Consider the following 1,123,055-nt stretch of genomic DNA (forward strand, 5'->3'; position numbering starts at 1 on the left):
AGGGCCTGCAAATTGGATATCCCGATCTTCTTTTATGAACCTCCTTTACATTTCAATTCTAGTTTAAAATCTTTCTAAATGGGACGAGGATGTCAAGAAACACATGAAACAATCTGAGTGAACAATCACTTCCCATTTTACCATTGTTTTCCAACCGCTTAGTATTACCTCACATACATCTGATGGCACAGCATTTTTAAATGACTTAGCTTTTTCAAGCTTCTCCAACTAATTTCACTTAGTTTTTTGGAGACACTGCTCTATTTCCTCGTATGTGCACATTTTATCAGCTTATATAATATGTAATTAGGTTAAAGTAACAAGAGTAGCAGGATATCAAATAGGACTTTCACTGTTAACCCAGAATTAGCTACTAAAACTCAAAGCAAATGGCAAAGTGGCCTCTAGTCTCCCACATTCTAAAGGAAAATGAGAGTATTAGGAGGCGACACACACCCCCTTCAGGGTATCAAGGGGAGGCTAAAACCCCCAAACCTTCATTCTATATAAGTAGATGAATGACTGGAGGAAGAGATGGAATTCCAGGATATCAGCAGGAAAATGTCATGTGTGTGGGTCTATTTATTCCCTTCCTCCCCACAATGGGAGCAGAAGGGTCACTCCTCATTTCACGACATGAAAGGAAGACTCTTAGGCATCCCCAGTAGAGACTGGGGGCACGTGCAATGATGATAGTCTAGCACTTCGTTCTTTGGTTGGAGGATGGTTGGACATCATACTTTCTGATCTGCCCCTGCTCCATGCCTATTTGAGCAGGGGGAGAACAACATTTGGAGAAATGCCAGGGCAAAGAGGAGGAACCAGCAGGAAAAGCGGCACTCCCACAGTTGAGGATGACGAGCCTCTGTGAGTTTGTGGACACTGAAGAATGCAGCCAGGAGCTTGGGACCAGAGCTGGTTACTGGTGAGGGGATGTCCTTAGCAAAAGTCTACAAGCTGGAATGCGGGCCATGAGCTGAGGGATGCCTATCTTGGACCTATGCATGTGCTTCTGTAGAGAGTCCACATGGAAGTGCCTACCACACAAAGGGCATCTCTGGGAATCAGTGATGAACACTTGGCCTGTAGCATGATTCATTTCTCCCCTTTTCCAGCTTGTACACCTAGAGTTAGAAAGAACAGGTGTTGTAATCATTGTGAAGAGGAAAGGAAGTACTTTTAGAAACTATCTGTAAAACACATATAAATATATAGACACCTAACAATAAAAATAATGATAGCAAATCTTTCTATGGCACCTAATAGGCACTATTCTAAACACTTTACCTATGTTAATTCATTTCTAAATATTGATGCTTATATTGATATTTAGGAATATATAAGAACATACATAGACATATGTATGCCTTTTAGCCCGTAAAAATGAAACTTACTTATTCAAAAGTGGACACATGAAGCACAGTTAGTTGCTTACTCAGCAGCCCCCTCCACCATTCCTTTTTTTCTAACAGAACTCAATTTGATTCTGGGTAGCCACATGCCCATCCCCAAGTGATGAATCATGATTGTTCTCTTTGCCATATGACCCTGCTTTTTTGAAATAGGTGAAAACTTTTCAGAAAGGTTTTGCTTTCCTGATTAAAGGGACAGATTGCTGGAGCTCTTCCTTCCTCCTTCTTTCTCCTTGGACACAGATGTGGCATCTGTAGCTGCAGCAACCATTTTGCATTTATTAGGTAATAAGTATGAATAGGCAAAGCAAGCCTGCTAAGGATAGTAGAATAGAAAGATTAAAAGACACATAGTCTTTGCCTGTATTACACAGCAGTTGAACCAACAACACACTTCTAAATGGGAAGGGCAGAAAGTGGGTATTGTTTAAACCTGGGTTACATTTCATGTTATTCACAAATGAAAACATTCATAATTAATAATATTCATCCCCAAATAGACATATATCTAAATTACAATATAAAATAGATTTAATAGATTTTAAAGCCCCTCTGTTTTATTTAGTTGTATATTTACATGTATTATATCAGTGATCCAATGTAAGTGGACAGAACTGTGTCAATTGTGGTGGCCGGCACCTGTAAGTCCCAGCTACTCGGGAGGCTGAGGCAGGAGAATGGCATGAACCCAGGAGGTGGAGCTTGCAGTGAGCCAAGATCGCACCACTGCACTCCAGCCTGGGCAACAGAGCAAGACCCCATCTCAAAAAAAAAAAAAAGGTCTTTTCAGAATAGTTGAAATGAATTCTTAAGAGTAATATATAAGTAGTACTCTTAACTGTGAACACTAACTAATATGTAACTACTTATATATATATATGAAATCACAGGGCTTTAGCACAACAAATGAAATTATATCTCATTTCTCTAAGCACCTCTGTTCTAATTATAAGAAGACAATATTAAAAATGACACAGTTTTAATTATTGTAGCTTTGCGAAACATTTTGAAATTAGGAAGTATAATGCCTCTAACTTAGTTTTTCTTTCTCAAGATTGTTTTGGCTATGTGGGGTCTTTTGTGACTCCCTATGAACTTTAGAATTGTTTTCTCTATTTATGTAAAATATGCCATTGTCACTTTTATAAGTATTGCATTGAATCTGTAGATTGCTTTGGGTAGTATGGACATTTTCATAATATTAAGTCTTCCAATCCATTAACCCAGAATATCTTTCCATTCATTTGTGTCTTATTTAATTTCTTTCATCAATGTTCTATTGTTTTCAGTGTATAAATCTTTCACTTCCTTAGTTAAGTTTATTCCTAAGTGTTTTATTCTTTTTGATGCTATCGCAAATGGAATTATTTTCTTAATTTCCTTTTTAGGTAGTTTATTGTTAGTGTACAGAAATACAGCTGATTTTTTGTGTTGATTCAGTGTCCTGCAATTTTACTGAATTTTTTTATTAGTTCTGTTTTGTTTGTGTGTATGCGTGAAGTCTTTAGGGCTTTCTAATTATAAGATCATGTCATCTGTAAACAGAAAATTTTACTTCTCCCTTTCCAGTTTAGATGCCTTCATATCTATTTCTTGCCTAATTGCTCTGGCTAGGACTCCCAGTTCTATGTTGAATAGAAATGACTAGAGCAGGCATCCTTATCTTCTTCCCTATCCTACAGGGAAAGGTTTCATCTTTTCACCCTCGAGTATGATGTTAGCCATGGGCTTTTCACATACAGCCTTCAAACTGGTGAGTTAAAATCCTTCTTAGTCCTAGCTTGTTGAGAGAATTTTTATCATGAAGCAGTGTTGAATTCAGCCAAATGATTTTTCTGTATCAATTAAGATGACCATATGATTTCTTTCCTTCATTCTGTTAATGTGCTGTATCATTGTATTACATTAATTAATTTTTGTATGTTAGACAATTCATACATTTCAAGGATAAACCCAACTTGGTTATGGTGCATGATCTTAAAACTACTCGGGAAGCTGAGGCGGGAGGATCACTTGAGCCTAGGAGGCAGAGACTGCAGTGAGTTGTAATTGCACCACTGCACTCCAGCCTGGGCAACAGAGCAAGACCTTGTCTAAAAGAGAGAGAGAGAAAAAAAATAAAACAAAAAAAGAGAGACAGAGAGAGAGATGACCAATGGAACAGAATGGAAAGCCCAGGAATAAAGCCATATGTATACGGTTAACTGATCTTTGACAAATGCGCTAAGAATACACAATGGGGAAAGAAAAGATAGTCTCTTCAACAAATGCTGTTGAAAAAACCCTGCTTTTTTCTTATTCCACACACAGGAGTCAACTTGAAATGAATTAAAGACTTAAAGATAAGACCCGAAAGTTCAAAACTCCTGGAAGAAAACATAGGGGAAAAGCTTTATGGCAGTGGTCTTCGCAGTGATTTCTTAAATATGATAGCAAAAGCACTGGCAACAAAAGCAAAAGTTAAGAAGTGGTACTACATCAAACTAAAAAGCTTCTACAAAGGAAAGCAAACAATTAATAGAGTGAAAGGCAACTTAAGGGATGGAAGAAAATATTTGCAATGCGAACCATGTATCTGCAAGAAGTTAATTTCCAAAATATGTAAGGAACTTCTATAAATCAATAACTAAAGCAAACAAATAACCCAATTAAAAATGAGCAAAGAGGCTGGGCACAGTGGCTCACGCCTGTAATCTCAGCACTTTGGGAGGCCAAGGTGGGTGGATTACCTGAGGTCAGGAGTTGAGACCAGCCTGAACAACGTGGCGAAACCCCATCTCTACTAAAAATACAAAAAATTAGCCAGGCATGGTGGCAGGCACCTGTAATCCCAGCTACTCAGGAGGCTGAGGCAGGAGAATCGCTTGAACCCAGGAAGTGGAGGCTGCAGTGAGCTGAGATTGAGCCACTGCACTCCAGCCTGGGTGACAGAGTGAGACTTCATCTCTGAACAAAACAGTAAACAAAAAAAGAACAAAGAACTTCAATAGACATTTGTCCAATGACATACAGATGACCAAGAGGTATATGAAAAGATATTTATCATCACTAACCATCAAGGAAATACAAATCAAAACCATATAAGATATCAACTTACACTTGTTACAATGGCTATTTTCAAAAAAACAAACAAACAAAAGGTAAAAGGTAGCAAGTGTTGGCAAAGACATGGAGAAATTAGACTTTTGTATATTGTTAGTGGGAATGCAAAATGTTTCAGCTGCTATGGAAAACAGCATGAAGGTTTCTCAAAAAACTAAACATAGAATACCATATTCCAGCAATTCCATTTCTAGGTATTCCTCCAAAAGAATTGAAATCAGGTTCTCAAAGAGATGTTTACACTCTCATATTCATTGCAGCATTATTTGCAAGAGCCAAGATGTGGAAACAACCTAAATGCTTATTGATGGATAAAAGATGGATAAAGAAAATGTAATATATGTCTGTGTGTGTGTGTGTGTGTGTGTGTGTGTGTGGTTTATTTACATATACATATAATGGAATATTGTTCAGCCTTGAAAAAGAAGAAACCCTGCAATATTCATCAATGTGGATGAACCAGGAAGACATTTTGCTAAGTGAAATAAGCCAGTCACAGAAGAGCAAATATTGCATTTTTCCACTTATATGAAATATCCAAAATAGTCACATTTATAGTACCATAAAGTAGAATTTTGGTTGCCAGAGTCTAGAAGAAAAAGGAAATAGGTAATTGCTATTCAACAGATTCCGTTTCAGTTTTGCAGGATGACTATGTTCTAGAGATCTGCTATGCAACTTCATGCCTGCAGGTAATGATATGATCTTGTCCACTTAAAAATTTGTTAAAAGCTGGATTTCATGTTAAATGTCCTTGCCACAATAATAAAAAGAGTGAAACAGAAGAGGTGTGCATAGTAGCTGGGTTTCCTTAAAGCAAAAGAGAGAGAGAGAAAGGGAAAGATTTAGAATTGAAAAAGAATACGTGATTTAAAAAAAAAAAAGATTCCTTCAATACTAGTTAGGAATAAATAGTAAGAAGAGAAGTCAAACTGCATGTTGGTCTTCATTAACTTTTGCTACCTCAGCCTTCAGATCAAGCCGTACAGGGTGGCTGATGTTAATTCACATTGTGCTTTATCAAGCACCCTGTGTGTCTATCTCCATTTTGATGAAGATTTGCATCCGGCCCCAGGCTGGAAGGTACTCTCAGTAAATATTAACCACTTGGCCGTAATGCACCTAAATGGACCATTCTTGACACAAATTAATCTGCTTTGAGGAAGGATTCATAGAACCTTCAAATTTTGAAAAGCAGAAGCCAGAAAAGTGTCTTGATCAAATCTCTTTTGATTGCAAATAATAGAACCCAACTCAAGCCAGCATTTAAAAAGGGGTCGAGGAGTGGCCCCTTTTCATTCAAAGAAAAAGCTTTGTATTTAGTTTTAAGTAAGGCTAGATACAGTTAGTCAGACAATGTTGACAGGATCAGTTTCTATTCCTCAACTCTGGTCTTTATTGCATTTGCTTAATTATCAGCCATGTCCTCGCCACACTGGTAGAAAGCAGCAGGGCCAGAGTGCAGAAGCTCCTGCAAGCTCCATGCTTACATGATCTAAGCTTCTAGGCAAATGGAAAGAGAACTTCTCTGTTTCAGAAGTCATACAGAAGTTCTATAACTGTATCTCACTGATTTTCGGATTGGGTTACAGGACCATCCTGAACCAACTGTGGTAAAAGAGAGATCATGTTATCAATAACTGAGCTGGGAGTAGGTACCTTTCCCTGGGGCTAGGGGTTATATCAGCTACCTATGACACGATGACTGAGTAGGCTGGGAGTGCTTTCCTAAAATATTGGACACTGTAATAAAGAGAAGGGGAATGGGTCCATTGTAGGAAAACCCAGATGTCTTATACAGATAAGGAAAGTTATTGAACCACCATTAACTGAGTGTGTACTATGAGGCTGAGGAAGTTATGAGCATTGAGTCTTTTAATCTACACCACACTTGCAGAGGTAGATGTAATTATCCCTATTTTACAATAGAAGAAACTGAGATGTGGAATATTTAGAAAATGTTTTCCAGCTTCACGAAACTAGTAAGTCAATTTGCAGAGACTCTAACACACGCATTTCATCCTAATGTGTCTACTCTCGGTGTTTTGCCTTCCATTGCCCCATATGTAAACCCACCAATGAGTCAAGCAAGTTTCTGTTCAGTCTGAGGTGGGATAAGCCTAGTACTTATCTTCTGTTCTGCTTGGGGTCGGCAGGTTATTTCAAAGGCAAGCTGAGAATTAACAGTACCTTGAAGTGGGAACAGAGTTAGTAAATTGAGAAGAAAAGATACAAACAATATTGTGAATATTGAATATTCTAAATCTGTAAAAAATGTATCAAAAGAAAAAAGACTGGAATCATAAATCCAAAAAGGATGAGAATAAGGGCTTCAGGGAGTTAAGATTTGAGGAATTATTCTCTCCTTTAGATTTTCCTGATCTGTCCAAACATTCTACCATAAGAGTGATTTATTTTTAATCAGAGAAAAATCTATTTTAAACAATCTTGCAAGTATAGGGTGAAGAAAGGTAAAATAACCTCTATGATATTTGAATCGGGTTGATAAGCTGGAAAAAGCTGTAAAAATCTTGTCAAGTTTCTATGAATAAATTTTTTTTAAAAAAAAAGCATTGGAATTAATAGCAAATTCTCTGCATGAACAGAAGTTAATATTTTCATGCCCTCCAGCACTCAGGGGCCAGCAGCACATAGTGTATGTATATATATTAACAACCTGGATATGGGTACAAATAGCAAGGTTGAAAAACTCGCTGACTCAGGTTGGTGGAGATGAAACAAGGACAAACTTGGAGAATTCTTCCTGGAAGATTTCGAACTTCTAGGATTGTAGGCAGAAGGAAAGGTGGGCAATGGATCTAGGGGAAAGAAAGGAAATAGGTTCTTCCCCTGGGATGCAGGGCCCTGAACAATTCTCATTGGGGGAGGGATCCTAGTTCTCACCTACATTAGTCTGTGTTCTCTAGAGAAGCAGGATAAATAGATAGGTAGATAGATAGATAGATAGATAGATAGATAGATAGATAGATAGATACATAGATACATAGATACATAGATAATTGATAAATAGATAAGAGATAAATAGACGATGGATGGATGGATAGATAGATAGATAGATAGATAGATAGATATTCTGTCTCTCAAAAACATCAAACTCAAATTGAGAGATATTCTATAAACAACTGCCCTTAAGAGAGGGAGAGGGAGAGAGAGAGAGAAAGAGAGAGAGAGAGATTTAGGTATAGTCTAAGGTCTGAGAGCTGGAAAGCTTGCAGATTAAGGTGTAGATTCCAGTCCAAGTCCAAAGGTCTGAGAACCAAGAGGATCACCAAGGGTAGATCAATGTTCTAGCCAAGCAGTCAGGCAGAGAGAGAAAGAGAGAGACTCCTGCTTTCCATCCTCCTTTTTGTTCTATTCATCCTTTTTCATTCTTTATTTTCTATTCAGGCCCTCAGTGGATTGGATAATACCCACCCACACTGGGGAGAGCCATTCCCTTTACTCAGTCTAATGATTGGAATGCTAATTTCTTCTGGAAACAGCCTCACAGACACACTCATAAATAGCATGTAACCAGATACCTGAGCATCCCATGATGCAATCAATTTGAAACACACAATTAGTTATCATTCTCCCTGAAACCCCTTTTCCCCGTGAAATCGAAGAATATAATCTTCATCACAATCAGAGCCCCTTGGATTTCTGTTACACCTCACAGTTTACAAGCCACTTTCTCATTTGCTGTCTCATTTGATTCCTGCCATCTCTTCATTGGGCTAGCATAGCAACAGGAGCAAATCTCTTAAAAGTTTGTTTGTTGACTGTCTCACATCAGAAGATAAAGAAAACAGAAAGCTTCAAGCTATGCATTATGTTCATGTTCTGAACTGAGAGTAGTGTTTTAGGAAAGTCAAAGTGGTCTTGGAATTTCTAGCAATGGCTAAACAAACTGTGTGCCTTTCTGCTATTGGTGCTTGTTGTACTAAGAAAAAAAATGAAGTTGAGTCATTAAGAAAGAAGTCTCTCTCCACTAATGAATAAACCAGTGATCATATGCTGCCGAACAGACAAACTGGGAGGGACACAGCATCATTTTTGTGGTATTCCTGCCGAAAAAAAATCATAACTTCTGAATCTAGTCAGAGGACAAACTCAAATTGAAACATACTCTGTTATAAGCAACTAGCCTATACTCTTCAATAATAATTCATGAATGATAAACAGTGAGTAACTATTTCAGATTAAAAGACGCTAAAAAGATAGCAACAATTTAATGTGCCACATGATTCTAGGTGGAATTCTAGACCAGAAATTGCTTTGGCATAAAAGTACATTATTAGGATAATTGGTGAAATTTGAATAAGGTCTGTAGGTTAGATAAGTATCATTAAATCAATGTTAACTTTCTGATTTTGGTCATTGTACTCTGATTATGTAAGATAATGTCTTTGTTTTAAGGAAATACTTAAGTATTTGGGGTAAAGGGACCTCATGCCTGTAACCTGATCTCAAATAATTCAGAAATAAATACATAGATAGATACATACATACTTACAGAGTAATGGATATAGAATGGCAAAGCTAATGGGTAAAAAGACAAAGCTAATGCGTACAGATACATAGATGTAGATATTGAATGATAAAGAATATTCATAATTGGGGAACTGTGAATACAATAGAAGAATTCTATATACTGTTTTCTTGTAATTTTATGTAAGTTTTAAAGTATTTCTTTTTAAGTTTAAAAAGAAGGGAAAACAAAACAAACAAGCCCTCATTTCTGTGAGGGCAAATATGGGATGGATGGGAGGTAAAAAGCAAGTCGCCTTCTCATTCTGATTAAAGATTCAGGAAGAAGACAGGTGGTTAAATGTGGCCACAGGCAGCACTGATGAGGTGTACATTCTTCTTGTTTGCTTGACTTGACTCTGTTCTTTTCCCCTCACAAAAACCACTGTCTGAGAGCACTCACTATGGTCACATGAGCCTCCAGTCACACCTGCTCCTGGAGAGACACCCTCTAGCCCATGAGACTATCACACCCCAGAACCAAGGATTGGAGACGAGGAGGAATTAGCTACATATGACTCTCTAATAAATGTACATTAGTCTTAAGAGTACGAGTATTAAAAGCACTTATTTCAACTTGTCCATGCAGATACGTTGCGAAGGATGGTAACAAGCTGCTTTTGTAACTGAAACAATGGAACTTGCCAGTGAGCTGGCTGTGATGTCTAACACTTGAGCTATAGCAAAATGGCCTGACAGAGCCTAAATGATCCTGTCTTCAGCCTAAACAAAATGGATAGACCACAGAAACCCTGCCTCCTACAAGAGGCCAGTGTGGTGCCCAGACTAGGACAACATCTGAGGAAATGGCACACATAGACTTGTTGAATGACTTGTGCAACTTTTTCAGCCTGGCACAGTGGCTCATGCCTGTAATCCCAGCACTTTGGGAGGCCGAGGCGGTCAGGAGTTCAAGACCACCCTGGCCAACATGGTGAAACCCCATCTTTACTAAAAAACACAAAAATTAGCTGGGTGTGGTGGTGGGTGCCTGTAATCCCAGCTACTCGGGAGGCTGAGGCAGGAGAACTGCTTGAACCCAAGAGGTGGAGGTTGCAGTGAGCCAAGATCGCGCCATTGCACTCCAACCTGGGCAACAAGAGCAAAACTCCATCTCAAAAAAAATAAATAAATAAATAAAAGAAAGAAAGAAATGGAATAGAATGAACTGCAATGCGATACACTGCAATGCAACGTGATGTGATGGAATTATACAACAGGACAGACACTGTCAAGCAGATAATAGAACATAGGTGACAACTCCTAACATTCATGGCATGAAACCACCTTGCACCTGGATAGTGTTCTCCATACTCAAAACTGTACGTGATTTAGTTCCATACTGTTCTTCCATATTTTTTTCTCAGCTGAGGAGAGAAATTTATAATATAAATATTTGACTTTCCAGTCAGAAAGATCTAGATTTTTCTATCCTGGCTTTACCCTTTGCCAGCTAGACAACTTTGGGAAATCCATTCATGTCTTTAAATTCCAAACCCCTCGATGGGGAAAATATGCTTGGGTCACAGAGCTTTAAAGAGAAAATCTGAGACATACAGTAAACATCAAAGTGTCCAGAAGAGATGTTGGCACACAGAGGTACAAAATACTTTTTATTCTGACTGTCCATCTTTACTTTCTCAGCATTTGTCTACCGCACACATAGTGTCCCAGAGGGACTAGAGAGTTGGGCCCTCTGGAAGGCCCTCATTTCACTTTTAATCACTAGGCAACTGGCCACATGTTGCTTGAGTCTGAGATCATGAATGGACAGGGCTCCTTCTGGAAACTTATCCTCTTACACACCAAGTAAACATTTTGGAAATAATTTTATCCAAATGGATGACAAAAACAGTAGTGAATATAAAGGAAAATATCCCAATATGAACCCCTTCGTTTCTTAACTAGGCCACAAAAATGAGGCACCCTTATTCATAATGGGAATTGATGCTTCATTGCATTTGACAATTTTTGATTTTATATTTATTCTTTTTTATAGTGTCTGTCTCCCCTTTAGACTGTAGTCACCAGGAGGCAGGAATGATATCTCATTCATCAATTCCATAGTGCCTACCACAGTGTTTCCAGTGCATGGTAAATGCTAAACAAATGTTTGAATAAATGAATGAATGAATGAATGAATGAATATAATTTTCTAGGTTTGGAGGGGCTTCTTAGAAGTCACTTGGGGCACTCTGTGTCTACTGTCTGGATTACATCCGTAGAAATTCCACCTGTCCATTCAATTCTAAAATATTATCCATGAAAAATTTCTAATCTTGCCCAACCTCAGTTCCCTAGGACTAGTCATGGAAGGATTTGCCTCCAACCTCCTAGGGTGCAGCCAAGTTGGAAGACATTCTCTGTGTCCTGATTCTCAAAAGAGGAAGATGAGGCTCCATTGGATTGGACCAGGAATTATGTGCTGGGGTGAGGCTGCGATAAAGTGACCAACTAGGAGAGGACCTCGGAAGCCAGAGGAGACCTGAATAGGAAGAGTAAGATGTCAAAATCCACCTGAAGAAGAGAGTAACATGAGTTCCTACATCCTGACTAAGACAGCTCTGGGGAGGTGAACTTGTGGGTTCTAGAGTCAGATAGACTGGAGTGCTCTGGGACCTCAGAAACACTCCATAAATCACGTGTGCCTCGTTTCTTTCTCCTTCAAGTGGAATGGGACAATATAGTACACAGGATTACCGTAAATGAAGTAATACGGTAAATAAATTAGAACAGAACCAGATTCATAATAAGCATTCAATCTTTGCTCTTTTTATGGCTATCCAGGGTAAAGAACAAGCCTGTGTCAACAAGAGACCGAATAAGAAATCCTCAAGGAGGAGACGTGGGAGTTGCCTTCATTGGATAGAGTGCCGCAGGACAGGATGCTCTGAGAGGCCAGCACCACACCCGCTTGACCATGCTGTAGCCATAAATGTTCCAGAGGCATCTGAGAAAACCACTGCAGAATATACAGAGCACAGCTCTATTTTGTCTGCTCCACCTACAGCAGGGTTTGCTCTACCCTGCCATATCACAGGCTCCTGAAAAGACCAACTCACAGCACCACAGGATGTGATTAAGCCTTGGAGAAGATTAATTACCCACTTTCTTAGGAGTCGATCTCTCCTCCCCACTCACTCAGGTTCCTTTACCCCCCACTAAGCCTCTGAAAGAATCTAACATCATAAACAAGGATCTCATTAGCAACTTGAATTCGGGCTGCAGATCTTTTGTGAAGATTTGGTTACAGATGCTGCTTTAACCTCTGAGGATTATTCTTCAGCATCCAGAGAGACTCCAGTTGCTCTCCTGGGAAATGTTCTCTCATTTGAATAACTCATCTGTTCACCCATTGACATAACTGCTGCCAGTTCCAAGCACCTGCTGAGGAGTAGACCCAGATTAGGCCTCTGGCAGGGCTACAAAGAACGCGTTTCAGTGTTGGACTTCCCATTCCATTTGCATCTTCAGGGGAAGTTAATGTCCCACTCAAGTTTCTCTCAGTTAGGGTGACAGGGAGATGCAGCTCTTCAAATGCTGTCCTCAAGTGGAGAGGGAGACCACAGAGCTCCGACTGGCTTGCCAGCCCATGGAGCCATTTTTTCTTTGGTGGTGGATGCTCTCGGTGTGGCCTCTAGCGCTCCTTTCATGTTCCTTTTCTCTCTGCATTCCCACCGCTCTCCCCTCTGGTGGGTCCACATCACCTCTCGCCTGGACCACAGTCTGTCTCCTCTGCTAAGCAGTGTGTCTTCACTTCTCTGCAGCTTTCACACAGCAGCCAGATTAATGTTCCTTGGTGCAGCTTTGATCACACCACTGTGCCCAAACAAAACCTTTCGCGGCCCCCGGCTACCCAGTGATCAAAGTCCAGGATCCTCACTCCAGCATTAAAGAGCCTCTGTATTGTGGATCCCATACATCACATGCCCCACCTCTGTCACCCATCTGCTTTACCCCCACCTACCTCAACCTCAGTTCTAGTCCTTCAAGCTGCAGGCAGCAGCTCATTGAGGAGGTCATGAAATCAATGAAGTATGTGATGAAAGCATTTTAAAATGAAATTTATAGCAAAAGAACAAATATGTATATGGCTTTCTATATAGCAGGCTCCATTCCAAATACTTTGCATAGACTCACATACTTCTCACACTGTCCTTAGGGAAATAAGCACTCTTGCCATCCCTGTTTTACAGATAAGGACACGGACCCAGGGAGGTTAAATAAGTTGCCCAGGGTGATTAATTCTGGCTTGAACCCAGACAGTCTTGTATCAGAAGCCACATTCCTAACCACTCTGCTATACTCCCACAATGTACTATATGGAATAAAACCATATTCTAGATTCTGTAAAACCGTATGGAACAGAATAGAAAATTTAGGGCATTCTGTATATACAATGGTAAATGTTTCATGAAGGTCTGTTGGAGATAAATACAAATGTATACACACACACCTACAGTAGAAAATGTGTATTGTGCTGAGAACACAACATCAAATGTTTGTCTTACTGTGGCTTGTGGTCAAAAACATGTGAAACCTGTTGTTCTGGCTAAAACCAAGGACGTGCCAATGATCTCTCATGCTTCTTTGCCTCTACATCTTCACCCACACTGATCCCAGCACTGGAAATATCTTTCCCCATCGTTTCTCACCTATATCTCTGGTCCAAACATGTCTTGTCCATGGAGTCTTTCTTAATTCTTCTCTCTGTTGTGTCTTCTAAATTATAAGCTTCTTGAGGGCTTAGGTACATACATTTCACAATCAGTTCTTGCTTCCTGACAAAGAGGAAAGCATCTTCCAGGAGGCTTTTACTCCCAACCTACTTTCAACCCCCCATTGGTGTAATGGTTTTCTGATATTCGTCTTCTTTCTGTGATAGTTTGGGACAATGGTTCTCAAAGTGTGTTCCCCAGACCAGCAATGTCAGCATCGCCTGGGACTTGTTAGAAATGCGTATTCTCAGGCCCCATCCCAGACCTACTGAATCGCATTATCTGAGGGTGAACAACAGCAGTGTGTGCTACAACAAGCCTTCCAAATGATTCTGATGCTTGTGCAAGTTCAAGAACCACTGGCTTAAGAAAAAGCCATTCTTATTCAATATGAGAGAAGGGTTTGTTTTATGACTCTGGGCCAGTTGGCTGCATTGTATTGCTTATGAGGACAAGGTCAGGGGATCAACTTTGTGTATCCAAGTCAGCGACATGTCACACCACACATTGAATCCCCCAACTCTAGCTTTTGTGCAATTGCAAGCTATTTAGTCCCAAAAGAACTATGGATGTCTCGGTGCCAAAGCTAACTCACCTAAATTACTACTGTCGTCGCATTAATGGAGACAGGCTCACAGCCACGAGCCATCAAGCACCCTGCAGGGGGCAGTAAAAGCAGAACCAGGAATGGACAAAGACATTGTTAGAAGTCAAGAGAACACGGACTTTCTAAATACCAAAGCATTTTAGAAGGTATGGCTAAAACAGATTGAAAATGATGATGAAAGGCAGTAAAAATCCAAGTGGGTTTAGGATGGGAAATTTCAAATTTCATAGGAAATCCAAGGTCACAGAAATAATAAACCAGAATGACCTAGGAGCTAGCGCTTGATAGATTCAAGAGCATTTCCATGGACAGACATTTTATATTTGAAGGAACTTGAATCTATATTCCAAGAAGTTAAGAAACAAGATCGCACAATGAGGAAATAGCAGAACTAGAATGCAAACCAACTTTTGTTACCCAGGAGTCTCTACTAAAGGTCTGCCCGCCCTGCTGAAGGCAATCCCCTCTCTGCGGTTTCTCTTCTACACTCCTGCCACACTGGCCCCAGTGCTGCCATGTCCACTCCTAGGGCTCTGCACTTACTCTTCCTTCTCTTTTAAGTATTTTTTCACTAGCTGTTCCCAGAGCTGCACCATCCTCATCCTTTAGGCCTCAACCCAAATGTTACTTACTCAGAGAGGTCTTCCCTGACCACCCAGCCCACACTTCTGTGCCTATACTAGTTTCCTGGGGCTGCTGAAACAAATGACTGCAAAGTTGGTGACTTAAAACAACATAAGTTGGCCGGGTGCACCTGTACACACCTGTAATCCCAGGACTTTGGGAGGCCCAGGAGGGCGGATCATGAGGTCAGGAGATCGAGAACATCCTGTCCAACATGATGAAACCTCATCTCAATTAAGATACAAAAAAATTAGCCGGGTATTGTGGTGCGTGCCTGTAGTCCCAGCTGCTCAGGAGGCTGAGGCAGGAGAATTGCTTGAACCCAGGAGTCGGAGATTGAAGTGAGCCGAGATAACACCACTGCATTCCAGCCTGGGCAAAAGAGCGAGACTCCATCTCAAAAACAAAACAAAACAAAACAAAAACATAAGTTTATTAACTCACAGTTCTGGAGGCCAAAAATCCAAACTCAAGGTGTTGGCAGGGCCATGTCTCTCTGAAGGCACTAGGAGAAAACCGTCCCCATGCCCTTCTCTTAGGTTCTGGCGGCTGCCAGCCATTCATGACATTTCTTGACTTGCGGCTGCATGACTTCCAGTGGCCCTGTCCTCTCTGCGTCTGTGTCAAATTTCCCTCATAAGAACACCATTCATCAGATTAGGGCACACCCTAACACCGTATGGCCTCATCTTAACTTTATTACATCTGCAAAGACCTTATTTCCAAGTAAATCCACATTCATATGCACTGGGCATTAGAACTTTGACACATCCTTTTTGGGAGAGGTGGGGAACAACTCAACCCACACACAGCCACAGACATTTCCTACAATACCCTATTCTATCATCTCCATACTGCTTCTCAGTATGTGACATTATCCTATTTATTTATAAGTGTATGTGCTCATTGCCTGCCCAACCCTCCCCCAACTAGAAAGCAAGCTTCTTATAGCTGTGCACCTCTCGCTGTTGTTCACAGATGAATCTCCAGCACGTAGAAGGGGGCCTGGCACAAAGCGCTGTTTTACAAAGATTTACTAACCGCCTGAACTGCCTCTCCCACCGGGATCTTTCATTACATCGTCCCACCTCACCAACCACAGGGATGAGTAAGTGACCTAGGCTGACTTTTCAGAACCATTTTAAGGACAGACCCTGTGAGAAAGGGAACCATGATGTTTGCTCTGAAATCATTGCTGTGAGGATGATGTCATAGTGTTGCCAGATAAAATACAGAGTGTCCAATACTCTTTTAGCATAAATAAAGATCCCATGTGATATTTAGGACGGTGCAAATACTACTTGGGACCTCCTTCTTCTGAAAAAGGTATTTGTTGTTTATCTGAAATTCAACTTAACAGAGCCTTCTTTACTTTTATTTGCTAAATCTGGAAACTCTATGGTGTCAGTCTCAAACTGCCAGAACCTTGTTGTCCACACAAGGAAGGAAGAAAACCTCCCTGAGAATGAAGCCTTTGTAGAAGGAAGCAGAGTCAAGAGATAAAGACTAATTCCTAGTCATATTTCCTAAGTCCCTGCATCCAGCCATGCCTAAATGCTTCCTTTACCTCTGAGGCTTCTCAATAATCTGTGTCAATAAATCCCTCATTCCTCTTATATTTTTCTTTCCTAAGCTATTTGAAACTAAGTTTTTGCTACTTGCAAATGAAGTTCTGGTGAATGTAAATCACCTTCCAATCAGTGCCAATTCTTGTCTTCATGATCTCCTAAAATCCATAATCTCTTAGTTTCCCTCCTAGTTTTTCCACTACTTTCCCCAGTGATGCCCATTCCACTCTTAGTTAAGAGTAGTCTGATGTAGTCCTTTGTGTTCAGGCCAGAAAGGTCCATCTCAGCTGTCTCCCTCCAATCTGTATCATCAAGTCCATGAAGATGCAGAGGAAAGCCCCAAGACACGAACCCTCTCTCTTGCTGATGCTGACCACCCTATAAAGCATACATGCAATGTCTTATTATGCTAAGAGGTCCCCTCTTGATCAGGTGTGAAGAATAAAAGCAAGAAAAAAAGGGGAGAAAAAGGCAGGAAACCCTATCCTACTATAGCCAAAGTGTTTCTCCTGAGCCTCCAAAGAAATGGAGCCCGTTGCAAGGTCTGGGTGCTGTGGGTTTCTTGAGCAGCAGAATCCCAACCCTTCATTCTCTTCTCCAGCTTTACTGCAGAGTCTTAAGAGCAGACCCAGCTGGTCATACAAAAGTGACAGCAAAAGAGAAGGTCCACAGAGCTGAGACAGCACCCCAGATGGTATCGCCTGCAGATGACTTGTGCACTGTTCCTGCTGTCACACATATCCCTTTGGTCCTACATAATAAATCTCCTCTTGTTGATGGGACAGACAGCTAGGATTGCTACTTTTACTTTTGGCAGATCCTGATTTGCTAAAGATCAGCCCTTCCATTCCAAGCAGAAGAGAAGAAACAGGCCAAGTGCTAGGGTGCCAATCCCTTAGCATCTAGGCAGGAGAAAAGAGAGAAAACTCATATCCTTGCCAAGAGATCTGTCAAATGGCCATAGGCAGGGACATGAACCTCCATCCAAATTAAACACTCAGCCTTCTGAGCCCGGTAGTTGACAAGCATACACTTTGTAAATCAAGACAGCATATATTCATCCAGCAAATATTTATCAAGATCAGGCAATATGCAAACACCGTGCTAGGCACTTGGGAAAAAAATGATGAGAAAATGTAAATGTGGTTTGCTATGGTTTGAGGGCTTATGGCCCCTCAAACATTTATGTTGAAACTTTTTTTTTTTTTTTTTGAGATGGAGTTTCGCTCTTGTTGCCCAGGATTGAGTGCAATGGTGCCATCTCAGCTCACTGCAACCTCTGCCTCCCGGATTCAAGCAATTCTCCTACCTCAGCTTCCAGAGTAGCTGGGATTACAGGCACGTACCACCACACCCAGCTAATTTTTGTATTTTTAGTAAAGACAGGGTTTCACTATGTTGGCCAGGTGGTCTCAATCTGTTGACCTTGTGATCCACCCTCCTCTGCCTCCCAAAGTGCTGGGATTACAAGTGTGAGCCACCGCACCTGGCCTATGTTGAAACTTAATTCCCAATATGAAAGTATTAAGAGGTGAGGCTTTTAAGAAGTGAATAGGTCATGAGCACGTCACAGTCATGGATTGATTAGTCACCTTATGAAAAGGCTGGAGACAACTAGCTAGACCCCTTTTGCCCTCCTGCTCTTCTGCCATGGAAGGACATGACGTTCATCCTCTTCAGAGGACACAGCCACAGGAGTTATCTTGGGAGCAGAGACCAGCCTCTCTCCAGGCACCAAACCTGATGGCACCTTTACCTTAGATTTCCCAGCCACCAGAACTGAGAGAAATGAGTTTCTATCATTCATAAACTATCCAGTCTCCAGTATTTTGTTACTGCAACAGGAATGGAATAGACACTGTCCCTCATCCTTGCAACTTCTCTAGTTGGAAAAATAGGCATCAGCCACATAAATGCTTAAGTAAATGAAGACGTTATTGTGGTAACAGAGAGAAACAGAAAATATGAGAAAAATTAGAAAGACTCAATGGACTTCATTCAATGTTCAACAAATATTTGTTGCACATCTGCTGGGTGCCAGACATTGGTGTGGGTGCTGGGGTGACAACCTCACTTTATTCAACCAAAGTTTGGATTGAATTATTAACTGGAATTATTTACCACCTGATGTAGAAGCTCATTTCACTCTCAGCTTGTGCAATGAATGTTCCTCCCATCGGGTTGCTGGCTTTCTGGTTATCTTCAGCCCAGAACGTATGCCTGCCATACCTACTAGTCTAAGCTCACAGAAATCAAGGGTCTGCAATCAGTCACTAGGCTCTTGGGAAAGCAGGGCACAGGCAAACGAGAACTTGAATCAGAATGGAGCAGGCTGTTATTTTGTTTTTGGACTCCATCTGTGACACTGGTAGAATTTAGAGAATTACAGAGTAGAATTGATGTAGTATCCAACTTGTTAGCATTCAGGAGCTCTACACTTTGCTGATGATTCATGAGGTGGGAAGTTGGGGTTTTAACTGCTTTATATTAGCATTTGCATCTTAAAAAATATTCCTAGAGTCTATGGCTTCTCTCCAAGTTTGATGGTCCTGTGAGAGTTTGACTTCAGACTCACCAACTACAGTCAGCTGAGGAAAACCCAGTGGTTATTTCTTTGCCTTGAAAGTGCCCTTGCTCTGCCTACAGAGCATTCTGGCTATTTGCCCAGATTCAAAATTCTCAAAAATGTGTAAACTTAGAAAGCATTCTCCAGCTGCTCTGGACTTCAGCATCTCAGGTTTTAGTTAAGAGTCTTTCAACTGCGTGTGAAACAATCCACTTTAAATTAGCTTAAAGGAAAAATGTAAAGGGGGAAGGGAAGGGGTTTATTAGGAGTATACAAGGACATCTCACAGAAGCCAAGGGAGCAGAGCCCAGAAGAGTCCCCTGAGGGTCTGAAACCGGAAATTTGAAAAGCCCACAAGAAATAAGATAACCACAACTCGATCTCTCCTGTGACCCCAACAACTCTCATCCCGGCTGAACTCTGCAGCATCTGGTTCATTCTTTTCTCTCTGAAAAAAAATGTCTCTTTGCTCTGTGTGCAAGATGGAAAATGGCTACTTTACAGTTCCTGCATTTCCATCCTTTCATCTTCAAGCCACATCAGAGACCAATTAGCTGCCATTTTCCTCTAAAATTCTAAAATTCTGCCACTTAGTAATTTAACCACAATTTATGAAGTGCCTACGATGTGCCAGACTCTGTCCTAAGACAGTAGAAATAACCACTTATTGAATTGGCCCCTCAAAAACCTCAACACATCAATGTTATTAGGATCTTATGATTGGGTCCAAGACATAATATCGTTCCACACCTGTGTACTAAATAAGTTGAGAGACAAGAAGAAGAATATCAGGCCAAAATATAATGTTTATTATTAATAAAGACTAGGTTGGAAGACATGAGTTCTATTCATAGACAGATGAGACCTCTAAGAGTTCTAATTCTAGACAGGTGAGCCCTCTAATTCTGAAATCCAGAATTTAAGCGATGTACCCTCTCAGACACCTATCCCAGCAAGGCAGAGGTTTCAAGCCCTATGCAGACATAAGACTCACTGCCTCAAGCAGCTGCTTAGAACTCATTTGCTTCATGTTCAAGGAGAAACAGAAAGAGCTGAGCTGAGCATGATAACTTCACTTTTCCTGTTTACCAAATAGAGAAATCACTTCACCTTTCCTAGGGCAAAGTGCCTAAAGAGGCAGAGAGAGGCCAAAGGTGGTAAAACTAACTGAGCTGCTTCCACACGGAAGAAAACGTTAAGAATGGGAAAAGCATTTCCCATCCCCAAACAACCATATTTAATATTATTCTTTGCTTTTATCACTTAAGCTTCTTAAGTCTGTCATTCAAAAGTCTGAGTTCCTTTTCTTTCTTTAATTGAGTGAACATGTTTTTCTGCTGATATTTTCGAAGGTTTGATTTTTTGGTTGTTATTATTCTAATGGTTGTCTTTATAACTATTATTCCTTCAATACTTATTCTTCTATTCTCTAGTCCATGCCTGGCAACTCCCTACCATATTCCCTTCTTTTTCCTTACCACCCTATTTTAGTGGATTATTATGTGTTTAAATATTACATCTGTGACATGGTATCTTTTAACCTCTGGCTATGAAGGAAGGATTAGAAAGGCAGCGTATATAGCAACATTTTTACCATTCTTTTCCCTCTTCTCCTTTCAGCTTTTCTTAATAAAATCATTTCTACACTGGGAGAGCTTATAAGGTTTTGTTCTGCAATCATAATCTTCAAATTTACTTTAGTCTTGGTCCCACTGTTAGATGGAATTTCACACTCACCATAAGTCTTATTTCCATACTTCCAACTTTCATTCTGAAGTTCATCCTCTACTGGCTTCTCAGGAAATACATTCTCTAAGTTATTGCATGCTCAAGAATATCAGTCTTCTGCCCTTATACACAAGCAACAGTTCTGCTGTGTTTTTTAGAAAGTATCATTTTTTCTTACAGATTTTATAAGCATTGCTTCACTGCTCTCCAGATCTGAATTGCCATGGAGAAAACTCAGAACTTTAAGTGACTTGATACTTTCGTTGGTTGCCTAAAGTATTGATTCTTACCTTTGAAGTCTAGTAAACCTAACCAATATATGTCTCAAGGTTTATCATTGTAGGCCAATGTCTCCAGGGTATGTCTGTCACTTCATATACAAATATGCACATATATATGTGTGTGTGTGTGTGTGTGTTTATATATATAATTATTTTTCTGTTTTATTTTAAAGATATATTTTATCACCATGTTAAAACAAACTCCAAAAACAAAATAGAAATGTCCACTACATGTATGTTGTATCTTCTTTATTCATCTTCCATTGCCATCATTTATTTTCTAATCCATTTTAACCCTCTGTCCTTGTCCATTTTACTTAAATCACTTTTCTTAATCCTCTCCTCTTGGTCACTTATTATGTTTTCAGCCATGCATTGTCTTTATTTATGTGTCTCTTCCAATAGGAAACCTTCATTTTTGTGAGGGTTTTATTTTTATTCCTTTCCTGAGTTCTGCCAGTACATATTTAAACTTTTGTTTTATTTTACCTTATTTTCTATGAACTATTGTACAGGCATTTTACACTCTGATTTTATGAAGACAATTGTTTCATTGGGGTGTTTTTTAAAACCTAGTAATAAAATGTCTTTTAAAGTTTACTACTTTTATGATAGAATTATAAAGCCATCGAACTTTGCTTGATCTTGAAAAGATCAACGGTTCAACCACCGCCCCCTCAACACACACTCACATACAAAGAAAACATTTCCAACTTCACCACCACAAACTTCCTTGGAAATCCACATCATCCCTATATTCCTATTTATGTCAGATACCACCAGAATTCTAAGATTCTCTGCATATCATCACTTATCATTTGGGCTCTCAATTCCACATGGTAAAATATGTTCTTTAACCACTCACCTATCTTCTTTTCTGGAAAATGTCCTCTGGAACTCATAGTCCATTATCAGCAAAATCTCTTATATTCTCAACACCTCTGAATTATCCCTTCATCTTCCTCCTCTAAGTGAAACCTGGCTACACCTAAGGACAGTTTATCTCCTACAAAGCTTTCCAAAGGTGACTGATCTTCACCATATTCCTCTCTATCATTGAACCTGAAGGTATGATGTTTGTCCTTTTTGTTTATTGTTGCTATTTGTAGACAATTTACACCCCTTCCCCCTTAAAAAAAAACAAACCTGGATTTGAAGATTATACTATCAGATTATATCACTCACTACCTCTCCTTTTTGTAGTCATCTATACAAACCTGGGCCAATCCCCTTCATCCCTCAAGGGTTTTAGCCTCAAGGCCATTGCAACTCCCTACAGTAGTATTCTGAGTGATTTCAATTTTTTTTTTTTTTTTTTAAGACAGAGTCTCACTTTCTTGCCCACACTGGAGTACAGCAGCATGATCTTGGCTCACTGCAACCTCCTCCTGGGTTCAAGTGATTCTCCTGTCTCAGCCTCTGGAGTAGCTGGGATTACAGGCGTGTGCCAACACAACCAGCTAATTTTTGTACTTTTAGTAGAGATGGGGTTTCACCATGTTGGCTAGGCTGGTCTCAAACTCCTGACCTCAGGCAATCCACTCACCTCAGCCTCCCAAAGTGCTGGGATTACAGGCGCAAGCCACCACGCCCAGCCATGATTTCAATATTCTTATGTGTGATCTTCCCAGTACCATGGTCTCCAAGGTTCTCTGTCTATTCTATTTCAGTAATTTAATTCTCCACTTAGTTCCTCATTCTTATAATCACAGGTAGATCTTATCACCAATATTAATTGTACCCACCCCACGTTCTTGAACCCAGTTTCAGGCATCTTTAGTCTTACTTTATTTGAGCTTTCCTGCTCATTCATTCTATTATCTCAACATCACTAATTACTTAATTTATTGAGGACTTTCAATGTACTGATTCAACCACCATTTGACTCCAACTTCACACACACACATACACACACACACACACACACATGCTGCCTGAGTTCACCTTAAGCCTATCACTCCTAAATTCACATCAGCCCTTTAGAAGCACTCAGTAATCATAACTTTCCTTAGCTCTTTCATTCTCCCGCCCTCCTAGACAATAATTTTGCCTTTTCTTATTTCTCCACAAATCTCCCACAACTCTTTCATTACCTTACTCTCAGTTTATAATGATGCTTTCTTTATTTGAAAAAATAAAAGCAACGAGAACTCCAACATACTCCTTCCACCACATATATGAAACTATCAGGTTCATTCTTATATACTGTGTTTCCTTCTGTTGCCAAAGATGAACTGCACATGTTCCCATCAAAAGCCAAATCCTTCTCCTGTGCAATGGATCCCATCTTGTCTCACCTCCATGGCACCAAGGCTCATGCCTATAATCCCAACACTTTGGAAGGCCAAGGTGGGCAGATCACTTGAGGTCAGGAGTTGTAGACCAGCCTGACCAACATGGTGAAACCCCATCTCTACTAAAAATACAAAAATTAGCTGGGCGTGGTAGCACGCGCCTGTAGTCCCAGCTACTCAGGAGGCTGAAACTGGAGAATCACTTGAACCTTGGAGACAGAGGTTGCAGTGAACCTTAATAGCACCATTGCACTCCAGCTTGGGCAACAAGAGTGAAACTCCATCTTAAAAAATAAAAATTTTAAAAAAAGAAAATAATTTTCATATTTGTCTTCCCTTATTCCTACATTATCAAAATCTCTCCTATAGATAATTACCGTCAGCACACTAACCTGCTTATGCTCCTCAGCCACATCTTCCTGCAGCCACTACCCTATTACTCTGTTCTCCTTTGTAGCAAAACTCATGGTTATCAGTCTTGGTTAGGCTCAGCTACCAAGTTCTTCTGCTGCACTTAGTTGGGCTCCCTCATGTGTCTAAGGTCTGCTGCTGGTCAGTTTGGCAGCTCTGCTTTTTGAGACTATGAAACTCATGGGGCGCTTCTTCACCTCTCATTCTCTTTTGACTTCATCCAACTGGTTTCCATCTCCACCAGTTTTCCACGTCCCAGCAAATGTCATTTCATCCTTCAACTTGCTCAGTTAAAAAAAAAGGGGGGGGCTATATTTTGTCTGCCTTGCTTTACCTGCAGACTGTCTTCTGAATTTATGATTCATCTGTGTAAATTTTTTTATTCAGCCCTGTCTTCTCTTTCAGGCCAAACTGGGCCACCAAAGCTCCTGACATCGACCACACAACCATTTCCATTGCTCCATATAAGGGCTTGCTAGATTTGCCCTCTGGGTGTGCCAGGTGTTTAGGGAAATGTGTTTGGCAATATTCTCCTGATATCTGCAGCTGTGAGCATCTTTTCCCTGTGCCTCCTCATCTTATTTGATCTTCACCGCATGTGGCAGCTATTCTCTATATATTGTGGTTTAGGGTTATGGATGTCCCTTGGTTTCATCATAAGTGGAGAGCTCCTTTCTTTCCAGGTGGTCTTTGTTGCTGTGAGGGTGATCTCCAAGAGGAGAAAGAAGAAATACTGTCTGTATTCACTATTTTAAAACTAGAAATCACAAGAAATATGTTTAGTAATTTACTTTCAAGAAGATAAATCTGACCACAGTATGTAGCAAGAGGCAGGGTATATTAGTTCATCAGGGTTCTCCAGATAAACAGAACCAACAGAACAGATGAAAGAAGAGAGAGGGGGATGTTAAAGTATTGCCTCTGTGATTACAGAGGCTGAAAAGCTCCATAATCTACCTTCTGAAAGCAGGAGACCCACCAGTGATGTAGTTCAAAGGCCTGAGAGCTGGAGAACCAGTGGCATAGATTTCAATCCAGTGCTGGAGGCCTGAGAATAGGAGTGCTGAGAGCAGGAGATGGATGTTCCAACTCAAGCAGTGAGGCAGGTAAGAATTCAGTCTTCCTCCACCTTTTAAAAAATCTATTCAGAGTTCAAGTCAAGGCTGGCCAACATGGTGAAACCCCGTCTCTAATAAAAATACAAAAATTAGCTGGGCATGGTGGCAGATGGCTGTAATCCCAGCTACTCGGGAGGCCGAGGCAGGAGAATCACTTGAACCTGGGAGGCAGAGATTGCAGTGAGCCGAGATCACGCCGTAGCACTCCAGCCTGGGCAACAGAGTGAGACTCTGTCACATGCACACACACACACACTCACACACAAATCTATTCAGGCCCCCAATGGACTGTTTCATGCCCACCCACATTGCGGAGGGTAACCTTTACTCAGCCCACCAATTCATATGTTAATCTATCCATAAACTCCCTCACAGAAATAATGTTTTATCAACCATCTAAGCATGTCTTGGCCCAGTCAAATTGACAAATAAAATTAGCCATCACTAATTTTGGGAAAGGCGTCTGGTAATAGCAGAAAATCTAAAGGAAGTTATTGGAAGTAGAGCCTGAAGAAGTCAGAGGAGAATTGAGCCAAATGGGAGCCTTCAATTCCTTTAGAGATGTGGCCACTCCAATGTGCCAGTAAGGGCTCAAATGTAGGTGACAAAAAGCTAATGCAGTTTAATTTTTTTTAAAGGGGGGCGGCATATGTGAGACAGGAAATCAGAAGCTTATGAAATCATTAGAAGGGCTGAAGAAATAAGTTCTAGGTAAGAAATGATTTGGAATGTCTCTAGAAGAGCATCCCAGAACTGACTCACCAAGAGAAACTGCAACAGTGGGGCTGTTAAGGAAACAGAAAGCCAGTGTTCTAACTACTGCTTCCAGGATCTCATCATGTGAGCCATAATCTAGGCATCTGGGGCCCAATGCCAAACTTATGGGGTCCAGGAACAATTCTCCTTAAGGGAAGTTTGGGGTTCAGGATGCTGCCATCAGAATGTTGACCTCTAGAGCCAAAGTAAGTCCAGATCCTGGCAGAATAAACACTTGATTTATTTCCTGTGCCTCCTTCCACTTACATTGGTTGTGAACCCAAGTCTCACATGTATCTGGCTGGGATAATCTTACATCAAAAATTATACCTTCAACTGGGGAAGCAGTCTTTAGATGCCCAAACTGTCAAGTACAGAAAAGCACCTAAGAAAAAATTTGGAGCAGGTGATGAACAAAACTACCCAAACTGCCCAGCTTTGGTCAAATTTTCTTCTCCTCCCTGCTGAGCTCACTGTCAATCCTTTAGCTGCTATAAACACCCATTTTCTCAATCCTCTTTCCCTAACCCACAGTCCTCTCCCACAAATATCTCTGTTACTCTGTATTACATATTGTCATGTTTGCTTATTATGATAGCTGTAAGTATTTTTAGCCCCCATTTTGTGAATGAGGATACTGGGGTTCAAAAAAGTGAAATAATGTGTCCAAGGTCACCCAGCCAGTCAATGACGGAATTGAGACTTAACCTCATGATCTGACTCTAAATCTCATTTTCTTTCTTCTACCTGTTAAGTCAATGAACGTCTATGACTATGCCTCCTTCTAAACTGAGAAGGAAACCCAAAACCAGCCTCTCCTGGGCAAGCAAAATAAATGGGTTTCTTAATCACTCTTTCTTTCTGAGGCCTCTTTAGGCTGAACTCCTCACTGCTCATGCCCAGATGGTTAATGTTGCTGCCAGCCAGGCTGAGGGCTACACACGTAACATTACTCTCTTCTTAAGGGGCTGCCATCTTACATTGTATTTTGCCTGTATGGACCATCAGTCAAGTTTTCCCTCACTAGTAAAAGTTATTGATGATCACTTGCTCCTGAATGTCTAAAAAGAACCTTCTGGTCTTTCCAAGCCACAGGCCTTATTTAGTCAGTAAGCACTGATTAGAGCCTTTCCTGGTCCCAACCTTTCCTGATAACCATAACTTTCTTCTATGAACCTTGTTCGTAGAACAAGTTAAACTTTTCATTATTCCTGAACATACCCCTGGTTTCATGCCTTTGCTGATACTAGTCTGTCAGCCTGGATTTTTCTTTTCCTTTTCAATGGCTAGGAATCTAGTTCTTAATCCATCTTGCAAGATTTAATCCCTCCCTTTTCCACAATATTTCCCTGGAACTCTGTAACAGTTAGAATTGAATTCTTCTACTTTTGAACTATTTTGACATTTCTATCTATATCTCTCTTACAATACCCCTGACTTTCTACTTGTTATTAAATAAATGTGACGTAAGTTGAATTGCCCGCCGCAAATGTTTTATCTCCCCGTGGTAATTAATATTATATAACCACAGTTTTGGCATAGCCAGGAGTACTCCGCTTTGGGCTTGAACAGGTGACTTGCTTTGGCCAATAGGATTGTCAGAGAATGTATGATAAGAAGAGGCTTGAAGTGCACTTGCATTGTTGGGCCTGGCCTTTTGCATTTCTACTCTTTGCCAGGAGAATGTCCTGAGGACAGATGTTGGTCCAAGGAAGATGAGAGGCACTTGAGTGTATCTGCATCCAAACTATAGCATAGAACCAAGCCTAGCCTAATCTAGATCAGCCAAACCCCACCCAATTCAACATACATGTGAGCAAAATATGCAGCAGTAACTGACTGAAATACCCATCAGTGCAATTTTATCTCTTTTACTAGATTGTGCATTCCAAGAAGGCAAGCTTTCTATCTTACTCTTTCTACAGCTTTGTAACAACATCTAAACATTATAGGAAGCTTACTATCCATCATGTGAAAAAACTGCAGGCCAGCAAGGTTTAATAAGTTATCTCAGGAAAATGCAAATCAAAACCACAATGGGATCACCTCACACCTGTTAGGATGACCAGTATTAAAAAAAAAAAAAAGATAACAAGCATTGGCAAGGGTGTGCAGAAAAGGGAACTCTTGTACACTGTTGGTGGAAATGCAGATTGGTGCAGCTATAACAAAAAACAATATAGAGGTTCCTAAAGACATATCATATGACCCACTAATCCTCCTTCCCGGTATAAAGCCCACAGAAATGAAATCGCCATCATGTCAAGACGCCTGCACTCTAATGTTCATTGCAGCATTATTCACAATAGCCAAGATAGGGAAACCACCTAAGTGTTAACAGATGAATGAATAAAGAAAATGTGGTACACACAAACACACACACACAATGGAATATTATTCAGCCTTTAAAAGGAAGGAAATCCTGCCACTTGCAACAACATGAATGAAACGATTATGCCTAGTAAAACAAGCTAGATAGAAAGAAAAATGTCACAATCTCAACTACTTGTGGAATCTTAGCAAAAAAATAAATAAATAAATACACAGAAACAGAGTAGAGGTCAAGCATGGTGGCTCTTGCCTGTAATTCCAACACTTTGGGAATCAGAGGTGGGAGGATCACTTGAAGCCAGTAGTTCAAACCCAGCCTGGGCAACACAGTGAGACTTCATCTCTACAGAGGAAGAAGAAGAGAAAGAAGGAGAAGGAGAAGGAGGAGGAGGGGGAAGGAGGAGGGGGGAGGGAGGAGGGGGAGGAGGGGGAGGAGGGGAGGAGGGAGGGGAGGGGTAGGAGGAGGATGAAGGGGGAGAGGGAGAGGAAGGAAGGAAAGAAGGAAGGAAGGGAGGGAGGGAGGGAGGGAAGGAAGGGAAGCAAGGAAGAAGGTAAGGAGGAAAGGAAGTAGGTAAGGAGGAAAGGAAGGAAGGGTAGAAAAGTGGTTGCAGAGGCAGGGGAGATTGGGGATACCTAAGCCAAAGAGTGAAAAGTAGCAGTCACATAGGATGAATAAGTCTAGCGATCTAGTGAGGACTATAGTTAATATTGTATTCTACACTGGATATTTGCAAAGAGAGTAGATTTTAGGTACTCTTAGCACAAAGAAAGTAACTACGTGAGATGATTTACATCTTAATTTACTCCACTGCAGTAATCACTTCACTCTGTGTGTGTAGGTGTGTAAGTATGTGTGTGTGTGTGATTTTGTACAGCTTAAATATATACAATAAAAAATTACAGTGCTTATCAAAACTGCTATTGTTGAAAATTTTAATCATGTCATTAATAAAATAGTAAATTAAAAATAAAGCATGATGTTTGTAAATAATAAATTCTCATTATTTTTAAAATTTGGTTTTATAATTTGTCTGTTAAATTTAATAACTGAATCACAATTAGAATTAATGTAAAAATTTAATATTTTTCCCAGATGCAAGCTCTAGGTATAAAAAATATTGCATTGTAATTTGAGTATATCAAGTTAAACTTAATTTTTAAATTTCAAGGCATGCAAAGAAAAACATGAGGAATCTGGGGAGAAAATTATTTTAGAACAAAAAATAGATTAAGTAAATGAAGAAATAAACCATAAAAAATAAGTTATCTAAAGTTACATAATGAAGTAGTAATAGAGATGGGGTTCAAATTCAGGCAGCCTGATTCTACAGGCTTGATGTAATACATCTATCTAAATAAAGGATGTTCAAGAAAATATTTGAGGATGGGAAGGAGAAAGGGACAGAGAAAGGAAGAGCGGAAATACAATAATTTTTTGTTGTATTTTAAAAGAATATTTCTGTATTTGCTACTGAGTTTTTTAAAGCATAACTGTCATTATAATTTATACCCTTAAAGATGATGTTTATCATTAGACTGTCCAGGAATTTTTTTTTTTTTTTCTGTACAAGCTCCTGACTATCCTTTTTTTTTTTTTTTTTTGACGGAGTCTCGCTCTGTGGCCAGTCTGGAATGCAGTGGTGCAATCTTGGCTCACCACAACATCTGCCTCCCGGGTTCAAGCGATTCTCCTGCCTCACCTCCCAAGTAGCTGGGACTATAGGCACATGCCACCACACCCAGCTAATGCACCTGACTATCTTTTAGGGAGCACTTTGACCCACATGTCTTGGAGAGGTATACTCCTGGTAAGACCCTCCCACTGCAGAGCTTCTCTCTATATATAGAGTCTCCTTCCCCCTACAATAGTATAGCCAAGGGCAGGGCTTGTGACCCAAGCTGACCAACTGGCTGCTCTCTCCAGGACTCAGGTGAGTGATGGAAAGAGGAGATACAATCAATCGTCACAGAAATAGTGGGCATGCCAGACTCACTTCATGGCAACCATGGTTGGGGCTCCTGTTATGAGCTCCCGACCTCCCCCAGCTCCTCCCAATTTCCCTGCCCAGTCCCCCAGCCTCCCTTAGATCTGTGGATTCTCCATATTCTTTCAGTAGATACCCTTTCACTTAAGAAATCCAGCCTTGGTTTCTGTTGCTTGCAACCCACAGCCCTGATTGGTTTCATTTCTTTTTCCCAAAACAATCTCTATAGTTTATGAAACTGGATGCTTCATTGGCCTGAACTCAGGAAATGGCCATGAGAAAGGCTGAATGACCTAGGTTCTAAAAGAAGCAAGTTCATGAGGCAAACTTGCCTGTGAGTTGCTCTTTTGCCACGGTGGTCAGCATGACATCAGCTCTGGGCCCAATACCCCAGGGTCTGAATACATCCCATGAATACATGAGACGACAATCAACATGATCTATTTAACATCTTCTGTCACTGATCACAGAATGTTAAAACTAGACAGGATCTTAAAGAGCATCTAGTCCACCTCCCTTGTTGAACAAATGAAAATAAATGAGGACCTGTCCAGCATTGAAAACTAAGCGGCAGAGCTGAGACTATCTTGTGGGCCTCTTGATTCTCAGCCAGGTCCCTTTTTGCCCCACCATCTGCTGTGCATCTGCCAGAATGTTTTGCTCTTGAATGTTTAGTTCAAATACTGAACAAGTAGTGTTGTGACTAAGAGCACAGTTTGCGGGGACAGACCACTGGGCTCATATCTCAGCTAAGCCACTTACCTGGTCTCTGGGAGAATCACTTGCCTGTCTGCACCTCAGTTTACTAATCTGTCAAATGGGGATAATGAGAGTATGTACCCCATAAGATTGTTATGAGTAACAAGTACCATAAATAGCTGAGTACTGCACATATAGCAAGTACCCAAAGAATATTAGAAATATTTATGATTACTCATAAAATAATTGATCTGGAATATTAAGTACTCTTTATTTGGGCAAAGAGAAAATAAGGTGCAAAGATAAAGGGACCTGACCAAGGTCATATTGTTCGCACAAACCCTGACTAAAGATTGTGTGCCCCCCACAAATTCATAGGTTGAAATCTAATCCCAATTGTGATAGTATTTGGAGGTGGGGTCTTTGGGAAGTGAAAACAACTTTGGTGTGTGATCAGGTCATGAAGATGGAGCCCTCACGAACGAGGTTAATGCTCTTATAGAAGACACCCCATAGAGCCCCCTTGGCCCTTCCACCATGTGAGGACATAGTGAAAAGATAGCCATCTGTGAACCAAGAAGTGGACCATCACCAGATGCTGAATCTGCTGGTGACTTGGTTTTGGACTTCTCAGCCTCCAGAACTGTGAGAAGGAAGTGTCTGTTGTTCAAGCTGCTTAGTCTGTGGTATTTTTCTTACAGCAGCCCAAATGGACTAAGATACCATGCATGTCCCATCCAAGCCTAGAACACTTTCAGGAGCAATTGACAGAAAATCTCAGTCTAACATAGTTATTGACTTCTGTAACTGAAAAGGATGCTTGTTGATTTGAGTCATGCTGGGTCCAATTCCTTACATAATTACCTCTCTGTCTCTGTCTGTCTTCCTCTCTCCTTCTACCCCTTTCCCATTTCTTGGCCTTATTTCCTACTGAGCTGGCTTCACCCTTAAATCCCTCACTCATGGGGATTCTTGCATCCCCCAGCTTAAATTATCTTTATAGATAATGATCCCTGTGGAAAAAAAAAAAGAGCTATGGTTTTTGATTATTCCTGGAAAGTTCTGGAATTCATGCCAATTGGTCTAACTAAAGTGAGGTGTTCAAGCATGAACCAATCATGCTGACCAGGGGCACTTCAGTGATTGGCCAAGCCTGACTCATGTGCTCATTGCTGGATCTGGATAGGATGGGGCCACTCCCACTTACATCACATAGACAGGGTGTAGGAAATGGAGCCAATGCCAGAAGAAGAGAGGATGGAAGACGTGTACTGGCAAATGCAGCCACCATTGGAAGCCTTACCTTTTGAATCTTCTCCATTTTGGAAAGACCCCAAAGGTACCCTGTTTACCATCAATTCTCTTTGCCTTTTGCTTTCTCCATTCTATTCCTCAGTCTGCTTACATCACCTCCTTAGGACTTAAAAACTCTTAACTCCTCTGCAGATTCCTACGGGATCTCTAGTCCCAAATATGAACTCTAGCCACTAAATACAACTTCCTGCACCAAATACAAATGTGGTAACCAATAAGCACAGTTATTCTCAAAGCAGGTCTGGAACTTAGCAAAGAGTGTAACTTACTTTCTTTAGCACCTCAGGTCCCTCCTGGGTCAGAGACTGCTGGCTCCAGCACTGGCCTCACAGCTGGGATCCTCTAAAGATGAAACAGTGGGGGCTCAGATGCTCTAAGAGCCAGCACAGCTTTGAACACTGCAGGGAAAAGTCAGAGTCATGCTCTCCTACTGAGAATAGCATTTTTAGAGCAAGCACTGCTACTTGCTTATTCAGAAGGCTTGGGGCCATGGGAAGAGGCATATGCTTTGGAGGTGCACATTCTAATAACAGGTCTGCTGGTCTGTAGTCAGGTGACCTTAGGGAGGGCTCCTAGACTCTAAGAAGTCCCAGTATTCTAGTCTGTAAAATAGGAGCATGATACCTACCTTCCAGGGGTAATGGTGATGTAAGCATTAAATGATAAAAATGCATGTGTTGACCTCTAGAGGTTACTCAACATGCTTTGGTTGCTATCCCCTTTCCTCCCCACCCCACTTTCCCCAACATACATACCATTTCTGCTCTTTAGGGGTGAGTCAGGATCTAGGAAAAATATCTCCACCCCCCTCAAAAGGAGAGGTGCCAAGCTGGTGAATTAGATTCAAACACACAATTGGACTATGCATTCTAAGGTATAGATGAACCAGGTCTCTGCTCCTCTTTATATCTTTAGGGTAAGGGCTGGGGCTGCCTCTGAATTCGAGGTTATCAATCCAGTTCTCTCTCTCCTAATGTCTACCGGTCCAGGTTAGAAAGACTAAGGCTGGCAGTTCCAGGCATTATAGCTGATGGTTTTCTTCTGTTTCCCAACTTTATATTCTCCAGGGCTGGAGAGAAGCCTCATCTCATTGCAGTGGCATGTTCTGATGCTCTGGTCTGAGCTTAAGAGACAGCATTTTGCTGCTCCAGTTTTGATTGCTAAGCTGTCTTTACAGAAAGAAACAGAAGCTTCTGCTTCAAGGCTTGGCCCTTGGGTCAAATAGGGCCCAACATGGGTTTTTGGAAATAAAGTTTCATTGGAACACTGCCATACCCATTCATTTACAAATTGTCTACTATGGATACTTCTCTGCTCCAGTGGCAGAGTCAAGTATAATATCTGCAGGAGACCATATGGCCTGCAAGACCACAAATATTTATTATCTTTTCCTTCACTGAAAAATTTTGCTGGCCCCTGACTTACATAACCCAGCCCACCCTACTAGACTTCAACTCTAGGGTTTAGGACCAAGCCCCACCAACTAATAAACAACACTTTTCTTTCTTTCTTTGGTCATATCACTGTCCTTATAAGATTATGTAATTGGTCTTAGGATTTGGACATATCTAGGTCTCCAGGCCATAGGGTCTAAATTTATCATCACTTTCAACAATATTAAAATGCTTACTACTTCATTTTCACCAAAATTGACTGTTGTTATTATTTTATTCATTCACAGATTCATGGTAATGGGAGCAAGAAAGCCTAGCATGAATGTAGCCCATTGTACCATCTGGAGAATCTCATGTGGCTGAGTTCAGTAGCAGCTCTTCTACTTGGTAGCTGTGTGACATTGGGCAAAAACTTAGCCTTTCTTGGCCTCAGTGTTCTCTTCCATAAAGTAGAGATGAATAGGAATGGACTTCCAAGTCATTATAAAGATATGTGATATGAGATTACAGATGCCATGCAATTAGCACAGTGTTTGGCATATTATAGATACTAATTATAAAATTATAAGTCATTTACCCTTTACTCTAATTACCCTTCAGGTAATATGATGACATCTATCTTTTTTTTGAGACGGAATCTCGCTGTGTAGCCCAGGCTAGAGTGCAGTGGTGTGATCTCAGCTCACTGCAACCTCTGCCTCCTGGGTCCCGGTTCAAGCAATTCTCCTCCCTCAGCCTCCTGAGTAGCTGGGATTACAGGCATGCACCACCATGCCCAGCTAATTTTTGTATTTTTAGTAGAGATGGAGTTTCACCATGTTGGCCAGGCTGGTCTTGAACTCCTGACCTCATGGTCTGCCTACCCCAGCCTCCCAATTATGTGATTGAATCTTCAGCCCAGTTCCATGAAATGGCCACTGCTAAATGTATGTCCTGCCCAGTGCCCAGGGCCCAGAGCCTTCCTTTTGCTCCACTATCACAACGTGTTTGCCAATATCCTGTCTACTCAGGGCTGTGCTCTCTCATACCAGCCAATAAGATTTTCTGAGAGGCATTTTTTGTATCTCCATGATGACATTCATCCCATCCAGCTTTGTGGTTAGGGGGAAAGAGTGCTAGACTTGCAGCCATGCAGTCTTGACTCTGCTAAGTACTGGCTGTGTGACTGAGTATCTGACTGCCTCTCTGCCTATTTTCTTTAGTGAGATGGGGATAATAATACTTTCCTCGTTAGAGTATTGTGAGAATCCAGTGATGGTTATGGCATATGGGACATTATTTGATACATATTTATGAAAATGTTTTCTACAAATTTCTCTACTTCTACTACACATAGAATTCCTTAAAGGCAATATATCATTGCATCAATCTATCATTCATTTGAAGACCCACAATTTCTAGCACAGAAAAGATATCTGATTCATCAAATGATTAAGTGGATTGATGGGAATTCTCTTATAAAATATATTTTAATTTATTTTACTTACAGGGTGAGGAATTTTTCTAATTCATTTCTGCATCCTTATGTCTAGTAGCTATCCAGCAAATATTTTCTAGAAAATAAATGAATAATAGAAAAGTCATATCTTTCTTCTCTCTATTCTTTCTCTTCATTCTCTCTTCCTTGTACATGCATTGGTCATCTAAACTCCATGCCCCTGGTCTATGCAACTTATTTCATACACTAAGAAAGTACGTAATATATACTGCATAATAAAGAGGCAGCACAGTGTAGTTGTTATGATCATGGGACCTGAACTGAGACTACGTGGGTTTAAATTCCAGAACCACTGCTAATTAACTGTGTGACCTTGGACTGGTTAGTTAACATCTTTAAGATTCAGTCTCTTCACCTATAAAGTAAGAATAAAAGGAATTATCTCATAGAATTTTTGTGAGAAGTATATGAAGCACTGAGAACAGTGTCTGTATATAACACATCATAAGTTAAATGGTATCCCCCCCAAAAAGTTATATGAACCTAACCCCAAGTATCTGTGGATATAACTTTATTTGGAAATAAGGTCTTTGCAGATGTATTCAAATTAAAATGAAGTCATCGGGGTAGGCCCTAATCTAATATGATTGATGTCCTTACAAGAAAGAGAATTTTAGACATATATACATACATAGGCAAGACGATGTGAAGACACAGGAGAACACCGTGTGAGCCAATTGGGAGGGAAAGGTTGGAGCATCTGCAGTGAACCAAGGAGTACCACGGATTGTTGTCAAACACCAGAAGCCAAGGAGCAAGGAAAGAGCCTTTCTCAGAGCCTGCAGAAAGAGGGCATGGTCCTGCTGACCCCTTGATTCAGACTTCTAGCTTCCAGAATCATGAGACAATACACTTCTGTTATGTTAAGCCCCCCAACTGGGATACCTTGCTATAGCAACCTTAGGAAACTAAGACAATTACCCATCATTACTATTGTGTGGTTTAAATGCTCATTGAATACAAGAATAAATTCATGCATTTCTTATGGAAGGACACTCTCTTTCGGTTTCCAGCGTTTTGGGGGAACCAATAACATAAAGAGAATTCAGAGAATGAACTGGTTTGCAGAATCTTAGGAGATTTTATTGGAACCTTTCTTCTCATGACATCATGGAAACAAGGCCATGAATATCTCCAGCTTGATTCACTAGGTGAATTTTAACTGAGGCTTACACAAGTCACAAAAAATTCTGCTCTTTCTCTGACACTTTAGAGTCCTCCTACAGTTTCACCCCCAACACCCATCACTGTAATAAGCTATATCCCATGACAAGCAGCTAGCACATCATACAGAGAGATGAGAAGAGCCAGGCAGGCAGTGCAGCCTCTGTCCCATTTCAGAAGTGCTTGTCATCAGAGGTCACATCCTACCTGGTTTACTCTCTGCATTTGGTTCTCTTTCCCAGGAGCTCTGAAAGGGTTTCACTTGGAATCACACTTCGGTCAAAATCTTTTCATCGAGTATATGGCCTAGAAACTTCCTTCTCATCTTAGGTACTTTTCCATCATACTTCCTCCACGAAGGTAAGTATCTTCGTGGACTGATGCATACACATAGTGGATACACTTGGCTGCTTCCCTTTGTATCTCCTCCCTAACTGAACAGTAGTTGTGTTCAGGGATCCGCCCCTCCTCTACAAGACATGGGCAATGGGAAACCCAGCCCCCTGAGTTCAAAAATTGATCCTAATTCTACTAAGTGTGGTCTCAGTTCCCTGGCCAGGGGTTGGTTCAGAAATGGGCGCTATCCAATTCAGGCATATAAAACAGGAGGGGAATTCTGCAGGTGGGCTAGTGAAAAAAAAACTTCACTTCCAATCAAAGATGGGGAATACGGGGATGGGGAGTATAGAGACAGGATAAAAAAAAAAACAAACGCACGTGAATGAGCAAAGAGGGGGAGTAGTCTCATTTCTCTAGACACCACTGGATCTGGATATGACACCTCCAGCCTAAAGATGAAGACAACCCTGGGGATGGCAGAGAGATTGAGAAGAAGCCTGGATCCTTGATGAAAATGCTGACCAATAAATCAACCAATTTTAGAGCCTGATGTATTTGGTGATATTGTCTACTATATGCGCTAATAAATTTTCTGTATTATTTAAGTCAGTTTGAATCAGGGTCTTACTAGCAAAATAAAAGCATATCAATACATAAAATATAATTTGAAAACAAAGCGCAATATAAAAAATAAAGCTTGTTAGCTCACCTTTTCACTTACCAAGAACATTTTCCTATGTCAGTAGATAATTTTATACATTTAATTTTATAGGCACATTATAATATTTTGAAAGTGCATCATAATTAACTTTTCACATATTTTGAGTAATTTGATTATTTCCATTTTTCACTATTATAACTAACATTGAGGTCAATAACTATAAACAATTCTATTTAGTTCCTTAAGATAGATTAGAGAAATAGAATTACTTACTTGAAAAAAATATTTGTGAAGGTTCTTGATATTGCCAAATTGCTTTCTAGAAAAACTAAATCAATTTATACCCCTATTAGCAGGTCATGAGAGAACCTATCTCACCACAACATAAATCATATGCAATTTAAGATAAAAGAATCGTATTCTCATCTTCATTGAAATGTCTTGATTACTAGTGATGCTATGTTTCTTTTTGTTTCACTGGCTACATATATTTTTCTTCAATGAATTGCCCATTCATGGTTCTACTAATTTTTAAACTGAGGTTTTCTTTATATTTCCTGGCAGAGTTGCAGGATTCTAGGGCTGAGACTTGCCTAATATATGCAATAAACTTTACATTTATAATTTATTTTAATCATCAAAATAATTTAGCTTGGTAGGTTTGATTAAGCTCATCTTACAGAAGAGAATATGAGGCTGAGAGGTTAAGTAACTTTGTAGTAGCCATCTAAGTGTGTTTGAAGTTCCAGTACAGATGCCCACACAAATACCAATTTGACATTTGACATTTGGAGTGACTTAGATATCCTCTAACCTCTGCTCTTTTTCCTGCAGGTGAGCCTTTATATGAAGTATCATTGGTTCTCTATGCAAAAGAGATACTGGCAATTCATTTTAGAAAAATATAAGGATGTAATTTTTTCCACTAGATGTGTTTCCTATTCATTTGATGACACATATAACCTCAACTCCCTGAGAGTGCCCTATTTATCACCCTCAGAATGCCCCCTGAAGTGGCAACTGCAGCAGTAAATCCAGACGTTCCTAATGTATGAAATCCAGCCAATAACTGACTGTACCACCTGCTCCTTGCTTGTTAGCAATTGCAGGGATAATTGCATCCCAAAGCTTGAATTGTCAGACAATACAAGCAGTAGTGGGACACTTTGAGCTCCCAATTTGGTAGAAATTATACACGTAATCCAAAGGAAGAAATCAGTGGGGTTTCTAAGGGTTGGGAACTATACAGCAGAAGTTCTGACACTTTATGTAAGAACCACCAGGAAAATTTTTTTAAACCTCAGGCTCAGACCGTACCCAGTGCCAACTAAATTAGACTCTCCAGGGGTGGGATCCAGGCATCAGTAGTTTCAAAAACTCCCCAGGTGATTCCAATGTGCAACCAAGTTTGAGCACTAGCGCTATAGAATCACATCTCTAATTTCCTGTCTTGAAAAGAAACCCCTTATACTTGAGCTCCTGGAAGGCTCCAGGAGAGAGACAGAAGAAAGGAAGTGTTCTGGGAGAGCCTGGTAAGTTGTTAAGACCACGCTGGGGCTATATTCTCACTGCATGCCTCAGCTCGAGGATGTCTTTTCACTGAAGATGTCTCTGCACTGCCAAGTTCATTGCAGAATTTTCACAACGGCCAAGATATGAAAACAAACTGTCCACACATAAATGAATAAGGAAATTGTGGTGCATGTGTATATATATATATATATGTGTGTGTGTGTGTGTGTGTGTGTGTATTTATAATACCTATAACAAAATATTATTCGGCCTTATAGAAGAAGGAAATGCTGCCATTTGCAACAGCATGGTATAGGGTAAATGCCCCTGATAGCAATAACTTAAGCATACCCTTAGAATGACCCTGTATGGCAGACACACCTGAATGTGTATTTTGAGCTAGGGAATCCAGAGGGGCCAACCGGGAGATTCATTCATTGTCCTGAGCAACATCTAAGTCCCCATCCCACCCTGTAGAACACGGGGTGTACGGGGGATTGAGGCCCTAAGTTTTGAGTTAAGTAAAAGTTGCCAACTGGAGGTTGTTAAGAGAAGGTTGTTAAGTGAAAACGCTCTGTAAACTACATGCTGTTGGCAAGTGGTTGCAGGTTTCCTGCACAGCCCACCACCACCGGGTCCTGCGGTTATCTTCTCCTGCCCACCTCAAAGGGACTGTGGGAAGTCGGCTATATTGTCCAGCCCATCACTACTGGACTGTAGGAAGGTGGATATGTGGTCCTATCTGCTGCCACTGGGCTGTACATAAGGCAGATACATTGTCCAGCCCGCCACCACTGGACCATAGATAAGAGGATTATGTTGTCCATCCTGCTGCCACTGAACCATAGGAAGGCAGGTATGTTGCCCAGCCCACTGCCAGTGGACTGTAGGAAGGCCAATGTGTTGTCCAGTCTGTTGCCACTGGACTGTATGTAAGGCAGATATGTTGTCCAGCCTGCCACCGCTGGACTATTTTTGTATGTAAGGCAGTTCTCCTGTCCAGCCTGCCACCAATGGACTCTATCCTGCAGAAGGAGTAAGCTCTTGATAAAACCCCATGTCTAGTTTGCTATAATAGCTCTGGGTCTCTTCTTTGGCCTCTTGAACCTGGCTCCTTCCTTGTGGAGGCTCATAGGAGTTTTGCACAATGCATGGATGAAACTGGAGGAGATTACGCAAAGCGAAATGAGCCAGACACAGAAAGACAAATACTGCATGATCTCACTTTTATGTGGAATATTAAAAAAAAAAAAAGTCAAACTCATAAAGCATGGAGTAGAATGGTGGTTACCAGGGGCTGGAGTGGGGGATAATGAGAAGGAGAGAGATTGTTCAAAGGGTACAAATCTTCAGTTATGCAAGGAGTAAGTTCTAGAGACTTAACGTACAGCATGGAATCTATAGATAATAATACTGTTTTTATACTTAAAATTTACTAAAAGAGTAGATCTCAAGTTTTGTCACTGTTACAGAAACAAATAGTAACTACATGAGGTGATGGATATGATAATTTGCTTGATTGGGGTAATCATTTCACAATGTATACATATATCAAAACATCACTATGTGCTCCATAAATATATGCAATTTTTATTTGTCAATCTTACCTCAATAAAGCTGGAGGGGACTAAAACAAAAAAAAAGGCATATGCTGTTTTTTAAACAAAGTAAGATACATCCTCTTTCTTAGGTAACAAATGTTGAGATTTTCCCATCAAGCCTTTGGGCAAACTCATGCATTGAAAAAGTCAGCGCATCCTCTCAAGAGAAGGTTATGGGTCAAACGTTGAAGTAGGTTCTTGGCTTCCAACCAAGTCATAGTTAGGAGATGAGGCTTATTTTCTTTCTTTAGAAATCAGTCTTGGGACCATGAAATGGAAACCAAGCCTGATGGTGAGGAAGGCCCAGGGTCCCTCCTCCATTAGCTTGAGGATGCTATGAGCACTCCCCAAACTCAGTGCTTGTGTCCAGTTCTGAGGGATACAGTCTCCCCGGGGCTGAGTAAAACCTCAGGAGAGTGTGCCCTCCCTCCACCAAACCAACCAGACAGAAAAGAGCAAACCCACTGAAGTAGCTACCACCTGCCTCCAAACATGGTGAACTCCCATTCATTCTTGCCCCTCTTGGCACCCATCCTCCTCCACACTGGGCTTTCTCCTGCTGTTAGTTAAATGGAAGCCATTTATGCACAAATGTGCTTCGATGTTACTGTTGTCCCAGAAAAATCTTTCTCCCACATGATCACAAATCAAACTATTACTTTATCTTCCAGTAAACTCTTTATCTATGGCCATGTGATTCTTACTCTCTTTTTCTCATCACTGAATGCAGCTAGGCTCCAAAAGCTCTCTGGTGCAGAGCAGGCACTACAGTTCCCAATTTACACGTGGAAGAGTCCAGAGGCACGCCTGGGGTCCCAAAGCTACTCAGTGGATGAGCTGAGACATACTGAGATACAGCTGTGGCCGAAAAGCTAGACAGTAGCTCAAAGACAGGCAGAAAGCAGACAGGTGTCCAGAGATTCAAAGAAAGAGAAAGGCATGGAGATTCTGAGGGACACAGAGACAGACACAGGAGAGAAAGATTCAGCGTAAAGACTAGAATGGCCTTTATTCAGAGTAAAGAAACTGAAGGCAGTTCTGAGCATCAAAACCCACTGATAGCATGCTGTTGGGTCATTTCCACCTCTCAGTTTCCCCCTGTGCAACTGCTGGGACTAGATCAAGGACGACGAATAAGTTTCATTTTGCGTGCCAACTCCAATCAGTCAGTAGTCACTTAAGCACTGTATTGACAGGAACTGAGGCTACACCTGGGCTTATAGAGAAAGACTATAGTGATGGATTAGCAAAGTCTGCCATTGATGTGGGCGAGGAGAATTAAAACACACATGCCAGGTGTTGTCTGTCTCTGAAGTAGATTGCCTCTAAATTCAAATTTCAGCTCTAACATTCAATGATTCCATGCCACCATGACAAAAATGCAAGATCTTTTCACTAGACCAAGTTTTTCTCTAAAATTGCGGCTATTACCTGTCATCACTGGGTATGAGGAAAAAATATATGATACAAGGAATATTTAAAGAGGGAACCTTTGTGGTTTTTCTTCTTTTCTCCCAGAGCTTCTAGAAATACGAACATTTTAGAGAGATAGAGGCTGTTTTTTGCATCCCTCGGAGATATGGAAGGAAGACAGCTGGAAAAATTTAGGACAGCTGTAAATTATTTAGGACCCTTTGCTTTACTTGTATTTTCCAAAAGAACACAGGCACCAAGCTTTCAGCTGCATTCACCCTGCTCACTCAATAAGAAATATGGAAGCTTAGGCTGTGAAAATGAAATAACCACAGCGTGTGCTCGGAAACATCTGAAAGCTGGAGTTTCATGATTTGTGTTTTACAGTACAGGTAATCTGTCCTCCAGGAGCTGAAATCTATGAAGGAAGAGGGATGGTTGGCGAGGAGTTCAGACTCATGGTGTTTAGAGGATGGTGGTCTTTGGAAACAGAATTTTCCAGCCTGGAGTTTGGTACAAGTTTGCCTCTAGGGCTCTCACTCTCCTACAGTTTATAACAGAGGCAACTCTATAATAAGATGCTCTGGGCTGAAATATTTAGATTCTAAATATTTCAGAAATCTGCTCATTTCTTTCTGCCTCTTTCTGTCCTGGATGAGGTCCTCATCATTTTTCACCTAGATTCCTCCTAAGGTCTCTTATCTCCTTGCTTTATCTCTTCTTTGACTTTCTGTCCTATCAGCATCACTGCAGTCAAAGTGATCTTTTCAAAATATACACCTGAGTGTTGCTCCTGCTTAAAACTTCTCAAGGATTCCTTCTACCTCCAGATAAAATCTGAGGCGCTGAAAACATCCTGAGAGATCTGACCCCTACCTATGACTTTAGACCCACACTTAATATGCTGCTAACACCAGCCCAGTTGAGCTTCCTATACACTATGCTCTTTCTTATCTTCATTCCTTTGCTCCTGTTGCTTCTCCTGAAATGGCTGATCCATGACTGTCTGCCTGGCTAACTCTTTAGCTCTCCATTTTGCTGCCTTTTGCATACTTCTGCAGTTCCCTATATACCTTATTTTGCTATAATCATGGATTTATCTCTCTACTCTTCCATATAGGAGCTCCTTGGGGATGGGAGCCATGTTCCAGTCATCTCTAATTTCTGCCATATGATTATGTGCCAGGAATCCTCCAAATCTTTGTTGAATAAAATGAGTGGATAAATGAATGAATATAATGAAAGTGCCTACCTCATACAAGGTTCTTATTCTTCAGCAAATTTACCCAAAGGAAGTTCTAGTGTATCTTTAAAGGATTAAAACAAAGTCAACTTGAAATTGAAAATGGGTTATACTGATAGCCTACCTATTCCTTCTCTAATCTTCCCATTTTGAGTTGTCAGAAGATTTAAAATGTTAGCACTCATTAATAATGATGATTTTAGCGGGAGAGAGAGGAGAAAATCTGGAATCAGAAGCATAGTTTGATTCACCAATAGATGATAACTTTTAAATGGTGGCCTATCACATTTATTTATTATTATTTAAATTGCCTGCATATCTAAATTTATTTTAAGTTATGGGATCTCAGTCTTTGTCCAGATTTTTTCATTTTGTTATTCCTTGAATATTGTTTAACTACTCTGTGTGTGTGTGGCAGATGAGAGAGAGATTCCCTTGTGTCCCATTTTGCAAAGGAAATATTGATAGTTCATTTTGTAGAAGAAATTATATGATTATACAAAGACAATAAATGGATTTATCTGGTTTCAAATGCTACTGGAAAAAAATTGTTTATGCATGATTCTTGACATTTTCCTGTTCCAGAAGAAATTCCCACTTAGTCTAATTAGGCTTTCTCTTCTTTACTGGGTCTCCATCACTCAGTTTCCAGCTGGGTGATACATTAGACAGGGTTTTCTAATTACCCCTGTTCTGTAGCGTCCTTACCTGCAAGTGGCCGATGAATGCTTGCCCAAGCCCGGTTGCTGATCTCCACTGATGAGTGACCTAAACCTCCAATCTGTTTGTTCTCTCTCTTACCATTAGGGAATAAAGCACAAAGACCCACATCGTACATTGCAAAGAATATCACCAAATATAGGCTGCTTAAAGAATCAACATTCTGGAAGTGAAGAGGTAGGGTTTCATTTTTGAATTTCTCTTCTCAAAGCCTCTTTGGCACAAGATTTCTCAATCAGGTCATCCCAACCCACCAGCAGCTCTTCATGCTCCACCTTATAGAACCACTAGCTGACAGCTGCTAACTGCTACTCTCTTGAACACATCAGCAGCTCATAGAAATTTTCAACAACTAGAATAAGTGTATAATTTATCATCCAAATTAGGGCACTTTTGGAAGTTGAAGTGGGCACTATTACAATTACAGCAGGAAACCAAGTATAAACCAGGACTGCCCCAATCAATAACCCTATCAATAACTGACCTAAGCAATTTTATATTCCTCTTGTTAACCCCTGTTCATGCTGCTCAAGTCCAGTTCGTAGGCTTTGTGGTCACATCCCACGAAACATGACCCAGTTCTTGCTATGACTCTCACTATTTGCTTCTATAGCATCCCAGATCCTCTAATCACAGAGGTCTCCTTCAATGCAAATTCAGTGTTTTGTGTTCTCCCCTAGAAAAAATGTTAGATGACAGCAGAAAGTGGGTCTTTCTTATGTCCCTAGAGCCTAGCCCAGTTCCTAGAATACAGTAGACCTTTAATAAATATTTGTTTTGCTCTTGAATAGGGAGTACCTACCATGTAACATGGTTCACTCTTGGCTCAATGAAGACCTCTAGATCATGGTGGTAAAGATGATGACAATGTACCCATTCATTCATTAATTTATTTTTCCAATCATTTAAATAAATATTTATTGAGCACCTATTATACACCAGCCACTATATCTTCATGTGTGTGTAAACTAAGGGGTATTTGGTGTCTGTAACCTTGTTTTACATTCTCTTCTAAAGTGAATCAGCTGATATCCTGTGTATCTTCTGCCTTTCCATTTCTAAGTTTTCATTTTCCCTTTGCTGTTTTTGCTGCCCAAAACACTATGCCTATTTTCTAGTTATAAAGGTTATGTATATATTTTAACTAGGTCAGTGGATTTTGATCCTGATACACTACAATGGGATAATATGATAGACTAAACTTAGACAGTCACAATTAATTCCTAAACAGACTTAATTTAATTTCCCTTCTCCAATAAACCCGATTTACCTCAGTGGAGGTGTGACACGTTTGATTAGACACAGTGATGCTGAGAGCAGCCAGCCTTACACACAAAGAGCTGTGTGTGCAGAGCGATAAGAGATCAAAGCTGAGTAGATTCCTCGGCTGCGTGCTTAGTTGTAATTCTGCAGAACCTCCAGTTCAGTTGTCCCTTGGTTGCTCTTTAATTGGAGAGATAATTACGCTGGGAGGGGGTGGAGAAGAAGAGCCAGGGTCAATCCTTACTTAGCACTGGAATTACAGAGAGAGAAGAGACTAGTTCAAGGAAATAATCTTCCTAATTCTTGAATGCTAAATTCCAAGTCAGAGTGGTCAGAATTCAGTTCCCATGGAGTCCTGCTGCAGAGAAAAGGACGGTGCTTCAAAGAGCCATTTTTCTCAAGAGCATTTAGACACTGAGCATTGCTAATGCAATTTCAATTTGTAATTGTACTATGCAAATTATTTTTTTAATTGAACAAGTGTTGGTTAGGCACCTATATAATACATGGGGCACACAGGGTTTGACCACAGTTTGGACCTACTCTGGATGTTGAGAGAAGAAAAATTAATAAGACACGCCAGTTATTTGACTCGTTCTCAGAAATTTAGGAGGTTGAGGGTCGCAGCTGGATTTCCTCTCTCCAATCATCATTGGTGAATTTCTTCCAAAAACCTTTAGATATTTGAGCACTTATTCTCTGTGAGGGTGTTTTAATCTTTAGTATTAATCCCATGACATGATCAAGACAGCTGACTCTGTATTTTAATTTCTTGCTTCTGCCCTGAGCTATGCAAACTTAGGCAAGCTACTGAACCTCTCTGAGCCTCAGTTATCTGCTCTAGATGAATGAGGATAATGACCTGCCAAAAGCAGATCAAATGACACAAGTAACAGAAAGTACCACTTCGTATGTACTTAATAGAACATAGCGCCTTTTCTTTTCCAGGCATTGCTACAATGGTGACTGCCAAGCCCTCACGTACTGCCCACGGAAATATTTCAGACAATTTCCAGATTAAGCAAGGAAGCATCACAATCAGGGGTCTGAAAATGATAGCAGGAAAAAGAAAGAAAGAAAAAAAAACACCTCTTAATTGTGACTTTGTTGAACAGAACTGAATTTTAATTAAGCAACATGACGGGAGACATCATGCATTTCCGAGCAATTATGGAGGACCACAGGGGGTGCTGTAAAATCCCAGCCTGAAGACTTGAGTGGCTTTAGAAGTTTACCAGCTCCCACTGAAACAGAGCCCAGGATGTCTTGTTGCCAACAGGGAGTGTTCTTTGTCAATGAAAATAAGAGAGAACCCTGGCGGCAAGACCAAGAGGGTCATCAGAGGGAAAAGTTGGATTCTTTTGTCTGAACAGAATGATCCAGAGCTTTTTCCATCTGGTGCTGAGAAAAAGCTCCTGATCCTGATGGATGGGTCTTAATATCTCGTCTACAGTCAGCTCCACCCATGTCAGCATCAAGACCAGCAGCAAAAACAGAGCAGGACGCATGCAAGGAGGGACGGAAGAGCTGGAAAGCTAAGGCTGTCAGTGGCATAGTCAGTTTGCTAGCCTATTCCAAAAGTAACTCCTCCTGCACTTGGTTTCTTGCTACACCTACATCTAACTGCCTGTTTGCTTGAAAATTCCAAAGCCCGGCCGGGCACGGTGGCTCATGCCTATAATCCCAGCACTTTGGGAGGCTGAGGCAGGTGGATCACCTGAGGTCAGGAGTTTGAGACCAGCCTGGCCAACATGGTGAAACCCTGTCTCTACTAAAAATACAGAAAATTAGCTGGGTGTGGTGGCAGGCGCCTGTAATCCCAGCTATTTGGGAGGCTGAGGCAAGAGAATCACTTGAACCTGGCAGGCAGAGTTGCAGTGAGCCGAGATCGTGCCATTGCACTCCACTCTGGGCAACAAAAGCGAAAGTCTGTTTCAAAAATAAGTAAATAAAAGAAAGGAAAATTCCAAAGACCAATGTTAAAACAATCCAGGCATGAAGCAGAGATGGCAGTTGCAATTTTCTCCCTTCTGAGAAGAAATCCGTGTGCCGTTAATCCATAACCCAACCCCTGCCGAGATGGTGTCAACCAAGCCTCTGGATGGTCCATTACTCAAGGGAGACATCAGGCCGGGCCTGATGGCTCAGGCCTGTAATCCCAGCACTTTGGGAGGCCAAGGTGGATGAATCACTTGAGGTCAGGAGTTTGATAACAGCCCGGCCAACATGGTGAAACCCTGTCTCTACTAAAAATACAAAAATAAGCCGGACATGGTGGCATGCACCTGTAATCCCAGCTACTCAGGAGGCTGAGGTAGGAGAATCACTTGAACCTGGGAGGCGGAGGTTGCAGTGAGCTGAGATTACGCCACTGCACTCCAGCCTGGGCGACAGAGTGAGACTCCGTTTAAAAAAAAAATGACAAGCAAACCTACACATCATGCCACTCCTGCTGAGAGTTTTCATGCCACATTTCCCCTTAACACCTCTATAGCCAGCCTGAGAATTTAAGACTTCAGTCTGGCCACCTCCCAACTTGCTAACACTTGAATAGACCAAACTGCTTTCCTACCACCAAACCCCGTTTCCCATGTGTCTGGCTGTTCGAGTAGAGAGCAGCCCAATCTGAGTTCAGTTACGAGGCCGTCTGGGAGCCTAGGATAGTGAATCAGTAGAGGATATGGATGGAGCAGAGAAATGGGCAAACCCAGAACAAGTCCAGAATCTGGCAATGGAGGCAAAGTTAGGAACAAGGCATAAGTTCCCAAGTGGGAACTTATGCAGATGATATTTCACTGTCCATCTCCTCAGAGCGATGCCTGCCTATGTGCCATGCATTGTGCCAAGTTCTTTATATAAATAAAATGAAGTGAGGCTCATTATACCCATTTAACAGAAATAGAAACAGGCTCAGAGAGAGGAAGTGTATCAATTTTTGAATTTCTCCAAAGTTATACATCCAAGCATTTGATTCAGAACCCACAACCATGGTCATCGTTATTATGAAATATAATCCATGCCTTCAGCGAAATTCAAAATCAGAGGAGACTGTTTCAAAAGGAAGGCAAGCTGAGGTCAGAGTGTACACCAAGAGTGAGGATGAAGTTGTCACTTAGATCAGGATCCATAAAGTATGGCTAAATTTTTAAAGATTGGTTAAATAGCCTATCTAAGGATAAAGATGGCATTGTGGGCCATTCAGATGGTCCAGAATGCCTGAGTGTTGTCTGAATAGGGGGAGTTAGGATCAGACAAGGAGACCAACCAGCCAGGAGAAGCTTCACATTGTGTCTACTCTTTGCCTCAGCCTGAGAGTGCTGTATTCTCCCTGCTGAGAAGGATCTTATCCTCAGGGGTTTTTGTTGCTGTTGTTGTTGGTGGTTTTTGTTTTCTTTTGTTTTGAGACAGAGTCTCGCTCTATCGCCCAGGCTGGAGTGCAGTGGCGTGATCTCGGCTCACTGCAGACTCTGGCTGCCGGTTCACGCCATTCTCCTGCCTCAGCCTCCGGAGTAGCTGGGACTACAGGCGCCCACCGCAACACCCGGCTAAATTTTTTGTATTTTTAGTAGAGACGGGGTTTCACCGTATTAGCCAGGATGGTCTCGATCTCCTGACCTTGTGATCCGCCCGCCTTGCCCTCCCAAAGTGCTGGGATTACAGGCGTGAGCCACCGCACCCGGCCTCCTCAGGGTTTTTTAACTACTCCCTGGAGTGCTTCTTTGCCTTGTCTATCCAGAGAATTCTTCCTGACTCAAAAGCAGAACTGGAAAGCCAGCAACCCACAGCATTGCAGCTGGAATTATTTAGCCAGTACAGTGTTCCTTTTTTTTTTTTTTTTGAGACAGAGTCTTGCTCTGTTGCCCTGGCTGGAGTGCAGTGGCAAGACCTCGTTTCACTGCAACCTCTGTCTCCCAGGTTCAAGCAATTCTTCTGCCTCAGCCTCCCAAGTAGCTGGGATTACAGGCTCCTGCCACCACACCGAGCTAATTTTTAGGATTTTTAGTAGAGATGGGGTTTCACCGTGTTAGTCAGGATGATCTCAATCTCCTGACCTCGTGATCCATCCACCTTAGCCTCCCAAAGTGCTGGGATTACAGGCGTGAGCCACCGCGCCAGGCCCCAATGTTCTTTAAAGGTTTAATCTGCATGCCCTTTGGAGAAGACAGGTGTTCTCCAGTTGCATAAGGCATTCCCTCTCCCTATTATCCTGTATCTGATCACTTTAAGTATTCATTTTTCCATCTTGGTTCCTGGAAACATCTAAGTTAGTAAGTCCAGTTTAAGGTACCCCCACCTCCATAAAGGTGCCCATGATTACCCAATCAGAACCACATGCTGGCCTCTGCATGCCCCCAGCACTTTGTACCTCACTCTCTCGTAGAGTTCATCCCACAGCCCTTAAGCTTGTATGTTTGTCTCCCGTATTAGACTGTGAGTGTGCAGGACAAGCTCCTAGCCTAGTTTATGTCTCCAGAACTCAGCATAATTTGTGGAGCACAGAAGTGGCTCACTAAATGTCTGGTCAATGGATGAGTACCTGGGCCTTGGAGAATTTCCCTGCCCAAGTGCAAAACTGTGAGACCCAGAGACAGGACGATGTTGGAGATGGCAACTCATTGGCTATTCTCATAGAAATCTATACAGCCAGCACTATTTTCAGCCCAAGACTAAGAGTTTGGACCTCAGATAATTGCCCTCTTGCTGTAAATATGCTGCTGATTTCAGTAGAGAGCCCATCATTTAGCACAGGTGCTCATGGCTGGAGCCATTGACAATGGCGGACAAGCTGATGGGAGCCAATCTGGAACTTTCTCTATTCCCAGCTTCTTCTCGCAGACTGTGTATGAGTCCACTAGAGGAGAGTGTGAGGATGGGTAGTTATCTTTTGAAAAAAAAATTATGGTGATTATATTGGAAGAAGGAGAAATGAATGTTAGGCAGATACTGGCCACACTATATCCCTACATAAAAATATCTAATGATCAGGTCAACCCATTTCCTGAGAATTCCCCATAACTAAGAGGTACCATATATAATAACACACATAAAAGTTCAGGCTTTTCCTCACTGATCCAAAATACTAGGTTTATTCAATAACTTAAGCTCAGGAAAAACTATTGAGGTTGATAGAGGCTGAGGCTTGGGGTTATACAGACTCTCAGCTAAGAAGTTCAAAAGTGAACTAGGAATTTGTGAAGGAGAAAATGGGAGACACCAGGGGTGAAGCTGCCTGCACCACCCTCCATCGTGCGTTTCGTGTTAGCATCAGAACATTTTGATTGAACATTTTGAGTTTTTCTTTTCTACACAAGCAGAATGATAGGATGGGTATTTAAGACAGTAAAGAGTCTATCATTCTGAATGGGGCTGATTTGATTTCGTATATAAAAGTTGAACTACTTAGAATACATGAACTAGATCATTCCCTTCCTATAAATACAACGGAGCAGCCTAACCTATTTTCAGATTATGTGACACCCTTTTTTTCCTCCTGAAGCTTGCATTGAGTCTGACTTTAGGAGCAGGTGATCAACAGTGTGGCCTCATTTGCAATGATAAAAGGCTGACTTTTTTTTTTCTTTTTGCCTGCTTTCCTTACTCTCTTTCAATCAATTGCCTTGAAATTTTAGAGATAGTTTCATTGATTTCCCAGATCTCTCCATCCACCCTTCTATCAATACTGAGTTCAAAGTTACCGGAGGTACCATTTGTCTTATTGATGTAATTCCTCCTACTTTTACTAGAGTAGCTTCAATCAATTTTCTTAATAATACTACTGGAATCTTTCCCCATCCTTCCCCTCCCTCGATTCCCAACTACACTTCAAATGTAACTCCCCTTAAAATCGTTCACTGTTTCTCAGAACATTCTAAAAACCTGCACTCTCAAGAATGAACTGTCTCTTGATTATCTCTGAGCTGAGAGTATTCAACGTTCAATGAGTACTTTTTTTAAACTATTTAAGAAGGTACGAGCTCAGGGAGTCTTTATTTCCAATGTTTACATGTTCTTTTCATTGCATTGGTCCTAAAATCCAATCTCACTTTGTTTATCTTTCTACTATAAGCAACCATTATTTTTATATATTTTAAATCCCTTTCTCTATTATAAGCTTTTTGACAGTAGATATTATGTTTAGCCACACTGCAAGACGGTGGTAATAAGGAAGTGGTTCTGAGACAGTGGACACTGGCTTACCTGCTTTGCAGATGGATGAGGCATCAACACACCCCATCTCCAACAACTGGCCAAAGCCCTCCACTAGAAGATAGGATAAAGACAAAGAGCACAGTTCTGCAGAAAGGAGCCATTTTATTTTTTTATTTTATTATTACTTATTTTTATTTTTATTTTGAGACGGAATCTTGCTCTGTCACCCAGGCTGGAGTGCAGTGGCGCCATCTCGGCTCACTGCAAGCTCCACCTCCTGAGTTCACGCCATTCTCCTGCCTCAGCCTCTGGAGTAGCTGGGACTACAGGCGCCCACCACCGCGCCCGGCTAATTTTTTATATTTTTAGTAGAGACGGGGTTTCACCATGTTAGCCATGGTGGTCTCAATCTCCTGACCTTGTGATCTGCCCGCCTCAGCCTCCCAAAGTACTGGGATTACAGGCATGAGCCACCGCGCCCGGCCTATTTTTTTTTTTTTTTTTTGAGACAGGGTCTCACTCTATTGCCCAGACTGGAGTGCAGTGGCATGATCTTGGCTCACTGCAAACTCTACCTCCCAACTTCAAGTGATTCTCCTGACTCAGCCTCCTGAGTAGCTGGGATGACAGCCATACACCACCATGCTCAGCTAATTTTTGTATTTTTAGTAGAGAAGGGGTTTCGCCATGTTGGCCAGACGGATCCTGAACTGCTGGCCTCAAGTGATCCACTCGCCTCAGCCTCCCAAAGTGCTGGGACTACAGGCGAGCCACCGTGCCTGGCCAGAAAGGAGCTATCTTCTTGTTGAACATCCCTGGACTGTAGAGAAGGCAGAGTCAGTTGAGATCTGCCTCCCTCTGACTTTCACAACTGAACCCATTTTGCCCTCTGGAGTGATAGGGAATTTTTTTTTTTAAGTTTCTGACTTCCCTACAGAGTGCTTCAGACATTTTTAAACGATTATATCCTACCTATGTACACTCTTTTTCAAGTTAAATCTATCATGTGTGCACTGCTTTATAGATTATAAAACACTTTCAACATATATTAATATGCTTTACCCTTCCCACAGTCAAATGAGATGAGAATATTTTCTCACTTTGTAGGAGAGGAAACAGTTTCATGGAGGTTAGGTGGTTTTCTAGGACAGAGTTTAAATTCAAAGCCAAGAATTTGGAATGCATTTCTACTCCAGCTGAAGGAAGCACATGAAAAATTAGGGGCAGAGACACTCTGTATCAGGAACTGGTAGTTCCCAAGAATCCATTCTCCCCTTCTTCTATAACACTAAACCCTCCAAATTTTAGCTAGGCACATGGCCACCCAAAATAAAAACATTTTCTGGCCTCCTTGGCAACCAATTATAGTGTGTGACTAAGTTCTAGCAAAGAGACATAAGAAAGTAGTGTCTGATTTCTAGAATAAATCCATTCATAAAAAACGGTGCCCTTCTCTTCTCTCTGTCCTTCCTTCTCCTGGTTGGAATGCTGATGGGTTGGCAGGACCTGAACAGCCATCATGGAGGCCGTTATTCTAAGTGAAGTAACTCAGGAATGGAAAAACCAAATATTGTATGTTCTCACTTATAAGTGGGAGCTAAGCTATGAGGATGCAAAGGCATAAGAATGATATCATGGATTTGGGGGACTAGGGGGGAAAGGATGGGAGTCGGGTGAGGGATAAAGGCCTATTGGGTATACTGGGTACAGTGTACACTGCTTGGGTAATAGGTAAACACTGTTTTGAAATGGTAGATTAACTAGCTAGACAGTGATCATACAACTGCCTTGTCCTCTTTGGATTAAATATGCTTATGTGAGGGAGAAATAAACTTGTATCTGTTATCTTTAATTTAATATTATGTCTCAAGGTATCTGTCATTTTCAGCCAAATTGATTTTAACTGATATTGTTTCTAAACTTACAAGGAGACCAAACAGTTCAAAATCTTTAGTTTGAAAGGTGCAGGTGGTTTGCCAGAGTCTTGTAAACTGCCAAAAACTGCTTTCACTGCTTGAAAACTCTAAAAATGAGGAGATGTTAAAATCAGAGCTCTACTATGCTATGGAATAGTTATGAAAAGTTGAGATTGTGTTATTAAAGAATTGCTTACATTAATGCTGCAGCATTCTATTTAAGTTTTTCAAAGGTTGAATCATTGCTTATTATAGAGGTTGATTAGATAATTGGGCTTTGTGTAGTCAGTTTATTTGGTAACAGCTTTATTGAGATACAAATCACATACCATTCAATTCACCCATTTAAAGTGCACAATTCAATGGTTTTCAGTATTGCCACTGAGTTGTGCAACTATCACCATAATCAATTTTATAACATTGTTTTAACCCCAAAAAGAAACCCCATGTCACTCCCCACTCTTCCAACCCCCTCTGCCAGAAGCAATCACTAATTTACTTTGTATCTCCATGGATTTGCATATTCTGGACATTTAATACAAATGGAATCATACAATGTGAACTTTTGTGGCTGACTTCTTTCACTTACCATAATAATTCCAAGGTTCATATATGCTATAGCTTGATACAAGCTATATTTTATGACCTAATAATATTTCATTGTATGAAGATACCACACTTTATTTATCCAACCATCAGTTGATGGACATGTGGGTTGGTTCCAATTTGAGGGCATGATAAGTAACTTTCTACTATGAAGATTCATATATTATTTCATCTTTGAAGATGTATAGTAATATTACAAAGTTTTTATTTATAGTAAACCACAGTTTAGCACTAAGTTACAACTATTGGTTTAATGTCATTTCTTGATAATTATTTTAGGGGACAAAATATGTTCTTATTAGTAAACTGGAGTTGCAGTCATAGTGCCATGGGAAAAAAAGCAACATGTATGTAGGATCAGAGAATAAAAACAACAAAGATACTAATAACAACAATAACAGCAGCAACCCATTACTGAAATTCTTTGATGTGTTTATCACTTTCTATTCATTCAGTTGATGGACCTTAGTTTATTTAATAATTCTCCCATTGCTGGTAGATTTTGTTTCCATTTTTATTACATAAAGATAAATATTTCAACCACCATATTCATGCAAGGATTTTCTTTCTTTCTTCCAGAAATACTTTCTCAGGATAAATTTCCACTACTGGTAAAAAAAAAAAAAAACGAAGAAAATGGTAAACACTCTTATGAGCCTTGATGCTAAACTGCTATATTGATTTCTTTTTTTCTTTTTCTTTTTTTTTTTTGAGAAGGAGCCTCACTCTGTTGCCCAGGCTGGAGTGCAGTGGTGCAATCTCGGCTCACTGCAACCTCCACCTCCTGGGTTCAAGCAATTCTCCTGTCTCAGCCTCCAGAGTAGCTGGGACTACAGGTGTGCACCACCATGCCCAGCTAATTTTTGTATTTTTAATAGAGACAGGGTTTCACCATATGGGTCAGGCCGGTTTTGAACTCCTGACCTCAGGTGATCCACCTGCCTCAGCCTCTCAAAATGCTGGGATTACAGGTGTAAGGCACCAAGCCAGGCCTGCCATATTGATTTCTAAAAGCATTTAGAAATGTTAATTTCAACACACTTCACCAGCAGTGGGTGCTAACTTTTAAAATGTTTACAAATACTGTCAGTGAAAAACACAAACCCTTCAATAATGTCCTAATTTGCATATCTTTGATTATTAGCGAGATTAAACCTTTTTTCCTGTTTTGTTGAAGACTAAAGCTGGATTACCTAATAGAGTCTTTTAAAAAAATTGAATTTAAATGAATGCAAACTTAAACTCAATAGCCTTATGAACAACTGACCAAAGGGTGATAACATGTTTGATTTCAAGATGATTACCTGGAACAAGAAGAGCAAGCCTCAGTGGAATTTCCCAGAAATGGCTGCAAAGTTCAATTCCATTGAATGTTTCATCTTCATTAATGATTTGGGAGGAAAGAGTAAACAGTGCTGAAATTAACTTCACAGATGGCTCTCAACTGAGAGGATTGTAAAAAGCAATGAATAATGAGAATTACACAGGGACCAGAAAGGTGAGAACTAGCAATATATAAAAACCAATCTATCCTGGAAAACAAGGTTGCTGGGGCAGGGAAACAGAGGCTTACATTCAGAGAGGTACCGCACTTCCACGCCCAACAGACACTCATTCAGCATCTGCTAGGACCTTTCATTCCCCACTCACAACATGCCATCTCATGGACCTGACCACTCACAAATGCTGTTACTTTTGCCTTCATAGCCTGCTCCTTTTTTCGTATTCAAATGACTCCTTCTGAGTCTCAGTTCAGACAGAATTTACCTCCTGTAGGTACCTTCCTTGACCTCCAAGCCAAACCCTCCCTGCACCCTCTTCTCCACTGACTTTCTCTGCACTTCAGCAGCAGCCTGTGCCTAAGCCATTTTAGGACTTCTAAAACCACATTTTGCAGTCCTGGAAAGACAGCTACTCACATATGGTAGTTTTTGAATCCCCTCCCTTAAAAAAATATATGGAGCAACTAACATAGCAAAGCCAAAATTCCACAGACAATATCTACAGCAAAACCAGGTGACAAAATGTCCATACAAACACCAAAATAAGACCCAGAGATGAGAAACCACTACTATTCCTGCTGCATGGCATCAGCACCTGTGTATAAGGTAGAAGGAAGCAACAGAGTAGCTGACTACTCCCAAAATAGCATTACATATTCATTAATAAGTGCAGTATATCAACTTGACAATAGCAATCGCTATGTGTTTCAGTCGTTTTTATGCTGCTGATAAAGACATACTTCAGACTGGGAAGAAAAGGAGGTTTAATTTGACTTGCAGTTCCACGTGGCTGGGGAGGTCTCATAATCATAGCAGAGGACAAAAGGCACCTCTTACATTGTGGCAGCAAGAGAGAATGAAGAAGGAGCAAAAGCAGATATCCCTGATAAACCCATCAGATCTCATGAGACTTATCCATTATCATGAGAATATCATGAGAAAGACTGGACCCCATGATTCAATTACCTCCCCTTGGGTCCCTCCCACAACACGTGGGAATTCTGGGAGATATAATTCAAGTTGAGATTTGGTGGGGACAAAGAAAACCATATCATTATGGAAGAATTGTTCCTCTATAATATGTGAGTGAGTACAAAGGGACTCACACAAGATCCAAAGGGGATGAAGTAGTGTGCTTTATGAATGCCCAAAACTAACTGGTCAACATGTGATAAATACCCTTTCAACATCAAGTCTCACACTGAGGAGACATACTAGGAATAGAGTTGAAGTTGAGCAGGACAGAAACAACAGAGACAAAAGGCAAAGAAGTCCAGACTAAAGTAGAAGATAAAGGAGCCAGGAGATCTGAGAATTAGTTAAGTCCTTGAATTTTTAACATTTTACAAAAACAGTAGAAAAGAGAACTCTAAAGCTCTAATGCTATAAAATCTATCCTGACCTACCTCTTCCTCCAAAAACTGCAGAAAAATAACTTTCATATAAAAACGAGCATCAGAAAATGTTATGCTTAATTCCCATGCATAATTATAAAAACAGTGAATTAAGAGCAAAATAATGTCCTTATATAGCATGAAAGCAAGACAAAAATTTTTGGAAGGAACGGATGAAACTGTTTATAACCTAATATTTAAAAATAAGTGAAAATGAATTAGAAGCAATAATGGAAGATATTAAAAAATAACATCACATATCAGAATAAAATACACTAAAATGTAAAATGATAAAACTCAGGAAAAAATTAGAAACCGCAACGAGAAAAGCTCAAAAATGGCCAGGTGCAGTGGCTCATGCCTGTAATCCCAGCACTTTGTGAGGCTGAGGTGGGCAGATCACAAGGTCAGGAGTTCAAGACCAGCCTGGCCAACATGGTGAAACCCCATCTCTACTAAAAATACAAAAATTAGCTGGGTGTGGTGGCGGGCACCTGTAATCCCAGCTACTTGGGAGGCTGAGGCAGGAGAATCATTTGGATCCAGGAGGCAGAGGTTGCAGTGAACCAAGAGTACACCACTGCACTCCAGCCTGGGCAACAGGGCGAGACTACATCTTGAAAGAAAAAGCTCAGAAAGGAAGACTAAAATAGAAGAAACTGAACAGAACAGTAAATAATAGATAGTACTTTTTTTTTTTTGAGACAGAGTCTTGCTTTGGCACCCAGGCATGCAGTGGCATGATTCCAGCTCACTACAACCTTCACCTCCTGGGTTCAAGCAATTCTCATGCCTCAGCTTCCTGAGAAGCTGGGACTACAAGTGAGTACCACCATGCCCAACTAAGCTAACTTTTGTATTTTGGGTAGAAATAGGGTTTTACCATGTTGGCCAGGCTGGTCTCCAACTCCTGGCCTCAAGTGAGCTGCCCAACTCAGCCTCCCAAAGTGCTGGGATTATAGGCATGAGTCACTGCACCTGGCCCAGATAGTACCGTAAAAGAGACAGAAGATGAACAGAAGAGATTTTTAATTAAAAGAAATAAATAAGAATTCACAAGAGAAAGTGACAAATATAGAAGATAATCAGATAACCCAACACACACATAGAGTGCTAGAAGAAAAAAGCCAAAGAAAATAAACAAAATAAATCCTAAAACTATAACTCAAAAAACAATTACTTTAAAATGTTGTTTTAAGCTGATTCAAGTAGCACATCAAAAACTTTTCCACCATGATCAAATAGGCATTATCTCTGGAATGCAAGGTTGGTTCAACATACACAAATCAATTAACATGATGCATCACACAAACAGAACCAAAGACAAAAACCACATGATTATCTCAATAGATGTAGAAAAGGCTTTCAATAAAATTCAGCACCTCTTCATGTTAAAAACTCTCAATAAACTAGGTATTGAATGAATATACCTCAAAATAATAAGAACCATCTATAACAAACCCACAGCCAACATCATATGGAACGAGTGAAAGCTGGACACATTCCCCTTGAAAGCCAGCACAAGGCAAGAATGCCCTCTGACACAAATCCTCATAGTATTGGGTGTCCTGGCCTGGGCAATCAGGCAAGAGGAAAAAAAAAAAAAAAAGGGCATCCAAATAGGATGAAAGGAAGTCAAACTATCCCTGTTTGCAGACAATATGATCTTGTATCTAGAAAACCCCATAGTCTCAGCCCAAAAGCTTCTTGGGCTGATAAACAACTTCAATAAAATCTCAGGATACAAAATCAATGTGCAGAAACCACTAGCATTCCATTCCAACAACAGTCAAGCTGAAAGCCAAATCAGGAAAGCAATCCCATTCACAACTGCCACAGAAAGAATAAAATACCTAGAAATACAACTAACCTGGGAGGTGAAATATCTCTACAAGGAGAAGTACAAAACACTGCTCAAAGAAATCAGAGATGACACAAACAAATGGAAAAACATTCTGTGCTCACAGATAGGAAAAATCAATATAGAAAAAATGGCCATACTACCCAAAGCAATTTATAGATTCAGTGCTATTCCTATTAAACTATCATTGAAATTATTCACAGAACTAGAAAAAATTATTTTAAAATTCAAGTGGAACCAAAAAAGAGGCCAAATAGCCAAGGCAATCCTAAGCAAAAAGAACAAAGCTGGAGGCATCACACTATCCAACTTTAAACCATTCTACAGGGCTACAGTAACCAAAACAGCATAGTAGTGGTACAAAAACAGACCCATAGACCAATGGAACAGAATAGAAAACCCAGAAATAAGGGCACGCACCAACAACTATTGGATCTTCAACAAATCTGACAAAAACAAGCAATAGGGAAAGGATTCCCTATACAATAAATGGTGCTGGGATAACTGGCTAGCCATATGCAGAAGAGTGAAACTGGACCCCTTCCTTATACCATATACAAAAGTCAACTCAAGATGGATTAAAGACTTAAATGTAGAACTTCAAACTACAAAAACCCGGGAAGACAACCTAGGCAATGCCATTCAGGACATAGGAGTGAGCAAAGATTTCATGATGAAGACACCAATGCAATTGCAACAAAACCAAAAATTGACAAATGGGATCTAATTAACTAAAGAGCTTCTACACAGCAAAGGAAGCTATCAATAGAGTGAATAGACAACCTACAGAATGGGAGAAAATATTTGCAAACTATGCATCCAACAAAGATCTAATATCCAGCATCTATAAGAAACTTAAATTTACAAAGAAAAAGCAAACAACTCTATTAAAAGATAGGCAAAGGACATGAACAGGTACTTTTCAAAAGAAGACATGCATGCAGCCAACAATCGTATAAAGAAAAGCTCAGCATGACTGATCATTAGAGAAATGCAAATCAAAACCACAATGAGATACTACCTCACACCAATCAGAATGGCTATTACTAAAAAGTCAAAAAATAACAGATGCTGGTGAGGTTATAGAGAAAAAGGAATGCTTACACACTGTTTTTAGGAGTGTACATTAGTCAACCATTGTGGAAGACAGTGTGGCGATTCCTCAAAGACCTAAAAACAGAAATACCATTTGACACAGCAATCCCATTACTGAGTATATACCCAGAGGAATATGAATCGCTACATTATAAAGACATGTATGCGTATGTTCATTGCAGCACTATTCACAAGAGCAAAGACATGGAATCAACCTAAATACCCACCAATGACAGACTGGAGAGAGAAAATGTGGTACATATACACCATGGAATACTATGCAGCCATAAAAAGGAACAAGATTATGTCCTTTGCAGGGACATAGATGGAGCTGGAGGCCATTATCCTCATCAAACTAACACAGGAACAGAAAATCAAATACTGCATGTTCTCACTTATAAGTGGGAGGTAAGTGATAAGAATACATGGACACCCAGAGGGGAAAAACACACACTGGGGCCTTCCAGCGGGTGGAGGGTGGGAGGAGGAAGAAGATCAGGAAAAATAACTAATGAGTACTAGGCTTAATACCTGGGTGATGAAATACTCTGTAAAACAAACCCTGATGACAATTTACCTATGTATATATAATAGCAAACCTGCACATGTACCCCTGAACTTAAAAGTATAAAAAAAGACAAATAAAATGAAATGTTGTTTTAAGTTTGAGACTGTATTTCAAAGGGCACATCTTATATCTAGGTACAGTCAACCCAGGCCGAGCAATATAGAGAAATATTCTAACAAAATTCCTTTACTTACATAAAAAACAAAAAGTATTTAGCATCCAAGTGCAAAGAGTAAGTCGCATATAAGGGAAAGAATATCAGATGACCATCAAATTTTTTGATAGCAGTACATTATGTCAGAAGATCATAGATAATATATTTAATATACCAAAAGAAAGAAAAGAAGTGAGCCAAGGATTTTGTGTATAGCCAAGCTAAACTTCAGGTATAAAAGCTGAGAAATGGGCCAGGCACAGGGGCTCACATTAGTAATCCCAGCACTTTGGGAGGCCAAGGCGAGAGGACTGCTTGAGTGGTACTAAGGAGGCCAGGAGTTTGAAACTACCCTGAGCAACACAATGAGACTCAGTCTCTACAAAATACAATTTAAAAATATTAGCTGGGTACAGCGGCATATTTCTGTAGCTCTACCTACTCAGGAGGCTGAGGTAGGAGGGTCACTTAAGCCTATGAGTTTAAGGGCAGTGAGCTTTGATTGTGCCACTGCACTCCAGCCTCGGTGACAGAGCTAGACCCTGCCAAAAACAAAAAGGCAGCTAAACAAATGGTTGTCATCAAAAAAGGACTAAGAGAATATTGTTCTCATGAGCCCTTCTTGGGTACCCACCACGTGAGTGTGAGCTTCAGTTAGCCAAAATCACTGTAGCAAAAGCAACACCAGGACTACATGTGAACGTTAAACACACATACACGTTGAGTAGAATATATCAGGACTCCTTGGAGAAACAACTGATTCCATGTCTGGAGCCGGAAATGGACAGACAGCCTAACATTTTGCCGTACGAGATTCCTAGGAAACTATCAAAGACTACCAAGACTAATGCTGAAAAAATCAGAAGCCAACTTGAAGAGATTCCCACGGGCCAAAAATGAACACTTTGAACAGGAATCAAAAATAACTTCAATGGATTAAAATACATCAAATGTGTTTTCACTCATGAGTACATAATGATGCCTAAAATTTTAAAATTAATTGGTCACTCATAGGTGGGAATTGAACAACGAGAACACATGGACACAAGAAGGGGAACATCACACACCGGGGCCTGTTGTGGGGTGGCGGGAGGGGGGAGGGATAGCATTAGGAGATATACCTAACGTAAATGACGAGTTAATGGGTGCAGCACACCAACATGGCACATGTATACATACGTAACAAACCTGCACGTTGTGCATATGTACCCTAAAACTTAAAGTATAATAATAAAAAAAATTAATTGGTCATTATTGGAAGATATTAGAGAATTCAATTTACTATTTAAATAACTGCCTTCTTGATAACCAAATAGTAGAGGCGATAAATTGATTTTTCTGGAATCAGTAATTCTATATTGAATCAGAAAGGAGCAATAGAATTAGAATGTTGCCATTTTGTAACCCCTGATTAATCAACATTGACAAGGAACACCAATGTCACCAAAAAGAGAGACAGCCAGACTTTGCGTGCCTCCTTTGGAAGAGTCTTGCCAAAAAATATTGAAGCTGAATGTGACCACATCTTGAGATCCAGCTGCCAAGGTATAGGAAATAAAGAGGACAGGGAAACATGTTTAAATATAACATGTGGATATAATCACTCATGGGAAACTATAAAGGACAAAAGAGATAGTTGCAAGGGGAAAAGAGAAAAGGAGAGGAAGGAGGAAAGTATACATTAGATTTTAAGAGCCTTAAAATACATGTCAAGTAGTCACAAGGTGTGGACCTTATTCAAACAAATTGTTAAAAAGTGACATTTATGGGAAATGGAAATTTGAATACTACCTTAATATTTGATGACATTAAAGAATTAGGAGTAACTTTTTAAGGTATGGGAATGATAATATTTTTTAAGGAGTCCTTATTTTGTAAACATATATACTATACTAATTCAGGGGGCATTTATATAATGTCTCAGATTTGCTTCAAAATAACATGGACAAAATATATCCACACACAAATGAATACAAGAATATAAGTAAAACTGAGAATATGTGAATAAAATTGATAGATTGTATCAATGTCAATATTCTAGTTGTGATATTGTACTGCATATAGTTTTGCAAGAAGCTAGTGTTGGGGAAAACTGCATGAAGGATACACAGATCTCTGTGTTATTTCCTACAACTTCATGTGAATTTACAATGATCTCAATAAAAATTCCAATTAAAAAACAATAATATGGGGGATACTGGTGAGGATAGAGACAAAGATGATGGCAATGAATTGATAATTGCTGAAGCTGGATGCCGGTCCAAGGGAGTTCATGATACTAGGTTATTCATACTTGAGTATGTTCATAATTTTCTATAATCAAGCTTTTGGTGCATTTATTATTTGTATATCTCTCCATTTATGAACTTTTTGAGGACAGGTTTTGTGTCTTATGTATCCCGGTAGCCCCAATTACTTACACAAGAATTGGTTGAAAATATGTCAGTTAGATAAACTAGTGGAGAGATGGTTAGAAAAATGGAGCTGTGAATGAGTGCCTAGATCCTAATGGAAAAGTACATACAAATGCTGAAGGATTTCATCCCAGATGTGATGCAAGACCCCAATGGATATCAATTGTTGCCAAGCTAAGGACTTTATATAATAGGAGTATGGCAGACTATCTAAGTGCTTACCAACATCTGATTAAAATTATAATTCCAAATTCCACTGAAATCAGGTTTGTTATAAGACTTGTTTTGGCCAACTAAATACAACAAAAAGTCATTTGTGTTACTTCCAGGAAAATGTTTTAGAAACAATTCACCATGTTCCCTTTTTTTTTTTCATAGCCTGTGACATAGAAGGAATGTTCCCTCTCTTTGTGTTTTGTTTTGTTGTTTTGTTGTTTGTTTTTGAGACAGAATTTTGCTTTGTTGCTCAAGCTGGAGTGCAGTAGCTTGATCATGGCTCACTGAAGCCTTCACCTCCCAGGCTCAAGTGATCCTCTAGCCTCAGCACCCCTGACCCCCACCCCCTAAGTAGTTGGAACTACAGGCATGCGCCACCACATTCAGCTATCTTTTTTCATGTTTAGTAGAGATGAGGTCTCACTATATGTCCAGGCTGGTCTCGAACTCCTGAGCTCAAGCAATCCTCCCTCTCAGCCTCCCAAAGTGCTAGGATTACAGGTGTGAGCCACCATGCCTGGCCCCTTCTCCTTGTCTGAGACAGGAAGACCATCATTATTCCATAAGGTAGCTACTCCATTCCAGAGTATGGACTGCAGTAATGTGGAACAGAGAAATACAGCCAACTAGTGAGAAGTGTGCAGTGTGTGTGTGAGAAATAAGCCTTTGTTGCTGAATGCCCTGGGGATTTTGGAGTTCATTGTTTCATTACATATATAAGATAGCATAACCTGACACATGAGGGAGTCACTTAGGTTTTGCTTTGTTTTATTATAGCAGGAGTGAGACCAGCAAAAGCTGGGCCAGAAAAGAGCTGATGAGAGCATAAAGGAAGCCAGAGGCAGTGGAGAGGGATGGAGCTCAGAGATACTGTAGAAGTAGAGTCTATGGGACAGAAAAAGTGACTAGATCAGGGAGAAAACTATTCAGGCAGGCTTCAGGGGATGGCTGTGTGAATGGTGCTGCTCTTCCTGAGAAAGGGAACCTTGAAAGAGGAGAAGCCTGTGTTAAGAGGAAGATGACAACTTTGGTTCTAACTTAAAAGGGATCATGCAAGACTAAAAATACACCTTGTTTATATCATCCAGCTGCACAGTAAGCAAGCCAGAATCTCAAAACAGACTATGGGGATCAGAATAGTGAAGATGTGAGCAAAGGCCCATCCCAAGGTCATGTACATGGCCCTGCTTTTCAAGCTGGGCTGGGCCTGCAAAATCTCTAACAGATGGGTGAATTTCTGTCTCTCAACCTTGGCCAGGAAACCTCTCCAGGAACCTAGCAGTGTCTAACAAGGCCAGTGGTCAGCAGGTTTTCTTCTTAGTAAGCAGGCAACCTTCACCCCTGGGGTAGATCAACTGCAGAGAATTAATCAATAATCACTCCTACCAAGGCTTTCAAGAATTGCTTCAGAGGTAGGGGTTCCTGGTTTCCTGAAGTCTTTCTGAGCTTCATCCTTGAACAGGCCTCTTTCTAGAAGTTTCTTTTCTTGTCAAAGGTAAAACAAGCCATGAAAGATCTAAGTAATACATCTTTATTTGGTAGCTTCCTACATTAGCCATCTCTTACTAGGAGTAGTTATAATAAAATGACAATAATAAAAATTACAATTTATTTAGTACTTTGTTATATGCCAGCTATTGTGTAAAAGGCTTCATATACATTACCTCATTCATTCAGGTAGCCCTCACATCAACAGTAGGAAGTTATAAAAAATAATGTGATAGAAAACATAGGCATTACTTACTGAGAAAGACAAAATCTGGTGAATACAGAGTTCTCTGTTTGCTGAGCAGGGTGATGGTTGTGGAAGGTAAGCTTGGAGGAATCAGAGCTAAATTATTCTAGATCATCAGGAGACAGGGAATGAGAGAGAGTAATGGGAAGGAGGAGAGGAAGAAGGTCTGGGAGTTGGAAGGCACCACCTAGATGTTGGAGCCCTGAGTGGGGTAAAAGAGAAAGAAGAGGCTGGACACAGTGGCTCACGCCTGTAATCCCAGCACTTTAGGAGGCTAAGGCAGGTGGATCAGGAGGTCAGGAGATCGAGACCATCCTGGCCAACATGGTGAAACCCTGTCTACTAAAATACAAAAAATTAGCTGGGAGTGGCAGTGCGCACCTGTAGTCCCAGCTACTCAGGAGGCTGAGTCAGGGGAATCGCTTGAACCCGGGAGGTGGGGGTTGCAGTGAGCCAAGATGGTGCCACTGCACTCCAGTCTGGGTGACAGAGCTAGACTCTGTCTCAAAAAAAAAAAAAAAAAAGGAGGGGAGAAAGAAGAAACACACACACACACACACACACACACACACACACACACACACGATGGGGTATCTGGAAATACCAAACAATTTAGTGTTTGCTGCAGAGTGTACCATGTAAAGCCCTTCTGAATTCCCTCTACAAAATCTTGAGCAAAATTTTCATTGCTCACTAATACTTTGAAAAGAGGATTCTTTTGAGGAGTGGATTATGAAGAGATACTGAGTCCCACTTCAAGGTTAGGACAAGGCAAAAACAGGATGTTCATGAGGTCTTTACAATAATAATGACAGCAATGTTTTTATCCGGCAGGAAAAAATATGCAAAGTTCTAAATGGATCAACAAATTGTGGCACATCCATACAATAGAATACTACTCAGCTCTAAAAGAAAAAAAATTAACAAGCCGTTGATTCAACAGCAACATAGATACATCTTAAATGTATTGTCAATTGAAAGAAGTCCAGAACCAACATACTTCATAGCATTCATATCATATGATTCTATTTATATGATATGATAGGAAAGGAGAGGCTTTAGGAACAGAACACAGATCAGTGGTTGCCAAGGGTTGGGAGAAGGGAAGGGGGTGACTACATGGAGTCCACATAAGGGATTTTTCAGGGTTGTGGAACGATTCTCTGTGGCCCTGAAGTGGTGGTTACATGACTCTATGTATCTGTCAAAATTCTTATAGAGTCAATTGTACTGTACACAGTTTTTATAAAAAGCGACTAGGATGTCCAGGGAAACCAGGATGGAATCCAGGCTATGAAAAATAAATCTAGGCCAGGTGCAGTGATTCACGCCTGTAATCTCAGCACTTTGGGAGGCTGAGGCAGGCGGATCACCTGAGGTCCAGCGTTCAAGACCAGCCTGGCCAACATGGCAAGACCCTGTCTCTACTAAAAATACAAAATTAGCCAGGTGCGGTGGCAGGCGCCTGTAATCCCAGCTACTACTAGGGAGGTTGAGGCATGAGAATCGCTTGAACCCGGGAGGCAGAAGTTGCAGTGAGCTGAGATCACTCCACTGCACTCCAGCCTGGGAGATAAAGTGAGACTCTGTCAAAAAAAAAAAAAAAAAGAAAGAAAAGAAAAAGAAATCTAGCTGTATTACAAATATACAAATATATAACCTCACCGATGGGCATAGGAAAAAAGGGAGTTGACCTGATTAACCTTGAAAAATGGTGTGTTGATCGTATACTGGGATTAACAAATAACTAAATAAATTGTAGATAATGGAAACTACATTTTTTACTGTCAGAGAAAAGAAGTTAAAAATAAGCAAAGAGGGGAAGCTAGAATAAACCCTTGAGAGTAGGCTGGACTTACTGACTCATCTCCAAGGATTAAATTATGGAGATGAGAAACATCTCTGACTTATGATATTTTGACTTTAGGATGGTGCAAAAGCAATATGAATTCAGTAGAAACTGTATTTCGAGTACCCATAGAGTCATTCTGTTTTTCACTTTCACTATTCAATAAATTACATGATTTCATGAGATATTTAATTTTTTGTTATAAAGGTGGCTTTGTGTTAGATGATTTTGTCCAACTGTGGGCTGACGTAAGTGTTTTGTGCATGTTTGAAGTAGGTTAGGCTAAGCTATGATCTTTGGTAGGTTTGGTGTATTAAACACATTTTCAATTTATAGTATTTTTAATTTACAATGGGTTTATTAGGACGTAACCCCTCGTAAGTCAAGGAGTATCTGTACTACCCTTAAAGTAGATAAAACTGGCAGATACCACCTTAACCAAGGGATTAAGGTTAACACCAGCAGTGCTGTCATGTGGAGTTCATGGACCCTCTACATGAAGCAATAAGAAACACACTTTACATCAGTAATTTTCTTCCTTATAGGATTATATCCTGTACTCCCAGTTTCATAATGAAAAAAACATCAGGAAAACTAAAACTGAGGAATATTTTATAAAATATCTGATCCGTTCTCCTTAAAACTGTCAAAGTCATGAAAGAAGAAAAGAATGAGAAACCGTCACAGATTGGAGAAGATTAAGGAAACATGATAACTGAATGCAATATGATATCCTGGATTGGATTCTGGAACATACAAAAGTATATCAGTGGAAAAACAAGTGCAATCTGAAGTCTGTTGTTTAACAGCAAAGTACCAACGTTAATATTTTAGGTTTAACCAATGCGTCATGATTACACAAGACGCTAACATCCGGGGATGCTGGGTGAAGGATACATGGGAACTTTCTATACTATCCTTATAACTTTTCTGTTAGTAAAAAGTTATCCAAAATACTGGCATGGCCCGGGAGTAGATTATGTAACCTCTGCCTGCATGCTGTTGGCGAGAACCCAGTCATGTATCCCTAACCTACCTGCAGGATAGCTGGGAACTATACTCTGCCTGCATGCACAAGAAGATGAATATTAAACAAGATTTTGTGAATACTTAGCATTGTCTCTACCACCATAGAAGTACAAGCCAGAGAGAGTGGGCAAGAAAAAGTTCACCGCCACAAATTCAAGCAGCATTTTTTCCCCAAATGAAATGCGTTTGACCCTAGCCTTTAGCCATCCACAGAACAGCCAGAAACATTTTGGGAATAGAATCGGGACTTAGCCACAGCTGTGGTGTTGGGAAGAGAGTCTGTACAGCAGTGATGGGAACTAATGCTTTGAGAACCTAAACAGCTTTGTGCTTTAAATATATTGTCCCATTTTATTCTCACAACTACCTGCCAGTTTCAGAAATGTGGAACCTGACGATTAGAGAGATTTGGGAGTTTTTGCCATATGGACTTACTGAAAATCAAGTTATGGATGTTTGATTAAAAAAAAAAACAACTCTACTGGGTCTCCGCTACGGCCTAAATTGTATGTTGAAGCCCTGACTCCCAATACCTCAGCATGTGACTCTATTTGGAGATAGGTTCTTTAAAGAGAGATAATTAAGTAAAGTGAAGTCATGAGGTGGGCCCTCCTCTAACACTACTGCTGTCTTTGTAAGATGAAGACATTTGAACACAGGCATGCACAGAGAAAAGACAAGGTGAAGGCTCAGACAGAAGACAGCCATCTGCAAGCTAGGAAGAGACAGGTCTTGAAAGAAACCAACCCTACTGACACCTTGGTCTCACACTTCCAGCCTCCAGAACTATGAGAAAATAAATTTTTGTTGTTTAAGCTCCCTAGTCTATGGTGTTTTATTATGGAAGTGCTCGCAAACTAATATAGTCTTCTGAAGTTATTCCCTGGACCCCACGGGAAAGAGTGGAGAGTGAGTTTCTATTCTCAGCTGGCCTTCTCCAAATGGAGAATGCAACTTCAGTGAAGCAAGGTGCTACTCTCACCCACTTCACCCCATAAAAAAGCAGAAGCTTCATCCTGCCCATCCCCACTGCTGACCCCAATCGCCGTACCAGAGAGGCAGTGTAATCTACTAGGACAAGCCCAGGCTCTTCCACTTAGGAGCTGGGCCACCACAATGAAAAAAATCTGCAATACCTACCCAAGAAGGTGCTTGTTAGGCTAAGGTGGCCTAATGTTTGTGACAGCACTAAATACCATTCCAGGACACACTCAGTCAAAACATGCTCATAGCATTCCCTTCACCACAACTGGGGGACTCAGGGCCATTCTCTCGTGAGTTTGTAGTCAAAAGTCAAAGTTTGTGAATCAGTTACACTTGGGTGGAGATTTTTAGGCCATCATTAGGTGACCTTGGCTAAATCAGATCTCTGAACTCTGCACATCTGTTAAACGGGAACAATGGCAGTGGTTCCCTTCCAAGGACTCTTCCCAGGTCCCAAAGAAATCAGAAGTATGGCCGGGCGCGGTGGCTCACGCTTGTAATCCCAGCACTTTGGGAGGCCGAGGCGGGCGGATCACGAGGTCAGGAGATCGAGACCACAGTGAAACCCCGTCTCTACCAAAAATACAAAAACTTAGCCGGGCGTGGTGGCGGGTGCCTGTAGTCCCAGCTACTCAGAGAGGCTGAGGCAGGAGAATGGCGTGAACCCGGGAGGCGGAGCTTACAGTGAGCCAAGATCGCACCACTGCACTCTAGCCTGGGTCTCAAAAAAAAAAAAAAAAAAAAAAAAATCAGAAGTATAAAGATCTCAGCACAGAGGTTGGCCTAGTATAAGTGTTCATCAACAAGGGTGCTAGAATTTTTGGTTTGGTTTTCAAATGTCTCTTCTCCCACTCCCCCATAATGCATTGGCACAAGCACCAGCTCACCTGGACTCATCCATGGAGATGACGTCTTAATCACCAGACAGGTGGGTCTGAGGAAGCAGAGCTTGCAGCCTCATCACGTTATGACAACTCACGGAGAACATGATGTGACCCTGGACTGTGGTTTTAAAATGGTGTTTTCATGTCTTCTGGGGAATGGCTACCTCCTTACAATCTTTTTTTTTTTTTCCCAGGCTGGAGTGCAATGGCGCGATCTCGGCTCACTGCAACCTCCCCCTCCTGGGTTCAAGTGATTCTCCTGCCTCAGCCTCCCGAGTAGCTGGGATTACAGGTACCCACCTGGCTAATTTTTTGTATTTTTAATAGACACAGTGTTCCACTATGTTGGCCAGGCTAGTCTCAAACGCCTGATCTCAGGTGATCCAGCTGCCTCAGCCTCCCAAAGTGCTAAGATTACAGGCGTGAGCCACCACACCTGGCCCACAAATCTTTATTTTAGAGATGACTCTACTTAAAAGGGCAAGAAATGTTTGGGGAAGGAAGATTATATCCTTGTTCTCAGCCATCACTCTGGAAAAGGAACAGAAAGTGCTCCCAGCAGGTCAGCATCAATACAATTCTATATTTAATACTGTGGTTTGCTTTTGTGAATTCCTTTTTAGCTGGTCATTAAGAGCATAATTGCTGATTGGAATCGGTGCACAGGGAGGGATTTACTTGCCGTCTGCTTTTGAATCTTAATTGTAAGTGAGATGGAATGAGTTTGTGTACTGACCTGGGAATGGGCCGGAAGACATCTTCTCAGTGAAGTCAAAAACAAACAAACCCAACCCATATGCAGTCCGGCTCAGAACCTGAACAACATGGAAGGCTACAGGGCAGAAAAACTGGACCACCTCCCCTGGGGCTGAACTCTGGCTCCAGCAACAAAGGCAATTGGAAGTCTGCACTGGTCACAAGAAAGGACAAAGACTGAACAGTCTCCTCAAATAGATTCAACAAGCTTGTGCCGAGCCGCTCGTAAGCATCCCAGCCTGGATGCGCCACCACCCATCAACCATATGAGCCTGGAAGAGTTCCTTACTCTCCCGGAGGCTCAGTTTCCTTAGCTGTAGAATGGGAATAATAATGCCTACCTAATAGAATTCCTGTGGGATTTGATGAACTAAACGGGTACATGGTAATTGTTCAGTGTGAATAATAATACTCACAGGTAATATTTAAGTGTTTACTATGTGGCAAGAGTTTTATATGGGATAAATCATTTAATACTAACAATCTTATAAATAAGTACTATTATTCTTATTTTTAAAAAGAAAGCCGAAAAAGTGGCTCATGCCTGTAATCCCAGCACTTTCGGAAACGGATAGGAGGATCACTTGAGCCCGGGAGTTCAAGACCAGCCTGGGCAACGTAGTGAGACCCCTATCTCTATAAAAAAAATTTTTTTAAAAAGTTAGCCAAGTATGATGGCATACACCTGTAGTCTCAGCTACTTGAAAGGATGAGGCAGGAGAATTGCTTGAGTTTAAGAGTTCAAGGCTGCAGTGAGCTAGGATCCCATCATTGGACTTCAGCTTGGGTGACAGAGCAAGACCATATCTCTAAAAAAAAAAGAGAGAGAGAGAGAAGAAGAAAAAAATAGAAGGAAGGAAGGAAAAGAAAAAAGAAAATAAAATGAGGTAAAATTGAGGCTTAAAAGAAGGTAAGTAAATTTCTCTGGTCTCAGAGCCAGTAAGTATAGGCTAGAACCGGGTTTTCAGCTCAGGTGATTTGATTCCAAAGTTTTAACTCTTAATTACTATGAAATTATGGTTCATAGGAGAAGCAGGATCATCCAGCTTCATTAATAACAAAACCACAATCTTGGCCCTCAAATAGCTTGCAGACTAATGGGGGCATAAGACATGTAAACACGCAAGTGACTAAACAAAATGCTAAGTACTAGAAAAGAGTCATGAACAAAATGCTGCGAATATACCGAGTGGAGAAGCACTTACCTGCCTGGTGGAGTTACGCATCACAGTAGAGGTAACATTTAAGCTGAGGAACTCACCAGGCAGAGAAGAAAGGATGAGAATGTTACAGCAAGAACAAAGTCATAAAATCACCGGAGGGTCAGGTTTTTGTTGGGGCCATGATGAGAAGCCCAGTGTGCCCTCGACTCCAGAGAGCATTAGAGAGTTCATGAAGGATCTTACGTGTGGTGTGATGGTTAATATTGGGTGTCAACTTGATTGGATTGAAGGATGCAAAGTATTTTTCCTGGGTGTGTCTGTGAGAGTGTTGCCAAAGGAGATTAACATATGAATCAGTGGACTGGGAGAGGCAGACCCACCCTTAATCTGGGTGGGCACCATCTAATTAGCAGCCAGTGGGGCTAGAATAAAGCAGGAAGAAGAAAGAGGAAATCGCAGACTTGCTAAGTCTTCCAGCCTTCATCTTTCTCCCGTGCTGGATGCTTCCTGCCCTCGAACATCAGACTCCAAGTTCTTCAGCTTTTGGACTCTTGGACCTACACCAGTGGTTTGCCAGGGGCTCTTGACTGAAGGCTGCACTGCTGGCTTCCCTACTTTTGAGGTTTTGAGACTCAGACTGATCCACCACTGGTTTCCTTGCTCCTCAGCTTGCAGATGGCCTACTGTGGGACTTTACCTTGTGATCCTGTGAGTCAGTTCTCCTTAATAAACTCCCTTTCATATATACATATATCCTATTAGTTCTGTCCCTCTAGAGAATCCTAATACATGTGGCAAGTGATGGATGTATCTTGCAGAAACTAACGGGTTATGGCAGATTAAGCAGGACAATGCACTTATCAAATGAGTGTTTTTTAGGAAAACTCCTCTAGCAGCAGTGTGGTATAGTGGAGACAGTCATTGAAAAGGTGAAAAAGGGCCAGGCGCGCTGGCTCAAGCCTGTAATCCCAGCACTTTGGGAGGCCGAGGCAGGCGGATCACGAGGTCAGGAGATCGAGACCATCCTGGCTAACACGGTGAAACCCCGTCTCTACAAAAAAATACAAAAAATTAGCCGGGCGTGTTGGCGGGCGCCTGTAGTCCCAGCTACTCAGGAGGCTGAGGCGGGAAAATGGCGTGAACCCCGGAGGCGGAGCTTACAGTGAGGTGAGATCATGCCACTGCACTCCAGCTTAGGGGACGAGAAAGATTCTGTCTCAAAAAAAAAGAAAAGGTGAAAAAGACTAAAAATTAGATTCAAAGCTGGTGAGTGACAGATACTTTGGGACTATGGAGTCGGCAAACTGCAGCTTATACGCCAGGCAGGATGGGTTCTCTGGCCCAAGAATGAAGCACATGTCCCCAGCATGGGAAATTCTGTCTGCCTAGAGGTCAGATACAATGACGGAGGAGGCCTTCAGATGAGAAATGAAAGAAGGAAAGAATGCCCAGATCAAACCTTTTACCTGATGAAAACAAACAAACATGCCTTCAGACATTCTGCAGATTCTTTTTTTCTTTTTTTTTTTTTTTTTTTTTTTTTGAGACGAAGTTTCGTTCTTGTCGCCCAGGCTGGAGTGCAATGGCACCATCTCGGCTCGCCGCAACCTCCACCTCCCAGGTACAAGCGATTCTCCTGCCTCAGCCTCCTGAGTAACTGGGATTAAATTAAAAATTAGCCACCAAGCCCGGCTAATTTTTGTATGTTTTAGTAGAGATGGGGTTTCACCATGTTGATCAGGCTGGTTCAAACTCCTGACCTCAGGTGATCCGCCCGCCTCTACCTCCCAAAGTGCTGGGATTACAGGCATGAGCCACCGCGCCCGGCCCATTCTGTAGATTCTTGTTAAGCAGTTAGTGAAACTCTAGGCACTAGATGGAGGTATAGAACAAATTGTCATAGCTTCTGCCCTCAAGGAGCACACCATCAGTGTGTATAAAGAACATTGAGAGCCTGAGGTTTCTGAGGGGCCACTTGAGAAAGCAGAGATGCCCAGCAGGATAACGCACTCCAAGAGCATCACAAAGCGACTTGGTGAAACAGCATTCAATAAACGACAGCCAGGACATCAGAAAGTATTCCTTTCCCTTCAAAATAAAAAGGATACAGACTCTACAGACCAAAAACTGGTGAGCGAGTCACAGTGGAGAATAGCACTTCTTATAACAATATCGTAAGAAGATAAAACAGCTTTGCACCATATGAGGAACATGGGATTTGGAGTTTTGCCAACCTAGGTTACACCTCAGATTCTTTCACTGACTCTCACACTGACCTTGGATTGGTCACTTCATCTTTCACCTGCCTCCATAATCTCTTGGCTTGGAAGATGTGGACAATAATACCTCCCGCCTGGGTTTGTGGTGAGGGATACGTGAGGAGACATTGTAAAGTCTCCATTAGAGGGACTGGAATGTAGCAGGTGAATGCTGGCATCTTTGAGGCCACCCCATAAACCTGCTTCTCCTCCCTGCCCAGATTTCTAAACAAGGAGAGAAATAAAACACAATAGAAATAGACGTCAAATATTAACTTTATTCCTGACTATCTGGTTATCTATCGCTATATGACAAACCACTATAAACTTGAGTGGCTTTTAAAAATATATACTTATTTTGCCCATAAAGCTGCCATTTGGACAGGCCTGGATGGTGGCAGGGGACAGGTCAGTGCTGCTCTACTCTGCATCATTTAGAGCAGCTCAAAGTTTGAGAGCTAGAATCATCTGTTCACATACCTGGCAGTTGATGCTACTGTCAGCTGGGACCTATGGCCCGGACAGTGATACCTGTTGTCTCCATATGCTGGCTGGGGTCAAGAGCAAGCACACCCAGAGGACAAAGTAGAAGGCGTATTGTCTTTTATGACTTAGCCTTGGAAGTCGCATGGCATCATTTCTGCTATTTTCACAGTCCTACCCAGATTTAATGGAAAGGAACATAGACTTCCCACCTCTTGTTGGAGGAGTCTCAATATCACATTTTAGGGGCACATGTGGGATGAGATATAGATTGGTGTAGCCATATTGGGAAAATGTCATCTGTCCCACTGATGGAAGCTAACCAGTCAGGCTAAGTTACAGAGGAGAGTTTAATGAAGTGACTAATTCCAAGGGTGTGGGAAAGGTTTAAGAAAAGCAACCAGACCCAGTTACATTAGAAGCTGTTACTATGCCTCGGAGGGAAGGGACCAGGGGAGGGAGTGGTTAACTGATAGAGCCACAGACTCCAGTTAAGAGACTCAGCCGACCCACGGTGACAGGCAAGAGAGAGAGAGAGCTGAGGGAATAAATACCCTGACCTTACTCTCCTCCTTCCTTTTAATCTCCTTCCAGACTTCCCCAGTCTGAAACCAAAGGGCAAAGTAGTCTGTTGATGCAGGATGTAGTTTGGAATGCAGCAAGAATAGAAAAGGGTAGGAAATGAACTTGAAGGGGCAAACAAAAGTCATCTGGCACAAAACCCACGCTGGGAGATCTGCGTTCAGGCGGGATTGTTACATGGATCAATTATCTTCTAACCTCCCAATCCAGAACTAGGACCAGCACATCGGCAGGATGTTTGCATCTGAGGAGCAGAGGCATTTACCCAGGCATTTGTCTTCTATTGATCATGCGAAGGAGGAAGGAGAGAGAGATCAAATTAGTCCCCTTTGCTACATTCATCTAAGCAGAAATGTGGTCCCCCAACTGGATCATTCACTGCATCACTCTGGAGGTAGGAGGTGTAAAAGGTCTGGAGGTGCTGTTGAAAGTCCTCATCAAGAAAACAGTGGTAGAAAAAGGACTCCCCTGAGCAGGGTTCAGTCACCTCTTGCTTTTGTCTACCTGCCCCCTGCCTTTCATGGAAAAGGACACAGTGACGCCAAGGCCCTATGAGAGGAGTACAGAGACAGATTTTTGTCTGTATTAAGCCAGCAGCATAATCTATCCATTTCAGATACATGAAACAGACCAATTTAAAACAAAAGACTTTTCATTGGATTTCTGTATTTCCCATGTACACAAATAACACGAAAGGGGCCAGCAATGCCTGGGCATCTCAGTCTTTCTCCTTCCACAACCTGACATTCTTTGGGGCAACTTTTCAAATAAATAGCCAGGGATGAACAGGAGGCAAATGCTTTGTGCAAACACCAATAATTCTCATTTTAACCTCTTACATATTGACATGTTCAGGCTATGATCTCTCTCTTTCTCCCTTGCTCTCTCTCTCTCTCTCTCTGTCTGTCTCTGTCTCTCTCTACCTGTCCTTCTTTGGGGGAAGGCGAAGACGCTAAGAGAGCAATTTCAATAACAGAGAGCAGACGAGGAAGAAGGGTGGCATTGGAGATACTAGCATGATGTGGCCTCCTCTGGAACCCACCCCAGATCTCCCAGGCATGGTCGACTTCCTCCTGCTGTGCTCTCCCCACGCGATGACCTCCACAACTTATACACAGCATTTTTCTGTGCATGTGTTCACTCTTCCATCCTTCTTAAGGGTAGAGGCAGCTCCTCGTTGGTAGAGGTAATGTCCTCCTCACTTCTACATAGCTCAGTATACAGCTCATTTGACATGAGGCATTTAACAATATGGAGTGGGGTCAAGTGGAGTGAACATAGCAGCTATGGAAAAAGCTACTTTTTGTACATATCTTCCACAGGAGATATTGTAATGCTCTTCCCCTTCTCCACTTGTAATCCTCAAAGAAATGATACATGTAAAATTGCTGTATGAACTGTAGTTCCTGTAATGCACCACACTAGTCTAAGTGCTGAAAGGAATAGCAGTCACCTCCCAGCAAGATGGCACAACATTAAGAGAAACACTGCCTTGCTTCAATCCTAGCTCCACCTATTACTAGCTGTGTGATTTTTATCAAGTCACTTACCCTCTCTGCGCCTTGGTTTTATCATTTGTAAAATTGGGAGTACTGTATACTGCGATCTATCTCATAGAGTAGCTTGAGAATTAAATTAGAATCAAATATATATTTTGGAACAGTGCCTGGCATTACCAAGCACTATATTAACCTTAGCTACTACAGATAAGCATTCTTATTTTCATTATTGTTAATAATCTGTACCTGGCTATCGTCAAAATCTCCTACAGTATTGCAAGTGAAATAAATCTTAGATGTCCTGCATTCCAACCTCCAGCCACTGCACCCTTGATGAGTAAGTGGCCAGACATAGAAGGAATTAACCTTTCTCAAATACCTATTATATGCCAAGACACACGCTAGGTTCTTTCTATATACATCCTTACACTTTTGGCTCAATGAGGTGGATATTACTATTCTTCTATTTTACGGATGTGGGAAGCAAAGTGTAAAGGGAAACTTGCCCCCAGCCACAAAGCTAAGAAATGGTGGAGTTTGGATTCCAACTGAGACCTCCATAGCCTCAAATCGTAATGAGCATTTCGTTAGCTGCCATCTTGCTTGGTGCTCCACTGGTTGCATGCAAGCTAGCCTTCTCTCTCCACCCAGACTTGTACATCTGCCACTCACTCCTGCTCATTCCTGTCTACCGACTCTCATTTAATAAGTCTAAAAATACTTTAACTGTTTCATTTCTTCGTAATTTTCTGAAGACCACTACATGCCAGTCACTAGCATGAGTGCAGTGAGTACAAAAATGAGTAATACATAATCCCTGCCCACCAAGTCTAAGGAACTCTGTGTTTCTCGTGCCAAGTAACTATTAGGATGTTTCATTGATTGAGACAGAGGAACAGATTGAGAACCACAGCAAATGCCTTAGACTGAGTTCCCCTTGGAAAGCACACCCTGAGTCAAGGACTTGTGTGCAGGCAGTTTGTTTTGGAAAGTGCATGATGCGTGATAACAAGTTGGTTGCCACAGTGGACAACTGGGGCACAATTCTCCTGGGACCTTCAGAGGTGAACTGGAGAATGCATCTCAGAATTGTCCACCAACATTTGTTCACCAGCTCACATCCCCTAGGGTTCAAAAGTCTGCCATGCCATGGGGTACTAATTGCCTTGCACTTCCAGGTAGCACATGTTTGAATGCCAAGCACATTCACCACAAGCATCCTACAATCCCATGCCACAAATCTAGAGATGCCCCAGGGCAGAAAACATGGCATGGTGCATTCACTGGGCATTCAGTGCAGGAATGAGGACCAGCAACATCAGTGTCACCTGAGAACGTGTGAGACATGCAAATTCTCATACCTCACCCAAGACCTACTGAGTCAGACACCCTGGGGCTCAGCAGTCTGTTTTTTTCTGTTTTGCTTTGTTTTTGTTTTTGTTTTGAGTCTCACTCTGTGGCCCAGGCTGGAGTGCAGTGGCACGAACTCGGCTCACTGCAACCTCCACCTCCCAGGTTCAAGTGATTCTCCTGCCTCAGCCTCCCAAGCAGGTGGGACTACAGGTGCCCACCACCACGCCCGGCTAATGTTTTTGTATTTTTAGTAGAGATGGGGTTTACCGTGTTAGCCAGGATGGTCTCCATCTCCTGACCTCGTGATCTGCCTGCCTCGGCCTCCCAAAGTGATGGGATTACAGGCGTGAGCCACCGCGCCAGGCCAGCAGTCTGTTTTAACAAGCCCTCCAGGTGATTCTCATACATACTCAAATTTGAGAACCCTAGCCTATATATTGTGGAACAGGACACATAGGTGGCTAATATAATTAACTACTCTTTATCCAGAATTCCAGCAACAGAAAGCTCAAATAACTTTAAGTTAAAAGGTTATCTCAGGGTTACCTTCAACTCTTCCCTTTTTCTCAATTCCCATTTTCAACACAGCCCCTCCCATTCCTAAATCTATTGTCTGTTTCTACTTTCACACAACAGAGACTTCATCACCCACACACCTAAAATATTTACTATGTAGCCATTTAAGAAGAACTTTGCCAACCCCTAAAATAGAGTCCAGAAATTGATGTGCACAAATATGGTCATCTGGTTTTTGACAAAATGTGAGTAAATTTATGTGGATTTCTTCAATTCCAGTTTCAAGGGCAATGCAAATAATAGTCTTTTCAACAAATGGAACTGGAACAATTAAGTATCCATATGCAAGAAAATAAACATTGACCTATATTTTTACCTTATAAAAGGTTAACTCAGAATAGATTATATACATAAATATATATATATGAAAAACATAATCATGTAAAGCCCCAAAGAAAACATTGTAGCAAACCATCTTGGCCTTTGGTTAGGCAAAACAGTTTTAGACACAATAGCAAAAGCATGATCCATATAATAATAAATTGAAAAATTACACTACATTAAAACTAAAAATTTTTGATCCATTGAAGGCAGTGTTAAGAAATGAAATAATAAGCTGGAGACCAGGAGAAAATATTTGCAAATCACATATCATACAAAAAAATGTATTTAGAATATTTTTAAAAACTCTTAAAAACTCACCAAGAGGAAAAAACCCAATTTATGAAAATGAGCAAAAGATTTGAACAAACACTTTGTCAAAGAAGATATTAGATGGCAAATAAGCACATGAAAAAATGCTCAACAGCATTAGTCATTAGCAAAATGCAAATTAAAATCATGAGACACATCTACACATTTTGTAGTTTATTTTTGTAAGACCATGAGATTATCCCTACTTATTAACCTGTCGCCCAGGTTTTGAAGATTTTTCAGATTCATTTGTTTATACTAGTTTAAGAGACAAAGTCAGTGTCCACGAGAAAGGCTAACATAAAACATTTTTTAAAAATTTGACACTACTAAGTGCTGGTGCGGATGTGAGACAATTGGATATTTTGTGCATTGCTCGTAGGAATGAAAAATAATATAACCACTCAGGAAAACATTTTGGCAATCTCTTATAAAGTTGTAAACATATACCACCTCACCAAGAAATCACGCTCTTAATATTTACCCTAGAGAAATGAAAATATGTTCAGCCAAAAACCTGTACATGCATATTTATCACAGCTTCCTTCAAAATTGCCCAAAACTGGAGACAACAAAAATGTCCTTTACAGAAGAATGAATGAACAAACTGTGGTCCATCCACACAACAGAACACCAACCAGAACTTAAGAAAAAAAAAAAACAGTTACAGTCACAACCTTAGCTGAATCTCAAAGGCATTACATTAAGTGAAATAAGCCAATCTGAAAAGGTTCCACATTATAAGAATCCATTTATACAACTTTCTGGAAAAAAACAAATTATAGTGGTAATCAAAAACCAGGGGTCAGGGAAGGGTGGGACTATGAAGGAACACCACGAGAGAGAATTTTGAGATGATGAGGCAGTTCTGTGTCACTATTGTGAAGGTGGCTATACAAATCTATGTATGTGTTAAAACTCATCAACTGTACAGCAAAAAAAAATGAGTTTTACTGTATACATATTAATATTTAAAACCAAGAAGAAAAAAGAGTAGGAAGCCTAGGAGAAATACTTAATGTAGATGATGGGTTGATGGGTACAGAAAACCACCATGGCATGTGTACACCTATGTAACAAACTTCACGTTCTGCACATGTATCCCAGAACTTAGAGTATAATTTAAAAAAGAGAAAGAATGAAGACCCAAAGATACAGAGGAAATTGTCCATTTTTATGCTTAGCTTCAATAACGAATGAATAGCCCTGCAGAGATATGACTGGACAAAAAGTCTATGATCTAATGCAGTAGACTAAGTTGGGAAACCCAGAAAGGCCTGTCTAGATCCTCCTTGGCTTTGCTGACCATGCATTGCATCTTTCTGGCTATAGGGCAGGGCCTTCCCTGGAATGGGGGTCTTATGTCCTACAATCAAACAAGTAGGTCAGATAATTTATGAATAGTTTTTGCATAGAAAGGAGGAGGAAAAATTAGAGTAATAATTTTCTATTATATGGCTGGCTTTGGAGAAAAGGGGTTCTGGTTTCTATGACCTGCCTTGGGAAAGAGAGATTCTACTTTCTATGACTAGCCTCAGGGGAAAATGAGATTGAGAACTGGAGAATAGGAGAAGGTCAGAGAAGAATTTTGCTTCTCATGCCTTCATTTTGGGGGTGCCTTCATTTCTGAGCCCCAACATCCCAATCTTACAGATGAGGAGACTGAGGCATAGAAGGGTCATAAAATTCAGCCAAGGTCACCAGAGGTAGTAGATGGTAGGGTTGGGCATTGAACCCAAAGGGTTTGACTCCAGAGTCTGCTCTTAATCATATACTAGACTTCAGTGCCAAGTACATATTGTAAAATTGCAATTCCCAAGTTTATTCTTTAAAAAACCTTAACTTTATTCTCATTTCATAATGGTAATATCCAAAGGCAGCACGCATCACTATTTTTAACCTTTGGATTTAAAATAAAAGTCTTCATCATGTTTCTTCTTAGTGATTTGGTTGTTCTGTGAGATAAGAAAGCAGATCCTCACTTCCATTGGCTGTATGCAATATCTCAATAAATGAAGTCAAATTGAAAAAAAAAAAGAGTAGAATGTAGGCTCTGGGATCCCTTTGCCTATATTTGGTTCCCCTGCAACACTAACTGGCCATCCCGTGATCTTGAGCAAGTCACTCAAACCCCTCTTTGCCTCCCTCCTCCAATTTGTAAAATAGGGATAATATTTTCAACTTCATAGAGTTTTTGTGAGGATTCATTGAGAAAATCCACATAAAGCACCCAGATAGAGCTTGGCATTTAAAATAAATGTAATAATAATAAATGTTTACTGTCATTATTTAGTCCAGCTGCTACATTGAATGGATTTTATTTTGTTGTCCAAAAACTTACCTCTTCAGTGAGTTTCTAAGATAATTTTCACTTAATTCTGAATATCCTATTTCTCATCGCAACTTTTGCATCTGAACCAGATTCAGAAGGATTTTATATATTTTGTAGTTTACCCTTGTAAGACCACGATATTTTCCCTACGTATTAACCTGTCACCCAGGTTTTGAAGATTTTTCAGATTCATTTGTTTAAAATAGTTTAAGAGACAAAGTCAATGCCCAAATGGAGTGGTTTCATCTGTTCCAACACTGCACAGTTTGAATTCTTTCCATCTAGTCTTGAATGCCATCACTTTGATGGAGTGAATTGTAATTCTTGACACGCAACAACCAATGCCTCACATGCTATTCCTTAACCATGGATTTACTCAGTTATTCTTTTCTTTCCTGTCCTGTGGTTCTTGAAATAATTCCTCTTTTATATTGCTTCTATCCCTCTGTCCACGGCCTCCCACCAAACCTATCACTCTCAAATAACAAGATGATGGCCTTTGATATGCCATCAAAGTCTTCAAAAGACTCAGCATCTTCATTGCCCTTCACAATTCATCATTAGCTTTCTTGAGCACATTTTTCCACAAGAGATAATTGTTGTGACATGTCCTCAATTCCTTTCTAATGAAAATAGAGTGTAACCCAAGGCTTTTCAAAATCTGAACAAAAGAATTTCCTCCCAGTCACACATAACACAGTCATAGCCAGCTGTCAGTTCAATGGCTTAACAAATGCAAATTGAACGTCATTTGTGTCATGTATGATAGGTACAAACATGACTAAGACACAGCCCCAGTGGAGCCACAAGGATTCTCATCTACTGGTAAGAGCATAAATTGGAACAAAACTTGAGAAAACAGCTTGCCACTATTAATGATGCTGAAGATATATGCTATGACCCAGCAACTCCACTGGGTCAGTGTTTATCCCAGGGAAATCCAGCTCATCCACTCCCAGAGAAATGTATAAAAATGTCACAGAAGCATTGTTCATAACAGCCCCAAACTAGAAACAACCCAAACACCCATCAACATGTGAATGCACAAATCTATTGTTATATATTGTTTTCAATGGAATACAAAGGTGATCATCAATTAATGGCAGCTGCAGACAACATTGGTGAATCTCATGAACAATGATGAAAAGAGGCCAGACACAAAAGATTACATAAAGTATGATTTAATTTATATAAAATTCAAAAAGATATAACGAAATCACACTATGGTACGGTATAGGCAGTAAATAAAAGGTAAGTCAGGAAATAGCTACCATAAAATCAGGAGATAATGGTTACTTCTAGCAGAAAGGGAGTGAGTTGTCATGGACGCGTCGGGACTACCATTCATATTTTCTTTCTTAACCTGTGGGGTTGCTTCGCAGTTATCAATTTATACTCACGCAAAAATATATTTACACTGTGTGTACTTTTCTTATATGTATTATGTATAATAATTAAAATATTTTTAAAGCGGTAAAGTTGAAAGAAAAAAAGATGAAAACAACACACTCCCCCTTTCTCCTTCAACTGAACGCAGAATTCATGGAGCAGCTAAAGATTCTGAAAAGTAAATCACAGCAGGTGGATTGGAGAAGACGGGAATTTATACCACCAAACCAAGGTGAGTCTACCATTGCTTTTCCTCCAGTATCCCTCCACCTGAATGCAATGCAGGTTGAAATTGAGAAGTGAGTATGTGTGTGAACCGACTGAGCTCCAAAAGAGACCTTCTAGTTATGGCTCCAGGCACAGGAAAGAGACTGCTCACACTCAGAGGGAGTGTGGAGATCTCCATTTCTTCCTTCTCTCTGTTTGCTCATACCCAGTCCACAAACCGTCCTGTGATGTTGGTAACAGAGGCCTCTACAGGAGGTCACAGGAGCCAACATTCTGAGGGAGGCGACCTATGACTCAAGAGTTGAGGCAAACACTGATTGCTTTTAAAAAAAATTAGAATACTTCTAGATTTACAGAAAAGTTATAGTTTCTAAATATTCCACATCCAGTGTCCCTACTATTAAGAGTCTTACATTAGTCTCCTTTCCTTTGTCCTCCTGCAGCTCAACCCTGGATACAGGCACAGCTAAGTGCATGACAGTAAGGTAACTAAAGCCCCAACTTTCCAGCTAAAGGAAGAAAAAGAGAGTCTGAGGCAAATGTAAAGTACCAGAGACATAAAACAGAGGAGCTCAAGAAAGTGACTGCATAAAGTGGTTCATGAATTTCTGTGCTCTTATCCAAGCCGTGCCTGCATGGATTTGATCCTAATCAGCATACTTAATGAACTCAGAACCGAACTAACATACCACCCTCCAGGTTCTTAGACTGACCACTGGGTGGTACAGACATCTGGTGTAGTTAAATATCGCTACCAAAGTTTGAAAACTGAACTGATATTGGAACCACAGTCCACAGAAGGGGGTTTGAAACTTGCTACCTGAAGCTAACCAGACTGATTTCCTGCTGGGGAAAAAAAAAAATTTCTATAGGAGTTAAATAAGGCCCAAAGTTGCATAATATCCTATTCAAAATGTTCAGATCCAGTCCAAAATTATTCAGCATACCAAGAAGCAGAAAATGCTTAACTCCCATGGGGAAAACGATCAACAGATGTCAATGCCCAGATGTCACAGACGTTGGAATTACCTGACAAAGACTTTAGTGTGGTCATTACAGAAATGTTCTAACAATCATAAAAAAGTTTGAAATTAATTAAAAAAAGAAAGCCTCGTTAAGAAATAGAAGATATATAAAGAATCACATAGAAATTGAAAAATATAATAATCAAATTTTTTAAGAAAAACTTACTGGATGGACTCCATTGCAGATTGGAGATGACAGAGGGAATATTCAGTGAACTTGAAGGTACATCAATAGAAATTATCCAATCTGAAAAACAGAGAGAGAAAAAGATTGAAAAAAAAAAAAGCAAACCCTCAGAGACCTGTGGCACTATAGCAAAACAGAATGTATAATATTCACGTCATCAGAGTTCAAAGAGGAGAAGAGAAAGTGTGATGGTGAAAAAATACTTGAAAAACTGAAGGCTAAAAATTTCCCCAAGTGTGGCAAAAGCTAAAACCTACAGATTGAAGGTGCTCACTAAATCCTAAACAGGATCTATGCAAAGAAATCCACATGCAAAGAAATCCACATACAAAGATATATCACACTCAAACTGCTGAAACTGGGCTGGGCACAGTGGCTCACGCCTATAATCCCAGCACTTTGGGAGGCTGAGGTGGGCGGCTCACAAGGTCAGGAGTTCGAGAACAGCCTGACCAACATGGTGAAACCCTGTCTCTACTAAAAATACAAAAATTAGCCGGGTGTGGTGGCATGCACCTGTAATCCTAGTTACTCAGGAGGCTGAGGCAGGAGAATCGCTTGAACCCGGGAGGCGGAGGTTGCAGTGAGCCGAGTTTGCACCACTGCACTCCAGCCTGGGTGACAGAGCAAGATTCCATCTCAAAAAAAAAAAAAAAAAAACTGCTGAAACTGGAGTCAAAGATAAAGATATTAAAAGAAGCCAGAGAAAAACAATATTACCTAAAGAGAAACTGGAATCAAAGATAAAGATATTAAAAGAAGCCAGAGAAAAACATATTACCTAAAGGGAAACAGTAATTCAAATGACAAGGTTGCTCATCAGAAACTATGGAGACCAGAACTATAATAGCACTATTAATATTGGTACTATAATATTGAGTATTATAATATTAGTACTATAATATTACTACTTATGTAATACTACTAATAGTAGTAGTATGTGATACTTCTAATAGAGTAATAATATATATTTTTGTAGTATTAGTTCTGTAATATTTTTGAAATGCTGAAAGAGAAGAATTGCCAATCTAGAATTCTATAGCTAGTGATCTGTATCAAAAATGAAGTGAAAATAAAGATATTCCCAGATGAAGACAAACCAAATGCCTTTATAACACTTTCTTGAAAGCAACCTGCTTCAAAGGAATCGTTAATTGGATTTTTTTTAACTTTTATTTTAGGTTCAGGGGTACATGTGAAGGTTGGTTATTTAGGTAAACTTGTGTCATAGAGGTTTGTAGTACAGATTATTCGTTAAAGGAAATTTGTCAGACAGAAGGGACACGAACCCAGAGAATCTTGGAATATTAAGAATGAAGATGGTAACTTGGTGAGGTGATGGATATGTTAATTAGCTTGATTTAAGTTTTCTACAATGTATAAACATATCAAAACCTCTCACCATAGCCTATAAATACATACAATTATTCTTTGTCAATTAAAAATAAATAAAAAGGGTGGAGGAAGGCAAAATAAACAGGAAATATCAGGGTAATATAATAGACAATTCTCTCCTTTGGCATTTTAAAAAATGCATCTCACAGTTGAAAGTAAAACTATATCATTTTTCTGATGAAATTTTTAATAAACTTAGATGTAATATATGAGATAAAATAAAGGTGGGAGGGTAAAGGGACCTATATGATGATAAGGTTCCTACAGTCTGCTTGGAGTGATGAAATCTTGATTGTAAGTGCACTGTGATAGGTTAAGTATGTATGTTGTTATCCCTTTTTTGAACATTAACATTGCTATAAAAAGTGATATAGTCGAAATCTACACATACAAATTAAAATAGAATATTTTAAAATGTTCAAAGAACCCAAAAGAGGGGAGGAAAGGGGAAATAGGGGAATAAAAACAAAGGAAACAAAAAATAAAAAATAAAATGACACATCTAAACCAAAACATATCAATTATTACGTTCAATGTAAATGGTCTAAATACACTAAATAAAAGACAAGGATTTTCAGAATGTATAAAAACACATGGCCCAACTATATGCTGTATATAAGAAACTCACTTTATGTATAATGATATAGATAGGTTAAAAGTAAAAGAAAAATTAAAAAATTAAAAAATTAAAATGACATATCATGCAAACATTAATAAAAAGAAAACTGGCATGGCTATACTAAAGGGACTTCAGAGCAAAGAAAATTATCAAAAGTAAATAGGGGCAAAACCTGATGTAAGGGTCAATTCAACACAAAAAATAATAATCCAAAATGTATATGCAAGCCAAAAAGTTTCAAAATACATGAAGTACAACTGACAGAACTGGAGATAGAAATAGACAAATATACAACTATTGTTTGAAATTTTAAAACTTCTCTTTGATATTTTAAAACTTCTAGTGATAGAGCTAATAGACAGAAACTCAGCAAGAATGTCAAACAACTGAACGATAGATAACATCAACAACTGGATGTAATTGATATTTATAGAGAATTCCACCCAACAACAGTAGAATACACATTCTATTCAGGTGCACATGGAGTATTCACCAAGATAGACTACTTTCTAAGCCATAAGACAAACCTTAACAAATTAAAAAGAATTGCAATCATACATGGTATATTCTTTGACTATAATGGAATTAAACAATAACAGAAAGTCTGGAAAATTCCAACATACCATCATATTATCAGTACACTTCTAAATAATCAATAGATCAAAGAGAAAGTGTCAAGAAAAATTGTAAAATGCTTTGAACTGAATAAAAATATACTATACCAAATCTGTGAGCTACAGTTAAAGCATTGCTTAGAGGGAAAATTATAGTATTAAATGTTTATATTAGAAAGGAAGAAAAGACTCAGATCAATAATTTTCACCTTAAAAACCTAAAAAAAGAAAAGCAAAATGAACCCAAGGCAAGCAAAAAAGAAAAAACAAAGAGCAGAAATCAATAAAATTGAAAAAAAAAAAGTCAATGAAACCAAAAACACTTTTTGAAAGATCAAAAAACTGATAAGCCTCTAGTGAGACTGATTTTAAGAAAACAAGCCACAAATTATCAATATCAGAAATAAAAAACAGAATATCATTGCAGACCCTACAGACATTGAAAGGATTAAAAGGGATTATTATGAACAACTCTACTAAACAACTCACATAAATTTGACTAATCGTCAAAAATGGGCCAATTCCTTGGAAAACCACAAACTACTCAAGAGGAAATAACTGTAACTCACTCAAGAGGAAATAACCTGAACAGAATTATAACTATTGAAGACATTGAATTCAGAGTTTAAAAAATCTTCCAAAAAAGAAATCTCTATGCCCAGATGGTTTCACTTGCAAATTCTCCCAAGCATTTAAGGAATAAATAATACCAATTCTACACAATCTCTTACGGAAAATATAAGCAAAGGGAACACTTTTCTAACTCACTTTACGAGACCAGGATTACTCCGATACCAGGAAGAGTTCAGGGCTGGCAATACATAATTGACAGTCAGCAGTGTAGTTAACAGCAAGGTAATGTAAAATGCATGCAATTAGCTGGGATTGCCCAAGGAGCCCATGTCTAGTGAAAGTAACTGGAGGTTATGAGAGAACACTGGGAAACTACCAGGGGCTGTGGCTGGCAACTGGAAGGAGGTAAATGAAAGAGACCCAGAAGTGGTCACAGTTGAGGCCAAAATAAGTGACAGCTTCAAGAAGAAACAAGAGTTCAGTACCATCAAATGAAGAAACATGATTCAAGACAAGAAGAAACATATCTGCAATTATTACCCAGTTAGGCCTGTAGGCTCCCAAGCCTGTGTCATTGGGCTCAAATCCTTGCTTCACTATCTAACTCAGTTAACTTTGTTGTGCCTGAATTCCTTCCTCTATAAAACGGGACTGACAACATTCCCTAAGTCAAAGGTTGCTATGAAAGAGAAATGAGCCAATGGGAGCAAAGGTACTTGGCATAGTTGTGAGGAAGAGCAAAAGTGTTCAATGAATATTAGCTGCGAATGTTACCGTGTCCTTCCCAACAACTTTTCTGGCAAGCATCAGACCTAACAAGTGAAGGCAAAATGAAGTCAGCAACCAACCCCTCACCTCGTGTTTTCAATGAGACCAGCAGGGGCGGGTCTCACTGAAAACACATCACTCTTGCCCTTGCAGTGAACTCTTCCAACTATAATAAGAAGGCAGTATGGTATTTAATATTTGTACAGGAATGGTAACCTACTTCTCCAAAGATAATGGTCCTAGCCCTTGATTCTGCCACCAATGATCTGTGTGAACCTGGGCAACTCCATTGATTTTCTGAGCCTAGAGTCCTTCACAGATACTTAACGCTTATCCTTCCCATCTCCTATAGCAGCTGTGAGGGATTCATCAGCAACTAGTGCAGCCTCTTCCCCTCACTGGATATTCCTGAGAATCACAGTGATGTGGTTGTCTGAAGTTGCCAGCCTGAGTCTGACCTGGGAGGTTTTGAAGATCAGCAGGCCAGTTATGGATGACTGACGCAGTGACTGCGTTACTCCATGGAATTTCAAATTCCCCTGTAACATGCCTTCCAAGAGGTCAAGAGGCCATTTAGTCTCTCTGCTTCCATACTATTCAGCAAGACTAAAACCCAAAAACCCGCTCCACATTGAAACAACTCTCATCCTCCAAAAGTCCTCCTTTAAGAAGTGGAAGAAGAAGAATCACCAACACCGGAGTCAGAAGACCTAGGTGCCATGCCAAGTCTTAAAAACTAATGAACTGTGGGATTTTGAAGAAGACATTATCTCTCCGTGGAACTCAGTTTTCTCATCTGTGAAATAAGTGTATTGTCCTGCCTTATTACAAGTTCAGTTCTGGCTGTTGGATCCTTCATCCTAAAATGAAAGGAAGAGAGAGGTCTTCCTGAACTTTAATAAGAGACTCTTGCTGGATGAACCATCTAAAAATGAAACAGCTACAATGTTAACCATCAGTTTTTCAGGGTCTCTGAGAGCCACGTAGGGATCTAAATAAAAGCAAGGAAGTTTCCACTTAAAATACTTCGTTGATTTTTAACAAGGAATTTTCCTCTCCCTTTCTCTCTCTCTCTTCCTCTCTCTCTTTCTCTCTGGTTAGCTTTTAATGTTCATGGAAGCATAGGTTTTAAATGCACCATGGCACAAATGCAAGATGACAGTGATGCAAAATGGGACAAGAGGAACTTATTTTCATAACTGCCTCTCATTCAGGGGCACAGAAGGAATCAACACAGCATCATTGCCCAATTATTTCTCCTCCTGAAACTCATTAAGGCTTTCTCAATTCATAATCAATACATTAAAGTCTCTCTGTTTTATAAAACAGTTCATCAATATTTTATGGCTTTAATAATTTATGTTTTATTACAGAAGCAGATGGAACCCTACAGCACACTTAATCTCTAGAGACAACAGGGAAGAAAGAAAACTTGAGTTGCAGATTCCAGACTTAAATAACCAGCTTTGCTAGGTTCCTGCCTCCAATTTGAAGCTTTGTGGGGAGGGCTGGTAGCTGGGGGATAGCCCACCTGACCATAAACTTCATGAAGGGAGGGACAAGTTCCAATTATTTTTTGACCCTCTACCTAGTGTCAAATACAGGCTAAGTACTCAACAGGCATTATGTCATTTAATCTCTCCAAGAGCCATACGAAAACAATATTATTGTCCCCATAGCACAGATGAAGAAACTGAGACTCAGAGTTAGCAAGTACCTTAGCCAAGTCTACACGGCCAGGAAATGGTAGAGCTGGGATTCAGGTTAGGTCATCTCCAGCGTCCATGTAGTTAACATCTCTGCTATAATGATGATCAACATCCCCTGTTTTGGAACTATGTATTTATTGAGCACCAACTTCTTTAAGCACAGGGGATACACAGATGAACTACATGGGCAGGGAGTTCTGACCTCATGGAGCTAACATATGAGTGGGGTTAGACCATAAACAAGTAATGGTTCTTAAAAATTAAGAGAATCAGAACTTCCACCAGATCTCATCCAATTCCCCCCTTGCAACAAGGCTCCTGCAGCCCATTTCACTACTCAAGCCATTGCATTACTTGGCCATCTCAGCTGAGCTCATGTGGCCAAGAGCAAAGACCTGGACTGGAAAGAGGAGAGAAGACTTCCTACCAGACTAGGTTTCAAATAAGTATCCCATCAGGTAAATGTTTTGATGAATACTTTCTCCTGGGATTATGTTTTCCCAATGCACCCATGAGGGTTCTCTTGAGTGTTTATGTTTTCCCAGAGGCTGTTATTCCCAGGGGAGCTGTGGTTTGCCGCAGACCCAGGACAGCAGCTTCTTTCATAAATGCACAAAGAAACTTCAGTCTGGTGGGAGCATTTTGCTTCAGTTTCCAATGTGAAGGCAAATGTACAAAGGCTCATTTCCCTACAGTTTCATAGTCTGCTTATGAATCTGTCTCCCACGTTAATTTCTTAAAACTGAGGCTTATGTTTCAGCCAGTGTTAGACCTCATTCCCTAACACCGTGCTTGACACACAGTAGGTGCTCCATAAATGTTGCATGAATGAATCGTTGTTTGAGTTCAAAGCCAGGACTGCCCTTTACTTAGTGTGCAAACTTGGGCAAGTTACCCAACCTCTGCGCATGAGTTTCTTCATATGTAAATTGGAGCATAGATATTACCTACTTCATAGAGCTCTCATGAGGAATAAATAAATTAAAAGGTGGGAAATTCTGAGAAGAATGCATGACACGTGGTGTATACAAAATAAATGATAGTTTCCTGATTTTTACAGGTACGTAGTCAAAGGCTGTTTTCATGATGAACATAATTTTTCTATGCGTATTTTCCCAGTGGGTATTTGTTCCATTCAGGATGTGTTTCTATAGGTATTTTTCATACTAAGTTTGTTTTTTTTTGTGGTAGACATTTTTCTCTGTGCATCTTTTTTTTTTTTCCTTTTTCTTTTTTTTTTTTTTTTTGAGACAAAGTCTGGTTCTGTCTCCCAGGCTGCAGTGCAGTGGCGCGATCTCGGCTCACTGCAACCTCCACCTCCCAGGTTCACGCCATTCTCCTGCCTCAGCCTCCCGAGTAGCTGGGACTACAGGGGCCCGCCACCATGCCCGGCTAATTTTTTTTTTTTTTTTTTTTTGTATTTTTAGTAGAGACGAGGTTTCACCATGTTAGCCAGGATGTTCTCGATCTGACCTCACCATCCGCCCGCCTCATGCATCTTTTTTGAGTCGTCATTTCTCCTAGTAAAATTTTTCCTGAAAGGCATTTTTCCTAGAAAGAATATTTCTCCAGTATGTCATCACCCTCCCTCGCTTTTTTGGCAATGATTTTTCCAAAGGATACTTTTCCTATTAAATATTTTCACAGTGAACATTTTCATAACAAAAATTCTCCCCAGAGAATATTTTTTTCTTGGGAGGGGGATTTTTAATAAAAAAAATGTCCGATGTGTATGTTTTCCAGTGTGTTTTTTCTGGAAAGTATATGTTTCCATAGGATATTTTTTCCAGAATGAAATTTGTCTTCAGTAGCTGCTTTTTTTTTCCCGAATAGACATTTGTCCTACAAGTTATATGTGTTTTCCCCAAGAAATACCATCCGTGTTATTAGATTGAATTGTGTATCCTCCTTGAAATTTATGTTTTCACATTGGACTTCTAACTCCATTGTGACTGTATTTGGAAATACGGTCTTTAGAAGGTAGTTAGGGTTAAATTACGTCGTAAGAGTGAGGCTCTGATTCAATAGGACTGGTGTCCTTATAAGAAGAGAGAGACACCAGGAGTGCCTGCACGGACAGGAAAGGCCATGTGAGGACACAGTGAGAAGGTGCCCATCTGCAAGGCATGGGAAAAAGCCTCAGGAGAAACCCACGCTGCCACGCCTTGAACTTGGACTCCTAGCCTCCAGAACTTCGACAAAATTAATTTTTGTTGTTTAAGCCTCCCAGTCTAGTATTGTGTTATGGCAGCCTGAGCCATCTAATACAGTTCCCTGATGTCATATTTTGGGGTCTGGAGCTGAATCAGTGATAACCTCTCTTTTTTAGGCCACTTTCTGCTGGTCACCCAAAGGCATGCCCTGCTCACCCCACATGGAACACTAAGGGCTAACTCCACGGAAGCAGAAAGTTTATATTGAGCTATGGCTCCTTTTTGTGCTGACGAAAGACTATGCTGTCCTTAATCCAATGTATTTTCCAGCTTGCAGCTCTCCACTGCCCTAGCCCTGCGAAACCAGCTCAATAATAAGTGTCCTGTTTCCATTAATGCAACCCTGGGGTTGTGCCAAAAAGGATGGCAGAATCATGGAGATCTGCGGAGTGCAGAGAGGTGGCTTGGGTCCCTTTGCCTGGGTAATCATATTAGGGGAAGGGGTCACACCCGAGAGTTCTCCCCTCCAGATCCCTTTCAACCTGAGTATGGCTCCCAAGACACAGGTGCATGTTTCGAGTTGTTTAGATCCTGTCCACTAGAGGGCTTCCAATGGTGACGGTCATAGCAGCAGAGAAGAGGCACCTTACACGTTCAAACGGCAGACTCTGGATAAACTTATTGATTCTGCGTGAGATTTCTTAGTGAGAAATTCCAGTCAAAACAGCCCAGAAAAGCCAGAGCCCAAGACTGGTTGGTAGAGACCACATTCAAAAGAGCTACTTGATCTTTAGCCTCCAGCATCACATTCTCCAGCTCCTGCCTCCACCCAAACCCACCTCCAAAACACTGTCTGATGGATTCCATTCCTTCTACACAAGTAAACACTAAAGGTCCTTTTATTCTCTTCTTATCTCCATTAAATTTGTTCTCAACAACAAAAATAATCAAAAATTAATTCATATTGAAATTCAAACAACTGATAACAACAAATAATGTTACTCTCTTTCTCCCTCCCCATTTCCTTTTTTTTTCACACGTTTGTTTGAAAGAATCAAAGGCTTATATTAAAGAAATAAATATCTACAGTGTGGGATTTCCAGGATTAGCTAATTGGGGGAGGGACGATTAGCAGGTGGCGAGACATCAGCTGTATGCCTCTCTCTCCCCATCCTGCACCTGGGAAATTAGAGGAGTAAACTTGTATTGCGTGGCATTGAAGTGGTACCCAGTACAGATTCTTCAGTACTGAGGAAGGCATGAAATACTCTTCCCAGTACCCAAGTCAGCACAAGTCATTTAATAGAGTGAAAACTCTGTGAAAATCAGATTCGCCATGTGTAGTAGAAGGAATAACACCGCCCTCCCATACCCGACCAGAAGTCCACGTTCTGCTCCCCAGAACCTGTAAATATGCTACCTTACATCACAGAGATGAGATGACCCTGGGTGATCCAGGTAGACCCAACACAATCACGAGGGTCCTTGTAAGAGGAAGGCAGGAGGGTCAGAGTCAGACAGAATTGCAAGGCTATGCTGCTGGTTTCGAGGCTGGATTAGGAGCCAAGAAATTCAGGTGGCTTCCAGAAGCTGGAAAGGGCAAGGGACTGGATTCTCCTCCAGAGTGTCCAGAAGGAACACAGTCCTGCTAATACCTTGATTTTAGCTCAGCAAAACCCATTTCAGACTTCTGACCTCCGGAATTGAAAGAGAATCCATTTGTATTATTTAAGCCACTAAATTCATGGCAACTTGTTACAGCAGCAATAGGAAGTTAGCATGCCATGGTCCAAGCCACTGTCATGTGGATGCAGAATTTTTCAATCAGCCCAGAGCTGACCCTTAGATATCCCAGTACAGCGAAGAGCTGATCTTTCAAGATCCAGCTCAGATGCCACCTGCATCATCAGCCTTCTCTGCTTCAACGGGAGGAAGTTATCTCCCCCTCCTCCTGGCCAAAGAAAAGAGGACCAACATGCATGGAGCATAACAACACACCATAGCAGCCTCTTCAGAAATGCTCATTCCATCCCACCACCGCCTGAAGGATATCGCTGCCTGTATTGCACAGGTTTGGAAATAAGCTCAGAGAGGTTATGCAGGTCCAGAAGGCACAGTTAGGGAATGACGCCATTGGAAGTCCACCCATTCTCTCCTGTTCCTCACCTCCAGCTCTCTCCAGAGCACCCTAGCCACTCTGTGGCATCTGTCACTTCCACCTCAGCTCTAAGAACAGTCATGCATCCCTTAACAATGGGGATACACTCTGAGAAATGCGTCGTTAGGAGATTTCATCATTGTGCGAGCTTCATAAAGTGCACTTCCACAAACCCTAAATGGTCTGGCCTATACACATCGAAGCTATATGGTGTAGCCTATTGCTCCTAGGCTACAAACCTGCAGAGCATGTGACTGCTCTGAAAGCTGTAGGCAGTTGTAAGATGATGGTAAGTATTTGTGTATCTAGATATATCTAAACATAGAAAGGGGATAGTAAAAACACACTATTATGATCTTATGGGATCAAGATACACAGCCTGTCATTGAAGAAATATTATTATGCTGTGCATAACTGTATTTGTGTCTACTTCTTGCCTTGAAATGGTAGGTCTTTGAGGGTTCATGCTTGCTTCAACTTGACTCTCCCCAACCCTGGCATCTAGTAGATGCTCACCAGATACCTGTGAAAAGAAAGGGGGTGGTAAGCAGAAGGAGTGGGGAAGAAGGAAAGGATAGATGGAGACAGACAGGAAGGAAGGAGAGAGGGAGGGAGGGAGGGGGAAAGGGAAAAGGGAAGAAAGGACAGAATCCAAAGAAGCTTTGGGCGTATCCCCTCTTGTCCATTGTGGCATTTCTCTGGCCTGGCACCATCACTTATTGCTTAGTACCCACCGATTCTGGTGGGTATGGCCAGTGCTCACCAATATCCACGTGCTCTTCAGGGACACACAGCTAGAATATATTTTCCTGTTGTGGCCACGCCACTGAGTTCTGCCAGCAGCATGTAAGCAGAAATGATATGTGCCACTTCTCTCTCTCTTTTTTTTTTTTTTTTTTTTTTTTGTGACACGGAGTGTTGCTCTCATCTCCCAGGCTAGAGTACAATGGTGTGATCTCGGCTCACTGCAACCTCTGCCTCCCAGGTTCAAGCGATTCTCCTGCCTCAGCCTCCTGAGTAGCTGGTATTACAGGTGCCTGCCACCACGTCTGGCTAATTTTTTTGTATTTTTAGTAGAGACAGGGTTTCACTATGTTAGCCAAGCTGGTCTTGAACTCCTGACCTCAGGCGATCCACCCACCCCAGCCTCCCAAAGTGCTGGGATTACAGGCATGAGCCACCACGCCTGGCCGATACGTGCCACTTCTAAGTCTGACCCACACAAACCTCTCATGATCCTTACACTTTTTCTCCAGCTAAACTGAGATGTCTCTGAGGACTTGCAGATGGGAGGAGCCAGGAGGTATAGTGGAAAGAGCCTGGGTTCCTGAGGGACTCTGTGGAACAGAGCCCCTGCCTAGCCACACTGGTCTGTGATGAGAGCAAGAAATAACACTTTATTGCAGGAAGCCACCAAAATCTGGAGGGGGTTCACCACAGCAATTTATTGGTCCTCTCTGAGCCTCAATTTTAGGATTAGTAAATGAAGGTGATCACGTGATACCTCGGATGCCTTGTCAGTAAAAATTCTGCAGGTCTCTGACTTTCTCCAGAACTTAATCCCAGGTCTTAGGCAATAAAGAAAAACCAAGTGCATTCATCCACCAAGCGGGCTCTTAGTGTTATGTATGTTACTCTCTGAACAGATCCATTTCTTTTAATAATAGAACAGCAGATCCATCCATAACTGGCTCATTTTCAAAACAGGGTTTCGATTGACTGGGCCTCAGAGCATTTGAGTTCCATAACGTAACATCAGTCAGCAATTGACTGAATTTAACTAATTTCCACTTGTGAGATGGCTCCTGATTTAAGCGCCCTTTCTTATCATTTTCCCCATCACCCAGCCTCTTGCCAGCTGTATACCTACATGAATATTCTACATCTTCCAACAGAGCAGGCTCTCCAGGGGACCGCCCACCTGGAAGGAACAAACACACAGGTCTTGATTTCCTCTGTATGGGAAGTTTGGGGCATACCCAGAGGGAACGGCAACTCTTTCCCCAGGCTAAACTTATTCATCCACAGAATGAAATCTTTCTGAGTTCCCAGGATATTGACTACAAGGGAGACCCACCAGAGCAGGAAAGAGAATAAAGGTGGATTTTGTTTGTTTGATGATGATTGATCTTCCTAATGATCTCCCTGTTTCCCTGCTTGCTCTCTACAGTTTACTCTCAACACATCAGCCAGGGTGCTGCTGTTAAAACACAAGTCAGAACATGTTGCGCCTCTGCTCATAGAAGTCCAAAGAATTCTCTTACTCCAAGTAAAACTAAAGTCCTGGCCAGGCGCGGTGGCTCACGCCTGTAATCCCAGCACTTTGGAAGGCCAAGGCGGGCGGATCATGAGGCCAGGAGTTCAAGGCCAGCCTGACCAATATGGTGAAACCCCATCTCTAGTAGAAATACAAAAAACTAGCCAGGCATGGTGGCGTGTGCCTGTAGTCCCAACTACTCTGGAGACTGAGGGAGGAGAATTGCTTGAACCCAGGAGGCAAAGGTTGCAGCGAGCCAAGATCGCACCATTGCACTCCAGCCTGGGCAACAGAACAAGATTCCATCTAAAAAAACAAACAAACAAAAACAAACAAAAAAACCTAAAGTCCTTGCAAAGGCACCCAAAGCCATACATTTTCTTGTCCGACCATATTTCCTTCTCGTCTCTCACTGCTCCCTCCATCCCTGCCACAGGTACCTCCTAGCTATGGCAAATCTGACACCCACCTCAGGGCCTTTGCATTTGTTCTTTCTTCTTTCTGGAATGCTTTTCTCAAGATTATCTTCACATCCTCCCACACTTCCTTCAACCCTTTGTTCTAGTAGCAAGGTCTTCCCTAAAATCCTTATTTATCATTGCACACTCTCCATCAATGACATTGCTGGTTCCCCTTCCCTGATTTTATTTTTCTCTGTTGTCTTGGTCACCTTATTATTTATGCTTCAGCAGACCTGAATATGCTATTGCATATTCAGTTCTATTGCATTGTCTGCCCACTCCCTCCTGAATGTAAGCCCCCTGAGTAAGTGCTACTGTTCTTTGCTGCCATTCTCCCGGCACCTAGCAGATGGGCTGACACACGGTGAGTGCTCGATAAATATTTGTTGAATTGAATTGAAATTTTGTCCTGCCCTTGTATTTAACAAATGATATTCTAGGCTCCTTGTAATTAACATGCTATACTATGTGCCTTGGACAGGTGTTAATTTTTGTTATTTTTATTGGGTTGGTGCAAAAGTAATTGTGATTTTGCCATCGATTTTAATGGCAAAATCTTCTATTACTTTTGCACCAACCTAATATGGTAATTCTTCTGTAATTCCAGTTGTGTCACTGTCACTCAAGGGTAGAAAATGGAATGGCCCTTTGAAAAGCCAGCTTGGGGAGGAAGAAGAGTGTGGTGGGAGTTCCTGAATCACTGGGACCCCTTTCGCTCAGCACTGGAGATACTTGGATCATAGCAGAGGTTTCTAACCTAAGATGCATGGACCTCCAAGCTTCAGAGGACCTGGAAGCACCCAGCCAGGACTTTAGTTTTACTTGGAGTAAGATAATTATTTGGACCACCTGAAATCATAGGAAAAAAGATCTGTGTGTGTGTGTGTGTGTGTGTGTGTGTGTGCGTGTGTGTGTGTGTTAAACATAGATGTATGCTCACTCATTCTTCTCACAATATCTACTAGTGCCAACTCCTTCGTGGGCTCTTGAGCTACAAAAGAAACCCTGTGTAGCTTACATTCTAATGAGAAAAGAAACACTGAACGAATATATATTTCTGTAAATAATAAATCTAAGAGGCTAAAGAATGTCCAGGCTGGCAGGCAGCTTTTTCAGGTAACATGAAATGGAAGCTCTCTTTGAGAAGATGGAATAGGAACAGAGATTCGAATTAAGTAAGGGAATAAACAGTGCAACTAGGAGACAGAAGGAAGAGCAAATGCAAAGACCCTGAGATGAGAACATTTTGGCAGGTGCAGGAAATGGGAAGAAGTACAGTGGGGCTGGAGTACAGACAGCCACGGAGAGAACGGCATAAGAGGAGGGCAGAGAGATTAAGCAGAAGGCAGGTAGCTCCTTGCAGAGCAATGTGTGGACTTTGCATTTGGATTTAATTGCCAGGATGATAGAAGTCCTGCGGAGGGGTTGTGAGTAAAGGTGTAACTTGATCTGACTTGTGCTTTAAAGGGCTCTCTCAAACTGCTGTGTGCAGAACAGACTGCAGGGGGCAACGTGGAGCAGGCAGATAACTGGGAGCAAGGCGGTGATCCACGGGAGACAGCTAGCCTGGACCAAGCAGTTGGCAATGGATAAGGTGAGACATAGGGCTGCCTGCTAATTGAATGTGGATGTATGGGCATTTAGCTGGAGAAATTCTTCATTGGACACCTGTTTCTCCTGACAGTCTGGCATGCATTCCTGCTGCTTCTGGTGAAAGCATCTCTGCTTCACGTTTAGAACTATGCTGCCGCAATGGATGCAGTATGCATTGAACTGTTCTTCAGAGTTCCCAAACTTCCCCTGGGTGAGGAGTCAGCCCTGGACCTCAGCTAGGTCAGTGAGGCTCTCTTCCCTGGAAAACTGTCTCTTCAGTAGAGCGACATAGGTCTTAAAATGGAAACGTTCACCCTGACAGTTGTCCCCTGAAGGGGCTGTCCATGAGTTCTGCTAGCCAGACCCTGAGGCTGCTTTGATCCTTTCCTTTCCACAAAGAGTCAGTCCATAGCCCCAGGTCAACCCTGTGGCCATTGATGAATCAGAAGCACTGTTTTAAAGTCCATGTGATGTAGAAAAATGCTTTCAGACTGGGATTCAGGAAGCCTGGGTCCTAGACTTGGTTCTGACACTGACTAGCCACAAGATTTTGACAAATATCTTCTCTTCTAATACTCCACTTTTTTTTTTTTTAGATGGAGTCTCGCTCTGTCACCCAGGCTGGAATGCAGTGGTGCAATCTCGGCTTACTGCAACCCCGGCCACCCAGGTTCAAGCGATTCTTCCATCTCAGCCTCCCAAGTAGCTTGGATTACAGGAGCCCCCCCACCATGCCTGGCTAATTTTTTTTTTTTTTGTATTTTTGTAGAGACAGGGTTTCACCATGTTGGCCAGGCTAGTCTTGAACTCCTGACCTCAGGTGATCTGCCCACATCAGCCTCCCAAAATGCTGGGATTACAGGCGTGAGCCACCGTGCCCAACCAATCTTCTACTTTTAATTTCCTCACCCCTTGCAAAAAAACAGAGGAGTCAGAGATGTGACCTATTGTATGCTCCTATGCCATATCCATGCACATGGCATAGAACATTATAACCTGTAAAATGTCCATCTCTCCCACCGGCCTGGAGGAGGGGGCAGCTTTATTCATTCACAGAGAAATAGTTGCTGAGTCTCTTTCATGTGACAGGCACAATGCAATGTTCCAGGATGATTACCTGTGTCTACTCCAGCTCAGGACTAATGCACAATAAATGTTTTCAAACAAATGATTTGATTTCAGAGTTCCTTTAGAAACTAATTAACACATTGAATGCATACTATAAGGTGATTCCAAATTGTTGTTATAAGAATTATCTCTTTAGAGATTCCTCTCCAGTTCCTACAGTCTATGAATCTATGAGTCGCTTATATGAAAGGTTAGCAATAATGGATTTTGTCTTCTGAAAATCACAGCTGCTCACTGGATGCTTCTCTTGAAGCGACACCATCAGCAGGTTATTCTGACCCGCTCATTAAGACTTCCTTAAAAGACAAGGATTAGTAGATAATTCACCTGTCTAGAAAAACAGGTGCTAACTTCCACTTTATGGCTAGGCTGGGGGGTGGGGGGTGGAAATAAAAGCAACCGTTTCCATAGCAATAAAAATGCACAATTTAAAGAACATAGTGTTTTGCTTAAATCTATTTATAAAGAATGTGTAGGAAATACAATTAAGGAAACTAACAGCAGATGAAGTACTTGGGCTCTGGCTTGTCTGTCTTCCATCATTTAGTACTTAAGAAAAATGGGTTGCTAAAAGATGGAGGGATCAGTGGCACAGGAGGTGGCACAAAGAGGAAGATGTGACTTTCCTGCATCTCTCAGAGAGCCAAGCCCCTTCACAGCCCCTACATTCCCAACCCCAAAGCAGCAGCTCCCATTGCCCCAGCCTAGCCCTGTTCAGACAGTTTTTAAGGCTGGCATGAGGTGTGGGTTAGTAGGTCACCTTAGAGACCTGATTTAATTGTCTCCTGTGGCTCACTAGACTGCAAAAACCTTTACTATTGACCTGAAATTTTCACCAGGAGATTCCTAAGGCTGCATTTATAAGCCCTGCTTCATTTCCAAAATTCATCATGTTACCTGGGTGCTTTGCCAGGACTTTAAACTGAAGTCCGAAGTCAGCTCCTCTTCCTGAACAGCTGACTTCTGTCCCTTTACCCTTTCCGGCATACAGGACTGATACCTCTCACATTCTTCAGTCTTGCCCACTTTTTCTTCTCAATTTGTCTCTGCAACCTTTCAACTGTCATGACCCAGGACTACATAAAATGCAGTAGAGATGGTCTCGTTGCAGGTCTTCCAAGGGACATTTTTTGGCTCCCTTCCTGGGCCTCATTGCTCTCCCACCAGACACTCTGGTCTGGGGCTCCAGACTCTGGGGGGTGCCCAAGGGTCTAAGGCCAGTCTGCTAAGCAAAACCTTGACCCTGTGTTTCTTGAACTTCAGAGCCTACTCCTCAACGGTAAGATGCTGAAGTAGCCACATGCTGGTGTGGTACCTTGGACAGCTCCACATGATGCTCTCAGCTTTCACCCATTCTGCAGGAGCTGTGGTTCTGCAGCTCCCTGACCAGGGACAGCTTCATCCTGCATGGGACCGTGTATGCAGGGTGTGCTCAATCGTCAGTAGTGCCTGCTGACCTCCTTCCATCATTCTCACATGCTCCATAGCAACCACAAACACTTGTTTAACCTGGAAAGAGGAAAAGGCCACCCCGAAATAGTCATGCTTCTCTCTCACTAATGAGGTGAACCAGATAGGGCCACATGCAATCAGATGGACTCCTAAACAGAACGAAATGTCACTCTCCTTGTCTCATGGGTTGATACGCCCAACACTAAAAAAATAAAGAAAAAATTACAAATACAGCAGTCTCCCCTTATCCATCCATAGTTTTGATTTTTGAGGTTTTTAGTTACCCTCACTCAACTTCGATTTGAAAATATTAAATGGAAAATTTCAGAAATACACAATTTGTTTTTTGTTGTTTTTGTTTTTTCCGAGACAGAGTCAGTTTTATAGTGTTTGTGTTCAAGTAATCCTATTTTACTTAATTTTTGCTTCACTCCTAATAATTATTAGTTATTGCTGTTAATGTCTTACTGTGCCTAGTTTATATATAAAACTTTGTCAAAAGTATGAATATACAGGAAAAACATAGGACAGTATGTATAGGGCTCAGTATTATCAGCAGTTTCAGGCATCCGCTGAGGGTCTTAGAATGCATTCACCACAGATAAGGGAGAATACTCTAAAAACACAAGAGAAAAACAGTGCCTTGTCCTTTTCTCCAGCACCCTCTTTCCAGAAAGTATCTAATCAGAAGAGTCTTGACTCTTTCTTTCTGCAATGGCTAAGGCTCTGCGACCACAGGTGCTCCTTCTCCTGCCCCAGGCAGAGTTGTCTTCCTTTCCTTCCTCAAACAAGCCAGGTACATAACTTTGGGACACGGCATTCCCTCTATCTGAATCTCCCTGACCTAAATCATTACCTGCTTGGTTCTTTTTTTTTTTTTTTAGAGGAATTTAGCTCTGTCACCCAGGCTGCAGTGCAGTGGCATGATCTTGTGATCTTGGCTCACTGCAACCTCTGCCTCCTGGGTTCAGACTATTTTCCTGCTTCACCCTCCTGAGTAGCTGGCATTACAGGCACCCACCACCATGCTCGGCTACTTTTTGTATTTTTCGGAGAGACAGATTTCATCATGTTGGCCAGGCTGGTCTTGAACTTCTGACCTCAGGTGATCCGCCTGCCTCAGCTTCCCAAAGTGCTGGAATTACAGGCGTGAGCCACTGTGCCTGGCCACTTGTTTGGTTCTTACCATTCAGTCCCCAGCTCAGAGAAGCCTTCCTGGACCACCCTGTTGAAAGTAGCCTCTCCCACCAGCCAAGTCTTCGATTTGTTCTATTTCCTCTATTATTTTGTTCACTTAGGGCTCTACTTACTTATTTCTACTTACTTATTTCCACCACCAGCATATAAATTTGTTCAAACAGACACCCTATCTGTATTGTTCCCCTTTGTATCCAAAGGCTCCAAACAATGCCTGGCATAGAGTAGAAATTCAATAAATATGCATTGTGTGAATGAATGCTTGCAGGAATAAATGAATGGTGCTGGTAATACAGCCTCATGGTTAGAACTACAGGCTTCAAAACCTGACATCTTTGAGTATGAATTCTGGATTGAACATTTAGTAGTTACCTGACCACAGGCAAGTCAGTGAACTGCTCAAAGTCTCATTTTCTTCCTTTGTAAAACAGGGTCAAATATAGCATTTATCTCATAAGGTGGTTATTAGAATTCAATGAGAACAACACTGGCCAAGCACTAAGCACAGTGGCTGGCACATAACCTCAGCAAATGAGGATAATTTACAATTATCCTCCTATTTTCCCCTATTTGTAATACTCTTCCTACTGTTGCCAATTAATGGAAACTACAATTCTTTTTTTCTATCTTACCTATAGAAAGTCTTCCTGAGGAGACTCTGGTCTAATTGATTCTTTCTCTATTGCCATATTGAAGTTCCATCTGCTTGCAAATTACTGTAGAATAAGAATAGAATGACAATTTAATGAGCATCTACTATGCTCAGACATTTGATATATACTGGATTATCTCTTTCACCCACATGGAACTCTGCCAGGGGGAGGAGCAAACAGTGGCAATTGTGCCATGATATCTGTTTGAAATGCTTGTTCTTCAGTACTGTAAAGAAATAGCACTTGAACATAAATTTAATTTTCTCGGCAAGGCTATTTTTATACTTTCTGCAGAAACGGTACACTCGCCAGCAGTTTTGCCATGAGAGTACACTGAACAAAGGAGACAGGGTCATTTATAACCTGACGCTTCCACCTTACTGCTGTGTCCAGTTTCCACTGGCTGGAATGGGACCTCATATTCTGTATTTGCCTTGATTGCCTAGCAACTTAGAACTTTTTAAAAGAGGCAAAGGCAGAGGAGAACAAAGGAAGGAGGAAGTAACTTGTGGAATGCTGAGAAAGGAAAAAAACACCTTCAGATAAGGAAGAGGAAAAGGCTATGACTTAATGCTTGCTTGGACTAGTATAAGCATGCCAGGGCAAATATTTAGGCTAAATTGTTGGAGCTAAGAACATAAAGTACATCAATTTCTTTATTATGGCTAGCAGATATTTAAGAATATTAGCACAGGTCTTTGAATAAATTGTGCTTTTAAGAGAAGTTACTATTTATTCCTAATTAGACTGGGAGGAAAGTCTTTGAAGAGGAACCTCTACTTTACTTTCCACATATCCATTCTACCTTCTTTTTTAGTGACAGAATCATAATTGCTTGGGGAAGGAGGAGCAAAGAGAACATTTCTCAGCCTCCCTGGCAGTCAGTTGTGGCCATGAGACTAAGCTGTGGCCAATTAGATAAAAGCAGAAGGAAACTGGTTCAGCAGGAAAACAGGCCTATATTTGTCTTTTCCCCCACCCCACCCCCACAGTTCCTGCAACTTAGAATGTGGAGGTGGGGGTAGGGGTGGTCCTTGAAGGTAGCTTGAATCTTGAGGTGAACATGAGGATGGATGAACATGAGGATGGTGGGGCAGAAAAATAAAAGAAACTTGCACACTAGCCCTAGAATCCCTACCTACACACTACGTTTCTGGGAGAAATAAAAACCGCATTTCTATTTCATTCAAGTCAGTAGTATCTGAGCTTTTCTATGATAAGTAGCAAACCCTAATCCTAACCTTTACTATAGGCATCATAAGCCCATGGTATTAATGAAGACTTGGAACTCAGGAAGAGTGAATAATTTGTCCAAGATTACACAGCTAAAAAGCCACCAACCTGGTATTTGAATGTTGATGAACTTCATTCTAATATACAAGTTTTTTCCATTAATCCTGCAAGTTAGGTCTCAATTCAGGGCAGAAAGGAACTCAGAGTGACTTACCTCCAACCCTCAGGCAACAGGGAATCCTTTCTTTGGCATCCCTGAAGACCACCCCAGCCTCAGGCTTAATGGCCTCTGGGGACATCAAACTCATGACTCACTGTTCAATCCTTTATTTATTTATTTATTTATTTATTTTTGAGATGAAGTGTCTCTCTGTTGCCCAGGCTGGAGTGCAGTGGCACAACTTCAGCTTACTGCAACCTCTGCCTCCCAGGTTCAAGCAATTCTCCTACCTCAGCCTCCTGAATAGCTGGGACTACAGGCACATGCCACCACACCTGGCTAATTTTTGTATTTTTGGTAGAGACTGGGTTTCACCATATTGGTTAGGCTGCTCTCGAACTCCTGACCTCAGGCAATCCACCCACCTCGGCCTCCCAAAGTGCTGGGATTACAGGCGTGAGCCACTGCGCCCGGCCCTCAATCCTTCATTTTTCAGAAAGTTCTTCTTTGATGTAACGGGGGTAGGACCACCCCTACCCCCACCTCCACATTCTAGGTTGCAGGAACTGTGGGGGTGGGGTGGGGGAAAAGACAAATATAGGCCTGTTTTTCTGCTGAACCAGTTTCCTTCTGCTTTTATCTAATTGGCCACAGCTTAGTCTCATGGCCACAACTGACTGCCAGGGAGGCTGAGAAATGTTCTCTTTGCTCCTCCTTCCCCAAGCAATTATGACTCTGTCACTAAAAAAGAAGGTAGAATGAATATGTGAAAAGTAAAGTAGAGGTTCCTCTTCAAAGTAAAAAAAAAAAATTTACTTTTTTTGTAATGTCCACGCCATAATTGTGAACTTCAACCAGTAAGACCCTTGTGGTGTCCACTTGGCTCTTCAAATCTTTTAGGACAGCCTTCAGGTGTCTCTTGGTCTTCTGTATGCCAACTACAATGAACGCTCATTCATTCATAACACAGACGTGCTGGCTGACCTCATGGAGTTTGTAGTCTAACAGGGCGTCCTAAAAGGTCGTGGTCTCTTTTGGTCCCATTTAAGTGTGTCGATTTCTTTTGGAAGAGTAGTTCTTATTAGTAGTGCTTCCAATTATGGGGACATAGACTCATAAACTTAGATTCTTTGTATCCACCTATCTTAGCCCCTTTATATTTTCTTTTCTTTTATTCTCATCATACTCTCCCTGGAGAACTCAATCATGCCTGGAATTTCAGTGGTAACCTGAATGCCAAGCAATCCCAGGCCTTTATCTCTAAACTCTCTCTTAGGCTCCAGACTCAAATGTAAAGGTCTAATTGTCAGCTCCACCTTGATATACCGCAAACCCCGCAAATGCAGTAAGTCCAAAGCTGAATCCATCATCTCTCTCCCTGCCTCCCTTCTGCCTCCAATGCAGCCTCTCCTCCTGCGCTGTCTGCTCTGGTTAATGTTACTGTGATCTATGCCATTTTCCAACCTCGTATGATCCCTTCCTCTACCTTACACTCCGCTTTCTTCCCTGCCAATCTCTTACAAATTCCCCACATCCCTCCCCACCTCTCCACTTCCACGGCCACTGTTGAGTCCTGTGTCATCATTTATCCAAACAATTCCAATAGCCCCCTTGGCTAACCTTCCTGTTCCTGATGAAAACCCTGTACGTTTCAATCTAACCTACATACTATCAGCATTGACCTCTTTAAATCAAACACTGGCTATAGCACCTATTACTTAAAAGCCTTCCATGCAACATACCTGCTTATCAACTGCGAATGCTGTGGCCATAAAATGACCTCACCAATCAGGCTCCAATTTATGTTTCCAGCTTCATCTCTTCCCACTTCCCTGATCCAATTTTTGTTTGTTTTTGAGACGGAGTCTCGTGATCTTGGCTCACTGCAACCTCTGCCTCCTGGGTTCAAGTGATTCTCCTGCCTCAGCCTCCCGAGTAGCTGGGATTACAGGCACCTCCCATGCCCGGCTAATTTTTGTGTTTTTAGTAGAGAGGGGGGTTTCGCCATGTTGGCCAGGCTGGTCTTGAACTCTTGACCTCAGGTGACCTACCTGCCTCGGCTTCTCAAAGTGCTGGGATTACAGGCATGAGCTACCACGCCTGGCCCCCAATCCAAATTCTATACACTGAACCCCACTACAGGAAACAGCTCCCTGCTTCCCAACATGCCACATGCTTTTTTGACTCTGTGTCTTCCCTCTTCCTCTTCCTGCTGGTCCCTCTTTGGTAAAATGAAGTCTTCCCCAGTCACCAGGCTGAGATTTGTCACTGCCTGTGTACTCCCTGGCTGATTGCACAACCTCTTCTAAAATCTTGCCACATGATCGGAGAATGACTGTTATGTGACAGTCTTTGTGACTATAAGGTCATGAGGGGGCAGTGATTACTTCTTATGCACCTCTACATGCTCATGATTTACACACATCCTGCACACAATAATGGAGAAATCAGAGGTGATTAGCCATTAACGAGCCCTAACTTGGTGTCAGGCCCTACCTTGGTCACGTCACACACTGTTCACCAGAAGACCATAGGAGGTTCTTAAGGTCAGAAAGTGCAGCATAATAATAGACTTACTGCATAACATTTATTGAACACTTACTGTATACCTGGTGTCAAAATTTAAAAGTGCACTGAGTAAAGTTCAACAGCAAGGCAGTAACTAGAAATGGAAAACCAAATATTCATATGTTCTCACTGATATGTGGGAGCTAAGCTGTGAGGACACAAAGGCAGAAAAATGATACAGTAGACTTTGGGGAGTTGAGGGAAAGAGTGGGAGGAGAGTGAGAGATAAAAGACAATAAATATGGGGCAGTGTATATTGTTCGGATGATGGGTGCACCAGGTTCTCACAAATCTCCACCAAAGAACTTACTCATGTAATGAATACCATCTGTACCCCAATAACTTGTGGAAAAACAAATTTAAAATAATAATAATAAAATAAATAAAATGTGGATGGGGAAACACCTGGCTTTTCAGAAGCATCTGCACTGTTATTGACATGAAACATGGCTTCTATGGTCGATATTAACTGTGTGATATTTTCCAAGTAATTCATTTGCAGTGCCTGTTCTAGAAAACTGGAACAAAACAGAAAAGAAGAAATTCAACTAGGTATATCAATACTTTGGAAAAAAAAAAAAAAAAGCAAGGCAGGCTTTAGTCAAGGCTATTGCAATTGGGAAGAGAGGCCAGAACTCAATCTGAAGTCAACTGCACTGAAACAAAGGGTAGAAGAGGTTGTTTTGTTTTTTTTTGTTCTAGGTTCTGGGGTACATGTGCAGGATGTACCAGTTTGTTACACATGTAAACATGTGCCATAGTGGTTTGCTGCACCTATCAACCCATCACCTAGGTATTAAGCCCTGCATGTATTAGCTATTTTTCCTAACGCTCTCTCTCCCCCTACCCCACCCCCCAACAGGCCCCAGTGTGTGTTGTTCCCCTCCCTGTGTTCATATGTTCTCATTGTTCAACCCCCACTTACAAGTGAGAACATGCAGTGTTTGTTTTCTGTTGCTGCATTAGTCTGCTGAGGATAATGGTTTCCAGCTCCAACCATGTCCCTGCAAAGGACATGATCTCGTTCCTTTTTATGGCTGCATAGTATTCCATGGTATATATGTACCACATTTTCTTTATCTGGTCTATTGTTGATGGGCATCTGGGTTGATTCCATGTCTTTACTATTGTGCATAGTGCTGCAATGAACATACGCATGCATGTATTTTGTAATAGAATGATTTCTATTCCTTCGGGTATATACCCAGTAATGGAATTGTTGGGTCAGATGGTATTTCTGGTTCAAGATCTTTGAGGAATCACCATACCATCTTCCACAATGGTTGAACTAATTTACATTCCCACCAACAGTGTAAAAGTGTTCCTATTTCTCTGCAACCATCTGTTGTTTCTTGACTTTTTCATAATGGCCATTCTAACTGGCATGAGATGGTATCCTACTGTGGTTTTGATTTGCATTTCTCTAATGATCATTAATGCTGAGCTTTTTTTTTTTTTTTTCATGTTTCTTGGCTGCATGAATGTCTTCTTTTGAAGGTGGGGGAGTTTTTAAGAGCCAGGGTGAGTCAGACCATAGGTGACCTGTGCTTTCTAATTGGCCTTACCCAAAGGAAAATAAGCTTTCTTGCATCTTCTTGACAGGAAGAAATTTTACAACACAGAGCAAGGTGCCCACTGAAAGTTAGGCTCCTACCCTCCCATAGGTAGAGGGATTCTCTTCCATGATGATTACATTTCAAAAGGATAGTTACCAGGTCCTAGAGAAAGACATTCTTGGGTTGTCCACTGGCAAGAGGATTTTTTTTATTTGAAATTCAATTGTTATTAATATAATTGAGCCACATAACACAAATTCATTAACAATATGAGTTTTGTTTTTTTTTTTGAGATGATGTCTTGCTCTGTCACCCAGGCTCGAGTGCAGCAGTGCGATCTAAAAGATTTATGGTCGGGCACAGTGGCTTACACCTCTAATCCCAGCATTTTGGGAGGCCAAGGTGGGTGGATCACCTGAGGTCAGAAGTTCAAGACCAGCCTGGCCAACATGATGAAACCCTGTCTCTACTAAAAATACAAAAAATTAGCTGGGCGTGGTGGTGGGTGCCTGCAATCCCAGCTACCCGGGAAGCTGAGGCAGGAGAATCTCTTGAACCCGGGAGGCAGAGGCTGTGATGAGCCAAGATCACACCACTGCACTCCAGCATGGGCAACAAGAGTGAAACCTCATCTCAAAAATAAAAATAAAAAGATTTACATCTCAAAGGGGCAGAGAAAGAATTCACAATTATGATTTTCTAAAGTAAATGCCCTAAAAAGGGAAGAGAAGGACCCCAAGTGAGAAAGAAGTCTGTCTAAAGTCAAGTCAAGCCTAGAGGAAAGTTAAGGCCGTCTCGGTCACTAGCATTGTGCTGAGCACTTTGCATAAACCATCTTATTTAATAATCCTCACAATGGCCCTCTGCAGAAGAATATCACCTTCATTTCACAGCAAGAAGATGGCAGAGCTGCATGCCATAGCTGACAGCTCATCCATTTCTCCAGCCTCAGTGTGTGATCAGTCTGGCAGATAAAAAGAACTAAGCAAATCAGTTTGTTGAATGAATAAGTGATCTTTGCTTTACACCTCTCTGGTATTTAGTTGACCAAATGATCGTACTATATGGAAAAGAATGGTAGATCCCATGAGATTCTATGAGATCTCAGTTAGCAACCTGTGGGTCTCTTCCCAAGTACTACAGACCAAGGGCAAGCACACTGCACCTGGGTAAAACAAGCAAGACATAGAAGAATAAGTAATAAAAGTGGGAACAAAATGCTGAAGGAAACTGACAAAGGCATGAGGCACTACAGAAGGTTTCGTTTTAGCCATTGTTGTGTGCAAGTCAGTGTAACACGGTGGGTAGGAGGATGAACCCTGAAGTCAGACTACCTGGTTATTACAAGAGTTAATGGATTAGTTTGTTAGCGTTGCCATAACACAGTGCCATAAACTGAGTAACCCTTTTTTTTTTTTTTTTTTTGAGACAGAGTCTCACTCTGTTTCCCAGGCTGGAGTGCCGTGGTGCAATCTTGGCTCACTGCAACCTCCGCCTCCCAGGTTCAAGAGATTCTCCTGCCTCAGCCTCCCTAGCAGCAGGAATTATAGGTGCATGCCACCACATCAGGCTAATTTTTGTATTTTTTTAGTAGAGACAGGGTTTTACCATGTTGGCCAAGCTGGTCTCGACCTCCTGACCTCAAGTGATCTACCCAGCTTGGCATCCCAAAGTGCTAGGATTACACGTGTGAGCCACCACTTGTGGCCTAGACTGAGTAACTTACAAAACAGAAATTTATCTCCATACAATTCTGGAGGCTAGAAGTCTTACATCAAGGTGTCAGCAAAATTGGTTTCTTCTGAGGCCTTCCTCCTTGGCTTAAGGATAGCCGTCTTCTCCCTGCGTTCCCATATAGCCATCATTCTGTGTGTGTCTGTGTCCTAATCATCTCGTTTCTTTTCTTTGAGACAGAATCTCACTCTGTCACCCAGTCTGGGGTGCAGTGGCGATCATGGCTCATTGCAGCCTGGAACTCCTAGGCTCAAGCAATCTTCCCACTTCAGCCTCCTGAGTAGCTGGGACTAGAGGTGCATACAGCCACACCTGGCTAACTTTTTAAAAATGTTCTTCGTAGACACAGGCATCTTTCTATGTTGCCCTGGCTGGTCTCAAATTCCTGACCTCAAGTGATCCTCCTGCCTCAGCCTCCTGCAGTGCTGAGATTACAGGCATGAGCCACTATGCCCAGACGTAATCTCTTCTTCTTATAAGGATACTAGTCATAGATTAGCGCCTGCCCTAATGACCTCATTTTAACTTAATCACCTCTTTAAAGGCCCTATCTAGCTCCAAATATAGTTGTGTTCTAAGATACTGAGGGTTCAGGCTTCAATGTACAATTTTTTTTGAGGGAGATCCAATTCAGTCTGTAGCATTTAATGATGTTAATAGATGTAATACATGTAAAATACTTTAAATTGATTCCTGCCACACCGTTTGTTCTGTAAGTGTTGTTATTATAATCATTATCTGTAATTTTAATAAATTTTATTTCCATGTCTTTCTCTGGCACATAGTGTTCAATAAATATGAGCTTTGTTGTTAATTTATTCGAGAAATATGTATTGATCACCTATTGTGTGTTAGCCACTGTTCTAGGTGAAGGGACGGAGCTATGAATAAGATGCATAAGGGGCCTGTCTTCAGGAAGTGTCATTATTGTCATTATTATCATTATTATAGTTATTATATCTTAGGCATTTCATTACCTGCCAATCACAAAACTTTACTTTTAAAGCAAAGTTGTGAGTTTAGCAAGTGTGTATATATGTTAGCTGCAAGTGATTCATTTTTCTCAAATGTCCATAAACCATCTCTTTGCTGTGTTGGAACTCCATGGAATTAAAGTTCAGTTTGGTGTGTTATAGTGTTCAGGTTCCAGTTTATTATAAATGGGGACGCAGCCAGGTGTGGTGGCTCATGCCTGTAACCCCAGCACTTTGGGAGGCTGAGGCAGGTGGATCACCTGAGGTCAGGAGTTCAAGACCAGCCTGGCCAGCATGGAGAAACCCCATCTCTACTAAAAATACAAAATTAGCTGGGCGTGGTGGTGCATGCCTGTAATTCCAACTACTCAGAAGGCTGAGGCAAGAGAATTGCTTGAACCTGGGAGGCAGAGGTTGCAGTGAGCTGAGATTGCACCATTGTACTCCAGCCTGGGCAACAAGAGTGAAACTCCATCTGAAACCTGTCTCTACCAAAAATACAAAAAATTAGCTGGGTGTGGTAGTGTGTGCCTGTAGTCCCAGCGACTCAGGAGGCTGAGGCAGGAGAATCGCGTGAACCCGGGAGGTGGAGGTTGCAGTGAGCCGAGATGGCACCATCTCACTCCCTCCCCAGCGACAGTGCGAGACTCCGTCTCAAAAAACAAACAACAACAACAACAACAACAAAATGGGGCAAAACATGCCAATGTTTGTTCTTACATTCCTCGACGTCTTGATCTCTTCTCTAGGATCACTGACTTTGGCTCTGAGACCATCTGACATTCTTTCTAGCATCCTGGGATGCAATCTTTGAGGACTTAGGTTGTCACCTCATTTAGAGCAACTGTCTTCCCCCTTCCTCGCCGATGCCACCTGTGATCTCACCTGTATGGGGTTGCATTCTACCTACACACTGCTTATTCACCTTTGCCCATTCATGTCTTGAATTAGGCAGAACCCCTTTCATTTAAAAGCTAAAGAAACCCAGTTTCAAACCCCAACTAGAAAACAAAAGGATTTTGTGGACTAATGTAAATAAAAGCCTAAGGTACTCCAGGAGAACTGTCCAACATCTGTCTCCATCTTTTGGTTCTGTTTTCCTCTCTACTGGCTTCAGTCTCACATGGGCTTGCCTTTGATGGTTACAAGATGGTCCCCAGCAAGCTGTCTTCATTCTATGAGCGTGAAGCTCCAGCAGAAAGAATACTTCTTTTTCCCAATGTTCCAGCAGAACTACAGGGCTTATTCTCATCAGCTAAGCCCGCATCATAAATCTGATCTCAGACTATTCACTTGATTGTGATGGGTCAGATCTGAGCATGAGCTGAAGTCACCTGTAGAGCCTCATGACTGAAGAGGAGAGAATGAGTGGTCCCCCGAAGATGCTGTTGTTAACACCAAAGGAAGGAGGAATGGATGCAAAATTAGAGGAGCAAAAATTAGATGTCCATAATAAATCATATTTCCCACGTGGATATGGATGGAGACAATTCAGAATTGAATCGTTCTGAAGTTTATTTCTAACATGTGAGCATGACATCATTTTTTTATTCCTCAAATAGTGGACTTCTCTTTTTCCTTTGCCTTGCTTCATGTAATGCTGCCAGCATCATTTTTGTATGGTTCAGGATATGTAAGGATATGCTTGTTATGAACTTTTCTCCCACATTGAAAACTCCACTTGTTTTTTTTTTTTTTTTTTTGAGACGGAGTCTCGCTCTGTCGCCCAGTCTGGAGTGCAGTGGCGCGATCTCGGCTCATTGCAAGCTCCGCCTCCCGGGTTCACGCCATTCGCCTGCCTCAGCCTCCCGAGTAGCTGGGACAACAGGCGCCTGGAAAACTCCACTTTTGAATCTGGCCACCATCTTTCAAAAACCTGAGCTTATTAGAGATCTTTCAATGGGTTTCTTAACATATCTATAAATTTTCTCCTTGTATTCATTCAATTTTTTTGAAGAAATTATATACATTCTTTCTTTCGACAAGTATTAACTGAGCACTTACCCAGCCACTATACACTTACCCTAATCATCCTAGGGTCAGGGATCAGACAACCGAGGACAGCCTCTCTGCCCCAGAACCCACTGGAATTATTCAAATTAGTCAGCCCTAGCCTACTTGCCCTGCCCTGCTCATTTCTTCCCATGGAAGCCACAAAAAAGGATCTTGCCCGGGATTTCCCTCCCTCCCTCCCTCTGTCTTGGGACCACCCCATTGCTTCCCCTGCACCGGTGTTGTCTCTGCAGGGAACTGTGCATGACAAAACTGTAAAACCCTTTCCAGTTTATCTCTCCTCACCTGTGTCTGGCCTCCTCAAACCTCACCCAATATTATATGGCTAAAACTCCAGGGAAGTTAAATCTCCAGTCCTTGATATCTAGGTATGACTGCCCCAACTCCCCACTTTCGGGGCCTAGAGAAGCCCTAAAACACCATGAACTTTCTGCACACTCCTTGTGGTTGGGATTCCTGCATCCCCACAAAGCACTTCGTTTCAAGCCCAAATCTTCTTGGTCAAAAACTCACATTCTTCATCTACTTCCAAAAAAAAAAAAATCCACTCACAGCTAGTTTTGGTAAAATTGTGTTGAAGGCCAGGCACAATGGCTCATGCCTGTAGTCCCAGCACTTTGGGAGGCCAAGGCAGATGGATCGCTTGAGGCCAGGAGTTCAAGACCAGCCTGGCTAACATGGTAAAATCCCATTTCTACTAAAAATACAAAAATTAGCCAGGCATGGTGGCACACACCTGGTCTCACCTACTCAGGAGGCTGAGGCATGAGAATCGCTTGAGTCCAGGAGGCTAACATGGCAGTGAGCCGAGATTGTGCCACTGCATTCCAGCCTGGATGACAGAGAGAAACTCTGTCTCAAAAAAAAGGAAGGAAGGAAGGAAGGAAGGAAGGAAGGAAGGAAGGAAGGAAGGAGGCAGGCAGGGAGGGAGGGAGGGAGGGAGGAAGGAGGAAGGAAGGAAGGAAGGAGAAAAGAAATTGTATTGAAGACTTAATGGGTTATTTATTTTAGTTTATTTATTTATTTACTTATTTTTTGAGACAGAGTTTTGCTCTTGTTGCCCAGGCTGGAGTGCAATGGCATGATCTTGGCTCAGTGCAACCTCTGCCTCTTGGGTTCAAGCAATTCTCCTGCCTCAGCCTCCCGAGTAGCTGGGATTACAGGCATGCACCACCACGAGCAGCTAATTTTGTATTTTTAGTAGAGATGGCATTTCTCCATGTTGGCCAGGTTGGTCTCGAACCCCCGACCTCAGGTGATCTACCCCCCCCTTGGCCTCCCAAAGTGCTGGGATTACAGGCATGAGCCACTGCACCCAGCCTGACTTAGTGGGTTATTAAGTGAATACGGAGGAGGTTGCGTTGGGAGAGTATAGCGAGTTAAGAGAAGATCTAGAATTACACCTTGAGGAGTCCTGACATTTCGAGTCTAGGTAGAGGAGGATATGGCAGGGAAGAAGACTGTGGTGGAGCCTCCAGGGAAGTAAGAGACAGAACAGAGGAGTGTGTGCCCCAAGAGCCACAAGAAGGAGGAAGGTCTTGTCAAGAATACTGACAACTGGCCAGGCGCGGTGGCTCAAGCCTGTAATCCCAGCACTTTGGGAGGCTGAGGCTGGTGGATCACGAGGTCAGGAGATCGAGACCATCCTGGCTAACACAGTGAAACCCCGTCTCTACTAAAAATACAAAAAATTAGCCAGGCGAGGTGGCGGGCACCTGTAGTCCCAGCTACTCGGGAGGCTGAGGCAGGAGAATGGCGTAACCCGGGAGGCAGAGCTTGCAGTGAGCTGAGATCGCGCCACTGCACTCCAGCCCGGGTGACACAGCAAGACTCCGTCTCGCAGTGGCTCACGCCTGTAATCCCAGCACTTTGGGAGGCCAAGGCAGGCGGATCACGAGGTCAGGAGATCGAGACCATCCTGGCTAACACGGTGAAACCCCGTCTCTACTAAAAATACAAAAAATTAGCCTGGTGAGGTGGCGGGCACCTGTAGTCCCAGCTACTCGGGAGGCTGAGGCAGGAGAATAGCATGAACCCCAGGGGGCGGAGCCTGCAGTGAGCCGAGATCGCACCATTGCACTCCAGCCTGGGCGACAGCAAGACTCTGTCTCAAAAAAAAAAAAAAAAAAAAAAAAAGAAAAAAGAAAAAAGAATACTGACAACTGCTACAAGATGAAGCAAGATTAATGTGGAAAAGCGTCCACTGAATTTAGTAATGTCCCCGTCTTAAGAGATCTTCTCATGAGATATTTTAGTAGACTGGTAAAGACAGATAAGAGTGAGATGCAGATTGGCCAGGCGCAGTGGCTCACGCCTATAATCCCAGCACTTTGGGAGGCTGAGGCAAGTGGATCACTTGACGTCAGGAGTTCAAGACCAGCCTGGCCAACATGGTGAAACCCCGTCTGTATCAAAAAATACCAAAAAAAAAAAAAAAAAAAAACTAGCCAGGCGTGGTGGTGCGCACCTGTAATCCTAGCTACTTGGGAGGCTGAGGTGGGAGAATCGCTTGAACCCAAGAGATGGAGGTTGCAGTGAGCCAAGATGGCACCACTGCACTCCAGCCTGGGCAACAGAGTAAGACACTGTCTCAAAAAAAAAAAAAAAAAAAAAAAAAAAAAAGATGCAGACTATGTGGGAGGTGAGAAAACAAATGTCTTCTCTGATGAAGAGTAGAAGGAAAATGTGGTGGGAGATACATCAGCTGCCCCAGATTTTAGCGTTTAGTTCAGGGTCATGCCTAAGTGGCACAGAGAGAGACAAAGGTGGCAACCCTGCTATGGGAGTGTATCAATGGATGAGCTGGAAGCAGTGCTCTGGGCTCCTGTGGGCTGCATCTGTGGCCAAAGGACCATTAATACATACATGCTCCAGTAAGAGGACTCAGAGTTTCCAAGGAAACTTCTGCAGCGAAGCAGAAGTCTAAGGATGGAGCAAAGCAAATACAGAAGCAAATAACCAAGATCATAGACTCCAGCACACATATCCACCCATAAAAAACAGAGGCAGCTGAGTGCCAGGGCTCACGCCTGTAATCCCAGGACTTTGGGAGGCCAAGGTGGGCGGATCACAAGGTCAGGAGTTCGAGACCAGCCTGACCAACATGGTGAAACCCTGTCTCTACTAAAAAATACAAAAATTAGCTGAGCATGATGGTGTGTGCCTGTAATTCCAGCTACTCGGGAGGCTGAGGAAGGAAAATTGCTTGAACCCGGGAGTCGGACGTTGCAGTGAGGCCAGATCATGCCACTGCACTCCAGCCTGGGGGACAGAGAAAGACACTGTCTCAAAAAAAAAAAAAGAGAAAAAAAGCTTTGCAAATTCAAACTAATGTTGTGTGATATAACAGATTTGAATAAGCAAGTATATAATAGCAGACTATGGAAGCAGAGCCTGTGAGAAGGGAACCAAGGATTGCTAGGGAATACTAGATAAGAAAATACAGCCAGTGGCAGGAAAACCACCACTACAGCCAATGGAGAACTTAAAGAAACACACACACATACTCTGGTCAGGCACGGTGGCTCATGCCTGTAATCCCAGCGTTTTTGGAGGCCGAGGCAGGTGGATAATTTGAGGCCAGGAGTTCGAGACCAGCCTGAACAACATGGTGAAACCTCATCTCTATTTAAAATACAAAAATTAGGCTGGGCGCAGTGGCTCACACCTGTAATCTCAGCACTTTGGGAGGCCTAGGCGGGCGGATCACGAGGTCAGAAGATCGAGACCATCCTGGCTAACACGGTGAAACCCCATCTCTACTAAAAATACAAAAAAAATTAGCTGGGCGTGGTGGCATGTACCTGTAGTCCTGGCTACTCAGGAGGCTGAGGCAGAGGAATCGCTTGAACCAGTGAGGCAGAGGTTGCAGTGAGCCGAGATCACGCCACTGGAATAGCTTGAACCAGGGAGGTGGAGGTTGCAGTGAGCCGAGATCACGCCACTGCTCCAGCCTGGGTCAGAGTGAGACTCTGTCTCAAAAAGAAAAAAAGAAAAGAAAAAAGAAATACAAAAATTAGCCAGGCATGGTGGCATGTGCCTATAATCTCAGCTACTTGGGAGGCTGAGGGATGAGAATTGTTTGAATCTGGGAGGCGGAGATTTCAGTGAGCCAAGATTGTGCCGCCACATTCCAGCCTGGGCAACAGAGTGGGACTCTGCCTGAGAAAAAATAAGAAAGAAAGAAAAGAAACACACACACATGTTTATACATACACATATTGACACAGATGGAGAAAGAGGCACAGGAGGAATAGGTTGAGGTCTGAGCAGGCAAGGGTTAGAAACAGCCATCCAAGGAGAAATCAAGCATCACTTCTTCCATCGCCCTAGGAGACTAGGAGAACAGTAAAGAGCCTAGGAAGTTGGAGCATAGTGGTCAGGGTATGTGGCTTACAATGTAAAATGGGAGAAACAGAAACAGGTGGGCAGCTCCAGATGAAGGAGGTGAGCACTCACCAGGTGTCTAGGCTCACATACTAACCACACTTATTGAAAGTGACATCCACAAAGAAAATTGCTTCCAGGCTTAAAAACCATGGTTCAGTAACCTGCCTGAACCACCACCCTATGTTTTGTCTAGGTTAATGGGGATTCCTAGACAAAACTTAATATTCTTGAGGAAGGGAGAAACACAAAATTTTGCCAAAGAAAGAAGTGTAAGGAGAAAATGTTTAGTCACTCGACCACTCAACAAATATTTCCTGAGCAGCTGCTATATGCCAGAATAAAGCTGTGAACAGAGCACAAGCATTTGATCTTGTGTTTTTCTTCTCTTCATCTCAATGTGAGTTTCCTCCCTGTCCACCAGAAGCATGCATATTGCCCAGAGATCTAAGATTGTTAGAAAAAGTGAAAAAAAACAAGAAGTTGCAAACAGTAGGAGACTGATGAAAAAAAGGATTTTTCCCATCCTGCCCAACGAATAGTCACTCTTAGAGAGTCTGTCCCAAGAATCTGCTTTCCTGAACTCAGAAATATACTTTGACTTAAACTGATGACTTTTTTTGGGTGATCAAACAAGGACTGAATTGAACACATTGGCTGAAACTTCCAGGTCCCACTGAACAGATGTCGGAGCTATTTTCCTTCCCCTACCCTAGTTAGGAGGTTGGTTAACTAGGAAGCCCAAACGAAAGCTGCTTTCATGGTATCTGGAATATAAATTGGCATTCATGATCTGTTCTGCTAACGGCATTAACTTTATAATAGCTCTTAAGTGATTCTAACATATAAGTAAGATTGAGAACCTATATAGCCCATGGAGAACTTATAGAAACACACACACACATACTTACACATACACATATTGACACAGATGGAACAAGAGGCACAGGGCAAATTGGATGAGGTCTGACCAGGAAAGGGTTAGAAGCAGCCATCCAAGGAGGAATCACGCATCACTAATTCTATCTCCCTAGGAAACTAGGAAAACAGTAAAAGCCCTACAAAGAGTGTAGTGATTGGGGGTGTTACCGGGTGTGGACAATAAGTTTATCCATTATGCATTTCTTCTAAAAGTAATTCTCCTACTTTCATTAATCATTATTTGAACACTTCCTACCTCCTATGTACACTGCATAGTACAAAAAACGAAGGACAAGCCTCCACCCTCAAGTGGCTCACAATCTAGTGAGGAAGAGAGGCAAATAAATGGTCTGCAGTGGCACAGCTCAATTGAGCTGTGCTAAGAGGAATTTGCAGAGAAGGGAATGCAGCCAATGTCGAGGGAATCAGGTAAGGCTTTCCAGAAGAATTGACACCTGAACGGAATCTCTTGTCACCTTAATCTTGAAATTTCTCTTCTGTAGAAATGTGAAAAATAAATGTCTGTTGTTTAGGCCACCCTGTCTATGGCATTTTGTCGTAGCATCCCAGGCAGACGACTACAGTCTAACAGCAAAGAGAGGGAATGAGCATTCAAAGTAGGAGGAGCAGCACACAGGGATAAGAGGGTGTAGGTGCAGTAGCAGAGTCCCAGAGGGATGAGAGAGTTTGGCATGTTCTGGAGCTATATGCACTTTTGATGCCTATAGCAATGACAATGACAATTAGAGAGAACTTCAAGACAACTGATATCCAAGAACTAAACTGCCCAGTACCAACTCTAATCGATATGTGCATTCAAGGAAGGGCAAGGTCAGTGAACACCAAAGGCCAGGGCAGGGTGTATTTCTTGGAGGGGGTATGGCAGCAGAGGGGCCCACTGTCCAAGGCTCAGAATGGAATCCAATACATTTTCCATTTGCCTTCAACTGTAAAGTAAGCATGATTTTCCTCTCGCTTCCCCTTGGGAAGTTTGCTTTCCAGAGGAAGCTGTTTAAGGACATGTATTTGCTTGAGGCAGATTGAAAAGGTGATGGCTGTGGTGAATGTGCATGGAGCTCATTCAAATGGGATGGATTCAAGTATATTTTGGCAAAAGGATTTTCAAATGCCTTTGCCAGGCCGGTTATATAGAGGCAGCTTGACTGATCATCTGACACTCTTTCACGTGTTGGGTTATACATCTATAGCAACCTTTTAGGGCACTTACCCAGCAAAAAAGTAAAATTATACATTGAAGTGGAGGCGTGATATGCAAGAGAGAGACAACAGTATCTCTATTAAACCACTTAGCACCACCATCCTCAGCCACTTGGGGCCGGAAAGATGGTCTGTTGAAGGGTGGTGTTTAAAAAAACTCATTCCAGGCATGTACAGAAATAGTTTTTTTCTAACAATTAAGAAACATTTTCAGATATTTTGCTGTGGTGGGGTATTTCAGAAACATTTATGTCTTTAAATGCCAGATTCCTCAGACTGGTTAATGCAGAAGTATTAAAAAGAAATGTATTTTTTTAAAATTTGTTTCAGAATGCACTCAGCAGAAGTGGTTCAGCATGGGGAATTTTTCATTTTATTCAACCTCTTAATACATCCAGGAGCATCTTGGGACCCTCAAGGACCTTAATGATTAATTCTCTACTTACTTCTATATTCTCTTCTCTAGAAACTCTTCAGGTGACCTGCTACATTCAAATACTGTCAAAATGTCAATAATCAACCAAATATTTCATAGTGTTGTGTGCATTTGTTCTATGCTGTTCCCTCTACCTAAGATGAATTTTTATTACTGCTTGCCTGGTGAACCCTTTTCTAAACCCTTTGAAATAAACAGAAACATGGCTTCCTCCAGACTCCCAAGATAAAAGGTATTCATTTCCTCTCTTCCGCAGCAACATCTTCGAGTTCAGCCCCCACTCTTGGCCATTCAGGCAGAATGCATGAGCTTCTGCTCCTTTCCTTTCTACTGCATAAAGATGGAGTCAGAAACAGCTTCAGAACATGACCCTTCATTCCCATCTACTCCAGACACACACCCTTCTTAGCTCTGCCCAATGCTTATTCCAAAGTTCCATGACTCTCCATTCCCACCTACTCCAGATATACACCCTCCTTAGCTCTGCCCCATGCTTATTCTAAAGCTCCATGATCCTTCATTCCCACCTACTCCAGACACACACCCTCCTTAGCTCTGCCCCATGCTCATTCCAAAGCGCCCTCAATCTCAGGTGGGTGTGTTCCTTACCTGGCAAGTGTCACTTCTGTGTATGTTCTCTTGATGGACACATCAGCACAAAGATACCCCTATAAAGATATCTGACAGTTATTGAACACTTCATGAAAAGAGCTTTTCCAAGTTTTCCCTATGTGTTAAAAATTCCACTTTGTGGAATTTTTCTGATTTCCTATATTTATAGGTCTGGGATCACGTGGGCAGGACAAACCAAGGGATCAGCCTCCTATGGGCCAACTGGCCAAGAGTAAGGACTGAGCTCTAGGCATTCTGATGAGCACTTACTAGAGCTTGCCACAAAGTACTGTGAAAGCACAGAGGATGGTATTGCTGATCTTGCCTGGAGGACAAAGAGGGCTTCACAGAGGAAGTGCCCTATGCCATCATTAGATTTATGACAATGTATCCCTCCCGGCAAAATGAGGCTTAGTTGTGATGTTTGGTAGCACACAGATAAACATTTAAGTTTTAAAATGTGTCCGTTTAAAGATAATAGATAGTACAGGCGGAATGTGGATCTGACAAAAGTAGAACAATTCAGGTTTATTACATACCATTCTACTTGCTTCATTGACAAATGCCATTTTGCCTTCACTATGAGAAGGTCATTAATCTAAGTATTTTCAAATACTAATTTATTCGATCCTCATAACAACTCTATGAGGTAGGTATTATACTGTTTTTGGGTCCATAAGACACCAGAGAAAACAAAGTCACAGAAATGTTAAATAACTTACCCAAGGTCATAGAGCTAGCAAGTGGGAGGACTTGAACCCAGGCAGTTTGGAGCTAGTACCTATGCACGTGGACACTATAATATGCTGCCTCTATGCAGGTATGTGTGGAAAAACCATAAGCTCAAGAGACCAAGGGCACATATCTTTTTCTCTTCACTGTGTATCCAGCCATTACATTACAGCATGGCTCATAGTTGGAGCTAAATATTAAATGCCTTTGAATAAATGGATGATAGACAATAGAAGAACATTTATTTGGTTATATTGATCACACTATTGTATCTGTGTGTTTACATATCTGTCTTCCCTTCAGACCTTCATTCTTGTCACACAGTATTTGCTCACTAAATTCATTCATTCAAAAGACATTTATTTGTTGCCTTTGTGCTTCAAAAGTACATATCATGTAATAGAAGATCATAAATGGTACTATAATGCTGCTCTAATAAATCACGGGAGAATTTTTAAAATCAAAGATGGTTTAGAACTGTAGTTGTGTACAGTCATACATCATCACAATAGGAGTACCTCCCTTTAAGAAAACCAGATTTTCGCTGGGCGTGGTGGTGCATGCCTGTAATCCTAGCACTTTGGGAGGCCAAGGCGGGCAGATCACCTGAGGTCAGGAGTTCAAGACTAGCCTGACCAACATGGTGAAACCCTGTCTATACTAAAAATACAAAAAGTAGTCGGGCATAGTGGCACATGCCTATAATCCCAGCTATCTGGGAGGCTGAGGCAGGAGAATCGCTGGAACCCAGGAGGCAGAGGGTGCAGTGAGCCCAGATCATGCCACTGCACTCCAGCCTGGGAGACAGAGCGAGACTCTGTCTCAAAAAAAAAAAAAAAAAAAAAAAAGGAAAAAAAAGAAAAGAAAATCAGATTTTTCATGAAAAAGAGGTTGACAGAGCAGTTATATTCCATGTTGATAGAGTTTGGATGTTGTGTCCCTTCCAAATCTCATGTTGAAATGTGACTTCCAATGTTGGAGGTACGGCCTGGTGGGAGATGTTTGGGTCATGGGAGCAGATCCCTCGTGAAAGTTTTGGTGTTTTCCTCGTGGCAATGAGTGAGTTATCGTTCTGTGAGCTCATATGAGATCTGGTTGTTTAACAGAGCCTGGAACTTCCTCCTCTCTCTTGCTCCCTCTATCACAGCACAAGAGAAGCTTACACTGAGGCCTGTAAGCTTTGTGAGGCCCTCACTAGAAGCATGCTTCCTGTACCATGCTTCCTGTACAGCCTGAGAATTGTGAGCCAAAGTAAACCTCTTTTCTTTATATTATCCAATCTCAGATATTCCCTTATGGCAACACAAAACAAACTAATACACATACAGTTCCCCCTTTATATTGATTTACAATACATTAGGATTCCACCTTTATATTGAGTGCACAAAAACGCACTTTCAAGTTATTCTACGTTCAAAACTTTAACTTACACCAGCTTTATCAAGGTCAGCTCAGTGACATAAATTGAGTGTACCGATAATCAACTTACATGACGACACATATCTCCCAGTGATGCCCGTAAGAAAGGACACAGAACATTCTCAACAGATTATTCATAATTCTTCTGACAAAATTATGTGATGGTTATGTTTTCAATTATAATTAGTGACATTATCTAATATAGCATGTTACAGAAGAGTTGAAAAAAAATGAACTCTAAAGTTAGCTCCACATGGATTCGAATTCCAGTCCCCTGCTTCTGGTTGTGTGCCCTTGAACATGTGACTCTGCCTTTCTTTCCTCACCGAAAAAAAAAAAAAAAAAAAAAAAAAAAAGAAGGAAATTAATAATGCCCATTTGCACAGGGCATTGTGAGATCATGAAAGTCAAGTGCCAGACACATAATAGCTCTGAAATAAAAGTTCATTTCCTTTGCTTCTTTCCCCTGACCCTATACCATTTGACCCAGCAATCCCACTACTGGGTATATACCCAAAGCATTATAAATCATTCTACTATAAAGACACATGCACACGTATGTTTATTGTGGTACAGTTCACAGTAGCAAAGACTTGGAACCAACCCAAATGCTCATCAATGATAGACTGGATAAAGGAAATGTGTCACATATACACCATGGGATACTACACAGCCATAAAAAAGGATGAGTTTATGTCCTTTGCAGGGACATGGATGAAGCTGGAAACTGTCATTCTCAGCAAACTAGCACAAGAACAGAAAACCAAACACTGCATGTTCTCACTCGTAAGTGGGAGTTAACAATGAGAACACATGGACACAGGGAGGGGAACATCACGCACCGGGGCCTGACAGGGGGTGGGGGGCCAGGGGAGGGATAGCATTAGGACAAATACCCAATGTAGATGACAGGTTTATGGGTGCAGCAAACCACCATGGCACGTGTATACCTATGTAACAAACCTGCATGTTCAGCACATGAATCCCAGAACTTAAAGTATAATAAAAAATATTCAAAAATTATCAGCTTCACATTATTAATAAGCAACACCAAATGTAGAAAGACATGCCTTGCCAATGTCTTGACCCCTTGAGTCAACCAGACAAGGAGTCTGGTTGCCCAGGAGGAAGCTAAGGGGGAATAGCAGTTGAATCAGAAAAATAAGGGGAACTACTCCCAAATACTAGGGCTTACTTGGGTCATTTCAGTGAATTCCTTAAAAACTCAGCAGGGGATTTTCATTGCACTATTTCCCGGAGTGGTTGATGCAATCTCCAGTAAACTATAAATGAAATAGGGATGGATGCACATACTGAGTAGTGTGGTGTCATTTACAAGAATGTGCATCCTAGAGCCAGACTGCTTGATTTAAAACAAGAATTCAACATGTGTTAGTTGTGTGTCCTTAGGAAATGTATTAAACTTCTTTATGACTCAACTTTGTCATTTGTGAAAGGAAGATAAGAATAATATCTACCTTGTATGGATGTTTGGAGAATTGAATAAAATAATGTGCATACAGCACTTAAAATAGAGCTTAACATATTGTAAGTGCCCAATAAATCCAGTACGTTATTAATACACACATTCATAAGTATTAATAGGCTTATATGAGTGGTGAAATGATGATTGATTCTCATTGCTTTACATTATTCTGTATTTTCCGAATCTATTACAACATTAGTATATTAATTTATAGTCTCATGCACACAAAACCTTACTAGTGCCTCACGTTTTGAAGTGGGATGTTTAAAACATCAGTTCAAAAAGTGGGACAGTTGGAGATTCCTATAGAGCCAATGGGTGGAATCCACAAAGAACCAACAATTGATGATTTGGCGATGTAGTCTAGAACAATCCAGGGAGTAAGTAGCTACCAAAGCTTTTGCCTGGATGGCCTTAAACCACAGGCCAAAGGAGTGAAAATCCTTTAAAGTAGGGGTTCAGACTCAATTACCTGCAGGGATTTTTTTAGGTAACATGAATGAGTAAAGCTGATCTGATGTAACCAATAGGGATTGGTGCAACCTGGGACAACTGGACCACACTCATTCTATTTAAAGAGGGCAACCACCACCAGTTCCTGCTCGCTGTGGCCATGCTGGGTTTCCAGATTTTGTAATTTTTAAAATGAATTCAAAATTCTGGAGTTTCATGTAAAACATCCCATATTTTTTAAAATGTTGTATTTGTATACATTTATGAGGTACAAGTGGAAATTGTTACATGGATAGATTACATAATGGTGAAGCCAAGGCTTTTGGTATATCCATCACCTGAAAAACCAATATTGTACCCATGAAGGAATGTCTCATTACCCATCCTCCTCCTGCACCCCTACCCTTCCAAGTCTCCACTGTCTGGCATTCTACACTCGATATCCATGTTTTATATGTTTAGCTCCTACTTATCACTGAGAATATGCAGTATTTGTTTTTCTGGTGTCTGAATTCTTTTACTTAAGGAAATGACCTCCAGTTTCATCTATGTTGCTGCAAAAGACATGATTTTATTCTTTTTCATGGCTGAGTAATATTCTATTATGTATATGTGCCACATCTGCTTTATCCAAGCATCCATTAATGTACACTTAGGCTGATTTTATATCCTTGCTATTGTGAATAGTGCTGCAATAAACATACAAGTGCAGGTATACTTTTGATACAAGCATTTCTTTTCCTTTGGTAGATACTAAGTAGAGGGATTAATGGGTCCAACGGTAGTTTTATTTTCAGTTTTTTGAGGAATCTCCATGCTGTTTTCCATGGAGGTTATACTAATTTACACTTCCACCAACACTGTATAAATGTTCCCTTTTCTCTGCATCTTTGCCAACATCTGTTATTTCTTGTCTTTCTAATAATAGCCATTCTGGCTGGTGCAAAATTATATCCCATTGTGGTTTTAATTTGCATCTCTTTGATGATTAGTGATGTTGAACAGTTTTTCATATGCTTTTTAGCCATTTGTATGTCTTCTTTTGAAAAATGTCTATTCATATCCTTTGCTCACTTTTTAATGAGATTGATTTTGTTGTTGTTGTTGAGTTGTCTGAATTCCTTGTAAATTCTCAGTATTAGTTCCCTGCTGGTTACATAGTTTGCAAATATTTTTTCCCATTCTGCAGGTTTTCTGTTCACTCTGTTGATTTTTTCATTTGCTGTGTGGAAGCGTTTTAGTTTAATGTTGGAAGCTAACTGAAATTTTTTTAAATATTGAAAGCTAAACACACATGTCATGAAGCCATCAGTTTACAACCAGTGCACTAAAGGCTTATCTTCATCCTAAAAAAATCTGTATGGAAAAAGAGAAGGTTGACATAAATCAACAGGATTCATGGGAACTCTCTAGTGGATAGCGAAATAGGAAGTGGCAGAAGGACCTTGGTTCCTGATGACATTGTTGAGACAATGAACTAAACTTGGGACTACCTATCTCCTGTCTTGTTAAGAAAACAACAAATGCTTAATGGTGTCATCCACGATCATCCAGGTTTTCTTTTATTTGCAGCCATATGCACGTTTACATATTCATACTTACATGAAGCAAAAGAAGATCAGGAACAATCTGGAGAAAGAAGATGGTAGTAAGAACAGGCAATTGCCTTTGGAAAAAAAATTGTGCACTCATTAATTTTACAAATACTTATTCTGTAACCACATCTGCTGAGCTAGACCCAGAGGGTTTCAAAGATAAATCGGATGCAACCTCATGGAGCCCACAATCCAGTTGGCATTTGCAGCTTGCCTAAGTCTACTCAGGCTGCTAGAGCAGAATACCACACATTGGATAACATAAATGATACATTTATTTCTCATAGTTCTGGAGGCTAAGAAGTGCAAGATCACAGTGCCAGCAGACTCAGTGTCTGGTGAGGGTCCTCTTTTTGGCTTACATATGGCCACCTTCTTGCTGTATCCTCATTTGGTGGGGAGACAGTGGGCTGCAGTCTCTTCCTCTTTATATAAGGACACTAATCCCATCATTGGGGCTCTATGGTCATGACCTAATCTAAAACGAATTACCTCCCAAAGGCCCCACCTCCAAATACCATTACACTGGAGATTAGGGCTTTGATATATGAATTCAGGGTTTGTTGGGGGTGTGGGGTGAAAACAAACATTCAGTTCATCACACGGCTCATCCTTTTAGACAAAAAGGAAAAAGAGAACTGGGTCAAAAACCAGGCAATGTGAATGGGCTGCTCACAGGTGCAATCCAGAGGATGATTTCATGCCAGGAGAGGTAAGGAAATAAATCTGTAGACTGGCCTTTGGCTGGCTGCCAAGAACATGGAGCCTGCGTACAGATGTCAAGGACAGAGTGTGCAGACGGTGGCCCCCCATGCCTCATTTATAACCTGTTTTCATCTGGCTGCTATCTGGAAAGGCCCTGCCTCTCATCTCCTTGCCACCTTCTTGTACCATGCAATTTGACAGCATAATTTATAGTTCTCCCTTCTCAGATACTCCCTGGGCCTGAGGAAATGCAGATAAGAGGAGTGGATGACCAGGGAGAGAACTTAGGGAGGCTGGGGCATCTGGGAGGAAGAAAAAGCTGACTGAAAATCACTCTGCCTTGTAGAGATGAGCAGGAAGCTGTTGTTTCTGCCCTCCTGTCAGTATCTCCTCCCTCTAATCTCTCCAACCATGCTCTCTGCATAGACACAAATGCCAGCTGTAGGGGAAGATTGAAGCATGTTCGGCAGCCTCAGAAAGCCAAGTGAATTAACAGAAGAGGGCCAAGTGTGTCCAACAAGAAGGAACCTCCCCTCTCCCTGTCTCAGAGTCCTGATCCTCAGAAGTGGGGGTGGGCAGGTGGCACAAAGGGCAGAAAAGATCATTTCTTCCATAAAGAGCCTATTTCCTTCTCCAAACACCCTCTCCAGGTAACCCAAAGGAAGAGATGGTCTTTGTCTTTCTCCCTCAGACCAGCATTTGCCTGAGATGGCTAAGGCTGGGCAGTGGTTAATTCATGAACGCACAGAGAATACTGTTGTTAAGGCCCCCTCTAAAGTTCAAACATTCATAAAGTCTCTGAACTGGAAGCAAGTTTAAACACTCTCCAGCCTAACCCTGCACCCCATCCACTGCGTCAATTCATTCTGCCAAATCATTCGTTCATCCAGGCATTTCTTGAGCACCTATTTTGTGCTGTGCCAGGTGCTGAAATATACACAACACAGAGCCATGAACAAAACAGATGAAGAAACTTATCCAAGTGTCAAGTGGCTGTCCTACCTTAGTAAATAAGATCTCATGACCTTCAGAGCCAGAAGACCCCTTCCTGGGTCAGGTCTGACTCCTCCAAGAGTCTTCCTCATTGGGCCCAAATATTCTTCTACTTTCACTCATTCTTCACATGCATTGAGCACTTACATGGGTCCAGGGCGCTTCAGGTGAAGCTTTCACCTGCTCATTGTTTCATGTTTCTGACAATTACTCTGTAAAGAAAATATTATTTCCATCTTCCAGATGGGACCTGAGCCACAGAGAAACAATGTGACTTGGCCAAGACCACCACACTGGCCATGAAAGAGTCAAAACTGGAATTCAGGTCCTCCAACCTGAGGTCAGATACCTGGTCTGAGGCAGCTCACGACATCCTTGCTGGGTCTTGTCACAAGTGCAGAGGGGAGAACAACCTCCCTCACTGCGTTGGATTCTGGGGGTGAAGGAGGGCTGACCCCCGCCAAGTGCAATTAATTTAAGAAGGGGCAAAGGATCTTTCTCCCATAAATATCCCGGCTTCACTGCTGCCTGGAAGCAATCTCAGCTGTTCACTGGAATCACAGAGCTATGCTTCCACTCTGCCTGAAGCTTGTCCTGAGACCCCTTGGAGCCCAGGGTCACGCACTTTGCCAGATAATCCTATAGGAATGAATTTCAAACAAGGGTGCCAGCGGGAGGAGAGGAGAGCCAGAAGACAGCGCTCTCCCTGAAACAAGCAGTGACTCACAAAGTGAGGTGAGGAGCTCCCTCCAAAAGGCTCAGGCTCTCAAGGAGGGCCCAAAGGCCTTCTTATTGCTGCTCAGTTCTTTCCAACAGCCTCTCCCCCCAATGCAGGGATTCAGAATCTCAGGAGTGCTTGGGTACAACTCCCTCATTTGACAGATACAGAAACTGAGGGTCAGAAGGCAAACTGCAGGTCTACAGTAACAGTGGGCTGAAGGGTCAGAAGAGGTCAGGAGATGTGAAGAAAGTCTCAGACCTTGTTTGGGCAGATGTCACATCAGGTGAGGCTTTGGTAGATGCCCAGACCTGGCCCAGGGGAGCAGCAGGGTCTCTGTGGCCATCAGGAGACAAGGCACTGCCCAGAGTGTTCTGAAGTTAGCCACTGCTGAAGTGACCTACTAGCTGTATCACCTTGTGAAATTTACTTTAATGCCTTTGTTCAGCATCTTTGGCTATAAAAGGTAGATAATAATAATAATAATACCTCTGTTATTAAGTTGGGCAGATTCACTCGTACAATGGATGAGTGAATGCTTGTATCCACCCAGCATTCACATGTTGCAACATAATCACCAATATGATTATATTAGGAAGTGGGGCCTTTGGGAAGTGATTAGGTAATAAAGATGGAACCCTCATGAATAGGATTAATGCCCCTATTAAAAGAGGCCCAGAGAGCTCCCTTTCCCCTTCTGCCATGTGAGGGTACAGTGAGAAGACAGCCATCTAGGAACCAGGAAATGGGCCCTTAGCAGACACCAAGTCTGCCAGCATCTTGATCTTCAACTTCAAAGCCTCCAGAACTATGAGAAATAAATTTCTGTGGTTTATAAGCCACTCAGCTGACAGTATTTTGTCAACAGCCTGAACAGACTAAGACAACTGGAAAACTCCAAGTAAAACACTTAGCACACAGCCTGGCCCATAGTAAGGGTTCTACTAACAGGGGCCATGATGGTAACAACAGCTGCGTGCACTGAGCACCTGTGATATGCTAGACATCACTAGTCATTTTACATGCATTATTTCAGTTCATCCCCTTGCTTCAGTGAAACCAGATAATCTGCTTTATTTGACTACCTGAGAGAAAATTGAGACCCACAGCTTCTCCAGAGGAAACTCTGATTCCAACATCAGACATCCAGTTAGTGTCAGAGGCCAGATTAGAACCTGGGTATGATCAGATTCCAGAGCCTGTGAATGTAACCACCACACCCTTCCTGCCAGTGCTGCAAGGACTCAATTTCCCAGATAAAACACTGGGCAGATGGACCACATCCACGCTAGGCTTTCTGTCCACAAATCTGTCCTTTTCTGGACTACGAACTGCCCAAGAGCACGTTATCACCCATCTTGTTCACTACTGTATTCCCAGCACCTGGGTGCACCTGACACTGGAGTGCTCAGTGTTTGTGGGATAACTAATTGAGGGAATATAGCATCACAATCACTTGGAAGAAAAGACTGAAGGTAAAGAATGGCTGTTCACATCCACTTCTCCTCTCTCCCTGGAACTCCCTCTCTCTCCCTCTTCTTCCTTTTCATTGCCGGAAATAACATAGAATCAAAGCTTTATGGAAATCTATCTCCTTCTTAATCTTCCCACGTTATTTCTACTTCTGCTATATTTAGTTTTGACCAGTCATTAGATCCCTTCCATCCCTTTTCACAGCAATCTCCTAATCATCCTACAAAACCCAACTCAAATGCTGCCTCCTCTAAGAAGTCTTCTCCACTCTATTGAAGGATATCAGTTCTAGCCTTGGGTGATCCTGCAAGATTTTTGTTGTTGTTGTCGTTGTTGTCCACGGCTCTGTGAACTTGCACTAACCAGGCTGAAACCTCTGCCTGCCACCAGTGGTACATCAGTCCTCCACCCCATAGAAAAAGTTACTTAGGGGCAGCACTGTGTCTTCTTATTTCTGCCTGCAGCATTTATCTAGCACAGTGGCTGGCAGCAAGCAGGCACTCAGGAAATGTACTGAATGGATGAATGATCAGGATGTGCCCAGTTCTTTAAGAAGGGACTCACTACTTTTAGGTAAGTAGCATTCAGACCTGCAATAGCTATTTCTTAAGTGCCTGTTCTGCATTGGGCACACAAGCATTATGCCCAGTGTTGGGCTGAAGCATTAAGCAAAGCAAGAGAGATAAGAAGCAAGTACAGAAATAAAGAAACAGGAGTTCGAGGCCAGCCTGGCCAATGTGATGAGGCCCTGTCTCTACCAAAACTACAAAAATTAGTCAGCCATGGTGGTGCCTGTAATCCCAGCTACTTGGGAGCCTGAGGCAGGAGAATCACTTGAACCTGGGAGGCAGAGTTGCAGTGAAACGAGATCATGCCACTGCACTCCAGCCTGGGTGACGGAGTGAGACTCCGTTTCAAAAAAAAAGAGAGAAAGAAACAGGATATTTTAGAGAGGGATGAGTGCGATGAAGACAACAATGCAGAGATAGGAGAGAAAGTCACTGAAGGGCTCTTATAGACAAGAGGTCACAGCAGCCTCCCTGAGGAGGTGACATTTGAGCTGAGATCCGAATGAGCAGAAGCAGCCGGCGGGAAAAGTCAGCAACGCTGGGCTAGGAAGAATGAGCAGCCTGGGGAAGGGCTTTCAGGAGGAGCAAGCTTAGGGTGCTGGGGGTATGGCAAGGGGACCAAGGGTGGGAGTGAAGAAAGGGTGGAGGAGGTGAGCTCAGAGACTATGCAACAGCAGGACTGTTTGGGCCTCCTGGGCCATGGTGAGCACATCAGAGGGTTTTAAGCAGAACAGATGGCCTTATGTTTTGGTGAGATCACTCTGGCTGAGCTGACAAGAATGGGTTTTTGAAGCTATAGCAGGAGTAGATGCAGGAAAACCAGCTAGGAGGCCACTGCATTAGTCCAAGTGTGAGCTGACAGTGGCTGACCAAGATGTACTAATGGTGATAATGGGGCAGAAAATATTTCAGAGGTGGTACCTACAGAACTTACTGGTGTACTGGGTGCAGACGGTAAGGAAAAGACAGGAGTCGAGAGTGGTTATTGTATGCTCAGGGTTTCTAAAATAACACATCCCCATTACTCAGACACCTATAGAGAGGACATGCTTCCATCTCTCCTCCACATCCAGCAGATGGTGCCTGAGTGTGAAATCTACCCAGCACGGCCCGGCTGCCTCTTCCTACTCCCCAACCCACCTTCACTTGAGCAGCATCTTTTGCTCCTCAAAAGTACTTCCTGAGCCTGAAAGTCATTGCTATTGATTTATCCAGCAAAATGTAATTTGGGAAAAGCTGGTGTCCTTCTTCTTCTGTAAAGAATCATTTGTACCCAGGAAAGCACTAGGTAAAGGATGATGGCTTCCATCAATTGCAGCCCCATTGTGGGGGTGGTAAAGCCATTTATGTGAGTCAACAAAGCCAGGGGAGTGTTAGGAAGCAAAACATTTTAATAATGTGCTGATTTTGAAGGAGGTTTGGTGTCTTGGAGGGAAGTGGCCTGAGGCAGCTGCATGCATTTTTGTCACGTGGTTGCAGGAGCCCTTTGAGAAGGTTGGGAGCCTCATTACCTCAATAGCTTATTGTAGATAGCGCACCATTAAATCCTAAGCTGGCCTGTGAAATTGATTTTTTGCATTTTATTTTCATGCTTTGCTGTGGTTTGAATGCATCCCCCCAAAGAAAAATATGTTAAAAACTTAATCACCAATGCAATAGTGTTGACAAGTGGGGCTTCATGAGAGGCGATTAGGTCATGAGGCAGAAGTGAGTAAATTAATGCATTATCATGGAAGTGAGTTCCTTGTAAAAGCATGAGTTTGGTCTCTCTCTCTCTCTCTTTCTCCCCCCACTTCGTTCTCTCCGTCTCTCTTCCTCCTCTCTCTCTCTCTGCCTCTCTCCTTCTCCCTCACTTTTCTCTTCCATTCTTGCATCATGTGAGGAAGAGTTTCCCGCAGCGTTCAAGGTACCATCTTGGGAAAAGAGACCAAGCCCTCACCAGACCCCAAACCTGCTGACACCTTGATCTTGGACTCCCCTGCCTCCAGAACTATAAGAAATAAATCTTTCTTCTTTATAAACTACCCAGTCTCAGGTGTTCTGCTATAGCAGCACAAAACAAAACAAACTAAGACACATTTTAAATGACAGACATGGGAAGGTGGGTGGCTACTTACTTTGAGAAACCAAAATCCAAAGATGGAAAATGCACTCCACCTCCTGATCCCATTCTTTCCTCTCCCAACTAGTACATATTTGGCAGTTTGAGCCCCTCAGCAGGTTGTCAGACCAACTTTCCTCACAACGTATACCCAGCATGTATTAATTTAGTCCTGCAAACAAAATATGTTATTGAATGTCTTCAGATGCTCTGGGATTATAGCCATGAGCAAACAGAGGCAAGGTCCCTACTCTCACAAAATTCACATTCCGGTAAAGAAGAAGAGAATGAAATAACACATAAGATAATTTCATAGAGTAATGTAATAAAGATCATATAGCTGATTGCTATATAGTAACTCCAGGGCAGGGTCTGGCAAACATGTCTTGTGAAGAGCCAGAGAATAAATATTTTTGGCTTTGGGGCCACACAGTCTGTTGCCACTACTCAGCTCTCCTATTGTACTATGAAAGCAGCCTTAGACATTAGGAAAAGAATAGTAGACAAAGTAAAGGAATAAGGAACAAAACAGAAGAGGTGGCAAGCCAATCGCCTTCTCTAGGGGAAAGTGGAAGAAATATTTAGTAGGATGGAGTGAAAAGATGATGATATTTAAGGTGAAGTCAGAATGAGGAGAAGAAACCAGCTACATATAGAAGGGAGGCATTTAAGACAAGGGAATAGCATGTGCAAAGCCTGAGTCAGGACTATTTCAAGAACAGAAATGTCTACTGATGAGGTGGGGCAAAGGGAAGAGGAAGGAGACACAGCAGTGCAAATTCAGGTCAAGAGGTGGGCAGGAATCAGGTTGCAAAGGGCCTCCTAGTCCATGGTGAGGCCTGGCACATAATAGACCATCCTGCTGTTGCATAACCTCTGAGCTCGTCTCCTCCACTGTTTTTCAAACCCTGCTGAAAGAGACAATAAGAAACTAGAGAAGTTTCGAGAAAGAAAGTACAAGACCACGATCCTTTATCCACACTCTTGAAATTTTAAAAACTGACAACTGAAGGTTTTTTCCTAAGTTTGGCACAAAATCACTTGGCAGCAAACACTGTCTGAATGTACAGGAGGCTATTTATGGTCTTTATTTATCCCTCTTCATGTGAATATTCATGTATTTCACTCTTACATGTTTGGGTGTGAGGTACTGCCCATAGTACAATGCCAGACCTACATAATACACTACATCTGGCTTTCCCTCCATCCAAAAGATTCTGAATTTCTGAAAGTCTCAAAGTTTTAGATAAAAGATTATGGACTTCTACCATGATCAGATTCATAGTCTTTAGGAGGAAAACTCTATTTGCAGTTTTAAAGATAAACTGGAGGAAGCAGAGAAGGAAGCTAGTTAAGAAACTACCGGAAAACCGGTGGTGAGAAATATGGAGAGTTGTACCAAGCTGGAGATGCTGGGGATGGAGGAGTTTGGGAGATATGTCCCAGGAGGATCAACATAACTCAGTGCCTGATTGGAGGTGGGAGGTAAGAGAGGAAGGAATCCAGGATGAGTCTCATGCTCCTCGCTTGTAAGAGTGGACAGATGGTGAGCCATCCCCCACAAGAGAAAGCCGAGGATGATTAGAATTAAGAAGAAAAAACGCTAAATGCCAGGTTGGACATGTGTATGTGAGGTTCTTCTGCATCCTATGGTTGCAGCTATGTGGTAGGGAGTTGGAAATGTGGGTCTGAAGCCTGGGAGAGAAGCTGGTGTCAGAGGTACAGATTTAGGTGTCGCGAGTTAATAGTGTTCCCCAAAATGACATGGCCAAGTCCTAACCCCAGTGTCTGTGAATGTGACCTTATGTAAACTTAAAGTCTTTGCAGATGTAATTAAGTTAAAGATTCTTAAAACGAGATCATTCCGGGCTTACAGTGGGCTCTAAATCCAATTATTGTTATCCTTCGAAGAGGAAGGAGAGAGGTTTGAGACAACACAGAGGGAACGCTACGTGAAGACAGAGGTAGAGATTAGAGTGACGCAGTGCAAGCCAAGAAATGTCAAGAATTGCCCGAGCTACCAGGAGCTGGGAGGGAGGCATGGAATGGATTCTCCCTCAGAGCCTCCAGAAGGAACCAACCCTGCTGACATCTTGCTGTTGAACCTCTGGCCTCTAGAACTGTGGGAGCATACATTTCTGTTGTTTTCAGCCGCTCAGTGTGTGGTCATCTGTTATGGCAGCCTCAGGAAACTAACACAAAAAGTTCCAGTCATGCAAGGCATTTTCAGTCTCAGAATATGGTGAGAAACGGCCAGGCACCATGGCTCACGTCTGTAATCCCAGTACTTTGGGAGGCCGAGGTGAGTGGATCACCTGAGGTCAGGAGTTCAAGACCAGCCTGGCCAACATGGCAAAACGCCGCTCTACTAAAAAGTACAAAAATTAGCCAGCTGTGATGGTATGCACCTGTAATCCCAGCTACTCGGGAGACTGGGGCAGGGAGGAATTTCTTGAACCTGGGAGGTGGAGGTTGCAGTGAGCAGAGATCGTGCCACTGCACTCCAGCCTGGACAACAGAGAGAGTCCATCTCGAAAAAAAAAAAAAAAAAAAAAAAAAATATATATATATATATATGGTGAGAGAGGAGAGAGGGACCTAAGGACAGAAGTCAGGCAACCCCAACATTGAGTAAACAACAGAATGGGGACTGAGAAAGGGCAATGGGAGAGGTAAGATGAGAACTGTGAGAGTGGATACTCAGAAGGTCATACACTCCAGGCAGGAAGATGTACTCTACAGTGTAAAATTTTGCAGGGGAGACATACAGAATTAAGGCTGAGGAGGAATGCCAGATTTAGGATGCAGGTCATTAGTGACATAAATAATATGTGGGAAAAGTGAACTCGGTAAAGGATTCTTACAAGAAGTTCATCAATAATGAAGGGAAGACAGTAGCTTGAAAGGGTTTAGGGTCCGGAGAAATGGTTTTAGGGTGGGAAACATGAGTGTGTCTACAGGCTGTTAGTAGGAACTAGTGCTTGGGCAAGATTGTCAAGGTAGAACAGAGGAAAGGAAATGAAAGAGCTAGGACTATGTAATAGATATAGTCAACTATCTGTCAACATTTGGGGTGCATAGTACAGAGTGTTTCTTAGTATGAAGCTATTCTTGAGAAGCAGTTACCCAGTGAGAGCCAACTTTCCCCAGCCCCCCTTGTAGCTAGGTAGGTACATGTGATCAGTTCTCACCAAAGGAATAGAGTGGAAGTGGTGAAGGTATCCTCTGAGCCAAGGTGGGTGAGAAGTGGGTATACCTTCTCCACTCTTTCTTCTGCCATTCGCCAACGGGAGGCAGAGAAATTCACGGTCCTTAGGGATGGCAGCACCACAAAACAAAAGAAGCCTAGGTTCCTAAATCAGCACCTAGAGAAAAGTCTCCCATTAATAGGAAAATCAGTGTTATGTGGGTGAGAAATAAACATTGTCTTAAGCCACTGAAATATGGGAGTTTATTTGTTTTAACAGCTGGTGTTACTCTAATACAGTCTGCATATTATGTATACCCCGATCTCATACTGCTGGGCTCCTGCCACCTGCTAGAGAGCTCAACTCCTGCCAGACTAACTCATTAATGACCATCTGCCTGGCATCTGTCCCTTTCCAACTAAAGGTCTTTCATTCATTGAACACAAATGTATCAATCGCCTACAATGTGTAATGCACTTGGAAGGAGGTAGGAATGCAGACATGTACATGGTGAATCTCTACCATCATGTGACTTATATTCTAATGGGGCAGACAGACAGTAAACACATAAACATAGAATATAATATCAGGTAGGACTATGATATGCTATAAGTAAATAAATAAAGCAGAATGAAAGGATAGAAAGCGGTGGGGAGGGTGTGGTGCAATTGAAAATAAGTTGGTCACAAAGGCCACTTTGAGGGTGTAATGTGGATGAAGAGACTTATATTAAGTCACCAGACAGATAAAGAAAGAGGTAGAGGAAATGCAACTCAGACAGAGGTAGCAGCTCACACAACAGCCCAGAGAAGAGAATATGCTTGGCATCTTTGGAGAGCACTGTGGCCAGCACAAGGGGAGTAACTGATAGGAGGTGAGGCAGAAAAATGATTAAGAGCCAGATTATAGGGGGCCATGGAAGCACTCTCAATTCTGTCCTAAGAAATAGGGAGCCCCTGACTCTGTTTAGCCTCAGAGGCAGGGAAGGCTTCACTAAGCATTTTCCAGGAGCCTGTTCCTTTCTTGCAGACATGTCCAGTTTCTAGGACTCAGCTCCTGTCCATCTTGTTCCCTGCCCTGTTACGTGTTCTGAACCCCCACCTCTCCCCAACCTCCAGCACTGACCGGCCAGACTGCTGGGTGCATTTGCCAAAAATAAGCAAGGCAAAGGTGTTTTTCATGGAGAGGTGACTCTTCTGCAAAGAAAATAAAGCTCATACATAGGCTTACGAGCAGAGAAGCAGCACCCACGAGGCAGTGAGCACTAAGTCTATATTTGATCTGAAAAACATGCAGACAGGCGGGCGGGAGCCCAAACACAACTGCTTATGCCTTATGCGATTGCAAGTGAGTAATTTTGCCTCCTGGAGTTCCAGGAAGTTCCTCCAGCTCTGAAACAGAGCCATCCCTCATACTAGAAGGCTACAAAAATACATGGAAGGGCTTTGGGGCCTCCACAGGTGGAAACACTTTTAACAGTCACAATAACTTGCTTTTGCAAACTGCACTTCACTCATTCCATCTATGTCAACCTCCTGACATCAATCTAAGTGGGTAACTAGCCAATTTTATTTTTTAAATAAGGAAAATCTGACCTAGAAAGGGAAAATAATACGCCTAAGATCACAAAGCCAGGGACTGGGTTATTCTTGTGAACCCTAGTTTTAAAATGTAATTATTCTTCCCTGCTTAAAATTGTCCATGGGTACTTAAAATAAAATTTGAACCCTTTCCCATGTCCTTCAAAGTCTTATACCAGAAATTAGCAAGCTACAGCCCATAACCTGATCTTTTTTTTTTTTTCTTGTAACAGAATCTCATTCCGTCACCTAGACTGGAGTGCAGTGCCACAGTCTCGGCTCACTGCAACCTCCGCCTCCCGGGTTCAAGCGATCCTCCTGCCTCAGCATCCCAAAAAGCTGAGACTACAGGTGAGTGCCACCATACCCAGCTAATTTTCGTATTTTTAGTGGAGACAGAGTTTCGCCACATTGGCCAGGCTAGTCTCAAACTCCTGACCTCAGGCGATCCACCCGCCTTGGCCTCCCAAAGTGCTGGGATGACAGGCGTGAGCCACTGCACCCTGCCAATGTGATCTTATAAATAAAGTTTTATTGGAACACTGCCATGCCCATGTATTTACATATTGTCTGTGGCTGCTTTGTACCATGGCAGAAGTGCTGAGTAGTTGTGACAGAGGCAGCATGGCCCACAAAGCTGAAAACATTTACGATCTGTCCCTTTACAGAACAAGTTTGCAAACCTCTGATCCCCATGGTCTATCCAGGCCAATCTTTCCTTTCTTATCTCTTTCGTTTCCCTTCTACTCAAGAATTTCTGGTCACATTGGTCTTCCTTCTCTTCCCCAAACAAACCCAGATTTTTCTACCTTGGGACCTTTGCACTCGCCATTCTCCCTGCCTGAAATGCCTTCCCTCGCCCTGTGCTGGCTGCCTTTCCCTTTCCAACTCTCACACTGCTGACTCTCAGGGAGCCTTCCCACGATCTCCCCATCTAACATGGCCTGGTCCAACGTCAAACTCGCTCTGCTTTTTGTTATTTATTTATTTATTTATTTATTTATTTATTTATGGCATATATCACCTTTTAAGTTATCTTATTTGTTTATCTACTTACTGCCGGAGTGTCGCACTAAAATAACATCTCCATGGGAACAGGCACTCTGTCTCAGTCACAATGAAATCCATGATATTACAGTAATGCCTGACACGTAGAGGGTATTTCATAGCCAGGTGCTCAATGAATGAACAAATCAAAGAATTAATGAATGCATCATAACTCATCCTTATTCTACACATCAGGCTTTCTCAATCTTGGCACTGTTGACATTGGGACTGGGTAAGTCTTTGTTGTGGGGTTGTCTTGTGCATTCAAGAATGTTGAGGTGCATCCCTGGCACCTGCCTATCCGATGCCAGTAGCATCCTTGCAACCCCTCCCCGCTGGAATTGTGACAATGAAAAATGTCTCCCGACATTGCCAAATGTTCCCTGGGGGACTAGGGAGCCAGGAACTGAGCCCTAATTGAGAAACACTGGGCTACATGGTTTAAAATTTCCCTTGGAGCTTAAAATATAATAGCAAGCTTTTACCCAGGTCCACAATCATTCCAGATTTCTAATTAATTGTAGCCTCGCCTATGGGTGACCTCTGCTTTAGGGCCAGCTCCTTGACAAGTTGATGAAATTGCTTCTTTAAGCAAGTATCAGCATTGTTTTGGAAACAAAAGTCCAAGTCAGAAACTACTTTAATGTTTTCAGTAAGGAATGATTAATAATGAGGGAGCCGGAATGTATAGAGCTACAAGTTATTACCCCATTCTTGACTGACATAAACATAAAGAGATGTTGTTTTGTTGCAGTGAGGATGGTAGAGGGGAGGAGGCAATGTGGACAGAGAGGCCAAGGGGTTCTCTTGAGGATTTCGCCATTTACAGGGGATCGGAATTATTAATGTGAGTGTTTTGTTAAGTCTTTTTCCATGACAAGAAGAAAGATGGATGAACACAGAGATAAAGCAAATGCACGGACTGGCAAGGGCTGCCTGCAATCTCTGGGGTACACAGGCGAAGGGAGGATGTGGAGTCATTTAGTGATCTTGTTTTCTGTGAGGAAAATGCTGAGTGCAGGGAGCCTGCTGGTGCTGCAACCTGGCTCCTGCCACTGCTTTGATGCAGGGCTGGTCAGTGCATTTTGCTCAGTTCCTGGGGATGGATTCTATTTTAATAGCTCTGGCCCCCCTGGGGAGTAGCTTAATGTGCCACCCAATGGATACGGCCGTGTCTCCGAAAAGGACAGTTGCCCTTCAGCAGGTGACCCGTGAGGAAGAACTCAGGCCAGGAAAGGCTGCCTTGACCCATAAGCAGCATTTTCTGATGAGAGTGAGAGTTGGAGGGGAGACACTGGGTAGCTCAGTCAGTGTCTAAGAACCAGGCCATTGAAGTAAGTAAATTTCTCCCAGACTGACTCCCCCTGGATCCTTTTATCCCTTCTGACAGCCTCCAGGGACTAATCCTGCTTCCTGGTCCTCATCACAGCTGCCAGAACTTCCTGTATTTTTCACACTTTGTCTCTCACCAAAGACTAGTTTCAGATTAAGATACAGTCCTGACTCCCAATTTTCATTGAAGAAAACAAGCACACTGTCTTTTTATTCTTGGGGTTTCAGGGCTGAGAAGTAGACAGGGGTGAACGATAATAGTACAAAAAAGAGATAAGTCTTCGTGGAATATGTTGTTTTTAATTTTCTAGCACCCATTCCCCCTTCTAATTGTAACACTCACATTTGGGGGGAATCCACTGCTCCCTAACTCTGAGTCTTTAGGATCTGGGTCTAGCTAGCATCAGCCACACTAGATTCAGGGGTAGGCACAAGACCCAGGCCTGCGCCAACCACGCTATTCCATCCTTCTGTTCGTAGTCATAGGCTCACAGGTGGACAAATGGCCCAGGTCAATCCAATCATCATTAATTTGAGGACTTATCCTGAAGGTAGGGGAAGAGCAATGTTCCTTCTGCCTAAGTTGGGGAGAGAACAGGATGAAGGCCAGGAGCTGATGGAAACCATTTTGCCACCAACCACTGGGGAGCCTGCCAATGGCTTCAACGGTGAAAAGCAGAAGATGAGGTGGGACAGCATGACTGCATCACAATGACCGTGTGGGCCTCTGGGTACAGCCATGCCTGAAGCTATCCCTGGTCCTGAACTTGTCAATTACATAAGACATCAGTTATGTAAAAGGTCTAATTTTTTTAATTGAGCATATTAGGGTTAGATTTGGTATCTCTTACAAAAAAGAACCTTGTATTTTAACTGACAAGTTCCCAGATTCTCATAAATTTCTCAGAGACATGGTCTTTAGTTAATGTTTGTTTACTTTATTCTCTGTGACTCCTGAGCCCCTTTCTTGAATAGTAGGTAGTCAAACCTTCCTGAGAGGACTCCTTCTTTAATCTCAATACTGGAAGCTTCTAAGTGTGTGTTTTTTGAGTACTTCGTATGTTCAAGACACCACGCTTCATTCTTTACCTAGGTTTTTTTTTCCCATTTAACTCAGGTTATAAGAATATGTGGTAGATCTTCTCACCCCATTTAAAGATGAACAAACTGAGATTGAAAACACAAAGTATGTGGTGAATGTCAGACAGCTAATAAATGGCAAGGTGAGCATTTAAACCCAGATCCCCTCTCCTTAGTCATATAAGCTCCTCTCCCACTGAAGCCTGGAGTTACAATTAGGCATGGCAACAGTGATGGATGGATTGATGATTCAGTAACGATAACACAATTCGCCATTTGAGGACTCACCATAAGTTAAAGCCTTGGGCTAAGTACATTACCTATAATACCTCTAGTACTCACACAACATTGTAAGATAGAAATTATTTTCTTGTCTTCATCCCCATGTTATGGACTGGAGGTACCAAGCCTCAGAAAACTTAAAACTTGCCCGAAGTTGTACAGTTATTTCAAGAAGAGATGGAATACCAAACCATGGAGACACAAAAGCCAGGGTTCTTCCCAGGAGGCCAAATTTCCTCCCAAGCCTCAAGTGAGAAATTAACCTCTTAAGAGCTTTGCTTTCTCCCTTCCCCATGTATCTCTGCTCCATAAAGATAGCTCTTCTTAGGAAATCCCATCATATGTCATCCATGCTTGATGCTGAAAAGCTCAACTTCCCAGTTAAAATGAAATGCTTGAAATCTGAGTCCATGACTTACACATCCTCCACACACCCAGAGGCAGAGCAGGTGCATCACAAATACTTACTGAACAAATGAGGAAATCCTACACTGTTTCCTTAAAACCCTATGTCTAGATCTTTTGCCCAAGTGAAGTCCATGGAGATTTCCCTGGAAATCCTGCTGAAAATGCAGATACCCAGATATAAGCCCGGGCCTGCCGGATCAGAACCTAAGGAGACAGTGCCCAGGAATCTGTGTATTAGCAGGCACCCAAGTGAGAGTTCTGTGCATCAAAGTGTCTCCTAAACAGCAGCCAATCTAAGGGATGAGCCTGTGCCTTATTCTTTCATGTAACACATTTCTTGAGTGTCTCCTTTCCAATTTGTACCTAGCTGATTATTGAGAATAAACTGTAACCAAGGTCCCTGCCCTCAAGGAACCTGGAAGAGGAAAAAGGGAGTATAGAAACAATGACAAAAGCTATTATTTACTTTCAATTGTGTCAAGTTTCACTGGAACATACAATGGGAAGATTTGACCTTGTCTCCGTTTATACGTTTGTGTAGAGGGAGCACTGTAGGCCTTGTTGGCCAAATTGCGTACATGCTAGGCTCTGAAGATTGGGTATTAACTAACCAGATAAAGAGAGAGAAAAGTATTGCAGACATAAGGAATAGCATATGCAAAGGCCTTCAGATGGAAAGATTTTTTAAAAAAGGTTATAGAAACTAAAGGAAAGGGAGAGGGTTTAGCTTGGAAAGACAAGGTAAAAATGCTGCATTGTAACGCTAGTGAAGAGCATCATGGAAGGGTTTGTAGACCACAATCGGATTTCCATTTTTAAAATATCCACCCAGCTGCTTTGTAGAGAAGAGCTAGGAATAGAACAGGAATGGAAGAAGGAAAACCAATGGGGAGGCTATTGTTACCCAAGCAAGAAATAAAAGTGATGTAGATAAGGGTGGTTGTGGACAGGGGAGAGACACAATATATATTTGGGAAATAAAAATGGCAAATCTTGGTGATGGATCAGATACCAATGATAAAGGAGAAGAAAGAGTTGCAAATGACTCGATGCAAACACACCAGAAGGGAACCAGGGTTCAGTCAGGGAATATGGATGAGCTTGATTTTGGAAATGCTGAATTTCAGTGTATCATAGGCAAGGCTCAACTGCAGGCAACAGAAACCACTCTAGCTATTTTAAGCAGTAATGGATGTAATTCCCAGAATTGTGTGTTCCCTCAGTTATCTTTTACCACATAACCACCCACTGCAAAACTCTGTGGCCTATAGTAAGGGCCATTTACTTAGCTTACAGTTCTACAGGCTGTTGGTCTGAACTGGGCTTAAATGGTCAGTTCTTCTTGTCTTGGCTGGCCTCACTCTTGTCTATGGTCACTTGTAAATGAGCTAAAGCAGCATTGACTGGCTACTGGTTGAGGGTGATGAGGATCACTAGGCTGCATCTTTCTCATCACTTGGCAGCCTAGCTTGGGCAATGCATATGACTCCTGGAAGAGCTGCAAAAGAGAAAATGCACACGAGGCCTCTTAAGGTGTAGGCTCAAATGGGCACAATGTCACTTCGTCTCATTCTGTTGGCTAAAGCAAGTTACAAAGCCAGCCCAAATTCTTCTTCTTTTTTTTTTTTTTTTTTTTTTTTGAGAAAGAGTCTTGCTCTGTCACCCAGGCTGGAGTGCAATGGTGCAATCCTGGCTTATTGCAACCTCTGTCTTCTGGGTTCAAATGATTCTCCTGTCTCAGCCTCCTGAGTAGCTGGGACTACAGGCACCCGCCACCACGCCTGGCTAATTTTTGTATTTTTAGTAGAGATGGGGTTTCAGCATGTTGGCCAGGCTGGTCTTGAACTCCTGACCTCAGGTGATCTCCCCACCTCGGCCTCCCAAACTGCTGGGATTACAAGCGTGAACCACCGTGCCTGGTCATCCAGCCCAAATTCTAAGAGTGGGAAAAATAGACTACCTCTTGATGGAATGAGCTGCAAAGCCTCATTGCAAAGAGGCATAGATATGAAGAGGAAGAAGCGATTGTGACCATTTTTGCAAATAATGTACCCCACATACTTAGCAAATCACTGGAAGGATTGGGGAAACACGGCCCATGCTCAGCCTCTAGCAATGAGTGAGAATTTGCCTGCTGGGGGAAATTCTGCCTCTGCCACAATCAGGAACCTGGAAAATCCAGAGGCCACAACCAGGACCACTGACTTTAACAATACGCCATTGTCATTGTGACCCAAAGATCGAGAAGCCACTCTTGCTGCCACTTCAGCAGCAATAGCTTTTCCACATCCTGGAAGGCAGTGATAGGAGCCTGGAACCCCTAAGAAGAAAAATCTAACATCTCAGCTACTGAAGCAGGAAGATGGCCTTTACCTTCCAAATATCATGAAAGTGTCTATAATTAGAGGAACCTGATTTTTAACCTGATTTCACTGCAATGCCAGCTGCAAGGGAGTCTAGGAAGTATAATTAATATAATATATTGCTAGCTTTCCAGACTCACTAGTATAGGAAGTTACTCTAGAAGGAGTTTGGAATGAATGCTGGGTGCCAGACCACCACAAATAGCTCAAGGTGATTGTGAAAAAGCCACACCGAAATGATACAGAAGCAACTGGATAGATGTAACTACGACTCAGGTAGGAAGTCCAGGCTGATTTGATTTGGAACAAAGATCTGAGGAATTTATCATTGCCCGCCTAGGACTCATACCAAGACCAAACGTCCTAACCATTCTGGAATATAGTTAGCATCCTATCCCATCCTCATTTCACAATGCTCCTTGCTTTCCTTAAATTACACTAAGGAGGCAGGAGTCTAAGGTTGCTACTCCATAGCTCTGTGAATTTGACAGCCCTCCTCCCTCCCACAGCCTTGGTTATTTCCAAGTACAGCAAGATGAGGAGCATTTATCTGGATAGATGAATCTTAAAAGTCCCTTTTAACAATAGACTATATGAGCATTCCTTGCCTCCATTGCACAGGTACCATTTAACCTCCCGCTCCTGAGTCTCTTTGTCAAATGTATGCTTCCCAGCAGGTGGAAGGGCTTATTCACTTGATACTTGGCAATTACAGCAAGGGAGGTGCCCTGGCTTCCTGCCAGGCTGTCCTGCTCTTCACCCCTGCTGAGCAGCAGCCATGCCCCCAGGCCTGGGCTCCCTCCTTTCTCTTGCCTCATTTCACCCCTCCCACCTACACATACCGGTACCCATCCAGGAACAGACCTGGCCTCAACCTGGGGGGCAATTATAGGACATAATTCAATTGTCATACAGAGGCAGCTTAGTGGCTGGAATGTCAGTAAACCCCTTATTACTCAGAGGTTACTCAGAGAACAGCCTGGTGACTGGTAAAAATGGGAACCAAAGAGCGTCTTTCTGTTGGAAGTAAAGCTCGGAGTCTCAAAGAAAATGAGTACTCAAACAAAAGATTTCGCAGCAAGGCAAATTTACTTCTGTAGAAGGGTGCTTCTCGCAGGGCTGATTGCCACAAGAGCACTACAAACAAAGGAGGGAAAGGGTTTTTTTATTCCTAATGCAGCTTGTCCCTACTACTGTGTCCTGTCTCCCCTGGCTGGAGCTGGACCGCACAGTCTAAACTGAACCCAATTGGCTAACTTGAAAGACAGCTTTGGTGGAAAGAGCCATTACAGTGGGAGGAGTAAATTATAGAGTGAGTAGCAGATGTGGGCTCTGTAGATAAGGACCATTTGGAGAGTTGTTTACTGGAACCAGGAGCAGAGAGGCACAAAGGATAAGGAAGTTGGATCTTGAAAGTAGAGAACAAAGAAACTAAACAAACTGAACCTTTGAAGAGGAACTTCTCTTGGATCTGATACTCCTATCAGACTATGCAATGGAATCAAAGGATCAACTGAGAGAGGTAACCAAAGACAGAAAAATCTGAAAATTTAAAAGTTCTATCTCTTTGTCTAATCATAGAATATGAGAAATAATTTGGCCAGGGTAATGCCCCAGACATAAAAATGAGTCACACATATCTCTACATTGGAGACCACTCTTAGTGCACTTAGCAGAATGGTGGGCATCCAATGTTTTATTGTCCTTATTATGTGTTCCAAATTGCTTCTTATTCCAGGAACTGATATAGAGTCCCCTCTCCCACCTCTTGTCCCAAATTTTAGTCCTGAACAGATAACTCCCCTATTTTCAGTCATCACCCCCTCTAAACCATCATCCAAGAATTATGAATGATCTTCCTGAAATGCAAACATGACTGTGTTTTTCTCTGTTGATAAATCTTTGATGACTACCTTTGTTCCCTTATGCTTTCTCTTCTACTGGCCTCTTCAGTCTTGTTTCTTTTTACAACTCTCCCCTGGAGATAAACTCCAGACCTGATGGATGTCTTACAATTTCCTAGAAACACTAGATACTCACTGTCTCATTCCTTCACGTGTACTTCTTCCTCTACCTAGAATAGCTCCCTGCCCACTGCCCCAACCCTGAGTCTGACTCTCTCCAGCTCCTGCCTTGGAACTTTATCTGACTTTCTTCACCAGTGTTTCCCAAAAGCTGTCTTCAGAGTGGGTTCTAAACCCAACAACTGGGATTTCCCTATCCTCTTCCTATAGCAGAAGCTTATGAGGGTATATAGTGCCTTAATAATTCCCAGTGTCTGCTCCAGTAAAGGCACAGAGTAAAGGTTGAATTTTAAAAAGAAAATGACAGACCGGGTGCGGTGGCTCACTCCTGTACTCCCAGCACCTTGGGAGGCCGAGACGGATGGATCACCTGAGGTCAGGAGTTTGAGACCAGCCTGGCAAATATGGTGAAACCCCATCTCTATTAAAAATATGAAAAAATTAGCTGGGTGTGGTGACAGGCACCTGTAATCCCAGCTACTTGGGAGGCTGAAACAAGGGAATTGCTTGAACCAGGGAGGCAGAGGTTGCAGTGAGCTGAGATCACGCCATTGCACTCCAGCGTGGATGACAGAGTGAGACTCTGTCTCAAAAATAAAATTAAATAAATAAAAGAAAAACATATAAATAAATAAAAAGAAAATGATATATATAAAAGGAAAATAAGTAAATCAATGAATTAGAGAAAAAATGGTCTCTGAATATATAAAGTCTTATACTGGGTATAAATGTGTAACAAATTTCAAAACAAGCCTTTGGATAAAATTCACAAACGGTCCCAACAACACTTTTGTGTGTCTTGGTCAGAGATAAGAATCCCTAATGTCCACACTAACTCTGATAGTTCAGTCACCAAGGGTACTCAGAGAACAAAACATATGTATTGTAGCCCAATCATTTCTCCAAATTGGTCAACAAGTACTTATTGAGCAATTGTCATATGTCAGGCATCATTCTAAGTGCTGGAGATTCAAGGGTAAATATGTTTCACAAAGGCTTTGCTATTGTTGGGCATGGGTTCAAGGGAAGAGACAGTCAATAGACAAGTGAGCATGAAAATGAACAACAAACTCAAACTAGTGTTAAGAGCTATGGAAAAGCCAAACCCGACAATGGAATGTTGAATGACTGATAAGGCTGCTCAGAGGTCAAGACACCACTGAGGAAGTGGCAACAAGCTGAGTCCTGCATGGTGAGAAACACTGGCAAAGAAAAATGATGAGAGCATCATGATTTTAGGAAGATAGGACAGCAAGTGCAAAGGCCCTGAGGAGGTGACAAGTTTGGGACATTCAAAGACAGAAGGATAGCCAGTGTGGCTGGAATTCAGTTAGTGAGGGGAAAGTGGTAAGCGCTGAAGTCCAAAAGGTCTGCAGGAACTGGCGATGTGGAGCTTCATGGACCATCTAAGAGTGGGAATTTTATTCTAAGAGCATTGGGAAGTGATTGGAGGTTTTAAGCATGGGGATGTCATAATCTAATTGAAAGATCACTCCGGATGCTACATAAAGAGTAGGTAATAGGGGCAAGAGGAGAAGAATCAGTCGGGAGTCTATTGCAGAAATCCAGGTAAGAGGTGATATTAGGGATGGTGGAGCCTCAGCAGAGGTAGTGGCAGTGGAGATGGTAAACAGTGGTCAGGTTCTGGAGGGAGGGTTAGCCATCAGAATTTGCAGTTGTTGGGGGTTAAGCTCCCTTAAACTGAGAATAAAGGAATTTGGAATGTCTTCCAATTGTTTTGGCTTCCGCTACTGTATGGATAATGTTGACATCTGTTGAAATCGAGATGTCTAGAAGAACAACAAAGCTGGAGAGTAAAGGTGATAACCTTGCTGATGTTACACTTGAGATGTTCATAGGCTGCTGAACTGGACTTGTAAAATAGACAGATGGGTACGGGAATCTGGAACACAGGAAGGTCAGGATCAGAGATAATTTCTGCATTATCACCAAATACGTAGTTGACAAAGGTTTGGACTGGATCACTCAAGGAAAGGATACAAACAAGACAGGAAGCCTAACCTAAGCCCAGGGGCAGTCTATTATTTTGAAACCAGTCAGAGGATAATAAGTCAGCAGAGGACAATGAGAAAGCTAGTGAGGTAGGAGTCTAGGCAGGAGAGGATGGTATCCTGAAGCCCAGAGCTTCAGCAGCCGAATAGAAGAGGACACAGAAGTCCAAATCACCCCTTCTGGAAGGACATTCGATCAGTGATGTCATCTTCACAGAGCAAGGGAAGCACTTGCAGAGGAAATGATGTTGAGTAAATAACTATATGATAATCAATAACCATATCAGGCAGAAGAACAGTTTGGTTCAAACAATAATTATAAGCTAAAATTACAGATCACGGTTTGCATTCAGTCCCTAAAATAGGTAGAAAACAAATAGACAGAAAAACTCACTGTGTACTCAACTTCATTCTTTGGCTAATGTCTCCAAAGTTTCCACTAATTTTTCTAAAAGTCTTAATGTGCAACTTATAATTGTTTCGCGATGCTTTCAACTGTAGCTAATCAGTTGTAATTTAAAGTGAAATGAGATGCTTCTGTTACACGAGGCAGAAGAACACCAGAGAAAGGAGAGGGCTGATTCAGATTGTTCTACATCCAGCTGTTCTTAACCTAAAAACTTTGGGGAGCTGTGGATAGAACTTGCGGGTCTATGAATTTGGATGGCAAAACATTTGTTCATCATTATTCACTAACCTCTGATATTTGGCATTTCCTTCAGTATCTTTGACTCTGTCACCAAAATCAATCACAAATATCTTTACATCATATTATAGTTGTTGCAGATACCTGGAAATACCATTTACACTCATCTACTTCAAAGAAGACCTGTATCTAGGTTTTTATTATTTAATGGATTAATAAAAAAAACATGCATTATTATATCATCATTTTGGTTTGTTTTCTTTTATAGCTATCTTAAACTGAATTTGAATATAATTATTTGGTGCTCCTTTGTGTTTTATCTTTTCTTTTGAGATGGAGTCTCACTCTGTCACCCAGGCTGAAGTGCAGTGGTGCGATCTCAGCTCACTGCAACCTCCACCTTCCGGGTTCAAGCGATTCTCCTGTCTAAGCCTCCTGAGTAGCTGGATTACAGGCATGCACCACGATGCCCGGCTAATTTTTATATTTTTAGTAGAGATGGGGTTTCACCATGTTGGCCAGGCTGGTCTCGAACTCCTGACCTCAGGTGATCTGCCCACCTTGGCCTCCCAAAGTGCTGGGATTACAGGCGTGAGCCACTGTGCCCGGCCATGTTTTATCGTATGCATCTAAAATAATTATTCTGAGAAGGAGTCCATAAGCTTCACTAGACTGCCAAAGGAATCTATAATATAAAGCAGATAAAGAGACAGTGTCTAGAAGAAAGTATGGCCCCAGCAGAAGAGAATTGCTTCAGGAAGACTAGAGATGATAGTGACAGCAGGAGCAAACTTGATCTCAAGAAGAAGAGATGCAAGAGGTGAGATACGACATGTGAGAAAAGAGAAACTGTGCCTCAGAAAATCTAGAAAACATCAAGTAGGAGAACTCAAAACATTATACTTCTTCGTACACATGGGTAACAAAAGAAAAGTGGGGGGAGGGTGTTCCTTTTTTTGGAATAGACTGAGGCAGAAAATTCCAAATCAGCAATTTCATAGTAAAGGTTAAAAAAGACAATAGTGTAAGTGAGGGAATATTATAGGAACGTTTCCCAATATAGGGATGCCAGACTTAGCAAATAAAAATATAAGATGACTAGTTGAATTTTGATTCCAGATAAACAAAGGATAATTTTTAGTATAAGTATGTCCCAAATATTGCCCAGGACATACTTATACTATAAAAATTAACAAACAATTTTTAGCATGTATATTTAAAATGTTGCATGGGGCATACTTATACTAAAAATATATATTCTTCACTTACCTGAAGTTCAAATTCAACTGGTTATCTTGTATTTTCTCTGGCAACTCTACCAATGACTCATGTCTCACACTAGTCACACTTTTTCATAGTCCCCTCCCATATTACCTCGACCATGTGACATACTTTGGCCAGTGAGATATCAGCAAATACGACACAGGGAGAAGCTTGACAAATGCTTGTGCAAAGAAACTAGTCCTCTTGGAATGCTGCTGCCACCGTGTGAGGAAACTGGGTGTAGCCTCTTAGAGGATGAAAGACCCCATAGAGAGAGAAGTTCAGCTGGCCCAGCTGATCCAGCCCCAGCTGATCTTCCAGCTGAATGTGGTCACAGGAGCCCAACCCAGCCACAGAAACACTCAGGAAACCCACAGAACCACGAGAAATCATATAATAAAGCATTGTTGTTTTAGGCCACCTCTGCTGCCACTACCTCAGCTGAGCCTCCATCAGCTCTTGCATCACCTCTCACCTGGATTGCTGCAATATCCTTCTGATTGATTCCTCTCTTTATCCTCTTGTCTCCATTACCTACACTTTATATAGCAGCTAGAGTGAACTTTCAATGAGATTATGCCATTCCCATGCTTAAAACCCTCCAACTGAGTTTTAGAGGTAATTTATTATGCAGCAATAGATAAATGATATAGTACACCTTATTAGAATTCACTTAATGAAGATTTCTGGAGCACCCAGTATATGCTAAAATAGGTAGATGAGCTATAATTCCCCAAGTGCTGTGACTCACCTACATTAGAATCACCCACATTTTATTTGTTAAAAATCCATATTCATGGACCAGTCCTATTGAATCAGCACTTTAGAGGTAGGACTGAGTAATTTGCATTTTTAACAAACCTCCCTGGGAATTTTTAATCTTCTTTGGAGTTTGAGGATTACTGTGTTAAAGAGATACAAAAATCTATAGACACTACTGTGCCCTCAAGCTGTGCGATCTAGGGAAGGAGACAGAAGGATACACAGGTATTTATAATACAAGGCAGAAGAAAATGACTGCCAAAAAAAAGAGGTAAAAGGAAAACCCCTTAAACTGAAAAGAAAGGTGAGATTAACTCTGAGGGGGAAATACTAGAAGCCTTTGCAGAAGAAAGACCTCAGAGCTAAGCCTTATAGTCTGAGTATGCATCAGCTCAGGGTAATGGAAAAGTCATGGACTAATAGCTTGGCTTTCTGGGTTTGGGTCTCAGCTAATGATAGCCATCATTTAGGGTGCAACTACTCTTTGTAAGGTAATTCACTAGGCTCTCTAGAACCACTCTTTAGAATAACTCTTCACAACAACTCTGCAAGATAAGTACTATTGTCTTGTGTTTCAATAAGAAAAGAGGTTCAGAGAGGCCGGGCGTGGCGGTTCATGTCTGTAATCCCAGCACTTTGGGAGGCCAAGGCGTGTGGATCACGAGGCCAGGAGATCCAGACCATCCTCGCCAACATGGTGAAACCTCGTCTCTACTAAAATACAAAAAAATTGGCCAGGCGTGGTGGTACACACCTGTAGTCCCAGCTACTAAGGAGGCTGAGGCAGGGGAATCGCTTGAACCCAGGAGGCAGAGGTTGCAGTGAGCAGAGATCGTGCCACTGCACTCCAGCCTGGCGGCAGAGCAAGACTCTGTCAAAAAAAAAAAAGAAAGAAAAAGAAAAGAAAAGAGGTTCAGAGAGAGGGTGTCACTTGCCAAAGGACACATAGCTAGGAGTTGCTTGAGCAAGGGTGTAGTGCCTATCTGTCTGACTCTATAGCCCAGGTACTTTCACTATGTCACACTGCTGACCACAAGGAGCCAGCTCAGCCTTCTGGGCCTCCATTTTTTCATTTCTGGGATGGGACACAGTGCACAAGATGATTTCTGAGGCCCCATTATTGGAGCCAAATCAACTCTACTCTAGATAATAATTGTACTTGCTGGTGAAGGGTAAGTGGGTTCAGTAACTAGAAAAATGAACCTCAACCTTAAGGACTTGTTGGTATGTATCCAATCCAGAAAATGCCAGTCGAGAGCCACCTGCCTGTCACTTTCAAAAACTGTAGCTCTAAAGACCCTGCCTACCTCTTGCAAGAGAATGAGAATGAGGGGGAAATGTAGGATGGAGAGAGAGAGGCAGGCTACTGAATATTTGAGTAACTGAAGGAATGATTGAAAGGATAAAGAAGGTAATGAATGAATGACAGGGAAACAGAGGGTTGGGGAGCTCTGATAAAATGACCTCCAATTCCTCAGTCAAATTAAGAGGAAGGTCATCTGCTTGAGAGTTGGGAAAATACACACTCCAGAGACAAGCAGAGTTTTGTGAGTGTCCATGAAGGCAGGCATTATGACAAGGTGTGCGCATCTACCTGGCAGCAAGACCTACCTGTGCAGCTTTGGCTTTTGATGGTCCAGAAGGAAAGATGGAGAAAGTTAGAGGGACAGAGGAATCCCAGGAGAAGGTGAAAGGGTCACCTGAGCCCTAGCACAGTGATGGCAACCCCAGACCAGCTGCCTCGTAATAAAGGCTGAGTGTACGTCATGTGGCACTCCCTGCCCTATGTTCTGTCCAAAGTGGGTGAGAAGCCACTAATTGATGATGAGGTGAACAGAGAGAGTTCAATTCAAAAGGTCAGTGAGGACATTAAGATGCCTGGGTAGTGAAGCATTGGGATCATGAGATTCTGAGTCTATGCAGGTTAATGTTATGGTCGAGGGTATCAGCCCATGCTGAGAACCCTCAATTCTGTACCAAATTAAGTCAATTCAGATCACTTAATTATGTTCTGAAGTTTTTTTTCACTTTGAAGAGAATAAAAAAACTTCCATTTTCTTCTGATTTCTGAGAAAATTAGACTGTACATGTAAGCACTGCAAAAATTCAAAAGCGTTTTTAAAATGCAAGAGGTTGCTGTTGTTAACCAAGGAAATCTTCCAGAGGGGGAGTAAAGAAACAAGATTTACATGCCAAGCACTAGGCACCTTATAAACTATGTCGCGTCGTGTAATTGGCACACCCTAAAAGATATGTTCTTGTCTCCACTTTGCAGGTAAGGAAACTGAGCCCAAAGATCTCTAGCCAATAAGAAACAGAGCCCTGTACAACGTCTGGCTGGGTGCTTCCCAGGCTGTGATTTGTGTGTCATTGCTTGATTTCGCTTTTCAGGGTGCAATCCAGAGAGTTCATCTCTTCAAATATTTGCCGTGCTACAGCACCTTTTCCATTGCAAAAAAACATCCTATTGATTGAATCCAATTAATAGAATCCAATTAACAAGAATCCAATCTAGCATTTGACTTTTCAATAATGTTTAATACTACTACTTCCTTCTAGTTAAAAGGGTATGAGTTGGAAAGGAGTATTAAATCTGAATAGGCCCCTAATTGAGGCTCTCTTTCAGTGGCAATAATGATCAATTTTATTTAAATAGAATGTTATCGAAAAAATTCAAGGCATCACGCATTGACCTGCATGTTTGAAACCGAACCTTTTATTTTCTCCCTACACCTCTCCCACCCTTGGTTCCCGTTACCAGTCTTCCTCATCTCAGCTAACATCACTAGCATTTGTTCTACTGCCAGGTCCGATGTTTAGGGGGCATCATTTTCTTTTCCCTCACTCTTTCCTTGTTTCCCATGCAACCCTGTGTCCCATACCCATTCATTTCCCCCATCCTCGCTGCCAGTGCCACACCCCACATCTTTCACTTATTTCTCTGCCCAGGCCTTCTTTCTAACTGGTCCCCCATTGCCAGTCTTAGCCTACTCTGATCATTCTCACACAGTAGCCTAAGCTATCTCCTTAAAACATAAACCAAAGTAAGTCGACTCCCTGCTTAGAATCCTCCAGTGATCTGGAGTTACCGAGTATTGTGCCAGTGTTAATTTATAGGTTCTGATCAATGTGCCAAGGTTAAGTAAGATATGAACATTAGTGGAAACTGGGGAAAGCGTATTGGAGAAATCTCTAGTATCTTTGCAACTCATCTGTAAATATAAAACTATTTCAAAAAAAAAATTTTTTTTGAGACAGAATCTCGCCCTGTCACCCAGGCTGGAATACAATGGCTCGATCTCAACTCACTGCAACCTCCACCAACCAGGTTCAAGTGATTCTCCTGCCTCAGCCTCCCATGTAGCTGGGAATACAGGCACGTGCCACCATGCCCAGCTAATTTTTTGTATCTTCAGTAGAGACAGTTGGCCAGGCTGGTCTCGAATTCCTGACCTCGTGATCCGCCCACCACAATTTTTAAAAGTGTTTTTAGTCCTCCAATGCTCCAAAGATGTTCCTTTGACTTGGACTAGGACTGACTCCCTCCCACAGCCTGCCTTATCTATTGATATGAGTTCTTACCACCTTCTCCTTGCTCCCCAAACTCCATTCACTGTGGCTTCCTCTCAGTTCTTGAAAACACCAGGCTTCGAAGTTCTTCCTCACCTTGAGCTTTATTCACATGCTAACTTTTTGTCTTGGTAACTTCTTTCTCTGTTTTTCATGTTCCTTCTTTTTGGTTCTCAGGTCTCAGTTTAAAAAGCCCCTGGTCAGAGAGGTCTCTCTGACACCCCCTACCCCATCTAAAGTGGTGGTTTCCTCTTGATCCCTACAGACACAATTTGTAACTAGTTAGTGTGCTTACCTCTTTCTTGTGTCTTGCACCTCACTGTGGGTTCCATGAAGGCAGAGACCTTACCTGTGTGTCTCATCACCCTCTTATCCCTAATCTCTAGCACAGTGTCTGGACTGTGGAACATCCCTGAAATGATTCTCCTGTCTCCTCCCCATTGACCTGCAATGCAGTTTCTAGATGGGCATTTGGTGTCTTTAGTGTTCTCTATGTCTGACACTAGGATTTTCTTTATAGGAGCCCAGCCCTTAGGGACCTGGAGAAACATGTCTTCATCGGGGTTATCATGGATATAGATACATTGTAGAATTTACCACCTGTATTTTAGAAAATTGACCTCTTGAGCAAGGTTGATTTTTTTTAATGAGAAAAAACCCTTCCTGCATACTGTCTGATTCTCGTCCTACTTTATGCCTTTCCCCAACACAGCCCATTAAAAGGAGCTGGAAAACACAATTTAAGAGATGAAAGAAATCAGCCTGCCACTGAGACCTTTGTCCCTAATTTAGGAAGCCGTGTCTCAGGGGACAGCCTTCCATCATCCCCTGAAAGCTTTTGATATCTTGTGACCTTTAGCTCAGCATTTTGGTGCTTGGATTTCTTCCCTTCCCCCATATTCTAGTTCTACGGATTGGGCAATTATTGAAATTATAAGGATCCTGCATATCATGCATGGGAAGGGGACAGCCTTCAAAATACATCATGGTTCAGTTTAGTGAATAAGAAAATGTGATACAAACAGCTGCCATTTATTGCACACTTTATTGAATGCAAGCACTGAGCGAAGTGTTTGCCTTATATTAGCTCATTTGATTCTTCACAATGATGTTGTCCCAACATCTAGGACAGGCACATCATACGTGCTTGATAAATATTTAGCTAATAACAAATGAAGAATCCTCCAACATAGGTATCGTGAATATTCTCATTTTATAAATGAGGATCCTGAGCCTTGGAAGTACCAAGTAATTTGTGAAACATGACACAAGCAGAAACTAGGAAATCCAGATTGAATCTATCTCGAGTCTTTCCAGTTTTAATAGCTCATCATCACAGCCCTCCAATTTCAATTCCAAAACTCGCTTTGGATACAGGCTCATAATATTGCCTGCTCCCAAAGGACTTAATACTCCCTCAAATCTAAGGACCGTCATCCTCATACCCAGGACTTCTCTACTGAAGTTCCAGGTGACTGCATCCGCATTCCGTTGTAAATGAAAGAACAACCTCATCAAGAGACCTTTCTTCAAAGTAGCATTTGCCCTTTAAATTTGAAAGCTGTCTGACACTGTATTTCTTTCATTAGTTCAGGGTTGCTAGATTTCCAGTCACTTTCACAGCCAGTAGATGTATAGGGAATACTCAGAGGTTAGGAAGTCCAGATCAGTTTAGCTGAGTAGCCCAATGGTAAAAACACTGGTCTGACTGGTGTTCTCACCAGACTGCTGGTCAGAACCCAGGAGAGCAGAGTCAGCTAGCCCTCCTAGCTCACAAGGCATCCAGCCTTCACATGGGGAACAAGAAACCACAGTGGGGGAAAACCTAGGCAAGGAGGTACATAAGAGAAGCATCTCTTAGAAAATAAAAAACAATGATTGAAGTACTATTTATTGAACAGGACAATCGTGTAGGAATCCAATGGGAATGGTGCCCCTAGAGTTGTACACTGCAGCAGACCACTGCACTAAACACCTTATGCAGCTTCTCTCAATTAATTATCACAACAAACTTTTGTGTAAACAATATCATTAGGAGCAATTTCAATGAGAAAAGTGAGTCTCAGAGAGATCAAGCATCTTGCCCAAGGTTGATACAGCTACTCTATGAGAGAACTTCACCAACTATTATGAAAACCAGCAAGAATATGGAAAAGGCCTGTGTAGTGGTGAAATGGACTGGTAACATGGTTTGGATCCAATCTCATGTTGAAATGTAATCCCCAATGTTATAGGTGGGGCCTGGTGGAGGTGACTGAATCATGGAGGTAGATTTCTCAGGGATGGTTTAGGACCATCCTTTTGGTACTGCCTTAAAATAATGAGTGAGTTCTTGCAAGATCTAATCATTTTAACGTGTGTGGCACCTCCCACATCTCTCTCTTGCTCCTGCTCCTGGCACGTGAGATGCTTGCTCCCCCTTCACCTTCCATCATGACTGGAAGCTTCCTGAGTAGTCCTCAGAAGGAGATGCCTGTGTTTTGCTTCCTGTACAGCTGCAGAACTGTGAGCAAATTAAACCTCTTTTCTTTTAAAATTACCTGGTCTCAGGTATTTCTTTCTAGCAACGCAAGAATGGCCTAACACAACTGGGCTTTGGGAAACTTGGGTTTTAGTCCGAGTTTGCGTCTCACTTGGAATGTGTTCGTGGGCTGGTCTCTTCCCTGCTCTGAGCCTCAGTCTCCTCATCTGTAAAAGTAGGAGACTGAATCATACTGGGCAATTTTATGGAGGTTTACAGCCTGTGGATAGCTGGTATTTGGAAAACAGAAGAGGGGAACCTAGAGCAAACAGAAAAAGAAGGAAGACATACAGGATCACAGGAGGTAATATTTGACCTAGGGTTTAAAAGACAAGTAAAAAGCCGGGCACCGGCCAGGCGCAGTGGTTCACGCCTGTAATCCCAGCACTTTGGGAGGCAGAGGTGGGTGGATGACGAGGTCAAGAGATGCAGACCATCCTCACTAACATGGTGAAACTCTGTCTCTATTAAAATTCAAAAATTAGCTGGGCATGGTGGCTCATGCCTGTAGTCCCAGCTACGCGAGAGGCTGAGGCAGGAGAATCGCTTGAACCCAAGAGGTGGAGGTTGCAGTGAGCCGAGATCACGCCACTGCACTCCAGCCTGGTGACAGAGTGAGACTCCATCTGAAAAAAAAAAAAAAAAATATGCTGGGCACCATGGCTCATGCCTATAATCCCAACACTTTGGGAAGCTGAGGCAGGAAAATTCTTGAGCCCAGGTGTTCAAGACCAGTCTAACATTGGGTGACCCTGTCTCTACAAAAAAATTTAAAATAACATAAAATAATAAAAGACAAAACAAGAGTTTGTTGAATCAGATAAAAAGGGAGATTGGGATTTCAAGCACTGGGGAAAGAATATTCTAAGGGATGGAAGTAGTAAAGTGGTAAGCATAATGATGATGAATACTGGTGGCTCTGAGGTCAGAAAGGCTGAGACACAAATCCAGCTTCACATTTCCCAGCTGGAGAGTTATCTAGTTACCTAGTTATCTCAGTTCTCTCATCTGTAAAAGCAGGGAAACAGTAGAACCTACTTTATGGGTATTGAGAATATCAAATGAGATTATCTACATAGTTCCTGGTCTAACATAAGCACCCAATATTAGTAGCTGCCTTTACTATTACTTCCATTATTGTCATTAAAGCCTTGAGCAAATGGCACATTCAGGGAAGGGCAAGTGGGTTGTTGTAGCTGTCCATTCACCAATTCAGCAAACATTTATTGATAGCCCATGTGTATCATATATGTTCTGAATTAACAGGTGGTGGTAGGGATGGGAGGTAGGGACAGTGAAAGGAAATAAAGTTGGTGGAAGAGGTCATAGAGAGCCTACTATGCTAAAAATAGGAAATTACCATTATCTTGCAACTACGGTGAAGCCTAGAAGGATTTTAATCTAGGGAATGACATTGCAGAAGAGCAGGTTGACTCTTCTGCAGTTTTGACTATTGCAGAATAGTCAAACTGGAGTCAGGGCAATTAGTTAGAATGCAGTGTGTGGTCAGGGGAACTGAGATGCTGCCCTGACTTGGGGTAAAGTTGGGGGCTGTAGGTGGGGGCAGTGGTGATGGAGATGAGACAGTAGATGCAAAATATATTAAAGAGGTGGGAACTCCAATATCAAACATATTAATTGATTGGATGTTGGAGAGGGAAAGAAAAGAGTTTAGGATGTGAATGTACAGATGAATGAATGGATGGATGAATGATAGGTTTAGATGTGAAGCAGCTCAGTTGCTTCAGACAAAGTATTTTTCATATCCCATGAAGAGGCATTTTTCAACTCCTTAATATTCTACCAAGTAAGTGACCCCAACTTTACAACCAAGGATATTTGTAGTATACATAATCTAAAATACTTTGAGCTTCAGAGTTATGCTTCCATTATTTTATATGTTTGCATCTGAAAAGCCCTGTGGGTTGCATTTTGAGAAAAGGATGGTCCATGGCAATGGAAGATGAAAAACCTCCACCTCTGCAGCTTATTAACTGGGGGGGCCTTGGGTGGATTCTTTCTCTTCTCTGCCTCTCTGATGGTGTTTGTTTGTTTTGTTTTGTTTGTTTGTTTTCAATCTATGAAATGAAGTAATTGAGTTTGATGTTCTGGGAATTTCTACCCAGCCCTAACATTTCTATGTAGAATTAGATGTCTTTATGGTATCTGGAACACCAGAAAATGTGTTTTATTAAATTTATTTACATTAATAAATATGTCAAACATTTACCTAGGTGTATATTCTAATTAGGATAACTTTCCCTTTAAATGCAATACCTTATTTCAGTTACTAGATTGCCCGGATTTGAACTTGCCCTGGAAATCACTAGCTGTAGAACCTTAAGCCAGTAACACAGCCTTACTCCATGAATCTATTATTTTTCAGAAGATATTTGCAAGAATAAACAAATGTGTCTCTATTAAAGATTATAAAACAGGAAAGCTACTGGGTCAGGCTTCAGTTCAATTCTCTCTCTTCAACCTGCTCTTCTGCTCCTATAGCTAGAAAGACTTTGTCTTCAGTTATATTACTAAAATTAGATAAAAAGAATGCCTACATTTTCCCAGCATTACATTCCACCTGGAAACCTGAGGTTGGTTTGGTAGGTACTCCAGACCTAGCAGGCACTATCCCTTAGTATTTCACTCTACCCACAGCTGGACTCCAGAAACCTTGGAACTTTATCCTACCACAACCTGAAATAATGATCACTGCATACTTTACAAGCATGTTTGCATGGCAAATTTGATTCACTAGAAAAACTTTCAATCAACATAGATGACAGAGTGGCAGAGCCCCATCTTCAACCTACTTTCTTTTTCTCAAATCATTCTTCCTTACCTGTCATGCCACCTGAAAGTCCACTATAAACATCTGTTTTAAACAAGTCCTACTATAAACCTTAACTTTTTACCAGCTAATGCCTGATTACTTTCCAAATCCACAAGAATGATAAACAGACACAAAAATGAATCTTGCTGTGAATTGATCAATTACAGGGAATGGAGCCAATCAAAGGTAATTCCTACTATGGCACAATTTTCCCAGGGGTTCAGACCAGGCTGAGATGTGCAGAGAATTGTGTGCACAAACTTGAACTTCACTCTAGAGGTTTTGCTCATCAGAACTTAAACAACTGCAGAAACACAATGCCAAATGAACTCAATAATTAATGTATAAAAATGTCCAAAGACTAAGAATGTGGATCAGCCATGTGAATCAAAGTCCTTTTTTGTTTCCTTCCAGTTGCCAAACAATTTCCATGATAATAATGGCAGCCAAAATATAGCACCAACGTGGTGTCAGGTATTAAATGTCTCTTCAGGTGCTGAGCATTTGCACTGGATATATTGAGATAAAGCAGCAAATAGATCTTCCTCATCACCTTCTCCAAACTTTAACAGACTGAAAAAGAAAGAATATTTTCTATAAAAACTCACTCAGGCTATGGCTTATTAGCCCTTTGTGTCCTGGAAGCTAGAGAGGCACAAAACAGTCTTTCAAAGCACAGGGAGGGTGGGTTGGCTGGAAACACTAGCTTGATTAGGGTTAATCTTCAACATAAGAAATAATATTTATCTCCAAGTGTAGGGCAAAATACATCTGAGATGGGTTTGGGAGGCCGCCTTTCTTCAAATATCCCCAGTACATACTTCCTACAAAAAGGAATTCTCTGCCTCATATCTTGAGGAGTTTCATCAGAATGTTCATTACTTTGGAATTTGGGAAGATGAGAAGGGTTTGAAAGACACAGGATCTAATTGTGTTGGTGAGGAATTTTGACTACATTTCTGTGACTGCAAACTATGAGTCATTCGGATGAATGCTTTCTTCTGACTCAGATATCTCCTCAACCTTCACACCTTCTTCACAAACCTGGTTCCATGTGATGTGAAACCCAATAGCAAATCTACTAGGAGCTACTGCTGAAGAGGTTAATGAAAATACCTATTCCAATAGGCATGAACTGAAACTTCAGAGAGAAAATCATGTCGCCATTAATAGTTTCTGCTTTGGGTTCGCAGTTAGTAGTTCTATGAATTTGGGCAAATGACTTGGCCTTTCAGAGGCTTATTTTTCTCATCTGAATAATGGAAATCAGAATATTCTCCCTGAAGGGCAAACATAAGTCTCAAATACCCTGATGCCTAGAAAGCACTCAGCGTGGTGCCTTGCATCTTATTAAGTGCACAATGTGCATAAAGTACTGTTGTGAGTGAACAGTGAAGAACAGAAACAGAATAAAGTAGAATTCAGAAAATGGGCATGGCACCAGCTGTGCAGTCCTCTAGACTAGATACAGCCCGAGGCTGTGAACACCCCACCCAAAGTGAAAGAGAGAAAAGGAGAGTAGTTTTCTTTTCTTTTTTTTTTTGAGACAGTCTTGCTCTGTCACCAGGCTGGAGTGCAGTGGCGCAATCTCTCCTCACTGCAACCTCTGCCTTCCGGGATTCAAGTGATTCTCCTGCCTCAGCCTCCTGGGACTACAGGTGTGTGCCACCACGCCCAGCTAATTTTTGTATTTTTAATAGAGACAGGGTTTCATCATGTTGCCAGGATGGTCTCAATCTCTTGACCTCGTGATCCGTCTGCCTCAGCCTCCCAAATTGCTGGGATTACAGGCGTGAGTCACTGTGCCTGGCCAGGAGAATGGTTTTCTATTGGAACTTCATGAGCTTGAGAACAAGACCCCCACTTTCCTATCTCTGTACCGTTAACGCCTTGTGCAGGGCTTGGCACATGGCAAATGCTGAATAAATGAATGAATGAATGAACAAATGAATGAATGAGCCAGTCAAAAAATCAATGGCATTAAAACCGTGGTGATGATGATGATATTATTTAGTAAACACTATACATTTATTTAGTAAACACATATATAGTGTTGACTATGTCTGTGTCTAAAACATATAGTATTGACTATATATGTGTCTAAAACATATATAGTGTTTACTAAATGCCAGGTACCCATAGCAAGCACTTTAAATAGATCAGCTCATTTAATCATCACATTAGCTCTGTGAAAAATATCTTACTATTATGCTTATCTTAGAGAAGATGAAACTGAGACACAGAGGTGGTTATTAATCTTTCCAAGATCACAAAGCTAATAAGTAGCGGAGCTAGGATTTAAATCCAGGCAGCCTGGCTCTCGATTCCATGCGCTTAAATCTAAATGTTACCAACCTCGAAAAAGAAATTTACTAATTTTTTAAAAAATCACTCAATTCTGATTTTGGAAAAATGGTAATGTTCAGAATGTTAATCTTTTGGTTTACTTCCTTCTAGGCTTTTTTCTGTCCTTATTTAAGCAGGTGTGAGGATGGCTTACAAATTCATATCCTGCTTTTAAATGAATTCGTTACATAATTAACTCTGCCACAAATCTCTTTGTAAAGAATTCTTACAGAGTAAAGACTAAAAGTACATTTATTACTGCTAGCAGTGGTGCCCAACCCAAAAGCTGGAGTTCTTCTCGGACCTTTTGTCAAAGGGTCTGTGATAGCACTTTTCTCTCAGAATTTGAATCTGGACTCTGGAAGCTGATGATGTTTAATTGGTACCTACACTCTGATTTTATATGCTCAAGACCATTCCACTGCACCCATCTCTGCATGACTGCCCTCCGCAATCTGCTCAATGCCTCCTTCTCCCTCTCCCCTCCCCATCTCCCAGGCAGGGGTCTGTTTGGACAACTGCTACTGAGGATAGCAGGGGATAGTCAATATTTGTTTTTTTCTCTGAGTTCTTGTTAGTTTATTCCTCTGGGGCCTGTGAGTTACAATTTACAGAAAGTGAGTCTGTACTTCTCAAAAGCTGTTCATAAAGTATTGCAGCTGAATCCGTGCATCCTTTGCCCATTGCTTCTATCCAAACGCAACATTTATTAAGCCTACAAAACATAGTGAAAATAATATATCAAGGTACAGAAGTTGGAGGCCTTTATTTTCTTCCTGATATTGACCTGCAATATACAAGAAAGTCCCCTCATTCTAAACATTACTTCACCTAGGAATATATGGGCCAAGACAGTGATTCCAAACTTAGCTGATTGGTAGTATCGCCTTGGTACTTTAATTTAAACACAAATTCCTGAATTTTCCCCTTCCCTACTGGATTACTGAACAGGACTTTCCAAAGGTAGAGCCCAAGATGTTATGTTTTGTTTGTGTTTTTGTTTTGAGAAAGAGTCTCACTCCATCACACAGGCTGGAATGCAGTGGTGCAGTCTTGGCCCACTGCAACCTCTGCCTCCCAGGTTCAAGCGATTCTCATACCTCAGCCAAGTATCTGGAATTACAGGTAGGTGCCACCACACATGGCTAATTTTTGTATTTTTAGTAGAAACGGAGTATCACCATGTTGGCCAGGCTGGTCTCAAACTCCCGACCTCAAGTGATCCACCTGCCTTGGCCACCCAAAGTGCCGGGATTACAGGCATGAACCACCACACCCCGCCCAAGATGTTACATTTTCAAAACGGTTTTATATCTGATGGTCAGTCATGATGGGAACCACTGACCTAAAGCAAAATTTAGTAAAAAATACTGGGGAACTGAATTTCAACTGAAATATTAGCATTAGACACAGCAACTAGCAATCAAGATATAATTCAATAATGAAAAGAGAAAAAACCCAATTAAAAATTGGCAAAGGACCCAAATAGATATGTCTCCAAAGAGAATATACAAATGGTGACAATAAACCTATGAAAAGATCTCAAAATCATTAGCAACCAAGGAATTGCAAATTAAAACATAACAAGATAGCCATTAGGATGGCTATAATCAAGAATATAAATAATAACAAGTATTGGTGAGGATGTGAAAAAATTAGAACCTTCATATACTGCTGGTTGGAATGAACTATGGTGCAGCCATTCTAAAATATAATCTGACTGTTCTTCAAAAGATTAAACATGGAGTTAAAATATGACTGAACAATTCTACTGCTAGGTACATATACAAGAGAAATGAAAATGTATGTTCACACAATAACTTGTACACAAATGAACATGGCAGCATTAATCATAATAGCCAAAAAGTGAAAGCAACACAAATATTCATCAAGTGAATAATGAAAAAATAAAACATGCTATATCCATATTATGAAATAGTATTCAGGAATAAAAATAAGTGAAGTACTGATAGATGCCACAACATGAATGAACATAGCTAAGTATAAGAAGCCAATCACAAAAGATGACACATTCCATGATTCCATTTATATGCTATTTCCATGTAGGCAAATCTATAGAGAAGAAAATAGATTAGTGTTTGCCTAGGGCTGGGGGAGAAAGTTATGAGAAGTGGGGAGTGATTGCTAATGGGTATGGGGTTTTGTGGGGGAGGGCTATAAAATGTCCTAAAATTGATTGTGGTGATGGTTGCACAACTGTGAATATGCTAAAAACTATTGAATTATACACTTAAAATAGATGAATTGTATGGCATGTGAATTATATTTCAATAAAGCTGTTAAAAAACAGTCAAGACAACAGCTGCCTCAATCAGACAATTGTTACGATTTCATCATTAAGACGGTCAGACACACCAATCAGACAATTTTGATTCAGCCTTTTCTATTGTCTAGATATGCTAATCATCCTAAAATACAATGTGCTAAAATGCTCAGCATTTATTTAGCTCATAAATTTGTGGGTTTACAGAGTGGTGTTCCTGTGCTAGGCTGGGCTGGGCTGGACTGAACTGGGCTGATCTTGGCTGGGCTGGCTCATGTATCTGTAGTCAGCTGGCCAGTGGCTGAGAGTTGGCTGGTCTAGGATGGTATGATTTGAAGTGATTCACCTCCACCTCACATGATTTTTTTCTTTAATGCATTACTCTGATTTTGCTCACATGGAGATGATGGGGTTCTAAGAAAACAAATGGAAGCCTGCCTGACTGCTTCAGCCCTAAGCTGAAACTGGAAATTGGCACACAATCACTTCTACCCATTCAACAGGCCAAAGCAGGTCATAAAGCCAGCCAAGGTTCAAGGGCAGGGGTGAGAAGGCTGCTGAATAAAATCACATTGCAAAGGGCAAGGATACAGGAAGGTATAAAGAATTAAAGCGATTTTTATAATCAGCCTATCACGTAGTCTTGAGGGCAGTAAGTCTAGCTTTTAATTTCACATTAACCACTCATCTTGCAGGTAGCTTTGGGCACATTTATTGCTTCTTCTTGCAAAAGAGATAAGACACACTTGACCTTCGATCAGATATCTTAGTTGAAATTTGATTTAAAACTTCTTTAGGCTACTTATTTCAAAAAAAATGTGAGGTTAAATACAAAGAGAGCATTCCATACTTATTAGCAGCCAGTGTTTTACGTTCCATGGGTATAAATAAGGTGGAGTTCAAACTACCACATACTAAAGAGACCAGACATTTCCCAGAATTAAAAACCTATTTAGGCGATACCTGACTTGGAATGAAAGCAGAATACAGGAAATTTTTACATATCCAGTGTGATTCACCCATTCAATTCATTACAATCCTGTGTAAGGCACTAGGGGTACAGGATAAAAAAGACCCTATTCATTACTTCTAGGAGCAGATTGAGATAAGAATAGAGAAAAAGAGCTATAGCCTAGAATCCAGACTATGAGAATTTCCAGAAGGATGGAGAGTCAGCAGCAGCAAATGCATGTGAGAAGACCATCAGAGTGACAATGCAAAGGATGCATTGAATTTTGCAGAGCTCCTTCATTCTATGAATGTTAACTAAGTTACAGACATGGTTAGGCTTTTTGTCCCCACCCAAATCTCATCTAGAACTGTAGCTCCCATAAGCCCCATGTGTTATGGGAGGGACCCAGTGGGAGATAATTAATCATAGGGGCAGTTACCCTCATGCTGTTGTGATAGTTCTCACGAGATCTGATGGTTTTATAAGGGGCTTTTCCCTCTCCTGCTTGGCACTCCTTCTTGCTGCTGCCATGTGAAGAAGGACGTTTTTGCTTCCCCTTCTACCATGATTGTAAGTTTCCTGAGGCTTCTGCAGCCATGCTGAACTGTGAGGCAGTTAAACTTCTTTCCTTTATAAATTATCCAGTCTTGGGTATGTCTTCATTAGCAGCATGAGAACGGATCGATATGGTTACAATATGCTACAAACTGTGTGGAATTCTGATACACAGAATTAATAAGGCTCCCTGGCCTCACAGAGCAGAAAGTCTAGTGGGAGAGAACAGACCTCAAAAACAGTATCACATGAAAAATGTTTACATGGACGTGATTGGTCTCCTTACAAAGTACACGTTCAGTGAAAAGACAAAACAAAAGAAAGACCACTGCAGGTTGGGCAATGAGTGAGAGATAAAGACAAATCACAGCAATCAAAGAGAAGAAAAAAATCACTTTCCTCAAGGAGAAGCTTGAGGAAAATGCTGAGTTCCAGAAAAGTTTTTGCTTTCTTTTTGTCTTTGTAAAGAGTTTTTGCTTTCTTTTTATTTTTGTAAGGAGACCACCAAAGTATTTTTGGAGGCTAATGAAAGGAGCCAGTAGAAATGAGGAGCTTGAAAATAGAAGAAAACAAGAAATATCATTGTCTCCTGAAAGGAAATCGGAACCAGGACACAGAGGATGGTTTATTTTGGAAAGGAGTGGGGACGACCTCTTCCTCTGAAGTGGTAAGGAAAGCAGTAGACTTGGGCGAGTGCCCACATTTTTCCACTAAATATCTGAACACAAAGCAGTTTGTGTCATTTGGGGTCCAAGATAGGCAATCTAGGGACATTTGCATTCAGTTCAAAAATATTAGCATTTCGAAGAATTTCTAAGGTTTACTGGGAAAATAGGAAAGAATAATTCAAAATGAGAGTTTCCAGGAAAACTGTCACACGTGCTTACTTAGAAATCTTCTTTGGAGATGGATGTGAGAGAAATTGAACAAAATTATGCCGGCAGGTCTTCATTTTCTTGGTGGGGTTGGAATGAGGTCATCCACTGAGAGTGAGCAGGGTAGGCTGAAACACAGGACATTATGGAGAGAGGCAATAAGTCTGAGCAACTGACACAAAGATGGGAAAGGGCACTAGCCAGGAGTCAACTCCCAAATTATTGGAAACTACTGCCAAGGGATTTATGTATTTTGGGAGAGACGCTGAAGAGTTCATGCTGATTTATGGGAAGCCTAATTAGGAAAGTTAATCAAATGCAAAATTATCCCAATGAATTCTATGCATTGCAAAGCCAAAGAGTGATGATTCGAGGGTTGCCTGCTGTTTTCGATTTGTATGCTGCCAACTCTCCTCTGTTACCGCAGATAATTGTGCTGGCTCCATACAGTGTCTTTCTATAAACATGTGCAGGGCGTGTCACACTTTTTGTGGGTGCTGGTTTTCTCTAGGCGAGCTCATTGCTTTTAAAACAGTAGTAGTATTTGCGGTGGTGCTTGGAAAAAGGACAGAACAGCCAGACACGAAGCCATCACAGCCTTCAACAGTGCGTGAGTGATAAAGGGTGACATCCTAATTCCTGAAAGTATGTGCCATCTATCCCCAAAATATCAGCTCCGATGCCTCTTATTAAAACTTGCCTTCTTGTTTTCTAGAAGCACAAATGGGTGAGGGAGAGAGCTCACATTTTTATATTTTTCTTTCATACCAGTGCAATTGAAAATAACTGTGCTGAGAAAGAATTACAACTACATTTAGTCATAATCTTGATGTAGTGAAAAAATCATTCCAGCACAGGTTTTGGAGTCAGACAGCTCTAGACTAGAAAACTGGGTCTGTCATCTGGGATCTGTTGAGTTCTCTAAGCTTCAGTTTTGTTCTCTGTATTATTGGGCTAACTATATGTACAAAAATATGTGTAAATAGAAAGATAGATGGTTGATAGAGATAGGTAGACAGACAGGTAAATAAGAGAGAGTAATGATAATGATTGTGATGATGATGATGGTGAAGATGAATGGATGGAGAGAGGGAGAGGCAGTGAGAAGGAGGCAGGAGGAAAAAAGGGAGGGAGGAAGGAAAGAAGGAAAATGGACATGTTATTCATGATATGTGGGTTAAGAGCACAGGCTCTGGAGTTTGACTGCCTAAATTAAATTCAGGCAAGATGTTTCAGTTACTAGCTGTAGGACCCTGGGCAAGGTGTTCCTTACAGGATTGATTGTGGGGATTAAATTTAATAATCCTATAAAATCGCTGGCACATACCCATATTAATAACCAATAGTTATTACACAACTACTCTATATCGGTTACCCAACTAAGCAATCTCTGTGCATTAACCAACCTAACTCTGCCATCGTTGCCATGAGGAAGAAGTTATCCCTATTTTCAGATGAGATGATGAGGCTTCCAGCAGCCATATATAGCCAGGAGATCCATGCATTGTACAACTCCAGGACTGCTATTCACAAGAACTATATAGGGCTGGGACTTTATGGAAATTAAATAACTTGCCCAAGGTTACATGGAAATCAAAGTCGATCAATTACATAAATTTAGGTGATGTGTATATCTGACACCTAAATATGGGCTTTTAACCCCAGACACATTCTCCCATAAGTATTTACTGTTTTACCCAAATTAGGCTGGTTGAAAAATCAATTAAGTGTTCAGATAATTAGAGAAGGAAAAGAAAAACTCTTGAAAAGATTAACTTGACATGTCTCCATCTCTTCTCTGTCCCCTCAGTCTAAGGCACTGCATAAATTCCATTAGCAAGCCTATGAAGCCAACTTACATGGGATTTAAAATTCTTTTGCACATAAACTCTGGTTATTCCCTAATCTTGATTAACTGGGTGTGACATGTTCTTTCCTAATCCATCTGCAAATGCCCCTTATTTTCCAACCGGTGTGCCATCAGCCACTCTTGATTCTTTGTCCGTTAGTGTTTGCAGAGGAAACAAAAGCCAATTCAAATCCTAGCCCTAGGAAATCTTAATTAGGAAGTCAATATGCTGTGCTCTTCCTCCCTGCTCTGAAAAATTTCATTGCTGAAGGCCTGGCCTCAGCACAAAGTCAAGAGAATGAAGACACCCATCAACATTTAGATAACCAGACCTGGAATTGACACCGACAGCACCACGTGCAGGTTCTGCCTCACCAGGAGTTGTCAGCATCCTACCTTTGCCTGCTTTTCTTTCATGATTTTAGCCCACTGTTCTCCTCATCTCCAGACTGGGCTCAAATCTAGTGAGTAAGAACACCATGAGCAAAACAGTTGAGGGACCCCTCTGTCCATGGTTCTGAAAAATTAATGCCTTGGAACTGTCTTCCTTCCTTTCTTTTAATACAGTGACTTTTGTCCAGTCACTGGGAGGAATGAAGAACCAAGTGAGAGAAGAAGTGAATGGAGGGTGGGGGCGTGAGAGATAGAGACAGACAGAGAGATAGAGACAGACACAGAAGCTGCTAGGTGGTAGGGAGGAAGCAGACTATAACCACTAAAGAACACAAAGTGTCAGGGAGAAAAACAGAATTCTAACATCATTTAAAAATAACTAAGTTCCTAAGAAATATTCTTCATTCTCAGAAGTTAGGGGACAATATAGAGCATATAATTTATAATCAAATATATACACAAATATATGAACCACCATTCTCACTACTCTGAGTGAGGCCATAAATCCTTTGAGGGTATCCTGTATCAGCATATGCACATCCAATGCCTACTGCTGAAGTCTCAAAGCATCTTCACAACGCCCAAAGCACCTAGGTTAAATCTATTCATTTACTTGCAGAGCTTCTCTGTATACTAAGCCTCTTTTAATACAGTGACTCCTGTCCAGTTGCTGGGAGGAATGCAGAATCGAGAGAGAGAAGAAGTGAATGGATAAGGGGGGTATTCAAGAGACAAGCTTCTTGAAGCGAGTGCTCTCTGTCTTTCTTCTCTCATGACCTAACAGATTACCAATTACATATTAGAAATTCAATATGTTTGTGCCAAATGAATGAATGCAAATTAGGACAAGCAAATAAGGAACTACAAAACAAAAAGACAACTGTCTTAATTGTGTATACAGGACAGAGTACGGTGGGGACATAAGAGGAAGAGTCTGCCTGGGACAGTAGGGTAAGCATCATCAATTAGGTCATGGTTAGGCTGGTACTCGAGGGATGGGCTGGACAGGCTGACTAATGTGTGTGGGTGTTCCAGGAAAACATGCACAAAAAGACAGTGATGGGGAAAAGCATGATTCCCTAAGGAAACTATAAGTGGTTGGATATTCATGGAGGATTAAACATGAGGGAAGGAGATAAGGGTGATACTGGACAGAATGGCAGTGGCATGTGGAATAGCAGGGTGGAAATTTATCTTAAATAATTTGGCTACATGGATCCAGAGCTCAGAAGAGAGGTCTGATCTGAAGATAGAGACTTGAGATTTATCAGCAAATATAGGGTATGGATGAGTTTATCAAAGGAAATTATGTACTAAGAAGAGATGTCTACCATGAACAGAGGCTGTGAAGCATGCCAGCTTTTAGGAATAAGGCATATGATCAGAATGCCAGAATGAGGATGAAAGACATAGTCAGAGGTGGGAAGAATCCCAGGAGAGAGCACTTTCAGGGAAATATGTGGCCTTCAAAGGTGGGTGCACATGCCCCTGGGGATGAAGTCTTTTCAAGAAACGTGTGGGCAGGCATAGTTTTCAAGAAATCAATGTCCTAACATTCAACTTCCAAATGTATTCTTTCCTAAAACTGATGTGTCTGAACAGGCTCCTGCAGAGGCTCTCTGTTTCCATGTTCTCTTTCAATCATCTTCTTTGACTTTAAAAGAAAGACATGCCCTTTATTCATCTTGAATTTTACCATGGTGTTTTGCCTAGAGATATGAGAACTTACCAGGCACTAATGGGCCTGGTTGAAATACTGGAGTCTGGAAAGCCACACTAAATCACGGGGCTCCACAGGACTGCCTTGTTTTGCCTGTCCTGTAAACATTTCCAACAAGGGCAAAGCTTAGTGTTAGAAATCAATCCTTTGACCCATGCCTAACAATATTTACCTAAGAATGTAAAATATCCTGTTATCCAAAAATAAGTTACTCTTGCATATTTTTAATATGTGATGATAAGTTTCTAATTGCTTATAGATACATTTAAGCACAATGTGGCAGTTTTATTTTAAAATGTTACTATTTATAATTCACTGAAAATTACTTCCTTGGCAACTATTTAAACTTAAGATACAAATTGTAGGTGTCAGTTCAAAAGCTTTTGAGGGGACATATTACTGTCCGCAATTATTTTTAGATTTAATAAGCAAAAATATTCAGAGACTACTACTAAACCAAAAAAAAAAGAGATACAATAAAGGAAAAAGCTGAAAGTGCAAAACTTTTATTTTTTTTAGGCTTAGTTTTAAGTATCTGCCACTCTCCAGCTGTGACAGCAAGCTTGTTCCTGGTCTGGAGATAACCCACAGGAAAGCACCAGAGGTGGATGATGCTGCATAGAAGCCCACCATAGAGGATAGGCACAAAGCATGGGGCTCTTCATGTGGATGTAACTTCTTAAAGCACAGAATTTATACTCTTCACCTTCACCTCCTCCCTCTAGCCCTCTCTTCCAGGTTCTAGACTGTTGGATGCTGCTCTGGGAGGCAGGAAAATTTTAAGAAGGAGGAGATTATTTAAAAAGTTTCCTTCACTTACACACTAACACATAATTAGCAATAGCCTCTACTCCTGGCATGTTTTGAGTGGTGAGGAAGGCTTCTGTGTAAAAGATCCATTTGAACTGAGACCTAAATGAAACCAAGGAACTAGTGATTGGAAGATCCAGGAAAGAGCATTTCAGACAGGGTGGACAGCAGGAACAAGGGTCCCAAAGGTGGAATTAACTTTAACACCTTTGATGAAGAGAAAGAGGACCAGCGTGGCCAAAATAGAGTGACTATTAAATAAGGTATGAAAATAAGTTAGAAAGGTAGAAAGGCACCAGACCATGCAGTGTCATGACAAGGAATTTGCATTAATTCTAAGTGTTAAAAGAAGCCATTTGAGATTTTCATCTAGGGGACATAAGCTTTTGGGTCACATTTTTAAAAGACCATTCTGATGCCAATGTGAAGATTATAAAAACCCTGGGTAATCACAATGGGTTACATCCATGAGCAAAAAGAGAGAGATGCATGCACACACAATTATTTTCTCTCCCTTGTGTAACTCCATTAAAAATATAATTAACATGGTTCCTGACTTTTTAATGATCACCATTCTAACTGGCATGAGATGGTATCTCACTGTGGTTTTTATTTGCATTTCTCTAATGACCAGTGATGATGAGCTTTTTTCATATGTTTGTTGGCTGCATAAATGTCTTCTTTTGAGAAGTGTCTGTTCATATCTCTTGCCCACTTTTTGATGGGGTGGTTTGTTTTCTTCTTGTAAGTCAGTTTAAGTTCTTTGTAGATTCTGAATATTAGCCCTTTGTCAGATGGATAGATTGCAAAAATGTTTTCCCATTCTGTAGGTTGCCTGTTCATTCTGATGATAGTTTCTTTTGCTGTGCAGAAGCTCTTTAGTTTAAGTTTTAAGGCATACACCCAAAATAATGAAAATAAGGGCACAAGAAAATTCTCAAAGTTGGAAGTCACATGAACAAGTGGTAAATGACTTAGCAGATTCTTCTGCTGGAAGTGTGGAAAACAGCAACCAACTTAACTTAGATAATAGAATACTCAGAAAGCTCAGAAACTGGTGCCATTAGATACTTTACAAGCAGGAGAAAAGAATATCAAAGTAAGAAAGATTGTGAAAAATTGTCTTAACTTCACAGATATACAGATCACATTTCTCTTGACACAAAGTTGAGTAACTGGTCTCCACTTGGAAAAAGATTTGTTTTTGAAAAGGTTTGCTTCTCTGGAGAGGATAAAATGAAGGAAGATCTTTAATAATCAATGAGTCAGTGAAGAAATTAAAAGGAAAATGTAAAAGTAGCTTGAGACAAATTAAAATGGAAACGCAACATAAGAAAACCTTTGGGAAGCAGCAAAAGAAGTTGTTGTAAGAGAAAAGTTTTGGGTAATAGATGGCAACATTATAAAAAAAAAAAACAAGAAAAATCTCGACAATCTGAAATTACATCTCAAGGAACTAGGAAAAGAACAAAATAAACCCAAAGTTAGCAGAATAAATGAAATGAAAAAGATCAAAGCAGAAATAAATCAAATAGAGAATAGAAAAACTATAGCAAAAAAATCAACAACATTAGGAGTTGTTTTTTTAAACAAATTAAACAAAATCAACAAGCTCTTAAATGAATTAACTAGAAAAAAGAGAAATGATTCAAAAAATAAAATCAGAAATGAAAGTGGGGACATTACAATAGACACATCAAAAAACAAAAAGGATAATAAGAGACTATTATGAACAACTATATGCCAAATATTGGATAACCTAGAGGAAATAAATTCCTAGAAACATACAATCTACCAAGACTGAATAAGAAGAAATAAAAAGCCTGAACAGATTAATAACAAATGAAAAATTGAAGTAGTAATTTAAAACCTTCCAACAAAAAATGGTCAGACCAGACAATTTCACAGCTGAATTCTACCAAACATTTAAAGAAGAATTGATATGAATTCTTCTTAAACTATTCCAAAAATAGAACTAGAGAGAATACTTCCAAACTGATACCAAAGCCAGACAAAGATGCTACAACAAAAGAAAACTGTAGGCCAATGTCTGTAATGAACATACATGCAAAAATCCTCTATAAAATACTAGCAATCAAACTTAACAACACATCAAAAAAAATATACATCATGACCAAGTGGGTTTTATCCCTGGAATGCAAGGTTAATTTAACATACACAAATCAATTAATGTGATACACCGCATTAACAGAATAAAAAATTTAAAAACACATGATCATTTAAATAGATGCATAAAAACACTTGACAGAGTTCCACATCCTTTCCATGATAACAACTCTCAACAAATTAGGTATAGAAGGAAATTTTCTCAACAAATTAAAAGCTATTGTGAGAAGCCCACAGCTAACATCAAAATCAATGGGGGAAAATTAAAAGCTTTTCCTCTAAGATCTGGTGCAAAGACAAGGATGCCCACTATCTCTGCTTTTATTCTACACAATCCTGTAATTACTAACAAGAGCAATCAAACACAAAAAGAAAGCCATCAAAATCAGAAAGGAAGAGGTAAAACCATCCATATTTGCAGATGACTTGATCCTATATGTAGAAAAACCCTAAAGACTACACATATACACACATACACACACAACACACATACAACTGTTAGAACTAATAAACAAATTCAATAAAGTTGCAGGATAAAAAATCAACATACAAAAATCAGTTACATTTCTGTACATCAATGTCCTACCTGAAAAAAATTTTTAAAATCCCATTTATGATAATATCAAAAAATGAAATACTTAGTAATAAATTCAGTGAAGAAGCTGAAAGATCTGTACACTACATAACTGAGATATTGATGAAAGAAATTGAAGAAGACACAAATAAATGAAAAGATAACCCATGTCCATAGATTGGAAGAATCAATATTGTTAAAAGTGTTTAAAATTCCAAAGTGATGTACAGATTCAACCCAGTCCCTATCAAAATCCCAGTGGCATTTTTCATAGAAATAGAAAAAAATTCTAAGATGTTAAGGAACCACAAAAGATCCTGAATAGCCAAAGCAGTTCTGAGAAAGAAAATCAAAATTGGAGGCATCACACTACCTGATTTCAAATTATATTACAAAATTATCATAATCAAAACAGTATGGTACTGGCATAAAAACTGACACATAGATTAATGGAAAAGAATAAAGAGTCCAAAAATAAATCCACAAATTTATGGTGAATTGATTTTAGACAAAGATACCAAGAACACATGATGAGGAAAAGAAAGCCTCTTTAATAAGTAGTTTCAGGGAAACTAGATATCCACAAATAAAAGAAGAAATGTGGACCCTTATCTTAAACCCTATACAAAAATCAACTCACAATGGATTAAAGACCTAAACATAGGACCTAATATTACAAAATTCCTAGAAGACAACATAGGGAGGAATCTCCTTGACATTGGTCTTAGCAATGATTCTTTGGATAGGACACAAAAAGTACAGGTGACAAAAGCAAAAGATAAACAGATGGGACTACAACAAACTAAAAAACTTCTGTACAACAAAAGAAGCAATCAACAAAATGAAAAGGCAGTGTATGAGTTGGGAGAAAGTACCTGTAAACCAAGCTTCTGATAAGGGGTTAATTTCTCAAATATATGAGGAACTCACACAATTCAATAGCAAACAAAATAAAACTAAACAACAAAAAAATAACTTATTAAAAATAGGCAAAGAACTTGAATAGACATTTCTCCAGAAAATATATAAAAGTAGCCAACATATAAGAAAATGCTCAACATCCCTAATAATCAGAGAAATGCAAATGAAAACCAAACTGAGATATTACCTCACCCCTATTCAAATTGTTATTATATAAAAGACAAGAGATAAGTGTGAGTGAGAGTGTAGATGACATGATCCTATATGTAGAAAATAAAAACGGGAATTTTTGTACTCTGTTGGTTAAGAATGTAAATTGGTACCACCATTATGGAAAATAGTGTGGATCATCTCTTAAATATTAAAACTAGAACTACTGGCCAGGCATGGTAGCTCACACCTGTAATCCCAGCACTTTGGGAGGCCAAGGAGGGTAGATCACCTGAGGTCAGGAGTTCAAGACCAGCCTGGCCAACATGGTGAAACCCTGTCTCTACAAAAATACAAAATTAGTCAGGTGTGGTGGTGTGTACCTGCAGACCCAGCTATTCCGGAGGCCGAGGCAGGAGAATCACTTGAACTCAGGAGGCACAGGTTGCAGTGAGCTGAGATTGTGCCACTGCACCCCAGAGCAAGACTCCATCAGAAAGAAAGGAGAGGAGAGGAGAGGAGAGGAGAGGAGAGGAGAGGAGAGGAGAGGAGAGGAGAGGGGAGGGGAGGGGAGGGGAGGGGAGGGGAGGGGAAGGGGAAAAGAAAGGAAGGGAAGGGAAGGGAAGGGAAAGGAAGGGAAGGGAAGGGAAGGGAAGGGAAGGGAAGGGAAGGGAAGGGAAGGGAAGGGAAGGGAAGGGGAGGGAAACCATACGAGCCAGCAATGCCTCTTAAGAGTATATATCCAAGTTAATGAAATCAATATACCAAAGAGATATCTGCACTCCCATCTTCACTGCAGCGTTATTCACAATAGCCAAGATATGAAAACAACCTAAATGTTCTTATGGATGAAAACACTGGGGTGTGTATGTATACAACGACATATAATTCAGCTTTAAAAGAAGGATATCCTACTATTTGGGACAACATGGATGAAACTGGAAGAGATTATGTTAAGTGAAATAAGCCAGACACAGAAAGAAAAACACTGCATAGTATCTCTTATATGTGATCTTTTTTTTTTTTTTAGAAAAAAGGAAGAAACTCTCAAATACACAGAAAAAAGAAGGTAGATGGTGATTATCAAAGGCAGCTAGGGGTGGAGGGGATAGGGAGTTGCAGGTCTAAGAGTAAAAAGTTGCAGTTATGTAGGATGAGTAAATACAGAGATCTGCAGTATTGTGTGAGGACTATACTAAAAGAGTAGAATTTAAATGGCCTTACCACCAAAAAATAAGGTAACTATGTGAGATAATGGATATGTTAAATTGCTCACCTATAGCAATTATTTCACTGTACATAGGTATATCAAAACATCATGTTGTACATCTTAAATTTATACAACAAAAAAATTTTTAATTGCCAATGTCATTGAAGTCATGTGACAAAGTCATAATTATACCACCACATGTACACATTACATGGTGATGACATGTAATCTTTTAAAAGTCCTGGAAAAGGAAAACAAAAAAAATTAAACAGAGGCCTCTAAAAATAATTCAAGAATACATAGAAATAGCACAATTTTTCAGATTTGAAAATTTATTGAATGCCCCACACAAATGGATGAAAATGAACCCAAATCAAATGACATAATGAAGAAATTTTAGAACACCAGAGATAAAGAGATCCTTTAAGTTCTCAAGACAGAATGGGCAAAAAGAACGCATATGAAAGACAAACAATCAAAAAGTCTTCAGGCCAGGCGCAGTGGCTCACCTCTGTAATCCCAGCACTTTGGGAGGCCGAGGCGGGTGGATCACGAGATCAGAAGTTCAAGACCAGCTGAAACCCTGTCTGTACTAAAAACACAAAAAAAATTAGCTGGGCATGGTGGTGGGTACCTGTGATCCCAGCTACTCAGGAGGCTGAGGCAGAGAATTGCTTGAACCTGGGAGGCAGAGGTCGCAGTGAGCCAAGATCACGCCACTGTGCTCCAGCCTAGGCAACAAGAGCAAGACTCCATCTCAAAAAAAAAAAAAAATCTTCAGGCTTCTTAATAACAATACCAGATACTAGAAGGCAGTGGTAATTTAGGGGAACAGAATGTCTTTAAAACTCATTAGAAAATTTATTTTCAAGCTAGCATTCTATACCTAGCTAACATATCAATCAAGAGTCAATAAAGTTAATTATTTTTCAGACATGCAAATCCTTTTTTAAAATTCTATGACTCCTTTCCCAAGAAACTACTAGAAAATATGAACCACAAAGTAGAAAGAGTAACCCACAGAGAAGATACAGGATGTTAGAAATAGGAGATAGTCCCCAGGAGACAGGTGAAAAGAATCCCCAGATGACTGATAAGGAATATTACAAGATGAGATCTGTGCTCTAAGAATAAAAGGGCTAGTAATCTATGGTGGAACAGGCCTAGAGGCTCAGTGTACATTACTCACAAATATTAAATAGGTAGAAAATAACCAAAACATCTTTACGTTTTGAGAAAAGAAGAAATTTAGACAAATGGAAAAGACTAGATTCAATTACTGATAAGAACATAGAAATTTAAAAGAAAAACAAGACAATCAATAGCTCCAGGGAAAACCAAGTTTACAGGAAAGGAAAAGTAATCGTAATGTACCACATTGCTCAGCTTGAATAGCATTTACACAGTCATGATAATATAAACAAACGATATTGACCTAATCAAAATCATGATGTTGATTAGGAGGATGAAAGCATGGCGAGGATACGCACATCTTGGCCAGGCTCAATGGCTCATGCCTATAATCCCAGCACTATGAGAGGCCAAGGCGAGAGGATCACTTGAGCCTGAGAGTTCAAAATCAGCCTGGGCAACAGAGCAAGACCCTGTCTCTACAACAAATAAATAAATATTCCAGGCATGCTGGCATGTGCCTATAGTCCTAGGCACTCAGAAGACTGAGGCAGGAAGATCGCTGGACCCCAGCAGGTTGAGGCTGCAGTGAACCATGATTAGAGCATAGCACTTCAGTGTGAGAAACAGAGTGAAACTCTGTCTCAAAAAAAAAAAAAATGCACGTCTGGTGGAACCGATTCTTAGATAATGTCTAAAACTGAAAAATCAACAAGTAGCAATACAAGGTAGTTTTTTAGTTACGGAAAAGTAAATATCAAAAATTATAAGTATTTTTTCTGGGGAAAGGAAAGCAGGATAAAAGGGGCAGAGAACTGGTGTTTTATGCAAGAAAGCTTGTACAACTATTTAACCATTTAAACAATATGCATGAAGAATAATATTTTACTAGAGCTAAAGATACGAAAGATATGGACACTTGTGTTGAGCCATGCACTGTATTAAGCAGTCTGCACACATTATACTCATTTAGTTTTACAGCAATTCTACAAGTTTTTCCCTATTATTATTTCTACTTTCCAGATGAGACAACTGAGGCTCAGAGGGGTTAAGTAATTACTGTATGATTACAGGGCTCATAAGCAGCAGAGCTGGAGTATAATTCAGCAGACTGGATCTAGTGTGACCACTCTCAAACACGCTACCATGGGTTCTGAAAATTTTCTAAGCCTTTACCCCTTGGCATTCTGGTGAAGCCTAGGATCTCCTTTGTTTCAAATGTTGAACATATTAAAATCCCATAGAATTACAGTAGAAACTAATTGTATCTCGATAAGAGTTATCAAAATATTTTAAAATGCAAGATGACAATATATGCCCTTCCTTGTTATCACAGTAACAGCAAGTTTCAGTGATAGGTCTACTATCTACCACAATTCCAAAGTAGCCATGAGCAATAACACTAACAGAGCATAAAAATATCAGTTTCTATTCTTGACAAAGTCTCTCCGGTACTGCTAACACAACCATGTATTATTCAGCTGCCTGTATTCAAGAGTAAATTGTGGGGAGACATTAGTGGAAAGAAAAATGCAGTATTTTCCCATCCTAGTTTATAGATCCTGCAAATGCTATTTGTGAGCCCAAGAATATACACTATGCTATACTCTGTCTCTCAACTTTGATAAAGGTATAACTTCAACTTTAAAAATTAAAACTTTAGGGAAAAAGGAAAATAGCACCTGCTATAGTAAGACAAGAATGGAAGCAGAGAGACTCATTCAGGTGTGAGTGCCACAGCCATGGGGCATGAAACTCCCAGGTGTTTTCCCAACTCTGAAAATGTCCCTTTCCCACACCAACTATAGTCATTGGCTGTATCAGTTATCTATTGTCACAATAATGCCATGTAACACACAAGCACAAAACCTCAGTAGCATACAATAATAGCATTTAACATTTGCACATCTGTCATGTTCAGGTAGGCAGCTCCTCTGACTCTGTCTGGACTCAGCTATGTGGACTTGCCCACATATGTGAGAGTTGCCTACTTGTCGGCTACTCTAGGATGGTTCTGGTTGGAGTAACTGGACAACCATATTTCTCTCATCTTCCCACAGCAGAGCCCAAGAATGTTCTCATGGTGATAACCAAGGTGCAAAAGCAGTTCCAATCACATAAACGTTTTTTGAAATTTCAGCCTGAGTCACATTAGCTAACATCCCATTGGTCAAAGCATGTAACATGGCTAAACCCAGCATCAGATTCAGAGTGGGAGCATGCTACAAAGTTACATGGTTACTACGTGGATATAGGGTGGAGAAAGGAATTCGAACCATTAATGCAATTAATCTATCACATTGAGTCTCCTCCAAAGTCTTATTTCATTGTATTCTCCCTCTTGACTTCCACAGAGCTGCCCATGTCACTAATCTAATAACATCAAATGGCTGGTGTGGTCTTCAGAGCCCATGATGACTTCACATCGAGGTCATTTTATAACAACCAGAAGTGCAGCTATGAGTTGAGCATGGTTGAGGAAGTCAATTCCCAAGCTCTCGCAGCTGCTGCCAACCAACCAACAGTAAATTGGAGAAACTTTTCTATCTGGATCTCCCACTTGGTAGCTTATAGTATAAACCAGGAGAGTACAAACAAACTTCTCTTAACTTTTCTTCACCAACATTGGAGATTTACATTTGTTCATCACCAAATAAAAGATAAGTGTAGTACGCTTTTCCCCAGGACACCTACAAAGAAGGGAAAGAGAGAGAGAGAGAGAGAAGAAGAAGAAGAAGGAGAAGGACAACAAGAAGGAGAAGAAGAGGAGGAGGAGGAGGTGGTGGTAGAGGAGGAGAAGGAGGAGGAGGAAGAGGAGGAGGAAGAGGAAGAAAACCTTGTCTATTTTGAATTACAGGAATTTCTCATGCATCTATTTCTCTACTACCCTCTCTACTTCTTTTTAAGTGAAAATGATTTGAAATAAATTATTAGCAAGCCAAGGTGCTGTGCTGAGAAAAATCACATAGGGATGTAGCTAAAACTCATCTCAACAGGTGAAAAACTTGCCAGTTGGCAAAACTAGACACTTTCTGCCTAAATTTCAGGAATATATTATTGATTGCACTAATCTGCTTGAATTCTTTAATGGCTCTTTACTGCCTACCAAAATATTTAGCCTGATGTTCAAGACCCTTCACAATCTAGCTTTAACCAACTTTTCTAACTTGATGTAACAAACTTCTCTTTGTATGGTCCGTGCTTTAGCCAAACCAACCTACACACAGTATGTGTTTGTCATATCTGAATTTGCTTGAGAGATCCTCTCTGCCTAAAAAAATTCTTCAAGCCTCTCCTTTACTGTCCAAGCTTACTTGTCCAGATCTAACCCTTTGATCAAGGTCAAGGTCAAATACCACTTCCATGTGTCCAATAAGAAATTATTAAAGGGCTTTTAATTTCCAGACACTTCCTAGAGGGTCAACTAATAGTTCTCACTTAATTTTCAGGAGAGTGTTCTAAAGACTAAGTAGGAGTGGGTTAAACAAATGGGGATAGACAAGGAGTGGGCAGATGTGAGTGTTCCAGTCAGAAGCACCAGCATATTCAAACACACAGTGATATGAGAGAAGTGGCAGAGTGTGTTCAGAGGACCATGAGTGTTCAATACTGATAGGGGGATACATCATCCCTTCTCCTGAAGTCTTTCAGATGGCGTTTCTCCACCCTTTACTCACTCCATCCCAGGGGAGGTGGACTGACTTATCTGACTAGTAAATTTGGAAAGAATATAAAATAGATCTCCCTTATTTTCTTGGGAGCAAATTACATGCAAAGAATGGAAGTTCTATGCATGCTCATGTCATGCATTTAATATTTACTGGTTGAAGAGTCCCTGAGCCTGCACTGCCTGTGGCTGGATAGGTAACTTGCCCAGTTCAAGGAATTCAGCTAGGGGGTCCATGCTACTCACACAAGCTGTGTCATCCAACTTAGCTCTTATCACCATGAGAGGTGATATTTTGGTATTCTGATTCCTTTGGGTTGTTTCTCTCAAGGTGTTCAAAACCCAGAAGAGGAAGGATAAACCTGTGCCTGGGCTCCCCAGAGACTCCAAAAGCCACAGCTAGATCTTAGGTAACAAGTGGGAGGGACAGGCAGATACATAACAGGTGGGAGACAGGGGAGAGATTGCCATAGAGAGTGTTATGTCCCGTGCTATGAGTTCTGGCTTTGTTCTGAGAGCAATGGAAAGTCCACAACAGATTTGAAGTAGGAGAGCAACAGAACAAGATTTACATTTCAGAAAAAAGTTGTTCTGACAGGAGAATGGATTGGAGAGTGGGAGATGAGGAAGGGGGTAGGCAAGACTAGAAGAAAGAGATGAGAGGGAAGGTTGAGAAAGTGGATGGAGAGATAATGATATGGATGAAATGTCTGTGCCCCCATCCCATATTAGGTTTCATACACTGAAACCTAATCACCAACATGGTGGTATTAGGAGGTGAGGCCTTTGGTAGGTGATTAGAGTATGAGGGTGGAGCCCTCATGAATGGGATTAGTGCCCCTATAAAAAAGACTCCGGAGAGCTCACTTGCCCCATTCACCATGTGAGGACACAGCAAGAGGAAGTCCATCTGTGATCCAGGAAGAGAGCCGTCACTGGTCACACAACATGCTCTGGATTTCCAGGCCTCTCAAGCTGTGAGATATAAATTTCTGTTGTTTACAAGCCACCCAGTCTATAGCATTTAGCTACAGCAGCCTGAGTGAACTAAGACAGATAGGTGTCTGTCTCAGTCTGTTCACGCTGCTATAACAAAATACCTGAGCCTGGGTCATTTATCTTGCTGTGTCTTCACATGGCAGAAGATGGAAGGGGCAAAAAGAATGGGCCAGCCCCTTCAAGCCCTTTTTTAAGGACAATAACTCCATCCATGAGGGCCTGTCTTCACGACTTTATCATGTCCTAAAGGCCTCACCTTTTAACACTATCACATTGAAAATCAAATTCCAGCAAATGAATTTTAGAAAACACATTCAGACCATAGCAGTGACAATTCTAGAGATATTGAAGGAATTTCTTCATGTGGCTTCCACCAACCTTCCCACCAACCGTCCCTATGGCAACTTAGCAAGATCCCATCTCAAATAAGTAAGTAAATAAAAAGTAAACCTGAAAAGAGGGTGGTAGCAGTTAGGTATTGCTGCATAAAAAAACACTCTCAAAACTTCTCAGTTTAAGACAGCCATCATTTTTTATTGCTCATGGATTTACAGGTAAAATGGGTGGCCCTGCTAATCTGGGCTGGGCACAGCCTGTATCAACCTCCTCACTCCTGTCTCTGTGGTCATTCTTGCAGGTGGCTGAGTACTGATCAATCTAGGATGACTGTCAGCTGGCGTGCTGAGGACTCCTGGACCGCACCTCTCTCATCATCAGAAGGCTAGCCTGGATTTGCTCTCATGATGGCAGGACAACTTTCCAGGAGAACAAATCAAAGCATGCAAGGCCACTTGAGGTCTAGACTCAGAACTGGAACAATGTCACTTCTTTTGTATTCTCATGGCCAAAGCAAGTCGCAAAATCCATCTTCAAGAGAGATAAGTAAGTAGAATCCACCCCACAGGAGGAACTGAAAAGTCACACTGTCAAGGGTATTGATATAGGGAGGTGTGGCAAATTGCAGACATTTCTGTGATATCTATCACCGGGAGTTTTCAGACACAATTTTGACTGAGGCAAAACAATCCCTTTGCCAACAGTGATCAAGATACAAATCTGCTTGATGTTTATGGATGATGATGATGGTGATGATGATGATGATGATAATTCAGGTAACACATATTGCATCCCTGCTGTGTGTTCTTCACAATAAATCTATGGGGTAGATACTGTTGTAATCCCCATTTTGAAGCTATGGAAATTTAGTGTTCACGTGGGGACATACCTTACCCCAGGTTAGGTAGCTACTAGGTAAACCTAGAAACACACATACAGAGTCACCACCTGGAATGCTGGATGGCTGGCTTCTCCCCAAGCTGAAGGGAAAATCTCCCAGAGGTTTCTATCCTTGGCGGGAAGCCACAGAAGGCTTTTCTTTTCATTCGGGTCTCCTTTTCCTATTGCATCTTTCACTTTTCATCCCTCTTAATTATCCTTATTCCCGTTAAGTCTATTTTTCAGATTCAGTCCACAATGTTTTATAATAAAAGACTTTTTTCACTGCTTTATATAGAGAGAGGATTAACAGTTAATTTAATGCTTGCAAAAATGCCTTGAGCACCTTGGAATTAAATATGTCATGTGCAAGTAAATAAATAAAGGCTTTAGAGTGTAGAGACATCAGTCTTCCCTGAATCACATGCTCAGAGCATCTAAATGCATGCATACATACAGCCAGCTGGAAATCTACTGGTTCCACTAGATGGGCACCAAGTGACCCTAGAATTTACACTTTCACATGTGGTATTAGAAGGAAGAGAGGAAAGACAAAATTCCATCACCCACTACATTTGTTACCTCTCTACGGACGAGATGAAAATCAATACAAATGCCTTCCTTAATGTTCAGTAATTCAAGTCTTCCCCACCTACTCCCCCTTTCACTTGCCTCTTTCCCATCCTTTCCATTCCCTTTTTTCCCTGATCCCACTGTCTCCCCCAAACTACTACACTTCTCCAGGATCCAACCAGCTGGCAGATGACTTGGCAATGAAGGGAGAAGAGAAGAATCTGCTTTTAAAAAGAGAGAGCAAGGCAGGGCGCGGTGGCTCACACCTGTAATCCCAGCACTTTGGGAGGCCAAGGCAGGCAGATCACAAGGTCAGGAGTTCGAGACCAGCCTGGCCAACATGGTGAAATCCTGTCTCCACTGAAAATACAAAAATAGTAGCTGGGCATGGTGGTCCATGCCTGCAGTCCCAGCTACTGGGGAGGCTGAGGCAGGAGAATCACTTGAACCTGGGAGGCAGAAGTTGCAGTGAGTGGAGATGGCACCACTGCCCTCCAGCCTGGGCAACAGAGCAAGACTCCATCTCAAAAAAGAAAAAAAGAGAGAGAGCAAGAGGGAAAGATAGCAAAATGTTTGAAGCTTATATGGAGACCATCTCTAATATATTACCATTACTCACTATCATTTTATATTGATAATGAGTTGATCAGCACTACCATCTCTGGCTGTTGCAGAGAGAGCTTCCACTCATGCTACCCAGGGCCAGGTTCTTGAATCTCAGCCTAGTGTCCCCTGATAACTCAACATTCATGGAAGCCTGGGGTTCAGGGAACCTCTAGAACTTATAAGTTAGATGAAATTGCATGTCAACTTCATGTGTCATTGTGGGTTGCCCTCAAACCAATTACAACATCCTCTTCGTGGAGAAACTATTTCAAGTCCTGAACAACTGAAATGTAAGTGGATTTTTAGGATAAAATTTATGGTTGCCAAGGTAAGGTGGACTTAGAATCAGGTGAAGCAAATCACATGAGACAGAGCCTCCAGTCATCAGGCCAACTCCTCCAACCCCATGTTGCATTTTTGTGAGTTATTTTCCTCCTGAGGCTGCTCTTGATTTTTATTTTGACCAGATTAGAGGAGCAGGAAGAGAACACATCATGTGAGTGGCCCTAACCTCCAACAGCTATAAAGGAAACATGGAATGGAACATGGACAAAGAAACCAATGTATGTTGGGTGTCTCTAGGCACTAGTTTTGTTTTGCTGCATTATCTCATCCAATCCCCCATGCCCTTCAATAGTATTATTAGAAGAACGCAGAAGGCAGTATTTGCACATCAGAAATGTTATCATATGCCGAGGCGGGTGGATCACCTGAGGCCAGGAGTTTGAGACCAGCCTGGCCAACGAGGCGAAACCCCGTCTCTACAGAAAAACGCAAAAATTAGTTGGACATGGTGGCACGTGCCTGTAATCCCAGCTACTCGAGAAGCTGAGGCAGGAGAATCACTTGAACCCGGGAGGCAGAGGTTGCAGTGAACCGAGATCGCACCACTGAACTCCAGCCTGGGTGACAGAGTGAGACTCCATCTCAAAAAAAAAAAAGTTATTATAAGCATTTTACACATGAAGTTGGTGAGGTTGACTATCTTGCCCTACACCTCTCACACAGCTCTTAAATAGACCGTGAGCTCCCTAAAGAGAGGGCAGGATCTTATTCCCCTATGCTTCCCACTACCTAGCATAGGACCTGGCAGAAAATAGGCATTCAGTACACATTTGCTGAAGGAAAATTAAGAACGTGGCAGAAGTGGAATTCAAATCCATTCCTATCAGTCTTCAAAATCTTTGCATCTTTCTACAGAACCAACTTATCTCTGTGTGTAAGATCACAGAGTTGTTGTTTTTTTTTTAATTTTAAGTTCTGGGATACATGTGCAGGATGTGCAGGTTTGTTATATAGGTAAATGTGTGCCATGGTGGTTTGCTGCACCTATCAACCCATCATCTAGGTATTAAGCCCCACATGCATTAGCTAGACCACAGAGTTTTTGTCTTGGCACAGGAAATGCCCACAACTGAAAATATATTAAGCTATTCGTCTATTCATTCATTCCTTCCGGAAAATGAAGTATCACCAGATGCATCTTCTTTGACAGAACAGGTATCCTTTATTCCTCTCATACAGTTGTACTTTCATTTCCTTTTCTCCCTTCCAGAGATGGGTTTTGACCTAGAGCCTCTCTCAATACTGAATTCGTTCATTTTTCTAATGGAAAGCTATTTGAATAAGACCCTTGAATTCTTGGCAAACTATCTATTTAGGTATAAAAACTGCATGCAGATGGGAAATTCTTATTACTAATTAGAGCTTTAGGCCCAATCCCACAAACCTCCGCATGACCTTTATCTCACTCTTCCCTTTACTTTCAGTGCCTAGAACAGTGCCTGAAACTTAATGGAAACTGAATGAATGAGTGACTGGAATCCCCACAGCACAGATGGCAAACACATGCGCCTTCACTCCTCTCTTCCGTGTTCACTTCAAACCTCACTAAGGATCCTAGTAATCATCCTGTGAGGCCAAGAGAGGGCCTCTGCATCCTTCTACACAGCACCCTGAGCGGCAACTATCCACCTACTGAAGGCAGCATTTGCAAAGAAATTTATTTACACTTTTTTTTTATGGTTGTCTACCCTGGGAAACCGAGCTGAGTCACACATCAGTAAGGAAGACCTTCATCTGTCCCTCTGGCTTAAGGCCAAGGCCAGACAACCTCAGCCACGTGGCCTGTTCCTTTGTGGCTTTATTTCCAATGGGTCCACAACCTAGTCACCTGATATGGCCCAGAGATGTACTGGAGCTGGCTTGGATCGGCTCAGGACAACAGATTGTCCACATCTCTTCCCCCATCTGCATTCAGTAACTTCATGGTTGGCAGCTTGAAATCAGCCACAGGTTGGTGTATTTACACCATGGGAATCAGCAAGGGCTACAAATCAGGGCGTTTGTGCGTGTATATGTTTTTCTGAGACCCAGTTGTTAAACCAGCACATCATTTCCTTGACCCTCTCAATTCCAGTAACTAAAGGAAATGAAGAAGAACAAGTCCAAAGGGGATGTTGTTTTCCTCACTGAGAATAGAAGTGGCTAGACCACTCATGGGAGGCTTCCTTCCCAGTGGTCCCAGCCTGGTTCCTTTTGCCTTTTTTTTTTTTTTTTTTTTTTTTTTTTGAGATGGAGCCTTGCTCTGCCTCCAGGCTGGAGCGCAGTGGCGTGATCTCAGCTCACTGCAACCTCTGCCTCCCAGGTTCAAGCAATTCTCCTGCCTCAGCCTCCCAAGTAGCTGGGATTACGGGCATGAGCCACCACATCCAGCTAATTTTTGTATTTTTAGTAGAGATGGGGTTTCACCATGTTGGCCGGGATGGTCTCGATCTCTTGACTTTGTGATCTATCCACCTCGGCCTCCCAAAGTGCTGAGATCACAGGCATAAGCTACCACGCCCAGCCTCCAGCCTGGGTTCTATTTGGCCTCATAAGGAAAGTAGAGGAAAGGAAGCAGCCTGGGCTACCAAAGAGATAGAGAGAACAGCTTGCTACATGGAAGAAAGAAGTTTTAGCCTCTTTGTTCTTCCAGTGAAAAACCATCCATACTCCTAAGCAGCTGTGAACATCATGAGAGCCTCTTTTTCCAAGTGGTAAAGTGAGGTTGAGTGGGAAAAGGACCCGGAGAGACTCTTTTTTTATATTTTATGCTTTTCATACTACCTGCAACAGAATCACCTTAGAGGCCTGTTAAAATTTTCATTACCCAGGCAGCACCCCGCACGAGCTGACCAAACCCAGAAAATAGGATTTAGAAAAACGCGTTCCAATGGACACATTTTAACCAAATGACTCTTAAGAGACAAGTGATTCTTAGGCTGGCTAATTTGAAACAGACTTACTCAGTGAGGTCATTTATAATGCACGTATCTGTGCCCCGCACCAAGAGATTCTCATCAGCAGGTCTAGAGTGGGCCCCTAAAACCTACGGTTTGATAAAGCTTTCTAGGTGATTTTGATGACAGTTAAAGTTAGACTTCGTAATCAACACGTATTTTTCTCTTTTTTTTTTTTTTTTTTTAACAGGATGAGCTTATTTTTTTTGAAATTCCTGACTTTGCAAAAACAGGCTCATTTAATGTAGAAAATTTGGATACCTTCTTTAGATAAACACCACCAAACTCTTATAAAACACAGGCATTATGCTCTTTGTTTGGATTAGTTCCATTTAATCCACAAAATAAGCCTACAAGATATAGAAATAAATGGTATTATTATTCCCACTTTACAATCAAGGAAGCCAAGGCTTAGAGGCATAGTTATTTGTACAAAACCAAAGAACTAAAAAGAGGCAAAGCTGGAATTCTTACTCCAACAATTTGATACTAGAACTCACACCTTTAATTACATGTACTGCCGCCCAAATGTTTTCATAAATACAAAGATAATAACTTAAAAATTTCACTGAGTGAGTAAAAGGATTAAAAAAAAAAACTAATCCTGAAAATTTCTCCAAAATATAAAATTCTACTTTTCTGGATATTCTTCATATAGAAGTCTGAACTGGTTACAGTAGATTTATATGGGTGGAAAGCAATCAGAATAATTGGTTTGGGTAGAGCAAAGTAACCAATAAATTAGCTTGAACATGACCTTTCAGAGGCAGCCTTGTATTTTGTTCCAATTCTCTGGCCCTGTTTCCTCGCTCGTTAATTGGTAGTTTGTTCTCTAGTCAGGCTGCCTGTTTCTGACACTGGGTAATGCATTATGAGATAATCTACTTTCAGTGACTTCACACAGTTCCCATGGCAACCATCAATGCCATTTCCCTGCAGGATGGCTGCTTCATTTGTTTCAAATGTGTTGCAGAAATGTAAACATCTTTGATTAAAAAAATGTCCAGTAAAAGGACAGTCTACACAAAGAATAACATTTATATAACTACAAGAGGGAAACAATCTATAATTATTCCAACTCCTTTCCCTTGGATTAAAAAAAAAAAAAAAAGTTGTAGAGTTTTTGGTTTTTGGAGTTTTTTGGTGTTTTTTTTTTTTTTTAACCTTTTTTGTTTGGGGAAAGAAAATAAGGAAAAGGTTTGCTTAACAAGACATAATTGAAGAGACAACACTTCTGTGGAAAGACCTTGTTCAATAAAGCTATAGTTCATTAGAGTTAAGGTGGCAACATTTCTGGAAGGAAATAACCATATCCATCAACCCAACCACCACAAATACAAGAAATGTGCTTACCTAGAACACCACCGGAGGTGACCCCGCCACGCTGACATTCATAATTAATAATCCAAGATTCTCTTGGTCAACAGAGAGAGTTCTTTATATTTAATTCTTGCTGGTTAGCTATCTGTTTCTTCAAAGTGAGCTCCAGAGGAAATTTCTCATCTCAAGATGTGACCCCAAAGTAAAGGAAGTCAGCGTATGGATCTTTTTTTTAACTTGTATTGGGGTATAATTGATATAGTTTAAAAACTGTACATATTTAATGGACATAGTTTGATCTCTTTGGGCATAGCATCTGGATCTTGCTAGCATCTATGCTGTGTTCTTTCTTATTTATTTGCACATGCTGTTCCTTCTGCTTTGCATGCTTTTCCCATCTTTTAGGTCAGTTCATTCCACTCATCCTTTGGAATTAAATTCAAGTATCACCTCCTCCAGCAAGCTGTGGTAGGCAGAATTCAAAGACAGTCTCTCAATGTTGCAGCCCCCCAGTGCACACACCTTGTAGAACCCCCTCTTCTTGAGTGTGGGTGGTACCTATGACTACAATGAAACATCTCTCCTGAGATTAGGTTTATCTAAAGGGAGCTTATTCAGAGAGGGCCTGACCTAATCAGGTAAACTCCTTCAAAGGAGTTTAATACTGGGCTACCAGTTTCAGCTTAGACACATAAAGAGCTTAGATTGTCCCACCCTTACACTATGAAACAAACTGGACAACCTAAAAATTAATAAAGTTATTGGACCCATAAGAGAACTGAAGAGGTGGGAAAAACTGCTGTTCTAAAATCTGGAGAGACAGTATTGTCCAGAGAAACACAGATGAGATCTGCTTACCTAGAGGAGAAACCTCTGGAATCATAAACTTGTAGGAAGACTCAAGTGGGAGTTTTGGCAAATTGCTGGAGCTTGAGTGTAGACAGCCATGAGTGAGAAACTCCTAGGAGCCACATTCTTACAGGGTCTGCCACATTTGTGAACTTTACCTCCAGGAATCTTCCCAAGTTTACGAGATGCAAGAATGATCCTCTTTCTGGCTCTGGTAGGAGGAGAGGAAGAGTAATCCTTTAGAAATACACCTAGACTAATCTTTTCCATAACAAAGGCTACACTTCAGGAGAAGTTCCAGAGCCATCCACCTGGAGGGAAAAGAATTCTTCCCACTCCAGTCCTCTTCAGGATCTCACCTAAGAGGAAAAGAAACAAAGTCAGCAGGTCCTGGGCGTGGTGGCTCACACCTGTAATCCTAGCACTTTGGGAGGCCGAGGCAGGTGGATTAACTGAGGTCAGGAGTTCAAGACCAGCCTGGCCAACATGGTAAAACCCCATCTCTACTAAAAATACAAAAATTAGCCAGGTGGCACATGCCTGTAGTCCAAGCCACTCGGGAGGCTGAGGCAGGAGAATTGGCTTGAACCTGGGAGATGGAGGTTGCAGTGAGCCAAGATTGTACCACCTTCACTCCAGCCTGGGTGAAAGAGTGAAACTCTGTCTCAAAAACAAAAAAAAAAAAAGAAAGAAAAGAAAAGAAAAAAGAAAGAAAGAAACAAAGTTAGCAAAGGTCAGGGCTTCAAAGAAATAAGAACACCAGAGATGTGGCAAAAATAAAAAGCTATATGACTGGAGAAATACTTGTGAAGATCACAGCTCTAAGACACAAGCTCACTGGAAGACAGATTTAATTGGAAGGCTATAGAATGTTCCCCTTTGCTCATTCCTTACCACTATACTAACAGGGCTCCAGTAAAATGACAGCAGTTCACAAGTGAAAGACCTGCAACACAGATTCTCTCTGAAGAGAAAAATTCAGTCACAATTAAAGAAGGGAGACACTAGAGATTTTTGAAGCCTCTGGCAGTATAGTGACAGCAAACATTAAACAGAGCTCAACTTCTAGCAAGATTATTTACCCCAAGTCCTGTTACCTCACTCAATATGTCTGGCCTTCAACAAAAAAATGACAAGGTATGCCAAAAAGCAAGAAAAAAACAGTGAAGAGATAAAACAATCATCAGAATCAGATTCAGATATGATGTTAGAATGATCTGACAGAGAATTTAAAATAACCATGATTAAAATATTATAGGGTATAATGGGAAAAGGAGACAACATTCAAGAATAGACGGGTAATATAAGCAGAGACTCTAAAATACAATCAATGAAATGAATGCTAAAACCAAAAATCACAGTACCAGAAATAAAGAATGACTTCAGTGGGTCCATCAGTAGACTCGACACAGTCAATGAAAGAATCAGGGAACTGGAAGATAAGTCAATAGAAACTTCCCAAAATAAAATACAAAGAGGAAAAACAAAAACAAAATATAGAAACAGAACACAGCATTCAATAAATGTGGGACCACATCAAAAGGTGTAACATATGTATAATTGGAGTACTATTCCTAAAAAAAGAATAGAGAAGAAAAAATATTTGAAGTAACAATGGCTAAGAACTTTCCATAATCAATGACAACATAAAACCATAGATCCAGAGAATACCAGTAACAGTAAAAACAAAAATATCTAGATGTATCATATTCAAACTGCAGAAAACCAAAGGAAAATAGGATAATCTTGATAGAAGACACAAGGAAAATATACTTTACTTATAGAAAAACAACAAAAGAATTACAGGAGACTTTGCATCAGAAATTATGCAAGCAAAAAGAGAGTGAAGCAAAATATGTACAGTTGAAAGGAAACAAACTCACTAACATAGAAATCTGTATCTATGAAAATAAAGAACTAAAGACTTTCTCAGACAAGCAAATGGGAAAGATTTTTATCACTAACAGATGTCCCTACAAAAAATGGGAAAGATTTTTATCACTAACAGATGTCCCTACAATAAGTGTTAAAATAAGTTCTTCAGGCAGGAGGAAAATCATATAGGTCACAAACATGGATATGCATAAAGAAAGAACAAAGAACCAGAATAATATATATGAGGATTACATCATATGAATAAGTGTAATAAATAACTGCTATATCACAAGAGATGGAAGGAAGGAGTTGGGAATACTCTGTTAAGATACATGTACAACCTGTGAAGTGGTGTAGTGTTATGTGAAAGAGGACTTCAATCATAATTGTCCCTCAGTATCCACAGGGCATTGGTTCCAGGACCCTGTATACCAAAATTCAGAGATGCTTGAGTTTCTTACATAAAATGGCATAGTACAGTTTGCCCTCTGTACCCATGGGTTTCACATCCATAGGTTTAACCAACTGCAAACAGAAAATATTTGTAAAAAAAAATTGTGTCCGTATTTAACATGCACAAACTTTTTTCTTGTCATTAGTCCATAAACAATACAGTACAACTATTTACATAGCATTTATATAGTATTAGGTATTATAAATAATCTAGAGATGACTTAAAGTATATAGGAGAATGTGCATAAGTTTACACATAAATACTATGCCATTTTATCTCAGGGATTTGAGTATCCCCGGGTGGTCCTGGAACCAAAATCCCTACAAGGATACTGAAGGATAACTGTATTTACCTATAACCTATGCACATCCTCCCCATACATTAAATCATGTCTAGATTACTTATAATACCTCATACAATATAAATGGTATGTAAATACTTGCTATACCATATTGTTTTTTCTAATTTTTATTAATCTTATTGTTTTATTTCCAAATATTTTTGATACAAGGTTGGTTGAATCTCGGGATGGGGAATGCATGGATACAGAAGGCCGACTGCATTTGTAAATATATATTACAAACTATAAATACAATGTGGCATCCTGGATGTAAAAGTTTGCTGCATGAGCCAGGCACGGTGGCTCATGCCTATAATCCCAACACTTTGGGAGACTGAGGCAGGCAGATCACCTGAGGTCAGGAGTTCGAGACCAGCCTTGCCAACATGATGAAACCCCATCTCTACTAAAAATACAAAAATTAGCCAGGCGTGTCAGTGCACACCTGTAATTCCAGCTATTTGGGAGGCTGAGGCAAGAGAATCACTTGAACCCAGGAGACAAAGGTTGCAGCAAACTGAGATCGCACCACTACACTACAGCCTGGGTGACAGAATGAGACTCTGTCTCTAAAAAAAAGAAGTTTGCTGCATGAGCAAATGGAGTTATAATGTAAGAAAGATGTAACAATGTAAAAACCAGGAACAGGAAAGGATATTAGGAAAAAGCCTAAGGAAATCTGAATAAAGTATGGATTTTAGTTAAAAATAATGCATCAACATTGGTTCATTAATTTTGGAGAATGTACCATACTAATGTGAGACATTAATAATAGAGAAAAGTGGGTATGATATATATGGGAACTCTGTGTTATCTTTTAACTTTCTCATAAATCTCAAACAACTCTAAGTTAAAAGTTTGTTTTGGGAAAAAAAGCAATGCTTGGAGAGATTATCCTGCTAATATCAAAGAAGGAAGCAAACAGCTACATTGTGAGCTGCCTCTAAAGAAAGGCAGTATCAGGTAGCTGACACCCTGTCCTACAACCACAGTAACTGATTACAACAATAACCACAGTGAACTTGGAAGAGGACTCTCAGCCCCAGATGAGAACCACAGTGTGGCCAACACCTTGATTGTAGCCTTTTGAGACCTGAGCACTGAACTCATCTAAGCTGTGCCAGATTCCTGACCCACAAAAACTGTGAGAAAAAGTGTGTTGTTTAAAGCTGCTACATTTGCGGTAACTGCTATGCATGAATAGGAAACTAATACACAGACCTTCCCTGACTGTTCTAACTCAGATGTATGTATTTCTCCTATAATTCTCCTTCCTTTTATCCATTCATCCAATTTGCACATATTGAGACCTACCATGTGCTGTGCACTGTGATAGACATTGAGTATAGAGTGATGAATGAGCCATACTCTTTCCTTTCTTGGAACTTAGAGCGCAGTAAAAGACACAAACAAACACGTAGATGCTTAATTTACCAACTATGCTAAGTTCTATAGGAGGAAAAATTACGATGTGTTAGGTGAAGAAATTTTTAAATACTGGAGGCTCAGAGAAGACTTCTTGGAGGAAAGTGTAAGCTGAGACCTGAAAGTTAAGCGTAAATTGGCCAGACAGCAAGTGGGAGCAGAGCGGATAGCAGGTGCTAAGATATTGAGAAAGGAATGAGCTGGAAGCTTTTGAGGGCTTAAAAACTGCCAGCATGATGACAAATCAAAGACAAAGAGAAAACCTGGAAGTAAGCATACTGCCTGGGTGACAGGATTATTGAAACCCCAAGCCTCAGCATCACGCAATTTACTCATGTAACAAACCCACGCGTATACCCTTTAATCTGTAATAAAAGTTGAAATTATTTTATTTTAAAAAAGCACTTTGATGGTATCATTCCATTGCCTTTTGGCTTCCATGGTTTCTATTTACATGCTAGCCATAATTTTAGGTCCTCTGACAAATTTCTATATTCTTTGTATACATCCTTCCTGGGATTTTTAAGAATCTTTCAATCTGTGTTTTAATTTCTTTTATTAGTTTTAGACACTATCTCTGTATATTGCTTCTTCATATTATTTTCTTTTGTGAGACTTAAATTATACATATAACAAATAAATGCATAATGTCCCATTGAAAAGAGGAGAGAGAGAGAAAACCCAAAAGAAGCCAGAGAAAATGGCCAGCACAGCTATTGTGAAAAGCAAGGGGAGAGAGGCAGGAGGTGCTAGTGGAGGCTGGATAGAGGTTGTCCATGAGGGTCCCAAAGCCTGAAGTACAGATGTTAGCAGGGTATGTTGAGGATTATAAGATGCCTTTGAAAGATTTAACCAGGGCCAGGCATGGTGGCTTACGCCTATAATTCCATCACTTTGGGAAGCCAAGGCAGGTGAATCACCTGAGGTTGGGAGTTTGAGACCAGCCTGACCAACATGGAGAAACCCTGTATCTACTAAAAATACAAAATTAGCTGAGCATGGTGGCGCACACCTGTAATCCCAGCTACATGGAAGGCTGAGGCAGGAGAATTGCTTGAACCCAGGAGGTGGAGGTTGCAGTGAGGAGAGATCGTGCCACTGCACTCCAGCCTGGGCAACAAGAGTGAAACTCTGCCTCAAAAAAAAAAAAGAAAAAGAAAAAGACAAAAAGAAAAGTAAAGTAAAAAAGAAAGATTTAAACAGGAGAGTGCACAGATTACCGTCAGAAAGTTCACTCTGGCTGATGGAGAACAGATCGGATGGGGGCAAAGATGGATTTCAGCAGAGCAGTTAGGAGACTATCCCAGAAGTCTAAGTGGGAGCATAGCTGGGCAAGCATGGTTCCCATAGACAAGGAAAGAAGGGGAAGTCCTGAGAGTCCCTTGGAAGATAGTGTGACTGCACATAAGATGTGTTGACAGGGAGTATGAGGGAAGCAAAAATGCCCAGGAGGACTCCTCAGTGTCCAGCATCCTGGAAAAAAAAGCACCATTGGCCAAGGTGATAAAGACTCAGGGAGGAACACGCTGTTCTCTTTGAGGTGTACACCTTTGTATTGCTATTTCTTCAGCTTCCCATGCCCGTCTCCCCCATCTCGGCCTCGCCAACTCCTACTCTACCTTCAGAACCCAGCTCAGGTATCCCTTTTGGGAACACTGCTTGACCACTCAGCTTTAGGCCTCTTCCCCTGTTGTCCCCAAGCACCTGAAGCATAATTGTCACATCCACAGGGTACTCAGTGGCATAACTATCCATGCATGCCCTTGCCCCACAAAACCAGGAGCTCCTTGGGGGAAAAAACTGGACTGCAAAACCACTTCCAACTACAATTGTCCTTTGGTATACATGGGGGCTTGGTTCCAGGATCCCTGTGTATACCAAAGTTCCCGCTACTCAAGTCCCGAAGCAGGCCCTGAAGAACCATAGCTACAGAAAGTCAGCGCTCCCTATCAGGACTTTCCCATCCCAAGAATACTGGATTTTCAATTGGCATTTAGTTGAAAAAAAAAATATGTGTATATTGGCTGGGCGCAGTATTACATGCCTGTAATCCCAGCACTTCGGGAGGCCAAGGAGGGTGGATCACAAGGTCAGGAGATCGAGATCATCCTGGCTAACATGGCGAAACCCTGTCTCTACTAAAAAAAAAAAAAAAATACAAAAAATTAGCCAGGCGTGGTGGTGGGAGCCTGTAGTCCCAGCTACTCGGGAGGCTGAGGCAGGAGGATGGCATGAACCCTGGAGGCAGAGGTTGCAGTGAGCCAAGATCACGCCACTGCACTCCAGCCTGACCGACAAAGCGAGACTCCATCTCAAAAAAAAAAAAGTACATATAAGTGGACGCTTGCAGTTCGAGGGTCAACTGTAAAACATATTTGGCACACAATAAAGGTTTGCTGCATTGGCAAGTACAGTAGCAATGTAAGAAAGATTAAATATGGAGAGCCAGTCCTCCTCAGCACACAGCCCACATCTGAGGAATTAACAGAGGCCTCTGAACCACAGAGGCAAATGTCCCCAAGAGCAGGTGATGAAGTTCATGCCATCTTCTCCAGCAGGACACCCTGGGCTGAATGAGAGATAGTTCACTTCAGACACAATTTTAAAAATTTTGACTTATCTGATTTCCCAGTTCCCAAAACAGATGAGATGGGACTTATAGGAGTTGCCACCCTACAATGGGGCACAGAGCAAGAAAATAAAATGCACTTGACTATTGAAATTGGGGTGTCTTGCTGCAAAAAAAGCAATGAGTGGGAGTCGAGTCTCCAGTCTGTAGCAACGTAATGATTACAGATTTAAAAACTGGCTTGGCCATCTGCATTGCACTGTCCACATACAAGGTTCATTCAATCTTCTTAACAAATGTATGAGAGATTAAGAAGCTTATTTGCGGCCAGGCACAGTGGCTCACACCTGTAATCTCAGCACTTTGGAAGGCTGAAGTGGGCAGATCATGAGGTCAGGAGTTCAAGACCAGCCTGGCCAAGATGGTGAAACCCTGTCTCTACTAAAAATACAAAAACTAGCCAGACATGGTGGCAGGCACCTGTAATCCCAGCTACTCAGGAAGTTGAGGCAGAGAATTGCTTGAACCCAGGAGGCAGAGGTTGCAGTGAGCCAAGATCATGCCAGTGCACTCCAGCCTGCCAACAGAGTGAGACTCCATCTCAAAAAAAAAAAAAATAAAAAAGCTTTCTTGCAAGGAATGATAAATTTAAACTTCAGTGGGGAAGAGGAGGATGGCACAGAGCAGACAGTGGGGAGGGATAAGAGGAGGAAAGGATTAACAGGAGTCTTCAGAGGTATCAGTGATGATGATCTGGGTGATTGTACTCAGTGTATTGTCCTTTATACATTATTACTGTATTCTAAATATTTATTTTCATGTATGAGTTTATATCAATTTTTAAGATTCAGCTTGTTTGCCTAGGGTTACAAAATTAGTCTGTGGCAGAGCTGGCTGGCATTTCAATTCAGACCCTGTGATTCTGAATCTGGTGTCTCTTCCACTATTCGTTGTTGCCGTTGCTGCACAGCAAATGCCACCGTGAGTTACATCATGGGGCATCCAAACCAGCATCTGTATCTGACAGGGTGTCCAGGGAGGAGATATGAATATCTACCGTGGTTAATAACTCAACATTTAATAATAATAATGTTCCTGTTATTATTTCTCTTATAGTCTCTGCAATGCACATCTGTGCATTGCATAATGCTACATTTGAATTTATATACATATAATTACTCAATTGCATCACAACTTTCCTGCAAGACAAGTTCTATTATGTTCATTATGCAGAGAAGGAGATTCAGATTAAGTAATTTACAGACTGCATGAGTGATACGGTTTGGATCTGTATCTCCACCCAAATCTTATCTTGTATCTCCCATAATTCCCACGTGTTGTGAGAGGGACCCGGTGGGAGATGATTGAATCATGGGGGCGGGTCTTTCCCGTGCTGTTCTCATGATAGTGGATGGGTCTCATGAGATTTGATGGTTTTAAAAGACGGGAGTTTCTCTGCACAAGCTCTCTTTGCCTGCTACCATTCCATGTACGATGTGACTTGTTCCTCCTTGCCGTCCACCATGATTGTGAGGCCTCCCCAGCCATGAGGAACTGTAAGTCAAATTAAACTTCTTTCTTTTGTAAATTGCCCAGTCTCAGGTATGTCTTTATCAGCAGTGTGAAAATGGACTAATACAGTAAATTGGTACGAGTAGACTGGGGCACTGCTGAAAAGATATCCAAAAATGTGAAAGCGACTATGGAACTGGGTAACAAACAGAGGTTGGAACAGTTTGGAGTGCTCAGGAGAAGACAGGAAAATATGGGAAAGTTTGGAACTCCCTAGAGACCTGTTGAATAGCTTTGACCAAAATGCTGATAATGATATGGACAATGAAATCCAGGGTGAGGTGGTCTCAGATGGAGATGAGGAACTTGTTGGCAACCAGAGCAAAGGTGACTCTTGTTATGTTTTAGAAAAGAGACTAGTGGCATTTTGTCTCTGCCCTAGAGATTCGTGGAATTTTGAACTTTAGAGGGGTGATTTAGGGTATCTGGCAGAAGAAATTTCTAAGCAGCAAAGCATTCAAGATATGACTTGGGTGCTGTTAAAAGCATTCAGTTTTGGCTCACGCCTGTAATCCCAGCAATTTGGAAGGCCGAGGCGGGCAGATCACGAGGTCAGGAGATCGAGACCATTCTGGTTAACACGGTGAAACCCCGTCTCTACTAAAAATACAAAAAATTAGCCGGGCGTGGTGGTGGGCACCTGTAATCTCAGCTACTCGGGAGGCTGAGACAGGAGAATGGCGTGAACCCAGGAAGCAGAGCTTGCAGTGAGCCGAGATCACACCACTGCACTCTAGCCTGGGCGACACAGCAAGACTTTGTCTCAAAAAAAAAAAAAACATTCAGTTTTATAAGGGAAGCAGAGCATAAAAGATTGGAAAATTTGCAGCCTGACAATGGACTAGAAAAGAAAAATCCCATTTTCTGAGGAGAAATTAGAGCTGGCTGCAGAAATTTGCATAAGTAATGAGGAGCCGAATGTTAATCTCCAAGACAATGGGGAAAATGTCTCCAGGGCACATCAGAGACCTTCACCACAGACCCTTCCATTACAGGCTCAGAGGCCTAGAAGGAAAAAGCGATTTCGTGGGCCCAGCCCAGGATCCTGGTGCTGTATGCACCCTAGGGACTTGGTGCCCTACATCCCAGCAGCTCCAAGCGTGGCTGAAAGGGGCCAGTGTAGAGCTCGGACTGTGACTTCAGAGGGTGCTGTTGGGAGCAGGTCCCCCAAAATCTGGCCATAAACTGGCCCCAAAACTGGCCATAAACAAAATCTCTGCAGCACTGTAACATCTTCATAATGGCCCTAACGGCCCCCTGGAAGGTTGTGGGTTTGCAGGAACAACAAGGTTGAGGGCAAGGAACACCTGGCCCACCCAGGGCAGAAAACCACTTAAAGGCATTCTTAGGCCACAAACAATAGCATGAGTGATCTGTGCCTTAAGGACATGCTCCTGCTGCAGTTACCTAGCCCAACCTATTCCTTTAATTTGGCCCATCCCTTCGTTTCCCATAAGGGATACTTTTAGTTAATTTAATATCTATAGAAACAATGCTAATGACTGGCTTGCTGTTAATAAATACATGGGTAAATCTCTGTTCGGGGCTCTCAGCTCTGAAGGCTGTGAGACCCCTGATTTCCCACTTCACACCTCTATATGCCTATGTGTGTGTCTTTAATTCCTCTAGGTTAGGGTGTCCCTGACTGAGCTGGTCTTGGCAGGGTACAAGCATCAAGCCTTGGCAGCTTCCATATGGTATTGAGCCTGAGAGTGCACAGAAGTCAAGAACTGAAGTTTGGGAACCTCTGCCTAGATTTCAGAAGATTTCAGGAAACACCTGGATGCCCAGGCAGAAGTTTACTGTAGGGTCAGGGTCCTCATGGAGAACCTCTGCTAGGGCAGTGCAGAAGGGAAATGTGGGGTTGGAGCCCACACACCGAGTCACTACTGGGGCACTACCTAGTGGAGCTGTGAGAAGAGGGCCACCATCCTCCAGACCCCAGAATGGTAGATCCACTGACAGCTTGCACTGTGCGCCTGGAAAAGCCACAGACACTCAACACTCGCCCATGAAGGCAGCCAGGAGGGGTTGCTATATCCTGCAAAGCCACAGAGGAAGAGCTGCCCAAGTCTATGGGAATCTTGCATTAGCATGATCTGGATGTGAGACATGGAGTCAAAGGAGATCATTTTGGAGCTTTAAGATCTGACTGCCCCACTGGATTTCAGACATGCATAGGGCCTGTGGCCTCTTTGTTTTGGCCAATTCCTCCCATTTGGAATGGCTGTATTTATCCAACGCCTATACCCCCATTGTATACAAGAAGTAACTAACTTGCTTTTGATTTTACAGGCTCATAGGCAGAAGGGACTTGCCTTGTCTCTGAGGAGACTTTGGACAGTGGACTTTTGAGTTAATGCTGAAATGAGTTGAGACTTTGGGGGACTGTTGGGAAGGCATGATTGGTTTTGAAATGTGAAGATATGAGATTTGGGAGGGGCTGGAGCAGAATGACATGGTTTGGCTCTGTGTCCCCACCCACATCTCATCTTGTAGTTCCCATAATTCCCACATGTTGTGGGAGGGACCCAGTAGAGATGATCGAATCATGAGGTCAGGTCTTTCCTGTGCTGTTCTGGAGATAGTGAATGGGTCTCACCAGACCTGATGGTTTTAAACAAATGGAAGTTTCCCTGCACAAGCTCTCTCTCTTTGCCTGCTGCCACTCCACGTAAAATATGACTTGCTCCTCCTTGCCTTCCACCAGGATTATGAGGCCTCCCCAGCCATGTGGAACTATACATCCAATTAAACCTTTTTCTTTTGTAAATTCCCCAGTCTCAGGTATGTCTTCATCAGCAGCATGAAAATGGGCTAATACAATGGGATTGAACCCATTTCTGCCTGACTCCAAAATGTCATTCTACCCATGAGTCTCTTCTTGTGAGGATAGGTCTCCACCCTCAGTCTCTTAATCGTGCTTCTTAGCAGTACAGGATTGCTCAGACCCTGGCCCAGAAACCAGCCCCTGTGCTTACACAGGAAGAAGAGTTACAGAATAGCTGCCAAGGCTGTGCTTCACCCAGATCTTCCCTTGAGCCTAATACATCACTGCTGTGGAATGTGTGGCTCATAGAGAGGCCTGAGTATCCTACTGCCTTCTGACTCCTGGGATGAGCATGCTCAGGCAGGCATGCAGCACAGAACAGACAGACAGAGCCAGAGACACGGAGCCAATCCATACCTCAAGGGAGCCCCTAAGTCCACCTCTCCACACAGTCTCTTGGATAAGGGTGTGTAGATGTTGGGGTTCATGTCTCTGTGATCACAATGACCTTGGTTTTGTAGAAAAGCATAGCCCATGGGAGAAATACCTAATGTAGATGACGGATTGATGGGTGCAGCAAACCACCATGGCACGTGTATACCTATGTAGCAAACCTACACATTCTGCACATGTACCACAGAACTTAAAGTATAACACAAATAAACAAATAAATAATAAATTTAAAAAAAAGAAAAAAGAAAAGCACAGCCCAGTGGGTGTCCTGGACCTCAAAAGATGCAAGGAGTAGTAACTTCATACTGTTTTTCCAGGCTTGTGGCCACGCAGGCAGAGCCTGAAACTCATTCCCAGCAGAAGGGTGTTTACTCAAGAGCAGAATGGTGTTTCCTGTCTTGCTTCCAACACCAGCCTGAATGGGTGCAGACATTGTACTGGCTTCCCTGCCTTCAGCAGCATGTGGAGCTGATACCTCCATGCAATAGCTCTCAGGGGATTCAGAGATTTTGGGTCACAAATGAAAGTGAAGAACCCTTCCTCAGGCATGCCATGCAGGCTGGCTCCCTCCTGGCTCCTCACTTCACATGAGACAAGGTGACATGAGAGTGTTATACTCAGGCCCTCTCACCAGGACCCTCATTGCCTCCCTGTGAGAACGTTTGTCTTGCCACATTATTAACTGGAAAAGCTTGGGGTCATTTGCATCCTTAGAAATGCTGTGGAGGGCAATGACAAAAGTACTTAAAAGTTCAAGATCCCTCGCAAATCCTGGGCTTTGTGTCTCCCTCTAGAGAAGGGTAACTGTCATCAGTTTCTGAATATTAGGCTGGTCTCCAGTCTGTAAAACATCCCCTCTTATCCATGCCATGCCTCGAGTAATTTTTAAAATCTACACTTTCATGTGAAACAAATCCCAGAACTCACCAACTGCCATCCCTACTTTTTTCTTTTTTTCTTTTTTTGCAGTTATGATGTTCTTTTAACATATTCTATTATTTACTCATTTATTGTATTGATAGTCCCTCTCTTCCCACCAGCACTACAATATAAGCCCCTCGAGGAGGCCAGGGCTTTTTGTCTGGGATGTTAATGCTTTATCTCCTGTGTTATGAACAGAGAGGCACACACTTGGTGTTTAGTAAATATTTGTTGACCGATTGAAGAAATGAATGAATCAATATTAGAAGAGGAATTTTTTAGGTGTCTAAATGTACCTGGATATTTAGAAGGTGTTTTTCTCCAAAAAATTATGCCTCAAAAATAATGTCATTTCATATATAAGTCCTTAAAAAATCTCTGGGTCATGCACGGTCATTCACCCCTGTAACCCCAGCACTTTGGGCGGCCAAGGCAGGTGGATCACGAGGTCAGGGGTTCAAGATCAGCCTGGTCAATAACGGTGAAACCCCGTCTCTACTAATAATACAAAAATTAGCCTGTCCTGGTGGCATGCACCTGTAGTCCCAGCTACTCAGGAGACTGAGGCAGAAGAATCGCTTGAACCCAGGAGGCAGAGGTTGCAGTGAGCTGAGATCGCACCACTGCAATCCAGCCTAGGTGACAGAGTGAGACCCCATCTCAAAAAAAAAAAAAATCTCTGAATGAAGCCACTCACTCCATTTTTCCCGGGATTATTACTTCACATTTGCAAATGTTAGCTGTGATTCTAAACAAGCATGCCTGAAGCTAGACCTGCCCTTGAACTTCCATGTTGGCCTAAGCCAGGCGGAGTTCAGTTTCTGTCACTTGCAACCAAGATTGCAGAACAACACAGAAGAAGGAACCACTGGCCCTGTTCAACAAAGATTCCTAGTGAAAAGCTGAAAAATAATGTTCACTAATGTTTATACCATACTACTGCAAGCCAAGAATGCTCCTCTTTGTGATATATATGTATGTGTATGTGTATGTGTATGTGTATGTGTATGTGTATGTGTATGTGTATGTGTGTGTGTATACTCATTTAATTCTCACAACCTCAGGAGCACAGTTGGGGATAAAAACCAGGAAAGAAAAGGAAAAGCATAATTGTCAGAAAAGGAAAAGCACAATTGTGTCTGTTCCCTACCTGAAAGTGGAATAAATGTGCGGCAATGGATAAGCATTCAGAGTCAGCTTCATGAGGAAAGAACTATTCTTTTTTTTTTAAGACAGGGTCTCACTGTCACCCAGGCTGGAGTACAGTGGTGTCATCATGGTTCACTGCAGTCTCCACCTCCTGAGGGTCAAGTGATCCTCCCACCTCAGCCTCCCAAGTAGCTGGGACTACAGGTGTGCACCACCATGCCCAGATAATTTTTTGTATTTTTTGGAGAGACAGGGTTTCACCATGTTGCCCAGTCTGGCCTCGAACTCCTGGGCTCAAGTGAGTCACCTGCCTCAGCCTCCTGAAGTGCTGAGATTACAGGTGTGAGTAACCATGCCTGGCTCGTAAGGACTAGTCTTATGCCCATTTTGTAAATGAGAAAACAGAAGTGCTGGAAGATGAATGACTTGCCCAAGTCACATAGCTAGTAAGTTGTAGAATCTGAGTTCAAACACTAACAGGCCTGGCCCAGAGGCCACATTAAGCTTTATTGCTTGCACCAACTTAAATATATGTGTGGGGATCAGAGCATTGCTAGAAAAGCCATCCAAAGAAGCTGGACTTGCCCTTTTTCTATGTCCCATGAGACATCTGGAGGCACAGGATGTCTATGAGGGTAATCTCTGACAGGGCACAGCCAGGCCCCTGAGGGTGTCCAGCTCTGCAGGTGAGTGACCCAGATGCATACACTGACTTGCAGCTATGGACATGCAGGAAGCTCAGTGTGCAGAAGGCCAGCAGGCTGGACGTTCTCACAGTGTCCCTGCCCGATAATCCCCATGGGCTGCACTGGCCGGCTTTGACTTCAAACACAAAATCTTTTTTTGATTGAGATTATGGCCTTTTTTTGCCAGCTCCCGAAAAGGAAGAGGATTACTGCCTGATAAAAGAAAAATTCTTGCTGAAATGGAGTGAGGCAACTTTGACTTGCAGCAAGCTCAGTGTTGGTAATGCTGGGAGAGTAGATTCCTGAGAGGAAAGACCCTCAGGAGCACAGCTGGGGATAAAAACCAGGAAAGGCGGTTAATTGTCAGAAAAGGAAAAGCATAATTGTGTCTGTTCCCTGCCTGAAGTAGAATAAATGTGCTGCAATGGATAAGAGTTCTGGAGTCTGAATTGAACATAAGCCCAATAGAAGGAGCAATAATTTACCCCCTCCTAAGCATGGGTTTTTTGATTTGTACAGTACAAAGTTCAAATTCAAGAGCTGACACTCATTGCATAATGTTAGGCAGGTTACTGAACTACATCAGAGTTGCTGTGAAATCAATCTGCACTGCACTTGGCACAGAGTAGGTGCTCCACAGATGCTCTCTTCCATGACCCCTTGCTTCTGATGCCCTTGAGGGCACAGCAGCAACCACCTCTTCCACACTGCCAGTCTGTTTCTCCTGACCTGAGATTTCTCAGCATCTGCTTTACACCAACACATTCTGCATCCTCCCAACATGCTTATTAATAACTATAAGAATAATGACTCAGGGTTAGAGTTCAGCAGAGAGTGAGGTGACAAAACACTGAGTGGACATATTGCTCTGAAAACACTGAGCACAGTCCAAAAAAAACAAGATTAAAAGGCACAGTAAAAGAGAAAGAGAACCAATACAGAAGAGTCTCATTCTAACCAGTATGTAGCCTTATGCATATCACTCAACATGCTTGCATCTCAATTTTCTTACCTGCAAAATGGGAGCATAAAAAGGAATTGGTTTTATAATATAAGCATTTTAAACTGTAAATTCACCTCTGGGCATTGCTTTAGTGCATCATACAAATTTTGACATGTTATGTGCTTTTTCATTTAATGCAAAGCATTCTATAACTTTTCTTGTGATTTATGTTTTGACACATTGGATATTTAGAAATATATTGTGTACTTTCCAAACACTTGGGTATATCCCAGACAGCTTTGTATTATTGATTTCTCATTTAATTATCTGTGTTCAGAGAACATATCAGCTTAATTCATGCCAATCTTGGTGAATGTTCCATGTACACTTGGAAAAATGTATATTTTGCTATTGATGGGTAAAATATTTTGTAAATGCTGATGTCAAGTTGACTGAAATGTTGTTTAGGTCTCCAAATCCTTACTGATTTTCTGTCTACTTGTTCTTTCAATTACTGAGAGAGGAGTGCTGAACTCTCCAATTGTAATTGTGGATTTGTGTATTTTTCTTCTCACTTTCATCAAGTTTTGCTTCATATATTTTAAGCTGTTATTAGGTATGTAAATAATAAGGACTGTTGTGCCTTCTTAATGAATTGACCTTTCTGCCATTATGAAATGTGATTCTATATTCTTAATGGTATCCTTCCTTCTGAAGTCCACTTAGTATGATATTAATATAGCTACTCCAGCTTTCTTATGCATAGTGTTCATATGGCATGTCATTTTTCATTCTTTCACTTTTAACCTATCTCTAAGTTTATATTTAAGGTGAATTTCTTGTAGACAGCATAGATTTGGGTCTTGCTCTTTGTATCCATTCTGACAATCGCTGCCTTTTTATTGGAGCACTTAGACCCTGTATATTTAGTGTAATTATCGATATGACTGTCTTTTAAATCTATGATTTTGCTATTTGTTTTCTATTTGTCTCATCTGCTCTTTGCTTCCATTTTTCCCCTTTCTGTCTTCTTTTGTATTGGGTATTTCGTAATATACCATTTTATCTCCACTGTTGGCTTATTATTATAAATGATTTCTTTGTTTTATTTTTTCAGTCATTTCTGTAGGTTTTACAATATGAATCTTTAAACTATTATAATTTAACTTCAAATAATATTATATTACTTCACATATGAGAACCTTGCAATTATATAGTTTCATCTGTCCCTCTCATATTTTCTAACAGTTACTAAACATTTTATGTCTACGTATGTTATAAACCACAGAATACATTGATATTACTTTTCTTTGGAATAGTCAGCTATCTCTTAAAGACAATTTTTAAGAGAAGAGAAAAAGTATTTTATATTTACCTACATGGTTATCATTTTTGGAGCTACTTATTACTTTGTGTAGATCTCATCAGTCCTATTTCCTTTCAACCTGAATGACTTCCTTTAATAAATCTTGTATATATATTTATTAATGATAAATTCACTCAGTTTTTGTCTTCAGAAAATGTCTTTATTCTGTTTTCATATTTGAATAATATTTTCAGTGGGTATGAGATTCTGTATTGGGAGAGTTTGAGATTTGGTGTGTATACTAGTCTGGTTGGGCTGCCATAACAAAATATCATAGACTGTATGGCTTAAACAACAGAAATTTATTTTCTCACGGTTCTGGAGGCTACAAGCCCCAGATCAAGGCCTAGCATGGTCAGTTTCTGGTGAAGGCACTCTTACTGGCTTACAGACAGCCATTGTCTCATTGTGTTCTTATATGGTAGAGAGAGAAAGAGCAAGCTCTCTGGTGTCTCTTCTTATAAAGACACTAATACCAACAGAACAGAGCCCTACTCTTATTACGTTGTTTAATCTTAACTGTTTCCTTACTCCAAATACAGCCACACTGGCATTTAAGGCTTCAACATATGATTTGGGGGTGGAGGGGGTGGAGACACACATTCAATGTGTAATGGTAGATTTTAATTTTTTTAGTACATTAAAAATGCAATTCTATTGTCTTCTGGTTTGCTTTCTGTCAGGATCCTGCAGTCATTCTTATCCCTACTTCCCTGAACATAATGTCTCTTTTTTTTTTTCTGACTGTTTTTAAGATTTTTTTTCCCTTATCACTGGTTTTCAGCAATTTGATTTGGACATACCTTGGGTGTGTTTTTTGTGCTTATATTGCTTAAGGTTTGCTGAACCTCTTGGACCCATGGGTTTATAGTTTTAAACAAGTTTGGAAGTTTTCAATTATTACATCTTTAAATATTTTTTCTGATCCTGCTTCTGTCTACTGGGACTCCATTTCACTCATGCTATACCATTTGATAGTGTCTCACAATATCAAGAGCCACATGTCATTGAGACTTTATTCATTTTTTTGTCATTTTTTTTCTTTCTTTTGATTTGGGTTAGAAAATTTCAATTGGCTTCAAGTTCATTTGATGTTTTTCCAGTGCCTAATCTATTGTTAATCCCATCCAGTAAATTTTTCATTTAAGATATTGAATTTTTTTATTTCCAGAAGTTTCATCTGATTCATTTTTATATCTTACTCTCCTTATTATGTTCACGTTTTCCTTTAAATCCATGAGCATATTTATTACAGTCTTTTTCATGTCCATGTCTGATAATTTCATCATCTCTGTCATTTCTAGGTCTATTTCTATTGCCTAATTTTTTTCCTGGTCACATTTTTCTGTTTCTTTGTATGTGAGATTGTCTTTTATTATTGGATTAAATTCTATTGTTTTCCTTTAAAGAATGTGAGATCTTTCCTGGAAGGTAGATACATTACTTCAAGTTTAGCTTCCTTTTCTTATTTTTTTTATTTTTTCCCCTATTTTTCACAGGTGTTGAAATTTTAAAAATTCAACTGTGTCAGGCCAGATACATAATAGTCTGTATGGCTACCCCAGCCTACTACTAAGGCATGATCCCTTTGGATCTCTAAGGAATACCCTGAGTGTCCAATGAGCTCTTCCACTCTGGCTGGTCACAACTCATATATCTCTGGCCCTGCGTGAACTCTGACAATTCATCAGCTTATAGATTGCCGGCCATTCTATGGCCGGCCTCATGGAGTTTCACCCTACACACATAGCTTAGTATTCACTAACTGACTTGAATAGACCTCTATGTAGGAGCTCTCTGCATTTCTCCTTCCTCACTGGTTCTGCGTATCATAAATACCAGCCACTGCAGCCTCCCTGAACTCCAATCCTAATCTCTATTTCAGCAAGACCACCATACAAGGTAGTCAGGATAGTGCCTCCAAGGAGAAAGCCAAGACCAGGCTGAGACTCACATGTTTGTTTCACGTTTCTTAGGGATCATAGCCCTACACTGCCTGCTGCCCAATTTCTAAAAACAGTTTCATACATTTATCTTGTTTTCTAGTAGTTTACAGTGGGAGGACAAGTCCACTTCCAGTTATTCTATCATGACGGAAAACAGGATTCTGGTCCATTTTGAAACAATTTTTAGCAACAAAACTCTCTTTTTAATGAAATCTGCCATATAAATACAATATAGCAGAGGGACAAATGTGAGAAATTCAGGGCTTCACTGAATTTTAATTCATATCGTTGGACATAATTCTTTTATTATTTATGGAACACCTTATGGCATCAAGTTTAAGAATCATTTTCTGGATCAGTTTTCATATCTCTTGATGAAAGAAAGGACAAAACAACTCTGAGGGATGCTAGAAGACAATACTAGACCTTCTCTTTATTTTCAACTCATTTTAATATTTCTATTTCTGGTAAATGTTTTATGATGGAAAATGTATTAGAATGGCAGTACCTTTAAATACTTTGTAAGTAAACAAATATACATACGTAGGTTAAAGGATGTGTGTTTAATGTTTTTGCGTGTGCATATCAAAATAGCTTGAAGACCTCTGGACTAGATCAGAGGTCAGCAAACTTTTCCTGTAAAGAGCCACAGAGTAAATATTTTCGGTTTGAAGGTCATTCGTTCTCTGTCAAAACTACTTAATTCTGCTGTTGTAGTATGAAAGCAACTATAGATTATATATAAATGAATGAGCCTGGCTGTGTCCCAAGAAAATTTTATTAACAAAAATAAGAAGCAGGCTGGATTTGGCCCTCAAACCATAGTTTTTCAATCCCTGGTCTAGGTGATTTCTGAAGACCCTTTCAGCAAGAGAATCTTCTGGCTCAACTTCAGCCTGCAAACTATAAAGGAGTAGAATGGAGTATCTGATAGCTCTAGCTCCTTATCTATTCTTAAAGGGGTCATATAATTTTTTTTTTTTTTTGAGATGGAGTCTCCCTCTGTCACCCAGGCTGGAGTGCAATGGCATGATCTCGGCTCATTGCAGCCTCTGCATCCTGAGTTCAAGCAATTCTCCTGCCTCAGCCTCCCAACTAGCTGGGACTATAGGCGTGCACCACCACACCCAGCTAATTTTTATATTTTTAGTAGAGTCGGGGTTTTGCCATGTTGGCCAGGCTGGTCTCAAACTCATGACCTCAGGTGATCCACCTGCCTCAGCCTCCCAAAGTGCTGGGATTACAGGCGTGAGCCACCATGCCCATCCCACACACTCCTTCTTTAATCTTTTCAAAAATCATACAATGGTTAAAACTCAGACACTGGAATGAAACTGAAGTAAACATCCTAACTCCACTGGGTAGAGCTAGGCTCAGTTTTATTACTTCTCTGTCCATCCATTTTCCTCCATGTCCATCATGTGTCAAACAGGAATTCTAATAGCTACCTAGCACAGAACTTGACACAAAGTACATGCTCACTAGGCCGGGCACGGTGGCTCACGCCTGTAATCCCAGCACTTTGGGAGGCCGAGGCGGGTGGATCACAAGGTCAGGAGATCGAGACCATCCTGGCTAACACGGTGAAACCCCGTCTCTACTAAAAAATACAAAAAATTAGCCGGGTGAGGTGGCGGGCGCCTGTAGTCCCAGCTACGCGGGAGGCTGAGGCAGGAGAATGGCGTGAACCCCAGGGGCGGAGCCTGCAGTGAGTGAGCCAAGATCGCGCCACTGCACTCCAGTCTGGGTGAAAGAGCGAGACTCCGTCTCAAAAAAAAAAAAAAAAAAAAAAAAAGTACATGCTCACTAATTGTGGGATTCCTCCCCTAGTCTCCACTCTGGGCATTTTTCACCCTTCACAGCAAAAAAAAAAAAAAAAAAAAAGGAGAGAGAAAGAACGGAGGAGTTTTTTTATGTCTTTGATCCTTCTCCCCACAGTTTTACTTCTTGTGCTATGAAAAGTGTAAAGAGAGGTTCCCCTACAGCTCTTTATGCCTTGCCATGCACCAAAACACCTTCCTTACGAAATGGGGTGAGGCCAGGAAGGTAGGTGATGGCTGGTACAATCTATACCACATCGTTTAGGTTAGTGATCTCCAAAAGGAAGCGTCTACACCAGGAATTTTACAAAATGATCCACTGGGGCACAGGCAAAAAATGTTAGAACTTCTAATCATATTTATTTTCCATTGCATCCTTTAAAAGTTCCCAGTTTGATATGTTTTCTCATGTATTTAATACTATAGTACATGCATGTAAATTATCAATAATTATACAGATGTTAAAAATATGCTAAATATTTTCCTGATTATGGTATATAATAAGGGAGACAAAAAGCTTAGGAGAACTCTGCTCTACCACTCTAGGACTGTAATTCTCAACAGGGATATTCAAACACATTGATGTGTCGGGGAATTTAAAACGAGGCAGGATAAATTTGGTACCTGCTCTTGGAATATCCATTTTGTTCAGAATTTTTTTTTTTCAGAGGGGGAAGACAGTTAATATCATTAAAACAAACATATATTTTGGAGTTGAATGCTAACTCCACAAGATTTTTCCATGACAAGCATTTATTCTAGATCATGCGATATAATCTTCACAACAATATTATTAGATAGGTGGTATTATCATCCTTTTTCTACAAGGAACTGTGGTGGGTAGAATTCTCAAATCACTGTCAGTGACTCATGATGTTATGTATTAGCCCATTCTCACACTGCTAATAACGACAAATTCAAGACTGGGAAATTTATAAGAAAAAGAGGTTTAATGGACTCATGGTTCCACATGGCTGAGGAGGCCTCACAATCATGGTGGAAGGTGAAGGAGGAGCAAAGGCACATCTCACTTGGCAGCAGACAACAGGGTGTGTACAGGGGGACTGCCCTTTATAAAACCATCAGATCTCATGAAACTTACCACTATCACACAAACAGCATGGGGAAAACCCACCCCATGATTCAATTACCTCCCACAATATGTGATGATTATGGGAGCTACAATTCAAGATGAAATCTGGGTAGGGACACAGCCAAACCACATCATCTTATGTAATCTCCTGCCCTTGGAGTGTGGGCAAGATCTATAGAGACAATGGGTTATCACTCCTATGGTTGTGTTATATGGCAAAATAAGTTTCTACAGATGTAATTAAGGTTCCTAATCAGCTGAGTTACTCAAAAGGGAGATCATCCTGGGTGAGGCTGACCTAATCAGGTGTGTTTTTAATAGGGAAATCCATCAGTCGCAAACGAAAGAAGACAGAGAGACAGGTTTCTGCTGGCCTAGAAGAAAATAAAGAGTTGGCCAGGTGCAGTGGCTCATGCCTATAATCCCAGCACTTTGGGAGGCTGAGGCGGGTGGATCACGAGGTCAGGAGATCAAGACCATCCTGGCCAACATGGTGAAACCCCATCTCTACTAAAAATACAAAAATTAGCTGGGCATGGCAGCGCGTGCCTATAATCCCAGCTACTCAGGAGGCTGAGGCAAGAGAATAGCTTGAACCAGGGAGTTGGAGGTTGCAGTGAGCCAAGATTGTGCCACTGCACTCCAGCTTGGCAACAGAGCGAGACTCTATCTCAAAAACAAAAAAAAGTGTTATGTTGTGAGCTGCCTGCGACAATTACATGCTAAGAACTAGGGGCTGAGAATAGCCTATGGCCAAGGGCCACCAGGAAAATGGAATCTGTTCTACAATCACAAGAAAATGAATTATGCCAACAACTCGTATGCTTGGAAGAGGACCTCAAACCTTAGATGAGAATTGCAGCTCCAGCTAATTCCTTGACTTCAGCCGAGTGAGACCCTGAGCAGAGAACCCCCCAACCCACACCCAGATTCCTTATCCATAGTAAGTGTGAGATAATACATTTGCATTGTTCGAAGCCACTAAGTTTTGAGTAATTTGTTATGCAGCATAGAAAACTAATATAGGAAGTTCAGAAGCTGATCTGAGCTTCCAGCAAAGAAGTGTTGCCAGAATTCAAACCTAAGCAGTCTTAGTCCATTCATTTACATGGTCATTCATTCAATATTGTTCCTGTTTCTGGGAATATAGCAGTGAATAATAGATGCCCCTGCTCTCACAGAGAGTCTGTCCTAGTGTCACCAGACACCTTGCCTTTCATGCTATACTGCACTGCTTCCTTATAAATTGAGGGGTCTTTAAGACAAAGTCTAGCACAGCCAAATAGAGGAGGAGATTTCAGATCCTGCCCTGCCTCTTTTCAGGTTAGGGTAATTTTTCCCAAATAAGAGAAGGAGAAAGGCAAACCAAGGTGAGACCACCAACCCTGTAGAATTCCTATCTATTCCACTTGGCTTCCGCTTTCTTCTGGGACTCAGTGGGTCTGCTGAGGGCGTCTTTCTCAAATAAGCCAAAGAAAGTCAGCATGGGGGGGCTTCGGTTGCAATGTCATCAGTTCTACATTTAATTTTATTTAATCTGGTTTGTTCCTGTGGGGTCTTTTTTTCTCCCCAAATCAGGTTGTGGGTTTGTTTTTAAAAACATACTCAAGATAGGCCAGGCACGGTGGCTCACACCTTTAATCCCAGCACTTTGGGAGCCCAAAGCAGGTAGATCACGAGGTCAAGAGATCGAGACCATCCTGGCCAACATGGTGAAACCCTATCTCTACTAAAAATACAAAAATTAGCTGGGCGTGGTGGCACATGCCTGTAATCCCAGCTATTCAGGAGGCTGAGACAGGAGAATCGCTTGAACCAGGGAGTCGGAGGTTGCAGTGAGCCGAGATCGCACCACTGTACTCCAGCCTGGTGACAGAACAAGACTGCATCTCAAAAAAAAAAAAAAAAAAAAAAAAAAGATACTCAAGATAATTCACAGATCTCCCAAAAGAGTTTGTTTAAGGACTCATTACTTTGATGCCAGTGCTTAGAAAGGACCAGAAAGCTATCACTGCTCTTGGTAGGGCAGAGTTAAGCCATCTCTGGGTGATTAGGGTGCACCTGCTGGACGCTAGCACCCAGCAAAATGGTGAAAGCAAAGGAAGTTTATTGCATGGTCATGTCCTCAGAGAAACGGCACAGAAAAGCACATTAATATAAAACCCTAACATTACATGGCTTCACAAATGTAGACATCAATGGGCATACCCGGGAAAAGTCCATGGGCTTTGGAACCTCCCAGACCTGGGTTCTAATTCCTGCTCTGCCCCTCTCTTCCTTAGGAGATTTCCAGAGTAATAATAATAATAGCAATAGCCACAATTTTATTTAGTGCTCACAATGCTGAGCCCAATATATACATAACCGCAATCACTAGCTCTCATGAATCAAAAAGTACAATATAATCTTTATTTTACAGATGAGGACATAAAGCTCAGAAGAGTTAAGCAACTTACACAACATCACCCAGCTAAATAGTTGGGAAAGTGATATTTCTCTCCAAGTTTGCTTAATTCCTCAACCTAAACTCTGAGCTTCAGTTTCCTCATTTATAAAATGAGTTTGATAATCCTCACTCCATGAGGTTGCATGGAGGAGTAAATGAGATGATGTCGATAATGCATCTGGTCCACGGTAGGGGCCCCAGACATGTTAGTTTCCCATGCGAAAGCAATCAGTGGTCTGCCCAAATCCCACCAGATTTCCTGAGGAGGTATGACCTGGGAAGAATGGATCAGACTCACAGGCCACTTTGTTTCAAAGCCTTTAGAGGTGCCTCCAGTTCCTCTGTGTGGTCAGGCTGCTGGGCACTATGCGAAAAACAGAAATGCTGCCTGCTTAATAACAGTAATGCATTATTTCTCTTCTCCAGTAACTCAGTCGGGTAAAGGAGTGTGTGATTCTGCTCTCAGTGCAAACGCTCGGTGTTGGGCACGCACTGGGATGCCCTGACTTGTCTGCTTTGCAGAACAGCCTCATAAAGAGGCAATGGTGTCTTCCCTGAGAAGTGATAAGCGCTTTTCCATTTGCATTGAAAGAGAAATATTTATCCAGGTTGCAAAAGTCCTCCAGGAGGGCATTACATGAAAAAAAAAAAAAAAAAAAAAAAAAACCACAAAGAAAGAAAGAAAAAGGAAAGAAATTTCTTTCTGTATTGAAGAATCAGTGCTTCCTTTTTGTCATTTCATAAGGCATAAATTTGATAGCAACAGAAGCCCTAGAGACACACTGTTAGCTCAACTGCCGGTGAAGGCATATTGCTAAGGAACCCAGGGAGTGCTGTGTCCTTGCTGTTCTTATCCTGAGCACAACTCCTGTCTGTGGTATCTCTGGCATACCTCTTCCTCCCAAGATTAACTCATCAGGGGCTCCAGTTTACCCTCTTAAAAATGCATGTTTTAATCCCTGTCCCTGGCTCTCTTGCAGAACCCAACCTGGTTAGGCAATGACTCCAGGGTGTGAATTTCAGAAAGTTGGCAGGGCTCTCTGGGGTCTTCCAAGAGCTGGTGCTCATGTTTCTAGATGACTTTTAAAAGTCACCCCTTTGCTCTTTGGTGAGAGGGAGAATGAGAGCACCTGCTATGGGGGTGGTGATGATAGGAGGAAGAGGACGTTTAGACAGGATGACACCATTTATTCAGTGCTACCGGCAGCTAATGGTGGGTTTCAATGAGGCATTTGCTGCGGCAGCTTAGAAAAATATTTTTAAAATAATAACTGAGTGGAGTTCGGAAACTGATCCTCTCTGAGATAAAATTTAAGGATCTCCTTAGCTACTTAGAGAGGATGTTGGCATGCTGTGGATCTCAAACTTTAGCATACATACAATTTACCTGCTTGTTTTATTTATTATTATTATTTTTTTTTTGAGATGGAGTCTCACTCTGTCGCCCAGGCTGGAGTGCGATGGCACGATCTCAGCTTACTGCAAACTCCACCTCCCAGGTGCAAGCTATTCTCCTGCCTCAGCCTCCTGAGTAGCTGGGATTACAGGCACGCACCACCACGCCCAAGTAATTTTTGTATTTCTAGTAGAAATGGAGTTTCACCATGTTGGTCAGGTTGGTCTTTATCTCTTGACCTCTTGATCCGCCCGCCTTGACCTCCCAAAGTGCTGGGATTACAGGCATGAGCCACCACGCCCGGCATGTTTTGTTAAAAATGTAGATTCCTGGCTCCTATCCCACAAAGTTCTGATCAACAGGGGAACCCATGACTCTGCATTTAACAAGCCTTAAGTGTGATTTGATGCAATGGCTAGGGAGTCAACCTTTGTTAACCAATTAGATGAAAAGAGATTGGAGTCAGGCAGCAGCATCTGGCTCTGATTCAAATCCTCAATGGGTCATTTACTTGCTGTGTGCCTTAGAGCACGTGACTTGACCTCTCTGGGCCTTGGTTTCCACATCTGTCCAGAGCTGTCACCATTTGGAATCCTAATTTACAGACTCTTTGAACAGGAGAGGAACGAGGGCAGGAACCACTTGATTGAGCCCTTTCTGTGGACCAGCAATGTGACTGCATCCTCTCCAGCACTCTTTCGGCTAAGGATTTCTCCTTGTGAAGTCAAGGAGTACACACTAAGCTGGTTGGGCTTCTGAAAAATGTCTTCAAAGTGGTGGTTTCTGACCAATATTTTAATGTAAGGTAGATGCTGTGAGTTCATTTTGATCAACACACATTGATTGTTTTATAAAACGAGAGTCTGTTTGCACAGGTTATTTAATGCAACTTGATTCATTTGTTCAGCAAGCATTTATTGAGTTTCTATTGTGTTCTGAGCCCTATGTGAAATGCCAAGGACCAGGATGCCACGGTGAACAGGCACAGTCTGCCCTTTCCAAGCTAGGCACACTGGCATTCCTTGCTGGATGACGGGGTAATTTAATCAGAAGTAGCTGGAGCAGACACAGCCCCTCTCGGCCCATGTAGTTAAGGGAGAGAAAAAGCTGGGAGCCCACTGCACCTGGATCCAGGAGCTGAATCTGAGCTTGGCTGCTCTAAAATGAGAAAGTCTTGGGCCAGGTGAATTCAAAATACCTGCCTAAGATAAGTAGCAAAACAATGACGATGTGATATTTAAATACCAGAGCCCAGAATTCTTATCAGCTGTGCAGGCTTGTAGCGAGAAGACCAAAACAATGGAAAGGCCGCACACCAGCTTAGACGTGAATACTGAGACATGAACAACCAGCTTTTCTCTAAACACCATCCTCAGGACACCAACCACACAACCACCTGTGCAGTTTATTTAAAATGCAGGTTGCAGGGCCCAGCACAGTGGCTCACGCCTGTAATCCCAGCACTTTGGGAGGCCAAGGCGGGTGGATCACGAGATCAGGAGTTTGAGACCAGCCTGGCCAACATGGTGAAACTCTGTGTCTACTAAAAATACAAAAATTAGCTGGGCATGGTGGTGCGTGCCTATAATCCCAGCTACTCAGGAGGCTGAGGCAGGAGAATCTCTTGAACTCGGGAGGCAGAGGTTGCAGTGAGCCAAGATAGCACCACTGCACTATAGCCTAGGCAACAGGGCGAGACTCGTCTCAAGAAATAAATAAATAAAAATAAAGAAAATAAATAATAAATAAAATTCAGGTTGGTAGACCAGGCATAGTGGCCCTCACCTGTAATCCCAGCACTGGGGTGGGAATGATCACTGGAGCCACCCAGAAGTTCGAGACCAGTCTGGGCATCATAGTGAGGCCCTCCATCTCAACAACAACAACAAAAAAATTAGGTGGGCCTGGTGGCACATGACTGTAGTCCCAGCTACTCAGGAGGCTGAGGCAGGAGGATCGTTTGAACCCTGGAGGTTTAGGCTGCAGTGAGCCATGATTGTGCCATTACACTCCAGCCAGGGTGACAGAGTGAGGCCCCAATTCAAAAAAAAATAATTCAGATTGCTAACCCCCAACCCAAATTTACTGAGTCGAACCTCAAGGGAGAGGGTTTGTGAAACACATACACAATGAGAACATCTGCTTCTCTCACCTGGTGAGCCTATTCCATCTAGTCTGAGAAGTGCTGCAACCAGCTCTATCTAGTCTATATATCGTGCCCTGGCCCGGGAACAAGACGACTTGTCCTTTTGGTAGGAAAGATAATAAAAATAATAATTGATAATATTTACTGAGCACCTTCTGTCTTCCAGGGAGCGGTCCAGGCACTTTACATACAACTCATTTTATCTTGGCAATAACCCCATTGTAGTGCTCTTGTTACCCCCACTTTACAGATGGAGAAACTGAGACGCAAAGAGTTCAGCGACTTACCCAAGGTCGTATTCGTTAGGAATGCAGCCAAGATGCAAACTCGTACCTATAGACAACATAGTAAAGGATCCAACTTTTTGTAAAAACAAAACAAAATAAAAGCAAGCTGTTGGCCGGGTGCGGTAGCTCACGCCTGTAATCCCAGCACTTTGGGAGGCTGAGGTGGGTGGATCACCTGAGGTCAGCCTGGCCAACATTGAGAAACCCTGTCTCTACTAAAAATACAAAAATTAGCCGGGTGTGGTGGCACATGCGTGGTGCAATCTCAGCTCACTGTAACCTCTGCCTCCCAGGTTCAAGCAATTCTCCTGCCTCAGCCTCCCAAGTAGCTGGGATTACAGGCATGCACCACTACGCCTGGCTAATTTTGTATTTTTAGTAGAGACAGGGTTTCACCATGTTGGTCAGACTGCTCTTGAACTCCTGACCTCAAGTGATCCACCTGCCTCGGCCTCCCAAAGTGCTAGGATTACAGGCGGGAGCCACCGCGCCCGGGCAGAACATGCATTTTAAGATCCACAGGTGATTCTCGTGGAAGCATGGGCTAGAGAATTGGTCTCCAAAAGGAGGAGTGTTAGGGAATAAAAATACTGATCTACTGGGGGTGTGGGAAGAAAATATGAGATTTCTATTTATATTTACTTTTAATCTCTTTTTTAAATGTCTGATATTTTTCTGTGTGTTACCATACACATCGTTGATTAGTACTGAGCACACAATACACAGTTTGTAAGTAAACATTGTCCTGAATGAAGGAGGTCTCACAGTCACACACACGCAGATGATATTAACCCTTTCTTCCCTGCAATGCTCCCAGCACCAACTTCCAGAAGCTCTATTATTGGGTGGGAATAGAGCTCCTTTCCCACGCATGCTGTTTTCTTACTTTGAGTAAAAGACTCTTGGCTGGGCGCAGTGGCTCACACCTGAAATCCCAGCACTCTGGAGGGATCACCTGAGGTTGGGGGTTCGAGACCAGCCTGACGAACATGGAAAAACCCCATCTCTACTAAAAGTACAAAATTAGCCAAGCGTAGTGGCGCATGCCTGTAATCCCAGCTACTTGGGAGGCTGAGGTAGGAGAATTGCTTGAACCCAGGAGGCAGAGGTTGTGGTGAGCCAAGATCGCGCCATTGCACTCCAGCCTAGGCAACAAGAGCGAAACTCCATCAAAAAAAAAAAAAAAAAAAAAAAAAAGACTCTCCATTTTTGAAATACTTGCAATCTCTATCCCCACTGGGAGGGGAAGAGAGATGGAAATCTTTGGAAAATTGGTGGCCCAGCCACTTTCTCTTGCATCCCCTCAGAGAGAATGCATGCATTTCACTCAGCTCTTCCCTGGAGAGTTTTGAAGGGGGCAATTCTGCCTCTACACGGGGTGCCTGGCATCACCAGTCCCCTTTGCATATTCTATCAACTCTCTCTTCTGCCCTTCCCCCATTGTGCTAGTCCGGAAAAACCTAAATCCTGGTCAACTTCAACACTCAGTCTGCTCAGTGCCTGCCCCAGGAAGTTGTATGTGGCTGAGAAAACACACGCAAGTTAGCTGACAGCCCTTCCTTAAATTCAGATTGAAATTCAGATGGGCCCTAATCCTGCCTGGCCGACCTGCCATGTTTTCCCACTCCTGTCTTCCTCTTTTCTGCCAGATGACTTACCCGCATTCCTCCCTCCCCACCCTCAGCTAAGAACCTTTGTCTCATGTGTCTCACTGTGAGAAGACACCTGTCCTTTGTCAAGGCTTGTCTCGCCTGGATTTTGTATTTAGATATTTCAGTCCCCTGGAATCAAATCAGATCACCGCTAATTTTGTGCTCTTTGCAGCACACATAGCACCACTGGCTCCTCATCAATGTTGAATACAAACACCACGTTTTTAGAAACTGCCCTTTTTCCAAGCACCTTATTAATCCTCAAAGCATTTGTACGCTTTAAAAAATTTTTGCTAGTGGCATGTGACATGAGGGACAGGCCACAGCTCACGTTCCCCATTTTCCAGACCAGGAAAACTGGGACGCTCGGCTGAGTTCCTGGTCCAGCATCATATGGTGAGTCAAGTTAGAGTTGGAGGGCTTTGTCCCCTCTCTAAAACCCACCGCCTCTTTGGGACTGTATTCTAACAAAAGGGAATCAAAAAATGCAAAATACAAAGCCTTTTCCCCTGCCCCCCAAATGAGGCTGAATAATGCAGCTGAAAGTTATCTGCAATTGTGGCTGGTTTCAAGGCCCAGAATGTAGGATGGGAGCTAGGGGAACTGGGGAGAGGTCAGTATTTTTATCCAATGAGACTTTTTGAAATAATGAAAATGACCCAGATCTGGGCTGTCTGCAAAGGGCTTTCAGTTCCTCTAGTGGCTCTCAAATACCAGCCAGGCTGAGCACAAGCTGTGAAGAATTACCTGAGCCTATTAAAAATACATATTTCTAGGCCCTAACTGAGACCTACTGAATCAGATTCTCCAGGGTTGGATCAGAAAAATCTTTATTTTTTAACACACTCCTTAGCTGTTCCTGATGCTAGGTTTAGGAACCCCTGAGTCCTTGTCATTATGAATCTATTTACAGTATATCCTAAAACAGCAAAGCTCTCAGGAGCTTAGAGATAATTTAGTCTCTCAACCCTCATTTTACAGATAAGAAAACTGAGTCTCAGAGAGCAGATGTGACCTGTCCAAGTTCCTGGACCCAGAGTAAGTTAACTGTAGTCCATTTAACTTTGAGTTACAGTCCCAGATCTAATTTTGGGATCAAATTGACATCACTGAAATTCACTTGTATGTTAACTTTTAAATGGCTAAAAAGCAGAGTCAGGTTTCTCATTTAGATTCCTCTCTCCCATAAAGCGAATCATCTGAGTCAAGAATAGGCTTCCTCACACCCCATAGGATTTATAAAGTGACTTCCATCCTGAACAGGAAATGCATCCCATGGGCCTTCTTATTTTTATGTGTTGGTCTTTGGGTATTTGGCAGACTCGGTCCCGAGATCAGGTCTCCGGTCTCAGGAATGTTTTGCTCATCATCTCTCATTGTCCCACTCTGTTGGAACCCTGTAACTGGCTTGAGTCTTCCGAACCCTGAGTGCTCAAGTGACCTCCTTAGTCAGACCCTGAAAGGCACTCATCTGCACCAAACGAAATGCAAATACATTCTGCACACACTTTCTCTCTGTGGCAGGTTCGCAAACAAAGGTTGTATGCACTGGTGACATCCTTAAAAAGAAAAACAGGCCAGATGCAGTGGCTCATGCCTGTAATCCCAGCACTTTGGGAGGCCGAGGCGGGCAGATCACCTGAGGTTGGGAGTTCTAGACCACCCTGACCAACATGGAGAAACCCCGTCTCTACTAAAAATACAAAATTAGCCACGCGTGGTGGCACATGCCTGTAACCCCAGCTACTTGGGACGCTGAGGCAGGAGAATTGCTTGAACCCAGGAGGCAGAGGTTGCAATGAGCTGAGATTGCACCATTGCACTCCAGCCTGGGCAACAAGAGCGAAACTGCATCTCAAAAAAAGAAAAGAAAAGAAAAAAGTAAAACAAAAAAAGCACGTGCCCCTGGCCCAGGAACAAGAGTCACTGACGGGAGACTAAACATGCCACCATCTGAGTGGGTGACAGATTGGGAGGACAATTACAGCTGGTACTACTGGGAGTCCCTGGCAAGGTCTCTCCCTCTAAGGATTTGTCCCTACAGTCTTTGCTTGAGCCTGCCGAACCCTGGCTTGTTTATCTTGCTTCTGGCAAGCCAAGTGCTTCCCCAGATAGCCACCTCCTTAGACTGACCCGTCTCCTGGGAGCACTGAGCCCAGCATGGTGCCTGGCACTTGGGCATTCACAAAAATATCTGTTGAATCTTTGAACTGAACTTACCCTTTCTGAAAACCATATGTTTCTTGGGCAGCTTCCAACCTAACAGCTGATGCCGAAGTGAGTTCAATTGAATTTTTATCCAACAAGCATGGAATGCCTGCTGTTTGCTGTAGCTGTATTAAGATCAATGAAATAGGGGCCCTCCTCACCAAAGGCTGCAATCTAGGGGAAAACGCAGACACACATTCACGTCATCCCTACATAAAGCAGCCTCTGATAAACGTAACTCAAAGAAGTACAAAGAGGCAGGCGGCACAAAGGGAAGACTCCTGCTTGACTTTCTCCTTTATAGTTTGTCCAAACACCTCCTAAACCACTGCAGATTACTTATTGCCTTCTTCCCCCACCCAAAATGGTAAGCTCAAGGGTGGAAATCTTTGTTTCTGTTCACTGATCTTGCCAAACACCAGAAGAATTCCTGGCACTTAATAGGTAATTCACAAATATTTCTGATTCATTTTTGAATCAGATAGGATCTAGATTCCAATCCTTTTTGCTGTCTATTAGCTACGTAACCTAGGATTACTTTTTTTTTTTTTTCTGGCTTCAATTTCCTCCTCAAAGAATCAGGAATTAAAGTTTATAAAAATGTAGTTCTCAACTGATGGTATTAATGTTGCGATCATCATACTGATCTTCATATTTTTAAAAGGTACAGTATCTTGGGAGAAAACGTGGTTAATTATGGCTGGGCATGGAGGCTCATGCCTATAATCCCAGGAGGATCACTTGAGCCCAGGAATTCAAGACCAACCTAGGCAACATAGTGAGATCCTGTCTCTACAAAACTAAATAAATAAACAAGAAAAAAGAAAAGGCTATTAATTGTAACTGGCACACTGATTCTATTTTTCAAGTATCCATTAGTTTCTGCCAGCCACAGTAGTAACAGGAAACCGAATTCATGGTGGCTTAAACAAATAGGGATCTATTTTTTTCCCATATAACAAAAAATCTGGAAGTGCCTTCACAGTGTCAGGGCTAGTGTCTCTGCAATTCTCTTGATGGGAAAGGATGGCAAACTATGGCCCACAAGCAAATCCAGTGCACTGCAAAGAAAGGTTATTTTGGAACACAGCCTCTCTCGCTTGTTCACATATTGTCTATGGTTTTTGAACTCCAGTAGCAAAATTGAGTAGTTGCAACTGAGACTCTATAATGCACATAGACTAAAATATTGGCTAAAATAGTTATTATTTGCCCTTTATGGAAAAAGTTTTCCAACCCCTGTTCTTTATGATTGCTTAATCAATGGTCACACCTCCAAGAGCACATCTGCTTTCAAGACAAGAAGAGTCCTAGCTACTCGGAAGGCAGAGGCAGGAGGATCATATGTGCCCAGAAGTTTGAGGATGCAGGAGTTTGAGCTATGATGGCATCACTGCACTCCCGCCTGAGTGCAGAGTGAAACCCTATCTCTAACAAATAACCTCCTCACACAAAAAAAGACAGAAAGAAAGGCAAGAGGGAAGAGGTGACATAGCCATATTTGTCTTTCTAATCAGGAAAGCAAAGCTTTTCCAGAAGGCCCAGCTGACCTCTCTTTTCATCTCATTGGTCAGAACTGGGTCACATGTCCACTTCTTGCTGAAGAGGAGTCTGGGAAAGTAGGAAATGGATTGTTACAACTGGCCAAACCTGACCTGGCCAATAAGGGAGCTACTAGCTCTTGAAATGTGATTGGTCCAAATAGAGATGTGCTGTAAGCACAAAATACACATCAGATTTCAAAGACAACACAGAAAACAGAATGTAAACTATTTCGTTAACTAGTGAAAGAATCTATTTCAAATGAATTATACGTTAAAATGTTAATATTTTGGATATAATGGGTTAAATAAAATATACTATCAAAATCAATTTCAGCCGGGTGCAGTGGCTCACCCCTGTAATCCCAGCACTTTGGGAGGCTGAGGCAGATGGATCACTTGAGGTCAAGAGTTTGAGACCAGCTTGAGCAACATGGTGAAACCTCATCTCTGCTAAAAAAAAAAAAAAAAATACAAAAATTAGCCGGGCGTTGTAGCAGGCACCTGTAATCCCAGATACTCAGGAGGCTAAGGCAGGAGAATTGCTTGAATCCAGGACCCAGGAGGCAGAGGTTGCAATAAGCCGAGATCGTGCCACTGCCCTCCGGTCTGGGTGACAGAGTGAGACTCTGTCTGAAAAAAAAAAAAAAAAAATCAGTTTCACCTGTTCCTACCTACTTTTTCAATGTGGCTACTAGAAAATTTTAAATTTCGTACGTGCCTCACATTTGTGGCTCTCATTATATTTCTATTGGACAGCACTGTACTAGACTAATCATGATCTGTTGCCTGAGGCTGGGAAAATTGCTACCCTCCACTACAGGAACATTCTGTTGGCAAGGAGAAGACGGGAACAGACATTGGATAGTAACTACAGGACGTGCTGTAATTCATTTATTACAAAAAGAAAAAGAAATGAGTACCTAGTCCGTGCCAAGCACTATGCTAGATGCTTGGAATACAACAGTGAGCAAAACGGATGTGGTCCTTGCCCTCGTGAAATTTAAAAAGTCTTCCTGGAAAAAGTAATACTGGACCTAGACTTTAGAATGGGATGGGCCTTGACAGGCAGTGACAGGCAATGATGGGTGAGATGGGCTGGAGGGTATAGCAGGCTGAGGGAGGGGAAAGGGGAGACATCTGGGGAGTGGAAGGAGGCAGGGTGACGGGGACGGCTTCCACCCAGGTCCACCACCCTCCTCTTCCTGTTCTATCCTAACCCAAGCATATTCATCTTCTCTCCACTTCCCAAACATACCATGTCCTTTCTCATTTTTGAGACTTTGCATGTCCCACTCCGCTAACTGGAATGCCCTTCCTCCTCTCTGTCTCCCCCTTAGAGAAAGACTGTTGTACCTTGAGGCTCAGTGAAAGCATCCTCTCTTCTAGGAAAATGTCCTTGGTCCCTGATACAGAGGTTAAGCTCTACTTTCTTTGTATGCTAATAAAAATAATAATAGTAGTATAGTAGTAGTAACCATCTACTGAGCACTTACTGTATATCTGACACTATGCTAAATACTGTATATTAATTCAACTGAGTTTCATGATCACCTTATCAAGTAAAATTTTTTTTTTTTTTTTTTTTTTGAGATGTAGTCTCCCTCTGTCGCCCAGGCTGGAGTGCAGTGGCATGATCTCAGCTTACTGCAAGCTCTGCCTCCCGGGTTCCCGCCATTCTCCTGCCTCAGCCTCCCGAGTAGCTGGGACTACAGGCGCCCACCACCGCGCCCGGCTAATTTTTTTTGTATTTTTTAGTAGAGACGGGGTTTCAACATGTTAGCCGGGATGGTATCAATCTCCTGACTTCGTGATCTGCCCGCCTCGGCCTCCCAAAGTGCTGGGATTACAGGCGTGAGCCACTGCGCCCGGCCATCAAGTAAAACTTTTAGCCCATTTTCCAGATGAAGAAAGTTTAGAAAAATTGACAGTTCCATTTCACATGGCCTAAGCTAAAACTTTGAACAGGAAAAAAAACGTAGGAGGCTGTGAGGTGTGGGAAAAAGGCATTTTAGAGAGGACATGGTGTTTCTCCAACAGGAGAGGCAGATGGGGCGGGGGTGAGACAGGGGAAGAGGGGAAAGAGCAAGCAAAGAGTAAATGGGGAGGAGCCCACATACCCCACAAAGATGTGTGAATTTCACTGTGCAGATAATTGTATGTCAAAGAAAGAACCTACACAGATAAAGGTATTACTAAATTTGCATGTTGGAGATGGGAGGACATTTAGAAGGTGACCCTTTCCATCCAAACAAAAGATGATGAGTAGAGGAAGAGGGGCAATGGCAGCAGGAACGGAGATTTGTGAGGGCTTTAGGAGTGCTCTTGGCAGTCTGGTGAATAATCGGCACATTAAGTTGGGAAGACGAGATTTACTCCCCAGCTTCCAACAGGGCTGTATCACTCATCTCAGTTAACCCCACATCACCCTTCAATTAGGTGCTTGCATTGTTGTTTTACAAATGAGGACACTGAGCCCTAGACAGGATATGTGGCCTGCTTAAGGTCACACCAAGAATATCACAGCAACAGAGAGTGCCTGGCCTTTCCAAAGCCCAAGATCTTGCCATAATTCTATACTGCCTCTAACCCAAAACCTGGACCTGATTCTCTATCCTCAACAGTTCTTGTTTGTCAGACATTAAATATGAGATGACTTGCTGATCTATCAAGTATTTAAATGCTTCACTCATCTGCAAAGCATTTTGCACTCCTGGGTCTTCACATGACTTTCATTTTATTTCCATTTGGGCAAATACCATGCTGCAGATGGATAATAGGACCTCCACGTACTGCACTCATGCCTCTAATGATAAAAAGAAGTTACTTACCTTTCCTGACCTTGGGCACCACCCCCACTCCACCCATCCTCCTCCTACTCATCTCCCTCCTTCTGTACCTCAGTCTGTACAGAAGGAATCTCTCCAGAAGGCCACAGAATCTTCCACAAAGCAGGATGTATTGGGAATGTTGTACCTTGGTTCTACTTTAGGGAAGGGTAAAATTTGATTTAAAAAAAAAAAAAAAAAAAAGACTAGGCCGGGTGCAATGGCTCACGCCTGTAATCCCAGCACTTTGGGAGGCTGAGGCAGGCAGATCAGGAGGTCAGGAGATTGAGACCATCTTGGCTAACACGGTGAAACCCCGTCTCTACTAAAAATACAAAAAAATTAGCTGGGCGTGGTGGTGGGCGCCTGCAGTCCCAGCTACTCGGGACGCTGAGGCAGGAGAATGGCGTAAACCCAGGAGGTGGAGCTTGCAGTGAGCTGAGATTGCACCACTGCACTCCAGCCTGGGTGACAAAAAAATAAAAAAGACTAAATTAAATGAGTGTACCCCCAAAAGCCTTGGATTTAAACTCAGTTATGGCATTTGTCACCTTCTAATTGGCTTTTGAGTCAGCTGCAGAATGTGGACCCTCTCACTCTATGGTAAGTGCTTTGTGGTCAGAGCCAGAGTCTTCTCCATCTTGGTATCCACAAAGTTGTCCTCACCCAGTGCCTGGGCAAGTAATTAATGCCGTCGATGTCCACTTTCCTCATCTCAGAATAGGAAGAACAATGCCCACCCAAGCAGGTTGATGTCATTAAATGAGACAAGCATGTGCCCAGCAGATAGTAGCTACTCAATTAATTTTAATTTTCTTAGTTCTTTTGTTTGGTGGTGGTGGGAGACAGGTCTCTCTCTGTTGCCCAGGCTGTAGTTCAGTGTCATGACCATAGCTCACTGTAACCTCAAACTCCTAGGCTCAAGCAATCCTCCTGCCTCAGCCTCCCAAGTACCTAGGCTTACAGGCACATGAAAGAGGGTCTTACTACGTTGCCCAGGCTGGTATCAAACTCCTGGACTTCAGTGATACTCCCTCCTTAGACTCCCTAACTGAATTTTCTTAGTTCTTAAAAGAATGTGGGAAAAATTAAATAGAAGATGGATAGCTTTACAGTTAAATAAGTTTTACCTGTGTGTTGTGCAAGACTAGCCTTTTTTTTTTTCTTCTGTAAAGGCATTTCACACTTATTCTAAGTATAATTTGTTTATAAAAGTATACTTAGTACCTATGGTATTCTTACCACAGTGACAGTGATTATTGCAAGGATGGGCAGAAGGCAATACATATGATAGAAGGAAAAGAGGGACTAACACTTATTAAATAACTACTAATTGTCAGACATTGTTAAGAGCTGAATTTTGCCCCCATCTCAATTCATATGTTGAAGCCCCAACTATTGCGGGATCTGGCCAGCAGCCCGCAATGCAACGGGGCTCTTTCTTTGTTCCCGGGTGGATCGGCAGGTCAAGAAATAATAGACACACACAAGATAGTGAAAGCTGGGTCCATGGGGGTCACCGCCTTCTGGTCCCGTGGTGCCGCCAATGCACTGGATATATCAGCATTTATTATTAAGTTTAGTGAGGGCGGGGGTAGGTTAGTGAGGGATTTAGGGTCATTTGATTATGAGGTGAGATGGTCACATGGGGATGAAGGAACTCTTTAACATAACAGCTATACAACAACCCCCAGTACCACAGAACATGAATGTACTTAGAGACAAAGTCTTTAAAGAGGTGATTACGATAAAACGAGGTCAAATGGGTGAATCCTAATCCAATATGACGGTGTCTTTATAAGAAGAGGAGATGGGGACACAGACGTGCACAAAGGGAAGGCCATGTGGGCATGCACGGAGAAGACAGCCACCACCGGCAAGCCATGGAGAGAGGCCTCAGAAGAAACGACCCTGCTGGGCTGCATGCCGTGGCTCATGCCTGTAATCCCAGAGCTTTGGGAGGCAGAGGCAGGAGGATCACCTGAGGTCAGGAGTTCGAGACCAGCCTGGCCAACATGGCGAAACCCCATCTCTACTAAAAATACAAAAATTAGCTGGGTGTGGTGGCGCATGCTTGTAATCCCAGCAACTTGGGAGGCTGAGGCAGGAGAATCACTTAAACACAGGAGGCAGAGGTTGCAGTGAGCCGAGATTGCACCATTGCACTCCAGCCTGGGTGACAGAGTGAGACTCTGTCTCAAAAAAAAAAATATATATATATATGTATATATATATATATATATATATGAGAAATAACAGTAAAATGAAAAAGAGAAAGAAAGATTTCTCACAGCTAAAGAAAGATGCGTGGCTTCCGATTTAAAGAGCACACGAATGCTGAAGAGTCTGAATGAGAAAGACATTATTTTGACCTTGTAAATGTGGGTACCTGACAGAGGGACTCAGAGGTAACTGGGTTCCCACCTTTACCCTTCACATTTGATGCTAGGCACATCGCTCTATGGAGGCAGCTTCCTTTTTCTCCCATCTTCAACGGGACTTCTCTCTGTTATCTAAGATGAAATAAAAGCATTCATTTAGAATTCATCTTTGATTCTGGGCCAATATTTGTGGTGTATGGAATTGGAAGTGTCCATTTCAGAAGAGGGTTGTGGTGTAATTAGAGTTTATTAGTCTCTACAGTGTGTGTTCATCAGAAGTTCATCCAGTTTGACATAGCGTTGGCCTGTGACAGGCTAAAGCTTTAATCCCTGCCAAATTAGAGGGAAATCATGATAAGGAACCATTTCGAGATTTTTTAGTTGCAGATAAAACATACAAAATGTTTTTTGAAATCTCATGTAACAATCTGTTTGGATAATATTATTGGAGATGTTGACATTTAAGTGAGAAAATTATTGTGCATAAAGTGAAGCAGAATGAAAATGGTAAGAATCTCTGAGCAGATAGCAAAAATAAAAAGCTACATAAACCAGCTGATTTTTAAAATTAGCACAGCTTTAATCTGAGATGTAAGATATCAATTTTGTAAGTATTATTCAGGGCTGGCACTTGGTGAGGTCCTACGTCTCTGGAGGAGTAAACAGTTCACGGGATTATTTTGTTAATCAACTCTGAGGAGAGAGATTTGGACAAAAACACTTTACTTAGTAAATGAAATATATTTAATTTGCTGTCTCATTCTTTGTCAGTTTGTCATTAGAGGAACCCATATCAAGACTTATAGCAACAGCTTTCCATCAGTAATTGTTTGACAGTTACTATGCTACTAGGTGCACCTTTGAAATTTATAATTAGGAAGACTTGGCAGATGGGACATATTGATCAATAACATAGTCAATTTTCTATTACAGAAATAAATTGATATTTCCACTGTAAAAACATTTCTTTCAGTACCTCAGAACAACACTATTTGTTTCCAGCAAGAAGGTAACTAAGAGGAGGCATAAATGTTTGACAAATTATAGTAGGCATTTACCAGTTCTTGCAACTACATTCCATTTTCAATATTCCTAGGAGATATCAGGGCTTAGGAACTTTCTTACGGGAAATTATTCTCAGATTTTTGCCTTCGGTCAGGAGAACTGGATCCAATACTTCTCATATAGTTCATCCTATCAGGATCAACATTATCAGAGATGGAATTGGCATTGATGGGAGAAGTAATACAATGGAATGAGCATAGTTTTAAGAATCAGACAGATATAGACACAGGTCTTGGCTTTGAACTTGAAGACATTGCTAATTCTCTCTGAACCTTAGCTTCCTTGCCTATAAATTGGAATCAACTCAATCCAGATTCAAATTCTGACCCTTTTACTTATACTAGCAAGGTGAACCTAATCAGTTTACTAGGCCTCTCTTAACTTTGCTTTCCTAATGAACTGTGGTGAGAGTGAAACAAAATACATATATAAATATCACAGCACCAAAGGCATGCCTAACAAATTTTACTTCCTCTCCCCTTCCCTATGCTATGTTATCTGAGCAACGTACAAACAATGCACCAAGGTACAGAAATTTGAGGCACAGTTGTACAAAGCATTCAGTCTTTTTAGATGTCATTTCCTCTAAGAAGGTGAATTTATATCCAAATATGAAATCACATTAATGTACCAGCTTTGTTATCCATTGTTTATGGCATCTAAATAAGCAAATCAATCTCATACCTTTGTTGAGAAGCAATTATACACAAGATATAAGAGCAGATGATATGAAGACCATGTCATGACCACCAATCTCAAGAAGGTTTAATACAGCGGGCAAGTCTCTGCTCAGTCCAAGAACAAACATAGTTATGACAATGACACTAATGTCTCCCAGGGTGAAAGGGAGCCCAGACTCTCAGGATCTCAGGAATTTTCACCAGTAGCTAACTGCTGCTGAAATATATCAGATCTTCTGTGTTCTGAGTCTCCTGGCTCCTGGGGTATGCCTTTCCCACTATGAATCTAGCCTGCTTGAGGAGTGGGGAGTGAGTTAGTCCTGCTCTAATTACTGACAGTGTTATCATCGGCACAGTCTACCTCAAGTTGAGATATTATCTACTCTCTCCATTGCAGCCACTTCAATATTGAAGAATGCTCTGAATCAGAATCAAACCTGGCCACTGCCTTGGGACTCGGGTCTTGGAAACCATCTCATAATGGTCAGGATGGACAATGGTACCATTTACAAGGAAGATGAGAAGAAAAAAAAATTTAAAAAAAAATCCTTGTTTGGGAAGAGAATGAGAATGGAAAGTCAAAAGTTCTATTTTGAATATGTTAAGTTTTACATTCCCACTCAACACCTGTGTGGAGATGTCTAGTAGAATTTTAGATATGTGAGTCAGGAACTCAAAGGAGATGGCTGAAATAGTGAACTGATGTTATAAATTGGAGAACTATTATTACATGGAGCTAAGTAGAGCCATGAAATTATTATAGCTCTCCAGAGGCAAGAATGTAGAGAAAGAAATAAACCAACCCAGGGGAAGATCTCCTGAGGATATGGCATTGGAGAATGAACAAGATTTGGATGGATAAAGAGAGAGGAATGCCTTCAGGTAGTTCAGCGTATGAACAAAGAGCCTGAAGAGCACATTATGGTGTCTTGTTTGGGGCTACTAAAGATACTAACTAACTGAGTTTTCAAGCAGTGTCCTATGGAACCCTGGGGTTCCCCAGACCTGCTGGGGGCTACCATTTTGGGTCTAAAGAGAGGTCAGCCATGTAGGTCTCTAGTCTCCCATCCCTGCTTCAACCGTAACTACTTATTTCTAGTCTCTTTTATGATTTTTCATATAATATTGTCTGTAAAGAGAGAAATTCAGTGCTTCTTAATTTTTTTTGTTTTTTTTTAGTTGACATAATAATTGTACATATTTATGGAGTACAGTGTGATGCTTTGATACATGTATACATTGTGTACAAATTAAATCAGGGTTTTAGCATACCCATCACCTCATACATTTATTATTTCTTTGTGGTAAGAACATTCAAATTTTGGCCTTCTAGCTACTTGAAATGTACAATCCAATATTGTTAACCATAGTCAACAACAGAACACCAGAACTTATTTCTCCTATTTAACTGTAACTTTGTATCTGTTAACCAGTCTCTCTCTACTGCCCCCTTACCCTTCCCAGCCTCTAGTATCCATTATTCTACCCTCAACTTATACAAAATCAATGTAATCTTTAGATTCCACATATGAGTGAAATAGTGTGGTATTTGTCTTTCTGTGCCTGGCTTGTTTTATCTAACATAATGTCCTCCAGGCTCATCCCTATTGCTCCAAATGACAGGATTTCATTCTTTTGTTGTGACTGAATAGTATTCCATTGTATATATGGATATATATACAAATATACATATATATGTATACATACTTGGATATATACATATATCACATTTTCCTTATCCATTCATCTGTAGTCAGACACTTAAGTTGATTCCATATCTTGGCTATTGTACACAGTGCTGCAATAGACATGGGGGTGCAGATATCTCTTCGGCATACTGATTTCATTTCCTTTGGCTATACACCCAGTAGTAGGATTGCTGATCATATGGTAGTTCTATTTTTAATTTTTTGAGTAGCCTCCATACTGTTTTGCATAATTGCTTTGCCATTTTCATTTGCACCAACAGTGTATAAGAGCTTCTTTCTCCACATCCATGCTGGCATTTGTGTGTGTGTGTCTTTTGATAATAGCCATTCTAACTGGAATGAGATGGTATCTTGTTGCACTTTTGATGTGCAGTTCCCTGGTGCTTAGTGACATTGAACATTTTCTCATATATCTGTTGGCCATTTGTATGTCTTCTTTTGAGAAATGTCTAAACAGGTCTTTTGCCCATTTTTAAAACAGATTTTTTGATTTTTTGCTGTTGAGTTGTTTGAGTTTCTTATATATCCTAGATGTTAACACCTTGTCAGATGCATAGTTTGCAATTATTTTCTCCTATTCCATAGATTGTCTTTTCATTCTGTTGCTTGTTTCCTTTGCTATGCAGAAGCTTTTAGTTTGATGTAATCCCATTTGTCTATGTTTGCTTTTGTTGTCTGTGCTTTTGAGGTCTTATCTAAAAAACCCTTGCCCAAATCACTGTGGTGAAGTCTATGTTTCTTTCTAGTAGTTTCACAATTTTAGGTCTCACACTGAAGTTTTTAATCCATTTTGAGTTGATTTTTGCATATGGTTAGAGATAGCGGGTCTAGCTTTATTCTTCTGCATGTGGATATCCAGTTTTCCCAGACACTTTATTGAAGAGATGTCCTTTCTCTATTGTGTGTTCTTGAAAACTTTGTTTCAAATCAGTTGGTTGTATGTGCAGGGATTTGTTTTGGTGTTCCCTACTCTGTTTTATTGATCTATGTGTCTGTTTTTATGCCAGTACCATGCTATTTTGATTATTATAGCTTTGCAGCATATTCTGAAGTCAGGTAATTTGATGCCTCTAGCTTTGGTCTTTCTTCTCAAGGTTGCTTTGGCTATTAAGGGTCTTTTGTGATGCCATACAAATTTTAGGATTGTTTTTTCTATTTCTGTGAAGAATGTCATTTTTTATAGATATTGCTGGGTACTATGACATTTTAACAATATCAATTCTTCCAAGTCATGAGCATGGAATATCTTCTCATTTATTTAATGCTTTTAAAAGAAATAGGTTTTCTTATAATATCACAGGTCCAGGAGTACCAAGAAATGCCTTGTCTTCTAGATTCTGGCACTTATGTCTGTGTGACTTGGATCAAGTTTGCTCTGATATAAATGAGGCTACTAGCCTTTCCGACTTAGTCAATTAGCTGAGAGAATTAAACAAGAAAATTTGTAAAAGTAATTAACAGAGTGTCTGACATCTAGTAGGTTCTCAACCCTTGCTGATTTCTTTCCTTTCTTGAATGAGTGCTGACCTGGAAAAATTAATCCCAAGAACAGCAGTTTCTAGATTCTCTAGCATTGCTAGCCTGACTCCCAGGCCTTTTCATCTCCTTGGGGGTCTTTTTTTCTACTCCCAATCTCAGCAACATACACACACACACTCATACACAGGCATCTATACACAATTTTATTTTCTTCCCGTTGCCAACAATGTCAAGTTTTTGCTTTATTACAGCCTCACCTGTTCAGGCTCCCTCTCACACCCATGAATTCCTACGTGGCAGTCCTGCTGGACCAATGTCTCCCCAGGGCCCAGTGAGCTCCCTGGTGCTCTGCACAGCTACCTGGTCCTGTCTGGGAACCTACTGCAGGGAGGAAACTGCCCAATGGCCCTGCTCCTCTTAGGGGCTGGGCTTGAATGGGAGGCTTTGAGAGTCCATGAACTCACTTTATCCCACTCAGAGCCAGAACTGAAGATGTCTGGGGGGAGAGCTAGGTGCCTGGAGAATGGAAAGAGAGATATTTTAGACATTCGGGACTTCTTGGGTTTTTTTTTTTTTTTTTTTTGAGACAGAGTGTCACTCTGTTGCTCAGACTGGAGTGCGATGGTGTAATCATGGCTCACTGCAACCTCAAACTCCTGTGCTCAAGCAATCCTCCCACTTCAGCCTCCTGAGTAGCTAGGACTACAAGCCTGAGCCACCACACACAGCTGATTTTTAAATTTTTTGTAGAGACAGGGTCTTACTGTGTTCCCCAGGCTGGTCTTGAACTCCTGGCCTCAAGCCATCCTCCTGCCTCAGCCTCCCAAAGTGCTGGGATTACAAACGTGAGCCACTACTCCTGGCTGACAAGAGAGACATTTTAAAGGTCTCTTTAAGTGATGGAAAAGTTATAAATTTCTGCTTTCCTCCCTGGGCCAGATTGTATTTTCCAAAGACAGCAGCACCATTTCCATCCCTCAGGCTCTTCTACAATATGACCCTGACACTCCTCCGTCAAGAGGTCAGATCCATTTCTCCTCCTTTTGAAATCTGAGCTGATTGTAGGACTTCCTTGTAGCCAGCAGAATGCAGCAGAAGTGCTCTGTGACTTCCAATACTGGGTAAGAAAAGGCCAGGCAGCTCCCACCTGGTTTTCATGGAATGCTCCCTCTGGGGACATTCCCTCTCGGAAACGAGCCCTCCTGCCACATGGAGAGCCCACATAGAGGGGCTCTGTTGACAGACCCAGCTGTGCACAGCCCCTGAGTCATCCCAGCCCAAGGATCAGATGATAACATATGAGTGAAGGAGCCTCCAGATGACTCCAGCTCCCAGTTGTCTGAGTGTCCTCAAGTGAAGCCCCAAACATTGTGGAACAGAGACAAACCATCCCCTTTGTTCCCTGCCTGAATTCCCAACCCACATAATCTGTGAGCTTAACAAAATGGGCATTGTTTTACACCACTCAGCGTGGGGTGGTTTGTTACACAACATTAGTGACTCAAACACTCCCCCAATGCATAAAATGAGTAAGTATATACACACACACACACACACACACACACGTGCACACACACACACGCATCTTCACTCCTGGTGGAGAATGGGACAAACGTTAAAGAAGAAAGGTCGACTTGCCAGCTCTGTCTACATCCCAGTTCCTTCATCCATCAGGTGATAGGGAAAAAAAGACTCTGTGCTCCCAAAGGCCCTCCCTGCTCTAACACCCTGCCTCTGTGATCTTCCCCCGCTTCCCTTCAGTTAAGCCTGGTTGAAACCCTTCGTTTTCTCTGAGGTTGAGATCGCTGACAACTTCCCTGGACTAGTTGCACTTTAGAAAGCCTCGGAGCCTAAAGGGAAAGGAACAAAGCTTTGATGGTGGAATTTCAGAGCCAGTGGATTTTTTTTTTTTCAAGAGATGGGGAGAAGTGGTTAACTTACATCTTGAAATTAATAGTATCGATGTATCATTATTATATAAGTGAATTCTGTGATATACAGTGGTTGTTATTGTACACGGAGTGTTACCATGTGTTGATGCCCACTTTGGGCTAAGTATTCTTCTAGGTATTGAACATGCATTATCCTGTTTAAACCTCACAGCAAGAAATTCCCTCACCCATCATGAGCGGTACGTTCCCTGGCACCACATCTTTGATGTCCACTCCCACTTGCTGGTGAAGAAAATCAGTTCTAGCTCAAAGGGAAAGCAAATGTTACAGTAATTATGAGAATGAACTCGAGTTGGACCTAGGTACCAAAAAATGAACAAAATGAATCTGCCGTTTACTGGGGCATGACCTTGGACTTGTCACTTAACTGTTCCAATGCTTAATCCTGTTGTCTGTAATGTGGGGTAATTATAGCTCCTCTCTTACAGGGTTGCCTTGGCATTGAGGAGATTATGTATTCAGCACAATGCCTAACACATGTAAATAGTTCATAAAAGTTTGCTGCTTTTGGCCAGGCATGGTGGCTCACGCCTATGATCTCAGCACTTTGGGAGGCCGAGGCAGGCGGATCACGAGGTCAGGAGATTGAGACCATCCTGGCTAACACAGTGAAACCCCGTCTCTATTAAAAGTACAAAAAATTAGCCAGGTGTGGTGGTGGGCACCTGTAGTCCCAGCTACTCGGGAGGCTGAGGCAGGAGAATGGCATGAACCTGGGAGGCGGAGCTTGCAGTGAGCTGAGATCGCACCACTGCACTCCAGCCTGGGCAACAGAGCAAGACTCCATCTCAAAAAAAAAAAAAAGTTTGCTGCGTTTACTAATAATCCACTCCTACATCATGGTAGGCAAATTCAAGAGAGATGGCAATTTCCAAAGTAATTTTGACCTGCTAGAGGAATTTTTAGAAAAAAGAAAAATTGTGTGTGCATGCATGAACATCTGAGTTTTGCAAGCTAGATAACTTCTTCCAGTAATATTTCCATATTGTTCATTAACTTTCCACTTTTCTTTTCTGATATAAAAATATCCTGCAGAAAAGTAATACACTGATTGGGAAAAAACATTTGGAGAAGAACAAAAATAAATTCTAATCCTTAGATAAGTTACTGATCTTCTCTAAACCTTGGTGTAGACATACATAAAGTACTCAATAAATGTTTGGTGAAGAAAATTCTAAAAATTATTATACTAATATCTTTTTCATTTTAGGATTAAATGAGATATAAAATGAAGGTACTATTCACGGTTACTAGTTGGCAAATGTTAGTTTTCTTTATTTTTCTCTGAGCAGCAAAGTAAGACCCCGTCTCTACAAAAAAAAAAAGAAACTCCAAATTTGATCAGTTCTGTTCATTCCTGATGAATTTTAATTCTCTGTTTATCATACAGATAACAGTGTTTTAGCTCGCAGAGAAACTGAACAGGCTGCACAGGAATTAACCTAAGAGGTAGCTGTGTCTGCTTTTATCACTGACACACACACACACATACACACACACACACACACACACACACCTTGAATATAGTGTCTCATAACATGAAGTCTGAGATGGTCTTGGAATCATTAGACTCCCTTCCTCTGGAGATAAATTTAGATATCCACATCTTCCTGAAAGAAAATCATTTGTTTCATCTTTAAAATTAAGGAAGGAGGATGAAGATTCCCCTGGTTCTTTTTTAATGCTCAGCAATTTCTACTCTTCCACTTAGAAGCAACTAAATTCCCATCACATGACTCACCTTCCTGGCATACATCAGGTGATCAATCTAAAAGCCCCAGTCTGTCAGCCATTTCCTAGGTAACCAACCCCAAGTGACTTTAATGGATGGCCCATAACAGACAGAAATCAGCCAGAGATAGGAAAAACCTGTTGTTTTGAGCTTTTTCTCAATACTTTTAAATAATTAAAAACACCATCAAGAAGCTAATCCATAGAAAAAATGATATGTAAAATATGATTGCATAGTGCTTTTCTGCCTTCATTAATTCATTCTAGATGGGAAAAAACCATTTACTCCAAGCTTTACTTGTCCTAGAAGAAATTTCTTCCAACCTTTGATGTGAAGTTAGAATTATCAAACCAGATCTTGTTAAGGGAGTGAGTTTCAAATAAGCCTGAGCTAATTATTTGCAGCAGTGGTGACCTCTAAGTTTCCTTTTAATCTGAAAAGTTAAACTAACTCTTTGGGGGTTGCACATTGGCTCGAATTTAGTAACTCAAGTAAGTTTAAAAGTTAGGGTCATCCATTAGGGAATCAGTCCTCAGTGACTCTTTGGTCCAACACTTACAAGTTGCATGACTTTTGGAGAGGATACATAATCTTTCTGAGACCCTATTTATTCATCTGTAAATAGGAATAATAAAAATTAGCTGTATCCTGTCGCAGTGCTGGGAATCAGGAAATTCAGATAAAGCACAGAATACAATACCAGCCACATAGAAAACACTTAATAAAGGTTAGAAATAAGTGAACAAAAGAATAATCATCTTCTTATATGTAAACACTTACTAAATGTCAGACACCAGACTAAAATACTTACACACACGAAAATGCTAGAGCTATAAGAATTAAATGGCTCCTGAATTAAAAGAAAGAAAATAATTAACCCGAGAATATTGGCAGCAGCATCATAAACAGCAAACATACCTTGAGCACCCTCGATTAATAAAACAGTGGAGTAGAAGGAGACAGCATGGGCTTTAGAATAAGAGAGAAGCACATTTAGATCCTCCTTCTCTGTTACGAGCCATATGGCCATTACTAAAGTAAATTAAGACAAAGAATAGGCCAGAAGAATCCCTGAACAGAAAAAGCCAGTTAGGCCTCATAAGTGACCTTAACCTTGCTTGATTTGCAAACATAAGCAAAACTTAACTTCGAGCTATATCTTTTGCATGCCTGTATTAAGTAAAACCAGAACTTCAGCTCAACCAACCAGAAGCAGCCAACGATTTATAATTAGATGACTAGGAACTTTTCAGGGAGATAGACCAAATAAGGCAACTTTATAACCAATTAAATATTTAACCAATTAAATATTTTCTTTCTATTATTTCTGCATTCACTCTACAAAAGCCTCTTTTGGTTCAGGGCATCCTGATTCATGAACTGTTTTTTGCTCAAATAAACTCTTTTTAAAAAAAAAAAAAAAAGTTATTATGGGCCAGGCATGATGGCTCACACCTGTAATCCTAGCACTTTGTGAAGCCAAGGAGGGCGGAATCACCTGAGGTCAGGAGTTCGAGACCCGCCTGGCCAACATGGTGAAATTCCATCTCTACTAAAAATATAAAAATTAGCTGGGCTTGGTGGTGGGTGCCTGTAATTCCAGCTACTCGGGAGGCTGAGACAGGAGAATCACTTGAACCTAAGAGGCAGAGGTTGCAGTGAGCCATGATCATGCAATTGCACTCCAGCCTGGCCAGCAGAGCAAGACTCCATCTCAAAAAAAAAAAAAATGTGTCTCTGTTTACCTTTTAACATCATGGAAAAGCAACCTGCCCTCTCATCTTCAGAATGAGTAAGTCCATCAGAGCTCACAGTTGCTATCAACATAAATGATTCAGCAATGTTAACCAAAAAAGCAATTCATTAGAAGTACAATAGATGCTTACAGAGTCAATGAGGAACTGGAAGAAGAACAGTTTGGAAAACTGGTAAAGGTTTGCAAAGACACCAGAGGGTTAGGTGGAAGGAACCATGGAAAAACCACATAGCAGCTGCTGGCACGAATATCACCTCCAACTGGCCCCATGTTGTTGGGTTCCTGGCTCAAAATTCGAAGTTCTCAGTTGTGACTGCTACGTCACTCACAAGCTGCTGCTATCTCTGCCAGGATAAAAGAGGCCTCTTCAGTCTCCATCAGTGGAGGTAGATATTACCTCCACCATGACCGTACTATTGAGCTCTTCCAGAATTGTGCAATTGGGTACACAAATGGCAAATGCCCACTCTGACAGGAATAATGTTACAAAATCTTTGTTGTGAGAACAAAGGAACTAAGATCTTTGAAATAGATCACAATGCCCAGCATATAGTTGGCACCCAAGTGGAACTGTTAAATTGGAAGCAATTATTATTAGATGTTGAAAGTATATCCTCTGGAACAAAACAAACTTTAATAGACCACTTATTCTGTGCCTGGTTCTATGCTAGGCTGAGGATACACTAGTGATAATATAATTTAATATGGTAATACATCTCCTCACTGTGTAATGAGGATGGCAGATGAGTGAATAATAATCATAACTGGAAATACCTGTGATGAGGACTATAGGTTCTGGGTAGGTGTAAAGTGCTCTGGACACAAAGAGAAACTATTCATTCTCTCTGTGTATCTGGAGGAAGTGGAAAAGAAAAGGAATTCCTCACTGAAATGGTGGCATTTGAGTCTGGATGACATTCTTTTTTTTTTTTTTTTTTTTGAGGCGGAGTCTCGCTCTGTCGCCCAGTGGCGCGATCTCGGCTCACTGCAAGCTCCGCCTCCCGGGTTCACGCCATTCTCCTGCCTCAGCCTCTCCGAGTAGCTGGGACTACAGGCGCCCGCCACCACGCCCGGCTAATTTTTTTTGTATTTTTAGTAGAGACGGGGTTTCACCGTGGTCTCGATCTCCTGACCTCGTGATCCGCCCGCCTCGGCCTCCCAAAGTGCTGGGATTACAAGCGTGAGCCACCGCGCCCGGCCTGGATGACATTCTTTTCTCCAACTATCTTGATACTTCACATTCTTCAAGATTCTGCTTCTAATGAAACAGCTTTGACTCTGAATCCAAAATTCAGATTGTAGGATTTGAGTAGAGAAAAGCTCTAGAATGAAATCCTCCAGGTGGGCAAGAGGTTGTCAACCAAAGGAATTCTTACATGAAATGCTTTTCTTCATTATTTTCCATAGTTATCCCTTCCTCATGTCCAAGGGGACACTTTTCCTCCCTTATTCATTATCTGGCCCAAAGGAAAGGTTTTTCTTTCATTATTCATTATTTAAATGGATGGCCAACTTTTATTGAGGAGGTGACCCAGGCAGTATTTCCTAGTTATTAGGCACTGGGTTATGGAATCAAGCAGATCCCAATATAGATCTTACCTTTGCCTTAATTCTCCAGGTAACCTTCGGCAACTCATTGAAACTGTTTGACCTTATGTAAACCAAAGATGACCATAGTAAGCACAATCACAGAACTGGTGTGACACTGCACACATATACCTTCGCGAGATAATAGGTATTCAGTAAATGTTAGCTATATTCTTACTATAATCAGAATTGGGAGAAAGTGATTTTTATCAGCAAGGAGAAGAGGAGGCTGCAATTTTCAAAGCCTTTGCTAAATAGTAGCAGAGACAGGAAGGAAATAAAGAAAACTCAAGAAATACTACAAAATTCAACATAATCAAGGGCAGGTTTCTGATTCTTCCATAGCTAGCCCGTTCCATTTCACTGTTTCTTCAGGACCTACGACAGTGGAGGGTACCAACAAGGTGTTCTATAAATAGCTTGTGAATTATTTAATTAATGGCACCTGTTTAATCAGTCAATGAGGTTTACCCCATGACCATCACCTTGTGCCACTCCAGGAGATACCATTTATATATGACACACATAGATGACAACATCGTGCTTCGGAGCAGTGGTTCTCAAACTTAGCTGGACTTTGAAACCACCTGAGAACATTTCAAAAATCCTAATGCCTAGGTCCCACCCCTAGGGAATTCTGATTTTAATTGCTATGTAGCATGGGCTAGGCATCAGAATTTTCTAAAACTCCCAGCAGATGATCATGTGCGGCAAAGTGTGAGCACTGATTCCCCAAGCGGCCGTTGTGTTCTGTGTGAGTTTTGAGCCCTGATCTGTACAACAGAGTGGTCCACACCACTCAAGTTCTGTGTTCCCTAAGATATACAGTGAGGGGGGAACATGGGTGATTCTGCTAAAGGTGGCAGTTTATTGTAGTAAAAGAATACAGAATGGAGGTTGTTTAAACCTAGGTTTAAGTCTAGGCAAATGTATTACTAAATTGTGTAACCTTGGGCAATTCACCCTGGAGGCCTCAAAATTCAATAAGCTATAATAGAGTGCCTGGAGGAAGGGCGGGCCCTGTATGAAAGATGATTATATCTATGTCTTCTCTGACTGTTCAAGAGTAATCACTTCTGTACCCTTCTCTCACATTCAGAGTCTGCACCAGGGGTTGGAAAAGTGCCTATGTATAGATCAAATCCAATTGGCCACTTGCTTTTGTAGCTAGTTTTACTGGAACACGGTCATGCCTATTCCTTTATGTATTATCTAAGGCTGTTTTTGCTCTACAGCATTAGAGTTGAGTATCTACAACAGAGACCATATGGCCCACAAAACCTAAAATATTTACTATCTGGCTCTTTAAAGAAAAAGTGTATTGGTCTCTGGTCCAATCACCAATTAATTACATTTTATGTGCTACTTTGGATAATGAAGATAGATTGTTATTTGCAAACCCCCTCTCCTATTAAGATTTTAAGGTCTTTCAAGCTGAACCACCTCCTGCAGTTTTTCCCTAATAGTACTATTTGGCATTCACTTCCTGCTTTCCAAAGAACTTTGATGTGTGAGCTATCATTTCCCACAGAGTCTAGTCTAGTGTTGAGCAAACAGAAGACACTCAGAAAGTATTTGACTGACTGATTGCATTTCTCTGATTTATTTCAAGTTCTAAGCAATTGGGCCAGTGGTTATTTTTGTCATTGATGTGAAGGGTCATGAAAACCATCACAAATCCCTATATCAAGTGGGAATGGAATATTTCAAACCATTGTACAAAATGGCTTTTTGTTACATTTCTGGTTGTCACTAGTTTTTATCCAAACGCTTTATAAGCATTATGTGATTCTTCCCACAAGAGACAGAGCTGTTTCTGTAAAAGAGAACAATGTTTAGAATCAGACTTGAGTTAAGACTCCAGCTTGGCCTTTTCCTAGCTTCGAGGCCTTGGCCATATGGCTCACGTCTTAGTATCATTTAGAATCTAGACAAGTCAGAAACATGTTCTTCCCTCCACTTGTATGTCTAAGTTTCACTTTTCTACCTATCAGCTCCACAGAAACAATAGTTTAGACTGGGAAATTGCTTTTTATAGTTGTAGATGAGGTTTAGACTGGGAAATTGCTTTTTATAGTTGTAGATGAGGGCACAGACCAATCTAAAGTCAGGTAAACTTGCTAAGAAAAAACAATGATGAGAAGCAATGTTCAAACATGAAATACTCATGCCTGTCTGTGAAGCTCTAGAGTGATGTGACATGTCTTGTCACTGGTTTGACCTACTTACAGCTCTTCTATGTAATAAATGACAAAGCACTCAATGCTGTTAAAAATTCTACTTCTGCACAAAGTATAGTTAATTTTAATGATGCTCTCTAGTTATTTTATGCTTGTTATTATATGAGCCAGGAGAGCCTTTTTTTTTTAATCATTGAGTTAACCGGGGAGATTTCATTATAAACCTAAGCTGAACGTGGTCCACTGCTTAATGTTGTGGCTAAGAGCGATCCGCATTGAGATTTTTACATTGGATATTTATGTAATTATTTTTGGTTAGTTCTGTCTTTATTCCAGGTATTGGATGCTTCTTTGTTGGAATCTTGCATTTATTTTGTGATCTATTTGTGTGTTGTTAACAATGTGGATAATTTATGAAAGAGCCCCAGACATGGATTATTCTGCAGCTAGAAAACAAGATCAAGTGTGGAATTAAAGAAAATAAGTTGGGAAAGATGGTTTCCAACTATATAAGGAGATGGTATAGTCACTAGCAGTTCTGTACACTATTGCAGGTAACCAAGGATATGAATTATCTTCTCTACAATCCTAGATGTGGCAGCAGAAATGAATTCTTATATTTATATTTGACTATGGAAGAATATTGTATTAGGAGAAATTCACTTCAAATTAAATAATGAACCATAAGAACTTAAATGTGGGTACTCTTCGGAAGCTTAAACATGATAATGCTGACTAATAGATAACAATAATCTCTCCATGGTACCGATCTTACCTCATTTGATCATTACAATGATGTTATAAAGTAGCCATGGCAGGCATAAAAATTTCAATTTTATAGAAAAAGAAACTTTCCTCAAGGAAAGCCAGAGGTTTCCCCATGCATATATACCTGGGTTTTAAACCCATAGCTGACTTGAGGTCCTTTAAGATTTCCAACCCTTTATATATGAGCCATCCTCTGCTCCCCAGAAAAGGGGCAAGCCTGGTCCTAACGATTTTTCTATGCTCGCTCTTCCTACTTCATTCCAGGTTCTGACTTTCTTTCTTTCTTTTTTTTTTTTTTTTTTGAGACGGAGTCTCGTTCTGTCTCCAGGCTGGAGTACAGTGACATGATCTCAGCTCACTCCAACCTCCACCTCCCGGGTTCAAGTGCTTCTCCTGCCTCAGCCTCCTGAATAGCTGGGACTACAGGCATGTGCCACCACATCCAGCTAATTTTTGTATTTTTAGTAGAGTTGGGGTTTCACCATGTTGGCCAGGATGGTCTCGATCTCCTGACCTCATGATCCGCCTGCCTCCGCCTCCCAAAATGCTGGGATTACAAGCGTGAGCCACCACGCCAGGTCTGGTTCTGACTTTCTCTTTGGTTTTGTCTCACAGCTCTGATCTGCACTTCCCACTTGGGAATCATCACATGGTTTAACTTCCCTCTTTGTGACTAGATTTCTGGCTCCTGATTGAAGGTAACTACCCAGTCCCATGAAACTCTGTTCCTAGACCCAAATCTATTTCTCTTTTTTGTTATTGTTATGTTTTGTTTTGTTTTTTGAGACAGGGTCTCTCTGTGTCACCCAGGCTGGAGTGCAGTGGTGCTATCTCAGCTCACTGCAACCTTCACCTCCTGGGTTCAAGCGATTCTCATGCCTCAGCCTCCCGAGCTAGGATTATAGGTATGCGCCACCACACCTGGCTAATTTTTTCTATTTTTAGTAGAGACAGGGTTTCACCATTTTGGCCAGGCTGGTCTCGAACTCCTGACCTCAGGTGATCCACCCGCGCTCAACCTCCCAAAGTGCTGGGATTACAGGCATAAGCCACTGTGCCTGACCCTAAATCTATTCCTCTTTACCCTTGGCAAACACAGCCTGTTCCAAGAATGTATTTCGGTACTGCAAAGAATCTGTGCATGCCATTTACTCTGGGGGCCTCTGTTTAGAGACTAGCGGTAGAGACTAGAGTTCTTGCTAGGGTCTGGGGACAGAAGAGAGGAAGACTATAAAGAGAATGTCCTCCATCTGGCTGGCTACAAGAACTGGTTTTAGATAGGAACAAGACAGACAGGTTTTTTTGTTTGTTTTTTGTTTGTTTGTTTGTTTGTTCACTTGAGATGTGAGCAAAATCAAAGCTACTTTGGGACCTAGGATGGTTATTCATTCAAGAAATATTTAATGAGCAACTACTATGTGCCAGACACTATTAATAGACACTGAAGAGACATCAAGAAATGAAACAGAAAAAAATTCCTGCCCTCAAAGAGCTTGTATCCTATGGGGAGATGCAGATAATAAACATATAAACAAAAACATATAAGTCTGAGAGTGCCAATCCTTGAACATGGTATACGTTTCTATTTATTTTGTTATTTTATGTACTGCAGTAATGTTTCACAATTTTAGTGATTATATCTTGAATTTTATTAAATTTAGTTTTAAGTATTTTGTGTTTTTAAAGCAATTATACATGGAATTTTAAAATTTCATTTTCCAGTTGTTTGCTGCTAATATATAAAAATAGTTCCTTTTATATTAACATCCTATACAACTGTATCAAATTTATTTATTAGTTTTAGTAGTTGTGGATTCCTCGGGCTTTTCTATGTAAATTACCATGACATGTACAAATGGAGACAATTTTGCTTCTTTCTTTCTGGTCTTTATGCCTTTTATTTCCTTATCTTGCCTTATTATAAAGGCTAAGACATCCAGTACAATATAAATAGAATGGTAACAGTGGACATCCTTGTCTTAATCTTAGGGGGAATGATTCAATATTTTGCTATTAATTATGATGTTAGATATATAAGTTCTTTATAATGTCCTCAGACAGATTGAGGAAGTTCTCTTCTGTTCCTAGTTTGTAGAGAGATTTTTATCATGACTAGGCATTGACTTATGTTAAATGTGTTTTTGCATCTGTTGAAATAATCATATGGTATCTTAGTCCATTGGTGCTGCTGTAACAATATACTACAAACTGAGTCTTATAAATAATTGAAATGTATTTTTTATGGTTTTGAAGGCTGGGAAGATCGAGGCACCAGCAGAAAATGTGGTACTTATAAACAATGGAGTACTATTCAGCCATAAAAAAAGAATGAGATTCAATAATCTGCAACAACATAGATGGAACTGGAGGTCATTAGGTTAATTGAAATAAGCCAGGCACAGAAAAACAAACATCACATGTTATCACTTATTTGTGGGATCTAAAAATCAAAACAATTGAACCCGTGGAGATAGAGATTAGAAGGATGGTTACCAGAGGCTGGGAAGGGTAGTGGGGTGGGTGAGGGGGAGGTAGGTATGGATAATGGATACAAAAATATAGAGTGAAAAAATAAGGCCTAGTATTTGATAGCACAACAGGATGACTATAATCAGTAATAACTTAATTGTACATTTTAAAATAAATAAAAGTATAAATAGATTGTTTGTAATACAAAAGATAAGTGCTTAAAGGAATGGATACCCAATCTTCTATGATGTGATTATCACACATTGCATACCTGTATTAAAACATCTCATGTATTGCATAAATATATATACCTACTATGTACCCACAAAAATTAAAAATTAAAAAGAAAGACACCAGCAGGATTGGTGCCTGGTGAGGGCTGCTCTCTGCTGCTAAGATGGTGCCATATTGCTACATCCTCTGGAGAGAAGGAACTGTGTCCTCCCATGATGGAAGGGACAGAAGGGCAAGAGAACTCTCTCTCTTCAACCTTGAGCCCTTTTATAAGGGTGCTAATCCCATTCATGAGGGTAGAGCCTCCCAAAGGCCACACCTCCTAATACTGCTGCATTGGGAGTTAAGTCTCAACATGAATTTTGGAGGGGACATCATTATTCAAACTATAGCATATGGCTTTTTAAATTTAGTCTGTTAATATATGAATTACACCAAATCTTTAAACACAGATACATTTTAAAAAGTCATAGAAGAAATGCAACAAGGAAAACAAACAAGTTAAAGGGAGTAAGAGTAATGAGATGCACTGTTTCAAACAGCGTGGGCAAGGAAGGTCTCTCTGAAGAGAAGACATTTGAGTAGAGACTGAAATAAAGTGAGAGAGCAAGCTATGCAAAAGCATGAAGGAAAGAGCATTCCAGACACCAAATGATAGAAGATAGCTTTGAAGAGATAACCAGGGGCTGATTATACAAGCCCTTGGGGGCCATGAGATGGAGTTGGGGATTTTATCTTGAGTGTTATGGGAAGTCATGAATAGGTTTTAAGCAACAGAGCTCCATGAACTGATTTATGGTTTTAAAAGAACATTCCACCGATTATGTAGAGAATTGAATGTGGGTGGCAAAAGCAGATGAGAAAATTAACCAAGAGACTATTTTATTATGCCACAGGTATTATAGCATGCTGTGTGCTATAATTAGAAAAGTAACAGATGAAGTAGTCAAAGGTGATTTATATGGGATCAATTTTGAAAGTTGAGTCAATAGGCTTTGCTGTTGCATTGGACCTGGGTAAAGGAAAAGTGAGAATGCAAGAACTCCTTGGGTTTGGAGCCTGAACAACTGGATATATGATGGTGCCATTTACTGAGGAGGGAGAAGAGGATTGGACTAAAGAACCAAGACATGTGCTTTTGAAATTTAGACATTCACCTATTTGGGTGAATCCAAAATAGGCCGGGCGCAGTGGCTCATGCCTGTAATCCCAGCACATTGGGAGGCCAAGTCAGGCAGATCACGAGGTCAGGAATTCGAGATCAGCCTGGCCAACATAGTGAAACCTCAACTTTACCAAAAAATACAAAAAGTTAGCCAGGCGTGGTGGCACAACCCTGTAATCCCAGACACTTGGGAGGCTGAGGCAGGAGAATCACTTGAACCCGGGAGGCAGAGGTTGCAGTGAGCCAAGATCGTGCCATTGCACTCCAGCCCAGGCAACAGTGTGAGACTCTGTCCCCACCCCCCACCCACCCCCAAAAAAGATAGCAATCCAAAATAGATGGCTGAGTATACAATTCTGGAGCTCAGAGAGGAAATGAGAGTATAAAAAAATTGGAGAGTCATAAATGTAATCCCATGGGGCTAAGTGAGTTCACAGAGGAAATGAAAGTAAATAAAACTGTGCACTAAGAAATTCCAATGCATAAAGAGTCAGGAAGAAGAGGAAGACCAGCTAAGGAGGTTGAGATGGAGCAGCCAGTGGAAGAAGAGGAAAATTAAAAGAGTTAGGGTGGCGCAAAAGCCAAGTGAAGAGTAAGTGTCAAGAAGAAGAGAGTACCCAAAGTTCCTGAGAGGCCAAGTGAGATAAAGATCACAAAAGTGGCCATGGAATTTGGCTGGAAGACACAGGGACCTTGAAAAGAGCAATTTCAGAGCAGACAGTGTTGTAGGAGTGCTAAATAGAGTAAATTAAAGAAGATAGAGATTTGGAGTAGCTTGGTTGAGTGGATTGCAGTCAGCAAGTATAGACAAATTTTTTACAAGTTTCATTTTAAGGGAGAGCAAAGAAATTGCTCAGGCCAGGAATGAGAAATAAAACCTAAGGATAGTTTAATTTTGTGTAAATATCATAGATATTTCTTACATGTATATATATGGTGGGAATGAGTCAGTAGAAAGGGAGAAGTTGATGATGCAAGAAATAGATAGGATAATTGAAGGAGCAGCAAAGTCTGCAAATCGTGGGGGCAGGATAAGTTCTAATGTGCAACAGCCGGGACTGGCCTGATTCAGGAGCTGGACCAATTTGCCCACTGTCACAGCAGGGGAAGCAGGGTATGGGGGAAGCGATGAAGACTGGTGAGTAGATTAGAAAGGTGAAGATGAGGCAGTTCTCTTCTGCTTGATTCCATCATCATGGCACAATAAGACATGAGGTCATCAGCTAGACTGAAGAGGCTAGAGCAGGGATGGAAGTTGAGAAGAGAGAAGTTATTAAATAGCAGTCTTAAGGGTTAGACAATGAGTGGATTAGGAAAATCTAGAACTGCCAGACAATGCTAAAATCCACCTAGGAGTCATCATCATAATTTGAATTGTGATCCACCAGCTCAGTCCCCATGTGCATTTTTCTACCTCCGTGTTCTGCTACTTAGGCATATAAGTAGAGAAGGAGGACAGCAGAGTATATGGGGTCTAGCATGCTCATTTGATGGAGGTGAAGGGAGGCAGAAGGAAAGCAGGGTGTAGTACACCACCGTTATTGCATTGCTCTAAAGAAACACCCGAGGCTGGGGAATTTATAAAGAAAAGAGGTTTAATTGACTCATGGTTCTGCAGGCTGTACAAGCATGGTACTGGCATCCACTGGGCTTCTGGGAAGGCCCAGGGAGGTTTTGCCCATGGTGAAAGGTGGAGCAGGAGCAGGCAAGTCACATGGCAAGAGTGGAAGCAAGATGGATGGGTGGGGAGGTGTCACCCACTTTTAAACAACCAAATCTTGAGAGAACTCACTCACTATCTGAGGACAGCACCAAGCCATAAGGGATCTGCCCCCATCACCCAAAAACCTCCCACCAGGTCCCACCTCCAACACTGGGGACTATATTTCAACAGGAGATTTGGGTGGGACAAATATCCAAACATTGTCACAGGGTATACACCAGGGATTGATTGCAGGGATGGACAATGTTATCTACACCGAGTAAAGGATGGAGTGACAGATAGAAAAACACTGTTAGGGTCGATGGAGGCACCGGTGAGGTTGGAGGAGTGTGTTTGTGGGGATAGAATGGTAGTCAAGTAAATGAGCTGGGAAAACAGGAAGTGGTTATCAAAGCAAATGAGATGTTTAAATGAAGAATTTGAAGATAGCCAAGCTATGGCTAATGACAAGGTCTATGATTTAACCATGTGAAAAGATCCTTGACATTTGGGGGTGGAATGAGATCCTACGAGGTGAGAAGGGTATGAAATGGAGGACCGAGGCCTGGGTGTTGGGCAAATCACTTACCTAAATGTTGCTCTTTAAGTCTTGTATTTACACGTCCTTCCCCTCTGATATCTGCACAGCTTACTCCCTATCAACTAGCTTTCTCTTACAGTTCTCACTGCTGTCCATCCCCTGCCCACCCTGCTTTATCGTCTGTGCTATTTATCACCAGCCAACATGTTACATGGGCATTTGTTATTTGTCACCATGCCCCACCATGAAGGCAAGGACTTTCTGTGCTCTCGTTCACAGCTGTAGCTTCAGAATGGAGGGACAGTAGGTAGAAGAGACGATGAAAATCACTGAGGACACATATCTCACCTCCTAGCCTCCTGGTGACCCTTGTGCAGATACAGAATATCAACAAGCTCTTTTTTTTTTTTTTGAGACAGAATCTCTCTCTGTCGCCCAGGCTGAAGTGCAGTGGCATGATCTCGGCTCACTGCAACCTCCACTCCCAGGTTCAAGTGATTCTCCCACCTCAGCCTCCTGAGTAGCTGGGACTATAGGCATGCGCCACCATGCCCAGCTAATTTTTCTATTTTTAGTAAAGATGGGGTTTCACCATTCAACCAGCTCTTGAAAGGGCTGCCAAGGAGGCAGTGCTCTCAGAGGAGTTAGGGTAATGAGGGGAAGGGGATGCAGAGAGAAGGGATTACAGCTTTAGAATTTGTGAGTGTGTGTCAGAGGACAAGGTAAATGGGTATGAAATTGGGTCAAATTAGTGAATGTGTGGGGTGGTCTAGAGATGTGCCCAGGGGGCCAGGGATGGCCAGAGAGGCCTGGGAGTGTGATGGTGACTGAGGTAACAGGGATGGAAGGCATCACAGGATCAGTGCTAGTGGTCTTGTAGGGAAAGGTGAGTTTGCAATTTTCACTATGGACTCCCTCAAGGGATTGGCCTAGTGAGTAGTTTATTGTGGGGAGGCAGATGGTCTTACCAGGAGTTCAAAGACTTCTGGGGGCCTCTTTAAAGAGTGTGATGGGTTACATCACGGGGTGTCTCTCTCCACCTCTGCATAGAACCCTGCACCCAAGAACTGGCAATTTGGAAAGAATTGAGTCACTCCACACTTGCATGGATCTAGGCATCCTCATGACATCACAGCAATGACAGCTACATGTATGGATCCTTTAAGCAGATGCCAAAGTAGTAGAGGCGAATGATGAGAGCTGAAGCAGGAGAGGAGATGTGGAATGGAGAGCTTCTGAGTCACTGCAATTTGAGAATCAGTGTGAAGTCATCCCAGCCTCTAATAGGTAGATAAGGCCAGAAGTCATAGAAGTGACAGATAACAGTTTTAATATCAAGCCTCTCTACATCACTTTCTCTGTATAACCAAAACCTTTTTTTTTCTTATTCTTTTTGTTTTTTTTTTTTTGGAGATGGAGTCTCATTCTGTCGCCCAGGCTGGACTGCAATGGTGCGATCTTGGCTTACCGCAACATCCGCCTCCCGGGTTCAAGCAATTCTCCTGCCTCAGCCTCATGACTAACTGGGTTTACAGGCCTGTGCCACCACACCTGGCTAATTTTTGTATTTTTAGTAGAGATGGGGTTTCACCAAGTTAGCCAGGCTGGTCTTGAACTCCTGACCTCAGGTGATCTGCCTGCCTCAGTCTCCCAAAGTGCTGGGATTACAGGCATGAGCCATCGCACCTGGCATCCAAAACTTTTCTCTATATAACTCACTTCTTGCTTTCCCTCTTTAAAAATATGGCAAAATTTGCCTTTTTAAAAAGCTTCCCTAATGCAGAATTTCTTAAGCACTGAGATTTCAAAGGATATCTCAGTTTGCAGAGTTACCCAGAGTTGAGATGTCAAAAAGTTAGAAAGTCAAGAATCATGGCACTTTCCCCTGCAATTGTGCAAGTTATTCTTCACCAGGGCACGCTTTACTAACTTCAAGAAACATCCTTTACTAATTTGAACAAAGACATTAGATGGGCAAATGGCAGTCCTGAGTCAATCAATTTGAAAGCAGAATCAGAGCATATGTTGAAGAGGCAACAGAGTACTTTTCATCTATATAACGTGGGAGGACGTGGATCTCATTTATGGGAGGAGACATTCAGGTTAAAAGTGGAGAAAGAGACCCAGGGGTTTCTTTCTAAGGAGTTATTGGGAACAGCCTTTTCAGCAAGTCTTCCAAAAGACAATGTATGATGTTTTAACGTTGATTCTGCCTGGGGTAGAGGGTCTCTCAAGGTCTCTTCTAGCCCTAGTAATATATTTGCTTTTGTGTTTTCCTTCCTATTCAGAGGGTTAGCATCATAACCTTATTTATCTTTGTGTGTCCAGGACTTGGCCAAGAGTGAACGCTCGGAATATTTTTGGGGGGCCTGGTGCAGTGGCTCAGGCCTGTAATTCCAGCACTTTCGAGGCTGAGGTGGGCAGGTCACCTGAGGTCAGGAATTCCAGACCAGCCTGGCCAACATGGTGAAACCCCATCTCTACTAAAAATACATTTAAAAAAAATTAGCCAGGCATGATGGCAGGTGCCTGTAATCCCAGCTATTCAGGAGGCTGAGGAAGGAGAATTGCTTGAACCCAGGAAGTGGAGGCCGCAGTGAGCCGAGATTGCACCACTGCACTACAGCCTGGGTGACAGAGCGAGACTCCGTCTCAAAGAAAAAAAAAATACATATATATATATTATATATATATGTTTTTGAACTAAATTGTATAAAATGCTGCGTGTAATAATGTGAAGTTTCACTTCTCAGGCAATTCTGAGCTCAGAACTTTAAAACCACAAAATCAGAATAGCTACTAAGCCTAACTAATCTTTTTTGAAAGCACTATATGAATTATATTATTTAATACTCATTGTGTCGCTCATAAGGTATAGTTACCTCCCTTTTACTAATAACAACAATAATAAATACTTACTTAGTACTTAATACATGCCAGCATATGGTTCTAAGTATTTCTACTCAAGTTGGAAGAACACACCTTTGAGGGAGGTACCATTATTATCCCCATGAAACTGATAGCAAAACCGAGTTGTAGGAAACACATTTAGTAAGTAGCAAAGCTTATAACCTCTCTGGCTCCAACATCCATGTGATTAACCAATGAATTTTGCTGTCTGCCCAAATTATTTGGTCAAAATAGCAACCATATCAGGATCTTTCAAAACATCTAACCAGTATTTCTCTGAACTTTGAATCTGAAAAATAATCAGTATTCTTTTTTTTCTCTTTTTTTTTTTTTGAGACAGAGTCTCACTCTGTCACCCAAGCTGGAGGGCAATGGCACGATCTCGGCTCACAGCAACCTCTGCCTCCAGGGTTCAAGTCATTCTCCTGCCTCAGCCTCCTAAGTAGCTGGGATTACAGGCACGTGCCACCACACCCAGCTAATTTTTGTATTTTTAGTAGAGACGGCGTTTCATCATGTTAGTCAGGCTGGTTTCGAACTCCTGACTTCGTGATCCACCTGCCACGGCTTCCCAATGTGCTGGGATTACAGGCAGGAGCCACCGAGCCCAGTCAAGATTAGTGTTCTTAAGAGAAGGGAGGGTAACAAGAAATGGGAGAGTGCCTCTATGAATATGTTCAATTCCAACGAAACACTGAAGGAAGAAAAAAATCCCAAGAGTTTACAAATGTTATTTGAAAGCCTGACTGCACACCTTCAATGATCAGTATGCCACCCTCACAGCAAGTGGCTCAAGTATAGATTTCCCGTTTGGTCATTAACACCCATTATCTCACTCCCCCTACAGACTTGCCAAATTTACTTTTAACTGCTCTCAGCACTGAGACAGGAGGAGGGCAGGATAATGAGTCTCCACAATGTATAATTATTATAAATGAGCAGAGATAAACTACACCTGTCAAAATAAATGATCAGCATCCGAAATCGCTGGTTTCTCCATTTACTGTTTTGTAAACTTGAGTTATTCACCCTTGCTAATCTCTCCCACTGCTGTTTCCAAGGTATTTTTTCCTGATCCGAGCCCCTAGAGTTAGCTCGGAAGGTGCTTGTCCCCTCCAAAGTCTTCTGAGGATGAGAGAAAAGTGTGAAGTAAATTGTTCCTGCAGGAAATGAATTACTAAATAACTAGACTTCACTGAAAGAATGTCAGACATGGGTTGGCTCATTGTGGCTCAAGTCTATCAACGATCAGGCTTTCAATAATACCCCCTTTTTGTTCTTTTCCTACGGTTCTGCCAAGTGACAGAGACAACAGCTACACAGCATAGGAGCCAAAAGCCAATTTTAAGTGTAACTGTATTTAGAAAATGTTCAGCTGACAGTATTTTAGATGCAGAAACACTTATTTCCATACTTATTTCCAATACTTATTTCCAGGAATACTTATTTCTGAAGTGCAGAAGTTCAAATCCAACAGATGAAACTATAGACTGGTTTCCAAGTTTGTCCACACAGGAGTGAAGTAAAATAATTGTGTATGTGGTTTTTAATGATAGTACATTTACATTTTTTTCCCTGAGAATTTGTTTTCTTATTATCCAGGTGTACCATTCAGAATTCTTAGGATGTGAGCAACAGAAATAAAGAAAGAAGCCTTACTAGAAGGACAATGAGACCACTTAGCAAATCATAGAGCTGAACAGTCAGACGGGAACCGGGGCCACTCTGAGCATGTCAGACACCGGAACACAGTACTTCCTAGGGGTCCCAATCAGACCAATTTTAGCATCTTCCATTTCCTTTGAGAGAAAATCTGATTGACCTCGATAGGGTTATGCAACTGCAAGGGTGGGTGAGAAGGATACTCTGTGAAAGGTGAGCTAGAACCAGAGAAAGGGTAAACAAACAACAAACAAAAATATAGCTCTCACCATGGGTTTTGTTTGTGACTTCATACAAGAAACCATTTAGAGACCAGCCCGGGCAACATAGTGAGACCCTGTCTCTATAAGAAAATTTAAAACTTGGCAGGGTGTAGTGCATAGTCCCAGATACTTGGGAGGCTGAGGTAGGAGGATCGCTTAGGCCCAAAATTTCGAGGCTGCAGTGAGCTGTAATCACACCACTGCATTCTGGTCTGGGCAACAGAGTGAGACTCTGTTTTAAGTTTTAAAATTGGCAGAGTGTGATGCACACCCATAGTCCCAGCTACTTGAGAGACTGAGGCAGGAAGATTGCTTGAGCCCATGAGGTCAAGGATGCAGTGAGCCGAGATCACAACACTGCATTCCAGTCTAGGCGACATAGCAAGACTCAGTCTCAAAAAATAAAATAAAATAAAAAGGAAAGAAAAGAAAGAAACCCTCAGCCTTCCAAAATTCATTCCCTGTTCCAACACACTCTGGCCCAAGACATAAATCCATACTTCTTTGAGTTCCTGGGTGTCAAGCAGCTCTAAGAAAAGAAAGACAAGCAGTGGTCAGTACATGAAGCTGTTTGGACAAGGCTGAGTCCATGGATTTGCTCTTTGTTGGACTGGCCTGGTGTGATGGTTAATACCGAATGTCAACTTGATTGGATTGAAGAATGCAAAGTATTGATCCTGGGTGTGTCTGTGAGGGGGTTGCCAAAGGAAATTAACATTTCAGTCAGTGGGCTGGAAAAGGCAGACCCACCTTCAATCTGGGTGGGCATAATCTAATCAGCTGCCAACACGGCTAGAATAAAAGCAGGCAGAAGAATGTGGAAAGACTAGACTGGCTTAGTCTTCCAGATTTCATCTTTCTCCTGTGCTGGATGCTTCCTGCCCTCCAACATCGGACTCCAAGTTCTTCAGCTTTGGGACTCGGACTGGCTTCCTTGCTCCTCAGCTTGCAGACAGCTTATTGTGGGACCTCAACTTGTGATCATGTGAGTCAATACTCCTTAATAAACTCCACTTTACATATACATCTATCCTATTAATTCTGTCCCCCTAGAGAACCCTGACTAATACACCTGGATTCAGTGTTAAGGAGAGTAAAGATTAGCTGCCCTCTATTTACCAAACACCCCTATATATTAGTCTTTTCCTGAATTGCTACAAAGAAATACCCAAAACTGGGTAATGTATTTTAAAAAGAGGTTTAATTGGCTCATGGTTCTGCAGGCTGTACAGGTAGCATGGCTGGGAAGGACTCAATCAACTTTCTGCCAGGAGCAGTGGCTCACACCTGTAATCCCAGCACTTTGGGAGGCCCAGGTGGGTGGATCACAAGGTCAAGACTTCGAGATCATCCTGACCCCAACATGGTGAAACTCCGTCTCTACTAAAAATACAAAAGTTAGCTGGGTGTGGTGGCACATGCCTGTAGTCCCAGCTACTCTGGAGTCTGAGGAAGGAGAATCACTCGAACCCATAATTCGGAGGTTGCAGTGAGCCAAGACCGTGCCACTGCTCTCCAGCCTGGCGACAGAGCAAGACTCTGTCTCCAAAAAAAAAAAAAAAAAAAGAGAAGAAACTTTCAATCTTGGCGGAATGCAAAGGGGAAGAAGGTACACCTTACATGGTGGGAGCAGGAGAGAGAGAAAGGGGAGGTGCTACAGACTTCTAAACAACCAGATCTCATGAGAACTCACTATCACGAGAATAGCAAGGGGGAAGTCCACCTCCATGTCCAATCACCTCCCACCATTCCCCTCTTCCAACACTGGGGATTATAATTCGACATGAGACTTGGGCAGGAATACAAACCCAAACCATATCACCCCCATAAGACTACTTACTTACAGATATCTCTCAGACACCCCCCATCCACTGGTGATCCTGTGGTTCGTTTAACCTTGGGGATGAATCCAAGTGTGATTGACATTCAAAACCTTTAATGATCTGCATGGCAGAGCCTCTTCTACCCCCCAGAATAGGTTCAGCGCCTCCTGTGCCAGAAATTACCCCTTTAGTTGCAGAATAATGGAAAGGTCCAGTTCTCCAGGGGAGAAGCTGGGTGGTCAGGATAGGAGCAGGAGCACTCAGGGGTCTCAGCATCACAGCTGTTTACCCACCAGCACAGAATGTTTCAGTAGTTTAACCATCAGTATGCCTGTTTTGGTGTATTTCTGAATATCAACCTGGTTATACAGCCCCTGGAGGACTTAACCTGTGGGTCTTTGGACAGATTTAAACAGATTTAAAACCTAGCTAAGAGCAGCCTTAGCCATTGGAAGTTTTGACTGAAGAAGGAGAAACAGAGGGGATTAAAAAAAAAAAAGATTTCCTCAGGAGGGGTGCCTTAACTGCACAACCCCTACTACACCCCAATTCAGCAGGAAGCAGTTAAGAGCGGTCATAGGCCAACTTCCCCAGCAGCACTTGGGTTTTCCTGTTGAGAGGGGGGACTGAGAGACAGGACTAGCTGGATTTCCTAGGCCGACTAAGAATCCCTAAGCCTAGCTGGGAAGGTGACTGCATCCGCCTTTAAACGCGGGGCTTGCAACTTAGCTCACACCCAACCAATCAGAGAGCTCACTAAAATGCTAATTAGGCAAAAACAGGAGGTAAAGAAATAGCCAATCATCTATTGCCTGAGAGCACAGCGGGAGGGACAAGGATTGGGATATAAACCGAGGCATTTGAGCCAGCAACGGCAATCCCTTTAGGTCCCTCCTTGTATGGGAGCTCTGTCTTCATTATATTAAATCTTGCAACTGCAAAAAAAAAAAAAAGAAATGGGGCAGATAAATCTCAGCACCAACCCAATGCTTCCTCCTCCTCCCAGGTGAGGTTCATCTAGTCTTAGGGACCCTGTCCTTTTCCCTGTAGTTGCAGACTCTTGATACTCACCTATAGCCCAGTTCTCAGGAGCACTCTGGAGCGCTAGTCTGGGACTTGGCATCAAGCCCTTTCCATGCTTATCTGAATCTGATGGGTTGCCCCAGTTGGAAAGCTGGGCTCCAGCCCCATTCAGGAGCTTTAGTCCCCTCTGAGTGACCCAATATAGAGAAGGTAATGACACTCTTTGTCCCCTAAGGCCACCCTTTGTCCCTTGTAACTGGCTTCTGTTACAATGATCAGCCTGGTGTCTCCTTCCAGACCCATGATGGGGGCATGGCCTGCTCTGCATCATTTCCTGCCATTCATTCATTGGGCCACTTATAAAACATTCCCTGGGGAGCCGGGCGCAGTGGCTCACGCCTGTAATCCCAACACTTTGGGAGGCCGAGGCAGGTGGATCACAAGGTCAGGAGATTGAGACCATCCTGGCTAACACAGTGAAACCCCGTCTCTACTAAAAATACAAAAAAATACAAAAAATTAGCTGGGCGTGGTGGCGGGCGTCTGTAGTCCCAGCTACTAGGGAGGCTGAGGCAGGAGAATGGCGTGAACCCAGGAGGCGGAGCTTGCAGTGAGCCGAGATTGCGCCACTGCACTCCAGCCTGGGTGACAGAGCGAGACTCTGTCTCAAAAAAAATAAATAAATAAAACAAAACAAAACAAACCTTCCCTGGGGATTGCAGGATTAATCGAACACAATCCCTGACCTTGAGGAATTAAAGCTCTACTCTTGAGTACCAGCTTGTGCCTGCTGATGGACCTTTGTAGAAGCAGTAACCTACTTGTATATCTAGACGCCTCTGTGTATGAAATTCCAGAAGATGTTCTCCACCCATTTGTTGGGAAACCTGAACACCGGGGTGGTCACTGGAGACTGGAATACTTGGATATTAGAATGTATCCTTTCTTTGCTACTATGAGAGGTTCCATTCCCCACAAATGGGATGATTTTAGCCCTCCCTTTCTCTCTCACCTTCCCTGGTTTTACTAAGTAACCAGACACATCTAGCAATGGCTCCACATAGCAATCTTTTTTTTTTGAGACAAAGTCTCATTCTGTTGCCCAGGCTGGAGTGCAGTGGCACGATCTCGGCTCACTGCTCACTGCAACCTCCACCTCCTGGGTTTAAGCAATTCCCCTGCCTCAACCTCCCGAGTCGCTGGGATTATAGGCATGCGCCACCATGCCTGGCTAATTTTTGAATTTTTAGTAGAGACAGGGTTTCACTATGTTGGTCAGGATGGTCTCGAACTCCTGACATCGTGATCTGCCCACCTCGGCATCCCCAAATGCTGGGATTACTGGTGTGAGCCACCGCACCCAGCCCCCACATAGCAATCTTAAGTTCCTCCTAAATTCTTGGTTTACCGTCATGGAGATTCCTGTATTCTCCCTGTTTATTGGGAAGTTCAAGGCCATGGGCTGTACTAAATGTGAATGTTCCACTTTCCCCAAAGCCTCTGCTTTAAAATAAAAAATATAATATGAGCTTAGAGAGGTCACCATAAAAAATCATCACTAAAAATAGGTTATTAATTCAGTAGATGCCTGATTTTGAAATGTCCTACTTTGTTACCCTAAATTTCAACCTTTGCAATATCCATGTTTGGCTAACAATTAGCTAGCATAGTGTTTATAGAATACAGGAGATTGGAAGAATTGGCAGAAGTGTGTTTGAGGGTATATTTGTCCTTCAGAGAGAAAATAGCCCCCCAAAGCAAAGTGTTGCACATATCAGACAAATTTTTGTTTTATTCTAAGGGCAACCAAGACACATAACTGATGATAACGAAGCAGGCGCCAAATTGTCTCCTGCTGTTAGTTTTGTAGTGAAGCGAAACCCACAAAGGTTAGCGGACAAGGTTGTGTTGGCTGCATGAAAGCACCTTATCATGTCCTAAGATGTGAAGAAGAACATTTCTAGGTGCAAAAGGCCATTGGTGTTCAGCCCTCCAAGAGTCTGTGTCTCTGATTCAGAAACCTGGACTTCAAATACCCAGTGTCACCTGGTCTGACTCTCTTTCCCAGGACCACTCAGCAAATTGCATTCCCACCTGGTCCCAATTCCCCAGGCTTCCAATCCCATTATCCATTTTCTAGCTAACAGCCTTCGTCCATCTTGAAGGCCTAATATTCAGACCTTCTTTCCAAGCAATGACTTTCACTGACATTCAGAAACCCTCTCCAGCTACTCTGCCTCTAAATGCAATGAGTAAATACCACTTCCATAGGGTTTCCATTTAAAGAGAGAGAGACAGAGAGACAGAGAGAGAGAGAGAGAGAGAATTATTAGCTAAGCACAGTTATTCTCTAGAATGAGCTAACACTTGTCTTTCCCATAAAGATTGGCAATGACATGGGGCCATTCCTTTCAAAAGAAGCTATGAAATCAACTGCCTTTACTTCTATCTGGAATCCATAAGGTTTTGTGCAAAAAAAAAAACAAAACCCGAAACTAAAATCCCGATTTGCTGCGTAAGTGGTAAATTGGGAAGTTATGTGGACTTCATAGCTTGTCTTTGGTTTAAGCAGCAGGATTTCCCAGCTGGTTTATCTTGGCCCAGCTCTTGGATGTTGACATGATCTCTACAAAGAATACTCACCCCTTTGGCTATTTGGTACACTGTAATAATTCGTTAGCAGTTTACATGATAGATAGCAGAGCTTTTAAAAGCAGATTCTTTTCCTGCCCCCCTCATCAAAAATGCAGGGCTTAATTGTTCTTTCAGAGCATTACTGGGAGAGTTGAGGGAGGGCGTGGAAACTAAAACAAAACTGAAGTCTGTGTGATGAATTATCTGAAAATGTTCCATCATGCACCTGCTTGCTGGGCAGTGAAATTTGTTGAGGAAAACATTTGAAAAGGGGAGGTGACTCCTAGACTTAATATACTGCCAGATTTTGTCATTGATCAAAGCAAGGAAGCAAAACCATTCTTTTGGTTCCATTATTTCAAAAATGTAAAAATTATACACCTCAGCCTTACTGTGTAAAGCTCTGTCAAACTATGTTTTAATAGCAAGAATTCTGGACTCTGAATTATAGACCGGATTCTGCCCCCAACACATCGTGTGACCTTGAGCATGTGCTCATTCATTCATTCTTAAATTTTTATTGAGTACCTAGTATGTGTCAGACGCTAGGCTGGGAACCAAGTATACTTAAGTAACACAAACACCCTTCCTGCTGAAGAAGTCAAAAACAAGAACTGAGTCCAGACAGGTGGAGGTCAGTGGCAACCTTAGCGAGAGTCATTTTCCTGGAAGTAACAACCCCAGAAACTTTACTGGAGTGGGTGGAAGAGTAACTGGCAGGAGAACTAGAGATAGCAAGGACCAACAAGTGTTTCTAAACTTCTCAAGAAGGCAAACATATCTGAACTGCCCACTCTAACAGCAGAGACCTGATTTGCTGCCTAAGTGGTAAATAGGTACATAGATCAAGTCCCCTCCCCAGATATAGTAAATGGATAGTGCCAAAATTAAGCACTTGATGGGCAATTTCTCTCAATGAACTTTAAATTCAGAATGATTTGGATTCTCTTCCACTGGTGCAGAGTGATTGTCATCTTAATAAGGCTTAACCAAGGAAGATTTTTCTCTTCTATGTCTACACTTCAGCCCTCAGACACCACTGATTCTCTGCTGTGTCTTTTGGCAACTATAACCTGAGTTTGGACTAATAAAGGCTTGGCTTTTAGAACACAGTTTTGCTTGGAGTAGATGATCCAAGGGCTGAAGACTGACATACTCTTTTTTTTTTAAACTGAGTCTGGCTCTTGTCACCCAGGCTGGAGCGCAATGGCATGATCTCAGCTCACTGCAACTTCCACCTCCCAGTTCAAGTGATCCTCTTGCCTCAGCCTCCCGAGCAGCTGGGACTACAGGTGCATGCCACCACGCCTGGCTAATTTTTTTGTATTTTTAGTAGAGACAGGGTTTTGCCATTTTGGCCAAGCTGATCTCAAACTCCTGACCTCAGGTGATCTGCCCGCCTTGGCCTCCCAAAGTGCTGGGATTACGAGAGTGAGCCACCACGCCTGGCCGACAGACATACTCTTAAATTTTGTGGGTGTTGGGCTGGTGCCAGGAAAATCCTGTGAGTACTATTGCTAAAAACCTTCCCTGACCCTCAAGCTACTTCTCTGTTTATCTCTTAACAGGGAAAACTTCTCAAAACATATGATACAAAGCACCTAGAATAATAGTACCTGGAACATAGTAAACATATATAAGTGTTTGTTGTTGTTTTTATTTCTAGGACTTAATTCCTCTGCATCTCCAGTTAGGACTTTGATGATGGGTGTTCCATTTTATCAGCTGGTAATTCTTGAGCATCAGGCAGGTGACCACAGAGAGCTACCAAAAGTAAACACTTTTATACATAGTAGAGTTTGAAAACCATAAAATTGATCATTACAATTATTGGGGGATTGGGGTACCTAGGTGAATGACTCTTGAGATACATGTATGAGAATGCATTCAGCTACAAGTAACAGAAAACATAGACCTACTCAATCTAAACAGTTAAGGAAATTTTAAAATTTCTTTTTTTTATTATTATTATACTTTAGGTTTTAGGGTACATGTGCACAATGTGCAGGTTTGTTACATATGTATCCATGCACCATGTTGATTTCCTGCACCCATCAACTCGTCATTTAGCATTAGATATATCTCCTAACGCTATCCCTCCCCCCTCCCCCAACCCCACAACAGTCCCCGGAGTGTGATGTTCCCCTTCCTGTGTCCATGAGTTGTCATTGTTCAATTCCCACCTATGAGTGAGAACATGCAGTGTTTGGTTTTTTGTCCTTGCGATAGTTTACTGAGAATGATGTTTTCCAGTTTCATCCATGTCCCTACAAAGGACGTGAACTCATCATTTTTTATGGCTGCATAGTATTCCATGGTGTATATGTGCCACATTTTCTTAATCCAGTCTATCGTTGTTGGACATTTGGGTTGGTTCCAACTCTTTGCTATTGTGAATAGTGCCGCAATAAACATACATGTGCATGTGTCTTTATAGCAGCATGTTTTATAGTCCTTTGGGTATATACCCAGTAATGGGATGGCTGGGTCAAATGGTATTTCTAGTTCTAGATTAAAATTTCAAATTACGAGCATCCTGAAGGAGAGTGGCTTCAGAGTTGATTAATTCAGGGTCCAGTGGCATCATGAAGGACCCACATTTCTTCTAATTTTCTTTTTTTGTTTGTTTGTTTTTTGTTGTTGTTGTTTTGTTTTGTTTTTTTTTTTTGAGATAGAATCTCATTCTGTTGCCCAGGCTGGAGTGCAGTGATGCGATCTCGGATCATGGCAACCTCCACCTCCTGGGTTGAAGCAATTCTCATGCCTCAGCCTCCTGAGTAGCTGGGGTTACAGGCGTGCACCACCACACCCGGCTAATTTTTGTATTTTTAGTAGAGATGGGGTTTCACCATGTTGGTCAGGCTGGTCTTGAACTCCTGACCTCGCGATCCACCCACTTCGGCCTCCCAAAGTGCTGGGATTACAGGCTTGAGCCACTGCGCCCGGCCTCTTCTAATTTTCAACTGTACCACGGCGCTAGCTTTATCAGCTTTGTCCTTGGTGAAACTATGCTCACAAGATGGCCGCTGCCATTCCACACATTGCATGCAAACAGTGCAATGTCCAAAGGAAGGAAAGAGCCTATCTCTTCCACTGTCTTTTTTTGTCAGTAATGAAAACTATATCCCAAAGCTTCAGCATATTTCTCACATCTCATTGGCCAGAACTAAGTCACATTTCTAAACCAGTGTCCGGCAGGGGAGATGTAGATTTAGATGGCAGATTTTGGTAGATTTTGAAGCTTGAGATTTTGCCAGCAAGGACGAGGGCAAACGGCCTTGGCAGTAGGCAATGGACACAGTGTGTATGGCAGAATTACTGCCTGGCCAGCATGTGAGCAGTAGGCAGACTGGTTGCTTTGATTTAAAGAGTAGAGAATAATCAGGCCTCCTGGGACCTTTATTCAGTGCCAAAGTATATTGAGTAGACTACGAGTGTTATTTTTGTTTTTTGGGGTTTTTGTTTTTGTTTTTTTTTTGAGATGGAGCCTCACTCGGTCACCAGGCTGGAGTGCAGTGGTGCGATCTCTGCTCACTGCAACCTCCGTCTCCTGGGTTCAAGCAATTCTCCTGCCCCAGCTTCCAGAGTAGCTGGGACTGCAGGCACGCGCCACCACACCCAGCTAATTTTTGTATTTTTAGTAGAGATGAGGTTTCACCATGTTGGCCAGGATGGTCTTGATCTCTCAACTTTGTGATCCACCCACTTTGGCCTCCCAAAGCGCTGGGATTACAGGCGTGAGCCACCGTGCCCCGCCGACTACGAGTGTTTTATTAAAAAATATTTAACAAAGGCCTGGTTTTCTGTGCTAAGATTGATAAAGGAACAGTTTTGGAAACACGGCCTTGGGCTATTTCCTGCTGGATATACATTTATGGCAACTAATCAAAAACTTTCTGTGGACAATGGAAGCTCCAAACTCCTCCTGTGACCCACTGGCTGGAAGCGTCTGTTACACTACAAATTTAGTGAGGCTGGACAGTAAAATGTTTAAAACCTTCATAAAAATAAACCCCAAAGAAATGAAACAACCACAACAATAAAAGCCCTGCTTTTCTTTTTCCTAATTGATTCCTTGGGAAATACAGTAGGAAGAGGTTAATGAAAAAGGAGCCCAGATAAATAGTTAAGGCGTTCCTGAGATGTAGGAAGGGCTAGAAGGGAGATTAAGAAATAAAGACTCATGGCCAGGCATGGTGGCTCACGCCTGTAATCCCAGCACTTTAGGAGGCAGAGGTGGGTGGATCACCAGAGGTCAGGAGTTCAAAACCAGCCTGGCCAACATGGCGAAACCCTGTCTCTATTAAAAATACAAAAATTAGCTGGGCGTGCTGGTGCATGCCTGTAATCCCAGCTACTTGGTAGGTTGAAGGCCGAGGCAGGAGAATTGCTTGAACTCGGGAGGCGGAGGTTGCAGTGAGCGAAGATCACCATTGCACTCCAGCCTGGGTGACAGAGCCAGACTCCATCTCTCCAAAAATAAAAAATAAAAAATAAAAATAAAGACTCACAATCGAAAATCTGTGCTTTGCCCTTTAAAACCCCAAGACAGAATGTATTTCTCTCTCAGAGAAACTGTGCTGTGCAACAGCTGCATGTCTGATGAGGCCATACTGCAGCTTTTTGAAGCTTTTTTAGGGGGAAGTATTATTGTATTTGGCACTTGGCTCAACAGTGTTTTCCATGATGACCACTAAAGTTTTCAAATCTGGCTCTTGTTTACCACAATTGAAGTGATAATCATTTATCTCCCACCTTTACCAATAATATTTTGTACTTTTAGATCAATCACAACTCTTCTGAGTTAGCTTTCATGAGTTAACTAAGTACACACTCTTCACATAGAAAATAAAATATATAATGTAAAATATATATTACTCTTTAAAGTCTTAATCAAAATCATTTTTAAATTTTTAAGTAGAATTTCTGAATGTTATAGCTAAAGGTAGATTGGCGTATACCATCTGGCCAAAATCTGTAGCCAAAATATCAGTGAGATCACTAGCTGTTTCTGAATAGTCCCGAAACCTCCAATTTTGCTAGTATCACAAACTGACAAAGAAGAACATGAAGGCTTCTACAAAAAGACAACTAAAATGATAAAGTAGATGGAAGGATCATTCTAACACGGGCTAACAATGATTGTACTTGATAGAATTAGACAGAGGGCTTTGGAGATTAGTTAATAAAATCATAAAGGTTAACAAGAAAAACAACAGTCATTATTTATTGGTCATCTATTATGTGGCAAGCATCATACAGTGAGACTTCTAATGTGCAGGGTTTAGGGTTACAAACAACAGAAACCATTTCTGGTTAAGTGGAGCAGAAAAGGACATTTTGGGAAGGAAGCTGGTCAACTCCATACTGAAAACTGGCAGGAAATAACAGGGCCCAGGAAGCTGAGACCACAGACCATCTCAGAGATGGTCTGATTAGGACACGACCACATCTGAACCACTGCATATACCTCCCTGGGACTCTGTGGCTCTCAACTGGTCAGCCTCTATTGAGTGCACCATGTCTTAGCTGCCAGAGAAAGGGAAATTCTGCCCTTCCTCAGCTTCCTTATTGAAGGTGGAGTTGTATCTCACCAAGGTCCTTCCAAAAGAGAATTTCACCATAATAAGAATGATATTTTCCAGCTTCATCCATGTCCCCGCAAAGGACATGAACTCATTCTTTTTTATGGCTGCATAATATTCCATGGTGTATATGTGCCACATTTGCTTTATCCAGTCTATCTTTGATGGGCATTTGGGTTGATTCCATGTCTTTGCTATTATAAATAGTGCTGCAATAAACATATGTACTGGGGCCTGTTTGCAGGTAGGAAGAAAGGGAAGGGAGAGCATTAGGATAAATACCTAATGCATGCAGAGCTTAAAACCTAGATGACGGGTTGATAGGTGCAGCAAACCACCATGGCACATGTATACCTATGAAACAAATCTGCACATTCAGCACATGTATCCCAGAACTTAAAGAAAAATAAAATAAAATATATATTTAAAAAGAATTTATATATGGTACATTCTGAGAAATTATTCTTAAAGAATTCTGAGCCAGAAAAAAAAAAAGAATGATATTCAGGTGCTGGGTAGTCTAACAGATAAATAAATGGTTGGTGAGGTCCATAACCGTTCTTCCTATATTAAAAAAAAAAAAGACTTTAAAAGATTGCTCTCCGCTAACATAATACCCATGCAGCTATCCTTTTTACAACTGAAAATGAGCTATGAAATGTTCTGCTTGAAACACTGCCTATGGTGAGATGGTGCTCCTTCACTCTCCTGCAAGACCACCCGTGAAGGCCACCACAGTGCTAGATCTTAGCTTATGTGCACAGGGCAGACTCACTGCACACCTAACTTAAAGGTTTCCTCCTCTGTCATTGGAAAATCCCATGATATCACAGATGTGGAATGGCAGCAGAGTTAAAGGAGTAAATATACTTGGAATCTGAGCAAGGGATGGATGCAATTTATTTGTGTCTTCAAAATCATTTGGGGCCCAGTCTTTTGTGTGTGTGTGTGTGTATGTGTGTGTGTGTATGTGTGTGTGTGTGCATGTGTATACATTTTAGTCAACCAACTAAGCCATCAATTAGAACGACTTGCAGTTGTTTGAGCTAGTACACTGGATTGAGTCTAAAGAATGTGTGCCCAGATCAAAATTATCTTGCAACTGACCATTTTTCACTAAGACTACAGTTTTTAATTGAACTCCCAGCTCAGAGCATGCTAGCATATGAGTTTATTTATAGGCATGGAGCACATAAATAGAACTAGCTTCGTCTTCAAAGATAATGGCCCTAGGCAAGAGAGTTTTAATACCTTCAAGCAAGAGAAAAGACCCTCATCAAAGATGAGGAGGAACAGCTGCTTCACTTAATTCTAAGTGGGAGAATTACTGAGGGCTGGGAGTGTCCAGTGCTCTGAATCCTCTCATATATCCCTATTCCAACTCTTGAAGGCCTGCTATTTTGTCAACAATAACCTAGTTTATACAATAACCTAGTTAAAAGACATTTGGTGATGCTGTGAATTCAACAGACATTGCATTGGCATCAACAGAATCAAACTTTGCTTTTGGTTTTCAGCTGTAATAGGAGATTATTTAACTATAGTCATTCAAAGTTCCTGGTTTCTGAGTTCTGAGCCAACATTTTAGAGATTTGAGGATGTCATTTCATCTCTTTACATTGTTACCCATAGTCCATGAATTCCTCACGCTCTTGTAGACACAAAACATGACACATACCATTCTCTTTCTGCCTTTGTCTTTTCCATATTTTAAGTTTTAAAGATTCTCAACCTGTTTACCCCCCTCATGGCTAACAATGTGATTTAATTACTAAGCTTGAAGCTGTACCTTCTAACCTCTGATGAAAGACATCTCAACAAAAACAAGGAGATAAATGTTCACTCTTTCCCTTCAGCTACAGAAAAGCAAATATGATTTTGTGTGAGGATGCCATACATGTAAATATATTTTCTCAACAAAGGAGTCTTGTAAAACTCTCAGACATGAGATGGTTTCAGTGGTCTGGAAAAGTTACCTTTAACCTAAAGAAAAAAAGCTGCAATTGTCTGTTATTTTAATTGTTTGATGCCTGAATATAATATGTACAGTGATATCCTCATTTTTATAAAGGCTTCAAGTACTTGTGAGGTTTCTTTGATAAACTAGAAGGGTTTTATTAGTACTTCTCTGTTTATACTACATGCACGGATGTAAGAAAATTAAATAAACGTTTTCACTCTGTTAGATTCCTTATTTAAACAAAGTATCTCAGACTATTTCAATAACATCCTTTAGATTGTTCTATGACAGCAAACACTCACTGTGCCTTTGAGGGGATCAGATGCATTGATTTAATTAACTGTCAGACCACCATATACCTTAGTCTGCCAGATTCTAACAACCCCAATTATGGTTGGAAATGATTACAGATTATTCCCTTTACCCTAATAGTCTACCATTTCTGTAACCTACTCACTAGTGGCAATTTATGTACTAATGAGTGTTCTTGGTTGCAAACATCAGACAGAAAATATTTTATTGGAAGGTTATTGTATAGCTTACAGAATATATGGAAGGAATTGAAATTAAAGCTCAAAACAAATGTAGCATTAAAGAAAGCGAAGACACAAAAACCACAATCAAGGCCATGTCTCTCAGAGAGAATCTGGTTAGGGTGCTACTGTAGGTACTGTCAATCTCTCGAGAGTCACTGCTGCTGCCACAGATTTTTGATTCTGCTCTGTCCACCAGGAACAAACTCCGTATGGCCCTGTATGTTTGTTTTGCTTCCTCAAAAGGGATGTTTGATTGGTTCAGCCTAGGTCACATGCTCATGCTCTCCTTGTAAGCGTGTGGAGAGAGGAATCTCTGCCCTGTGATAGATATTTGCATATCTATTATCCATGTGTTCTGGCTGCTCAGGACACTTTGAACATCTCATCATCTCTAAGTAGTCCACCCTGCCCCGATGGGTCCCATCTTCCCAAGGTAGAAATTTTAAAAATCTCTCCTCCAGGTACCTTTGCAGCTTTGACCCAGACGTGTGACCTCAGCTTCACCCATCAGCAGGGAACTACACAAGCAACCAGGCTCTGTGTGGAGCACCCATTTTGTGGGGTTGCTAGATGCAAGGTTGAGTTTGTCATGCAGAAGTGGCATCGAAGCTGTAGCAAGATATTGAGTTCCTAACAGGGGTGCAAACTCTAGTACTCAGGGGCAGCACAGCAGTTTCCTCAACAGGCCAGCTGCCCAGCATGGTTTCAGGCATTGTTCCTAAGCTCCTGAGTTTCTTTCTTCATCCCTCCCAATGATGTAAGTTAGCTTTCTTCGGCTTAGTCATCCAGAATCAGTTTGTTTTGATCAAAATCAGGAACCCCCGGCTGGTGATGTGTACTCTACTTCAGTTTCCACATCAGAAATTGGGACCCTGGGCCGGGATTGGTGGCTCACACCTGTAATTCCAGCACTTTGGGAGGCCAACGCGGGCGGATCATGAGGTCAGGAGTTCGAGACCAGCCTGACCAACATGGCGAAACCCCATCTTTACTAAAAATACAAAAATTAGCTGGGCATGGTGGCACATGCCTGTAGTCCCAGCTACTTGAGAGGCTGAGGCAAGAGAATTGCTTGAACCCCGGAGGCAGAGGTTGCAGTGAGCCAAGATTGAGCCACTGAACTCCAGCCTGGTGACAGAGCAAGTCTCCATCTCAAAAAAAAAAAAAAAAAAAGAAATTGGGACCCCACTTCCCACCAAGACGAAAGTAATGAGAATTTCATCCTGAATAAGAAGGATATTCTGGCTGGGCGCAGTGGCTCACACTTGTAATACCAACACTTTGGGAGGCCAGGGTAGGCAGGTCACTTCAGCTCAGTTCAAGACCAGCCTGGGCAACATGGTGAAATCCTGTCTCTACAAATTTTTTTTTTCTTTTGAATTAGCTGGGTGTGGTGGCATGCCTCTGTGGTCCCAGGTACTCTGGAGGCAGAGGTGGGAGGATCACTTGAACCTGAGAGGTCGAGGCTGCAGTGAGCTGTGATCATGCCACTGCACTCCAGCAGCACAACACACACACACACACACACACACACACACACACGAAGGAAAAAAAAAAAGGGTATTCCAACCTTGGGTAGTCCCCTGCCCCCAGAGAAATGACATGCTAATACTACAATAGTATTCTCACATGTATTATCTCCAGCACTTATAGCAATCCTTAAATTTGCTATGACTTTGTCACTTTAGAAATTAAATTAATCAAGGCTCAAAGAGATAAAGCAACTTGTGTAAAGTTACACAAGCATGCAGGTGACAGAGCAGCAACTAAACCCATCAAGTTTTGATTCCCAGCAAGCATTCTAAGCCAGAACGAATTCCTAACTCTTGTTATTTTCCACTATGACACACATTTTTATTCACTGAAAGTACTAATAAAAACACAAAACAGCCTGGGCGCGGTGGCTCACGCCTGTAATCCCAGCACTTTGGAAGACCGAGGCGGGTGGGTCACTTGAGGTCAGGAGTTCAAGACCAGCCTGTTCAACAGGGCAAAACCCCGTCTCTACTAAAAATACAAAAAATTAGCCAGGCTTGGTGGCGGACACCTGTAATCCCAGCTACTCGGGAGGCTGAGGCAGGAGAATCGCTTGAACCTGGGAGGCAGAGGTAGATCCCACCACAGCACTCCAGCCTGGCGACAGAGTGCGACTCCATCTCAAACAAAAGAAAACAAAACAAAACACAAAACAAAAACCACAATGTTAACAACAGCAAACTTTTTCCTCCAAGAAAGCATGTTGTACCCATTGAAAGAATTTTCTGAAAGGAGGTATTATATAAGAACATTCCAGAAGGTGACAGACAATGCCCTCACCAAGAATTCCACAATGAACACAGAGGAGAGGTCCGTTCAGCTGATTCTTGGGGCAGTAAAGCCTTCTGTCTAAGCACACAGGGACTGAAGCTTCTGCTGTTTGAGCTGTGATTATCCAGAGCAAGTCCTTTAACCTCCTTGAGCTTCATCTTACTTGTCTAATAATAGAGCCATCTCCTTCGTCATGATGGTGGAAAAATAAGATGCATATAAAGCACTCAGGGGGTGCAGTGTCTGACATACATTAAATGCTCAAGAAAGGTTGGCTATTATTATCCTCGGGTGACCTTTGGTAAAATGTGGAGGCAGTCCACAGAGAAGCGCGTCAGCTGAGGTTCTGAGGGAGGCTATAGTGATGAGGGTGAAGCCTTACATGGGTCCAGCTGGATCCTATTCCTCTACTGGAGTAACTCTAGGCTGAGTTTTATTGTTTTTCCCAGAGAAAATAACATCTACCTTCCCTAATTCACAGTCATTAAGTGAGCAAAAGAAGATAATGTATTTGCTAAAACAAAAAAAAGCACTGGGAAAAAAAGTTAAATGCCATCAAGTTGCAAGGTATTGTTGTCCTTGTGGTTGTTATTATTTCTGGAAAGCTTTTACTCTGGTAAATAATAAGACTTGCTCTTGAAAGCCCTTTAAGTACATAGGGCCTAAATATGTGACCTAAAGGGAAAAAAATGATTTCAGGGATTTAAATCAGTCTGGCAAAAGGAAGGTTGAACAGGGTGATTTACTTATTTTTTGTAACTTGAATATTGCCTCCACATGGAGGGTGGTGACCAAATCGTCTGGTTTCTACCAAGGTCTAAAGAATAGGAAATTAGTTTTTGGTGCAAGTGGAGAAGATTAAGTTAACACTGAGAAACACCTCCAGACATTCGGTTGGAAGGATTAAAGATGCCATATGTAAATGCTATCCATGTAACATTAGGGGCTTTCCAGAATGAGAAGTCAAGGTGGATGCTTGAACCAAAAAAAAGAGCCAGTGGTTTATAAAATAAGATGATAAATTTTATTCTAAAGGGAAGCTGGGATGGGCCATGAGCTCTCTAAAATGGAAACTTGGAGCCAAGCAGCTGATAGGAAGTAGTCACAGCAAATCCATGATTATTATTACTATTTTTGAGATGGAGTCTCGCTCTGCCACCCAGGCTGGAGTGCAGTGGTATGACCTCGGTTCACTGCAACTTCCGCCTCCTGGGTTCAAGCGATTCTCCTGCCTCAGCCTCCCAAGTAGCTGGGACTACAGGCATGCACCACCAAGCCTGGCTAGTTTTTGTATTTTTAGTAGAGATGGGGTTTCACCATCTTGGCCAGGCTGGTCTCGAACTCCTGACCTTGTGATCCACCCACCTTGGTCTCCCAAAGTGCTGGGATTACAGGCGTGAGCCACCATGCCCGGCCAAATCCATGATTATTAAAATGCCATCCTATTCCCACTAGGAGGGAGGTAGAAGGGGGTGGGGTGAGAGAGAATAGCATAAACCAATTCAGTTTTGAGTCAAAGAATCACTGACATTTTTCAGGTAACCTCCCTGTTGAAGACAGGGTGTTACCAGAATAGAGTTTAAGATTAGGCCACATGAGGAGGTCAAGTCTGTATTGCAGTGAGAATTAGAGAGATGCAGTTGAGAGCATGACAAAAGTTTGAGCTGGGTTTCCTGCTGGTCCTAGCAGAGGCAAAACTGTAAGACAGAGTGACAGAATATCGTTGGAGAAAGTTCCAGAACTGTGCTGACTCAGATCAGCATTAATTCATGCTAAGTGAATTAGTGAAACCCTGTCTCTACTAAAAATACAAAAATTAGTTGGACGTCATGGTGTGCGCCTGTAGTCCCAGTTGCTCGGGAGGCTGAGGCAGGAGAATCGGAAGCTCAAGGTAACTCAAGCCTGAGTTTTCAGTGGGACCACAATGCTACTTGGCAATCCATTTATTCTCTTTTGATTCCCCTAAATACCCTCAATAGCTGTTCATGTCATATTCTTCTCTTCAAGACTCTCCCTCCTACTCACTAAGCTCCAGCTATACTGACCTTTGTTTAGTTGTTCAGACATGCCAAGTTCTCCTGCCTCATTGCTTTGCACATGCTATACCTCCTACCTGGAACACTTTTTAAACTCACTAATTATCTGAATAACTCCTACTGTATTTATTTATTATTTATTTATTTATTTTTAATTTTTTAATTTTTTTTTTCAGACAGAGTCTTGCTTTGTCGCCCAGGCTGGACTGTAATGGCACGATCTTGGCTCACTGCAACCTCCGCCTCCCAGGTTCAAGCAATTCTCCTGTCTCAGCCTCCCGAGTAGCTGGGATTACAGGCACATGCTGCCACGCCTGGCTAATTTTTTGTATTTTAGTAGAGATGGGTTTCACTGTGTTGCCCAGGCTGGCCTTGAACCCCTGAGCTCAGGCAATCCACCCGCCTCAGCCTCCCAAAATGCTAAGATTAGAGGTGTGAGCCACCGCGCCCGGCCCATTACTCCTACTTTATATCTCAGCCTTAATGTTCCTTCCTCAGAAAGACTGTCTTTTTTTAAATTATTTTACTTTAAGTTCCAGGATACACGTGCAGAATGTGCAAGTTTGTTACCTAAGTATACATGTGTCGTGGTGCTTTGCTGAACCTATCAACCCATTATCTAGGTTTTAAGCCCTGCATGCATTAAGTATTTGTCCTAATGCTCACTCTCCCCTTGCCCCCCATCCCCAGCCAGGCACTGGTGTGTGTTGTTCTTCTCCCTGTGACCAAGTGTTCTCATTGTTCAACTCCCGATTATGAGTGAGAATATGCGGTGTTTGGTTTTCTGTTCCTGTGTTAGTTTCTGAGAATGATGGCTTCCAGCTTCATCCATGTCCCTGCAAAGGACATGATCTCATTCTTTTTCATGGTTGCATAGTATTCCATGATGTATATGTCTCACATTTTCTTTATCCAATCTATCATTGATGGGCATTTGAATTAGTTCCAAGTCTTTGCTACTGTAAATAGTGCTGCAGTAAACATATGTATGCATGAGTCTTTAGAGTAGAATGATTTATAATCCTCTGGGTATATACCCAGTAATGGGATTGCTAGGTCAAATGGTATTTCTGGTTCTAGATCCTTGAGAGATTGCCACACTGTCAGAAAGACTGTCTTGAACTCTAACTTTGGTTATGTCCCATAGTGCCTCTCTCATTTTCTTTGTGGCATTTGCTCCACTTAATAATTATGTATATATTTGTGTTCATTTGCTTAATGTTTGTCTGTCCAACTAGAGAATACCTTCTGTGAGACAAAGAACATGTCTGTTCTGTTGATTACTAGCACCAGTCTAGAACGGTAGGCCCTCAATTAATCCCGGTTGAATGAATTAATGTTCATCAACTCTGATGTCTCCATTAGAGACCTTTTCCACCAGTTTTCAGCATGGACTTTACCTGTCTTAAGCAGGAAAGGGTTAACTCCCTTACCACAGTGGTGTCCATAAAAGGATGAATCTAAAACAATAATTTGGTTAGGCTAATCTGGCTTACTTTGGTGGTCTCCCCATTCCAAGTATGTTTTCCTGTGCTCTCTTGAAGTGGACAATCATTTCCAAGAAAAGAAGCAGTATCTGACTTCCCCTCCCCCATCCAGCCCCATCCTGTTTCTGTCAGGAAATTGGAGGATGTGCTTTTCACTAAAATTACAGCATTAAGCACATCTTCCAGAAGTTGACACACATGAACGGACGCCCTAGAATCATGGGACAAAAAAAAATAAGCTACAACCTGCTCCCTCATGAGCATGAAATAGCTTTGTCCAATTACACATTGCCTTTCACAATTTTTTACCAAAAAATGGTATGTATGTAACTGCAGAACAATAACAAGCTGTACCACACAATAACAAGGCAAAGTGGGCCTGTTAGTTGAGTTTTGCTTTTTGTTTTTTGAGACAGTCTTGCTGTGTCACCCAGGCTGGAGTGCAGTGGTACGATCTCGGCTCACTGCAAGCTCCGCCTTCTGGGTTCACACCATTCTCTTGCCTCAGCCTCCCGAATAGCTGGGACTACAGGCTCCCACCACCACTCCTGACTAATTTTTTGTATTTTCTTTTTTTTTAGTAGAGACGGGGTTTCACCGTGTTAGCCAGGATGGTCACTATCTCCTGACCTTGCAATCCACCCACCTCGGCCTCCCAAAGTGCTAGGATTACAGGCGTGAGCCACTGCGCCTGGCCTTCTTCTTCTTCTTTTTTTTTTTTTTTTTTTTTTTTTTTGAGAGACGGGTTCTCACTTTTTCGCCAGGCTGGGGTGCAGTGGTACGATCTCGGCTCACTGAAACCCTGAAACCTCGAATTCCCGGGTTCCAGTGATTCTCCTGCCTCAGCCTCCCAAGTAGCTGGGATTACAGGCACATGCCAACACGCCCGGCTAGTTTTTGTATTTTTAGTAGAGATAGGGTTTCACCATGTTGGCCAGGATGGTATCCATCTCTTGACCTCGTGATCTGCCCACCGCAGCCTCTCAGAGTGCTGGGATTACAGGCGTGAGCCACCACGCCTGGCCGAGTTTTTATTTTCAATTACACAGCTATGGGTGTAGATGGAGAAGCTTAGTCATGCGCTACCTTTATTGGGCCTATAGAAACTGCAGGAGCCTGGAATTCATAGATGGGCCCTTCAACAGAACTCCAACCACCTGCCTTCTATTTGAGAAACTCTAGGTATGGACTCACCAGTCTCTGAAAGGTCTAGACACCACAGGAAAAGCAGAATAGGGACACACAGTGAGAGGAAGAGCTGGGAATTGTAGTTTTGCACACTCCACTTGTTCAGAGTATCAGGGAGCCAGCTGGAAGAGAAAGAGAAGTTTTTTTAGTCTTGATTCAGCAAAGCCACATAAGATGTGAGTCAGCCAGGGAGGGGACTTTCAGCCAGGAGCTATTCGTGCATGTCAACCTTTTGTCTAGCTGTAGAGCTGAAAAATAGTTCAAAACTACTACTCTGAGAATTGGGCGATGGGAAATCCATCAACCTAGGGTATTAGTAAACACTGGGTGTAGATGGATTTGTTCTTACTTGAGGATAAATGAGAAGAAAGCACCAACCACACTAAGTCAGTGGAAAACACTGCACAATAAGAGAAAGGGAATATCTTAAAGACTTAAAGAAAGAGAAATTGTCTCCAAATGATTTACTATGGGAAATAAAGTAATGCTTTAGAATGTGCTTGACATCGATCAAACTGTAGCAGAAAGGCCAAGATGTCAAGACAAAGAAAATGAAATTAAAAGGGAGACGGGTGACATAAATAAGGATTGTAAGGAGAATGAAAAATGAAACAGAAATGGAAAAATTAAAGTCTACAATGAAGCCGTAAAGAGCAGAATTGAACATATGGAAATTTAAGTCAGTAATATGGAAGACGAACCAGGGTCGCCCTCTTAGAAGGCATTTATCAATGATTTGGGTTGAAAATAATGAGATAGTGAATGACACTTATATTAGATGGCAGATACAGACAAAAAATAAATACAAGGCACTATCCTGAATCTTTCCCCACTCTCTCCCCAGCTCTTTAGTTAAGACTGCAAACAACCAGCCAGGCGCTGTGGCTCACACCTGTAATCCCAGCACTTTGGGAGGCCATGGCGGGCAGATCACGAGGTCAGGAGTTCAAGACCAGCCTGGCCAGCACGGTGAAACCCCATCTCTACTAAAAAAAAATACAAAAACTTAGCCAGGCATGGTGGCACGCATGTGTAATCCCAGCTACTCAGGAGGCTGAGGTAGGAGAAATTGCTTGAACCTGGGAGGTGGAGGTTGCAGTGAGCCAAGATCATGCCACTCTCCAGCCTAGGCAACAAAGCGAGACTTTGTCTCAAAAAACAAAAAAAAGATTGCTAACAACCAGCTGGGCACGGTGGCTCACACCTGTAATCCCAGCACTTTGGGAGGCTAAGGCGGGTGGATCACGAGGTCAGGAGTTTGAGACTAGCTTGGCCAGCACGGCAAAACCCCATCTCTACTAAAAAATACAAAAAAATTAGCCAGGCATGGTGGCACGTGCCTGTAATCCCAGCTACTCAGGAGGCTGAGGTAGAATTGCTTGAACCTGGGAGGTGGAGGTTGCAGTCAGCCAAGATCGTGCCACTACACTCCAGCCTGGGCAACAGAGCAAGGCTCCATCTCAAAAAAAAAAAAAAAAAAGATTGTGAACAACCTTCAGAAAGCCCCTGCGGTTTTGCTTCTAGTGGCTCAGAGCTGTCCCTCCAATTTCATGTCTTACTTTTTATTCTGATCTCCTTTTTTTTTTTTTTTTAAGTACTGACACTTTATAGAGGCAAGGTGGCATGGTGGTTAAGAGCACACATCTAGAAATAAACCGCCTGTGTTTGGATTCCAGGTCTACTGTTACTGTGTTATCTTTGGTAAGTTATCTGACTGCTTTAAGTCCTAGTTATCTAATCTGTGAAGTGGCCATGATGGTGACAGTAACAGTAACTGTTAACATCTCACAGGGCTTACGATAATTAAATGAGGTAATGCATGAAGGTGTTTTGAACAGTGCTAGCTGCAAATTGCAACTCCATGGTAAATCATTATTCTAATTTTTTGCATTGCCCCTGGTTTCTTCCTTTCTATTCAACTCCAATTAGTACTTCAGGGGTGATGTTTCATTTGAGGCTTTTAAGGGACGCTCTAGATTTTGGGTTCTCTCTTGGTTGTACTTTCTGGAGCCCACGGAGAAATCTTATCCTCACCTCTTGAATGCTACCCAAACCACAGTCTGGGGCTAGTATCCCAGATCCCTACATAGGGAAGTCAAACTAGAATTATTGATATTTTTTGAAAGGAACTGGAATAAATAAGTAAACAGAAGTAAGAAGGCTGGGCACAGTGGCTCACGCCTGTAATCCCAGCACTTTGGGAGGCTCGAGGCAGGCAGATCACGAGGTCAGGAGATTGAGGCCATCCTGGCTCACACGGTGAAACCCCATCTCTACTAAAAATACAAAAAATTAGCCGGGCGTGGTGGCGGGCGCCTGTAATCCCAGCCACTCGGGAGGCTGAGACAGAAGAATTGCTTGAACCCAGGAGGCGGAGGTTGTGGTGAGCAGAGATTGCGCCACTGCCCTCCAGCCTGGGCAACAGAGGGGGACTTCATGAAAAAAAAAAAAAAAAAAAAAAGGCCGGGTGCCATGGCTCACACCTGTAATCCCAGCACTTTGGGAGGCTGAGGCGGGCAGATCATGGGGTCAGGAGATTGAGACCATCCTGGCTAACACAGTGAAACCCTGTCTCTACTAAAAATACAAAAAATTAGCCAGGCGTGGTGGCGGGCGCCTGTAGTCCCAGCTACTTGGGAGGCTGAGGCAGGAGAATGGAGTGAACCCAGGAGGTGGAGCTTGCAGTGAGCCGAGATCGTGCCACTGCACTCCAGCCTGGGGGACACAGCGAGATTCCATCTCAAAAAACAAAAAACAAAAAAAGTAAGAAATATGCCCAGATTTACTCTGTGGGGGCAATTTGGTTAGCACTTAGGAACTGGGGGACGGGGGTGGGGGCTGGGGGGAAGGCTATATTAGGAGGCTGATGATAGACAGGTGGGTTTTGTGAGATTCCAGGTGAGAGATAGGGTCTGAGTTAAGACAGTAACAGTTTGGATGCAGCAGAGGGAATGGATTTGAAGGATATTCTGAGGGTAGGTTGGACAGGGATTGGTGATTGAGGAAAAACAGTAGATGAAGCTCATGAATAGTTAAGAATTTAACTTACTACCTTTTAGTGTTTTATCTCTATCTACTTGACCGTGAGCCACTAAAAGAACAAGAACTGTCCTTATTTTTCTTAAAATCCTCAATGGTCAGCATAGTAACTGACACAAAGCAGGGATGTATTTTCAACTAATCCTAGATCTAACTTAGCTTTTCAGTCCCTGATCTCTTAAACAAATGCTTTACCATAGCAATCACACCTTCTGCTTAACATCCTTGCTGTTTCTCAAAGCTCAAAACTTCTTCCCTTTACAGATGGCCAAATCTTCAAAGTCCAACAAGGGCCTCCTCCTTTTAGAAGTCTTCCAAAGACAAGATGGACCATGGTAGCCTTGCTCTTCCAGACTGACGGCACTAGTTGTCCTCGATGCATCTTTCATGATTACTCAGTGACACCTCTTCCATTTATCTAATACTTGCAAAGTCATTTAACTCATCAAAGTAAAGGCTTTGTTCCATGAATTGGATCTGGAGATTCTCAAGTATAGGAACCATATCCACATTTCTTTCAGTACACTCTCCCCACTACTCTCACCCCGTAGAATGCATAGCACTTGAGCATGTGAATGATGGGCCACATAATCACTCAGTTTCCACTCCTAAACACTCAGGTTCCATTTAAAATCGTTTTAAGTTAGAAATTCTTTTAAAATACTGTTTAAGATAAGAAACTCCTCACTTTCTAGCAGGACTGGATAAAACACTGCCAGACACAGCCCCTCCCTGGCATCCAGACATTCTTTAATCTCCCAAGAGAGAGAAGACCAATGTGAGGCTTGGATCTGGGAGTTTAACTGGGACATAATTACATGCCCTCTTCTCACAGAGGTCATCAATCCAAATCCCCTAATTCTGTGAGCACAGCGCACTCAAGTCCAAGCATACAAAAATCAAAGCTGAAGCTCCAAGTGCCAAGGTGAATAAAGCACCTGTTACAGGAACTTCAAATCATCAGCATTTCTCAAGTCAGATTCTTGCCAGAGCATAGATCTACCAAGGTTAAAGCAAGGGTTCTGGAAGCAGACTCCAAGTCCCACGATAGAAATCCTAGCAGAAACTACATGGCAGAGGCAAGGATGGTTAAAGGACCAACCAAGCAGGTGGGGTTTCAGGATTTGATTGCAGATGCGATAGGAAATTAGAATGATACCAAGTCCCCCAGGCAAAAGGAAGGTGTGGCTGAGCAGAACAACCATATGTGATGAGTGTTGGGTGGAGGATGGGAACTTTCTTTCTTCCACAGAAAAGTGGAAGAAAGCAAACCCACTCCCTCATGCTCTTTTATAAGGGCCCTAAGCCCTGCCATCATGACTTAATCACCTACTAAAGGCTCCACCTCTTAATACAATGATGCATATGGGACATCTAGGCCTCTGTTCACACCATTATAGAAGAGTAAATAATTTCCAAACTGAATTTCATTCTGGAGGAAAGGGAGCCCCTTGTACCCTTCCAGCATTGGCTATAATTGCATCCAGTAATAGGGTGGATGAGAATTGCTGAGTCTGAATCTTTTGGCAGTAGGTCTTTATTACCTGTATCGGTTAGGATGTTTAAGTAAGAGAAGACTCAATTAAAACTTACACAATAGGTAGATTTTTTTGGCTCACATAAACAAGGAGCTTGGAGTCAGGACAAATGTCAGGGTTGGTTTCAGTCAGTGACTTAATGATATCATCAAGGGTCCTAGAGCAGGTAGTTAGTTGGTACCCAAGAGCCACTTCTCCTCCTTTGCTAACAAAATCCAAAAATGTTCCATTTCTAGATGATGATTCATGACAAACTTAAGTCAAGCACAAGGAGAAGTCTACTAATAAAAGGGAAGCCTTTTTCTACATGCTTTTTACCCCCCTGCTTTTGTTAATGGCTGTTGTGAAACCTCAGTTCTTGTCTTCTTAGTTTAAAAGAATTTAAACAAGAGACACACAGCAAAGGAGATGCAGCATAGAGCAATTTATTGCAAAGGAGGAAGAATACTATGAAAGCCAGGTGCAGAATAGACAGTACACCCTGAGAAAAGATTCAGGGCGGGCTGCTCCTAAGGATGAGACAGCAAAGACTGGCACTAGGGAGACTCCCTTTATGGGAGTCTTATATGATTATTCATAACAGGGTTGGGGAGAGGTGTTACTAGTAAGCATGTTGTGGGTGGTCCTCTAGAAGCTCATGCTCAGTAGCTGTACATGCTTGTTCATACGTTGCATGTCTCATTAGCATCTTAAATATCCACCCAGGGGTGTTTTTTTTTTTTATCATTACAATGAGCAAAGGGTCAGTCTGAAGACAGGTAAAATAAAAATGCACGTTCATTTTGCACAGGGGAAATTCCCAGTGGGAGATAGCTTTGCCTGAGTGGGCTTGACTACAGTATGAATGCCGGGGCTTACTGTGTTGATGGTGCAATTAGTACAGTTGCTGCATCCCGAGGACATGGTTACTTCCTTGACTATCCTGCCTCAGCTTGGATGCTGGTTTGAGAATACAGTGTCTGGAGCTCTCACAGCCATCTTGTGATCATGAGGAAACATGGAATGCCAGTATGCTGAGGAGGCAGAATATCAAGACTAGAAGATCTTGAGTCCTTGATGAAATCGTTGAGCGGTTGCACCAAACCTGGACTTACTTACCTTGAGATTTCTCATTACATGAGATCATTATTATTTAAGATTAGCTGGGTATTTCTGTTATTTGCAGCTCAAAGCATTGCTAACTGATATGGATTGGATTTTCTGTCTCTCTGTGCTCTGTTACCCTCAGCGTCAGCTTTATCCTCTGTAGTGGCAAAATGACTGCAGAAATACTAAGCTTTGTATCTGTACATCACATTGGTCCAGAAGGTAAAAACACACTTTTAGTGATCCAGCATACACAAGAGTTGTGAGATTCACCCTGACTGGACCAGCCTAGGTTATCCACTCAGCTTTGAACCAACGATAGTGGTCAGTGGCATGGAATATATCGATTAGCTTATGCTATTCAGGATCTGCTTCTGGAACTGAGAATAAGAATCAAAACAAAACCAGGATTCTTTTAGCAAATGCTCTCAATGCCTTGCTCATATCTCCTAGGCTCACCTTGGTGATCACCTCCACCTCTGATGGGCAGTTTCCATATACACTAAAGACTTCCGACCTTAAGCACCTGCAGCTCTCTGCTGAGGTTATTCTCTGGCCATGGAAGCACAAGTGAAGTCTCAGGTGTTATCAATTCCCAGAAACCACCCTCAACAGATGACGGAGTTTGATGGATAAATATTTCTTTAGGTTTCTTGACCTAGTGAGATGGTTCTTAAGTTATGTTCTACATTTGTAGTGTCCAACACAATAAGCCAACACATTTGGTTATTACAATTTAAATTAATTGACAATAGATAAAATGAAACATTCAGTTCTCAGTCACACTGGCCTCATTTCAAGTACACAACAATTGCATGTGGCTAGTGGCTACCATATTGGACAGTGCAGATAGGTCATTCCATTGCACAGAAAGTTCTTTTCGGCAGTGCTAATCTGCACGATCTCTCTGAGCATCCTCTCAGAACTGAGCACATGTTGATCACTTATTAATTCACCTTTCCTTAGCCTTCTTTCCTTACCTATTTTGTTTCCCCACACCTTCACTCTACCTTAGTCCATTTGTGCTGCTATAACAAAATACCTAAGCCTGGCAATTCATAAAGAACAAAAATTTATTTTTTACATTTTTGGTGGCTGGGAAGTCCAAGATTATGGCACTGGCGTTTGGTGTCTGGCAAGGGCCTTCCTGCTGTATCTTCACATGACAGAAAAACGGAAGAACACAAACACACTCCCTCAAGCCCTTTTATAAGGGCCCTAATCCCTGCCCTCATGATTTAATCACCACCTAAAGGCTCCATTTCTGAATATAATCACATTGGTGATTACCTTTCAACATACGAACTTCAGGAAATACCCAAATTGCAGCGCTCTGCTTCCTGGAATCACCTCCCAAAAAAGCTTCTTGCCCCAAAGTCCTTGTCTCAGGGTTTTGAAGAATCCTAACCAAAGAAATACTCTTAGGAAGAGGAAACAGAGGGAAGGATGTTTTCAATTACCAACAAATGTCTTCTACGTTCTTGCTACTCAAAGCATGGTCCACGAATGGCAGATTTTTAAAAAAGCAGAGTCTCGCCAGGAGCAGTGGCTCACGCCTATAATCCCAGAACTTTGGGAGGCCGAGGCAGGCAGATCACCTGAGGTCAGGAGTTAAAGACCAGCCTGGCCAACATGGCGAAACCCCGACTATACTAAAAATACAAAAATTAGCTGGGCGTGGTGGCAGGTGCCTGTAATCCCAGCTACTTAGGAGGCTGAGGCAGGAGAATCGCTTGAAACTGGGAGGTGGAGCTTGCAGTGAGCCGAGATTGCGCCACTGCACTCCAGCCTGGGCGACAGAGCGAGACCCTGTCTCAAAACAAACAAATTTAAAAAAAAAAACCCAAAAAACAAAAGAAAAGCAGAGTCTCAGGCCTCACCCCAAACCTACATAACCAGGATCTGCATTTTAACAAGATTCCCCAGGTGATCTGGCTACACAGTAAACTTTGAGATGTTCTGCTTCACAGTTCTCTTAAACAGAGGGAGGAGAAAACAGAAACTGGTAAAAACACAGCCTTTAAACAGGGCTTCACACTAAAGAGCTCCAAAAGGTATATGTCATAATCTTTCATTTCAGGACTCTGGTGCTTTTACCAATGTTTAAATTTTTTGTTTTCATTTTTGTCTTGAGGATCTTATGGTCCACTAGCTTGAGCTCCCCTTTCCTTGAGAAGAAAAGCTCCCTTTGTCCTTTAATTGACCTCTTTGGCACTGATTTTTTCCTTTCTGTCTCTAGAGGGGCTTTGACTCCCCAGTTCAGCATTTTATCATAAGGTGGTCAGAGAGCCAATACCTGACAAAGTCCTACTCTGATGGACTTTCACAGCTGGCCAGTGAATAAACCCTCTCTCCTAATGACAATGGGATTCTCTATCTACAGCCAAATTTGTTCTAATTAGCTGGCTCTCAGCTTTGCAGGGGCAAGTCTTCTGGAAGTTAATAATGCTATTTTGAGAATACCTGTATCTCGCCTGTTAATGAACATGATGATGTCAGCATAAAATAGTTTTCATTCCACAAAGACTTTATCCCCATTCCCTGTCTCATGTCTCTATTCTGGACTTGCTTGTTTTTACTTAATTATGTTCAAATCACACTTCTATTAGTGTTAATTTGGTGGCTTTTGCAATGTTTTTTCATTCTTTACCTAACAAGTGACTTCTTCTTTGCTTAGCCCTGATGGAGGCATTTGTTTTGCTCAGCAATGTCTTTTGATTATTGGCCTAAATAAAAGAGCAATGTTTCATGCCCAGTGCTTAAATGTTTGCTTGAAGTGTGTCGGGACAGAGCATCTTTGGCAGATATTTATCTAGCATTGGTTTAAGGAAAACTAGGCTTTTTCAAACCTGTGCTATCTGAATGCTGTTTGATTCTTGACCCTCATAAAGGACATCTTAACTTTACCTACTGGTAAGATATGGAAAAAATACTATGTGACTGCTAAGGATCTGCAAGCCCTGAAAATTTGATTGCTAGTTAAAAATTTTAGGCAGCTTTCTGTAGGATCAGACCCGACATTTGGTTGTTTTGACAAATATAATATTAATTAAGATACTGCAATCCTTCCATACTGGCTAAGTAGCCCTTGGAGCAATCACCCCTCCACTATCACTGGCTGCCATTCCCACTATACCCTGTCTCCTCACCCCTGCTGCAGGAACCACTCCTTCCTCCCAACATCAGCATCACCATTTCACCAGAACCCAGCACTAAAGAATAAATGTCTGGCCTAGCAGAGGCCTTCAGGACTCAGCTCTAATGCTAGTGCCCCTGTAGCTGGCTTGACTTCAATTAAGTTGGCAGGTGGGTGCCCTGCTGTACAGGTTGCTTAATCTTTTAAATATCCTCTTTGTGAGAATTAAATCGTCTTGTTATGTAGCTCTTGAAGAATGTGCAAAACATTCAGAAAATAGTCCTCAAATCTTTGAAAGAACGTCCTGTTTGGAATGGCAAACAGAATTGTGCTGACTTTAAGGCAGTTAAGAGTATTAGGTAACCCACCTCTCAAGGATACAATATTTCCTTTCTTGGAGGTGAGAAAAGAGTTGAGAAACTAAATTGACTTAGGAGTCAAAACTGGACTCAGGTCATTTACTACATAAAACTAGATTTGCCTCCAAACTTTGCACTATGTTTTTGTTTGTTTGTTTTGAAATGGAGTTTCGCTCTTGTCGCCCAGGCTGGAGTGCGATCTCGGCTCACTGCAACCTCCGCCTCCCGGGTTCAAGCAATTCTCCTGTGTCAACCTCCTGAGTAGCTGGGATTACAGGCACCCACAAACACGCCCGGAAAATTTTACCATTTTTAGTAGAGTCGGGGCTTCGCCATGTTGGCCAGGCTGGTCTCTAAGTTCTGACTTCATGTGATCCGCCCGCCTCAGCCTCCCAAAGTGCTGGGACTACAGTGCACTGTGTTCTTAAGACGTGCCTTTAGATTTCCCAGTTCCTAGTATCAGGCACACAGAAAAACGGAGGTGAGAGTGTTTCCCGGCTTCCTCTTTGAGATGCCTTTAGGGCCCCCTAGTGGCTGTTTTAAGACCTCAGGTTTCTCAGGATTCGGTCTCCTTGACCCTAATAAAAAATAAGAGACTTTTCCGAATCTCTTCAGTGACAGGTACAATAACTGTGTGGAGATAAATAGATAACAGTTGGTTTAGATAACTCATTTTTTTTTCATTTTTCAGTTCTCAGGAAAAGCTGCGCTCACTTTTTAGAAATAACAGATATATCACCTTACATATTTTATTCTGCATTCTCATACTACACCGTAGCAGAAATCCTGTTAGGACATTTGTATCTTGGTTTGTGTCAAAGGGCTATAATTCCTAGTAACTACATCCTACTTCAGGGTTTCCATGTATATGTACATACATATTTGGTTGCTTGGACTGGGGAGTTGAGGAGCTTTACAATTTTCCAACGTAACACTTTAAACGTGGGGCTTGATGTACTAACCAGAGGGCTCAGTATGTGGCATGTTTCAGTCTGACAACATTAATATCATTTAGAGCATTAGCTATGCCACTGACTGCAGGCACTTGCAACCTTGATTTGATAAAACAAAGCTTTTCCACATTTAAGGTGCTTATTGACCAATGCAAGTACATTTTGTGAAATCCACTAATAAGGCATTATGTCTTCAACGTGCCTTACTGACCAGCGTGAACATTGCTAGCTCCCACACCATGGTCACATTTTTCTTTCTTAGATTCCATCTAGAGAATATACTACACTTGAGTAATTATAATGGAGATGTTTCTTTCCCGCAAGCTTATCTTTTAGTTTCTGATGTTATTCAATTATTTCTCCTTCGCTTGTAAATTTCAGGTCTTTTCCTTTCCTCAGTCACGTTACCTTTATTAATATGCTAATGTGCTGTAATAATGCATTTTACACCACTAATGAAGTGAAGCAAAACAAAACGTAAAAAGAAAGTACAAATTCTTGCTTTAACTTTACCCGGTTCCAGGGAGGGGGTGGGGGTGAGACAGGAGGAAGAGAGTAGGAAGGAAGGACATTCGGGCGGCAAAAAAATAAAAATGATCCCCTTGTTTTCAGCGCGTTCTAGAACAGAGCTGCACGTCAGAGGAAGAACTGAGCAGCCTTCGAGCTAAAAGACTTGGCATTAAACTTTGACACTTTAATGGTCTCTAGGATATTAGATAATATTTTTTCATATAATGTTCTTCTCCGACACGGTAATGGCATCAAAAACAGATAGAATCTGCTATGACAGCAACGTGCACGGTGAGGCTCATCCCCGCAGAGATAAGACAGCAGGACCCCAGCTTCGCAGTTAACTTATCCCGAAGCTCCAAAGCAAACGTCTTTTACTTCTTCGCCGTGGACGCTGCTGTACCACCGCTGCCTCCCTTTCGCATTCTGCTGGGCTCGGTCAGCCGCTGAGATTAGGTAAACAGCGCTCCGGAGCCGGGGCAAAGCGGGCGCTGCTGCTGCTGGTGGGGGGGGGGGTCGCTGTTTCAAGAGGCTGGAGGGAAGGGGGATGGGAGAAGGGTCCCAGCTCGGTCAAGCCAAAGGCCGAGAGTGTGATTACCGAGGCGGGAGCCAGGTCCGGAGCGGGGCAGGGGCCAAGCCTCGGAAGCCCTTGCCGCCCCACCCCCCACCCCCCAGCCCGACCTCGAGGAGTGGGGTCAGCTCGGCAGCCCAAGCTCGGCGGCCTTTTCCCGCGCGCCCTCTCCCCAGCCCATCCTTCCGCTGCCCCTTCCAAGAACTAGGGTGGGCTTCCCGCTGCCTCGCCCAAGTCCGGGAGCGCGGAGAGGCGCGCAGAGGGAAGGCAAAGACCCGGCGGCCCGCCTGGCTGGGGAGAGGTGGAGACCCGGGGGGAAGGGGACCCCAGAAGCCCTGGGACCGAGCTGCGGAAAAACCCGGGAGCTGGATCGGGCGCCCGGAGCTCCGGTCTCCGAGTCGGAGTTGTGCAGCTCTCGGCGTCCTCTTTCTCTCCCTGCCTCTCTGCTTTCGCCTCCTCTGGGTCTTCTCTCGAGGGCATCCTCCTTCCATCCATTCTCACACCCCCGCTCCTGTGCCCCGACCCATTTCACCCACTCCTCCTATGGCTCGGGAGGACTCTCGGCACCCCCACCCTCGTCCCTAGAACTGGGAGGCTGGAAGTCCATTCAAGGGATGTTGCGCGCCGGGTTCTTATGCCAAGAGGGAAAGAGCGAGAATAATCAGCAGGGGAGGGGCGTGTTGTGCGTGCATGGGGTGTGTGTTTGGGGTGGGGGAAACAGAAATGTAGTTTCCTCGGAGGAACAGGAAGCCTTGGACAGGATTCTTGGATACTGGTCCCAGAAAGGTGCCGTCAGAGCCCTTCGGCGGGGCTCCTCACAGACGCCGGCTGCCCCACACCATGCCCACCTCCAAGAGAAGCTGCGACCCGAGGCGGGGAAACTTCCTACTTCTCACGACGGCTGTTTTGTGCAATTTGGGGAGCAGGCTGCATGGTCCTGCAAGCCTGCGAGCTTCTCTACCACGGCAGCTGCGGGCCGGTCCCGCTTCCCTTCCCCCTCTTTTCGCGAGGCATGCCAAGCCTGAGGCGGCCGGGAGCGGCCGGGGTTGAGGGAAGAAGGGCGGGGAGCTCCCAGCTTGCACCCTTTCATCCCGACCCGGCCCGGGATCCCGGCTCCGGGTGTTGCTTCCGCCTGCCTGCCAGCGAGCTGAAGAAGCACCAGGGCGGAGTCTCGCCGGGGGGCGGAGCCTGTGCGGGGGCGAATTCTCGGTCCGCGCGGCTGCGGCGCTTGCCATTGGCGGGTCGCTCGGTCACGGGGTCGGGGGCGGGCGCCGAGGCGGGCGCCGGCCCCGCCCCCGCTCGGAACCCAGCCCCGGCTCGCGGTCCCCCCCGGCTGCACAGACATGACACAGACACACAGTCACTGCAGCTGCTGAGCGAGTCCGGCGCTCTGGGCACGCGGAGGCGGCGGGGCCAGCCCGGAGCCCGGACCCCAGCGCCCGCCCCTGCCGGTCCCCGCGCGGCGGCCCCCTCCTGGCCGGGCGCGGGAGGCGGGGATCGCGCGCCGGCTCCGGCCAGCGGCGCCCGGCTGCCCGCGGCGGCTGCAGCGGCCGCCCAGCTCCGAGCGCCGGGCGCTCCGGGAAGCCGGCGCATCTCGCAGGCGGCGGCGGCCGAGGCCGGCGAGCGCTCCCGGCGGCGGGGGCCGCCCGCCTCGGCTCCCCGCACCCACGGCGCCGCGATCCGCTCGCCGCGCCTCCGCTCCCGTGACCTTCCTGGGGCGCCTCCCCTAGCCCCGCGCCCCCGGCCCCGCGCCCCAGGCCGGGGCGAGGCCCTCTCCGGCGCCTCCTTCCCGCGGAGCCGCGGGCGGGCGGCGCAGGCCCTGGGGGAGAGCGCGCCGCGGCCGGCTGCAGCCCCCCCCGCGCCGCCGCGCTCGGCGCCCGGCCCGGCCAATCTGCTCCTGCCCCGCCGCCGCGCCGGAGCCCGGGCGCTCGAAGCTGGGGGCGCGGCCGTGCTCGCCTCGCCGGGCCGTTCGCGGGCAGGCCCTGCCCTGAAGGGACGAATCGGCTGGGAGCGCGGGAGGTGGAGTCGGCCCCGGCGGCGGCTCCCTGGACCCAGCCCGAGGCTGACCCAGGCCCCTGCCCATGCGGGGCGTCCCTGGCTCGGAAGAGTCCCCCGGGCCGGGAGCAGCTCCAGGCAGCGGCCCCGGAGGAAGAGGAAGAAGGGACAGTGCTCAGCTTGGGCGACCCAGACCCGAGCCGGGGGCAGTCCCGAACTCTGTGCTTGGCACCGCCGCTCCGAGTAGGGCAGCGCCTGCCCGGACCCTGACCCGGACCCCCTGCGCCTCGTAGGCGGCGGCGCCGCCGCGCCACCCCGTTCTTCCGCGTCTCCCTCTGCCTGGCGGCAGTCAGGGCTAAGGTAAGAGCCCCGGAGCGCGAGAGTCGCCGCGGGGGCGCAGTGCTGTGTAGCGCCGGACAAGTTCTCTGAACCTGTGGCTGGTATCCCCTGTACTCGGAATGCCGGCGGGGAGGCCGGGCACACCCTCTGCTGCCCCGGCCGGGAACCCTGGAGAGGCTGGAGGTGGAAACCCCCAGTCTCCGAAGTCCCCAGGACCCCTTCAGGGCCTGCTCGGCTTCTGGGCACACAGGCTGCTGGCAGGGAGCGAACCATGAGGAGTTTCTGGTTAACACCACGAGGGCATGTGACCGATACCCGCACCCCCGGCCCTCTTGTTAGCGGTGAGCACCTGTGGTTTGCGGAGCCTGCCGTGTTTGGAGAGGGCCCTCTTGGGCGGTACACAACTACCTTTCCCGGTGTGGTGCTGTGAATAACTTTTCTTGTTCCTTCTTGCAGACAGTCCTGCGCAATTTGGGGGCGAGCAGCCACAGCTTGCGAGTCCCTCTTTAGGACAGAGTGGTTGGTTGGCATTGCTATCTGTAGGAGGGAAGCCCAGCCAGCATGTCCTTCCTATTAGGCAAAGCTGCTTGTGAGGAGTGATCAGTGTATAGCTATCCAGACATTCTTGTAAATGTCACTGCTTTTGAAGTTTTGGAGTGAGGACTCCAAAGTTTGTGTATCCTCAAGTTATTTTGTTCATTGCTTTATCCTCTTTTAAATGTTCCTCTTAAGGAACCTCAGTTGTACAAGCCTGCCTGTTTGAAATTTATTAAACTTGTGAGCTTCCCCCAGAACAATCTTATTTTAAATGGGTCACTTCGGAGGGAACAGATTGTCTCTTGCACACTGAATCCATCCCTTGGGTGACCCTGTTTAATGGGGATGGACTTTTTTTTTTTTTTTTTTTTATCGTATCTGTGCTGATGTGCCTCGGTTGAGCAGGTTTCTGCTGAATTCAGAATCCGTGAATTTTGTCACTCAGTCCATTAAAATGATCTCCTGCGGGAGCAAAATAGCAGCTTACATTTTCCGTGAATGTCACTGGAAGTTTTACAGGGTCTTATGTAAGTGCCCAGAGAGAGAGAGAGAGAGAGGAGGGAGTGGGGGGAGATCAGGCTCCTGCTTCCTTCAAGGGGAGAAACGGAGGGGGTGGCAGCTGGGGGCGTCCACCTCCCTGACATGCAGATGCCTTTCTTCTCTGACACAGGTGTGGAGACCTGAAGTGCTTATCATTCCGTGGAGGCAGTCACCTCAGGTTAATTTTTCTCCTCACCTCTCCTGTCTTCCCACCTCAGGAGTCAGCTTCGATAGACTTCAGATAAGGAAAGCTTCTAAATTAAGAAGGGAACAAGTGGTGGTGGTTTGTTTTCCCATCTCTCACAAATGGGTGACATGAATGAATTACTCACTGGCACGCTTGGTCCTCACTAGGGGTAAAAATAAAAGAAAGAAAAACGCCGGCTTTAAGGTTTTACACATCTCTTAGTGAACCTTTATTGTTCAAGAGTACTTTACTTTAGTGAAAATTGCTTGTGGAGAACACATTTATTGAGACTGTCCCTGTTAATTCCATACCAGAAAGAAAATTCACTCGAACAGAGAGGCAAAAGTCACCAAGATTCAGAGGTTAGTGGGTTTTGGAGAGTGGCGAGGAAAGGAATCAAATCTCCCTGGCAGGACAGAGAAGTTTTTAACGGGAAGATCGGATTGCTCTGGAGTGAGCAGTAGCTGCTGACAAGTGGAGGCCCTCCTGCTTCACTTAATGAAGTGTGCTGGGGTGTGGATTAACTTTTTGATGTGAGCCAATGCAGATTCCTTTGGCTTTCAAACCATACCTGGAAGGGCCTTAGAAATGAAATGAAAGGTTTTTTTCATCTCATCATAGGTCTCGGAAGTGCTTCCATCTCTTGGGAAGGTTGTGAAGGTTTCCTTTGTTTCTGGGTTCCTGAGCTGCGCTTTAAAGTTGATGCACAGTGCAGGGAGGGTGCGTCCTGTAGTGTCGCCATCCTTCAGCCACCTACAGTAGCAGGACACTAGGGGGGACTAGTTATCTTTTCCACCATCGAAGGAGAAAACACCAGGGCCCATGTTACTGTGGTTTATCTTGAGGGTTCATGAGCCTGTGGTTTATGTTGAGGGTTCGTGAGACTGTGGTTTATCTTGAGGGCTCCTGAGACGAACTTTTTGGTGTCTAGTACATGCTTGCACTAATGAGTGGATTCTGAGTGCCTAAGAGATGGGCCTGCTCACATCTAAATTGTCATTTGGACAACTCAGAACCAGTTAACTGCAAAATGTTACGTGACATTCTGAAAAGACTCAGTTACCATCTCTAAGTATTTAAGGACTATACAAAGGCTCTATCCTTTGAGTATTAAACCATCCTAACTTTAAGTTCCCTAACAGTTTGTAATCAACACTTTTGGTGTTTGGTTTTTGACTGCATATTCCCCGCAGTCACCATAAAATCACATGGCTTCAAAACGTCTCTGCAGTGGACTCCATCAAACTTAAAATTCCCCTTAAAAATACATTCCTTCTACTTAGAGATGTTAACATAACATTTGACAATGTAGTTGCACTTGCATCTCGGACGCTGTCTGCACTTTTAATAGTATGAAATCATTAGTGTCCACAGTCCTTCCAGCAGAATTGGAAGATAATTCTACTTCCCCGAGGAACACTGACTGCCGCATTGCCTAGGTTTACCCAAGTAGCTAAGTCTTATCAAAGCTGATCCCAGAGGTGGCGGGGAGACAGGAAAGATGCAAGGTAGAGGCCAAGAAGAGCCTGCTCAGTTTAGAATACTGTCACAAAAACAGGCAGGTATCACCAAGATGTTGGTCATACTGGATTCTAAAAGGCCCAGTTCAGCATGTAGAGTTAGACTCTGTTTGAAACCTGTGAACCCACCTGAGTTATTACTTTTCCCTTGAACTCTGGGGTCTGGTAGACTGCATTTGTGACCCTTTACCCATACGTGTAATGCACATTTAGGTAGTTGAAGGGGAGCTATTGTTGTGGTCTAGGAAAAATGGTCAGCAGAAAGCTTTATTTCTAACATTAAGGCTTTATAGATTGATTCTCTTGGGCGCAGTACAGCCAAGGGGTAAGAGATTGGAACAGCAAAATACCATCGCATTTGCCATTGAGCACCAACAATTGAAAACCGATCCTGTGGAGGATATACGCTGTCATCCTAAGACATGAATGAAGTCTTACGAATTTGATGGAAGCCAGATGGCAGAAGTAGAGGCAGGAGGCTGGCCTTCCTTACGGTCTGTGAACAAGATGAAGGTGTCTTTTTGGCTAGAGATTCTCAGAAAGGAGGAGCATACTGCATTGGGGGTGGAGGATATAATAGACCCAAAAGGCTGAGAGCTCTAGACACCCTGCCACTGACACACCTTGGGGATGCAGCTACCTTGCGAAATCTGCTTCGTGTTGGTGAGGTCGCTCCACATGGAGTATTTGCCATTGAGAGGTGTTCAGCATTTCTCTGTCACATTGGCATTTGGAGAGTAGCAGGCAGCAACCAGTGAAAGGCTTCGTTAAATGTATTTTATAAGACTTTTCATCTTTTTGTTTACCAAATAATAATAGATCATCTACCCTGTGGCAGGTGCCATGCTCTGTGTGGAGGTTACAGAGTCAGGTTACATTTAGCTTCTCGTCTTTTATGGGAGACGGACACTCAGCTATTTGTTTGTTTGTTTGTTTTTTCTTTTTTTTGAGACGGAGTCTTGCTCTGTCAGCCAGGCTAGAGTGCAGTGGCATGATCTTGGCTCACTGCAACCTCCACCTCCCGGGTTCAAGCGATTCTCCTGCCTCAGCCGAGTAGCTGGGATTACAGGCACCCGCCACCGCGCCCGGCTAATTTTTGTATTTTTAGTAGAGGCGGGGTTTCACCGTCTTGGCCAGGCTGGTCTAGAACTCCTGACCTCGTGATCCACCCGTCTTGGCCTCCCAAAGTGCTGGGATTACAGGTGTGAGCCACAGTGCCCGGCCCAGACATTCAACTATTATTACCAGGTAAGTACTACCCTGCAGACTTGTTCAAGGGATGAGTTTGAACTTCCCAGGAGAGTAGGGAGGAAGGAGATCACAGGCAGAGGGAACAGCGTGGAAACCCTAAAGTATCTATGGTGGTGTGTATGGAGAATAGTCATAGTTAGTATGGCTGGAAGGTGGGATGTGCCCGAAGAGAGAAACACGGTGTTAGAAGACAAATAATTTAATAGGATTCCTTGCTGAGAACCGTACCCCAGCTTCTTGCTCTGTGTATTCAAATAGTGGCAAGAATGGTTGCGAGATAAAATCTGAGCATGCTAATTGGTTATCCCACATTGTTATTAAAAACAGAAAATTTTCTCTTTTGTCCCTTATCATTCTACGTATAGCATTTTGCCTATCCTTTAAAAAACTATTAGCAATGCAAACAAAGAAAGGGTCCCTTATCAACCCTAAGTCTGCCCTCTTGTGTACATGAATTACACCTGGCACTTTCATTATGTGATTATGCAGCAGTGGGAAAAATGACAATGTTACTTCACAAATGATATAGTATAAAAAAAACACTTAGGTGACAACAAATTCCATTTTGTCAGATTTGCTCTGGGTAGAGTTATGGTTGTGTTTAACACCTGAACAAGATTCTTGTATTGTAATCATTTCAGTTCTAGTCTAAACTTCCTTTGCTGTTAGAAAAGAAAGAGTTTTGAATATTGAGAATGGGAGGGTAGGTGGGCATGTGTGCATATGTGTGTTTCTTGGAATGAGGAAACTATGGTGAGGAAGAACAAGCAACAATGTAACTGCCTGGAGGATATTAGATCCAGAACGTGGAAAATCACAGTTGTAACAGCCATCTCCAGGGCCAGGTATATTTAGTATATTTTTTAGAAACAGCAGCCAGAAGGATAATGGGGATAAAAGTTAGAAGCCTGTGTGTGTGTGTGTGTGTGTGTGTGTGTGTGTGTGTGTGTGTGTTTGTATGTCTTGTCTCTTATCATCCATCCCTATGTTGATTGGGAGACAGGATGCTTTAATCAAGCCCCAGGGGATCTGGGGTTTAGTCTTACATCATCCTGTGCTAACTTGCTGTGTGACCTTAGAATATTTCTTGACATCTCTGGGCTTCAGGCGCTGTCTCTATATATTAGTGTGTTACTGATCTTGTAAGTAGGAATTTAGAGGCCCAGGGAGGGAAAGGGCTTGCTTCAGTCAGTTAGCTTAGCCTCTACGCTGACCACTCTTTAGTTTGTCTAGTTTTCTCCGTCTGAAATGGAAAGAAAGAGGCCTGACCAGTTCAAAGGTGCACTCTTCCTTGAAATGTAAAGCACTGCAAATACACAAGGCTGAAGAAAAGAATCACAAAGTCTTTGTGATTGGTCATAGCCATTTTCATAGAGCAGCAGCCAGACTTGCCTGCTAACTTCTTACCTATGGTGGAAACCCATTAGTTCTGAAATGTTACACTGTTCTTTGACCACTATTTGAGAATTAAGTGCTTTGTGATTAAAAACAACAGCAACAATGCTGAATCTTGTAATTATTTCATAATTAAGTAAATAAAAGCTGAGTTGACCTCTCTGGATTTTGCAAAGCCCTGAATGTAACTTGGAAAGAGAAACCCATTCATTTGGCCTGAATGGGAGATTACCTTGTAGGGGAGCTGTTGGGTGAGTATCAAGGGTCTTTTGAAGAAAAATAGAGTGGAAGAGCAATTGGGTAGATACACAAGTCAGGAAAAATGCAAAGTGACTTAGTTTGGTGCCTCCAAATGTGTGAGTTGCTAGAAAGAGGGTTCCTCACTATGGCTGATCTCCTGGGGGGTAGAGGAAAGAGGAGATCTGAAGTTAGTGCAGTGTAAATAGAAGGTTTGTTACATTCTTATTTGGGAGTCGAAGCGAAGTGGAGGAGTGCTCTATTTTAGGAGAAGTGGGCATATAAAATGTGATCTTAAAACTAAATAATTTAAGATAAGTTAATTGCAGTACAAAAAGATTTTTACCTTACTAAAGGGATTCATAGTGAGTCTCCTTTTAATAGCCAATTCCGTTATTATATTTCAAATTATTTGATGAACACAATCATTATAGACCCTTTTGGGAGACTCACCTGTTAGGTAAAACCAAGGACTTCTTGGCTGGGCACAGTGGCTCACCTTGTAATCCCAGCACTTTGGGAATCCGAGGCAGGTGGATCACGAAGTCAAGAGATTGAGACCATCCTGACCAACATGGTGAAACCCGGTCTCTACTAAAAATACAAAAAAAAAAAAAAAAAAAAATTAACTGGGCATGGTGGCGCACGCCTGTAGTCCCAGCTGCTTGGGAGGCTGAGGCAGGAGAATGGCTTGAACCCGGGAGGCAGAGGTTGCGTGAGTTGGGATGCCGCCACTACACTCCAGCCTGGGGAAAGAGCAAGACTCCGTCTCAAAAACAGAAAACAAACAAACAAAAAAAAAACCAAGGACTTTTCAAACATAAACTAGAATATTTTAACAAATAACCCACTAGGAGCCTAATATGCAGCTGTATTGCAGAAAGCAGTACAGTGGTTATGTAAACTGTCATTACTTCTAACCTAACACATGGAGTTACATCACTTACTTTTGGCAGATTACTTATTTAACTACTGTTCTTCCTGGAGATAACAGTACTCACCTACCCACCTTCGTAAGTTCCTTAACCACCCGCACATTCTACCTCTAAGAATATATCAAGAACAGAAGTGGTTTAAAAAGTAAATTAGGTAAGAGTTTCCAGGATTCTGAGTTTTTATAATTGCAGAGACATGGAATTCATTTTGTTCTGCTTGAGTATACAGGAGAAGCGGCGTGTATGAGACATTAAAAAATATCAAAATCAGGCCAGGCGTGGTGGCTCACGCCTGTAATCCCAGGGCTTTGGGAGGCCGAGGTGGGGGGATCACCTGAGGTCAGTAGTTTGAGACCATCCTGGCCAACATGGTGAAACCCTGTCTCTACTAAAAATACAAAAAATTAGCCGGGCGTGGTGGCACACGCCTGTAATCCCAGCTACTCAGGAGGCTGAGGCAGGAGAATCACTTGAACCCCAGAGATGGAGGTTACAGTGAACTGAGATCACAGCCATTGCATTCCAGCCTGGAAACAGAGTGAGACTTTGTCTCAAAAAAACAAAAAACAAACAAACAAACAAAAAATCAAATCATGCTTGTCTGCTGGTTCTTCCTTCACTGTAACGGAAATATCTAGGGCTTTTCTTTTTTCATTGTTGTTCTTCCTTTATCTCTTTTTTTTTTTTGAGATGGAGTCTCGCTCTGTCGCCCAGGCTGGAGTGCAGTGGCGCAATCTCGGCTCACTGCAAGCTCTGCCTCCTGGGTTCACGCCATTCTCCTGCCTCAGCCTCTCTGAGTAGCTGGGACTACAGGTGCCCGCCACCATGCCCGGCTAATTTTTTTTTTTTTGTATTTTTAGTAGAGGCGGGGTTTCACCGTGGTCTCGATCTCCTGACCTCGTGATCCACCCGCCTCGGCCTCCCAAAGTGCTGGGATTACAAGTGTGAGCCACTGCGCCTGGCCTGTTCTTCCTTTATCTCTTATGAAGGTTTCCAAAAAAGAGTTTGTTCTTAATAAAATGTAAGGCGTTTAAGGCTTCAGAGGTAATTTTGGGCAACCTGGAGTTGCAGGTAATCACAGGCTGGGGCTGGAATTGAAAACGCAGTCTCACCCATAATTTGAGCCTCTTTTGTGGCATTATGGGGCTGTGCCTTGGACAGGCAGCAGACGCAGGTGGAGATGGAACCCTGACTACTGAGAGAGCTTTGCTTTTAACATAGTCCTTTTCTGAATTACCAAGGCCAATTGGGAAGAGAGGACTGGCCGATCTTTCTAGCTCTCCATGGTAGCCATAGAATTTAGGAGGATTTACAGCAGAACATGGGCATCTAGGGATTTCTTTCTTCCTTTTTTTTTTTAAAAAATTTTAAATTCTGAAGGGAATCTTGGGCTCTTGAGTGTTATTCTGTGGTTAGGGATTGCTGCGTCTGCCTTGGATACATTAAATGCATGTTTGTTATTATTGAGTAAGGTTAACCTTGCTGCGGCTAACTCGAAGCCATCCCCTCCCCTTTTGTTTTTAGAACAGTTGCGTAGATCCTTCATGTGCCAACACTGTTTGTTTAAGAGCCTGCTTGACTGATGTCAGCTCTCATCTGGAAATGGTATTTTGTGGTTGTTTCAGAAGCCAAGGGAGGCATAGAGGCAAGCCGATAGGCCGGTGGGGCTTTACCTTTCTTCAAGAGTGGCGCTGGTGCTTAGTAGGTCTGCAGTTAGTAAGTAGTTGTGTCCACACTGAATGATTTGTTTTGTGAATGAATGGTCGTGTTTTCATTACTGGGGTGGAAGTGATGCGGGAGGGCGAGGTGGGTGAGTAACAGTAGACTTAAGTGGTGGTGAGATAGACTTGAGCTCCTCAAGGCGTCTCCTAGCAGCTTTTATTTTAAAAATATGAAGGATATTTCAGATCAGCAGAATGAATTCTCTGAAGGATCATTGTTGTGGTTCAAACATTGATGGCTTTGTAAAAAGGCAAGGAGAGCACAATACCGAAATGCATGCTTTCTTTCCTCCGAGTTTGTAGGGATTTTAACTTATCTGGAATGAGAAGAATGGACATGCTGTAAAGCTTGTTCACATTTACATGCCAAGTTGCCTTGAAAATGCCTGGAAAGACATTTTCAATACGAGAAACTTTAGGATGGTTGTTGTCCAGCATGGATGACGATGATTATGAAATGACTTAGATGTAGACAGGCGCTCCCATGTCAGGAGGATGAAGTGGACTTGGGAGAATGGAGGGAGGGACTCAGTACTTGGTCCCCAGCAGGAAGAACTCTCCTCCACCATGCTGGTGTCTTTACCCGTTTCCCAATATGACTCCCTCTCTGCTGGGTTTCTCAGTTACACGAGCACTGTCTGATACCTTCCCTCTGTAAGGCAGAGCTGCTGTATTGAGAGACTACCAAGGCTGGAAGAGACCTTGGAGCCCCATTAGACCAACACCTTCACTTTACATCTGTGGAAACTAAGGCCAGACCTAAGGGAAGTCAAGATGATTATTCAGAGGGGAGGTGGAACCAGAACCTAGGCTCCCTGGTCCTCAGCTCTCCCTTCTCTGCAGCATGCGCTGCTTCCATCCGATCTGCACCCAAAGCACCTTCTTCAAGTGTTTCTTTTGTGCCAGGCACTCTCTCATTCGATCATTTTTGTTATTTCATTCTTACAGCAACCCTGGGAGGGGGATGTGCTCACTCTCCCAATTCACAGATGTGGAAACTGACGCTTGTGCAAGGCCCACAGCCATGAAGAAGGAGCCAGGATTCAACTCTCAGCTGTTCAGACTCCTCAGTTTGTTGTTCCAGGACCGACCTTGCCCCTGGCTTCCCTGCCTCTCTGGCTTCGCTGTATTTCCTAGGACTCCTCTCCAGGTTTTCTCTGTTCCTGGCCTACTAGCTTTCACCTAAAAATGCCCCTTGTTTTCCCACTTGAGTGGCCTTGTTACACTGCTTTTTTTGCTGGATCCAACCCCCCATCCTCTCTCTTGTCTGTGTCTGGCTGAAATCATTCCTGACTGTAGGCTCTGTGGCACTCTGTCTCTTTATGGGGTTTCCTTCACTTGCTCAGCCAACGTTGATCAAGCCCCTACCGTGTGCAGGTCCTGGCTTGACAGCGGAACACAGAGGTGCAGAGTCACTCATCCTCCATTCAGGAGCCTCGTCTTGGTGAGGGAGGAAGAGTCTCATAAGGGGATGAGTGAAAGTCAAAGGGCCCAGAGGACAGTGTATTGGGTAGCATTCTGCTTGAAGAGCTCAAGATGAGAATATTAGATTTGGGTCGTAGTGATTAGGAGATGGGAGGATAGGGTAGGAGGAGGCGTCACCAAACACCAAACCAAATCAAAGGCTGTGCTTGGCCATCTTCGACTAGGCATTGTCAATATCTACATACTTTAATTCTTATTCCTTCACTTAGGTATTAGAGGCTGTGACTAGGTTACACCCGTACTTGTATCTATGAAAGCACCTTGCTAAGCTCTTAGTACTTACAACTCCTCCACTAAACATTTATTAAATTAAATTCAGAGCCTCCCGTCCCTGCCCTCGAGGGACATAGTTGGAGAGCTTGCAAAAAGTGTGTCATAAGTTAAGCAACAATAGAAGATTAAATGAACAGTTACAAGCAACAAGAGAAAGGACGTAGCAGTGCAGTGAATGGATGTGTGCATTGTGGAGGCTGAACACGGATGGGAAGTCAGAGGTGGGAGCTTCCTTTAGCTTCTCAAACTCAAAGGAGGGGTGGGACTTGAGTTGGGTCTTTGGATACAAGACAGTTAAAATCTGAATGGAAGGATTAAGGGAGGGTAGTTTGGCAAGCACAAATATATTTTTTGGGTTGGAGAGGAAGCCAGCTTGGGTTTCTGTTAGTAAGGAGTTGCAGATGAAGTTGGTGAGTTAGGCTGGGCGCGGTGACTCACGCCTGTAATCCCAGCACTTTGGGAGGCCAAGGCGGGCGGATCATGAGGTCAGGAGATTGAGACCATCCTGACTAACACGGTGAAACCCCCTCTCTACTAAAAATACAAAAAATTAGCTGGGCTTGGTGGCGGGCGCCTGTAGCCCCAGCTACTCGGGAGGCTGAGGCAGGAGAAGGGCGTGAACCTGGGAGGTGGAGCTTGCAGTGAGCTGAGATCATGCCACTGCACTCTAGCCTGGGTGACAGAGCGAGACTCCATCTCAAAAAAAAAAAGAAGTTGGTGAGTTAGTTAGGGGCTGTGGGCTTTGGGAAGGTAGGGTGACTTTGCATCAGGGGGATGTGGTGTGCTAAAGGCCCTCGTTTTGGAAGGTGCACCTGCATCGTGCCTGGGACAGATTGAAGCGGGGAGAGATGGAGGCTGGGAGATCACTGGACAGGATTTTGTACCAGTTCATATATGAAGTTCTAAGGGCCGCCGGGCTGGAACTGTTATAGGAGGACAGCAGCCCAGGGAAGCTTGTGAATTTTTCTCTGTTGAATCACTGGCTCACAAACATTTGCTTGATGTGGAAGTCTGAGATGGCTTTCATTGCTCACTGTAATATGGCCTTGCTGGAATAAAGTCCACTCGTGACACAAGCAGCAAGTCTTAAAATAGCTCTTTCTCCTTTGGCTTGGCTTGGGGTAGGGCTTTGGTGAAAATACACTTTTTAGGGCCTCTCTTATTGGGGGTTTGTTCAAATGGGCTCAGGGTTATAGAACAACCTTTTTCCTAGCCTTGGATGACACCCAATAAGGAGTATAATAGAGAAAATTCCTCTTTTCCTCATGAGTGGCTCCTAAAGCAGCTGCGTGGAGCTGAGAGCAAAGTGCTTGCAGCTCTGACATCTGGGTTCTGGATTCACCTTTAAAGTGAAGCCAGTTTCTTTGCTTTCTGTGACGGCTGGTGTTTCTCTGCCTGAGGAGGAGCTTGCTTTGAGATTACGATACACACTTTTCAGCATTGTGGGGTAAGCCATTCTGGATAACAGAATTTCTCAAATAGGATAATCCAATCCCTTACAGACAGCAAGTCTTTATTTTTAATCTTTAAGGAATGAGGGTTTCTCTAGGATGTTCTGTGTACTTAGCCTCACTGGCTCACCGTCAGCCCCTGGAAAACATCAGCTGTCTTATTGGGACACACAAAGCTTGTTATGAACCAGCCCTGCTTTTCTCTGCAATCTCACCCCCCACCCCTGGCCACCCCCCATTTCATGCATCACCAATCTGTAACTTAATCATTTTCTTCTTTACTGATTTTTTTCCCCCAGACCTGTCAAGCTGTGCACATACCCCTCCTGCCCGGTAAGCTCTTTCCTTCTTTATCTGCCTGGGACACGTGTTTTTCCTTCAGAACCCGGCTCAGGTAGTCCTCCCTCTTAAGCTTTTCCTGATACTGAGCACTGAACTGCATCTGCACCTTGGTCTGATTTCTGCGGCTGCACTTTCTGCGCCATAACCTGACTTTTGCTAGAGAGAGGGAGCCTTTCAGTAAAACTGCATCTCAGGAGATCTTCTAGGTTTTACCGTATGCCTGGAACATGCAGTCAATACAACAAATAGTTGTTGTTGTCGTTTTAGATTTCAGTGAATTTGCTGGTCAGGCATAATGTAACCCTTTCTGGCTAAACCTTGAGTGTCATACTGTGCTGCAGGGGTAGATGGGTTGATGTGAATTAGCCTCTCAAAGTATTCCGCAATCTAAAGAAAACCCTCCCTCTCTCACCAATGACCAGAATGGCTGTTGGGCATTCCTGGGGCACACTGATGCCTTCAGGAAATCTGGTGGTGCTGGTGAGGGCGAATGCATCTTAGTCATCACTGCAGATCTAGAAATGTCTTCACACAGGCCGGGTGCGGTGGCTCACGCCTGTAATCCCAGCACTTTGGGAGGCCAAGGCAGGCAGATCACGAGGTCAGGAGATCGAGATCATCCTGGCTAACATGGTGAAACCCCGTCTCTACTAAAAATACAAAAAAAAAAAAAAAATTAGCCGGGCGTGGCAGCAGGTGCCTATAGTCCCAGCTACTCAGGAGGCTGAGGCAGGAGAATGGTGTGAACCCGGGAGGCAGAGGTTGCAGTAAGCCGAGATTATGCCACTGCACTCCAGCCTGGGTGACAGAGCGAGACTCTGTCTCAAAAAAGAAAAAAAAAAAAAAGAAAAGTCTTCACACAAGCTCTCAAGGGCTGGGCTGAGTATTGAAGTAGAGGATTAGCAGGTAGGAGGACTTGAAGAACCTTGTACCTTTTATGTGTAATAGCATTCCCCGTTCTTTAAAGAGCCAGATGCAGAATGGCAGTCATAATTGATGGAGAAATTATCAGATGGTGGTGGGGACTGGCTAGGGAGGATCGGATAAATTTGTACAGGAGCTTAGCAGCAGTGCCTAAAGACTCTTCTCCACATAACCACTTGTTTATGTTAGAATATTTAGTATCGCCTCTAGTACTTGTGATGTCCATTTGGGTTTTTATGGCACTTCCCTTGTAAGCCAGGCGTGAGTGCTGCATGAATAGGTTTGCTCAGCAAATCGCAGAGGAGTGACAGAGGAGCCCTGGGCTTATCAGAAGGCTTGTGTGATCCAGGCACTAGCAAAACTTTATGTTGCACTTGGCATGTGGTGTTGGTTATATGGTTCAGGAAGCCCTGCTGCTTCTCCAGTAGTGGTCTGATTTAATCCATACCAAGGGGTGCTTGCTCTGGGTCTTAGCTTTTGCCATTTTCCTATTTCTTCTGCTTGGAATTATCCGTAACTCCTTTGGAAATACAGCATTTTTGAGCTCATTAAATTTGTTAATGTGTGTATTATGTTGAGAAAGCACTCAGTTATTTAGAGTTGCTTCATTCCCTTTCCCTTCATCTCTTTGCCTTCCCCACCTTATGGTAATTGTGCTTGGTTAAACCAGAAAACCAAGGGCTCCTGGGGATGAGGAAGAGGCCAGTCTTTCTCTTCTTAGCCCTGTCCAGAGATCTCAGAAAATTTGCGGAGGCCCTGAAGAAGCAAATGATTGCCCACTAATCACCTGAGGCAATTTTTCAGGAGTTTTCTGTCCACCTTGTACTTTTCTCTCATAGGAAATTTGGGCTCTGACAGTTAAGAAAGATGGGAGCCAATGAATGGGATAGGAAAGGCCCCTTCCTTAGCAATTTGTAAGAAAAGGTACTGAGGTGTGCTTTACAAGTATGATGCCTTTTGACAGCTCTCTAAGCTGAGTAGTTTCATTTTACAGCTAAGGAAACTGAGGCTTGGAGAGGTTATTTGCTCAAGCAATAAAGCCCAGAGACTGGAAATGAATTTTGTTTTCAGAATATTTGCTTTTAATCTCTGTCCTATAATCCAACAACCCAGGGGTCCTAATACTGGAAATATACATACCCCTGGGAAATACATGAAGACTTTTCGTGGAGTATGCAGATGTGGATAGTTCTAAGAAAATCAATTTTCACATCTCCAGCCTCACGTATATGCCCTTCCCTGAAATTGATCAGCCTGAGACGATCCCTTTCTGGTCCCTGGTTCTCCCAATCCCCCTTTCATGGTTATCCTCCCTCATTTTATTTATTTTTATTTTTATTTAATTAATTATGTATTTATTTATTTTTGAGATGGAGTGTTGTTCCATTGCCCAGGCTGGAGTGCAGTGACACAATCTCTGCTCACTACAACCTCCGCCTCCCAGGTTTAAGCAATTCTTCTGTGTCAGCCTCCCGAGTAGCTGGGACTACAGGCACCCACCACCACTTCTGGCTAATTTTTGTATTTTTAGTAGAGATGGGGTTTCACCTTGTTGGTCAGGCTGGTCTTGAACTCCTGACCTCAGGTGATACACCCTTCTCAGCCTCCCAAAGTGCTGGGATTACAGATATGAGCCACTGCTCTGGGCCCTGTCCTCCCTCATTTTGTAAAGGTACATCTCTTAGCTAGAACTAGTCTTACTCTGGCTTGTTGCTCTGGGTATGAAAATCTCAAGGGTCACCTAACAAAGGGACTATCTGAAATTGGTATGTGGAGGTCCTTCTAATCACAGCAGTGCTACATGGTTGCCTCTTTCTCTTTTGTCTTTTACATGTTGAAACTTGGTGCCAGAAACAGGGCATTTAAGCCCCTTTCTCATGTGAAAGAATAATATAACATTTTCAGTTCTTAAAAAATAACTTGCTGTTGGATTTTAAAAATGAATGATGGCTATCAGATTGCTAGATTCCATTTAAAACTGTGATGTGAAAGTTTTATTTTAAAATGTTAATGTTTACAATATGCTGAAAATTGTATCCTTAGAAATTGTGTAGTTTAGGATGAAAACTTTATGTCAGCCTAAAAATAGGCATGGCAGTACAAGTTTTTCAAATTTCAGAATTCAAGGGCCCAGGCATGGTGGCTCATGCCTATTATCTCAGCACGCTGAGAGGCCAAGGTGGGAGGATCGCTTGAGCCTGAGAGTTCGAGACCAGCCCTGGCAACATAGCGAAACCCCATCTGTATAAAAAATAAATTTAAAAAAATCAGCGGGGCATCATGGTGCATGCCTGTGGTCCCATCTACTCAGCAGACTGGGAGGTGGATTCCTTGAGCCCAGGAAGTTGAGGGTGCGGTGAGCCATGGTCACGCCATTGCACTCCAGCCTGGGTAACAGAGCAAGATGCTGCCTCAAAAAAAAAAAAAAAAAAAAAAACAAACTTAAATACCTCTGTACTATTCTGTCTCAGATACTGAAGTTTGGAGTGGGTAATTTTTAAGTTGTTTTCTGCCATAGACCCTTATACACCTGAATATCTTTTTCCATAGAATTTAAAGGACATCAGTATTTCCTAAAGCTCATACATTGCCCTCCTGATTAAGCACACTTGAAATTCTATGTGGTTTCAGGATAATGTAAACAACCTTTAAATGTTGATGAAACTTTTACACATGTAGCTAGTCATGTGATCGTGTATGCCAGAGTGCCTCAGCGGCTCACCGAGGACTGTTTCAGGTACAAATTATAGAAACCTAACTCATAGTGATGTTAAATAACCATTCTACTTTATCTGCTTAAGTAACCGAAGACCCGAGGGCAGCGTCAGGCAGGGCTGGATCTAAGTCCTTCAACAGCGTCACCGACTTTGCTGCCCCACGCCTGGCTCTGCCTTCTGTGTTGGTTTAGTTCTCAGGCAGCCTGTCACCATGGGATGCCAGGAGCCCTGGGTGCACGTCCGACCCGCCTCATCATCACAGCCGAGGGAAAACATCTCTTTTCCAGTACTGGCAAAAATTCCTGGTTGTGGCCAGGTGCGGTGGCTCACACCTGTAATCCCAGCACTTTGGGAGGCCAAGGCGGGGGGACCACGAGGTCAGGAGATCGAGACCGACCTGGCCAACATGGTGAAACCCCGTCTCTGCTAAAAATACAAAAATTAGCCGGGCGTGGTGGCACATGCCTGTAATCCCAGCTACTCGGGAGGCTGAGGCAGGAGAATCACTTAAACCAGGGAGTTGGAGGTTGCAGTGAGCCCAGCCTGGTGACAGAGTGAGACTCTGTCAAAAAACAAACAAACAAAAAAGCCCATGTTGTAATCTGGTTGGAAGAACCTCCACCACATTCCCGGAGCTGGTGGGAGGAAGTCAGTCCTATTTGAATTGCTTGGAGAGTGGGGAAGGAGTGGTTCTAGGAGAGAAGCTGGGTAGACAGAATGCCCCAAAATATTCAGTAGGAAGATTAATCTGAAGATCTAGAAGTCATACCAAAGAGACCACAGGTCTCTATAAAACCTTTTGACTGTCCTGTGTGTACTTCCCCTACCAGCGCCAGTCAACACTTTCCCTGCTAGGATACTCATCTGTCCGTTGACACAATGGCGTCAGTGATACCTTCTATTCCCTGCATCAGTCATTTCAAGACTTTTTTGGTTTTGTTTTGTTTTTTTGAGAAGGAGTCTCGCTCTGTCGCCAGGCTAGAGTGCAGTGGTGCGATCTTGGTTCACTGCAACCTCCTCCCGGGTTCAAGTGATTCTCCTGCCTCAGCCTCCCGAGTAGCTGGGATTACAGGCACCCACCACCATGCCCAGCTAATTGTTGTTATTTTCAGTAGAGACGGGGTTTCACCATGTTGGCCAGGCTGGTCTCGATCTCTTGACCTCGTGATCTGCCTGCCTCGGCCTCCCAAAGTGCTGGGATTACAGGCGTGAGCCACCACGCCTGGCCAATTTCAAGACTTTTAAGGACACGGTGAAGAATCTCTGACAATGTGTTTTGCCATTCTCTTTTTTTTTTTAAACCGTTATATGATTTTATTTATTTATTTTTTTAAATTCACAATGGTGGAATTCCATCTGTTTTAGTTTGCTAGGGCGGCCATAACAAAGTACCACAGACTGTGGAGCTCAAACAATATTAATGTATTTTCTCACTGTTCCTAGAGGCTTGAAGTCTGAGATCAGGGTGTTGGCAAAAGCCTCTCCCCTTGGCTTATATGTGGCTGTCTTTTCCTGCTGTTTTCATATGGTCTTCCCTCTGCGTGTGTCTGTGCTCTAATCTCTTCCTGTTATTAGGATATCAGTCATAGTAGATTAGGGCCCACCCTAATGACTTCATTTTAACTTAATTACCTTTTTATTTTTTGAGATGGAGTTTCGCTCTTGTTGCCCGGGCTGGAGTGCAATGGCTCGATCTCAGCTCAGTGCAACCTCCACCTCCTGGGTTCAAGCGGTTCTCCTCCCTCAGCCTCCCGAGTAGCTGGGATTACAGGCACCCACCACTGCACCCAGCTAATTTTTGTATTTTTAGTAGAGACAAGGTTTCGCCATGTTAGCCAGGCTGGTCTTGAACTCCTGACCTTAGGTGATCCACCAGCCTTGGCCTTCCAAAGTGCCAGGATTATAGACATAAGCCACCGCACCCAGCCTTAATCACCTTTTTTAAAGACCCCGTCTCTAAATACAGTCACATTTTGAGGTTCTGGGGGTTAGAACTTCAACATACGAAGTTTGGGGAGGGGATGCAATTCAGCCTATAACATCATCTGTTGTTTTAATGCTGTGAATGGGTTGTATTTTGAAAAATAATGTACATCTCTTGTTTGAAACACAAATTAGTAGCAGATTCACCTAGGCAGTGCAGACTGTTTCAGGGATGGTTAAGTTTGATGTAGAGTTTATTATTTGGGTACTGCTTTCCCTTTAATAGGAGTAGAGAGAAGACAAAACGTAGATGAGAACTAGTTGCGGGTTTGTGAAAAATGCTTGGGGTTGGATATTGAGAATCTGGACCTTTCACCTCCCTAGGCTCAGTGCTGCCATGTTGGAATTGTAGCATTGTCCTTGCAATTGACAGCTTCTCTGTGATACTCTGAGGGTGGACTTGGGTTGTGAAATGAGTTTTATGACTTTTTGGGGAATGGGATGGGTGGCTGCCCTAAGGCAGGACTCTGTCTTTGAGACCAGCAGCTCATGCTATTCTTCCCACTGGAGCAGTGGATTGGCCAAGAGCTCTGCTGGGCACGCCAGCACTCCCGTGTGTGAGAGAGTCTTGTCGTCTTGTTTTTTTGTGTGTCTTACGGATCAAAGTTTTCAAGTGTGGGTTTTTTGAGTCCATTTGGCCCACGTGGTAAAAGTGCCACTGTTGTGTTGGAATGATTTCTGTTCATTCTCAGAGCTAATCTTTAAGGTTCTGCCGATGACAAACCTGTTCATTGTTCCACTTTGTCAAGAAGTTGCCATTGTTCTTGCTCTTGCACTAATTACTGTTTTAATGTGGCTTGTGTGTTCATTGTCTGGTCTGTCTCTGTTTAGAATGAAACGTCACAGCCGAAAAGATGTGGGGAGTAGGTAGCAGCTTTCAAATTGTAGTCTTTTCACATCAGAACCCAAAAATCCACTTCCCAAATTTTGCTTGCCTGCAAACCAGAAATTTCAGTACAATTTTAGAAAGCCATTTGCTATACGATGTGGTTAAAGTATGCATATGTTCAGGTTGAGGGCCTGAATAAGTCATCCATGTATCATCTCCCCTTTATCTGCCAACGTTGATTGTGTTAACTGATTGGAAGATTGTCTTTTCAACATTTTAATTTAATTTTTTATAGAGATGATGTCTCACTCTGTTGCCCAGGCTGGAGTGCAGTGGTGTGATCCTAGCTCACTGCAGCCTTGAACTCCTGGGCTTAAGCAATTCTCCCACCTCAGCCTCTCAAGTAGCAAGGACTGCAGGCATGTGCCACCTCGCCCAACTAATTAGGGGATTGTCTTTATGGAAAACATTTCACAGTGTCTGAGAGAGTAGGACATAGGATCAAGAAGTTTTGGCAGAACATGGTTTATTGTTATTTCCATGCTAATATTTCCTGGCTCCCCTTGGGTAAGGCAGTTACTTTCTTTGCATTCATTTCCTATGGCAGCCATAACAATGTACCACATGCTGAATGACCTAAAACGATAGACATTAATTGTCTCACAGTTCTGGAGGCCAGAAGTCTAAAGCCAAGGTGTCTGGAGGAGTCAGCAGGACCACACTTCGTCTCCAGTGGCTCTCAGTGAGAACTCTTCTGGTTCTCACTAGCTTCTGGTGATTGCTGGCCATCCCTGGTGATCCTTGGCTGGTAGACACGTCCCTCTAGTCACATGGCTATTTTCTCCTGTGTGTCTTCACATTATCTTCCCTCTGTACATGTCTCTGTGTGCAAACAACGCCCCCCCCCCTTTTTTTTTTGAGACAGAGTTTCACTCGTGTCACCCAGGTTGGAGTGCAGTGGTGCGATCTCGGCTCACTGCAACCTCCGTCTCCCGGGTTCAAGCGATTCTCCTGCCTCAGCCTCCCAAGTAGCTGGGATTACAGGCGTGTGTCATCACGCCTGGCTAATTTTTGTATTTTTAGTAGAGATAGGGTTTTGCCATGTTGGGCAAGCTAGTCTTGAACTCCTCACCTCAAGTGATCTGCCTGCCTCGGCCTCCCAAAGTGCTGGGATTATAGGCGTGAGCCACTGCCCCTGGCCGACTTCCCCTTTTATAAGGACAGCAGTTATATTGGATTAAGGCCCACCTAATGACCTCATTTTAACTTGATTATCTCTGTAAGGGCCCTATTTCCAATGAAGGTCACATTTTAAGGTACCGGGGGTTAGAACTTCCTCATGTCTTTTGGGGGATTATTTTAACCCTTAATACTCTCTGAGCTTCATTTTTTTCTCCTCTATGAAACAAGGTCTGTCATCTGTTCTCGCCTTTAATGTAAGGATCAAACACAAGTTCATGAGAAAGCAATCTAGAAATCGTATCCCCTGGGTGATGGCTGGATGCCCGTTGGACATTAGAGGCTCTTCATTCCAAGCACATGACATCTAATGAGCGTTAGGGTCTGACACATGACGTGGTCTGTGAGAATTTTCAGTTGTAAGTCCTTTGGAAGTAAGAATGTTCGACCTGAGCTGTGTGTTTGGTGGAAACGTAGAGTGAGCCGGGGCTGGGCTTGCAAGGGGAGCACTACCCAGGAGCTGAGCTGCATCTTCTTAGATGTCAGGACTGCTGTGTTCCTCCTCGTCCTGACTTGCTGGCCAGTGACTGCTGCCCTGTGGTACAATTTGAGTGTAAATCCTGAGATATCTGTTCCAACTCTTGAATCTTTCATGGAGAGTGTGGGAATGTATTCTGGTTTTATTGGTTTGTTTTCTTGAGCTGTATTTTGATATTCAAAAGAGGTTCACCTGGGGCAGAGGCTAAGAATGTTTTCAGACTGCGTTTCTCTCTTGTTTCTTCCTAAGAACTTGCAATGGTTAGGGGAAAAAGCTACAAAACAAATAAGCCAAAAACAACCCTCAAAACCCACACCCTGACATTTAAAGGATTTGTGCCTTTTACTTGCGTTTACTTACAGCGTCGTACAGATTGCTGTCTGAATATATACATCTGGATGTATTCTTTGAGATGCCCAAAGCACTGCAGAAGTCTCACTTCTTTGTTAAATAGATTTTCATGTTATTCCCATCAATTGGATCAGAGTTTCTGAGGGCTGCTGGTCATCGATGTTGCTTTGCTCAGATTCATTCCTTCATTTGCTGATTCACTGAACACACGGTTGTTGACCCTCTGTTATATGCCAAGCACTGTGCTGGGCACAGTGAGGGGGCGGGTGAGGAGGAGAACAAGACAAAGTCCCAGTCCCTGCTTGCTTGGAACTCTCATTCTGTGCAGCTTGGTTCATTGTGAGCAGATTAGGTTGGCCCCTGGCTGTCATGCTTCCAGGCAAAGCCATCCCTTTTGTTACTTGCCACCTGCAGTTCTGGGCTAAAAACTACCATATGTGTAACTCCTCTTGGTATTTCTTGGTTCGTTACATCAAATTTTGCAAAGCCTGATGCACCGTTTGGTTAGAAGGAATCCTCTTTATTCCACTCCCGAGAGGCCGCTCAACAGGCTTTGATGATCCGTTAAACCCAGTTCCATTTTTGACATGGGAGAGCCTGTAACTTTTTTGCCTGTTTCGATTTTGAGTCCTTCATAGGGTATTTTGAGAGTTGGGCACCATCAGGCGGGTTTGATGTCAGTGCCTCGCAGGTGGGCGCTGAAGTTCTGGGATCAATTTTGTTATATGGCCGCCTTGTACAGTGCCACACTGGAAGCTTACATTGCAAGACGTGTTCTTTTCATGGCGAGATTGAGATGCGGTAATTGAAATGGGAATGCCTGAAAGGACTACTGATGTCTCCATACTGCAGGGAGGGGTCCACAGCCATCTTGCTGAAGAGCAGTGGGGATTTGTGGTCCTGTTCACTTCTGATAGGGAGCAGCATGAGTAGCACATCCTGTCACTTCTCGATGGATACAGTTGCGTGAGGACTTGTTTATAATGAATGGTCCTGGAAAACAACATCTCAGGGAATGAGGAGGTAGGAGGGAACATTTCTGCAGGGATAGGAGAAGGAGGAACTGGTAGAAGATGTCTTGGAGAATTGCATAATGGGTTGGTTTTATCTTAAGAAGAATCTTTTTGTTTGTTTGTTTGTTTTTGAAATGGAGTTTTGCTCTTGTTGCCCAGGCTGGAGCGCAATGGCACAATCTAGGCTCACCACAACCTCCACCTCCCGGGTTCAAGCGATTCTCCTGCCTCAGTCTCTGGAGTAGCTGGGATTATATGCATGCGCCACCACGCCCAGCTAATTTTATATTTTTAGTAGAGACAGGGTTTCCCCATGTTGGCCAGGCTGGTCTTGAACTCCCGACCTCAGGTGATCCGCCTGCCTCGGCCTCCCAAAGTGCTGGGATTACAGGCGTTGAGCCACCGCGCTTGGCCAGTCTTAAGAAGAATCTTGTAATGATCTTGTGGAAGGAGAGGAGGAAATATAAGTAGGGTTATCTGGCGTAAAGTGCTTCACACTCCCTCTGCATCTCATGGAAATGCAGAACTTTTGGGCTCCCAAGAGGTATGTGGACCAATGGGATGCTTTATTTTGTGGATGGGGGCACTTGGGCCTAGATCAAGGGAACCGTGTAGGGTCACACCAACTTAATGATAAAATCCAGGCCACCTGACTTCTAACCTTTTATTTTCTCCCTCAAGCCCAGGCTGCCTTCTGCATCATTCAGGAGCTCTTTTAAGCCTGGCTCAAGCTTTCTGGGGGCGTGTGGGCCCCCAAAGAAACTGCATAGTCCTCTTGGTAATTGTTGGGTACCTTTTGGGTGGCTATAGCTGTGGCCATGTGTATGCTGAAAGGAGTGACAGGACTGGGTCTCTTGTTTTTTAAACAGAGTCTCATTGCTACAATTATTGAATGTATCTTTTAAAGATGAATATAAAACAGCTACCCTCCCAAGCAAATCATAAAACAAATTATGCCCTTGCCACCCAGAACTACAGAGAAACAGCAGGCTCTTCGTGGCACAGAGAGTAATGGCTGCAATATTAAAACAATGATGGGAAAACCAGGATCCAATAGCTGAAAAGCAGGAAGGAAAACAGCCTCGTAATCCCCCAGGGATAATGGGTCTCACCGACAGGTCCCTGTGATTTATTGTGCTTAATGTACTTATTTTTATTTGTCCCCTTCAACACGGAGCTTTGTCACTGAAGAGATTTGATAATGGCCTGTTTGCAGTCACTTAGACTCTTATAATAAAGCGCCACATTTTGGCTGTCTGTAGGTTCCGCTGGCTTCATTGGCATTCCCCCTCTGATTTCACCTTCACTGGCTGAGCTGGGATAGATCTAGATAAGGGCTGCCTCCCTTGGGTATTCCTGTCATGCTGCCCTGTCCTGACTCCTGCCTGATAGCCAGACTTACTCGGTGGCTCTCCAGGCCCAGCCTGCCTCCTGCTTTCGTTTTGTGTTACTTTGGGATCACAGGAAGGAACCCCTTATTCTGCCTGAAATAATAATAGATTCCTGGGACTTTTATCTTTGTAGACCACCAGTGAGAGTTTACTGCTTGCAGCTCTTTGGGTGAGCAAAAATAAAAGCGGAGGAGTGGGTATGTGGGGTTTTTGCAAAAGAATGGGCTTGATTTAAAGGCTGTAGTGGCTTCTGAATGTGGTAGCCAGCTGCTTTGCAAAGAAGGGTGTGTGGGATTCAACAGTTGTGAGTGAGTCAACCTGAGGTTTTCATTTCAGCTTCTTCCTGGGCTTTGAGGGAAGGGAGGTAGACGCTCTCCAGGGAGCTCCACAAAGGAGGCATGACTGGCCTCCTTCCTGCAAAACTGTCCCTGATCTGCTAACATTGGGGTGAAGAAATCCAGAAAGTGAGAGACAGGGGCGATAACCAGAAAAGCAGCTTCAACTCTTTTCCAGGGCAGCACGTGTGTTTCCTCTCTTTGAGGACCTCTCTCCGATATCCCACCATCAGGTCTGGTAGGCGGGGAAGGTGCTGTGCTGGGTTGCGTCTGACACTTGGCCCCTGTAGCACAGCTGGGAGAGAGCATTGCTTTCATTCTGAATACTGAGAGAGAACCAGTGAGTATCTAATTACGGAAAACTCAAACAGTGTAACTGAAAAAGTCTCCTTTAAAATGCAGGAGCAGCAGCGAAAGTCAAGCACACCAGGGGTGGGAGCTGGGAGTGGAAGGGGTCAGTGTCGCTAGGCCTCAGTAGACGGAGTGCTGCAGACACTGTGAAGTTTGAACATTCTAGCAAGGTGACGGCATCATTGAGGGAGGGATGGTGCTAACAATAGGACGTTGCTCTCAGTCACTCAGGCACCCTTTACTTTCCTATGCCTCTGTCAAAAGTTTTAACAGGCTCCCAAGCCACGGGACCCCTGTACACGGTACACTTTGGCCTCAAATGTGCCCCTGGTACCATAAGATCCAGCAATTCTACTGCTGAGTATATATCCAAAAGAGTTGAAAGCACAGTTCTAAAGAGATATTTGCATACCCATGTTCATAGCAGTGTCATTCACAATAGCCAAAATGTGGAAGCCAGCCAGGTGTTCATCAGTGGGAAGGCTAAACACCGTGTGGTGTAGACATACAATGGAATATTATTCAGCCTTCAAAAGGAAGGAAGTCCTGTCACATGCGACAACATGGATGAACTTTGAGGACATGAAGCTGAGTTAAATGAGTCAGTCATTAAAAAGATAAATATTTGTCATTCCACTTATGTAAAGTCCCTATAGTAGTCAAATTTGTACAGACAGAAAGTAAAATGGTGGTTTCCAGGGAATAGGAGAAGGAGAGAATTGGGAGTGAGCTTTTAAGGGGGACAGAGTTTCAGTATGGGAAGATGAAACAGTGCTGGAGGTGGGTGTTGGTAATGGTTGCACAAAAATGGGAATGTGTGTGATTCTACTGAACTGTTCCCTTAAAAATGGGTAAAATTATGAGTTTTATGTGATGTGTATTTTACTATGGTGAAAATAAGGTATCTGTGGCAGGCAGACTCTAAGTTGGCCCTCATGATCCTCATCTCCTGATCTGCTCTTGTGTGGTCCCTTTCACTTGGGGTGTGCAGGGAACTTGTGACTTGCTTCTAACAAGACCATAGCAGAGCCGAAGGATGTCACTTCTGTGATTACGTTTCCTTATGTAAGACCCCATCTTCATAGCAGACTTGCCCTAAAGGATTTCCTTCTTGGCTTGATGAAGTTGGCATGTTGGGGGAGGCCATGTGGCAAGGAACTGTGGGTGGCTTTGAGGAGCAGAGGGTGACTGCTGCCGACAACCAGCAAGAAGGCAAGGACCTCAGGCACGAGGAAATGAATTCTGCCAGCACAGGAGGGAGGTTGCAGGTGGATTCGGCCCCAGAGCCCCCTGGGGACACCTTGGCTGTGTAGCCTTAAGAGATTCTTGAACCATAGACACAGCGAAGCCATGCCCAGGCTCACACTGAGCTATAGGAACTGTGAAATAATGAATGTGTGCTGTTTTGAGCCATCAACTTTGTGACAGTCTGTTACACAGCAATAGATAACTAATATGTAGCCTCCCAGGAGACCTGCCTGAGTCCATTCCATCCTAGTTTCCTACTCTGGTCACCTCAGGTCTCCATCTCCTCCTCTTGTCCTCTGTGAGTGGGCAGATGGCCTGCTTTTCTGTTTTCTGTTTATGCTCAAATGCATTCATAGTTAGAGCCAATTTGTCCTCCCTGTGCCTTCCTGCTCTCTCTGGTTTCCGGTTTGTGTGTCCCATCCAGAGACTGAGGGTGCCAACTCTGCCCACCTCTGTACAGGTGTACTCTCCTCCCCATCCCCCACAGCACCCCCACTTGCCTCTCCAATATAAGGCTCATGACACAAAATACAGGTGATCGTTGATTAGATTTTCTAGGGTGGCTCTAATTTCAAATATTCTGCCCCATTTGTTATCCCATTAAACCATTAAACTGTCCCAGGCATTCCACTTTGGTATATAAGCTCTTCCTGGACTGGCTCCCATATAACAAATTGAGAAGCGCCACTGCCATTTTTTGAGCACCTCCTGAATGTCAGATGCTTGATTCATGATTCTCATTGTGTTTTCCCAACAGCCTGATGAAGTGGCTGTCATGGTGCCTGACTTACAGAGGAGCACACTGAGACCAAATGAGGTTCATTTCCTTGTACAAGGTCACACATATGTGTGTGACCTTGGACCAGATATGGGTCCAGACAAGGATGAGAACTCCAAAGCCCTGTCCTAACTTGCCTGGGGCCACTGCCTCGGAAGAGCACAGTAGTGTTTCTGCCAGCTCCCATGTCCCAGTATTGTTTGAAAAATAGAGTTGCTGCACACAGAGGCTACTTCGAGGTTTCTGATAATTCATTCTGATGGACAGCAGTGGGACAGTGTCGGGTAGGGGGCACAGCTAAAGCCTCAAATTGAAATAAGAAGAGGAGACAAGGGGGTCAGGAATAAGGTTGCAGCTGGGGTAGCCATCCTAGTGAGTAGAGTAGGGGTCCACAGTGGTTCTCACCTAGGATGTGTACTGGAATCCTCTGGAAAGCTTTAACTGATGCCGATGTCTGGGATCCACCCCTAGAAATAGTGATTTTAATGGTTTGTGATGCATCTTGGGGACCAGGATCAAAAGCTCCACAGGTGATCTGCATAGGCAGCCAAGATTTAGAACACTGGGAAGGAGGCCTCCATATGGTACAGGTTGAGCAGGAAGTAGAGAAGACGCAGCCTTAGGATAAGGGCGGGGCCCGGACCAACAGCGCAACCTCTCTCCCCATCTAGAGGGTGACCCTGAGTGTTCATAGAGTCAGCCTCTAGATGGGGAGGGGAGTTGACCCTTAGACTTAGAGCATCCAGGTCTACAGGGCCAGGAGCCCAGTTTGGGGACCCAGTGAGGCCTGCTCATGCTTTTCCTGTGGAATTGATAGATTTCTCGCATCTTCAGTGCCCTCCATGCACTTCCTACTCAACATGTAGTGAAAGGGCGGAGGTGCCCTGTGAGACATGTGACATTCAGTGGGCCTTAATAATATGCCTGCATGGACTGCCTTTTGTCATTGCTTAGAGTTCGTGGTTAAACATGGGGTTTGTGGTGTTCCCATGAGACCTGAATACCACTGGATAAGAGGGATTAGATTGCAAACACCTCGTGAGTGGGGACCCCATATTTGTGTCTGCTAGAATGAGTGATGTGATGGTTTACCTGTACCACTTAAATTAATGATTGATTTCAACCGCTTTTGAAAGTTGAAGCACAGAAGTCTTAAAGTCACTTCGGGAGGTGAAAAACTTGGTGATTTTCACTGTATTTAAATTTGAGGCTCTCCGATAACTCCACCCTTGCCTTCTTTACCCTGCTCTGTTTTTTCCTATAGCATCACCATTTGTTAATATGCTGTGCGTTTATCTGAATGTGAGCTGATGATGGCAAGGTTTCTGTCGTTTTGTGTCTCAGGCGTAGAAGACTCTCAATAAATATTTGTTGAGTGAATGGAGTAAATGGTGGCCTCTACTAGTGTTAGTGGATCCAGAAAGGACATAGAATAGTTTAAGATTTATTCCTTGGTTGAGTTCCAGGAGGAACTGCAGGATTTGCTAGGGTGGTGGGAAGAGGAAGGGGGACAGTGCTGTGGATACATTTTGTTTTACCTACCCTTTTGGAGCTGGTGTTTTCTTTCTCAATTAAAATGTATTTTCTTTAGCGGTTACTTTGTAATGGAAAATGACACTTCTGCCGGTTTTAGTCTTTTATGTGTTCTAAACCCAGTCCTTTCCTCCTGCTGTGGCTTCAATAATGCATCGTTTCATAAGTTCACAGAATTTAATGTGCTTCTGCTGAACCCCTAGTCTCCGCTAGATAGTTAAATGAAAATTAACCACTGTAGGTTGGATTCAAAGTCACCTATTCACCTTCTCCCTTTTTAATCCCCTTCCCTCACTCCACGTTTGCAAAGCAGTGTTGCATTTTTCTTTTTTGAGAAATAGGGCATGATGTGTGCCTGCACACGGGCTGTTGTGTGTGAATGGGAATATCGATTTATTTCACAATCAGAGATCCATGAAAAAATAACACTGTGAACATACACATTTTTGAAATGCTGCCTCTTCCGCTGAAGTACAGTGGAGTCTAGGGACCTGTAGCAAACTAATATTTAACGAGGGTGCCACTGTTGTACCACCTTTAGAATTCACAGTGGCTGCTAGTGAAACTGGCATGTGTCTTGACAAGGCTGTGAAATGTAGTCAGTCTTCTTTCATTCATTCATTTGTTCATTTATTCAGAGCCAGATAATCATTTTATATGCATGAAGCACCTGAGTGGTGGATGTGATAGGCCGATTGCATTTGTGGCCTCAAATCTTCACACCTTTCTGAATTCCTACCCAACTCCTTTGACTTTTGACTTTGAGTTTCACCACGTGACTTGCTTTGGCCTCAAGTATGAGGTGGAGGGGATGGTATGCCAGTTTTAAGCCTATGCCTTAAAAGATCTTGAGCATTTCTGCTTTTTTGTGTCCCTGCCTTTGCCACAAAGAGTGTGCCCTGCCAGCTGCTGGTCAGAAGAGGAGTAGGAGAGGGGAGCAGAGCCACGCAGCCATGTGCCCTCAGTGAGAAACCAAGCCCAATCTAGATCAGCCAAGTCCCAGCTGGCCTGCAGGTGCATGACTGGAAATAAGTGATCGTTGCCTCAAGACACTGGTTTTGGGATGGCTCATTAGGTAGCATTATTATGCAACAAATGACTGATGTGGTGGGTTACTAACATGATTCAGACGTGAATCCTGTTTGAAAGAAGCTTTGTAGTTTTGTGAGGGTGGTGAGAAGGCCAGGACAAGATTGTGAACTCTCATACATGGTAGAGAAGGTACGAAACGTCTTAAGAAAGGACTCGTGGTGAGAGTGGCTTTTGAGAAGGCATTTTTAGGTGATGTTGTCGAAGTCGAGAATAGAAGAACTATTAGACTAGGATCCTATCAGACTAGGATTGTGAGTTAAAAGTATGTGATATTTCAAAGTTGATTTCATCACAGCCAATGCATTGATGCCAATTTTCCATTAAATTTCTAATGACTTTGCTTTCGATGAACCAAAACCAGCTCTTACAACTTAAAGCTAAGCTGCTGTCAGAGAACATCTCCTTTTGATAATAGCCAACATTTACAATGCTTATCACAAAGAATTTTACCCAGCATGTATTTGGTCTGTGTACTGTGTGCCAGGGATGTGTTTGCTAAGCATTTTATAGGTATGATCTCATGTAATTCTCATCATCATCTTAAGAGTTGTAGGTACTAATGTTGGGTCAATTTTCCAGGTAAATTAACCAAGCCAGAGAAGGGTAAGTTACTTGCTAAAGTCATGCAGTAACATCATATTCTCATTCTCCTTCCTGCACCTGTCTCTCCTAATAGAATGGCATCCTCTCAATACAGTTTTTTTTTTTTTTTTATAGCTAGCACATAGCATGGTGCCTTGCACATAGTAGTTGCTCAAAAAGATGTTTTTGTTCAACAAAAAGTGAATAAATCTTTTAAAAAGGAATAATGGCTTCATCCATGTCCATATGGAAGTCATAGCCAGTAAGGAAATGAATTTCTGGACTAATTCCTGTAAAACAAAGGGGCAAGTTTAGTGGTGGAGATATTGGAAATTTTTATAGGCATTTGGTAGAGCACAGAGGAGAGCCTCTTGATTCAGCCTCGAAAGATAACATTTCTGGAGCTGGTGAACTCTGAAATGACTCTCAAATGAGGGGTCTGAATGAGGCAAGGGGGAAGCAAGGGGCCTGCCTGTTGAGGAGACGAGAGTTCACAGCACCATATGCAGCTTCCCAAATGCACAGAACCATATGGAGCCCAGGGTAGCTTTGGGGACAGGTAGGTGCTCAGTTGTAAATGTTTGTTGTTCTGAGCTGTTGCATGCCTTGGCGCGAGGGCAGTAAATCTCTGAGCAGCTGAGCCCAGTAAAGTCATGAAAACTTGAGTCTCCGTAATCTCATAACCCCTTGTTTCCACCTGCCTAATGCTTGTTGCTTCAGGGAAACTGAGGCAGCACACCCCCCCCCCGCCCCCACCCCAAAATTATGACCTACTCTGTCCTAAACAACCTGAGGAATTGTTGCCTATGAGGGCTGGCTTATCACGAAGGTCATGGTCCTTTTGAATAGATCTGGGAATTTTGCAGATATGAAATAAATTTGAAATAGCTTGTTGTAGTTTAAACCTTGACAGCATTATGTGCAGTGATTCTTGGTTTTTGAAACAATTTTCTGATGATTCTCAGCGTGACTCAGACTCCAGCATGTACCTGTGAGATTTTGGTGAAGTTCTGTTGCAGCGTTTTGAGCCTCAGTTTTTTCATTTGTGAAACAGAGATAAAATATGCCTCCTAGAATTGCTGTGCGGGTTAATTTGAAAAAAATAAGAAAAAAGCTCATTTTTTTAAAAGCACCAACTACTGTGCCAAGCACTCTTTTTAGCCTCTATATGAATGAATTCATTTGACATTTTAAATCCTCACATAAAACCCTAAGATGGAATAAACAGGAGTGTGAGCCCTGCCTTGCATCTGAGGCATTGTGGAGTGTGGTAACTTGCTTAGGGCTGCAGGGCTGGGTAGGGGAGAAACTAGGATTTGAACACCAGAATTACACGCTTAACCCTGAAGCTGTAGTAGCTCTGTTCCTAGAATGTGGCAGGTGCACATGGGTCACTAGTTCCCCTCTATCTTCAGACCACTGTCATTGTTCTCTCCCAGGCCTGAGGAGCCAGTGGGCCAGCTGGGCTGGGAGGGCTTCGCAGGGCCCTGGCCTGGCTCCCCGCTTATGGGGGGCAGAAACCTGGGGCCTCCTTTTCAGCACTGACATGGCTGGTAGTTTGCATTTGCCTGTATGTTCCTCATCTGTCTATCCCATGAGGTTTCCCACTACACAAGGGCGGGGGCCATTTCCATTTTCCTGGTTCACACTGTGTTTCTGGCACCGAGCTTCACATCCTTCCCTCATTGAACACTCAGAAAATTATGAATGAATGAATACATTTTCATTCACTTCTCCCCTCCCCTATCTTCTGGTCACTCCAGACCACTCTACCTTCAAGACCCAGTTCAAATGACCCCATCCGCTTGTAGGTGCCTCTGTGAGTATTGCTTGTGTCTCCTTTGTTTCCTGCCCATGAGCCCCTCCGGGACCCCCTGCAAACACCAGACCCAGAGCCTACCTCCCTATGTTGGATGTTCCCAATCAGTGGTCTTGGCGTGAGTTGATTGAATGGAGTCCCTATTTGAGAAGAGCCTGACTTATGCCTCTGCTAGACTTTAGAGGGGACCAAGAATAAAGGGTCTATTTAAGGAAACCATTTTGCAAAATTTCCAGATACGTATTATTCCAGCTCCAGAATCTCAAACTTATGAATGGATGGGCTCCAAAAGATACACTTTCTTTTCTCTCATGAAAAAGATGTCATAAATGGCGCTAAGAAATGCTGCCGGTGTGCAGAAGTCTGCCTAGCCCAGGAGGGAGCTTCCTGGACCTTTGCCACGAAAATTGTCAGACAGATACACTTGCAAACCTGACAATTAAAACGGAAGACAATACAATAGAATAAGAATCTTTTTCATTTCTGTTGAATGAGGGGGCTCGAGAAAAAGCTCACGAAATTAAAAGGAGAATAAAGACGCTTCTGAAGGGAGCTTGGTAAGAATTATACGGGCAGGTGGCATCTGTTATTTATTGTGCCAGTTTTGATTTCGGATTACAGTATATGCTTTCTTTTGGGGAAGTGAGGTGATATCCTGGTTGAAAGCTCAGGCTTTAGGGTCAGGCAGATGCTGATTTACATCAGGAACTTAAATGTGTAACTGACTTTAAGTAAGCTACTCAAAAACGACCAGTCTCTTCATCTCTAAAGGGAGTGAAGAATTTTACAAGACTCGTGAGTGTTGTATGAAGATATATTTGTTTTTTGTTTTGTTATTGAGATGGAGTCTGGCCCTGTTGCCCCGGCTGGAGTGCAGTGCTGTGATCTCGGCTCCCTGCAACCTCTGCCTCCTGGGTTCAAGCAATTCTTGTGCCTCAGCCTCCCGAGTAGCTGGGATTACAGGCACACACCACCACGCTTGGCTAATTTTTTGTATTTTTAGTAGAGATGGGGTTTCGCCATGTTGCCCAGGCTGGTTTCTAAGTCCTTATCTCAGGTGATCCGCCCACCTCGGCCTCCCAAAGTGCTGGGATTACAGGGGTGAGCCACCGCACCCAGCCTATGTGAGGATATATTCGAAGGTGCTTTGTAGGTAGTTGGGGGGCTCCATAAATGTTACCCACCTCCCCCGTGTGTGATACAAATATTCTTTATCATGAGCTTTATTAGTACAGTTGTCCACCATGTGAACATCATTTCTTGGTTGGAAGGGAAATGGAAGGGCATTTGCAAACGCAGAAGGAAGGGATTTTCGTGAGGTCGTTGAAGATGGTGACAAAATGGAAGGGAGGAAGGAGTTTGTTTCTCAAACAGTGTTCCTTCCTGGGCTCGTGGATGTTCTGTAAGACTTTTTTTAATTACTTTTTTTTCATTTAGTTTTTTAAAAATTGACCTTTTGATGTCATCTAAAATTAATATAAGCATCTTCTGGGTCATGAATGTGACTACTTACAACCAAATACTGGCCCTAGGTGAGGCATTGCTTTGGTACAAAGTGGTCCCTCTTCAATTGAAGAAAGAGAATGAAGTGCAGAGGGGCCTGACTGTGGAACGGGAGCATCGGTGGTTCCACAGCGTTGTCCACATTGGGAAGGAATGATGGAATGAGCTCCATGCACAGGGTGGGACCACCATCTTCAGGAGAACCTGGCCAGCCTAAGCAAAGCGGACCATATTCCCTCTGGGAAGTGGTGGTTTAGGTTGGGGGAATAGAAACAAACGTATGTTACGTTCACTGAAACTTGTATTGGTGTTGATCTTCAAAATAAATCTTGTAAGTTTGTTTTGATTTCAAGATTGTTTTAGAGCAAAAGTCATAGGCATGAGAACCTTGTCCTAGTCTGTTCAGGCTGCTGAAGTAAAAATACCATCAACTGGGTGATTTTTTTTTTTCTTGTGAGATGGAGTCTTGCTCTTGTCACCTAGGCTGGAGTGTAATGGCATGATGTCAGCTCACTACAACCTCCACCTCCAGGCTCAAGCATTCTCCTGCCTCAGTCCCCTGAGTAGCTGGGATTACAGGAATCCACCACCATGCCTAGCTAATTTTTGTATTTTTAGTAGAGACAGGGTTTCACCATGTTGGTCAGACTGATCTCGAACTCCTGACCTCAGGTTATCCACCCGCCTCGGCCTCTGAAAGTGCTGGGATTACAGCTGTGAGCCACTGCGCCCGGGCCGGGTGACTTTTAAATAACATGAGTTTAGGTCTTGCAGTGCTAGAATGTGGGAATTACAAGATCAAGGTACCAGCAGATTCGGCACCTGCTGAGGGCCTGCTGTCTCTTGGCCTTCTCATTGCGTCCTTATGTGAAAGAATGGGCGAGGGAGCGCTCTACTGTTTCTGTTTTAAGGGCAGTAATGCCATTCTCGAAGGATCCACCTTCATGGTGTGAACACCTCCCAAAGGCCCCACCTTCTAATAATACCATCACATTGCGGGTTAGGATTTTGACAAAGCAATTTTTGGGGGGACATAGATATTCAGACCACAGCAGATCTCATTCGATGTTCACGTGATGTTCTTTTCACTTGGAATTCTGTTTCCTTCACTTCCCTACCCCGGCCTCGATAACCCCTGCTCTGACCCAGGTCTCTGTTTACAATTACTGCTTTTTCAGCCTACCGTCACCACCTTGCCCAGGCCAAAACTTGCCTTCTGTATTTGTAAAGCCCTGTGAGGCACTTTTCCCAGTTGACTTTAAAGGCTTTTATGGGATGTTCTGGTTCATTTGTTTCTTCCATGCTGGACTGGAAGCTTCACGAGAGCCAGGGGTGTCTTTTTGTCATTTTCCTTGCTGCTGTATCCTGCAGTGGTGAGCGCAGTGCCTGGTACTTGGTGCTCAGTAAACATTTACTATACAAATAATTTTTTAATTTTAATGTCTTACATGTTTTTCTCTTCTCTTCTCTTCTCCTCTCTTTTCCCTCCCTCCCTCCTTCCCTCCCTTCCTTTTTTTTTTGGCAGAATCTCACTCTGTTGTCCACGTGCATGATCTTGGCTCACTGCAACCTCCTGAGTTCAAGCAATTCTCCTGCCTCAGACTCGTAAATAGCTGGGATTACAGGCATGGGCCACCATGCCCTGCTAATTTTTCTATTTTTAGTAGAGACAGGGTTTCGTCATGGTGGCCAGGCTGGTCTTGAACTCCTGGCTTAAGTGATTCACCTGCCTTGGCCTCCCAAAGTGCTGGGATTACAGGCATGAGCCATTGTGCCCAGCCCACTTCAATGTTTAAATAACATAGGAATAAAAACAATTTAAGCCCAAACTAGATTCTCTGCCAGTTTCTTTTCTCTAAATGTGCCCCCTAGTCACACAAGTCCCAGGAACATCCTGTAGGAGGGCCAGAGGGCGTAAGTCAGAGTGTCTGAGCCCCCAAGTGTAGGAGAGGAAAATGGGAGGTGGGAATTTACTGGGTCCTTACTGAGCACCAGGGAGCAGGATTGCTGTGGGCCGGCTTCCATGGATCTAACCTGCACTTCAGCTTGGCTGCGTGGTTACCTGAAATGCTCACGGGAGGGAGTTTTAATTCAGTGATATCCTTCCTGGGGCTCATATCTTTTATTTTATTTATTTATTTATTTATTGACCAGAGTCTCACTCTGTCACCCAGGCTGGAGTGCCACGGCATGATCTCGGCTCACTGCAATCTCTCCTCCCAGGTTCAAGCAATGCTCATGCCCCAGCCTCCCCAGTAGCTGGGATTATAGGAACGCCACCACGCCTGGCTAATTTTTGTATCTTTTGGTAGAGATGGGGTTTTGCCATGTTGGCCAGGCTGGTCTTGAACTCCTGGCCTTAAGTGATCCACCTGCCTCGGCCTCTCAAAGTGTTAGGATTACAGGTGTGAGTCACCATGCCCGGCCACATCTTTTATGATCTTTTATGAGAAACTCGGGCTCCAGCGGAAGGTGAATAAGAAGTTGTAGGTTGGGTGTTTCATCTCCCGGAGGGTAGCTGAGCTGCTTATGCCTGCAGTGAAACCTCTGAATGGGTGTCACTCACTAGATTTCATTATAATTATAACTTTGTTTTAATAGCCTTTCAGAGTTTATAAAGCACATTAACAAGCTTCGTATTGCTCTATCAATATCAGTAGTTCCATAAGGCTGCCTTATGATGTTGATAGGAGATAAACGTAACTATTTTTGTAGATAAACAGACTGAGGCTTAGGGGGATTGGTGTGAACTTGGGGCTCAGGACTTCACGTGTATTTAGCCATCTGAAGTACTGGTGTGTACCCCAATTCTACTCCTGGGATGAAGTCTCAGAGGCTGGGGTTGGAGCTGCCCCCTCCGCAGAGGGTCGGCTAAGATACCAGCTTGAAATAAAGTGGTTCAGTAGCAATGTAATTATATTTTCAGCAACTTAAAAAGTGATAGAGTCATTGGTATTAGGAAGCATGGTATCGCCTGTGGAACACACACCCTTGTGCCCTGTAAACCTAGGTTTGAAAGCGAGGGCTGTCACTTTCTGGCTCATGTGGATTATTTATCAGATGAGCCTTAGTTTCTGCATGGGCAAAATGAGGATGATAATGTTTAATCAGAGCATTAGGATGAAGTGAGTTATCATTTAAAAACTGCCTAACTCAGCATTTAAATAAGTTCCAGTAATTATTCATATTCTTCCCAAGGTTTTACCTGCCCTTTTATTAATCCTCTCCCCTCCCCCCACCGTGGAAAGCCTCACAAATACATGTGCTGTTGGTTGTTGGTGCCATCATGGGCTCAGGGTGACTCCGCCTTTGTGTGCTTGGCAGCATCTCAGAAGCTGCAGAGAGCTTGAGCTTCAGAGAGCAGGAGGGGAGGTTGATTTGTGCCATCAGGAAACTTAGGGTTGCTCCTGTCATTGTCCTTTGTAGACAAAGGTTGACTTTTGGAATAAGTGCATGCATGCCACTAAGAGGGTGATTTGCAGGAGGTGGAGGCTTTCCTTCCCTGGGTAGGCAGATTAAAGGCGGGGTTGCCGGCCCTCCGCAGTGCAAGCCGTGACCTCGAGAATCTGGCAGCTCCGCGGGATGGTGGCATCTGGCCTTTCAGGGCCTCCCCAATCTGGTCTTGCCCGGTCTCCCACAGATTCCCTGCATAGTTGTGACATTCCAGCCAAACTGACAGTCACTTGGATGTGGCACATGTCTTCCCATAGTCAGGCCCTTTGCGTGGGCTGGCACAATATGGGGGGCCTCAGAAGAGAAGTGGGGTTTGATAAGTGGGCTGCTTCTCCCACACTGACTCACCCTGAATGATAGCCGTGTGTGAAGAGCACACTCGTTAATGCCATCAGAGGAAAGAGGGTCAGCGTACAGTGACCCGGGATAATGTTCCCTGCAAGCGCACAATCGCTTTAAAGTGGTGTGTTCCCAGCAGCATGGACGGACAGCTGCAGTAATGATTCGTACACGGAGGAAGCTGGCATTGACCGAGGCCAACTGCATGGCCTTGGTTTCTGCCCTGAATGAGCTGACATTCTTGTTGAAGGTGAGACAGGTGGTGTGGTCGGTGGGCAGAGACCACCTGACTTAGATAGGTTCAAGTCTTTATTTTTCTCATTGATTCATCACACAACTATTTATTGTGCACTACTGTATATGAGACACTCTTCTAAGTACTGTGGGACTATTAGTAAAGAAAGGGACACGAGTCCCTGCTTTCATGGAGTTTGTGTTCTGGCAGAGGGGGTTAGACTAACACACAAAACAAGGAAAACGTACTGTGTCTCCTGTGGTGATAAATACTCGGAGAGAAGAAAATATAGAAGGGAGAGAGAGGGAGGGTGGAGTGTGTGTGTTGGCAGGAGTGGGGTAGGGTTTGTGGTTTTAAGGAGGTTGGTCCAGGAGGGTTTGCAGGGGTAATTGGAGCAGATGCCTGAAGATGGTGAAGGAATGAGTCATGGGGCTTTCTGAGGAAAGAGCCGAGGCCCATGCCAGTGCAAAGGCCTTCAGGCCATTTCTTAATTGCTAATAGAGGGACCACAGAGGGATCATGTGCCTGGAAGGGCGCAAGCCCCTAGGAAAGTAGTGGGAGAGGATGACAGAGAGGAACCCAATTGTTCTGGGTCTCCTGGGCACAGTGTGCATTGGAAGAGATGCATGAGCTGATTCATGTTCATCAGGATCACGAGGCTACTCCTTGGTTGTGCATTGGCCCCAGGTAGCAAAGGCCAAAACAGGGAGACTGCGGAGGGCTGTACTTCAGGCAGGAGATGAGGGTGACTTGGGCCAGGAAGCAGTACTGGAAGGCTTTGAGAAATATATGAGTCTGAGTCTCTGTTGCTTACATTCTTTATGACCCTGGTTGAGTTACTTTATCTTATTACACTTTAATTTTCTTGACTCTGCAATGGAAACAATAATACCAAAACTTCCTGGGGAGGCTGCAAGGTGGTAGCCAAGCATCACCCTGCTTGCAAAGCAGCACTCCCCCGCACTGTGGGTGCTGGAGGTGTGCGCATGGCCCTTTGCATCATATCTCACTGGAAGGGTCTTAAGCTGCTGAGGCTGAAACGTAAAGATAACAGCAGCTTCCTGCCGCACAGACTTCTCAGGCATTGGCATCCGAGGATATCTTTAGAAATCTTCTAACCCGTTCTTGGTTATTATTTGCAATCCAGGGCCCAAAGTGATGAGTTTTCCCATTTTCAACATAATTCATCTGGCTGTGTGTCATGTCTCATGGCCTCTTGGATTTGTGGAGAGATGGGGGTGATTTGTAGATGCACGTGAGGAAAATTGGATTATGGAGTGATTAATTAAAAGAGCACTCCGTCAGTCTATTGAAAACCCCATCATTTGGGGCTCTTGGAGTTCAGGTTAATCGTAGCAAAGGTAGGAGAACGGCAGGAGAAAATTAAAATTCCTGCCCGTTTATGTAAGCAGGGGATGCATACCTGTTGTCCCATGATCGAATCTCACAGGTTTCCTAGACATGCTGAAGAGGGGTAATTCAGTGCATCCTTTTACTCTGTGGAATGTATGAAACTTTTATTTGCAAAATACCTTATTTGTAGTCTTAGTTGCCTTATATGATAAAGATTAGCCTTGCTGTTCCAGTGTTAGTGATGAGAGACTGAGTTTCATCTTTGGTGTTTTTCCTAAGCTTTAACAATGCCCCCCTGCTGAGAGGTCTCCTGGCTGGCCTCTGCTTCCCTCACCTGCCCCTTTATCACTGCTGAGGGTGGAACTGGGTGGGGGGAGGGGGCATCTTGGTATGATTTGGATATAGCCTGCACTGACTTGAAACACAGGCATTTCATTTGCCCCAGGTTACTGGCCTTTTTTCATTCCATAGAAGGCAAAGAGAATTGGCCGGGCGCGGTGGCTCAAGCCTGTAATCCCAGCACTTGGGGAGGCCGAGGCGAGCGGATCACGAGGTCAGGAGATCGAGACCATCCTGGCTAACACGATGAAACCCCGTCTCTACTAAAAATACAAAAAATTAGCCAGGTGTGGTGGCAGGCGCCTGTAGTCCCAGCTACTTGGGAGGCTGAGGCAGGAGAATGGCGTGAACCCGGGAGGCGGAGCTTGCAGTGAGCCGAGATCGTGCCACTGCACTCCAGCCTGGGTGACAGAGCGAGACTCCGTCTCAAAAAAAAAAACAAAAACGCAAAGATAATTTGATAGGATTTGCGGGTGTGGCAAGGGTGTTAGTACCTCCTCTCCTCTATTAAAGTGCTATTGGAGACTTTCATTCAGCCACATTTGGCCTCCTGGTTACGGTACTGCCCTGAGGGCTTTGCAGTGTTAGCCTGATGTCTGGAGAACCTGCCCCATGTGCCACTGTTTTCATGTTCAGGCTCATGAAGATGATCACTCTCTTAAGGGTTCCTATTTCCTTAACCCTTTGTAGTGAGGCATTGTAACTTGTTTCCTGAAACCCCAAGGCTTAACATGAGTGAAATATACTCTGTAGATGGGTTTTTTTCAAAATAAGATCCATAGGTCTATATTCTGTATGTTTTAGGAGAGGGAACTATTTAAACAAAACTGTTCAAATTGGGGTTTATATTTTGATGAATCTGAAAAACAAATGGCTGTGATTCTTTGCTGTGATAATTTGCCATGGAAACATATTTTCGTAAGACTCTGCCTTTTAACTACACTTCTCTTCTCCTTTAAAAAGGGTCAAGTTATTACCCACATTTGAGAAACCCAATTGTAATTCTTACTTCTTTACCTTTCATTTCTCAAAATCCTTTCCAGGTGATGAGGTTTAGACCAGCCTTCCCACACAGATGCTCACCTTTCCTCTGAGTCCTCCAGCCACTCATCTGGAGAGCTGGAGGTGACTTCGCCTAGGCGATTTAGTGCAGGGACTTCTGGGGGCACCGGGCCCGCTACAGGCTTTGAGCAGGTTGCTTGTTGAGCTGTACGGTAAGCCGTGCAGCGTGTTGTGTGTGCAGAGCTTCTTTTTCGGCCCCGGGGGGCTCGTAACTGTGTTCTGGAAACCTGGTACACAAGAAGGCATCTGGAACGTCAGACTCTCCATATGGGAGCCTGTCAGGGAATGTCGTCGCGTTTTGGCCTAGCAGCCTCTGTGGCATCTTTATTGAAAGAAAAAAAAAAAAAATTTAAAAAGCTACTTATTAAGTAGACAAGGACAGTTGTTTGGAAGAATAGCGTTTATTCTTTGCAATCAGAAGGATAAAAAGTACATTAACATAAATACAAAGTATATTAAACATAAAATATATTCTAATAAAAAGTACATTCACATATAAGATAAATCTCACTTCCGTCCCTCTGCTGCTGGGTTGGCTGTCCACAGAATGGTGCACAGCAAGGCAGGTGTGAGGGAGAAGCATATACTTATGTTAATATGTATGTCAAAAGTAAGAGGAGCAGAGGGAATGAAAATATCCATATGAATTTTTTTTTCCAGAATTTAGAGCAACACCTAGTTGACAATTCATATGAAAACATCTCAGTCCCTTACGGCTGGGAGGTTTAGCAAAGCTTTCCCAGAGGAAAGAACGCGTCATTTGTGTGGGGTGGCTCTGCTTCGCTGAAATGACCAGAACGTGGCTGTTAAGCCTGGGAGGATGGGTCAGGCCACAGGATCAGCTAAGAGCGTACTCTTCAGGCCCCACATGGCAGAGACTACGCATGACTTGTGCACGGATAAGGTCTGGGCCTTATCTCTGTCTCTTCTGGCTCTGGAATATAGTACATTTCTCAATTAAGCCTCAGTTTCCTTATCTGAATGCTGGCATGGTAATGGCGGTCTTGCAGGATAGTTAGAATGTTCAAATGAGAGAGTGTATCATAGTTTGCTCTGCTGTTTGCTCCATAGAAGCTGCGGATGGTTGAGATTTTGGTCAAGACTCGTCTGATCTGACTTGGGCCCAGATATTTGGAAAAATATGGCAATCATGCTGGGTCCAAAAGGCTGTGGGATTCTTTTACTTCAGCTTAAACCTGTCTTATTGGTCTTCCGGAAATGCTTGCACAAATAAGAGCATGTTAACGTGGGTGGACGCAATTTGGAGTGCTTAATTAACTCAGCAATTAATAAAAATAGAGAGGTGACAATTGGTGTTACCAAGCTACAGTTGAAAGCAGTGCACTTGGCCTCTCTCCATGCAAGCAGATTGGTGGAGAAGCCACCCGTGGGGAGGAACATCAGAATTCAGAAGAGTGAAGCCGGCTGGGAAAAAGGTACTCAGAACACAAAACAGGGTGTCAAGATGAGCTTGTAATAATGGTTGCTTATTACATTCATTTAATCAGCAGATACTTACTGAGTAATTCCCATGTACCCGATACTGTGCCAGGAGCCAAAGATACCTACATGGATTAGGCACAGCCTCTTCTATGAAGAGAGGCTCATGCTGTTGTGGAGGTAACAGACACATAAGCGACACATTCTAATACACTGTGGCGAGTACAGGATAGATGGTGTTTCAAGTTCACTGGTGACCAAAGGAAAGAGTGGTTAATTAATTTTACCACAGGGAGAGAACAGTATTGGCTTTAAAGAAAAAGTGGTTTGAGCCAGACCTGGCAGAATAAGTTGATTGGAAAAGATATTCTAGCACAGAGGACAGGAAGAGCAAAGACAGGGAGGCTAAAATGAAGGGTGGATTTACAGTTGTTAAGTGGGAAGACTAGATGTAGACTGGATTTGAAGTCTCCTCTGCCATTTACTAGCTGGGTTGCTGTGGACAAATCAGTAAGCCTTCCTGTGAGTGGTTTCATCATCTGTCAAATGGGGATGCAGGATCCATGTCTCATGGGGCTGTTGGGAGGATTCCATGTTAGTTTAGTGTGCTTGGGATGTGGTGACCCCTCCTGAACATTACAGCCCCGAGGCATGCCCTGTTCTTTGATGTGCTGTATATAAGAAGAAAAGAGACCGGGCGTGGTGGCTCACGCCTGTAATGCCAGCACTTTGGGAGGCTGAGGTGGGCAGATCACCTGAGGTCAGGAGTTCGAGACCAGCCTGACCAACATAGAGAAACCCTGTCTCTACTAAAAATACAAAATTAGCCAGGCATGGTGGCGCATGCCTGTAATCCCAGTTACTCGGGAGGCTGAGGCAGGAGAATCGCTTGAACCCAGGAGGCAGAGGTTGTGGTAGGCTGAGATCACGCCATTGCATTCCAGCCTGGGCTTGGAACTCCATCTAAAAAAAAAAGAAGAAGAAGAAAAGAAACTAGGACTAGAAATGTCACCATGGCCAACTATTGAAAGCATCTGAATATCATGCATCCTGATGATACCTCTGCAAACATTTACCCTCACTCTTTTAAAACCATATCTTAAGCTATCAAACACTCTTATCCTATTAAACACAGCGTCCATCGGTGATCCCAGTGACAAATAATTGAATGTTAGTTCTGGAGTCTTTCCTGGGATGATGGCCTGGAGGAGCCACTCTTTTAAGGATTAGACTCAGAGGTAGAGGTAAATGAGTGTTGAGCACCAGGAAGAGCTGAGTTCAGCATTGAGTTAGATCTGGGGTCAGATTCTGGCCTTACCTTTGTTAGCCGCTTGACCTTAGGCACATCATCAGGTTCATGTTTAGTTTCTACATCCATGAAGTTAACGTATTTATGTATTGAGATGTAACATTTTCTCTGAAGAGCTGAGATTGAAAATTCCTTTGAGAAAGGAATTGCCTTCATTTAGGAAAACAGTTTGATAAACTAGAACAGCATTTTGTCAGATAGAAATACAATATAAGCCGGCCGGGTGTGGTGGCTCATGCCTGTAATTCCAGCACTTTGGGAGGCCGAGGAGGGCAGATCACCAGGTCAGGAGTTTGAGACCAGCCTGGCCAATATGTATTTGTATACTAAAAATTCAAAAATTAGTTGGGCGTGATGGCGGGCCCATATAGTCCCAGCTACTTGGGAGACTGAAGCAGGAGAATCACTTGAAACCGGAAGGTGGAGGTTGCAGTGAGCCGAGATCACACCATTGCACTCCAGCCTGGGCGACAGGGCAAGGCTCTGTTTCAAAAAAAAAAAAAAAAGAAATACAATATAAACAACATACGTAATTTAAAATATTTTAGTAGTCATATTTTTAAACAGGTAAAAAGAGGTAAAATTAATAATATGTTGTATTTAGCCCAGCATAATCAAATATATATATATATATATATATAAATTCATATGTTACATTCTTTATTTCATACTGTCTTGGACTCTGGTATGTATTTTATTATTATTTTTTTTTTTTGAGACAGAGTCTTGCTCTGTTGCTCAGGCTGGAGTGGAGTGGCACGATCTCGGCTCACTGCAGCCTCTTCTTCCCAGGTTCAAGCAATTCTCGTGCCTCAGCCTCCCGAGTAGCTGAGACTAGAGGTGTGCACCATTACGCCCGGCTAATTTTTGTATTTTTGTAGAGACACGGTTTCACCATGTTGGCCAGGCTGGTCTCGAACTCGTGACCTCAAGTGATCCACCCACCTCAGCCTCCCAAAGTGCTGGGATTACAGGCATGAGCCACCGCGCCCAGCTTGTATTTTAATTTATAGCACAGCTCACTTCAGAGCAGCCACATTGCAAGTGTTCTGTAGTATTTTCCTGGATCATCGTATTGCATCCTTCCAGAATTCTAAGAAATAATCATTTCTCCCATTTTGAAAATGGGAAAACTGAGACATAGAGAGATTAAGAAACTTGCCCAAAGTCATACAATGAAGGTTTGAACCCAGACAATCTGCCTCCAGAGCCCTGCTGTGCTAGTTTCTTACAAAATCTTGGGAAAAAAATTTTTTTTTGGAAGAGACTTGGGGCTTCCATTTGGCGTAGACGGAGTAGTTTATACCTCAAATGGAGGGATAATCTTGACTAGACTGAACGTTGCAACAGTGTTAACAATAAAATTATACGGCAGATGCACTGCCCAGGACACCATTATTAGACATAGCAGGGCCTCAGTAAATGGTATTCTTTCCCTTCTCTTCAGACCCATAAAATCAGCTTTTTTTAAAAAGGGACTTTCTTAGTTTTGTTTACCTCCGGATCCGTTCCTGGTATGTAGAAGATGCTCAGTAAATACTTGTGGAAGGCAGAGAAGATGCTTTGGGGTCACTGGATGTGATGATCGCTCACGATTGTTGGGGCAACTGCAAATACAGTGGTACCATTAGATGGTGGGTTTTATAAATACAGCCCTGGGTGAAGGGGGCTTATGTGGAGAGATGACCAGAGTGTTCAGATCTGGAGTTCTTGCTCTGAGCCGAGGACAGTCACAAAGGCCAGTTTTTGTGTCCCATGCCAATGCTTTTTTTTTTTTAGTACATTTTTATTTTATATTTTATTTTTTTTTATGTTATTTTAAGTTTTGAGATACATGTGCAGAATGTGCAGGTTTCTTACATAGGTACACATGTGCCATGGTGGTTTCCTGCACCTGTCAACCCGTCATCTAGGTTTTAAGCCCTGCATGCATTAGGTATTTGTCCTAATGCTCTCCCTCCCCTAGCCCCACACCCCCCGACCCTGACAGGCCCTGTTGTATGTTGTTCTCCTCCCTGTGTCCGTGCATTCTCATTGTTCAACTCCCACTTGTGAGTGAGAACAATGCAGTGTTTGGTTTTCTGTTCCTGTGTTAGTTTGCTTTTAAATAGAAGTATAGCATATTATACCAGCAGCAAAGCACAGAAAGCATAAGTGTGCAGCTTGGTGAATTTTCACAAAGGTAACACGTCTGTATCACCAGCTCCCAGAACAACAAATAGGACGTTACCAGTGACCCGAGTGCATCCTCCCCCTCTCCCATCACTGCCCCCTGTGTCTCCAAGGGTATCTGCTCTCCTGATTTGTGACTCCATAAATTACCTTCGTGGGCCCACACTTTTGAGCAAATCCTAATGGTTGGAGTTATCATGGGGACCAGTATGGGGGTCCAGTTAATTTCAGTCCTGTTTTTTCCCCAGGCCCGGGGTTCTAACCTGGTTCCCATGTTCATGGCACGGATGATAAACTGTGGCCCACAGAGGCCACGTGTCCTGCTGGGTCTCACGGTGAGAGAATAGATCAGTGATTCAGACACAAAAATTTCATGCTCCAAAGCCTGCATTCTTGACCATCCTATATGTTTTCTTCTATGACGTTTTGTTCTAAAATCCCAAGATTGGGATATTTGGGTTGAGATCTTTGGACTGAGCCCTATCTGGGAATGGCTGCTGGAAAACTGTGGAGGAGGAACCCATAGGTCTGCATTCCAGAACCCAGATGCAGCACGCTCCTGGCCCCCGGGCACTGAAGGCTGCACCTCACCTACCAGAAGTGACCTGGCTAGCAGAGCCCATCAGGTGGGGCTGCCGGAGGTGTCAGAGTGTGGGACAGGCAGGCTTCTCATTGTCCTGTGTTTCCCACCTCCACTTGCTGCTGACAAGCACTCTCAGGCACTGGCGAGGGAAACTTTCAATTAAACGAAATCAGGCGGCTTCCTCCCACCAAAGTGAAAATGCCCTGTGCTGCCAAGTGCGAGCTAAATTCATCAGTCCCCTGCTCTGCTGCATGGGACAGGGCTGGGGCTGCTGCCTGTCGGTTGCTGTGGATTTTAGCACCAGTCACTGCTCAGGGGATGCAGCAGGCATGGCAGGCTGGGGAGGGCCATCTCTGCTCAGCCTGGAGTCCCCTTGGCGTGGTTGGAGATGGGCATGTGTGTTCAGGAGGAGCTTTGCTCTCTCTGTGACACAGCCCTCTGCCCCCACAGTTCCCCAGTCAAGAGGGACAGGTGGTGGCTGTCATTTTGCAGTTGGCCCTGGCCACAGAGAGATTTGCCAACAATTCTGGGATGGAGACACCCCCAGCTTCTTTGGCCCAGAGACTGCAGCTTGATCCATAAAGCTGCAAGCAGGCAGTTCCCCCAGCCTGCCTTTCTCTCCAGAATGGTGGGGGTGGGGTGTGGGTAGAGATACATATTATTGCACGAGGGTCAGTGCCCTGGCTCTGAAATTTAATTCAAAAGCCAAAATAAAATTGCCCTTCTAGAGGCAGTGGTTCTTATAAAAATGAAGCCAGTAATATTTATTATAATCCTAGTGAGTGAGTTGTTGAGCAGCTAATTCTTTGCTGGCCACTGGGCCTAACCTCATAGATGGAGTGGTGTATCTCTGGAGCTAGACTGCCTGGGGTGAATCCTGTATCCTCTGCTTAGCCATGTCATCTTGGATGTTTTTCAACTTCGCTGACCTTCTGTAAAATGGGGATCACAACAGTCCCTACCTTTTAGAGCTGCGTGAATTATTAATCCATATAAAGCACTCGGAATAGCATCTGACATGTCAGTGGCTCCATACACATGTATATAATGTTGGCAGAGTCAGTTACAGTCCTCTGACTAATTTTCTGTGGTGAGAACTTTATTATTCCATGTTTAACAGACAAGGAAACTGAGGCACAGACAGGCTAAGTTACTGGCCTGAACTTTCACAGACAGTTAAGTACCAAGGTGGAATTTGAACCCAGGGGGACCTGACTCCACACCTTCCAGTGATAGTTGGGTGGAAATAGTGTCTTGCCCAAGATTTATTACCTAAAAATGAAATATATTTCAAAAAAGATACCCTCAATTTCCAGTAAAAGCAGGACAAATACTCTTTATTTTATAATCCATTTAAAATAATAAACATAGCTGCAGTTCGTGGAGCAAATTGCTCCGTTTCAGCTGCCACATGTTACATTGCCTTTCTGTTTGGGTCATGCCCTTTGTGAAAAAGTTGTGAGGTCACATCAAAGCAGGGGCTGATGTGCTCCTGAAAGAGGAGGTATCCTGGGGAGTGAGGACAGTTGCAGTAGCCTGTTAGAGAAGTGAAAACCTGAAGACCAGCTTTCTACCCTTTGTCTGCAGAGCGTTTCCTTGAGGTGAGGCATGCCTGTGGCCCTGGCCTGCTGTGTCCCTCTAACCTCAGCATGTCTTAGGTCCTGTCCCCGGATTCAGGCAGGCTGTCACAAAGGACCGAGTTAGCCAGGAAAGAAGAGGTTTTGCGTTTGACAGAGGTAGGATGCAAAAAGCGGCCGGTGGAAATAATGTACCATTTTCTCATTTAAGTTCCCTGAGCGGAGGCAGGAGAACAGAGGACAGGAGGAGAATAAAGGAGGAGGGAGGGAGGAAGAGAGAGAGGGAGGGATGGGGAGAGGGAGGGAGAGAGAGTACAGGCGGGTGGAGAAGAAGGAAGAAATGTCAGGGTTGGGAGGTGAGAGGAGAAGGGATGCAGCCTCAGTGGAGGAGGAGGAAGAGAAGGAGGAGGGAGGTGAAACCAGTGACTTGTACTTGGCTTCTTGTGACATGGAGTGAGGAGGGCAGAGCAGGACCCAAGTGGGAGGCAGATCCTAGGCCTGGTGGAAAGGAGGAGGAGGAAGGATGTGAGGTAGCAGACAGTGGGAGGGTAAAGAATGGCATGTGAATCTGAGAAAGGATCATACAAGTTTTAGTGCCAGAATTGGTGATAGGGCGTTGTGGATGGGTAAACGGAGGCACGTTGTTGGCCCCTGGTCAGTGGCCGTTTCCTATGCTCTATGGTTGTGACATGCTACCTTCCTGAGTGGGTGAAGAGGCTGGACCCCAGGCAGACGAGCACGCTGAGTGCCACCTGCTCCGTGCTTCCACCTGTCCTGTGTTGCCTGCCTACATCTCAGCTTCCCGGAAGGCCCCAGGAGGGACGCGGCCTTCAGGGCTTTCAGCCGGGAGCAGGAAGTGCTCCATCTGACACCATTCAGAACAGACTATACAGATAACTCCACAGCATGTCTCATTAGGCCAGGAACGCTCCAGCTAATCGAGGCGTGTCTTTGTCGTGTGCTGCTCATGCCAGGGGGGTTAAAAAAAGAAATACGCCTGATCCCAAGGGCTTTTTGTGGGCAGGGCAGAAATAATAAACCCAAATACACAGTCAGGCCACCCAGGAATGAGGTGGTGTGCTCTGTTGGGGCCGGATTCCCCCAGCTCCAGATCATCTGGCCAAATCTGCACCCTCCTCCCAGGCCTCCCTCTTGCTGGGAGCGGTTCGGGCAGAGGTGAGTGGGCATGCTTTCTGGTAAAAGGATCCCATTTTAAAGTAAGAGGCTTGTTTGTGTGTTTTCCCAGCTAGGTCACTTCCATGGCTTTACTTTTTTTTTTGAGACAGAGTTTTGCTCTTGGCACCCAAGCTGGAGTGCAGTGGTGCAATCTCGGTTCACTGTAACCTCCACCTCATGGGTTCAGGCGATTCTCCTGCCTCAGCCTCCCAAGTAGCTGGGATTACAGGTGTCTGCCACCACGCCCAGCTTATTTTTTGTGTTTTTGGTAGAGATGGGGTTTCGCCATGTTGGCCAGGCTGGTCTCGAACTCCTGACCTCAGGTCATCCACCCGCCTTGGCCTCCCAAAGTGCTGGGATTACAGGCGTGAGCCACCGTGCCTGGCCGTGGCTCTTTTCCATGCTCCAAATTCACTCAGTTTCTGGCTCTTTCTGCCAGTGTGCTCCATAAGACCAGCTCCCAGGGAGCCCTACACTTAGCATTCGGTCTGTAAATTCCATGGTACTTGCTTCATAGCTGTAGAAACTCAGGTTCAAGGATGTAAAAGATGTGCCCACAGCTAGTGTGTCGCTGGTGGGGTGGTGGTGGTGGTGGTGATGATGGGGATGGTGATGATGATGGTGGTGATGACGATGGTAGCAGCTTCTGTGTATTTTCTCAGGAGCTGTGTTAATTCTTTAATGGCAAAGATTGTGCTAGTAATAATAATAATAATGGGTAGCATTTACTGAGTGTCTGCTCCGTGCCATGGAAGGTTCTGAGCACTTCTGGTACACTCGACCTGAGAATGACTCTGTGAAGTGGATGCTGGCGTGCCCATTTCATAGTGCAAGCAATGAAGGCAGTGTCACGTCAGAGTCTGCATTCTTACTGCTAAGCCACGCCGCCACATGGCAGTCAAGACAGCATGCTGTGTGTGGAGTGACCAGCCTCCGTGGGTGGACGAGTGACTGGCTGAAAGGTTGATGTCAGGGCATGCTCTATTTTAGGTTCTTCAACTCGAAGGAACCCCCTCCATCACTCTCACCTCCTGCCACCCTAGTTCCTCATTCCTTTCACCAATATTGTTTTCTTTTTTCTTTTCTTTCTTTTTTTTTTTTTTTCTGATTTAGAAATAGACTTGACTTCCTGGTGCTGAGACTGTTTAGATCAAGTAACACTAATGACCATTGCTAGTTAGCTATGAACTTTAGTTCTTCAGGGCTCCAACCTTAAATTTTTTTTCTGAAGGTCATCAGTTTATTTACTTCATTATGGATTAGTAATCATTAGCTGAATATTGCCATTTGTTCTGTAGGTCACCAGTGTGGTTCATGCAGTGAAAAAATCAAGTGTTTCGGTGAAAAGTTGCAGAGAGAAAGAAAAAAGAGAATGAAGGAAGACAGAGGTGTGTGTGTATATGTGCGCGCTTATGTGCCCACAGGGGAAGGAGGTTGGTAGTAGTGGTGTTTAGATTAGCCTTAAAATAAGAAGCTTGAAATTAAAGGTAAAGGTCTGGTACCAGATGCTCTAAAGCCATCTGCTATTTACCTGGGCAGATTTTGATACCACTCTTCTGTCCTCTAATAGCATCTCTGTTCCGACTTCAATCCTGGTACTTACCTGGATATATGGTAATTTGGCCATTTCCCTGTCCTTCCAGATGGAGCACCTGCCAGGCTGAGTCTGTGTCTTTTGTATCCCCCTTACCTGACACAGTGCTGGCACACAATATGTGCTCATTAAATGCTTACTGAAATGACCTAGCACATAAAAGCTTTGTAAGACAGGAGCTTGATTTTACTCTGCATGCTTTGTACTCTAGACACCCCAGATATTCCTATTCTGATTTCTGTTGCTGCTATAGACCTGGTCAGCCTTAAAATGAATATAAATATACTTTAATTTGAGCTAATGGGATGTATGGAAACCACTGCCCATCTAATTAATTTGTTTGTGCCATGAAATAAATGTTTTAAGGTGCTTCTGAGTGCAGAGCATTCTATTAGCAGGTGGAATACAAAGTTTTAAAAGAGGCTAGGGATGTGGGCTGTGTCACCAGACCTTCTGAGTTCAATTCTAGATCAGGCACTGTTCTGGTTATAGTGGGTCAGAGCACAGATTCTGGATCTGGGTTTGAATCCACATTCTACCACATACAAGCCTTGTGCCCTTGTGCAAATGATTTAATCTCTGTATGCCTCAGTTTTCCCTCCTTTAAAATGGGACAGGCCGGGCGCGGTGGCTCATGCCTGTAATCCTAGCACTTTGGGAGGCTGAGGTGGGTGGATCACCTGAGGTCAGGAGTTCAAGACAGCCTGGTCAACATGGGCAAACCCTGTCTGTACTAAAAATACGAAAATTTGCCGGATATGGTGGTACACACCTGTAATCCCAGCTACTCAGGAGGTTGAGGCAGGAGAATAGCTGGAACCCGGGAGGCAGAGGTTACAGTGAGCCGAGATTGCGTCACTGTACTCCAGCCTGGGCAACAGAGCGAGACTGTCTCAAACAACAACAAACAACAACAACAACAACAACAACAACAGACAGTCATGGGGATGTTGTGGGGTTAGGATTGTTGTGGGAATAAAATGAGTTTGCCTGTAAAGCACTTGGTACCATGTTGATACCTGTCACTGGTATTTGTTGTTAATGAAGATTTAATGACTTCATGTGTAAAACCCAACTGTGTGAGTACCTGTCTTCATAGAATTGTGGTGAGGACTGTATTAGTTTCCGAAGGCTGCCATAACAAACTGGATGGCTCAAAACAACAGAAATGAGACAATAATGTCTCTCGATTCCAGAGACCAGAGTTGTGTTGGCAAGGCCATGCTCTCTGAAACTGTGTCCTTCCTGGCCTCTGCCTAGCTTCTCTTTGGCACTCTGGCTGGTAGATGCATCCCTCTAAGCCCCTGTCATCGCTGGAGCTCCGTGTGTCTCATCACATGGCCATCATCTTATAAAGACACCAGTCAGACTGGGTTAAGGGCCCACCCTTCTCCAGTTTGACCTCATCTTAACTGAATTATATCTGCAATGAATTTGTTTCCAAATAAGGTCACATTCTGAGTGGGGTTAGGACTTCAACACATCTTTCTGGGGGATACACAATTCAACTCATAACTAGGGTGAAATGTGAGACTGCACATGAAGTATTGAACCCAGAACCTAGAACAAAACAGTGCCTTCAACCTCAGCGGTGTCTGTTGTTGCTTCCCCATCCTCCTGATGACGGCCCTTTGTGGGGTGGCTTTGGGCAGTTCTCCGAACATCTTTGAGTTTCCGTTTCCCATCTTTTCACCGTGATGTGGCTCGTCTTCCAGCGACACTGAATTATATAGTTTTCCTGGTCTGCGTTGCCTCATCTCTGAAATGGGGAGAAAGGAGAACCACCTCCCAGAAGGGACCCCCTTCCCAGGATGACATGGATGACGTGAGGGTACACACGTATGTGCTGGTGGTCTGGACACGCGAGTGTTTCCCACGGTTGCTACCCCTCCTTTTCTGCCTGGTGTTTTCTCGTCCAGTGAGGACAAATGGCTTTTGTAGTTCCCCTGCAAACCACTGCACAGACCCGAGGGGGCTCCTCTTTTCCTTCCCATGGGGTTGGAAGCTCAGAGGCACGTCCAGATGTGAGGAGGCTTCGATTTTCCAGACCCCTGGGTTGCTTTGCAGTCAGAATGGAAGATACATTTTTTTTTTCCACTTGGGAGGGAGCTGAACACATTTGCTACAGAGAAGTCTAGATATCTATGGAAACAGTCCTAATTTTAGCCTTGCCACACTTAATGCCAACTCTGAGAGTGTTGTTTTGGGTCAGGGCCTGGGGAGTAGGGAAGGTGAGTAGGCCTGCGGGGGTCAGATCAAGCAGGGAGTAGCCAAACGGCAGACAAGAGGAGGATGCCATCTTAAGTGGATCCAAAGGGGCTGGCTCCAAGGTAAGAGAGGGCCAGAATGATGAGCATTGATCAGAAAGTTGGATTTTCCAATGAAAGGGTCTCCCTTCTTTCCCCCTTTCGCTCTCCCTGTCTACATTCTGCTCATTTTTGGAGCCTCGTTCATGGCCCTTCTTTCCGCATCCCCATGTTCGGAATCAGCCAGTCCTGCCCTGAGCACCTGGCATCTTAGAATTCTGTTGAAGTACTAGTGGCTGCCCATTTCATTTTGCTGTGAATCCGTGTACCTTGCAACCCCCCTTCCATTTAGTTTTGAGCCCCTCAAGGTCAGCCATGGTCATTGTCGAGTCTGTGTGCTGTGCCTGCCATACAGAAAATGCATGATGAGTTGGGATTTGACATGATAGGTGATTTCCGGTTGACCAAACCAGGGCGTGAGCAATCACTAGAAAGGGACATCAAATGAAGGAGTTTTTAATAAGAGGCACAGAAACATTTTTGATGGGAGGAATCTGCCTGGTTAGGGGAGTGGAAATTGCCTGTAATTCAATTAAGGACATGTTAGGGAGGGCCATGGGCAAGAGGAGGTCATGGTGTGGCAGATGCTGGCTGGGATGGTGAGGGGAGAAGTGAGGGATGGTAATAGTTTTAGGCCACGTGGGGAGCATCACCTAACCTCATTTCAGCCCTGTCCTCCCCACCAGGTGAACTCCTAGCAGGAATCCTTGTAGATCAGACACAGGAAGACCCTTAGACATCATCTCGTCTTGAAGTGTGGTATTCAAGACAGGCATTTTTACATTAAAACTTGGCTCTTTATTTTAGTACATGTATAAAAACCACATACAACTAGCGTTCCAAACCTGGCATTTCTCAGGTGTTTCTGCTTCCAACGAGGCGGGCCGTGGTAGTTCCCTCTCAGTCCCATGGATTACAGGGTGCTGTTCCCACACACCCGTGCACATGTGAGACCTGTAATGAGCAAAGGGCCTGTTGTCACCATTTGGAACTAAGTCTTATGCAGATGGACGAGGTTGCTGGTATGAATTCTTGCACTGAATTTCCATATGCTTTGTATTCTTTTCAGCAGGATGAAATGCACCATGGTTGTGGGAAAATGGAGCGGGTAGTGCACTGCAAGAGATTACAGGGTAGGCTGCCTGGATCCGGTTTGGCCCTGTCCTTTTGAATGAGGAAGGAATTGGGCAAGACGCAGGTAGACCAGGTGGCCCCGACAGATAGTGACTGCACTGGTACTTGAGCTGCGTCTCCTCTTTTTGTTTAGCCATCTTGGTGTTCTAGATAGGACATGAGCTAGGTCCTACCAAAGACTTGGGCACTTTATTTAAGTTCTCTCATGTAATCCTACTAACAACGTTGTGAAGCATGCACTATTTTTACTTACTAAACAAAAAAGGAGCGATCGGGACTACAGGACTTGAAATAACTTTCTGAGGCCCAGCCTGCTGGTGAGAAGTAGATCCAGTGATTCAACGTGGCTCCATCCCATGACATTTAGCTGTCAGGGAGCTGCAAACCTATGAAACAGAGCTTTCAGATTTTGGAAATAGAAACGCAGGCAGCATAGTGCCACTTGCTGCCTCCTGGGAAAGCCCCTTGCCGTGAATAATAGAACCAGCGCTAGAAGGCACGTTGCTCAGGCCGGCAGGTGAGTCCGAGGGCTGGGGAGGGGTTTTCTGGGCAGTGGGACACCTCCCTCTTAGGGGGTTTCATTTGTCCAGGGCCAGTGAAATGCTGTTTGGTCCCTCTGCTGAGTGAACAGCCCCAGCCCACAGGATGAGTCAGAGCAGAGTCCAGAATAGAAGGCAGAGGGCATGTGTGCAAAGGCCATGTTTATCCCAGGCATTTGGATCTTAAGATTCCTGTTCATGATGATTTAAGGTTTTATACGTAACACTGTTTACAGACTGCTTTATGATCATTTATGAGTGTCACCTGGCAACAGCTGAGTTAGCCACATCCATCCACCGTGGGGTAATTAACTCTGGGCCCACCCAGAGCCCAGTTCATTGCTTGTGCATTATTGAGCCTCCTCCCCACACCCTCATTCATTCATCTGTCCATCCATCCATTCATTCATTAGAGCCCTTTTTGTCAGATGCCACCTTTGTGGGTAGCTTTGTGGTTGGCATTTCTTTTTCATTGCTGAAAATATGTAATATGCTGACATGTTGGTGTTCCTGTTAGCGTAAGCAATAATCACTGCCTTTAGTGAGACTGTAAGCTCCATGAGGGCAAGGCCTTTGTTCTTTTCTATGTCTCTGGTGCCTAGAAGAATGCCTAGCCCATAGTAGGTGCTCTGTGAACATGTATTGAAAAAAAAAAGTGAATGGACTGAGTGTCTGCTATGTTTGGGCCTGTGGGAGGTGCTTTCTATAAAAATCTTTCTAATCCTCGCAGCAATCCACCGTGCACCATAAGGGTGTCTGTCCTCCATTCTAGGGCTCCATCTGGTGAGTGTTTACCATTATCATAAGCATTATTGTGAGTGCTTCCAGAGCAGACAATCCTTATTATGACTGAATAATGTAGCTACATTATCCCCATTTTACAAATGAGGAAATGAGGCACAGAGAGGTGAAGTAACTCGCTCAAGGTCACACAGACCCTCAAGCTTCAAGCCACTCCTTCACCTCCATATCAGCACTGTCCCTATAGAACCTTCTGCAGGATGGAACTGCTCTCCATCTGCACCATCCGATGTAGTCACCACTAGACATGGGTAGTTACTGAGTACTTGAAAGGTGGCTAGTGCAACTGAGGAACTGAATTTTTAATTTTGTTTGATTTTAATTACATTTAAATAGGCACATGTGGGTTGTGACTCCCATACTGGGCAAAACAGCCCCCTATATGCTGTCTGTAAAGAACAAAAACAGGCTGGGTGCAGTGGCTCATGTCTGTAATCCCAGCACTTTGGGAGGCTGAGGCAGATTGCTTTATGATCATTTATGAGTGTCACCTGGCAACAGCTGAGTTGGCCACATCCATCCACCATGGGGTAGTTAACTCTGGGCCCACCCAGAGCTGAGGCCAGAGTCTGAGGCAGGAGGATTGCTTGAGCCCAGGAGTTGGAGACCAGCCTGGGCAACATGGGAAACCCTATCTCTACTAAAATTACAAAAATTAGCTGGGGATGGTGGTGTGCATCTGTAGTCCCAGCTACTTGGGAGGCTGAGATGGGAGGATTTCTTGAGCCTGGGAGGCAGAGGTTGCAGTGAACTCAGATCATGCCACTGGACTCCAGCCTGGATGACACAGTGAGAACCTGCCTTAAAAAAAAAAAAAAGAATAACAGCTAACATTGAATGCTTACTATATACTGAGTATTTTTCAAATGTTTTACATGTAGTAAATGATTCAAGTTAATCCTGACAACCACAAATGAATTAACAAGAGTCAGAAGTTAAATACCTCCTTTACTCTCAAGATTTTATAGCAAGATACTAGTGTAGCTGGATTCTCCCCAAAGATGAATTCTGCCTGGCCCAGAGTTTTCAACTATCACCCTATTTTTCTCCTTATTTTCCCTGCGTACAGCAATGGATATCACCATGGAAAAGATCTCATTGTTCATAATATTTGTCAGCCCCAAACACAATGCTACCCACCACCCTCCTTGGTAAAGGGGTCAACCTATATGCAGGCTTGCGAACTCACTGTTCCCACCAAATGACTCATTTAGGTTGAAAACATTTATTTGCACAAAGTGGAGTTGTGTCAGTGTCACTTTGAAAAGAAAAAGACTCCAATATTCCCTACCAGGATGTTCTGTTGTGAGAACAAACAGATGAAAGAAAATCTACTTCGAGGTCAGAGTGAGAAGAAGAGAAGGTCTGGCTGAAATTACCTGCAGTCTTGCTGGAGGGAACAAATGGTTGCAGCTTGTGGGTATAGTGGCATTTTACGGCTCCCAGCTGTGCCTTCCCTTCTTGAAGATGGGTGAAGGGGAGTAGGTTCTGGGCTAGACTTCGGGCTATGGAGCAAAAGCAGAGGGAGCTTGTCCTGCACAGACGTGGAAGCAGAGGTCACTGAATTCTGTTCCACAGTAGAGGTCAGCAGTACTTTATGATAACAGTGCATCCAAACGTGTTCTGTCTGCTGGGCTGGGCCTGACACCCATGGCTGTGGCTCTTTCAGAAACTGCGAACCAACCTGGGGGCGGGCCAGGGATTCCGGTCAGGAGCAGAAGTGGGTTAAAGGTGATCGAGAGAGACATGTGAGAGAGTGAGTGAGAGAGAGAGGCCTGCAGGATAAGGCCACATCAGGGGTACAGTCCAAATATAGGCAGTGATTGTGAAACCCAGGGACTGTGGGCTAAAAGTGCTGTAGATTCTGAAAGTAGGAACAGGGAAAATGTGGCCATGGGCCTCTGGGGAAAGCCACTTAAATCTATGTGTCTTCTGCTGATGTCTCAAGGCAGTGATGCAGCCCTGACTATCCATCTGCGCATCTATCCATTTGTCCATCCATCAATCCAGCATTTGAATCTCTATTCTATGCATGGTGTTGGGGATAGTGTGGGAAACAGGGCACCATCCCTACCCTCAAGGAGCTTACAGTCTTGCCTGGTAAAATGTACGGAAGCATGCATTTTTGAAACAAGTAAAGGAAGAAGACTTAGGTGCTCTCCACTCCAAGGCCACCTGCACCTTGCCTATGTAGCTTTCCCCAGCAACACGAAGCCAGCATTGGTTTCTTAAGTTCCCTTCTTGTCTTTATCATGCATGTACTTAGTATCTGTATTGTGCTTTGGGCTACTTATTTATATCAGCATAGCACTTTATTGCATCTTTATTGTAAATAACCTTCCTGAACATAGGGGCCTCCATGCCTTTGCTGGGTCCTAGCTCCATGGTAGGCACTGATGGGGCCTCCATGATTATTGAAGTAAATGAGAGCCCCTTAAACCTACAAAGAACTTCATAGTCATCAGTGGTCTGAAGGGTCTTCTTGACCTTCCCTTCCTCTCAACTTCCTCCTGTCTCTGTCAGGTCAAGACTCTACCTGCCTGGTAGGTTCTGTGCAAACCATTGCCAGGCAATGGAAGAAGAAAGGGGAGCTGCACCCCTCACTGGAGATGGAACTTCTGTGATGCTTGTCATAGCTCCATATGCCTCACGTTCACCTGGAAACATGGGAGGCATTAGTTAGGCCAGATTAACAGATGTGGGATGCCACATAATGACTTTGCCTTTAAGTGAAACTGCAGTCCAGTGGGAGCAGGCCCCAGACATTGGCCTCCTCAAAACCCGGGGTTACTTTTAGTGTCTTCCAGTTCAGGAACCACGATTTTCAATTTTTTGAAAATAAAAGTACTCCTATCTCCTTTCTTTTTTTTTTTTTTTTTTTTTTTTTTTTTTTTTTTTTTTTTTTTTTTTTTTTTTGAGACAGAGTCTCGCTCTGTCATCCAGGCTGGAGTGCAATAGCGCAATGTCGGCTCACTGCAACCTCTGCCTCCTGGGTTCAAGTGATTCTCCTGCTTCAGCCTCCTGAGAAACTGGGATTACAGGCATGTGTCACCATGTCTGGCTAATTTTTGCTTTTTTTTTTTTTTTTCTTTTAGTAGAGACGGGGTTTCACCTTGTTGGTCAGGCTGGTCTCACACTCCTGACCTTGTGATCCGCCCGCTTCGGCCTCCCAAAGTGTTGGGATTACAGGTGCGAGCCACCGGGCCCGGCTCCTCCTTTATATTTCTAAGAAAGTTTACCTGAACTTACAAGGTCTCCTAGAAATGGGGATGGGATTTTCCAGGCATTGTCAGCCATCCCCTTGCCTCATCGTGAGGCAGGAGACTGTTGGGCAAGCAAGAGGGCAGGGACCCCCATCCTCTTGACTGCTAAAGGAAATAAAGACAACAGCATTATTGAGTGCTTCTCTGTGGCAAGAGCTTTGCCTCAGTTACCTGATGAGGTTGGATTAACCTCCATTTCAGAAATGAGGGAAGTGAGGCTTGCAGAGGTGGCATGCCCAAGATCAAAGAGTGACTGAGTGGCAGAGCTGAGACTTGAAGCCTAAACTGTCGGCTCCCGTGTTCCTGTCTGCCACGGTGCCATGTGAGAAGTGGGAACGGTGAGTTCCCTGCTGAAGCTCAGTACGGAGGCAAACCGCTTTCTGCAACACATTCCTATGCTCTGGGACAGCTTCATTGACTTCTGTGCCTCAATTTTCTCATCTGTGGAAGAGTATACTAATAACACTAATAATAATAATAGACTAGAAATTGGCCAGGCCCTTGGTGAGGACTCGGTGCGTGCTACCTCTGATAGATACTAATATATAGGTATAGTAGGAACATCAATCATCAATATTGTTTTGACTGTTTTTACCTCTGGTAAAAATTTTGACTGTGGACTGCCCCTTTTTTGTTAATAGATTTGTTAGGTCAATGAAAACACAGCTCTCACAAAATGAGTTTATGTTTTATAACACCAAGCCTACAAACTAACGTCACGGTGGCCCCCGAGGACATGTGACAGAGCTGGGATTTGAACCCAGGCCTGTCTGGCCTCTGTGTCCCCACACTGTTTCTCCTGGGACCCAGGTGTCTGACTGGTCCTCAGCTTCCTGTGTTCCTGGTGATTCTGCCCTGGCGGTCACAGTGTCAGGTACACCCACTCGGAGTGGGTTTATGATACAGTTATGAAGGAGCTCAGGCCTCAACACTGGAAAAGACGAAATTGCAGTGTTGTTCAAGGCCAGGAGCCTCTCTGCTCAGTGACTGCCATCAGTCCTCTTCCCTGAGAAGATCGCCTGTATTGTTCAAGATTTTCAGATACAACCTCCCCCAGGAAGGTTTCCCTGATGACATACACACCTCTGTCGAAGGCTCCCAGGTGGGGTGAATAGAGTCTTCCTTTGCTCCCATGGCAGCTTACAGGATCTTTGGCAGCCTTTTCCATGATGTTTTCTTCTTAGCGGTTTGTGTAGCTTGCCTTCACCACTTGCCGTGAGCTCTCGAGGACAGAGGATGTGTCTGTGTTAGAAACATCTGGTTCCCGCTGGGCACGGTGGCTCACGCCTGTAATCCCAGCACTTTGGGAAGCTGAGGCAGGTGGATCATTTGAGGTCAGGAGTTCGAGACCAGCCTGGCCAACATGGTGAGACCCTCTTTCTACTAAAAATACAAAAACACGAGCCGGGCATGGTGGCGCGTGCCTGTAATCCCAGCTACTCGGGAGGCTGAGGCATGAGAATTGCTTGAACCCAGGAGACAGAGGTTTCAGTGAGCCAAGATCATGCCACTCCAGCCTGGGTGACAGAGTGAGACCTTGTCTCAAAAAAAAAAAAAAAAAAGGAACATCTAGTTCCCAAAATCTACTTCTCTTCTACTGAGGACACAGGAGTGGTCACCTTCCCTGCCCCTTTCTAGGGCCATGTGGCTCATTCTGGCCGAAGGGTGGTGAGCAGAAGTGAGTTGCATTAACCCAGTGAAAGCATTTATTTGCGGGTGCAAGAGCTCCTGGGGCTGGCGCGAAGTGCTGGCGGGGCAGGACTGAGGAGTGGCACCAAATGCTGCGTAGGAGAGTTCTCCAGATTTGACAGTCAAGGATCCTCATGGCAACATGGAGAGGCCAGGCGTGTCTGCATGGCCATTCTGTGGGTGAGGAGCCTGAGGCTTAGTGAGGTTAATTGCTTGTCCAAGGGATCTTGTGCAAATTCCATGGCTTGTTCTATGGCAATATGCTACCATTTGCTGTTATGATTTCTTGTTGTTGCTGTTAATTGTAGGCTAAGGGTGTGTGTGTGTGTGTGTGTGTGTGTGTGTGTGTGTAGGTGGGTGAGGAGTGGGAGTGAGGAACAGCTAGCCGAGTTGCAGTGCTTGGTCCTTTTGCAGAATGGGTGTTAGCAAAGGCTGGCGTGCTTAGTCCAGGTGGTGGCTGCACTCGGCCACCAAGTTAACGGAGGGAAAAACGAGTTAGCTGTTATCTCCTTGCAGATGTCAGTTTTCCTTTAACGTGGAGCTTTGGAGAGAATACCAAGATGGGGCTGTGCTTACTGACCTTTTCCTTGCCGCACAGATGGGAATAAGGGGGGTGGAAGAAAAGGAGGAAGAAGAGAGGTATTCAAGGCAGAGGCTGCCTGGGCGATGCCACTTCCTTACCCACTCTCGGCCTAAGGGAGCCTTGCCCACCCTGAGATTCAGGGATGAAATCTCTCTAGCGACAGTGCCCAGGAGTGCAGGCTTCACACTCCAAGGACCTTGCTGAGGGTGCATGGATGTACGGGCGAGGGTCGCGGCTGTGGTGGCAGTGCAGTAGGTCATCAGAAAGGCCTCAGGCTGGCTGTGCCCACGGCGTTCCCCGTGCTGACTCCTGCTTGCGGGCAGATGCACCATTCTAGTTGTTATGGGCAGCTGGAGTGGGGGACTGGCCCAGGAGGGTCAGGGTAGTGGCCTGGTAGTTTGCACGTGTTGGTCTTGCCCCCGCTTTGCCCTGGTGAGCGCTGAAGTCATGTTTGTGTGGGCCAGGCATTCTCCTGATCACGGTTGCACGCCCATCCTCAGAAGAGCCCCCTCTGAGGTGCTGATCCCACCACCACCTTCACAGCTCAGGATGCTGAGTGTCAGAGAGGCTGGGTCACTTTCCTCAGGCCATGCTTGCTGCTGAGTAGAGAATCCAGTGTAGAGCCAGGACACTGTGACTCTGGAGTTCCAAACCACTAGGTTTGCCCCTCCAGGCACTTCTCTGGCCACAACTTTATTTCTTATTCTGGAAACAAAGACAGTGGGAGAAACAAATATTTATTTGAACATCTATGGTATGCCAGGTGCTATGGGTTAGACTGTGTACATTATTTTATTTAAGTCTTATTTCAAGCCCTGGGGTTAAGTATCAGCTTCTTGATTTAAAAAATTCAAAAAAGGCCAGGCATCGTGGCTCACGCCTGTAATCCTAACACTTTGGGAAGCCGAAGCAGTAGGATCACTTGAGTGCAGGAGTTCAAGACCAGTCTGGGCAACATAGTGAGACCCTGTCTGTACAAAAAAAATTTTTTTTTTTAATTTAACAAAAAATTTAAAATTTTTTAATTGTAAAATACACATAAGATTGACCATCTTAACTATTTTTGGGTGGACAGTTCAGTAGTGTTAAGTATCTTCACATTGTCGTGCAGCCAATCTCCAGAACTGTTTGGATCTTGCAGAACTGAAATTGTACATCCTTTGAACAAGAACTCCCTATTCTCCCCTCCTCCCAGCCCCTGGCAAGCAGCATTCTCTATGGGTTTGAGTCCTCCAGGTACTTTATATGAGTGGAATGATACAGTATTTGTTGTTCTGTGACTGGTGTATTTCACTTAGCATGAGGTCCTGAAAGTTTACATCACATGGTGTAGCGTGTCAATGATATTTCCTTCTACTGTATGTGTATGCCACATAGCACCTTGGTTTGCCCATTTATCTGTTGCTGGACACGTCTTTGGTGAACCATACATATCATAATGGGTTGCTTCCAGCTCTTGACCACATTTTGTTGATTTTGTTAATCACTCAAGACCAAGAAAGCATACCTGGATTTAAGCCCCAGTCTCTGTTTGATACCTGACTTCTGACTGCTTTTTACTTCCAAGGATCCTCCAGCTTTAGGAGTTGAGAAGAATTTTATACTAATGTGGCCTTTGTTAAGCCTGAAACTGCTTTGGGCCTGTTGAAAACTCCCTTTTGTTTTCTGAGTCCCTACTCAGACAGCACTTCTTCCAGAAGCCTGGTGGGGACCCAGTTTATACCGCCAGAGGCCACAATGTAAGGTGAAGGCTTTTTGTTTGTATCTGTTGGGTGCCCATTATTTTCCTAGTGTCATTTCTTCATCTGCTGAACCTTTTCCCAAAGCTCGTGCGTTTGTTTCCATCTTTTAAAAATGACTATGATGAGATGTCATTCTGAAATTAGGAAGTACAGTCATACAACATTATTATGATGATACAGGTTTGCACTGATAAGGTGAGCTCCCTTGGGGCTAGTCATTTTTTATTTTTTTTAAATTATACTTTAAGTTCTGGGATACATGTGCAGAACGTGCAGTTTTGTTACATAGGTATACATGTGCCATGGTGGTTTGCTGCTCCCATCAACCCATCATCTACATTAGGTATTTGTCCTAATGTTATCCCTCCCCTAGCCCCCCACCCCCCACAGGCCCCAGTGTGTGATGTTCCCCTCCCTGTGTCCATGTGTTCTCATTGTTCAACTCCCACCTATGAGTGAGAAGATGCGGTGTTTGGTTTTCTGATCTTGTGTTAGTTTGCTGAGGATGATGGTTTCCAGCTTCACCCATGTCCCTGCAAAAGACATGAACTCATCCTTTTTTATGGCTGCATAGTATTCCGTGGTGTATATGTGCCACATTTTCTTTACCTAGTTTATCATTGGCATTTGGATTGGTTCCAAGTTTTTGCTATTGTGAATAGTGCTGCAAGAAACATACGTGTGCATGTGTCTTTATAGTAGAATAATTTATAATCCTTTGGGTATGTACCCAGTAATGGTGAGAGACAGGACTAGCTGGATTTCCTAGGCCAACTAAGAATCCCTAAGCGTAGTTGGGAAGGTGACCGCTTCCACTTTTAAACACGGGGCTTGCATCTTAGCTCACACCCAACCAATCAGGTAGTAAAGAGAGCTCACTAAAATGCTAATTAGGCAAAAGCAGGAAGTAAAGAAATAGCCAGTCATCTGTCGCCTGAGAGCACAGCAGGAAGGACAATGATTGGGATATAAACCCAGGCATTCGAGCCAGCAACGGCTACCCTCTTTGGGTCCCCTCCCTTTGTGTGGGAGCTCTATTTTTACTCCGTTAAATCTTGCAACCGCACTCTCTTCTGGTCTCTGTTATGGCTCGAGCTGAGCTTTTGCTCGCTGTCCACCACTGCTCTTTGCCACAGTCACAGACCCGCCGCTGACTTCCATCCCTCCGGATCCGGCAGGGTGTCCACTGTGCTCCTGATCCAGCGAGGCGCCCATTGCTGCTCCCGATCGGGCTAAAGGCTTGCCATTGTTCCTGCACGGCTACTTGCCCAGGTTCGTCCTAATCGAGTTGAACACTAGTCACTGGGCTGCAGGTTCTCTTCCGTGACCCACGGTTTCTAATAGAGCTATAACACTCACCGCATGGCCCAAGATTCCATTCCTTGGAATCTGTGAGGCCAAGAACCCCAGGTCAGAGAACACAAGGCTTGCCACTATCTTGGAAGCGACCCGCCGCCATTTTGGAAGTGGCTTGCCACCATCTTGGGAGTTCTTTGAGCAAGGAACCCTGGTAACAATGGGATTGCTGGGTCAAATGGTATTTCTGGTTCTGGATCCTTGAGGAATCGCCACACTGTCTTCCACAATGGTTGAACTAATTTACACTCCTACCAACAGTGTAAAAGCGTTCCTATTTCTCCACTTCCTCTCCAGCATCTGTTGTTTCCTGGAGGCTAGTCATTTTTTCTCAAGCCCAGGTCTTAAGCAGGTAACTGCCCTGGGTGTGCAGTAATATGGTTTATGGTGTCAAAGGCGAGATCTCTTGTGTGATAGGCCAGAGATTCTCTCTGATGCACTCGATTATCATTTTCTATTTAAAATAGGCATTTTGTTTATCTGGGAGAGCATTAATTACTAATTACTAACATTTACCGACAAGCAACTGTAAGAAATATTTCAGTAAGTGTTTTGTTAGTATGTTTCCTTGAAAACTTACTGCAAGTGAACATGTAATTTAACTTGGCCTTTTTCTGATTGCATCGTTTCTTGCTGTTGCATGTCCAGTGGGAGTATTTATTGAATTCTTGCCCTTTGGGACTTCCCAGCTGTCTGGGTATCAAAAGCTCCCAATGGATTTTTTTCTCCTGCCCTTGAGGGGAGTCTGTTTCTTTTGGCTTCCAGCTTAGAATAAAAGAGCCACTAGTCTGTCTGCCCCATGAACCTTCACTGAAAGATGTTCTTTTAGGCCGGGCGCGGTGGTTCACTGCTATAATCCCAACACTTCTGGGAGGCTGAGAGGGGCAGATCCCTTAAGGCCAGGAGTTCAAGACCAGTCTGGCTAACATGGCAAAACCTCGTCTCTACTAAAAATACAAAAATTAGCTGAGCCTGTAATCCCAGCTACTGGGGAGACTGAGGCACAAGAATCACTTGAATCCAGAAGGCAGGGGTTGCAGTGAACTGAGATCACACCACTGCATTCCAGCCTGGGCAACAGAGCGAGACTCTGTCTCAAAAAAAGAAAAAATAAGTTATTTTAGCTTTTTCTGCTTGCTCTTGGAAAAACAAAAATTAGGGAGCGGCGGGAAGACAGAAAAGGATAATGACAGACAGGTTCATCTGACAGCTAACCTTAAAGGGGCCTTGTCTATTTTTCAGAACCTACATTAAGAAACACATTCAGATGCATCAGCCGTTTGTAGAGCACCTGTCGTGAGCCAGGTAAGATGTGTAGCGTTTTCAAAGCTGTTTTATTAAATCCTCACAGAAACCTTTGCAAGTTGCCGTTTTTCAGCAGGGCGATCTGTGCTGAAGTAAGCTACCTCACTGGGCTCACACGGCTAAAAGTAGAAGCACCAGCCTAGGGCTTGGCGTTGTCCGCCTCGTAAGTTTAGGGCTGTAATCTGGTTCTTTCACCAAAGAAGACACAGTGGCTGCCTCACAGGGACCTGGAAACGGTGTCTAATTCCCAGTTCTGGTGGGATTTCCCATGTGTCTTACTCTCTTGGCTGATGATCAGTAGATCTATTTATCACTCCTAGGAGCTGCACCTTGAGTCTTCATTTCAGCCTCTTCATATGGACCTCACTGAGGCTCTGAGGGGGAAGTGACTGCTTAGACCCACCACCCACCCACACAGCTTGTTCCATCAGGAATGATTCTGACCCTCTTCCATGGAGAGGCATGTGGTTGTCTGCATGGAGAACATTTCCAGAGGAGCATGGCCCCCTGAGAACTGGTCTGGGTATGGCCACAGTTCAGCACTCTGGTTGGATTCTGCACATTAAACATTTTGGAATCTTTTCAGTGGAAGTTTGGCTCTTGGACGGCTCTCTTCTGCTGTCCCCTAAACCCCCTATTCCTACTGAGATCAGAGGCCATTTGTTGTGCATAGTCATCACCCAGGTGCCAGTGTAGGGCTGGGTGCCCGGGAAGCCTCCAATAAACAGCACAGAAGTGCGGGGTGCGTCTCAGGATGCCAAGACTTGATCCCGACTCCATCATTTATTATTCCTGTTCTCTTAACCTTTTAAGCTTCAGTTTCTTTGTCATAATAAAAAGGGGGCATGTGAAGAGATGAAAGTAGTCCTTCATGGTTTTGCTGTAAGGACTCACTGAGCAAAAAACGTGTAATGAGGGCAGGTATGGGCTTTATTAATTTTTGTATCCTGAGGTTGATATTCACTACATATTCATCAGAATGATGATGAAAAAGTAAGGAACCGCCCCACTCTAAGTTTCATTTGCTCCACTTTGAAAACTAAGATACTGGTGTTAATCTGTGGTTCCTGGGGGCAGAGGGCTGCTCATCAGAAATTCCTTGAGGGCCTTTCCCAGAAGCACAGGACCAAGCCCCGCCCCTGAAATTCTGATTCCTGCCATCTTGGCTGGAGTGTGGCACGTGGGTTCTGACACATGCGTCCTGGGGATTGTGCCACACAGCCCTGGTGAGGCGTGATGGGCCCTCCAGCCCCTGAGGTCTCTCGCCTGATCCTTTCTGGGTTGGGCAGGTTGGGGGCACATGGAGTGGCTCGTAAATGGTTAGGGTTCTGACAGTTTCCCACTCCACCCCTCTACCTCCCACCCATTCTTCAAGGTCCACTTTATTTTTATTTATTTATTTTTTTTGAGACGGAGTCCCACTCTCTCGCCCAGGCTGGGGTGCGGTGGTGTGATCTCAGCACACTGCAAGCTCCACCTCCCAGGTTCACGCCATTCTCCTGCCTCAGCCTCCCAAGTAGCTGGGACTGCAGGTACCCGCCACCACACCCGGCTAATTTTTTTGTATTTTTAGTAGAGACAGGGTTTCACCGTGTTAGCCAGGATGGTCTCGATCTCCTGACCTCGTGATCCGCCCGTCTCGGCCTCCCAAAGTGCTGGGATTACAGGCGTGAGCCACTGCGCCTGGCCTAAGGCCCACTTTATATGCCACCTTCTCCAGAATGACTACCCGGGCCTCCTGAGCTGGAAAGTGCTCTCTCTCTCTCTGCTGAATGCCTTGTGGTCCTGCCTCTGGGATTTTGTAATGCAGCAATCAGCCATAAGCTTGTGAAGGGCACAGCCTCGCTGTGCAACATGGCACCCCATAGCACCTTCGCCGGGCTCTTGCATCCAGTTGGCATATCATATATATTTACATATGTCACCGATACATTTATGAATAACTGTTTCAACAGCTAACTCTTTGGTTTTATAAATCACAACCGCATCTCCCAAGATTCCTTCTGTTTCTCTTCAGACCAGTAACACAGAATGTCTTTGTTAAATTGGACCTTTTTTTTTTTTTTTAAATAAACTGGAGATACTTGGGGAGAAAAAAGTGATGTACTCTTCTTTTGTAATTAGCTGTGATGATTAGACTATCTTTTCCATTATGTTTTATTTTTACTTGCTTTGGAGTTTATCAAGTGGCCTCTTTTCTGTGAAGGTTACCCTTCAAGTGAGTCAGGGAGCTTGATTAGAACACTGGGAGATTTACCTTGTACTTTTTAAAAATAAGACTCATGATGGAGAAGGCTGATGTGAGCCGATGGTGAAAGGTCAGCCTGGAGCTATAAAAAGGGGTCTCTGAGCTGAGAAACTGAAACCGATGCTCCCAGACCAAGATTTTTTTTTCTGCCATCAACTGCTGAAGTAATTAATAGTCACTTTTATTTTAGAATTTGTTTTATATTTAACAAAGCAGCCTTTCATGGCTTCTCTTCATGCCCAGGGCAAGGTCCTTTCTTTTTTTTTTTTTCCCCTTAAGTTCATTTATAATTACATTGATCAACTCTGACTTTGTGATATGCCAAGTCCTTGAATGTGATACTCATTTGATTTCATGTTTTTGATGCAAATGGATCTTGGAATCCATTCTAGAGTGCTTTGGTAGATTTCTTAATCCACAATAGGCAATTTATCTTGTTCACCCTCTACAAGGACTGTCTGGTATGGCCGGTCTGGGCATCTGGCTGGCCATGAGCAGTAGGGACTCAGTTGCAACCTGCTGAGAGCAGTTTCACTTTCACATTTGCTTCCTCTTGTCCACAGCTGAACTGAGAGGTGTTCTTGGGGATCCCTAGAGTGTTGAAAACAAAGAGCAGAAGGAAGAGCTTGCATCCTTCTATTTTCCATCCATTCAGTGAATATTTAGTGCCTGCCCCAAGGCAGGTTCTGAGGATCCAGCAGACGGCACAACAGGCAGACATGTCCTTGTGGACGTGCTCTGGCACCAAGCTGTTTCCAACTCAGCACATGTGGGAAAGGAACTGGCACTTTTTCATATCCTTGCTATCTTCGGCATATGTGGGCATACTTATTTAAGCCTCACAACTCTCTGTGAAGTAGGTATTATTAAGGGTTATGTAGGCCACATATATCTGTGAACATCATACTGGTGTGTGGTGTTTTGCATAATAGAGCTATGAAATTATGCAGCTGGGGTTTGAAAATAAACCCTGCCTTTTGCCATCTAAATGTTAAACAAGGGACTTAAATGCTCACTGCCTCCTCCTGTTCCCCTGTTTCGAATGAGGCTAAAGGTTGGACCTCTCAGGATCATTTGGTAGTTAACACTTTGCAGGTTGGCATGGATACACGCAGGTATTGTAAACCTGTGTGTGCTTGGAAAGCAGCGGCCGTTTCTGCCTGTGATTCTGGAGTTACTTGTGGACTTGATCCTGTACAGAATGCTCTTATATCCTGTTCATTGTAGGGAAGGAAGCTTGTGGCGGGGAATCTGGAGACCCACGTTCCACCTGGTTCTATCATCAAATTGTGTGGTCTCGTGCAAGTTCCTAGACCTCTCTAGTTCTCAGTTGTCGCATATCTGAAATGAGACGATGGTGCTGATTTCCCTTTGGATTAATTTCTCCTTGGATTAATTTCTCTTTGGTGGCTTTGTTTGGGCCCCCCCTTCATTTCCATCAAGACTTTCTCATGCTTAAATTTCATATGGTAGAGGGCTTGCCTGGCTGCCTCATTGATTGCTGTGAACCTCGCCTGGCATTCCCAACCCTCTTTACCCTGTTCTGTTTTTTATTTATTTTCATAGCACTTATCACTTTCTTTCTTTCTTTTTTTTGGAGACGGAGTCTTGCTCTGTTGCCCACACTGGAGTGCTGTGGCGCAATCTCCACTCACTGTAACCTCCGCCTCCCAGGTTCAAGCAATTCTCCTGCCTCAGCCTCCCAAGTAGCTGGGACCACAGGTGTACGCCGCCACACCCGGTTAATTTTTTGTATATATATATTTTTAGTAGAGACGGGGTTTCACTGTGTTGCCCAGGCTGGTCTCGAACTCCTGAGCTCAGGCAATCTGCCCACCTTGGCCTCCGAAAGTGCTAGGATTACAAGTTTGAGCCACCGTGCCCAGCCTTCATTGTACTTACCACTTTCTAACAGACTGTATTTTTTTTTAATTTATTGTGTTTATTTTTATAAACAAAAAACACATGTTACCTTTAATGGAATATAACCTAATTAAGGGGCGAAATCTTTATCGATCTTATGCCCAGACCACCTTGAAGCCATAAAGGGCTGCTCAGGAGGCTTTGTTAAATATAAAACAAATTCTGAAATAAAAGTGACTGTTAATTACTTCCGCAGTTGATGGCAGGAAAAAAAAAAAAATCTTGGTCTGGGAGCATGGGTTTCAGTTTCTCAGCTCAGAGGCCTCTTTTTGTAGCTCCAGGGCTGACCTTTCAACGTCAGCTCACATCAGCCTTCTCCATCATGAGTCTTATTTTTAAAAAGTACAAAGTAAATACCACAAACAGGTATTGTGACTTGCGGAACAAGTTGTCAAGAAAATTACAGAGAATAGTTCCTTCTGCTGCTATCTGCTTAGAGCCAGCCTGGCTCTAATAGCTAGGGCCCTTGTATGCTCTCTTCTTGGGCATAAAGAGTTTCACAGAATACAATATAGAGTGATGGAGTCACTCTATATTGGTGATAGAACAAGACAAAAACAAGACCACTCAATCATCAACACTGAGCACAGATAAAAGTAAGATCACTGCAAGGCACAAAAATGACCAAACATTCCCCAGTCTCAGCTCACACGAATGCTTCTTTACGAATTGTGGCTTTAGCCTCATTCTGTTCCTCCTCCCTCTTAGATAAAAATTAGGAAGCTACGTCATCATAAAATTTCTGCCCTGTTGACAGCACCCAATTCAGAGCAAAACTACATTTCCCTGAGCCTACCCCTAAATCACTGAACACAGTCCAAATTGTATAATGAGCTCCTCCTGACATCCTCTTGCTGAGATCTCTGAAATTCTGCCTGGTATAGTGTCCACCTTGTTGCAGTGAACCAATGAACCCAACTTCGTTTGACCACAGGTATGTTCCTGGTAGTCTTTAACTGGAGCTGGTGGCATAGTCGCTTGGTGAATAAACCCTTGTTCTAGGCATGACTGTAGAAATGTGTAGGTTATTTTACAGCTGAATGGTATTGAATAGACGCATACACAGTTTAATTGGAGAGCTGAGTCACTTGAAAATTGTGGAAACAGAGCAGGATGTGACAGAAGGCAGAAATGCAAAGGTTGGGTAAGTGTGCCTCAAAGTAAGTGACTTGAGAGAAGGAAAAAGCCCAGAAGGCTGGGGTGGTAGAGAGAAGGTAGGTAGGGCTGGAAGACACAGTGGGGTCTTGAGTAAATCGCTTGTTTAGGAGTCAAGAGACCCAAGGTCTTATCCTGGATTTACTGCGTATGAGCTGTTAACAAGTCCAATTGTTAGGTTTTTCATTTGTAAAAAACAGGGTCAGTAATCTCTCCTCCTTATCTCACATGGTAGTTAACTTGTGTGAAACACCTTATAAAGTGTCTTGTGCTGGAAAAGTGTAAGGCCTGGCTCTAATCATGGAGATAATTAAAAAACATGCAGTTTCAAGGTGTTTCACCCATAAGCCAGGTGCCAAATGATCCCTCTCTGTCTTCCACCACCCAAACTTTAGAAATGAGGGTTGCCATAGGAACCTTGTCATTATCATTCAGCAGCTATAGACTTGCTCAGGTGGTGTCTTTTTTTTAAGACCAGTTAGGTTACTTATAGGGTCTTGGGAGCAGGAGTGTGGTGGGAGGGGCATAAGAGAGAGGCAGGGATAGAGTTAGAATAAGGGGGGAGCCAGCAAAACCCTTCCTCCATCAGATGAGGGGCCTAGGATCCAGCTGCTACCTTTACGCCCTCTGCCCTATCCCCCTTCACTCTGAGTCAGACTTGGTTGTTCAAGGATTTAAATGGGAAAATGTGTTAGCCAGATTATCCTTCCAAATAAGGTTATAAAGTCTACTGTATTAAAGAGGGGAAGATTTCCTTCTGTGGAATTTCAGATCTTGATAATAATAATGGTAATAATAATGATACGACTGTCTGTCATTTATTAGGTGTTTGTTATATGCCGGACGCTGGATTCAGCATTTGTGGGTGTTGCTTCATTTAGTACTTGCAATAAATTCATTGTTATCCTTCTTTGCAAATGAGGAAGTGGAAACATAGAGGTTAAATTACCCACCCACAGTCACCAGCCAGCTGGCCTCACAACCCAGAGTTGAACTAGGTCCTTCTGACCTCAAGTGCGGAAGACTTAAGACTCCACTCCCTGGTTTCCCTGCAGATAATCCTAGGATACGAGAGCTATTATCTAGAACACTTGTCTTTTAGATGGGAAAATAGGGGTTAGAAGAGGTGAAATCCCTGTTTGAAGGCCATGTTATTGCTGCTGCTGGTGGTAGGGCCTGGGTGTGGCCCGAGATCTTCTGATCCTCAGTCCAGAGAGTGAATAGGACTTTTCTCCTGATGGGTTTAAATATGAGTGGTTGTGGTCGCTGGCAGTTTCTGCAACAGAAGTATGGTCTTCCTTTTACTTTTCTGTAGAAAAGGCCCTCAAGCTACAGAACCAGATCATTGCACCCCCACCCCCTACCGGCCATCCGACCCTGGGCTCCTTCTTTAATCTCTCTGTCCCTTTGTATTTCCTCGTATGGAAAATTGGGATAACAACTGTACCTATACCTTAGTATTGTAATAAGAACTAAAGGAGTCCGGGCGCAGTGGCTCACGCCTGTAATCTCAGTACTTTGGGAGGCAGAGGCGGGTGGATCGCCTGAGGTCAGGAGTTTGAGACCAGCCTGGTCAACATGGTGAAACCCCATCTCTATTTAAAATACAAAAAAATTAGCTGGGCATGGTGGTGCTCATCTGTGATCCCAGCTTCTTGGAAGGCTGAGGCAGGAGAATTGCTTGAACCTGGGAGGCGGAGGTTGCAATGAGCCAAGATCACACCACTGCACTCTGGCCTGGACAACAGAGTGAGACTCTGTCTCAAAAAAAAAAAAAAAAAAGAAAAGAAAAGAAAAAAGAACTAAAGGGATTAATATGTTGGAAACTCGTAGCCTGGTGTCTAGTACCCAGTAGGTTATGAGTGAGTACTGCCTGTTAATAATGTATCACATCTCTTGTTTGAAGGATGTAGTCCTAATCTGAGTTTTTTTCAGTAGACCGGAGTTCCTGCCCTCATCCTGTAGCATTCGTATCCTCTGAGATACATGGATACTGTTGAAGTTATGGTGAAGATGATGGGGTGCTGGGAGGTGGAGTGGAGAGGGATTGACTGATGAAAAAACAACATTAGCTTGCTAAGGACACCCAGGTGGTTGAGATGTTCTGTGAAGTGGGCCTTTGTGTCTGCTGGACCTGAAGTTGAGGGGGACAGGTTTCTTTTGATGCAGCGTCTTATCCTGGGGTGACACTGGGAGGCAAAAGCATTAACTATTGATGAGACTGATGACACTCATTCCTAGACCAGAAATGGTGCAAGAACAGAGAGGATTTATCCTGCTCTTCTTTCTCTACACAGTCCCTGTGTTAGAGAAGGTGTCTGCTGAGTGGACAGGCCAAGAACTGTTCTCTGGGACTGAGTGCAGATGAAGTAGGGTGTGTAAACCCATGAAGAACAATGAAGCAGAGGGAGTGAAGCAAAACAGGCTGGGGTGGAGGAGAAAGAATTTGCCTTTATTGTGCAATTAGCCTTTTTGATTCTTTAAAAGCTTTAGGAGATAGTGAATATGGCCCTCCAATCTACAGACCCAAAGAGGCATCTCAGGAAAGTGATTTGCCCAGGGGGACAGATCAAGGACCTGACCCCAGGTCCCTCTCTCTGCCTCAGAGGCCCTCTGGGATCCATTGAAGGGATTTGTCTTGAGTAATTAACTGAATACTGGTTTATTCAGAATGAGGGATCTTCAATTGGGGGATAGGCATGCCTTTGGTGAAACCACTGGGGTTTCTGGGCCCAGTGTCTGGCAGTGTGCAAGGAGCGTGGGGCATCTTTGTCACAATGTGACTTCAGGAAGAGCCCTCCTTCCCTTCCTGAGTAAGGCAGAATTTGAGTCAGGCTGGGGTGGGCTCCTGGTGTGGGGACAGGTTATTGTGGGTGCTGGAGGGAATGACTTTTACTCTGAGTCATTCAGTGGCCTGCGGGGGTACAGGACTGAGGGTGGAGAGAGAAATAGAGGTGCTGGCCGAAGACTCTCAGTGCCTGCCCTTTCTTACCCCTAGGGCCCGTGAGCCTGGTTTAAAAACCATTTATCCACCACCTTGTTTTCATTCTCACACACTGAGTCCTTTAGATGTAAGCGTGTTGGTGAGGAAGACTGTTGCAGTGCCTGAGATGTGCTGGGCGAAAGATTTTCCTTTTTTTTTTTTTTTTTTTTGAGACGGAGTCTCACTCTGTCGCCCAGGCTGGAGTGCAGTGGCACGGTCTCGGCTCACTGCAAGCTCCGCCTCCTGGGTTCACGCCATTCTCCTGCCTCAACCTCCAGAGTAGCTGGGACTACAGGTGCCCGCCACCACGCCCGGCTAACTTTTTTGTGTTTTTAGTAGAGACGGGGTTTCACCGTGTTAGCCAGGATGGTCTCGATCTCCTGACCTCGTGATCCGCCCGCCTCAGCCTCCCAAAGTGCTGCAATTACAGGCGTTAGCCACCTCTCCCGGCCAAGATTTTCAACTAGTCTTTTCCTAATAAGCACCTACTTGTTTATATTCCGAGCTTTCACAGCAGCATTCTAGAAAAAAAAAATACGGAGGACTCAAAAAAATACGCTGCCTATTTTAGTTTTGATTGCTCACGTCTCTGGCTTCTTTCATGGAACTATTAATTGACTATAGGGAGTAGCTGCTTTTCGCACAATAAGCTCCTAGTCATGAAGCAAAATGGTGACATTGATCATTTTGAGGTCCCTCAGACTCTGGCAACGTTGAAACAGGCTGTCAGTTTTTGTTTTTTTTTTTTGTAACCACCAGTTAGCATGAGTGGGGGTGGCAGAAATTACCGGTTTGATTTTTGATCAGGGGCTATGGCTTATACTTAAGCTATTTGGAGGGAGGAGAAAGCGTGAATGAGCGAGTTAAGGCAGTAAAAAGATGGAGCCATGCTGGGTTTTTAGGCAGTTGTTTCAAAAACAACACAAAGTGAGAAATGGTGAAAACCAAGAACTGTTTGGCTTTTTCTAGTTTACAATGAGAGAAGAAAGATGTTTGGGGAATTTTAGAAGACTTGAGTCTATCGCTTAGTACATCTGGTGGAGTCCTTGTACAGGTCAGTTCACAGTATACCACTGCTTAGAAGTGGATTTAATGGGGCTGGCTATTTATTCAGCAACGACTTATTATTCACCTTCTATGTATAAAGCATTACTCTGAATAAATGTCTTCTGAATTGTTAGAATCTAAACTATACTCAATATTGTTACCATGTGAAGCATGTCTTATGGAATTATGATTTTTTAAAAAACTATTACTCCAGTGTCATTAAATGAAAAGTTTCAAAACAATGGTAGTTGAATGCAGTTTGGGTAAAACTGTGAATATCTAATGTTCTATATTTGTGTATGCGTGAAACATTTTGGAAGATGGATAAGACGCTGTAAAATAATCAGTCTAATAAAGTCAGTGTTTTAATCCACGGTTGCCAGCATCACAAAAGAGAAACATCCAGATGTCATGTGCCTCTCAATGGAACTTGGATCTGATCAAGACCCTAGATCTAGCTGTGAAGTCACAGGAAATATACGGAGGGCAGACACGTAGGTTAAATTACAACAGAGATGCTGTCATGAAAATTCAGACAGCGGAAAACTCTATGGAAAAACAACTTTGTTCTTCACCAAGGAAATTGTAAGGGGGAAAATTTGATGGCGCCAGTGGCTTGTGGATGTTAGATGAAGTTAAGGAATTAATGTTCTTTTCTTAGTGTGGTAATGAAATTGAGATTTAAAAATAAAGATTTTGAAACCCTTAGGACCAAGATGATAGTACATCGGGGACTTGCTTCAAAGTAATCACGGGGTGGGGAGAGAGGGAGTCATGGGAATGAGTAGGGTAGAGAGGAAACAAGACTGTAATTATCATGACTTGATAATTACTGATATTGGGTCATAGATATATAGGAACTCTCTTTTTTAAAATTTTTTTTTAACATTTTTCATAATACAAATGTTAAATGAAATAATGATTTAGTCTATTTCTTAGCCATTTCCTAAAGATAGGCATTATAAGGTCCATTATAGTCCAGGCGTGGTGGCTCACACTTGTAATTCCAGCACCTTGGGAGGCCGAGGTGGGTACATGATTGAGGTTGGGAGTTCGAGACCAGCCTGACCAACGTGGAGAAACCCCGTCTCTACTAAAAATACAAAATTAGCCGGGCATGGTGGCGCATGCCTGTAATCTCAGCTACTCAGGAGGCTGAGGCAGGAGAATTGCCTGAACCTGGGAGGCAGAGGTTGCGGTGAGCCGAGATCGTGCCATTACACTCCAGCCTGGGCAACAAGAGTGAAACTCTGTCTCAAAAAATAAAAATAAATAAGTAAATAAATAAGATCCATTATAAGTCCCATCCTGGAATTTTTCAACTTGATGTGATGCTAGAAAGATGATCTAGTTCCCTAACATCATTCCATGAACTTCTAGGATTCTGGGTTTCCCAGGGGCTGGAGGAGGTAAGGGAGAGAGACTCAGGTAAGTGAGACTTTAGAATCCTGTAAATACACTTCAATCACAGATGCGTCACTTGTATGTTTTAGATCTTTGCATTTCCCGGAAGATTTTGTTGGGGACAAAAAGGGGGCTTGCTATTTATAGAAAGAAAAGTTTGAGGCCAGGCGCAGTAGCTCACGTCTGTAATCCCAGCACTTTGGGAGGCCGAGGCGGGTGGATCACGAGATCAGGAGTTCAAGACCAGCCTAACCAACATGGAGAAACCCCGTCTATTAAAAATACAACATTAGCCGGGCATGGTGGTGCATGCCTGTAATCCCAGCCACTCAGGAGGCTGAGGCAGGAGAATCGCTTGAGCCCAGGAGGCGGAGGTTGCAGTGAGCCGAGATTGCGCTATTGCACTCCAGCCTGGGCAACAAGAGCCAAACTCCGTCTCAAAAAAAAAAAAAAAAAAAAAAAACCAGTTTGGAAACCACGCTCTTGTTTTATAAACAAGGAAACCAAAGCACACAGAGGGGAGGTGATATACCCGAGTTCGCACGGCAGGCAAGTCGCCAATCCCCAGACCCCATGGCAACTGTTCTTATGCTCTTCAGTCATGCTGGTCCCCAGTCATTACCCTTTAGACCTCTTGCACAAGAGCCCCAAGGAAGATAGGTCACCTGCATTCCAGCTTCCAGTGCTGCCTGACCCTCCTAAGTGGAAGCTGTGCTGAAATTGAAATCACTTTCTGCGTTCAAAGCACCGAAAGGAGAGCCCCATTGGAGAGGCACTTACTGCATGCTCCCAGCTCCCAGCTTGCTCTTGACTAAACTCCCTGTGCCAGGGAGCATTATAGCAGGAGGAGGACATTGAATCTGGGAAACAAACAGTCTCATTGGGACTCTTCCTGGGCTAGAAAGCCTGTATGTTGAACACTGAATCATTTTTAATGCTTGTTTTATCTGCTCTCATCTTTATTTGCCCTCAATAAAACCAAGAAACCTTGGAAGGCCTCAAGAGGTATCTGTCTTTCAGGGTTAGGGACATTGTGGAACACAGTTAGAATCTAGGGTTGCAAGTCTTGTCTGTAAATTGGAGGGTTTTCTTTTTTTTTTTTTTTTTTTTTTTTTTTGAGACAAAGTTTCGCTTTTGTCGCCCAGGCTGGAGTGCAATGGCACCATCTCGGCTCACTGCAACCTCCGCCTCCCAGCTTCAAGCGATTCTCCTGCCTCAGCCTCCTGAGTAGCTGGGATTACAGGTTCCCGCCACCATGCCCAGCTAATTTTTTCTATTTTTAGTAGAGATGGGGTTTTACCGTGTTGGGCAGCCTGGTCTCGAACTGCTGACCTCAGGTGATCCGCCTGCGTTGGCCTCCTAGGAAAGAAAGGAGATGAGTAAACTAGAAGTGGGAAGAAGGGTGCTGGGAACAGACTGTGGGAACTGAGTTGTATGTATATTCTCTTATGGCCATTTTAGACCATTGGCCTTTAAACTTCTTTTACTGCACTCAAACCTGCAGGATAAGGCTTGTTTTCATCGGTAACATTTTAGTAGAGGTTTGACCAGGTTGTGGGTACAGGGAGGGCTTGGGGCAGGGGTGGGGCCTCTGGAGAGGATGGTGGTGGGACCACTAGAGGGTTTGAGTGCAGTTTGAATAAACCCCCGTATGCATTTTGGATCTTCCTGCATCTACTACTCTTTCCCTGTCTACGTCTGTTGAGACCTTTTTAATTTTTAATTTTTATTTCTATTTATTTATTTTTTTTTGAGAGGGAGTCTCGCTCTATCCCTCAGGCTAGAGTGCAGTGGCGTGATCTTGGCTCACTGCAAACTCTGTCTCCTGGGGTCAGGCGATTCTCCTGCCTCAGCCTCCCGAGTAGCTGGGATTACAGGCATGCACTACCACGCCCAGCTAATTTTTTGTATTTTTAGTAGAGATGGGGTTTTACCATGTTGGCCAGGCTGGTCTGGAACTCCTGACCTCAAGTGATCCACCCACCTTGGTCTCTCAAAGTGTTGGGATTACAGGCGTGAGCCACTGAGCCTAGCTGAGACATCTTTTTGGTTTCCTAGTTTGACCTTTAGAGCAAGGCCATTTAGCATTATGGGGAATACTTAGAATTGAGTTCAGGGCTGGCATCCATCCACTGGAGGCATCATTAGTCATTTTAATTTTTAATGAGTACCCACTGTATGCTGTGTTGCTGGGTTTCGGGGATGGCTAAGATCTAGTCTATACTTAAAAGTGCACAGTCTAATAATATAATGAAAAACAATACATAAGCGGTTAATGCTATGGCATTTTTGCTCCTTGCCAGGTACCAGGTAAATGTTCTGCTTGTGTTTGGACATTTACTTAATCTTTGCAACAGCCATCAAGAAGAGTTATCATTAATAACCCCATTTTACAGATGGGACACCAAGGCTTGGAGAGATCATCTCACTTGCATGAGATCTTAGAGGTAGTAGTAAGTGTTGGAGACAGGATTTAATGCTAGGCAGCCATCTCCAAAGTGCTCATTGTTTTTTTTGTTTGTTTGTTTGTTTGTTTTTTAAGATGAAGTCTTGCTCTGTTGCCCAGGCCAGAGTGCCATGGCATGATCTCAGCTCACTGCAACCTCCACCTCCTGGTTCAAGCCAATTCTCCTGCCTCAGCCTCCCAAGTAGCTGGGATTACAGGCACGTGCCACCACACCAGGCTGATTTTTGTATTTTTAGTAGATACGGGGTTTCACCGTGTTGGCCAGGCTCATCTTGAACTCCTGACCTCATGGGATACACCCACCTCGGCTTCCCAAAGTGCTGGAATTATAGGCATGAGCCCTTGTGCCCGGCCCAAAGTGCCGGTTCTTACAGCCACCCTCTCTGCCTTCCCTTCCGGGAAGGGACATACTCCCAACCCACTCCAGTATAATGAACAGAGATGTTCACATGCACAGGGCGGTGGGGAAGGAGAGTTGACCCATTCACAAGCAGGGAAGATAGAACGGAAAATCACGGACAGCTTCACAGAAGAGATAAAGCCTGGGTTGGGTTGTGAGGATGAAAAGGATGTCTGCCAGGAATGCTAGGAGTATGGAAATCCAGGGCCACATGAGCAACATAGGCAGGACCCCAGAAGAACAAAACAGATGCCCTGTTTGGAGAACTGTAGGTGGGTTTTTTTTTGGTTGTTGTTGTTGTTATTTTGGTGTGCTAGAATGGGAAATGTGAGTGAGAGAAAGCAACAGGTAAAATGCTGGAGACATTCTCAAGGGTAACCTTCCAACTGCCCTCCAGATCAGTAGCCATTAGTGGCATGTGGCTACTTTAAATGAGCTGAAATGAAATAAAATTAAAAATACGGTTCCTTAGTCTCAATAGCCATATGCAGCTAGCGGCCACCATATTTTAGAGCACAGATGTAGAAAATATACCTCATGACTGAAAGTTCTGTTGGGCAGTGCTGGGCTGAATATTTCCTTATTAGGCTCACATCTGTCAAGCTGCACCTGGTGTTTCTTGACACCTGCACGCGTCGGGTTTCAGAGGGGTTGCTTCGTTTTGGTGGAAGAGACTGCACTGGCTGCTCAGGGCCACAGTGGATGTGCCAGAGAGATTGAATGTATAGTTAGAAGCAATGTACAATTGCTCAAGATATGAATATTAGTAACTCTTTTTTTTTTGGCACTGCTCAGATGAATATATAAAAATCTGAAGAAATACGTTATTTCCCCTCTAAGCCAGCAAGGCTACTAGTTTTATTAAGCAGACAATGGCAAATCTATTTTTAATTTTATTTTTTTATTAAAAAATGCCCTACTGCTTGAGATTCTAATCTCTAGCTGAATAATAAATGTCATTTTTCAAGTTGCGAATCGCCAGAGCAACAGTGCGTCGAAGGCACTTAATAAATAGGATTCGGTGCTTTACGTCCATGTAGAGACAAAAATAGGTCAAAAAGCTTTTCCCTTTTACTTTTGAGTACAGTGTTCTGACTTTCTAGATGGTAAGGAACCATTTAGAACTATAAAGGGATGTCCATTTCGATAACAGTAACCGTGTTTAATTTTACAAACTTTCTATTTTATAAATGGCTTTCTTTGAAGTCCTGTTGGCAGTTTGTTAAATATTTTAGACTGTTATTTGTGACCAAGAGATTCAGTTTGGAGGACTTTTTGTGATTCACCCGTGTGTTTTCAAATAATTTGCCACTATTTTTGGAGTACTTGGTCCCAGGAGATTTGTGCATGAGTCCTGATTTTGTCTCTTAGTAGCAGTGTGACTCTGGGCAAGTCACATAGCCTGTGCTGAGGATCTCTTGGCTTTCTGACTTTGTATTTATTCACCCTGCTCAGTTTTCCCAGGGAGACCCACACTCACACCCACCCTTTAGTCCATGGACTTTGGTGGAGATGATACTGTGCAGGGCTTCAGGGGGGAGACATAGGACTCAGATTATTCCTGATACTGGCTTATAGTAATTGGCTTAGAGATGGTTTCATGACCTAGTTGGAGCCCACAAGATGTGATGAGACTTCTGTTGGGACTGTTGAGAGGTATGTGTGTTCTTTCCCACTGACCTTGAACTCAGAGGATGGAGCTGCAGGTATCGTAGCTACATCCAACCTAGCAGCTGTCTTGCCACTGCATGGCATCTGAGTATGAAGTCCATGTGGATGAGAGCAGAGCTGAGAGGTGGAGAGGGACCAGGCCATCTCCTGGACCCAGATCAAACCTTGCCAGAGGGTAGATTCACCTCTGGACCTTACAGATTGTGAACTATTCAGTCCTTTATTTTGCCTGCATTAGTTTGAGTTGGATTTTCTGTCACTTTCATTGGAAAGCTCCCTCATAAACTCTGAAACATTTTTTGTACATTTGTAAGAGGAAAAAAAAATGAGAGTTAACAGAACAGATGCACCTTGGCTTAGCATAGATTGCATCCTGCTAAACCCATCGTAAGTTCAAAATATCAAGTTCAATATTTGCATTTAGTACATTTAACTTACATTACAGCATAGTTTAGCTTAGCCTACCTTAAACATGCTCACTTTCATTGGCCTGTATTTGGGCAAAATCATGCAACCTAAGCCTAGATATATTGAATACAGTACTGAAAATGAAAAACAGAATGGTTATATGGGTACTCAAGTATAGTTTCTATTGAATACATATTGCTTTTGCATCGTTATAAAGCTGGAAAGTCAGCCAGGTGCGGTGGCTCACACCTGTAATCCCAGCACTTTGGGAGGCTGAGGCGGGTGGATCACTTGAGCCCAGGAGTTCGAGACCAGCCTGGGCAACGTGACAAAACTTTGTCTCTACAAAAACTAGAAAAATTAGGTGGGCATGGTAGCATGTGCCTGGGGAGTTTAGGCTGCAGTGAGCCGTGATTGTGCCACTGTGCTCCAGCCTGGGTGACTGAGCAAGACCCTTTCCCGAAAAAAAAAAAAAAGCTGAAAAATCTAAGTCAAATTATGCTAAATCAGGGACTGTCTGTACTTGCCTTATACCTAGGGTTGCTGTAAAGATGAAGGAGGGCAATAGATCCAACAGCACTTTAAAAGTGATAAAATACTAAATATTTGCAAGAAAAGATGCTAGAACCTTTCACACCAAATTTAGACTCTTTGAGAAATAAATCAACAATGTAATTTCACAGCTCCAAGCTAATAGAGATTAAACTATATCGCTCTCAGTATTTTGCCAAAGTGAGTTGGTCTCCAAAAATAGTTTTAAAAGAATATATGTATAAAAAGTTTTTAAAGACAGGAAGTAAAACTGCAACAGGATTTCTTACTCATTTTTATGACCATTTTTGTTTTTTAAAAACTAGGTCCCTTTTTGTGCATGGATTCTTTATTTTTCCTAGATTTTACAGTGAGGGGATGTGCATTTTCTTGAGGGGGTGCCGATTTGGTGCAGTGCTAGCTGTTTTGCATATATTATTAAATCAAATAGTTTTATAATTGAATATGAAGTAGGGCAAAATCCTAAACCTAGTTAGTATGGATATGCGTTTCCTGCGTATTCATTTTCCTGTATTGGTTTACATAGTTTCTTACCACCTTCAATTCAGAGGCATTTTAGAGGCATTTTCTCTAATGATCTGGCCCATAGATCCTTTCATAATGACCTCATGATCCATAAGTAAATGGGATCAGCAGAGTTTTATGTCTCCTACAGCAGGAGGTGCCTGGGCTTTAGGGTTGAACGCATCTGGCTTTGAAGCCTGGAGCCCCCACGTTCCCTGGGTCCAGGTGATCTTCTCTGGAACAATGAGGGGCATAGTTCCCTGCAGTAGGTATGCGTGAAAGTTAGATGAGGTGATGCAAGTCAAAGTGCCTCATATTCCTGGTAGGTAGTTAATAATGGCTTTTCTTATTTTTTTAATTGATGTGAACATGTGATTTGAAGGCAGGCAGTCTGTCTCTAGGGAAATTAAGAATTTTAGTAAAGAATCAATTGGTCCCCATAGCATTCATATTTTAACTCTTTAGGCTACTAAATCTTATTCTCACTAGTTGTTCTGTTTTTGTGATCTGTACGGGCTGCGGTAGAATGAGAATGTTCTCTATTGGCATGCTAACATATGGTCACTTATTTGTTCAGTTATTTATTTGTCTGTTCCAACATATGTGTAAATGGGGATCTTCTCTGCCAGGGGTTGAGGAAAACATGCTTTTTTCTCTCTGATATGGTTTGGATGTTTGTCTCCTCCAAATCTCATGTTGCAGTGAAATCCATAGTGTTGGAGATGGGGCTGGTGGAAGGCAATTAGATCATGGGGGCTGATTCCTCATGAATGGGTTGGCACCAACCCCTTGTTAATGAGACAGTTCTCACTCATGAGAAATCTGTCGTTTAAAAGAATCTGGGACCTCCTGCCTCTTTCTTGCTCCCACTTTTGGCATGTGACGTGTCTGCTCCTCTTTCACCTCCCGCCATGATTGTAAGCTTCCTGAGGCCCAGCAGATGTGGGTGCCATGCTTCTTGTACAAGTCTGCAGAACCATAAGCCAATTAAACTTCTTTTCTTTATAAATTACTCAGCCTCAGGAATTTCTTGCTAGCAATGCAAAAGTGGACTGATATATTCTCCTAAATTATTTCTTGACTTTTTGGTAGGTCTATGGACTGGGCTATTTCTGAAGCCACTGTTTAGGTAAAAGCATTGTTTTCTATCAGAAATTCTACGTTCACTTCCTCTCCTGGCAAAGATTTTTCTATTATGGGAGTAATTCATTCCTTTCATTTTTTTCCTCCATGATATAAACAAAAAACGTGGAGAGCCGTCATGGGTAAGATGGATTGGATTAATTCTGCAGACACAATCGGGGAGACCCAGGAGCCCTTGGGGGAGTGAGGGAGATGAACATCGTCTCAGGAAGAACTTTTAACCTCTGGAACTCCCCACCAGTAGGACGGACTGTTCCAGAATGCAGTGGTGATCTACTGCCAAGATGTTTTATTAGGATAGAGATCGCTAAAGGACAATTATTTATTTATTTATTTTTGTTGGGGACAGGGTGGAGTGCAGTGGCACAATCATAGCTCACACTGCAGCCTCAAACTCTTGGGCTCAAGCGATCCTCCTGCCTCAGCCTCCCAAGTAGCTGGGACTGCAGGCATGCTTAACAACATCCAGCTAATTTTTAAACTTTTTATAGAGATGGGGTCTTGCTCTGTTGCTCAGGCTGGTCTCAAACTCCTGGCCTGAAGGAATCTTCCCATCTTGGCCTCCCAAAGTGCTGGGAATACAGGCATGAGCCACGACACCTGTTCAATTTTTTAAAAACCATTTTTTGAGATCCTAGTGGCTGTATGAGTCACTGAAGATTGAATAGACGAGATTTCAGCAGCCATAGTCCCCACATAGAATGTCAGAAGCTTGAAGTTGCATGTTACTAGAGATCGTGTTGGGGTGATCATTGAGAGCAAGAGTCGGCATGCTGTGGGCCAGTCTGTCTTCCTTTAGCCCATGAGCTAAGAATGGCTTTTACATGTTGAAAGTGTCCAAAAAAATCAAAACAAGAGTACTCTTCTGTAGCACGTGAAAATTAAATTTCACTGTCCATAAATTAAGTTTTCTTGGCACACAACCATGCCTGTTTCCTCTTATCTGTGGTTGCTTTCCTACTACAGTGATTGAGTTGAGAGTTGCCAGAGAGATAGTATGGCATGCACAGCTTACGTGATTTACTATCTCACCTTACACATAAAAAGTTTGCTGGCCTGTGTTCTAAAGTAGAGTATCCTCAACTTTCCCACCCTGAAACTTTGTGGAAAATGATAATGTTTGTTCAGCATACTGGGATAAGTGGAAGATACCTTGCTGGCCTGGGGCTGAAGGCACCACCTCAGCACACCTGAGGCTCATTTGCTGCAGAGCATCTAGAAGTTCTCATTGAGAGCCAGCTCTGGCCATAGGCTTCAGCCCTACCTGCAGCTGTTTGATACGAACACGCTCACCTGGGTCAGCTCTTCTTCTGAGGCATCCTGAAGATGCCTCATGGACTCAGATCATCATAGTCATCTACGTAGCTGACTCTCACAAGGGTTTTTGCAAATGCTTTTCACTTAGGCTGCTTGCTTTTTCTCTATTTTCAATGGTTACATTTGTCTCTCACAATCCTTTCGGTCCTGGTCTCTCTCCACTTGAATTAGCCTTTCTTGAAGATGTTAGGGCATGTATGAAAGTGTTTGCTGTTAAAAAATTCGTAATGTTGCAGGGGGAGACAGGACAGGATATATATATGTACACACACACACGTATATATACACACATATATGTATACTATATGTGTGTGTGTATATATCCTGTTCGTATCCATATGTATACATACGTATGTATGTATAGGTATATATGTGTGTATACGTGTGTATATATGTAATACTTTCTACTCCATATATATATATGGAGTGGCACGTGACAATTAAACTTCACTGCCCATAAATTAAAAGTATTACAAAATCCCTGTGCCTTTGGCATTTCAATCACAATCATGGATGTAGCAGTGGGACAAGAGGCTGGAGAAGACAGGGCCAGATCTTATAGAGTTAGCTGGAGGCAAAGCTGACCCTCCTCCACAGAGCTCACAGAGCTCACTCTCCCCCACAGAAGTCCCGTGTGCTGCCTGGGTTCTAGCTACATTTTCTATATTGCTTGTTTGTACTACAGTTACTATTCTGGGATTCATGCATGGCCCATCTCCCTTTCCGTTCTCTGTGTTCATGGTAAACTGCTGTTATCTGAACTGGCTTATTGAGTCTCTGTTTCTTGTGATCAGGTCATAATGGTAGTTGGGACTTACAGTGTTCCAGGTCTTGTCCTCACACTTTACATGGATTAATTCCTTTTTTTTCCAGTAAGATAATGATGGCCCTCCCTATTTTACAGATAAAGAATCTGAATCACAGAAGGGTTACGTTACTGGTCTAGATCACCAGCTAGGAAATGAGAGGACTGAGGTTTGAACCCAGGTGGCTTGTTGCTGAAGCTCATACTTTTTGCTACCTTGGGCTGCCACTCGAAGCCATGGAATGCAGCTGAGATCCCTGGGTGTGGAAGTTGGTGGGAACAGAGGGAACATTGAACCGTAGATGGGTGACAAACATAGATAAGTGAGATCGGGCCTGGTCTGGTACAGCAGTTGTAGAAGTTGCAGGGTTCTTGATGTATAGGAAGCAAATGGACAGAAAAATATGACAAGGCTAGTCTTTGGTCCTGCTGGCCTGAGGGAACCTTCCAGTTTTCTGGCAGGGACTGTGAATGGGGAGACTAACACAGTTGACACCATTGTGTGCCAGGTATTTGTTACTGTATTTAGTCCTCCTAATAACTGCAAACTGGTGGTCTTGCCTCCATTTTCCCATTTTACATAGGAGCTGCCGTGCTCAGAGAGGTAGAGAGCTCCCCTAGGATCAACCAGTGAATAGGGGCCAGAGCCAGAATTTAAACTTTGGAACCATCTGCCTCCACTGTCTTTCCTTTCCATCACACCAGCTCTGTAGGAAGCAGGCTGAACTGGACTCCACTCTAGTCATTGTCAACCTTTCCTGGTCACGGATCCCTTTGACAGTCTCTTGAAATGTGGCCTCTTCCCCAGAGGTGCTTGTTTGTGTACATGCATGCACACAGAGTTTTGAATGCAAAATCTGGAGCTTTACTGAATCCCATCTATGGGTTCAGAGCTGTTTCTGACTTTGTAAAGTCAAGCTAATCCAGGGCTAATGCAGCTGGGAGGAAGAGGAATGGAGGAGTGATTGCTAACTACTGGCTTCATTTGGATCTTTTTCCCGATTAGCAGTGACTTTGCTCATTCTGGTGGTTAGCGCCTAATGTGTGTTAGGTTCCAGACCAAGACCTCACATGCTCGATTTTATTTCAGGACCCCTTTAACCGTATGCCGTAATTTCCCCTATTTTAAAGATGATAAAAGGAAGCTTGGAATTTGGACATTTATCCATGCCAGGTGAGCTGGAGAACCTGGCTTCTAACTTAGCTCTTCGTTATAATGACTTTCAAAATAGGCTGCAGTTAGTGGCAGCAAGTCTTTAGCATGAGTAAGTGAGTGCTTGAGGATATTGCCAGGCTCTCAAATGTCATTTCTCACCTGCCTCTGTTAGGCAGCTCAGATCCACCAGCCTGGGGAATGCTGCTGAATTTCGGGTTTTATCCTGAATGCCATCCGATGCATTCATTAACATGACTGTGAAAGCACCTCACACTCTTGGAGGGTTATAGAACTAGGAAGTCCTTGCAGCCTCTATTGCAGGCAGCACTGCAGTTAATCCCTGCTGAGACAGTGCCAAGCTGTCCAGGGGGTTGAAAATCACAGGAGGTTTGCAAAGACTTGCCTGCCTTTACAGACTCTAAAGTGTAGAATTGTAAATGACAGGACACTTAAAGATGCCACGTATTGTATGAATGCTTCTCTAGCAGTAAAATATTATACCACCATAAAGCCCTTATGAACATGTAATAATAATTTCTTCATAAGCACCAGCAATAAAGTGAAATTCAGCTCCTTCCAGTTTTGCAAGAATTTTCCCTGGTGGAGAGTGCTAGCCATTGTGTGAATTCTCATCTGGGTGAAGAGAAACAAAATCCATTTCTCTGAACATGGTTATTCTTTGAAATAGCTTTGGCCTCAAACTTTAGAGCAAAAATTATCCTGCATGGGAAATGCTAAGTGTATCATTTCTAAAGCTGTAGCTTTGTCGCTGAGGCATATTAACATGATAGAAACTTTTCCTTGGGGCTCATGACTTGCCCCTGCCTGATTTTTTTCATAAACTTAAAGACCAGTGAATGGAGTGAGCAGTGCTCTCTTGAAAATTCGCTTTTACCATTTGGCTTTTTTAAAAGAAAATTTTGTTCGTCTTAAATATTTATAGTAAAAACTGTAGAATGGGATGAGAAAAAAACTTGCTCATATTCCTACCACCCTCCAGTTATTGCTGAAGGTACTTTCACTCGTGTCTGTGTGAAGAGACCACCAAACAGGCTTTGTGTGAGCAATAAAGCTTTTTAATCACCTGGGTACAGGCTGAGTCCAAAAAGAGACTCAGCAAAGGGAGATGGGGTGGGGCTGTTTTATAGGATTTGGGTAGGTAGTGGAAAATTACAATCAAAGGGCGTTGTTCTCTGGCTGGCAGGGGTGGGGGACACAGGGTGCTCACTGGGGGAGCTTTTCAGCCAGGATGAGCCAGGAGAAGGAATTTCACAAGGTAATGTCATCAGTTAAGGCAGGAACCTGCCGTTTTCACTACTTTTGTGATTCTTCAGTTACTTCAGACCATTTGGATGTATAGGTGCAGGTCACAGGGGATATGATGGCTTAGCTTGGGCTCAGAGGCCTGTCAGGTACATATTTAATATTTTCTTGATTATGATTATTTTTGCTCCCTGTTTGTCTGAAAGCTCTACTAGAGAAGAAATTTTGTCTGTTTTGGCTGCTGTAGTATCCTTAGCACCTTAAAAAATCTTAGCACATAATAGATGCTAAACAAATATTAGTTGAGTAAGTATTATATTCTTGGTGGTAGAAGGAGCCTGGCTTTATTACCTTGAATCCCAGCTTTCCCACTTAGTGGCTGAGTGGCTCTAGCAAGTTATTCAGCTTTTCTGAATTCCAGTGTTCTGCTAAAATGACAATAATTGAGCTGGGCATGGTGGCTCATTGCCCGTAATCCCAGTACTTTGGGAGGCCGAGACGGGTGGATCACCTAAGGTCAGGAGTTCGAGACCAGCCTGACTAACATAGTGAAACCTCATCTCTACTAAATACAAAAAATTAGCCGGGCGTAGTGGCGCATGCCTGTAACCCCAGCTGCTTGGGAGGCTGAGGCAGGAGAATCACTTGAACCCAGGAGGCAGAGGTTGCAGTGAGCTGAGATTGCACCATTGCACTCCAGCCTGGGCAACAAGAGTGAAGCTCCATCTGCAAACACAAAAATAAAAATAAATAAATAAAAATGACAATAATTGTGCACCAAGACTGACCTCACCGAGTGTATTAGTTTGCTAGCCCTATCATAACAAAGTACCACAAACTGGGTGGCTTAAATGATAAAAATACATTCTATCACAGTTCTGCAGGCTAGAAGTCCAAGATGAAGTTGTCAGCAAGGTTGGTTTCTTCCAGGGCCTCTCTCCTTGGCTTGTGGAAGACTGTCTTCCTGTGTCTTCATATGGTTTCCCCTCTCTGTGTGTCTGTATCCTTATCTCCTCTTCTTATAAGGACACTGGTCATTCTGGATTAGGGCCCACTCATACATTCCCATCTTACCCTAATTACTTCTTTAAAGATCCTGTCTTCAAATACAATCACAGTCTTAGGTACTGATGGTTGGAACTTTAACATACGCATTTTAGGGGAGGCACAGTTAAGCCTGTAACCCAGGGTCACTGGTTTGATTAGGCTTTATAATTGGTAATCTGCCATTCAGATGTTTCGGTATTACATTAGTTTCAAATCTAATTGAGGAGATAATGTAATTAAAGGTTAACATAAAAGTCAGCTACCTCTACAGGCTGAGACATCATCTGCTTGGTGAGCACAGTGCTCTTGGGGTTCTGGAGTTGACTGTCACCCCTGCAGTGGGGCATCCTGCACTTCTCCTGAAGGATGAAGGCACAGGTGCCTCTGAGACTTACTGAATCACTGTGGCCTGTGTTTACCCCTCTGAGGGCAGGCACCACACCTCAGACCAGATGGGCCTATAGTGCCTGCCAGGCCATGTCTGGCCCAGTCCAACAACAGTTGTCTAATAACATTTAGCACTTATTGAGTGCTTACTGCATACTGGACATAGATCCTGGGCCTCAGTCTAGAGTTCCAGTTAACTGCCCCAGGACCACACAGCATGTGCCAGAGTCAGTGTCAGGCTCTGTGCTCTCTTGCCTGCTGAGCTGGACCAGTTCCCAGGGAAGATATCTTTTTGGTGGCATCTGGGAGCCCCAGCCGGTAGCAAGTCTGGGGCTGCAGCTTAAACAGCCTATGCACAGTGGGTATAGCCAGCTAATTCCGAGCCCTCTGGGGTTGCCCCATCTTAATCGATCCTTCCTGACTTCCATGCTGTTGAGGCCTGTATTGGAGGGTCCAAGCCACAGCTTGCGTGAAGCCTGGGGGCTCTGGGTCCAGGCTCCCTTGGTCACTGACAGCACTGTGTGTTGTAAGGCTCGAGTTTGTTATGGGCCCTCCAGTTGTGTTTTGGACCTCTGTACCTCCACTCCCTCTCAGTTCTGTTCCTGATCTGTCTTGTTCTTTAGACAGAGCTCACAGGGTACCTCGGGCTTGGGCTTTGCTCTCTGGGACTTTTCACTGATGAGAATGGGACTCCATACATGAGACAGGAAGGTGGCTGTGTGCTTTCTTCTGGCTCTGGAGCTCGAGCTAAGTGAGCTCTGCATGTCTGAGCTTCCTAGGAATCTGGTCATTATGATTGATAGGTGCCAGGACTCATGCTGAAGGTACTGCAGTAAGAAAAGCACGGTATTATGGGAGTCCAGGAAAAGGGGCCACTGACTAGAGGCTTCCAGGGAGATGTTTGATTCCTGAATCTTGAAAGCTGAGTTGGTGTTAGCCAGGCGAAAGGAAGAAGGGAGGGCTTTGTAGCCAGTGGGAACTGCAGGAACAGAAAGGTGAGAAACGTTTGAGGTGTGAAAGAGAGCATTATTCTAGGGCTGTTACTACCAATGTCCAGAAGCTTACGATTTGGAAAGGTGAAGTGGTTGCCTCGGGATTACGCCTGGGCCAGGCTGGGAGGGGCTTTGTGTGCAGGGCCAAGCAGCTTGAACGTTATCCTCTTTGGAGGCTCAAGTCTGTGTGTGTGTATGTGTATGTGTGTGTATGTGTATGTGTGTGTATGTGTGTACATGCATGTGTGTGTGTGTTGTGTGAGGACCTGACCCTGTAGCTTCCACTGTTCCCTAGTGGTGTGTCTATGTCTGAGTTTGCAAACCGCAAGCTCTTGTCCAGTTATCTTTTTTAAAAAACTTAGGACTACTTTTCCAATCCAATCGCTGGTTTTGGGAAGCCACTGTGAGTGGCTTGAGAGTGCTCTTCTGGCCCCAGGGGCCACCTAGGGCAAGAAGAGAAGAGGCAGCTTCCAATGAGCCTCCCACTTCATCCTCACGGCAGCGCTCCCTGCCCTCTCACCTGACATCTTCCAGCTCTCCAGGCCCTGGCTCCCTGTCTTCAGAGTGTTCTGGAGGAACCGGAAGGCAGAAGCAGAGGGAGGGTGCATGTATGCATCCACATGCAAGATCAGAAGGGACTTTTTACGAATTCTTTTCTTGACATTCCTTTTTTTGTGTCACAACTTTGCCTGTGAACCCTTAGAATCTCTGCTAATGGGCCAGTCGCAGTGGCTCATGCCTGTAATCCCAGCACTTTGAGAGGCAGAGGCGGGTGGATCACCTGAGGTCAGGAGTTCGAGACCAGCCTGGCCAACATGGTGAAACCCCATCTCTACTAAAAATACAAAAAATTAGCCAGGTGTGGTGGTGGGCGCCTGTAATCCCAGCTGCTCAGGAGGCTGAGACAGGAGAACCACATGAACCGGGGAGGCGGAGGTTGCAGTGAGCTGAGATCACGCCACTGCACTCCAGCCTAGGCGACAGAGCGAGACTCCGTCTCAAAAAAAAAAAAAAGAAAAAGAAAAAAAGAGTATCTGCTAATATGTGAGCAGTATCATCGTCATCACCACCATTGTCGTCTACATTGCTATGGACCAAATGTTTGTGCCCCTGCAAAATCCATAGGAAACCGAACTTTCAAGGTGATGGTTTAGGCCTTTAGGTGACACTTAGGTCATGAAGGCAGAGCTCTCATGAATGAGATTAATGCTTTTATATAAAGAGACCTCAGAGAGCTCCCTCACCTCTTCTTCTACGTGAGGGCACAGCAAGAAGACTGCTGTCTGTGAAGCAGCAAGGGTGCCCTCACCAGACACCGAATCTCTGCTGCTTCCTGATCTTAAGCTTCTCAGCCTCCAGAATTGTGAGAAATTGTTTATAAGCCACCCAGTCTATGGTGTTCAGTTAAAGCAGCCTGAATGGGCCAAGAGAACAACCACCACCGCCACTGTCATCATCTCCAGCCTCTATAAGCTTGTGTGTATCAGCATTTGCTTGAGGTGTGTTTAATTCTCAAAGTAACTATAGGAGTTAGATACTTGTTGCATCCTCATTTCACCCTTGAGGAAACTGAGGCAGGGAAATGTTCAATAAATTGTCCAAGGTCACACAGCTGATAAGTAGCAGAGCTGGAGTTCAAAGGCAGGCCATCTGGCACAAGAGTCGGCTTTGAACCCTTTCCTCCTGCCTCTCGCAGAGGAAATGTGTCCCTGACAATTCCTTCACCTGTGAGCTGGAAGGAAGGAAGAACTCGACAGCAGCCACCTCCCATTGCCTCGGCATCTGCGTGGTGTTGGTTTCCTCTTCTCTGTACAGCTCCTCTAAGTTTTATGTTATAATCAAATGTGGTCAGCATTTGCTTATGGAATTTGATTTAGCAGGACAGGCTCTCTCTGTAAATTTTACAGATGGAGTGTCTCCTGAAGACAGAATGGCCATGGGTCTCAGGCCTTGGGTGTCACGGTGGGAGCACACACGGTTGCTTTAATAAATGAGCAGAGAGCATGGTTGGCACCCGGCCCAAAGGACCTTGTTGACTGGTGGGCACATGGTATGTTACATCTGTCATTGCAAGAGAATTCCTCATCTTCCCACAGACATTATCTTGCCAAAGCACTTTTGCTTCCATCTCATCCTTTCTTTGGACAAGTCATCTATAATCTCTCAAGCAGGGGCCTTGTCTGCCTCCTGCCTTCAACCTTGCAGGGAATGGTGGTTTCTTCTCAGGATGTCTGGGAGCTCCTTGGCTCAGAATGGGTTAAGTCCAACCCAGGCTGCCTCCTGAGGACCTGTCCCCCTGGATCACTGTTGGTTTTAATCTTCATTATCTTGAATGGCAATGCTGTCAGTACCCGGGAGGGGTCCTTGAACAGCCAGATGGTGGCTGGATTTTTCTGCCAGTCATCAGTTTTCATCTGATTGCAGTGCAGGTGCAGGGAGGAGGAGGGGTTTTAGTAGTCCCCATGCCTTCCAGTGTTCAAGCACATTCCTCCAAGAACCCTTAAAGGAACTATTAAGGCTGGGAGAATTTTTGAGAGGTAATATAGTGGATTCATTCACTTAATAAATATTTATTGAGCACCTACCGTGTGCCAGGAACTGTACTAGGCACCAGGGATACAGGAATGAGCGAAGTAAAGCCCAGTCCAGTGGATCTTATAGTAAACAAACAAATAGATATAAAATATGTCAGGTGGCATGGAGTGCTGAGAAGGGGAAATACGGCAGGTTAATGGTACTGGGGTCAGAGGCTCTCGGGGCCATACGTGAAGGGATGATGTTCTTTTAGAAAAAGAGACTACAAGACCAGGCGCAGTGGCTCATGCCTGTAATCCCAGCCCTTTGGGAGACCGAGGTGAGCGGATCACTTGAGGTCAGGAGTTCGAGACCAGCCTGGACAGCATGGCGAAACCCCGTCTCTATTAAAAATACAAAAATTAGCTGGGCACGGTGGTGCGTGCCTGTAATCCCAGCTACTCGGGAGGCTGAGGCAGGAGAATCGCTTGAACCCGGGAGGAGTTGGTTGCAGTGAGCCGAGATCACGCCACTGCACTCCAGCCTGGGCAACAGAGCAAGACTCTCTCTCAAAAAAAAAAAAAAAAAAAGTAAAGAAAAAGAGACTGCACAAAGCGTCTCTGAGAAAGTAGCATTTGATCTAGCACTGAATGAAGGGAGAAAGTGAGCCTCTTAGATAATTGAGGAAGAACATTGCAGCGAGAGGGAATAGCAAGTACAAGGACCTTGATTAGCAAGGAGGCTATGGTGGCTGAGTAAAGCTAGGGAATGCTACACACCAAATTTATGCGCAAAGAACTTTTTTCCTTCTCTTCTAGTAGCATTGTTATGTTTTCTCATTCATGCGTTTATGCATGCATTCATTTAGTAATTCTTGACTGAGGCTAACATTGGTGTTGGGCACAACATTAGGGACTGGGACTTTAGACTTCAGTGTGTTCCTTTGGGGAAACCGCAGGGGTGCTGGGTGCTGGCATGGAAGGTACCCTCAGAGTTGTCTTTCTCAACGTCGCTTCTTTCTCACTCGTCCTTCATCACTAGACTTCAAAGAAGAGCCTGTGGCTAACGTTTTCACTTTCTTAGCTTTGCCACCCAAACCTGGCTTCCTTCCCACAAGCTGCTGCTGTGTGCTGTTGATGACCTAGTTGTCAGATCTAAGCACCTTTCTTCCATCCTCATCTTTTCTGAACTCTGCAGTGGCACTTCATGCCATTGACCGTCTTCTTCCTTGTTTAGAAGCCTTTCTGTCTGCTTTCCTTAAAGAGGACTGTCTCAGGATGCCCTGGATTCTTTAAGAACTCCCATCCAGTCACCTGTGTCAGCATCTGTCTTCCTGCCCTTCAAAGGCAGGTCACCTCCAGGTTCTCTGGCTTATTCTCATGGATCAACTTACTCCCTTGGTATGTGAATTACCCCATCTGTCCTACTGGCACCTTTAAACTTAGCATCTTCAGTGCAGGGCTTATCTTCTCCCCTCCTGATAATTCTTCCTTTACACTGTGTCTCTTCTGTTGAATACACCTTTGTCCCCTTCCGCCGTCTCATTTCTTCTCATCTGCCCAAATCTTAGCAATTTCTGTAATACTCTCTTTGATATCATCTCTTTTATTCTAGTTCTTCTGCTCCCTGGGCTAAGTCTTCCATAGGACAATGGCTTTCAAACTGTGCTTCTTAGCCCTGCAGTACGCATCACCTGGGAACTTGTTGGAAATCCAAATTATCCAATCCCACCCTAGATCTCTAGAATCTGAAACTCTGGGGGAGGAGGTGTTGAGGGGAGGGCAGCAATCTGTTTGAACAAAGCTCTCCAGGTGACAGTGATGTTCCTAAAGTTTGGGAACCGCTGAAGTAGACAGTGGAAGTAGCTTCCTTCCCAGTCTCCGTGATGGGCCAGCTTGGCTCTACACCACGATGTCAGCTTTTTCTTCGAAAAGAACAGCCGTGATCTAATGCCTCTTCTCATCACATGCCCTCTGTGGCTCCTGTATTGGCCACGATGGGACGGATCTGAGTTTGTGTTGTCCAGGAGTGAATTCAGGCCAGACATTTTGCGCTTATTTCCACTTTTCGGGGCTAACCCAGAATTGCTTTTTAAATGTAAATTGTATCCCTCTGTAGAGATGTGTCTCATTTTTTGCAGTCTATGTGCCAAAAGTTTATGTATATTTTTTTGGCGTGGGGACAGAGGGGCAAGGAGGGTAATAGGACATTCTTTTCAGTGAACTCTTTTTTTTGAGATGGGGGTCTCGCTCTGTCACCCAGGCTGGAGTGCAGTGGCGCCATCTCGGCTCACTGCAAGCTCCGCCTCCCGGGTTCACGCCATTCTCCTGCCTCACCCTCCTGAGTAGCTGGAGTTACAGGTGCCCACCAACACACCTGGCTAATTTTTTTTTTTTTTTGTATTTTTAATAGAGATGGGGTTTCATTGTGTTAGCCAGGTTGGTCTCGATCTCCTGACCTTATAATCTGCCCGCCTCGGCCTCCCAAAGTGCTGGGATTACAGGCGTGAGCCACCGTGCCCGGCCCAGTGAACTCTTTTAAACGTCTTAGGAGAAACCATTGATAAAAGTAGCTTTTGTTTGGTAGGCTGCATCTTCTGGGTAATCCGGGGTGAATTGCCTCCATCCCAGACCCTTTTCAGGTGGAGGAGGCTGGAGTTAGCTGATTTCTAAGGCTACTTCCAGCTTGGATATTCTAGGGTGAGATGGGTGTTGACTCTCATTTATCTGTTTTAAAGGGTTAAATTTTTTTTTATTGTTTTTTTTTTAAAATGAGGTAAGATGAGAACTGTTGTAGGCCAATGATAACAGGCTTCAATTCCTGAAACCTGCAGCTGTTCCCTGATTTGGAAATAGGAAAAGACCCTTGTGGATGTGGTTAAGTTAAGGATCCTGAGATGAGAGAAGCATGGATTATCCGGGTGGGTACTAAAGGCAATCACATGTCTCCTTATAAGAGGGAGGCAAGGCCGGGCGTAGTGGCTCTTGCCTGTAATCTCAGCACTTTGGGAGGCCGAGGTGGGCGGATCACGAGGTCAGGAGTTTGAGACCAGCCTGGCCAAGATGGTGAAATTCTATCTCTACTAAAAATACAAAAATTAGCCAAGCGCAGTGGTGGGTGCCTGTAATCCCAGCTACTCAAGAGGCTGAGGCAGGAGAATTGCTTGAACCCAGGAGGCGGAGGTTGCAGTGAGCCAAGATTGCGCCATTGTGCTCCAGCCTGTGCGACAGAGCGAGCTCCATCTTAAAAAAAAAAAAAAAAAAAAAAAAAGGAGGCAAAGGGAGATTGAACACATAGGAGAAGGCAGTGTGACCCTGAGGGTAGAGACTGCAGTCATGCAGCCACAGGTCAAGGAATGCTGGCAGTTATCAGAAGCTGCAAGAGTCCGGTAATAGATGTGTTTTCCCTAGAGTCCCTGGAGGGAGCACAGCCCTGCAGCACCTTGATTTTGGATTTCTGGCTTCCAAACTTGTGAGAGAGTATGTTTCTGTTGTTTTAAGCCACCAAGTTTGTGCTATCGCAGACGTGGAATTTTACGACTATATTAAAAAGAGAGAAGTGAACACTGCTGTGTTGAAATGTGATCTGGACAGCGGGTCTCTCTGTCCTTGGCATCAAGGTTCCTGGCAGAATGTATGTCCTCAGCACTGCCCTCCCCAGCTCTGTGCTCTTACTCAGGAGTGGCAGTTTCTGTCTCCCAGCCTTGTCCCTCCATTATAATGCCTTCCCACATCCACACCTGCTGTTTTGTTTTATTAATTGCAGCTGGGGAGTTTAGTAGCTTCCAGTCTCTGTTGGAGTTAGGATTGATGGGTAGTGGGAAAAAGCCACAGTGGGCTTTGTTCCTTCTCTCTGTCACCATCTGATACGGTTTTGCTGTGTCCCCACCCAAATCTCACCTTGAATTGTAGTTCCTATAATCGCCAGTGTCGTGGGAAGGACCCGGTGGGAGGTAATTGAATCAAGGGGGCAGTTACCCCTATGCTGTTGTCCTTGTGTTAGTGGTGACAGTGAGTGAGTTCTCACGAGATCTGATAGTTTTAGAAGGGGCTTTCCCTCCTTTTGCTCAGCATTTCTCCTTGCTGCCACCATGTGAAGAAGGATGTGTTTGCTTCCCCTTCCATCATGATTGTAAGTTTCCTGAGGCCTCTCCAGCCACCCTGAACTATGAGTCAATTAAACCTCTTTCCTTTATAATTACCCAGTCTCGGGTATGTCTTTATTAGCAATTACCCAGTCTCGGATATGTCTTTTATTATAATTTATAAATTACCCAGTCTTGGGTATGTCTTTATTAGCAGTGTGAGAACAGACTAATAAATATCTGTATTCTGAAATGAACAAACTGTCCTCTGGAACATTCCTTTACAAAGGATTTCCTTCATAATGCAAAGTCATTTGGGGCTCCTCCATAGTGCTTTGTAGTAGAAGCCAGCATTCTCTGCAGAGCAAACTGGGGGAATTGTCTGAGATGCTCAGTCCTTAAGTTGCTCATCGACTGATCAACTGCTGGAATGACAAATCATAGCATTTTAAGACTGGTCCCTGGAGATGACCAAATTTACTTCCCTCATCTTGCAAATAAGAAAACAAAGACCCAAAGTGTTCCTGGGATGAGCTGTAGTAGAATATAGCATTATACTTGGCCCTTGCCGCCCACCTGTGTCTGTCCCTTCTTCCCCAAAACTGTGCAAAAATGTGTTGCTGGACAATAGCTGTTATTATATTCAGTGTTATAAACTGACATTTATTGAAGCCATATTGTGTGCCAGTACTTCTCTTAACACTTTTCTTGTATTAAGTCATTTCATTTTTATTATAGTCCTATGAGTTACATGCTACTATTATTAGAAAATGTTTGGACTTTATAATTGGTCAGATTTTGAAATTCTGGAATCACCATTTTGTGGTTAAATATAAACCTCGTGTGTAGAGTGGGGGTAATGTGGTTTCAGCCCAGGTCCTCAATGAATGTCTATGGGTGAAAGGAATAACATGAATGAGTGGGTAAGTGATATGGTTTGGCTCTGCGTCCCCACCCAAATCTCTTGTCTAACTGTAATCCCCATGTGTTGGAGGAGGGGCTTGGTGGGAGGTGATTGAATCATGGGGGTGGACTTCCCCCTTGCTGTTCTCGTGATAGTGAATGAGTTCTCACGCGATCTGATTGTTTAAAAGTGTATAGCATTTCCCCTTTTGCTCTCTCTTTCTCCTGCCACCATGTGAAGGCATGCTTGCTTCCCCTTTGTCTTCTGCCATGATTGTAAGTTTCCTGAGGCTTCCCAGCCATGCTTCGTGTACAGCTTGCAGAACTGAGTCAGTTAAACCTCTTCTGCTCATAAATTTCCCAGTCTCAGGTAGTTCTTAATAGCAGTATGAGAATGGACTAATACAGTAAATCATGGACTTGGGGAAACACATATAATGAAGAAATGTTGGTCAATAAAATGTTAGCAAAACTCAGTCGGGCATGTGGCATTGACCTTTTGGGTCTATCATTTTCTCATCTGTAAAATGAGGATAATGATATCAGCCTTAAAGGATTGTTCTGAGGATGTGATGGGATAATAATATAAGTACCTACCATGATGGCTTGAAGTTATTGAGCACTCAGCTAATGGCAATAATTACTATTAACTGGTAGACACTTAACAGGGGAAATGAGGAGTGAACCATCACTGGGCGGTGGGGTGGTGCTCTCGGGTAACTGTGAAGCCCTGTATCAAGACGTGCCCTTTAAACAGGACAGCATGGAGGAATGAACTGCAGATGACTCAGTTCAAACAAAGATATCCTGACCCCAAAGGGCAGCAGAAAGAGCTCTGTCCATAAATGGGCCTAGCTGGAAAATTCCTCACTATCTATGGGGAAGGCACAATGGGCAGAAGTCATTGGCTGTGTGCAGATGCATCTGTCTACAGTCACACTATGTATAGGGATGAGTCATTGCTGTGTCCTCAGATGCGGAGGGCAAGGACAGGGACAAATCATGTCATCGGACCTATCTGAGGGGTGCGTGAGGCTCTGTTCTGAAACTGTGGCTGGACCTCATTTCCTTTTCCAGTTACAAGTTCCATGTAAACTTAGATAAGCTATTGTAATTATTTTTTCCTTCCTGATAGATAGCAAGATGGTTAACTGAGATGAATATTTATTGACCTCTACTCTGTACCAGGCACTGTAGCAGATTCTGGGAAGACAGGATGAAAACATAAGGCTTCTGTCCTTGGGCAGCTTATTACACAGGCAAGGAAGCCAGCATTAACAGGTGTACCATCATGCTGTGAAAGCATTTATACATGTGTACATACACACACACAGATACACACCCTTTGGGCAGCCGAGGTATGTGCTATGGTCTGAGTTGAAGCTCATGAATTTTTCTTATGGGAAGGCCTCTTGACTGATGAGTCATGACCTGTTATTCTTTTTTAATACATCATTTATATTTGTCAGGATGGATTAGGTTGTGCTATTTATATGGACAACCCCAATATCTCTGCGTGGTTGAAATAACAAAGATTTACTTCTTATGCAACACGTTCATCTGTGGTTGGTATATAGGTGCGGGGTTTTATTCTTCCCCAGGTAACTTAGACCCTGAGATGCTGGTGTTTCCACTAGCTGGAGTATCATAGATCACTGTGGCCAGAGGAAATTGGAACTTGGGGAATCATGTTCTAATTCTGGCTGTTGCTTACAGTTCATTGGCCAAAGCAAGTTACATGGCCACTGCTCACTTCCAGGCGCTGAGGAAGATCATTCCTATGTGTGACAGGAAGGATAGAAACCAGAGGATTTCTGATAGCCTTAATGACTTCCCCTTTGTTCTGACCAGCTTTTTACATTTACAGTTCTTTTTTTTTAATTCATATTATTTTTTTGAGATAGAGCCTTATTCTGTCACCCAGGCTGGAATGCAGTGGCGTGGTCTCAGCTCACTGCAACCTCCGCCTCCCGGGCTCAAGTGATTCTCTTGCCTCAGCCTCCCGAGTAGCTGGGATTACAGGCGTCTGCCACTACCCCGGCTAATGGTTGTATTTTTAGTAGAGACGGGGCTTCACCATGTTGGCCAGGCCGGTCTCGAACTCCTGACCTCAGTTTGTCTTCCTGCCTCAGCTTCCCAAAGTGCTGGGATTACAGATATGAGTCACTGCACCTAGGCTACATTTGCATTTCTAAGCTATAGGAGATCAGCACAACAGTGCATTTGAAAGGGGAACTTCAGAAGCCGGCCAGAAACATGAGCAAGAAGTGACAATCTGACCTCTAGGAGAAGTATAGGAAAGCCCTGCCTACCAGCTGTAAGAACTCAAACTGGGGCAGAATGGAACCATGGCATAGGGTAGGGCTGATTGTCCAGACATGTTTGTAGCTCCCAAGGGCACACATAGTGCTGTTGGCAGCTTAGTGAGATTTAATGCTACACAGGGCCTATGCCAGGCATCAGGCCAAGGTTGGGAATACATAATTAACTGGGATCATTAAGAAAAATTTAGAATATATTTATTATAGATTACAAGATCAGGGAAGTATCTTTTCACTTAGTTAAAAACTAAATGTATCCACCATAGAAACAGCTTTTTTTTTTTATTTTTAAAACCTAAAAAAGTCACTTAAACGGAACCTGAGTGATTGGGACATCGCTGTTTATAGTTTTCCATTTCCTTCACGTGAAGTTTTTATGCACTTGGGCAGGCCTTTCAGTCTAATTCCTCTGTTCCTATTTTTTTCTTATTCATCATAATGATTGTTGAAGATTTCCAATAATGTATTGAAAATTGAACTCCTTTGATAGCATATACACACACGTATATATACATCATACACACACCTTTCTGCTGGGAAAAATATGAGCTTCAGTGGTCAAAGGGAGTCACTGATTGGGGCTAAGGAGGGTACAAGTCATCACTGGAGCAGACTTGCCTGTTACCTCCACTCTGTTCGCCCTCTCGGCATGCTCTTAGACATTCTTTACACAGGCTGGTGGAGAGAAATCTTTCTAAATACCTTTGACTCACTTTCTTGGACATCCTTACCATCTCATTAGTCAGACAAACATTTGTCAGACGTGGTTTATATCCGTAAGGCATGGTGGGGAAAAAATGAGAAGTGTAAGGCATGGCCTCTGCGCTCTAGGAGTTTATCATTTCAGAATGGGGAGGTAAACTAGTATTTGCTTGCTGTGTGTCAGGCACTGTTCCAAGCTTTTTTTTGGCTACACCATCTCTCTTGACCCTACAGTAGCCCTCAGTAGCTGCCATTTTTTTCTGACTTCATAATGATGAAGACATTGAGACTTGGAGAAGATATCCAATGTCGTCTGTGCTTAGGAAGCGACAGCATTTGTGGGTGAAGCTGGGATTGTCCTAATGCCTTCTCTGCCTTTGTCACAACATCTGCCAGCCATGAAGCAATTAGAGATTCTTAAACTGGAGGAGAATCTTGGGAGGACAGAGATACTTGTTTGTTCTCTTCACCACTGTATCCCTGGTGACTAAACAGAAGTCTGCAATAGATACGGTGGTCATTAAGGAAGGTCCCTGCCCTCAAGGAGCTTGCAGTCCAGGGCTGTGAAACTGATAAGTAAATGTATTGTGTTGGTGCAGGGTGTCAGGTATCCTGGAGCAGAGAGCCATGTGGGAGGCAGAAGAGGGGGTGGTGCACTTAGCCCAGGGGGAGCCTCTGGAGGTTTCCAGCAGGGGTGTAGCCTTGCTGGGGTTGGTTAGACAGCATGTGTCTCCTGAGCGCAGCAGGGACAAGGACCGGAAGAAAAGGGCAAGTGTGGATATAGCAAGCCTGGTTCAGATGCCACGATGAATGAGAAGGTGGTGAATCAGATGGTAGCATTGGGGTAGAGAGGAAGTATAGGGCCTGGCAATATAATTGGTATGTGATTAATATTTTTCTTCTTTATTTTATCCTATAGTATTTAGCTCCAACACTTTAAAATGAGAGGCTGTGGATGGTGGCTCAAGCCTATAATCCTAGCACTTTGGGAGGCTGAGGCGGGAGGATTGCTCGAGGCCAGAAGTTCTAGACCACCTTGGTCAGCACCACGAGACCCCCATCTCATCTCTACTAAAAATAAAAAATTAGCTGGGCATGGTGGCATGCGCTTGTAATCCCAGGTACTCAGGAGGCGAAGGTGGGAGGATCTGTTGAGCCCCCGAGTTTGAGGCTATAGCGAGCTAGGATTGTGCCACTACCCTCCAGCCTGGGTGACAAAGTGAGACCCTGTCTCTAAAAAAATTAATAAACATAAAATGAGAATAGAAGTTATGGCAAAATGCTATGGGAGAAAATAGAGGGAAGAAAAATTAAAAACATCTGTTATCAGGCCTTATGTCAGATCTTATATGGGGGGTTTTGCAAATTTTCATTATTTAATCAGCATAACTATTCCTTTAGGCAGGAAGAATGGTGCATTAGTTAAAGCAGGCTTAATGGATGCCCAAAATGCATCATGACCCAGGATGTTTATTTTGCACTCACAGAATGAGTAACTCTGTGGGGTGAGTGAAAGCAGGGGAGGTGTCTGCTCCACACAGTGACCCTGGCTTAAGGAAACACACCCTGGACCATCCACATGCAAGCTCTAGACACTGATGTCCAGCCAGCAGAGGGCATTACCTGCGGGTAGGGCCCACATCACGCTGCACATGTCCTACCGGCTAGGACTTGGTCACGTGGTCACACCTCACTGTATGGAGGCTAGGAAGTGTCTCATCCTGAGCCCAGGCTTTGGTGAACAGCTAGCTGTCCACAAATGGCCCAGAGTATAGGAGAAGAAACTGAGTTTCTTAGAAACAAACACATTTCCTTCGGGGTTACAGAGATTTTTTATGGAGTAGGCAAGGTTCAGATTCAGGGCAGTCTTTCACCGCATGGGAAAGTGGAAGGGGTGGTTGAGGAGGTGGGGATTAAATGAGGTGGATTTAGTGGGATTAGGTAATTAATAAAGGTAACTTAATTATTTGAAGTCAAGGCAGTTGACTTCAACCCTTAGATGATGTCAAGGGCTGGAGGTGGTGCTAAGGAGGCTCAGTGGGGAGGTTTGTTGGTATCAGGGAAATTAAGGATTTGGTGAAACAGCCTGTGGATGGATAGCCACAGGCCTGCTGGAGTTGCCCTGGATGGTGGCGTAACTGGCAAGGGGAGAAAAACCTGAGATTGTTAGAGGACAGCAGAGGGATAGAGCTTGTGACCAGAAGGTCTGAACTTTAAAAATGTCATCCAGAGCATTCATATGTGTGGAATAGCTCATTTTTCAGCTCTGCCATGAACTTTGTAGAATATTAGCGCAATGAAGAGCTTTGTACTCACACACCCCTAGGAGGAGACATAATGAGATATGATGATGGGACTGAGAAAAGTTGGCTGTTGTGATCCATACTTTTGGATCACAAAGCCCCCAGGAGCCCATGCGAACTCTGAAGTGGTTTGACATCTGGGACCGAGCTGCTGGTGACGTCACTCCATCCAGTCCTCCTCAAACTGGTGGTCTTTGAGGTTGTTTTTGAGCATGATGATAAATCAGCCTGTCAATCGGTATTTATTGAGCACATACCATGTGCCCAAGTAATTAGGCAGCCATTCCTGGGATGGTGCTGGGAAATAGGAATGCAGAGTAGCCTGCAGCCCTAGGCAGAATCTAGTTGTGGAGGGACTAATAGAACTTTCAGCCCACCCAAGGGAGACCACTGTGTGCAAAGTTCCTGAAGGTGGGAGAAGTCCTGGACTCTTGCCCTGCTGAATTCTTACCCTGCCAATTTGCCTTGAAAAAGCCACTGGGCTCCCTGGTCCTTGGGTGTCTAATGTGTTTAACAACCAACAAAAATCACAGGCAAATCTGCTTTGTTTTCATTGTTCGGTAGGTATTTGCTGTGTATCATTTCTTCAGGTCCATGAAACACAGAAGGGCAGGATACAAAGAAGCTGCCCTCAAGAAGCAGAAGGAACAAGCTTAATTCATTCAAGAGGGAAAAGTCAGGCGTTTACAGGCTGTCAACAAATACTGATTGAGAACCTCCCTTTTTCTAGGGCTCTTCTTAGGGCCACAGTCCGCCTTCCTTCTCTCAGGTCAGTTACAATCTAGTGCAGCTGCTGAATGAACTTCCTCCCCTCCTCTTTTCTCCCTCATATTCTTCCTTCCCTCCCCTGTCCTGTATTTATTCCGAAATATTCATTGAACACCTACAATTTATCAGGCTCTGGAAAGACAGCCCTGAGTGAGTTGATAGGGTCCCTGTCCTTGTAGAGTATATGTTCTCCTTGCAGTGACAGACTACAAACAAACTATAAGCAAATATGATGATTTCAGATTTTAACCCGTGCCCTGAATCAACTGAAGACAGCAGGGTTTGGTAAGTGACTTGAGGGGGCACAGCTGGATGGGAAGGTGTGAGTCTCAAGAAGCCGTATGAGAAGGAGCTACCACGTGGCTGGGGGACCAGTGCCTAATCCAAGGGTGGAGACATGAACCATCCCCATTTTTATAGGAGAGAAACTAAAGCATAGAACCTGTCCAAGGTCAAATTAGTTGTGGATCTGGGGTCTGAACCTAGGTCATCTGCCTGTAAAGGCCCTTCCTCCACAGTGTGAAGCTGCCTGCACCACCATGCTACCCTGTTCTTCCTTCCTCCGCTTCCCCTTTCCTCCCTCCTTCAGCTTCTCCATCTATCATGAGTGGATAATGATTTTGTCCTACCTTACCGCTGACCCCCTTGATAATATTGACCTAGCAGGGAAGTTGTAAGGCATAACTAATAAAAATGACAATGAAGCATTTGCCAATAGAAGGTGTGCTACTGAATGCTAATATCGGTGAGAGCCTGTCTGTGATGCTAGAGCAGATTTATTAGGCAGCTGTTTAGCCAGCAGGAGTCTCCCTGCCTCCCCAGCTTAACCAGGCAGCTGAGTCCAGTTCCAGCAGCTCCGTGCTCTACACTTTTGCTGTTACCTCTCTGTGATCCCTTCTCGTCTGGATGTGCAACAACTCAAACACTCTTTTGTGCAGTGAATTGGGCTTGGCTGTCACGAGAACAATGGATAGCATGCTGGGTATGCAGCCATGAAGGTTGTGGGGTCTGCCTGAAGGGTCCCCAGCGAAAGAGAGAGAGAGTAACACAAACGAGTGATCTGTCTATGGCTGTAAAGTGGGATGGCAGTACTGACTCCCTCATAGAGCTATTTAGAGCATTAAATGAATTTATATATATGCAAAGGGCTTAGAAAGTATCTAATAGACAAGTACTTTAAATACCTCTAAGTGGAGGTGTCAGTACCTGCAAGTGTACTGACATTTGACTTTGAAAATATGTGCCTTCAAAGGGGCTAGATGGGAGACAAGGCAAGCACCAGGTTGTGAAGAAACTTGTGTGCCTGGCAGAGGCGAACCATAGGGAAACTGCCGAGCCTCCAGTGTATATATTTGATTGTATGTATATGTGTATGCATGTATGTATGTCTATATGTGTATACACATGTGTGTATGTATAGAAACACATATATACACATATAAGTGTATATGTGTGTGTTTGTATATACATGCACCCCCCCACCCCGACTTCCCAGGGTCTTAGCTGTAGGGGCAGATTGTGGTGGGTGAGGTCAGGTTGGGGAGAATGACTTGAGTGAGAGAGGCACTTAGAGGAGGTTGACAGTGGGTTAGACTCACTTTTCCTGGAGAGCGTCCTGGAATTTGAAATGATTGAGAATGAACACTGCGTTGTGAAAAGGATATTAATTTTGGTGGCCAGATATACCTGACTTTGAATCTTGGCCCCAACAACATTGTCTGTCTGTATCTGTCTGTCTTTCTGTCTCTATCTGTCTGTCCATCCATCCGTCCATCCGTCCATCCATCCATCCATCCATCCACCCATCCACCCGCCCTCCCGCTTGCCTGCCTGCTATGGTCTGAATGTTTGCGCCCCCTCAGAATTTGTATGTTGAAATCTAACCTGCTGTGTGATGGTATTGGGAGTTGGGCCTTTGAGCAGTGAGGTCTTGAGGGTGGAGCCCTCATGAGTGGGATTAGTGCCCTTAAAAATAGGCACAAGGGAGCCTTTCACCATGTGAGGACGTAGCAAGAAGATGGCCATCTGTGAACAGAAAGCAGACTCAGCAGACACTGAAGCTGCTGTTGTCTTGACCTTGGACTTCCTAGCCTCCAGAACTATGAGAAATAAATGTCTGTTGTTTATAATATAGCCACCTAGTCTGTGGCATTTTGTTATAACAACTCAAACAAATTAAGAGTCTACCTACCTACCTGGAAGCCAGACTGCTTATGGAGGATGAAACCAAGCATGAAAATCCAGATGCTGTCCTGCCCTGTTCATGGATGAATTTTTGCTCTTCATTTGTTCCCCCGCAGCCCACAGAGGTTGCTCGCTGAGTCAGGCCTGGAGTTCCCATCACTTATAGACCCTTTTTATTTGTAAAAACAGTGTGGGCATCAGAACACCAGGCCATGTCTTTGTTTGCTTATTTAATGACAAAATTGAATGCAAAAGAGGAAAAGTTTGGAGATAATTGGACTCAGGAGGGTTTCTTATGTTTTTGGAGGTGATGAACAGTTGGTAGTCTCATAAGTAGTACTTACGATGATCTACAAATGGTTCAGCAGCTGAATCTCTTACTTCCACGGCACCTCTCCTCATGATTTTACTCTCACCACAACCCTTTCTGGTTCTCTGCAGATGCATGAGACTGCACACTCACAGGGCTCTGCTTAGCCATCTGCATGGATGTGAATACATACATGCCTTCCAGTGTGGTTCACAGAAAGACAGAGTTCAGATCCTTGCTACAATTCTCTGCTGAGAATTCATGGCCAGGCAGTCTCTTCCCTGAAGTGGCAAGCCCAGGTGTGCGAGTCCCTGGGCTGGGTTGATAGACGGATGCTTGTACTTTGCCACCATCAGATTACTAAGAATGGTTCTTGGCTGAAGAGTCCTTTCTGCTTGTAGAAGCCACCATCAAAAGCCAATCCCTTACCCACTGATTTTAAAACAGATGAAGGCAACCCAGTGCTTTTTCTCCGATGGCACATTCTCCCGACACGAGGAAAGGAACATAATTGGAAAATGGGCAATATTCACAGAGCAATTACTGTGCCTCTTAATGAGGTTTGCATGAAGGCTTCCAGTGAATTAATGAAGAACAATGATTTTGGCATTCATGTTGAACAGCTGGACAGCAATGATAAGGGTGCAGACTGTGAGGTCCCTGGCTTAGACGAGGTGATGAGGACTGGAGGAAGTTCTAGCTTCTGCTGGCCCCTTCTTCAGTTCTCCTTTGGTCTTACTACTGTCCTGGGAGAAATTGAACGTGCTAGGCTGCCAGACTGTGCCTCCCCAACAAAAAGTGAGAAGAACCAGTTTGGCTGGGCTGTGGGCTTGCATCTTCCTTGGACCGTTTTTCTAGATATATTCAGTGGCAGATCATTAAGTCTCCTCCTTTCCTGGGCTATTCTCATTCGGAATGATGGTGACTTTTGGGGGGCAGTGTGTCTTGCGGAAAGCAACATACCACGTTGAGTTGAAGATAGGAGTCTAAATTATGATCTTGTCATTTAATGTCTGTGTGTTCCTTGGACATGTTGTTTAGCTGCAGGCAGGGAGCTGCAGTTTCTTCACTTGAACAAAAGGCGATCATACTTAACATAGGTGACCTGTTGTGAGTATCAAATAGCCTGTATGAAATTACATTATGCATATGTTAGTATCAGTCAGGATTCTCCAGATTAACGACCCAATAGGATGGTGTAGTTGTATAAACACACACACACACACACGCACGCACACATGCACACATATACCTTGATTTTAAGGAATTAGCTTATGTGATGGTAGGGCTAAGTCCAAAGTTGTAGGTCACACTGGCAGGCTGGACTCTTGGGAAGAAAATAAAGCTGTGGTCCTGAGGCAGAGGCAGAATTTCTCTTCCAGGAAAACTCAGTTTCTCCTCTTAAGGCCTTCAGCTGATTAGATGAGGCCCATCAATACAATTGAGGATAGACTCTTTTACTTAAAGTCAACTGATTGTAGATATTAACGACATCTACAAAATAACTACAGGAGCACTTGGACAGTGTTTGATTAAGTAACTGGGGATCGTAGCCCAGCCAAGTTGAAACATAAAACTAACCATCACAGTCGTTATTATTGTTACTAATATGTCAGGAACCGAAGTATTTGACCCTGTTGGGCCCTATTGGGGACTGTTGGAAAAGCATCATTTGCTTGCCTGACACGTGCTCAATGTCTTAGCTTTAGGGATAGATTTTCAGGGGTGAGGTCAGGTTGAACAGAATGACTTGAGTGATGGAGGCACTTAGAAGAGGTTGACAGTCCATCTGACCAGCCTTTCTTGGAGAGCATTCTGGAATTTGAAATGGTCGAACGTGAGTGAATACTATGTCATGGAAAGGATATTAATTTTGGAGACAAGATATGATTTACACTCTTGGCCTCAGCATCTCTTTCTTCCCCCATTGAGATACGTAAGTTAACTTCAGTGATGCTTTTTAAGTTTTTCCTCTAAACAGGAAAAATTAATACTTACGTTTTTAGGCTGGTTGCAAGAGTGTGGAGTATCTCTGGCATGATTTAAACACTCAGTAAGTAATTGTTTCCCTCTGTATGTATTTGTTCAGTGTTCATTGAGTTGTTCTAATGTGACGTTTGTCCTAATGTGGAGATTTTCCTATAAGGCATTTAAGGCTGACGTTGGGAGCATCGCAGAATGCAAGTGTTTGGGAAAAACTGGAGATACAAGTCAAGATGGAGAAAAGGATGGAGTTCAAGGGTACCTGGGCTTCCTGTCTTCACGTGAAGATGCATTTCACCATGAGATCTTTACTAGGCAGAAAAGATGGAACGTCCTGCAGTAGTGTTTTGTCATCGAGGCCACAGCCGAGGTCAAACAGAAGCTATATGTTGTTCCTCAATGGTTGTGTCCGAATGGGAATGAGTAGACTTCAACATTTCTGAAGGTGAATGGTCACCATTCTCAATTCTGTTTTATGTATCTGGTGGGCCGTTGAGCAGAAGAGATCCCAGATGTCAGACACATCTGTCCTCCACCGAGATGTTTGTATGGGACATTGCTGGAATTATGTTTTGTTTCTGGTCTTGTGGCATTTGACTGTTGGAGATGAACAAAAGAATATGCAATCCTGGTATATTTCCACAAGCTTCATAGGACTAGGGCTTGACAGTCTTGCCTGGGGAAGCTTGTTGCTTCTTAGAGTGGCACTTCTTTTTTTTTTTTTTTTCTTGAGACGGAGTTTTGCTCTTGTCGCCCAGGCTGGAGTGTAATGGTGGGATCTTGTATTTTTACTAGAGATGGGATTTTGCCATGTTGGCCAGGCTCGTCTCAAGCTCCTGACCTCAGATGATCCACCTGCCTCGATCTCCCAAAGGAGTTGGGATTACAGGGGTGAGCCACCGCGCCTGGCCTAGAGTGGCACTTCTTAATGCAGCAGATGTACTTCATACCACCATTTAAGCCAATACTAAGAGAGTAGTCCGTATTCATATGCCAATTTGGTACCACGTAATGGGAGAAAACCAGAAAGCAAACAGTGCTAGTTGCATTAAATATCTCTGTTTTGTCTTTTAATATCTTTGTCTCCTTGAGGAGGCTGTGGACTTCTTGAAGGACAGATGATTTTCATCTCTGTGCTTCATTGCCTAGCACAGGGCCTGGCGTGTTGTCAGGGCATAGTACATGTTTGTTGGATGAGCAAATAAACTGAAGAAACTTCTTGATCTGTGTTGGCCTGGACAGCTGTTGAGGCTTGACTGTGCTTATGGAATGAAATATCCACACAAAGGGAAACTTGGTAATAGCCCAGAACCCCAAGGGGATCATTGCAGAGGGACTGATAGATGGACAGGATGGCCTGGTGAGGCCTGCGCCATCTGTGCCTTCAACCTGGCGGATCAAAGATGAATGTGTGATTGAGTGAGGCCTCACCAATGACAATGCACCCTGACTGGAAAATGCATAGCAGGAGGCTCTGGTTTGAATCTCAGTTTTCCTAGGAGACTTGAATGAAGAGAAAAGGCACCACAGTATGCAGAGAGAGTCATCACTTGTGCATGTGTCTGGGGGAAGTAACGAATAGAAGACATTACATGTCAAAAAGAGCCTCGTCCAAAATGAAGCCAAGTGACTGTCACAAGTTCTGGGCAGGTGAGATGCTATGTCAGAACCGTGAGAAGGCAGGGGAGGCCAGGCACAATTCCCAATATGTTTTAGAGCATACCTGGAGCTTAGCATAGCCCTAACTTCATGGTCCAGCCCTTTGGGGCATGTGCTCCTGGAACCTTAGACATTAAGTGCCCTTGAGTGGGAAAATAAATGAGTTTTCAATGTCTGTGTGTGCATGTTGTTAATCGTTTTCTGCATTTGCCACCTGGGTTGAACCTGTCAAATTAGTTTCCAGTAGTCCCTTTTAATGCATTGTTGTATACCCAAGGTGGAAATCTCAGAGTCATCCTTAGAGACTTTCTCTAGCCAATTTCTCCTTTCCTTGTTCCTCTCTTTCTTAGGTCATCCAATTGAGTGCTAAGCCCTGGTCAGCCCATTTCCATCTGTCAGAGTTCTGGGCTGGGCTCCCATTATCCCTGGCCTGAAGTATTGCACTAGCTGATGCTCCAGCCTCCTCCTTCCTGTGTCTCCTAATCCATCATTCTTATACTGCCAGAATGACTTTTCTAAGGCTCAGCAGCTCATGGCATTCCCTGCTTGAGCCTCTTTGGTTACTTCTTCTTGCCTCTAGAAAAAGTTTGAACAACTTACCATGATGTAATAAAGCTGTTCCCAGTTGGGCTCTGGCCTTCTTTCCTGGTCTTGGGCCCCACCTCTATATACCAAATCATGATTTTACCACTTCCTAAATTCAGCATGCTCTTCCACGTTGCGAATATTTGGGAAATCTTTTTTTCCTTGGAAAGCCTGTTAACTTTTTCTCCCTGTCAGACTCCTAGTAATCCTTCAAGACTCAGGTTTTGTTGGTTGAACTGAAGCTCATGGAAATGATCACTTAAGAGGTGCTGAGATTGGCATACTTCTCCAGAGTGCCTGGCTTTAGTGTAGTGGAAATTCTCTTCAGCCACGAGTGTCCCACAAGGGAGCCTAGTTTGTTCATGTCTTTACTTGCTCTGCTAAATTGTGTTTTATTAACGTGTGTGCTTGTACTATTGCTCAGGCTACTGTGCTAATGACTGATAATTGCCTTAATGAGCTATTTGTAAGAAATACAGTAATACCAGTAGGGAGAAACCAGACTTCACCGCAGCTGGTGGTCTAATAACCTTTTGACTGACTTTAGGGAGGAGCAGACTGCAGAGTTATTGCAGTTAACATAAGCAAGAGCTCAGAGTCACCCACTTTTCCCTGAACACCCGATTTACCCATCTTCCACTCACGCGTTAATCATGTGTATATGAGTCAGGGGCAGGTTAGGTTATGCTGCAGTAACAAATCTCGCATAGAACGAAAAAATCACTTTGGGAGGCTGACGTGGGCGGATCACAAGGTCAGGAGATCGAGATCATCCTGGCCAACATGGTGAAACCCCGTCTGTACTAAAAATACAAAAATTAGCTAGGTGTGGTGGTGCACACCTGTAGTCCCAGCTACTCGGGAGACTTAGGCAGGAGAATCGCTTGAACCCGGGAGGCGGAGGTTGCAGTGAGCCAAGATCGCGCCATTGCACTCCAGCCTGGGCAACAGAGGGAGACTCCATCTCAAAAAAAAAAAAAAAAAAAAAATCATCCCACGCTCTGTACTACAAGTCCATCACAGGCTACTCATGGCACTGCTGCATTCCGTCTTCACTCTGGGATCCCAATAGTGAGGCAGTCTCTATCAGGACTGTTGCTAGTCCTTAAGGTAGAGAGAAAAGGGCACATAATGGTTCTTAAAGCTTCCAGTGAATTGCATGCATTCTTATTTCATTGGCCAGAGTAGGTCCCATGGCTGTTCTGGGGCAGAGATATTCTACCTTGATGTGCTCAGAGCTGAACAGCTGATATTTGTGAACAATATGAGAGCCACCACACCATGGTAGAATCTTGCATTCATGTGCCTTATGTAATTTGCTTCTGGGGAGTCAAGAGGGAGATTTTATTGCCTTCATCGGAGGTCCAGAGAGTACTGTGGGACCAAGCGTATCGGGCTGTGGCTTTGGGTTCAGCCAGTCCTTGGTTCAGATCCTGACCAGCACTTATTAGCTATATGATCTTGGTCAGTATAAACTCTCTCAACCAATTTCTTTACCTGCAAACGTGAAAACAGCAATACCTATTTTATAGGATTGTTACGTATTCCATGAGATAATGGGTTGGAAAGTTTTATAATTTTGTCATAATAAATATTAGTTCTCTTCCCCTCCCCTATGCTGTGTGTTGTTCAGAGTGAGAGATCTGGTGTCTGTTGCATGCAGACTACTGTAGTTTTTTTTCTGCGCTCTCCTGGGTGGTAGCAACACCCACCTATAACTACCAAGTGCTTGAACTGTGGCTAGTACCACTGAGGAACTGAACTGCAAATTGTAAAATCTTTATTACATCTAAAAACTGAAGCAGTGTAAAGTGTTTTTTTTTTTTTTTAACACAAGCTTCTGGTTTTGGAGGGACTATTTCACTTCAGTTATTGAAAATTTAGTACCCCAATTGAGATGTACTTAAGTGTAAAATATGCATCTGATTTTGAATATTTAGTATGGAAAACTATAAAATATCTCAGTTATTTTGATGATATGTTGGAATAATATTTCATACATTGGAGGAAATAAGATATATTATTTAAATTAGTTTCACCTGTTAGCTCTTTTTAAAATGTGGCTACTAGAAAATGAAAAACTACTCATATGGCTAGCTAGCATTATATAATATTTCCATTGGAAAGTGCTGGTTTAGACATGCAGAGTGTGAGGCCCACGCCTCACCGGAAATTCAGACTATTTATCCATCTGTCTTTGCATCTGATAATACATATTTATTGACAACTTCCTATGTGCTATGCACAGGTGTTGTGCTAGGCTTTTGGGAACCAGTGCGGGTCAAAACAGGCACTTTCTCTGAGCTCACTGCTTAGTGGAGGCATGGAACATATAGTTGTATATGTTCATAAGTATAAATGGTAGTTCCATCTAGAAAAGTGCAGGAGGCTAGGGAAATACATCACACAGGACCTGATCTGTTTTTGTTTTTGTTTTTTGTTTTTTGTTTTTGAGATGGAGTCTCACTGTGTCACCAGGCTGGAGTGCAGTGGGGCAATCTCGGCTCACCGCAACCTCTGCCTCCTGGGTTGAAGCGATTCTCTTGCCTGAGCCTCCTGAGTAGCTGGGATTACAGGCACCCGCTACCACGCCCAGCTAATTTTTGTACTTTTAGTAGAGACGGGGTTTCTCCATGTTGGCCAGGCTGGTCTTGAACTCGTGACCTCAGGTGATCCGCCCACCTTGGCCTCCCAAAGTGCTGGGATTACAGGCATGAGCCACTGCGCCTGGCAGGACCTGATCTTTTTAATACATGGGGTGGGTGGGCGGGGTTAGGGAAAGATGTACCCAGTTTCTGAATAAGGAGAGAAGAATGGTTGAAGATGGGTCTGGGATTTGAGACCCACCAGGCAGTGTTAAGAGCTTGTGCCCAGGTTCTGAGGCTGAGGGGGAAATAGGTTCAATGGTGCTACTGGGTCTGTCTTCAACTACTGCTTTGGAAGTTCATAAACAGTTCATGGGAAAATGCAAAGAGGATAGTCTTTGCATGAAACTCTGGTTCCTTTTGCTACATCCTCAAAGAAGTGCAACTCCAGTGTATGCGTCACTGTGAAATTGATCTGGCTCACATGTGGGATGGTGAGCATTGTCAGGGCAGGGGAATACTGGGCTTTATTCTTCTTTACGATCCCAGCGTCGTGCAGGGTGCCTTGTGGTTTGTAAACATTCCATAAATACTGTTTGATTCTATTTGCATATTACTGGAGAAGACTTACTATCTGGATTCCCTCCAACCTATTTGTGCCAAGCACCTTGGTGGTAGGGGCAGGGAGGGGTTGCTCTTGTGTTCTTGCTGAGTCTCAGCACTCTGGCAAGGCTTCATCTTTCTTTTCTCCCCACAAGGAGTTGGATGAACATAACAAGAAGAAAACAGCCCAATTTAAAAAGTGGATCAAAGACTTTAACAGATACCTCCGCAAAGAAAATATGCAGATGGCAGATAAGCACATGAAAAGATGCTCCATGTCGTATGCCATCAGGGAAATGCAAATAAAACAACAGTGACATACTGCTACACACCTATCAGAATAGCCAAAACCTGGAACATTGACACCACCAAATGCTGATGAGGATGTGGAGCAACAGGAACTCTCATTTGTTGCTGTCAGAATGCAAAATGGTATAGCCACTTTGGAAGACAGTTTGGCAATTTCATATGCAACTAAACATACTCTTACCATACAACCCAGAATCTCACAACTTGGTATTTACCCAAGGGAGCTGAAAACTTATGTCCACACAAAACCTTCACATAGGTTTTTAAAGCAACTTTATTCATGATTGCCAAAACTTGGAAGCAGCTAAGGTGTCCTTAAGTAGGTGAATGGATAAATAAACCTTAGCACATCCAGGCAATGGAATATTATTCAGCGCTGAAAAGAAATGAGCCATCAAGCCATGAAAAGACATGGAAGAAATTTAAATGCATATGACTAAATGAAAGAAGCCAATTTGAAAAGGCTACTTACTGTTTTCCAACTGTGACATTCTGGAAAAGGCAAAACTATGGAGATAGTAAAAAGATCAGTGGTTGCCAGGGGTTGGGAAGAGGAAAGGATGAATCAGCAGAGCTCAGACTATTTTTAGTGCAGTAAAACTACTCTGTATGATATGTGTAATTACACATTCCTCAAAACCAATAGGATATTTATCAAAAATGAACTGTCATGTAAACGGACTTTAGGCGATAATGATGTATCAATGTAGGCTCACCAGTTATAAGAAACTTACCACTCTGATGGGGGATGTTGAGATTGGGGGAAGCTGTGCATATGTGGGAGCAGGAAGTATATGGGAAATCTCTCTGTACCTTCCTATCTTGCTGTGATCCTAAAAAAGTCTATTTTTAAAAAACTAAAGACCTGGTTACGAAAGTGAGTGCTTATTGAACACCTACTACATGCTGGTTCCTAATCTAAACACTTCGTGTAGATTAATTTATTTAATCCCAAACAGTCCTGTGAGGCAGGTAGCATGACTGTCCTCCTGATTGTGCAGATAATGAAACTGAGCACAGAGAAGTTAAGAAATTAACTCAGGGTCACATAGCTTGGAGGTGGGAGAACTGGGATTTGCATACAGACACACTGTCTCTGGGGCTTTGCTTTTAATGACTTGTTGTTGCCTTACCTGCTGCAAACAAACTGCTTATCCAGCTGTCTTTGTGGAAGTCGCATGGTTTGAAATTGCAAGGAAGGAGATTTTTTTTTTGAGACGGCGTCTCACTGTGTCGCCAGGCTGGAGTGCAATGGCGAGATCTCAGCTCACTGCAGCCTCCGCCTACCAGGTTCAAGCGATTCTCCTGCCTCAGCCTCCAGAGCAGCTGGGACTACAGGCACGCGCCACCATGCCCAGCAAATTTTTGCATTTTTAGTAGAGGTGGGGTTTCACCATGTTGGGCAGGATGGTCTCGGTCTCTTGACCTCATGATCCGCCCGCCTCAGCTTCCCAAAGCGCTGAGATTACAGGCGTGAGCCATCACACCCGGCCAAGGAAGAAGATTTGAAGTGAGCTCTGAGTCTTATTATCTTCCTCCAAGCAGCACAGCTGGCATCATTGCATCACTGAGAGCCTTCCAAGGCCCAGACACGGCTCTGGGTACCCAGATTCAAAGATGAATTAGCTCTTGCCCCGTTTTCAAGGAGCTTATAGTTGAGGAGATGTCACATTACAGGTAATTTCAATGTAATGATACAGCCATGTTCTCAGAAAGTGTTCAGGGAACTGTTTGTCCTCTTGCTGTATGTGATTATCTGAAGAGGTGTTGCTGCAGAAGATCCTGTAAACACTGGGGCTGGAAAATGTGCCAGGCTTATTGGTGAGACTCTAGGCTGCCCTGGAGACCAGACTTTTGGACTGCAGCATGCTCACGTGTGTCCCTAGCTCCATTTGCTTTAGCTACCCACTTCTGGTTTGGTTTCAGTATCTGATCCTCCCAACACGTCACATGAAGCTTGCAAAACTGTTGCCATAAACTTAATTTCTAGCGAGGGGCAGAGAAAGAAGTCAGATACAAGAGGTCGCATATTGTTTGATCTGATTCATAAGATATATCTAGAGTGGGTAAATTTATGGATTCAGAACATACATTGGTTATTGCCAGGGGCTGGGAGGGAGGGAGAAAGGGCAGAGGCTGCCTGATGGGTGTGGGGTTTTGTTTTGGAGTTAATGGAAAAGTTTTGGAATTAGATTGAGGTGGTGGTTGCACAACATTGTGAATGCACTAAATGCCTCTGGGTTGTTTAAAATAGTTCATTTTATTTTATGTGAATGTCACCTTAATAAATTTCAAAAAATAATAATCATAAAATGTAGCAAGGGGAGAGAGGCATTAGACAAAGTTCATAGTGACAGTGAACATTTTTTGAATGGAAGAAAAGAATTGGAAGAGAAGAACTAGGACATGTTAGGTATAATGATGGTTGTTATTTTATTATTTATTTATTTATTTTTTGAGACAGCGTCTCGCTCTGTCGCCCAGGCTGCAGTGCAGTGGTGCGATCTGGGCTCATTGCAACCTCTTCCTCCCGGGTTCAAGCAATTCTCCTACCTCAGCCTCCCCAGTAGCTGGGATCACAGGCACCCGCCATCATGCCCGGCTAATTTTTTGTATTTTTGCAGGCATAGGGTTTCACCATGTTGGCCAGGCTGGTCTCGAACTCCTGATCTCAGGTGATCCACCCGCTTCAGTCTCCCAAAGTGCTGGGATTACAGGCCTGAGCCACTGCACCCGGCCAGGGTCGAGTCTTTACTCTGAATGAAGTTGGGAGCCACTGGAGTGGTTGGGGCAGAGGAAGGAGATTCCTTGGCTTGCTTTTCTAAAAGATCTCCTTGGTTACTGACTTGAGAAGAGCTTGCAGACAAGGGTAGAGGCAGGGAGATCAGTTGGGAACCTAGGACTGTTCCATTCAAGCAGGAGATGCAGGTGGCTTAGACCAAGCATTGTAGTGGCCAAAGTGTTGGGATATAGTCCGAATCCAGGTGTGTCTTCAAGGTAAATTCAGCAGGATTTTCTGAGGTATTGGATATGAGACTAAGAGAGGAAGAGGAGTCAAGGGTGTGTCTAGTTTTTTATTTGAGCAGCTAAAGGGAGGAAGTTGGTGGAGGTCGGGAGCTGTCCATATATTGTAACTGGGAAGATTGCAAGAGAAACCATCTTGGGAGAGAACATTAGGAGTTCAGTTTCAGTCTTACTGAATTAGTGGTGCGTTTTCGATATATCCGAGTGAATATATTGAGCCAGGCAGTGGGATATGAGCCAGGAGTTCTGGAGCAAGGTTAGGGTGGGAGATATAGATTGGAGGTTGCAGGCCTTTACAGGCCATTGAAAGCCATGAACCTGACTGGGATCAGCTAGAAAATGCATGACAGTAGAGAAGAGGAGGCTGAACTTGACTGCATTCTGCATGCTCTGGAAAAATAAAACCTGGGTTGCACTGGGGACATTGGGGGCTAGTTCAGTCATTTTTTAGAACAGGGGTTTTGTTGTTGTTTTTGTTTAAGCCAGACATTTTAGTCTTACTTTCAGGGAAAATCAAAGTAGGTTGCTCAAGGTACCCAAAACACACAGATATGCAGCTGGCTTTCTGCAAAGTGTTCATGGGAAGAGGTGCCAGGTGTGTGCCTGGTAAGTGTGTGTTTTCCTGAACAGCAGGGAGCTGAACTGTGGATCTCTTGCAGCCTCCCTTTTGATAAGTGCGTCTGCAAATTGTTTTGTATTCAGAAGGTGCCAAATACGTGTTCCTGGAATGAATGGATAAATGGTCCTTGCCCTTTGTGCCTGAAGACCATGGTAGAAAGGTGCAGTTTATTATTTTATTGTTGACTTCTGGTTTGAACCAAAGAGGTTTTTGCATATACGTTGGCTATTAGAGATCAAGTCTGTGTTCAGTGTTGGAGATTTATTATATTTTGGATAGATAGAGGGCTCCAAAGGCAATTCCCAGAGAAATCCAAAACTATTGTCAACAAAGGCAGCATTAGTGGAATCACTGACTAACTTCCCAAAAAGTTATGTTAAGCAGGCCTTTCTAAGGATGGCAGTCAGGATTGCTATGTTCTCTTCTGTATAGGGGGGAGAGTACAGGATGGCAGCCAGGATTGCTGTGTTAATTCTCTTCTGTATAAACAAGAGAGTACAGAAGACAGTTAACATAACAATCCTGACTGCCATCCTTAGACAGGCCTGCTTACGAGGTTGGCTTTGGCTGGCATCTGGGGACTTGGATTTTAGGAGGGTTCCCATCATTCTCAGACCCGATAAGACTGGGTCACTGTGCTTATTAAACTGTTGATGCAAACAATATAGTTTATTGTGAACATCTGTTTTCCTTCTGGGAGTCTACATTTTTGGATGCCTGCCTAACCAGTCCTGGGTGAAAACCCTAGGCACGGAACCTCTAATGAGCTTCCCTGGTAAATATGTTTTCACACGTGTGGTCACAACTCGTTGCTGGAGGAATTAAGTGTGTCCTGTGTGACTCTACTGGGAGAGGACTCTTGAAGCTTGAGCCTGGTTCCCTCCAGACTTTGCCTCATAGACCTTCTTCCTTTGCTGGTTCTACTCTATGTCCTTTTGCTGTGATGAGTCATAGCCATGAGATGCTCTAAGTCATAGCTACATCTACATGCTGAGTCTGGCAAGTCCTCCTAGTGAATTGTTGAACCTCACCTCCTCTGCATTTTTGGTTGTTGGTGTTGTTAAACAGCCAGTCATATCATCTTACGGAGCTATGAATTCCATTAGCATATACTGGATTCCAGCTATGTACAACATACTTGTAAAACTCCAGTTTGCCTTAGAAACCGAGTCACACCACCAAATGTGTCCAGGAGTAACTCGTTCCCAAGACATTTCCAGATATCAGGCAATATGGAAGCTACGGAGATGATTGAGGTCTAGACCAATGAAGTCTCAATTGAGATAGGAAATGTAAGTTGTATAGAAGCAGAATCTCTAGAACATTGGGGGAAATGAGTGCTCTACCAATTCCATAATGTAATAGTAGCTTTTGTTAAGAGGAGGGTCATGAATGCTGTCTTGGGGGAGTTAGAGAAGTGACTTTAAGGCATTGGTGGACTTTGCTGGTGTTGAGAAAGAATATTTTGATCTTCCTTGGTATCTCTCGTTATCTTTTAGCTTTCATTTGTGTGTTGTTCTATCCACCCATCTTCCTGTCCATCCAATTGTCTGTCTTCCCACTCACCCACCCATCTGTCCAGCCTTGCCAGGCAGCTTGTTACATTCATGAGCTTTGATTATGTGTTACGCTGTGTTCAAGGCACTGGAGTACTGGGGTGAATTGAGTAGGGTCCCTGCCCTCTTGTGCATAGGAATGATTTGGTTGGGTGAGAGATGACTAATGAATCCATACCCTGGTGGTATTGTTTAGGGAGAGGGAGACAGACCTGGGAATAAATATTTATTCCTAGATAGATGTGCACAATTCTTTCTAGGGATACACAGGTACATATGCCCAATTCACACTGGTGGGTTGAGTGGGGAGAGGGGCAGGGTGACAAATAAGACTTACTTGTCACCTTACCTACTGTATATCTAAGCATATTGTCCATACAAAGAGATCAGTGCAGGAGATGTCCTGTGTCCCTGTCTTCATAACCAGAAGGGGGAAGAAAACCACCTCCTGTGAGTTCCCGAAGGTTAATTTAAAATATTCTTTTCATTTGGCTTAAAGATTACTCAGAGCCATCTTTAATACACAATTAGGGACATAACCATTCCTAAAGGTAGGTGGCAGCTGCCTTCATTCACCTGCCAATGATAATCAAAGGAAGACTCCCAGCCTGCCTAGTCTGGAACATTCAGCAGGGCCTAAGAGCTCTTCTCTAAGTGATGATGGGACTGAAGCCATCTCTGTAGCGCTTCCCTTGCCGTTCTGAGCCATTTGCAATGGGGATAAGTGCTTATGGAGTCAGCAGTTGTGAGCTGGGGGAGGCAAATTATTACTTTTATTTTTGGCTCTGCCTGGGGTCAGATTTCTTTTGTTTCTGATTTACCTTTTATTTGAGAAACTTGGCATGATACCTGTGTTCAGAGGATTCATTAGTCATCTCCCTCTCAACCAAATCATTCCTTTGTACATATGCTTGCTAACCCCTCTTTTCTTTTTTTTTTTTTTCCCCAGTGTTAGTTATCAGGCATTTTCTCAGAGGACTTTCATAAGGTAGTCTGAACAAACGAAGATATTATTTTCATTAGAGAGTAAAAATAGTAACAGCAAGCACTAGGGGTGTCAGACACTGTTTTAAGTGCTTTATGTAGCTTTAATCTTTTGATACAACTTATGAAGTAGATGCCATAATTATCTTCCCTGTGTTACATATGAGGAAACTAGACACTGAGGAAGGGGGGTATCAGGTAATTTGTCCAAGTACCTCTTCTGAATTTGGATTTTAAAATGAGTTGGGACACCAAAAGCACAATTCGTAAAACAAAATGGTTGAACTGGAATTAATCACAGTTTAAAATGTGGCTTTGTAGGAGAATCTGTTAAGCGGGTGAAAAGAGAAGCCACTGACTGAGAGAAATGTGTGTAAATGACACATTTGACAGAGGACTTATATCCTGAATATATAAAAATCTCTCCAGACTCAACATTAAAAACCAAACAATCCAATTAGAAAATGGGCAAAACACTTAGACATGTCACCAAGGAAAATACACAGATGGGAAATCAGTGCATGAAACGATGCTCAACAACATCAAGGAAATATAAATTAAGACCATAATTAGCTACCATTTCACACCTATTAGAATGAATATGATAAAATTTGCTGGTGATATCAGATGCTGGTGAAGTTGCAGAGAAACTGTGTCTTTGGTGGGAATGTAATATGGTATGACCATCTGTTTGTCAATTTCTTAAAAAGTTAAATATATAGCATATGTATTAGTACATTTTCATGCAGCTGATAAAGACATACCCGAGACTGGGAAGAAAAAGAGTTTTAATTGGTCTTACAGTACCACATGTCTGGGGAGGCCCCAGAATCATGGTGCAAGGCAAAAGGCACTTCTTACTTGGCGGCAGCAAGAGAGAAATGAGGAAGAGCAAAAGCGGAAACCCCTGGTAAACACATCAGATCTTGTGAGACTTACTCACTATCATGAGAATAGCATGGGAAAGACTGGCCCCCATGACTCAATTACCTCACCCTGGGCCCCTCCCACAACACATGGGAATTCTGGGAGATAAAATTCAAGTTGAGATTTGGGTGGGGACACAGCCAAACCATATCACTGTATGATCCAGAAGTCACACTTCCAGAAAAATGGAAACTTGTGTTTATAGAAATACATATACACAAATTTTTTTAAGAGCTTTATTTGTAATAGCTCGAAACTTGTAAACTACCCCAAAGTCCTTAACAGGTGAATGAATGAACAAAATGTATATCCTTGCAGTTGAACAGTACTCAGCGAGAAAAAGGAATGAACTTGATGCATGCAGTAACTGAGATGGGGCTAAAAGCTATTACGCTGAGTACAAAAAGCCAATCTCAACAGGTTAGAGACTATATGATTCTGTTCGTATAACCTTCTCCCAGTGACAGAATTACAGAGCACAGGAAAAGATCAGTGGTTGCCAGGGACTAGGGTGGGGTGTGAGTATAATGGGGTAGCATAGTGGAGTTTCTTCGGGATGATAGAACAGTTCTTTATCTTGATTGTGATGGCGGTTGCGCAAATCTATACATGTGATAATATTTCATAGAACTACACACAAATACAAAAAAGCCTGAATGTATGCAAGAACTAATAAAATCTGAATAAGGTCTGTAGTCTAATTAATTGTATCATGCTGATGTTAATTTCCTGATTTTGATAATAATTATAGTTATATAAATTATCACCATTGGGAGGAAACTGGATGAAGGGTACACAGGACCTCTCTGTACTATTTTTGCAACTTCTTGAGAGTCTGTAATTTCAAAATGAAAATAACTGTAAAGTTAAAAAACACACAGGGAGGTAGGTATTTGGCAGTCAGAGCTTTTGATATAATCCTTGCCTGCAAGAGGCTTACTATTTGATTGGCAGGGTTTGGTGTACTCACATTAAACTTTTGGAACAGAATGAGTCAGGGGATAGCAAAAAGCTTAGCTTCATAGAGCTAGATGTCTTAAAAATTAAAGCAAGCCGGAAGTGCGTAGGGCAGCGAGGATCTTCTTCTTCCCTATTTCCTGGCTAAATAGAGCCCACCACATGCACATGTGAGCACACATGGTCTTAGCAAACTCTAGTTCCTACTTCAAATCCCAGCTCTCCTATGACCTTATCTATGGAGAGGTCTCTATTTTCGTTCTCCCCCGAACCAAGTATGTCCCCATACCAATATACAAAGTCTTCTTCCTCCATATTACCAAACTCTCCGTTTTCAGTCACTCTTGCCTTTGTTTGTGAGAATGTTCCTTATTGACCGAGTGCGGTGGCTCCCTCCTGTAATCCCAACACTTTGGGAGGCAGAGGCGGGCGGATTGCCCGAGGTTGGAAATTTGAGACCAGCCTGACCAACACGGAGAAACCCCGTCTCTACTTAAAATTAGCCAGGCGTGGTGGCGCATGCCTGTAATCTCAGCTACTTGGGAGGCTGAGGCAGGAGAATCGCTTGAACCCGGGAGGGGGAGGTTGTGGTGAGCCGAGATTGCACCACTGCACTCTAGCCTGCGCAACAAGAGCAAAACTTCTTCTCAAAAAAAAAAAAAAAAAGTTTCTTATCTATATATGTTTACAAAAACAGCCATCCCTTTTTGTTAAGGAGTTAGTTGTAGATTCATTTGTCTCTACCGCATGGATTATGCCTTTGTTTCCTCAGCAGCAATGCCTGGTCATGGTGTTGCTCCAGAAACGCTGCTTAACTGATCAAACCGGGTAGTGGTGTGCCCTTCTCCAGATGCTTAGTCTAACTTCACGTGGATAGGCTCGCATCCTACCCACGGGATTGCAAGTGTTTCTCTGGCGTGATATTCCACCACTGAGAACATTTTGCAAGGCACCAGGCATAGCTCTGGCTCTCCGTCCATGCATGGATCAAGTTGCTATCAGTAACTTCCTGGAGAAAAAGAAAACTCCAGGAATCTGGAAGAATAATACTAGATAAAGTTGTCCAAATCATCCATGCATACCAGAAGCTCAAACTGAGTTACTGTAGATGGCCAAGGCCCGCAATGTTGTTTTTAATGGGATGCAGTAGTGTTGGGTGGAAAGCTGAAATGCCTGACTTTTAAGGTTCCTTCCAATTCAGAATTTTTATGGCTTTGCTATAGGATGTATGTGCTCGTGCTCCATTTCAGAGCATCACGGAAAGCCCTCCTGGAGGATTCCTCTGGATGAAAGATTTAGGGTGGGGTCATGGTGTCTGCATTTGCAGCCTGTGTCATAGACCCAGTGAAGCTAGCGAGGTGCCAGTTTTTCTTTGTGCATATTCTTCCAGTGTGTCAAGGAGCTTGGGGTGCAGGGACCTGAATGATTAAACCATCCTCTTCAGATTATGTCTTTGAAAAACGTGTCAAGGTCCTACATCCAGGGTTTGGAGCAGCAGTGCCAGTGTGGAACATTCCTGTTGCGAAAAAGCCATATGTGTTGGTAAAGATGGAGAAAAGGAAGGACGTGGTCATCCAGTGAGCACTCCCAGTGGTTGCTCCTTCTGTCAGCTCTCCCTTTCAAGCCGCCGGGATCCCAGAAGCTTTCACTGTGTTCCTTTTTACTTGTACATTTCATCATGTAATATACATGTTTATTTGTAGAGGGAAATGCAGAGTATGTGCATGTGTGTAATACCTATACTCACCATTTCAGACATTGCTAGGTACTTTAATATCTAGGTACTTCATTTTATTGATTGATTGATTGATTGATTGATTGAGAGACAGAGTTTCGCTCTTGTTGCCCAGGCTGGAGTGCAACGGCCAGATCTTGGCTCACTGCAACCTCTGCCTCCCAGGTTCAAGCAATTCTCCTGCCTCAGCCTCCAAGTAGCTGGGCTTACAGGTGCCTGCTATCACGCCTGGCTAAATTTTGTATTTTTAGTAGAGACGAGTATTTCAGTTGAGACGGGTTTTCGCCATGTTGCCGGGCTGGTCTCGAACTCCTGACCTCAGGTGATCTGCCTGCCGTGGCCTCCCTAAGTGCTAGGATTACAGGCCTGAGCCACTGTGCCCGGCCAACATCTAGGTATTTTAGTGTGTAGATACGATAGCATTTATTGCTTTACGTAATTCATGCAACACCTCTGTGCATTAGGATTATGATCCTCATTTTATAGGTGAGCCACATGGGGGTGAGGCAAGGAGGGATGGTTAGGTTACAGTTGTAAATGGCAAAGCTGAGATAAGACTCAAAATCAGTTTATCTTCAGAACCATTTTGCAAGTAAGGGAGGATCCCAGATCTCAAAGTGCCTGTATCAGTTAGGATGCCTTTGTGCCTTTGGTTGTGAGAAGCAGAATCTACAAGCTGGCTTAAGTAGGTGAGGGAATATACTTTAAGTTTGCCATAACTGAGAACCCCAGAGGCAGAGCCAGCTTAGGGGAGATTGGTCAGTGTTGTCACTTGTCTGCTGCAGTTTCCTAGGCTCTGTCCTCTTCCATGTGCTTCTCCTCTTCCTCCAACCACCACTGGCTCCTCCATCATTGCAGTAACTCTGGCTCATGCCCGTTGGAATCAGTCACTATGGCAAGGGAGCTTGGATTGTGCTGGTTGTGTAGGTTAACACAATGGTTTTACAAAACCATCTGTAAAATTTGGGATGGTGGGATACCTCCCCAAACCCAGACTTCTGGGCACCCTAGATCCTTTTGGGAAGAAGAAAGAGGAGAAAATACCTGTCAACAATGCCCAAAGGCAGAGAAAGGTGGAGCTAAGGGCTTGGTGAAGGGGAGCTGAGAAGGGAGGAGGTGCAGGCTAGGGAAGGTGAATGAACTGGCTGGAGGGGTTCCCCCTTCTTGTCTTTTTCCTCTGCTTGCTTCTTCTGTGCCGACTTAAATACCTAGCCACTCACGGGTCCATCACCCTCTTCTGTCCCTGATGTTCTTTGCCAAGCTCCCACTCTCTTTAATTAACAACTTTGGAGATGCTTTTAAAAGAGCCCAAGTCTGGCCAGGCATGGTGGCTCACGCCTGTGATCCCAGCACTTCGGGAGGCTGAGGCGGGCAGATCACTTGAGGTCAGGAGTTCAAGACCAGCCTGGCAAACTTGGTGAAACCTTGTCTCTACTAACAATGCAAAAATTAGCCGGGTGTGGTGGTGTGCCCTTGTAATTAATCCCAGCTACTCGGGAGGCTAGGGTAGGAGAATTGCTTGAACCAGGCAGGAGGAGGCTGCAGTGAGCTGAGATCTCCAGCCTAGGAGACAGAAGGACATTCCATCTCAGGGGGGGAAAAAAAAGCCCAGGTCTTAACTGCATCACCTTTAAGGTAAAAATCTCCCCTCCTCCTCCACCTGGCTCTGTTTCTTTGTATTTTCCAAGGTCTTCCACAAGAGGGACTTTGCTGTTTTCTTTCTGCAGTTTCTTTAATGGTGTGTTGGTATGGTGCTTTTGGTGGGATAATTTTACTTGGAAAATAATGTTTCTGACCCATGTCCTTCTTTGATTGATTTTTTAAAGATTTATATTTTGCTTTTCTTATGAGTCTTCTGGATTATTTTGGGTGTTTCTCTCTTTTTTGTTTTCCCTGGGAATTTGAGTCTAATGGGGGCTCAAAAGAGGCTCATTTCTGTAGTTGCTTTGCCTGGTGTCCTCCCAGTCAGAAGTCGGCGAGGCTGGTCAGTGGTGCAGCCTTCCCTCCAAACTCTGTCTGCCTCCTTCTTTTCTGATATTCTGAATCCCGAGCTGCCTATTCTCCACTTCTCGTTGAACCCAACTCTTAGAAAAAGGGCTGATGACATGTTAAATTAGCTACTTTGATATGTATGTGTATGGATGTATACCTGAGTAATACTCAAACTCTTAATTTGTTTTAATTATTATGCCTTGATTATGTTATTTAAACTTCAGAACTCCTATGAGGGACATACAAATGCCACATTTTACAGATGAAGAAACTGAGGCCCAGAGATGTCAGTTGACTTGCGTAAAGTCACACAGTTTAGAAATAGCAAAGGTGGGATTTGAACCTAGGTAGTCTCTGACTCCACGGCCTATATTCTTTTTTTTTTTTTTATACTTTAAGTTCAGGGTACATGTGTACAGCGTGCAGGTTTGTTGCATATGTGTATACATGTGCCATGTTGGTGTGCTGCACCTGTTAACTCGTCATTTACATTAGATATATCTCCTAATGCTATCCCTCCCCGCTCCCCCCACCCCACGACAGGCCCCAGTGTGTGATGTTCCCCACCCTGTGTCCAAGTGTTCTTATTGTTCAATTCCCACCTATGAGTGAGAAAGTGCAGTGTTTGGTTTTCTGTCCTTGCAATAGTTTGCTGAGAATGATGGTTTCTAGCTTCATCCATGTCCCTGAACGCATCCTTTTTTATGGCTGCATAGTATTCCATGGTGTATATGCGCTACATTTTCTTAATCTAGTCTATCATTGACGGACATTTGGGTTGGTTCCAAGTCTTTGCTATTGTGAATAGTGCCGCAGTAAACATACGTGCGCATGTGTCTTTATAGCAGCATGATTTATAGTCCTTTGGGTATATATGCAGTAATAGGATGGTCCACAGCCTATGTTCTTAACCACTATGTCTAGTGTGTTTCTTTCTCTGTCTCTCTCTCTCTTCCTCTCTCTCCCCCTCCCTCCTAAAACTCCTTATATATAGATCCATTAATGTATATATAGTCATGGTTGCTGCAAGGATCAAGTTAGTTGCATCTGTGTAAACCTACATATAAGTAAGTAGTGGTAGTAATGGTAGTAATTATTATGGCTGTTAATGAAATACTTACTGTGTACCAGCAATTGTGCTAAGTGGTAAGTACTTAAATTCTCCCATGCTGAGCTTTCAGCAGCCCTACAACTTGTTACTGTATTTATCCTACTCCTACTTTTTAGATGAAATTGAGTTTTAGGATTAATTTATACCAGATTACACAATTTACAAAGACGGAGCCTGAATTCAAACCTCTTTAAAGACTAGTTCTCTTAAAATAGGATCAGCAACAACTCTTACCATTCATTGAGTCCTATGACACGCTGAAGATAAAGGAAAACAATGCTTACGCAGTCTCACTTCAAGCATCCTCTGAGGGAGTTTGGCCTCATTTTATATGAATAGTGTTCCTTTTTACTCTTGAAATTGTCCCATTTTAAGGCCAGGCGCGGTGGCTCACGACTAATCCCAGCACTGTGGGAGGCAGAGGCGGACGGATCACCTGAGATCAGGAGTTGGAGATCAGCCTGGCCAATATGGTGAAACCCTGTCTCTACTAAAAATATAAAAATCAGCTGGGTGTGGTGGCACGTGCCTGTAATCCCAGCTACTTGGGAGGCTGAGGCAGGAGAATCTCTTGAACCCGGGAGGCGGAGGTTGCAGTGAGCCGAGATCGTGCCTAGGCAACAGAGCGAGACTCCTTCTCAAAAAGAAAAAAAGGCCGGGTGCAGTAGCTCAAGCCTGTAATCCTAGCACTTTGGGAGGCCGAGGTGGGCGGATCACGAGGTCAGGAGTTCCAGAGCATCCTGGCCAACATAGTGAAACCCTGTCTCTACTAAAAACACAAAAAAATTAGCAGGGCGTGGTGGCGGGCACCTGTAGTCCCAGCTACTCGGGAGGCTGAGGCAGGAGAATGGTGTGAACCCGGGAGGCAGAGCTTGCAGTGAGCCGAGATGGTGCCACTGCGCTCCAGCCTGGGGGACAGAGCCAGACTCTGTCTCAAAAAAAAAAAAAAAAAAAAAAAGAAAGAAAGAAATTTTCCCACTTTGAGCAAATGAGTCTATGGTTTCTGGACGGATAAGAAAACTGAGTTTAGAGAATTTGTGCCACTTGTCCAAGGCCACACAGCAGTAAAAGGATAGACTGGGGTTGGAACTCTGGTCTGTCTGTCTGAAGAGGCCAGGCTCTTCACCCTGACAGCTGCCTGGCTCCTGGTATTTGCTGCCTTCTTGCTCCTCTTTGAGAGCAGTTCTGGCTTTAAAAACAAGTTCTGTGGGCAGAGGTACTCTGTGCCCCAGCCTGAGCCCTTGGAGCCCACCTGTGGTTGGTGGTGTCTGGGCGATCTCAGGGTTCCCTTCCTTCCTCCCTCCCTCCTGAGAAGAATCAAACTCAGACACCATCTTTTGTGGTCTAGAGTGTGGGAAAAGACGGATGCACGGTCTCCACCAGCATTTGCAAATTATTCACCAATTATATGCACAGACACGTGGGGCCCAACTACATACATCGTGGACTTGAATGTGGGTCCTGGGAAGCTTCTGGATATGTGAGTTTGGGGGTTGGGCATCCCATCTAGCTTAAACTTACCATCTTCATGCTTGCAGCCTTATAATATACAGGCCCTGTTTTCCCCTCAACATTAATAAACTTTATTTTCCCTGCAGTTGTAGAAGACAGGCCCTATAGAAAACTTGCAAATGAAAATATATTCTTTTGGAAAAAAAAAAAGCTACGGTTATCAATTCCTTCTTTATTAGTTTTCCTTTATTTTTAGATCCATTTGCATGAAAGCAAGAGATTCTCACACCACCCCCTCTTTGTATGATTATGACAGAGAGGCAATAAGAGGACAGATTCTTATGAAAAAAAAAGTTGGGGGGTGCTTGCCTCATTTGAGAAAGCAGAGATCTGCAGCGATGAAGCTACACATACCACATAGCTTAAGAGAGGAGCTGGAAAAAGTTCTATTTAGGGAGAAGGATTTTTCCTGTGTTCTTGTGGGAGATAGGAGGGACTCTGGAAGTGACAGTAGCTATCTGTATTCTGGAATAAAAGCCGTTCTCCTGAGAAAATAAGCAACATTCCTCACTTCTCACAGCCTGTGCCGGGTTTCAGGTTTGGGAGTGGGAATTGAACATTTGAACCTTTTATTTCCTAAATGGATTTGCAGTAAATAAAACTACAGTGAAGTCCTCATTTCAGTAAACATGGGGGAGCTGTTGGAAGCTGCTGCTCCCTGTTTCGGAGGATTATCTTCCACTCAGTCCTGGTGGGCTTTATGTATGCCAGGTGGGAGCGGAGACTGATTTTGTCCTTCCTCGTTGAAGCCTGGAAAAGTCTAGTATCTTTTATCAGATGTGGGGTGGTTGGCTGTTTCCTTTTCTCCTCCAGCCGTGATATTTTTAAAATTGACAGCCCCGTTGTGATCCAGGGTGATGAGAGAGAGACTGACATTTTAAAGTTTCAGAACATGTTTTTCAGCTCTTCTTTGGATTGCTAATGTGAATAATAATGCCACATTGAACACTTATCTGTGCGATGCTGTAGGAGTGTGGTAAACATCTCATAAATCTTCGTGGCACTGCTCGCTGCAGCATGGCCAGTCGTGGAACTCCCTGCCTCCATCTCCTCCTCCAGGCACGCTCAGCAGCTTTCGCTGTTTGGGTGAAAAGCTGTTTGTGGATATTAAAGAAGATGGTACTTGGCCTAGAGGAGGTGCTCAATGTCAGTGTCTTCTTTAGCCCCTCCCCTGGCCCCACCTTCTCCTTTCTTTTTTCTGTGGGTAGGGTTTTGGGGAAGTCCATGAACACAGTGAGAAAGGGAGTCTGTTTTCTCCTGAGTAATTTGAAAATCTTGGCTAAGAATGGGGGAGAGAAAGGAGGATGTGGATGCTACTAGGTGAGGGCTTGGGAACTCCTACATTTCCTATGGAGGAAGAGTTTCAAAACTCGTGTTTTTTTGCTTCTGTGCTTTGTTTTTTTGTTTTGAATATGTGACTTCATTATTCTGGTTTGTAATGTTGTCTTCAGGGAATGAAAGATGCCTCATTATCTTCTGATTCCCCAATATCCTGCTCTCTTAGGGGTTTCCCAGTAACAGATTTTCCTGGTTAGACCTTGCCCTCCTGTGTTAGTTCATTCTCACGCTGCTAATAAAGACATGCCCCAGACTGTGCAGTTTATAAAGGAAAGAGCTTTAATTGATTCACAGTTCAGCATCATTGGGGAGGCCTCAGGAAACTTACAGTCATGGCGGAAGGGGAAGCAAGCACATCCTTCTTCACATGGTGGGAGCAAGGAGAAGTGCCAGCAGGGAAAATGCCAGACACTTATAAAACCATCAGAACTCCTGAGACACACTCATTATCACGAGAATAGCATGGGGGTAACCGCCCCCTGTGATTCGATTGCCTCCTAACAGGTCCCTCCCATGACATGTGGGGATTATGGGAACTGCAATTCAAGATGAGATTTGGGTGGGGACACAGCCAAAGCGTATCACCTCCTAACAAGTATAATCCTAGGGTGTCTGTGGCCATAGTGCGTTCTGTTTTACGGAATTGACGTCTCTGAGTCTGAACACTGGTTCTGCTGCTAAGTGCTCCCGGACTCTGAGGCTCTGCATTTAGGCTCTCTGGGCATCTATTTCTCACATAGAAAAGGGAACAGATAATAAAAAAACCTACCCTTTGGGGCTGTTGTGAGTAGTAAACGAGGTAATGTTATCAAGTGCCTATCTTAGCATGCAGTATGCACTTCACAAATAAGACACATAAAAATTTCTTTTTCCCTTGGACACAAGACTTAGAGTATTTTTCCTAGGACGATGGTGGTAGTTGTGAGTAGTAATATGAGTAGCAATGGTACTAGTGCTGGCAGTAAAAGTAGTAGCACTAGTGCTGGTGGTAATAGAAGCAGTAAGCCTTTGGCTTGGCTTCCATAACGAAAGTCTATAATGATTTCTATATAATAATCTCTGCTATTTAGCAGCATTTTTCCAACAGAAATTTATCTATAAAGTGCCCAGTAACCTAATGATAAGGCATTATTAGCAATGAGATTTCCCTACAAATGAATTTTCAGATGAAGTGGCACTTTTCCCTTTGAGCAGCAACATTTCTAAACAGAAAATGAAACCAAAGAGACATAATGATTTTGTGGAAAATTTTCTAAGCTAGTATTTTTCTTCCTTTGCAAACAGAAAAGACTGAAAATAATTAAATTTTTTTGTAATATGACTCAGTTCCCCTTTGTGCCATATTGTAATCCATGGAAATTACTGAGGTGTGCAGAAGAGTTTACTCCTAGGGTATACGGCCCCAAAGGATCATGCTTTTTTAATTCTTCAGACTGCTCTTTGTTCTTCTTTTTTAATTTTTTTGGCCAGCCATAATGGTACTGCGCAGACATGCTCACCATTCCTAAACTGCCTGGGGAAAGTTTAAAGGTGGCTAAGCCTTTCCAGTGTACAGCACAAAGACATTTTAATTTTAACGATTTATCTCACTCTTGAGCTTCTCTCATTTACTCATAGAATAAAGTTTTCATTCTTCATTTAGAAGGCTTTTCTTTATAACTAGTACAAGTTATAAAACAGACCATCTATCCTTTATGTTCTCTTAAGAAAATTGTGTTTGTGGTAGGTAAAATGAAAAGTTACTGCCGTTGTTTTTGGTAGAATTTACCTGGTGTTCACCTTGAAAGAATATGTGCTTGTGGGCCTTTTAAAGCAAAAACAAAATAAAAAGAAGGTTGAAACTCCTGAAGTTATCTAAATAAATATTCTGGGTATGTATTGCTGTGAAAACAAAATTTAAAAAAGCTTTTAGATGTACCTGTCAGTTATATCTTATATTTTGTGGAACTTGAGAAGTTGGCATGTCAGATTATTAGATGCTCTGGTTGCCGAGTTTTTCAATCTTTGTGACAGGTAGGATACACTTAAACTTTGGTCAGCTTCTGGAGAGGCATAGCCTGGTCTTTCATCATATATCTGAAGGCAAAAAGATAGATGGAAATCTCTGAGCAGTATGAATTGTAAGTATTTCTGTTGAGTTATAAATACCTCAAGGAAAAGAACCATCTTAGTTTTATTCACTTAACAAATATATATTGGCTTTTGAAGTAGTTGAGTGTAGAGTTCTAGAGTTAAAAATATTTTGGATTTAGAGAAAAAAAATATTGGTTTAAATTCCTGCTGTATCCTTGGATGATTCAGTGTAGGCCAGTTTCCCTTCACAATAGTTATTGATGGGCTACTGGGTGTCAGTTGCTATACCAGGTGTATTAGCATGTTCTCATGCTGCTAATAAATACGTACTGGACAGTGGGTAATTTATAAAGAAAAAAGGTTTAATGGACTCACAGTTCCACATGGCTGGGCAGGCCTCACAATCATGGCAGAAGGTGAATGACCAGCAAAGTCATGTCTTACATGGTGGCAGGAAAGAGAGATTATGCAGGGGAACTCCCATTTACAAAATTCTCAGATCTCATAAGACTTATTCACTACCGTGAAAACAGTATGGGGGAAACCCCCATGATTCAGTTATCTTCACCTGGCCCCGCCCTTGACATGTGGGGATTATTACAATTCACGGGGAGTTTTGGGGACACAGCCAAACCATATCATTCTGCCCTCGGCCCCTCCCAAATCTTGTGTTCTCTCATTTCAAAACCAATTATGCCTTCCCAACAGTCCCCCAAAGTCTCAACTCATTTCAGCATTAACTCAAAAGTCTACAGTCCAAAGTCTCATCTGAGACAAGGCAAGTCTCTTCCACCTATAAGCCTGTAAAATCAAAAGCGAGTTAGTTACTTCCTAGATACAATGGGAGTACAGGGCTTAGGTAAAAATACCCATTCCAAATTGGAGACATTGGCCAAAATGAAGGAACCACAGGCCCTGTGTAAGTCTGAAATCCTGTGGGGCAGTCAAATCTTAAAGCCTGAAATGATTTCCTTTGATTCCATGTCTCACATCCTCTAGGTCATGCTGATGCAAGAGGTGGGCTCCCATGGAGTTGGGGAGCTCTGCCCTTGTGGCTTTGCAGGGTACAGCCCCCATCCTGGCTGCTTTCACAGGCTGGTGTTGAGTGCCTGAGGCTTGGTGCAAGCTGTTGCTGGATCTACCATTCTAGGGTCTAAAGGACAGTGGCCCTCTTCTCATATCTCCACTAGCAATGCCCCAGTGGGCACTCTGTGTGGGGGATCCAACCCCACATCTCCATTCCACACTGTCCTAGCAGAGGTTCTCTATGAGGGCTCTGCCCCTGCAGCAGACTTCTGCCTGGACATCCAGGCATTTCCATACATCCTCTGAAATCCAGGCAGGGGTTCCTAAATCTCAATTATTGATTTCTCTTTACCCCCAGACCCAACAGCATGTGGAAGCCACCAAGGCTTCAGCTTTGCACCCTCTGAAGCAATGGCCTGAGCTCTACATTGGCTCCTTTTAGCCATGGCTGGGACACAGGGCACCAAGTCCTGAGACTGCAGAAAGCAGCAAGGCCAGACCCACGAAACCATTTTTTCCTCCTAGGCCTCCAAGCCTGTTATATGAGGGGCTGCTGTGAAGACCTCTGACATGCCCTGGAGACATTTTCCTCATTGTCTTGGCAATTAACATTTGGCTCCTCATTACTTATGCAAATTTCTGCAGCAGACTTGAATTTCTTCTCAGAAAATGGGTTTTTCTTTTCTATTGCATTATCAGGCTGCACATTTTCAAAACTTTTATGCTTTGCTTCTCTTTTAAACGTAAGTTCCAATTCCAAACCATATCTTTGTGAATACTTAAAACTGAATGCTTTTAACAGCACCCAAGTCACCTCTTGAACACTTTGCTCTTTAGAAATTTCTTCTGCCAAATGCGGAATCATCTCTCTCAATCATCTCTCTCAAGTTCAAGTTTCTACAAATCTCTAGGGCAGGGGCAAAATGTCACCAGTCTTTTTGCTAAAACCTAGCAAGAGTCACCTTTATCCCAGTTCCCAACAAGTTCCTTATCTCCATCTGAGACCACTTCAACCTGGACTTCATTGTCCATATCACTATCAGCATTTTGGTCCAAGCCATTCAACAAGTCTCTAGGAAGTTCAAAACTTTCCCACATCTTCCTGTCCTCTTCTGAGCCCTCCAAACTGTTCCAACCTCTGCCTGTTAATCAGTTCCAAAGTTCCTTCCACATTTTTGGGTATCTTTATTGCAGCACCCCACTTCTGATACCAATTAACTGTATTCATCTGTTCTCACACTGCTAATAAAGATACACCCAAGACTGGGTAATTTATAAAGGAAATAAGTTTAATGGACTCACAGTTCCACGTGGCTGGGAAGGCAAAGGAGAAGCAAAGGCACATCTTACATGGCAGCAGGCAAGTAAGCTTGTGCAGGGGAATGCCCTTTTTTATAAAGCCATCAGATCTCATGAAACTTATTCATTACCACGAGAACAGTATGGGGAAAACTGACCCCATGATTCAGTTATCTCCACCTGGCCCTGCCCGTGACATGTGGGGATTATTACAATTCAAGGTAAGATTTGGTTGAGGACACAGCCAACAAATAATACCAAGTATGGTGGACATAGCTGAGAACCAGCTGGATGCTTGGTCCCTGGCCTCCTGGACTTTACTGGGCAGGGTTTCATGAACTCCGTCGTCCTCATCTCCCTTTATAGTGTTTGGCCACATCTTCTTAAGACCTTGTTATTTACTTAAATACATTTAAGATATTAAGAAGTTTATGACATTCTCTATAAATAGCAGGGAACCAAAGGAACTAAACCATGTTCAAGTCTAGCTAGATGCTGCTACTAACCAAAAGCTCTCTGAATGGAAACGCTTAGTTCCTTCTTACCAAGTGTTGAAGGGCTGTAAGGACACACTAACAGTGTATTGAGACTTGCCTGGAATGCATTAGAAGAGTTGTCAAGGGAGGGGGTAACTTTCTCACTAAGTCCTTTTGAACTGAGAGTTGAAGATTTTTGAGGTTGACTTAAATACTTAATTTTTCTCATTCTGACTGAGCTGAGTGCAACATGTTGGGAAGGGCTTCATGCAGAGAAGCCTGTGGTAAATGGGATCTGGAAGAAGACTTCGGAGTTGACTTGGAAGGAAGATAGTTTGGAGGCAGGACTGGTCATAAAATCACCTTTATTTGCTTTTGATATATTGTTTTATATCAGGTGTCAAATATAGAAATCTGAAATTCTGGAAATTAAAAGCTGTTTCAGAACAATATTGAGATATCACCCATGAAGATCCTATCTTGTTAGGAGGAGCGTAGGGAAAATGTCCTGATCAGTGCACTCACTTATTGCCATGGATGATAATATCACCACTGGGAATAAGGTCACCAGTCTAACTAGTGCCTCATATTCTGTAAAACTTGCCTCTCCAGTGCTTTTCCAGAGGTTTAGGTTAACTAGCAAATAGAAGTCTCAAAGATCTTCTCTAGTTCCTGCTTAAAATTGGGTAGAAGATAATACCAGCTGTTAGGTGGAAGTAGAGCATGCCATTCACTTAACTTGGAATGAAGCAAACTCCTGCCCACATGGAGCTTACATTCTGAGAGGGAAGACCCATTACAGTGCATGCGTACCATTATCTTACTTTTTTTTTTTTTTTTTTTTGAGATGGAGTCTCGCTCTGTCACCCAGGCTGGAGTGCAGTGGCACAATCTCAGCTCACTGCAACCTCCGCTTCCCGGGTTCCAGTGATTCTCCTGCCTCAGCCTCCCCAGTAGCTGGGACTACAGGCAGGCGCCACCATGCCTGGCTAATTTTTGTATTTTTTAGTAGAGACAGAGTTTCACTATATTGGCCAGGCTGGTCTCAAACTCCTGACCTGGTGATCCGCCCACCTCAGCCTCCCAAAGTGCTGGGATTACAGGCGTGAACCACTGCTCCCAGCCTATCTTACTGTTAAGTTGTAATGGTGTTATAGGCAGGACAGGTATTTGGTACTGAGGAAGGCTCTTCGAGGATGTGAGAATTAAGCTGAGTGAGACCTGAGGGAAATGCCAGGGAATCCCCTCAGGAGGGGGGGCTCTGAAGGGAGGAGAATTCTCAGAGACCCTCTGGAGGGAGTAGGGAGAGAGAAAGGTCCCCAGCCTCTTTCTGGGGCACCTCTTTATAAGGTTGGAATATTTTGTACTGTTTCCTATCTCTTGGAGAGAAGAGTCCACCCTTTCCCAGGTAACCTCTCTCAGCTTTGGAGAGGCTGAGATGGAATTCCAGGGACCAAATCTAATTAATTCCTCAAAAGAGAAGTGCTTTTTGGCCGGGAGTAGCAATATTGAATCTCACCCTGATAGCTCCTGGTGGAGCAATTTGGAGAGAATATATTGGGGACACTTTTTTCCAATTAATATGCTTGAATAAGAACTTTGGTGCTCCTTTGCAGTATATAATGAATGTATAGTAAAATTAAGAGTCTTTTTCTTCTAACAAGGGCCTTATTAGAACTTAGAAAGCCACCTTCCCTGTCTTCCCAGCACCTGAATACTGTGCCCTACTTATGCCCAAAAGACAATGGACTTCTTGAGGAATTTTTGTAATTTAGAAGCAGGTTTTTGCTACCTACAGGATTAAAAAAATAAAAATAATAAAGATGCTGTCAGATTTGGCCTCCAGGCAATTTAGTGCTGCCTGTGGCTTCTGATACTGTGCATTTTAAACAGTCCTGCTGCTTCTCCTTTTTATTTTTTTACCACCCTGCCCTGGTTATGGCAACTTAATACAGCATGTCTAAATATCTACCCCTTGTTTGCACAGAAATAGTGCACAAATTAGATAAAATGGCATTTCCTTTCTCTCTTGACAGCTTGGAATTTTTTTTTTTAAGTGGCTTTGACAAGATCCAGGGCCAAATTATGAAATCACCAGGTGACCCTTTCTGTTCATCAGCTGCTAATGAACTTAGAAAATTGAGATCTCATCTGGCAGACAAACTCATTTTGTTTGACAAACAGCTTAAAAGTATTTGTAAACGAACAAATTATGTTTTTTTCCCCTCCAGTTGGCCCTGTGATCACTACACATGAGTTTTACAGTTTTGTTTGTTTGTTTCTTTTTTAAACTTGTCAGAGGTCTGTAGAAACCAGGCACTGGGTTTCTTCCTGTCTTGATTCTTTCATGTTGTGCATTGTTAGCCTAGGGTAGCTGATTCACACTAGCCACTCTGGTATTAATTGGTTAGGGTATTAGAAAGAGTGCTGGATGTGAAACAGGCAGGCCTGGAGTGAGATACTGTTCACCCGTTACTCATCGAGTGACTTTATGAGTTGTGTAACATCTGAATACTTCAGATTTCTAATTCATAAAATGGATGACTAACTTAAGTGGGGTGTGTGTGTATATATATACACACATATATACGTATATATACACATATGCCCATGTATATATGCATATATACACACATATATACATATATATACACATATGCCCATGTATATATGCATATATACACATGCATATATACACATTTGTATGTATACACATGTGTATACACATATACGTGTATACACATACATATATGTGTGTATACATGCACATATATAATATACAGTATACTGTACAAATATAGTATATTTATGTACAAGTGTAAACTGTGTCTATGTGTTACACTGTACATATATGTGTATATACGTATGTGTATGTGTGTATGTATATATACTATACAGTATACATTTTTTTTTTTTTTTTTTTGAGACGGAGTCTCACTCTGTCGCCCAGGCTGGAGTGCAGTGGCGCAATCTCGGCTCACTGCAAGCTCCGCCTCCTGGGTTCACGCCATTCTGCTGCCTCAGCCTCTCCGAGTAGCTGGGACTACAGGCGCCCGCCACCACGCCTGGCTAATTTTTTGTATTTTTAGTAGAGACGGGGTTTCACCGTGGTCTCAATCTCCTGACCTCGTGATCCGCCCGCCTCGGCCTCCCAAAGTGCTAGGATTACAAGCGTGAGCCACCGCACCCGGCCCTACATATTGTTTAGTACAAATGTAAACTCTGTGTGTGTGTGTATATAAATAAAATAAAGATTCATTTTGTGCATATTAGTACCTGTGACTGTCTCCTGAATGCAGGACAGACTTCTTTGAGGGTAGAATGCCACTTTTTTTCTAACTTTTCAGTACATTATTGATCTTGCACTGGAGCACCTAAACTCTGAACTGGTTTAAAAAGTAAATTAGGGCACTATAAATCCTTACCTTCCATTTTTGCTCCCTCAGATTTAAGCGAGAAGTTAGTAGTTCTTTAGTTAACTTCCAGGAGCTCCCACGCTATACACAGGCCCATATGGTGGCAAATAGACATTCTGGAGTCAGATTGCTGGGTTTATATTTTTGTTCCGTCATTTACTGGCTTGTGACTTTGAGCAAATTGCTTTATTTCCTCTTCTATACATTGGGGATAGTACTACCTAATTTACAGGGTTGGATTTTAGTAAGACAATATATGTGAAGCACTCATGTATGTAGAGCTTGCCCTTGGCAGAAAGATACTGCTCAGTATATGATAGAAAATACTACTACAAGTCGTAATGTTATTGTTTTATTCATTAGCAGAAAGCAATTGTTGCAGTTGTTAAACAAAATCAAATGAAAAGACATTCTAATTAAGCAGAGTCTAGTGAGAGCTCAGAGGAGTCCAAGTTGGTTTTACCAAAGAGGAGGTCCCTGAAGGATGGATTGGAGGTCATCTTGGATCTGCCATGCACTAAAAAGGGAAAAAGAAAGAAGAAAGAGAGAGATTGTCTTAGTGATTCAGAATTGATTGGCTTTACCAACTTGGAAGCTCCTTTTAAACACATAGGTCCTCTTTAGAGCCTATTGATGAAAGACCACTCTAATCTCCCTCTACCGCCCACTGCCTGCCCACTACTTCCAGTAGAGCCTGGTGGTCAATAACCACCAGGGAAGTTAGAGCCCATTCTCCAGCAGTGATTGTCAGAATCATGCAGTGGCACCAGCACTGCCATTCTCTTGTCTTGCGACCATATCGTTGGCTGGGTTGCAAGCAATTTCTCATATATAGTAGGCCACAGTGGATACTTGTTTGATTAAATCACCAACCACAACAATAACAACAAAACACTGCTCTTCTGTCTGGAGAGTACTTTTAGTACACACCTCTTCTTCCTTTCATGATAACTCTCCATACAAATTTGTGTTTTTTGAGATGGAGTTTCGCTCTGTTGCCCAGGCTGGAGTGCAGTGGCATGATCTCAGCTCACTGCAACCTCCGCCTCCCAGGTTCAAGCGATTCTCCTGCCGCAGCCTCCCAAGTAGCTGGGATTACAGGTGCCCACCATGCCCAGCTAATTTTTGCATTTTTAGTAGAGATGGGGTTTTGCCATGTTGGCCAGGCTGGTCTCGAACTCCTGACCTCAGGTGATCCACCGCCTCAGCCTCCCAAACAAATTTTTAAATATCTCAGCCTTCTAGTCCCTTTTCCCATGATTTGGCTATAATCTCAAACTGCTCTTGCAATGTTTTTTTTTTTTTTTTTTTTTTTTTTTGAAGAAACATGGTGTTCAAAGGGACTCTCATCACTCTGATAAGAGAGAAACAGATCCAGTGGATTAACATGTTTTGCTAAGTGCTGTGATAGGAGACCTAGAAGACAAGCTTTTGGCCCTTTATATGATCTTGAGGGAATCTCTTGACCTTTTGGATACTTAGTCTCTTCGTCTGTAAATTGAGTACCATGGCATTTATGTCACAGCATTACAGTGCCGATTAAATCAGGCTGAAGCACTGTAGTGTATGGCCTGATGTGCCACGGTCTGGAAATTTCTCAGGAAAAATAAGGGTGTGATGAGTGGAACACTCCCTCTCTCTCTCTTTTTGTTTTTGTTTTAACTTGATTCAGTTTTTTGTTTGGTTTTGTTTTTTGGGAGGTGGAGTATCACTCTGTTGCCAGGCTGGAGTGCAGTGGCATGATATCGACTCACTGCAACCTCCACCTCCAGGGTTCAGGTGATTCTCCTGCCTCAGCCTCCCGAGTACCTGGGACTACAGGCACGCACCACCACGTCCAGCTAATTTTTGTATTTTTAGTAGACAGGGTTTCACCATGTTGGCCAGGATGGTCGTGATCTCCTGACTTCGTGATGCGCCCGCCTCGGCCTCCCAAAGTGCTGGGATTACATGCATGAGCCACCGCACCCGGCCCAATTTGATTCTTTATTTTGGTAGTAGCTAATCTGTGTGATGAAGCCCTGACTCTTCATTGTTCTTGTGTCACTGATGTAAAAAAACAACAACACATTTAAATGTGTGTTTAAAATGTACAATTCATATAATGTAAAATTCAGTGGTTTTTAGTATTTTCACAAGGTTGTGTGATTGTCACAACTGATTCCAGAACATTTTCCTCACTCCCAAAAGAAACCCCATATGCATTATCAGTCACTGCCACTCTCCTCTTCTCCCAGCTCCTGATAACCATGTTCTGTCTCTGTGGATTTGGACTGGGAGAGACATAAAGGGTAGGGGTTACTCTCCCTCCCATCTTAAATGCTTCACAGTCATGAACCTTGCCATATTTTAGTGCTTTAAACATTTTTAAAAATAGTTGATTTGAGAAGGAGGAGGATAAAACAAACAGCAGAACCCAAAAACAAGAACTTGGACTCCAGACTTAATTCTATCCTTTGCCCTCTGGCTAACTCTGGATATGCCAATTCTCTGTCTGAGCCTCATTTTCCCCATGCAGATAGTTTACATTGTATTAGAGAACTACCTCCTCCCCAAGCTCTCTTTCAGGCTTAAATTCAATGATCTTGAGTCTATATATATATATATATATATATATATACACACACACACATACATACATACATACATACACACACATTGATTTTCTTTTACCATGTGCTGGTTCTTTCAGTCTGTTGCTGCTTTCTGTTATCCACTGAGCTGGCATTGCTTTCTATTTTTATCAGTGTACTATTTAAATATAGAAATAAATATCTTATGTATATCTATTTGTGTGTGTGCATAAAGCAGTGGCATTTATGGACTAATGCAGTCACTTACGTAAATTACTTAGCACGGGGTTCGGCAAATACTAAGTGCTACATAAGTATTATTTGCTACGTGAGTGATGGGTCACCATGGGGTAGACCAGTTGACATTTGCTCATATGGAACTTGTTCAGTGAATTGTCCTAAGTGATCACAGTTGGAAGCTGCCTTGGTCTTTGGATGGGGCTTCTGCTGTCTGCATTCTTTCCTCTTTGCTTTCACTAGTTTCTGGAACACGTCAGTGTGAATTTTTTTTAAGGCAGAGTCTGTTTCCCAGTTCTGTTGCCCAGGCTGGAATGCAGTGGTGCAATCTCGGCTCACTGCAATCTCCACCTCCCAGGTTCAAGTGATTCTCCTGCCTCAGCCTCCCGAGTAGCTGGGATTACAGGCACCCACCACCATGCCTGGCTAATTTTTGTATTTTTAGTAGAGATGGGGTTTCACCCCATGTTGGCCAGGCTGGTCTTGAACTCCTGACCTCAGGTGATCTACCCATCTTGGCCTCCCAAAGTGCTAGGATTACAGGTGTGAGCCACTGCACCTGGCCGTCAGCGTGAAATTATAGATTTGGAAAAAAAAATGCTGTGAGAAGAGCAATTTACCTTACCCTGCTCTCTTCAAGTGGCATGGGAAATGAAAAACGTCCAAACTAAGACAAATTTATTGGATACCAAAACCACCAGGCTATTGATTCTTAAAGCCAGACAACAAGGTTATGAATTGGGTGATGAAAATGGAAAGCATTTAGCTTGACTTCTAAGACGGGGGCAGCTTTGTGTGCTATCACAGTTATTGGGTTCTACTGACAGCCCCACAACTAATGACCTAGCACTTATTAACTAGAGTGTTTACTCTATGTGCTACGTCTGTCTAATGTGTTGTATGAGTGAGATATATCTGAACAATTTGATTTTGTATTGAGGCCGGGATGCCTGAGACCTACTCTGTAACTTTGAAGGTTGCAAGAACATTAGCTAAAAGTTCTTAGCTGCAGCAAGGAAAGCAAGAAATTGTTCTAAGCCCTAAATAGTTTTGCACTGCTGCAGAGGAGGGATTTATGTCTCCTGATGGATTTTGGAATGGATAAGCAGATGCTGTGCGTTAGTTGTTAGAGATCAGTTATTGAACCCACAGTTATTTTAATTTGGATGCTGAAATTCAGAGAGGCTGTGTTCATCAGGGTCAGAGTCAGTTGCTGACTGAGATTTCCTAAAGCTTGGCTTCATGCTCCTTCTTTCACACCATTCAGAATGTTGAGGCCTGTGGCAGCTGTCAAGGCCGTCCTGTCCTTCCTCCAGCTGCCTGGAGTCAGCCCTGCTGCTCTTCGACAGGGGCTGCTGGGGACCCGTGGAACTGAAATGCCTCTTTTTGACTATGTCTCACAGTGGTTTACTCTTGTCTTTTACTCAATGGTGCAGGTAACTGTTATGGGTTGAATTCTCTCTCTAGAATTCCTGTGTTGAAGTTCCAACCCTCAGTGCCTCAGAATGTGACCTGATTTGGAAATCGGGTTGTTGCAGATGCAATTAGTTGAGGTCATACTGGAGACACTTGGGCCCTTAATCCATTATAACCAGGGCCCTTGTAACAGGGGAAGTTTGGACACAGACGTGCACACGGGCAGAATGCTGCGTGAAGGTTGGAGTTGTGTTGCCACAGACTAAGGTCCTACCAGGAGTTAGGAGAGAGGCCTGGAACAGATCTTTCCCCAGCGCCTTGAGAGTGAGCGTGCCCTGTTCACACCATGATCTTGAACTTCTAGCCCACAGAACTGTGAGACAAATTTCTGCTGTTGAAGCCACCCAATTTGTAGCACTGTTGTTATAGCAGCCCTGGCAAACTGATACAGTAACCCAGTGAGCATTCTATACCATGAAAGTAGAATTAGGAGAGGAAGATACAGTAGACTGTGCCTTCTTACCACCCCCTAGTTCTTTTTTTTTTTTAATTTTTTTTTTTTTTTAATTTTTTTGAGACAGAGTTTTGCTCTTGTTGCCCAGGCCAGAGTACAGTCGCGCAATCTTGGCTCACTGCAACCTCCGCCTCCTGGGTTCAAGTGATTCTGCTGCCTCAGCCTCCCAAGTAACTGGGATTACAGCACATGCCACCACACCTCCACATCTGGCTATTTTTGTATTTTTAGTAGAGGTGGGGTTTCACTTTGTTAGACAGGCTGGTCTCCAACTCTTGACCTCTGGTGATCCACCCACCTCCGCCTCCCAGAGTCCTGAGATTACAGGCATGAGCTACCATGCCTGGCCTTTTGTTTTAAAATGATCAAACTGTCACTAGGAACTTGATTACTTCTCACTGTAGAGCTGCTGGGTGCCAGATTACAAGCTAGGTACTTCCTGGTTCCACTCCATACTGTTGTGTGTAATGTATGGCATATTATTTAACCTACCCTGAGCTGTGGTTGTCTGATGTGTACAATAATGGGTGGAATAGTAATAGACAAATATTAGGAGTTTGGGGTGGATTAAGCACCCACCATAGAGCCAGACATATATAATGAAATAACCACCATTCCTTGAGCTCCTTATGTGCTTGGTTCTAGAAATTTAGAATCATTAGTAATAACAAAGGTAAATCCCATGTATGCAGAGCAAAGAGATTTAGGTAACCTTAAAAAAAGGCATTCTTCTCAAACAAGTACTTACACGCAAATGTTTGTAGCAGAACTATTCACGGCGGCCCAAAGTAAAAGCATACCAAATATAACATCACCTGATGAATGGATAAACAAAATGTGGCCTATCCATGCAATGGACTATTAATCAGCTGTAAAACAGGATGCTAGGCTGGATGCGGTGGCTCATGCTGGTAATCCCAGCACTTTGGGAGGCCAAGGCCGGTGGATCACCTGAGGTCAAGAGTTTGAGACCAGCCTGGCCAACATGGGGAAACCCCATCTCTACTGAAAATACAAAAATCAGCTGGGCGTGGTGGCAGGCGCCTGTAATCCCAGCTACTGGGGAGGCTGAGGCAGGAGAATTGCTTGAACTAAGGAGCGGAGGGTGCAGTGAGCCGAGATTGCGCCACTGCACTCCAGTCTGGGCGACAGAGCGAGACTCTTTCTCAAAAAAAAAAAAAAAAAAAAAAAAAAGAATGCTGTGCTGACATGCTCTGCAACACGCATAAACCTTGGGCACATGGTGCTGAGTGAGAGGAACCAGACACAAAAGGCCATGTGTTGAATGATCCCACATACATGGAATATACAGAGCTGCTAACTCTGTAGAGGCAGAAAGCAGACGTTGGTTGCCAGGGATGAGGAGTAAGGGAAAATGGGAGGTGACTGGTTTTCTTTCAGACTGATGAAAATGTTTTAGAATTAGATAAAGGAGTGGTTGCTCAACATCGTGAATGTACTAAATGCCATTGAACTGTACTTGTTAAAGTGGTTAATTTTATGTTATGTGTATTTTGCTGCAATAGAAAGAAAAAGCCCATCTCACTACAAGGATATTTATGTGGCTCAAATAAGGGGGTACATTGAAACAAGGGTTAAAGAGTATTACTGTTGGAAACCATCACACAGTACAATTCAAGGTTCTTGGAATTAAGAGTCCCTGTGCTTTATCCTTGTAGAGACTTTTTCTATGACCTGAGGCAACTCATGTTTCCATCTGTCTAAAAGAATTTCTTTCCTGACTCTCTTCCTCCTGTAGTGGCTTTGGTGACACTTTGATGACTTCTCCTTTCATTGCACCTCATAACTAGTACTGTGTCACAGGTCATCCCTGAACCAATTCCGGGCAAAGGAGACGTTGCTTTAAAGCATGAGACCAGTCATGGTTTATCCCCTGCAACTAGAGGCCCCACTCCTCAGCATAGTGTTACCCTGTGTGACTAAATCTGCAATGCATTAACAAGGAAAGCCCCCCAAAACAGGGGCGTGACTGTTGGGAGGGCCCCCCGCAGGGTATCCCAGAAGAAAGTTTCACATTGGCCTTTGGGCCTCCACCTAAACAAGCCCTTCTTGTGCTCAGCTTCAAGGTCATTAGTCTTCCCTTCCTCCCTCCCTTCACCTGCCTTCCCTTCGCTTGCCTTCCCTTCCCCTTCCCTTTCCCCTTCCTTTTCCCCTTCCCCTTCCCCTTCTCCTTTCCCCCTTCCCCTTCCCCTTCTCCTTCCCCTTCTTCCCCTTCCCCTCCCTCCCTCTCTGTTGCCTACACTGGAGTGCAGTGGTACCATCATGGCTCACTGCAGCCTTGACCTCCTGGGCTCCAGAGATATTTCCACCTTGGCCTCTCAAGTAGTTGGGACTACAGGCATGTGGCACCACACCTGGCTAATTTAAAAAATGCTTTTTTTGTAGAGATGAGGTCTCATGTTGTAGCCCAGGCTGGTCTTGAACTCCTCGGCTCAAGGGATCATCCAATCTCAGCCTCCCGAAGTGCTGGGATTACAGGTGTGAGCCACGACGCCTGGCCATTGATTGTCTTAAGCACAGATCCCATCATTCTTGCTCAGAAATCTCAAGTGGCTCCCTAGGGGCTATGGAAGAAAGTTCAAATTCTCCTTCACTGAGCATTCAAGTCCTGTCCCAGTCCCATTCTCTGTACCTTTTCTTCTGGAAGGAGCACTTGGTTGCCACATTGTGTGGTTCCAGCCTTTCATTTTTTCTAATGGTTCTTTCTGCCAGGAATGACTTCTCTCTCCTTCTCACTCTTTTGAAATTGTGCTATCTTCTGGTTCAGCTCATTTTCTCCTGAGAATCATGTGTCCCTGGCTCCCGACTTATGTTCATGTTTGTGGTGTTTGTGTCTGCCTGACTGTCCTGTACACTCTCTTAAGGCCCCTCAAGAGCAGGGGCCCATGTCCTGTCCATCTCTGCATCCCCATTCTCCAGCCCTGGACCTGGCCTAGCATGTACTGCAGTCAGTAGGTGCCTTGTGGACTGTAGTGAATGGCAAAGGGTAGAGAAAAGGTAGAGCAATAGCTGTCTTCCCTGTATCATTTGGCACCAGAGATATTTGTGTGAAGTCTCCCTAGGCCTTGGAACTTGGAGGAGCAATACACTGCATGTTAGACAAGTCAGGACCCTTCAACACTAAGGAATGACGAAGTGCATTTCCCAGTACTGGTCCTTGTGAAATGCTTATGTGTATTTGCTTAAGCAGAATGAAAATGTGAGGTCTGCCTGGTTACGTCGTCCGTTTCCAGAATGAAAATCAGAACAAAGATCGAAATACTCCAAGGCAGGGCTTCATAGGTAGTCTCATGGATGTGATTAAGGGCTGATTTAACATTCAGAAGAAAAACATAAAAATCAGCCTTCCCGAAGCTGTGGTCTGACCCCGGGAAGAATGTATATCCTCAGGAAAGATAAATTTGCATTAAAGATCTCTTTGGCAATGCATTGTTGAAAGAGGTTAATATTGTAAGTGGAAAATTTTGATTACTTCTTGATTCTTTCCTCCCATTTGCTTCTGTACCTGTGTCACCCCAGAGAGATGTCTCTGCTAGAAGTAATGTCCACACCACCTGCCTGCCTGTGGCTCAATTAAACTTGAGTTCCTGCCCTTTTAAAGCACAATCCAGATTGTGTGGAACAATACAAAGGGTGGAAATTAAGAAAACTCGTTGGGATGCAGATCAATACACTTCACTTCCCCAAGCCAAGGGAGATGACTCTGGAGGAGAAGATAACGATGACCACAGTGAATTTGCAGGTCGTCTTTTGTGCATGTGCTTGGTTGAAGCATCCTTGGAACCTTGCAGTGAGGGAAAGGTCCTCTCTGAAGAAGTGCTTGCCTTAAACCAGGGTTTCTCAGTCTCAGCCTTATTGTCATTTGGGGCATAATCCTTCTTTGTTGTGGGACTGTCCTGTGCCTTGTAAGATGTTTATTAGCATTCCTGACCTTGACCCACCCAATGCCGGTAGCATCCCACCCTCCTGAGTCTTTTTTTTTTTTAAGACAGAGACTTGTTCTGTCACCCAGGCTGGAGTGCAGTGGTGCGATCTCGGCTCCCTGCAACCTCCGCCTCCCGGGTTCGAGTGATTCTCCTGCCTCAGCCTCCCCGAGTAGCTGGGATTACAGGCATGTGCCACCATACCAGCTAATTTTTGTATTTTTTAGTAGAAATGGGGTTTCACCGTGTTGGCCAGGCTGGTCTCGAACTCCTGACCTCAGGTGATCCACCCACCTCAGCCTCCCAAAGTGCTGGGATTACAGGCATGAGCCACTGCGCCCGGCCAACCTCCCAGTCTTAATAATCAAAATTGTCTCCACATTGCCAAATGTCCCCTGGGGGTAAATTACTCCCTATTGAGAACCACTGACGTAGAGGCTCCCCATGGGGAAAAGCAGAGTTGGTGTGGGAAAGTCTAGCAGTTAAAAGAGGCAGCAGGTGGAAAGGCAGAGAAGTATGAGGCCACATGGCAGCTTTGCCCATGTGGTGTTCCTGGATTAGAAGGTGTGATTTGGACCATGCCAGGGTATGAAGCTGGAAGGGTGAGATCGACAGGGATCCGATTTTGGAGGCCTTTGCTACCGTATTGAGAGAAGCACATTCAATTCGAAGCCGGAAATCTTGGGGTTATTCCCAGTGCCTCTCTTACAGCTGTGGGACCTAAGCCACTTAACCTCTTTGAACCTCAGTGCCCTTCTCTGTTAAGTGGAGTCGCACAGATGGATTGTAAAAGCTGAGTGAATTAAGGCCATGTGAAAGTGTCAGTATGGTACCTGGGTATCCTAGTTGCCCAATAAATGTTTTCTTCTTTCCTAAGCACTGTCACATCCAGTTAAATCCGGTTCTCTATAGTTCTGCTGCCACTAACTCCTGCTGCTATTTATCCAGCCTGTATTACGGCAAAGCTTCCTGGGCTCTCTGCCTCAACTCCATTCTCAGTCTGATGTAAAGGTTTAGAAAATATTGAAACCTGCACAGTCCAGCACCGTGGCCACTAGCCCATGTGGCTCTTAAGCACTTGAAATGTGGCTACTTCAAACTGAGATGTGCTGTCAATGATAAGATGCACTCTGTATTTGAAGACCGAGATGAGAAAAAGAACTAAAGCATCTCATTAGTAATGCTTTATATTGATTACATTTTAACATGCTAATATATTAAGCATACTAGGTTAAATAAAATATTAAGATTAATGTTTGGCTGGTCGTGGTGGCTGACACCTCTAATCCCAGCACTTTGGGAGGCCGAGGGGGATGGATCACCTGAGGTCAGAAGTTCGAGACCAGCCTGCCCAACATAGTGAAACCCCATCTCTACTAAAAATACAAAAATTAGCCAGGGGTGGTGGCACGTGCCTGTAATCCCAGCTACTCGGGAGGCTGAGTCAGGAGAATTGCTTGAACCCGGGAGGTGGAGCTTTCAGTGAACTGAGATCACGCCACTGCACTCCAGCCTGGGTGACAGAGCAAGACTCCGTCTCAAAAAAAAAAAAGAAAGAAAAAAAAGATTCATGTCTTCTATTTTTTTTTAACCCTTTCTTTAAGTCAACTATGGAGAATAAAGTAAGTTTTGTAAGAGTGGCCATTGTCTTATCCATGGAAGCCTATTGATTCTTCATGAGAGAATCATTTCCTGGTGCTAAATTTTGAGACATAATTTGTTTCATAGGGGTAGTCTCTTTTGAAAAATGGATATGGTCCCTTCAAAAAGAGCAGTAGCATATTGAATAATGTGTTTGGAGGAGTTTGTTTCCAACCCCCCCACCCCCCCCCCCCCACCCTTCTGGTAGGTGTAAGAGTATTCTTTCCTTTTTCAATAGTTCTTCCTTTTCCAAGATACACAGCCTTGAGGCAGAATCAGAGCACATCTTCCCCACCTCACACATGATTTGTGGTTATCAAAGCAAGCAAACAGTAGTGTCTGTACTGTCCTTAGATTTTGATTGGTCGAACAGCTATAGTCAATCAATTTATTTTAGTCATATTAATACTACATAGCATCTCATATTGTTGTTTGATAACCGTATTTTGGATTTCATTTGATCTCTTGCAATCCTCTCAACAACCACGAGTGCCTGATATTGCCATGGGCTTTCCCAGAAAAATGATGGGAGGCTCCAGGATAACGAATCAGTTGCCAGGCTCCTGCAGCTTATATCTGCAGAGCCGATGCTTGAGGCCAGGTTTCCTGACTCCCAGAGCTTTGTAAATGCTGTGAGGCCCATGTGAAATGCAGACTGTGCCTTGGAGTTTGCTTGTTATATAACAGAGACAAGATGGGCACAATTCAGGTGACAAGTAATGTGTCTTGACTGCAGAGCTGTATGAAAATGGGTGGTTGAGGACTGTGTTGGGTGCCTCAGGGGGACCACTGCCCCGATCTGTGACACCACAGTGGTTCTGAGGGCAAATGTACATGTTTCTCTGCAGCCAGAGAATTTGACTTCACAGCAGGATCAAGACAAACTGAGTTGGCAGGAGTGGACCCTTGTGGTCCTTTCAACATAGTGAACTCGAAGTTTTCAATGTTTGTTTGAGAGCATATTGCATGCGGCCTTTAAATTAGAGTTCACATGATGAATTTTTAATAGTGCCTCCAAGGCCAAGTGCCATTAGGAAGTGCCAGTTTGACAGGCCAGAGGATCACCTTCAGGGAGGAAATTCTACAGAGACGCTCGTGTGGCCCCAGACCCAGAGGGAGGCACCGGTTGCTTCCTGTGTGGTCATTCTCATGGAGCAGGGAGAAGGAGAGAAAGTTACCAAAGTGAACTTTGCAAATGACCTCACATGTATGAGAGGGTGTCTGAGGGGCAGTACCCCATTGCCTCAGGGACCTGTGTGGGATGCTGTGTGGATTCCATTTCTCATGTTACAGATGTTGTACAGTCAGACAGCTAGTTGCTGGACCTTTGTTTTAAAAGGGTTTATTGGAGCAGTACGAGAGTGACTTCAGGCCGCCTGATGATGGCACATTCGTTCGTTCATTCATTCATTCATTCATTCAGCAGATACTCACTGAATGCTTCCCATGTGTCTGGATATACCTTGAATATAAAGTAGTCATGGTTTATGCCCAAGTAGAGATTAAAATCTAGTGGGCGCAGCAGCGATTAAGCAAGTAATCAATCAAATAATTGTTTAATTTAGAAATTTGATGAGTACTATGAAGGAAATGACCGCAGCATGGTGACAGACAAAGTCGGGGAGGGGGCTACTGAGGCATAGGATTGTCTGGGAAGAGTTCTCTGAGTTGACAGCATTCAAGATCCAGTCTAGAGGGATAAGGATGCAGTCCAGCAAAGAGCCCAACATAAGCACTTCAGGCACAGGGAGCACACTTGCAAAGACCCTAAGGCATATTCCAGAAGTGAAGGGATCAGTGTGGCTGGAGTAGAGCAGAGAGAGTGGCCAGAGACCAGGTCAGAGAAATCGAGGCCAAGCCAGGTGCTTCTAGGTGGAGCAAAGAGTTTGGATTTAAGAGTTGATGAGAAACACTGAGTAATTTCCTTTTTGTTTTTCTGTTTTGTTTTGTTTTTTTGTTTTTGAGGCGGAGTCTCGCTCTATTGCCCAGGCTGGAGTGTAGTGGCGTGATCTCGGCTCACTACAGGCTCTGCCTCCTGCGTTCACACCATTCTCCTGCCTCAGCTTCCCAAGTAGCTGAGACTACAGGTGCCTGCCACCACACCTGGCTAATTTTTTGTATTTTTAGTAGAGAGGGGGTTTCACCGTGTTAGCCAGGATGGTCTGTCTCTCCTGACCTCGTGATCCACCCGCCTTGGCCTCCCAAAGTGCTGGGATTACAGGCATGAGCCACTGCTCCTGGCCAACGCTGAGTAATTTCAAGTGGAGTTTGAATGAGGCTGCTAATGCCAAAGCCACGGGCATGGGGCGATGGTAGCTTCGATTCATATAGTGGCAGGAGAAATGGAGAGAGGATGATGTATGCGAGGCATGGAATAGCAGAAATTTGCCTGAACTGGAGAATGCGTGGATTGCCCAAGATGAGCTGTTTGAGTGAGGAATTGAGGATGGCTCCCATATATGTGGCTTGAGCAATGGAATAGATGACGTTGCCCTTTGTGGAGCAGGTTTGGAGGAGGAAATCAGGAGTTGAGGTCTGAGATGCATGTGGATTTATCCAGTGGGTATATAGGAAGAAGGTCATTGTACACATGGACCTGGAGCTAAGAAGAGAGGCCAGAGCTACAGGGAGGAATATGGGAGTCAACAGCCTGGAGACTGTTTTGCAAGCTGTTGGCATGGGGGTTTTCACCTAGGGAGAAAAAGAAAGTGTGGATCCCACGATGAATCCTGGAATACTCCTAAAATTTCTCATTCAGGAAGGAAGAGGTTTGAGGAAAAAAATGTATGAAATAAGTATCTCAGAGATTGGAGAAGTGAGTTTACTAGAGAAAGGCAGTAGCATTTCTGAGCAGTTGACTGCCCATTTGAAATCAGAAATGATTAACTGAAACATATCTGCCAGCCTGAGAGTGTGATTTCCTACCCCATTTGGCTTCACACATAAAGCTGTGAAGAGCAAGGAGGGTTGCGTTCATCTGAAGCGTTGGATTTTCCCAGGCTACTGTAATCTGAAACAAAAAGGGCCAAGGGAGGGGCGAGTACTTACAGAAGGGGATTATAGTAACGAACCGTGGCAGCATCTACGCTGAACAAGAGAGAATACAAAAAAAAAAATAACTAGACCTGGATAGAGAGTGTGATAAAGGCAGTAGATAGGGGGTCATGATGACAGTAAAGAATCTGTGCAATTGTAGCCTTGGAGGGCTGGCAACGGGATTGTGGGGGACTGTGGGGGGTTGTGGGGGATATTGACATTTGAAACCATGCAGGTTGTGCTGCTTGGGGTGATGACAAGGCCTAGAATGTGAACCTGATTCATGTGAAGTGGCAGATACTTTGGATGGGCATTTTCATCATGGAAGGGAGTGGAGAGGAGGAAGAATGTGAGAATGGTCACGCGGAGATTACAGTTATCAAGAATGGGATGAGTAAATGACCTCCCGTTTGGATTATGGGTGGTTTCTTGTGTGTGATGTGCGGGATTGTATGTACACACACACGCACACACACATACACGTATAATTTTTTTTTTTAATCTGCAGTAGCAATGTAGGATATTGCCTTTCACCTTTTTGGCTTTTTAATTTTCTGTTTTTTAGAGATGGGGTCTCACTCTGTTGCCCAGGCTGGAGTGCAGTGGTGTGATTTTTAGTTCACTGCAGCCTCAAACTCTTTGCTCAAGTGACCATCCTCCCTCAGCCTCCGGAGTAGCTGTGACTACAGGCAGATGCCACCATGGCCAGCTAAAGTCTTTACATTTTTTTAGAGACGGTAGGTCTGTGTTGCCCAGGCTAGTCTTGAACTCCCGGCCTCAAGCAATTCTTCCCCCTTTGCCCTCCCAAATGTTGAAATTATAGGCATGAGCCACTGCGCCTGGCATATCTTTCACCTTTTAAGTTCAGGGAACAGTTTCTCCTGGCTACACATACGTTATCAGTGCAATGCTTTATGAAGCTTTAGAAATGAGCTGATGACTTTCATAAATAATGAAATATAAACATGACATTATTTTAGTATCTTCAAACAAATGATCTGAGGATGAGTTACACATTTTAACATCAACACTAAGTTGTAATTTGTACATTTGCATTGGCTAGACATGCAAAAAGATTATTAGCTACAATGAGATGGATTCCTTAATATCTATGACCATTCTACCTTGCTAATGCTATAGAATAACTTGCATTTTAAATTACATTTGCACACTTTGCATATTATGTGCTATGATTGCTTTTGGGTTTTCCATACAGATTATTTTTGTTGATATTAAATGGAAATCGTAGGCCTGAAATATGCTGTTCTTATGTGAAGTAAATTACTATAACCTGTTGGCTTAAAGAAAAGAATGAGAGCTGTGACCAGTAGTTGCCAAGGACAAGGAGGACGATGGTGAGCCACAGTGGAACAGGGGTCTTCATTAGAGAGAGTGGCAGGAGGATCCAGGAGAGACAGCTGGAAGGACAGAGGCCCATTTCTTATCCCTTAGTTGGGTACATGCTTTGCAGGAGGGGAACAGATCTTTCTTTTAGGGGAAGCAGTGATTTAGGGGACAGCTCCACTTTCACATAAAAGCAAGAGGCAGAATGACGTGAGAGGAAGGAGGTTGAACATAAAGAGTTTTCTGATCTCATAGTGTAAGTTCCACAACATTCCATACATGAGCTTGGAGGGGAAGGGTGGGCTGAGGGGTATCGTGTGATTGGAGTAGTTTGTATGATAATGAATATCCAGGGAGACTGCTGCCATGATGGAGACAGTCATTGATCCATTCAATAGATATTTATTGATTAGCTTATTTTCTATATGCTGGATACTGTGCTAGTAATGAACAAGGCAGCAGTGGGCAAAATGGACAGGTCCCTGCCCTTGTGACACTGATGGTCTGATAGGGGAGATAGCCCGTAAAGGAAACAATACGAGAATTTGCGTGCCAGGATTTCCAACCACTAAGTCGGTGTTTTTAGCCTCTCTTAGTCTCGGTTTTCTCTTTGGTAAGGTGGGTGTAATGAAGTGGGTGGTGCTGGTGCTGTTCAGTCAGTGTTCACTTGTGGGGGAAGTTTTTGATGAAAAGTCGGGCACATCATCAGAGCCAACCCTAGTCCGTAGATGTTTTTGTTTAGTTAGAAAAAGGCACGTGTTGAGAAATTCTGCCTTCATCTCTCAGAAAGCTGTTGTAACAAATTTGCAATCAAGGAAGTCTAGAATGTGAACAGTTTGCCCTACTGCACTGGCGGATTCCTGCCCTGGTGAAGTGAGGAGCGGAGAGGAGAAGGGGCAGCCAGCTCTGTTTATTAACCAGTTATTTACTAAGTGCTTTAGTACAGGCTTCTCAAACGTTCGTGTGTATATGAATCACCTGAGATCTTGTTAAGATGCTAGTTCTGATTCAGTGGGGCTAGGGTGAGGCCTGAGATTTCTGCATATCTGAAAAGATCAGCTGATGCTGATGGCTGTTGGGTCAAGGACCACCCTTTGAGTAGAGGTGGGTTAGTGTAAACATTCCTTGGTCTTAGATGCTCGTCTCAGGGAGAGGCTTAAAACTAACCCTGGAAGACCTAGATCCTTTGCCCTGAAGGGGTTTTAGTCCCATGAAGAGAGATCAAGTAATGCACAGGAAATGATTAGAAGATAATTAAGTGATTAGGAGTGTGCTGCTGACTCCTGTTGGAGTTGAGAAGCAAAAAGGGAGAGCCTTGGGGACTAGACTTGACAGAGCAGTCCTATAGAAGCAGTGAAGACTTGATTCTACTGAGGTCCCAGAGAGGAGGAGAGACATATAGGACACGGCAGGGCGGGAGACTGTGTGTATGTGTGTGTGTGTGTGTGTGCGCGCGTGCGCGTGGGAGTGTGGCTTGGGTAAAGGTGTGCAGTAGGAAAATAATAATGACAGTAATACAAATAATGATAATAAAGCTAACATCTTTCAATGATCCATCTGCCATAGGACCTGGTTTTTTTTTTTTTTTTTTTTGGAGTGGGACGGAGTCTAGCTCTGTCGCCCAGGCTGTAGTGCAGCGGTACAATCTCCACTCACTGCAAGCTCCGCCTCCTGGGTTCACGCCATTCTCTTGCCTCAGCCTCCTGAGTAGCTGGGACTACAGGCACCTGCCACCACGCCCGGCTAATTTTTTGTATTTTTGGTAGAGACAGAGTTTCACTGTGTTAGCCAGGATGGTCTCGATCTCCTGACCTCATGATTCGCCCGCCTCGGCCTCCCAAAGTGTTGGGATTACAGGCATCAGCCACCACACCCAGCCTATAGGACCTGTTTTATAACAAAACCTTGGTGATGTCCAGCTCTTTCTCTTTTAGGTGCTGGGACAGCACCTTGTAAGAAAGGTTCACTGAAGACGAGTGACAATGTGTGAGTGGCAGGGTTCAGGCAGTCTTCTAGTTAGAATCAGTGGTCCAAATCCTCCCACTGTTATATGCACCTAGGATCAGTTTGGGATCCTAAGCAATTCTGAAGGGTTTGAGCCATCTTGTTCCCCATATAAATATATATATGTGTGTTTGTGTGTATGTGTGTGTATATACTTTTTTCTTAGATTTTTATTCCTTCTTCATGTGCAGTGTTTCTAGACAATCCACACATCTTGAACACCCATGAAAAATTATTTCTAACGTCCATGATGCTAATTAAAAGACAGCCTCTGGTGCTGATGAGAGATAGCTGGAGCATACGCTTGGAATGTAGGCTTCTGACTGGAGTCTCTCAAATGGTAACCAGCCACCCCTGGAGGGTGTATTCCCAATTAGGACACGAGAGATGTTAACTCACTGCACTGAGCTTGTAAATTAAAGCTTATATATATAATATATATATATATGTATATATATTAAAGCTTATATATATACGTATATATACATGCATATATATACATATATATTTTATACTGTCTGTGCTGAGGTATTTTGAATTGCAAGCAATATAATTAAGACATAGAGATCAAAACTTTTCAATAACATTTATTTATGAGATGGAGTCTCGCTCTGTTGCCCAGGCTGGCGAGCAGTGGTGAGATCTCAACTGATTGTAACCTCCACCTCCCCGGTTCAAGCAATTCTCCTGCCTCAGCCTCTCCAGTAGCTGGGATTACAGGCATGCACCACTGCGTCCAGCTGATTTATTTTTATTTTTATTTTTTAGTAGAGACAGGATTTCACCATGTTGCCCAGGCTGGTCTTGAATGCCTGATGTCAGGTGATCCACCTGTCTCGGCCTCCCAAAGTGCTGAGATTACAGGTGTGAGCCACTGTGCCTGGCCAATTTTTAAGTAACTTTTAAATTGTAAAAGCAATGCAGGCTCCTTGTATAAAATTTCAGGAAGTATATATATGTATATATAAACATGTTGAAATTAGTCATATTCTATACCAAAAGATAATTTACAACATTTAAGCCTTTTTTTCTTATATAGGTATATAGGTATTTGTACACATATATAAAATTTATTGCTTTGGACTGAAGGATACTTGTGATCACATTATATAGTACATTTAGCTTTGAATCCTGTGTTTGTAGCTTAACAGATCAGCCAGGCATGGTGGCTCATGCTTGTAATCCCAGCACTTTGGGATGCCGAGGCAGGTGGATCACCTGAGGTCAGGAGTTTGAGACCAGCCTGGCTAACATGGTGAAACCCTGTCTCTACTAAAAATACAAAAAATAGCTGGATGTGGTGGCTGGCGCCTGTAATCCCAGCTATTCGGGAGGCTGAGGCAGGAGAATGCATGAACCCGGGAGGCGGAGGTTGCAGTGAGCCAAGATCACGGCATTGCACTCCAGCCTGTGCCACAAGAGCGAAACCCTGTCTCAAACAAAAACAAAAACGAACAGATCATGGTGATTTTTTGGGGTTCATACAATGTTCTTCATAAGTGTAAATTTCATTGGTTAAGACAGATAGGAGATGACAGATGGAGTACATGTTTAGGAGGAGGAGTTGACCAGCTTGGCCGAAGAGTTGGATCTTGGAGTTGAGGGAGAGGTGTTTAGGGATGACTCTTAGACACCTGCCTGGGTTAACAGGTGGGGAGGCCTCCCTCACACCAGGGAGCAGTAGGGAGAGAGCAGGTTAAAGGCTGGTTTTCCCAGTTAATTCGCCAACATTTGCACATGTTTGTGATGTAATTTCCAGCCCACCTCCTGTTTCTTCCTTCCATTCTTCTTGTGTTGATTTCTGTGTTGACTTCCCTGGAGTAACTTCTGATATAGATTGAGATTTTTCTTAAAAATGTGTTTTTAGTATACAGAGGTGTCATTTAAAAGTGAAGTTCATGAAGGAATATTTTTTATCTGCTGGCTTTAATTTCAGATACCCATGTTATCATAAAAGGGAAATCACCATAGATTCTGTTTTAAAACTTTGTACAAATTGTGTGTGTTGACTCTAACTTCCTCAGATGGAGAGAGGAAAAGAGGAAAGTAAGTATTTTATTAAAGAGTTTTTTTCCCAGTGTTATTTGAATATTATTAATGCCAAATGAGTTCAGTTCCTATCCTCCTCCCTTCCTTTAAAAGTTCAAATTTGTCTATAGCTTTTTTTTTTTTCTTTTTTTTTTAGATGGAGTTTTGCTCTTGTTGCCCAGGCTGGAGTGCAATGGCGTGATCTTGGCTCACTGCAACCTCTGCCTCCCGGGTTCAAACGATTCTCCTGCCTCAGCCTCCCAAGTAGCTGGGATTACAGGCGCCCGCCACCATGCCCAGCTAATTTTTTGTATTTTTAGTAGAGACCGGGTTTCACTATGTTGGCCAGGCGGGTTTCAAACTCCTGACCTCAGGTGATCTGCCCGCCTCAGCCTGCCAAAGTGCTGGGATTACAGGTGTGAGTCACTGCACCCAGCCCTTGTCTATAGCTTTTTAATGTCTTTCTATTGTACTTTTTTCTGGAGTGAGAGTTAACAGTTATGATATATTTGACCCTGGGAAAGAAATAATCATAATATTCAATATGAAGAATTTAGGTTAAAGTAAAAGGAGAAACACCCTCTGGCGAGAGTTCTTAGGATCAGTTGCTGAGGGAGAGCAGAGCCTGAGGTGTTTTTGCCTCTTACTAGTAGTGTATAGTAGTGTATAATCCTTGGCCAGTTAACTAATCTCTCTAGGCCTTAATTTTCTCATCCGTACAGTGGGAACTGGAAATAGTGTTTATCTCATAGGTTATTTTGAGAATTACATAAGCAGCTATATGTGAAAAAATATAGAAAAGTGCTTGACGTATAAGTGCTACTTACTGCTAGTTGCCTTGACTTATTGCTGTAAGTAAACTGTGAAAACAAAAATTGTGATTTTAATGTTGTGATACAGTCAGCCCTTCATATCCGAGGGTTCCACATTCACAGATTCAACCAACTGTGATTGAAAGTCTTCAGGAAAAAAAAACGGCAACTGTACTGAACGTGTGCAGACTGTTTTGTCATTCCCTAAACAATACAGTATACCTATTTATGTAGCATTCACATTGCCTTCGGTATTTTTTGGTTAAGTTTTTTAAAAATTTATTATTATTATTACCATTTTGAGATGGAGTCTTGCTCTGTTGCCCAGGCTGGAGTGCGGTGGCAGAATCTCGGCTCACTCTAACCTCCGCCTCCCGGGTTCAAGTAATTCTCCTGCCTCAGCCTCCCAAGTAGCTGGGATTACAAGCGCATGCCACCACACCTGGCTAATTCTTGTATTTTTAGTAGAGACAGGGTTCCGTCATGTTGGCCAGGCTGGTCTCAAACTCCTGACCTCAGGTGATCCACCCACCTCGGCCTCCCAGAGTGCTGGGATTACAGGCATGAGCCACCGTGCCCAGCCTGCCTTAGGTATTATAAGTAATCTAGAGATGATTTAGAATAAAGTATATAGGAGGATAGGTGTAGATTATATGCAAATACTATGCCCATTTATATGAGGGACTTGAGCCATCTGTGGATTTTGGTATCTGTAGGGGGTCCTGAACCAGCCCCTCACAGATCCCTAGGGAGAACGGTAACTCTGGAAGGAGAATTGAGTAGGTGGATCCTTCAGGTTTAAATCACCTATCTGGCATATTGGGCAATACCTATTTGTTGGGATCTGTTTTCTACCCAATCCTGTGGGGGAAGGGTGGGAGTGGAGAGAGATAAAAACCTCATTAAGGGCCAGGTGCGGTGGCTCACGCCTGTAATCCCAGCACTTTGGGAGGCCAAGGTGGGTGGATCACAAGGTCAAGAGATTGAGACCATCTTGGCCAAGATGGTGAAACCCCATCTCTACTGAAAATAGAAAAACTAGCTGGACGTGGTGGCGTGTGCCTGTAATCCCAGCTACTGGGGAGGCTGAGGCAGGAGAATCCCTTGAACACGGGAGGCGGAGGTTGCAGTGTGCCAAGATCACACCACTGTACTCTAGCCTGGAGACAGTGCGAGTCTCTGTCTCCAAAAAAAAAAAAAAAAAAAAAAAAGAACAAGCAAACCAATTAAGGCTGCTTTTCTGCCCTCCAGGAAGGAAGGATCGCCCCTGAAATGTACTTAGAATATCTTTGGTAAGCACTTCATCAAGGACTTTCTCATTTGAGCCTCAAAGCAACCCTCCAAGATAAAGGGTGTCATCTTAATTTATAGATGAATAAGGAAGCTTATCCTGAGACAGGGGACTTGTCAAGGTCACAGCCAGTCGAGTGCAGCATCTGGGCTTGAACCCACATCTATCTAACTGCAGAGCCCTCTTTTTCTGCACTTCCTTCTCCTAAGAGATTCACGGGTCTTGGTGGTTCTCATTCTCTGTGACTGGTGGAATGTGTACGTAGGGTTTGTTTTCCATGCTTTAGACTGAACATTCCCTAGAGGGGACTTTTTTCAAGTCAACATTCTCTGTTCAAAAGGATTTTGCTTTTTTCAGTTTTACTTTCTAGCCTACACCCTCTAGCCCTGTGGTCTTTCATCTGTTCCAAAAGAATTCCATTTAGAAAATCATGTCAGATTGGTTGCAGAAGCAGGCTCAGCGTTGACAGTTGTGATCGGCTCCATTAGTTGTTTATTATTGGCAACTCACTGAACATAAACTCCTGAAGCTTGAGAGGATGGCCTTTGGATAGAATCTGATTCCATGTATTCATTTAACAGACAGTTATCAGGCACCTGTAGCTGACAGGCAATATGCTAAGTCTTAAAGAATGCAAGGTGGATCTGATGGGGTGGTTATCTGTCTTCTGGAAATGCTGAGGCTGGCGGGGAAAGGAGTCAGTTCAACCAGACCACCGTCATGGCGGTATAAGGGTTACCCAAGAGGGAAGGGTGCATTTGGGAATATGGAAGGGGAGAACCAAGCCAGCTGTTTGATAGACATCTGTTCCTTGGGAATCTGAAGCTTTTTATAGCTGTGTGCAATGGGTGAGTTCCGCTCTGTTAGGGAGGCACCATGTGGGTTTATCTTTCTTTCTACCTATAGTCAGCGTGACACCTATGTCAGGAGGTGGGTAGAGATGAGGTCTTAGGGTCCATTGGTTTTTTAACTCGTTTGTAGGTTTCATGATTTCCTGGTCAAATAATCAGGTGAAAGATCATGGGCCGTCCACTCTGTCTGCACTGACCTGCTCCCTCTTCCGTTGACACATCACGGCCAGTCTTCTGCCATGGTCTGAGGATATGCCCTCCCCAGGCTATCGGTTTGTTCTTACCCCTTCTCTGCATGTTTTAATGGTTTCTGTGATTCTCTGGACCTCTTCTTCCATATCGAGGGTGGAATCTATGAAGACAGTCCCTAGTGAGTGTGTTTAGGCTTTCAGCTGTGATTAGGGTACCGTCCCATGCAGATGGAGGTGGTGACCTCTCCCATCTCCTTGCCTTGGCATGTGCTCTTTGGTCAATACCAGTGCCTTTCTCAGTCTCCTCTGCCCAGAATGCTGGAGCTGTTGTGTCATCCTGACCATGCGTAGGTCAGTCAGCACCTTTATCTGCCCTTCCAGAATGGTCCATGCACATCTCAGCTTGGGGTTCTCATAGATCTTTTCTGTTGGTGTCTCTCATTAGACTACACTTTTTGAATCCATCCTCTGTTCTAGCCTTTTTTTTTTTTTTGAGATGGAATCTCGCTCTGTCTCTCAGGCTGGAGTGCAGTGGCGTGATCTCAGCTCACTGCAACCTCCGCCTCCCAAGTTCAAGTTATTCTCGTGCCTTAGCCTCCCATGTAGCTGGGATTGCAGATTGTATTTTTAGTACAGATGGGGTTTCACCATGTTGGCCAGCTGGTCTTGAACTCCTGATCTCAAGTGATCCACTTGTCTCGGCCTCCCAAAGTGCTGAGATTACAGGCATGAGCCACTGCGCCCAGCCTGTTCTAGTCTTCTTTTGAAACACAGCACATGGTTCGTACATGATACATAATAGGTGCTAACTAAATGCTCCTTTAAGTATGTTAGTTCAGGTCTCAAAGTTAACCTGTACTATAAAGTGTGCATGTGTATGTGTGTGCGTGTTTGTGTGTGTGTGTGTGCGCGCGTGTGTGTGAGAGAGAGATCTTACAGTTTTTGTTATTTACTTATTTATATATCGTCTCAGTTTTGAAGACTGCGAGATGGCAGCATCATCTCTTGGGATCAAAGATTAGCAGGAAGCCTAGACCAGTCGAACCCCTTTCAGGATCTATGAGATATTTCTCTTTCATAACTTGCATCCATCTCCAGTGCTAAGAACTCAGGCCTTCCTCTTTGCTCTTCCTTTCAGAGAGTATTATGAGGGAGGCCCAGGACTTCATGCTCCGGACAGAGAAACGGCGCTGGGATTAGGGATTGCCACTTCCGAGAGGATGCTGGGAATCTGCAGGGGGAGACGGAAATTCTTGGCTGCCTCGTTGAGTCTTCTCTGCATCCCAGCCATCACCTGGATTTACCTGTTTTCTGGGAGCTTCGAAGGTAAGAATGGAAGCCAAAGTGAGAGGGAAGGAGGGAAGAAAGGGAACGTTAGCTGTCATAGAACCCTAGAAAAGAAACTCAAAGCCATCTAATAGGAATATGTATTTCTAGTCATGGGAAGTGACTTGTCTAGAGTCACACAGGTAGTTGGCGGCAGTCAACAGTGTGAGGAGAAAAAGGGAAAAACAAGCAAAATAAGGCATACCTTGATGCAGTGGGAGGGTAGTGGGTACAGAAATGTCAAATCAAGTCAAGTACTTTGTCGATAATGGGGGAAAAGGTTGGGCCCTGGAGAAATTACTGAGCTATTCATGGAGCCATATGTTTCAAGAGTTGGTCCATCTTTTCATTCATTTATTCACCCATTCAACATCGTGGTGGTGGCGGTGGTGGTGGTGGTGTTTTTTTTGTTTGTTTGTGTGGTTTTTTTTGTTTTGTTTTGTTTTGTTTTGTTTTGTTTGAGACAGAGTCTCACTCTGTCACCAGGCTGGAGTGCAGTGGCACCATCGTGACTCACTGCAACCCCTGCCTCCCAGGTTCAAGTGATTCTCCTGCCTCAGCCTCCCAAGTAGCTAGGACTACAGGCACCCTCCACCACACCCAGCTAATTCTTCTATTTTTTGTAGAGATGGGGTTTCACTGTGTTGGCCAGGATGGTCTAGATCTCTTGACCTTGTGATCTGCCCACCTCGGCCTCCCAAAGTGCTGGGATTACAAGCGTGAGCCACTGCGCCTGGCCGTGTCGTTGTTATTATTGGATGCCTGCACTAAACTTGGTGCTGAGAATATGGAGATAACGCATCTGGAGATTCACAGGATAGTGGAGGAGACAGATAGGCTAACAAATGATCGCGGCACATTGCAATGCGCGTTGTGATGGAGGAAGGCAGGGTGCTGTGGGAGAGGTTTGTTGGAGCTGTCAGGCCCGGGCTGGGGATGAAAGATGATCAGTTACATGACAGGCCGAGCACAGGGAGGCAACAAAGAATTTGCTGTCCCCAAACAAATAAAAACAAATGATGATCCCTGCTACTTTCCAGAAATCAGTGGGAACAGCAAGGCTTGCCATTTTTCTAGCCAGCAGTTTCAAATACAGTGCAATGTTTTGCCTATCAAAGATGGTTTTCTAGGCTTCAGAGAGAAAGGGAACGGCAGTGGTGAAGAGCTGACTTTATTTTTTTTTACCCCCACACTTGAATTTCAGAAGGAAGATCTCAAATGAAAATCTGTCTCAAGGAAGTCACAACTGTGTTTTTAAACATTTCCTTTATGCATAATTTTATTGGCAGCTCAAGGCTACCTTTTAATTAGGATCTCCACTTCACTTTCTGAGATGTGCCTTGAGTTAGATAGACTGAATATAAACAAGGTGGAACTGTGTGCCTGCCTAGCAGGGAGGGCTCAGGATGCTCAGCCCAGTGCCGAGGCCGGGTGACACACCCCTGTCCATGTTCCCACCCCTTAGCTGCATCCCTGGAACAGTCAGAACCTTCATCTAAGCAGGTAGATAGAGCCAATTATGCCATGGCAGTGGATGGTAAGTTTTTGGAAAAGGGACTAGAGAGAGGAACGGGAGTTGATGTTGGTCTTAATGTAAGGAAACATTCTCCCAGAGATCATGGAAGAGCCCTTTTTATAAAAGAAGTCAGAGGTGCCCCATGCTAGTATAGGTTTAGTAAGTAGAACATTGACTTTTAACTAACTAAGCTGGTAATAATAATAATGGTAAAACAATGACAGTGATGACAGACACTGTGATTCTGTCATCACAGTGATGACTACAGTACAAACAACTAGTATTTTGAATATTTCTTTTTTTTCTTTTTTGGAGACGGAGTCTCGCTTTGTCGCCCAGGCTGGAGTGCAGTGGTGAAATCTCTGCTCATGGCAAGCTCTGCCTCCTGGGTTCACGCCATTCTCCTGCCTCAGCCTCCCAAGTAGCTGGGACCACAGGTGCCTTCCACCACGCCCAGCTAGTTTTTCTGTATTTTTAGTAGAGACGGGGTTTCACTGCATTAGCCAGGATGGTCTCGATCTCCTGACCTCGTGATCCACCTGCCTCGGCCTCCCAAAGTGCTGGGATTACAGGCGTGAGCCACCGTGCCCGGCCTATTTTGAGTATTTCTACAGGCCAGGTATTGTTATAAGGACTTTTACATATGTTCACTCTTTCTTCACAATGATTCTTTGTGCCAGGTACATTTAATACACCTATTTTACAGATGGGGAGGGTGAGGCAGATAAGCTTCAGTGATCTGCCCATGGCCCCAAAGGTAGTTAAGATGGAGCCTGGATTGGACTCAAGAGCTTGAGTTTTTAACTGCAATACGATGCTATAGATTGGGGCCTCAATGAGTGATTAAACTTTGGTCAGGAATTTGATGGGGTGTCACACAATCTGGGTGAGGAAAGTTGTCGAATTTTGTTTTGTACTCTTTGGCAGAAAGCCAACCCAAATTGCTTTTTGGCAAAAAGGGAATTTGATAGTTAATAGGATTTGTAAGTTCAGAGATAGGGCAGGCTTCAGGCAGAGTTGGATCCAGGGGCTTTGTAGCTAGGTCTCCCTCTATCCCTTTGTTCTATTTTTCTCTGCTTTGGTTTTTCTCCGGGTGACTATCTACATAGAGGAAGTTTCAGGCTTGCATCCTGTCCTCACCAACTCCAGTAGAAAGAGGATTTTTTCCTTTTTCTAATTCCCCAATATTGCCTCTGATTGAATTGCCTGTGGTAACTCCTCCTGAAACCAGTCACTCTGGTTATGGGAGGGTAGTGAGGGAAGCTGATACTTTTTTGTTAACTTTAAGCCCTGTGCCTATTTCTGGTCACAGGATGATGGAGAGTTGCTTAAAACACATGGGGTGAGATTGGGTGACTGGGATGGCCACCAAAGGCAAATGGCATGGTTTCCCAAAGAGAAGAGATTAGAAGTTGATCTGGATTATGGAGAATTCATAGCTGTCTGTGTTTATGGTTAAATGTGTTTATGGTCAACTTGAAGGCAGCTTAGAACCATCATGGCCGGTGGAGTGACTGTGATCACTAACTTTGAGCAATTTCACCAGACTGGCAGATAGATTATGGGAAACTGGAAAGATCATGAAAATACTTTGGGGCAACATGACAGACTGGGTGTAGGTGCTGTGTCTATCAACATGATCCTTTAGAATGAACCCCACTCTTGGGACCAAATCACAAGCTGCATTTAGTAGGGGCTGGGTGATGTGGGCATGTTAACACAGTATTTTAGCTAGGATGACAAAGGCAACAGATTTCTGTTACTGAGTGTCAGTTAGTGTGCATTGGGGCTGCTGCATTTGTATTTGTGGACTCTCTGCTATAAGGACAATCTAGATAAGGCAGCACGCTTAGGAAAATCCAGGTGAGTGACAGTGCCCGTTCAAATCTGGTTATGTAAGAAATGGTGGGAAGAATTGAGGATGTTTACCTTGGAGAAGCAGAGGCTCAGGGTGTACATGCTCAGTTTCAGCAAACAGACAAAGGGCTGTCCCCTGAAAGAAAGATTGGGATTGCTGTGGTGGCCCCGAACTTACGGAGGGACGTGGCAAGGAGCCAAATGTCAAGCTCCTCATAATGAGGATCATGCTGACCAGAGCTGGAATGAGCTGCCCAGGAGGTAGTGAAATATCTGGCATAAGAGATGCAGAAACACAAGTCCAGTATCGTGGGAGGGAGCTGAGCGAGACGGGCAGTTACACAAGGTGACCCATCTGACCCTGCCTGACCCAGAGATCCTGAGGCTCTGGGAAAGGCTGAGTATTTATCAGAACACAAAGGCAATGCCTCCATGAAGCTCCCTGCCAGTTGCCGCAGACAACAGTGCATTTCCCAAAGGGCCCGCAGAGACATTATTTTCTTTGTAATTAAACATCACAACAACGTTACAATCCATTTATTGACACCCTTGAGTTTTTGGTTTCGTGGCAGGTGAAGCCATAAATAAGGGGCGGAGTTGCTGCCTGTATTCATGGAAATACTGTTCATACTTTCTGTGGGTTTATTTATTTTTTGACTCTGTTTAATTTCAATGGATCTCCTGAGAGCAGAGCCAAGAACTCCCTCCGAGATGTGGATGCTCTCAGCATAGGGTTTTGGAGTTGGATTACACGCCGCAGCATGATATATTGAGAGAGCCCTGGAGGGGGTCAGCTGTCTGAGGATCTCAAATCAGCTCAGCCAGAGGAGCTGGGTGGTCTGGGGCACACTTGCTCTCATGCTAGACCTTCATTTCTTCCAGCGTGAAATGAAGTTGTCGAGTGCACGTAGCAGGGTGCCGACATTCTACCTACAAGCTTCTGATTCTAACGTCTGATGTAAGTGAATTGAAAATGACCAGAATCTTCCCCGATTAAGGGGAATTATGACACTAAGAGGGAGTCGGCTTACTGTGATTTGCTCCTGAGCGTGGAAGCAGGATCAATGCATAAATGTTATGGGGAGGCAGGCATTGTCTCCCTGTAAGAAAGAACACCTGTTCCAGCGACTCAGTTGTTAGGCATGGAGTTCACCATCTGGGAAAGAGATGAGATTTCCATTCCTTGAGACACCTTTTGAAGGCCCGGTGACCGCTGGTGAAGGACACTCATCAGGTGGTGTTTTTGTTAGTGCATTAACCCCTTAGTTCTTAAACCCAACTCCTTGCTTGCTTGCTTTCCCAGTCCATCTTTCTTTCTCCAACATCTCAGTCAGCATTCCCAGCTCCACGCCGTTCAGGCCCTAAACTTGGGAGTAATCCTTGTCTCCCTTCATTCACTCCGTGTCTCGGTTGCCACTTCCTGTTGAGTCTAAGCTCGGCCTTGTAGCTGCGTCAGTTGTTTCCTACCTTTCACCACTGCTGTCACCCTGGCTCTGCCACTCCTCCTTTGTGATCAGGACTAAGCATAACAGCCCACTTTCTTGCAGGTCTCCTTCGTTCTTCAGACTCCTCAGAGCTAAATCACAGCACCGCTCTGCTCCTTGTTAGCCCCTCTGGCCCATCCCCTAATCCCCACCATCCTGCCTCCCATCATCTGGCATCCTCTGCCCAGCCATGCCAGATTCCTTTAAGTCCTGGCGTGCATCGCCCTCTGTGGGCTCTGCTCTTCCCACCTGTTCTTTCTTCTCCCTGACACCCTCTATTGCTCTTGTTTCCTTCCTGTTCTTTGTCTGGCTGCCTAGATCCTTGGGTCTCAGCTGAAACACAATTAATTGCTCCTGACCCTTAACTAGCAGGCTTCCTTGGCTCCCTATTTACCTAACTCCTTGTATGTACCCTTAATACTCAGGGCTCTTTATTTTTCTTGTTTTTATAATCTTTTGTTTTCACAACAGATTTACAAGCTTTGGGAATGGAGGGAGCGGGTCTCTTTAGCTCGCCCTTCCACCTCTAACACCTACTGCAGTGCTGGGAGAAGATTTGGTCCCCAAATGTTTGTTGAATGAATGAGTGAATGAACACATGTGCCCTCTTCTGACTGTGAGTGCTGACAGGTCTCATCATTGCCTCCTGGATCCACTGTGGACTCCTTACCGTGACTCTGGGGTCTTCCACAATTGTTTTTTCCCCAACCTATACTGTCTGTCTTCAGGGTATAATACCCTGTTGAACTCCCTGAGAAAACTACTTCTCTGATTCTTAATTTTCACTCTGTATTCTTACTGCCCACTATTCAGTTCTTTTTTCTGTAACCCTGCCTCCCAGCCAACACCTTCAATGCCCATATTCAATGTCATTTTCCCCTAATGCCAGATCCCATGTGGAAACTTCTATGACCAGCACTCATCAAGAGATATTTTGCTTGTTTGGTGTCTTTCTAACCACTTACCTATGAGTTTCTTGAGAGAAGGAAGTGTTTTGTCATTACACTCCCAGTGTCTAACTGAGCACTCACTCCTAATGTGTCCTTAGTGAATGTTTCCTGGGAAGGACTGGTATTGAGGGACGCAGGAGCCACTGGTAGGGAAGGGCTTCTGGTGCTGTGAGCATCTGTGATTTTTGAGACCTGAGGACATGGCTGCTTTCATTTGGTCATGATGTTAATTCTGGGACTGGAGTAAATCTGCTCAACTACAGCCCCATTTGAATTTAGAGCATGCCTGTTATTTTCTATCAGAATCACCTTTTCTCAGAGCCCAGTGGGTTTTATTGTGGGATGTGGTTCTTCTTTTCTGTCCATCAAGGAGATGTGTTCGGCTATTAGAGACTTATCAGCATGTGGAAAAAGGGTGCTTTTCGGCCATTCAGAAAACTCTTCACACATGCTGCCCTCTGATAATTCATAACCAGCTCGGTGCAAAGGTTTCCCATTGTCAGGGAGGCAGGCCGGGACAATGTGGGTGTTATTTAAAAGCAAATGTCTTCAGAGGATGCGAAGTCCTGAACACTTAAAACCAGTGTCATGAAACGGCAGAGGATCTTCACTTCTGAACTGATATTAGCCTGCACCCCTGTTTTGTCATTCCTAAAGGCTGAGTTCACTGTTGGTTCCGTTTTTATCAACATGAACCCCTTCTGAAATGAATATTTTTGAGTGTTGTCACAGTAAATTTCAACAGAAAGAAATGGGGTTCCGATACTGGGGTATTTTGAAGAGTTGCAGTGAGAATGAAAGAATGGTAACTTAAAGCTTTTTCTTTGCATTATTATTATGGTGGAATCCCAGGGCACTTATGTGGTGGAATAGGCGAGATGGGGGCGGTGCATTTTATCCAAGGAGGGTTTGTCCAGACATGACTGATTCCCCAGACCTGTGTCTGCTCCCCCATCCCTGAGCCCAGAGAGTGTACTGGAAGGTCTGGGAAGTCAGATTATGCAAGATACTGGTGAATAATCTACTGGAGCTTTCAATATCCCCCAAGTCTAGGCTATGCAGCAGCTTTGGCAGGAAAGCCTATTTTTGCTGTCCTGCCAGTGATCCAAATATATTATTTAATAAGGATATTATGGAGTATAAGAACATAGGATGCTGAATGCAAAATGAAATGGGACTTAAAATACAAAAGTTGTGTTTTTAAAAAAATGGATCAAAAATGAAGAGCTGGCTGGGCGCGGTGGCTCACGCCTGTAATCCCAGCACTTTGGGAGGCTGAGGTGGGCAGATCACGAGGTCAGGAGATGGAGACCATCCTGGTGAACACGGTGAAACCCCATCTCTACTAAAAATACAAAAAAATTAGCCCAGCATGGTGGTGGGCACCTGTAGTCCCAGCTACTCAGGAGGCTGGGGCAGGAGAATGGCATGAACCCGGGGGGCGGAGCTTGCAGTGAGCCGAGATCGCGCCCTGCACTCCAGCCTGGGCGACAGAGCGAGACTCCATCTCAAAAAAAAAAAAAATTTTCCAGCCAATGCTTAATAACTGTTAGTGCTGAGCTTGAGCAAAATCTTGCAACGAATGAGGATGTGAACATGCAAGTGGGCTGCTCTGAATAGTGCCCAGGTGACACATGCATCCCGAAGAATGCCCAGTGCAGGTGTCTGTAGTTCTTACCTTGTGACTGTTAAGAGTCTCTTTAAGGTCGTGGCATCTGAGAGGGCAGTAGAGTCTATCCCAATTATTTGCTTGTGAGATGGTTCCAAAGATGACCTCTACTTTCCTTTTTCTTTTTTTTTGAGATGGAGTCTTGCTCTATTGCCCAGGCTGGAGTGCAGTGGCACGATCTCAGCTCATTGCAACCTCCGTCTCCCAGGTTCAAGCAATTCTCCTGCCTCAGCCTCCTCCTGAGTAACTGGGATTATAGGTGCCCACCCCCACACCCAGCTAATTTATTTGTATTTTTAGTAGAGATAGGGTTTCACCATGTTGGCCAGGCTGGTCTTGACTGACCTCAGGTGACCCGCCCACCTTGGCCTCTCAAAGTACTGGGATTACAGGTATGAGCCACTGCGCCTGACCTGACCTCTACTTTTCTTATACATATCCTTTGATCTTAAAATAATATTGGCCATCCTGCTAGGGTGGAAAAAATGACCCTGCTGCATCTGTTGGCTGCATCTCCTTTAAGAGATCATGGCAAGAGGCCTGGTGAATCAAGAAATGTGGTTGCCATGAGCCCCAACATGCAACTTGTATGAGTTTCCTGTGGCTGCTGTAACAAACCACCACAAACTTAGTGGCTTAAAAAAAACCATACATTTATTATCTTACAGTTCCAGAGGTCAGAAGCTCAAAATCATTCTCACTGGGCTAAAGTCAAGGTGTTGGCAAGGCTGGTTCCTTCTGCAGGCTGCAGTGAAGAATCCATCTCCTGGTCTTTTTAAGCTTCTTGAGGCTGCCCGCTTTCCTTGGCTTGTGATGCCTTCCTCCATCCCCAAGGCCAGCAGTGTGGCATGTTCAAATCTTTCTCTCTGATGCTAACCTCTGCTTCTGTTGTTACATCTCCTTCTTTGACTGTGACTCTCCTACCTACCTCTTATTAGGACCCTTGTAATTATTATTATTATTATTATTATTACTATTTTTTTGTGATGGAGTCTCGCTCTGTCACCAGGCTAGAGTGCAGTGGTGCGATCTCAGTTCACTGCAACCTCCGACTCCCTGGTTCAAGTGATTCTCCTGCCTCAGCCTCCTGAGTAGCTAGGATTACAGGCACGTGCCACCACGCCCAGGTAATTTTTGTAGTTTTAGTAGAGACGGGGTTTCATCATGTTGGCCAGGATGGTCTCTATCTCCTGACCTCATGAGCCACCCTGCCCAGCCAGACCCTTGTAATTATATTGAGCCTGCCCAGAAAATCCAAGATAACTCCCCGATCTGAAAATCCTTAATTTAATGGTACTGGTGAAGCCCTTTTGGCCATGGAAGATGACATATTCATTGGCCATGGGGATTAGGATGTGGACATCTTTTGTGGGGGGTCATTGTTCTGCCTTCCATACCACTTTCCCACATTCCCATGCTCCCACATCCTCTCTATCCTCTTCTTGTCCTTTATGGATAGAGCAGAGATGGTGTGCCATGCACTTTTCACATGGACATCTTATCCTTCCCTTGGAGTTTTGGATTCTTGCATTTGAATTTGACATATATGTATCCAACATTTCATTTACAGCTCATGAGAAAGGCACTGTATTTAGATGTATTGGTCTGAATTGTCTGAATGATTTAAGACCATAATACTTCATCTGTGATAGGTGTTTAATCAGTAACTGATGATGCGTTAAGGTTTTCTGAAAAGATAAGTTCAGAATGTCTGCTCTTTGTTGCAGGTTTCCTGGTTTTAAGTCAATTTTATTTTATTTTATTTTTTGATTTTAGATACCAATTTAACAAAAGGAGGGAGGATTTTATTCAGAGGGTCCTTTTGATGTTTGAATAGGTCTCTTAATTTTAAGTAAAAGATAGCCATTTATATAACTACTTTGGAAAACTTACCCAAAGTATTACCAAGCAAAGCCAAGCATACCCCATAATCCCTTAGCTCTACCCCTAACAATACACCCAAGAGAAATGCATGTAGGTGGGAACAAAAGACTAGTACTAGAGTGCTCACATCAGCGTTATTTATAATAGCACCAGACAGGAAACTATGAAATGTTCATGAACACTAAAATGAGAATAGTGGGGCTGGGTGTGGTGGCTCACGCCTGTAATCCCAGCACTTTGGGAGGCCAAGGTAGGCAGATTACTTGAGGCCAGGAGCTCAAGACCAGCCTGGCCAACATGGAGAACCCCCATCTCTACTAAAAATACAAAATAACTGGGCATGGTAGTAATTAGGTAGTAATTAGCATGCCTGTAGCGCCACCTACTAGGGAAGCTGAGGCAGGAGAATCGGAGAATTGCTTGAACCCTGGAGGCGAATGTTCCAGTGAGCCGAGATCATGCCACCGCACTCCAGCCTGGGCAACAAAGCAAGACTCTGTCTCAAAAAAAAAAAAAAAATAGTGGCACGTTTATATAGTGAAGTACTATAGAGTGATGAAAATGAAATTACTCTCAGTATTGAGCAGAAGACATACACAAAATAATACATACTATAGGATTCCAATTATACCAAGTTCAAAAACAGGCAGAAATTAATGTAGGCTCTTACCAATCCGGATGGTGGTTAACTCTGGAAGAGAGGGTAGCACAGAGACCGGGGCAGGGCCCAAGGAAGACTTTGGGATGCTGCTAATAATTTAATTTTAATTTTTTTGTTTGTTTGTTTTCGTTTTGTTTTTTGAGACGGAGTCTCAATCTGTCGCCCAGGCTGGAATGCAGTGGCACAATTTTCGATCACTGCAACCTCTGCCCCACCCCCCCAACCCCAGGTTCAAGCGATTCTCCTGCCTCAGCCTCCCGAGTAGCTGGGATTACAGGCGTGTGCCACCACACCCAGCTAATTTTTGTATTTTTAGTGGAGACGGGGTTTCACCATGTTGGCCAGGCTGGTTTCGAACTCCTGACCTCAGGTGATCTGCCTGCCTCAGCCTCCCAAAGTGCCAGGATTACAGGTGTGAGCCACCATGCCCAGCCTTAATTTTAATTTTAACCTGTGTGATGACTATATAGCTGGGCTCACTTTATGATAATTCACTAAGTATTTCACTGAGGACTTGTTCATTTTTCTGAATATGTTATTTTAGTTTTCAAAAAACTATGCAAATCTTGATGGCAGCAGAATTTGAAGTGATTTTGTAGGTTTTGCATTGTTTTTAGATGAGAGGAATTTTCTTAACCTTTGGGATTTATGAATCTATGTCATTGTTGGACTTTGAAGTTCAAATGCTTTTTAAGAATGAAACTTTTCTTTAGAGATCATTGTTTAACACTTCTATGTAATGACATTGGCTTTTTTCCTTTCTGATATACCATTTGGACAGATATTCACCCTATGAGAGTGGATCACAGCACTGACTTCAAGATCTGAAATTTACTCATAAAAACCCTAATCTGTACGAGTGTTTTCATCAGTTGGAAACAAGACCAGTATTCTTACCAGCTCTTGCAATGACACGGCTCTAATTAATATTAAAACAATATTACTGCTTGATATTGACCCCAAGCCACATTAGATAATATTCTCCTTTGTGTTATTCAACAAACATGCATTTTCATAAAATCTTTATTCCTGGAAATGGAAAAAAAGCCTTTTGTTATTGTATTGTGGAAGATATAGGAACACGAGAAGGAAATGTACTATTTAAACTATAACGATAATGGAAACTGTAGCAATCGTTTCTATTTATCACATGTTAAACCAAGATTGGCTGCATCTGGCTTGCACTTGTGTTGGGTTTGGCCCGCCTACTGCTTTTACCATTTTTGAATTTGTTGCTAATGGTTAAACATTGGGAGGTTGCACATAAAAAGCCATGATTTTTGGCTTTCCCTAAAAAAAAATGAAAAGATCTGTAAAACCAGACCCTCATTTCATCATAGTAGCTACTGGCTGGAGCTGAGTACTGGCTGTCCATGTGGACAGTGCTCGGATGATCCATTTTGTCACGGTCTCCATCCTTCCTTGTTGATCCCTGTGTCATCCCTGCACTGTCGTTTACATAGAACAGAATTAAGAGGGAAGAGCTTCTGGTATCTATGTCTGGCAGTGGTTGACACTGTCTGGCTCACTTAGACTTTGAATTTCCACCTTTTGGCCTGGTGGTGGGCTAGGAATTTTACACATATTATCTCATTTATTCCCCCAAACAACTTCATCCTTGTCCAGTTTTATAGATGAGGAAACTGAAGCTCAGGGACGTTGCACCATTTGAGCAAGGCCACCAAGATAGTAAGCAAGGGAGCCTGTCCTTGTCTAAAAAGGTCCTTTACTCTGTAGTCACTCAAGAACTTGCAGATACAGAAACAACTGGTAGATGACATTTCAAAGTCGATATGGTCAAGCTTTAGACAAGGACATGACAAACCCTGAGACAAGTGAAAATAGGGTATCTTGGACAAGAGAGAAGACACACGATCTTCTGTGGCTGGCAGGATTCTTATAAGCCAGTATAACGAAAAAATTCAGTTAATCCTTTAATGCAGTTCGCATTTTGTTTCTGCCATAGACTCATACAATTAAGAGAACGAATGGACATCAGGAGTCGTCTAGGCAGGCTTACAACCTAAGCAGATAAAACTTTTGAAAATTACAGAAGGACTTTTTATAGGGCAAATGTTGATGGTTGAGGGAACATAGCCCCCAAGGACAAGTGGATGGGAGTTTGAATTTTAGTAGACACCATTTAAATCAGAGTGAAATAGACAAGTTACTCAACATCATTGCAGGTCAGTTTTTTCTCCATAAAAAGGAGAGCATAGGACTGGGCGCTGTGGCTCACACCTGTAATCCTAGCACTTTGGGAGGCCGAGGAGGGCAGATCACCTGAGGTCGTGAGTTTGAGACCAGCCTGACCAACATGGGGAAACCTTGTCTCTACTGAAAATACAAAATTATCCAGGCATGGTGGCACATGCCTGTAATCCCAGCTATTCTGGAGGCTGAGACAGGAGAATCACTTGAACCCGGGAGGTGGAGGTTGCGGTGACCTGAGGTCGCGCCATTGCACTCTAGCCTGGGCAACAAGAGCGAAACTCCATCTCAAAAAAAAGAGGAGAGCACAACCTGTAGCTTACACCGCTGTTACAAAGACTAAATGACCTGTTATATCCGACAGTGGTCATTTAACAAATCTTTGTTTTTCCTTTCATTCTCATATTTTTCTAGAATCCTGGAAAATCTCCTGGGAGGGATGCAAAACGTCACCCACCTGGTCCAGAGAGACCCTTGTTTTACAACTGAGCAACTGAAACCTAGGGAACTGCTCACAGCCTCAGCAGCCTTCTTTAGGCATTAGAACGGGGCAGGGAGAGACTCCCTAACATACTGTAGCTGTGGTCGTAAATGCACTGGCACTTCCTTGTGAATGCATTGGCCATGTTTGGAGAAAATTAAATTATTTCACCAAAATGACTGTGTGTGTGGAAAGAATGAATAACCTTGGTGATCCACCCAATGGCAGTAAGAACTTTAAAGAATAAAGAGGAAAGGGCCATCCTCTGATGCAGAGTTTAATCACTTTCCTAACAGATTTGTCGGATGGGGCTGTCTAAGTCCCAGTCTTCCTTTTAAATGCTGTGTGTCCACCCTGAGTCACTTAAACTCTCTTACCCCAAATTGCCTCTGCGTAAATTGGGGGTGCTGTTGAGGGTTTTTGCGAAGATGAAAACGAGTCCATGGTGCCTAGCATGGATTAGGTTTGCAGAGTCATTTTGTCTCAGCAGCTGCTTTGGATATGTTGACTGTACTTCTGGAAGCAACAGGTCGCTCAAGGAGTCAACAGAGTTGAATGTTTAAAGCTACATGGTGGGAGGTGGAGGTGGAGGTGGGCGGATCACGAGGTCAGGAGATCGAGACCATCCTGGCCAACATGGTGAAACCCCCTCTCTACTAAAATACAAAAAGTTAGCCAGGCGTGATGGTGTGCACCTGTAATCCCAGCTACTCGGGAGACTGAGGCAGGGGAATCGCTTGAACCCGGGAGGTGGAGATTGCAGTGAGCCAAGATCACGCTACTGCACTCCAGCCTGGTGACAGAGTGAGACTCTATCCAAAAAAAAAAAACCTACATTGATAGGAAGAACTCTGGCCATGCCAAGATTCCTTCTTTCTGGGGTGGAGCCTTAGATAATGGATAGTTGGCTTTTTTTTTTTTTTTTTTGCTCCAGCAGAGGGCACTCAGTGCCCCATTTCTGGCACACAGGCAGTGATGGATGCTTGAGGCAGTGTCCCGGCTGGGAACCCTCTCCATTGCACCTGTTGGTAACAATTGTGATTAATTTGCTTGGCCCTCTTGGACATGAGCTTTCTTGATACATTGAAATAATCCCCCCATAACCTAATTAGGGAAGGAGGGTTCACCATTTCAAACGAGGCCACTGAGCGCCAGTGCCATTGGGTGGATCACCAAGGTTATTCATTCTTTCCACACACACAGTCAGGCACTGCCTAGGGCACTGGGCATAGAGCCCTGAGCCACATGGGCAAGTCCCCTCTTCTCATGGAGCTTAGTTTTTCCAGTGGATGGAGAGAGATGGTGATCGAACGACTTCATGCTCTGCTGAGTGTTGATAAGTGCAACAAAGAAAAATAAAGCAGAGTGAGATGATAGTGCCAGGGCAATGGGCTTGGTGAGGAGTGGGGAAAGGGAAGTGCTGTGTTAATAGGGTGATCTGGGCAGGCCTCTCTTATAGGTGACATTAAGCAGAGCCAGGTGGCGAGGGGAAGGAAAAGCGTTTCAGGCACGGAGAAGAGCAAGAGATGGAGAGTGCTTGGTGCTTTTGTAGGATGCCAAGGAGGAGTATGGGTGGCTGGAGAGAAAGAGAAGAGAGGAGAAGCAACATGGTGGATGAGGTCAGGAGGAGAAGCAACATGGTGGATGAAGTCAGGAAGGGTAGGCAGGGACCTATCACACAAGCCTGCAAAGTAGATCTTGGCACCTTGGTCTCTGGCTTCTCATTCCTTGTTCTCCTCTCCTCGGGAAGCTTAGTCCTTGCAATCTGGACTTGCCTTTAGCTGCTAATCAAAGTTCAGAGGAACCTGAGAGAGTATTTCCTCTTCTTGCCTGTAAGGAGGTCACCTAGATCTCTGGTTCCAGCATTTGCTAGATGATAAGAATCACCTGGGGCATTTGTTTAACATATAGACTTCCAGTCCACCCTGGGGCACTTAATGAACAAGACAGCCCAGAGTCCTGCCCTAGATCTACTAAATGGGGTTCCTCAGGGGAGGTGCCCAGGTGTCTGTATTTTTAACAAGTGTCTCTCTTCTGGCCCATTTGAGAAGTTTGACCTGGATTAAGTGCAGCCTCTGGGTTCCTGGTCTCAGCCCCCCTCCTGCTCTCCCGGGCTCCAGGACTTCAATTTAGTAATAACCAGCATGGTAATGACATCGCTGATGGAGTGCCTACTGTTCGTCTTGCACAACAGCCTCACTCCGTATTTTATCTCTTCTGACTTAAATCTTAGTTTTCACACCAAGTTCCTGGCCAATATATTGTTTGTACTTCTGTTAATCATTTATTATGTTGAATTGCGCTTCATTTATATAGCGTACTTCCTTTTTAGAGCTTTTCTGTGAACTGTAATAACATTGCCTACAAAAGTGCCCAGCACAAAGCGACAGGGCCATTGGGTGGATCACCAAGGTTGTTCATTCATTCCTCTGACGAAGTCATTATTATTATTTGTTTGGATTTCACTCACTTCAGATAGTGTGGACTCACCTTTCCATAGTCATATCCGAATCCTTAGTCTTCGGCAAAATACCTGAAATAGAGCGGATGCTCAATGAATCTTGAAGTGCCAGAATAAAAATAATATTAGTTACTATTTATGGAGCATTTATTGTACATCAAGCACCAAGTCCTTGACTTGTAGTAACTAGTTTCTTCCTCAGAACTGTCCTATGAGGTAGGTGCTAATATTCTTTTTTTTTTTTTTTTTTTTTTTTTTGAGACGGAGTCTTGCTCTGTCGCCCAGGCTGGAGTGCAGTGGCGCGATCTCGGCTGACTGCAAGCTCTGCCTCCCGGGTTCACGCCATTCTCCTGCCTCAGCCTCCCGAGTAGCTGGGACTACAGGTGCCCGCCACCACGCCCGGCTAATTTTGGTGCTAATATTCTTATTGTGCAGATGGGGGAACAGACGCACAGAGAAGTTTGATAATAGGTAAAGCTGAGATTGAACCCAGGCAGGCATGCCTTCTGTGATCTCTCTAAGGTTTCTTTCATTTCTTAAATGGGTATGATTCTAGATCTCTTTTTTTCTATGTAAGGTTGCTCCCTCCGGCTTAGTTCGCCATAGGGATTAGGTAGAGTTGGTCCTCTCCCTGCGTATGAATAATGTCTCACAGATCCTGGGAAATGTACTAGGTCGGAACTTCCACCCAGGCTCAGTGGGCTCGGTTGTGTTGACTTTTATCACTTTTCAGGCCATGCATTTTCTTTGCCTCCTGGGATCATCATGTGCCAGTTGTCTTGGCTCCTGTGGCTGATGGATGATTGGATCCAGCCTTTCAGGGCAGATTAGGGTCAGCCTGCTCCAAGCAGTAGCGAGAACCAGGCCCTTGCCTTTCCTTTCCTAGAAGCCGTACCTGTGAGTTAACGCTTCTCAAAATGCTGCACTTAGCTCACTTGAGAGCAGTTTGGGGGCAGATTGGTTCATGGACTCTTCAAATCCCCAGTGCAGACATGAAAACAAGCCTTCTGGGTGCTCAGATTGTCAGGGCACACACAGGCACTGGTTCTGAGCCAGCACTGAAGGAGACAGGTCTGACAGAGACGAGCACCTCACCCACGGCTTAATTTCATGTTTTGGATAAACACTCAGAGGTGAGTGGCATGAAGGGGCGGATAAGCAAAGATCGTCGAGAGTGAGTATTTACAAAATTTTTTCATTTTGCTCTCATCAGTCTTCTTCCTAATAGCTCTTGCTGCTCTGATGGCTCTCTGACAAATAGAAAGGAGGCTGTTTTCCCTCTGGTCCACACCTCTGCTCCAAACAGTCCCTGTATTGCATTCCAGATGCTTCAGTGACAGGTAGTTATCAGAAAGAGACCCTTGGATTGCATATTTTCTTAGCTTCTTCACTTGTTTTGTTCCCCAGGTGAAATCCCTCGGCTCCTTCAGGCTTTGAGGCAATTCCTTCCCTCGGTCCTTAGTGTGGGATAATAGAAATTAACACTTGGTGGGGCTTTGCCATGTGTGCTGCTCTAAAGCACTTGCATTTATGTTCATGACACATCACCCGGGGAGGCACTAGCATCACCCTCCTTTTAGAGGGAAAGACAGGTGCAGGATGTTGAGAAACTTGCCCTAGGTCCCAACCTGTGAGTGGCAGAGCCACTTGTGTGGCCTGGAGCCCACGTTCCCACCCACCATATACACAGTGCATCTTGCTGCCTGCCTTTCCTCCTTGTCCTCCCTCCTTTCTATGACAATCATTTGGCTGTAGGTAGTTCCTCCTCTGTGCTGAGCACTGTACCAGTCAGTAGGAAACAGGGACAATGAGGTGTTTTCCAGGGCGTGAGTGTGGCAGAGCCATCCAGAAGTCCAAGTGTGTCCCCGGTGCAATGAGAACACAGTGCCCAAGACCTAATGGGGCCCTGTAGGGCCAGAGGTCAGGAGAGGGCATCATGGCAGCAGGCATGCTCCGAGGACCCATGGGAAAGCACGTTGTCATTTAGGAAGACACAGAGGAACCACATAGCCTGGGCAAGAGGGAGACTAGCAGCTCCCAGGTACACCAGGCATCCCCATTCCATTCCCATCACAGAGAAGCATCCACCTCCTGGGAGTGGGGATAGTAGGACTGGAGTGGACATCGGCTTTGCAGTCAGAACACTCAGGGTTTGAAACCTGTCTGTTCCACTTACCAGCTGGGTGACTGTGGGCTTGTCTCTTGCCTTCTGTAAGTTTTCTCATGTATAAGTGGAAACAACAATACCGTCCTCACAGATGTGTTTGAAAGTCTAAGAATGATGAGTTTTGCAGGCAACTGACACATATTAGGTTCTCAGCAAATTGCAGATACTTGTTTTATTTATTTCGTTTTTGAGCAGATCATGTATTGATAAACTTCAGATCTGTGATTGCAAATAAAATAGAGTATTAAAAAAATCTGTTGCGGCACATAGTTGTTGCTCAATAAATATAAAGCAAAGGCTTAATTTGCACGCAGTTGGACTGGATTCGTAGCCAGCGGGGCATGATGGAAAAAGCACAAAATGGGAACTGAGAGTGGCTAAGTGGATTGCTCAGGGTCACTCAGCTGGTATGTGAAAGAGCTCACTTTCTCATTGAATCTCCACAACAGCCTTGTGAGTCAAGCTGGGCTAATGTTATCTGTCTCTTAGAGAAAATTAAAACCCAGGGAAGGTGAATGTCTTATGCAAGTCAAATTACTGGATCGTAGAATAATGAACTTCATCACTAAATAGCCATGTGACAAGTCGAGGACTCCCTTTCTTCATCTGTAAAATGGGGGAGGTGATATCTGCCCTGACTACCTCAAAGAGTTGTGGTGGAGGTTAGATCGAAGAGAGATAATAAGCCTGGCTTCTATATAGAGAATGATCTATGGTGGGCAGGAATTTAGGCCAGATCACCAGCTGGGTAGCCAACATAGTTATCCAGATAAGCAGTGAGGTGACCTGAACTTAGATGGTGGCAGTGGCAATGGAGATGAGGCAGAAGTGGCTGCCTGGGGATAGGTTTTGGAGGTAGAGGCTTTAGGCCTTGGTGATGTTTGGGTTGTGAAGGAGAGAGAAAGAAAGAGTCAGTGATGACCCCAGGTTTTGACCTGAGCAAATGGATACTGGCAGAGAGGTCAGTGGGAAGAGCTGTGTGGGACGAATGATTCATGGCTGGTTCAGGACATATTGATAGCTGATCAAAGATGTGACAGTGAACTTCGAACACGCTCCTACCTGGGTATATTAAGCCATTCTTGCGTTGCTATAAAGAAATACCTAAGGCTGGGTAATTTATAAAGTAAAGAGGCTTATTTGACTTATGGTTGTGCAGGCTGTACAGGCATGGCACTGGCATCTGCTTGGCTTCTGGGGAGGCCTCAGGGAGCTTGCAATCAGGGCGGAAGGCAAAGTGGGAGCAGGCATGTTACATGACCAGAGGAGAAGCAGGAGAGAGAGTAAGGGGAGGTGCCATACACTTTTTAAACAACCATATCTCACAAGGATCGCACCAGGAGAATGGCGCTAATTCATGAGAAATCCGCCCCCATGATCCAAGCCCCTCCCACCAGGCTCCACTGCTAACATTGGAGATTAGATTTCAACATGAGATTTGGAGGGGACAAAGATCCAGACTCTATCACTGGGTGTTGGAACTCTTGAACCAGTGACATCCAATAGTGAGGTGAGCTAGAAGCCAGTGTCAACCATCTTTACTAGGAAAACAAAAAAAAGACATTCTTTGGAAAGAAAGATTGGGATGCCTTTTTAAAATTTCCAGTGTAAGAAAGACATTGTACTTTTGTTTTTATTATAAAGAAAAATCTGGTTGAAGTAAAGCTGAAGCATCTGCGTGGTTTTATTAGGCAGTGCTCTCGCCATGTGGTAGGGTAGGAAGTGCAGGGGTTCTTGCACCAGAAGACCTGGGCCCTGAATCTGATGCTGCGACTCGCTGGCTCCATGGCCTTGGAGGGGTCCCCTGACCTTACTGAACCTCAGACCAAGTAGGCTCCTAGTCCTTGCTTTAGGGGCTGGTATGCCAAGTAAGGGAACTCATACTACAGGACAGGTTCCTTGCACACAATGTGCTCAGTGCACAAGGGTTGATGAGTGAGTGATTGCCTCCTTTATGAGAACAGGATAGGAATGAATAGCTACATCATCACATCAAGAGTGGTCACTGATGCTTGTGGAGCACTTGTTATATGCTAGGTGCTGTTCCTGTGATTTACTTAGATTAACTCATTCCGTCCTTACAACCACCCCGTGAGGCTGGTCCTATTATCCCTGCTTACAGGCGAGGAAACTGAAGTACACAGAGGTTCAATGAGTTTCCCAAAGTCACTCCCCTGGGAAGTAGAGTTGGGGGGACTCCAGGGCTCACCATCTTGTCTCCAGGGACCGTGCTTTTGCTTACCACACATATAAAGAGGAACCCTTGTTAGCCCCATCTTACATACGAGCAAACTGAGGCCCCAAATGGTTAAATGAACTGCAGAAACACAGCCGGTTGGTGACAACTGGTACATTCTCATTTGTGAGTGGTTAAAAGTGGGGTATCTGAAGCTGGTTCTGCTGGGACCCTCAGCCAAGGAGCAGTTCTTTGCCCGAACAGAAGCTCCATCCATCTGGAGCGTGGGCATGGAACCTGCTCACATTGCCTTGCACACCGCTCCTGGCTCTGGGCTTTGGAAAGGTTGGATTTCTCGCAAGGTGATTGCAGGACAGAGCTCTTTCTCTCTTCCCGCTGCCGTTCCAGGCGCTTGGCCTGTGCTTTCTCAGTGTCTCTGTTTCTGTGCAGTCGCTCTCACGGGGTCCTCCCCTCATCCTGCCTGTGGCATCATGAGAAATTATGGTCATGGGTATTTGCAGGCTGTGGTGGTGCTGCCAGAAACCTGCTCTTCTCGCGACTCCAAGCCCAGCGGTGTTGGGTGCAGTTGTTGGCTCTGCATTTCTGCACTTGGCTCCAGCACACTTGGGTGTGTAGGAGAGTCTCAGCTCCCTCCACCAGAAATGTTTACAGCTAATCTGGGTGACTAATATTTGATGTTTCAGTTGTTGGTCTTTCTACAGATATTTATATTGCTATCAACCTGTGCCTTGAAGGTTAAAACTGGCTTTGGGCCTCTTTAAACCACCTACTGTGCTTTGCACTTAGTGGGAATGCATTCAGTAGTTGAGGTGGTGTTCCCATTTCTGACACTTAATTTGCATTTTTAACCTACCCAAGGGAGCTTGTTATTGCATGATCTATCAGGTGAGCTATTGTCAAGACTGTAATCTAATTAAATGCTGGGGTCCAGAAGCCTTAGTGCTTATAATGTTGCAGCGTTTGTTCCACACGTGTGGCCTTCATGCTCAGTGTGCCGCTTATCATCCACACAGCAGATGTATTTTGACAAAGGCTTCCCTTCTTTTATGAATCCCAAACTAGTAGCCTTCACATTTGCAATTTTCCTTCTATTTAATGAAATGGTTCCAGATCATTCTGTGACAATCGAAGGTAAACATTGCTCTGCACAAGGCCTACTCTTCTGGGATTCTTCCATGCCTCTTTCACATTTCTCAAACTCTTAGGCCCAAATGTCAGATGGTGTGGGATTTGGAGAGTTGGGAATCCTGAGCATATTTGAGTTGAAAATTCACACAGAGCTTGAGTGAGTGAGGATGGAGGTGGCGGGGGAGGGCATGAATTGTTTTTGCTTTTATTGAATGGCGCACCTTTGAGAATGATCTTGTGGCTTTTGAGCAGATAAGAGCGGGTTGCAGGACTTCAAGGTCTCCACAGTGGTTTGGTTTGCACCTTTCTTTTTGGATGTGGAGGTTTCCCCTGGGTTGCCAGCTGATTTTTTGGTGCCTCCATTTATACCCTAACCCCTTGTTTTTCTCTTAGATCATTGCATACTGAGCACATATTTATTAAGTACCAAGTGTACGTCTGATACTGGACTACAGTCTGAGAAAGACATTAAGATTAAGACATAGTTTCTGTCCTGATGAAAATTGTTCTTTTAGTCTTAGGTGATAATGACCTTTCTCCGTGTGGTCATTTTCTGAAGATAATAGGTCCTCTGAGGAAACCAGGAGATGAGATGATGGAAACACTGATTAATGAGTAAAAAGGGAAATTACAGAAAGGTGGGAAGCAAGAATTTAAGGCTGAGAGCAATCTTCTTTTGCAGGGAAGGACTCACTCTTGCCGTTTAGCATACTTGCTATAATAGAAGTATGTATGCTGGTGTTCAGGAATACAGAAAAAGGGACACCTAAGTATCTGGGGACATCCAAGAAAGCTTTCGTGGAAAAAAATGCCTCCTGGGCTGAATCTTGAAGCATGACTAGGAGTAGGCCAAGGAGAGGAGTCAGAAGACCACACTTGAGTCCTGCCATTGTTGTGATCTCCAGGAAGTGATGGTCAAGGTGTGTGTGCTGAGATCGTATGCCAGATGTGGTGTTAGAGATCAGCATGTTTAACCCAATCAGTCAGATGATCCCAGTAGGAAAAGCAACACAGCAAGTCTGAAATACTGTATCATACCACACAGTGCCTCACCTCTCAAATTTCTCTGTTAGCTTTTGAGCCCTGCAGAAAATCAGCTGTGTCTTTCTACATTCAGGGGGTCCTTCTCTGCTTCTGTACTCATACCTTGAGGTGCTCTCATCTCATCCCCCGCCTCCTTCCATGCCCTCATCTTTGGCTCTCAGTGATTCTGTATTAATAGCAGCGATTAAACTGCCTCATCTCATCAGGGAAGAGATATTAATCTTCATCAGGCCCAAGGAAGAGCTTAATTTTTTTCTGCTCTTCTCCTCTCCCCAGGCTGCCCCACTGAGCTCAGGCGCTATCAGCTGCACCACTGTCTGTGGGACATTTAGTGATCTGCTTCTGCAGATGCGTTTCAGTGAGTTCACTTCTCTGACTCCCTCCCTTAGCCTCCCTGCACCCAGAGCTTCACAGGCTGTAATTGAAGACCACTGTCAGGAGAGGGAGAGAAGGGGAAAAATACTCCCTCAAATAGAAATTCCCAACTTCATTGTCTTGCATGGCTGCAGGGTAAATTAGACCGGGACAGTATCGCAGCTGGAAGCTGTAGGCTTTTTGGTTTATGAAATCCTATTCAGCCCTTGGAGAAGTATGCCTTTTCTCATGCTGTGATTCTGCGATTAGCTGTGAACCGAGGATGTCAGATGCCCAGGGGCAGGAACAGGAGACAGGGAGGCTCAAGAGTTCATCAGGAGATGAGGATGGCAAAGAGCTATTCCCAAAGCCAGGCATCCCAGGCTGGTCCTGCCAGTGTGCACCAACAGCCAGTGATAACTCAGCGCCCATCGAGTTTCTACACGTGCCCAATGAGCCCAGGGCTGGCACGGTAAAGGACACATGCTATCTCATTTAATCTTGACAAACTTGCTAGGCATGTGCTGTTATTCCATTTTTCCAATAAGGAAACTAAGGCCGGAGAGAGTAAGTACCTAGGCTGAGGTTACATGGCTTGCAAATTCTATCTTAGCTTTCTTCACTCTTCCTGTCATACTCTGCCCACTGTATCTAGGGTGACTGTATAACGTCTTGTCCAAACTGGAACACTGTTAAGAATGCAGGGGGGGGGATAGGGACATACATGGGGAGTGGTCCATGGAAACTGGGAAGCATGGTCTCTCTCTCTCTTTTTTTTTTTTTTTTTGAGATGGAGTCTCTCTCTGTCACCCAGGCTGGAGTGCAGTGGCGTGATCTCGGCTCACTGCAAGCTCCACCTCCCAGGTTCACACCATTCTCTGGCCTTAGCCTCCCGAGTAGCTGGGACTACAGGCATCTGCCACCGTGCCTGGCTAATTTTTTTTTTTTTATTTTTAGTAGAGACGGGCTTTCACCATGGTCTCGATCTCCTGACCTCGTGATCCGCCCGCCTTGGCCTCCCAAAGTGCTGGGATTACAGGCGTGAGCCACCGCACCTGGCCCTACCATGGTCTCTTACTACCACCCAACCAGGAGGCTGAGGGATGCTACCGTGCTCCTTTGGAAGCAGAGCTAGCCAGATGGACACCATTCCCCCTTCCTCATTTCCCTGACCTCCTCTCCTCCCATCTGAGTCATCTGAGGCCTCTGAGTGCCCTGCTGGCTTTCCAAATGCCTGATGCTAGAGAGCCTGATTAGTTTGCTTTCACAATGAAGAATCTCAAATAACCACTGCCCCTTCGCCCAGCAAGCAGCCTTCATACCCAGACCACCTCCTAGGATCTATTTAACTCCCTCTACTCTGTGGGATTGGCCTTTGTTCAGCCTTTGAGCACACCTGGGTTGGGGAAATGGTTCTTTTTCCCAGAATGGGCTTTATTTGCATTCCACTAGCAATCTTCTTACTCGGAGGGATTCCTGGGACATTAAATTAGCAGAAAATGACATGAGCGTTAAGAACTAAATTCGATTACCTGAAATACAAGTATTATTGTAAGAAATAAAACAACCTCATCTCCACCTCCACACCCCCAGATCATACCCTCACACTGAATTGTATTAATGCCAGTTTCCTTTTAGTTGCTGGCTTTGTGTGTGTGCGTGGCAGGTTGTCTCAAAGGCACAGAGTGTATAATAATAGTACATGTCAGCACAAGGCGAGCTCATACAGAGTTTTTCCCCATGTAATTTGCCGGCTCTTCTGGCTGTGGTGTGTGAATGTGAATTCTGGCAGAGGCTTCTACACTCTGCCTTTACACAGCCCCATCTCCCTAGAATCCAGCCACATCACTACTCACTTTTTCTTCAACTTGACAGTTATTTTTAATGCCTTTATTGTTGCCCCACTCTTTGCTTTTTCTCCAGGAAAGATTCTACAGTGAAAGCTCCACCCACTTCCCCCTGTACTTGAAGCCTTGCCAGACTCTTCACTCTTTGCTCCTGGAGCCCTCTGCTTATTCCTCTGTCAGCGCTGATCTTTAGGTAGAGTGCTTTGCACACGGTTGGTGTGTGATATGTCCTGGAAAATGGAACAGTGATATCACTACCTCGTAACGCTGTTACGGACTTAAGTAATGCACCTAAAGCACAAAAATAGAGCCAGGTGTATAGTAATTAATATTAGCAGTTAACGCTTGTTATGACTAAATGTTGGGAAAGTGTTAAAATGCCAGGACTTAGCGTGCGTTGCTTCCACAAAACTGACAGCTCTGGGATGGCAGGGCTGTGTCATCTTATTCAATTTTGCATCCCCAAAGCCAAAGCCAGAGTACCTGGTAAATGCTCAGTGAGTTCAGCTGAGTGAGTGAGACACAAGCCCAAGTGGGGAAGGGATGCTTTGAAGAAGACATTCTATTCCCTATATACCTGGGGTGTAGGTTTCCAGGGTGGAGTGTAGGGCCTGAGATTCATCAGAAACAGTTATGGGACAAATAAGAAGCAAATGACACAGAGTCATTTCAGGCTGCTGCACATCTGAATCTGACTGTTTACATGGGGGTGCCACAGTCTTCTGTGAAGAGAGGGGAGGATCCCTTCTGACCTACACAGCATCCAGGTCTTCGTGTGTGTTGGGGAGGTTTGACCTGTACATCTTTTGTGGGAAGCCAGAGTCATCTGTTGACACTGAGGCAGAGAACTTGCCTCTGAGTCCATCGATGCCTGAAACTCCTTTTGTGACCATGGCAAGTTATTTATCTCCTTTCTAGAATCTAAAATATGGTGGCTTGGGGTTGGGGGAGTTAAAACACATTTTTTATGGATTGCTATCCTCTAAAAAGAGTAAAAATGAAAATAAACTCAAAGTAAATCAACCAAACGATCAGAGCTAAAGCCGTGAGATTCTTCGAAAGAAACATGAGTAAATCTTTGTGACTTTAGATTAGGCAACGGTTTCTGAGATATGACACTAAAAGCACAACCAACAAAAGAAAAAGATAAATTGAGCTTCATCAAATTAAAATCTTTTGTGTTTCAAAGGGTTCCTTCAAGAAAATTAAAAGACACAAAATAGGAGAAAATATTTGCAGTCATTTGTCTGATAAGGGACTTATGTACAGAATAGATGAGGAACGCTTATAACTCAACAATGAAAAGACAAATAACCCAATTAAAAAATTGAGTGATGGATTTGAATAGATATTTCTCCAAAGGAGATACACAGGTTGTCAAAAAGCACATGAAAAAATGCTCAGCATCATTAGTTATTGGGGAAATGCAAATCAAAACCACAATGGGACACCACTTCACACTCACTAGGGTGGCTGTTATCAAAAAGATAGAAATAAGTGTTAGAGAGGATAGGGAGAAATTGGAACCCTTATACGTTGCTCGTGGGAATGTAAAATGGAACAGCCACTTTGGAGAACAGTTGAGTGATTCCAAAAAAAGTGAAATGTGGAGTTGACGTGTGGCCCAGCAATTCTGCTCCAGGTATAGATATGCCCAAAAGAACTGAAAACAGGTTCTCAAACAAAAACATGTACAAAGTTTTTCAAGACAGCATTATTCATGATAACCAAGAAGTGAAAACTACCTGAATGTCTATCAGTTAATAAATGGATAAACAAAATGTGGTCTAGCCTTACAATGGAATATTATTCAGATATTATAAGGAATGAAGTATTGATACATGCTATAACATGAATGAAATTTGAAAGCATGCTAAGTGGAAGAAGCCAGATACCAAAGGCCACATATGTAATGTGATTCCATTTATATGAAATGTCAGAATCGGCCAGTCCATAGAGATAGAAAGTAGATTAGTGGTTTTGAAGGTTTGGGGAAGGGGGGAATATGGGGAGGGTCGGGGTTTGTTTTCTGGGTGATTAAAATGCTGTGGAATTAGATAGTGGTGATGGCTGCACAACTCTGAATACCCTAAAAACCACTGAAATGTACACGTTAAAAGGGTGACTTACTTGGTATATGAATTATATCTCAATAAAGTTATTATTTAAAGAAGATAAATGGAGCTGCTGAAGGTGAAACAGGTCCAGGAGCCTTGGATCCCCTCATTCACCAGTTCTTTCAACCCTCCCTTTCCTCCACTGCTGGGGTATTTTCTGAGATACCTTTGTTGGGGAGGAAAAAAATCAATTTTCCTTCTACTCTTAGTTCTTAGCTAGGACGGACCTCTGTAACAAAAGATAGATTAACAGCAGAAAATCAAACAGAAGTTTATTAAGGTGTGCATTTCATGTATGCAGGGGGGACACCCAGGGAGTGCATGATTCTCAAAGAGGTACTTTAGAAATCCAGCTTATATTGCATCTTCAACAAAGAACAGTAAGTTTTTAGATAAGTAACAAAACAAAGGAAAAAGGCTTCGAGTCCCTAGGTGCAGCAACTGCGGAAAGGCAAATATCAAATACATGGGAATTTGTTAAGCAGATTCCTCCAGTGCCTTCTCCTGGCTGAGAAGGGCCAAAGCTTCTTTCATGATCAATCCTTTGTCCTTCCTGGAAGAAGGAGAGAAGGGACACGGCTACCTTTGTAAACTGATGTCCTGCTTTTAGGCAGGGCAGAGAGCTTTTATTCTGTTTCTTCTCAGTTGTCTCTCATTCAAAATAATGCTTTTGCTAAAGTGACATATTTTGGGCTGGCAGATTCTGATCTCCTACACCTTCCAAGTTCCAGGAACATGTTTTGGAGGACTTCTATGGATCCTTTTAACTTGGATATTATGTGTTTCCAGGTAACAGGTGTGAGGCATTCCATGGTAGCCAGAGGTAGCATGGAAGATGTTTCCTTTTGCCTGTGTCTGTGAACCCCTTACTCTGAAGGGGTGTGACCACCGACTTTCCCAGTTTAAGCAGAAGTGGGAGAAGTTCTTTGTGATGACTTTCCACTTAGTTTATAGACCAGTCCTATACCAAAGCTGAGGCCAGGATTATTAGGAAAGAGAAGCATGAACCCCAAACTCCTCTCCCTCATTGAAACATGAAAGCTAAACAGGGCTTCCATGCAATTTCCCAGGACAAAGAGAAACAAGCAAGAGAGAGAGCAAAAAGCCCTCCCACAGATGGACAAAGAGTGTTTCAAAGCACAATACTACTGTTGTTTTAGTTCCTCTCATAAAACTCTTCAGTGGTCTCTCACTACTAATAGGATGAAGTCCAGTGTCTAGGCCTCTCATCACCAGTGTCATCCCTCACCTCTGCACCAGCTCCCCCATCCCATGGTCTCCCATCCTCTGTTCCTTTGACCTCATCAGTACCCTCTTCTGCCGTCCTTGTAGGCAAGCTCATGTTCCTCTTTCAAGATCCAACACATCACTATGGTATGGCTAGAACTGTGTCTCCCACAAAAGATGTTGAAGTCCTAACCCCCTGGTGCCTGTGAACGTGACCTTATGTGGAAAGAGGGTCTTTGCAGATAATCAAACTAGGATGAGGTCATTAAGGCGGCCGTAATTCAATTTGACTGTGTCCTTGTGCAGAGGGGAAATTTGGACACAGAATGACGTGTACAGAGGATCAGATGATGTGAGACACATGGAGGATGTCATTTACAAGCTGAGGACTCCTGAGGTTACCAGAAGCTTGGAGAAAGCCCTAAGCATATCCCTCCCTCACACCCTTCAGAACCAATCCTGTTGACAGTTTGATCTCAGTCTCCTAGCCTCTAAAACTGTGAGGTAGTACATTTCTATTGTGTAAGCCACCCAGGTTGTGATTCTTTGTTTGTTATTGCAGCCTTGGAAAACGAATGCCCACCATCTCCATGAATGCTATGGTCTTTCTGCTTCTCCCCAGCAAGCCATTCAACAAGCTGTGTCCCCTAGCACTTTGTCATTTGATTATTGTACTTAATTTGCATTATATTCACTGCTGTTTGTCTGTCTCCCTAAATACACTGTGATGGCAAGGTTTATCTCTTTGCATTCCCAACAACTAGTGATTTACCTGTCACTTAGGAAAGACGTGGCTGGATGGATGGATAGATGGATAGATGGATGGATGGATGGGTGGATGGGTAAAAAAAATTAGTCTCTTTATTTCTTCATTCCAAAAGAGAAAAGCCAACTTGCATCAAAGCTCAAAGTTTAAAATGCAAATTAACGTGTGAAAGATATATGTGTCATCTCTATTTGAGTCTCTTTGGCAGGCAATCTTAAGCGTGCATTTCCCAGTGTAAATAACTCCGGATGTGTTAAAAAGTTCACCAGTGTTTAAGTTCATTAAATTAATGTTGTCATTTTGAGCTGCCGAGTGTGTTGCAGGTTGTAAGCTGTTCATCACATTTCTTTAATTTTGCAGTAGTGTCATATTCAGGAATGTGGGGTGTATTAAAAATAGAAGAGTTATTTTATATCAGAGATCCCGGGACCAGGAATTAAATTACTAGAGTCTGCCACTTAATGCTGTGTGGCTTTTATTGATTCCTTCATTCAGGAATGCAGCTAAAATCTGTGAGCCGGCTTTCTGCCATGGACTCTGTCGGGCATGAGAGGCGCTTAGGTAAAAGCACCAGCTTCCATCCTCAAGTGGCTTAATACTCTGGGGTTGTTGCGAGATGAATGAAGCCAAATTCACGAGCAGAATAATAAGTGATATGGGAGACATTATCATAGGGGGCCATGGAGGCATGGATAGAGGGCACCCGGCTCCAAGTTGGTCATCAGGAAGGGCTTGGTACAGGAGATGACATGGACACAGGAGGTGCTTTGCCTGCCCACAGGTGAGGGGGTGGGTGGTGTTTTAGACTCATAGAAAGGTGAATGCAAAGGCCCTGAGGCCCATTCTGGGACTTGAAGGCAAATCCCTAGGAAAAGGGCCAAGATGAACGGCTGCCACAGGAGAGTGTGCAAGTAGCCTCTGGTGGTGAGTGCTTCAAAGGTGACTGCAGTCTTCTGGATGCAGAGATTCCAGGGGGCTTCTGATATATGCAGTCCTATACATTCAATCTTTTCCCCATTTGCAAAGAATTTGCTCACTTAGCCTTTCATTACTCACCTATTCTTCCATTTCTGGAACACAGACTCTGGTGTCTGGTACTGTGCTCAGCACCGTGCATGTGTCAGTGAATCAGCCAAGCCTCCTGGAGTTTCTGTTTGGAGAGGAGGCCTCATATTCTCTGTCAACTTTCCAAATCTTGTTCGCTGTGTTCCTGGATCATAGGGTGGTTCCTTCTACCCGCTTCTCATGCGAACTCCTGCCCCAGGGCCTTTGCACTGGATTCTAGTTCTGTTCTACTGCCCTTTCAGATCACTCATTCTTCTTCAGGGCATCCACAGGCTTCCTGGCCCCCCCAGCTCCCTGTTGCGAGGTCTCTGGCAGAAGATCAGCCAGAAGGAAAGGAGGGAGGCCAGGGATTGCCCAGCCCCGCCCCCTCCCCGAGGCTGCTTCTCTGTGGGCAGAAGGAATGAAGCAATGAAGACCACAGCTCCTACACGCGACCTTTCTGTGCTGTTCTTGTGTCTCATTCCTGATCTACTTTCTGGGACCACTTCAGGCCTAGAGGTGACATGGTGCCTACTATCACTAACTTGGGGCTACTGAAGCGCTTGTTTCCCTAAGCCCTGCTTTTCTTTTTTGTTTCTTGAACTTACTGCATAATAGATAAGGTGCTTGCAGAAGACATGGTATAGCTGAATAAAAGCAAGGCATTTGAATGCTTAATCATTATTTTCCTGTAGAGAAATATGGTCTGAATACAAGGACTTTTAAGTAGATTAATTACTGATTCAGTGACTATATCTAAAGCTGCCTTGTTTGTTTTTAAAACGACTTTATAGAGGATGAATGACATACAAAAAGCTGTACATATTTAATGTGTACAACTTGATGAGTTTGCAGATAAATGTACACTGGTGAACCCATCACCACAGTCTATAATCCATCGCCTCTGTTTCCTGCTGCTCTCTTTATTTATTATTAGTAATAGTGCTTAACATAAAATCTACCCTCCCAGCAAACTTCGAAGGCTACAATACAGTATTGGTAACTACAGGCTCTGTGTTTTGCAGTAGCTCTCTAGGACTTACTCATCTCGTGTAACTGTAACATTGTACCCTTTGAATAATACCTCCCCATTTCTTCCTCCCCCCAGCCCCAGGAAGCACCATTCTACTCTGTTATTACACACTCTTCAAATTACCCAGTTTGAGTATGCCATCTTTTTCCTGCTACAGCTCTGACGAATACAACTAGCCATTCTCTTTCCTGAATTTAACAGCTCTGACGAATACAACTAGCTATTTCCTTTCCTGAATTTAACCCCCTTAGATATCCAAGTTTTGCCCCAATATCACCATCTCAATAAGTTTTCTTGGATCATTCTACTTAGAAATGCAGGCCGGGCCGGGCGCAGTGGCTCATGTCTGTAATCCCAGCACTTTGGGAGACTGAGGCAGGCGGATCACGAGGTCAGGAGATCGAGACCATCCTGGCTAACATGGTGAAACCCTGTCTCTACTGAAAATACAAAAAATTAGCCGGGCATGGTGGCAGGTGCCTGTAGTCCCAGCTACTCAGAAGGCTGAGGCAGGAGAACGGCGTGAACCCGGGAGGCGGAGCTTGCAGTGAGCCGAGATCGTACCACTGTACTCCAGCCTGGGCGACAGAGCAAGACTCCATCTCAAAAAAAAAAAAAAAATTGCAGGCTGGGCACAGTGGTTCTTTGGGAGGCTGAGGCGGGTGGATCATCTGAGGTCAGGAGTTCCAGACCAGCCTGACCAACATGGTGAAATCCTGTCTCTACTAAATACAAAAAAAAATTTGCCGGGTGTGGTGGCGCATGCCTGTAATCCCAGCTACTTGGGAGGCTGAGGCAAAAGAATCGCTTGAACCGGGGAGGCGGAGGTTGCAGTGAGCCGAGATAGCACCATTGCACTCCATCCTGGGCAACAAGAGTAAAACTCCATCTCAAAAAAAAAGTAATAATAATAAAAATAAAATAAAATAGAAATGCAACCCCCCTCCACTTCTCATCATTCATCCCTACTTAATTTTTCTCCTTACCACTTTTTAATATGTTGTATAATACAGTCATATTACAGTTGACCCTTAAACAACATGGGAACTAGGGTCACTAACCCCCTGCACAGTCAAAAATTCGTGTAAGCTTTCAAAAACAATTTTATGGATACATAGTAGGTGTATAGATTTACAGGGTGCATGAGTTGTTTTGGTACAGGCATGCAATGTGAAATAAGCACATCGTGAAGATGCTTATGACTTTTGACTTCCTGAACATTTGACTCCTGATAATCTACTGTTGACCAGAAGCTTTAACAGTAACAGTTGATTCACATGTAGTTTGTATGTATGTTATATATTATATACTGTACTCTTACAGTAAAGTAAACTAGAGAGGAGAAATTGTTATTAAGAACATCAAAAGGAAAATATATTTACTATGTATTAAGTAGAAGCAGATCATCATAGAAGTTTTCATCTTCATCATGTTGAATAGGCTGAAGAGGAGGAGAGATTGGTCTTGCTGTCTCAGGGGTGGCAGAGGCGAGAGAAAATTTGTGTATTTGTGGACTCATGCACTTTCAACCCATGTTGTTCAAGGGTTAACTGTATTTTGGTCTCTGTCTCCCTCAACACACACACGCATGCATGCACACACACACACACGCATGCACACACGCACACACACACTTCATGAGGGCAGGGACTTCTGTCATTTCCATACCCCAACAATGAGACTCATGCCTGGCATCTTATAGGTCCTCCATAAATACTTGATGAGGGGAGAACGGGTAAGCATGAGAGCCTGTACATGTGTATATGCTAACTCATTTGCTTCTCTTGACAGCCCTCCTCAGGAAGCAGAGATAAAGATCTTTGCAACTGTAGGAACCAAGGCTTAGGGAAGGGGCTAGGGCCGTGTCCATCCTGTGTTCCTGTTGTTGATCTTCACTGTCCTTGATATCGCCTGTTGTTTGGGAATGGGCTTTGCGGGCCCTTAAATAAGGGCACCCAGCTCTTTGAGGGATTGGTGGCATTTTCAGTGGAAGTAAATGAAAAGCCTGCTAATGCGGCTACTTTGAAGCAGACCAGAGTCATTAGATGGAGGAAGTCTGATGGGTTATACCCTAACTGATCATATTATTAGCACATTTATCTCCCATGATATTGAGCACAGCAAGTAAATTTGATTCCTCATCTTCTGGAATGCATTAGTGATAGTTTATATCCCTTGAAAGGCTGAAGCTTAACCCATTTCCCATGACATTGTTCAATGTCCCTTCTGTCAAAGGAGAGAGACCTAATTCAACTCATGTCTTTTTCTCTTCCTTCTGAGGCTGCCTTAAAATTGGATGGTTGATTGCAGTCAGTATCTTTGGCTGTGACTTCATGTAATTATTTCCTTCCCACTTCCTTTCCCCATTGCATATCGGCTTTTGCTTAATCTGCACTTTGGTGTTCTATATACATGTGTTTTAATTGTAAGTTAACTCATTTTGGGGGAGGGCAGGAATTAAGGTTTATATTATAAATGAAACAAGGATTCTTATCAATATATCATCATCAGTTCATCATCTCTATGCATTATTTTACGATGACACTACATAAATTGGTTTCTTTTCTGAAATAAAAGCTCATTCCAAGAATGCCTTTTTTTTTTTTTTTTTTTTTTTTTGATGACAGTTAATACCCTTAAGCTTCTGGATCTTTTTACAAACATTATCAGATGAGTAAAGAAAGCTAGATATTATTTCTTTGGCAAAGTAGAGAAAGCTACGGCCAACCGTAGGCCAAGGACTCACTCACCTAATACTATATTTGCTCCCTTCCTCTATCCGTAACTGTAGACTGGATCATTATTGAGTGTCTACCTCATGGGTGTAGACGTATGGGTCCTGCCCTCTAGTAGCTAGTGAGGAGGTGGGACGCAGCAGGCCAGTCTAGTATAGCATCCTACCTGCCTAACAGGCATTGCCTACTGGGAGTGGGTCTGTCCTGGAGTGTCAGGGACAACTTCCTACAGGTGGTACCTGGAAGAAATCCCCTGGAAATGTGTCTCTGTTTTTTTTTTTTTTTTTTTTTTTTTTGGTAGTGGGGGTGGAGACGGAGTCTTGCTTTGTTGCCCAGGCTGGAATGCAGTGGTGTGATCTTGGCTCACTGCAGCCTCCGCCTCCCAGGTTCAAGCAATTCTCCTGCCTCAGCCTCCTGAGTAGCTGGGATTACAGGCATGCACCACCGTGCCTGGCTAATTTTTGTATTTTTAGTAGAGACGGGATTTCACCATGTTGGCCAGGCTGGTCTTGAACTCCTGACCTCAAGTGATCTGTCCGCCTTGGCCTCCCAAAGTGTTGGGATTACAGGAGTGAGCCACCAAGCCTGGCCATCCTGGAAATTTTTTAATTTGTGGGATAAAGCGTCTGTAGGCTGGAGGAATAGCCTGCATGTGTGTATAGGAGTAGATGATGAATATGGGATACAAGTGGAGTTGGGGCTACTAAAGTAGAGAGGAGCCAGATCATATGAATTGAGTAGCCCAGTTGATGTGAAGTCATTTCAAGGGCTTTGAGCAAGACATTGCTGGATCAGACTTGGGTTTTCTCTCTGTTTATGTGGACACTTGGTCTTTGATTTCAGGGCTGGTGAGTGCAGATCCATCTACCTGACCCCTGAATGCCCCTTACCTGTCCCCAGTCCTTTGATCTCACCTCTCTTCCCTGCTGATGTCTTCAATGCTGGCCCTGCTCTGCTCAAATCTCACCTGCCCTAAGAAGCTTCCCCTGACCTTTCCAAGCCTCAGGAAGTCCCTGCTTTCCCTGACTGTCTTTGCCTTGGTTTTCTGTGTTAGCCATTTAGAGAGAGGAACTAGTTTCAGGTCCCAGCCTTATCAGCCAGTGGATTTGTGATGTCACGTATATCATGTGATTCTTCTGGGTCTTACTTTCTGCATCTATAAGATGGACCTGATAATAATACTTTCCAGACCAAGAAGATAAACAGACATACATTTGTATTCTTCCTCAAGCAAATGTGAATTTGTGCTTGATCGCCTTCTTCTTAAACGACATTCCTGGTGGGGATTGAAGCCACAAGGCTCTAGTAAGCTACATCTCTCTCCACGTTCTGTTTTCCATCTTCACTGACATTGCTGTAGGGTGGTGAGAGAAACAGGGCATTAGATACACTCTTTTACTTTATTTGGTTTAGCAAAATATTAGCACCTTTATGGGTCTTGGTTTCCTCATTGCGATATATGCAAGAGTGATATCTACTACCTCCTTTAATGTGAGAATTGAATCAGATGGTGAATGGATCACCCTCTGTTCAGTGCCCAGCTCCAAACAGATGCTAATTAAATGGCTTAATCAAACCAGCTCAGGCTGTTACTGGATGTCATCCCTTGGTGCAGTCTGACATTTCTTGATTCTTGTTAACAGCCCTATAACAATATTGTCATAAGAAATAGAAAACTTCATTTTCTTTAGGGACCAATTTGGAGCCCATCTGTAACTGTCTTCCAGCTCCTCCTGGCTTCCCCCTGTCACCTTGACCTTCAGGGAGACTTGTTTCTGCTGCCGGCATTGACCCATCCATGCTAGCCATGACAAACTGATTCTCCCTACCCGGCTTTTCTGAATCTACTCACATCTCATCTCAAAACCTCTTTCTCTCATCCATATTGCCTTGCTTTCTCATTCCTTTGCCATTTAGTAGGTATTGATTTCTATTAAGATGATCATCAGGATTTATTGATCAGAGAGGTAGATATTGACACTGGCTGGGAGGCATGATCCGAGTGGGGAGGGAATACTGTCCCTGCACCCCAATTCCCCCAGTCTTGCCTGCTGCTTATAAAGTTAGCTGGAGTCCCAGTGTAGTGCCCCATATGTGCAGTAGGGAAATCGCCTACCTTGGGGCTGGCCAAGTAATGGAAGCTTCACAAATGCACCATATTAAAAAGGACTTTGCACATCTGGCATTAGAATATTTCCAGCCCTGGCTCAGTGCTTGGCACAGGTGGCTGTTCACAGATATTTTTAGAAGCAAGGAAAGGAGGAGGGGAGGAGCATATCTAAGGCATTTGGCATCTCCTGCCTTTGCTGAGTAAAGGGGAAGGAATTTAGTATTTGTACGGTGAATATTACCATGTGTTTATGAGTATTTATATAAAGCTAATATTTCAGCTGCAGGGAAAAACTTGTCCTGAAGATGTTAAAGCTGGAAGTCAGTGATCTTCTATACCTCCTGGAATTTTATAGTTGTGTGCTCTCAGGTTTAGAGTCAGGAGGGGAAGGCCCAGGGCCATGTGTCATTTCTTGGCAGAGCTTGGCTTAGGACGGCTTTTCATCCATTCCCTGTTCTTTTCCATATTTCCCAGTTTTCCCATTTTTGTTTCAATCTGTCTGCCTATCTGTTGCACTCTACCCGTCTATTTATTTACCTGTTGGCTTCCATTGTTTGTGCTCTAGAATGTTGCCCACTGTGATCTTTTGGGCAAGTTAACGTCTCAGGGCCCAGTTTCCTCAACTGGAAAAAAAAAGGGTAGCTGTGAAGATAAATAGTGATTTATAAGTGCTAGATTTTGGGGGCTGGAAAATCCTTCGTTATGGGGGGCGGTGGGAGGGGGCTGTCTTATGAACTGTATGATGTTTTGCATGAACTGTATGATGTTTTGCAGCTTTCCTAACCTACTAGGTACCAGCAGCATCTCTCCCCTGATTTGTGACTCCAAAAGTATCTCCAGACATTGCCAAATGTCTCTGGGGCAGGGGGCGCAAATTGCCCCTGGCTGAAAAGTACTGGCATAGAGTAAGCAACTATTAAATATTGTTTAAAAAACACACTGTTGTTATGACTATTCTGCAGTTATTCAATTTATCTGAAAAGTGTTCATTTGGTGCTTCCTGTATATACTGCAGAGCACTGAGCCCTGAGAGGCAAGTGAAAAATGTAAGCCTGATGTTCTTGCTTTCTAGGAGATTACGATGCAATTCACAGTCACACACCTGTGGATGCTTCCGAGGGGGCTTTGAACGTTTTGTTCCAACCTAAATTTAGCAAAAGGACAATTGTGAGGCTTGAGAGGCACGTCTGCATGCTCCCAGACCTTCTCTTTGGGTTCGTGGTCCTCCCCTACCCTGCCCCTTTTGATTACCAGTAAATGCAGCAATGGCGACAGGTGATGACCTTGTTGGTTGGTCCTCTAGTTCCTGATGAACCCTCAACTGGGAGGGACTGTCTGTGAATCAGAGCAGCTGGCTCTTTGAAAAGAAAGGCACTATTGCACAGTTGCTGCTGCTGACCCTTGGATTCAGAATACCGCCCGAGGCCAATGGGCAGGTCACCACCCTGTTGCCTCTGTGCTCCTGCCTCCCAGACCACATCCTGGGATTCTTCCCTCGCCCCATGCAGTAGCAGAAGGGTGTCACAAATCAACTCTGCTCAGACCCACCATCAGACCTGACCGCTGGCCTTTCCAGAGCTTCCAGAGCCACTCAGCCCTGCCCTCCTGGCTCCGCCTCCCGCGGCCCCCACCCTTGTGTCTTCTCTTACTCACCTCGCACACAGCTGCTCTCCTCACTGTGCGCACTGCCCTGGCCCCCCTTCTGGGAATGCTTTTTCCATGGATCCCTTGTAGCCCCTTTACTTCCTGCAGGTCTTTGTTTCCACTTCACCTTTTAGAGAGGGCCCTTTATGAAGTCAGAATCAGAACCCTCCTCCTCCCACCCCACCTTTCCTTCCTTTATTTCCTTCACAACTATGATCACTGCCTGATGCCTCCACTGTATTTGCTGGCTGTTGAGACTGTCTCTTTTCTATGTTCTCCCACTGGACTCCACCCTCTCCCTGAGGGCAGGTGATTGGTTGGTCATGTTCAGTACACTTGGAAGTGCCCAGCTTGTCCCAGACACTCAGTAATAATTGCCGAATGAATGAATGGATGAATAAATGAATGAGCCAAGGGAGGAGAAGTTACCATGACTGTTATAAAGTTGATAAGTGCATGCAGAGCCTTTGTTCACCATTTTCTGGGAGGGATGGGTCTCCGGTACCATAGCCTGCGGGCATGGCTGGGTGGAGTTTGGACTACGTTATATCAACTCTTCCCTCCTCTATCTAGAGATAATTCTCTCCTGGGTAATGAGCCTACTGGAGCATACAGATGAGGGCATGAAGGTGCCCCTTATAGAACTGTGGCTGAGAGCCAGAGATTCCCACTTCCACCTCCACCCCCATAGCATCATCAGTCTAGTCAAGAAGGACCCGTGGTCTTTGTATTCTGAGACTTAGTCCTTCATTGTCCCTGTGGCTCTGCTTTTCACCCCTGTCTCATGCTCTCCTCCTTCACCCTTCCCATCTGATGCATGCTGAATTGTTAGGAGAACAGAAAAAATGCATTCCTTTGCTGATGCTTCTCTACCTGTGGTTGTCTTCCACTCTGTATCATGTGCTGTATCCGCCTGTCACCCCGGTACACTCCGTCACCCACGCAGCCTGTCGTTCCCTGTGTTTCCTTGCATGCTCGTGCTCTGCTGGCCTCTGTCACTCTCACTGGGCGTCCTGCCTGCCTTCCCACCCCCTGCACGTGTCCCTGTTGGCACTTCCCTATTCACACTCTCCTCTCCACCAAGCTTCCTTTGATGCTTCCTCTTTCAAGCTGTGCAGACTTCTTCAGCTGACGGTTCAGCATCGTTCCATTTTTGAAGCAGGGAATTGGTTTGGCCGGCACTAGCTCCAAGTTTGTCTTTATGGTATTTCTAGCCTCCTTCATTCTCTTTCCTGTTTTGGCTGCAACCAAAGGCTGGGCTCAGTGATGAATCCCAGTTGGGTTGGTGGCCCAGCTGGGCCCTTCTCAGGCTAAGGGTGGTATAGGGAGCTGTGTGAATGAATGAGGTCCCCCAGAGAGACCATCACACATGGGTAGAGGGGGAAAAAGTGGGGCTCAGAATGCCTGTGTGGATGGCAGTCTCCTGAAATACAGGAGTTTTTCTCTGTAAGGTACACCACAAATTTTATCTTCCAATATTTCTTAGTCATTTTCCAAATTCCATGTCCCTTTTCCCTTGATTTGTTGATTAACTTCATATGACCCTTACCCAAATCCGCCTGATACCAGTGTGTGTGTCTGTGTGTGAGGTTTTTGGAATCAGCAAGCACATTTTTCATTCTTGTTTCCGCTCATCACCTTACAGTACCTCACTGGACACAATGGATTTCCAAAGGATCTGTAGACATGAGCTGATTCTAGAATTTCTTTGTACATCACCCACATCCTGGAGCTGTTTCTTGGGAGAAAGAAAGATGGCATGCCTCCCTTTGTCCCTGGACCCTGAAGGCTGTGCTCTTTACTCCATGAACCTAAATCCGGGCTTGGTCTGCAGCCAACCTGGAAATTCACGACTGCATTTTCTTTTTAACGAGAGCTTCATAAAGTTCTTTTAAACTAGAAACTTCTCTTTCTTGTAATTGTCTCTAATGGCTCCCTTGTTCGAACAAGCCTTTGCTAGCTCCTGTCTGACCCCTTTGACTTTGCGTTCTGCCTCCTTTTATCCTCCAGCCTTTCGTATAGATTCTGGAGGAATCTTCCTCAAAGGCTGTGCCACTCCCTGTTCAAAGGCTTTCTGTGGCTCCTCATTGCCTAGAAAGCAAACGAGTAAGGCCAGATATTGTTAGTGGCTCACTTACCGCCTTCTAGGATCTTGCTCTGATTTCCCTTTACAACTTCATCAAAACAGCTCACCCCCAAGCTCTGACCTCAACTCCCACTTGCGACCCCAATCAGCAGTCTACCCATGCCGCGGCCACCATGGTTCCCCAAATGCACGTGTTCCTTTTCTGTCTCTGAGTCGTTAACTCATGCGGGGTCCACCCCCTTCTTCCTAGACCTACCTCACCTTTTTTGTAGAGTCCCTCTTCACTGTTTCTATCAGGATTATTTTTCTGTCTTTGGTCTTGCCATTATACTTACCTCCATTGGTGACTTACTATAATGTGCCTTCTGCTGTGACTCTGTTGGATGTTTTTGTGGGTTCATTCAATTCTAAGGGCAGGAATGATGTATTTCCCCCGTAGTGTGCAGCTCGGTTCCATGCACATCATAGGTGCTCAACATGTTTTCATTCACTTGAAGGACTTTTACTGTTGTATTTGTCACAATATTTGTTACTGTTATTTTTGTCATCACCACATCATTGTCCTTAGTATCTTCATAATGACTTATAATTGACAAAGTAATTCCCTCTCTTCCTTCCTTGCTTTCCTTTCTTCCCTCTCCCTCTGCCTCTCCCTCTCCCTGTCCCTCTCCCTCTCCCTCTCCTTCTCCCTCTCCCTCCCTTCCTCTCTCCCTGTCTCCCTCCCAGGCTGGAGGGCAGTGGCGTGATCTTGGCTTATCGCACCTCCACCTCCCAGGTTCAAGTGATTCTCCTGCCTCAGCCTCCCAAGTAGCTGAGTTTACAGATGCCTGCCACCACGCCTGGCTAATTTTTTGTATTTTTAGTAGAGATGGGGTTTCACCATGTTGGCCAGGCTGGTCTTGAACTCTTGACCTCAGGTGATCCACCCGCTTTGGCCTCCCAAACTGCTGGGATTACAGGCGTGAGCCACCGCACCCAGCCAACAATTTCTTACCCAAGGATCTCCATTGTGGCTCTGACTGCTGCCTATAAAACAATATACCAAAGACAAAAATAAAGAGTACTAAACAGTATGGGGGTTGTACATAAGGCTTTTGTGTTCTTGCTTAGTACCAAGGAAAAAGATACCACGCAGACCAATCAGGATGCACAGTCCAGAGCTTCTGTGAGAAGTTCTTTGTCCTATGCCACTTAGAGTTTGTCTACGATACCTTTAACCTGCACCATTTAATAAGCTTAAAAGGAGCAGCACATGCATTTACTGTGTGGCTGCTCTGATTCTTCGGCAAATTTATAAGCTGCCCTTCAGTTGCGGGCATGGATTTGCCTTAGAAGATTGTCTTTAAAGACACTTCCTGAGAATGTTCACAAGTGTGTTGCCCGTTTATGCTCACAGGTGTGTGTACTTTCTTGTTCTTTGCCTTTCCCTATTTCACCCAGACATTTAAGGTAAGTGCGTGAATTTCGATATTGTATGAATTGATAATAGTCCCCTGTGATTATCAAGCATGGCACTCATAAGAAACTTGCACATTCAAATTCTCACCTAATCGTCATAAGAAACCTGTGGAAACAGGAATTTTTGCCCATATTCTATGAATGAGACTATTGCCATTCAAAAGGAATGTGTGTTTTGCTCTGGTTTAATGTCTTATTCAAGGTCCTACCTCTGGAAAGTCAGGATTCCAGGATAGAACTAGCAAGTCTTAAGTTCAGTCCTCTTCTCCTCCACAACACCTGATTCCAAAGTCACTTCTACAAAGATAACCTCACTAAATATTGTAGCAGCCGCAAATTATAAAGCCCAGTTTTGTTGTTTAGTTGACACCACACTGTTGAATTCCACTTCCTTTGCCTCCATTTCTTTGTTTTCCATCAAGAGGATTTAGTTTACTTTCATGCTCTGAATATCTGGTTTCCTTTTGTTCCTCCAGGAATCCCGTAAGCACTAAGGACCCCAAAATTACCCACCCAAAGCAGGCTCTCTTTCCCTGCTTGAGGAGGGCATTCCTGGGAATTGGGCTGTTCTTTTTCCAGCAGCCCCCTGGCCTCAGTTGCCTTATCTTTTCTTAGGAACCATCTCTGCTATGACACCAGATCAGCAGACCAACCACTACACTCCCTTGCTTAAACCACCTGTGGCTTAAGGCAGTCTGCACTTCTTCAGGCCTACAAGGATCTGTGAGATGCAGGCCCTGTCCACTTTGTAGCCAGTTCCTTCTCTGACATTTTGTTTTCCGATCTTATGTAACCACAGGCCACATTCTCTGGCCTCTGGGACTTGGACCTCAAGTGTGTGCTGGTACAGTCACTCTCAGAAAAGAAAACAAATTATTAAAAAGTAATTGTAGTACTTTTGTAGTATAGTCATGCATACGACTGGGATACATTCTGAGAAATTGATTGTTAGGCAATTTTGTTGTTATGTAAATATCATATAGAGTGTACACCTAGCCTATATAGTATAGCTCGGGGTCCTCAGCCCCTGGTACCAGTCCGTGGCCTATTAGGAACATGGCCACACAGCAGGAGGTTAGGGGTTGCCAGCTAGTGAGAGAAGCTTCATCTGTATTTACAGCCACTCCCCATCACTTGTGTTACCCCCTGAGCTCCGCCTCCTGTCAGATCGGCAGTGGCATTAGATTATTGCAAACCCAGTTGGGAATCATTTGTCATTTCCAGTAACAACAAAAAACAACTCGTTTAATGGTTTAAACAAGTAAGAACTCATTCATTTGATCTATAACGAGATCTTGGTTGTTGACACTGGTTTTGTGGCTCCATAATGTCTGTACTCTGAATGGGCGTCTCTGCAGGTCTTTTCGCCTTCTCATATTTGCAGGATGGCTGCAGGGTCTCCAACCATGAGCCAACAGTAAAATTTATCCCCTTCCCAGGAACCGGTTGTTAAACATTTACTAACACACTCTACCTGCATGTCTTGTATTTACAGCAAGTGATACATAATAGAGGCTCAGTAAATATTTTGGGGGTGGCCAGGTGTGGTGGCTCATGCCTGTAATCCCAACACTTTGGGAGGCCAAGGCAGGTGGATTGCTCTTGAGTGCAGGAGTTCGAGACCAGCCTGGGCAACATGGTGAAAACCAGTCTCTAAAAAAAATATATAAGTTAGCTGGGTGTGTTGGTATATGCCTGTGGTCCCAGCTACTCAGGAGGTAGAAGGATCGCTGGAGCCTGGGAGGTCAAGGCTGCAGTGAGCTGTGATCACACCACTGTTTTTGAACCTGGGTGACAGACTGAGATTCTGTTTCAAAACAACAACAACAATAATAACAAAGAAAACAAAAAAAATTTCTGAACAAATGCCACAGATGAAGTAGAGTTGCCATATAAAAATGTAGTCCCCTCTGTTAAATTGGAATTTCACATAAACAGTGGCCAATTTTTTTAGTATAAATATATCCTAAATATTGTAGGGCATATGTTTATACAAAAAAATTATTGTTTATCAGAAATTCAAATCTAACGGCCATCCTATATTTTAATTTCCTAAATTCATCAACCTGATGATCTAAGAATCATTTTATGGGAACAGATTTGAAGACTTATCACTGTTTCCCAAAGAGCTACCTGTGACCTGTGTTGATCATACTTAAACATATGGGGTGAGATGGAAATTTGAGTGTACATTGTGCAAGGAACTGGGACAATTTATCGGGAGGGAAACATGAATTTGGAATTAGTAGTTAGTAATGGGGAATTAACTCAAAATTAAATAAACTCGTGGATGGTTTGTAACTCTTTAGAGAAATTTCTTAGTGCTGGTTTCAGAACAGTGAAAGGAAAGCCATTGTCAGCTGGGATCTGCCGCCTTTCCATGGGGGCCCTTTGCTCAATGATGTCTGTCTGTGATCCTGTGAGAGTGACAACTTTAGCCTAGCCTGTGCGATGCCACTGCAGTTGCAACTGGGGGCGAATCTGCTTTCCAATCCTTGCCACGTGTTGTTTGATTGGGGAGCTAGGGGAAGAGAATTTCTGAACTAGGAACTTGTTTGAAATACAAATGCTTGGACTCTATTTCAGAGGCAGATGCTCTGGGAGTTAGGGCCTGACGATCCTACATTTAACTTAGCCATCCAGTGGACCCTGATGCTGGATAAAGTTTAGGAGCCACTGCTGTAGACAGTACAAGGGGATGGGGCTATGGAAGGATGTTTGCTTTGCAGTTAAAAGGATAGCTGCATATGCAGTGGGGGGATGAGAGTGCAGCCAGCCAGGAAGACCACTTTTTAAAAAGTCACCCAGGTGTTACCTAGTATCCAGTTACCAGCCTGCCCTTAGGAACATTAATTCAAAGAAGCAGGATGACATGGATCTGTCGTACCTCTAAGGAGTATGGGAGGACTCAGTGAGCTTGGAAAAAGACCACCCCATTGGTGGTAAAAAGAGATTCATGAGTGATGTTAAGACATGAGAAATGCCTGAGGTGATAGGCAGGTAACTCTGGGTTGTAGGCCTGACCTAGCCAGTAACTTAACTGAGTGATCTCATACAACTGCTTAATTTGCTCTGGACTTCCATTTCTGATTGTGTAAAGTGAAGATTTTGAAGGAACGACCCTAATTCCAATTCTTTCTAGTCCAAGCTTCTCATGCAAAGGTAGGAGCCCAAAGATGGTGGAAGTGGAGCCTCCATCAATTGAGCATGGAGTTCAGATATTCCTGCTACTTAAATAGTCTCTTCTGCTTCCTGATTTCTTCCACCTCTTGCCATCAAGTCCTTCTGGCAGCACGCCTCCAAAGGATATGAGAGGGGACTGCCTTTGAATTCTAGAGGACAATCTGAAGGGGGTGAGGAATGTGTCCGACGTTCATTACACATGAGGTAATCACCTGCCATCTTTCCATAACCTGAGATGGCATAGATTGGAATTTAGGGTACATGGAGCAGAGTGGGGTTTGAATGGGTCAAAGACCTGTGTGTGGTTGCTGTTCTTTCACACAAGTACCTGAGGCCAGTTGGGCCAAGGGAGGCCACAGGCCTGAGTGAGAACAAGTTGGGTAGCAACATAGGACCATGCCACAGTCAGTTTTACCTGAGCAGTGAAGATTATCCTGCCAATTTCTTTTGTTTTTCCTTTCTTCGATTGATTTGTTATCAAGGTAAATTTATATTACAGTGCTTAATTTGGCATTTATGTGACTAAAGCAGTTATTATTTGTCATTGTCCTCAATAGATTGTGTGTTGTCTTTTATCTCATTTTTGACTTTGGTCATCTAATTCTATTAAGTGGGTATAATTATGTCCCCCAGTTTACAGATGAGGCTTAGTGAGGGTAAGGAACGTCTCCATGGTGCACAGCTAGAGAAGCCAAGGGTTGAACCAGCCTTATCCAACTCTAGAGCTGGGGTTTTTTTTATCTCCATGCTCTTGAATGTGAGGCTGTTCTCTGAACGAGGGGGTCCTCATTTCTCCAGGCCAAGACCAGCTTTTCTCATTTCTTTGGAATTACATGATCATGTGTGTGATGGAAGAGGGGCAACATTTCTGGCCTGCTGGTCACCACAGTGGTAGGAGAGTGGGCACTTCAGCTGTAGTAGCCAACGTGGTAGGAGGGCAGGAGTCAGTCTGCATGGACCAGTTTCCAGGATGATTCCGCTTTCATTATTGACTACTGGGTACTCATTATTTTATTTTATTTTGTTTCATTTTATTTTATTTTATTTACGTTTTCTTTGAGACAGGGTCTTACTGTCACCCAGGCTGGAGTGCAGCAGCACCATCCTGGCTCAGTGCAGCCTCAACCTCCCAAACTCAAGTGATCCTCTCACCTCAGCCTCCTAAATAGCTGGGAACACACGCACATGCCACCAGAGCTGGCTAATTTTTAAAATTTTTTGTAGGCACAGGGTCTCACCGTGTTGCCCACGCTGGTCTTGAACTCCTGGGATCAAGTGATACTCTCACCTTGGACACCCAAGGTGCTGTGATTACACATGGGAGCCACTGTGCCCAGCCCTGGGCACTCATTTTAAAATGCTGAATATCAAGGAAGAAGAGTAAACAAATACATGGATTGATCATTTATGCATTAAGAAACTTTAACCTGAAAAAAAAAGAGCCTAAAACAGAACCACCAATTAGGTAATTAAGAGTGCTGACCTGGTTTGCTGTGTCCAGCTGTGTATGCTGGCTTGTGTGTTTCAAATAAACCACGAGTGACCATGGAATGAATGAATCCTGAGCTGTGATTGACGTACTTCCCAGTAGCCAGATATGGTTCCCTGCATTTATGTACTAGTGGAATAGCAGGGGGGATTCCTAGTGAAAGGCTGTTTAGGGATACATTTTAATGTGGTTCCAGAAGGGAGTGGAAACAGCCCTCTCATTTTTCTTCATCTGATCCTGGGGGAGCTGGGACTTTTTTTTAAAAACCAACTCTATCCATTCCTTTAATGATCATCTAAACAGCCAAACCTTCTGGGACTATTATGTATAATCCTTCTCTAAGCTGAATCTATTTTCCTTCATCTGTAGATATATCTATCCCCCTCCTCTTTTTAAAATAAAACTGATTAATTATAAGAAAATAGATATGAAATGAAGCACTGAGCTTCTTCTTAGCACATCTCAGCCCTCAAGTGATAGGATTTTGCTGTCAGGATGGAGAGGTTCCATAAAGGGGTGATTTTTCAGAACAAACACACAACAAATTAGCCACAGGGCAGGCAATTTAGGTACCTTTAAAAGTGTAGCTGTCGTCCTCACCGTTGACAAATACTTACGATATACCTTCTGTGAGTACAAAGGTGATGCAGAGCAAATTCCTAAGGCACAGAGTCCGCACCATGGAAACATAATTTAAATTTCACTCTGGTTGAGGCTGTTGAAGAATGGAGGTCAAGGTTTCTTCCCTGTGTTGTTGCCTCTGCTTTCTTTTTTAGAGACTAGTAGGTGAGTGGCTTTTCTTGCTGGCCTCAGTAGGGTGCATGCTACCCACATGTAGATACACACACACACACACACACACACACACACACACACACACACAGTACCCCTCACCCCTCAATTTCTGTGACTCTAATTACTGTTTGTTTCTCCACTTCTCTATCCATTCCTTTCATCTCTTGACCGCTCAGAGTCAAGGAGCGGTTTCCTGATGAATTTCCATTGATGATGGAGTGGACTGTGTGACTCACCTAGTTACCCCATGGCTGGACCCACCTCATAGCCAGTGGGTTCTTGGCCTCAGTAAACATGCCCCTCTTGTGCTGGTCTCCTCAAGAAGCCTTCGAGCCTGTGATCCGTCTGCTTCTGCCTGCCTGAAGACTGTTTAGATGCTCAGTGCAGGGCCATTTCTCCCACTGAGGCTGGCATCTTTACTGGCTGAAGGCCATTCATTTCCAGTGTTAGGCCTGCAATCCAGGCTCCAGCTTCCCTGTCCGGGTAGGATTTGCCCTTTTTTTCCCCCATCCCCAGGGTTGTGCCAAATAGGATAGTGGTAGTGGTTAACGCTCTCCAGACTCAAACTGCCTGGGGTTGAATCTTGGCATTAGCTCTACTTGTTGGGTGGTTTGGCTGGGACAAGTTACTCCATTTCTCTGGACTTCCTCCTTTATAAAATGGCACACCACTCAATATGCAGCACACGTTAGCTCTTACCTTTATTTTCTGAAATCTGGAGAAGATAATGTCTGTTTAAAATCCGTATTTCTAGGTCAGGCATGGTGGCTCACGCCTACAATCCCAACACTTTGGGAGGCTGACGCAAGAGGACTACTTGAGGCCAGGAGTTCGAGAGTAACCTATGCAACATAGCAAGACCCCGTCTCTTCAAAACAAAACAAACAAAACAAAACAATAAAAATAAAAATTACCCAAGCATAGTGGTGCTCACTTGTAGTCTCAGCTACCTGAGAGGCTGAGGAAGGAGGATTGCTGGAGTCCAGAAGTTTGAGGCTGCAGTGAGCTATGATCACACCATTGCACTCCAGCCTGGGTGATAAAGTGAGACCCCAACTCTAAAACAAACACAAACAAACTCATATTCTTACCTTTTCCCTTCTCTGTGCTCTTTCCTTTTAGTCTGGTCTCAGAGGTGTTTCTGCTCATATCATTTGGCCATAGGTAGCAGGCAGTTTTCCTGTATAGCATCCTATGTATCAGTCAGCTGTGGGCAGCTCACCTAACTTCTCTCCAGTAAGGAGGTCGGCCTCATTCCTGGTTTCCAGGGTATCCTTCAGACCCATGTTCTATTCAGTATTTTAGGACACATTTAAACGAAAGTGTGAAGAATTCTAGATTGAGGTGTTGTGTAGCAGAGGATTTTAACACAGGGGTTAGAACCCTTGAAAGAGACCAATCCATTCTAACCTTCGGATCTCAGTTCTTCCCTGTCTCCTATCCTGCTGCAGACCCCCTGGACACTTCGCTCCAGCAGGTTACAAAACATGGGAGCCTGGTGGCCATCCCTTGCTCTTGCACAGCTCCTGACTTAGCGGGACTCTTTTCTCTCCTGCCTTGCTTCACCTTGTTCACCTGGGGAAACTGCTGTACCTCTGTGGGATTAAGCTGGAGCTCGGTGTTTGTCATTGTACAGCTGCTCCTGTAACACTTGGCCCACTCTTGCTTGCTTGGGATCTGTATCCAGCACAGTGCCTCGTACACAGTAGGGGCACAATAAATGATGAGCGAATGATTTCTTACATAAAGATTTGGGACAGTTTTCCAGCTGTGTGATTTGTTGCTTTGGAAATTTCTAAGTTTTAACTGATCTTTTGAGAAAAAACATCATACGGCATTTATCTTGTACTCTAATGTCCCTTTTTCAAAATAATGACTTCCCATTGAAATGTGCCCCTGGTTTTAAAGAATTTTGCCGTTTCCTTCTCTAGTGTGTAGGACGACCCCATTACGCTTGGATCGATGGACCTGCCATTGTGGTGATCTTGATTTATTCTACTCAAATGACAGCAGAGTTGTTGGAATGTTATGAATTCCTTAGGAATTTGCATCATTCTATTCCTCTGCTCAGAAAAATCAAATGAGTGCCTTGTGCCCATTGTGTCCAGTCTAAATACCTCTGATTAAAAGAACCTTTTGTGGTCCTCCAGGAACTCTCTGCACCTGCTGCTGTCATTCCCATTCTCCTTTCTCCAGCCAGCCAGGGACGAGTTGTTCCTTTCCCCTTGACACACAGTATGGCTTCTGAGCCTTCATTGCCACTGTCTTCCTAACTTGTTCGGCTCCCTGGCTGGTTCATCACCATGATCATCCATTAGACCGTGACCTCGCCATTTTCTGGGGCCAATTCTTCCAGTTTTCATTTTTAATTTGATTCTTTGATTCACTGATTCAGTCTCTTCTGAGAAGACGTTAGTCTTTAAAACCTTTCCCCAGACTGGTTATTCCTCAAAGGCTTAACACCGAATACAATTTGTATTACATTATTCTGCATTCTTAAGTTTTTTTTTTGTTTTTTTTTTTAATCTCCTTGAATTGCTTGTAACTGCCTTGCTGTCATGAGCTATTGTCTTCTGCTTCTTTGGAAAGTGCCCAGGGTAGTTCTTTGCTGGTATAGCTACTCAAACAGACATTTGTTGAACGGCAGTAGCATTTTCCAAGTGGGAACATAGACGGCAGGGACAGTGGAAATATACGGTGATGATGAAGTTTTCCTTTTTTTTTTTTTTGTTTTCCGCCTAGCAAAGGTCTGATGAGAGAGGAAAGTACATCAAAGTAGCATTGACAAGCTGGGCGTGGTGGCTCACACCTGTAATCCTAGCACTTTGAGAGGCCAAGGCAGGCGGATCACCTGAGGTCAGGAGTTCAAGACCAGCCTGGCTAACATGGCAAAACCCCGCCTGTATGAAAACTATAAAAATTAGCTGGGCTTGGTGGCGCATGCCTGTAATCCCAGCTACTCGGGAGGCTGAGGCACGAGAATTGCTTGAACCCGGGAGTGGAGGTTGCGGTGAGCCAAGATCACACCACTGCACTCCAGCCTGGGTGAGAGAGCATGACTCCATCTCAAAAAAAAAAAAAAAAAAAAGTATAAGCATTAATTATAAAGGGAAAGTTTAATTGATTCCCGGAGCTTTCTATCATTTTGTGCCTGGGCAAAGCCCATTATTCTCAAAGACAGCTTCTTATCCCTGCCTTGTTTTGGTTGGTGATGCTGCCCTGACATGCTGGCTTTGTTGGAGGAAGATACACAGAGGAGATCAAAACTTCTGGTTTAGATCTGACACAGTGCTGAGCCATGGGGCAGCAATCCCACTGTGTCATCCCCTAGAGCAGAATCATGAAGCTTAAAGCTGGGAAGGGCCTTTTGAGGTTCCTCGGACCACTCTGTCCGTCCATCCATTCATGCATTCGGCAAATATTTATCAGGAAGCTACTAAGTACAAGGTTTTATAGTAAGCACCACGGAGAGTCCCCAAGGAAGCATAAAGTACAAATCAAGACAGCCAGCGTCAGTAACATGGGGACTCACTGAAGGATGCTGTGATCATATGGCCTTTAATGAAGGATTTTAAACACCTTTCTTAAGATTTGTAAATATTAAGAAATTAATTGAAAAATTAAAGAATTAGGCCGGGCGCGGTGGCTCACGCCTGTAATCCCAGCACTTTGGGAGGCTGAGGCGGGGAGATCACGAGGTCAGGAGATCGAGACAATCCTGGCTAACACGGTGAAACCCCGTCTCCACTAAAAATACAAAAAATTAGCCAGGCGTGGTGGTGGGCGCCTGTAGTCCCAGCTACTCGGGAGGCTGAGGCAGGAGAATGGTGTGAACCCAGGAGGTGGAGCTTACAGTGAGCTGAGATTGCGCCACTGCACTCCAGCCTGGGCAACTGAGCGAGGCTCTGTCTCCAAAAAAAGAAAAGAATTAAAGAATTAAAATGGAGAGTAGGTACCTCTAAACAGCCGTGCCACCTAGACCACCCTGAATAGAGGAGAATGAGTTATGAAGGAAGGGTGCTACTGCACTCATCACCAAGGATGAATTTAAATTCATTAAGAAACTTTTAAACAACCGTGCCACCTGGACCACCCTGAATAGAGGAGAATGAGTTATGAAGGAAGGGCGCTACTGCGCTCATCACCAAGGATGAATTTAAATCCAAGTGCAGTCTTGGCGTGCATTCAATGCAAATGACTTGTAGGGGTAAAGCTAGGTAGACGCTAGATATGAGTCCCAGTGCCACTCTTTTTAGATCCATGACCCTCTGGTAAGTTCCTTTACCTTCCTCAGCCTTGGCTCTCTTATTTGTAAAACAGGGCCTGACGCCAGCAACCTCACAGGTCTGGGCAGCTTCGTGGCATGGTGGGATCATGTTTTCAGGGTCTTGGAGGTCTGGATTTTAACCCTGGCTCTGCTGCAGATGAGCGGGGTGGCTTTTGAGAATCACTTACTTCCTGTGCGTCTCATTTTGCTCAGTGGTATAAAAGTGGTAATGACTGTGATTGGCTGAATTGCACCCCTCCATGTCTGAAGTTATGTGTTGAAGCCTTAACACCTGGTACCCAGGAATGTGACTGTTTGGGGATGGGGTCTTTACAGAGGTGATTAAAGTAAAATGAGGTCATTATGGTGGGCCCCAGTCCAATCCAACTGGTGTCCCTGTAAGAGGAAGAGATTAGGACACAGATACAGAGGAAAGACCCCATGAAGACACAGGCAGAAGATGGCCAGCTGCAGGGGGCGGTGGCTCACGCCTGTAACCCCAGCACTTTGGGAAGCTGAGGCGGGCGGATCACGACGTCAGGAGTTCGAGACCAGCCTGACCAACATCGTGAAACCCCGACTTTATTAAAAATACAAAAATTAGCCAGGTGTGGTAGCACATGCCTGCAATCCCTCCTACTCAGGAGGCTGTGGCAGGAGAATCCCTTGAACCTGGGAGGCAGAGGTTGCAGTGAGCCAAGATCACACCACTGTACTCCAGCCTGGGCGACAGAGCAAGACTCTGTCTCACACACACAAAAAAGAAGAAACAAACTCTGCCAACACTTCGATATCAGACTTCCAACCTCCAAAACTCTAAGAGAATGAATTCCTGTTGTTTCAGCCCCACAGTCTGGTATTCTGTTACGGCCGCCCTAGCAACATAGTACGATGACAATCACCTGAAGGGATGAAATGCCTCAGGCAGGCATGTAATGTCTGTGTTATGGCGAGGGGCACTCAGGAGGGCTTCTGGCTGGGCTGGGTATGAGGGTCTCTATCTACACAATGGCCACCACAACCCCCTTCCAGAGCCTCTTTTCCCCATAGACAGCCTTAGTGCCCAGTGCACTGTCATATTCCTTAGATTTTTCTTTTCTCTTTCCTTCCCTCCATCCCTCCCTCGCTCTAATAGCAGCTCCACATTAACGACTCCTAACTTCTATTCAGTCCGTGGAGGCTGGACTCACGACAGTGCCAAGCTTGGTTGAAAACACTCTTTGCTCTTCTGGGACAGGTGCTTTCTTAGTCCTGAGCCTGACATTCTACACAGTGGCCAAGGGAATTTTCCCTAAGGTCCTTCTGGGTGATATTTGGGACTGGATCCTTCTCAGCAGCTTGGACATCGTCAGCCTTGTCAAGTGTCATCCTCTCCAAGGCCCTGGCTCATTCCATCCTGTGCGTGTGCACAGATGTCCATATGATAGGTCTCTGCTTGGCAATTCTGCAGACACTTCCAGAGCTAAGCACACTCTGGTTCCCTAGTTTCTATCTCTCTGGCTTTCTCAGATGTGCTTGATATTGTTGATTTTTATGGGGGTTCTCGCCCCCAGGGCCCTCACAGTGCTACTAAAATCATAACAGTGACATCAGCCACTTGGGTGTGTGGGTCGACTGTGGGAGGCAGCTCCATCTGGAAACTAAAAAGAGACACAAAATCCGCTTCTTTTGCTTCCCCCAGACTTATCTGTATCTTTGCAGGTAGACAGGGCCAAATGGAGAATTTACAAATTGACACTTTTCTAAAGCAGCTTGATATTTTAGAAAGTTCCTTTGATTCCAAAGAACTGAGACCAGGGAGTAAGATTGGCTGCAAAGCCAGAGCAGTTGGAGAAAGGAGGGAGCATGGTGCGTGTGTGCTTGGATGGTCTTGGTTGTTGTGCATCAGAAATGTAGCCATAAACCCCAGCTATAGGATTTTAGGAACCCAATAGCCACTTCCAGCTGTTAACACCTTGAGACTTTCTAAGTTACAGTCAAAGAGGATCCCTGGCAAGCTAACGTTGATTTTATAAATTTTGTTATAGGGAGGTTGAATGCTTTTCCTATTCACCTGGATACTCCTTGTATTTTACTGATGGACTCACAGTAAAATGATGGGCCTGCTTGTGCCAGGGGGCAGGTGTGGCCCCGGGAGCACTCCCTTTCTCACCTGACAGATGCATCTAGTGTCAGGGCAGTGAGGGAGGGAAGCCAGCGTGTTTTCCCCATTCCCTCCCACGTCTTTGGTAGCCATGATATTATTCAGCTAGAATTGGTCTCGTGTGCCAGTTCTGGATCTACTGAAGATGATAGAATTCTTACTCAATGATGGGGTGATGGTTGCTTTTTCAGGCTGCCTTCTGGAAGACATTCTGGAAGACACACCTGAACACATATATGTTAGTTTTCTGTTGCTACTATGTCAAATCACCATAAACTTAGTGGCTTAAAATAATACAGATTTACTTTTTTATAGTTCTGGAGGTCAGAAGTCCAAAATCAGTCTCACTGGACTAAAGTCAGGGTGTCCATAGGGCTGTTTCATCCTGCAGTGGTTTCAGGATCTGAGATGTCATGGATCAGGAAGAATTTGAGATTATACCTGCCTGAGGGCAGAAAAGGGCCAATTCGTGGGGATTTATGTCTCTCTGTCTTTTTTTTTTTTTTTTAAATTATACTTTAGGTTTTAGGGTACATGTGCTCTCTGTCTTTTGACGAAAAGAACTTCTAAGAAGGTAGGTTAGCTATGGAAATGATCTGAGGCCCAGGTATCTTCTGTCTGGATTTGCTGAATCATTTCCTTTCTTTAAAGCAATTCAGCTTATTTTTACTAGACCCTCTTCCATTCCCTTCCAGAAGGAGAATATGAAATTACATCAAGTTATTTGTTTAATAATTTTATTAGTTGTCCTGTGACCAAGACTGACTTACCCCAGGTCACACATTGAGTTATGGGCCGAGTTGGGACTTGAACCTGTGGCTTCTTTCCTAGCCTTGAAGCTCACCCCTTATACCAGGATACTCTTGCTGCTTTCTAGGAGCTCCCCCTTCCTGTTTCCTCCTCTGCAGTGCAGATGGTGCCATGAGAGGGAGCTTTCTCTCTGTTCTCAGGCCCTGACGAGGTCCCTCTTGGCCATCGGAGGCGGTACCCTGGAGGCTTGTGTGGGGGTGTGGGCTGAGCCGTGTGATCCATGTTTGCTATAATGGGAAGCAGCCCCCAGAAGAGAAAGACATGCATTTGTATGCAGCCAGTCTGATGGGGTTGAAATAAACTCAGCACTGATCAAACGACACACAGCACATTGCAGGGAAGACAAAGCAACATGGAATGCTGATTTTTCTCACTGTCATCTTTAGAAACCTTCTTTCTTGTCACCCACCTGGGGCAGTTAACTGTTAGGAGCCAGCCCTGTGTTCAAATCCATTTATTGATGGATGTGTTTTCCATTTATCATCTGTGGGACTCTTGGGCGATGTCTCTTTTCCGAGCTCCAATTCTTTCATCTATAAACTGGGCATGTTAATGGTAACTCATAGATTTTTAGAGTTAAAATAATGTAAGTGCTTACACAATGCCTGCACATATTAAACATTCAGTAGTAGGTAGGTGCTATTACCATCATTGAAAACATTATCATGTTTATTGCCTTATTGACTTGGATGAACGCGGTAGTGTATATAATAAAGTAGCCAGTCTAGAACCTGGCCTATGGTTATCTGTAATGAATGAAAACTGTTGAAGTAGTGTGGGATAACTCAAAGACCTGAATAATTCAATAGATACAATGGAGTTGGAAGATTCTAGGGACTTAAATTCTTCTCCCAGCTCTGTCTCAGAATAACTGTATTGCCTTGGACAAGTCGCTTTGCTTTCCATAACTTCACTTTCCTCATCAGTCAAATGGGGCTGAGCATTGTGTGGTATTGGAAAAGAATAACTGAAGTGCTTAGTTCCATGCTGGAATGAAGTAGGGACATGAGCAGTGTTGTCTGATCTGACTTGCTGGTGGGATCAACATCGCTCTTCCTGGAGAGAGCCAGGTCATCACAAGAACCATAAATTGTGTGTATCCTTTAACTCCATGATAGACCCTTCAACTCAATGCTTTTATTTTCTGGGAAATACTGTCTCCAAATATAGATTTTAAAAGAAAAGATGGAAGGGGGTGGAGCAGACTCTGCAAGAATCTGTTCATGACAACACTGTTGAAAACAGCTCAAAATTGAGGCTTCAGCAGTGCCCAGTGTTGCCAGGTGTGTGTGTTGTGTTGTGTTGTGTTATATTGTGTGTGTTTCCACCACAGAGGCCTCTGTGGCTGTGGGACCTATCAGATGCATGAGAAGTGTAGCTTTCTAATTTATGGGGTGCACCATGGTGGCAAGTGTTGGTGATGGCCACACGCTACTGTTTCAATGGAAGGACAGTGACTTGGCCAAGGTTTCACAGCCGTGAAGTGTCTCAGTGAGGATTTGAACTCAGGTTTCTTGTGCCTTGGGTCCTCCTTAGTGTGGGTCCCCTGCTCTGGCAACAGACAGAGCACTGCTTTAGAGCCTCTGCGTGTCTGGCCGTGGCCTCAGGGGTCTAGCAGCAGTGCTAGAGCAGACCCAGCTTGTCAGATCCAGGGCTGCTTAGAGGCCACCTAAGTGATTCCTTTGGCAGCAAGCAACATTTGGCCAAGGACATAGCTGGCAGGGGCCCTGACAAGGGGTGTGTGAGTGCACAAAGGTTGGTGTACCAAGAGTAAGTGAGAAGGAGGAGGCCGGCTGGAATTCTACCCTTCAATGCTTTTCTGTGTGTAGACAGAGATTGGGCAGAGGTAGGCAGGGACCAGGTGTAGGTGGATTATCATCTTTTCCAGGCTTTGCTGATGGGTGTCGTGCCTTGCAATGGCAGTGCTCAGGGAATCAGGCTCAGTTGCAAGAGGCTCCTGGCAGCTGAGGGTACTGCCCAGAAGGATCGTGGTGAGCTCAATGATGGAATGTTCACAAAGCTTCTGGCCCTAAGAGAGCACTCAGTGAACATGGGTTGCCTGTCCCGTTCCTGGAGTTGGGGCAGGGTGGGACATTTGAACGAGGCCTTTGTAGCCATACAGCAATCATCAGGCCAGGATTCTGGGGAGAAATCCCCAATTTCCAGTAAGTTCCCCTGCCTGCACACCCATGCTTGTACTGGGTCACAGCCCTGCAGATACATGTATGCATCTTCAAGAACATTAGAGTGGAATTTGGAGGGATGAAATAGCCTTCCATATTTCATTAGATTATTCCTTTGTTTTATACAGTCGTTACAGTCTATAATAAAAGAAATGAGTCAATAAAGTGGAGAATTAGACGTGGTCATTCCTAAGATTTAAGATCTAGAAATTTGACGATTCAGCGCTTTAGTATCCCTCTGCTAAGACGCTTTAGTGGAAGCTCCACACTGAGGATAAAACTTAAACTCAGGCTGGTGCACAGATCCTTCCATGACTTGGCCTGAGCCTGCCTCCTCCAATTCATTTTTCTGATGTTCTTCCTTAACATTCTGGAAGACACACCTTAACACATATATGTTAGTTTTCTGTTGCTACTATATCAAATCACCATAAACTTAGTGGCTTAAAATAATACAGGTTTACTCTTTTATAGTTCTGGAGGTCAGAAGTCCAAAATCAGTCTCACTGGGCTAAAGTCAGGGTGTTCACAGGGCTGTCTTCTTCTGGAAGCTCTGAGGGAGAATCCCATCCCCTTGCCCTTTTCAGCTTCTAGCAGCCACCTGCATCCCTTGGCTTGTGGTCCCATCATCCATCCGCAAAATGAATCATACCACTTTCTGCTTCCATTATCACACCAACATTCCCTCTGATGCCGACTCTTCCTTCATCTCTCTTATAAGGACCTTTGTAATTATATCAGGCCCAGCAGGATAATCTGGGATCATCTTCCACCTCTAGGTCTTTAATCATACCTACAAAGTCGTTTTTTGTTATGTAATGCGATACTCACAAATTTCAGGAATTATCAGGTGGTAATCTCTGGGGGGCGTTATTTAGCCTATCATGATGTATCTCTCTAGTCTTTTTTTTTTTTCTTTTTTCTTTTTTTTTCACTTTAAGTTCTGGGATACATGTCCTAAACATGCAGGTTTGTTACATAGGTATACATGTGCCATAGTGGTTTGCTGCACCTGTCAGCCTGCTATCTGGGTTTTAAGCCCCACATGCATTAGGTATTTGTCCTAATGCTCTCCCTCCCCTTGTCCTCCACCCCACTGATAGGCCCCAGTGTGTGATGTTCCCCTCCTTGTGTCCATGTGTTCTCATTGTTCAACTCTCATTTATGAGTGAGAACATGCGATGTTTGGTTTTCTTTTCCTGTGTTAGTTTGTTGAGGATGATGGTTTTCAGCTTCATCAATGTCCCTGCAAAGGACATGAACTCATGCACTCTAGTCTTTGTACCTGGTGTTCACACTTCCTGGAACACCTTTTCCTGCCTTCTTTGCCAGGGTAACTCCTAGTCACCCTTTAGAACCCCGTCTCAGGGTCTTCTACTCTACAAGAAGACAACTTTGTACCTAATCTTTCTCGTGCTCCATTGTTCTGGCAATCTGCCCCTCTTCCTTGCTTATCTAAAGATATCTTGAGACTACACATCTAGTAACATTTACCTCACACTGTATTGTAGTTATAGGTTTATTTTTCTTGCCTCCGTAGTCCTTGGGTACAGGAGCTGCTGTAATCACCTTTTTGTCCCTACCACTCAGACCTGTGGCTGCATATGGTAGGCACTAATTTGATGGATGCCCAGGAAAACAGGGACCACAGCAGGAACTTCATCTCACACCATAGAGGCATCCCAAGGAGAAGCCCTTTGTCCTGATTTCCACATAGCCTTCCTTGTTGGCCTGGAATTACATTTCCTCCTAGAAATTGCAGTCCATTGGGCTTCAGCTTGTCAAGGTGCCGTGTTTTCCTATCCCTTCGGCTGTCTAATTCCCTCTTTGTTGGTCTGCTGTAGATTAGCCTAAGTAAAAGTGAATAGACAATTTCCTATTAACATTTATATTGCTTTTCTTTTCTATTTCTTGGCAAGACCCTGAAAACTAGGATGGCTGTGGAAAAATGTTCTTTCATCTAAATAATGTCCCTATTGGGGGCTAGATTCTGGCTTTTGGCTGGGCCTTGGAGAATGGTAGGTGTGGTGGACACATGAGCCCCAGGAAAAAAATTAAGGCACAGAGGTCAGTCCAGAAGTTGCAGATTATATTCAGCAAATGCATATTGAATGCCTACTATGTGTCTGCACCCATGCTGGGTCTTGGTGCATGTAATTCATATCTAGCATTTATTAAGCGGTTATTATGTGCCCAGCACATAATATGTGCCAAGCATTGTTCCTAGTGCTTTACCTTGACTTTTTGGAACAACCCTGTGAAATGCAGCCACAGTTATTGGAGGAGATGGCAGTGGAGCTGGCTCTTGCAGATGAGAAGGATTGGGACAGGTTTTTATGACAGAGGAGAGGAACACTCACACTAATGAACTAGCCAAGTCGCAAGACACAAGCAGATTCAGACACCCATGAGCACAAGAGGCCGACACTCAAGTATCCCCTAAGAATCTGATTACTTCATTGTGCCCTCCCCTTTTGAATTGTCACCATGGATTCCACTTGCAGCAAGGACTGCCATGTTGCCTCCCTATATCCATTGTCCCTTTTCTGCTTAGGAACACACTTCTGCTTACATTCAGGAGAGCAAAGCAGCCAGAGAAATGACTGTGTCTCCCTGCCCCTGTGGCAGTTGGGCATGGCCATGGAACTTCAAGGAATCCACTTGCAATCACTTTTGCTGTTGAGATGTGTCCCCGTTTTTGGCCTTCTCTTCCACTACTTTTGGCTGCCAGCCTGCAACAAGGATGTTGATGCTCTAGCATGATATTGGACACTGAGGGGCTTCAACCTAGAGCTGAGGATGGTAAAGCAGAATGATGGGATCCAGGGAAGTCAATGGCACTGTTAAATCACATTCCACCCTACACTACCAACCTCCTGACTTTCTGGATGTGAGACAGACATAAAAGTCCCTTTGGTTTAAGCCACTGTTATCAGGAATTTATTGTCACGCACTGCCGAGACTAATTGCAGTGGATACACTGTTCTGTTTCCAACAACCTCCTTTTCATCTGCAGAACTCCACGTTCCGCCTTTGCTTTATGAAAACTTTTGCCCCCAATTCCCATTTTCCTTTCCATCTGTTGCCATTCTTCTGAAAACACCATCATGGACCCATCCAATCATGTATCCTGACAGCAACATAAAGGCATCATTTCCAAGCATCTTCATGTACTCTCCCTGTAGCACCTGCGTTCCCCTCCAGGCCATCACCACTCTGAGTGTGATCCAGGTACAAAAAGCATGAACATCACCTGGGAGCTGCTCAAAAAGACACAACTGCAGGCCCATCCCAAGATGATGAATCAGAGCCCGCAGTTTAACCAGATCCTAGGAAATCCATGTTCCTCTTACAGGATGAGAAACACTGTTGTCAACATCTTTGTCCTCACTGCCAGCTGCTCACCTCAGACCATGGATGTGGAAATTCACTCTCAGGCTACACCCTCCTGTCCCTCCAGGTCTCTCATGCCTTGTCAACCTTTCCTACAAGCTTAAAAGGTACCTAAACTACTGCAGATTGCTACCCACTCTTCCCGGAACAAAATAATTACTTTCACACTTCCCTGCTTTTGTTTCTGTTTTTCCCTCTACTCAGAATGTCCTTCAAGACCTCTGCCTACTTACGGGTTTCCTACTCACTCTTCAAGGCCATCTCAGACACCGCCTCCAGGCCACCAGCATTTGGGGGAGAGGGACTGTGCCTCTCCATCAATAAGAAAGCACCACAGTGGGCTCTAAACAGCTTCTTCACCTATAAAATTCAGACATGAAGTACACCGGGACTCTTGGATCAGAATCAGTCCTCTATCTCCCTGAACAGAGCATGGTTCTGGCACCCCCGCCAGCCCTCATGTCATCCCATTTTGCATTTTATTTAGTCATTTACACACATACCACTTTGGATTGTGAGGCAGCATTCAGCCTTCCACATAGTGCCTGGTGCACAGTTAATTCTCTGGACATTGTAGTTAAACTTCAGTGAGTGGTGACACGTGAGTGGACAAGTTGATGGTAGATGGTACTGGGTATTTTTCCTATAGCATCGATTCTCAAACTCCAGCATGCATCAGAATGACCTGGAAGGCTTGTTGGAACCCCTTCTTCTCCCCCATTGTCCGAGTTAGCAGGTCTTGGGAGGCCTCAGAATGTGCATTGATGCTGATGCTGCTGGTCCCAGGACAACCCTTTGACAACCACTGTCGGAGGCAACAAATCTCATGCCTCTGGAGAGAAGGCAACAAATCTATGTACTCGTTAAGGACAGTGGTTACATTAGAACCTGCAATGTAAGTCAGTGGTTGCATTGGAACCTGCAATGTAAGTCAGTCCTGAAAATAGACATGGGAATTAAATACTGGGAAATTAGGTCAATGGATGAACCAATAGAGAAGTGTCTGGGGTCAAGAGTGCTTTGGAGTCTTGTTTTTCAATTTTTTTTTTCAAACAAATTCACCTAACCTTAGATGCCACTGAATGTAAGACATGGCATCATTTTATGTAAAGCCAAGAAATCTTTTAATTAAATCATGGCACAATTTTTTTTTATCCCATTGAATCTTTCTTTTATGCTTATTGAAAGAACTATTTTAGACATGGGTTTTTGTCATATTTTATTGCTATGCCTACACATAAAGGAAAGTATAGGCAAATATATTAGTTCAGATATTGCAAAAGCCTCTTTGCTTGGAATCTCACTCGTCAGAATCCATTTTTCAACTCAGTTCATCTCCTGCTTCTGTCTACATCGTGCATCATCATGAGCATGCAGCATTTCTTATGAATATCCTGTGAAGACGACTCTTAACCCACTTTGCAGCTCTATGGAGCTGGCCTCCTCCTGGCTCTGCTTCTAGGAATGTTGCTAAACACATCTGGTTCTCTATTTCTTCCTGCCTCTTCCCACAACCATTTGGTTCATAGTGGTTAAAAGAGTGACTCCCTTCATTGTCTCCGGGATTTTCACTGAAGCCTGTGACACCCATTCCGCGAAGAGGTGAAGGCACGAGCAGGAACAGCTGTGTTACCCCTGCTGTGTGGTCTCCAGTGATTGCTCAGACTTTCTCAACTTCAGAGATGTTAGAATGTGAAAAATAGTTTTTCTTAGAAACATTAAAGCTTGTAGAATGCTTGCTATGTGCCGAGCACATGTTTTCACCATCATGGGTTTTCATATAACCAGTCTCAGTTCATATTTACAGTGATTGTTCAAGGTCAGCTTTGGGAGGTCAGCCTACAGAGGAGGACCCCGAGTCTCTGTCAAACTTGCAGGCAGGCGTTCATTCACTCTTGAAAGATTTATGGAGTTCGTGCTATGTGCCAGTCACCAGGGGATAATCAGTGAAGGAATAGGTATATAAGATTGAGTCATTTAAGTGTTATGGGGAAAAAAGTAAGTCAGGGGAGCAGGGTGTTAGGGAAAGCTTTTTGAGCAGACATTAGAGTGAAGTCAGGGTGCACAGCACACAGATATCGAGAGGATGCAGATTCTATCCAGTGGACATTGCAAATGTGAAGGTCCCGTGGCAGGAGTGTGCTTATCTTGTTGGAAGATGAGCAAGGAAGCCAGCTGGGCTGGATGAGTGGAAGTTCAGTAAAGGTTCAGTAAATGGCCCTACCTGGGATGTAGCTGAGCTGAAATGTCCATCCAGATCTTTGAGTTCTAAGCTAAGGGTTTGTTGGCTGGGCGCAGTGGCTCATGTTTATAATCCCATCACTTTGGGAGGCTAAGGCGGGCAGATTGCTTGAGGCTAGGAGTTCAAGCCCAGCCTGGCCAACATGGTGAAATCCCATCTCTACAAAAAGAATACGAAAATTAGCCGAGCTCCTATACTCTCAGCTACTCGGAGGGCTGAGGCAAGAGAATCACTTGAACCTTGGAGACAGAGGTTGCAGTGAGCAGAGATCGCACCACTGCACTCCAGCCTGGGTGACAGAGTGAGTGAGACTCCATCTTAAAAAATAAAAAATAAATAAGATAAAGGTTTGTCCACATGCAATAAAGTGTGAGAAGCCACTGCAGATTACATCCTTCTCTGTTTACTGCGGTGAGTTGAATCTTTTAAGAAACAAATGTCTTGATTAATCCAGCCCCAGCAGCAAGGCACAGCAGAAAAATATGCTCATTGCTGTCACCATTGTGCTGCCTAAGAAACACCCACAGTGTCTCATTCCTGAGTAGCGGTTTAACTCACCCAGGCAAAGATAACCACACATGTAGGGTGAAAAGGATGTGACAGAGAAATACAAACATTTCATTCCCAGTGTGTGTTCTCAAAATAGAATGTGGGACTTTCAACTCTTTCTTCTTTGAAGAACATTGTTGAGAGAAAGACTCTGCAGCGCACTGCAGAAGAACAAACGGAGATCTGAGTTTTGATCCCAGCTCTGCCAGTAATTAGCTGTGGGACTATAACCATTAGAGTTCAGTTATAGACAAGAGGATGCATGAGCTTCAATAGAAAAAGATAAAAAGATATATTTCCTTTTTTTTTTTATGAGACAGAGTCTAGCTCTGTCGCCAGGCTGGAGTGCAGTGTTGGTCAGGATGGTCTCAATCTACTGACCTCGTGATCCACCCGCCTTGAGCTCCCAAAGTGCTGGGATTGTAGGCATGAGCCACTGTGCCCGGCCAATGTATTGCCATTCTTAAGTGCCTTGAAGAATGCTAAGAGAGGCTAGAGACACAGGCGAGAACCATATTGAACCAGACCACCAAGGAAACTGTGGTTAAGAAGCCACAGGGCAGCTGCTCCCTTAAGGACCCTGCTGTATCTGCTGAGATCTGTGTGAGCAGGACAAGAACCATACTTTTTGATACTTGAGAAGTTGGGACCAGACTCAGAGCTCTAACGACAGCTGCCTCAAAAAGAAAATATCATCCCTTGCTCATGCTTGCCAGAAAACAGCAGAAGCAGGCCCAAGAGTATCCTCTACCTCCTGGCATTCATTTTTGCCTCTGTCATCTCATGCAGGTGTGTCTGCTTGGTGGAAACTAGGTTTCACAACAGAGTCCAAGATGTAAAGGAGTTTGGAAAATGTCTAATGTGGCTTTTGATATATGTAAGGGAGATATTTAAGGCAACCCTATTGTAAATGAGAGGGTAAAGGGATACAATGGGAGTTAAGTGTGCTGCAGTTCACTCGAGCTGGTAAAATGTCAGACTTTGATAAATTATGCATATGTAACGTAATACCTAGAGCAACCGTTCAAAAAGCTATACAAAGGGATGCATTAAAAACCACCGTAGGTAACTTACAATGGAATTCTAAAAAAATGTTCAAGCAACTCACAGGAAGCAGGAAAAACCACAATGAGATGCCATTTCAAACCCACCAGCATGGCCAAAATTAAAATAAAACAAAACTAACAACATCAGATGTTGGTAAGAATGTGTTGCAACTGTATCCCTCACACATTATTGGTGGGAATATAAATGGTTCATCTCCTTTAAAGAAAGGTCTGGTGATTTCCTATAAAACCGAATAGATAGGCCTGTAATCCTAGCACTTTGGGAGGCCGAGGCGGGCGGATTGCTTGAGGTCAGGAGCCCGAGACCAGCCAGGCCCATATAGTGAAACCTTGTCTCTATTAAAAATACCAAAAATTCGCTGGGCATAGTGGCAAGTGCCTGTAGTCCTAGCTACTCAGGAGGCTGAGGCAGGAGAATTGCTTGAAACCAGGAGGCGGAGGTTGCATTGAGCCAAGATTGCACCACTGCACTCCAGCCTGGGCAACAGAGTGAGACTCTGTCTCAAAAAAAAAAAAACCAGAAAAATACTGAATAGATATCTACCCTCTGACCCTTCAGCTGCAGTTGTAGTTATCACTAGACTATGAAACTGTTATTGCAAAAACAGCCCAGGTATTCATCACTGAGAGAAGAGATAAATAATTTGTGTTCTGTTAATATTATGGTATGCCACTCACCAAGCAGTAAGTAAAAACAGATTAGCGATACATGAAACAACTTGAATGAGTTGCAAAAACTTGATGTTATGAGAGAAAGCTTACCCAAAGAGTATATACTTCAGGATTCCTAATAGATTGAGTTTGGGGACAGAAAGAACCAATCTATAACTAAGCTTAATCAAGAAGGGATTGCCTATGGTGGGAGGATGCAGATACTGTCAGAGAACAGCTTGAGGGAACTTCCTCATCACTTCAGAACTTTCTGCATCTTGAAAAGTGTTTGGGTTACATAGGAGTATGCATTGTCAAAATTTTCCCAGTGGTTTGTGCATTTCATGGTATGTAACTTTTACCTTGAAGAGGGGAAAAACCCATAAACATTATTGAATCCTGGTTAATGATATACATATTAAAATGCCTAGGAAGTAATGTGCTGCTGACTGTCTTACTGTTTTGAAATGCATTAAAAAACCAAAGATGTGTTGATGGATGGATAGAAGGACAAATATGATAAAAGCAAATATGGTAAGAGGGTCGTGGTACATCGTAGGTGCAGCTATATATATGTTCATTGTAAAATTCTTTCAATTTTACTGTGTGTTTGGAATTTTTCATAATAAAATATTAGGGAAAAATCTGAAAATAAAATCATAGGATGTGTGGTACCTTCCTTTATCTGCATCAGGTGGCAGTTGTTTGTTAAGAAAATCACGGCCGGGTATCCCAGCACTTTGGGAGGCCAAGGTGGGTGGATCACTTGAGGTCAGGAATTTGAGACCAGCCTGGTCAACATGATGAAACCCTGTCTCTACTAAAAATAGAAAAATTAGCAGGGTATGGTGGCGTGCGCCTGTAATCCTAGCTACTCGGGAGGCTGAGGCACAAGAATCACTTGAACCTGGGAGGCAGAGGTTGCAGTGAGCTGAGGTCTTGCTGCTGCACTCCAGCCTGGGAGACAGAGCAAGACTCTGTCTCAAAAAAAAAAAAAAAAAGAAAGAAAGAAAAAATTACTGCAGCTCTCTGATCATTGCTTTATGGGACAAGGGTGATTTTTGCTGAATTGAATAGAGAGTACACAAAATTAAAATCTTAGGAGACTGAAATAACTGGGATTGGGGATGTAGCCTGGATACAGTATTCACTAAAGATGCTCAGTAAGCACTTAATTAATTTATTTCTTTTACTTTGTAAAGATAAGCCCAAAGGTTCATTCTCTAATCTCATCCTTGCTCATGCCCCCAAAGTCAGTGCTGGCATGCAAACATGACCACTAGTCATCTCTTAGATAAGGTTCAATGCAAACGTTTATAGTTGGAAGAGACTAGGGGGCTACCTGATCCTATGTTTTTCATTCTCCCTACTCCCTCCCTTCCCCTTCCTATCTCTCCCCCGACCCCCGCCACGTATATGTGTATGTGTATGTGAATTTACCTAAATCAATTTGGTCATGGACAACTCTTAGCTGAATTTGTAGGTAATAGTAGTGGCCAAAAAGTTGAAGATGATAGAACCTCAAACTAGAACTTCACTAACATATTGTGATGAAAAAAAATTATTCCACCAGATTCTGCCACACAAAGAGACATTTATTGATCAAACATTCATTAGTAGGCGCACTATGATTCAGCTAACAGTAAAGATACGTCTCTGCCCTCTGTCCTTTCAGATGCTGTGACCACTGTCTTACAGAAAGGTTCACTAGAGGCAGGTGTGACACTGTGACAGGGACCATTGCTGTCACCCTCATAGTTGGCATTAGGCAAACAGAATTTCTCCTAAGCAGCAGCTGGAAACAGAATAGCTATGGATCACCCCTTAGACATCATCGCTAAGATTGTTGATGTCAACCTCTCTAGATTTTCCTTCTGTGTTATGAAAAGGTGGGGAGTATCTCTAATATACTGTAGCCAGTCCACGTTGTTGGTAGCACTTTATCTTACCAATGAGAGCTCTTTCCGAACATCTAACATGTCATTTGACAAGCTGCTAATGTCACCAGGAAAAACTGATTCCAGAATTCACTAGATCAAGACAGTGCTAACAGAGGGAGCCACCTCAGGACGGTATTGGGCCTCAAATACTGTGAGCAGATACTGTTCCTTTCTCCAGGGTGGGTCCCTGAGTAAAATGGTCACTGGCTACACCTGGGTTGCACTGCAACCTAAGACTTATCATATAAAGTCTACCATGACACACAGGCACACCCTACAGCGTGCTTCTGGGTTGAGGTTTTCTTTTCTTTTTTCTCTCTCTCTCTCTTTTTTTTTTAATAGAGATAGAGTCTTGCCCTGTTGCCCAGGCTGGAGTGCAATGGTGTAATCTTGGCTCACTGCAACTTCCACCTCCGGGGTTCAAGTGATCTCCTGTCTCAGCCTCCCGGGCAGCTGGGACCGCAGGCCTGCGCCACCATGCCCGTGCAACCTTCTGCATCTTTAGTAGAGATGGGGTTTTCACCATGTTGGCCAGGCTGGTCTCCAACTCCTGACCTCATGATCCGCCCGCCTTGGCTTCCCAAAGGCTGGGATCACAGGCGTGAGCCATCGCGCCCAGCCATGGGTTGAGGTTTTCATTAGTAGAATGACTCTTGTTTGTTGGTTTTAATTTGGTAAATTATATATAACACAATGAGAGCTCTTTCCTAACATCTCCCTTCCTTCCCTCCCTCCCTCCCTCTTTTTAATTTTTTTTTTTTTTTCATTTCAGTTGCTGTAAGGTTACAGATGGTTTTTGGCTATAAAAATGAATTGTGTAGTGGTTAAGTCTGAGATTTTAGTGGACCTGTCACCCAGGTAGTGTACGTTGTACCCAGTAGGTAGTTTTTTGGCTCTCACTCCCTGCCAGCCTTCCCATTTCTGAGTCTCCAGTGTCTGTTGTACCACTCTTTCTGCCTTTGCGAACCATAGTTTAGCTCTCAGTTGTAAGTGAAAATGTGTGGTATTTGGTTTTCTGTTCTTGTGTCAGTTTGCTTAGGATAGTGGCCTCCATCTCCATCGAGGTTGCTGCAGAGGAGGTAATTTCATTCTTTTTTATGGCTGCATAGTATTCCATGGTGTATATGCACCATATTTTCTTTATCCAGTCCACTGTTGATGGACATTTAGGTTGGTTCCATGTCTTTGCTATTGTGAATAGTGCTGCAGTGAACATATGTGTGCATGTGTCTTTATAATAGAATGATGTCTATTCTTTTGGGTATATACTCAGGAATGGGATTGCAGGTTTGAATGGTAGTTCTCTGCCTTTTTTTTTTTAATACCTAAACTTCATAAAAAGTACATATGTCATATTTTTGGAGTGATGTTTACATACGGAGAATTTATACTTACATTGTAAAAATTGATATAGTACTTTTAGCAAAATGATGTGTGTGATAAATATTGAGTTACAGAACTGATAAAATTGGTAGAACGTCAGAATGATATATACACATTTTGAAAACCTTAAACATCAGAAAGAGGATAATGAGGGTCTAAAATGGTGCCATTGGCCGGGTGCGGTGGCTCACGCCTGTAATCCCAGCACTGTGGGCGGCCATGGTGGGCGGATCACCTGAGGTCAGGAGTTCATGACCAGCCTGGCCAACATGGTGAAACCCCATCTCTACTAAAACTACAAAAATTAGCTGGGTGTGATGACGGGTGCCTGTACTCCCATCTACTCAGGAGGCTGAGGCAGGAGAAACACTTGAACCTGGGAGGTGGAGGTTGCATTGAGCCAAGATTGTGCCATTGCACTCCAGCCTGGGTGACAGAGCAAAACTCCATCTCAAAAATAAAATAAAATAAATAAATAAATGTTGCTGTTACTGGGGAAGGCCATGTTACTGCATGCATAGCCCCTGTTGGCTGATGGCTGCATGAATAGTTTTGTGAACAGGAAGCAGTGTTTTAAGCATTTTGCATCCTAACAAGAGAAGTTGTCATTTACCTACAACTATCTAATGGTATTTTCTTTTCCATTTTGAACATTGATTGGAAAGGGAAGTGGGCAGTTTGCTTAGCATACAATAAATTTTAATTTTTAATTATAATTTATAATTTTAATTATAATTTGTCCTACTTAAAATAATAGGAGATTGGTTCCATGGTAGCCTTTTGGCACAAAACATTTTATTTTCAGAAACAAATCAGTGACATAATGAGGGAGATGCTTTTTTCTAAGGTCTACTCAAGATACTGTAACCCTCTTCACTTAGGAGAAAAGAAATATGGGGGTAGAGGGAGGGAGGAAGAGAACTGCTCTCCTAGAGTCCAGGGAGCTGCCTAGAGAAGATGAGAGGCCACCCTTCCTAGGCCAAGGCTGTTCTAAGTTCCATATGGGTCATCCATTGCCTTCCTGTGGGACCCATTGAAGGATCTGACCCAGACAGTAGGAGGAGACTAATTGTTAAGTGGAGTCATGGCCTTTGCAAATGCTTATTAGATATCAGCCATGATGGTCCAGGACATGCTGGGAATCTTAGATTAATGGGGCTTAGCAGATTTTTATGTTTGAACCTGTATAGAGTTGTATGGATGTGAGCAGAGAGGCATGTGTTTTGCTTGCTGACTGACTTGTTTCCTGCCCCATGAGGAGCCATATTCCAGTCTTGAGCTTGCATAGTTTCTTACTGTGCAGTCAATATTTGCTGGTGAGAAATGAGCCCATTGGTACTGGTGCATCTGATCCTCTGCCGTGCTTATTCTCTCTGTGATCAATGTCGTGTGCATGGCTTGTAGTGTTAGGGCAGCAACAAATCTATTTTTAATTCCCTCCTCCTTCCCATCTTTTAGAAATGGGTGAAACCATTTCTCCTGACCAGTAAGCCTCTTCTCCTCCTCCCTCCCTCCCTCTCTCCTCCCTCCCTCAAAATGTCAATTGGATTAACATTTTGCAGTTGTGGCTGCCTCCACATCTGCTAACAGAGCATGGCTGGACTTTGGAAAACAGTTGCCCAGAGCCATTCTGGGGTTTCTATATTTATTTCTTTCAATGACATCCATAGCAAATTTGCACTGCTCTCAAGCCAAAGGATGATTTGTTCTATGGTCTGCCCAGTCAACCTGGGGTCCCCCTGGAGATGAGGACTTGGGGTCTGGTGCCCCGCCAGCTCTGGTGTGTGTTCCAGAGCTAGGAAATAACTGGCAGGCTTGTTGTGGAGGAGCCATGGCAGGGTCCACATGAGCGTCTGCTGTGTGTTGTGGCACTAGTTCAGTGGTACTGGATGAGACCAGGAGGGTGATGGATGGAGCCATGGAAAGGTGTGGGTGGAGGGATGGACAGGCGTGTAGGCAGAACAGCAAGAAGGTGCCAGCCTGCAACATTGAATGCCAGCCTCATTAGCTAGTGGGGCCCCTAATGTCAGATGGAGATGGCCCCCAAGCCAGCCTCTACCTTGGCTCCCTTTGTCAAAGGGGCCTCAGGATTTCTCTTACCATTCCTTTTTTTTTTTTTTTTCCTCTTTTCTCTCTCTGCCTTCTGACTCTGTCTGCCCTCACCCTACAGGGAAAGGTCCTTCTCCCTTTTTTTTCTTGCCTGTTTTCCACACTTCCCTCCCTCTTTTTCCCCAGGTCTCTGGTAGAAGGAGCATGAGGTGTGTTTGAATTCCACTTCCTGTTGATCTTTGGGAGAGTAACTCAGGTCAGGCTTCTTCCAGCCTTACCTGGGGCTGTAGATACCTATTTCTGGGGTTGCTGGGAGGGCTGAATGACAAACTTCTATAGACCCTACATTCATGTAGCACTTACTGGTGCTTCATGAGTATACTTAGTTAGTCCTGAGGACAGCCCATGAGATGGGGACCATTATCTTCAGTTTATAAAGGAGGAAACTGAGGTCTAAGAACATTAACCAGCTTTCTGAAGGTCACGTAGCTGTTACGTCATTTTGCCTAACTTTTCTTTCTGTCATTTCTACTTTTTGGGTTCTGTATTCCCGCTTCCTGTCTCCATTTCCTTTCTGCCTTTTTCTTTTGCCCCAGGCAACTCAGGGCAGCCTGGCCACAGAGTACCCTCTCTTACCTTTCATGCCCTGTGGAGATTCCCCATGGAAGCAGCTAGCGTGAGAGGAATGGAGGACGGACGTCTAGTGGTCATGTGGGAGTGAAAGCTCTGTAATGTGTAATGTGAAAGATGTACATTATAAGTATCTACAAGATTAGTTATTCATATCATTTTTCCCTCCTTTTTTTTTGAGACAGAGTCTCGCCCTGTCACCCAAGCTGGAGTGCAATGGCACCATCTCGGCTCACTGCAACCTCCACCTCCCAGGTTCAAGCGATTCTCCTGCCTCAGCCTCCCGAGTAGCTGGGATTACAGGCACGCACCACCACGCCTGGATAATTTTTTTTATCTTTAGTAGAGACAGGTTTTTACCACGTTGGCCAGGCTGGTCTCGAACCCCTGACCTCGTGATCCACCCCCCTCGGCCTCCCAAAGTGCTGGGATTACAGGTGTGAGCCACTGCACCTGATCTTCTCTCCATTTTAATCCCCCCCCCCCTTTTTCTTTACATTTCCTCCTTCTGAGTATTTCGCCTATCTCTTCTTCTTTTTGTCATTTCTACTTTTTGGACTCCTCAATATATTCCTTCTTCTCAGTACCCATTTCCTTTTTGCCTCTTTCTTTTGCGCTTCCCAAATCACTCCTCCCCTAACCCTGCTCCTTGCCTGTTTGGTTTTTCCCTTCGGTCACCTCTGTCTGTCTCATCTCTCTGTGTTTTATCTGTCACGATATTGGCCAAACGAAGTCCTAGAAGTGCGCTGAATGCGGCTTTCTGGGCATTCATCAGGGTGTGCTCTGGAGTTCTTCCTGCTTGAGCAACCCATGCAGCAACCACTTCTGCTGAGAATTTAACCTCACCAGAGTCAGAAAAGTTCTGAGATTTTGCACTCCTCATAAACTTAGCCAGCCTGACACACATGTGTACACACACACACAGGGAAAGAGAAAGAGAGAGAGAGAGAGAGACAATAAATTTGTCAGCCCTTACAGTAGCACGTAGTTCTAAATATGGGCATAGTAGGAAGAGAGATGGTTACTGTGGGAACTATAACTTTTAATTTACTGGCCTGAAGCTCCAAACCAGGGCTTGATGCTTAATGTAGTGTTTTTACATTTAGATGTGTGCTTAGGAAAGGCATAAAACTTTTCAAAGCTAGGACCAATGCTGGGAGAAGTCACTGAAGGAGGTTCAGGAGCGGTGGAAAAATTAGGGAGGTGGAGTGGACCCAGTGGGACCAACCACTTCTGATTGGTAGATCAGTGTGCCCTACCAATCAGAAGTGGAAGAAATAGACACATTATGGACAGCTCAGTTGGTCAGGATAGGAGACTTAATGACCAGACCAGCAAGGGAGGAAGGCTTTATGACCATCCCTCCACTTCCAAAGGAGACCAAGATCTGGAGAGAATGGATGATACGGCCAGGGGAGGAGGCTGAAGGTGCATGACTTTTGGAAGTCTGAGTTCAAAGCAACGCAGGGCCGGGTGCGGTGGTTCACACCTATAATCCCAGCACTTTGGGAGGCCAAGCCAGGCAGATCACCTGAGGTTGAGAGTTCAAGACCAACCTGACCAGCATGGAGAAACCTCATCTCTACTAAAAATACAAAATTAGCTGCGCGTGGTGGCGCATGCCTGTAATCCCAGCTACTCGGGAGGCTGAGGCAGGAGAATTGCTTGAACCCAGGAGGCAGAGGTTCCAGTTAGCCGAGATCGCACCATTGCATTCCAGCCTGGGTGACAAGAACGAAACTCCATCTCAAAAAAAGAAAAAATAAACAATGCAACCTGCAGGGGATTTGGACTCTGACACTCTGAGCTTAAAGTAATGATGAACACTTAACCTACTGCTTCCTATGGACTAGCACTGTTTCCAGCAAGTTAGTACTCACCCATTTAATCTTGACCACAGCTCTGTGAGGGAAGGACTCTTCTCACCTCTACTTTGTAGGTGGACATTGAGATAGAGACAGCGTTCGAGTAGGATCTCATCCCAAGGAGCCTGGCTTCAGGGTTGGTGCATTTCATTATCTCTGTTTTGCTGCATTTAAATCCTGACATTGTTACTTACTTGCTGTGTTATCTTGGATAAGTTTCTTCACCTCTTTGAGCCTTGACTTTCTCCCCACGGAGATGAGAATACCTCCCCACAGGAATACCTTCCATGTGAGGTTGTGGTGGGTCTAGGGGGGAATAAGCATATGGAAGTTCTCTGTAGGTATGACATTGTATTATGTTTACCATCAAGAGAGAAGGTGAGTGGAGGCTCTGTCAGATAAAGAATAGGACAAATATTACTATTGGGTATTTTTACTTTTTAAGTGGGTAGCACTCAGGTTGGCATCAGGCCTACCTGGTGAACGGCAAGTTCTCTTCCCACCTCCCACCTCTTCCATCTTCCATGTGAGTGGGTGCATCGATCCCGAGCGCTCCTCTTCCCCTCCCATCTCTCCACACTTTCCCTAGCACGTGACATAACTGAGAAGTCAATAACACCTGCTGGGGTGTGTCAGCCTGGCACAACTTCTGGCGTGGCTCTCAAGAACATGCGATGCCTCCTGGAACCTTCACTCATTCAGTGAATGTCTGCTTCGTGCCTGCTATGTGCTCCCTGTTGTTCTCAGCCCTGGGGATATGTTAATGACCAAGGCAGATGCAGTCTTTGCCCTCATAATACTTAGTTTCCAGTAAGAGAAATGGATAAGAACCAAGTTCTATCAGCTGGTAATGAATATTATTTAAAAAAAAAAAAGGCAGCAAGGTAAAGGGATGGAGACTGGAGACTGGGGCATCGGATGGAGAGTAGGATTTTAGAAGGTCAGAGAGGACTTCTTTGAAGAGGTCAGCTTGAGGCCATGCACAGTGGCACACGCCTGTAATCCTAACACTTGGAGAGGCCAAGGCAGGAGGATTGCCTGAAGCCAGGAGTTTGAGACCAGCCTGGGTGATGTGGCAGAACCCCCTCTCTACCAAACGAAAAAAAAAAAAAAAGAGAAGAGGTGGTCATCTTGGAGCAGGAAGCCAAGCAAAGATCTGAGGGAAGAATATTCCAGATGGAAGGAGCAGCCAGTGCAGTGATCCCCAAGACAGAACAAGCTTGGCATGTTCAAGGGACAGCAACGACGAAGAGACAGGAACAGAGTTAGGCCAGCGTCCATGATCGGGGGCCTCACAGATGCTAGCAAGGAGATTGAGCTTTGTTCCAAATGCAGTGGGAAGCCACTGGCATTGGGGTTGCCAGATAAAATAGAAGACAGCCTGTTAAATTTGAATTTCAGATAAACGATGGATAATTGTTTAGTTTGGACATAACTGGACATCCTATAGTTTTGTTTGCTAAATCTGGCAACCCTACATTGATGGGCTCAGAGCAGGAATCTGCTGTATGCAGAGAGCATTGGGCTGGAAGGAAAACTGCAATCAGGAGACCAGGAAGGGAAGGGTGCCATAGTCCCTAAGACCAAAGCATGGTTAGTCTAGGCCATGATAGGCCAAATGGACATGCTGAGAAGTGTTTGGATTTGGGGGTATGTTGTGATACCTGTGCAGCTTGTTTGTTAGTTATTCATACCATTTTTCTCTTTTTTTTTTTTTTTTTTTTTTGAGATGGAGTCTTGCCCTGTTGCCCAGGCTGGAGTGCAATGGCACGATCTCGGCTCACTGCAACCTCTGCCTCCCAGGTTCAAGCGATTCTCCTGCCTCAGCCTCCCCAGTAGCTGGGATTACAGGCACGCACCACCACGCCTGGCTAATTTTTTGTACCTTTAGTAGAGACAGGGTTTCACCATGTTGGCCAGTCTGGTCTCAAAGCCCTGGTCTTAAACAGGGGTTTGAACCAGGGGTTGTTAGTGGATTGGGTACACCAGGGAAAGAGGGCGGTCAGACAGAACCAATCCTAAACTCCAGTTCACAGGCAGGGACATTGAGCATCTCAGGGCCCGGTCAGCTGTGCACCAACTCGCCACTTGTTTGCCTGAGCCCAACCCACATATCTCTAGATGGGTTAGCTTTAGATGCCCACAAGGAAAGAGAGTTGGCTGATTTAATTTGCCATGGCTTGCTGCATTTTTTTGAACTCTCAGTGAATTTATATGCACTCTGTATAGATAGATGAGTCGATAAATACCACCATAAATGAATTCATCATCTTTCGAGCACTTATCCTGTACCAGATTCTCTGCTAATTAATTGCTCTGCATGTTTGTCTCTTGGTTGAGCCTCACGACAGGTGGGGTTGTGCTGTGATGGTCCACATTTTACAGCTAAGAAAATCAAGACTAAGGAGAGTGTGACACACATTCTACTGTATTTGCTTTATAGTGTCATGGTTATTTCTTTCTTTCCTGAAGTTTTGTTGGCACATGTGTCTCCCAGACCCACAGTCAGCTCTCAGTGGGAACATTGTTTAGATGAGGGCACATCTTGGAAAGCTGCCTCAATCCTAAATGCTAGAATTAGAACCCAGTTCTGATTCCAGAACTTTATAGAGCAGTGTTCACAGACTTGAGTGGAAATAAAAAATACCTAGCAAATTTGTTTATAATTAATATGCTTGAGTCTCATGCCTAGGATTCTAGTTCAGTCAGACCGGGGGCGTAACCTAGGAATCTGCATTTTAACAAAACCACAGTTGATTCAGATGCCATTATTCTTGTATCTGCTTTGGGAAATGCTGTAGGACTTTGCCTTAATTACGCCAAAGAGAAAACCCTGTCCCCCAAGTGCTCCCAAGGAATATGACTGGGTTCTATAATTTGGATATTAGGGATGCAAGTTTGACTACAGGTTGATGTCACTCACATTCCTGTTTTTAGGCATTTGTACGTGCTTTACAAGGTGCTCCAGGAAGTGCTTTGTTCAGCATTTCAGGCAGGATGGCTGGGATTTCTTTTGTATATTAATACCCCCTGGCATTTGTTCAGCACTTCATCCAGTGCCCAGGGTTTCCAGGTCACCATCACACTACCTCTCTCCACCCTCTTCTCATCTCCAGAGCATATGCCAGCTGCCCCAGTCACTGTCTTGAAGCTCTTGCCCTTTCCTCGTGTGTGTGGTTTAGGATGGGTTCCCATTGGCTGTGTTTCCATCCCATCTCATCTCAAGGGAAATCTCCGGTGTGAGGAGCTGGCAGTGCTAGGATTGGTCTGTGCTTGGTGGCTCCACCCCCCATACACCTGAAAATCCTCAGAATGAAACCGATGGTCACGGAGCCTCAGCAGACATCATTCATCACCTTGAAGAAGTGAAATGAAACGTGAACAACCTTGGTTGAAAAAGTGGGGGAACAAGTTGATCTGAATCAACTATGGTTTGTTAAAATGCAGATTCGTAAGCCACACACCCCCTTTTTGATGGAAGGCCATCACTGTAGGAAGCACACGGGGTTGGGTGGCATCCCGGGATGAGCTTTAGAATGAGTTCTCAGCTGCTTAGCTCCACCCTGGCTGGCTTGGCGATATTTTTCTTCATCCTTGCATGTCCTAATGAGGAACTTATCATTATGCACACAGTGGCCTCTACTGAGCTAGGTTCTCAATTTCCTCAGTTCCTCATGGAGTTACAGGCAACCACTAACTGTCCCTAAATGGGCCATCCCTTTGTTAATAGGCAGCGCGACTCAGGAGAGCAGTGAAATACCAGATTCATTCTCAAAGGAAAGGTTCTCAGGGTGACCTCTATGGGATTTTCTCTTCTATCCGTCTTGTTTCTCGGGGGCAGATCAGGGCCTGTGGAAGCCAGGAGTGCGAAGGGTATAAATCACATGGGTAGCCCGAGGCTGAGGCCCTTCTCTAGGTCCTTGCACTCTCGTTGGCCTTGATAATTGTGTCATGTTTCTCTTACATAAATTTGTTACCAAGGTGTTGGTGGTGGGGAGCGAGGGCAGAGAAGGGAGTGGATGACATAGAGAAGGGATTCCATTTGCACAACAGCGTTCCTTCCCCAAACACATTCCACATTCACCGGGTGTACAACCTGCAATGATTTCTGATGTTGCTGACTTAAGAGCAAGCACATTCGGTACTAAATCTTGCCTTGTGTCTTATTAAAGAGCAGCTCACTGCAAAACTGTTAGTATCTCAGAATGGTTTACTCTCCGCACCTTCCTACCCTCCTGGCTGTCATGCCAAAGGACAGTCTTCCAGCGAGGGCCGTCTTGCTGCTATTACTACAACCAATGGTGATGCTGAGATAGCTGCCATGGACCAGACTCTGGTGGCGCTTTACCTACAGTAAACCCCCAGCTCCATTCTAGTACTTCTGGACCCAGGCTGGGCTTTTCATCAGGGGCTCCAGAGAGAGTATACTCTGTTATTTTGGTGGTGTATAGTCAACTTGCTGGGAAGAGAAGGCATGGACCCTGACTGGCAGAGTTCAGATAGTATCTCTGTCATGTAGTAACTATGTGACTTTGGGTATATTGCCTAACCATTCTATGCCTCAGTTTTCCTCTATCTCCATCTGTCTTCTGTCTGTCTGTCTGTCTGTCTGTCTGCTTGTCTAACCATTCTGTTCCTCAGTTTTCCTCTATCTCTACCTATCATCTGTCTGTCTGTCTGTCCATCTGTCCGTCCTTCTGTCTGTCTGTTCATCCATCCATCCTATTGATTCTGTTATATATAATATATAAAGAGATTTATTATAAGGAATTGGCTTATTTAATTACAGAGGCTGAGAAGTCCCAAGATCTTCAGTCAGCAAAGCTGGAGACCAAGGAGAGCCAATGATATAGTTCCAGTCTGAAAGCCAACAGACTCAAAACCCACAGCTATATTTCTGTTCAAGTTTAAAGGCAAGAAAATACCAGTGTCCCAGCTCAGCTGTCAGACAGGCAGTTTCTTTTTACTCAGCCTTTTTATTCTACTCAGATCTTCAATTGATTGGATGAAGCCCAACCCCATTAGGGAGGGCAATCTCCTTTATTCATTCTACCAAATCAAATGTTAATCTCATCCAGAAACACTCTCACAGGCACACCCAGAATAATGTTTGACCAAATGTCTGGGCACCCTGTAGCCCAGTCAAGTCAATTTATTACCATGACAGATTACATCATATATCTTATGGTGTTATAAAATAAATTAAGAACACAAAATGGCTAGAACAATTCTTGTCATATAGGAAACCATCAGTATATGTTACCCATTATCATTTCTATCATCATCTTTGTTGTTGCCATCATCATTGTTTTCATTACTAACCTGAAGTGGGTTGGAGCCAGCAAACTTGGGATGGGACCGCTGGCTTTGTTCCCTACCATTGGTATGGACTTGGGTCTGAGCCTCAGTAAAATAAAACCATATGTCTCTGGTTTTCCTCTGGGTTCGGATAACATAGCAGCAAGCTCACAGCAGAGTGTCTGGCTCACAGTGGGTCATATACTTGCAAACATATTTGTACCAAGTTTTTACACTATGCCAGCCACTGTGTGTGTTACTAGAGATCCAGTAATTCAAAGATTCATGGTTCCTGATTTCATGAAGGGCACCTACTATTTCCCAAGAGCTTAGATGTGATGATAAAGGATTTCATACAATGAGAGAGTTGCAGAAATGGAAGATGGGATGAGGGCAGAGGAACCAGTCAGGAAGTGCTAATGTCCACCAGCAGGAGTCAGGAAGATTTCTTATGGATTTATGATGAGGGGGAGTTGATAGTTGAGTAAGAATTTCCCATTTGGGGGCAGTGGCAGCAGCCTGGGTGACAGGGAACAGCCTGGGTTGTCCTGGTGCAGGAGAAGAGGTGGGAAGGGTGGGAGAACAAGGCCAGGGCCAGACCACAGGTCGTTTGGACACAATTTCTTCAGTTTAGTATCTTGCCATCCCAAGGTACAATTTTCACAGACCACTGTGTTAATGTAAATTCTTTTCATTTTAATATTACTTAAATGTGCAATCTGGTGCAACCTCTGTATAGAGAGAGCCTGCATGAACTGGAGGAGTACAACAGATTTATATAATGAAGTCTAACAAAACTATAAAACTAATGAAGTTTAAGTTATCAGCATGTTAACATGTCAGGTGATGCTGTGTTAATATGGTGTGGATCACTTTGGCATGGAATTTGCAGTGTCCACGCACCACACCATGGCTCATATTTCTTTCCAACCAGAGAGCACCCAACCACTTTGCATCAGATTCTTGGTCTTTGCATGGTAGAAGTGCATCATTTAGATATCTAGCCTTTTCCTGTTATCTTCTGATCAGCCTGGGGCAGTTAAGGTAGTGGGTACAACCTGGGGCTAGCATGAGCATAGACTTAGGTGTAAAAGTGGGCTGTGACATTGGGCTCCGCTAAAAGATGACTGTCCAGGGTTAATAAATAGCAGACCTGGGACGTGAACCCTGGTAGTTGGGCCCTTGACTCCTCGCTCCTAACAACTGAAAGTATGAATTAACATTTCAATGCCTGTTTTAATAACTTTCTACACAAATAACTAATGGCCCATTCACATTATCCCCTGCAAATGTTTTGGGGTGACAACTTGTTAAAATTTAATGTTCAGAGCAATACGGCCCCAGCTATTTGACAATTTCAGATATAAATCTACCTTAAAGATGTACAAGTACAAATTATGCAATTTGATTTTTAAGTGCTTTTCTAGCAATATAAATAATGAAGTGTGTTGGAACTGGCAGGTATAGTACATTAAATTGAGTGCAATTAAAACACTGTGATATTTTTAAATTAACAAGAAAAAAATAAGTGGCAAAATTAAGAAACCTGAATCTGTCTTTGCAGCCTCCTCCAGCTGATAACTGGGTGGGTGATTGCAGAGGGTATTAGTAACATTTATACTCTGGATTTCAAGTGTGATGGTTGTCACATTTAACACAAAGAGCACTTCAATTTCACTTCTGCATAACAGGCAGATGACATTTCCCACAACATAATCTTTTCAGTTTTTTTTTTTTTTTCCTAAAGCAGATGATAAGGGGGTATTCTGAGAAGACATCTGAGTTGAAATAATGACTTGCCTTCTGGATAATGTCTCAATGAGACATCTGAAAGTCAAGATTCTCTTTGTTAGATGCAGGAATAATCTGCATCTTTCACACTCATGGGCGGCCTTCACCCTCTCCCAAAGCTAACAGTCTGTTCATTGGAAACCAGGAAGATGGTGCAACTGTTAAGGTTGTTTTTCACGACCTTCCCAAAGGTTTAGTATGGACAGAGTGAGATCTGCTCTCAGCCAGTAGTTATTGTAAAAATAAAGCCTGATCAATACAGATTTGTGCATCAAAGGTCTCTTCTGCACCCCGCCCCATTCTGGAGTTAGATATCTCCCAAAGGTTTGATATGGACAGAGTGAGATCTGCTCTCTGTCAGCAGTTATTGTAAAAGTAAAGCCTGATCAATACAAATTTGTGCATCAAAGGTTTCTTCTGCACTAGCCCCAAGCCCCATTCTGGAGTTAGAAAAGTTCAGGCATAGACCATGGACTGATTTTGTCGTACACACACCTGTACCTCTGCATTTTTTCTGAATGTGTTTTCCCTGGAATGGACCATCTCGCTTACTGCTCCACTTACTGCCATTACTTAGGGCCCTTCATCAGTGTTCACAGACTCCAAGGGAACTCTGTGTTTAAAACTGGATGCATGACCTGAAGCACATTGTTTTGAGTGGAACAAATCAGGGCCATGAGCCACTTGAGACTGGAATGTGATCCCCTCCATTTGAAGTCCCCACAGCTGCCGTAACAAAGTACCACAAACTGGATGACTGAAACAAAAGAAATTGATTACGTCACCCTTGTGGAGGCTGGAAGTCCAAAATCAAAGTATTGGCTAAACCATACTCCTTCTGGAGATGCTAGGGAAGGATCTGTGCCAGGCCTCTCTCCTAACTTCTTTTTTGTCTTTGTGGTGTTGGTGTTGTTGTTGTTGTTGTTGTTTTGAGACAGAGTTTCGCTCTTGTTACCCAGGCTGGAGTGCAGTAGCACGATCTCGGCTCACTGCAACCTCTACCTCCCAGGTTCAAGCAATTCTCCTGCCTCAGCCTCCTGAGTAGCTGAGATTACAGGCGCCCATCATCACACCTGGCTAATTTTTGTACTCTTGGTAGAGACAGGGTTTCATCGTGTTGGCCAGGCTGGTCTCAAACTCCTGACCTCATGTGATCCACCTGCCTCGACCTCCGAAAGTTTGGGATTATAGATGTGAGCGTACCTGGCCTTTCTCCTAACTTCTGATAGTTCTTTGGCTTGTGGCAGCATGACTCCAATCTTCACAAGGCATTCTTCGTGTGTGTGTGTGTGTGTGTGTGTGTGTGTGTGTGTCCGTCCCCAAATTTCCCCTTTATATAAGAACATTGGTTATAATGGATTCGTGGACTTTTCTACTCCAGTATGACCTCATCTTAACCAGTTATGTCTTCAACAGCCTTATTTCCAAATAAGGTCACATTCTGAGGCGTTGGGGCTTAGTACTTCAACATATAAATTTTAGGGGTGGGACACAATTAAATCCATAACGCTCTGTAAGGAGCAAAGTGTCTGGCACATAGATGATTGATTAATACATTCATTATTCATTGATTGAATATCTGAGTGCTTGAATCAGGTGCTGTTCTAGATACTGAGGATAAGGGGATGACCAAAATAGACAGACTTCTTGATCTTCAGAAGCTTTTATTTTAATGGCAGAGATACATATTAAACAAAAAATATCATCTGGAGAGTTCTGCAGGTGGCCGATTCTGGGGTCCCCACCACTGCCTGCTGAATTGAGGGGATCTGGGCTTGGTATCTATTTTTTATACAAAGCTCTGAAGTTAATTCTGCTACACACTCAGGGTTAAGCATCACTGCCCTAATGCATTGGCACTATTTCTGTAGTGATCAACTGTTTCGTTAGACGTGCATCAAGGAAAGTAGATGGGCAATGTACTTCAGTCCCCACCACAGTGTCTTGACCATCGCATGGCAAAACGGTCCCAGATGTGCCTCTTCCTCATGGTAGTCATGCAGGGTTCTCCTCCATGGTGCACTCTGCTCTCATTCATGGAGGGTGTGTCATCTTACCCACACTCTCTTCAGATCTCCGAATGTCATTAAGAAATGCTGAGAGATCTGGGTCAGCTCGGAGAAGCAGGAAAGAGAGAATTAGCTGCTAGTGCCGGTGCTGAAAATAGAACTTGAGCTGAGATTTATCTTCTCGTCTCCTAAGAACCACTAGAATGGAGAAATTAAAGACAGTAATGAGGCTTCCTATTCTAGCATCTTCCTAGTGCAATTTTATGTAAAGTGAGGAATTCTTTGCAATGTCAGTCACCCCTCCTCCCCCAAATGTTTTGTGTATGCATTTAGGTGGCAGTTTATACTAGGTTGTCTGTGTTAATTTAGATATTTCATGGTATCCATTAGCAACGTGTATTAGAATATATGATCAAATTCTTTAAGTCAAAGAGGAGGCCCCAGCTCGAGGTATTGTTCCTTCTCACTCTGTCCTTTATAGGGATAAAAAGCAGCTTTCCGCAGCTGTGGAAATAGTATCCCTTTACGTAAAATAATAACCCTTGGCCGGGCGCGGTGGCTCACGCTTGTAATCCCAGCACTTTAGGAGGCCGAGGTGGGTGGATCACGAGGTCAGGAGATCGAGACCACGGTGAAACCCCGTCTCTACTAAAAATACAAAAAAATTAGCTGGGTGTGGTGGCGGGCGCCTGTAGTCCCAGCTTACTCGGAGAGGCTGAGGCAGGAGAATGGCGTGAACCCGGGAGGTGGAGCTTGCCGTGAGCCGAGATCGCGCCACTGCACTCCAGCCTGGGTGACAGAGCGAGACTCTTGTCTCAAAAAAAAAAAAAAAAAAAAAAGAACCCTTTCCACATGCATAATATTGTAGTTTTACATACTGGATTTCTCATCTATATGACTATCACTCTTATTTGGTCTCTTTTTGAGCTCTCCAGATTCTTCCTGAATTGAGTAAATACGTCCCACTTCTTTTTTTTTTTTTTTTTTTTTTTGAGACGGAATCTCGCTCTGTCGCCCAGGCTGGAGTGCAGTGGCGCAATCTCGGCTCACTGCAAGCCCCGCCTCCCGGGTTCACGCCATTCTCCTGCCTCAGCCTCTCCCAGTAGCTGAGACTACAGGCACCCGCCACCACGCCCGGCTAATTTTTTGTATTTTTAGTAGAGACGGGGTTTCACCGTGGTCTCGATCTCCTGACCTCATGATCCGCCCGCCTCGGCCTCCCAAAGTGCTGGGATTACAAGCGTGAGCCACCGCGCCCGGCTCGTCCCACTTCTTTTACGTAATTTTTACAAATGCATTTTTCATTCCAGTTGGTTTCTGTTCCTCTGATCTGTCTGCTGGTTTTCTCAGATTATAGATCCCAATCGTCCTCTCGCTTTTCCTGATACTAGACACATTGAGGTGTGTACCCGCCTGTCAAGAACTGACTTTGTCTCTAGCTCCTGCATTCTGAACTATGTCTGGTACTGGAGGACCGCGTTCCATCTTTGGCCATAACTGGACTAAGATTGCACCTATAACCCATTCCTAGCTAACTCGTGTGCTCACATATGACTAATTGGGTCTCAAGAATTTGGACAGACAAACAGGGTGTAAGCTGTTGGTCTGGACCAGGAGAGGCTGACACAGGGCAGTGGTGCCACTCTGGCAGGCATCCTTGTTCCCATGTCGACTGGAGAGTCAGGCATCCTTGGGCAGAAGAATTTATCGGCTGGTAGAAAAGAGATAATGCTGCAAACCCCAGGTAAAGCACAAGTGAGAAACCCTTAGGCTTCTGACTGAGGGCCATGGTGGGGCACAGGGAGAGAAGAGAGAAGGAGAAAGAGGAAGGAGAGAAGAGATAAACAGTGATGGAGAAAAAATATGGAGACAGTGAGGGAGGGGTAAGGGGGAGATAGATGGAAGAAACAGAGATAAATATGGAGAGATAACTGTCTTAATTTCCATGGGTTTTCAGTTCCTGCAAGCATCAGAGTATTTGTTCCTCTACTAATTCCGTTGTTTATGTGTTTATGTTAAACTGTCCTTTTTCCTTGGGCCAGTTTGAGTGAGTTTCTTTCTTTCTTTCTTTTTGTTTTTTAAACTCCTGCAAGACTGTGGACTGAATCACGTTAGGAGCTGTTACATCTTGAGGATCATTTTATTATCCTCCCGTCTTTTTCACCAAGGGATTGTTTCTCTGTTATTAAGCAGTTAGCCACAGGGGATGGTGAGAAGAACCTGGGCATTAACACATCAACACACCTGGGTTCCACAATCCTGGCCCTGCCACTTGTGAGCTGGCCGGCCCTGTGCAAATGGTCAAAGGTCTCTGGAGCCATCGATTCTTTTCTTCTGTAAAATGAGGATAAATGGTACTTGCTTTACAACACAGGGTTTTATGAAAAGTAAAACTTTTGGAAACATTTTAATTTTCCTTCTTTTGTGATATTGAAGCTCTATGTTATTGCTTTGAAGAATCTGAGAGGTCTTCTTCTTGACCTTTAAGGACAGGTTGCCAAATTATGGCCTGCAGGTTAAATCTTGTTCTCTACATGTGTCTGTAAATATACTTATATTGAAACAGAACCATGTCTCTATCTCTGGTGGCCACTGTCAAGCTACAATGGCACCACTGAGTATTTTGCCCCACAAAGTCTAAAATATTTAGTATTTAGACCTTTGTAGGAAAAGTTTGCCAACCCCTGTTCAAGGATCTTACAGTCTTGATGGGAATTAATAAAATGTTTTTCTAATATACGTGTTGTTTATTGTAGATTTTCTTATTTTTTTGTTGGTGGTGTTTTTCTTTTCCTGTACGTGCTGATGGCAGATATTGTAGATTTAGCTTTTTATTTTATTGTATAGATTTCTTGGTCTTTGATATGTATTTTGGCTTTTCACTTAGAAGTCTGGTATGTTTTATATCATCCTCAGTTATCTATCACTATTGTTATAAAACGCTTTTAGCCAGCCAGCTTTTTTTTTTTTTTTTGCCATTGAATCTGTAACATATGATGTGTAGGTTTAACCTGCTGAACGTATTCTCTCATGTGCAAATAATTTGATGTGGTTGGTGACAGCTCTCAGAGGATTCTCCTACCTGCTGCTGACTGGCTCCTCATTGTCCAGTTTCATCTCCAGAATTTGGTCTCTTTGGGGTAAACTCAAGCTGTGACCCAAGTCTCTGCAGCCAGTATAGTGAGCAGTGAATCTGCATAAGCCACTTTTTGATGTTTTGTGCAAAAATATCTTTTGTTACTAAAATATCGCTCTACAACTTGTACTGCTAGTGCCTTTAATGCATAAAAACATAGAACTCCCTTTGGAACAAGAATTTAAATAAGTGTTTAAAAAAAAAAACCCTCCAGGCTTTATAAGAGCTGTGGTTTGGTGAAAACGTCATGGATCTTGGAGACAGATTTTTGTTCACACCTGAGGCCCTTTCACTTACCAGCTGAATGACCTTCGGCCAATTATTTAACTTGTCTTACTTTTAATATGCTGTCGTCTAAATTGGAGTGAACACCGACTGTAGAGGCTGTTGAAGGGATTAACTGAGAAGATACCTATAAAGCAGTTTGGGTCCTAAACGCCTTTTGTGGGACTGGTTATTGGAGAGTTATTTAGAGACAATTCCTTTGGCAGGTGACTCAAAATTGTGGTACCAGGTATAATAGAACTTCCTTGAACCAGAAGTCTTCAGAGAGCACCAATTTGCCATTGTCACTAGGTCAGGCAGCTCATCACTGGATCTCCTTGTTCACCCTGTTCCACCCACACTGGCCTTTGTTTTGTCTTATTTTGTTGTTTTGTGTTTCTCAAGTACATCAACCTCTTTCCTATCCCACGGCTTTTAAATGGGTCCAATCTGAGATATGCGCTCCTATGCCACAGTCTATACCCCACTTTCCAGTTATTCTCTTCTTATTCATTCCTTCTTGTTCTTCAGTTCTTGGATCACATCTCGCTTTCTCAGGCATGCCTTTCCTGAACCAGTCTTGGTCAGATTCTGCTGTTGTGTGTGTGTGTTTTTTTTTTTTAAGACAGAGTTTCGCTCTTGTCGCCCAGGCTGGAGTGCAATGGTGAAATCTTGGCTCACCACAACCTCTGCCTCCCAGATTCAAGCGATTCTCTTGCCTCAGCCTCCTGAGTAGCTGGAATTACAGGCATGTGCCACCTTGCCCAGCTAATTTTTTGTATTTTTGGTAGAGGCGGGGTTTTGCCATGTTGGTCAGGATGATCTCGAACATTCGACCTCAGGTGAGCCACCTGCCTCAGCCTCCCAAAGTTCTGGGATTACAGGTGTGAGTCGCTGTGCCCGGCCTTTTGTGTTCATTTTTAAGCAAAGAAACATTTTTTTTTCTGAGCCCCTACTATATGCTGGATGCTGCAGATAGAATGGAAATTTAAAACATACACTCCCTCTCCTCATTTGAAACTTCTGCACTCAGCAGAAGAGAGAGGTATTGCAAACATGCAAGCATACAGATAGATTTTGATGTCACTGCAATTGAGCTCCACAGAGGAGAAAGCCATGCTGCCAAGACAGCTCATGAAGTCGACAAATTGGACGTGTTGAGGATTTCAGGGGAGACTTTCCTGAGGTTAAAGACCATGGGCCTTTATCTGAAGGATCAATGGGACAGAGATCCTGGAAGAGTGATCCATGCAGTGGGAACGGCACGCAAAGGCCTGGCAGTGGGAGGGATGGATGAGACAGTTTGCTGTACCTGGGGCACTGAGAGTGGGAGTGCCATGCTGGGATGTCACTGGGGGCTGAGCATGCATGGCCTTGAGTCATGTGAAAGAGTTTCATCTTAGTCTTTTGAGAAACTAAAGCTGCATGGAGGGCTGACAAGATCAGATTGGCATTTTGAACAGCTCCCACCGTGCAAGAATAGATTGGGAGGCAAGAGTGGATTCCAGTTAAGGATATGATAGTAGGTGAAATAAGCCAGTAATAAACAAGTAAATACTATATGATTCTATTTATGTGAGGTTCCTAGAGTTGTCAAAGTCAGAGCAACAGAAAGTAGAATGGTGGCCACCAGGGGCTTGGGGGAGGGAAGAATGGGAAGTTGGCTGGGTGTGGTGGCTCACACCTATAATCCCAGCACTTTGGGAGGCCGAGGCGGGTAGATCACATGACTTCAGGGGTTCGAGACCAGTATGGCCAACATGGCAAAACCCTATCTCTACTAAAAATAAAAAAGAATAAAATAATAAAAAAAAATTAGCGGGGCACAGTGGCTCACACCTGTAATCCCAGCACTTTGGGAGGCTGAGGCAGGTGGATCCCATGAGGTCAGGAGTTCAAGACCAGCCTAGCCAACATGGCAAAACCCCGTCTCTACTAAAAATACACACACAACACACAAAATTAGCTGGACATGGTGGTGTGTAATCTCAGCTACCCAGGAGGCTGAGGCAGGAGAGTCCTAGAACCCAGGAGGCAGAGGCTGCAGTGAGCCGAGATTGCGCCACTACATTCCAGCCTGGGCGACAGAGCAAGAATCTGTCTCAAAATAAAAGCAAAAAAAAAGAATGGGGAGTTATTTCATGGGTCTGGAGTTTCTGATTTACAAGATGAAAAAGTTCTGGAGACGGATAGTGGTGATGGCTGCACGGCAGTGTAAATGTGCTTCATGCCACTGAGCTGTACACTTCAAATGGTAAAGATGGTCAACTTTATGTTATGTATATTTTACCACGATTAATAATTTTTTTGACAAGAGTGGATGCAAGTGGATCAGCTGGCAAGCTGTTGCAGCAGTCAGACAGAGAGACCTGCTGAGAGTTTGGGATGTGGAGTTGTGGGTGGAGATGGATCTGAGAGGTGAGAGGGGATGGATTAGCTGTGGTGCAGTTGGCAGCATGGAAGAGTATAGCGTCAAGGGAGGTTGTGGGTCAGGCTTATTCAACTGGTGGGGCCATTTACCAACACAGAGAATTTTTTTTGAGACAGAATTTTCACTCTTGTTGTCTAGGCTGGAGTGCAGTGGTATGATCTCTGCTCGCTGCAACCTCCGTCTCTCAGGTTCAAGCAATTCTCCTGCCTCAGCCTCCTGAGTAGCTGGGATTACAGGCGCTCGCCACCATGCCTGGCTAATTTTTTTGTATTTTTAGTAGAGACGGGGTTTCACCATGTTGGCCAGGCTGGTCTCAAACTCCTGACCTCGTGATCTGCCCACCTCAGCCTCCCAAAGTGCTGGGATTACAAGTGTGAGCCACTACACCTGATCAACACAGAGCATCTTGATATAATCTCTCAGAGCACCCTGTACTTACCACAGTATAACTAAATAATTATTTGGGCAATCGATTGTCCTCCTGATGAGCTGTAAAGAACACACAGGTAGAGACCATATCTGCCTTCTTCACCAACTGTCTTCAGCACCTGGCATATTGTCTTGCACATAATAGGTGCCGTATAGGTATTTGTGAAATGCAAATGATTTGGGGTATTTTAAATCTACCTCTCTACCAACTCCTTTGGTTCTTAAGCTTATTTCTAGTATTGAGTTTTTACATGTCAGCAATGAGAACAGACTGAGAGACACAGGACCAGGCAGAAAGAGATCAAAATATTATTTTGTTCCAACAATTTAGAGAATGTGTCTCAACCAGATAGACTTACTTCCTCACCCAAATTGGTCAGGAGCATAGCGAACAATATCAAGTCCCCTCCTAGGAACACATGGCACATTCTGTCTACAGACAGACAGACCCTGGAAGAACAGGAGAGCAAGGCTGTCTGGGCGTGGAACCAGGAAAGTCCTTCTCACAGACTTGGCAATCAGATGTCACTCCCCTTCCCTAGGAAGGAAGTGGGGACAAGAGGTTAGGCTTGTTGCTCTGCTAGAGCTCACTCTCCATTGAAACCTCAGGAATGAGGTGGAAGGGTTAATAGACGGGATAGCTTTTCTTGCTGCAATTTTTAGAGCTGTCGATTTTTCTGAGGGAGGTGTTGTGAGTGGCCAAAGTCCCTGGTCCTCTGACCATTTTCTGTGTAGTATAAGAAAAAGCGTGAGAGACACGTGGGTACCTGTCTCCTCTTCTATGCTTATCTGGGATAGCCTTTATAACATCTCTCTTCTTAGTTCTTCTTCTTTCTAAAACCCAGGGGTATACATGATGATTTTTTTATTACCTAATATGTAGCTGTTTCCTAACTTTTGGAACTGCCTGATAAATTGGCTGATAGAGCAAGTGTAGCTTAAGATTGATAAATTTTTTTTATGCGTGATAAGAAATGTCTCCTAAACATAACATTTGAAAGGTAAAACATCTTCACATGAAATGTTTTAGGAGATCAATTGTCAGTATTCTTTATTGTCAAGTATATCACACATGCAGACAAGAATATCCACCATTCTTAATCCATTTATGCTGGAGGTTGCAATTTTTTGAATTTTGGCAATCAGACCTTGGCGATGACCTTGAACAGTAGGATATCAATAACTCCCACATGCTTAGTGTTCCCATAATGGAACACTAGGCATAGATGGGTTAAAAATCTTAAACGATGCTTAAGAGAAAGGACTCGTAACGTTGATTCTGCATGCTGAACATATTGCATCATGAAGTTAAGCATTTCAGATTTCACCATATAGCTCTTTCTCTTCATAGCCAAATGTGTTAGGGATTAGAGAATGAGTGGTTCTAGCTGTATCTAGCATAAGCTTTGGTAATAATATGGAACCAGGAAAGGAGACATTAACAGCTTGAGGGTTTGAGGCAGGACTCAACTTTGCTGTAGATTGACTAATTGTAGAGTATGAAACACACATACGTGAATGCTAGGTAATAACTTTTCTTCATAAAGCATTTTACAGTTTATGTATAGTATTTACTTTGGTTCAGTGTTTAGGTGTAATTGCAGGCCATTCTCTAGACATCTCATGATGGCTTTCATCTCACTCAGTATGGACTCGACAGTGTGGTGTCTACATAATAGATGGTGAAATGTAGCCATTCTGGGAACTGGGGAAATCCAGTAAAACTCAGGTGGTGGTGTACTTCCTGCAGCAGGGAAGTTTAGAGAACAACTCTTTTCTAGCTCCTCCTGGCCTTAGGATAAAGTTCCGAGTTTTTTGGTGTGCCTAGAAGGCCCTCTGGAATCTGATCCACTTGTCTTTCCAGTATTTTCTTTCACTGGTCCCCACCTCGACCCGGGCTTGAGTCCTATCACAGTATTTTATGTTCACTGGAAGCTCTACTCCCTCTGATCTCCAACCATAGGATCTCACATTTTCTCATTTTTTTGGTGCCTTTGGCATCTCAGTAATTTTTTCACAGCACCCGTAGGTAAAATGAAATACCTATTTTGTTATTAAGCATTTATGTCCTAACAACTTAGTAGCTGTCTGAAAAAAAGAATACATATAAATTGAAGGGAAAAATGCCATTATTTCACTCTTACCCACATTTATTCGCTTATGGGAATGTATGGACCTATTGGGCACTGTACAGTTTTTCAAACTCTGGAATCAGATTGGACAGGCGTTACACACTGATTTCCATGCAGTTACTGCTTTTTATCATAGCAAGTTCTGAAAATTCAGCTGTGTTTAAATACAGCCACCAAAGGAATTAGTGCATTCTAATGCTGAAACTATGAACTACCTCGAGCTAGTAGGTGAGGCTGTGTCCAGCATGTGCTGAGAATTGCTGCACTTCTCTAGAAGTTTTAAAGTATCCTGCGGTGCCCCCGTGGGTCCACTTTGGCACCCTGGGGCACCTTGGCACACAGTTTGGGAACCATGGTTCTAAGACGTTGTATATGCCATTTCCTCTGCTTGAACATGTCTCTCCATCTAGCGTCTTGGTGCTCACCTTTCCAGTCTCAACGTGTACGTGATGAGTCCTCGAAGTTTTCCCTTAATCTTTAAGACTGAGCTGGGAGGTGCTTCCAGATGCTACTTCAGCACTCTGTCCTTCACCCTGCTATTTTTCTCTTTGCAGTGTGATTTTATCTTTTTTCTTCTACTAGGCTTTATAGTGATTGATAGAGAAAGGGACTCTATAGTGACACTGCAGATATTTCATAAATGTATGAATTTAATGAGTGAATGAATGAATGAATAACTACTATTGGATCTTAATCAGAATGAGCTTGTTGGCTGGAGAAAATCAAATAAACAAACAGGTTGACAAGTACAGGGCTCCTTTCATTTGCAGGAGAAGAGCTTTTGTAAAAGCCTGACCTTGGGGACGTGCAGTGTCTCTTGCATCCTGCGACCTCACATCCTCTTTGGTTACACACAACGGCACTCCCTAGTTACAGCAGAAGGCCTCATGAATTATAATACCAACAACAGTGCAGGTCAATGTGAACCTTTTGCATTTATTCATTTTGTGAGACATTGACCCATATGCATTCCTCTGTTCAGAAATTGTAGGTGTAACTTACTTCAAATGTATTTGTTCTTTCCTTTAGAGGGAAATATATTAAGTTGCCTGATGGCTCAAACTCCTGGCATATTGCAGCATTACAGAAAATACAGATGTGCTGCAGTAATTTAATCTAGAGGTGATGGAGGCTTGGGGACTCTGGCGCAGCTCCGATCACAGGGAGCAGATCTTGGACTTTACCCCAGAGCAGATGGGAAAGGTCTCCCCAGGCCTCAGCTAGCAGCTATTTCTGTTTCTGGAACTAATAGAACATCAGGAACCTTCTGATACAATGAGTATCAAGGAAGAGGGATGTGCATTTCCTCCTCCAGACCAAAAGAACTCAAGTGGCTTTTCTGAGCTCTGTGGACATTGTTTTGCTTTAGTTTTGCCTTATCCCTATAATAGGAGGATACTAATGCTATAATCTACCACAGATGGCTGTTTTTATTACTAAATTGAAGAGCATGGTGCATGAATGTTGGCCAATAATAACAGTAATAGTAATCTCAGTGAAGTGCTGTGCATCTCCACTTAAGGAGAACATCATGTCCCATTCCCTTAAGATTTCCTGTCTTCCCTCGGCCTTTCCCATAGGCTTAAAAATGCATTTTCAAAACAGCCCTGAAAGATAGTTGGAAAGATGTGTTCCCAGTTGATTGAGGCTGAGGGATATAAAATTACTTCCCCAAAGTCAACATCGCTGGTAACTCTTCTGAGTCCTCCTTTGTAATGGCTCAGTTGCTACAAAGCAAGGGGAGCCTTTTCTCCACTCTGCTACCACTCTATGGGCCTGGGAGATGCCAGTAACATAGCCTGAGGTGTCAAGACTCAAGGTTGGCTGAAATGTTTCATGCGGAAGGACAGAGGTCTGCTGAAGGGTCCTCGTAAGTGCTGCAAATTAACCCTCTCTTGCCTTTTCATTATTGCGAGGGAGGATCTGTTTCTATCCATCTTTTTATGCCATTACATACTTAACACTACTTCCAAAGTTAGAAAGGTGAGAAGAAGCAGCGAAATGTGTACTAAAAGCAGGTTCAGGGAATGGGAAATAACAAACGAGGAAAGGATTTGATTCTCTGTAGGGTCCTGCTTTCAGCTTTCCTGTAGATCTTAGGCAAGTGCTTGTGAGTCTCTGGGTCTCACCTGCCTTATGTAGAGTGGGCACAATCACTGTCTCTTCTGTGCCTGCATCAGTGAACATGAGAGATCAATGCACTAGCACAGCCTCAGATGCTCCAAAATCTGTCTCCAAGTTCCGCCGATCTAAAGGAGTATTATTTTTCTCAGAAGCATTTGGGAGTTTATTTCAGAAAAGCACTCATACTTTACAGGGAAAGTGACTTAACCAATATAATAAGGTAAATAATAAGTTTTGTCAAGCCCTTATCTCATACTTAGCTGGGGCAGCTAAATGCCTCTAGTGCTTCATCTCATTTATTCGACAATACCACGAGGTAAGTGCTCAGTGGAAGATCCTTAACTCATCTCCACTGAAGAACACATCCAATAAGCAAGGATTCCTCCATTCCCTCTGGCAAAGGAGTGTTCACTGCCCACCGAATGTGGAGTCTCCAGCTACCAGCTTACTTTCTAGTACCGTTTAGCATTGCTGATCGCACCAGTTAAACTGTGTGCTCCGTTTCATCAAGCTTATTATAGCATAGCTTTACCTATAATTAACAAATATAGTTTAATTAATTATTCCATAAAGCAGTGAAATATGAGTGCAGGAAGGAGTGTTTCTATAAAAAATAATAAGTTGTGTATTTTGGAACAGTAGCCTAAAAGCAAATTGCCTTAAGAAGAGCTGTCAAATAAAATGTTGGCAAGACAACTAAAAAATGGGGGAAAAGATAAAAATAGGAAAGGAATTCTGCACTCTGATTAGTTTACAAATATCTTTTAAGTTTACCCACACTATAAAAGAAAAAAAAAGATAAAAGTGTGTGGCAATGTCTGTGATTTATGCCAGGAAGGCAATGTAGGATTTTCAGATAGCGGGTATGTCCTTATAGAAAAGGCCTTTGCCCCCTATCCAAAAATTGTCCAATAAATGCATGTTTGTATGTGATAAACTAAAGTGTTCCTAGTTTATACATGCCTTGATGGTGCTGTGTAAGAGCATGCCTGTTTTTACCCCCATTTAACAGATGACAGTGAGGACCAGGGGATCACGTTCTTAACCAATGACAAAGAGACCCAGAGTTAATAATTTATATTACTTTTTTAATCCTGTTGTCTGCTTCTGTCTTTCGAATGTTTTAAGTATACTTTTAGGCACCTTTTCTTGGCCCAAGTGGCTTTCTCATTACAATCAGGCTGTAGTGCCTACAGCTGACACTGGTATTTAGCAGGCTCTGATTTTTTCAAGCCAGGCTAAGGCCAGTGTCCCTGGCTTTTCTCCTGGGAGTGATGGCTTTTCTTTTAAGGCATCCTTTCCTGTAGGAGGAGGAGCTCAGTGACTTTCCTCACAAACTGAGATAAACCACCAGATACTTAGAATTTGATGCTGTTTGCATTTCCTTCTGGCTTGTTGTTTGGGGCTGACGCTTCTTAGTCCACAGGTGCAAAGATGGAAAAAAGTGTCAGGAATATGTGAGAAGGATGGAAGTCTTCTTTCTGGAGAAACTCATATAACACTCCCATCATCCAGCAAAACAACCCAGGTGTGTGTATATGCGAGGGTGTGTGCACGTGGGTGCATGCACCGGGCTGAGTAATTATAACCCTTATAGAGGCTTATTGTGGTGGAATGCAGCCTTCTGGGATCTGGAGAGAGAGAGAGAGGTCTCTTATGTGAGCTCTGGATTTTGACAAATGGCATATTTTGGGATGTGGGGTTTATTTCTGCTGAATATCTGGCTTGATTAGCGTGGAGAAGCACATGCAAAGCAGACTGAAGCCCCACCCACCCAAGCCTCCCCAGTGCTGTACAATCAGGAAGTGCATTCTCACTCCCATTGTGGCTTTGGAGGGAAGTGTGCTTTACATATGCAAATACAAGCCCCAAGTTTCACTTAATAATTATCAGCTGGAGATTCTATTGATGAGCAGCTGAAGCTACTCATCAGTAGAGAAACTGTGAATTAACCATTTCTAGGCCATCCTGGAGACTGCTGCCTCAGACCAGCCTCTGAATCCACTGGCGGTTGCAGAAAAAGATTTCTGATTCTCCCTGTGTGTCACTTCTCCTGTCTGACCTGAGCCTGGCAGGTGAGACCTCCTGACCCCTTTTATTATCATGTGTGCATCTCTTCCCTGCTCCTACCTCCCTTCTGTTTTGTAGGCTACAGAAGGCAGAATAGATCCCTCTCCATTGGCAGTAGCAGGATTGCTGACAGCTCTAGAAATAATGGCCTCATGCACTCTCTGCGGTAGCTCTCCTGCTTAGGCAGCTGCCAGTGTCCTTTTGAAAGGACACAGGACAACCCAGGCAGGGTAGCCAGGGTGTTCAGATTAAGATGTCAGGAAATTGCCTTCTGTCTGATTCTTCTTTCCTTTCTTCTGCATCCATGCTTGCCCTCTGAGTGTAATAATAGTATACTTGGGCTGCTTTATCAGCCTCACTTGTTCTTGCTGTGCCTTGGTAGAGTTCAGCAGACTGTTAAAAATGGTATGATTTGGATTCTCTTGTTATTCATCTTTCTGCACCAAGTTCCTTACTTCCCTGAATCTTGTTGAAACGAGGCTTCTGCTTCTCTTTCCTGCAAGTGGCATCTTGCGAGAGGGTATCCCCAGCTTGTTGTATAGAAGTACAACCTTTATTTCCTGGAAAGAGATATTTAGATGCAGAAAGTAAAATGAAAATCGAGGTTTTTTTTTTGGAGTCAATTTGATCTTTTTTTTAACTTCTTTTTGCAGTAAATATTGCAAGTTACTTAAGCTTTACTTAAGCCCAGTGAGCCTCTGTTTCTGCTTTTTTTTTTTTTTTTTTCTTGAGACAGAGTCTCGCTCTGTCGCCCAGGCTGAAGTGCAGTGGCGCAATCTCGGCTCACTGCAAGCTCCGCCTCCCGGGTTCACACCATTCTCCTGCCTCAGCATCCTGAGTAGCTGGGACTGCAGGCGCCTGCCACCACGCCTGGCTAATTTTTTGTATTTTTAGTAGAGATGAGGTTTCACCGTGTTAGCCAGGATGGTCTCCATCTCCTGACCTCATGATCCGCCTGCCTCAGCCTCCCAAAGTGCTGGAATTACAGGTGTGAGCCACCGCGCCAGGCCCTGTTTCTGCTTCTTTAAAATGGGGACAATAAACCTGTTTCAGATAACTGAAATAACTACATAAGATAATGTATGACATTCATCCAGCCAAAGTGGCTGGTCAGTAAGGGAGCCCTAATCATGATCCTCATTTGAAATCTGATTCTCATCACTGAACTGTTGCAATAGTTGCTTGTGTTCACCTGCATTCTTGATTTAGTATTCAAGATGTGTCTTTTGAGTGCTTACTGTGTGCTTGGTTCCAGACCCTGGAGATACTGTTGTTGAAACAGATCCACAGAAGACTCTGCTATCATTGAACTTTGTTCATGAGGTGGAGACAGGCAAATAAAAAGGAAACAGATAAGTTTATACTTGAGGAGAGTATTGTGATGTGTGGAGTGGAGAAGAATAAACCAGGGGACAGAGTGAAAGAAACACTGTGGCCTCAGGGTGGGCAGGGATAGGGTTTTAAAGGCTGCTTTACCCATGCTGCTGTGAAGAATGGTATTATATTTAAGCAGATTCCTAATGAACTGGGTGAGAGGCAACACCAAGTGTAGAGGCCCTGAGTGGGAGCGTGCTTGCTGTGTATCCCAGGAGCATCTGCCAGGCCGGCATGGCTGGCGTCCAGGGAGCAGAGGAGCATTTTGACGTCAGAAAGATAACTGTGGTTGAGACCTTACATGTAAGTCACTGTAAGGTATTTGAGTTTTGTTTTAAGTTTGATGGGAAGCCCTGGGAAGGCAGGTTCGAAGCCCTGGGTTTGAACAGGATAGACATGTGGTCTGATAACCAGTTTTTTTTGGTTGTTGTTGCTGCTGTTGTTGTTTTTTTGAGATGGAGTCTCGCTCTGTCACCAGGCTGGAGTGCAGTGGCACAATCTTGGCTCACTGCAACCTCCGCCTCCCGGGTTCAAGCGTTTCTTCTGCCTCAGCCTCCCGAGTAGCTGAGACTACAGGCGCACTCCACCACACCTAGCTAATTTCTGTATTTTAGTAGAGACAGGGTTTCACCATGTTGGCCAGGATGGTCTTGATCTCTTGACCTTGTGATCCGCCCACCTTGGCCGCCAAAAGTGCTGGGATCACAGGCATGAGCCACCATGCCCGGTGCTGATAACCATTTTTAAGGGCCATCTGGCTGTGAGTGACAAGTAGAATGAGTGAGGCAGAGTGGCCTGTTAGGTGGCTATTGAGTGAGTCCAGGTAAGAGGTCCCAGAACTGGGGTCATAGTGGTGGGGGTTGTGGGGAAGTGTTTGTATCCAGGGTATATTTTAAGATCAAACCAACATTGCAATACATTGCTAATAACGTGCATGTGGGACATGAGGGAAGAAATTCAGGAGTGAGTCCTAGATTTTGGGCCTGTGCAGTGGGAACAAAAGTGATGACATTTGCTGAGAAAAGAAGCAGAAGGTTTTGGAGGTGGAAATCCAAGGCTGTTTGGATGTGGGGACATGAAAGCACTCCTAAGTCATCATCTCCTTCCACAGTGTTGTGGCTGCATAAGAATGGCCACTGTGTATACACATTTTGCCAGGCACTGGGAACCACAGATGATTCAGCCTGGCTCCTGCCCTGAACAGGTGTTCAGTTGATGTGTTGAGACAATGGAGGTGGCATAAAGAGCTGTTACACATGGAGTGAGAGCCACTACCTTATCTATGTTGTGGAAGATAGTAGGAAATCCAAGGTTGGTGAAAGAAGAGAAGGAGCCAACTCACCCCGGGCAGATTGGAGAAGGGTTCCTAGAAGAGATTATTGAGCCAGGTGTTGGAGGGTCCATGGTAATTCACCAAATGACAAAACTGCAAAGGAAATAATACAGCATTCTTAATGCTTATTCCAACTACCAGCCCTGCCTTCAGGAACTTGGCATAGGGCTTGTATATGTAGGGGCTCCTGAAATCCTTGTTGGTGAAGATGGTTGGTCCACTGAGGACTCTTCAGAACCAGAAGATGGAAGTATAAAGTGCAGTAGATTTCACCAGCAGTTTCAGAAAGTTTAGCAAGGCTTGAACCAGGATCTCCTCTTGGCCAATCAGCCCTGTCATCCCCATCCTGACACTGTCTCTGAGATCAGTCCCTCAGGTGGGCCTCTGTCCTGCAAGGGGCTTTTCTTTTTCGGGTCAGAAATTGGGATCCTGTACTGGAGGCTTCACCATCACAGGCTTCCCTTTGGTCCTCTGTGCCTGTTACTGCTTCCTGCACTCAAGCCCATCCTTCCTCTCAACTTGCAGAGGAAAATCCTGACTTTGCCTTATAGTGGTATTGAGTTGAGGGTTCTTAGTTTTATTCTTCTTACTTTTATAAGACTGCTGGAAGCACCTTATAAAAACTGTCCGGTGTAGGACTTGGAAGAAAATAACCGTCCGTCAAAAGTAGAGATGGCGGGTTTTGATCTTAATAAGTATTAGCACAATATTTTACCCAAACATCTATCTTGCTCTTGGTAACATGTTATCTTTGCCAAGCGCCCATCCCGATAAAGCGTTATTTCTGTCAAGCTGAGCTCCTGATGAAATCTTCTATTCCCCTCTCTCCCTGATCTATTTCGATAAAACCTCATTCCTCATTCTGATTTTCTCCTAAGGGATGGTTTGGATTTGTCAGGAAAGGGTGAAAAAAAGAGGTGATTTTTTTTTTCATTTTCCTCCTCTTATTTCTTTTTCTAATATAGATAACTTGTGGGAATTGGAATATAACTTTAATGTAAGTCAAACTGATAAAGGGGGGTTGGACACCACTGTGAAGAAGGAAAAGAAGATAGGAAAAGGGAGGACAGTCACTTATAGGCAAAGGAATGTCCAGCCAGGCTTTTGCTTGTTTTCTCTTCTTTTTAATTTATGATGGAGCTGAGGAAGATAACACTGATTTGGGTGAAGGGGCAGTTACAGCAGAGGGATGCCATTGAAGGAATCAACGACATTCACAAAAGTACTTGCTTCCATTTTTTTTTAGAATGGGTTAGAATATTCTGGATGGCAGCTACTCATGCCGTTGGATGGCTGTGTTGCCACTGCTAAGTGTAACAAGTACAGAGTCCCCTTTATCTTTGATAACTAGCTCTTTCTATTCCTCTTTTTACCAGCCCCATCATTTCTGTCTCTCATCTGGTTCCACTATCGTAGAGTGAACACTGCAGGCCAGAGTTGGACACTTCTCGTGAAGTGTGGCTTGCATAGCAGGCGGTCTCCATAGAAGGCTGGGCAAGGGGTGGGGAGTTTGGATGAAGGGCGGTGGTTTATCTCAAAGCCAGTTGACTGTAGAGGAGATGGGGTATGTCAGAGGGCCCCGAGAATATGGTGCAAATCAAGCCCCTCCTCACTGACGCTGGAGCTCCTGAAAAGATGGGGCAGGGGCTTTCCTCCCATGTTGATCTTGCTTACATGCACTATAAGGGAAGAGAACTTTAGCTCAGGTTTGGCAGGTATGCCATTTCAGGCGCAGTGGTCAGGTAGGCAAACTGACCACTCTCCCTGATGCATAGCCTAAAGAACACTCTCTGGACCAGGCTTATCCAACCTGTGGACAGCTTTGAATATGGCCCAACACAAATTTGGACACTTTTAAAACAGTATGAGATTCTTTTGCTTTTTTTTTTTTTTTTTTGCTCCTAAGCTGTCCTTAGTGTTAGTGTGTTTTATGTGTGGCCCAAGACAATTCTTCTTCTTCCAGTGTGGCCCAGGGAAGCCAAAAGATTGGACACCCCTGCTCTAGACTTTTAGTCATGTTTCACATTCAGTTTTCTTTTTACAGTCCCAAGACATTCATGGAACTACTGTCTTCCAAATACAGAGAAGGATATCAAAGTCTGAGTGGGTTATCTGGTAGTCCCCCTCCCTCCCGAGGACAGCAGAACACCATAGTTCAATTCTGATGCAGTCCAATTAAAGACACACTCATGATGTAAGGTCATCATTCTGTTGGATCATTTTTGATGAGGGTCCCTAACTCTTCTCTGTAGATCTGAATTTCACTTGGATATTTCACCCCTCAAGTGAAGCAGGAGGGGCACAGAAGCCCAAGGAGCAGGAATGAATGGGGTCAGGGCTTTGCTGATTTGTCTAGCGTCCTCAAATAGCTGCTGTTTGCCATTGAAATCTTTCATCCTCTGTAACCCAAACCAGACATTATTGTCAGTGCTCCTCATTTAAAAAAAAAAAAAGAAATCACAGAAATGCCAGGTGCAGAAGCTCACATCTGTAATCCCAGCACTTTGGGAGGCTGAGGCAGATGGATCACTTGAGGTCAGGAGTTCGAGAACAGGCTGGCCAACATGGTGAAACCCCGTCTCTACTAAAAATACAAAAATTAGCCGAGCATGGTGGCGCGCCTGTAATCCCAGGTACTCGGGAGGCTGAGGCAAGAGAATCGCTTGAACCTGGGAGGTGGAGGTTGCAGTGAGCCAAGATTGAGCCCCTGTACTCCAGCCTGGGCAAGAGAGTGAGACCCTGGCTCAAAAAAAAAAAATCACAGAACCTTTTTTGGTAAATAAATATGGCCAACAAGAATGACAGTTTGAGGCTTATAGCAAGTATAGATTCACAAAGTGAGAAAAGGATAGTTTTCAACATACTTAGTATGATGAATGCAAAATAAAATTAAAAACCTTTGCTAAAAAATCATCCCATGTGGGTCTTTTGATTTGAACAAGATTTTAGCTACAAAAAAAAAATCAAATCTCATTAAAAATTTTTACTGTAGAATATGATTCTTCTCAGCACGTGTGATTCGCCTCACACTTGGAACATTTTAGTGGGATTTTATAAGGGCTATGAATATTTCATATCAAATAACACATTTATTGCAAAGGTTCTAAAAAATTAAATCAGTGGAAAAAACACTTATGAAATCTTTCATCTTGAGTGCTGCTAAAGAGAAAATTAAGAAATTCTATAGTATTTCTGCATCTGATTTTATAGTAAATAGCCACATTGAGGACACTCAGTTGATGCTTTGCAAAGGATAAAATCGTTATGGTTGTTTAGCTTTTAGTTTTGATGAATCTACCAACAAAGGGGATTGTGTCCAACTATTGCATATGTATGAAATAGGACTCAAGAAACTGGGGAAGCAGAAAGGCTGCTTTCTCAGACTCAACCATTGGAGACCGTCACTAACGCTGGTGATGTCTTTGAGGCTGTGTAAAAAGTGATTGAGGTTTAGGGGCTAACTGGGGGCAGAGGCTCTTCAAAGATGACTGGAATGTGAATTTATTGTGCTGTCACACACATGTCAGTTGTCAGGATTTGTGGTGAATATCTATTCACCTTTTCTAGTATACACTGTTATCATTACCCTCCAATGACGGTTTTCTAAACCACCTGGTGATCTAAGAGAAGACCTTCACTGTGCTGTCAAGTCCTTCCATTTTTCTAGGAAACAGAGCACTAAATACATACCTTTTTTGGCCTTGTTTGGTGACGATTTGAATGTTACTAACAAAGCCCTTTTGTCCATACTCAGACTCCTTGGGTATGTGACAGGCCAGTTATAGAAGCAGGAAGACATGGTTGCCCCACCATGGTAACAGCAGTTCAAAGACCAACTGCCTCCAACTTTCAAAACTTAGCATATTTGGCAAAAAACACACACACACACACACACACAACAAACACACACACACACAACAAAACATTTGAAGCTTTGAAATCATTGAACCTGAAGTTTCAAGAGACAAAAACTGGTATCATTGCTCGTTAGAACACACTTCAAGCATTTATAGTCTAAACCCAGGTATAGGTACAGCAAATTGGTGCTAAAAATGTCTTCGTTTTCTTGACTTAATGAAGCTAACGTTCTTGGAAGTGATTTTATGGAAGATAAAAGTCAGATCTCATTCAGCCTATTACAGTGCAGTGAATCCAGGCCTCTTTCCCTGGCACTGTGGTTGCAAATTCTTTTTAGAAGCTAGTGAGGAACTCTCCTTTTTTTTTTTTTTTTTTTTTTTTTAAACTGTTCTTCCATCTTTGTCAGAAGATCTGTCTCCAGGGCCTTTGCTGGAACTCAAGTTTGCTTTGGTTGCCAAAGATAACTTCCAGAAAATCACTTAGGGGAATTTTGGGGCAAAACATTCCCTGTGTACCTCATAAAAAGCGAGCAGCCTTTGTGTGTCATCATTGCCATTTTCCTTCCCACAGCAAATCTGATTCCATGCTTTTGAAACTTAAGAAAATGGCTCAGCCTGGACCTGTGTCTTGCTGTGACTTATAAACTGCCTAGAAAAGAAAAGCTGCTGACACGTTGGCAGACTCAGCTCTCCTGTGGACATCTCATGATCAAAATTAACTTTTAAGATCAAACGGAGTTTTCTAAATTTTTCTAAAATGACTTTGGCTGCAGTATTTAATTTACTTTGAAAAATTAAATGATATTAGATATTTGGCATTGAATGAGGGTGTGAAATCTTTATGTTAATTAAAAGGAGGGCATGTTCTAACAAAAATTACAAATGGCTCAATGAATATTGTCTCATATGGAAAATGAAAAATTGAAACCTCTATTGGAATAAGGTGACCTGTGATTGGTCAAGAGAAGGGAGCCAGAAACCAGAGAAGCTGGATAGTCAGGCAGCTGGGCTAGAAGGGAACTGCTTTTGAAGGAGACTGTCTTCCAGGAAGCAGGGCAATGCTGAGGAGCAAAGCAGGCCCTATGCTTGGAGGAGCTACAATACCAGGAAATCATGTGGGTCTGGGTCACATGATGGAAGCTGCTGAGAGAATACAGTAGAGGCTTGTGTAAGGGAAATGGAGTGCAGGGTCAGAGCAATACTATAATTAAGTGTGGCAATGCTAAGACTTCCTTTGAATCTAAGTTAGAGAGTCTGGGGAAGTGCCTCAGCCAGCATTTCTCAACCTTGATTACACATGAGAATCCCATGGGAGTGGCTGCTTTTAAAAATGCTGAAAACCCAAAGGAATATAAATCATTCTATTACAAAGATACATGCAAGCACTATTCCCAATAGCAAGACTGGAATCAACCCAGATGCCCATCAGTGATAGATTTGATAAAGAAAATGTGGTACATATATACCATGGCATACTATGCAGCCATAAAAAGGAATGAGATGATGTCCTTTGCATGGACATGGATGAAACTGGAAGCCATTATCCTCAGCAGACTAACACAGGAACAGAAAACCAAAAACCGCATGTTCTCACTCCTAAGTGGAAGCTGAACAATGAGCACATGGACACAAGTAGTGGAATAGCACACACTGGGGCCTGTTGGGGAGTTGGCGGGGGAGGGAGAGCATCAGGAAGAGTAGCTAATGGATGCTGGGCTTAATACCTAAGTGATGGGTCGATTTGTGCAGCAAACTACTGTGGCACATGTTTACCTATGTAACAAACCTGCATTTCCTGCACATGTATGCCGGACCTTAAAATTAAATTAAATTTTTTTTTTACATGCTGATAACTAGACCCCCACCTCCAGAGATGCTATATTAATTCATCTAGGTTGGGACCTGTGCACATTCATATTGTTTCCCAAGTTTTTTAATGGTAGCCCAGATTGAGAACCACTGGCCTGAGGGACCAGGGATTGAAGCAGAAACAATAACCGCAACCACATATTAGGCTGGACTTGTTCGGAGAGTGTTGAACAGGAGACATTCTGGTTTGGTGCGGAAAGAGCCATTTATCTGGAGCCAGTGAACCTGGGTTCAAGACTCTCCCTCTGCCATTGTTGCTAAGATGACATGGAACTAGTTAAATCATGTGCCTGTTTCTCTTTTTTTTTTTTTATTAGTCAAATGGAAATAGTGAGAACACCCACTTCATGACAGCGTTGCATAAATTAAAATGAGACGACGCAGACACAGCACCCAAGGACATGTGTTTGTTGAATTTGATGGATGACCTTGAAGTAGATAGAGTTGTTTTTGTGCATTATCAGACTGCAAACATGGTGGAAGGAGGGTTGAAGAATGTTATCCATGGCACCTGTGAGTGAGCTGACAGGAACAGGGAGAAATCAGAGGCAGGGGGACTAGCCCAGGAGACCCACACAATGTTCTAGGACAGGATCCATGATCTATGGCCAAAAAGTATGCCTGATCTGGCCCTCTGCTTGTGTTTGGAAATAAAATTTGACTGGAACACAGCCACAGCCATTTGTTATGTATTTCTGTGGCCGCTTTTATGCTGCAATGGCAGTCAAGTGCTTGAAGCAGAGATAGTATAGCCTGAGAAGTAACGCACATTGACTCTCTGGATGTTTACAGAAAAAGTTTGATGACCCCTGTTTTAGGATAAGATTAAGAGGCTTGGCTTCGGATGAGATGTTTGAAATCAAATGAGAAGAGCAAGTGTTTCAAACATCAGGAAGAAAGAATTGGCAGGCTTCAGCGACAGATTGTACGTAGGGAGATTTTGCCATATAAAGGTTAGGGATGTAGTGTCTTTATCACGGGCAGGATGATGCAACCGGACAGCTTTCCTGAAATCTGGTACTAAGTGCAAGAGTTTGCTTTCCTAGACTAGAGAGATCTGGGTCTGTCACCCCTGAAAGAGTCTGAGCCCCCTTCATGGGAGGCCCATCCAGGCCCTGGCCCTGCCCGCATTAATGAGTCCCAGTCCTATTCATTTCAAAGTGGTGGATCTCACACGCAGTACCAGATGCCAGCACTCTGGAGAGATCCAGAGATACTCAGCACATTCAGATTGATTGAGATCATCACTTAGGACATTTTGGATGGTAAGTCCCTAATCTCTGTCACTGCACTGCACGGAGGTTGATTTTCAATTTACCTTCTTTGTTCTGAATCTTAGATGTTTTGATTCTTAATTCAGAACATTCATCTCAAGTGGATTCAGAGATTCAGAGTCGATGATAAATTCATGTTTGTTGAGAAGTTTTGCAGGGAGGAGGATGATGTTGTCAGCTTAGTTTTTGAATAATGTCTTGTTTGACTTTTTAAGCTGAAAGTGGGCTGAACCGCAGATCAACACACACACGTATTCCGTGATAGAACGATACATCATGTTCATACATAGACTGTGTATGTCTAAAGAGTAGAAACCTGGAAGGAAAGATAATAGCGGAACAAAGGTAAAGGCACTTACATGCAAAGGATCCTATCCACTTCTGCCTTTATGTGCCCTGCCTGCAGCTTTAGTGGGCTTGGGCTGGGAGAACTGCAGAGAGTTTGAGTATTGATATGGTTTGGCTGTGTCCCCACCCAAATCTCATCTTGAATTGTAGCTCCCATAATTCCCACGTGTTGTGGGAGGGATGCAGTGGGAGATAATTGAATCATGGGGGCGGTTCCCTCATACTGTTCTCATGGTAGTGAATTAAGTCTCACAAGATCCGATGGTTTTATAAGGGAAACCCCTTTCACTTCACTCTCATTCTCTTTTTGCCTGCCACCATGTAAGATGTGCCTTTATTCTTCCCTCACCTTCCACCATAATTGTGAGGCCTCCCAAACCATGAGGAACTGTGAGTCCATTAAACCTCTTGTTTGTTATAAATTACCCAGTCTCGGCTATGTCTTTATCAGCAGTGTGAAAATTGACTAATACAAGTATCTACTCTGTGTAAGCCTGATATGAAGTAATATTTGTGTGTACACACACACACACACACACTCATGCTTATGCTCCCATGTCCCCCATTTTACATAAGACACTGAGTCACAGAAAAGTTAAATATTTTGCCTAAGTTATTTATTAGTAAGTGGAAGAACCATAATTCAAGCTCAGCTCTTTCTTACTCCAAATCCCATGCTCTTACTAATCTACTTGATTTGTTCGCTTTTCTCAGTTCTCTCTCCCTCTTCCCCAGCATTTAATATTATAATGAGATGTCTTTTAAAATAACTGGCAGTTTATGATGTGCTAGGCATTTTATGCCATCTTTTAACAAAAAGTTCTAGGTGTTAGTTCTTCTCTTTCTGTCTTCCTCAAATGCTTGTTAAGTGTAGGGAGCATGCCAGGACCTGGGGATGGAGACTAGAGATTGGGCAGTGCCACTCAAGGTGTGATCTGCAGGCCGTTGTTCGTCCTTGTGTTTGTCAGGGCTCTTTAGAGAAGCAGAACCAATAGAGTATGCATATACAGCTATGTTTATTGTAAGGAATTGGCTTGCATGATTATGGAAGCTGACAAGTTCCAAGATCTGCAGGTTGCGTCAGCAAGCTGGAGACCCAGGAGAGCTGATGTGTAGTTCTAGTCTGAGTCCAAAAGCCTGAGAACCAGGAGATCTCATGGTGTAGTTCTAGTCCAAATTCCAGCAGGCTGGAGACCCAGGAAGATCTGGTGATTCAGTTTGAGTTTGAAGGCAAGAAAAAGATGATGTCCCAATTCAAAGGCTGTCAGGCAAGATGAGTTCTCTTGAATTTGGAGGATGGTCAGCATTTTTGTCCTATTCATGCCTTCAACTAATGGGAGGTAGCCAACCCACACCAGGGAAGGACACCTGCTTTACTCTGTCTACCAATTTAAATGTTAACCTCATCCGAAAACACCTTTAAAAAAAAAACACCCAGAATGATGTTTGATCACGTATTTGGGTACCACCGCGCCCAGTTGAGTTGACACATAAAATTAACCATATCCTCAAACTGTTGCTGGTCTGCAACAAGATACATATGGAACTTGAGACTAAGCATTCTAGAAACATCTACAGCAAATGGACTTTGTGGCCAGCATCAAGTGTATGATCAATAGTCTTGATTAACGTAGTGTAGACCAGTTTGTTTAATTCAAGTGATGAGTTACACGTGGGCCAAGCTCTGTTTTACCTTTGAGTGTTAGGGGCAAATTTTTATCCAGGATGGATTGGGGGAGGGAGAAAAACTGGTTCTTCACCCAAGCTCCTTGTGCTTCCATGCCTCTCTTGCTGTCTTCACCACTGGTAGTTTGAGAAATATCAGTGTGGGCACAGTTGTTTACATAGCCATAAAATCATATGTAGTGGGCTTTATAACTACGACCTATACACAAAGCTTGAGGAGCATTCCTGGGAGGGACCAGTGCCTATAAAACATAACAGAGAAATGCAAACCGTATTTAAGGAGGCTGGCTGTTCACTACCCTGCCCCTCTCTCCTCCTCCTACTCCCAGAGAGTCAGGAGAAGCCTGAGCAAAGAGATCAGGAGCCAGAAAAAGGAATAGTCAGGAATAAAAGCAAGAGTCAGGATGAATAAAACGAGAATGAGCTGTGAATCTGGCAAGGCAGCAGGGCCCACTATTCACTTCTGATCATGCGGTGTTGGGATCATCTGGACCTCACAGCTACGGAGAGTTAGAGCTGAGAGGGGACTCGGAGCACATCTCCAGGACCCCGCCTTTCAGAAGGCGAAACTGGCTTGAGGAAAAGGAAGGGCCGGCTCAAGATAAGGGACCTTTAAAACAAACAAACAAACTGGAAACAACAATTCTGCCATTAATTGAGCACTTCCTCCATGCCAGGATTTGGGCACAGCATGAATGTTGCTTTTTTCAACGTTGGTTCCTCTGAGACCTGACATTAATTATTTAGTTGTGGCTTCATTGGTGACAAATCTATAGGGCTTTTAAAAGTGGGAAAACCCCTGCACGTCTTTGAGAGTTAAGTTTGGTTAAAACCATTTGGGGTCTAAAGCAGGGGAGAAATGGACACAGGATGTCGATAGCATTTCTCTTAAGCCCACAATCAGACAATCATAATTTACGTAAATGTTTAAAATATGGGACTTTCAGGAGAGGGGCTAGAGAATGTGACCTGGCCTCTTTGGTGAAGCCTGCCTGCCTGCTTCTCCATGTTCTTAAGGATTAACCACGAGCCGGCTAAGGATGAAGGCAGGAAGCTCAGCAGTGCCTCCTCTCGGAGTATATCTCAAAGGAAGCCAAGGTCTGTTGACTGCTTGTTCCCCCATACAACACACAGAACAACTCTGTGTTCTGAAAATACATGGTGCTTTACACCTTAAATTACATCATCAACTCATCTTACCCATGACATCACCTTCCCTCACTGAGAAAGGGTCACAGGAACTCACTGATGCCAAGCGCCTCCCAATAAGGGACACAGTGCTCTGTATTTTGTTGTCTTGCTTAAGCCTCCCTTCACTCTTACTGGAACATTTTATGTTCCCATTTCACAGAAGAGAAAATCGAAGCTCAGAACATTGATGTAACTCCTCCAAAGAGGAAACTTACAGGTCCCATCTGTTAATTTTCTAGAGACCCTGAGACCCTTTTGAGCTTCCTGCATTTCTGCCCAAATGCTCCAAAATACTTTCCTGAGAAGGAAGACCTTCTCAGTCTCCGGAGCGTCTTTACCTCTAACTGAGCACATAAATGCAGGAGCATAGCTGAGCGCAACATAATAGGAACACGGTTTAAACTTTAGTCTCGGTTTCTGCATCAGTAATAGGGATAACTATTACTACTTCATTGTACTGATAGCAACCTAAGGCATTATCAGCATGAACGACCTAGCGTGGTGCAGATCCATGATAGACACTACAGAAGGTGTAACTCCCGAGGAAGCCAGAGGTTCATCTTTACCCACCCCTGCTCAAAGGGTCGATGTTGGTTGAGAAAACGCAGTTATTAATAGCTGCCTATTCTTTTTCATTCTCAGTTGTACCAAACAGGGAGACAGGTTTCAAAAGCTTGGGTTGAAGCTTGTAATTGGCCAGTCGGTGACAATGCAACCCTAATCAACCTGTGATTTCATGTCCCCTACTGATTCTGCGTCGGCCTTTGATTTGTGGTCCCAGGTAGTGCAATTCATTGAGTCATATTTGTTGCATTGATAGGAGAAGACCAGGTGCTTAGGCGTTTAACCCTGAGGTGATTAAGAGAAAAAAAATGAGTCATATTTGTTAAGGTCCAAAGATACATCAAAAAGCCCTGGGCAGAGGCCGACACAAGCACAAGTGAGACCTGCAGGGTGTAATTCATCACATTCTTTGATCCTCAAGTTTGTGAGTCACAGAGACTCTCTGGGACAGTTTTGAAGCTCAGGGGTCTGGGCAGGAAGGAGAAACTTGAAGTATGGAAAAAGAGGAGCGTTTTTTTGACAGGCAGCTGAGAGAGGATGATTTTCTAGAGATACGCTTTTTTTGCTTGGTAACCCCTGAGGTGGCTGTAAATATAGCTGGAGCCCAGGATTTCTGCAGAGTGGAAACAGAAATAAGTGATAGCTTTGGGTATGCCTTGTGCCCCTGGGACTCCTGAACAGTAAGCATGCCTTGAGCGCCTACTGTATACAAGGTGATATAAGTATCCTTGGGAGATGGGGTTTTTATACTAATAAGTGTTGTTTTTTTTTTTTAATGTTAGCTCTCTGAATAGCCTATAATGAAAGTTTATTGAAGTGGAGAGTGTACAGGCCCAGATATCAGAGAGACCTGGGTGCGAATTCTGACACCACCATTCTAGTGGCGTCACATTAAGAGACCTGCTTATCCTCTCTGTGCCTCAGTTTTTTGTGTTGTTTTTGTTTTTGTTTTTTGTTTTGAGACAGAGTCTTGCTCTGTCACCAGGCTAGAATGCAGTAGTGCAATCTCAGCTCACTGCAACCCCTGCCTCCAGGGTTCAAGCAATTCCCCTGCCTCAGCCTCACAAGTAGCTGGGATTGTATACAGGTGCGTGCCACCATGCCTGGCTAACTTTTTGTATTTTAGTAAAGACAGGGTTCCACCAGCTTGGCCAGGATGGTATCGATCTCCTGACCTCGTGATTTGCCTGCCTTGGCCTCCCAAAATGCTGGGATTACAGGCGTGAGCCACCACACCCAGCCATGCCTCAGTTTTTATTGCAGGGTTGTATGATTGTTACATGGAGTGTTGCTGGCACTCACTTTAATGGTTAACTGTTTTTCTGGGAAAACCATGAGATGAGTCATGCTTCTACTTCTTTTTTCCTTGTTGCTTTTAATATTTTATTCTTGGCATGGAGCCATGCATCCACCCTTCTGGCATTTCTCAGACCTTGTGACATGTTACCACAAAGACAGGTAAGACCCGCCTTTGCCTACATTGAACTCCCAGTCTTCATAGGCAACATTTAGTAAAGCAGTTTACCAAATACAGTATGGCAGATACATGTTTTCATAGCGCTACATACAAATTATTTTGGAATATGTGGAAGGATATCTTGCCGGCAAATGGAGGAAGGTTTCCCCTGAGAGGTGATGCCTTTAAAACAGGATTTTGAAAGATGTATAGGAGTTTGCATAGGAAGAGCTCAATAAACTTAGTCATTATTATTATCTTTTTTCTTTTCTTTCTTTTTTTTTTGAGACGGAGTCTCACTCTGTGGCCCAGGCTGGAGTGCAGTGGTGCGATCTCAGCTTACTGCACGCTCTACCTCCCAGGTTCATGCCATTATCCTGCCTCAGCCTCCCAAGTAGCTGGGACTACAGGCGTGTGCCACCAAGCCTGGCTAATTTTTTTTTTTTTTTTTTTGTATTTTTAGTAGAGACAGGGTTTCACCGTGTTAGCCAGGATAATCTCGATCTCCTGACCTCGTGATCCGCCCGTCTTGGCCTCCCAAAGTGCTGGGATCACAGGCGTGAGCCACCTCGCCTGGCCTGTTATTTTTTTCTTTTTACTCCTTCTCTTCCTCTTTTGCTCTCCTCCACTTCCTGGTACTTCTCCTCCCCTCCCTCGTCGTTCTCCCCAATCCCCCCACTTTGTATTCATAATTCTTTATTGTTAAGAAGCCTACCTAGAAACATGCCAAGTAGGGAGAGGAAGACAGTGCATTTAATTGGAAACAATTTTATTATGATTGTCTGCTCTAAAAGGCATATTAGCTTTTATCGCCATAATAAGTTGTTCTGTTCTCAACTTTGTTCCCAGTTCAATCTGGATGCATTTATTTGTAACTCACTTTCCATCTGTTTTCCTTAAACATGGGATTGTGCAAGGAGCCTCGCCATGTAGTAAGGGATGTCTGGGGAACTTGGAGGGGGCTTGAGGCATTGTTCATCCAGGTTAACGCTTCCCTGGTGTTTCGCTCCCCAGATGGAAAGCCCGTGTCTTTGTCTCCGCTGGAGTCCCAGGCACACAGCCCCAGGTACACGGCCTCCAGCCAGCGGGAGCGTGAGAGCCTGGAGGTGCGCATGCGCGAGGTGGAGGAGGAGAACCGCGCCCTCCGCAGGCAACTCAGCCTGGCCCAGGGCCGAGCCCCAGCCCATCGCCGAGGCAACCACTCCAAGACCTACTCCATGGAGGAGGGCACTGGAGACAGCGAGAACCTTCGGGCTGGCATCGTGGCAGGCAACAGCTCCGAGTGTGGGCAGCAGCCGGTCGTGGAGAAATGCGAGGTAAAGGGCACCTGGAGCCTGGGGAGGAAGTTGTCCAAAGTCCCGAGTGCCCTCACCCCTTGCAGATGCCTCCTGGAAACACAGCCAGATGCCAAGAGCTGGCATTCTTGATTCTAGCCCGGGTGTATAAGTCTGGCTTGCTCACTAACTTTGCTGAATGGCCTGACAAGTCATTTAGCCTCTCTGAGCCTCCGTTGTCCCATCTGAAAGTGGGGATAAGAAAGCGTAGTCTACAGATACTAAGAGGAGCTCACTGATGGAACCTACCGCTTGTTTCTGTGTGGTTCATTTTGACATGCGCAGGGTTTCTACACCTAGCTATCATCCTGTGGGCCCCCGTTTCTTAGACTATAGTGGGAATGGTACACCTGGAGTTGTGGCCCAGTTGGGCAGTTCTCTTAGACCTCATTATCACTTTACTGTATAAACAGCCTCTCCAATTCAGAACCACACACTTGTTCCTTATCTAAAGAAGTAATTTGAACTTTTATAGCTTAATATCACTTCTCCCCTTTTAGGGTATGCTTTCTTTCTTAGCAGCTCTTTGGAAATGTGGGATATTTATTGTCCTCTATTTCCTCAAATACCTGCATCCATGCTTCTATGTGCAGTGAAGACACATACACTCTTTCCCCACTGTTTCCAGTTCTCATGGTGGAGATGAATTAGGGCATGCCTATTCATAGGAAGGCCTTTTGAGAGATGGGCAAGACTGAATTCATATCCCAGCTTTAGTGATTTATGCAGTGAGTACCCTTGATCCAGTTGCGTAACTTCTGTGAACTCCAGGTGTCTCATCAGTAAGCTTCAGGAAATAATACCTGCTTCATGGAGTATTTGTGAGAATTAAACAGGATGGCCATATAAAGGCTTGACTGGCGCCTAGTACATAGTACATTTTCAAAATTATGGTTAGTTTTTACTATTCTTAGTTAAACATAGATAGGACCTGCTGTTTCTTTATTCCATTTTCTGGAATAAAGAGTGGTTAGACTTCAGACTCCCTAAAGAGAGAACACTTGGCAAACTATAGTCTGCTATTCTAGTGAATGGGATTATTAGTAATATTGGTGATACTATCCAATGAGACTATCCAATGTCACTAAAAGATGGCTTCCTCAGTGATGTAGACTAAGTTCTTTGGAAGTTCAGTGGTGAGTGAGGAGGACAAGGAGAGCCCCTGAGGATAGGAGCATTTCTCAGGTTTCTCAAGCCTGGTTGAAGAATGGATTGGTGGAGAGGTAGAGGGCATCCGACAGAGGATGTCCAACGAGGAATGTGTCATATGAGTAGGAACGATGTGAAACAAACATCCATCATAGCGGGATTCGGGATGTCACAAGTTGGTCCTTCAGCCAAGACCAGAGAACCTGGGCGAGGAGGTGGTTCTACTCCATCATCATCATTCATTTCTTTATCCATTCGTTCAGCAAACATATTGCACTCATGTTTTGTATCTCACTCTGTTTTATGTGTTGGGAAACAGCAGTGAACAACAACAAAAAAGACAGAACCCCGTTTCCTCTGGTTCTTACATTCTGTCATCAGAGGTAGGGGGAGAGATGATAAACAAATAAATACAAATGTCAGGACGTGATAAATGCTGCACATTTATTCAGCCCTGACTGTATGCCAGGCCCAGTGCCCTTTAGTCTTTGACAACCACTGTCAGTGGCTTGTGTTACTTAATATCTCTATGTATGAAAACGGGCATTCAGCCACCTTAACAAATTCCTTCGGTCTTGGCTGGTCTGGGGAGGGCCCTAATTTAGGGATCTTCTGTTCTTGCCTTGGTGAAGGCATATTTGATTTCTTTCAGGTTCTCTGCTAGCAGATCACAGCCATGGTGTTGGTTTAGAAAGGGTTAGTTTGGATGGGAACTCTGCTACCCAGGCGAGATGGCCCAAAATGAGCAAATTTTTTCCCCAAGCGTATTTACACTATTATGACGTAGAACCTAAAGAACAAATAAGAATCGAGAGGGGAAAAATAAAAAGGAAAAGGGGAAAAGAAGGCATAAAAAAGAGAAAATGAGTTGTGTTTGCGGGGACATTTCTCTTCCTTCTGTAATCTCCCTAGCCAAGAGTTTCACTCCCCTGCTCAGTCTTCTGAGAAATACTCATTGTAATTTCGGAGTCCCCTGCACAATTGTGTAGACCAAAGACCATTGGCTTTTGAAGCTGGGAGTTGTGAGTCTGAATCCTGGCCCTATTTCTAGTTTAATAGCTATGTGGCTTTGAGCAAGTAAGATCACTTTTCTATGGCTCAGTTTCCTCATTTGCAAACTCTGGATTAAAATCAAGTTCTGGGCCTGGCACAGTGGCTCACGCCTGTAATCCCAGCACTTTGGGAGTCCGAGGTGGGTGGATCGCAAGGTCAACAGATCAAGACCATCCCGGCCAACATGGTGAAACCCTATCTCTACTAAAAGTAGCAAAAATTAGCTGGATGTGGTGGTGTGCATCTGTAGTCCCAGCTACTTGGGAGGCTGAGGCAGGAGAATCGTTTAAACCCAGGAAGCGGAGATTGCAGTGAGCCGAGATCGTGCCACAGCACAGCAGCCTGGGCGACAGGGCAAAACTCCATCTCAAAAGAAAAAAAAAAATCAAGTTCCTGCCTTGTACTATTTCAGTGGTGACAATGGATATTGGAACTTGAGGGAAATTCTAATGTAGTTAGTTGTATCAGTCTTAGATTTCACTGCAGGTTATCAAAAATCCCAACTAACACTGGCTTAAGCAAGATTTGCATCTTCTTTCTCATTGTGTTTAAGATGTCTGGAGGCCATCAGTGTAGGGATGGCAGTATTGGGGATTTGGGATTTCTTTATCTTTCACCCCAGCCTGCTTGACTGACATTCCCAAAGTCGTCTCATGACCCGTAATGATTGTCAGAGCTTTAGCTATGTTGTCCACATTCCAGCTGGCAGGAAAGAAGTGTTAAGGTGGGACATACCACTTTCCTTAAAGAATGTATCTTGGAAATTTCACACTTCAGATCCTTTTAGATCCTATTGACACAACTTAGTTACAGGGATACCCTTAGCTGCCACCTAGGTCCAAGAGAGCCTGGAACAGATAGATTTTACTCAAGGAAGCCAGGTTTTTCTGGAACATTCTGGAGTTCTGTTACTGTGGTCACAATGAACAATGTCTATCACATGGGTGGTTCTCAAACTTGGCTGTGTGTTAGAATTACATATCAAAAACGTGTATCCATGAGACCTACCCTAGACCTACTGACTAAGAATCTCTGGGAGTAGCATCTGAGAATATGGATATGTAACAAAAGAATCTATCCAGATGATTCTAAGACAGGGGAGATTGTTTGGAAACCACTGCTTTAGGCTGGACACAGTGGCTCATGTCTATAATCCCAGCACTTTGGCAGGCCGAGGTGGGTGGATCACCTGAGGTCAGGAGTTTCAGACCAGCCTGGCCAACATGGTGAAACCCTGTCTCCACTAAAAATACAAAAAAATTGCTGGGCGTGGTGGAGGGTGCCTGAAATCCCAGCTACTTGGGAGGCTGAAGCAGGAGAATCATTTGAACCTGGGAGGAGGAGGTCATGCCGTTGCACTCCAGCCTGGGCAACAGAGTGAGACTCCATCTCAAAAAACAAAACAAAACAAAAAAAAGGAAACCACTGCTTTAAGGAGCAGCACACAGGATTGATGAATTTTCCTTATCCCTGTGTTCCTTGAAAAATAAAATAGTCGTATAGGAATTCAGACCTTGAACTCGCTGACATTTTTTTTTTAAAACTTTAAGTTCTGGAATACATGTGCAGAACGTGCAGGTTTGTTACACAGGTATACATGCGCCATGGTGGTTTACAGTACCTATCAACCCATCATCTAGGTTTTATGCCCCACATATATTAGGTATTTGTCCTAATGCTCTCCCTCCCCTAGCCCACCATTCCCCAACAGGTCCTGGTGTGTGATGTTCCCCTCCCTGTGTCCATGCTTTCTCATTGTTCAACTCCCACTTATGAGTGAGAACATGTGGTGTTTGGTTTTCTGTTCCTGTGTTAGTTTGCTGAGAATGATGTTTTCCAGCTTCATTCATGTCCCCACAAAGGACATGAACTCATTCTTTTTATGGCTGCATAATATTCCATGGTGTATATGTGCCGCATTTTCTTTATCCAGTCTATCATTGATGGGCATTTGGGTTGGTTCCAAGTCTTTGCTATTGTGAATAGCACTGCAGTTAACATACATGTGTATGTGTCTTTATGGTAGAATGATTTATAATCCTTTAGGTATATACCCAGTAGATTGCTGGGTCAAATGGTATGTCTGGTTCTAGATCCTTGAGGAATCACCACATTGTCTTCCACAATGGTTAAACTTATTTACATTCCCACCAACAGTGTAAAAGTGTTCCTATTTCTCCACATCCTTTCCAGCATCTGTTATTTCCTGACTTTTTAATGATCACCATTCTAACTGGCATGAGATGGTATCTCATTGTGGTTTTGATTTGCATTTCTTTGATGACCAGTGATGCTGAGCTTTTCTTCGTATGTTTGTTGGCCGTGTAAATGTCTTCTTTTGAGAAGTGTCTCTTCATATCTTCACCACTTTTTGATGGGGTCATTTGTTTTTTTCTTGTAAATTTAAGTTCCTTGTAGATTCTGGATATTAGCCCTTTGTCAGATGGATAGATTGCAAAAATTTTCTCCCATTCTGTAGGTTGCCTGTTTACTCTGATGATAGTTTCTTTTGCTGTGCAGAAAAGCTCTTTAATTAGATCCCATTTGTCAATTTTGGCTTTTGTTGACACTGCTTTTGGTGTTTCAGTCATGAAGTCTTTGCCCATGACTGTATCCTGAATGGTATTGCCTAGGTTTTCTTCTAGGTTTTTTATGGTTTTAGGTCTTATGTTTAAGTCTTTAATCCATCTTGAGTTAATTTTTGTATGAGGTGTAAGGAAGGGGTCCAGTTTCAGTTTTCTGCATATGGTTAGCCAGTTTTTCCAGCACCATTTGTTAAATAGGAAATCCTTTCCCCATTTCTTGTTTTTGTCAGGTTTGTCAAAGATCAGATGGTTGTAAATGTGTGGTTAATTTCTGCAGCCTCTATTCTGTTCCATTGGTCTATATATCTGTTTTGGTACCAGTACCATGCTGTTTTGGTTACTGTAGCCTTGTAGGAGTACCATGCTGCTTTGGTTACTGTAGCCTTGTAGTATAGTTTGAAGTCAGGTAGCATGATGCCTCCAGCTTTGTTCTTTTTGTTTAAGATTGTCTTGGCTATACGGGCTCTTTTTTGGTTCCATATGAAATTTAAAGTAGTTTTTTCTAATTCTTTGAAGAAAGTCAATGGTGGTTTGATGGGAATAGCATTGAATATATAAATTACTTTGGGCTGTATGGCCACTTTCACGACATTGGTTTTCCTATCTATGAGCATGGAATGTTTTTCCATTTGTTTGGGTCCTCTTATTTCCTTGAGCAGTGGTTTGTAGTTCTCCTTGAAGAGGTCCTTCATAACCCTTGTAAGTTGTATTCCTCAGTATTTTATGTTCTTTGTAGCAATTGTGAATGGGAGTTCACTCATGATTTGGCTCTCTGTCTGTTATTGGTGTATAGGAATGCTTGTCATTTTTGCACCTTGGTTTTGTATCCTGAGATTTTGCTGAAGTTGCTTATCAGCTTAAGGAGTTTTGGGCTGAGAAGATGGGGTTTTCTAAATATATAATCATGTCATCTGCAAACAGAGACAATTTCACTTCCTTACTTCCTGTTTGAATACCCTTTAATTCTTTCTCTTGCTTGATTGCCCTGGCCAGAACTTCCAACACTATGTTAAATAGGAGTGATGAGAGAGGGCATCCTTGTCTTGTGCCAGTTTTCAAAGGGAATGCTTCCAGCCTTTGCCCATTGGCTACGGGTTTGTCATAAATAGCTCTTGTTATTTTGAGATTTGTTCCATCAATACCTAGTTTATTGAGTGTTTTTAGCATGAAGGGGTGTTGAATTTTATTGAAGACCTTTTCTGCATCTATTGATATAATCATGCGGTTTTTGTCATTGGTTCTGTTTATGTGATGGATTACATTTATTGATTTGCATGTGTTAAACCAGCCTTGCATCCCAGGGATGAAGCCAACTTGATAGTGGTGGGTAAGCTTTTTAATGTGCTGCTGGATTCGGTTTGCCAGTATTTTATCGAGGATTTTCACATTGATGTTCATCAGGGATATTGGCCTGAAATTTTCTTTTTTTGTTGTGTCTCTGCCAGGTTTTGGTGTCAGGGTGATGCTGGCCTCATAAAATGAGTTAGGGAGGAATCGTTCTTTTTTTATTGTTTGGAATAGTTTCAGAAGGAATGACACCAGCTCCTCTTTGTACCTCTGGTAAGATTTGGCTGTGAATCCATCTGGTCCTGGGCTTTTTTTGGTTGGTAGGCTATTAATTACTGCCTCAATTTCAGAACTTGTTATTAGTCTATTCAGGGATTCGATTTCTTCCTGGTTTAGTCTTGGGGGGGTGTATATGTCCAGGAATGTATCCATTTCTTCTAGATTTCCTAGTTTATTTGTGTAGAGATGTTTACAGTATTCTCTGATGGTAGTTTGTATTTCTGTGGAATCAGTGGTGATATCCCCTTTATCATCTTTCATTGTGTCTATTTGGTTCTTCTCCCTTTTCTTCTTTATTAGTCTAGCTAGTGGCCTATATATTTTGTTAATCTTTTTAAAAGACCAACTCCTGGATTCATTGATTTTTTTTGAAGGGTTTTTTGTGTCTCTATCTCCTTCATCCATGAGCATGGAATGTTTTTCCATTTGTTTCTGCTCTGATCTTAGTTATTTCTTGTCTTCTGCTAGGTTTTGAATTTGTTTGCTCTTGCTTCTCTAGTTGTTAGGGTGTCAGTTTTAGATCTTTCCTGCTTTCTGTTATGGGCATTTAGTGCTATAAATTTCCCTATAAACACTGCTTTAGCTGTGTTCCAGAGATTCTGGTATGTTGTGTCTTTGTTCTCATTGGTTTCAGAGAACTTATTTATTTCTGCCTTGATTTTGTTATTTACCTAGTAGTCATTCAGGAGCATGTTGTTCAGTTTCCATGTAGCTGTGCAGTTTTGAGTGAGTTTCTTAATCCTGAGTTCTAATTTGATTGCACTGTGATGTGAGACTGTTTGTTATGATTTCCATTCTTTGCATTTGCTGAGGAGTGTTTTATTTCCAATTATGTGGTCGATTTCAGAATAAGTGCTTTATGGTGCTGGGCAGAATGTATATTCTGTTGATTTGGGGTGGGGAGTCCTGTAGATATCTGTTAAGTCCGCTTGGTCCAGAGCTGAGTTCAAGTCCTGAATATTCTTGTTAATTTTCTGCTCATTGATCTGTCTAATACTGACATGGGGTATTAAAGTCTCCCACTATTATTGTGTGGGAGTCTAAGTCTCTTTGTAGATATCTAAGAGCTTAATGAATCTGGGTGCTCCAGTATTGGGTGCATATATATTTAGGATAGTTAGCTCTTCATGTTGCCTTGATCCGTTTACCATTATGTAATGCACTTCTTTGTCTCTTTTGATCTTTGTTGATTTAAAGTCTGTTTTATCAGAGGATTTTATAGGATTGCATCTCCTGCTTTTTTTTTTTTTTTTTTTTTTTGCTTTCCATTTTCCATTGGCTTGGTAAATATTCCTCCATTTCTTTATTTTGAGCTTATGTGTATCTTTGCACGTGAGATGGGTCTCCTGAATACAGCATACTGATGGGTCTTGACTCTTTATCCAATTTGCCAGTCTGTGTCTTTTAACTGAGGCATTTAGCCCATTTACATTTAAGGTTAATATTGTTATGTGTGAATTTGATCCTGTCATCATGATGCTAGCTGGTTATTTCGCACATTAGTTGATGCAGTTTCTTCATAATGTCATTGATCTTTATAATTTGGTATGTTTTTGCATTGGCTGGTAATAGTTTTTCCTTTCCATATTTAGTGCTTCCTTCAGAAGCTCTTGTAAGGCAGGCCTAGTGGTGATAAAATCCTTCAGGAGGATTTGCTTGTCTGTAAAGAATTTTATTTCTCCTTCGCTTATGAAACACAGTTTGGCCGGTTATGAAATTCTGGTTTGAAAATTCTTTTCTTTAAGAATATTGAATATTGATCTCTATTCTCTTCTGGCTTGTGGGGTTTCGGCATACTGATCTGCTGTTAGTGTGATGGGCTTCCCTTCATAGGTAACCTGACCTTTCTTTCTAGATGCTCTTTACATTATTTCCTTTGTTTCAGCCTTGGAGAATCTGACGATTATGTGTCTTGGGATTGCCTTTCTGGAAGAGTATCTTTGTGATGTTCTCTGTATTTCCTGAATTTGAATGTTGGCCTGTCTTGCTAGGTTGGGGAAGTTCTCCTGGATAATAACTTGAAGGGTGTTTTCCAACTTGGTTCCATTCTCCCCGTCACTTTCAGGTACACCAATGAAATGTAGGTTTGGTCTTTTCACATAGTCCCATATTTCTTGGAGGCTTTGTTTATTACTTTTCATTTTTTTTCCTTTAATTTTGTCTTCACACTTTATTTCATTAAGTTGATCTTCAATCTCTGATATCCTTTCTTCTGCTTGATTGATTCAGCTATCGATACTTGTGTATGCTTCACGAAGTTCTCGTGCTATGTTTTTCAGTTCCATCAGGTCATTGATGTTCTTCTATAAACTGGTTATTCTAGTTAGCAATTCCTGTAACTTTTTTCAGTGTTCTTCACTTCCTTGCATTGGGTTAGAACATGCTCCTTTAGCTCAGAGGAGTTTGTTATTACCCATCTTCTGAAGCCCACTTCTGTCAATTGGTCAAACTCATTCTCCATCTGGTTTTGTGCCATTGCTGGAGAGGAGTTGTGACCATTTGGAGGAGAAGAGGCATTCTGGTTTTTGTTATTTTCAGCATTTTTGCAGTGGTTTTTCTTCATCTTCGTAGATTTATCTACCTTTGATCTTGGAGGCTGATGGCCTTTTTTGTGGGCATCCTATTTGTTGATGTTGATGTTATTGCTTTATATTTGTTAGTTTTCCTTCTAACAGGCCCCTCTTCTGCAGGTCTGCTGGAGTTTGGTGGAGGTCCACTCCATACCCTGTTTGCCTGGGTATCACCAGTGGAGGCTTCAGAACAGCAAAGATTGCTGCCTGCTCCTTCCTCTGGAAGCTTTGTCCCAGAGGGGCACCCGCCTGTTGCCAGCCGGAGCTCTCATGTTTGAGGTGTCTCCCAATCAGGAGGCACTGGAGTCAGGGACCCACTTGAGGAGGTGGAGTCTGTCCCTTAGCAGAGCTTGAGTTGCTGTGCTGGGAGATCTGCTGCTCTCTTCAGAGCCAGCAGGCAGGAATGTTTAAGTCTGCTGAAGCTGTGCCCACAGCCACCTTTTGCCCCAGGTGCTCTGTCTCACGGAGATGGGAGTTTTATCTGTAAGCCCCTGACTGGAGCTGCTGCCTTTCTTTCAGAGGTGCCCTGCCCAGTGAGGAGGAATCTAGAGAGACAGTCTGGCCCCAGGTGCTTTGCCATGCCGTGGTGAATTCTGCACAGTCAGAGTTAACACTGTGAGGGGAAAACCGCGTACTCAAGCCTCAGTGTGGCGGATGCCCCTTTCTCCACCATGCTCAATCATCCCAGGTAGACTTCAGACTGCTGTGCTGGTGGGAAGAATTTCAAGCCAGTGGTTCTTAGCTTGCTGGGCTCCGTGGGAGTGAGACCCGCTGAGTGAGACCACTTGGCCCCCTGGCTTCAGCCCCCTTTCCAGGGGAGTGAACGGTTCTGTCTCACTGGGATTCCAGCCGCCACTGGGGTATGAAAAAAATCTCCTGCAGCTAGCTGGGTGTCTGCCTGAACTACCATGTTGACTTTTAGTATAACTTATTTTCTAGTCTTTTGCACCTGAGAATTAGGTTTTGTTTTTCTTCTCTTTCTTTGTGTTTACTGATCATGTTAACGTCTTAGATTCTTAAAACGTTATTTTTGATAGAATTCTTCTATGAGGAACCCCTGGTCCTGTTCAGAACCTCCACTAGATGCACTTAAAAGTCTTGGCCTGCTGCAGTCTTATTTCAAAGCATGCTCTCTGCAAGGTGCTGGCCCCCTACCCGTGAGCAGTGCACTTCCTCTGTCTCCCTCATTTGGTGTTTTTAAGGATTTTAACGAAAAAGCCATAGAGGCAGACAAGAAATGTCAGTCAGTAGAGTCAAAATAGAAACTCCCTTCATCACAGCGCTTTTTGGTTCCAAGTGCTGAAGCTCATCTTGACATCCTGTCACGGTGCAGGGCCACGTAACCAGAGATGCTGCCACCATCTGTGGGTGTTGCAGAAACTTCTCTGGGCTCTGAAAGCATTTCTGAAAACTCCTCTATCAATATGCCAAGGCTGTCAGCTGAGCTATCTGGTGATAGGAACAACGGGCCCTCATCAGTCCCTTTGCCCTCTTATCATTTGGTAATTATGTGTCTTTCAAATAGCTGCCTGTCTTATTCTTGCATATTTCTGTTGCCTGTGCAGTGCTGTTTCAGTGATGGCCTGGCCTCTGTGTGCCTCAGAAGTTGGAGCAGAATGATCCCCTTTGATCTTCACTCATGCACATGTGTGTATGGATATGTGTATTTCTCTTGCCTTTCCGGTTCAGGTCTATTCTGGGACTCAGCTATTGTACAGAAGAAAAAACAGTCACTGGAACTGGTATCAGAATTCCTGAACAGGAGACTTTCCTTTGCTACTCATTAGTCTTGTGACCTTAGACAATTCAGTTACCTTTTGGGAGTCTGTTTCATCATTATAAAATGAAAATAATAACATGTTCTTCCCAGTGCAATTGTGAGGATGAAATGAGGTGGAGGCAGGGGAAGCTAACTGTGTATGAATGTCGCATATACTCATTATAAATATTCTACTTCTCCACTGCTACCTGAAAAAATCACCTAACATTTAAATGATTTAAAACAGCACCAATTATTTTATTACCTCTCATGGTTTCTGTGGGTCAGAGATTTGAGAAGGACTTAGCTGAATGGTTCTGGTATGGGGTCCCTCATACAGGCGGCATTAGTGTGTGGCTGGAGCTGGAACAGTACAATGCTGGAAGAGTGGGTGCTGACCCAGCCTCCCTTTCTTTTAGACTCAGGTCCTCATGTGGTCTCTGCATGGGCTAGTTTGAGCTTCCTCACAGCGTGGCGGCTCTAGGCAGTCAGCTGCTTACATGGCAGCTAAAGGCTTTAAGTACAAGTATTCCCGTAAGCAAGACAGAAAGGAAGCACTTTCCATGACCTGGCCTCAGAAGCCACACAATGTCACATCTGCTGATAGTGTATTCTGTTAGTTGAAATGGTCACAAAAGCCCACTCAGCACATACCCATCTCTCAGTGAGAGTAACATCTAGGAATTTGTGGATGTACTTAAGAACTGCCACAATGGATATTGTTATTACGGAAAGTGAATGAATGTTATCCTCTGATGTCAGACCACTCCTTAAGGAAGTACCCATTTTTCCTTCTGCTCCTTGCTTTGAACTTCATTTCTCAGTAGTAATGTATTATTGTAATAACAGTTAATCAGTCCTTGAAATGTACCAGACATCATGCTAGAGCTTTACATAAAATATCTCATGTAATTCACACAACATACTTATCTTCATTTGAAAGATTAGAAAACTGCTAGGAAAGGTTTCATAATTATTTCAGGGTCACACAGCCAGAAAGAGGTAGAGCTTGGGATTAAACCTAGGCAGTTTGATTCTAGAACCTGTTCTTTGAACCATTGCACTGAAGCTCTGTGAATTAGAGCTTGTGGGACCCGGACTCTCATCAGCTGCTGAACCCAGATCCTTATTGTGTGCTTCACAGGGGCCTCACCTCTGCAGACTTTAGGGTTACCAGTCATTATATGGGGATCATCTTTCACCCTGGGGGCTTTAGCAGCCCCAGGAGGTAATCATTCCTCAGTGAGTTAAGGCAAAGATCTGTCTGTTCTTCTGAAAGAACCTGGAATGTTTTAAATTATTCTCCAGACTATGGATTTATTAGCTTAATGGGGCGTTTGCATTTTGTTGGAGGCAACATGTTTATAAAACTTGATGCTTCTCACCTGTATATTCTGGGTCCTAACTAACCTTACAGTATTTTGATGCACTTTTTCTTTCCTTTTTTGTTGTATCTTCATGGACTTTACATAATAACCCAGCAGTGAAGGGGTTTGCCAGCTATCTTTCCATATCCCACATTGCTGTTGGAGGATACTATCATAGCATTTAGACACACATTTCATTAGCTTCGTATGCCTTCTTTGGGGCTTCTTTAAGGATGTAAATCCACAAAAATAAAAATGTCTTCTTTAAATTTCAGGCCCTGAAATTGGGGGATGTTATAGCTGGAAGGAACCTGGTGGTAATGTCTTGTGCAGTGATTTTCAGGGCGCCTTAGCTACCCTCCCTGTATATATTAGTTATTTATTGCTACACAGCCAGGTACCCTCAAAACTTATCAACTTAAAATGTCAAGCATTTATTATCTCATACAGTTTCTGAAAATTAGGAATCTGGGAGCAGCTTGGTTGGGGATTATGACTCTCAACCTTTAAAGAGATTACAATTAAGATGACATCAGGGGTTGCAGTCATCTGAAGGCTTTACTGGGGCTGAAGATTCTGTATCCATATAGTTTACTGGCATGATTGGAGTTCTCATTTCCTTAGGACTGTTCAAGTGTTCTCATAACATAGCAGCTAGCTTTTCCCAGAGTAAGCAGTTTAAATGGAGTAGAAGTAAAAATCTACAACGACTTTTATAATCTAGCCTCGGATGTTGTATACCATTGCTTCCGTTGAATTCCATTGGTCATACAGCCCAGCTCTGTCACAGTATAGGAGAGGCTACACAGGGCATGAAAACCAGGGGGAAGGGATCTTTGGAGACAGTCTTGGAGGCTGGCTACCACACCATGGCCAAGGCAAGAGACCGTATCTGTGCCAGCCCCCTGTCTGTGCTGGCCTCAGAGTGGCCTTCTCTTGTTGCATATTCTGCTTTCTTGTAAAACTTATTTTAGAAATTGTGCCACTGCGAATAACAACAACAAATAAAGATGCAACTCTCTCATTTTAAAAATGATGAAAGAGTCTTGCCTAAGGTTACAAAGTTGCAGCCACAGCCCAGATGATGAGTCAGGTGTCTCAACTCCTCATTCCTGTGTCTTTTACCCTGTTATCTGGGGAGAGGTGACAGGCAGTGTCAGCATTTGACAGAACAGAGGGAATTGGGCACTTTGAAGACCTTCTTTTCAATGATGGGAAAAATACTATCCCAACCTTACTTGAAGGTCGAAGAAAGAGTGAGAGAAGAAGAAAAGAACTTGATGCCTGACATTCGAGGAAATTTTGGGCTCAGACCTTAAATGTAGAACCTTCAGCTTACAGTAAACTATAATTGTTATTATTATTGGCGATTGCCAATACATACCCATTACTTACAAGGTACCAGGCTCTAAGCCCTTTACGCGAGTCATCTCAGTTAATTTGCTCAACAGTTAGTTGACATGGGGCTGGGCATGGTGGCTCATGCCTGTAATCCCAGCACCTTAGGAGGCCAAAGTGGAAGGATTGCTTGAGCACAAGAGTTCAAGACCAGCCTGGGCAACATAGCAAGACCCCATCTCTCAAAAAAAAATACAAAATTTAGCTGGGCATGGTGGAGAACACCTGTAATCCCAGCTACTTGGGAAGCTGAGGTGAGAGGATCGCCTGAGCCCAGGAGTTTGAGGCTGCAGTGAGCCATGATTATGCCACTGCACTCCAGCCTGGGTGACAGAGCAAGACCCTGTCTCTAAAATAAATAGTTGACATGTTTGTTACTCCTCTTTATAGATGAGGAAACTGAGGTCCCAAGAGGTGGAGTTATGTCTTGAAATGTGGGGAAGAGTTTGATAGGTGAGGTGAAGGGTCAGAGCAATCTAGAATGAAGGCACATTCTAAAAGCAAGAAAGCTTGATGAGTCATCCAGCATGACCATAGCATGGCGCTACACTGATCATTGTTGAGTGATTGTCTGGCTAATGCGTGTGGACTTTTTGGACCAGGCCAGTCTTCCAGAGGCCCCCATGATGGATCAGTATTGGGCTGTTGTTAGATAACCCACCTACCCCAGACATGGTCTCCCTGTATTGATTACACTTCTCTTGACCCACCTCAAAATCGGTCTCATCCTTTAATGTTTTCTGTGTAAAATTTGGGTGTCTGATTTCTCAGGCGGCTATGCTCTTTATAGCACAAGAAAGTCAATCCTAAAGCAGGCTGGGATATGCAGGATAGAAAATCCTGGATGGTTCATTCATTCGTCATCCATTTATGTGCCTTGTCCATGGAGGGGACACCAAGAGACTCCTTGTTCTCACACCAGGCCCTGGAACGCATGTGGTCACACCTGTTCCCCCGCTGAGCCCTGAAGGCTTGGCTTACAAAGCCAGGAGGTGCATCTACTTCTGTTTTCTGCATAGTTGAAATAACTTTGTCTTTGCACCCATGGTTCAGCATTTAGATCAGTGGTGTCCCAAATCCTGGAGGTTTGTAACACGATTTGAGAGGGTACATTCGCCATATGTTTTAAAAATGTTAATAGGTACATACGTGTTTTATTGAGGCCATTACTGCGGGCTTAAAAGCAGGACCCTGAATTCAACCCATCACTTTGTGACGGACTAGCTGAGCTCTCGGACCTTGGGCAAGTTACTTAACCACTCTGTGTCTCACCTTCTTCAGCTTGAATTTAGGAAAAATCTGGATGTTAGGAAAATGCTGTATAGAAATTCTAAATCCCTTGTTTGACAGAGGCAGTGGCTGAGGATCTGAGAGGTTAGATAATTTGCCCCGAATCACTTAGCTGGCACAGCTGTGTCATACTGGACCCCTGTTGACTCCAGTAAGGACAACACCGTGTCCGAGAGGTTGAGGAAGAGACTCAGAGCCAGCGAAGGAGACAGGGTTTATGGAGAACTTACATACAGGGGTGGACCAGTGACCGCAGGCTGAACAGTAGAACTGCTACCATTTGTAAAAAGCATGCAGTTGATACCGTGTTTTCACTTAGCAGTCTCCACCTAGCAACCATCACTTAACCAAAAATAAAGGGCCTCGATCCCTTGTACAGTCTGCATTCCAGGGAACGGGCCAGGCATTCAGATTCCTCCATAGATAAGGAGTGAATCTCCACATTGGCCCCTCCGGGATTCTTTTTTTTTTTTTGGAGATGGTGTCTTGCTCTGTCACCCAGGCTAGAGTGCAGTGGCGCGATCCCGGCTCACTGCAGCCTCCACCTCCCGGGTTCAAGTGATTCTCCTGCCTCAGCTTCCCGAGTAGCTGGGATTACAGGTGCCCGCCACTGCGCCTGGCTAATTTTTGTATTTTTTTAGTAGAAACGGTTTCTCCATGTTGGCCAGGCTCGTCTGACCTGTGATCCACCCGCCTCAGCCTCCCAAAGTGCTGGGATTACAGGCGTGAGCCACCGCGCTTGGCCCGGGATTCTTAGCTCAGAACTCCAAACACACATCCTTCTTGGACCATAGGGTCGTTCTCAGGAATTGCCTAGGTTATTGCTGTCAGGTCTGTCTGCCATTACAAACTGGAACCAGCATCCAGCTCTCTGGATTTCCAGGGCTTTTTTATTATTATTATTATTTTTAAATTTTTTTTGCAGTAGAAGCCTGTACCCATTCTCATCTCTTTCCATTTTTTCTCACCCTGAAAGAGTAACAAATTCCAAGGCCTTGGGACATGTGGTGGTAGCTGAAAGAAGAACGCAGCCTTTCCTTGTCTTGTCCAAGTGAAGAAAAGTGGTGCTCTCTACTCGAGAGGAATTGGAAATAGATTATTTGCACACCCTTGTACTCTCTCAAAATAATCACAGTTAACATCTGTTGAGTTTTTACTATAGAGTCTTTTCCAAGTGCTTCTGCTAGAGCAATGGTTCTCAAAGTGTGGTCCCTGGGCCGGCAGCAGCAGCGTCGCCTGGATGCAGACTATTCTCAGGCTCCACTCCAGAGATCCTGGATCAGAAACTGGGGAGGAGCCCGCACTCTGTTTTAACAAGCCCTTCCAGGTGATTCTCATGCATACTGGAGTTGGAGAGCCACGTACTCCATGTCCTTAACAAGCCCTTTAAGATTATGTCCCCCATTATACAGATGATGAAGTCAGAGCAGGAGGACTCTGAACAGTGTCTTGTGCTGTTTATTCATTCAGGAAACATTAATAAGCATTGATTTGTTAGGGGCACTTTCTTGCACTCATTTGTTTGATCCTCACACAACCCAATCGGTAGCTATTTTTATCTCCATTTTACGGATGCGGCGAGTGAAGCTCAGGGACACTAAATAACTCTTCCAAGGTCACACGGCCACTTAGCTTTAGGTTGTAGCTCCAATCGAGGTCTCTCTACTCTTGTTGCAGGATTTTCACACTACATTACCCCTGTCTGTGACCCTCACTGCTGCCTGTCTGACCCCAGCTGTTTGCTTCTCCCCAGCTGTCAGAGCATCTGTCCTCTGGGAGGTCTTGCCTATCCCCCTCAACCCCACCAAAAATCTGCAGCTGCCATCCAGAATCTGGGCTGAGCCTGTCTTTCCATAGCACACCTGATGCCCAAGTTAAAATGGGTTTCGCCTGTCACTCCCTCAGTCTCTCTGATAGGAGATGCTTAACTGAATCGTGCCCCCAGGCAGAATGGCCTGAAGGGAGCACCAGGCCCTGTGGGCAAGAGAAGCAGGGCTGACAGGGTGTTGAAGACTTCTACCAGGGCCACAGCTTGCCTGGCATCCCTTAGTTTGGTGTGAATTTCTTTTGGGATGTTGATTTTTTTCCCCATATTTATCTGTGAAAAACTGCCCCCTGGGGATTCTTTCCTGCTGGGAGGCAGAGCATGGAGAACTTTTATTTTTCAGGTTTTTATGGAGCCTGGCAAGCACAGTCACAAGTTCAGGCTGGCCCTGATATCACCGGTTGCTCTTGTGTGGTCACTGAAATGCCTTCTCCTCCAAGATGCTCTCTCTGCATTGTCTCTTATCTGGGTGATGCTGGCCACTCTGGGATGCAAAGACACTGAGCTCGCCATCGTAGGAGCCCTCTCATTCTCCTGTGGGATCTCCTGGTTAGCTATCGCATTGCCTCCGCACCTGGCTTTGGGGAATGGGGATTGCCTTAAAATTTACCTTTATTTCCTCCAAGCCCAGAAGAGTCCTGGAACACTGGCAACTCTAAAAACATCGATGTTATGAATCTTTTCTGCAAGTTGTAAGACAAAGGTCATCCCTTGACCCCAGTGGGGTCAGGAATGAACCCAGTTCACCTTTCTGCACTACCTTACCTGCATCATCAAGTACAGCCTGCAAGATTCAAAGTATGCTGGGCACCATGTCTAGGATGACAGTTAATTAGTGGAAGCCTTAGCGTTGCCTTAGAAAGAGCTTTTATGGTTCATTACTCAAGAGGTTTGTAAAGCTTTTAAAAAGTATAAATGAAATGTATAAATTCTCAAGTTTCTTACATTGGTGCCATTTCCTTTAGGAATCAGCAAGTATCTATGAATGCCTAAAAGTCTTCTGTGCTTTCTTTCCAGCCAACAGGACAAGTGAGATGCTGAGGAAAGGTCCTCAGTGTTGGTCAGGTCCTGGCAGGTTACAGCTTGCATGCTCAGGGGCTGAAATGATTCCAGGAGGGGCCAAGAGGTGTGGGCAGGGCTGAGGGGAGGTAACACAGAGGCAGGAAGGTGTTAAGAAACCCAGCAAGTACTAGAACTGTGGGATTGGGCCCCTGACAGGAGCCAGGGAAATCTGACCTCTGAGACTCCCACTGGTGCCTCCCAATGACCAAACTCAACCCGAAATCAGAGGCAAAAGGAGCCCACTTAACTTGGTCTATAAAGGTCAGACTCGGCCAGGCACAGTGGCTCATGCCTGTAATCCCAGCACTTTGGGAGGCCGAGGTGGGCAGATCACATGAGGCCAGGAGTTCAAGACCAGCCTGGGCAACATGGCCAAACCCCATCTCTACTAAAAATACAAAAATTAGCTGGGCATGATGGTGGCATGCCTGTAGTCCCAGCTACTTGAGAAGCTGAGGCAAGAGAATCACTTGAACCTGGGACACAGAGGTTGGAGAAAGCTGAGATCATACCACTGCATTCCAGCCTAGGTGATAGATCGAGGCTCGGTCTCAAAAAAACAAGCAAACAAAAGGCCAGACTCTCCAGACACAGGACAATTAGGAGAAGGGTAGAGAGAGTTGGAGGGGCAAACGAGAACATCATTCCATCCTCCATCTGGAATTTGTGATAGAGAAACATGAGTGTTACGTCTATACAGTCACGTGTTGCATAATGACATATCTGTCAGCAGTGGACTGCATATACCACACTGCTCCCATCAGATCATAATGGAGCTAAAAATTCCTATTGCCTAGTGACATCATAGCCATCTTAACATCATGTGCAATACATCACTCATGTGTTTGGTGATGTTGGTGTGAACAAACCTACTGCACTGCAATTTGTATAAAACTATAGTGCAATTATGTACCGTACATAATAATACTAGATAAAAAATGTCTGTGTTACCAGTGTATGTATTTATCATACTATCATTATTTTAGTGTATTCCTTCTACTTTTTTTTTTAAGTTAACTATAAAACAGCCTCAGACAGGTCCTTCAGGAGATATTTAAGAAGGCATTTGCTGGCCGGGCGTGGTGGCTCACGCCTGTAATCCCAGCACTTTGGAAGGCCGAGGTGGGTGGATCACGAGGTCAGGAGATCGAGACCACGGTGAAACCCCGTCTCTACTAAAAATACAAAAAAAAATTAGCCGGGCGTGGTGGCGGGCGCCTGTAGTCCCAGCTACTCAGGAGGCTGAGGCAGGAAAATGGCATGAACCTGGGAGGCGGAGCTTGCAGTGAGCCGAGATCGCACCACTGCACTCCAGCCTGGGTGACAGAGCAAGACTCTGTCTCAAAAAAAAAAAAAGAAGGCATTGCTATCACAGGAGATGACAGCTCCGTGTGTGTTAATGCCCCTGAAGACCTTCCAGTGGGACAAGATAAGGAGGTGGAAGACAGTGATATTGATGATTCTGACTCCATGTAGGCCTAGGCTAAGGTGTGTGTTTGTGTCTTAGTTTTTAACAAAAAAGTTTTAAAAGTTAATAATTTTTAAAATAGAAAAATACTTAGAGAATAAGAATATAAAGAAAAAGTATTTTCATACAGCTGTACAATGTGTTTGTGTTTCAAACTATGTGTTGTTATAAAAGAATCAAAAAGTTAAGAGCCAGGCACAGTGGTGTGCACTTATAGTCCCAGCTACTCTGGAAGCTGAGACGGGAAGATTGCTTGAGCCCAGGAGTTCGAGGCTGTCGTGTGCTGTGATCATGTCTGTGGATAACCACTGTACTCTAACCTGGACAATATAGCAAGACCCCATCTCTTTAAAAAAAAGAGATAGTTGGTTGGGCGCAGTGGTTCACGCCTGTAATCCCAGCACTTTGGGAGGCTGAGGTGGGTGGATCACGAGATCAGGAGATCGAGACCATCCTGGCCAACACGGTGAAACCCCGTCTGTAGTAAAAATACAAAAAAATTAGCCGGGCGTGGTGGCAGGTGCCTGTAGTCCCAGCTACTTGGGAGGCTGAGGCAGGAGAATCGTTTGAACCTGAGAGGCAGAAGTTGCAGTGAGCCGAGATCACACCACTGCACTCCAGCCTGGGCAACAGAGTGAGACTCCATCTCAAAAAAAAAAAAAAAAAAAAGAGAGATAGTTAAACTAATTGTTACATTTGTAAAGGAAAAAAAGTTCCAGTAAGCTGTTTAATTTATTATTGAAGACAAATATTTTTTATCAATTTAGTATAGTCTAAGTGTCTATGTTTATAAACTAAGTGTACACAGTAGTGTACCATAATATCCTAGGTCTTCACATGCTTTGACCACTCACTCACTCACTCACTCACCCACCCAGAGCTACTTCCATTTCTGTGAACTGTAATCATGATGAGTACCCTAGACAGGTGTACCATTTTTTTCTCATATTATATTTTTACTGTACCTTTTCTATGTTAAGAGATAGAAATACTCACCATCGTGTTACAGTTGTCTACAGGATTCAGTGTGGTATCATGTATACAGGTTTGTAGCCTAGAAGCAGTAGACTCTACTATATAGCCTGTGTGTGTTGTAGGCTATACCATCTAGGGTTGTGTAAGTGGACTCTAAAGTTGCTCGGAAGACAAAGTCACCTGACGATGATAGGCTACTCAGAAGTTATCTGTGTTGTTAAGCAAAGCATGACTGTAATTGCAGGTATAGACAGGAAGGCCTAGTATAAGGACTAGTGGTCACTGATTCTGACATTCAGATCCCACCCTTTGGTTTGTTTGTTTGTTTTTTGGTTTTTGGTTTTTTAGGGGGCTTTTTTGAGACAGAGTTTTGCTCTTGTTGCCCAAGCTGGAGTGCAGTAGCGAGATCTCGCATAACTGCAACCTCCACCTCCCAGGTTCAAGCGATTCTCCTGCCTCAGCCTCCTGAGTAGCTGGGATTATAGGCACGTGCCACCACGCCCGGCTAATTTTTTGTATTTTTAGTAGAAACAGGGTTTCACCATGTTAGCCAGGCTGGTCTCGAACTCCTGACCTCGGGTGATCCGCCCGCCTCGGCCTCCCAAAGTGCTGGGATTACAGGCATGAGTCACCGCACCCAACAAAATTAGCCTGCAGTGATGGTGTGTGCCACCATGTCGGCCAGGCTGTTCTTGAACTCTTGACCTCAGATGATCCGCCCACTTTGGCCTCCCAAAGTGAGCCACAGGCATGAGCCAAGACCCCACCCTTTGAGAGGAGGGATATTGAGTAGTTGTGACCATTTTTAATCTACCACACCAAGAAACTTAAAAACTGAATTTAATAGCTTCAAGCCCTAAAGTCACATGACAAAACCATTTTTGTGACCCCATTCTTTCAAGGATCATTTATCTTTCTCCCTCCCGTCCCCATTCCTACTCCAACCCCTGCCCCACTCATGGTTCACTTCTGTAACCCCAAATTTTGGACCACCCAAAACTCCTCTAAGAGCATAGTTGATGCCACTCTGATTTTCTGCTTTCCCGGGGAGCAGGGCCCTGCTGCTACGCCTCCAGATGATGCATTTATTCATGGTGGCAGGTGTATTCGATGAAACTAAAGAGATTGGAAAATTATGTAAAATGTTTGAGTATGTGCATGCTTGTGCTTACATTTAATGGGCCCATTTTAAAAAGTCCCTGAACCCTGAAGCCAAGACAAAGTTTGATATCTCTGAGGCTGTATGTTTAAATATTTGCGATTCCAAAGAGCCTGATTCAGCGTGTTTTTCCCCATTCTCATCCCCTTCCCAGTTGTGTCTTCCATGTGCAGGCGTTTTCCTATTCATTTCTCTCATGATTGAAATGGTGACAGTTACATCTGCATTATAATCTTTCATCCTGAGTCTTTTACAGATATCATCCAGAGATAAGCAATGGTGTCTTTCTTTTACAGGTGGAGAAATTAAAATATGCGTAAATTAGCCTGAAAAAAAGGTACCAGAAAACCCAGAGGGATCTGACATCACTTCATTTTGCTTCATTTTGCTCCCTCATCCCTCATCCAGGGTTTTCTAACAGCAGTGCTCTTGACCTTTGGGGCAGGATAGGTCTTTGTTTTGGGGCTGTCTTGTGCATTGTGGGATGCTGAGCAGCATCCCTGGCCTCTACTCACAGATGCCAGTAGCATCCCCCTGCCCCCCATCCCAGACCCACCAAGTAGTGACAGCCAAGACTGTCTCTAGGCATTGCAGATGTCCTAAGGGTTGGAGGACAGGGAGGTGAATATGTCCCTGGTTGAGAACTACTGCCTTCCAGTAGAGCATTTGAAGATCCTGGGCATCAGAGACTGAATTATTGGTCTGAGGGACGCAGGGCCTGGGGCACAGAGTATATCTTAAAAATCTTTCAGGTGTTTCTGATGTACCACCAGGGTTAAGAATCTGTTCCAGGCAGGGTGCGATGGCTTATGCCTGTAATCCCAGCACTTTGGGAGGCCAAGGTGAGTGGATCACTTGAGGTCAAGAGTTTGAGACCAGCCTGAGCAACATGGTAAAAACCCAGCTCTACTAAAAATACAAAAATTACCTGGGTGTAGTGGTGGGTGCTTGTAATCCTAGCTACTCAGAAGGCCGAGGCAGGAGAATCACTTGAACCTGGGGGGCAGAGGTTGCAGTGCGCTGAGATTGCACCACTTCATTCCAGCCTGGGTGACAGAGTGAGACTCTGTCTCAAAAAAAAAAAAAAAAAAAAAGCAAAAACAATCTGTTCCAGAATTCAAATCCCAATTCTCTAAGCCTGAGTTCCCTGGCTTAGATAATACTGTACCTGTCTCATACAACTGTGAGCCTGAAATCTGGTAATATTAAGCACAGTGCCTGGAATGTCATCATTTGCTCACTACATACTAGCTTTCATGATGCTTCTCATTCCTGTCTTGCATCTCCCCTCCTCTTTCTTCTTGGGAGCAGGTATAAGAGCAGAGGTTGAGACCATAGCACCCATCTGGGTTGGGGATTTGCATTTTGAGTGTGGGGGTAGGGTGCATACGGGAGCTGAGAGCAGAGTGGGGTGATGATTCAGATGAGCCCTGCTGGGGGCCGGCATGGAGCCTGAGAGTCCTACTCATGTGGCAAGCCCGTAATTGTGGGATTTCTGAGAAAATTAGATTCTATATGAAGCCAAGGTCAAGTTTCTCGTATTGGGAATAGGTGTCCAAGGTGGGGTGAAGGTCATTGGGGCTAAATGGGTCATGGATGTGGATTTGAGGGTGTGGGATGGTTCATCCCTGATGGCTGAGCCTCCCGTGCTGATGCAAGAAAGTGAGGTGATGAAGGAGGCCTGGGAACCAGAGGACATTGTCACATCACCCTGCATGGGATGGACCCAGATATCAGAACTGCATTTTGACATGGCTGGTTGGGATAACAAGGTGTCTGGAAGCCCATGTCATGGGAGCAAGGGCTGTAAGGAGTTCTGGAAAAGAAAAGGCATCTCTCAGGTGCCCTCCTTTAATGGAAGTATCGAGTGCTGGAGGAAACGTCATTGTTCTGCAATACGTCCAGGACAGAATGCAGCTGGAGTGGGTGTTAAGAGGCAGGTTTCCATTCAAGGAAGGCCGTGCTTCAGTAGAAAGGACAAAATCCGGAAGTGTGGACTCTCCATTCTTCCCGAGGCTGGATAATGATGTCCTGTCGGGGATGCCCTAGAGTGGTGCTTTCCGATCTTTTTCAAGTTGTGCCACACATAGAAAATGATAACTGCTATGATGCAGGAGGAAAATAGAAAAGTTGCCTGAGGATGCCGGCCCCGCCCAGTAGCTTAGAGGGCATAAACAGAGGAGTATATTTGTCACCTGTAATTCAATCATGGCACACTAAGGTGCCTGGGCACTCTATTTGGGAAGCCCAGCTCTGGAGGACCTTTTCTGGTGTCATTGGAATGTAGTGTGGTGGGCAGCATATTCCCCTCTTGGCATTGTTCCCTCACTCCTTAGCACCATCCTGCAAGACACATGTCATGACGCTTAAGTGGCAGTGAGTTAGTGGACCCTGCAGCTCTCCCAGGGTCACACTGAGTTCAAGGATTCATGTCTGAGGCCCATACTCCTTGCTACTTAGTTGAGATAACCCCTTGGGTTCCCTTCAATTCTGCCAGTCTTCCGTTCTTTGAACTGTATCCCAGATGGGGTGCGGAGGTGTTCATGTGTCCCCTTTGGCCCTTTTATTAGGTTGACCCTAACCCAACACATCTTGTGGGAACATTTCACAAACTCTCTGAGCCATAACTTCTTAGTCTGAGATCCCTGATTGTTGGTTCATACTTTCAAGATGTATTTCTTTCCTCTCCGTTTAACCAGTCGTCATTGTCGCTCAGCTTGGGGACAGGAGACTCACTGTTCGGCTATTTGAGCCAATCACCATCTCTCTTGTCCCCAAAATGTAATTGGAAGGAGCCTTAATGGTTTCCAAATGATAATAGCTCCATAAGCCGATTAAAAAGGCCTTAATAAAACTGTCTTGAGTTATTTTCCACAGCTGCAGACAGTGTCCTTTGTTTTCTAATGATGCCAACAAGAAATCAGGGCGATTTTTCTTTCTAGTGTGATCTGAAGCACCAGGAAGGCCTTCTTCCGTCTGTCTGACTGCTCACCCCGTCTTCTTTTCTTCCTAGACAATCCACGTTGCTATTGTCTGCGCCGGATACAATGCCAGCCGGGATGTCGTCACCCTGGTCAAATCTGTCCTGTTCCATAGGTAAGAACAACTTCTGTGCTGTGTGGGCTGAGGTCTGTCACTGCCTGCCTGTGTATTTCCTTGGGGAAGGGTTAAATAAGAGCAAAATTTCTCATCAATCATTCTAGCTGCCATAAAAATGTAATTTTTGTCTGAAACCCTGAGGAGATGATTGTGTTAACAATGTTTAATGACAGCGATTAGGTGCTGTCTTGCCATGTTTAGAATTGTAACTCTCAGACCTAATGCTGCAGTCTTAAAGGACACCTCAAATCTGATGCTTCAGTCTCTCTATCGGCTTCCCCTGCCTGGCATTAACCAGATCTCAGTTGTTATACATCCTTGTCGGTAGGTTGTGTTATGGATTGAGTTATGTCCACCACAATTCTTATGTTGAGGCCCACATTCCTGGTACCTGAGAATATGACTGTATTTGGAGATAGGGTCTTTAATTAGATTAAAATGGGGTCATTAGAGTAGGCCCTAATCTAATATGACAGATGTCCTTTAAAAAAAAGGAGATTAGGATACAGACATGTGCCAAACACAGACCATGTGAACATACATTGAGAGGGAGGCCATCTGCAAGTCAAGGGAGCAACCTCAAAAGATCTTGGACTTCTAGCCTCATAGACGGTGGGAAAATAAATGTCTCTTGTTTTATCCACCTAGTTCGTGGTGTTTTCTTATAGACAGGTTGCTTCCTCTATTCTGGTGTGGGCTGTCCCACTTTTGGGCATTTCTGACTGTAAAAAAGTCCTGCCTTAATTAAACTATTTCCCAACCTGCGGATGATCTCCATTGACTCTCATGGACCCCCCATGGGAACCATCATCCTAAGGATTGTTGCTTCTTCTACCTGGAAGTGATAATGCCTCTGGATGCTCATCGCTTCTGCATGTGACACTTCCAGCACTGGCTTCTGCTTTCTCATAGAACTTTTCTTCTGTTCCTCACTATTTTGTTTGGCATCTAGACATACCCAGGGTCCTATCCAGAATGGCGTTCACGGTTCCAGCCAGTGCCCTTGGCCCGGCTTTAACACTCTTGCCAAGGGTTTGGATGAAGCCTATGCACAGCTGTAGCCAACAACATGGAAACCTATTGGGTGGATGAGTCAGGATCCAGGAGGCTCTCCATAGTAGGAACAGTGGTGAAAAGTTTACAGAGGTCAACTGAACAGAGATCAGTGTAAAATGCTGCACCTGAATCTGTCAGTGGCATAAACAAAGATGGGAGCCATGGTGGGCTTCAAGACTTACCAACCCTGCAAGGAACTGGGATTCATCATTGGTTCTACCTTCTCTCTCTCTTCTAACAAGCCCATCTGCAGTCAGTGCTTTGCGATTCTCCCTCTGAGATAGTTTTCACTTTCTCCCCATTCTCTCCATCCCCACCGCAACTGATGTCATTCAGGGCCACCTATCCTCTCACCTTCATGTGGCCTTCCTGCCTCCCCAGTTTCTACTCTTCAGATCATCTGCTGTGATTCCAGAATGACATTTCAAACAGGCACATCTGATTTCTCAAAATCTTTTAGCGGCTTCTCTTTGTCAAGGGGTGGAAATCAAACCCTTTTACCATGGCACAAAGACCAGGCTGATCCCCATAGTGCTTTCTGTCTCCTCTTTTTGCTTTGACTTCGCACTCCAGCAGCTCTGACCTGCTTGTAGCTCCCCAGCGCCCCTGTAGCGTGTCCGGCCTGTTGTGTCTCGTTATGCTGCCCTGTCTACCCATTTCTCCCTCCTTCTCCATTTCCTCCCACCCTCACCTTGGCAAACTCCCTCTTAACCTTTAAGACTTTACATAAGCATCCTTTCTAACAGGAAGCCAACCTTCTGCCTGGGTCGGGGTTTCTCGTCTACCAGTCCACAATACCCTGTGCGTCTTTCCATCATTAGATTTATTACATTATATTTTATATATCTATTCATGACAGGTCTGCTGTAGCAGAATGTGGGCTTTCTGGAAGACAGAACCCATGCCGTCATTTTCTGTGTCCCTAGTATCTTAGCAAAGTAGCTGACACGTATTACATGCTCAATAAATGTTTACTTATTTGACAAGTCAATCTGGGGGAGTTCATTAATAAAGAACGTGAAGATATGTATTCAATCAGTTAATTAATATATCCAGCCCAGACTTAGTTCAGTTCCACATTCATGACACTATATTGCTGACTGATTGTTAGCAGGTCATTTTACCTTATTTTTATTTTTATTTTTTTTGAGATGGAGTTTCGCTCTTGTCGCCAAGGCTAGAGTGCAGTGGCGTGATCTTGGCTCACTGCAACCTCCGCCTCCTGGATTCCAGCAATTCTCCTGTCTCAGCCGGCCAAGTAGCTGGGATTAGGCACCCGCCCCCACACCCAGCTAATTTTTGTATTTTTAGTAGAGACGGGGTTTCTCCATGTTGGCCAGGCTGGTCCCGAACTCCTGACCTCAGGTGATCCACCCACCTCAGCCTCCCAAAGTGCTGGGATTACAGGTGTGAGCCACTGCCCCCAGCCATTTTAAGTCTTTAGACTTTAGGTTTTTTTTTTTTTTCAATAAGTTAACTTTTGGTGTGTGTCAGTTCACCCTAAAACTTAATGGTCTAAAACATTTACTTATTAGTTCAGTTGTTTCTACTGGGCTGACCTGTACGGTTCTTCTGCTGGGCCACTTATGTGCCTGCAGCAAGCTGGCAAGTTAGCAAGCGTCAAATTCACTGCCCACCCTGAATGGAGAAGTGGATAGGAGAAGTAAGCAATCAACAAATAGATAATAGTTCACTGTAGAGGCTGTCAGTTCTTCCTCGTAGTGCTGTCCAGTTGGAATTATGATTTCAGTTGTATATTTGAAGAAGAAATGGAAACACCAAATAAAGAATGGCCAAATGGGGCTTGACCTACTACTGTCTTCTGACCTGAGGTGAGATGCCCTTTCCACACTGTTACTGTTTCTCTGCAGTTTTGAAGGTTCCTTTCAGTACTACGGCCTTCATCCTGTCGTAGAGGATGAAAATCAATGTACACTAAGCATTGAATTAGATGAGTGGTCTTCAGCCTTTTACTGCTTGTTGCCATGATGTATCAGGTCCCTCCCTGATTTTTTTTTTTTTTTAAATCCCACTTTCTAGAAAAGGGCCTTTGCATGATTACAGGTATTCAATTACGCTATTTCTCAATTATGGCAAAGTTAAAAGGTCATAAAAACCTCTGGTGTTGTGTATAAATTTTATTCCTGTTGCCTTAGCTGCAAATCGAATAATCTAATAGTTGTTGAAATTTTAAGAATCCTGTTGGGTATAAACTTTTACTCCTACAGTAACTGTGCAGCACAAAGATGTTAAATTAAAAAATAGCAGTAGTAGTATTATTAGCTGCTGATGGCATGTCATACTTTTAAGGCGGCGTGAGGACTTGAGAAGAAAGCAAATCCTTAGTATGTGCTACGAAAATTCTGCATCCCATTTGTTTCTGCTGAGCCCCTGTCTGCTCCAGTGGGCTTGACACCAGATTCAGGAGGCCAAAGAAGAGACCCAGGGCCAGCAAATGAGACATTGGGTTTAACTGGGGACTTACATATATGGGGAGAGGTTCCAGTGGCAGCGGTCTGGACAGATCTGCCTTACGTACAGCCCAGTGGCAACAGGCTGATCAGGAGAACCCCAGGACCCAGTGGCAGCAGGCTGGGCACGAAAACTGCAACTACTTATGAAAGGCATGTAGTTTATATAACATTTTCACTTAGCACCTGTATTAGTCCATTTTCATACTACTATAAAGAACTGCTTGAGACTGGGTAATTTATAAAGGAAAGGGGTTTAATCGACTCAAGCTTAGCATGGCTGGGGAAGCCTCAGGAAACTTACAATCATGGCGGAAGGTGAAGGGGGAGCAAGGCATCTTCTTCACAAGATGGCAGGAAGGAGAAGTGCTGAGTGAAGGGGGAAGATCCCCCTAGAAAGCCATCAGATCTGGTGAGAGTTCACTCACTCACTATCATGAGAACAGCATGGGGGAAACCACCCCCATAATTCAGTAACCTCCACCGGGTCTCTCCCCTGACACATGGGGATTATGGAGATTATAGGGATTACAATTCGAAATGAGATGTAGGTGGGGACACAAAGCCTAACCATACCAGCACCCTTTCCCTAACAACCTCCAGTGGGGGGTGGCGCCAGGAGGTTGCCAAGTAGCACCACTTCAATCACCCCAAAACTCAGGGCCTCAATTCCCTGTATGGCCTGTATTCCATGGGACAGTTTGGGAGCTCAGATGTTTCTTATAGACAGGCAATGAATCTCCAGGTTGGCCTCTCCTGGATTCTCCAGTTCAGAACACACATTCAGGTATGTCTGTCAAACAGGGTCATTCTCAGGGTATGCTTAAGTTATTGCTGTCAGGTGCATTTACCATACACCATTTTAATGGCTACTGACCACCTTGGACCAAATTACCACAGAAGTTCCTGTCATCCCCGAAATTATACAAATGGGAATGATTTTGTGAATTGATGTGCTGGTGATGAGTTGAGATATCAAGACAAAAGGACTTTTGAAAGACTTTCGGCTCAGAAAGTCCAGCTATAAATAGCTTCATTGCTTCCCAAGCACATTATGGGGATTGACTAATACATGGTTATAAAATACATTGACAAATGAAGTACCTTACTAATGTTAATAATAATATAATAATAGTGGTGCAGGATGCTTCTTTTGGCTTTCACTGTTAATTACAGTCATTAGATTTATTTTCCAGACAAGATTTTTAGCAAATTTTCATTTAAGGCTTGCTTTGTTACATCAAATCAATTTTACTTCTGCCATACACTTGATGACATACTTCAAAAGATAGTAAAAGAGTAATATAGGCACACTTGCACACCAATGCCAACGCTGAAAATTGCTGTGACCTGTTGGAGAGAAATTCATACAATGTGGGAAGACCTTGACCCAGTATGACCACCTTAGGGACTCTCCCTTAAAAAGAGAGCCCTAACAATAGAAAAACCTTTTATAAAATATTGCTTTATAATTATAAAATTGGATAATACTTAAGAACAGAATAAATAATGGAACATTCTCTTATGGTAAACCATGTACTCAGTTTTGAAAAGTATGGCATACCGTGAAGCAATGCTTATATAAAATAAGTGAAAATATAATTTAAAATGGGATGCATAGTATATATTTCAATATATAAACACATGCATATATGTGACATGTACACATATACAAGGTCAAAATACAGACTAGCAGAAAATACATAAGAAATAGGACTTTTGCATGCTGTGTTTGGGTGGTAGAGATAAAGGTCATCTTGGTTTTTTTTTTTTTGAGACAGAGTCTTGTCCTGTCATCCAGGCTGGAGTGCAGTGGCCTGATGTTGATGCAATCTCAGCTCACTGAAACCTCCACCTCCTGGGTTCAAGCGATTCTCCTGCCTCAGCCTCTTGAGTAGCTGGGACTATAGGCATGCACCACCACGCCCGGCTAATTTTTTTTGATGGAGATGGGGTTTTACCATGTTAGCCTGGCTGGTCTGGAACTCCTGACCTCAGATGATCCATCTGCCTCGGCTTCCCAAAGAGCTGGGGTTACAGATGTGAGTCACTGCGCCTGGGCGTAATCTTGTTTTTGTTTTCAGTGTTACATATATTTTTGCTTGTGTCACCATACAACCTCTATGGTGTAGAAGAAAGATGGATGAGAAAAATATAAACAAATTATAAATGACAAAGGTTTGTTTGTTACCCAGTAGATAGCACAATACATGTCTGTATCACCTAGACAGCAGGATATTCAGACGAAAATTGGGGGGAATGCCTGTGAGTCCAATCCCAGTTGCAAATAAACTGGGAAATATTGCTGCTCTTCAAGGAAACTAAACTCTTAGGGATCAGAGAAAAGAAATATTTATTTAGCAACTAAGTGTTTTATCTCCTGGGCAGGAAGGTGGATCAGCTTGTAAAAATTTAATATTTGTCTGCTAGCATGATCTACTTACTCTCACACTCTACAGCCCTGTTGGCAGAATGAAGCTGGGTTATTTGCCTTACTTTGCATATCAAGTAGTTGTTTTTGGTTTTGTTTTTTTAAACTTCACTTGTGCCCCTGAAGGACATGGTGAATAAAAGAGCATATTTGTGACCAGTATCTGCCTTTAATTGTCTTATCCCTTATTCAGGCTTGAATTCATTGTAGAACCGTCTGAGTTGTGCATAGGATTTGAATAAAACAAAGAAGCAGGCCTAGGTTCTGGTTCTGCTCCTACCAGGCCTGAGCTGGGTGACCCTAAGCATGTGCCTCTGCATCTTGGAGCTTTGGCTTGTTTCTCAACCTGCCTTAGAGCCCCGTTTTGAATATGGGAAGATAGGCTCTATGTAATACTTGTCTGTATTTTATTTATTTAACAAATACAAATGTAGCTCTTGCTCTGTATCGGGGTCTGTTCCAAGTGTTTTCCAGATACTAATGCATTGATTCCTCATATGCCTTCAGGAGGTAAGCACTATGATGATGCCTGTCTTACTCAGAGTTAAACTAAGGAACAAGATGGTAAGTCGTGGCTCAAGGTCTCAGTGAGAAGATGGGCAGAGCCTAGTTGGAAACCAGGCAATCTAGCTTCAGAATCTGAGCTTCTCAACAAAAAGAAGTTATCATTTTTAGTGTCATGCTTCTTTTTTCTTTTCTTTTTTTTTTTTTTTTTTTTTTTCTGAGACAGAGTCTCACTCTGTCACCCAGGCTGGAGGGCAGTGGCGCAACCTCGGCTCACTGCAAACTCTGCCTCCCAGGTTCAAGCAATTCTCCTTCCTCAACCTCCCAACTATCTGGGATTACAGGTGCCTGCCACCACACCTGGCTAATTTTTGTATTTTTAGTAGAGACGGGGTTTTGCCATGTTGGCCAGGCTGGTCTCGAACTCCTGACTTCAAGTGATCTGCCTGCCTTAGCCTCCCAGAGTGCTGGAATGACAGGTGTGAGCCACTGTGCCTGGTCTCATTATTCTTACTTTTACTTTTAATTTTCATTCTGGGTGATAGTGTAGACGTTGTGATCTCCATAATCATTTTGATGCAGGATTTTTTGTTCCTTAGCTCAGCTAGGTCTGGGTTCTTGTCTCGTGACCAGGAAGAATTAGGCACTCAGACACTCAAAGAATGAGCAAGATGGGAAGTTTTATTGAGTGATGAAACAGCTTTTAGTGGGGAGAGGATGTGGGGTGGTCCCCCTACTCAAAGGCAGGAGAGTTCCCAATATAGCTGAGCTCAAGGCTTCTTATGGGCTCAGAATAGGAAGTGCATGCTGATTAGTTTGTGACTATGCAAAAGAGGTTAAAGCAAAGACACCACACAAAGGTGGGCATGATAGTGTAGAAAACCAATTAGGAAAGGGTAGGTATGTGTAAAATGGGTGAAGGATGTGGATTAATTAGAGGAAAGCACACCAAACAGGAAGGCGGGTTTTCAATCCAGTTCAAGAATTTACCCAGGACTGTTTCTGGCTTGAAGGTTGGATTTCACTGGGGACCTGTTCCTTTCTGCCTAGGCATTTGTCTGCCTTTTGCCTCTATCAATTCTCACCCCTTCCAGGTATGTATTTTTGAGGTGTTAAGTGTAGAATCAATACAGGTTTTAAAGGCCTGGGCATCAGTATTTCTAGTTAAGTCTTAAGAAAATAGCATAGGCAGGTGATATCTTTGAACAGGTAAGAGATCAATGGTATTTGTTCATACCCATAAATATTAAAACCAAAAGGAACTACTTTTTATAGTGCAGATGTTAAGCTTCACATGGGCTATTGTATTTGAATGTCATCCCTACCTGGTGCCATTATCTCCATAAACAGATGAGGAAACCAAGGCTCAGGGAAGTTAAATAGTTTGTTCAAGGTCACAGGTGAATCAGTCTCCAACCTGGACTCTGCCAGCCCCTAGAATCCATGCTGCTTTTACTGCATTACAAGGCCTTTTGATTTTTCTTGAAAGTTGTTCTGTTCTTCTGTGTTAGAAAGCTTTTCTGATATGGCACTGACTTGTCCTTGAATCTTCCCATATCATCAAAGGCACTTGGCCACTCTCAAATGAAGGACTCACTGAAAAACTCTCATTCTGGCTGCGGTGATTTTCCGAAATGAGTCCTATTAAATCTGTAAGTGCAACAGATTCACTGAGAATTCAAGTTGCTGTCACACGTGCTTTCTTTTCCTAAGATTGCCATTGCATTGTAAACTTAATAATTAAAGATAATTTCAGCTCAAATGTCCGTGTATATTTTAATGAAAACAGGTCCTAGATTGCCTTGGAGGGACCGTGGCACATTCCTGACAAAATAAGAAAGAAAGGCAGGAAGAAAGCAATGGTTTAATCATCTTTGCCTCTTTGTAGTACCATATTTATTGCATCTCAGCCTGGAACAAGGGAGCAGTTAAGGAAACCAGAGGGAGCAGGAGCATTGCTCATTAAGAGTGAAGTCTGCAGGCTCTGCTAGAGAGGAAGCACACACTTGCTTCCTTCTTTGGTGTAGAATTGTGGTCTGGTCTGTCTGTGGACCACACTTGATGTCTGCAGCAATATATGGGTTGCAGTAACCCAGGCATGCTATGTGGGACCACTCTATATTAAGATGTGTACCCAAGCTGGCCTGGCCAGGCAGAAGCTTTTTCTAAGGGGCCTCAGGCAATGCTCGCAAGTGTATTTATAACTGGTAGCTGGCATAAAAGACTATTTTAGATGTTATACAAATATAAAACTAAATAGTCTTGAATCATATATTGAGAAAATTATTCCTCTGAATGAGTTTTTATTATCTGCAGTTGGTGAAATTCTCTTTGGTGTAAATATGTCCTTAACATCTGTCTAACTCTTGCTAATCTCCCTTTGAACAAAAGAGAATAGGATGTAGACTCATAGGCTTTGGCTGATTTTGGAATTTGCAGGGCTCTGTCATTAAAACTATTTCTTACCTTCCTGAGTTAGGAACCAAATGTGAAATAAGGCTCAGAAGTCACACATATAAAGAATGAAATAAGTCTCCTTTATTGCTGTTAGTCTTGAGAGAGGTATAGGATGTTCTTTCAACTGTGGCCACAAATAGGGCTCTCATGTCTCCATGAATTGTACTTACCTCCCGGTCAGAGGCCAGCCTGGACAATTGCAGAGTTTCCCATGTGGGCACACTATTTACTGCTTAGCACATCCCCCTGGGGAAGGAAGCCCAGAAGCAGAAGCAGGGCAGGCCTCCTTCCCTCTCCCAAATGCGCAGATCAGACCAACATTCCAATATTTACCTATTCCTCTGAGATGAATAAGTCAATATGATAAAATTTGCTCTTTAAAAGTGTACAATTTAGTGGTTGTTTAGTAAATTCACAGAATTGTGCAACTATCTTCAGTATTTAATATCAGAGCATTTTTATAACCTTGAAAAGAAATCCCCAGCCCTAATAGTGCTGATTTCCTCCTCTTCCCATCCCATACCAACCACTAATCTGCTTTCCTTCTGTCGTTTTGGATTTGCCTGTTCTGGACATTTCATGGAAGTGAAATCATACAGTATTTAGTCTTTTGGGCTGGCTTTTTTCATTTGGCAGAATGTTGTCAAAGTTCATCCCTGATGTAGCATATATCAGTTCTTCATTTAATTTAATTACCCAGAAATACTCCATTGTATGAATATACCCCATTGTATTATCCATTCATCAACTGATGAGCCATTTCAGTTTCTTCCACTTCTTTTTTTTTTTTTTTTTTTTTTTTTTTTTGAGACAGAGTCTTGCTCTGTTGCCCAGGCTGGAGTGCAATGGTGCAATCTCGGCTCACTGCAACCTCCGCCTGTTGGGTTCAAGCAATCCTCCGGCCTCAGCCTCCCAAGTAGCTGGAATTACAGGCGCCCACCACCATGCCCAGCTAATTTATTTATTTATGTATTTGTTTATTTATTTTTGTGTTTTTGGGAGAGACAGGTTTTCACCATGTTGGCCAGCCTGGTCTTGAACTCCTGACCTTAGGTGATCCACCTGCAGCCTCCCAAAGTGCTGGGATTATAGGCGTGAGCCACAGTGCTTGGCCATCCACTTCTTGACTATTATGAACAATTCTGCTAAGAATGTTCTGTATAAGCTTTTGTATTGACATCTGTTTTCGTATTTTTATAGATATTTTTATTTTTATGCTTAATTTTTTGAGAAATTGCCAAACTGTTTCTCCAAGCAGCTGCTTCATTTTACAGTTCCACCGGTAACCATTGAGGGCTCCAATATCTGCAAATTCTTAATCACTGTTTGTTATATATCTTTTTTATTTTTGCCATTCTAGTGGGTAAGTGGCTTATTGTGGTTTTGATTTGCATTTCCCTAATGATTAATGATGTTGAGTGTCTTTTCATGTGCTTATTGGCCATTTGTATATCTTCTTTGAGAAATGGTTATTTAAATCCTTTGCTCAATTTTTATTAGCTTACTTGTCCTTTTATTGTTGGAGCTGTAAAGTATCTTTATATATTGTGGGTACAAGTTGCTTATCAAATATATGCTTGAAAATATTATCTCCCACTCTGGTAGTTTTTCACTGTCTTGATCATGTCCTTGAAGCACAACATTTCTCCCTCTTTTTTTTTTTCTTAATACTAATTTATTTCATATGGTTCTGAAGTTGGGGCAGTCTGAGATCAGGGTGCTGGTCTGAGATCAGGTTCTGGTAGGGATGGACCCTCTTCCTGATTTGCAGATGGCCGCCTTCTTGCTGTGTCTTCACATGGCAGACAGCAGAAAAAGAGAAAGGGTTTTTTAAAAATTATTTCATTGAAATCTATTTTTTTTCTTTCATTGTTTGTGCTTCAGGGATCATATCTAAGGAACAATTACCTAACCCAATGTTAAAAGATTTGCTCCTACATTTTTTTCTAAGTGCCTCTGTACCTAACTTCCAGGTAATAGTGTCAAGCTGTGGGCATTTGAATCTCTTTGGTAAGTGTGTCAAACTGAGGGCATTTGGATCTTTTTGGTAATTATTCATGTGTTCATTTATTCATTCTTTCCTTGAACAATCACTGAGTGTTTCTACCTGTAAGGGGCTGTAAAAAAAAAAAATCTAGGGATAAGATTCTTAACAAAATAAAGCACCCATGCTAAGATTCCATCTAGCAGGGAACAAAGAAGTAAATAGTTGATTATTTCAAAGATCTGAACTAAGGTTTGAGTACAGACTCAGCTGGGGCCACTAAGAAGGGCATCTGACACCGTGGAATGGCCTCCTCAGAGCCGTGGCATCTAACTTGAGAACAGAAGGCCAGACGCAGTTAGCGGGGTGAAGTGTAGATGGTCCAGGAAAAGGCGACAGCATGGGCACAAGCCTGCCAGGAGAGCATGCTCAACCCTGGAACTGCACCCGAGACCAGCTAAATGCTCTCTAAGCGCTGGGGTTGTAGAGAGAGGAGTAAACGAGAGGAGGTACTTTGTGAAGCTGGAGAAGCTGTATCCTCCACAGCTGACAGTCTCATGGAGGGTAGGAGATAGTCTTGGAGGTAAACATGGAAATTTCCAGTGATAATAAATGCTAGGAAGAAATCTGACTGGACAGTGAGATGGAGAGTGATGGGGGAGATGGGGCTGCGCTGGATGGGGTGACCGTGGAAGGTTTCCCTGGGAATGTGGCTCTTGACTTTATTCCTGCAGGAGGAGCAGGAGCTGGTCACAGGCAGAACGGAGGGAGAAACGGCTGGAGTGCACGGTTTAAGGAAGGGGTGTGAAGACATGAGTTTTGAGGGACAGACAGGGTGAGATCGTTGAAGGTCTTGTTTGCTCCATGCGAGATGCTGGGGCTTATATATTGAACAGTGAGCAAGGGGTTGTGTGATTACGTTAGAGCGAGCATATGGCTTAGGGGCTAGAGGCTACATCAGAGTGAGTGAGAGAGTCAGAAAAACAGTGAATATATTCATGAGAAAATAGAGTGAATATATTCATGAGATATCCCCGAGGTTGGACAGGATAATGAAGCTAACATTTACTAAGTCCTCACTTCCTGCCAGTCCTTGTTCTAAGTGCTGCGTATGTTTTAGCTCAATCGACCTGACAATAACTATAAGGTAGGAGCTATTGTGATCAAGCCCATTTTGAAGATTTGGAAACTGAGACTCAGAGGTGAAGAAGCTTTCCCAAGGTTCAACGTTTGTTCATGACAGAACCATGTTAAGAAAAAAAACAAGACAGTTTTGCTTTCAAGACCCAGCTCCTAACCATTAAGCTAAGCTGCCTTTCAGGACTTGAGGTTGATTGAGTGTGTGGCATATAGCTAGGGAGGGGGCCCAGGGCATGCCCCCATTTCTAGCTTATGAGGCTGGGTGAATGAGGCACCTTTAACACAGGCAGGAAATTCAAGGGGAAACCTGTGTAAGGGGCCAGGAGTTCTGTTTTGGAAATTGAGGAAGCCGCTCATCCATGCAGTCCTGCAGAATAAACACAAGCCTCTGCTTACTGTGTCAGCTCTGGGAGCTAGGATGCAGCAGTGAATGCAAGACCCAGTCTCTGTCCCCAAGGAGCTTACATTCTAAAGAAGAGACAGGTCCCAGACAAACACTCCACAAATCATTAGAAACTTGGTGTTTAGTAGCCAGGCATGGTGGCACATGTCTGTAATCCCAGCTACTCGGGAGGCTGAGGCCGGAGAATCGCTTGAATCCCGGAGGCGGAGGTTGCGGTGAGCCAAGATCGCGCCATTGCACTCCAGCCTGGGCAAAAATAGTGAAAACTCTGTTTACAAAAAAAAAAAAAGAAAGAAAGAAACTTGTGTGTAGTAGCATTGTAATTGGGTGCTTCTTGATTCCCAGGGACCTGTGGGATGTGAAAGCGGGGCCATCTGGTTGGCAGTCAGATTTACAGGTTAAAGCTCAGGGGAACTATTTCGGCTTACACAGAAGCTCCAAGAAAGGTGGTCTGGGCGGTATTTTCAGGTGCTTGTGCCATGGCTTGGTGAGCCTAAAAGGAAAAGGCCACTGTCAGGAACTGCAGTTTGGGCCCAAATTCTTATGATGGTACCCAAAGTGGAACATTAATGGAACCCCTCAAGCATGCTGTCTGATAGGAGTTAGACACAAGCTGCTGATAGTTAGCCCACCTTTTATTGCTGAGACAATGTCAGCAAACTGCCAAGGTCTTGGTGGTCACCATGAGGGGCTCATGTGTTTTCTGATTAAGCATTTTTATATTCTCAGGGAATCTAATGAAACCTACTATTCCCTTTGACGATGCAGACACCTAGTATTGCCATAAAGGTGAGGGTGAGGTTTCTTTCTGGATTTACTCTGCCTTCTGGAGAGATGCTTTAAATAGACCAGAGGCAGAAGAAGATTGAAGGAGGAAACCCCATCCTAATGTTTATAGCATCTTTCTCTAAGGGCTTGCTCCTCTTACCCCACACTGGTCCACCTTCTGCTCTGTAACCACGTTAAAACTTCCCAGAATTATAACTTCTATTTGCTGCCTGCCGAGCCTCCAAACCTTGTCTGGCTGTTTCTCTTAGAGAATGAAATTTGCAGTTCCTAGGAACTCACATATTCTAGCCCAGTCTGTCCTGAAGACGTGGTCTCTCTTTTTTCTTTTTATCCTCCCTATTTCTGGCATGAAGTAGGTGTCCAGTAAATGTTGTTGTATGATCCACCCAAATATGACTATTGTTTTTTCACAGACCTGCTCTGTACTTTAACCACCTTTGTTCCTTTCTTATTCTATCAGAGTCGTCCCTTGGTATACAGAGGGGATGGGGTCCAGGAAACCCACATATCCAGAATCTGCACGTATTCAAGTCCTGTAGTTAGCCCTATGGCACCTACCCCTGTTAGACCGTTTTTGTGTTGCTATAAAGAAATACCTGAGGCTGGGTGCGGTGGCTCACGCCTGTAATCCCAGCACTTTGGGAGGCCGAGGCGGGCAGATCTTGAGGTCAAGAGTTCAAGACCAGCTTGGCCAACGTGGTGAAACCCCATCTCTACTAAAAATACGAAAATTAGCTGGGCATGGTGGCAGGTGTCTGTATTCCCAGCTACATGGGAGGCTGAGGCCGAAGAATAGCTTGAACCCAGGAGGCGGAGGTTGCAGTGAGCCAAAACCGTGCCACTGCACTCCAGCCTGGGCAATAAGAGCGAAACTCTTTCTCCGGGGGTGGGTGGGGGGAAACTTGAGACTGGGCAATTTAGAAAGAAAAGAGATTTAATTGGCTCACCGTTCTGCAGGCTGCACAAGCATGGTGCCAGCATCTGCTCGGCCTCTGGGGAGGGCTCAGGGAACATTTACTTATGTCAGAAGAGGGAAAAAGGAGCAGGCACATCACATGGTGAAAGTAGGAGCAAGAGAGAGGGTGGAAGGTGCCACAATCTTTAAACAGCCAGCTCACATGAGAACTCACTCAGTATTGTGAGGACAGCACTAAGCCATTAGGGATCCACCCCCATAACCCAGACATCTTCCACCAAGGCTCCACCTTCAACTCTGGGGATTACATTTCAGCATGAGATTTGAGTGGGGGAAAAATATCCAAACTCTATCATTCCGCTCCTGGCCCCCCAAATGTCCTGTCCTTCTCACATTTCAAACTACAATCATTGTTTCTTAATAGCCTCCCAAAGTCTTAACTCATTCCATTCTTAACTCAAAAGTCCCAAGTTCAAAGTTGCATCTGGAGATGAGTTCCTTCTACCTATGACCCTGTAAAATCAAAATGCAGTATTTACTTCCAAGATACAATGGTGGTACAGGCATGAGGTCAACACTCTTATTCCAAAAAGGAGAAACTGGCCAAAAGAAAGGTGCTACAGGCCCCCACACAAGTCTGCAACCCAGCAGGGCAGTCACTAAATCTTAGAGCTCTAAAATAATTCTTGACTCCATGTCCCATATCTAGGGCACACTGGTGCAATGGGCAGGCTCCCAAAGCCTTGAGCAGGTACACTTCTGTGGCTTTGTGGTATACAGCCCCTGCAGCTGCTCTCATGGGTTGGAGTTGAGTGTCTGTGGCTTCTCCAGGCACAAGGTGCACGTTGCCAGTGGATCTGCGATTCTAGAATGTGGACGATAGCAGCCCCCTTCCCACAGCTCCACTAGGCAGTGTCCCAGAGGGGACTTTGTGTGGGGTCTCCAACCCCACATATACCCTAAGCACTGCCCTAATAGAACATCTCTGGTGGGCTCTGCCCCTGCAGCAGGCTTCTGCATGGGCACCCAGGCTTTCTTATACATTCTCTCAAATCTGGTAGAGGCTTCCAAGCCTCCTTCACTCTTGCACTCTGCATCCTGACAGGCTTAACACCCCATGGAAGTTACCAAGGTTTATAGCTTACACTCTCTGAAGCTGCAGCCTGAGCTGTATCTTGGGCCCTTTGGGCTGAGGCTGGAACTGGAGGGGCCACGATGCAAAGAGCAGTCTTTTGGGGTGGTGCAGGGCAATGGTGTCCTAGTCCTGGCCCAGGAAACCATTCTTTCCTCCTAGGCCTCTGGGCCTGTAATGGGAGGGGCAGCCTGGAAGACTTTTGAAATGCCTTCAGGGCCTTTTTCCCATTGTCTTGGCTGTCAGTTCCTGGCCCCTTTTTAGTTATGCTAATATCTCTAGCAAGTTGTGGGTTCTTCTCCCCCGCCACCCACCACCACCCTAAAAAGCCTTTTCTTTGTTTTCCACATGGTTAGGCTACAAAATTTCCAAATTTTTACACCCTGCTTTCCTCTTTAAGTTCCAATTTTTAGATTATTTCTTTGCTCCTCCATCTGGACACTTTGCTGCTTAGAAATTTCCTCTGCCAGATACCCTAGGTTGTCACTCTTAAGTTAAAACTTCCACAGATCTCTCGGGCATGGACACAGTACAGTCAAGTTCTTTGCTAAGGCACATCAAGGGTGACCTTTAATCAAGTTCCCAATAAGTTCCTCATTCCCATCTGAGAACCTGTCAGCCTGGACTTCAGTGTCCTTATCACTATCTGCATTTTGGTCACAGCCATTAAACCAGTATATAAGAAGTTCCAGACTTTCCCTCATCTTCCCGTCTTCTTCTGAGCCCTCCAAACTCTTTTAGCCCCTGTATGTTACCCAGCTCCAAAGTTGCTTCCATATTTTCATATATGTTTATAGTAGTATCTCACTCCTGGTACCAATTTTTCTGTGTTAGGCTGTTCTTGCATTGCTATAAACACCTGTGACTGGATAATTTATAAAGAAAAACAGTTTAATTGGCTCATGATTCTGCAGGCTGTACAAGCATGGCACCAGCATCTGCCTGGCTTCTAGGGACACCTCGAGGAGTGTTTACTTATGGCAGAAGGTGAAGCAGGAACAGGTACATCACATGCAAGAGGAGAGTGGGAGCAAGAGAAAGTGTGGGGAGGGGCCACACTCTTTTTGAACAACCAGATCTTGAGAAAATTCACATCATGAGGACAGCACCAAGCCATGGGGGATCTGCCCCCATGACCCAAACACTAACCATCAGGCCCCACCTCCAACATTGGGGATTACATTTCAACATGAGATTTGGTTGGGGAAAAATATCCAAACTATATCACAGCCTGTGGGAAAAATCAGTCCTCAGTATAGTTGGGTTTCCCATTCCAGGTTTTGTTGAAAAAAATCCATGTGTCAGTGGACCCATACAGTTCAACCCCGTGTTACTCAACAGTCAACTGCACTTCCCTGCTGAATGCCTCCCTTTCTCCTCCTCTACCCATTTGGAGCTCCAACTTAATTGCCACATAGTTCATGGAAACCTCCCAGATTCTTCACTACCAAAATGTCATCTCTTTCACCCTCACCATGTAGCTTTTGTGCTCCTCCTTGTAGAGTCGTCATATATGGTCGTGCAGGTTGTTCTCCATCTAACTCTAAGAGTGTCCTGCATAATATTACCTGTTTGTCTATGTGGAAGGCTCCCTGGGAAATGGGCCATTCTCAAGCTCTGTAGTTGCGTGTGGCAGCCCAGCACAGCGGTGCATCCATGTTCTGACGTTTGTGGAGTTTTTTGTATTCTGTCTTCCTCTGACTCTCCAAGATTTAAGCTGCCTGAAGAGAACACTCGTAGCTCATTCATCACCTGTATCCCTGTTGTAACTTACATGTAGTTATTGCTTAATAGCTCTTTGTTGGATATTCATTCAGCCCATTTTTTGTCTGTGCTTGGAAGAACTAATTGAAAATACTTCATCGAAAACGCGATGCAGAAGTAGTAGAGAAAAAAAGCAGTATCATAAGTTAATATTGATAATAGATAACCTGTACTGAAATCTTACCATATATCAGGTAGTACTTTACTAAGCGCTTTATGTTTATTATGTCATTTTATCCTCAAAATTATCCAATATAATATTCCTTGCTTCCCATTATCTCTTTCCTGCTTTGGAGATGAGAAAATTAGGCCTTGAGAGATGAAGTGACTTGCTTACAGTCACTCAGTAGGTACTGCAGCCGGGATGCCAAGCCAGGCATTCTGGAACACAGCCCAAACTCCAAACTCTTGATACGAAGTGTGCCATCAGCTGCTTCTGCCCTCCTATGCTGGTTGTTACATTGATAATACAAGGAGGGGCACTGGCTTTTTGTTGTTGTTACAGGAGTATCTACTCAGGACCCATGATTCACCAGGTTCTTTGCTGGATACTGTGGATGGGGATGAAAAGATGGTTTCTGTCGTCTGTGGTCTCACAGTAGGGACAAGGAGCCAGCAGTTTGAATACGTATCACAATGCCTTGCTACAGATGGCAGATGAGCTTTTCACACAAGGTGCAGAGTTAGCAGAAGAAAGACACAAGGAAGTGCTCAAAGAAGGTTTCCAGGAGGAGATGACCTACAAAGGGAATTTTGAAGAATGAACAGGAATTCATGGGGCTTCCAAGCAGGGAGGGGCATTCCATGGAGAGGGAACAGCACAAGCAAAGATACAGAAATGTGGAAAGTATGATGCATTACAGCAGATATAAGAAGCTTGGTCCATTTATTATTGTCACCCCATGGCTAAAATTAAGCTGCCCCTCTACTGTAGATGAACATGCAACTTGACCATGATATAGGCTTACCTTTATCCATTCTCCATTAATAAGACTCCATTATGGCAACTATGTCCCTGGGAGACAGTTGTGGAAACACTGAGGGCCAAATGGACCATCTGTCTCCCCGGTGACTTTGTCCTGCTGCCTCTGATTTGGCCCTCAGGTAAGCCACTGGCCAATGGGCAAACACAGCATTGTCCCTTCATGCCACCAGGTATCACCAAGGCCCAGTGGCAGCCTCTTATAGAGCATTTAGGGAAGCTGTAGGGAAGATATGCCCCTTTCGCCTGAGCATCGTGAGCATAGATAATTTTATGGGAAAGTTGCAGTCTTCAGGCAGTGGGTCCCATGGGGAAATTCTGTAGCGCTAACTGCTTTTTGATTCATTTATTCACTTTATTACCCTTAGGCACCTGTTATGTGTATGGTGGGTTGGCCTTGAGTAATCACTTTCTTCAGGTCTAGACCCACCCATTCAGCAGCAGCACTGGCTTTGCCACCCCCGCCTTCAGCTTGGTGTGCCCAATCCCAGACTCACTGTCCTCCTCCAAGGTGCCTTTCTCATTATATCCCCTGTCCTGGAGCCATTGCCACCGACCCAGGAACCCCAGTGTGGCCTTCTGCTCCTCCCTCTCTCTTTTTTTTCTCATATCTAAGTTCTGTTCTCCTGAAATCCTCTAGATCCAGCTTCCTTGTTGCTCTTCCTGGGATAGACACTTTTTTTTTTTTTTTTTTTTGAAATGCAGTTTTGCTCTTGTTGCCCAGGCTGGAGTGCAATGGCACAATCTGGGCTCACAGCAACCTCTGCCTCCCAGGTTCAAGTGGTGCTCCTGCCTCAGCCTCCCAAGTAGCTGGGATTACAGGCATCCGCCACCATGCCCAGCTAATTTTGTATTTTTAGTAGAGATGGGGTTTCGCCATGTTGGTCAGGCTGGACTCGAACTCCTGACCTCAGGTGATCTGCCCACGTTGGCCTCCCAAAGTGCTGGGATTACAGGTATGAGCCACGGCACCAGGCCAACAGTGTCTTAATCAGATTCTCGTTTCACATCCACCAAGTCTAATGTTCTCCTAAATGACATGTCTACATCTGTTCCCCTCATCTGTCCACAGCTCACCACCCATCTATCCATTCAGTTCATTTATTCAACTCCTACTCTCTTCTAGGCACTGAGCTGTAGATCATGGATCTGTTCATTTGAACGTGTCTGATGTGATCCTTGAGCTTGCTGAGCTCACAGGAGGGATGTAGACAAGTAGACAGGCAACCACTACATAAGGATGAGTAGGCCGGTACGTATGGCTGGGATAACAGTTAGGGAGGACCCCTGACCTAGACGTGGGTAGTCAGGAAAGGATCCTAGGAGCAAATGATGGCGGTCCTGAGGCAGACTAAGGTATAACCAAGTGCTGAACGTGGAGGTGCAGGGTGGGCAAGACTGTGAGCTCCATGACATCAGGGACAGTGCGGGTGTGTCTGACTCAACCCTGTGTCCCCAGCATCCAGCTCATCCCCTGACAAATAGGGTGTACTTAGTGAAGATTTATTGAATGAGCAACTGCGGGACAGTTGCAGCCTGCAGAGCAAGCTAAATATGATAAGGCCCATGGTGGAGAGAGAGCACAGGGTAGGGGGTGGGAAACTGAGAGATGGTCTGTATGTCTGGAACGTAGGACAGGTGTGAGGAGTGACCATGCCGACGGCCGAGAGCTAAGAGGCCAGTCGTCCTGCCCCCGACACCTCCCTGAAGTCCAGTCTGTTTATTTTTATTTTATTTAATTTATTTATTTATTTTGAGACAAGGTCTTGCTCCGTCACCCAGGCTGGAGAGCAGTGGCACAATCTCGGCTCACTGCAACCTCCACCACCGAGGTTCAAGCAATTTTCCTGCCTCAGCCTCCCAAGTAGCTGGGATTACAGGCACGTGCCACCACACCCAGCTAATTTTTTGTATTTTTAGTAGAGACGGGGTTTCACTGTGTTAGCCAGGATGGTCTTGATCTCCTGATCTCATTATCCGCCCGCCTCAGCCTCCCAAAGTGCTGGGATTACAGGCGTGATCCGCCGTGCGTGGTCCGAACTGTTTTAATTAAACTTTCATTGCATTCTCATGTCCCTCCTTCTCTGCTCCAACCCTGGAGCCCTGCTAAGCCCCTCCGCTCCTGGCCCCCACTCCTAATACACCCTGGGCCCAGCCTTTGTCTCCTGTTGCTCTCCTCAGATTGCATCCCCTCTGCCTTCTCCTCTTGTCAAAGTCCTGCATTTCCCTTTAGGGCATAGCTTCCCTCTCCTCTTACACGTCCTTCTGACCCGGTCAGAATTGGCTGCTGCTCTTACTCCCATGGAACTTTGTGTTCTTTTGTAGTCCTTATCACATTCCGCCCCGTGCTTATATTTAACTGCGCTCGTCTGTCTCTGAGCAGTATGAGCTCTTTGAGGTCAGCGGGCCGGGTCATTCTCATCTTTGTATTTCCCACAGTGCTTTATTTGTAGTAGGTACTCATTCATGGCATTATGCTTTATGTCATTATTTGTAGTAGCACAATAGTATTTATGCTAGTAGTTCTTGACTGACGTATTGCTTTGTATCTAGCTGGTTCCTAATTAGGGTGTGTCTGCTATTGATTATTATCCCATGTTTATTTTTGATGTGCCATATTTTGCACTTCTTATCTTATTTAATCAACACAGCAGCCTGATGAGAAGGTCTTTCTCCACATTTTCCGGAATGTAGAAATAGCAGTGCAGAGGGGTAAGTGACACGCTCAAGATTCCCACTCATACATTTCAGACCTGGGTTTGGAACCCGTTTTCATTTAACTCCGGAAGTTTTGCCCTTGCGTAATGCTCCTTGGCATTTCGGGTGCTGCCTCAGTAAAAGCAACATCAGACATCTCAGCTCCTAACTGAAAGTGTTCAGGGCATAATGAAGTTGTTTGCCACCAGAATCTGATTTTATTATCAAAAGTATTAAAGTAACCACTTTGTTAGTCTGAGTTCTGGCCACCAAAGCTTTCAGTAGAGGCTGGAGGCCATTGGCTTAGTATACAACCTGAAAGTGGTCTATTTCGGATGAATAAAAGCTATAGAAGTATTAAAAGTGAGGACAGGCTGTTACTGGGTGATGGGAGCTCCCGATGACTCCATCTTAAAGCCTGGTTTTCTTTTGGAGAGGAACAAGCAGCAGACAGAACTTACACTGTGCTATGGGAGAAGTCTCTTGCCAGGAGCCTGCAGCCAGTCTAAAAAACTTACCCTATGTTGACGTATTTCTGCGTTAAGGCTGATAAGTCCAGGTGGCAGATATAAAGGTTGACCAAATTGTTAACACATGCTCTACTTACGGCTTTCAGAAAAAAATGAATATCCTAATAACAGGTATGGCGTTTGGCCTGAATTGGGTGTCAGTAGTGATGGGTGGTTGGTTGTCACTTCTCTGAATCACGGAGGTTCGGTGAGATGCCTTCTCTCCTTTTCAGCTCCTGCAGCCTCACCAGTGAGCACTGGTTTGGTAACATGCCAGATTTACTTTCACAATTGCCGTTAGAAACGAGCCCTGCCATAGGAACTGTGAAGAGTGTGTTTTTGCAGCTGTAATTCAAAGAGCCGTACCTCTCCACCTGACCCTTCCTTCTCACACTCCCCACAGACGGAACCCTCTGCACTTCCACCTTATTGCTGACTCCATTGCGGAGCAGATCCTGGCCACGCTCTTCCAGACCTGGATGGTGCCCGCTGTGCGTGTGGACTTCTACAATGCAGACGAGCTCAAGGTATGGGCAGGAGGGGAGGCACCTCCGTGATCTCCTCTAGCTGGAAGCATTATTGCTTGTGGTTGAGTGGACTGTAGCAATGCCAGAAATCTCAGCTCCTAACTGAAAATGTATAGGGCGTAAGGAGGTTGTTTGCCACCAGAATCTGATTTTATTATCAAAGTATTAAAGTAACCCCTTTGTGTGCACAGAATCCACTTTGGTCTGTGAGTTTTGACCACCAAGGCTTTCTGGAGATGCTGGAGGCCATTGGCCTGGTGTATAATCTGAAAGTGGTCTATGGTAGCTGTCATCTAGAGAGTTCCATTACCCAATGAAGTAAAGGCTGAACTCAGACCCCCATGGGCTGGGGTTTAAATTTGCATATTGTCACTTACTGATCAAAAGACACAAAGTAAACCACGCATCTCTGCTGGACCTGTTTTCTCATCAGTAGAAAAGGTGGATGAAATACCAAACTCATGGGGATAATTAAGAGGCTCAAATGAGAGAATATATTTGAATGTGCTTTAAAAAGACGCTGCTGAATAAATATTAAAGGTTATGTCAGGCTGGAGGGATTTCAACCAAATGAAACCTTTTTGGTCATCTCATCCCCTTACAATTTTTTTGTAGTGCCATTTTGCTTGCATCATGTTGAGGCCCACAGCCCGATTAAGAAGTCCTGTATATTCTGGCTCTTGATTCTACTTCCGGTCTTGTCACTGGCATTCCTGTAAACCTTCGCTATTCTTTGAACTCTAAGTAGCAGAGCACACCTCTAGTTCCCTTTGCCCCCTCTTCTGTGTTTGAGTCTTTGTTTATTCTGTTCCTTGCATCTGATATTTCCTTCCCACCTATCTTGCCACAACTCCTGTTCATCCTTCAGGACTCAGCTGCAGTGCCAACTCCTCTTAAGAAAGAGCCTGACTTCCACAGGAAAGAGGAAGACATTTTTTGTTCACTTGTCTGTCTACTGGACCCTTCTTAATGGGGTAGGAGGAGAGGGGTCGCATCTTATTCTTTTCTGTATTTCTGGTGCATAGTAGGTACCCGCTAATGCTCGTGGATTTAACAAATTGCTGTGATTAGAGGAACATGTAACTTTGCAGAAATACACTGATGCTCTGTCTCCGATCACCTTGGGAAGGACTCAACACCTAAGCATGAGGCTGACTGGCAAATTTCTTGTTCCAAACCTCATAAAGCCGTTACCTTTTCATTGTAGAGCCATAACATTTTTAGTAGATCACTGACATGCCGGCCAGAGTTTCTGATTTTCACATATTTCAGGCTCTGAGGTTGATGGAGATGTTCAAAATTTAGCATTTGGGGATTGTCGTGGTAATTTGCGTGCCATTCCAATCTATTCTGAGCTAAAATTGATTAACACTCTTAAAAAGGGAAAAACAAAATTTAGCAAATTGCTGCGCTAATTAAGGTGAAAGCAAGCCACTCTGTCTCCCAGGGTCTTAGCGCCAACACCATGGGGGAAAAGCAACACGGGAGGAGGAGCAGCAGCTGGTTCCGAAGGATGCCTCTGCCGCTGTGTTCACCATTTGCCTTTCTTTGGGTAGGAGTCCAGTGCCATGTCCCCTGTGAGCCTGCACCCTTTACTTTGTAAGAAGACATCGAAGTGTGCTGGGCGTAGTGGCTCATGCCTGTAATCCCAGCACTTTACGAGGCTGAGGTGGGGAGAATCGCTTGAGCCCAGGAGTTTGAGACCAGCCTGGCAAACATAGTGAGACCCCCCACCTCTACAAAAAAATTTTAAAAATTAGCCAAGTGTGGTGGCACACACCTGTAGTCAGTCTAAGCTGCTCTGGAGGCAGAGGCAGGGGGATCACTTGAGCCCAGGAGTTCGAGACCAGCCTGGGAAACATAGTGAGATGCCTGTCTCTACAAAAAACTAGCTGGATGTGGTGACTGCACCTGTAGTCCTACCTACTCTGGAGGCTGAAAAAGGAAGATCACTTGAGCCCAGGAGTTCAAGACTGCAGTGAGCTATGATCGTACCACTGTATGCCAGCCTGGGTGATAGAGCTGGCATGTGGTGCGATCATAGTGATAAGATCATGGCTAAATGATTGTATCATTTTTTTCCTCAAAAAAAAAAAAGAGGAAAAAAGAAAAAAATACAAAGTGATTGGGAAAAAAACTAATTTCAAATCCTGTTTTACCGCCGAAGAATTCTCTAACTGGTTTTGAACCTTGGTTCTCTCAGCTCTCAGATGGCTTGGGACTGAGTCAGCCACAAAGGAAGGGATGAAATAAGATGGCTCAGTGTACACAACATGACAGGTTCTTAAAAATGCTTCCTTCCACTCGCAGCCGAGGCCAGAATGACTTAAAATGCACTTGCGTAGCGTGGCCTGCTGTGAAATCCATCAACAGCTAAGAAGTTGAAGGAGTGAGGTACCATCGACTGGAATTCACTCCTGGAAGCCCGTTCCATGAGGTCTCGGATGAAAGGGGAGAAGGGGAGGAAACACTGATGCTCTGACTCTGTCATGCCTACTTTAATCCAGGGAGACCAACTGTCTATTATTTTACATGCTGGCTTTTTTTTTTTTATATCCATCCGAAAAAAATCCTTCATGGCTTAAAAAATAATAATTTAGAAAATACAATCTGATATGTTCAAAAGAATATTGTCTCTAGAGTCCTGTCCTCCAACCCAATCTCTGCTATCGAAGACTTCTTCAAAGTTTCCTGACACCTGCTTTTTATTCCCCTACCAATTAACCACCTGTCTCTCTCACATTCCCGAATCCCATGAGAGTGTTGTCAGAATCCAGTACAACAGTGAGTATGAAAGTATTTATAAAACGTAATTTTTTCATAAGAGTAGTAACTATGGTTCATGACAAAGCCAGGATGAAAACCCAGACCTGTCTGACTCCATGATCTACTAGTCTGTCTATGTTTTAATTTATACATAACCCAGATCAACAACCCCAAAGCCGTGATCTGCCTACTCCACCAGCCTGACAGCCCCCTCTGCAGTGGCGTCACCATCTGCTTAGTTGCTGATCTGGAACTGAGAGCTCATCTTTGTCCCTTTCTCTTGCCCTGGGTCTAACCACGTCACACCCTAGCGTGGCTCCACCTCCCCTGCACCTACCTAGTCCATGCTTTGTGATCTTTCCCTAGCACAATGGCAAGCGTTTTTCACACCGGTCTCTTCCCTCCACTGCTCACCTCTCCTCCCCCATATCTTTTCTCTCAGTAGCAAAAGTCAGCTTTCCAAAAACAAGCGCAGTCATGCCACTCTTTTCCTCTGGGTAAAACCTTCCCTGGTTTCCTACTGCTCTGAGATAGAGGCCACAGTTTTTGTTTGTTTGTTTTGCAGACAGAGTCTTGCTCTGTCGCCCAAGCTGGAGTGCAGTGGCGTGATCTCGGCTCATTGCAACCTCCACCTCCTGGATACAAGCGATTCTCCTGCCTCGGCCTCCTGAGTAGAGTAGCTGGGACCATAGGCGTGCACCACCAGGCCCAGCTAATTTTTATATTTTTAGTAAAGACGGGGTTTCACCAAGTTGGCCAGGTTGGTCTCAAACTCCTGACCTCAAGTGATCCATCTACCTCAAGTCATCTGCCTGCCTCAGTCTCCCAAAGTGCTGGGATCACAGGCACGAGCCACTGCCCCCGGCCAAGGCCACAGTTCTTAACCGAGTCGCATCTCTCTGCAGACACTGGCTCATGCCTCCTTCCAAGTTGTTCTTGCACCACTTGCGTCCTTCCTCACTCTCCAGTCCTGCAGATTCACTTTGCTCCTTCTTTCCCCCCAGAGCGCCTTTGAACAGTTTATTTCTTCAATTTATTAAACTGTTCCCCAACCTCCTTCCTTTCCCCCATTGCTAATGAATAACAAGTTCTTTTGCTAAAGTTACGTGTACTCGGGGAAACTTTCCCTGCCTTTATCATTTCATAGGGGTTGCTTTGTTACATGTTCTCCTAGAATCACATACATTTCTTCGGTAAACTCAACAGAGAGGGTATTCTTTCATGCTTTTGTGTGATGAGCTAATAGATGTCTATCTCCTATACTGTAAGCTCCCAAACCAGGATCACGTCTGTTTTTCACCACCTTTGTATCCCAAATGCCTGGCGTAAAGATATTTGCTAAAACATTTTTAAAAGAAGCTTTATAGATGTGTGCTAAAACTTATAAAGATGCTTGCTAAATGACTGGCTTATAAAGATGTTTACTAAATGACTGATACACAATGAATTTAGAGCTGGGTCCCTAAGAATAATAAAACCAATGGCAGAGTTGCTTTATCACCGTCAGGCCCAGGAGTTCACGTTTCTTTATCACTGTAGAGCCCAGGGTCACCACATTCCTAATGCCTATTTGTTTCCCGGAGGCTTGTGTGGGCAGCCAGGAGTTTGCCCACCAGCCACCCTGAAGTCGCATAGATAAGGCAGCTCTATTTGCACCAGCCCACCTCCTAAGAGCAGCTCTGGGACAGGTGAGTGAGTGTCTTTCCATGACAGGTACACTAGGAAGGAAACACATTAAAACACTATGCACTAGACGACCTTAGGGAAGGAGGAAGAACAGGAGAGAAATGGACTTGTGCTGTGTTCCACAGCTGCATTCAGGAAGCATGTCAGATGGTACCCTCAGCAGACACACGTGACGGCTTCCCTTGATACAGCTCCAAGAAACCACTTTGTACGCTGTTGGAAATGGCATTTCTCAGAAATGTTCCTGTGGGCCCCTTATGATATCTGTTAGTGCTAGAGAATGAAGTAATAGGGAACAGGACATTTGTGAGGGATTGGTGCATGATTAAAAATGAACTGTGGGAAATTCGCAGTGGACTGGTACACTTCTCTCTGTAATGACCAATTAGTGGGGATTTGCAAATAGTGATGGCCCAGCCTGCCTATCTCTGTGGCCTGTGAAATGCTCATTGGTCTTCCCGATGTTCACGTGGCCCATTTGTTTCCGGCCTCCAAGTCCTGGTACCAACAGGCTACCAGGACTGAAGGTACCTCTGCTCTGAGCTCCACTCAAAACACGCAGCTCCTGTCTACAGGAGGAAAACTTATTTTTGCGTAGAGCTTTGTCAGTGATGCGGGCTGTCACTCATCTCTCATGATGACCCTGGGGGTTGGAAAGATAAGTATGATTACCTCCACCTCACTTAAGTTAAAGTGTGGGGTTGAAGAGCATTTGCCTAAGATTAGGCTGCTAACAAGTGCTGACGCTGATATTCGACTTTTCCCTTCCCAAAAGAAAGGATATGAGATAGAGGATTGTATAATTCAGTAGACATGGATGTAGTAGAGATCTTAAGGGAATTTGAAAGATAGGGGCCACAGCTCCTGGGGAACGACCGTTGGTTACCACTGTCGAGTTGCACTTGAATTCAAAATTCCTCTTTTCCATGACTTTGGATCCCACAGGCTGTGGTCTAACATCTATCGTTTAAGAATCACTTACTCAACCATTGTGGAAGACAGTGTGGCAATTCCTCAAGAATCTAGGACCAGAACTACCATTTGACTCAGCAATCCCATTACTGGGTATATACCCAAAGGATTATAAATCATTCTACTATAAAGACACATGCACATGTATGTTTATTGTGGCACTATTCACAATAGCAAAGACTTGGAATCAACCCAAATGCCCATCAGTGATAGACTGGATCAAGAAAATGTGGCACATAGACACCATGGAATACTATGCAGCCTTTAAAAAGGATGAGTTCATGTCCTTTGTAGGGACATGGATGAAGCTGGAAACCATCATTCTCAGCAAACTAACACAAGAACAGAAAACCAAGCTCTGTATGTTCTCACTCATAAGTGGGAGTTGAACAATGAGAACACATGGACACAGGGAGGGGAACATCACACACTGGGGCCTGTCAGGGGGTGGGGGCCTGGGGGAGGGATAGCACTGGGAGAAATACCTAATGTGGATGATCGGTTGATGGGTGCAGCAAACCACCATAGCACGTGTATACCCATGTAACAAAACTGTATATTCTATACACGTATCCCATAACTTAAAGTATAATAATAAAAAAGAATCATTTACTTCATTTCTCATGTTTTACATGGTTTTCTCATAGTCTGTTTCTCACAACACCTCTATGGGCTAGGTCCTATTATTATTCCCATTGTACATACAAAGGAACTGAGGCATAGGGGAGTTAACTAACTCCAAATCATGTGACTGGTACATAGCAGAGCCAGGATGAATATCCAGAACTGTCTGACTCCAGGATCTGTGCCCTTTCTCCTATGTCCTGTTTCCCTCTCTGTGGCTTATTTCAGCTAAGTTACTGTCATTGTGTCTAGACAAGGACTCTCTGAGCTTTTGAGGGGGGGCGGGTTCCTTCTTTGGCTGTTCCTGAAGAACCAGTACATTAAGCATGGCCCCTGCATGGAAGGCCTGCTGGGAATGGTACTTCCTGTAGGGGATAAAAGGGAACCCTTCTAAGGATGCTGCTGAGGATGGGGATGGCCCTGTCACTTCCATCCAAGGATCCTGTTCTAAACTAACAGTCGTCACTCTAGACAGTTGGCTTTAAATCAGGAAAACATTTCTTGCCAGTTTTCAGACAAGGCCCTGCATGTCTACCAGCCTTTGATCTTGCCCCAGCTGGCCCAGAAAGTCACCCCCATGCTATCACTGGGGTGCGCATGATCCCGAGCTCAGGAAGGGAAGCGGCACGGCAGTGGCTGTTTCATGATTCACCTGTCTAGCTGGGAGCCCTAATTTTTCTCCTTTTCTCTTAGACCCAATGCCCGCTTGTTACCAACATCAGAAAGATGATGAAGTGAGATTCAGGACTGTGGCTGCAGAAAATATTGATGGTGGACTCTAAAAACTGGCCTCCTACTCATCCTTAATTGCCTTTGTGCTGGTCTCTATGGAGGATGGCAGAGGTTGTCTTTAGAGAACTGTAATCTTCCAGCCCCCTGCCGTCCTTTAGAAGGCAGACTCATTGTTCCTGTCATGTAGGGGATGGGTAAACTGCTGCCTACCCTATCTGTTTCCTGGGAAGCTATGCTTCCTGAATACTGGACATTTTCTTCTGGGAGAGACTGAAGAGAACATGAAATCATAGGATTCTAGGGTGGGAAGGAGGCTTAATACTTACAAGTTTTTGGTTTTTTTTTTGTTTTTTTCATGAATTAGGCCAAGAAGGGCAACTGAATTGCCCAACAAGAGATCACATATGTTTCTTTCTAACATATAGCTTTTCCCAGAATGGGATCTGGGTTTTCTGGCTGCTGGGCCTGGTTTATAGCTCAGTGGGGACCACACTTAACAATGGTTGAACTTCAGGTGCTGTGACGAAATGCTCTCATGAGGCTGGAGCAGCTCCAGTGAAGCTGGGCCTGCAGAGGAAAGACAGAAGATGTAGATATGTCTCATGGAAGGGCATTATCTGCTCTGGGATGCCCTGCAGAAACATGAGAAATGAAGTAAGGTGTGTGTGGCCTTCTGAATCCCCAAGTTCACTAATAATGTGTTAATACCCAGAGCAATGGACAGAGGTGAATAAATAGCCTATCAAAATGGGTATTTCTGGCTCTCCTTTATTGGTGAAGATTGATTGCAGTTTAATGAGGACTTGTAATGGAAAGCAATGCTTGGCACATAATAGGCACTCAACAAATCTTGCTTTCTTCTTTTTGTTCCTAATGTGGCTGCCTTTCATATATTTAAAGATGACTGTAATTAACTTCTTAAATCTTTTCTAAGCCCACCATGTCAACCCTTCCTCTTCTCCTCCAACAATGACTGCCGACCTCTCATCAGAGGGTCTACATTTTGGCTTATTTTTCTAGAATAGTTGATGCATTTATGCTCTTGTTCCTTCTTTCCTTTGTGGTCCTGTGTTATTCGGCAGGGTGACAGAGGTTAAATATTATGCGCAGGTCTGGAAAAATTACCACTTTCCCATTTTCTTTATTGTTTTATTGGTTCTTGGATTATCTGTGTGGTTTCTGAATATGAAGGCTGGTTCTGCAAGGTCAGCAGCGTACCTCTGGCCTCTGTCATGGGCTTTTCTCTCTCACACAGTGAGGGCAAGATCACAGAATGGACATGGAAAAGCATAAAGCACTTGAAAGCATACCTTTGTGTATTTATAAGACTGATGTTTCACTGTGAAATGTTGGACATGGAAAATTTTAGACAATGAACGCAAACTCTAATCTGCATTATAAAATAATCTTTTTATGTCATTTGTTCAATTCACTTTTTACACAGGCAGATTTTTCTTTATTTAAGTCTTCTAATGAATGGATCTTGTCCCCTTTTGAGAAGCACAGAATCTTAATTAGAAAGGAACTTGGCAGTCATCTAGCATAACCTTCCACTTTCTTGTATAATATTCTATACAAATGGTCATTAATCTTCTGCTTTTGGATACTTCCATAGATAAGAGATCATTACCTCCCAAAGGACCCTGTTCCATATTTAGAAACTATTAGAAATATTCGCCTTATGCCTTACTGAAATCTTCATCTTTTTCATTCTCCTCATTGGTCCACCTGAGCATTAATGAAGAGTAAGTGCAAGCCTGTGTACCATTTTTCTGTTCCCTCATCTGCCTTCTCTACTAGACGGAGGGAACCTAGAGGGCAAGGTCTGTAACATTTATGTTCATGCCCAGCCATCGGACAAAATCTGGCCAATCCTGGCCTCCAGCAAACACCTGGCTTCTATGTGTTGAGCTACACAGTGTGCATCAACCAGTTGTTTGAAGACCTGACACATTTACTGAATCCTCTCTTCTTCTCAGTAATCACTACTCCATTTTTTCAACTGTAACTGAAATGGCAGTGCATGGAGCCTAGGTGATAGTTGACCCTTAAACATGTCTTCTGATCTGCTTGTGGAATAAATGCCTTCCAGGTTGCTGACTTGCTTAAATGTGCTCCCCATTGTGTCTCCATCCCATAGATAGAGACATTCTCTGTGGTTCTGCAAATCACAGCACTTGGTCTAGATCTGCATATGTGACATGCCCCACCTTGAGCTACAGTTGGTCTGAGCTCAGAGTCTTAAACTCGTTTAAAAGCAGTGAAGTGTCCCAACTCACCTTTTTTCTCATCCTGAGCATTGTTTCCTTCTCATTCTTATTTATTGTGGTCTTCTCATTCATACTGCATTTAACTGATAAGGAAATGCTTTATCTGTATCAAAACATCTCTTATACCCCATAAATATATACACCTACTATGTACCCACAAAAAATAAAATTAAAAATTAAAAAAAAAGAAATGCTTTCATATACCTACTTTCATTCTGTCCTCCCAAGAACTCCATGCTACAGAGAGGACATGTGTTTTATTATGTTTTATTTCTAAGGAATTTGCCAAAAGAATTAACCAAGTGCTGCTAAAGAGAGCAGCATTTGGATGGAGCAGATGCCAGAATCTCGTTCTTGTGAGCCTTCCCTGCAGTGCTATCTCATGCACCACAAATCTTACCTACCAGAAACTTGTGTTAAGAAACAACTTCAGCAAGGCATGGTGGCTCACGCCTATAATACCAGCATTTTGGGAGGCTGAGGCGGGCGGACCACCTAAAGTCAGGAGTTCGAGACCAGCCTGGCCAACATGGTGAAACTCTGTCTCTACTAAAAATGCAAAAATTAGCCAGGCATGGTGGTGGGTGCCTGTAATCCCAGCTACTTGGGAGGCTGAGGCAGGAGAATCGCTTGAACCCAGGAGGCGGAGGTTGCAGTGAGCTGAGATTGCACCATTGCACTCCAGGCTGGGCGACAACAGCAAAACTCCATCTAAAAAACAAAAACAAAAAACTTCATTGATTCAAGAGTGTGGTTATAATGACGGAGGTGGGATCAAAAAAAGAAAGACCAGAGGTGTTTGACAAATAATGAGAAAGCAATGCGCAGGGTAAACTGGAAATTATGATGAGGTTAGGAAATTTGCACTGAGCACAGAGTCTTTGTCCAAATGTTATGAAAGGATAAAAGGCTAGAGTTGAGTAGTGAGATGTTAGAGATTTGGTATTTTCGATGAGGCCCTTTTTGAGGTTCTTTTTTTGGCACGTTAGCCTGGGATTGAGTGGCCGAGGTGTTGTTGGAAAAAGTTAATGAAAACTATGGGCTCTAGATACTGCAAGGGCCAGGGTGTTGGCTGCTTCATCCCTAGGATGATGAAACTCAAGGAAAATTGTCAAGCACCGAAAGGAATTGTATACCTGCAGATCAAAAGGAGCCTCTACAACTAAGGTAAAATCAGTGATAAGTTGCCCACATTAGTGTACACCCTAGAAAATTATTTGAATTGCAAGGATTAAAACAAAATCCTTCTTTTAGGAATAATAATTCTCATTATTAAGAGTTGATTTTATGCCAACCTAATATGCTTAACTTGCATAATCTTCTTGTATCCCTACCATTTCCTGGCGAGGAAACTGAAGCTTAGGAAAGAGACTTGTTCAGATTACTCAGCAAATGCATTGTGGAACCAAAACATGAATTTTGGGTAGTCTGACTCTTGAGCAGCACTGTCCGATGGAAATAAAACGGCAACTCATCTGTGTGATTTTAAATTTTCCAGTAGTCACATCTTGAAAAGCAAAATAGAACCAGTGCAATACATTTTAATAATACATCTTATTTAATTTTATTTATCCAAAATAGTATTGTTTCAACCTGAGATCAGTATTTTAAGAATTACTGAGATATTTTACAGATTGCAAATATTAAGTGTTTGAAATCTGGTATGTATTTTGAACATCTCACTTTGGACATGCGTATTTTAAGTGCTCAGTAACACATATGGTTGTTGATGGCTGTGGACAAGGTATGGAGCTTGGCTTCTAACACTCCATGGTAATACCAGGGCAGAGGGTGGAGACAAGCTTATTATCTTGGAAGAATAAAAATCTCGCCTCAGCTTTTGCACTGTAAGATTAGGTGTCCAAATAAAATGTCTGCAGAGTTTTGAGCAAAATAGACAGAGACCCAAGAATACCAACCAAGTTCTCTCACGTTATAAGGCAATAGAAAAAAGATGATAGGCTATGCAGGAACTCAGAAGATATACACCAATAGGCCAGGTGCAGTGGCTCACACCTGTAATCCCAGCACTTTGGGAGGCTGAGGTGGGTGGATCACTTGAGCCCAGGAGTTCGAGACCAACCTGGGCAACATGGTGAAACCCCGTCTCTACCAAGAAAATACACAGATTAGCCAGTCTCATAACCTGGTCTCAAAATAAATAAATAGATTTAAAAATTTTTTAAAAACAGAAAAAAGGCCGGGTGCTGTGGCTCACGCCTGTAATCCCAGCACTTTGGGAGGCCGAGGCGGACGGATCACAAGGTTAGGAGATTGAGACCATCCTGGCTAACATGGTGAAACCCTGTCTCCACTAAAAATACAAAAAATTAGCCGGGCGTGGTGGCGGGCACCTGTAGTCCCAGCTACTCAGGAGGCTGAGGCAGGAGAATGGCGTGAACCCGGGAGGCGGAGGTTGCAGTGAGCCGAGGTTGCGCCACTGCACTCCAGCCTGGGTGACAGAGCAAGACTCCATCTCAAAAAAAAAAAAAAAAAAAAAAAAACAGAAAAAAAGAAAATATACACAAGTGTATTGTTCTTGAAGAAACTATAGCTGCTTTGCAAGCCACCCAAGAAAGTGATCAAAATGAATATTCAGGAATGAAAAGGTATTGTTATAAAGGGGCAGAAGTGTGTACAGAGTTACACATAGAGTGATATGTAAATAATTGTTTTAAGTCAGTTGCAAGGCTGATTGCAAATGCCAAAAAATATTTGTCTTCAGAACATACGCAAATAATAAGCTGATCACAGCCATTTTAAAACACACTGGAGAGTATGAGTTGGGTTTAAAAGCAGTTAAATATAGTGGATTTTGTGGGGTAACTTAGGTGGCATCTTTTAACTCTTCACTTTGATTATCCTGGGAAAAAGGGTAAGGTGTTTCTGCAAAGCTCAAACGTGACCCCTGATGAAATAAGTAGAATTAGATCTAACTTATTAGTGATGATTATTTCAAATGAAATAAAGCCTAAGTAAGAAGCAAAGAAGATGAGACAGAAAAAAATAATAATAAAAAAAGAACTATTAGCCACATGGGAAACAATTAATCTTGCTCCTCACTTCATACCACATACAAAAATTAACTTGAAATGAATCTTAACACCTAAATATAGGAGCTAAATCTGTAGAACTTATAGAGGAAAACAAAGAAAATTATAGTGACTTCAATTAGGCAAAGATTTCCTCCCTCCCTCCCTCCCTCTGTCCCCCTTCCCTCCCCTCCCTTCTCCTCTTCCTTCCCCTCCCCTCCCCTCTACTACCCTCCCCTTCCCTCCTCTCCCTTCTCCTCTCCTCTTTTTTTCCTTTCTTTTCTTTCTTTGTCTGAGTCTCCCTTTGTCACCCAGGCTGAAGTGCAGTGGCAGAATCATAGCTCACTGCAGCCTCAAATTCCTGGGCTCAAGCAATCCTGCCTCAGCTTCTAGAGTAGCTGGGACTATAGGCACGTGCTATCACGCATGGCTAATTTAATTTTTTTTTTTTTTTAAGAGACGGGTCTTGCTATATTGCCCATGTTGATCTTGAACTCCTGGCCCAAGCAGTCCTGGTACCTCAGCCTCCCAAAGTATTGGGATTACAGGTGTGAGCCACTGTGCCTGGCAGAGAGATTTCTTAAATAAGACATAAAAAGCACAAACTAAATAAGAAAAAAAATTCATCAGTTGGACTTCATCTAAGTTGAGGATTTTTGTTCTTGCAAAGACATTAATAAGAAACTATAAGGATAAGCTACAGACTGAAAGAAAGAATTTGCAAAGCATCTGTCTGATGAAAGGTTTGTATCTGGGATATATGGAGAGGTCTTACACCACAATAAGAAAACAACCCAATTTAGAAATGAGCAACATATTTTAAGAGACATGTCAGCAAAGGAGAGATGGAGTGGCCAGTGGATCCCTGAAAAATGCAAATTAATAATGACATCATTAGTCATCAGGGAAATGCAAATTAAAGACCATCCTGAGATACCACTTCACACCCACTACAATGGCTAAGATTGAAATGACTCACAATACAAAGTGTCAGTGAGGATGTGGAACAGCTGCAACTCTGTGACATCACTGATGGAAGTGAAAAATGGTATACCACTTCAGAAAACAGCTTGGCAGCTTTTTTTTTTTTTTTTTTTTGAGATAGAGTCTTGCTCTGTTGCCCAGGCTGGAGTGTAGTGGCCTCATCTCGGCTCACTGCAACCTCTGCTTCCCGGGTTCAAGCGATTCTTCTGCCTCAGCCTCCCGAATAGCTGGAATTACAGGCACCCACCACCACGCCCAGCTAATTTCTGTATTTTTTTAGTAGAGACGGGGTTTCACCATATTGGCCTGGCTGGTCTCAAACTCCTGACCTCGTGATCTGCCCACCTCAGCCTCCCAAAGTGCTGGGATTACAGGCATGAGCCACCACACCCAGCCTTGGCAGCTTTTTAAAAAGTTAAGCATATACTCACAATATGACCAGAGGTTCCACTCCTAGGTGTTCAACCAAGAGAAATAAAACTTATGTCCACTGGAAAACTTGTATGTGGATATTCATGGCAGCTTTATTCATAGGACTTCACTGTCCGTCAGCTGAAGAATTGGTAAACAGCTGTGGTATATCTCAGCAATGAAAAAGAATGAAGTGATGGCACATACAGCAATACCAATGAAAAGGTTTGATGCTAAGTGAAAGAAAGCCAGACCAAAAGACTACATGGTGAATGATTCCATTTATGTGACATTCTTGAAAGCAAGACAAAGTTAACAGGAGCCAGAGGGTGGTGTGGTGGGGACTATCCACAAAGGGACACTAGGGAATTTTTGAGGGTGATCAAATTGTTTTATAAAGTGATTGCTGTGGTTATTGCAAACAGTATACATTTATTAAATTGAATTGTACATTTAAAAGAGGTGAATTGTGATGATGTAAAACTTTTGCTCTAAGAATGCGTAAAAATACTATTAGAGAAGTAAAATCAAACATCAATTATTTTAATAAATATAAATGCTTTAAACTTTTCCATTACTGGATAACAACTTTAATTCTTGGTTAAATAGCAATATGGTGTGAGTATGTTAATTTTAGACTAACTCAAATACAATAAAATATATTTAATTAGGTAAAACTAATAATTTTAAATTGATAAGTTTAATACCCATAAGAGGATAGAATAGCCAAGTTATTTTCCAAGTAGAAAACTTCCAGATATACTAAGCAAAAAGCAAAAATTGATAGAAATATATGTTGGGAGAGCTTCAGCCACAGAAAAGAAAGATGAATCATCTTGTTAATGACAGAAATGGTTTTTAAAACATAATGTCAATAGTTACCGAACTGCCTATCCTTTGGATAAAAATGAGTGAAGTCAAAAAATTATCAAAAAAATTACACAAGTGATAGATACTGTGGCACAAGAAAACATCATTAAATTCCATACCATAAAAATTACACAGGCCCTACTCTTGACTACAGTGCAGCAGAACTACATATCAGAAATAAACTTTTAAATGGAAAATTCAAACTACTTGGTAACTAGAGGAGGGTAAAGAATTTTCCTAAATGCTATTTAATCCAAAAGGATATGAAAACTAAAATTATAGCCTGTTTTGGTACCAGCAGAAGAGGAACATTTCACAGTAAAGTTTATGGAATGTGCCCAAAGCTGTCACTGGAGATATTTTAATAGCCTCCACTTCTTTCATTATTCAAAAACAAAGGTAATGATAAATGAATCTTACATTTCATGCGGTAATTGAAATATGAACAATGGTGTGTCCCTAAGGAAAGCAGAAGGGAAGTGGAGTTCACAGCAGAAGTCTGTGAAGTAAGAAAACTAATAAACAGAAAACTAAACAAATATTAATTTTCATTAATTTAAATTAATTAAAATATTAATTTTTAATTAATTAATTTCCATATATAAGAAGATGGCAAACCTCTGGTAAATTTAATAAAACAATGGAGGAAATATTAATAAGCAGAACAATGAGTAAGATGGTATACAACAATATAAATTTGAAAAATGGTAATCAAAATCAATAATAGCCAACATTTACTTGTCACTTACCATGTATCAGACATAGTACTAAACATTTAGTGTTGATTATCTCATGACAGATCCTTGAAATTAGTGCTGTGATAATCTTTTACAGAGGAGGAACCTGAGAGTAGAGGCAGCTAGACCAAGACTTCTTAGCTGTGGAGTGGTGGAAACAAGAACAGAGCCCTGCAGCCTAGCCCTGGGCCCTAGCCTTTCCTCCTTACTTACTACAGTTGAACTCTATGGGAAATTCCATGCAGATTTATGAAAGCCTGGAGGTGTAATGTTGCGTTTGCCTGCAAGAAGATTTGCATTTATTGCGGCCAGTCGCCTGAGGCCCTGTCAGTCCAAATCACTTTGAATTAAATTCTGCATTTGAGGTCTGTCAGACACCAGATAGCTTGAGTCCAGACAACACATCACTGTGTGATCCATTTTGAGGGTGCTAATTCTCAGGGAAGGCCTCTGACCCCCACTTTAGTAGTCATCCAGATAAAAATCAGTGTGTTTTCTGTTCCTCCCTTTTGTGTGTGGGAGTTTGTTTCTAAATCACACTTATACTAAGAGTGTAGAATTTGGGTCCTAACTAAGAGTGTTGGATTTGGGTCAGAGAGTTCTCTCTCTGACTCCCCCTTAAGCTAGGCCATGGGCCTCATCTTCTCCCTCCTGCATCCTCACAGCAGTGAAAGCAGAAGGTCAAGAGCCATTCCCCTCAAAGCAATACTGAGTTTCAGGAATCACTTATATTCTAATTTTCCAACTTGGACTTGCTTTTAATTTTTGTAGTTTTGCTTTGATGCCAACTTAAGTTTTACGTGCGCGCGCACACACACACACGCGTGCACACATATATCTTCCTTGTTAACTTTTCAAAATGTTTTCACTGTGAGGGTTTTGAGGTTATCTAGTTCACTGTGTTACCTGAAACAGGAATCTCCCTTCCCCATCTTTCTTCTAGAGCTCAGTTAGCATCTCAAGGAAAGTGTTCTGGGCCTGGCATTCTGTTCAAATTTGGGTTCCCCTTCTATAGGTTATCTTTCCACCTATTGCTTCATTTTTTATGACATTGATCTTCATGTACTTATTTGTTAAATACCTTTGATGCGTGGGTATTGGTGGATATATGTCTCACTTGCCACTGCAATGTGGAGCCTACATGGATGGATCCCTCGACTCTTCTTTCTGCCTCCCAATTCTTAGCATGTGCTTGCTCATAATTGACTCTAACCAGGTGTTTGAATGAAGAAGTCTTGGGAAGAATGTTGAGGCTGTTTGATTCAGCATGGAGGATTCCCAGTAACGTTATTTTATTTGCTGTGAACATAAAAAGAGAAGGCCTATAACTTAAGTTCTAGGTATCCATGGTCCCTTGCTCAAGGAAGAATTTCCAGCCTGTAGAGAATAAATGGATTATGCAACAAAAGGCATTAATGTGATTGAGGATTTGGGAAATGATCAAAGAGGATATCACCAGATTAAAAAAATAAATTTTGTGTTGATTGAAAGCTTGAATTTAAAAACAGAAACATTAAACAAAACTAGAAGAAAAATATGAAAATGTTGGTCTAAGAGTGAGGAAGGTTTCTGTGTGCCCAAGGAAAATGAAAAAAAAAAAAAAAAATCTTAAAGGAAAACTCCAGTAGATTTGATTAATTGCAATGGAAAAAATCAAGGGGAAAATTCTGAATAAACTGAAACAAAATTAAAGGACAAGTGATAAATTGGAAAAATTGTACTTGAAACAGATACAGCATGTAATACATAAAGAGCTGTTACAGATAAATAGGAAATACAGACCCGCAGAAAAATGGGTAAAGGATAAGAATAAAGGAACTCGCAAAGAAATGCAAATGGTAAAAATATACAAATATATTCAAAGAAAGAAGAAAATAAGATTTTATATCTATATAGGAATCTTTAAAAATTTTTATTACTTATTAATGGGAAGTATCTATGAGGGCCAACCCTTCTTAAATTGTCTATTGTAAGTCAACATCAGAATACCCTTTTTGGATATTTTGGCAATAGCAAGATTCTTAAAAATTATATACAGGTTCTGTGATGCTGAAATTCATTGCTCCAAGGAAATAAAGGTGAAATCAAAGGATTTTCATCATGGTATTGTTTGTTTGCAATAGTAAACCTTAGACACAACCTAAATCCCAACATTCATGAAAGAATAGGTAAAGTATTGTACATCGTTGCAATAAGATAGTTGAAGCTTTTCCAAATCATTTTTAAATAACATTTTATTGATTTAATAGCAACGTTGAATGTTGCTTTAATAAATGGAAATACTCATGATGTAATATTAAGTTTAAAATAAGACACAAAACTAGTTCCCTTCAAAGTTTAAAGATGTCTGTATAGTTATATAATTATTTACAAAGGCAGATCATATGACAGTGTTTAATATGTTACCTCTGGGTACATGTATTCTAGTTTTCTCGTTTTCATTGCATTTTGCAGACTTTCTGTAGTAGCACAATTTTTAAAACTATATTTTTCTCTCGACTGTGAAAGGAACAGAGAGAGGGAAGGAAAGAGAAGGTGATTAATGACTTCACATAGATAATGGGAATAGTAACCTTGTTGTTCTTGGCCAGGCGTGGTGGCTCACGCCTGTAATCCCAGCACTTTGGGAGGCTGAGGTGGGCGGACCATGAGGTCAGGAGATCAAGACCATCCTGGCTAACATGGTGAAAACCCGTCTCTACTAAAAATACAAAAAATTAGCCGGGCGTGGTGGCGGGCGCCTGTAGTCCCAGCTACTCGGGAGGCTGAGGCAGGAGAATGGCATGAACCCAGGAGGTGGAGCTTGCCATGAGCCGAGATCGTGCCACTGCACTCCAGCCTGGGCGACAGCGAGACTCCGTCTGGAAAAAAAAAAAAAAGAAACCTTGTTGTTCTCCCTGTTTGGGGGCAGCATGGCGTATTCACAGGTGTAAGGGTGCAGCATACCACAGAGTTTGGCTCACCTGCGTATGACTTGTGACTATCATGGGTGTCATTGTTTCTGTAAGAAGGGCTTGCAAGGGATAATCCAGGTAGAAGAGCACCCACAAACTTCTAGAGGCTTTGTGTGCATGCGAGCGCCTACCCTTTTTACTTAGGTTATTTTGGAGGTGTCTTTTGGGAACACGTGAAGAGTAACATCAGGCTTTCCAAGCCAGCTGGTTTCCCTGTGCTACGGAAAAAAATGAAAACTCAACTGGTATTCCATCCATCTTAATCCTGAAGGAACTGGGACCTTCCCCACGTACTTAACTAGGTGACTCAGAAAATCCTAACGTGATCCAACCCAAACTCCAAACTGGCTACCTTAGAAGTCACAGATGAAAAAGAGAGAGTGGGCTGGGTGCAGTGGCTCACACCTGTAATCCCAGCACTTTGGGAGGCCAAGGAAGGTGGATCATTTGAGGTCGGGAGTTTGAGACCAGCCTGGCCAACATGGTGAAACTCCGTCTCTACTAAAAATACAAAAATTAGTCGGGCGTGGTGAGCATGAAGGAACCTAATGGGGAGAGGTTACAAAAGACTCACTTTACATCCCTTTGTGCAGCTACAGTGATTCCTCCCTGCATTACCTATGTGATCAGTTTCCTGATCTTTTATGTTGTGATCTAATATATAACCTGAGTAAAGTGCCTTAAACAATCTACTAATTTTGTGTCAAATATCAAGAAGCCCTTCGATTGGCAGTTCCAAGAGTGGTGGTTATTATCTTGGGAATTTTCATGGGCTCATCATGGTCGAGGGGTGAGAATAAATCCAGAAGTCTGCTGCCTACAGGACTGTAGATGGGAAGAGGGAAGGCAACCTTATTCTCATATGCACTCTCTCTCTCGTTACCAAACAGGGAATCTTCTCCCCCAGATTTCCTAGGAGACTTTGCTTCAGGTACGTTGGCCAAGATGGTGTCTCAGGCCCATGACCTGTCTTCAGGGAAGACTGAAAATTGATGATTCTTTGTGTCTTTGCCTGTGTATGTGTTTCTGTGTGTCTCAGTGTGTCTGTCTTTGTGTTTTCAGCCTTCTCAGTAGGGAATCTGAAGTGTAGCTCTCTGGATAGGCAACCAAAAGAATCTCCCCCGTTTCCTTTGTAGGTTTGTTGTGAGAAGAAAATGCTTATCTCAGGAGCAGGAATAATTAATATATATAAGTGAGTTTCTCTCTCCTCTCACACTCCTTTTTCTGTGGTGTGTGTTTGTTTGTTTGTTTTGTTTGTTTTTTATTGAGACGAAGTCTTGCTGTGTCGCCCAGGCTGGAATGCAGTGGTGCGATCTTGGCTCACTGCAACCTCCACCTCCCAGATTCAAGCTATTCTCGTGCCTCAGCCTCTGGAGTAGCTGGGATTACAGGCGTGCATCACCACGCCCGACTAATTTTTGTATTTTTAGTAGAGACAGGGTTTCACCATGTTGGCCAGGCTGGTCTCAAACTCCCGACCTCAAGTGATCTGCCAGCCTCAGCCTCCCAAAGTGCTGGGATTACAGGCATGAGCCAATGCGCCCAGCCCACTTTCTCTTTTTCATCTGTGACTTCTAAGCCAGTTTGGAGTTTGGGTTGGATCATGTTAGGATTTTCCGAGACACCCAGTACGTACGTGGGGAAGGTCCCGCTTCCTTCAAGATTAAGATGGATGGACTGCCAGATGAGTTTTCATTTTTTTTTTTTTTTTCAGTAGCACAGGGAAACCAGCTGGCTTGGAAAACCTGATGTTAACTCTATTTAATAGGTAGCTGAATTCTCATCTGATTAGGGGGAAGCAACTCAGGTCTGTACCTAGATACAAATCAGTCAGTGGATAAGGATTTGCTGAATGCATGCTGTTCCAGAATTCAGATGAGGAAAAGCTCATGTCTTCTCCAAGAATTTAGTGAAAACTAATGAAATAGGGAAGAGTGTAGTACCAATCAGTTACCAGCTGGATAGTCACGGATGATTTCACAGAAAAAGGGGGACCCTGAGCCGAGCCTTGGGGTCCACTGTGATTTCCGGGGGTTGGGGGGGGGTAGTGTGGTGTTCCCATGCTAGGTACATCATTATCAAGAACACAGAAGCTTTGAGGAGGAGGTGAAGCAGAGGCGTAAGAGCACTTTATCTTGCTCTTTGAGTTAATGACAGGCTTTCGTTGCCCAAAGAAAAGAATACCTTTTCCCAAGCAAAACTCCTTTACCTGCTTATTATCTGCTCAGCTTAGCTATAAAAGTTAATACTCTTATCATTAAACTTTTTCTATTAGAAAAGAAAGAAATGCACTTCTTTTCTCTGCCCAACACTTCCTTCTCTTTTTCGCTTATGAAGGGCATACCTTTTTGATAATTGAGGAAACTAATAAACCAGATCTCAAACTAACATCCAGGACTGGTCAGGATGCCCACAGCAGGGAAAGTTGGGTCAATTTTTATCTCTGAGGTTTCAGTATCAGTATAGTCAGTATGTCCACATTTTGATTAAAAGAAAGCAAATAAATGGAATGCCTATATATGTGTCTTGGAAAGTGCTAAGGGAGTTTCCAAGGTAAAAATAGTAACTATCACAAAGTGTGTTCTTATGGGGGAGATATATGTGTACTGAAGTGCATTGCTGAAGGGGTGAACAAGGCGAGGGAAGCACACTTCATACTGGATAGGGGGGGACCCAACTGTCCTTATATTTGGAAAATTGAACTTTCATTTTACAGTGTACAGAATCCATTTTAAAATCAATGTCCCTGACCCATTCAGTGGGCTCAGGGGCAGAAGATGGAGCTGAATGGGATAGGCATTGTTAAATTTCTTTCCGAGCTTCTAATTTTCCTATTTATCGGGTAACTTGCAACAGGTTGCCAGCTATATACCTTGTGAGGCATTGATTGCTACTAAGTCCAAAACCCTGACCTTAAGGTTTTCAAGTCCAGTGACCTAGTGACAATATGGATCCTGAGGGCAGGAATCTTGGTAGATGAGTAGAAAATCAAGAGATAAAATTGATTTATTTTCTCCAGACTTAATATTTTGCCCTGTGATGGTTCTCAAAAAGAAGGTGTTTTGGTGAAAAACTACCTCCATGCACTGCCTTCATCCTGTGGAGGTGACTGCATTGAGGGGCAGATTCATTTTTACAGCTGACTTGACAGGGAGGTTTTGACATGGTGGCTGTGACAGAAAGGTAGATCTGGGATGTGGGGGAGAGGGATCATGTCTAGCTCCTAGGATTCTGGAACAAGCTGGTGGGTGCATGGTGTAGGAAGATGGAGAAAACTGAGGAAGCATTGAGCTTTAGCAGGAAGAGCAAAAGTCCTATTTGTCATCTAGACAGGGTATAATATATGTGACTGGAGCTGTCCAAGGTAGACACATGCTCATACTTAATGTGGTTTGTTTCCCCTGAATAATAACATAGTACAGTATCAGCAGGGGGCACAAATGCCCAATCTTTAAGCATCCTGCAAAGAGGTGTTCCTGGTTGAAAGCACAGCCAGGTACACCTTGGGAGCTACTATCTAGCAGAAGGAATTCACTCTCCTCTTCTTTTTGTACAAGACAAGCATGAGGATGCTCTTGACCTAGTGAAGTTAACATTTGGGCTCAGATGCCGAGAGTCTGAACTTTGGTGGAAGTGTTTAGGGGAATGCTAAGTAGCATCAGCTGTCCCGCACCTGGAGCTTGGAGCCCTTGGTTCAGTGTGAAGTTGGGTTTCGGATGAGGCGTACCTGCTGGGTGGCCAAAGTGCCTAGGTACAGTGGAAAGGCGTAATCCCTCTTGTTGAGAGAATGGCAGCCAATGGCTAGTTCATTGCCTTCAGCCAAGAGAGATGTCCCCGAATCAGTCATTGGACAATCTTGCTTGTCTAAACTTTATATTCTTTCATGTATAAGTCTCATTCAATTCTGTTATACGTAGGAGTTCAAGAGTTGTCACTTTTCTTTCTTTAAGGATTCTGAGGACTTCAAACTCATCTTTTTTCCTCTTTCAAGGTCTTTCTTACCTCCAGATAATGCAGTGTTTTCCATTAGGTCAAAACTTAGACAAAATGTGTACTCTTGTGTACCAGGAAAAAGACTCTTCATCCACATCCATTTTTTTCTGAGTTTTAGCTGGTACTTTTGAGCAAGGTGCCTCAACCTTAGCACTCATGATGTTATGGGCCAGATAGTTTTTCATTGTGGAGGCCGTCCTGTCTGAGGATGTTGAGTGGCGTTCCTTGCCTCTGCCCCCTGGATCCAGTAGCACCCCATTGCCCAAGTCATGACAACCAAAAGTATCTCCAAGTATTGCCAAGTGAACTTTGGGGGCAAAATTGCCCTTCATATTAGAAACTGGCACAATTGGGGTGACTCCACGCTCTACACAGGTGCTGACTGTGAAGGTGATGGGATAGAAAATGGAAGCACTAAAGTCAGAGGCCAGTCCAATGGATTTGTGGCGTTTTATTCCCAACCATGTGAAGCGTTAAGGTGTAGCTATCACTTAGTGACCCCATGGTGATGTCCATTCATTATTCTCTTTCCTCATTTGGGACACTGATGGGTCAGATTCTGTCTTTTTTTTTTTTTTTTTTTTTTTGAGACGGAGTCTCACTCTGTCACCCAGGGTGGAGTGCAATGGCACAATCTCGGCTCACTGCAACCTCTGGCTCCCGGGTTCAAGCGATTCTCCTGCCTCAGCTTCCTGAGTAGCTGGGATTACAGGCACGTGCCACCACCCCTGGCTAATTTTTGTATTTTTATTAGAGATGGGGTTTCACCATGTTGGTCAGGCTGGTCTCAAGCTCTTGACCTCGTGATCTGCCTGCCTCGGCCTCCCAAAGTGCTGGGATTACAGGTTTGAGCCACTGTGCCCAGCCAGATTCTGTCTTCTAACTGAAGCACGGAAAACAAGCCAGGTCAACAAAATAACTTTATTTTGTTCTAAACAAAGTTACTTTGGATAGGCAACTTGGAAACATTTCAAGTTTTCATCCCTGGTTGTACCATTTCACCAAGTTGATTTTAGGAAAAGGTGCACAAAGGTATCAAAATGTGAATTTTCTTGCTGAGAACAATATGTGATGCTTCACAGTCCCTTAATTCCATCTGTTTCCCATGATAAAGTTCCAGCATTAGGTGCTGGTGTTAGAAGGCCCTCCACATTGTGACAGTGATTTTCCTGAAGGTCAGAAGGGGCAAATTTTAACTCTCCCACTTACTAGCAGTGCAATTTGAGACAATGATATTTTTAAGTCTTAGTTTCCTACATGTAAAATAGAGATATGAATCCCTTACTTGCTTAATTCACAAACTTACTTCAAGCATCGAATGAAATAATAGATGGAAAATTTCATTGAAAATGGGAAAATGCTGCACATGCATTCTTATTACTCTTATGATCATCATCATCATCATCATTCCTATTACCATTTTTGAAAGATGGACGTCTTACAAACTGACCGGTTGTGTATGCTTTTGTATACTCAACTCCCTTGGCTAAAAACTCATCTAACTAGAATATTTTCATTAGATTTAACCACTCAGCCAGGCTGAATTCAAGAACTCCAGTGGGTTTTAAATCTGCTCACTACTGGCTAAATAACATGTTTGAAGAGAAAATAGCAAGCAATGATCAACATCTTATTCAGAGGCATAATAGCACTGCTGAAACTCCCCTTTCTCATCCCCTGTTATTATTAATGTGCTGCTATTACTTATTGTACGTTGTGTCCCAGAGTGTGTGTGTTGCCCTTACATTGTATATATACATAAGTCCCACCCTCCAAAACCAGCCGTTATAAAGAAGGAGAGAAAATCACAACTGATGACATGTGGTAAAGGACTAGCATCTCGAGCTCACTCACTGCGATCAGGCCTTTATTCCACCTGTCACATAATGAAATATTTCTTCCTTCTTGATTCAGAATGAACCAGCAGCTCGATTCTGTCAGGTCCTCTGCTGGGTATTTTCCTGTACATCATCCCATTTTCAGGCTGACAGAGCAATAGGTGGCCTTGTGTCTGCTTTTTTTTTTTTTCTTTTTTTTTGTGACAGAGTTTCGCTCTTGTTGCCTAGGCTGGAGTGCAATGGTGCAATCTCGATTCTCCGCAACCTCCGCCACCTGGGTTCAAGCAATTCTCCTGCCTCAGCCTCCCAAGTAACTGGGATTACAGGCATGCACCACCATGCCCGGCTAATTTTGTATTTTTAGTAGAGATGGGGTTTCTCCATATTGGTCAGGCTGGTCTCAAACTGCCGACCTCAGGTGATCTGCCCACCTCGGCCTCCCAAAGTGCTGGAATTACAGGCGTGAGCCACCGCACCCGGCCGCCTTGTGTCTGCTTTACAGATGCAGAACCTGAAATTCAGAGAAGGGAATTGACCACGCTCCAGCTTGTATTGAAGACAGTGCTCGTGTCATCATTCCATGTTGCTTCCAGATCAAGGACGCTTAAATATTCCCAGGGGATTAAAAAATACACTCAGCAATTCTGTGCAAACAGAAAATAAAGTTACAGAGCTGTGCTATTAAGCTGGGTCTTGATCTTCCCCAGTTAGAATTAATTGATTGGCTCACTTCCCAATTGTTGTGTACCTCAGGCTTGATTGCACATAAGAATCACTTGGTACTGTTGGTAACACAAAACACCACCAAAACAATGCTAGCGGCCACTCTGGATGACACATTAGCATGGCTTGTGTTCCAAACCCAAACAAGCAGCAATGCCAGGCCCTACCACTAGATGTCATAGTTTAGTTTTTCTGGGGCAGGCCCCGTAGTGCGCCCATGTAATTCCAAAGTGTAGCCAGCCCTGGGCTGGGGCTGCAGCAGGTCTTTATCAGTGTCCTGAAGGAGGACACCCAGGCTCCACTTGGCTCCTGCTCAGGACCCTCCGTAATGTGCAAATGATAACCGTTAGTTTTAGAAGGCTGAGACTTTCCCTGGCACACTGTATTAGTCCGTTTTCATGATGCTGATAAAGATATACCCGAGACTGGGCAATTTACAAAAGAAAGAGATTTAACTGGACTTAAAATTCCCCGTGGCTGGGGATGCCTCACAATCATGGTGGAAGGCAAGGAGGAGCAAGTCCCATCTTATGTGGACGGCAGCAGGCAAAGAGAGAGCTTGTGTAGGGGATCTCCTCTTTTTAAGACCATCAGATCTCATGAGACTTACTCACTGTCACAAGAACAGCACAGGAAAGACTCGCCCCCATGATTCAGTTACCTCCCACCAGGTCCCTCCTACAACACATGGGAATTCAAGATGAGATTTGGGTGGGGACACAGCCAAACCATATCACACACTCTAAAGTACAGAAGTTAAAAATCCATTGTAACGATCTTCCTGGGTCTGGACGTATGTTTCCAAGCTTCCCTTCCTGCTTTGTATTTTGGTGGAGCTTTACTGGCCACTTGCAGTCCTTTAGAGATTGGAGAGACATTTGTTCTGAGAAGGTATATGACTCTATTATAACTGCATTGGAATGTTTGTTTCTGCTAACAGTATGAGCTCAACCTAGTAGTCACCTTCGTCTTTCCTGATTTTACTTCCCGTTTCTGAGTACAATTAATTTTGCTATGTTCTAAGAATGTTGGTAAGAATTTATATACAGATTTCACTGCGTAATAATCATGTGAGGATCATATTTGAATCAGTTTCCAAAAACGATTAAGGTTTTTGGAAAGAGGCAAATCTGATTTTTAATCCCAGCTCCTATAATTCATTATAATTGGGTGATTTCCTTGATGTCTACATCACACACAGTAATAAAGGTTATTGTGTGAATTCAAAGATACTTGTAAATTGCTTTAGTATACTGTCTGTTACATAGTAAGCGTTCAACAAATGTTATTGTTATTATAAACATAATAATATTCTCTCCCATTTAATGGTGATTTTCTAAGAAAGAGGAACATTTTTCATTTACTCCTCTTTCCTTAGTGTCTAGTACAGAATTTGGCACACACAGTGCATGTTTAGATAAATGAGTCACTTTTGGAATTAGGTGATTTTTTTAAAGGGGATTTAGAGCATTAGGAATTCCTTTGATCAGTAGCCAAATCCCCAAGTGGAAGTAAAAGCACAATGGAATTACCTTGTACCATGTACCGTCTTCTATAGTACTTTCTAAGGGTGACATTTTTCCCTTCTGCATTCTCATGTATGATAAATTCTAAATCTAGACAGGTGAGACAGCCATCCTCACAATCTGGTTGCCTTGACAACCATCATATTAAACAGTAAGGGCCTGTTGTTGGGGGGGTGAATATCAATATTACCACGGTCTAAATCTTCTGAAGCAGGGCTTCAAAGGGGTCAAGGTTTAAAATATTCAAAATTGCAATAAGACCTTTGGTTAATGTTTGTTAGATGTATTACAAGAGCTGAGTGAAGCCATCATCTTTTCAGGGTGACCAGTGAAGAGACTCATTCTGGCTGTCAGCCAGAAGAAATTTGGACTGCCATTGACAAGGTTTTCCTTTTACTACACCAGGAGACTTTTGCCTTCTATGTGTGGTGAAAGAAAACAGTTTTTAAACCAACCAGAAATTAATAAAGGGACAACTCTGGATCATCCTCCTCAACTCTCTTTGCCTGCTTGTAAGTTGCTGTCCATGTGTTTAAACTCACCTGCAAGGTATATCTCCGCAGCTGGCACCAGAGATTGTCACAGGCAAGGGTGTCACCTGCAAAGTGCTAAAGAGCTCTCTGAAAATGTAAAGCAAAGTGCCTCATTAATGTAGAGCAGTGTGGGGCTTCTTTAATTGCAGCCTATGTGGCTGCCCTTTTTAGATGGCTCCATGGGAAGGCGGAGGTAAGAGTGGAAGAAGGAATGGTTGCGAGAGCGAGAGAAATTGCTCCCCAAATATCCAGATGAACCTGACAACAGAGAAGTGTGTTTTCTGATTCAGCTGCCTTCTGATTAAATTCAGAAAGGCAGCAAAGAACTGTTGAATTCGGCAGAGGCTCAGATCAGGGAGCAGGTTTTTGAGGTGTGTGTGTGTGTGCTTTTGCGTACTTCTCTGTTTTGTGGCTATTTTAGTGTTGTATGATCCTGGAGGGTGGTGTTTCTTAACCTCTTTTTAAATATTATCACTCCTCTCTCCTATGTGCCTTTTTATACTTTTTATTTCCCTGATTAAACCTCTGGCATGAGATTTTAATACCAAACCATTGGAATATCTGATTTTTTTTTGATCCCCACAAGAACCAACTTTTGTGTCTGTTAAGAATGCATGCAATAGAGTAAATTTATGGTAACAGAAACGAAGTCTTTTTTTCCACTGGCATTTAATAGCAGAATGATTATCTCTCTTCTTGGCACTTTGAACATGAATGAAATATAACTAAATACACCACACATACATAGTCACCTATCTATATCTGTGGGTTCTGTATTCTTGGGTTCAACCCACCAAGACTTGACAGTATTCAGGGGAAAAGAATAGATGGGTACACCTGAACTAAACATGTATGGATATTTATTTTCTTTTCAATATTCTCTAAACAATACTGTATAACAGCTATTTACATAGCATTTACATTGCATTAGGTATTAATAAGCACTCTAGGGATGATTTAAAGTATATGGGAGGATATACCTAAGTTATATGCAAATACTACACTATTTTATATCAGGGCCCTTGTGTACCTGAGGATTTTGGTATCCTTGAGGGTGCTGGAACCAATCCCCCACAGATAGAGAGGGTATGTATACACACACATATGTATCCATGTAGGGTCGCGGCGATATCCATATATATGAGCATATTCACTTACATATGAAGACTACAGATAGACAGGTTATGGCATACACTGATAAAGCACCATGTCATCTAACTTAAAACTAGAACAATAGCACCAAAGCCACCTGGATATCTTCACTATCCCATGCCCCACCTCCCTCACTTCCACCTCCTATCGGGGTAAACCACTACCCTGACAGCTGTGACCATCCTTTTTGAAATTATTTGTTATGTCTCCCCAAACTGTGCTGTTATTTCCTCAAAGCAATCATCTGGCACAGAGCTTTACGCTTAGAAGTCGCTGAAGTGTTTGTTGAATGAATGAATGAATGAATGATGAATGAATGAAGCAGGTCCATCAGTATATCCCCATCAGAAGCAATGGTTCTCAATAAGTGTTGTCTGTGTAAATGCATTGTTTTACTTTTTCAAAACTATACATTGAGTGCCTCCTATGTGTCAGACACTGTGCTAAGTCTACATACATAAATACATACTGTGCACTGTAATAAGAAGAATTGCAGCTTCTAAAAATATTAAGATCAGGCTACGCAGCAGCTAATGCAATTTTCTCCTCAGTGCATTGAAAAATCTATTAAGAAGGCAGCTATATTTCAGGAAATTAAACCACTGCAACAGTCCAGTTCACAAATCAGAACTCCCAGTGCTTTGAAATGCTCCATTTCATAACGTAAAGTACTGAAGGATGTTCAGGAAATCTGTAAATGCTCCAATGACCAATCCCCTCAAGCTTCGCAAAGCTAAATAGAGGATGCTTCTTGCTGGGCGATGAGAGAGGGAGGGGTTTTGTGCCACCGATAGGAGGAGGGACGTGTCTGTAGATCCGCGATCACATTCCTCTTGGTTCACTTCTCCTTTGTCATCGTTCTGGAATTATTTATGTTTGCAGAAGATCATTGCTCAGTAGACTTCTGAATAATGAGCATTTTTAGGTGCAAGCCAGCTAATCTTATTTTGGGCTAGGGTTGTATATCTGAATAAATGTTCATTGATGCTTACGGGAGATTGCTGTCACCTGCAAAGACCAGCTTCCAGGCTCTCTCAACATTTCCTTCTAAGTTGCTAATGTAAGAAGACATGAAATATGTAATTCAGTTCTCCTGTTGATGCTGGTTACTAAGAATTTTGCTGTAGCTGACCTGGAGCTGCTTGTATTGAAACAGGACTTCTAAATTTAAAAAGAAGTACAGCCGAGAAGCCTTCCTGGCCTCACTGTCATAAACTGCCTGTGAGGTATAGAGATAGCTAAAGAGCTCCTGATCTTACATCAATACTTTCTTTTATTAATATTTGAGAAAGGTCTTCTCTCCCCATAAATCTAACAAAGTATCAGTTTCAGGTGGGGCACTTAAGCTTGGGGCTATCTTATGGCTTGTTTCTGAACAATAAGTTGGTTGTTGATCCAGTGTAAATGATTCAGCCAAGAAGACCTTGAGAAATAGCGTTTTCTGTGTCTCCTAACTTGGTGTTTCTTAGAGGGTAATCTATGGAGACTTGCTTTTGAATCACCTGGGGTACTGGTTTTAAAATACGGATTTCTAGGCCCTACCATAAATCTAATGAATCATAACCTCTCAGTAGGATCCTGGGAATCTAGATTTTCACCAGGCTTCCTCCAAGGTTCTGATGCCTCTCAGCTGCCTTCTGTTAATCTTTCCTCCATAAATCATTAGAGTATATTCCAAAAACATAGATGAGATCACTTAGCTATTGAAACCCCTTTTGTTTTTCCCACTGTCTCTGGGATATTATCCAGTGCTCTTTTGCATGGCATATGGTCCTGGTCTTCTCCAACATTTGATCCTGTCCTACCTTTCCATATCCATCTCTAGCATTTTCAACTCTAAGCTTTTTCATTAAGTGTATCAGACTATAGTTATTTTACACACACACAGACACACAATTGTTTATATCTCTGTGCCTTCATTGTCCTATCAGGCTTTTCTCCCAATATTTGAGAATCTCAATTTTCAAACCATTTTTCAAGACCAAATTTAAGGTTTATTTCCTTCAGACATCTCTATCTGATTGTTGTCCCTCCTTTCTTATCACTGTCCTTTAATTGTCCTTCTACTGGACCACTGCTATACATATCTCAACCAACCAAGGGCTGAAAACACTTGAAAAAAAAAATAGGTGGTTGCATCTATATTGAACATGTACAGACTTTTTCTTGTCATTCCCAAAACAGTACAGTATAACAACTGTTTACATAATTTTTACATTGTATGAGGTGTTATAAGTAATCTAGAGATGATTTAAAGTATACAGGAGGATGTGCATAGGTTATATGCAATAGGGCACCATTTTATATCAGAGACTTGAGCGTCTTTGGATTTTGATCTCCAAGAGGGGTCGTGTAACCAATACCCCACAGACTCCGAGGATGGCTGTACTTGGAATTTATCACAGTCCAGTTCATACTATTCTATAATTACAGATGTGGTAGCCAGTCTCCAAGATGGCACCCAGTAATTCCCACCTCCGAGCATGCATTCACTCCCGTGTCTAGTCCCTTCCCACATTGCATAAACTTACCTATATAACCGATAAGACATTGCAGGAATGATGCCATGTTACTTCTGAGGCCAAGTCTTCAAGACAACCTTGCCTCCACCTTGCTGTCTTTAGGACCACTCACTTCGGGGGAAGCCAGCTAGCATGTTGTAAAGACTCTCAAGCAGCCTTCTGGAGTGGTCCATGTGGCAAAAACGTGAGCCTTCTTATTGACAACTGGCATCAACTGCCAGGCATGTATGTGGGAGCCAGCATAGAATTAGATCTTACATCCCAGAGCAAGTAGATGACTGCAACCTCACGAGGAATCCTAAGAACCACCCAGCGAATATACTCTGAGATTCTTGACACACAGAAACCATTTGAGTTAATAAATAACTGACGCTGTTTTAAGCTGCTGCCTTTCGAGGTAACTTGTTGTGCAGTCATGGATACTGAATATCCACTAGACCACAGACTCCTTGAGAACATCAGCCATGTTTCCTTCATCATGGACCCTGGTCCCTCGCCCTCCTCAGTACCTGCCCCATATTAAGGTGTTCCATAAATGTCCCATTAAATGATCTCAACTGAGTGAAACTGGAGTTTCTCTGTGCTGCCAAGGGTGAATACTCACAAATGCAGATGACTTTTTTTGTTTTGTTTTGAGCAGAGTCTCGCTTTGTTGCCCAGGCTGGAGTGCAGTGGCTCGATCTCAGCTCACTGTAGCCTCCACCTCCTGGGTTCAAGTGGTTCTCCTGCCTCAGCCTCCCGAGTAGCTGGTATTACAGGCGCACACCACCACGCCCGGCTAATTTTTGTATTTTTAGTGGAGATGGGGTTTCACCATGTTGGCCAGGCTGGTCTTAAACTCCTGACCTCAGGTGGTCCGTCCGCCTCGGCCTCCCAAAGTGCTGGGATTACAGGCGTGCAACAGCAGATGCCTTTAATAGATGTGAATATTGTCTTTTGCTCTTAGTATCATCAGTCATAATATTAACAGTTAACAATAGCCGTTGCTTAGATATAGCACCAGAATTTTCACAATCCCATGGAGTATGTGCTGTAAGTAGCCCCATTTTACAGATGAAAACTGAGGTACATAGAGGTTTAACTGCTTGCCCAGAATGACCCAGATAGTGAATGATGGAGCCAGTATTCAAACCCAGTCAGTCAGTCTCCAGACTATGTTAACCATTTTATTTTATTTTTTTATTTTTATTTATTTAATTTTTTTTGAGACAAAGTCTCACTCTGTCGCCCAGGCTGGAATGTAGTGGCACGATCTCTGCTCACTGAAACCTCCACCTCCCGGGCTCAAGTAATTCTCCTGACTCAGCCTCCCAAGTAGCTGGGATTACAGGCATGCACCACCATGCCTGGCTAATTTTTGCATTTTTAGTAGAGATGGGGTTGCACCATGTTGGCTGGTCTTGAACTCCTGACCTCAAGTGATCCACCCACCTTGGCCTCCCAAAGTGCTGGAATTAATGGCATGTGTCATTTTAAACACTCATATTGAGCCCTGATATGGCAAGCATTGTGCTAGGCACCTTGACTCTCCTACCTCATTTAATGCTTTTACAAACCTCATGCAATGTGTATTGTTTTCTCTATTTTATGGGTGGGGAGATTGAGACTTAGAGAGGTGACTGCCAGGCTGGTTGTGGTAGAGTCAGGATTCAGAATTGGGCCAGCCAGACTCCAAGGCTCGTGCTCATTTCACGATCTTCTTCCAAGGCATCTGCCAGTGTCTCTGTCCCAGCATCTCGAGCCCCGCCCCACGTCTGTTTCTTAACAATTATACTCTGAACATATAGGTTGGTTGCCAAGACAGCCACTCAGAAACAACATGAAAGGCAAATGACTTTTCAAACATTCTGCAGCTGGGATGGCTTCTTTTTTTAATTTTTTAAAATATGTCAAGGTGATTTGTAATCCACAGCAAAATGTTAATACGGGTAAGCAATCTATTTTGAGCAAAAAGTATTTCCAGTATGGTAGAGGAGAGCTTACAGATTACATATATAGTAAGGCCTCAGGAAAGAAGCAGGATATACTACTGTTACCCTTTTTTACAGGTGAGAAAATTAAGGCCTGGAGAGATTTGGAAGCCAGGAATGCCCAGCTCTAAAGACATTGTACCTAATTGTCTGAAAAACTCCTTGGAGAATGAAAATTTGTCTGGATGGAGGCAGAGGCTCAGTCCTGACCCTGCAGTAAATCAGAATAGTGAAGAGCACATCTGAATAGGCCAGGTCCAGTGGGAAAGGAGGGGAAGAGAGAAATACATCAGCTCAGAGTAGAGTATCTAGGACTGGGGGACTGAAAGTTGAGGTAAGGAAAAGGAGCCCCAAACTTTGGGTACTAAATAATATACAACCCTTAATCTTGGTAGGAGGGGGTTTAACTAGGTCAGCCCATATAAAGGTCTTGCCACAATGCCTGACAGCCAGTACGCGCCAGGCATATTTTCTATTATTACCTTTACTGGGGTGTCTCAATGACTCCTGGAAATCCACATCTTGGAGAAGGAGTGAGCATCCTTTCCTGACAAAACCAGCCTCTTTTCCTGTCTTTCCCTTATTTATCAAAGGTCAGAAATGTGTCATCACCACTGAGACATGGCTTTCCTCCATCCCCTGTGTTTTGGGCAGTCACCTTTAGAGGTGAGGTGTGTCTACTGTCCAGCTCTCTGCCTCCATGCTCATACTGCTAATCCGGTCAACTTCTCTGTGGACCGCCTGGCATCAGATATACCCTAGAATCACTTGCACCACCTCATAGATGCTCCCCTTTGGGTCTACCTGGTAATTGGCAGCTTCTTCAAGAAGGCAGATTTCCCTTTGAGAGCATCCCCAACCCCCCAGTTTACATAAAACCCTTAAAACCTGGGGTTGCCTGTGCTCCCTTTACGTAAGTGAATTAGGTGATAATCTTGGGCATGACTGCATTTTGGCTGATTAAAGTTTAGACCATGCTGCTTAGAATTATTAACAGCCATTGCAAGGATAATGATCTGCCCATTAAAATAAACTAACTCTCATTTTTATTATCATTTTAATTACATGAACCCTTTGGCGTGTTGATAGTGATGAACAACATGGTGGGATATTACTCTGCCAGGTGTTGACTCCTCTATGGGACGCTCTCGGGGAAATTTGCCTGGTGCCCTCCAGGTTTCCTCAGCCTGCCTTCAAGGGTGCTCTTCTCTCCATTGACCCCATGATGTAAGAAGTTCCTGGTTGGACTGAAGTGTGTTGAGGCATGGAAATGAGATTAATACCAGTGTGGATTGCATGGAGAGACTGCCCCAAAAGGTAGCATGGCTAATCACTCCCACTCACTTTTCCTCCTCCTCAAACCCAAAGTGTGCTGTCCAGTTTTGGAGATCTACCAGAGGGAAGGACTTTGCATTTTCCAGATTTCAGCTTGTGATTTTTTTTTTTTTTTTTTTTTTTTTTGAAATGGAGTCTCGCTCTGTTGCCAGGCTGGAGTGCAGTGGCGCTATCTTGGCTCACTGCAACCTCTGCCTCCTGGGTTCAAGCAATTCTCCTGCCTCAGCCTCCCGAGTAGCTGGGACTGCAGGAGCACACCACCATGCCCAACTAATTTTTGTATTTTTAGTAGAGACAGGGTTTCACCATGTTGGCCAGGGTGGTCTCAATATCTTGACCTCATGATCCACCCGCATTTTTTACAGAAACGTAGGACAAGGTGACAAGTGACTTATTTCCCCTGACAAAACCATCTGCATTCCTGACTTACCCTTTACTTTCAAAGGTACCAGAATTTGCTGCTTTTATCGTGCCCCAAATTCTGAGTCATCTGAACTTTGGTATTGCTGACAGGCATTCACTGAGAGAGGAGAAGTGTTGCTTGCCCAGCATGAGGCTGGATGCTATGCCTTCTCTGTGAATACTATAACATTGTAGACCCCCATTTTCCAGATGAGAAAACTAAGACTCAAGGAGGTTAAGTGAGTTACCTGAGGTCACACAGCTCATTAAAAGTAGAACCAGTTCTATAGCCCGGGCTTCAGGGCTCGACAAACTATGCCTCCTCCGTTGTTCTGTCCTGACGCTGGATTTTAGCAATCATGAACACTTCTGCTTCTAGGTGAGGAAAATGTCAGAGAAAAATGAACTCAGGCCTGGCTGACTCCATAGTCATGCACATTCATCAAACAGTTTTTGAATAATTACTGTGTTGTTACCACAGTAAAAAAGACATTGTCCCTGCCTCAAGGAGTTTCAGTCAAGTGCAGGAGAGGGGCATGGAAAGTTGAACCCAGCAGGATGACATGCTGTGCTAGAGGAAGGGAAACAGCTTGCTTCTTGCTTTGGGAGCCCCTAATCCAGCCTGGGGCTGTGGGGGTGGTGGTGGCTGGAAGGCAGTGATTTCTAAGTTGAGACTTGGAGGAGGAGGAGAGTGTGGACGGAGGTGGGGGAAGAGTGTGCTAGATATCATGCCGTCTCTAAGAGGGTGAGCTATTTGTAATAAATGTACCTGCTTCTTACCACATGTTCTTTCCCCCAAATTTCTTAATTTTCCACCTTTTCCTGGGGCTTTCTTTCTAAATACAAACTCATCCCATTGCCTCCTTTACAACTAATTGAACACTTGGACTTAATTGATTATGTATTAAGTTGGGGACGTGGAGCGACATTCAGGACTGGGCTCATGTTGAGATTAATTTATTCCTGTAGTCTTCCTGTTTTGCAGTGTAACTGAGTGCCTCACATGTGTGTTAAAAATAAAACAGAGAGTCAGGGCAATCTAATTAGACAGCTTAACCCATCACTCTGGTGTTCAGTCTTCACCCAGCTCTCCTGCTTTGATGGTAACCAAAATAGATGAATAAGTTAATCAAAGGTCTGATTAAGTAGCGCAGCTCTGCAGCATGGACTAATGATTGCCAAGCCTCAGTTCAGGCAGATTGTTAGAGGAGAGAGGAAGCTGAGCTGAGCTGAGCTCCAAAGGCCAGGGCTTTCATGGGGAAGATGTTTATAAAGCACATGGGAGGGAATTCCTCACTGAGTCCTCGGATCTTACGGTGATGGCTCACTCTAAAGGAAGGATAATGTAGTTTGGGGAAAGAACACAAACCTTCTCCTGGCAAATTCTGACTCTTAGAGCTTTGCATCTTGCTGGCTGTGGGGTGGTAGACAAATCGCCCACCTTCCTATGCCTGGCCGCCATCCATCATCCATCCATCCATCCATTCGTTCATCCATCCATCCATCCATCCATCTGTTCCAGATACGTGTTTTGTACCTATTATATACAAGGCATTGTGCTTTTTTTTTTTTTTTGAGACTGAGTTTCACTTTTGTTGCCCAGGCTGGAGTGCAATGGTGCGATCTCTGCTCACTGCAACCTCCGCCTCCCAGGTTCAAGTGATTCTCCTGCCTCAGCCTCCTGAGTAGCTAGGATTACAGGCATGCACCACCACACCCAGCTAATTTTGTATTTTTAGTAGAGATGGCATTTCTCCTTGTTGTTCAGGCTGGTCTTGAACTCCCAACCTCAGGTGATCTGCCCGCCTCAGCCTCCTAAAGTTCTGGGATTACAGGCGTGAGCCACCGCGCCCAGCCAAGGCATTGTGCCTTGATTTTGTTGTTGTTCATTTAATCTGCCCTTGTGTTAACTGTATGACTCTGTTGGTTGTGTGAGGTCTTTCCTTCTAGGTCCTCTCTTGCCCTAACCCTCACTTTATGCTCCATGAGGCTGATGCGTAAAGCATCTCTAATCTCACTTTTGCTCTGGTTTCCGTTAGGGTTGACCAGAGGTCTGCCCTCCCGGGAGACTGGTGGGCAGGAGGAGAGTGAGGTTGAGATGTTTTTTCCTGTTCTGGCTTATGGGTTGCCACAGGTAGGCTGTGTCCCTCTGCTGAAGGTCACTGCCTCAGCCAGGTGGCCTTACTCATACAGCAATTCTCTCTGGATTCCAGCATCTTCTGGCCTAGGCCCTTTTGGCCTTGGGGTGGTAATGGCCCCAAGTACTCTTCCCCTCCTCGGGTAACTGCACAGTTCTTGTTACTGCCCCTAATTCTGCATATACTTAGATTAAATAGTCCTTTACTAAATCTTCCTTAGATTCCCCAGGAGAGTGTGCTGTTTCCACCCACACCCTGCCTGATAGGATGAAGTAAGTGTAGCAACCTGGATGGAGCTGGAGGCCATTATCCTAAGTGAACTAACTCAGAAGCAGAAAATCAAATACCACATGTTCTCACAGGTGGAAGCTAAACAGTGGGCATACATGGATATAAAGTTGGAAATAACAGACACTGGGGTCTCCAAAAGAAGGGAGGGTGAGAGCTATGTGAGAGGTGAAAAATTGCCTGCTGGATACAGTGTTCAACATTCAGATGACAGGTATACTGGAAGTCCAGTCTCCACCATTACACAGTGTACCCATGTTACAAATATGCATGTGTGCCCCCAGAATCTAAAGTTAAAAATTTTTTTAAAAAGAAATCATGACCTTTATAAATAGCAGAAACTCAGAAAAGCTGAGCAAACCTGTCCAAGGTGACATGGCGATTAAGTGATGATACTAGAATCTAAATCCAGGCATGTCTGAATCTACCACCCAGGGTTTTTTGTTCTCCTGCATACATCCCAGAGACCCTTACCTTCATCTGGAAGCACTGAAAGAGGCACTGATAGCTAAATACATGGAATAAGATAGAGGGATCAGGAAGAAGGGCGGGAGCTTACTACTGAGTATATTTTGTGTACCAGGCCCTTGAGTCCTTTAATATCTTTTAATTTTCATACCACTGTGTGAAGTAGGCATCGTCTCCATTTTACCAACTTCTAAAAATGAGCAACTACTCTTAAAAAGGAAAATACTAAGTAACCACATTTTTTTCAAACATATCATAGTCTAGTGATGGTGGCACACAGGAGGCCGATTTAGGGAAGCTATGAGACAGGTTCCCCATGCTGACTCATGAGACCCATTCCATCTCTGAAACACACTCCATTTTACAGGTAAAGAAACCAAGGCTTAGAGAGATCAAATGCTCTGTGTGGGGCTAGAGCCCAGATTTGAACTCCTGTCCTTTTTCCCCTCCTCCATGATGCCTGGGTGTAAGGTGACAGGAACTCTTACACAGAGCTGGGGATGCTTTTTCTTGAAACTGATGAGAGGTGAAGCCAGCTGGACTTACTGGGTCAAGTGGGGACTTGGAGAAGTCTAGCTAAAGGATTGTAAATGCACCAATCAGCACTCTGTAAAAATGCACCATCAGTGCTCTGTGTCTAGCTAAAGGATTGTAAACACACACCAATCAGCACTCTGTAAAATACCAATCAGTGCTCTGTAAAATGGACCAGTTAGCAGGATGTGGGCAGGGACAAATAAGGGAATAAAAGCTGGCCACCCCAGCGAGCAGCGGCATCCATCTCGGGTTCCCTTCCAAGCTGTGGAAGCTTTGTTCTTTAGCTCTTCACAGTACATCTTGCTGCTGCTCACTCTTTGGGTCTCCGCCACCTTTAAGAGCTGTGATACTCACCACAAAGGTCCGAAGCTTCATTCTTGAAGTCAGCGAGACCAAGAACCCACCAGAAGGAACCAACTCTGGATGCAGTTTGATGTCTTGCTCAAATTTTTTTTCTTTCTCTTCATTAATTTGGGTGAATGTGTTTCATTTGGTTTGATTACACATAGTTGTTTTTAAGTAAAAGCAGTTTTAAAGCTTGCTTTTTTCCCCCTTAACATCATATGCAGGTTTTTAGAAATTACATCTTAATCCACATTGTTTTAAACAATTACATAGTATGCTATCAGAAAAAAAAGAGTGTCATGTTTGAATTAATTGTTCCATTTTGGGGCATTTTGATGGCTGTTCTTTGGTAACATGGTGATGAACATCTTTGGGAATAAAACTTTGGTGTCTAAAACAAAATTTTTAAATTTGAATTTTTTTAAGAACATCTCCTCAACATGGTATTGTAAGGTCAAAGGAGATGAATATTTTTTGGAATCCTGATAAGGTGGCCATATTCCCCATTTTAAAGGGTTCTATTGAAAGTGTTACCCTCTTGCAAATAAGTGTGCTTTGGCTCCCATGGAAACTCCCCACAGCAGCTAGGTTGGGGCCTCTGCCCACCTGCGAGCCATTGATTGTTCCGTTATGTTATGTGAGGATCATAATGTCAGTGCTCCATGGGTGGTTCATTTCTGTCCTACGTGTGTGTCCTCTACTGCTGTCAGGTGAAGAGTGTCGCATGATGACTAGGTCTTCCTTGTGGGTTTATCTGAGAATAAAGAGAAGGCAGCAGTAGTAATCTATTCAATTACAGTTTTAAAAGAATAAGCATAAGCTTTAACAATACTATTACCCACTAATCTTTAATGACACATAAATGGAATATGATTTAAAGAAATATACATACATAGGAACAATTTGATACTGGTTGCAAAAGTATATGTAGTGGGATTCAATTTTTGGACCTTTATGTTTTTGCATATCCTTTTTTTCTCTAGTGGATCTATTTAATTTCTATAATAACAAAAGTTTTATTTTAAAATCTCAACGTAGGTTTTGCACTAATAATTATTTCATAATTATTACTTTTCCTCTTCCTTAATTCAGATACGTTTTCCTCCAGAAAACTTCACATGTCAAAATGCAAATTATATAGATCTTTAAAAGAAAACTCATTCATTTATTCAACAAATTTTTATTGGATGCTTTTTGTGTGCTAGGCACTATTTATAATGTTTAAGCAAAGAATTAATATAGCGATTTTTTTTTCCCTTTCTCCGACTCCCTCTCTGCCTTGCTCTGTCTAGTCTGAAGTTTCCTGGATCCCCAATAAACATTACTCTGGGATTTATGGTCTGATGAAGCTTGTCCTGACGAAGACCCTTCCTGCCAACCTGGAGAGAGTCATCGTCCTTGACACGGATATCACCTTTGCCACTGACATTGCAGAGCTGTGGGCTGTGTTCCACAAGTTCAAAGGTAATGGTAGCCCATTTGTTTTTTCCCGATATCCTTGTAGGTATCAGCATGCCAAAAATAGGGGTTGACTCTTTAAAAAAGGTGAGGTCACCTCGAATGAGGTTGTGCTAATGTAGTGGGTAAGGAATTACAAATATGGTTCAATATCAACTCTGCTTGGATTTGAAAAATAATAGAGTAAAACAGAAACTTGTTTACATGTCTTTAGTCAATGAAGATGTTTTTAACAGATAAATATCAAATGTGTGTATTTTGTATGCAGATAGTGGAGTGTTCACAGACTGATCAGGACGTGTGTTCATTGGTTTTCTTTTTATCGAAGGATAGTCTAATTGCCGAGAAAGCCTGTGAGGTAGTAGAGATGATTATTGATTCTAGAGTTTTTGAAAATGTTATGGCTTTTGCTTTCATTAACGTTGTGGTTTATCATTTTAAGGAGATGTGTATGTTTGGCTTTACAAGACATTCTTTCTAGTCTGGTGGGTTTCTTTATAGCTATTATTGTAACTCTTGTCACGGCCTCAAGGTATATGAGAGTACCTAGTGGGAAATTGTGAGCTCAGTAGGTGTATTAACTGCGGCGTGGATATGTGAGAGAAGTGGCAGGTTAGCACAAATCTTAGGCTGTTATTTTAATACCCCTTTCCCAGGTATCTTTTTAAAAATTATATTATTTTAAAAATTCTTCTATACTGGATGAGTACAATGAGAAAGAAATTCAACAGTGAAATTTTTACTTCTTTTTTTTTTTTTTTAATTGCACACTGGCCCCTTCTGTGTTTAAAATCCCTTCTGCCATTCCTCTTAGCTCCATATCCTATGAAAGTAAAATACTACTTAATGATTTTAAATCCCAGCATTTTCATAAATCACAGGATATTCCTGTTGGTTTCTGTTTCTATTCATGAACAGAGAGTGAATTTCCTTGCCTGCCCCGGTCACTCCCTGCTTCCTTCTCAGGGCTTCTGAGCTCTGGGCTAATTGAGGAAAGTCTTCACCAAATCATGGGAATGACATTGTGATCCCCGGGACTCTTTCCCTTATCAGGATCAAAATTTACTTTTCTTATTCGTGTCAATAATGACACTAACAATGACATCATTTAGGACAGCTGTTGAAACTGAGTATGGCACAGCTCTCTAATCTTCATAGAACGTGTGGACGTGTCCTTTTGTTTCATAAAGAAAGAAACGGAAGCTTAGAGGGATACAGGCTTTTCCCAGAGTTGAGATCAGAGTGCCTGTGCCTTGGCTTCCATCTGCTGCTCTTTTCAAGTTCCCCTATCATGTCTGCTTGTTTTTCTCTTCCTGATCACAGTGAACTCACGAGGGGCAGTTTTTCTATAATTACATGGTGTTTTATTCATTTTCTTATGCTGATGTTGAGTGTTCAGTGATGCATTTCTTCACCTGGCGTTTATTGAATCCCTACTGGGTGTCAAGCAGTGTGGTTGGCTCTGCAAATGAGGAGATGAGTAATGAGGGGACAGTGAGAGTTGTCACCTCTCCTAGAGGGGGTTAGAGAAGGTAGCTGGGAAGGTGTCACGGAGGAGCTCCTAATTGTGCACTGTCTCATCAGGTGAGAATGGTGGTTGTATGCACTAGACTCCCACATTTTCCTTTGGGAATAAAGACCTTATTACACCAGCTGCTGGGAGCAGTCCATGCAGAGGGGGCTCTCTAAAAAGGCATCAGCCCTTTTTGCAGTTGCCTCTGTTGAAGTGAGTGGCCATGCCTGTGGCCACACCCCTTCCTGGGACGCCGCACATCATGGAATGGCTGATGAACATGAGATCCTGCAGGATCATCTGCCGCACTCGGATACTGCCTCACAGGCCGATTTTCCCCTCTGCCTAGTCCTGCTTTCTCCCCTTCCCTTTCATAGGTGCTGTTCTCAAGAGCTCTCTCTAATAAATCTTTTGTATGCTGACATCCATCTCAGGGTCTTTTTCCAAAGAAACTCAACCCGCACCATATATTTAGAGCTGTAAGTCTCCATTGGATAAGTATAACCACCATAGTCACCAGAACAGGTCATCAGAGATTGTAGAGCTGTAGCTAGGAAATCACATTTATTCTCTTGCAGCTTGCAATGGCTATAGTGCTAGTGGGGCTCTGTAGCCAATAACAACATGAATTATCATGGTTATTTTAAATACGCTGATAACATCCGTGGAAGGGAAGGCACCAGAGCTCTCGCTGCTCCCATAGCTGGCCCAAGGACTTGATTTGGAGGACTCTCAGATTCAAGGCAGCTCCTGGGGTTGAGCAGGGTATATGGGCCAAGGTCAGGACAGGAACAAGGTAAATTTGAATGCAAGGAGCTGAGTTAATGGGCTGCATTTTGTTTGTTCATTCTTTTGTTGGTTTATTTCTAGCGTTTGTTAGGCCCCCACTGTGAAGAGGAATACATTAGATGCTGTTGTTATCTAAAGCTCTTGAGAACACAGCACCTGCCTTCAAGGAACTCAAAAACAAGGCAGAGTGCATTGCGTTTTTATCTGTCACCAGCAAAGGAGTACAAAACATCAGAGGTTTTCCCATGCCCACCCTAATTTTTCTGGAAAAATACAGAGATGAAAAGAAAATAAGTAAAGCTCATCTCTTCTCCATATGCCCCTATTTTGTATCACTTTTGTATGTGTGTGATTGTTTTTCTAAACCAAACTATTAGAAGCCAGGTCATGGAATAGGAAGAAAGCCTGTTAGGTCAGGCCCATAGATGTAGAATGTTCTGATCCAAGAGTGTCCTTCATAAAGGCAACTTCATAAAGGCAATTGTCGTTGACATCCTTCACTGTAAACAGTTGGAGTGATGTTGATACAATGTGGCCTGGCTGATTTTTCTCTCTTTGAGAACAGCTGGTTGTCTGGGGTTGCAGTGGCTCTTGGTCAGATCTCCCATAGACTTGATTCCTTTGTAGCGCTGTGAAAGCCCCTTGTTCCTAAATTCATTACTGGGAGAATTACGAAGAAGCCTTTTTAAGAACTTAGACCCATCCTCAGCCTCTACCAGAAGAAGCCTCTTAGAGATGTCCCCATCTTCCCTGAGCTCGACTTCAGCTAAGTAGCAGATACCTCCCTCCCATGTCAGCCGTTTGCACCTTTACCCAGCCTGCACCAACAGCTGGAAGATTTTCAGAACCACCAATTCTTAGCGGAAAGAATCAGACATACCATTATTGGCCGGGGTCAGGAGCCACCCATTTGGTCAATATTTACTGAGCTCCTTCTAGGTGCCACATAGCTTACTGTAGGGACTGTTGCAGGAATAAGACTGTTTGGTGAGCCCCTAGCTACACCGGGGTGCTAGGACCAGAATGGCTAGCAGCCCTGTCCTAACAGAACGTTCAGGGGAGCTGGATATGGGTATGGTATGCTTCTCACGAGATACTTCTGGTATACCTGGCAGGGGTCCCTCACATGGGAAACTTATTTTTATAGGCAGAAGTCCTTGCAGCTCTTGTCTGACCTGTGTTCAGTTTACACCTGTCTGACCACCAACTACTCTGCCACTGGGAGCCTGACCTTGTCCTCTCCCTGGCATACCAGGGAAAACCGGCCTGGGGCAGCCCCTGGTTCTTCAATGGAAGGTGCAAATTCAACACACCATTATGATGGTGGAGCTGGTGAGGAGGCAAGTGGCTAAATGAGTGTTTGTAAAACAGAGGGAAGGCTAACTACCATTTCTTAAGCACGTCTTAGTTTCTAGGCACTGAGCTAGAAGGTTTGCACACTTGAAAGTTAAATAAGCTGGTGGCTCACGCCTGTAATCCCAGCACTTTGGGAGGCCGAGGCGGGCGGATCACGAGGTCAGGAGATCGAAACCATCCTGGCTAACACGGTGAAACCCCGTCTCTACTAAAAATACAAAAAATTAGCCGGGCATGGTGGTGGGCGCCTGTAGTCCCAGCTACTCGGGAGGCTGAGGCAGGAGAATGGCATGAACCCGGGAGACGGAGCTTGCAGTGAGCTGAGATCGCACCACTGCACTCCATCCTGGGCAACAGAGCAAGACTCAAAAAAGAAAGAAAGTTAAATAAACTGGGCTCAAGAGAGGTTAAATTACTTTTCATGCTCAGAGAGCTATTACATAGCAAAACTGAACCCTAATCCATACGGCTTTGGAGTCTGCTCTGTCTGCTGACCCAGGAGGCCGTGCTGCACTTAGAACGGGTGTGACTGCCAAGTATGTGTCACCTTGGACCCTTGAGTGCCTTAGTTTTTACTGCACAAAACACTGGAAGTAATATGTGATTGTCATCATTTGGGGAGGCTGTTGTGAAGGCATAAATAATAAATACACATCTGAAGCTTTTGGAAGAAGGCTGTGCTGAATATTCAAGATAGTGTTTTGATCCATAAGCACAGATGCCTCCCCTCTAAGAGGATGTTATTGCCACAGTGTAAAATTCTCACCCTACAGCAGGTATGGTCAAACTATCCAGCGTACGTGGGCACTACCTTCCTCACCCTCACGGCACCGCAGATGTGCCATGCCACTGGGTATCCTTCAGGGCCTGATGGACTGACTCTGTGTGTTTCCTTACAGCCAACATGTTTAAGCACTTAGTCTGTGCCAGCCACTCTGTTAAGGACTTTATGGATAAAATCATTTAATCCTCACAACCCTCCCATGAAGTGATTACTGTTCATGTTCGTGTTTTAGAGATTTGGGAGCTGATGCTTAGGGAGGCACAGTTTACCTGGAGCCTCACATTTCTTAAGTCATGACACCAAGATTTGAACCCAAACGGTCTAACTCTGAATCCACTCCTCTTTACTCTGTACCCTCCTTTCCCTTGAAGAGGAGTAAGAGAAATCATTGTCATGTGGGTGGAGTTAAGAGTGTCTTTGGAGAGACCGAAGTTAGATTTGTGAAAGAACTCAAAGTGACCATATACACACCAGTTTGTAGAGGGCGGGCCCAAGGCGATCTAGGCATTCAGAGAACAAAAACAGGGAAGCAACATTAGCATAGAAAAGTGTAGTTTTCCCAGGATTCGAGAAATAAAATCTCAGTCTCCAGAATTCTGGCCCAACATGTGACTTCCCAGAACATCATCTTTAAGTAGCTGGAGTTGGGGTCCAAGAGCTCTACCCAGAGACCCAGCATGTCCAGAGAATAAGGCAGATCACCCTGATGACTCTGTCACCATGGGCAGATGCTGTGGCCTGAAGGTTTGTGTCCTCGCAAAGTTCCTATGTTGAAACCTAACCCCCAGTGCAATGACGTTAAGAGCTAAGAGTGATTAGCTCATGACAGCTGGATGAATGGGGTTAGTACCATTATAAAAGAGGCTTGACAGACGTTGTTCGTCCCTTATATGTGAGGACACAATAAAAGGGATACCAACAGCAGGGTGCGGTAGCTCACGTTTGTAATCCCAGCACTTTGGGAGGCCGAGGGGTGTGGATCACCTGAGGTCAGGAGTTCAAGACCAGCCTGGCCAACATGGCGAAACCCCATCTCTACTAAAAATACAAAAATTAGCTGGGCGTGGTGGTGCATGCCTGTAATCCCAGCTATTCAGGAGGCTGAGGCAATAGAATCACTTGAAACCAGGAGGCAGAGGTTGCAGTATGCCGAGATTACACCATTGCACTCCAGCCTGGGCAACAGAGCGAGACTGTGTCTCAAAGAAAAAAAGGGGTACCATCAATGAAGCAGAGAGTTCTCACCATGCATCTGATCTGCTGGAGACTTAATCTTGGACTTCCCAGCCTCTAGAACTGCAAGCAATAAATTTCTGTTGCTTATAAATTACCCGGTGTCAGATATTTTGTTATAGCAGCTCAAACTGAATAAGACAGCAGGTTATCTTAGTTGATTTAGGCTCAGAGAAGGAATAATGCTAACAGGGTCTTTGTGAGAATTGCACAAGATAATATGCATTATTTTTCCACATTCCATTTTCTCTAAGGACTCCTGCCAGAGTGAATGGGATGATGGCGGACATCGTTAATGTGTGTCTGCTCCATTACCTCACAGTTCTGTCCACAGAGCCGTTGGGGCTGTACAATAATATAGAAAAGCTGAACATGAAGAATATCGAAGTATTACTTTTGAAAAGACATTTGTAGAAATTTTATGCTTATAATCAGTTGCCTCGAAGGAGTTTTTAATACTCTTTGAAGTTTCTTCAGGACTCGTCTTTCTTTGTTACCTTGCCGCCCTGCCTGTCTCCTCTGATGGAATTGGAGGAGACAGAAGAGCTTAGCAAAAAGAGACCAAGTTTCAAGTCCCTGTTGGTCTACTTTATCAGCAAGGTGATCTTAGGGAGGTCATTGAGCCACTCTTGACCTCGCCTCTGCACCTGTAGAAAGAAGATACTGATATCTGCTCACAGTGGTTGTGTGAAATTTGAGGAGGTAATTCAGTGATCCTGGTACCTAACGGACACTTGGACCTTGTGTGTTTCTTTCCCCTTTCCTTCCTCCTCTCTCCTGTGGTTAAGTTTGGTATTGTCCCGTTGGCCCCTTTTTCTTTGACTTTAAGTCTCCTTTCCTGCCCTCCCTTATCTCCAAATGAAGCTCAGTGTCCCCCGCCCTGTTAGCCTATAGGACAGGAATCAAAGAAGACCTTTCAAGACAATCCCATGACCTCATGCCAGTCAGATTTTCCTGATTAAAGCCTTTTCTTCTTGGCTGGCCCAGTGTGCCCCCTTCTAGGGCCCAGCATAGACAGATTCCCACGCATCTCACATTCACTCCTGACAGTTCCTAAACTTGAGAGACTGTTTTGCCACAGGGAAGAAAAACATAAATTTTAAAAGATGAAATTCTCAAAGTGCTTTAAAATGACACCAACAGCCGGTGTCTGTAGAGGTGATGTGCTCCTGGTACAGAAGGCGCTGGAACTCAGCTGGGAAAGAGAGAGGCTGGGCCTGTTCTTGGTCAGCAATCATACAGTTTTGCTAAAAGTCCTGGGCGTTTATTTTTAATCTGTACTGGGCCTTTAGAAGTTCTCCTGGGCCGGGCGCAGTGGCTCGTACCCATAATCCCAGCACTTTGGGAGGCTAAGGCGGGTGGATCACCTGAGGTCAGGAGTTCGAGACTAGCCTGGCAAACATGGCGAAACCCCATCTCTACTAAAAATATAAAAAATTAGCCAGGCGTGGTGGCAGTCACCTGTAATTCCAGCTACTTGGGAGGCTAAGGCAGGAGAATTGCTTGAAACCTGGAGGCAGAGGTTGCAGTGACCCAAGATTGCACCACTACACTCCCGCCTGGGAGACAGAGCGAGACTCTGTCTCAAAAAATAAATACCTAAAAAGTTCTCCTGCACTCCCAGTATTGATAAAGTTCCCTCCTCACTACCAGTTTTCATGGTTTTGTTTAGGTCTTTAACATCCTCTAGCTCCTAGTTGATTTTCCACTGGGAGAATTTTGACGACCTCTTCCATTATTTCCTCCTTGTACTCTCCTGCTTTCTCTGCCTCTCTCTTAACCAGCCTGCCTTCTACTCAGAATCAGAAACTAGCGCTTTGACTTTCTTGATAGACACTACTGGTTCTTCCATTGGTCCAGCCAAGATGTACACCATCGAAGCAACACCAAGGATTTTTTTCCCTGGTAGAATTGGGTGAAGAGGTTTTAATTATTTTCAGATTAACTTTGAAGCAAATCTGCCCTGTCTTACTATATTAGAAAGATCATTTAACTTCACAGAGCCTCATTTTTGTTGTCCTATAAAAGTGAGGGAATGCATAATAATGGCCCCATAGGGTTTATTTTGGTGATTAAGTCAGATAATGGCTCTGTATTACACAATACCTAATAAGTGATAGTTGCCTTCTTTTCTTTCTATGTCTTAGGGTTGTTTGTTTGTGAAACAGAATCTCACTCTCTTGCCAGGCTGGAGTGCAGTGGCACAATGTCGGCTCACTGCAACCTCTGCCTCCCGGGTTCAAGTGATTCCCCTGCCTCAGCCTCCCAAGTAGCTGGGACTACAGGTGTGCACCACCACACCTGGCTGATTTTTTTGTATTTTAGTGGAGACAGGGTTTCCCCATGTTGGCCAGGCTGGTCTCGATCTCCTGACCTCATAATCTGCCCACCTCGGCCTCCCAAAGTGCTGGGATCACAGTCATGAACCACTGCGGCTAGCCTCTTTTTTTTTTTTTTTTTTCTTGTTCTTCAGCCTGAAATTTTGGAGAGTTCACAGACCAGAAACCAACCCTAACCTTTCCCTATCTTCCTGAGTTCCTTTCTCCCTCCTTCCCTCCTTCCCTGCCTCCCTGCCTTCCTGCCTGCCTGCCTCCCTCCCTCACTTCCTTCCTTCCTCCCTCCTTCCCTCCCTCACTTCCTTCCTTCCTCCCTCCCTCCCTCCCTCACTTCCTTCCTTCTTCCCTCCCTCCCTCACTCACTTCCTTCCTTCTTCCCTCCCTCCCTCCCTCACTTCCTTCCTTCTTCCCTCCCTCCCTCCCTCCCTCACTTCCTTCCTTCCTCCCTCCCTCCCTCACTTCCTTCCTTCCTCCCTCCCTCCCTCACTTCCTTCCTTCCTCCCTCCCTCCCTCCCTCCCTCACTTCCTTCCTTCCTCCCTCCCTCCCTCCCTCCCTCACTTCCTTCCTTCCTTCCTTCGCTGCCTGCTGCACCCATTCAGTCATTCATTCTTTCATTAATTTACTACCTTCTGAGGCTCTTGGCCTGCCCTAGGCCCTGGGGGTAAAATATTAACTGAGACAGACCCAGCCCTACCCTCCTCTTGCTAATATCAATTAAATGTGTTTTATGTGTCATGCCCTGAACCATCTCATTTAGCCTTCATAAAACTCTTTAAGTTTGTTGCCTGAAGTGGCAAAACCTGGACTGAAGCCAGGCTGATCTCAGAGCCGACACTTAACCTCTAGATTCTAGATACATCTGAACACATGGTTACATGCAAGTGTAGAAAGTCTCTTGAAAGGGAAAAGTCAGGGTGAGGTCGAATCACATTTTAGGGAAAGCATTGCTAGTGAGGGAAGTTGGAGGGAGTCAGGAGGGCTTCTAAAGGGAGAGAGGTGGATGCATTGGCCTCTGTTCTCACTTAGGGGGAGCAACATATGCGAATACCTGAGATCCAGAGAGAGATTAGAGAGAGTGATACAGACGGAAACCGAAATAAACAAATAAACATTCAATCTACACTTTTTTGAGATGGAGTCTGTCTCTCTCCACCCACTCTGGAGTGCAGTGGTGTGATCTCCACTCACTGCAACCTCCACCTCCCGGGCTCAGGCGATTCTTCTGTCTCAGCCTCCTGAGTAGCTGGGATTACAGGAATGTGCCACCACACCTGGCTAATTTTTTGTATTTTTAGTAGAGATGTGGTTTCACCATGTTAGCCAGGCTGGTCTCAAAATCCTGACGTCAGTCGATCGGCCTGTCTCGGCCTCCCAAAGTGCTGGGATTACAAGCATGAGCCACCACGCCCACCCCTCAATCTACTTTTCAAACAGACCAGACAGGCTCCTACCTTTGGCCATTTGCTCTAATGTTCCCTGTACCTGGAATGCTTCTCCTCCAGATCATTCCCTATCTTGCTACCATAATGCCCTTCGAGTCTTTGCCCAAACCTCAGCTTCTCAGCAAGGCTTTCCCTGACTGTCCCATTGAATCCTACACCTGAGACACCATCCCATTTTTCTCCACTGCTCTTTCATATTTTTTTTCATTTTTTTAATGAGTATGTAATTACTTGTCAAGAGGGCTGCTCTGTCTCACCCCGTAGGCAGCACAGACCCAGGTACCAGGATACAGCTGGCTCCATCTGGTTATTGTGTGTTCTTTCTAGGGACCTCCCACGGATACCAAAATATCAGATGCTCAAGTCCCCGATATATAAAAAATTGCATTTGCACATCATCTGTGGACATCCTCCTGTACACTTTAAATCATCTCTAGATTATTTATAATTCCTAATACAATGTAAATGCTAAGTAAATAGTTGTTAGACTGTATTGTTTAGGGAATAGTAAGAAGACAAAAAAATCTGTGTATATTCAGTACAGAGGCAATTTTCTTTTCAAATATTCTCAGTCCAGGTTGGTTGAATCCACAGATGCAGAATCCATGGGTGTGGTGGGCTAACTCTTTGTAAGCACCAGGAAGGCAGGGATCTTTGTCTGTTTTGTGCCTGATGTGTCCCAGCACCCAGAACAGTGCCTGACACGTAGAAGGTGCCCAATAAATATTTGTCAAATGAACAAGTAAAGTGGATGTTTCTTGGTGAAGTGAGTGGTGGGGAATACGGCAAGAGAGGTATAAAGGGTCTTATTAAGTGTTAGCTTTGGGTCTTCTCCAAAGGTCATTGAAAGACAGTTTAGAAGATTTGAAAAGATCCCTTTGGCTGACATGTGGGGGTGATCTAAAAAGTGAGACAGGAAAACAGTACTTTCAAAAAGAGTTGGCAGCAGGCAGGAGGCTTCAGTCTCAGCAAAAGACTATTGTGGCCCATAGCGGGATGTTAACCTTGGAGTCAGAGCAAGGGATGCAGATTAGAGATGAATGGGGACGTAGAGTGAATAGCGCCGGATGGCGAGTTCGGTTTTGGACATGCAGAGATGGGGTAAACAGGTCTAGATCCTACAAGAAGGGTCGGGGCTAGGGGTCTCTTCAGGTGTTTGTTGTTGTTGTTGTTCTTAATAAACCTGAAATAGGGCTTTTTTGGTGTTAAAATAGGTATTCTCACCAGATTGTTACAGTTTCCTTTTCTGGATGGCCAGGTGAGCTCCAGTGTAGAATCCAGTTGGGCAGCCCTGTAGTGCGCAGTCCTGCAGGGAGAGCAGAGGGGATTTGATGAATCTAACACAGGGCTCGTTGGATGGGGGCAGGATGAAATCAGCAAGCACAAAGACTGGGCACGGTATGATTGGCAAGCTGTGATTTGCGAGGAGCAATCGAATGGATGCTGAGCAGAATTTGTGAGGAGGGATCACTGGACTCGCCCTGAATGTGTCCTGAGCTCCTCCTTGTACAGCCCACACCCAGTGAATGATGTTCGCTGCTGCCTCCAGCTGCCGCTGCGTTGTAAAGTCAGCCATGCCCTGGGTCCCTGGCTCTATGCTGCTTACTGGATGGGAGTGAGGAGACTCATGGATCCATCACCAGGATTCCACGGACCTCTCTATCAGTTGTGGGGCTTTCTTAGACACACAGGGCTCAGACTATCAGGGAAGTGAGCTAGAGGACACTTTTAGGCTCCTCACCAAGGGGAAGAAAGACATCTCTGGAGGTAGACTTGAGATGTTTCTTTCCCCACTCGCTTTCCCAACTCAAGTATTCACTCTCAGTGGGGAGAGACAGATGTGTCAAGGGGCCTTCCTTGGGGTTGCTTTGCATCCTCTTGCCATCTTTGCAACGTCAGGGTGCTGCTCAACTCTAAACGTCTGTTTCCTGTGGGCAAGATGGGGAGAATGATACCTGTGGGGTATTGATGTGAGGGTAACGTGACATGATATATTTCAAAATCTTAGTGCTGTACCTGACACAGTAAGCTCTTGACAGTGTTAGCTTCTGCTGTTATTAATATTAGAGCTATTTTGTTTTGTTTTGTTTTGTTTTTGTGACAGGGTCTTGTTGTGTCACCCAGGCTGGAATGCAGTCATGGGATCATAGCTCATTGCCACCTGAAATTCCTGGACTCAAGGGATTCTCCCACCTCAGTTTCCAGAGTAGTTGAGACTGTAGGCATGTGCTACCGCGTCCGGCTATTTTTTTTTTTTTTTTTTTTTTTTTTTGGCAGACACAGGGTCTCACTCTGTTCCCCAGGCTGGTCTCAAATTCCTGGGCTCAAGCAATCCTCCCGCCTCAGCTTCCCAAAGTGCTGGGATTACAGGTGTAAGCCACTGTGCCCAGCTCAGTCATTTTATTGTAATAACAATAAGGTGGCTGTCTACATACCTCTAAACAATTCAGGATGGGAGAGGTTCTTAATATCAGAGGAGACAATACAAGGCCTTGGAGTAAACACATTTCCAAAAATAATCTCAATCAAGATGGGGAAAGAAGCCTGAGAAATGGTTATGTAAAAGCATAGGAGTTGGGGGTTTGCTCCTAATTGGAAAGAGCTGGCTGTGTGTCACAGTGGCGAAAGTACAGGCTGTAGAGTGGGATGATTCCAAGACCTGGGTTTGAGGCCCCATGCTTCCATGCACTTTACAATTCAGCTTCTCATTCTCAATGGGAATATTATGTTAGGAGCAAAATATGTAATTCACCTAGTATTTTGCAGGTATTTTGTCATCTTAGTTCTGTGATACAGGACTTTGCACATTTTCCCATTTCCGAAACTGAGATGTGACTTACAAAAGCAACTTGACAGATGGTCTTTTTCTCCTGGCAAATGTTTTGATATATCGTACAATCAGCAGCCTCTTAGAATCCAGAAAATATGTTGTGATTATTTTTATTAGCAATATCTCCCTAGCTTTTCTTTTTATCTTTGAGTTGTACGGGGGAGAAGGAGGGCGAGTAGGACCATAGACTAAAGAAGAAAGAGCTGAGTCAGTCAAAGAGAGGATCTGGGGGTCTTAGCAGACTCTTCCTTCATTAGCTTTTATTGTTTGACCACAGGGTCCTGGAGCATCTGCACCACTGCTATTTTTTTTTTCTTTTGTAAATATCCTGCTTGTGTCTCCCATGTAGGAATAGGTGCCATCTCTTGGTAAGCCCTCCCATGTGGAGACCAACTGTCTGTTTCCTGGAAGCAAGTGTTTGTATAGGTTAGGGGCAAGGAGAGAGGTGAGGTCAAGGGACAGAGTGGTGGTACAGAAACATTTGGGATTTCTTTGAGAATATCAGGAAGAAATATTGAAAAGCAGAACAGCATTAAATCCAGAACTCCAGGAAGCTGCTCTGCCATGATGTCTCTTCTTGCTCATTCAGACATTTATAAATATTTATTGAGCACCTACTTGTTACCATATGCACAAGTTATACTCTTTAATGCTCAGTCCGTTAGAAATTCATATGACTGACTTTGCCTTCCTTGAAAAGATCTCATATTTCTGGGAACATTTTATTATTACCCGTGATTAATGTGAATTTTTTAGCTAGATCACTTTTTTTTTTTTTTTTTTTTTTTTTTTTTTTTTTTTGCGATGGAGCCTTGCTCTGTCACTCAGGCTGGAGTGCAGTGGCGCAATCTCGGCTCACTGCAAGCTCCGCCTCCCGGGTTAACACCATTCTCCTGCCTTAGCTTCCCAAGTGGCTGGGACTACAGGCGCCCATCATCACGCCCAGCTAAATTTTTTTGTATTTTTAGTAGAGATGGGGTTGCTAGATAACTTTTAACATCAGCTGCTTTGAGTTCAAGAGATTTTGATGGCAGACACAGCTATTGTGGATGCATAGAGGGGACAGGGCTTTCCAAGGACATTCTGGACAAAGAGGGTGAGTGAGTAGGTTAGGACCTGATAAAGGCAATAAACAAATCCCTTGAGGCAAGAAACAAATGGCTTATTGAATGAATTTATGGAGATAAAATCCACACCTTTAGAATCATGTGCTAAGAAAAGAAGCCAGTTTCCTTTTTCTTGTTTGTTCTAGATGTATCTTTGCTGGGAATCCTATGTGAAAGTCAGGGTTACTCCTACTGTCCGTAAGCAACAGGCCAAATTGAATTAATAGCCATGTGAAGGCTAAGCAGCAACCTCATGATCATTGACAGCTCTGCCTTTTGAACAGTAATTCAGAGCCATGGGGAGGAGGGTAGCTGAAGTATTGGAATTACCAGTAGGGTCTTTTCAAATTGCACAGGTTTGTGTCCACTCTTAGCTCTCCGCAGTGGCCTGCTCATCACCAGTGACTGGAGAATCTTTGCCTTAGTACAGGGTTTCTCCATGTTGGCACTATTGATATTTTGGGCTGTATATGTCCTTGTGTGTTTTTAACAGTTGTACAAATGTATGGGGTACATATACAATTTTATTACATGTGTAGATTTTGTAGTGGTGAAGTCAGGGCTTTTAGGGTATCTATTATAGGAATAATGCACATTATACACATTAATTTCTCATCATCCACCCCCTTCCCATCCCTTCACCCTTCTGAGTTTCCACTGTCTGTTTTTCCCCTCTCTACATCCATGTGTACACATTTTTTAGCTCCCATTTATAAATGAGAGCATGTGATATTTGACTTTCCCTGTCTGGCTTGTTTCACTTAGACAGTAACCTCCAGTTCCACCCATGTTGTTTCAGAAGACATGATTTTATTCTTTTTTGTGGCTAAATAGTATTTCGTTGTACTGTGATATACATCTGTATACCACATTTGCATTATCCATTGATGGGAGCATCGGTTGATTTCATGTCTTTGCTATTGTGAGTAGTGTTGTGATAAACATGAGTGCACGTGTCTTTCTTATATAATGATTTCTTTTTCCTTTGGTTAGATACCCAGTGGTGGGATTGCTAGATTGAATGGCAGTTCTATTGTTAGTTCTTTGAGAAATCTCCATAGTGTTTTCTTCTAATTTACATTCCCACCAGCAGTGTATAAGAGTTCCCTTGGCCGGGCGCGGTGGCTCACGCTTGTAATCCCAGCACTTTGGGAGGCCGAGGCGGGCGGATCATGAGGTCAGGAGATCGAGACCACGGTGAAACCCCGTCTCTACTAAAAATACAAAAAAATTAGCCGGGCGTGGTGGTGGGCGCCTGTAGTCCCAGCTACTCGGAGAGGCTGAGGCAGGAGAATGGCGTGAACCCGGGAGGCGGAGCTTGCAGTGAGCCGAGATCGCACCACTGCACTCCAGCCTGGGCAACAGAGCGAGACTTCGTCCAAAAAAAAAAAAAGAAAATGTGGCACATATACACCATGGAATACTATGCAGCCATAAAAAAAGGATGAGTTCATGTCCTTTGCAGCAACATGGATGAAGCGGGAAACCATCATTCTGAGCAAACTATCATAAGGACAGAAAACCAAACATTGCATGTTCTCACTCATAGTTGGGAACTGAACAATGAGAACACTTGGACACAGGGCGGGGAACATCACAACTTCTTTTTCAGTTCATAATTCATAGTCCTTGATCCATGTGCTCTTTGACTTGACTTTTCTTAAACTCCTGTTGTATGTGCTTCTGACTTGCTTTCCCTTCTTATTTGTAATCCACGCTAGCCTCAAAAGATGCATGAACTGTGAATTTTCACTTCCAGGGCCACAGATAGTTGAACATTAGTAGTGAATTTCCTCTTTCAGAAGATAAATAAATGCATTCATTCCCCTGGATCTGGAAGGATACACAATACCAAGAGAAAGTGTGATCAAATTAACCAGACTCAAAAGCATTCACATCCACAAAAGGGCACAGATTCAGTTAGGACCCATTAGAATTTATGATCTTCCCTCGAAATTACAAGAGGGAACAACTTGCAGCTCATCTGCATATCTGTGAAGAGAGAAACCAGTGTATGCCATTCTATGACTATCAAGAAGACGTAACTTTATTTTTTCCTCCTAAATGCGTATACATAGATTATTAGAAGCATCTAATATATGACAAAGACATACATGGCCTGTCAATGAAGACAAATATGCTGGTCTCTTCTCTGCACCATGCGCTGGGCTTGCCCATCTGGAAGGATGCAGCAGGCAGAGAGGTATGTATGTAGGGTCCTTATTGAGATGAATGGAGGGTCCTTATTGAAATAAGTGGAGGGGCCTTTTAGAGGAACACTGTCAACCAGAGTAGGTCCTGGTGGAAATTACCAGCTTCCCTAGAAGCAAAGGGATACTTTTTTCATTAATAACCACCTCCATCAGAAAAGGAAGGTCTGGCTTTTATTTTCTTATTTGCCTTCTCGTGAATTTTAGGACAAAGAAGGCATGATGAATTTAGGCTTCTCTTCTTTACTGCTTAGATGTCAAAAATGACCACAGGTCATATCCCATGGTAGCAAAAATTCTTATGAGATAAAAGAGAAGATTCCCCAAATCCAGCCAATAATCCTCTTTTTAAATTTTATTTTTGAGACGTTGTATACTACAATATAAATAACAGAAGGAGCCTATATTAGTCCGTTCTCACACTGCTATAAAGAAATACCTGAGCCGGGCACGGTGGCTCACGCCTGTAATCCCAGCACTTTGGGAGGCCGAGGCAGGTGGATCACCTGAGGTAGGGAGTTCAAGACCAGCCTAACCAACATGGAGAAACCCTGTCTCTCCTAAAAATACAAAATTAGCCAGGTGTGGTGGCACATGCCTGAAATCCCAGCTACTCCGGAGGCTGAGGCAGGAGAATCGCCTGAACCCGGGAGGTGGAGATTGCAGTGAGCAGAGATTGCACCATTGCACTCCAGCCTGGGTGACAGAGCGAAAAGTCCATTTCAAAAAAAAAAAAAAAATGGAGTACCTGAGACTGGGTAGTTTATATGAAAAGTGGTTTAATTGGCTCACAGTTCTGCAGGCTGTACGGGAAGCATGGCAGTATCTCTTTCTTGGGAGGTCTCAGGGAGCTTACAGTCATGGCAGAAGGCAGAGCGGGGGCAGGCATCTTACATGGCAGGAGCAAACGCAAAAGAGCGTAGGGGAAGGTGCTACACATTTTTTAAAAACCAGATCTCATGAGAACTCTATCACTGGAATACCAAGGGATGGTGCTAAACCATTCATGAAAGATCCACCCCAGTGAACCATTCACTTCCCAGTAGGCCCCACCTCCAACGTTGGGGATCACAATTGAACATGAGATTTGGGTGGGGACACAGATCCAAACCATATAAGAGTCCTTGAAACACCTGCCTTATATTGGAAGTTGGGGAGTGGGGTAGGGTTGGTCAGCAGTGATGGACTTTTTATTTTCTTTATTAAAAATAATTTTTTTATGGCAACAGTTTTAGATTACAGAAAAATTATGAAGATAATACAGAGAGTTCTGATATACCCTACAGCCTGTTCCTCTTGTTATTAATATGGTACTTTTTTTTTTTTTTTTTGGAGACAGAATCTCACTCTGTCATCCAGGCTGGAGTGCAATGGTGCAATTTCAGCTCACTGCGACCTCCGACTCCTGGATTCAAGCAATTCTCCTTCCTCAGCCCCCTGAGTAGCTGGGATTACAGGCACATGCCAACACGCCCAGCTATTTTTTTTTTTTTTTTTTTAGTAGAGGTGGGGTTTCACCATGTTGGTCAGGCTGGTCTCGAACTCTTGACCTCGTGATCCACCTGCCTCGGCCTCCTAAAGTGCTGGGATTACAGGCGTGAGCCATGAGAACCTGCTTTTAAGAAGCCTGGTATGGTCTAGACCAGGGGTCCTCAAACCGTGGACCCCAGACCGGTGTGGTCTATGACCTGTTAGGAACCAGGCGAGCAAGCATTACAGCCCCCCTTCACCTCCTGTCAGATCAGCACTGGGATTAGATTCTCATAGTAGCTAGCGCAAACCCTGTTGTGAGCTGCGCGTGCGAGGGATCTAGGTTGCATGCACCTTATGAAAATCTAGCTAATGCCTGATTATCTGATATCTGAGGTGGAACAGTTTCATCCCCAAACCATCCTACCTTCCCCCCCACCACCCTTCATGGAAAATTGTCTTCCATGAAACTGGTCCGTGGTGCCAAAAAGGTTGGGGACTGCTGTACATACAGTTTAGGTATTCTACATACATTAGCTTCTTTCATCTTCACAAAAGACCCGGTAGACAACAGTCCAGTCCGCATTTTAGAAGAGAAAAAAAAATGCTTAAAAAGGTTAAATAATATTAAATACTATAATCATCTAACTGGCAAGTGGCAGAGCCAAGATTACAACCATCTCGACTATTACGAGTTGATTTATTCCACAGGTTTTGAAGCACTGTTCCTCATCAATCTCTAAATCAGTACTGAATTTGTAAGAATAGATAAGATGGGCTGGGTGTGGTGGCTCATGCCTGTAATTCCAGCACTTTGGGAGGCCAAGGTGGGCGGATAACCTGAGGTCAGGAGTTCGAGACCAGCCTGGCCAACGTTGTGAAACCCCATCTCTACTAAAAATACAAAAATCAGCCGGATATGGTGGCACACACCTGTAGTCCCAGCTACTTGGGAGGCTGAGGCTGAGAATTTCTTGAACACAGGAGGCATAGGTTGCAGTGAGCCGAGATCGCACCATTGCACTCCAGCCTGGGTGACAGAGTGAGACTGTGTCTCAAAAAAAAAATAAAAAAATAAAAAAAAGAATGGATAAGATGGTCCACCTGCCTTCATGGAGGTCCCGTTCTGAGAATTCAGAAGGGCAGACAAAGATAAAGGACTATGGTGAGAGAAAAGGGGGCATGTGCCAAACATAATGGTGTTGCCATGGAGAGACAGTCATTAATTTCGGAACCTGGGAAAGACATCCCCCATAACCTAAGAGAAATTGGTCCTTGTTGATTGGCTGGAGATCTCCACCTGGGAAAAGGGGAACGAATAGGCCATTCCAAACAAAAGGCACAGAATGGACCAAAGGCAGGAAGGCACGATAGAGCATGGTGTGTTCCCTATGTCACTTGCATTCCCTATGGCTGTAATATTTAGTACAAACAATCAGGTGGTTGGTGAGAGGGGTGGGTTTGGGAAGGTGATGGCAGATCGAAAAGTAGGTAGGAGCTAGGTCATGGAGGATTTAGCATGCTGTACCATGCCAAGGAGTTTGGCCTTTTCTGGAAGACAGTGAAAATCCACTGACAGTCTCATAAGAAGAAGACTGACCAGGTCATACTAATCAGTCCTCAGTGTAGAAAGGTGAGTGTGCGCTAGTCAGAGAAATGGTTTGGAGGAACCAAAAACAGAGCGTCCAATTAGGAAGCCATGTCGATAATTCATGTAAGGGATGATCATGGCCTGAACTAAGGCAGAGGTTGAGTGCAACAGCAGAATCAAATGCTATTAAAGGGTTAAAGTGGGTGTCCAGGGCACCTGCCATGGCTCACGCCTGTAATCCCAGCACTTTGGGAGGCCAAGGCTGGTGGATCCCTTGAGCTCAGGAGTTCAAAACCAGCCTGGGCAACATGGCGAAACCCTGCCCATACAAAACATATAAAAATTAGCTGGGTGTTGGCTGGGCGCTGGGGCTCATGCCTGTAATCCTAGCACTTTGGGAAGCCGAGGCGGACAGATCACTTGAGGTCAGAAGTTCGAGACCAGCCTGGCCAACATCTCTGCAAAAAATACAATAGGCATGGTGGTGTGGGCCTGTAGTCCCAGCTACTTGGAAGGCTGAGGCAGGAGAATCACTTGAACCTGGGAGGTGGAGGTTGCAATGAGCTGAGATCGCACCACTGCACTCCAGCCTGGGCGACAGAGCGAGACTCCGACTCAAAAGAAATGTGTGTGTGTGTGTGTGTGTGTGTGTGTGTGTGTGTGTATTAGCTGGGTGTAGTGGTGCACACCTGTAGTCCCAGCTACTTGAGAGGCTGAGTTGAACCCAGGACGCTGCGGCTGCAGTGAGCTGAGATCATACCACTGCCCTCCAGCCTAGGCAACAGAATGAGACCCTGTCTCTAAAAAAGAAAAAAAAAAAAAAAGAAAAGGAAAGACATAGGTGTTCTGGTCAGGTGTAGTACAAAAGAAAAATGATTTGTACATGACCTACTTTCCCAGTTTACAGATTAGGTGGGGAATACAAAAGGAAGCGCAGATTTAGAGTGAGAGAATGAATTCGTCTCTTCTATGTCTGTGATTTTTCTTTTTGTTGTTGTGGTTTTGATGTTTCACTATAACACGTGCTTCCTCATAATATACTGCGTTTGTGCTCTACTGTGGTAGTTGTGGTGTTCTGCCTGCTCAGCATACATTTCTTCCTTCCAGTAACATCAGCAGAATGGCTGTTTTTCTGTTGAAAACCATATCTCTCCTTGCTTGTTTCAGTTGGTTTTTAGTGTGTGCGAGGGGTGTTGATCTCATCCCTGGCTGAAGGGATAAGGCCATGACTCAGTCTTGGCCAGCTGCAAGACCACAGACATCTCCCTGGCTGTAGTGATTGGTTTAGGGCAGATATGTGGCCCAAGCTGAGCCGATCAGAACTAGTAAGCATTACGCCAAGGCTTTTTGCTAGCGCTGTTGGGAAAGGTACTCTGTTGTTGTTGTTGCTGTTATTGTTTTGAGACAGGGTCTTGCTCCGTTTGCCCAGGCTGGAGTGCAGCGGTGTGATCTCAGCTCACTGCAGCCTCCACCTCCAGGGTTCAAGTGATTCTCCTTCTTCAGCCTCCCAAGTAGCTGGGATTACAGGTGTACCACTACACCTGGCTAATTTTTATAATTTTAGTAGAGATGGAGTTTCACCATGTTGACCAGGCAGGTCTCAAACTCCTTACCTCAGGGGATCCACCGGCCTCAGCCTCCCCAAAGTGCTGGGATTACAGGCGTGAGCCACCATGCCTGGCGGAAAGGTACTCTTTCCACTCTATGTGCTAAACTATGATGAAGCAAAGCTGGAACCACCATTTGTCATTTTGACACCGCCAGGGGTTTCCAAGACCACCCCTAAATTCACTAGGGGTTTGCTAGGAGGACTCACAAGACTCAGTGTATGTCATACTCACAGATATGATTTATTACAGCAAAAAGGTGTAAGGCAGAATCCACAAAGGAAAGAGGCTCATGGGGTGAAGTCCAGAGGAAACCAGGCTCAAGCTTCAAGAGTCCTCCCCCAGTGGAGTCACACGGGACATGCCAATTCCCCCAACAATACGTTGTGACAACACACGTGAAATGTTGCCCAAGAGGGAATCTCATGAATGACTCAGCACCCAGGATTTTTACTGGGGGCTGGTCATGTGGACATCATCTAGGAAATAGCAAAATTCTAGACTCCTAGAAGGAAAGCAGGCATTTATCGTAAACCATTTTGTTTGCACAATTTAGACACAGTGAGCTCTTAGAGAATAGCAGGACGCTTCCCAAAACCCCAATTCTCAGATGCCAGCCAAGGGCCAGTCTTGCAAGCAGTTCATCGTTCTAAGACGGCAGTGTCAAGCCTGCTGTGTTACCTCTTTCCTACACAGTCACTTTGTCTGAGAGGGCAAACAGATCTGAGAGCTTGAAAAGAGAAGACAGATTTTAGATTACATTGTGTTGGAGTCTCTAGTTCCAGCCATGCCTGAAGCAAAATTTCTCTTTTCAAAAATTGCTGAAGTCTCAGTACAGTCTCTGTCACTTGCAACCTTAAGAAGCATGCTGGCTGATAGAACCCATGCTAAGTAAATAAAACGTTTTCTTTTGACTTCTTTTCCACTTACTACCATCATTGTTTCCCTTCTTAAATTGTCAGAGCCTCCTTATTGACAGGGCTTTTACCCCCATAGCCTATCATAGTACCCAGCTTATCATAGACATTTGTAAATTTTTGATGCATGAATGAGTTTTCTGTAGCCGTTTAGAGGATTAATCTGTTTAGATGGAAAAGGTCGTATCTGCAGCCTATTTATCCATGAAAGTGACCTAAATTAAAATTCTGACCGAGCTGAATTATCTCTTTGATCTTCCCTTTTACAAATTCCTCTTCACTGAGAAATTGGCCACCGCTCTTATTAAGTAGTACTTCCTACTTGGGCTCACCGTCCTGGGCCTTTTTTTTTTTTTTTTTTTTTCTTTTTTGGCCTAATTAACTGTGTCACCATTCAAGCCAATTAGGTGTGTGCCTTATTGGGAGATCAATTAAAAAATAAATGAGTGTCAAAGTGGAAAGGGATGTGTCGAAAGATAAATTTTCTTTCCAGTCTTGTACAGAAGCAGTGGGAAACGGAGCATTTTGTAGTGCTTTACTGACATGCACACATGTAGGAAAGAAGGACTGGAAGGGATCTTAGAGGTCATGAGTTAGCTCAGTGCCTTTTGTTGCAAAGGTCAAGAAGGTTCTAGGAAGGTCTAAGAAGGTCTTTGACTTGGATGATGCAATTTCAAGAGGACTTCGCTTGGATACAAGTCTGTGTTTCATCTTTACTAGCTGCAGGCGAGTCCCTCTACCTTTCTGAGCCTAAGCTATCTGTTCAGTAAGTACTTCACAGAATGACTATAGAAAGCATGAATGATTAGTAAAATAAATGGATTTGAGTAGGTGGGCCCAATGTCTCTTTCAGTTCTATGGATCTGATGCAAATTCACACTGTAAGGGGCAAAGCCAGAACCATATAAATGCGAGCATCTTTGGTACCTCTCTTGTCCTCATACCCTACATTTATCTTCCAGTAAGTCCTGCTGGCTCTGCCTTCAAGGTTCTATATACCTATCCAAGCCTAATAGATACTAAAATATTAGTTATTGAATAAACAATATTAGGTCTCTGGCCTCTGGGCTCTTTGGATTCTACGATATATTTTTCTCCCTTCTGTTCCTTTAAAGGAGCAAATAACAGGGACCCTGAAGTCACCAAGGGGACTTGAGTCACTGAGTTTATATCCAGGCATGAAACACTGTCCAAGGCAGGAATGGAGACACAGAGTGAGGAAGAATGACGAAATCTGCCCCAAACAGGGTTCCCATGAGAGTTCAACTAATGAACAGTGACCTGTTGGCTTAGCCCAGGGAGAATCTCAAAACATAACATTTGGCTTCCAAATCATGCTAGATTGTAGTCTATATCTCTGGAGACAGATCTGGTAGCAGTTACAATGGAAGTGGGATTTTAAATAGCTCTTTTTTTTTTTTTTTTTTTTTTTTTGAGACAGAGTTTCACTCTTGTTGCTCATGCTGGAGTGCAATGGTGCGATCTTGGCTCAATGCAACCTCCACCTCCTGGGTTCAAGGGTTTCTCCTGCCTCAGCCTCCTGAGTAGCTGGGATTACAGGCGGCTGCCACCACAACCAGCTAATTTTTATATTTTAGTAGAGATGGGGTTTTACCATGTTGGCCAGGCTGTTCTCGAACTCTTGACCTCAGCGATCCACCTGCCTCAGCCTTCCAAAGCGCTGGGATTACAGACATGAGCCACTGCACCTAGCCTTGAATAGCTCTTAATGTTTCTGATAGACACATACAGTAGGGACTCAACCCCAAATGTTTGTTTCCTTGACTTAAGTTTTTAGAGATACCCTGATATCCCATGACATCAGCACTGGCTTTTTTTTTTTTTTTTTTTTTTTTTAATTTTTGGAAAGAAAATGTGTTTTCCTTTTAGAACAGTAAGATGATGACTCCAGACAGGATGAGGGCAGTCAGCACAAAAAGACCCTCTGGGCCTCATTGTAATAGTGAAGGTAAAAAAAGGAATTGACTAGACCTTTTCAAGAATGGATTGCTCTGCTGGAGGCATCATTAAGGCTCCAGACTGATCCACTTTATACATGTGTGTCATGAATAAAACAATGCATAGCCGTATCAGCACAAAGGTAAAGAATGAAACTCAATTGTGTATATTTCTACTACCTACAGTTAGCTATTGTTAATATTTCAGATGCTTTTCTGTGCATGTAGGATGGATTCTTTTATAAAATTGGGATCATAATATAATCCTGTTTGTATACCAGTCTTTTTCGTCTTAACTTTGCATCACAACCATTTTTCCTTGTTATGCTAAAACATAAAAGTCAAAAAGTTGGCTAGCCCTGTGTTCAAGTCCCAGCCCCAGCTCTGTAATCTTGGTGATCCAATTAACCTCTCCCTGCCATATTTTCTTTTTTTTTTTTTTTTTTTTTTTTTTCTTTTTTTCCCCCACTGTTTTTGAAACAGGGTCTTGCTCTGTAGCCCAGGCTGGAGTGCAGTGGCACAATCACGGCTCACTGCAGCCGCAACCTCCTGGGCTTGGGTGATTCTCCCACTGCAACCCGCCACCCTCCCCCTCCAAGCCACCATGAGTAGCTGTAACTACAGGTGTGTACCACCATGCCTGGCTAATTTTTATATATATTTTTTAATAGAGATGGGGTTTTGCCACATTGCCCAAGCTGGTCTCGAACTCCTGTGCTCAAGCAATCTGCCTACCTCCGCCTCTCAAAGTGCTGGGATTACTGGTGTGAGCCACTGTGCCCTTCTGCCATATTTTATAGGAAAACTGGGCACCTTCTCTTCTCTGAGTGCAGTTGTTGTCAACACTGCCTTTAAGTTATAATCATCTGGGGAGCACGTGAAGAATAATGATGCCCAGGTCTACCCCATATCAGCCAAGTCAGAACCTCTGGTATGGGCACTGGCCTGCCATATTTTTAAAAGCTTCCTACATAATGCCAAAGTGTGGCCAGAGTTGAGATTCACTGCCCTACGGTTGCTATCCCGGGATCTGCTGGCTACTGCAACGGAGACACTGTGTCTTGGTTGTTTTGCCATGGGGGCAGTGGGGCAGGGTACTGTTTGGGAGGAGTGTTTGGAGACAGGATTAAAATCCTGGCACTTGTGCCTCCCAGGGAAAAGGGTCAACCTGTTTATTTTGTGTCAAGAGCTCAAACAGTGATCAAAATCCAATCCGACATCATAAATACCAGAAAAGGTCAGGGCTGGGCTGGTCACAGGATCGAGCACATACAGCCGAGCTGAGGTTGGCACTTAGTCAACTCCAAACTCTTCACTGGCAAACAGCACAGGGGGAGGACTTGGCAAGGCCCGGCCACTTGGCGCCCCAGTCACAGAATGGAGGTTCACGTGGCTCTGTTGTTTTTGTCGAAGGAGGAGAAATGCCATTTTCTCAGCAGTCCTTCTCCTTGACTCAGTGTAGTTGGCATGTGGTTATTTTTTAACTTCTTTGCAAATATTCATAGAAAGAGAAGGGAAGTAGAAGGCGGGAGCTGTTAATGTGTACCGAGATCCTATTTTTTGCAGGCCTCCACAGGGTAAAAGGGACTGGCCCCTGTGCACCAGGCCACTGCCAGTGGTGCAGACGAAGGACTGGAGCCTCCGCAGGCATCTGAGGTCACATGGTCAGTAGAGCTGGGAATTTTATCCCAGGTCAGATAAACTTCAAAGCCCATATTTTTTCTTATTACTACACATCTTAAGAGATTAGAGGGCCGGGCGCAGTGGCTCACATCTGTAATCCCAGCTCTTCAGGAGGGCAAGGCAGGTGGATCATTTGAGCCCAGGAGTTTGAGACCAGCCTGGGCAACATAGCAAGACCTTTTCTACAAAAAAATACAAAAATTAGCCAGGTGTGGAGGCACATGCCTATGGTCCCAGCTACTTGGTAGGCTGAGGTGGGAGGATCACCTGAGCCTGGAAAAGTTGAGGCTGCAGTGAGCCGTGATCATGTCACTGCACTCCAGCATGGGCGGTGGAGTGAGACCCTGACTCAAAAAAAAAAAAAAAAAAAGGGAGTTTGGAGGTTTAATTAGACTGTTTCTGGATATTCTGATCTCGATTGTGACAAAGGAAATTGCATTGTAGGCTATTTAAAGGAACTTTCCACATAAGTTTGTCAAGCCAGCCTAGCTAATAGAACAGGATATATTTGAGCAAGTTATTTACCCCATTGGGCCTATGTGGAATCCCACTGGCTCCTTTAATAAAAGAACATCCAGTCCTCGGGTTGGTGATAGGATGAGTGTGAAGTGCAGATGCCCATGGGCATGGGGAATTTATTTACCAGTTCTTTTATTAAAAGAGCTGGCGGGATTCTATTACCAGGACTTGCCTTTTTTTTTTTTCTTTTAACCAGAAAATTTTGACAAAGAATCTATGAAGTGCAGATGTAGGGCCAACAATACTTTTCACACTTTTTTGATTGTATCCTACAGTCAGAAATATATTTTTCATCACGATCCAAAAGACATAGGTGTGTATGTATGTTTATACAGGCATATATACACATATATGCAGATGAGCAATTAAAACAATATTTTCATAAAACAATACTTGACCTTACTATGTTCAGTGAATTTTTATATTTGTTTTCTAATTATTTAGTGTATTTTAATTTTTAAAATGCTTGCTCAGATCCACTGAGTTATTTTCACAACCCTCAAATGTGTTGCAAACCCTAGTTTCGAAAACACTGGACTGGAAGATATCCTAAAATGCCTTTTAACTCTGTATTAAGCATTCTGAAATTCAGCAAACTTGCCAGCAGTCAGAGAGGAGATCAGAAGCTCGTTTTCTAGAACCCATTTGCTGGAAGGGGCAGTGGGTAATCTCATGTAGACGGCTTCCTTCTCCTCCAGTGGCCTTCCCCTTCATTGAGTTACTTTGTGTGGCCGTGCCAAACATGGTGGCTGCCACGTGGTCGGGGGAGCCTTACATCTTATTTTCCTTACTTCCCAGGCAGGTGCCCTGTTTTATTTATCTCTGTATTCCAAGCATCTAGTATAAGGCTCAACATTGGGCTCAGTAAATTGATGGGGAAACAGAATAAAAAATGTGGCTCCATTTTCGTTTTTCATTAACCTTCAGGGAAGATGCACAGTGTACCTTCGTAATGCTATTCATTTTTTAACTAGCTTCAATTCAGCTCAGAAATATGTGTGGAAATATACCTACTATGTGCCAGGTAAGGTTGGACAAAGAAGACACTAAAGAATGTGCAAGAAAGAGAAGTGGTTCTTGCTCTGAAGGAAATCCTGTGTAAATGGAGAAGGGGAAGAAAAAAGCAAAAGTAACTACAAAGTAGTATGGCCATTACCTCTGCAGACAGTTTCCGAAAGCACGGTGCAGGCATAGATGAAGGAGAGTTACTTCCACTTGGGGTAGGTGAGGTTGAGGGGAAGCACTAGAGCTGGGCTTTGAAGACTAGGCAGCAGTTTGTGAGGGTCCAAATAGCAGGGAATTCCAGGCAAAAACAGCACCTTGGAAAAGGCATGGAGGCATGATCCTGCAGGAGCTGTTTGAGGCACCGTGATCTGCGGATGTGCCTAAAGCTCAGAGTTCACCGGAAGCAGGCCTGCAAGGGATTGGGCACTCTGCCTCAGAGGCATAGGACTTAGGTTGGAATCGCAGATTCTCCTCTTTCTACCTGTGATAGGCTGAATAATGGCCCCCAAAGACATCCTCAGCCTAATCCATGCACTAGAACCTGTAAAAAAAATACCCTGTATAGGGCCAGGCACGGTGGCTCACGCCTGTAATCCCAGCACTTTGGGAGGCCGAGGCGGGCAGATCACGAGGTCAGGAGTTTGAGACCAGCCTGGCCAATATAGTGAAACCCTGTCTCTACTAAAAAATACAAAAAAAAATTGCTGGGCGTGGTGGCGTGCACCTGTAGTCCTGGCTACCTGGGAGGCTGAGGCAGGAGACTCGCTTGAACCTAGGAGGCGGAAGTTGAAGTGAGCAGAGACTGCGCCATTGCACTTCAGCCTGGGTGACAGATGAGACTCCGTCTCAAAAAAAAAATAAAAAAAATACCCTGTATAGCAAAAGGGACTTTACATACACGATTAAGTTAATGATCTTGAGATGGAGAGAGTATCCTGGACTATACAGGTGACCCCTAAATAGAATGAGTGTTCTTGGAAGAGGGAGGTGGAGGAAGATTTGGCTGCAGAGAGAAGAAGCAATATAATGATAGAAGCAGAGATTGGAGTGATGCACTTGGAAGATGGAGTTAAGGGCCACAAGCCAAGGAATACAGACAGCCACTAGAAGCTGACAACAGCAAGGAATCGAATTCTCCCCAGAGCCTCCGCAGGGAACCAGCCCTGCCAACATCTTGACTTTAACCTGCTAAGACTGATTTCAGGCTTTCTGACCTCCAGAACTGTCAGAGAACAAACGTGTGATTTCAAGCCACATCATTTGTAGTGAAATGTGGTACAGAAGGAATAGGAAAACTAACACACTTCTTTAAATGGCCTTTCACTGGGCACGGTGGCTCACACCTGTAATCCCAGCCCTTTGGGAGGCCGAGGCGGACAGATAACCTGAGGTCAGGAGTTTGAGACCAGCCTGACCAACATGGAGAAACCCCGTCTCTACTAAAAATACAAAATTAGTCAGGCGTGGTGGCGCATGCCTGTAATCCCAGCTACTAGGGAGGCTGAGGCAGGAGGATCGCTTGAACCCGGGAGGCAGAGGTTGTAGTGAGCTGAGATCGCACCATTGTACTCCGGCCTGGGCAACAAGAGTGAAACTGTCTCAAAAAATAAGTAAATAAATAAATAAATGGCCTTTCAACTTTATTCCACCTCTGTAAGCCTCAGTTTCCTCATGTGTGAAAATGGGGATAGATGGGAGTCATTATGCCTGATGTGGCAGCCTCATCGGGTAAACCTCCTTCTGATAAGGACGGTGTATGTGTCCTGAAACATGGGCCCTAGCCCACTCTGTGATGCATCATAAGGCCAAATTTATTTATGGAAGTAGATAAAGGTGACACAGGAGAGATAATTATGTTTTATTGAAAATGCTTGTTGACTTGTCTTTGTTTGTGGCTAAGCTACAAGCGTGGAGTGGAAAGGGCCTTATCTGTCTGGTTTCTCACTTTCAGTGCATAGCGTGGTGCTCAGCATGTTAAGCCTTCTGTAATTAATTGATAACTGATTAAATGCGTGCTCTGTTGTATTTGGAGATCCCAAATCATGAAACGTACAGAAGGCCATTTGTAGAGAGAGAGAGATTACAGGTAGGGAGGCCAATGTGGCCACCACAGTAATCTTCATGAGAGATGATTTTTTTATCTACTTAAAATCCTTCATGTTGCACTTTTCTGCTCATGCCCTTTCGTTCTGTTCTCAGAGCAAGAGAACAGCTGCAGATTGTCCTCAAATAGTCTCGTCTCTACCATTAATTTGTTCTCCAGCCTTCTCTTTCCAAACAAAATGACCCAAATTATTTTGGCTTTCCCTTGTTCAGAGTGCGGTGTTGTAATTCCCTGCAGATGTTGCGAGAGGACGGCTCAGAGGACAAAGTGGGCTTGCACATGTGTTTTAAGTGACCGTGAGGACTTTTTTGTTTCATGCGAATTATAAAACATGGCAACTTGAACACATGAGCTCATTTCCGTGGTCTCTTAAAGTCCACCAAGATGGCAGGAAAGGAATAAAAGAAGGCATAGTTCACAAGGACTAAGGTACTGGAAGACGAGAATACAGACAAGGGTTGCCGGCAAATTTCTGGAGTGAAGATACAGATGGGACAGGGGGAACCGACATCACAGATCAGCGATCCCACTGGGCAACAAGGCAAGGAGTGAGCTGATTGACTTTGCTGATCCCAGACAGGGCTCAGCCGTGAGAGGCTCCAGGTATTCCCAAATGCCACGTGGAATGGATCCCCAGCCCTATGAGGGGGTCGGTAAATAGTTTGTGTAAGAAATAGTTATAACCCCTACCTCTCCTCCAGCTTATACAGCCAGGGAGATATTCCTCTTTGGTCCCTGCATATTGGTGCATTTTTTTTCTTTTTTTTTTTTTTCTTTTTTTTTGGAGTTTTACTGTCATCACCCAGGTTGGAATACAATAGTGCAATCTCAGCTCACTGCTTCCTCCACCTCCCAGGTTCAAGCGATTCTCCTGTCTCAGCCTCCCAAGTAGCTGGGATTACAGGCCCCTGCTACCACATCCAGCAAATTTTCGTATTTTTAGTAGAGACAGGTTTTGCCATGTTGGCCGGGCTGATCTCAAATTCCTGACGTCAGGTGATCCACCCACCTCGGCCTCCCAAAGTGCTGGGATTACAGGCATGAACCACCGCGCCCGGCCTGCTGGAGGTTTTCTCTTGGACCCACAGTGTCAGCGTGGCTCTGGACACACACACTTCACTGTGCACAGATAGGGTTGCAGCAGGGCGCTGGAGTGAAACCAATGAGATGAACAGAAGGCGTACGCCCTGAGTGGGGAGGCCCCTCAGCCCCTCCTCTACTCAGAAGTCAGAAGGCTCGAGGCCACTTTTCTGTCCTCCAGACAAGAGATTGTATGATTCCTCTCCGGGGAAACAGCCCAGCCCAAGATTGTGATGCTGATGCTTGGGATATGCCAAGTGCTCATGTAAAGTCATATTAAGTTATTACTCTCGGCTTCAACCCACCCTACTGGACCCTGCTCTGAGACAGTGGGGATGGGACTCTGCATTTCAGCATTGCCAGTACCTTTTGGGGGTTTTACAGATGGAGCGCCATGGGGAGACTGAGTCCAGAGGGGAAGAAGAGACGTGCTCCTGCCTGTCTGCTTCCTGTTTTTTGTAAAAATCAGCCCAGCATTGCAACCTCACCTGGTTGTGTTGTTGATTCTAATTGTAGTCCATCCTCTCCCCAAACCCAGAACCAGCACTGGGGCAGCCCCGCCTCGGAGGCCTGGGTCCCGGCACTGTGGGGCTCCAAATTCTAATAATCCACACTCTTTCTCTGTGTTATCCCAGCCCTAGGATTGCAGTTGACACTTGCAGTCGCCATTTGTGTGACAGGTCAGCATTCCCCCTTTGCTCTTACAGTTCCCATGCCTGGCTAGCAGCTCTTTATGAAGGTTCCTTTAGCTGGGGTTTCTTGGCTGGACCCTCACTCACATATGCAGTAGAAGTCAGTGAGTGACTTTGTCCCTCTTTTTTTTTTTGAGATGGAGTCTCGCTCTGTCGCCCAAGTTGGAGTGCAGTGGCACGATCTCTGCCCACTGCAAGCTCCACCTCCCGGGTTCATTCCATTCTCCTGCCTCAGCCTCCCGAGTAGCTGGGACTACAGGCGCCCGCCACCACGCCCGGCTAATTTTTTGTATTTTTAGTAGAGACGGGGTTTCACCATGTTAGCCAGGATGGTCTCGATCTCCTGACCTCGCGATCCGCCCACCTCGGCCTCCCAAAGTGCTAGGATTATAGGCATGAGCCACCGCACCCAGCCGACTTCATCCCTCTTTAGTGAAGGCCTGCAGTCAAGAAGCCCACCCACAAACTCAAAGCTGCCTACCTACTTATAATGCCTCACTCATCCACATTATGAAGAGTCAGTAGACACTGGAGGAAAAGCTCTGATAAAAAAGTCAGAGGTTAGTTTTGACAGAACAAAAAAAAAAGAAATGGATAGGAAACAGTCAAGGCAGAGAAGAGCAGAAAACATCAAAAAAAAAAAAAAAAAAAAAAAACCTGAAATTAATGGCCCCAGAAAGATGAAACAGCTATTTCACTCATCAAATATGAAAAAGATCCTCCATTTTTTTTAAAAAAAAGGCAGCTTTGAAAAACAAGGAAGAGCTTTAGGAAATTAAAAGCATGAGTGTTGACATTTTTAAAAATGGGTCAAAAATCAGAAGATGAAGTGGGGCAGTTTACCATCTAGGTTCTTTTAGATGACTTTAAACTCATGAGAAATAAACACAAACATACATTTATTGAGTGCAGTTGCTGGGCTAACATTTCCCGACTTGATGTTAGCCCATTTATTACTGGTAAAAATCCACAAAGTCTGGGCATTTTACATCTGTTGGATTAAACAACTAAGGCTGAGGGAGCCCTGCCTGATTTCCACAGCTTCTATTAGCCTCATCGCCTCTGAGAAAGAGAACTGTATGCCAACCGAGGCAGCCTGCCGCAAAGTTTCCAAGGGGCCTTATGGGGAGACAGCATCTTCATTGTCTAGCTAATTGAAAAAAGGAAGGTGCTCGAATGGAACTCAGCTGATATGAATAGTCCCAAGTGAGGACTCGGTCTTTCAGGCATGGACAGGGCCACCCGGCAGCTGATGACGTTAATAAAATTGTCAGGCAGCTATTAGAATAGCTTAAGATTATTCAATTTTTATAGCTACCTAAAAAAGCCGAACAGCACTTGTCTTTGCTCCTAAAATGAACGTCTGTTAGCTCCCAGAAGACTGGTACCCATTGTTAGTGGCTGGCCCTTTGTACGTCACTCAGCCCAGGATGCTCATAATTTAGTTAAGGTTTTTACCCCCTCTTTAACATGGGCCCTGCAGTAGACATGCATATACTTGATGTTTCTTTTTTCCCAATATTGTTTTTACTTTTCTCTTTCCTTCCACTGAAAGACCACGAAATCAAACATTTGGATTCAACACGCACCTCTTTGAGCTCTAACCTACCACGTATCTTGCTCTGTACTGGCCCTTTGGGGCAATAGTTTGTGCTCTCAGTGGCCATTTCAGGTAAACGACTAACTGGACATCATCAAGCAGCAGGTTCCAGGGCCGTTGCGCCTAACACTGCTTGGCACTCACAAAGGAATGAACACATTCTTTGTGTATGTATAGGGGAAATGGATCTTAGGGCTGAATTCTTTCTTGCATTCTGATAAATCAGCACAGTCTGAATGTTACGTCTTAGAAATGTCAACAGAAGGACCCAAGAAGCCTCAAAGTTAAGCATGGATGATAATGATGATAAGGATAATTTGCAAGCAGGAACTATGCCACCTCTCACCCTGAGTTGGTGACAGCCAACCTCTGTTAGCCTTAGTTTTTATATCTGTAAAGTGGGGATGAAAATCTCTGCCTTAGAGTGTTGGTGTCTGGATCATTTGAGATAATGTATATAAAATATATGGATTGGTGTCTGGCACAGAGTAGGGGTTCAGGAAATGGCTGTTCTTTAGTCTCCCCCTTGTCAGGGCTTGCATATCTAGAGATTTCCCTGCTACAGGTACAGACCCAACCTAGAGCCTGTGGGGACAGAAACAAGTATAAAACAGAACATTTTTCCTCAAGAAGCTTACTGTATCACACGTTTTAGCCTCCTAAAATTTCTCAAAGTTGGTTGGAACAGGTGTTTTAGGTGGGGAGGAAATAAAACATCAAAAGAAATTCTGAAGCCCAAGATTTCTTTGTACAAGGAAACAAAAGCTTGGAGAGATTATTAGAGTTAGCAAGTGGTGGGAGTGAAATAAGGGATAGATTTGGTCCTCTTCATCCCTGTTCTGTTCATCCATTTATTTAGCAAATGTTAATTAAATGCTCACTATATGCTAGGCACATCAGAGTGGCGCACCACTACTGCATCTAAGTTGATTGCAAAAATGTACTAAAACAGCTTTCTAGATGATCTAGGCTCTAGGCACTCCTGAGGCTTCAAGTGCCTCCTTGCAATCCCCACCTTGCAGGCATGCAGCGTCTGTTGTATGGAACCACTGGAAGGAAGCTCACCTGGCAAGATAATCTTCTCTTGTTCCGGGCAGCTTAAGCAAACCTTGCATCCTAAACCATTCTTTCTAACTTCCTCTCCCTTCTTTGAGTTTGGTCCTTGAGACCCTACAACTGAGGCTGATTGGTTGTACTGTGACAGTCCTTCAGGTAATTGAAGTCTACTGTCAGAGCCTCCTGGGAGGCTTCTCTCCTCCATGCTGCATTTCTCCAGGTGAAGGTTTCCAAGTTCATCAGGATCTTTATCTTAGGACAGCAGCACACAATTACAAAACCAGCATCAGTGCAACATATTCATGTTTCCTTGTGCCATTTTCTAGCTGTGTGATCTTCAGTCAGTAAATTAATCTGCATTAGGCTTCTCAAAACGAAGTGTGGAGGTCAGTGGTGTCCACATCCAGGTAGTTGGAGAGATAATTGATATAATTCAAAAGAATGCTGGCCAGGCACAGTGGCTCACGCCTGTAATCCCAGCACTTTGGGAGGCCAAGATGGGTGGATCACCTGAGGTTAGGGGTTCGAGACCAGCCTGGCCAATGTGGTGAAACCCCGTCTCTACTAAAAATACAAAAATTAGCTGGGCATGCTGGCGGGCACCTCTAATCCCAGCTACTTGGGAGGCTGAGGCAGGAGAATCACTTGAACCCAGGAGGAGGAGGCTGCAGTGAGCCGAGATCACGCCATTGTGCTCCAGCCTAGGCAAAAAGAGCGAAACTCCGTCTCAAAAAAAAACAAAAAACCACACAAGAATGCCACCCATGGAGTAGGTGATCCAGTTTGTCTACAAGTATAGTACTACTGGCTTGATGTTGTCAGGTCTCAGATTATGGGTGGAGAGGCCAAAGTACAATTAGGGCAAGTCAGTCACCAAGACTCTCACATCTGTTAGTGTGAAGATGAGGGGTGAGACCAGATATCAGTGCCCTGTCCGCATTGAATGACTGGGTAGAGAGTCAGGCTCTGCAATTCCTGGGTCTCTGATGTGTACTCTATGGTACTTAATGGCCAGTCAATAAGATACTGTTCTTTTAGTAGCAAAGAAAATGACTAGATAACCAAATAATTGCATCAGAGTCCAGGGTGCATCATGTAGGCTGCTATTTCTCAAATTTGAATCTGCATGATAGCTCATCACACAGAGAGCTTTTAGATCCTGGTCCTCATCCCTGGAGACTCAGATTCTGCAGGGACTGTGTGATAGGCCCTGTACTTGTGAAGCTGATGCATGATACTCGTGGGACATGGTCCTCAGAGCACAACTATGCCTACCTTCTAAGTGCCTCGGTGAGCTGAATCTTGTAAGGCCAGAGAAAACAAGAGTGCTTAAAGGAGAAGGAAGTTTTCTGCCTAGTTGTTTTGTTTTCCTTTTAACTTACCAGGAAAATATAAAAACCGTATCATTAGGAGGCTTATCTGATGGCTAAAAAGAAAAATGCCTCAGCAAGAGTCTTTCCAATAGGCAATGGTGTTTGCTACCTTTCAGTGAGCTTTCTTACGTTTCCAAGTTCTGGGCCAGATGTTATTTATATAATCTCAGTTAGGAGAGCTTTTGGCTGCAAGTAACTGTGCTGTAAGCCATAAGGTGGTAGAGAGTGTTTCCAAGGCCCCTCATTCTTTCTGTCCTCTTTCCATTCTTAGCACATTGGATTTTTATCTTCATGCTTTCCACTTCATGGTTGCAAGATGGCTGCCATAGCTCCAGGTGTCTTGTCTTCAGAGTCCCAAACAGGAAGCAAGAGCAAAGCTAAAATCCCTTCTTCCCAGAAGTCTCTGCCTTTTTATTTAGGATAGGAACCTCCAAAGCAGACTTCTCTTTACATCTCATAGTTTAGAAATTAGTTATAAGCTGAACCCTAGACCCTATGGCTGCTAGTAGGGAAGGGGATTACTATGTCTGGTTTATACAGATTATGAGTTATTCCCTGAGGATAGGAAGAGGCCCACCTTTCCTGAAATCAGCAGTCTCCCGCTGCTGCCAAAACACAAACACATGATTCTGTTAGCTGGTGAGAAGGGGGAAGATGGTTGGGTAGATATTAATAACAGTGAGAATCCCTCATGAAGCTTAGAAAGGAGAAATAATCTTCCGAGGACACACAGCCAGCAAAGACAGTCAGTCGTCAAATTTAGGTTTGCCTTTGAAGCCCGTATGTTTCCTGTTTTACCATCCTGCATCTTAGAACACACAGCCTTCTCATCAACCAGAGATGCTTTCTGTTCCAGCAAACCTCAGAAAAAGATCCGATCCCCTGCCTTCGTTTCACAGATGGGAAAATAATGGCCAGCATGAAGGAAGTGATTCACCTAAGTTCACTGGCCTATTTGGCAGGCTGTGAGCCTCGTCATCTTTCCTTTTGGCATTTAGTACTTTCTGACCCGGTTAATAGCTAGGCACGTTGGGGCTGCTTTTGTCTTGTGTATACTTTATTGTCTGCTATCATTTTTTGCTTTAGCAGCCCCATTGGTAAGTGCTCTTGCATGGATTCTCAGTAGGTAATGGGGCAACCGCAGTAAATTAGGAAGGTAATTCGAGCTGTAGCATTTGATGCACCCCAGTCACAACGATGTGCTGGTTCAACCTCAGGAACACATGAGCAGGAAGAAGGATAGAGAGCTCAGGGCTTGAGCTGCCAAGGCAAGTGGCCATCATGGTCCTCAAAGGCGATAAGCCAGGGATTAGAGAGGGTTTGCCATTTCTACTCCTGAAAAACAAGCAAGATAACCTTTAAAGTCCCTTCCCAATTCTTTAGAGAGTTTCCTTTGGCTAAGGCATAAGCTGGTAGGAAAGATACTGAGGAAGGACAAAAGAGAGAATAATTAGAGAAAAAAAAGTGCTATTCCATGTGTAGGGAGTGAGATAAGGGAAGTGGTGAGTTGATGAGTTTCTCTCCTGTAAAAGATGAGGCTGATGACATGAACCGCCTTTCAGGCTTGTTCTAAGAAGAGATGACTCCAATGCCTGGCATATAGTAGACACTCAATAAATGTTAAGTACTGAGAAATAAAAATAAAATCCTAAGCCCCTCAACCAATCAGACCATCTCTTGGTCAAGGAGACCCCAGAGTAACCTTGACAACTAAGTTGTTGGCCATGATGGGATGGGGGTGTCAGTGTCAGACATACCTCGTTATGCCCCCTCCCTCGCTAACCACCATTAGGCTTTCTTCTGCAAGGGATTAACAAAAACCAGCCCTCTCAGAAGACTGATATCCACTAACCTGCTGATGCTGCCCCTCCTTTTTCACCTGATCAGAGACCACCCAACACAGAGTGGTTCTGGCCAGTCTATGGAGAATGTGCAATAGGAGTTTTTGTGCCCTGTGCTTCACCTTTGAACATCAGCAGATCAAAACCTCCACCCTTGGATAATGCCAACTCTGCCATTTTTTGTACATGAGACACATGAAGGGCCATGAAGCTCAATTGCGCATGGGCACATGTCTCCTTTTATAAATATTCATGACTCCTCCTATAGCTTATTGAATATGTTTATTTGGTCACCCTGCTCAGCATAAATTTCTGTTTCGTTTTTCCCTCTGGCGAAGTGTCTGTTTCTGGTTTCTGGCTGGAGTCTGCAGTCCCCAACCTGTTAGAATAGCCACCATGCAGGCCGCGACCCTTTATGAGAAATAAAGCTCTCCTTTCTAGATTTATGAACTTCATCATTCTTTAGCTGACACTACTATATTATCCTTAATATTGGACATTTTGCGAGATTTTACCCCGCCCTGCTCCCCCTGACCTCTGCCAGAACCCACAGTTTGAAGAACAAAGTGGGTATGTCTACTCTGTGCAAGGATCTGTTGCTAGAATATTTTACTCATATGGGTTTTTTTCTGGTTTAATCTTTCCAACATCCTGAGAGATCAATATTAATATTCTGATGTTACAGAGAAGAAAATTTGGGGGACCCTGAAAGATTAAGATCTGTTCCCGTCCAGAAAGACATTGGCACCAAAGTTGTTGTGCTTTTCCCTACAGAAACTCCACCTCTGCCTACAGCCAGCTGAGTCCTGCTCTAGGAGCGGGTGTGGTTTGTCATTTGGGAACCACTGTTGTACACCTCCTCCCCTGCCTCCTGGGCCCTTTCTCCCCCTCCCTTCTTTCCTTTTGTTATTATGGTTTGTTCTGGCCAAGCAGCCAGTCACTTTTCTTTGTGCTGTCACCTTCCTTTAATGGGTTCCGCATCTGGGCAGATGATTCTACCTTCCCTCTAAAGAGGGCGTAGAGGAGCCAGGGAGCCTCAGACTCTGGGTGGGGTGGGTGTCACACCGATGCGGGAGCATGTCAAGGAGAAAGACAGCAAAAGGGGTTAAAGTTGGCACTCGTCTTTGACAGAGCCTCTGAACTGATTCCCATCTGAGTGCCACCCACCAGTGAAAGAGCTGTTCAGAATTTCTGTCCCCTGGGAACATAAATCCGATTGCCTTGGCTCTGTGTCTCCACTGCGTCATCTCACTGGCCCTTTGAGCTCCTTCCACGTGGTAATGTCGTTATCTTTGTATGTGAACTACCTGCCTCAGAACCATTTGGGATACCCTTGGGAAAGCAGATTTCCAAATCTAGCTCATCAGACCTATAGGGGTTTTTATCCTTGGAATTCGCTTTTCTTTTTTTTGAGACGGAGTTTTGCTCTTGTTGCCCAGGCTGGAGTGCAATGGCGCAATCTTGGCTCCCTGCAACCTCCGCCTCCCGTGTTCAAGCGATTCTCCTGCCTCAGCCTCCCGAGTAGCTGGGATTACAGGCATGTGCCACCACGCCTGGCTAATTTTGTATTTTTAGTAGAGATGGGATTTCTCCATGTTGGTCAGACTGGTCTCGAACTCCCGACCTCAGGTGATCCGCCCGCCTCGGCCTCCCAAAGTGCTGGGATCACAGGCGTGAGCCACTGCGCCTGGCCGGAATTCACATTTTTAAGCAACTCCTTTAGTAATGCAGGTGCTGTCTTTAGTCCATGCTTTGAGAAATGCTGCAGTCAACTGTGAGCTGCAGGGGAGCGTGCCTGTGACTCTTTGTATTCACAACCGCTCGCCTTGTGTATTGTTTTAATCAAATGGTGGATTAATTGAGTATTTGATTAATTAGTGTACAAAGAGAACAGAAGGAAGTCCGGGGAATGGAAAGTTTTAGTTTCTCAAGAGTAGAGGAAAACCGAATAAATCCAAGTTACCCTGGAAGATCAGAACGACCTTTGCAATTGATGGACTTGCTTTCTGTGTTCTCACTCTGAACTCTTCCCAGCGCCTGTCCAACGTAGGCTCTCTGCTCAGCCACGTGAGAACACACGGATACTGCACTCTCTGAATCTTGTACACTACGGAAGTTTCATCACAAGCAAAACCCTTAGTCCAGGCACCTAGCTGAAATGTGAACAGATGCCCATTCTAAGCTTCTTCATCTGATAAATGCCTCCAAAGGCCCCAAGTCCAATATTGAATACTGCCTTTTCTCTGAGGCCTGTTCTCTCCCCTCATGCCACGTAAGGTCCATCTCTCTTTTATTTAAGTGTCATCTCTGGCAAAAACAGGCCTCTTTAAGTCCCTGGCATTGTACCTATTTGTTCACGTGTATGTTTCCTTCATTAGACTAGAAACTCTTGAAGACAGGCTTTCCACTAATCCTCTGTAGAATTTTTTTTCATATAAATAAAGTTTTTTTCTCTTATAAATATAGTCGTAAAACATTGTTATCTTTTATAACTTCTTTCAACCTAACATAATGTTTTCAAGGTTTGTCCATGTTGTAGCATGTGTCTGTAGCACATTTTTTATGGCCGCGTTATACTCCGCTTTATGGATATATACCACATTTTTAATGCTTGCATCAGTTGATAGAAATTTGGGCAGTTTTCACTTTTTGACTACCATGAGTAGTGTTGCTGTGAATATTTATGTACGTAGTTTGTGTGGACATACATTTTCAGTTCTCTTGAGTATATTCCTAGGAGTGGGACTGCCGGGTAATATGTTGACTCCATGTTTAACATTTCGAGGAATTGCCAAACTATTTTCCAAATGGCTGCACCATTTGCAAGCCCGTATTTTACACTTAGCCGTTCATGTGCTAAGAATACCAATACGTTGTGTCTTCACTGAATGCCAGCTAACCAGACAGGTGAAACACAGGTGATGAATGTGGAGTCGAGGCCTGCGGAAGCTTCCAATCCCTGTAGCCTCTCTGAGTACCCATTCAGAAATAATGAGTGGATCCAGTATACTGGGGGGAAACACAGGGGACCCAGGACTTACGGGTCACCTAGGAACACATGAAGTTGTTTGACCATGAGCTAAAGGCAGGATGGTATTTAACAGATATATTTTCATGTCTGGGATCTGCATCTTAATTATAGATCAAATATCACTTGCATTTGTTTTTCTTTACTCTCAGTGACATGCAACAGAAGACAGGCTTTATTTGAGAGGCTGTTTCATGCAGCTTTCAGCTTGTTTCAGTCTCTTTGTCTACCTTGCCCAGTGGTCACGATCAAGATTCTGAATACCTCCAGTTTCTTCCTGGAGATCATACTTCTTATGCTGCAAATCCAGGTGGTACTATGGGCCTGGGGTGGTAGTGGAATTTGCAGCAGAAGCAGTTTCATTGAAGACATGTTTTCTTTGAGCCTCAATCTTGAAGCATTAAGCTGAGCATATTACTGTCAGAAGGTCAAGGGACCCTCTGTTGTCTGTGGCAGACCTGCAGAATGGAGTCAGGTTTCATTCTCTTCCTCTTTCCCCCGTGCCCTAATTATCATTTGTCTTGAGTAAGCCATGAGTTCCATCTTGATGACATCAACACATTGCCTGATGGAAAGATGCTAAACAAAAGATTAAACAATTACACCTTCCTAAACCAGAAGATCTGTGTGCTAAAGAAATAGTAGTAAACCATCTCAGTGTTTGGCGACTTATTGGATTTCAGACAATTCTCTGAGATCTCTCTTGCCTGGTTTCTTTACCAAAACAAACTACTTCTGCCATCTGGAGATTAATTCAGTAGATAAACACGGGACAGAAAGGACCTTCTTTGCAGTACTTTTTCCCAGTGGGCTGTACTTTGCTTATAGCTTCTGTGGGACTTAGGTTTTTTTGTTTGGTTTGGTTTTGCTTTTTTTTTTTTTTTTTTTAGCTTTACCTAGAAAGTTTTGGCAGATCGGTGACTTCAGCCAACCAGGAAGAGTGACATGGTTTTCCCATACTCTGGGGGAGACTTGTTCCACTTTCTCATACTCATACTGGAGTGGGAAAAGAAGGCTTACTCCAAACCCTCCGGGAGGAAAATCATTGTCTGGTACCAGCTGTAATTTCAGAAAAGGGTGGGTTGGAGCGAATGGGAGAGCTTGGGAAAGTGATGAGGGGTGAGACGTTATGTGGCCCCAGGATTGAGTTGGACGTTTCTTTTGCTCAAGTAAACAAATTTTGCATCTGATCCTGTACTAAGAAACTTATTAGAGAAGATTTTATAAGATGACAAGAGGGCAAATAAAAAAACAGATTAGAAAGGTGATAATATTGGTGGGTACCAGGAGTTAGAGATGTGGGGAGCCTGGCAAGGAAATGGGCTTGATTTTATTATCATTATTATTGTTATTTTTTTATTTTATTTATTTTTTTTGAGATTGAGTCTCTCTGTGTTGCCCAGGCTGGAGTGCAATGGTGCAATTTCGGCTCACTGCAACCTCCGTCTCCTGGGTTCAAGCAGTTCTCCTGCCTCAGCCTCATGGGTAGCTAGGATTACAGGTGTGTGCCACCATGCCCTGCTACTTTTTATATTTTTAGTAGAGACAGGGTTTCTCCATGTCAGTCAGGCTGATCTCGAACTCCTGACCTCATGATCCGCCCGTCTCGGCCTCCTAAAGTGCTGGGATTACAGGCGTGAGCCACCACGCCCGACTGGGCTTGATTTTTATAGAGGTGTAGATTTAAGGAGATTTTAGTGATGATGGCACAGTTCTCTATTTTGATTGCCTTGATGGTTTCTTGAACACATATGATAAAATGGCATAGAACTATACACACATACTGTACCCATGGTAGTTTCTTCATGTGGATATTGTACTAGAGTTATCTAAGATATCAACATTGGCAGAAAGTGAGTGATGGGTACACAGGACCTCTCTGTATGTTTTTTGCAATTTCTTATGCATCTATTGTCATTTCAAAATAAGAAGTTATTTTTAAAACCTGGAATGAGGAAAGGAAATAGTAACACAAATAGAAAAAAAAAAAAAAAGAAATGATATGATGGACAATGCAGATAATGGCATAGCATTAAGCAGGTGTAACCTGTACTGGGCTCCTGATAAATGGTGACATTTAAAACAGGGCAACCGCACTGCACCTAATGTGGTGGCCTTCATTAAGATTTTCAAGAGGAAAAGTTTACGACTCATGTCACAGACAATAGGCTAATCTCAAAATTATATACAAAGATCCCCTGGAAATTAGTATTTTAAAAGACCAGTAACCATGGGTACAGAGTATCAACACACAGTTCACAGAGGAGGAAATGCAGATTGTTGGTTTTTAACCACAGAAAGAGAAGCAACTTCTGCCTCACAAAAATAAAACGAAAGGAATGCAAATAAAAACAATAGTGAGGGCTGAGCGTGGTGGCTCACGCCTGTAATCCCAGCACTTTGGGAGGCCTAGGTGGGTGGATCACCTGAAGTCAGGAGTTCAAGACCAGCCTGACCAACATGTTGAAACCCCATCTGTACTAAAAATACAAAATTAGCTGGGTGTGGTGGCACACACCTGTAATTCCAGCTACTCAGGAGGCTGAGGCAGGAGAATTACTTGAACCCAGGAGGCAGAGGTTGCAGTGAGCCGAGATCACACCGTTGCACTCCAGTCTGGGCAACAAGAGTGAAACTCTGTTTCAAAAACAAAACAAAAAAAAAAAAAAACAGTCACCCAAGCTGAAGTACAGTGATGCAGTCTTGGCTCACTGCAGCCTCTACCTCCCAGGCTCAAACCATCCTCCCACCTCAGACTCCCAAGTAACAGGCTACAGATGTGTGTCACTATGCCTGGCCAATTTTTGTTCTTTTTTTTTTTTTTTAAGACAGAGTCTTGCTGTTGACCAGGCTGGAGTGCAGTGGCACAATCTCAGCTTGCTGCAACCTCCACCTCTTAGGTTCAAGCGATTCTCCTGCCTCAGCTTCCCAAGTAGCTGGGATTACAGGTGCATGCCACCACGCCCAGCTAATTTTTGTATTTTTAGTAGAGATGGGATTTCACCATGTTGGCCAGGCTGGTCTTGAACTCCTGACCTCGTGATCCACCTGCCTCGGCCTCCCAAAGTGCTGGGATTATAGGCATCAGCCACCGTGCCTGGCTTTTTTTGTATTTTTTTTAGAGACAAAGTCTCCCTATGTTGCCCAGGCTGCTCTGGAACTCCTGAGCTTAAGCGATCTGCCCGCCTCCACCTCCCACAGTGCTGGGATTACAGGCATGCGCCAGAGATACCATTATTAACTCTCAGATTACTGAAAATCTGTAAGTTTAGTAACACATTCTGTTGATGATGCTGGTGGGAGTGCAAATGAGCACATCCCCTGTGAACTGCATTTCAGCAACGTCTACAAAATGCCTGTAACAGGTGGCTAACTCTTCACCAACATCTGTCTTGCTCTTCCTCAGTAATACAGCTGGGAAGTAGCTCAGCAGCTAAGGGCTTGATATAGTTTGGATGTTTATCACCTCCAAATCTCATGTTGAAATGTGATCCTCAGTATTTCAGGTAGGGCCTGATGGGAGGTGTTTGGGTCATGGGAATGCATCCCTCATGAATGGCTCGGTGCCATCCCCGTGTTAATGAGTGACTTCTTGCTCCGAGTTCACATGAGAGCTAGTCGTGTAAAGAAGCTGGCACCTGCCCTTTCTCTCTCCCACTCCTGTTCTTGCTGTGTGACTTGCCTGTTCTCCCTTTGCCTTCTGCCATGATTGGAAGAAATAGATGCAGGCGCTGTGCTTTGTATATAGTCTGCAAAGCTATGAGCCAAAATAAACCTCTTTTCTTTATAAATTACCCATTCTCAGGTATTCCTTTATAGCAATGTGAATGGACTAACACAGGGCTACACCTCCCAGCATCCCTTGCAGACATTGCTAGTACTCTGCATTAGAATGTGAGTAGAAAAAACGTGGTGTATGTATATGTGTTTGCAAAAAATGACCACAAGTGTTCCCCCTGCCTACAGCGGTTCCTTTCACCAAGACTGTGTAGCTCCTCCCATTAAGAAGAGGCATCTGTCTCCACTTCCCGAATCTAGGCCAGTCTTGTCGTTTGTTTTGACCAATGTAACGGTATAAGCATGACACAAGCAGAGACCTGAAAAGTGCTTGAGCACTGGGGCTCCCCCTGCCACTCTGGGAGCCCGTCTGCCCTGTTGTGAACAAACCCGGGCTAGCCTGTTGGAGGATGAGAGCCCATGTGGAGCGAGACCCCATCATCTGAGCTATCCTATGCTAGCAGGCAAGGCCACTCTATAGTAGCCAGCCCAGCTGATCCAACAGCTGTACTTATGGCTGCAGAGGCATGAGCACCCTAGCCCAAACCAGAACAGCCCAGCTGTGTCAGGTCAGCTTGCCTACTTGCATTTTAAGCCACTACATTTGAGGATTCCTTGTTACACAGCAATGCTGACTGATACAGTGTGCTACTTCTTGGAGAAGGTTTTTAAGAACCACATATTTCTTCATTGTGTTCTCTTTTTACTGTCCTGTAGTCATTCCTGAAATAACCCATAGTTCCCAGCCAGTGAAACATCTCATTTTGCAACCAGGCAACAGTGCCAAAAAACACTCATCCAGGCTCCTCTTTGGCAAGCGCTGGGGACTGAAAATCAGTGCCCTGGCCTCAAGGAGCTCACCTGCCAGCAAAGACGGACGCATGTAAACAACACAATAAAATTACTATTTTTATTATTAATAGATACATTGATTTCAGACGCTGATCAGTGCAATGAAAATACAGCTAGAAGCTTGTTATGCCTTAAGGAAGTGAGCTTATGGGAATCAGTTCACGGAGCCACTCCACGCTTTCTTTTTACAATGAAGGAAGAGAGGCCCACACAGAGGTCCCAAAACAGCAGCTTGTGTTTTGCACGGAATCCCGTGAATTTCTGTCAGATCATGTCTCATAGAGCGTTACTAAAACCAGGACAGAAAGACGCAGAAAACTTCCGGGAGTCAGGCAGAGCAGACTGGGATTAGGATTCAGATGTGAACAGAAAGCAGCTGCAAGCTGATGTGGCTCAACTGAATGCCCAGGTGGGCAGTGGGGGCAGGTGTTGGTGGGCAAGTGAGTTAGAGATGGCCCAGCTCAGCACCGCTGTGTTCTGCAGAGAGTTCAGAGTCCCCTCCCGTGCTTGTCAGAGAGCAGAAGCTTGCTGTCTCCCTACGGGATTGTGGGATTCGGGGAACAGCCACCCCCATGAATCTCAGGTTCAGGATGGTTTAATAAGAAGCACTGAGGTCAGAGACAGTGGCTCCTGCCTGTAATCCCAGCACTTTGGGAGGCTGAGGTGTGAGGATTGATTTAGCCCAGGGTTTCAAAACCAGCCTGAGCAACATAGTGAGACACCCTATCAACACAGAAAATAAAAAATTAGCCAGGCATGGGGGCACACGTCTAGTAGTCGCAATTTCTCAGGAGGCTGAGCGATACAAAAAGTAGAAAATTAGCCAGGCGTGGCAGCACAGGCCTGTAGCCCCAGCTGCTCGGGAGGCTGAGGAGGGAGAATTGCTTGAGCCCAGGAGATTGAGGCTGCAGTGAGCTCTGATCACACCACTGCACTCCAGCCTGGGTGACAGAGTGAGACCCTGTCTCAAAAGAAAAAAAGAAAAAGCACTGAAACAGACGAACAGTGTCTTAGCCTCTCAGGAAGAGGAAGCCAGGGAGTACAAACTTTTCAATCCTAAGGAAAAGAAAATGCTACTTAAACTAAGTATCAAGAAGAGACAAATTCCCCTGTGCTTAAGAATACGACTTAGAAATGTTCTCTTTTTACCCAGAGTCATAAACAGAATGTGGGCTGGTGATGTGGCCATGTAGATCAGCCTCTCAAAGAATGAATTGTTTTCTTTCCTTTTTTTTTTCCTTGTTTTTCACTTCTAAAATACTACGTTTCCTCTTTTGGTTAAATGACAGACTTGCTTTTAAGTAGAGCAGTCAAGGATGTAAAAATAGTGATTTCAAAGAAAGCTGGGAGAGAATCATCATTTACGTGTTTTTGTTTTTTCAGTTTGGGAATAAACTCCCAGTGTGGGTGGGGAGCGTCTGGAGCCTGAGGCGGAACCTGGGTGTCTTTGGGAGCCAGTGCAGGGGCTGGTACTTTATTTTATGGGGACCTGTGGCCTGAGATGCGTTTTAGAGGTAACAGTGCCCCCTTCTGGTGCAAATGAATAAAGAGTTGAGGTTTTTCTAAGTATAACTTAGAAATCCCTGTGGCAGAGTGGAGCTTTTAAACTCTTTGTCTGTGGGGCAGAAATTATGCCTTGGCTGTTCCTCCCCCCGACCCCGGGGAGCCCCCCCGGGTCTCCTTTGAGGCAAGCTCCTCTCTGAGGCATATGTGACGCCACACACACACACACACACACACACACACGTGGGCAGCTCAGGGACCTGCAGAATTGCCAGAGATCATTGCAGTGAGTCAGGATTCCTCTGTCTTGACTTGGATCTTCATTCTTCAGCTTGAGCATATCCATGAGATTTTTTTTTAATCTGCGGAAAGCCAGAGTGCTCTGTGGAATCAAGCTGCCTGTGAAAGTGTTTCTTTTCTTTTCCTTTGCCTAAAACAAATTCCAACTAGCTGTCTTGTTTTAGGTAAGTTCCAACTAGCTGACTTCCACCTGGTCAGCTAGTTGTACAGTCATATGTGTACACATCCAGGGGCAGGAACATCTAGGATGCTGGTCCCTGGATGTGCAGGTCCCTGGATATATGTACACATGACCGTCTCTTTTGACGTATGTCAGGATGTGATCAGAATCAACACTTAAACCCCCACGGTCAGTACTACACCCCTTTCTCTGCCCCACTCCAGTCCCTTCAGGGGGTGTAGTTACACTTCCACTCCTGTCCTAGTGAATTCTCCTTGGCCTGGTGACCTGGGAGGGCCTCCTTGGGGAACAAGAATATTGGACACTATCATGATCAACACTAGTGGAGAAGGGCCCAGACTCCAGAGCCAGTCGGCCTGGGTTCAAATCCTGTGCCTGAGGCCGGGCGTGGTGGGTCATGCCTGTAATCCCAACACTTTGGGAGGCCGAGGCGGGCACGACACCTGAGGTCAGGAGTTCGAGATCAGCCTGGCCAACATGGTGAAACCCCATCTGTGCTAAAAATACAAAAATTGGCCAGGCATGGTGGCATGTGCCTGTATTCAGGAGGCTGAGGCATGAGAATCGCCTGAACCTGGGAGGCGGAGGTTTCAGTGAGCCGAGATGGTGTCACTGCGCTCCAGCCTAGGCGACAGAGTGAGACTGTCTCAAAACAAAAACAAAAACGAATCCTGTGTCTGCCATTTGCAGGCATGTGACCTTGGGCTGTTGATTTAACCTGTTTGGGATTCGATTTTCTCACATAGGGATGATGATCACAGTATGTAATTCCTGGGATTTGTGTGACACACAGATGAGTTCCTCTATGCCACGTGTTTAGAGCAGCACTCAGCATAAAGGACTTCATGCACATTAACCATTGTTCTAGCTTCTTGGCTTAAGGTATGAAGTTGCCAGATCTCCTCGGCTGTATGATTTCCTCAAGTCGAATCCTGGTTCCCATTGCCTTGAGAAGAGAGGGAGCCTCAGATCCGAGAAAAATCTGTAGGAGTTGGAGTGATCTAACGACAGCAAGGAAAGTGAATATGGGGCGTCACCCAGTTCTCCTTAGAATCTTCAGGCCAGTCCTGCTCACTGAAGTCTGACTTTGTAGCCTGATTTTTCCAGATGAAGCTGCTCTCGTTGACCCAGATCTCCCCCTTCTTCTTTGAGGTATATTGTGTCTGTGGGATGCAGACATAGGGCAGGACTGAGGCTATGCATTCTCCTTCCTAAGAGCTTCTTACTTGGGGTCTGTGGGTAGACTCCAGGGTTTCTCAGACTCTCTCAGAAGTTGTATACAAAATTCTCTGTGCGGCCAGGCACGGTGGCTCACGCCTGTAATCTCAGCACTTTGGGAGGCTGAGGCAGGTGGATCACAAGGTCAGGAGTTCGAGACCATCCTGGCCCATATGGTGAAACCCCATCTCTACAAAAAATACAAAAATTAGCTGGGCGGGTGCTAATATTTGCTAATATTGGTAGCAGGTGCCTGTATTCCCAGCTACTCGGGAGGCTGAGGCAGGAGAATCGCTTGAACCCAGTGAGCCAAGATCGCACCACTGCACTCCAGCCTGGGTGACAGAGCGAGACTGTCTCAAGAAAAAAATTCTTTATGCATTATCTGTATGTTTTTGTAGCTCTACTCCACCGAGTTCAGCCCTTTTTATTGGACAACTTTCCTAGAGGTTAGAGTGCCTCTTTAGTACTTGTTGGGTGATGATGGGACAGAGAGGGGTGTGGAGGGGTTGAGGGATGTAAGTTCGTAGCCACTTTCCAATTTTTCATCCTATAGTAGCTTTTCTTAGTAATCCAGAGTTAGCTTTCTAGTGGCTCAGGTGTATGGCCCTGGAATCATCAGTTAATACGTATTCACAGTTAAGGGGAATTCGTAGGGAAAAAAAATGCCACATGCTGCTTCCCAGAGCTGAGGATTTTCATCAGCTCTTCTGAATTATTCACACTCCTGGTCCCTTTTTTAATGTAGATAACAAAGAGTTGGTAGCAATATAAGAGTGTGTGTTTGCCTTTTAAGGCTGTAGTCAACATATAAAAAGAAAATGATGTGTTCCCTTGGGTACTTACTACTCTCTGGTAAACAGGGGACAGAGGTGCTTAAATAGGAGGAAGTGGGCTGGGCGTGGTGGCTCACGCCTGTAATCACAGCACTTTGAGAGTTCGAAGTGGGCGCATCACAAGGTCAAGAGATCGAGACCATCCTGGCCAACGTGGTGAGACCCCGTCTCTACTAAAAATAAAGAAATTAGCCAGACGTGATGGCACCTGCCAGTAATCCCAGCTACTTGAGAGGCTGAGGCAAGAGAATCACTTGAACCTGGAAGGCGGAGGTTGCAGTGAGTGGAGATGGCGCCACTGCACTCCAGCCTGACGACAGAGGGAGGCTGTCTCAAAAAAAAAAAAAAAAATAATAATAATAATAATAATAATAGGAGGAAGTCGGGGAGGCTTCCACCCCATCATCTTGGTCCGTCCTCGGTGGTCTGATGGGATGCAGGACCAGCTGTATAATTTGTGAGGCCTGGTGCAAAATGAAAGGTGGGGCTTCCTGTTTGTTAAGAAAAAAGTGTTAGGAATTTCAAAATGGTGACAGCAAGCCATTAAACCAAGCCTAGGGTCTTTGTCAGCACAAACCCCTTTAGATCCTGTGTCCCTAAAGCTGGCCCTGGTGAGACATAGGGATGTGGGCCTCTCCCCACATCCTCACACCATTTCAGCCCGCTGGATGTCTTGCCTGCCTTCATCACACCAGGCACACATCTGCCTTGCCTGCTTTGTGCTTACTGTTCCCCTGCCTTTAAGCCTCTCTCCCCAGATAGCCCTAGCGCTTGCTCCTTCATTTCCTGCGGGTTTCTGCCCAGAGCTCAGCTTAGCAGAGGGGCCTCCGCCATCAGTCTTCACTCAAACAGCATCCCTCACACCCTCCCTGCATCCTCTGCAACAAACTCTCAGCTTTCACTATGGATTTATCTGTTTATCATCTATTGCTTTTCTCACGCTGGTGAAGCGCAAGTACTTAGAGGGCCTGGACACGGTGGCGTTGCTCACTCCCGGACTCTCTGGGGCTGGCAAGATGCCAGGCTGGTGCTGTGTGTGTGGAATACACAGGTGAGAGTGTTCTTTGCTAACTGGGGAAGGCAAGCCAAAGGGTGAGAGGCCAAGGGGAGGGTGAGGGGTGACTCTGGACTCGTCATCTCTCATCCTGATCTTGTCGGGCGGGAGCATCACCTTCCTGCCAGTGTTCATCATTCTGGAAGCCTTTTGTAAGATACAGGGTGCTGACCAGGGAACCTTCCATGCACCACCTTTTAGGCAGATTAAGTCCAGGGACTACTGCCTCCCCTGCCTGGGTTCTTCAGTGTATAAAATGAGGGGGTTTCTGGGGTAGCTTTTCTGGCTGTTTTCTCGTTGAATGTGTTGTTGATGAGTCCAGAGTTCTTGGTTAGCTCCAGTATTCTGGGAAAGATCGTCTTGGCTGTCTATTTTCTGCTCCCTGTGAAAATTAGTTCATTCGTTTAGCAAATACATATCAAGTGCCAATCATGTGTCAGGTACTCTAACAGGCCCTCAGAATACAGCAGCAACAAACAGCAAGCAGATCCTCCGGAGTTTACCTTTTCATGGATGTGATGTCTGCAGGGATGAACAGTTTGTCATGGATAGATTTGCTGCTGTCTTTCTAGGTCTCTGTGCATCAATTTGCACTGGAAAAGCCACTTGCAATGCTGTAAAAGAAGGAGTATTTGGAGCAGAAGTCTAGAGACCTGCATTAAAATCTAGGTTTCTGGGCCTCAGCACCAACAAGGGTGGCTTTGGGGTCAAGAGCTTGTGGTCTGGAGTCACATCGTGCAGCATTCATTCTTTTTTGTTGTTTTTTACTTTTTTTTTTTTTTTTTTTTTTAGCTACACCTGCTGAAATGGGAGGGGTTCATTCTTGGCTCTACTGTTTTCTGAGAACTTGAACAAATAAACTGCTCAATATCAATTTGTTTTTATTTTCAATAGTAAAATAAGGATAGGAACATTACCTGCCTGCGAGGAGTTCCTTTATCTAAAGCACTTAGCACAGTGCCTGGTTCATGCTGTTCACGCAATGCTGTGTGTTCATGTTATTGACAGCCTCAGTGACAGCCTCAGTGAGCTTAGGTCACTTTCTTTGGGCCTTGGCTGTCCCCTTCTGTCAAATGAAGTGATTGTTTCACCCCTTTATAGGTCTGTGTTTCTGACTCACTTTAATAGTACTGAAACTCGTGATTGCCTCTCCTCCACATGTAGACTAGCCGGCTAAAAGAAGGCTATGTGACATATATATACACATAGTTGTCCCTTGATATCTGTAGGGGCCTGGTTCCAGGAACCCCGTGGATACCAAAATGTGGCAATGCTCAAGTTCCTTATATTAAATGGGGTCATATTTACATATAATCTATGCACATCTCCTGCATACTTTAAATCATCTCTAAATTACTTATAATACCTAGCACCATGTAAATAGTTATTATACTGTATTAATGTTTAAATTTTGTATTACTTTTGTTTATTTTTATTTTTATTGTTTTTTCTTAGAATATTTTTGATCCACATTTGGATGAAGTCGCAAATGTAGAACCTGGAGATACGGAGGGCTGCAGTATACACCTGTGATGCATATGTGTGTGCATATGTCTATGAATATATATACACACATATGCAGGCATAACAGTGCATCATCGTGTGTGTGTGTGTGTGTGTGTGTGTGTGTGTGTGTGTGGACACACATAGACTAGCCGACTGAAAGAAGGCTATGTGAGATATATACTTTCACGCGCGTCCGTGTGAAGAGACCACCAAACAGGCTTTGTGTGAGCAACGTGGCTGTTTATTTCACCTGGGTGCAGGCGGGCTGATTCCGAAAAGAGAGTCAGCAAGGGTGGTGGATTATCATTAGTTCTTGTAGGTTTTGGGATAGGCGATAGGCGGTGGAGTTAGGAGCAATGTTTTGGGGGCAGGGGGTGGATCTCGCAAAATACATTCTCAGGGGTAGGGAGAATTACAAAGAACCTTCTTAAGGGTGTGGGAGATTACAAAGTACCTTCTTAAGGGTGGGGGAGATTACAAAGTACCTTCTTAAGGGTGGGGGAGATTACGAAGTACCTTCTTAAGGGTGGGGGCGATTACAAAGTACATTGATCAGTTAGGGTGGGGCAGAAACAAATCACAGTGGTGGAATGTCATCAGTTAAGGCTATTTTTACTTCCTTTGTGGATCTTCAGTTACTTCAGGCCATCTGGATGTATACGTGCAAGTTACAGGGGATGTGATGGCTTGGCTTGGGCTCAGAGGCCTGACATATACACACACAGTCGTCCCTCAGTATCCACAGGGGACCGGTTCACATAAACATATATGCAGTCTGTGCCACTTAATGATGGGGTTATGTTCTGGGAAATGCATCATTAGGTGATTGCATCATTGTGCAAACATCACTGAGTGTACTTATACAAACATAGATTGTATCGCTTCCTACACATCTAGGCTACAACCTGGACAGCATGTCACTATACTGAATACTGTAGGCAGTTGTAACAAAATGGTAAGTATTTGTGTATCTCAACATAGAAAAGGGACAGTAAAAATACAATGTCATAATCTTATGGGACCACAACACTATACTGTCTGTTGTTGACCAAAACATCATTATGTGGCACATGACTCGTGTGTGTGTGTGTGTGTGTGTGTGTGTGTACATGAGCTCTTAAGTCTCTAGAGCTTTCTATATCTGTCACTGCAGTCTCTCAGCCAGCATTCCAATCCCTGAGAGATTCTGCTTTTTCACATGTGGGAGCGTTCTGGGATTAGAAGAATGAACTCATGTCTCTTCCAGCTCAAGGGTTCTATCAGTCCTGTTGCAATCCAGACAGATTTTACTTAATTTCCTCTCTTGCACATGTTTGTTTTGCTTGTGTATTGGAGAGAGTTGCATCTCACTGCCTTCTGGATCTGCTTATCAACGTTTTTTTCAGGCAGAGTGTGTTCTTGCTTCTGCTGGTCGCCATCATTCTGGATGTCATTTGTAAGATTCGGGACCCTGGCCGTATAACAGTCTGCAACAGGAACCAAAAAGTGTTTGAGTTGCTGTATGCTCAATAATGCACTGATTTCACAAGGTTTAGCCCATTTAGCTCACAGAGGAATCTCAGCCAAAATTTAGACATGGGCAGCTTTTCTTATTACCTTGAAATTAGTCTCGATTACCCTTAAATTACTGAAGATTGACCACCATGCAAAGTGGTTTCTCCTTTCATTCATCTTACTAACTGGCTGCATTGTTACAAATCTTTTTTCCTAGCCAGCACAAGATTCCTTTTCTGCAAAAGAGCTTCTCCCGCGGTGCCTTTCTTGTACATTCCTTACTTCTAGTGGTTTGATTAATGGTCACACCAGTACACATCCTGACAGCCGTGCTTCTACTTGTGTCTCACCAGCAAAACCATCTAGGTGGAAGGTTTGCATCTTCTGGGATCCTCGGGCATTAGGCACCTCCTTTTGCATAAACTTGGGTTGGAGTGATGTCACACATCTGGCTCAGGCATTTAAAAACCAATATTAAAAAAACAGTGAATGTGTTTGCTTATTATAGAGTACATTGTGAGCAGCACAGGGTACGTTGAAGACAAGAGAAAATTAGGGGAAAAGAGAAGAATCATACATCTCCTACTACCTGAAGATTACCATTTTTTTTTTATTTATTTTTGAGATGGAGTTTCGCTATTGTCACCTAGGCCGGAGTGTAGTGGTGCAATCTCTGCTCACTGCAACTTCCGCCTTCCGGGTTTAAGTGATTCTCCTGCCTCAGCCTTCCAAGTAGCTGGGATTACAGGTGCCCGCCACCACTCCCGGCTAAATTTTTGCATTTTAGTAGAGATGGGGTTTTGCCATGTTGGCCAGGCTGGTCTCGAACTCCTGACCTCAGGTGATCTTCCAGCCTCGGCCTCCCAAAGTGCTGGGGTTACCAGGCGTGAGCCACTGCGCCTGGCCCACCATTATTTGATTAGTTACTTGCAATCTACTTTTCTGTATATTTTTAAAGACTGTTGTTTTCCTCCTATATGTAATTCTGACTTCTGCCTTTTATTTTCACTTAACATTATCAATCTTCGTAACTGTCACTTTCACTGGCTGGGTAATGTTCCATCTAGTGATAAATCATAATTTTTTAAAAGACGTTCTCCTATTTTGGGCCAGTTAGGATGTTTCTGGTATTTTGAAGTTTTAATTAAAGACTGTTGAATTTCTTTGGCATACAACATTCCCTATTTCAGATTCATTTTTAATATAAATTAGCATAGTATGATTTCTGGGTCAAAGGATTTGAATTCTCTTAATCTACAATGTCAGTTTCCTTCCTAAGAGGCAAGTGCCTCTTTATACTGCAACCAAAATGTCAGAGAGAGCCCTGTCAGAGGTAAATTTAATATTTTAGCTCATAATGAAGTTTTATGACATTAATTTTTAAAGGACATTTTTAAGAACAAGGAAAAAAATCATGGCTTTACAAAAAACAACTGTGTGATCAACCCACAAGTAAACAGTTCCCTTTCCTGGGCCTCAGGTACAATAAAGAGATGAGACAAGATGATATACTACAGTCCCATCCACTTGTAGGGGAGTTAGCCATTGCAGTTAGACAGTTTGACAAAAGCCATCTCTGGCTGTGGAATCAAAGGAGGAAAGGCTGGGTACTAAGTAGAAAAATGACATTTCGTTTCATGGAAAACAAGCAACCTTGACATAACTGAGATTTGTCTTACCAGATGGAGTGAGCAGAAGAAACTGCCTTGCCCGAGACGCAGTTCACAATGGAGGTAGTCAGATGAGAAGACAGACTAGGGCCATGCATAGCTGATTGCATTCCTTCTACCAAGTCCTTTTCCAGGGTAAAGCTCTCCATCCCTGTCATAGGGTCTGCAAACATCACAGCTGCTAGGGTGAGGAAGGGTCCATTCTCTAGACTGGATCATGAGATCAATCCCACTGGTTGTACTTCTTAGGTCACCTAAAATCCGTGGAATATTTGGGAACTATGATTACAGAGCTAGATGTGCCCTGGAGTTTATCATGCAAAGCTGAATCCCCCCTCACTCTGAAAAACAACACAGAAAACCTCTTTAAATGCCAGGGAAATATCACCCTTGTTGTCTGTATCAGAGACTAAAAGTATTCTTAACAGTTGAAAGGATACTCAATAAATATTACCACATGGGGTATTAAGCTTCCAGATTACCCCACCTCAAGGCATACAGCAGTACACACACAGGTTCAACTCATATGGGTGGCATCAGCAACATAAAGAAATAGCAGCAATAAAAGCTGCATGTGAAGATACCTGAGTACAGCTGCCACATGTGGAAACATCTGTCCAAATGGGAGCAAAGTCTGGCTGCCCCAGTTTGGTCTCATCAGTCATTTAACGGCCCATCAGTATAACAGGAAGAAAATTACTATGTGTGTGACGGATTGCCTGACAATACAGAACTGTATTGGCACCTACCACCTTGAATTGGGTTCATTTGTACATATGCTTGCCTTCTCTCAAGAACAGGGACAATTTGCCAGTCATCGGAGAGCCTGGGGCATGTAACACAGACTTCAGAACCAAAAGCTAAGCCAGGCCGGGTGTGGTAGCTCACGCCTGTAATCCCAGCACTTTGGGCGGCCAAGGTGGGCGGATTGCTTGAGCTCAGGAGTTCAAGACCAGCCTGGGCAACATAGTGAAACTCTGTCTCAACAACAACAAAGAAATACAAAAAATGAGCCAGGCATGGTGGCATGCACCTGTAGTCACGGCTACTCAGGAGGCTGAGGTGAGAGGATCATTTGAGCCTGGGAGGCCAAGGTTGCAGTGAGCCAAGATTGTATAATTGCACCCCAGCCTACCCTCCTGGAGCCAGATCCTGTCTCAAAAACAAAACAGAAAACACCAAGCCAGGTTCTAGCCTCTGTGGGCTTTGGTACCAGCAGAGGTGATAGAGTATAGCAGTCATTAGCACATCCTCTGGAGACGGGCAGCCTGGGTTCCAGTTTTACCTCCACTCTTTACTAGCACAGAGACACAAGCCAATTGTTAGAGGTCTCCTCTCTATGGCTGAATTCCCTCATCTGTAAAGTTCCTAATTCATACAGTTATTGATTAAATCAGTAAATATGTATAAAATGCTTAGAGGAGACTTGGGACCTAGTAGGCATGTTATTCGAATCTGCTGTCATCACCACCACCCCCTTACAAGGTGGCTGCAGGGATTAAGACTTGCGTGTTTAGACTGCTTCGTGCATGGTTGGTGCCTAATAAATGTAGTTACTATTATTGTGTTTACATCCTTAACTCCCAGTACATTGCTTGCTTATGGTAGTTCATTAAGTAGAATAATGAGCTCATTTCTCAGGTTTATTCTCTAATCTGTTAGGTAGGTGCTGGAATATTGATTTGGTCTTATTATTGTACTCACACATTCTTGTTCTTTAGGTTTCAAATGTAGATCAAATCAAGGTCAGAGATGAGGGCTCACAGGGGAGCGGCGAGACTTTTTCCCAAATGCAAAATTGTCATAGCTCGGTGAAGCCCAGGTAAACATGCACCGCTCACTTTTCCTTCACTCTCTGCGATTCATTTCTGTCTAAATGAAAGCAGACGAGAGAGATTTTAAATTGCCCAATTAGGTTTGGGCAAAACACAGATCATTTATAAAAACACGGAACATTTATAAAATCTTGGGCACAATGGCACACACCTGTAATCCCAACACTTTCAGAGGCCAAGGTGGGAGGATCACTTGAGGCCAGGAGTTTGAGACCAGATTGGGCAGTATAGCAAGACCCTATCTCTACCAAAAAATTTAAAAATTAGCTGGGTGTGGTGGCATGCACCTGTAGTCCCGGCTACTTGGGAGGCTGGGGTGGGAGGATCACTTGAGCCCAGGGCTTTGAGATTGCAGTGCGACAGAGCAAGACCCTGTCTCTTAAAAAAAAATAAAAATCCCTCTTTCCATAGAGGTCTCTCTGTTAAACATGACACCATTTCATCTTTGCAATGGAATGTGTGCTTGGGACCTCCAAGACAATTGTTTTTGTTGCACTGCCTCCATTTTGCAGATGAGACAGTTGAGATGGGGAGAGGGTGCCTTGGATCAGGTTGAGGGAGAGTATTGATGAGGCCAGTGGTTCTCAACAGGTGGCCCTGGGACCAGCAGCATCAGCCTCACTTGGGAACTTGTTGGTATTCAAAGTCTCGGGGTACACCCCAGGCATACTAAATCAGTAACCCTAGGGGTGGGGCCCTCAGTGATTATAATGCATGGGAAAGTTTGAAACCCACCGGGTTAGGCGGATCATTTCAGGCAGGTGATGTCTTTTGGAAGGACAGCCTAAGGCCTGATATACCTGTTCTTTTCCTCACTCCCCAAGCAAATATATACCTGTGACCACACAATCAGAGCGGTAAATTGAAGCCAATTAGCAGCTAAGTAACTGCCAGCACTTGTCACCAGGGTAGTTGTTAGTAATTAGCACTAATGACTCTAGAGAGGAAAACAGTTGTGGTTCAAAGACATCCCCACCATTTGAATTCACTCTGGGTTTTTTCCCACACTTCCCTGCCATATTTTCCTTTTGCATGCAAACACCATTGCAGTTGGTTGGATGCTTCTCTGGAGACAAATGTCACATGAAGTAATAATATGCGATGAGTTTTTTAATGCTTGCCAGGATGAGCTTGTTCTGTTGGGGTATATATGAAAGTTGCCAATCAACCTTTTGGATACACCTGCATAATTCCGATAGGATGTCATGGAGGTACGTTGTAACTTTCTCCAGGAAGCAAAAAGTGATTTATAAGCATGACAAATTGTTGAATGAGATCACCACGTGACAGTTCTCTGCATTTGGTGAGAGTGTTGCAAGAAAGAAGAGAAACCAAGGAAAGAGAATTTTCACATAGAGGGTCAAATATGTGCACTTTAGTGTTGAGTTACCAAATGTAGGTTTTAGAAAACTCTTTTAAGAAAATGGTAAGGGTGTAATTAACATGACTCTCCTACCTGGTTACCCATGAGTATAGTGTGCATTGGAAGAGGAGAAAGGCTGCCTTTGACCCATGTGCTCCTTGAAGTTGGCAGTGATTGTATTCTACTTATTCCCAGTGCCCTGCAGTGGCCCCTGTGCCTTGCCCAGGGTGACACCCACCAGTAGAGTCTTCAGAATGTCAGATTAAATTGAGCAGAGTGGGATCCAGCACCACTTGGTTTTGGCTATGTGAAATTCTCTTGTTCGGTGTACATCCTGTGTGCTCCACTGTGATCAAAGCTCATCTCTGTGAAAGTTTTTGAGGCTGGCAGATGTTTAGTTGTGCAAGGTCTTGTTAATTAGGAGAGGGAGCACATTATCAAAGGGAAGCGTGGCTGTTTCAGTTCTGTCTCTTTTCTTCCTTCAACTCAAAGGTATAAAATTAGGGAAGTTTGTCAGAAACGCAAGGAGGAGGTAGGAATTGTGCGATTTAAAGGTCCCCCTCTTCCAGGAGGTGATTGCTGTTAAAAACTGCTAGATGGTTTGTAAAGTGTGAATCCCCAACAGTCCCCCTAGGTATGTAATTCTGGTACCACACCAGTGTAGAGCAAGCTGGGGTTCCTAAACTTCCATAGATGAGAAAAGGGTGGTCATGAACGTGTGTCTTCCACCAGAACACCATGCTTCCTGGCATGTTGTTTTCAGAAACATTATTATGGTGAAATATACCTAACAAAATTTTACCATTGTAACCATTTTAAAGTACATAGTTCAGTGGCATTAAGTGAATTCACGTTGTGGTACAACCATCACCACCATCCATCTTCAGAACTTTTTCATCATCCTGAACTGAAGGTTTGTACCTATTAATATATATAATAACTTTACATTCTCCCCTCCCCCAGCCCCTGGTAGCCACCAGTCTCCTTTCTGTCTCTACGAATTTGACTATTCCAGGTATCCCATATAAGTGGAGTCATACGATGTTTGGGGTTTTTTTTATTGTATGTCTGGTTTATTTCACTTAGCATGATATCTTCAAGTTTGATCCATATCGTAGCATGTATGAGAATTTCCTTCTCCTGGGCATATACTTCAGGACTGTCAGCATCCTTAGCTCTGCACTCAAAGCCCCTCTCTAGGATTAACTCCCAGCACCAGACGCCCATTCAGACAACCTTGTTTCATTTGCACCTTTCTGAAGCAAATGCTTACCTGCTTTTGGGTCTCTGTGCCATTGCAAAAGCTGGTCCCTATGCCTGGGATGTTCATGTCATCAGCCTGCTGAATCCCAGCTCATTCTTAAGGCTTCCCTTGACTATCACTGTGACAGGGGTTGGGGGTGCGTACTTGGATCACAGCACGTGATACCATCATGACCATTGATTCCCTTACCTCTTCTTCACACACCCTCTTCAGCCTGTGAGTACCTTAAAAGCAAACTCTGCCTTGCTCTTGTGTCTCCCAAATAGCTGACATGAAGTCTGGGGGTACAGTCTGCTTTGTTGGCTCAAATTATTCTCCTGAGTTTTTTTGTTTGTTTGAGACAGAGTCTAACTCTGTCGCCCAGGCTGGAGTACAATGGCGTGATCTCGGCTCACTGCAATCTCCGCCTCCTGGGTTCAAGTGATTCTCTTGCCTCAGCTTCCCGAGTAGCTCGAACTACAGACATGGGCCACCACACCCGTCTAATTTTTATATTTTTAGTAGAGATGGGGTTTCGCCATGTTGGCCAGGCTGGTCTCAAACTCCTGACTTCAGGTGATCCACCCGCCTCAGCCTCCCAAAGTGCTGGGATTATAGGCGTGAGCCACTGGCCCCAGGCCAGTTCTCCTGAGTTTTAAGAAGAGGTGGGCGGCCTGCTAGACAAAGGCCAGACAAGACAGAATTCTCCTCCAGTTTTAACTCAAGAAAGAGAACATTTGTGACCATGCAGAGTCATCATCTGGCTCCATGCCCCTTTCTCAGCTCCTCCCCAGGTGGAATTGTACATACTAGGTTCAGCCTATGGGAGGAGGAAGGGTTTCCTGGAGGACACAGGAACAGCATGTCTCTGATGCCAGATCCCTGCTCTGAGGGTGCTGATCTCTGGCCTCAAGAGATGTATGGCTTCTGTGCCTAGTCCAGAGTTGGGGTTGATTGCTCAGTTTAAATGGAAAATTGTTCTGAAAGCAGCAGCTGCCTCTCCAGCCCTGAATAAGAAGAATGTATCTTTCTCTGAGTCCAAAAAAAAAAATATGTAGCACATACTATGTTCAGGGCATCCTTTGAGGGGAAGGTTTGAAATGAGACCCCATTCTTCCCTTCAGGAAAGATCTAATCTCAAAGGGAAGCCGGGTAAGTGCAGAGAATTCATGGCTGTGGGTCCCCTAATTGAGTGGCAGTTGTAAAGCCTGGGGAATGCTGCCACTTTCATTTGCACATTGGCACCTACTATGCTTCAGGGCTCTGGGGTGTCAGGGATTGGCGTGATAATTTTGTCCAATACAAACTATCCGGTGCTTTGTGTAATAGAACAGAACACAGAGCACTCTGAGAGCAAAGTTGTCAGATCCATCATTTAGTAAGCATTGGTAAGTAAGAGAAAATAAGGGAAATTGATTGCAAGTGACAGGAATCAAGAGATGTTTCCTGAAATGACACAGTCTCAGCACGACAAGGAATCCTGAAAGCCTGGGATGGCCACTCACCTAACCCAAGTCATCAGGCAGCCTGTGCACAGACTCCCCAGTGACGGGGAACTCGCTGCCTCTCATGACAGCTCGTTGTGTCTACAAAGAGCTCTGGCTTTTGAAAGTTCTTCATATTCAGCCCAAAATCTCCTCTTGTAACTTCTCCTTTTGTTCTGGGTTTTACCCCTCACCATGCAGAATAAATCTCTCTTCCCAGCATCACCCTTCAGATGTGTGAGGCATCTATAATGGGCCCTGTGAGCCTTTTCTTCTTCCAGGGAAACCAGCCCAGTCCCTGCCTCCCTTCTAGGGGCGGGGATGACACATGAGCTGGGCAGAGGATTAGTAAAGCCCATTTGGATCCTCTCATCTCTATTACGATAATGGTATTCGCAGTAGCTCCAGAGAGAAACCTGGCGTGCCCCTGCAAACCTGACAGTTCAAAGCCTCAGCTTCACCCAGCCTCTGCAGAGGCTACAGGACGGATGTCTGCTCTAGCAGGCCACTCTATTCCACTAATCGTGGTCCTGTCCTGAGCCCAGATCTCCTCTGTGCACTGCGGGACACAGGGAGAGGACAGGACAGGAGATAGACAGGCTGTTAAAGCTGCGTGCCTGTTCAGTGCTCACGAGACTGAGTAATACAGGCTCTTTAGGAATCCTCTGTGTGTTGAGCGGCTTTAACTTTCAGTATTGAGGAGTTAGAGATGTAGTTGCCTCCTCATACCTGATGCCCATGGCCATGGCTTGAGGTTACCACCTTTGCCACCTGGAGGTTGCCACCTTTGCCCTATCTCTGCATCCAAATGAGGGTAGATGCTATACACTTTAGCAATGCAGTACTTGCCTGCAAATGTGATTAGTTGTGCTTTTAAATGCCATTTGTGGTTTCCAAAATCATTGTCTATTTAAGGTATTATGTTTTGTTAACTACTCCGTGTATTTTTTTTAAATGTGAGTATCTTATAGCAAATGCGAGACTAATGCTTCCTATGAAATATTTCATTTTATAGTTACAGCAACCCCGTGAGTTGGTGTTACGCATCTTGAACCAATGCGGGAACTAAAGCTTAGAGAGAGAAATTCATCTGATCTATTTCACACGGCTTAGTAATGAGTAGAACTGGGATTTGAAACCAGCCTGCCAGTCTCTAATGTTTGAACTTTTAGTCAATATTCTTTTTTAAAAAGATATATTTCCGATGGCTCACGCCTGTAATCCCAGCACCTTGGGAGGCCGAGGCGGGTGGATCACCTGAGGTCAGGAGTTTGAGACCAGCCTGGCCAACGTGGTGAAACCATGTCTCTACTAAAAATACAAAAATTAGCCTGGGATGGTGGTGGGCACCTGTAATCCCAGCTACTCGGAAGGCTGAGGCAAGAGAATTGCTTGAACCCGGGAGGTGGAGGTTGCAGTGAGCTGAGATCGTGCCACTGCACTCCAACCTGGGCAACGGAGGGAGACTCCGTCTAAAAATAAATAAATAAAAATTCACCCCTTTGTAGTGTATAGTTCATGGGATTTTAATATGTTCAGAGATATGTGAACCTCACCACAATCCAACTTTAAACTTTTCAACTCTCCCTAAAGAAATCCTGCATCCATTAGCAGTCAGTCCCCATTTTCCCATTACCGCTGCCCTAGGCAGCTACTAATCTACTCTCTGTCTCTGCAGAACTGCCCATTGTAAGCACTTCCTGTAAATGGAATAATATACAACATATGGCCTTTTTCTGTTTGGTGTCTTTGACTTAGCATGACATCTTCAAGGTTTGTCCACATCATACCATGTATGGAATTCCTTTTTATGCCACAATAATATTCCACAGTGTGGCTAAACCACATTTTGTTTATCCATTCATCAGTTCCATTGACATTTAGGTAGGTTGTTCTCACGGTGTTTTTTGTTTTGTTTTTTTGTTTTTGTTTTTGTTTTTGTTTTTTTTGGTTTTGGTTTTTGTTTTTTGAGACAGAGTCTTGCTCTGTTGCCCAGGCTAGAGTGCAGTGATGCGATCTCAGCTCACTGCAACCTCCACCTCCCAGGTTCAAGCAATTCTCCTGCCTTAGCCTCCTGAGGCATCCACCTCCGCACCCAGCTAATTTTTATATTTTTAGTAGAGACGTGCTTTCACCATGTTGGCCAGGCTGGTCTCAAACTCCTGACCTCGTGATCCACCCGCCTCGGCCTCCCAAAGTGCTTAATTATTGTGAATAATGCTGCTATGAACACTCACATAAAAGTTTTTGCATGGATGCATATTTTCATTCTCCTGGTACATATGTGCCTAGAATGGAATTGCTGGTCATATGGTAACTGTGTTTAGTATTTTAAGGAACTCCTCAGGTGCCTGTAATCCCAGCTACTCGGGAGGCTGAGGCAGGAAAATTGCTTGAACCCAGAAGGCGGAGGTTGCAGTGAGCCGAGATCACACCACTGCACTCCAGCCTGGGCAGCAGAGCAAGACTCCATCTCAAAAAAAAAAAAAAAAAAAAGAGGAACTCCTAAACCATTTTCCAAGGCAGATGGACCATTTCTTGGCCACTGTTCTTCACTGCATTTTTGAGTAAAGGAATCACGTCTTCAGTGTTGTGGATAACCTTTCCCACATCCCTTTTATTCTAGTTCAGCAACTCGTCTGGTAGTTTTGGACCTCCTTGCACAAAGCAGCCATGCTGTAGAGTTTCTGAAGCATACCTGATTCGAATCTCAACCTGGACTCACCACCTCAGTGACCTTGGGTTTTTCAGCTATTCTTTCTTTCTGTATCAGGCAAATGAATGGATGTGAGGATTCAATGAGATATGATGTGTCAAAGCCTGGTACGAGGCCTAGAACATAGCAGGGACTCTTTCATTCACCCAGCGCTTGTGCTTCAGTTTCTGCTGTGCACTGTAAAAGCACGTGGCTTGGGAGGCTGAGGTGGGTGGATCACAAGGTCAAGAGATCGAGACCATCCTGGCCAATGTGGTGAAACCTTGTCTCTACTAAAAACACAAAAATTAGCTGGGCGTGGTGGCAGGCGCCTGTAGTCCCAGCTACTAGGGAGGCTGACTGAGGCAGGAGAATGGCGTGAACCCGGGAGGCGGAGCTTGCAGCGAGCCAAGATCACGCCACTGCACTCCAGCCTGGGCGACAGAGCGAGACTCCGTCTCAAAAAAAAAAGCATGCGGCAGGATATGCAGGATACGCAGAGGTGGGCGGCACCTATACATTATATTTGGAGGATGGAGAAAGGCAGTTCTCCCTTCCTGCTTGCCTGTTGAACTTCACCTCTCCCCACAGGCCTGCTCCGTGGCTCACTTTCTGCAGACACACTGATGTCCCTTGTTTTCAGAGCAAATAATTCTCCCTCCACCTCAGGCCCTTTACACCTGCTCTTCCTTCGTACTGGAACTTTCTTTCCTCTGTTTCCTAGGCGACCATCCCACCCTTGCTTGACTGATCTCTGCCATGTTTTTTCAACCTCAGCCCGCTGTCACTGCCTTGGGAGTGTGTCACCTGTCCAGATAGGTTCCTCCTATTTTTTGTTGTTGTTGTTAAGATGTGGTTTCACTCTGCTGTCCAGGCTGGAGTGCAGTGGTGCAATCTCGGCTCACTGCAGCTTCCGCCTCCTGGGTTCAAGCGATTCTCCTGCCTCAGCCTCCTGAGTAGCTGGAACTACAAGCACCTGCCAGCATGCCCCGCTAATTTTTTGTGTTTTTAATAGAGAGATGGGGTTTCATCATGTTGACCAGGCTAATCTCAAACTCCTGACCTCAGGTGATCTGCCCGCCTCAGCCTCCCAAAGTGCTGGGATTACAAGCGTGAGCCATCACGCCCAGCCGGTTCCTCCTACTTTGTACCTCCACAAGCACCGTGTGTTTCCCCGTCGTAGCACATGGTTGTCATTTTCCACTGAAGTGCATTTGCATGACTCTGTAGCTAACGTCCACGTCTCCCACAAGACTATAAGCCGTTGAAAATCACTTGCTTTGGGCTCGAAGGAGAGCATCACCCACATCATGCCTGCATGAGTGGAGAGTTAGTCCAGGCCGCCTGCCACCCCATCTGGATTCCAGGCCTGGCGTTCAATTCAAATAAGTGTTGATGGACAGCCAGGTGGTAAGCAGGTTGAGATTAAGGACGACTTGGAGCCTTTCCTAACAATTCCAAGAAAGAAACCCAGAGCGCGTTGAGATCAGAATCGAGGGCTGCCAGTGGGCAGTTTCAGAGAAACCAGCCCATCTCCCACTCTATATTCAAGTTAATTAATCCTCCCTCATCTCCATCCTCCTCTCCCCCGCGGCCACCGCCAGCTACTGATCATCACAGGTGTAAGCATCCAGATTCATGCCCCCTAGTGCCTGGCTCCTTTTGCAGCAGACACAGAGGCGATCTCCCATCCTCTCCCCAAGTCAGCGTCTTCTGTTTCCTGCTCCTGCTTTTGTGAGGAGCAGCCCCTTTCCCCAGCCCCTCTGCCGCTGACTGCCTTTGAAGTATACGTAATAAACTTTTGTAGATGGTGACAAGAAAAGCCTCATTCGCTTCGTCCCTTACTTGGAGAGTGGCTCTAATCCACTGTCCTTCTGAGTATGACTCTTTAATGTACCATTTCAATTCTTTCCCTCTCAAATACAGCCCTGGAGCTTCTTTGAAGTGTCACCCCCCACCCTCCGCCTTTGATTCCTCCTTAGGGTGTTCCAGTCGTGGAGGGTCCTAGGCTGTCCAGGAAGCCTTCCATGGGCGCCCCCACCTCCACCCAGTCTCTAAACCCTTTTCACTGGTCTGATAATGATAGTTGTCCCTCTCCCCTGAGCTGGCACCTGTGCTGAGAGTGAATGATCTTCTTCCATTTCTTCTGGGGCTAGCAATCCTTCCTGTAGTTTAGCTGTGAATTTCCATTAAGCCGCTTGTTTGGATGGGCTTCTGTGAAAGCCACTGTTGAAGTAATGGTGATAATGATCCATTCCATTTATTGATAATGCCACTCATTAGACTAATGGCTTCCTGTGTACTGCCTTATTTAATCTCCCAACAGTCATGTAAGCAAAGGTGCTTTCATCATCCCCATTTTATGGATGAGGACGCAAAGACTTAGAGAGGTTAAGTAGTTTGCCTGAAGTCAAAGAGTCACCAAGGAGAGATTCTGCAGTTCGAGTCAGGCAGAGGGATGCTCCACTGTGCCGTTACCCACGTTGTAAACCAGGAAGCTATGAGACCTATTTTTCTTTAACAAATTCACTAGAATTTTTATATCCAAATAGTCTCCCCCGGGAGATTCCACACTTTAATGATGTTTTTCTTTTGCTTTAATTGTCAACATCACGGTCCTCAAAGAGTGTTTGTACCTATAATTGGACAGGTAAGATTAGGAGTTTTCGAAGATTGAGATAAAGTAAGTGCCTTGCTAATTCCTTTGCTGCCTGAAGATGTTCCAAAGCTTAAATTGAATGGTCTTTTGAGAAAATCATCTCCCACTTAGCACCTAACTGTTGGCAAAGCAGCGTGCTAATCACGGGGGATTCAAAGGTGAATTAGACCCACTTCCTACTTTGAGAAGCTTTTATGTGTAAAAGAAAAAAGAAACATAGAAGCAGACTTACATATTATCTTATAGATATACATGATACATATATTTCAATGTATACATGGTATCTTTATGATGTAAAATTACATATTTTAGGCCAGGTGTGGTGGCTCATGCCTGTAATCCCAGCACTTTGGGAGGCCGAGGCAGGCGGATCACCTGAGGTCAGGAGTTGAGACCAGCCTGACCAACATGGTGAAACCCCGTCTCTACTAAAAATACAAAATGTAGCCGAACATGGTGTCCCGCACCTGTAATCCCAGCTACTCAGCAGATTGAGGCAGGAGAGTCACTTGAACCTGGGAGGCGGAGGTTGCAGTGAGCCGAGATCGCACCATTGCATTCCAGCCTGGGTGACAGAGCGAGACTTCATCTCCAAAAATAAATAAATAAAGTACATATTTTATCTTTACATATCTATACCTATTACAGCACATAATTGCATAAGGTGCTGTAGGAACTGACAGAGGAGCTAGGACTCCTCATGCCTGTAAGTCAAGAAAATCTCTACCATATTGAGTTAAATAATAAAGGAATGGATTGCTTCATTTAACTGAAAAAACAGAGATAGGACAGGTGTCACGGGAGGGACTCTGGCTCACTTCTCCAAGGTTCTCTCATCCGTGTCCTCGGGCTGGCTCCCCTTTTGGTAGTGGATGATTTCCATCTGCCCCTGGGGCTGCAGGCTTCCACTTTTCATTTCTCAGAGAGGAAGAGTCCTGTGCTGCACCATGATCGTGCCATCTCAGGTCACATGCCCATTCCTTAACCAGTCGTTATAACTAAATAAGTGGGTAATTGCCAACTGCCTTAGCTAGGCAGGGCCCATATTTTGAACAGGGATGAGGTCAGTCCCATCTAAAGCGAACAGCTGCCACAAAATGAGAGAAGAGAGTAGGAAATAGGAGGAAGCTGTAAGCACTAGCCAGCTACAGGTACCTTCCTTGGGCATACTAATCCTGTTCAGGGCAGAAAGCCCTGGGCTTGGGTTCCACTCTGACCCTAGAGTCCACCCTGCTACTAAGCACAGCCTCATGATGTGGGAGGTAGCGGGTAAACTGCAGTATCAAAGAGGCTGCTCCAGATGTGTGTCATCCCAAAAATCATATACACAATTGCCTTTAAAGCCACAAGAGTCTCTGTTTTATACTGTTTTATTTAATTTTTTTTTAATTATTTATTATTTATTTATTTTGAGACAGAGTCTCCCTCTGTTGCCCAGGCTGGAGTGCAGTGGTGCAGTCTCGGCTCACTGCAACCTCCGCCTCCTGGATGCACACCATTCTCCTGCCTCAGCTTCCCGAGTAGCTGGGACTACAGGTCTCCCGCCACCACTCCCGGCTAATTTTTTGTATTTTTAGTAGAGATGGGGTTTCACCATGTTAGCCAGGATGGTCTAGATCTCCTGACCTCGTGATCCGCCCGCCTCGGCCTCCCAAAGTGCTGGGATTACAGGTGTAAGCCACCACGCCTGGCCTGTTTTATTTTTTATAAAGAATACGCCCTACTATCCTCTGTTAGTACTTATCTTATTTACATGATTTGGAAGTGCATGGGAATGTTGGCTTGTTCTGAAAATTAAATCAACTCTGAAAGGGAAAGATATGCCAACGCTTAGGTGTTTAGAAGAGTATGTTTTAGGATCTGAGTGCAGTTCCAAGACACTTGGCTGCTGCAGTGGTAATTTTAACAATAGCAGCATCGTTAATATATGTATCCAGCCTCCTTGATGACTGTTCTGGAGAAGAAAATGTTCTAATCACAGCTTGCGTTTTCCTACCAAGTCATTCTAAAAAGTTGTAGAGATTATTTTAAGAGAACAGCCCTGCCTGAAGGACTGTTACTGTTATTTGAGGCTGAAGGAAATCTTGCAATTTGCAAAAAAAGTTAAATCTGAACCCTCCCCTACACCGTGGGGCCAGGGACAAGGCACAATTCCATTTCCACCCCCCAGCTTTCTTATTTGAAAAATAAACACCCCTGCCAGACACGGTGGCTCACACCTGTAATCCCAGCACTTTGGGAGGCCGAGGTGGATGGATCACTTGAGGCCAGGAATCTGAGACCAGCCTAACCAACATGCCGAAACCCCGTCTCTACTAAAAATACAAAAAAATTAGCTGGGCATGGTGTTACACATCTGTAATCACAGCTACTCGGGAGGCTAAGGCACGAGAATCGCTTGAACGCAGGAGGCGGAGGTTGCAGTGAGCCAAGATCATACCACTGCATTCCAGCCTGAGTGACAGAGCAAGACTGTCTCAAAAATAAATAAACAAACAAATAAATAAATGAAAAGTAAGCACTCTGTAACTCTTGCTTTGTGCAGTGTAGATGAACTGAGATCAAGTACGCAAAGGCTCTTCTAAACGGCTAAGATGCCAGTAATATATAATTGTTATCATTAGCATTAGTCACTTGTATGAACTACAGTTATTTAGCAGAGTGTTAGGAAAAAGTTAGAAGTAATTAATAATATATTGATGCCTTATTCTAGAAGAGGAGTTACTGTCCTTTATTGAACATATACTGGACACTTTGTATGTTTTGTCACATCGAAAAATTGACAGGAATACAGCCCTAAGCTTCTGGCAGTGATCTTATGTGAATCATCTTTACTGAAGCACGAGACTCCTTTTAGACACTGTGCAGAATAATTATGATAGCTGGTATTTGCATAGCCCTTACTCTGGGCCAGTCACCATAAGGCAGGCATTGTTATTTTTGTCCCTAGTTTATAGTGATGAAACTGAGACGTGGAGTGGTCATTTCATTTGCCTAAGAAAATAGCAGGCTGGTTGTGTGGGCTCACACCTGTAATCCCAGCACTTTGGGAGGCCAAGGTGGGTGGATCACTTGAGGTCAGGAGTTTGAGACCAGCCTTGCCAACTTAGTGAAACCCTATCTGTACTAAAAATACAAAAGTGAGCCGGGCATAGTGGTGTGCACTTGTAGTCCCAGCTGTTTGGGAGGCTGAGGCAGGAGGATCGCTTGAACCAGGGAGTCAGAGGTTGCAGTGAGCCAAGATTGCACCACTGTACTCAACACCCTGGGTAACAGAGTGAGACTCCGTCTCCAAAAAAAGAAAAGAAAAGAAAATAGCAGAACTAGTTTTCCAACTTCTCAGTTTTTCCCTTGAGTCTGGAATTTGTGTCCCTACATATACTGCCTTTCCAAGTATCAGATTTCTTCAGAAAGAGCCCATTTTTATGAACAAGACCCCACACAAAAATAAACAGAAAGCAAAAATAAAATGAAAAAGATAAACCAAACAATGTTGAATTTATTATTCACTTCCTGATAGGCAAGAGAACAGATGCCAATGTAAAAATTTACGGAGTGCGTTGCAAAGAGAAAAGTTAGGAGTTATTAAGTGCAGAAGTGGGATAAAAGAGGTGGAATGAGAGATAGAGTCTGAAAACTGTTTTCTGGGCAGGACAGAATGAGTTCATAGGTTTGTACAAAGTTGTTGAAAACAATAGCGTAGTTCATTGGCCGGAAAAGAAGCGTGTTTCTTTAGTCCTGTCGTAGTCCATTCAGACTACTAACAACATAGCATAAACTGAATGGGTCATAAACAGAAATTTATTTCTCAGAGTTCTGGAGGCTGGGAAGTTCAAGTTGCTGGCAGACTCAGGTCAGTGTCTGGTGATTGCCCTTTTCCTGGTTCATGGATTACCCTTCTTGCTGTGTCCTTACTTGGTAGAAGAGGCAGGGTAGCTCTCTGGTGCCTCTTTTATAAGGGCATTAATCTCACTAATGAGGACTCCACCCTCATGACATTATCACTCACTGTGATGGTTAAGATTGAGTGTCAACTTGATTGGATTGAAGGATGGAAAGTATTGTTCCTGGGTGTGTCTGTGAGGGTGTTGCCAAAGGAGATTAACATTTGAGTCAGTGGACTAGGAAAGACAGACCCACCCTCAATCTGGGTGGGGACAATCTAATCAGCTGCCAGCACGGCCTGAATAAAAGCAGGCAGAAGAATGTGGAAAGACTAGACTAGTTTAGTCTTCTGGCCTCCATCTTTCTCCCGTGCTGGATGCTTCCTGCCCTCCAACATTGGACTCCAGGTTCTTCAGCTTTGGGACTCGGACTGGCTTCCTTGCACCTCAGCTTGTAGATGGCCTATTGTGGGACCTCAACTTGTGATTGTGTGAGTCAGTACTCCTTAATAAACTCCCCTTTATAGAAACATCTATCCTATAGTTCGGTCCCTCTAGAGAATCCTGACTAATAAACTCACAGAGGTCCCACCTCCTAACACCACCACACCGAGGGCAAGGTTTCAACATAGGGGTTTGGAGGGACACAGACCCTCAGACCACAGCAGATCCAGTTAGAGTCTGCCGTGATCATGACCCCTTTATGGCTTCAGCTGTTTCAAAGCAGTCGCACTGAAATACAAACTTTAGTTGTTTTGTTTTGTTTTGTTTTTGAGACAGAGTCTCACTCAGGCTGGAGCGCAGTGGTGTGATCTCGGCTCACTGCAACCTCTGCCTCCCAGGTTCAAGCAATTCTCCTGCCTCAGCCTCCTGAGTAGCTGGAATTGTAGGTGCACGCCACCACGCCCAGCTAATTTTTGTATTTTTAGTAGAGACAGGGTTTCACCATGTTGGTCAGGCTGGTCTCGAACCCCTCACCTCGTGATCAGCCCGCCTGGGCCTCCCAAAGTGCTGGGATTACAGGCGTGAGCCACCACGCTCAGCCAGACTTTAGTTTTGCTCTGTCCTGGGCAAGTGCTACAGGGGATGGAAAACTTGTTTTTACACTATATAGCAGGCACTGCATAAGGCGACCAAGGCAGTCGAGGGCTTCGGAGAGCATAAATAAGCAAGGTAATTCAGATAGCGGTCAGTGCTATGAAAGATGTAAGACTGCAACACGATGGAGACTCAAAGGAAAGTTCAAAGGATGAGAAGCTTCTGCCAAGAGAAGACGCTGAGGAAGAGTTCTAAGCAGAGGGAAGGCAGATGCAAAGGAGAGAGCCTGTGATGTTTGATGGAGAGAAAGGAGGCCTGTGTGTGTGTGTGTGGGTGGGGAAGAGAGTGTTAGGCAGTGGAATCATGTTCACTTGGGCCTTGCTGATGAATTGCAGGGAGAGAATAGAGGGAACGAGGAAATCAGCCACAGTTCCAGACTGGGATAGCATTACTGAGTGGAGTGTGGCTCTCCCCTTGAGCCCTAGGGTGCAGTTATCTGCATAGAGGCAGAGCCAAAAGAGGACAGAGACTTGAGGACAGTTGCCTGCCCTCTCCCAGATTTGCCCTGTGATCCCAGAGAGGCCGATTGTCTTTCTTCACTGTGATTTTGCAGAACCTGCAAGCGGTTTGGAAACAGCACTAGCAAAGGAGAAAACGAGACTCAGATTTCTCATCCTAGCCGTGACAGAGATGCCAAGTAACCTAGGGCTTTGTGCAAGTCCTTTAATCTCACAGAACCTCATGTTTCTCATCTGCAAAATGAGTGTAATGTTAGTTAAACTGCCTACCTGCTAGGGTAGTTGTGAGTATCAGTTGGGAAAGTTGGTGGGAAAAGAGTTTGGAACCATTTAAAATATACAAATTTGTGAGGAATCAATGCTATGGATCTAACCAATTAAAATAGAATATGGTGGCATGATAGCTAATCTTTTAATGGAATCATTGTCATTATCTTATACCATTTTGAGCACTAACTGTGTCAGACAGCATGCTGAGCACTTCCACATACATTAATCTTTGTTGTATTTTAGTAGCAGCTCAGTCACTTTATTCATTTACGGAAGCTGTCAAGTAGCATTTAACCAAGGGAAACGTCCTCAGTTAATCTTCACAACAGCACAAACAGGCCATCTCCATTTTATGGGTGGGGAAACTGAGGCACATCAGTTCAATTCATTGCCCAGGTCCCAATAACCTATACGTGAAAAAATTCCAGATCCACACCCAGGGTTTTTGGCTTCAGAGCTCATCAAGGACCATATGCAAAGCTTTCTCTCAGCAAAGCTTTATACAGCTGTTGAGCATCAATGCTGTCTATAAATTAGTGCTCAAAGTTGCCATCTCTGCTGAAGAGCTTAAAAAGTTAGTTTCTCATATTTGTCCTTGGACCTGTGTTAGCCAGAGAGTGGGCATCGCCTTGCACAAAGTAGCGCCTTTTAAATGAGAGCCTTCACTAGTGATTGAGCAACTGCTGTGTACTTTGCAAATAGAAAGTGTCTTGTGACTGCCACCCAGTCGGAAGACAGAGAGCCCTTGTCAGCACCTGGGTTTGGAGGGTCTCTTAATTATGTCAGGAGTCTGGGCACACTGATATTTATTAGTTTATACTATGCAGATGTGGACCACAGAGGCTGGGTACCTGGAGTCATTGTTTAAAATAAAGGATCTTGAGTGCAGCTGTGTGGCTATGAATCCCAGCCCCAGGACATCCCAACTAGGTCACCGTGGAAAAGTGGTTCAATCCCTCTGTCTGCAGTTTCCTCATCTGCAAACTGGGTATGATCATACTGCCTACTTCATAGGCTTGTTGCTGTTGTGGGGGTGGGTGTTGATTTGGAACTATCCACATAAATAAAGCATATTGCCCAGTACTTGGACCAGCACTCAGACTTGGCTGTCATCACCATTAGGTTGAACCATTTTGTCACCTCCACAAATGTCAGATGTAGACATATTAAAAAACTCCATGCTCAGGCCAGGCACGGTGGCTCACACCTGTAATCCCAGCACTTTGGGAGGCCCAGGCGGGAGGATCACCTGAGGTCAGGAGTTCAAGACCAGCCTGGCCAACATGGTGAAACCCTGTCTCTACTAAAAATACAAAAATTAGCTGGGCATAGTGGCGCGCGCCTGTAATCCCAGCTACTAGGGAGGCTGAAGCAGGAGAATCGCTTGAACCCGGGAGGTGGAGGTTGCAGCGAGCCAAGATCGCGCCACTGCACTCCAGCCTGGGCAACAGAGCAAGACTGTGTCTCAAAAAAAAAAAAAAAAATGTGTCACCATGCTTGTAGAGCTATCCATTTGGATAGAGGTGGTTTAGCAGGAAGGAATTTGAAAGAGGACCCTCGAGTTATGTACCAGAGCACTACTACTCTTCTCACACAGGCATTAAACACAATTTTGAATTTAATGGGATACTCTGATAATTTCTCTTTTGTCCTGAAAATGGATTGTTAGAGAGGAAGCATCACAGCAGAGTATGTTGCCTTTCAAAACAGGGTGCGCATTGCCCACCCCCCGCCCACATTTCCCTCCTCTCTCCCTGTGGAGATTCGCTTTTTATTAGATACTCTTCAAAGCCCCCAGGACAAGGACAGGACGTCCTTTCATATGAAAGTGATTTAAAACATGTTTTGTTTTGTTTTGTTTTCAGTTAGCACACAACCATATTATTAGGTAAAATTTAAAATGTGCACAATTGATTAAAAATTGAGACTTCAAAGAAATCACTCGCTCATCGGCAGGCTAATTTGGGCTGTATATTCATTCTCAAGGGCTCTTAGGAATTGTGTAAGTGAAAGAATTTGCAAAGCTCCGGGAGCTTACAGCCTGTGCCTTCAGACAGACCAGCGCTGAGTCCTCACTCTGCTTCCTGCTTGCTGTGCAACTGGAGTTGTTTACTTAGAGACTTCGTTTCTTCTGCTGAAAATCAAGATATCACTTTCCATTTCAAAGGGTTTGGGGGGACAAAGGAGATTCACAGATGTAAAGGAAGAGTGCAGTGCCCAGGAGGTGGTTTGCACCCAGTGTATTCCCCCTACTCCTTTGCCTTCACTTGAAAGACGCAAAAGCAAGTCCTGAGTGACCTACAAAGGGACTTAAACTCCTACACAATAATAATGGGCGATTTTAACACCCCACTGTCAACATTAGACAGATCAACGAGACAGAAAGTTAACAAGGATATCCAGGAATTGAACTCAGCTCTGCACAAAGTGGACCTAATAGACATCAACAGAACTCTCCACCCCAAATCAACAGAATATACATTTTTTTCAGCACCACACCACACCTATTCCAAAATTGACCACATAGTTGGAAGTAAAGCTCTCCTCAGCAAATGTAAAAGAACAGAAATTATAACAAACTGTCTCTCAGACCACAGTGCAATCAAACTAGAACTCAGGACTAAGAAACTCACTCAAAACCACTCAACTACATGGAAACGGAACAACCTGCTCCTGAATGACTATTGGGTACATAATGAAATGAAGGCAGAAATAAAGATGTTCTTTGAAACCAACAAGAACAAAGACACAACATACCAGAATCTCTGGGACACATTCAAAGCAGGGTGTAGAGGGAGATTTATAGCACTAGATGCCCACAAGAGAAAGCAGGAAAAATCCAAAATTGACACCCTAACATCACAATTAAAAGAACTAGAAAAGCAAGAGCAAACACATTCAAAAGCTAGCAGAAGGCTAGAAATAACTAAAATCAGAGCAGAACTGAAGGAGATAGAGACACAAAAAACCCTTCAAAAAATCAATGAATCCAGGAGCTGGTTTTTTGAAAAGATCAACAAAACTGATAGACCGCTAGCAAGACTAATAAAGAGGAAAAGAGAGAAGAATCAAATAGATGCAATAAAAAATGAAAAAGGGGATATCACCACCGATCCCACAGAAATACAATCCACCATCAGAGAATACTACAAACACCACTATGCAAATAAACTAGAAAATCTAGAAGAGATGGATAAATTCCTCGACAAATACACCCTCCCAAGACTAAACCAGGAAGAAGTTGAATCTCTGAGTAGACCAATAACAGGTTCTGAAATTGTGGCAATAATCAATAGCTTACCAACCAAAAAGAGTCCAGGACCTGAGGGATTCACAGCCGAATTCTACCAGAGGTACAAGGAGGAACTGGTACCATTCCTTCTGAAACTATTCCAATCAATAGAAAAAGAGGGAATCCTCCCTAACACATTTTATGAGGCCAGCATCGTCCTGATACCAAAGCCTGGCAGAGACACAACCAAAAAAGAGAATTTCAGACCAATATCCTTGATGAACACTGATGCAAAAATCCTCAATAAAATACTGGCAAACCAAATCCAGCAGCACATCAAAAAGCTTATACACCATGATCGAGTGGGCTTCATCCCTGGGATGCAAGGCTGGTTCAACATACGTGAATCAATAAATGTAATCCAGCATATAAACAGAACCAAAGACAAAAACCACATGATTATCTCAATAGATGCAGAAAAGGCCTTTGACAAAATTCAACAACCCTTCATGCTAAAAACTCTCAATAAATTAGGTATTGATGGGACATATCTTAAAATAATAAGAGCTATCTATGAAAAGCCCACAGCCAATATCATACTGAATGGGCAAAAACTGGAAGCATTCCCTTTGAAAACTGGCACAAGACAGGGATGCCCTCTCTCACCACTCCTATTCAACATAGTGCTGGAAGTTCTGGCCAGGGCAATCAGGCAGGAGAAGGAAATAAAGGGTATTCAAGTAGGAAAAGAGGAAGTCAAATTGTCCCTGTTTGCAGATGACATGATTGTATATTTAGAAAACCCCACTGTCTCAGCCCAAAATCTCCTTAAGCTGGTTAGCAACTTCAGCAAAGTCTCAGGATACAAAATCAATGTACAAAAATCACAAGCATTCTTGTACACCAATCACAGACAGCCAAATCATGAGTGAACTCCCATTCACAATTGCTTCAAAGAGAATAAAATACTTAGGAATCCAACTTACAAGGGATGTGAAGGACCTCTTCAAGGAGAACTACAAACCACTGCTCAATGAAATAAAAGAGGATACAAACAAATGGAAGAACATTCCATGCTCATGGGTTGGAAGAATCAATATCGTGAAAATGGCCATACTGCCCAAGGTAATTTATAGATTCAATGCCATCCCCATCAAGCTACCAATAACTTTCTTCACAGAATTGGAAAAAACTACTTTAAAGTTCATATGGAACCAAAAAAGAGCCCGCATCGCCAAGTCAATCCTAAGCCAAAAGAACAAAGCTGGAGGCATCACGCTACCTGACTTCAAACTATACTACAAGGCTACAGTAACCAAAACAGCACGGTACTGGTACCACAACAGAGACATAGATCAATGGAACAGAACAGAGCCCTCAGAAATAATGCCGCATATCTACAACTATCTGATCTTTGACAAACCTGACAAAAACAAGAAATGGGGAAAGGATTCCCTATTTAATAAATGGTGCTGGGAAAACTGGCTAGCCATATGTAGAAAGCTGAAACTGGATCCCTTCCTTACACCTTATACAAAAATTAATTCAAGATGGATTAAAGACTTAAATGTTAGACCTAAAACCATTAAAATCCTACAAGAAAACCTAGGCAATACCATTCAGGACGTAGGCGTGGACAAGGACTTCATGTCTAAAACACCAAAAGCAATGGCAACAAAAGCCAAAATTGACAAATGGGATCTAATTAAACTAAAGAGCTTCTGCACAGCAAAAGGAACTACCATCAGAGTGAACAGACAACCTACAGAATGGGAGAAAATTTTTGCAACCTTCTCATCTGACAAAGGGCTAATATCCAGAATCTACAATGAACTCAAACAAATTTACAAGAAAAAAACAAACAACCCCATCAAAAAGTGGGTGAAGGACATGAACAGACACTTCTCAAAAGAAGACATTTATGCAGCCAAAAAACATATGAAAAAATGCTCATCATCACTGGCCATCAGAGAAATGCAAATCAAAACCACAGTGAGATACCATCTCACACCAGTTAGAATGGCCATCATTAAAAAGTCAGGAAACAACAGGTGCTGGAGAGGATGTGGAGAAATAGGAACACTTTTACACTGTTGGTGGGACTGTAAACTAGTTCAACCATTGTGGAAGTCAGTGTGGCAATTCCTCAGGGATCTAGAACTAGAAATACCATTTGACCCAGCCATCCCATTACTGGGTATATACCCAAAGGACTATAAATCATGCTGCTATGAAGACACATGCACACGTATGTTTATTGTGGCACTATTCACAATAGCAAAGAGTTGGAACCAACCCAAATGTCCAAGAACGATAGACTGGATTAAGAAAATGTGGCACATATACACCATGGAATACTATGCAGCCATAAAAAATGATGAGTTCATGTCCTTTGTAGGGACATGGATGAAGCTGGAAACCATCATTCTCAGTAAACTATCGCAAGGACAAAAAACCAAACACCGCATGTTCTCACTCATAGGTGGGAACTGAACAATGAGAACTCATGGACACAGGAAGGGGAACATTACACTCCGGGGACTGTTGTGGGGTGGGGGGAGGGGGGAGGGACAGCATTAGTAGATATACCTAATGCTAAATGACGAGTTAATGGGTGCAGCAAAACAACATGGCACATGGATACATATGTAACAAACCTGCACATTGTGCACATGTACCCTAAAACCTAAAGTGTAATAATAATAAAAAAAAAAAAAAATAAAGACGCAAAAGTGTCATTGGCAGTGTTCTGCACAGAGCAGACATCAGAGAATCAAGATGGGCCTGCTTCCTGCCATGGACTTTGGACCCTGCAGCCCCAGCTCCTTGCTCTTTGTGCCTCTCAGCTATAGGGGCTTCATCTGGGAGCTTGGAGTGTCGCCATACCTCCCTTGCATCTCCCTCAGTGATGCATTGGCTCATCTGTCACCTGCCAGTGGCCGACAAGGCCCCATCAGTCTTGCTGTTACCTATTTATCTACCTGCTTTTTCTTCTTTCTGTCATCACTCATTTAGTAATTCAACACTATTCTGGCACCCACTCTGTTCAGAACACTGCCACTGACACTTTTGTATCTTTCTATTTTGAAATATTCCATGAAACTCTTCTTACCATTTATGGAGCCATACAGCCACATCAAGGGGTCGGCCTTTCATCTCAGCAAAAATTTTGCATTTCAGCTGCCTCAGGAATGGTTTTCTTTCCCCCTGACCTTGTCTTTATTTCATAGTAATTTAGCCACATCTTGAACTCCTTGTCTTTTCTGTTTGAGTTTGACAGTTTTATTTTGTTTCAGCTAAGCAGCACTAGCCTTCAAGACTGATAAATTCATATTATTCCAAAGCTTTTAGCACCTACCCAATGCTGGGCACAAAAAATGGGGCTGTAAGATCGACTTATGATTGCGTTCCAATTTCAGATTAAGTGGCTTATTGTCTAGGCAGAACCCCTTGTGATTTCTCCTTCATAGGCAAAGAGCTGAGGCTCAGGAGAAATCCAGCCAACCAACATTTTAATTAAAAGGTAGTTTTGAGAAGATTCTTTCATCTTCAGAATTTTCTCTCACCTTGAAGTGAGCGTCGAGCATTGTCTTTTAAATTATTGAATCTGGGCTGGATGGGATAGCTCAGTTGGGAAAATGCATTCATCTTTTTTAACTACTTTTATCAGAGGTTCTGTCTGACCCCTCCATGCATGTGGGTATAATGACCCCAACCTCTTTCTAGCTGTATGCAGTTATATGTAAAACCGCTTCCTGCTCTTTCCTATGTAAAAGTTCTTGCGTTGCATTTTTACACTATTACATGTAGTGGGTGGCCAGCTATCAGGAAACAGCGTTTTAGTGCCCTCGAGCTTTTAGAATGTCCCTCAATTTGGAGGTAGACATAGAAGAACAATACTATTAACAATTCCATATACTGTGTACCAACACTGTCATATTAAGAGATGTATATCCTCTCAACTGCCCTCAAAGCAGCTTTGTGTTGTCCTGATTTTACAAGAGAAGATCCTTGTAAACAAAGATGTGTCTGGCTGAGGTGGTCTCACAGCAATTGAAGGGGATGTTTGGGTCTCAGGCTCAGGTTTTTCTGGCTGGGCTGCTGAAATTCTTGCCACTTTCTCCCAGAGAACATGTAGGCAACAATAAAGAGAAAAACAGGAGTAAGAGAGAAGAGCGCCCAGGAAATTGGCGACAATGGTAGGAAGAGGTGAACAACAGAGAAAACTCAAGAAGTGGAGCAGCTCTGCAGCTCAGGGTCACGGGCAAAGAGCTACTAAAGTGTCAGTCCTATGGGTTTTGCAGACAAAGCATCTCCACCATATTTGAATGTGGAGAGTGTCAGAGATGATGTAAAGAGTCAGTAACTACCTCTAACTCGGGGCAATGCTTTCAAATGTGAACCTTCTCTTTAGTGAGCAGGGAAGCTGTATGGGATTCCCAGGTACTGTGGCATCCACTATCAGATTGATCTTACTCTAGTTGGAGACTAAAATCAGAAGCGTTGCAGCAGTGTACTGGATAACGAATGGAGTGATGTAGTTAGAAAACAGTTGGCCTACAAATAATTCTATTTAGAGTAGTAATAGTAGTTATAGAAACAGCACATATTTACTGAGCCATTTTCATGTTCTTGGCACTGTGCTAAACGCTTTCCATTCACTATTTCATTTAAATTGCACTATTTCATTTAAATAACACCTCAGTCCTTTGTGAGAGATGAATGAGGTGGAAAGGAAATAAGGACAAAATGACAGGGATTCCTCTTTACTCTCTGGTAGGGAAGCGGGGCAGGGTTCATGGTTGATGTTCCATGGAGCTTCTGGCGTGAATAAATGAAGATGGATAAGACGCAGTCCCAGCCCTTTAGTAATGTGAACTTGGTAGGAATAACTTACCCAAATTTATAAATATGATGTAATATTGCATGATGCTAGATTAATCAAGTTATTTATAATTTACAGTGATCCAGTTGAGGGAGCAAGTAATTATGCCTGAGCAGAGCCCCCCTTGCTCCAGAAAGAAAGCACTTCTGGAGTCAGGAGTTGGAAAAGGAGGAGGAAGTGGCCAGGGATACAAGGCGGGGAAACCGTGTTCTAGCAAAACAGTAAGATGTGCATGTGAAGTCACTGCCTTCCCCGGGACAGGGACCCTCTTTAGAGACAGCAGCACCACCCAGCCCAGCCCCATCTATGCTTGTTCGTGTCCCCTTAGCACTTCTGTTCATCTGAGCGCCTGCAGTGTGGTGTTTGCTTCTTGTTTCTCTCTGCCACTAGGATGTCAGCTCCCTCAAGGCAGGGCTTTGTTTTGTTCATTGTTTCTATTAGTTTGTTTTCATGTTGCTGATAACGACACACCCGAGACTGGGTAGTTTATAAAGAAAAAGACGGTTTAATGGACTCACAGTTCCACATGGCTGGGGAGGCCTCACAATCATGGTAGAAGGGGAAAGGCACATCTTACATGGTGGCAGACAAGAGAGAATGAGAGCCAACCGAAAGGGGAAACCTGTTATAAAACCGTCAGATCTCGTGAGATTTATTCACTACCACAGGAACAGTATGGGGGAACCACCTCCATGATTCCATTATCTCCCACTGGGTCCCTCCCACAACACATAAGGATTATGGGAGCTGCAATTCAAGATGAGATTTGGGTGGGGACACAGCCAGACCGTATCACTGTCCTTGCCTCAGGGCTCAGAACGCTGCCCTGCATGTAGTAAAGTGTTCAAAAAAAATTTATTGAATGAATGAATCACAGTTTGAAAAGACTTGGGAAGGTAACGTCTAAATATAAAGGAAGCTGCCCTCTTCCCTCTCCCTCCACCAGCATGCATTTTGTGATCTTCGTAGCACCTATCACCATTTGGCATTATGTATCTTAAGTATTTTCTGCTGCCTGTTTTCTCCTGCTACAGTATAAGCTCCACAAGGATAGGCATCTGACTTTGCATTCTGTTGTCTTCACCTCTGTAGCCTCAGCACCCAGCATCATATGTAGACATAGAAGCACTTGATAAACATTTGTTGAATGAATGAATAACCAAATGAGACTACAGCTGGCGGATTGAGCGGAGAGGGGGAGGTGGTGAACTACAGTTAGGTTGTGAAGGGGATCCTATGCCAAGACAAGGACTTTGATAGGTACTCCAGGGAAAGGAGTGCTTTGTGAAGTTTTTGAAGTTGGGTGTTGTGATTACATTTGCACTCCATAAGGAGCATTTGGTGTGGCCCCAGGGAGATTTAGAGAGGTAGGTTATGTCTAGAATGATGACTGCTTGCATCTTGGAATATTACAAAACATTTCCCCAGATCATGATTATTAGCGCATGATTTATTTTTGGGAAACTCTTCCTTAAGTGCTAGGTTATCAGAATTAATATTGTCAGGGCAAATGGTAGCAGGTGAGCCATTTGGCTTAAGGGAATGGATTCTGTATGACTTTTTAATGTCTTTATTTTTATCTTTACTAATTAGTAAAATATAATACTTCTGAATGGTGCTGAACTGTTAGTAACCATAGCTACTAAAGCTGTCCTATAAAACCATCCAAATACCCCAGAAAGTACTTGTTAAGACAGCCCCAAAATGAGAACAGCCTCACTCTGTTAGCCATGAAAAATTATTGAAAACATGCCAACTTTTTACAAACCTCCACGGAATCGACTCTCTTGCCCTGTCGTTCACTTTTCTCTTATTTCTCCTCTCATGTCTTATTTTCCATCCCTAAGCTCTGTCCAACATAACTTTCTGGACTGATGGAAATGTTTTACATCTGTGCTGTTTGATATGGTGGCCACTACCATGTGGTCAATGAGTGCAGGAGATGTGCCTGGCATGAATAAAGAGCTGAGTTTTAATTTAATCCGAGTTTGATTAATTATTTAAATTTAAATTGCCACATGTGGCTAGTGGCTACTATGTTCAACAAGCACAATTCTAGATATTTGGAAGTCAACTGTGTTTGAAATTTCACCAAGTTCTTTGGGCACCAGCAAAGTGTTTGACCCCAGAACTATAGAAAGCCTCTTTTCTGGGAAACAGATGGCAAAATTCCTCCCCAGTACTTTTACTCTGAGGATAACGTGAGTAGCACAATTGAATTAAATAAGATTCTGCTTGATAAAACTGCTTCACACAGTGCCTGGCTTATAGTTAATGCTTAATAAATGATAACAATTATTTAATCTTCATGGCAAGGCTAAAGGGAGATAACGTGATCTCCACTTTGCAGATAGGGAAACAGAAACTCAGAGTTTCACATCAAGTGCCCAAGAGGTCTTGGCGTCAGTGAGCAGCAGAACAGAGCTTCCTTGCCCGTGTTGGTGTGTGCTTTCCAGTACATCAGGCCAAGAAGCAATCTTATTTTCCAGATTTCAGTGAGTTTTATCCTCTTACTCGGCTAAAAGAGGCCACCTCAACAACAGCACAGGCTCTGCATCCTTTGTTTCAGGTTCTTCGTCTTTCTTGATCAATAAGTCTACTGACCCTGCGAGATGGATAAGCACTTTCTCTGATTACCCAGCTTGGCAGCTGGAGGAAATGCCTTTACAACTGAAGGGCTCTCCAAAGGTCTTGCCTTGAGAAACTCATGAGCCAGAAAAGCAAGCAGAGGAGTAGATACTGGGGAGAAGGACCTTAGGCTGCTGTCAAGAAACCCATTAGACTGATGCCAATCAGAACGAGAGGAATTGGTGATTTTCATCACCAACATGGAGTGGAGATCAGGGAATTCAGCAGACCTGTGATGAGGACAGCTTTCCAACTCCTGATGCTAGTGAATTGCGTCTTTCTCACCAGTTTGAATAGACTCTTCATCCCGATTGCCTGAATCAGTGTCTTGTTGATGGTACAGGCTCAGTAATTATCCATCAGATGGATGAACAGGTGAATGAATGAATAATTTGATAAGCATAAGTTTACTGTTGCCCTGAAGCACACTCCTTCTTAAGGGGGTTGGGGGCGGTGGGGGTGGGGGCGGGAAGCTTGCTCCTGCAAGCTTGCAGCAATCCGAAAGGGCTAGAGAATAGACTTAGGCTGCAGTCACTCATCCAGAGCAAATGTAAAAAGGAATATTTGCTTCCGCAATTTGGATCTAGCCTTTTGATAAAAGTCACAGAATTACAATAAGAGGACAGTTATGTAACCCAGTAAACAGATTTGATAGAGACCTAGATATATTCTTCTAAATGTGTTGCAGAAGTTTCAGCCTCAGATTTCTGAGGATTCTGCAATCTTCAAGCCAAGTCTGGGGGATGAGAGCCAGAGACACTCATCTAGGTCCCCTCTCTCCATCAGAGGGACAAGGAGAAAGCACCAGGAGTCAATGAAAATGACTAGATAAACAGCAGATTGTGTGATTCCCATTGGATTGGTGAAGTGTGACAGTTGCCAAAGGGATAATAAGATTTGGATGAATTCTGTGAAAATTAACTCCCCTGCCTTTTGGTGCTCTTTTTTTCTCTCTCTCTGAAGTTGCAGTTAATTTCCCCAATGGATTTCCTCAGTCTTTCCCTGGCGTGCGCGCTCTCTCTCTCTCTCTGTCTCTCTCTCTGTCGTTTCTGTTTAGTCCTGCTGACTCTGCCATGCCATTTTAGGTGCTTTCCTTGCCTGATTTTGATGCTCTGTTTGAGATTCCTTTGCTGATTAGCCAATTGATAAACTTAATGAGAAAGCAAAAGCAGTTTGTAAACTGTCAAGTCCTGCACCAGTGGAAGGAGGGATAGGTGATCAGATTCTGCTTTCCGTGGCTTTGGGCTAGAGCGCCAGGAACTTCATGCTGTCTTCTCTGTAGAGGCTGTATGATCTCATTGAACAAAGAGATGGAAGCGCCTTCAGACACCACCCACACCCAGCCCTCTCATTTCTATCCGTGTGAAACTGAGGCTCAGAGTGGGCAAGCCACATGCCCTGGATCACCCAGACAGTTAGCAGCAGAGCTGACACGAGAGCCAAGTCTCAGAGAATCTTTCCTCTTCTTCCCCTTTGCTGGCAGAAGTGCCAGGGAGCACATCTGCAAGGCCATTGTCCTGAGCGATGGTCCTTGTCTCTAAGAGTTGTTTACTGTTGTGAAAGAGAAGCACCTGCTCTTCTTGAGATAATCAGGGCTTATGTATCCCTGGGCCTCAGAGGTATAGCAGCAAACAAAAGAGACAAAAATTTCTGCCCACATGGAGCTTATATTCTCCCCTGGGGAAATACATAAATGTATATGTCAGTTGGTGATACCAGCCATGGTGGAAAATAAAGCTGAGTAAGTGCGGTTGAGAGTGTGAGGGGAGAGGCGATACTGTGTTAGATAGGGGGTGTGGATCAGAGTAGCCTCACGGATAATGTGGCATTGGAACTGATGGTTGAATTTGGGGGATGATCTAACTTGGAACCTAATTTGGTAGAAATCAGGACAAGAGTTTAAAAAAAAACTGAACATCTAAGTGACAGAAAGTCATGGAATATTCACTAAAATGTTAACCATCCCAATCTCTAGTTAATGGGATTACAGTTATTTTTAGTTTGCATATTTTTATTTCCTAAATTTCCTGCAAGGAATATGTATTCCTTTTTTTATTTAAAAAAACGAACTCCCCAGCACTTTGGGAGGCCGAGGCGGGCAGATCACCTGAGGTTGGGAGTTCAAGACCAGCCTGACCAACATGGTGAAACCCCGTCTCTACTAAAAATACAAAAATTAGCTGGGTGTGGTGGCACGTGCCTGTAATCCCAGCTACTCAGGAGGCTTGGGCAAGAGAATCGCTTGAACCTGTGAGGCAGAGGTTGCAGTGAGCCGAGATCATGCCACTGCACTCCAGCCTGGGCGACAGAGCGAGACTCTGTCTCAAAAAAAAAAGATTCAGACTGGGTGCAGTGGCTCACACCTGTAGTCCTAGCACTTTGGGAGGCCAAGGCAGGCAGATTGCCTGAGCTAAGGAGTTTGAGACTAGCCTGGCTAACATAGCAAAACCCAGTCTCTACTAAAAATACAAAAAATTAGCCGGGCATGGGAACCTATAATCCCAGCTACTCAGGAGGCTGAGGCAGGAGAATCTCTTGAACCCTGAAGTTGGAGGTTGCAGTGAGCCAAGATCGTGCCATTGCATTCCAGCCTGGGCAACAGAGCGAGACTCGGTCTCAAAAAAAAAAAAAACCTCATTATTTACTTTGGGTGAGTGGATATCACTCTAGGACAATAAGTGACAATAGTGACCGTTGTGGCAATAGTGTCACAAAAGTGACAAGGAAGAATGGGTAAAAGAGGTCAGAGGATGTGAAGAGGAAGAGAGGCTGAACAGGAATAACCAGACGGGGGTCATGGCTTTAGTCCTGATGCTGCACCTGTTGACAGATGGGTGCAAAACAGTTTGGAGGAAAGAAAGTAAAAGCAACCATTAATTGACCTTAACTTAAAGTCAGCAAGGCAGTAGAACCCAGCGCTCTCCTGTTGTGGAAGCACCACTGTCACGGAGGCCAGAACTCCAGTTTTGAAGCTCTGATCTCCAGAAAGAGTCACAGCCCTTCAAAGCCTTCTTGCAAACTCTCCTTTAACGTAGCTCTCGCTTTAAGATGCAGAAACTCTAAGAAGATGGGAAAAGAGGAAATTGATCATCCTTTAACATTTGTTTTCCAGAAACATTATTCTCTTTCCAACTGTGATTCACAGTAAGATTTATTGAATAAGTCCTGTTGCTGCATTTAAATCATGATGACATTGGTTTTAGAATAAGAAAGATTCTTATATAATCATTACATTGAAACTCCTCAAGGTTAGAGACCTGGCTCATTTTTCTCTGAATCACCCATAGCACCTAGTCCCATAAATATTTATTGATTTTATCAGGAAAGATTGTGTGATGAAGTGAGAGGAACATTAGAACTGTAGCTGACTAATTTTTTAAACCCAGGAACATCAAACTCTTCCCCAAGGTGTCTGTTATCCCAGGCTCTTTGTGTATTTTGGTGAGGTGCAGCTTTAGAAGGTGTCACGTGTACAGCCCAGGTAGATAAATGTATTTGTAGCAATGAGGCCCAGGTCACAGCTTTTCAATTCCCGCACCCCACATGCTCAAGGATTCCCAGAAAGTCTAAACTTCCGGCCGTCAAGATCACGCATCTCACCTTTCAAAGGATCGCGTTGACCGCCTCTACTGCCAGGCCATGCCCAGCAGCAGGCTGATGAGATGCATGGGGAACAGGGGCCTTGGGGAACAGGATTCTCCACCCTAGCATGCCACTCCTTCCCGATCTCCAATTCTTTCATCCCTGTTTCTGTAGAAAATTCTAAAAGCCAGTGGCCCACTGTCCTGCCTCCATCAGTTTAACAGAGTGAAGATAATTTAATCGTCCTTTAACGAGGCAGGATCTTCAGTGCCTCGTGGTTATAATTAAGAGCATCAGTGATCATTACCAGCATCCATTAACGCAGCCCGACCCCTCCTCTTTCGTTCCCCCTGGTTACTTCCTTGCCCACACTCACCTGTTTCTTTCCTTAAATGCCTAGAGCTGCTGTTTGACCATCTTTAACCTGCCTCTTCACTGCCCTTACTCTTTTACCTCTGTCCTTTCTGTCCCCATCTGTTCACCATCACCCTCTCAGTCCTCTGGACATGGGAACTCAATAGCCTGTTTTGCATGACACTACTTCTGCCCCCGATATCAGTGTGTTTCCAAGCTTTGCTGGACTGGTGGTCGCAAAGGGAAGCATTTCCATTAATCAAATGAAATCTTGGATCTCCAGAGTGGCTCTGGAAGTAAAAATACCTTCCTCTCTAAGAGAGAGAGCTGGATGAAAGCCCATATTGGGGTCCTCTGAATTTGACCTTCCCTGGTGAGGCCTGTCTGCCGAGCCTCCGGATGATGCCATGTAACCCTTAGTGCTGTCACTCAAGTGTGAACCAAATGGAAGGCGGATGAGCCAAGACTTTCGAAAAGATTGAAATTTTACAAGTAGAAAGGAGGTGGAAGAAAACGATAATGGTAAACAGAACACAAGATGCATAACAACAACCTAATGAAGATACACGGCAGAGGTTTCTGGAGCTACATTGGTTGGTTTGCTTCCAGGCCATGTAAGTCCTGTCCATCCCGCATGCAATCTCTGCTTTCCTGATTTCCCAGCATCAGGTAGAGAAGGTGCCATTTGTACCCCCACCATCCTGGAGCTGCCTCAAGTGCTCAAACTCTTGGCATTTCCGGGAACTATGGAGCCAGCTTTCCATTTTGCTTCCCAACACCTCAATAGGGACAAGAGTCTTTTTTTTTAAATAGGGTGCCTACAGTCAATAATAATTTCATTGTACATTTTTAAATAACTGAAAGAGTATAATTGGATTGTTTGGTGTTTTTTTATTATTATACTTTAAGTTCTGGGGTACATGTGCAGAACGTGCAGGTTTGTTACATAGGTATACACGTGCCATGGTGGTTTGCTGCACCCATCAACCCCTCATCTACATTTGGCATTTCTCCTAATGCTATCCCTCCTAGCCCCCAACCTCCCGACAGGCCCCGGTGTGTGATGCTCTTTTAACTTGCAGTGAGACCCGCCTTTAACATGCAGGAAGTGGTTTGCCAAATCCAGAAACTGTGAGTCCCTTGAGGATCCCTATTACATTTTGCTCAACTCGGAGCCCCCAGTTGCTGGGACAGGGCTCAGCATAGAACACCATGGGTTAAGCCCAATAAATGTGTGAGAAATACAAAAACAGAAGAAAGAAAAAAGGAAAGAGGAGGAGAAAAGCATGAATAACAACACCACCCATTGCAAGAGGGATAGAGTTTCCGAGAGGTTTTTCTAGGTTATGGCCTTTCTTGCAAGTCAACTTCCAAGACTCTTGCTTTTGACCTCAAACCAAGTAATTCTACCTAATTCCTGATTCAAATTAGTCATAAAATGTAGCAATCATTTTGGTAACATTTAACAGTTCAGAAAGTGCCTTCAGTTAGATTTAAGAGCTAGTTTGTGGAGTACAGTAGATATGATGATGATGGTAATGATATCTGATAGGCAGTGAGAAAGCTGAAAATCAAAGAAGCTGACCTAACTGCCTGGTAGGTAGGAAACAAGGAAACTCTAATGCAGGTTTCCTCACTGCAGATTCTTGACTCTGTCTGTGACCTGTATGTCACTCAAAATTTTATTGTCCTAAATGAGGTGGCCACCGCCTGACTTTTGCTAAGAGAACTGGTACCGGTCTCTTTATGAACAATTTTTACATCATCTGTCAACCTCTGTTTCGGTTGGCAGTTGCTCTAACAGGCAAGGTTTACCCAGGGAATATGCACCTTGAATGTTGGCAGTTGTTCTAACGGGCAAGGTTTACCCGGGGAATATCCACCTTGAATGAAATCTCTGTTCATCCAACAGATAAATTAGTGATATGCCTGCCGTGAATGGTGGTGTTTCTCTTATCTGCTTTAGTATGGCTTTACCAGGTACTGTTTGACAAGAAGACAAATGAAAAATTCATAGGGTGCATGAGAAGAGGTAACAAAACCATTGAATTTTTGTTTGAAAGAGACTATTCAAAAAAAATATACACCATAGATTAAAAATCATGGATCGGTATTTCGATATGTAAAATGTTCCTATAAATCACTTAAAAAAATAATGGCCCACAGACATGAATGTTCTTCACTGAAGAAGTAAATCCAAGTAAGTCATTTAACACATAAAAAAACTCTACTTCACAAAGTAAACAAAAAATTGAAAACCAAAGCAGTAATTAAACACTGGCAGTGCTTAAAAAAAAAAAAAAAGAAATATGAGTGTGTACGTGTGTGTGTGTGTGTGTATCTATAGTACCAATAATAAAGGTATGAAAAATGTAAATACTTCTCCTTGCTGGAAGAAGTATAAATCACTAAAGTATTTTTTTTTTTTTGGCAGGGCAATTTGAAAGTATGTATCTAAGTTTTAAAATATGTATATATTTGACATAGCCATTTCATTTCCAGGAAATTATAAGAGATGAGAATAGGGAGCTTTTAGCATTATTTATAATGAGGAAATTTTGAAAACATACGCAACTTCTAAAAACAGGTAAATTTAAATTTAAGGTGTTAAATTTTGGTATATCCATACAATTGAATAACATGGAAATCATACATAAAATGTGGAGTGTCGACTTGAGGAAATGTTAACATATTTATAGAACAGCTGTTAAGAGTAAGTAGTTTATATAGTAATTCTACCGTTATCCTGTTTTTGCCAAAATATATATCTGTATATCTAAACACATAATAAAAGTCTAAGATTGCATTATAAAATTATCTCTAAGTGATAAGATTGCAAGTAACTTTTATTCTTTTTGTGTTTTTTCAAGTGTGCATATTTCATGAAAGGAATTTTTTTGTTTTATCATCAGAAATAAAGATAAAATGTATCCAAAGTTATTGGAAACATGAAATTTGATTTACTGAGATTTCATTTACATGCAGCCCTTGGAGAATGTATACATTACTTACAGCAGGGCCTGGTTCTCCTCTACTGGAAGAAGGCTGCTTTCTGGAAAATACTCCCTGGGAGGACAGGAACCTCTACGGGGCTCACCTCCCCTCCCTGGGCAGAGAACCAGAGAAATGAGTAGGAGATTTATACCCGCTTGACTTCTCGTTCTTATCCTTTTTGATTAAAAAATACATCAAGACATGAGACGGATGGAAAAACCCATAAAAATTGTTTTACTGCATCATAAAAGGCTTACATTTCTGACATTAGGATCATGAAGGGATTAATTGATACTGTCACTCTCTGCATTTCTAGCAGAACACATTCTAGCTGGGATGGCGCGGCCCTGCTCCGAGGTCTGTGTGAAGCCGTCCAGGGTGCCTGTTCCTTGTGCCTCAGTTGTCATTCACTCTCTGCGTTCAGTTTAGGCACCATTGGTATGAGTAGCTCCTGGGGGGCAGGGTCAGCATCTTGATGTAGTCACTGAACTTTGTACATTGCTTGACCAGTAAGAGGCGTTCTTGCCGGGTGTGGTGGCTCACGCCTGTAATCCCAGCACTTTGGGAGGTGGAAGCACGCAGATCACCCGAGGTCAGGAGTTCCAGACCAGCCTGGCCAATATGGTGAAACCCCCTCTCTACCAAAAATACAAAAATTAGCTGGGTGTGGTAGGGCACACCTGTAATTCCAGATACTCGAGAGGCTGAGGCACGAGAATTGCTCGAACCCAGGATGCAGAGGTTGCGGTGAGCTGAGACCGCACCACTGTACTCCAGCCTGGGTGACAGAGCGAGACTCTGTCTCAAAAAAAAAAAGAAAAACATTATTTTTTGTTAGTATCCCTTGCCCCTCATTTTGATTTACATGAATATTAAAATATTCTAGTAATTGTGGGGAACAAACAGATCAGGAAGTAATCTCAGAGCAATTTGATTTGTCGGTGAATAGTAATTATTTACCACTAATTTTCCAAATAGTAGCTTGGCTTATTCAGTCATTCATCCTTTCATTTAAGAAACATTGATTTAGTTTCTGTTCTATGCCAGGCACTGTTCTAGTCCTGTAGACTATAGAAGTAACTGACAAAGTCCCTGTTTCTATGGAGTTTATCTTCCCGTGGAATTGAGACCAGATCCTTCCTTCCTTTCTCCCTTCCCTTTCCCTCTTCCTTCTGTTTGTTCATCCAACAGTCCATTGAATCATCCATTCATTTTATCCACCCAACATGTGCTGAATGCTCATCAGGTGCCAGGTGCTGTGCTGGCTGTTGGAGGATACCAGTAAACAAGACCGTGTTCCTGTTCTGAAAGAGCATAGGGTCTAATGGGCAGAATGGGACAAGGTCAGGGCGGTCTAGTGAATGCAACATCAGGCATAACCCCAGGGCAGCACCAAGGGGTGCATGGGAGCCCTCTCCCCCAGTTGGAGAACACCTTTCTCTTGGCCACAGAGGAAGCTGGCACCTGCTTGCAGGAGGAAAGTTGGCCTCAGGAATTCAGGCTTAAACAAAAAAGGATGCCACTTGCTACCAGAACACTCATATGAATGGTGAGGCTCCTTGGGGGAAAAGCTGTCATACAGTAAAAATCCTTGGTATCAACTACGTGTTGAGCCACGTGCTCCATTCTGGGGGCTAAATGGAAGGTCTGAGTCCCCCAGTACCCAACATCCATGTTCTAGGAGGTCTGTCCACTGGAGAAGATAGTTAGCGATGCCCTCTAACATCTTTAAGTGCCATATTGGGGACTTGGACTATCCCTGCTACGGGAACACAGTGCAACTAAGAGAAGAAAGAAAGAAATGCTTATTGAGTACCTACTAGATTCCTCCTAGGCATCGTGCCAGATGCTTTCATGTGCTATCTCATTTAATTCACACAGAAATCCTGTGACAGTTCATTATGTTTTTACAGATGAAGAAATTGTGGTTCAGAGGGGTTAATTGACTTGGCCAAGGTCACAGGTAGCAAACAGCAAAAGGCAAAACTGAGTTCCCAAACAAATCTGTTTGACCTCTTCATCTTTCTGCAGTTAGGAAAGCAGCATGGAGGAAGTTTCGCCCTTTGGCTCTTTATTTGAAGTTCTCTCATGGCGATTATTTCATCCTACTTTGCAATGCGGTGTTGTTTCCCAGACTATTTTTCAGAACACAAGATGTTAATAGGTGTTCTAGGCAAAAGAGCCTCCATAGCTAAATACATTGGGGAGATTCTGGGTGAAACTGGTTTAAGCCTGGAGCTCCTTTACCTTCAGTATACTTCCATGTGTTTTGAAACTCAAAGAAGAAACTATGGCAGCCACACAGTGGCTCAGGGCGCTGTCGTCCAGTGGAAGCCCGTTTGGAAAGTATTGCCTATTTCCCAAGCATTTGATGAGCTTCTCCTCTGAGAATGGCCCCTGTGGTCCATGTTATTTTCCCTCTGGACTGGACTGTGAGCAGAGATGGGGCCCTATCCTCCTCTCTCTCCCAGTGCCCATTGAACTTGACATAATTAGAGCTTAATCAACCTATGTGTGGGTGAGTGAAATAGGGCTCACCTTTAACCCTAAAGAGGTAGAGGAAAGAGCCATTGAGTTAGAGGAGGGCTTCCAGGAAAAGGAAGGAGTTAGACCTGTGACTCAGATGCAAATGGAGGTGCTGCCCATTTGAGAAACATAGAAAGAGGTTTGGTTTCGGCAGAGGGTATTTTAGATCGGCGACAGTCAGGGATCCTTTATCCAAGCACTTGGGCTATTTTTACTGCAATGAAATCGAATTTGCAGGACATTAAAAGACTGATGGTGACCAAAGGCCTTAATTCTCCATTTGTTACCGATGAATTGCAATGCTTAGTACTTTCCCGGGTCATAGCCATACTGGTTCTAACCCATTGCTTGAAGGTGGAATTACTCAGCTGAGCTCTAAGACCTGGAGGAGCTCACTGGCATTTTGTGGGGAACGTGGGGGTGCATGTGTGTATGGCTGGGGGAGTTGTGTCTAACCACAGGCAAGCTTTGGGGGTATTCTGAACGCTTTTACTACTTCTCTTGGACATGAAATTAAGGTCCCATGAGGACAGGCCGTTTTCATTTACCTTATTTGGAATACAGATTGACAGATTTTTCCCTGATCTTTTGTTGAACCCAAAAGAACAAGCAAGCATAGTTTCTAAACAAAGAAGGACTTTGACAAAGCATCTTTAGATGGCATAATTATCAAGTAGAAACTTTTAACAAAGAGTTCTTTAGAGATTGAAAAATTCCCCATTCCTTATAACTGACAGCATACCCTTTCTTGGAAGGGACCCGTCGGCCTTGCCTTGCTTTTGCTGCAGCCCCGTAATTATAGTCACTTGGTCTCCTGATTCATCTAAAAAGGAAGAAATCTGTACATACGAAGTGTCAGGGTCTCTCACGCCCCAGGTGGGGCTTTTTCTGAGAACATTCCTCCCAGAATTTCTTGTCACCAGTGGCACTTTGAAAACTTAACGGTGAGCCGCCACGCAGCTCTGAGCTGTTTCTTTTTCATCTCTTTGGAAACTTTTCCCAGGAAAGTTATTTCTGTGACCTGAGAAAAGAGCACTGTGACAGGCTCAGAAGGCTCCCCACTGCCCTTCGATTCCAGCGATTGTCACTGAGCCGAAGAATCGCAGGGCAGCACCTCATGACTCAACATCCAAGTCGTGTCACCGAAGCTGCATGTTGCGTGCATGAAAAGGTCCTGCGTGCACGTTCTGCTAATGTTAGTTATCCACACTCTGACATCTCTGAGTTTCTCTGCTTCTGTCCTCCTCACTTATGATCAGGTTATGAATGTACACCTTTAGAGAGCACCTTTTGGGTGTAATTAATATGCTAGTATTCTTTGGGCTGGAGGGCAGGGGTGGGATAGGGAAGAGAACCAAAAAGGAAATGTTACTTCATTTAAAGGACATACGAACCCAAAGTATCTGAGAGCAGTCTCAATCAATTTAGAAAGTTTATTTTGCCAAGGTTAAGGACATGCCTATGACACAGCCTCAGGAAGTCCTGACAGCATGTGCCCCAAGGTGGTCAGGGGACAGCTTGCTTGTATACATTTTACAGAGACGTGATGCATCAGTCAATATGTATAAGATGAGCATTGGTTTGGTCCAGAAAGGAAGGACAAGTCGAAGTAGTGGGGGGAGCTTCCAGGTCATAGGTAGATAAGAGACAAAGGGTTGCATTCTTTTGAGACTTTGATCATCCATTCACTGAACACACAATTTACAGTGAGAAGAGGGGTGGAGAAATAGTCACTTATGCCTTAGTCTGGCTCAGTGAATCTGCATTTTTACATAAATGGGGCAGAGGAAGCAATCAGGTATGTGTTTGTCTCAGGTGAGCAGAGGGATGACTTTCTTTCCCACACCTGTGAAGATCAGCTAATAAGCTACCATTTGCATTGCCAGGTGAAGTTCAGCAGAACTATTTTAGAATAAAGATACTGAGTTTCACAGGGAATTTGCTTGCAGGCAAATTGTGAGGGAGAAACGTAGCTTTTTTTTTTTTTTTTATTCTATCTTTGTTGCTATCTTATTTAGGAATAAAATGGGAAGCAGGTTTGCCTGAGGCAGTTCCCAGCTGTTCCCAGCTTGACTTTTTTCTTTGGCTTAGTGATTTTGGGGTCCCAAGATTAATTTTCCTTTCACAGACAATCTTCTCTAATAACACCTATCCAAATTAGGGGCTCTGGATGGTGTTTGGGCAGCAGACATGGTTAAAAAGAATGGCTGATTGCACAGTATGCTAATTATATCTCAATAAAGCTGTGAAAAAAATAATGACTTAGGCCAGGCGCGGTGGCTCATGCCTGTAATCCCAACACTTTGGGAGGCTGAGGCGGGGCCGATCACCTGAGGTCGGGAGTTCGAGACCACTCTGACCAACTTGGAGAAACCCCGTCTCTACTAAAAATACAAAAAATTAGCCAGGCGTTGTGGCGCATGCCTGTAATCCCAGCTAGTTGGGAGGCTGACGCAGGAGAATCCCCTGAACCCAGGAGGCGGAGGTTGCAGTGAGCCTAAATCACGCCATTGCACTCCAGCCTGGGCAACAAGAGCGAAACCCCATCTCAAAATGAATAAATAAATAAATAAATAAATATAATGACTTACTGATGCTGATTATCAAGTAGGTACTAGGAACTGGTCTAAACATTTTCTCTACCTTGATCTCCCTCAGTTTGTCTTCATAACCATCTCTATCACATAAATCCTATTATTATCATCCTTATTTAACAAATAAGGAGACCGATTAAGAGATATGCAACTTGCCCTTGACTGGTAAAGTGATGCAAATAGGAAGAGATGAAACAGAGATTCAAACCCTGGTAGTCCCACCCCAGTATTCATCTTCTATATGGGATTAGGCAAGATTCCTGAAAAAGCTTCTAAACCCCTCATATTAAACACAAAAACTCTGTTCCAGTGAGGAGACTATGCCATTCCCTGCCCCCCCAGATTCACCACGTTTCTTTGAGATGGAGTTTCACTCTTATTGCCCAGGCTGGAATGCAATGGCGCGATCCCCTCCTGGCTTCCCCTCCCTGGTGCACGTCCTGTAGATGGTGGAATGAAAAGAGGTGCAGTTTGACAAAAGAGGGCATTCCATCTCCGTATCTTCTGATATTACTGTCAGAAACAAGTTCCTGGCCTCTCACTTCGGCTCTCTTCTTTTCAGCCAGTTATCCCCTGAACAAAATTGCCTCAAGATTACAGATGAGCAGCTGTGTTTTGGATGCAGGAGCACTGCCATCTTGCTGACAGCTGAGTTTTCTCTGGGGACATCAGCTAACCCACAGCACCCCACTCTTTTTCCGCACTCCTTATTTTCCTGTAAGCTGTGGTCGGTTTCCTCTTGTGACCACAAACGAATCAAAAAGAACTGTTTCCCAGTTATTCCCTTTATCTCAAAGCAGATGTTCAAGGTGAGGCTCGGGATGACTTATCAAAACTCCAGAGGTGATTTGTGTCCTGATAACAGTGAGGTCTCAGACTCACATGTATGCAGGTGGAAGGCAGGCAGTGTCAATATGCAAAGTGTGCCAGGCGTAAGGGGGTAAGCACCATGTCTCTACCATTGTCACCAAGCACAGCACCTGTCTAGTTGTATTGCCTTTTAAAAGACAGACTAGGACGGGCACAGTGGCTCATGCCTGTAATCCCAGTACTTTGGGAGGCCGAGGCAGGTGGATCACCTGAGGTCAGGAGTTCGAGACCAGCCTGACCAAAATGGTGAAACCCCGTTTCTACTAAGAACACAAAATTAGCCAGGCATGGTGGTGCATGCCTATAATCCCAGCTACTTGGGAGGCTGAGGCAGGAGAATCGCTTGAATCTGGGAGGCGGAGGTTGCAGTGAGCCGAGATTGTACCATTGCACTTTAGCCTAGGCAATGAGAGTGAAACTCCCTCTCAATAAATAAATAAATAAATAAATAAATAAATAAATAAATAAATAAAAAAGACTAGATGCATTGGCCAACAATATATGTTTGAGGCCCTTTGAGTGAAATAGATTATCCAGATTTAGTGACCTTGAAGTTCCTGTGAAATATGTGATCCTGTGATACCATGATTCCTTTTCAGAAGGCAGGCCAACCTCCTTTCCCCTCCAAAGATGTTTTGAAGAATACTTTGCAGAAAATATAAGAATGTGAGATGTCTTCAAACGTGGGATGGTGAGAAGGTGTGCCTTGGTATCAGCTGCACATTTCTAGAAAGGCGCATACTCATAGAACAGAATTAATTTTAGCAACTCTGAGAAAATGTCCTGTTTTTTCTCTCCCTCTTCTCCCATTCATTTAATATTTTTTCCATCACTTTTCATATCCCCAGCACCTTGTGTATGTAGAAGGTATGAAAAAGCGCTGGGCTTGGTGGCTCACGCCTGTAATCCCAGCACTTTGGAAGGCCAGGGCGGGTGGATCACCTGAGGTCAGGAGTTCAAGACCAGCCTAGCCAACGTGGTGAAACCCCATCTCTACTAAAAATACAAAAAATTGGTTGGGCGTGGTGGATCACGAGGTCAGGAGTTCGAGACCAGCCTGACCAACAGGGTGAAACCTCGTCTCTACTTAAAAAATACAGAAATTAGCTGGGCATGGTGGTGGCGTGCGCCCCTAATCCAAGCTGCTCAGGAGGCTGAGGCAGGAGAATCACCTGAACCCGGGAAGCAGAAGTTGCAGTGAGCTGAGATAGTGCTACTGCACTCCAGTCTGAGCAACAGAGTGAGACTCCGTCTCAAAAAAATAAAGAAATTAAAAAATAAAAATAAAAAGAATTAGCCAGGCGTGGTGATGGGCGCCTTTAATCCCAGCTACTTGGGAGGCTGAGGCAGGAGAGTCGCTTGAACCTGGGAGCCAGAAGTTGCAGTTCGCTGAGATCGCGCCATTGCATTCCAGCCTGGGCAATAAGAGTGAAACTCCATCTCAAAGAAAAAAAAAATAAATATGAAAAAGTGTAGGTTGTATCATTTTGAAAGTATCATGCATCTCAATATGTTAATACTCAGTAGAGTGGCTCGCTCATCCTCATTTGCCTGGAACTTTCCCAATTTTAGCACTGAAAGCTCTACATTCAGGAAACCCCTCAGTCCCAGGCAAGCCAAGATATTTGACCACCCCAGTGCTCTAGAAGACAGGATGAAATGATCTTGTGCAGGCATCAACAGAATTCCTTTACACGTGACAGCTACAAATGCAGAAAGATACAGGTGCATCGTTTGATGACTCAGATGCTGCCAGCAGCACTGCTACTGGTATCATTACTTTACAAAATGACGAGCAGCTCTTGGTAAAATTCCAAACAAAACGGAGTACGATCTTCCCTCAATTTACATGGTAGATGCTTTGCTAGAAAAGTCAGCACATATTAAAATGTGCAGAAACACTCAGAGTTTAAATGTAAAATGTGGTTTAGATTTTATACATAGCTGCTTATTGATGTCTTTTTCACTAAAATGACAATCTGCTGAGACATTTGAAAGTCATGAGAGGCAAGGGACTATTGTGTGTGGTGTGGAATTTCCCTGTACAGTGCAGAATGTTGATCATCCCTTGACCTCACCTTCTGAATTTAGCCAATGGCATCCTCTAATTATAGCAACAACAAAAAACACCTGCAGAGGTTTCCAAATTACCCCGCTAGGAATCAGTCCTGCTCTCGTTGGAAACCACTATACTAGATATTTGAAAAGAAAGAAATACTCAAAAAGAGGTAAGCAACAGTAAGATCTTTTCTCTGTCATCCCTTTTTCTTTATCTCCTCTCCCTCTGCATGCCTCTCTCTTTTTCTCCTTCATCAGTACAAACTGTTGACATTTTCTCTGTGTATAACATCCTGCAAAGTGCTTGGGAAAGTCTGCAGGTAACTACCATCTTTGCCTCCAAAGACCTTAAAGTATGCTTGAAAATATGAAACCAACCAAAAGAATCAGCTCAAAGACAACCCATGGCACTAAATCAGGATTGCCTGCTCAGCTGCAACTGTAACTGAATTGACTGGATGGTCCTCCCATTGTCTCCCCTGGCTCTCCACTGTGGATCTGTTTTTTTTTTTTTTTTTTTTTTTTGAGTCGGAGCCTTACTCTGTCACCCAGGCTGGAGTGCAATGGTGTGATCTCGGCTCACTGCAACCTCCACCTCCCGGGTTCAAACAATTCTCCTGCCTCAGCCTCCCGAGTAGCTAGGATTACAGGCGCCCGCCACCAGGCCCAGCTAATTTTTGTATTTTTAGTAGAGACGGGATTTCACCATATTGGCCAGGCTGGTCTCTTGGCCAGGCTGGTTTAGAACTCCTGACCTCACGATTTGCCTGCCTCGGCCTCCCAAAGTGCTGGGATTACAGGGGTGAGCCACCGCGCCTGGCTTACTCCTACTTATCTTTTATTGATCATAAGATCAGCCCAGTGCTTTCAGCCTCTTTTTGTACTTTGGCACCTGGGAAGGAGCTAAGGCCTACACCTCTCTGAGTGGAAGAGTTTCCTGGGCAGCCTTGTGTTTGGTCCCAACCAGTTATTCAGCATGGTCCATGTTGGCATTCTTTTGGGTGGGGCATGAGAGTTAGAAATAAGCAATGAATAAAATACAAAAAATTTCATAATGAGGGAGAAGAGACCGTAATAAATTATTGAAGAGCCACATCGGAAAATTGAGTAGATGCTTTGCACATAAAAGCAACAGTTATAATAAGAGGTATTATTATTATAGTTGTTTTTATACTTTATGGGGTTGTTCGGGGCTTTCCAGAATCAATATCTTGTTGTTAGAAGAAAGACTGGGCTGAGCGTGGGGGCTCATGCCTGTAATCCTGGCATTTTTGGAAGGCCAAGGTGGGTAGATCACTTGAGGTCAGGGGTCCGAGACCAGCTTGGCCACCATGGCGCTAAAAATCCCTGCTAAAAATATATCTCAACTAAAAATACAAATATGAGCTGGGCAGAGTAGCGTGTGTCCATAACCCCAGCTACTTGGAAGGCTGAGGCATGAGAATCGCTTGAACCCAGGTGGCAGAGGTTGCCGTGAGCAGAGATCACGCCACTGCACTCCAGCCTAGGAGTCAGAGCGAGACTCTGTCTCAAAAAAAAAAAAAAAGGAAAGAAAGACTATTAAGTTTTGTCAGTCCTACCACATTTATAAGTCATTTTACAAACATTATCCTATATGGTCCTCACAACAACCAACTTAATATCCCTATTTGACAGACGTCTAACCTGAAGCTCAGGGAGACTCGGATTTGGTCAAGGTCCCACGTTGTAGAATAGCTCTCTCACACTCATGCATGGCGTTTCTATGAGACTACACTGCCTTTTACTCAGAGGAGGCATTTGAACTGAATCTAAACGAAACGTTAGATGGTGTGGGCCAGACCAGAATGGGGACCTGCATTGAGAGAAGCAAGTGCCCCCCACGAAGAGGTCGAGGTCAGTGTGGAGGAAGTGGAACTCACAAGGTGAGGAGGGCTTATGGACGAGAGGAATGAGGGGCCCTTCCGGGGAGGTGAGGGAGAGCATGTGCCCACACGGGGCTGAGAGGCTTCAGTCAAGAGACCAGGCTTGTCAGGACAGCATGCCCTGGTGTGTTTTGACAGAGAGGAGAACGTGGAGCAAAAGGAATAGATTCTGAGATCTTTGAGGGCAAGGACTGTTCATTCCTGTTTATTATTCCCAATACCTGAAATAGAGTAAGTACATCATAAATGTTCACTTGAAGGTTGTGTGGCAGGTTGAAGCCAAGCCAAGGAGTTTAGGGTTGAAGCCACAGCAAGGGAGGGCTTGTCTACCTTTTTAGAGATCAATAATAATGCCATGATGTATTTAATTTTTATTTTGGTTTCACGGGTACATGTGTAGGTTTGTGATATAGGTAAATTACATGTCATGAGTGTTTGGTGTACAGATTGTTTTGTTACCTAAAGAGTAAACATAGTAGGCCAGGCCCAGTGGCTCATGCCTGTAATCCCAGCACTTTGGGAGGCCGAGGCGGGTGGATCACGAGGTCAGGAGATCAAGACCATCCTGGCTAACATGGTGAAACCCGGTCTCTACTGAAAAATACAGAAAATTAGCTGGCCGTGGTGGCAGGTCCCTGTAGTCCCAGCTACTCGGGAGGCTGAGGCAGGAGAATGGCGTGAACCCGGGAGGTGGAGCTTGCAGTGAGCCGAGGTTGCACCACTGCACTCCAGCCTGGGCGACAGAGCGAGACTCCGTGTCAGAAAAAAAAAAAAGAGTAAACATAGTACCCAGTAGATGGTTTTTTTTGTTTGTTTGTTTGTTTTTTTGAGATGGAGTCTCACTCTTTCGCCCAGGCTGGAGTGCAGTGGTGCGATCTTGGCTGACTGCAACCTCCACGTCCCAGGCTCAAGCAATTCCCCTGCCTTAGCCTCTCGAGTAGCTGGAATTACAGGTGCATGCCCCCGTGCCCAGCTAATTTCTTTTGTATTTTTAGTAGAGACGGGGTTTCACCATGTTGGCCAGACTGGTCTCGAACTCCTGACCTCAAGTGATCCACCCACCTCGGCCTCCTAAAGTGCTGGGATTACAGGCAATAGATAGTTTTTCTATCCTTATTCTCTTCCCACTCTCCACACTCAAGTGGGCCTGGTTGTCTGTTCTCTTCTTTGTGTTCATGTAAACTCAATGTTTGGCTTTCACTTATTGGAGGTAAACATTTTGTGTTCCTGTGTTAGTGTGTTTACGATAATGGCATCCAACTCCATCCATATTGCTGCAAAGGACATGCCCTTGTTCTTTTTTATGACTGCATAGTATTCTATGGTGTATATGTACAACGTTTTCTTTTTTCAGTCTACTATTGATGGGCATCTAGGTTGATTCCATGCCTTTGCTATTGTGAATAGTGCTGCAGTGAACATACGTGTGCATGTGTCTTTAATGATTGAACTGTTCGTATTCCTTTGGGTATATACCCAATAATGAGTTTGCTGGGTTGAATGGTAGTTCTAATTTCTTTGAGAAATTGCCCAGCTGCTTTCCACAGTGGCTGAACTAATTTACATTCCCACCAGCAGTGTATAAGCATTCCCTTTTCTCCGCAACCTCACCAGCATCTGTTATTTTTTGACTTTTTAATAATAGCCCTTTTGACTAATTCTGTGATTTTTAATTAATGAAACTTGCAGCTCCCGAGGTATCGTGAGTGTGGTGTTACAGGAAGGTTGACCTGGCAATGGTATAAGTTGGAGAAAAGGTGTAAGTCGGAGGCAGATACTGATGGAGATTTGGGAGTCTGCTGGAGAATATAGGGGAAAGATTCCATGAGACTTTTGGGGAGGCAGCTTTATGTGATGAAAATAACAGGACTTTGAAGTCAGACAAACCTGGATTTGGATCCTGGCTCTACCATATTCTAGCTATGTGCCCTTGGACAAGTAGCTTAAACTGTCAACTTCAGTTTCCTAATCCATACAAATGGGGATTAACATACGTATCTCAGAGAGCCACTGGGAAAAATAAAATAGATGTATGGAGATATTGTGTTCCTAGGAAGTAATAAATGTTTTGATTTTGTGTCCTCCTTTTTGCCAAAGGAATTATTGATCAGAAGTTGATAAGTAATGGGATTTGAGGCTCCAGAATGTACTGCCTAAAGATGGTGACTGTAGTAAAAAAATTAGATGTTGGGGTTTGTTTATTTGTGTTTTTAAAAAAGGAGATGGGAGCTTGCTATGTTGCCCAGGCTGGCCTTGAATTCCTGAACTCAAGTAATCCTCCTGCCTCAGTCTTCCAAGGGACTGGGACTAGAGGCATCACTGCACCCAGATCAATGGGTTTTTTTCATGTTAACTTTGAGTGACAGCCTAGTTGAGATGCCTGGGGTAGAATTGGTGATATGGGGCCAAAACTCAGCTGAGGCTTGAGAGGGGTGAATTGTGCAGAGACATTGATTTGGAGAGTCCTCAACAAAGGAATGAATGCTCTGATCAAAGAGTCACAAGATCAGAACAGATACCAGGCTATTGGTGTTCCATGAGCTCATCAACACTGTTGATTAGCATTACCCCATCCTAGGAAACATGACAGGTTGCTTCCAGATGTTACCTTCAAGATCTGCATTCCTTTCAGATTGCTCGTCTTCTGCCACAGCTGGCAAGATTTGCCTGAACATTGAGGTCACAGCCTCAAATGAGCCCCTCAAAGCCTCAGAATGACAGGAGAGAAGCTCAGTCAGGCACTCCACTGGCATCTAAGGTAGACTGAGCTCTGCCAATTTCCAAAGACAGATGGAGCTGAAGAGCCAAGTTTTGGTAACTTGGACAAAAACCAAAGCAATTCCAGATGTTAGAGCCAGAGCAGCCGGCGCCTCTGCTGCTTTCCACCCCTGTAGCATTAAAATTAGAGAGCAACCGCCAAGTAATGAAGTCTGGGTCACTCCCCATCTGTCTCACTAAATGCCACTTGGAACCAGTGCCTTTTCATTTGACAATAAAATCAATGAATGAAATATCGCAGGGTTGAAAGCGATGCTGTTCAGAATTCATTATGGGTGATGCTCTATTCCAAAGGATGGAGGACTCAGCCCTCTGCACTTTACTTTCCGGTAACATCAACACATCTACTTAATGAAACTTGAACCTTCTGTTAATCCTTCACCTATTTGCTTTTAAACTGAGTCCTTTTGAGGAAAGTCTAAAGGCCTTTTCTTTGGATTCTGCCTCTTAATGAATTAGCTATCACCAAAAGTTGGAAGATGCAGCAGTTTAAGGAAAGAGGGACTAGTTAATTAGGAAAACAGCTCGAGATTGGAGGACTTTCGCTGATCATCACTGGGTCCCTTATCTCAGCCAACACCATTTCCTTTGAATTGTTCTTTCCTGTTTAGAAATGTCTCAACACTGAGCATACCGAGCTGAGGGTCACAATTTATACAAATTCAGATACAGCTATGGGGTGGGAGAGCAAAAAAGGGTGGCAAAGAGAAGAGGGAATGTCCTCACTCTTGGAATTAACACCTGCCTCTGGAAAAATGGAAGACACAGCTGAAACAATATCATTCCTTTATAAGTAACGAAAACTAGGATCAACATGAGAGAACAGACTCTTTTTTTGAGAGAGTTTTGCTCTTGTTGCCCAAGCTGGAGTACAATGGCATGATCTCGGCTCACTGCATCCTCCACCTCCCACATTCAAGCGATTCTCTCCTGCCTCAGCCTCCCAAGTAGGTGGGATTACAGGCATGCTCCACCACGCTCAGCTAATTTTTTTTGTTTTTAGTAGAGACTGCATTTCACCATGTTGGTCAGGCTGGTCTTGAACTCCTGACCTCGGGGGATCCATCCTCCTCAGCCTCCCAAAGTGCTAGGATTACAGGCGTGAGCCACCATGCCTGGTGAGAACAAACTCTTAAAGTATGTGTGGTGTGTGTGTGTGTGTGTGTGTGTGTGTGTGTGTGTGTGTGTAGAGAGAGAGAGGGGTGAATGAGGCCAGGGCTCATTATCTGCTGCCCTTTCTACAACAGAAGTGTTCTTTCCTTGGGATAGTGGGTGTTTGATTTACGTAAGGGTATTAGACAAAAAAAGAAATATCTGGGATGACAGGTAACATTCACAGCTCATCTAAGAAATATCTTCAAACTTAATCCAGCCTTCCTTTTTTTTTCTTCAACAAATATTTATTGAGCACTTACTATATTCCTGTTGGGTCCTAGAAATAATAAGTCATAGATTTCCCTGAAGAGCCTGGGTGTTCAAGTATGACAGAGAGAGAGAGAGAGATTGAGAGAGAGGCAAGAGAAAAAGCAAGAAAAAACCAGTGATGGGCATTAGAAGGCAACAAAGAAAGAGAGAACAAGAGTAAGGCAGGGCAGGGAAAGCTACTTCGGAGAGAGGGACATGAAGGAAGCCTTCTCCAAGGAGGAGAAATTCAAGCTGCAAACACAGAAAGGCGCTGACCGTGACAAGAGTTGGGGTGAGCATTTCAGCATGTGTGTGGGCATGAGACAGGACAGAGCTGGTGGTCTTGGAAGGATGGAAAGTCCAGCATGGCCGAGATATAGGGGGTGACAGGTGGTATTATGAAATGCGGATGGAAATGAACGGGGGCATATTGGGTAGGGACGTATAGGCTACCACAGTAAGTCTGGGTTTTTATGTGTAGATTTTTCAAGTAGGGAACTGGATGGGAGAAGACGTCATGGAAGCAAGGTGACCGCTTAGGACCAGGTAAGGAAGTTGGTACAGCAGTATTTGCAGATGGAGGTGGCTAGATCCAAGATATATTTTGGAGTTAGCATGATAAGGATGCCATTGGTGAGAGAGAGGAGGAATTTGGGCAGATGCAGATTTCTATTGTGAGCCACACTAGGAGGATGGAGTCACTGTCACTCAGCCTTTTAAGGAATGTTTGTGGCACATCAGCAGTGCACTTTGTCTGTGCCAGGGCTGGAGAAGCAAACAAGTGTAGAATGCAGTTCCTTCCCTCACTGGGTTCACGGTCGAAACAGGAAGATGGACGTGTGAATAGACACTTAAAGAACACCTTATGGTACTGGCACCCACCTGGAGGTTTTCTGCAGAATGCCCTGCAAAGCCTATTGTTCCCTCATCCACAACCCCCATGTTTGTTTTGTTGCAATCATTATTGTTTTGTTTTTGTTGGTATATATGAAATCTATGGCATATGTTCTACTTGGGAAGGAGTATATATAATGTTTATATTCTGTTTAAAGAATAATAAACCTAACATCCATGCACCCACCATCCAGCTTAAGACAAATCCTCACCCAAAGACTTGGAGCTCCATGTGGTCTTTGCCCCAGAGCTAACTATTGCACCACATTTTGGATTTATCACTTCCATGTACTTTGTGGTTGTAACAGTCACGATCACAAGCAATATGTATTTCTTTTGCTTCTTTTAATTTTATACAGTGGAAGCATTCTATATTAATACTTCTGTGACTTGCTTCTTTTGCTCAAATTATGTTAGATGCATCAATGTCACACCACGTAAACTGAGTTCATTCATTTCACTGATGCATATGAATAAGTCACATTAGATTGATCTATTCTTTTGTCATAGGACATTTGGATGTTTGCCATTTTTGGCTATTCCTAATACTTCTATGAGTACTATTTATATATCTCCTAGGGTTTTCCTGAGAGGTTACACATAGGAGTGGGTTAGAGAATGTGTGCGTGTATGTGTGCATGTGTGTGTGCGTGTGTATATGTGTACATGTATGTATGTGTGTGTGTATGTGTGCGTGTGTGTGCATGTGTGTATGTGTGTGCGTGTGTATGTGTGCAGTGTGCGTGTATGTGTGCATGTGCGTGTGTGTGTGCGTGTGTGTGTGTACACAACTTTATTAGTGACTGCCAGTGGTTTTCCAAAATGGTTATTCCAGTTTACACCCCTACCCTAGTGATAAAGAGTTCTTACTGCCACCCATCTTAACCAGTTCTTATTCATTATTGTTTTACATATTACGATCTTTTCCAGTCTAGAAGAATGATACCTGAGATATTAATTTGCATTTTTTCATCATTAATGAGGTTATACATTTAGTATGTGCATTGGCTGATTGAATTTCTGAAAAATACTTGTTTATGTCTTTTGCCCAGTTTTTTTGTTGCTCATCTTTTCCGTATTGACTTGTAGCCGTTCTTTATCTGTTCTGCAAACTAAGCCTTTGCCAATTTTATATGCTGCAAATATCAGCCCTCAGTTTATTGCATGTCTAATTTTTGTGATGTCTTATGATGTGCTGGAGGTCTGCACTGAAGTTGAATTTATCAGTCATTTTCTTTACAGTCTTACATGTTTTGGGATTCGACTTATGAAAATAAACCAAAACCTGGGGTCATAAAAATACTCTTCTTATTGTATTCTAAGTTTTTGAAAGATTTGCCTTTCACATTTAACTCCTTCATTCATATGGGATTGAATACTTTTTGTATGGTAATGATTTGTTCCAAGATTTTTTTCATTACCTTTTCCATGCTCATTTGTCACAGATCAAGTTCCTATATATGAATGAATAAGTTCCATTGGTTGTTTATGTATTCCTAAGTCAATACTACATTTTGTTTAGATTATTATGCCTTTATAATAATCTTGATAGCTAGTACTGCTAGTTTTCTTACCTGCTCTCCTCCCTTTTTTATAACTTAAAAATTGAACTATTAAAAACATATATAGAACGGGTTCAGTGGCCCACGCCTGTAATCCCAGCACTTTGGGAGGCCAAGGCGGGCAGATCACCTGAGGTCAGGAGTTCAAGACCAGCCTGGCCAACACGGTGAAACCCCATCTCTACTAAAAATACAAAAATTAGCTGAGTGTGGTAGCAGGCACCTGTAATCCCAGCTACTAGGGAGGCTGAGGCAGGAGAATCACTTGAACCTGGGAGGCGGAGGTTATGGTGAGCCGAGGTTGCGCCACTGCACTCCAGCCTGGACGACAGAGTAAGACTCCGTCTCAAAAAAATGTAGTACCAGCTCAATGAATTGTCACAATCTTGGCTGTTCTTAACCATACATATTTTGGGATAAGTTTGTCAAGTTCTTTACCTATGTACAAATATACACACATATACACACATTGGGATTTTGATTGCAATTTTATTTCTATCTATAAATCAATTTGATGAGAATTGTTGTATGTGTGATAATGAGTCTTCCTATCTATAAACCTGATTTGTTATTATTTTATTTGTTCTTTAATATCATCCAATAACATTTTACAGTATTCCCCTTAAAGTCTTGTACATCTTGTATAATTTATCAGTAGACTTCAATTTTTTTATGATGTAAAGAGTACTTCTACTAATGTGTTTTTTGTCTATTTTGAATGCAAATTCATCAGCGTTTTTTGTATTTGTATTTTCTTTTCATGTCTTCTTCCTTCTTTTTATTTTCAGAGTTTTTCTTTTAAATGATATATAGTTGGATTTATTTAAATTCCCAAATGAAAATCTTTCACCTAAAAAGTAAGACTCTGTTTACTAGATTGCGGCCACCAAGATGGCAGGTGTTATTTCTACCACTTGATATTGTGCTTTCTAGTTGTCATACTTTTTAGATTTCTTCATTTCTCCTTTCTAACCTTCTTTAGAATGACTGTAGATTTTTATTTCTCATTCTAATTTTAACCCCCACTAGACTGAAAGTTACATACCAAGATTCTTAACATGAATATTTAACTTCAAGTCTGAAATTAATGTCTTCACTCTTCTCCAACACAGTATGAGACGTTAGGAAGTTTAATCGCCTTCTCCTGAGTTACATGCTTGTTATTTTAAAAGTTTGCTTGTTCTATTTTATTCTTGTTCTAATTTCATTAATTAGCCTTGTTGATTTTTCAGTTGGTATATATATTATTTTTATTTTTTGAGACAGAGTCTTGCTCTGTCACCCAGGCTGGAGTACAGTGGCATGATCTTGGCTCACTGCAGCCTCCGCCTCCTGGGCTCAAGCAATTATCCTGCCTCAGCCTCCTGAGTAGCTGGGATTATGGGCACATGCCACCACACCCGGCTAATTTTTGTATTTTTAATAGAGATAGGGTTTCAGCATGTTTGCCAGGCTAGTCTCCAACTCCTGACCGCGTGATCTGCCCACCTCGGCCTCCCTAAGTGCTGGGATTACAGGCCTGAGCCACCACGCCCAGCCTCAGTTGGTATATTTTAAAATGTTTATCTATAAAGTTGCTGTTTTCTTTTCTCACTATTCTTCACATTTCAGACCTTCCTTCTGGGATTATTTTCCTTCCTCCTGAAGTATATCTTTTAAAATTTCCCTTCATGTAAGTGCCTGGTACTAGTAGCATCTGTTTATTATCTGAAAAATGTCTTTATTTTGCCATCGTGAAGGGTGTTTTTCCTGGATCTACAATTCTTGGTTGACACTTATTTTCTCTCAGCACACTGAAGGTATTCCACTCCTTTAAGGCTTATATTGTCTCTGTTGGTAAGTCAGCTGCCAGTCATTTTTTACTTCTGCAACGTTTATTTGGTTCCTTTTCAAATACACCTGATCATTTTTGACAGTTTTCTTGTTCTTTTATCATAAAATTGTATAATCTGTATGGTTATCTATTCACGAATAATAAATTACCATAAAACTTAATGGCTTAAAATAAGTGGATTTGTTATGTCTGATAGTTTCTGTTAGAAACTCAGGAGGAGCTCAGCTAGAAAACTGTCATTTGGGATCTCTCCTGCAGCTGCAGTCACACATCAGCATGGGATGGATAATTGACTTCCAAGGTGGCTTGCTCAAGTAGCTGGCAAGCTGGGCCAGGGGCTTCATTTTTCCTCTATGTGGGCCTCTCCATAGGGCATCCTGAGTGTCCCAACAACATGGAGATTGGCTTCTCCCAAAGAGAGTAAACAATAAGAGATGGGGGGGGGCGGGGAGAGAGAGAGCATGCACACCAGGCATGGGTCATAACATTTTTTTTCTAGTTTCTCTTTTTTTTTCTTTTTTCTTTTTTAATTATGCTTTAAGTTCATTGGTACGTGTGCACAACGTGCAGGTTTGTTACATATATATACATGTGCCATGTTGGTGTGCTGCACCCATTAACTCATCATTTACATTAGGTATTTCTCTTAATGCCATCCCTCCCCCCTCCCCCTACCCCATGACAGGCCCCGGTGTGTGATGTTCCCCACCCTGTGTCCAAGGGTCATAACATTTTTATTACCTATATTCACATGTCCCATAATATCACTTCTGTCCCATTCTATTTATTAGAAATGAGTCACCGAAACAATTCAGTGGGAGGGAATCTCTGCCTTATAAAGGGAAGAAAGGGAAAGAATTTAGAGACAGATTTTGTTTGTTTGTCTGTTTTTTAGAGACAGGGTCTCACTCTGTGGCCCAGGCTGGAGCATGGTGACACAATCATAGATCACTGTAACCTCCAACTCCTGGGCAGTAGCAATCCTTGCAGACATATTTTAAAACCACCACCTACTTCCTATTATTTCTTGAAGTATGTTAATTTTCCTTATGTTCTGTACATGATGATTTTATCAGTCTTCTGGGGTTCAATTCATTATTACTTCTGCAGTTTTGTTTGTTGTCGTTGTAAGTTCATGTTCTTGGAAATTTATCTTTGAGGCCAGGTTTTAAAATACAGTCCTCTAGATAGGATTTGTATTTGCTTCTGCCAGGCTACAAGATTGTTGGCTTTCAGACCAACAAGATAGGAATGATTCTGGCCCCCAAACTCCCTGCAAATGAGCCTAGAATTAAGAATTCTCAGTGGAGATCACTGTCTTTTACCCAGACCCAAGGCTAAGACAGGCAAATTTCCTATAGAACTGGCTCCTTACTTCTTTACCCATCAAAGGTGTGACTTCTGGGGGATCCTGTCTTTAAGCTTTGTTCTCTGGGGTGTTTTTATGTAATACTGCTCTTCATCTCCTTTTCCTATGTTTGCCCCATTAAAACCAATGCTTAATTCCACTAGAGATAGGCAGGCTCCCCAGTTCAGGTACTGCCTTCAGCTTGCTTAGCTCTCAGGGTCTGTGCTATCTTCTCAGTTTCCATTATTGACTCAAGATCTGCCTTATGTTCTTGCCTACTCATCTATTTCTGTTCCACACACATAAATGCACATATGTGCATATATACATACATTATTTTTACATAGCATTTTTATGTGTTTTTATGCCAGAGTTTTGTTTTCCATGATTTATTTTTCTCTATGGTATCAGACACCAAACTACCCAGGAAGCTCTTTAGAAATACGAATTTGCTGGCCCAACCCAGAGTTAGGAAATTAGCAAATTAGAATCTTCTGAGATGGGTACCAGGTACCTATATGTTTTTTTAAAACCTCCCCAGAGGATGCTGATGCCTGTCACTGTTAAAGATAATTATTATAATGAAGACATGGTCCAGAAGCAGTGGAAGCTCAGCAGGAGAGCTAAATTTGGCCTACAAAACTGAGGAAGGCTTTATAGAGGAGGAAATTGCATATCGCCTTTTTAAAACATTTCCTCTCATCCTTTGACTGCTGCAGTTAGCTTGACGGTATGTAAGCCCCTTAGCATCATGCCATGTGTTTGAAGACCCCAGGGGAATGTCCAGAGGCAGCCATTATCTCACTGTGTGTGTAGCAAGGTCGTGGGACTTAGCCACTTTGCAGGATAAGATTCTCTAGCACTTACCAATGCCCATCCACTTATCTGCCCATTGCCTAGGCCCAGAGCCACTATGGACCGCTTACAGAGCAGAAACTTACCTGCGTTGTTCTTGGGTGCTATTGGGGGTATGAATCGGGCTGTCTGGGCTGGTGGTGCAATGTAAATATCAGATAAATGTAGCAAGGAGGATTCTATAGAGGCAATAACTCTCAGAAGGTTGGATACCATCATTTCACAACCCAGAGCTGTGCCAAACCCTGCAATGTCAAAAAAAAAAAAAAAAGAGAGAGAGCTTTGTTTGACTTTACTGTTCACTACCCTGTAAAAGACTTTCACTGTGGATCATGCTCCTTGATTCACATTGAGAGCAGATGCTAAACAGTGCCTGAGGCCTGTGCATTTGGAGGGAAGAAAACCCAGTTTGAATCTCAGCTCTACAACTTATTAGCAGCATGACAAGGAATTTCACTGCCCCTGAGCTTCAGTTTTCGTTCTGTTAAATGGAAGATAAAAATACCTATCTTGACTTTGAGAACACATAGACACAGAGAGGGGAACAACACACACCAGGGTCTGTTGGGGGCCGAGGGGTGATGGGAGGGAACTTAGAGGACAGAGCAGTAGGTGCAGCAAACCACCATGGCACATGTATACCTATGTAACAAACCTGCATGTTCTGCACACTTTTTTTTTTTTTAGAAGAAATAAAAAAAAAAATACTTGTCTTCTAAGGTTATTGGAAGACTTACATGAAGCAATGTATTTTAAATGCCCTATACTATACCTGGTATCTAGTGGACATTTCTGTTTATTATTTTTGCTGTTGTGATTCTGAAAGACCCTAATGGATAAGTAGGGCAAGGATTATTTTCATGTTCTCATGTTTAGCATATGTAATGTCTGCTCACCTCTGCATTCAAGTCAGGACCAGACTTATGTATCCATAGCTTGAGCCAACTCTTCCCTTCTAGACTTAGTTCCTAATAAAAAAAAAAAAAAAGTAAAAATGGGCTGGACACGGTGGCTCACGCCTATAATCCCAGCACTTTGGGAGGCCTAGGTGGTTGGATCACCCGAGATCGGGAGTTCGAGACCAGCCTGACCAACATGGAGAAACCCCATCTCTACTAAAAATATGAAAACATTAGCCGGGCCTGGTGGCACATGCCTGTAATCCCAGCTACTCAGGAGGCTGGAGAATAGCTTGAACCCGGGAAGCAGAGGTTGCGGTGAGCTGAGATCATGCCATTGCACTCCAGCCTGAGCAATGAGAGCAAAACTCTGTCTTAAAAAAATAAAAAAATAAAAAATAACAGTAAAAATAGACATTTTTGGCCAGGCCCGGTGGCTCATGCCTGTAATCCCAGCACTTTGGGAGGCCAAGGCAGGCGGATCATGAGGTCAGGAGATCAAGACCATCCTGGCTAACATGGTGAAACCCCGTCTCCACTAAAAATACAAAAAATTAGCCGAGCGTGGTGGCAGCGCCTGTAGTCCCAGCTACTGGGAGGCTGAGGCAGGAGAATGGCATGAACCCAGGAGACGGAGCTTGCAGTGAGCCGAGATCGCGCCACTGCACTCCAGCCTGGGCGACAGAGCGAGACTCCATCTCAAAAAAAAAAAAAAGAGAAAAAAATAGACATTTTTAAAATTTATTAAACAAGTCTGAAGTATCTGGCACCAAGTTAGATGCTTTACAGATATGGTCTCTAGTCTTTACAATAAACTTCAGGTAGGTTTTATTAGCCTCATTTGACAAGAGCAAACCAAAGCTGAGAGAGTAAAAGATGCTGAAAGATTATACACTTGGCCAGTGGGTAAGCTGGGAATTGAAACTAAGGTTGTGTCGTTTTCCATATACACACACAGCCTCTCCTTCACCTTATACTTCTCTACCACAGTTGTTATGCTCAGGGTCTTTCTTCAGCCTGGAAAGCCTTCCACCTCCCACTCTGCCCAATAAACTCTTACTTATGCTTTAAGACCCAACACAAGTGCTGCCTCCCTTGTGAGGCTCTGGCTCCCTCAGGTGCAAAAAAAATTACTCTTTTGCAATATTTTCATGGGATTTTACTTACATTCCTTTTTTGTACACTTTTTTGTACACTTTTACTTACATTCCATTTTTTGTCTTATGTCTCTTAGGCATATACATATCTCTTGTACTTATTTGTAGTGTGTTTGAGGTCAGCAATTATATCTTTTTTTATTTAATAAGGACTATCCTTTATACTTCATAGATGTTTATTAAATGTTTATTGAATTAAGAAATACAAATTAGGCCAGGCTTGGTGGCTTACACCTATAATCCCAGCACTTTGGGAGCCCGAGGCGGGCAGATGGATCACTTGAGGTCAAGAGTTCGAGACCAGCCTGGCCAACATGGTGAAACCCCGTCTCTAATAAAAATACAAAAAAAAAAAAAAAAAATGAGCCAGGCATGGTGGCAGGCACCTGTAATCCCAGCTACTTGGGAGGCTGAGGCACGAGAATCACTTGAACTTGGGAGACGGAGGTTTCAGTGAGCCAAGATCATGCCACTACACTCCATCCACCCAGGGTGACGGAGTAAAATGCCATCTCAATAAATAAATAAATGAAAATTATGTTCAGAAAGGTTGTTAGACAGATACATTCTTAAGTGTGTTTGTCCTTACATCTTCAGTGATGCTATACCGGTGACTACCATCTGTTAGCAGGGGGTTAGCAGGGAAAAAGTTGACACATATTTGCCCTAGTGCCTGGTTTTGCCCTTCTCTGTGAAGTTTCCACATTGCAAGTGCACAAGTAAAGGAGCTTCTGTCTACCCAAGTTTTATAAGTTGCAGAAGTTCATTTGACTTGATCATATCTCCTGTTCCCAGTCCAGGTCTTTATCTGTGGCCCCTCCAGCTTCTTCATTACCTGGCACATAATTCTACATTTACAGAAGGTCACTGGACCGCATGTTGAGTTCTATTAGCTCGGAGTTGCAGCTGCTCCCATGAACAAGTTCTTAAAATGATTCATCATGAGGAGACTTACACCTAAGTTACTGGGTCACTGTCACTGAAAAATTGCATAAGTGGAATGGAATTAGAATCTCTCAGGAGCTAAAAGGTTGCATTTACAACAGGTTCTGCCATTTCTGTGATGTCTTTCATTCAATGACACTTCAATAGAAAGTTAATTGAAATGGAAAAGATCAAGCACAAAGGCAGAAAGCAAAAAGGACTTTACAAGATGTTTAGCCTTGTTCCATGCTTTGATGAGGCATAGATGTAGAAGCCACAGGCAAGCCAAAAACTTTGTTTCAAAAACTATTAAAACAATAATATGTCCAAAATCAGCCTGTCTCCAAGAAAAATTCACAGTACCCAAAATTGGGGAGTATCGATATAGCAAATACGGTAGGTCAGAGTCATTAGATCATTTGGAAGATTCTCGGTACAGACGGGGTTGGTGATTGTGTCTAGGTCTTCAGCGGCTCAACAGCTATGAAGTAATTGGCAGCCACAGAATCCTGGACCATCAGAACTCCAAGAACCTTTGTGGGTTGTTCTGTGGAAATATTAATAATCTTATTTTGCAAGAGTGGAGGTCCAGGTCTAAGAACAAGTGGGCCTAGCCTGGAACTCAGACCTCTTGTTGCTTGTTTACAACCTTTACCTGTAGTAATTGCTCAGCCAGCCACAAAGCTGGCCATAGCATATGGAGAAAATGTACAGACAAATCATTGCTGTGTGATGGGAGAATAGCTGTGGATAGGGATACTTTGGAGTCACAATCTTGTCTCTGAGTGAGGGTCCACCAGTTAGAGTTAGGTGTCGTGTTTCTTGCAGCCCCGATACCCACAATGCAGTTTCAAATACCAGTTACTTAAAGCAAAGTTAGTATTCAAACTCGCTCTTCACCCACAAGAATGCAGACTCCGAGGAGACTTCTACTATCCTTCCCAATTGTTTAAACCAATAGCAATTTTTTTTTTGTCTGAGACAGAGTTTCACTCAGTCGCCCAGGCTGGAGTGCAGTGGTGTGATCTCAGCTCACTGCAACCTCCACCTCATGTGTTCAAGTGATTCTCCTGCCTCAGCCTCCCAAGTAGCTGGAATTACAGGCACACACCACCACGCCCGGCTAATTTTTTGTATTTTTAGTAAAGACAGGGTTTCACTATGTTGGCCATGCTGGTCTTGAACTTCTGACCTCAGGTGATCCTCCCGCCTCGGCCTCCCAAAGTGCTGGGATTACAGGCACAATAGCAATTTTTTTAGCAGCTCACCATGGTCTAATCTTTCTAAAGAAATCTATTTTGTTTTCAGGAAAACAACTGTCTTCCCACACTCCTAATTAATAGATGTACATAATATTTACTTAGAGTTCTTAATGGTAAGAACAAGAAATGACATAAATAGGTTTGGGAACAACCACAAGTCACTCTTGGTAAGCACCCAGCCCAGGTGGTGGAAACAGCAGTGTGTGGACATACCAGAGTACTGCTTCGAGTGAGCCTTCTGTGTGCCCTGCACATCAGTTACTATAAAAACATTCCTGGCAAAAAGGAAGCATTGTCAACAAGGCCTCAATCTGTTGCCATCCATTCCCTCCCTTATGGACCCAGGAAAGAAAGAAAGGTGGTCTGGGTCAAGTCTTAAACACACTGACAGACCTTCTGTCAAACACACATATTAATACATTAATAGCATTTACTAGGAGAGAGTCTTTATCTGTGGATTGCTTTTAGCAGTACGTACCTTGCTATGGTTTGGATCTGTGTCCCCACCCAAATCTCATATCCACTTGTAACCCCCAATGTTGGAGGTAGGGCCTGGTAGGAGGTGATTAGATCATAGGGGTGGATTCTTCATAAATGGTTTAGCACCATCCCTTTCGTGCTGTTCTCATGATAGAGTTCTCTCGAGATCTGGTCGTTTAAAAGTCGGTGGCACCTCCCCCCATTCTTTCTCCTTCTCCCACCATGTGAGACGTGTCTGTTTTCTGTTTTGCCTTCCGCCATGACTGTACATTCCCTGAGGCCTCCCCAGAAGTGGAGGCTGCCATGCTTCCTGTATGGCCTGGAGAACCATGAGCCAATTAAACCTCTTTTCTTCTTTTTTTTTTTTTTAGACGGAGTCTCGCTCTGTCACCAGGCTGAAGTGCAGTGGCTCAATCTCTGCTCACTGCAACCTCCGCCTCCCAGGTTCAAGCAATTCCCCTGCCTCAGCTTCCCAAGTAGCTGGGACTATGGGCACGCACCACCACACCTGACTAATTTTTTGTTTTTTTAGTAGAGATGGGATTTCACCATGTTGGCCAGGCTGGTCTCAATCTCCTGACCTCATGATCCACCCGCCTCAGCCTCCGAAAGTGCTGAGATTACAGGTGTAAGCCACTGCACCCGGCCTAACTCAGCTACTTTTCTTATAATTTACCTAGTCTCAGGCAGTTTTTTATAGCAATGTGAGAATGGACTAATACATACCTGGACTAGGATTACTATGGGAAACAAATCTGTAATTAATGGGGTTATGGGACGTGCACCCCCTGGAAAATAGCACAGAAACTCTGTAATTGTTGGAATATAAAATTGAGATGTTTCTTGACCGACATAGTTCTGTTTAGTGTAAGCAATGATGCATACACAACTCAGAGACCTCGTATGTTAAATCAGGGCCTGGACGCTTTTCCATGTGGCAAGGAATTGGAAAGTGGTATTGGTGGTCCTGGGCTTCTCTCTGCCTTGCCTAATAATTACTTGACACTAAGGCAATGAGCTCTGATATTTGTGAATCTGATCCTTTGTGTTATTTCAGTTGCTTAATTCAGTGTATTGATTAGACATTCAAATAAAACAGCCTCTGATAGATGTTTAAAATGCACTAGGAAAAAGATAAATAACTGGTTTTTCCATTTTTCAAAGAGATTTTGTTAGAAATCCCTTATGAGAGAACTTTGAGAGAACCCAGATCTCTAGTGGAAGCAAAACCATCATAGAAACTGGAGGTTGGAACAAAGTCCGTTCCTAGGTGAGTTTAGCAAGAACCAAGTAAAAAAACCAGGAGCCAGGAAAGAAAGACAGATGGACACAGACAGAATGAAGATGGACTGCCTCAGACTGCCAGTCAGATGTACTCCAAATCACGGTGCATGCAGAAGACCTGGCTTTTCAGTGATAAGAGTGAACCATTATCTCACTGACTGTAGCTGACTCTCTACAATTCTTGGTAGCTTTATAAACTCTCACCACCAGTGGTGGTAGTTTTGGTCGCTCCCTGGGAGACCAGACTGAAGTGTGTAGCTGTCCAAGTTCAGAGTGAAATAACAACTCTTTTTTTTTTTTTTGGAGACGGAGTCTCGCTCTGTCGCCCAGGCTGAAGCGCAGTGGCACGATCTTGGCTCACTGCAACCTGTGCCTCCCAGGTTCAAGCGATTCTCCTGCCTCAGCCTCCTGAGTAGATGGGATTATAGGCGTGCACCACCATGCCCAGCTAATTTTTGTATTTTTAGTAGAGATGGGGTTTCACCATATTGGCCACGCTGATCTCGAACTCGTGACCTCATAATCCACCTGCCTCAGCCTCCCAGAGTGCTGGGATTACAGGCGTGAGCCACCACGCCAGGCCTGAAACAACAACCTTTCAAGGTCTTAGCTTTGGCACTACAAACCTTTCTGTAGAGATGATGAAGTTGGCTTGTCTCTGTCTATTCAGTTTCCTTCTGGGAAAGCTGGAGGGCAGGCCAGGGTGGTATGGCTTAAGCACACAGCATTCTGTGGTTCCTTGCTGCCTTTCAAACAATCCTCCATCATGGTAATTCCACTCTACCAGGCCTTTGGCAAGCCATAGATAGTAGATTGTGCAGGGTTCATTTCTTGAAGTAAAAGAAATGAGCATGTTGTAAGCTATAATATCCATTAATTAAAATTATAATAATTTTGAGTAAGGAAAAGGATGGAAATGCCTCAGCTATTTTCAAGGGGTCGTATTTAAACATCTAGACCTCTGAGCTAAGGGAGTGTGTTGTTTCTATGCAGTCTCCTTTATGTACCCCAGATGGGCATTCCTGCCAGCACCTTTGATGGCGCTGAAATGCTATTCTGACAAATCCACCTTGTGGCCTTCCTCACCGATTCATTCTCAGGTGGCCTTGAGCCCTAAATAAGGAACAGATGTCCCCCCAGGCAGACTTGCCCTGCCACTCGCTACTAAACTAGTGACCTTTTCCAGATTGAGCTTGTGACAACAGCCTCTTTATGTGGCCCGCTCACCTGAGACAGGTGTACCAGGCCTGGCATGGGCCCTTTCCTGGAGGAAAAGCCACCACCTCTCCTTCTCTGCCACTCTTTCTTCTTTTGCTGGCATTGCTCTGAGCAAGGGAAATGGCCTTTCTCCTCAAATGTCACCTCAGCTGTGCTTCCCCAACCCCCTCCTTCCGTCTTCTACATAGACCACCCGTCCTGCACCCTGCACCCTTGCTGTGTCCCTTTATCTCCCTTCCTTTTTGTAGCATCTCTTGTCACCACTTAGCATTTCATTACATATTTATTTGTGGTCCAGCTCCCACATTGGAATGAAAGTGCCAGCAAGGCACGAATTTGTTGTTTGTTTGTTTTTTTTAACACTCAGAGCCCAGAATAGTGCCTGACATATAATCACCTCTCAATAAATAGCTGTTGGATGAATAAATGTGTGGATGAATAAACAAACAGCTGAATGAACAAATGAGCAGATTCAGGTTGGAATGCGGTCTCTGACTCCTTGTGAAGAGCAGCCTGGGTGTAATTGGAGACCATTAGTCTCAGTGAAGTAACTCAAGAGTGGAAAACCAAACATTGTATGTTCTCACTCATAAGTGGGAGCTAAGCTATGAGGATGCAAAGGCATAAGAATGAGAGACTCCCGGCCGGGCGCAGTGGCTCACGCCTGTAATCCCAGCACTTTGGGTGGCCGAGGCGGGTGGATCACAAGGTCAGGAGATCGAGACCATCTTGCCCAACATGGTGAAACTCCATCTCTACTAAAAATACAAAAATTAGCTGGGTGTGGTGGGGCGTGCCTGTAATCCCAGCTACTCGGGAGGCTGAGGCGGGAGAATTGCTTGAACCCGGGAGGCAGAGGTTGCAGTGAGCCGAGATCGCGCCACTGCACTCCAGCCTGGCGACATAGCGAGACTCTGTCTCAAAAAAAAAAAAAAGAATGAGAAACTCCCATAGAGTGGATTTTGGGGACTCGGGGGGGAAAGGGCTTGAGGGAGTGAGGGATAAAAGACTGTACATTGGGTACAGTGTCTACTGCTCGGGTGATGGGTGCACCAAAATCTCGGAAGTCACTGCTAAAGAACATATTCATGTAACCAAGTACCACCTGTTCCCCAAAAACCTATTGAAATAAAATAAAATAAGAATTTTTTTGGCAGCCGAGCATTCTTTTCTTGGTGGTCACCTACGCGCATATAGACAAATGTGTTCCCTCTCTTGTTCTCTCCCACTGCTGCCCACCCCCATCTCTGAAACTCTGCCAGGCGAAGTTGTTTTCTACCCTGAACTTGGATGCCTCCATCGGAAAGGATATCAAAACTATTCAAAGGCAACGTCTTACACGTTGGGATTGTTGGTGATTTAACGCCATGCCAGGAGAAGACCACTAGCTGGCCATTGTAGCTGTGTTGTCCTTGGCTTGCTAAGGGAGAATTCTCTCCGATGAGGGCGGCGGCAAGAGGGAGATCAGTGGGCTGCGTCTGCACTGGCTTTGCTGACAGAGCCCCACTCTGCTTTACCCTGTGTTTATGTGGAGTGTGTGCTGTTCAGCATTTGGAGGTGTTGGATGAGAAGGCTCTTGTGTGATGGCCTAAACAAAGCCAGGATCCGTCCAGACACCCCATTCTAGCTATTAATTTCAGCAACCTTCACTTCCAAGCTGATACTGTGTGGCTGATAAGGACAGTTTTGTTGGGAAACAAGGGTTCTGGCCTCTACTCACCTTGTGTGATCTTAGGAATATCATTTACCCTCACAGCAAGTCAGTTTCATCAGTTATATGATGAAAAGATTGGACTAAATGAGTAGTAAGGTTTTCTTCCAGGTGTAATATTTTTAACCATATTGAGATATCCATTTTATTTATTTATTTATTTATTTAACGGAGTCTTGCTCTGTTGCCCAGGCAGGAGTGCAGTATCTCGGCTCACTGCAGCCTCTGCCTGCTGGGTTCCAGCGATTCTCCTGCCTCAGCCTCCTGGGTAGCTGGGACTACAGGCGCCCACCACCACACCTGGCTAATTTTTTTTTTTTTTTTTTTCTTTTTGTAGTAGAGATGGGGTTTCACCATGTTGGCCAGGCTGGCCTCAAACTCCTGACCTCACGTGATCTGCCTTCCTCAGCCTCCCAAGGGATCTCCTCTTTATATTGGAGTTCTCATGTTCTTTTTCTCATCATTCAAATGAGAAGTTTGGTCCAAAATATCCTACAGGCCCTTGCAACTCTGATTCCTGTGCTGTGATGCTGCATCAAATTTTTTAAAAGTACAAAAGCCTCGGCCAGGTGCAGTGGCTCACAGCACTTTGGGAGGTGGAGGCGGATGGATCACTTGAGGTCAGGAGTTTGAGACCAGCCTGGCCAACATGGCAAAACTCCGTCTCTACTAAAAATACAAAAATTAGCCGGGCGTGGTGGCGGGTGCCTGTAGTCCCAGGTACTTGGGAGGCTGAGGCAGTAGAATCACTTGAACCCAAGAGGCGGAGGTTGCAGTGAGCCAAGATCACACCGCTGCACTCCAGCTTGGGCAACAGAGCAAGACTTCTTCTCAAAAAAAAAAGTACAAAAGCCTCATCCTCAATGTGGGAGTCCCCTTAGACATAGCAGACTGTTTATAAACTTGAGGGATGCAGTCTTCTTGATGGGCAGTTTCAGGGCACTGGCAGCCAGGAATGTGGGTTGGGGCTCAACTTTCTTTTGAAAGTGGGCTGGCTTGGCGAGCATATTGTTTCATTGGCAAAAGACTGGTAATTGATTGCTCTCCTCAAAGCATGTGCATTGAGACACATATATACCAGGCAGCCTAACCCAAAGTTGATGAGAATGATTCAGAAACCTTGGTTTTTCACCGAGGATGTTAAGGAAGCCAATTGTGAATCTCACCATAGACAGAGCATCTTGTCTTGTGAGTGAAATGCGGTTGTAGCTGTAATGATCTGGCAGTACATACCATCTTTGGAGTCAGAGTGCTTGATTGCAAATTTTAGATCTAGAAAATTCTGCTACGTTGATAATCTGAAACCCACACCTGTGGATTCCCCATTGCCTCCCCTTTATATTAATACAATATCACAAAGTTGACTTCTGCTGTTACCCTGGGGGAGCTCTGCACAGCCCTGCCCAGGGATACTCCTTTTCTGCGTTCCCTTCCTCTTTGCTCAACAGCTAAACAGTGGAGAGCCCCAACACTCTGCCTTGATCTTCTCTATAAGCATCTCCTTTAAATGAGCTCACATTTCAAAATACTATTCATGTTCCAATGATATGCAAATCTATAGCTTGGATCTCAGGCAGCTTGGATCTCAGGCTTAACTTAGGGAAAACAGAAGTCTTGATTCTACTCAAATTATGGTATATCCATACTTGGAAATACCACTCAGCAGTAAAAAGGAAGGCAGTATTAATACACGTTAACACTTGGATGGATTTCAAAAGCATCATGCCAAGTACAAGAAGTCAAACAGGAAAAACTACATGCTATATGATTATAATTCTATTTATATGAAATTCTAGAATAAGCTCAACTGCAGTGACAGAAAGAAAATCAGTGGTTGCCTGGAGCGGGTGTTTGGGGAAGTGGATGGACCCAAAAAGAGCACAAGAAGACTTCAGGTCCTTGGAACAGTTCTGTATCTTGATGGTCGTGGTGTACTACCCATGACTGCACCCAGTTACTAACATTTGCTGAACTGCACTTAAAATGGGTGAATTCATTGAATTGTATGGTACTTCAATAAAGTTGGGGAGGCAGGAAGGATGACTCCACAGTTTTCTGGCTTAAGGGAGAGAATGGATTGCCGTTGACTGACATGGGGAAGGCTGGGGGAAGAGCAGGTGTGAGGGGAAAAAACAAGGGTTTGGTCTGGGACATCTTAAAGTCTGAGATGCTGAGCTGATCAGTGGCCCAGAGGGGACAATGCTGAGGACTGCGTCCTGGAGCCCCAGCATTTGTGGTGAAGATTAAATAGGATAAACTATGTGAGAATATTATTGACATATACCAAGTAATACTTTCTTTTCTTAATTTATTGTTTAATTAACAAATAAAATTGTATATACTAAGGTACACAAGCCGATGTTTTGATATTTGTGTACATTGTGGAATGACCAAATCAAGCTACTTGACATACACGTTACCTCCAAGTATTACTTTCATGTTAGCCTCATCATAATTTTCTATGGAGGTGAAATTCACATACTTCCATGTAGTTAACTGTTTTAAAGGGTGCGATCCAGTGGCATTTAGTGTTTTCACAACGTTGTGCAACCACTTGATGTCTCTAGTTTCAAGATGTCTTTATCACCCCAGGAAAACACCGCGAACCCGCCAAATAATCATTCCACAGCCCCCTCTCCCTGTCCCCCATTGACCACTAATCTGCTCTTTGTCTCCATGAATGTGGCTATTCTGGATATATCATGTAGAAGAAATCATGCATATGTGACATTTTGTGTCTGGCATCTTTCCCTTGGCATAAGGTTTCCAAGGTTCTTCCAGGTGGCAGCATCTGTTAGTACTGTGCTCCTTTTTATGGCTGAATGTGTTGTTATTTTATTATTCCATTCCTTTCCACACACCAGCTCCAGAGTGTGCGTGAGTATACTTAGCTGAGCCCTTCCTCCTTCCACCCACTCTCCCCAGCCTGTCCTTCTTCCTCCTCCCTGTGCTGCACCTGCCTTTGTGTCAGTGGTGCAGCCCACCTGCTCCCGAGGGACTTACGCCACTCCCAGAAGCACCTCTTCTTCATCCCCAAGACACACACCAATTTCTTGAATTCACCTTCGCCGCCTCTTTGGCAGAGCCAGATTGACTCCTAACACAAGCCAAAGTGTTGCCTTTTTAACGATTCTGTTCAGCAAGCAGGAAGAGAGTGCTAGGAGGCTGTGCGTTGGGACGTGCTGGAGTTACCAGAGCTGCACAGCCCGCTGTGCCCCTTCCTTCTGGGCTCAAGCCCTTAGGTAGATCACAGCAGAGACAAGCACTCTCGCTTGTCTCCTGGTTTGGCCCTCGGCCCCTGCATGTCACCTGCACACAAGCCCCTCGGAAGATGTTGCTGACCGTGATTCGTGTCTCCAGCCCTTACCTCTTCCCTCATCTCCAGGCTTGTGTATCCATCATGGAATATCTCTAAAAGAAAGAATGAAAAGTAAACGTTTGATTTCCACCCCCTCAAATCATTCCTGATCCTCCGCGTAGCGGCAAAGATGTTCTCTTCAAAACACAATTCTGGGCCGGGTGCGGTGGCTCATGCCTTATAATCCCAGCACTTTGGGAGGCCAAGATGGGTGGATCACCTGAAGTCAGGAGTTCAAGACCAGCCTGGCCAACATGGTGAAACCCCGTCTCTACTAAAAATACAAAAATTAGCTGAGTGCAGTGTTGTGCGCCTGTAATTCCAACTACTTGGGAGGCTGAGGCAGGAGAATCACTTGAATCCAGGAGGCGGAGGTTGCAGTGAGCCGAGATGGTGCCACTGCACACCAGCCTGGGTGACAGAGCAAGACTCCGTCTCAAAAACACAAACAAACAAAACCCACAATTCTGACCACATCATCACCTACTCTCAACACTGCCGTGTCACTCAACTCCAAGGAACACTGTTCACGTTGCCTCTGTGCAGACGGTGCCCTAGTGTCATACAGCAGGATGGTCCTGCCCGCCTGCTCCCTTCAGTGGTTCCCCCTGCTTGTCCTCTGTGGAGAAACCCCCTTACTCTGGCCTTGACCACAAGGCCCCCAAACCAGCCCTCCTGGCATCAGCCTCCTCTCCCTCACTTCTGCTCCTCCATCTATTTGTCTCAGCCACATTGACCTTGAGTCCCTGCAGAGGTGTTTTTTCCCTCCTGATACAAAGCAATGATCAGATTCTGTGCAGATACCCACTAAGTGTCCTGCCATTCAATTCAATTCACTTCTGACCCTAACTACCCAGAATTAGTGTCAGGCTGCACGGGCTTAAGAGCTCTGTCCTACAAAACCACCATCACTTTAGATGCCAGCCACACATAGTGGGGCCCCACGCTGCAAAGTCAGAGGTTTCTATAGCACTCACCTCAGCTTCCATAATTTCTCAGAAGGATATAGAGCTTAGGAAAGTATTTTACTTTCTGTGGCAGGTTTGTTATAAAGGATACAGCCCAGGAACAGCCATATGGAAGAGATGTGAGCTATGGGGGCAGGGCGTGGAGCCACCATACCTTTTCCAGACATGCCACCCTCCCAGACCTGGATGTGTTTCTATCCAGTAGCTCTCTGAGCCCTATCATTTAGAGATTTTGATGTTGGTTTCATTACATAGGCATGTTGACTAAGTCAGTAGTGATTGGTGATCAGTTCAGTCTCCAGCCACTGCTGCCTCCCTGCAGGTTGAGGGTGAAGTTCAAAGATCCAACCCTCTAATTCTGCCTTGTTATTTCTGTCAGCCAGCCCCTATTCTGAAGTTCTCTAGGGGCCTAGTAAGAGTGGCCCCCTTAGGGCCGGGCGCAGTGGCTCACTCCTGTAATCCCAGCACTTTGGGAGGCTGAGGCAGATGGATCACTTGAGGCCAGGAGTTCAAGACCAGCCTGGCCAATATGGTGAAAGTCCATCTCTATTAATACAAAAAGTAGCCGAGCATGGTGGCAGGCACCTGTAATCCCAGCTACTCAGGAGGCTGAGACAGGAGAATTGCTTGAACCCGGGAGGTGGAGGTTGCAGTGAGCCGAGATCCCACCATTGTGCTCCAGCCTGGGCGACAAAAGTGAAACTCTGTCTCAAAAAACAACAAAAAAAAGTGGCCCCCTTAGAACAAAAGGTGTTGCCCCTGTTACCCAAGAAATTCCGAGGGACTTAAGAGCTCTGTCTCAAGTGATCAAGGAGGGACAAAGACCAAGTATTTTTCTGAGATACCACTTCACTCATCCTTGTCAAGCTTCCTGCTCTGAGGTCTTAACACACACTCTTCCTCCTGTCTTCTTCCTCCCTTCCCGATTTCCTTCAGATCTCTTTGAAATCCTTATTTCATCAGCAACCTTTTTGGCTAACTTCCCGCCTTTCAGCATTCTGGACCTCTCTATCTCAGCCCTTTCTGAGTCACAGTTCCACAATTGTTGGTGTGACTGTTTAGTGGACCTCGTCCTGTGTTATCGGCTGAATTCAGTCCCCCAAAATTCATATGTGGAAGCCCTGACCCCTTGTCACCTCAGAATGTGACCATATTTGGAGATGGGACCTTGAAGGAGGTGATTAAGGTAAAGCTAAGACATGAAGATAGGCTCTAATCCCAGAAGACTGATGCCCTTATAAGAAGAGGAGGTGGCCGGGCACAGTGGCTCACGCCTGTAATCCCAGCACTTTGGGAGGCCGTGGCAGGCGGATCACCTGAGGTCAGGAGTTCAAGACCAGCCTGACCGACATGGCGAAACCCCATCTCTACTAAAAATAGAAAAATGAGCCGGGCATGGTGGTACGCTCCTGTAATCCCAGCTACTCGGGAGGTTGAGGCAGGAGAATTGCTTGAACCTGGGAAGCAGGGGTTGCAGTGAGCCGAGATCGCACCACTGCACTCCAGCCTGGGCAACAGAGCAAGACAACGTCTCACCATCTCAAAAAATAAAAAAAAAAACTGTAAGCTCCACTGAGGGAAGGGACTGCCTCAGCCCTGCATGTTGCTAGACTCTGATTCTGATATAGATGCAATAAATATTTGTTGAATAGATGAATAACTTACCTCAACTTATCTCATGATGTTGACAGAGACCTTTGAAATATGCCTTTCATTAACCTTATACTGAATGATGCCAAGCCAGCATACCTTTATCCTTTTAGTAAGCCCTGGCTTGAATTTCATCCACATTCTTCCTCATTCAACAAGAATTACTACATCTTTATAATCTGCCCAAGGATCAGGCTTAAGAATAGAAAGAGATTTTGTGCTTAAGTTTCCTGACCACTTCGCCATGCAAGGGGGGCCTCTCTCATCAGTAGCTGTTCTGAGTGAGCCGAGATCGTGCCACTGCACTCCAGCCTGGGTGACAGGGCGAGACGCCATCTCAAAAAAGAAGAAAGGAATACTATAAGGGGAAAAAAATTAAGCGGTAACTACTTAAAACCCAGAAATTTTTGGTAATAGTGATAATTCTTAATCAAAATTGGACAGTTATTTTACAATTTAACAATTCATTTTACAATCAAAACAGTGTTATGATAGAAGTAGGGTGAGTTTTACTGTTATCCACTGCTAAAAAAGTAAAAATTAAAGTTCGGAAATTGAGTCATTTGACCCAGGTGGCACAGTTAATAATTGAAAAAGCCGGAACTTAAATGTTGGCCTTATCCTACATAGAAGTGCTTATTCTACAACCCCACTTTGCAGCATTCTGGAGAAATTAACAAATTAAACAATTTCTTCTAGACACTAATAATAGTAAGTCAAAGGAATGTCTGTGAGTGAAGTATCTAAAAGATGCCAACAAATTCTGTTTTTTAAAAAAAGACAAATCCAAAATTTCCATGGATGGAGGTTGTAACTGGGCTGAGGCCAGCTCTGCCGCCTCGTGGAGGCCTCGTCTGAGAGGTGGCGGCAGCCATGCGTCCTGGGAGTCAGTGTGATAAAAGCAGCCTTGGAAGAGAGCCCAGCAGCTCTGCATTCCTTTTTTAGTTTTTCCCATTTCCAAAGACCAAAGATCACGGAAGGAAGAAGAGAAAAACCATTATTTCAGATTGAACTGAAGTCTTAAACTGTAAAATAAGTTAATGTGGGCCTGCTGGGGATATCTTGGGGGTTGGGGAGGGTAGACTTGTTCTTGGATCTTGGCAGAAGAAATCATTATCTGGACCTTTATTGGATTGGATACCCTTTTCTGCATGTTGGGCCTTCCTTCTCTGTGCTCCCGAAGTGCCCTGGGTAGGATGTCCTCTCAGCTCAGTGTGCTGGGATTAACACTGAAGGAAATTAAACTCAGAGCATCCCAGTGGGCACCAGAGGGTTCTGCAGAGGGGCCTGGGCTCCTACCTGCAACCCCAGTTGGTAGTGCAGACAGGAACAGGTGGGCTGGGCACATACACTTCAACCACCCTTTCTCCCCTTCCTGTCTGTGACCTTTAGAGTCTACCCCATGGTGGTGCCTGCTGTAGCTGCTCCCTTGGGGAGAGAAATGCTTTGCAGATGGTTCTGTGAGTGTAGGTGTGAAAACATGGGCTTTTGTAACTGAGAGGTGGGAATGCAATTCCCTGCTCTGAGATTTCTTGACCTTGACATGTGACTTTATCTCTCTACACCTCAATTTCCCTTCTGAAAGGTAGAAATAAGCACACTGCCCACCTTGTGGTGTCATTGTATCTCTTTGATGATGCATAGAAAGCAATCAATGGCCGGGTGCAGTGGCTCATGCCTGCAATCCCAACACTTTGGGAGGCCGAGGCAGGCGGATCACGAGGTCAGGTGATCGAGACCATCCTGGCTAACACGGTGAAACCCCGTCTCTACTAAAAATACAAAAAATTAGCCGATGTGGTGGCGGGCGCCTGTAGTCCCAGCTACTCAGGAGGCTGAGGCAGGAGAATGGTGTGAACCCGGGAGGCAGAGCTTGCAGTGAGCGGAGATGGCGCCACTGCACTCCGTCCTGGGAGACAGAGCGAGACTCCATCTCAAAAAAAAAAAAGAAAAAAAAAAGAAATCAGTATCCCAGTGCCTGGACCAAGTACTAACTAAAGGGAGCAGCACTGAGAAAAACTGACTCTGCTCATAGGGCAGCTGTCCATACACACATGGACGGCACAAGTAAAAGAAGAACAAGTATGGGGATGTTCTTGATGAGGATGTTGAGAAAACTCACCACTGACATAGCATAAAGAGCATAAAGAGCATAAACCCAGTCAGGTTGGAAGGCAGCTTTGAGGTCTTCAAATCTAGTCTTCTGCACAGTGCAGAAATCCCCCTTCCCACAGCATGCCTGGTAGGTGACCACCCCCTTTTAGAGGTCCCCAAACCTACCCTGTATCAGAATTATTGGGGGCTATTGTTGAAAAAGGAATTCCCAGGGCTCAGCCTGGGAGTAGCTGCATCCGTGAGATTTGAGGCAGAGCCTGGCAAATGGTAGCTGGACCGTTTGAGAAGCTCTTTGTAAAGATAAAATTCAGAAGGGCTGAGAGCGTGCCTGTTTTCTTCCCTGCTGTGTCTGTAGCAGTTAGCACAGATCCTGTGGCAGAGTTGGGACGCCATAAATACCTGCTGGATGAGGGCTGAATCATGCGGCCTCTTCCAGAACCATTCCGGTGATCGGAAGCTTCTCCCTAGAAAGGCAGCTCGTTTCTGTTTTGATTAACTGATGGCTAGTTACGGTCTTGCTTATAATAAGCAAAATCTTTCTTCCTCTCATCTTCACTCATTCAGCCGAACTCTTCTTTCAAGAGTGACACAGATTCTATTTCCTCTCAGAAGGGATTATCCCTGAGCCATAGTTCAGTAAGGGTGGAGTATTTTTTCCAAGTGAAGTGAGGGCTGAGTGATGAATAAACTAGGTTAGAGGTGCTTCATCAAGAAACTGAAACCCAAGGAGTCAAAATGTGTGGCAATGAACTGGAGTACATCAGTTGGATCTGAAGGACACGCAATATAAACCTGGGCTCCCCAAACCTGATTAAGAGTCCCAGTGAAGCCCTATGAAATAGATACCATTTTACACATGAGAAAAATGAAGAACTGAGAGTTTACTCAATATTACCTATGAGCTGGGTGTGGTGGTGCATGCCAGCACTATGGGAAGCTGAGGTGGGAGGATCACCTGAGGCCAAGAGTTCAAGACCAGCCTGGGTGACATAGCGAGACCCCCATGTCTACAAAAAAAATTTAAAGTTAGCTGGATGTGGTAGCATACACCTGTAGTCCTGTAGCTGCTCAGGAGGCTGGGGCAGGAGGATAGCTTGAGCCCAGGAGTTCGAGACTGCACTGAGCCATGATCGTGCCACTGCATTCCGGCCTGGGTGACATAGTGAGACCCTGTCTCTTTATTAAAGAGAGAGAGAGAGAGAAAGAGAGATTACCTGTTAAATATAGAAGAGCCAGAACTTAAACCAGGTGGAGAATTATGTTAAAGTTCAAAAAGGTTGGCTGTGGTGGCTTATGTCTGTAATCCCAGCACTTTGGGAGGCCGAGGTGGGCGGATCACCAGAGGTCAGGAGTTCGAGACTAGCCTGGCCAACGTGATGAAATCTCGTCTCTACTAAAAATACAAAAATTAGCTGGGCATGGTGGCAAGCACCTGTAATCCCAGCTACTCGGGAGGCTGAGGCAAGAGAATCACTTGAACCAGGAAGTGGAGGTTGCAGTGAGCCAAGATTGTACCATTGCACTCCAGCCTCAGCGACAAGAGCAAAACTCCCTCTCAAAAAAAAAAAAAAAAAAAAAAGTTCAAACAAAGAAGTAGCAGCCGAGTTTGAGACACATAGGAAAAAAAAAAAAAAAAAAGAACTTAAAGCCAGAGTTGTGGCTCCTGGCTCTTCCGTTGACTGCGTGTTTTGATAAACACCTCTCGCCCTTGGCGGACTTCATGTGCAGTAGTAGATGGTTCCAGAGAAGTCATTAAGACCATCACAGCTCATCTGACTGTCTGTGATCCTAGGGTGCTTTGAGCTGGAGCTGAACTGCAAAGTAGGAGCTGTGAAACACGCAGGTTCAGAAATTCTCCTTTTCAATCTATTCAGGGTTGGTTAAATATCGTTCTGTGTGCATCTTCTCAGGAAATGTTTTCTTATTCTACATTGGCTAGCCAGGAGCACCTGGGGCTGTATAGCAGCTCTTTCAGGAGGTTTAGTAAACGGTAATATGATATTATATGTTTTCCTACTTATAGACATCCTGCATTCAGACACACATTGAATGGTACCATTAAAGGCTTTTCTATTTTAAAATAGCTTATTAGAATAAATATGAGGTTGGGAGAGCACTATTAGGTTCTCTGCTGATAGTCAGGGCAGCCTCTGGTTTTAACATTTTAATATTCACCTAGTGGTATGAGCACAGCTGGTTTCATCGGCAGCGGTGATTGGCAGACTTCCTCTGTGTGCCCAGGAGCTTTTCTAGGGGTGGAAAAAAGGAGACAGCACTGAAAGCATCCTGCAGATCAGAGCTAGAGACACCTGTTCCTGGTGTTTACCTGGAGAAGTTAACTAGTACGCATCTACTTCCACCCCATTCAGATAGAATTTACCAATTCCAGATGGGCTAGGATGGTGGGTTGTGGATAATGTATATTTTTTGTTTATTCACCCATTCATTCATCCATTCATCCACACACCTGCAGCATAATGGGCCCCTAGAGCACTTAAGCTTTTTAATCAAGGAAGCAGAATCATCAAATTTGTGCTTTCAAAACATTTCTGTGGCTAGGTAGGCAGAATGGAATGGCACAGGGCTACCCTGAGGAAAAGGTGATCAGGTACAAATCTGCTAATCCAGGAGAGAGAGAGAGAGGAGAGCACAGTAGAGCAAGGGAAGGGATGAATTTGAGAAATACTCCGTAGATAAAATCTGTGGGATTTGGGCGTGGCAAGGATTTGAGGAATGAGGAGCAGGAGGGTTCAAGATTGATTAAAAGGCTTCTAGCTTTGGTGATAAGTTTGATCTTGATGCTACCAACCAAGAAAACAGGTAGGGGTCACACCTATTTTGTAGGAGGAGAAGATTGTGGAGTTAGTTTTGGTCAGCTTGCGTTGAAAGTCATTGTGGAACAGCCAAATCACCTAAGAAGGAGAAGATTGTGGAGTTAGTTTTGGTCAGCTTGCGTTGAAAGTCATTGTGGAACAGCCAAATCACCTAAGAAGGAGAAGATTGTGGAGTTAGTTTTGGTCAGCTTGCGTTGAAAGTCATTGTGGAACAGCCAAATCACCTAAGAAGATGGTGGGCTGATACATAGATTGAAGAGTAGGGCACTTTGGAAAGAAGTCTGAGCTAAACACAGAGATTGGTGATCATCTTCCAGTCAATGGTGTCTGAAGCCACCGGAGTAGATCTCATCATCTGTGGATAAAATAGAGAGCAACAAAAGGAGGCCAAGAAGGGGAGTTGGGGAGCACCAGCATGTTAAGGGAGGTAGAGAGAGGGAAGCCCCATGGAGGAGGTAGGGGAAGGATGTTCAGAGGGAGTACATCAGGGAAGGGACAGATGTCACCGACGCTAAAGGCTTCAGAAAGGTGGAGTGGGGTGAGAGCCAGAGACAGCAGGGATGGGGTGAGGGGTAATGTAACCAAATTTTGCAGAGTCCAGTTTATGCAGCTAATGTCAGCACTTGGGGAGGAAAACCTAGACGTTATGAACACTGGTCATCCCAAAAGGGAGGAAGAGAAGTGCCTTTAGTTGAGCATCTACCATGAGCCAGCACTTTACATATATCATCCTTTTTCTTTTTTTTTTTTTTGAGATGGAGTCTCACTCTGTCACCTAGGCTGGAGTGCAGTGGCGCAGTCTCGGCTCACTGCAGCTTCCACCTCCCAAGTTCAAGTGATTCTCATGCCTCAGCCTCCCAAGTAGCTGGGATTACAGGTGCATGCCACCACACCCAGCTAATTTTTTTGTATTTTTAGTAGAGGCCGGGTTTCACTATGTTGGCCAGGCTGGTCTTGAACTCCTGACCTCAAGTGATCCACCTACCTTGGCCTCCCAAAGTGCTGGGATTACAGGTGTAAGCCACCATGCCCAGACTTATATCATCTTAATTTGATCTGAATATCCATTCTTAGAGGTCAGAGATAGATTTTATACTTAACCTTTTATGATAAGGAAACTGAGGCTCAGAGAAGCTATACCTTGGTCAAATCATACACAGGTGGGGCTAGAACCCTGTTTTGCCAAGTTTTAAAATCCTTTGTCTTCCTAATTTGTCATGCTGCGTTCTTTATACCCAATGGACGAATGCTCAGCTCAACCTTTGCATGCCAGATGCACTGTGTGGAAGAATTGTGGTTCTCTGTTCCTTGGTTCTCACCTCCTGAGCAGCAGGAGCCGGGCCTTGAGCCAAAACCTGCAGAAGGAAGAAGAGAGGGGAGTTCCCTGCCTAGAGCCATTCGTCTGCTGGCTGGTGACACCAACACCAGGGCCCCAGCGGAATAGCAAGCCTGTTCGCTCCTGTCTGGCTGTTAGTGGTGATGTATGAATAAGCAAAGAAGACAGCTTCATTTTCATAAGTTAACTTGTGCCTAGAGTAAGGAAGATGGAGAACAGCGCACTTAATTATAACCACAGGCCCAGCCTGAAAAACAATGACAAAGCCTTTTCTGTGAGCCACAGTGTTTTATTACAGTAACTCCTAAGAAGACAAGACAGGAGGTGCAGAATGCTGAGCAAGCCAGCACCCTGTGGCCACCTGTGTCATCTTCCCCCAAGGAATCCCCTGGGATTTTGCCTCTTCACACGATGGCAAGCTGAAGATGTGTTTGTGTCATCAAGGTTACAAGTGTAGACTTGGGCCTCTGGAGACCAGGATTTAGATGCCACCTGGATGATGGGCTGGGATTGCTGGAACTGTCACGGATCACCTGTATCATACATGCTGTCACCTGGTGGCAGAGGGGACTTCCCTCCTAGAAGGGTATTACCTGACAGAACCCTTATTGGAAAAGCTTTTGGGAAGGCCTGGCTGCAGTGCTGGAAGGGATGTGGTAGGTGAAGGGGAGGGAGGGGAGACATCCAACTTGTCTGGCAGGTATCACCCACTTACCCCACAGAATCAATTACTCCCTACTTATTATTCCCCCATCTCATCAGTGTTTATATCATGCTGCTTCAAAATTGTTTATCTGTCTCCTTTTCTAGCTGCCCCCAGGGCAAGAACTATGTTTTTTTTTTGTCTTTGATTCCTTAGTATTTTGTGTGGTGTCTGACACAAGTCAAACCCTCAATCGATACTAAGCTGAACCAACATCTCAGCAAACTAAGGGCCGTGTCAGCTAAGGACAGGAGGAGATGGTTGAGCTGGAGGTCCAGGCAGATGGAGCAGAGTGTAGGACCAGGGAGTTCTGGGTGCTTCCATAAGAGCAAATGCTTACTGAACGCTTTACTATTTTCTCGACACTTTTAGTGGTAATGTTTGAATAAGCACAAAACACAGCGTCATTTTCACAAATTAACTTGTGCTTAGAGGAAAAAAAAATTGAATTCAGTGAGGTATGTTACTTACTATCTCTATTTTACAAGTGAATGAAGAAGCAAGCACAGAGAGGCTAAGTACCTTGTCCAGGGTCACACAGCTAGTAAGTGGAAGAGCCAGGATTTGAGCCCAGGCATCTGGCTCTGGTGTTCATTTTCTTCACCACTTTACTGTACTCAAGAAGTATGGCACTGGAGACTACCAATGAATTCTACCAGTTTATGAGGTGAATGTAGACACCACGTGAGTTTATTATGTGCCAGTCACCCTGCAGGTGAAATTTACCCTTGACTAAAGCAGGAACAGAGCTTCCAAACTCCAATCAGTAATTCTCAAACTTTAATATGCATCTGAATTACCTGGGGAGTTGGTTTATTCCAATGCAAATTACTAGACCCCATGGCCAGAATTCTTATGCAGAAATATTGTGCAGTGAGGGAATTAATATGTGATATTACTTCCCCATATGCACCACCCCCGCCCCTGCCAATATTGAACCAACTTAGAGATAAAGGAGGGAGAGCCAGATGGCACCTTATTTTATTGATAAAGGTGAAATTGGAGGACTCAACTTTAGAGTCCTTCAGTATCTACAATGGCTCTTCCTAGCACCAAAACCCAGAATTGGAATTGCTCAGCTATCCCAAGAAGTAGTAGGCAACCACAGCCTCATTGAGAGGAGGTCTGCTCTATAAAATTTAACAGCATGAAAGAACAGATTCGATGCAGGCTATCTGTCGGCATGCTGGCTCCTGGAAGAAGCGACAGAGGAAAAGGCTAGGCCACATCAACTTGGTTCCCTCTGAAACTCACCTTTCTCTTCCCCATGGATGTGGAAGGAGTAATCTATCACTAGTCAGATAACTGTCACCAGTCAGTTAACTCCTTTCACACCTATGGGGAAGAGAAAAGGTTGGCTCAAGGTGTCAGGAAATCCCTCCTTCTAGAAACCGGAGAAGTAGGGGAAAGCAGCCTCCCACTAATAACTAACTCCTAGGTTGAATGAAGCCCAGGAGCCTGTGCTTTTAGCAAGAACCTCAGGTGTTTCTGAAACAGATAGTCCTCAGACCATACTTAGAGAGGCAGAGTTCGAGAATGGCCTAATTGTTGTGCTGGATGACCTCCAAAGAAAACCTCATGGATAAGCTTGCTGTCTGTCATGGGCTTACGGGTTAGGATGGGCAGTGACTATCATATGTACAGTGCTTAGAGTTCCAGCTTCTGTTCTAAGAACTTAACATACATGAAGTCATTCCAGCATGTGAAGTCACAGCAGCTCTAAGAGTTAGACACCAGGGCAGAGATAGGTTAAGCAATTTTTTTCACGGCTACCCAGCTAGAAGGTGGCAGGGCTAGGAACCGGAACCAGGCAGCCTGAGTTCAGTCCACACTCTTTATGTCCAACTATATTGATGTTCATGGTTCCCTCTTCACAGAGAAGCTGGGAAAGCACAGCCTGAAAGCAAAACTCAACACTGTTGAGAGGCTAAGCAACATCGCTTACCCTTACTACTGTTTTGATCATTGATATGGCAGCTAATGAATTTCTTTTAAAAAGCAAAATGAAGTCTCAGTAACTGTTGATTATTCTGTTTTTTTCTCACCAATGGATATTAAAAGTAGTTCTAACTATCATGTTGCTAATTAAGGAATTTTTTAAGAGGATTGGCATGCGTGAATGGGTTAAGTGGTACTATCATCAAAAGCAATGCAGCCCAGGTACAAACTGAGCGAAGAGCAATTTGGATATTATTCTTTGGGATAACGTGACTTTAGGTTAACCATGAAAATCATTCCTTCTATGGAGATGAAGACCTTGAGTTTAAGCCTTATGTAGAGCAACCCTAAGTGGGTGCTGCCTCCCCATCTTTGCAGTTTTCCATACAGGGGAGGCGGGTGCCTGAGTTGCCAGAGCTGGGTGGAAGGTCTGTTAATGTTGGTGCCTGCAGAGAGGGTGAAATGATTTGGGAGGACACTAACACACACCCGATCAGGAAAGATTTACCCACTAGATGTCATTTATTTAGCAGACATTTATTAAGCACCTACTGTGTGTTCAGTACTACACCTCGTATCTTGCCCTTGGAATAATGCAGGAAGTGGATATTTACAAATGAGGTGTGCCTGTGCCTGAATAATACCAGCTTCATCCTTTATAGGGTATAAGTCAGCTGATGGCAAAATACCAGTAGGAGCCAAGCATGGTGGCCCACGCCTGTAATCCTAGCACTTTGGGAGGCTGCGGTGGGAGGATCACCTGAGGTTAGGAGTTCGAGATCAGCCTGGTCAACATGGCGAAACCCTGTCTCTGCTACAAATACAAAAATTAGCCAGACATGGTGGCGGGCGCCTGTAATCCCAGCTACTCAGAAGGCTGAGGCAGGAGAATCGCTTGAACTTGGGAGGCGAAGGTTGCAGTGAGCCGAGATGGTGCCATTTGCACTCCAGCCTGGGCAACAGAGCAAGACTCCATCTCAGAAAACAAAACAAAGCAAACAAACAAAAAACAGTAGGAAGTACTAAATAGTGATGTCTTCCATCTAATATGGGAATGAAGATAAAGTAATAGTTCAGACTTGGGCTTATTCATAAAAGGCTTCATGCTGGAGACGGACCTTGGAAGGATTGTGGGTGGGGATTGGCAGGGGGGGCAAGGGCAATGCCTGCCAAGAGAGAGCTATATAAGCGAGGTAGAAATTAGACCACAGGCAACAAAACTATATATTTTTGTTTGGCAGGAATAAAGTGTATCTCGTAGAGTATTTGTCTGAAGAAGTAAACAAGCAAAATAAAATGTATGGAATGCCACAATATAAAATTTGGACTTTCAGATATCTCAAGATGACCTTACCTGAAATTTAGATGGACACCTAAATTCAATAAAAGATCATTCCCAGGCTGGGCACGGTGGCTCACGCTTGTAATCCCAGCACTTTGGGAGGCCGAGGCAGGCGGATCACAAGGTCAGGAGATCGAGACCATCCTGGCCAAAATGGTGAAACCCCGTCTCTACTAAAATACAAAAAATTAGCTGAGTGTGGTGGTGTGTGCCTGTAGTCCCAGCTACTCGGGAGGCTGAGGCAGGGGAGTTACTTGAACCTGGGAGGCAGAGGTTGCAGTGAGCCCAGATTGCGCCACTGCACTCCAGCCTGGCAACAGAGCGAGACTACGTCTCAAAAACAAAACAAAAGACCCTTGGGATACCCACCTGGGGCCTTAGTAATTATCATAGTAGTTAGGTATCACCCCTCTCCCCCAACAATGACACTTCCCATCCTCCTTGTGAGGTTATTAAATGAGGTTTCTAGCTGGGTCATAGCATCAGGACAGGACACACAGCTTTCCCAACTAAGGGCACCCTGCCTTTCAGATCTAATTGTTCTGCACAAATGTCCTAAGCTTGTTGCACATGGGATTGATTGAATTGGTGTTATGTTTTTCTGAGGAATTCTACAAATTTTAGATGTAATCATATACAATGACAAAGTGGGTGGTAGTATTTTTCCCGTGCCTCTAATTTATGTATTTGTGCCCGGGGTGATGATTTAGATAGGAGCTTAATAAAATTGATCAAATAAATTACCCCAAACCCACACACCATCATTTCAGGGAGCTGTCATCATACCAAGGAGATGCTATGTCACCCAGCATAGTGTTCCAAAAGAACCACTGTTTTCCTAAGTGCAGATGGGCTTCTATTTGGTCAGAAAGGTCTTTATTTCTCAAATTGGCCAACAATGTCAGAGTGTAAATTCAAAAGGTATTGGTTAGCTGTAGAAGAGAGTCATTGTTAGTTGCGTGACTGTTGCAAGTTATTTAAACTCTCTAAACCTCAATTTCCCTTTCTTTTTTTTTTTTTGAGATGGAGTCTCGCTCTCTCACCCAGACTGGAGTGCAGTGGCACGATCTCAGCTCACTGCAAGCTCCGCCTTCCGGGTTCATGCCATTCTCCTGCCTCAGCCTCCCAAGTAGCTGAGACTGCAGGTGCCCGCCACCACACCCAGCTAATTTTTTGTATTTTTAGTAGAGATGGGGTTTCACCGTGTTAGCCAGGATGATCTTGATCTCCTGACCTCATGATCCGCCCATCCCGGCCTCCCAAAGTGCTGGGATTACAGGTGTGAGCCACCATGCCCAGCCCTCAATTTCCCTTTCTACAAAACGTGGATTGATAATTCCTGCCTAAAATATTTGTTTTTGTAAGGATAAGCAATAATGCATCGAGACAGTGGGAGGAATCTTTGTTTCAAACAAATGTAGATGTTTATCCCAGCTCCATCTTTAGCTGTCCAAGGCACTAGTCCTTTGTGAGCCGGTTTCCTAGGCTGTGAAGTGGTATTGATAATAATTGCAAGAGAAGGCCTTCTCCGTGATGGAGTTGTCTAAAGGAGCCAGGTGGATCAGATGTGAAGGCCCAGAGACATGTACGCCCTGAGAGATTGACTAAAGGCTAACTTGCCTAAGTTGCTAAGATGCAGCAGAGACTGAGGCCAACATCAACACCAGCTCTGGGGACAGAGGAGCAGTTGTTATCTAGACAACACTCTTGCATTGATATGATATTGACATGATGCTTGTTGACACAAGATAAATATATTTGAGAGGAAGCAGTGAGGGTGAGCACAAAAACCCTGTAAGAAGGTGGACAAAGAGTGGCTCTTCTCTTTGGGCTCTCGTCTCAGCAAACAAGGGTAATCCCTCCTCCCTGTCATGAGAAACCAATCCCAGTCCATTCCCAGAAAACGAGTAAATTAATGTACAGTGGGAAATACCAGAATGGGAATGCTTGAGAAATAGTATGCCTGTCAATAAATATGTGCTCCATGAGTTAGGAAAGAAATGCATGCATGCATGCGTGAATAAATGAATGAATGAATGAATAAATGAATGAATGAATGGTTTGGGATTCTAGCTTTATCAGATTCACTAGGTGACCTGGAGCAAATCAGTTAACTGTTCTGGGCCTCCATTGCTTCTCTATAAAATGGAAATAATAAAAATGACTGCCTAATGGTGAGAATTAAATATGTTAATACAAGTTAAGCTCTCAGGTCAGAGGCTGGCACTTCATAAAACCTCTCAATAAGTGAATACTGTTGTTGTGATGATTTGCCATTACACTGTGTCTTCAGTAGTCACTGATCCAGATGGCTTGGCTTCTCCTTTTAAGATGTTTGTATTCTCTGTACTTCACAGGTCAGCAAGTCCTGGGCTTGGTGGAGAACCAGAGTGACTGGTACCTTGGAAACCTGTGGAAAAATCACCGCCCATGGCCAGCCCTTGGAAGGGGCTACAACACAGGTAAATCCTCAGGGTGGTATGGGAAGAGTTGCAGAAGGTGATGTAAGGGCCCAGTGCGCCTTCCTCAGGAGAGGAGATTGCAAAAGCTCAGGAGGAGGCCACCTGATCGCTTGAATTCAGTGGTGGCTGGTTTGTGGGCAGTTGGCATTCCAGTTCCTTCTTGGTGCTGTAGCCACAGGCAGAGTAACCGTTGGGCTGTGGCATCTCACCAGAAAGCCCCTCTCCTGACCTCTAATACAGATCCTATTGGATATCTTTATCAGTATGACCCATAGGTTCCTTGGCTCTGTTAGTATGGACCAGATATCATTCTTCAGTAACAACCCCATTTCAGTTTCTTAACGCAACGGATATGTGCTTTTGCCAATCACATTCCATGTCCACTTGCGGTCTTCAGAGATCTGTGTTCACTGTAGGTACTCAGGATTCATCTCCATGCACACTTCCATGTATGTGGTGGGAAAGTAGCAGAAGTCGTATTATCTCTTGAAGTTTTTGTTTAGAATTGACATAATTTCATATTTCATTGGCTAGGCATGTTGTGTGGCCATGCCTCCCTTCAAAGGGTGTGGGCAAGTGCAGTCTACCATGTGCCTGGCAGGAGAAAAGGCAGAAATATTTGCTAATCAGCACTTTTGAGGACCACATGTGCCTGGCAGGAGAAAATGCAGAAATATTTGGTAATCAGCACTTTTGAGGACCACAGACCTATAACCATGTGTCTAAAATAAAATCCATTATTCAACCTTGTTACTAGCCCCAAACTTGCGTCTCCTCTTTAGTTTCTTTCTCTGTTATTGGTGTCCTTCATTCATCCATCAACCCTTCTTCTTCACCAGCTGTCTCTTGAATGCTCACTGTGTACGAGGCCCTATGCTAGCTGTGGCAGACACAGTGCATGACCTCATGGAGTGTATAAGCAATGAAACTAGAGCAGCCTCTTCCTCCTGAGGCTCAATTCCCGTCAGTATCTATCTTCGAAATGCTTCTGGATCCTTCTGCCTCCCTCCTCCATCCTCATTGCCACTGCTGTGGTATCCCATTCTCAAAGGATGCAGACTCCTGATCCTTATCATACTAGAATGTGGAACTCAGGGAACGGTAGGTTGGGTGAGACCAAGAAGGGCTGGAACTTGGCATCTGAGACCAGCAAATGAGGTGGGTTGGGACAGGTGTCTGGCTCTGGGGACAGTACCACCTAAAAGTGATAGGTGAAGCCTGCCCTGGAGGCTGAGGCCAGTCTGTAGTGGCATCAGCCAAAAAGAGACTCAAACTCTGAGAGCTGATGGTCAGACTCCAGAAAAGTCTAATGCAAACACAGGGTCCCAGAGAACAAAGGAGAAGGGACATGAGTCAAGCTTCCAGAGGTGAGAGTTCACAGATGGGGTCAGAGTGGGGGTCAAAGCTGGAGGAGGACAAGGAAAGAAAATCCAGCATCAATGTCCAGAGGTAGCAGGCAGTCAGGGAGCCCTGTATTGAAGGCCATCCTAAGAGACGGGAACATTCCTTGGCTAACATTTGCCTGAGTATTAGATATGCCTTGCTCTATGTAATTTTTTTTTTCCTGTAACGCCTACCAGGCAAACAGAGGTTGCAATTGAAGAATGTCAACCACCAGCCCTTCACAGACCCCAGAGTCCCACCCTGGAGTCTCCCATGCTGTGTTGGGCATTAACCCTTTAGTTGCTGGATGGTGGGGAAGTCTGAGGAATTCCTGAGAGGGGCCAGGTGGGGGAAAGGCAGCTGAGGGCATCAGAGCAGTGATTCTCTTAGCAGGTCAGGAGGTATTTCACTCTTTCAATAATGGGTAAGGCAGGGCCTCTACATATCAGCTGAGTATTAGCCAAGCACCATGTTAGGTGCTTTATGGGTGTCAATCTCCTTTGATCCTCACACTCACTCCATGAGGCAAGTGCCGTGCTTATCTCTAGTCTATACCAGAGGAAACTGAAGATTGGAGCATTGAAGGCTGCAAGCCTGAAAAGTCAAGGAGCCTGTGGTGTTAACTGCCAACCTGCCTTGCTTGAACTTTAATGGCTTCAGGATTAAATACTTTTCAACAATAGAGAATCCTGGGCTCTGCCCTTCAAGAGTCTGATTGACTGGTTCTGTGCAGGAGACTGAGATTCTGCCCTACAGGAAGCCTCTAGGATGTTTCTGGGGCAGAATGTCCAAGGGCCTGCTCTGATTAAACATGACACTCTGTGTCCTGTCCCAGCAAGCTCTCCCAGATGCTGTTTTCTCAGTGCATTGGAGACTGGACCCTCCATGAACCCACAGCGGGCCAGGGACAGGGGTTCCACGTGCTTTCCTCTGGCAAGTGACTAGTCACCCCGTGTTGATCTTTTGTGCCTGGATTTTCAGACACGTTCCCACCAAGCTTTTAGGGAGGTGGAGACACCCATGTTTCTAGGTGGAGAAAGGAAGTCTCAGGAAAACCCTGGTGTATACATTTCATTTCTGTCTTCCAAAATATATAATAGAAAATGTCACATAGAAATATACTGCAGTGCCTCAGGGATGCTGCATCAGGATCACAGTTACCTGCATAAAACAAAAGCCGCTGGTCATCAATCCGGGTTTGCAGGGAAAAGAAGAATGTAGCACACTAGGGAATTTATTACGACCAAAATGGCATGTCTCTTCTCGCCCGTCCCTATTTGCTATAGAATGTAGCATCAGGAGACACAGGAGCACATAAACCACCTCCAGTTCCCCCTTGATATGTCAAGGCAGTGAGTGACTTCCCTCTCACTGGTACTGAAAGGGCAGAGCAGAAGAGGGAAAGCCCTGTTGAAGTGATGTGTCCATTTAAATAAGCCAGTGACACCAAGTGATTATTATGAAAGGACTTAGGCAACATCAAAATGCATTGGCTTTCACAATGGGGATGTGTCACTTTAAAACCAAGGATTGTGCCACACAGTGAATGAGTCATCCAGACATGTAGAGTCTCATGGAAACTGAGGACACCACTGGAGGGAACCTGCTACCCTAAATCCCAGCACATCTGAAGCCTCCAAAAAGGATATCTCCAGCAGAGCCTCCTGTCGTATGCCTTCAGCTTGATGCTAGGAACCCAGGCAGATCTGGGTTAGAGCTGCACTACAGTCACTTACTCTCCGTATGCACTTGGCCAAGTCGCTTCACTCCTTGAACCTCAGTTCTCTCCCTTTTTAAGATAGGACAAGGCCGGGTGCCTGTAATCCCAGCACTTTGGGAGGCCAAGGTGGGTGGATCACGAGGTTAGGAGTTCAAGACCAGCCTGGCCAAGATGGTGAAACCCCATCTCTACTAAAAATACAAAAAATTAGCTGGGCATGGTGGCGGGTGCCTGTAATCCCAGCTACTTGGGAGGCTGAGGCACGAGAATTGCTTGAACCCTGGCCGAGATCACACCACTGCACTCTAGCAGGGCGACAGACTGAGACTCCATCTCAAAAAAAAAAAAAAGACATAACAAACCTAATATGTGAGGATTGCAATTAATGTTGTAACTTGTTTAATGAGCCTAGCCTGATCGAGGGCACAAAATACGTACTTAGTAAATCTTAGTCTTTCTCCTCTTGCATTTTTCTGCCACTTGCTCTATCAGGGAATGAGATTTACCGACTGGAAAAAGGAGGTTATGTGATTGACTGGGGTTTGCTAAGGTCTCCCAAGCCCTTCGGTCAGAAAGAACGAGTAAGTATTTTACTTTCCCCAGCTATAATCCAGCTACCTGGCAGTTTTTCCTGTATCTCTACTATCTGAAAAGGTTAGCTTTTTATATCACATTAGGGAAAAAAAAATGACTATTTAGTTCGAGTATCAGCTTCCTCACTGTGTTTTACTTTGAAAATCCCCAGAAAAAGCATACGAGATGTTTGTGTTGGAAGCTCTACCTTCAAGACCTGGCTTTGTCGCTTTTGAGTTCTGTGCCTTTTGGAAAGCTTACCCAAGCTCTGGGAGCCTTGGGCTTCTCATTTGTGAACTGGGGACCTCAGAACCCACTCGGAGGCTCCGTTGTGGTGGTGCAGCCACGTGTGCCTGGTAAACCAAAGTACTTTAGGAAGTTGGTTGTGATTTTTATTTATCCTCCTAACCGTAGCCCAACTGAATAACTCTTTTCAGCTAATTCAGATTCAACCGCAGACATCAAACACGGCCTCTTCACTACACATTCATTCATTGACTCATTCCACCAGGCATCATACCAGGCACCATAGCGTGCATGGGCTTTGTTAATTCCTTGAATTATCTTATAAACGAGACTTTTCCCCTTACAAGAGCCAGTGAGCTTCCCCCGTTCTCTTTGTTTGCTTTTCTTTCCCCGTCTGCTTTTACAAAGCCTACGTGGCCACAAAAGATTAGAGAAGATCTTTCCACCGTCTCCCATTTATCTCCTTCCCTTCTTACTAGAGCCGTTCCCAACTTAATTCCAGAAGCTACTGAGCCGCCGCAGCTTCGGATGGATAACCAGGCAGATCCTAGCACAAAGCTCTTGCCCATAACTGTTCAGGTGAAATTACAGGCGTCTTTCACAGTCTTGCACAGAAATGGGTCAGTTTCCAGCCACTCTGCCCAGGCAGCATCTCCTAGATGCAAGAAGCTGTCATTCACCCAGCATTCAGCTGTGAGCAGGACGTAGAAAACAACAACAAAAATACACCTAGGATTTTGACAGGCTCATCAAGATTCAGCTCTCTTCAGTTCCTAAGCTGATGGATGAATATCTTAAAAACAAACAACAGCGAAGAAAAGGGGAAGGAGGGCTAAACATAGCAGGGGATTGGAGAGTGAGGTGAGGGAAGGCAGGTCTGTAGAAAGAAGATGGCATGTTTGCAGATAGGTTTATTTGCGTGGGGTCCCAGAGGTGACTCAAGCCCAGGGTACGTCCTCCGCAAGTTGAAGGGCGTAACCCTAGCCAGAGAATGTGCTTTTTAAAACAATTTAAAAATAGAATGTATCGTGTTTCATTCAGCCCCCAAATTAGGGCAGAGACAGGCAGATGGAGACCTGGCTGTTTAGGCAGGGAGGAAGAATTTCTCTAGGAATCCTTCTCTGCAGGACAACAAAATTGGAATTCTCAAGGACTGGCTCACCTCTGAGGTTGGAGCAAACCGTGGAAGGTGATGGGCAGTAAAGTCAGATGTCATGGAAAATTCCGTGGCAGAGATTCCAAAGGAGAAAACATTTGACAATTTGCCAAAGAACTGTTAAATAGCTTTAGTGGGATAAATAGAAATACGCAATCTAGGCTCAACTTACCTCTGCCTTTGACATCCAGCATTCTGGGACCCTGGCTAAGTCTCTTCATTTCTCTGCATCTTAATTGTCTCTGCTGTCAGGAACTAAGATCTCTTCGTGTTCTGAAAGAATACTGTGATTGGGTGATTTCTGTCTGTAATAATTGCATCCAGAGAAGCTATATTTAAATATAATTTATTCATTCATTATGTGCTACTGAATACCTATAATACTGGCAAGGGTAGGGTAGAAAACTGTTTTTTTTTTTTTAATGGGTGATATCAAGAACCTTCCTTCAAAAAGTTTATCGTCTAATAGAGAAGCGTTTGCATATCTGCAAATAAAGTTAGTATGACTTGAGCCTCTTCCATGATTGAGATCCAGAATTGATTATCAGTCCTGCAGTATTAACCCCTAGACTAGCATTTTCTAGACTAATTCCAGAGGTCATTGCAAGGGGTGTGAATATGTGTTTAGAAATTGTGAACAGAGGCCAGGCGCGGTGGCTCACACCTGTAATCCCAGCACTTTGGGAGGCCGAAGCGGGTGGATCACAAGGTCAGGAGATCGAGACCATCCTGGCTAACATGGTGAAACCCCGTCTCTACTAAAAATACAAAAAATAATAATAATAAATAAATAAATAAATTAGCCGGTCATGGTGGCACGTGCCTGTAGTCCCAGCTACTCAGGAGGCTGAGGCAGGAGAATCACTTGAACCTGGAAGGCAGAGATTGCAGTGAGCTGAGATCGTGCCTGCATACTGTGTCTGCCCTTTGGAGATTCATATGTGCATATTAGAGATCTTATAAAGTCTGGAAGTAAAGCTATTACACGCAGAAGCATTTCCCAGTTTTACTTGATCCTAGAGCTACGGAAAAAAATTGGGGACAAACTGCCTGTAGATGGAGTCTATAGAATAATCCCACGGAAAGATGGGTGCTATTCTAAGAACAGTTCTTCTGACATCATGCTCAATGGAAATGTCTACTCCCTACTTTCTTTTGTACTGTAGGTTCTCATTCATCTTTCTGCTGCAAAGATGTAGACACTGTCTTAGGTGCTGTAACAGATGTCCCATAGACTGGGTGGCTTAACTACAAACATTTCTCACAGTTCTGGAGCCTGGGAAGTCTAAGATCAAGGTACCCAGCCATTCTAGTGTCTGGTGAGAACTTGCTTTCTTGTTTGCACATGGACACCTTCTCATTGTATCCTGACATGGCAGAGAGCAGGGAAGGGAACTATTCTGTCTGTGTATCCTCTTTTTTTGTTGTGTTTTTGTTTTTGTTTTTTTGAGACAGAGTGTTGCTCTGTCACCCAGGCTGAAGTGCAATGGCAATATCTCGGCTCACTGCAACCTCCGCCTCCTGGGTTCAAGCGATTCTCCTGCCTCAGCCTCCTGAGTAGCTGGGATGACAGGCGCATGCCACCACACCTGGCTAATTTTTGTATTTTTAGTAGAGACGGGGTTTTACCATGTTGGTCAGGCTGGTCTTGAACTCCTGACCTCGTGATCCACCCTCCTCGGCCTCCCAAAGGGCTGGGATTACAGGCGTGAGCCATCGCGCCCAGCCTTGTGTCTCTTCTTACAAGGTTATTAATCACATTAATGAAGTCTCTACCTTCATGACCCTAATTACTTCCCAAAGGCCCCACCTGCTAATACTGTCTCATTAGGAATTAGAATTTTAAAATATTTTATTTTATTTTTGAAATAGGCTCTTGCTCTGTCAGTCAGGCTGGAGTACAATGGCACAGTCACAGCTCGCTGCAGCCTCGACCTCCTAGGCTCAAGCAGACCTCGCAGGCTCAAGCAATCCTCTCGCCTCAGCCTCCAGAGTAGCTTGGACTACAGCTGTGCACCCCCACCCCGGGCTCATTTTCTTACTTTTTGTATAGACAGGGTCTCATTATGTTGCTCAGGCTGGTCTCGAATCCTGAGCTCAAGCGATCCTCCCACCTCCGCTTCCCTAAGTGCTAGGATTACAGGTGTGAGCCACCATGCCTGGACGGGGTTAGGACTTTAATGTGTGAATTTGGGGGAGATATGACATTCAGTCCATTGCAGGCACCATATCATTGCACCTTCTTAATCACTCTGCTGTGTGTCATTGCATAACCGAAGCGAGCATCCATCCGAAACCTTCTGTCCATATGTAGGAATTCTGTGACAGATGCCTTGTACACCTTTTCCCATCCTGATTGGTTGACCACCTTTAGATAGCTCCACTTTTTCTCTTTGGAAGTGACACTCTGACCTGAGTGATATCCAGTGGCCATTATCAAACAATTGAAGGTTCACACCTCCACCTGTAAACTTCCGCTCACTGTTCTGAATCACTTAAAATGCCTGTTTAAAATGCCAACTTCAGGGCCCTGCCCCCAGAGAAAGTGAATCTGAATATCTAGAGATGAGGCTGGGTGACTGTTCTTTTAAACATGCTCCCTACTTGATTCTGATGGTTACTCAAGTTTGAGAACCAGTACCTAAGCCTCCGATGATGTACTTTTACTGCCGCATTGCACTTCTAGCTCAAATTGAACTTGAGTTCAACTGAGAAGCTCCATGAATGACTTTTCAGCCAAATGCTCCCCTTTCTGTACTTCTGAAGTAGCCTTATTGAGTCCAAAGTACAGATTTTATATTGGTCTAGTGAGTTTTATCTTCTTTGGACCATTCTTTTCACCATTTTATTAGACTTCATTTTAGGGTTATCCACAAAAATACTAAAAATGCCTTCTGTTGCTTCACCCAGTGTCCTTGCCCCATATTTGTAACAAATGTTTTGAATGCCTCTTTTATAATCCTGGAATGAAATTCAAGAATTACATCTATATTATATTGCCTACAAGTGTGATTTTTTTTTTTTTTTTTTTTTTTTTTTTTGAGACAGAATCTCACTCTGTTGCCCAGGCTGGAGGGCAGTGGTGCAATCTCTGCTCACTGCAACCTTCATCTCCTGGGTTCAAGCAATTCCCACGCCTCAGCCTCCTGAGTAGCTGGGATTACAGGCAGGCACCACCATGCCCAGCTAATTTTTGTATTTTTTTTTTTAATAGAGACAGGGTTTCACTGTGTTGGCCAGGCTGGTCTCATACTCCTGACCTCAAGTGATCCGCCCACCTCAGCCTCCCAAAGTGCTGGGATTACAGGCGTGAGCCACCATGCCCAGCCATAATTATAATTTTTTTAAAAAAACTAATATAGTGCCCTGGCTTTAATACAAAGAATAAATAAAAGAAAATTATTATAAAATAATATTTACTTCAACCTGTAATGCTCAGGCTTGGCTATAGTAAATGACCTAATAAAGTGGTCAGATGCTTCTGTGCCTGTATTTTGGATAGAACTGTCTTCACTGTGACGCCTACGAATGCTGAATGGTACTGATGCGTTACCAGCACTCCGCATTTCATGAGTGGGGTTTGCCATCTGTGGTACATTTTTCCAAAGTAGTGAACAACTCTTGGTAAAGTATCAGATGACAGGAAGTACCATCTTCCCTTGACTTGTTTTCAAGTTCAGTGACTATTCAAACCATGCAAAAAAAAAAAAAAATGGTTTTAAAAAATATCCCATAAATAGTGTTAGTTCCAGGCTCAAATATTGATCGGGTTTGGATCTGTTTCCCTGCCCAAATCTCATGTTGAATTGTAATCCCCAGTGTTGGAGGTGGGGCCTGGTGGGAAGTGATTGGATCATGGGGGTGGATTTTTCATGAATGGTTTAGCACCGTCACCTTGGTGCCATTCTCATGATAGTGAGTGAGTTGTCACGAGATCTGGTTGTTTAAAAGTGTGTAGGGCTGGGCGCAGAGGATCATGAGGTCAGGAGTTCGAGACCAGCCTGGCCAACATGGTGAAACCCCATCTCTACTAAAAATACAAAAAAATTAGCCAGGCATGGTGGCATGCACCTGTGATCCCAACTACTCGGAAGGCTGAGGCAGGAGAATCTCTTGAACCAAGGAGTTGGAGGTTGCAGTGAGTGGAGATCATGCCATTGCACTCCAGCCTGGGTAACAGCAAGATTCCATCTCAAAAAAAGAAAAAAAAAAAAAAATTGTGTAGCATTTCCAAGCTCATTCACTGTCTCCTGCTCCTGCTCTGGCCATGTGAGGTACCTGCTCCCCCTTTGCCTTCTGCCATGATTGGAAGCTTCCTGAGGCCTCCCCAGAAGCTGAGCAGATGCCAGCACCATACTACTTGTAGAGCCTGCAGAACCGTGAGCCAATGAAATCAATTTTCTGTATAAATTACCCAGTCTTGGGTATTTCTTTGTAGCAACATGAGAACAGACTAACACAGATACTTAACAATTTTGTGTGATTATAAACATGAACGGCCAGTGGGACCCACATGTTAGGCGGGTGCATTTTTCATTGTGCTGGACACTCCTGGGAAGGGGCATTGCCCTCTTTGAAAGTCGTAGGTCGGAGGTGTTGCCGATGTTCAACAGGCTGGCTGGATGCAAAGCTGTGCTGTGTTTAAAATCCTTCCTGAGGTTGGCAGCAATGAGTAAGGTAATGCCCCTTGCTCACAGAGAGTACTCGGCCAGCTGAAAGCCCGCTTGGCAGTACTGCCATGGGCTGCTTCTCTCCACTTAACCTTTATCCAAATTCAGTGACCCGACCAAAGCTTATTCACTTTGTATCCTGATCCAGAATCGTCTTTGGCCTCAGGTCTGCCTCCTGGATTCACAGAGAATAAACCTACTCCCTCTTCCACCTGCTTACCCCCAGAAATCTAACTGAAAGAAAGCAGACAATGCCTTCTCATCTTGCCTTCTGCAGTCCTGGCACCCTGGTTTCCTCAGGATTTCCTATATGTCACTTAGTCCCTGAGCACCAGTTTACTCATATGTGAGTTGGGGATGGTTATAGGAAGTACCATAGAAAGGATTGTTGTGAAAAGTAAGTGAGATAATAGAGTACATTTAATGTGATGAGACAAAGTTTAGCACATAGTAAATGCTCAGTAAATGTAGGCATAGTTACCTTGTTTTTTAAGAGGCAAACTGAGGGCCTGCAGTGTCTCTGGCCTCTTGCCTTATTGGTCAGCCTGGCATCCTATAGCTCATATTTTATTTTTGCTGTTAAGAGACTGTATTGCTTATATTCTGGAGTTGAACAGTCTTTGGTCCAAGTCCCACCTCCACCTGTTACTAGCTCCCTTATTCTGGGGAATGAACAGCTTTTTCATGTCAGGCTGAAAAGAATTCATATTTCACACAGATGCCTTCAGGAGAAAAGGAGATAATGTTTTTAAAGTGCGTGGGACAGTGTCTGGGTCAATAAATGTTAGATATTAGTATTTTCCCATTCCTTTATTTATTTATTCTCTTTTTAATTTTATTTTATTTTTTATTTTTTGAAACAGAGGCTCACTCTGTCACCCAAGGCTGGAGTGCAGTGGCATGATCTCTGCTCACTGCAACCTCCACCTCCTGGGTTCAAGCAACTTTCCTACCTCAGCCTCCCAAGTACCTGGGACTACAGGTGTGCGCCACCACATGTGGCTAATTTTTTGTATTTTTGGTAGAGATGGGGTTTCGCCATGTTGGCCGGGCTGGTCTCGAACTCCTGACCTCGGGTGATTTGCCCGCCTCGGCCTCCCAAAGTGCTGGGATTTCAGGCATGAGCCACCACGCCCAGCCTTCCTTTTCCTTCAATACTCGAAGTACGTAAATGGGGAAAGAGGATTACGTCTGTGTCTTTTGACAGTAACTCCGTCTTTTGCCCATGTAAGGTATTTGGAGCTGAGCATTCTCCCAGGGCTGACCATCCATGTGTTCATTCATTTTTTGGACAGAAATTAAACATATATCTAGCACATGCAATGTGCCAAGCTTCTCTGTAGGCCCTGGGGTGCCACAGTGAACAAGACAAATGGGAACCCTGTTTACAGGGAGGTTACTGGTTAGTGTGGGGGAGAAACTATCTTCCTTCTTGTGCTTTTTTGATGTCGTTTCCTGCAAGTGTTCCCCGCACTCACTCCACTCCAGCTACTCTGGCTTCCTTGCTGCTCTTTGAATACACCTATTTAAATCTAAGCCTCTCTGCCTCCAAACTATAGCCTCCATGCTATTCCGTTTTCCACCTTATTCTCCTCCAGCACTTTAAGTACCATCTGACCAACTACAGTTTGGTTCATTTTCTTTTAATTTCCCTGTCTCTTTCCATGAGGATGTAAGTTCCTCAAAGGTAGTAATTTTTTTCTGTGAATTTCACTGCTGTCTATGGCCATACCACCCTGAATGCACCCAATCTCATCTGAATTTCACTGCTTTATCCCCCGTATCTGGAATCATACCTGGCCTGTATTAGGCACTAAGTATTTGTTGTTGAATAAAATAAATAATTTTGGTAGATAAGTGTTTCGAAGACAGTGATATAGAGAGGCATTTCTCATGGGAGCTCATGGGAAATTTTATAACCCATGGGACACTGGAAATGTCTGGAGACATTTTTCTTGTCACAGCCGGGAGGTTCTACGGGCACTTAGTGGGTAGAGGCCAGGGATGCCACTAGTACATGAGACAGTCCCCCCATAACAAAGATTCATCTGGGCCAGGTGCAGTGGCTCACACCTATAATCTCAGTACTTTGGGAGGTCAAAGTGGGTGGATCACTTGAGGTCAGGAGTTCGAGACCAGCCTGGCCAACGTGGTGAAACCTCACCTCTACTATAAACACAAAAATTAGCCAGGCATGATGGTGGTAGGTGCCTGTAATCCCAGCTATTCAGGAGGCTGAGGCATGAGAATCGCTTGGACCCAGGAGGCAGAAGCTACGGTGAGCCGAGATCATGCCACTGTGCTCCAGCCTGGGCAATAGAGTGAGACTCCATCTCAAAACAAACAAACAAACAACAACAACAACAAAAAAAAAAAAAAAAACAAAGATTCATCTGGCCACAAATATCAGTAGTGGAACCCTGACAGAAAAGCGTGTTTTGAGGGAATTGGATTCTTCTAGAAAGGACCATTTCTTTGGGTAGAGTCTCTGAGAAGATGACATTTGAGCTAAGACCCGAAGGATGGAAAGGAAGTAGCCATGCTGAGAGCTGGAATGAGCATCCCAGATAGAGAGGACGTCACGTGCGAAGGCTGCCGAGCAGGCGTGTACCTGGGTGATCGTGTTTCCCTCTCATGATCATGGCCCTCATCATTCCTGGCACTGCACCTTCTGTTCTTGTCACCTCCATCTAGTAATGCATGAGTGGGTGATACGGTCAGGCCTGTGTCTCCACCCAGATCTCATCTTGAATTGTAATCCCCATGTGTCAAGGGAGGAACCTGATGGGAGGCAATTGCATTATGGGGGTGGTTCCCCTATGCTGTTCTTGTGTTAGTGAGTTCTCATGAGATCTGATGTTTTTAAAAGTGGCGGTTTTTTCTGTGCTTGCAACTTCACTTCTCTCTTGCCTGCCACCATATAAGATGTGCCTGCGTCCCTTTCCACCATGATTGTAAGTTTCCTGAGGCCTCCCCAGCCGTGCAGAACTGCGAGTCAATTAAACCTCTTTTCTTTATAAATTACCCAGTCTCAGGTATGTCTTTATAGCAGGGTGAGGACGGACTAATACAATGGGATTCTTCAAGTGTTCAGACCCCAAGTGCCCTCGCTTTCTTCCCTCCATGCCCGCTGGGCTCTCTGACTCATACTAACACACTTTGGAACCATGATGTGGTCCTGTTGACCTGCCTGTGCCCCGAGGTTCCTGAAGATCACCACTAGCCCAGAGTGAATAATGGCAAAATTCAGCCTCATAGGATGGGAGCCTGCCTGAGCTGGCTTTGTCCAGTTGTCCGTATCCATGGCTTCTCCTCTTCCCTGCTCACTCCAGCCGCCTCCCTCCAGCCACTCTGGCCCCCTGGCGGTTGCCCAAGCACATTCCCGCCCCTGCAATCTGAGCTCTTTGCCTGGACCGCTCTTCTGCCAGCAGCTCCCTGGCTTATCCCGTTACTTCCTGAGTCCTTGGATCCGGTGTCATCTCCTCAGAGTGGGCTTCCCTAGCCATCCTATTCAAAGCAGCAGTCTCCATCCCTTCACTCTGATTTATATTTCTTCTTTGCACTTTCCATCCACGTTATAAAATATGTTTTTGATTATTTGACTGCTGTCCATCACGGTAGGCAGAATCCCCCACCCCCGTCCTAGTATCCAGGCTCTAAGCCCTGGAACCTGTGGATATGGTATGTCCCATGGCAAATGAGACTTTGCAGCTATAATTATGGGCTTCAACATAGGGAGTTTATCTTGGATTATCTGGTAGGCCCACTCTAATCACATGAGCCTGTAAAAGCAGAGAATTTCTGGCCGGGCGCGGTGGCTCATGACTGTAATCCCAGCACTTTGGGAGGCCAGGGCAGCTGGATCACAAGGTCAGGAGATTGAGACCATCCTGGCTAACACGGTGAAACCCAGTCTCTACTAAAAATACAAACAATTAGGCGGGCGTGGGGGCACATGCCTGTAATCCCAGCTACTCGGGAGACTGAGGCAGGAGAATTGCTTGAACCCGGGAGGTGGAGGTTGCAGTGATCTGAGATCACGCCACTGCACTCCAGCCTGGTGACAGAGCAAGACTCTGTCTCAAAAAAAAAGGCCGGGCGTGGTGGCTCACACCTGTAATCCCAGCACTTTGGGAGGCTGAGGTGGGCAGATCACAAGGTCAGGAGTTCAAGACCAGCCTGACCAACATAGTGAAACCCCATCTGTACTAAAAATACAAAAAATTAGCCGGGCTCATGGCGGGTGCCTGTAATCCCAGCTACTCGAGAGGCTGAGTTAGGAGAATCGCCTGAACCCAGGAGGTGGAGGTTTCAGTGAGCTGAGATTGCACCTTTGCACTCCAGCCTGGGCAACTGCGAGACTCCGTCTCAAAAAAAAAAAAAAAAGAAAAAGAAAATGGGTGTCTGTTTGCACCACCATTGCCTCCCCCACCCCCCAAAAAACCCACAAAACACTAGATAACCCACATAGAGCCAAAAATCAGAAGATTAAGGACAATGAAATGCAATGTGACCTGCACTATAATGGAGGGGTCTGTACACAATTACAAGAGCTAGAGTGGAGGCCCGCACGGGTAGGTGGAGAGAAGCTTCAAAGCGGGTAGAACTGGAGGTGGGGGATGGTGGCGTGGACTTTACAGAGTTTGCTGTTCAACAGAGCAGCAAGCACCCAGCCCAGGTTGGAAGGTATGAAAATGCTTGGGGTGGCCAGAGCAGCACACACAGTGGTTTTTAGTTTCACTGAAGGTACAGCTTGTAGAGTATGTGCCCAGTGTAGGAGGAGCAGGGAGGAGCTCAAGCTTTGTCTCACCCATGACTAGCTGAATGGTCTTGGGCAAATCCATTTATCACATTTTGGGTTTTTATGGTCTGACTTTCCTCACCTAGAAGATGGGAGCATCAGTATAGACTCACTAGATTGGCAGAAAAAAATGGCGTGAATGGGAAATAGCTGGCACAAAGTAAATGCTCAATAAGTGATAGCTAAGATTCGTGGTGCAGCCACAGGGAGTATGGGACAAGAGGCTCCTGCCAGGTCGAGGCTGGGAGTCAGGGAGGTCTAAGGTCTGAATGGTAACCAGGCAGTTCAGCCTTATCCAGCAAGCTGGAAGGTTCTTAAACAATACAGTTTCCCACCTGGCCCTCAGGAGAAACCACCCTCACCCTCCATCCTCTTGCCTCTTGATTGTCTCCATTTATGTCTTGACCCTGAGCCAAGTGTTCATCTCTCAGGGCTGTGGCTGCAGCCTGTTGAAACATATGCAGAAGCTCCCATCCACAGGCCCAGGGCACTAAAGTCACTGCATTGCCTTCAGCCTCCTTACATTCTCTGCAGTACCCCAGCAAGGCAGCCAAGCGAGAGCTCCCTCCTATGAGACTTGGTGGGGGCTCTAATTAAACTGAGCAGCTAGAGAGTTTTCCCTGCTGCATCCTGAAAAAATTTCAAGATTTCCCCTCTCTTGCCCTCCTGAGCAAAAGCCACTGTTCTAGAAGAGTTGCTCTACCATTGCTTCCTCCCTTCCTGAAGCAGCAGCCCTCACAGGAGAGAATATGAATGCAATGTAAGGCTTCCAGGATCTGGCCTGAAGTGCAAGAAATCTGTTTCCCCAACTTCTCTCACTCTGAGACCTTTTCTCCTGAGCTATTTTTCTCATAAATGATTGTATTTCCAGGTTAGCTCTGGTAACAACACCTCATGGTTTTCCTCTCTCTTTGCTAATTACATCACAGAGCTACTGCATGCTGAATAGAAGGAAAATAAAGCAAAAACAAAACTCCTCCACCTGAGCTGGGCCTCCCCTGCAGTTGTCTGTGAACGGGAGCACCTGCCTCTGTCCAGCTGGGCTGCAGGGTGCTGGGTGCTCCTCCTGACTTGCCCTTTATTGCTCATGCATCCTGACCTGAAGGTATTCAAGCCACCTCTCCCCACTCCGGGATCCTCTCCTTTGAATTGAAAAAAAATAACACTGTCTTAGTCCATTCTGGCTGCTATAACAAAATAACATTAACCAGGCGGCTTATAAACATAAATTTATTTCTAACAGTTCTGGAGGCTGGGAAGTCCAAGATTTGGTGTCTGTTGAGGGGTCACTTTCTGGTTCATAGGTGACACCTAACTGTGCCTTCACATGGTGAAAGGGATGAGCTAGCTCTCTGGGGTCTCTTTTGTAAGGGCACAAATCCCATTCTTGAGGACTCCACACTCATGACCTAGTCACCTCACAAAGACTGTAACTCCCTAATACCATCCTCTTGGAGATTAGGATTTCAACATATGGATTTTGAGGGGACACAGACACTTAGACCAGAACACATGCCTGGAAATGGAAGCAATATCCCTCATGATATTGTTGATAAGATAAAAGGGTACAGATGCCATAGAGCTATGACATTATCAGCAGCTGCATTTTCTTAGCATCTAAACATGAGTTGGCAATCCTAGTCAACCGCTTTATTAGCTACGTCCTACCCACTTGCTCTCAGCTTATCTTCAGCCATTTCTCATTGTTTCTGCAGCCCTCAACCTTTTCTCCCCAAGGCCTATGGCACACACCCTTTTATTGTTGTTGTTATTGTTAACTATAGCAGATTTCCAGTTATATTTTCTGTTACATTTCATATAACAGAAACTTTTACCTATTAAGAAATAATTCATTTCTCTCTTCCCCTAGTCCCTGGCAATCATGATTCTGTTCTTTGCCTCTATTAGTTTGACCATTTTAAATATCTCATATGAGCAGAATCATGCAGTATTTTGTACTTCTGTGAATGGCTCATTTCACTTGGCGTAATGGAACCCTTTAAACACTGTTTTTGGGAATGTATTATAGAATGATGCAGCCACTATGGAAAACAGTATGGAGGTTCCTCCAAAAAATTAAAAATAGAATTACCATATAATCCAGCAATCCCACCCCTGGGTATATATCCAAAAGAATTGAGATCAGAGTCTCAAAGCAGTATCTGTACCCCAATGTTTATTCCAACATTATTCACAATAGGCAAGATATTGTAACACCCTACATGTCCATTAATAGAAGAATGGGTAAAGAAAATGTGGTGTATTCATGCAATGGAATATTATTCAGCCTTAAAAAGAAGGAAATCCTGCCCTCTGTGACAACATGGATGGCATGCACCCTTCATGAACAGGGGCTCACTATGCCTTGTGTTCGAGAGGGCAGTGAGCAGTTTTAAAAAGCCCCCAGTAGGCCGGTCGCGGTGGGTCACACCTGTAATCCCAGCACTTTGGGAGGCCGAGGCAGGCAGATCACAAGGTCAGGAGTTCAAGACCAGCCTGGCCAGCATGGTGAAACCCCATTTCTGCTAAAAATACAAAAAAATTAGCCGGGCATGGTGGCAGGCACCTGTAGTCCCAGGTACTCAGGAGGCTGAGGCAGGAAAATTGCTTGAATTGGGCAGGCAGAGGTTGCAGTGAGCCAAGATCTCACCACTGCACTCCAGTCTGGGCGACAGAGCGAGACTCCTTCTAAAAAAAATAATAATAATAAAATAAAATAAAAATAAAAAGCCCCCAGTAATGATGCCTATGTCAGAGTGTTTCGGAGGAGAAGTAGGGATAACATAAGGCATATATATAAAGTATATGTAGGAAAAATTTGTATTCTGGCATGTAGCAGGCACTTAATACACTGTGGCTCTTTTTGCAGAATGTGCCACCCAATAGGTAGGAGTAGAAGTTAAAAATTATTATACCACTCTTTCAGAAAGAGTGGTTCAGTTGCTTTAAAACTCCACTATAGACATTGCCAGTTATTAGTGAATCTATGAGATTCTGATTCTAGATTACTGCCAAAGGATAGGATTTTTTTTTTTAGACTGTTTTTTAAAAGAATTTCGACAACTCATATTCACATTTGTTATAAAGGACAAAAATAGTCTAGAAATGCAGTGATGTGCTAGGGTCCTGGCTCACATCTGCTAGTGAAAGCCTGTTGTTAAATTTTTAGGAAATATGGGATCCAATTGTTAAACATAGCCACTATTCAAAAATCAAGGCCAGGCACGGTGGCTCACGCCTGTAATCCCAGCACTTTGGGAGGCCAAGGCGGGTGGGTCACCTGAGGCCAAGAGATCGAGACCAGCCTGGCCAATGTGGTGGAACCCTGTCTCTACTAAAAATGCAAAAATTACCCCAGTGTGGGGTCTCGTGCCTGTAGTCCCAGTTACTCAGGAGGCTGAGGCAGGAGAATCGCTTGAACCAGGAAGGCAGAGGTTGCAGTGAGCTGAGATCGCATCACTGCACTCCAGCCTGGGTGACACAGCAAGACTCCACCTCAAAAATAAATAAATAAATAAAATAAAAATCAGATTATGTAAACTTACAATGAAATAAGTCATTTGAAAAACAAAGGTAACAGATACTCAAAACTCTTAAAACCTGTTACTTCCTAATCACTTTACTCTCTGTGCTTCTAAGGTTGTGTGCATCTGCCATGTCTGTATGGCGGGAATGCCGTGCAATGGGGTCATGCTGCACATCCCTTCATAACCGTTCAGTAGCATTGCATTGGTAGCTTGAAATCTGCCATGATGGGACTATTACAACCTGGAAATTGGAAAACACTACCATCGGGGGTTTTCTTTCTTTCTGAAGAGTCAGTTGTTGAACATTTACCAGCATTGCTGAAATATAATAATAATAATATATGTATAAATTTTTTTGAGATGGAGTCTCACTCTTGTCACCCAAGGTAGAGTGCAGTGGCACAATCTCGGCTCACTGCAACCTCCGCTTTCTGGGTTCAAGCAGTTCTCTTGCCTCAGCCTCCCGAGTAGCTGGGACTACAGGCATGTGCCACCATGCCTGGCTAATTTTTGTACTTGTAGTAGAGACGGGGTTTTGCCATGTTGGCCAGGCTGGTCTCGAACTCCTGACCTCAGGTTATCTGCCCACCTCAGCCTCCCAAAGTGCTGGGATTACAGGCGTGAGCCACCGCGCCCGGCCAATAATATATATTTTTCACATTCCCTGAAAGTAAGTGCTGTTGACAGTTTGCAGTCTTGACCTTTGCTTTCCACATATGTAACTATCTATTTCTCTGTATATATGCATATTCTTTTTGAATAGACTTTTTTACTTAAAAGTAAAATATCGGTTATCTTCTACATTAATACAATGGTGTATTTTCTTCTTTCTTGTTAAGAACTGCATAGTTTTGCAATTTGATGGAGGTGCTATAATTCATTTATTCCATTTTTTATGAGTTGGTATTTTAGCTGTACCTGGGTTTTCCCCTCAATTATAAATAATACCATACATAAATATTCTCATTACCCATGTTTGTTTGCTTATGCAAGTATTGGTACACAATAGCTCCTAAGCTATTGTGGTACTGCTATATTAAATGTTTTGGATATTTTAAATTCTGATAGATCAAAATTTAAATTTGCCAAATGTGTCAATTTACGATCGAGATAAAATTGTAAGCAGATGTGTGCGTGTTTATGTACGCATGTGTTTTGCTTGTTTGTTTTCTGTGTTGGGCACACAGTCTGTGTATTTGCAAAGAATCAGTATTTTGCCAGGGAGCTACTTTATAGGAACCCAACTTGAGCTTTTTCAATTTAGGCAGATGATCTCTGACTAGAAGGTCCAGGCGTTTGAAGCCATGGATCGTTGACCAGTGGCCAAGTGAAACAGAGACATTTCCTTGCTGTGGCTAACTCTGCCTGGCTCCAGCATTCCAACACCTGGATAAGTGAGTTGACCTGGCTTAGTAGTTACACAGGGGTGGCCGTTCCTGAAAATGTATCTCCCCTACTCTGCTGACCCATACAAGGTCAGGGGTTTTCTCTGTCACTCACTCAGGTCTTTAGCATTGCAAGAGCTAACAGGAGTTAGGACCCAAGCATCCAGACACCTGTATGGTTCAGTGTGCAGTAGAAGGGAAAGAAGGAAGGATATGATCCTAAATCTTCCTGACATAAGGAAAATAATCTGGCCATCATTCAGAACATGGTTTCCTTGAAGACACATTTGTGATGGGAAGAGGCACTTGATTTCTTTGGGGCCTCTCATGTTCACAGTACTAATTGCTTAGATTTGATTCGTGCTTTCGTGTGCACTAGATCATGTAATTCCCATTCTACAGAGGAAGCTGATGGAGGCTCAGCAAGGTTCACTGATTTCACAAGTTAGCAGAGCCAGTAAATGTCAGAGCCCAGTGCTTAAGCCTACCTTCCAATCTGTTCCTGGGCCTTCAGTGCTTGAGAGTGGTTGGTAGAGCAGTATATGAGTCCATTCTCATGCTGTTATAAAAAAAAAATACCTGAGACTGGGTAATTTATAAAGGAAAAAGGTTTAATTGACTCACAGTTCCACATGGCTGGGGAGGCATCAGGAAACATGATCATGGTGGGAGGTGAAGGGGAAGCAAGGACCTTCTTCACATGGCGGCAGGAGAGAGAAGACTGGGCATCAAAGGGGGAAGAGCCCCTTATAAAACCATCAGATCTCGTGAGAACTCACTCACTGTCTCGAGAACAGCATAGAGGAAACCGCCCCCCGCCCCCATGATTCAGTCACCTCCCACCATATCTCTCCCTCGGCATGTAGGAATTATGGGGATTACAATTCAAGATGAGATTTGGCTGGGGAAACAGCCAAACCCTGGGGATTTTTCTAGCTCCCTCTGCAGTCTGTAAGGTTAGAGGGCTATGGACCATCATAACAACGTCACACTGTCTACTTAATTTACAACAGTACTTGCAATCATGGCTGCATGTTGTAATCACCTGGGAGATTTGAAATAATCCTGGCATCCAGGGCTTATCTCAAACCACTTAAATTAGAACTTCTAGGGTGAGACTCTTCCTTCAGTAGTTTCTAAAACCAAGCAGGTGATCCCTATATACCGGACAGGCATGTCCTCGTTTCCTTCCAAAGCCTGCATTATACAGACACCATTTGTAATGTAGCCACTCTGTACCTGCTTTCCCTCTTCATTACCTATACCCTATTTTTCTAACCATCACTGAACTCCTAGACTCCATAGCTGCTTGAATTTGTGGACATTCAACCAAGATTTCTTATCTTTTTTTTTTTTTTTTTTTTTTTTTTTTGAGATGGAGTCTCACTCTGTCCCCCAGGCTGGAGTGCAGTGGTGCGATCTCAGCTCACTGCAACCTCTGCCTCCCAGGTTCAAGTGATTCTCCTGCCTCAGCCTCCCAAGTAGCTGGGACTACAGGCGTGTGCCACCACACCCGGCTAATTTTTTGTATTTTTAGTAGAGATGGGGTTTCATTTTTTTAGCCAGGATAGTCTCGATCTCCTGACCTTGTGATCCATCCACCTCGGCCTCCCCAAGTGGATTTTGTTTTATTATTATTATTAACTGTGCATAATGTCACACCCCATGCTGGACTCTGGGGATGCTTCAGTGGGTAAAAGAATCCTAGCCTCAGACTGCTGACTGTCAAGTAAGAGCTACAGACACAAGCCATTTGGATGCAGAAGTGCCCTGATGGAGAAAGCCTTTAGACAACAGGGAAAAGGGGACAGGCAGTGATGTACAACCAGTGGCTTATTTACATCCCTATTGTTGCCTTGATCCTGACCTGCTATCCTACGCTTTGCCCTGGGGCTGCCAGTGACATCACATAGAGAAAGAGACCAGCCTCCTCCTCCTCCTTCCGTCTCAGGGTAAGCTGTTCCCTGCCATCCACCATTATGCTTCAATAGCCCCTCCTTGTCCCCCTGAGCCCTTGCCTGCCGCATCTCCTTTATTGCATATTTGACATTTCGCCACAGCAGGTCAGATGTATTTGAATCAGGATGGCACGCAGGGCCCCTGAATTGGTTGGCAGAGCCCTATGGGACTGCTCCAAGTGAAGGGAATCTCCATGAAGACAATTATCCAAGAGAAATAGCCCATCTCAGCAGGCATCGTTCTGCTTTGCTTATTGAGCCAACGTTTATGAAGCATAGACTTCGTACCGAGCTCAATGCAAACAGACTCGCCTCTAGCAAGGCTCAAGGGAGGCAACAAAAGATATAGGTTGTCAACAAACCTAGGATTAAGTTGGAGTGGCTGGGCGAATATACTGAGGAAACACTGGTTTTCTTTTTTAACCCTTTTCAAAGTCTATTTAGTTTCTGCCTATTGAATATTTAATTATTAACCACAGGAGTTGACCCCCCTGCCCATTTTTGTATGTCCCAAGCTGGGTTTTTACGTTTTCAGATAGTAGAGGCAAAAAGAAAAAAAAAAAAAAGACAAGTCTATTTTGTGGCACATGAAAATCATATGAAATTCTAATTGCAGTGTCCATTAATAAAGTTTTTTGGGCTCACAGCCACAGCATTCATTTTCATTTTGTCTATGGCTGTATGAAAGTTGTCAGGATCAAGATGGAATCACTAATGTTGGAAAACCCTGATAAATAGGGGAAGGCCACGAAGGCATGATTCTCACACTTATATGCCTGATAATGAAACAGACTCTACAAAAACCACAGCCTTGCACAAAGACCTCACGACCTTACACAAAAACATTTGTGCAAGGACATCTGCCCCTCCATCCTCGGACCAGTGTCATCCTTATCACTGATCTTTGTAGCCAAAGATAATTACGCGAAACAATTATGTACTCCTCCTTTTTTCCTTTAAAAATGTTTATCTTTGGCCGGACTTTGTGGCTCAAGCCTGTAATCCCAGCACTTTGGGAGGCCGAGGCGGGTGGATCATCTGAGGTCAGGAGATCGAGACCATCCTGGCCAACGTGGCAAAACCCCGTCTTTGTTAAAAATACAAAAAAAAAAATTAGCTGGGCATGGTGGTGCACGCCTGTAATCCCAGCTACTTAGGAGGCTGAGGCAGGAGAACCTCTTGAACCCAGGAGGCAGAGGTTGCAGTGAGCCGAGATCGCGCCACTGCACTCCAGCCTGGGCGACAGAAAAAGACTCCGTCTCAAAAAAAAAAAAAAAAGTTTATCTTCTTTACCACCCTGAATGCACGCATACTTTACTATGACATGCGTATTCCCATTACAATATTTAATTCCCAAATAGACATATTTTCTTTTACAGAGTGTCTCTTTGCTTGTTATTTAGATTGACAGCTGCTTTGAGGCTGCAAAGAAATTAAGTAGTTGCAACAGAGTCCTTTTCGCTTCCAAAGCCAAAGATACATACTTACTGCCCCTTTCAGAAAAAATTTGCTGACCAAGGTCCACAGCATAGCAGAAAGCATGGTCTTAGGAGTCTAGCAGACTTGGGTTAGGATCTTGCCTGCACCGGTTAGCTTTCCACATCTAGTCAATAGGAATAATAACACGTTCTTAATAGGCTGAGACTGAATAAAGCCACTGTAAAGGAAACATAAACCCCAGTGATTTAGAACTAGTATTGATGCCTAGTGAATATTGGTTACCTTCACCCACCTTAATTATATACAAATATAATTTCCTATATAGGCACAAAAAGAAAGAATTACCTGAGGCTAATCCTACTCTCAACTGGAAAGATATGCGCAAGAAATAGAGGGGAAGGGAATGAGACTAATACATTCATTGGATACTTTATAATAGCAGAGTCTTCTGACTCTTGTTCAATCCTTTATTCCCCAGCAGTTAGAGTTGTCCTGCCGGGCACAGTGGTGGTGCACACCTATAGTTCCCACTACTTGGGAGGCTGAATCAAGAGAATCTCTTGAGCCCAAGGGTTCAAAACTGTAGTGTGCGATGATCATGCTTGTGAATAGCCACTGCACTCCAGCCTGCTCAACATAGTAAGACCCAGTCTCTAAAAAAGTAATAATAGAGTGGTCCCTGGCATATGGTACAGGCATAGAGTTCATTATATATTATATGCATTTTTGGCCAGGCACGGTGGCTCACGCCTGTAATCCCAGCACTTTGGGAGGCTGAGGTGAGTGGATCACCTGAGGTCAAGAGTTCAAAACCAGCCTGGCCAACATGGTGAAACCCCATCTCTGCTAAAAATACAAAAATTAGCTGGGTGTGGTGGCGGATGCCTGTAATCCCAGCTCCTTGGGAGGCTGAAGCAGGAGAATCACCTAAACCTGGGAGGTGGAGGTTGCAGTGAACCAAGATCGTGCCATTGCACTCCAGCCTGGGTGACGAAGGCAAAACTCCTTCTCAAAAAATAAATAAATAAATAAATAAATAAGTGCATTTTCACATTCAACCCTCTTAATAATTGATATAGTTGCCAAACATTTTACTTATGGAGTCATCATCAGGTTGAGGCCCCAAATTCCACTCCTCCACACACCACCACACAGCCCTGGGCAAGCCAACTTCTCTGTGCCAGTGTTCACACCTGAAAATGCAGATAGTGGGAAAACGTATGGCAGAGGGTCGTCTCAAAGACTGAATGAGATTTGAAGTGTGCTAGATACCTCTGCAACCCAAAAGAGGGAAGGGCAGACAAACAGTGAGGGTATGTGCATTCAAGTCAAAACATGGATGTTTCATCACACAGGCTTCTTTGAACTCTGTCTCAGTGTGGTAGTAAGCAGGAAATCCTGCAAGGTCTCAAGATGGAGAGGATAGGAGAAGAATCCCAAGATGCAATTCGGGCAGGGGTCATAGTTTAAGGAGCGGCTTCATGGGCCTGATCTCAAGGGATGGGACTGCACAGAATGTTGGACAGAATGGGGAAGGGAAGACCTGCAGGTGAAGGGGGCACGCCAGGCTGTGGAATGGGTGTGGCCAGGCAAGTCTGGGTATACACGGTGGGAAGAGCTGTGGTCATAGAGGAAGCCTTAGTACTGGACTTCAGAGAAGATTGGAGTCACCACTCACTTGCTTTAGGTCTGGAGACCTAATGAGAATGTATCATCAGATTCCCATACCTGTTTCTACCAACCACATATTCAGCCTGGTTTCAAAGTTTATTTCTGGTTTCCAAGTTCTTTGGATTGACTCTATACTACTGATTGGATGATAAGATTGAGGAAATGTATGTGTTAAGGGAAATGGCAATACATTTCCATTGCAATTGTTAATCTTTCCGAAGATTACTGACTCTGATTTTTAATGGTCTTCATTTACTCTAATGAGTTACCGTAACCACAGATTAGTAAACAGGGACTATCGATCTTCACAGAGAGCAAGGAAGGAATTTACACATAGTAAGGGCCCAGTGTTGTACTAAAATCACCACTGACTTTTCATTCAGCATTCACTCTGCACCAGGCCCTGTGCTAAGTGCCTCTCGTGCTTTCTCTCACTTAATGCCCACTACATCGTTTGTAAGGAACATTACACCATTTATTCAAAATCTCACTGTTAGTCGGCAGCAAAGTCAAGATTGGAACATGGGGCGTTCTGTATTGAAAGCAGAAGGCTCCTGCCCCCGTAGTGCTTTAAGTATGTGGTCTGTTGAAATCTTCACTCCCCACCTAGAAAAAAGGAAAAGAAGGAAGACAGAAATTACACGTAGTAATGTTGATTACTCCTAAAGTAATTAACGAGGATTGTGTAATGAATGACAACAGAGACAGACCTCTCTGAGGAGGTGACAGTTTAGCCGAGATCTGAAGCATGTCCTGAAGCCAGCCACACACTTGGCCAGAGAACGAGAATGTAACAGCCCTGATGTGGGCTCCAGCTTGGCCTGTTCTGGAACTGACAGGTGGGAGGCTGGAAGGAGGAACTTGAGCTGAGACGGGGGAGCTAGGCTAGAGCTTCCTGGGCCATGATATGATGACACAGAATTTGCATTTTGTTCTGTGACACACTGGCAAAGACGGCACTTGGCTGAGAATATCCATGAGCTTTTGAACAGTAGCAATCATGCATTGTCCTTGAAGGGATCTATTGAATTCAGGAAGATCTTTCTCCCTAGAAAGAAATAAAGAAACAAAGACAAAAATAAAGGACACAGAGCTTAGGACGGTCCCATGACCTTAAAAGCCAACAAGAGGACAGCAAACTCCTTTATGCTCCTCTTCCCCACTACCCAGTGCAAAGTGCAGAGTCCTTCCAACTGGGAGCTTCTTTTGTGGCCATGATGACTAAGAATCACCCTGGATAATTGCTCAGGTATAGCTTTCACCACACTTGCCTTCCCACCCACTGAACAGAAGCACGATTCCTTGCTAGGGAGAAAGTTCACCCTGTACTCAGTAGATACTGCAAAGTCTGGCTCCAACCCCCTTCCCCTTACTTTGGGGTTATGAATACTGGAAAAGTGATCAGGGAAAGTACATTTATCACTCTTGCCTCAAAGCTTGAGCCGGGATAATTTTGCACATTCTGTTTAAACAATTGACACGAGAAAGCTGGATTTAGTTCTCCCTTCTTACTTCCCAGCACTAAATGCACAGCTCGCTAATCCAATTTCTAGGAAATCCTCCCTCGTGAGCAGGACAGCCTGTGGGTTTGCCCAGATCAGGCTGGCAGAGAGTAGATAGGCTCGTTTGTGAGAGCACGTTCAGACCCCAAGGATTACTATGGCCTTATGGCTGCCAGAGCCACTTTCTATTAGGTAGGGGGCCTTTATGTGCCCCCAGAAATAATGTTAATAGTCCTAGCTAACATTTATTGAGCACTGGCATTGCAAATGGATTATTATCTTATTTAATTTTCAAAACAGCCTAGGAGGCAGGCACTCCTTGCTGTTTTTCCAATTTATCAGCTGGCTTAAGGGCCTTTGCACTTGTGGCTAATTCTGCCTGAGTTCCTCCTCCTTATCAGCATGGCATGCTCTCGCCTCCTGCAGATCCTGTCTTAAATATCATCTTCTTGGAAAAGTCTTCGCGGACCACTCGTTGAAAATTTCACCACATCTCCCAGCTGAGCTTTCCTTATCTCCCCTCCCTGCTTTGTTCTTATCATACAATAGACTATATATTTAACCTACTTACTTGTTTATCCCTCTTCTGTTAGCACATAGGCTTCCCAAGGACAAGGATTTCTATTTTCAGATGGGTTCTGGTACATAGGAGACTTGCAGAAGATACTGGTCTAACGAAAAACATAATATCATCATAACTATTTTGCAAACTAGGAAAGAGAAGTTTATAGAAATGAGCTGGTATGGGCCAGGCGCGGTGGCTCACGCCTGTAATCCCAACGCTTCGGGAGGTGGGTGGATTGCCTGAGGTCAGGAGTTCAAGACAAGCCTGGCCAACATGACAAAACCCTGTCTCTACTACAAATACAAAAATTAGCCGGGCGTGGTGGCAGGCACTTGTAATCCCAGCTACTCGGGAGGCTGAGGCAGGAGAATGGCTTGAACCCAGGAGGCAGAGGTTGCAGTGAGCCGAGATCGTGCCACTACGCTCCAGCCTGGGTGACAAGGACGAAACTCCATCTCAAAAAAAGAAAAGAAAAGAAATGAGCCAGTATGGTCCAGGTAAGACCGAAAACAAGAAGCAGATCTAGAATTAACCTAGGCCTCAGACCTCCCAAGTGTTTACAACACTGCAGAACCAGCGCATGGCCAAATACAAAGCCTTCTGTGGAACCGTGGTTGTGCTGGGAAATAAGGAGACACTACTCCCTATTACTCCCATTAAAATTTTCCTTTGAAATCAACTTCTTAGTCCTTCAGGATGACAGTTATTGATGTTAACAGAAGTGGAATTTTTTAGCCCCTCTTCTGCACTAGGACTCTTGCTTGTTGAGATCCAGAGGAAATAAGTTATGGTCTCATCTCTCTGAAAGCTCACTCCAGTTCATTGCCAATGCAGGAGCTTATACTTGTATTGAGTAGACCTACTATATGGCACATACTGTGCAGGAGGCTGTGAGTATAGAGTCAGTAACACACACCACTGCCCTCTGGGAGCTCAGAGTTTGGTGCCACAAAGCACCTGCAGTAACTGCAGCTCTGAAAGGCACAGATGTAGATTGTACTAAGTAGTATTTTGTTACTGTTGTTGTTTTGTTTTGTTTTGTTTTTTGCAGCCGTAGCACTGTAAGTCATATTCCATATCACCCCATCGACATCAGTATTAAAAAACACATGGATTTTGGAACAAGTGAAACTGGATTTGAATCTGGGTTGTCACTTGTTAATTGCTTACTCAATCTTTCTGTGATGTTATAAGGAATAGAGTTAATAGGCATGCCTAGTGCCTGGGTCCTGGTAAGCTGCTGCCATCACCGTTAGCTCTCAGTATCATCATTATTATTGTTCTGCCTCTGGGTGACAGTGAGTGGTAAATTCATTGCTTACAGGTCAATAGGAAGAAACTAGTTTGGTTAAAAATATACCCCAGGTAATAACAATAGCCCCTTATTTAATTAAGACTAATGTGTGTTCGTCACTGTGCTATGCTGAGTATTTCGTTATCTTATTTGATTCTCCCAACAGTCCTATAAGTTATGATTAATATCCGTTTTGCAGAAGAGTACCCTAAAGCACAAAGCAGTTATTAAGTAACCTGCCCAAAGTCATGCGTGGTGTGTGGGTAGATGCTAGGGCCCTGACCCTTGATTTTTTTTGCTCAGCTGCCCCAGGTCATCAAAGTGTGCACTGGGGAGGTGACTGTATTCTTGCTGTCATTCCCAAATCAGTCAGAGAAGCAGCAAAAAGTACCAAATCTAGCATCAAGAGACTTTTATTCAAGCCTGTATTCTGCCACTGCATAAGCTTCCTGACCTCAGGCTGCTGACCTCATTTCGAAGTCTTGGTTTCCTCATCTATAAAATGAAGACGTTGACTTAATGATGCCCAGCCCCTGGGCCTCTGGTTCTGAGATATGGCTCTTTCATTCATCACACAGCAGATCTACCAAAGCCAATGTCATCAGAGTTAGAAAGACCTCAGCTGAAACCCCAGCTCTGTCACTCACCAGCTGTATGACCTCTCCGAGCCTCAGTTTCCTTGTTTGTAAAAACAAGCAGAAACATACCAATTTCATGGGGCTATTCCAAGGACTCACTGAAATAACATAACAATCAGGATCCCATCAAGAAAGACATCTGCCCTTGGGAGTCAGCATATTTGAATGAAGGGACTGCATATGGGGGTGAATGGGCAGGATCGAAGGCATCAGCAAGGGATGCTGGGGCACCCAGGGACTAGCCGAAGCTGAGAGCTGGTACCAGTTCTGGACTGAGAGATGTGTGTTAGTTTGCTAGGGCTGCCGTAACAAAATACCACAGACTGGGTGGCTTAAACAACATAGATTTATTTTTTTCTCACAGTTCTAGAAGCTAAAAGTCTGGGATCAAGGTGTTGACAGGGTTGGTTTTATTGCACCCTTCTCTCCTTGGCTTCTATGTGGATGCTTCCTCTCCCTGCGTCTGTAATCTCCCTTCTGCGCATGTCTGCATCCTAATTGCTCCTTCACATGAGGACACCGGTCCTATTGGATTAGCCTGAGACAGCACTGCAGAGCCTCTTCAGGGAGGGTGAAGCCCCACAGGCTATATACCAGCTACTAAAAAAATGACTACCACTCTCCAAACAGAAATCCGATCTGCCGACTGGCTGGTTGGCATGGAGATTTTCTTTTTCTTTTTATTTTTTTTACGAATAATGGGCTGGCCTCTCCCCATCAATCTTGCTAGATGCTTCACGGCACACGAGGATGTCTCATTTGCCTCCCAAGAAGGACGAGACGGCGTGGATGGCCAAGCATTTCTGACCAGTTGATTGGACACTGGTCACTCGTCTGACCTCATTTTAACTTAATTACCTTTTTAAAGACCCTGTTTCCAAATTCAATCCCATTCTGAGGTTGCTTGGGGATTAGAGCTTCAACAGATGAATTTGGAGGAGGACACGATCAACTCTTAAGAAGATATAAAGGGAAGCAATAATGGTGCCAGAAGCCACTGAAGGCTTGAACCATGGAGATGGCTGCCAAGCAGGGGCTGAAATGGAGGACACAGCCATTGCTGGGAACGTTGCCCACCCACGTGCGAGAGTGTGTGAGGGAGAAATACACTCTCTTTCCTCCCACCCTCCAAGCTGTTGCCGAAGCTTCCGATCAGGAACCAGCCACCAGGGATGCCAGGTGATCCCAGGGCACAGAGAAGGGCAGAGTATGGACCTGGGAGTGGAAAAACTGGGAATATGTGTCTGGCACAGAAGGGGCACTCACGAAGTGTTCATCCTTCTCACCTCATAAATGAGGAATTAAAGTAGAGAAGACACCTGTGACCTCTGCACACCTCTCTGAATGTGTTTTCAGCGTCCGCTTTTTTTCTGAGCATGTGAATGCGTGAATAATGAAGGCATACTCAGTTGTGCCCTTCCGTGCAGACTCACTTTGTTTAAGCTGGAAGTTGCAGAAAGCTTTTCGCCCTTTCAGCTGTTCAGGAGCTCCACATTCCAGCAGGTGCCAACACATGTTCAACTGGTCAGAGCTGCTCGGCCATCCACGCCATCTCTCCCTTCTAGGGAGACAAATGAGACATCGTCGTGTGCCGTGATGCATCTAGCCAGACTGATAGAGAGAGGCAGATTCATTATTTGTTAAAAAATTAAAATATCCATACCATCCAACAAACTGGCCAGCAGATCTGACTTCTGTTCAGAGTTGCAGCCATTTTTCAGTAGCTGGTGTATAGCCCATGGGGTGTCAGACCCTCCCGTCCCTCCCCCAGATGGCTCTGCAGTGCTGTTCTATGCTACTGCATCTACCCCAGCTCTTCAATTATTGCGTTGTGCCCCGTTTTATTCAGTGGCAATTTTAAGACCAATATCTTGGTACTGCTCAGTATATTGTTCCTGCTATACAGCTGCAGAAAATGCTTCCTCCTTCCTGAAATAGGCTGGAGAGTTTTTAATAACTACTGTAACTGCAGTGGCCTGGACACAGCCAGAATATCTTCATTCAGTAAATGTTATCTCCTGCGTTCTGATGGACTGCCTGTGAAAGCCTGTCTTGTCTCAGAGCAGGACCTCTAAGGGACTTGACATCTTCATGGATTTCTGAGCGAGAGAAGAGACAACTACAGACGAGCGAGCGTGATTTCTGCCTTGGGTTTTTCTTATCATTTACTGTCTAAAATGTGCAAAATTACTTGCCTTCTGTGATTTAGTGATTAGCTGAAAATCTGTCCAAATCTGGAAAATGACAGTAATATTACTTTCCTGGAACTGCTGTAACAAAGCACCACAAACAGTGGCTCAAAAAAGCAGAAGTTGGCCAGGCACAGTGGCTCACGCCTGTAATCCCAACACTTCAGGAGGCCGAGGCGGGCAGATCACGAGGTCAGGAGATCGAGACCATCCTGGCTAACACAGTGAAACCCCGTCTCTACTAAAAATACAAAAAATTAGCCGGGCGTGGTGGCAGGCGCCTGTAGTCCCAGCTACTCAGGAGGCTGAGGCAGGAGAATGGCGTGAACCTGGGAGGTGGAGCTTGCAGTGAGCCGAGTTTGCACCACTGCACTCCAGCCTGGGCAAAAAAAAAAAAGCAGAAGTTTCTGGTTCTAGATCCTTGAAGAATCGCCACACTGTCTTCCACAGTGGTTGACCCAGCAATCCCATTACTGGGTATATACCCAAAGGATTACAAATCATTCTAATATAAAGACACATGCACACGTATGTTTATTGCAGCACTATTTACAATAGCAAAGACTTGGAATCAACCCAAATGCCCATCAATGACAGACTGGATAAAGAAAATGTGGCACATACATACCATGGAATACTATGCAGCCATAAAAAAGAATGAGTTTCATGTCCTTTGCAGGGACATGGATGAAGCTGGAAGCCAATATTCTCAGCAACTAACACAGGAAGAGAAAACCAAGCACCACCTGTTCTCACTCATAAGTGGGAGTTGAACAATGAAAACACATGGACACAGGGAGGGGAACATCACACATGGGGGCCTCTCGGTGGTGGGGGGAAGGGGAGGGAGAGAATTAGGACAAATACCTAATGCATGAAGGGCTTAAAACCTAGATGATGGGTTGATAGGTGCAGCAAACCACCATGCCACATGTATATCTATGTAGCAAACCTAAATGTTCTACACATGTATCCAAGAACTTAAAATTTTTTTTAAAAAGCAGAAGTTTACTCTTCCACAGTCCTGGAGGCTAGAAGTCCACGTGAAGGTGTTAGCCAAACCACGCTTTTTCTGAAGCCTCTAGGGGAAAATTCTTCTGATTCTTCCTTGCCTCTTCCAGCTCTGGTAGCACCAGGCATTCCTTAGGGTGTATCTTCAACCCCTGCCTCTGTCGGCCCTCTTCCCTTTGTGTCTGTCTCTATCTCTTCTTCTTATAAAGACACTAGCCATTGGATTGGAGTCTACTCTAATCCACTATGACCTCATGTTGACTTGATTACAACTGCAAAGACATTTTCCAAAAAAAGGGTCACATGCATAGGTATCGGGGGTCAGGACTTGAACATACCTTTTGGAAAGGACATAATTCAACCCATAAAAACACTTTTCCTCAACTTTTTATTTGCAAAGCACTCTGTGGTTAAAAGGAACTATCTGTGGAATCTCCTCTGATCTGCAGGGTTGACCAGGAATTATCCCTCTAGTTTGGCAAGTGAGTCTAAACGGACTAAGGAAAGCTGAGATGAGCTTAAACAGATTGATTATAGAGAAGCAGAGAGTTGGAGGAGTCAGAAATAGCTCAGGAGGAAAGGTGGGAGGAGTCTCAGGGACTTAGATCCTTGACTTTTTTTTTTTAACTTCGTATTAGTTGTTTTGCTTTGACCAGCCACGTAGCCTTTCTGAGCCTCAGTTTCCTGAAGCCATTGGGGATAGAGACGGGGCATGGATTTGATAACCTTCTTTGAGGTTTTTTTTTTTTTTTTCTAGCTTAATATAGATTTCAGAAAAGACTAGCAAAGTAGGCATCAGGCATCACCCACCCATGAATGCCCAGCCAGCTTTGAGAAGGGGGTCTCTGTTGGTACATAGCTGGACACACAAAGCCAGAAATTCACTCATTTCCAGTCAGCTTCGGGACCCACATTCCTTTACTTTAAAAGTGGGAAGAAAAATATATGAAGAACTCGTCCAAACCAGTAAGAAAAAGGGCAGACAACCCAATAGAAAAATGAGCAAAAGAACAGGCGGTTCCCAAAAGAGGACAAAATGGACAATTAAAATATAAAAAGACTATGAGCCTCATTAGTCATTAAAAAATGAAAATTAAAATCCATATTGCTATACCACTATACGAAGTGTAGACCTACCCGAATGCCTAAAATGCAAAAATTGAGACAATGCCAGTTTTTAGCGGGACTGTGGAGCAACTGGAATGCTTCAGAACCACTTTGCAATATCTACTTAACCTGAGCACATGCACACTCAATGACCTGGAAATTCCACTTGGAGGTATGTACTCAACAGAAATGCATACACATGCCGTCAAAAGACACGTTCAAGAATGTTTATAACAGCCCAAATGTCCATCAGTGACATAATGGGTAGAGTAAGATATTCATGTCATAGATTATTACACAGCATTAAGATGAACAAACGACACCGGCATGCATGGGATGGATGGATTTCACAACCGTCATATTCATACAAAGGGCACATACTGTATGATTCAAAGCATATAAAGCTCAGAAATGGATAAAACTACGCTATTGTGTAAGAAGGCTAGATGAGGGCGGGCACGGTGTTTCATGCCTGTAATCCCAGCACTTTGGGAGGCTGAGGCGGTAGGATCACCTGAGGTCGAGAGTTCAAGACCAGCCTGACCAACATGGAGGAACCCCGTCTCTACTAAAAATACAAAATTAGCCGGGCCTAGTGGCACATGCCTGTTATCCCAGCTACTCGGGAGGCTGAGGTAGGAGAATTGCTTGAACCCAGGAGGCAGAGGTTGCGGTGAAAAGAGATCGCATTATTGTACTCCAGCCTGGGCAACAAGAGCGAAACTCCATCTCAAAAAAAAAAAAAGAAAAAAAGCGAGATGATGGCAAGATAGTGGGTAGGTTTTTGACTGTAAGGGGGATTCTGGTCTAGTGATAATTCTGTTTCTTGGTCTGGGTTCTAGTTATTCAATTCATGAAAATTCATCAAGCTGTACAGTTATGATCTATGCACTTTTCTGAATGTACATTCCACTCTAATAAGAAGTTTGCTTATAAAAGCAAAAAACAAAAGTACTCTGCAAGTTTTTGTTGAAAGTATTTGCCAGCCACCAAACCCTTTGTGTTCTTAGTTCTATCACAACCTTGGCCAAATGATTTCTGTCCAGTGAGATAAAGAGGAAGGGTGAAGTGCTGTTGTCTAAAAGAACCACTTCCCACACCATGAGATCCAACCACACCCTCCTTTGGGAGCCCACCCTGTCTGCCTAGAACATACCTCTATTTACCCATAACACCTCCAAGCTCTCTCGAGCAGGGACGACTGTGTTCTTTGTCTCTGTGTTGCTAAAATATATATTTATTGAATGAATGAGTGAGTGAATGGCCACACTCCATTCCATTCACACTTGAGAAAAACCCAGCGAAGTTAGGGAAGATTTGAGATGGAAGGATTTCCACTTTCTCTCCCACCCCTCCCTCCTTCCCTGTCTCTCTCTGTCACTCTCTGTCTCTCACTCTGTCTTTCGCTCTCAAAAAGCTTTCAGGAAGAAATAATTTAAAAAGCAAAAGCTGGATTACAGAACCTTTTCATTTATATGATCAAAAGTGAGTCCCAGGTAAAATCAGCAGGGGATTTTAAATTAAGTGGTTTTTAATAAACTTACTTTCTGTTGGATTATGAATAAGAAGAGAACTCTAGTGCTTCAAAGCAGAAGGGCGGAAGGTTGCGATTGTGAGGGTGATTTTCATCAGCATTTCTGAGATGAGAGTCCGCGCGCTCCCCAGAGCCTCCTGCTGAGCAGCTGCGTTGTGTCCATAGGATTTCACTAGTTCAAACCAGCAAAGCCTCAAAAACCACTGAAGGACTAAGGAGCAAATCTTCATTTTCACGTAGTGGCTTCTGCATTAGAGGTGGAGAGCTGAGGAAGTGCAGACAGAAGTCAGTGAGGACTCAAACTGAAGGGACAAGCAATATCCTATTAGATTCCTGGGGGGAAAGGGGCAAATCGTTCTGACAATGTTGGAAGCCATAACCACCTTTGAGATTCACTGTGCACACTGATATATCAAAACCTATTTAACTTTATTTAACCCTAATCAATCATCTCCTACACTTATTTAACTTATTTAGCCCTGCTTCCGCAACATTTACTAGCATCCTACAGAATGCTACATCATACACTGTGAGAAGCACTGAGTTTAGGAATAAAAGGTTTCATCTGAAACCTGCTCTGAACCTCATTCAAAGGAGTCATCCAGGCACTTTGGTCCCTACTTTTTCCTCCTGAGCCAAGGAAGTATGTGGTCTGAATTGACCACCTCAATTCTAGCTACATTCTTGTAGCTGGGCTAAAGAATGAAAACAGGCCAGGGAGGGAATAGTGGCAGAACCTTCTCTTAAACAGTTAGTTTTCATAATGCAAGCTTAAGGCATTCCCCTTTGCTGAAAGAGTTTTAAAGAGTTCTTGCCTGCAAGTAGTCCTGTACATGCTATAAAGTTACTTGGGTAGTTTCAGATGCAGAAAGAAGGGAATGTCCCTAACATGCAGGAGGAAAAGTTGACATAAGTTAGCTCTGACACAGTGTCCTGAGTTGAATATTTCTTGGCTCCATCCAGTTACCCACTATCACTAATCTTGGATCAGGCCCTACCCTAGGCCTACAGCTTCCTTTTCACACAGAACTGTCCTCAGGGAAGCCGTAGTTTTCCTGGCTTTTTTTTTTTTTTTTTTTTTTTTTTTTTTTTTTTTGAGACAGAGTCTTGCTGTGTCACCCAGGCTGGAGTGCAGCGGCGCGATCTCGGCTCACTGAAGCTCCGCCTCCCGGGTTCACGCCATTCTTCCAAGTAGCTGGGCCTACAGGGGCCCGCCACCACACCTGGCTAATTTTTTTGTATTTTTAATAGAGACGGGGTTTCACCGTGTGTTAGCCAGGGTGGTCTCGATCTCCTGACCTCGTGATCCGCCAGCCTTGGCCTCCCAAAGTGCTGGGATTACAGGCGTGAGCCACCATGCCCAGCCCTTTCCCGGCCTTTTATAATGATTGGGATCCTCCCAGGTTTTCACAGAGGCAGTCTGGTTATGGCCTGTGGTCTTCTCAAAGTCCTTCAAACATTTACTTACTGCTCCTCCAGGAGCTACTCTTTTGTTTTGGCTTTAGACCCCTGATTCAGCAAAGCCTCGCCATATTTAGTTATGAGCATGTAGATAGATGCACGCGCGCACACACACACACACTCTCTCTCTCTCTCTCTCTCTCTCTCTCTCTCTCTCTCCCAGGAGGCAACATGGTATGGTTGAGACCACAAATCAAAGAGTGAAATTAATTTTATCACATGTTAGCTATATGGAAGCTTTAGTTTCTTCATCTGTAAAATGGAGGTAATTCTGCCTACCTTAGTTTCTTCATCTGTAAAATAGAGATAATTCCATCTACTTTGCAAGTTTGTCATAAGAATCAGAGGTCATCTGGCTGGGTGCGGTGGCTCACACCTGTAATCCCAGGACTTTGGGAGGCCGAGGCAGGCGGATTACGAGGTCAGGAGTTCAAGACCAGCCTGGCCAACATGGTGAAACCCCATCTCTACTAAAAATACAAAAAATTAGCCGGCTGTGGTGGCACACGCCTGTAGTCCCAGCTACTCAGGAGGCTGAGGCAAAAGAATCGCTTGAACCTGGGAGGCAGAGGTTGCAGTGAGCCGAGATTGTGCCACTGCACTACAGCCTGGGTGACAGAGTGAGACTCTGTCTCAAAAAAAAAAAAAAAAAGAATCAGAGGTCATCTAAGTTCCTTCTCTCTTCTCTCTAGTATACAGCAGTTGCTTGATAAATGGTACGTATTATCATCATTGTCACCCTTTTTAGCTTCTCTCTCTTTTTTTTTTTTTTGCAGTTGCACTGGCAAAAAATAGTGTCTAGCTCATAAAAAAGCATTATTCTCACTTTCCTCTCTGCACAGATTCCTACTTTTCTTTCCCTGCCATCTTGATTACTGAGCTATTGCTAAAAAGAAAATATTGCCCTCTGATCCACAGATGAAAAGCCCTACTACTTGACCAGATGTTCATGAGAGAATCCTTTGATTTTTAATTTATTTATTCATTTATTTATTTAGCGTTGGTCTCTGTGCTCCCAGCACAACAGCTGTAGGTAAAGCGCTGCGGGTCACATGCATCCCAGCCAGCTCCCTTAACAGTCCTTGTCAAATTTAAGGCACAAGGCACGTTGCCTCTGTGCAGAGCACTCAGGGCCAAGGGGCTTGCTCCCAGCTCCCAGACCCCGCTGACAAGGATGGGAATGGGAGGATCACCCAGCAGTGAATGCCAGGCAGAGGCCAAAGTCAGGCTTTTTGGCACCACCTTCCTCCTGACAGCAGAAAAGCAGGGTCAAAAGTCTGATTTGGGGCATGCATTCCAAAGCCAAATCCGTGTTGTTTCAGCTTAAAAGGCTCCAGTTTCAAATGGAGCCATTTTCATAACTTGAAGCAGTATTCACTTAAAAATCCTCTTTCTACTTTGCATGCATGCACATAATTTATATTAAATCCAGTGGGAATTATGCAAGTTCAGTGAGGTATAATTAGACACCTTAATGAGGAAATGTATAGTTTCCATAACTGTCATTTATTAAGCTTTTATGTACCACTTCATATTTTGAAAGCACTGCACAACCATTAATTAGGATATTTCTGCAGCCCCATAGGAGCAAGGTCAATAAACAGAGTTCTGTTTCTCTTGGAAATGTTGTTTCTCAAGTCTTTTATGACCTGAGTGCAAACTCCTAACCTTTGAAGAAACTGGCAGATTGTCTTATAAGCTCATATCAATATGATGATTATATTTAACTTCCTAAACAGACTCATTAGCTGCTTAAGAATACAATTTAAGGCCGGGCGCGGTGGCTCACGCTTGTAATCCCAGCACTTTGGGAGGCCGAGGCGGGCGGATCACGAGGTCAGGAGATCGAGACCACGGTGAAACCCCGTCTCTACTAAAAATACAAAAAAATTAGCCGGGCATGGTGGCAGGCGCCTGTAGTCCCAGCTACTCGGAGAGGCTGAGGCAGGAGAATGGCGTGAACCCGGGAGGCGGAGCTTGCAGTGAGCCGAGATTGCGCCACTGCACTCCAGCCTGGACGACAGAGCGAGACTCTGTCTCAAAAAAAGAATACAATTTAAGCTCATAACTTTCCATACAGTGGATTTTCTTTTCTTTATTATTATTTGTTTTCTGTGGGTGTATCTCTTAGCTGCCACTTGGAATAACCTCAAGAGGTCTCCTGAGCATGCAGGCTGTGACACTATAAGCCAACTGTTTTCAGAACACTGAGAAGGCTGTGGGCCTGGAAATGTTTGCAAATATTGCAAATATTTCAAGTTGTCCAGTACATTTCACACTCACGGGAATTTTGAAGATTATTTGAATAATCAGTGGATTACTGAGAAAAATGATTTACTAGGTGTAGACATCAATTATCCATTAATAATTCCCACTACAGCACTGATGGATACTCTTCCGCTGTACCAGATACTTTAAAGATGCCATTTTTCTTGTTTTTGTGTTGTTGTTGTTTTTAAGACAGAGTCTCGCTGTGTCGCCCAGGCTGGAGTACAATGGGGCGATCTCGGCTCACCACAACATCCGCCTCCCGGGTTCAAGCAATTCTTCTTTCTCAGCCTCCTAAGTGACTGTGATTACAGGCACCCACCACCACGTCCGGCTAATTTTTGTATTTTTAGTAGAGACGGGGTTTTGCCATATTGGCCAGGCTGGTCTCCAACTCCTGACCTCAGGTGATCCACCCTCCAACGCCTCCCAAAGTGCTGGGATCACAGGCGTGAGCCACTACACCTGGCCCCCATTTTCTTTTTTGTTCCTCATAGTTCCTTGGAGTTAATGTGGGATTGTCACTATATTACAAATAAGGATCTGAGGCTTAGAAACAGTGACTTTTTTCAAGAATCATGTCAATATTAAGCAGTGATATCAGGACTCAGAACCAAGAGTGTGTTTTCCAAGTCCACTGCAGTTTTTTCTTTTTCCTTCCCCTTCTGGGATAGCTACAAAAAAAAAAAAAAAAAGAAGAAAAAGAAGCTTGTGTTCCCAGAATTCATTCTGCTGTGTCACTCTGAGGATGTGAGGATATCGGTTATAGGAATAACCTGTGGTAGGCTGGGCACAGTGGCTCACGCGTGTAATCGCAACACTTGGGGAGGCCGAGGCAGGTGGATCGTGAGGTCAGGAGTTCAAGAGCAGCCTGGCCAACATAGTGAAACCCTGTCTCTACTAAAAATACAAAAAAATAGCTGGGTGTGGTGGTGGGCACCTATAATCCCAGCTACTCGGGAGGCTGAGGCAGGAGAATCGCTAGAACCCGGGAGGCAGAGGTTGCAGTGAGCTGAGATCACGCCATTGCACTTCTGCCCGAGTGACAGTTCAAGACTCCATCTCAAAAAAAAAAAAAAACCTGTGGTTAATTATAGATTGATGAGCAAAGACAAATGTTTTCACCCATGCTAGACAACTTTATGCTATGCAGCCTTTCTAAAATTTTCCTCTTTGGGAGAAGAGGGGGACATGGGTCATTATCTTTTGAGGTCTGCATTTCAAATGTGGTGGACAGTATTTGCTACCTGCTAGATATTCAGCAACCCATTCCTTTGAAATCACTGTCCTAGAGAGAGAAGCCTGTCTGGTTTGACCTTTGTTCTTCCTGTCTCTCACTTATATAACCTTTTTTATCCTTAAGTTTCAGCGTAGACGTCATTCATTTCAAGATGCCCTTCCCCTAATGCTTCCCCTGAGACACAGTCAGTTTACCTGTACCCCAGCTCCCATAGTTTTTCTCTGCCTCCCATTTATCACAGTGCTTTGCGTTTTTGTGATTACCTGTCTCCCTTCCCTATCAGGCCTTGCTCCCTGAGAACAAGGACTGTGTTTTAAAAACTTCCAAGTCCCCAGTTAACTAATGAATAGAACCAAAGCAGGTGCTCAAATAAAAAAATTTTAAAATGAATCATAGGCGAAATGACTTCTCAATGCAGGACCTATGATTAAAAGTAGACAGTCAGCTGAGCGTTGTGGCTTACGCCTGTGTTCCCGGCACTTTGGGAGGCTGAGGTAGGCGGATCACTTGAGTTCAGGAGTTCAAGACCAGCCTGGCTAACATGCTGAAACCCCTTCTCTCTTAAAAATACAAAAAACATTAGCCAGGCATGGTGGCGCACACCTGTGGTCCTAGTTACTCAGGAGGCTGAGGCACAAGAATGGCTTAAACCTGGGAGGCGGAGGGTGCAGTGTGCTGAGATCGTGCCACTCACTGCACTCCAGCCTGGGCAACAGGGTAAGACTCTGTCTCAAAAAAAAAAAACACGCAACAAAAGCAGAGTCCCCTCTGGTTTGGCATGCCAAGAGCAGCTTGCCTATGGCCCAGCTGTGGTGTCTGGGAGCCCTGATTCCCAGGAGCCCACATGAGCCTGTGTCAGCCGAGCACACGTATGACATTCACGTTTAAGAGGAAGCATGGTCTTTAAAAATGTCTAGGAACAAAGAAGAGCCATCCATGGGCTCTGCTGACACAGGAAGCACAGGGTCTTTATTAGTTCTAATGTTCTAAGATAAACAGGGCAGTAGGAAGCATTTGCCAGCACTGTGACATTGGAAACATCACCTCCGTCCTCAGCACCTCAGTTTCCACATCGATGCAAACTCAGCAGTAAGGTCTAACCAGCCCCCTTTCTAAGAATGTTGTGAGATTAGAGGATGCTTAAGAAGCTGAGAGTGAAATTCATAAGCTTTGTGACATGTTTGCTCATGAATGTTTTTGTTTGCTTTGGATTCTGATTCTTGGTTGAATCGGGGTACAGAGAGTGGTATATTTAGTAAACTTTCTGGAATTCCAAAGAGAAAAGCAGCCTGAGAATCAGCTCATCAAGTTCACAGAGGCAGAGGCTGCGGTTGTTTTATGGCAGAGTGCCATTGTGCCAGTTTTCCTGGAAGAAGTGGTCTGATGAAAGAAAAGAAAATTAAATTATGGCCAGAACCAGATGGTCTGGCCACAACCAAGGGGTTATAGCTTGTTCTGAAGACCACCTGAAATACTGGAGGCCTTTGATCTTGTGAAATGACAGGATAAATGACAGCAACATTTCAGCTTGGTTGTTTGTTTGTTTGTTTGTATTGTTTGTTTGTTTGGTTGGTTGGTTTTTGAGACTGAGTCTCACTCTGTCACCCTGGCTGGAGTGCAGTGGTGCAATCTCACCTCACTGCAACCTCTGCCTCCCAGGTTCAAGTGATTCTCCTGCCTCAGCCTCCCAAGTAACTGGGACTATAGGCACACACCACCATGCCCGGTTCATTTTTGTATTTTTAGTAGAGACAGGGTTTCTCCATGTTGGCCAGGCTGGTCTCAAACTCCTGACCTCAGGTGATCTGCCGGCCTCAGCCTCCCAAAGTGCTGGGAGTATAGGCGTGAGCCACCGCGCCCAGCTAGTTTGGCTTTTCTAAAACAGATTCTGTTGCAGTCACTCTCTTGCCCCACATCCTTGTCTGGCTTTCAGTTGTCCTCAGTAGGACACACATGGGTGACAAGTGCCAACAAAATCATCTCAGCCTTGGGGACACTTTGGTAGGGCCTGGGGCCTCTGAAACCCTTGAATCAGCCTTTCCAGCCGTAAGCAGCTTAACTCCCAGTGGGTTTTAAGTATAGCATTTTCTCTGTAGGAAATGGCATAAACATGGTTGGAATGCACCTGTGTTGCATAGATATGAGGCTCTTCCTGATTTATTGCCTGTTCATGCGTTCAAGCTTCTGTCCTGGCATTTGCCTACGCCTGCTATTGAAACCGTCTGGCCACGATACACTCTAGTTCTTGCGTAGCCCAATCTTGTCATGCATCTCCTGCCTCTGTGCCTTTGTCCATGGTGTTTCCTCAGACAGCTTCCCCAACTGCCTGACCAAGTCCTAGCCAGGCCACCCAGGCCTCCCTCCTGTGAGCTGTCTTCATAAACACTGCGTGTTCTCAGTGTTTGCGGTCATCACACTGAATCCTAATGATGTACGTGTCTTATGTGTGTTTCCACAAAAGGGCCTGGCAAAGAATCAATGTTACACCTCCCTTAAATATATGCTGAGTTAATATGTTGAATAAAGCCCATGAGATTGGCCAGGCGCGGTGGCTCACACCTGTAAAATCCCAGCATTTTACAGCTTGTGCCATTGCACTCCAGCCTGGGCGGCAGGGCAAGACTCTGTCTTAAAAAAATAAAAAAATTTAAAAAGCCCATGAGATTGGTGAAAGTAGGGAAGCAAAATAAGTACAAGTCTATTTCTATGAATTCACACATAGTAGCTACTCAATAAATAACTGTTGAATGAATGAATAAAAGCAATGTAAAAGGCGTTTTAAATTTAGAATCTGTGGACTCGGTAATGGCTGACTGTAAGAGAAATGGAAGATGGAGTAGTTGAAGATGTTTCGAGACCAGGAGCTCCTTCAACACGGCAATCCTTGTCCAACTTTGGAAGCTGTACCCTAGATAAGCTCTCGAGACATGAATCAAGATTAGGATATTTATTGCAGCATTGTTTATAATGGCAAAAACGTAGTAAACAACCAAAATGTCCTTCAGGAGAGGAATGGATAAATAAATTGTGGTATATGCATAAAATGGATGATGTGATTACAGTGACTAAACTAGATAGGAAATACTAACATAGTCAAATCTTAAAGACATAACAGCGGGTGAAAAGGCAAGTTAGAATAGGAAATACGCAATCCAAAGCATACTAAAAATACCATGTGTTGTTATTATGTGCATAGAGGATAAAAATATAAAAACAAGCCTAGAAATAAAACACAGACCCCTCGGAATACTGCCTTCCTTTGAGGAAGAGAGGAGGTATAATGAGATGAACTTTAGATTTATCTGTAATGCTTTAATTTTTTAACAGTAAATGTGGCAATGTATTATAACATCCATTATATCTAGGTGGTGGGTATTCATTATATTAGTTTGTGTGCTTTTCTATTGTTTTGAAATAGTTCATAATTTTAAAAATTAAAGTCACAGAGAAGAAAAGACTGGCTAACAGGGAGACTGATCCTGCATTTCTGCATTTACTCATCTGTTTCAGACATTCTGACTTTTCAGGCAACCTGGCAAATCACATCTGCCAAGTCTCACACCATTTAAAAGCATCAGTTCTCAGCTTGGTCACCAGACACTCATAGATTTATCCTGGACCTCTCTAGAGGCTTCAAAAATGTGTATTAATGTATTTCTTCATTGCTTCTAGCTTCCCACCATCCCCCCTCATTTTTTTAATACATTGGAGCATCTCTCCAACCTAATTGTAATGCGTTTTTCTAATAAGATTAATGAAATTCTCTTTCTTTCTTTTTTTTTTGTTTTTGTTTTTGTTTTTGTTTTTTTTGTTTTGAGACAGAGTCTCACTCTGTTACCCCCACTAGAGGATAGTGGTGCGATCTCAGCTCACTGCATCCCCTGTCTCCTGGGTTCAAGCTCTTCTTGTGCCTCAGCCTCAGGAGTAGCTGGGACTACAGGCGTGCGCCACCACACCTGGCTAGTTTTTTTGTATTTTTAGTAGAGATGGGGTTTCACCATGTTGGCGGGGCTGGTCTTGGACTCCTGACTTCAAATGATCTGTGCACCTTGGCCTCCCAAAGTGCTGGGATTACAGGCATGAGCCACCACGCCTGCCTGCCCTTTTTTGTTGTTTTTTGTTTTTTGTTTTTTGAGATGGAGTCTTGCTCTGTTACCTAGGCTGGAGTACAGTGGCACAATCTCGGCTCACTGCAACCTCTGCCTCCTGGGTTCAAGCAATTCTTCTGCCTCAGCCTCCTGAGTAGCTGGGATTACAAGCACACACCACAATGCCTAGCTAATTTTTTTGTATTTTTAGTAGAGACGGGGTTTCACCATGTTGGCCAGGCCGGTCTTGAACTCCTGACCTCAAGTGATCTGCCCACCTTGGCCTCCCAAAGTGCTGGGGTCACAGGTGTGAGCCACCATGCCCGGCTTCATTCATATTTTTGACTGGAATATATTTTCTTAAATCAGTCACCAGTGACTTACATCACTATATTCTTTTTGTTTGTAACTTTGTAAATGTTTCTTTTCTTTCTACCGCCCCCCCCCCCACATTGTTTATCTGAGTAAAACAATCAGATAATACATTTATGGTGAACAATTTCCACTATGTACCTTCCTCCCCAACTCCATATTCAGTGACATGACATTGCTAGCCTGAAATTAGCCATGATGGCAGTGTTTACACCTTGGCAATTGCCAAATGCTACAAATCTGGCCGTTTTTTCCCCCAGAGAGCTGATGGTTAAACATTACCAGCCTACCACAAGAGTGCTCAACAGTTTTCTGAGTTGTGCAGAGCAAGTAGCATTTTTCTCATTTAACACTCATAGAAACTGAGAGTCAACAAAAGACAGGTCTTGACCTGAGTCCTATGGCTCCAAAGTGACATTGCTGGGGCTCTAGTCTATGTGGTTGAGTGGAAGAAGCACTGGCCTTGGAATCACGCAGATCTGAGTTTGAATCTGACATAGCTCCTTTTGAACTGTGAATTGACAAGTGTCCGATTTAGCCCCTCAGTTTCCTCACCTATAAAATAAGGATAACAAAATCTATCTTGTAGAGATCTCAGGGAGCATTAGGGGAAATGAAATGTGATATGCAAAAAACCTAACAAAGCACAAAGGACCTATGCAGCAGATCTAATTTGTCCTTCAGACTTACAAGTTCAGATCTCTGTGTATTAGCCCATTCTTCCCATAACCATATAGATACTATTTTTTTTTTCAACTCTGCCTGGCCAAACACCTTTCACTAAATGGCGAATATATCTTTTCTCCAAATATGTGCCACTGGAATAAGTAAAGAGGCTTAGAGTTGACATTTGTATGTGATTTGGGGAAATCAGTTTCTTTCCTAGAGTCTTGGAAATGCAGGTGCTAGATTTCAACTAAGATCATTTTTCAACTGCCTTGAGTCTTCCCCACTGACCATTCTGCTGAGCTAAGCATCCTGAAGAGGATTGATTTGGGAGCCCCTGGGTGCTACAGTTCCACCCACCAAATTGACTGCAGTGGCCTGCAGGGAAATTCTCTCGGCTTTTTGTGTTCTGTGCTCAGGGCTTTTTCTGCTTGCTCTAACTGACCTGATGGTAGATAGTTGCTTCTCAGCCATTCAGCTAAGCCTAAATGTATTTTTCTTTTTTAGATTTTAACTGATCTATTTATTTTTTGCCTGAATAATACGTTTAGTTGTTTTAGCTTTTTTTTTTGAGACGGAGTCCTGCACTGTCGCCCAGGCTGGAGTGCCATGGCACGATCTCAGCTCACTGCAACCTCCACCTCCCAGGTTCAAGCGATTCTCCTGCTTCAGCCTCCCAAGTAGCTGGGATCACAGGCATGCACCACCACACCCAGCTAATTTTGCATTTTTAGTAGAGACGGGGTTTCACCATGTTGGCCAGGCTAATCTGACCTCAGGTGATCCACCCACCTCCCCTCCCAAAGTGCTGGGTTTACAGGCATGAACCACCACCACACCCCACTGTTGTTTTAGCATTTTAAAAAATACAAAAAGATATAGACAATGGGAATTTCCCTCCCTAAACAACCCTCCGTTCACCCAGGTCCCTCCCGCAGAAAGTAACCAAGAAAAGATATCAAGGAAGAGGAACCACCTCTTATTATTAGTTTCTTATGAGCTCACAGGCTTTTGGAGCTCACCTTAAAGACCCAGGGTGGATGGGCCAAAAAGACCCTCTTGAAATCAGGAAGACTGAGACAGGCCCATATGGCTTGTCAGTAATCATCAAGCAAATTGGCAAAGCCATACCCAGAATAAAGTCACAGAGGAGCTGCCTTTTGTGTGTACGGATAAATGGTATACATTGTACAAATTCCACCTATCAGCTCAACCTAGTAGGTGGTCATATCTCTGGGGAAAAACATAGGAGAGAATCTAATGTCTATAAGGAATGTGCTCCGTATCCAGTGCAGAGCTAGAATCTTTTTTTTTGTCATTATTGTGGCGAAATATACATAACATAAATATACCGTGTTAACCATGTTTAAACGTACGGTTGAGTGGCATGAAGTCCATTCACATTGTTGTGTGACCACCACCACTGTCCATCTCCAGACAATGCTAGGCTCTCCCTGCCCTCCTCACTTACTCCTCACAACAGTCCTTTGAGGCCTGTATGACCAGTCTCCATACAATGAGGAGGTCTGAGAGAGATGGTTTCACATCTCCTATCGAGTAACTGGCAGGTCCTAGGCTTGAACCCAGGTATATTCATCTCCAAAACAGGTGCCCCATACTGTGGAGCCTCATTGGAAGAATTTTTAGAGAGAAGACACACCTGCAGCAGTGCATAGGTCTCTTGTCTGCATAAGACAATCATCCCCGAGAGACTGTGGCTGTGCTGTGAGTAGGTGTGCCTAGCTCTCCATCTTACTTTTTTATTTTTTAATTTTCTCTTTTATCCTGTGCTGTTGCCCAGGGGTGATCCTGTTACTTCTGGATAAGCTGCGGAAGATGAAGTGGGAGCAGATGTGGAGGCTGACCGCAGAGAGGGAGCTCATGGGCATGCTCTCTACATCCTTAGCTGACCAGGTGAGTGGCCAGCTTCGAAGGTGCAGCTATTCCTGAGTGCGCTGGTGCTGTTTCTCAAAGAAACTTAAAAGTAAATCGATCTGAATGGTTTTCTACGTGTTGTGTGACTCTGTGTGCTCTGATACAGCTGCCTTATTCTTGCCAGTCTAAGACAACAGCTCAACTCCTTAGTGCCTTGCCTTTGTTCATTCATTTGTTCATTCAGCAGACTTTCACTGAGTACTGTGTATACCAGGAGCCAAGTTCAGAAAAAGGATGACAGAGATAGACAAAGGCTGCAGCACTTGCCCTCATAGAGCTTAGAGTCTACTGACGCAGACTCATAAGTAGATGTCAGTGTCCTCTTCGTCGCTAGGTGGAGTGCACAGGGCCTGCTCTCTGGGACCCCAGAATGCCACAGCATATTTCCCAGGCAAGGTTTCACTGGCCTCCCTGGCAAATAGAGTCTAACCTTTAATCTAAGCCTTTTGCTTAGATGCTGTACTAGTGTCCCTTTACTCAAGGGAAATGCACTTAAATAGAAAGGATAAACTGCAAGGAAACCACCTTGCTATACAGGCAGCCTCAGAAGCTCCTTGAACTCTACCAAACTGTCAGCAAATATTCATTTTTATTCATTTTTATTATTTTATTTTATTTTTGAGATGGAGTCTCGCTCTGTCACCCAGGCTGGAATGCAGTGACGCAGTCTCGGCTCACGGCAACCTCCGCCTCCTGGGTTCAAGCAATTCTGCTGCCTCAGCCTCCCAAGTAACTGGGATTACAGGCGTGCGGCACCACACCAGGCTAATTTTTATATTTTTAGTAGAGACAGGGTTTCTCCACGTTGGCCAGGCTGGTTTTGAACTCCTGACCTCAGATGATACACCCGCCTCAGTCTCCCAAAGTGCTGGGATTACAGGCATGAGTCTCTGCACCCAGCCAACAAATATTCATTTTTTAAAAACCCATTCCTCATTTTGACGTCCTAGGAAAGGCAGAGGGCTCCAGTCTTTGACTTTGAGTCTACCAGGATCACTCATTTAAATTTTCATCTTCCTGTGGCACTGGTAGCTGTCTTCAGGCACGAAGATGATTTCTCTGAGTTTTCTGCATTTCACCGTTTCCTCTTCATCCAAAGAGCCAGCTCACTCTGCATGTTTTTGTTCAAAGTGCAATTTCCTGGTTCGTCGAATGCCTGCAAAATTTCATAACACGGAGGAAACAAGAAACCCTGCATGATTACTTTACTATTTTTTAAGGTATTATTATTCAGTGTTTCCCAAGCAGCCAGAAACTGATTTCCTTTTTCAAACACAAGATAGAGTATAATGAATGAGTTTAAGAAAAAAAATAATACCCAGGTGGCTGTTTTAAACCTGAGGGGAAAACCGTCCACCAGCCTCATATTTCAAGTCGGGTCACAGTGACTTGAGCATGTCCCCCAAAGCTAGCAATTGTGTGCCCGTGTCCAGTGAGGATAGTTTATTCAGCCATCTTCTGCCACGAAGGCCCATAATTCACCTCCCGGCGCCACCTGTCAGCAGCTAGTTAATAAGTATGGCCTGGTGCAAGAGCTTGGAGAAGAGCCCAAAAAAGGTAAAACCTCCCTAGACAAGTCAGGGTTGGATCTTGAAACAGAGAGTGCATATCCTGGGCACCATGGCCTGCAGAAATCCAAGGAGCATCCGTCACTGAGTCCACCGCAGGCCCCAGGAAGCACTGCTGAAAGGGAGGATCTGTAATTTGTCTCAGTCCCTGAAGGAGTGGGGCTACTTGTCATCATGCAGTTTCCTCTCCAGGAGGCTCAGGATGGATAACACAGGGCTCCTGCCTAGGAGGCCAGAGAGGAAGGAGACTTCATTTTTCACATGACGGTGAGGGTAGGGAAGACACCCCATGTCTGCACGTGAGCTCACTGGATAGGGCCTTATGAGACCAGCAGGACTCTGGAGCTTCCAGTCAGCCTGGGGCATTCCCTCGTCTGTATCCAAACATTATTGCTTGATTCCTAGAGATAACAGGCAAGAGAGATGCCCCACAGTGCGAGCCAGCCTGTGTTCAGAGCAGGAGGTTCAAGAGAAGCCCTATCACAGGGGATGCAGTGCCTTGAGAGCCAAAATGGGCAGCTGGACCATCCGACTGTCTTGACTGTGTCTTTGGCTTTCATCCCCCAGGATATTTTCAATGCCGTCATCAAACAAAACCCCTTCCTTGTGTACCAGCTCCCCTGCTTCTGGAATGTGCAGCTGTCGGACCACACCCGCTCCGAGCAGTGCTACAGAGACGTGTCTGATCTAAAGGTAGGTTCAACACAGGCACATCCGTGGAGGTAGGGTGAGGTGGGCTGAGGGGACCTCCCAGGAGCATGGATGGCTGGGAGATTTATGTGCAATGTGGTGAGAGAGATAAGGGCACAGGAGAGCAGAATGAGTATGCTTTTCATCTTTGTGGGGTGTTGGTTTTTTTCCACCCTTGTTCGGGCTTTCTGGAAAGCCTAAAGCCTCCTGGCGTAAGAACCAGCTTGTGTGGTTATGATTCTTGCCATCTGCTGCTGGCTCTTTTGGTTCATGCCAGCTCCCCGAATCTATTCATTCAACTCAAGCAAAAATATTTATTGAGGGCCTACTCTGTGCCAGGTGCTGTAGATGTGGATGTGAATAATTAACCTGCTTCCAAGTCATGTATGACTTGGAGGAGGAGAGAAATGTGCAAAGAAGTAAGTATTTAAAAAAGGACAAGTGCTGTGACAGGTGTGGGTGGGTGAGTGGGGGAGATGCAAGCATAAATGTCTCATTCTTCCTCACAGAGGGGGGACAATGACAGAAAAAGCCTTCATCACCACTCTCTAGGTACCAAACTCTGTGAATGGACCTGGCTATAGAAAGAGGAAGAAGACAGGGTGTATTAGTCATCTACTGCTATAGATAATGCTGCATAACAAGCTATTCTGATAGTGCCCTAAATCAGCAACCATTTATATAGTTGATGAGTTTGTAGGCTGGTTGGATGGTTCATTTTTTTACTGGTTTAACAGAGTATCTGTGGTCAGCTTCAGATGGGACAGCTGGTGACTGGGGCAACTTGGCTGTCCTCTGGTCTGTCCTCTGTCCCCTCAGCAAGCTCATGGTGAGGCAGAGGTGGCAGAGGAAGCCCTAATACACAGGAGGAAACCTTGAGTCATTGTTGCTAATATCCCTCATTGGCCAAAGTAACCGTATGACCAAGCCCATATGATTACTTTGAGTAAGAAGTGTGAGTTAAGGAGTGTGTCAGAATTCCCTCCCTACAGTGGAAGGAGTGAAGAATTGACCACAACTATTCAACAGAACAAAGATTTCAACACAGGCCTGTCTGACAGCGAGGGCTTTTGCCTCTCAGGTTGTATCACAGGGGATTAGATACATGCGTCCTTAAAGAGTTTGTTTCATATAAAGTTTATATCCATTGCAAGTTTTAAAAAGGAAAAAGGATTGCGAAGCTAGCTTTTCTAATAAATTAGTCTTTTGTACTTGGCTTCTGATCCACGTCCCCATGTGGGTATTATGTCCTATTTGTAGTCATAATGCATGTTAAATGTGGTTTTCTGCTTTTCATTTGTTTCATATCATAAGCATTTTCTGGGTGAGCCACATGGTGTTAATGAACATCATATCCAATAGTTAGTCTATTACCTAACCACTCCCTTGACCTTAGTTGTTTTTAAATTTTCATAAATATAAATTATGTGTTAATTAACAGCTTTGTCCATGAAGCCCTTCTATCCAATATTGTTGTAGCTTGCCTTTCCAGGAGTGAAATTATAGCATTAGAAAGAAAGAACTTTTTTTTAACTGCACTTGAAATTTATTGCAAAATATTAGAAAGGATTTAAAACAGAGGTGCCTGTAACATTCATTCCTTCAATCAGCATTTATTCAGTTCCTTCTGTATATCATGTGCTTGTTAGAAATAAGGAAAAGAGAAGAAACAGACAAGAATATTGTCAAGAATATCACGGATTAAAAAGTTTGGAGAGCGGGGTGAAATTAAACCAACTGTGTAAAGAATATGTAAAAATGCTGGATTAAAAAATGTTTTACATGCTTTGAAAGCATAATTGATTAGTTCATAAAGCAAGTGAAGAAAGCAAAGGCCAGAAACAATGACAGAGTGAATCCAAAAAGATAAGCAAAGAGCAACTGGATGTCACCTTTGCCCTTGGAAGGGATGATCCCTAGTGGCAGGGAGCCTGGTTTAAAGGTGAACCTGGTATAATAAGAAATCTATTTAGTCTTTGTCCCTGGTTCCTGGAACAGAGCTCCTAAAACCCTTGAAATTTCCTGAGTGATAAGAGCAACTTTTATTACGTATATGAGCCCCTTTGATTTACACCTGAGTTTATGCTAATGAGGCGTCTTAGAATAGGGCCCCTAGAGAGCCTCAGGATGGAAAGACCAAGTGATTAGGGGGTTAGAACTTCCCCACTGATCAATTTCCACCTATGAGAGAGAATATGATCATTGATGGACATTTGGGTTGGTTCCAAGTCTTTGCTATTGTGAATAGTACCGCAGTAAACATACGTGTGCATGTGTCTTTATAGCAGAACAATGAGAACACTTGGACACAGGGTGGGGAACATCACACACCGGGGCCTGTCATGGGGTAGGGGGAGGGGGGAGGGATAGCATTAGGAGATATACCTAATGTAAATGACAAGTTAATGTGTGCAACACACCAACATGACACATGTTGCATATATAACAAACCTGCACGTTGTGCACATGTACCCTAGAACTTAAAGTATAATAAAAAAAAAAAGAAAGAAAAGAAATCACTCAGCAAATATAAAGCTTTGCCTATGTGACTTCTTTCATAAAATAAAGACTTTACAACACTCAAAAAAAAAAAAAAAAGAACTTCCCCACTGAAAGTTCCATGGACTTCTGAGAAGGCAGGAGGGTGTGCTAGAAATCAGGCTCTTTAAATGCTCTTGAATAACAAGATTTGATGAATTTCTGGGTTGGTGAACACTATTGTTGCTGAAGGGTGGTGTGCCCAGAGAGGGCATGGAAGCTCCATACCCCCTCACCCCACACCCCCATATTTTGCCCTATGTACCTCTTCTCTCTGGCTGTTCCCAAGTCGCATCCTTGGTAATAAGCTGGTAAATGTGTTTGAGTTTCAGGAGCCATTCTAGTAAATTATGGAACCCAAGGAGGGGATCATAGGAATCCTTGATTTACAGCAAATCTGTCAGAGGCCAGGAGGCCAGGACTTGCAACTGGCATCTGAAGTGGGCAGCCTCGTGGGACTAAGCCACTAACCCATGGAGTCTGATGCTTTTGTCAAGGAGGTAGTGTCACTGTTGTATTAAATTATAGGGACCCAGCTAGTGTTGAAGAACTGGTCATTGTAGGAAAATAACCCCACAATATCTGGCATCAGAAGTCTTCTGTGTGAGAGTATAGAAAAACAGTGGTTTTTCTCAATAGGTAACTGTATAATTTATTGTTCAAACAAGCAAATGCTATCATGGGATACAGAGGGACAATAGGCCAACAGGCAAAACATATAATTATTCTGTTGAAATACTATACACAGGACCTTAGGCCCACAGGAAGAAAGACCTCACATAAAGGCCTCACATAAAGTCAGGATCCACAAAGAGTATTATCCTCAGTGGATAAAAAGTTAATAAAACTCAGAGTGTAGAAGAAGACAGTAGAGGTTGTTGTCTGTTTCATCCTTGGGTTTAGGTAGAATGAGGGAGAAATGTTTCCTCTGAGATTTTATTTTAAGCCTATGCCCATATTATTTTGGGGGCTGAAATTACATGTGTGGGAGCAAAAATGGAAAGAAAAAAATTAAAAATTTGCCAGGCACTTGGCAGAAACTAACATAAATCTGATCTAGAAGAATATTCTTAAAAACAAGTCTTCAGAATTTTTTAGGGGAAGTTACAAGGAAAGCAAGGTTCTCAGTTAGGAATCACAAAACACACAAGGAAGTAAGCTACCCTGAGAAAGTGCAAGAACTGAAGACTGGAGTTAAATCTGAAAGACTGCAAATATTGGACTTACCAGATATAAAGCATAAGTATTTTTATTACATGTAGAAATAAAAAATGAATATTGAAAGTAGGATGAAGGAATAGTAGATTCTCAAAAAATGAATAGCCCTATTTCGATTAAATAGTATTTTTAGAAGTGAAAGATATAATTATTGAAATTAAGTGGATATGTTCAGCAGCAGCTTAAACACAGCTGAAGAGAGAATTAGTGAACTGGAAGAGGTATAAGAAATTACCCAAAATGCAACACAGAATGAAAAGAGATAGAAAAACTGAGAAAGAAGCAAAGAAATTGGGATATGTCTCACTGGACTATCAGAAGGAGATAATAGAGAAAATTGGAAGTGAGGCATATCTTAAGTATGCCAAGAAACAATAACAGGTTGTATACCTAGAAGAATAATCTTTCAAGCATAAGATAACAAAGAGAATTTTCTGCAAACATGCAAAGAAACTTCTAAAGTATTGTCAGCCTTAATAACGAAGAGATCCTCTCTAAAAGAAAATTATATTTATTCTGGAATAGTGCGTTGCAATGGAAATATACATGCCATAGCAAACTATGTGCATACCCAGGGAGGTAAAGGAAGATAAAGGTTTTTAAAGGAAAAATGAAGAGGATTTTATAATTGTTTGGAGATAATTATCTTTGGCCAAAGGATCAGTAACAAAGTTGACACCAGTCCAAGACTGGACAGGCAGTTGCTGGGCAGACGTGCCTTCAGAAGTTTTTATTTTGTGTGTGTAAAGTTACGATGGCATTTGTGCAAGATTGTGGTTTTCTCGGAGTCTTTTGTAATCATTCTTGTTACCAGACACTTATGGATGAAAAGCCTCTTTCCATGGCCTTCATGGTTCTATTTGTCAGGATTTTGTTAACACAGATGACTCCATTTTTATTTTGTCAACATTCATATTTCACCCTTTTGATCAAGATGTTTCTCCAAAAGTGTCACTGTTCAGTCATCCTTTAGTTAGGTTTTCATGTCTCTCAGTGCCAGGATGGACCTCTCCCAGGTTGCTGGTCTTGTTTTACATTGGAAAGAATGAATGGCAGCTAGGAGTCGGTGTCAAAACCGTTTTAACCACATTTGAGCAGTAAGGAAGTTTAAGTGGGGTGCTCCTAGTCTGTCTACTTGGAGTCCGTACTTAAGTTCAATTTTGTCTGTTCCATAGGCATATGTTACCATCTCAAAGTGCTGGGTTAGCATTATACTGTTAGGATTTGTACATCTGTAAAAAATTTGAACAAGTAACAGATAAAAAATTAAAGAGGAAAAGGCAAAGTAAAATTAATACTGATGTGACAAGAACAGTTTGCATAAGGACTTTGTGCAATAAACCTAGGCTTTAAAGACAACCAATTGAATAAACAAAATGACCATTATCCTACCAAGTGAAAAAGATAGGCTTTATTATATCATTATGATATAGAGCCTTGTTCTGACATCTTGAAAAAAAGCTGTCTACAGCATGAAAACAATCAACTCTCATCCTGGTTTGCAGTTTGAATGTCTCTGGTAATGGCATGGGACAGTTTGGTGAACTTTGTGTGGCCCAGACATCAGTCACGAGACTTGTTTCTAAAAATGCATCTAGTTTCAGCTTATAGGGCTTCCAAAACAGAGAAATTCCCATTTGTGGTAACTGCATAGAAGGAAGTAGGATTGTAGAAATCTAGAAGAGTTCTATAGGCAAATAACAAATAGCAAATTGCTCTATAGGCAAATAACAAGAACTTGAAAACAGTGCACACAGCTATCATCTAATAGCAGGTGTATTCTAGCTTTCTTTAGAAATATAATTCGTGTCCGCATTTTTTTCTTTAAATCATAGCCATATGGGAAATTTTCTATTTTGTTATGGTTCTCTTTCATTGATGGGCATGCACTGAGTGTTTCTTAGAAATGGCCAATTTTTATTAGACTATTTCTAGAAGAAAAAAAAGAAAAGAAACATAACTTTTTCTTCCTACGGTGATATTGACTTTTCCAAAAATAGAGTAAGACAAATTTGTTTCTAAAATAAATTTAGTATTTATCAAATATTGCCTGCAAGAATAATGATTTGACTATATAGTAATCTCAGATTTAAAAACCTTTTGAAGCTAAGCTGGTGGCAAGTGCCTGTAGTTCTAGCTACTGGGGAGGTTGAGGTGGGAGAATTGCTTCACCCCAGGAGTTTGAGGTTACAGTGAGCTGTGATTGTGCCACTGCACTCCAGCCTGGGTGACAGAGAGAAACCATGTCTCAAAAAAATAAATAAATAAAAAATAAACATAAATAAAAATAAAAATTTCTTGAGGTTAATAAGATAACGCAAGACAGACTTTAGGTTATACTTACAGCCCTAATGTTCCTGGACCTGCCAGGAATTGACAGTTTTTATTCATCTACTCTAAGGCTGAGAACCCTAGAAGTCAGACAGTTTATACATATTCTCAGATATGACATTTCAGTCAAAGCCTTGATAATATAACCAGTTGTTTCCATTGCATCCTGCTATAAAGAGAGAGTAAATTTTTTTTTTTTTTTTTTTTGTATTTTTAGGAGGGACAGACTTTCACCATGTATGCCAGGCTGGTCTCAAACTCCTGGCCTAAAGGGGTCTGCCCACCTGGCTTACAGACATGAACCACTGTGGCAAGCAGAGAGAGCAAATGTTATTGAACTTGTTCAAATAACCATATTACCATAAAAAATAAGAATACTCACAAAATCTCTCCAAACTTTGGAGAGATAAAATCGGAAGGAAAAGGAAATGCTTCTACCTTGTTCACAAATATATAGTTTACCAAATTGTTGTGCACTATAGATAGCTTAGGGAAGAACATTTCCTTAAATCTGGAAAACAAAACATTTAAGTGAAGAACTAACAGTGTTTTAAATAAAAGTCAAAAACATTATCAGTTACTTAATCTCAGGCAATTTATTTTTGTTCTGCTTGAGCTTGATTAGTAGTTTCATGAATTCATGTGTCTTCATTGGAGTTCTCAAACATTTGCATTTAGTCCATTGATCTTAAAGTTATTATTAACCTATATCTAAGAGTACTTGTTAGAGTCGCTTCCGTAAATGTGCTTGCAAATGCCTTTAAAGAAGAATTCAAAACAATAGCTGTGGATTAAAAACTTAGAATACCCATGGCTAAAAATCTGATGGGAGTTCATTATAATAAGCAATTAACATGGAAATTTAGTTATTTTTGTGCCACACAACATAATGTCTAGAATTTTAACTAATGTCATATTAGATTTTTAAGAATTTTATATAATTTGGGTACATGCCCATAAATGTAATGCAAAGAAGATCTAGTATCACTTATTATTTGACAGCGTTTAGCATGCAGTTCACAAAATAAGACTAATCATTTAATATTTCTACAAGATAAGAGATACATTCTTTGAGACTCTCGAGAGTCTCTGGAAAATCCAAAAGTTAATTTCAGGTAAATAAAACTTAAGGTCGAATTTTGATTCAGGGAAACTTGCCAAAGATTTTAAAAGGTTGAAAGCACTTGATGAGAAGTTACCCTGAAGTAATAGTCATTCATGTAACGAGAGTGATTATCAAAAGACGATACAGAAACTTATATGGAATCTTAGTGCTTTCAAAACTCCATTTTCCTAAGTAATCAAATACTGAATAAAGATAACACAGGAAATTATATTGATAACATGTAAAATGTTTGTTTCTTAGGCCAGTTACTAAAAAGGTAAAAAACAACTTTGGCAGGTTGATTGCTTCTCCTTATGAGAAGTCAATGTATAATAGATAACCAGGTAGTCGACCTGATGAAAAGGGTACTTGAATTTAATCTGACATAGAAAGAATAAGTCCAAGGTTATGAGCGTATACCATATTATACAGGAATGTAAACAAGAAAACTAGCACCTTGAGCAGGGGAATACATGGCCCTTAGTAATAGCACGGGAAGTTTGTTGGTTACATGGCATAATTCAGACATGTCAAGAAAAGCCAAGACTACAGAATCAAGGTATACTGGTGGACAACATTGCCTTTGTAGGCCTTCAAGATAAACTTTTTTTTTTTTTGAGACGGAGTCTCACTCTGTCCCCAGGCTGGAGTGCAATGGCGTGATCTCGGCTCACTGCAACCTCCACCTCCCAGGTTCAAGTGATTCTCCTGCCTCAGCCTCCCGAGATAGCTGGAACTACAGGTGCACACCACCACGCCTGGCTAATTTCTTGTATTTTTAGTAGAGACAAGGTTTCACCATGTTAGCCAGGATGGTCTCGATCTCCTGACCTCATGATCTGCCCGCCTCAGCCTCCCAAAGCACTAGGATTACAGGCATAAGCCACCGCACCCAGCCCAAGATAAACATTTAATGGACAAGCCATAATAGCAGAGTTAGAACTGGGGGAAAAAAAACAGTTACAGGTAGGAATGGAAAACTTAAAGGAGAGAGTTATCCCAGGCCTTCTCAAGGGTAGAAAGAGGAAGAGCAGAAGGCAATGATGTATGACCTGAAAATCACATGCAGCAAGATATAGCAAAAGTTGAACTTCTGTGACATGAATCTGAAAAGCTTCCAGAGGAATCCTCTTCCTCAAGAAGTGAAATTACCATTCTAAATGAAGAAGGCAGCATTTCTAACCCGAAACTAGGGAAATTAAATGGATCTCAGGAAGAAATTTTGCAGAAATAGAAACTGCAGTTCAGAATATGGCAGTTAAACAGATTTCAGAATTAAAAATTATAATCTCTTATGGTTTTACTAAGAGCAAATCAGTACTTCAAGAAAACCTTGTTATTCCAACATAGGGGATGAAATTTTTAGTTTTGTTTTAGTGTATTTTTAATAGCAAAGCTCAATCTTTAGGAAGGCTTATAAATAATTCCCTTCTAATTACAGGCAACTTGATCACACCCACAATTTCTTTTATAAATTTATCCTTCATAAACTTTATCATGACTTACTCAGACCTTTTACAACATGCTTAAACCCTCTGCTTTGTCCTTTGCTTTCTCTTTATTAAATAACCAGTCATTTTACTTTTAAGACAAAAATTTACCACATAAGATTCTTTCTCATAGGAAATGCTCTTTTCTTTTTAACCGTCCTTACCAAAAATGCATCCTTATATCCATAACTTTCTTCATGTTACTCTCCTACTTACTGGTTCCTGTCTGTCTTGTTTCCGTTTCCATTCTAAGTATGCTTTTTGAGGCAACCTTTAAGTAACCTCTGAACTGGACAATATTATTCTATTTTCTCAGTAAGAAATGTATTTTTTATGCCTTGTAATTTCATTCATCAAAACACATCTTATTTTGGTATACTTTGTAATATGATTTGGCTGTGTCCCCACCCAAATCTCATCTTGACTCGTAGCTCCTGTAATTAACACATGTTGTGGGAGGGACCTGGTGGGAAATAACTGAATCATGGGAGCAGTTTCCCCCACAAATTTCTCATGGTAGTGAATAGGTCTTACGAGATCTAACGGTTTTATAAGAGGTTTCCCCTGTTGCTTGGCTCTCACTCTCTCTTGCCTGCTGCCATGTAAGACTTGTCTTTTGCCTTCCACCTTGATTATGAGGCCTTCTCAGCCACGTGGAACTATAAGTCCCTTAAACCTCTTTTTATTTATTAATTACCCAGTCTTGGATATGTCTTTATCAGCAGCATGAAAATGGATTAATACACTTTATATACAGAATTATATATAAATTAATTAGGATTTTATTCTTAGTAACCTTAATTTCTAGTGAAAACCTAGGAAGCCAAAAGTTTTGAATTCTCTGTCACATATCAGCATTTTATAATAAGAACTATTTTATAATTTTTAGAAACATGTTTTAATAGACTCAAATATATTTAAGAAGCCAAAAACAACTTATATTTATGTTCAGCAATTTGTTCTTATTTTTATGGAAATGACCCAGACATTTGATGAGTGTTTTTTATGTAATGTAACATAGCATAACCTTATGATTTTAAAGTACATGAAAAGTTATTTTATAAACATTTATTCCACATTCCATTTATTCCAAATGTTTATTTTATAAACTTTTTTTCTTTTTTTTTTTTTTTTGAGACGGAGTCTCGCTCTGTCGCCCAGGCTGGAGTGCAGTGGTGCGATCTCTGCTCACTGCAAGCTCCGCCTCCCAGGTTCATGCCATTCTCCTGCCTCAGCCTCCCGAGTAGCTAGAACTACAGGCACCCGCCACCATGCCCGGCTAATTTTTTGTATTTTTAGTAGAGACGAGGTTTCACGGTGTTAGCCAGGATGGTCTTGATCTCCTGACCTCATGATCTGCCCACCTCAGCCTCCCAAAGTGCTGGGATTATAGGCGTGAGCCACCGTGCCCGGCAAACATTTACTCCATTTACATTTACCTAATTTACTGATTTTTAACAATTCACCTAGATTACTTATGAAAACTGAAATATTACACAAAGCAAATCATCAAGTTATTTTCCTGTTAACCATTTTTATATTTTGTGAATATCAGCTGTTTGCTTAAGTAAGAACCTGAAAGTAAAATACATAAGTATTTTGCCTACAACTCAGAAGCTACAACTGTTTTTATTAAACCAATAATATTAAATTAGTCCTACTTATCAAAGAGTTGCACAAAGATTATTCTATTTTGAAGTTGAGTTCATAGTTTCATGACTTTAAAACATGTAGCAGAAACAAATACAAAACCCAGCCAAAAATATATGCTGCCAGTTTCGAAGATGTTTCTATTTTTATTTTACCAATGATTTAAAAATCATCTTATTTATCAAAGTTTTATTTAAGTCACAGGAACTAAAAGGCATTTGGGTTAATTGCTATATATTTTATATGTGTGACAATTCATCTAAGCCAATCAAAATAAAATTTCTTAGGAGATTTTTTTTTTGGCCAACTATTCCACATTTTACTATGTAGATACAGCATAACATATATTATATAACATAATACATGTTATATAATATGTATTATTCATATAACATGTTATTATATAACATGTATTATTCATGTTCTGTTATATGAATATACTATAAATATTATATTTCATCATACATTTTATTTTACATTTCTTAGATTTTACTATGTAGACATAACATATAAAATAATAAATGTTATATGTATTATTCATGTTATATGAATACTATTGTTATACCATTAATATTCAATAATTGTTGAATATTAATATTAATTTATTAATATTAATGTCAATTATTTAAGAATTTAACAGTGTTAAATTGATGTATTTAATGATTTGATATTAATATTTATAATTCAATAATGTTCTATAATATAATATGTATTATTATAACAACTATTCCAGATTTTACTTTGTAAATACAACATAACATATTATATAACATAATACATGTACATGTTGGTAACCACACCTAAACACATAGACACACATACACAAAGATCTTACTGCTTTTATTTTAGAATTTTAGCCGTGAGATAGTAACACAAACTCACCCGTTTATAAACAACGATTGGATTCAAATTATATTTATCTCAAAATTGGGACCTTTTTACGTGGCTAAACTTAATTGCTAATCTAGTGAAAGCTACAGATGAAAGTTTTGGATAAAGCAGTTTGGTTTTTTAAAAAACCTCTTTTACCTTTTTTTGTTTCCTTCAGCTTCAAATGAGTTTACATTTTAGCTGGGACTGACTGCATTGTATAAGAAAAACAAAATCTCCAGTGGCCTTGAATTGGTAACACATTTATCTTTGTTCGCTGATCCCCTTTGCTAGTCAATGGTTATGGGGAAGCATCTTAATAAGAGTTTTGTTTTCCAGCTATTTTTTTTTAATGGCCCCTGTGTGGCAGACACAACAGTTTTTATGCTGGAAAGAGATACCTTATATTACTGCTCTGACCTCAAGATTTTGACCTGAGAGCCTAACCTTCATAATGATTTATCTAATTTTTATTATTTTAGGCTATCAATCCCCTTAGTTAACTGCTCTAGCACCCTAAGCAATTGGTAGCCAGGCAAACCCAAATTTACATTTGCAAAAGATGTCTAGGTTGTTGGTTACTTTGGAGCTGTTGTAATATATAAAGCCATTTATTTAAAAGCCCTTTAAGACTTTTTTTTTTTTTTTTTTTTTTTTGAGACGGAGTCTTGCTCTGTCACCCAGGCTGGAGTGCAGTGGCCCGATCTCGGCTCATTGCAAGCTCCGCCTCCCGGGTTCACGCCATTCTCCTGCCTCAGCCTCTCCGAGTAGCTGGGACTACAGGCGCCCGCCACCACGCCCGGCTAATTTTTTTGTATTTTTAGTAGAGACGGGGTTTCACCGTGGTCTCGATCTCCTGACCTCGTGATCTGCCCGCCTCGGCCTCCCAAAGTGCTGGGATTACAAGCGTGAGCCACCGCGCCCGGCCCTTTTTTTTTTTTTTTTTTAATCTTGGCTAGAGTGCCATAAGCACTGAATTTTATCTCAACACCAGCAGAAAAGTCAACTGATTTAGGCCAGGCTCAGTGGCTCACGCCTGTAATCCTAGCACTTTGGGAGGCCAAGGCAGGTGGATCACTTGAGTTCATGAATTTGAGACCAGCTTGGCCAACATGGTGAAACCCCGTCTCTACTAAAAATATAAAAATTAGCCGGGTGTGGTGATGTGCAGCTGTAATCCCAGCTACTAAGGAGGCTGAGGCAGGCGAATTCCTTGAACCCTGGAGGCAGATGTTGCAGTGAGCCCAGATCGTGCCACTGCACTCCAGTCTGGACGACAGAGCAAGACTCTGTCTCAAAAAAAAAAAAGAAAAAAAAAAAAGTCAACAGATTTAAAGTAGGCAGTAAAAGAAGTCGAGATAGAGAACTCAGAAGGCTCTACGTGTTATCTGTATAATCACAAACTCTTAATTTGGAGAAAAAAAAAGACAAGAAAAAAGAAGGTTGGAGAGTTCAAATGACCTGTATTGTGGCTTTTCATCCAAAAACATGCATGAGGAAAGCCTTGTAATTGTCCGGAGTGTCTGAAAACTTGGCACGCCTTCGTTTTAGAGAATCCCATTCTATTTCTTATCAATCTCTTGAGAGCAAAGAAAATTCCATAAATCCTATCAGAGAATGTCAGGATTTTGGACTCATGTCTCTTCCTGTGACATTTTGGTAATGTTCATTGTTATTATTTCTGATTTAAAATACTACATAAACTTAGTTGATAAAGCAGTGGCAGGATTTGAGAAGATTGGCTCCAATTTTGAAAGAAGTTCTATTGTAGGTAAAAATTATCAAATTGCATCACTTGTACAGAGAAACTTTTCGTGAAAGGAAGAGTCAATCCATGTGGGAAACTTCATTGTTACCTTATTTTAAGAAATTGCCACAACCACCCCAACGTTTAGCAACCACCACCCTGATCAGTCAGCAGCTATTAACACCAAGACAGGACCCTCCAGCAGCAAAAGGATTGTGACCCACTGAAGGCCGGGTGATCATTAACATTTTTTAGAAATAAAGTATTTCTCAATTAAAGCACGTATTTTTTTAGACATAATGCTGTTGTACACTTAACAGACTACAGTCTAGTTTAAATATAATTTTTATATGCATTGGAAAACCAAAAAATGTGACTCACTTCATGCGGTATTCACGTTATTGCAGTAGTCAAAACCGAACCCACAACATCTCCAAGTTATGCCTGTATATATATCATCCAAATACATATACACACACACGCACACATACACACACACAGAGCTCATTAGAACTCCAGGGAGAAATTCATAAGTCCATTTTCATCGTAGAATATTTAACATGTTTTTTTCTTTTTTCCTTTTTTTTTTTTTTTTTTTGAGAAAGAGTCTTGCTCTGTTGCCCAGGCTGTGGTGCAGTGGCATGATCTCAGCTCACTGCAACCTTCCGTGTTCAAATGATTCTCCTGCCTCAGCCTCCCAAGTAGCTAGGACTACAGGTGCCCGCCACCACGCCTGGCTAGTTTTGCATTTTTGGTAGAGACGGGGTTTGGCCATGTTGGCCAGGCTGGTCTCGAACTCTTGACCTCAGGTGATCGGCCTCCCACCTCGGCCTCCCAATGTGCTGGGATTACAGGCATGAGCCACCGCACCCAGCCCATATTTTTTTTCAAATGTTGAAATATCAAAAGACAAAAATTACTAAAACTATAGAAGATTTAAACTACACAGTTAACATGCTTGACTTATTGGGCAAATAAGGAACTTTGTACCTAATGATCTGAGAGTATACATCCTTCTTAGGCTCATATGGAACATTTATTAAAAAGAAACCAAGTACTAGACATCAATACATTTCAAAGAATAATATTATACTATAGTTGTTCTCTGAAGAAAGCAAAATTAAATAAGAAGGCAGTAACAATAAGATTTTTAAAAATCTATTTGATTACAATTGAAAACATACTTTTACACTACTCATGGTTCTAAACAGAAATCATAATTTAAACTGAAAACTACTTAGAGTCTAAATGAAACTAAAAATAATATGTCAAAATTAGTGGGATAAAATAACATATAAGGAAATGTATATCCTTAAATGTTTATGTTAAAAAGAACAGTTGAAAATTAATAAGCCAATTTTGCAACTCAAGATGTTATATTAATATAAACAATATTAGAGTCGGCCGGGCCTGGTAGTTCATGCCTGTAATCCCAGCAACTTGGGAGGCTGAGTTGGGAGGATCCCTTGAGTTCAGGAGTTTGAGACCAGACTCAGCAACATAGCAAGACCCCCATCTCTACCAAAAAATAAATAAATGGGGGGTTGGGGGTGGGGCGGTTGTGGAAGCTACTCGAGTCCCAGCTTCTAGGGAGGCTGAGGCAGGATTACTTGAGCCCAGGAGTTCCAGACTGCAGTAAACTATGATTGCACCACCGTGCTACAGCCTGGGTAACAGAATAAGACCCTGTCTCTAAAAACAAAACACAACAAAACAGAACATTAAATTCAAATAAAATAAAATTGAAGTTGGTCAACAAATTGATCAATAAAGTCAAAAGTTTGAAAGGGACCAATAAAATAGACAAAACTATGGCTAGACTAATCAAGAAAAAAGAAAATGAACTCACCAAGAAATGAATAGGGGCGCATAATTCCAAGTCCACTTATTCATTCTCTCAATGTTTTTGAGCAAGTGACTTCTGAGTTCTAGATATACAGCAAAGATTAAAGCCAACAGTCTCAGTTGGTGGAGCTTTCAATCAATTAGCAGAATTGAAAAAAAAATAGAATACTGTGAACAACATTATGTCAACAAATTTGAGAATTTTTGTTAAATGTACAAATTCCTAGAAATGTGTTACCAACACCGATTTAAGAAAAAAATATAAAGTTTAGATTATCTTCTAGCCATTAAATCTTCTTAAAACAGTACCCCTAGACAGTAAGTAAAAAAAGTTCTACTAATTTTTTTAATCCAAGGACATTTCCAATTTTAAATAAACTTTTCTAGAGAATATGAAAAGAGGAACGCTTTTTAACCCATTCAGCAAAGCCAGGATATTATCAACACCAAAATCAGACAAAAAAAGTGTATTAGTCTGTTCTCATGCTGTTAATAAAGACATACTTGAGACTAGGTAATTTATAAAGGAAAGAGGTATAATTGACTCACAGTTCCACAGGGCTGGGGAGGCCTCACAATCATGGCGGAAGACAAAAGAGGAGCAAAGTCATGTCACAAAGATAGGAAGATTGCAAGCCAGTCTCACTCATGAATATAGATGCAAAAATCTTAAGCAAAATATTTAGCAAACCCAAATCTAGCCATGTATAAAATAGATAATATATCATGGCCAAGTTGGGTTTATTCCAGGAAAGACAAGAGTGATTTAGCATTGAAAAATCCACAAGTGTCCTTCAGCATTTAATAGATTAAAGGAGAAATACCAAATAATCATATGAACAGATGAAGGAAAGTTATTTGACAAAATTACATGCTCATTCATGATAAAAACTCTCATAAATAGTAACTAGTGAAAACCTACAGTAAACTATTGCTGAGCATTTGCTCAGGGCCGTGCAATTAGTTGGAAAGAGGAGAGCCTGCAAGAGCATGCACACATTTATGAAAGTATTTTGGTATATGAAGAGGCGACATACCTGATCATTGAAGAAATGATTAAGTTTTCCGTAAACAGTGCTGAGACACCTGATTATCCATATGGAAAAAATTTAAGTGGATCCCTGTCTCATACCATGCATAAAATTAATTCCAGATGGATTAGAAACTTAGAAAGTGAAGGGCCAAATTAAACTTTTATTTTTTAAATGAAAAGGGAAACTAGCCTTAAGACTTCAGAGTGGAGAAGTATGTATTCAACAAGACATCAAAAACGCATATCATAAATGAATGAATCCGTAAATTCAATCACATTGATATCAATAACTCCATCAAACAGGCATTAAAAAGAGAAAAGCAGGCCAGGTGCAGTGGCTCACGCCTGTAATCCCAGCACATTGGGAGGCCAAGGCAGGCGCCTCACTTGAGCTCAGGAGTTCGATACCAGCCTGGCCAACATGTGAAACCCCATCTCTACTAAAAATACAAAAATTAGCCAGGCGTGGTGGCGCACGCCTGTAGTCCCAGCTACTCGGGAGGTTAAGGCAGGAGAATTTCTTGAGGCCGGGAGGTGGAGAGGTTGCAGTGAGCCGAGACTGTGCCACTACACTCCAGCCTAGGCAACAAAGCGAGACTCCGTCTCAAAAAAAAAAAAAAAAAGAGAGAGAGAAAAGCAAAAGATACTTCAACACATGTAGCTGACAAAAGAACACTAAACAAAATATATAAACAACTCTTAATAATGAACGATAAATCTGTAAAACATGTAAACAGTCCTTTCACTTGGTTGCCAGGCAAATGGCCAATAAACACATGAAAAGATATATAGCCTCGCTGTTCATCAGGGAAGTGAAAATTAAGACCACAAATAATTTTATAGCCACCAAATTGGAAGAGTGATACTATCAAGTCTCAGTTGACCAGCAGTCTCTTACGTCACCCATGGGAGTGTGTATGGATGTACCAAATTGGAAAACACTTTGGCATTATATTGAAAAATTGAAGTGGAATATACCTTACAGCTTGGGTCTTGGATGTAATAGGTCACGAATGGAGAAGTGGATGACTTTCTAAAGAAAGTCAGGTTCAGCCATCAGTGAGCGAATTACAACAGATAGAAGTAGTGCTTTGGAAGGCCTGTGTCCTCCTGATAAATGACATTTCTTGACCAGGCAGGGCACAGGAGACTTCTAAACTCTCAAGTCTTTTTATATCAAAAATAAAAACTTAAAAATAAGTACAACTAAAAACTTTGGCAGACCTTGAAAAGGAATAAAATTCTGAAGGCCAGGCATGGTGGTTCATGCCAGTAATCTCAGCACTCTGGGAGGCTGAGGTAGGTGGATTGCTTGAGCCCAGGAGTTTGAGACCAGCCTGGGCAACATAGTAAGACCCCCATCTCTACAAAAAATACAAAAATTAGCCGGCATGGTGGCATGTGCCTGTAGTCCCAGCTACTTGGGTGGCTGCGGTGGGATGTTTGCATGAACCCAGGAGGCAGAGGATGCAGTGAGCTGTGATTGTGCCACTGCACTCCAACCTGGCCAACAGAGTGAGACCCTGTCTCAAAAACAAAACAAAACAAAACTGACATATGCTATAACGTGGATGAACTTTGAGGACATTATGCTAAGTGACCTAAGCCAAACACAAAAGGACGAATACTGTATTATTTAACTTAAATGACTTATGTAAAGTGGCATGCAATTTAAAATATGAATTATTTCTGGAATCTTCCATTTAATATTTTCAGACAGCGGTTGACCGCTGGTCACTGAAGTGGAGAAAAGCAAAACCATGAGTAAGGAGAGGCTGTTGTACTCCCAAGGGAAGAACATAAAAAACAGCAAACAGGAGGTCCTGCACAAACGCAGAACAGGATTGAAAAAACAAAAGATGGGAGGAAGTGGAGAAAAAGAATGAAAATAGGCCGGACGCAGTGGCTCACACCTGTAATCCCAGCACTTTGGGAGGCCGAGGCAGGCGGATCATGAGGTCAAGAGATTGAGACCATCCTGGCTAAGACGGTGAAACCCCATCTCTACTAAAAATACAAAGAAAAATTAGCCGGCTGTGGTGGCGGGCACCTGTAGTCCCAGCTACTCTGGAGGCTGAGGCAGGAGAACGGCGTGAACCCGGGGGGCGGAGCCTGCAGTGAGCCGAGATGGTGCCACTACACTCCAGACTGGGCGACAGAGCAAGACTCCATCTCAAAAAAAAAAAAAAAAAAAAAAGCAAATATGCACTTTGACCAGGACTCTGAGACGCAGATTGGCCTGGTGGGACACACAGCGTTCTTGGGTCATCCCTGAGGGCTCCACGGAAATGTCCAGGCACCGAGAGGACCCAGAGGGTCTCACCATCCCACTCAGTCCCACCCGGGAGGTGAATCATCCCTTCATCCAGCATCTCCATGCTGTCTACACTACTGGCCCGTGAATCACTTAGTAGCCATCTCAGTTATCAGATTGACTCTCTGGGCATGAGCGACTTGTGTTCAAGTTGCCCTAATTTTACTTCGTCATGGCCCCAAAGTGCAAAAGCAGTGGTGCTGACGTATTATAATTATTCAGTTTTATTATAAGTTATTGTTATTAATCTTTCACTGTGCATAATTATGAATTAAACTAATCATAAGTATGCATGTATAGGAGAAAACATGGTATGGGGTTAGGTACATGATAGGGTTTGGCTGTGTCACCACCCAAATCTCATCTTGAATTGTAGCTCCCATAATCCCCATGCGTTGTGGGAGGAACCCAGTGGGAGATAATTGAATCACGGGGGTGATTTTCCCCATACTGTTCTCGTGGTAGTGAATAAGTCTCACGAGATCTGCTGGTTTTATAAGGGGGTTTCCTTTTTCGCTTGGGTCTCATTCTTTCTCTTGCCTGTTGCCAGTGTAAGCCATGCCTTTCACCTTCCACCGTGATTGTGAGGCCTCCCCAGCCACATGGAACTGCAAGTTCTCCATTAAACCTCTTTTTCTTTATAAATTACCCAGTCTTGGGTATGTCTTTATCAGCAGCGTGAAAACGGACTTATACAGCACTATTGCATGGTTTCAGGCACCCGTTCTGGGTCTTGGAATGTGTGCAGATACTGCTGTAGACAGGGGGACCCTGCCTCTCCCGGTCTCCCTCAGCTCATACTCTGCTACTCCAAAGGAAAGTCAACCTGAGCAGCCCACCTGTGGGAAATGCGGGGGCCCCATGCTGGGTCAGATGATTGAAAATGTCAGTTAAAGCAAGAGTCATAAAAATATTTTAACCTTGATTTGCTTTCTTTTCATCCACAGGCCAGGTTTTTTGGTCTGCTAATTGAGTGCTGTATTATCTTGCATAAACCACCCTCATGTATCTTCTATGGTTATCGGTGTCCTTTCATTCAAAGTGAAACAAGAACTTAAGGACTCTTCCAAAACAATTAGAGGACAGTCCTGGGTTAGTTCTATTTTCCCCCCTGTTTAGTCTCACCCACACCTAATGCAAAAGCAAATTTGTTTAGGGACTTCTTTTCATTGAGCTGTTGCAAAGCATTTAGTTTGCCTTTCAGGAAAACAGCAATTCTTTGCAGTTACATACCATAAACTCAAATAATATTTAATTAGATTTCCAATTGCATTAGAAACACAAGGTATAAAAACACCTTCGGTAATAATCACAGCTCACTCTTGGTGCGCACAGAGCACATTTGTAAGAACAGACATCCTCTGACATCCTGCTAGCGAGAGGCTTACCAGCCTTGGGCATCGAGTCTGCCCTAGGTGTCCATGGAGAACTTTGTGCTAAGCAGAGGTTGGTTAAGAGAACTTCTAAGGGGAGAGGTGTTTTCACTGAAGAGGCAAAAGTGTATATCCTTTGGGAGCCAAGCAATCTTGTAAATTCTGATGACAGTTCTGCTTCTTACCAACCGAGGGACTTGAGTAAATCACTTAACCTCTCCTAGGTTCAGTTACATTATTGAGAAAATTGAGGCCATTATTCTTTGCCCCATTCTCAGCCATGCCCCTTGAGTGCTCCATAGAAATACACTTGACTTTCCTCAGTCTTTTGTGTTTCAGAGACCTTCATTTTTATCTCTTTAGTCCTTATGCTTGATGACTCAGCCTTACCTGGCTGAGTCTTAAATTAAAAAGAGAAGGGAAAGGCCCAAGGGAGCATCTTTTTATCACTTTACCAGTAGCACAAACTCTTAGGAGACCAGAGTGTGCAGTGTGCTGGTTTAGAGAAAGGAGCATGAGAGAAATTCTGTGAAACTTTGCTCTAGTTCTTGAGCCTTTGATGGACCATTAGAGAATGAAGCCCTGGCCGGAATCAGTTGGTAATGACCAGGAAAGGGCAAGCAGAGGGTCTGCCAATGGGTCTCTCTAGGGGTTTCTAGAGTCCCAGAGCTGAGTAAGCCATGGTTCCTGCTCTCAGGAAAGTCTCTAGCGAGGCCTAATTGGTGAGTAATGGAAAATTCCAATAGAGTCTGCTAGGTGCTGTGATGTAAGGAAGTGAGGGAGCCTAACAGAGCAAGAGGAGGGACTCTAAAGAGGAGGGACTCTGAGCCAGCTGGGGAGTGTGATGCAGAATCTGAATCTCAAGGAATTCAGATTCAGATAGGAAACCTGAGCTGAATCTTGATATCCAAACTCCCAGACACCTGGACTCTCTTCTTTCCCCATCTGCTGCCCTCACACTACCCCTCAGCCCCAAAACATCCTTGCTGCCCCTCTCCACAGTCCTGTGAAAACTGCTGCTCCTCCCTTGTTCATATCTCCAGAGCAGGGAGTAAGTGCAAGGACTATACGAGAAAGAGTGGAAACCCAAATGCAAGTTAAAAAGAAATAGATGCACACAGCTGGGCCCAGGCCATTGCTTCAAAAATGTTTATGTAGAATGCATTGAGCTCTTTCTGGAATCAACAGGAAGTACATTTCAGAGGAAGTTGTATCAAACCCCTATGAACCTCATTAGGAAAGTCATCAGCTCCAAGAGGCTGAAGAAGAGACCCAGAGACAGCAAACCAGAACCAGACGTGGTTTATTTTTATATTTATTTATTTATTTATTTATTTATTTTGAAACAGAGTCTTGCTCTGTCACCCAGGCTGGAGTGCAATGGCGCATTCTCGGCTCACTGTGACCCCCACCTCTCAGGTTCAAGCCATTCTGCCTCAGCCTCCCGAGTAGCTGGGATTACAGGCATGGTGGTGCATGCCTGTAATTTTTGTATTTTTAGTAGAGACGGGGTTTCACCATGTTGGCCAGGCTGGTCTTGAGCTCCCAACCTCGTGATCCGCCCGCCTCGGCCTCCCAAAGTGCTGAGATTATAGGCGTGAGCCACTGTGCCCGGCCAACTTGGGGTTTTATCAGGGGATTACATACGGGGGAGAGAGTCCAGCGGCAGCAGGCTGGACAGGAGAGCTGCCTTATGTACAGAAAGAGTCCAGGGGCAGTGGGCTGGACAAGATATCTGCCTTCGTACAGCCCAGTGGCGGTGGGCTGGGCAGGAAAACTGCAACTATCTGCAAACATCACACAGTTTATATAGCATTTTCACTTAACACTCTCCCACTAATGACCTTGATACAGTTTAAATCTGTGTCCCCATCCAAATCTCATGTTGAAATGTAATCCCCAGTGCTGGAAGTGGGGCCTGCTGGGAGGTGCTTGGATCGTGGGGATGGTTTCTCATGAATGGTTTAGCACCATCCCCATCGTGTTGTTCTTATGATAGTGTTCTCACAAGATCCAATTGTCTGAAAGTGTATAGCATCTCCTCCCTCTTTCTCTTGCTGCTGTGGCCACATAAGACATGCTTGCTTCCCCTTCTGCCATGACTGTAAGTTTCCTGAGGCCTCTTTAGAAGCAGATGCCACTATGCTTCCTGTACAGCCTGCAGAACCATGAGCCAATTAGATCTCTTTATAAATTACCAGCCCTCAGGGTTTTTTGTTTTTGTTTCTGGAGACACAGCCTCACTCTGTTGCCCAGGCTGGAGCGCAGTGGCGTGGTCTTGGCTCACTGCAACCTCCACCTCCCAGGTTCAAGCAGTTCTCCTGCCTGAACCTCCCAAGTAGCTGGGACTACAGGCACACATCACTACGCCTGGCTAATTTTTGTATTTTTAATAGAGACGAGGTTTCACCATGTTGGCCAGACTGGTCTCAAACTCCTGACCTCAAGTGATCTGCCCACCTCAGCCTCCCAAAGTGCAGGGATTACAGATGTGATTTCTTTATAGCAATGTGAGAATGGGCTAATACAGAACTCTAACTGGCAACCTTCATTTAACCCAAAACTCAGGACTTTGGTCCCATATATGGGCTCAGATATTCCTTATAGACAAGGAAGGAATCTCTGGGTTGGCCACTCCTAGATTGTCTAGCTCAGAACACACGTTGAGATGAGTCTGCCGGCCGGGCGCGGTGGCTCACACCTGTAATCCCAGCACTTTGGAAGGCCAAGGCGGGCAGATCACGAGGTCAGGAGATCGAGACCATCCTGGCTAACACCGTGAAACCCCGTCTCTACTAAAAATACAAAAAAATTAGCCGGGCATGATGGTGGGCGCCTGTAGTCCCAGCTACTCAAGAAGCTGAGGCAGGAGAATGGTGTGAACCCAGGAGGTGGAGCTTGCAGTGCGCCGAGATCACGCCACTGCCCTCCAGCCTTGGCAACAGAGCGAGACTCTGTCTCAAAAAAAAAAAAAAGGGTCATTCTAAGGGTTGCTTAAGTTGCTGCTCTCAGGTATGTTTATCCTACAGAAGTAAGCTGTCACAGCTTCACTGTGGGCCTCAAAAGATGAAAAGGAGTTTTCCAGGATGATTGGGTGGGAATGTGTTCCAGGCGTGACCTCACTTAATCTTCCCAAGTTTCACAAGGTAAATCGTTTTTCATTTTATAAGTCAGAAAATGAAGGATCACACAGGTTAAGTCACTTTTCTTGCGCAGTCACACAGCTAAATAAGACAGAGCTGAGATTCCAACTCACATCTGTCTGATTCCAGGTCCACAGCATTTTCCTCTGATGCAGCAATGAGTTTCCACCTGAAAATATTTTCCAGTGAAAACATGATATATAACATAATGACTATAGAACTATTGTATGGGACTGTATACAGTCCTCTGGTGTAGGGCTATTCTGCATGAACTCTGTTTGGATTAAGTGGGTTTTAGAGGGTTAACTCCAGAACAGAGCCCGTTAATAATATGGTATCCTTGAAAGGACATTTGAATTTTTTTTTTTTTTTTTTAGACGGAGTCTCACTCTGTTGCCCAGGCTGGAGTGCAGTAGTGCGATCTTGGCTCACTTTAAGCTCCACCTCCCGGGTTCACGCCGTTCTCCTGCCTCAGCCTCCCGAGTAGCTGGGACTACAGGTGCCCGCCACCACACCCGGCTAATGTTTTTTTTTTTTTTGTGTATTTTAAGTAGAGATGGGATGATGGGATTTCACTGTGTTAGCCAGGGTGGTCTCGAACTCCTAACCTCGTGATCCACCTGGCTCGGCCCCCAAAGTGCTGTGATTACAGGCGTGAGCCACTGCGCCCAGCCAGGACATTTGAATTTTAAACAACAGACTCAGAGGCTGAATTTTAGACCCAGTCCACTTATAAATTGGGAATTTAGTACACCTAAAAGAAAAATCCTAAAGCAGAAGAGAAAAAACAAGGGAAAACATGCCAGCCATAGGAGGAAATGATATATCTTCTTAGGGGCAATTTGTAGCATTTGCATTTAAAAAGTAGCCCATAACTCAAGCATGGAAACATTTTATAATAGTTAGAGTTGTGTCAGTTTCTACATCTTTGGGGGAGGATGAGGGGCTACCGTATATCAGCATGCTGAACATGTCACGGCTAAGCAGACTACAGTGAAAAATGAGGCAGGGAAAACACAGGGTAATAAGAATGATGAATGTTAAGGTTGATTTGGGACAATTGGGATGGAGCGAGGAAGAAAAAAAACAGTTGGTTTGGGGAAGAAGATCTAAAATCTCAAATTACTACCTTCTAGTCAGACTTCTTTTTCACTTCAGGCCAGTGCCGGTTTCATTTCATTGTATGACCTACGTCCAAGGGCTGTCAGTGTTTTATGATCTCTGTGTACACTGCTGTGACCAGTAAACTCAAGGAGTCTTCAGGATTAAATATGAGGCAGCTGTCTCCTGTTTAAGTAGCCTGTCCTTTGGGACTATTGCCCTGTGGCTTGTATGCTGGGATCTCTCATTCCCCCAGCAGACATGGCAGAGCACCCACTCTGGGCCAGGCTGTCACTCAGTTCTTTAACTCACCCTAACCAAGTCTTTTCATCTGAAAAACTAGGAACTTTTCCTCATGACTTTATAGAAGAGATGGAAAGATTAAAAGGGACAATACATAAAGTAGTACAAGGCTTTGAGACATTCTAGTAAACCTATTAAGCTTTTTTGTATAATTTTTTTTATTTATTTTTTTTTTTTGAGACAGTGTTTCGCTCTTGTTGCCCAGGCTGGAGTGCAATGGTGCAATCTCGGCTCCCCTCAACCTCCACCTCCCGGGTTGAAGCGATTCTCCTTCCTGAGCCTCCCAAGTAGCTGGGATCACAGGCATGGGCCACCATGTCTGGCTAATTTTGTATTTTTTAGTAGAGATGGGGTTTCTCCATGTTTGTCATGCTGGACTCGAGCTCCTGACCTCAGGTGATCTGCCTGCCTCAGCTTCCCAAAGTGCTGGGATTACAGGTATGAGCCACTGCACCCGGCCTCTTTTTTGTATACATTTAAGTGGTACAAGTGCAGTTTTGTTACATGGATATATTACATAGTGATGAAGTCTTGGCTTTTAGGATAACCATCACCCAAAATAATGTACATTGTACCCACTAAGTAATTACTCATCCATCTCCCCCCTCCCACCCTCCCACCCTTCAGAGTTTCCAGTGTCTATTATTCCACACTCTTTATCCATGTGCCCTCACCATTTAGCTCCCACTTAAAATGAGAACATGTAGTTATTTGGCTTTCTGTTTCTGAGTATTTCACTTAAAATAAGGCCTCCAGTCCCATCCATGTTTTCATTCTTTTTCATGGCTGAATAGTATTCATATATATATATATATATATATATCTACACCCCACATTTTCTTTCTCCGTTAATCCATTGATGGACACTTAGGCTGACTGTATCTTTGCTATTGTGAATAGTGCTGCAGTGAACACACAAGTGTAGCTGTCTTATTGTTACAATGATTTCTTTTCCTTTGGGTAGATACTGAGTAGTAGGATTGTTAGATTGAATGGTAGATCTGTTTTTAGTTCTTTGAGAAATCTCCATGCTGTTTTCCATAGAGGTACTAATTTGCATTCCCACCAACAGTGTATAAGCATTCTCTGGGAATAGTTACCATTTGGCTAGTGGGCAGACACATAAAAAGGCACTCTTCCTACTTCTCTGTTCTATTTCTTTTCTTTTCTCTTCTCTTTGTTTCTTTTCTTCTTCCCTTTTTCTTTTTCTTTTTTTTTTTTTTTTTTTTTTGATATGGAGTCTCGCTCTATTGCCCAGGCACAGTGCAATGGCGTGATCCCCGCTCACTGCAACCTCTGCCTCCCAGGTTCAAGCAGTTCTGCCTCAGCCTCCCGAGTAGCTGGGATTACTGGCACACACCACCACGCCGGTTAATTTTTGTATTTTTAGTTGAGATGGGTCTCACCACGTTGGCCAGGCTGGCCTCAAACTGCTGACTTCAAGTGATCCGCCCACCTCAGCCTCCCAAAGTGCCGGGTTTACAGGCATGAGCCACTGTACCCGGCCAACTCTCTTATTTCAAAGGCGGGAAATAGAGACACACAAAGGGGAAATGACTTGACTAAGGTTAAACACCAGTTGGTGGCACAGCTGGGATAGTACCTGACCTTCACATCATGTGTCCTTGGATCATGCCAGAGAATGGCAGGCTAAGCAGACGGGACCTTGGGTGACTTAAGCTTGAGTCTGTTGTCTTCCCTCAGCACTCATCCATTTTTTGCTCCTAGATAATTTTCAGAACTGAACTCTTGAGTTGTATTGATTTCAGTTGTCCTTCATTGGCTTTGTTACACATAGCTGATACACTTCCAATGCAGTTATTGCTAGAAGCAACAACAAGATTCCTAGAAGCAAAGTGATGTCTCTGGAAATTTTACCCTACGACAGCATTTTCCAGAGTATATGTCCAAACAGTCCTAAGAGCTGTTAATTGGACTGACTTAAAACGGGGGAACTGGGGGAGAAGGATGGGGAGAGCGGAGTTCTATGTACTGCATACCAAATACTGTATTAGGAAGTCCTGCAGCCAGAAAATCTGATTGATTTTGTTGATCCCCAGCATTTCCCACATCTATTTTATATCAACACACGGGAAAGACCCCTTTGATTATAGAATGCCTGGTAGGACAAGTTCCTTAGAAGCCCACACTTCCTTACATAAATACTGGCTCTATTAAGAAGAACACAATTTTGAGCAAAGGAAGCACCATTGTAAAGCAGTATTTGGCGACCATGGACATTGAGCCACTAACTGAGAGCCTCCCATATAGAAGTGGGCCTCAGAAAGCCAGAGGGCTAGGCAGAGAAAGGGTGGTCCAGGAGGAGTTAGAAGATCTACTTTTGAGATTCTGGAAAAGACCATAAATTGAATGGGTCATGGGTTCATAGCTTGGCCGTGATCAGTGAAGAGTAACCAAGGTGAGCAAGAGACCAAGGTTTAATTTTCCAGTTATCACGAAGGGAACAAGCAGGTAGCATATCCAGGTGTACATTTGAAGATCCAAACTATCTTTGAGGAAAGGGCTGCAAAACGCATTTCAGCCTAGCAAGCTACCCAGTACTGAGTTCCCGTTGTATGCAAGGGTTTGAAGACACTTAGTGAAGTTGAGGATATAGAGACAAGTTCATCATAATTCCTGCCCTGAAAGAGCCTTACAAACAGGGGAGGCAGAAGTTTCAACTGCTAATTTCCACGTAATGTGAACAATACTGTGCAATATTGCTTAGAGGTATCCAGGTCAGAAATGAAGGTGCTACATAAAAGGGGATAGTATGAAGGAACACAGGGGCCTAAAAGATCATGGTGTCCAAAAATAACAAGGAGATAAGCAGAGAGTTCAGGCTGTGTACTAAGGAGCTTGGAATTTATTCCAATGCAAACATATTTTTATTGTGGTACATGAATACACTATAAAACAGAAAAGTTTCATTTTATTATATGTTTGAGTAATTTTAAGTTAATTTAGTAATAATAAACCCTTTTGCTCTTACGAAAAACATTATAAGTATTCATATGTTTAAACATAGCAATATTATTGAATGTGCTTTATTATTTTTGAAATGTTGGTTTAGTACTTTGTGACACAGTGATTCATCATCTTACTTTTAAGGGCATGTTATACAAATACTTGGATTTAATGGCTGTGACTGCAAAAAAAGATCCCTCCTAAAATTCACAGATGCAAATGGAAAAAAAGTACATCATTGGCTGTGCTGAATACATTTTATACTCATTGTTTCAGTTTAATCCAAAAGTCATACAAAAATATTTGTAGCATTCAGCTGTTATATTTAAGTCTCTCTTGATGACCATCATTTGCTTTTGATAATTTATTAAATATTCTTTAGCATTTTGATAACACGTTCAAAACCTACCGTACAGTAAGTCCTCAGTTAATGTCATCAATAGGTTCACGGAAACTGACTTTTAAATGAAACAACACACTATGTGCCATAGGAACTTAATTCTTGTTTATGTCAACTAACAAGGTAAATTGATTTCTTTATAGTGTATATAATTTCACTTGAAGTTGCAGCCTCCAAGAACTTATCAACCTTAGGTGAAGACTGTAATTTTTTTTATTTAGAAGTTAATTTTCAAAGTTAAATCTATTTTGAAGTTTTCTAAGTATATAGAAATGAGGGCTTTGATAGGTAACATCATTTTTTGCTTCACAATCCCATAACCATGGAAACAATTTCAAACATTTGTTTTCTAAAAGCTCTATGCTGTTTCAGAATTTCTGTCTGAAAACACAATATTTACTTTCTCATTTGTCACCTTTCCACCGAAGGGTCAGATTTAAAGTATGTGTGTTTTTTCAAAAGTGTGAGATAGAATACTACCAGCAACCATCCTTTCTTCACATGTGCCATTTCATGTCCTTTGCTTTGAGTTCGCCAGCAAAGCTGTGTGTTACAGAGTTTCATTGCCACCTCTCATGTCATTAGAAAGTGTTGTAAAATTGTAAAGCTATTTTTAGTCTTGCCTTTGTAAAATTATCTAAATCAATGGCATCTAGCAGCGCTTGTGCCTGCTGGCCTCAGGTACTTTGTTGCAGGCGTGCTTAGCAATGATGGAGTCAAGGAATTCATTGCAGGGTGCTGAATCTGTGACCCTACTCCAGAATCCTTTTGTTATTCCAGTTAAAGCACTGTACCTCTAATGATTCCGCATACTCTCTTTTCATAAAATATTGTTATCATTAAAGTAGGAATTTACTGCTCAGTATATAACTCTGCAGGATAGCTTTCCTTTAGTGCTCACAAAAAAAAGTCATTCTTTGTGTCTTTCATTCTCTTAAACAGAATCTATCACATAGCGTAAGCCTACACACAGTACTCTGTACTTTGATTTAATTCCATAGCAAATCTCCCATGTAATTCGGTCTAATACTAGTTGCTTCCATCCTTCAGCGTGGTTTTCTCTGACTCTTCCTGCAATATTTGCTGACAAAGGAACTTACTTCATTTTCTTACCATATTATCTTTGTACATTTTTACAGCCATTTTTGCCAAGGCAAAAGAAAAACAAGTATTCTCCTTACTGGACTTTATTATCCTTTATTCTGATGAAAGAAATCTCTAAAGAGACTTCTAACCTCTTCACAGAGTTCAGTGAAACACTGTCAAGCTTAAGACCGACTATCACAAGACTTTAAACATCATCCAGAAATTATGGCGACTTCGTCTGCATATTCTGAATGCTTTGGTTTTAAATGTCTTGCTAATCACACATCTTTGTACTAACATTAAGTAATATATCAAGGCGTAATACACAGTTTGAAGTTCTTCCTGAATGATAGTGGTTGTAAATTCATATTTCAAATAGTCTTGAGAATTTACATTTTTTGCCAATTTCTTGTCAGATCCAGTTAGGGAGTCATTTCTCTACTTTGTAATGGAGCTAAGGAAGAGCTTATACTGGGAACAGAAGTGTCAGCTCAGCTGTTTTCTTGCTATTCACATCAGCTTGTCTTATTGGTATTCTCAATCTGTAGCTCCTTTGTAGAACTCCCTTTTTTAATTATAAACTTTTATTTGGAAGGATGTTAGACTTAAAAGTTTAAAAGGTAGCATAAAGAGTTTGTATGTATCTGTCATTCGGTTTCAATTTCCCCTCACATTAACATCTTTTTTTTGGTGGGGAGGCGGGGGAATGGAATCTTGCTCTGTCGCCCAGGCTGGAGTGCAGTGGTGCAATCTCAGCTCCCTGCAACCTCCACCTCCCAGGTTCAAGCAATTCTCTCCCTGCCTCAGTCTCCCAAGTAGCTGGGATTACAGGCAGCTGCTACCACACCTGGCTAATTTTTGTATTTTTTTTTTTAGTAGAGACGGGGTTTCACCATGTTGGCCAGGCTGGTCTTAAACTCCTGACCTCAGGTGATCTGCCCACCTCGGCCTCCCAGCATGCCAGGATTACAGGCGTGAGCCACCATATCTGGCCAGCATCTTCTAACAGTGGTACATTCATCAAAACTGACAAACCAACATCAATATATTGTTTTTCAAGTAAACTTCAAGCTTTCATTGTATTTCACTCAGTTTTTCCATTTAAGCTTTAGTTCCTGAGTCTCCTTGGGTCTGTCATAATTTCACAGTCTTTCCTGGTTTTTCGTGACTGACCTCAATAGTTTTGTGGAGTACTGGTCAGGTGGTTTCTAAAATGTCCCTTAAGTTGGCTTGTCTTAGTATACTTTCTCACGATTAGACTGAGGGAATAGGTTTTTGGAAAGACTATCACAGATGTGAAGTGCCCTCCTCCTCACGTTGTGTCCGGAGGTACATGATGCCCACATACAACATCACTAGGGATGTTAGCCATTCTTACGTAGTAAAGGCAATGTTTGCCAGATTTCTCCACTATAAAGTTACTAATTCTTGCCGGGGCACGGGGGCTCACACCTGTAATCCCAGCACTTTGGGAGGCTGAGGCGGGCAGATCATGAACGCAAGAGATCTAGACCATCCTGGCCAACATGGTGAAACCCCACCTCTACTAAAAATACAAAAATTAGCTGGGTGTAGTGGCGCATGCACGTAATCCCAGCTACTCGGGAGGCTGAGGCAGGAGAATCACTTGAACCCAGGAGGCAGTGGTTGCAGTGAGCCAAGATTGCACCACTGCACACCAGCCTGGGTGACTCTGTCTCAAAAAAAAAACAAAAGGTTTCTAATTTTCCCTTTCATACTTTATTTTTTCGAAGTGAGTCATATCTACCCTGCACTGGAAGTGGAGGGATTAAGATCCATCTCCTCAAAAAGAGGATAGTAGTATCTACATATATTATTAGAGTTTCTCTGTAATTAAAGATTGGTCAATTTTTCTCATTTATATTTACTTATTTTAAAAATCATTTATGTCTATATATACTCATTTATTTTATACTTTGGGTTATAATGCAGGACTCTTCTTTAAGGCATTATTCATTTTGTGAGGGTTATTTTAATTAAATATTAGTAATTATAAAATAATATTATGAAATGCACTAAAAATAAGTAATAGTACGGTTGGTTGGTAGAAGACTTTGCCAGATTCATTTAAACCCCAGAACACCTCAATATTTGAGAACGCCATGCCACCACATCATGCCTTCTGCATTGATGCGGCTACATATGGGTGCTCACGTGACTTACCCTCTCCCCTCTCTCCCTCTCTGCCTTTGCTTTTCTCTGTTATGGCAGGGTGGCTTCCTGAGGCCTCCAGCCAGTAGGTAGAGCTTAGTTATTCAACAGATATTAATTGCACACTTGCTATGAGCTTAGTCATTCAACAGATATTAATTGCACACTTGCTATGAGCTTAGTCATTCAACAGATATTGCACACTTGCTATGAGCTAGACACTGGTTACACAATAGTGAACAAGACAGTACAGGCCTTTGCTCTTCTTGAACTTACATTCTAGTGCTGAATACAGCTATCACACAAGAAAACAAATGATCAATTGTCATTTCAGGCAAAATGTGCAATAAGAACATAAATAAATCTAAGGCTAATGGAAGAGTGACTAGCACTCATGAACCCAAACTGAAGAGAGAAGCCCCTTTTCTCTTAATGTCTCCTCAAAAGGACTCTGTTGACCCTTCATGGGACAGGTATCCATGCAAGAACCCATCTCTGTGTTCTTAGGAATGGTCAGGAATGACTCACTGGTCAGCGGGAGCCCGTGTCTGTGCTTCTGGCTGGTCAGGCATGACTGACAGCCCCATTAGAGTCATGGGAAGAAGGCCTGATCTACTTCTGCAAAGGATGGTGATGCAGGGCAGACAAAAAAGCGATAGTGGGCCTCACGGAAGGTGTCTGCTGGGAACCAGGAAGCACAGCTGCCTCTCCCAGGGTTTCCAAGCAGCGAATCCTACGGTGCCCACCCCCAAGGGCATTACTGAAATTCGGCCGAGTTGGCAGCATCCCACAGGGCTCAAGCCAGCTGCTCCTCCACCCACCTTGGTCAAATTCCTCAGCTAAGGATCCCATGCCAACCTCTAGAGGTGGGATCTGCTTCCTTCTAGCCTGCCTGTCCTCCAATCACACCCCCGAGGAGGACACTGTGGGGAGGCTCTTCCATAGAGACAGGAAGAATACGGGCTGGTTATCACTCCTGGTCTTGTGTGGGTTGTCTGCAGGGAAGTCGCATAAAGGCAGCAGTCATTGAGGACACTTAATGCTGTTTGCATCTTTTTTCATGTCCTGCTATCAAGGCAGCATCAGGAATTCTTTGCATGTCACAGAATCCAGTTCAAGTTGGTTTTTACCCCCATTTTATAGCATAAAGGATCCCAACACATTGAACATGATGAGCATTAGAGAAAATACAGCTGAATTGTCTCATGGATTCATGACCTTCCCAGCCCTGAGTATTGTGAAAAGTCTTCCTTTTCCTGTTGTCCTTTTAGCCCCTCCTTAGCCTCTACCTCCTTGGGCAGGGAAAAATAAGAAATGTTACAGAGAACAGAATAAGAAATGTTAGGATATAAGACAAGGCCTGGGATTCATGCATTGGCCTAAGTGTCTACATTTTCCAAGTGAGAGGACTAAGTCATCAATGAGTTGGGTCTCTTTTCTTCCCCTTTGCTGGATAATGATGTGTTTTTGTCTGGGAAGAAATTTTTCTTTTCCTTTTTGGCCGAGACTCCTAAAAACCAAAAGGCAACAGGAATCTGTGTGACAGGAGCCAAAGAGTTATGAGTACCAGGACCCCAGACTGCACTGTGGCAAAACTTTTGTGGCTGAAAGAGATGTCTTGGTATAAAGGGCGCCATTTTTATTTAATTTTTATTTAATAGCAGTACCTGATAATTGTCAGGAATTGGAAAGGAAAAGGAAGGGGGATGAAAGGGAAGCTTCAGCAGCTCATAGGGAGCATAGAACAGCTGAGATACAATCCATGGGGAGTCAGCAAACATTGACCAAGCCTCCTTTTGCATGCAAAGTTGGATAGAACACAGCTCTTGCATTGAAGGATCCAGCAGTCTGGGATGTTGGACAGTGTCACTTTAGCTAGTGCTGAGCCTCCCTCAGAGAGAATCATGTGGGAATGGAGTGTGTATATTCCACAGACTTGATTCACATCACAAGCACTGAGCACGGATCTGCTGCAGGCTCCATGGTGGACACCTATATTAGATTCTCCAGAGAAACAGAACCAGTAGGAAATAGAATGTATATCTATCTGAAGATACTAATTATGAGAATTGACCCATGGGTTATGGAGGCAGAGAAAGCCCACCATTTGCCATCCACAAGCTGAGTTCCCAGGAAAGCCGGTGATATAATTCAATCTGAGTCTGAAGGCCTGAGAACCAAGGAAGCTGATGGTTAAATCCCTGTATTCGTCCATGTTCATACTTCTATGAAGAAATATCTGAGACTGGGTGATTTATAAAGAAAAAGAGGTTTAATGGACTCACAGTTCCACCTAGCTAGGTGGAGGCCTCACAATCATGGCAGAAGACGAAGGAGGAGCAAAGGCATGTCTTACATGGCGGCAGGCAAGAGGGCATGTGCAGGGAAACTGCTCTTTATAAAACCATCAGATCTTGTGAGATTTATTCACGATCAAGAGAACAACAGCACAGGAAAAACCCACCCCGATGATTAAATTACCTCCCACCAGGCCCCTCCCACAACACCTGGAGATTATGGGAGCTACAATTCAAGATGAGATTTGGGTGGGGACACAGCCAAACCATATCGGTCCCAGTCTGAAAGGAGGAGAAGACTGATGTCCCAGCTCAAATAGTGAGCCAAAAAAAAAAAAAAAGCAAATTTCTACTTCCTCGGCTTTTTGTTCTATTCAGGGCTTCAATGGATTGGACGATGGCTCCCCATACTGGGAAAAGCCATTTGCTTTTCTGAGTCCACTGATTCAGACACTAATCTCATCTGCAAACACCCCCACAAACACACCTAGAAATAATTGTTTCACCAAATATTGGGGCACACCATGATCCAGTCAAGTTGACACATAAAATTACCTACTACAATGCCATTACCGCTTTTGTTTCATTGATCCTTTGCAGCAGGTATTATTATTTTCTTTTAAGAGGTTGGAAGACAGAGGTTCAAATATAGTAGGTAGTTTGGAGTGACAGAGAAGGCAATGGTAAAATTTGAACCTAAGTCTTACCAGATCAGTGCCTTGCCCCTGCCCAATAGCACTCTTGATCTCTGCCTAGTACTTTTTTTGTTTGTTTGTTTGTTTGTTTTTTGTGACAGAGTCTCACTCTGTTGCCCAGGCTGGGGTGCAGTGGCGCAATCTTGGCTCACCGCAACCTCCACCTCCCATCTGCCCAGTACTTTAAACCCAATTTAAAGTGCCTGTGTTTCAGAATAGTCCCCTTTTCGGGTCTCTCCTTGAAGTCTAGCCAGGAGGACCTGCCCTTGGCCTGGCTTCATCTCTGGGCTGTGTTGTCTGTACCTTCCCTATCCTTACCCCTCAGGTTGTGTGACAATCTGCAGTCCCATATTTAAAATCTTGTTTTTTACTCCTCCTTCCCCCATAGAGTTTATGTTTTCATCCAGCCTTCTTCATTGGTAAGGTGACTCTTTCATGAAGTCTAAACCAGATGTCTTTTATAACTGAATGAACACCTGCAATATACCTTTATCTCCATCATTTCATCAGTCCTGATACTGACCACAACTTTGCAAAGTAGTTGTGGTTATGCCCCTTCTACAGATGAGGGGCTGTCTCTGGGATATTAGGCAACTAGGTGCAGGTTACATAGCAACTAAGTGCAGATCAGAGCTGGAGCTGGGTCTGACTTGTAGGTTTGTCTGCTCCTCCTTTTCTCTCATGTGTCATAATCCCGAAGATGACAAGGAAAAGGACTTGTGAAAATATTGTCCTTCTCTTTGAAAATCCAAACAAGGGGATAACAGCGGGAGCTTAAACTCCTTCAAGAAAAAGTAACAAGCTGTTTGTCCCTTAGACAAAGAAAAGGGGACTATGTTTCTCCATTCCAAATCCCACATTAGTAGAGCTTTTATCATTGATTTACTGTAGACAGACAGAATGTGAGAATTATTGAGAATGTTATCATCATGATTTCCATTCTTGAACCAAAGGGCAGCTACTGAATACTAACTACGTGCCAGGCACTGTGGCACTCCAAAAGAATAATAAGTCAAGTTCCCTGCCAGCCTGGAAATTCACATCCCAATGCTGCCAAATGCAGGCATGTAAATAAATAATTACAAGAAGCATGCAATGAGTTCTCTAATAGAGCTAACTGCAAGAGCCTGTAGAGCACTGAAGAAGGACCTAGCAATTGCCTAGGATGTTATGTTAGGAATGCTTACAATGAGAATCAGAAAACTCAATTTGCAGTGGCTTAAAATAAAGTAGGGGGTTTGAATTTCTTACCTGAAAACTCTAGAGTAAGCAAACACAGACACTGGCGCATGGGAGAGCAATGTGTTGACCTCTCATGGTCACAAGATGGCTGTCATGGTTCTAGTCATCACATCTCTGTTTACGATAGAAAGATGAGTGAAGTGAGAAGAGGACACTACCCATATGTGAACCTTTTTATTAGGAAATCGAATACTTCCCTATGTAACTTTTTGGGCATTCCTAGGTCACGTGGCCACCCCTGGCTGCAAGGTAGTCTGGGAAATCAGAGACTTGGATCATCATGATTGGCTTGGATCTTGGGTCACGATCCATTCACAGGGGCGGGGGACATTGCAACTACAAACAAAATTAGTGTTCTGTTAGGAAGAGTGGGGTGGAGGGGGAGACACGCATGGAGGTGTCAATGTGAGTGTTCAGGAAAAGCTTTGCAGAACATATGCATTTGAGCTCAGCCATGAAGGATGAGCTGGCATTGGTAGAAAAGGAGATAGGAGGCCAGGCGCGGAGGCTCACGCCTGTAATCCCAGCATTTTAGGAGGCCGAGGTGTGTGGATCAACTGATGTCAGGAGTTTGAGACCAGACTGGCCAACATGGCGAAACCTCGTCTCTACTAAAAATACAAAAATTAGCCAGGTGTGGTGGCACATGCCTGTAGTCGTAGCTACTCGGGAGGCTGAGGCGGGAGAATCACTTAAACCTGGGAGGTGGAGATTGCAGTGAGCTGAGATTGGATCATTGCACTCCAGCCTGGGTGACAAGAGTGAGACTCTGTCTCAGAAAAAAAAGAAAAAGAAGAAGAAGGAGGAGGAGGAGGAAAGAAAGAGAGAGAGAGAAGAGAGGAAGGAGGGAAGGAAGAAAAGGAAGGAAGGAAGGAAGGAAGGAAGGAAGGAAGGAAGGAAGGAAGGAAGGAAGGAAGGAAGGAAGGAAGGAAGGAAAGGAAGGAAGAGAAAAGAAGGTAGGGCATTGTAGAGAGAAAGTAAGGACATTCTAGCAAGGGGGAGAGCATATGGAAAGGCACAGCATCATGACAGACAGGTTTAAGAAATACTAGGAATGCCTTTTAGCCTGGATATAGAGCTGGAATCATAAGTGGGAGGCAGTTTGCATCAGGCCTACCTATCAGGCTAGGTGTTATTCTGTGGATTATAGAAGGTCAGTTGGAGTGTTGAGATGGAGACCCATTTTCTAATGCCTCTTATCCCAGTAACTTGGAAAAGATAACATCCATGTTCTTATTCACCTGGCCATTTGCACACAGGCTCTGATTTCTTCGCTGTTTCGCACCATTAATTACTTTTATGAACCCTCTGGGGTCTAAGTGCATCAGAAGTGTTGGCTGGACTCTTTCCACAGCCTTGTCCTGGCACTGAGGTCTTGTTTCTGCCTTTGAACTGCTTTCTTCTGTGCCCTTGATGGGTGATAGAGTTTCTCGTGTCTCCTTTAATCACATTGACTTCTGCTGCCTTCCCAGATGATGTTTAAGTTTCCTGGACAGTAATCAGTTTCTGTCAATTTTCTCTGGCTCGGTAGAGGCTGACTCCAAGTCTGCACATATACTCAGCCTTTATAGTCATTTCAGATCCAATCAGATCACACCCATGGGGCCCCTGATGCTTGGCAGCTCCTGCAGCCCACCTAGCATGCAACTTCCATGCCTCCCTCTCTCTGCTTCCTGCCAGACTGGAGGCTTCGCCTGTGTATCTGGGAAATCCTAAATCACCCTGCAGCCTTAGTATCCCAAGGGTGGGTATTAGAAGAGGAAAGTAGGTTTCATTTCTGATCCTGTCATGTTTTGTCAATCTCATGTTCATTTAATGATGACAGATATGGGAGAAATAAGGGACACAGAATTCTAATTTTTCTATCTGCTTGGGTTCAAATCCTGACTCTCCTAATTTCTAGCTATGTAACTTCAGGCAACATGCTAAACTTTTCTCACCTGACAGGTAACATGGTAAGAGCATCACTTGTCTCATGGAGTTGTGTAAAGAGTAAATGAGCTATTAGAAGCAAAGTTTTCAGAGCAGTGCCTGGCATACAGTAAGTGTCTGATATATGTTAGCTGCTAATAATAATTATTACTACTACTTGATAACATGCCTCAGAAAGTGGAACAAGTTATCGTAGATTTTCGTCACAATCCTTGTAGATCCACATGCACTTATCAGCTCCTTACAAAAATCTGTTTTGGGCACATTCTTCAGTGTCACTCTGTCTCAGATGTGAAAGCCTGTCAATAAATGTCTACACCACCAGTTTTTGCTGCCCCCAAGCCAGCAATGATGGCTGATTCTTTCCCTCAAGGGACCAGGACAAGACATTCCTTAGTAGTCACCAGCTTGCTGCCCCCAAGCCAGCAATGATGGGTGATTCTTTCCCTCAAGGGACCAAGACGTAACATTTCTTAGCAGTCACACAAGCACTGATTAAAAAATATATATGTATCGGCAACACAGATGCTAAGTCAGATTTTCAGAGTGAGAGATGTGGTTTAGTGGGAAGAGCAGTGGCCCAGGAGACAGAAGCTGGCCTCTACTTCTACCTCTGCTGTGTGACTCTGGGTAAGTCACTTTCCCACTCTGGGTCTTGGTTTCTTTCCACTTAATGTGACCCTACCCAGGAAAAATCACCAACAGCCTCTTTAAATGCACGTTATCATACTTGTAGTTTAAAATGGACAGTTTTGTGATACCTTCCTCTCTGTCTAAGTTGTAAGTTTCAGGAAGAGAGTGTGGTCTCTTGTGTGTATCTCTGCATTCACAGCCCCCAGATCAGTGTCTGGCACAAAATCAGTGCTCATCTTACTATCTGTTGAATGAATAAATGAGATATGATAGAAAGAAAATCATTTCTGAGTGTGATGGTTAATACTGAGTGTCAACTTGATTGGATTGAAGGATACAGAGTATTGCTCCCAGGTGTGTCTGTGAGGATACTGCCAAAAGAGATTAACATTTGAGTCAGTGGGCTGGAGAAGGCAGATCCACCCTTAATCTGGTGGCCACAATCTAATCAGCTGCCAGCAAATATAAAGCAGGCAGAAAAATGTGAAAAGGAGAGACTGGCCTAGCCTGCCAGCCCACCTCTTTCTCCCGTGCTGGATGCTTCCTGCCCTCAAACATCGGACTCCAAGTCCTTCAGTTTTGGGACTTGGACTGGCCCTCTTTGCTCCTCAGCTTACAGACAGCCTATTGTGGGACCTTGTGATTGTGTAAGTTAAGACTTAATAAACTCCTTTATGTATCTATCCTATTGGTTCCGTCCCTCTAGAGAACCCTGACTAATATACTGAGCAAGAGAGATCTGATTTTGTTTTAAGCTTGAGCACGTACTCACTGAGTGACCCTGGGCTAGTCTGAGACTCAGACTCATCCTCTGTAAAATGAAGATAATAATAGAAACCACCGTACCAGGTTGTTTTGATTGAATGTGATCCCACAATCACATTTATGAATTTTGAGGGGGAGTGGGAGACAGTCCATTACATCTAATAAGCTATTCAACCCCCGCAGGAGAGAGTAAGGACAGTAGGGGACTATTGAGGGAAAGGTGAGAGCTATTTTCTTTCCTCTATAATCCCATGATCACATTCAATGTAGAGAAGTAAATAATAGGTATTATGTATTTAGTATCCATATATATGTATATGGATACATACATACATAAAAAACCCTGGCCTGGCCAGACGCAGTGGCTCAAAGTGCTGTAATCCTAGCAGTTTGGGAGGCTGAAGCAGGAGGATCACTTCAGTTTAGGAGTTTGAGACCAGCCTGGGCAACACTACAAAAAATAAAATTAGCTGGGCATGGTGGTGTGTGCCTGTAGTCCCAGCCACTCAGGAGAAGAATCACTTGAATCTGGGAGATTGAGGCTGCAGTGGGCCCAGATTGCACCACTGTACTCCAGCCTAGGTGATACAGCATAGACCCTGTCTCTAAAACAACAAATAAACAAACAAAAAACACCAGCCTAATGTCTAGCATATAATGGGTATTAAATACATGATGGCTATTTAGGTTGGTGCAAAAAGTACTTGCAGTTTTTGCCATTTAAATGGCAAAAACTGCAAGTACTTTTTGCACCAAACTAAATATTATTTATTTAGATCCTAGCACAAGGTAATGGAGTATTCTATGTCCTGATGATTAAAAACTCAGGTGCAAAATGTAAATCTGAATATACCTTAATAGATTTTTGAATGGGCTTGCCGATCAGAGGGAGCTGGATTGCAAAGCACTCTTCAGAACCCCCTTTGCTTGCCCATGACCTCGCCATCCACTCCCCCATCTTCCTTCTTGTATAACACCAGCACTTGCCTATATTGAATACACAAACTAGACAGATGCAGAGCGGGATGAGGCTTGATGAGCTAACAGATGGCTTGGGGTGGGTTGTGGGGCACCAGGAGACCTGGGTCCTAGTCCCAACCCTGACTTGGCACAGACTCACCATGTGATGTTGGGCAGACTCATTTCTCTGTAAATTTCACTCTCCTCATCTGTCAAATGCTCAGCCCTTTAGGACTAGATATGATAGTAGTTAAGAATCTCAGGTCTAGGCTTTAGAGCTGGCTTCCAGTCTCAGCGCTGCAACTTACCAGCTGTGAGATATAGGCAAGTCACATACCATCTCCATAAAGTGGACAATGGGATTCGAACGGGCTTGTTTGGAGGATTTAATGAGACCATGTCTCTTAAATACCTGGCAGATTTGTGCACAATCCATTAAGCCTTGTTTGTGGTCCATAGGCCAGCCCTTCTCTTCACTTAGTTTAAGTTTCTCCCTGTTGAGGAAGCTTACATTTCCTCAGTCAGATCCACATCCATCAACCTTCCTGCTGACTCAGCACTTGGCAAGCACCGGCATCATTCGCAAAGACGACACGATCCACTCACTGGATGTGAGTGACACCAGCCCACATGCAATTATTTTAATGCATGGCCCAGGATCTTATGCCCAGATCGAATGTGTTCTCAGGGGAGAGTCTTCCCTCTCCTACCCTTCAAAAGGCACAACAAGAAAAGCACATATTGCACACTCGTCCGTCCCTGAAATGTAAGCCTCATCAAATAGTTTCATCCCTGCCAGCCGTCTCTACCCTCCTGAATGCTGAGTGCTTGCTTCCTGACTGATGCCAGCAGGAAGGAGAAAGGAGGGCAGAACTCCTCCTTCCCTGCCCCGTCTTTGAGAGGGAAGAAAACCCACCCTTACGGAGCCACTCTAACATGCAAGCACTGAGCTAGGCATTTGTTTAACCCTCTTACCTACTTTGCCAGGCTTCCTGATCGCCACCTTGCACTTGAGGAAACAGGTTCCGAGAAGAGAAACAAGTTGTTCAAGGACACACACAGCTAAGTAAAGAGCATAGCTGGAATTCAGACCTCGGCTGGTCTGAGGTCCGTAGTTCTTACTCTGGCTACTGTATCATTCATTGTTGGTTATGGGAGGTCGTGTGGATGTGGTTTGGACCAAATAGGTTTCCCATAATTCATTGTGCCATGAGAGAGAAAACTGGTCTTCTAGAGCAATATTTATCCAGCCAGCTTCAAGGCATATTGCTAATGCACATTCCCAAAACAGAGGACAGAGGGAGCTGGGTCTTCCAGTCCTCTCTTCAGATGGCAGGCTCTGGACCCTGCTGCAGACTCTCATAGATGAAACCCAACCAAAGGAGGGAAGCAGGAAGTGACTGAGCTGTGGACACCCAGTTCCTTCCCTCGGTGTCTTAGTCCAGTCTGGCTGCTTGATGTTTATTTCTCAGTTCTGGAGGCTGGGAAGTCCAAGGTTAGGGCGCTGGCAGATTTGGTGTCTGGTGAGGGCATGCTTTCTGGTTCATAGTCGGCACCTTTTCCATCTGTCTTCACTTGGTGGAAGCGAGCAAGGGAGCACTTCCGGGTCTCTTTTCTAAGGGGGCTAATCCACTCACGAGGATTCTTCCCTCGTGACCTAATGACTTCTCGAAGATCCCACCTCCTAATGTCATCACCTTGGCGATTAGGCTTTCAACATGTGAATTTTGTGAGGGAATGGGAGACAGTCCATTACATTTGATATACTGTTCAACCCCCACAGGAGGAGAGAGTAAGGGTAGTAGGAGAGAGTAAGGGTAGTAGGGGGCTATTGAGGGAAAGGCTATTTCATTTCCTCTATAATCAGACAAAGCATGAAACAGAATGTTTTAAAAGCTTGGCTTCTGTCCTCCACAGTGTATAGGAAAGAACGTGGGCTTGGGAATCAGACGTGCTTGTGTTTGAAGCCTAGCTCCCATGTTTACCAGCCAGGAGGCCGTAGGCAAGTCACTTCTTCACTGTTTCTTCCTCTTTACCATTGCATGCCTTGCTAGGGTCATTGTGAGGACTAAAAGAAGCCAATGAATGTAAAACTGCTGGTGAAGTGTTCAACCCATGGGTGAGCCCCCCAGGAGAAGGCTCCCAGCCAAGGGCATGAGCAGGGGCCACTCAGTACAGGCTTCCCTTTCCCGTCACAGGTGTCCCATGGAGGGTTCTCTGGGGACTGTGCTCAGGTATTCACACCATTGCACTGGGCTCAACCTTGCCTTGGTGTCTGCCAAGGAGCATTGAGAATATGATCATATATGACCAGGGCCACCTCACAGTGCCGCCCTCTTGGGGTCTTTCCCTGGCTTAGCTGTTTTTGATGGTGTGTGATTTCCCTCACCTGGACTCGACCTGTCCCCTTGGACCCTCTGCCTCCACCCATCATTCAGGGTTCGGCTCATGTGGCTCAGCTGTAAGAGACCATCTGATTGGCCCAGCCATCAGTCTCCTGGGTCCCTGTGTGCTGATCTCAGACACAGTGCAAGCCCAGTGAGTAGTTAAGCAGGTGGACTCTGGAGCCAGGCTTCAGAGGTTCCAGGCCTACTTTTCTGTGACCACAGGCAAATTACAGAGTCTTTTTGTGCCTCTACTTCCCCATCTTTAAAATAGAGTTAATAATCTTGCTGCCCCATAGGCCTGTTATAAGTATTAAATAAACTAATACAAATTACATCTTACTAGCCATGGTTATTCTGTAGTAATAATGAATCATTTTTAATACTAACAATGAGTGCCACCAGATAATAATAAATTAAGGTGCTTTCTTAGAACAAATTTTAGTACTATTAAATATTCTAGGCCAGGCATGGTGGCTCACATCTGTAATCCCAGAACTTTGGGAGGCCAAGGCGGGAGGATCACTGGAGCCCAGGAGTTTGAGACCAGCCTGGGCAACATGGCAAAACCCCATCTCTACAAAATACAAAAACTTAGCTGGGCATAGTGGCATGTGCCTGGTCCCAGCTATTCAGAGGGCTGAGGTGGGAGGATCACCTGAGCCCAGGAGGTCGAGGCTGCAGTGAGCCGAGAGTGCACTTTGTTATGACTATGTCATAAACAAATAAATACGTATTTTATAAATATTTTATTGCTTTTCCCAGATTTCTTTTTCTTGTGCATATCTTGTCTCTCCAATCAAACTGTCTGCAAGGCCTTCTGTCTCGGCTGGAAGTTACAGCAGACTCATAACCATCATCCCAGGCTCTAATTTTGCATCTCCCATCCTGCCACTTGCATCTTCTTCATTATAAATAGAGTGATCTTTCTGAAACCTAGAGTTAGGGATGTTCCTCCTCCTGAAAATCTGCAGTACCCACAGTCTAAGTGCTGACCACGGGCCTCTCAGGTCCAGGGCATGACCCCATGACGCCACTACCAACATTTTTCTGCCCCTTGTGCGGAAAGACCCCACATCTTTCCGCCCCTTGTGCTCCAGCTAAAGCACTTGAGTTCTCATGTTCCAAATGAGCCATACCACCCCACACAACACATCTTCCCTTTGTCCCAGGCCCTGTCTCCCTCAAGCTCCAGCACAAGCATCTTCTTCTTTGATGCTTCTCTGATCATTCTTCAGCTCTCATTTCTTCTTCTTCTTCTTCTTCTTCTTCTTCTTCTTCTTCTTCTTCTTCTTCTTCTTCTTCTTCTCCTTCTTCTTCTTCTTCTTCTTCTTCTTCTTCTTCTTCTTCTTCTTCTTCTCCTTCTTCTTTCTTCTTCTTCTTCTTCTTCTTCTTCTTCTTCTTCTTCTTCTTCTTCTTCTTCTTCTTCTTTCTTCTTCTTCTTCTTCTTCTTCCTTTTTTTATTTTTTGAGATGGAGTCTCGCTTTGTTGCCTAGGCTGGAGTGCAGTGGTGCAATCTCGGCTCACCGCAACCTCCACCTCCTGGGTTCAGGTGATTCTCTTACCTCAGCCTCCTGAGTAGCTGGGATTACAAGCACCTGCCACCACGCCCAGCTAATTTTTATATTTTTGGTGGAGACAGGGTTTCACCATGTTGGCCAGGCTGGTCTTGAACTCCTGACCTCAGGTGATCTGCCCACCTCAGCCTCCCAAAGTGCTGGCATTACAGGCATGAGCCACCGCACCTGGCCTCTCATTTCTTCTTGATCGTCTCTCCATTATCACATTCAAATTACCTGTTTGTGGACACTTTTCCCCAACTGACCATGAGTGTGCCAAGGGAGGGACCCAGTGTCCCATGTCTCTGGCTGCTTCCCAGCCCTCTATACTCTAGGCACTCAGTAGTCAGAACCAGCATCTATTGAGCACTTACCATGTGCTAGGCATTATTTACATGTTTTGTAGGCATGAACTTGTTTATTTTTCAAAAAAGCTGAGACAGTGTATCATTCAACATCCTGGCTGGAGGCAGAAACCACAGCAATTATTTGAACAGAGAATTTAATCTTTAAAAATAGTTATGAGGCATAAAGTGTTCACTTGGTACAGGAAGCACTACCCTAGACCTGAAGAAATAGGAGGAGGAGGTAGGAATGATTAAAACCCGGGGCCAGGACCCAGACCTCTAGGATGGCGTCACCAGCCGATTCCAGAGGCAGCATCACTGGGCCGAGAAGTAGGGACAACGAAGCATGTTCTGAGTGTGGGGAAAACTGCAGAATGGATTTAGCTGCTGCTAAAGGAAGGAGGTGCCACTGCTGGGCTGAAAAAATGGGACTAGGGTGATGCCCACAGGGACAGGAAGTAACAGGAGGAGCAAGCGCCTTTCTCCCCTTCCAGACCCTTCATGTCCCAGTCATGCTCCCTCTGGGTGGCACCTACAGGCAGCAGGTGGCCAAGCAGAATTAGGGTTTGCAGAGTCGTGGCCTAAGATCACATCTTAGGGCTGAGAGATGACAAGTAGTAGCTGGCACAGATTATTCCCATTTCACAGATGAGGAAACTGAAGCACAGAGATTCAGTCACTTGTGTGAGATTAAAGGACTACCTAAAGCAGAGTCAGGGTTTGATCCCAGGTGACCTGGCCCCAGAGCCCTTATCCTTAACCATCTGCTAAAATGTTGAATGAGTGAACGAGCAGACCCTCAAATAATGCTTAGCCCAGTGCTGAGCCGTGGCTTCCTATAGGTGTGAGGGACCCCCACCCCACCCCCGCCATACCTGACCACTTCCTTATCTCCCTTTCAGGTCATTCACTGGAACTCCCCCAAGAAGCTCCGGGTGAAGAACAAGCATGTGGAGTTTTTTCGCAACCTCTACCTGACCTTCCTGGAGTATGACGGCAATCTTCTGAGGCGGGAACTGTTTGGCTGCCCCAGTGAGGCTGATGTCAACAGTGAAAACGTAAGTGGCTCGCAAGGCTGGACAGGGAAGGGGCGGCGTCTCTGCTCATCCATCAAGGACCTCCCCCATGCCAGGCTCTACGTCAGGCTCATGGCAGGACCTAGATGAACACAATGCCCAGGGTCCACCGTCTAGTCGGGGAGAGAGGTACACCAGCGGGTCTTTTGCATGCTCATCACTGTGGATGCAGACAGGGTATGTTTGGTCCAGGCGAGGTGAAGTCAGAAGTGAGTTTCCAAGCAGAGGAAACAGAATGAACAAAACCACCAGTGAAAGGAAAGATCAAGTGTCTCTCATAGCCAGGAAACGCCAGCGTTTTTGTGGACATGATACCCACATGGGAGACCCAGGATTCAGTGTAGTCAGTGCGTGGGGAAACACAAAAAGAGCTTTTCACGAGTAACTGGCTCCTTTAGGGTAAGCATGGGTGAAGACAGTGTTAGGTAGGTACTAAGTCACCGCTATAGCTACAGTCTACTATAGCTATTCCTGTTTCTCTGTTTCTTCACCACTTATAATTTGTTCATAGGCTGTATCTCATTTGATGTTCCTAGAAACCCACTTTTTTTTTTTTTTTTTTTTTTTTTTTTTTTTTTTTTTTTGACAGAGTTTCACTCTGTCACCCAGGCTGCAGTGCAGTATGATCTCGGCTCTCTGCCTCCCAGGTTCAAGCGATTCTCCCGCCTCAGCCTCCCAAGTAGTTGGGATTACAGGCATGCACCACCACACCCGGCTAATTTTTTGTATTTTTAGTAGAGACAGGGTTTCACTGTGTTAGCCAGGATGGTCTCAATCTCCTGACCTCGTGATCCGCCTGCCTCAGCCTCCCGAAGTGCTGGAATTACAGTTGTGAGCCACCACGCCCAGCCGAAACCCACTTTTTAGAGTTGAGTAAATTGAGGCACAGAGAGATTAGGCAGGTTGCCCATGGTCCCACAGGAAACAAGGAGCAACGTTGAGACTGGTTGTGAGTTCTTAGGATACAGAGAAGAGGCACTTTAACAGAAAAAGCAGGGCGTGGGGAGTCAGGCTGACCTGGGTTTGGCTTTAATTCCTTCCAGTTACTACCTGTGTGATCTCAAATAAGTGACTCAACCTCTGTGCTTCATTTTCTTCAACTGTCAAATGGGGAATAAAAACTTCTGTGGGGCCAGGCACGGTGGCTCACGCCTATAATCTCAGCACTTTGGGAGACTGAGGCGGGCGGATCATCTGAGGTCAAGAGTTCAAAACCACCCTGGCTAACATGGTGAAACCCCGTCTCTACTAGAAATACAAAAATTAGCTGGGCGTGGTGGCAGGCACCTATAATTCCAGCAACTCGGGAGGCTGCGGTAGGAGAATTGCTTGAATCCGGCAGGCGGAGGTTGCAGTGAGCTGAGATCATGCCACTACACTCCAGCCTGGGCAACAAAGTTAGACTCTGTCTCAAAAACAACAACAACAACAACAAACTTACATGGGATGTTTTGAGAGTAGCTGAAAAGTTGCATGCAAAGCACCTAGCTTGGTGTTGGCCCTGTGTTAGATGCATAGTCAATATTTGCACTCTGCTCTTTCCTTGACCCTTAGTATTAGACACAGAAGTACCTGGTTCACACAGTGAGATACCATCTCACACCGGTTAGAATGGCCATCATTAAAAAATCAGGAAACAACAGGTGCTGGAGAGGATGTGGAGAAATAGGAACACTTTTACACTGTTGGTGGGACTGTAAACTAGTTCAACCATTGTGGAAGTCAGTGTGGCGATTCCTCAGGGATCTAGAACTAGAAATACCATTTGACCCAGCCATCCCATTACTGGGTATATACCCAAAGGATTATAAATCGTGTTGCTATAAAGACACATGCACACGTATGTTTATTGCGGCACTATTCACAATAGCAAAGAGTTGGAACCAACCCAGATGTCCAACAACGATAGACTGGATTAAGAAAATGTGGCACATATACACCATGGAATACTATGCAGCCATAAAAAAGGATGAGTTCATGTCCTTTGTAGGGACATGGATGAAACTGGAAAACATCATTCTCAGTAAACTATCACAAGGACAAAAAACCAAACACTGCATGTTCTCACTCATAGGTGGGAATTGAACAATGAGAACTCATGGACACAGGAAGGGGAACATCACACTCCGGGGACTGTTGTGGGGTGGGGGGAGGGGGGAGGGACAGCATTAGGAGATATACCTAATGCTAAATGACGAGTTAATGGGTGCAGGAAATCAACATGGCACATGGATACATATGTAACAAACCTGCACATTGTGCACATGTACCCTAAAACCTAAAGTATAATAAAAAAAAAAAAAAAAAAAAGAAGTACCTGGTTCATTCCTTTAGGCGGCAAACATTTACTGAGGACCTTCTACTTATTCTGCACACTGAGTATTCATAGGTGAAAAAGGACTTTGGTTCCTGATCTCATGATATTTATATTCTGGTAGAGGAGACACAGTTAATAACTAAACTCTCAGAAAACAATGATCAGCCAGTGGCAACCGCTACATAGCAAAGTATTAGTGAGTAGCTCCGTTGGTTTAAGGATTTCTATGAGGAGGTGACATTTAGTCTAAAACCTAAATGACATGAACGAGCCTCCCACAGAAGAGCAAAGGGAGCACGTTCCAGGTAGAGGAAGTAGCTGGTGCATAGGCCCTGAGGCAGGACAGGTTCGGGGTGTGGAACACGAGGATGACCAGTGTGCCCAGGTGCTGGTGGGGAGGGAGGGCTCAGGTAGGCAGGAGCCAGATTGGTAAGAGGTTGTATGTTGGGTTTCAGATTCAGAATTTTGATTTATTATTGTTGTTGTTGCTGTTTTTATAGTTATTTTGGATGTAGTGAGAATTCTTTTAGGCTCCCAATGGCAGGGAAGGACACCTATGGAAGGACCAGAGGCATGTGCTCGCCTGGCCTTTTATCAGGATGACCCTGGTCACAGTGCACCCCTGCTCTCTGTGACTGGGTCCCCAAGTCACAGTGGATCGCCACTGGCTCTGGCCCTTCTCCCCATCACCCTAGAGGTCTTCTCAGCATCTGCCCCCCTTCGCATCTGGTGATAAAGGAAAGAAATCCATTAAGCGCTCGAACTCTTTCAGATTCTGGGAAGCACTTAGAGGCTCAACAAACACTGTTCTTTCAGTTGTTCCTTCAGTTCTCTTTGCTCACATCAGTATTTGTCATCATCAAGATTTGAGTGCCCATTCGGCACATTTTTCCAAACGTTAAATGGAAACTGTTCTTGTACCTCGTTTATTTCCCCCCTCCGTGGAGAAGGCTCCCATAAAAAGCCTTGCAGGATGAAGCCGTCAGTTAATCATCTGTATCGGTGTGTTTCCGTGCCATGCTGCTGCTCAGTGTCATAAGAAATGAGACTCCTTTTATGAGTGACTCACCAGCTTTTCCTACCATCTCCTTCCCCTGGGGGGATCGTCGAGGTGAGGAAGTCATCGGTGGTCTTTCTCGGAATCTGTGACCGTATTTATTTGCTCAGGAAGAATGCGTGAATGCTGGCCATCTGCCAGGAGCCATTAGATCACGGGGGTTGAACTTAGAGACTGAGCCCGCCCCTGTATGTAAGTGGCCTGCCGCTTAACAACTCTTAGAGATGCCAACAGGAAGGGCCGTCCAGGCCTAGGAGGCCCATGAATGAGAGAGCAGCCTGTTCTAAGCAGTCAGCATGGCTGTCATACCAGTCTCTCTCTCCTCTCTCCCTTGACCACTGTGCATGGGCCACATCCACCTCCTTTCTGTGCCTTGTACATTCCGGGCTCACCATAGGGCCTTCGTGCTTACTGTTCCAACTGGTAGGAACACCCTGACCCTCTGTGTTTAAATGTCTCAGCTGTGACATCACAGAAACTTTCCAATCCCCTACCCCCACACAGAGTAACCCATTAAGTCACTGTCTATGACATGCCCTGTTTCTTTTTGTTTGGTGGGTTTTTTTGTTTGTTTTTTGGTTTGTTGGTTTGTTTGTTTGTTTCTTTGAGACAGATTCTTGCTCTGTCGCCAGGCTAGAGTGCAGTGGCACGATCTCAGCTCACTGTAACCTCCGCCTCTCCGGTTTAAGCAATTCTCCTGCTTCAGCTTCCTGAGTAGCCAGGGCTACAGGTGCACGCCACCATGCCCAGCTAATTTTTGTATTTTTAGTAGACACAGGGTTTCACCATGTTGGCCAGGATGGTCTTGATCTCTTTCATGATCCACCTACCTCGGCCTCCCAAAGTGCTGGAATTACAGGCGTGAGCCACTGCGCCCGGCTTTTTTTTTTTTTTTTTTTTTTGAGACAGAATCTTGCACTGTTGCCCCAGCTGGAGTGCAGTACCACGATCTCGGCTCACGGCAACCTCCGCCTCCCAGATTCAAGCAATTCTCCTTGGCTCAGCCTCCCAAGTAGCTGGGATCAGAGGTGCCTGCCACCATGCCCGGCTAACTTTTTTTGTGTTTTTAGTAGAGACAGGGTTTCACTGTGTTGGCCAGGCTGTTCTCAAACTCCTGACCTCAGGTGATCCACCCGCCTCAGCCTCCCAAAGTGCTGGGATTACAGGCATGAGCCACTGCACCCAGCCCCTATTTTCTTTTTGTCAGAGCATCTACTCCTGTTTACAATTACCTGGTTCACATGTTCGTTTCCTACGTTTTTTCATAAATGTAATACCAAAACATAAGACTCTTAAAGACTTTGTACTGTTCACCTCTGAGGTTCTCCGTCCTAGCATAGGATAGAACCAAGCACATAATAAGCACCTAATAAATATTTATTGAGTGAATGTCCTAAGTAAATTTAAGAAGTAAGAATGAAGTACCACCAGATAAAGGGAAGAACAGATGAAGAAGTGAACTATTAAAAGAGAACATGCTGGAAGTCTGTGTACCAGAGCACAGGCATGTTGGGGGCATGGCTAGGAACAAAGCTGACCAGGAGGTGCCCTGACTGTGCTGAGAAGCTTGGAGTTTCTCCTCAGGGCAGTGAGGAGCCACCGAAGGGTTTTAGTGATGGGCAGATTTATATTAGAGAACAATCACTCAAGGTAGAGGATGAAATGAAAAAGACAAAACTGGAGGGACCACTTAAAGGACATTGCCCCGGCTGGGCGTGGTGGCTCACTCCTGTAATCCCAGCACTTTGTGAGGCTGAGGCAGGCAGATCATGAGGTCAGGAGATCGAGACCATGCTGGCTAACACGGTGAAACCCCATCTCTCTAAAAATGCAAAAAAATAGCCAGGTGTGGTGGCAGGCACCTGTAGTCCCAGCTACTCAGGAGGCTCAGGCAGGAAAATGGCATGAACCCGGGAGGCGGAGCTTGCAGTGAGCCGAGATCATGCCACAGCACTCCAGCCTGGGCGACAGAGCGAGACTCCGTCTAAACAAATAAGGACGTTGTCCCATCCCAGGCAAAAACATGATGGATGGGACTCTGATCTAGGACTGTAGCGGTGGGAATAGAGAGAGCAGATGGATTGTTTCGTGGGTGCTAAGAACATGGGAGCAGGTGCAGCTAGCACTCAAACGTCAAGACAAGCAGGTTCCTGTGCCCTGCTCCAGCCCCGTTCCTCTGCTGGCTGGGGCTGGGGCTGGGGCTGGAGCTGGGGCAAAGAGAGAGTCTGTAAACATTGCACTCCTGAACCACGGCTCTGTAGGGAGTTTACCACCTGGTCCTCCACAGCATGTCAAGTGTTATCTGCAGACACAACCGGAGGGAAAGGGTATGATCTTGGATCCAACCCAAATCCGATGCTCCCAGCTCTGTGGGAAGAGGTCATTAGAGCTGTGATAAGTGCACAGATGGTGGTGAGTCTGAAAGAAACCAAGTCAGGAACCTCTTCTTTGGACTTGAGATCCTAGATGGGAGCAGGCTCTGATGGCAGTGTCTAAGTGACTTAAGACTCCTTTCATCCACTGTATTAGTCCATTTTCATGCTGCTGATAAAGACATACTCGAGACTGGGTAATTTATGAAGGAAAGAGGTTTCATTGACTCACAGTTCCACACAGCTGGGGAGGCCTCACAATCGTGGCGGAAGAACAAGGGACGTCTTACACAGTGGCAGGCAAGAGAAAGAATGAGAACCAAGGGAAAGGGGTTTTCCCTTATAAAACCATCAGATCTCATGAGACTTATTCACTACCATGAGAACAGTATGGGGGGAACCTGCCCCCATGATTCAGTTAACTCCCACTGGGTCCCTCCCACAACATGTAGGAATTATGGGAGCTACAATTCAAGATGAGATTTGGGTGGGGACACAGCCAGACCATATTATCCACCGAGTTGATCATTCACTTAGTCGCCAGACACAGGACTAGTGTTCCAGCAGGCAGCATTGCAGATTGAAGCTCGGCTCTTGCATTGACTGTTGAGTGAGGGATACAGACAAGCAGAGGATTATTAAGTGGTGTGATTAGTGCCAGAATAGTGGTAGTGCTTTGAGAGCACACGGGAAGGGCATTTTACACAACTAGGGAGAGAAGGTGCATCAAAGAAGACTTCCTGGAGGAGGTGAGATTTAAAGGATGAATAAGTAGGAGTGAAGGAGTCTGAAGGGTAAACTTAGTGGGAGGGAGGGAGGGAGCAGCATGAGCACTGGAGACCAGCAGCGAACACAAGCATGATCACTCAAGGACCTGCTGGGAGCTCAGATTCAAGTGAAGGCAGTGTGAGAACTATAAAAATGGCTGCACAGGCCAGGCGCGGTGGCTCATGCCAGTAATCCCAGCACTTTGGGAGGCTGAGGCGGGCGGATCACCTGAGGTCAGGAGTTCAAGACCAGCCTAGCTAACGCGGTGAAACCCCATCTCTACTAAAAGTACAAAAATTAGCTGAGCATGGTGGCGTGTGTCTGTAATCCCAGCTACTCGGGAGGCTGAGACAGGAGAATCGCCTGAACCTGGGAGGCGGAGGATTCAGTGAACCGAAATCATGTCATTGCACTCCAGCCTGGGCAACAAGAGCAAGACTCCATCAAAAAAAAAAGAAAGAAAGAAAAGAAAAAGAGAAAGAGAAAGAAAGAAAAGAAAGAAAGAGCTGCACAAGTTAATTTTTGCATTATTTTATTTTTTTTCACTGGGAAATTGATAATGACAATAAGAGTATGAGCTCTCTGGTAATCTGAATCACTCTTTTAATAGACACATGACCTCAGATAAGTCACCTAAATGCTGTGAGCCTCAGGTTTACCATCTGAGAAATGGGTACATGACACTATTGCCATGGGGTTTTATGGACAATTGAAGGCCAAAAAAGAAGGACTTGGCACCAGGAACGCAGTGTGCCTTGGAATGAGTTTCTTCACAGACCCCAATGCCTGACCTGTGTGATCATAATCCACTGTTCCACACATAGGCTTCAGGTTTTATTAGCAACTCGGGTAAAAAGACCTAGCAGAGAAGGGAACCTGTAGAGTCTCTGAGAAATCTGTCTGTAAAGCATGTGAGGGGATGTCACATTTGCTGTAGGTCAAACAATCCCAAGTATCCCCACCAATTCAGAAATTCAGGGTAGGAAGAAGAGGCCATTTGGTTTACCTTGCTGCCAAAATAAAAATAAAAATAAATACATCTAATCAGGGATGCAATCCTTCATCAAGTAGCCAAGATGTGAGGGGCAGAGCCCCATTTCAGAGCCACTGGTTGGGCTACTTGCTCTAGGACAAGACAGTTTGATTCGCAAGAGAACAGGCTCCCCCAGTGCTATGGAATGACAGTAGCTAATTGGCCACAGCCACTTGTCTCTCATAGTGTGGGCATCTCTCCCTGGAACTTGTAAATTCTTTATGTAGTGCGGTAAGCATTTGGTATGCGTTGGTTATTATGAGTTGATTGATTGACATAGGGATAGAGGTTAGAATTCTATACCTTAGCATTTCTCTGCCTTTTCCTCAGCAACCCAGCCCCTCAAGAATATCCAAGAAATGGCAGGGTGCAGTAGCTTATGCCTGTAATCCTAGCACTTTTGGAGGCAGAGGCACAAGGATTGTTTGAGCCCAGAAGTTCAAGGTTGAAGTGAGCTATGATGGATCCACTATACTCCAGCCTGTGTGATGGAGTGAAACCCAGTCCCTAAAATTAAATTAAATTAAATTAAATTAAATTTATAAAAGAATATCCAAGAAACCCCAGGACTCTCCCAGAACATAGTTGGATAATCAGAGCTATTCTCTACCATATTATCCAGAATCCTTCCACAGTATCCCTAATAGGCTTGCATCTGGCTTCTGCTGGAATCCTCCCACAGACAGGGAGCTCACCACCTTCCAAGGCAGCTTACCTTGCCATTGGAAAGCTCCAGGTGCTAAACTGTTCTACCTCATGTTGGGCTGAAGTGTTCCCCTCTGTAAATAACCCACTGATCTGAGCCCTGTCCTCTGGAGTCTAGGTTTTGTTGGGTTTTTTTGTTGTTGTTCTGTTTTTTTAATGAAACATAAGGAAATAAGGATCCTTCCACCTCCCTAGTACCTGACAGCCCAGAAGATAGCATAGAAAGTTTCCATTCAGTTTGCTATTTAGAAACATACAATGCTCCCTAAGTATCGTATTTGTAGGGTGATGCTTTATCATCAAGAAGGTCTTGCTCCACCTAAGGGAATTTCCAACTAAAGGAACCTCATCTTTTTAAATGCAAAAACCATTAAATTAGATGGGTTTTAACCAATGTGGACAGGAAACTTGCTGCTAAATTGTATGCCCTTCCTTTAGTAAGCAAACACTAAACTCAGTTTAGTATTAAACTGAGTTTACAGTATTTGATGACTACGGTTGCATTGAAAAGGCTGGAGGAGGTTGGGGGGGCGGGGGGCGGCCAGAGGAAGAAAGACACTGTTTAACCTGGCAGGAAATGGCCCCAGACTATTCACTGCTTATTCTGTGGATTCCTTTCTGACAGCTGTCACTTTGTGCTTATCAGCTTCAGAACAACCCTTTCTGGGCTCGCCTCCTTGTTTCTTCTTTCCAAGGCAGCCAACGCTCCCTTCCCCCCACACAAAAAAAAACCCACAAAGGTATTTAATTTAGAAAGACTGATGGTAAAAGAATGATCTGTTGTTATGTTAAAAGCTAGATTATGAAACATACCAAACATCCACCAACTACAAAAGAAATAACACTGGATACCAATGAATTTTTGAATGTATATGGAATTGTAAGTCAACAGCCAGTGTCTCCATCCCCTGCCCACAGCAGACATCACTAATTGATGACTGCATTATTCACCTATGCCCAACTTCTTTATCCTCCTCAAAACAGCACTCTGAGTAATCAGTATTGGTCTCCTAGCCTCCTAGTGATAGCAGGGAACCAAAGCCTGCTGGATATCCCTACGATAGGTATTAGTCATTCTGGTCTCTCCTGCATGAGCACAGCTCTTTGTGCTGTTCTAAGACCTTTCTCTGCTTGCTTCTAGCTTTTGGGAATTGGAAATTTTCTGCAGGGAAAGAAAGGGAAAGGGAAATACAACTTTAATCTTCACCACAAAGGAAGGGAGTCATTATGAGTCACATCTCACAGACAAGGAAAGGAAGGCTTCAAAGAAATGATTTACTTGTTCAAGGCCACACAACTCCTAAGTGCTGGGGCCAAGATTAGAAACCAGGTCTACCTAACTCTAAAGCCACAAGACAAGGAAGTGCTTCCCAAATGGATGTTGCTATGTATGTCATATTAATGTAATAGTAAGTTACATTATTACATATATCCAGGTTATTCCACAATTCTCCTAGTTGTTATATGGATACGGTTTTCTTACTCTTTCACTAACCCTTCCAGGTGCTTCCTGTTATCTCCTTTTTTATTATTTATTTGTTTTATTTTATTATTATTATTATTATTATTATTATTATTTTTGAGACAGTCTCGCTCTGTCACCCAGGCTAGAGTACAGTGGCACAATCTCGGCTCACTGCAACCTCCGCCTCCCGGGTTCAAGCAATTCTCTGCCTCAGCCTCCTGAGTAGCTGGGATTACAGGCGCCTGCCACCATGCCTGGCTAATTTTTGTATTTTTAATAGAGATGGGGTTTCACCATCTTGGCCAGGCTGGTCTTGAACTCCTAACCTCGTGATCCACCCGCCTCGGCCTCCCAAAGTGCTGGGATTACAGGCGTGAGCCACTGCTGTTATCTCCATTTTATGCAGAAGGAAATAGAAGCTCAGAGAGGTGAATTCATAGAACAGGTTGGTGGCAGAGCTGAAGCCGGTATCAAGCCCTGATTCATAGTTGAGTGGTCTCTCTATGACTATTTAAAATGCACCTCTATCTAAAATTGCAATGCCTGTCCCATACCCCAGCACTGCCTCTCTCCAGGGCTTCTTCATTTTTCTCCATAGTACTTATCACTAATATATTCATGACTTATTTATTTTTGTTGATTATGTCTCTACCCACTAGAATGTAAGCTCTGTGACTACAGGGCTTTTTATCTGTTTTATTCATCAGTACATCTTCATTAAAGAGTGCCTGGCACCAGATCCATGCTCAATAAATCTTGTCGAACAAATGAACTATAACAAGTCCTTTTCTTGAAGCATTTGTGGTGTGCCAGAAACATCCCTCCACTTGGACTCAGGAAATTTGGCCCAGGCTGGGCATAGTGGCTCCTACCTGTAATCCTAGCACTTTGAGAGGCTGAGGCAGGAAGATCACTTGAGCCCCAGGAGTTTTAGACCAACCCAGGCACCATAGTGAGACCTCGTCTCTATGAAAAATAAGCAAACCACACATGCCTGTGGTCCTAGCTACTCAGGAGGTTGTGGTGGGAGGATCACTTGAGCCTGGGAGGTCAAGGCTTCAGTGAGTCGAGACGGCACCACCACACTCTAGCCTGAGCGACAGAACAAGACCCTGTGGCCCTAGACCAGATCTATGACTTTAGGCATAACTCTAGCCTTACATGAACCTCGGTTTTCCCATCTGTAAAATGATCAGTAAATGCACCCACACCAGGCTATTTGAGGAGAGTTAAAGGGGTTAAAGTATTCAAAGTGCTGCACCATCTAGGCAGTTACTGTTACGAGTATTTTCCAGAAAGCTTGTCTTGGATACCCGCTCTCTCAACTGCTGTGAGATCACTGCCTCACCTCTGAAATGAAGAAGGCTTCCAAGCTTAACTCTCTCATGCTATGAAGGTGACAGGCCACTTCCAAGGCCACGTTCTCTGACACTAAGCCCACTAAGAGGAAGAAACAACAGCATCACCTCAACTAGAAGTTAAAAATAAGACACATATAAACAGATTCTATAACATTTTATGGCATCACCCCGCAAGGCAATGCCAAGAAACAGATGGCTCTGTGGAAACAGCTGTATCTCAGAAAAACCCCGGAGAAAGCCCAGAATGCATTCCTGCTCTCACATGCGAGTCACATGTCGCCAACTCTTCAGTCACGCAGCAGGCAACAGAGCCCAGGATGGACAGACCCAAAACCCTAAGACAAGCTAGGATGCTCAAGGCCAGTCTCCAAGGACCCTCCAGGAATGTGTTAAGCTCCAGAGAGAGGGGGTGAAGGGAAGAGGAGCTGTGGGATCAAGAGACTCAGTAGCTACAAGTCTGGGCCACGGTTTCCCCTTGTGGCCTGGCTGCCTTGATCCTATTCAGCTGCAACTTACACAGAGCCCTGCTTCACCCCTCTAGGCACTGGTTGTCATCTCTCTGCACTTGCCAGGTGTTCGGCCCTCCCTTGTCTATAAAGCAGCTCCCTCCGTTCCTCTCCTTTCTACCAGATCTCCCTTTCTCAAGTAGCATCTCTTACTTATACAGTAGATAAGAAGGCAGCTCTGGAATGAGGCTGCCTCATGTGAAATCCCAGCTGGACAGCCAGCTGTGGGATTCCAGGTGATCTGCTTAAACACCCTGCACCTCAGTTTTCTCATCTGTAAGATGGAAATCAGTTATTCCTATCTGATAGACTTAAGAGGAATCGATAAGGTAAGACAGGGCCAGGAGCTTAGAACAATGTGGCAGATGGCAAAGGTCCCCCAAAATTAAGGTCTGTGTTATGATTGCACCGTGTTTGTAATTAGTGACTCGCTTCATTGCCTCTCCTCCTAGACCATAGGAATAATACAAGTGCAGAAGCAGGAGCTCATTCCCCATTCCTAGCACAAGACTTGGCATGAAATAAGAGTCTATGAATTGTATATGGTGTGTGAATTAATACTGATAACTGGGAGGGAGGAGACCAAGCCTTTTTCTTATCTCCTCCAAGTCGAGGTCAGGGCTGGGCAGACCCTCTCTGAACCTTCACTCAACAGTCCTGAATGCAGCCCCCTACCTCCCTGCAAAAGAATGAAAATGGACTCATAGTTTGGTTTCCTTAGTAAAAGATGCTTTGGGTTCCTGGAACTTGTTGATTAATACACACAGCAGGCAACGAGGGAGGTCGTGAGCTTTTTCTGCCTGTCTGTGTGGCTTAATAAGATGTAACTGCTTTGTGGAAACCACAGGGACAAGCTCTGGGTTAGGTTTCAGGAGGCCAGAGTTGGAGCCCCAGCTTCTCTGAGCACCTTGGGCCCTCATCTGTCAACTGAGGGCCCTAAGGGCAGCCTTGCCTGTCTCATGCAAGCATTGGGGAGGAGGAAAAATGAAATAGTGGATATGAAGCCACCAAAAAGTGAAAGCAAGTTGAAAGTGCAAAGCAACATGCTTGAGTGGTAATTTCCCCATCAGTGATTTCACCCATTGCCCCAAGACATCAGAAGGAGGGGTGTCACAGGAAGAAAGAAACGGGGCCTCCCAGACTCCTTAATTGGTCCATCATACTATGCCTCCATCACTTACAGGCTACAAGCGTTCAAATATGCCTGTTAGTTAAGGTAGCACAAGCAGCTGTAATGTGGCTCAACCTGCTGGAAGTTGATTACTTGCAGAAAGTCCAAATGAGTGTTCATGATTGGCAGGTAGCTTTTCTGCAGGTTGAAGGACCCAGGCTCCTTTTGTCTTGTGGCTCTGCCCTCCACAGAACCCCAGCCTGCTCTACAGGATTCTCTTGCTCTAGCTGTCAGCCAAGAAAAGAAGGTGAATAAAGTTTGTGCCTGAGCAAGGCTTCAGAGTGGTGCCTATACTAGCCAGAGCCTTTCCAGACTCCAGTGGCCAGAGCTCTATCACAGAGTTATTCTTAACTGCAAGGAGGCTGGAGATACAGCCTAGCTCTGTGCCCAGGAAGAGAGGAGAACATGGATATTGGTGAGCACAGGATGTTTCTGCCACCACGTGAAATACATGTATTGAGTCCTCTGCAGTCACAAAATTGTTTAGTGTTAGAACCGGAAAGAAGCCCAGAGGCTGACCAACTAGGCATTGTAGTGACTTGGTTACCTGCAAGAATTCAGAGGAAACACAGCTGGGTTTGAATCTCAGCTACTCTGTTCGTGCATTGTATAACCTTAAGCAATGGCTAAACCTTTCAGATGATGGATGTCTTCTTCTACTAAAGAGGACTAAGAGTGGTTCCTAATCTATAGAGTTGATGTGAGTCTTACATGAGAAAGAACCTGCAAAGCTCTCCCCACTTGACCTGACCCAGTGAGTGCATGATCCTTGAGAGTCACTTTAGGAAGCCCAAACCCTTTGTCTTACTAATTCAGAGACATGACTTGCTCAAGGTGACATAGAAAATGAGTGTCAGAGATATCAGGTCTCGCTTTTCAGTTATCCCCATAATCTCACTCCTTAGTTTGCGCAACCGTGAACAGAAGTCTCTAAGGCCAGAGCGCAGGATGCACTTGTACCCCCTCTGAATCCTCAGGCATAACCAGCCATCATTTCCAGCAGCTCGAAAGGTCAGTCTAGGCCACTGTCCTTAAAGATGAGGAGAAATAAATGCAAACTGCCTAACGGGCCATTTTCCCTTGAGTCCAAATCTGCCTCTGCCTCAGCTGGCTGCCCAAAGAAGCAATTTAGCAAATGCATTTTATCTGAGGAGAAATCTGTCTTTTGTTTCTGTGCCTCCCTTGTCAGGAGCCCTCTGTTCCCTGTGGCAGTGGCCGGAGAGCAGGGTACGGTAGCATTCAGACCCTGTTAATGAAATACTCCCTCCGGCTCCATGGCTCTCCAGAGAAATTACCCAAACCCTGGGTGAAAAGGAGGCAGGTTTTGTTCTTGATTTTTTTTGTTGTTTGTTTTTTGGGGGGTTTGTTTGTTTTTGGTTTTTTATTTTTTTTGTTTTTGTTTTGCTTGTTTGTTTGTTTGTTTGTTTGTTTTTGAGATGGAGTCTTGGTCTGTCGCCCAGACTGGAGTGCAGTGGCACGATCTCAGCTCACTGCAACCTCCACTTCCTGCGTTCAAGCTGTTCTCCTGCTTCAGCTCCCGAGTAGCCTCCCACCACCACACCCAGCTAACTTCTGTATTTTTAGTAGAGACTGGGGTTCCCCATGTTGGCCAGGCTGGTCTCGAACTCCCGACCTCAGGTGATCCACCCGCCTTGGCTTCCCAAAGTATTGGGATTACAGGCGTGAGCCACCGTATCTGGCCAAGGAGGCAGTTTCTAAACTGCTAGAGTCTCCCCATTGAGATAACATTAGCCACGCAGTCAGGAATAAGCAAGCCTAAATTAGAATTTGAAAAGGTACATAATATAATCATTACCACATTGCTTAGGTTTGGGCAGCACTTTACAGTTCACAAAGCACTTTTACGTGCATTAGCTCATTTGAGAAAATTGCAGGGAATTAGTTAACTACAGAAAAGTTTAAGAAGCCAGTAAAATTCATCTGTGAATCCACCACTCAGAAAATCTTTGTTAACATTATAATGTGTTCCCTTCTGTTTTTGAGTGGGCTTTTCTTTTTCCTTTCGTCCTTTGCCTGCATTGGGACCACAGTTTTTTATGGCCTGCTTCGTTCACGGAACATTGTGTCTTCTACCATCTCATTTGATTCTCACCTCCATCCCCTGGGAAGAAGTAATTGTGTAGTGAAATGTCCCTGGTTTGAGGTCCGAAGACTGGATTCCCATCCTGGACTTCTTCTCGCTCAGTGAAGCAGATTACTGAAAGCTCCTGAACCTTAGTTTCCTCCTTTGTACAACAGATATGTGTGTTGAAGGATTAAATTGATGAAGCAATGCACCTGAAAACGTTTAGCATTGCGCCAGTCACATAGTAGGTACCCGGTTAGTATTAGCTGGATCAAGGTGCAAAGCACCATGTAGAGGAGAAATGAACATGCACGTTCAAGGATGGCATCTGGTTGACCCAGAGTCCTATGGACAGGTATGTCTGACAGCATACCTGACTTTCTTCTTTCCTGTTTTTGTTTTTGTTTTGTTGTTGTTGTTGTTGTTTGAGACAGAGCCTCACTCGACATGTCACCCAGGCTAGAGTGCAATGGTGTGATCTCGGCTCACTGCAAGCATCCCCTCCCAGGTTCAAACGATTCTCCTGCCTCAGCCTCCCAAGTAGCTGGGACTACAGGCGCACGCCACCGCACCCAGCTAATTTTTTGTATTTTTAGTAGAGACGGGGTTTCACTGTGTTAGCCAGAATGGTCTCAATCTCCTGACCTCATGATCCGCCTTCCTTGGCCTCCCAAAGTGCTGGGATTACAGGCGTGAGCCACGGTGCCCGGCCACCTGACTTTTTTTCTACAATACCCACTGTGGTTGGTAAATGACAATATTCCCTAGATAATATCCTTTAAACACTGCAGCAAGGGCTGCAGGTGAGCTTGGGATGTGGATGCCACTGAATCCCATTACTGGTACCATGAAGTTCAGAGCTGGAGGTGGCCTCTTCCCCAGGACTGCCCTAGTCAATCCCACTAGGGCAGGGTGTACTTTGGAAGTCCCGGGAGCGCCTCCGTTGACCGGTACTCCTTCTCCTAACATGCAGGGGCTGAGCACATCCAACAGAGGCTTGCTGAACATCCAAGATGGACCACATCAGCCACACAGTCAGCAATAAGCAAGCCTAGATTAGGATTTGAAAAGCACATGATGTAATCATAACCACATTGCTTAAGTTTCTGCAGCACTTTAGAGTTTACAAAACACTTTACATGCATTAGCTTATTTGAGAAAAATGCAGGGAATTAATTAACTACAGAAAAATATAAAGAAGCCAATAAAATTCATCTGTGAATCCACCACTCAGAAAATCTTTGTTAACATTGGATATAGAACCTGGATATTGCTAGGTGCGGATGGTTCAGAAATGAAGGGCATACAGCTCCTGCTGTTAGGAACTCACCATATGGATGCTTTTTAGAAAGTGGTTCCTGGAGTCATTTACCTGGGAATGTCTTTTTCCCCAACTCAAGGGTATGTACCTGTGTGTGCATATAAAGAGAAGGAGAGGCCAGACGCAGTAGCTCATGCCTGTAATCCCAGCACTTTGGGAGGCCGAGGCAGGTGGATCACCTGAGGTCAGGAGTTCAAGACCAGCCTGGCCAACATGGTGAAACTCTGTCTCTACTAAAAATACAAAAATTAGCTGGGCGTGGTGGTGTGCACCTGTAATCCCAGCTACTAGGGAGGCTAAGGCAGGAGAATCACTTGAACCTGGGAGGCAGAGGTTGCAGTGAGCCGAGATTGTGCCACAGCACTCCAACCTGGGCGACAGAACGAGACTCCATCTCAATCAATCTACCAGTCAGTCAATAAAGGGGATGAGAAACCCCCATACACGCATGTGTCTCTCATTCTGCACTCACTAATGCCCATTTTCACATGATGAGGACCAGGTACTTGTCTGAAGCCTCATCAAAGAAGGACCCATTTCTCCATACACATTTGCCTACCCACGCTCACACCCACACATCCACACACATTTCCACTGTCTTCTTCATTGAACTGGAAGCCATTCATTCTTCTGAACATATTAAAACAGAAACCAAAACCAAAGAAAAAAAAAAAGCCAACCCTGCTCTTGCACAGAATTTTGTAGATGTTTAGTCTCCAGTGGAGGATCATTTCTTGTGCTCCTCTGCAGTGTGGGTGAGGGAGTTTAGGAGCATAGCAGTTGGTACGTTTTCTCCCGGGAGGCAACATTATGGTTTATAGGCATATTTTGGACCGTCAGGGAGAAAGCCAGGGGGACTGTCTCTAATATTCATGAATCAGAAGAGCCACCCTGGCTCATCCAGCCTCTGCCATCCCTGCCCACCAGGCCTTTGCCATACAGTCTCCTTCAGGTGAGGTTTGAGGACAAAAAGTGTCCACGTAGGTCTCTTCAGGGGCCCAGGTGTTTCCCTTTCCTGTGATAATCGCTATGATAATAGGTGACATCTGTTGAATGTTTTCTTCAACTGCTGTTGTCTCTATATGCAGCATCTTTCAGAATCCTTCTATAACCCTCTGGGGTAGTGAGTATTGTCGTCCTCATTTTACAGCTGAGGTCCCTGAAGCTCAGAAAGGTTAGGTCACCCACCCACTTACCTGAGCTGATCCAGGCAGGAGTGGGTTAGAACCAGTAACCTCAGCCACTGCGCTGCATCTGCGTCTTCACACAAGGCCAAGCAGGCATCTTTCCTGAAGCAGCAGCGTGGTGGTGGAGGGGCACAGACCCAGGTTTGACACCTCCACCCTTCTCAACTGTCGGATGAGGCTGCCAGTGACTCACCGGGGCCTCTGGGGAGGAGAGGAAATCACCTATACCCAGCACCTTACGTGGAGCTTGGCACATGCTTGTTTGCTCTCCAAAAGCGTTTCAGCCGTCACTGACCCTTGGATGCAAATATTGAAGCAAATCATGGGCTGAAGAATGGGCTTATTGATCACCTTCTGTGCATATAATTAGAGGACACAAAAGGAAAATTGAAAGGATAGTCTTAACTTCACAGTGATTACAGGTTTTTTGTATACAGCAAATATTTTTCAGGCATGCAACACATGATATTGAGCACCTGTCACAAGCCAGGCACGGTGCTCAGGACAATGGTAAAGTGTCACAGTCTCACCGGGAAAGTTGCCCTTAAATAATTTCTGTTCAAGTTGACAAGTGCTTTAATGGGGTTACGAAGTGAGTGCTCTTGGAGTGCAGAGAAGAAACGGATCGCTTCTACCCAGCAGGATCTGCAGAGGTCTCATAGAGCAGGTGCCATCTGGGCTGAATCTTGAAAGGTAAATGGAAGGTTTTTCAGGTAGAGGAGAGTGGAGTGAAGTGAGGGAGGGCGTTCCCGAGAGGGAAGAGCATGGCACGGAACAAAGTCACGGAGGTGTGAGGGAAAGGCAGGTTTCGGGAGCACAGAGACTAGTGATGAGGCCACAGAGTGTGGGGGTGAAGGGTCAGAGAGAGCAGCCCATAATTGTCAACAAGGAAATCTGGATTTAATCATACAGGTCAGAAGGAAGCAGTGGGGTCATAGATCTTAGATGGAATGAGAATTTCAGCGTCCTTGTCTTATATTAAACTGTTGGCATGGTGAGAATCTTCAAATAGGCAAGGACAGCAAATTGACTTGAAAAGCTGAATATCCCTAATTGCATCCTTTTAACAGTTAAAAATTTTAGAGATAGCTGAGCGTCTCACAGATCATTGGATCTCAGCCAGTTTCCCAAGCTGCATTTGGAAATATGCAAGTACATTTGGAGCTCCACGGGGCTGTCTGGAGAATGCTATAAGCATTTGGTGGGCAGGAGCTCGGGAGTTTGATTGTCCTTCAATATGTGGGACAGGTCCCCATAATAAAAAAGTGCTCCCCACAAAATACCAATAGCACTGTCAGTATCTATTGCTCAAAACCAGTAAGACCTCAGTGGCCTTCAAGAAGAAGTATTTATTGGCCGGGCGTGGTGGCTCATGCCTGTAATCTCAGCACTTTGGGAGGGTTGGGTGGGTGGACTGCCTGAGGTCAGAAGTTCAAGACCAGCCTGGCCAACATGGTGAAGCCCTGTCTCTACTAAAAATACAGAAAGTAGCCGGATGTGGTGGTGAGCGCCTGTGATCCCAGCTACTCAGGAGGCTGAAGCCACAGAATTACTTGAACACAGGATGCAGAGGTTGCAGTGAGCTGAGATCGTGTCACTGTACTCCAACCTGAGCAAGAGAGCTAGGCTCTGTCTCAAAAAAAAATAAGTAGTTATTTATTGAGGCAGCTGGGCTGGGCTGGCTTGCATGACTTGGGCAGTTGGGGAGGAGCTGCTCTGCTCCAGATGTCTCATCTTCCAGCAAGCTAGCCTCGGCATCTTCTCATGGCAATGGTAGGGGTGCAAGAAACACTTTCTCTTGAGGTCTTAGCCCCAAGACTGGGACAATATTACTTCCCCTGCTTTTTGTTAGCAAAAGTATGTCATGATTCTAGCCCTTATTCAAGGCTAGAGAAATAAACTGTGCCTCTTTAGTGCACTGCAAAGGGCAAGGATATCTGGGGTGGCAGGGAGTGGGGGAGAGAGAAGGAATTGGAGCAATTAATGCCATCATCTTCCAGAGCACACATCTTGAGAAATAACGCCATCAAGTAATCTGTCAAGGCAATGGTCCTAACAGGTACAAAGCTATACAGAAGCAAGTTAATATATTTTCTTGTCGACTGCTACACTGTTGATTTGGTGATTTAAAAAAGTACACCTTCTTGGAAAAACATTCTATGATATTCAGCTAGGCTGGTAACCCTTGCCATGTAAACTTTTGTCTGTATTCTATCGTGTAATAGACAAGGCTGATTTAACAGAAAAAAAAAAAAAAATGGAACCAGCCCTCCTGTGACCTTTGGCAAATTATCATTTTTTAAAAGTTGATTGTTATGGAAATACAGATTGCCTCCAACAAGTCCTCCTGTTCTTTTTTTTTTTTTTTTTTTGAGACGGAGTCTCGCTCTGTCGCCCAGGCTGGCATGCCGTGTCACGATCTTGGCTCACTGCAACCTCTGCCCCCTGGGTTCAAGAAGTTCTCTGCCTCAGCCTCCCGAGTAGCTGGGATTAGAGGTGTCCACCACCATGTCTGGCTATTTTTTTGTATTTTTAGTAGAGACAGAGTGTCACCATCTTGGCCAAGTTGGTCTTGAACTCCTGACCTCGTGATCCGCCTGCCTCGACCTCCCAAAGTGTTGAGATTACAGGCGTGAGCCACCGCGCCTGGCCAAGTCCTCCCATTCTAAGTGCACAGTTTGTTGAATTTTCACGAAAGTGCACATCCATGTACCCATCGCTGCAGTCATGGTAGAATGGGTTTCTGTCATTCCCAATCCTCTCTTGTCTCTTCCCAGGCCCCTCACTCCCCTACCCCACATGCCCTGGTCCAATTTTTGTCACTGTGGATTAGGTTTTTGCTAAGTTGTGTCACTTTTTAATTTCAGTTCTTCATCTGTAAAACATACATCATACCTGCCTGGTAGGGGTTCACATGAGACCATGTCTGTTGGGCAGCTGCAGATTTGCACATCTGTGTATCTGCCACTGCATATCTGAAATGTTATCTCCTTAGCTCCCTGTCAGCAGGTGTGCCTGCTCTTTTCACAAGTTGGTGAAGGAAGAGAGAAGTACAGCTAGTTAAACAACTTCTACAAGCAGATTAATGAAGTAAGACTTTCAGAGAGTTCAAAGAAAGAGAAGAGAAAAAAGTACAAGTGCCAAGATTCTGATTAAACTTAGGTGAAATGAAAGGAAAAGAGTTTCTGTTTTGTTAATGTGCTAGTTTTGTTTTGTTTTGTTTTTTTCCGAGACCTAGAACAAAGATTGAAATCAGTAGCTCTACGGAGAGAAAAGCATCAGGTCATACAGAGGTCCTTGTCAGTTTTGAGCATTTTCTTCTTTGGGCGTTTTCCTGTGTTATTTTTATTTATTTTATTATTATGATGTTTTTTTTTTTTTTTGAGATGGAGTCTCACTCTGTCACCCAGGCTGGAGGGCAGTGGTGCGATCTCGGCTCACTGCAACCTCTGCCTCCCGGGTTCAAGAGATTCTCCTGCCTCAGCCTCCTGAGTAGGTAGGATTACAGGCATACGCCACCATGCCCGGCTAATTTTTGTATTTTTTGTGGAGACAGGGTTTCTCCACATTGGCCAGGGTGGTCTCGAACTCCTGACCTCAGGTGATCCGCCCGCCTTGGCCTCCCAAAGTGCTTGGATTACAGGAATGAGCCACCGTGCCCAGCCCGTTTTCCCGCGTTATTTGAAATTCTTATGCTGAGTTGTCTAGGGAAACATTTCTCATTTGTTTCTAAGGAGTTTATGGTTGGTTATATGTTTTTCAGTGAGCACCACCTTTGTGCTTAGCTAAGAGGGGACTCATGTCTCAGGTGTCAAAGGCATCCTCTTTTTTTTTGTTTTTTTCTTTGTTTGTTTTTGTTTTGAAACAGGGTTTTGCTCTGTAGCCTAGGCTGGAGTGCAGTGGTGCCATCTCAGCTCACTGCAGCCTCCATGTCCCGGGCTCAGGTGATTCTCCCCCTCAGCCTCCTGACAGCCACACACCTCCATGCCCGGCGAATTTTTCTATTTTCAGTAGAGACGGGGTTTTGCCTTGTTGCCCAGGTTGGTCTGGAACTCTCAGGCTCAAGCGATCTGCTCGCCTCAGCCTCCCAAAGTGCTGACATTACAGGTGTGAGCCACCACAGCCGGTCCCCAGGCATCTGATTTTTACCATCACCTTTTTGAAATTAGATTAAGTCGCAGAGGGAAATAAAAGTGGTGATCCCTTCCATGTACGTCTGACCCATCAACAACGTCCTGATGGGTAATAAACTCAGGGGAGGGCAGGGCTCAAGGGGCAAGCTCATGGGCCCCCTCAGACCTCTTTTTCACGTACCCAAGCCCTCTCTCCTACCCTGCAGCTCCAGAAGCAGCTGTCTGAGCTGGACGAGGACGACCTGTGTTATGAGTTCCGGCGAGAGCGCTTCACTGTCCACCGCACCCACCTGTACTTCCTGCACTACGAGTATGAGCCTGCGGCAGACAGCACGGATGTCACCCTGGTTGCTCAGCTGTCCATGGACAGGTATGGCAGACGGCCCCACCCACCCCAGTCTCCTCACCGTGGCTCTTTGCATGGAGGATAGAGAATGGAGAAGGGTGTGCTCACTTCTGCAGTGCATATGCTAAAATTGGAGGATGGAACAGGAAGAGGTGGTGCACAGGCTTAGAATATTGAAGCCTGGGCCGGGCGCGGTGGCTCACACCTGTAATCCCAGCACTTTGGGACCCCCAGGCAGGCGGATCACAAGGTCAGGAATTCGAGACCAGCCTGGCCAACATGGTGAAACCCCGTCTCTACTAAAAATACAAAAATTAGCTGGGCATGGTGGTGTGTGCTTGTAATCCCAGCTACTGGGGAGGCTGAGGCAGGAGAATGGCTTGAACCCAAGAGGCAGAGGTTGCAGTGAGCCAAGATCGTGCCACTGCACTCCAGCCTGGGTGACAGAGCAAGACTCTGTCTTAAAAAAAAAGGAAAAAAAGAGAGTACTGATAAGGGTGAGCTGTGTCACATCCCTACCACCTCCCCAGCACCGAAAACCAAGGGCTCTTATGTTATCGTTGTCTGCAGATAGATGAAAGGATCGATTCTTAAGAAGTAGAGCCCTACTCGAATTACCTCAGGAAGAGGGAGAGTGGGGAGACTGGAGCCACAGTTGCGGCTGGAAAGCAACGCTGTTTCTTTTCCTTCTATGTGTATTGATGAAACAAACATCCATCAAGCATTTCCAGGCAGTACTGACATGAGCCCCGCCCTGATGTAGCTTACAGGCCAACGCACTGCTTCTCAACCTTCTCCAGGGAGATTGAATCACCTCGGGAGTTGTATAACACATTCACCTCCAGGCTCCCTTGCAGAGCAGTTAAGTAAGGACCTTTGTAGGATAGAGCCCTTGGCATTGTTTTGTTTTAAGCTTATAACGTGTAGCCAGGGCTGAGAATATGGAGCTAGTCACATAAACAGCAATACACACCTCCTGGGTTCACGCCATTCTTCTGCCTCAGCCTCCCGAGCAGCTGGGACTACAGGCACCCGCCACCATGCCCAGCTAATTTTTTGTATTTTTAGTAGAGACGGGGTTTCACCATATTGGCCTAGATAGTCTCGATCTCCTGACCTCGTGATGCTCCCACCTCAGCCTCCCAAAGTGCTTGGATTACAAGTGTAAGCCACCACACCTGTCCTAATTTATGTATTTTTAAAAGCATCTCTGGCTGCCAAGAAGTGAGTGGATTTGAAGCCCCAAGGTCACTCAGCCAAGGCTACATGGCTTTTCTATATCTGGCCATTCCAGGTGCCCCTTCCCACCTTGTCTGACTGGCTTCCGCTTCAATTTACACATGGCCCATGGTGGCTGCCCTTGCCCCAACTCCCTCTCGTGTCATCCCCCCTCAGTTCCTACAATTAGGAAGGAAGTTTGATTCCTCATTCTGTCTTTTGAGCCACATCAGAGATGCCTATCCAGCCTATGGGTGAGATTCCATGGGATTGTTCCAAGGATTAAATGAGCTAATGCCTGTACGGTGCCAAGAACAGTGCCTGGCACATAATAAGTGTTCCATAAATGCCAGGTGTTATTAGTCATGAATGACTGAAGAATGGACAAACTGATGAAAGAACAAACACCTGGACACAAAACCATTTTCATAAAGGCACCTGAGAGCTCCAGGAAGTGAGAGGAACCTGGCGCTGGAGGCAACGTGGAATGATTCATGTTGAGGGTGGCTCAGGGAAGTGGATTCCTTGCTCTGTGAGTCCTGCCACATGCAAGCAGATGACCACATGCATAATTCAATGGCTTCAGGGGCTGGCGGTCTCTTGGGGATTCACAGGCTCCAAAAGAACTTGGAGAAAGGCCACTGGGACTCCTGTGCACAGAGAACTTGCAGATCCTAGCAGGTAACAGGTAAAGGCAGCATGGGACAAAAGAGCAAGGGACAAGCATGGAGGCTCTAGTACCAGGTCCATGCTTGACCTGCTGTGAGGGCCCTAGCGAGCCCTGTCCCTTCTTGGGGCCACAGTTTTCTCATCTCCATATCCACGTGATCATTCAGCAAATATGGCTCACCATTCTGCACCAAGCACTTAAGGGGGAGGTGAATATGTGTTGAAAGACCTATCCTTGTCTTTAAGGAGTATGCAGCCTGTGTGGGGCTCAGGCACCCCATTCGTTTTCTGTTGTTAGGTGACAAAGTACCACACATTGAGCAGCTTAAAAAGTACACCTTTGTTACCTTGTGGCCACTATGGGTCAGGAATCTGGAAGATGTTAGCAGGGCCTTCTGCCCAGGGTCTCAGGACTGAAATCTCAAGGGATTATCCAGGGCTGGGATGTCATCTGGGGATTGGCATACACATCCAAGCTCATTTGGGTTGGAACAGAATTCAGTTCCAGGATGGAGGCCCCATTTCCTTGCTGGCTGTTGATGGGTGTCCCCCTCAGCTCCTCGAAGCCACTCTCAGTTCCTAGCCATGCAGCCCCCTCCCTGCAGGGCAGCCCACTTCTTCAAGGCCAGCAGGAGAATCTCTCTGGCCCATGACCCCGGAGTCTTCTATAACATCACATGATCACAATGTGATATTCACAAGCCCTGCCCACCCCCAGAGGACGGTTACACAGGGCATGTCCACCAGCGGGGCGGGAATCTGGGGGGCCCTCATAGAACTCTGCCTACCACTGACAGGTAAACAGGTCTACAGTAGAATGTTGAGTTCTGAGTGTCGTGCAGGAGGTGCACCGATGCTATGAGAGCCCACAGAGATGGAGAAAGGAAGAGGCAGGGAATGTGTCCGAGGGGAGGCAGCACCTGAATTGAGTTGGAGGCTGGGTAAACTGACAGTAGAAGGCACAGAAGGAGAGAAGGAGGGCTCCCTGAGGTAGAGTGTGCATCATGTTCACGGGACAGAGAGGAAGTCAGGCCCAGTGGGGAACACAATAGTGAGGTATGGTTAGGGCTTAGGGTGTAGGAGGGAGGAAGAGGAGATCAAATACACATGGCCAGGTAGGCAAGGGCTGGATCACAGAGGGCCTCAGGGAAACCAGGGGAGGTGGCCAGCCCTTCCAGCTCAAATCTGGCATCCTGTGTGGGGCTCCATAGGGACACCCAACTAGTGTCCCAGAGTCATCCCTAAAATTCTCAAGTCCCTTTGGCTTCTCACTCAGATTTCAGTTGGGACACCCAGGCTCCCCACCACTAAGCAGCCACATCAGGAAGCCACCTCACCACACAAGTCCCTCTTTTCACATGTGTGTTTCCTTCTCCTCCATGGCATTTATAGTAAAAAGAAAATCGAATACTCCATATCAGTGCTGAATGATGGTCTAGACTGGGCTCTTTTGACTGCACCTGGCCCCTCCCGTGAGTTACCTGAAACTCAGGTACTATAATCCGTGCAAGTGAGGGGGTTTCACTTAAAGCCAGGTGCCCGTCTCTCCAACCATCACGGGCTCTCGGTTGCATTCAGGCCTCCTGATAATGCATCCAGATTATCAGCAAAATATTCTGAGTCAAGATTAGTGGCCAGTGGCTATCAAAGAAATCTGATATACTTTCTAATGAAAGTAAAGAGTGGCATAAGAGTGAATGACACTTGGTCCCTGGAGTCAGGCACTGTGGGTTCTTTGTTGCCCTGTCACTTTGTTTTTAGACAAGTCGCTTAACTTTTTTTTTTTTTTTTTTTTTTTTGAGACAGAGTCTTGCTATGTCTCCAGGCCAGAGTGCAGTGATGCAATCTTGGCTCACTGCAGCCTCCACCTTCTGGGTTCAAGCGATTCTTCTGCCTCAGCCTCCCAATAGCTGGGACTACAGGTGCTCACCACCACGCCCAGCTAACTTTGTATTTTTAGTAGAGACAGGGTTTCACCATATTGGCCAGCGTGGTCTCAATCTCTTGACTTCGTGATCTGCCCGCCTCGGCCTCCCAGAGTGCATCACTTAACTTCTTTAAGCCTCAGTTTCTTCATCTGTGATCTGAAAGTGATAATTATATCATTATTCTCATCCCTAAGGTTGTTACAAAGATCAAATGAGAGAAGGCATGCCAGTGCTTAGTCCTGACATACATTCAGAGGCTCCCAGAATGACACCAGTACTGTTGACCAGAATCTTAATATTTGTGATATTGGGTAAAGCACTAGACGGAAGGACAGATAGCTCCGGGTTCAAATCCCACCAACTCATTCAATCCTCAGCTTGTGTTCTGGGCAAGTCACTTAACATCTTTGGGTTTCCATTTCCTCCTTCTATAAAAGAGGGATAAAATTACTTGCCTCGTAGGGTCTTGTTTAGGAGCAAATAAGAGATCCTCTATAAAAGCCCTGAGCACATATTTGACATCCAGTGAATACTGGCTAGATCTGAAACATCCTTACGAAGGCATGTGCACATGATAGTTATTTAGGAGAGATAAAGTGATGTAGTAGAAAAGAAAAAAAAAAAAGCAAGACTTGGATTCAAAGTACACTTGTGTCACTTCCTAGCTGTGTAAGTTTGAGCAACTTACTTAGCCTTTTTGAGCCTCACTTTACTCATCTATGAGATGGTGATAATGTCAGATTCACTGATTATTGTCTGCTCAAACCCATCCTTCTGTATACACTAGTTAGCAAGAAGAGAATACAGGCAAAACTGAGTGCCTCCTTCTATTGCCGGTGGGATCCATCCTTCTGGCCTGGGCTGCAGACACAATCCATTTAAAAGAAAGTCCGGGGCCGGGCGCGGTGGCTCACGCCTGTGATCCCAGCACTTTGGGAGGCCAAGGTGGGCGGATCACAAGGTCAGGAGATGGAGACCATCCTGGCTAACACAGTGAAAACCCATCTCTACTAAAAATACAAAAAATTAGCCAGGCGTGGTGGCGGGCACCTGTAGTCCCAGCTACACAGGAAGCTGAGGCAGGAGAATGGTGTGAACCCGGGCAGCGGAGCTTGCAGTGAGCCGAGATCGTGCCACTGCACTCCAGCCTGGGCGACAAAGCAAGACTCACTCTCAAAAAAAAAAAAGTCCGGGCCCCACTCACATCTGCAGCAAACACCAACTATAGCGGTGTTCCCTTCAAAGCATGGACAGCTCAAGCATAGCAGACATACAATACCCACTCCTGTATTGTGACATGTATCACCATCAGGACAGTATCTCAAGAGAACCCAAGGGATTCCAAGCCCTAATGAGAGGTGCTTAGTAGGCCGCAATTAAAAATTATAAAGCGGCACTGCAGGCTGATGAAGAATGGTAGAAATTCCTGCAGCCACTTGCACTCTGTCAACACCTCCGATTATGATGCAGCATGCTGACTGGTGCCTGCTAGATTGATTTTTAATTTAAGAAGCATTTCAGATGTGTTTGTAAACCTTCGAGTCAGAAGTAGGCCCTACGTGAATGCCACAACAAATTAGGAGAGCCGGCCTTCGCACTCCTGTACCCAGCTCCCTCTGGAATTCCGTTCAGAAAGAATGAACGTTGCAACCATGGCCGTGAAGCCAGGAGATCTGCTTCTCCTTCAGCAGCTCAGCACCCTTCCCGCCCGTCCCAGCAGAAGACACCAATGGCAAAGGGACAGAGGGTGCTGATCACAAGGGGGTCACCTATCTTCTGACACCTGGCCAGGGAGAGCCTAGTTCTTTAGTGTGTTTTTGACAAAGATGTTAAGTGTTGACTACAGTTGCAGGTCCTCATGGGGATGACAGGTCACTTCTCTGCTCCCTGTGAGTAAAGGAGAGAGAATGGGCTGGGCTCACAGAGCCCCACTCTTTAGAACAGCGTTGCTTCAAGCCTGCTGCTGGGACCAGCAACACGGCATTGCATGGGAGCTTGTCAGAAATACAGATTCTCAAGCCCCACCCCAGACCTGAACCAGAATCTTGTAAACAAGCTTACATTCGAAAGCATTGACCGTTCTAGAGAGTGAAAGGTAATTTTTTCTCCATGTAACAGGCAGAGTGATGTTTTAAAAATGTAAATCAGGTCACGTCATTAAAACCCTCAGATGACTTCTTGTTACATATGGAACAGTGTCCCACCTGCCTGCTGTGGTCTTCAAGGCCCATCCAGCCTGGCATCTGTACAACCCCTGACACCTTCATCTCACCCCTGCCCCTCACTGTCCTGTGCTGCACCCACACTGGTCCTGTTTCTTCCTGCTGGAACATGCTGAGCCCATTGTTACCCCGAGGGCCATCCCCTCTTCTTGGAAAGCTTTCCCCCCAGACTTTTCACAACACCAGATCCTTCTCATTATCTGCTGTATCAAAATGCCAAAAATTATTTGATATATAAACAATGGAAATGTATGTATCACAGTGCTGGAGGCTGGAAGTCTGAGATCAAGGCTTCGGTCAATTTGGTGTCTGGTGAGGGTGCACTTCCTGGCTCACAGAGAGTGCCTCATTACTGTGTCCTCACATGGTGGAAGGAGCCAGCTAGCTCCCTGGGCCTCTTAAAAGGGCATGAAGTCTGGGTGCGGTGGCTCATACCTGTAATCCCAGCACTTTGGGAGGCCAAGACAGGCGGATCAACTGAGGTTAGGAGTTCAAGACCAGCCTGGCCAACATGGAGACACCCCGTCTCTACCAAAAATATAAAAATTTGCCAGGCGTAGTGATGCACGCCTGTAGTCCCAGCTACTCGGGAGGCTGAGACAGGAAAATCATTTGAACCTGGGAGGTGGAGCTTGCAGTGAGCCGGGATCGCACCACTGCACTCCACCCTGGGCAACAGAGTGAGACTCAGTCTCAAAAACAAAAAATGGGCACGAATCTCATTCAAGAGCGTTCCACCCTCATGACCTAATCACCCCCCTAATGAAACCTCTGGTTTGTCAATTGTCTTTTTCCCCCCTAGAATAAAAGCTCCTGAAATAAAGGCGCCTAGGACCCTTGCCTGTGTAGTATACCTGATGCATTGGAAATAACAAATATTTCTTAGGTGAAGACACGTTTCAGAGGCAGAAATAGAACCTAAGGAGGAAATTACAGCTATTATATACCAAGTACCTGCTGTATGTCTAGCTTTGCACCAGACACTTTGTGTCATTATCTCATTTAATCCTCAAATCCAACTAGATGTTAACTGCTTCACAAACTGCCCTGAGTCTTAGCAGCTTAGTACAAGAACTGGAATGAGCTTGTGATTGTTTGGATTGGTAGTGTGGGCTAGACTCTGCTGGGCTCATTCGTGTGTCTGCCATAAGCTAGGTAGCTTTTTGGGGGGTTGTCTGGCTCTCAGCAGGGACCATGGGAGCACCAGGGCAAGGTGGTGTAGGGCTAGTTCACATGGCAGCAGGCACAAGCCCATTATCTCACCTCTGCGCATGTCACACTTGCTAACGTCCCATGGACCAAAGCAAGTCATGTGGCCAGAATTCACATGGGAGATTATTTCCAGAGGGTATGGATAGAGGGAGAGGGATGATTGATAGCTATTTTGTAATCTACCGAAGGCATTATTATCCCCAAAATACACGTGTGGAAATTGAAGCTCAAAGAGCTGTCACTTGCCCAGGAATACTGACACAGCTCAGAGGACAAATCCAGGCCTGTCTGACCCCAAAACCTACAGTTGCAAGCTGTGTGATATGCTACGCAGCCTGCCTCACGGGCAGTGCACCAGATTAGAATGGTCCGCCTTGGTGGGTGTGAGTTCCCCATCCCAGCAGACACTGAGTGATCACTGCCTGGGCTGCTTAGTCCCACTGATGCTCTAGAATTCCTTCCAGCCCTGGTCTTCTGGGTTTCTGACTTGCCCATCTCCCTACCTCTTCCTTTATGACTACAGAGATTGCGTGAGGCTTCCAGCTGTAATGGGACTCTCTGGAATAGCCCCCGCCTGTTTCTAGATCTGCCAGACATTTCTGAGCCTTTGCCCACCCCTCCCTAGATGAAGCAGTGGTGGTCTCCATGGGGAAGTGGGAACCAGCATGGGACAGAGACAGGCCTTCTGGGTTTAGGGTGAGCTCTTCCATGGACTCATCCAGCAAAAGAAAGCCTGGCCACAGAGCTTGGCATCAGCTAGAACTGCACGGGGACGACCCTTAGGGAACACATGAGGGGAGAGAACCTGGGAGGTGGAGGTTGCAGTGAGCTGAGATTGCACCACTGCCTCCAGCCTGGGCAACAGAATGAGACTCAGTCTCAAAAAAAAAGGAAAAGAAAAAGGGCACAAATCTCATTCGTGAGAGTTCCACCCTCATGACTTAATCACCTCCCTAATGAAACCTCTGGTTTGTCAACTGTCTTTTTTCCCCACTAGAATAAAAGCTGCTGAAATGCAGGTGCCCAGGCCCCTTGTCTGTATAGTATATCTGATGCATTGGAAATAGCAAATATGTATTAGGTGAAGACATGCTTGAGAGGCAGAAATAGAACCTAAGGAGAGGGCCGAGGGGATTGTGGAACTTTGAGACATACCAAGAGGGACTGAGGAGGGGAAGGAGTGGGGAGGCATTGACACTGGGAGAAGAACACGCTCTTACTTGGGGAAACATGCAATGAAGCAAAGATATTTGGGAACTTTGTTCTCAGCCTAACCCTAATCCATATTAAATAATGACCTGGACCCGGGCTTTGGGGTGAGGTAGACCCGAATGTGAATCTGTGTCCTTCACTTTGTAACTGCGTGACTTGAAAGAAGTTATTTCACCCCCTTAAGCTTCCTTGCCTGTAAGATGGTGATGACAATCTCCGTGTTATAGTTACTATGAGAATTAAATGTGATAGCCACAGTGTGGCAAAGACATGACAAGCAGCAGGTAAAGGGGGAGATGGATGAGATCATGATCACACTTTAAATATTACCATCATTATTAGAAACCTCAGTTTGTCACAGTTGTTCAGGTCCTGGCAGAAAAGTTGGTTCTAAGGGACTAAAGATTGGAGGGATTGGGGCTGGGGGGCATAGAAGCAGCCGTGCGTTGTGTCACCATTCCGTCTCGCTTGTGGAGGTTCCACAGAACAACATCCAGCTGTGTTATCTATAAAGCTCAACTTACTTTTCACGTGCACAGCACCTTTCTTCTGAGAACCTTGAGTATTTTTTCTCTATTCTTTTTTTTTTTTTTTTTTTTGAGACAGAGTCTCACTCTGGAGTGCAATGGTGCGATCTCAGCTCACTGCAACCTCCACCCCCCGGGTTCAAGCGATTCTTCTGCCTCAGCCTCGCAAGTAGCTGGGACTACAGGCGTTCACTACCACGCCTGGCTAATATTTTTGTATTTTTAGTAGAGTTGGGGTTTCACCATGCGGTCAGGCTGGTTTTGAATTCCTGACCTCAATGATACGCCCGCCTTGGCCTCCCAAAGTGCTGGGATTACAGGCATGAGCCACCGCTCCTGCCCTCTCTGTTCTTACCCTAAACTCTTGGCTGAGCTTAGGAGAGGGACTGTGGCAGGTCATGGGGCAGGGGAGGGGTTCCTTTCTTGGAAAGCTGAGACACAGAGGCAAAAACCAAGCCAGTGGGAGAATCCTGAGAAGTGGTGCTCTCTTCATGCCCAGCCAAACCTCCCTCCTCCCACCCACTTCCTTCAGCAGGTCTCATGTCTACATGCTAGAAATCATTCTTGCCTTTTGCTCTCCAATTCTCAGAGGATTTGGAGAATCCAAATGGCCCTCTCGTGAAGCGCAGAGTCCCCCACATTTGCAGAAGGTGAAACAAGTGCAGGAGGCATAATTCAAAATTCCAGATCCTCAGAGCCCAGGAGAGGGCAAGCCCTCATAGCAGAAGCCTAGCACAAAGGTCAGTGCAGTTGGGTGTCATGGAGAATGCAGTGCCTTTTTAAGAAATGGCTCTGGTCGGCCGGGCGCGGTGGCTCACACCTGTAATCCCAGCACTCTGGGAGGCCGAGGCGGGCAAATCACAAGGTCAGGAGATCGGGACCATCCTGGCTAACAGGGCGAAACCCCATCTCTACTAAAAAATACAAAGAAAAAAATTAGCAGGGCGTGGTGGTGGACACCTGTAGTCCCAGCTACTTGGGAGGCTGAAGCAGGAGAATGACATGAACCCAGGAGGCGGAGCTTGCAGTGAGCTGAGATCACACCACTGCACTCCAGCCTGGGTGACAGAGCAAGACTCCGTCTCAAAAAAAAAAAAAAAAAAAAAAATGGCTCTGGTCAATTTGGTTAGCAAGCATTCTAATGGATGAGAAATGGAGAGCATTTTGCACTGGTTGAATATCTTATTCCTCCCTATTGAACGAGGAAGCAAATCTGGGCAGTGCCAATTCACAGAATTACTGAGAGGAAACTCTGGAAGTCATCAAAAAGGCCATTGAAACGAGATAGGTGTGCCCATTTCCTTTTGTTTAGAAGCATGGAAATGCATGGAACCGATTTCCTGGTAATCGTCCGAATAAAGTGGGCATTCTGACCAGGAGACTGCTGATGACGTACCTCTTGCTGGGTAAGGAAAAACAAGTCAAGTAGGCTTTTGCTGTTTCTTAGCCATAGATTTTATGCAACAGACACTTCTAACACCTTTGAAAGAAAATATCTTCATAGATTTATCTTCAGACGTTTTTGCAGCACCCTCTCTGTTGCAAACCCCCACACACACACCTTTTTTTTTTTTTTTTTTTTTTATCTGTGGGCTCTTGTTTATCCCCCTCTCCCTGGCTCAGCATCTCTGAGGTAGCCTTGCAAAGTTGGCTGGCGCCCTGGGGTAGTAAGGGCTCTGAAGACAAGTGATGCAGACAGCATCACCCCAGGTAGACTTTTGTTTCCAACATTCACATCGTTTTATATTCCCTTTTTTAATGTTATTTTTTTCTCCCTAACTCCAAGGTCCCATCAGGGTACCTGTCTACACATGTCTGGCCTCTAAGTGTAAGAGGCAGAGCTGACTGAATATACGGCACCTCCGTTCCTCCATCAGGAAAATGGGGAGAGTGACAACTGGTGCTCGAGGTGATTGAGAGAATTCTGGGAAGCTCCTGGCACTTTGCAGCACATCTGTAATTACAGTTGTAGCTCTCGTGTTTACTGTTTATTTTACCTTTCCTTGTAACTTAGTGGCCTCTAAGTTTGTCTAAGTCCTCTCCGGCTGGTCACTGCCTTAGGAGATCAGCAGAGCTGTTTTATACCTTTGCGGAGAGAGAAGTGTAGGACTTTGGGGCTGGAAGGGAATCTTCAGATCATTTAATATACTCACCACCTGGCTTTGAAACGAGGCGTCTGAGGCTTATAGTGGGATATGACTTGATATCGCATGTTCAATTAGAAGCAGGAAAAGACGAGAACCAGCAAGGTAAGTGTTTTGATGCCTGTTTTATAGGTAAAGGAACTGAGTGAGTCACGTTGAAAGCAGGAATTTCATCCACAGCTGGTTGATCAAGTGTCACTGGAGGCAGAGCCCCAAGACAGGCCGGGCAGACGATGCATGGATGGCCCGCGTCCCGCGGCTCACCCTCCCTCTCTCTTCCAGGCTCCAGATGCTGGAGGCCATCTGCAAGCACTGGGAGGGGCCCATCAGCCTGGCCCTCTACCTGTCAGACGCCGAGGCCCAGCAGTTCCTCCGCTACGCACAGGGCTCCGAGGTGCTTATGAGCCGCCACAACGTGGGTTACCACATCGTGTACAAGGAGGGCCAGTTCTACCCTGTGAACCTGCTGCGCAACGTGGCCATGAAGCACATCAGCACTCCCTACATGTTCCTGTCTGACATTGACTTCCTGCCCATGTATGGGCTCTATGAGTACCTCAGGTAAGGACCTGCAGGGGCCTGGCCATCAGGCCAGAAGGCATCTAGGGCCATGCGGTGCCAGGACCAGAAGGCCCTTAGGGTCATCATCTAGTCCCAACAGGTTTCTTGTCCAGATGGGGCAGCGGAGACCCAGAAAGGGGAAGGGACCTGCCCACAGCCACCCAGCAATAGAGTTCTCAGTTGAACAGACTGAAACCTGAGTTTGCAGAAGGAAATGTTGATGGCAGAGCTTGGCCCAGGGAACATCTCTTTTTGTCTGCCAGTCTATTGCTTTTTCTGTAGCATCTATGAAAACATACCCTCCTCAGGCGGGCGTGATGGCTCACGCCTGTAATCTTAGCACTTTGGGAGGCTGAGGCAGGCGGATCACGAGGTCAGGAGTTCGAGACCATCCTGGCCAACATGGTGAAACCCCCCCTCTCTACTAAAAATATCAAAAAAATTAGCTGGGCTTGGTGGCACGTGCCCGTAATCCCAGCTACTTGGGAAGCTGAGGCAGGAGAATCACTTGAACCAGGGAGTCGGAGGTTGCAGTGAACCAAGATTGCTCCACTGCACTCCAGCCTGGAGACAGAGCAAGACTCCATCTCAAAAAATAATAATATTAAATAAGAGAAAACATACCCTCCTTCTTCTGGTTTTGGACCAGACAACCTTCATATAACCCAAGAAAGTCTTTTAAACAAATCTAAGTGATGATGATGCCTAGTGCTTATGGAAGTGTTTGCTGTGCTCTAGGCACTGTTCTGAGTGCTTGACAGGTAGGATCTCATTTCCTCCCCCAAAGTCCCTGCCATGGGTAGTATTATCACCTTCCTTTTCTAAATGGGGAACTGTGGGACCGAGACCAGGAGCCGTTGGCCTGGAGTTACTCATCTAGTAAAGGGAAGCTGGGGTGGAAACAGCCAGTCTGACTGCAGGGCCAAGTGCATAAGCACCATCACAACTGCTTCTGTGAATCTCCAGTGTCCCTTTCCAGCTCCCCCCACATCGTGGGACGGGGTGTCAGCAGCTGGAGAAAGCACTCGGCTAATGGAAGGCTTAGATGGCTGTGTGAAGAGTGCGTTTATTACAGAATAGTACACAGTTCGGACTGATAGGAGCCATGGAAGTCATATGGCCCAAAGGTCCCATTTCACACATGAGAAAACTAAAGTCACACGGTATCATGATCCAATGACGTTAAAAAAAATCCTTTATTTACTGTCATCAGTCAGCATGAATTATGCCTATACCGAGTGAGTACCTGCCTGGATCCAGGTATTATGAGAGGTGATTTGCATATATCATCCCACTGGTTCTAGACATCGAACCCCAGAGGCATGTATAGCTACCTGCATTCTACAGGGAGGAAGAGTGGGGCTCAGAGAAGCAAAATAACAGTTCAAGTCCAGAGAGCTCGCGCCAGGGTGTGAACCAGCATCTGCAGCCCCAGGTCTGCCGGTCATGCTGCTACACATTGTTGGGCTGCGCTGGGGTTTCTATTTGTCCCAAACCAGGCAGGGTCTGATTTATTTCTCTCTTGTTCTCTTGCTTTCCCTCCCTCCCTCTGACTCTTTGTCTCTTAGTATCTTTCTCTTACTACCTCTGTCTCTTTCTCTCTTAAAAGAGCTTCTAGGAGTCTTTAAACCTTCAGTAGGGAAGCCAAAGCATAGGTTTAGCCTGCGTACCCTCCGTGCCCTGCGCTGTCTGGAGCAAGGTTAGGCAGCCTGTGTTCTCTCTCCAGCTTCTGAGTCCATGTCCTTCCAGGGACATCTCCAGGTTTCCTAGTGTTAATCCCTCCCCCGGGGCGGGAGGAGTCCCTACCAGACTCTGTTAAAAACAGTAGGGTGAGTAACCCCTAGGCAGCATGACCCTGAATCAGGGATGGGAGGTGCTGGGGTACCCAGCACCATGAGCCTCAACCCCTGACCCGCCAGGCTGCAGAAACGGAGCGCTCCCTCCAGCCCCAGCACCTGTGCCAGTGCCTGCTGGGTCTTGGAATCCAGTGTGTGGAGCCAGGGTGCCCCCATGTGGCCAGATGGGGCTTGCAGCCTCTGAGCCCTGCAGATTCTGAAACTTGGGCAGCTTGGGGGGGATGACAGGCTCCCAAGGGAAGACAGACGATGGAAGTGAGTGCCACCCTAGACCAAGAAAAGAGGCTTCAGGATTGGACCCCTGCCCACCCTCCACCCCTCGGGGACTCTTCCTTCGCTCCAGCCAATTGCAAGTGAGCTGGCCCCATATGAGTCTGTGGTCTCTACTTTCCCTGTGCAAGGACTGTTTAATTATTTGACCTCGTGGGCATCATGTTTTAAAAAACAATACGTATGAACAGCCTGGGTTTTTTTTGTCTTCCTATGTTTTATTGATTAAAGACATCTTTAATCACTGCTAAAGACGTGTTTAATTCACTGCTAATCCAGACCCTACTTGATGTGAGGTAACTAGTGTGCCCTTCTACTTAGCATTTGCTTAATGCAGAATCACTTGAGGTGGTAGTTAGCCTTAGCCACCTTATCACAAGAAGGTATGTGGTTCCCCTCAGGGGTTTTGAAATATTGCAAATTGCTTTTAAAACTTTATTACCTTCTTCCCAGACTTTTCCCAAGAATGCTGAGTACAATTCAATAGAGAGACCAGAGCCCTGGTCTCAGGAAGCCAGTCATCTCTGCACACAATTGTGCAATTATTGCTTTAGGGAGGCAGGGAAGGTTACTAGATATTCATATTTTTCAAGAGGAGTTGGGAATCTGGATTTTCATATAAAATGTTTTTTTTAATGTTGGCAACTAATTTTTAAAAATTGTTTTTAGATGATGATTTGGAGCAAAAAAATCGTTTCAAATGCTGTTGAGGCCGACCAACTATGTCTTCAGGCTGCCTTGACCCCTCACACCCCCACCCCAAACTACCAGAGTGTAACCTCTGACCTAGGCAATTCCTAGGCGCCAAAGTATTTATGAGAATCAATGAGGAATGTCATTCTCTCGGAAGCCCCAAATAAGCAGGCACTGTTTTTTTCATATGAAGGAATCATATCAACTTACCCTTGGTTTCAGGGACATTTTTTCTGGTGAGTAGACGGATTCGTTTCTGACCCAGACGTTACCAGTGGATGCTCTTTGTGCACACCATAGCATCACTGGTGTGAGTTGAGGTTAAGGGTACTGTTTGCTGTGGCAGCTGAGGACTCCAACGAAGCCCCCAGACCCTTCTAGAAACTGACTTCCTCAGCACTGATCTCCCACAAAATTCTGTACCCAACCTCTGTCAAGATATTAATATCGGCCAGGTGCAGTGGCTAACACCTGTAACCCAGCATTTTGGGAGGCTGAGGTGGGAGAATCGCTTGAGCCCAGGAATTCGAGACCAGCCTGACCAATATAGTGAGACCCGATCTCTACAAAAAATTTCAAAAATTGGCCGGGCACGGTGGCTCACGCCTGTAATCCCAGTACTTTGTGAGGCCGAGGCGGGTGGATCATGAGGTCAGAAGATCGAGACCATCCTAGCCAACATGGTGAAACCCCATCTCTACTAAAATACCAAAAATTAGCTGGGCATGGTGGTGCACACCTGTAGTCCCAGCTGCTCGGGAGGCTGAGGCAGGGGAATCGCTTGAACCCTGGAAGGCGGAGGTTGCAGTGAGCCGAGATCGCGCCACTGCACTCCAGCCTGGCAACAGAGTGAGACTCCATCTCCAAAAGAGAAGAGAAGAGAAGAGAAGAGAAGAAAAGAAGAGAAAAGAAAAGAAAAGAAAAGAAATTGCTGAGCATTGTGGAGCACGCCTGTGGTTTCAGCTCCTCGGGAGGTTGAGACAGGAGTGTCGCCTGAGCCCAGATAGTTGAAGCTAGAATGAGCCATGATTGTGCCACTGCACTGCATCCTGAACAGCAGAGCAACACCCTATCTCAAAAAAACACATTTTTTAATTATTAAAAATGATGACAGTTACAAGTTACTGAGCCCTTACCATGCGCCAGAAACCCTGCCAGCTGCACTCGGTCACTACCTCTGTTCTTCACACTGCTGTTTAAGGTAACTACCATTACAAGTGACCAAACTGAGGCCCCAGAGAGGTTAAATGTTAACATTAGAGGAAGAGGAAAGCAGCCTTCCTCTATGCCAGCCTGCTCATTCTGTCGAAGGGGCCAGGTTACTCCCAAACCCCCAAGGTACCAAAGCAGGCTGACCAGCAGCCCTCGGCTTGTACCCCCAAACACTGATTTATATCACCTTTTTTGGGGTTCTACTTGGTTACCAAAAAAAGTTCAGCATGTTAGCTCTTTGAGCAGTTGCTTAGCAACCAGCTAATATTACAGCCAAAACAAACGGATCAATTGGAAAATAATGGAATCAGCTGTATGCATGGACAATATAGCTGCAGCGTTCCACTAAAATCTCCTTCCAGCCCCTTCATCTACTTCTTCTGAAGAATGAGCTCCTGGATGTTCAGCTTTCACTCTTGATCTCGGAAACGTCAGGCGAAAGTCAGCGGGGCATGGCAGAAGTTGCGCAGGCTTGCCTTTGAAACCAGGTTCCACAACACTAATCGAGGGCGTGACTTGGAGCTGCTTGCTTCATCTCCCCATTCTTTCACTTCCTCGATTAATATAGGAGCTAATGATAGCCTCCTGTGGGGCTATGGCGGGTGCCCAGCGGGAGTTCATTTTCTGCCCCTTGGCCTATTCAGTATTGGACGTCTGTACTAGGCCCCTGCCCCAACCCAACCCTTGCCATTGCAAACTCTGCCACCTTCTGTGCAGCCTGGGTAGCTTCATGTGACCATCTCAATTTTTTGTCTTTCTGAAAATGAGAAACTATATTGATACCCATTCTTTCAAAAACTGTGTAGTGAGCATCTACTGTGTGCCAGGCAGTATGCTGCATTGCAGGTGATGTTGCTGTCTCTGGGGGTCATTCAGACCTGCTTTTCAGTGCAGAGGACTCGCGCCCGGCCCTCACCTGGCTAATTTTTTTGTATTTTTCAGTAGAGACGGGGTTTTGCCATGCTGGCCAGGCTGGTCTCAAACTCCTGACCTCAAGTGATCTGCCCACCTCTGCCTCTCAAAGTTCTGGGATTACAGGTGTGAACCACCACGCCCAGCCCCCTTCTTGAGGACAAATATAGCACACCGGGTAGAGACTGTATTCTGATGCCGTGGAGGAATGTCAGATTTCTGTTCGATTCTTTTCTCCCCAGCTACCTACCCCCTTACATTTTCCCTGGCATATCATGGCTGTTCTGTAAATACTTGTTGAATGAGTGCAGACATGTGAACAAAGCCAGGTAGAGGTGGCACCAGGCGAAGCTGACTGGCTGCCTGCCCAGAGACATTACCAGGTGACATTTCCTTGGGCCCATTCATTGTCTTTGCTATATCTATAACATTTAACATTTATTGAGCACTTACTATGCGCCAAGCACTGTTATGAGCCCTTTCACCTGTATTTTACCATTAAGGCTCACCACAATTCATCCTACAAATGAGGATGTTCAGGCTAAGTAACATGCCCAAGGGCACAGCAGTACTAAAAGGATAACTGGCGGGCTGGGCGCAGTGGCTCATGCCTGTAGTCCCAGCACATTGGGAGGCCGAGTTGGGCAGATCACCTGAGGTTGGGAGTTCAAGACGAGCCTGACCAACATGGAGAAACCCCGTCTCAACTAAAAATACAAAAATTAGCTGGACATGGTGGTGCATGCCTATAATCCCAGCTACTCAGGAAGCTGAGGCAGGAAAATCACTTGAACCTGGGAGGTGGAGATTGCGGTGAGCCGAGGTCACGCCATTGCACTCCAGCCTGGGCAACAAGAGAGAAACTCCATCTCAAAAAAAAAAAAAAAAAAAAAAAAAGGATAACTGGCTCATCTTAGGCTTATCCATAGGTGTTCTATGCTTAGCCTGTTTATTGATCCACTTGCCCGATAGGCCCATTTTATCTTCATCGTAATGGCCATGACCATCATCGTGGCTTGTATTTGCCAAATGTATCCTATACACTAGGGAACTATTTTAATCTTTGCACCAGATAATCCATGTAGTTCTTACAAAGTCACACAGCACAGGTGCTAATACAGTCCCCAGCTCACAGAGGAGAAAACTGTGGCACAAAGATGTGATGTGTTCAAGAGTATGAGCTGGTGAGTGTCATGCAGGTTTCTTTATCTCCTCCCATCCCCTTTTAATATAACTTTCACAGGAGTCCCTGGGAACTTGTATGAGAACCACATGGATTTCTTACAACTCAGGTTTGATTAAACAGTGGGCTCTCTGACATTTGATGCTGCAGAACAGGGCTGTGGAAACCCAGGGCTCTGAGAGCTGACAAGTCTGGTTCTCTCCCAGCATTCTGACAGCAGCCCCAGTGCCTTCAGCCCTGCGATTCCCAATAGTTTGTCACTTGTCAGCATTGGCCTCAGCCATTTATTGTGACACCACAAAGAAGTCAGCACAGGCATTTCTGTTACAGGCGTGGAAACTTGAGCAGCAGAGATGGGGAATTCCCCAACCCCTGCCCGAGGAGTAGGGGCCGCAAGAGGTCCCAAATGGTTACCAGCATCCAGTGGGCTGAAAGGCAGTCATCCTGGTGAGAACAGGAGAGAGTAGAAAGATGCCTTCAGAGTTATGGGATGGGCTTCTTGAGATAAGGCTAATAGGAGTGGTCATTAGTGCTAAATGCAGAGATAATTCAAACAAGTTGAGAATGGATAAATCTGTTAGACTTGACAGTGAGGGGACATTGCTGACTTTGGCCAGATCCACAGAGTCAAAGACAGATTATAATAGTTTGAGAAATTCATGGGTGGTAATGAAAGGAAATAGTCAGTATGGGAGGCTCAGTATAAGCCAGTGACATGTAGGATCAGTACGCATGTTCCCAATCTCATAATACTCTTTGTTTTCTGACCTCCGCCCCACTTTGCTCCTTCAAGGTGGAATCTGCCATGTGGATGAGATTGCATTTAAGGAGCATAGGTACACAGATCGTTGCCTCCTGCCTTCTCCCTTTTGTCCATTCCTAACCACTCTCCCACTACTGCCTTGACCCGTGAACTCAAAGAAGTTCATTGTTCCAGTTGCAAGGCTGGGAAGACAGATTCAATCACTGCATTAACAGACTTGGTCCCAATACATCTTGTGGTTATTGATCTTTTCTGCTTAATTTTAAGCTGGTGCAGACTTCATTAATCACATTATATGATGATAGCAATAACTACTAGCTGTGTGGTACTCGTTAATCTCTCAGAACTTTAATATCTTTATCATTAAACTGAAAATACGAGTATGTAAGTCATAGGTTGCACTGATTAAGAGAAGTGATGCATATAAAGCACTTAGCATGGGGCTTGATACTCAATGCATGTAAGCATTTATTATCATTTATCAACCACCTACAATATACTAGGCATGTGCTAAGAAATTCAGTTTCTCCAATCCTGTATGCTTTCTCGTTATCAGAGCTTTGCAAATAACCTGGAACACCCTTTCCTGACTGGCTAACTCCTGCTTCTTGATTGGAACACATCTCAGTGATGAGAAGTCTTCCATGACTCTACACACAGAGAGGAGTATGCTTCTGTCTTCCTCCCTCCCTACACTGTGAGCTATGCATGGACAAAGTTATATCTGTTCATTTAGCTCTGTGCCCAATATGTAGATGTTGGCTTCATTAATATTCATTAATTGATGAATATATTATCTTAGTTCTCTTAATCACCAAGTCCATAAAGCATTTATTATTATCAAGATAAGGAAACAAAAGCCCGGGGTGTTAAGAAAATGGCCCATGATTGCACAGTTAGTGAAGTGGTGAAATTAAGATGGAATCTACATCATCTGATTAAAAAGATCATGCTCTTTTTTTCTAACATGTTCAGTCTCCCTTAAAACTGGCATGCCATGAGAGATTCCCAGCCCTCAGGTGTGTTGAAGATAATTTCAGTTGGATCCTCTTGAAATATCAGACTCTGTGGCTCCAATCCCATATGTCAGGCACACAGCTGGAATTGAGGAGCAGCTGGGCATGGGCTCTCCTGTTTATCCCATTCCCTGCTCTCCCCCCTCCCTTTTGTCTCATCAACACGGAAGCCTGGCATCCACTGCCATTGAGCATCCTGCTCTCTCCCCACCAGCCTGCACCATTATCCACATCACTGGCCTGGCCCTGCAGCTGCTTGAGGTTGCCCCCCAAACCCCCCAGTATAGAAAGACACAAAAAAGAGATAATTCCAGAATCCTTTGTCCCTGTTTAAACTCAACTGTGCTCTCTCCTTTTCTTAACCTCAGTGATGGATTATTTTTCTAATTTTGTTTTCTTGAAGATGACATCAAATCGGGTTTGTAATATGTCCTAGTTCGTTTTGTGGTGCTATAACAGAATACTGGAGACTGGGTAATTTTTAAAGAATAGAAATTTATTCCCCATGGTTCTAGAGGCTGGGAAGTCTGAGAACAAACTTGGTGGCAGATTCGTTGTCTGGGAGGGCTGCTCTCTGCTGCCAAGATGGTTCTTGGTGGGTTTTGTTTGTTTGTTTGTTTGTTTGTGTTTGTTTTGTTTTGAGACAGAGTCTCACTCTGTCACTCAGACTGGAGTGCAGTGGCACAATCTCAGCTCATTGCAACCTCCACCTCCCTGGTTCCGCTCACTGCGACCTCTGCCTCCCAGGTTCAAGCAATTCTCTTGCCTCAGTCACCTGAATAGCTGGGATTACAGGCATGCGCCACCATGCCTGGCAAATTTTGTATTTTTAGTAGAGACGGGGTTTCACCATGTTGGTCAGGCTGGTCTCAAACTCCTGACCTCAGGTGATCCACCCGTCTCGGCCTCCCAAAGTGCTGGGATTACAGGCGTGAGCCACCACACCTAGCTGGGAAGGGAACTTCTAAATGGCCATGGCCCTCACACCCACCTACTTGACTGGGGCCCTAGATGCTAGCAGTCAAGGAAGATGCCACCAGTGACCTCCATGTTGCCAAACCCAGCCGCCAGCCCCCAGCTCTCATCTCATTTGACTTCTCAGCCGCCTCCAACTGCCGGTGACTCCTCCATGGCACACGTTTTATTTTCTCCTGGCTTTTAGGTGCTCATCGCAATCTCTTTGTGGTTCTTCAATCTTCTTGGTTCCTCCCAGGAGTTCCCATTGCTGGCTCCTCTTCTTGTTCTACCTGACTCTCATTTTATAGATATTCCATGTTACAGATATGGAAATTGCAGAACCAAGAGATTAATTAAGTAGTTAGCCAGGATGCAAACCCGAGCAGCCTGCCTCTAGAATGTGCGAGCAGGTGAAGTTGTCAGAACTAGGCAGTGCACGGCATTTCCTTATGTCTTCCGAGACACTTTCCCATTCTCTTCATGCCAGGAACCTGGGCTGTCTCCCTGGTTACAGGGACCTGCCTCTAGAGGAAAGGATGGAGTTAAAAAGAGAGAATGAGATGGAGGGAGGGAGGTGTGTATGTATGTGAAAGAGATCAACAGCCAGGGTCAGGTTGAGGATTGGTAATTCCACGCCACCGTAGCACCAGGGAAACCCATCCAGTTAATACTCTGCCCTTCCATCCATGCTGTTTCTTTGGTTTACGCAGAACCCAGGCAAGCCCACCATCTGCACCCACCCTTACCCCTTCATTTGGCATAGGAAGCCTCACTGCTCACTCACATCCCCTCCCCTGCTCGCCAGTTTTGCCAGATTGGAGCAAAAGAGGATACGAACTACCCATATACTTGAGTGAGCTGAGAGGAGGGGCTCGGGGGAAAAAGATACACAGAAGAGGAAGCTGGGGGCGGTGGGCGCGGGGGGGGCTTTGGAAGATAACTTTTATCAAATTCACAGTTTCCCCACTGGTTAGCTCTGCCAGGCTGGAAGAGGTGAATTTACTCCGTGGGCAACATCTGAATTGTTTTTGACACAAAGAGGGACTCAGAGGGCTGGCTAGAGACCGAGATCTCATAAGTTCTGTTTCTGTAGATGAGCAAGCAGAAGTCTGCCCTGGTTGTAAGTAGCATGTCGACTTCTGTGAATCCTCCTTCACTCTCACCCATTCTCTTGCCTTGAACGCACCAGTAGGCTCAGCTGTGACAGGGGAAGGGGACTTGTTTGTTAATGAGTTAATTCTAAGTCAGGCACTGGTTTGGGCTCTAGAGCCCTGAGAGATGAGAGATAAGCCTTTATTATCTCCATTTACAGATGGGGAACCTGTGGTTGGGAGAGGTTGCAGAATGTGCCCGAAGTCAGGAGAGAGAGGAGCAGTCAGGTTTGGAAGCTGCTGCTGTCTGGCTTCAAGTCACTTATGTTCACAGGGCTTCCCATTGTATCAGCAAGGTTCTGAGTTATTTAGATTGTTTTAAGAACTCCTTGGTCCAGCTGGGTGCGGTGGCTCATGCGTGTAATCCCAGCACTTTGGGAGGCCGAGGCGGGCGGATCATGAGGTCAGGAGATCGAGACCATCCTGGCTAACACAGTGAAAATCTGTCTCTAGTAAAAATACAAAAAATTAGCTGGGCGTGGTGGCGGGCACCTGTAGTCCCAGCTACTTGGGAGGCTGAGGCAGGAGAATGGTGTGAACCCAGGAGGCAGAGCTTGCAGTGAGCCGAAATTGCACCACTGCACTCCAGCCTGGGCAACAGAACGCGACTCTGTCTAAAATAATAATAATAATAATAATAATAATAATAATTCCTTGATCCAATATACTATAGTAGGTTTGTGAATGTTCTTGCAAGTGTCTTGGACAAGACAAGGGCAACAAAACTTTGAACCTGTGCATAGGCAGGGACTAGAGCTGGTCTGCAAAGAGGAGTCAGACCATAAGGAAGTGACTATGTCAGCTCAGGCCCATGTAGGGGACAAGAACAGAGTGGCAGTCCAAGAAGAGCTTGGTATCATTGAATGATGAGGAGAAATCTGGACCAGGTCGGAATCAGGACACTTTTTTTTTTAAGTAAGCTACCTGGTATTAATTTCTGTTGCTTGCAACTAAACAACCCTAAGCAATATATTACAAGACCCCCAGTAGACAGACCCAGTAAGCAGCATGTCTTAACCAGCACAGCTCTCAGGGGTCTCCAGAGACACAGAGCCAATAGGAGATGTATATAGTATATCCTATAGATAGTAATATATGTATCAATATGTAGAGCTAGGTAGTGATATGTGTATTGATAGATCCATAGAGCTTAAGGGCTTAAGGGATTGGCTCACACTGTTGTGGGGTTGGCAAGTGTGAAATTCACAGAGCAGGCCAGCAGGCTGGAAACTGAGGCAGGATTTCTGTGTTACTGTCCTAAGGCAGTATTCCATCTTTTCTGGGAAAGCACAGTTTTTGTTCTTAAGGCCTTCAAGTGATCAGATGAGGCCCACCCACATTATCAAGGGAAATCTCCTTTCCTTAAGGGTAACTGATTTTACATGTTAGCTATTAGGTTGGTGCAAATGTAATTGCAGTTTAACACATCTATGAAACACTTGCACAACAGTGTCTAGACTAGTATGTGACCCAGTAACTGGGCACCATAGCCTGGGCCATCTGATACAGAAAAGGAACCATCATAGGCATCATGTACCCCGTGCTTAATGTGCCAGGCATTGTAGCAAGCCCTTCCACAAGCACTGTGCTTATCCTCATCAACATATTTTACAAGTGCGTCAACTCCAGGACTCAAAATAGTGAAAGTGATTTGCCCAAGAAGACAGCCTAGTAGAGTCAGAGCTAGACGCCTGGTCTGATGACCACTACACCTGACTGTCCTCCAAAGCTTCCATCTTAATAATCTCCATTTAGCAATCTAAAGAATAATGGAGTGACCCAAAGTCACTCAGCTTCTCAGGGTGAGCCGAGAACTCAGGTCTCCTGGCTCTTCGCCCACCTTTCTCGCTCATCGTCCTGCCCCGCTGTTCCTGGAAGACTCTGCACTCCATCCTCTGCAGGACTCACTTTCCAGAGAACTAATGGCTGCAAATTGTTGACCCCTAGGACAGCAAGCCCCATCCAGGGTAAGATGTACTAACAGAACACAGAGCAGAAAGACCCAGGCTGCCGTTACCTTCTCAATAAACAGATGAGCTCAGAGTTTGTACCACGAAGCCTCGTTTGTTGCTGAAACAACTTCATAATGAGACCCTTTCAGGACATTGGTATTGAAACCTCCTTGAACTGACTCTGAAATAGATCTATCTGGTGACAGATCCATCTTTGTGGCAGTTTGTATTTTAGTGAGATGAAAGGGGGTTTGCAGAAAGCACTCTGGAATCTGGTGCTATCTATGCAGAGGGAGATAAGGCTTGCTAGGACTGTAATTGTGAGGCATGCTGCTTACTGAGTCTGTCTGCTTTGGGTCTTCCAGTATATTGGTCAGGGTTGTTTAGTTGCAGGCAACAGAAACTAATACCAGGTAGCTTAAGTAAAATAAAAACAAATCAAAGAAAAACAAAGCAAATAATGGATGGGTTATCTTATAGAATCAAACTAGGACTTGGAAAACCAACACATAAGACTGCAGTTAACCAGGGCAGCTCTGGGCCCCTCTGCAGCAGTTCAGAAGTCTTTAGAGCATGGTCTGTCATCACCGAAAGTCAATTCTGTGCTTTCCCAGTCTCTATTTCTATTCAAATTTCCAAGAGTAAGAAACTGATGTGCTCAGCCTGGGTCAAGTATCTAAGCCTAAACAACCTGCCCTTGCCAGGGGTGCAGGTAGGGCAGGCAGAGAGCTCTGAGAGCTTGCTTCTATGTATAGGGGCAGGTTGCCCCCATAGAAAGGGGAATTATTTTCTAGCAGGAATTAATCTCCAAGAAGCAGCTCCTATAGCAACTGATAATAATAGTAACTTGAGCCTTATATAGATACAAACATCCATGTTTGTAGATCTCTGTATCCGTCGCGTATATACGTGCATGTGTCTTTATATTTTGCCCATTCCCTTTATAGTTCTGCCCTCGCAGCCTTCTATTCTGTTTCTATAGCATTGTATTCTAAAATAATCAGCCACAAATGCAATCTGGGGCCCCAGTTTAGAGAGATTTGTCCTTAGGCTTCTCGCATCTTGAGACGTTTATATGAATGTAAGCACCATGCGGGCAGAGACTTTGCTTGTTCTTTTCACCCTGTATCTTCAAGTGCCTGGCACATCATAGGTGCTGGGTGATTGCTGAATGGGTAGCAACCACCCACCAATACTGGGACACCTTTCCCCCTGCCCCAGGGATTCCAAGGGCTTTGCTGCCTTGGCCCAAGTATATTCTTTAGATCCATATATCCCACCCCCAATACCCAGAATCAATAGATAAGGTACCCACCTCTCTAGGGGGAAAGGTAAAGAGCCTAGCTCTGCCTGTATCTAATAGAGGATTGATACAAAAGAGAGTGCTAGCTGACACTAGTTGCCTGGCCACAGAGGAGAGAATCATGGATGTTTGAAAACTAACACTGTTCAGACAGACAAAGCAGGGGAAGAATCCAGGCCAGGACAGGCTGACTCAAACCTCTGGCCCTCAGACTGGCTAAGTAGAGCTCGCCCACACTCTATATCTTGCTGTCATCCTTTATGAACCTCCTCTGGAATAGTGGTGAGAGAGCTATATATTATTTAGTATATAGTTAACATGAGCACTGTAGTAAAGAGTGAACTGCAGATGATATTCAGAGGGTTCCAAAATGAACTTCCAGCCCATCCCAACCACCCCCTCTCTACTGGGAGCTGGTGAGATCCATTAACCAAGGATGATTTTAGGAAACTGTCCTTATTCTGACCTGATCCAGGTTCCCCCTCATCATTCAATGATACTAAGCCCTGCTGATGTCCTGTGTCCTTCTGGGACTGTCACCCTGTTTTGTCCCATTCAGGCGTGGGCTAACTTAGTCACTTCCTTATGGTATGATTCCTCTTTGCACGCTAGCTCTAGTCCCTGCTAATGCACAGGCTCAACGTCTGGTTGAGTGAAGTGACTTTAATAATACAGCAATGGAGGACAGGTTTGGGTTTTTTTGGGGTTTTTTTGTTTGTTTTTTTGAGACAGAGTCTCGCTGTGTCACCCATGGTGGAACACAGTGGCGTGCAATCTCAGCTCACTGCAACCTCCACCTCCCAGGTTCAAGCGATTCTCCTGCCTCAGCCTCCTGAATAGCTGGGACTACCAGCACCCCCCACCATGCCCGGCTAATTTTTGTATTTTTAGTAGAGACAGGGTTACACCACATTGGCCAGGCTGGTCTCGAACTCCTGACCTTGTGATCCGCCTGCCTAAGCCTCCCAAAGTGCTGGGATTACAGGCGTGAGCCACCGTGCCTGGCCTTCAGTGGACAGTTTTATGGCCACGGAGGACTGCTGCTTTCAGTGGTTTTTCAAAATGCCTTACAATGCCTACCTTTTCCCCAGGAAAGGCTACTTTCTCTATTTCAGAGATGGAAACAGACAGCCATGATGACCTTGAGACCCAAAGGTCAGTGTCCAAGCAGGAGCCAGAATGAATTCCTAGGTCCTGGCCAAGAGAGATCACAGAATGTCCAAGCCAGGGAGTCGTGATAGCACTGCAGTATAATAGTGACCACTTGTCACAGCATGCCTGCCCCGGCCAGATGTGCCAAGTGGCAGTATATGACCTTGTTTGGTGTACAGGAGGTAGATGTTATTGCCATCATTTTAGGGATGAGGAGCTAAATTGCTTTCCCAGGATGGCAGGACTCATAAAGTGACCTTGCCAGGGTTCAAATCCAGTCTGTGTTTATTAAAAGCCTCATACTGGCCGGGCGCAGTGGCGCACACCTGTAATCCCAGCACTTTGGGAGGCCGAGGCAAGCGGATCACGAGGTCAAGAGATCAAGACCACCCTGCCAACATGGTGAAACCCCATCTCTACTAAAAATACAAAAATTAGCTGGGCGTGGTGGCGTGCGCCTGTAGTCCCAGCTACTCAGGAGACTGAGGCAGGAGAATCACTTGAACCCGGGAGGCTGAGGTTTCAGTGAGCCGAGATCGCACCACTGCATTCCAGCCTGGGTGACAGAGCAAGACTCCGTCTCCAAAAAACAAAAAGCCTCATGCCATATGGCACTAGATGCTTGGCCATGTATGGCCCTCCATGAGCCTTTCTCCCTTTCTAAGTGACAGCCACAGAGCTGGGAAAAGGCAGACAAACCCAGGCGTGCAGGATCAGGTCTCAGAGGAGCAGAGTGGAAGGCCAGGCACTAAGGCAAGACTTTGGAGAACCTTCCCCCAAGGGGGTTACCAGAGCTCTGTCTTACCAGCACTGGCTGCCTAGGGTGGCTCTGGCTACTTTAAAGGCTTGGAGTCTGGAGAATTCAAGGAGTTGAGGAGTCACTGAAAGGGAACCTGAAAGTGCCCAGTTTGGTGATTCTCTCATCGGCTCTCCATCCACCTGCTCTGGTGCGGCCAGAGGTGCAGTCGGAGTGATTGACCAGCCCAGGGAACCAAGCAGGCTGGGCTGTAACCCCTGTGGTCCTTTGAAGCCTTCCTTCTGTGCCTGACTCTGGCAGGAGCACACACTGAAAACGTGTGGGAGGTTCTCCCAGCCCCTCAGTCTGGTCTGCCCTCTGTTTATTCTCCAGGAAGACCAAGCTCTCTGCCTCGGGGACAGCAGATCCTGTTCCACGCTGGGTTCCCCAAGTGTTTAGCAACATGCTTTGCCTCCCAAGGCTCCCCATCTTTTCTCTTTTCTTTTCTTTCTATCCTTCTTTTTCTTTCTTTTCCTTCTTTTCTTTCTTTTCTTTCCTTTTTCTTTCTTTTCTTTCCTTTCCTTTCTTTTCTTTTCTTTTCTTTCTCTTTCTCTTTCTCTTTCTACCCCCCCCCTTTTTTTTTGACAGAATCTATCTCTGTCGCCCAAGCTGGAATGCAGTGGCATGATCTCAGCTCATTGCAACCTCTGCCTCCCGGGCTCCAGCAATTGTCGTGCCTCAGCCTCCCAAGTAGCTGGGACTACAGGTGTGCGCCGCGACTCCCCGCCAATTTGTTTGTATTTTTAGTGGAGACAGGATTTCACCATGTTGGCCAGCTGGTCTCGAACTCCTGAACTCAAGTGATCCGCCTGCCTCGGCCTCTCAAAGGCTGGGATTACAGACGTGAGCCATGGCACCCAGCCCAGTTTCCCCATCTTTAATTTAGAGGATGATCTGAGCTTTCTTTCCCACACTTCCCTGGGCCAATGACCACCCCGCCTTCACGGAGGAAAGACCTTGGCCTGGTGTCACAGGGACTCTGTCTCTCTGCCTGTCCCCTCTTTTCAGGAAGTCTGTCATCCAGCTCGACCTTGCCAACACCAAGAAAGCAATGATTGTCCCCGCGTTCGAGACACTGCGCTACCGGCTGTCCTTCCCCAAGTCGAAAGCGGAGTTGCTGTCAATGCTGGACATGGGGACCCTCTTCACATTCAGGTGAGTGGCTCTAGCTGCTGAACTCTGGAGGTGCTCGAAGGCCTTCGTTCTCCTGGGAAACCCAGATGCCAAAGCTATTGATCCGGAAGTTTGTTGCTCGCCTTAGTCCATTGTGAGGCCAGGAAAGCACCGCTTTCTCCAGACGACGTCCTTGTAATCTCCCTCCTCTCCCCGTGCCGGTACGTGCTATGTACTTTTTTGTGCATGGATAATAGACGTTATGTGTTCAGATGGAAGGGCAGGCATATTTGGAGGGTGGAAGGGTAGGAAGGTTTAGCTTATTTCTGTTTGTCCTTTTTTCTAAACTCAGTTTAGGTTCCTGCTCCCATCTCCTGGTGCCGAGTTCTCTCTTTTGTGTGCTTGTCCATTCATTCATCTGGTAGGTGGGTTTCATTCCATTAGCACCATGGTGCTGGTTTTCCTTTTTCTTTGTGGTATGAGTGGTCTGTTCTCTGAGCCCCTGAGGCCTGGGGGATGTGTAGCCGTTGTGTCAACAACTTCAAGTCATCAAGGTGACCCAGCACATGTGGTAGCCAGCTCTCCTGTTGCCCAAGTGACCGTCGCAAACAGAACCCTGATTTTCCTTCTTTCCCAGGTCCCTGAGTACCGCAGGAACATTACAAGAGAGCTGCCCTGTCACCTGTCCCCAGTGTCCCAGGAGTCTGTGCCACCGCACAGGTGTGAACAGGTTCCATGTCCTGGGGACAGGTGGCAGCATTACATGTAGTGATCCAGGGCAAAGTAGGTGGCCTGCTGGGTGCCATAACTGAGCAGTCTGAAGAGAGGGCTGGTGCTTCTGCCTGCGCCAGGTGTTTGCTTGTGTGTGTTTGTTTGTTTGTTCGTTTGTTTGTTTTTGAGACAGAGCTTCGCTCTTGTTGCCCAGGCTGGAGTGCAATGGCGTGGTCTCGGCTCACTGCGACCTCCGCCTCCCGGGTTCAAGCAATTCTCCTGCCTCGGTCACCTGACTAGCTGGGATTACAGGCATACGCCACCATGCCTGGCAAATTTTGTATTTTTTAGTAGAGACGGGGTTTCTCCACGTTGGTCAGGCTGGTCTCGAACTCCTGACCTCAGGTGATCCACCCGCCTCGGCCTCCCAAAGTGCTGGGATTACAGGCCTAAGCCACCGCGCCCGGCCCTGCTCCAGTTTTAAAGTGAGGCCACCATTGTGAATGATGCCAGAATGGCCAATACTTCCTTGAGGCTAAAAAGCATACCTTTCTAGACCATCGGAATTTTATTGAAAACACTATAGTCTTAATAACTTGGGTTTTCATACCACGATTAAGTTTCTAGAAATTTCTAGAAAGTTTCCTCAAACTTTATCTTGTGAAAATAACTTTATGAGATGGGTTGTTCATTCAACAATTCAGAGGCTATCATTTTTCACATTTTATACAGATGAAGAAACTGAGGAGTGGAGAGGTCCCAGTAGAGCCAGGACTCAAAGTCCAGGCTTCTTCCTCTATCCAGAATTCTGGAAAGTGACCTGGAAGAGTTAGTAACCCCCCACCCAACCCAAGCCTTCCTTCTTTTCTGAAAGAAATAACTACCACTTATTGCATGCTTAGCATGTGCCAGGCACTGTGATTACATATTTAATTCTCACGATAAATCTATGTGACAGATACTATTATCCCCATTGCATGGATAATGAAACTGAGGCTCGGAGAAGTTTAATAACTGGCCCAATGACACACAGCCAATAAATAGCAGAGCCTGGATTCGTCCCAGGTCTGAGGAACCTGTGTTCTTAGTCAGAATACCATCTGGCTACTGATTGAGTCCTGGATTTTTTTTTTTTTTTAACCAGGGTTTAAAGATGCGGGGTAAAAACTTGCTCCTCGAAATTGAAACTTGCAGACCAAACCTTAATCTAAGTCTCCCATGGATGCCATAGTCTGATGGCTGAGCACCTGACACATTTCCAAGGCATCCTTCCCGCCATCTTCATACCACAGTGAATCGAGAACTCATTTCACAGCCACATTTGTGGCCACAAGAGCTGGGATGTGGCCTGCTGTGTCCATGATTGCTGCTCTGGCCAGCAGTTTGCAAGCCATCATGCCAAGTGCTAAATTACAGCCCTTGTCTCTGAGAAATTGCTATTGTCACCTGCTCTCAAAATAACAAACTCTTCAGCCTCTGAGCAGCCTAAATCTACTCCCTACCACACCTGCAATGAGGAAACATCCACACCCCACAAGTCCTCTAGGGCGGTGGCTCCAGAATGTGGTCCCTGGACCAGTAGCTTCAGCATCACTTAGGAACTTGTTGGAAATGCAGAGGCTCAACCCCAGCCCAAACCTCCTGCATCAGAAACTCTGGAGTTGGAACCAGTCTTCCAGATCATTCTAATGCATACTCAGGTTTGAGAACCACTGCTGAAAGCAAAGTGCCCCAAATACCTTCTCCCCAGTAGCATCCTGTAAGGTATACCTAGGAAACCTCTCTCATCTTCCCATCCCTGTTTTAGCGGGGAAGGAGGCTACCTGGCATTGCTAGCCTCAGACAGCAAGACTCAAAGTCCGGTGTCTACTGGCCTGGCAATCGGTCATTCACAGGCTGGGGCTTGTTTTAACGAGAGGTTCATTGTAACTTGACTGCACCCTGTGCTGCCCAGCCTTTCAGCAGGCTGTCAGTGTCTAGGCTGAACTGATCAAAGCTGCCTCCTCAGCCAGATGACTAGAACTGACCCAGCTGTCCCTACAATAGAGTACAATGGCGCCGTCTCCCCTGTTGTTTTTTCTTCCTTTTCACATTATAATTGTCCAAGAGTTTAGAGTCTGAAGATGGATGACCAATAACATGGCTGTCAATATCACTGAGAGCAAGACCACCAGGAATTGACATCATATCTGGGAAGCAAACAAGGAGAAATAATAAAGAGAATTTTCTCTCTCTTTTTTTTTTTTGAGGAATTACCATATATCAGAAATTACTCTGAGTACTGTATGTGAATTAAGTCACATAATCATCACAAATCTATGAAGTAGATATTGCTATGTACGTTTTGCCAAGAGAAGGAAACAAAGGTGCCAAGTAGTTAATGTACCCATACCTGTTGAATGACAGAATTCGAACCCAGGCAGGCAGCCTCCAGAACCATTGTTTTTAACCACTTTGTTAAACTAGTATTTATTGAATTCCTCTTAGATGCCGATACTGTGCCAGGCTCTTTACGTTTTCTCATTTAAGCTCTTTGGCAGTTCAACCAGATAGGTATTATTTTCCCCAGTTGACACAAAAGGAAATTAACGCCTAATTAAAGCATTTTGTTCTGCAAGGCGTTCAGCTCCTAAGTGACAGAGGTGGGATTTGAACCCTGGCCTGATGGCTCCATTGTGCTGTGCTTTAAACTTCATACAAGTTCACGGCCATCAGCTGTGCTGTGCCAGTTCTGTCAAAGACATCAGGTGTCAAGACTGCCCGTTCAGCAAGTTCACAAATGGAAAAGTAACTGCCTAATTTTTGGATCATACCTGAGATTGACATCTCCCGCAATATGCCTTTTCCACACTCCATGAAAATGGCATTGCTTCACCTTTCATTTTTCTTCCATTTAAGTGGCTTTGGTTTTGATGGAAGTTGCTGTGTTGATGGAGCTGAAGTTCAAGTTCCTGCCCTCCCCTAGCCTGGCCGTCTCACCCAACAGCACAACTTGATCAAAGCCCACCCATTGGCCAGTGCCTGTTCAGCCACACTGGCCAGTTCCCTGAGGGTTTGGGGGGAGTCCAGCCTCAGTGGTAGAAAAGCAAAAGAAGGAAGCAGCTGCATTCCCTGCCAGAAAGTGTCCCATTGGCCACACGGAACACTCACTCTCACTTAGCGCCTCCCTTGCTTCGGAGAGCCTGCCCGCAGGATGAGATGGAACCCAGACTTCCACTTCCTCTCTCCCTGCAGCTAAGCTTTTGGGTTCCCACCCTTCTGTCTTGTTTTCATTTCATGAAGTTTTTCTTTCCAGCTCTGGATACTCCTTTTCTTAACTCTTCTCTTGGGCCCCGTCTACTCCTTCACTAGACACCCAGCTTCCTGCCGTCTCTCTGTAGCTTCCAGAGGCATATTGCCATCCCACACATGGGCCCGTCTCAGGTGCCTCTCATGTTGTTAGGTTACTCATTCATTCACTCAGTTTAGTGCACAATTGTTGAGTACTCGTTCAACAGGCCAGGAAGTGTGGGGGACAGGGACATATAAGAGAGGTGACCCAGCCAGCCATGGTGGCTCACGCCTGTAATCCCAGCACTGTGGGAGGCCAAGACAGGCAAATCATGAGGTCAAGAGACGGAGACCATCCATCTGCAGTTCTCCTCTTCCCAGATCACTGGTGGTTAGCAGAATTTCTCTCCTTTCATTCCTAGGCCTAAGGTCCCATTTTCCTGCTGGCTTTTGGCCAGGGACTGCTCTCCTAGAGTCTAGTTAATTTGCCACATGGCCCCCATAGGCAGCTCCCAACATAGCTCCTTGCTTTCTTCCAGACCCAGGTCTAAAGGGTCACATGATTCAATCATCTCCCATTTTCACACAAAGTAAAGTGGTGAGTAACCTTATTTATATCTACAACAATCCCTTCTGCCATATAATGTACCATAATCCCAGGAGCGATCACATACATACTCACAGGTTCTGCCCCAAGGGGAGAGCATTGGACAGGGTGAGAGTCATGAGGGACCATCTGATACTCCTACCACAGTGGCCTCTGGCAGCAATCACTACACAAGCTGACCTGCAGTCAATTCCCAAAAAATGACATGGAGCCCTCCAAGAGTTCCTTTTCATAGTGAGAATCTCCTCGTTAGTGAAGTGTGCAGATAGCAGAAGGAATTAGAGTTTCCTATAGCTGCTGCAGCAAAATACTACAAACTGGATGGCCTAACACAATAGAAATTTATTCTCTCACAATTCTGGAGGCCAGAAGTCCAAGATCAAGCTGTCGGCAGGTCCATGCTTCTTCCCTGAGGTCCTAGGCCTCTTTCTGGTGATTGCCAGCAGTGTTTGGCAATCTTTGATTTATAGATGCACCCGTCATTCCAATCTCTCCCGATGTCTATACATGGTATTCTTGCTGTGTGTCTCTGTGTCCAAATTTTCCCCTTCTTATAAGGACAACAAATATTGGATTAGTGCCCACCCCAATCCACTGTGATCTCATCATAACCTCATTATATCTGCAAAGATCCTGATTCCAAATAGGTCCCATTCACAGGTACCGGGGGTTAGGACTTCAACAGAGCTTTTGGGAGGGAGACAATTCAACTCACCCAAGGACTACATCAGTGTACACCCCTTCTTCCTCTACATCGGCTGCATTTGGAGAGCTTGGCTTCCTTCCCTCCACCCAGTGGCTTTTCTCCGTGTGTCTCAGGTACCATGTCTGGACGAAAGGCCACGCACCCACAAACTTCGCCAAGTGGCGGACCGCCACCACGCCTTACCGGGTCGAGTGGGAGGCCGATTTTGAGCCGTATGTTGTCGTGAGACGTGACTGCCCAGAGTATGACCGGAGGTTTGTAGGCTTTGGCTGGAACAAAGTGGCTCATATCATGGAGCTGGATGTGCAGGTGAGAAGAACGGAGCATCCACCTGGTGCGGTCGACGGGGGAGAGGCCTAGATCCTAGAGCTTAGGGGATCCTTGGAGACAAGAAAGCAGAGAGCTAAGAGGGAACAAGATATGCTCAAGGACCAGTTGTAGTACTGATCCTCGGGCTCTTGATCCCAAACCATTACGCCTTCCTCAACCCTTGGGTGAGAGTTGGGTTCTTGGCCAGGACCCAGGTAAACGTGAGTTTCCTGTGACAAACCATTTCACCTCCTCATCCTCACCCAACCTGATGATGAAGACAAGCAAATGTGACCATTCATCACTTGGTCTTTGAGTCACGTAACAGACACGAAGCATCCTTAGAGTTCCATATACACGACAAAGCATGCTGCCAAGCTGCAGCTAATTATTCCACCCTTTACTAAAAGATTTATAGATGCATCCATCATTACTAAAAGAGTGGTGACTTTGAGACTGTTTAATCACGAATTCATTCATCCAACTGATACGTATTGAGCTCCTACTTCAAAGTATGAATCTTCTACAGAATTCTAGTAGGTGAAACCAAGGATTAGCATGCTTTTTCTGTAAAGGACCAGATAGTAAGTGTTTTGAGCTTTATGGGACCTACAGGTCTCCTTTTCAACTACTTAACTCTGCCATTGTAGTTCAGTCTTAGACAGTCTTTAAACAAATGGGTGTGGCTGTTTCAATAAAACTTTATTTACAAAAACATGAAATGGACCAGACATGCTCCAATTTTTCAGCCCCTGTGTTAAACAAACAAAAGCAAAACTGCTCTGGTTAAATTAGAAGAAGGATTCCTCGGTCCTCCAGCCCCAGCCTTTTTTTTTTTTTTCTTTTTTTTTTGTATGCCCTTCTCCAAGACCTCTCCTCCTGGTGCACAGTGCAAAGATTTTTCAACAAGAGCACCTCCAATTCAGAAAAAGCGAAGGTTGGATACTGAGCGCTGGCCGTTCATGAGAATCACCAGGAGAACTTTCCTTCCAATAGTTCCAATACGTTTGAGAGCAGTCCCAGGTGATTGAGAAGCATTAGGGTTGAGAACCACTGATGCAGATAGAAGGTTCTAGAATCATGTCCATATTTAACAACAGAAAGCAGGGCTGTCAGTATCCATATTTTCTATAATACTTTGAATGAGCAGAGTGCTACTCACAGACAACAGTGTTCAGTCAGCCTCAGCTTCTGCTTAAGAGGAATGTCATGTTCATGTGTCCAGCAGTGCTGTGAGATGAATTGGTTCAAAGAAAGTTAATTTTTCCAGCCATGAGACCTGGACTTTGTTTGTTTTGGACAGTTTTGACAGAATTCTTGAAAATACGTTGCATATTTTCTCTTTTTTTTGCGAATAGCATGTCCCAAACATACTCTTAACCTTTTCCAGTACCTTAAGGAAATAATGAGTGCACACCTACCAGGTAATAACACCTACACCCATGGGGCTAGTGCGGTTGGTGGGGCTCCTTGTCCCTCCATTAAATGTCCCAGACAGTTCAGCTCTGGGAGATCTTACATTTTCTTTTGATGGTTTTTCTCACTCATTCCTCACCAGCAACTGTCTTTTCTTGCTGCTGTTGTATTGTTCTACCTATAACAGCCACCTTTCCCCATCCCAGTTTTCCCTGAGTTTATTCTTATCCGCTCTGGGCTGGGAAACTAGATAACAAAAGCTTATCAGACAATATGTCCAAAATGAGAGTAAATATATCTGAGTGAAAGTGTGCTGAGTTCTCCTCTAAGCGATATGACCTAAATCTGGGTCACCTGTTTTGGCTATTCAGAGGCCTTTTATTTTTGGCCTGAGTATTAAGCTGTATTCTGCCAAGTTGAGGATACTGGGTGACAGTGTGACCTGCAATAAGGATGTGTCAGGGAGAGGTTTGTTCTTGGTGAGCTTAGGTCCAGCGAAACATTTGTTTTTATTTCATCGTGTCTCTCATTTTTTTTGTGCCTTCTTTTGCACTCATCTGTTGAGGCTGTCAGGTCGCGTCAAGTCCTATGAGGAATCATAAACAGATGTCAGTTAATCGAGCAAGACGATATCCCATGGCGTGTGTCATCCTAGAGTGTCCACTGGGTGTGAGCTCACATCTATTTATCAAGAAACCTTTTCAAGGCTATGAGCTCGTCTCAGCACTGTTTATACAGTATTGGCTTCCCCGTCCTGGTCATCATTCAAGGATATTATTACTTTCACCTTATAGATGAGAACATGAAGGCTCGGAGAAGCCATTTTCCTGGTCCCAGGTCATGGAAACAGCCCTGAATTGCCCCACTCCAAAGCTATCGTGCTGTCCATGTGCCACCTGCTTGTGGGTGCCATTATCAAGTCATTCATTCACTAGCCATTCAGTCACTTGCTTGGGCCTTCATCATGCATGACCCCGGGCTCTGGCAGGTTCTCACGCTGCTCTTGTCTTCTTCCAGGAGTATGAGTTCATTGTGCTGCCCAACGCCTACATGATCCACATGCCTCATGCCCCCAGCTTCGACATTACCAAGTTCCGTTCCAACAAGCAATACCGCATCTGTCTCAAAACCCTCAAGGAAGAGTTTCAGCAGGACATGTCCCGCCGCTACGGCTTTGCTGCCCTGAAGTATCTCACAGCTGAGAACAACAGCTAGCACCAAGAAGCCCACCACTAGGGGGAGACATGCTGTAGGGGAAGTGCCACTCGCTGTTTGGAGCCCAGCCTTCAAATTCAAAATTGAGCCGTGCTTTTTTGGTTTGTTTTTATTTATCTCTTTGGCCCAGCCAAGCTGCCCTCACTACAGAGACCTTGGACAAGGATCCAGCCAGTCCCTCTCTGCCCCACAACCCTGCATTCCCAGAGGTTAGATATGCGGCCCACCTAGATGAGTCTCTTCAAGAATGAGAAATCAAGGGGTGACAGGAAGTAAAAGGGTTATCATCTTACAGCAAAGCCACAAGATCAAGGCAGGGCTTTAGGAGGTTCTGGTTGCTTTTTAATAATTATGCTTCCCATCATAACTGGGCAGAAAGGGAAGTCAGGGTGCTAGGGGTTATTCATCCCAGGAAATAGAAGTGAAATTGTCTTTATTAAGTGGAAACTGTCCCCTTTGCCCTGCAATGTAGCTGGGCATTCAAACGGAGGGCAAACCGATGATCTGAACCAACCACTTGGAAAAATCTGATGGGGATATTGTAGCCAGAGGGTCCTGGAGGTGGGGTTGATGGGTTTCCTTATCCCCAAAGTCACTCCTGTTTTGTTTTTATTTGTTTTTCTTTGGGGGTTTTGTTTATTTTGGGGACTGGCAATCCAGAATAGAAAATCTGATCCTTTGAGGCTCTAAAGGAAGATCAGCTGCCTCTACCAACCACCCTCTATCAGCAGTGGCCCAGGAAGGAGGTCAAGCATCTTTGGCCAATATTTAAACATGGGCAGCTTCCTTCAGGATGATCACCGAGGCTCCCGTGACTTTGAACTCCCTACTCTCCAGAATCCAGGGGCTACGATGGGGACTGCGGAATTACGAGGGCTGACTGTTTTACACCGGTCACATTTTCTATTGGCAGTGACTGATTCATGGGAAAAGGCTTTGAAGGAACTATTTCAGTGCACATGCAAGGTACGAACCTCTCAGGCCTTTAGAAGAACTTTAATAATTCATGCAAGCCCAGTTCTGGAGATTCACCTATCCATCTGGAGACCTACAGGAAGAACGTGATTGGGTTCCTCTGGTTCTTGCCTGCTTCACTGTGGATGGGAAGAGGTGACAACCTCAGTCTCCCTTTGGGACCTGTCCAAGGGTAGGCAACCACCTTCACCTTCACACAGATTGAGGAGACACTGGACTTTTTACCCATTTTCTTTAATCTTCAATATTAATGTTGTGTTTACATTGATGAGAACAAGAGTTAATGCCCTACCCTCTGCTGGGCTGTTTGTATTGAGTTGCAATGTGACCAGCGAAAGCTGCATTTAATAAATGAAAGTACAGACTGTTTCTTCCCCTTTCCCCTCCCACTCTTGCAAGAAGCTACTGAGGCACACCTTGACATAGAGAGCTAAATTGCAGTGGATAAACGGCAACTTCACACTTTCTGTTCCCCCATTCTATTTTTCTCATCATTTGAACTTTAACCTTTTTTTCCCCTTGTGCCTGAAGTTAGATCCCACTCTGTCTCTAACTCAAACCATCTTCAAGTTTTCTATTCAGCATCTTTCTCAACACTGGAGCCAGGTGTTGTCTTCGACCAGATGTGGGCTAAGAGGGTAAATCCTGGTAATCAATTGTAAAGGGAACATCCCATCCTTGGGCCTGGTAGTCATGTGGGACCCTATAGCAATCGGGTTTGTGAGATCACTCAGTATGTTACATGTTCAAGTAGATGTTACACTGAAATTTATACAAGAATTGGGAAAATTACCATTAGGACTAATTTTTGCATAGATCTAGGTAGGCTTATGTATATATGTAAATATATATATAGACAGGGCATACACGTATATAGCCTATATACAAGCATTTATAAATAAAAAGTGACATATATGTATAAAGCAGAACAAAAAAGTTTTCGAAGTACTTGTCAAAGTCCAGTTTCTTCAGTGGTGTGCCAGGCCAGCTTCTACATGCTCTAAGGCCTTTTGGGGCGTATTTCCAGTTTCCATGTTCAGTGATTCCTTTGTCCCCATCCCCCAGAGCTAGTTGTTAAATATTTACCAGCAGCATATCATTCACTTTTTCTCTCCCCTGTGTACACACAAACACACACAGACGGATACACAGATATAGAGGCACTCACTAATTTCTTCTCCTTCCCTAGAGAGGACCACTGTTAGGAGATATACACGTACCGATACAGTCTTTGAATTAATCACTACCGGCTACTCGAGCCAAGTGAAAACCTGCTGGTAGCACTGGTTCCTCAATGTTAAAAATCAATTTTTAATTCTCTAAAGCCTTTTTATTTTTAAAATTTTGCTTGGCCCCTGACTCATGCCCAGCTACCTTGCTTTCACTTGCGTTTTTATGGGCGTAGCTGGTGACCATATAGTTTGTCATCTAAATCGGGTCACTTCTGAGAATGAAAGGTGCTAATTACTTTTACACAATAGGCATAAACTAGAAGATATGTACCTTCATGTACAGTGAATTTATTAAGGCCAGAAACTGATACTTCACACCAACAGGAGAAAATCCGATTTCCCCAAAGACAGGTGCCTTACACTGTAAGCCAATCTCATTTAAGGCTGGAGCCCAGACATTGGCAGATGCCCAGCTTCAGCAGAGAGGCTGCCAACCCAATGGAGGCTGAGGTCCACAGAGCCAGCAGCCTGCATTCCCAGAACTTACACTGGGAGCAGCAGTTCACTGCCAGCCCCAGCTTATGTGTGGGGAGCTGTAGCCATTTGGGCAGAGGTAATTGCAAAAGATGTTGATTCCTTTGCATCAATTCCCTGGGGGATAAAACAGGCCTTTAAATGCGTCCCACTGATGTTTTCATGCTTAAATAAGCCAATACTAATCTTGGCTTTCAGTTGAGAAGAAGGACAAGGTTCCCTCATTTGGCCCCCTTAACAGTCAGTGTGCAGGGGAACTGAGATGTTTTCAGTAACCACTATGTGCAGAAGCCTTTGGCAGGCATCAGTTCTCCGAACCCTTGGAGCAAAACTGCAAAGTGGATATTAACATTTCTAGATGGGGAACCTGAATGCATTCTGTGTAATTAAGTAACTCCCCCAAATTCACATGGTTAATATATGGCAGACCTAGAATTTAAATCAAATCCTACTTCTTTGAATCCAGAAGCACATAACCCGCAATGCTACTTCCTTTCCCAATAAGAAGGAAACAGATATGAGACAGGGACAGACAAGAGAATTTGAACCTATGTAGGAAGATTGTTGGATTTCTAGTCTTCTTCCTGTAACATCCATCCAATAACACAATCCAGACAGCAGTCTCTCCTAAAATACGCCAAATCTTGCTATGCTCATGGACTTCCTGAAAATTCATTTGAAATAGACCTGGGTGATCTATAATCATATCCAGACAGCTGGGTTCCACTCTAGGGGGTAGTAATTGATTCTCTGCTTCTCCTGGGTTGTTCATTAGATTACATGGCTCAGGTAGAGTCACTAAGTTTTAAGCTCTCCCTTGTACCCCGACTTAGCATGCTGCTTCAGAGTGATCTCTCTGAATGTGTTGAGCCGATTTACAGAGCACATATTTGCTGAGTTGACTAATAGCCTCTTTGTGCCCCATCATGAAAGGACAGACCCCACTTTAATTCTGTTCCTTTCAAAGACTCTACTGTCTTTGAGTTAAGGCTTCATTTGTGGTCACCAGGCCTTTAGGGAGCTCTGTGTTAGTGAAAGAAATGTGATTCAAATCCCCTCTCAGACACAGCTCCTGCACACTCTTGGTAGAGATAATAAGAACTACCCTTTATTGAACCAAGACTTCTATGGTAGTTGGCAATGATGGATCCTCACAGCTATGTTATAAAATAAGGGAGGTATTATTATCCCCATTATTTAGCTAATAAAACTAGCTCCCAGGGAAATTAATGTGACTTGCCCAAGATCACACAGGCTGCTAATGGAATGCCAGAATTTGAACCAAAATCTGGCTGGCTTCAAAAACCCCTGTCTTTCCACTAAAATGTGCTACTGCCTTCCCATACATACAATACTGAAATCAGCTTAGCTGCCAGGCTTGTACAGTCGTATCTTCATGTACTTCATATACTTTGTTTTCCTCTTTTTTTTTAACCCTAAGGGTTTATTATTCAGCTTAGTGCCATTCAAGTTTATGGAATGTCACTTATCTGCCATATGCATTCTAAGAGGTTTCAGACCCATAGGATCTACTGTCGGATATACTGTGATCTTTGTTTTCATTCAATTAACCAAACTGCTTTTAAGAAATGTCCTTTAATTTCAAGGAATAACTGGTAATATCCGAAAGGAGGTAATGGGGGTGCCACAAAAATGGAGGGTTTCTGATTGTGAATATTTAATAGATTTGGTCATTGGTTTGTTCTAACACATTCATATAGTCTTAAGAGATAATGTCTTCTGGAATGAAAAAATGCCAGGCAGTTCTGGGAAAGTGTTTCCCAAGGTGTGGTACCAAGGCCATCTGATCAATGAGGCCAGGACAATGGCATGAAATGATTGACAGGGCTCACTGAGAGCAAAGCTTTGACAGATTCCTGGGTAAGTAATGCAGTGGTGCTGAAGAAAGAAAACAAGGGCTCTACTGACATCAGTAATTTCACTGCACTTTTTATCATTTTTTTCTGAATTCCACAAGTAATTTCTTGAGCAGCTACTCATTGATGGACATTATGAATGCAACAGTGAACTAGGTACAGTCTACTTTCATGTAAGTGCAATTCACTAGACAGCAGAAAAGTAAACAGATAATGCCAAGGCTGGTTTCACTTTGTGACTTTAACATAAACGGTTTTAGTTTTGTTTTATTTTCATTTATTTTTTAAACTGTAAGTTTGAAAACTTACAGGAAAATTGCAAGGAGAATACAAAGAACTTTATTCCTTACATTTAGATTAACCATTTGTTAACATTTTGCCACATACTCTTCATAGTTTTTTCCTCAAACATTTGAAAATGAATTGTAGATATCATGCCCCTTTAAATTTAAATACTTTAGCATGTATTTTTATAAAACATGACATTGTCTTGTATAACCAGAATACAAGGGTTAAATTCAGAAGTTGTTTTGTTAGTTCAGTGTTTTGAATGAAAAATAAGCATGCATACACAAGGCTATGCATATGTCTGTATGCATATGTAATTTTTTGAGTTTATTAATATTATATAGCATATTATGTGACAAAATTTTATGGCAGGTAGTGCTAAAAAGCCAGCTTCAGAAGGTTTACCATCAAGATGTATACATTTCTGAGATGATTCAATAGATGGGTCCCTAAGGCAATGTGTACTATAATATGTCACTTAGTTGCCTTATTACCAGACAATGAAAGTGATTATTTTCTACCTGCTTAAAAGTTTTATAACAACGAGGCCGGGCGCGATGGCTCATGTCTGTCATCTCAGCACTTTGGGAGGCCAAGGCAGGCGGATCACGAGGTCAGGATATCGAGACCATCCTGGCTAACACGGTGAAACCCTATCTCTACTAAAAATACAAAAAATTAGCCGGGCGTAGTGGTGGGCACCAGTAGTCCCAGCTACTTGGGAGGCTGAGGCAGGAGAATGGCGTGAACCCTGGGGTACGGAGCTTGCAGTGAGCTGAGATGGTGCCACTGCACTGCAGCCTGGGCAACAGAGCAAGACTCCATCTCAAAAAAAAATAGTTTTATAACAGCTATTAAGATATATTCATCAGTTTCGGTTGAAATGCTTTTTGTGTTAGAATGCATGTTTATTATGTGTGGATATAAATGTGAACCTTCATAGTTTTTTTAGTTTCTCAGATATACAAGGAGAAAAGATACATCAAAATGGTGATGTAAGAATTTTTGACTTTTGGGGGCCAGGCATGGTGGCTCACGCCTGTAATCCCAGCACTTTGGGAGGCTGAGGCAGGCGAATCACTTGAGGCCAGGTGTTCCAGACCAGCCTGGCCAACATGGTGAAACCCCATCTCTACTAAAAATACAAAAATTATCTGTACTAAAAATACAAAAATAAAAAATTAGTGGCAGGTGCCTATAATCCCAGCTGCTCGAGAGGCTGAGAGGAGAATCGCCTGAGCCCAGAAGGCAGAGGTTGCAGTGAGCCGAGATCGCACCACTGAACTCCAGCCTGGGCAACAGAGCAAGACCCCGTCTCAAAAAGAAAAAAATTCTTGACTTTTGCCATTATGTATGGGCCCACATAATCTAGCTCATTAATATTCCAGCTTTGAATCTTCACCCTCCCCAAAGATTATATAATATTTAGGTAAAACTGAGTGACTTGGTTTCTTTTCCCATGAATGTTAAGATCAACATTTAATATTGAGAAGATCAGAAACATCTTCTACGTAAGTGATAGAAAACTGCTCACCCGGCTGATTCCAGTATCAATGCAATGGGAGAGCATAGAGGCCTCTTTATGTGCAGTGGCCTAGCACTCTGGCCTCAAGGCAAAAAGCTCCACTTAGAAGTCTCTAAGAAATGCCTCTGTTTTCTTGGTGGTCCCTGGGTGCTGGGTCACAATCGGCTGATCACTCTCAGACCCCCAAATCCCAGGAAAACCTACGTAAATGATGTGTCCTGCAGTCTAGTGCATCTTGTAGTAAGCAAAAGGCAATTCTGAGCTTCACAATTTCATTAACTCTGGGTTATTTGAACATAACCCATGTCTAATTCAGCATAAAGAAATTGATGGAAGACTTTGATGTAATCCTGTTCTTTGACAACAGATCTGCCTTCAACGGTCTAATATTGTTCAGAGCTGTCTTTAAGCAATCGCAGCTACCATTGATGGAGCACTTGGGCTAGCACTGGTGTGCTAAATTTGTTGCTTCTGTAGCTTACAGGACTCCCATGAAAGAAGGGATTTTTGGGGGTTTTGTTTGTTTTCTTTTGAGACAGGGTCCCCCTCTGTCACCCAGGCTGGAGTGCAGTGGCACAATCTCAGCTCACTGCAACCTCTGCCTCCCTGGATTCAAGTAGTTCTTGTGCCTCAGCCTCCTGAGTAGCTGGGATTACAGGCGAACGCCACCACACCCAGCTAATTTTTGTGTTTCTACTAGATACAGGGTTTTGCCACGTTGGCCGGGCTGGTCTCGAACTCCTGGCCTCAAGTGATTCACCTGCTTCGGACTCCCAAAGTGCTGGGATTACAGGCGTGAACCACTGTGACTGGCCATGAGAAGATATTATTTACTAGATGAGGAAACTGAGGCTTGGTGAGATTGAGTAATTGGTGAAGCCACAAATCAAACTCTTTTTTTTTTTTTTTCCTCTGACTCCAAGACTGTTCTCTACAGCTTCCTGAATGGGAGTGAAATGAGTGTGAGGTATAAGGACAGGGGGCATGGAGTAAACCAGCAGACAGGAGTCTGTGGGCTGGCCTCATATGATGTTCCCAAACCCATCATACGTAGGCTCAGCCAGACCAGCTGTTCCCCGCTCAGTTAGCGTCTTAGCCTTTTCATACTCCTGCTGGAGAATCATGGAGAACAAACGTATGCTGGACAATATACATTTTCTTATTTAATCAGCAATGGGAAGCACAATGTAGTATTCTCCATATTTTAAAGATAAGGAAACAGAAGCTCAGAGAGGTTTTAAATAAGAGCCCTGGCTGGGCGCCGTGGCTCATGCCTGTAATCCCAGCACTTTGGCAGGCCAAGGCAGGTGGATCACCTGAGGTCAGGAGTTCAAGACCATCCTGACCAACATGGTGAAACCCCATCTCTACTAAAAATGCAAAAAAATTAGCCGGGCATGGTGGCGAGTGCCTGTAGTCCCAGCTACTCGGGAGGCTGAGGCAGGAGAATCGCTTGAACCGAGGAGGCAGAGGTTGCAGTGAGTCGAGATAGCACCATTGCACTCTAGCCTGGGCAACAAGAGCAAAACTCCATCTCAAAAAAAAAAAAAAAAAGCCCTGAAAATCAAACCTAGGCCCATGTGGCCCCAGTGCTCATGTTTTCTTTCATTCTCTTTTTTTCCTTACTGAGTTTGTGCTTACTGATTTTTACCCCATCGTATATTCTCATGTGTTCAATTGTCTTGGTAGTTTCCTAGGGATTCAGATAAATACAAGATTAAGGAATCCTTGCTTTAGAAAGGACTTTAGTAGTCAGAATATGCCTAGTCCTTGGGGAATTTATCTTTTCTTGGCCTATACCAGTGCTTCTCACACTTGAATGTGTATATGAATCGTATGTGAGGGTCTCAGGAAAGTCCGACTCTATTGGTGCTGCCTGCGATTCTGCATTTTCTAACGAACCCCCTTGTGATGCAGAGGACCACACATAACACTGTCTCCTTACACCTTTAAGAATCCCCTTATTTCCAGATATTTGTGGAGCTTTAACAGCGTGTCTGGCGTTCAGCACTAGACGCTACAGAAACCCTCCTGTAAACAAGTGATTGGTTCATTTTTTTAAATAGTTGCTGGGGTCCAACAGCTGTGCCAGCTGATAATTATTCGAAAATGAATAAGACACTATCCTTGCCCTCATGGGAGACAGATGGGTGTGTGAGTAGTGACGTACAGGCTGGTAAAGGGAAGTGGTGCCCAGGATGTGACGGGAGCTTGGGAGAAGGGTGCTTACTCCAGGCCGGGGATCATGGAAGGCTTCTAAGACAAATGACGTCTAGTAAGGAAAAAATTATTCTAACACCTGTTAAAACGGTAAGCGAGACTTTATTCAGGACTATTGCCACAATAGGTGTCAAGACGAGAGAGCGCTTGGATTCAGCTCTGAATACAGCAAGGACAGCTGGAGATTGATAGCCAACCAGTGGAATGAGGGGGGCAGTGGATGCAAAATTATTCAGAGGACACGTCAAGGGTTGGTTGGTTCTTGCTAAACTGACTTACCAGGATTATTGCTGGAGGTAGTCCAAGAACTTAGACCCCAAAGGTGGGGTATAAAGAATTTTATCAGGCCAGACACGGTGGTTCACGCCTATAATCCCAGCACTTTGGGAGGCTGAGATGGGCGGATCACCTGAGGTCAGGAGTTTGAGAACAGCCTGACCAACATGGTGAAATCACCCCATCTCTACTAAAAATAAAAAAATTAGCCAGGCGTGGTGGCACATGCCTGTAATCTCAGCTACTCAGGAGGCTGAAGCAGGAGAATCACTTGAACCTGGGAAGCGGAGGTTGCAGTGAGCCCAGCCGAAATCATGCCATTGCACTCCAGCCTGGGCAATGAAGCGAGACTCCATCTCAAAAAAAAAAAAAAAAAAAAAGAATTTGATCAGATGTCAAAGGGGAGAGATTTTCTCTAAAATGGCTTAGCAGGATTCTTGCTAAAATTGAACTCAGCAGGCTGAAGACGACAGGGCCCAATGATAACGTCTAGTTGGAAAGAGCTCACAAGAGTTCATCTAATATTTCATCAAGCAGAGAGACTGTCACACCAGAAGAAAAAGGCAAAAAGACAAAACTAAGTTTTTTTTTGTTTGTATCTTGTTTTGTTTTTGGTTTTTGTTTTTTTTTTTTTGACATGGAATCTCACCCTGTCGCTCAGGCTGGAGTGCAGTGGTGCCATCTCAGCTCACTGCAACCTCCACCTCCGGGTTCAGGTGATTCTCCTGCCTCAGCTTCCTGAGTAGCTGAGACTACAGGTGTGCGCCACCATGCCGGCTAATTTTTGTATTTTTAGTAGAGAGAGGGGTTTCACCATCTTGGCCAGGCTGGTCTCTAACTCTTGACCTCAAGTGATCCACCCACTTTGGCTTCCCAGAGTGCCGGGATTATAGGCGTGAGCCACCACAAACCTAATTTAAGTTGTATGCCTCGTATGGAGAAGCCTGAAATTGCTTTCTTTGATTTAGGCCTGATTTCTTCATGAATGGATTAGGATGAGAATTTTTATCCTATGGACTCCCAGAGCCTTTACCTTCATGGTTAAATTTAGTTTGTGAATCTAGACCTATCCCTCTAGCCTTGTCCCTCTGGCCTTAAACAAGACATTTCATCTCCCTGGAGCTCAGTTTCCATGTCTATAATATGAAGCAGTTGATCTTCTGTTTGTAAACACAAATTCAGTTGATTTGCTAATTATGTTAGCAAGCACTTGGGTAGTCCTTGCTATGCTTCAGTCATAGTTCTAAGCGTTTACATTTAGTAAGTTCAATGGTAAGTTAGTTCAGGTAGATACTTTTACTAGACCCATTTTACAGAGGGGCAGATCAAAGCACAAAAAAGTTAAGTAATTTGCCCAAAGTCATAACAGTAAGTAGCAGAACTGAGATTTGAACCCAGGTAGCTCAACCCCAGAGTTCGTTCTTAACTACTGTGCTCTTCTGCATCCCTGATGGGAGATGAAATGGCATCCAATTGTAACAGGTCCGTCATTGTGCGTTTAATCTCCGTGGGGAGTGTATTCGTTTTCTACTGCTGTGTAAGAAATTACCACAGATGAAGTAGCTTCAAACAGTACGCATGTGTTATCTCATAGTTCCCATGGATCAGGAGCCCAGGTACCAGTTATGGCGGACCTGTGCTCAGGCTCTTGCAAGGCTGCAATGCAGGTGTCAGCCATGCTGTGGTTCTCCTCTGGGCCTTGACTTCCTTTTCCAAATTCATTGGTTGTTGGAAGAATTCAGTTCCTTGTGGTTGCAGGACTGAGAGCTCTGCTCTCTAGATCGCTGTTGACCCAGGGCTTTTCTCAGCTCCCAGAGAGAACACACTACTCCCTGCAAAGGAGTCCTCTCTGCCACATAGCAGCTCACCTCTTCAAAGCCAGCAAGAGCACTTCTCCCTTCATCCTGCTGAACCTGAGTCTTCTGTAACACAGCATAATCACAGGCGTGATATCCCATCATATTCCCGGGTTCTGCTCATCTTCACAGAGAGATTATATAGGGAGATACACCAGGGCTTGGGAATCTTGGAGGTCGTCTTAGAAGTCTGACACAGAGAGGAATTCTGATAGGAATTTATGGTCGAAGAAAGGATGTCAGCCGGGCAGAGTGGCTCATGTCTGTAATCCCGGCACTTTGGGAGGCTGAGGTGGCGAATCACGAGGTCATGAGTTCGAGACCAGCCTGGCCAACCTGGTGAAACCTCATCTCTACTAAAAATAGAAAAAACTAGCTGGGTGTGGTGGTGCATGCCTGTAATCCCAGCTACTCGGGAGGCTGAGGCAGGAGAATCACTTGAACCCGCGAGATGGAGGTTTCAGTGAGCTGAGATCAGTCCACTGCAGTCCAACCTGGGCAACAGTGTGAGACTCTGAGAAAGAAAGAAGGGAAGGGAAGGGAAGGGGAGGGGAGGGACGAAAGAAAGAAAGAAAGAAAGAAAGAAAGAAAGAAAGAAAGAAAGAAAGAAAGAAAGAAAGAAAGAAAGAAAGAAAGAGAAAGAGAAAGAAAAGGAAGGAAAGAGAAAGAAAGAAAAAGAAAGAAAAAAAGAGAAAGAAAGAAGAAAGAAAGAAAGGGAGGGAGGGAAGGAAGGAAAGAAGGAAAGGGAAGGGAAGGAAGGAAAGAAGGAAAGAAATGATGTCTGCAGAGGGAGCCCACTGCCCCTGAAAGAGAATGAGATCATTGGTTATCATCCTGACTGGCAGGCGTAATAGAGTGCTGCAGGAGTGTGGAGGGGCTGCCTGACCAGGCTGGGCATCAGTTAACGGTTCCTAAGGAGGTGACTCTGAGTCCAACATTGACAGGCGGGGCTCTGAAGGTCTTCCAGCAGAGGAAACAGTTCATGGGGAGGCAAGATGGCATAAGTGGTAGGTGTGCTCAGGAAGAACAATGGTCTGGGGCCACTGATGGGCACCCGGGGACCTCTCTAGCCTGTGTCCCCTGGCTGCAGGAGGCCCAGTCATAGCACCAGCAACTACAGTGATGACTGGCTATGGGGCTTTCAACAGAAAGGAATGGGACTTTCCCAACTGTTCCATGTACTCCCAGAAAGGGTTTGACTGAAATCAAAGGAGAAGGGACAATTTCCAGGAGTTCTTTCAGGAAGTGGTAGGCCTGGGCATGAGAGCTCCATTCTTGAAGTCGGATGTGCCAGAACCACTGTCTCTACTCACCACTGAACAGCCAGGTGACGGTGAAGCCAGTTTACATCCCTGCCCTTGGTTTGCTCCACTATAAAAAAGGAAGAAATCCTGCCCATCTGTTAAGGCTTTCTTGGAGATGAAAGGCACTAACATGAGTATTTACAATACTTTGTCAACTCCAAACACCCCATCAATACATGGCATCGTTTGCTAGAGAACTCTTTCTTTATCCGTTATTTTTTTCTCTTGTTCAGCCGTAGTGCTTCACTAAGTGGGAAAAGGGAGCCAAGAGTTTGGTTCTTATGAGCATTCCCGCAACAGAGATTCCTCGGAGGCATTGATCTTAAGAGCCGAGAGCAAACATCACAGGCAGCACTGCAACTGGTTGCTGTACAGTTTGATTCTCTACTACAGAGAGACTCAATCATTTCAGAGATGAGAAAACAGGCAAAAAGAGCATTATTTTCTAAACTCATTAGCAGAGTAGTCATTGTCTTCTGATTCTGATTGTCATTTTCCTCACACCTCCCCACACTAACAGAAAGTCATTATAATTCACCCTCTTCAACTTCTGGAATCAAATACAAGGTTTAGTGCTGGTTTTGGTCTTTTTTTCTTTTCTTTTTTGATTTTTGTATTATGTCTCTGTTTTTGTTCAGTTTATTTTTCTTTTTCATACCTTTTGTAAAAGAAACAAGATTTTCACACATGCTGTCCTTCTGAGAGCCACGTTTGAATTGCAATTTGAATTTGGGACACAGAAAAATGGCCCTTTGGTAGAGGCAGCATAAGATCGTCTAAGGAGTGAGCATAGGTAAAGAAGAGAGGGGAGCCTGAGAGAGGGCCCCAGCGCACTTCCAGAAGCCTCCATTCTCATTGCTCTCTGGAAGTTTAAACATGGCAAAACTTCCGTCAAGATAGAATAGATAAACAAAGGGAAACTGTGAGAATGTCAGCTACAGCACTGTGTGGAGAAGCCTCTAGCTGTCACAATAAGTAACCTCCACCACCCTCCTCTCTTCAGGCTAACCTGGGCACTGCTTGAGAGAAAGGACCGGGTCTTGTTCACCACGTGTCCCCACCTTCGGCATACAGGCGAGCACGAAGGGGTGCTGGTACACGCATGCTGAATGAGTGTTGACTGAAATTCCATAATGTTCCGGACACTGAACCGCTGTTACTTTGGGTCGTGCCAGGCATGGTTCTTCCCTTGGGCGGTTCGTTGGCATTTCATTTTGAAAACCCTGACATTTCTGGGGTGGGGATGTGCCTTTTTCAAGTTCTGTGCTCTTTGGAGCACTCTTCAATGAGCCATCAGCAAGAGAGAGCAGCCAGGATGAGTGTTGGGTCCAAGCAGTTCATCAAAAGTGCTCTTTCAGAACCTGCCAGAGCCTGCAAGGGGCTTATGAAGGGGAAAATAAAAGGCTCTGGTTGGATGGAGGTTAACAAATAAAGGAAGCAAAGGTTGAAACGCTTACAATAAATCTTCCACGGGTTTTCTCAAGATTCCTGCGTGACTGAACAATAAAACTGGCAGGCAGAGGCAGACAGCAAAGGAGGCTCTCGGTTCACTGAAGGCAACTAATGTGGGTTAAGAAAACCCTTGTCCCAGGCCCTCGGCTAGATGCATGGCCGGCATTATCTCATGTAATCCCCAGCCAACCCTATGAAATAGACGCCATGATCCTCATTTCTCCAGATGGGTCGAGAAGGTGACATAAGAGACTCACAGTCCAGCGGTTGGAAAGGGGCACAGTGGAGCTATCAGCTCAGGTCAGCCAGACCCCAAAGCCCGTGCCTTCCAGCTAGCACATGCCAGGGAGGCCAGAGAGCTTTCAAGTGGGGTTTCTCAGAAGCAAATGAAAGAAGAGAGTGTAAGGAAGGTGTTTTTAAATGTTGGTTTTATTATTCAGGGATGCCGTTGAAAAGGTAGTTTGTTACGCACCGTTCCAGGGGAGAGGAGGGGGCATGCCACACCTTACAGGGCCACAGGGGAAGCACCAGGGTGGATCAGGAGGCAGGGGGAGTGGGAAGAAAATGTGGGCAAGAGCCTTTGTGGGGTTTCAGTGGGAAGGAGCAGGTGAGGTAGGATAAACAGGCTTAGGATTGGCTAGTGTGACTAATTTCAGTGGGCTCTTCGGTGTAAGGGTGATCTCTAGTTGCTTGGGACCTGGCCCTGGTATGTTTATAACAAGGGAATAATGGCCTAAAGTGAAACTGCTTGATAATGGGAGTTGAGGGTGGTTGTAAGCATGGGCTTGGTTAATTTGCATATGGAAGGCAAATTGGCCAGCCCTGGGAGGGCCAGTCTCTCCAGGGTCAGCAAGACAACCCAGATGTCAAAATACCAGACACACGTGGTAGATACAGAAGAGCAACATTCAACAAGGCAGGCAGGTTGCAGCACAGACCTTCCAAAGTGGCTTAAGAATGGCACTCCTGGGTCTTCTCTAACTTCTGGAAGCAGAGAGTGGAACTTCATCACACCAGGAGAGACCTCGCCATTGAATTGTCGTCATTTGGAGAAGCCAGGATGGGCATTATTTTCAGCATCATGACAGCAAGTAATTGTGGATTCAATGACCCAAGTGGGTAAACTAATTGGAATTTCATGAGATTAATCAGAATAAGCTCTGTAGTTCCTGTATCAGAAATGTCAAGACATTGTTTGCTAAGATGAAGATGTGCATGTAAAGTGTATGTGTGTGTCCATGCACACACACATGTACTGTGCACATACAAATCAGGCTTGCAGAGAAATGGAAGGCAGTTGACCAGCCAGGTTGCTAGAAAACTATGATGTGGCAGAAAAGTGAAGGAATTTTTTCCTAAGTGTGTGTGTGTATGTGTGTGTGTATGTGTGTGTGTGTGCGTGCGTGTGTGTGTGTGTGTCTGTGTTGCCCTTTGGATTGCTCATGGATAGTAATTGAATCTGCCTTCTCTCTCCCTTGTCCTTAACATTATTTGTCAGTGTGGTTAAAGGTGAGGAATGGGAACAGGAATCAGATAAACCCTTCAGCATTTCTTGGAATAAAGATAAAGTTGGCCGGGTGTAGTGGCTCACACCTGTAATCCCAGTATTTTGGGAGGCCAAGGCAGGCAAATCACAAGGTCAGGAGTTCAAGACCATCCTAGCCAACATGGTGAAACCCCGTCTCTACTAAAAATACAAAAATATTAGCCAGGTGTGGTGGCGGGCGCCTGTAATCCCAGCTACTCGGGAGGCTGAGGCAGGAGAATCGCTTGAACCTGGGAGGCGGAGGTTGCAGTGAGCCGAGCTCACTCCACTGGACTCCAGCCTGGATGACAGAGCCAGACTATGTCTTGGGAAAAAAAAAAAGAAGAAGAAACATAAAGTTTGTATCAAGGCCTACATGGTGCTTCAGGTTCTGTTCTCTCCTTCTGTTACAGGAAAGGGGTCCCAATCCAGACCCCAAGAGAGGTAAAGGAATCAGGGTGAGTCCACGATACAAAGCAAAAGCAAGTTTTCTTAATTACTATATTAATTACTATATTTTGCAAGAATTGAAATTATTATCTTTAAAACAAAATTAGAAATGCCTCTGTTCTCAAGATATTGGGATATCAGGACACTCCCAAGTCTGGGTTTGTTTAGTAAACGTATTAATTTGTCCCCTTAACCATAAACATCTAGAGGCTAGAAATAGCGAACTTTCTGGAAATGCAGTCCAGAAAGTCCCAGCCTCGTGTACCTAGTCCTCACTCAAGGTGGAGTTGCTCTGATTCAAATGCCTCTGACACTTCTATTTCTCCGCATCTAACACCACACTCTACCCAGTTGCCTAAAATGGCCTTTGCTCCTTTACCCGGCAACCTCTCAGGCATTCTTCCGCACGCAGTTCTAGCATCTTTCTCTCAAGAGTGCACTGCTTGGCTGGGTGCGGTGGCTCACACTTGTAATCCCAGCAATTTGGGAGGCTGAGGTGGGTGGATCACCTGAAGTCAGGAGTTCAAGACCAGATTGGCCAACATGGTGAAACCCCATCTCTACTAAAAAATACAAAAATTAGCCAGGCGTGGTGGTGGATGCCTGTAATCCCAGCTACTTGGGAGGCTGAGGCAGGGAGAATCACAGTAAACCCGGGAGGTGGAGATTGCAGTGAACCAAGATCGTATCACTGCACTTCAGCCTGGGGGACAGGGCAAGACTCTGTAGTCTCAAAAATATATATATATATACATTTCTTGATCCCCCCCATCCAGGTAAATCCCCCCAGCCTATGCTCTCACAGCACCAAGTACTTCTCCTTCCTAACACCGGTCACTGCTGAATTTCACATTTGTTTCTGCAATGATTTGTTTGATGACTGCCTCTTTCTCAAGGCTGTGACTTCTACATATGGGTAAGAACCGGAACTGTTTTTATTCACCAGAGTAGCTCCAGTTCCTAACATGTAGTAGGTCCTAAATAGATATTTGTTAAATGAAAGGGTGGATGAGTGAATGTAGATTCTCTTCTCAAACCCACCTCTCCACAGCTGCTCATTCTTGAGCAAATTATTCCCCTCTCTGAGCTTCCTCTTCCTCGTCCCTAACATGGGAGAGTTGGTTGAGACGATTTCTAAAGCCCTTCCTGCTCCTATCCCGTTAAGGGCTGTTTAAAGGCTTTCTGTGTCCTGTGGGGAGACGCGTTATCTCCTAAGGAGGTCTACTTCCTCATCACAGCCAGGAGAAAATGGCTTAAGATTAACTTGGAATTCCAGCTACTCATTCCCTCCCTCCCCTCTGTCTTTTTTTTTTTTTTACCTTCCAAGTAGCTAGGACTACAGGTGTGTGCCACCTAGTTTTTGTATTTTTCGTAGCGATAGGATTTCACCATGTTGCCTAGTCTGGTCTCAAACTCCTGGGCTCAAGTGATCCACCCACCTCCACCTCCCAAAGTGCTGGGATTACAGGCATGAGCCACAGTGCCCAGCCTTCACCTGTTTTTTTTTTGTTGTTGTTGTTGTTATTGTTGTTTGTTTGTTTTTGAGACAGAGTTTTGCTCTTGTTGCCCAAGCTGGAGTGCAGTGGTGCAATCTCCACTCACCACAACCTCTGCCTCCTGGGTTCAATCAATTCTCCTGCCTCAGCCTCCTGAGTAGCTGGGATTACAGGCATGCGCCACCGTGCCTGGCTAATTTTGTATTTTTAGTAGAAATGCGTTTTCTCTGTGTTGGTCGGGCTGGTCTCGAACTCCCAACCTCAGGTGATCCACCTGCCTTGGCCTCCCAAAGTGCTGAGATTATAGGCATGAGCCACCACACCCTGCCTCACCTCCGTTTTTAATGATCTGTGTGTGATTACCAGCTTTGGAGTAAACCCAGAAATTTGATTTGTCTGAAATTTACCAGCTCTGAGACCGTGGGTAACTAATCATGTAAACTCTTTGAGTCTTGTCTGCAAAATGAACATATGAACAAAATGAACAGAAATATATGAGTTGATACAGACTGCATGAGGCTAGGGTGAAGGTGAAATGAAAATGCATATGTAACATCCTTAGCACAGTGCCTGGTACCTACTTGGTGCTGAATAGATGCTACTTTTCTTTCTTCTCCTTCCACATGCATGACTGGAACAATCATTAATATGGGAATGGAAGGCTGGCATTGTTGGCATATTCAGGTCATGGCAATATTATACATTATTATGTTCCCAAGCACTTTACCAGACAATGTTGTGAGCTATCCAGAAAAGAGATTAATTATCCCCATTTTATAGATGAGAAAAGTAAAGCTTAGAAGGTTAAAATGGCTTGCCCAGGATTACAGTGAATTAGTGGCAGAGCGGGAGGTTTAAGTCTCACACTCCTGGTGCCCATTTCTCTCTGTGTTCTTTTCAACTTCTCTCCAACTTTCAGCTTCGGTTTATTTAACAGTCAACCCATTGCAAAGAACGCTGGCTCTGTGAATGGTTTAAATAACACAGACATTCCCCATAGATGTTACTCATCCCATGCCTGAGAATCTCTTCTATTGTCCTCCAGATGTGCAAAACCACATCTGAAAGATTGAAGGAGCTATATATACATCTCTAGGTAGACCAATTCTGCAGGAAGAATTACAGCTGATAAATTCTTGGCTTGTCTTGCTGACAGTTCCCTGCTCGGCTGGCAGAGGAAGCAGCAAGAACTGCCATTCTGGACTTGATTTAAATCAATAAGGGACAACTGACTGGTTGTCTGGAAATGACGAGGAAATGAAAGAAACAGGTCAGCATGGAATCTGCAGGGGGTGAAGGGAGGAAGCCCCAGGCGCTAAACTTTGATAATGCGGCTGTCAAATGGGAAGTGAAATATGAACTTGATCCCGGGAACTGACTCTTCAAAAAAGCAAAACACCTCAAGTTGGATAACAGGACCCTCAAAATGAGTCTGACAATATGATTTAAAACATTCCTAGCCAGAGATAAAAGAAGATAGTTTCAGAAATTAATGTGGCTGCACAGATAGAACCTATGTTTTAGGTAGGGTCCTTTTGGGTGCAAGTAACAAATTCACTTTGAGTTAACTTAAAAAATCAAACAAAGAGGAATGCATTTAAAGGTTTCTGGGACAAATTTAAAAACCCAAGGGCAGCTAAGCCTGTGTAGCTTGCTGTGAATCTCAAGCAACAAACTCAGATATACGAGAATATTGCATGGCTTTCTTTGATTAAAATCAACTTACATCTGGGTTTGATGCTCTCATTTTGCCAGGGTGGAGAGACACAAAATTTTGATTGTTTTGGAGACATCCTCACCCAACTTCATCCAAGAGGACACCGGAGAGCAGAGGAAGCCTCTCCAGCATTTGGTCAGCGGTCCAGAGTGTCCACACGTTGTTCCATTTTTCCTGCTGTTTTAGTCTGCATTTCAGATCTAGCAGCTCTACTACTTTCCTGCTATATGAGAAAGGATTCTATATTACCGAATGTGACAGTTAAAAACAAAATACCAATGACTCAACTAAGATACAAGTTTACTTCCCGGGCCAGGCACGGTGGCTCACGCCTGTAATCCCAGCACTTTGAGAGGCCGAGGCGGGTGGATCACTTGAGGTCAAGAGTTCGAGAACAGCCTGACCAACATGGTGAAATCCCATCTCTACTGAAAATACAAAAATTAGCCAGGCATGGTGGCAGACGCCTGTAATCCCAGTTACTAGGAAGGCTGAGGCAGGAGAATTGCTTGAACCTGGGGGATGGAGGTTGCAGTGAGCCAAGATCTCGCTGCTGCACTCCAGCCTGGGTGACGGAGTGAGACTCCGTCTCAAAAAAAAAAAAACAACATTGCTACAGGTAGACGATGCAGGGCTGGGACAGCTACTGTAGATTATTAGATATGAGCTCCTTTTATGTTACCACCTCCAGCCTCAGAATTCTGCTTCAAGGTCCAAGATAGTTTAAGGACCTTGAACTACAGACCAAGTAGAGAAAGAGAAGAAGAATGATACTATCAATAAACCTAGTAAGTGCTATGGACCAGAGACTGTCCTAAGTGCTTTACATATTTCATTACTTCTTCTAGCAACCCAGTGAGGCAGGTTCTATTATTGTCCCATTTAAGAATTGGAAATTGAACCACAGTGAGGTTGGGTGACTTGCTCAAGGTCACACAGCTTGTAAGTATCGGACCTGGAATTTAAACCCAGTCATTCTGGCTCTGGAGTCTATAGCCTTAGCTATCCCTCCTTTGAAAGGAGATGTCCCCACAGTGATATGTAGCACATTTGCTTAGCTCGGAGAAACTATATAAAATGGACAATGGCCAGACCATATCTGACAATGGAACTCTGACCCACCACCTCTGTAGCAACCAACCAAACCACAACCTCTTCGACAGTGGGCCTAGTATTGTCAGAGCTTGGTCAAAGACCGCCAGCTGTCCTAGTTTTTGTCCCCTGCTTCCAACACAGGCCTAACGAGGGAAATCCAAACATGCTCCCCAATCCAGTCACGCACCATGTCCCATTTCTAGTTGGCCCACCTCTAGCTTTCCCAGGCCAAAAACCTTCAATCAGAGCACTCCTGAAGCCTTGCCCTTTTTTTTCATAAGCTTTCCCACTCTTCGGCCTGCCTTTGAGTCCCTGCCAAATGCACGTGGTGGTGGCTGCTTTCATTGCTGTAGCAAGCTCTGAAGAAACAGCCTGTTTGCTCCCACTTTGGGTAGCTTTCACTTATTCCCACACATCTCATTGGCTAGAACTTGGTGACATAACCAAACCTTGCTAAAAGGAGGCTGGGAAGTGTAGTCTTTTACATAGGTGGCCAGCTAAAGATTTGGCGTTCTTTTACTAAAAAAAACGAAGAAGGAAAGAATGAAAATTGGGAAGAAGCTATCAGTGTTGGTCATACCCACCAACCCCTGGGCATAGGGACCTTTGGCAAAGCATGCCAGCCAGGCCCTGCTTTCTCAGACTCAGGAGGCAGCCTTCCCCACCAAGGTGCAGCCCCGTCCTCAGACACTGCTGCACGAGGTGCTGCTCTTTCTGCAAAGGAGTCTCACTCTGTCGCCCAGGCTGGAGTGCAATGGCGCAATCTTGGCTCACTGCAACCTCTGCCTTGATTCTCCTGCCTCAGCCTCCCAAGTAGCTAAGATTACAGGCGACCGCCACCACACCCAGCTAATGTTTGTATTTTTAGTAGAGACAGGGTTTCACCATGTTGGCCAGGCTGGTCTCAAACTCCTGACCTTAAGTGACCCTCCCACCTGGGCCTCCCAAAGGGCTGGAATTACAGGCATGAGCCATGTAATCTCTGTTCTTCACCTAGTCTATTTCCTCCCAACATACTTACGGTCTCAGAGGCTTTCCTCCATCTTCTTTCACCCTCTGAGACACGTAGTACTATTCTTTAATTAGTTTAGGGCCTGGGGGAAAAACAAGGGTAATAAAAATGACTTGCACTTATTAGTTCCCTTATGATATGATTATAATTGTTCTAAGAACTTTATGTTTTTAATCAATTTAATTGTCACAACAATCCTACAGGCAGGATAATAGGCAGCATTATTCTTATTTTATCTACGAGCAAACAGAGTGGCTAAGTAGCTTTCTCAGGGTCTCATAGCCTGGCTCGCTGTCTCCACTTGACATGTCTGTTCACTCTCCTTTCAACAATTCATTTTGTATAATCCAGTTACATTCCACTTCACACCTTCTGAGCCCATAATCTCCCCATTCTTTTTTTTTTTTTTTTTGAGACCGAGTCTCGCTCTGTCACCCAGGCTGGAGTGCAGTGGCGCGATCTCGGCTCACTGCAAGCTCCGCCTCCCGGGTTCACGCAATTCTCCTGCCTCAGCCTCCCAAGTAGCTGGGACTACAGGCGCCTGTCACTACGCCCAGCTAATTTTTTGTATTTTTAGTAGAGACGGGGTTTCACTGCGTTAGCCAGGATGGTCTCAATCTCCTGACCTCGTGATCTGCCAGCCTCGGCCTCCCAAAGGGCTGGGATTACAGGCGTGAACCACCGCGCCCAGCCTATAATCTCCCCATTCTAATGACCAGCCCAGACTAAAAATGCCAATTCAGTCTCAGCTCCAAATTGCTGGGAGAAAGAGTCTGATTCCCCGTTTGTCTACCAAACTTTGGTCAAAGAGCATGATGATGTTACACAAACCCTAAATCTAGCAGTGGGCTCTCAGAAAAAGGGAGTGACCCCAAAGAGTGTCTCCTAAACTCTGTTCTTTAAGCATTTGTAAAGAATACGATGGAATTCATAGCCAAAAAGAAAAACTAACAAAGAATTACATGAACCCAAAAGAATGTTGCTTGGAAGAGCAGAGGCTGACAAAGTTGTAAATAACACCACCAACAAACAAAGGAAGGTACATGTCTTTGGGCAAATGTTAGAATGTTAAAACTTAAAAGGCAGAAAAATAAATGACTCAATTCCTACTTTGCTTTACTGCCAAAGGGACCAATTCCTAACTATAAATGGTAGAAAAGCTATCTTTACAAGGACACTTCCCTAAAGATAGAAGATAATAATAAGAGAACGTTTAATATGCTTTAAATGAATTCAAATTCCCGGGACCAGAATAATTACATCTCAGGGCACAGAATGTATTAATAAAATGCATGCATATTGATGAAGTCAACATTACTACTCATTAAGAAATGATGGAGAAGGAGAGTTAGGCTGGAAGACTAGAGTAAGGTAAATATGGATTTGTTTTACCAACAAGGAAAAAAGGAGGGATTCTAGATATATATTAATGAGTTTGAAATGGGGGGGAATGAAGGAATTATCATTAAAAAGATGGCTTATAAGTATTTATAACTTAAAATAATTATTAGGAGTTAGCAAAGGTTTATTTGATTAATTAACTCATTCATGAAACATTTGTTGAGTATGCAGTATATCCCAGATATAGAGGTAATAAAAAATTTATAAGATTTAGCTTTGCCATCCATCTAGTAGCCTTTACTAACAAAAGGTCAGGACAAACGTAGTGTCACTTTCTTTTCTGTTGCTTTTGCCAGCTAAGTAGAACATTGAGTTGCATTTAGACTTCAGCAAGCTCTGTGAGATGGATTCTAATAGTTTATGGACCAGACGGAGATATATGGACTGTCTGGTAGTTGTTAAATGTTCACTCAACGGGGTAGATCACCATAGACAGAGGTTATTGTATAATTGTCAGTCTTACCATAGTTTGCACTTCTTTATGAGCCAGGCATATTGTTCCCCAAACAGTGAGAAAGATTGAGCTGAAAGACTGTGCAAATTCCCATCACCAAAGTTGGACAGCTGTGGCAGAAACTGATCTGGCAATAGAGGCTTGCAATGGGGTTTGAAAGAAGCTAAATAATAGCACCTCTTTTTCCAACTTAATTTACCAAAGGGTGAGAGATATAAAAATAACAAGCAAAGGGAAAACCAAAATGCCACCTTTATTACCAAGAGTTGCTATTGATAAGTGTAACACATCTTCAGGCCAGGAGAATCTTTAGTACTAGAATTAGGCATATATATCCACCATGTCACAGGAAGTGTTGAATCATGTCCAGATTGCCCATGTGACAACAGAACCTATTTCATGTTTGGCATGATCCCAAGAAAAAAACAGAGCAGGAAGTCACTGGCTGATGCATACCCAATTTCTTCTCCAAAAAATCACAAATCAGATAAACAAAAATAGTTAAGTACAGGTGTGTTTCACTAGTTGAGCTCCCTCCACAGAGAAAGAGCCATCAGGAGTAAAGAAGAGGCATGTCTTTCTTAACGATGAGCTCCAGAATGGACACATGGGTGTTCCACATCCAAAAGAACACAGTAGTCTATCTTACTGCCAAAGTTGGAAGCAGTTGGCTCTAGGATATCAAATAAGGCCAGTAGTGTAGGGTGTCAAGGGCCCAGGTATTGAGCACAGTAAGAGATAAGATTGACTACCAAACATTTGAGGAATAAATTGTACCAATTCCCTATAATCTCTTTCAGAGGATGGAAACAGAGGGAATACCTTCTACATCATTCTGTGAGGCAAGCATGACCCTAATACCAAAACCAGAAAAAGCCATTACAAGAAAAGAAAACTACAGACCAATATCTCCCATGAACATAAATGCAAAAATCCTGAACAAAATATTGGCAAATCGAATTAATCAACACATAAAAAGAATTGTACACTATCAAGTAAGATTTATCCCAGCTGTACAAGGCTGATTCAATATTTGAAATCAATTAATCCATTACATCAATAAGCCAGGGAAGAAAAATTACATGATCATATAAGTAGATGAATAACAGGCATTTGACAGAATCCAAAAGTCAATCATGATTAAAAGTCTCGTAAAGTATGAATAGAGATGAATTTCCTCAACTTGATGAAGAATACAAAAAACCTACAGCTAATATCACATGTAGTGGTGAGAAATTTAAAGCTCTTTCACTAAAATCAGGAAGGATATCTCCTGTACTACTTTTCAGCAGCATACTGGCATTACTAGTGAATGTAATAAGACAAGAAATAAAATTGTTTTTGTTCACAGATAACATGATTGTCTGTGTAGAAAATCCAAAAGAACTGACAAAAAACTCATGGAACTAATAAGCAATTAGAGCAAGGTTGCAGGATGCCAGGTTAATGTATAAACATCAATTGCTTTCTTGCATATCAGCAATGAACAAGTGGGATTTTAAATTAAAAACACAAGACTATTCACATTAACACCTTTAAAATGAAATAGGTAAAAATCTAACAAAATAATGCATAAGGTCTATATAAGGGCAACTATAATGATGAATGACATCAAAGAACTAAATAAATGGAGAGATATGTACATGAATAGGAAGACAATGTTATCAAGATATCAGACCTTCCTAACTTTATCTGTAGGTTCAATGCAGTTCAAATTCAAATCCCAGCAAATTTATTATGTGAATATTGGCAAACTGATTCTAAAGTTTATATGAGGAGCAAAAGACCCAGAATAGCCAACATGATATTGAAAGAGAAAAATGAAGTTGGAAGACTGACACTATCTGACTTGAAGGACTTATCATAAAGTGATAGTAATCAAGACACTGTGGAATTGGTGAAAGAACGACTATATCAGTGGAACAGAATAGAAAGCCCAGAAATAAACCCACATGAATATAGTCAGCTGATCTTTGACAGAGGAGCAAATACAATACAACAGAGCAAAAATAGTCTTTTCAATAAACATTACTGAAACAACTGGACATCCACATGCAAAAAAAACATCTAGACTTATACCCTTCACAAAAATTAACTCAAAGTGGATCATAGACCTAAATGTAAAACCCAGAACTATAGAACTCCCAGAAGGTAACATAGGAGAAAACCTAGATGATCTTGGGTATAGTAATGACTTTTAGATACGACACCAAAGGCACGATCTGTGGAAGAAATAACTAATAGGCTAGACTTCATTAAAATAGAAAACTGCTCTGTGAAAGACAATATCAAGATAATGAGAAGACAAGCCACAGACTGGGAGAATATATTTGCAAAAGACACATCGGATAAGAAACAGCTAACCAAAGTATAAAAAGAACACTTAACACTCAGCAATAAGAAAAAAAGCAACCAGCTTAGTAAATGTGCCAAAGACCTTAACAGACATCTCACCAAAATATGCAGATGGTAAATAAACATATAAAAATATGCTCTACATCATATGTCATCAGAGAAATGCAAATTAAAACAACAATGATATGCCACTACACAGCTATTAGAATGGCCAAAATCTGGAACATTGGCAAGGATGAGGTGCAATAGGAACTCTCATTTATTGCTGTTGGAATGCAAAATGGTACAGCTACTTTGATTTGACAGTTTGACAGCCTCTTATAAAACTAAACACACTCTTATCATATGATCCAGCAATTACACTCCTTGGTATTTACCCAAGGGAGTTGAAAACTTATGTCCACACGAAAACCTGCAAGAGGATGTTTATAACGGTTTTATTCGAAATTGCCAAAACTTGGAAGCAACCAAGATATCCTTCAGTAGGTAAATGGATACAGAAACTGTGGTCCATCCTGACAATGGGATATTATTCAGCTCTGAAAAGAAATGAGCTATTAAGCCATGAAAAGGCACGGAGGAGCCTTAAATGCACATTTTACTAAGTAAAAGATGCCAGTCTGAAAAGTCTATGCACTGTATGATTCCAACTGTATGGCATTCTGGAAAAGGCAAAACTGTGGAGATAGTAAAACGATCAGGGGTTGTCAGAGGTTGTGGAGGGAGACTTGGGAGTTGACTACACAGAGGAATTTTAGAGCAGTGGAAATACTCTATATGATACTATAATGGTGGACACATGTTATTATACATTTTTCCAGACCCACAGAATGGACCACACCAAGAGTGAACTCTAAACTATGCACTGTGGGTGATTATGACACGTTAATGTTGGTTCATCAATTGTAACCAACGGACCACTGTGGTGGGCTGTGCTGATAGAAAGTCTACACGTGGCCGGGCGTGTTGGCTCACGCCTCTAATCCCAGCACTTTGGGAAGCTGAGGTGGGTGGATCATGGTCAGGAGGTCAGGAGTTCAAGACCAGCCTGGCCAAGATGGTGAAACCATGTCTCTACTAAAAATACACACAAAAAAATTAGCTAGATGTGGTGGCACGCATCTGTAGTCCCAGCGACTCAGGAGGCTGAGGCAGGAAAATTGATTGAACCTGGGAGGCAGAGGTTGCAGTGAGCCAAGATCGCACCACTGCACTTCAGCCTGGGTGACAGAGCAAGACTCCATCTCAAAAAAAAAAAAAAAAAAAAAAAGTCTACAAGTGTTGGGGAAGGTGGCGTATGGAAACTCTCTGTATCTTTCTCTCTGAATTTCGCTGTGAACCTAAAACTGCTCTTAAAAAATAAAGACTTGAAAAAAGAAGAAATCAGATTGAGTCATGAGTCAAACCTCAGTTATGAGGTTCCGATCTTGGCAAAAGGAAACGGCAAGAATGAGTACTATTGTTAAATTTGTCAGGAGTCAAATTTATCTGTGATTCAGGGTAAATTCCCTGGTCCGGGGTCGGAGGCTTTCAGAAGAAGGAGAAACCTAGTCAGAATTTCTAGAATAGTGTTTCTCAGTTCCTCAGCATTTCCAGACCAGCTCACAGGCATCTGTTTCAGGCAAGGCACCAGTCAGGTTATCTATGTCTAGCTTGGTAATGAATAGCTTGAGACATATGTCCAGGCTCCACAATCAGTACACTGCCTTGTTTTTTATCCCACCAATATTGGAAGATTCCCATTCATACTTATAAGAACATTTAGATAATTATTGATATTCAAATGAAACATTGACACAGAAAGAATAGATTTATCAGTGAAGATTATTGTCCATATTTCATTAGACGTAAACACAGCACATGCAACGTTTTAGCTTTCAGCTAATCTTTCAACTTGAAAGATGAATATCAATCAATTATTTGGTTGAATGTGTCTCTGGAAAATATTTTTACGTGATCTGTGGCAGCATTTGGATGTGATTTTTCAAACATCATCAATAATATATCATTAGTTTCTTTCACTGACAAAGGAAGAAAATTATCAGCTATGACTGACAAATTTCTTCACAGCTTGGTCTTCTTAAGACATTCTAATATTGTGTCCTGAATATTATAAATTATACTCCTTTAGCTTTGAAATGATAGATTCAGTTTATTCTAGATACTGACTACAATTTTGAAATGTATCAATCCATTCTAAGTAATTGAAGTAATTAAATCACAAAGAAATGTTTCCTTTTTATGCCTAACTTTTTTTTAAAAAAGAACATTTTGGTTTTTTTGATGAACCACTGTGTGCCAGTATTTTAAAAGTAGAGTTTTATGTTCACTGACCTTTTCTTAACATATCACACTGAAAAGATACACACACACACACACACACACACATATACTGGCTGCAATTCTCTCATAGTAAAAATTTTCACAGTGTCTTTCAACCTTAGATCAAAATTGGGAGACATATTGTTGGCTACTGATTATTCTCTGTGAATACAATGCTAGAGAAAATTTATGTGTACTGTTGGCATAGATCCCAGCACATTTTGTGCTGTTCTTCTCATGGCTCACAAAATCACTTTAATTTTTTTAAAGGCTTTTCTTGTGCCACAGGCTTTCAGTGATAAAAAGTTGCTGACCACACTCTGTCACATATACATTACACATATTTGATAAATTGATTCATACTCTGCATATCAGTGGTTTAATCCAAATGTAAAGCAAAATATATGCTGGAAATTCATGCTTAATAATTTCTCTTCAGTTTTTAAATTTTATTATTTATTTATTTTTTAGATGGAGTCTCGCTCTGGCACCCAAGCTGGAGTGCAGTGGTGCGATCTTGGCTCACTGCCACCTCCACCTCTTGGGTTCAATCTATTCTCTGGCCTCAACCTCCTGAGTAGCTGGGATTACAGGTGCACACCACCATGCCTGGATAATTTTTGTATTTTTGGTGGAGACAGGGTTTCGCCACGTTGGCCAGACTGGTGTCGAACTCCTGACCTCAGGTGATCCACCCCCCTCAGCCTCCCAAAGTGCTAGGATTAAAGGGGTGAGCCACCGCACCTGGCCACTTTATAAAATCACTGACAGTACATAATATCCCAAAGTGTTACTTGATTAAGGAATTTGGCAAAATTTCCATAAAAGCTTTGACTAGTATGGTGGGGTTTTCAGCAATAGTGTGATTTGTACATGTTTTGAATGATGTCTCTGCAGTTTTGGACTCTTCTACACTTGAACATAAAATTCTCATATCACCCTAAAAAGCATTATTTGGTGGAAGGACTTGAGGAAAGAACTTTACTGGATTTCCAAAGAGGTTGCTATTTTATTTTAAAATGGTGCATTTCTATGGCTACAGCAGTATTCGCAAGATTTCAAGATTGACAGTTCCCTGAGCAGCAGAAGCCAGTGAATTGCAAGTTCAATAAAACACATTTTCAGATACTTCATATTATCTTTTTATTGACACTTTTCATTTTTTTGGATGAATTCTATTTGTTTGTTTGTTTGTTTTTGTTTTTGAGATGGAGTCTCACTCTGTCGCCCAGGCTGAAGTGCAGTGGCGCGATCTCGGCTCACCACAACCTCTGCCTCCCAGGTTCAAGTGATTCTCCTGCCTCAGCCTCCCAAGTAGCTGGGATTACAGGCACCTGCCACCACGCCCAGCTAATTTTTTTGTATTTTTAGTAGAGATGGGGTTTCACCATCTCAGCCAGGCTGGTCTTGAACTCCTGACCTCGTGATCCATCTGCCTTGGCCTTCCAAAGTGCTGGGATTACAGGCGTGAGCCACCACGCCTGGCCAGATGAATATTTTTTACTCTATATTGTAGGAATACTTTTCTACAATTTATACTTACAATATCATTACTATTTTCATTACTTTTATGTTTTAAATAACTAAGCCAATGGTACATTTTTTAAAGAACATTTTGGATCATAATATAGCACAATATAGTAAAATGAAAAGTTAATAAAGAAAAGCAACCACACTAATTATATGAATGATGTAGAATTTTATAGGATGGCTTTGTGGTATGCATAAAACTTTTAAGAATGTAATGATTTTAAGAAACATTGAGATTTCTATAAACATTATAACAAATTCTAATTAATTTCAAATATATGAACAAAATTATTTCCTCGCTTTTATTTCTGACACTGCCAAACTACCTGCAAACCACTTACTATTTCACGTGGAGTGTATATTCTCGGCACACAGATGGAAATGATGAGTTAGGGGAAGAGGAGATCAGGACGTGGAATGGGATGTGCCATGCCAGGAGTGGATCAGCATGTCATCTTAGCTCCCTAGTCAGAGGCAGAAGAGAGACCTAAAGGCATAACGGGGCCACCAAATCACAGAGTCTGAAAGCAAGACTTAACTATAAGCCTTGCCACTGGCCGGGCACCGTGGCTCATGCCTGTAATCCCAACACTTTGGGAGGCCAAAGCGGGCAGATCACCTGAGGTCAGGAGTTCGAGACCAGCCTGACCAACACGGAGAAACCCTGTCTCTACTAAAAATACAAAATTAGCTGGGTGTGGTGGTGCATGCCTGTATTCCCAGCTACTCGGGAGGCTGAGGCAGGAGAATCGCTTGAACCTGGGAGGCAGAGGTTGTGGTGAGCCGAGATGACACCATTGCACTCCAGTCTGGGCAACAAGAGCAAAACTCAGCCTCAAAAAAAAAAAAAAAAAAAAAAAAAAAGCCCGTTGCTGATAAGGGATGGGAGAAGATAGTTGAATCTTGTTTCAGCTTAGATCTTCTCAGGAGCTTGAGAGGGGTGAAAGCTGACAGTGGCTCCAGATTCCTTAACACAGAGTCAGCAGAAGCAAAGGAACTAAAGTAGGGCTATGATCTATTATCAGAACCCCAGATGTATTCACAGAAGGGAAGCTTAGCACACTCACTGGGTAAGATCTAATGGTGAATGACAAAAACAGGACTCCAGATTATCCTAGCAAACGAACACAAGAACAGAAAACCAAACACTGCATGTTCTCACTCATAAGTGGGAGTTGAACAATGAGATCACATGGACACAGGGAGGGGAACATCACACACCGGGGCCTGTCAGGGGGTTGGGGGCTAGGGGAGGGATAGCATTAGGAGAAATACTTAATGTAGGTGACGGGTTGATGGGTGCAGCAAACCACCGTGGCATGTGTATACCTATGTAACAAACATGCACATTCTGCACATATATCCCAGAACTTAGAGTATAATTTAAAAAACATATTAAAAAAGATTATCCCAACAGACTAGAATGATGTGTCTAAATCAACTAAGTAAATTTGCATCGGATGAAAATGTGTGTGTGTAGGTTCTAAAAAATCAGTTGTGTAAGTGTAGATTGGAAGGAGACCCAAATGGACAGAGTTCTTATGAGAACAAAAGGGAGGATAGTTGTAGCACCACAAATTCAATTGTGCCAGTTCAGTCTCTAGAGCATTAATGCAACTCTACATTAATGCAGGCTACATTAATAATCATGTTCAGGCATAGATATGTGATAAAGTAATGATAATAATAATGGCTTATCATTTCACAATACGGTTTTAGCAAAACATTTTCATCCTCTGTGTGTTTTTTCCTATTTCAGTTTGCATTATTTGGTCCAAAGTGTGGTAGTTCTTATTGTCACTTTTTAAAAGATGGTGGCACTTTAAGAGTTGTTTTAATGAGGTCATCATACAGAAATGAGATTAGATATGAGAAGCCAGCACAGAGCCTGGCACACAGTAGGAAGCTCAGTAAATGACAGTAGAATCTGAATGAGTTAAATCCATAGGGATAAATGGGAGTAGAGGATAACATTTACCTAAATCATTTTATCCAATTGAATCTTCCTGATAACTCCATAAGCTTGGTTTCACATTCTCATCACCTAGCTAACTGCTCTATACCCTTAAGGACTTACTTTAGATGTCGCTTCTCAGGGCAAGTCTTCAAAGCTTTCCACCGCAATTCCCAAAGTTAGATGTTATATACAAAATGTTTATTTAGAAACAGAATGCTTGTTCCCCAGTGCTGCAAATAAATAGCACTCAAACGTAAATTTAATTCTCTCAGCAAGGCCATTTTTACTTTCTGCAGAAAGGGTGCTCATCGCAGATGGAACAATGGCGAGAGCACACCTGAACAAGGGAGGGAAGCAATTTTTATTCCTTATGCAGTTTGTCCTTGCTGCTGTGTCCTGTCTCCATTGGCTGGAGCCAGACCTCACAATTTAAACTAAAACCCGATTGGCTAACAGTTTAAAACTTTTCTAAATAGGTAAAAGTAATGGAAAGACAAAGGAAAAGAGGAAGTTGCTTATGCCAAACAGGGAAGGGGCATAGGCTGCAAGCTGGAACGTGCCTGTGAGCATATTTAACAGCTACATAGGATAGGGCTTAACAAAGAGTTACTAGCACAAAGGAAGGAGGCTTGAAGGAAGTTAAGTCTTTAAAAGAAACTATTATTTCTGCTGGGCACAGTGGCTCAAACCTGTAATCCCAGCACTTTGGGAGGCTGAGGCGGGTGGATCAGGAGGTCAGGAGTTCGAGACCATCCTGGCTAACACAGTGAAACCCCGTCTCTACTAAAAATACAAAAAATTAGCCGGGCATGGTGGCAGGCGCCTGTAGTCCCAGCTACTCGGGAGGCTGAGGCAGGAGAATGGCGTGAACCCAGGAGGCAGAGCTTGCAGTGAGCCAAGATTGCACCACTGCACTCCAGCCTGGGTGACAGAGCAAGACTCCATCTCAAAAAAATAAATAAATAAATAAATATAAATAAAAAGAAACTGTTATTTCTAACACTTACGATTTATTCTTTAATAAGAAGGGAAGCTTTGAAGAGAAACTTTTTACTTTCTACATTAGATAACTCTGTTCCATGCCTCTGTTTAATTCTGTAATTTCCACCTCAGGGCACCTGTCTCAGTTTCGTGTTATGCTTGTTTCGTTATTATTACTCCCATTGGATTCCATGCTTTATGCAGGTGGCAACTATGTCTGTTTTTTTCCATGTTATTTCCCTAGTACCTTAGACAATGCTTGGTTAAAATAACAGTGCTTAATAAAGATTGTTTAAACGAATGAATGAATAAAATTGAGATTCAGCGTGTTTGAGACGTTAAAAATCTCACAGTCTGCAAGGAGTAGGTGCCCAGAACAACACTCAAATGGTTTGGGAACTATGTCCTGTGCATTTCGCTTAGGAAAGACCTAAATTTCTTCAAATCCTTGAAAGTCTGTCATGTAGAAGAAGGAGTCGACTTATTCTATATTACTTCAGTCAACAAGTCTGTATCTCATTACCTACAGAGCAGGGGATTTAAACTCCAAATACTTTTTTAAAAAATTGAATGTTACTGTCTAACAATGGCATTTAGTCCATCTGCAGTTAGTCATCATTGGATGCTTTCGAGAAAAATCAAGTAACCACCTGTGAAAAATGCTGGGAAAAGATTTCTGAAGTTGGAGGAAGTAGGGAACCAACAACATAAAAAAATTTTTAATTGTGATAAAATACACATAAAAATTTACCATCTTAACCGTTTGTAAACGTACAGTTTAGTAGTACTAAGTATATTCACGTGTTGTGCAACAGTTCTTCAGAACATTTTCATCTTGCAAAACTGAAACCCTACACCCATTGAACAACTACTCCCTGTTTTAGTCCCTGGTATACCCATCCTTCTTCTTCCTGTTTCTACAGACACTTCTTATAAGTGCTATCATATGGTATTTATCCTTTTGTGACTGGCTTATTTCACTTAGTATAGTGTTCTCGACACCCATCCATACTGTAGCATGTGTCGGAATTTCCTTTTAGTACAGAAGGTTATTTCATTATATGTACACTGTATACCGCATTCTGTTTATCCATTAATCAGTAAACATTTAGATTGCTTCTGCCTTTCAACTATTGTAAATACTACTGCTATTAACATGGGTGTACAAATATCTCTTTAAGACCCAGGCTGGGCGCAGTGGCTGACACCTGTAATCCCAGCACTTTGGGAGGCCAAGGCGGGTGGATTACTTGAGGTCATGAGTTTGAGACTAGCCTGCCCAACATGGTAAAACCCCATCTCTACTAACAACTCAAAAATTAGCCAGGCGGTAGTGGTGCACACCTGTGTATCCCAGCTACTTGAGAGGCTGAGGAAGGAGAATCACTTGAGCCTGGGAGGTGGAGATTGCAGTGAGCCAAGATCGCACCACTGCACTCCAGTCTAGGCAATAGAGTGAGATCCTGTCTCAAAAACAAACAAACAAAGCAAAACAAACTGTGCTTTCAATTCTTTTGGATATATACCGAGAAGTAGAATTGCCAGATCATATGATAATTCTATTTTAAAAATTTTAAGAAATTACTATTCTGTTTTCCATAGTGGCTGCACCACTTTACATTCCCACAAACAGTGCACAAGGGTTCTAATTCCTCCACTCTTTGCCAATACTTGTTATTTTCATTGTTTTAAACAGTAACCACCCTAATGGGTGTGAGGAAACACATCATTGTGGTTTTGATTTACATTTTCATAATGATTAGTGCTGTTGAGCAACACCCAATGTAATCACAAGGGCTCTTATAAGTGGAAGAGAGGGGAGAAAAATAGTATGTGAGAGTGACGCAATGTGAGAAAAACTAGGTGGGCCTTGCCGACTTTGAAGATAAAAGAGGCCAAAAGCCAAGGAATGTGGGCAGCCTCTAAAAGCTGGAAAAGGCAAAAGATGAATTATCCCTAGAGCCTCCAGAAGGAAATGCAACTCTGCTGACTTTAATAACTAAGATTGATTTTGGACTTCTGGCCTCCAAAACTAAAAGGTAATAAGTTTGTATTGTGTTAAGCCACCAAGTTGTGGTCATTTGTTACAGCAGCAATAGGGAACTAATACTGTATAACATTGTTATCCTATTTTAGATATAAGTAAACTAAAGTTTTATGAGGTCAAATAAATTCACCAAGATCACACAGCTCATGAGTGATAGAGTTGGAATTCCAACGCTGTTCCATTCCATTTCAAAACCTAGGTGCTCTGCCACCTCCCTTAGTATGATCTGCTGCTTGGGGAGAATTTGATCTTCTACATAGCTAACAGAGTCTCTGAGGTTAGCTGAATTATGATGCCATACACCTGCAAAATAGGAAATACAAGAGGTCTTCAAAAAGTTCATGAATTAATGAAAAATGTGTATTATATAAAATGCATGGGTTTCAATTTTTGCATCAAAATAAACTCATACTAACCTGTTACAACATGTCTGAACAGGATCTAGTTTGAGGCACTAGGAAAGATAAGATGGCCGGGTATGGTGGCTCACGCCTGGAATCCCAGCACTTTGGGAGGCTGAGGTAGGTGGATCAGCTGAGGTTGGGAGGTCGAGAGCAGCCTGGCCAACATGATGAAGCCCTGTCTCTACTAAAAATACAAAAAAATTAGCCAGGCATGGTGGCAGGAGCCTGTAATCCCAACTACTTGGCAGGCTGAGGCCGGAGAATCACTTGAACCCAGGAGGTGGAGGTTGCAGTGAGCCGAGATTGCGCCACCACACTCCAGCCTGGGCAACAAGAGTGAAACTCCATCTCAAAAATAAAAAAAAATTAAAAAAAAAAAGAAAGATAAGACATCAGTTTGAAAAGAGCTCCTATCAAAGCAACACGAATCCAACTAGAATGGAAGCAAGGACAAACATCAAATTGATAGTAAAGCTTGGGTGGAAGAATGGTGAAATCATTCATGATTTCAAAAAGTTTATGGGGACAATGCCCCAAAGAAATTAGCAGTTTACAGATTGGGACACCACAGTCTCTGGGAAGCCTAATTCAGCCAACTCCATCGGAGGCAAATCATGGTACCACAGGCTGTAGCCTCCAGCATGTGGCATGTGGCTCCTCCTTCTCAGGGCACTGGGCACCTGGGCAGACAAAGCCAGAAAAGCCTAGAACAGGATGCAGAGTGGTAACATTAGAGCGCCACCTTGTCATGCTGGCCACTGGGTGGCAGGGGCCGGTTTCAGTGAAGGTACTCACACCCACACTTCAAAGTCCAGCCTCTCCTTTTAGCGCAAGCTGGCCAGGAACTGGGGCCTGGAGTGGGGACCGCAGACACCACAGTGCCCGGGCTTCCCACTCCACAGGAACCGCAGCACCCACCCTGGCTGCGCTCCTCGGGAAGCAGGAGCAGCAGAAACTCAACCCCAGCCAGCCCTCCCCACCCATGTGCCGGTTCCCTTTCCTGATGCCTCCTCCACCCACAGGGCCCTGTAGCCTCGTGGTGTCCACTACTGCGTGCCCGGGGGTCCCAGGCGGTCTCTGCAACACAGAGTAAGAGGAGGCGGGTCCAGGAAGCACCACGGGGCTGGGGGCCCTGCCACGCTCAGGAAACGCTGTGCGCCCGCCGCACTTGGGCAAAGAACAGGAGGAGGTGGCCGGGAAGAGGAGGACAGCTCCTCTCTTGGAGACCGCTGTCACTGACACCTCCACCGCCCGCCACCGGCAGTGTAGTCCCAGATGGCGCCCCTAACTCGTCCGTGCCTAGTACATGCAGCACCCAATGGCGCTGGCAGCCTGCCCCCTGCCACGGACAGCGCAGCCCGGGATAACTCCCCAAACTCGCTCTGTGCTGTGGGCGGTGCAGCCACGGATACCGCCCTCAACCAGCCCCCCGCCACAGGAAATGACTCCCGGGATAGCGCCCCAAATTAGCCCCCAGCCTCGGGCAGTGACGCCTGGAGTAGGTCACCCAACCCAACTCCTGCGCAGGCAGTGCAGCACCAGATAGCGCCCCTAAAACGCCCCCCGCCACCGGCGGTGTAGCCCAGGATAGCGCCACCAAGCCGGTACTGGCCACGGCAGTGTAGCGATAGGGCACCCAATCTGCCGCCCACCGCCGGCAGTGCAACCCCGGATAGCGCACCGAACTCACTCCCTGCCGGGCAGTGCAACCCCACATAGCATCCAACCCGCCTCCCCACCCAGCCACTGGCAGTCCGCCCCCGATAATGCCCCATACACGCTCCTGGCTGTGGTTAGTGCAGCCCATGGATAGCGCCCCCAACCAGCCCCCAGCCATGGGGAGTGATGCCTCGGATAACACACCCAACAAGTTCCCCACCATGGGCACTGATGTCCCAGGTAGCGCCCCCAACCCGTGCCCCGCGGCGACCATTGCAGCCATGGATAGCGCCCCCAACAAGCCCCTCCACTGTCCCCGCCGCTGCGGGAAATGATGCCCGGGATAACGCACCCAACCCTCCCCCGCCATGAGCAATGCAACACACGCTACTGCTCCTTACACGCCCCCCACTACAGGCGGTGTAGCCAACAATGGCGCCCCCATCTCCCCCTCGCCTCGGGCAGTGTAGATCCCGATAGTGCATCCAACCCATCCCCCTTGCCCCTCACCCCCCACCGAGTCAACCACCGCCAGCAGTCCAACCCCAAATAGCGCACCCAACCCACTCCCTGCCAGGCAGTGCGGCCCCGCGATAGCACCCAACCCGCTCCTGGCTGTGGACAGTGTAGCCCATAGATAGAGCCCCCAACCAGCCCCCAGCCAAGGGCAGTGACGCCTCGGATATCATAGCCAACAAGTTCCCCGCCATGGGCACTGATGTCCCAGATAGCGCCCCCAACCCGTAACCCAGCGCGACCAGTGCAGCCACGGATAGCGCCCCCAACAAGCCACCCCGCGGCTGCGGGAAATGACGCCCGACAAAGCACCCAACCTTCCCGCGCTGTAGGCAGTGTAACACCCAATACTGCCCCTAACACTCCTCCCAGCACCGGCGTGTAGCCCACAATGGCGCCCTCAATCCGCCCCCCCTCCCACCTCAGGCAGTGCAGCTCCCGAACATGCATCCAACCTGTCCCCCTCCCCGCCCGCTGCCGGGGGCAGTGCGCCCTGGATAGCTCATCTACCCTGCCACCTTTCTACACTCTGGCTGCGGTCGAGTCTCCCTCACCGCCACCAACGGCAGCGACCCAAGCCATGCTGCTGCAGGCTTTCAAGCCTCCAGCGTGGGACAGGTGACTCCTCCTCTAACCTGGGCATGGAGCAGATGGGCTGGCAGACGCAGAAGTGCCTGGAATGGCAAGACCACCCCCCACGCATACACAGACCGAGGTTATGCAAGTAAGGTTTCTGGACTACGTGTTCAGATTGGATGAGAGAAAAACCTCTAGGTCTACTCTAATTGTGCTTTATTTTCATGTTCTGACTGGATGAGAGCAACTCTTAGGAAAACCAATCAGAACATGATAACAAAGTCCAATCAGAGTAGGCCTAGAGGTTTCTCTCATCCGATCAGACCATGTAGTCCAGAAACTTCATTTGCATTAAACGCAGTATATAAAGGATCCCAAGAGGGGGCGGCTCGCCATTCCAGGCTCATCTGCCTTGGCCTGCGTAGCTGCTCTGTGCCGGGCTTAGAGGAGAAGGAGGAGGAGCCACTTGCCGCGCCTGCCAGAGGCTAGAGTCATCTACTGCGCATGCTGGAGGTGGAGCCTACGGTGGCTCGCCTGGCTGCTGCGGTTGGTGGCCGCGAGAGAGACTACAGCGCAGCCAGAATGGTGAAAAGGTGGCAGAATAGGTTCGTTATCGCAGGCTGTACTGCCTGTGGCGTGGGGGGCGGGTTGGGGGCCCTATCCAGGGCGTCACTGCCCGTGTTGGGGGGCTGGTTGGGTGTGGTATCTCCGGCGTCACTGCCGGCTGAGGGGAGTGGGGTGGGGGCGCTATCCGGGGGTGCGCTGCCTATGGCTGGAGATGGGTTGGGGCGCTATCCCAAGCTGTAATTCCTGCGGCAGTGGGGAGTTTTGCGGGCACTATCTGGGGATGCACTACCCGCGGCCGGGTAGGGGTGGTGAGTTGGTAGAACTATCGGATGCTGCAATGCCCTAATGCCCTTGTTGGGGACAGGTTGTGGGGGGCTAGTAGGTGCAACACTGCTGGTGGCGAGGGTGGGTGCTGCTATCCGGTGCTACTCTGCCTGTGGTGGACAGGGGCGGGTGTGATATCCAGGGCATCATTGCCTGCACCTGGGAGGTGGTTGGGGGCACTATCCATGGCTGCACTGCCCACAGTGGGGAGCGGGTTGGGGGCACTATCTGGGGCTGCAATGCTGGTGGTGGGGGACGGGTTAGGGTTACTATAGGGTGCTACACGGCTGGCAGTGGGGAGGGGGTGTTGAGGGCGCTCTCTGGGGGCTACACTGAGACAGGTAGCGGGAGGTTGTTGGGATTGGTACCAGGGCTGGACTGCCCATGGAGAGGGGGTGGGGGGGTTGGCTGGGGGCGCTATTGAGGGCCGGGTACACTGCCTGTGGTGGAGGGTGGGTTGGGTGCTATCAGGGGTCTGTACTGCCTAGCAGGGAGCTGGTGGGTGTGCTGTCTGGGGCTGCATTGGCTGCAGCAGGGGCAGGTTGAGTGCGCTACAGGGGGCTACACTGCCCTGGGCAGGGGGTGGTTTAGGTGAGCTATCTGTGGCTGCACTGCCCGAGGTGGGGAGTAAGTTTGGGTGCTATCTGTGGCTGCACTGCCTGGAGGCAGGAAGTGGGTTGAGGGTGCTATCATGGGGTGCTTCTCCCGGTGGGCAGCAGATAGGGGCACTATCTAGGGTTGCACTGCCTGCTGTAGGGGGCGATTTGGGTGCCATATCGGGGCATCACTGCCCACGGCAGGGATCTGGTTGGGGTCGCTACCCATGGCTACACTGTCTACAGCCACTGCCTATGGCAGGGAGCGGGTTGGGGGAGCTATCCCGGGCTGCGCTGCCCAAAGCAGGGGGTGGCTTGCGGGCGCCATTGGTGCTGCAGTGTCTGAGGCAGGGGCAGGTTGGGGTTGCCATCGGGTGCTACACTGCCGGCTGTGGGGGAGGGTTGGGGCGCTATCGGGGGCTGCATTGCACCTCTGGTGGCGGGCAGCGGAGGTGTCAGTGACAGCGGTGGTCAGAGGAGGTGAGAGGGACTCCAGTCTCTAGAGGGCCGTCTCCTCCTGCTCCTGGCCAGCACACAGCATTTCTGCGGGGATCCTGAGCACGGCCCGGCCCCTAGACCCGCTGTGGTTCCCAGGCCTGTGCCCTCTCACCATGTGTTGCTGAGACCATCTGGGACCCCTGGGCACACAGCGGACATCACAGAGTGACAGGGCCCTGTGGGTGGAGGCGTCAGGAACAGCTACGGGCACTTGGGTGGGGAGGGCTGGCTGGGGTTGAGTTTCTGCTGCTTCTGCTTCCTGAGGAGCGCAGCCAGGTTCGTGTGGAGTGGGAAGCCCGGACACTGTACTGTGGTGTCTCCAGTCCCCACCCCAGGCCCCAGTTCCTGGTGAACTTGGGCCAAAAAGGGAGGCTGGACTTTGGAGGGTAGGTGTGAGTGCCTTTGCTAAAACTGGTCCCTGCCACCCAGTGGCCAGCATGACAAGGTGAGACTCTAATGCTACCACTGTCTGCATCTTGTTCTAGGCTTATCTGACTTTGCCCGCCGAGTTGCTCTGTGCCAGGAGGAGAAGCCACTTATTCCATGCTGGAGGCTGGAGCTGGGAGCACCGCAGTTCACCTTGCTGTGGTTGGTCGTGGCGATGGAGACTGCAAAGCACCAGAGCGGTAGGAGAGCAGCGATGCAGACTGCAGAGTGCCAGAGCAGTAGGAGGGCGGCTGGCTGCTGCCTGGGCAAGGGCAGGGTTGCTGTGGTGTCCAGGTGGTAGGAGCCTTGTAGGGTGGACCAGTGGATTGAGGGCAACAGGAACGGTGGTTGTATTGGCGTCAGCGCTAGTGGTGGCAGCAGCAGCAAGTCTGGAGGTTGGGAAGGTGGGTAGGAGCGCTGCAGGGCTGACCCGCCCGGCTCGGCCTGGCCTGGGGTGGGTAGGAAGCTCTGGGCCTCTGTGGCAGAGGTGGAGGCACAGCCTGGGGAAGGAGGAGTCTCCTCCACTTCTCCTGCAGAATCTGGAGGGCACCCTCCTCCTGGTAGGTCCTGAGCCAGGTGTGAGTGGCAGCATTGTGTAATTATTAACAAAGTTTGGGTAGTGACTATTTGTGTATCTTTGTGCTTGTTTTTTGTTGGGATAGTCTTGGGCTTTTTTAAATTTCATGAATCAGGGAGGGGACAAAAGCTATAATAGGCCTCCTGATTCCCTTGCCTGTTCTTTTTCTTTTCTTCTCCTTATCATCGTTTTCTTGTTCCTCTTCATTTTCTTATGCTGCTGCTTCTATTTCTTGTAGCATGTGGAGGAGGGAGTGGGAAATAGAAATGAGGCTCTCTCTAGAAACAGTCACATCCTGGAGGAACGGTGATGTATTTTCTGATGAGGATTTTCATTCATGAGATGTGTGCGGAGTGACCCTGCCTAGGTGTCCAAAAGCCTCCTTGTCTATGCTGTGACTCCAGGCCCGGGAAGCAACCCCTTTTTTGTAGAAGAGCCTGTCCTGGAAGCATCTATCCTGAGAGCACCCGATGGCACAGTAGGGAGCTGAGAGCAACTGAGTCGGGAGGGACAATGGCCAGCCCTTCCCAGGATTCCTGCTCTGGGCAGATGCTGAGTGAGTTACAGCCCAGGGGCTGACAGAGGCGTCTTGTCCAAGCCACTGTGGCCAGGTGTTGCCAGGGCAGTGTGGTGTGGGATGACACTGAAGCTGCTGCACAGCCTGGGGTATTCATCTCTGACAGACTGAGGGCCAGGTACTGCACAGCCTGAGGTGTTCATCTTTACCAGACCGAAGGCCAGGCCCAGGGCGGCTCCCCATCCCCTGCCACAACAAGGCCTCATTTGTTCCGCAAACTGACTCCATGCACCCGTCCTCCAGGCCCCTGAGTATGCCAGGCAGCAGGCCCAGTGAGCACTGGTCTCTCTGTGCTGCAGCCACGCACCTGCCTAGGGACCTCCTCCTCACCTGCCTGCCCCTCATGCCAGTCACACCCCACGTGCTGTGAGGCTGAAGTCAAGCAGCAGAGAAGGCATAGAGAGCGACAAGCCCCGCAGCAGGGTCTGAAGGAAGTCCTCTCCAGGGCAGTGTCCTTGTCCAGCCCCCGGGCATGTGCTGCAGGCATTCGGGCCCTTTGCCTCTTCTTCCAAGGGAACCACAAACAGCCCTGGGGTCCAGAGGGTTATTGGCCAGATCTCCAGACAGCGACTCCAGGGTCCTGGTCTCCAAGGGAGAAGAGGGTTTGGGGAGAGGCCTTTGGGCAGGCGTGTGGCCCGTGCTGTTCCTGAGCAGGTCTGGCAGCTGGTGCGGGCCTGGCTAATGCACTTCCCGCTGGGCCCCTCTGCCTGGAGGAGAGCATGGCCTCTTTCCCAGCTGTCTTCCAGCCAAGATGCACAGAGGGCAGGCCCAAGATGCGGGTCACAGCCAAAGCAAGTGGCAGGTGCTGCTGCTTCCCAGGGGACATTGCCGTGGCTGTTCTGTGGCTCTGAGATGCTTGGGGTGCCCACCTGGAGCTGTGAGCTGGCCTGGCAGGCCTGGGAGGGCCCCATGGGCTCTTTTGAAAGTTCCCTTTTCTTGAATTTTACATAGAATCTTCCCATGTCCACTCTCTAGTACTCTTTTCTGCTATCCCCAGACAGTGCCAGCAGAGGCCACATGCTGTCTAAATATGGCTATAGGCAGGCAGTGCAGGGTCCTGGCCTGAGGGGGCATGAGGCCAGCACCCCTCACTTTAGGTCCGGGAAATCAGTTCTCAGGCTTCCAAAACAGCTGAGACAGCTGCCACTTCCTGTCACTTAAGCCTGGTCTCTGTACCTCACTTTCCTTCTGGGACCTCAGTGCCTTCTTCCTACAAGATACTGGTGTTCATGTCACTAGCTCTGGGACTCGGGAGGAGACTGAGGCACACAGATGATCAGTTGTAATCACATGGGCTTGGGGTGAGGTCCAAAGTTAACCAGCACGTGGCTGAGATCTCAACCATAAAGTTTCTGATTGTAAAGTCAGGCTCTGGGGTGGAGTGAGTGTGTGCTTGGTATGTGGCTGAGTCTGTGATGGTCAGCCTGTGTGAGGGGAGGATCCGGTCAAATGAGCAAAGGCACCATCCCAGGCACAGAATGTGCATCCTGTGTTTGTCCGGGGGAGTCTGTCAGAGTCTTATTCTGGACTAGAGTCAGGGCTGGGTCACATAAGGTCAGGGCAGGGTGAGTGTGACCTTGGGGCTACGGGCAAGGTCAGGCATCCAAGGGGTCTCAACTCCCCCAAACAACCCCATCCTGCCAGGCCCCACTCCCCCGTCCCTCCCTCCCATTGTTCAGTCCCCTCACCCCCTCACCATGTGCACCTGCAGTCTCATTCAGAGACACCCTCATCTTAGAGTCCCTGATGGTGGGGAGTTTGGCCCCTCAAAGGTCTTGGTTGCTTTGGTTAATTCCATAATGCCTGGGCCTGGGTCCCCCACTGTTTCTCGTTCATCAGGGACATGGCAGCTGCCTTCACCAGAGCAGTGATGTGGCCCAGCAAGGGCAGGGACAGAGATGCAAGGTCTGGGAGATTTTTCCACAATTGCTGCAGAAAGAAAGTCCCTATAGAGCTCAGTCTCAGCCATCCCTGCCCTAGCCGTGAGCTGAACTGAATTTCAGGCATCTCAAGCCCGTGGGAGAGGGGATCACCCAGGTCTCCCTCATCTCCATGGGCCTCCTGGGCACATTGCCAGGGTCCACTCCACCCCTGGACACTGTCCCCAAGCTTCACCCTCTTTTTATAAGTTGTACATTTTTGTTATGAAGATCTTTGAACACAAAAATAGGGAGATGAAAGAATAATAATGTCCCCAAGTTTCCCATCACCGAGTCCCCATAATTTTTGATTTTCAAATAATGTTGACTCACCCACAACAGAGTAAACGATTCCCTCAGACAATAGTCTGAAGCAAATGCGAAAGCCATCACAAACTTCAATGGAGAGAATCAATGATTTCTTGACACGAAAAAATAGTTAACGAGGGTCTCACCAAATGTCTTGTGTATTTCATTGCGTATATTTTTAGTTGACTTTGTGGTGCGTTACGTATTCGTGAATTTAACTTTAGTTTCTATGTGGAGTAAATACTTGATGTTATCAGTGGTGAATGTGTTTTTAGGCTCATTCTATCTGCAGCTGTCTCCCAAATGGCTGTCAGGCTTTTCCTGGCAAGGCAGGAGTGGCAGGAGCGGAGAGCTGGTCCTGAGACCCTCCCACGGTCAGGATGCAGCCACCACCTCCCTGAGCAGGAACCCAGTGCTTGCTTTAGCTTCTCTTTTCCTGAAAAATTGTTCTAGCATCAAGAGGCTCAGTGGGGTTCAGGCTGGACGTTGGCATAACTGCTTCCTAGGACATGTGGTTACTTCTAGCAAAGCCACCCATGTTCATCATTCTTTTAGTGACGTTAGCTGTGTTTGATGATCGATAACTCTGTGCTTCAGATGAGAAGGAAGACAGAGGGTTGAGGCTTGCGTTCACCTCCTTCTCATGAGAGCTGCAGTGTGTCGGTGAAGGGAGGGCCCAGCATCTGTGCTATGAACCTAGGAGTGTGCTTCCTGCTTTGAAAAAACAGAAGAAGTGTAGATTCTTCCCTTTTATTCACCACTTTGATAATGGATGATCTGGTGCTCGGCCATACTCCAGGGTGAACAGAACAACATAGAGCCAGAGTGAGCTCCAGCATGTGAGGACATCTGACATGCGGGATCCACTGCGGTTATATTGAATCGGCGATCATGATGTGCTACAAAACATAAACATTTGCCCGCTGAGCACCTCCTCAGGGGGCACCTCGTTTTCTTTCATTGCTCCGGAGGCTTCAGTGGCTCCTGATTTCTCAGAGGGTGAGAGGTCCTGTCTTGTCATGTCCCTTTCCTGCCCCAGGCCTGGGATCCCCCACTGATCCCACTTCCGTTAGTAGGAGGAGGTATTTAAGGACCATACTCTGGAGACTCTCTCATGTCCCCCATTCGAATAAGGAAATGGTAGCCATCACCCCACCTGACCCACCCAATGTAAAACCAGGTTGAGGGGTCCAGGGATCAAGGATGGAGCTTCCGTTTTGTTGAGGGGGACCAGCCGGGCCTCACTGGCCAGGGCCATCCCAACTGGGACAAGACCTGGGAAGATGGGGCTGAAACTCCTGGAGTCAGGGCTAGGTTAATGGGAAGGTTCCCAGGACACTGCACTCTAGGGTAACCAGCTTCTCCCTGGAGGGAGAGGGTACTCTCTGCATCACCCCATGGTATCACCAAGCAATCAGTGTTGAGTCAACTCCCCCAGGGAGACCACGTATCCCTGTCCATGAAAATTCCTCCTAGTGGCATAAATGCCCTCTGATAAACTCATCCCCATGACTGCATGATGGTTGGTGGGGAAACCAAACCCAAGACGCTGATGTCCTCCAGGGATCCTGCTGCTGGTCACAGGATGTCACTTGTCCCCTTACCTGTGGGGGCGGGGGTGAGGGGTGTGTGGACTCCATAATGGGCAGATGCCACCAGGGGGAGTGGCCAGAGCTTCCTTCCTCACAGCTGCAGTGGGGGCTGGGGGTAGGGGCATCCCAGGGAGGGGTTTTTGTATGAGCCTGTGTCACAATGTGGTGCTGGGTCTGCTGGCGGGCCTCCTGATGGTTCATGCCTGTGCCCATGGCAACAGGTGGGGCAGAACCATCCCCAGGCTCCCAGGTGCTTGCCTGGAAGTGCAGTGGCGGTGAGTGGGGCAAGTCTTCCCTCAAGCCCTGGGACAGCATCTGGGTGGGCTGGTTCCCAGACACAATGAAGGTACATGCAGTTGTGTGTCAGCCTTGCTGCTGGGGGTGGGATATGGGGCAGCAGCCACAGGCAGGTGGCTCTCAGGCTCATGCACTTGGGTTTCCTTTGTCATGGAGCCGGCCTCCTTGGTGCACTGCATTGCCCATTCCCTGGGGTGTAGGACTCTTGTGTGGGCTAGAGTGCTGCAGACCGTTCACACAGCTGGTCTAGCCGGCATCATGCTGCTGTAGCCCCCCAAGTGGATAAGGGGAGATGTGAGGGGGGCTCTAGGGATGTGGAGATGCAGGGCTGTTGGGCCCCAGGGCAAGAGGCAATCCTCATGGGGGCTGGGCTCTCAAAATGGCATGTGCTGGAGCTGCTTGGATCTAAAGTGTGTGTGTGGTACCAGCATGACTCCCTCTCTGGAACAATGCCATCGTGTAGACAAGTACGGGCAGCATAATCCTATGCTGTCTCAGGGCCCACGAGGGCTGAGGGGCTCTCTCATGGCCAGGGTTGCAGAAATCTGTGGTGGGAATGTGGACCCCTGGGAATCTCTCACTTACCTTTTCCCCTGCACTGGGGAGCTCATCTGGTCTTGCTTTTCTCTCCTTCTGTACCTCGGATGGTTCCTGTCACTTCCCCACTGAATTCCACCGTTCTCTGTTAGATGCTCTATTTGATGTGTGATTATCTGTTTTGCTCCTTCTTTGTGGAGGAGACGAATATTGGGCATCTCTAGTCAGTCACCTAGAAGCTCTCCTCCAAGTGTGATTTTTTTTTTTTGAGTTTTAAAGTTGGGCTGTTGGTCTTTTTATTCTGGATACAACTCCTTTGTCAGACGTGTGCGTACTCTAAGTATTTTCAGTTATTTTGTGGGTTGTTTGGTCATTTCCTTTAAGGTGACTTTTATTAGCTAGAAGTTTTCAATTTTGATGTAGTCCAATATATTGCTTTTTTCTCCTATGATTGGTAATTTTTGTGTCCCCTGTATGAAGACATTGTCTATTCCAAGGAGGTTTTATATATGTATACACACACACACTATATATATACACACACTATATATATGTATGTGTATATATGTATACATATGTATGTATGTGTGTATATATGTACACATATATATATTGATGTGTACATCTATATATGTATACATATATGTCGATATATATGTATACATTGGGCTTGTCTCTTTCTCATTTATTCATGGGAGCTCTTTTTTTCATGTTTTGTAATATCTTTTGGTCTCCACATTTTCAATTTCATTTGCACTGCCTTTTGATATACAAAATGTGTTTATTATTTTTAGGTTTCCTGTTTTATTTAAGAATGTTCCTCACCTTAAACCACTTGATAGAAAAATAGGAAAAGGTTATAAATAGGCAACTAATTGAAGTTAAAATAACTGATTAGTTAGCACTCCTGTGAGATTTTTCACCAAGGGAATTAGCAATATATATATATTTTTTTTGAAAAAGCAACAACTTTTGTTGCTACTGAGCCTACAGGGGAAACAGTCCTCCTGCTTGTTCCCTGTTCATAGGAATGTGAATTGCTTCAACTTTTTGGAAAGTAACTAATCAGTATCTATTAAAAGTGTAAGTAAACATAGCTGTGGCTAAGTTATACCACTACAGGATTCTATCTTGTAGAAATGAAACCATACAGTGTAAAAGATGATTGCTACGACACTATTTGTGGTGGCAAAGAGTACTTAACTTGAATGTCCATCTAAAGGGGAATTGTTGGCTGGATGCAGTGGCTCATGCCTGTAATCCCAGCACTTTGGGAGGCTGAGGTGGGTAACTTGAAGTCAGGAGTTCAAGAGCAGCCTGACATGGCAAGATCCCATCTCTGAAAAAAATAGGGTGTAGTGGCGTGTACCTGTAGTCCCAGATACTTGGAAGGCAGAGGCAGGAGGATTTCTTTGGCCCAGAAGTTTTTCTTTTAATTTCTGGCCTTACTGAATCACTGGGCCCAGGAATTGGAGGCTGCAGCAAACCATGATAATGCCACTGCATTCCAGCTTCAGTGACAGAGCAAAAACTTGTCTTAAAAAAAAAAAAGAAAAGAAAAAGCGGGAATTGCTAAGGAAATAAAATACATTCAGTATTATAAATTAGGCAGAAATTAAAATAAATACATTTGATCTACATTAGTTAGTCTTAGTAATGTCCACAATGCAGTATAAAGAGAATAAAGTAAATTGCAATATAATGTAGGATTTCAGTATGTCATTTCGAACAAAACAAAGACAACAAAACCCTAAAAAGACAATTGAAAGTAAGTCACAAAACCCAGAAGTCATAAGAAAAAAAGAAACAATTTGACTAAATATAAATTAAAGCTTCTGTACAATAAAAGACAACATAAAGTTACAAGGCAAGACATAGACTTTAGGAAAAAATACTTGCTATTCATATGCAAATAATAAATATGCAGAATATGTAAAGAATATCTGTAAATGAATTAGAGAATTGGTACAGGATATCAAGTAATTCACAGAAAAAATATGAATAGCTAATAAATACATGCGAATACATACAATCTCACTAGTAAGTGGAGAAATACCAATTTAAAAAATGAAATTATTTTTCAATCATCAAATTGACAAAAATTCACTACCATTGGTAATATACCCTGTAGTCAAGCATGTGAGTAAATAAAAACTCTCATACACCGATGAGAATATAAATTGGCAAATACTTTGTGGAAAATAATTTTTAATCAAAATATTAATGCTTGTACACTTTGCTCCATATTCCATTTCTAGGAAAATAAAGAAAATAAAACTAGCAAATATGTCAAAAGATGAATATACAGGTATGTCTATTTGAGTATTGTAGATAATAGCAAATAATTGAAACCAACATGAATGTTCCTCAGTAGAAAAGTGGCCAAATTATAGTGAACTATCCTATGGAACAATAGTGCAGCTATAAGAAGAATGAGGGAGATCTATTTGTACAGATAGGCAAAGATCTCCAGGATATATTTTATGTGAAAAAGCCAGTCACAAAATAACACATAAAGGAAGATTGCATTTTGTAAATGTATGTGTATGTTTATATATGTATATAAATTAACAGAAAAACTACTTACTAGAACATATGCTTTAACCTGTCTACTTCTTTGGGAAGTTAGTAGATGAGAGGATTGGGTTGTCAGTGAAGAGTATTATATTTAATTCTACAGACCCAAGGGCATTGTTTGAATTTTTATAACAATATGATGGATATGTTTCTTTAATTTTTATTATTTTTACCCAGGAAGAGACAGTCTTCAGCATGTGCTGAAAGTGCTCTCTCTTCCATGTTTCTTTTTTGAGATGGAGTCTTACTCTGTCACCCAGGCTGGAGTGCAGTGGTGTGGTCTCGGCTCATTGCAACCTCCGCCTCCCAGGTTCAAACGATTCTCCTGCCTCAGCCTCCTGAGTAGCTGGGACTACAGGCACCTGCTACCACGCCCAGCTAATTTTTTGTATTTTTAGTAGAGGCAGGGTTTCACTATGTTGGCCAGGCTGGTCTCGAACTCCTGACCTCGTCATCTGCCCACCTCATCCTCCCAAAGTGCTGGGATTACAGGTGTGAGCCACTGCGCCCGGCCCTCTTCCATGTTTCTTACATAATTTATTAAAACATATTTTAGTTTATTGACTTGCTTACAAAAAGGTGGTTTTAAACCTCTCTACAATTCTACATAGAGATAATTGTCATTCACTGTGTTAAAACAGAAATAAAGACAGAGAAATATGTATATTCAAGGATGCCAATAAATGTTAATATCTAAAATTAGATTGTGATAATTATTGCAAAACTCTGTGAAGATATTAAAATACACTGAATGATATGCTTTAGATACATTTTATAATATGTGAATTATATTTTAATGAAGCAGTTAAAAATCAATGGTTTGATGTTTTAGTATTCAGTGACAAATGGCTTTAAGATGTAAGCAGTAATTTCCAGTATATTTAAAAGATATTTACAATGGATATTTCTAGTTCACCCCCCTGTCAACTATTAGAAAACATTTTTATTTTTTAAATCCTTGAAATAACTGAGCGAAGGTCGCCTCATAGGAGAAGTCACTGTTGTGTAGATGAGGAGGTTACTAGGTGAGGCAGAGTTGGAAGAGGCATTCTTTTCAAATGGAAATCTCTGGGAACTTCAGAAAGCAAGTATGAGGTAGGGCAGTTTGCCTGGTGTATTAGTCTGTTCTCACACTGCTAATAAAGACATACTGGAGACTGGGTAATTTATAAAGGAGAGAGGTTTAATGGACCCACAGTTCAGCATGGCTGAGGAGGCCTCAGGAAGCTTACAGTCATGGTGGAAGGGGAAGTAAACATGTCCTTCTTCACAAGGCGGCGAGAGAAAGAAGTGCAAAGCGAAGTGGGGGGAAGCCCCTTATAAAACCATCAGCTCTCATGAGAACTCACGATCACAACAGCAGCAGCATGGGGATAACCGCCCTCACAATTCAATTACCTCCCACCAGGTCCTTCCCACAACACGTGGAGATTATGGGAACTACAATCCATGATGAGAGCTGGGTGGGGACACAGCCAAACCCTATCACCTGGTCATTTTCTTTTTAAGGCTTCACATATAAGTGAGATCCTATAGCATTTGTCTTTCTGTGTCTGGCTTATTTCACTTAGCGTAATGTTCTGCAGGTTCATCCACATTGTTGCAAGCGGCAGGATTTCCTTCATTTTTATGTCTGAATCATATTCCATTATGTATATATACAACATTCTCATCATTCATCCATCACAGCACACTGAAATTGTTTCTGTATCTTAGCTATTGTGAATAGTGCTGCAATGAAAAGTTGAACTCATAGAAGCAGAGAGTAGATGATGGTTGCCTGGGGCGAAGGGGTAGGTAACTGGGGAGGTATTAGAGTACAAACCTTCACTCATAAGATGAATATATTCTGAGGGTGCAAAGGATAGCATGGTGACTGTAGCTAATAATACTGTATTGTGTGCGTGAAATTTACTAAGAGTCTATCAGTTGTTCTCACCGCACACACAGAAAAGGTAAACATGTGAGGTGATAGATGTGTTAGTTAACTTGATTGTGGTTATTGTTTCAGAATGTATAGTATATCAAATCATCACGTTGTACATCGTAAATATAAACAATTTTCATTTGTTTACTATACCTCAATAAAGCTGGAAAAATAGAATTTAGACCTGTGTGTCTTGTTTACACACGTAGAGGTCACTTCACAGTTTTATAAATTATCAACTCTTAGTGACACAAAGGAACAACAAAAGCAAAATATCCAGTCTGTAGTCATCTCATTGGATAAAATTACCAACTGCTCATTTTTTTTTTTTGCCACACAACATACTATAAAATGAAAATCACTAAAATTATCCTTCGATTAATTATTAAGAATTATTCATTATTCTAGTGGCTTGGATAGAGTTCAGGCATAGTAGCCGTAAATAAAGACCACCACAGCCAGGAGGAGGATGGCATTGATGTTCACTATTGTCCTCCACAAGGGCCTCTCAGATGTATCTGTGAGCTTCTTGCTCAAGGCTTCCTCCTCCTCCTTGGTTAGCTTGGGTCCCTTCTGCAAACCGCAGAACAAGTCATAAGCTTTCTTGAGGCATCCACGTGATTGCTCAGGGTAATCTGGAACAAAGATAAGCAAATGATCGCAGAAGATCTAGATCACAAAGGAACTAGAAATCCTTGTCAGTGTAGTACCTTATGACTGTAAAAAACGATTACTATCAGCTGGGAGTGTTAAGAGGAATCCCTGAGAAAATATAGATGAATTTAATCATATAAAAACAGGCAACTTTTGCATGGCATAAAGTTCAATAAACAAAGTAAAAACAAATAACAAAATGGGGGAAACGTTTGCATATTCTATTACAAAAGGTTTAATATCTTTAATATATAATGGGTTTCTAAAAATAGGTAAGAAAAGGCTATCAACAGCCTCATGTCAGCATATTAGAGAGATGAATAAACAGTTGAAAGAAAAAAGACACATGGTTCTCAAGCTCACTCAAAAAAGAGAAATGTAAACTAAACCTATACCACTTTCTCATCTATCAGTGGGAAAAATACGGAAGTTTCACAACATACTAAGTTAGTGAGTTTGCGTGGAAACAGGCACTCTTCTATATCGTTGCTAGGGAAGCAAGTCCCCTATGGAGGGGAATTAGTAGCATATTGCAAAATCATATAGGCATGAACCCTTTGACCCAACAACTGAACTCCACAAAATCTATCCTCAGCTTACACTGGCAAAAAATACAGAAAGACTCATGTATATGGGTATCTGTTGCAGCACTGGAAAATTTAATACTTCTAAACTCAAATGTTTATAAAAATCATAATTAAAGTAAAATTATACTTAAAAAGAAATGATAATGAAAATTATACAAATTAAAAGCTGTGAAATTTAAAACAGTATTACTTTTAGGGAAATGTATATGGCCTTATTTATATAGAAAAGAACAATCAAAGAAAAATCAAATTTCCAGATTTACTGGAAATGAATGAGTTAATATCCAACTTAGTAAAAAAAAAAATAAGAGAATAAACCCAAATAATGTAAATGGAAGGGAATACAAATAAAAACAGAAAGGATGAAATAGAAAAGAAGGAAAATAATAGAAATGACAAAGCCAGAAGTTAGTTCTTTGAGAAAAGTAAACTAGACAAATCTTTAGTAAGATTAAGAAAAAAGATAAATCACAACATATACTAGAGATTGAAAGAATAACACAACTATAGAGGCAGCATAGATGGGTAAGTAGACACTATGAATAACTTTATGCCAATATACTTACAATGTGCACTAAATGGACACAATCCTAGAAATATATAATTTTCCAAAAACAGTTAATGAAGAAATGGAAACTCTAAATAGTTCTATAGTCGTTATATAAATTTGATCGACAATTAAGATGTGCAACACACACAGACATACAGCGCTTATGGTATTATTGGCAAAATACCAAAATTCAATGGCAACATTATTTCAATCTTATTAAAATATTTTCATAAAATGGAAAAATAGGCTAATTTCTGATTCATTCTATGATAACTCTATGATCTTAATACCAAAACCAAAGACTTAGTACAAAACCAGAAAATGATAGGCCAGTCATACTCAGGAATGCTGACATAAAAAGTCAAAAGGAACAGAAAGCACTGACTCTTCACTTTGAAGAAACCAAACCAAAACAGACAATTATTGTCCAGTTTAAGACAACATATTGTGAAGTGCTAAACCTTATCTGAGGTTTAAAAAACATTAGGTAAACAAAGAGCCAGGGGGATGACTGATGGAGAAATTTTCATGAAGGAAGTGAGATTAGAACTTAGTTTTAAAGAATAAGCATTTTTTCCCCCTTGGACAGGAGGTAGAAATATTCTAGGGAGCTTGGCACATGTGGGGAAAAGCGAGACAACCTGTCTGCCTGGAATAGAGGGTATGTTAGAGAAAATACTGAGAAATAAAGTTGGAGAGAAGGTGGGGCTAGATGCTTATTTGCAGACAATCAAGATTGACCACTTACTATGTAACTAGGAACAGGCGAGTCTGTAACTGATTGTCATCTCAGTAACTATGGATGGATGATGCGTGGACAAACCAACCAATGGACAGGCAGATGAATAGATGGATTTAATATGTTGTCTTGGTTTTTGGAAAGGTAAAAATTTAAAGTTTCAGTTTGTCATAAATCTAACAGGCTTTTCAGAAGCTGGATTTAATGACATTAAAAGAAAACCTTAAACAAGCCTGTGCACAGAGTTCCTACATGGAAACCAAATGTAAACCAAATATTACCTTCTTCAACACCATCATCTGTTTCTTCCTGACATTTCTCTTCTGCGTCTATATCGATTCGCTCCTCTGTACTGTTCCGAAGAACCCAGCACAGGCGGTACAGCTGAACAGGGACCATACAAAAGTGCATTAGTAATAGGCAAATGTTTGCAGTAATATAATGGAATGGCACTTTTGTTTATTGTCTGGTTTTAAAAAAAAAATCAAACCATACAGGAGAATATAGATCACAAAGAAAAGGCCTCCTACCACACTCACTCACCAAAACATACTCATCATTTTAAATGTTTTTCTGTTTTTAATTCTTCTGGGTGCTATTTAGAACTTCAAATGATATACTTAAAAATACCTACTTCTGGATTTGTAATTTCAGCAAAGTTGAAGATTTAGCTAACCTACACTATACCCCAGCTTCACTCATCGTCCTTAACATCCAACAGTTATTAGCCACATCATGATTTCCTTCAGTTTATCTAGTGGTTGCTTTTATAACTTTCAAACTATCTTCTTAAATTCTATTTCTGGATCCATCACATTTGGCTGGTATCTATGTACTATTCTTGAATTCCAGTTGCAATTAGTACCCTTACACACTGCTTTTCCTAACCCATCTCCAAACTTCTGTCAGCTATACCATTATTTTAAACTATTATGCTTTATATAATTGTTATTATTTTCTGTAAATATATTAAGATTTCCATGGTTAGTCTGTATGTTGATTTAAGCATTTGAAAATAGAATTGATGCTGTATGTACTGATCGGACACAAGTAAATATCAGTCCTGGGTCATTCTAAGGAAATTGCTCCAAGTATCAATGTTTTTTTTTGTTTCGTTTTGTTTTGTTTTTAATAAGAAGGAGTTTCTATCTTGTTGCTCAGCTGGAGTGCACTGATGTGATCTCTGCTCACTGCAACCTCCGCCTCCTGGGCTCAAGCAATTCTCCTGCCTCAGCCTCCCAAGTAGCTGGGATTACTAAAGGTGACTGCCACCATGCCTGGCTAATCTTTGTATTTCTAGTAGAGACGGGGTTTCACTATGTTTTTGGCCAGGCTGGTCTCAAACTCCTGACCTCAGATGATCCACCCACCTTGGCCTCCCAGAGTACTGGGATGACAGGTGTGAGCCACTGCGCCCAGCCTATCAGTGGGTTTTAAACCTTTATAATCTATCCTATTCTAAGTTATACCTCATTTTAATTTGGCTCATGACTTTCTTATACAAATTTACTAGAATTTATAATTGGTTTTATTTGTTCTTGACATAACATATGGCTTTACCTTCTAAGATTCCTAATCATATCTTCATAAGCTCTTATTCACAGGAGTTCTTATATTAGATCCACTTTCTTTGTTAAAAACTCTCTTCTTGGGAGGCCTTCAATTTGTTTAATTACGCATAGTGTAATTTCTAGTTTTGCTGAAAAACTATCATCATGGGACATCTCATTTCTGCACTGTTAGGCTAGATTCACAACAGTTTTCATGACTTTCTCTGAAATAACCATGATATTTATCAGTCTATTTTGAAAGTTAAACCTTGCAGCATATTAATGAAACATAAACATAAATCAGAAAAATGGTCTCACTGGTCCTTCAGACAATATTTTTTTCCTAAAAATTAGTAAAATTGGTTACTTCTATTGGCAAATAAGAATTTAACATATATATATTTAAAAACTATGATATGTTTTCTAGTGTTCTTTCATCTAACTCAATATTCAGCGTAAATATTTAGTTAGGAATTTCAGTGACATGTCCTTGGTGAAACATTTTGAACTGTGCTCTATTTCAGGTTTCCCATTCACACATAATCTACTGGCCACTTCTCAGGAAAATATATAAAGAAGCATTGCTTCAAAATTATGAGTGATAAATTCAAAATACATAAAAGCTACACATGTTTAGTCATAAATTCAAACAATTCAAACAGTATTAGTATATAAGCAGTATTTATATTTTAAAAATAATTAATTAATATTTGTTGGGCCCCTAGAGTGTCTCCCCACTCCCCGAGATGCCTCTTGTTGAAAATCTTAGGTGGGTATGCTCTAAGATTTTTTTTGTATGCTTAGACAAACAGCTATATGCCTACATGTGTTTTATTTCAGAAAGTGCTATTATACATTATTATATTATTCTGCACATATTTTTCCACTTAACCATATTATGAACTTTTTTTTTCAAAGCAAATAATAGAGCTCCCTCATGTTTCTAAACAGCTGCGTAATGTTCAATGCACTGTGTTTGTGCGCTCATTCCCTTTGTGATGAAATCTGGATTTTCTCCCAGCTATTTCCTATTTGAAAACTTTTGCAGAGAAAATCCTTATACATATATTTTTCCTGCTTGAACAAGTATTTATACACAATAAGCTCCTAAAACTGGGATTGTTGATTCATAAGTTTTTATCCATAAATACTACCCAATTGCTCTACTATAAATTATAAAATGTATGCACTCTCCCAACAGTTTGGACTGTGGGAGTTTTCCCACAACACTAATATCAACCACTAACATTAAATATTATTCATATTAAACATTTTTGCCAAATTGAAAGGCAAAAATGCATCTCATTATTCTGTTCTTTCTTTTCCTGCCCCCTGGTACCATGTACTTTCCGCCCATCTCTGTGCCAGTCAGTGTTCATGCTGTATATGAAATCCTGTTGGCCCAAACAGGCACAGCCCAGATGACAGCTCTGCTGTGAAGTCTTTCCCAGTGTCTTTGGAAACACCAATTATTCTCTTCCTGGTGTCCTATGACAATGCTGTAGGTTGACTTCCCAACTACACCGTGAAGTTTACAAATATAATGTCCATTTTCTAATCCCTTACTTTTTAATTCACTGGTGCTTTGCACATACTAGGTGCAAATTGTTCTTTATTTCAGTGACTGAATGGTAATCTCTTAGGGTTCTTCTAGCTCTAGAGGTACAACGAATACATTTCCTGGAACTCATACACTCATACAATAAAAGGCAAAGAACTCTTATTTTAAAGTTAGCATATATCCATTACCCATCACTCACATGTACATCAGGAATGGGTTTTGTTAAGAGGGAAATTCCCAGGACGACCAGCATGGACCCAAAAAAGAGAACGATGGAAAAGTACAGATAGTGCACTCCACAAATAATCTTGGGACAGTTACTGGGAGCCAAGCAACTCCCTGTTCCATAAGCAAACTCTGTTATCATACGAATGAGACCCATCGCAAGTCCAACCATTAGACCCCAGAATGCTCCCTACAAAAGAAGCAAGAAGAAAATCAGAATGTTTAGAAAATATGAGAAGCTTATTCAAGTAAGTCATAATTATAATCCTGCCTGCTTTCTCAGTTAAGGACCAACAAATGGCTAACCTTGGGCACAAGGTTACCGAAGTAGAGAAAATCGCAAATGCATGTGCTTCTTAGCTGGATGCTGCTTTCCATGGTCCTGAACTGTACATATCACTGCACCGTTGTTGATTCTCCAATACCAGGACACTACTGTCTACACTGACCCAAGCCGAAGTTTTCCTTGCCTTTTGTTTCATAGTTAGATCAAAATACTTGTGATTTATTTAATAAAATAAGCAGAAGTATCAATTATGTTACACAGTTTCCAGAGCTGATATTAGGTAGTTTTGAGAGTTCTATGAAGCTCTTGATAATTTATTTCTGTGAGGAGTTGATGGGGGTGGAAACATGTGTCTGTTCCTCTGCTCAAGATGTTATGTTTTAGAAAAACAGTATTGCATGGAGATTAATGGTATGAGCTTTGGATGGAAGAAGATCTAAGCCTGAATACCAAGATCCCGCTTACTAAATTAAGTAACATGTGGAAAGCACATAGATACTAACCCCTCTGCACCTGTTCCTCATCTGCAAATCATAATAGTAAAGCTAGTACTAAGGAACAATTGAAAGATTAAGGGTACGTGATCCACAATAATCAATTAATTACATATATCACAATAGCAATGAACACAGTTTGAATTCTTACTAGTGTGGTAGGTTTTCTTCTAAGAATTTCACATATTTTATCTCACTTAATCCTCACAACAATCTCATAGGATAGGTGCTATCATTATCTTCGTTTTACAGAGACTCAAGTAATTTGCTTAGGATCACAATACGATTAGGTGGTATAGCCATGATTGGGCCCTGGCAGTCTGCCTCCCAAACGTGTTCCTCAACTCTGCACCTTGTATGTATGTAATATTTTGTAAGAAACATATAAAGACTGTACTAGGAATGTGTGCTATATTTTTATACTTTAGTAAGGATCAGGAATTGTGACTGACCTCAACTAAAATTAAGATGGGCCATGACTTGCATAAATAGGGTAGAAAGAATGTATTTTGATACCCCAGTGAAATAATTTTTTTCTCACTCTAGCAGGGAAATTTTTTTTTCCAGTTTTCACTCACCTGTTCATTGACTCTTTTACAGAAGATGGCAAGCACAAAGACAGCTGCAATTGGAGGCCCAAGGTAGCTAGAAATTGATTCTGTGTAATGGATTAGTTGTCCATTTTGAGACACTTGTACCAATGGGACCCACACAATGCTCACAACAGTTAATAGAAGAACAAATATCCTGAGAAGAAAACAACATAATTTAAACATTAAACAAAAGCAATATAGTTACTTCCATTGTGCTTTAGTTCTAGCGTTCATTCTTGTTGTCACTCGTTGATTTTCCAAACAAAATCAAGCTCCTTGACCATACATAAACCCATGCTGTGCTTAATGGTGATCTTTTAGTAAAATGCCAGTAAAGCAATTGCTTGTCTATAATTAATCATAATAGCTTCATCTATGAGATTAAATATCTATTCATAAAAATAGTTAAAATATCAGTGATTAATAACTCTAATACACTACATGTAGTATATCAGCTGGAAATAAATACTGCACTATTTCTATTAACCAGTGATTATTTGTATGATAAAGAAAACAGACTTCCATTTTTTTGTTCTTTTCCTAGCTTTCAGGGAACAAAGTTGGTTTCCATAGGTGAGAATGGAAACAGCCTCTATCTCAGAATGCTGAGTAAATCAGCAAGAAATGCTAACTTGTGCATTTTACTACTTGAGTACTTCAGCAGGTAAAAAGCAAGTTAAAGGCTCCTGTTGTCCAGGGAGCATGACTTCTTCACCTTTCTAAACTGCAGCATTGTCTGTGCTTGTTCTGTGAGTAAATGAACCAACACAATTTGCTAGAATGTGCATAAAAGGCCATTCATCTCTCTCTGCTCACATGAAACAGAGAAGCAGTTGTGGGGTGGAGGAAGGAACAAGCATTTGGGCAGGAGACTGAAGCACAAATGTCTCATTTAAATGTTACAAAATCACTGCATCCTTGCAACAACTAAATGTGATAAACTATGGGAAGTCTTAGCATAATGCCTAAACCACAGTAAGGATTCAATAAATTACACTTACTGTTGGTATTTTTTTTTTATCACCATTGGAAGGCAAATCACATGCTTTCCCAACTCATTCAGTTCCAGTTTCCTATCATATGTAGAATAAAATCCCGTCTCGTTATGACTTCAATGGCCCTGCATGACCTCGCCTCCAGGCACCTTTCTGACCTTGCTCTTCACTCTCCCACTGGCTTCTCATGGATGAACCTCACTCCTGGTTGTTCTCAAACATACCACATACGTGACTGTGGGAGGAAAGCAGCCCTCATTGTTCCTTCCCCCAGAGCACCATGGGGCTCAATCCCACACTTCCTGCATTGCAGGCTCTGCTCAGATGCCGCCTCCTCAGAGAGGACTCCCTGAGTACCTGGATGAGGTTGCTTCCATCCTTTCTTCCTGCTTTGTCTTTCTAGCACCTCTGGTCACCTGAGGTAGCATACCTTTATTAATTGTTTATCTTCCTGACAAAGGCATACATTCCACGAGGCAAGAATTTTAAAAACATACATGTTTTTTTCCTATTTGTGTTTTGTGAGATAGTCGACATTTGATAACAGAGAGAGAGAGGGGAAAAGAAAAAGTTATTACTTTATCATTGAGACTTAAGGAGGATGTGTGTCCAAGATCATATACCTATCAGTGGGACGACTGCATCTTGGGCCTCTTGAACACCAACCAGTACCTTCTCTACTAAAGGTACACTCCTGCCCTCCTGTACTCCCTCTCCTACAGCATTTGTCCAGAGTCAAGCTCTGGGCCAAGTGAGGCCTTTGGGTTTTGCCCCAAGTGTTTAATTTACTAAAGCTATTGTTACTGTCACCAATAAAGTACATTCTTTTAAATAGTTGGTCAGTTTCTCTTGATACCAATTTCTTTGAAAAGAGTAGACAAACTCTGATGTCTCACTACAGTGGAACATCACAGAGAAAGAAATTACACTACAGCTACACATAGCAACACGGTTGAATGTTGCAAACATAACACGAGCAAAAGAAGCCACATTTCGGCAGGTGGGGATGGCTCACGCCTGTAATCCCAGGACTTTGGGAGGCTGAGGTGGGCAGATCACGAGGTCAAGAGATCGAGACCATCTGGCCAACATGGTGAAACTCCGTCTCTACTAAAAATACAAAAATTAGCTGGGCACGGTGGTGCACGCCTATAGTCCCAGCTACTCGGGAGGCTGAGGCAGGAGAATCGCTTGAACTCAGGAGGCAGAGGTTGCAGTGAGCCAAGATCGAGCCACTGCACTCCAGCCTGGGCGACAGAGCAAGACTGTGTCTTGAAAAATAAAATTGTATTTCAAGGGATACAAATTCAATTATTCTACTTATGATAGCCTGAAGTTGGAAAAGACTAAGCTATAGCATCACAAGTCACAGTGGTTAGCTTTGGAACAATGTGGCCCAAGACGAACGAATTTCTGGGTGCTGGTAATTTCCATGTCTTGACTTGACCAATGGTTACATGGGTCCTCACTTGGTGACACATCTCTGAGCTGTGCATCCATGTTTTAACTGTTTTCTTTATGTGTGCTGTACTTTGATTTTTAAAACATTTTACAAAATGCTATGACAGGCCAGAGGCAGTGGCTCACACCTGTAGTCCCGCACTTTGGGAGGCCGAGGAGAATGGATCACCCAAGGTCAGGAGTCTGAGACTAGCCCGGCCAACGATGTGAATCCCTATCTCTACTAAAAATACAAAAAATTATCTGGGCATGGTGGCGGGCACCTGTAATCCCAGTTACTCAGGAGGCTGAGGCAGGAGAATTGCTTGAACCCGGGAGGCGGCGGTTGCAGTGAACTGGGAGCACGCCATTGCACTCCAGCCTGGGTAAAAAGAGTGAAACTCTGTCTCAACAACAACAAAAAAAAGCTATGACAACATAGGGTCTTCTCGAAAATTGTGAAGGGGAAAAAGGACATTCTGGTATTGATTTTTTCCTCTTGTTTCCCTCCATCTCACTTCCACTATCTTCAAGGCCCCCAGGCTGCTTAGGGTCCCCTGGGTTGACTTAACTCTCCAAGCATCCTCTTGGAATTAGTCCCTTCCCTGCTCCTTTGTAACACAGCCCAATCATTAATAAATATGACTGATAAACTCCTCTGTGTTCATGTGTGGAAGACTTAATCCGTTACCTCCATGTGATATACACAGAAACTGCTAGAGACAATGCATTCACCTATCAGAGTAGGTGGGAGTTTTACACCCCATTAAAGTATTGGTGGAGTTTTATGAAGATGTGGATAGGGGAGTGATGTGAGGAGGGTAAGAAATAAGAGCCATTCAGAAGCATTTGAAAGACTGAAAAAGTGATTATTTCATTTAAAGGTATGGTTCAAATTTTTGTATCTGGAAAGTGATCACTTGAATTTGATGTACTCCAATGTCTCTTCCCCCCACCCAGATGCTATGATTACTTTCACCACAGCCAAAGGCAAGGGAACTCTAGTTCACTTCTATGTCTGTACTTCTCCAGAGGATTCTAGGTGGGAACCAGGGTTCACTCACCGTCCAGCTATCAGGAGCTCTTTCTCCGACGCTTGCTTCCGCATCTTGGTGTAGAGGTCAATGGTGAATAGGGTGCTGGCGCTGTTGAAGATGGAGGTCAGGGAGCTCATGAGAGAGGCCAGCATGACCGAAAGCATCAGGCCTCGCAGTCCTGGAGCCGGGAAAGGGTACAAGCACTGGTTAGTGGCTGGACACCACCTTGCTAAACCAGAGAGCGTTGAAAGGTAAAAGCATCATCTGGAACATTGGTTAACTGATGTCCTTATCAATACACATCAGCATGTGGAGTTTCCTGCATATTTTCCTGGTCACCTGAGAATAATCCAGTATAAATAAGTCAGGCACAGAAAGACAAGACATCACATGTTCTCACTTACTTGTGCCATCTAAAAATAAAAAACAATTGAACTCATGGATGTAGAGAGCAGAAGGATGGTTACTAGAGGCTGGGAAGGGTAGTGGGGGACTAGGGGTGGCAGAGGGGATGGTTAATGGGTACAAAAAAAAAAGAGAAAGAATGAATAAGACCTACTGTTTGATAGCACAGCAGGGTAACCAAAATCAGTAATAACTTAATTGTACATGTTAAAATAACTTAAAGAGTGTAATTGAATTGTTTGTAACTCAAAAAGTAAATGCTTGAGGGGACGGATTAAAGCAAAAAGAATTTTAGTCCTAAACATGAACTTAGAGATCATCTACTGGAACCTAGTTTTAGAAGAGAGGAAACAACATCACACCATCTTTCTTTGGGTAGGGACTGTTGGCTTCCTGAAGACTTAAGAGGACTGGAGAGGAAGAAGTCCAGTAGGCGGTTCTGCTAAACAAGTCTTTGGAGGGGCAAAGCCAAGAGTTTTGAGCCATGATGGGAACTTCATCCTCCAGTTCCCTCTGCCCATTAGTAATGGCCCTAGGCCTCCTAGGACAGAGTGTGTGTGGATGGGAAGCGTGTGGTATTCTGGTTGTGGGCCCTGGTCCCTTCCTCCCTCCTGTGTGTCAGGGTGGAGGAAGGTGGAAGAAACATAGCCAACCCTTGATGGGGTAGGAGATCACCTGGTGAAGTCCTGAGCTCTGTACCCTGCTCCATTTCTGTTCACCACAGCAATGATCACCTTCTGGCATCCTAATAATTTACGTATTTCCTATGTGGTTTATTTTCTATCTCATACTGCTAGATTTTGAGTTCCAAGAGGTAGGGGACTTTGTGCCTATTTCACTGATGTTTTGTTAGCACCAAAGCAGTGCCTGGCACTTAGTAGGCATTCAATAAATAGTTGCAGATTAAATAGATTGAGATATATTATTTGTCACTAGCCCCAAAAATGCCCCCCCCCAAAAAGCATAATAAATAGTTTATTTTATTTGGTTTATTTGGTTATAACTAGCCCCCCAAAAGCAGAAAAAATAGTTTACCTCTAGGTCTTGTGTTTACAAGTTTATGACTACGCAACTCTTTTATTGACAAACGGATCATTTAATTTGTTCTTGGCTGCCTCAGAAAACGGTCTTGAATCTGAAGGAGTAAGAATTCTAACAGTAATTGTACCTGGTTCATTTCTGACATTTTCAGGCCTAGCACAGAGCTGGTAACCTGTGGAAGGTGCTCAAGAAATGTCTGATGAGTTGGATTGAATTAATGGAAGGTGCAAGAATTGCACCATAACCCTTCCTCGAGGCCCATCTGTAGACAGGCCTCTGGGGCTGTCCCAGCAGGGACATTTTCCTACCTTGGGGCATCAGTTCCAGCACCATCGTTGGGTATGCGTAGTTAGTGCAGCCAACATCAACGCCACAGTGTTTCACGCATTCAGAAGGTACCACACATGCTACCATATCTGGGGAAGAATTCAGAAGTGAGTCCAATGAGGCCCAAATAGGCAAAACCAACAACCATTAAACAAAGAGAAAGATCATAAGGAAGGAAAGACATTTGCCTGGAAACTGGAGATTCAATTTTGAACTCCATACCATAGATCTGGCCCCTCTATGCCCAAAACACAACCCCAAGTATCTCATCCCCATAGCCCCTTGCACTGACGCATGGGACAGGGGCTCCCTTGGGACGTGGCCTAGCAAGAGCATTTGAGCAAAGAGAGGGAGTGGACCCCGTCCTCTGGGAAAACAGCAAAAGAAGAAATTCTTCCGGGAACACAGAGCTCCAGAGACTGACAACAACAGCAACAGGAAGTTAGGTCCTGCATGCAGTCACATTTAGCCTAGTATCTTTCACCTGCATCTAAGAAGAGGTGTCGCTTGGATGGTCAGTTGGGTGACTGTCCCATGTGTGATGATGCCTCCCCTCTGTGGTAGTTGCACAGTACCTTGCTGGTTTTTTGTTTTTGCTTAAACAACATTATGACAACAGACAGGGAGAATTGATAAAGAATCACCCAGAAAAATAACACCTCAGCACATTAGCTTCTTTTCATTCCTTCCTAATCCTTTTCTATAGAGAAATGTCTTTTTTGTAAAACTATGGTAGTCGTTGAGACATTATTTTGCAAGTTTCTTTTTACATTTAATATCATAACGTCAGTATTTTCCCAAGTTTTGAGATAGTCCTCAGTCTCCTGTTTTCATTTTTCCATAGAGGAGGTGCACAATAATTTCTTTGGCCATTCCCCACTAGTTAGATACCTACACTTTTTTTTTTTTTTTTTAAGAGACTGGGTCTCACTCTGTCACCCAAGCTGTAGTGCAATGGTGGAATCATAGTTCACTGTAGCCTTGAACTCCTGGGCTCAAGCAATCCTCCTGCCTCAGCCTCCCAAGCAGCTGGGACTACAGAACACATCACCATGCCTAGCTACTTTATCTTATTGTTTTAGAGATGGGATCTTGCTGTATTGCTCAGGCTGGTCTCAAAGTCCTAGGCCTCAAGCGATTCTCCTGCCTCAGCCTCCCAAGTAGGTGTGATTACAGGTGTGAGCATTCTTTACCCTTATAAACAACATTACAAAGCTTCAGTAAGAAGTGATGTTGGTCCCTTGATGTTCACTTAACAAGATTTCAGTGAAATCAACTGATGCCCAGTTGAGAAAACATGAAGTGGATTCAGTGTTGTCTGATGGATTACCCCAATAAAAATGAGTCCTCGATTAGCCAAGAAAGATTTGGTTATATTTCCTTCACTTTTCATAATAAAGAAAGGAAGTTGAATTTTTTTGAGGAAGATTTTTAACATTAGCAGTTACTCTTAGCTGACTCAGAAATTTACATATCCTCAAACAACCTGATTCCAAAGCAGTGAAAATTGATTCAGTTCTCCAGTTTTCTCAGAGGGATGAAGACCTTCTCAGTCAGAGATGTCACCAAACTCAGACAGTACAGCTCACTCGACTCAAATTAACCCAATTCTACCTCATCCTGCAGTGTCCTTTTGCCATATTCTCTGGACTCCCTTAAATCTAAGCAACTCATGAAGACGGAACTCACAGACTCAAATGTCTATAAGACAGGCAGATGGTATGAAAAGGATAAAGGAACAGAGCGTCCAATATGCCAAATTTTCCTGCCTTTGACCACTGTGCAGGCTGCTCCCTCCACCTGGAATTCTGCTTTTACTTCCATCCAGAATGGATTTTCTCAAGGTTTTATGACATTTTAAAAACACTTCTCAGAATACAAGCATAAAAAAAGAGAGAACATACGGATTCAGGGCTTAACCTGTGTACAGGATGCGGCTGATCATCCCCGGCATCACCATGAGGAACATGGGCAGCAGCTTCAGGTAAGCACACATGATGCAAGCGGCCTTCACGTGAGACATGTCCTTGCCACACAGGCAGCGCTGTACAATGACCTGCCAGGAGAACGTGACAAACTCGTGAAACAAACGAGGGGATGATTTCAAAGGCAGTCAGCGTCCCTTTCCAGAGTTTAATGTTGCAATAAGAAATGATGTGGACCAGTATACCAAAGAGCTCTCTGCACTCCTGTGTTCACTGCAGCACTATTCACAATAGCCAACATGTGGAATCAGCCTGAGTGTCCATCAGCGGATGAATGGATAAAGAAAATGTGCATAATACACAATGCAAAACCATTCAGCCATATACAACAACGAAGCCCTGTCGTTTGCAGCGACATGGATAGAACCGGAGGTCATTGTGTTAAGTGAAATAAGCCAGGCACAGAAAGACAAATGTCACACATTCTCACTCATTCTCATTTCCTGAGGCGTAGCTCAGGAAGATACTGAAGGCTTTGATTTGCCCTGAAAGACGGAACAAACTAAGAAAGAAGACAACAGGCGATACTGGAAAAAGGAGAAATAACCGGAGTAGGGCAAAAATGAATTCCCAAAGATGATAGTGAAGGGGTCATTGGATAAGGTTGGGCACCAGAGGGAGTGCTGCCAGACTGTGAGAGGGCAAAGACTCCAGGAGAACCTTTCATTCAATGAGTAATAATTAGCAAGAAAATTGAAAGTGAGAAATTAAGAACTGGCCGGGTGCGGTGGTGCACACCTGTAATTGCAGCACTTTGGGAGGCCGAGACAGAAGGATTGCTGGAGTCCAGGAGTTTGAGACCAGCCTAGGCAACATAGTGAGACCCTGTCTCTACTTTTTTTTTTTTTTTTTTTTTTGAGACAGAGTCTTGCTCTGTCGCCCAGGCTGGAGTGCAGTGGTGCAATCTCGGCTCACTGCAAGCTCCGCCTCCCGGGTTCACGCCATTCGCCTGCCTCAGCCTCTCCAAGTAGCTTGGACTACAGGCGCCCGCCACCACGCCCGGCTAATTTTTTTTTTTTGTATTTTTTAGTAGAGATGGGGTTTCACCGTGGTCTCGATCTCCTGACCTCGTGATCCGCCCGCCTTGGCCTCCCAAAGTGCTGGGATTAGAAGCGTGAGCCACCGCGCCCGGCCGAGACCCTGTCTCTATTTAAAAAATAATGTTTTTAAAAAAGAAAGAAAACAAGAATTAAAATTATTAATTCCAGGAACAAAAAAAAAGCTAAGGAAAAGTCAGGCAGTATACATCACATGGGTCAGCTGTGAATTACATTCAGGTAGTCACAAAAATGGTGGCACTGAATGCTGATCTCTCCAAAATTGTGATTGACAGCTATTGGGAAGATGGGGGAACAGCTGTGCTTGCATGGGGCTGAGAAGGGAAAGTTGAAAGACAGCTAAACTCTCATCCTTCATCATAGGGAAGCCAACAATAAAATCCTAAAACCAAGAGGGAGCAACACAAGCATTTATCTGAATCACTTGGGGATTGAGTTAATGAGCACATTCCAATTCAAAGGGTCTAGATAGGGTTATAGGGTCTGAGAGCCTTTATTCCTAGTGAGCTCCAAGATGATGTCCATGTTGATGGCTCACAGACTGCACATTGAGCACAAGGATTTAGGGAACAGAAATAAATGCCAAAACACTTACTTAAAAGAGCTGAAAGCATTTGCCTCTGAAGGACAAGAAATAGGGTAGAAAGCAGGGCACCATGCAGCTGTTTTTAAATAGCAAGCTCTGTAGAAGTGTTTGACTCTTTAAGCTGGATGCAGTGGCTCACCCCTGTAATCCCAGCACTTTGAGAGGCCGAGGCGGGCAGATCACCTGAGGTCAGGTGTTCGAGACCAGCCTGGCCAACATGGTGAAACCCCATGTCTACTGAAAATACAAAAATTAGCTGGGCATGGTGGTGTGCACCTGTAATCCCAGCCACTTGGGAGGCTGAGGCAGGAGAATCACTTGAACCCAGGAGGTGGAGGTTGCAGTGAGCTGAGATCATGCCACTGCACTCCAGCCTGGGTGACAGAGTGAGTCAGACTCCATCTCAAAAAAACACAAAAAACAAAAACAAAGAAGTGTTTGACTCTTTAAACGATGTGTATGCAAAATGGAAACTAAATGTTTTTCTATGAGATAAGAAAGAACAACACACACGTGTACACACACAGACACACAGACACACACACACACACATACATATATATACTTCACCTGATTTGTGCACCAGTACCACAAAGCTGTAATGGGCATTCCAAATATAATTCCTGGCCATGGAATGTCCCCAGTCACAGCATCTCGGAAGATGTGGAAGGAGTCCGCCCGAGGTGTGTAGCAACTGGCACTGATTGTCAAGTTGTCCCCCTCGACTACGGACGGGGTGGCATTCATGTACTTCTCGGTAAAGCTCTCGTAACCTCCAACTTCGTTAAATGCTAAAAAGGCATCAGAGTAAAATGAGATGTCTTACTGAAATCTAAGACGTCCAATGTTTATGATGACTACTTTTTGGTGGAGGTAAACAAGCACCTCCCATCAGCCCACTCCAATCCTCAGTGACCCTCTCTCTCGCAGGTCCATGTCTTTCTGGTACCTCCACTGTCATTGGCCATGCTACCAGATTGACTTTCATGAAGTACACAAAGCAAATAACTCTGACTTGTCTTCCTATATTGCTCTTTGAAATTTTGAGTTAGTGTCTCTTTTAAGGTAAAAATGAAGCTGTTATCCAACAGGCTGACACTGATATCTCACAACCATTTAGAGCATAAGCAAACTGGAAGGTGAGCTAACAAAGTGAGCCTCATGAAATTATCCATCAGAAAGCCCCAGCTCCTCTGAAAAAGATCAGGAGGCAAAGCCCTCTCTTCTTGACCCAGAGCTTGGCTCTTTTGATCTTACTTGCCATCTGGTTTTCTGGTGCAGCACTATATTTTGCCTGTTAAAATAAAAAATTGGAAAGATAAGCAGAAATTGGGAGTGGCAGGTTAGACGTGACAAGGGAAAATGCTGAGACTCAGCCTGTTCGGGTCTGGAAAGGCTAGTCAGGTGCAGAAGAGAATTGTGATTGCCCTTAGAAAGCTGAGTCCAGGCATCTGGGGTCCCTTAGTATAGCTTTAAATGATGAAAAATTCATCAGGGTATTATACAGTTGTAGGGCTGAGTTAACATTAATTTACTTCATTATTTAGCTGAAGGACTACTATGTGCCAAACACTGTGCTAGGATCACGTGCAAAATAAATGTGCAAGGCAGGAACTTAGCCGAGTGGAGGATACAGACAATACAAGGAAGTTGCTTTGATTAGGTAAATATGGTTTGCAACAAAAATACATAGGAGACCCTAAGAGATGAGAGTCACCCTCTTCATCCTAAAGATGGCAGAATTGAGGCTTAGAGACCCTAATGCCAGGGAGTGCATCACTGAGGCCAGAAACCAAGGCACCATGAACAAGAACAGCACAGAAGTTCTGGATAACTGAATAGAAAGTACACAAAGAATTGGTGCTAACAATAGCCTCTGGAGTCGCACTGTGCAATAGAAACATTCTGCAATGATAGAACTGTTCTGTATCCATGCCGTCCAGTATGCCTAGTTTTCCTGTGCGAAGATAAATACCATAATAAGAGAAAACAAATATTGGCAAGCTGTAAATTAGATCAATATTGCTTGATGGCAATGAACTGAATAATAGTAATAAGTGAGCATTATTAAGAAAACTCCAACCTATATTTGTGTATTGTAACAATGTATTGTAATAGATTTCCATCCAAAATAGTCATAATGAGGTTATTGATGTTTTGGATGAAAATCCACTACAATACATTGTTAGAATACACAAACACAGGTTGTGTATTCTATGTTTGTGTGTGATTCAGTTGAACTGACTAATACTCAGTTCTCAAATTTTTTCCTACTATTTAATCCTTCATTTCATAAAAATTCTATGTAAATGAAAGGTTTCTAGACAATACTTCTGTAAAATTATCAGCCCAGTGCTACTGATTTTGTCTGTCCTTAACACAAAGAAATTAAGATTAAATGAGATAACTTATCTAAGCAGTAATTTTTTTTTTTTTTTTTTTTTTTTTGAGATGGAGTCTTGCTCTGTCGCCCAGGCTGAAGTGCAGTGGTGCCATCTCGGCTCACTGCAACCTCTGATTTCTGGGTTCACGCCATTCTCCTGCCTCAACCTCCGGAGTAGCTGGGACTACAAGCACCCGCCACCACGCCTGGCTTCTTTTTTATATTTTTAGTAGAGACGGGGTTTCACCGTATTAGCCAGGTTGGCCTCGATCTCCTGACCTCGTGATCCACCCACCTCGGCCTCCCAAAATGCTGGGATTACAGGCGTGAGCCACTGCGTCCGGCCTCTAAGCAGTAATTTTTAAAAGAAAGTGATGTTCTCTTCCCCACCATCCATTTCCTCATGCTGAGATAATAAAGCAAGAAAGAAGTCAGGCAGATATTTCAGTGATGGGGATGATGTAAATGACTGGAAAGTGTGACCAGATGGAACTGGAAGGCATTCCAATAAAGAGCAGACAGACTGAACAGAAACAAGTCCCGTGATTTCCAGCCCCTGGGCACTGCACGCAGGGTCATCACTTACCAAACCCCATGAGAACAAAAGAGCCAATCAGCATGATGATGGTCTGGAGGGTGTCTGTGTAAATCACGGAGGCCAAGCCCCCTGGTGAGAGAAAGGAAAGACCCAGGGCATTTTATCCATGTGTCCTCATGTATCTACCTTCACCACTGGGTTCTCCTCCACCCAGAACCCCGGAAATGACCCAGTAGGAGACATCAAAAGCTCCTGGGTGAGCCACAAGCTTGTCCTGGCATCATGATCTCCTCCACACTGGTTCTCCTACTTCCCTTGCCTTCCCTGATTCAAAGTTTCTGTGAATTACAGTGAAGTTTCATCTTTGTATGAGTTTTTGAATATTAAGTAGGGGAGAAGGCAGCACTTTAATACCATGAAAATTTCTCTTAACCATCCCTCAATTTACGCCCATTCAGCACAATGCACCTGCTCTAAAATATCTAGTGAAACCACTTTTGCTCTAATGCTGGAACGTATTATTGTTTCATTAATTTGGTACCAGATATAGTTACTGTGTTTTGTGTTTTGCTGTAGTATTGAACAGCAACAACAACAAAAACCCAAACCCAACTCCTTTTTCAGTTCTAGACTAACTAGGCTCTCAGTCTAGTTAGTCACCAGCACCTGCAACAAGATATTCCCTTTGTGAGAGTGTCATGAGCAAATAAGATGACTCCTGAACACAAGAGACTCATGCCCTTTTCGCTCCCTTATTCTGAAACACATGCTCTGTGAAAGTTGTCTGTAACAAAATAGAGACACTTACGCCAAACCCAAACAAAATGGGGCTGGGAGGCCATGAAGGTAGGGCCCTCATACACCTATGCCAGTAATAGGAACTGCTGGAAGACATTATCATGAAGACTGTCTCCTAGCAACAGCCAGTACCACCAATGAACAAACACCAGCACCTGCAACAAGCAGGTGAAACAATCATCTTTGTTTCAAAACAGCTTATGTGGACTCTCCCTCTCTGTCTTTAAAAGCCTCCCCTTACCCCAACCCCCTTGGAAGTCCTACGGTCTGCCATAGCACATGTATCCTGGTTTGCAATCCCTCACTATTCCCGAAGAAACTCCTCATTTTGGAGAGTTGGTCTCTCTGTCGCTTATTTTAGGTTGACAGCTCAAATGCACCAAAATGGCCCCAAAACTGTTTTGACTGTTCTAGCTGGTATTTTTCCTTACGTCTTCCAACTCAGCTGGTATACTTTAATTTTTATGTTAGTATGCATGAGAAGCATACGGGTTTGGGTGTTTTTTGTTGTTGTTCAACTACAGCAAAACACAAAACACAGTAACTATATCTGGTACTGAATTAATGAAACAATAATATGTTCCAGCACTAGAGCAAAAGTGGTTTCACTAGATATTTTAGAGCAGGTGCACTGTGCTGAATGGGCGTAAATTGAGGGATGGTTAAGAGAAACTTTCATGGTATATACCTGGTTCATGAGAGCCTGCTTGAACTATTGTCACACATCATCTCCCGCCAGCAACCCACTGCTCCAGTTCTCCTCTTCCAACTGCACCATTCATGGCCATGGCCATGCCCTGGCATCCTGTGTTCATTTGAACCTTGCCTTTCATTTGCTAGTCTCCTATCTGAGCTGCTACTTCCTCCCAACCGCCTGTGTGGATGATATGCTGAATTCTAAGTGCCAATCTGGGTACCAAACACGTAGCTGAACCAAATGACCTGTTTCCCACCCCATCCCCCACATAATTCCCTTCCATCAAGATGTTCACATCTAGTATGGAGGATTCTGTGTTGTATGCTCTAGTTGTGTTTCTGGTGCTGTGCTTGACTCTCATAGTGGGAATGAAATGGTGCCTTTACCTTGGCAGTGACAAGGCTAACACTGAGAATGCTAATTGCAGGTTGGGGTGGGATCAGCAAAAGACAGCCTGAGTGAGCAAAATATGCAACATACTCACCAGTGATGGTGTAAACAGCAGTCATAGCCAAGAGGATGAAGATTGCCAGGTAAAGGTCCAATCCCAAGGCCAGCTTGATGAATATGGCTCCAGAAAATATGTCTGCCTAAAAAGGGAATAGTCAGGATGAGAAAGAAACATGCATTTGAGGCCACTGGCTTCTCTGCCCCAGTGTCCACTCTTCTCAACCCTTCTTTTTCTGATAGACTCCTACTTATCCTTCAAGAATCCACTGAGATGGCCCCAGAGTAATACCTTCCATAAAGCCTCAAAAAACGATTTTCACTCTCTTCGCTCTCTTCTGTATTCTCATAGAAGTTAGTTCATTGCTCAGTTGAGGTGCTTATTAAATGAAGTGACATGTCCTGGGAACTTTTTCTGTATCATGAGGCTTAGAGAGGCTGAGTTTGCTTATAGGAAGCCCCTCGACTGTGATGGAGTATTTAGAAATTTATCTTCTCCTTGAGCCCACGAGTTTCAGGCTGCAGTGAGTGGTAATTGAGTCACTGCACTCCAGCCTGGGAGTGCATATTTTATATATATATAATATATATGTATAGATATATAATATATAACAAATATATAATATATTATATAATATATTATATATTATATGTTATATAAAATATATAACATAATATATGTTATATAATATATTATATATTATATAACATAATATATGTTATATAAAATATTATATATTATATAACATAATATATGTTATATAATATATTATATATTATATAACATAATATATTATATAAAATATATATTATATAACATAATATATGTTATATAAAATATTATATATTATATTGTGTGCTTTATGTACTATAAAATTTATTAATGGCAAAAACCGCAATTACTTTTGCTTTTGCACCAACCTAATATATTGGATAGAAAACATGTACCAAACGGCCGGGCGCGGTGGCTCACGCCTGTAATCCCAGCACTTTGGGAGGCCGAGGCAGGCGGATCACGAGGTCAGGAGATTGAGACCATCCTGGCTAACACAGTGAAACCCCATCTCTACTACAAATACAAAAAATTAGCCAGGCATGCTGGCAGCCACCTGTAGTGCCAGCTACTCGGGAGGCTGAGGCAGGAGAATGGTGTGAACCCAGGAGGCAGAGCTTGCAATAAGCAGAGATGGTGAGAGCGAGACTTCGTCTCAAAAAAAAAAAAAAAAAAAAAAGAAAGTATGTACCAAAATAGAATGCAACCAAAGAACATTGTTTCATTTATATTCCAAATAGATATGTGCTACAGTGATGGAAAATTGGTTTGAATTGGGGGGTTAGTTATGATTATTTTTGAAATTGAGGGGAAAATGTAGAATTAATTTAGATTATGCAGACTGTGCTGTAAAAGCATGATGTTGACTGGAATTCAATTGATTACATGTGTCTCTGACCCTCCTAGGGCCCTTAGGTCTAATCATAAAAAAAGGAGACTATGATCAACTTAGAAATCTCTCTGAGGCAAACATATTTCAGTGGGAAATACATTTTCTTATCTACACTGTTTGGCTCAGCATAATTAACATGAATAATTCAGGACAATTTCCTGCTAGTTATTATATATGTGTGTGTATATATATATGTGTGTACATATATATAAAACTAATAATGTATATGTTCTTGGAATTAGTATTCTTGTTTGCCAACAAGGATTTTTATAATTATCTGTTTTAATTTTCCTAAAATTATTAACAGAACTGAGTCCATTTTAAGAGACAAATTGCATAACATTTTTTTCTCTGTTCTGGAAAAACTTAAGCTGCCAACAGATCATCTCTTAGTGAAACCTTGAAAGAATTCACCCCTACCCTTCTCCATGTCCCCAAACTACCTGTCAGGTAGGTTATTATTATCATCATTTTGCATCTGAGAAAACTGAGGCTTAGGGAATTTGTCCTAGATCACCCAGATAGAAAGTGGTAAGCTTGGCCGGGCGCGGTGGCTCACGCTTGTAATCCCAGCACTTTGGGAGGCCGAGGTGGGCGGATCACGAGGTCAGGAGATCGAGACCATGGTGAAACCCTGTCTCTATTAAAAAATATGAAAAATTAGCCGGGCGTGGTGGCGGATGACTGTAGTCCCAGCTACTGGGAGAGGCTGAGGCAGGAGAATGGCGTGAACCCGGGAGGCGGAGCTTGCAGTGAGCCGAGATCACGCCACTGCACTCCAGCCTGGGCAACAGAGCAAGACTCTGTCTCCAAAAAAAAAAAAAAAAAAAAAAGTGGTAAGCTCAGGATTTAAACCTGTGTGGTGTGACTCAGAAGCTTACATGGTTAAACACTTTGTTATACTGCTATCAGGGAATTTTACTTAGTGAAATATGTGGGGAACACTTAGAGAAGTATAGATAAATTATTCTAGGAAGATGGTGAATGTGGCAGCATAGTTTGTGAACTTCCATGAATCTCTACATTAGACAGAGCAAGTTTATGGCAAAACCAACAAAATGAGATGACAGGGTATTTCCATGAGGCCCAAAAGGCAAGACGGCAGGTGCAAATCAACCTCAGCCACAAGACCTGCATGGCAGCAAGATCTGGGAGGAGGCAGAGAGAAACAGCAGCTTATCTGAAGAAACTTAGACATCCCCACATAGCCACCAGGTGACCGCTGAGAAGCACAGTGGGACAATTTCAGAACTACAGCAGAGCATAGAAGATGTTTTGCTTTAATAACCAGTGGGCAACTGTAAGGGCTCTTTGGTAAATTCCAAAAGGGTTCAGAGTAGTCTGGGTCAAACAAACTCTCAGAACTAACAGCCAAAGCTGCCTTTCAGGACAGGGACCTACACGGAGGAGAAACTTCTAGAAGTGGCATCAAAGTTTGGCAAAATGAGGAACACCATGTTTGATGATACACTAGTCTTATGGTGGGGATGGAGGAGAACTGCAAATAAGTTCTGAATTCATATTTAGTTTGTTTTTTTGTAGCAGTATGGGTGAGGCAATTCGGAAATAATTTTCTTTTTAAAAATATTTACTTATTTTTGTTTCAGCCGGGCACAGTGGCTCATGCCTGGAATCCCAGCACTTTGGGAGGCCAAAGCAAGTGGATAACTTGAGGTCATTTGTCAATTTATGCTTTTGTTATCTGTGGTTTTGAGGTCTTATCTAAAAAAATCTTTGCCCAGACCAATGTCCTGAAGCATTTCTGAAACCATTTTTGATGCATTATAGGATTGAGCAAACAAATTTTATATATATATATGTGTGTGTGTGTGTGGATGTGTATATGTGTGTGTGTATATATATATCTGTATGTGTGTGTGTGTGTGTATATATATTGATGACTTAGAGGGCCAGGATTCTCATTGTGGAAGAGGGAACATATAAATATAGAACTGCAGAAGGCAATAAAATACTGTATAGAGCTGGATTGGAATTGGAGGTATTAGTGTGAACTCATGATTTCTAAACTGTATATGTATGTGTATAGCTGCCTAAAAAGTATATGTATGTGTGTGTGTGAATATATCTATGTGTGTGCATTTACATGTGTGTATGTATGCATTTATTTCCTAATTATGTCAGCTAAAATAGTCAAGAAAAAAAGTCCACCCAATAAGCACACTTAGCACGAAGATTTTTGTTTCTAATACCCCCCGCACTTAAAGAGCCAGGGCTCTCCCAGAAAAATAGGTGATTCCAGGGCTGGAGCAGGGCTGGTACAAGATGAGTCTGAAACATTTTGTTAGGCCAGAATTTAAGAAATTACCCAATAAAATGATGGGATCATGCCCCATCCTTTACACAGAATCCATTTTGAGGAACTCTCACTGGCCAAATGTGGTGTAAGTATCAAAATAACTGGCCGGGCGCGGTGGCTTATGCCTGTAATCCCAGCACTTTGGGAGGCCGAGGCGGGCAGATCATGAGATCAGGAGTTCGAGACCAGCCTGACCAGCATGGCGAAACCCTGTCTCTACTAAAAATACAAAAAGGCATGGTGGCGTGTGCCTGTAGTCCCAGCTACTTAGGAGGCTGAGGCAGGAGAATTGCTTGAACCTGGCAGGCAGAGGTTGCAGTGAACTGAGGTCACGCCACCGCACTCCAGCCGGGGCGACAGAGTGAGACTCCGCCTCAAAAAAAAAAAAAGTATCAAAATAACTGCATATAATAATATTGGTAAACCAATGATAAATAGGAATGTATCAGTCCATATCAGTAATACATAAATAGAGAAGGGAAGACTCCTGCCCTCAGTGGCCTGCTGAATGCTGGCTGGGAATTATGGAAGGAGTGCTAGGAGTTTTGAAAAATCATTATTTGGCAACCATCATAGTAAAGATTGGATCTAATAAGAACCATTTATGAATGCTAAATCTAGTGGAAAAATTTGAAGAGGAACTGGATATTTCAGTGTTTTAAAGGATCTGTCACAGACTGCTTATTGGTTACAGGGGAAAATAAACAGTAATTCTATAGTGGAGAAACTGGGCAATACTTTGACCAGGTGATTAAAATTAACGTCACCATTGAGGAACAGATGGGCATTGAATGCTTCTAGATAGGACACTTTTAGTAGGATACATCACTTATGCAGTGTTCTAGCCAAGAAGAATGCATAACCTGAATCCAACCATGAAGAAATATCAGGCAAATCCAAAATAAAGATTGTCATATTAAGAAGGGTGGAGTAGGGACTCTATCCTTCAAATTGTCAGTGTCATCAAAGACAGAAAAAGGGGTATGGAAATGCTCCAGATGAAAGGAGGCTAAAGACATTTGGCAACTGAATGTAGTACCTGACCCTAGAGCGCATCCTGTACTGGGGAAGAAAAGATGATTAAAAAGGGTATTGCTAGGTCAATTGACAAAGTTGGAATTTAAATGGCAGATTAGTGTATCCATGTTATGTTTACTTGAGTTGATAATTCCACTTGGTTTTGCAAGAAATTATCCCTGCTCCTAGGAATAACGATATACAGGGAAGGCTCAGTTTAAAAAACCATCATTTTACAACTGCCACAGTAAAGACTGGATCAGGTAAAAATCACTGGATCAGGTAGAATCATCAATGAGTGTTAAATCTGGGGGAAATTTTACATTGTAATTATTGGGGTTAAAGGGCAATGACGTGTGTAACAATCTCAAATAGTTAAAAACGTATGAGAGACACCTTGGGAGGCTGAGCAGGGTGGATCATTTGAGGTCAGGAGTTCGAGCCCAGGCTAGCCAACATGGTGAAACCCCGTCTCTACTAAAAATACAAAAAAATTAGCTGAGCGTGTTGCTTGCCTGTAATCCTGGCTACTGGGGAAGCTGAGGCAGGAGAATCGCTTGAACCTGGGAGGCAGAGGTTGCAGTGAGCCGAGATTGCGCCACTGCACTCCAGCCTGGAAGACAGAGTGAGACTCTGTCTCTGTTTCTCTGTAGAACTTGGGGCTAGAAACAGGTGTAGCAGGAGATGGTTGTATTTTTCTCTAAGATTTGAAATAAAATCTGACATTTTATCATCCCACGCGACATTGATGTTGGCCAAAAACCTGTTCTTGATTTTCTGAGCCTAGATCCCAACTCGGTTGTACAAATACAAAGTACTTTCTGTAACTCTATTGCACATTGGGGTTTCCCAGGAATACCAACTAATATTGAGGGAAGATTTCACTTTTAAAAAAACGTTCACCATTTCAGAAAAAGAACGTTACCTGTGGAGGTGCCACATGTGATATCTGCCTCTGCCTGCATTTATAGCTGTCTTCACTCATACTGCTTTATCCTCATCCACAGAGGGGCGAGTATTACACCACAGCCTTTTGACTTCATGTGTAGTTAGTTCTTCTTAATCATTTTCATATTAAAACACACTATCTCATTATGGATTCCTTGGCCTTTGTTTCTATTATATAGTACTATTAAGGAATTAAATCCATGGCTTTGAAATTATATGTAAGTAGTTGACATATTATCAATGAATTTTTTCCTAAAGAAATAGGGACTACTCCAGGTCACTCACACTGGTGTGCAATGGCATGATCTTAGCTCATTACAACTTAGCTCCTGGGTTCAAGTGATCCTTCTGCCTCAGCCAAAGTAGCTGGGACAATAAATGTGTGCCCCCATACCTGGCTAAATATTTTTTTTTTTTTGTAGAGACAAGGGTTTCACTATTTAGCCCAGGCAGGTCTGGAACTCCTGGCCTCCAGTGATCCTCCTGCCTCAGCCTCCCAAAGTGCTGAGATTACAGGCAGAAGTCACGGGCTCAGCCATCAATGACATTTTTCTTTTATTGTGATGAAACATATATGACATAAAATTTACCATTTTAACCATTTAAGTGTATAATTCAGTGGCATTAATTACATTAACAATGACTGTAAAATATTTCTCATAATAAAGAGGAATTGCAAGGATCAGGATTTTCTTTTGCTATAAAGGACTGTATTAAAACAATAGTCAATATCTGAATAAAGACTGTAGATTGGATAATAGTTTTATCAAATCTCAATACATATGTTATTGCAGGTTGAGAACCAGTGAACAAGATGATCTTTTTGCAACCTGGGCAGAGGAGAGTTATGAAAACTGTCCTGTCCTAACGTCTCATAACGATCTGTTTAATAAGTAACTAGGACACAATCCGTTATCAGAGTGTAAGAGTACACAAAAGGTCATGTATAAGGTTAATCATTATTAATGTCACTTAAGACAAACCTGCAGGCAAGAATGGACTCCTGCTAAGGTGTCTTTCCAGCCAAGCACGGACTCTGCACAGCCACAGACCTGCACATGGCTTCCCTGCACCCACATCCAGTTCACCAACATTCTGTCCCTCCACATCCACCAGTAACCCTTCAGCCTGGGAGGTTGCATCCTTCGGGGGCCCCTTTTCACTGTGCATTGTCCTCTGTTCTCTGCCTTCCTGCCTACTCATGCTCTTTTTTAAAAAAAAATTTTTATTTATCTACTTTTTTGAGACGGAGTCTCGCTCTTGTCACCAGGCCGGAGTGCAGTCGTGCAATCTCAGTTCACTGCAACCTCTGCCTCCCAGGTTCAAGCAATTCTCCTGCCCCAGCCTCCTGAGTAGCTGGGACTACAGGTGCATGCCACCATGCCCAGCTAATTTTTGTATGTTTAGTAGAGACGAGGTTTCACCATGTTGGTCAGGATGGTCTCCATCTCTTGACCTCATGATCTGCCTGCCTCAGCCTCCCAGAGTGTTGGGATTACAGGTGTGAGCCACTGTGCCCGGCCTGCTCATGCTCTTCAGAACTGTAAAGCTGTAGATGTCAGCACCAGAGGAGAATTGGGAGATTAGCAAGTCCAATGATTTAAGAAACATGTGAACTCTAAGCCCCTGACACCTGTGAGCTTCTCTGCTTCCCTCTGCCTCGCCTAACCTTCCCATCCTGGGGAATACTTAAGTGCCCTCTCCAAGAGTATGACCCCCAATGCCATCCATCAGGGAGCATCCTCTTCTCTGGGTGTGCACGGCACATTTTCTGTACTTGTCCATGCACTCTAGTTCAGCGTGTGTTTTAGTACATTTACATGTATTGTCATATGAGACTAATTATTTCATGTGCAGAATTCTTATCTCCTGAACTCCCGTTGCTCAAGAATCTTTGCTATGCTCACACAAAGCTCAGTAATACGCAGTCAGTGCCGGGCAATGCTCACATTGCATTGGGAAGGCTCATGCCATCTAACCTAAGCAGCTAGTTCACTTCCAACAACCACTCGGCTCAACAGAGGAGCAATAGGAAAGGTCAGCCTTTTCTCTCATGAACTCTGACACACCTGCCTAGACTGTAAACTTGAGATTATTTCATTAGTCACTGATACATAGGAGCAAATAAGTTACTCTGTTTTTTACACGTGCTGCTGAATCTTCAAATTCCTTCCTTCTTTCCTCCCTGATTATCTCCCAAAAATGTAACGCTTGTTTGTTTATTTATTTATTTTTGAGATGGAGTCTCCCTCTGTCTCCCAGACTGGAGTGCAGTGGTGTGATCTCGGCTCACTGCAAACTCCACCTCCCGGGTTCAAGCTATTCTCCTGCCTCAGCCTCCCGAGTAGCTGGGATTACTGGTGTGCATCACCACGCCCGGCTAATTTTTGTATTTTTAGTAGAGAGGGGGTTTCACCATGTTGGCCAGGCTGGTCTCAAACTCCTGACCTCAAGTGATCCACCTGCCTCAGGCTCCCAAAGTGCTGGGATTACAAGTGTGCGCCACTGCACCAGGCCCCAAAAAATGTAACTTTATAAAAAAGTATTTAAAATGCACTTTAAAATTTTGTAACACTTATTTGTGACATATGTCTTACCATGGTGGTCTTAGATAGAGTGAACTTAAGAAAAATCGGTATAATAATACAAAGTACTTTCCTTTTGGTTCATGTGTCAGATAATCAAACTGAAAATGAAAATAGAAATCTGGACATGGTCTGAGAAAGAATATAAAAGTTATCTTGCAATGGAAAAGGCAGGAGACCAAGTCCTTCTGTTTACTACTAAAGAGCTGTGTTACTTGAACGAGACGTTTTGTTCTTTCTTTACATCCATTTTTTCATATCCTTGATGAGAGGGGAGATTTATACTCTAGAGCTTCTCACGACTTAAAAGTCTACCACTCTACGAACACAGGGTCTTTGAAGCTCCCTTTTTCCTCATGAAGACTTTGAAGAGACACCCCTGAGAATTTAAGACATCCATATCCTTGACCCTTTAAAGGCTGTTAACAGTCTACTACATATCCAGCTCTCTGATATTAGCACTCTGGCCCCATGTGACAACCTCTTGAAACTAAAATGCCAGGAGGCTCTGAACTCACAGAAATTAACAAAACCACACAGATGAAGAGGGAGAGGATGGAGAGGTAGACCTGGAGTCGCTCCCCACCAAACCGCTTCTTGAGATATTCCGGCATGGTCATCACCTGCAGAGACAGACATTGACAGGGACTTACCCTTAGGGCCCTATGCGTTCAGATTATTCAGCATTTCCTAAGCACCTGTGAGTGAAAGTGCTGTGTATGGCCCCTTCCTGGTGATGGAACCATGGCTTCTTACTCGTAGAGGCATCCCTGATGCCATGCACAGTGACTGGCAGAGGGTGAGTGCTTAAACCATGCTTCTAAAGAGAAGGACCCCCCCATGGATAACTCCAGCCAAGGTCTCTCTCCTGACCAATCTGCAGATCTCACTTTCCCACTGCCAGTTGGGCATCTCCACCTTAGTGTCCTGAATGCACCAAACACTCATCCTGTTGAAAAGTGAAATCATCATTCTCCTTGTCATCCATCATCTGCCTCTGATCTGGAATCCCTGGCTCCATTAATGGTGGCCTCGGGCACTCCCGACCCTCGAGCTTCAAGTCTTAGAGCTGATCATAATGCTTCCCCCTCCACTGCCTTCACCTTTACCGTGCCATCAAAACTGTCATCTCTGCTCCAGGGTCATTATGCAGGGGCACCATTGATTTCCCCGCTGGCTGCAGCCACATTCTCTACTGGAAACCTCTCTAGGCAAGAAATTTGATTTTTTTGTCTTCTGTATATTTCCAGCAATAGGCCAGGTGAAGGGCAGGGACCCAGGTTTCATGATTGAAGAGAAAAAATAAGTGAATAAATGATTGCCTGACAGATTTACCCGAACACTGTGGATACGGAACTGGCCCAGTTGTCCCATAGAACTGATGTCTGTGGTTTATTTGAATAAGCATAGAAACTGGTCCTCCCAGTGTTACAACTTGAGAAAGTTACCTTTGTCTTATCTGAGTTCCTCTCAGGAAATCAACCATCAGTTCTCCCGATAGGGTCAAAGAGCTGAAACTCATTAGATCAACACAACTGGACAATGAGAAGCCAGACCCCTCGCCCGTTATAATTGTCTAACCCACCACCTGCTTCCTGTTGACCGACTTCTCTTCCTTATCCCCACCCCTAATTCCTGTTTTCCCACACATGGTTACATATCTTCCCTGTTGTGTAAACCCCTAATTTTAGTCCATCAGGAAGATGGATTTGAGACTGAGCTCCCATCTCCTTGGCTGTAGCACCTAAATAAAGCCTTTTTTTCCTGGCAATACTTATTGTCTCAGTGATTGATCTTCTGTGCAGTGAGCAGCGGTGCCTAGAACTGAACTCTGGCATTTTGGTAACAGATACTCACCCCCGACTTGATGTAGATAGGGACGAAGATCCACCCAAGAATTGGCAACATTACTGAGGACTACAAGGAAACAAAATAAGAGACAGTGAGACGTTAAAGAGGCTTGGCTTGTGGACCTTCTCCTTATACGACCTCTGAGTCTGGAAATTAAAAAAAAAAAAGTTGGCTTAATCCTGTCTCATTCAAACAATTATAATCCCAAGACAATTGTGAGTTCCTTTTTTTCTGTTTCTATGACTCAGGGGCCACCATTTTCTGAAGATTAACTTGTGGTGAAAAAGGGAAAGAAGATAAGGGATCTGATCCCAGTGGAACCCCTGGAAGGTCATACAATCTTTGCCAAAGGGAATTTTTCTTGAATTGCATAAATGATAAATGGAGTGACAAAGCAATGAGAAAGGAACCTGGAGATAGGAAAATATTACCAGTGCTCCCCAAGTCTTCCCACATACAATGACGATAATAATATAATCTAGCATTAATGTGCAATTATTACAGAGTCTTCACATAGATCACTTACGCTGCTCTCAGCCTAAGTGAGGCAGATATGAGAAGCACAGTTATTCTTATCTTAGAGAGGGGGAGCTTGAGCCTTACAGAGATTAAGGGGGTCCAAGGTCACAGTGACAAGGGGAGCAGCTCAGTTCTCTGCAGCCTGCTCATCACACCCACTTGGTCCATAGGTCATTCTGGCCATGCCTCTGAAGACTGGCTTCATTCTGGTGTCCATGGCCCTATTAAAACAAAGCTCCAGCCATAGGGCATATCTGGAGGCGGGGTCCATCCTGGACTCCTGGATACTACTGAAGTAAATGTAGGGGCAAAATCTTCAACAGGGGAGGGGCACAGGCATGTGTGATCACTCAAGGTCACTTTCTGAGTTCAACCAGGGATGGTCTGTTTAAACTTTCACTATCATCCAACTTTCCTTTACACAGGCATCGTCTTCGGCCTAATATGCACATGTATGTACATGAAAACACCAGAAAGAGTAAGATAAAAGAACAGAAAAACTCAGGAAACTCAAAAGCTATTGGTGGCATATCCATCACACGTCCAGCCATGTGCTAGAGCAAACTTGTCCAACCTGTGGCCCAAACTGGCTTTGAATGTGGCCCAACACAAATTTGTAAACTTTCTTTAAAAATTATAAGGTTTTTTGGTGATTTTTTTTTTTTAGCTCATCAGCTATTGTTAGTGTATTTTATGTGTGGTCCAAGACAATTCTTCTTATTCTACTGTGGTCCAGGGCAGTCAAAAGATTGGACACCCCTGTGCTAGAGGATGGGCTGGACACATAGTGGGAACTCAGGGAGGAGAGATGAAAGGGAGAGCTAAAATGTTCAAGTGAACATAAGGATTGAGGCATATAGAAATGACATTCCTGGTGGGAATAACTGCTTGAGAAAAATCTTAGAGGTGAGCAATGATGTGCATGGAATGGACCAGGCAGAATGGGACCACAGAAGTGCTGAAGGTCAAACAAGAGGTGGAGGCTGGGTTCAGTGGCTCACATGTGTAATCTCAGCATTTTGGGAGGCTGAGGTGAGAGGCTCACAGACCTCAGGAGTTAAGAGACCAGCCTGGGCAACACAGGGAGACCCCCATATCTACAAAAAAACAAAAACCTAGCTGGGCATGGTGGTGCACACTTGTGGTCCCAGCTACATGGGAGGCTGTGGTAGGAGGATTGCTTGAGCCCAGGAGGTCAGTGAGCCATGATCCTGCTACTGCACTCCAGCCTGGGGAACAGAGCAAGGCTGTGGGAGTGTAAATTAGTTCAACCATTGTGGAAGGCAGTGCGGCGATTCCTCAAGGATCTAGAACCAGAAATACCATTTGACCCATCAATCCCATTACTGGGTATATACCCAAAGGATTATAAATCATTCTACTATAAACACACATGCACATGTATGTTTATTACAGCACTGTTTACAATAGCAAATACTTGGAATCAACCCAAATGCTCAACAATGATAGACTGGATAAAGAAACTGTGGGACATACATATCATGGAATACTACACAGCCATAAAAAAGGATGAGTTCATGTCCTTTGCAGGTACATGGATGAAGGTGGAAAGCCCTCCTTCTCAGCAAACTAACCCAGGAACAGGAAATCAAACACCACATGTTCTCGTTCATAAGTAGGAGTTGAACAATGAGAACACATGGACACAGGGAGGGGAACATCACACACTGGGGCCTGTCAGGGTAGGGGGCAAGGGGAGGGAGAGCATTAGAACAAATATCTGATGCATGCGGGGCTTAAAACCTAGATGATGGGTTCACAGGTGCAGCAAACCACCATGGCACATGTATACCTATGTAACAAACCTGCAGGTTCTGCACATGTATCCCAGAACTTAAACTTGACAAAGAAGACAACAACAAACAAATAAGCAAAAATATATATATATATATATATATATATATATATATATCAAACCAAACAGGAGAACATTCTATACAGACACCCAGAAAAACCTGGGATATGACTTCCATTAATATACCTGGATGCTATGGTTTCAACATGTACCACCAAGTTCATGTGTTGGAAACTTAATCCCCAATGCAACAGTATTGAGAGGTTGGACCATTAAGGGGTGATTAGGTCATGAGGGCTCTTCCCTCATAAACAGATGGATCCCATTATTGAGATAGTGGGTTAGTTATAGTAGGAGTGGGTTCCTGATTTTAAAAAATGAGTTTCACCCTCTCCTCCCCTTTTCTCTTCTCTTGTCTCTGTCTCTGTGTCTGTCTCTGTCTCCATCTCTCTCTCTCTCTCTCTCTCTCTCTCTCTCATCCTCCATCCCTCTCTCCCTCTCTCTCTTATTGCCCTTCCACCTTCCACCTTCCACCATGGGATGACGAAGCAAGAAGCCCTTGCCAGATGTGGGTCCCTCAGCCCTTGCACTTCCCAGCCTTCAGAGCTGTCAGAGATACATTTCTGTTCTTTATAAATTACCCAGCCTGTGATATTCTGTCATAGCAGCATAAAACATACTAAGACACTGGATATGGTTTTGATATGAAGGAAAAAGCCTATGATGTCACTTACAGTCCATTCAAATGTTACGGTGGCGACTCCTGAAGCTGCTCCTGTCCCAGCCAGCCCCACGTAGTGGTTGCTGCCGATGTTACTGGCAAAGAGAGAGGCGCCCATCTGGAATGCAAGAGAACAGACTAGGGTTGGAGTTAAAAGATCCAAATCAGATTTCTTGAAAATAGACAGATGCTGAGATGTTTCGGTCACTACTCCTCAGAGCAGGAGTCAAGCAAACGACGGCCCCTGGGCTAATCCAGCCCACGGTCAGTTTCTGAATGGCCCACGAGCCAAGAATGTATTTTTACATTTTTGCATTGTTAAATAATGGTTAACAATCTAAATAAGCATAATATTTTGTGAAATGTGAAATTGTAAACATGTGAAATTGTATGATCAAATTTCATTGTCTGGAACACAGCCGCACTCATTGGTTTTCCATACAGACTTGGGCTGCTTTTTGTCCTACAATAGCAGGATTCTGTGGCTGCAATAGACTATATGGCTAGAAAACTCTAAAGTATTTACAGTCTGGCCTTTTACAGAAAAGCCTGTTGGCGCCTGTCTTGGGAGAGCATTGGTCAATCTACTAAAATGCTCTGAGTTGAGCCTGTCCTTGGCCAAGCACTGCCAGATCTCCCATCAGCTCTTGTCCCTTTAATCATAAGCAAAGACCCCAAGCTGGCTAGGAGGGAATTTCTCTCCATCCTCCCAGCCACGGGACCCTCTTTTCATTCATCCCCTCGCCATTACAGTGTCTGCTGTTCTAAAGAGCCAAAGATCAAGAGAGGTCTCTTGAGTGGACGTGAAGGAGCAGAAGAGAATTGGGGTGTGGCTCTTCCCACTTTTTAAGGCCTCTAAAATCACTTTTTCTACTCAGCTACATGGGGGCAGAGGATGGGATTGAGCGATTTTTGGCTTCAAGATCGCTTGAGCCTCCTTGCATGTTTCACTAAACAGTCCTAAAAATGCAATGTCTGATTGGATGCCCCAAATAAAATTCATTTCAAACTTCCAGTTGTTCTGCTTCAGTCACCCCAGCCAGGACAGTTGCCCATCTCCACTTCCCCTCATACCATTTAGAAAATGAGTCAGATCTGTGAAGGAAGCATTTGCTAAGCACCCACTGTATAATGTGATGCCGGGCTGACACTCTCCAGGTGCAGAGGGGAAGATGCAGCCTCTGCTGCAGTGGGACCCTGGCTGAGGGGGCCACACATCAAAACCCCACAAGAACACCCACTTGGCAAGAATCAAGAGGCATCAGCATTAGCACCATCACAGAGAACACAGCCAATAACTGCATGGGACATAGGGACCCATGGAGAGAGCCGGGAGGCTCCTCAGATGAGGAAGGGCTAAGGTGAGGCGTTGAAGGAGGACAGCAGACAAGGGGAGGCCAATCCTAAGAAGAGGGCCAGCATCAGCTCAGGACTGGCAACAAGGCAGGAATGTGCAGAGCTTGTAAGAAGCCAGAAGAAGACTCTTGATAAGGAGCAGAAGAAAAGAATATGAGGTGGGGCTGAACTGGGGTCCTTCAGTGCCAGACTGAACCGGCTGTCATAATAGGTGACATATTGTAATGTCCTGGAATTACAGAGAGAAGCCATGAAGTCAGGGATTTAGGAAAGGAGCCCCAGCGAGTAGGCAACCAATGTACATCAGAAATGATCAACATTCCCAATGTTTTTACATTCACTTTTTTTTTTTTTTTGAGATGGAGTTTCACTCTTGTTGCCCAGGCTGGAGTGCAGTGGCGTGATCTAGGCTCACTGCAACCTCTGCCTCCCAGGTTCAAGTGACTCCTGCCTCAGCCTCCTGAGTAGCTGGGATTACAGGTATGCACCACCACGTCCGGCTAACTGTTGTATTTTTAGTAGAGATGGTTTTGCCATGTTAGTCAGGCTGATCTCGAACTCCTGACCTCAGATGATCTGCCAGCCTTGGCCTCCCAAAGTGTTGGGATTACAGGCGTGAGCCACTGCACCTGGCCTACATTCACTTTTAAGCACACACTCAGGAAATTTGCCTCCCGAAAACTTTGGTCCACTTACCGGCCACCAGCCCACATCACGACCAGCGAGGAAGAAGCCTCCTATAGTACCTCGGTTGGTCCTCAGCATCGCCTGAGCGGAAGGGAAGACAGGTGAGGGTCAAACCCCAGCAAGTGCACCCAGACACCCCAGAGGCTCTGGCCAGGGTGCTGAGAGGGGTGACTTCAGCACTCCTACAGAGAGAAACATTTCGCTGGAAAGCGTTCTGTAGCATCAAATTTTAAAGGACTTCAAAAACAATTGCTTTGTAAAAACCCAGGGCTGGAAGAACTTAAAAAAATCATAATCCTTAACTTCTGTCTTAACTGCTCTGATTATTCTCACTTATGAAAACCATGTGAGGTATCACTGAGCCATGCTTGCAATAAAATTTGCAGTCTCGGCCGGGCATGGTGGCTCACGCCTATAATTCCAGCACTTTGGGAGGCTGAGGCGGGTGGATCACAAGGTCAAGAGATTGAGACCATCCTGGCCAACACAGTGAAACCCCGTCTCTACTAAAAATACAAAAAATTAGCCAGGCGTGGTGGCGGGCACCTGTAGTCCCAGCTACTCGGGAGGCTGAGGCAGGAGAATGGCGTGAACCCGGGAGGCGGAGCTTGCAGTGAGCCGAGATCTTGCCACTGCACTCCAGCCTGGACGACAGAGCAAGACTCCGTCTCAAAAAAAAAAAAAAAATTGCAGTCTCCAACTTATTAAAAGAAAAAAGTCAACATAAATGAAGAGTCCAACTCACTAAATCAGAAAGTGAGCAAACAACAAAAGAAAGTGAAAGAAATGCGATAATAAAAATACCCTCTTTGTCCATTATGCCAGGTGTTGGCGATGCATAGTAAATCTGAAGGTCCCGGTGCTGGCTCTGTGCACACGATGGGGTTATTAGGAGAATACATTAGCTCATTGTAAGCGTTATTTATGCAACACACAAGAAAATGATTCTGATAACACAATGACATTTGTGAAAAGCTTTGTCACAACCACAGCCCTTCCCCCCTTAAGATACCTCCTCCTAAACCTTGTGCCCACCCTAAAAGCCACTGGGATTCCACCTACCCACAGTCCAACAGCCATCACCACCAGAAAATAGATGACAATGACTGAGATGTCAGCAGCATTTCGGATGCGGTCAGACAATGGAGGTGGCTCTGGGGTCTCAGCTATGGTGCTGGGGCTAACCGTACTGGCCATGGCTGCAGGCAGTGCTATACCCATTCCACGCATGAGCCATCTTTATATAAGTTCTGGGTTAATGATCAGCCTCAGGCAGGTGGGGCGAGATATCAGAGCCAGCTCCTGGGTATGGAGACCTTTAAACCTCTTCTCCAAAGCTGTGGCACCCCAGCCCTCCACCAGTGAGTGCTAGCCTAAATAGAGTGTAAGAATGAGGGATGCAGGGCCAGAAATGAGGGGAGAATTTGAGGTGGGGCATGGGGCGTTCTCTGAGTGCAAAGACAGGGTCTTTAAAGAGATTTGACGAGGTGGAGGGGGGATTTGAGAGAAATGAGGACAGACAAGGAGGGGAGAAGGACAGAGGAGTAGGTACCAGAAACCAGCCAAGAGGGACCGAATGCAATGGTCCTTCAGAGAACAGATACAGTTTCTGACCAATGAGCTATATCCCTTGACAGTGAAGTGAATTACGCCTTTCATGGATTCCAAAGTCCCACATTTCTCTGAAGTGGGTTTCATGTGCCACAAAAAGACGTTGGTGGCCTGTATAGGAAAGGAAGTGGCTCTTCAAGCACCATATGTGGAGAGTTGAGGGCAGAGCTGTGGAGAACGCTGGGTCAGAGGGTTGTACAAGGAGTGAATCAACCTGGAAGCATGTGATGGGGATCATGAGGACTCAAGAAACAAGACTCCTGGACCACAGCTGAGAAGAAGTTAGAAGTAAAGCCTACGCGGTGGCTGACATCTGTAATCCCAGCACTTTGGGAGGCCAAGGAGAGAGCATCACTTGAGGCCAGGAGTTCAAGACCAGCTTGGGCAACATAGGGAGTCTTTGTCTCTACAAAAATTAGCTGAGTGTGGTGATGCACGTGTGTGGTCCCAGCTATTTGGGAGGCTGAAGAGGGAAGATCACCTGTGATTGGGAGGTCAAAGCTATAGTGAGCCATGATCACGCCACTGCACTCTAGCCTGGGCAACTGAGCAAGATCCTGTCTCAAAAAAACAAAACAAAACCAAAAACACACTCGAAAAAAAAGGAAAGCCCGGAAATTCTTCTTTTATACTTGATTTTTTGTTGTGGCAAAGTATACATAGCATAAAATTTACCATTTTAATCCCTTTTAAGTATACAGTTCATTGGCATTAAGTACATTTACAGTGTTGTGCAGCCATTACCACTATCCATTTCCAGAACTTTTTCATCATCTCCAAACAGAAGTATGTACCCACTAAAAACTAACTCCCCAACTCCCCATCCCTCCCTCTCTACAGGCCCTGGTAACCTCTGTTATTCTTTCTTACTATATAAATTTGCCTATCCTAGGTACCTCATACAAATGAAATCATACAATATTTTCCTCTTTGGATTATTTCACTTAGTTTAACATTTTCAAGGTTCATCCATCTTGTAGCATGTATCAGAATTTCCTTCCTTTTTAAGACTGAATAATATTCCAATACACATATATACCACATTTTGTTTATCCATTCAACTGTTGTTGGGCATTTAGGTTCTTTCTATACTTGGCTATTATAAATAATGCTGCTATGAACATTGGTGTGCAAGGATCTGTTTGAATCCCTACTTTCAGTTCTTTTGAGTATATATGTAGAAGTGGAATTGCATGTGATAATTCTGTGTTTAACTTTTTGTAGAACTGCCAAACTGTTGTTCACAGCAGCTGCACCATTTTACATTCTTTCCACAGTGCATAGGAGAGTTAATTTCTCCATATCCTCTTCAATACCTGTCATTTATGTTTTAATTATAGACATGCTAGTAGGTATCAAGTGGGTATCACAATATAGTTTTGATTTACACTTCTAACACAATCACTAGTAATGTTGATTTTTTCATGTGCTTATAGCCATTTGTGCATCTTCTTGGAGAGATACATATTCAACCTCTTTATCCATTTAAAAATTATGTTATATTCTTTCTTATACTGCTCCTTGTGGAGCAGGACTACCTCATAGGCAGTGTACCCAGAATAGCCTTATGTTGTATTTTTTTTGTTGTTGAATTGTACAATTTCCTTTTTATTTCTCAGAGACAGGGTCTCATTCTGTCACCCAGGCTGGAGTGCAGTGAGGTAAGCACGGCTCACTGCAGCCTCAACCTCCTGGGCTCAAGTGATCCTCCCATCTCAGCTGCCACCATAGCTGGGACCACAGGCACATGCCATCCATGCCTGGCTAACTTCATTTTTTTAGAGGTGGGGGTCTTACCATGTTGTGCAGGCTGGTCTTGAACACCTGGGCTCAAGTAATTCTCTTTTCTCAGCCTCTCAAAGTGCTGGGATTACAGGCATGAGCCACTGCACCCAGCAAGGTTTTCTTTTTTTTTTTTTTTTTGATACAGAGTTTCACTCTTGTTGCCCAGGCTGGAGTGCAATGGCACAATCTTGGCTCACTGCAACCTCCATTTCCTGGGTTCAAGCGATTCTCCTGCCTCAGCCTCCCGAGTAGCTGGGATTACAGAAACACACCACCATGCCCAGCTATTTTTTGTACTTTTAGTAGACACAGGGTTTCACCATACTGACCAGGCTGGTCTCGAACTCCTGACCTCAGGTGATTCTCCTGCCTCAGCCTCCCAAAGTGCTGGGATTACAGGTGTGAGCCACCTCGCCCAGCTAAGGTTTTCTTTATGTATTCTTTATTTTATTTGTGAGGCAGAGTCTTGCTCTGTTGCCCAGGCTGGAGGGCGGTGGTACAATCTCCGCTCACTGCAACCCCCACCTCACAGGTTCAAGTGACTCTTCTCCTGCCTCAGCCTCCCGCGTTGCTGGGATTACAGGCATGCACCACCATTTCCAGCTAATTTTTGTATTTTTAGTGGAGACAGGGTTGTGTCATGTTGGCCAGGCTAGTCCTGAACTCCTGATCTCATGTCATCTGTGAATAGAGATGATCTTACTTCTTTTCCAATTAGAATGCCTTTTAATTATTTCTATTTCTTACCCACTTATTCTGGCTGGGACTTCCAGTGCTATGTTGAAGAAAGGAAGTATGGATGATTCCAAAATATAAAATAACCCCCCACAACTCAATGGCAAAAACAAAAAAACTAGTAAGCCAATTAAAATGGGCTAAAGACTTAGACATTTCTCAAAAAAACACATACCAATAGCCAAGAGGTATATGAAAAATTGTTCAACATCACTAATCATTGGGAAAATGCAAATCAAAGCCAGTATGAAATATCACCTCACACCTGTCAGGATAGCTATTATAAAAAAAAGAAAAAGAAAAAATAGACAAATATCAGGATGTGGAGAAATTGGAACCCTTGTACACTGTCGGTGAGGATGCAAAATGGTGCAGCTCCTATGGAGAACAGTATGAAGCTTCCTCAAAAATTTAAAAATAGAACTACCAAGTGATCTAGCAATTCCATTTCTGGGCATGTATCCAAAAAAAATTGAAATTGGCATTGCAAAAAGATACATCTGCACACCCATGTTCATAAGTACTATTCACAAAAGATGCAGAAACAACCTAATGTCCATCAGTGGATGCATGGATAAAGACCATGTGGTATATGCATCAATGGAATATTATTCAGCCTTTGAAAGGCAAAATATTCTACAATATGCAACAATGTGCATGAACCTTGAGGACATTATGCTAAGTGAAATAACCTGTCACAGGAGGTCAAATATTGCATAATTCCACTTATATGAGGTACCCCAAATGGTCAAATACATAGAATTTGTGAGTGGAGTGGTAGTTGCCAGGGAGCGTGAGGGGAGGTAAATGGAGAGTTGCTAATTAACAGGCAGAAAATTCCAGTTAAGCAAGATGAATGAGTGGCAGAGATCTGCTGTACAACACTGTACCTACAATTAAGTACTGTTTTGTACACTGAAAAATTTGTTAAGGAGGTAAATTTCATGTTAAGTGTTCTAATCACATCATTTTTTATTAAAGTCATGAAAGTAGACCACATGGTCTAGATCATAATCTCAGGGGAAAAGCTTTTAGTCTTTCAGCATTATTAGCTATTAATGATGAAATTAACCTATTAGCTATAGGGTTTTCATATGCGGCTTTATTATATTGAAGGAGTTTTCTTATATTCCCATGTTGATTGTTTTTTATCCAAAAAGGGCTGAATTTTATCAATGCTTTTTCTGCACCAGGTGTTTTTTTTCCTTTGTTCTATTAATGTGGCATACTACATTGACTGATTTTCATATATTGAACTATCCCTGAATTCTGAGAAAAAATTCCCCATGTTCTTGGTGTATAATTTAATATGCTGCTATATTAGGTTACCTATTTTGTAGATTATTTTTGCATTAGTATTGATAAAGGATACTGCTCTGTATTTTTCTGTTCTTGTAGTGTCTTTGTCTCTTTTTGGTATCAGGGTCATGCAAGCCTCATGTAATGAGTTAAGAAGTGTTCCCTCCTCTTCAGTTTTTTTTGGAAGAGATTAAGGTGGATTGGTGTTAATTCTTCCTTAATTGTTGGGTAGGATTCACCAGTGAGTCATTTGGTGAAGGGCTTTTCAATTTTTTTGAGAATACACACCAAGTTTTATTGGGAGAAGGGAGTATTCACAGGAGTAGGTAAAAGAAAGGGAAGTCACGCAGGGTGGAGCGGTGGGATGATTGTGGGTACAAGGCAGACAGGGGAACACAGGGCGATGCCTGACCCCACCCCACGAAGGGCAGGGGAGCAGCGAAGGCCCAGGAAGATTGAGGCTGGTGAAAGAAAGCAACAGGGTCCCTGGGCTGGGGGACTCAGGGGCTTGTAAACATTGACCACTCTCAGAAGGGGATGAGGGTGGGAGAGGGGTCCCGCTACACTTCCTCACAGGGTTAAGGCCTCTCCAGGTCCCTGGGCCCCCTAATTCCAAAGTTTCTTAGCTGGAGGTAAAGAGCAGAAAGAGACAGTGAGAGTGCCCCACCTCCTGTACGTTGGCTGCAGCAGAGGTGGGGGTGCTTACATTCAGTCACAACAGGAATCTCCCCCACACCTGGCTAGGGGAAAGGGGGAGCTGGGGGCAGCAGCAGCAGTCACTCCCCCCAGCTGTCACCTCTTATTACTTTAGAGAAAAGATTGTATTTTCATGGACAAATGCTAACACTGTTGAAACCAGGGAGAAACGGTGGAGGAGCACTTCCACCCAAGGCCAGCTGTATTCCCCCAACTCCAACCCAGTTGCCATTTTGGTGCCAAAAAAAAAACAAAACAAAAACCCATAAATCATCTTTCTAGGATAGACAGGGAAAGAAACAAGTCACTCTCCATATCCCGAGGGCAGGAGGGAGAAATCCATTCATGGAGGGTGGCAGTGGCAGAACCTTGCCCTAATAGTGCACTCTGAGCAATGAGGTCTACCAGAGGAGTTAGATGAAGAACCCAAAAGATAAAACAAACTTAAAAATCTGAAAACGGATGGAGACAAATCCAGGTATGGGACCAGGAATAAGTCATGAGGCCGGGCACAGTGGCTCATGCCTGTAATCTCAACACTTTGGGAGGCCGAGGTGGGTGGATAATCTGAAGTCAGGAGTTCGAGACCAGCCTGGCCAACATGGTGAAACCCCGTCTCTGCTAAAAATACAAAAATGAGCTGGCCATGATGGCGGCTCCCGTAATCCCAGCTAGTCAGGAGGCTGAGGCAGGAGAATCGTTTGAACCCAGGAGGCGGAGGTTGCAGTGAGCTGAGATCATGCCATTGCACTCCAGCCTGGGCGACAGGGCGAGACTCTATCTCAAAAAAAAAAAAAAAAGTCACGAGCACTAGAAAAGGCAGCCTCCCCTGACCCAGGAGACCCACACTTCTCTTCACCCCACCCTTAGCGAAGGCTAAACAATGCATCAATATGCACAAGGGAGAACGCTCACTCCTCTCCCGTTTGGTCAGTGGAGGGGTCAGCTGCCGAGCTGGGTGGTCCACACCCCAAGAGCTGGCTGCAGTTCAGGTCCTGGGTCAGAGACCCCTCTGCCATTGCAACCTTAAGCTGCCCACTCCTTACCCTTTGAAAGTCCATCCTCCTGCTCCCTTAACAGGCCCCTACTCAGTCCACTTAGCTTTCTCTCTGCAGCCCCCAGAGCAATTGTCCACTTTCGTTGTTCCCAGGAGTAAGGCAGGAGTGAGGTGGGGGCTTGTGGCCCAAAGAACACATTCACATGGCAAGGCAGAGAGCTGGAGCTCTCAGGCTCACACCCAGGGCATCCCCTTAAATGGCACTGGTTGGGGAAGCCCCTTACCAGGGTCAGGTCAGAGTTCTGCCGCCCCGAACTTCCAGCCAGATAAGGTTGGCACACCCTGGCCAGCACAGGATGGTCGCCCGGGGAGCTGGGCCACTAGTCTAATTTGTGCAACTCTTCCCCAAAGCAGTGAAGCCAAGGGGCAACTTTGTGTTGGTTTGTTTTTTAATGTATGATTAATATGGACTATAGTCACCCTGTTGTGCTATCAAATAGTATGTTTTATTCGTTCTATTTTTTTGTACCCATTAACCATCCTCACCTCCCTCCCAGCTCCACAATACCCTCCCCAGCCTCTCATAACCATCCTTCCATCCTTCTATTTTCTGTGTCCATGAGTTCAACTGTTTTGATTTTTAGATCCCACAAATAAGTGAGAACATGAGATGTTTGTCTTTCTGTGACTGGCTTATTTCACTTGACATAATAATCTTCAGTTCCATCCATGCTGTTGCAAATGACACGATCTCCTTTTTTATGCCTGAATAGTATTCCATTGTACATATACATCACATTTTCTTTATCCATTCATTTGTTGGTGGACACTTAGGTTGCTTCCACATCTTGGCTATTGTGAAGAGTGCTGCAATAAATACGGGAGTGCAAATATCTCTTCAATATAGTGATTTTTTCTTTTTCTTTTTTTTTTTTTTTTTTGAGACAGAGTCTCGCTCTGTCACCCATGCTGGAGTGCAGTGGCGCAATCTCGGCTCACTGCAAGCTCCGCCTCCCAGGTTCACGCCATTCTCCTGCCTCAGCCTCTCCGAGTAGCTGGGACTACAGGCGCCCGCCACCATGCCCAGCTAATTTTTTGTATTTTTAGTAGAGATGGGGTTTCACCGTGGTCTCGATCTCCTGACCTCGTGATCCGCCCGCCTCAGCCTCCCAAAGTGCTGGGATTACAAGCGTGAGCCACCGCGCCCGGCCGTGATTTTCTTTCTTTTGGGTATATGCCCAACAGTGGGATTGCTGGATCACATGGTGGCCCCAATTGTAGTTTTTTGAGGAGTCTTCACACTGTTCTCCATAGTGGTTGTACTAATTTACATTCCCACCAATAGTGTGTGAGGGCTCCAAGGGACTACTTTGGCCCCACCCCAGACACCTCTGCCAGTCACAGCCACAGCCACAGCCACAGGTTGCTGCTCACAGCAGGTCTGATGGGAGGGGCTCGGAGGGGCGTCACTGTGCAAACTGATGGCTAGCAACTTCTAGTTACCCTGATGGCCCACCTTCTGGGGGCAGGTGGGTAAATGCAGCCTCAGGGGCCAGGCAGGACAGGTCCAGGGGGCCTGTGTCCCCACTGAAAGGCTCTTCTTTATCGACGAGTTTTTGATTATTGACTCAGTCTTCTTACCAGTTCCAGGTCTGTTGTTTCCTTCCTCATGACTCACAAGTTGGTGGACTGCATGTTTCCTTTTTTTTTGGTTTAGACTCTGAGTTCTGGGATACATGTACAGAACGTCCACGTGCAAAAAAGAAAAGAAAGTTCAAATTCCTGCAGTCAGAAATAAAACTGCATACATCACTACATTTTTTTTTTTTTTGAGACAGAGTCTCGCCCTGTTGCCCAGGCTGGAATGCAGTGGTGTGATCTCGGCTCACTGCAAGCTCTGACTCCCAGGTTCACGCCATTCTTCTGCCTCAGCCTCGTGAGTAGCTGGGACTACAGGTGCCCACCACCTCTCCCAGCTAATTTTTTGTATTTTTAGTAGAGATGGGGTTTCACTGTGTTAGCCAGGATGGTCTCGATCTCCTGACCTCGTGATCCACCTGCCTTGGCCTCCCAAAGTGCTGGGATTACAGGCATGAGCTACTGTGCCTGGCCCTACTTTTTTTTTTTTTTTTTTTTTGACAAGGTATCACTGTCGACCAGGCTGGAGTGCATGCACAGCCTGCTGAGTAGCTACAAGCATACACTACCAAGCCTGGCTAGTTTTTGTCTGTTTGTTGTTTTTTGTTAGAGACAGGGTTTCACCATGTTGCGCAGGCTGGTCTCAAACACTGGGTTCAAGTGATTCAGCCTCCCAAAGTGCTGTGATTACAGGCATGAGCCACTGAGCCCTGCCTCAATACTGATTTTATAAAAATTAGAAAGATTTTAAGAGAATACTATAAACATTTGTATGCCAACAAGTTGGTTAGCCCAGATAAAATGAACCAATTCCTTAGAAACATGCAGTCTACCCATTTATGCGGCCAAGAAACATAAGAATAAAAGCTCATCATCACTGGTCATTAGAGAAATGCAAACCAAAACCACAATGAGATACCATCTCACGCCAGTTAGAATGACAATCATTAAAAAGTCAGGAAACAACAGATGCTGAGGAGGATGTGGAGAAATAGGAATGCTTTTACACTGTTGGTGGGAGTGTAAATAAGTTCAATCATTGTGGAAGACAGTGTGGTGATTCCTCAAGGATCTAGAACCAGAAATGCAATTTGACCCAGCAATCCCATTACTGGGTATATACTCAAAGGATTATAAATCATTCTACTATAAAGACACATTCACACGTATTTTTTATTGCGGTACTATTCACAATAGCAAAGACTTGGAACCAACCCAAATGTCCATCAATGGTAGACTGAATAAAGAAAACGTGGCACATATACAACATGGAATACTATGCAGCCATAAAAAAGGATGAGTTCATGTCCATTGCAGGGACATGGATTAAGCTGGGAACCATCATTCACAGCAAACTAACAGAAGAACAGAAAACCAAACACTGCATGTTCTCGCTCATAAGGGGAGTTGAACAGTGAGAACACATGAACATAGAACATCATACACTGGGGCCTGTCAGGCGGTTGGGGCCTGGGAGAGGGATAGCATTAGGAGAAATACCTAATGTAGATGATGGGTTGATGGGTGCAGCAAACCACCATGGCATGCGTATATGTATGTAACAAACCTGCATGTTCTGCACATATACCCCAGAACTTAAAGTATAATAAAAAAATTTTTAAAAAAGAGAAATTGTCCTGAGACCACTGAAAATTGGATGATGACCTTTCTTTTTTTATATTAGAGAATATAATAGAACTAAGAAATCCAACCAGGTGTGGCAGCTCACACCCGTAATCTCAGCACTTTGGGAGGCTAAGGCAGGAGGATCACTTGAGCCACGGGTTCTAGACCAGCCTGCGCAACATGGTGAGACCTGCGTCTCTACAAAAAATAGAAAAAATTCGCTGGGCACGGTGGCATGTCCCACCTTCTTGGGAGGCTGAGGTGGATCACCTGAGCCCATGTAGTTAACATTACAGTAAGCCATGATTATGCCACTGCACTCTAGCAGCAGTGGGCGACAGAGACCCAGTCTCAAAACAAAACAAAGCAAAACAAGAAACCAGAAAAAAGAAGACATCTATTAATCAGACCGAAGTCCTAAAAAGGAAATAACATTTAATCAGACCGAAGTCCTAAAAGAGAAATAACATTTAATAAGAAGACATCTAAAGTTGTAATAAATCATACCCTGCATGTTTTATCCAAGCCTAGAATTCATATTAACACAAAATATATTACTGATAGCTGTTCCACACTTTTTTGTAGCCCTTGTTAAGACTAAGAATGTATGTATTTTGAATCTGTTGTTGGCTGATAAATGTGTGAACCCCACACGTTTATAGTCTGTTGAAAGAATATACCTCAAATATAGTCACTGTCTCATATTTTCTTTCTTTTTTTCATCTCAAGTTTGGAAATGTTTGAAAATGCACATGTATAATGAGAATTGTAGTCTCTTCTCAGAAAGGAAATCACAAATAATTTATATAGAATCTTAATATTTCCACTTATTGATGTATTACAACTCAGATATACTTCCTTTGTGTTACTCTTTGGATGATGTCAAATCAAATTTGCTTCCTTGCCAGTCATGGTGGTTCACACCTGTTATTCCAGCACTTTGGAAGGCCAACGTGGGAAGATTGCTTAAGACCAGTTCTGGCAATATAGTGAGACCCTCATCTCTACAAAATAGTTAAAAAATTAGCCAGTCTTGGTAGCACACACTGGTAGTCCCAGCTACTGGGGAGGCTGAGGCAGGAGGATGGCTTCAGCCCAGGAGTTCGAGGCTACAGTGAGCCATAATTGTACCATTGCACTCCAGCCTGGGCAACAGAGCAAGACCTGTCCCAAGAAAAAAAAATTTGCTTCCTTAAATTATATTATTGTCTTAGATGACCTCCAGAGAATCATGAAACTGCAAGGAGGATGAAATGCAAGAGGAAATATGAAGGAAACCAGATTGATTAAATTATATATGGATCCAATAGTAATTATTTGTTGTCTACTTTTTGGTAAATATTTTTCATATTTCATATCCAAAATGTAGGCCACACACTTTCGGAGGCTGAAGTGGGTGGATCACTTGAGGCCAGGTGTTTTGAGACCAGCCCAGCCAACATGGTGAAACCCCCTCTCTACTAAAAATACAAAAATTAGCTGTGGTGATGCATGCCTGTAATTCCAGCTTTGCGGGAGGGTGAGGAACGAGAAACGTTTGAACCCGGGAGGTGGAGGTTGCAGTGAGCCAAGATTACGCCACTGCACTCCAGCCTGGGTGACGGAGCGAGTCTCTGTCTCAAAAAAAAAAGAAAAAACAAAAAACAAACAGAACAAAATGTAGGCCACAGATACAGCTCTCAACCAAGTTTGACTCTTTTAAGACCACATCAGTACAAATAAGAATAATAACAGATTCTGTTACAAGTGTTTATAAATTGCCAGGGGAGGACAACAGAGAAAGGATTTCCCCTTGGGGCAAAAGGAAAGGCTCCTACAGGAAGAAACACTTGATCAGGGCATTGGGTGCAGGGGAGCTTGGCCATTTAGCCATGTCATTCAAGGATAAAGGTTTCCAGGGAGCAGGAAGGGGGAAACTGCCTTTGAATTTAAACTAGTATAATTTGTAATAATCTTGTAAAGAACAGGTAGTCAGGATATCCTCAGCTATTAAAAAACAGAAATGATGACTAACTGAGTGATTATGAGATGCCAGGGGTCGGTGTCTTTTGGTGGGCATTTCAGAAAGTAGAATGGGGACAGAAAGCTTGGATCCAGACCAGGTCTCTTCATAAACTTCCACACAGCGCCACCTGGAGACAGGGAAGAGGGAGGCAGCTGAGAGAAAACCCCAGGTAGTTTCACTATTACTTCATTTATCAAATGTGGTTCAATATGTCTGCAATAGTCATGCAAAAACTAAAACCTGTTCACACTTTACAGATTAAGCACTAACTATTTACAAATACAGAGAGTAATATTAATGAAATTAAATGTACAGGAATGATTTTGTCTAAAAGCAAAGAAAAAATTATAAATACTGGCCACGGGCAATGTTCTTGAGATTTTCAGATACAGCTGACCCTTAAAAAATGTGGGCTTTAGGGGCACGGAGCCCCTGGCAGTCCAATATCTGTGCATAACTTTTGACTTCCCAATAACTTAAGGATGAATAGCCCATTGTTGACTGGAAGCCTTACCCATAATATCAAGTCAGTTAACACATATTTTGTATATGTGTTATATACTGTGTTCTTACAATAAAGTAAGCTAGACAAAAGAAAATGTTCTTAAGAAAATCATAATGCAGAAAAAATATATTTACAATTTATTATGTGGAAGTGAATTCAACCTCTTCTAAATGTGGATCTTCACAAGAGTAAGTCCTTTTTAATAAATGACTGGTCTACTGAGTGTGGTTTTAGGAAAGACCTCTGAGTAAGTTTGACTAATTTTTTAAATCAAACTATGAGTTTTTATTTTTATGATCAAAAACAATTTGAAATTAGTTCCATTCATAACAATTAATTTTGATGCCAAATGTTTTGTTTGAACAGTTTCAATCCTGATCCCAAATCTTACCAACACCCACAATATACAAGACCTAATTTAGAATAATGTGGCAATATTTGTCCATATTAACTTTGAAAACCCTTTAGTGAGGATGATCTCCTTTGTGGCAATCTGCTTATGACTTCAGTAAAAATCTAATATATAGCATAATTAAATCAAAATTTGATCGGATTAAGAATGATAAGCAGGATGTGAATAAGGTGGGAGGAGGGACACTCTACAGAAAAACCCCTTGTAAGTGGAGCTCACTCCAACTGAGTTGTCAGTGGAAGCAATTGGAGGCCAGGGGAGAACCTAGTGGAGCAGAGGTGAGAATAAATTAAGAAAAAAATTAAAATTTTAATACAGAAAATGTTATCATTTCAGCATGAAATTAACTTTAAAATTGTTTTCAAGAGACAGTGTCTCCCTCCATCACCCAGGCTGGAGTGCAGTGGCACGATCATAGCTCACTGTAGCTTCAACTTCTTGGGCTCAGGTGATCCTCCCGACTCAGCCTTCCAGGGAGCTAGGACTACAGGCACATGCCACAGCACCCAGCCAACCTTTAAAAGTTCTTAACAACATCATTTACATTCTCTATTTCTCATTACATTTTCCAAATCCATTGTGCATTTTACACTGAAAGCACATCTCAATTCTGATATGCCCCATTTCAGGTGCTCAAGAGCCACATGTGGCAGGACAGCCCAGTATAGACATTTTTATGACATCAACTTCCCAAAGAAAGAATCAAGTCCTGTCTGGGCGCAGTGGCTCACGCCTGTAATCCCAGCACTTTGGGAGGCCGAGGCAGGTGGATCACGAAGTCAGGAGATCAAGACCATCCTAGCTAACACGGTGAAACTCCGTCTCTACTAAAAACACAAAAAATTAGCTGGGCGTGGTGGTGGGTGCCTGTAGTCCCAGCTACTCGGGAGGCTGAGGCAGGAGAATGGCGTAAACCCAGGAGGCGGAGCTTGCAGTGAGCAGAGATTGCGCCACTGCACTCCAGCTAGCATTTAAAATATCAGAAGCTCAAGGCTCTGAGTCTTTTATATATGTATTTATATTGTTTCATTATGTTTCACTAGTAGTTGTGCATAGTAGGCCCTGATATCTCTATGTATATAAGGAGGAAAGATTTCCAAGGAGTGTTGTCCTTCAACTCATGACACTCTAATAGCATGTACATTTTTCCGTAGAGAGTGGTCACGGCTGAACAATTTCAAGAAGTGAGTCGATGTCTCATTGCCCTATCTTATCTTGAAAAACCCATGTACCTAAGTCGTGGATGTGTCTGCTGCATCCGCTGCATCAGTTCACTTCTGAAGGAACCCAATGAGGAAGGTGTAATGTGTTCCTTTCGCTCTGTGGCTACTCAGAAGAATGACATCAGGCCCGATTTCCAGCTGGGAAAGATGGATTCTAAAATCAAGGAACTGGAGCCCCAGCTGACAATTCTATATCAGAACCCAAAGACGCTGAAGTTCCAAGGTAAGAAATCTGTACAATTTGCTCTCAGCCCATTAATGGCCCTGAAAAAGTAGCCATTCAAAATGTTCTCCATTAAATATGGGCACAGGCTGAATTCTGGCACCTGAAATATTTATGCCTCCCAAACCATAGCTGAATATAGACTAGAGATGACTAGAGATTTTGCACGGAATGTAATACTTAGGTCGTGCTCTAGGCCTGTGCTGTCTAAAGTGGTAGTCGCCATTGGCTGTAGAGCCCTTGAAATATGGTTAGTGTCCTCTGTGAAAATGATAATAATTTGGGATACACAGGCTTATAATATACTATTTAAAGTATTTTTTGCATTTTTTTCTTGAGACGGAGTTTTGCTCTTTCGCCCAGGCTGAGTGCAGTGGTGTGATCTCGGCTTACTGCATGCTCTGCCTTCTGGGTTCAAGCGATTCTGCCTCAGCCTCCTGAGTAGCTGGGACTGCAGGAGCATGCCACCATGCCGGGCTAATTTTTATATTTCTAGTAAACACAGGGTTTTGCCACATTGGCCATGGTGGTCTCGAACTCCTGACCTCGTGATCTGCCCACCCTGGCCTCCCAAAGTGCTGGGATTACAGGCGTGAGCCACCACACGCGGCTGCATGTTTTTTATTACTTTTTTAGCATGTCTACAGGAAAATTTAAAATTATACATGTGGCTCTCATATTTCTTTGGGTGTAGCACTGACCTGAAACATAACTTCTCAAGCTTGTTTATATTAAATTACCTGGAGATCTTTTTAAAATACGTATTTTGATTCTATAGGACTGGGCTGGCCTGTCCCATAGAAGCTACATCAGCAATGTGCAGGCCCTAGATGAGAAGCTGCTCAACATCATCAACCTGCAGTTCCTGCATGGCTACTACAAGCCCATCCTGTTCGAGCCCCACCAGACCTGGCCTGGGCATGTGGCTGTGTGGCAGGACACGTGCTCCATCGTGGCCATCTTGCTAACATCACGCAGAAGGTGCACCCCGTCATCTGATCTCTCACCAGCTACCCTTTGGCTGCACCCAGGCTCTGGCCATGCCCAAGCCCATGGGTGGGGTGGTGGTCTTTGTCGTCAGCTCGCTGTTATACCTGAACCAGAGCATTCCCCCGTACGGTTTGGCTCTCAGCAGCCTACCACAGGCACCACAGCTTTCCTGCTGTGCACCCAGGTGGGTGTGTGAATCACCCTGGACTGTGCCCAGGCCACCTTCATCTCCTATGACAAGATGGTCATCTCCCTCAAGGGTGGCGGGATTTACGTGCTGACCCTCATCACTGATGGCATGCATAGCGTCCAAGTGTTCCACTTTTGACAAGGCAGCCACCAGCGTCTTCACCACCAGCATGGTCACCATGGAGCCTGGGTACCTGTTCCTGAGTTCTTGCCTGGGCAACTCTCTCCTCCTCAAGTACACAGAGAAGCTTCAGGAGCCCCTGGCCAGTGCTGTCTGTGAGGCTGCTGACAAGGAAGAGCCTCCCTCACAGAAGAAGCGAGTGGACACATGGCCAGCTGGTCAGCCAGGGACAAGTCCGTGTCACAGGACGACATGGACGAGATTGAAGTGTACGGCAGCGACGCCCAGTCGGGCACACAGCTGGCCACCTACCTTTGAGGTGTGTGACAGCATCCTTAACATTGGACCCTGCACCAATGCTGCCATGGGTGAGCCTGCCTTCCTCTCTGAAGAGTTTCAGAACAACCCTGAGCCGGACCTGGAGATTGTGGACTGCTCCGGCCATGGGAAGAATGGGGCTCTGTCAGTGCTGCAGAAGAGCATCCAGTCCCAGGTGGTGACAACCTTTGAGCTTCCCGGCTGCTATGATATGTGGACAGTCATTGCCCTGGTGCCTAACGAGGAGAAAGAGAATCCCACGGGGGAGGGCACAGAGCAGGAACCCAGCACCCCCGAAGTGGACAGTGACCACTACAGACGGTGATTCCTGATTCTGAGCCAGGAAGACTTATTCCTGCAGATGGGGCAGGAGATCATGGAGCTGGACACCAGTGGCTTTGCCACGCAAGGCCCCACGGTCTTCAGCAAAAACATCGGGGACAACCACTACATTGTCCAAGTGTCGCTGCTGGGCATCCACCTGCTGGAAGGAGTGAATCAGCTGTACTTCATCCCTGTGGACCTGGTCACCCGCAATATGCAGTGCACTGTAGGCAACCCCTATGTGGTCATCATGAGCGCCGATGGCCACGTCACCATGTTCCTGCTGAAGAGCACACTCCTACAGTGGCTACCAGCGCCACCTGGCGCTGCACAACCCTCCCCTGCACCATCAGCCCAAGGTGATCGATCACACTGTGCCTGTACCGAGACCTCAGTGGCATGTTCACCACTGAGAGCTGCCTGAGCAGGGCTCACGATGAGCTAGGGGGCTGCAGTGGCTTGGGGGCTGAGAGCCTGGGCTCAGAGACTAGCCCCACAGTGGGTGATGAGGAGATGCTGTGTGGGGATTTGGGCTCCCTCTTCAGTCCCAGCAAGGAGGAGGCCCGAAGAAGCAGCCAGCCCCTGCTGACTGGGACTCTGTACCCTTCCAGACAGAGCCCATCCACCGGTGCCTGCTGTTGCAGGAGAACGGCACCATGGCGACCTGCCAGCTCCCCGACTGGCGGCTGGTGTTCTTGATGAAGAACTTCCCTGTGGGGCAGCGGGTCCTTGTGGACAGCTCCTTTGGAGAGCCCACCACACAGGGCGAGGCCCGCAGGGAGGAGGCCATGTGCCAGGAGGAGCTGCCTCTTTCGTCAAGGAGGTGCTGCTGGTTGTGCTGGGCAGCCGCCAGAGCACGCCTTACCTGCTGGTGCATGTGGACCAAAAGCTGCTTATCTACAAGGCCTTCCCCCATGACTCAGCTCGGCCAGGGCAATCTCAAAGTCCACTTTAAGAAGGTCCTTCACAGCACCAGCTTCTGTGAGAAGAAGCCGAAGCCATTCAAGAAGAAAGAAGGTGGCTGCACAGAGGAGAGGGCCGGGCCTGGGGCCGTGTGGAGTGCTTCCACTACTTCGAGGACATTTTTGGCTACTCAGGAGTGTCATCTGCGGCCCCTCACCTCACTGGCTGCTGGCGACCGACCGAGGGGTGCTGCGGCTGCACCCCGTGGGCATCAATGGCCCTGTCGACTCTTTCACTCTATTCCACAATGTCAACTGTTCCGCGGCTTCCTGTACTTCAACAGACAGGGCAAGCTGAGGATCAGCGTCCTTCCTGCCTACCTGTCCTATGATTCCCCATGGCCTGTCAGGAAGATCCCGCTGTGCTGCACGGTCCACTGTGTGCCTTACCACGTGGAGTCCAAGATATATGCTGTGGCCACCAGCACCAACGCACTGTGCACGTGCATCACACACATGACTGGCGAGGAGAAGGCATTTGAGACCATCGAGAGAGATGAGCGGTGCATCCACCCCCAGGAGGCGGCCTTCTCCATTCAGTTCGTCTCCCTAGTCTGCTGGGAGGCTATTCCCAATGCCAGGATTGAGCTGCAGAAGTGGGAGCATGTGACCAGCACGAACACAGTGTCGCTGCAGCGAGGAGACCAGGTCGGGCCTCAAAGGCTACGTGGCCGCCGGGACCTGCCTCATGCAGGAGGAGGAGGAGGAGGTCACGTGCTGAGGGCGGATCTTGATCATGGATGTGATTGAGGTGGTGCCCGAGCCCGGCCAGCCCTTGACCAAGAACAAGTTCAAAGTCCTTTACGAGAAGGAGCAGAAGGGGCCTGTGACTGCCCTGTGCACTGCAAGGCCACGTGGTGTTGGCCATCAGCCAGAAGATTTTCCTGTGGAGCCTGCGGGCCAGCGAGCTGATGGGCATGGCCTTCATCGATAGGCAGCTCTACATCCACCAGATGACCAGCATCAAGAACTTCATCCTGGCAGCTGACCTCATGAAGAGCATCTGGCTGCTGTTCCCAGGAGGAGAGCAAGACGCTGAGCCTCCTGCCAAGACGCTGGAGGTGTACAGCATGGACTTCATGGTGGACAACACCCAGCTGGGTTTTCTGGTGTTTGACCACAACCGCAGCCTCATGGTGTACATGCACCTGCCTGAAGCCAAGGAGAGTTTTGGGGGCATGTGCCTGCTGCGGTGGGCGGACTTCCATGTGGGTGCCCACGTGAACACATTCTAAAGGACCCTGTGTCGGAGAGCCACCGAGGGGCTCAGCAAAAAGTCAGTCGTGGGAGAATAAGCACATCACGTGGTTCGCCACCCTGGATGGTGGCATCAGGCTGCTGCTGCCCATGCAGGAGAAAACCTGCTGGAGGCTGCTGATGCTGCTGAACGTGCTGACCACTATGCTGCCGCACCATGCAGGCCTCAACCTCCGCACCTTCCGGATGCTGCATGTGGACCTCCGTACCCTCCAGAATGCTGTGCTGCAAGCTGGACAGGGAGCTGCTCAGCCGCTACGTGTACCTGAGCACCATGGAGCAGCAAGCTGGCCAAGAAGATCGGCACCATGTCTGACATCATCCTGGATGACTTGCTGGAGACAGATGGCGTCACCGCTCACTTCTAGCTCCATGGATGCCGCTGCCACCACTGCACTGCACTGCACTACTTCCCACCCCCATTTTAGTACAAAACACAAGGAATATACACTTTCTGGAAGACCATCTGATACTATGTATCAAGAATCTCAAAAATATTCACATACTATAATGCAATAATGCCATTTCTGAAAACTGACCCTGAGAAGATAATACAGACATGTGCTACAATTTCCATTACAGAGACATCTGTTGTAATGTTGTTTACAGAAGGGGGAAACAGAAAACAGCCTCCATGTCCACAGAGGAATGATTAAATATGTGGTACACCTACAGGCTGGAGTGTAAAATGGACATAAAAACAAAGAAGAAATGCTCATGAGGAAACGCAGTGATAGAAGCCTTTTCTCAATAGTTTCTGCTTTGTTTGGGGTAAGTGTTCCACTTTTACCATTCCTAAATGCTCATAGTATAGTCTTAATCACATGTTTACTTGTATGCATTATTACTTTATAAAATCTTTGAAAACCAAGTCTGTGTCTGTCTCATCACCACTGCTGGCACAGCTCACAAGTATTTGCTGAGTGAGTTATTTAATCAGAAGTTAGAAAACCAAACCAAACCTTATTTCCTTTTTGATTCTTTCAACTACCTAACTCTACAGCATACGGCACTATTTCCTAAACAAGAGAAAGCAAAAAAAAAAAAAAAAAAAAAAAAAAAAACACCAAACAAAAACAAACAAACAAACTCCAGATGCTTTAAATGCTATTACAGATTATAAAATTACAACACTGCAGACTTGGCAGAAGGAAGGATTTAGATTTCATAAAACATACACAAGTCACTTGGTAGAAGGCCCAGGGATATAAACAGATACTACATGCATGAGAAAATATCATGAGTAAAACAACTACAGAAAACTGTACAAAGCAGTGCCACTTTTGGCATGTTAACCTTTGATATTCTTTTTTTTTTTTTTTTTTTTTTTTTTTGAGATGGAGTCTCACTCTGTCACCCAGGCTGGAGTGCAGTGGCACGATCTCGGCTCGCTGCAAGCTCCACCTCCTGGGTTCACACCATTCTCCCGCCTCAGCCTCCCGAGTAGCCGGGACTACAGGCACCCGCCAACAAGCCCAGCTAATTTTTTTTGTATTTTAGTAGAGACGAGGTTTCACTGTGTTAGCCAGGATGGTCTTGATCTCTTGACCTGGTGCTACTCCCGCCTCAGCCTCCTAAAGTGCTAGGATTACAGGCATAAGCCACCGCGCCCGGCCAACATTTGATATTATTTAAAAATGGAAATAGCAAATACTGTTACAGATATGATGAAATAGTACCCCTCATAGTTTGTTGTAGATATTATAAATTGGCACTGTTCTTAAGATAATTATAAGTTAAAGAAAGAAAGTTCATGACCCACTTACACTATACTGAGAAGTGGACAAAGGAAACAATCTCAAGTATGAAAAAGCTGATGCATAAAAACAGCTCAAAATATTATTTGTGATAATAAAAAGTTGAAAAAAATCCATATCATGAAATATTAAATATCTTTTAAAACAGTGGCCAGGAAGCCTATGAGCCACCTAGGAAATGCTTCTGAAATAATTGTAATTAGAAAAAAAGCTCCAAAATAGAACATGTGCTGCAATTAAATTTATGTTAAAAAGACCAATTCAGAGGTAACACCAGAAAGAAATATACCAGAACATTAACAAGAGTAAATACATGATTGTATAGCTTATCCCTACTTTCCATAATGTGGTGACACTATTTTTCCAATGATTTTCTTAAAATTGAAAAACAAAGATTTAGAATGCTTGTATCCTGGCCTTTCTTTAAAGTTCAGTTCAACTTCCACATGAGTGCTTGATAGCTCAGCTTCCCTATTCAAGCTCTTTCTCTAGTCAGTCTTCATATAATACAATTCACAACTTCATTAACTCACTTGTTTGATTTTATAATTGTCTAACACTGTAAAATACAGTTCTTATTTTATAGCAGCTTATAACTCTATTGTACACCAGTAGTACACTAATGGCTCTCTCTGTGTCTGAAAAGTTCTATGGACACTGGAGATAGGAAAGAAAAATCAACTGTTGATTAATTGAATCAAGGTGCATACTCTGAACAAAAGGGGACCACAATTTTTTTTACTTTTTTTTTTTTATTATACTTTAAGTTTTAGGGTACATGTGCACAACGTGCAGGTTAGTTACATATGTATACATGTGCCATGTTGGTGTGCTGCACCCATTAACTCGTCATTTAACATTAGGTATATCTCCTAATGCTATCCCTCCCTCCACCCCACGACAGGCCCCGGTGTGTGATGTTCCCCTTCCTGTGTCCATGTGTTCTCATTGTTCAATTCCCACCTATGAGTGAGAACATGCAGTGTTTGGTTTTTTGTCCTTGGAATAGTTTGCTGAGAATGATGGTTTCCAGCTTCATCCATGTCCCTGCAAAGGACATGAACTCATCATTTTTTATGGCTGCACAGTATTCCATGGTGTATATGTGCCACATTTTCTTAATCTAGTCTATCATGGATGGACATTTGGGTTGGTTCCAAGTCTTTGCTATTGTGAATATTGCTGCAATAAACATACGTATGCATGTGTCTTTATAGCAGCATGATTTATAATCCTTTGGGTATATACCCAGTAATGGGATTGCTGGGTCAAGTGGTTTTTCTAGTTCTAGATCCCTGGGGAATGGCCACACTGACTTCCACAATGGTTGAACTAGTTTATAGTCCCACCAACAGTGTAAAAGTGTTCCTATTTCTCCACATCCTCTCCAGCACCTGTTGTTTCCTGACCTTTTAATGATCACCATTCTAACTGGTGTGAGATGGTATCTCATTGTGGTTTTGATTTGCATTTCTCTGATGGCCAGTGATGATGAGCATTTTTTCATGTGTCTTTTGGCTGCATAAATGTCTTCTTTTGAGAAGTGTCTGTTCATATCCTTCGCCACAATTTTTTTAAAGATTTGCAGTTATATATCAAGTTACTGTTTCCTAATATATAAAAACATCAATGTCATAGTTCTACAAATAGTGTTACAGATTTATTTCCTTTCAAAAGCCATACATTATGATCACTTTCTTTTATAAAATGTCGATGAATAAATCAGATAATCTTCCTATGGGACTTTATCTCTTAAGACAATCAATATTTTGTATGAAGTCTGTATGGCTGCATTAATAAACTGAACTATCAATGAATGTCATCACAGGCTCAGGGAGAACATAAGGAAAACTTACTACATTAGTATCTGCTGGTTTGGTCTCTGTGCAAATTGAATACGGCTGACAAGGCATTTAGCTTTGTATTGTAGTTTGCTAAGCAAAGGGACAATGCAAAGAAAATTTCAAAGGGAAACATTTAACCAACTTTAACCAAGAGAACAAACTATTTTCAAGTATTGCAATAGCTCCATTTGCATAAAAATAATTAGGTGCTGATTAAAAATGAATCTTCTTTATTCATTAAATCAAGGGTGCATCGTAAGAATTTAGGATTACTATTGCTATATTTCTATATTATGACTACATTTCTTTTAAATATTCCATAATTCTGAATATTCACTAATTTACACAGACAACCCTCCAGGTCATCCAAAATGGTGAAGCTGAATCATAACAGGTGGACTATGTTTTGCAAAACTGATCTGGCACTGAGAAAACGTACTGATTGAAATGACTGAACTGTGCTCTTTCAAGATATTCCTTTTAATTTTTTTGGCAAAGCTAGACATACTTTTTGATGTGGAATAATGTTATCTCTTAGTGAATTCATTAATAAGGTCATATAGTCCATTTGTATTCTGATTTTAGATATAAATTTTCACTTTATGGGTTTTCTTAAGTTACAATTATGCTTATTATAATTTGTTTTGGCATCTCTTATGACTGTCAAATTGATGATTTAAAATACTTATTCCCAATGTAAGTTACATGATTAACTCACACTACATTATGAAATAGTTTTTTCATTCAAAATGAAACTTCAGTTATCCTTCTCCTTCTCTCCTTTTCTAACCCAACAAATCAGATCTATTTTTATATGTTTATATTTTTTAATCAACTACACATCCCTTTAAATCTGTTTATTGCTTTAGAATTTGAAGGTTCAATTTGAAGAGAAGGGCCTATTAAGAAACTGTACGGGCCGGGCGCGGTGGCTCACGGGGCTTGTAATCCTAGCACTTTGGGAGGCCGAGGCGGGCGGATCACGAGGTCAGGAGATCGAGACCACGGTGAAAACCCGTCTCTACTAAAAATACAAAAAAATTAGCTGGGCGTGGTGGCGGGTGCCTGTAGTCCCAGCTACTCGGAGAGGCTGAGGCAGAATGGCGTGAACCCGGGAGGCGGAGCTTGCAGTGAGCCAAGATCGCGCCACTGCACTCCAGCCTGGGTGACAGAGCGAGACTCCGTCTCAAAAAAAAAAAAAAAAGAAAAAGAAACTGTACGGAAGTTAGTACATATTTCTGGACACTTTCAAACATTTATTTCCTTAAGTCAACCTCTGGGTGTGATCTCTTAATAAAACTCATGAGTCTCCCGGAAATGATAGGTTAGAATAGAAATTATTTTAACTTCTGCTTTCTTATATAGATTAAAAGCTTGTGCATAATCTAATTCATAGATTCTAATATAACAAAATTATTTATCCTGAAATTTCACTAATAAAGGGGGAAAACTGTGAAGGATTTTTTTTTTTTTTTTTTTTTTTTTTTTTTTTTTTTTTTTTTTTTTTGAGACAGAGTCTCGCTCTGTCGCCCAGGCTGGAGTGCAGTGGCGCAATCTCGGCTCACTGCAAGCTCTGCTTCCCGGGTTCACGCCATTTTCCTGCCTCAGCCTCTCCGAGTAGCTGGGACTACAGGTGCCCGCCATCACGCCCGGCTAATTTTTTTTTGTATTTTTAGTAGAGACGGGGTTTCACCGTGGTCTCGATCTCCTGACCTCTTGATCCGCCTGCCTCGGCCTCCCAAAGTGCTGGGATTACAAGCGTGAGCCACCGCGCCCAGCCAACTGTGAAGGATTTTAAGCTCTCATGATGTTCATCACTCTTGAATAACAGATGCTCATAGATTTCCGGTTTTATTTATTTACTTATTTATTTTTTTTGAAACGGAGTCTCTCTCTGTTGCCCAGGCTGCAGTGCAGTGGCGCCATCTCGGCTCACTACAACCTCCGCTTCTCAGGTTCACGCCATTCTCCTGCCTCAGCTTCCTGAGTAGCTGGGACCACAGGCGCCCGCCACCATGCCTGGCTAATTTTTTGTATTTTTGAGTAGAGATGGCGTTTCATCGTGTTAGCCAAGATGGTCTCAATCTCCTGACCTCGGGATCTGCCCGCCTCGGCCTCCCAAAGTGCTGAGATTACAGGCGTGGGCCACCGTGCCCAGCCTGATTTCCAGTTTTATTTTAAAGTTCTATTTCAAAGGTCTAAATCTCAAAGAAAGTCTGTCTTAAAATCGAATTAGGCAACTCGTAAAAAATTCCATGACATTCATATCACATCTTCAGAGCTGTGGCCCACAGCTGGTTAGGCAGGGGGAAGGGGAACGAAAGCAGACAGACAGCTTTGGTGAAGAAAAGAGGTTTAGGGCCCCACTGGATCATCTCTTATATGGACTACAAGAACTCCCTGGGTCTAGGTCACTTAGCATGTTAGGGTCTACTGTGAAAAGACTTTGAGAACATCTCTCTGATTTTGAACTATGACAACCAAGTTTCCAAAAGGGAGAACCTGAGCCTTAGACCCCAAATGGTTTCACAAAATCATTTGAACTGTGAATAATCTCATAGCATAATGGTGAATCCCTAGGTTTAGTCTAACTTCGACCAGGATTCTGTTTTTGGGCCACAATTCAAACTGTTTATGAGTGGTGTTTATTCACTTTGTTTTTCTAGTCATTGTTTGTTATAATATGCACATTTCTTACCCTCATAAAGATTTAAGCAAGGACAAAATTCAAAAGCAAGAAAAGAATTATTCGAAGTTAATAGAATATATCCCTGTCTTTACTGAGTTCCAGAAAATGCTTCAGGATTCACCCCAAGTCAAGCTGCTGATTTTTTTGTTTTGTTTTGGTGAGAAAATTTCAATCTTAAATAAAAATAGATCTTTAAGTTTTGGGAAAATATTCTGAAGGTTCTCTAAATCAAATCAATATTTGAACTGTGACATGTGTAAGATTTTTAAAAATACTATATTCAAAGAAGAATGGACCAAAGCATAATTTAAAGTGAATTCAAGGAATGCAACAAAAAATAAAAGTCCTCGAGACTTAAAATTCCTCCATAATCAATCAGAATTTTCTACATTATAGTTAAATGATATTTTAGCAACTTCAGAAAAGAGAAAGACAGTAAGCAATACTATGAAATGGATAAAAAAGGAAGAAAACAGAAGATTACAGATCAAGTCAGATACAGTTCTTACAGAGAAGAAAATATTTATAATTTATCCCTTAAGATTTAGAAAACATTTTTCATTTCTAGAAGTTAAATACTAATAGAGAAAATATCAACATATCATTTAAAACTTGCTGCTATAGGCCAGGGGCGGTGGCTCATGCCTGTAATCCCAGCACTTTGGGAGGCCAAGGCGGGTGGATCACGAGGTCAGGAGATGGAGACCATCCTGGCTAACACGGTGAAACCCCGTCTCCACTAAAAATACAAAAAATTCTCCGGGCGTGGTGGCGGGTGCCTGTAGTCCCAGCTACTCCGTAGCTGAGGCAGGAGAATGGCGTGAACCCGGGAGGCGGAGCTTGCAGTGAGCAGAGATTGCGCCACTGCACTCCAGCCTGGGCGACAGAGCGAGACTCCGTCTCAAAAACAAAAACAAAAACAAAACAAAACAAAAAAACAACCAAAAAAACTTGCTGCTATAAAATTAAATTGTTAAAAAGTTTGTACCCTATGCTTAGCAGTAGGTAGGTTGACATCAATGAAAGAAGTATGCTGAATAATCGCTGAGAGCTGGAGAACTCAGTCGTGGCACAACCAAGGAAGAGGCTAAAATGAAACAAAGCAGGTCATCTGCCAGTACAAGAGACACAAAAAAAAATGTTAGTGTAGGGCCGGTGTGGTGGCTCATGCCTGTAATCCCAGCACTTTGGGAGGCTGAGGTGGGTGGATCACCTGAGGTCAGGAGTTCAAGACCAACCTGGCCAACACGGTGAAGCACTGTCTCTACTAAAAATACAAAAATTAGCCAGGTGTGAGGGCAGAACCCTCATGATCCAATCACCTCTAAAGGCTCCACCTCTCAACACTGCCAAATTGGCAATTAAGTGTTACATGAGTTTTGAAGGGGGTAAATATTCAAACCATAGCAGTAGGCCATGTGACCTCAAGAGCCTCCTTAACATATCTGCCCTCTGTGATCCCAAGCCCACCCAGACCCTCCTCCCAGCACCACTCAGAGCAGACAGGAAGGCCAGAAGACCTAGAGTTGGTGGGGGTGGGGAAGGTGGGGAGGTGACCTGGGGGAAGGGCTGCTCAAGGGTGATGCACACCTAGACAGGTGGCCCGTGCCCTGCGACCAAGTGCCCAATTGCCTTACTCCAGTTTTTTTGTTGTTGTTGTTTGTTTGTTTGTTTTGAGACATAGTGTCACTGTGTTGCCCAGGCTGGAGTGCAATGGCACGATCTCTGCTCACTGCAGCCTTCACCTCCCAGGTTCAAGTAATTCTCATGCCTCAGCCTCCCGAGCAGCTGGGATTACAGGCATGCGTCACCATGCCTGGCTAACTTTTGTGTTTTTAGTAGAGACAGGGTTTCCCCATATTGGCCAGGCTGGTCTTGAACTCCTGACCCGAAGTGATCCACCCCCCTTGGCCTCCCAAAGTGCTGGGATTATAGGCGTGAGCCACCGTGCCTAGCCCTCCAGTTTTTGATCCTGGGACTGACTCTTCCCCAGTGAGAATGTCAAGGGTGCCTGCCCACCTCTGGGAATTCCCTCCCCAATCCCGTCCCTCTGTCCAGAATGCTGCCCTCACTTGGACCCACACATAGAGCTCCTTCCTGTCACTCAGCTCTCAGCTTAGTGGACACTGCTCAAAGTCAACTAATGCGAAAAGCCCCCTCACCCTCTCCTGTGGCCTTGTGTCCTCTGCACTGCTAAGCACGAGCTGGACTCTCCTCCCTCTCCTCCCTGTAATGCTGTGTGTAGGTTCCTGTTTGTTTCTCCGCTGAGGGCAGGGACCCTGAAGGACCAGTTCACAGCATCCCACGTCTAGAAAACTGCTCAACACATTATAGGAATTCAAGAAAGAAGTTTGTCAAATGAAGGAACTTTCTAACGTTCTGAACCGACTAACGACTTGGTGGTAGTGAGCTCCCTGCCATTGGTAGTATTTAAGCAGTAGTCGGATGACACTTGGAGGGTGCATTAGAGAGACAAACGCAGGAGGTAGAGTTCAAGCGTAGGGCAAACATAGATCCTTCCCAGGGTCTCTGACCATTCAGTGTCCCCTTCCCTGCTACCATCTTGCCCTGAGACCCGGGGGATGCCCTTCTTCTCTCTGGGCCCCAGTCTCTCAACAGTTCTAGAAAACAAATGGTGGCAGCATCTATTTGGCTGAGCCACCCAGAGAGAAAAGGCTGTGGAAGGAAAGACCAATATTTATTCATTAGCATATTCAGAAATTAGACTGGGGAGCCACAAATAGACATTTCTAACAAGAGCCCGTCTGTCCCTGCCTCTCGGGCTCATCCTGCACGCTCCTCGTTCATGTCACATCTTGCTGCCTCCCGCATTGGGGGTTTGGCTGGAATATTTGCCAGCCGCTCAGTTATTTTCTGGGGTGAATCATGGGAAGGTGGGACATCCAGCTGCAGTTGGAATGTTCTTTTAAAACAGCATGTGCTGCTCCCAACGGGGCTGCATCTGAGCGAGGCACAGGGCTCGCTCTCCTCTGGGGATGGGCGTGCAGGGGTGGGGAAGAGCTAAAGCGTGTGCCACTGACTGGAAGGGGCCCCATCAAAGCCCGGGCTTCACTAGGGAGCAGTCCATCTGTTTTGTGCCCTGCCACAGGTGCTCCACTCCTAGCATCAGCATTCATGCACCCGCTGTTTCTCCATCTTTATTATTTTTTGAAATGGGGTCTCACTTTGTTGCCCAGGCTGGAGGTGCAGTGGTCCAATCACAGCTCACTGCTGCCTGGAATTCCTGGGACTACAGGCATGTAACACCACACCAGGCTAATTTTTACAATTTTTGTAGAAGCAGGGGTCTCATTATGTTGCCCAGATTGGTCTCAAACTCCTGGTCTCAAGCAATCCTTCCCGCCTCAGCCTCCCAATGTGCTAGGATTACAGGTGAGAGCCACTGTACCCTGATTGTTCCTCCATCTTCAAAAACAGTCTTGATCTCTACTCCTGCCCTCCACTTTCATGTTTGTTTGTTTTTTTAATGGAGTCTCACTCTGTAGCCCAGGCTGGAGCACAGTGGTGCGATCTCAGCTCACTGCAGCCTCTGCCTCCTGAGTTCAAGCGATTCTCCTGCCTCAGCCTCCCGAGTAGCTAGAATTACAGTCATGTGCCACCACACCCGGCTATTTTTGTATTTTTAGTAGAGACGGGGTTTCACCATGTTGTCAAGGCTGGTCTCAAACTCCTGACCTCAGATGATCTGCCCGCCTCAGCCTCCCAAAGTGCTGGGATTACAGGTGTGAGCCACGGCACCCGGCCACTTCCGTGTTTCTTTCCCCCTCTGGATAGCAAAGTTCTTTGAAGGAGCGAAACTCCTCTCCATCTTTCTTGAACACCCCCCTCCAGCACACTCGTGACCCCATGGATTCCTTGAGGCTTAATGAAGTCAGCAGTGACCCCCAACCCAAAACCCAGGGCCGGCTGGCAGACGTTGGCTGTCTGAGCCACCCTCTGAGTCTGACTCTGCCGGCTGGTCTCTCTCTCCTCCTTGCTGCCCTCTCACCTGGCTGCCAGGACTCTGCTGCTCTCAGCCTCGCTCCCACCTCTCTGGTAGTTCCTCCTCACTCCCTTGCTGGCTCTTTTTTGTGAACTTGATCTTGAACGTGTTGGCGCATTTTGGAGCTCAGTCCTTCCTGTGCCTTGTTTTATTACCCTCTCATTCCCTTACTGATCTCATCCCGCCTCGGGGTTTTAAATGCCCTCCGATGCCAATGACTCCCATGTACGCCTCCAGCCTGGACCTTTGTCCTGACTCCTGACCTCCAACTAGGTTTTCAACGTGGGTGTCAAAGACACCTCTGCTCACATCCAACACGCCCAACACTGAACTCCTCATCTCCTCCCACCTCCCTGTCTGGGTTGGTGGCTGCCCTGTCTTCCCCGTGGCTTGGGCCAGGAGCCTGTGTTTATCCATGGTTCCTTTTTCTCCTGCACCCTACATCCAATCTGTCAGGAAATTGTCATTCCATTGCCCCAGTGCATCCAGGATCTGATGGCTTCTCTCCACCCTGCCCCGTTTCCATCCTAGTGCAAGCCACCTTCATCCTTGCCTCTGCAGTCTGTTCTCAGCACTGCAGTCAGAAGAAGCCTTTACACGGTAAGCCAGATTATGCTGCTCCTCTGCTCAAACCTTGCCGAGGCTCCTCCTTTTCACCTGAAATGCAAGCCAGCGTCCTTCCCGGATTCTGCAAAGCCCCAGATAATTTGACTGGCTCCCTGCACCTTCCCTAATATCCCCTCCTATTGCTCCTTCTGCATTCCACACCCCCTTCACTTTCTCCTGTTCACTGGGCTCCAGGCACACTGCCGTCCTTCCCATTCCTCCCACCTGCTAGGCACACACCTGCCCCAGGGCCTTTGCACTTGCAGTTCCTTCTGCTCAGATGCTCTTGCCTCAGATATTTGCTGGGCTCACACCCTCACCTCCTTTACCTCTGTGCTTACCTTCTCCATGCAACCCCTCTCAACCAACTTATTTAATTCAAACTCCTCACCTGTCCCTGCTCCATAATGCAATAGCTACAGACGTGACACATTTTAAAGTTGAATTTGCATCATTAACATTTTCTCCATCACTTGCTTAAGTCTAGACAATCAACAAAACAATCAGTCAGGCCCTGATGTGCATTGTTTGCCAATTCCCATGGTATATATAGTTCCACCAAGGCCAATTTTAAACTACCTATATGACGCCCCTGAACACAGTCTTGGAGAGAGATGCACAGAAGCACACCATTATGTAGTATTTTGTAATAAATGTAAGTCACCCCAGGAGCATCAATAATAGTAAAATGAGGTAAGATAATTAGGACATGATTACTCTGAGTATGCATTACCTTTGTTTTTAATAAAATGTACTTAATTGGAAGTTCGTGTAATTGAATTTTTTTTATTGGCCGCATTTAACAGCTGACTCACAAAATACCTAAAAATTAACAGTAGACTTTCACCACCCAGTATATGCTGGCTCCAGCACACCCCTGAGAATGGTTGATTAATATGGAATGGCCATGCTGTGGAATTTTATGCAACTATTTAAAAGGACAAATTGGAGCTCTATAGCAGACTTGGAGGAATTTTTACAAAGAATTGTCAAATAAGAAAGCAAAATATAGAAACACAGAGTCATTTTTATAACACAGTGATCTCCCCCTCAATAAAACCCTCTCTATATGTGTCTGTACACATTAATAAATAATTGCATAAGTATCCAGAATCAACTTGATTTGGGGGCATAGGATGTGATGTGTGGGAGGGAGAAAAGGAAGCCAAGCAAAATAGGAAAACAGAACCAAAAAGACTGCCAGGAAAGCAAACTATACAGATGGTAACACATTTTGGCATTTAAGCATAATATGTGTATGTATTTGTTCATATCATTAAAATACATTTTTAAACCAAGTCCTCATTTGGACAGTTGTTCAGGTTATCTATTGCCGTATAACAAATCACCCTAAAACTTAGCAGTTCGAATTGCCAACAACCATTTATTATGACAAGCCTGTGGGTTGCACATGTGGTGTTTCTGCTTCACATGGTGTTGGGATACTGGGATGGCTGCAGGGTTCAACATGACCTCCCTCACATGGCTGGGGGTTGATGCTGGCTTCAAGCTGGGAGCTCAGCTGGGCCTATCAGGAGGGGACCTGAACTCTCCTCTATGTTGACCTCTCCACGTGGCTACTTGGGCTTCCTCACAGCGTGGTGACTGAGTTCTAAGAAGAAGCACTCCAAGAGGCAAAGGCTGGAGCTGCGTCATTTCCACCATATTCTATTGATCACAGTGATGACAGGGTCAGCTCAGATTCACAGGGAGGAGATACAACATTTACCTTTCGATGGACGTGGCAAGATAATATCACAACAGTGCATGTGGTAAGGGAAATATGTGGTAATTGTCTTTGGAAACACAAAAGACCACAATGATCCAAGCCCTTGATCATGTGGCCATGAAGTCTTCACTTCCCTGGGGTGGGGACCCAGTGAAACCCTCAGTGACAACCCCCAGGAGGGTTTTCTTCCAGGTTGACTGAGCTGTCTATGGGTAACATTATGTTATATTTGTGTATTGGTTGCAACTATCAATTGGCTGCAGATACAAGACTTTGGCAAAAATCAAAAAAGCATTCTGTGAGAATCAGTTGAATGTATACATTTTATAAAACAGTGTCATATTTTATTATTATTTGTAAACTTTGTGCCACAAATCTTTTAGTGTTAATAAATTTTATAATAAAAGTAGATGTGTGTGTGTGTATATATGATATATATGTGTATATATGATATATGTGTGTATATGCATTTTTCCCCTGTAGCACACCTCTAAGTCTTTGTCTGTTAATAAGCATCATTTTGTTTCTGTTCTACCATGGAATTCCATTTTACTCATGCTGGGTTCAAAGGGTATGTGCATTTTTAATTTTAATAGATACTTTCAGATTGCTTTCAACAGCAGTTATAATTCTCATTTCTAGCAGCAGTGTATAAGAGTACCCTTTTCTTACATAGCTGCCAACAATAGATTGTAGATTTATTTTTTGCCAGTCTGATAGGCGTAAAGTGTTATCTCACTATTTCAACTGGCTCCCCTCTGCCATCCCAGTAAGTCTGAAGGTCTTTTCTTATGTTGGGTGACATTTGGCTTCCTTCTGTGACTTGCCTCTTGGTTTTTCTTTTTCTTTTTCTATTGGGTTGTTTATTCCAATACTCCCTGTCAATTTGTGCATGTTCTCTGGATATTAAATTTCAGCCTTACGAGTGGCTCTGTGTTCCAAATCCCAATTAAATATTGACTTTATACCATCTTTTGTCATACAAAAATTAATTTTTGCATTACCAAATGTTTATCATTTCTTCTATAGCTTCTGGGTATCTCATCTTGGTTAGGAACCTGTCCCTTTGTTCAGAGTGTTGATATAACCCTTCAGAATTTCTTGCTGAATTTTTATTTTTCTATTTAAGCCTTTAATATAAATCTTATTTTCTTTTTTTTATTTTTCTTTTCTTTTTATTTTTTATTTTCTTGAGACGGAGTCTCGCTCTGTCACCCAGGCTGGAGTGCAGCGGCGCAATCTCGGCTCACTGCAAGCTCTGCCTCCTGGGTTCACGCCATTCTCCTGCCTCAGCCTCCGCCTTCCAAGTAGCTGGGACTACAGGTGCCCGTCACCACGCCCGGCTAATTTTTTGTATTTTTAGTAGAGACAGGGTTTCACTGTGTTAGCCAGGATGATCTCGATCAGCTAACCTCGTGATCCGCCCGCCTCGGCCTCCCAAAGTGCTGGGATTACAGGCGTGAGCCACCGCGCCGGCCCTTATTTTCATATATGGCTAAAACAGGAGTCCAATTTTTTTTTTTTTTCTGAATAGGTAGCCTGTTATGCCAGTTAAATATTTGTGGTTTAGTGAAAACCAAAAGAATTATGTATTAAATAATAATTCCTCACTGTATTGAAATGCTACTTTTGTTAAATTATTATATATACTCACATATATTTTATATTCTAATCTGTCATTCTTATGCCAATGACATATTGATTTGGTCATAGTGTTTTTGTAGTATGTTTTAATTTGGGGGGTTTTAGGAAGGCAATATATAACACTATTTCTGTGATGAGGTCATGAAGAGTGCCTCCTTTATTCTGTTTCCCTTTCCATGACATTCACTGTGGGGAGGCTCTCTGTTGAAACTGTGGAGACACAAGATGAAAGCAGTTGGATCCCTGCATCACTTTATGGAGGAGAGTTTCTTCCCTGGAGCTTTGCCTGATTGCATCATCTTTGTGTGAGTGATAAACAACCCTTTGCTTTTTACCTCAGCATAGCCTATCCTATTCCAACTAATCATTGGTGCTGCTGTATCAAAAAGCCAAAATATACAGCATTAGCTTAGTGGCTGGTGGTGTGTGCCAAGGACACTGATACTGGAGGCTGGGGCATGGCAATCTGTACTATTAATGGTAACACACTTGTTAAATGGCATACTTGCATTAAGAAGGCTAAGAAAGAAGGCTATTGTAAGCACATCTTGGCTGTTGTCTTCATTCAACAAAGCCTTACAAGAAATAAGCGGCTAGTTTGTGAGCAGCAATAAAGGAAATAGGGAAATTCCAGCAAGTTAGGGCTTAGCAAAATTAAAAAGCTGACTGCTTCCAGATGCCAACTAACTTGATATAGGATTGACGACACCATTGAGCAACAAAGGCCCAAACTACCTCAGGGCAAAAGGCAGATTAAAAAGATCCAGATAGACTCAAGGTAAGTGCCATGATATTGTGTGAGAGAGATGGGGGAGCAAAGAAGGTAAATAAGTTGAGATCTACATCTGAAAAATAACTTTTGGGGGAGTTACGGTACAGCGAACTCTTTGGAAACAAATCAAAAGCAGACTAAGTTTTTAAGGACATTGTATTACAAAAGAAACCCACAGTTTGAACTAAAAAAGGCTCGGACTATTCATGACTTAAACTATGGCTCCCTAATTTTCCATGGGCCAACAGTAGCTGAGTTTCACGGTCCTAACACAGCATATTCTTCCACGTCCATTTCAGATGTGGCCAAGGAGAGTGATGGAATGACCAAAGGGCCAGGGAGAACAAGGAACAAGGGACTTCTTCCTAGAGAAGCTTAATGAAGAAACCTCTGACGAGGGTAGGAGCTTTCACAATGTCTACTCAGACAGATTTCAGAATTGTTACCCCTATCTGTCTTCATTCTCTCCGTTTAAAAGTAAAAGTGTTTATTGCAGTTGTCCTAACCCTACTCCATCATTGAATATTGGGTCTGTATAGGAGGCAAGTAATATGTCTCTTCTAGTTTATAACTCTCCAGACCAAGAAGAAGCAGGTATAGACCTGATGGAGAGCACTAGGCAGTTCACTTGAAGACCCTCAATTTCTTTTTCTTTCTTTCTTCTTCTTCTTTTTTTTTTTTTTTTAAGAGATGGGGTTTCATAATATTCGTCAGACTGGTCTTAAACTCCTGACCTCAGGTGATCCAGCCGCCTCGGTCTCCCAAAGTTGTTGGGATTACAGACAAAAGCCACTGTGCAGAGCCTAAGAATATTTCAGAATTGTTACCCCTATCTGTCTTCATTCTCTCCATTTAAAAGTAAAAATATTTATTGCAGTTGTCCTAACCCTACTCCATCATGAAATGTTGGGTCTGTATAGGAGGAAAGGAATATGTCTTTTCTAGTTTAGAAATCTCCAGACCAACAAGAAGCAGGTATAGACCTGATGGAGAGCACTAGGCAGTTCACTTGAAGACCCTGAATTTTTTTTTTTTTTTTTTTTCTTTTTTAGAGATGAGGTTTCACCATATTGGTCAGGCTGGTCTCAAATTCCTGACCTCAGGTGATCCACCCGCCTTGGTCTCCCAAAGTGTTGGGATTACAGACATGAGCCACTGTGCCTAGCCTAAGAAGACCCTCAATTTCAAGCTGGATTTGCTGACAATTTCAAGTGGGGTTTTCTGTCTTGAGAAAGTGAGAGTATGTTCTACATATGGGAAAAACAATGACCATAGGGGCACACAGGAAGATTACACTTCCTACTTCCTGGTAGTTAGGTGGGGCCATGTGACTAGTTCTAGCGAATGAAATGTGAGTGGAAGTGTCATGTATCACTTCTGGGCCAAAGTTTAAAGGTTGATGTGTTTCCCTAACACTCTGTCTTTCATCATGGTGACCTTGGAGGCCACCAGTGAGGTGATGGTGGACAGGATGAAGGATGCCTAGAACTAAAGGGGTTTTCACCAACCCACATTAGATTTTGCATGAATGAGATAACATATTGCTTTCTCCATCTCTTTTTTTGTTGTTTCTTCTTTGGTTTTTTGTTTTTGAGATGGAGCTTCACTATTGTTTCCCAGGCTGAAGTGCAATGTGCCTCACCACAATTTCTGCCTCCCGGGTTCAAGCAATTCTCCTGCCTCAGCCTCCCGAGTAGCTGGGATTACAGGCATGCACCACCACACCCGGCTAATTTTTTATTTTTAGTAGAGACGGGGTTTCTCCGTGTTGGTCAGGTTGGTCTCGAACTCATGACCTCAGGTGATCCGACTGCCTCAGCCTCCCAAACTGCTGGGATTACATATTTCTTAATGTTTAGCTACTGGGAATAATTTATGTTAGATTATTTTAGGTTTTCTACCTATACAATCATATCATCTATGAAAGGTGATGTTTGAAAATTTCTTCCTTTTTGATCCTTATACCTTTTTTTTCTTGTCTGTGTCTTGCTGTACTGCCTGGGACTTCATAGTCAATGCAGGGTAGCACTGATGACAGCTGGGACCGTGGGCTTGCTTCTTACAGGAAAGGAAAGCTTTCCATATTTCAAGTATTGAGACAAGTAAGATTTTTCTGTAATTTTTTGTGGCTATATAGTGTCTCTTAAAAGAAAGTTCCCTTGGACTCCTAGCTTGCCTAGCTGTTTTTATCTTGAATGGCTGTTGAACTTTACAATTTTTTTGTATCTCTTGAAATGATCATATATTTTTCTATTAAAGAAAAAAATGCTTATTCTCCTAATTATATTTATTGTTTTCTGATGTCAAAGCAACCTGATTGATATGGTTTGGCTCTGTGTCCTCACCCAACTCTCACCTTGAATTGTAATAATCCCCAGGTGTCAAGGGTGGGACCAGGTGGAGATAATTGAATCATGGGGGTGGTTTCCCCATGCTGTTCTCGTGAGAGTGAGTGAGTTCTCAGGAGATCTGATGGTTTTATAAGGGGCTGTCTCCATCACGCTTCTCTCCTTTCTGGTTTCATTTGAGACGGAGTTTCGCTCTTGTTGCTGGAGTGTAATGCAGCTCACTGCAACCTCTGCCTCCCGGTTCAAGCGATTCTCCTGCCTCAGCTTCCTGAGTAGCTGGGATTACAGGTGTGTGCCACCTTGTGAAGAGGTGCCTTCTGCCATTATTATAAGTTTCCTGAGGCCCCCCCAGCCATGCGGAACTGTGAGTCATTAAACCTCTTGTCTTTATAAGTTACCCAGTCTTAAGTATGTCTTATAGTAGTGTGAGAATGGACTAATGCACTGACATTCCTCTTCATATACCTGATTAGGTCATGCTGACTCTGTCTTACTGTCTTTTAATTGGTATTTTTGCGTCTATGCTGATGAGTGAGACTTACTTTGTCAGGTTTTAGTATCAGGGTAATTCTAGTCTCAAAAATGAATTGAGGCCATTTTATGCTCTTTAATATTAATTTTCTATTGCTTTTCTATTCTCTGGAAGAGCTTGTGTATGATTGGCATGATTTCTAAGCTTATGATTGGCATGATCTCTTCCTTAAATGTTTGGTTGAATTTGTACGGCCTGGGGTTTTCTTTTTTTTTTTTACTTTTATTTTACTTTAAGTTCTGGGATACATGTACAGAATGTGCAGGTTTGTGACATAGGTATACATGTGCCGTGGTGGTTTGCTGCACCTATCAACCTGTTATCTAGGTTTTAAGCCCTGCATGCATTAGGTATTTGTCCTAATGCTCTCCCTCCCCTTGGCCCCCATCCCCTGACAGGCCCCGGTGTGTGATGTTCCCCTCCCTGTATCCATGTGTTCTTGTTGTTCAACTCCCATTTATGAGTGAGGACATGTGGTGGTTTCTCTTCCTGTGTTAGTTTGTTTGCTGAGAACGATGGTTTCCAGCTTCATCCTTGTCCCTGGGGTTTTCTTAGTGGGAAAGATTTGGTTATGGATTGAATTGATTTAATTACTATAGGACTTTTAAAATTTCTATTTTTCTAATATCAGCTTTGAAAATTTGTACTTTTTAAAGAAAAGTATTTCTTTTATATTTTCAAATGCTTTGGATATGATTTTATCATAACAATTTCCTTTTTAGTCCTTTTGGGCTGCTGTAACAAAATACCTTAGACTGGGTAACTTACAAACAATAGAAATTTATTTCTCACAGTTCTGAATACTGGGAAGTCCAAGATCAAGGAACTGGCAGATGTGGGGTCTGGGGGAAGACTCGCTGTCTGCCTCCAAGATGACGGCTTGTTGCTGTGTCTTCACATGGTAGAAGAGATGGAAAGGCAAAAAGTCCCAGAAAGTCCCCTCCAGCCCTTTTATAGTGTCACTAATCCCATTCATGAGGGCTCCATCCTCAAGACTTAGTCACTTCCTAAGGGCCCCAAATCTTAATACTTACTATCACATTGGGTCTTAGGTTTCAAAATATTAATTTTGGGGGAAAACATACATTTGAACCATTTCAGCCTCTTTTTTATACTTGCTGGATGTGTAGTGGTGTCTTCTTTTTAATTTCTGATATTGGAATTTGTGTCTTCTTTCATTTTTATCATATGAGTTTTGCCAGGGATTTATCAATTTTATTTTTTTAAAGAGCTGGCATTTGGCTTTGCTGATCCTGTGTTATGTTTTTTTTTTTCTTTAGTTGTGTATTTATCTTCATTGTTCTCTTCCTTTTTACATACTTTGTGTTTATTTGACTGTTCTTTTTTTTTTTTTTTGAGATGGAGTCTTTCTCTGTTACCCAGGCTGCCATCCTCCGCCTCCCGGGTTCAAACAATTCTCTTGCCTCAGCCTCCTGAGTAGCTGGGATTACAGGCGTGCGCCACCATGCCTGGCCAATTTTTTGTATTTTTAGTAGAGATGGGGTTTCACCATATTGGTCAGGCTGGTCTTGAACTCCTGACCTCGTGATTTGCCCACCTTGGCCTCCCAAAATGCTGGGATTATAGGCGTGAGGCACTGCGCCGGGGCCAACTGTTCTATTTTTAATTTGTGAAAAGTATGGCTGACATTAGTTTTCAGTCAAGCTTGTGTATCAACTTGGGGAAAATTGACACATTTACTGTGTTGTCTTCCAACTCATGAACATGGTACGTCTCTTCATTAATTCAGATGTTCTTTGATTTCTTTACCAAGATAGGCTCTTAAGCTTGAATTTTCTTTTAAGCACTTATTTATCTGAATCACGTTTTAATATGTAACAATTCCCTTATACTCAAATGTATTCTAATTTTCATTATGATTTATTCCTTGACCTTAGCCTATTTATATTTCTTGTTTTCCAAATGTATGGGAATTTTTATATTTTTTATATATGTACATATATTTGATTTATTTTTCTTTTCTTTCTTTTGTTTTTTGGAGACAGAGTCTCGTTCTGTCACTCAGGCTGGAGTACAATGGCACAATCTTGGCTCACTGCAACCTTCGCCTCCCGGGTTCAAGTGATTCTCGTGTCTCAGTCTCCTGAGAATCTGAGATTACAGGTGTGCACCACTATGCCTGGCTATTTTTTTATATTTTTAGTAGAGACGGGGTTTTAGTATATATATATTATATATATATATACTAGATATTATATATACACTTATATATATACTAGATATTATATATACACTAGATATTATATATATACACTAGATATTATATATAATATATATACTAGATATTATATGATATATTTGTCCAATATATATATGGAATATGGAACTATAGGAATTTTCTAATATGTACACACACATGTATTTTCTAATATGTACACACTAGATATATATATTTTTTTTTTCTAGTGTATGTGTATGTGTGTATATGCTAGAAAATCCCCAGATGTTTGAAAAACAGCATTCATCCCCAGAGAACACAGCAACAAGGTGCTATCTTGGAGGCAGAGAGTGAGTCTTCCCCAGACCCCACATCTGCCAGTGCCTTGATCTTGGACTTCCCAGCCTTCACGACTGTGAGAAACACAGTAGAAAATTCCTATATATATATATTTTATACAATTCTATCTTAATGGCACTGTGGTCAAATAAAGTCCTCTGAAGTTCACTGATACTTGCTTAATTATACAGTATAACATAACTTTTTGTAAAAGTTCTGTGTCTGCATGAGGAAAACGTGTATTGGTATGTGTTAAATGCATTGTTCTAGATATCTCCACTAGGTAGATTTCTTAATCACATTCAGTTCTTCATATTCTTACTTATTTTTCGTCTGATTGTTTGACCTGTTGTAGAGAGGTAGGTTAAAATTTCCCAGTGTAATTGTGATTTTGTCTACTTCTTATAGTTCTATCAGTTTTGCTATATATATTTTGAGGTTATGTGTCAGTAGGTGTCTACCAGTTTAAGATAGTTATATTTTCTTGTAGAATTGGCTTTTATCATTATGAAATGTTATTCTATATCTTTGCTAATACTTCTCATCTTTAAGTATACTTTATCTAATATTATTACAGATACACCAGTTTTTCTGTTTGTTGTTTGTTAGTGCTTGCACAGTATATCTTTTCCCATCCTTTTACTTGCACTTATTTTCTGTGACCTAATGTTGTTAATGTCTTTTATAAATAACATATAGTTGGTGTTTTTGGTTTTTTAAAAATCCAATCTGATAGTCTTTGTGTTTTAAACGGTGCATTTCATTCACCTATATTTGATGTAATTACTAAAATATTTGGTTTTAAATATTTTAATTATGTGGTGTTTTTGGTCCCACCTGTTTTATATTCTTCTTTCTTCTCAATTTTTGTTTTCTTCTTTTGGATAAGTGCATTTTGTCATTGCATGTTTTCCTTAATATTAGCTTGGAAGTTATATTTTCTTTAACTGTTATTGCAACGGTTACCCTAGAGATTACAAAATGCATCCTTAACATAATATTGTATGTACTGTTTGGTATTCCTGGACAATCCAAGGACCTAACAATACTTTAACTTAATTTATACCCCTCCTGTGTTCTCTGCAGTTGTTATGTATTTTATTTCTGTATATTTTAAAACCCATGAGACATTATTACAACCATCAAATCAGCCATTCTTTATTTAGATTTGCCCCAGATAGAACCTTCCTGTTGCTCTTTATTCCCTTCTGTATCATCAACCTCTGCCTAGGTGTATTTTTTAAAGTTACTGTCTAAAGAAGACACTTTGGTATATTTTTTAAAGTTGGGGCCTATTAGTTATTAGTTATATATTTAAAAAATTTTAATATTTTCTAAGAAGTCTTATTTTACCTTCACTCTTGAAAAGATATTTTTGCTAGGTTTAGAATTCAAACATATATACTGTATGATATAGTAGTATAAAATAATTATATTGTCTTCTAGTTTCCAGTGCTTTTATTGTAGTTTGCAAGTCTAACTGTGCTTCTTTGAAGTTAATCTGCACCCCCACCCCACCCCTTTTCTGACTGCTTTTAAGGTTTTCTCTTTGTCTTCTACTTTAGTTTAGTAGAGCTTCTTGAATTTGTGGCTTGATGTCTTTCAGTAGTTGCAGAAAATTCTTAGCCTTTTATCTCTTCAAATAGTATTTCTCCTCCAATCCCTTTCACCTTGCCTACTGGAACAATTGTATCTCCTGTCTCCTATGACTGCTATCGTGTCTCCTATGATATCTCCTATGACTGCTAAGTACTTTTCTCTGTTACATATCTCCTATGAATGCTAAGTACTCTTCTGTGTCTTTCATCCTTTTATCCCCTGCTCTTCATTCTGGATGTTTTCTTGTGACATATCTTTAGGTTGATTAATTATCTCTCCAGTTGTATCTAATCTGATTTTTTAAATTAAATATTTTTATTCTGAGGTAATTGCATATGCACATGCAATTGTAAGAAGTAGTACAGAGACATTCTTTTACTTGGTTTCCTTCAGCTGCAGCATCTTGCAAAACTACATTACAATATCACAACTAGGATACTGACATCAAAATACTGAAGATACAGAGCATTTCCATCAGAAAGATCCCTCCTGTGGCTCTTTGATAGCCACACCCACTTTCCTCCTGTCCCACCCCCTCCTTAATCCCTGATAATCATTAATATTAATATGGTATCCATTTTTATAATTGCATCATTTTAAGAGTATTATATAAATACAATATGTAACTTGTGGTGGTGGGCTTTTTCATTAAGCATAATATCTGGAGCTTCATCTAGATTTGTGCATGTATCAATAGTTACTTTTTATTGTTGCATAGTATTCCATGTTATGAATGTACTACAATTTGTTTAACCATTCTCCAGTTGAAGTACATGTGGATTTTACCCACGTGTTTTTCATCATTTTATCTGTCATAAACAAAGTTGCTATAAACAGTTATTTACAGGTTTTTGTATGAACATTAGTTTTAATTTAAATGAAATAAATGTGCAAGAGTATTGTCGTTGGGTTACATGGTAGTTGCATGTTCAGTTTTCTTTTTATTTTTGAGATGGAATCTTGCTCTGTCACCCAGGCTGGAGTGCAGTGGCATGATCTCGGCTCACTGCAACCTCCACCTCCCAGGTTCAAGCAATTCTCCTGCCTCAGCCTCCCAAGTAGCTAGGCTTACAGGCGCCCACCACTGCACCTGGCTAATTTTTGTATTTTTAGTAGAGAAGGGGTTTCACCATCTTGAGCTGTCTGGTCTCAAACTCCCAACCTCATGATCCAGCCACCTCGGCCTCCCAAAGTGCTGGGATTAAAGGTGTAAGCTGCCACGCTCAGCCACATGTTCAGTTTCTAAAGAAACTATCAAACTGTTTTCCAGAGTAGCTGTAACATTTTACAGCCCCACCAGCAAGGTTTTTTATTTTTGCTATTCTGATAGGTGTGTAGTGATACTACATTGTGGTTTTAATATGCATCTGCCTAATGATTAATGATGTTAAATTTTGTTTCATGTACTTATTTGCTGTCTGTGTTTAACAAAAACAGTATAAAACTTATATCCTGAAAACTGCAAAACATTCTTGAAAGAAATTTTAAAAGGTCTAAATAAATAAAAAGACATCCTATGTTCATGGATTGGAATACTTAATATTGTTAATGTGACAATACTCACCAAATTGATCTATAAATTCAACAAAGTCCCTCTCAAAATCCTAGCTACCTTATTTGCAAAAATTGACAAGCTGATCCTAACATTCATATAGAAATGCAAGAGACCCATATTAGCCAAAATAGTCTTGAAAAAGAACAAAGTTTGAAGACCCATACTTTCCAGTTTTAAAACTTACAACAAAGCTATGCTAATAAAGAGAATGGTACTGGCATAAGAATAGGCATATTAGTCAAAGGAACATAATTTAAAGTACACAAAAAAAAAACCCTCACATTTATGGTCAGTTGGTTTTTGATAGTGGTGCCAGAACAATTACAAATTTTACTGAGACAATTGGATATCCACATGAAAAAGAATGAAGTTGGACCTCTACCTCACCATATACAAAATTAACTGAAAGCGGATCAAAGACCTAAAGATAAGAGCTAAAACTATAAAGTTCTTAGAAGAGAACATATGGGTAATTCTTCATGACTTTGGATTAGGCAATGGTTTCTTAGATATGAAACCAAAGGCACAAGCAACAATATAAAAAATAGATAAATTGGACTTCATCAAAATTATTTGCCCTTTATCCTCTTTAAATGTATATACTCAGTAAAATGTCTCTTCATGTCTACTTTGTTTTTGTCCTTTACTGTTTACTTTTGAGTGTTTTTTTGTGTGTGTGTCTAGCTACCTGTCCTTTGTTGGATATGTGGTTTGAAATTTTTTTTTTACAGTCTGTAGCTTGTCTGTTCCTCCCTTTAACAGGGTCTGTCACAGAGCAAAACATTTTAATTGTGATTAAGTCCAATTAGTCAATTTTTATTTTAAAGAATATTTTCCCAAAGTTTTATAGTTTTACATTTAACATTTAAATTTATATTCTACTTTAATATTATTTTTACTTAGTATATAAGACTTAGGTACTTACCTCAAGGGTCTATTTTATCTTTTTCCTATGAATGTCCAATTGCTCCAGCACCATTTGTTGGAAAGCCTATCTTTCCCTTATCAAACTGCTTTTGCACCTTAGCCAAAAACCAGCTTGGCAAATATGTGTGGGTCTATTTAAGTTCTTTATTCTGTTCCATTCATCTATGTGTCTGTCCTTCTAACAAAACCACATAGACTTGATTGCTATAGCTATGTAAGTAGTAAAATTAGGTTGAGTGATTACTTCCATTTCTCCCACTTTATTCTGTTTCAAAATTATCTTAAGCTATTCTTGTCCTTTACTTTTCTGTATAAATTTTAGAATAATTTTGTCTGTCTTCAAAAAAATCTTCCTGGGATTTTGGCAGGAATTGGAGATAATTGACATCAATCTGATTTGGGGAGAACTGACATCTTTGTTGAGTATTTCAATCTGTGAATATGTCACATCTCTTCATTTATTTAGATTTCCTTTGATTTCCTTCAGCAGTGTTTTCTCTTTTTTAAAAAATAATGTTTACTTATTTATTGTTTTTTCTTTTTTTAAGCAGTGTTTTGTAATTTTCAGGATACAGGTGTGAACCCAAATGTCTCTGAGACAGATCTCAATCAATTTAGAAAGATTATTTTGCCAAGATTAAGGACACACCCATGACACAGCTTCAGGAGATCCTCACAACATGTGTCCAAGGTGGTTGCAGCACTGCTTGGTTTTATACATTTTAGGGAGACATGAGACATTTTCATCAATATGTGTAAGGTATACATTGGTTCGGTCCAGAAAGGTGGGACAACTCAAAGTGGGGTAAAGGACTTCTGGGTCATAGGTAAGTAAGAGACAAATGTTTGCATTCTTTTGAGTCTCTGATCAGCCAGCCTTTCACCAAAAACACAATCTACATGTGGGGTGGCGTAGAGGAGCAGCCACTTCTACCTTAGTTTGGCTTTAGTGAAAGAATAGGTCAGAGGAAGCAAATCAGACATGCATTTGTCTCATGTGAGCAGAAGGAGGACTTTGAGTTTTGTCTGTCCTTTGTCCACAAGGAATTTCCTTGTGGGAAAATCACAATTTCAGATTGGCTTCTTTCACTCAGTAATATGCATCTGTGTTTCCTCCATGTCTTTTAATGGCTTGATATCTCATTTCTTTTTAGCATTGAATAATCTTGTATTGTCTGGATGTACCACAGTTTTTATCTATCCACCTACAGACGGACATCTTGGTTTCTTCCAAGTTTTGGCAATTATGAATAAAGCTATAAACACCCATGTGCAGGTTTTGTGTGGACATAAGTTGTCAACTCCTTTGGGTAAATACCAAGAAGTGTGAATGCTGGGTTGGATGGTAAAATATGTTTTGTTTTGTAAGAAACTGCCAAACTCTCTTCCAAAGTGGGTACCATTTTGCATTCCCACAGCAGTGAATGAGAGCTGTTTCTCCACATTCTCACCAGCATTTGGTGTTGCTGGTGTTCTGGATTTTGGCCATTCTAATAGGTGTGTCATGGTATCTCATTGTTTTAATTTGCATTTCTGATGACATATGAGGTGGAGCATCTTTTCAGATGCTTATTTGCTGCCTGTGTATCTTCTTTGGTCTTTGGCTCATTTTTTAATCATGTTGTTTGTTTCCTTTTCCTTTCTTTTTTTGAGACAGAGTCTCGCTCTGTCACCCAGGGTGAAGTGCAATGGCGCAATCTCAGCCTACTGCAACCTCTGTCTCCTGGGTTCAAGTGATTCTCCTGCCTCAGCCTCCCAAGTAGCTGGGATTGCAGGCATGTGCCACCACGCCTGGCTAATTTTTGTGTTTTTTTGTCGTATTTTTAGTAGAGATGGGGTTTCACCATGTTTGTCAGACTGGTGTTGAACTCCTGACCTCAGGTGATCCACCCGCCTCAGCCTCTCAAAGTACTGGGATTACAGGCTTGCACAGCTTGTTTTCTTTTTCGAGACAGGGTCTCACTGTAGCTACCAGATTGGTCTCGAACTTCTGGGCTGAAGTGACCCTACTGCCTCAGCCTCCCAAATAGCTGGAATGACAGGTGCAAGCCACTGTGCCTGGCTCTGTTTTCTTATGGTTGAGTTTTAAGAATTCTTTGTATATTTTGGCTGATGATACTTTATCAGGTGTGTCTTTTTGCAAATATTTTCTCCCATTCTTTGGCTTTTCATTCTCTTGATAGTATTTCACAGAGCAGAAATGTTTAATTTTAATGAAATCCAACTTATCAATTCTTTCTTTCATAGATCGTGTCTTTGGTGTTTGTTGTATCTAACAAGTCATTGCCAAACCAAGGTCATCTAGATTTTCTCTTATATTATCTTCTAGGAGTTCTACAGTTGTTTTTTGTTTGTTCTTGTTTTTTTTCTTTTTCACTTAGGTCTATGATCCATTTTGAGTTAATTTTGTGAAGTGTAAAGTCTGTGTTCAGATTTGTTATTTTTCCACGTGAATGTCCAGTTGTTCTAGCACCATTTCTTGAAAAGACTATTTTTTCCTCTATTCTATTGCTTTTGCTCCTTTGACAAAGATCAGCTATTTTATGTAGGTCTATTTCTGGGCTATATATTCTGTTTATTGTCCGTTCTTTTGCCAATACCACACCATCTTATGTAATCTGCTTTTAAACTCATGTACTGAGACCTTAATTTGGGTTATTATGTACTTTTTAAAAAATTTCTCCAGTTTCTAATCAGCTCTTTAAAAATTTTCCTGTATCTTTTTTATGGGTTTCAGATGTGATTTTATGTATTTGGAGCACAGTTAAGTGTGGCTGTGTGAAGACACATGTCTGACTGCTCCCGGGCTTATAGCCTCTCTGCCTGTCTCCTAATTCTTGTGCCTCTGTTGCTTCTTCACATTGCTGCCTTGTGTACCTGCTGATCTCTGATTGTGTGCCAGGAAAGATATATTTAACAAATTGTTGGCAGAAATATTTTGAAGCATCGGATGATGAGACCTCTCTGGAGGAAAATAGTATTTGCCACCATCCATTGCCTGGGGGGTGCCAGTAGTCTGATATCCCCATCATCAGATTTCAGGTGTTGGGGGCCCCTGGGTCCCAGGTGAGGTGGGACTGGGCTGCAAGACCTGGTGCCACTTTTCTCCACGGTGCAGCCTGTCCCTTCTCCTGCATCCTAACTCCTCCTGCTGGTGGGTGGGGGGGCCAGAATCAACTGTGTTCAGCGTGAGGGACACACAGTCCCAGTGTGAGGGACGGTGGCTTTTCAGGAGCATGGTGCTCATCAAAGGAGGTTACTCTGTCCCCTTGCCTATGAGATGAGAAACAAGAGGCACCTGGCATGTCACATCAGGGGCCGCTGAAGGCATGCAGTCTGCAGTGATCGGCCCTGCCCCCCCCCCCCGCCACCCCCCATGTGCTTTCAGCTCTGTCTTGGCGGGTGCCAGTGCCTGATTCAGGGCTCTGGCACTCCTGACCTTGCCCTTGCCCCTTTGGAGGTGGCATCCACCTGTCATTGGCATTGAGTGTTCAGGATGGACTCACGTGCCCAGTTCCCCCTAACACCACCTTGGCTGGGACCCCAGTCCCTGGTCCTCCACCCTCCCCAACAGAATGACAACTTATGTGGGCACAGGTTCCCTTGAGCTCATTTTGAAACAATGAAGCAGATGTCAATCTAGGGAACAGTTGACATGACACTCCTTTATTAAAACCTAGGGACATTGTTATAAAAACTACTGTATATAAAGACAAAAGCAGAGCAACAGCCGTCAGTGAAAAACACATTATTGTTACATTGTAGTATTATTAGGAATATTATTGGTTTTGGTTTTCCCGGCTATCAGCTCTCAGAGAGACCCCATGCCTGCTCACATGAAGTCAGAGTTTACAGGAGAGAAAATATTTCCATCCCCCCACCCCTGCCGCTGCGTGCCCTTGCCTGGCTGGCCCTGGGGAGGACACATCACACTTTTGTGGGAGTTTTCCTGCCTTGTTAAGGCGACTGAGTCCCTCACCCTTGCAGCCCCCACCTCATTACTGCACATTGTCCAGACACTGACCACTTGGTTATTTGACTGTGATGTATGCCACTAGCTTTAAAACGGGAAATGGGGAAAAACAGGAAGAAACTGGGTGTGAGAAACTGACGTGCAATTCCAAGAACAGCCTCTCTCGGGCCACCAGCTTGGTTCCAGTTGTGGCCAGGGTGGCCATGTCATCTAGTTTTTGATCTTGTGCTCAGGGATGGCGCTGACCAGTGTGGGATCCTGCACATTTTGGAGGCTGGTTTAGGGTCATTCAACAGGGTACCTCATTGTACAAACCCAAGGGTGACCATTCTCAGTGCAGTCTATGTAAACGGCAGCCCTGGGAGTCCATTACCATTTATGGGACAGAGTTGTGAATGGTGCCTCCTGGAGGTGAACCCTGCAGCAGCCCTGGATTTCAGTCTCTTAAGGGCAAATCTGTCAGGGCTTTGATGTGAAGATAGGAGTTTTAGGTACGGAGTAACTAATACTCAAATCTGCTCTTCATCAAGCATCTATCTAGCACCAGCTGTTGGCCAGGGGTTTGGACTAGAAACTGGGGTGGTGGGGGGCAATGACACCTCCAAGGTCACTTTCATGGGTGGGACAGGTAAGTCTTCTGAATTCATCTTGTGAATCTGAGTGTGTCTGTTAGGCACAATTAGCCATTTCACAGGTGGTCCCAGCTACAGCAGGAATGGTTCCCCAATGGGCCCTGGGTACAGGGCCAGGCAAGCAGCAGGCGTTCGGCAAGTATCTGTTGAATAGGTGAGGGAAGTGCGTGTCATCACATGGGTTTTCTAGGAGGATCCTGACCTCTTCTAGCTCATCTGACTGCTTGTCATTTGAGCTTTTCGGGCAAAAACCCCCAAAGTTGTTTGCATGCACTTAAGCACCAGTGTGAGACGTGTTGGTGCCACAGCAAGAAAGTAGGGCACTGTGCATGGCATCTGACACATAGTAAGTGCACAGGCTTGTCTTCTGGAGGGGACAGGGCATTGTCCCAGCCCAGTGATGTATTATTCCTGGACTGCAAAGGGCAGTGATTAGGGCGTCATCCAGTCATGGCCTCTCTGACTGTCCCGATGCTGTGGGGGCCAGGCAGACACCCTCTGATGCCCACCACGTGAGCAGGATTAAGAATCCCTGCAGTTTGCTTCCATGTTTCCAACCCTAGATTTTCACAGCAGAAGAAAACAACCCACATGGATGTCTCCCTGCAGTGATGGGTGGCCCTTCAACATTGATAAGACATGTTCCCAATAACTCCATCCAGGTCTGTTATTCCTTCCTTCTTACCTACCTACCTAGACAGAGTCACTCTGTCGCCCAGGCTGGAGTGCACTGGTACGATCTCAGCTGACTGCAAGCTCTGCCTCCTGGGTTCATGTTATGTTAATTTCAAACATGGGAGAAATCTGTAAATTCACTTCCGAAGGCTCTTCCTGTTGATGGGGACCAGTTCAGCCAAGTTGAAAAATTGAAACAATTAAAAAATCTTACAAGTCTGTACCTCTAGGAACCCCATCTCCTTGAATGGTGCAGTCTCTAATAGACACCATGGTTGCGAAGGCAGCCAAGCCAGTGGAGGGGCCTGGGTGGGGACAGCGGCTGGAGGGATGTAAAAGGCCTGGCCACACCAGGCTAGAATCCTAACCTGGACAGCGGCCTGTGGGGGAGTCGGTGCCAGGCTCAGCCACACCCACAGCCCTGGTCTGTTTGACATGACCTGAAGAGAGCTTTTGGGATGATGGCGAACTGGGAACCATCTCCTGGCCAAAGCCACCTGTTAACCCCCATTCTTGGCTGTGTTTCCCCTGACATTCCCAAGTCCTTCTCTTCAGCTCTGGGCCACAGGGGAGATGCCACCCACGCTGGGAACACTGTCAGCTGCCTACTTGCTTTCTAGAGCATTGGAGACAGTAAGAGGGACCAGATCTACCTGTGAAATCACATGTATGTATGTGTGTGAGGGCATGTGCATGTATCCATGCATGTGTGTGCATGCATAGCTGGTTGTGCACACATGTATGCATGTGTATATATGCATGTGTGCATGTATGTACTTGTTTTCAATTAAGGCCTGTTGCACAAGTTCCCAGTAACTCCATCCAGGTCTGTTATTCCTTCCTTCCTTCTTACCTACCTACCTACCTAGACGAGTCTCACTCTGTCGCCCAGGCTGGAGTGCACTGGTACGATCTCAGCTCACTGCAAGCTCTGCCTCCTGGGTTCATGTTTTGTTAATTTCAGCAATGGTTAGGGTCAGGTGCTGGCCTGGCAGCTGGAGGGGCCAGGTGAGGTAGGTGCAGGGCACGTTCAGAGGCTAACGTGAGGGCAGCGAGCCAGCGGGCACTACCAGCTATTGGTTCTGAATAGAGATTCCAAAACACACAATAATCACACCATACACAGATGAGAGGGAAAACATAAAACTGCTCGTGAATCACACACAGTTCCCAGTGAGAAACAGTCCTTACAAACGCGGTAGTTCTGCAAAGCAGCCTCGAATGCAGATTCCTCTGTGGACATCTTGTCCTCTTCTTTCATGTTTTTCTTTTTGTATTATTACAAATTACATGGTGATGGACAGAAGCTCACAGTAAAAAGTAAGAGTAGGCAGCTTAAAAAATCAGGTTGAAGGCCGGGCGCGGTGGCTTACGCTTGTAATCCCAGCACTTTGGGAGGCCGAGGCGGGCGGATCACGAGGTCAGGAGATCGAGACCATGGTGAAACCCTGTCTCTACTAAAAATACAAAAAATTAGCTGGGCGTGGTGGCGGGCGCCTGTAGTCCCAGCTACTCGGAGAGGCTGAGGCAGGAGAATGGCGTGAACCCGGGAGGCGGAGCTTGCAGTGAGCCGAGATCGCACCACTGCACTCCAGCCTGGGTGAAAGAGCAAGACTCCGTCTCAAAAAAAAAAAAAAAAAAAATCAGGTTGAGGAGCTGCTAAAAAACGGTAACTCTAGAAAGCTGTGCTTGAACTTGTCACTACCCTGCATCCATCTTATTCTCAGGGATACTCTACTCATTGAAGGACCTGCCAGCGACAACCACAGAAGGATGAGGACAGTGTTTATCACAATGACCGGGGGACCCACGGGGTTTTGAGGAGCCCTTGACACCACTGGGGGATTGAATACACACACCTGCTTTCCACACCGAGTGTTCACGTGCACACTGTTCTCACCCCTCGGCTCCTCTGTGAGACAGCAAGGGCCGTGACCCCCTGGCACCCCACCTCACACACTTGACAGGTGAGAAGCAGAGGCTCTGAGAGTTTAAGTGGCTCGTGGGGGTGACCTGCAGGAAAGAGGGTGCTGTGGCTAGCTGCACTCTGCACCTGCCTTTGCTGCAAGCTATCTGTACCAGGTGTGCTGGGTCTTGGTGATCTCTGCTGAGGCCTCTTGCTTGCCACAGAATGTTCCAGTCCTCAGCCCAGCTGCCCAAGAGGGACTTGGCAGAGCGGCAGGACCACAAACCCCATGAGTTTTTCAGTTATTCCTGAAAAGACCTCTGGGCAGTGGCGGGGGGTGGGAGGGGGGCAGGGGGTGTGGCAGGAGGAATGTCCTCCTAGAAGGTTGTAAATCTCAAGGGATGCTTACGTGAACTCCAGCTCTGTCTGTTTGGCAGTGACCTCTGACCTTAGGTGTCCAGGAGAGGGAGGCAAGGCCACCAGTTCCTTTTTGGCAGAGGAAGCACCTATAGAGCATCATCCAGGACAGCAGGACATGAGGGTTGCAAACTCCTTAAATACCCATCTGACTCCTCCTTCTTACTGATGGGGAAACTGAGGGAACAGACCTTGCCTGAGGTCACGCTGCTCTCAGTGGCAGAGCTGATGTCAGAATCTGGGTCTTGGGCCCCCACCCCAAGGCTTCCTCTGCCTTCCAAAGCACCGCATGTGGGACACAGCTGTGGCTGCCCCAGCTGGGCAGACAGGCTGTGCACCCCCTTATGGCAACTTGGGCCTGGGAGGTGCCCTGGGATTGCTCATGTCAGGGGCGAGGAAGCCATGCCTTTCTCTAATTGAGACCCCCAGCACAGGTTCTCCCACTTTGCCTCTGCCAAGCTGTATGCCTGGACACTGGCAACACTGCCTGGAGGAGACAGCTGGACCCAAAGATGCCAGGGGCCTGGGTCTTCCACAGCTGACCTGTGAGACCCTGGGCAAGCCACTTGACCCGGCTGAGTCTGTCTTCTCATCCATAAAATGGGGACAGCCCCTTCTTCTTGGGGCTGTTGAGAGGATGAAGAGCCAGGGAGAATGGAGGATGCTCTATGCCCTAGCAAGTTTGTTCTGCTTTTCCAAAGGCAGGGCATTGTGTTTGCACAGTGTGACTCACAGTGGAGCCCAGGGCTGGGCACTCTTGCCCTCATCTCCTGCCTTCCCTCTGGGTCCCAGCCACCTGGCTTTCTTATGCTTCCTTGAAACCACCAAGCCTGTGGCTGCCACAGGGCCTTTGCACTAGCCGTTCCTTCTGCCTGGAATGCTCTTTTCCTACCTTTAATGCCCATTACTGGCTCCTGTGTGTCATTCAAATCTGGCCTTCAAACATCTGCTCAATAATGCCTTCCCAGACCACCCCAGGTCCACAAGGGTCTCACTCACTTGTCCCTCGAACTGAGTTCCCGGCAGAACAGTCACTGCCTTTGGCACCTTCACTGTATTCCTGCCCCAGCTAGAAAGCAGCACAGTGAGCGGGGACCTGCCTTGCTCACTGTCGTGTCTGGTGAATGGATGGGCAGTCAGTGTGAGAACACTAAGTCTGATGAAATGAGGAAGCTGGGTCAGAGGACACACACGGTTATTAAGCAGGGCCTCCCGAGCTAAGAGCTGGGGGAGATTTGGTATCACTAACACCCATGGAATAACTGTGTCTACACTGGCAGCGTGGCCTTTGGAGATGTTTGTGATCATTTAGGTGATGCCATTTCATAGGTGCCTCGGGGCAGGAGTGGAGGTGATTAGCTCTGTGGGTGGATGTTATGGGCATCTAGGCTTATGTGGAAGTCCCACTTGAAAGTGGATTTCTACAACCATCCTCTCTGGGTTTCCATAGCCTCGTTACCCTGCCCAGCAAAGATCCATGTGTCTATGTCTCCCAGCAGATGGGAGGCTTCCCCAGGGGCAGAGATGAGGTCTGACTCATCCTTTGTCCCCATCACTGCCCAGCACAGGGCCTGGCACACAGCAGGTGCTTAGCCAGAATGTGCTGAGTGGATCAGCGCTACAGGCGGTGATGGTGGGGAACTGGCATCTAGGTTTACGTGGAAGTCCCACTTGAAAGTGGATAGATTTCTAGAACACTCCTCTCTGGGTTTCCATAGCCTCGTCCAGCAAAGATCGATGTGTCTGTGTCTCCCACTAGATGGGAGGCTCCCCAGGGGCAGAGATGAGGTCTGACTCATCTTTCTTCCCCATCACTGCCCAGCATGGGGCCTGGCACACAGCAGGTGCTTAGCCAGAATGTGCTGAGTGGATCAGCGCTCCAGGCAGTAATGGTGGAGAACTCAGGGCGACGGCCTGTGGAGGCATCAAGGAGACGCTCCCAGCATTGTGCAGGGTGTGCCCTGGCTGGGGAGCATGTCATGTCCAGGGAGTTGGAGCCTGGACTTTGGGTTCCTGCCCCCTGAGGTCAAATGCGGGGTTGGTCTCCTGGCCATGTGGTCCTGGGCACCGCTTCCCCACTGTGAGCTTTTTCTGCAGGGGGTTAATCATACCTGCCTCTCACGTGGTAAGAGAGAGAGTGCATGAAAACACTTAACTTGGTGCCTGCCCTGTGGTCAGCCTGAGATGCGTCCCTTAGTATTTTTGTTACAGGAACGAATTCTGTAAGAAACAACCCTGACTGGCATTTTCAAATCCCCAGTGCTCCCTGAGACACAGAGGGGCTGTACCCTGTGCTTAGCAAGAAGCTTGCAGCCCGGACATTGACACGAATGAGAACCCCCAGCCAGAGGGTGACCCGTGTCCATCAGAGAACTTGAGGGGCGAAGCCCCAATAAAAACCAACCAAACAAAAAACACCCCAAATCTCACACACACACACACACACACACACACACACACACACACTCAATATTGTGACACAAATAGCCCCAAGGGGCCGCTATTGGAGGGAGCAGGGGCAAGGGAAACTTCGGTTTTCAACCACGGGTATAACTCACAGGCCTCAATCCAGCCAGAGTTGCTTTGTCTTGGTCGTCCTGAGGCCACAACGAGTCACCTCTCAGAAGCCACCAGCCCAAAACAGGACTATTGCTTGTGGACAGGTGGCTCAGAATCCCTTCCCCTGCACCCCTAGCCCCTACCCCTGAGTTTGCTCCTAATCTTAGTCCGTGGAAGGAGGCTCTGAGCACAGGCAGCATTTCCTCCTCTGCCACTGCCGCCACCTCAGCTGTCCCTGGCATCTCTGTAGAAGTTGTTCTTCTCAGAGGCTGCACTGGGTGCTTCTGATCTCATCTCCCCCATCCTGAGGCACAGCAAAAGGGTTTTCTGGAGGAAATACAAGGAAAAAAAAATCACATGGTGTCTCCTCCATGGGGACTGACTGGGGACATTTCTCTCTGGCCTCAGTGCCAGAAGAAGCCAGGTTTCCTCTGAACACATGGGTTTTGTTTTCTGAACATTGTGAACCATGTGACTTTAAGACTGGAAGCAAGACAAAAATGTCTGCTATCATTATAGCTCCATATAGTACTAGAGCTCTGGCTCATGCAATAAGACAAGAAAAAAAAGCATAGACTAAGAGACTGGAATAGAAGCACCAAAATTACAGTTAATTGTGGATAACTTACACAGAAAATTTAATAGAATCAACAGATTAGTAGAATGGAGAGTGCAGACATAGAGGTATAATAGTCAACCTATAAGACATCAAATCAATTTATAAAATGCAACAGTGTGCATTGACCTCAGCAGTTACTAGGGTAATTATATGTCATGGCTTGGGACAGTCTCAGTACTTGTTCTGACATAATTTTTAATGTTGTTCCCCTTTTACCCTCAAAAGTATTCTGATTTGGCTAATAAATTATATTGTCACCCTTGCTATAACAAACTAAATATTAAACACAGATACAGATACCATTCATACTGACAAAAACGATTATGTATTTTGGAATGACACTAAGATATGACCATGTCATACAAAGCTATAGAGAAGAGACCAAGGTGCTCCTGGAATAGGGAAGAGCCAGGAGAGCAGTGGAACAAGATCTACAGGGTGGAAACAGGTCTGCGGGGCACTTACGGCTTTGACTGGCAGAGTCAAGTTGCAAACAAGACAATGAGGAAAAGAAATACTACAAACTCCATCTGTGGCAGGCAGCATGAACCCCACTGCCCTGTGTCTATTATAAGAGCAATTGCCCAGCCACAAATACTTACCTTCCCAGACTCCCTTGCAAGCAGGGGTGGTCACATAACCCAGTCTGGCCAATGCCGTGTAAGTGGGAGTCTATTGGGAAGGGGACATGAATCCAGGGGAAGATGAACTATCTTGCATGCATGAGAATGAAGGATGCTCACTAACACAGGTGGAGTAGAAAGCAGGGACAAACTTAGTTCTGGTGGCAGCCCTGGACTGCTCCCTCCACACCAGTGCAGTCAAATTTCCTTTACTTGCATAAATTGCATCTGATGACAGTTCTTAACTGATAAACCATCTTCAACAAAACTACATGTTTTTTGGGCAAGTGGAGAAGTCAAGGGAGTGGCTCCGACAAAGCCAGCAAAGCCCACCTCCCCAGAGCGAGAGATACGCCAAGAAGCAGAACCTACTCTCCACTCTTTGCATCAGTGGGAATGTGTACAGGGGCTAAGGGTGAGAGATTCCGTGGGGCCATCTCCTCTGCTTCGCAGAACAAAGCCAGGTACTCTCCATCACCCACTTTGTTTTTCTCCGTAGCACACACCTCTATCCAGCATACCAACCCATTGTACTTACTTGAATAGTTTATTGTTTGTCTTCCCCACATAGAAAGTTAGCTACAAGAGGGTTAAGGTGATTGTGTGTTTTACACATTGCTGCATTGCCAGGGCCTAGGACAGTAACTGGCATACTGCAGTGGCTTAATAATATTTATCAAATAAATGAATGAACCAAGAATTTAAAGCCCAATGAACCATCTCTCAAATATAAAGTCAACAGAAAAACGTGCTGAACATATTTTTGAATTATAGTTCCCATGACCCCTTCTTAAAAAAATTAAGGACACCCTTAGGCACATCAAGAATGATTCAGAAAGGTTTAATATAAAAGGATGGGCAGATGATTTTTTTTAAAAGTTCTGTGGGTGGATGGCAGTGATGGCTGCTGTATTAATCCATTTTCATGCTGCTGATAAAGACATACCCGAGACTGGGCCATTTACAAAACAAAGAGGCTTAACTGGACTTACAGTTCCACATGGCTGGGGAGGCCTCACAATCATGGTGAAAGGCGAGGAGGAGCAAGTCACATCTTATGTGGATGGTGGCAGGCAAAGGGAGAGAGTGAGCTTGTGCAGGAAAATTCTCATCAGATCTCGTGAGATTTATTCACTATCGTGAAAACAGCATGGGAAAGACCTGCCCCCATGATTCAACTACCTCCCACAGGCTTCCGCCCATGACACACGGGAATTGTGGGAGTTACAGTTCAAGATGAGATTTGGGTGTGGCCACAGCCAAACCATATCAGTTGCCCCACGGTGAGAAGGTACTTAATGCCCCTGAACTGTATACTTAAAAATGGTTAAAATGGTAAATGTTATGTGCATTTTACCACAATTCATAAAAAGGATGAGCAGAAGCATAACAAATGCAAATGAAGAGAAATCAGGGGTCAAGGTGTAAATGGAGCACTGCCAAGAGTGCCAGCAATGAGCATAGAATTTGTGTGACTGCGGGACTATTACAGCCAATCTAAAGATTATGACCATCACAGAGAAGAATGAAACAAAACAGAGAACTGGCATAAATAATAAAAAGTAGGAGGGGTGGAGGTGAGAAGGAGGGAGGTAATACAAGTAAACTATGTCATATTCATATATAGTTGGGGGTCTAAAGTATTGCTTAGAAGTCTAAAATTAGAGACATCAAGGTAAACAGAAAAAATATAATCAACTAAAATAACTTGATGGAAGGAAGACAAGAAGAGGGAAAGTAGAAATATTCTAATTTTGATATTGTTCACAGTAGGGAGAAAATAAATGTTGTCTAGAGAAATAAAAGGATTAAAGATATCATGTCATATTATAATTGCGAAAATAACCTTGGGATCAAAAATGCAGCTTTCCAAATTATCAGAAGACATACACACAGAAAATAAAACAAAGACAACAGAGACCATATGGTGAAAATTGACAAACCCCACAAAACTATAAAAGCAGAAAGCCTATCAAACAATGATGACAGAACTAAGACCAAATGCATCTGCCATATCAGTAAATGTTAATGAGCCATACACACTTGCTAAAAAAAAAAAAAAAAAGACTGGATCACAAACAAGGGCACTGAAGGTAGAATGATTCAGCAAGGTTTCATAGAAAAGGATGGGCAGGGCCGGGCATGGTGGCTCACACCTGTAATCTCAGCACTTTGCGAGGCCAAGGCAGGTAGATCACGAGGTCAGGAGTTCAAGACCAGCCTGGCCAACATGATGAAATCCCGTCTCTACTAAAAATACAAAAAAATTAGCCAGGCTTGGTGGTGGGTGCCTGCAGTCCCAGCTACTCGGGAGGCTGAAGCAGGAGAATCGCTTGAACCCGGGAGACTCTGTCTCAAAAAAAAACAAAAAAAAAAGAATGGGCAGATGATTTTTACAAAGTTCTGCAGATGGATGATGGTGCAAATGGATGATGGTGATGGTTGCACTACAGTGAGAAGTACTTAATATCCCTGAACTGTATACTTTAAAAATGGTTAAAGTGGTAAATGTTATGTGCATTTTACCATAATTTTAAAAAAAAGGATGAGCAGAAGCATAACAAACAAATGCAAATGAAGATAAATCAGAGGTCATAATCTTAATATTAGACAAAGCTGAAGTCAGGTCAAAAAATATTGAATGAGAAAAAAGAAGGGCACTGTGTGAGGGTGAAGGATGAGAATCACCATGAAGATCTAACAGTAATGAATGTTCATGTACCAAACAGCATAGCCTCAATAGTCATACAGCAAGACTGGAAATTTAGGGAGAAAAAGCAGAGTATGCTAGCATTAGTGCCTTTTTTTTTTTTTTTTTTTTGACAGAGTCTCACTGTTGCCCAGGCTGGAGTGCAATGGTATGATCTTGACTCACTACAACCTCCGCCTCTTGGGTTCAAGTGATTCTCCTGCCTCAGCCTCCTGAATAGCTGGGATAACAGGTGCTTGCCACCATGCTCGGCTAAATTTTTTTTTTTTTTTTGTATTTTTAGTGGAAATGAGATTTCACCATGTTGGCCAGTCTCGTCTTGAACTCCTAACCACAGGTGATCCGCCCACCTCGGCCTCCCAAAGTGCTGGGATTACAGGCATGAGCCACCACGCCCAGCCTAGTGCATTTTAATTCACCTTTCTCAATCCATTCCATATGCAGTTGGCAAAAACAAAAGTAAGGAGATAGGGAGCCAAATCTAATTAACTGTGTGTGTGTGTGTGTGTGTGTGTGTGTGTGTAAAACAGTCTACCTTCATTCTATTCAAATGCTCTTGAAAGTGCATACACAAAAAGTGACTATCAGGCCACAAAGAAAAAAAATTCCAAAAAACAGAAAAAAGACAACATTCTCTGATCACAATATACTAGAATTTGAAAATACTAATAATGAAACCACAGACCAAACTTTGCCACCAAGAGGTCTATAAACACTTAAATAACCTTAAGTTAAAGACAGCAAAAAATAAAAACCGCAGAGTATCTATAGTCTTAAAACACTGATCTTATTAATTAGCATGAATTAATTGCCCAACTCGAAAAGAAAAAAAAGACAAAATAAACCTAAGAAAGACATATAATAGCAATAAATAAATGAAAACAGAAATGGAGTTAACAGCAGAAGAAAGAAACTCATAAATAACTCCATGTTCTTTTTTAGCTAAGACTACAGGTGTGCACCACTACACCCAGCTAATTAAATAAAAATTTTTTGTAGGGATGGGGTCTTGCTGTTTTGCCCAAGCTGATCTTGATCTCCTGGCCTCAAGCAATCCCCCTGCCTTGGCCTCCCAAAATGCTGGAATTACAGGCATGAGCCACCATCCCTGGCCCCAACTACTTGTTCTTTGAAAAACGGTGAGACATGTTCCTGCTGGGGAATCTAATGAAGCAGGAGATATAATACATAGAAAGTGGAGGTGACTGCTTGGAAGGATTCTCTGCACTTTTGCTCTCCAGCTTCACTTCTCACCATACCTTAGCCCCTCCCAACAGGCTTTTCTTCCAACTTCTCTGCAGAATTTGCCCGTCAAGGTCACCAAAGACCTCCATGTTAATAAACCCAGTGGTCAATTCTCAGTCCCCCTTTCACTCATCCTCCCAGCAGCACTGACTCAAGTGATCACTCCACCTGCTTCCAGGACACTGCAGTCCCCTCTCCTGGTTCTCCTCCTCCCACTGCTCCTGCTCCAGCCCCTTGCTGATCCGTCCACATCTTCCTGACCTCCTCTTCTCCATTCTTTCTATTCAGTCATGGACCTCATCTCTTTTTAAACACTATATGTTGACTTTTTTTTTTTTTTTTTGAGATGGAGCCCTGAATTTTTGAATTTCACTCTGTCACCCAGGCTGGAGATAAGTTGATGACTTTTGAGCCTCAAACTCTCACCTAAACTCCATTCTGATGGCCAACGTGTCTACTCAATGTCACCAAATTGATATTTAATAGATACTTCAAACTTAATATACCCCAAACTAAAATCCCAACCGTCCTCCCTCATCTAGCTTTTCCCACAATTTTTCTGACCTCAGGAAATACAACTCCATCCTGCCAGTTGCTCTCCTCAGAGGCCTGGAGTCATCTTTGACCCCTCTTTTCCTCTCACACTCCATATCCAACCCAGGAGCAAATCCCATTTGCCCTTCCTTTGGACTCTCAACAAGCCTTACCCTTCCTGCTGCCTCCACCACTCCTACTGTGGTCCCCGCTGGCAGGATTCTTGCAGTGGGTGTCTGCGCTGGCCAGCCCCTTCCATCTGCTCTCAACACAGCAGCCAGAGGAGCCCTGTGAAAACCTAAGTCCAATTATGCCACCCCTTTCCTCAAAACCCTCAGTGGCTCCCAGATTCACTAAGAGTAGAAGCTAAAGCCCTTCCCACCCCATCACCTCCCTGTCCTATTCCTCACTCTTTTCCTTTTCATTCTCTCCACTCCAATGGTAATGGTTTGTTTAGTGTCAATTTGACTGGGCCACAGGGTGCCCTGATATTTGGTGAGACATTTTTCTGGGTGTGTCGTGAAGGTGTTTCATGATGAGATGAACATGTGACCTGGCAGATGGAGGAAAACAGTGTCCTCCCCCTGTGCAGGTGGCCTCATCCAACCCGCTGGAGGCCTAAACAGAACCAACAAGTAAGGGGGAATTCACGCTATCTCTGCCTGCCTTTAAGTGGGGACATCGTTATTCTCCTCCCTTTATACTCAGGCTGGGACTGGAATTCACAGCATTGGCTCTCCTGGGTCTCAGGCCCTTGACTCATAGTGGAACTCACGCCATCAACTCTCCTGGGTCTCAGGTTCTCGATTCACACTGGAACTCACACCATGGGTTCTCCTGGGTCTCAGGCCCTCGACCACACTGGAACTCACAGCATCGGCTCTTCTGGGTCTCAGACCCTCAAATCAAACAGGAACTCACACCCTTGACTCAAACTGGAACTCACACCATCAGCTCTCCTGGGTCTCAGGCCCTCAACTGACACTGGAACTCACATCATCGGCTCTTCTGGGTCTCCAGCTTGCTAACTGCAGACCTTTGGATTCCTCAACCTGCACAGCTGCAGGAGCCAATTCCCTACAGTGTGTCTTCATGTGTGTCTATATGCGATTGGTTCTGTTCCTCTGGAGCACACTGACTAATACACCATCTGTACCAGCATGCTCCTGTCTCTTCTCCCAGATAAACCCAAGGCTGAATCCCTGATCTCCTTTAAGTCACCTTTTTAGTGAGCCCCTTGGCCACATGTTTAAAATTATCCTTTACCTCAAACGCATTATCACTGTCTAAAAGTCCATATATTTCACATGTACATTTTAAAAATTGTCTGCAGTCTCCATAAAAGCAGGCTTTTTGCTGCTTTTGGCCCATGACTGTATCCCCAGGGCCAATAACGATGCCTGGCACCGGGTCAGCACTCAATTAAGATGAACTGAACAAACAGAAGAACAAAGGTGACTGCCTGCTCAACCCTACAGAAATCAGGAAGCCTCCAAGAAACGGATCAATTTCCAAGAAAAGAGAAATTACCCAAAGGATCCAGGAAGGGAGAATCTAAACAGACCAATTACCAAGAAGAAAGAGAGAAACTGTCAAACAGTAAATCCAAAGTCTAAAATAAGATAAATGCAAATTAAAGCCATAATTAGGATTTCAGAGCACAGACAAAAGGGAGCATCCACATTCCTTCACTTGCCACCCTGACACCGATCAAAAGGGCTGAGCGCCCGATGGGTTTGCTGGTTTGGGTTTCTGCTTCACTGCTGGTTGGGGGGACGCTGGGGTCATTTCTGTGGAAGGCAATTTGACACATGTCTACGGTACAGATGCCCACATCCTCTGACCCAGCGGTCTCACGTAACGATTATCCTACAGACATGCTCACAAGGGCAACATAGGTACAAGCACATTCATCACAGAAACATCACAGAAAGGTGGGTCACAGCAGAAGATTAGGATCAGTGAAGTGTCAACAGGATGCCAGGTCAAAAACAACAGCTCCCGCACAATGGAGAGCCATGAAGAGACCAGGCAGGCTTGGGCAGCTGTCCTCAGCCACCTCTCATGCTCTGCTTTCCTTCCCTGGGCATTAGTCATCGAGATTCATGATCTGTGGCATTAATGCCACTTACACGCTGAGCCCTCTGCCCTGAACTTTAGTCTTGAATTCCCACCTTCCTCCCCTGGGCAATTTCTGTACTTTCCGTTCAATTTTTCTGTAAATCTAAAACTGCTTTAAAAAAATATAATCTATTCATTACCTAGATAACAAAATTCGTAAGGCAGTGAGATGTCACTTTAAATCCATCAAATCAGCCAAACTTAGGAGATCAGATGATTTGAAAGGTAAGTGAACACCCACGAAGGGGACTCACCACCATGCTCTGCGGACGATCCGGCAACCTCTCTCTGTACTTCCCAAAGAAGCCCTGGAGATGGTCTTCAGGGACAACCCGTCACATTCCTAGGGAACTGCATTAGCATGAGCTGCTTCTTTTTAAAAAACGTTTAAGGCCGGGCACGGTGGCTCACACCTATAATCCCAGTATTTTGGGAGGCCGAGGTGGGCAGATCACCAGGTTAGGGGTTCGAAACCAGCCTGACCAACAGTGAAACCCCATCTCTGGGGTTTCAGGGCATACATGGCCTTCTGGAGAACTTTGCCCCAGCCCTGCAAAGTGTTGTCACCTGGTTGATGTTGTAATTGTGACTTCAAAAGGCCATTCCGTTCTGTCAATCCAGCTGCTTCAGGATGATGGGGAACGTGGTAAGACCAGTGAATTCCATGAGCGTGAGCCCACTGTCACACTTCTTTAGCCGTAAAGTGAATGCCTTGGTCAGAGGCAATGCTGTGTGGAATACCATGACAGTGGATAAGACATTCTGTGAGTCCACAGATAGTAGTCTTGGTAGAAGCATTGCATGCAGGATAGGCAAACCCATATCTGGAATAAGCGTTTATTCCAGTGAGGACAAACCTCTGCCCTTTCCATGATAAAAGAGGTCCAATATCATCAACATGCCATCGGGTAGCTGGCTGGTCACCCCAAGGAATGGTGCCATTTCAAGGGCTCAGTGTTGGTCTCTGCTGCTGGCAAATTGGGCACTCTGCAGTGGCCGTAGCCAGGTCAGCCTTGGTGAGTGGAAGTCCATGTTCCTAAGCCCACATGTAACCTCCATCCCTGCCACCATGGCCACTTTTTTCTTGGGCCCATTGGGCAATGACAGGGGTAACTGGGGAAAGAGGCTGAGTGGTATGCACAGAAGGGCTCATCCTATTCACTTGATTATTAAAATCCTTCTCGGCTGAGATCACCCATTGGTGAGCACTCACATGGGATACAAATATCTTCACAGTTTTTGACCACTCAGAGAGATACATCCACATCCTCTTTCCCAGATTTCTTTGTCACAATTTTCCAATTATGTTTCTTCCATGTCCCTGACCATCCAGCCGAACCATTAGCTACAGCCCATGAATAAGTATATAATTGCACATCTGGCCATTTCTCCTTCCATGCAAAGTGCACAACTAGGTGTACTGCTCAAAGTTCTGCCCGCTGGGAAGATTTCCTTTCACTGCTGTCCTTCAGGGATGTCCTAGAAAGGGGCTGTAGTGCTGCAGCTGTCCACTTTCAGGTAGTGCCTACATATCGTGCAGAACCATCTGTGAACGAGGCCCTAGTCTTTTCTTCCTCTGTCAGCTGATCATAGGGAACTCCCCATGAGGCCATTGGTGCAGGCTCGGGAGAGAAGTCAGGGTGGCAGGAGTGGAGACCATGGGCATTTGAGCCACTTCCTCATGTAACTTATTTGTGCCTTCAGGACCTGCTCGAGCCCGATCACATATATACCACCTCCATTTGATGATGGAATGCTGCTGTACATGACCCACTTTATGGCTAGATGGGTCAGAAAGCACCCGGTTAATGATAGTCAGTTCAGGTTGCATGGTGAGTTGATGACACATAGTCAAATGTTCCATTTCCACCAAAGCCCAGTAACAGGCCAAGAGTTGTCTCTCAAAAGGAGAGTAGTTATCTGCAGAAGATGGCAGGGCCGCCTTGGTCCAAAATCCTAGAGGCCTCTACTGTGATTCACCTATGGGGGACTGCCAAAGGCTCCAAACAGCATCCCTTGAGGTGTCACTGACACCTCAAGCACCATTGGATCTGCTGGGTCATATGGCCCAAGTGGCAGAGCAGATTGCACAGCAGTCTGGACATGTAGAGCCTTCTCCTGGACCCTAGTCAAAACTGGCAGCCTTTCAGGTCACTCAGTAAATGGGCCAGAGTAACACACCGAAATGAGGAATGTGTTGCCTCCAAAATCCATATGGTCCCACTAGGCGTTGTTCCTCTTTCTTGGTATAGGAGGGGCCAAATACAGCAACTTATCCTTAAGGAACATCTCAACAGGACCCACACTACTGGACCCCTAGAAATTTTACTGAGGTAGAAGGTCCCTGAATTTTAGTCAGATTTATTTTCCATCTTCTGTGTGTTTGCTACTTCTTGCTCACTGGATCCAATCAGCATAGTGTCATCAATGTAATGCACTAGTGTGATATCTTGTGGAAGCAAAAATAGATCAAGGTCTCTCCAAATAAGATTATGACACAGCCAGAGAGTTGATACACCCCAGAGGTAGTACAGTAAAGGTATATTGCTGGCCTTGCCAGCTGAAGGCAGATTGCTTCTGGTGGGCCTTATGGACAGGAATGGAGAAAAAGGCATCTGCCAAGTCAGTGGCTGCATACCACATACCAGGAGATATGTTAATTTGCTCAAGCAGTGAAACCACATTTGATACAGCAGCCACAATTGGAGTCACCATTTGGTTAAGATTACATAATTGACTGTCATTCTCCAAGATCCATCTGTCTTTTGCACAGGCCAAATGGGAGAGTTGAACAGAGATGTGGTGGGAATCACCACCCCTGCGTCTTTCAAGTCCTTGATGGTGGCACTAATCTCCGCAACCCCTCCAGGGATGTGATACTGTTTTTGATCTACTGTTTTTCTAGGTAGAGGCAGCTCTAATGGCTTCCATTTGGCCTTTTCCACCATAATAGCCCTTACTCTACTAGTCAGGGAGCCAATGTGGGGGTTCTGCCAGCTGCTAAGTATGCCTGTGCCAATTATGCATTCTGGCACTGGGAAAATGACCACAGGATGAGTCCGGGGACCCACTGGACACACTGTCAGTTGGACCTGATCTAGAACTTCATAAATTACCTGAACTTTAGAAGCTCCTATGTTAACTGGAGGACCACAATGACATTTTGGGTCCCCTAAAATCAATGTCAGCTGGGAGCCAGTGTCCAGTAGTCCCGGAAATGTCAGATCATTTCACTTTCCCCAGTGCACAGTTTTACCCTGGTAAAAGGCTGGAGGTCTCCTTGGGGAAGAATGGGAGAAAGATTAACAGCATAAATTGTCGGTAATGTAGTGGGGTCCTTCCTCAAGGGGACTGGCCTCCCCTTCATTCAAGGGGTTCTGGGTCTATCTTCTGGACCCTCCCAGCTGGGATGAGTAGGTCTAAAGTGGCTAATCCACTCCACCATCCCAATATCCTTAAGCCTTAGGATCCCTGCCTCTACATTAAACTGAGAGAGATCAGGCATTTCCAGCTCGCTCATAGTGGGCCATTTTTTAATCCATATTTCAGCTAACCAAGCAAATAAACTATTAGAACCTTTTTTAAATCCCCGAGCTGCAACATTAAATGCAGAATCCCCACTTAGTGGGCCCAAATCAATAAATTCAGCCTGATCCAACTCTGTTCCTTCCACCATTATCCCACACCCTTAATATCCATTCCCATGCCTGTTCTCCAGATTTCTGTTTATATAAATTAGAAAACTCAAGCAGTTATTTTCGAGTATAGTGCACCTCCTGGCGGGTCACACTCTGAACCTCACCTCTAGGGACCTGCCGGGACTTTAGTCTTGTTATAGATCTGGAAGCAAACAAGGGTGTTGGGGGTGGCTCCCGAGGAGAATCAACATTATCTTGCCTGGCAACTGCCTCAGGGGAGGCCATCACTGTTGCCTCAGGCAGCGTAGGGTTTATCTCCTCCGACAAAGGTAGAAAGGCTGATGACAGTGTGAGTCAGGGAGGGGATGTTGCCGCTACTCGAGATGGGGAAGCTGTTTCTTTTGGCAAAAAATGTTCATCAGCGTTCACAAGCTCAGTGTCCCCATTCCAACTTGCAGTGTCCCATTCTTCTCCAATCAATGCCTTCACTTTAACAGTAGACACCTGGCAAGGCTGTGCATGTACCTTTTGTTGCAGGTCAGCCACTTGCATGATAAGAGCTTGTATCTGTTTTTCCACAATTTCAGTTCTTTCTCTACAGGAGATAAGACTCTCACTTAGGACAATCTTAGCATATTTGAGGCTCAGTATCTGCCTGTGAAGCCACGAGTTAGAATCCCTTTGGATTCACTTTGTCCAGTGAACTTAGGAACAACCAACCAACTTAATTATGTTCCTTGGTTCTCCAAATACAGTCAAAGGTATTATGTATAGAGTCACTAAACTCCTTGCGTCTCACAAGTGGTGAATCAGGTGTGTCAAATGCATTTATTTTTCATAACTCCCTAAAAAGTTCATGCCAACGACTATCAGTGTTCTCCATACTATTAGAGTCCATAGCATTTTGGGGTCTAATCATATTAAGCAGCCAACTCCAGAAACCTCAAAACCAACAAAAGAACTCCATCCTTAATATTCTGTTCCTCTAGAATCACTCCTGGTACCAAAATCTGTATTAGGGTTCTCTAGAGGGAAAGAACTAATGGAATAGGTACATATATTTATATATAAAGGAGAGTTTATTAAGTATATAAAGGAGAGTTTATTAAGTAGTTTTAACTTACACCATCACAAGGTCCCACAATAGACCATCTGCAAGCTGCAAGAAAGGAAGCCAGAACGAGTTCCTGAAGAACTTGGAGTCTGATGTTTGAGGACAGGAAGCATCCAGCACAGGAGAAAGGTATAGGCTGGGAGGCTAAGCCAGTCTAATCTTTTCACGTTTTTCTGTCTGCTTTATATTCTGGTCATGCTGGCAGCTGATTAGATGGTGCCCACCCAGATTAAGGGTGGGTCTGCCTTTCCCAGCCCACTGACTCAAATGTTAAACTCCTTTGGCAACACCCTTACAGACACACAGGATCAATACTTTGCATCCTTCAATCCAATCAAGTTGACACTCAGTATTAACCATCACATTCTCTTTCTCCTCACCTTTAGATTGTTTGATTATGTACCATTCTTTGTATTTGAAACTTCAGCAGGGAAGTAATAGACAATAATTTTTAAAAGAACCTAAGTAGCAATACAAGATTTAACAGCTATATTAAACTTTATAACTTGCAGATAGAGAAGTTGCCTTTAATGACCAGGAAACATTTATAAAAATAGATTTTTAAAATTAAACTACACCAAAAAAATGTCAATTTTAAGTTACACACTGTTAACAGAGAGCACTAAAAATAATTTTTTAGATAAAAAGGTAAAAGGAAATTAATTGGAAGCTAAAGGGAAAAATGCCTTAAATCTGGGTCAAGGAGAAAATCGCAACTGTGATTGCAGATTTATAAACTATTTAGAAATTAATCACAATGAGAACAAAAAAAAAAATAGAAACATGAGAGTGCAGCCAAAGTAGTATATAAAGTCACAATATTAGATGTTTAGTATTAATCAATATAGAATGAATGAAAATGAAACAAATAGGAGAGGATTCTAGGAAAATGGCAGAATAGGAAGCACCAGAAATCTGTCTCCTCACCTAGACAAAAATTACACTGGCAGAGTCTGTTTTATATACAGACAATCCCTGATTTACGATGGTTTCACTTATGATTTTTCAACTTTACAATGGTCCAAAAATGTTATAGATTTTAGTATGCTTCTCGACTTACAGTGAGGTTATGTCCCAGATAAACCCGTTGTAAGTTAAAAATGATATGTCAAAAGTGTGTTTTTGACTTAAGATATTTTCAACTTGTGATGGATTTGTCTGGGATATAATTCCATCATAAGTCAAGGAACCATCTGTATTTTAGAACTGTAGAATTTATTGAAACTTGCAGCTTCCAGAGGAAGACTTGGACAGTACATTGTGGTTAAATTTGGTCAATTTCTTTAAAAAAAAAAATTAGTGTAATAGACACTGTCATAGCCTGAGTCCCTTAGAAAATAAAGCCTAAGACAAAATGTATATGCTAATGCTTTGAAGAGGATTGCAGAAATGTCTCCAGTTCTCTGTTCCTCCCTATATTCATTCATTTGCAATGTGTCTCTGTAACTCCCCTCATTAAGGAGTGGAATCTATTTCCTCAACCCTGGAGTCTGAGCTAGCCGTGTTATGAAGTTTTGCCCAATGGAATGTGGTGAAAGTGATCATGTGGTTGTTTTAGGCGTAACCTTTAAGAAGTCTTGAATGCTTCCACTTGCTTTTTTGGGATCCTGCTCAGCTGCTATAGAACAAACCTGGGCTAGCCTACTGGGGGACGAGATTATGTGGAGCAGCAGTGAGCCATCTGTCTTAGAATAGCCGACACTTAGCCAGCCTAGCAACTGGGAGAAAAAATGCGGGAGTGAGTCCAGCAGAGACCAGAAGAATTGTCCAGCGGAGCCCAGCCCAAATAGCCAATCTATAGCATTGTGACCCAAATAAATGCATGTTGTTTTAAGACCAAAAAAAAAAAAGAAAAGAAAAAGAGGTGGGGTGCAGTGGCTCATGCCTGTAATCCTAGCACTTTGGGAGGTTAAGGCGGGTGGATCAGCTGAGGTCAGGAGTTCAAGACCAGCATGGCCAACATGGCAAAATCTGTCTCTACGAAAAATATAAAATTAGCCAGGCGTGGTGGTGAATGCCTGTAGTCCCAGCTACTCTGGAGGCTGAGGCAGGAGAACCACTTGAATCTGGGAGACGGAGGTTGCAGTGAGCCAAGATCACCTCACTGCACTCCAGCCTGGGTGACAGAGCGAGACTCTGTCTCAAAAAAAAAAAAAATTGGTCAATTTCCAGTCTTAGCACAGTAGCAGCTAACCATCTCCTACCACTGAATCTCATGGCAGGCAGCTGTGCACATGTTCCTAGAGTGCTTTGCACACAGCTTGTAGGAGCTAGGGGGGCAAAAAGGACATTGTCCTCAAAACATTAGATCTGTGCTCTGATTCCTAACTGCTGCTCATGATGACAGAGGTGCAGAGAGTCATTAGCCGTTGTTGCACTTCCATTGTTGCAAGCCCCTCACCTTCTGGGTGAAGGGACTTCCAGGAGAATTAAAGAGCTGGTGCTTCCCTCCCCACTCCCATTCATTTTTCTCATTTTCCCCTTTTGGGAGCCAGACATAAACACAATTGCATATATGAGAGAAATCAGAAAGTCATGGCGCATGCCTAGAGGATGGTGCAGGCTCAGAAAAGACCTGAGAAGACCTTAGATTTATACTTCAGACTCATCCTAGGCGAAGAGGGCTTACAACAATCAAAAAACAAAAATAAAAACAGTAACAAAAACAGCAAACCCTGGAGAAGAGGAAGAATCTGATTTCCAGAGTTAACACATTAGTAAATTCTAATGTCTGGTTTTCAACACAAATATCACAAAGGATACAAAGAAACAGGAAAGTGTAACCCATTCAAATGAAACCTAAAGAGACTCAAAAAACAATAGGAATTTAAAGTCAAGAAAATTATTTATGAACAAAATGGAAATATCAAAAACAGATAGAAAACCTAAAAGAAACCAAAAAGAAATTCTGGAGCTAAAAAGTACAATAACTGAAATGAAAAATTCACAAGAGGGATTCAAAGGCACATTGAACAGTTAGAAGAAAGAGTGAGAAAACTTGAAGAGAGGATAATGGAAATTATTGAGTCTGAGGAACAGAAAGAAAAGAGATTGAAGAAATGTGAAAGGAGTCTAAGGAACCTGTGAGATATCTCAAGCAGATCAGTATACACATTGTGATAATTACAGAAGGAGAAGAGAGAGAAAAGGCTGGTGAGAATATTTGAAGAAATGATGACCAACAACTTCCCATATTTGATGGAAAACATGAATATAAATATCTAAGAAGTTCAATAATCTTCAAGTAGGATGAACTCAAACCCATACTGAGATACATTATAATCAAACTATCAAAAGGGAATTTTGAAAGCAGCAAAAGAGAAATGACTCTTCACGTACAAATTATGTCTCCGATCTAGTTAGCAAAAAGATACTTTTTTTTGGAGACGGAGTCTCGCTCTGTCACCCAGGCTGGATTGCAGTGAGCCGAGATCGCACCACTGCACTCCAGCCTGGGCGACAGAGTGAGACTCCATCTTGAAAAAATAAATAAATTATTCAGTCTCGGGTATTTCTTTATAGCAGTGTGAGAATAGACTAATACACAGTCCATCAGGGTATCGGGAAGAATGTGGTTTGCAAGAACACAGCAACATCAGTGGATGCCTTTTGGATGGTGATGGCCTTGTGCTACTGCCTGCAGCTGATGAGCCTAGTGGGGAACGTGCTGCATTTCCTACCTGCCTTTGTGTGCACGTGAAGCAACCAATCTCGAAGCACTACGCAGGAGTGGTGATGATCTATGACACCTGCATCTACTCAGGCAGCCTGCTGAGCCCCAGCCATAGCTGGATCTGTGACGAGCTCATGGGCAGCAGGGGCCTGACACAATGGGGACCTACATTGTGGACCTGCTGACCCACCTGACCTTCTGGAGAGCTGAGAAGGTGCACACACTGTCAAGACGTACATGAGGCAGAATGCCACCATCTGTGGCATCCAGCATGTCACCGTTGATGACTTCTGTTTCAAAAAAAACAAAAACAAAAAAAACTACCTGCCGAAACAGGATTCAACACTGTGTAAAAGAAGGACACAACTTCACAACATCAAGATACTAAGCAATGTAACAGTTACCACTATACAATAAAAAATTACTAGACACATGAAGATTCAACAAAATGTGATCCATACCAGAAGAAAAATCAGTCAATAGAATCAGAAATGAGAGAGATCATGGAATTAGCAAAAAAACTACATTAAAACAGCTATTACTAATATAATTAAGAATTTACAAGAAAATATGAACATAAGAAAAATTGAAGATATGAAAAACAATGAAATGCAGCTTTTAGACTTATGTAATGCAATATCTGAAAAAAATTTAAATCACTGTAGGAGTTTAAAGCAAATTTAATTTAGAAGAAAAGATTGATGCAACTTTTAGACCTATGTAATGCAGTATCTGAAAAAAATTTAAATCACCGTAGGAGTTTAAAGCAAATCTAATGTAGAAGAAAAGATTGATGACCTTGAAGACAGCAATAGAAGCTATTCAAGCTGTAGCACACAGAGAAAAATACACCAAAAAGCCAAACTGCTATGAGTGTCTGCAGAAATAAACTTCAGTAGATGTGTAACTCCAAGGACTATAGGTAGTGGCATTGACAGATATGAAAAGTATAGAATATCTGTGTTCTGAATATTTTAAAGGATGTTATAAAGATGAGCAAGAGATTACCAGGAATGGACAGACAGGTTGGAAGGTAGGTGGGAGATGGGGAGATGCTCTAGAAATATAAAATATAATTGTTAGAATAACAAAGCTCAATGGAAAGGTTAAAGAGCAAATTTGATACAGATGAAGAGAGAATTAATAAATGAAGCCACTGAGGTGACTCATGCCTATTATAATCCCAGCACTTTGGGAGGCGGAGGTGAGATGATCACTTGAGACTAGGAGTTCGAGACCAACCTAGACAACATGGTGAGACCCTGTCTCTACAGAAAAGTTTAAAAATTAGCTGGGCATGGTAGTGTATGCCTGTAGTCCTAGCTACTCAAATGGCTAAAGCAGAGCATGACTTGAGCCCAGGAGTTTGAGGCTTCAGAGTGCTATGATTATGCCACTGTGCTCCAGCTTGGGCGACTGAGTGAGACCTTGTCTCTTAAAAAATAAATGAGAAGATATCTTTAAAAATTACCCAGAGTATACTAAGGAGAGACAAGGAAGTAAAAATACGAAAACAATATTAAGAGATGGAAGCTTGGATAAGAAAGTCACACATATGACTAATTGAAATCTCAGAAAGAAAGAAAAGAAGGAAAAAAGTAGAGGCAATACTCCCTGCCCCCTAATATTTTGTGAAATTGTTCAAACATACAGAAAAGTTGAAAGAATTATACAGTGAACTTTTACGTTTACCAATTAATTCTAGAACATTTTGTTATATTTACCATATCATGTAGCTATCCACTTAACCATCCATCAATCCTATTTTTTATGTATTTCAGAGTAAGTTGTAGACATCACCACTAAACATTTTAGTGTGTTCATCATTAGTATTCAGTATTGTTTTATAGCTTTTTTGTATTTAAAATGTACATACAATAAAATGCACAAATCTTAAGTGCAATATTTGGTAAATTTTTACAAGTGCATACACCTGTGTAACACAAACTATAAAAAAAAAAAAAAATATACTGCTCTTCAGAAAGTTCCCTTATGCCACTTGCTAGTCAATCCCTGCCCTTTACCTCCCACTGGTAAGAAGTGTTCTAATGAGAGGTATCATTTAGATAAATAGTGCTGTGATTTTTGCAGAAATGATGAAAAAAATGAATTAACAGATCTAGGAGTCACAACATAATGAAAGCAGGATACATAAACAGAAATGTATAATGACATATTGTATAAAGAAACTGCAAAAATTGTAAGATCTTACAAGAAGCTAGAAAGGGCAGATCACTTGCAAAAGAACAGCAGTGAAAATGACAGTGGATTTATTATCAGCGTCAATGGAAACCAGAATTTAATGGAATAATACCTTTCAAGTGCCAAAAGATAATGGTCAACTAGAATTATGTACTTGCCCAGACTGCCTTTTAAGAACAAGAGTGAAATAGAGACATTTAAAGATAAGTGATAATTGAGAGTTTAGCTCAGAATTATGCATGAAACTCCTAAATAACATATAGTCATGCACTACATGGCAAAGTTTTGGTCAATAACAGACCACGTATACAATGGTGGTCCCATAAGATTATATTGGCTGAGTATTGCTAATCCAAAAATCCGAAATCCAAAATACTCCAAAATTCGAAACTTTTTGAGTGCCAACATGATACTCAAAGGAAATGTTCCTTGGAACATTTCTTTGGATTATCAGGTTAGGGATGCTCAACACTAAGTATCATGCAAATGTTCCAAAATAAAAAAAAATTCAAAACCAAAATTTTCTTGTCCTAAGGATTTAGGATTAAGGATACTCAACCTGTAATACTGTATTTTTACTGGACCTTTTCTGTTTAGATATACAGATACGTACTCTTGTATTACAGTTGCCTATTCAGTACAGTAATATGCTATACAGGTTTGTAGCCTAGGAGCAATATGCTAATGCCATATAGTCTAAGTATGTAGTAGGCTATACCATCTAGGTTTGTGTAAGTACAGTCTGTGGTTTGCACAATGATGAAATCACTTAAGGACACATTTCACCTTTCTCAGAATGTATCCCATCATTAAGTGATGTGTGACTGTAGTTGAGAGATAGTATTTCACAGGAGTTAAGAATATGCACTTTGGAGACTCCATAGGTGTGAATCCCTATTCCACCATTTGCTAGCTGTGGAACACTGGACAAGTGAGTTAACACCTCTGTGCTTCAGTTTTTTTTCTCACTTGTAAAATTTTGACAATAATTGTATTTACTTCATGGAATTGTTATGAGGATTAAATGAATTAATATAAAATAAAGCGCTTAGAACCAAACCTGGAGTATAAGTGCTTTATTAAGTCAGAGCTTAAAAAAAGGAAATTATCATAGAAGAATGGTCTGAAGTACAAAATAGAATGGTGAGTGAATAAAATGGTGAACAAGCTTGTCAGTCCAAACAAGCATTATCAGTCTACAAAAATAAGGTCTGATTTGTGAAGTTTTGAACTAATGCCTCCAATAACAATAGCAAGTAGGCATTTAGGGAGGGGTCAATGTAATTAAAATTATTCTAAGATCATTGCTTCGTTTCAAAGGAAGGTTAAGATATGTTTGCCCTTACATTTTGTTAAGTTAGACACTTACAAAGTGCAGGGACAGTTGTTAAAAAAAAAAGGAATAAATACAGAGCTATGGATTCCAATTCAGTGGAGGAAAAATGGAATTTTAAAAATCTAACCATAAAGTCAGTTTTTTAAAAATGCAAAAACAGCCAGTGCCGTGGCTCATGCCTGTAATCCCAGCACTTTGGGAGGCTGAGGCGGGCAGATCACAGGGTCAGGAGATCAAGACCATCCTGGCTAATACGGTGAAATCCTGTCTCTACTAAAAATACAAAAAATTAGCCAGATGTGGTGGCAGGCACCTGTAGTCCCAGCTACTCGGGAGGCTGAGGCAGGAGAATGTCGTGAACCCGGGAGGTGGAGCTTGCAGTGAGCCGAGATCGCGCCACTGCACTCCAGCCTGGGCGACAGAGCGAGACTCCGTCTCAAAAAAAAAAAAAAATGCAAAAACATTGGGGCTATAAAAATAGTAGCTCAGAAAAAAGCAAGGCAAATATAAACAAAAAAGTAAGATATATAAACAAATCCAACTATATCAAGAATCACAATAAACATAAATGTATGACATTTACCAATTAAAAGACAGAGTTTGTCAGACTGAAATGAAAAGAAAAATCTAGCTGTATGACATATACAAGAATCTGAAAACATACAGGCAAAACAATAGAAGATAAGAGATAGAAAAACATATACCAGGCAGATCTTAATACAAAGAATTCACATACATATATTAATATCAGAAAAAAGGTTTTAAGACAAAAAAGATTATTAGAATAAAAAGGTCATTACCTACTGATAAAAGGTTGAATTCACCAGAAAAAAAAACAGGAAAATTCTGATCCTGTTTGTAACTAATAAAATGGACTTAAGCTGTATACAGCAAAAAATGTTAGAACTACAGGAGGTGGCAAATTTCTATGCAACTCTCTCAGTTCTTGATAGGTTAAGCAAACAAAAACCAGTGTGTTGCTCTAGGCCCTGGGAATACAGAAGTGAACAGGCAGACCATCACCTGCATGCTAGTGGGAAGATAAATAACAAAAATATCAAATTTTGGATAATGATAAATGAATGAAGAAAATAAAATCAAATATAAAGGTAGAATCTAATGGGAAGAGGTGGTTATTTTATGAGGGTGGTTAAGGGAAGGCTTCCTTGAGGTGGCATTTATGCGGACACATGAATTAGTTGAGGGAGCAAATGATGTGTATATATAGGGGAATATTTTTTCAGACAAAAGGAAAAGCAACTGGAAAGACCTTGAGGCAAACATGAGTTTCACATAATGCAAATACACATATTTAGCTTTTTGAATCTGCTTAGAATGTCTTTTCCCCCCATTTTAAGTAGAATGTAGAAACCTTACATACAGGTCTACATATCCTGTACCCCTTACGTTAGAGTTGTCATGAATTACGTCTACATATGTTTAAAACCCCATCAGACAATGGTACAGTTTTTATTTTCAACCATCAAATATATTTTTAAAGAACTTAGTACCCATCAATGATAGACTGGATATGGCACACGTACACCATGGAACACTATGCAGCCATAAAGGATGAGTTAATGTCCTTTGCAGGGACATGGATGAAGCTGGAAACCATCATTCTCAGCAAACTAACACAGGAACAGAAAACCAAACGCCACATATTCTCGCTTATAAGTGGGAGTTGAACAATGAGAATGTATGGACACGGGGAGGGGAACATCACACACCAGGGCCTGTTGGGGGATGGGGGACTAGGGGAGGGATAGCATTAGGAGAAATACCTAATGTAGATGATGGGTTGATGAGTGCAGCAAACCACCATGGCACATGTATACCTATGTAACCTGCACATTCTGCACATGTATCCCAGAACTTGAAGTATAATTTAAAAACAAAAACAAAAAAAAGAGAATTGGAGAATAGGCTACTATTTTTACACAGATATTTACCATTTCTGGTGCTCTTCCTTCATTCCTGATGTTTTCAGGTTTCCTTCTGGTATCATTTCCCTCTGTCTGAAGAATTTTCTTTAGCAATTCTTTTAGAACAGCTCTGCTAGAAATGAATTCTTTTAGTTTGTCTTAATATGAGAATGCCATTATTTCACCTGAATTCCTGATGGATATTTTCACTAGATGTAGTATTCTGTGTTGACACTTTCAGTGCTTTAAAATTATTTTGCCACTTCTGGCCGGGCGCGGTGGCTCACGCCTGTAATCCCAGCACTTTGGGAGGTCAAGGCAGGCAGGTCAGGAGGTCGAGACCATTCTGGCTAACATGGTAAAACCCTGTCTCTACTAAAAATACAAAAAAGTTAGCCAGGCGTGGTGGCGGGTGCCTGTAGTCCCAGCTACTTGGGAGGCTGAGGCAGGAGAATGGCATGAACCCAGGAGGCAGAGCTTGCAGTGAGCCGAGATCACTCCACTGCACTCCAGTCTGGGCGACAGAGCAAGACTCCGTCTCAGAAAAAAAGAAAAAAATTATTGTGCCACTTCTGTGGTTTGCATGGATCCTGCTGAGAGATTTGCTGTGATTCAGATTGTTTGTGTGTAGGTAGTACTTTTAATTTCTCTAGCTACTTCCAAGATTTTTTTCTTTGTCTTCATTTTTCAGCATTTTGATTGTGATGTGTTTGGGTATAAATTTATGTGTTAAACCTGTTTGAGGTTTGTTGAACTTCTTGAATCTGTAGATTTGTCTTTTGCCAAATTTGAGACCTTTTCTTCCATTATTCCAAATTTTTCAGCACCTTTTGTCATTATCCGAGAGGTCTCTGAGATTCTACTCATTGTTTTTTCAAATCTTTTTTCTCTCTGCTGTTCAGATTGGTTAATTTTTATTGATCTATTTACAGGTTCATTGACTCTGTCATGTTTACCTTGCTATTGAAACCATCCAGTGAATTTTTTTTAAATGTTGGCTATTGTATTTTTCAGTTCTAAAATATCCATTTGATTCTTCTTTATGTCTTCTATTTCTTTGCTGATACTTTCTATTTTTTTTTATTGGCTTCAAAAATTCTTGTGATTGCTTGTAGGAGAATTGTTATAACAAAGTCAAGAACTTTGGAGGGTCTGAGATTTTACCTTACTTGCAAGTTAACAAGTTAGGCTGCCACAATTTCATGAATAGTGACAGAAGACATGAGGCTTCTGGGTCAGAGACAAAGGACAGTTTATTACCCACACGAATAGTACGAGGCAGAGTATCAGCATTTAACCCAGTTTTCTGAGCCTCGGTTCCCACACAGTGATGCTGTGAGGGCCTGGTGATACCTGTATATGTAATGGGATTTATGAATCCTGTGGGAAACACCAGTCTTTAATAAAGGGCCAGCAAACCTGCCCAGCCTTGCCCTGGAGAGAGACATTATCTTTTTTTTTTAATCCTGGAAGGAAAAAAATCTGTCCTTGGTCCCAAAGGAAGACATTCTATCTTCCAAGGATGTTTGCTATACAAACAGCTAAAAAAGATAGTTCAGAGAAAAAGCTGTTAATGCCTTTGCCTAGAACACTTGTAGAAATGCAAGAGACCAATGGAGAATAGTCTCCTAACAAATATTAGTAGTTGCTTTAAAGCCTTCATCAGACAATTTTATCATCTGTATTATCTCAGCATTATCCTTTTTTTCCCTATATGAATTGAGATTTTCTTGGGGTTTTTTTTGTATGCTTTGTAATTTTGGACTGTATCATGGATATTTTGAATATTCTGTTTTGAGATGCCGGATCTTATTTAAATTCTATTAAGAATGTTGATATTTTTGTTTTAGCAGGCAATCAAGCTGGCTAGGTTCCTGCCACAAGTTCAGACTAGTCTTCTGTAGGTGAGAAAGCGCATAATGATATTAATATCCACCTCCCAAACCCCAGTGTGTATTAAATTCCAGGGTAATAAACCTAGAGGGGCCTTCTTCCTCTTCCCAGATGAAATTCACTTATATTTCAAGATAATGAATAATTTCTCTCCTGAATGGGAGGAATGGGTAGGTCACTAGCAGCTTTGATAAAAGCCTGGAGTCTTCTAAATTTAAGATTCTTCTCTTGTGATGCAACCCACTGCACAGGAAACATCTGTTGCCTTATGGGAAATGGGGCATGGGGAAATGACACAAGGTGTTGTAAATGCTTTGTGCTTTCAGTAGCAAATCTTTTACAGCACCAGCCCAGCAGTCTGGTGTCTTCTGGCAGTATATGTATATGAAACTGTGGCAAGCTAACCTATTAGCTTGCAAGAAGGACAAAATCTAAGACACTTCACAGTTTCTGATTTAACGGGAGAGTGGCAGGATGTGAAGGTGAAGGAGCAGGCAGGGCAAATTATGTAGCACCATCCACAGCTAAGGTAATAGATGAATTGTTAATGTTAAAAATAATGACAGCTGGCCGGTCACGATGGCTCACGCCTGTAATCCCAGCACTTCAGGAGGCCGAGGCAGGCGAATCACGAGGTCAGGAGATCTAGACCACCCTGGCTAAAATGGTGAAACTCCGTCTCCACTAAAAATACAAAAAATTAGCCGGGCGTGGTGGTGGGCGCCTGTAGTCTTAGCTACTCGGGAGGCTGAGGCAGGAGAATTGCTTGAACCCAGGAGGCAGAGCTTGCAGTGAGCCAAGATCGCGACACTGCACTCCAGCCTGAGCAACAGAGCGACACTCCATCTAAAAAAAAAATAATAAAAAAAAATAATGACAGCAGTAGCAGTGGAAAGGAAAACAAGACACTGCATGCTAAGCTCTTCTGCGATGAGGGTGAGAGACCAGGAGGACAGTAGATTACTTAAAAAAAAAAAAAAAAGGAGAATGCATGATATGGTCAAGGGAACTAGAATTTTCAAAGGAGAAAAAAGGTCTGGAATTGGCAGTGGGGAATAAGCAGGACACCTAGCTCATCTCTAGGCTCCTTTGGTAAGTGGGCTGAGTAATTTTTAAAAGCAGACACAATTTGAGAGTATTGCAGGGAAAGCAATATTATTAGGAGATGGTTAGGTTTTGGTTAGAGTAAGAAAATGAAAGGAATGTTTAGAAAAGGTGTTAAGGATTAGAGGATTTGACTGATGACAATACAGTGCAAGGGTCAACACAGATTAAGAGGAGTGGGAGGTTGGGCACAGGGGCTCATGCCTGTAATCCCAGCACCTTGGGAGGTTGAGTCAGGCAGATCACCTGAGGTGAGGAGTTCGAGACCAGCCTGGCCTACATGGTGAAACCCCATCTCTACTAAAATACAAAAATTAGCTGGGTGTGGTGGCTCATGCCTGTAATCCCAGCTACTTGGGAGGCTGAGGCAGGAGAATTGCTTGAACCCGGGAGGCAGAGGTTGCAGTGAGACAAAATCACACCACTGCACTCCAGCGTGGGTGACAGAGCAAGACTCCGTCAAAGAAAAAAAAAAAACAGAATGGGAAATTAGGCTATATTAGAGCAAAGCATGATGGTGTTACAATTCTATACAATGGACTTTAAAAGATGCAAATAGGCAAATGAGGTATGATGGGGTTATTTCTATATTTTTAAAAAAAGAAGGTCTCATTATAGCCTCTTGGGATTGTTCTTTTAAGCAGTTTGTAGCGTGTTATTATAATCTCTTGGAATTGTTCTCTTACGCAGTTTATAAAGCAGGTGGATATTGTGATGGGTCGGGGGTAGATTTACCAGGATCACATTCAGCAATTTGTGCCTCTAAAATCAAGTTGGAGTTGTGACTGGGAGGAACTCTGGATGTGTTATTCAAATCCGGGAACACTGGGAATTTTAGAGGCTTTCTTTACAGTCTGTCTTTGGTGTTGCTGCCACTAGACAGGCAATCTCCAGGAGCTTGGAAATCCTGCTGTGACTGGGAAAGAGCATAGTGATATAAATAAATATCTACCAGGAAAACCCAAGAAAAGCAACATCACTTTAGGTGTCTCCTCAAACTTCAGCTCATCAGAGGGGGCTTATTTTAATACATTATCTGAAAGAATATCTTTCCTGGTCACTTTCCATCCTCCTTTCTATGCTTTTCCCCACCACCACCTCCTTAGCACTTATCACCACCTGTCATATATTTCTCTGTTTAGTATTTCCTCTCAGTAGGATATAAAGACCTGGAGAACAGATTTATTATTGCTATTTCCAGGACCCAGAATAGCATTTGGCACATTGTACACATTCAATAAATATTTGTAGAGTGGATGAATAGATAAACTGAAGAATATTAGAACCATTAAGCAAGTCTAGTAATGTGACCAATTAAAAAATCAGTAATTCCGCTGGGCGTGGTGGCTCATGCCTGTAATCCCAGCACTTTGGGAGGCCGAGGCAGGCAGAACATCTGAGGTCAGGAGTTCAAGGCCAGCCTGGCAATCAAGGTGAAACCCCACCTCTACTAAAAATACAAAAATTGGTGTGGTGGCATGTGCCTATAATCCCAGCTACTTGGGAAGCTGAGGCAGGAGAATCGCTTGAACTCGGGTGGCAAAGGTTGCAGTGAGCCAACATTGTACCACTGCACTCCAGCCTGGGTGGCAGAGTGAGACCCTGTCTCAAAAAACAAAACAAAACAAAACAAAAAAACAAAAATGACAAAAACCCAGTAACGGTAATAAAAAATATAAAATATTCAGAAGTAAACTAAATGGCAAATAATACTCAAATTTACCGACAGAGGAAATGAATGAATGGAGGAGAGTACCACGCTGCTGGATGGAAAGACGTAATATTGTAATAATGCAAACTCTCTTCAAGTTAATCTATAAAATGGACACAATATCAGTCAAAATTCCAGTGGAATTTTTGAAGGAAAGGAAGGGGCAAATTTGACAAAATGATTGTAAATTTCACCATGAAGAATAAATGCTTCAGAATAGCCAATTCATATTTTGAAGAAAGGCATTGATAAGGGACCTTGCTCTATTAGACACAAAAACCTATATAGGAAAAGACAAATGGGTGGTATGTATTAAAAGGTTTTTTTAAGTACATACCCTTTGCCCAGACATTCCACTTCTGGAAAATTTCCCTGAGAAATAACTAGATAGTATATGGCAAACATGTTTATTGAAACATTGTCTATAATGTTATAATGCCAATCCAATTAAAAACATTGATTGTTTGACAGAGGATGGTTTTAACAAAGTATGGTTTAAATAAATTCCTGTGGAATACCACGGAGCTCTTAAGCATGATGTTGTAGAACTACATTAATTGATATGGAAGGTGATCGCCATATATTGTTATGTTTTTTAAAAAGCTGATTACAAAACAGATGCCTAATACTATCCACATTTTTGTAAAATAAAAATTGGCATATACCTGTGAATAAAAAAACCTAGATGGAAGATTATATATCAAAATGTTAACAATAGTTCTGCATCTGTACACTGAAAAATGGTAAGCTTTCCCCAAAATGGATGGTACTTAAATTCCTCATTACTGCCACCTGGTGGCAACCAAGGGCGATTTCTAATTTCTTTTCTACCACCTTGAGTACAATGCACATAACATCATAATTATATAAAGTTATAAAGAAATCTTCAGTATCACCTGGTTCTATCCATCATTTTATAGCTAAAGAAATAAAGGGCAAAGACTTTAAGCCACTTGTCTAAAGTTGCACTGTTAGTGAAATTTAATAATAGTAGCAAACATTTGTTGAGCCGTTTTGCTAAGTACTTCAAATGGATTATATCATTTTATTGTCACAGGAGCCTATGAGGTTGGTCTATTTTCACTCTCACTTATCCCTACTTACCAGATGAGGATCCTGAGGCTCAGAAAAAGTAAGCAACTTACCCAAGGCTGTATAGTTGGGATACAGCCAGTGATTCTGAGTTTCACCTCCCTCTCCTGAACCTTCTGTACTATACCTTCTTAGCCCATTAATTGCCCCTGCCCCTTCCACTAAGTGCCCTTGCCCTTTCCTTGTCCCTTCCTTCAGTGTTTCGGTGACAACTCTTAGCATATGCCCAGTCTTTGTGTTATGTTTCTCATGGATGAAAAGACAGTATAGGCCAGGTGTGGTGGCTTATGCCTGTAATCCCAGCACTTTGGGAGGCTGAAGTGCGCAGATCACCTGAGGTCAGGAGTTCGAGGCCAGCCTAGCGAAATCCCATCTCTACTAAAGTAATCCCAGCTACTTGGGAGGCTAAGGCATGAGAATAGCTTGAACCTGGGAGGTGGAGGTTGCAGTGAGCCGAGATCACGCCACTGCACTCCAGCCAGGGGATACAGCGAGACTCTGTCTCAAAAAAAAAAAAAAAAAAAAGAAGGATTGATTGATTTGCTGAGAGAAGTATAAGGAAACAAAATGCCCCAAGACCCTTGTCCAGAAGGGAGGGAGGGAGGGAAGGAAGGAAGGAAGGCAGGCAGGCAGGAAGGAAAGAAAGAAAGAAGGGAGGGAGGGAAAAGACAGTAAAGACAGTATAAACATTTACAGAGAGAAGTATAATTATCAGGGGAACCCGCCCCCGATATTTCAACGTAGGCTCTATTTTCCATTAAGTGTTGGCTGGCTGAGAAATAAAGAGTACAAAGAGAGGAATTTTACAGATAGGCCACTAGGGGTGACATCACATATCGGTAGGACCATGATGCCTGCCCGAACCTCAAAACCAGCAAGTTTTTATTAAGGATTTCAAAAGGGGAGGGGGTGTATGAACAGGGGGGTAGGTACAAAGATCACATGCTTCAAAGGGCAAAAAGCAGAACAAAGATCACATGCTTCTGAGGAAACAGGACAAGGTCAAAGCAGAACTCCTGATAAGGGTCTGTGTTCAGCGGTGCACATATTGTCTTGATAAACATCTTAAACAACAAAAAACAGGTTCGAGAGCAGAGAACCAGTCTGACCAAAAATTTACCAGGATGGAGTTTCCCAATCCTAATAAGCCTGAGGGTACTGCAGGAGACCAGGGTGTATTTCAGTCATTATCTCAACCGCATAAGACAGACACTCCCAGAGCAGCCATTTATAGACCTCCCCCCACGAATGCATTCTTTTCCCAGGGTCTTAATATTAATATTCCTTGCTAGGAAAAGAATTTAGTGATATCTCTCCTACTTGCATGTCTGTTTATAGGCTCTCTGCAAGAAGAAAAATATGGCTCTTTTTGCCTGACCCTACAGGCAGTCAGACCTTGTGGTTGTCTTCCCTTGTCCCTAAAAATCGCTGTTATTCTATTCTTTTTCAAGGTGCACTGATTTCATATTGTTCAAACACATGTTTTACAATTAATTTATACAGTTAACACAATTATCACAGTGGTCCTGAGGTGATGTACATCCTCAGCTTACGAAGATAACAGAATTAAGAGATTAAAGTAAGACAGGCATAAGAAATTATAAAAGTATTATTTGGGAACTGATAAATGTCCATGAAATCTTCACAATTTATGTTCATCTGCCGTGGCTCCAGCCGGTCCCTCCATTTGGGGTCCCTGACTTCCCGCAACATATAAGGAAATAAAATACCCCCAGCTCCTTACCCCAAGACCCTTGTCCAGATAGAAACTTAGACTTATTAATATATTGAATTGTTCAAGTGTCCATATACTGAGAATCTTACATCAGCGATGTGGAACTATGGATAGGCTTCCTTGGGTTCCCGGCTCCACACTATAACCCCCGCCCCCTGCCCCTTAAGTTTCTGTATAGCAGAGTTAAAAGTGAATATCACCATATGTAGTTGTTCATGTACTTCTTCCCCTTTCTCTTCTAGCTCTTGACAAAATTCTCAGGGAAAACTCTTCAGCTCTGGATGCCTCCCTTTTTGTGGATCAAACACAAAGCACATCATTCTAAAATATATACAGAACCATAAAAGCCCCAAATAGCCAAAGCAACCCTGAGCAAAAAGAACAAGGCTGGAAGCATCACACCACCAGACTTCAAAATTTGCTACAAAGCTCTAATACCTAAAACAACATGGTATTGGCATAAAAAAAAAAATAGGCACATAGACCAATGAAACAGAATAGAGAATCCGGATATACCAACTCATCTTTAACAAAGGTGCCAAGAACATACAATGAGGAAAGGATGGTCTTTTCAATAAATGGTGTGGGGGAAAGCTAGATAACTATATGCAGAAGAATGAAACAAGATTCCTCTCTCTCACTATACACAAAAATCAAATCAAAATGGATTAAAGGCTTAAATCTAAGACCTGAAACTACGAAACTAGAAGAACACACTGGGGAAGTGCTCCAGGACCTTGGTCTGGGAAAAGATTTTTTTGTTTAAGACCTCAAAAGCACAGACAACAAAGCAAAAACAGACAAATGAGATTACATTAAGCTAAAAAGTTTCTGCACAGCAAAGGAAACACGCAACAGAGTGGGGGAGACAACCCACAGAATGAGAGAAAACATTTTCAAACTATCCATCCAACAAGGGATTAATGACCAGAATAAAGAGACTAAACAATTTAAGCCAAAAACAAAACAAACAAACACACAAAAATACAAAAGCCAAATCTAAAAAGTGGACAGGCTGGGTGGGGTGGCTCACACCTATAATCCCAGCACTTTGGGAGGCCAAGGCAGGCAGGTCAAGAGATCAAGACCATCCTGGCCAACATGGTGAAACCCCATCTCTACTAAAAATACAAAAAAATTAGCCGGGTATGGTGGCATGTGCCTGTAGTCCCAGCTACTTGGGAAGCTGAGGCAGGAGAATCGCTTGAACCTGGGAGGCAGAGGTTGCAGTGAACCGAGATCACGCCACTGCACTCTGGCCTGGTGACAGAGCGAGACTCCGTCTTAAAAAAAAAAAAAAAGTGGGCAAAAGATCCGAACAGACATTTCTCAAAGGAGGACACAAAAATGGCCAACAGGTATATGAAAAAATGCTCAACATTACTAATCATTAGAGAAATGCAAGTTAAAACAACATGTTATTTCACCCCAGTTAAAATGGCTTGTATTAAAAAAACAGATAATAACAGATGCTAGTGAGGATGTGGAGAAAAGAGAACCCTCATACACTGTTGGTAGAAATGTAAACTAGTACAACCACTATGAAGAACAGTATGGAGGTTCTTCAAAAAACTAAAAATAGAATTACCATATGATCCAGCAATTCCATTACTGAATATGTATCCAAAAGAAAGGAAATCCATATATCAAAAAGATATCTGCACTCCTATGTTTATTGCAGCATTGTTCACAATAGCCAAGATATGGAATTAACCTAAGTGCCCATCAATGGATGAATGGATAAAGTGTGGTATATATGCACAATGAAATATTAATCAGCCATAAAAAATAATGAAACCCTCTCATTTGCAGCAACATGGATGATACTGGAGAGCACTATGTTAAATAAGCCAAGTACATAAAGACAAATATTGCATGTTGTCAGTCATACATGGGAGCTAAAAATGTGGATTTCATGATGACACAGAGTACATTGGTGGTTACCAGAAGCCAGAAAGGAGGGGATGCAGTAGGGGATGAAGGGGGAAAAGGATATAAGTGTATTTATTACCACTGAACTGTACACCTAAAATGGTAAAGATGATATGTTACATATTACCTCAGTTTACAAAAGAAAAAACAAATGGCATCAACCTTAATAAGTGTGAAAGTTGTACTAGGGATAAGTCCGCCATTTAAAAGGGAAATTAGAAATCTGAAATAACGAGTGCAGTTAGCCTCTGAAACCCTTGAAGTCCCCAAAAGTCTCATTCAAAACTGGTCCCAAAATGAATACTTACTTTTGTATCATTGTCTAATTAAAGCTGCTTTTTTTAAGTATTAGTTTGCTTCAAAATTAATCATTTTATTTGTATTATTATTATAAGAGTGTTATTTCCTATTCTTCAGCTGTATTTTTTGGAGAACAGTGTTAGTGAAAAGAGCTTGACTGTTAGACAGTTTTGAGTTAAAATTCACGTGTTAGCTTGATGAGGTTAGTGATGAGGAAACTATTACATTAAATTTTAATTACTTAATTTTATTATCTACAATTAAGGATAATATCACCAAAGGTCATGGAGAGGATTTAATGGGATGACACATAAAACTAGGACATAGAGGCATCTAGCAAATACACACTTCCTTCTCTTCTCCCTTGTTATATACTTATCCACATAGGCTAGGATTTCTTTGAAGGAACCATTTCTATCTTAGCCAGTGTTCTATCTGAGGTATTTGAGGCTCTCTGCTTTTTTCTTTCACACCCCACTTTCGATCTCTCAATATGTGCTGTGAGCTCTGCTTTCAGACTAGATTCGTAACTCAGTGATTTCCTACTCCTCCACAACCACCACCCTGGTCCAGGCCATCATCATTTTTCATCTGGACTACTGTAGTCACTTCCTAACTGGACTCCCAACTTCCACTCTTGCTGCTTGCCATTTATTGTTCACATAGCAGCCAAAGTTATTCTTTCATAAATTAGATCATGTCACTTCTCTGCTCAAAACCTTCCAAGAGCTCTCCACCACTTTTAGACTAAATATCTGAAGTCCTTACCAAATCCTACTAGATCTATGCGATTTGACCCCAGACTATAATTCGGACTTCAGACCTCTCTCTTGCTACCTTACTCTGCTCCAGCAGCACTGGCCTCCTTGCTGTTCTTTTCTTTTCTTTTTTTTTTTTTTTTTTTTTTTGAGATGGAGTTTTGCTCTTGTTGCCCAGGCTGGGGTGCAATGGTGTGATCTTGGCTCACTGCAACCTCCGCCTTCCAGGTTCAAGCAATTCTCGTGCCTCAGCCACCCAAGTAACTGGGATTATAGGCGCCTGCCACCACACTCGGTTAATTTTTTGTATTTTTAGCAGAGATGAGGTTTCACCATGTTGGCCAGGCTGGTCTCGAACTCCTGACCTCAGGTGATCCTCCTGCCTCAGCCTCCCAAAGTGTTGGGATTACAGGCGTGAGCCACTGCTCCCAGCCCTCCTTCCTGTTCTTTGATGGTGCCAAGCATACTCCTGCCTCAGGACCTTTACATCTGTTGTTCCCTCTGCCTGGAATGCTCTTTCTAGATTTTTAATGCCTTGCTTTCTCATTTTCTAACTCAGAGAGGCTGAACCTGGGTACCTCATTTTAAACAGATACCCCTGCAAGACTTTCTTCCTCTCCTTATGCTTATTTTCCTCATAGCACTTACCCCACATTGATATTGAGATTTTCTTTCTTCCTTTCTTTTTGCTTTCTTTTTCTTTTTCTTTCTTTTCTTTCTTTCTCTTTTTCTTTCTTTCCTTCTTTCTTTTTCTTTCTCTTTCCTTCCTTTCATTCTTTTCTTTTTCCTTCCTTCCTTCCTTCCATTCTTTTCTCTCTCCTTCCTTCCTTTCTTCCTTCCTTCCTTCTCCCTCCCCTCCCCTCATATAGGGGTCTCACTATGTTGCCCAGGCTCTTGGACTCAAGTGATCCTCCCACCTTAGCCTCCCAAGTAGCTGGGACTATAGGCACACACCACCACACCTGACTGTATACGCAGTCCCACCTGAAATGTAAGTTTCCCACTGAAGTACAGGTTCAATACTTTGTTTTGTTCACTTTGTATCATCAGCATTTACATCTGCCAGGCATTCAAAAATATTCGTTGAATAAGTAAGTGAGCAAACTTACCTGCTTCCACAGCCATCCTTTCCCCCTCTCCCTCCTTTTAAGTAGAAGAGATGTTTTTCTTCCTGTCTGAGATTATAATGTCTCCCCTGTGTCCTGCCTCCTCAGCATTCCTTAATATTGCCTATCTTCCACATTCAATTCTCCCTGGCTACATTTTTTGTTTTCTGGCAAGCACACATCTCTCCCATCTTAAATTAAAACAAAAAAAAGAGAAAATTCTCTCTGGGCATCCCCTGTCAGCTGCCAGTCTCTGTCTCTCCTGCTCTTAACCAGCTTTTGAAATATTTATTTATACTCTTTGCATTGCCTCAATTCTCTTTCATTCTAGTTTCTCCAAACCCATAGAAACTGTTCACTCCTGCCTTAAACTTTCTTTCCTGAGCTCTTCCAAGATATTACTCTCTTATTGTTTTTTTAATCTCACTTCTCTGGTTGCTACTTTTCCTGTCCCTCCCTCAAATTTTGTGTATCACAGCATTCTGATACAAGTTCTTCATGTTCTCCAGATTCTTCCTTGGCAATCTTACCACATCCATTGCTTTAGTTACCACCTAAACCTGGAAGCCCAGCTCACATTTCTCTGTACTAAGCTCATGACTTATTTGACCTAGTGTCTGCTTGATATCCACCTTGATTTCCACAAGCACCTCAAAATAAAGATGCCCTCTTCCATCTCCAAGCTTGATTCTCCTCCAGTGTTACTTATTTTAGTGAGTGGTAGCATCATCCAGTTGCTCAGGTAGAAAACATGGATATTGTCCTTGATTTATCCTTCACCTTCAGCCCCCTTCCCCCATCTAGCCAACCATTGGCTTCCATTAATTCTATTACAGTGAGAGAAATTGTATCCCCCCAGAAAGATATGTCAAAGTCCCAGCCCCCACTGCTTATTAATGTGATCTTACTTAGGGTCTTTGTAGATGTAATTCAGGATCTTGAGAGGTGATTATCCCGAATTAGGGAGGGCCCTAAATCCAATGACTGGTGTCCTTAAGCATGAAAGGAGAGGGAGGTGTGAGACACAGACACAGGGGAGAATGCCATGTGAAGATCCCTATAAGGCTGGAGAGAGAGATTGGAGTGACGCTGCTACAGGCCAAAGAACACCAAGAATTGCCAACCCCACTGACACCTTGATTTCAGACTTCTGGCCTCCAAAACTGTAAGACAATAAATTCTGCTTTTTTAAGTCATGAAGTTTGTAGTAATCTGTTATGGTAGTCCCAGGAAACTAATTTTCTACCTTCTAAATAGCTCTGAAATCCATCTATGTTTCTCTACCATCACTGCCTCTAACTAGTTCAGATCATGATTACAGTAATCTTCTGCCTCATCTCCCTGCTACTAGTCTCAGCCCATCTTTCTAAAATGCATGAAATTCATTCCACTATTTAAAATCTGTGAGTAGTTTGCCAGTGACTTGGATTAAGTCTAAATGCCTAGTATCATGGTTTATGGGACTTTATAATTTGGCTTCTGCCTACTTGTGTAGCCTCCTTTTCCCACTCACCCTCAATTCTGTTTTTTGTTTTGTTTTGTTTTTTGTTTTTTTGTTTGTTTGTTTTTGAGACAGAGTTTCACCTTTGTTGCCCAGGCTGGAGTGCAATGGTGCGATCTCAGCTCACCAGATTGAGGTTCAAGCACTTCTCCTGCCTCAGCCTCCCAGGTTCAAGTGCTTCTCCTGCCCCAGCCTTCCAAATAGCTGGGATTAGAGGCGCGCGCCACCACACCCAGCTAATTTTGTATTTTTAATAGAGATGGGGTTTCTCCATGTTGGTCAGGCTGGTCTCAAACTCCCGACCTCAGGTGATCCGCCCGCCTCAGCCTCCCCAAGTGTTGGGATTACAGGCGTTAGCCACCGTGCCCGGCCCCCACTCACTCTCAATTCTATGCTCCAGGCATAGTAATAATTTCTGATATTTCTCAGCATTTATTCTGTGCCAGCCACTATTCTAGGGGCTAAATTGCACAACAACTCTGTGAGATAGAAAACAGGTTTCTTTCAATGTCTCAGCCTTTCTCTCGCTGCCAGGATTTTGCACACACTGTTTACATTGCTCTCTGCCTGAAACACTCTACTTTCTTTTCCCTTGCTCTTTGACCCTCTCTCAACTGGCTAATTCATACTAACACTTTAGGCCCCAGTTTATTCAATACTTCCTCCAAGAAGCATTCCTCACTCTTCCTAAATCTGGGTGTATGTCCCACCCTCACTGCCCACATTCCCATTACACCCTGAACTCCCCCATCAGAATACTGTTTACTGGGGCCGGGCGCAGTGGCTCATGCTTGTAATCCCAGCAATTTGGGAGGCCGAGGCGGGTGGATCACGAGGTCATGAGATCGAGACCACGGTGAAACCCCGTCTCTACTAAAAATACAAAAAATTAGCCGGGCGTGGTGGCAGGCGCCTGTAGTCCCAGCTACTCGGAGAGGCTGAGGCAGGAGAATGGCGTGAACCCGGGAGGCGGAGCTTGCAGTGAGCCGAGATTGCGCCACTGCACTCCAGCCTGGGCGACAGAGCGAGACTCCGTCTCAAAAAAAAAAAAAAAAAAAAAAAAAGAATACTGTTTACTGGTCTATACCTCACACTGTATTTTATGTTTCCTTTGGGGAAGGGCTGTATCTCTATTACCATTGTAACTCCATTCCCAGAATCGATGAGAGATGCCCAATCACTACATGTTGAGTAAATGAAAAAACCTTAAACAAAGGTTGCTAATAGCATTATGTCTCTAATACCAGATAGGGCAGAAAGAAATGCATCCCAGACCCACTTGCCAACTGTCCTCTTCCTCACAATTCTGATGCCTCTGCCTGGACCAGTCCTGAAACATCTTTTCATAGGAATTCCATGAGATGTCTAAGGCCAGTTAATCTCCAGTTCCCTATCATACTCAGCACTTCTCCAAATACAAGCCTCTCCAGGTGGCTCTCCATTCCCAGAGAGCTTTGCAAGCTCTCCCAAACCCTTCTGCTTACTGCTCTCCTTTTTCCTGGGCTTTCTGGAACTCCAGCCTATTCAAAACAAACTCACCTATATTTTCATCCTTTTTTTTTTTGGAGACAGAGTCTCACTCTGTCGCCCAAACTGGAGTGCAGTGGCACCATCTCAGCCCACTGCAACTTCTGCCTCCCAGGTTCAAGCGATTCTCAGCTTCCCGAGTAGCTGGGACTGCAGGTGTGCACCACCACACCTGGCTAATTTTTGTATTTTCAGTAGAGACGGGGTTTCGCCATGTTGGCCAGGCTGATCTCGAACTCAAGGAATCCACCTGCCTCAGCCTCCCAAAGTGCTGGGATTATAGGCATGAGCCACTGTGCCTAGCCATATTTTCACCCTTTTAACAGAATATTCTTTCCATCTCTGGCCTGAAATAGAAACTTGTTTTCCATTAGAAAAATTATCTTCCTACTGCTATCTTGGGTGGAAGTTGTTAATTTGTCTCACCCTTGTAGAAAACCCTCTCCTTTCAAACTTTATTTATTTATTTATTTATTTATTTGAGATGGAGTTTCGCTCTTGTCGCCCATGCTGGAGTGCAATGGCGTCATCTTGGCTCACTGCAACCTCCATCTCCTAGGTTCAAGCTATTCTCCAGCCTCAGCCTCCCGAGTAGCTGGGATTACAGACACCTGCCACCACGCCCAGCTAATTTTTGTATTTTTAGTAGAGACGGGGTTTCACTATGTTGGCCAGGCTGGTCTCAAACTCCTGACCTCAGATGATCTGCCCACCTCGGCCTCCCAAAGTGCTGGGATTACAGGCGTGAGCCACCACACCCAGCCTCAAGCTTTTATTTTCAACCATCCATCTCTACTGCTTCTTACTGTCATCTACTAATTATTCTTCTGTCTGGTTTATGGTCCCATCATCATCTGAGATGACCTCACTGTCCATGTGAACAGCCCTAGTCTCCAATTCCTTGAATCCTCTCAATTTGACACCCTTTAACACATTCCACTTGGTCTATTATATGGCTGTACCTAAGTTTGCCACAATGAGGTGGTTTGTCACAACTTTATTCTGTTCTTTGGTCTATTCTATAGCTAAATCTAAGTTTGTTACAAACCAGGTGGTTTATCACCTCTTAATTTCAATCTCATCCGTTCCTTTAGCTCATCCATTTTCTTACTAAAAGCCCTCCTCTGCCACTTCCTTATCCTAAATTTCAATCTTGTCCATTCCTTTAACTCATCCATTTTCTTACTAAAAGCCCTCCTCTGCTACTTCCTTCCTTAAAATCAGCCTAGATGCATGATCTAGGTTTCATGATCCAACTTTTCATAAACACCCTCAATCCTTTCTGCTCTTGTTCACCTGGCCCAAATTCAGCCTGGGTTTTACCATGATACTGTGCTCCACTACATTCCAAGTTTGTGGCCTAAGTACTAGAATAGGTACTTTTGGTATGGCAGGGGCATATAAGATGAAAAAAAATCATCCAATATAAAATGAATCCAACCAGTATATAACAATACAATCATTTACTTCCTCTCCGTGTACCTAGCCTTGTATAGGTAAAAATTCTCTCATCCTCTTATTTTTAATGTTGGTTAGGGGCGTTATGTAAAGCTCCTGTGGCTCCAAATATATTGAAGTGTCCAATGGATATGTTCCTTTTGAAATCTTACCACGGTTCTCATGTAGGCTAAAAATGGAACTATCTATAACTTTCTTGCTTCTTACTGGTAGGTTTATTTACTCATGCAGCAAATACTTGAGTACCTACTATGTATCTGGCATACACTTTGCCCTTAAAGAGATTATAACAATATAAAAATAAGACAAATACTCAAAAAAGTTTAAGATAATACTACATATGACTAAAAGAAAGATGGAATGTGTTATGAAAGATCAGAGAAGAAAGAACTTATATCCAGCTGAGAAAATCTTTAAAGAGTGGGCAGAATTTGCTCAGTTGATGAGAGGAAATAATATTTCAGCCAGAGTGAGAGGTACAAGAAAAGGCTTTGCATGGGAAAAGATTAGGAATAACCCAGTTCTTGTTTGTTTACAGGTGGATGGAAAGCCGATTTCCAGTCTTTATGATAACGCCGATGTTCCACTTGGTAAAGATACTGTATGACAATGAAAGTAGCCCTTTCTTTTGTCTTTCAAAGAATGTATTTTTAACAAACAGCCTCTGTGTGATCCTTTTGACCACACAATTTGTAGAGTTAACGCTGAAATTTTCATTAGCAACAATGAAAGCACACACAGGCACAATATTAATATAGATTAATATCAGCCTAATTTTGGTCAGAAAGGCTCATTGAAATGTTTAAGAGACAGAAGTCCCAAATTGTAGTAATTTCTTCCACTAGCAGGAGGAAGCTCAGAATTAGTTTTTCTACAACACTAGAGGAATACTACTCAAAAATAAAAAGGAATTAACCATTGATACATGCAACAACACAGATGAATCTCAAAGTAATTGTGCTGAAAGAAACCAGACCCAGAAAAAGGTAAATTCTATATGGTCTCATTTATATAAGACTCTAGGAAATGCAAACTAATCTACACATACAGAAAACTGAGGGCAGGTACTGGGAAGGGTAGGAGGGAGGCATTACAGAGAGGCATGAGGACACTTTTTGGGGTGATAGATATGTTTACTACTTTGATTGTGAGGATGAGGTCACAACTCTGTACGTGTCAGTGGTATATTTTAAATATGAACGGCTTATTTTATGTAAACTCTACCCCTATAAAGCTGTTTTTTTAAAAAAAATTCTCTTTGAGAGACATCACCTTTGTCTTTTAAACCATCTTATGTTGAATCTAAAAGATCAGTGTAAAGTTTTAATAAAATCAGAGTGTGTATTTGTCTTAATTTCCAGGAAATATAATATAATCATGGTGATTAAGCCAAAAGTACTTACATGATTACCTACAAACTATCATAGTTAAATGACTAAATACCCTGCATAAAGTAAAATTATTATTTTATTCCTATAGATTGAAATTGCTCAACTTTTTATTAGAGAATAATAGATTAGAGGGCATGTTGGCTCACACCTGTAAGCCCAATGCTTTGGGAGGCTGAAGCGGGAGGATCCCTTGAGGCCAGGAGTTGAAGATCAGCTTGGGCAACATAGCAAAAACACATCTCTACAAAAAATTTTAAAATAAAATGTTTATCCAAGCGTAGTGGCACTCACTCATCTGTAGTACTAGCTGCTGAGGAAGCTGAGGCCTGGAGTTTGAACTGCACAACGCTGCACTTCAACCTGTGTGACAAAGTGAGTTCCTATCTCTAAAATAAATAATTCAATTTTTATAATTAGGGAACTTTTAAGTTCAGATTATAAGTAAAAAATGGAATAAACAGTCCTGTTACCTGATATGGTTTGGATCTCCATCCCTACCCAAATCTTATGTTGAAATGTAATCCGCAATGCTGGAGGCCTGGTGGGAGATGATTGGATCATGGGGGTGGTTTCTCATGGTTTAACGCCATCACCCCCTGGTGCTGTCGTCGTGATGATGAATTCTCATGAGATCTGGTTGGTTTAAAAGTGTGTGGCACCTCCCCCTTCTTTCCTGCTCCTGCTCCTACTATGTGAGATGCCTTGCTCCCCCTTTGCCTTCCGCCATGATTCAGAGTTCTCTGAGGCCTCCCCAGAAGGAGATGCTGCCATGCTTTCTGTACAGCCTGCAGAACCGTAAGCCAATTAAACCTCTTTTCTTATACATTACCCAGTGTCAGATATTTCTTTATAGCAGTATGAGAATGGATTAATACACTACCTCATGCAATAATGTAAAAGCAGGCAACTCACTGAGAGTAAAACTAATCAACTTTATTTAGATATAAACTGTAGAGACAACATTGCCATCTAGTTGTTGAATACTGAGTATATTGTTGAAACATTCTTGACAATGTTCTATTTCTCTTTTTTGTAGACTTACAAGGAACATACAGAAGCCCCTAACCAATTACATCTCCTTCCTAGGAGTGTGAATGTGACTGCCATAGTGCAGCCCATGCTGCCCCTGGTAATTATATGCCTCAACCCAAGCAGGTGATTATGTATCCTGTGAGTACCTCATGCTCAAGGCTCTTCCATATTACACACACACACACACACACACACACACACACACACTCTCATACTCAAAAGCAAAACAAAAATAAAACAATCTGCTTGATCCCTGCCCTATAGAGATTAGTCTAGTCAGGGAAACATACAACTAAGCATTTGAATACAGTGTAGTGGGTGCTACAAGAGCAGAAGTACAGAAAATATGTAAGCTCCAACAAGCACCAGCAGGAGTTAAAGATTTAGGGAAAATTAGTGGGAAGTTTACTAAAATGAAAGCAGTGGATAAGAGGAGATGAGATTCTGCAGTGTCCTGTAAGCTATTTTATTCTAGAAGCAATGGAAAGCTTTGAACTTTCTGAAAGATCTTAAGCAAGGAAAGGAGGTAATTAAATTTGTATGTTAGAAATAATATTCTGGTTTTAGTATAGAGAATGGATTAAAAGGAGATAAGATTAGAGGCAGGGAGAGAGAGGTTGTTAGAGTAATTTAAGCAAGAGATGATGGTACTAAGCTAGGATTATAAACATGGAAATGGAGAGAAGTTGGAGGGTTTGAAAGATGTTCTGCAGATATAATAAATATGACTTGCTAAAAGCCAACTGTGGAGAATTAGAAAGATGGAAACACCAAAGATGACTTCCATGTTTCTGACTTGACAACTGAGTGCATGGTGGTGTCCAAAAAGTGGAGGAAGTTTTGAGATAATAAAATTCATTTTTACTCCTATTGAGCTGGAGGCACTCATGGTGTATCTAAGAACAAACATCTGTTTGACAACTGAATATATGGTGTGATGCTCACTATAGAGATCTGGACGCTTCAGCACATACATTATCACTGACACCCTGGGGTAGACATAAGGCACGCTGAGTCTATTTCAGGAAATGTGCCTAGACTTAAAATAGATATGCACATAGAGTGGAAGGAAGAAGAGTAGAGAAAATTGAGAAGGAATAGTTAAGGAGGCTCCCTACCTTCTCACTCCACCTCAGGTCGGCAAGAAGAACTTACTGTTGCCCCCTTGGGCTCCCACTGTTTTCCGTCTATGCATCTACCAAGGCATCTGTCATGTCATTGAATATACTTATCTTTCTCTCTCCTTCTACTAAACTATAAGGATCTTAGAGCAAGGATCATGTCTGTCATATTCATATTTGGATTCCCAGGACTTACAACAGTGCTTGGCAGATAGTCTTTCATAAGACTTTTATTTAATAACTAATGATAGAAAAAATTCATTGAGTACTTTCTGTGGCACTTTATATACAAGATCTGTTATACTTGGGATATACTAAGACTCAGAAAATTTAAGTGAATTGTCCAAGAAGCTTCCAGGATTCAGACCTGGCTCTGTATGAGTCCATGCTTTTTTTTCTACTATATCATACTGTCTACGACAGACTGGTGAATGAAATCTATCTTTAACAAAAGAGGAAAAAAGGGATTGCATCTTATATAAGGCACAGATACTGATTCTTATGCTAAACACGGTGAAGTCCTGTAGAGAAAATCCTTGGGTTTTGTCTCCTGGGGTTACATGCCATGTATGCCAGAAAGTATAGCAAGTAAATGGCTGCATGTCCTAAACCATAAGGAAGTTCATACAGACTAAGCAAAATGCAACTAGTTACCATTTTGCACAGCAGCTCTTGCAAGGATCCAGCAATTACCACTACACCATGGATCTAAGACGCCCTCACAAAGATAGGCCAAACACTGCCTGTGACCTTCAGCTTGTCAGTTTTGCTCAAAATAACTTGGCCAAAAGCTGAGAAACTTTAGTACCATCTAAACTTTTCATTCCAATTATGCTTGGTCACTGCTCAGAAGGCAGCTCCCTCTCATCCATCAGCTTCCTCTCATTTCTTGTCTCCAAACTGTGTACTGGGTAGCATCCTGCCAACACACAATGCCCTCCCTCCAACCTTTCAAGTATGGGCTTTGGCAACCTATTCCACTATAAATAAATCCACCTATACCCTCAGCGCTTATAAAAACTTTAATTCCTTTGAAGTTCATTCCATTCAATTTTGTCACCCTTTACCTTGCTTTGTCCCTAATACCGATATCATGTTATTCCTTTAAACCCCAAATTCTTTTAATCATTTCCTAGGAGATGTCAACATTCATGTGGAATGTCGGTTGAACATCCAACCATCACAGTTCCAACGCCAGTTCAACCTCATTCCCTTGGTCACACTCCCCACTTTGTTATGGAGTGGTTCTGGTGATTTTCATACCCTTATGCTTCCATTCATATTACCCACAGTGCACCTGATCATGAACCTCATTGAGACCTCCATTCCTATAATGCCACCTCTTCTTCCAGTTTATTCTTGATCCCGCTTCCTTCTGTATCTGGCCTCAATCGCTTAAATTGGTCATATGACCTGCTCTAGTGCTTTTCTTTTTCTTTTTTTTTTTTTTTTTTTTTTTTTGAGACAAGGTCTTGCTCTGTCATCCAAGCTGGAGTGCAGTGGCCCGATCTTGGCTCACTGCAACCTTCACTTCCGGGGTTCAAGCCATCCTCCCATCTTAGCCTCCTGAGTAGCTGGCACTACAGGAGCTCACCACCACACTTGGCTAATTTTTGTGTTTTTTGTAGAGATGGAGTTTCCCCATGTTGTCCAGGCTGGTCTCAAACTCTTGAGCTCAAGCAATCCTCTTGCCTCAGCCTTCCAAAGTGTTGGGATTACAGTCATGAGCCACCAAGCCTGCCCTTGTCAGTGCTTTCAATTACCCTCCATAGTTTTCCATCCCTGGTATATCTCTTCCAACTCACATTTCTATACCCTGCTTGGCACAAATGCTCTCAATTCTCTTCTATCCTTGTCTTTCTCCTATATCCGTTATCCAAATCACAATTATGGATCAGTCCTATAATCTACCTGGCCCTGTAAGCCATTCAGGTGAGATGCTAGAAACAATCACAAAATCACCATACTTTCATGATTTCCAAATTCAGTTCCATGGTTAACCCTGTTCATTAATGTTTTTGTCTTTCATCAGCTCTATTCCAAACCATCTCTATTCTCTTCAAGCCTCCAAACTAACCTTTTGCCCCCTCCTGCTTCATAAATAATATCACCTATCACTTCCTACTTCACAAAAAATTTGGAGAACATCTAATATAAATCTCTCCTTTCACATCTACAAACTTATAATTATTCCCTTCCTTCTAGTTTTGAGAAAAGGTGTGAAGGTGGTTTTTTTTTGTTTTTTTTTTTTTGAGATGGAGTCTCATTGTAGTGCAGTGGCACGATCTTGGCTCACTCCAGCCTCCACCTTCTGGGCTCAAGCAATTCTCCTGCTTCAGCCTCCTGAGTAGATGGGATTACAGGCACCTGCCACCATGCCCAGCTGATTTGTGTGTGTGTGGTTTCATTTGTTTTTTTGAGATGGAGTTTTGCTCTTGTTGCCCAGGCTGGAGTGCAATGGTGTGATCTTGGCTCACTGCAACCTCCGCCTCCTGGGTTCAAGCGATTCTCCTGCCTCAGTCTCCCAAGTGGCTGGGATTTCAGGCACGCACCACCATACCCAGCTAATTTTGTATTTTTAGTAGAGATGGGATTTCTCCATGTTGGTCGGGCTGGTCTCGAACTCCTGACCACAGGTGATGCACCCGCCTTGGCCTCCCAAAGTGCTAGGATTACAGGCGTGAGCCACTGCGCCCGGCCTAAGGTGTGTTTTTCAAGGACCACCTTTCCGGTCTCCTTTGGAACCTGACTCCATCAATTTTCTCCCTCCTTCTGTACTAGTTTCTTTCATTCAAATATAATCATCCTCAAACCTCTCAAATATCATGACCCCTCTTTTTATGAGATCTCCTTCTGGTTTCTCCCCTCCACCTCTCCTTATCATCTTATTTAAAGCTTTTTGGAAAAGTGGTATTCTCTTGCTGTCTCTATCTTCTCCTCTCATTTACTGTTCAACTCATATGCCTGGCATCTGTTCTCACTACTCTGTGGAAACTATGCTAACTTGACAGAAGACTTGCTAATTGCAAAATTGAATAAACATTAAAATTTGTCAATTTATAATAGTTTGCAACAATGTTTTCCCTCATTTTACTGAGGAGTTGATCTTTGGCCTGAGTATAACATTGTAGTTGGGGTAAAGGTAAGTGCAGATAGATCCTACTTTCTTGGTTTCTAATTATACTTTAACAAGACAACCCAGCAATCTCTAATAATGAATACATCTATAACAGACAGCTCTTAGTTACTTACCTACTGGCATATTAGTCACTGGAATAGTTTATTTTGCAGGACACTGTACTTCACTTAAGAGATACAGGGATTGTAATTTCTAATTCATAGATTTGGTAAATGATCTTAGGCACTTATATTCACCATCTTAAAGAACTACCTTGTGCCTGGCCAGGCGCAGTGGCTCACGCCTGTAATCCCAGCACTTTGGGAGGCCAAGGCAGGCAGATCACGAAGTCAGAAGATTGAGATCATCCTGGCTAACACGGTGAAACCCCGTCTCCACTAAAAATACAAAAAATGAGCCGGGTGTGGTGGCGGGCGCCTGTAGTCCCAGCTACTCGGGAGGCTGAGGCAGGAGAATCGCTTGAACACGGGAGGCGGAGCTTGCAGTGAGCCGAGATCGCGCCACTGCACTCCAGCCTGGGAGACAGAGCGAGACTCTGTCTCAAAAAAAAAAAAAGGTGCAAGAACTACCTACCTAAGAGGAAATCTAAATGCCAGCCTAACAGGGGGTTGTGAAGAAAAGTTAAGTTTGAAACACAAAGCAGTGCCAACATAAAGTATGATATATATGTCAAAGTGGATAAACACTGTGTAATACATAATTTTTAAAATACTGATATTTAAAATCTCAACATTCTTTTCTTCTAAGGAAGTCCTAAATAGCATAAGCCATTTAACTTCACTTATAATTCCCTAGGCAAAATAATAGGATCCAGGAACACAGTGCAGTTTACTTTGCCTTAAAACTAAAAACCTGGCTTCAAGTTCCTGCTCTAACATCTACAGTTCAGTGACCTTGAACAACCAGCTGATAACAGGAGGAGCAACAGGGAAAAATTACTGTGTGTGTGTGTGTGTATATATATATATGTGTGTGTGTTTATGTGTGTGTGTATATATATATATGTGTGTGTGTTTATGTGTGTGTATATGTATGTGTGTGTGTGTATATATATATACCTATATGTATATGGATCCTTTGACCTGGCTCTCTCTACTGCTATCTGCATACCCTTTAACAAGTTATTGAACATTTCGGAGACAGGTATCTATAAGGAAAGGATAATAATACCTACATATAACCACCTTGGTAGTAAGGGCAGTAACGTTTTAGGTATTATTTGAGCCTCTTTTCCTCCTGACAAATTATGTTACACATCCTAGTAATCCTCCCCCATGCTTTTTAAAATTCTTTTTTCATTTTCTGGCCATTCTTGATAAATCAGTTAAAGTACCCTTGACCTTTTTGAGAATGTATAGAAACCAAGTAATCATTTGGTTCAATTACAGAGTTTCCCTGCTGAGTCAATTCGCATTATCCATTATTGCCCACCCACACTGTCATTGGGGAATGCAAAATTTAAGTTAAAAAAAAAAACCCCAAACAGACTCCAAATTAACAGAGAACAAATCTTAAAATTTTGCCACACTTGCCTCAAATGTTTAAGAAATAAGATTGGCCGGGCGCGGTGGCTCACGCTTGTAATCCCAGCACTTTGGGAGGCCGAGGCGGGTGGATCACGAGGTCAGGAGATCGAGACCACGGTGAAACCTCGTCTCTACTAAAAATACAAAAAAATTAGCCGGGCGTGGTGGCGGGGGCGCCTGTAATCCCAGCTACTCGGAGAGGCTGAGGCAGGAGAATGGCGTGAACCCAGGAGATGGAGCTTGCAGTGAGCCGAGATTGCGCCACTGCACTCCAGCCTGGGCGACAGAGCAAGACTCCGTCTCAGAAAAAAAAAAAAAGAAATAAGATTATAGGGGTAAAGCCACTAGTGTGTCTCTCCCTCCTTTAAAGAAAACCATTGCTCTGAATTTTGTTTATAATTCCCAAGCCTGTTTTTAAAGTTTTACTTTTGATGAATATATTTATAAACCATACTTAGTATTGTTTTGCATTTTAAAAAATTTGTATGAAGGATATATAATGCCATTTTACTTGCCTTTGGGCAGAACCATTGTTTTGGAAGGTAATCCTTGCTTCACTTAATGCTAACTTATTTAACTGCACATTAGATGAACATAGCACAATGTATCCATTCTTATGTTGACATTTTATTTCCAGATTTTATTATGAACAATGCTGCACTGAACATTCTTGCACACGTCATTCTGGCAAATGTGTGGAATGTTTAAACAGGGCATATACCTGAGCGGAATTACTGGTTCACAGGATATGCATGTTTCATTTTACTAAATGAATATTGCCAATAGCCCTCATAACAATTGTACCAATGTATACTCCTGAAGACAGTGCCTGAGAATTGCTGTTGTTTTACAACATCCTCATCAATATTTGATATTCAGACTTTTAAAATGTTAACAACTTGATGGGTGTTAATTATCTCATCTTAATTTTGAAGGCTTGAAACACTTCAGTTGCTCAACACCGTTATCTTCTACTTCTCTTAGCCTTTTGACTAGTCTCTTGATCTCTTGCTAGCTTCTTCCTATAGCCACTTCTGTTGGTATTTGCCAGAGTCACCATCTTTGTTTCATCTGAGTAGTCTTGTTCAGGCCATAGTACACACAACTCATTCTTCACCCATACCTAGCTGCCTACTAGACATCTTCACTTAGAGATCTTATTAGCTCCTAAAATTCATGTCTGAAATGGATCTCTCTTCTTCCCTCAATTTCTTCTACCCAATTATTACTCTGTTTAAAAACAAAACATTTTAAGTCAGAACCTGGACATCATTGTTAACTATTCCTTCTCCATTCACCACCCTCTTTCCCCCAGAGTCAGCTGATCTGTCCCACCTTAACATCCCTCATATTCTTGCTTTTCTCTCCATATTTACTATTGTTATCCTTACCATTTCTTGCCTGAGGCTACCTAGATTGTCCAGTTTTTAGAAGCAAACAGTTTTGGAGTTAGACACACCTAGGTTTGAATCCAGATTTGGTCACTTATAACCTGTATGACCTTTGGCAGTTACAAACCTAACTTCTTTGACCCTCAGTTTTCCTTTAAAGGGCAACAATACCTACCTCGTGGTTTTCTTCAAGGATTAAATGTGCTAACAAATGTAGAATTTGCCTGGCACGTAGTAAGAGCTCCGTGAATGATACTGATAGTTATTATTTATTAGCTCAACTATTAAGTCTTGATTAGTCTTGATGCTTCCAATCTTGCTCCCCTTCCCCCACCATCACATTACTAGCAGAATTATTTCAAACACGTATAGTCTTTGTTTGTTTTTTGGTTGGCAGCGTCTGATTTCTGTCACCGAGCCTGGAGTGCAGGGGCACAATCACAGCTCACTGCAGCCTCAGTTTCCTGGGCTCAGGTGATCCTCCAACCTCAGCCTCTTGAATAGCTGGGACGACAGGCGTGCACCACTAAACCTGGCTAATTTTTTGTCCTTTTAGTAGAGATGGGAGATGGAGTTTCACCAGGTTGCCCGGACTGTTCCTGAACTCCTGGGCTTAAGTGATCAACTTGCCTCGGCCTCCCAAAGTGCTGGGATTACAGGCGTGAGCCACTGTGACCAGCCCCTAAATCACCTAATTCTTTAATCTCAGCCCCAGTCTCATTTCTCAGATTCTGTTCACACTAGGCTACATAAAGCCCCTGAATACACTTTTCTGTTTCACATACCTAAATTCAACATTCTCTGAAGCTCTTCCTAGCCTATCCAAACAGAAATGAGTGCTGACTCCCAGGAGTTTAGATATTGCTGTTGCATTCACTTGTCTGTCTCCTTTAGGAGCTTGTGAAAAATGTGAGAGCAAGGACAATGTCATGTACCCCCAGTGTGAAGCATAGCACCTGGAGATAGCAGGCATTCAATAACTACTGGATGGATGGAAGCATTATGAAGTTTGCCAAGTTTGTTAACACTACTAAAGGTTTCAATGAATGTCAAAACAGTGGCAGATAGGTGGTTTTCTCGACTGTGGGAAAGGTAAAATAGTATAAAGTACTAGCAAGTATAAACACAGGCATACCTCATTTTATTGCATTTTGCTTTACTGTACTTTGCAGATACTGCATTTTTTACAAATTAAAGGTATGGCAACCCTCCATCAAACAAGTCTGTTAATGCCACCCCAAAGTCATGTGCTCATTTTGTGTCTGTGTCACATTTTGGTAATTCCTGCAATATTTCAAACTTTTTATTATTTCTGTTACAGTGATCTGTGGTCAGTGATCTTTGATGTTACTATTTTGACCATTTGTGGGCACCACAAACTGTGCCCATATAACATCAGTGAACTTAATAAATGGTGTGTGTGTTCAGACTGCTCTACCAACCGGCCATCCCCCCATCTTTCTCCCTTTCCTCAAACCTCCCTATTCCCTGAGACACAATACTGAAATCAGGCCAATTAATCACCCTGCAATGGCCTCCCAGTGTTCAAGTTAAAAGAAGACTTGCACATCTCTCATTGTAAATCAAAAGCTAGAAATGGTTAAGCTTAATGAAGAGGCATGTCAAAAGCTAAGACAGGCTAAAAAAGCTAGAGTCTTGTGCCAAACCATTAATTCTTGAAGGAAATTAGAAGTGTTACTCCAGTGAACACCTAAGAAAACTTTATTGCTGATATGGAGAAAGTTTTAGTGGCCTGGATAGAAAATCAAACCAGCCACAACATTCCCTTAGGCCAAAGCCTAATCTAGAGCAAGATTTTAAATTCAATTCTATGAAGACTGAGAGGTAAGGAAGCTACAGAAGTTTGAAGCTAGTAGAGGTTGGTTTATGAGGTTTAAAGAAAGAAGTCATCTCCATAAATAAAAGTGCAAGGTGAAACAGAAAGTGCTGATGTAGAAGCTGCAGGAGTTTATCCAGATCCAGCTAAGACCATTGTTAAAGGTGGCTATACTCAGTAACAGATTTTCAATGTAGATGTAACAAGCCTTTTATTGGAAGAAGCCACCTTAAACTTTCACCGCTACAGAGAAGTCAGTGCCTGGCTTCAAAGCTTCCAAGAACAGGCCGACTTGTTAGAAGCTAATGCTGCTGGTGACTTTACATTGAAGCCAATGCTCATTTGCCATTCTGAAAATCCTAGGGCCCTTAACAATTATGCTAAATCTACTCTGCCTGTACTCTATAAATGGGACAAAGCCTGGAAGACAGCACATCTGTTTACAGCATGATTTACTGAATATTTTAAGCCCACCATTGAGATCTACTGTGCAAAAAGATTCCTTTCAAAATATTGCCGCTCGTTAACAATCATCTCGTATCCCAAGAGCTCTGACAGAGATGTACAAGGAGATTCATGCTGTTTTCAAGCCTGCTAACACAATGTCCATTCTATAGCCCATAGACCATGGAGCAATTTCAACTTTCAAGTCTTATGATTTAAGAAATACATGTTGTAAGGCTATTGCTGCCATAAACAGTGATTTCTCTGATGGATCTGTGCAAAGTAAATTGAAAACTTTCTGGAAAGGATTCACTATTCTAGATATCATTAAGAACAATCATGATTCATGGGATGAGGGCAAAATATCATTTACTGGAATTTAGAAGTTGTTTCCTATCCTCAGAGATGACTTTTAAGGGTTCAAGACTTCAATGGAGGAAGGAACTGCTGATGTGATAGAAATTGCAAGATAACTAGAATTAGGCCAGGTGTGGGGGCTCAAGCCTATAATCCCAGCACTTTGGGAGGCTAAAGTGGGCAGATCGCTTAAGGCCAGGAGTTTGAGACCAGCCTGGAGTGAAACCCTGTCTCTACAAAAAATGCAAAAAATTAGCCAGGCATGGTGGCGTTTACCTGTAGTCCCAGCTACTTGAGAGGCTAAAGTGGGAGGAACACTTGAGCCCAAGAGGTAGAGGCTGCAGTGAGCTGTGATGGTGCCACTGCACTCCAGCCCGGGGGCAGAGCAAGACCCTATCTCAAAAAGAAAAAAGAAAGGCCAGACGTGGTGGCTCATGCCTGTAACTCCAGCACTTTGGGAGGCCAAGGCGGGAGGATCATTTGAGCTCAGAAGTTCAAGACCAACCTGGGCAACATGGCAAAATCCTGTCTCTACTAAAAATACAAAAATTAGCCAGGCATAGTGGCACGCACCTGTAGTCTTAGGTCTTGGGAGGGTGAGGTGGGAGAATCACTTGAGCCCAGAAGGCGGAGGTTGCACTGAGCCAAGATCGTGCCACTCACTCCAGCCTGGGCAACAAAGCGAGACCCTGTCTCATTTAAAAAAAGCGAGAGAGAGAAAACTAGAATTAGAAGTGGAGCATGGACGGGCCTGGTGGCTCACGCCTGTAGTCCCAGCACTTTGGGAGGCTGAGGTGGGCAGATCACTTTGAGGCCAGGAGTTTGAGACCAGCCTGGCCAACATGGCAAAACCCTATCTCTACTAAAAATACAAAAATTAGCCAGGCATGGTGGCACATGCCTGTAATCCCACCTACTTGGGAGGCTGAGGCACGAGAATCGCTTGAACCTGGGAGGTGGAGGGTTGCAGTGAGCCAAGATCACACCACTACACTCTAGCACTCTGTCTCCAAAAAAAAAAAAATGTGGAGCGTAAAGATGCAACTGCGACTGAATTGCTGCAATCGCATGATGAAACTTCGGTAAAGAGTTACTTCTTAACAATCAACAAAGTGGTTTCTTAAGATGAAATTTACCCTTGGTGAAGATGCTGTGAACACCGTTGAAATGACAGAGGATTTAGAATATTATATAAACTTAGTTGATGAAGCAGTGGCAGCGTTTGGGGGGACTGACTCTAATTTTGAAAGTTCTACTGCAGGTAAAAAGCTATCAAACAGCACCACACGCTAGAGATTCCTTCATAAAAGGAGGAGTCAATTAATGCAGCAAACTTTGTTGTTTTATATTAATTGCTACAGCCACCCCAACCTTTAGCAACCACCACCCTGATCAGTCAGCAGCGATTAACATAGAGACAAGACCCTCCACCAGCAAAAAGGTGACTTGCTGAAGGCTCACACAGTCATCAGCATTCCTTAGCAATAAAATATTTTTAAGGCCGGGTGCAGTGGCTCATGCCTGTAATCCCAGCACTTTGGGAGGCCGAGGCGGGCAGATCACCTGAGGTCGGAAGTTCGAGACCAGCCTGACCAACATGGAGAAACCCCGTCTCCACTAAAAATACAAAATTCGCCAGGCGTGGTGGCACATGCCTGTAATCCCAGCTACTTGGGAGGCTGAGGTGGGAGAATCGCTTGAACCTGGAAGGCAGAGGTTGCGTTGAGCCGAGATCACGCCATTGCACTCTAACCTGGGCAACAAGAGCAAAACTCCATCTCAAAAAAAAAAAAAAAAAAATTAAGGTATGTACAATGTTTTACTAGACATAATATGATCACACAATTAACAGACTATGCTATAAGTATAACCGTAACTTTTATATGCATTGGGAAACCGAAAAAATTGTATGACTTGCTTTAATGTGATATTCAGTTTATTACAACATTCATTTTATTGTAGTGCTCTGGAACTGAGCGTACAGTATCTCCCAAGGTATGACTACTAAAAAATAAAAAAGGCAAATTTGACCTGTTAGTATCTAGGAAAGAATTATAAAGTATTCCTGGCTGGGCATGGTGGCTCACGCCCACAATCTCAGCACTTTGGGATGCCAAGGCAGGTGGATCACCTGATGTCAGGAGTTTGAGACCAGCCTGGCCAACATGGTGAAACCCCGTCTCTACTAAAAATACAAAAATTAGCCAGGCATGGTGGCAGGCACCTGTAGTCCCAACTACTTGGAAGACTGAGGTAGGAGAATCGCTTGAACCCGGGAGGCAGACAATCACTTGAACCCAGGAGGCAGAGGTTGCAGTGAACGGAGATCGCACCACTGCATTCCAGCCTGGGAGAAAGAGTGAGACTCCGTCTTAAAAAAAAAAAAAAGCACTTCCTGAAACACTGGCCAAATGTGCTGCAGTAGACAAATAAGAATAATCAAGTATAACATTGAGAAACAGAAAGGAACCTTTTATAAACATAATGACATTGTGCAGATGTTGTGGTAATCACTTTCTATGCAGTATATTATCCTTCCAACAGATGTATGACCTATAAATTCTTAGTATCTTATCTAAGGGACCTGAGCCAGGATTTAAACCTAGTTCTGTCTGACCTAAAAGCTTTAACTACATTATACTACTGTTGTACCAAAGCACCAAGTGTTTATACCAGATACTTAGCAGCTAAGTCACAAGGATCAAAGAAAAGTAACTAAAGCATAAGGCAAGGCACCTATGTGAGGACAGACTAAAAAACATAGACCTCCCAGTATGCAAAATTAGAGAAAACCATCAATATCTGTAAACTCAAGAATGGCGATCAACAGTATCAACATAGCCTAACTCATTATCAAATATTCTTTAACCAGTTAAGAAACAAACTAGATTGGACAGACTTGGGAGTTCTATCCAGAATGTTATTTCAACAAATCTCATAAGGTAAATTTTAGCTTGACATATGATTCTGTAGCAAATAAATCTCCTTTCCAGGTTCTACCCTATCAGGCCAACGTGTTCAGCTTGAATTCTGTCTGTCCCAGAATTATGGATCCTTTCACATGTAAGATTTGTAGTAGTAATTCATTCATTTATGGATAATGCAGTCTTGTAGGGATAACAAGAGAATATGTATTTGGGGGTTAGGTATGTCTGTATTTTCAGAGAGTAGTATCTACCGCTGATCCTTATTTAAAAGCCTGCTGACTCGTTGCCTTGCCCTGATACTCACTTAAAAACTCAAGCGTCTATCTATGGCAATTATTATTATTTTTTGAGACAGAGTTTCATTCCTGTTGCCCAGGCTGGAGTGCATTGGCGCGATCTCAGCTCACTGCAACCTCCGCCTCCCGGCTTCAAGCAATTCTCCTGCCTCAGCCTCCCCAGTAGCTGGGATTACAGGCATGCGCCACCACGCCCGGCTAATTTTGCATTTTTAGTAGAGACGGGGTTTCTCCATTTTGGTCAGGCTGGTCTCGAACTCCCGACCTCAGGTGATCAGCCTGCCTCGGCCTCCCAAAGTGTTGAGATTACAGGCGTGAGTCACCGCGCCCGGCCCCTCTGTCCTCTGATCTTTTTGAGGAGAAAAACCAATAGTATAAAATATTTTGTTAACAACTTCATCATCAGACAATAGCTCTCAATTTTACATGTACCTTAGAATCACTGGGGAAGGGAGGAAGTAGAGGAGAGGAGGAAAAGAGAGGACAGAAAATAAAGGAGGAGGACCAATGCCTAGTCCTGATTCCAGATAATTTAAATCAGACATCTTTGCTAGTGAGCCTGGGCATTAAGGTTTATTTTCTACAGTTCACCTCAGATTCTAATACACAACCAATGTTAAATTTATGACTTAAAGGATTCAATTGCCTAGCCTCAGTAGAGATTAACTGTGGACCACAGCTATTGGTTGTGATGGACACCGTGAGCCAAGTGTCTAGAAAGAACCATAGCATATCCCTACCTTTTGTCTTCTTGTAACGATTAAAAGTGGAGATACTGGGCTACGAAAAACAGAGCCTTCTAGTAGGTGTGTATGTTACCAATATCCTTATATTGTCTGAAAGATGAAAACTGAGTGACAATCCTTGTAGTAACTTAATTCCAATGGCATGATGTTACCTGAGTGGCTGGTTGCTAAAGACATAAAGGATGAGTAGATTCACTGCCAACCAATGCCACAATGAACAGGCAACTGAGAAAATTAGAGGATGGTCCTTCCAGGCATCCATTCA

General features: G+C 43.6%; 2 protein-coding genes, 3 long non-coding RNA genes, 1 other non-coding gene and 1 pseudogene across 9 annotated transcripts; 5 read left to right on the forward strand and 2 right to left on the reverse strand.

Moving 5' to 3' along the window:
* Nucleotides 1–285,138: 285,138 nt before the first annotated feature.
* LARGE1 (LARGE xylosyl- and glucuronyltransferase 1) lies at nt 285,139–930,532 on the forward strand. 2 transcript variants are annotated; one of them, XM_030815681.1, is made up of 15 exons: nt 285,139–285,553; nt 447,143–447,330; nt 555,751–556,052; nt 580,310–580,392; nt 602,034–602,157; nt 641,258–641,429; nt 777,766–777,870; nt 824,137–824,249; nt 826,406–826,531; nt 870,931–871,086; nt 892,793–892,956; nt 904,347–904,625; nt 920,850–920,996; nt 926,362–926,557; nt 928,991–930,532. In XM_030815681.1, exons 2-15 carry the CDS (start codon nt 447,225–447,227, stop codon nt 929,186–929,188), a joined length of 2,271 nt encoding a protein of 756 aa, XP_030671541.1. In that variant the 5' UTR covers nt 285,139–285,553; nt 447,143–447,224; the 3' UTR covers nt 929,189–930,532. The 2 variants fall into 2 exon arrangements, with proteins under 2 accessions (XP_030671541.1, XP_030671540.1); XM_030815680.1 differs by lacking the exon at nt 285,139–285,553 and adding an exon at nt 287,433–288,023.
* On the forward strand, nt 501,715–501,849 carry LOC115836172. The gene has a single exon (XR_004031161.1). It is a non-coding gene; the product is annotated as a small nucleolar RNA SNORA76 (small nucleolar RNA).
* Nucleotides 930,533–947,866: 17,334 nt separating the features above from the next.
* On the reverse strand, nt 947,867–963,455 carry LOC115835957. The gene is made up of 4 exons (XR_004030933.1): nt 963,426–963,455; nt 963,140–963,312; nt 949,972–950,044; nt 947,867–948,078 (listed from the first exon to the last, which is right to left on the reverse strand). It is a non-coding gene; the product is annotated as an uncharacterized LOC115835957 (long non-coding RNA).
* Nucleotides 963,456–966,461: 3,006 nt separating this feature from the next.
* Nucleotides 966,462–973,222, forward strand: LOC115835955. The gene is made up of 3 exons (XR_004030930.1): nt 966,462–966,769; nt 968,635–968,775; nt 972,555–973,222. It is a non-coding gene; the product is annotated as an uncharacterized LOC115835955 (long non-coding RNA).
* A 5,984-nt stretch (nt 973,223–979,206) lies between these two features.
* On the reverse strand, nt 979,207–1,017,641 carry SLC5A4 (solute carrier family 5 member 4). Its single transcript, XM_003264681.2, has 15 exons — nt 1,016,188–1,017,641; nt 1,015,135–1,015,206; nt 1,013,096–1,013,200; nt 1,010,033–1,010,092; nt 1,008,694–1,008,798; nt 999,901–1,000,006; nt 997,970–998,050; nt 995,571–995,791; nt 993,292–993,427; nt 991,353–991,460; nt 989,626–989,776; nt 986,112–986,280; nt 984,728–984,943; nt 981,699–981,801; nt 979,207–979,522 (listed from the first exon to the last, which is right to left on the reverse strand). Exons 1-15 carry the CDS (start codon nt 1,016,353–1,016,355, stop codon nt 979,311–979,313), a joined length of 2,013 nt encoding a protein of 670 aa, XP_003264729.2. The 5' UTR covers nt 1,016,356–1,017,641; the 3' UTR covers nt 979,207–979,310.
* LOC100591873 lies at nt 1,016,562–1,047,637 on the forward strand (annotated as a pseudogene). Its single transcript, XR_121706.4, has 4 exons — nt 1,016,562–1,016,669; nt 1,029,589–1,029,891; nt 1,030,659–1,034,812; nt 1,044,866–1,047,637. The product of XR_121706.4 is annotated as a cleavage and polyadenylation specificity factor subunit 1 pseudogene (transcript).
* Nucleotides 1,047,638–1,048,119: 482 nt separating this feature from the next.
* On the forward strand, nt 1,048,120–1,051,653 carry LOC115835956. Of its 2 annotated transcripts, XR_004030932.1 has the most exons (4): nt 1,048,120–1,048,618; nt 1,049,385–1,049,484; nt 1,051,098–1,051,187; nt 1,051,615–1,051,653. It is a non-coding gene; the product is annotated as an uncharacterized LOC115835956 (long non-coding RNA). The 2 variants fall into 2 exon arrangements; XR_004030931.1 differs by lacking the exon at nt 1,051,615–1,051,653 and having other exon boundaries at nt 1,051,098–1,051,344.
* Nucleotides 1,051,654–1,123,055: the final 71,402 nt, after the last annotated feature.

Source organism: Nomascus leucogenys, chromosome 7b, assembly GCF_006542625.1.
Source record: "Nomascus leucogenys isolate Asia chromosome 7b, Asia_NLE_v1, whole genome shotgun sequence".
In the NCBI taxonomy this organism is placed as follows: domain Eukaryota; kingdom Metazoa; phylum Chordata; class Mammalia; order Primates; family Hylobatidae; genus Nomascus; species Nomascus leucogenys.

What these genes read in the sequence shown, in the direction of transcription:
- LARGE1 (XM_030815681.1), top strand. Translation starts at nt 447,225, where the DNA reads ATGCTGGGAATCTGCAGGGGGAGACGGAAATTCTTGGCTGCCTCGTTG. An exon ending in TGGAAGGGGCTACAACACAG is followed by an intron (nt 777,871 to 824,136) that starts GTAAATCCTCAG and finishes GCTGTTGCCCAG; the next exon opens with GGGTGATCCTGTTACTTCTG. An exon ending in CTGATGTCAACAGTGAAAAC is followed by an intron (nt 871,087 to 892,792) that starts GTAAGTGGCTCG and finishes CCTACCCTGCAG; the next exon opens with CTCCAGAAGCAGCTGTCTGA.
- SLC5A4 (XM_003264681.2), bottom strand. Translation starts at nt 1,016,355, where the DNA reads ATGCGTGGAATGGGTATAGCACTGCCTGCAGCCATGGCCAGTACGGTT. An exon ending in CTATCTACATCAAGTCGGGG is followed by an intron (nt 1,008,799 to 1,010,032) that starts GTGAGTATCTGT and finishes CTGTCTCTGCAG; the next exon opens with GTGATGACCATGCCGGAATA. An exon ending in GTGTGGTTTTGTTAATTTCT is followed by an intron (nt 1,000,007 to 1,008,693) that starts GTGAGTTCAGAG and finishes TTCCCTTTTTAG; the next exon opens with GCAGACATATTTTCTGGAGC.